At 43.2% G+C, this 1,020,294-nt stretch overlaps 1 protein-coding gene and 1 non-coding gene across 4 annotated transcripts; both read right to left on the reverse strand.

Annotated features, from left to right (window-relative positions):
* Nucleotides 1–41,395: 41,395 nt before the first annotated feature.
* Nucleotides 41,396–906,144, reverse strand: NALCN (sodium leak channel, non-selective). Of its 3 annotated transcripts, XM_077482963.1 has the most exons (46): nucleotides 905,881–906,144; nucleotides 837,918–838,066; nucleotides 763,870–763,998; nucleotides 759,627–759,809; nucleotides 718,295–718,378; nucleotides 662,194–662,333; nucleotides 657,202–657,330; nucleotides 582,690–582,841; nucleotides 494,713–494,855; nucleotides 494,516–494,620; nucleotides 476,205–476,291; nucleotides 452,622–452,753; nucleotides 434,833–435,000; nucleotides 428,958–429,149; nucleotides 382,458–382,595; nucleotides 343,314–343,388; nucleotides 282,298–282,434; nucleotides 268,096–268,237; nucleotides 231,697–231,770; nucleotides 226,859–226,960; nucleotides 226,379–226,448; nucleotides 224,145–224,236; nucleotides 223,934–224,056; nucleotides 193,530–193,586; nucleotides 178,570–178,690; nucleotides 178,357–178,488; nucleotides 172,242–172,409; nucleotides 171,043–171,147; nucleotides 167,877–167,983; nucleotides 164,723–164,843; nucleotides 160,815–160,913; nucleotides 155,610–155,703; nucleotides 130,345–130,451; nucleotides 125,190–125,264; nucleotides 116,661–116,780; nucleotides 115,316–115,384; nucleotides 112,008–112,156; nucleotides 100,266–100,359; nucleotides 93,996–94,128; nucleotides 83,899–84,014; nucleotides 80,743–80,900; nucleotides 79,820–79,970; nucleotides 76,388–76,534; nucleotides 50,417–50,534; nucleotides 49,196–49,385; nucleotides 41,396–49,113 (listed from the first exon to the last, which is right to left on the reverse strand). In XM_077482963.1, the coding sequence occupies exons 2-46, from the start codon at nucleotides 837,918–837,920 to the stop codon at nucleotides 49,101–49,103; spliced, it is 5,244 nt and encodes a 1,747-aa protein (XP_077339089.1). In that variant the 5' UTR covers nucleotides 837,921–838,066; nucleotides 905,881–906,144; the 3' UTR covers nucleotides 41,396–49,100. The 3 variants fall into 3 exon arrangements, with proteins under 3 accessions (XP_077339089.1, XP_077339092.1, XP_077339091.1); XM_077482966.1 differs by lacking the exon at nucleotides 837,918–838,066; XM_077482965.1 differs by having other exon boundaries at nucleotides 41,396–49,385.
* Nucleotides 427,957–428,031, reverse strand: LOC143986254 (small nucleolar RNA Z195/SNORD33/SNORD32 family). Its single transcript, XR_013276464.1, has one exon. It is a non-coding gene; the product is annotated as a small nucleolar RNA Z195/SNORD33/SNORD32 family (small nucleolar RNA).
* Nucleotides 906,145–1,020,294: the final 114,150 nt, after the last annotated feature.

Below are 1,020,294 nucleotides of genomic sequence, written 5' to 3' on the forward strand. Positions count from 1 at the left end.
GTGGGGGTCTGTGAATGAGTATAGGTTTCATTGTACACAAAAAAAGTGTAAAAAATGTATTAAGATATGAGTCAGTCAAGAAACGAGAATGGAGGAATATTTGCTATTTCCTATTGACAGGTCTAGAAGTAACAGATTTAAGAAGGATCAGAGTAAAAATCCCCCTTCTAAAACTGGGCAGATCAGTTTGGAAGGAGGCAAAAAAACTGATGGGATTTAATGATACCCCACGACAAACTGCCCTCTGTAACAAGGGGAAAAGGCTTGAAGATAGCACATTCTGGAAACAGAAAAAAATAAAAACTATTGGCCAGATGCATAATAATATAATAGTGCCATATGAGAATATCTATAAACAATATGACCTCCAAAGTAAACAGTTTTATAGGTATTTACAGTTCAGACATGTATTACAGGTGCAGTTGGGAAGAAAATTTCTAAATATCCTCTTATAGGCATCTTGAGATCGCAGGGACCAAAGGGACTGATATCCAAATTATACTCACACCTACTACAGAGCAAAATAAGTGGGGAACCGGTGGGAGTAAGAGAGAAATGGCAGGCAGTTATTCCAGATATGAGTGATCAGGAGTGGGATGAAATATGTTCCTCTCACCTGAAAGTATCCCCAGCAATGAACAACAAAATAATACAATTAAATATAATACATTAGACATACCTGGCCCTGAATAGATTGTATAGGGTGGGGAGGATGTCAGTCCCAAACTGCACAAGATGTGGGCAGGGAGGGTGGACTTCCTTCACTTGGCAGTGTGGGAGCATAGGGCAGTATTGGCAACAGGTGGTCCGGAAAGTAGGAAAAGTCTTAAAACTATTAAGGACACAGTGGAACTATGCTTATTGGGAGTCTTGAATGAAGAAAGAGGGTATAGATATACTAGGATATTTTTGCAAGAAGTATTATTCCTGGCACAAAAACAGATGGTAAATGGACCAACAATAAGTCAATGGGTGAGGGTGGTAGACCAAGTTGTACCACAGGAAAGAATAATGTACAAACAAAGGGGAAAGGTGCAGCAATATGAAAAGATCTGGGCAAAATGGAATAGATCATATCTAACAATGCAGGAAGACCTGAATATATAGTATAAAGTGAATAAAGGGATGAAGGAAATAGTGACTATAAGATGGATGAGTAGGAAAAATTAAACGTAAGAGTGAATGTAAGAAAATAATTTGTAATAAAAAGTTTATAAAAAAAAAGATATGAGCCAGTTTTTGACAGTTACTTAAAAAAAAAAAAAATTGTCCCCTGATATAGATCCATCGTCAATCACGATGCCCACCACAATGCTGGACCCAAAAAAAGAAAAAACCCTGTTGTGCCTGTGAGGTAGGTTGTCCACCGAATGTCTGCTCTGCTAGGTGACAGTTCTTAAATAGGTAAGGGGTGGGTGTGTGTGAAATACAACTTGACAATTTGTGAGATGTTTAAAACTGAACTTCAAGAAACCTAAAAATCCGTCCATGCAGTGGGTTCTACATCCGCACTGTATGAATTACCTGCTCATTTATGCCTTGGAAGCACATTTATTTACTTGACCCGTGCTCCTGCAGACTCCTTTGCTGCTAGACCAATCCCTCCAGCCTCATGTCCCCTATGTTTACACAGTCTAAAGGTTCTCTGATGTCAACAAGACAGATTTAGGGGCCATATCCTTGCATTGGATATGAGGACACTGAGGAACAGTTCACCATCACAGCATGAGGAACGCTGTCTGCTGGTGGAGTAGAGGATTTGGTGCATAGAAGTGCTTTTCTGTCCCTTAGACTTAATCAAGTAGTTAACCCTTGCAGTGTGGGCCCAGCCCCATGGCAAGGATTTTTTTTTTTAGGGTTCCTGAAGTTGGGCTTTTACCTGTTAATCTCTTTGGCATAAAGGGATAGGAGATACTCTTCTTCTTGAGCTGCACATTTATTGATTTACAATGTAAATTTTAATGGTAGCCTTGCCTAGAGAACACAGTTTGAAACATTAACATGTTAATTGTCAGGAGGTTTAAGACTGTCTTGAATTAATCTATTGTGAAAGTAGAAATCCGCTTTAACCACTTGACCACTGTGCACTTAAACCCCCTTCCAAACCAGACCAATTTTCAGCTTTCAGTGCTCTCACATTTTGAATGACAATTACTACACTGTACCCATATGACATTTTTGTCCTTTTTTCACACAAATAGAGCTTTCTTTTAGTGGTATTTAATCACCATTGGTTTTTAATTTTTTGTGCTATAAAAGAAAAAATACAAAAAATTCTGTAAAAAAAATGAATTTTTCTTTGTTTCTGTTATTTACCAAATTAGTAATTTTTCTTCATACATTTTGGCCAAAATGTATACTGCTACATATCTAAGCTAAGGGGCACTTTCAAAAAATATTAAATTTAAAAAATTTGTATTGTTCGTTTTACTTTATTTATTTTAGTTTGACACTTTTTTCCCAAGAATACATTTTTTAAAAACTTTTATTCCTATTACAAAGAATGTAAACATCCCTTGTAATAGGAATATGGCATGACAGGTCCTCTTTATTGAGATATGGGGTCAATAAGACTGCACATCTCACCTCTAGGCTGGGAAGCCTGAAAAAAAACAATAAAAAAACAATCCTGGCTTCTATCGTAGCGGTGAGTCAGTAGAAGCACCGGAGGGTAGAGGGAGGTCCTCCTCTCTCGCTTCCCGTAAGAACAATCAAGCAGTGAAACAGCCACTATGATCATTCTTATGGTGTAGGGAATCGCCGACTGAAAAAGCTGATATCTGAATGATGCCTGTAGCTGCACCCATCATTCAGATATAGTTCAATAGTTCAGGATGTGGCTCTGTGCACTACACATCCAGCCCACAGCGCTGCTGCCCCCGATCTCTCCCCTCTCTGCTCACACTGGACGGAGAGGGGAAAGAGGAACCGGATATCACGTCGGTTTGTTTACATGCGATCGCTCCGTCATTTGACGGAGCGATCACGTAAAGCAGCCGTTTACCGTGATCCGTGATGGGCCGGGTCCTAAGGACCCAGCGGTCACAGATGTTCTCGGGTGCGCGTCTCAGGGGGCGCACAAGAGCGGGATTCTGGGAGGATGTCACTGTACGCCCTCCCAGAGTTATGCAGCCGCCCAGTAGCCGTCATTCGGTTATGGGCTGGTTGACAAGCAGTTAAAAGCATTATAAACTTTCTTACCTGCACCTTATCTTTTTTCCCAGCATTAGATGTGCATTTAATATGTAATTTCATGGTGTCGTTTGTTAGCCTGTACACACTTAAAGTGAATCTTCACATTCCGGTCAGTGGCACCTGGTGCTCAAAATTTTTGGGGGGGGGCGCAAACTGAAAAAAAAACATCAATTGCAGCCTCACTGTGCCCATCAAATGCAGCTACTTTGCCTATCAATTGCTGCCACTATGCCCATCAAACGCAGCCACTGTGCCATCAAATGCAGCCACTGTCCCCATAAATTACCACCACTGTGCCCATCAAATTCAGCCACTGTACCCATAAATTGCCACCACTGTGCCCATCAAATGTAACCACTGTGCCATCAAACGCAGCCACTGTACCCATAAATTGCTGCCACTGTGCCATCAAGCGCAGCCACTGTACCCATAAATTGCCACCACTGTGGCATCAAGTGCAGCCACTGTAACCATCAATTGCCACCAGTGTGCCCCATAAACTGCTGCCAGTTTGCCTCATCAATTGCCACCAGTGTGCCCCATCAATTGCCACCAGTTTGCCCCATCAATTGCCACCAGTTTGCCCCATAAAATGATGTCAGTGTCCCCCCCCCGCCTGGCACTTACCTGTCTCGGGCCAGCGCATTCCTCCATGCACCCTCCAAGTCCTTGATGTCTTCTCCCGTCCTCTTCTGCTATGATTGGATGGCCGATAGGCATCCAATAACAGCGTCTGTCTCTTCAGTCAATCAGGTGACAGGTAACCAGATCCAGTGCACCTGATTGGCTGAGAGGCGGGTCAGTGTTAAGGAAGTGATTTATTTGATTCCCTAACACAGCACTACGTAAGCGGTGAACGCACAGCAGTGCACCCGCTGTTTACCAATTTGGAAGCCTATTGGAGCCCACGGCTCTAATCAGGATGCCCATGAGTGCTGACAGTTCTAATCAGGCACTTCCGCAAACACCCCCGCCACTGTAATTCACATGCCTGGCGCTTGACAAGGGGCCGGAAGGGGGTGGCAACGACAACATTAGATAGATTCCTGCAATGCATGAATCTATCTATTGAAGATTGACAGGTGCAGGGGGGGCTCCTGCGCCCTCTATGGATGCACCGCCACTGATTCTGGTTTTAGCAGTTTCTATCTGTGTTCAAACATAAGCCATGCCACATAGCACTTCACAGGTTAACACATGACCTCTGTCTGTATTCTAAGGCTGGGTACACACTGACACAAAAGACGCAGATGCAGGAATCTCCCCCGCTGGGACATTGTATTCTGACAGCAGGGCCGATTGCAGCCACTCATCAAAAAAGGTTTTCCAGCAGGTCCATTTGACAAAAGTGGATCTAATGACCGGCTTCTGTCAAACTGGAAGGGCTACACAGAGATTACATTTCAGCTGATCACTACTGAAGCGGCCAAATTTCGATATTTGTGTAGCACCCCCTTGTGTGTGCTAGAGGTAATGTTAGTACATTTGTTAGTGTGGGAAAATTTTAGCTTGGCTGAGGGGCAGGTATGGGCTGTGAATCTGGGTCAGGGTTCAGTGATTCAGGGGCTGGATGACTCATATGGCAGCTCGCTCTGGCACTTCCCCTTGGTCTGGAAGTTTGTAGATGCTTCCAGAGCTGGAGGGTGGCAGTAAGGAGGGACTGCCATGCGTATTTATTAGGCCTCAGCCAATCCCTAGCTTTTCGCCGGCAGGGGGCAGAGCTTAGCTCATAGCTAGACATGGGCCATGCCAACAAGGGCAGTCAGGTTTTAGATGGAGATGGACTGCTGAGGAGGCTGTTGGTAGCCCTTGAGGGTGCCCCCTAGTCTGGAGGGTGACCTTGGAAGATTTCCTCTAAAACACATGGAGGAAACCCTTCCTGGAGACATGGGAGCAAGGAGAGAGGACAGCGAAAGCTGGTCAGCACGTCTGGAAGATCTCCTGAGAGTCAGCCAGGTGAGCTGGTGAGTGTCAGTCTGAAGGACTCTGGGCAGAAGTTAGCCTGGAAGGCTAGTAAAAGGGACAGCTGCAGCCAAGTGGGTTGGCAGTGCCTGAAGAGGTGGTGCTGGGACCAGTAGCCAGAGGATGAATGTAAGCTGGACACTGAACATTTGCTACACAACCAAGGGGTATCGGGTTCCTGCCTGTACTGGGCTATTGCCTCATCTGACTGATTGACTGTTGGATAATTCAGTGTTACAGTGACTGTTGGATAATTCAGTGTTACAGTGGGGTTCTGTAAGGAAGTGACTGCTGGAGGAAGAAAAGGAACTGTATATAGCAAGAGTTGTCCCTGAAGTTTATTCTGAAGTCAAATGGGCATCCCATAATCTCTGGCTGTGCAGGCCCCGCCCTCCGCATATATCAAACGTCAGGCCGCCGGGATCCCGCAGTGTCTCCTCCGTGGAGACAGAAGATGGATGGATTCGCTGCACTGATTCAGATCAGCCATTGCTGGACCCTGAAGAGATGACCGTCCGTCGCTGGACAGCAAGAGTGGATTACCACCGCTGGAATCTTTTTTTTAATTTTTTTTATTTTTAATAAAGGAATTTTTCAAAAGTGTGTTTGTCTTATTTAACAATTTTTTTTACACTTTCTTTGTGAAATGGTAGGGGTACTTTTGTACCACCTTACCATTTCAAACAGTGGGGTCGGGATCTGGGGATCCCCTTGTTAAAGGGGGCTTCTGGATTCTGATAAGCCCCCCGCCCGCAGACCCCCACAACCACCGGCCAGGGTTGTGTGGATGAGGCTCTTCTCCACATCAACATGGGGACAAGGTGCTTTGAGGGGTCACAGACCCCCAAAGCATCCTCCCAATGTTGAGGGCATGTGGCCTGGTATGGTTCAGGAGGGAGGGGGGCGCTCTCTCGTCTCCCCCTCTTTTCCTGCGGCCTGCCAGGTTGCGTGCTCGGATAAAGGGTCTGGTATGGATTTTAAGGGGGACCCCCACGTCAATTTTTTTTTAAATTTGACGCAGGGTTCCCCTTAATATCCATACCAGACCTGAAGGGCCTGGAAATTGAATTTGGGGGAGTGTTCTCTGTATTACGGAGCCGACAATTCATAATAGCTGCGAGTGATTTTAAAGGACTTTTTTTCCTGCATAAATGACACTTTGTGCAGGGACAGTTCTAAGCACCAGAAACATGAGCCCCTTCACAGGCATACTATAGACACCCCCCCATACGAAATTTAAAGGAATATTACACTTTTATCGTTTCACTTTAATCATTATTAAAATCACTGCTCCCGAAAAAAAAATTTTTTTTGCATTGATACATGTCCCCTGGGGCAGGACCCGGGTCCCCAAACACTTTTTAGGACAGTAACTTGCATATTAGCCTTTAAAATTAGCACTTTAGATTTTGAACGTTGGAGTCCCATAGACTTTAATAGGGTTCTAAAGTTCACACAAAGTATGCTATATACTAGCTCCGTCGAATCTTCTTTATACATTCGACAGACACCATAAGCCTTCAAAGACAGATTCGACCGTAAATCATGTGGATTTTCGGACGAATGCAATTTTTGAACGAAAAACGAAATAAAAAAAAACGAATTTCGGGAGTAACTATATGTCACATGGGTAATGGTATATGTCACATGGGTTGGTCACATGGTGACCCCGCCCCCTTACGATGTCATAGTCCCCATGTGACATCAACCCATGTGACCAACCCATGTGACATATACCATGTGACACCGCCCCATTGTCACTATATAAGTGGCAGCGGAGCGTGTCCCTGGCATTCCGACCGGAGAGCTCGTCGAGTCAACATCTCCAGGAGAAGAAGAAGAAGAACAAGAAGAAGAACAAGAACGGAAGGCGGCGGCGGCGGCGGCGACGACAGCGGCGACAGAAGACCGGGCCACCGCCTGTAAAAGAGCTATAAGAAGGCGCGGTGGCCCGGCAGAAGAACCGAAGGCGGCGACAGAAGAACGGAAGGCAGCGGCGACAGAAGACCGGGCCACCGCCTGCAAAAGAGCTACAAGAAGGCGCGGTGGCCCGGCAGAAGAACCGAAGAGGGGGACAAGACCCCCGAAGTCGGGAGAAGAGGCCGGCGGCGGGGAGGAAGAAAGCCGGACTCCTCCGCTAGCAAAAGAGCTACACACAGATAGCGGAGGAGTCCGGCGAGAAGACCCCCGAAGACGGAAGACCCCCGGAGCTGTGCAATAAAATATTTTTTCCCTGTGTTGTGTTTTTTTTTGTACTTTATTTCACAGGTGAATGGGTAGGGGTACATTGTACCCCATACTCATTCACATAGGGTGGGGGGCCGGTATCCGGGGGCCCCCTTCTTAAAGGGGGCTCCCGGATTCCGATAAGCCCCCCGCCCGCAGACCCCGACAACCAACGGCCAGGGTTGTCGGGAAGAGGCCCTTGTCCTCATCAACATGGGGACAAGGTGCTTTGGGGTGGGGGGGCCGCGCGGCCCCCCCTTCCCCAAGGCATCCCCATGTTGAGGGCACGCGGCCTGGTACGGCTCAGGAGGGGGGGCGCGCTCGCTCGCCCCCCTTTCCTGGCCGGCCGGGTAGCGTGCTCGGACAAGGGTCTGGTGTGGACTTTGGGGGAACCCTCACGCCGATTTTTTTCGGCGTTGGGGTTCCCCTTTAAGCCCATTCCAGGCGGCGGAGCCCGCGACGTCTCCTTCGCGGGCCCCGCCTACCTGTACACGCGCTCGAAATGGGCGGATTTGCCTCCTCCTTACGTGGGCGAGTCCATTCATTTCAAAAGTTGAGCGAACTGTTTGGCAAACAGTTCGCTGAAACAGTCCGCTCGTGTGTGGGCAAGTCCGCTCATGCAAATTTTGAGCGGACTGTTTGCCGAAACTGTTTGCCGAACAAGGTTGGGCAAACAGTCCGCGCGTGTGTACGCGGCCTCACTGTTCTCATGATCAACTCCATGAGGTGAAATCTTGCATGGAACCCCAGACCGAGGGAGATTGACAGCTATTTTGTGTTTGGAGCCGAGAGCCGGAACTTTTGCAGATTAATAGGGGATCAAATAATTATTTCACTCATTTATATGCAAATCAATTTATAACTTTTTTGAAATTTGTTTTTCTGTATATTATTCGTTATTTTTCTGTCTCTCACTGTTAAAATAAACTTACCATTAAAATTATAGTCTGATCATTTCTTTGTCAGTGGGCGGATGTACAAAATCAGCAGGGGATCAAATACTTTTTTCCCTCACTGTAAATAGTTCATATTTTTGCTTTGCAAGATTGTAGTGAAATGTATTTTTACATTATCCGTTCACATCCATAAATAATTGCAGCTCATCCATGGAATAATAAACTATTCAAACTAGAATTACCAATTTATTATTTTAAGAATCTTTTGCTTTCCATTATTTAAGGACCCGGGCTTCTGCACTACTTTATATAACCTAAAGCTGAGGCAGCCAAGATCACATCATTTATGGCTATCAGGAGTGTTGTGGGTGTCATTGTTATTGTAGCAAAACTTCTAAAACTTCATGAATCAGATCCACAGACAGGGACTGAAGGTTAAACAGTTCCCTGCAGTGAAGTTTAGTCCTGTTCCAGTCCAAGATTAAATTTGTAGTTTGTATTCAGGCAGGGGTCCAAGCAGGCTGTGAAGGTTCAGGATTGAAATCACAGGCCCAAGGTCTTTACACAAATAAACCAAATCACCAGGAACAAGGCATTTGCAGGAACTGTAAACAGACCCAAGCATGGACAGAAGTAGGAAGCAAGAAAGGGTTTAATGACATACCTACCAACATACTCCTAAAAACAGCAAAATGGTGGATGATTAGTTATGTAGTGCCATTTATATATAGCACCCTAGAAATAGAAATCACCCTCAGGCAGTCTGTCCACCCATTACTGGCTGAAACAGAGCCCTCATTGGATGGTTTGGTGTACAGAGCTGATACAAATAATAAAGTGCAGTGCTAGGTTATGCACAAAATGACCCTATGCATGAATAACGTGTATCAAAGTAAAAGTGTAAAACAATGCAGAAAAATGTGCAATATGACCTAAGACATAAATGACACATGTAGCACTAACCCCCGAAGGAGCTGCTGGTTTGATTGGGCTCACCGCTACCTTCTTCACCTCGATTTACGTGTCTAGGGGTTCCCATGGTAGATGGCCCAGAAACTTTAGAGACTGACGACAGATCCACTTAAAGGGATTTTTATTTGCAAAAATGTAGTTAACGAACAGTCTCTCAGTATAGGATCAGAGGGTTAAGAGAAAAGTCCAGTGTCAAAGTCAATAATAAAGAACTTGCTTACTTTGACTACATCCAGAGAATAGCCATTCATAGCTGGATGTTCACTCTAGTTGGATAGTCCTTCTCTCACAAGGCCTAGCAGCCAACAGGGTACTTAAATCAGGAACAAGTCTCTGCCGCAGACTTTGTTGTAGAACATGAACAAGGAAACTTGAATACTTGTAGAACACTTGTGTGGTATCAGTATCTTTCAGCCGGTTCGGCGATACCTCACGAAATTGGATTCACTTAGGTCCTTCAGCCTCACCAGGCTCTTGCTAAGAAGCCAACCCATGCGTGCCCTTCTTCTGTAGAGTCCTCCCCTGGATAGCTACGAAGTTGCTGGGCCGCTCCATAAACGGAGATGGCACCGGACCACCTCTGAATCCTTTCCTTAGTTTCCTTGCCTCAAGCTAGCCAGCCCCGAGCCATAGCCTTCCTGGGGACTGGTTAGTAGGACCAGGACCATGGAGTCAGAACATACTTCTGGTCCGGAAACCCCAAACCACGTGACATCCGCATCTTAAGTACCCTCTCCCAGAAAGCACAGCAAGAGTGACACTCCCACTGGGCTGGCTCCAAGAGAAAGTAACCTTAAAGCACCCAACCAGACTGTGATTCCATGCCTGCCAAAAGAGATAGTGCCCCCTATGGCCAGGCTGAACACCCTATAGTCCAGTCAGACTTATGCTGAGGTCAAATTTGGAATAATTATACCCAAACCAAACTGCAGTTCAGGTGTAACATTAATTTCAAAAATATAGTGCGTGGTCTTCAGGAGCCTGCGCTACACATATGTCCAATAAAGTGCAAATGTGCAGTGCAATATAATAGGCAATATACAATAAAAAAAAGGTGCAAAAATTGTGCAGTTCTATGTGACTATGTATAATAAAGCCAGAATCGCACACAGAATGCACAAGTATGCTAAAAATTCAATATGAATGCAAAAAAAAAGATTAATATCAAAAGTTCATGTATTGATGGAATCCAATAAAGTGACTTCAATTGCAATGTAGATCGTAGATTGGGTGCTCGCCACCGTGATACCCGTTATCTCATTAAGATAAAAGGCTTACCAGAAAGCCTGCAACCTCCCTTACTCAGGGGGGTCAAACAGTGCTTAGTAGAATCAAAGATCTGCTGATGGAATACTCTGGCGTTCCCCTCTGGAGAGATCCATAGACATCAGCTGTGTGTGGAGTTTCCTGTCCTGCCCGTGTCTCTCCTCTCTCCCAGTTATCTGCAACTCTGTCTGCAGTAGTACAGAGACACGCTTGCTCCTTCCTCTCCCTGGGTGCAGGCGTGTCTCTGGCAGGACAGGAAACTCCACACACAGCCAGCTGATGTCTATGGATCTCTCTGGAGGGGAACGCCAGAGTATTCCATAAGCGGTCATTTTGTGCATAACCTAGCGCTGCACTTTATTATTTGTATTACTATCTGGTGCCCAATATCTTGGTTATTGTGTTCAGCTGCAGGTCATAAATTGTTAATCAAAATTTTTATTATTGTACATCACTGAATATCACTTATCTAGATATTTATCGCAGATATCAATTTTTTACTTTGTACAGAGCTGATGCAAGTGGCTCTGTACCGTATGATCACTAAAATTATACAGACTAGGGTTTACTTTGGAAAGCCCTCCCCTTCCTCTCACAGAAGAAGAGGAAAGAGGAGCTATTGATTTATTAGTAGAAGGTTCTGGACAGCATCCAAACAGATATTCAATTGTGGGATTTTTTTCTAACCATTCACCACCCTCCTATCCTGTACATCGAAGCTCCATCCTTTCATTGCTCTGGCCGTATATTAAACTGTAACTTTACTCTCTTAATAAACACTAACTATTTTAATCAGTTGCCACCTAGCTTTAGTAAACTCATAGGAAAGTTTATCAAATACTTGTTTTAAACTTTTTTCCTAACATTCTTCGGTGCTTGCTGATTTCTGATCTAGGCCAAAATGATGTTAAACATCCCAGTTAACTTCATGGGCATTTTTTGCTTTCATCTGGAGAAGGGTTTTTCTCAGCTCCAAGGGCAGATGGATTTTAAGAAGTAAATAAGACAAGATTCATCTGTTCTAACTCAAGATGTTCATGGTTAGAAATCTTGGCGGTAGATCTTAGTGATTTTTCTAAAAAAAATAAAGAATGGAGACATGGATGTGTAGAGGGGATATAATGGTGTATTAATGCAATAAATGTGAAATACAATGTAAATCTATGGACAATGTATTCACTAGTATTGGATGCCATCTAGTGACCAAAAACTGGAACTGGACCTTAGCTATTTTTCTTTTCTATGGTGTTGAAAGATAACAGGAAGTGACTGTGTTTACTTTGGTCATCCGACCTCATTTACCCAGGAGTCTGTGTGACCTACCCATGAGCACTTTCATATGCAGTGCATGCTGGGTAGGGTATAAAAGGGACTGCAGCGGCCATTTTAGGTCTCTTGGATCTACGTTGCCTGCCTGTGTGGAACTGTATGTAAGGTTCTCGGATGCATTGGTAGATAGTCCCCGCGGAGTGCAAACCAGACTGTTTGCTGGGTGACTGGACGGAGCCAAGAGCTGGGGATCAGACCGACTGGAATCGGAGATGCTTGTTGGAGCAGCGGAGAGCCGGATCCAGTCGGTGGAGTGACACGGAGCATCTGGCCTAGTCAGCGGAAGCAAGCAGCAGCTGTAGGACTCAAGCCATCCCTCAGAACTCTAATCTGATTGGTGAGCGGGTTGCAGCCCACTGTTTAATCTATTACATGTACTTAGACTTACTAATAGGCCTTGCTGGAACCTGTTGTTACACGGAAGTGCAACTGAGCAACTGACACTTAGTAGGCCCAAGGCCCGTTACACTTTGGTATCTAAGTGTGATTACAAGTTTCTGGAGTTTCACCTGGAGTGTTCTAAGTTAACTTTCTCTACTTACCCCCTTTGGATTACAATTATTTGAGAAACTATTTAAGCTAGTGAAGAAAGAAGATAAAGGAGGAAATACATTAAATGAGGACTCACGTTAGACTTCAAATAAGGGGAGCTCCCAGGTCTAGATAGTAACATACCCGCATGCTGTTTATTGTATTTGACTGTTGATTTATGCGGTGCTGATGTTCTACGTTGGAACGACAGTGCAAACTCTGTAAACACCTATTTGCTATATCTTCAGTAAAAGTATTCCTGTGTGTGGTTTACACACAAGTGTGTGGTTTACTGTCTTTCCCCACCAGGTGGAGCCAGAGGATCCTGAGGGATAGACACAGGTATATTATATTGTTTACACTGTATTGTATTATTATTGCACCACAGCTGTGCCAAGGGGACAGCGTCATTCAGAAGGGGGGTTTCTCAGTAGAGTGCAGGCCCAATTTAAATCAGCAGCTCCTTCGGGGGTCAGTGCTATAGATGAATGGGTGAGTTTTCTTTCAAAAGTAAAAATGAATTACTATACATAGCATTTTGAGTTAGTGGTTCCACTTTAATCCCTGCACCTTCCTTATCCAGCACATCTACACATTGACCCCCTCATCTCCAGCCTCCCACTATGTAAGACATGTACATGAAAAGGCTTTATTCCTAGCAGAGAGGCAAGACAAAGCACTACTAAGCCCAAGTAAACCTGCACAGCGGGTTCAACGCAATAGAGAACCCAGAGAATATATTGTCACTGAAATATTTCAGCAGTCCACCTCCAGGCTTCTTTGCTAAACAATGTACAACTGGGGGAATTAAAGGATAAGTTGACCCTTGTAAATAAAAAAAAACTAAGATAAATAAATGCTCATATTTTTTCAGGTAAAACGATGTGCATTTATTATTTTTGTTCACTATGAGCCTGCAAAGCGATCTGGTGCAATGCAGGGATCTTGCAGGCTGTCAGTGTAAACTGTCTGCTCGTATGGGCAGACAGTTACACCCTGACTGGAAACCTCTATGAACTACCTAGAGCACTTAACAGTGCCCTAGTAGTTCTTTGAAAACTAAAAGCTGACAGCTACACAGAACTCTGAGTGAATGACGTAGCTATTTATGTTTAAGACATGGGGGCTTATTTACTAAAGGCAAATCCACTCTGCATTGAAAGTGCACTTGGAAGTAAAGTCACTGTAGATCCGAGGGGGATATGCAAGGAAAATAAAAAACAGCATTTTAGCTTGCACATGATTGGATGATAAAATCAGCAGAGCTTCCCCTCATTTCAGATCTTCCCCTCAGATCTACAGCGACTGCACTTCCAAGTGCACTTGCAGTGCAAAGTGGATTTACCTTTCGTAAATAACCCCCATGGACTATTATATGCAAATTTCCCTAATTCATAAAGCTTTATTTACACTTTAGTCAAGCTAAAATAGCAACTCAAGAAATATAATCACAATTGCAGAGTTGTTAATATATTAACCAAACATTACATTTTCCATATACAGTATCTCACAAAAGTGAGTACGCCCCTCACATTTTTGTAAATATTTTATTATATCTTTTCAAGTGACAACACTGAAGAAATTACACATTGCTACAATGTAAAGTAGTGAGTGTACAGCTTGTATAACAGTGTAAATTTGCTGTCCCCTAAAAATAACTCAACACACAGCCATTAATGTCTCAACCGCTGGCAACAGTAAAAATGTCCGAATTGGGCCAAAGTGTCAATATTTTGTGTGGCAACTGTTATTTTCCAGCACTGTCTTAACCCTCTTGGGCATGAAGTTCACCAGAGCTTCACAGGTTGCCACTGGAGTCCTCTTCCACTCCTCCATGACAACATCATGGAGCTGGTGGATGTTAAAGAATTTGTGCTCCTCCACCTCCTGTTAGAGATTGCCCCACAGATGCTCAATATGGTTTAGGTCTGGAGACATGCTTGGCCAGTCCATCATCTTTACCCTCAGCTTCTTTAGCAAGGCAGTGGTCATCTTGGAGGTGTGTTTGGGGTTGTTGGAATGTTGGAATACTGTCATGTTGGAATACTGCCCTCTCCGAAGGGAGGGGATCATGCTCTGCTTCAGTATGTCACCGTCCATGTTGGCATTCATAGTTCCCTCAATGAACTGTAGCTCCCCAGTGCCGGAAGCACTCATGCAGCCCCAGACCATGACACTCCCACTACCATGCTTTACTGTAGGCAAGACACACCTGATTGCCATCACACACGCTTGACACCATCTGAACCAAATAAGTTTATCTTGGTCTCATCAAACCACAGGACATGGTTACAGTAATCCATATCCTTAGTCTGCTTGTCTTCAGAAAACTGTTTGCAGGCTTTCTTGTGCATCATCTTTAGAAGAGGCTTCCTTCTGGAACAACAGCCATGCAGACCAATTTCATGCACTGTGCGGCATATGGTCTGAGCACTGACAGGCTGACCCTCCCACCCCTTCAACCTCTGCAGCAATGCTGGCAGCACTCATACGTCTATTTCCCTAAGACAACCTCTGGATATGACGCTGAGCATGTGCACCCAACTTCTTTGGTCAACCATGGTGAGGCCTGTTCTGAGTGGAACCTGTCCTGTACGGTCCTGGCCACTGTGTTGCAGCTCAGTTTCAAGGCCTTGGCAATATCCTTATAGCCTAGGCCATCTTTATGTAGAGCAACAATTCCTTTTCTCAGATCCTCAGAGTTCTTTGCCATGAGGCGCCATGTGGAACTTCCAGTGACCACTATGAGAGAGTGAGAGCAATAACACCAAATTTAACACACCTGCTCCCTATTCACACCTGAGACCTTGTAACACTAATGAATCACATAACACCGGGGAGGGAAAATTGCTAATTTGGCCCATTTTGAACATTTTCAGGGATGTACTCACTTTTGTTGCCAGTGGTTTAGATATTAATGGCTGTGTGTTGAGTTATTTTGAGGGGACAGCAAATTTACACTGTTATGCAAGCTGTACAAAGTGTAATTTCTTCAGTGTTGCTACATGAAAAGATATAATAAAATATTGACAAAAATGTGAGGGGTGTACTCACTTTTGTGAGATACTGTACGTGCTTGTTGTACCATCTATTTGTGTTAAAAAGTATCTAGTTCTCTTTTTATTGATTCCTCTAATGACCAATAGTTGTGCTGACACTCCCCCCTGCACAGCCATTCACTGAGAAGATCATATATATAGTTATAGTATATAGTAAAGTATATACACAGGACTACTAAATATACAGGGTATATATATATATATATATATATATATATATATATATATATATATATATATTGAAATAATCAGGACCAAAGCAAATACTGACTATAAATTATTTTATTCTTTGTACTTCACTGTTGTTCTATTCGTTATGAATGAAATATTGAAAATATGAAAGAGTTCAGGTAAGAAGAACTGAGCATTTAACCTGCATAGAAGATATGTTTGCTTTCTAGCCATACTTACATTCCTGCTTAAAAGGAAAACTGCATTTTATGCAAAATAAAAACAACCCTCTACCATAACCTCTACAGTCAAACAATTCTATTGAACACTTTGTCTACCTGGGAAATACACCTCCATGTGCACAGTTGAGCTTGGCTCTGGAAGGCTTGTTATTTTTGTACTTCTTCACTCTGACTTCAGCAGACATATTTCCCTCTGTTTTGGATGACATGAAGGGAAATCTCCACAAAGGGCAGTGGAGGCTGGTGCTCAATATTGTTTAAGGGGGCAAACAAACCTGTCCCACTCACTCGCACGGGAGGGCGGCAATTGGATGGTGGACCGTTATCAGCGGTGGTGCGGGCTCCTGGAAGCTACCCCTGGCCCCCTCACTTGCACTAGCACACCCCCTGCCCAGATGGGAAGGCAGCCATCCATGTCCTTACCTTAGGAGTTGGTGCTGGATCTGGGGTAGGGCTCCTGGAAGCTGCCTCTCCACCTGCTGCAGCTTGCTGAGGGAAGAGCCAGGCCGTTGCTTCTCCTTCCAGCCAAACAGAAAGTGGGTCCTGAGACCCGATTGGCTGGGACTCCTAATAATCTCTGGCCAATCGAGTCTCAGGCCCCGCTTCCTGATTGACCGGGAGGAGAAAAACACATTAGCAAAATATTAATTTGCTATTGTCACGTTGGAATCCGGATGGTTGTAAAACCGTCAGTGGCTTTTCCTCTCCCCAGAGAAATGAATCAGCAGCAGGCAATCAACATGTGTAATAAAGGATCATCAGTGGGCAATCTACATATATAGGCCTCATAGTGTGAATCCATTAAAAAGTATTTATTTAAAAATATAAATCAAAAAAATGTATAACATGCGAGTAGGGGCTAGTATACCCCTCACTCGTATAAAACGATCCGACTACGACTTCCGCAATCTCGGCTTGTGAAGCGTGCATTCCACAGCCAAGCTAACAACAACTGGAAACTCGGACCGGCCAGAAATGACATATTGCACATTTCGTCACACGGACATCATTGGGGGCGCCTCCGATGACGTCCATGTGATGAAACAGGTAAGGCGGGACTTTTCTTGGTACGCAATACGTTATTTCCGGCTGTTACGAATTTCCGGTTGTTGGATGAAGGAGGGGAGCACTGAACAGTCACCTTTTTCCTTGTTGCATTAGCACAGCTTTTCACTTATGGACCGTGGTCGTGTGGCTTATGGTTTTAAACCAACCTTTCTTGACCATTATTGCACTTTGGATATTTATATTTGGGACATTTCATTTATATTTTGGACATTATATTTATCAATTAATCAATTTTTTATGCTTTATTTATTCCACTTTTTGCACTTTATTACTATTATATATACAATATAATAAATTTTTTGGAGATTATATTGTTGAATTTTTCCTTGCTATTTTACACAGGATTATTTTGCACTTTTTCACTTTATATGCCAATGCACTTTTTATATCTGAAGCACTTTATTATTATTTTTATGCACTTTGCACTTTATATTTAGTGCTGTTTACACATATACACTTTTTCTTAGAGGTGTGTATAGGACACACACTTCCTAGTGCTTATGTAGTGCATCTACTATCCTTTAGAACAGCGCCATCATCCCTTTGTAGATTTATACTTAATTCTGAAAATGTCCTTAGCCTAAAAATAAAAATGTGTTATATATGGCCACTACATCTAAGGTTAGTAAGCTGCAATATACAGTAAAACGTTGGATTGCGAGTATAATTCCTTTCCGAAAACATGCTTGTGATCCAAATCACTTATATGTCAAAGCAAATTTCCCCATAAGAAATAATGGAAAGTCAAATGATTCATTCCACAACCATTTATTCATAAGTGCTTCAGTTTATAATCCATATAAAATGATTATAGCAATGTGACCAGGCTGTATAACCATAAAATGTCCATCCACAAATGACAGCCTCCACAAGGGGATTAGAAGCAAAATCCAGCAGGAGCTACAGGGTATACAAGAGAAGAGAGGCAGCTCTAAATGTAGCAATATATTGCTAAATTTTGTACCTTCATTAAATGTAACCATATTGCTACACTCTCTTTTATACTCAGTTGTGACATGACGCTACTTGTATATCAAGACATCGCTTGTATATCAAGTCAAAATTTATTAAAATATTTTGCTTCTCTTGCAAAACGCTCTCAAACCAAGGTTTTACTGTATTATTTTTTCCCTTAGGTTTAGCTATCCTGTAAACAAGAAAGTCGATGCATGGTTTTATATTTCTTGCCATCTCCTTCTATACACACGTTCTCCCAAAGGATTCTTGATAAATTTAGCCACAAATATCCAAAGGTGGCAAGAATAATGAAACAATATAAGAAAAACAAGTCATAGTTTATGTTTATAAGTTGCCCCACATACTCTGTATATCTCGCTCTGTATAAAGTTTCCCCATGTACTCTGTATATGTCGCTCTGTATATGTACTCTGTATAAAGTTGCCCCATGTACCATGTATATGTCCTCTGTATAAAGTTTCCCCATGTACTCTGTATATGTCGCTCTGTATATGTACTTTGTATAAAGTTGCCCCATGTACTCTGTACTGTATATGCCGCTCTGTATACATACTCTGTATAAAGTTGCCCCATGTACACTGTATATGTCGCTCTGTGTATGTACTCTGTATAAAGTTGCCCCATGTACTCTGTATATGTCGCTCTGTGTATGCACTCTGTATAAAGTTGCCCCATGTACTCTGTATATTTCGCTCTGTGTATGTACTCTGTATAAAGTTGCCCCATGTACTCTGTATATGTCGCTCTGTGTATGTACTCTGTATAAAGTTGCCCCATGTACTCTGTATATGCCGCTCTGTGTATGTACTCTGTATAAAGTTGCCCCATGTACTCCGTATATGTCGCTCTGTGTATGTACTCTGTATAAAGTTGCCCCATGTCGCTTGTATATCAAGTCAAAATTTATTAAAAAATTTTGCTTGGCTTGCAAAAGGCTCTTAAACCAAGTTACACTCAAACCAAGGTTTTAACCGTTCACCACTTTAATATAAAACTAAAAAAAAAAATGTTTTTACTGCTATTCCACTACAACAGTTTGGTCATATACAGTATTTCTGGGACTTTTTTGTATTCACATGACTGTGATCAGTACACAGTTGTTATTCCTACTGTGTTACAAAACAATGTTTTCAGAATAATACTTTGAAACTTTTTTTTTGTATTTGCTCATTTCTGCATATGAGATCTATTTAAATAAACATGTGCCTTTCAGACAAGTTATTTTGCAGTTTAGAGACAGAGACATTCTCTTTAGCCAGGTGCAAAATTATTTGGCACACAAAACAAGCCCCCTTTTTGCATATGACAAGTAGGCTTGTTTGCAAGCTGAAGCATTCCTGTAGTTTGTACTGTAATTAATGTAATGATATATTTTGCTTGCCAGCAAATGCATTAGTAAATAATGTCTGTCAGAATCAATAAAACCTCCTACGCAGAGCTTTAACCATTGAAGTATGTAAATAAAATATGTTATTAGGATTATGGTTTGTTAAACACACACACCTATTTTACTGTCTTACATTTGTAAAATCATTTTGGCCACAATGGGACCCAAAGGCAAGCTGAAAGTTGATAACATAAAAAGCGCTGTCTGAAAATGGTATTTTACAAGGAAATACAAGGGTTTTCTAAAATAAAATGAAGGCATAACCAAAGTAGGTAATGAGACCTTGGACTAGTGCCAAATGAAAAAAATCAAAAGGACAGAGGCTACCGCATCCTATCACTAGAGATCTGATTAAAGAAAAAAAATTACGTTCTTGGTACTTTATAGACACATACAATTTGTTCCAAAAAACTACATTTTATTACAAAAATCACAAATACATCATTAAAATATCAGAGAATGTCCATGTACGTTTTTCGTCAGTCAGATCTTAAAGTAATTATTGTTCTGAACTTATTAGTTATTGGTCTGACACTCTTTACAATATTAAAATACAATTTACTAACAATAAAACATGAATAAAGATCATCCGATAATTCCTTGTCAAAAGAGCAGGTTAATGCCAAGAGTATTTATTGTGTAACTGAAAAATCCTGTTTGAAGGATGGGAGAAATGCGGAGGTTAATCCTTGCCAATAAACTCTCTTGGTTTTGTGTGTTTACCTCGTAGTACCAACTGATTATAAAATATCTTCTAAAGTTTGTGCAGTTTTTTTGACCCCATCGTTTTTCATTGTACACTGGATCAGAACAGTTATAGAAGGTTGAAACCACAGAAACGAGATATTTCCACCTGAAAAACAGATAAGTCCAATAGGCATCCATCTGAGAATATTGTAATCATGTGTTCCATGTATGAGGAAAAGAGGTTACGAATAGGGAGAGATTTCTCTCACATAAACCCAGCGTAGTGAATAGCCTCAGATGATTCAAATGAAACAAATCCTCCTACATCATTTTTACTTATAGTTACATAGTTAGTCAGGTTTGAAAAAAGACACATGTCCATCAAGTTCAACCACACAAAAAAAAAAAAAATTAATAATAATATCATACAATCCCCTATACCCAATTCTATACTCACAGTTGATCCAGAGGAAGGCAAAAAAACCCCAGCAGAGCATGATCCAATTTGCTAAAGCAGGGGAAAAAGTTCCTTCTTGATCCCCCGAGAGGCAATCAGATTTTCCCCAGATCAACTTTACTTATAAATGTTAGTACCCAGTTTTATTATGTACACTTAGGAAATAATCCAGGCCCTTCTTAACCCCCCTGACGGTATTCCCGAGTCTGACTCGGGGTGGATTTTTTATACCAAGAGCGGTATCCCCGAGTCAGACTCGGGACTGCATCGCTGGATCCAGGAGGAGGTTTACTTACCTTCTCCCTCGGATCCAGCGTTGTCTCCCCGCTGTACGAGCGAGCCGCGTCTCGCTCGATGCATTACATCGCCGATCTCCGTGCCCTGCGAGCGTTGCGACGCACGGGCACGGAGATCGGCGCCAAATTCAAAAAGTGAAACAAACAGTAAACATACAGTATAATGTAATCTTACAGATTACATTGCTGTATGTAAATATTTCACATCCCCATTGTCCCTAGTGGTCTGCCCAGTGTCCTGCATGCAGTTTTATATAATAAAAACTGTTCTTTATGCCTGGAAACTGGAGATTGCCCATAGCAACCAAAACTGTCACTGTACATCAAAAATGATTTTAGACCAGCTAGAAAACAGCGATAATAAATTAGAATCACTCGCAGAATTGAGCGATAGCGATTTGTGGGGAGATCCGTCATCAAATACTGAAAAGTAATGACAGTGACAATTCTGCAACTGAGCAAATTTCAGTGTTTTTGATTTGATTACATTATTGAATAATTTTTATTCTTGTTATATTATTATTTGGTACAATTATTTATAATTATTTATTATATTATAATTTATGATTTAATTTTTCAAACTTTATCATACCCGGGATGTCTGCTAGACTCTGGTTTGGACAGATTTAAGAGAGTTATTCCTAAGAATTGCAGGACTACAATATAAAACGCCAAATTTTCATGCAAAATAATGGTACCGCTTTTAGCACCTAAAATCCGAAATAATCATACCGCCAGGGAGGTTAAAGCAATCCACTGAGCTGGCCAGAACCACCTCTACAGGGAGTCTATTCCACATTTTCACTGCTCTTACTGTGAAGAAACCTTTCCGTATTTGGAGATGAAATCTCTTTTCCTCTAGACGTAAAGAGTGCCCCCTTGTCCTCTTTGTTGACTGTAAAGTGAATAACTCAACACCAAGTTCACTATATGGACCCCTTATATATTTGTACATGTTGATCATATCCCCCTTAATCTCCTCTTACCAAGAGAGAATAAATTCAGTTCCTCTAATCTTTCCTCATAGCTGAGTTCCTCCATGCCTCTTATCAGTTTGGTTGCCCTTCTCTGCACTTTCTCCAGTTCCCCGATATCCTTTTTGAGAACTGGTGCTCAAAACTGAACGGCATATTCCAGATGAGGTCTTACTAATGATTTGAACAGGGGCAAAATTATATCTCTCTCTCTGGAGTCCATACCTCTCTTAATACAGGAAAGGACTTTGCTCGCTTTGGAAACCGCAGCTTGTCATTTCATGCTATTATTGAGCTTATGATCTACCAAAACCCCCAGATCCTTCTCCACTATGGATTCCCCCAGTTGGACTCCCCTTAGCATGTATGATGCATGCATATTCTTAGCCCCCAAGTGCATAACTTTACATTTATCAACATTAAACCTCATCTGCCCAATTAGACAGAGCATTGAGGTTGGCTTGTAAATTGGAGACATCCTGTAAGGAGGTTATTCCACTGCATAGCTTGGTGTCATCTGCAAAGATGGAAATGTTACTTTTGATCCCAGACCCAATATCATTTATAAAGATATTAAAAAGTAAGGGTCCCAGCACTGAACCTTGGGGTATACCACTGATAACCTTAGACCATTCAGAGTAAGAATCATTAACCACGACTCTCTGAATTCTGTCTTTTAGCCAGTTTTCTATCCATTTACAAATTGATAATTCCAAACCTGTAGACTTTACCTTACACAAGAGCCATGTGTGCGGAACTGTATCGAACGCTTTCGCAAAATCCAAGTATACCACGTTCACCGCCACCCCTCTGTCCAAGGTTTTACTTACCACCTCATAAAAAGAAATCAGGTTTATCTGACAACTTCTGTCTTTCATGAATTCATGCTGTCTGTTGCTTAAAATATTTTTTTCCAGCAAGAACTCATCTATGTGGTCTTTTATTAATCCCTCCAGTATCTTCCCAACTATAGAAGTTAAACTAATGCCGCGTACACACGGGCGGACTGTATGGCCTACTTAGTCTGCCGAAACACATTTCAGCGGACAGTCCGCTCGTGTGTGGGCTTCAGCTGACTTTTTCAGCGTGCAGTACGGCGGACTAAGTATTTCGGAATGTTCGAAATACTGTCCGTCATACTCGCATTTTGGCGGACAATCCGCCCGTGTGTATGCCAGTCCGCCGTACTTTTGAAATGAGCGGACTTTTCCCGCCCGAAGAAAAGTCCGCTCATTTCGAGCGGGTATCCAGGTAGGCGGGGCCCGTGAAGGAGACGTCGCTGGCCCCGCCGCCTGGTATGGACTTAAAGGGGAACCCCAACGCCGAAAAAAATCGGCGTGGGGGTCCCCCCCAAAGTCCACAACAGACCCTTGTCCGAGCACGCTACCCGGCCGGCCAGGAAAGGGGGGCGAGCGAGCGCGGCCCCCCCACCCCAAAGCACCTTGTCCCCATGTTGATGAGGACAAGGGCCTCTTCCCGACAACCCTGGCCGTTGGTTGTCGGGGTCTGCGGGCGGGGGGCTTATCGGAATCCGGGAGCCCCCTTTAATAAGGGGGCCCCCGGATACCATCCCCCCACCCTATGTGAATGAGTATGGGGTACAATGTACCCCTACCCATTCACCTGTAAAATAAAAGTACCTAAAAAACACAACACACGAGATAAAATACTTTATTTCACAGCTCCGGGGGTCTTCCGTCTTCGGGGGTCTTCTCGCCGGACTCCTCCGCTATCTTCTTGTAGCTCTTTTGCTAGCGGAGGAGTCTGGCTTTCTTCCTCGCCGCCGGCCTCTTCTCCCGGCTTCGGGGGTCTTGTCCCCCTCTTCGGTTCTTCTGCCGGGCCACCGCGCCTTCTTATAGCTCTTTTACAGGCGGTGGCCCGGTCTTCTGTCGCCGCCGCCGCCGCCTTCCGTTCTTCTTCTTCTTCTTCTTCTTCTCCAGGAGATGTTGCCTCGACGATCTCTCCGGCCGGAATGCCAGGGACGTACTGCGCGGCCACTTATATAGGGACAAGGGGCGGTGTCACATGGCTTTATGTCACATGGGTTGGTCACATGGGTTGATGTCACATGGGGACTATGACATCGTAAGGGGGCGGGGTCACCATGTGACACCAATCCATGTGACATAAAGCCATGTGACACCGCCCCTTGTCCCTATATAAGTGGCCGCGCAGTACGTCCCTGGCATTCCGGCCGGAGAGATCGTCGAGGCAACATCTCCTGGAGAAGAAGAAGAAGAAGAAGAAGAAGAAGAAGAAGAAGAAGAAGAAGAAGAAGAAGAAGAAGAAGAAGAACGGAAGGCGGCGGCGGCGGCGACAGAAGACCGGGCCACCGCCTGTAAAAGAGCTATAAGAAGGCGCGGTGGCCCGGTAGAAGAACCGAAGAGGGGGACAAGACCCCCGAAGTCGGGAGAAGAGGCCGGCGGCGAGGAAGAAAGCCGGACTCCTCCGCTAGCAAAAGAGCTACAAGAAGATAGCGGAGGAGTCCGGCGAGAAGACCCCCGAAGACGGAAGACCCCCGGAGCTGTGCAATAAAGTATTTTATCTCGTGTGTTGTGTTTTTTTTGGTACTTTTATTTTACAGGTGAATGGGTAGGGGTACATTGTACCCCATACTCATTCACATAGGGTGGGGGGCCGGTATCCGGGGGCCCCCTTATTAAAGGGGGCTCCTGGATTCCGATAAGCCCCCCGCCCGCAGACCCCGACAACCAACGGCCAGGGTTGTCGGGAAGAGGTCCTTGTCCTCATCAACAAAGGGACAAGGTGCTTTGGGGTGGGGGGGGCCGCGCGGCCCCCCCTTCCCCAAGGCACCCCCCATGTTGAGGGCACGCGGCCTGGTACAGTTTAGGAGGGGGGCGCTCGCTCGCCCCCCTTTCCTGGCCGGCCAGGTAGCGTGCTCGGACAAGGGTCTGTTGTGGACTTTGGGGGGGACCCCCACGCCGATTTTTTTCGGCGTTGGGGTTCCCCTTTAAGTCCATACCAGGCGGCGGGGTCAGCGATGTCTCCTTCGCGGGCCCCGCCTACCTGGAGACGCGCTCGAAATGAGCGGACTTTCCTCCACGTGTGTGGGCGAGTCCGTTCATTTCAAAAGTAGGGCGGATAGTATGGCGGACTTAGTACGCCGTATTAGTCCGCTCAAAAAGTGGTGTGTGTGGTCAAGTCCGTTCATTCGAAAGTATGACGGACTGTCCGTCGGATTGTCTGACGGACTAAGTTGGCCAGACAGTCCGCCCGTGTGTACGTGGCTTAACAGGTCTATAGTTACTTGGTAAAGACTTTGTTCCCTTTTTAAATATAGGCACCACATTGGCCCTGCGCCAATCCAGTGGTACTATTCCTGTCATTAATGAGTCCCTAAAAATTAGATACAATGGCTCTGAAATTACAGAGCTCAATTCTTTTAGGATCCATGGGTGGATGCCATCAGGTCCAGGTGCTTTATCCACCTTTATTCTGTCCAAATATTTCTGGACCATATCACTTTTAAGCCATTGTGGATTTGGGGCTGCGTCACTACCACCCCCATTATAGCCATGAGCTCCCCCATGCTCCTTTGTATACACAGAGCCTTCTCTTTGTCCCCAGTCACCCACTCTAGATTATTTTGTAAAGGGCCTACATGCTCATGCACACGCTTATATATCTGCTGTGTTCAGCTTTCTCTTTGGAAAGTGTAGATTATGTTAAAAATCTTTCTTCCTCTTTCAGCAGCCCTGGGTGGGCGGGGATATTGGACTTACATTGTGTGACAGCTGATTGGAGGAAAAGGGACCCCCCCTCCACATAGGCAGAGGAACGAAGGAACATGCAGAGCTGTAGTCTGAATAGATAAGCTCCCTGTAAATTCCCTACACGACACAAATTTTAAGCTACTGTTATCTCATGTGTAGGAGAGTTTGTCAGAAGGGACTCATACTGATAACAGAGGAATAGAGCACCAGAGAGAAACAACACTTAGTGCTTTGGCCAGAGATAAGTAAAAACTGCAGATATATGTGCTTTGTTCAACTCTTATGGATGGGCTTTACAACCACTTAAGGACCAGAAATTTGCCCCCTTAATGACCAGGCCATTTTTTGCGATACGGCACTACGTCGCTTTAACTGACAATTGCGCAGTTGTGCAATGCTGTACCCAAACAAAATTTATGTCTTTTTTTTCCCCACAAATAGAGCTTTCTTTTGGTGGTATTTGATCACTTCTGTGGTTTTTATTTTTTGTGCTGTAAACAAAAAAACTGCCATTTTTTTTTTTTAAAACAAACCATATTTTTTACTTTTTGCTATAATTAATATCCAAAAAAGAAAATGTAAAAAAAAACCGAATTTCTTCATCAGTTTAGGCCAATATGTATTGCAGTAAGCGTATATTGATTTACGTAAATGTTATAGTATCTACAAAATAGGGAATAGACTTATGGCATTTTTATTATTATTATTTTTTTTAGCAATAGCGGTGATCTGTGATCGCGGGTCACCGACAAACATTGCAGCCACCGACCATGCGCATCAGCTCCATCGTCACATGGCAGGCGTGCACGCCCCCTATATCCATTCAAGCGGCCACTGTACAGCTATGGAGATTTGCGCAGGGCAGCCAACCTGCTGCCATATAACGCCGGCTAGTCGGCAAGTAGTTAAATGATGTCTCTGTATTTGGTTGCTGCTAAGGCTAATGGATAGTTTGGATCGTTTATCCCTCCACAGACTCCAGGAGAATCAACTAAGCTGCTCAGGCCATGGAGTTTCAAGCAACCAATCAATGGAATGGGGGCATGAAGATCATTGTTTCTTATTTTTCAAAAAAATCACCCTTTTGGCTATTGATTTTTATGCTAACAAATGTGCGCAGTGGCAACACATCTTTCCTTTCACCTGGCATTCAGAACTTTATAAAGAGACACAGAGGTGGAAAGTAAAGGTTTAACCACTTTCAGACCGGACCAATTCGCTGGTCAAAGACCAGACCACTTTTTGCGATTCGGCACTGTGTCGCTTTAACTGACAATTGCGCGGTCGTGCGACGTGGCTCCCAAACAAAATTGACGTCCTTTTTTTCCCACAAATAGAGCTTTCTTTTGGTGGTATTTGATCACCCCTGCGGTTTTTATTTTTTGCGCTATAAACAAAAATAGAGCGACAATTTTGAAAAAAACACATTATTTTTTACTTTTTGTTATAATAAATATCCCCCAAAAATATATAAAAAAAACATTTTTTTCCCTCAGTTTAGGCCGATACGTATTCTTCTACATATTTTTGGTAAAAAAATCGCAATAAGCGATTATTGATTGGTTTGAGCAAAAGTTATAGCGTTTATAATATAGGGATAGTTTTATAGCATTTTTATTAATAATTTTTTATTATTTTTTTTTTTACTAGTAATGGCGGCGATCAGCGATTTTTTTTTGTGACTGCGACATTGTGGGGGACCCATCGGACATTTTTGACACATTTTTGGGACCATTGTCATTTTTACAGTAATCACTGCTATATAAATGCAGTGATTCCTGTGTAAATGACACTGGCAGTGAAGGGGTTAACCAGGGGGTGGCAGTGTAGGGGTTAAGTGTTCCTAGGGGTGTGTTACTAACTGTGGGGGGGTTGGGCTTTCATTTAGTGAACACTGATCTCTGCTCCAATCACATGGAGCAGAGATCAGCGTCACTAGTTGCTAGGCAGAATGGCATTGAATATTGGACATACCTGTATGCCAATATGCCTGCCTGTGCCATTCTGTCGACGTACATCGTCGTGCGCTGGTCGGGAAGTGGTTAAAGTGTATGTCAGTGCAAACTCCCCTCCAAAATTTGCAGTATATCTCTGTAATAGGTATGTAGACCCTCAAAGTACAGAACACTAGCTGTTTTACCGCCAGAAATGTATTTCAATTCTTATTTCTGTTGTAGGCTGACAAGGCAAAGCAATCTTGTGCAATGAATGATGTCAGTCCTGTCCAAATGGCTTTTTCTAAACTACAGATTTTATCCCCATCTTCTCATCTCTCGAGCATAGGGACTAATGCCGTGTACACACGATCGGAATTTCAGCCAGCAAAAGACTGATGAGAGCTTTTCATTGGAAAATGCGACCGCGTGTAAGATCCATCTGGATTTAGCCAGAAAAAATTTGAGAGCATGTTCTCAATTTTCCAGACGGAAAAACTTTCTATCGGAAATTCCAAGCGTGTGTATGCAATTCCGATGCGCAAAAACTCACACATGCTCAGATTCAACTACGAGATGGAAGCTATTGGCTACTGGCTATTGAACTTCCTTTTTCTAGTCCCGTCGTACGTGTTGTACGTCACCGCGTTCTAAACAATCGGAATTTGGTCTGACCGTGTGTAGGCAAGACAGCTTGAGCGGAATTCCGTCAGGGGAAAACCATCAGACCCTTTTCCGACCATAATTCTGATCGTGTGTACGCGGCATAAGTGTTCTGTAATTCAGATACGAATTGGGAGGGGTAGTTTCCTTTAGATAACACAGCAAGTGTGCACAGGACACAACGCAGTCCTGACTTTCTGACACGATCAACAGATCATGTCAGAAATTCAAACAGATAGAACTGCATATTGCTGACACAAGTTGGGGATGGAACACTTTGGGGTAATTAGACAATTTCAGCTGTAAAAGTTGTTCTGTGTGCAGATAGAGTCAACTGGATGTGGTGACTCAAATTTAAGAAGACATGTTAAAATGCATTGGTTATCCTACAGGTCCTCTTTGTATGGTAGAACCCCAAGAATCACAATTTCTCTTGAACAATAACTGCCTGGCTGACTTTGACACAGCATCCAAATAAGATTACGTTTGCGAAACAAAATAGATTAAAAAATGTCATAAATAATATATTTGGGGACATCTTTTGGGATTGTAGCTTACAGGTTGTAAAACAATATTGTTGCACTGATCAAACTGTTATGTTTATGTTATAACACCTATGCAGAATGTCCTAATTTCCCTTCAGATTATAATCAATGTAATTTTATTAAAATTATTGAGTGCTGTCAAGTCCAGAATAACCTGTCATCTGTTTGGTCTTGGCATGTTCATAGTATTTTTTTCTGGTCATAGTTTCTGTGGCTATATCCATCCATGTTATTACTGGCTGTTGGTTCTTCATTTCCCTTTAAAATCAAGTCAATTCTTCTCATATTATTATTCATGTTGGATTTTATAACTTTACATACATTTTTTACACCACACAGGTATTCTGTATTTTACATTTGTTTTCTAAGTGTCTTAGAAGTAACTGGTATTCGTCCAGTGTGGAAAAACCCCAGTCCCCTGAACTGCCCTTAAATAAGAGGAATAAAACAAAAGTGTTAAGCGTAAGGCACTAAAAATGACAGCCTATAAAACCTATAGACAGAACTTTAACTACTTGCGACCAGCTGCCGCAGTTAAACTGCAGCAGGTCGGCATGGCTCCACAGATCGCCGTCATGGGACATCGGCTCTTCAAATCGCTATGGCAGGCGCATGCCACAGCGTTTCCTCAGAGCCATTGCGTATGGCCAGTGGGCATTATTACCGCCGGCCACCTGCGGTAGCAGGCACGGGAGCCAGAACAGGGATTTGTGTGTGTAAATAATCTGGCTCTTCCTCTAGTCAGTCCTATCCCCTCACAGTTAGAAACACACCTAGGGAACACATTTAACCACTTGATCGCCCCTAATGCTAACCCCTTCCCTGCTTCGCTGCCAGTGACATTTACACAGTAATCAGTGGCTATTTATAGCACTGATCACTGCATAAATGTCAGTGGTCCCAAAAATGTGCCAAAAGTGTCTGATCTGTCCGCCACAATGTCACAGTCCTGCTAAAAATTGCACATCACCACCATTACTAGTAAAAAATAAATAAATAATAAAAATGCCATAAATCTATCCCCTATTTTATAGATGCTATAACTTTTGCGCAAACCAATACACGCTTATTGCGTTTTTGTTTTTTTTACCAAGAATACTTATTGGCCTAAACTGATGAAGAAATTAATTTTTTACATTTTTTGGGGGGATATTTATTTCTAGAGAAAAGTAATAAATATTGCTTTTTTTTCCAAAATGGTCCGTCTTTTTCTGTTTATAGCGCAAAAAATAAAAACCGCAGAGGTGATAAAATACCTCCAAAAGAAAGTTCTCTTGTGGGAAAAAAAAGAACATAAATTTTATTTGGGTACAACATTGCACGACCGCGCAATTTTTAGGGGCTGAAGTGGTTAAAAGACATCTAAAGTGAAAAAAGGAGTTGGTTTATCCCAGGTATATAACCCCTCCCAGTCCAAAAAATGGCTCTGAGTTTAGTGGCAAGTAGGGATGGGCTTGAACATAAGTTGTTTGTTCATAAAACAAACGAACATATGGGGCGATTGCGGCAAGTTCGCCTGCCACGGAGTTCTCCAAAATGTACTGCGAGATCACAGTGCATTGACAGCTGCTGATTGGTCAAAGCATGCACCTGACCTGCATGCTTTGGCCAATCACAGCGCAATGTGCTGTAAAAGCCATGATTGACCAAAGGCAGGGTGCCTTTGGCCAATCAAGGCTCCGGGGGCTAAGTCCACGCCCCACACTATATAAAGCTGCTGCTTACACGGCGGCCATATATAGTGAATGAGATTAGAGAGGTAGTTTGTGTATAGTGCAGTCAGTGCAGTATATATAATACAATTCAGAGTATATAGTGCGGTCAGTGTATTATATATAATACAGTTCAGAGTTTATAGTGCAGTCAGAGTAGTATATGTAATACAGTGCAGCGTATATAGTGCAGTCCGTGTAGTGTATATATAAAAGAGTTCAGAGTATATAGTGTAGTATATATAATACAGTGCAGAGTATATAGTGCAGTCTGTGTAGTATATATAATACAGTTCAGGGTATATAGTGCAGTCAGTGTAGCATATATAATAGAGTGCAGAGTATACAATACAGTGTAATGAAGTGGTTAAAGGGAACCCTATGACAAAATTAAGGGAAAAAAAACAGTGTGGGCTCCCCCAAAATCCATACCAGGCCCCTTGGGTCTGGTATAGATTTTAAGGGAAACTCCAAGCAAATTTTTTTTTTAAAACAGCATGGGATCCCCCAAAAATCCATACTAGGCCCTTTTTCTCTGTCATAGATTTTAATGGCGCGTACACAGGACCGGACTTTCTGTCAGACTAGGCCCAACAGTCTTCTCAACGGACTTTCGTCAGAGTTCCGATAGACTTTCTGAACAAACGGACTTGGCCACACACGAACGGACTAAGTCCATTTGAAAATCCATTTGTTTTGAACGTGATCACGTAAATGGGACTAAACAAGCAAGTTCAATAGCCAGTAGCCAATAGCTTCCCTTGTGTCGTATTTGGTCCATCGGACCAGCACACAGACAAATGGTTTTCCCGATTTTAGTCCGTCGGATAGATTTGAAACATGTTCTCTTTCTAGGTCTGTTGGATTTATTTTTAGAAAAACCGATTGGACTAGCCCACACATGATCGGATTGTCCGATGGACTAATCCCTTCGGACCTAGTCTGCCGGAAAGTCCAGTCGTGTGTACGCGGCATAAGGGGCATCCAAAATGCAAAAACAAAATTTTTTCGGTCCCCCCCAGAATTTATACAAGACCCTTATCCGAGCATGCAGCCGGGCAGACCAGGGAAGGGAGGGGATGAGCAAGTGCTACCCCTCCTGAAAAATATTAGGCCTCTTGCCCTCAACATGGGGAGGGTGCTTTAGGGTGCCCCCAAAGCACCTTGTCCCCATATTGATGGGACAAGTTCCTCTTCCAGACAACCCTGGCCAGTGGTTGTGGGGTCTGTGGGCGGGGGGCCACCTTTAACAAGGAGTCCCCCATATCCGGTACCCCTATGTGAATGGGTGTCGGGTACATTGTACACCTACCCATTCACCAAAAAAAGTGTCAAAAAGTTAAAACTACAAGAAACTGTTTTTGACAATTCTTTTATAAAAAAAAAAAAAAATGAAAAAAAAAGTGTCCTGTGATTTACATCCATCTTCAATCATTCTGGCCGATGGACACGTAAAATAGAAAAAAATAAAAAAGCTCTTCCTCGACGGGAGGCCTCCCGGCGACTGCCGTCTCTTGGCTTTGACAGCTGTTATATAGCCAAGGGTCCCTAGAGAACCCCCTTACATCAGAGTTTCTGTTTTTTAGGTCCATCTGTCCATCAGGTGGTGTGATTGACGATGGATTTAAGCAGGAATTTTTTTTTACTTTTTGAATAAAGGAATTGTCAAAAACTGTCTTTTGTGGTTTTTACGTTTAAGTTTTGACACTTTTTTGGGTGAATGTACCCGATACCCATTCACATATGGCGAGGGCCTGGGATCTGGGGGCCCTTCTCCCCATCAACATGGGGACAAGGTGCTTTGGGGCAGGGGTGGCACAGAGCCCCCCTGTCCCAAACACCCATGCCCCATGTTGAGGGCATGTGGCCTGGTATGGTTCAGGAGGGGACCTATCCTGACTTCCAAGCTGCATGCTCAGATAAGGGTCTGGTATGGATTTTGGGAGCGGCACGCTGATTTTCTAAAACATTTTGGATTTTTTTTTATTGATTTTTCATCTATATTGCCGGGAGTCAGCAATACATTACAGCCAAGAGCAAGTTTAAATGAAATTTTTTCCTTTATAAATGTCATTATTGCTGCGGCATGTTCTACATATCACACAAATGCGCCACTTTAGAGGCAGACTAAGGGGAACCTCCAGCATTTAAAGGAATATTTATTTTTCTATTGTTTCACTTTAAAATCACTGCTCCTGAAAAAACGATTGTTCTAAAAACTTTTTTTTTTATATTGATACATGTCCCCTAGGGCAGTACCGCAGTCCCCATGCACTTTTTATGGCCATAACTTGCATATAAGCCTTTAAAATGAGGACTTGATTTTTTTGTTTTCGTGTCCCATAGTCTTTAATAGGGTTTGCATGTTCGCTAGAACTTTTTGCCTGTTCCTGGGATCCCTTTGCCCTGTAATGTACTTTAAGAAAAGTATTTTACGGGTAAGTCAAAAATCAAGTTTTCTTTATCATAAATCTCAGGACACAGGGCTTTCCAATCATTGCTGTTTGGACATTGCCAAGCAGTACTATATAGGGAGCGAACAGGCATACTACAAGGCTGTCTGGGAGCTAATATCCAAAACTTGCATCAGCTAATGCTTGAACATCCACCTTATAGAATTTTGTAAAGGTAGCTGCAATACAGACCTTAGAAGTGGAGAGTTGATGATGAAACACCCATGAAGCACCTTTGCACCTCGTAGAATGCACTCTTACTAGAATAGGAGGAACTTTCACTTGCAGGTTAAAAGCCTGAAAGATAACCTGCCTGATCCATCTACCAATATGAGAACAAGAGGCTGCTTGACCCTTTTGTGACCCCTCTGGTAAGAAAAACAATGAGTCTGTCCTATGTAAAGACACTGTTGCTGAGATATTTGCCCCTGTAAACATTGCTTGAAGCATGCCTAAACAATGTAAAACCACTTCTTTTGGCTGTTGGGTTGGGACAAAAAGAAGGTATGATGATGTCTTGATTAATGTGAAATGCCGCAAGAACCTTAGACAAAAAATCTGGAAAAATATAGCTAAAGCCAAAATCTGGCCTCTAATAGTAATCAGACCTAAGATATACTTCAGTGTGTATTTTATAGCAAATCTTTCTCTTCACACCATGCAAAACCATATGCTTTCCATGTGCGATGATAAACCCTGCAAGAAGATTCTTAGCCTCTAGAACAGTCAGTATGCTGAAATTTGAAGTCACCTGTTCCTCAAGACCCTGAACTTAACAGCCTGTCTGTCTAAGCCAGCGACTGTAAAAAAGGATGGAATACTGGATCCTGTTAATTTAGGTCCAGCTGTGATTGAAGAACCAACAGAACGTCCACGCTAATCTGGTTTTGTCCTAGTATTATATCGGGTTTGGCCAATTTGGAAAATCAGTATTATGGGAATGCCTCTACCTCTAATTGAGCTTAGTAAATGCAGCAGTAAACTGATGGGAGGTGACGTGTAGATTAGTCAAACCTGATCTCATGCAGTTACTAGTGCATCCACAGTGAAAGCCCTTAGCTCTCTTGTTCTAGCTACAAATCTATCCAGCTTGTTGTTAAATCTGAAATCAAGGAGATCTACAGCCAGAACCTTGCAATTGTGAGATATATGCTGAAAAACTGAAAAAGCTGCTGATGACTTAAAAAAGTCCACCTTCCAGTTTTCCAACCTCAGGATGGGAGCACTGGAAAATAATGTTCTGCTAATGCGGAATGCCTTGCTGTTTGAATTATGACTCCTTGTACCTCCCTGATCATTCATGTATGCTACACAAATTGCATTGTCCAATTGAATTCTGACAGGATGACCCTGAAGCTTTGCAAGGAGAGACAAATTGTGCTAAGTTCCAGCATCTTGATCAGAAGATGATTCTCCCTTGCTGACCACATACCCTGAATGGGCAAGAACCTATGCTGCACTCCAGCTCATCAGACTGAAGTGACTTGTAGTAAGACTCTGACTCCCTTGCTCTAGTGCCATGCTGAGATGCCAACAATCCAGAGACCTCCTGGCTTGGGAGGGAGGAACAACCTCCCTGGGCAATCTAGAGACAGTACTTGCCTGTTACATGATGACAGAGCACTGCATTGCAACTTCCTCAGTGAAACTGAGAATATGGTACAGCTTTGAATGTGGTTACCATTAAACCCAGCAGGGCTTGACTGGGACAAAAATTTGGTCCTGGACTTCATCCAGACCGACCCACTTTAATTTTGCAAACATACACAAAAACAGTATATGAACTACCACATCATTGTGGATTCTGTTCATACATTATGTATTTGACTATATTTTAATCACGCGCTATCCAATTTTGGGCTTTTCTATGTGTATCATGTGCCATCCATTTTTTGGATTATTTATGTATTATGTATTGCTGTATGAAATAAAGTTTTTCATTTAATATCTTACTCCATGCAGGTATTTAATTATATGTGTAGTATATCAATTTTCTATCGAATATGAATTATGAGACAAATGTCCTACTCCTTTACATATATTATAGATATGTCAATTATAATGCCACACAACCCTTGACCCTCCATAGTTCATTTAAAGTCCTACCTCGCTGTTCTTTTGTATAGTATATAAACTATACGTAATTGCGCAAAAAATAAATAAATAAGTAAACATATTCTACTGTAAGAATAAAAAGCTTTATTTTTTTATTTATTTTATTTTTTTACTTTTTATTAAGAGAAATAGATACATTCCAACATTACAGACCCCTTTAGAATGACACGATTTGAATGAATGACTTACATCAGGGTCCCCAAAGATCCCCTCCATACATCAGGGTCCTTAGAGAGACTCCCCCCTGCATCAGGGTCCCTAGAGAGCTCCCCCTTACATCAGGGTCCCCAGAGAGCCTCCCCCTTACATCAGGGTCCCCAGGGAGCCCCTCCTTACATCAGAGTCCCCAGAAAGCCCCCCTTACATCGGAGTCCCCAGAGCACCCCCCTTACATCGGAGTCCCTAGAGAGCCTCAGTCTTGCATCAGGGTCCCCAGAGAGCCTCTCCTTTACATTAGGATCCCCAGAGAGCCCCAGAGAGCCCCAGAGAGCCTTCAACTTACATCAAAATCCAGAGCCACTCCTTACATCAGAGAGCTGCTCCTTACATCAGGGTCACCAGAGAGCGGTGGGCAGTGAGAGATGATGTAATCTCTCTGCTGCCCATGGCAGCACAGTAAGGGAGGAACAGCGGTGTTGCAGAGTGGGCAGTGAGAGATGATGTCATCTCCCTGCTCTCATCTGCCCGCTCTACGGATCTCCCATGCTGCCCACCGCATGGCTGCAGGGAGGCCACATTGGCCAGTACATGTCTTAACCTTAACTATGGAAAAAGCACCTTGGATCAAGCCTTTTCTATTAAAAGGCTCAGACATTCCAAGCAGTGTGTGGGGATCACCACTGTTTTCTGAAGATTCGGGATCCACCTGAATCTCTGCAGGGACACAGCTGTGGTCTCAGTACTCTTGCGGCACCTTCAGCCTGATCCTGCTGTACCCGTGCTACTGTGTGTGATTCCCTGTGCACATTTCAAAATAGTGGCTGCATCTGTCTGAAACAGGAAGTGCATCATCAACCTGAAGAGCCACCCACTGTAATAGCAATCTGGCTGTATGCTATGCACACAGCCACATCTACTGTGCTCATATAAGCATCCATTTCCGTCTTAATGATATAATACTTTAGCTTACCTTCCAACACACTCATCCCAATGAACAGACATGACCATCCTTCTTACGTTCTCCGTTCCATCAGCCTGACTGTCCCCCCGGGTCCCAGCATGGCCTTTTATTACCACCAAAAAAAGGACAAACAGGAAGTGATCTCCCACAACAGCCACACAGAGATAAAAGAATATGTTTATCTCGTTATGTGGACTTCGCTTCTCTAATGCGCATAGTCATTTGAAGGAAAGAAGGCCAGCACGTTGCGATTGGTACCTACAAGCCAACAAACATCCACAGACACAGAGAACACGTCTCAAATCCCATAAGGAGGTTTTCATACTGACCGTTTTTACCACTGGTCTCGATTTGACCCAAGTGCGCTCTGCTAGAGCCCTCCTCAATTAAACCAGACACAGGGAGACAGATGACAATTTATAAAACACACATCCTAGAATAAAATGTTAGACAATCAAATTTACACAACACCACAAAAAGACATTGTCTGAATACATGGCAGCCATGTTGTTCATAGAGGGCAGAGCAATTTCTACAGCAATTAACACAGAGGAGGAGAGGGGAGATGCAGGTAATGGGAAAGGCGAAACTGAGCAAATAATCCGAAAAATTAATGCTACCATTACTATTCCCCTGATCCTGCATATAATCTGCATTGCATAGTGGCTTTGGTCTTAGGAGAGTCAGCTCCGTCTTCACCCCCTCTGGTTGGGTTCATCTGAAAGTCTTCAAGGGCTGGGCTCCACCTCAGCCAACCTCTCTCATGGACCTGTATAGCATCCTGCAAGTAATCACGTAATGTACCAAGATAAGAGCTTCAAACAGGATCTGGGGCTTAGGCAGCAACTTATGGGCAGATCTCTGCAACTATTCCAATGCAGGGACCAAGAGATTCCTCTATAACTAATCTGGATACAGAACACCTCTCCTAAAATAATTTGTCTATGCATTTAAAATGAATATTCTTGTAGTACTGAAAGACTTGACTACGTTCATCACCTAAGGACACAGAGAAAACCCTGAGAGCCTGCCAGTCTGTGAGGGGTTATATGCCTGGGAGAAGACCAGCACCCTTTGCGTGTCAGTGTCTATGCACCTGAAGATGGCAGTATATAACTCAACAGTAATAATTCAAAAGCCCTGTGTTCTGAGATGAACTGGATGCAAAAAAAGGGAGGATAAAAGGGTATCATTGGTCATAGCAGTCACTTTCCAGCTACATCTTCCATTTTCTGGTGAAGGCCTGGAAAATATCAACTGTTTTTGTACTGGTTGTTCCAGTTCTCATTTCTCACATATTTTACATACCATGGGTCATAGTAAGCATACATTGGGGGTTATTTACAAAATGCAAATCCCCTTTGCACTACAGTGTAAATGCACTTGTAAAAGTCACTGTAAATCTGAGGGAAAGCTCTGAGATAGGGGAAGCTCTGCTGATTTTATCATCTAATCATGTGCAAAAATGCTGTTTTTTATTTTCCTTGGAAGTCCCCCTCGGATCTACAGCGACTGGATTTCGAAGTGCACTTGTAGTGCAAAGTGGATTTGCCTTTAGTAAATAACACCCAGTATATCCATAATGCCCCTGATACCTCCCTGTGTCTAATATAACTGGTAAGAGTAGTTGTTATGTACTGCACATTACACAACAAATAAGACATTATCAAATGAACATTATGATGCCGTATTTATCGGCGTATAACACGTGCCGGCGTATAACACGCACCCCAAGTTTAGGAGGGAATTTTAAGGAAAAAAACTTTTAGGAGGGAAGTTTAAGGGGAAAAAAAAAAACCTTACATTTATATGCCCATCAGTGTCATCTGCAGCCTTGTCCACCATTGCAGCCTTGTCCACCATTGCAGCCTTATGCAGCCTTGTCCACCATTGCAGCCTTATGCAGTCTTCTCCCCCATTACAGCCTTATGCAGTCTTGTCCCCCAGTGCAGGCTTATGTAGTCTTGTCCCCCATTGCAGCCATGTCTATTTTATTTGCTATTTGTATTTCATTTTTTAAAAATGCCGCCGCCGAGATACAGAGCCGGATGTGTATCTCGGCAGCGTGCGGTAGTTCTCGGCGGGCCTTCGGCTCTTCTCGCCAGCTTTCGGCCGCCTTCGGCCATTCTCGGCAGCTTTCGGCCGCCGAGAAGAGCCGAAGGCAGCCGAAAGCTGCCAAGAGGAGCCGAAGGCGGCCGAAAGCGGCCGAAAGTCACCTTGAAGAGCCAAAGGCGGCTGAAAGCTGCCCAGAGGCTCAGAATTTCAGGGGATCAGCGTATAACACGCACCCACGATTTTCCCCTGCTTTTAAGGGGAAAAAAGTGCGTGTTATACGCCGATAAATACGGTATATCAACTTAGTTCCATGCTTTCCTATAATTAATCAACTGCTTTTCCTTTTATTTATGTATACAATTATGAGTGAACAAACGTCTGTTAAGGATGGTTTTTAAAAGTGAAGAATTCATTTTCTACAATAAGATACAACTAATGTAATTAACTACTTAGAATTATTTTTCCTAGGTGAAAAGTGTAATTCTTTCCTAATCTGTTCCTTTTTTACTGGTCTTCAAGCAATAGGCATTTTGTATAACGAATAGTATACATTTTAGTGCAGAACATGTATATTATAATGAATAGTTTCCCAGGAGCTCTCATACTGGTAATGTGTCATGTTATTATAAATACTATGGTTCTATCTTTGACTCCAATTGGCAGCACTAAAAGCAAAAAAAAACATTGATCTCCAGCTTATTGTGTAACACAGATATTTTTTATGCTGCACTACGTGCAAACACTTCAGCCAAGGCAGTGGGAAACCAATTCCATTTAATAAAATATACTAGCCTATAAAACCTATTAGGGCTTTTCCTTAGAATACAAAATGATATAATACATTTACCTGAAAGCCCAGTACAAAGAGTCACACAGGCATTTATGTCTGCTCTGCAGGGGATATGCATAAGGAAAATGAGAGCAGATTTACCAATCTATCTTTAAAGGGACTGGGTTTAAAGATGGCAGACAACATTAAAGGTGAGAGTAAGTGGAAGAATTTGGAGCATTCTAGCTTTCTAACAACAGAACATGGATTCAGGCTAACTATAAATAGCCATGAACAAAAAACAGCCCAGATGTCAATATTTTTCTCGGTTGGTATCAAATGAAACTAATTTGGCCCCAGCAGGCGTTTTTGTAGTGCTAATGGAAGTTATTTTCAGTTATCACATCAGAACATAAGTATTCAAAGGTGGTAATTTCTATTGTAATCTAGAGATCAGTTTATATGTGGGGGGTATGCTTTAGATTAAGCTTTTATCTTATCAAATGCTAAAACCATAAACTACAATGGAATGACGGCCTATATTACTCTCACAAGAGTTAATACGCGACCTTGAATTCTACTATGATGTTCACTCAGAGTGATCTGTCACAGTGTCAGGATTGAACCACTGTGAAGGTTGATATTCCTGTAAAGGCAATATATCTATTATATATCCTGTTTTTTAATTATTCACTATGTACACCATTAAAATATATACGTTTTAAATAGTTTCATTACTTTCCAGTTGGTTAAATACAGTGCTTTGAAAAAGTATTCATAACCCTTGAAATTTTCCACATTTTGTCATGTTACAACCAAAAACGTAAATGTATTTTATTGGGATTTTACGCGATAGACCAACACAAAGTTACAGATAAACAAATTAATAAGTGGATTTTTTTTACAAATAAATATGTGAAAAGTGTGGCATGCATTTGTATTTAGCCCCCCTGAGTCAATACTTTGTAGAACCACCTTTTGCTACAATTACAGCTGCAAGTATTTTTGGGTATGTCTCTACCTGCTAGAGAGACATACACCATCTAGAGAGTGACATTTTTGCCCATACTTCTTTGCAAAATAGCTTAAGCTCTGTCAGATTTGATGGAGAGCGTCTGTGAACAGCAATTTTCAAGTCTAGCCACAGATTATCAATTGGATTTCGGTCTGGACTTTGAATGGGCCATTCTAACACATGAATATGCTTTGATCTAAGCCATTCTATTGTAGCTCTGGGTGTATGTTTAGGGTCGCTGTCCTGCTGGAAGGTGAACCTCTATCCGATTCTCATGTCTTTTGCAGACTCTAACAAGTATTCTTCTAAAATTGCCCTGTATTTGGCTCCATCCATCTTCCCATCAACTCTGACCAGCTTCCCTGTCCCTGTTGAAGAAAAGCATCCCCACAGCATGATGTGGCCACCACGTTTCAAGGTGGGGATGGTGTGCTCAGGGTGATGTGCAGTGTTAGTTTTCCGCCACACATAACGCTTTGCTTTTAGGCCAAAAAGTAAAATGTTGGTTTCATGTGACCAGAGCACCTTCTTCCACATGTTTGCTATGTCCCCCACATGGCTTCTCACAAACTGCAAACAGGACTTCTTATTGCTTTCTTTAAACAATGGCTTTCTTCTTGCGACTTTTCCATAAAGGCCGGATTTGTGGAGTGCATGACTAATAGTTGTCCTGTGGACAGATTTTGCCACCTGAGCTGTGGCTCCATGCAGCTCCTTCAGAGTTACCATGGGGCTCTTGGCTGCTTCTGTGATTAATGCCTGTCAGTTTAGGTGGACAGCCATGTCTTGGTAGGTTTGCAGTTGTGCAATACTCTTTCCATTTTCAAATGAAGGATTGAACAGTGCTCCATGAGATGTTCAAAGCTAGGGTTAGTTTTTTTTATAACCTAACCCTGCTTTAACTTTATCCCTGACCTGTCTGGGGTGTTCCTTGGCCTTCATGATGCTGTTTGCTCACTAAGGTTCTCTAACAAACCTCTGAGAGCTTCACAGAACACTTGTATAAATACAGAGATTAAATTACACACAGATGAACTCTTTTTACTAATTAGGTGACTTCTGAAGGCAATTGGTTCCACAAAATTTTAGTTAGGGGTATCAGAATAAAGGGGGCTGAATACAAAAGTATGCCACACTTTTCAGATATTTATTTGTAAAAAAAAAATGGAAAACCATTTATCATTTTTCTTCCAATCTACAATTATGTGCCACATTGTGTTGGTCTATCACATAAAATCCCAATAAAATACACTTACAAAATGTGGAAAATTTTGAGTATGAATACTTTTTCAAGGCACTGTATGACACTTACATGTGAATATTTTATAGTTACCACTTGCAGCCAGTAGGCGTGTTTCTCTATATAGGACAAGGAACTCCCTATGGGCTTTTTCAACTGTATTTATGGTAAAAATATACCTGAATATCAAATGAAATCAAATGTGAGCATCTACAGTAGACAAATATTCACAGGCTGCCAATGTGCATGTAGAAAGTTGTGGGTTTCCTGATCAGAAACCTAATTTTTACAACAATTCCAGTGATTGAAAAAAATAAAAAATAAAGAAGTAAAACTCTCAATAATTGTTTGTAATTTATTAATTTATTGGTAGATCATTTAAGAAATAGTGTTAACCAATAATTACTTAAATGTAGAAAGAGTTACATTCACTTCCACTTACCGGAAACACCAAATTGTACTCATCATGGCAACATATTCAGTAACCCTGATGAAACACTGCCTGAGATACAACTCTCTTATCCTTCATATAATGAGAAAATTGCAATTTACAGTACATGTACAAAAGGAAAACTTACTGAGTGTCATTTCCAACATCTGGCATGCATAAAATATTTTTTTTTTGCTTTAAATGCTCCTTGCCATAGCACCAACAAAATGTTGCTAACTAAGCCGAATATCTTATATCATTTTTCAAGCAGGAAATGGTTTATTTGCATTTAAAGTGGTTGTTAAGCCACTCTAACCTGTATACACCATCAGCACTGCCTCCTTTTGTAGTACCCCCCCCTGTGTGTGAGTTATAAAAATAAATGCTGTAAATACCTAATTGCACTGCTGAGATTGTGATCACATGACTGTCCAGCTTTCGCCTTTTCTCCTCTGAGAGATGCAGCGGGCTGGGCTGAGATTCCTCTGCTTATGTCAGTCTGGAGGGGAGGAGGAGGGGAGGAGGAGAGAGCTGGCTGGTCATATGATCGCAATCTCAGCTCTTAAATGAGGTATTTACAGCATTTATAAATCATTCACAGAATGGGACACTGCAATAGGAGGCAGTGCTGATGGTGTATATAGGTTAGTGTTATGAGAGCAGCAGGAGGGGCAGCTCACACACAGAGAGGGAAGGGGGGAGGGGGACAAAGGAGCAGAGAGGAGAGTAGATAGCAGGCTGCTGATGACAGAGGCACGTAAAGTGACCACTGGTCTCAGCAGCCATGATACACCATGGTCAGTTTACAGAGGAGTGGGGAGAAACTGGCAGGATCAGCCAGGTTTTTTAGGTGTTACAGGGAGGCAAATGACACGGGACAAGCACTGTGTCATATAACATGCTTTAAAGGAGCAGGATCTATTTTTTATTTTTGGGTTAACAAATGCTTTAGGAGGAGAAAAGGGTATAACTGTAGATTTAGGTAAGAGTTCATGAGATTGGGGTTGGGGAAGGGTGCTGTGGCAAGACTCAAACCCTTTACTATTGCCTATAGGTCTGTTCTTTTACTCTTGAGGTTGCACTGTATAGTAGCAGCAATCAAATTTTAATAATAGCTTTCAGACAGAGGTCACATCAGGTACAACAACTGTAATCAAATGTCAGACTCAAAAGCAAAATAAGACCTATAATTCAACTTTGCCCACATGTTGTAAATGACCCCCATGTGTTTACAAAATACAAACCCAAAGTGACTATCTTGTCAATTTGCAAACTAGAACAACACAATGGAGCCATTAACTGACAAGTAAAATACTGCTGGGCCCAACGTTGAAACAGAGAGAAGACATGGGCAAACACTTGTTTTACATAACTGGCTGATGTACAAACATAACATTCTTCTTAATGTTTAAAATTACAACAGCACTGAAAAAATTAAACAAAACATACAAAATTTTAAATAATAATAAAAGACAGACGCTTTGCTGTAAATTTACTCACAGTTGTTCAAGTTCCTTTAAAGATATTTTTAAACAGAAATATATCAAATACATTTTAAAGTTTTATTTACAGTGTTAAAGCTTATATATATTTTATTATTTACATAAAGTAAAATAAAGGAAATGTTTAATACAAAAATTATTTCTTTCTAAGGAATATCCAATGGTAAACTTTCGATGAAAAATATTTCTGGATTTATCAAAATCTGCTGGCCCTTTAAACCTTTGTGCAAAATGTCTGACTGGGCTTTGTTGACCAAAAAAAGTATGGTTGGAGTCACCTCAGCATATCTTATACTCTATAGATTATTTATGGTGTTGGTATAATTTGAACATGAGGTCTCCCAAGTTCATTTATAATGCACACGCACTTTAGAAACATTGCATACATTGGATACCAGGTAAGTCACCCTGAGAATCCAAATCTTTAAAATGTGTATGTAGAACATAAAAGGTAACGTCCACTCAAAAATGACTGTTTCATGAAAACATCAACTATGATTTGTTTAATGAATGGCTCTTGCCTTAAATCCTAAACTGTCCTCCATAGTACCTCTTTTTGGCCACAAGCTACCCTCAGACTTCTGGGTTAAATGGTGCCCAACATCCCTAAACCCAAAAGACTTAGAAAAAGAATGTCACGGCCCTGCCTCTTGAGCATGGTGCCCTACACTCAAAGTATATTTATAACATCAATGCCATTTTCTGCATCATACATAACTGCCTACCACTGGAAGATTATGAAAGACCCAGCTTATCCCAGTGTGTGACCAGCCAGAAGACATTAAAAAAAAGGCATAAAATATCACTGAGGGGATCTCATAGGGAGAAGGAAGGCCTTTGAAGGGGAGCCTCTAGTTTGTATTTGACAGCAATGTAATTTTAATTTAAAAACTGTGCTAGCAACTACTCAAATGCCTACTCAAATCTGAAGCAGTCTCTTAGCTCACTGCCGCTACGGCTGACTCATGGGCCATTCTGATGGGCAAGGCTCCCACACTTTTTTTTAGCTTTGAGGGTTGCCTGCAATCTCCCTCCTCCCACAAATTCACTGGCCATAAGAAGCAAGAAGGGGCAGGGACATTTCAGTATTACCAGGAAGGACTTTCTCTGTCAAATTGGCCTAGTATTTGGGTATAGCTGGGAAGAATTGGAGGCTGCTACAGGTAGAGGTGCTTATGCTTGATAGCATTTTTAGGTAAACCAACAGAGTTGATTTAAATGAAAATGGTTGTTTTTTGCTATGCCAAAAGAATTTAATTATCTCATATAAGAAAATTGACATTTTGCCCCGTTTTGCCTATAATTGAAGTTTATACAGAACAACAGTCTATGTAGAAAGGTTACATAAAAGAAAATGTATCTAAAATTCTGCAGACGACACATTTCAAAACATATAAGTGAATTGGAAACTATTGAACCCTAATGCATATAAGATTACTATTCTGTTTTTAGTATTAATTGAAACCTCTCTCCCCACATAGAAATTTTGATAAGGTATTGCTGTATTTCATTACCACCACTACCAATAACGAATCTGTTTTTTCATTTAAAGAATAAAGTAGGTGGCCACAGTGCTCTGCCTTTTTCAACTGTGTCAACAGCCTTAAAATCGAATGTAAATTAGTACAAAACATATTTACCATATAATTACCATATTTCATTAATTTGCTATTCCTATTTGTATCCCCTTAATTTCTTTTTCTATATACAAGGTCAGCTCTTTTATTTTTAATGCTTCTCATATGCTTTGTCTTGCGAGAGCTTGGATTTATTAGACTTGTAAACTAATTTAGAAAAAGAAACAAACTCTCAGTTTATCTGACATTAAGCTGAAGTGGAGACTAATGAACACTGTTATTTAGAGAGATATTTGGCAATATGTTTCACTAATCCTGCACTCGGCAGCTTTGTTTACTTATTTGTTGAGTATGACTAGGCTGATTATGAGACAAGATTAAGTTTACTGAATTTAGTGCTCCTCAAATATCATCTTTAATCCCCATAGTGAAAACTAGAAGAACAACAAAGCCAAGCTGTTATTATTGGACAAAAGTTCTTCCATCAAAGGAAATCAACAAAAGGTATAATAATAAAACATAAAATCATACATTAACAATACTGTATCTTATTACATAACATAAAGTGATCTTATTTCTAATAAATGTAAACTTAATTAATACTATAATTACAGGCACATCAACATTATAATATTACAGGGAAGGTAATCAAAATGTTTAATATCAAGGCAGTTAGAGGAACAAATGGAACTGACTTTTCCATGCTGAACCATTCCGTGCTCACACATTTGAAACAAATAGAATGTGGGTATTGGTTTTCATCTCTTGTGAGAATGTTTTCTTATTTTTTATTTTTTTTTAAACCGCGTGTGGCTTTTTGCCATAATGTGCAAGTATGCACAGCATAATTGCACATTATGACACACCTACCTTACACGTGTTTCCCCTCTCCAGTGCTGTGCCATGCAGGCTCTGTCTCTAGCTCTGTCCTCGATCTAAGCCATCAGGTTCCCAGGCACCCTCTTCTTACAGATGCTAGTAATGAGTCTGAAAAGTACACTGCATAGTGTGCACTGCTTTCACTGTGCACTGAAAATTAAAAATTGCTTGGGGACAGATTTTTTGACAAAAAATCCCTAACACCTAGCAATGTTTTTTACTGTTTAGTTTAGATTTGCTTTAACAATGTGGGGTTCTATGCTTTCTAATCTGTGCCATGGGAAATACAGATATTTGACTAGAATTTTATCTGCACTATTCTGATCTCATTTAATCTTTCAGTAATATCCCATACAAGTAAATTCTAATGTTTCAATTAGCACTTAGCACCTCCCTACATGTTTCGTCCTGGGTCTAGGAAGATGTCACGTATGATGAAACATGTAGGGTGGTGCTACTTGCCGATGTCATTACTCCCCACCTGACCCCGGATTTACAGGTGTCTGTTGTTTTTTAAGCATGTCAGCTGTTTTTATGTCCTATCCGGCTGTGTCCTCTTTTTTTAGCAATAAAGACTACTGTTTTTTTTTTAATATTACTACTCTATCGGAGCGTGCTCTGTTCCTTTGCACTAGTGACTTTTGTCATAGTGCACTCCACAGACCGGACTCTTTATTTCTAATCAGGATACCATAGAGGACTCCTTGCTGCGTCCAGAGTGCCCTAGGAAGATGGAGGCTCGTTTTACACTCCGCAGAGGGCTAAATCTGCTTGCGCAAAAGACCTCGTTCTTTAGGGGTTCCACCGTTCCGGTAAGGGTCCCCACACACTGAGTGGTGTTTTTTTCTTCGACTTGAGGTTCTCATTTTTCACATTTTATTTATGGACTCAATCATTATTTTATTATTGCTGAAGAAGAGTTTTTCATATAGACTTTTACATAAAGATTTTTATTCACTGTTTGTTTACTCAGAATTAGTTTTAGTGCAATAGTGCACTTTTTTCAGTGTTTTTTTCATTGGTTTGAACAGGATTACTCACCTTATAAGCACAACTAATTTGTACACATTTTTTTTGCAATATAGAGATATTTGATTTTTGTTTTTGTTACAGCTATATATATTTGAAACTCTAGCGCAGTATAACTCCCATTTTTTTCACTACCCAATACTTACCTTCTCTCTCCAGCAATGTCTAAGTGTCCCTCGGCTGTCCGGGACTCTCTTCCTGGTTGGCTGAGACACATCAGTGGTGCCATTGGCTTCTATGGCTGTCAAAGTCAGTTAGCCATTTAGGAGAGTGAGGAGGTGGGGCCGAACAGCAGCTCCATGTCTGAATGGACACACTGAGCTGCAGCTTGGCTCAGGTGCCCCCATAGCAAACTGTTGCTGTGGGGGCACTTGAAAGGAGGGAGGGGCCAGGAGCAGCAAAAAAGGGACCAGAGAAGAGGAGGATCTGGGCTGCTCTGTGCAAATCTACTGCACAGGGAAGGTAAGCATAACATATTTGTTATTTAAAAAAAAAACGAGACTTTACAATTATTTTAATAAATTAACTCCCTAGTGTCCAGGTCATTTTGTGACCCATGTGGTGACTTTTCCCCTATAGATTAAAGGCAGGTTTGTTAGCACAGTAGACTAGTATATTTTCCAAGAAAAGTATTCCCCTCCAGATATATCCAACCATTATAAAATTATAATAATCATAATAGATGTCTTTCACATGTACACATATATAAAGGCATTTGTGAAAATAATGTTATACATTGTATTATATATAAAAGAAACTACATAAATAATTCCACAGTATTCCCTTTGATTTGTCTTTTACCTTAATACCAAGTTCACACCTTTGTGCTGTGAATTAATTAATGTGCATTACTTTGTGTAATAACGTGCACTGCACTAGGGCAAGCTATGCATGTTTTTTTTTGAAAGACAGCAAACCATGTGGTGCACCAAAATGCACACGCATTGGCATGGTGTTTTGGAGTGCCATTAACAACATGTTTGTCCCTACGCACATGTTCCCGTAGTATTAACTTGTTAATGAAGCCTTAAACTTTAACAAAAAATTTTTTTGGGGGAGAAAGCATGTACAGTCAAATAACTTCAAATGAGTGTTAAAGTCATTAAATGATTGAGGTATGTCCCTTTAACACTTACATACTTTATGTAACAGACATTCTTTAACATCTAGATCAACAAAACATAATGTGCAATTCAATAGCATGTCCCATTACTTTTAATAGAAATACATATACAACAGTCGATGCTGGCATATTTTTTGGTCACTATAGAAGGTTGTATGTCACAGTTAACCACTTAAGGACCAGAAGGATTTACCCCCTTAATGACCAGGCCATTTTTTGCGATTCGGCACTGCGTCACTTTAACTGACAATTGTGCAGTCATGCAACGCTGTACCCAAACAAAATGTATGTCCTTTTTCCCATAAATATAGCTTTGTTTTGGTGTTAATTTATCACCTCTGTGTTTTTTATTTTTTGCGCTATAAACAAAAAAAGTGTGACAATTTAAAAAAAAAGTTATATTTTTTACTTTTTGCTATAATAAATATCCCCCCAAAAAATATAAAAAAAATAATTTCTTCCTCAGTTTAGGCCGATATATATTTTTCTACATATTTTTGGTAAAAAAAATTGCAATAAGCATATATTTTTTGGTTTGTGCAAAAGTTATAGCGTCCACAAAATAGGGAATAGATTTATGGCATTTTTATTATTATTTTTTTTTTTTACTAGTATGGCATGACTAAGTATTTTTTTTTCTAGTAATTTTTCCTGTCAGAACGGAGATTTGCCTTGCTTATACAGGCAGATCCCAGTTCTGCTGGGAATGATCGCGGGTGGCCGGCAGACATCGAGTCCGCCCACCAGCTGACCAGTGGGCACGTGAGCACGCCCACAAAATAGAGTTCCCGAGCCGACGTACAATGATGCCAATTTTTGGGAAAGAGCTGATGTGCAATGATGGCGTCTGGTCGGCAAGTGGTTATACAGAATATCTTGCAGTAAGGATATGGTGTAGGAATGATAGGTAATAATTTGAAGATTGTAAACATAGTTTTTACCAAGGAGCCCTGAAATATATGCTGTTAATGTCATACGAGCTGTTCCAAAGCTTATCATCCACTTGGGGGGGGGGCATTTATGAAAAGCAGTAAATATTTTTTGCAGCCAATATTAACTAATGAGATGAATGTCTCATTTTCTGCAGAAACGACAGAAGCTGGTGGCCACGGACAACACTTTTCATACATACTGTAAGATCCAAGATGACATTAATGTCATCTGGCCAATTATGATTGTACTGGGAAATGGTCATTTATCTATGAGCAGTTTGTACCCTCTAGAGGCACTTGAATTTAAGGGAAAAATTGTTCACCTAGCATAGATTTTACCAGCTGACTGCTATTATTCCTTTGAAATAAGGTCTACTCGGTGCATAAACATGCACATTCAGCAGATATAACTCTGCATGTTTATTTACGGATTGTTCTAAGACACGAAAGTGGTCATCTTATGTCTATGGACAGCTTTATCATTTTTAGTCACATCATTTATATTCAGCATTTCACTGTGAGCTCAATAATACTGAATAACAGAATTTGGTTCTCCTCACTTGACATGAAGCATCCTTTAGACCGACAACCTAGTAATAATGAGTACAGATTAGTTTGCATTATAAAAGGTAACCTAAATGTTGCTTTGAGTTTTGCTTGCGTTGTCCTTACATGTCAAGTAGATCATCTCCACTTTCATCACTCTCTACAGTAAGTTGCCTTGTCCACCATTTCTTGACTTCTGAACCACAAGAAGCAGCATCAGACATGGCATTCATCTTGCACACTACAGACTTCATAGTGGAACGACCACCAAAGCGCAAATTGACAGAGGATACAGAATGACTTATAGGCTTTGGTGCTGTAAAAAAAAAAATAAACAAAAAAAGACTATGATGATGTGTATAGGTTACCTGGATTTGGAAACTGCTGATAATATATTGGCTTGCAAAAATGATTGATAGACTTTAGTATTTTCCTTTTTAATATGGGGGCTATAAATTCATTCCAAAAATTCTTCTCATTAAACCAATATAAAAATTCTGTAATGCAGCCAATCTAAAAAATCTGCAGTGTCTTTACACATTAAAAAACTGTTATCAGCTACAACCACCTAATATTTGCTCTACTAAATATTAGCTCTCCCAGCGCCGGCTGGCTGTACTGCACTCACAGCTCATGCTGTGTGTACTCCACTCCCTCTGTACTTTATTTTATTATTAGATCACTGATAAGCACTAATAGCTGCCACATAATGAGAGGTCTTTACCCAATAGAAAAGGAAATGATTGAAATATACTGACATACATGACTGAGAAGGATATGTGAAAGAATAAAGTAAAAGAGGAAATAATTTGTTTGGGTGTAGAATTTAGTTTGTATAGATTCAATTCTTGGTTCTGTAAATTGTACAATTATTTATACTAAAAGGGTAAGGTTTTGACATCAGTATATGGCCTGCTTGCAAAGGTATATAGTTTGTGCTTATACATGTACAAGTGATTTTTAAAATACCTTTTAATGTTTGTAGTTTTAATAAAAATCCTTGTTGCACTATGTATGGCTTTTGTATTCCCTTCCTTAAAATGTATGGTCTCACGCACACTGGGTGTATATTTTTCCTCTCTGAATGCCAGAACTTCTGGCAGTTGAAAAGCTGCTTAAAAACAAACCTAAATCAGTTTTCCCTGATTTTCAGATTTTTCCATGATAGTATAGCCTTTGTGTAGGTGTTAGGCTCACTAAACTTTACATCTTTTAGCCTATATTTTATCAATTCAGATTTTAACATTGTGTATTATATTTTATTATCTTTAAAGAAAATTTTAACCAGTGGTCAAAATTACTTTTTCATAGATTCAAACATATCTCCACGTTGCCATTTCTGTTTACCTGACGGTAGGTGCCACTGGCCAAATCTTCTCAGACGTTTACCAGCTTCAATAGAATCTTGTCTATAGCTTCCTCTGTCAGACAGCGTTGGGCTTAGAAGCTGCTGTTGACTACTTGTCTACAAATAAACAGAACCAAAAAATGACATAAATACATGATGTGTTTTGTAAACTTTAAGCATATTATTATATCAATTATTTTTGATCCTACTTCAAATTCAGAATCTAGCAGGCCTTTGTAAGTCATCCTACTGTAAGGTAGGAGGAGAGGAGTATCTTGTGTCTTGTGTCAAATGTCAATCAAGATAGAGTGAGTGGCAAGGAATCACAAAATTCCCTTTTTTATCAGGTACTTTCTACAATGGATGAAGTAAGAACCATAGGCTAGTGTATATAGAAAGAGGGATTGGTTCTGCTGCGAACACCATTAAAGTCTATGGGACATGAACATGAATAATCACAAGTGCTAATTTTAAAGGCTTATATGCAAGTTTTTGGTATAAAAAGTGTTTAGGGACCAGGGGACATTTATCAATGCAAAAAAAGGAAAATTTATTGTCAAATACTTACCGGAATTTTCCTTTCCTGATGGACTCTATGGCAGCCTACGTGTGGGTTGACCCCGCCTCCACTCCAATGCTATAGGACCCCATTCAAATAAAAGAGCACTCACCACTCCACGCGGTGTTCCGTAACTAGCCTCCTCATAGGACTCATGGGTGGGAACTCCATCTGCCATGGAGTCCATCAGGAAAGGAAAATTACGGTAAGTATTTGACAATACATTTTCCTTTTTCCCTGACAGACTCCATGGCAGCCTACATGTAGAAAATAACTAGCCGATCACACGGGTGGATATGCTTTAAACAGAAAATATTTAATTTGATTTATCAACCAATAAAATCTTTAGACCAAAATTTACAGAGGATAGAGAAGCAGGCTCAATACAGTAATGTGACATGAACGTATTAATAGAAGACCAAGATGCTGCCTTGCAGATTGTGTCAGGAGCCACATGCCGAGCCGCTTCCCATGAGGCTGCCATTACCCTGGTAGAGGGAGCCGTCGCCGCCTCTGGAGGAGCCAAGCCCTTCGCTAAATATATGCCTGTTGTATAGTTCTTACAATCCAAGTGGCCAGCGTCCTAGTTGAAGCTTTCTTCCCCTTGTTGCTACCTGAAGGTAAGATAAAGAGATGCTCTGAGTGTCTGAAGGGGGAAGTGATAAGAAGATATTCTTTCAAGGCTTCTCCAACATCCAGAGGATGAACATCATTAGAATCTGAACACCTAAAAGTAGGCAAGACAATTTCTTGGTTCTGGTGAAACACCGAAGTACCCTTTGGATTAGATCCCAACATGGGAATGAGGACTACTCGGTCTGGAAAGAACGTCAAAAAAGGCTCTTCGAAGCCCAAGGATCCGATTTCTGATTTTGGCTGAAGTGACTGCAACTAAGAAAACAACTTTTCCTGAGAAATCCTTAATAGAGAGCGGGGATGGCTCTGTCGTACTTAGACTGGAGATTGAGTCCAGGACCAGAGGAAGTTCCCACTTGGGAAACTTAGGCTTTCTTTGGGGTTTGAGTCTTGAAGCTCCCCGGAAGAACTGACGAATCAGTGGATGCACTGCCGAAGATGTACCTGAGAAAGCCGATAGAGCTGACACCTGCACCCTGAGGGAGCTTATCAATAAAGGAAGATCAAGGCCAGACTGCAAGAAGCTAAGAATGTCCTGTACTCCTGGATGTTCAAAAGATCTATTCAAAGAAGAGCAGAACTTAACAAATTTGTCCCAGATTCTGCCATATACTTTGTTCGTACTTGATCTCCTTGCACTCATCATAGTGGAAATTACACTTGATGCACATCCAATGGATTCTAGCCTCTTCCTCTCAAGAGCCAGACCATCAGTCTCAGAACTGCCGGGCAAGGGTGCAGGACTGTACCCTGAGAAAGAAGGTCCGGCCTGAGAGGGAGAGGTATGGGATCTCGAACACTGAGTTGGACCAGGAGAGGAAACCAAGGCCTGTTGGGCCAATAGGGAGCTATCATCACAACGTCTACTGTTTCCACTCGGAGCCTCTGAAGGAATCTGAGGATCACGGGAAGTGGAGGGAAAGCATATGCCCTCCTGAACCTCCACTGGTCTGTCAGGGCGTCTGTGCCGCAGGCCTGATTGCAATGACTGCATGTAGAACCTCTTTATTTTGAAATTGCAGGGGGAGGAAAAAAGATCCACCTCTGGACTGACCCCTAATGACAGGATCCACTTGAAGGTTTGAGCATGAAGAGACCATTCGTTGTTGTCCAGCTGAGACCCGGACAGAAAATCCATCTGAGAGTTCTGAACTCCTGGCACAAAGACCGCTGAGATGTTCATCAGGTTTTTCTGTGCCCATGATAGGATAGGTTCGGCCTCCTGTAGAAGAGTAGAGCTCCGAGTACCCCCCTGCCTTTTCACGTAGAACACTGCCATGGTGTTGTCCATCTGTAATAACACCGACTTCCCTTTCAGAAGGTGAGAGAATTGCTGGAGAGCACATCAGGCTGTCCGAAGTTCCAGGACATTCGACCCTGGTAAGGGGAGATGAGCATCCCACTTTCCCTGCACAAGATTTGATCCGTAGAGAGCCCCCCAACCTGTCCCACTGGTTTCGGTCATGACCGTGACCCAGGAGATGGGGATGATGGAATGACAGTTCAGCAGATTCTTGCGCAGTAGCCACCAAAAGAGGCTCTCTCTCATGGTTGTGGTTATACGAATACTTTGATTTTTGTCCCCTGACTTCCACTGCTTGAGGAAACCTGCTTGGTAGGGGCCCATTGGAAAAAGCCCATTTCACCATCGGGGCTGTCAAGACCATCGTACCTATGATCTTGAGACACTGAGAAGCTTTTAGGTGCTGAGTGTATAGGACTCGAGAGACTCTTTCTCGTATTGTCGGTATTTTTTCGTCCGGGAGAGAGATAGTACTCTGCAGAGTGTCGAATTGGGCTCCTAGATATATTAGCCGCTGGACCGGCTCTAGATGACTTTTTGCCAGATTTAGAAGCCACCCGAAACTGGACAGAGAGGAGATTACTTGTTCCCGGTGTTTCAGCAATTTTTCTCTGCTTTGGGACAGAACCAGCAGGTCGTCCTGGTAATGGTACAGTTGAATACCTTTTAACCTGATAAAAGCCACTACAGCCAGGAGAACCTTTGAAAACACTCGGGGAGAGGTCGTCAACCCGAAGGGGAGGCAAATAAATTGGAGATGGTCTTGACCTACGTGAAATCTTAGGAATTTTTGAAAATCCTTTTCTACTGGGACGTGGAAATAGGCGTCCTTCAAGTCGATCAAAATCAACCAGTCTCCCGTCTGTATGGCTTGTTGAATGGTCGAAAGAGTTTCCATCTTGAATTTCCCATACTCTATGTATTTGTTTAGATAGGTGAGATCTATCACTGGGCGCCAGGAGACGCTTTTCTTTCGAACCAGGAAAAGAGGAGAATAGACTCCCTGAAACCCCTCTTCCCTTGGCACCTGAATTACTGCTCCTTGAGCCTTCAACAGATCCACATAAGAAGACAGTACTTGACTTTGTTCCTCCGAGCGAGGGAGCAGGGTGGGCACGAATCTGGGAGGAGGGGAGCTGGAGAAGGTCCATCTTTGGCCCGACGAGACTGTCCTGACTATCCAGTAATCTGAGATCGAGGCCACCCAGACGTGCCAAAAGAGGGATAGCCGAGCCCCCACCCGACCTGCCTGGGCGGGCGCAACCTCAGAAAGACTTAGCCTGCTCGCGACCACTGGATGACTGGTTCTTGCTGGGCTTACGAAAGGAAGTCTGACCTCTGTACCAATTCCTCCTGAAGTCACAACCCGGTTTGTAGGAACGTGCATCCCTTGTCCACTCTGGGCGACGTTTTTTATACTGTGGTCTCTTCCGACCCAATAGTCTTCTGTCCTGGGGAAGGAAACCTGACTTGCCACCTGTAGCACATGTAATGGCGTCGTCCAACTTGTTATCAAATAACGTAGAGCCCTCGAAGGGGATCTTACACCAAGCCTGCTTAGAAACCGGGTCAGCTAGCCAGGGATGTAACCACAAGGCCCGCTTAGCCGTAACTGACGACAGCATCACGCGTGCCAACAGACGGATTAGATCAATGGACGCCTCCCCCAGAAAGACTGCCGCCAGCTTCAGTTCTGCTGCTGCTGAATTCTTAGCCAGTTCCTTGGAAACGCCCTTAAGGAAGGATTTCACATTTTCAGACCAAGCTTCCATGGCCTTAGACATAGCCGCTAGCGCCAGGGCAGGTTTGCAGGCCATCCCAGCCAGACCATAAATCTTCTTAAGATCCTGGTCAATCTTCCTCTCCAGACCGTCCTTAAAGGACACTGAATCTTCCAATGGGAGGGTAACGTGTTTGGCCAAGCGCATCAAAGCCGTATCCACCAGAGGGGCATTTTCCAGGTGCTTTACGCCTTCTATTTTGAAGGGATACAACCTGGAAGTTTTATTAGTCATAGAGGACTTCCTGTCCACTTTACTCCACTCTTCCTCAAAACTATCTTTCAGTTCAGTAAGAAAAGGAAAGTTTGGATGTTCCTTCCCCAGCTGTTTGAAGAATTTCTTCTGTTTGGCTGGAGGGGTAGATGAGTCTTCCCACTTAAGGGCCTCCTTAACTGCCTTGATCAAAGGGGAGACCATAGCAAAGTCGAAACCCCCGATATCTTCCTCACCTAGGAACTCATCTTCCGAAGTCACATTAGATGCTGCGTAGGGCTGGGAAGTGCCCGGATCATCACGGGCCTCATCAGCCTGAGGGCCAGACAAGGAAGTAGATTGACTCAGCGTGTGAGAGGTGTCCATGTCTCTCAGAGACTGCTGCACCACACGTTTCACCAGGGATTCCATACGCTGGCTTTCTGATTCTTTTTCTCCAACCGCCTGGGCATAGCATTGATCACACAAAGATTTGCCCTCCGGGACTCCCACATCCCCAGCAGGCTCTGCAATCAGAGTGACTATCATGGCGGTGAGAGCGGTGTCTGTAGGAGGAATGTGAACTTCTCCTCTGATGGTGAGATCCACGCGGTGATTCCCGTCTGGATCTAGACGAATGGTGTTGTAGCCTGGCAAGGTCTTTATCCTGAAGATCCAACCTGAAAGGGCTAACACAAAACAGAAAGGGGGAAAAAATGGCATCAAAAAACGCAAACAAATGCGACTGTAATTCCACCCCTCTCCTTATCAGCACATACCTAGTGCGTAAGAGCTGGCCACTTAAAGGTGGTGATTTGTCCATCATTTTTTTGGACGAAGAGCGTCACAATATAAGACAGTCTGCAAGAAAGATGAGGTCCCAAGGGAAAGCACATAAGTACATAAATATCAATATATCAGTCTTTCTCTTTGTAAATATATATTTTACTTAATAATAATTAGAATTCCAAAGAAAAATCTATTAAATATATTTTCCTTTTTTTTTTTTTTTTATCAAGATTACCAATTTTAAAACTTTACCCCCTTTTTTTTTCATATATAAATGTATTCCAACATGCACTAATTACCTAATCCAAAGTAACAACGCTCACCTTTGCAGACTGGGGCTGGAGGAACAGGCTTGCTGCTTCCAATGCACTGACATACCCAGTGAGACTGAGGCAGCAGTCTGGTTTTAAAATCCCCGCCCATGACGTCACCGCTCCCTCACTTCCCACTTCCGTAGTGGAGGGATGGCCATACTGCGCCTGTGCGCCCGCTATAGCTCGGTTGAACTGTGCACGCGCAAACCAAGCCTCAATATCGAAAGAGGCTACTGCGCACGCGTGTCCAGAACGCGGAAGACAATGCGGCGATCTGGAACACAAAGCGCTCCAGCCGCCATACAGGGGGAATAAACAAGATGCCAGGGAATAGCCACAAACATATACAAATATATGACTGCCATGGAGAAAGAAAAAACTCTGCAGACCTTGCCAGCCGTAGTAATTCCTCCTGAATGTTCGTTCGGGGCATACCGAGGCAACCACCCTCATACAGGGGACCGTCCAGCCTCAAAGCTACTCGCCCGCCCATGGCTGGGTACTGAGCTTGCACCGCATAGGTATGCAAAGAGAGAAATCCGAAATCCAACCGAACAGCATGTGTAGGTCCAAATGGAGGAGGGCAAAAAAGGAACACCGTGTGGAGTGGTGAGTGCTCTTTTATTTGAATGGGGTCCTATAGCATTGGAGTGGAGGCAGGGTCAACCCACACATAGGCTGCCATGGTGTCTGTCAGGGTAATAAGTTTTAAAACCTGACGTTTTTTCGGAAGCAGTGATTTTAATAATGCTTAAAGTGAAAAAATAAAAGTGAAATATTCCTTTGAACTTCGTACCTGGGGGGTGTCTATAGAATGCCTGTAAAGTGGCGCATGTTTCCTGTGCTTAGAACAATCCGAGCGCAAAATTACATTTATAAAAGGAAAAAAAGTCATTTAAAACTACTTGCGGCTATAATGAATTGTCGGTCCCAGCAATACACATACAAATCATTGAAAAAAACGGCATGAGATTCCCCCACAGTCCATTACCAGACCCTTTGGGTCTGATATGAATATTAAGAGGAACCCCAAACCAAAATTTAAAAAACAAAATTATGTGGGGGTCCCCCCAAATTTCATACCAGGCTCTTCAGGTCTGGTATGGATATTTTTTTTAAAAAAATGGCGTCGGGGTCCCCCTCAAAATCCATACCAGACCCCTCAGGTCCCCCCAAAAATCCATACCAGACCCTTATCTGAGCATGCAACCTGGCAGGCCAGAGGAAAAGAGGGGGGATAAGACAGCGCCCCCCCGAACCATACCAGGCCACATGCCCTCAACATGGGGAGGGTGCTTTGGGGTAGCCCCCGAAGCACCGTGTCCCCATATTGATGGGGGCAAGAGCCTCATCCCCACAATCCTTGCCCGGTGGTTATGGGGGTCTGCGGGCAGGGGGCTTATCGGAATCAGGAAGCCCCATTTAACAAGGGGAAGGAAAAAAAGTAATTTAAAGCTACTCACGGCTATAATGAATTGTCTATGGGAGAAATCAAAAGGGATAATTTTAAAGGCTTATATGCATTGTATTGTCATATAAAGTGTTTGGGGACCTGGGGACATGTATCAATGCAAAATAAAGTTTTAAAAGTGGACGTTTTTCGGGAGCAGTGATTTTAATAATGCATGAAGTGAAACAATAAAAGTGAAATATTCCTTTAAATTTCCTACCTGGGGGGTCTATAGTATGCTTGTAAAGTGGCGCATTTTTCCTGTGTTTAGAACAGTCTCTGCACAAAATGACATTTCTAAAGGAAAAAAAAGTAGTTCAAAACGACTTGTGGCTATAATGAATTGCCGGGTCTCGGCAATATAGATAAAAGTCATTGGAAAAAAATGGCATGGGGGTCCCCCCAAAAATCCATACCAGGCCCTTTGGGTCTGGTATGAATATTAAGGGTAAAAATTATGTCTATAGACAACAGAATTGGGGTTTTCCCAGGCCCAGCCAAGGGCTAAAAAGAGTTGTAGAATTAAGAGAGGAACTAGAGGGGGGAGGCGTGCTCAGTCTAAAAAGGATAAAGGTGTAAATGGCGCTGGTATTTTCAATCTGAAAACTCAAACTCTTACAGATTCTGAAATTCAAGTCCTTGATTAGGGTCTGAAGTTTGCTCAGTCTCAAAAATTGAGCAAATTTCAGACCTATATGGACATTCACAGATATGATATGGGACCTTATATACTTAACTTGATATATGACCTCATTGAATAACAACAATAGGGGTATTCAATTTAATTATCAGGCTAGCCAGGAAAAAAAATATTTCCTGGATCTCACTATCTCTGTGGGTGGTGACAGGTTTGTTAAAGCAACCTTTTTCAAATCCACTGACAGAAATTATTTCATCCTCAGTGATAGCTGCCATCATGTTTCTTGGCTGAAGTCTGTGCTGAAAAGCCAGTATTTGCGTTTGAAACGTAGTTGCACTGAAGATGAGACCTTCATGGCTCAGGCACAGATTCTGACCCGCAAATTTTTAGATAAAGGATACTCTCAAGAGTCCCTTACTAATACTTTAGTTCTGGTTAGGAAGGTTGATAGGTCAGAACTTCTGAAGGATAAGTCACATAACCTTGAAGATAGTAATACATTTAGAACCCCTTCATATCAAATTATTCAAGACAATATTCTAGTATAAAACATATTTTTAGGTGACACTGGCACCTTTTGAAGAATGATAGGATACTTAAAACCTTCTTGCCAGATGTACCTCGGGTGGTATTTAGGGGGACACCTTCTCTGAGAGACAAATTGGCACCAAATGAATTGAACCCTCCTGGGAATATATCAAGCTTTATTTAAGAGTTAACCAGGTATCACCAGTGCAGGAAGTGCCAGGTTTGTTCCCTGAATGGATGTAGAACCAAGAGGACTACTAGTTTCAATTCTAGCTGCACCTCTAAAAGTTTCACCATAGAGCCGTTTATCACCTGCTCTATGGTGGGAGTGGTCTATTTACTCCAATGCCCATGTGGATTACAATAGGAGGGCAGGACCAAACGACCTCTGCAGGTACGCTTGAGTGAACATATTAATAATATTCATAGGGGTTTCACCAAACATTCTGTGTCCAAACATTATTTAACAGTACATAATCGTGATCCCAGTAATACCATTTTCTTGGGCATTGATAAGTATAGGCCTCAATGGAGGGGGAGTTGTCTTGTGAGGAGTATCTCCAAGTTAGAGATGTCCGGGGTACATGAAATCAAATGCTATACCCCCTATGGTCTCAATATTGATGTGGATATCAATTGTTTTATTGACAATTCATAAACTGTCTATTTGTGGTGGCGGCCCTTTAATTTTAAAAAAAAAAATTATTTATTATTGTGTACAATAGGTAGATGGTTGATGCCTGAAATAAGGCCATATTGATAATATTATTATTTCATATTGTAAACTCGATGTGAGCCCCGGGCAGAAAAGTTTTCTTTGTTGAAGCTTTTAGGCCAATGTGACCCCTACTGTGATGTATGGTGGGGTTTGCCTTGAGAGTTAGGCCGCCCGTTTTTATTTGAAGGCATAGTAACAATATGGGTTATGTGGGGTATGCTCAGTTATAATACCGGAAAGTGTACGGCCTATTATGTGGGGTAGGTTAGGGCAAGTGACTTGTTGATTTGGAGGAGAGAATGGGACATTTAGAGTGATTGGGTTTGCCCTTGATTTTGTCCTCTCTCTCCACTGTCAGTGAGTTATGCCTCCCCTAATTTTATATTAATTTAAAATAGTTTTTTGTTAATTTTTTAGATAATTTTTAATATAAGTTGATATAGTGTATTTAATTATTTGCCCTTATGAATACTAGCGTTAATATAGATTACTATTCAAGCTTTTCCACATTAAAGATGGCCTCAGATCATTGCGGCACGGGACTCAGAACGAGGCTTAGATTCCTATGTTGCTATTTAATGCGGTGCGTCAGGGTGCCGCCATGCCCCAAGATGATGTCCTCTGTGTGACGAAACACGTAGGGTGAGCGACGTGCTGACGTCACCGCGTCTTGTCTCGCTACGCGAGTTGTTTTTTAGGCTGGCCGGCTTTACATTTTTTGCTACTTAGCACATTGAGAGCATTGACTAGTTTGTATCAGTCCTATTTTAAACATTAAACCCTCGGATTTCACCTATGTTGGTCCCTTTGGTATTTTTTATGGTCCTGGATATCTGATTGCTCCGTTCGTCTATCCAGCATCTATCTGCTAGATTGAGTGCAGCGTTGCCGATCGGGCAGCACTGCAAGAGTGACCGCCTCATAGTGGATCATCTCTGATAGGAGGACGTGGGATCCATTATCTGTACAACAGGGGAGCCATACCAACGGGATATCGCATCACCCTTAACTGGGAGATATGCTCTTGTAAGCCTACATCTACTAAGGTGGTGGATACACATTATTGCACAGTATATGAAGAGCCGTCACTGGGTGCCTATCAATACTCACACTACGGTGTATCAGGGGTGTTTTATTAATTTATTTGCATGTGTGGCTTGTTCACTCTATACACGCACACTTAATTTGTAAGTTTTTTCACAGCGCAGCTCCATTTGTTTTTACTGTATGTTTGGTGTTGTATATCACTTTGAGTTGCAGCGTTAGTTGATGATAATAGCACGGTTATCTTTTTCCCCACATGAATATTAAGGGGAACCCCGATTCAAAATTTAAAAAAAAAGTTGCGCGGGGGCCCCCCAAATTCCATACCAGGCCCTTCAGGTCTGGTATGCATATTAAGTGGAACCCTGCGCCAATTTTTTTTTAAATGGCGTATGGGTTTTTTTCAGTGGCGTAAGGGTCCCCCTCAAAATCCATACCAGACCCTTCAGGTCTGGTATGGATTTTAAGGGGATACCCGCTCCAAAAAAAATGCCGTGGGGGCCCCCCCAAAAATCCATAGCAGACCCTTATCCGAGCATGCAACCTGGCAGGCCCCCATGTTGATGGGGACAAGGGACTCATCCCCACAATCCTTGCCCAGTGGTTGTGGGGGTCTGCAGGCGGGGGGCTTATCGGAATCTAGAAGCCCCCTTTAACAAGGGGACCACCAGATCCTGGCCCCCATTTGAAATAACAGGTACAAATGTGCCCCTACCATTTCACAAAAAAAGTGTCAAAATGTTAAAAAACCACAAGACACATCTTGGGACAAGTCCTTTATCAAAAAATAAAAATGTCCCACCAATTCCATTCATCTTCTTCTCTCAATGGACCAAAAAAAAAAACCTGCACGCCACCACCGATCCGCCTCCATGGAAGGCACCCGCCGTAATGACCCAAAGGGCCTGGTATGGATTTTTGGGGAGACACCCATGCCATTTTTTTCAATGACTTATCTGTATTGCCGAGACCTGACAATTCATTCCGCGAGTAGTTTTAAATTACTTTTTTTCCTTTAGAAATGTCATTTTGTGCAGGGACTGTTCTAAACATGGGGAAAATATGCACCACTTTACAGGCATACTATAGACACCCCCCCCCCCCCCCGGTAAGAAATTTTAAGGAATATTTCACTTTTGTTGTTTCATTATAAGCATTATTAAAATCACTGCTCTTGAAAAAAGGACAGTTTTGAAAACTTTTTTTGCATTGATACATGTCCCCTGGGGCAGGACCCAGGTTCCCAAACACTTTTTATGAAAATAACTTGCATATTAACCCTTAAAATTAGCACTTTTGATTATTCATGTTCGCATCCCATAGACTTTAACGGTGTTTGTTCAAATTAATTTTTTGCCTCCTCGCATGTTCTGCTGTGAACCAAACCGGGGGGTGTTTGGCTCATCCCTAGCCAGAACTTGCTCAATATGCAATTGAGCTACTGACCTGTCTTGCATCCAGCATTCTTTCTGAATGCACATGCAGTGCTGCTGGAGGGTTTCTAACGGGTCATAGAGTGCACCTGTCCACAGACTCTGTTGATAGGCTCACATTCATGAAAACGAATCAGTCTTGGATCAGCAGCTATTAAGCACCTGATGCTGATGTAACTGATTGCATTTTCCATGGACGTGGGATCCCTTGAAGACTGCCTATGTTAACTATCCTATTCCTCCTCATTCTTGATGATGCTAGCTCCCAACAATATTTTTGGTTTAGGGCACCACCACCACCCAAGGCCCAATTTTTCCACCCGTTTAACAGGGGCATGTAATTAAATTTTTTGATATAGTATTTCACAGTCTTCTGGTACCACAAACAATTTTCTGCAGAGTATATAGGGCGGGCCCTATAGTATATATACTGCTGTTTGGAGTATATAGTGGCTGGGGGCCCCCCCACACCATTTTTTTTTAAATTTGGGTGCGTGGTTCCTCTTAATATCCATACTAGACCCAAAGGGCCTGGTAATGGCCTGGGGTGGGGGAACCCATGCCGTTTTTTCTATGATTTTCATCTATATTGCTGGGACCTGACAATACATTACAGCCGCAAGTAGTTTTAAATGACATTTTTTTTCCTTTAGAAATTTAATTTTGCTGTGGTATTGTTCTAAACATGGGAAAAATATGCTACTTTACAAGCATACTAAGGACAACCCCCAGGCACAATACTTAAAGGAATATTTCATTTTTATTGTTTCACTTTAAGCTTTATTACCCACTTCAGCCCCGGAATATTTTACCCCCTTCCCGACAAGAGCATTTTTTGCGATTCGGCACTGCATTGCTTTAGCTGACAATTGCGTGGTCATTCGACATTGTACACAAACAAAATTGACGTCCTTTTTTCCAACAAATAGAGTTTTCTTTTGGTGGTATTTGATCACCTCTGCGATTTTTATTTTTTGCGCTATAAACAAAAAAAGAGCAGCAATCTTGAAAAAGGCAATATTTTTTACTTTTTGCTATGATAAATATCCCTAAAAATATATGAAAAAAAAACGAATTTCTTTCTCAGTTTATGCCAATGGGGGTTATTTACTAAAGGAAAATCCACTTTGCACTGCAAGTACACTTGGAAGTAAAGTCGCTGTAGATCCGAGGGGGACATGCAAGGAAAATAAAAAACAGCATTTTAGCTTGCACATGATTGGATGATAAAATCAACAGAGCTTCCACTCATTTTAGATCTACCCCTTATATTTAGGACTGCACTTACAAGTGCACTTGCAGTGCAAAGTGGATTTGCCTTTCGTAAATAACCCCCAATATGTATTATTCTACCTATTCTTGGTAAAAAAACAAAAAACAAAACAAAAAAATCGCAATAAGCGTATATTGCTTGGTTTACGCAAAAGTTAAATTAGCATCTACAAAATAGGGGATGGATTTATGACATTTTTATTTATTTTTTTGTTATTAGTAATGGCGGCTATCTGCGATTTTATCATGACTGGCGACATTATGGCGGACACATTGGACACTTTTTACACTATTTTGGGAGCATTGTCATTTATACAGCGATCAGTGCTATAAATTACACTGGCAAGGAAGGGGTTAAACTCTAGGGAGAGATCAAAGTGTTAAGTGTGTCCCATGAAGTGATTCTAACTGTGGGGGGGGGATTACCTCACTAGAACATGACAGAGATCACTGTTCCCGATGACAGGGAACAGTGGATCTCTGTCATGTTGCTAGGCAGAACAGGGAAATGCCTAATTTACAAAAGCATCTCCCCATTCTGCCGCTCTGTGACACAATCGAGTACAAAAATAGTGTCAAAAGTGTCTGCCATTACTAATAAAAAAAAAAAATGTAATAATAAAAATGGAATAAATCTATCCCCTATTTTGTAGACACTATAATTTTTGCGCAAACCAATCAATGTACGCTTATTGCAATTTTTTTTTACCAAAAGTATGTAGAAGAATACATATCGGCCTAAACTGAGAAAGAAATTAGTTTTTTATATATTTTTGGGGCATGTTTACTATAGCTTTCTTTGCAAAACCGCAGAAGTGATCAAATACCACCAAAAGAAAGCTCTATTTGTGGGAAAAATGATTTGTTTGGGTGCAACATCGCACAACCGCGCAATTGTCAGTTAAAGCAAAGTAGTGCCATATCGCAAAAAGTGCTCTGATCGGGAAGGGTGTAAATCCTTCCAGGGCTGAAGTGGTTAAAATCACTGCTCCCGAAAAAAAGGTAGTTTTTAAAACTTTATTTTTCATTAATACCGTATTTATCAGCGTATAACACGCACTTTTTCCCCCTTAAAATCAGGGGAAAATAGCGGGTGTGTGTTATACGCCGATCCTCCACTATTTTGGAGCCTCTAGGCGGCTTTCAGCTGCCTTCGGCCCTTCTTGGCGGCTCTCTGCGGCTTTTGGCCACCTTCGACCATTCTTGGCGGCTTTCGGCCCTTCTCAGCAGTGGTTAAAATCACTGCTCCCGAAAAAAAGGTAGTTTTAAAAACGTTATTTTTCATTAATACCGTATTTATCGGCGTATAACACGCACTTTTTTCCCCTTAAAATCAGGGGAAAATAGCGGGTGTGTGTTATACGCCGATCCTCCACTATTTTGGAGCCTCTAGGCGGCTTTTAGCTGCCTTCGGCCCTTCTTGGCGGCTCTCTGCGGCTTTTGGCCACCTTCGACCGTTCTTGGCGGCTTTCGGCCCTTCTCAGCAGCTTTCGGCCACCTTCGGCCCTTCTCGGTGGCCGAAAACCGCCGAGAGCAGCCCGAAAGCTGATGAGAAGGGCCGAAGGCGGCCGAAAGCCAACGAGGAGGGCCGAATGTGTCCGAAAACCGGCGAGAGCGGCCGAAAACTTAAGAGAAGGGCCGAAGGTGGCCGAAAGCTGACGAGGAGGGCCGAAGGTGGCCGAAAGCCGACGAGGAGGGCCGAAGATGGCCGAAAGCCGACGAGGAGGGCCGAAGGCGGCCGAGAACTACTAAACGCCGCCGAGATACACAGGACATCTCGGCGGCACCATTTTTAAAAATAAAACCTGAAAATTAAAACAGACAAGGCTGAAAATGGCACTGACAAGAGGACAATGATGGACAAGGCTGCAATGATAGACAGGCTGCATATGACACTGACAAGGGTGTAATGAGGGACAAGGCTGCATGACAAGGCTGTAAATGACACTGACAACGCTGTAGATGGACACTGATAAGGCTGCATTGATGGGCATTTAAATGTAAGTTTTTTTTCCTTAAACTTCCCTCCTAAAAGTTTTTCTCCTTAAAATTCCCTCCTAAACTTGTGATGCGTGTTCTACACCGGCGCGTGTTATACACCAATAAATACAATACATGTCCCCTGGGGCAGGACCTGGGTCCCCAAACACTTTTTATGGTAATAACTTGTATATAAGCCTTTAAAATTAGCACTTTAGATTTTTCACGTTCGTGTCCCATAGACTTTAACGGTGTGCCCGTGTTTTCTAATACATTTTTTGCCTGTTCGCATGTTCTGCTGCGAACCGAACCGGGGGGTGTTCGGCTCACCTCTACTTTAACCACTTACGGACCACCCTCCGCAGCTTTACGTCAGCTCTTTGAAGGAGGATATCATTGTTATGGAAGCAGCTAGCTGCCATAACCCCGGTATCCCATTCTTCATCAGGCGGTCCACTACAAGATAAAAGTGGTCTCTGTGCTGGATTCGCCACAAGATCACTTTTATAGGTGGTGGGAGAGGGGCCTCCCCTCCTGCCGTAATCCGGTGCTCTCCGCCGCTTACTGGAGCCATCGGCAGCAGTGGAGATGATCGCGTCCTGTCACTAGCTGGGTATGGAGATGAGTGAGGGGAAGATGGCCACCCATTTCCATATAATTGCTGGGCGGAAGCGACCTCAAAATGTCACTTCCGCCCACAGCAATTTTGAAGCGTGACATGTTGGGTATCAATTTACTCGGCGTAACATTATATTTCACAATATAAAAAAAAATTGGGCTAACTTTACTGTTGTCTTATTTTTTAATTCAAAAAAGTGTATTATTTCCAAAAAAAGTGCACTTGTAAGACCGCTGCGCAAATAAGGTGTGACAGAAAGTATTGCAACGACTGTCATTTTATTCTCTAGGGTGTTAGAAATTTTTTTTAGAATGTTTGGGGGTTCTAAGTAATTTTCTAGCAAAATTTTTTTTATTTAACTTGTAAACAAAAAATCTCAGAAAGAGGCTCGGTCCTTAATTGGTTAAACTAATGGCACAGATTCGCCGTAAAACCTTCTTTGAAGAGGGAATCAAGGACATAGGGCAAGTGAAAATCCCAGTCAGTGCTATTTACCACTATATCATCCAGATAGGCTGCTGCATACTGTCGGTGAGGTCTTAGGGCCCTGCCCATGGCCCTCTGAAATTTTGTGGGAGCATTTTGCAACCCAAAAGGCATGTTTTTGTACTGAATGAACCCTCCAGGGTTACAAATGCAGTCATCTGTTTGCTGCTACCAGTCAGGGGTGTATGCCAATATCCTTTGGTCAAGTCCAAAGTAGTCAGATGGCAGGCCTTGCCAAGTCAGTCTATAAGTTCGTCTACCCTGGGCATTGGGTATGTGTCAAACTTTGTAACTGCAGTAAGCTTTCTGAAGTCATTACAAAACCTCCAAGTGCCATCCGGTTTTGTGACTAACACGATGGGGATAGACCAGTCACTATTGGATTCCTCAATAACATCTAGCTCCTACATCCTTTTAACTTCATCACTGATGTCCTTTCTTCTAGCTTCCGGAATTTGGTACAGTGTAAGCCTGACATGAACTCCAGGTTTAGTAACAATATCATGCTGAACTGCTAAAGTTGTACCAGGTACCTCCAAAAATTTCACTCTATTCCTTATCAGGAACTCTCTAGTTCCTGTTTTTTGGAATAGGACAGGGTGTCCGGAATCGTGAACTCAGTGACCAGAGGGTACTCAGTACCCCTAGGCATTACAGGGATGGACCTCACAGTCAATTCTATCCTATCCTTCCAGCAGGGGCATACCTAGAGCTTTTGGCACCCGGGGCGGATCCTATATCTGGCACCCCCACCTTAAAATGTAAAAACACCCCACTGTGCCCCCTGCATACCTCTACATCCTTCAATATATTTTTGTCACTACTGTGTACCCCCCTCTCCACAACTGCACCCCTTTACATTACACAGCACCCTGCACCTCTGGACCCCTTTACATTACACAGCACCCTACACCTCTGGACCTCTTTACATTACACAGCACTCCGCACCTCTGGACCCCTTTACATTACACAGCCCTTGTATCTCTGGACCCCTTTACAGAACAGAGCACCCACAGAACCTTTACATAACACAGCACCCTGAACCTCCTGACCCCTTTACATTACACAGCCCTTGTACCTCTGGACCCCTTTACATTACACAGCACCCTGCACCTCTGGACCCCTTTACATTAGACAGCACCCTGAACCTCTGGACCCCTTTACATTACACAGCCCTTGTACCTCTGGACCCCTTTACATTACACAGCACCCTGCACCTCTGCACCCCTTTACATTACACAGCCCCTTACAGCTCTGGACCCCCTGCATGTTACACAGACCTCCTACAGTGCAGAACCCCCCTACAGTGCAGACCCCCATCTACAGTGCAGACCCCCCTACAGTACAGACCCCCCCTACAGTAATATCCTCCCCTACAGTGCAGACCCTCCTACAGTACAGACCCTTCCACCCTATAGCGCAGACCCCCCTACAGTGCAGACCTCTCTCACCTACAATGCAAACTCCCCCTACAGTACAGAATCCTCCCCAACAGTAAGAACTCCCCTACATTACAGACCCCCCTACATTACAGAATCCTCCCCTACAGTACAGACCTCCTTACAGTACAGAATCCTCCTCTACAGTACAGATCCTTCCCCCTACAGTGCAGACTCCCCTACAGTACAGACCCCACTACAGTGCAGACCCCTACAGTACAGATCCCCCTGCAGTACAGTATCCTCCCCTACAGTACAGACCCCTCCCCCTACAGTGCAGACACCCCTACAGTACCGAATCCTCCCCTACAGTAAAGACCCCTCCTCCTACAGTGCAGGACCCCCCTACAGTGCAGGACCCCTCCTACAGTACAGACCACCTCTATAGTACAGACCCCCTACAGTGCAGACCCCCCTACAGTGCAGACCCGCCCACAGTAAAGAACCCCCCTACAGTGCACAGACCCCCCTACAATACAGATCCCCCTACAGTGCACAGACCCCCCCCCTACAGTGCACAGACCCCCCTACAGTGCACAGAAACCCCTAACAATACAGACCCCCTACAGTGCACAGACCCCCCTACAGACCCATAATGTACCTTGGAACATACACGGAGAGCCCAAGGCAGTGGCATTGCAGGGGGAGGTGCGAGCAGCACCCGAGTGACACCTCTTGGTACAGTGATCCGAGACCCGGCGCAACAATCCCTTTCTCTCTGTGGTCGTGGCTCTGATCAGTCTCTGCAGCGGCTGTCACAGCCGAGCAGAGTGAAGCCGCCTCCCGCTCCTCCTTTATGTCTACACAGTGCTGTGCATGCAGGAGGAGACAGCCGCTGCTGAGACTGATCTGAGTCGAGACCACAGAGAGAAGGGGATTGTAGCGCTGAGTCCTGGATCACTGTGCCGACAGGTGTCACTCGGGTGCTGCTCGCACCTCCCCCCTGCAATGCCACTGCCTTGGGCTCTCCGTGTGTGTTCCGAGGTACATTATGGGTCTCTAGGGGGGTCTGTGTTGTTAGGGGATCTGTGCACTGCAAATCCACTGCCTCGGGCTCTCCCTGTGTGGTCTGTGACATAGCATGAGCACTGGCAGTCTGTTTCAGGGGAGCTTAAATTAGCCTGGGGGAGAGGACCAAGATCTGATCTGAACTGGATCATGGATCAGAGATCTCTGAACGTGTATTAGAGGAGCCTGAGAGATGTATAAACCTCGAACAAGGACTTTTCCCAGGCTTTCTCTGGGACGCTTTTATTGGGTGATAGTATGCTATACCCAAATATACACCTGCAGTTGCTTCCCTATCACAGATGAAGATTTTTACTGAAAGCAGATTCAGGACAAGGCACATGCAAGTTACCATATCTCCCGTGTGCTGATTGTCCTGTTTTTATTTTTTTGCTAAACCTAAGATTTAAGAAAACTTGAGCAGAAACCATGCTTTTAACAGATGAATTGGCAATGAAGATTAATTGCTAAATCACCAGGATGTGGCTGTGGTAGATTTCAACATTTTAGACAGGACTTTTGGCAACTAAGGAATTCAAACTCCATAAAAACAGGATATTTCTACTTGCCATAGAATCTATTTTTTAGAGTTTATTAAGGGATTCAGTTATTCTGAGACAATTGTATATACAGCAGCCAATAGGAGCATTTGGACACTGGCAAACAAAAAAGCCATTGGCAAGCCATGCATAACCCCTCTCACACCCAGCGTGTGTCTGCAATTACTGTGACATCCAAAGCATTCCAACTAAAGGTTGGGCTAAAGTAACAGTCCTACATACCAAAAAAACTAAAAAACACCCAAAAAACAAAAGAACTGGGGACAGTCTGCAGCTCAAAGACATGCCTAAAGGACGTTACACTCAATGCTGGTATCAGAGGATTATACATTCAATTGGTTAAACTTTAAAATAGGATTTCAGGGGTCAAGATTTGCCCTTTGATGGTAATCAAGGGAAAATTGCTGATCCAGACCTGATTTCAGAAAGTTTAATGCCCGACCGGACTTTTCGAGGGACTAGGTCCAGCGGTCTTTCCGACGGACTTTCGGCGGTGTTCCGACAGACTTTCCGAATGAACGGACTTGGCCACACACAATCACATCAAATTCCGACTGATTCGAACGTGATGACGTACGACTGGACTAGAATAAGGAAGTTCATAGCCAGTAGCCAATAGCTGCCCTAGCGTCGGTTTTTGTCCATCTGACTAGCACACACACGAACGGATTTCTCGGTCCGGCGGAGTTCCGGTGGAAAAATTTAAAACATGTTCTATTTCTAAAGTCCGCCGGATTTTTGGCAAGCAAAGGTCCGATGGAGCCCACACAAGATCGAATTGTCCGATGGACTCGTTCCGTTGCACCTTTGCTGTCAAAAATGTCCGGTCGTGTGTACGCGGCATAAGAGTCTTCCCACAGAGTATGATCTGGGGTAAAATCTTCTTTCCTTGCACCAAGCAAAGTAACTCTTCCTTGTGTAATTGTACATCATATAAGAGAAAGATTTCCTAGCTTTTAATAGCATGCTAATTACTGAATCAGAGAGACCCTTGTCTGTCAAGAATTAGGTTTCAACAGCCATGCTATTAAAGCCAGGGAATGTGGAGCAGGGTGGTGGTCCTTAATATAGGAGGTCAGGTTGATCTGAAGAAGCCCATGGGGTGTCAATCAGAAGTATAATCAGGTTTGAGTACCACATCCCCCTGGGCCAATGACCTCCATCTCATTCCTGTGTCCAAGTCCTCTGTGCTTGCAATATGTCTACGGCTCCTCCTAAGACCATCAGGCATCCATTATGAGCCTGTTCCAAGGGAGAGGGGAGAAAGGATTTCCCTGATTCCAGAGTTAAATTTGTGGGCCACCAAGCTAGGGACAATCTGGTATTTGGTTTTAGCTGAGTTTGTTTGTTCAGAAACTGGACCAATTTGTCTCACAATGAAAAAAAAATGTGCTGAAGATGTCTGGAGTTGAAAAAAAAACTACCTCAAGGGAGACTACCATTATACCAGAACTCTTGTGCAGTAATTTAGAGCAAGAAAGACTCCCTGGTGGTGGGATGCTTTGAAAGACTTAGTGGATTCCATGAACTTTTGGACTTGAATGAAGATAATTAAGGTTTTCAGATCCAACATGGGACAAATGCCCCCTTTTGATTTTGAAACTGTAAGAAGATTGAAGCTCTAAAACCTTTCAAGTTTTAGCACATAGAACCAATTAGTTATTATCTAAGAGTCTGTAAGAGCAGTATGGAGGAGATAGAAATGAAAATCTAGCCTGCAAAAATAAGGATTTAGAAAGGACTTTCAAACATCTGTCAGCTGGATCCTTAAAGTGGTTCTATAGGCTGAAGCTTTTTTTTTCCTTATCTGCATTAAAGTAAAAAAAAACTTTTGAGTGTAGCCTCAGGTCCCCTTTATACTCACATGAGCTGGATCTCAATCCAGCAATGTACATGGAGAGCAGCGGGTCTCTCTGCTCTCTCCCTTATTATAGGCTCAGAGACAGCAGCAGGAATCATTGATTCCCGCTGCTGTCAATCACAGCTAGTAAGGAGAGAGCATAGGGCCGGGTCAAGCAGCACTGTGTGTCCATGGACACACAGAGCACCACTCACAAATTGAGCCCACACGAGTGCCCCCATAACAAGTGGCTTGCTATGGTGGGCACTCGGCAGGGAGGAGGAGCCAGGAGCTGTGGCTGGGAACCTGAGAAGAGGAGGATCATGGCTGCTCTGTGCAAAATCATTGCACATATCAAACATGGCATGTCTGCTAATTAAAAGTGGAAAAAAATGATTTTGCAACCACTTTAAACACTGCAGCAGTCAGTATTTTATTGAGGTATGGCTGACTTTAAAAAAATTCTCAACAAAGGGATACTGGTTTGAAAAGAGTATGGGATGAATAAAAAGTTGTAAGGATTATTCCAGACTCCATACAGAACAGGTTGAATGAGTATATCGGAAACGTTTTGATAGTTTTGGGATCTTTTAGGAATCTCTGAATGGTAAGGGAACTATTAGAAGTAACAGGCTGTTCCATTTAAAAGGTGGCTTGTGGAGCATCAATACAGCCCAAATTGTATGTTATCTAAGCCCAGGAGCTTGAGCAGCTAATTGTGACTTTTTAGGAACAAATCCATCCACCAAAGATTTGTGGGGCTCTTTGTCAGACAGTACAGTGGAGGAGAAGGCATAGAAGTATGCTTACAGCCTCTGCATTTAAAGTTAGCGACCATAGTTGTAAGTTGTTCATGAAATCTACCATTGTGGAGATATCCTGCTACGTAAAGCAAAGGGTGTGGCGAAACCCGTTAAACTAGGTGAGACTCTGAGAAATGTGTTGAATCAAGCAGGAGACAATGATCCAAGCTGTCAGTGACAGGTTCCTAGACAGGATGGACAATGAAGACTGCCCTTGGAACTGTTAGTGGATCTTGAGCTGGAAAGACTCAATACAGGAGGACCACTCTACTTGCTCTCGGGATGAAATATGCTGTACTGACTTAACAGACACAACGTAATAGGGAGCACCAGGTAAAACTTTGGTTACTCACAAATGGCTGTCTGAAGCAGGAGAGATTCAATGGATGGAGGTGACAAGGTCAGTGTAGGTTGCAGCAAGGATTAACCAAGGTGTAAAACAACATGTCTCTTGCAGATGGGACCAATGACAGAAATGAGCCAAGACACTCAAAATAATAACACAGCATTTAATTCCTCGGTATACTAACCCCTTTCCACAGAAATTGAGGAAACTGGTAAAGGTGGCATCCAATGTTACCAAACAATGCATAGTTCCCAAAGCTCAGCCCATTTGGTATACTCAGGAGTCTTTAAATACTGGGTCACACAGGAGGCTGTGTTGTGGCTCTGGAACTGGAAAACACTCTTCAGCTCACTTACACAGTACTGAAGGTCTGGGGAGCAACAAAGTCTGAGTTACCCGAAAGTCGCATAACAAGCAGGCCCGCAACTACTTGTTCATGGGTTTCTGGGTACAGTCTCCAGGGAATCAGTGTGGAAACCCTCCAAAGGGCAGCAGCATACAAAGCCCACTGAGGGAATTTGTACTGGCTGGTATCCATCCAATCAGCCAGAGGCAGCGCGGACAGAATAGGAGTTCTATGACCAGCTGATCCGTCTGTATCCCAGAGAGGGAACCTGCTTTTTCTGACCTTCTGGTGAAACAGAGGTCAGAACGTGAGGTGAGCGGCTAGAATACAGAGGTGGAGGAGAGCACTTGCATTTTCAACATTTATGCACTGGTGGTGTGTTGTGCCGTTTTTGTGCAGAAGACTCTGAGGATTTATATTTGTGCATTATTTTTATTCAATTCATTTTTTTCAGTGTGTGGACTTTATCTTTATTGTCTATTGTTCACTATTCCCTATTTAGGGAATACATACCGTATATACTCGAGTATAAGCCGAGATTTTCAGCCTCTTTTTTGAGGCTGAAAGTGCCCCCTCGGCTTATACTCGAGTCACCGCTGTCTGACTGCTCGATCAGCGTATCGAGCAGACAGACGGCGGACATTAAAATTCAAAAGCCGCGCCTCCTTCTCCGCCTCCGCCTGTGATAGGCGGAACACTGAATTTCCCAGCAGTCAGTGTTCCGCCTATCACGGACATCCGTTCATTCTCATACTACGGACGAGTATGAGAGGATGTCCGTGATAGGCGGAACACAGGCTGCTGGGAAATTGAGTGTTCCGCCTATCACAGGCGGAGGACGGAGGCGCGGCTTTTGAATTGTAGAATGGCCGCCGAGAAGAGCGGCGATCCTGGAGCGGCGATCCATCGGCACGACACGGGACGGAGGAGGCACGGGAAGGAGGAGGCACGGGACAGAGGAGGCACGGGACAGAGGAGGCACGGGACAGAGGAGGCACGGGACGACTGCGGCTCGGGACGGAGGCTTGGGACACAGGTAGGCTGGACACACACACAAGGCTGCACGGACACACACACACACACACACACACACACACACACACACACACACACACACAGGGATGGATGGATGGATGGATGGATACATACACACACACACACACACACAGGGATGGATGGATGGATGGATGGATACACACACACACACACACACACACAGGGATGGATGGATGGATGAATACACACACACACACACACACACACACACAGGGATGGATGGATGGATGGATACACACACAGGGATGGATGGACGGACACACACACATGGATGGATGGACACACACACAGGGATGGATGGACGGACACACACACAGGGATGGACGGACACACAGGGATGGACAGCCATGTCTCACCCTCGGCTTATACACGAGTCAATAAGTTTTCCAGTTTTTTGGGGGTAAATTGGGGGCCTCGGCTTATATTCGGGTCGGCCTATACTCGAGTATATACGGTATATTTAATTATTGTGTATTGTTCACTATTCCCAGTCAGGGAACACAAATATTTGATTGTGCACTCAGTATCTTGCTACATTGCAAGTTAATCATTTATTCTTATTAAGGATTTATTGGTAGTTATTTAGGAAGCACAACACTGTTTCGCTATGTATATTCTTTATGTGAAGTGAACGCATTTTCTGTGTGTGGGGTTTTGTTATATCACCTACTACACATATCACTACATAGTGATTAAGGTTATTCGTATTTGTGCTGATAGAAATTTGTTTTAGGGGTTAAATTATAGTAATACTCTCCAAAGACACAGGGATTCCTTAAGTTCTGGTCTAGGGCATTAGAGATAAGACTTAATTTTTTTTTAAATAAACTATTAAGAAAGACAAAAATGGTGCAAACAAGATACAGTTTATACAGAAAAAATTACAGAAAAGATAATAATAGGAACAGTAAAATAAATGAAAATAAAAATGAAAGTACTTAGGTTTTCCTGGTCTTTAGCTCAGGCAAAGTCTAGTTCAGTGTAGCATAAGCCTGCTCTGGTGTATCAGAGACATTGGCTCTCAGAATGAATCTCAGCATGAGTGTGTTGTTTTGATGAAAAAGAAAAGCTCTCACTCTTCAGTTGCAATAGCTTTTTGTGACCCCTGAGGAGAGCATTTGCAGAAATAACATGACCAACCAAAGAGTCTGAGCAGGGGCTGAGTAGTAGGAGTGCTAAACCGTTTATGATTCTAGAAGACCCATCCAAAATGTTAGTTTTGTAAATGCAGTTATATTTTCATTTTACACTACAGGCTGATAATCCATATATTATTGTGCAGCATTAAATTGCCATTTTATAGAGATGAAATATGTATACTTTTCCTCCTGTAAATGACAGACCATGTTTGATCTTCAGTTGTACTGTATTTTCTTCTACATTTGATTTACTGTTATTATTAATGTAAAACTATCATAGTAGAATTTATGAATTATGTGTGGATATTGAGAGTTGCATTGTATGAAAGGACATTCTAGGTCAGATCTTGCCAGACCCCAATTGCAGAGCTGCTAAATTGCTTTGCAAGTCACTTATGAAAATGCCAGACTTAAAAATGTTTATGCTCTTAACAGCTGGCTTAAGCAGTTGTGACCCTGTTTGGTTTTTGTCCTAGTAATGGGATTTGTTATACACTCATTAAAAGGTATCTGGTTTTCCAGTCTCATAATTAACCATGTAGAGATTAATCATGAGGCATCTGGGTTTCCAGTCTCATAATTACCATGCAGATGTTTTGCAGCTCGTCATGGCAAATTATGGACGTCCCCACTCTACCTTGAACTGTGTAAAGGGAATTCATGCTGAACTGTTTACTGATGGGGTGTAATGGAATGGTTCTCTGCTGACCCTACAGACAAAAAGAGTAAATCTAATGTGTGTCACATACTGGTACATTTTCAGTTTGGAACCCCATTCTCTGCTCCTTAGACTATTTTCTTCACAGAAGGGGTTTCTTGGCTGGCCAATGGCCTTTTTTTTGTCAGTGTCCAAATCCTCCTGTAGGGGGCAGTATAACTAATCAGTTCAGAATAACCAAATCTTGTTCCTGTGTCCCTTAGGCATTGATAAAGAAAACATAATTGCCAGGACATTAGGATTCGGCTGACTACCTAAAACCAGACTATACAAATAATCTAGTAAGTGGTTTCTCCTTTGTCCTGCAGTTTCTGCTAGATCGGTTCTTTGAAGTTCTTCCAATTAGACTCAAATACTAAGCAACAAAACACAGTTTTATAAGGGAATTGCAGGGTGCCAGTAGCAATAAGCTCAGTGGCGATTTATAATAGAGCTTAAGAAATACATTTTTGGTCTAAAACATGCACTGAGTTTTACAACATTTATACTTAAATGTCCAAGGTCACTCATTTGTCCCTAACCACTGGTAACCATTAGATCTGTGAATACATGTGAACAGCTCCTCTCAACCCATCATTATTTTTCTCACATACACCTGAGATCTACTCACATCTGCTGATTCATGCTGCTGGGATCTGCTGTATGTACATGATCATCCGTGTAAAGGAGGCCTTAAACTATTCACTGAAAGTCAGTGTTAGTTGCCAAATCTGTTTCAATCCGGTATCGATTATTAACATCTTGTGGGCAGAGTGGCACCAAACAGAGCTGTTCTATAGGAAAAAAATCACTTTCAATCCTTCCCTTTTGAGAGCACAAAAGGTAGTAACTGACCCAAGTCCTAAGATACAGTACATAGTAGCAATTACTAGCATGTTAAAAGACTGGTAGCTGTCTCCCTGCTTGTTGTTCATGGGGGGAAATCTGCATACTTATGGCCATCTTTAGAAGACATGAGTAAAAGATAATACCTCTGGTTGTGCATTGTCCTGGTTATTAAGATTCATATCATCACTGGGCTGTGTTGTCTCAATACTGGGAGGATTCAGGAACCGACTAAGCTCTTGTTGCTGACTTTCTCGAAGGCTGTGAATGATGCTGCAGGACTGTTGTTGTTTCTGAGGAAATTAGCAGAACACACAGCGCAACTGAAGTTAACAACTCTTTCATATACCACCTTTGAATATAATTTGATTAGCTGCATAAAGTATAGATACTACGTTATATGTCAGAGGTGAAACCCAAAACGATGTCTAGATATTGGTATCTAAATGCTAGTAACCTGTAAGAATACATGAATAAATTCCTGCTCTGATGTGAAGTATTAACAAATGCTTACGTACAGTACATATATGAAGGTCTGAAACATCTTAAAATGGATGTAAACCCTTACACACTGTATACCCAGTGAAGTGACTTGTCTCAGGTGATACACAGAGGTGAAACAAATCCTCCTACACAAGATTTACTTGTTTATATGCAGCTCTCTCATCTCTACAGTCTTCCAAAACACAGCACATCTCAGCAAAAGAAAACAGGGCAGACACTGCAGAGCTAGAGTACAGAGCTCTGTTATATCAGATAGCTGAATGGATGGAAGTGGAATCCCCCCCCCTTAATACAAGCTCAAAGAAAAACCAAGAACAGGGTCTGTGTTTCACCTGCTGTGTGCTGGGGGGGGGCAGGCTGAGGTGTCAGCGTAATGCATTAGCATAGTTCCCAACTGTCCTGTATTTCCCGGGGACATTCCCAGTATTTAGACCTTTGTCCCGGTCTTATCGTATCTCAGGAAATGTACCGTGAAATTGGCACTGGTGAATTGTCTCTTCCAGACACCATTTTACAGAAGACCAGCTATCGTGAGGAAGAAACAAGAGGCGGAACCCAGGCTCCGCCTCTTGGTTCTTCCCTTCAGCCTACACAAGCTGGTCTTCTGTAAATGGCACGGAGACCAAATCACCAGTGGCGTCAATACTGGGTGTGGAAGATGTAAGGAGGGACTCCATTGGGGACAAGTGATGTAAGGAGGGACTCTGCTGGGGACACCTGATGTAAGGAGGGACTCTGCTGGGGACACCTGATGTAAGGAGGGACTCTGCTGGGGACACCTGATGTAAGGAGGGACTCTGCTGGGGACACCTGATGTAAGGAGGGACTCTGCTGGGGACACCTGATTTAAGGAGGGACTCTGCTGGGGACACCTGATTTAAGGAGGGACTCTGCTGAGGACACCTGGTGTAAGGAGGGACTCTGCTGAGGACACCTGGTGTAAGGAGGGACTCTGCTGAGGACACCTGGTGTAAGGAGGGACTCTGCTGAGGACACCTGGTGTAAGGAGGGACTCTGCTGAGGACACCTGGTGTAAGGAGGGACTCTGCTGAGGACACCTGGTGTAAGGAGGGACTCTGCTGAGGACACCTGGTGTAAGGAGGGACTCTGCTGAGGACACCTGGTGTCAGGAGGGACTCTGCTGAGGACACCTGGTGTCAGGAGGGACTCTGCTGAGGACACCTGGTGTCAGGAGGGACTCTGCTGAGGACACCTGGTGTCAGGAGGGACTCTGCTGAGGACACCTGGTGTCAGGAGGGACTCTTCTGAGGACACCTGGTGTCAGGAGGGACTCTGCTGAGGACACCTGGTGTCAGGAGGGACTCTGCTGAGGACACCTGGTGTCAGGAGGGACTCTGCTGAGGACACCTGGTGTCAGGAGGGACTCTGCTGAGGACACCTGGTGTCAGGAGGGACTCTGCTGGGGGCACCTGGTGTCAGGAGGGACTCTGCTGGGGGCACCTGGTGTCAGGAGGGACTCTGCTGGGGGCACCTGGTGTAAGGAGGGACTCTGCTGGGGGCACCTGGTGTAAGGAGGGACTCTGCTGGGGGCACCTGGTGTAAGGAGGGACTCTGCTGGGGGCACCTGGTGTAAGGAGGGACTCTGCTGGGGGCACCTGGTGTAAGGAGGGACTCTGCTGGGGCACCTGGTGTAAGGAGGGACTCTGCTGGGGGCACCTGGTGTAAGGAGGGACTCTGCTGGGGGCACCTGGTGTAAGGAGGGACTCTGCTGGGGGCACCTGGTGTAAGGAGGGACTCTGCTGGGGGCACCTGGTGTAAGGAGGGACTCTGCTGGGGACACCTGGTGTAAGGAGGGACTCTGCTGGGGACACCTGGTGTAAGGAGGGACTCTGCTGGGGACACCTGGTGTAAGGAGGGACTCTGCTGGGGACACCTGGTGTAAGGAGGGACTCTGCTGGGGACACCTGGTGTAAGGAGGGACTCTGCTGGGGACACCTGGTGTAAGGAGGGACTCTGCTGGGGACACCTGGTGTAAGGAGGGACTCTGCTGGGGACACCTGGTGTAAGGAGGGACTCTGCTGGGGACACCTGGTGTAAGGAGGGACTCTGCTGGGGACACCTGGCGTAAGAAGGGACTCTGCTGGAGAACACCTGATGGCATCTGGTGGCAGGCGACACGGCAAGTGACAGACTCGTGGCTCCCACTGATTCTACATTATGGTGAGTTGAACGATTTCATTTTATATTACAATGTAATAATATAAATAATGTGCTTAAATCATCCTGACACCATACCAACCATGGTGCCATGATGTTTGATGCTCTAACGCTAGGCGTTTGGAGTATCTTTATATATTGATTGTTAAACTTTCTGAAATACACATATTGCTATTGTGGTGTAGGATCTGGACCTGCTGTCCCTCCATCCCTCTTTCTTTTCTTCCTTCTCTCTCCTTTCCTCCCTATCTCTTTCTTTCTCTCTCCCTCCCTCCACTCCGACGTTCACCTCAGACTTGAACCATGCTCCCTTTGAGCCACACCCCTTTAAGCCACACTCGATATATTTCGTTTAAACCACAACCATTTTTCACCATGGCGTGCTTCACGCGCAGAATTTTTCTTCCCTTGCACATCATGCCTACAAATGAATACCCCACCCTCTAATTATAATACAACCCTGCCTACATACAAAAAAGGGTCCCTATATATTTTTTCACAATGTTGGCAACTGTGTGTTAGAAATGAGTCATGCAAATAGCAGAGAGAGGACAGATCAGAGAGATACCAGACTTGCTGCTTTGGTTTCACGTTTGTACACAGCACGTTTTTGCAGGGGACGCAGATACATGTATGATTTACATGCCATCCTGCACCCACATAGATGTGAATCTTGCATAATAGAGTCTGTTTAGTATCTCATTGATCTGGTGTAGGTCCCAAAATAAAATTGAACTCTACAGTTAGAAGGGAGAAAAAAATAACACTACAATGTTTCAGGAAAGCGATACATTTCATCAGTCATTAATTAGGCTATCAAATAAATGATCAACTCTCTATAAATAATGTAATTATAACATCATGCAAACATTTTTCAGGGTATCTAACTTACTTACCGCTCGTATACGTTTGAGGCATTTTTTGAGCCACATACGTATGGTTTGCTTAGCCACTTCTTCTTCTATGGTATACTCCAATTGTTCCCTTGCCAGCAATTCCTCCAGCTGAAGGCTCTTCCTGATGTCCACAGATCTGTATGACAGCATGCTGTAGGAAAAACAAACAGCTGGTCACTCAAGGTTACTCACAATACAATTACCTTTTTCTTTTCACAGTTTTAAACAGCAGATTGGGGTGGGTGAAGATTGGGTGGTGCCCATTAGATGAGGGGTGTAGCATTCCAACAATGGCACTGACTGGAAATTGCATGTTTGCCCTGTGCATGCATTGCTTTCCTCCCACAATCCAAAGACATGCTTGTGGGTTAATTGGCTCCTGTCTAAATTGGTCCATTATGTGTATGAACGTGAGTTAGGGATCTTAGGCTGTAAGCTTCTTGTGGGCAGGGACTGATGTGAATGTACAGAGTGTATCTAAAGCGCTGCGTAGATTGTTTGTGCAATATAAGTACCTATAATAATAATAATTGTAATAATAATGGAGTAAATAAAGTAGCATGATTTTGTACATACATTTTAATATGTTCAATATGATGCAAACATAATTTTTGAAAATATTCTGCAAAGAAAGCTTTGCTTTTTTGGCAACAGTGGGAAAATTGTGATTACAGCTGAACCTGTCTCTGCAAAGGTGGCCTGAGGTCTAAATTTGGATAAGTTGTTTACTGCGAGCTTTGTCCATGTGTGCGATGTCTTCTAATAACATGAATGGTAGTTGGATTACCTGAAACCCTTTCCTGTAGGCCTTGGGGGCAGACAAAAACAGAAGATAGTTGTGTGGTGCATAACTATGTGGATTGAAAACTGTAATTTTGGTACACACTACGGTCCCTTCTTTTATAGTAAATAATCCAAATTACCTGAGCACATCATGAAAAGTCACATCACCACCACTATGTAAGCGTTCCATTTCATAGCACATGTGTTTAAATAGAAGCTTGTCTTTATCCAAGTCCACTTCCAGGCGGCCACGTAGTAGTCTCAAGAGGAACTTCACACGGAATGCTGGAATGACACCCTGCCGATACATATAATCATTTAGGATTTATGTAATTATTTACAGTACCTCAGCATAGACCAGTTTATCACAGAGGCCTCTTAATTGCTAAATAAGTGCACTTTTGTTACAGCGTACACAGACACTCTACCTTACAGGATTGCAATGCATATACATACAGTCCCTTTAAACTTGGGCATGTACTAATAAAGTTGTTTCTGATATGCAAATGCTGCAATTTCATATTAGTATTGATAACTGGCCTGTCCTTCTCCTTGACCTTTTTAGTGGCCATCACCAAGATGGATGAGCTTAATCACCAATAGGTGGTGTTGGGGGGGGGGGGAAGTAGAAGCAAGACCGCTTTTGAAAGTCAAAGGTATGCAAAGACAACACTGTACATGGTTCACTTTGGATCACTCTGTCAGTTTTCAGACAGATCCAGATTGAGCCACAATGTAAAATGTATGGGCAAACAGATTTAAATGTTTAATATGATGCAAGCATCATTTTTAAAAATGTATTCTACGCCTGTTTAAATCAACTTGCATACAAGTCTGCTTATGTCCGTAGAAAAAAGCCAGAAAGCTTTTGTGCCTTTTTCTCTTTTCATAGACATAAACAGATGTAAATGTAGGTCATCCATTTACTTCCTTTCTGTTTGAGTTTGTTTTTAGGCAAAAAGCATATTCTTTGTTTATACTTTTGTTTACCTATGACTAAAAAACTAAGCTGATTGAACTGATGATGCTTGTATGAAAGGTTCCCGTCCAATTTGCTGTGCTTTGCTGTGATCACAAATGATATTGTGGACACATTCTAGCTACATGGCCTGTTCAGAGCTGACACAGCCTGTGCTCTATTCAGTTGCACAGAGGCAAACGCATCAGTGTGACCATAGATAATAACAGCATTTAGAACATGTACCATGGTGCAAACAGGTGCTTTTATTGTTCTCCACTATATATCCCCTGTCCATTTCCAGGACTTGTGCTTGGTCTTTAAACAGAATACAATGCAGTCTATGGCAGTAGACCATGCAAGTTTAAACTAGACATTACCAATGCTAGGGTATATGTATTTTTTTATTTTCCTGAAGCTGGAGAAGGGTGTCTTTGGGGCATCTATTCAAAGCAGACTTATTTTTTTAAAGGAATAATGAACTTTCTATGTTTTTAAATTGTGAAATGGCTCACCTTGATGTAAGGAATCATATCAGCATGTGCTTTAGATTTAAAATACTTGTTTGTATGCATATGCTGTAATTATATTAAAGGGCAGACAATTTTGCACATTACATTACCAGCTCATCTGCCTGTCTGCAACCACAGTGGGTGTCCTTTACTGCTGCTTTTAACAGTGCAAATCCTTAAATCAGCTAAAACAATATATTTCCTGTGTTACCGATTGATATCTTATCGCAAAAGGTATTATAGTGTATGTTAACCCCCAAAAAAATACATTTGTTGCTCTGTTTATGTCTGTTGAATATACAATTGAATGTTTTCTGTTATATCTGTTTGTTTAGTGCAAAAAAAAACTCTTGATCCTGTCAAAAATCTTGTGAGCAGGCAGCTCTATGATCATGCTGCACTGTTATCTGTCAGTATTGATCCCAGCTATCCCTGTGTACTACAGAACACATCTCCCCTCTGTTTTAGAGAAGAAGAGAGGGGGAGGTGTTCTGTACTACTGCCCTGGGGTTGTCACCCTAGGAGAAGAACTTTGTTACTGGCAGGGTCACCTGGTGAAAAAAAACGAAAAAAAAAAAAAAAAAACGGATGCAGCTACAACATCGAAGGATTAGTAAATTGCAGAATATTACTTTTTTTATTCTTGGGTTTAGATACTTTAGGCATGAAACATTGTCATGCTATTGAATACTGTACCCCGCGCCTCTGGGATATTTTAAAATATCTATATACAGTAACTTGTCAAGGGTACAAGGCAGGCCCTAAAATACTATAATTCGGGAGATCAGGCCCTCGTTTTGACAACCGTAGTCACTCAGGAGTGCTTCAGGAGTGCAAATAGCAGCTGAATGATAAAACACCCCAATATTATCTCACTATTCATGCTTTACCTTTACCTTTGACTATAGCAGTAATGACAACGATTAGGTTGCATGGTAATTTAAAGAGTTTGCATAGCAGCGGAACAATTGATAAATGCCCCCCCTCCAACCTCCTTATACTCTATGATTAAGCCTATTCTTATGCAGCCCAGCATATGAGAGGTGTGCTTGGAGGTGTTGGATTTAATGGACTTCTTTATTGCTATCTGCATCCTAGTAGGGAGAACTACCTTTTTTGTCCTGGAGAACCAAATGGAAGTAAGAAGTAATCCAAAACAAGGGAAATCCTCTCTTGGACAGTTTTTCTGGAACAACTGTCAATTTCAGTATGGGCAAATCATAATATACTGTATGATGCAAAATACCAGTTTTTAGCCAACAATTGCAGTGGCAAATTAGAAGATGGAGGTGCTTATTAAAGAGAGATGACCTCTCAACCTCCTCACAGCAAGTGTGCATAATTTGTTTATTTCACTGAGGGGTATGAAAGCAACATTTGGATTGAACCTAAGGATTGTCCTGCTGATGATGTCATTTCTAATATTACTTAACAGTATGAAAGTATGTTTTTTTTTTGTCATTGAAGAGATTGGTAGGATGGTAGTAAAACCAGTTCAGTAGCTCCAGAACCATCAGTGCAGGATACATTCATGCAGTTTTTCTTTAGGCTAGATTTCAGCTCAAAATAAAAGCCAGAAACATTGCCACTGAAAGCAGAATTATTATTTTCAAAAATTTCAAGGAATTAATATTTCTCTCATAAACAAAACTGGACCGATTATGAAATCTGGTCAGTAAGACTAGACCAGAAACTGAGTGGCTGCTCATAGCACCTGGATTTTTTATTTGACTTTAAGGTTGCAATTGAATGTTTTGGACAACAGGTAACGCTCTGGTGTAATTTTTATAGGCAAGCTAAGAAAACCTGTTTGCTAAAAACCGTACCTCTCTCTTGTCATCTACCATATTCCATATAATTTGATAATGTCTAAGATCATTAGGACTTAGTAGTTGGTCTTCTTCAGTGGAGTAGAACAAAGAGAAGTTTTCCACAATTATGGCTAAAACAAATATAAACAGATATAAATATTAGAAAAAATAATCAGCAAAACAAAAGAAAATAGATGAAGTGCTAAAAGTACAACCAAAGGCTCTGGAATGACAATCTAAACAAGTACTCAATCCAGTTACTCTGAGATGCACAAGCCTCATAGTAAACTGACTGTACCTTTCCTGATTGAGCCAAATCCTCCTTCATTTGTGCCTCTTGCTCTTTCCTATTCCAAACACTACAGCTCACAGCGGGAGGGTTTTGGCAACAGAGGCAGTGCTGTCAACACAGAAAGCAGTGGGCAGGATTGGCTGAGCCACAGGCTTAAGATCCGATCATCTGTGTCTCTCTACAGTACCTGCAGCCGCTGAAAGCTGGCAAAAGGGAGAAGAGAAGTAGCTTTCAGCAGCCGCAGGATCTTGTACTTGCCCACCACCCTCTTCCCCCACCATACTGATCCTTCCTCTAGTCTACCATGTGAGTCTTCATGCTGCCTGATCTTAGGTGTGGCTGCGCTGTCAGGATACCGGGAAACACGGCACCACTCTACTCTGCCTGTCACACGGAGTGCAGAGCGGTGCTGTCCGTTTCCTTCAGTTTAGGTGTGAAGTACTGCGGAAAACTGCAGACATGCTGCATAATCCCACACAGCTCCACTCCTATGTTTTGGTGTGAACAGACACACAGGAAATAATTATTTCCTGTGTGTCTTGCAGAGACCAGCCGTTTTCTGCTGCAGATGTGCACGAGCCCTGTTTTTTTTTTAAACTGCTAAATCGATGGGTTTAGTTCCACTATAAGGTAAAATGAGGTTAGGACATTTTAAAATGTATCGCTAGGATTAAATAATTTAAGGCCAAACTGACAGCATTGTAAATACGAACAGCCATTATACTTTCTGGGCTGTGTTGTGAGATGAGTTGGAGAGGCTTTACACTGCCCCGCTGCGCTTTGGGCAAAGCAAAGCAAACTTGTCATTTTGGTGCAGGTTAGCTGTCCTTTCCTATAGACTTCTATGATGTCCTCTGGTTTTGGTGCAGTTTCAGAAAGCGCACCAAAGATGCAGTATACAGATGTTTTGCTGCACTTTCTGAACCTGCACCAAAACCAGAGGACATAGAAGTCTATGGAAAAGCGTAGCTAACCTGCACCAAAATCACAAATTTTTACAGTTCATGTGAGAACAGTTTCCCTAGACGGGAAGGGAAAATCTTTAACAAAATGCAAAGACAGCAAAAAAAAAAAAAAAACGTTTTTAATAGCCAAATAAGGGAACACTAGGATTCAGCTTTTTATTATTGTGTCTCTGTTGCAGATTTTCCTTTACCTCCTGTCTAGTAAAACCATTGTCATAATGAAAGTACGTGTTGAGAAATCTCTTTAATTGTTTTTATCCAGCTCATATTATTCATATTATAGTTATAAAAAATGGCCTGTAGACTTTCAAAGTATCAAGTCACATAATCTCTTAGCTGATTTAGCCCAGGATCCCATTCAGCACTCCAAGTACTAGTGTTAGTTCTAAAGCTCGCTAGCTATTTTGTGTATAGATATATCCTTGTGCACTGCCTTATAGCTAGTAGACAATCAGAATTCAGATGAGAACAGTCTCTGGTGCTGGTTAATAGGGATGGCTGGCCAGGCCATATTTCTTTTAATCTCAAGTTTATTAAAGTTTGCTTTACCTAGCAGCTGCGGATAGCTCTGTCTTTAAGAATAATGCAAGGTAGCCTATAACAGGTTTCTATTTATAAAGTGTCATATGGCAGCTTTACCTAACATTAATGCATGATTCATCATACATTTGATGTCAATCATTTATTTAATTTACAAAACCACCTTGCTATCACTATTTGCTGACAACCTTTGTTATTAGCCTTCTTTGAAACATTCAATCCTTTAAGTGCGTGTTCACACCAGTAAGCCGCGCTGAATGCATGGCTGTTGGTGTGCATAGGGAGTAAACAGTATCAATACACCTATTACAGCCCAGCGCAGCTCTACAAGAGATTTGCCAACATCTAGATTTATTTTTTATCCCTTGTTTCTGCAACATTTGCTATATTTAAAAAGCAGTCAATGATGTATTCCCCAAAGTATTAATTCCGTAACATTCAGAACTGGTTCATATCACAATTTCAGCATTCCAGATACATTTTTGTATACACATTTACTCAGATTTTGTATGTGTTTTTGACTAATTTCAATGCAGTCTAGTGCATTTTTTTCATCTTTTTCATTTTAACACTTGAAAAATCTTTATTTTCATTAGGACAATGTGCATTCTTGTGTAGCCCGGTGCATGTACATGTGTTTTTATGCATTCTGGACAAAAAAAAAAACAAAAAAAACATAGCAGCTTGTACTTTGGTTGAAAGTATTAGCAGGGTATTGAATTCATGGGCTGGAAGCTTCTTGTATACAGAAGAATACATTCATTTCATGGAGGAATATATTACATGCCTTTTATCATAGACGGGAAGAGAACAACAAACAAATACACACTTAGATACAGAAGGTACATCCTATTATTACTTTGTACCATAGAATACACACTATCATACTGCAGTGCCACCTGCTAGTATAGACAAGTATAATGCATATATATATATATATATATAAATATATATATATATATATATATATATATAGTTCACAATATATAAAACCACCTGTTGCTTCTTTCAACATCCCTTCTCCACAGCATGTGCTTTGCCAAATTATATTCAGCTTCTTCTGGAAATAACTATGACGTTCCTCTAATAAAGGCTTGGTGAGTGCATCAACAGTCATCTCCTCTGACGGCAATAGTTAAATGTCAATAACATCTTGCTCTTGATTGTTCCTCAGTAGGTGATACTTGATGTTGATGTGTTTGGTCCTAGGATTGACCTTTCTGATTACATTACAAGCTTTATACATCCCTGGTTGTCTTAAAAAATGGAAATTGGTTTTGACATGTCTATCCCAATGTCCACAAAAAGTTGTCGAATACATATTGCTTCTTGACATGTGTATGCTGCTGCAATGTACTCTGCTTCAGTTGAAGATAGAGTGACAGTTGATTGCTTTTGACTAGATCAATTTATGGTTCCTTCCCCATACTGGAAGAGAAATCCACTTGAGAATTTGCAGTCTTTGCAGTCCCCAGCCCAATCAGCATCCACATATCCGACCAGTTTTAGATGTGATGTTGCTGGTAACTGTAACTTCATCTGAATTGTTCCTTTGAGGTACTGTATCACTCTTTTTACTGCTTTCCAGTCATGCTGACAGGGAACTGAAACTTTCCTGCATAGTATGACCACTGCTGTGGCTATGTCTGGTCTTTTCACAGTGACAACTGTGTAACGCTTCTCTTCTTCTGACAGTTCTTATATAACGGAGGGCCGGGCCACCCGGTGACCCCGCCCCCCTCTGACGCACAGTTCCGTTATATAAGTGTTAGAAGAAGAGAAGTGTCACACAGCGGGAGTCTCCCATTGATGCGGGGAAGAAGACGCTGCGGAGGAAGATGCCGGATGAGAACACCGGACCGAGAAGTAGAGGATCGGAGGAAGAAGCAGAGGAAGAAGAAGATGGAGGAAGAAACCGAAGGATGAAGGAAGGAAGAAGGATAAAGACCCGAAGAAGATTGAAAGAAGAAGACTTCAAATAAAGGAATTGTCAAAAACGGTCTCTTGTCATTTTTAACATTTTTGACACTTTTTTTGTGAAATGGTAGGGGTACTTTTGTACCCCCTTACCATTTCACACGGGGGGGGGGGGCAGGATCTGAGGGTCCCCTTGTTAAAGGAGGCTTCCAGATTCCGATAAGCCCCCCCGCCCACTGACTCCCACAACCACCGAGGGGGACCCCCACGCCATATTTTTTTTTAAATTTTGGCGCAGGGTTCCCCTTAAAATCCATACCAGACCCGAAGGGCCTAGGATGGATTTTGAGGGGGACCCCCACACCATTTTTTTTTTGCCACGGGTTCCCCTTAAAATCCATACCAGACCTGAAGGGCCTGATATGGAATTTTGGGGGACCCCCACAGAATTTTTTTTCTTAATTTTGTTTTTTTTCTTAATGCTGTTTTTAACAATGAACTTTTATGTGTATTGACAGCTCATACCTAATGCTAACATGACCTGCGTGCAAATATTCTTAAAAAAAATATGGAATTGTTCCAAGATTTCTGAGATTTTCTGAGATTGGTTGAGAAGATAACTTCCATCTTCTTCTCTCTCTATTAGGATTCCCAGATAGTAGCTAATGTTCCCTAGCTCTTTGATTTTAAAAATCTCTTTCAGCTTGTGAACTGATTGTAATGCTTAGGAGTGTATTGTGCGGTAGTCTTGTGTACTATTCCTTGTCTCTTCAGATATGAGGCCACTTCTTTGCTTATGTATTCTCCTCCATTGTCGGTGCATATTATTCCTGGTTTGCATTGGAATTTGTTGCTAGCCATTGCAATGAACTCTTGAAGTTTCTCTAAAGTTTCATGCTTGTGTTTCATCAGATAAGTAGCTATGTACCTGGAATAATCATCAATGAAAGTCAATAGATATCTGTCCGCCTGACATGGGAGTTTTCATTGTACCCTATACATCACTGTATATGAGCTGCAAGGGGTGGGTAGTTTTTCTTTGAGATGCCTGTGAAAGGGGAGCATGTGTGACTTTTGCTTCAACATAGCACTTGCATTTCATGAGTACTTTGCAAGGCGTTATGGTTAAATCTTCTGATAAACCTCTTTTTATAATATCCTGTATAGCTTCTGGACTGTGTCCCAGCCGCCTGTGCCATAAGTGAATATATTTGCTGTGCAGGTCATTAGAGACTATATTGGTTTACTGGTCTGTGCTGATGAGCCTGTATAGGTAATCATTTTGTTTTCCTTTTGTGAGGAATCTTTTTTTTTTTGTGAATTGTGCATTCATCACCCTGGAACTTAAAGTATAACTAAAAGCAAAACTCTTTTTTTTAGTTTTGGATAGAGTGGAGAGGGATTAGAGTCCCTGTCAATTTGTATTGCTGTCTGTGCCCCCATTAAGGATATTCACCCTCTCTATCTGTCCTGTTTACCATTATCATTGAAAGTAAAAGTAAAAAGAAAACCCCAAATTTTGGGTTGTCCCAAGAAAAGTCATAGATGGAAAATCTTCCAATGGGGACACTAGTTATGGTGAGCTGGGGGTCCCCAAGAAATGATTTTCATTTGCAGAGATTTCCTCTCACTTCCTGTTTGGCTAAGGGACAGGAAGTGAAGAAAAATCTCCACAATGGGACAGAGATGGTGAAAAAAAATCTGACAGGGGTTATAGCCCTCCCTTATTCTGTCCAAAATGAAAAAAAAAGTTTTGCCCATAGTTCTACTTTAACGGTGAGACTGTTGTTTGCAAGACTTTTCACTGATAGAAGGCTGCCTTCTAGTTCTGGAACATACAGCACTTTCTTTACAAGGATACAGTGCTTACCTCTAGGAATGGGCCAAACAGACCCCTGTTCGGTTCACACCAGAACTTTCAAACACTGTGAAAGTTCGGACTCGAACATTGAATCCCATTAAAGTCAATGGGACCCAAACGGCAAAAATCAAAAGTGCCCATCATGAAGGCTTATATGTAAGAAATTGGGCATACAATGGTTATAGGGGTCTGGGTCCTGCCCTGGGGGACATGTATAATTTTTAAATGAGCAGTGATTTTTAAAGTGAAACCCTAAAAATTAAAAATTCCTTCCAATGTAGTGCCGGGGGGGGGGGGGGGGGTGGTTCCCCTTAGTCTACCTGTAAAGTGGCAGATCTGTACCATGTCTAGAATCTGATGCAGCAATAATTGCATTTATAAAGCCCAAAAAAAAAAAAAGATATTTTCCCTGCAAGCTTCCTTTATTTTGCTCAGCAACAGCTGGGGAGTCAGTGTATATTATGAGGCCACAATGTAATGCACTGGGAACAAGATTAGAGATTTTTTGGAGACAAGACTTGACTTTTAATCTAAGTAGCGGGTGCGTAAAAATTGGTCGGTGGTGCCTTCCCACCGTAATCATATAGAGGTAATCTTTATGAAAACAAGAATTGGCCTTGCTGTAAAAAATTGCAATGATATGCACCTGTCAAACAGGTGCAGAAAGATTGGTCTTTGGGTGTCGGTGGCGCCTTCCCACCGTAATCCTATAGAGGTACTCTTGATGAAAGCAAGAATTGGCCTTGCTGTAAAATATTGCAATGATATGCATCTGTCAAACAGGTGCAGAAAAATTGGTCTTTGGGTGTCGGTGGCATCTTCCCACCGTAACCATATAGAGGTGCTCTTGATGAAGGCAAACAAATTGCAATGATATGAACCTGTCAAACAGGTGCTGAAAAATTGGTCTTTGGGTGTTAATTGTGCCCATGAAACCTATACCAAAAACATTCTTCCAGATGAAATGATTGAACACCCTCAAAGCTAGGCAGCCTCAAAGTCCTGCAGAGATTTCACATCCTAAAAAGACTTAATCAGTGACATCGGCATCAGGGGCTTCATAGTTGGTAATCCAGGACTGATTCATTTTTATAAAAGTCAAATGGTCTACAGAGTCTGTGAACAGACACGTTTGCTATGATCAGTAACGAAACCTCCTGCAGCACTGAATGCCTGTTCTGAAAGCACGTTGGATGCAGGGCAGCCCAACAACTCAATAGCATACTGGGCAAGTTCTGGCCAGTGGTCTATTCTCATGACCCAGTAAGTCAGTGGATCGTCAGCTGGAAAGCTCTCCATCTATGTTTTGGCCCCCGAGGAAATCATCCACCATGTGATGCAGATGCTGCCGATGCTAATGTGGAAGCTGATAGCCTTGGGCGGCGAGGAATATTTCTGAAATGCCTCACTTAGGCGGAGGCCTTCTCTCTTGGCCAACAGAAGACTCAAAACTACGTTTTCCATGACACTGTAACCTACTGGAGTCAGGAAAACCATTCAATAAAATCCTCTAACATGTCCTCAAGAGATTTTATATTCTGCCCTCTCTGTGGGGACGAGATGAGTTCTGATACCTTCCCCTTAAAACGGTGGTCAAGGAGGGTTGCCAATTAGTAATCATCCTTCTCCTTTATGCCACGTATTTTGGGTCCTTTTGCAGGCTTTGAAGCATGAGGTTGTCCATGCACCTCAAATTGCAGAGGCTTAGGAAGCAGACTCCTCGAGGTCACTCAGGATGACATCTGGAACTTCCTCCTCCCAGCCACGTACTACTCCCAAGGGTCCTGGGGTTGGAAAGCCATCGCTTACAGATTGACACATGTTGTCTTCTTCTTCTTCGAAAAGCCTATGAAAGTGCCAGAATCCTCCTCCTCCTCCTCCTCATCCCCTCTCTCCTCCTGTATTTTCTGTGACGTAGGAATGATGGTGTCTGGGTAAAGTGGGCCTTGAGAGGAAAGGAAGTTCTCCTCTTCCTCCTGCTGCTCTGCTTTCAGTGCCCTATACATAATGCTATGCAGAGTCTGCTCCAGCAGGAACACAATAGGGATTGTGTCACTGATGCAAGCACTGCCATGGCTCACCATCCTTGTGGCCTCATCAAACTGTGACAATACAGTGCATGCATCCTTAATGAACAGCCATTTGCATGGGGGAAAAAAAGCTGAGGTGGCCCGAGCCTGTCATCGTGCCGTATTAGCTGACAGCCCTCTGCTACATGTATAGCCACTGGAGCATTGAAAAAGTCAAGTTCCACCTGGTGGGCATGTCACAAATCAGGCAGTTTATGGGCAGGTGGATTTCCTGCTGAATTTCAGCCAACCGAGCACTGGCTGTGTATGACCACCTGAAATGGCTACAGACTCTTCTGGGCAGCTTTAAAACATCTTGCAACTCTGGATACGTATTTAGGAAATGCTGTGCCACCAAATTGAGGGCTACAGACTCTTCTGGTCAGCTTTAAAACATCTTGCAACTCTGGGTACATATTTAGGAAATGCTGCGCCACCAAATTGAGGACAAGTTTTCCTGTCTAAGGGCAGACAGGAGGTTTGAGCCAATATCGCACCCTACCATTCCTGGCTCCAGCTGGCATAATGTGAACCACCTTGGCCTGTCCCTGCAGAGCTGAAAGAATCTCTGCTCTGGTGTGGTTGCTGTTCCCTAAACACACCATCTGAAGCACTGCATGACACCTTTTAGCCTGACTCTGGGAATAGCCCTTTTAACGCTTAGGGGGTACCAGATGTTCATAGGACAATTCTGCAGAGGAGGGCATGTTTCACTGTAGTGTAGTGAGACCGTGTCAGTAATCTTTACATTAGTGTATAGCTAGACTAGGGACTGTTTAGATAGCGTCAGTGTAGTGACAGTTGAACACCGTCTATTTGATTGCGTTACTGCCAGTTTAACGCCATATAGTTTTGTGTGCATTACTGCCAGTTTAACGCCATATAGTTCTATGTTTGTTACTGGCAGTTTAATACAATATAGTTTTGCGTGTTACTGCCAATTTAACGCTATTTACTTCTGTGTGTTACTGCCAGTTTAATACCATATAGTTTTGTGTGTGTTACTGTCAGTTTAACACCATATAGTTCTGTGTGCGTTACTGCCAGTTTAACGCCATATAGTTTTTTGCGTTACTTCCAGTTTAACGACATTTACTTTTGTGTGCATTACTGCCAGTTTAACTCCATATAGTTCTGTGCATTACTATACGCTTGGCGCATTATATTGCAGTATATTATAGTGTATCCGTGGAGTGTTTCTGTGTAGTGTGAGTACTCAAATTAAAGTGCATCAAACACCTCTTTACATTGATTAATGCGCATTCACGTACAGATTTCAACTTCTTCTTTACATTTACTTATAAGCACCGCCCCTTCCCTCAAAATAATGTCTGGGAGGACAGGGAGAGGCCAATGTTCCAATGCCACTGTAAGGGGGCCAGCAACAAATGTGTCCACAGGTAAAGGTGGATTTGGCGGTCAGTCCTCAGGCAGGGCATCATTTCCTCTGTTTAGTGAGCTTGCCCATGCTATCCAGCCACAGCATGCAGAAGAGGTGGTGGACTGGCTTACTAAACCTTCCTCATCCTCTGTCACATAAGCAGAGACAAGTGTGCAGTCTCCTGCAGTTTTCAGAGTGGAGAAACCTGCCTCCTTGTCCACATCTATTACCATAGCCCCAACATCAGCCATTGAGGAGTCAGCTGAGTTATTTAACCACAACTTAAGCCACTTGCCCCTTGATGATGCCCAGTTACTGGATTCAGATGTTGGTTCTGAGGTTGAGGATGACAGGAACATGAGCCTAGAGAGTGGGAGGAACACTCATAGACAAATTGGCATTCATGTACCCCAAGCCGCAGCGTCCCCATATTGCTGATGTTGGGGCTATGGCAGGAATAGATGTAGACAAGGAGGCAGGTTTATCCACTCTGGCAACTGCAGGGGACTGCGCACTTATCTCTGCTTGTGTGACAGAGGATGAGGAGGATGAGGAAGGTTTAGTAAGCCAGTCTACCACCGCCTCTGCATGCTGTGGCTGGATAGCATGGGCAAACTCACTAAACAGAGGAAATGATGCCCTGCCCGAGGACTGACCACCAAGTCCACCTTTTTTTCTGGACACATTTGTTGCTGCCCCCCTTACAGTGTCAAGGGAATGGCTACCTCTCCTTGTTCTCCTCTATTACTTTCTATTACTTTCAATCAGTCTGGTTCACATATGTGTGTTGCATTCACACTCCACATTGTCCAAAAAACGTGTGCGTTTTCTAGGCAGCGCGGTGCGAATTGCAGGCACATATTCTTCTATGAGAACGCATCTGATTCACAGATGCCTTCCATTGTGAACATGCATTCTCTCCCCCTCCTCACTACAACTCCCCCTCTCTCTGCTCAGCTGATCTGCAGCTGCAATGGAGAGGAAGCGCTGAACAGCTGCTTTTTCTCTACGCACAGAGCACTGAACCGAGTATAATTTTATGATATGTTATGAAAATAATTTTTGAATACTGTTATGTTTCACTTACCAACCAGTAGGTTTAACATGATGTAGGCAATGATAACATAAAACGAACAGAAATACATCAGTGCTCCAGCATAATTGCCACAGTCGGTTTCCCAGTATCTTGTGTCATCTGGAGTACAGAATGGTGGCTGTACCTGAAATTAAGAAACCAGTGCAACTAAATAATGATATCTTTAGAGAGAGATAGAAAAACAGATTGTAATGCTCCAGTTTAAAGTTATTCTTGTGTTCTGAACAAATACAGGAAATAAGCCTTTATTTGCTCTTCTCTTCTCCAGTAGTTTCTCCATCCTGTCTTGGCCTACAGTAACATTTTGACAGTATCAACAGGTTGTCAGTGGGGATTAGCCGCCAGTACCCAAATTTTGGGTGCTGAATCCGAACCTAAATTAGGTCAAGGGAGCAGAATTTTTAAAATCAATAATGGCCATTACATGGAGGCCATTTTTTTTTTTTTTAATTATTACATTAACCATCAATTTTACAAATGCTTTAAGTGAAACATCAAAAATGGACATTTAACTAGCGTTCTTGGGAGATGCCCAGAACCTGCCCGTAAAGTGGCGCATCTGCACAATGTATACAAGCTATTGAAGCAAAACTGACATTTACAAAGCTGTTTAAATTGCTGGCAAACGATGGCTCCCAGGTCATTTAATTCTGTTTGTAAACAAAGCAACCAGAAATTCCTTTCATCTATCCAGACCCATATTCTAAATGAGGGTCCCCCCCAAGTTCATACCAGGACATGTGTCCTTAACATAGGGGTACCTTGCTGGTAGGAACTCCTCTTGCAAAGCACCTTGCGCCCATATTGATGAGGATAAGGGCCTCTTACCCACAAACCTGGCCTGATAATTGTGGGGGCCAATCACCAATGGGCTCGACCCTGGCAAGTTGAGGGCATGTGGCCTGGTGTGCATGCCAGGCTGCATGCTCAAATCAGAGTCTGCTGTGGACTGGGAGGTACCACACCCTTTTTTGTTCTGTTATTTTGTTTGGGGTCCTGCCAAAAATCGGCACCACACCTGAAAGATTTGGTATGAATATTGGGGACCCATGCTAATTTTTTTACATCATCACACCCCCTTTGTTTACATTATGCTGCCAGCCTGAAATCCCCAACTTACAGCTGAATGAACATGGTTGATTCCTGATTGTTAGGATGCAGACTGAATGATTTACTTCCCACTGCCATCGGTGGTTTGACTCGACTGAACACCAAATTAGTTTGGCTGTTTGCCAAATCTCTGAACAGGCCTAGGTTTGGACCAAAATGGCAACTCATCCCTAGCTGTCAGTAGCTGATTGGTGACTGGAAGTAGCAGGAGGTAACCTGTTTCATAGCTCTTATTCCTGTAGCTAAAGCAGGTCTCTGTAGACAGGCATGAAAAGAAGCCATCTTCTGTGGCATGTATGTAAAAAAAGTATATTGGATAAGTATCAATGTATTTGTAAACCAGACCAAGTTGTATGATGCTTCAAGTAGACTGTGCTACAACCTCTCAAGTCATGGGGTAACCGTACTAAATTAACTATGAAAGGGTCTGCTAGATACTAATAAGCTAAAAGCATCCGATAAGGAATGTCTCTTTATATCTTGTTAAAAGTACATAGGAGTTAGTTAATATCGTATTATACAATGAATACTGCCAAAAATAGATTTTTATTATTTTTATAAAATCCTTTTCTTGAAGTTCATTTAGGGTCACAGGACATCTTTCACCTTTGTGTTATATTGCCACCAACTGGAAGATTGGACCATTACAATAAAAAAAATTGTAGGCCAGCCCAGGACAACTTCTCCTACTGAAATCACAAAATAAAACAGAGGGCAGTGCACACAGGCCTAGTGCTTTATCCTCAATATGTGTCTTTAATACATAAAAGAGATAAGTATTATACTCCCAAATAAATGTTGTGTCACAGCTTTTCAAACAAACCACAGCAGTTAGCATGGCTCTGAGGAAGAGGCAAGGCCTTGAAAAACACATTAGCCTGCTGTACTGCTGGATAATTGATTTGTTATGTGGCCATATAGCTGCAGTTTTTTTGAAAAGCTGTGACAAAAGCCGAGTAAAATATTTACCTTTTTTATTTATTAACCTCTTAGAGGCGGCACATGCTGGCCCTTTAAGGGGTTTAGAATGCCAGGAGGCGGGGTTTAATGTTATGTGACTGCTGTGATTGGTTGTCACGGTGGTCACATGATCGTAAAGCTCCCGCTTGCAAGATGAGAACAGAAAGTTTCACTTAGCCACTGGTAACTGTGCCGGGAGCAAGTACACTTCCTGGCACAGCTCTATCGCATGCAAATATGCTGCAGGTCGGTGTCAAGGCCCGGCCGCCAAGAGGCTGCATATTTGTGTGCACTCAGCGTCAAGGAGTTAAAGACATATATTGAGGATAATGCACTAGGTCTGTACACCGCCTGTTTTATTTTGTGATTTACGTGCACTCAGACCTCCCCAGTCTCTTGAGGGTAGCAAGGCATGCCATATACAAGGGATTGGTTCTGGAAATAAATTATAGGCAGCACTCCAAACATTTAGCTTTTTGATTTTGATATATTTATGAAAGAAAGCATCATATAGAGACAAAATCAGAGTACACGCACACGATCTCTCCACAGTTCCTCTATCTAGACAAAGGCAAACTCTAAGCTACATGCATCATATATAGAGTATTCAAACTCCTCTGACTGTCCTATGAGCCTGCATGCCCCCTGTCCCTCTGTCTGGACAGTGCTGATTGGCCCTGTGCTGATCACATTCACCCTTCTAAAAGAAAAAAAAATCTCTAGCAATACACATGAAACTGAGCATGTGCAGAGTATCCCCAATGCTCTGTACTATCAGGAGATGGATTGGGGGCTGTGGAAGAAAGGGGGATCAGAGAAGACAGGATCAAACAGCTTTTTTACACAATGCGCATTATTAACCCCTTAGGTTCCACAGTGAGTATAACAAGGATGCTTTACTGCATATACAGACTGATTTTACTGTTGTGGGTTTAGTAACACTTTATGAACCGAAACGTCTCTTTCAATTTGGGAATAGCAGCAGTGGACTGCAAATCCTCTGGGTTAAGCTCATTAGTCATAGACTGTAATGACTTAGAATCATATTTGGTTGCTGATGGCTCAGAAGCCACCAAGGCCACAGGCAAATCAGATATAAAATGTGAAGCAAAAAAAAAGGGAGTGTGCTTGTAATGTCTCTGTGGTCAGAGCAGGGCTGGTGCAAGGATTTTTGCCACCCCAGGTGAAGCCTGATTTTTCCGCCTCCTAAGCCCGCCCCTGAATCCAGCGTTTTGCCAGAGCATCAGCGTGACAAAAGCCGGTGGTAGAGGAAGCATGTGGTTGCAGTAGAAAGCACTGATCATAGAGGCACAAAAGGGATGTTTGCTTCCGTTCCATCAGGAGATGTCCTTCAGTGCTGCGCCTCTATAATGACACTACAGAGAGGCTGCCTGAGTAACATGCAACAGAGGCATCCCCTGCATCCCCCTAGATGTACACACTTTATCCCAGCAGTGCCCACCAGAGGTTATAACATTTATTACAGAGGTATTTATAATACAGCACCGAAAACTTACATAGCACAGAGATGGAGAGTAGGGAAACCAGTGGCAGGGCGACCTAGGCAGCAGTACGCCCTAGGTGGCCGCCTAGTTTGCCTAGCGGTAGCACTGACCCTGGTTCAGAGTCATCATATAACTGTGTGATTTGAGCCTTAAAGTCTAGAAAGGCTGTAGTAAAATCCCCAGATGAAAATGCAGAACTGGCTACAGCCAACAATGTTAAAAAGGACTCCAATGATGGAATAGACTCTAGGAGCAGAGGGCAATAGGATTTCAGGCTGAAGCTGTTGGCACTATTAGTAGGCACACTGCAAGCAGCCCCGCAGACATAAGTAGAATGTGAGCTGGGGACACTGGTTGAAGTAGGGCCTTCCCACCCTATCCTCCCCTCCACCCATGTCTTGAATCAGGCATGTTGTGACTACATAGAGGTAAGGCAATGAAACCCAGAAAACTGGTGGTCCAGTCAGATGGCCAGTGGTTACTAAAGTTACAAGGGAAGGAACGGATTGAAGATCAAAGATTCATGTGGCTCTTTGCAAGCAGGGAGATGCTTCCTTGACACTGTCTGGCAGAAATGAGAAGAAAGTGCTCATGTGCAACCCAGTGGATAGTGCTAGTGCTTAGTCCCACATCGGTAACATCTTCCTCTGCAATGCCAGCAGTAAATGAGGGATTTTAAAAGTGCCCGGTGACCCTTGTAATTGAGGTAGCTCCCTATGCTCAGTCTGACTGGCTTACTCACAAAGTCAGTTTTCAGAGGCAGGACAAGTGCTGAAGCAAGGCCAGCAGCTTTGAATATGAAAAGAGCTCTGCGGCTACCTTTCACCAGAATAGAGTCTGGAGGAAATCACACTACTCAGAACCGAGTGGCCAGATTTCACTTCCAGGATAACACTGCAATGTCCAGTCTGGCGCCTGGACATGGCACTCCAAATGCCAGACTCAGAGTTGCTCTAGCGACAATGTAGAGAAGAGTCTTGATTGAAGAAGAAAAATCTTGTAGTAAGAAAAACAGTTGTAAGTAAAATTAAGCTACTTTTAAACAAGTAGAGATGAACAGAAGGTAGACCCCCTAGGACACTAGCAAAAAGCTAAGACATGCTGGTAGTTTCCAATCCTCTTTTATGCAGCAGCATAACCTGAAGGTGAAAGAATGTATGTGCTCCTCTATGGAAAAGAATGAAATACAGTATATTTTCAACTATTGGACACATAGAACAAAATATAGAATGGAACTATGGGCAAATTATAAAATCTGATATGTTTTTCAGTCCCAATTATTGAAATGAATTCCCTTTCTATTTCCACAACCTCCCTACAATGTTACATAATTATCTGTTGATTCTGCCAGGAAAAATGTTCATTTATTATTCATTTATCATTCATTAAAGTAGAATATTTGGATGTCAATAGTCTGCTTTGAGGTGAGAACATAAGTGTTCTTTATCACCCTCGCAGTTGCTATGGCTGCTAGAACTACATCAGTAGGTTGATATGCATGGAGTGGGCATGATTATCAGCCTGTAGATGCCACTCATCAGCAGCCATTGTCCATACATAGCTCCATGGGAGATGTCGTTTGTGCAGCAGCATACGCTACAGGTGTTGTGTTCTTTAGGGACCCTGACTTGGGGTACAAAAAAGGCACTAAACTGTGAAGAAAGCGGTATTGCATATATACCTGTCCATCTCTGTGTTAGCTAAACCATCACTTTGTATCCGAGTTCCCAGTATCAATCAGATTTCAAAAATGTAGAAGAGTGCCCCTCCACTCGTCACTGTGGTTCCTCTGGCAGTCTGTAGGTCACTATTATGTCTACAGTGACTACTAAGTCAGCAGGGGAAAACAGTGCAGGTGTTCTATTTTAGCAGCCCAAGGAGTTGAATTGGATTGCTTCCAGGAGCTCTGCTGTTTTATCAAACAGGCTGAAAGACAGGTATGCATAATAATACGTTCTTCACAGGTTAGTGCCTTTTTTATTTTATTCATCCCCTGAACCAGAAAATAAAGGGACTTTCTAAATATACATTAATGTTGCACTTTAAGTGTCAAGGTGATAACATACCTGGTAATAAATAAACTCTAAGCAACCCAACTTATGGGTTTGGAAGAAGCAGTAATATAATATATTGTAAAATAAAGTAATAGTAATATCATTAATCACAAGAAACAGTAGTAGTAGCAGTGCATATAAACATTTTAAATTTTTTAATGACCATGTAAGATGAATTGTATTTTTGAGCCTCTATAATCCTCTAAGTATTGTAAAATTTCAATGATTAATTTTCCTTCCATTAGATAAATGTTAAAGGTTCAGCCTTTGATGTAAGATGATGTTAGCTAATATTTATGATGTACCATGATGCTAACCTATTAGTTGTGTTTAGCTATCACAGCAAATTATGTTTTTTCTGTTTAACAAGTATTAGGCTGCACGGCCCATTAAAGCGTGTTTATATCTCCACAGTCTGTCCATGATTAAAACACAAAGCAAAAAACTCCCAATCTAGATTGAGAGTTAATGAGCTACACCAAGACATCATTACATGATTGTTTAATCTAACCACAAAATTTACTTTTCAATGCACATTTAATGGTCTTTCATGGAGCTTGAGAAAATGTGCAATCATATTTCCCCTGGCATTAACACTTTGCCAATCTTCTATTGTGTTTCTCTCCACTTACCATACAGTCATGCATTATTTTATTCCAGTCTTCCCCAGTTACTATCCTGAATAGCACTGTAATAGCTTTACCTGCCGTTGAGAAGTTGGCATGCCTAGGTTGTGAAGACCGAATAAAAAAAAAAAAAAACACAGCATGCATTAGTTTTATCTGACAAACACAATAGTTACAACATGCTGATTATTACTATGAGGTGCTGTTCCTATAAACACTTTGTGAACAAAGCCCATATTATAATTGTACTAGTACTTAGGGAGTTAGAGTGGCAAAACACTAAGAACTATGACTTAGGAACCCTACAAAATGTTTCAGTTTGTTAATTAATTTTCTTTTCAGCCACATTTAACTCTAAACATCTTTAAAAGCACATATGAAAACTATTGCTATCATTTATAATATTTTTTTCTGACTGTGAGATAAAACATTTTTTTTTTTTTCTAAATGAAGATAACACCTTAGTAGAACCAGTGTAGGACCACTAAGCCTCTATCCTGAAACAGATATTGCTAATAAACAGATTTGGTTCTCAAAGGTTTAACTGCACAGAATTTCCATATTTTTTCGGTAAAAGAAAAGGTGTTCTAATTGTAATTAGACTATGGAGCTAATTTGTTTTTACCGGTTTTTCCTAAGATCTGGAAAATGTGCACTGTCTGTGAGACTTTTGGAAAAGTGACAAGAAACACTGCCATAAATTGAATTGATGTGCAATTAAAATGCAATGTCAAAAATAGGTAAATTCCTTTTGACATACAATACCTATTTCACAAATCATTTAAAATGCCTTGAAAAAGTATTTATACCCCTTGAAATTTTCCACATTTTGTCATGTTGCAATCAAAAACGTAAATGCATTTTATTGGGATTTTATGTGATAGACTAACACAAAGTGGCACATAATTGTGAAGTGAAAGGGAAGTGATAAATGGGTTTAAATTTTTTTTTCAAATAAACATCTGAAAAGTGTGGCGTGAATTTGTATTCAGTCCCCTTTACTCTGATGCCCCAGACTAAAATCTAATGGAACCAATTGCCTTCAGAAGTCACCTAATAAGTACATAGAGTCCACCTGTGTAATTTTATCTCAGTATAAATACAGCTGTTCTATGAAGCCCTCAGAGGTTTGTTAGAGTACCTTCGTGAACAAACAGCATTTGGAAGGCCAAGGAACACACTAGACAGGTCAGGGATAAAGTTGTGGGGAAGTTTAAAGCAGGGTTAGGTTCTAAAAAATTATCTCAAGCTTTGAACAGCTCAGTATTGTTCAATCCATCATAGAAAATAGAAAATCTAGACATGGCCACCCACCTAAACCGATAGGCCGGGCAAGGAAAGTATTAATCAGAGAAGCAACCAAGAGGGCCATGGTAATTCTGGAGGAGCTGCAGAGATCCACAGCTTGGGTGGAAGAATATATTCACAGGACAACTATTAGTCATGCACTCCACAAATGTGGCTTCTATGGAGGTGTGGCAAGAAAAAAGCCATTGTTGAAGTAAAGCCATAGGAATTCCCGTTTTCAGTTTGCAAGAAGCCACATGGGGGACACAGCAAACATGTGGAAGAAGGTGTTCTGATCAGAAATTAAAATTTTTGGCCTAAAAGTAAAATGCTATGTGTGGTGGAAAACTAACACTGTCCATCACCCTGTACATACCATCCTCACCGTGAAACATGGTGGTGGTAGCACCATGTTGTGGGGATGCTTTTGTTCAGCAGGGATGGGGAAGCTGGTCAGAGTTGATGGGAAGATGGATGGAGCCAAATACAGGGCAATCTTAGAAGAAAACCTGTTAGGATTCATGTACATGGGACATTTTTACAATCTCTCCTGAACGATTTAACTTGACAGATAGTAACCCAATGTCAGTTTTGCCACATTTACATGCCGCATTTGCGTTTAGAAGCGTTTAAAACGGGGGAAGAAGGGAATAGAGAACCTCAGAGAAAATGGGAAAGATGGAAAACCTTTAAGTCTACGAAGAAATATAGCGAGGTATATGGGTTACAGGAATAAAATAAAAAAGAAGGGGGGAGGGGGATAGGAGGGATTAGAGGCATAGAGTGATAGAGAAATAGATAACAGGAAATAAATAGACAGAACATATATAGATGAGTGAGAAGTCAGGGGTAATAGGTAAAGAACATTTGGGTATTGCCCCATGGTGTTATGTTTTGTTGTTATATATGCTCTATTTTTTATGATTCTGTCTCTCTTTTATAGTTTTGTAATGATAAAAATTGGAAATAAATAAAGAATAAATTTTAAAAAAAAAATTCTTTTTTTTTTTTTTAAATGGGCAAAAACGAAAAATGCCTATAAACGAAACGCTGCTAAATGCTGCTAAATGCGGGTTACCGTATTTAGCCACGTTTAGAATTGTTTGGCATCTGAAACTTCGGCATCTGAACTCATTTGTTTGCCTTAAAAAAAAAGGCCTATAAATGCAACTGCCTGAAAACGACAGTAAATGAACCTGTGTACATGTACACATAAGATAACATTGAATGAGTTCAGGGGCAGTTGAAAAAAGTGTCCAACTGCTTCTGAACGTCTGTTTAGCAGCAGCAGTGTACATGGGGCCTTAGAGTCTGCAAAAGACTTGATACTGGGGTGAAGGTTCACCCATTTATGTGTTAATGGCCCAGTCAAAGTCCAGACCTAAAGTCAATTGATAATCTGTGGCTAGACTTGAAAATATCTGTTCACAGGTGCTCTCCATCCAATCTGACAGAGCTTAAGTTATTTTGCAAAGCAGAATGGGCATATATTATACTCTCTAGATGTGTAAAGCAGGTAGAGACATACAGGGGTCAAGTCCTGGGGGAAAAAGTGTGGAAACTCCCACCCAAGATCCACCCACCCACCAAAAAAAAAAAAAATTATACGCTCATATGCACTAATGCTTCAAAAGTGGTATTTTTCATTCAATTTTCGTATTGTGTGTATGAAGCTTAACTGTTAGTACATAAAAAAACAAAACAATCCTCAATAAACATAAATACGGTAATTCTCTGAATATTCAGCATTCATTCAATTGTGCTTCCATGCAAATGTGAACATCATGTTCTGATCTTTATTGGGGAATTTTATTTTGTATATAGAATGTTTATGTGGTGTTTACACTTTTCATTGAACAGAGTTTGGATAACACAGGGTTAAATGGAAAGGTCATAAATGAACTGCACATTATCTGGACAGAATACTTGGGGAGACAGTGATGTGTTCCTGCTTAGGAGATGTATGTTAGCTTGGGGGGCTGCAAACTCTGCAGGGCTCCAACACACACTCACTGCTATTCCAACCCTTCACATATTTCCACATAAACTTCCCTCCTGCATTAAACTTTGCCGGGTATTGTGCTCAGCTTACCACCCCAAATCAGGAGGGGCCGGCGGGGAGGAGCGCATCACGAGAGGTCTGACTAAATACAATCTCTTAGCAGCAGGGACCTGATCTACCCGTCAGCTAGCTGTGATTGACAGGTAGATTGAAGCGAAAGCTGTCATGGGGACCCCTACTGGCAATGCCTGAATGGTCAGGTGTGTAGCACTTACTATTGCAAGCTGTGTCGGTGGCTGCTGGTGTAGCACCTGCCATACAGCTCGCATACTTCAAAGTCTTGCAGGACACGGCTGCTAATGGGAACTGAGTTCCTGTTGTGTAAAAAGTACAGGAACTCAGTTCCCATGCGTTCCCGCAGGACTTGAGCCCTGGAGACATACCCAAAAGACTTGCAGCTGTAATTGCAGTGAAAGGTGGTTCTAGGGGGCTGAAAGGAAAGCACGCCACACTTTTCAAATATTTATTTGTAAATAATTTTTTTTTTTTTTTTTTTTGCCACGTCAGCGAATCTTTACCTGAGACTATGAATCAACTTAACGTTCATTGTTGTCTCTTAGAATTAATCTTCACATCATTGTGGCTATTTTCTTGTTGCTTACTTGTATAATTAAATGTAAAAACATTTATCCAACTTTTATTTCATATTTCTTAAAACCATTCTTATATCTTACTCCCAATATTTCACTGAAGTTATATTAAGGTTATACTACCCCCCCCCCTCCCCTTTCCCCTTGTCAGTAGTGTCCCTGCTCCTGATATTCTGGTCTTTATGGTCTTAGTTGTGCGGAGAAACTCCAATCCCGCTTAAATTGTTTCCAACCTCTCCATTTTTTTAGAAATATTACCCTTTCCTCTTCTTCTCTCAAACACAGGCTTTCCATATTATATATTTCTTCTACCGCATCTACCCACTCCCATGTTGTTGGGCACTCTACCTCTCGCCATTTTTTAGGGATCAGTTTTTTCGCAGCATTTAATAGATGCGGGATGATTGTGTCTTGGTATTGTTTAACCCCAACCTCCGTGCCATGAAAGAGTACTACCCAGGGGTCTGATTTCATTGCTGTTTGCGTTATTTCCTTAATCATTTGAAGGATCTTTTCCCAGTATAGTTTAATTTTAGCGCACTCCCACCAAATGTGTGTCATGGTACCTGTTTTCCCACAGCCCCGCCAGCACTCGGCGGTCCCGCCTAGCTGGAATTTAGATACCTTATCCGGGGTGTTATACCATCGGGAGATAAGTTTGTAGTTCATCTCAGCTGTTTTATTGTCCCTTGCCGAGCGGTGTGTCATTTTCAATATTTTATTTATTGTTTTTTTACCTTTTTGTGATCCCAATTCCCTTTCCCATTTATTTATATATGGCGGCGTATCTTTCCAGCTGGTCCGCATCAATAGCCCATATAGCTTTGATATTATACCCTTTGCACTGTCAGCCGTACAAAGTTGTTCCACCCCTGTCAAATCCTTTTCAGACCTAATCGGCTGGGGTAGTTTTTCTATGAAACGGGTCAGCTGGAGATATCGCCACCTATCCCTTCTCATAAATCCCATGTGCACTAACTCTTCATGTGAAAGAAGTTTCCCTTTTTTAATTATATCTTTTATTTGTGACCCCTCTAATCTTATCCAGTTCCCTCCTATCACCCCTCTGCCCGGTGGGAAATATTCGTTATCTTTTAAGGTTATCAGTGGCGAATTATAGTGTCCATTTAATCTTTTATACTCCTTATCCCATATCTTCAGTGCAGTCTGTGTTAACTTATTTGTGTCTATATCTAGTACCCTGTATTTTGGGGGATTCCATATTATCTTATTTAATTGTGCTTTACTGTATGTATATTCTAAATTAACCCATCTTTTTTCCTCTTTTTTTTTCCCTTTTACCCATTCTACAATTCTTGATAAGACCACCGCCTGATAATAATATTGTAAATCAGGGACCGCTAATCCTCCCCTCCCTTTTTCTTGTTTTAATACTCCATGGGAGATCCTAGGTTTTTTGTTATTCCATATGAATTTGCTCATTATTGCTTTTAATTTTTGGAAATAGCTGGATGGGATTTCAACTGGCAACATCTGGAATTTATATACAATTTTTGGAAGAATAAACATTTTATACACGTTTATTCGACCTATCCACGAGATCGATCTATTACTTGCTCTTCTGAGTTCAGTTTTTATTTCATTCAATAAAGGGATATAATTTAGGCGGTATATCTTATCCAGAGTGTTTGCCAATTTTACCCCCAGGTATTTCAGCTCTTTTGTCCATTTAAATTTACCTTGTTCTTGGATTAGTTGTACTTCCGTCGCACCTACATTTATATTAAGGATTTCAGATTTTGTTTGGTTAATTTTAAAGTTTGATAATTTCCCGTACTCATCCAGGGCCTTTGTTATCTTGGGCAGAGAATCTACTGGGTTACTTATATAAAACAACACGTCGTCTGCATATGCTGCAAGTTTATGTTCCTCTTGCTCAGCCTTAATTCCGCTTATTTCCGGGTTGTTTCTGATTGTCGCGAGTAGGGGTTCCAACGAAAGCACAAAAAGAAGAGGTGATAGTGGGCATCCCTGTCTGGTCCCATTTTCCATCTCAAAGGAAGAGGAGGGCAACCCGTTGATGTTTACAGTCGCTGTCGGGTGGTCATACATCGTTTTAATCCATTTGGCCATCCTAGGGCCTATGCCCATTTTGTCCATTGTCTGGAACATGAATCCCCAATCGACTCTATCAAAGGCCTTTTGGGCATCTATTGATAATAGTAGCGCCGGGGGTTCCGTCTTCTTCCTTTGAGATAGAATCAATAAAGTTCTTACTCCATTGTCCTTTCCCTCTCTCCCGGGGATAAACCCGGTCTGATCTGGATGTACTAGTATATTCATTACTTTTTTCATTCTATTTGCTAACACCTTAGCAAATAGTTTAGTATCCTCATTAAGGAGTGATATTGGTCTGTAACTTGCGCACTTGGTCTCGTCTTTTCCTTCTTTCCGTATGATCGTTATTGAGGCAGATAGCGCCTCTTTACTCATGGCGTACTCTGTCCCAATCCCGTTCATATATTTACAGAGTTTCGGTACTAGTATATTCTTAAACCTCTTGTAGTAACTAATTGTCAAACCGTCTGGTCCCGGGCTTTTCCCAGGAGCTGATTCCGCTAATACCTCGTTTATTTCTGCTTCCGTTATGGGGTTTTCTAAGTATTCTTTATCAATTTCACTGATCCTGGGGAGTTTCGCCTTATTTAAATATTTAACAGTTTCTTTTAGTTTACCTTCTTTATCTATCAAGTTGTTTTTTACCGCATATAATTTCCCGTAGTATGTTTTGAATGATTCGGCTATTTCTTTTGAAGCGTATACCATGTCCCCGGTTTCTGTTTGAATTTTCTCTATGTAGTTCGTAGCTTTTTTCTTTTGGAGCGTCCTGGCTAGATATTTAGTAGGTTTGTTTTCTTCTTGATACCTCACTTTATTGAGTTGATTAAAAAATTTTTTAGTTTCTTGTTCCATTAACCCACGTAGTTCTTCTCTCCTGGACGTTAATTTTTGATATAGCTTTTTATCTGTAAGCCCCATTTTATGTTGTTGTTCAATTTTGAGGATTTCCTCTCTGAGTTTATTACCCCTCTCTATACGTTCTTTTTTTTTCTGCGAGCCTCGTGCAATCAAGATCCCCCGAATATACGCCTTATGGGCATCCCACAGGACCTGCCCAGGGATTCCTTCGGTCTCATTCATCAGAAAGTACTTCTCTAATTCCTTACTCACTACTTCCCCCCCCTCCTTATCAAGAATCAACGTGTCATTTAGTCGCCACCTAGAGAAACATTTACTTTGTCCGGGAATCTGCATTTTCATTTTTAAAGGCGCATGATCTGACTGTGTTGTTATTTCTATACTTGTTTCCAGTACCATCTCTAGGGCTCTGTGTTCCACAAGAATATAATCAATCCTTGAGTACGACCCGTGTACTGGGGAGAAAAATGTGTAGTCCCTTATTTTGGGGTGTTGTGCCCTCCATACGTCAACTAGTTGGTTTTTATTCAGATTTTGAATTAACCTTTTTAATTGAGTGCTATTCCCTCCCAGTACCCGGGACGTACTGTCAAGTATGGGGTCTAGACAGAGATTCAGATCTCCCATTATAACTACATGGCCACTTTTAAATTCTTGTATTTTGGCCAGTATTCCCCTCAAGAAATTTATAGGGTTTTTATTTGGAGAGTAAATGTTAGCCAGTGTATACCTAATATTTCCTAATTTTCCTTTCAAAAATAGATATCTTCCTTCTGGGTCTGCTACTCTTCCTTCTACAGTGAATCGAATATCCTTACCGAATCCTATTGCTACTCCTCTTGCCCTTTTTGAGATCGTATCCCCATAGTACCATTTCGGGTGGTCTTTAGAGTAAAGCCTACTCCTTGACGTATGTGTTATATGTGTCTCCTGGAGAAAGATCACATCTGCCTCTAGTTGTTTTAATTCTACCAGGATTTTATGCCTCTTTTTTGCTGTGTTGAGCCCCCTAACATTATAAGATAGGAAGTTTAATTCCAGTTTCCTTTTATCCATATTCTCTGTCCTGACCATGTTTTCGTTTTTCTTTTCCTTCCCTCCTTTTTTCCCTCAGGGTTTCACTACTGACATCTTCTTCCCCTTCCTCCCTCCCCTTCCCCCTCTCCCCCATACCCCCCTCTCCCGCCCATCTCCCCATCCCCCTCCCCCCCCCTGTTTTGGCCCTCCTGCGGCCCTCGACTTATCAATTGGCCTCAAATCTCTGGCCATTTCTAAGTCTTAGTGCTCCGAGGTGGGGTTCGCCAGTTGCCTCCTTTCCCTCCCTACTTTGGTATATCTCCTCATAGGGATGGGAATGGGACTGCCCCACCCAACCGGCCCGACCACATACATCCCCCTACCTCTCCACCCCTCCCCCCCCCCCCCCGTCTCCCCCATGATCCCAGTCTCTTCCACTTCTAATTTATCATTTAAGTTGGGTGGCATTTTAAGGTGTTTCCTCAGACTCGTCTGTCCAGCCGGGTAAACTTGGAGTTGGAATCTCCAGTTTTTCACAAAATTCTCTTAACTCTTCAGGGAAACTTAATTTAGCTGTTATTCCATCTTTAAATGCCAACAGGCAAGCCGGGAAGCCCCATCTGTATCTAATGTTTCGTACTCTCATCTGTTCCAAGAGAGGTTTCAGGAGACGTCTTCTGGATAGGGTCTCAAATGCTAGGTCCGGGAAGATTTGTATTTCTGTTTCCGCATACTTTAATGGGGGGTTTCCCCTTAATTTCCTCCAGATCTCCTCTTTATCTTCATAGTGTTCAAACCTTACGATAATATCGCGAAATCTTCCCCTTCCTGTTTCTTCCGATCCTATCCTCCCAACCCGATGCACCCTCTCTAACAAAGGGAGTACCCCCTCTGCATTGTCTAGTATGGGGCGAAATATATCTTTCAGAACCTCCCTTAAATCTTCTTTCTTGTTCTCTGGGGCATTTCTTATTCTCAGGTTTAGTCTTCTATTTCTATTTTCTTGGTCTTCGAGTCGGTAGAGAATTCTTCTCTGGTTCTGAGAGATTGATTTAACTTGCGTCTGTACTTTCTTTAACTTCTGTTCTTGATTCTCAGTTCTTTCTTCTACAGCTTCAACTCTCGTTAGCATATGACCAAGGTCACTTCTTAGGAGACTAATATCTGATCTTATAGAGTTCTCCAATTTTTGGAGCATCTCCCTCATGAACCCTTTTGTTATTCCCAGGTCTTCCATCCTCTGATCCTCATTTTTACTTAGTTCTAATTCGCTTTCCGTTGTCAGTTCGTCTCTAGACTGATCCGGGGTCTCCCCTGCTGTTTTTTCCACTCCCCTTTTTCCTCCATGGTTTGTGGGTATCTTTTCCTTCCCTCCTCCTCTTGGGCTAGCTCCTTGGGTCATATATTGTTTTATGGTGCTTTCCGTGTTGGGATTTTTTGGGGTTTTAAGGCCCCCCTTAGTATTTTGCTTTGAGGCTCTGCTCATTTTGCTTTTTTTTGCTTCCCGTGGTCGTCGCCCCAGTTTGCTGGTCTTCTCACGTTCTCCTTCCGTGGCTGGTGCTTTTTCTTCTGAGAATTCCCTCCAATCAGCCCCTTACAGTGTCTACCAGGGTAGGATCCCTTGGTTATGGCTGAGCGATTTTCCGCCCTAAGTTTGTCAGTCTGCTATAAGTGTTTCTCCCCCTTCTTTATGGTCGATCAAGGGCAGGTACTTTCTGTCCAAGCATTTATTCTTATTATCTCCTCTCTTTCTTCCTCCCTCCCTCCGACACAGGGAAAGGGGGTCCAGGAGAAAGAGGGAGAAGAAAGGGGAAAAAAAGAAAAAAAAAAAAAAAAAGAAAAAGAAGACAGAAAGCAGAGAGAAAAACCAGTGGCACCACAGTTAGATTTATCTATTGAGCAATGACGTCTTCCGTCCCTATATCTCTAATAGACCCCTATAAGTCGCATGTCATAATTTCATTATGCGTTAAATATGGGGTTTCCCCCCTTATTGTGCCTCTCCTGATATTTTACCTCTATATTAGCTGATCATCGAATTCTATAGGGACGTGCGTACTATGTAAGGTTATGTTTACTCTTGAGAATTCTGCTGGGCTCCCAGGAAAGTATGCAGCTACAAAATAGGATCGCTTTCCATGCGTGTACTGTCCTTCATGCAGTTTCCTACATGCTATGAATATATTACTCCACCGAGTTACATCACTGCTCATGCGTTTAGAAAATATGCGATTTTTGAGTAGCTAAGCAGGAGTGCCGTGCGATTCTTTTCCAGGGGGTTACCTTATATTAACCATCTATCATTACATTTAAGGATCCGGATTGATTTTCTGAAAGCAGGCAGCTAAGGAGTTATTCGTTCATTCCATCTTGAGTGTCTTATATAATGCTTGTTTCATCCTCACTGGCCGCTTTCAGTCTGGTTAGTAATATTTCAGGCTATTTCTCTGGGCGTTTCCCTCACTCCCACCTGGTATCTTATAATTTTTTTTTTTTTTTTTTTGCAGAGAATCTCAGCGACGAGTATAGTATTAATCTGAATTATATATCCCAGGGTAAAAGTATGTCATCATTCATACTATCTCTTTACTTTTACTCCAGTTTTAATGACCATGATAGTTTAAACATATTCTTATTTAAGACAGATGAGTTTTGCAGACATAAGTATCACTTATCTTATCTCTTATACTCGTTTATCTTCCTTAGTTCATCCCTTAGTGCGTCCCAGCTTACAAAGAAAAACTGCTGTTATGCTGCATCAGAGAGGTGAAGGGAAAAGTCTAATATCCTGCTGACCACTTCAGCGCATTTATAGTGTTCATACAAATTTTTCTAACACAATGCAGCCTGGTATCTTTATATCTTATATTTGTTTATGTATAGTTCCAGCAACAAGCGCAAAGTTGGTCTGAATTATCTGTCCCAGAAAGAGAAACACCTCATCATTCATGTTGTCCCATCACTGTTATTACAGTCCTTTCTATTCCCCTGGCAGTTTAGACATACGATCATTTAAAACAGCTATGACTTGCACCGGGATATAGTACTTAGCTTATCTGTTGCTCTCCGTGATCATGCTCTCCTTTTATCTCCCTTCGAAATCCCGAGAGGTTGGGGGGGAGGGCGGCAGAGAGGAGGCGAGGTGGCAGCTGTTATTTATGGCCGGTAGAGTAGACAGGTTCCGGAGCGGCGTCTTGCGGCAGTGTCTTTCATTGCTGGAGCCTCTCACCCTCCAGCATTCTCCCGCTCTGTATTTCTCTTCCACACGCCGCACGCCTTCTCCTGCTCAGCCTCCTCGTAACCCCTCCCTTCCGTCGGAGCGTTCCTACGTCATCCCCATGTGGCTCCCACCCCTATACGTGTTTTTGTAAATAATTTTGAAAACCATTTATCATTTTCCTTCCACTTCACAATTATGTGCCACATATGTGTTGGTTAATCACATAAAATCTGAATATAATACATTTATGTTTTTGGTTGTAACATGGAAAAATGTGGAAAATTTCAAGTAGTATGAATACTTTTTCTAGACACTGTATATCAAGGAGACAGATAAAGATTCTATGATCGTCATGCCTATTCCCAGGCCTAGAGAACAACATGAGCCAGGCTGCCCTGGAAGATACCAATGGCATTTGGAGACTTTTTGTGCTACAGTGTGAAAAATTAGAATATAAAAAAAAATAATAACAATTGCAGGTCTTTGGTGACCCTACAAGATCCTGTATAATATTATTTCTAAATAAGCAATCTTATATTGTACCTTTAATCTATGCACAAACAGAGCAGAAATGAGGGAATGAAAATCACAAAATGTTTGTAAACCCTATGATGGTATATACATACACTCACCTATTGATATTTTCGCCATATTTCACTGTTCCAAAAAGAACAACCCCAGCAAAAGCATAGCAAAGAAGCAACAAAAACATTCCCACAATAATGAAGAAACTCTTGTACATGCTGACGACAACAGTGAGTAATAACATTTTCAGTGTAACCTAGAAACAAGAGATTCATTTATTTTAGTACTGGTAATAATGATCTATGAAATCCAAGTTTTACATCTTTTGAGTGGACATGACACTGTTTATACTTGATATAGAGATACACCATATTCCACACTATACTTCTATGAAGCTATAAAACACGAAAAAGATAAGGTGTCACACCTAAAGCAACCCTTTTCTGAAAGTGCAAGGTCCATTCCATTGAAAGACTCCCACACCCCAAAGTCAAATTGCCTACAGAATTACAAAAGGCATTTAAAAAATACAGCTATTGCAACAAAAAAAGCACAAAATTACCTCATTCTAAGAAAGCCTCCCTGGAGGCAGCGTAACAAGTGTTGATGTCATTCACGTCTGCTGGAAGCCAAGGTTGGGGTATTTCTTTTTTTTTTTTTTTTTTTTGCAACAGTTTTTTTTTTTTTAAACACAATTTTTATGGAGGTTTCATTTTAGGCACTTTCCTCCAAAAATGGGCAAACCATTACTCTTCAAACTTTTCTTTTCAATATGTTTATTGGAATTTTTAACAAAGAATGGAGATAGCATTGCAAATTGTGTATTTTTCAAACTTTTTTCTGTGTTACCAACTGTAGTCATAAGTTTGGAATAGGAATGATTGCGTTAAAATGCATTTTGACATAAACTTATCCATTTCACTATTGGCAATGAACAAACTATCAATTTCATTAATCAAGCTACTTAGGCCATATTTTTACTCAATATTTTTTTACTCGTTTTTCCTTCTGTACAAAAGGGTTAAGTGAGTACTAACCTTAAGGAGTCCTTTAAAGCTCAGCACACCTTTACAAATCTTCACTATTAAAGCTAATACATTTTGCCAAAATGGAGATATTTTGACAAAATCTCCAGATTTCTGTTGAAATATCAGGGAAATTAAAATTCTCCATTTCACTTATCCCTGGAGCCAAATGCCTATAATACAACAGCTGCCTCAGGTATCTGCTAGTGCTAATCCTGCCATTTTGAATTGTTCAGTTTTTCTAGTCTTTAGATAATTGTAGGGACATTCCACCAAAGTGGAGGCAAGGAAAGTGGACAAGTTGTTCACAGCAGCCAGATTCCATGTAGTATTCTTCTAAAACAGATTAGACAATTAAAGAGGTCTAGTTGTGTGGTTTCCACTTGATTTCCCTCACCTCTTTAATTGTTTTTCTAAAATTAGAGTATATAAACCCACCACTTAAACCAAATATGTTGTGGCTCATGTACTTATTGTACAACCACTATATTTCTTGCTGTTGATGTAGTAATTCCTGGTGATCCTTTTCTGGGGTGACAATGTTCCTTCAGTTCAGTTGTGGCACTAGCATCCTTTCCTGCATACTTCAAAGCTCGGCCACAAACAGATGTGCCAACACAAACTGTGCTTGCACATTTTGCAGTAAATACATTACTTTTGGCCTGCGGCCACTGTGCGTGCTGATGTTACATTAGGCACCGCCCAATGTATTTCATCATGAGGCCATGCCTAACGCTATGTCACCACGCACAGCAGCCGCCAGCCGTAAGGAAAGTATTGTGGATGTTACTATTGCTCCATCTTTTGTAATGTCGATGCCGGTTTATTTTTTTAATGTGTTTGTATCTTACATGTTCCTACTGAATGGGAAGCTGGTGGTTATAGTGCTATTCCATCATTCACCACTGATCTATTTGAGATTTATCCCTAAAGCGCTGCAGGCTTTGCATTAGTTTGAAAGCTATTTGATTCCGGATATACACTCTTATCTCTTCTGGACTTAGCTTCTACTGGATTTTTGGGTGCCCTTAGTGGAGTTTGGAAACACCACCTACACTCTTGTGGACTTCATTTTTGAGCACTTTTTTTAGAAATATATATATATATATATATATATATATATATATATATATATATATATATATATATATATATATATATATGTCACCATTTTATGATAGCTCTGTATAAGGAATCTGTGCTATGATTCCATTGGTGATTCTGGTGGAAATGTATGACGTGGCAATGGTAATAAATGAAACAAGTGATAAATCATCAACAGAACAGAAAGTAGCCTTTTCCCATTTAAATTAATGTATTTAATTAATCACCATTTTGAAACAGCAAGAAGTGGATGGTAGACTCTAAAATAGGAGGGAAATAAAGGCATTGGCTAACAGGTCAGATATCCACATAGATGAAATGAGGATTAAGTAAACATACAGGCTGCTTAAGTGTGATGCATATAATATTGCCAATATCTGCTGAAACAACTTGCTTTTATTCACCTTATATTTGCAATCAAAGCTTCCTAACTCCAGTATAATTCTTTAAGTCTCAAGGATAAGGAGGATGAAGTAAAGGTTGCTGATTTCACGCTTTTTAAAATTTATATGCAACTAAAATAAATTACTCCAGGAATAAAATGCATTTTATATCTAATATTAAACAACTCAAAACACAATTAAAATGAAAATAGTATGTCTGCAAATAGGCAAGCTAAGTGGTAAGGTGACAAGCAACCACGAAAAAGCTATTTTATGCTCTACTTAGAGATAAAAGTAAATCGTGGGTAGTTATTTTTCTCTCAGCATGTCTGTTTAACAGAAACTTGATTTGGAAGAATAAATTCTCGCACAGGGCTTATTGGAAAGATTTTTCTCAAATTATAACAAGAAAATCTAGTTACATTGAAAAATAAAATAGGCCTTTGAAGTGAGGTGTTTTCAAAGGAATAAAACGACAGTATAATTTACAAACATATAGTATATGACTGTAAGGAAGGGTCTAGTGGCAATGTCATAGAGTCCATAGGAACATAAAATATACACTAAATATAAATTTATATATACATACACCTTAGCCATACAAGGGTAGACAGAGAAATAGACACCCAGACATACAAAAATAAATATGCAAAATGCATGTGTCTTAATTATGGCTCATTAAAACACAAATGTTACTGTAATTTTTCAGGAAAATACATGCATTAATTCAATGCACACAGTTTTGAATAAAAAAAAAAAACTGGTAAAAACTTTTAATGAGCATTCATGCGTGTTCCCGCATCTGGCGCTAATTCATTCCATTGTCCAAAATTCTGGCTATTACAATACATTACACGTGCACATAATTAATCAACTATAGTTTCTTTAGTTTTCTTAACTTACATGTTTTCCACATATGGAGAAAAACCTGAAGACGATTATACAAGCGCCCATCATATAAGTATATTCATTCTGCAAAAGAAAAATATATATTACATACACTAGACAAATCTGATATTTAATAAAATTTAGCTTCATATTATAATTATATTTTTTTGGAAAAACATATACATTACTGTCTTATATCACAAAGTATCTAATCTAGTATGTAATCTAATTGAAAGTATCTTTGGTGTGTAAGTGAAGAAATGTTAGTGAACATGTGGTTGGACTAAAACCAAGAAAACAATTAGGCAGGTGGTCCTAGATGTGTGTTACTCCCCTGATTCCAGATGCCCCCTCCCCCAATGTATTGCCACTGTTGTTTTAGCTACCCTCATTATTCCTAAATGCTCATTTTCACTGTGGGAGACAAGTCTCTAACCACAGAGATACTGATAGCCATCTGAGGACTACAACAAGTATCTCAGTAATTTAACACTAATGTTGGTCGTACGCATGCCAATAACTAAAGCTTTTATTTACCAATGCCAATCTACCTTTAATTGCAAAAAGGGAACAGATCAAGGCATCCTATCACCACCAACTTAGAATTTATATTTATATAGCAAGCTGCCTTCACCTTTTAATTGATTTTTGCTATTCAAAGCTGGGTGAAAGTGTTTGAAACTACCACGTGTATATTCAGCATAACAGCTGCAGGGAAGAAGATGATTTGTGATTCTGAGCTTGTAAGAATAAAGTAAAAATATGAACAGTGACAGGAAGGTGAAATGGTTGTGAGAGCAGGAATTCGCAGTCAGTGCCTCACATGCCTTTAATACCCAGTGCAGCTGAAATCTCTGCAACTTTTCTATTCAACTGCAAAATGATAAATGGAATTACAATGTATTTTTGCTGGCCAGTGGACCATTCATGCAAGCTACAAAAAATGTTGTCCCTCAATTTTATAATATTCCTCAGTAGCTGGCTGCTTGCTGTATAACCAATAGTCTTTCCAATGGCTCACAGACATATGGACTTCTATGCAGCATGTAGAAAGGTTCCAAAACTGGGTGAATAGATTCAGAACGATACCTCTGTCTTCATTCAGTAGAATGAAAAAAATCTAGCTTGATACATAAAAATATATAAATTGGTGTACAATATACATACACTTCTGCTTTGAACTGTCCTGAAATCCACAGAATTCTGCTTAATAACTAATAACAATGTCATTTTAGAATACAGTTTCAAGGGAAACTTAGGGAAATGTAATAACATTACATTGAGTCAACTAAGAATAATCATTTTAAACACATTTTATTTTCTCAACAGTGAAAAATAATAGTAGTATAATCTCCCTTACTAGTAAGGCAAAATGTAGTATCACCCAAATGACACCAAGTGATGTCACAAGAAGGTCATATCGATTTCTCCTACTCTGCCAAAATCCAGCTGGTGACATAGCAGTTATCTTCATTGTTACCTATAGGAACAGAAATCAAGAATGTGCTAACAGTTAAGATTGAATTACCACATTTTCATTATGACAATAATGTTTACAGTTGCTACTGGTTAACAAGGAATTACTAACTTATGCTATCGGCCGAGAAAGGGTTAAAACCACCACAAAGTGCTGCGGCAGCAGCGCTATGCAGACGGTATAGCCACGCTGCCCCATTGATTTCAATGGGCAGGAGTGGTGAAGGAGCGTTGCATACACCGCTCCTTCACCGCTCCAAAGATGCTGTTAGCAGGACTTTTTTTAGCTTCCTGTCAGCGCACTGCTCCAGTGCGAAAGTCCTCTGGGCTTTCACATTGGAGACACAGCAGCGGCTCTTTCAGGGCGCTTTGCAGGTGCTATTTTTAGAGCTGTAGCGCCTGCAAAGCACCCCAGTATGAAAGGGGTCTTAAGAACTACATTAAAGTTCTGTTAATGTCTTTACATTTCTAATATGGCTAAATTGTTCTATTCTCTGATTCACTAAGTGGGTTGTGAGTAATAACAGACCTGTCTATAACAGACCTGTACCTGTAGTCAACTCATAGATATGATGTTCTGTTTTGAATCAGTCTATCAATGGTGGGGGCACATGCGTGAACCTGGCTGGGACAGACATGCCTGATTGAGGCTCTGTGTCGCACAAGTCCAAACAGCTGCTCACACCTCCCTCCCAGCTCCTTACAGCATAATCACTGCTTCTGTTCATTCCAGTACCTGCCCCGATCCTCACAAGATGGTGTATGGCGGCTCTCGACAGAAACCCAAGCCAAAATTCACCTGGGAGGTGCTCACTTGGGCCTCTTCCAAGAGGGTGGTGCCTCCATCATCACAGCCAAGCATGCCAAGCTCCACCAGACAAGCACAGCCCTCAGCCACTGTGGATGGTGAGTCAGACAATGATTGTGAAATTACTCTCATCGCATTTCATCCTGACTCCTTGCAACCTGACCTGCTAAAACAATTTGATTGGATGCTCAACAAGGTCCTAAAGCAGACTTCTGACAACATTAAGGATATACTGTCCAGTGAGATCCGTAAACTAGGCCAATGCACAGCGGACCTCAAACAATAGAAGGACAACTTCGATACGCTCACCCACAACCATGCAAAAGAGCTGGAAGCTCTCAGGGAAGAGAACATCACCCCACAATCATGCCTCAAGGATTTTGAGAATAGAGCCCCGCGCTCGAATCTCCGCATGCGTGGGATCCCAGAGGTAATCCTTGACCTAGAGTCAACTGTGACTTTTTAAGAACTGGTGCCCTTCATTCTGATTGAATGCCTGGAAATGGATAGGATCCATAGGGCACTGACCCAATGCCAATCTAAAGGCATCCATTTCTTGCATACCAAGGAATTTCATACTAGGGCCATAATACCAGCTCCTCCAAGACCTTTCACCACTCACTATAGCTAAACGACATGCCTTAAAACCCCCACCTGTGAGTTTTTACAGCAATACAGCATTACCTACAGATTGGGCTTGCTATTTTCTGCTCAATTCTCCTATCAAGGTTGCAACTGCACCTGCAGATCCACTGTTGAATCTCAAACTACTTTACATGACCTGCAACTCCTTTTATCATGCCCCTTATCGGATGGTTCGAGGCATTGGTCAACTCCCTGCTCTCCTCAGAAGCTTCATGTTTCTGTTGAAGCCAACGGCTCCTACAAGCAAAGTCTTTACATATCACCTGCACCAGCCCATTTGGTTTGAATGGACTGATTTTTCTCACTGCTGTCCGCTGGGTTTCTTCCCCAGTCTAGTAGCATCTCAGGGTAAAGTTTGACTCTCTTTGACTGTTTGCCCTTGTACACACGGTCGGACATTCCGACAACCAAATCCGTCGGATTTTGTCCGAAGCTGTTGCATACACACAGTCAGACAAAGTTGTCAGAAAATCCGATCGTACTTAACGTGATGACGTTATTTTGTTAGGACGGGACTACGTTCAGGATAGTAGCCAATAGCTTTGGTCTAGGAATTTGATCTGAGCATGCGTGGCACTTTGTCCGATCGGAATTCTCTACACATGATTGGACAAAGTCCGATTGGATCATGTTGTCGGAAAATTTTATAGCCCAGCTGGAAAACTTGGTCCGTCGGATACTCCGACGGAAACAGTCCGATGGAGCCCACACACTGTCAGATTATCCGACAACACGGTCCTATCGGACATTGTCCATCGGAATGTCCGACCGTGTGTACAAGGGCTTTATGTGTGCTTTGTGCACTTTTTGTTTAGTTGCTTTAATTTTCTCCAAGTGGCTTCAAGAATTTTTGTCACCATTTCGTCAGCACTTTTATGGTTACCTTTGGATGGGATCTTTTATGCTGAGCTTCACCCCTTCTCTCCCCCCCTTTTTTCTTTTAATACCAAAATATCAATATGTTTACTTCTCTCATAATTTAATGACACTAAATCATCCTTCCTCATTGGTAGTGTACCTTTGCATATTCAAAGGGGCTTGCCCCTTCAGCTTCTTTATATGCCTTTTGCCGCGTACACACGACCAGACTTATGTCCGACAGACTTCCGAAGGAGTTCTGCCGGAGTTCTGACAGAGTTCTGACGGACTTTCCGAATGAGCGGACTTGGCCACACACAATCACACCAAACTCCGACGGATTCGAACGTGATGACGTACGACTGGACTCGAATAAGGAAGTTCATAGCCAGTAGCCAATAGCTGCCCTAGCGTCGGTTTTAGTCCGTTGGAATAGCATACACATGAGCGAATTTTTCGGTAGGAACTGGGTCCGGCGGAGTTCCTTCGGAAAAATTTGAAGCATGTTCCATTTTCTAAAGTCTGTCAGACTTTTGCGAATCAAAAGTCCGTTGCAGCCCACACACGATCGAATAGTCTGCCGGAATCATTCCGTCAGACTTTGGATGTTGAAAAGTCCGCTCGTGTGTGGGGGGCTTTTGCCTACCACTCACCTGCTGCATTCTTGGGGATGACTCTTAGGCCGCGTACACACGGGCAGATTGTCTGGCCAACTAAGTTCGTCAGACAATCCGACAGACAGTCCGTCCTACTTTCGAATGAACGGACTTGACCACACACGATGAACAGACAGTCCGCCGAAAGCTTGTGCGATGACGTGTACCCCCTATACCATCTTCTTCTAGTCCTGGCAAGCTCACCTTCCAGCAACTCTTACACTGCTACTCTTTGCTGAATTCCTGGTGAGAACATACCTGGCTAGATGGCAATACATCCATTACTCCCTTCCAAGCAAAAAGTTTTCACGTATTGACCATATATTCATCACCATCGGCTGTTCTCCCTTTTCTAGTTATCCTCCCCTTCACTTGGACTAACCATAGCACTTACCACTTTGACTTCTCCAATACCCACCTCTCATGACACTACCTGGTGTATCAGTGATAGTCTTTTGGCCCATCTGGTGCATAATCTTGACATAGAAATTGGGATCAAGGATTATCATTTACAAAGCTAGATTAGAGCTCAATCTCTCTCTCACTGAATCAGTTGAAAAAGCTGTGCAGATCCCAGCATATGTTCTTGGCTCTTACCCTCCACGAGGTAGACCACCTTGGTAAACCTGTGTGCTTGAAGCTCTCCCAAGACTCCTATACTATCCTCTAAAAAACCTTCAGGAATTTCGTAAACACCTAGCTCACCTCTATACTAACACTGATGCGTTTGGCCATTCCCATGCGAACACTCTTATTTCCTATGTCACTCTCCCAACGCTTCCTGTCTCACAACATGCCTCGAAAAGCCCATCTAGGCCAATGAATTTCTTATAATTATCAAAGCCCAGAGACCCCATAAGCGCCCTTGCCCGGATGGGCTTTCGTCCGCCTATCATAAGAAGTTCGCTGAACTCCTTACCCCCCTATTGGTTAATGCTTTTACCTCTTTTCTTGATGGTCATTCCTTCAAGCCTGAAACATTGACGGCTGTTATCTCCATGCTCCCACAACCCCATATGGATGATACTTCTTGGTCTTATTATAGGCCTATCCTTTCCAATTGCTTGAACTCAATTATTGGTTCCTTGATCCACAAGAATAAGGTGGAATTTATTCCCTCCAAAGAAGCCAGTGACAATATTTGCCATGCAGTCCTTCTTGCCCATGCTGCTTGTACCCATAATATTCTAACTTGTTTCATATCAATGGATATTAGAATTTGACACAGTCTCTTGGCCCTACCTTCAGTTTGCTTTATGCTGTTGGAATTTTGGTACACACTTTCTTACCTTAAAGTGAAGTAAACCCATCGATTTAAACAGTTAAAAAAAAGGCATGCCGGGAATGCTAACTGCACATTGAGTGTGCTCTCAGCCAAACTATCAAACCATCCAATGGCTGGTGTCATAATGAATCACATGTGCAGCACCATAGCAGTTGAAGATTAAACAGAGGCAAAGATGGTAGCTTCCTTGGTTGAAAACGATAGGGGAGTTTACTTCCACTTTAATCTCCTCACTTTATGCTAACTCCAAGGCTTATGCGAGATACACAGGTCATAGATCTGACACCTTTGCTGTTAGAACAGGCATGTGGCAAGACTGCCCGCTTTCACCATTGCTCTTTGCTTTAGTCATGGAATCTTAAGCTCTCCTTCTTTGAATGGATCCTTACATTTGAGGCTTAGAGCTTGGTGGTAACCATCACAAGCTCTGGCTCTTCGTGGATGATGTCCTGATTTTTCCACTTATTTCTACTCCCAATCTCCTCCAACTATTGGTCCAATTTGGTCCAGTTTGGGGGTCTAAAGGTTAATCCTCAAAAATTGGTAGCTCTTAATATCTCTTTGCCACCACCCTTGTTCTGTCAACTGCAAGAAGTCTTACCATTCTCTTGGTCCTCACGTTAGATTTCCTATCTCAGAATCAAATTAACCACCAAACCGTCTGACTTATATTCTGCTAACTATCCTTCCCATGTTGACACATCTTACTGACTTAATACTTTAGACCTGTATGGGTAGAATTACAGTGGTCAAAATGCTTGCTTGGATTGCCTAAAATGTTGTACCTCTTCTGGATGCTGCCTGCTGCATATTTTCTTTGGTTCCTGCAAAGCCTCACATCTTCTTATGTTTGGAGCACACTTAAACCCCACCTCCCTAGGCTGATCCTTTACACACCGAAACCTAAAGGGGGACTAGGCCTATCTAATCATACCAAATATTATTACACTGTGCAGTTGGCCCAATTACTTAAGTATCACGCCACTAAAGAAATTTCTCTCTGGGTGGCCATAGAATCCATCCGTTGTCTGTAGCCATTTTTTAATGGCTTCGACCCTCAGGCCGTCACACCTTATCTAACCCAATACCGCATCATTCTCTTACTTTATAGAATACGCTTAGAACCTACTACATCCTTCACCCCATGACCCTTTGCTTTCTTCTCTAACCCAGCATTTTACAGCTTGGTCTTCCTCAGCTTCCTTCTCAGTGTGGTCTACTGCCAATTTCAACCAGGCATATAAATGTATGGTTTCCACCACTGTTAAAAAGTTTTTTCACTTCCTCACCCCTTTCATTTAAATGTATCCCTCTTCTTCCTCAATGTCCTTCCTTGAACGCACCTGTAAAAGGGATCTGCCTAGGAAGGGTCACATTTCTGCCTTATAATCCCACCTACTGGAGTCCCCAAACGCTACTCCTTTTTCTTATGTCACTAAGTGGGAGAGAGACCTTGAATCCACATCTGGCAGGCTAGGAAATCCTCCTCACTGAATATTGCAGCATTGGAAACCAATTACAAAGTCCTCACACGTTGGTACGTAATTCCCGCCAGGATTGCGAAATACGTACTGCAATATTACCCCCTATTGCTTCCATGGCTGTATTGCTGTGGGCACGTACCTACATATTTGGTGGGACTGCCCCATTGCCCAGGCCTTTTGGTCTGACATTTTTGACATTCTTTCTACACTTTTTGACACTCCAATGTCTCCAGACAGTAATCTAGTACTCCTGAACAAAAAACCTCTTAACTTAACCCATCGCCAATTCACACTTCACCTGTAGATCACCAAGGCAGCCAAACAAACCATTGCAAAAGCCTGGAAATCTCCCACCCTATGCATCTTCACTGCTAAACAAAGGATCACACAGGCTATGAGCCATGCGAAAAATGTAGGTGGTCCTACTGGATAAAGTGAACAAATATGAAAAACTCTCGAGCCCTTGGGTGACCCATTATTTACCTCCAAACTTTGATGAGTCTTTGTTGCTCCCCTGATATGCAACTCATCTCTCCAGTTGACCCCAGGGGTTCCCTACCGTCTTCTCCTACTCAACTTCTCGCAGATCCTTTTCCTTTTTTTTCTCTTCTTTTTTCCTTCCCCCCTCCTCCTCCTCTTTACCCCCTTTTCCCTATCTTTTTTCTTGAATTCAGTTTCCTCTCATTCTTCTTTTCCCTTTTACTTTTTTACAGGCAGTCGTCCTAACAGCTGGGCTGTGATGCATTTTTCATTGGTCTCAGACCCACTGTCCTGTTATAGATACATCTTTGCCACCCTGATACATGGTTCTATAGGAGGATATACGTGTTTATGTTTACTGTATATTGTTTTATCATTTCTTTTGATATCTAGATGTACTTCTCTGTATGCTCGCGGCTCCGGCGGCTAAGTTCTTTCTCATCTATGGTGTAGCTGATACCCTGCTCCCCCTGTGCTTGTTTTGCACATTATTATGTACTTTCTAGGTACCTACCCTATGGACACATTGTCTTTTTTAATGCCATGTTTTACTACTTGCTGTTTACTGACTTTGTAACAATTTGTACTTGTTTCCGTGATTATTGTTGTTCTTCAATAAAATATTTGAATAAGGAATCAGTCTATCAAATACTATAAAAGAGAAACAAATAGTTAGATGAGATCAATTTTAGCTTAGTGATCACAGAAGTCTATTTTGCTCTGTACAAAAGTGAATTATTTTAAAGTAGAACTATGGAGGTATGGAGGTAAACTCCTGCAGAAGTTTGAGCTAAATATAAACCCAAAAATCCTGGTTATAGGTATATAGATATACATATGGTTGAGACTCTCAGGGGTGGGCCCCTCCCAGCCCCCCTCCCCTTTATTTTATTTTGCCCCTTCTATGTACCTTCCCCCTTATTGGCCTTTGTCGTCCCCCTCCCCTTATGTTTTTTAATTTAATTTCTCTCCCCCCCTCGCCTATTTTCATTTACATTTTTTTGGTGTCATCACATTCCTTTGCATAACTTTGTGCTTTAACCTTATTTTCTTCGTAACAACCTGGGGGAATATCCAGCAGGTCTCCATAAGTAGATCCCTGTCCCCCAGAACTGGTGACTACTCTGACCAGCAATTATTGGATATGTTTACAGACTTTTTCAGCTTGTTCAAAGACAATGATTGAATGTATACCGACATTTAATTCTCATGTTATGTTCTAATCCCTTTTATTATATACCGAAATGTACATGTGACTGTATGTGTATATGCTGTCTCGATGTATCATATACCTCATTGTTTTGTGAATGGATTTTGTACCTGCTTTGTTCACTAATAAAACTTTTCTGTTAAAGTAGAACTATGGCCTCACAATAAAAAAAAAATGCAGCACCTAATTAAAAGTGCATCTGCACTTTCAGTTTTCACTTTGTCCCCCTGCAAAGCCTCCAAATATCTGTTCATCCGGCCAGTAAAGTCTGCCCAAACAGCTTCTTGTAATTTTGTGGCAACAATGCTGCACTGCTCCTAAATTCAGAGCAGAATTTCCTTTCCAGTGTAGTCTGTGCCTACTTGTTCTACAGTTTGATAAGAAGATTTTGTAGGGTTACTTGCACTACAGTTTGATAAGATGATTTTGTAGGGGTTGCATTATCAGCATCTTCATTGCTGATTTCCAAACCTGTCGTTTATAGTCCGGCCCACTGCTTTCTGTATTGGCAGCACTGCTGCAATAGCTATAACCTTTCCATTGTAGGCTGTAATGTCTAGGAGGTGGAGTTTAAAGCACAAATAAAGGAGGAGTTTGCTGAGTCATGGAAGGTAAAGACAAATTCAGTTGACATTGACCTTGTCATTCCATGTAAGTGAACACATATGGGACTCACAACACACCAGAATAATCATATTTGTTTTTTTGGAGGTCATCATTATAAATGCATTTTTCTATAGTTTGGTGCCTATTAATTTATCTTTTACACACTCATAAAAAAAAAATATTTCAGTAAGAAAAAAGGTTTATTGTGTCTTTATCACATTGGAGGTTCTTATAACTTGATTCAAAAGCATGTGGAATTCATCTAGCTGTCAAAAATGTTTAAATAAATAAATAAATCTGTTCTATTCATATTGGCACATACTTTGACTGACCTTCCTTAGCTAGTCTTCAAGAAGAACAATATAACTGTAAATACTTTACCTCTAGAACAAAAATGAAGGTAAAAACTACTGATATAGTTGCTAGAGGAACAGTAGATGGGTCATCAACATCCCACTGGAAAAAGAACACATCAATCATTTGTTGAAAGGTTAACATAATGTAAACACAAACACATTTTCAGAATTCTTTAACCACTTGCTTACTGGGCACTTAAACACCCTTCCTGCCCAGACCAATTTTCAGCTTTCGGTGCTCTCACAATTTGAATGACAATTACTCAGTCATGCAACACTGTACCCAAATGAATTTTTTGTCCTTTTTTTCCCACAAATAGAGCTTTCTTTTGGTGGTATTTGATCACCTCTGGGGTTTTTATTTTTTGCGCTATAAATGAAAAAAGACCGAAAATGTTGAAAAAAAAACGCATATTTCTTTGTTTCTGTGACAGAATTATGCAAATTATTAATTTTTCTTCATAAATTTTGGCCACAATTTATACTGCTACATATCTTTGGTAAAAATAACCCAAATTAGTGGATATTATTTGGTCTTTGTGAAAGTTAGAGAGTCTACAAGCTGTGGTGCGAATCGCACAAAATTGATCACATCTGATGTACTGGTGGCCTATCTCGCTTCTTGTGACCCGAACAAGTCAGGAACGTACAAATACCCCCCAAATGACCCCTTTTTGGAAAGTAGACATTCCAAGTTATTTAGTAAGAGGCATAGTGAGCTTTTTGATGTTGTCATTTTTTTCCCACAATTCTTTGCAAAATTAAGATTTTTCATTTTTTTTTCTCCACAAAATTGTCATTGTAATAGGTTATTTCTCCCACGTGGCATGTGTATACCACAAATGACACCCCCAAAAAATTCTGCTACTCCTCCTGAGTATTACAATACCACATGTGTGGAATTTTTTAACAGCCTGGCCACATAGAGAGGCCCAACATGCAGGTGGCGCCATCATGTGTTCTAGGAACATAAATTACACATCTAACTTGTTGACTATTTATTACACTTTTGAAGCACCAGGACAATGACACGTGACACTGATGACAGATGGCACTGATACGTGGCACTGATGACACGTGGCACTGATGACAGATGGCACTAATATGTGGCACTGATGACAGATGGCACTAATATGTGGCACTGATGACACGTGGCACTTATACATGGCACTGATGACACGTGGCACTAATACGTGGCACCGATGACAGATGGCACTAATATGTGGCACTAATACGTGCCACCGATGACAGATGGCACTAATACATGGCACCGATGACGCGTGACACTGATGACAGATGGCACTGATAAGTGGCATTGATGACACATGACACTGTCAACAAATGGCACGTCACACTGACAGGTGGCACTGATGACAAATGGCACTGATACGTGGCACTGATGACAGATGGCACTAATACGTGGCACTGATGACAGATTGCACTATGTGGCACTATGTGGCACTGGGGGCAGGTGGCACTGGGTGCAGGTGGCACTGGTGTGGATGGCACTGGGGGCAGGTAGCACTGGGGTGGATGGCACTGGGGTGGATGGCACTGGGGCGGATGGCACTGGGGCAGATGGCACTGCTAGGGGAGGATGGCACTGCTGGGGGAGGATGGCACTTTTTTTTTTTTTTAACTCAAGGCAGAACGGCTGCTGCTGCAGCCGTTCATCTCTCCCCTCTCACACTGTCTGTGTGAGGAGGGAGAGTGGCGCTGAGAGATGATCTCATATGTTTACATATGAGATCATCTCCCATTGGACATGCCGATCACGCTGTAAACGGCCGCTGTGATTGGCCGTTTACAGCGATCTGTGTTTGCCTGTCCCCGGGGGACACGCGAACACAGAACTTCCGCGATGCGCGCCCGCGGCGGCGCGCATTGCGGAAGTAAACAATAGGACGTCCAGGGACGGCCACCCGGACGAACGCGCCTGCTCTACGGCCGTCATTCAGCTATAGGGCGGGCGTGAGGTGGTTAATATAGTCAAGGAGGTGGCTAAATCTAATCTGGAACATTATGGTGAGAGTAATGTATAGTACATACAGCTTAGGTACCTGCATCCAATTGTTATAAGTTTAGTTATTCAGCTGAAATGTTAGGCTGCTCACAGACACATATTTCCCCAAGAATGACTTACAAGGAGATAGCTGCCATCTCTTACATTACTCCAACAACAAGGGTTAGGAAGAAAAGACTTGCTTAAAGACTGACCATAGATAGATAGAATTTCAAATGAACATTCTTATGAAAAGTCTTAGGAACACTCATATGAAATTTCTCAGAAAATTTGCCCGTTGTTCGAAAGATTTCATTTGCTTTTAACTTTTTATTTTGGAAAGAATGGACTTTTCCAAATGAAAACCACATTCTACTAGAAATTGATTTGGAAAGATTTTCCAGCATGTTCCTTTTGAATTTTCTCATCACTGCGGTCAAAAACAAACATTGATTTGATCCACTAATGATTAGAAAAAAGAAGAAACTTTTTTAGTACCTTCTTTATTACCATCTATGGCTAGTTGAACACTGACAGACTTTGTATTTTTCATCCTGTATGCTTCTACATAGAGGAATGAAGAATTAGCACCTGTCTGTAGAGAAGTTTACACACTGGTGCAATACTTTGTGGCTCTGACGGATTTAGGCATTATCAACCTCTAGTACAGACAAAACAACCCCATACTTGCAAATAATGTGCAAAATTGGAAATAGCAGATACATTCATCAAGCCATCTATGAGAAGAATACTGTCAGTTATTGCTTTAAAATGTTTGGATTCTATAATTGAACTGGGTTGAAGGGATGGGGGGGGGGGGGGTTAATATTTTACAGCCCTGTACTAAATACAGAATATAATACATAATATACATTCTATACATAATAATGTAAACAAGAACTTATGTTAACAGGTAAGCACAACTGCATCTTGTTATGCAACCTCAGTTTAGATCTGTTATCTTTTAGTAATTACTCCTTTTGTGTTACATCTTGTAGGTTGCTGCCTTTGACCTCTCAGGCAAGATTAGGCTTTACTCTTTGTCCAAAAGACTAATGGCAGGTCATACATTATGCAATTTTCTTTCCTTCTATCACGGGTGGAAGGAAAGAAAATGACTTGATTCTCCCATTAACACAGTCAGTTTTGATGGGGAGCCCCGCCAGCTATTTTGTTCTACAGATGGGGAGTCTTTCCTTCTGGCAGAACACAATGATTAATGTTGCTGGCTATAGCCAGCAGCACTACTCATTTGGGAGAAACTCGACATGCTGGTTGTACACAAGTCGATCAATAGATCAACTTCTGTACAGCATAACCAGGGTGGCCATACTTGGATCAAAATTCAGCTAGTCCCTGCTGAATTAGATGTATTTTGACCCATGTATGGCTGGCTTAACTGCTGCCGTTAGTTCTGAAATTTAGAGAATTCTCCCAAGTAGGGAGACGCAGGCAAAAATCTGACAGAGGTTCTCTCTCTTGCTTACTCCATCCAAAACAAAAACATGACAGCAGTTCTATCTTATAACACACTTTCCTGTTCACCATCTTCTAAAAACCTAACAACATATTCTCCCCCCCCCCCCCTCTATATCAATCCACAAAGAGTTGCTATAACTAATACATATTCAAACCTTTAAGTTCTCTTAAATTTTTGTTCGTTTGTCCAAATTTTTATAGACATCTGCATGTTTGAGCAAGAGCAATACAGTAACAGTATTTTATTGTTTTCTTCCATGCAAAATGTTTATATATACAAACCTTCTAGAGTCCATACCTCAATGGGTTATGGGGAGTGGTCATAATGTCGATTGGTTTATATACATGTAGCACATGATACTCCTGCACAGAGAAGCATCTCCATTCATGTTTCATTGGGATTCAGTCATTCATAATAGCAGGTAAAAAAAAGTCATACATTTTGGGGAGTAAAATTTTTCAAAAAGAAAATGTGCACAATAACATTTTGATGTGAAGTAGGAATAAGTGGAGTGATTTTGGTAAAACTGATTTTGCAAAGGTTATCAGTGAAATTCAGTAAAAGTAAGGACTTGCAGAGCTGCTTCAGCGAAATTTGCTTAATTTCACAGAAGTCATCAGTAAAATTGAGCTGAAATTAAATGTGTTCCATTTTGCTCACTTAGCCCTTAATAAAGAGATAAGATTGCACCAAACATAATTAATCCTCTCCATAAAAGGAAATTTTTCAGAATTAACAGGTTTTTACCCATGCAACAAATGTGTCATATGTACTTTAGAGAGAACCAGATGGTTCAAAAGTAAGGGTTTTCTTTCAACAGTTACAGGGAAACAGTATGAAATTGGTTCTTTTATATTATGTGATACCAGGTATGTGGTATATTTATTACAATGCCCGTGTGGAAAGCAATATCGAGAGAGAACAATCAGGAAACCTAGGGATCATTGTAGGGGCGCACATTATATTAAGAGAGGCTAAAAGAATCACAGTTTGTCAGCGCATCTTAAAAAATGCCTTGGCAGAAACCCTAGAGGTATTACGTTCTTGGCGATTGACAAGTTAAAATTCCCAGTGGAAGGAATACAATCGCACACGAGAGGTCTTGAAATTGGAAATGTGCCAGATTCACAAAATAAAAACAATTTCTCCCTATGGCCTTAATGTTGACTGGGATGTGAACTGTTTGATTAATATAATATAAAGTATATTTTTTTTCCCCAATTGTGTCCTTGTAGTTTCCCTCCTCTTTTGTTTTGTTGCTAGTATCCTCTTGTTTTTTTCTGTATTCTTGCCACCCCCTTATATGCAAAACTGGTACTCTGTTTTAAATGTATTCATATTTTTAAAATATAGTGCATATTATATTATATATATATATATATATATATATATATATATATATATATATATATATATATATATATACACACACACACATACATATATATATATATATATATATATATATATATATATATATATATATATATATATATTTTGTATTCTTAATTGTTATCATTTATTTTACAATTTATTTATGTCTGTGCCTCTATGGTTCAGTATACTAGTGTTTTGTAACATGCAGCCTCCCCAGGCTTCACATACATTAAAGAATAAGTAAACCCAACATTTTATATTCCTGATGTGCCTACTATCAATTTTAATGTGTTTTATCTGGCATAAGTTCACGCTTCATACCTTGACAGAAAGAAGAACTGATTGAGCCAAGACCAGAACTGCAATAGTTCTCTTGAAAAATGGATGCTGTGTGATGTCGTACATTCGTGCTCTGAAGCCATCATTATCTGCAATACAAATACCAGTTAAACAAAAGCTTATGGAATTAGTTGTAACTTACAATTTTCTGCACTTTTATATTTGGAATACTATGAAGGCTTTACTACATTGCATTTGACATTTGAGAAAATGCAGACATCATAGACATCAGAACTTTTTGGAAATACATCCATCATTATGTACTATACGGAGTGATTAAGAGAGGATATGATTTAAAAAAAAAAAAAAAAAAAAAAAAAAGGAGAGGATATGATAGGTTTAGTGTGAGAACATGACAATGACCAGCCATTTACAATTCAGGAAAACAGTTGCAATAAATTGCCTGCTGTTTGATTTTTTTTTTTATTAACATATTGGTTTAAAATAATTGGTGTGGTGATGCCCTAAATATCAAGGCATCAGCTAACCACTTAAGCCCCAGACCATTTTGCTGGCCAAAGACCAGTGCACATTTTGTGATTCAGCACTGCGTCGCTTTAACTGACAATTGCGCGGTCGTGCGACGTGGCTCCCAGACAAAATTTACATAATTTTTTTTTGACACAAATAGAGCTTTTTTTTGGTGGTATTTGATCACCTCTGCGGTTTTTATATTTTGCGCTATAAACAAAAATAGGCTGACAATTTTGAAAAAAAAAGCATTATTTTTTTTTTGTTTGCCCAGCCATGCCATTCTGCAGGCGTAAATGTAAATGCGCCAACCGGCAAGTGGTTAAACTTTAAAGTGGATGTAAACCTCATTAAGGAAATGTGACCTAGGCACATATATCTGTAGTGTTTACTTATCTCTCTCCAAAGCTCAAAGTGCAGTGTCTTAATGCTGCTTCTGCTGCTTGGTTCCTCTGTTACCAGCATGACGACTTCTGGCAAGTTCTCTGACACACAAGATAAAAGCTGGAAATTTGTGTCGGGGAGGCTGCTTAGAGATTGACCAGCAAAGAGCGTGTCTATTCAGACTGCAGCTCTGTAAGTTTCTTCATTCCTCTGCCTATGTGGCGTAGGCATTTGTGCCTTTTTTGTCAATCAGCTCACACACAGTCTAAGCCCAGACTCCACACCCACTGTTGAATGATGAAAAAAGATTTGTAACATGATCTGCACCTTCTAAAGAGTGTAGAAAGCTGAAGGAAGTAGATATACAAGTAGAACTTATGTAGGAGGATTTGTTTAATCTCTGTGTATCTGAGGCTGTTCACTTGACTGGGTATATGTGAGGGTTTACATCCACTTTAAAGAGGACTTCCAGTATTTTTTTCAACTTTTCTTCTGCCCTTGTTTTAACTTTGGATAGTAAAACATTTTTTATGAATACCTTACACAGTCCACTTCCTGTTTCTTGTCTGGTAAAAAGCCTAGGCTTATGACATCATGCACAGCTCTCTCTCACTCTCATGGGAGTTTGCCAGGAAGGGAGGGGGTGAGTCATAAGAGGGCCAATGAGAGCTACAGAGCTGGAGGTGTGCCTCTGTGTATATCCAGGAAGTGAACAGGCAGCAGCTTCAGCTGCCAACAGTTAAAATGGCTGCAGCCAGACTCAGTAGAGGGAGATTTTTGCAGCATATTTGGTAAGTACAGAATCACAGTATATATAAAATAATATGCAGTGTGGTTGGAGGGAAGCTTTAGAATGGAAAATATGTTTTTATTACAAATTATGTGAACAAAGTAAAAAAAAAACCTGTAAAAATTGCTGTCAGAAGCACATGGAAGACAACCCCTGAAGTTTTACCCCCCCCCCCCCCCAAACAAAAAGTATGAGACTAGAAATTATGTACATTAACGTACAGATCCTTACTATACAAGTACTGTATATAAATTTCAAATAAGGGATTTTGTACAGTCAGCACTGGAGAGAGCACTTCATAAAAATATCACAGTTTTATTGGATACAAAAGTATATGTTCTCCATGTGTTTGCATGTTTTTTTCTCCAGGTTTTGTTTTTGTCTAAATTGACCCTACTATGTGTATGTATGCATGTGAAGTAGGGACCCTAGATTGCAAGCATCTAAAAGGCAGGACTTATGTGAATATACACTATATGTAAAGTGCTGCATATTTTGCCACTACAAATAATAACATGTAATAAAAAAAAACGAAAAAAAATGTATAATATGTGCCATATACATTATAACAGTAAAGTTCCTGGAGGTACATTAAAATAAATAGCACATAAATATTAGACCTTAGTCACACCATTTTTACTAGCACTAACCACCCGAGTCTATAACTAGCCTTTGCAGTAAGGTGCATAAGTGTAGCCCCGGTTCCTGAAGAGCATGTGCTATGTGTTTTTTCATTTAACCTTACCCTTGAACCGCAGTTTGGTTTTGGGTTCAATTATTCTAAATTTAGACCTCAGCACCAGTCTAGCTGGACTGCCTGGTGTTCCGCCTGACCATAGGTGGCGCTGTCATCATGGCAGGGTGCAGAACGCAGTCTAGTTCGCTGCATTAAGGTTACTCTATCTCGGAACCAGCCCAGTGGGAGTGCCACTCTTGCTGTGCCTTCTGGGAGAGGGTACTTAAGGTACGGATGTCATGTGTTTTGAGGTTCCGGTCCAGAAGTGTTTTATAACCGTTTGGTCCTGGTCCTCCTGACCAGCCCCCAGGACTGCCATGGTCTGGGGTGTGGATCCACCTGACTTCAAACCTCGGGGCTGGCTAGCCTGAGGTAAGGAAACTGAAGGAAGGATTCGGAGATGGTCTGGTGCTGTCTCGGTTTGTGGAGAGGCCCAGCAACTGTGAAGGTTTCCAGGAGAGGACTCTTTGAGAGAAGGCCACGCAAGGGTTGGCTTCTCAACAAGAGCCTGGACCAGTTGGAAGACCCCAAGTGAATCCAATCTCATGTGGTATCCCGGACCGGCTGCAAGACACTGGTATCATACGAGGGTTCTACAAGTTGTCTACAATCTTTCAGTTTTACCAAAGTATTCTACACCAAGTCTGTGACAGAGACTTGTATCTGATTTAAACACCTTGTGGCTGCTAGACCTGGTGAGAGAAGGACTATTCAATAAGGGTGAGGAGCTATTCTCTAGATTTCCTGATATGAGAGATGTTTTTTTTCATACTGACCTAGCACTAAGAGTACCTAGACTTTTCCTACCTAAACCCTCTAACCCTACATTGAGAGAATGTGTTCGTTAATTATTTATTTTGCAAATAAAAATCCCTTCGAGTGGATCTGGTGTCAGTCTCTGCAGTTCTTGGAGGGCCATCTACCTCTGGAAACCCTTAGACAGACACGAGGTGAAGAAGGTAACGGTAAGCCCAATTAAATCAGCCGCTCCTTTGGGGATCAGTGCTACACAAGGAAGGGCAATGCATATCCTAAACAAACAGAATTTTTTTTTTGTTTGTTATGTGCCTTGCCCTTCATTTTACACTTTACTGCAAAAGCTAGTTATAGATTGGGGTGGTTGTCATTTGTTTGTACAGTTGGTTTAATTTGATACGGGGGACACACTAGATGCCTTTAGCTGCCATTGTGCTTTTGCTGGGCATTCCGTGCATCCCTGTGCCTTGAAGGAGGGGTAGGATCCCTCCAGGCTAACTTGCTCTTAATCTAACCACTGTTATATGTGCTCCTACTTGGAGACTCTCAAAACTATAGCGTTAGAACCACAATATACAGAGGAGCCTTGACGTAGGCACTACGAGGTGGGGAGGAGGGTGGTGACACGGCTATCTCCACCATGGCCAGTCAGAGAACTCAATGCATTCACTGAAAAAAATGAAACGTGTTCTCCGAATGGCACCTGTGCTGAGAGGCTGACCTCCTGTGTTCAGGAATCAGCAGGGCAGGCGCTCAGTATGAGATCCGGAATCTAGTAGTAATCACTGTAAAAGTAGTGATTTTCAGCTTCCACAGGGGGCCCACAGGTATGGTGCGTACACACAGACTTACACTGGTCGGAGCTGGACCAATGTAACTATGCAAAGAACCTGAAATTTGCAGATCAATTTAGCTTCTATTTGTAAAGTAAAATTTGTTATTTTGTCACAGTCTTCCCCCGGGGGGTGGGGGTTGGGATGCATTCTGTTCAGTGCTAATAATGATAGGCCTTATGATTGCTAAATGTGAAAATGGGCAAAGAACCTGGCAACAGGGTTTCAAAGAATTGCATAAGAGGTATCATACACATGATTGTGTATCATTTGTCAGAATTTACATTTAGCCCGGCCCGCATAAAATGATTTGCGCTTACCTTATCTTACTTTTGTTTTAATCCAACAAATTTTTTATTGAAGATTTAGCATCTTACATTGCTAGCATTACATGTCAGTGTAAAACACATCGGATGTACACCCGCCAGAGAGGTCAATTCCTATATCATGGTAATCTCAACAACACAGTAACTTCAAGGTATTCCATACATTTCTGCACATATCTGAGAACCAAAACTACTACCTCACAAGTGACCTACAGTTTTCTGTTTCCTCGAGAGGAGCATAGTTAACCAGCATTAAGCCCAAGTAACCTGTCAATGATTAGATCCATAGGATAGCCCCGTAACATCCAACTACGGTGCCCATAGTCTCTCATATTTGAGCGTACTGCCTCTATGTTGATAAATGATCTTTAACATTCTTAGCGATTCGCCTATGTATATTATCCATTCTCCCACCATAGTGGGGTCCTCTGACTTCCAATGTACCATGATCAGCTTTCATGCCTGGAACAGTATTCCAAGTATGGCCTGTTTTGTGTATATTTCCCAACCATATAGTTCCAATATACTCAATAAACAAGCTTTCGGGAGGGACATATGAAACACTGAGTTGATTTTTTGCACCACCCCTGCCCAATAAGAGTGAACTTTTGGGCACATCCATAAAAGGTGAATTAGGTCTCCATGATCCCGCTTACACCTTGTTCATGTACCCTCTGTTTTCAAGCCCATTAAATGCAGTCTATGGTGAGTGAAATATTCCCTCAACAAGATATACTATTGAGTTACGGTAGCTTTTGCGCCACATTCAGTGAGCATGTAACCACAGCCTAAAATGCCTCCTCCCATAGCTCACGTACCACGCGTGGCCACGTACGTGCACCTTCACCATAGCCAGCAGCAGTAACGGACGGCGGAGTTTACTTTCATTTTACTGTTTTTTATATACTCACATTGCTTTTGAACAAAATGTGAGTGCCTTCTTTTTAATACCTAATAAAAGCTTTTAAAAACGTACTTGCACCATGGATATGCTTCTCTTCCCCCCATGTATATAACCACGGAGTACATATGAATTGAGAAGTGAACACTCTCCCAGCGCACCAGCAGCAGCGTTTGAATAGCAACACAGTGGCTTACATTGTGAAGGCCTGATTAACCCCTCGAGGGGACTGGATCTGGTGAGAGCAATCACATGACTGTTTTGCACTAATCACCCCACTTTACTATCATCTCTTGAAGTACTGCAGCATGCGATTTTTCAGTGATTCCTGAAAGCGATTTTGGAAACGTTTTTTCACATCAAAGGATATTTCTAAGGACTTTATTATTTGCTGCATGAATTTTGCATGTTTGCCGAGATTAATTTAATTGCACATTTGAATTATTTTTTATTTTTCATTTATTTTCATTTTTATCTTGATATATGTATTTTCTGCACTTGTTTCTGTTGGTAGGTTTTTCTAAAATTACAATAGAAGTAGAATATAGACGGGTTACCACAGCACTAGCACTTTACGTATAAGTTTGATAGCACTGGTAAATTTAATGCGCATACACTTATATGCACAAGTTGCACACGAATTGGGTTTAGCGCCATAGCCCACTCTTTAACTTTTCACCCTCCAATTGGCCTACATCTCCTTACCTTATCTTACTTACATTGAAGTAAATAAACCACTCCTGTGGGTGGCCAATACCTAAATCTGAGATACAATTGGACAACTGATGACAACTTTAAAAAAGAGATTAGAGGTTTAAAAAGTAGACTGCTGTAGCATGGCTGCAACAATAAAAAGGCCTATAAATGGGCAAATAATCAGTCTACCTGCTGTGTTACTTTTTTAAGAAAACCCCCAGACATCCAGAATTTTGTAGATGACAGACCCAACAACGTGCCTTTGAGAAATAGGTTAGAGATGATATGTTTGAGAAATATGTAAGCCATGCAAAACATTATTGTTAGGAGAGTGAGACAGCCTCATGCTCTTACCTCTGCCACCACTACTTGGCTGCTCTCGGCAGCACTCACACCTGTGTTGCTTGAGAACAAAGAGCTAGGCAGCAAGTTGCCCTGTCTGCCTAGCTCTCGTCCTTGCCAGATTGGCCAGGGCCATACACCCCTGCCTCTGGCTGCCCTGCCCTGATTGGCTGTACTTCTCTTGCACCTCAAATAGGGATCACAAGCCCAATGCATGGGGCTTGTGATAGCGTTGCTGGCTTCCCACCTGTATCTGTCAGTTTTTGTCCTATCTACCTGTTTTGTATTTCACATCGCTAACCCCCTGCTGGAATTACTGAATATTTTTTTGGATTGCTGTTTGCCTTGAACCGCTTACTCGAAAAAGTTTATCTGCCAACTGCCCTGACCTCAAAATAATCTTCTGGATTACGCTTGCCTGCATTCAGACCTGGCTCTGGAACCATATACTGGATCTTGGACTGTCACACAGAAGCTCTCTAGTGGTGCTAAGGACTCTACCCAATAAGCCTCTAGTTCTAGACTACAGAAAACCTTTCCTGCAATTTTTGCTAGTCCCAATGTCATGTGGACAGGAACTATAGAATTGTATACCAGTGGTGCCCCATTCATAGGGGGTGCACTGGTGCCGCCCCCCCCCAAGCTGTAAAAAAAAAAAACAGGTTCCCTTGAAGAGTGTCTGGGCACCAGTCTATGGGAAGCTTCCCAGCTTGCAATCAGCTGATTGCAAACTGGGAAGCTGATTTGCTTGCGTTTAGGGTGTGTGCAGGGTTCAAGTGATGCCCCTGCACACACTCCCACTCTACACCAATTTGTTTGTGTCCTCACTTCCTGAATTTTAATTGGTGGGGATCGGAGGACGGTGGGTGGTGCTTTTATCAGCACACCTGTGTCACTTCCGGTTTGTCTCACTGCTATTTGAAGTGGACACAAATGGATGGACTGAGACTGCCAGAGCGGCTCCATAACGACAGAGGTAAGCCCCTATGCAGGGCAGTAACTAGGCATGGACAGAGGAGAAGCTGCTCTATATAGGGACTGAGGGACAAACTTGGAGTTGGAGCAGCTCATCCTCTCAGTAACAAGCAAATGCAGGCTAGTAAAACTTTCACTCACTCACATAACAGCTCTCTGCTCACTAGGCTCAGCCTTATTTATTGCAGGAGAGACACCTATCTTCCCCTGTGACAGGTTGCCTGTTGAAGTGCTGCTATCTTCAGCTATCTCACCGTTTATTGAGCTTGTCTATTGTCCCAGCAGTAAATAAGGCTGAGCCTGAGTGTGCAGTGAATGAACTGTTATCAGGTGAGGTTAACCCTTTACTTCCCTGCATTTGTTTTGTGGTTTCTCTTATTACCCACCGGGGGTAGGGTATGAGCCCAGGTTCAGACTACTGCAATCTTAGACATGGCATGTGATTCGCACCCGCACTGCGGTGGGAATCACATGCGATGCCAGTTGAATGGCTGAATTCGCCTTAGATTCGCAGGAAAAAAAGTGCAGGGACTTCTTCCCCCCCCACACTGAAATCGGATCACATAGGTGTTCTCACCTATGTAATCCAATTTCTGTGCGAGTTCACAGTTCACGCTGTGTTCTGTGGACTGATCTGGGGGTGTCATTAACATTATAATGACACCCACAGCAGTTCGCAGAGGGCGGTGTGAACTGCCTGCAGGAGAGATGTGATGCCGGAACCGACGCTGGAATCACACTGGTTCCCGCATCGCATCAGGCTAAAGGAGAAGGATCATCTCATGAAACCAGGGCTGGTGCTCCATGCTTCTAGATTAGAAGCATTCCCTATTTTAGAAATAATAATGTATTACAAGGATGAGGATGATGATGGGTGTATTATAGAATGATGAGGATGGGTGTATTATACAAGGATGAGGATGATGAGGATGGGTGTATTATACAAGGATGAGGATGATGATGATGGGTGTATTATACAAGGATGTGGATGATGAGGATGGGTGTATTATACAAGGATAAGGATAGCGATGACGGGTGTATTATACAATGATGAGGATGGGTGTATTATACAAGGATGAGGATGATGATGACAGGTGTATTATAGAATGATGAGGATGGGTGTATTATACAAGGATGAAGATAGTGATGACGGGTGTATTATACAATGATGAGGATGGGTGTATTATACAAGGATGATGAGGATGGGTGTATTATACAAGGATGAGGATAGCAATGACGAGTGTATTATACAATGAGGATGGGTGTATTATACAAGGATGAGGATGATGATGAGAGGTGTATTATAGAATGATGAGGATGGGTGTATTATACAAGGATGATGAGGATGGGTGTATTATACAAGGATGAGGATAGCAATGACAGGTGTATTATACAATGATGAGGATGGGTGTATTATACAAGGATGAGGATGATGATGACAGGTGTATTATAGAATGATGAGGATGGGTGTATTATACAAGGATGAGGATAGCAATGACGGGTGTATTATACAATGATGAGGATGGGTGTTCTATACAAGGATGAGGATGATGATGACAGGTGTATTATACAATGATGAGGATGGATGTATTATACAAGGATGATGAGGATGGGTATGGATGTATTATATAAGGATAAGGATAGCGATGATGGGTGTATTATACAAGGATGAGGATGATGAAGATAGGTGTATTATACAAAGATGAGGATGGGTGTATTATACAAGGATGAGGATAGAGATGACGGTGTATTATACAAGGATGAAGATGATAATGATGGGTGTATTCTATAAGGATGAGGATGGGTGTATTATATAAGGATGAGGATAGCGATGATGGGTGTATTATACAATGATGAGGAAGTGTTTATTGTACAAGGATGAGGATAGCAATGACGGGTGTATTATACAAAGATGAGGATGATGATGATGGGTGTATTATACAATGATGGGGATAAGTGTATTGTACAAGGAAAAGGATAGTGATGATGGGTATATTATACAATAATGAGGATGGGTGTATTATACAAGGGTGAGGATAGCGTTGACAGGTGTATATACAATGATGAGGATGGGTGTATTGTACAATGATGAGGATGATGATGATGACGGCTGTATTAGAGGAGGATGGTGGCTGTATTATACAAGGATGAGGATGGGTGTATTGTACAAGGATGAGGATGACGATGAAGGGTGTATTATACGGAAATTAGTGTATAACATGGGTTTGATGATCACAGGTGTATAATATGGGTTTGATGACCACGACGAGGAGTATGATGAGTGTATTATACAATTTTGAGGAATATGATGATGATGATGACGGGTGTATAATATGGGGATAAGGATAGTGATGATGGGTGTTTAATAAGGGGATGACGATGATGGGTGTATTATACAATGATGAGCAGGATGATGATGCTGATGACGAAGTGTATAATATGGGGATAAGGATAGTGATGATGGGTATATAATAAGGGGATGACGATGATGGGTGTATTATACAATGATGAAGAGGATGATGATGATGACGGGTATATAATATAGGGATAGTGATGATGGGTGTATAATATGGGGATGACGATAATGGGTGTATTATACAATGACTGAAGCGGTGTCAGACAGTGTCAGTGAGTGTGCCACATGTCCCGCTGGCTGCTTTGAAATACATGATTTTGGGGATTTCTGCATGCCATGTACTGACTACCAGTGTTGGTCATCTTACTTTAAAAAAGTAATTAGTTACGTTTACAAATTACTTCTCCCAAAAAGTAATTGTGTTAGTAACTCAATTACTACATTGGAAAAGTAATTAGTTACTCAGCAAAGTAACTGTGACTTTTTAAAATATTCTATAATGCAATTACGTTCTATAACATGTTTAATATCAAAGATGTTTACATTAACTGATTGAAGAATAAAAAACTATATACAGTATTTTAGAACATTTGTTGAGGGGGGTGGCAGCGGTGGTGTACTTGGGGGGCAGCGGTGATACTTGGGGGGTGGCAGTGGTGGTGGTGTACTTGGGGGGGCAGTGGTGGTACTTGGGGGAGGGTGGCAGCGGTGGTACTTGGGGGGGTGGCAGTTGTGGTGGTGTACTTGGGGTGGGGTGGCAGGCAGAGTGGTTCTTCAAGGGGGGTGCCAGCGGTGGTGGTGCCATCCTCGCCCACCACCTCTGCCTCTTACTGATCCCATCCCCCACCACTGATCTCATCCCTACCCTACCCCTACATCACTTCTGTTGTAGAAGTGATGGTAGGTGGGCAGAGATGGGATCAGTAATGCCGCGTACACGCGACCGGACTTTTCTAGGGACTAGGTCCGACAGACTTTCAACAGAGTTCTGACAGAGTTCTGACAGAGTTCTGACAGAGTTCTGACAGAGTTCTGACAGAGTTCTGACAGAGTTCTGACAGACTTTCCGAATGAACGGACTTGGCCACACACAATCACACCAAAGTCCGACGGATTCGAACGTGATGACGTACGACCGGACTAGAATAAGGAAGTTCATAGCCAGTAGCATACACACGAGCAGATTTCTCGGTAGGAACTGGGTTCGGCGGAGTTCCGGCGGAAAAATTTGAAACATGTTCCATTTCTAAAGTCTGTCAGACTTGTGCAAATCAAAAGTCCGCTGCAGCCCACACACGATCGAATGGTCTGCCGGAATCGTTCCGTCGGACCTTTGATGTTGAAAAGTCCGGTCGTGTGTACGCGGCATAAGAAGCAGAGGTGGTGGAGGACTTGGGATGGATTAATTGCACTGCAATTCGAATCATCAGTCACTTACTTGAATGCCTTCAGGGAAGCCTTTCCTCATGGGGAGAGAGAGACCCTCCCCTTCACTCGATTGGTGTCAGCTGGTCAGCTGACTTAATTTTTCAGTGTCCGCCCCACCTCCCTACATTCTCTCTCTGGATAGGTGGGGTGGGATGGGGCGGTCCAGACAGTCTCTCTGAGTCTCAGCCTCTTCTCAGCTCAGCGGGCGTAAGCCCCCTCCCCGCTGTGGAATGAACGGCCAGGCAGCGTGGCCACGGTGGGGCCTCCTGGGCAGTAGATGTAATTGAGGTAACTCTGCCCAAGTAATGGGAACTGAGTTACCATGAGGGGAAGAGTAATCAGTTAGATTACTCATTAACCTCTTACGTAACTCCATTTATTTTAACTCAGTTACTTACATCACTGCAATAGTCACAAATTGTGAGCACATCTGTCCTGTAATGTAAAACAGCTATATACACCCACCTTCTTCCTACCTGTATGTGGAGACCATCCTCCATCATCACTGACTGCAGATATACATCATTATTATTTTATTTCAGGTACTTATATAGCACCGTCAATTTATGCAGCGCTTTACATATACATTGTACAGACACATTATTCCCTACCCTCAAGGAGCTTACAACCTAAGGTCCCAAACACACAATCATACACATGCTAGGGCCAGTTTAGACAGGATCCAATTAACCTACCAGCATGTCTTGTTACTGTATACATAGCTGTATACAAGACAGATGATGATGGAGAAAGTTCACTATATACAGGAAGGAAGGTGGGTGTATATAGCTAGCTATATAGAGGAAAGATGATGATAGAGGAAGTTCTCTATATACAGGAAGGAAGGTGGGTGTATATAGCTAGCTGTATACAGGACAGATGATGTATACATGCATACCTTAATCTGTGAGGCTGAGCTGTATACCCTGATCTGTGAGGCTGAGCTGTATACCCTGATCTATGAGACTGAGCAGTATACTCTGGCCTGTGATGCTAGGGCTGTATAATCCTGTCCCGTGATACTAGGGCTGTATACTCCTGACACTATGGGGCGAATACAGGGGATGGAGTGGGTGTATTCTATAAGGGGTGGGGCATATGGGACGTGGGAGAGGTCAAAAAGATAGGGCGGGGTCTGGCACCCCCATCCTAAAACATCACCAGCCGCCACTGTTGTATACCAAGATCCGGGTGCAACAAAATATCAATTTGTCTGTTTGTCTTAAGGGAGTGGGGCTGCGAAGGCCAGGACAAACACTCACTAGCTATAGTTCCTGGCCTACGCATTTGGGCTCTTCATTACATTATCACAAGCCACTTTACTATCAGAGGAGTTGTGGATTCCTCACAGGCCCACTTGTTTGGCAAAAAACTGTGTAAAATGTTTTGCTAAGTTCATAACTTATTCTTGTACCTGTCTCAACAAGTTGTGGTTGGATTCCATACCTAAAGTTTATTTATTATTAGAGGTACTTACAGTATATAGCACTGCTAATTTACACAGTGCTTTACACCGCGCTATGGTTGGGATTTGAACCGATGGCCCTAGAGCTGCTAGGTGAAAGCACTAATCACTTAGCCACTGTGCTGCCCACATTTAACCCGCCTGACCACTTGCTTATCTAAATAGTGGTGATCACGGCCACTTCGCTGCTAGGTGCAAAAAATCAGGGAACGCCAAAGTCTAGAGAAGCCTGGGCTTGTTTCTGTAGACAACTCAATATCAGGGATGAACTGCAAGAAATTAGATCCAGCCCAGCTCACCTTGGACTCTCTTAACCACTACATTTGGGCCTTCATAGATTCTGGTTCAGCTAGTAATTTTATCAATAAGGTCCTGTGATGCACCTTTGGATTCCTCTTGGCTTGCGTCTCCTATGTGCATCTCATGCAGAAGTGAAAGGTGCAGGGTACAAGCTCCACCCACTGGGCCTTATATGGAGCCTGTAGGTATATATAATGGTTCAGAAGGAAGGAGTGGGTCTTCCACTAATCTTCTACAAAAAGCCATTCTGCCATGGTGGGCAGATCTATTAAAAGGGGTGTAGTTGTTTAAGAATGCACAGATATGTTCCTGTGTTTTTTTACCAACTCTCCCTATGGCATTCATGGTGGTTCTCTCCTTTCCTTATTGTTGTTTATACCTTTCCCACACATGAACTGCTGGGACCCCTGGGCCTTACTTTTTCTTTTTCCCTCTTACTGATAACTGGGCAAACCAACGGCTTGTTTCCTATGAGGTGGACCTGATGGGCAATATTTGGCTAGAGATGATGTACGTGGATTTATACTTTGTTCATATATATATATATACACACATATATATACAAAAATTAAAACTAAAAACAAAAATCCAGGCGCACAGACCAGAGGCCAAGTGAAAAGTCAAAAAGAAAGATGAAATGTAGCTGTGGCCACTGCTGTCCAAAACTCATAGACAAATGAGGACAGAAGATATAATCAAAGGGGTGAACAGCGCTGATCAGCTGACATAAACGGGACCCTCAGAGGCAAAGTAAAAACTTTTTATTATTGTTAAATAAAATAATAGAAAATCTGTAGTCAGACTTAAAGATTGCTATTCACAAGCGTAAACCATCCGATTTGAAGGAGCTGGAGCAGTTTTGCAAGGAGGAATGGACAAAAATCCCAGTGGTAAGATGTGGAAAGCTCAGAGACTTATCCAAAGCGATTTGGAGCTGTGATAGCTGCAAAAGGTGGCTCTAAAAAGTATTGACTTTAGGGGGGTGAATTGTTATGCACGTTGACTTTTTCTATTTGTTGACTTTGTTCTATTTGTTGTTTGCTTCACAATAAAAAAAAAAAATCTTCAAAGTTGTGGGCATGTTCTGTAAATAAAATGATGCAAATCCTCAAACAAGCCATTGTTAATTCCAGATTGTGAGGCAACAAAACGTGAAAAATGCCAAGAAACACTTTTGCAAGGCACTGTAAGTTTGCTCTGGGAAGGGAAAAATACAAATAAATATAAATAACAAGACAAATAATTATTCCAGAGAGATGGGGATGTGCTTTCATAACAAGAGTGGAAATATCTTGAATTATTTCCTTTAACAATAAAATACGAAGTATGAAACCACAACTGTATCTGTAATTCCCTTAAAGTGGAAGTAAACCCATAGGATTTAACACTTTTGATAAACATTTACATTTCCACCATGTGACGGGAATGTAACTGTCACATTGGATGTGCTCTCAACGAAACTGTCAAACCATCCAATGGATGGTGTCATAACATCGCATGTGCAGCATCAAGGCAGTTGAAGATCAAAAAAAGGCCAAGCTGGTGGCTTCCTTGGCTGAAAATTATGGGAGGGCTTACTTCTACTTTTAAGATGTTCATTGCAAATCAAAAAAATTATTTTGCGGGGGGGCGTGGCCAGCGCACGATCTGAATGGAAGCTCTGTGAGAGAGCTCCGTGACACGAATGGGCATATTAGCGACAATTCACAGCGAATATCAGTAAAAAAAATACGAACAGACGACGGAAGAGTTCCTGAATCCGAAGGTGATGTCGAAAAAGCGGAAAGACGAACGGAAAATGAAAAAACTAACGACATTCTCCTCTCAGTCAGCGGGAGGGAGAAAAAAAGATGGCGCAGATCCTCTCACAGCAACGGCCTCCTCAGGGAGAGCGCACTACACTGACATGCCTGATGCTGCTCTAGAAGAATCAACTCACAAAACACATCTGGAATCTCCTCATGAGGAAGATTGCCTCAGCCCTACATGTCGCAGCCCGGCTAAAAATCGTATCAAACTGGATTTTACAGGCTAGGAGGTAAGCCATAAAATACCTCATATTAGTCAAGATAACACAGTCATAACTCCTATAGCTTCGCCTATAGCCGCATTCCCCACTAATAACCAGCCTATTCTGGACACCCAATTAAAAGAAATGCTATTAACTTTACATACTTCGCTTCATACGGATATTTTACAACTCACAAATCTATTCTCCAAAGCAGTGAACTCCTTAGGTGAAAGAGTACACACTATTGAGAACTCTATGGGAGACATGACCAATACTATTAATGACTTAATACATGTTCATGAAGAAAATAAAGCTGGAAAAGAGTGGCTTAAATTTTAAATCGCAGATTTAGAAGACCGCTCAAGGAAGAACAATCTCAAAATCAGGGGTATCCCTGAAAATATACAGCAGTCTGATCTTAAAAAATATGCCACTGACTTATTCTCCAACTTGCTGCCAGCTATACCAGCCTTACAGCTCACAATTGATCGTATCCATCGGATTCCGAAACCGTCATTTCTCCCTCCACAGATACCACGTGATGTACTACTTAGAGTACACTTCTACCATGTTAAAGAACAAATCCTATATAAAGTTCGACATCTAGGACAACTTCCACAACCATATAATACAATCCAGATTTATGCTGACTTGTCTAAACATACTCTAGATATGAGAAGACAACTTTCCACGATTACAAAAGCTCTGCGTAATCATAAAATTGAATACCGTTGGAAACAACCATCGAAACTACTGATACAGAAGAACGACACCTACCATACAATCACTTCTGTGGAACAAGGCATTAAGTTACTTCACGCATGGGGTATTATCCCCGAACCAACTCCACCTATCGGAGCTAAGAAGAATCCAGAGAAACTTACGCTACAATGGCATTAGCTTTCATTGACTAGATCCGGTCAAAATACAATCCTATCTATGGGAAACTGATCTATCAGCTTGCCCGCCGTGCCGTGCGATACTAAATCTTTGGAACAGCTGACCTTTGAACTAATTCCCCATTCTAATGTTGCAGTATGCATTGAAATGTTTACCACTGCAAGTTAAGTTTAATGTTTGGTTATATTTTTGTTTGTGCTTTTACTTTTATTTTTTTCTTCACAGTATCCTATACACAACTCATAGCATTCAAAGGGACAGGTATGTTGTGAACCTACAAAATTTGAATCAAAACTTTTCAGTCACTAAATTTTTGGACATTCATAGTCATTTCAGACTACAGATTGTTCACATGGAAGTAGAATTTAAAGCTATTATCAGGCTAGTATGTACTTACTTTTTCCATCTTATTAATATCCTTTTATGAGTATAAAGTTAATATCTTTAAATACTAATGGTCTAACCATCCAGCAAAAAGAGTGTTGATGTGGCAAATGGCTAACACCCAGTGATGTCAAATATTGTGTATACAAGAAACCCATTTCAAAACAGGCGCTATTCCCACTTGCACCCATAAGAACTTTCCTCACATATTTACAGCATCAGGCCAACAGAAAAAAAGAGGAGTACTTATTGCCATACATCATTCAGTTAATTTTCAATTACATGAATCTATTGTAGATACCAATGGACAATACCTCATATTAATATGTACCATTGATAATACACTTACTACATTGGTAAATGTGTATGCGCCTAATAAAAGGCAACCCCATTTTCTGAATGGCCTGATGAGAAAAATAGGTAAATGCCGAAAAGGTGCCTTAATAATTTGTGGAGACTTCAACACAATACATGAACAAGAACTAGACACTTCTAATCCCAAAACCAGAACCAACTGTGCACTTAAATTTTTTTAGAATAAAAGCGATCTCTATGATGTATGGAGATGTCAACATCCTGGAGATCGTGAATACACATATCATTCCCTGGTACATAATACCTATACTCGTATCGATTATATTTTTACGGATAAGTGGTTATTGCAGCGGGTGAGGGAGTCTGACATTGCACCCATCACTTGGACTGATCATGCCCCAATCAGTATGACTATTCTACCTAAACACTCTCAAACGACCCATTTTCTATGGAGAACAAATGCATATCTTATCAAAATGCCTACCTATGCTACAGCTATACAAAACCAGATAACTGAATTCTTTAAATATAATGTGGGATCGGTGTCAGACTCCACCACCCTATGGGGTGCTCATAAAGCATTTAGTAGGGAAATCCTATTGCAACTGAATGCTCAATTCAGGAAAAATAAAACGAAACTCATTGAGAAACTTACTGCTGACATTAAAACATTAGATTCCCAAAACCAATGTCACCCATCACAACAACTGAAAACTAAACTACAAATATTACGACAGGAACTCAGAACGACTTTATTGGATACATTTGAAAAACATACTAGAAAACTTAAAGCTAAATATTACCATACTAGCAACAAAGCAGGAAAAAACATGGCACTTCGGATCAAAGGCAGATATTCCAAATCAAAGATTCCATATCTATACCACCCTATTACTAGAGAAAAATTGCAAGACCCCCAAGACATAGCGAATGCATTTAGCTGTTATTATAGCTCCCTTTACAATCTTAAAGATGATTCTCAAACTCCCACACCTAACCCAAAAATAATAAGTGGTTTCTTAGATACTATTAGTCTCCCATCATTAACTACTGATCAAATCTCTGATCTGATCGTCCCATTTTAAGTGGAAGAAATTGCTAGAACTATAGACTCCCTGCCCAACAATAAATCTCTGGGCCCAGACGGAATGATAGGAGAATACTATAAATTACTTCGAGATATACTGGCTCCCCACTTATGCTCACTTTTTAACGAAGCGGCATCCAAATCAGAATTTCCGGCTGAGATGCTTCAGGCCTTGATCATAACACTGCCGAAACCAGGCAAAGATCCCAACGCTCCCCAAAATTTCAGACCGATTTCATTATTGAACATTGACATCAAAATATACGCCAAAGCAATAGCGAATCGACTGATGAACTACATACCAGACCTCATTCACAAAGATCAATCTGGCTTTACTAAAGGTCGACAATCTTCAGATGCAACAAGACTGATTGATATTATACACTTCACTGAGAGACATCAAACGCCTTCTCTGCTCCTTTCTTTGGATGCAGAGAAAGTGTTTGATAGGGTCCATTGGGGCTATTTACAGTCAGTGCTTTTAAAATTCGGCTTTCATGGAAATATTTTATCGGCAATTTTTGCACTGTATAAGGGCCCCTCAGTGAGAGTATACACAAATGATATGATGTCTAGGCCCTTTGGCATCTTGAATGGAACACGACAAGGTTGCCCCTGATCTCCTTTAATATTTAATTTAGCCATCGACCCTCTAGCAGAACGTATACGATCTGACAAAAAACTATCTGGTATAAAAATTGGGCAAATAGATAATAAAATAAGTCTGTTCGCAGATGACATAGTGGTTATAGTGTCTGATCCTATTTCATCTCTCCCGAATCTCCAAAATATACTAACGACATTTGGAGCAGCATCATATTATAAAATCAATGAAACCAAGTCCCATATTTTAGACCTAGGATTAGATAACACAACCAGGCAGTTATTGTCTAATAAATACCTCTACCACTGGAAAGACGAGGGGATTTCTTACTTAGGAATCACTCTCACTAACAAAACAAAACAGTTATTTAAAACAAACTTTTTACCATTTAAGAAACATTTTGAAACAGATCTGACAACACTTAGTAAATTCGAATTTACATGGGCTGGTCGCCTGGCAGCTTTCAAAATGATGACCTTACCAAAATTATTATATCAACGCAGGTCGCTTCCAATATGTATCCCTAAATACTACTTTAAATCCTTACAAAGCAGTTTGGGAAAATATCTATGGAATGGCAAAAAAATCCCGTTGCGCATACCATATACTAATTAAACATAGAAATATAGGTGGTGCGACCGTACCTGATCTACAGGATTATTATGACGCAACTCTTTTGACCCAATTGCAAGAATGATTCTTGCCTACTCCTAAAACTTTATGGGGACAAATTGAGAAAGACATCACACGACAGTCTAACCACTTTCAGACCGGACCATTTTGCTGGTAAATGACCAGAGGTCTTTTTACACTTTGGCACTGCGCTGCTTTAACTGGTAATTGCGCGGTCATGCAATGTTGTACCCAAACAAAATTTGCGTCCTTTTCTTCCCACAAATAGAGCTTTCTTTTGATGGTATTTGATTGCCTCTGCGATTTTTATTTTTTGCGAAATAAACGTAAAAAGACCGCAAATTTTGAAAAAAAATGATATTTTCTACTTTTTGTTATTAGAAAAATCCAATAAACTCAATTTTAGTCATACATTTAGGCCAAAATGTATTCAGCCACATGTCTTTGGTAAAAAAAAAGTCAATAATTGTATATTTATTGGTTTGCGCAAAAGTTGTCACATCTACAAACTAAGGTACGTTTTCTGGAATTTACGCAGCTTTTAGTTTACGACTGCCTATCTCATTTCTTGAGGTGCTAAAATGGCAGGGCAGTACAAAACCCCCCAAATGACCCCATTTTGGAAAGTAGACCCCCTAAGGAAATTGATAAGAGGCATGTTGAGCCCATTGAATATTTTATTTTTTTGCCTCAAGCGATTGAATAATGACAAAAAAAAAAATATTTTTTTTTTTTACACAAAGTTGTCACTAAATGATATATTGCTCACACATGCTATGGGCGTATGTGAAATGACACCCCAAAATAAATTCTGCTGCTTCTCCTGAGTACGGGGATACCACATATGTGGGACTTTTTGGGAGCCTAGCCGCGTACGGGGCCCCGAAAACCAAGCACCGCCTTCAGGCTTTCTAAGGGCGTAAATTTTTGAGTTCACTTCTCACTACCTATTACAGTTTTGAAGGCCATAAAATGCCAAGATGGCACAAAACCCCCACAAATGACCCCATTTTATAAAGTAGACACCCCAAGCTATTTGCTGAGAGGCATGTTGAGTTCATGGAATATTTTATATTTTGCCACAAGTTGCGGGAAAATTACAAACTTTTTTATTTTTTATTTTTTTTTTCACAAAGTTGTCACTAAATGATATATTGCTCATGCATGCCATGGGCATATGTGAAATGACACCCCAAAATAAATTCTGCTGCTTCTCCTGAGTACGGGGATACCACATATGTGGGACTTTTTGGGAGCCTAGCCGCGTACGGGGCCCCGAAAACCAAGCACCGCCTTCAGGCTTTCTAAGGGCGTAAATTTTTGAGTTCACTTCTCACTACCTATTACAGTTTTGAAGGCCATAAAATGCCAAGATGGCACAAAACCCCCACAAATGACCCCATTTTAGAAAGTAGACACCCCAAGCTATTTGCTGAGAGGCATGTTGAGTCCATGGAATATTTTATATTTTGCCACAAGTTGCGGGAAAATTACAAACTTTTTTTTTTTTTTTTTTTTCCACAAAGTTGTCACTAAATGATATATTGCTCACGCATGCCATGGGCATATGTGAAATGACACCCCAAAATAAATTCTGCTGCTTCTCCTGAGTACGGGGATACCACATATGTGGGACTTTTTGGGAGCCTAGCCGCGTACGGGGCCCCGAAAACCAAGCACCGCCTTCAGGCTTTCTAAGGGCGTTACAGTTTTGAAGGCCATAAAATGCCAAGTTGGCACAAACCCCCCCCCAAATGACCCCATTTTGGAAAGTAGACACCCCTAAATTTAGGGGTACACTAGTGAGACTAGGTAATAAATGGCGGGTGCCCTGAAACTATAAAAAAATAACTAACCAACCAGCGTCACCTGTAACAGTTATATGGTGATCACTGGTGAAAGGGTTAACTAGGGGGCAATCAGGGGGCTTTATGCGGTAGTATATGGGGGTCCCTGGCGCTATAAAAAGCTGCGGCGAACCTAAATACCTACCTGCCTAACTAGCGTCACCTGTGACACTAATACAGCGATCAGAAAAACGATCGCTTATTAGGCTGGGTTCACACTGGAGCGATGCGGGAACGCCACGAATGCGCGGCGGGTTCCCGCATCGCATGCCTCCCGGCGGCAGTTCACACTGCCCTATGCGAACTGCTGGGAGTGTCAGTGAAATGTTAATGACACCCCCAGATCAGTTCGCATATCGCAGCGCGATCTGCAAACTTGGATCGCATGGTGTGAACACCCATGCGATCCGATTCTGCTGCGGACCAAAAAAAGGGTCCCGTGCGAGTTTGCGGCGGGTGCGGCGGGTGCGACACGAATTCAGCCATACTATCTGTATAGCTGAACTCAAATCGCACAGAGATCGGATGTGATTTGCACTGCAGTGCGGTGCGAATCACATCCGTTCTCATAAACCGCTGCAATGTGAACCCAGCCTTAGTGACACTGGCGACGGGGGGTGATCACGGGGTTAAACCTTTATTGGGGGGGTTAGGGGGGTACCTTAGAACTAAAGGGGGCTAACCCTAACTGCCCTAACAGTTATTAGTCACAAATGACACCCGCCGGGTGATCAGGGGGTTAAACCTTTATTAGGTAATAAATGGCGGGTGCCCTGAAACTATAAAAAAATAACTAACCAACCAGCGTCACCTGTAACAGTTATATGGTGATCACTGGTGAAAGGGTTAACTAGGGGGCAATCAGGGGGCTTTATACGGTAGTATATGGGGGTCCCTGGCGCTATAAAAAGCTGCGGCGAACCTAAATACCTACCTGCCTAGCTAGCGTCACCTGTGACACTAATACGGCGATCAGAAAAATGATCGCTTATTAGGCTGGGTTCACACTGGAGCGATGCGGAAACGCCGCGAATCCGCGGCGGGTTCCCGCATCGCATGCCTCCCGGCGGCAGTTCACACTGCCCTATGCGAACTGCTGGGAGTGTCAGTGAAATGTTACTGACACCCCCAGATCAGTTCGCATATCGCAGTGCGATCTGCAAACTCGGATCGCATGGTGTGAACACCTATGCGATCCGATTCTGCTGCGGGCCAAAAAAAGGGTCCCGTGCGAATTTGCGGCGGGTGCGGCGGGTGCGGCGGGTGTGGCGGGTGCGGCGAATGGCTGAACTCGAATCGCACAGAGATCAGATGTGATTTGCACTGCAGTGCGGTGCGAATCACATTCGTTCTCATAAACCGCTGCAATGTGAACCCAGCCTTAGTGACACTGGCGACGGGGGGTGATCACGGGGTTAAACCTTTATTGGGGGGGTTAGTGGGGTACATTAGAACTAAAGGGGGCTAACCCTAACTGCCCTAACAGTTATTACAGTCACAAATGACACCAATGCAAAAAAAAAAAAAAAATGACATTGGTGTCACTGTGACTGGGGGGCAGGGGTAATTGGGGGGGTGATCGGGGGGTAAAGGGGGGGTGTGAGTGTGCCTGGCATGTTCTACTGTGTGTGTAGAGTGTTGGTGCAACTCACCGATCCGCTCTCCTCCGTGTCGGAACGAAAAATACCGACACGGAGGAGAGAATACATCACTTCCTCTCCTGTGTTTACATTACAGGAGAGGAAGTGATGTCACGGGGGATTTCTATTCGTCGGGAGCGATCGCGAGGGGGTGGCCATGAATGAATGGCCGCCCCCTCGTCCCGGATCGCTCCCGGACGAAAACCGACCGCCGCAGGCACCGGGCGGGGGCCCGATCGGGCCCCCGACCCGCGGGAGGCAAGGGACGTACATGTAAGTCCTTATGCCTGCCCGTGCCATTCTGCCGACGTACATCGGCGTGCGGCGGTCGGCAACTGGCTAATATGCAATTCTGGTTACTTAGTAGGAAAATTAAGTCCACAATTACAGCTTAATACCCACCAACGGTGAAAGCGACGCTACACTCTTGGCAGAGAATCATCACATACAAATGGGATAAAACTCCAATCACGGTGTTAAACCCTCCTCTAACAATCATACCAACATTAATTCCTGGCGTACAAATACACGACTGGAATTTGGGTCGGGATATCAAACTTGGTTCCTTCTTCCAACAGGGCTCATTAAAGTCTTTTTCTCAGTTAAGTAATGAATTACAGCTTCCGAATTCTGAGCGATCTACATATATTCAAATAGAAAAGTGTCTGCTACACAATCCACAACTCAGAGCTTCAATCCCATTTAAAATATGGTCTTTCCTCAATAACCATGCCACCTCACAGAAAGGAGTAGCTACAATATACCCAATTCTAGGGGAAAAAAACATACCCAGCAAACTACCTTCCTTTCTTAAATGGGAACAAGATTTGGGGCAAGACTTTTCAATTAAACAATGGATGGCTTCCCTACGAAGCATATATAGGGCCACTGCATGTGTTACACTATGGGAATTGGCACAAAAAATTGTTCAAAGACAATACCTGACTCCACATATCCTAGCAAAATTCAAGGGGAACTCGTCACCTAATTGCTGGAGAAATTGTACCCAATTGGGGACCCTATTTCATATTATGTGGGACTGCCCAAGCTTACATAACTACTGGCAGGCAATCTCCCATTTACTCACTTCCGTAACAGGTATTGTCCTTCAACTTTCACCAGAACTAGCCATTCTGAATATGAATTTACATACAATTCCCAAACAATATCGTAAAGTACCGTATATACTCGAGTATAGGCCGACCCGAATATAAGCCGAGGCCCCCAATTTACCCCCAAAAAAACTGGCAAACTTATTGACTCGTGTATAAGCCGAGGGTGAGACATGCCTGTCCATCCCTGTGTGTGTGTCCGTCCATCCCTGTGTGTCCGTCCATCCCTGTGTGTCCGTCCATCCCTGTGTGTCCGTCCATCCCTGTGTGTCCGTCCATCCATCCCTGTGTGTGTGTGTGTCCATCCATCCATCCATCCCTGTGTGTGTGTGTCTCCATCCATCCATCCATCCATCCCTGTGTGTGTGTGTCTCCATCCATCCATCCCTGTGTGTGTGTGTCTCCATCCATCCATCCATCCCTGTGTGTGTGTGTATCCATCCATCCCTGTGTGTGTGTGTGTGTCTCCATCCGTGTGTGTGTGTGTCTCCATCCGTGTGTGTGTGTGTGTGTGTGTGTGTGTGTGTGTGTGTGTGTGTGTGTGTGTCCAGCCTACCTGTGTCCCGAGCCTTTGTCCCGAGCCTCCGTCCCGTGCCTTGCCTCCTTGCCTCCGTCCCATGCCTTGCCTCCTTGCCTCCGTCCCGTCCCGTGCCGTGCCTTGCCTTGCCTCCGTCCCGTGCCCTCTTCGTCGGCGCCTCGGCGGCCATTGTAAAATTCAAAAGCCGCGCCTCCGCCTTCGCCTGTGATAGGCGGAACACTGAATTTCCCAGCAGCCTGTGTTCCGCCTATCACGGACATCGTATCATCCTCGTCCGTAGTACGAGGATGATACGATGTCCGTGATAGGCGGAACACAGGCTGCTGGGAAATTCAGTGTTCCGCCTATCACAGGCGAAGGCGGAGCCGGAGGCGCGGCTTTTGAATTATAGAATGGCCGCTGTCTGTCTGCTCGACACGCTGATCGAGCGGGCAGACAGCGATGACTCGAGTATAAGCCGAGGGGGGCACTTTCAGCCTCAAAAAAGAGGCTGAAAATCTCGGCTTATACTCGAGTATATACGGTAGTAACACATATACTTTTAGCTGCGAGACTATCCATAACTAGAAAATGGAAAACTGACTCTCTTCCTACTATGACAGAAGTTATAGAATTAACCCAACTCCACCACTCCTACGAATTGTTATTTCCTAATGACAAATCCCTATATATTAAGGAACAACAACTATGGGAACCTTGGAGTACATGGTACAAAAATTATACTTCCACAATTTAGATAATGCTGATTCTTTAATCATATAGAAGAAAGAACTCCTGTGCGTTTTAATATTTTTTGGATGGCTTTAAAAATAATTTCATAACAAAGTGACAAATATATAACATGTCTGTTTATCTGAATTGAGCTGCGGAGTAAGAATAGATCTTTATTTTCCTTCATAAAAGATAACTACTGTGTTTGAATTTCCTTTAGGATGTTGGCCTAGGTACTCCAAGACACAGATAGATCCCTGTGAGGGGTGTCTTGGGGTCCAGAAGTGGCCATTATCCATATCGCTATTTATAAATCTTACAATAATTATATTACAGACTTTATTATACAAGTTCTAAGAGACTTACTCTTGTTCGAGTCCCTTTATGACTATGAATATTAGATACTTGGGAATACTACTTTATTCTTTATTGTGGACTATTTGTTACTATGCTATATTGTGCTGAGAAAACCCTGTCACTACATTATACTGTGTTATGTTACTTTTATTACTATATATAATTTTTTTGTTTTGTAACCCTTGTTGTAACTAACTCTGCTAAAAATCTCAATAAAAACATTTGAAAAAAAATAAAAAATTATTTTGCCACATGTTACCTGTTGGTTGCACTAAAACGAGCACAAACCACACAAGGAAAGACAAGGAAAAAAAAAAACAGAACATGGGATGTGAAATTTCTTTAATACCTGGACGAGGAGGGAGGTGAAGTGGTTGAGCTATCTTGAGTCTACTCTTCAGATCTTCCCATCTTCTTTGATCAACAGTCAGTAAAGCTGTTCCCTGAGGAACACATGACAGGCATTTTAAAGCACAATATATTAAATGAAGCAAATCTTACTTTAGCATAAATGAGCAAAATATAGAGGTTGATACCATGAAATGCAGATTTACTTAACATAAATATATTAGAAAACATTGTAATATAATTGAGGCAGTTGTTAAACCATAATTTATTTTAAAACCTATGCAAATAAAAAAAATGAAATGTAAGATTTCTGGAATTAAAGTTTAAGCTGTGGACACAGATTATTTTCAACAAGTGTAACATTTCATGCAGAAAAAATGAATCCTAAACCTCAAATTATGTTAGCTTATGCTTTTCTCTAAGCCCTTGTACACACGGTCGGATATTCCAATGGACATTGTCCGATAGGACTGTGTTGTCGGATAATCCGACAGTGTGTGGGCTCCATCGGACGGTTTCCGTCGGATTATTCGACGGACCAAGTTTTCAAGCTGGGCTATAAAATTTTCAGACAACATGATCCAATCGGACTTTGTCTGATCATGTGTAGAGAATTCTGATCGGAACAAGTGCCACGCATGCTCAGATCAAATTCCTAGACCAAAGCTATTGGCTACTAGCTTGAACGTAGTCTTGTCCTAACGAAATAATGTCATAACGTTAAGTACGATCGGATTTTCTGACAACTTTGTCCGACTGTGTGTATGCAACAGTTTCGGACAAAATCCGACGGATTTGGTTGTCGGAATGTCCGACCGTGTGTATAAGGGCTAAGACATAACAGACATATTCTAAATAGTGTTTTTAAATAATGTTTATAATAGAAATATTGTTAATAGCGAATAATTAAAAAAGATTTGTATAGACCCTTATGCCCCATACATGCGGTTGGATTTTCCGACGGAAAACGCGCAATCGGACCATGTTGTCGGAAAATCCGATCATCTGTGGGCTCCATCTGACTTTTTCCGTCAAATTTTCCGACGCACAAAGTTTGCGAGCAGGATCTAAAATTTTCCGACAACAAAATCTGGTCGCATATATTCCGATCGTGTGTAGACAATTCCGATGGACAAAGTGCCATGCATGCTCAGAATAAACTAAGAGACGAAAGCTATTGGCTACTGGCCCATTTATAGTCCCGGCGTACGCGTTTGATGTCACCTCATTCAGAACGATCAGATTTTCCGACAACTTTGTGCGACCGTGTATATGCAATACAAGTTTTGGCCAAAATCCATCGGAAAAAATTTGACAGATTTTGTGGGAGGAATGTCCCGTATGTATGGGGCATAACTGTGAAAAAATGACTTTGTAAACACTTAACACCATTGAGCTTTCCAAATCTCAGTTTGTTTTCTTTGTAACAAGTATCATCAATATTTTGTCATTTCCCTTTCAAGCTTTTCTCACTGAAATGATAATGCCTAATGAAGTGCACTACATGGTTTGTAGCAAACGATTTGTAAAAAATAAGAACAAACATAAACTAAATATATTGCAAGGATTTTTAAGGCAACTGATTGTTTTTGAGAGAAGGTAGAGGAGATAAGCAAGTTTTAAATGGTGATATTAGACCTAACTACCCATATAGTAGCAGACGGTGTAGGAATATATAGGAGAAAAATGAACATCCTCTCTATAATTTCTCTTTTAGAAATTAAGAAATATGTTGTCAATTGACCAAAATTTGCACAAATGTAACTAGAACAGTAATGTCTTATACATACTATGTACCTGGCCAGTTCAGAATGGTAAATTTTAGGGTGGCGGAGGCTTAACTAAAATGATGGCAAACAACATGAACTATGAAATTATTTTTCTTAACAAAAATTAAAGAATTTTTCCAAAATTGTTATTTCAGTAGTTTGTGTGGTTCACAGTTGGCAACTGTAAGCCAGTCATTTTGAGAAATTCACTTCTGTGATGTCACGGAGACTCAGTATTCAAATCCATACTTGAAGTGTATTTTCACTTTTGCATTCAAATTTCATAAAACCGCACTATTTGGTATGTGTTCCCGTTCACACAACATACCTAAAAATAAATAAAAAACATAACCTACCCTTTAAAGAAATTCTTAGAATCAGCCATGATGCCTTCTTCTTAGAAACATTTAGAGTCTCACATGTCTTTGTCCCCACACTATGCCTCATTAAAGTGGTGTTAAACCCAAAACCAAAAATGTAATATATTGCAGCTTACCAATCATTAGATGTGATGGCTGCATTAGTTTAGTATTTTTAGGCTTTTTTTTTTCTCCGTTTTCACCTGATGATCTGAATGGTAAAACACCTCCTGTATTAGACCCCTTTCACACCACTCCGCCCATTGCGTCGGCGGTAAAACACCGCTATTTTTAGCGGCATTTTACCACCGGATTTGCGGCGCATTTTGGCCGCTAGCGGGGCGCTTTTACCCTCGCTAGCGGCCGCGAAAGGGTTAAAACCGCTGGCAAAACGCCGCTATTGCAGCACAACAGACTTATTGGCTAGATCACCAGACTTATTGGCTAGATCACCAGATAAAAATAAAAGAGAAAGCGCAAAATAGAGAAAAAATGCAGCCGTCACATCTAAGAACTGGCAGGGTGCATTATAATAAATGTTTTCTTCTGGGTTTAATACTGCTTTGAGATACAATACAGGGTTTGTAAATCTTGAACCCTTTATTAAAACAACAGTGTTTTCATCTGGTTCACAGCTGATAATGAAGAACTGTGAACACAGTTAACTCAACCCACATTTGTTGTAATTTTTTGCTGATTTTCTTTGAGGGCCAATTCACACCATAGAAACGCAGTCGGGATGCATTCCAGAAGCTTTTCTGCATGCGTTTTTGATGCAGAAAAAAACGCACTGGACTGCATGTGGTATGAACTGGCCCTTCAACTATATATATATATATATATATATATATATATATATCTATCAACACTTTTTTTTGTTCATTCTTTTTTTTATTGTCCAATAAAAACCAAGGTTTTGGAAATATTTGAGGTTAGAGTTACACATTTGCATTGTGTTGTTGTATGTTACTGCATATTTGTTAGGCACATGGACTATTGTTCATTTTGAATGTGCAGTCAACTCACTCCAATGCTATAAATTGACATGCCCCTTTTTTTTTTACAATGCACTAAAATGTATTAATGCATTCCGATGCACCACTATGCTCCACAGTATGTGCATTGCGGTAACAAGTTGTCAGTTTCTGTATAATGTGCATTTTACAAACAGGATTTTTTTCTTTCAGTGCAGAACACTAAATGACACATGGGGTTCCTATCTGTAAAGTGTTGTGAGCAAAAGTGCACAATGTGTCGAGGGACCCTTGCAATGTAGTTTAGGGTGTAATTTAAAATTAATAGCACTGCACAACCAAAACAAATACATTGGTGTGAGGCTAGATTCAAGGTTTTTTAGCTTAAGATGCTCATTTACAGTTTTGCTCTCCTACTTTAACAATTTAGCACAAAGGGCACCATTCTTAGAAGTTATTTTGTGTGCTAAAAATGATTTTGGTGTTAAAAATATAGATTTTCCATATCTGCCTTTTTGACAGGGCACTAATGCAAGCCTAGATCAATCTTTTCCCCCCGCAAATTGCTTCGGTGAAACAAGCTCTCCAAACCAAATTTCACATAGAGAAAATGGACACTATCACCCAACATTTTACATCACTAACACGTTTTATTGCCAGATGGCGTCGCTTCATGGAACATTCTTTCTCTCCAGAAGAGATTTCTTTTTACATGACTTCCTTCCACTATACAGACTGGTATCTGCATGCAGACCTTGCCAATACACTTGGCAAACTTTGGATCCAGGACTCCTCCAACTCCTCGACCCCCCCATATCTCCTCCCCAGAAATGTCAATGGATGCACAAATAGGATCAGTAGTCAGCGGATCTTACCATCTTCTACGCCTGCTACGTAGACTCAACCCCTTCATTCCAGAAGAGGAGAAAGCAATAGTAGTAGGAACCATCATCAACTCTCAACTCGACTACGCAATCTCCCTCTACATAGGACTACCTAAATTGCAGATTGCACACCTACAAGTCATCCAAAACACGGCAGCAAGACTAGTCACGGGAAAAAAACCCTGGGAATCCATCTCCCCATCCATGAGGATCCTACACTGGCTTACCGTAAAGGATCAGATCACATTCAAGACCCTCTGCCTGACCCACAAATGCACACAAGGAAACGCTCCTCAATACTTATGTGAAAAAATAAAACACTACACTCCCAATCGCAACCTCCAATCAACCAACCAAAACCTCCTCCTCATCCCCAAGTCACATTACAAATCAAGGGGAGAACGAAGATTCGCAGTCCAAGGACCATGGCTATGGAAAGCTCTACCCATGAACATCTGCTTGGAAGGAAACCACCAGGCCTTCAGGAAAAAACTCAAGACCCACCTCTTTTAAAAGGATCAACGCAGGTCAGATCAAGCGCCTTGAGGCGATTCAGTTCGTATTTGCAGCGCTATACAAGTCATTCATTCGTTAATTTCACCTATTCTATGTGATCAAGTAGTACTTTATTTGATGTGATATGTTCTTTATTTCTTCATAACTTTATACCCATTCCCGGATGAAACTTTCACTTGCTGCCACTCCTTAGGTCATCTCTTTGGTAGAATCATTGGTTAGTTACTCTTGTTAGACCAGATACTATGCTACTAGTTCTCATATAAATGTTTGTAGGCTCCAAGTTACACGGTTTTCTCTTGCTTACTATGTCATACTATGTCTTTTACTTTGTTGCCCTTGCTGGCATTCTACTTTCTAAATACAATAATATTATACTTTTGTACAAAAATTTTACAAATATATATATATATATATATATATTATATATATATATATATATATATATAGATAAACAATTGTGCCACCTTCATAGAACGGACTGACTGCTGACTTTCAAAACTGTGAGCAATAAATTACTAAAAATTGGTCTGTCCACTTGGGGTGACTAATGGGAGGTAGGGCTCAGCAGCAAAAAGGTTAAATTGATTAAAAAAAAAACAGCCATGAAAGAATAGTTTATCATATTGTAGTTTTATAACTGGCCAAGCTGACAAAAATATCTTAATGTGTTACATTATATATAGTGAAAATACAGATCGTACCTTGTTTTCGTTGAAATTGGCAATCACCACACCCACAAAGAGAGTAAGGCCTATCATGCAACCAAGGAAGACAAAAACATGGATGTATATTCCGTGTATCTGTAAGAAAAGACACGTGAACACATGTTAATTAAATATCTGCAAAATGTAACCAAGAATGGAGAGTGAGTGAAACACTAGCTGCAGCTGCTCTCTGTAGCTTTTGCCCTGCAATGCTGACCTTGTTAACAGTTATTTCAGCAAGAGAAGGAAGGTGCTGAGCAGGAACAGTTCAATAGACTGAGTTGGGCAGCACAGCACCGCAGGACCTGTAGTCCAGAGGAGAGAAACTCTACTGTAATCAAGAGCTTTTGAACTGCATTTCCAGAGAGAGATTGCCAGGAGGAGCATAAAGAGCATTATTTTCTCTTGCTATACAGGACACAGCTTTCTCTTTCCATGAAGGAGACCAGAGAGTGCACTTCTCTTTCCAGTGTGCACCATTACAGCTGCATATTGAGAGCCTGAGCGGGAAGCGGAGTGCTGAGAGTCAGAGTCACCAGGGTTCAGAGCAGAGTGAGGACTAATCACTATGTGTAATTGAATGGTGATCTACAATATTGCTGGGACTGATGTGCTGCTGCTGTACAGATTTACTATCTGCTGCCAGAGTGACTGAGACCTTTAGAAACCTACCATACAGTAAACTAGCAGCCTTACTGTTGCCTTCAGGCCAGGGGCGTAACTAGAAATCACAGGGCCCTATAGCAAAATGTTGTATGGGCCCCCCCCCACCCAGGGGCGGATCCAGATTCTAGTCTCGGGAGGGGCACTGATAGAAAATACTTTTATGGGGGCAATTTATTGGGGCAATGGCTGATGTTGGTGCTTCAATTATCACGGCACCATTTGTGTTATGCTGTCAGGATGATTGAAACACATTATTTCTATTATTGCATTGTTATAGAAAATTAAATAGTTCAACTCACCATAATGCAGAATCAGTGGGAGCCTCGAGTGTGTCACCTGCCACCAGATGCAGATTGTCACTTGTCACAAGTTGTGGATTGTCCACCTGCCACCCATTGTGGATTGTCCACTTGCCACGTGACCTGCCACACATTGCAAATCGTCCACTTTCCACGTCACCTGCCACACATTGGGGATTGTCCACTTGCCACGTCACCTGCCACACATTGCGGATTGTCCACTTGCCACGTGACCTGCCACCCATTGTGGATTGTCCACTTGCCACATCACCTGCCACTCATTTCAGATTGTCCACTTGCCACAAGTTGCAGATTGTCACTTGCCACACATTACAAATTGTCCACTTGCCATGTCACCTGCCACTCATTGTGGATTGTCCACTTGCCACGTCACCTGCCATACATTGTGGATTGTTCATTTGCCACGTCACCTGCCACCCATTGCGGATTGTCCATTTGCCACGTCACCTGCCACCCATTGCGGTTTGTCCACTTGCCACGTGACCTGCCACACATTGCGGATTGTTCACTTGCCACGTCACCTGCCACCTATTGCGGATTGTCCATTTACCACGTTACCTGCCACAAGTTTCAGATTGTCCACTTGCCACGTCACCTGCCACACATTGCGGATTGTCCACTTGCCACGTCACCTGCCACACATTGCGGATTGTCCACTTGCCACGTCACCTGCCACACATTGTGGATTGTCCATTTGCCACGTCACCTGCCACCCATTGCGGTTTGTCCATTTGCCACGTTACCTGCCACCCACTGCGGATTGTCCATTTGCCATGTCACCTGCCACCCATTGCGGTTTGTCCACTTGCCACGTGACCTGCCACACATTGCGGATTGTTCACTTGCCACGTCACCTGCCACACATTGCGGATTGTCCATTTGCCACGTCACCTGCCACAAGTTTCAGATTGTCCCCTTGCCACGTCACATGCCACAAGTTTCAGATTGTCCCCTTGCCACGTCACATGCTACACATTGCAGATTGTCCACTTGCCACGTCACCTGCCACACATTGCGGATTTTCCACTTGCCATGTCACCTGCCATCCATTGTGGATTGTCCATTTGCCATGTCACCTGTCACACATTGCGGATTGTCACTTTCCTGTTAAAGTCGCTCTGTTTGCCAGTCTGAGTCAGGCAGCAGAGAGAGGATGTAATCTCTGCTGCCTGCACAGTGAGTGAGAGCGGAGCTGGCAGTTTGCAGGGCGGGCGCCGGGCGGTGAGAGATGATGTCATCTCTCTGCCCCGCCACCCGCTGATTGGCCACCCACTAAGCCTCCCCGCAGCTTCCCCAACAACCCCCCGCCGCCGCCGAGTCACCTGGCTGTGTCCGCTCGTACAGTCAGTGTGACTGTACGAGCGCCGAGCGGACAGGGAGCTCGGCGGCTCACCTGCCGCCCGCTCACCGGGCCCTCCTCAGCTGCGGGCCCCGTAGCGACCGCACGGGTCGCTATGGTGGTAGTTCCGCCACTGCTTCAGGCTTGACTGGAACTATTTTCATTTGCACCAATGGTACAACTGGGCTGTAACAATAGCTAGCTGAAGAGTTAGGACTAAAGACTGTCTCTTTACAGCTGCTATACAGAGACCTTCACCTATTGCTTACACTAATAGGTACCTCTCAGGGAACATGGCACCATATCATAGCCATTCTCCTAGAGTACACTGTAGACTAGTTATAGTATCAGTGGCGACTGGTGGATTTTGTTTGGGGGGAGTGGCAAACAACCACCCCCCTGTGGCATCTCAAACCTCCCCTCGCTGCTGGTCCATCTGCACTTACCCCATCGGCAGTGGGGATCGTCAGGCACATCGGGGATCGGCGGGAACATTGAACAGGGGATCAGGCTGCGGTGGGCATCTGGCAGCATCTCAGGTGTCCTCTTTTCTTCTGAGATCATGGCGGCCTCTGCCGTCCATCTCCTCCCCTCCTCCTAAGTGGAGAGGCAATTCAGTGTTAGAAAAGCGAATATTCATTTGCTTTTATAACATGCCTGAATGGGCTCCAAGCGCAATGCTCTGCACTCCGAGTCCACCCTATTTTGAAGCCTATTAGAACCTATGACTAATCGGGTGCTAGAAAAATACCCCTGCCGCTGTAATTCAGGCGCCCGGTATCCTGAAAGGGGTGGGACGCATGAATAGGGGGTGGCTGCAGCAGCCGTGGATAGATTCATGCTATGCATGAATCTATCCATTAACCATATGGGGGGGGTGGCGTGGATAGAGGGGGCGGTGCCCATGTGCACTGTATAGTATTATTATCTGCATATCATTTAATCATTATATGCACTGTTTATTGCTGACTTTGCTAGTTTATTAGTTAATCTCTGCCTAGTGGTACAGAACTCTATTCTATGTTACCTTGGTATAGAGATTTTACTGTTTTGTTTAGCAGACTGTGGCCGAACCTACCTTCCATGTGTTGAGTTATGCTTACACCACCATTTATTCTAACCTATAGCAATACATTAAATTTATGAAAAAATAAAAGATCTTGTGTCTATTTCATGGTGCTAATTCACAGCTGAGTTAAAGGTCCCCATACTTCTATTCTTATAAGTGCTTGCAGTAACTTTCATTGAACTAGGTATGTCAGAGGGGCTGAGATTGATTTTGGAGTAAAGGCACAGAACAGAGAACTCAAATTAGGAAGTAAATCCCGCAGAGGTAGCACAGTAACAAAGACATTTTATATACAAAGATTTCAGACTCAGGTTGAATGCAGTATGATTTTGAGTTACTTTTACTTGCTTTTGATTGGTTTCTATATTGCTTATGATTCAATTATGAGTTGTTTTGACTTGCTTCTGATTAACGTTAAATAGCATCATTGTTGCTTTGAGTAGCATTTACATTAATTGAATGGAAATAATTGCAAGTGTACACAAGTCTTTTCAATATACTGTACACTTACAGGTCCTACACGATGAATGATGACATCCCGAACTTCAACCCAGCCTTTTAAAGATAGCACTTCAAACAAAGCCAGCATAGCATTTCCCACATTGTCAAAATTAAAGTTACGGGGATTTGCCCTAGAGAGTAAAAAAACACAATAGTTACTCAAAATGGTCAAAATGAAGGAGATTTGCCCAAGAGATTAGAAAACTTTAAAGTACACTTATCATGACAGAATTATACTGTATATGCCACTATTACTGGCTCTCCTCTCTTGGGAATGCTAGTTCCCTGGGTGCCATGCTTTCACTTTAATGCTTCTTGAGTCACTGACCAAAAACAAATATACAGAAAGAATTCTAATATGTTTCTAAAAATCTTTACAACATTCTTGTTCCAGGGTTTATGACTCAAAAGTACTGAAGCAGAACACAGCCAGGTAACTAGCATTTTCAGAAGGCAGCCAGCCTCTGTAAATCTCTCATTACAGATGTGCTTTAAGTGAACAGATACCATCAGTGCTTGCGTCAAAATATTGATATTGTGAGATATGGTAATATGGAACACAAGCCAAATCTTTAAAAGATGTAAGATCTGCCCTATGCAGAAGCAATAGCGCTAAAGATTGTCAGAACCACCAACACTGCCAGTGCAAAGTGAAAGCAGTGTCCCCTTTCTCAAAAAAAGTCAAGACCAAAGGCAAGATCCAGTCATGCACTGGTTACAGCTTGTAGGACGAGTTTTCTGACTGACCTATGAGACCGCAAGACCCCTGACCCTCTGTCTGGACTGTGCCGATTGGCCCTGTGGTGATCACATGCACTCTCAAAAAAAAAAACAACTTGCAATACACACCAGAGTATGTGCAGCCTGACACCATAGACAATGTGTTATCAGGAAATTATTAGGTGTCAGCGGAAGAAAAGGAAGATCAGAGAAACCAGGATCAGGCAGCCTTTTTACATAATGCAAAGGATTAACCCCTTAGGTTTCACTGTAAATATAACAAGCATGCTTTACTGCATATACAGACTGATTTTACTGTTGTGAGTTTAGTAACACTTTGAAGCTGGCCTATACACTGTAAAACTTAAACAATATACTTTGCTTGTAAAAATAGGAGTTGTTACTGGCCAGCCTAATTCCCTACATAATGCAAAAAAAGTAGATAAAGCCTTGGTCTCATTAGGCTAATGAAGACCCCTTTACAATGGCTGACAGGGTATTAGTCCTCTAGGATAAAGGACTATTTATTTATAATGAGAAGATTTATGTCCTTTAATATACATCACAAAAGGGGTCTCTTGCATCTGGGAATGAATAATAGCCAACGTATTTTCATTTAAAAAAAAAAATATGCCAGTAGGCTGTATACAAGGCTACAATTACTTTTTTTCTTTTAAACAGAGCAAAACATCACATTTTCATGTTAGGTAACATCTCTCAGGCAGACCATTAAAATGACAGAAATTGTGCTTTTATTTAAGGTCAGACAATGTTTAACAGCTGTTAAGAGTAGGTTTACAGTACATATTCTTGCTCATTTTAAAGCTGAACTCCAACCAAATATCCAAATATGTGAACTACATGTCTGTTAAAATATCTTTAAAAACATATACATAGTGGAAACATTTTAGTCTTGGATAGGGAATAGTATATCAGTTAAAATTTTTGACATCTGTGTGCCACTTGGAAGGTTTTCCTTCACTTAAAGTGATTGTAAATAATCACCTTGTAAGACAACCCATTCAGTTTAAAGTAAAAATGAAAGCAAAACATTTTTGTATAGATATAAAAATACATTATTAATACCCTTTTCCGTAAGTGATCACATTCTCTCTATTCTCAGCTGCATAAGAGCTGGGGAGGGGGGAAGCAGCAGCACACTGAGCTTCCAAGTGAATGGCTGTGCAGCGGGGGGGCGTGTCAGGACAAGTCTGATCATTGGAGGAGAGCACACTCCCAGCATAGCTAGAGAACTGACCACAGTGTGCTCTCCTGCTGTGGTCAGTTTTTAAAAGGAAAGCAGTGGGACTGACAGGAACACCAGGGATTTCACATAAGCAACACAAAAAGAACAGGATATTTTCTCATACAAGTACATGATACAGCAGGTGCATATCAAGAATATTGAGCGTTGGGGTAGCAAGCGCTTTAATGTGCTGGAGATTCAATAGTAAGAGGAGATATTGCCAAAGTGAAGGAAATTACAGTCTTTGACAATTATCACCCCAATGTTTACTCTGGTGACAGCTTAACAATTTTGCATTTCCGCAGACACAGCCCAAGGTGAAAAAGGTCAAACTTAAGATACCAACATCCCAAATTTATATTATAACAAAGCAAAAGAGGGGACAGACAAGGCTGTAAGGTAACCAAGTTAAAGAATTCTATCGCATTTCATGATAAAATCCATCATGAAATGTGGTAGACTTGTTTAACTTGATACCGTAAAAAGTCCCTAAGGCTGGTTACCTTACAGCCTTGTCTGTCCCCTCTTTTGCTTTGTTATAATTTTGCATTTCCCTTACTTGGTGACATTGCTCAAAAAGGAAATGGGGGGGGGGGGGGTTAAATCTTTCAAATGGACATACATACTTAACTATAACATATGATTTTAACAGAGGCTCTAATACTTCCCTACTGTATCAAACATAAAAAGAAGTTTTAACTTTAGATACACTTTAGTTCTGTTCAGCCAGTCTTGTGATTTACTAACTTTACCATGCCGAATGCCAGCAGGTTTATCATACCACTTCTTATTGCCGACTCTCTGTGCATTCCCCTCCTGTAATATTAAAACTTTACTTTCCAGCCCATGTGTCTGGCACATGTTAGGATCATAGTAACATGTCTAAAGTAGAGTCTGACTTTCTCAAGGCACTGGCATGACCACTATCAGCTTGATTTTGCTTAAGCCTACATAAAGTCAGGTTTTACACATTATGCATTTTTATTATTAGTAGCATTTCTAAGATACAGTTTTGAACAAATCATTTAATACTATTTATTGTGAGTTTCAATCTAATCCCTGGAGTGAACAATAAATAATTCAGTTCCACTCTGTATAAAGATATATTATACAAACATAAATTCAACATCTTTAAACATTGCTATGCGCATTGTTTAATTGTTTACACAGCTAAGAGTAGTTTACAAAAAAAGCTTACCAGACTCTTGGAACCCAGAATCCTGGCTTCTTTTCATCTGGTTTCAATTTCAAGTTTAAATTTTTAGAGACACTGACATTAATCCTAAATATTCCATGGCATTTTTCCTAAGAAATAAGAAAAAAGAAATAAGACACATTGAATACAGCTGTAGCTTATGCATTCAACTCCAAATGCAAATAGTATTCCCATTTTTAGAACTATAAAGAAACAATACTCTTCTGCTGCATGCTACGGTATCTGTCTTTCTATTATCAAACATATGCTGCCACTTATATATACATAGTATCTTCCCTGTTCAGATAGTAAATACAGGAGCTATTTACTGCAATTGCAGTAAGTAGTTCAGAGGTCATGTGAAGTCTGACAGTTGCCGATCTGTTAAAGTATATGTAAAATCAAAGTGTTTTATACCTTTTGGAAAGAACCTGAAAGGGTTAGACACTCTATAAAGCTTTTTTGTTTTGTGCACCTGTGGCAAGATTCACCCCCCCCATTTTTTTTGGTGACTATGGTCAAGTGATGAGAGATGAGAGGTGAGAGGTGAGGGTACATTTTCCAATGGGGCATTTGTTCAGTGACAACTATATAAGAGGGGAAATCCCTTCACTTTGAGTACATTTTGCCTCATTTTCTATAAAAATATAAAGAATATTAATATATAAGGAAATATATTTTGGCCCACATTCGAAACATGATGTGACTTGAGCACGATCCACTGCAATATTGTAAGCATGTTGATTGGTTAAATAAATACTATGTTTATTGGGGTTTTTGATACATTGTATGTATATTTACATTTTATTTTTCTATAGATGTAGTGTTGCTCGACTTTGCCATATCGGGTCCTGAAGAAGCTGTGTTATTGACGAAACATTTACCTAGCAGATCTGGTTACCCGAAGGATACATTTCTACAAGTGCTGTTATATGTTTTGATACTTACATCTATAGGGTCTTCTGGTACCCAAGTACAGTTTATTATGCAATATTTATCTGTAGATCAATTTTAGATGGTTTTGGCTTCGTTTTTTTGAATTTTGTACAATAAACGCAATATTTTATATATTTGGCGTCTCTTATGTTGAGCCTTTCAAGTCCAGCTAGTTAGGCAGGTTCCGGCTTATCTGGCCCTACAGCCTTTTTGTATTGCCTCATTTTCTGTTGCATCCCAACAACAAACAGTGAAGGGAAATCTTCCCAAAAGGACACAGACTATTAAAAAAACATCCGACAAAAGTTTTAACCATTGCTTACGTTATCCAAAACTAAAATTATACATTTGGCTCCACATACACTTTACTTGTCTGATCTCAAAGATTCTATCCTATCCTTTGAGTGTGCGCTGTGTTAAGTCAGTTGACAGATCAAAATAGTCTTTGATTTCTGTGACCTCAGACCTCCTGGGGCTGCAGCTAAAGTGGCAGGCTCAGAAAAAAATAAAGTATAGTAAAGCTGAAAAAAAGAATTGAGGATGCCTGAACAGTTATAATCACTAAGAATATTCAGGTTTCTGCATAAAATAAATCTCGACAGGTAAGGTTGGATTGTGTGTAAAAACACAGCTGCCTTCTTGCATCTATGGGTACTTTAACAACTAGCCAAAAACAATACCTTTTGACCCATCAGAGAAATGTTATCTATGACTACCACTAATCATTTCCTTAGTAGTGCATAGGCTTGTATGCCTAATCATTTACTATATCAAGTCCTCACTGGCTGAATCTGTTTCTTTTTTCCCCAACAGGCCCTTGGTATTAGGACCCCTTTCACACTTAAACGACCTGAAAGTCACGTGACTTTACCACGTAACTTTGACATGACTTGAAGCAATGCCTGTATAATCTTCAGATCTATGCACCTCAAGTCGCATCAAATTCAGACCAAAGTAGTGCAGGGACTACTTTGAAGTCACTGCAACTTGAAGTCACACAGATATGAACGATACTCATTAGAAATCATGGTGTACGACTTGTCATGCAACTTTGCAGTCCCAAGTCGCAGGACAAGTCACACAAGTGTGAAAGTGGCCTAAGAGTTTCTCCTCTGACCTATCAATTTTCCTGATGAATGTGATCAACAGGATCTTTGTAATGATATAAATGCTGTAAGATTCAAACAGTGGTAGGATTTGTTAGAGTAGGTGAGTAGAAGCTTGAAGAAAACAGGTGAGTGAATTTAGGTAAACGTACTAGAAAAAAGGTAAATTGCAGTTCTACTATATCATTGTGTCAGGGCTGGGCTCAGCCCTTCCTTCTCTGAGCTGGCCACTCAGCTGTCTTCTAATTACCAGCTCCTATCTCTCCACAGTTACTCAGCTGTTGATGATATCCTGCTTGTCAGTCCTGCCTACTTAAAGCGGAGCTCCACCCTAAAGTGGAGCTTCCGCTCATTGGAACCCTCCCCCCTCCGGTGCCACAATTGGCACCTTTCAGGGGGGAGGGGGTGCAGGTACCTGTACAGTACAGGTATCTGCACCCACTTCTGGCATAGATATCCGCAGAATCTACGGATATTTACGCCCCTTTCCGCAGGTCCCCCGCTGTCTGCTGGGAAACACACGGATCCCAGAGACAGCGGGGACCATCCTTATTGCGCAGCTCGACTCGTGCATGCACAGTAGGGAACCGGGAAATGAAGCCGCAAGGCTCCACTTCCTGATTCCCATACCCAAGATGGCGGCGGTAGCACCCGAGAGACGATCGAGAGATCGGCTTCGGGTGCCGACATCGCGGGCGCACTGGGCGGGTAAGTGTCCTTATTTTTAAAGTCAGCAGCTACAGTATTTGTAGCTGCTGGATTTTAAAAAAAAAAGGCGGAACTCCCGCTTTAAGCCCTCCAGTGCAAAGGATCTCTGCCTTCGCCTTGGTCAACATCACAGAAACTATCTCCTGCGATCCTATTCAAGACTTGCTTTGCTGACATACCTTCTGGCTCCAGATCCTGTTTGCTGTTCCTCTACATTGATCACTGACTTATGGCTTGGCTGACTATCTGTTCCAGTTACTGAACGTTGGCTATGTTTTGACTACGTTTGTTCTTTTTACTTTTATTATTAAACATGGGTTATTTAGCTGTACTTCTGTCTTAGTCTGATTTATGGTTTCTGACACAGTGTACCTTTCTTTGTGAGCGGAAAACCTCTGACACTTTTCTATAATACTCACCCGGGTATCAATAGTTGGATCATTGCACTTTGCAAGCTTCCCTGCAAATAGCTGGACGCCAAAGCTGGCAAATACCAGCATCAGTGTAAGTAACAGAATAGACACCTGCAAACATAAGGAACATTTTTTTTATTAAAGAATTTAAAACTTGATGAAACTGCAAATGTTATATGGAATGAATTACAATCTTAAAAAGCTACACTTTTTGATATCTTTTTGATATCTCAGCTCTCTTCCACCCCTGCCTCACACTTTCATCCCCCCCCCCCCCCCCCCGGTTATGCTTCTCCTCTCCTCTTTCCTTTTTCTCAACCTATCTCTCTTTTTCACTCCCCCTCTCTTTTTTCCTTACTCTCTCTCTTTTTCATTCACTCTTGCTCAATTTTTTAATGGACTCTCTTGCTCTCCTTCCCTTCTTTTTGCTTCTCCTCTCTTTTTTGCTCTCCCTCTCCCTTAAAGTGGTTGTAAACCCTTACAAACCACTTTGACCTACAGGTAAGCCTAGATTAAGGCTTACCTGTAGGTCCAAGAAATATTTCCTAAACCTATACGGTTTAGGAGCTATTTGCCCGAAGACAGGCACCACTGTCTATGGCGCATGCGCCGTAGACAGCAGAGCGCAGGCGCACTGAGCGCGGCATCGTCAATGACAAAGATGCTGCGTGTGTCGGCTCCCGTGCGCATGTGCGGGAGTGACGTCATCGCGGCTTCGCCTAATGACAGCGGCGGAGCTGAGAAGATGGATGCGCCGGACTACAGGGGACAGCGGTGACTTCGCTGGCTACTGTGTCAGGTAAGTGACACATAATGGACTACTATGCGATGCATAGTAGTCCATTATGCTTTGCCTTTGCAGGGAATGAAAGAGGAAGTAAACTCATCAGGGTTTACTTCCTCTTTAACTTTTTCACTCCCTCCTCTATTTTTACCCCCCCCTCTCTCTGTTGCTTTAAATATTGTTTTAATTTGTGATATGAATCTGCAACCTGATATCACAAATTATTTCAAAACAGAACAACAAAAATAGCATTTATTACAACACAAATATGCTTCCCAAATAATCAACATTTGCCTCTAAGTAGACTACTATAGACGTATCATTCAGTTTTGTAAAAGCACTGTGACTGCCTAAATAAAACACTTGATATAACAGTAGTCCCATTTTCTAAACAACCGAGTGGCAAATTGTTTTAACATACCAAAAATATTTCCTTGAATCCGCTAAAGAGCTCACGTACAACTTTCCTCATTTGGGGGACCAGCTTGAATATGCGGAGAGGTCTCAGGCATCGTAGTACCATTAAAAGCTGCGTTCCAGACTTTGCGGGAACATTGTATGGCATCCAGCAAAGAAAGATCAAGCTGACCTTAACATTCAAAAATATATAATGAATAATAAACTCTAAGAACAATGCTATGCCTTGTCTGATGGTTTAGGTTATTATTTTAAAATGTCTGTTTTCCAGTATGAAGATTATAAGCCAAATGAGAAAACATATTGCAAACTTTCTATTTTGTACTTGTTTACTCTTGTGCTCATAAATTGAATGCTACATATTTCACAATGTCAAGCAATAAAAGGGTGAAAGCTACTGCAGAAAATTGAAGCAAATATAACTTCTTTAATGACAAATAAACATAAAAAGCATGCTGGCTTCTACAACGTATAAAACAAGAACTGGTAAAAATGTAGAGGAATGTTAAGACTAACGACATTAGAACTAAATCTTTACAATGAGAAAAAGTTTATTAAAGATATAGATCAGGGGCCATCAGTGGCCATGATTCATTTAAGGGCACTCGGCCCACAAACATTTTCGCCACTGTCCTCTTCATTGGACAGCAGAGAGCAGTGGTATCACAGGGCTGGATGGGGGTGGGAACCGTTGGAGTTAACATTTTACATTACAAAGCAGGTGACTGGCTGTCGGGCGATCCCAGCAACTAATCACCAGCCTGTTAATGTGAAAAGTTAATCAGCAGTTAACGAGCAGTTCCTGCTCCCAACCAGCCCTGTGATATCGATCTCTGCTTGATATACACCTGTGTAAAGTAGGAGAGTTCTACCTACACAGTGTGTGCGTGGGGGGGGGGGGGGTGGAAGGGGACAGAGGACACTATGGTGCGGATAGAAGACACTATGGTGGGGAAAAAGGACCCTATGGGGGGTACAGAGGACCCTATGGGGGAACAGAGGACACTATGGGGGGTACAGAAGACACTATGGGGGGTACAGAAGACACTATGGGGGTACAGAAGACACTATGGGGGGGTACAGAAGACACTATGGGGGGGTACAGAAGACACTATGGGGGGGGTACAGAGGACACTATGGGGGGGTACAGAGGATACTATGGGGCGTACAGAGGACACTATGGGTGGTACAGAGGACGCTATGGGGAGGCAGAGGACGCTATGGGGGTATAGAGCAAACTACATTGGGGGTGCAGGGGACAGAGGACACTGCTTTGGGGGCACAGGAAATTTTCTATGGGGCAGGGGAGCAGAGAACACTATGGGAGTTATGTGAAGGGGGGCAGAGGACACTGCTATGGGGTACAGAAAGAACTGCAATGGGGGGACACTATTAGGGACCACATCACACCTGAGGACAGGGACCCCATCACACATGGGGACAGGTATCCCTTCTCATCTAGGGACAGGGACCCCATTACCCCTGGAGACAGGGACACCTTTTACCTGGGGACTGGGACCCCATCACCCCTGGGGACAGGGACCCCATCTCCAGACTATGCTGGCTGGCAGGGCTGGCGTCAGTCACCCTTGGGTGCCAGGATTGGGGAGGAGGCAGTAAAATCTGATTCCCCAGCCACATGCTCCCTCAGGGTGAACTGGCTTTGTATTAGTGAAGCACCTTTAAGTGAGGTAAACCTGTACTGTTATTATTACTATGTTAGGATTATTATTATCTTCATTTATTAGCAGGTGAATACAGCCCTCCATGCATTCACATACATTGAATCCGGCCCTTAAGTGGAAAAAGGCTGCTGACCCCTTACATGGTAATAAGCATAGTATATCTAGAACAAAATTATATTATATATAGCTATATATTTTATAGGAAAGTAGTGTTTCAAAGCTGGGAAATTCAAACTGAACATGTGAAGAAAATCCATAAGCATAGATTACATTTAGTGGAACTTAGTAGATCCTGAGAAACTGGAGGCTAAAGCTATATGCAGGTCCAAATGTACAGTAAATCTCATTAAAGTTGTGCTTATTCCTACCCCCTATCGGCACCCTTTGTGAGCTTTTCTGCTGGCAAATGAAACAAGCACACTAATGATTCAATAGTGATTCCTTGCAAATCAAATTGGTTGGGTAAAAAACTGATTTTGAAAAAGTTTGAGATTTCACTGGTACAGAACATGAGGGGAAACCAGAATGTTACAGTTGTCAAAGGGCCAGATAAGGAAAACGATTTGAAGACACTAGTTCAAGTGACAACTCTCTAATGTGGGATTTGCTCTGACTTTGAAGAGATTTTGAGCTAGTCTGAGTTTAAGAGCTGTATACATCTCAGGATTCTTCATATTCAACACTTATGGGAGTGTCAAAGGCCCGTATCCTTCGTTGTGTGCAGTGATTCCTTCTGCAGACCCCTATGTTACTACCTGCATCCAGGGCCGCTGATAAGGCAGTACAGCCAGCCCTCCAGTAGGGGGCCCGAGCCTCATCAGTCCAAAAGGGGGCCCGGACAAGTGCAGGAGAGGAGAGCTGGCTGTTCTGCCTTGTGACTCCTGTGCTTTATCCCTATGTTCTACTTACTTGCCTACAGTGCCTTTGTTTAGCAAGCTGTCCCATGCTGGCTTTATTCTCGGGCTGCATCGTGATTTTAGAGCAGCAGGGACAGCTGCACACTGTCTCTCTCTGCTTCTGCCTTGAAATCATTACACTGCCCGTGTTCTATGGGTCCTTAAACTCCCCCTCCCCTCCCCCTTTGCAGCGTTATCTTGCAAAGAAGAAAGATTGAAGGTAAGAAGTTCTCTGCCTGTTCCTCCCTGATGAGTCCTGAGCTCTGCTCTCCTGACCTCTACTCTGTGCTCTGTGTGAATTGTGGCTGTAGAGTTTGAATGTTGTAGTGCTTCTAATGGAAAGGGGTGACTGAGGAGGGGGGGGTGAAGCTGCAAAGCTGCAGAAAGTTCAGAATTCCAGCTGACAAACATCTCCACCAGCCACAATGCACCAGCTATTTCTATATGCCACTCCTGAGGCCCCATTCACACTTAGCATAGCGAGAACACATGTTCCTGCATTTATTTTGAATTTTTTTATTTTTTTTTAGATTGTTTATACATAGGGCAGCCCATTCACTTGAATGGGCACCATATATTTGACAAATGCACCATAAAAGTTCTAGAACATTTTCAGGCATGCAGCTTTGCAAGTTTGTCACATGACAAAATGCAAGCTGTTTTTGGGGTGCCATTAACAATTAACGGCACCACAAGCACTATGCGAGATTGCAGTGCATTTCTAAAATTAATGCAAAGAATGCGTTTCCCTTACCCTTTGTCACACGGTCAGGAAATACAAAGTGGAAATGCAGCCTAAGAACTCTTTCACATGGTTGGCTGAGCCGTGGATTTATCATCACCCTAGCTGCACACCCAAATCCTAACAATACCGTCAGACAGGGCTGTACACATGATGTAGTTGCAATGTTTTACTACACAGCTGCGACATTTTAACACAGGCTGCAGAGTTTGACAGCCAGCACCACCTATCAAACTTCCCATTGAATTTAATGGGGCCACTTTGCAACTGCAAGCCAAACACTTGGCTGTCAGTTGCAGCCAAGAGTTGCTCACAGTTGCAGCCAGTCTCGCAAAGAAAAATTACTATTCAGCAATTTAAAAAAATTATAAAAAAATACAGATGTCAGGAGGCAGTAGTAGCAAAGGTATAATTTCTGCCATGGCTGCAAAATGGCATTGCTACCATCGCATTTTAGCAAAAATTTAATTTGATATTTTTTTTTTTTTGGGGGGGGGGGCCCTGTCAGGTAGGCTGTATGGGGCCCTGCGATTTCTAACAGCAGCCCTGCCTGCATCAAAGTAGGAGGCGGCAGGAGGAATTGCATTGAACAGCAGAGGACTAGGCTTCCGACATACCCAGAAGTGCAAAGGACAGTGCTCTACAAAAGTGCAAAACGTGAAGGAACCAGTGGCATGACTAACAGGCATAATGCCCCTTCTTTTGCTGGTTTTACATTTTTTTTTAGCCAAGTAACGTAGTTAAGTTGGAGCAAAGGTCCATTTACACATGATTTTTAACTGAGTAATTAGCATTTTCAAAGGACTTATTTCCCTTATCATATGGTTTCCTTAAATTTGCTTCTGTCATCCTGGCTGAGGACCACCCTGCTTGTGACTGGGTAAAGAAGGAGCAGCAAAACACTTAGGGGGCAACTCCATGTTCTCCCCACCAATCACTCAGCTTCTTGTATATTGTACAATGTAGTAAAAGCCTGACTGGCTTGCAGTGTTGCTCCTTTCTCTCCCACTCTAAATCCTGATCTTCAGGTAACTACTGTACAAAAGGCTAATATTAGGCTAAATAGGAATATTTTATATATTTTATATCTGCCTACCCTTTGTGAATAAATTATACATAATTAATCCCTAAGTAACGGAGAGTCTAGTAAGGTCTAAACATGTGTCTACTATATTAGAGCAAGATATATTTAGCTTTAAGACCCCTTTCACATGAGCCGACAGGGGCGTCAGCAGAAAAGCGGCGCTATTTTTAGTGCCGATTTACCGTCATTTTAGCGGCCCTATTCAGCGGCTAGCGGGGGCGGTGTTAACCTCCCCGCTAGCGACCGAAAAAGGGGTTAAATCCGCCTGCATAATGCAGCTGAAGTGGCGTTTTGCTGGCGGTATTGCAGCGCTGCTCCATTGATTTCAATGGGGAGTAGCAGTGGAGGAGCAGTGAGTTCACCGCTCCTTCACTGCTCCAAAGCTGCTGGCAGGACTTTTTCTGACACCCTGCCAGTGTACCGCTCCAGTGTGAAAGCCAGAGGGCTTTCACACTGGAGTGCATGGAGCAGCTGTTTTGGGGCGGTTTGCAGGGACTATTTTTTAACGCCATAGCGCCTGCAAAATGCTCCAGTGTGAAAGGGGTCTTAGAAATACTTCAATTGCACCTGTACTGTATGTACAACTGCCTTGTAATTATTTATTCACTTGATTTCGAGAAGATTTAACTCCCTTCATGACAGGCCATTTTTTGGGATACGGCACTGTGTTATTTTAACAGACAATTGCAAGGTTGTGCGATACTGTACCTAAATAAAAGTATATATTAATTTGTTTATGCAAACGTTATAGTATCTAAGTATCTACAAACTATGGGATATATTTATGGAGTTTTTGTTGTTTCTTTTTTTCATACTAGTAATGGCAGTGATCAGCGACTTATAGCGGGACGAAGATATTGCAGCGTACATTCACTTACTGACACTTTTGACATGAATACAGTGATCATTGCTAAACATATGCACTGTGACTGTACTAATGACACTGGCTGTGAAGTGGGTTAAACATCAGGGGCGATCAAAGGGTTAAATGTGTGCCTAGCCAGCATTTTTGTGTACACAGCATGCTGCTTTCACTAGAGAAAGTAGTGGCTTCTAGCCCCTGCTTTGCAGAGACACATAATTAATTCCTTACCTTCTGTCAGAACTGAGATATGCCTTGTTTAAATTTTTTCTGTATTAATGACGATCACCGAGTGCCAGAGGACATTGAGTGCCCCGCACTCGCAGATCGGCTTCTGCTATAAATGATCATGTGCTGATGGCGTGTGCGTGCCCCCTACATATGAAAATGCAGAATCACATATAAATACGTGATCTTGCGCACAGCTGCACAGCTGGCACCCTGTAGCAGTAAAAGTGCTATAGGATGGTTAGCAAGTGGTTGTGACAGACACCTAAGCATGTTGACTATAATGTCAGATTCCAAAGCCTTTCGCTACATGATCTCAGCTTAAAGGGGGGTGGGGGATAAACCAATATGAACACCAATTACCCCTTTTATCAGAAGTCACATCACCAACGCTTTTGATTATGTGAGCAGCATTGGACGGAGCATGAAGCAGCAATTATTTTAGGAACATTAAGTATTTTAGTTTTTTTTTGCTCTTTCACTTTTGATTTTTCATAGGCCTGGATAAATATTTCTGTTTCATTCATCGATACTCATGGTAATTTACTCATTTAAAATAAACTTTGTGATCTACTGTATTATACAGTATGTATTGACCTAGAACAGAAAGGTATTAACTTACAAGATATATGAATATGTCCATCACTCCTCCAAAATCCCTTATAACAGCCGTGGGAGTAAAAAATAAGCCATCTGCCATAATCTTCAAGTTCAGTTCAATGCTCATGAATATGACAAAAACATACTCTGCAATCTGACAAAGAAGAAAGACACGATTAACAAAGGGGATATTAAGCAAAGGAAATAAGGTAACATTTTTTAAAAAAAGTTTTACCTGCAAAGTTGGTGTGTGCATTACTCTCCTAAAAGGGGATTCAAACATCATGGATATACAGGAACAGATGGTAACAACGATCATCACCCAGTCGAGGTAGGTCACCAATCCCAATAGGTCACTGTCAAAAACCAAACACTGGTTAGTACAAATTTCAACCCCCACCCCCGTCTTTAAACTGAACAATCACAAATATCTAGTTATTGGTTTTGGGATGGGTATCATCGGTTATAAAAAAGCTCAGGCTGTGTTATATTGCTATTGCCTCTCATCACATACATACTTAGTATTTAATGGGACCTCTCACACTGAAAATCACAGCAATTATACTATGGGTATTGATAGGATAGCTCAGAGATAGTCAGAAAGTCTAGGTACAAATATAAAAACACATTCCCCTCTGGGTGGTCTATGTACATTGCAGTGATTTTAACAAAGTTTGTTGCAGATGCCTACCATTTGTTGAAGAAGTCCCTGTGTGTTTGTCTGTGTCCTTGCAGTAAGTGAATCTAATGGGAGTGGTTCCATAATTATTAATTATCAATCAGCTGCTGCACCTGCAGGGCTCTAATGAGGAAAATTGCAGAGTCTGCTTCCCTTTAGGCCGCGTACACACGCGCGGACTGTTCGCCCAACCTTGTCCGCTGAACAGTGTTTGGGCGGACAGTCCGCTCGTGTGTGGGGCTTCAGCGGACAGTTTCAGCGGACAGTTGGCCGAACAAGGTCTTACGGAAATTCCGAAAAACTGTCCGCTGAAACAAGGTTTCAGCGGACTGTTCGCTCGTGTGTAGGCTTGTTCGGCCAACTAAGTCTCGCGCATGCTCAGAAAGGATTTCCACGTCGGAAGGTTGCATTGCAGTGTATAGGACGTCGTATTTTTCATCCCGTCGTACGTGCCGTTCACGTCATCGCGCACGGTTTCAGCAAACTGTTCGTCCGTCGTGTGTGGCCATGTCCGTCCATGCTAAGTTTGAGCGGACTGTTCGCTCAAACTGTTGGACGGACAAAGTTGGGCCAACAGTCCGCGCGTGTGTACGCGGCCTTAGACATGATTTCCTTTTGAGAGTATCTCACCAAAAATTAAATTTTTGTTGCAGGGGATGCCAAAATTCTACTTGTATCTTAGTGCTAATTTCTGAAAATATCAGCGAGCCAATCACACAACCAGGAAATTATGTTTTTGGGGGCGTTCTGTACCCATTCTGTGTACAGAACACCTGCAGGTAGACATAATACATTGTATTTTACAGAAAATTACAGAGCTGCAGATTGAAAAGAAAAGGTCATTTTTAATAACATTCAATTACGATATGACTTGAGTCACAATTGTATATGCTATATTATTTTTTTTTTTATTCGCAATTTTTTTTCCTTGGAAGTGGAGTTACTCTTTAAAGCGGTAGTAAACCCGCTGAAATGTTTTTTTTTCCCTACCTGTAAGGGAAAAGGCATAATGAGCTAGTATGCACCGCATACTAGCTCATTATGAAATACTTACCTTAGAACGAGGCCCCGACATCTCGCCCAATACATGCCGAGGGAGCTGACATGTTCCCCCGGCGTGTCTTCCGGATATCGCGGCTCCGGCGCTGTGAGTGGCATGCACGCGGGAGATTTCTTTCCAGCGAGGTCCAGCGTATGCTGGGCTTCCAGCCGAGAAACCCCTGTGCGCATGCGCCGCTGCAGTCAGTGGCTCATTGCCAGGGGAATATTTCCTAAACCATACAGGTTTAGGAGATATTTTTTTTTTTTTTACCTACAGGTAATCTGAATTTTTCCGTCGGAATATCCGATGGACCAACTTTTCCAACTTGCCAGTAAAATTTTCCGACAAAATGCTCCTATCGGACATACTCCGATCATGTGTAGCCTACTCCGACGGACAAAGTGCCACGCATGCTCAGATCATATTCCTAGACCAAAGCTATTGGCTACTAGCCTGGACGTAGTCCCGTCATAACGAAATAACGTCATCACGTTATGGACAATCGGATTTTCCGACAACTTTGTCCGACCGTGTGTATGCAACAGTTTCGGACAAAATCCATCGGACTAAATCCGTCAGACAAAATCCAACGGATTTGGTTGTCAGAATGTCCGACCGTGTGTACAAGGGCTAAAACATAACCATACCTCTAAACCAGAGCTTGACACCCAACTCCCTATACTCTAACCTAAACTTAAACATTTGATATTTATTACTGTAGTGCACTCAGGCTACACATACAGTAAGGCCGCGTACACACGCGCGGACTGTTCGCCCAACTTTGTCCGTCCAACAGTTTCGGCAAACAGTCCGCTCAAACTTAGCATGGACGGACATGGCCACACACGACGGACGAACAGTTTGCTGAAACCGTGCGCGATGACGTGAACGGCACGTACGACGGGACGAAAAATACGACGTCCTATACACTGCATTATAGCTTTCGGCGTGAAAATCCTTTCTGAGCATGCGCGCAACTTTGTTTGACGAACAAGCCTACACACGGGCGGACTGTTCGCTCAAACAAGGTTTCAGCGGACAGTTTTTCGGAAATTCCGAAAAACCTTGTCCGTCCAACTGTCCGCTGAAACTGTCCGCTGAAAGCCCACACACGAGCGGACTGTCCACCCAAACACTGTTCAGCGGACAAAGTTGGGCGAACAGTCCGCCCGTGTGTACGCGGCCTAATACATATGCTTTATATTTGTGTTTTTTTTTTTTAATTACTAAGTGATCCAGCAATTATCTTGTGGTAGCAGCATGCTGGAAAAGATTCACAGGGTATTTTAAAACTTTATGCAGCACTAAATAATTAAACAGAGGAGCACAATACTCTAATCCCTACCCTAAACTTTTACACATACAGTAGGTGGCCACTGCAGATCCAAACTTGCCTTCTCCTAAGGCCCCTTTCACACGGGACAGATCCGCAATGATCTACTTGCTCAGCGGGGATCGCTCCGTTTATCCCTGCTGAGTCGGGGGATGACAGGGAGGTCCCGGCACACTGTGCAGGGACCGCCCTGTCAGCTCTCCGCTCTCCTCTATGGGGGATCGGATGAACACGGACCGTCTGTCCGTGTTCATCCGATTCGCTCTGCAGACAGATAGAAAAATAGGATTTTCCTCCGTCTGCAGAATCGGACAATAGCGGAGACGGACAATATCGGGTGTCTGCGGATGTTCATCTGCAGACACCCGCTATCCCATAGGAATGCATGTATGTCCGTATTTCATCCGCAAAGGGATGGATGAAATACGGACATACTGTCCGCATGTGTGAAAGGGGCCTAAGTGTAGAGAAATCGTCTAGTCCTTCACTAAAACCTAACTGCATTCAGATGCCAGTACTGAAATGACTAGAACTAAAGACAAAACTTTTTTTTCATTTTGAATAGAGTAAGAGAGGGTCATAACTCTTGTAAGGTGTTTTGCCATTAGGGAAATTTCCCTTGATTTCCTGTTCCATAGTCAAAACCAGAAGTGAGTGAAAATCCCTCCAAATGGAGTGAATGCCTGGTTGTCACCAGGGTCACCAAAACTAGTGTCCCCATTGGCAGATTTGCCCTCTATTACTATTCTTGGGACAACCCAATATTTGGGATTTTCTTTTAGTTTCACTGTTGACAATAATGGTAAACATGACAAATGGAGAGGGTGAACCTGTGTAACAGGGACAATTACAGCAATAGGACCAGACAGGTGTTATAATCCCTCTCTGCTCTGTCTGAGACCATCTTGTAAAAACAAAAATCTCTTTAGTTATACTTTAAGTCAAACAAAATAAACCTATAGTTTAAAAATCAAACAAATGTGCTGTGCTGTGAATATACTCAAACAAACATGTATTCAAATAATCATGTAGTGCTCATACACTGAGCAGAATAAAGTGCTATAAGTGCAAAAAAATAAAATTCATCCATATGTACATGTAAAGCTGTAAATATGTGCATTGATAAATTATATTATTCAAAAAAGTGCCAAGCAAGGTAAACAGATTGATTATTTTAAATTAAAGTGCCAATTCTTCTGTGCAAAGCATAAAAAAAACCTCAAATAATGCTCATTCAAAATGACAAATCTTCAACTGTGGACTACAATTGGTAAGTGATATAGACAGAGGAATCCCAATTCCAAATACTGATGGTGACACGGGTGCTCCACACGTGCTTAATTACAGTCCAAAAGTGCTCCAAGTAATCCCTTGTCCGTGCTTCACCATATTTAATTATGAATGGATGCTTATGAGATCCCAAACCAGGTCTAGCCATACATTAGCGGGCAACCCCCCCCCCCCCCCCCCCCAATTTATGAATGCCTGATGTAATAATTTTACTTGTGAGCAGAATATTTTTTTTTTTATAAATGTCTTATGTTGGGAAATTGCGCAATAAGTGATTGTGTTCCTTTTTTATATACATGCCTACTAATAATGAATGATGACAACTAATCAGCCGCATTATCAGGTGATCTTTTTGATGACACATCTAACATACGGTTCCTGTGAAGGGAGTGTTACCTGAATACCCACAGTGGGGGTGTTGCCCACTAATGCATGGCTAGACCTTGTTTGGGGTCTTCTCATCTAGTAAGCACCCATTAATTATGATATAAGGTGGAACACGGACAAGGGATCACTTTGAGCACTTTTGGACTGTAATTAAACACGTGTGGAGCACCCTTGTCACCACCAGTATTTGGAATTGGAATTCCTGTCTATATCACTTACCAATTGTATTCCACATTTGAAGATTTGTCATTTTGAATGAACATTATTTGATTTTTTTTTATGCTTTGCACAGAATAATTGGAACTTTAATTGAAAATATTCAATCTGTATACCTTATTTGGCACTTTATTGAAAAATATAATTTATGAATGCACAGTTTTACATGTATATATGGACAAATTTTCTTTTTTGCATTTATAGCACTTTATTCTCCACAGTGTATGAGCACTACATGATTTTGATTATTTTAATACATGTTTGTTTGAATATATCCACAGCACAACACATTTTTTTGATTGTAATGTTTTAATGTGTCAGTGTATGCAAATGTATCATTATAGCATGTACACATGTTATTGTTGCATTGCGTTTACAGCTTAACCATCTGACATCCGTGCTATGGCCGAATGATGGCCACAGCGCGGATGTGAATTCCGGGGAGGCCGTCATATGACGGCCTCCCCTGTGCACGCTCCCTGAGCGCGCTGTGATCACAGAGTCACTGAGACTCGGGGGATCACCAATCCTGGCCCCTTACCATGTGATCAGCTGTCAGCCAATGACAGCTGATCACATGATCAAAACAAAAGCTCGGTGATCGTTTTTTTTTCTCCTCACACTGACAGCGGAGGAGGAAAAAAAAGCAGATCAATGGCTTATCTTAAAGGAAAATCGGTCCCGAAAACGAAGAGGCAATTATGCCTCATTTATAGAGTCTAACAGTGCTCACAAGTGCCACCTATTGATGCCCACCAGTGCTACCTATCGATGCCCACCAGTGCTACCTATCGATGCCCACCAGTGGTGCCAATCAGTGCCACCTAGAAGTGCTTCCTATCAGTGTAACCGATCAGTCCCCATCACTGCCACCCATCAGTGCCCATCACTACCGCCTCATCAGTGTACATCAATGACGGACAAAAATTACCCATTATAAAATTTGAAAACAAAATGAAAAAAAAACATTTTTAAATTTTGACTTTTTACATTTAAAAAAATAAATAAAAATCGCACAGGTGATCAAATACCACCAAAAGAAAGCTCTATTTGGGGGAGAAAATGATACAAATTTTATTTGGGTACAGTGTTGTATGGTCGCGCAATTGTCATTCAAAGTGCATCAGAGCTGAAAGCTGAAAATTGGTCTGGATAGGAGGGGGGTTTAAGTGGCCAGTAATTTCATACTTACCTAGGCGGATGCAGCATTGGTCCGATGCTACATCTGTCCCCTGGCCCCTCAGCACGGAGAACCGAGCGATCGAACACCACCGATGGCTCGGTTCTCACAGCTCCCCAAGCAGAGAGCTGTAGCCTGTCAGTCACAGCTTTCTTCTCTGCTCCTCTGCACTCACTGGAGCGTTATGCTTTGGAGTAGTGGGGAGTGGCCGTCTCAGACTCTCAGTGGCTCACTGGGAGGCTGTGCCAGGTGTCAATCCAGGCACTTGGCAGGTCCAGACTTCCATTGTCAGGATGACGCGGTGCCTGGACTGAAATCCGGGATGCTAGTAGAGAGAGGACTTCACTCCACTCTCTGCTAAAAACGGTCAAGGGAGTGCAAAAAAAAATAAAAAATTTGCACTCCTGTGATCCATCGGAGAAGCCCAGCCAAATGAGGTCAGGCTGAATGTCTCATTTAAACCTGTCTCTGTAAACTTTACACTCATTGTACAAAAAGTACATGTGTTCGGGAATAGTGATCCCAACAATATCAAAATAATCTGAAACTAGATTTAAGGAGTTATTAAACATTATAAATATTAGGTGGAGGCAATGTGGTTCTTGTACAAATAAACCTAATGCCGCGTACACACGAGCGGACTTTTCAACATCCAAAGTCCGAAGGACCGAGTCCGTCAGACTATCCGATCGTGTGTGGGCTGCAACGGACTTTTGATTCGCCAAAGTCTGACGGACTTTAGAATATGGAACATGCTTCAAATTTTCCCGAAGGAACTTCGCCGGACCCGGTCCCCTTCGAAAACTCCGCTCGTGTGTATGCTACTCCGACGGACTAAAACCGACGCTAGGGCAGCTATTGGCTACTGGCTATGAACTTCCTTATTCGAGTCGGGTCGTACGTCATCACGTTCGAATCCGTTGGAGTTTAGTGTGATTGTGTGTGGCCAAGTCCGTTCGGCCGAAAAGTCTGTCAGAACTCCGTCGGAATTCCAGCAGAACTCCGACGGAACTCCTTTGGAAGTCTGTCGGACTTAAGTCCGCTCGTGTGTACGGGGCATAAGACTGTGTAGGCAGGTCCTCTGGGTTAGCCTTGAGATATACTGTATATGTTCCTTTGATTATACAAATTGCTATGAAATACAATAACACAGATTGCCATTTTCATATGTCTTAAATCATATAAAAAGGCTTTAGAGTGGAGATTGTAAAAATGAAGACAACGATATTCATGCTAGAAATGAATTGGTAGTCAGTAATTAGATCTTGGCCTGATTATATAACATGAGATTTGTGCACAACTTTGCCATATGAACACATTCCCATCATGTGGTCTTATCAGAGTAATACACAGTAAAGAACCTGCCAGGGTTCTTTCTGTTATGGTGTGACTCATTAATTATATTTCTAAAGTAACATCAAATGCTCTTGCCTGATAGGAATTCCTCTGACATGGAAAGAATCCAGACAATTTCAGGCCATTACATGGATTAGGGCCACATAAGGAGAGAAATCTGCTACAAAGTAATACATCTTTACAGCAACATAATCTGTGCCCTTTATGGAATACTGACAGATTACAGATGTAGAAATTTGTATAAAAGACCATTATAGGATTTGTTATTAAGAGGGGATGAAAAGGAAGATCCGTAGTGATGGACTGAACAGACTACAAAAGAAGATGAAGAAAAATAAAAGGATAATGAGTATCATTCAGGTGGAACTGAGCAATAAGCCATAAACACAGAAGGAAAAAAAACATTGAAAGCATGAGATATGGTCTGCTTACAATATTGGACATCTGTTTATACCATGGGCTTATTTTTATACAGCTAATTATTTATCCAAAATGAATGAACATAAAAGGATTAAAGTGTTACTAAACCCAGAACCCTGTATTCACTATATCTGGTCTCCCACAGTATACGCAACATGGAAATTATTTTAGTAAATATAAACTGCTAAATACCTTTTCTCTTCAGCAGTATATAGCTGTCTTGTGACTTCTATCAGTGTCCGGCTGAGCACTGGTAAAGCTTGTTGGGGGAGTTTTCATTCTCCTCTGACTATCCTATGAGGCTACATGACCCCTGACCCTTTGTGCCGATTGGCCCTGTGCTGATCTCTAGCAATACATACCTAACTCAGCATGTACAGAGTACTCCCAAGGCTCTGTGTTATCAGCAGTTGGATTGGAGACAGTAAAACAAGGGGAGGATCAGAGAAAACAGGATCAAACAGCCTGTTTACACAATGCAGAGGATTAACCTCTTAGGTTCCACAGTGAGTATAACAAGCATGCTTTACTGCAGATACAGACTGATTTTACTGTTGTGGGTTTAGTAACACTTTAAGTCTACCTTTCTACAGTCAATTCACATAAGAAAACAAAACATATATTTAGAAGTTACACTCAGAAAACATATTTTAATTGGAATGGCAGACTTTGAGTGTTGGAGAGGAAGCTAAGAAATGCTGTCATTTTTTTCTAAGAATCTATATCCCACACTGGGTAGATCCACCTCCTCCAAATGTAATAGTAAATCCAGAACTTTCTAGTGGTGACAACTTTTTCTGTTGACAACCGTAGGATTCCCCTTGACTTTGGAGAATTTTTTTGGGTTCATACTATGAAGATGTTGGGTAGGAAGTAATGGGAAACCACCCCAGTGAATGCACAGTGAAGCAATAAAACAGCAATAAAACGTGACAGTGGTTCTAACTCTTTGCCAATCTATCCAAAGTTTAAAAAATGTAACTTTCGACTTAAGCTCTACTTTGAATTATAATGATAGTGTATAGTTAAAAATACTCTATAACTGTGGGTCATTTCTCAGGCTTGTCCAGCAGCCAAGCCTGTGTGTTTTTCTGGGTAAGGATTGAGTGACTCGGAGGCTGGTATGATTCACGGGCAGCATCTCTGATACCTCCTCCTACTTCTGGAAACTATCAGAAGATACCAGAAGCATGGGCTAGGAGGGAAGGAGGAGCTGCCTGGAGTATTCTGAGGACCCTGATCAATCCCCAACAGATAGGTTGGCAGGTGCAGGCCCCCTCAAATACCCAGGGTCAGCCCAGCTGGGGCAGTGGAGTTCAGGTGGAAGATGGAGTGTTAGGTTGTCGGAAGCCTTTGAGAGTAACCCCCTAGTCTGGGGAGGTGAACTCAGACCTGGGCTTGGGTGTGGAAGGGACCCCACTACAAGACACACAGGGGGATCCTGACCAGGAGGCCTGGGAGCAAGAAGAGGACAGCAGGAGAACACTGACGGCCAAATCTCCAGGAAAAGGCAGCCAGGACGATTGGGGAGTGTTACAGTTAGAGAACTAAGAGGCATGCCTGAAGGGACTGGGTGCAAGAAGTCTGGGATGGATGCAGAGTCAGTCTGGGAGGACTGTGGAGTTTTAACCAGGAGGGCTAGTGAAAGAGGCAGATGCAGCCAGGCGGGCTGGCAGTGCCTGAAGAGGTGGTACTGGGATCAGTAGCCACAGGAATAGGAGAGCTAAGCATGGGGACAGTTTTTCTGCTACACTACCACAGGGGCCCTCTGTCTCTGCCTGCAAAGGGCATCTGCTACAGATCTAACTGGATTTAGGTTAAATCATCTTTTCAGTGCTATCTGGTCCTGGGAGATGTAGTTCTACGAGCAAGATTGTGTTGGAGGTAGAAGAGGAGAAGTGTATATATGCATCTTATATAGTTGTGTCCCTGACAAATTCTCTCTGTGCTGATCAAGTGGGCATCCCATATAACCCTATCCCCTATCCAAGTTCAACTCCCCTAATAAAATACAAAAACAAAGCTGCAAGGACTGATTCCTAACTCCAACATGTGTAGAAAATTTGTGTGCCTGGCTGTGCAGGGTGGGAGATACCCATATTCACCTCACTAGCAGCTCTTACGGGGGTAGCACTACATATGATTCCTGGTTGTAAGTTGAAAGTGGGAATCAGAATGTTATACAAATTCACCCAAGTCTGTAACATGTTACAGCTAAAAGAACACAAAGGACTCATCTTTACATAATAAAAGTTCTATACATTTCTTTCTATTCCTCATATCCTGATTACTTTTCTTATTGTTTCTCTTGAAATTCATTTTATATGTTAACCACTTGCTTACTGGGCACTTAAACCCCCCTCAGTCCCAGACCAATTTTCAGCTTTCAGCGCTGATGCACTTTGAATGACAATTGCGCGGGCATACAACACTGTACCCAAATGAAATTTTTATCATTTTTTTCCCACAAATAGAGCTTTCTTTTGGTGGTATTTAATCACAGCTGGGAGTTTTATTTTTTGCTAAACAAACAAAAAAGATGCAAAAAAATAAAAAATCATGTTTAATAGTTTGTTATAAAATTTTGCAAACAGGTCATTTTTCTCCTTCATTGAAGTGCGCTGATGAGGCGGCACTGATAGGCTGCACTGGTGGGCACTGATAGGCATAGTTAAGGCGGCACTAATAGGCACAGATAAGGCGGCACCGATGGGCACAGATAAGGCGGCACTGATGGGCAAAGACGGGCACAGATAAGATGGCACGGATGGGTGGCACAGATGGGTGGCACGGATGGGTGGCACTAAGGGGCACTGATAGGTACCACTGATATATGGGACTGATGGGCACTGATAGGTGGCACTGATAGGTGGCTCTGATAGGTGGCACTGCTGGGCACTGATGGGCGGCACTGCTGGGCACTGATGGGCGGCACTGCTGGGCACGGATATGTGGCACTGGGGTGCAGCACCTTTGTTGAGGCAGACTGTGGGCACTGCTGGGTGGCACTGTGGGCACTGCTGGGTGGCACTGTGGGCACTTCTGTGTGGCACTGTGGGCACTGCTGGGTGGCACTATGGGCACTGCTGGGTGGCACTGACAGGGGGGACACATTTTTTATTAAGGCAGGCAAAGCAGGGGGCAGGTGGGCACTGGCAGGGGGCAGGTGGGCACTGGCAGGGCTGGCCGTGATCGGGACTGATGTCCCGATCACGGCCGACGGTGATCGGCTTTTTTTTTTTCTCCTCGCGCTGTCAGCGCGAGGAGGAATAATAGCCGATTACCGGCTCCATTATATCACATGATCAGCTGTCATTGGCTGACAGCTGATCACGTGATAAGGGGTCGGGATCGACCCCTTGCACGGATCGGTGATCAGGTGAGTCTCGTAGACTCGCCGATCACAGAGCGCGCCGCGCAGGCCGCTCGTGCACTGGACTACGTCAATAGATGTAGTCCCGGAAAAGGAGATCTGCGCTGTAGCCGTCATTCGGCTATAGCGCGGATCTCAAGTGGTTAAGGCTGTGATACTATATTGTTATGGCTAAGCATTTTGGCCTGGGCAGATATGCTACAGAAAATGAATATAAGACATTGCCCTAGTCATATTATGTCAGTAGAGGCCATGTGATATGTAACTACTTAAATTCTGGGCACTTTTACCCCCTCCCTGCCCGTGCCAATTTTCAGCTTTCACCGCTGTCACACTTTGAATGACAATTGCACGGTCATGCAACACTGTATTCAAATTACATTTTTAGCATTTTTTCACACAAATGGAACTTTCTTTTTGCTAAATATACAAAAAAAAGTCTGAAAAATTGAAGGGAAAAAAAAATAATTTTCCTTAATTTCTGTTATAAAATTATACAAATACCCTTTCTTCGTAAATTTAGGTCAAAATGTATTTTGCTACATTTCCTTGGTAAAAATAACCCAAATCAGTGTATATTATTTAGTCTGTAGAAAAGTTATAGCGTCCACAAACTATGATGTACTGACGGCCCACCTCATTTCCTGAGGCCCAAAAACACCAGGTCAGTACAAATATACCTCAAATTACCCTTGGAAAGTAGACTGTTCAAGGTACATAGTAAGAGGCATGGCAAGTTTTGGAAGTTGTAATTTTTTTTTTTGTTTTGAAAAATGAAGAAAAAAAAAATCACATTTGTTTTTTTTTAAATACTGTCACCAGTGAAGCACAGTGTTATCATATATTTTGTGTGGTGGTGATCAGGGGACTGGTGACAGTATGTATTTTTCTTTTTTTATTACATTCTTTTTTAAACACACTGTGACCAGAGCAATAGAGTGTTACCATAGTTACACTGTATTACTCTGAGGAAGTGATCAAGATTTGTTTTTTGCTTTTTTTACACATTAATATTGCTAATACCAATGCATTTATTTGGTATAAGCAACTATTTTTACTGAAATAATCTGATTCATTCAGTGTCTTTTGTCGTGATTAGCCAAAGCTAATCACATGGTACAGATGGGCTGTGATTAGCCCTTTCTGTACCATTTGATCACTGTGACTGTTGACACAGCTAGCAACACAATTGTATACAATGAATGGCATGAAAGAAAGCTATCAATTGTTTACAATTGTCATGTGATCTGCTGTGATTGTTCACAGTGATCACATGGCACTGGCAGCGGGCAGGTGTAGCGATCAGTCATTGGCTGTGTACCATGGACACAGCTGGTGACAGATCACACCGCTGTGTGGCCCCGCGGCTGTGCGAGCATCACCTTCTGATATGGCATCCCCTCCAAAGGAGGAGGTGATAACAGTGATCATTGCTGTTATAAGCAACCATTTTTTCTGAATGAAATCCATTCATTCGATGTGTACTATTGTGATTAGCTGTAATTGACGACAGCTAATCATACTGATCAGGTTTGATCAACACAATAGTACACAATGAATGGCTATGAATGGCAGCCATCCATTGTGAACAATTGTCATGTGATTTGCTGTGATTGGTCACAGTGATCACATGTTATCAGCAGCGACCTGGTTCACTAATCTGTCATCTTGCTTGCAAGGGGCGTGGGGAGAAATCCAGGCAGGATGTCATATGACTTCCACCCAGGATGGGAGAGCTCCCGCTCGGCCATCATTTTACAATAGTGGGGATGGGAAGAGGTTAAGTTTCATTTAGGCTACCATAATGATTCTTAGACAACTGTTTTTTTTTGTATATAGATTAGCATAATACTGAGCAACATACAGGCTCAGTGTTATTTATGTCTCTTAATTTGACAATAATCATATTAAATACAGTTGTGCTACTGACCCAATTTACAGACACAGCAATTAAGAACTAATGTCGAAAGGAATCCCCTTCTAAATTAAACAAACAGAAAGTTTTTTTCTGAAATAATTAATGTTCTTTAAAACACTCCTAAAACCTCTGCTAAATACAGCTAAAATGTATATATTGTTACACGGTAAAAAGCCAAATTTGTTAAATTTTAAATCCAGTCATGTTAAAACTAGGTGCATTATATACACACTGCTGACCAAAAGGAACAGAAAGGCTCATCTCACATTTGCCAAAAAAAATCTTGATTATCCAAGACTTTTAGGCAAATATTCTGTGGACCGATGAGACAAAAATTAAACTTTTTGGAAGGTGTGCGTTCCGTTACATCTGGCATATAAAACGAATACAGCATTTCATAGCAAGAGCATCATACCAACAGTCAGACAGGGTGGTGGTAGCATGATGCTCTGGGGCTGCTTTGCATCTTCAGGACCTGGACGACTTACCATAATTCATGGAACCATGAATTCTGAGCTCTACCAAAAAACCCTAAAGGAGAATGTTCGGCCGTCAGTTCGTGACCTCTAGATCAAGTGCACTTGTGTTATGCAGCAGGACAATGATCCGAAACACAACAGCAAGTCTACCTCCAAATGGTTCAAACAAAGCAAAATTTAGGTTTTGGAGTGGCCTAGTCCAAGCCTGGACTTAAATCCAATTGAGATGCCGTATTATGACCTTATACAGGCCGTTCATGCTGGAAAACACTCCAATGTGGCTGAATTAAAACAATTCTGCAAAGAAGAGCGGGCCAAAATTGCTCCACAGCAATGTGAAAGACTCCTTGCCAGTTATCGCAAACACTTGATTGCAGTTATTGCTGCCAAGGGTGGCACAACCAGGTTTAGGGGGCAATTACTTTTTCACATAAAGCCAGGCAGGTTTGGACAGCTTTTTTGTCTTAATAAATGAAACCATCATTTAAAAACTGCATTTTGTATTTACTCGGGTTATCTTTGTGTAATTATATATGTTTTTGATTACCTGAGTCATTTAAATGTGACAAATGTGCAAATAAAACAAAACATGTTTTTCACACAACTGTGTATATATATATATATATACACACATACACACACACATATATATATATATATATATATATATATATATATATATATATATATATATATATATGTGTCTGTGTGTGTGTGTTTTGATACCTAATCACAAAAATAAACAAAATAATAAAATTGCCATGTTTATAAAAATCCAGACCCAGGGAATATAATAAAATCTTAGACAAACACACAGTGGCTACTTTATTAAGTACATCTGTGCACTAGCTAAACAGGGAATTGCATGGCTGCAATGTGTGTAATCTAAGCTGATTTGACCATGAAAATGTTGTTCATTCCAGATGTGATAGTTGCAGCATCTCAGAAACCGATGACAGCCTGGGAATTTTATGTAATACAATTTCTAGATTTTACAGAAAATGTGAAAAAACACCTTGTTAATGAGATATAGTATAGGAGAATCGACAAGCTTGTTCAAGCTGACAGAAAGAGCTTAAATAATCAGTTTGTGGTAGAATCAGAATGTGTCCTGCAATGAGGCTAATATATTAAAGGATTAGAGATTGTTCATTTAGCAAAGATGAATAAATAAAATAAGATGATATGTGTTCACTTTGAATAACTAAATGTGTGCAAGAGAAAAAAAAAAACAGGATTCTTGCTATCGCATAACTCATTTTCAAAGCAATTACAGCTTTACAGTATTACACTTACATTCACTTTACAAAATTAAGTAAATCATCCCAATAGCAATAACCCATGGATCTATCCTATCTTCTGTCAATTCTGGGTGGCTGCAGATATTAGAACCTTAAAATCAATCAAGCATAGTTTGAATTCTACATAAGTGTTGTAAGTGAATGAGTGCGCCCTCTTATGGGTACTAGATAAATACATACCAATATATGTATATATATTTATGCATTCCAAATGTACTTACTATAACTGGTGGTATTTGGTATTTTTTACTGCTCCGGTAATAGGGTCCGTTTTAGAGCTGTAAAACAGGAAATGTGGCAAAATTTGTAAAAATAAAATCCTTGCCAAAATATACAACCCATAAATAACCTTTATGACTAATTCACTGAGCAATTTTTCTAAGATTGCTAAAACAGGATGAAAGACAAATGAACAATATTTCCTGGGTAATAATGTTTTCTTTGGCTAATTTAGAAGCGAGTTCAGGACCGATGCCAGACCTCTACTGTGCATCATGGACAAATTGCATAATATTGTGGATCAGGTAACCATATTTGAATTTGGACATGACTAAGTTCTCATGGGGCTAAGCAGGAATTTCTTAATGTTTTAAGAGACAGTTTAAGCAATAGAAATGCTGAACAATAAATGATAAACAATAATAAACATTTCTTTTTTTTAAATAACTAGTCTGTTTTCAACAGTATAGCAAGAAAAAGGACCAATATTTTAAGTTCTAAAAAATCAAACCATCCTGCGGAATATGTGTTGTATCAGAGATTAAAAAAAAGGTCAAAACAGAGTATTTTATATCTTCCAACCTTATACAACTTATACTTCACACAATGAGGGCATGTTTTGAAGCAAATTAGCTAGATTAGACAAAAATCATGCTAGCTGCCACTCAGCAAAGTCTATGTAACCCATTGGAGAGATTTTGTTCACTTCACATCTTGCGTTGTAAGATTTGGTGGTGTTTTACTGCCATTCTTTTAGACTCACAGGTGATAATCAGTACATCAGAGGCATAATCAACCTATTCCTGCATCTGATTATGAATTATAATGATGGTTTCATTGGTATGTGTCAGGAACAGGAAGAGTTGCCTAGTAGTAGTTTGCACCATCACTAAAATGATTGCTGCATGAGCTGGATCACCTGCAAGGCAATCAAGCCAGACACCTAAGCCCAGCAAGTGTCCAGAAAGCCCACCTATAATCTCCACAGGCATAGTTGCAGACAACTGGAGTTTTCCATTACTGGAAGCAGAGAATATAAGCATCTTTCTTTCTGTTCACTATAATATTTCTATGATGCAACAGAAAAATACAGGTTTCTCATTCAGTAGAAATCCAATCTTTATTAGCCTTTAAGTCACATATGAAAGCCCCCATAGCCCACAGCTGTTTCACAAATTGACTGTGTGTTTGACTGATAGCTACAGCTGCTATAAACACTCCACCCTGATATTAGTATTCGTAAACATGATAAGTAGTAACTATGTCAATCAATGGAGCGGGCAGTGAAGGTCCAAAGGGCACCACATGCCACATATGCAAGTATCTAAATTAAATTAAAAAAAAGTGATTATAAAAACCATCACAAAAGATGTGATTTTGAACAGCAGTGCAACAGCTTTAGCGCTACACGTTTCACTGTATAGGCTTCCTCAGGAGTCTTATGAATGTTACATGTTGCTGATACTACAGATAAAAAGAATAAACAATCCTTAGGTGGATAATAGGGACATACATATTGTGTCAGATATCAAATAATTATAAGTTATATACATTTCATTAGGTCAACCAACATTTAATACACAATAATAATCAAATTGAGGACACAGACCTACCAGAATGCTCAAGAAGAAGGGAGTGCTGAATTTAGCACTCCTTTCTTCTTGAGCATTCTGGTAGGCCCATCTCCTTAGTTTGATGATTATTATTGTGTATTAAAGGTTGGTTGACCTAATGAAATGTATATAACTTATACATACTGTACTTGATATCTGACACATTATGTATGCCATTATTATTCACCCAAGGATTGTTTATTATTTTTATCTGTAGTATCAGCAACATGCAGCATTCATAAGATTCCTTAAGAAGCCTATGCAGTGAAACAGCTTCAATATTTTGAAGTATTAACCATGCTTCCCTAAAAGAAACAGTTCCAGCAGCAGCCCTGTCACTTACTTCATAGCTGCCACAAACCTTCCCTCAACCACCCTACATAGAGTGCACACATCAAGGTCAGTGTCTGCTTAGGGAATAGATATTCACACTCAGAAACACGCTTGGAAACTATGGGGCTGTTTCCTCTACAGCTCCGATCTCCTAGAAAACCATGATCACTGTAAAAAGGAAAACACACTCCAGGCAGAAAAGAGCACCCCTTAAGTAATAGTAAAATTATTGTTGTCTATCCAATGTATATTTTACTTTCCTACACTTCCTGGCCTTCTATTTCAAAGAAACCCTTTTGTAAGCTTCAGGTTAATCTAGTAAAAGCTTGCGCAACGTGAAGACTATCCATGCTCCCAAATGATAGCGTTGGTGATAAGCAACTTAGGCAGCTAGGGCTATAACATGGAAAGAGAATAGATTAGGAGCGGAGCATAAGTGAGGTTCATATAACAAGTGAAGGAAGGGTACAGAAAGATGCAGGATGGGATTGTTAAGGTGCAAATAATGATGTGGAAATCTTTGTAAAAGATGAAGATGTCCTATGTTCTATCAAAAACACAGTAGACAGAGGAGAGGATCTGAGCCTGTGATGTTGTGCAGCCATGGTGGTGAGCGAGCAGACGCTCTCTCAATACATGTAACAAGCAAATTTTGTTTTCATATCTAGTAAGTGTCGTTTAGCGGGGTTTTATGTAAAAGTTTTATAGCAGAGAGCACTGTCGGCTGTGTTTTTGATTACATGATTCATGAATCCCTTGAAGTGGAGGAACAGCGGAATAATCTCAGAGATCAACCCCCTATCTGTGAGGGATACATTGGGTGGAGTGGAGATCTTGAAAGAGATGAATTGAACAGCTGAGCCTGAGAGAAAAAAAAAACATTTGGGGAGTGAAAATAAAGAGTTTGTTGAGTCTTCCGGACTCATCCTTGAGGTGAGCAGATTAAATAGCTGGTGGTGGTTTGCACAAGCAATAAGAATTATTGAGAAGCACAGTGATATGATAATAACACTGGAGCACTACTATTAAGATTGATATTGATTTATGGGACATTTATTATGTTTTTTTATGAATTTGAATTTTATTGCATGTATACATAGCACTAAGTATAGCATTGAAGTATCACTGAAGTAGCTCTGCACTGTGTGTATGTGTGGGTCTTTTGGTACACATACATATATAGACAGTGTTGTATTTTGGCCTAGGCCGACAAAGACACCACCCCCAGCCTGAGCGCACATTTATCCAGCACAGCAAAACTCGATGACAAGCAGCATTGCCAGGACTACGGGATGAGGAAGGGGTAGAAGTCCTGGGCGTAACAACTGAAAGAGGAGGAGGATGCAGGCGGGGTTCAGTGTGCAGGCAGCCCCGGGGGTTAAAGCCTCCCAGCTGAAGGTACATGACACAGAAATCAGAGCTGCAGTGGGGTGCTGTCAGGAACGGTGTTGTTGCTGGGATCGCCTGCTGGTGTCACTGTTTATTTTGCCATCAAATGTTGCAGTTCTGGTGGTCACCAGCGGGTGTCTCCCAGCAAACAGACATTCTAATAATCCAGCTGCACCTGAAGTGGTATGGCTTGGAAGTCAGAGGCGGCTCTTTAATTAGGCAAATTAGGCGATTGCCTTAGGCCTCGCCATCAGGAAGGGCCTCGCCATCGAGCGATTGCCTAATTTGCCTCTGAGGTCTTGTGCTGCACTGTCTGCTGCGGTGTGGAGTGTGGGACAGACTTTCAAGCGGCGGGGTGAGGGGGCGGCGGGCGCGCTGCAGACAGTGCAGAGTGAGCTCCGCGGCGGTGGACGAGGTGGGTGATAAGAGTATCGTATGTCTGAGACTGTCTGTGTAATATGCTGCTGCATGGCTTAGGCTGCCTGCGTGTCCAATAGCAGCAGCGCCGTCCTCCGAGTCCTAGCCCTTCCTTCCCAAGACGGCGGCCCCATTGCATGCCGGGAATTGTAGTTCTCCCACAGAGCACAGGCACATAGACTTCAACATGGCCGTCTGGTGCCTGTGCTCTGCAGAGACTACAACTCCCAGATTGCACTGCAGGGCAGAGCTAGAACATCATGTGTTGCTTCTCCAACTGAGTCCTGCTGCCCATTTGTCACCAAGGCGAGGAGCAGGATCAGGTACAGTTTATAACTATAATATATATATATATATATATATATATATATATATATATATATAAAAACCTAACAACAATGCACCCCCACCAAATCTAAGAGTCCAAAGGCCATATTAACTTGCATTGACAAGACAGTTTTATTTTCACACATTCTAAAAATAACTTTTCATCTGCTTTACTGAGGATGCTTTACAGTAGCTGCGTTTGATGGCACAGTGGCTGCTTTTGATGGCGCAGTGGCTGTGTTTGATGGCGCAGTGGCTGTGTTTGATGGCGCAGTGGCTGCTTTTGATGGCGCAGTGGCTGCTTTTGATGGCGCAGTGGCTGCGTTTGATGGCGCAGTGGCTGCGTTTGATGGCGCAGTGGCTGCAATTGATGGGCACGGTGGCTGCGTTTGATGGGCACGGTGGCTGAGTTTGATGGCACGGTGGCTGCAATTGATGGGCACGGTGGCTGCGTTTGATGGCGCAGTGGCTGCGTTTGATGAAGGCAGTGGCTGCGTTTGATGGCGCGGTGGCTGCGTTTGAGGGCACGGTGGCTGCGTTTGATGGCACGGTGGCTGCGTTTGATGGCACGGTGGCTGCGTTTGATGGCGCAGTGGCTGCTTTTGATGGCGCAGTGGCTGCGTTTGATGGCACGGTGGCTGCGTTTGATGGCACGTGGCTGCTTTTGATGGCACGTGGCTGCTTTTGATGGCGCGGTGGCTGCGTTTGATGGCACGTGGCTGCTTTTGATGGCACGTGGCTGCTTTTGATGGCACGTGGCTGCTTTTGATGGTGCGGTGGCTGCGTTTGATGGGCACGGTGGCTGCGTTTGATGGGCACGGTGGCTGCGTTTGATGGGCACGGTGGCTGCGTTTGATGGGCACGGTGGCTGCGTTTGATGGCACGGTGGCTGCGTTTGATGGCACAGTGGCTGCGTTTGATGACACAGTGGCTGTGATTAATGGCACAGTGGCTGCGTTTGATGACACAGTGGCTGCGATTAATGGCACGGTGGCTGCTTTTGATGGCACAGTGGCTGCGTTTGATGGCACGGTGGCTGCGTTTGATGGCACAGTGGCTGCGTTTGATGACACAGTGGCTGCGATTAATGGCACGGTGGCTGCTTTTGATGGCACAGTGGCTCCTGTATCATGGCACAGTGGCTCCTGTATCATTGTCCGCACACAGTCTCTGACCATCTCCTGCATCTTTGTGGCATGATTGTCTGTCAGCACCCTGTCAGTGGCTCCAACTTTTCATACCGTGTTAGCCAGGTAAGAGTTTGCTTGTCATTACCATAATAAAACCATCTCCTGTATCATTGTCTGCAAGTCTCTGACCGTCTCCTGTATCATTGTCCACACACAGTCTCTGACCATCTCCTGTATTATTGTCTGTACAGTCTGACCATCTCCTGTATCATTGTCCACACACAGTCTCTGACCGTCTCCTGTATAATTGTCTGCATAGACTCTGTCCGTCTCCTGTATAATTGTCTGCATAGACTCTGACCGTCTCCTGTATAATTGTCTGCATAGACTCTGACTGTCTCCTGTATAATTGTCTGCATAGACTCTGACCGTCTCCTGTATCATTGTCTGCAAGTCTCTGACAGTCTCCTGTATCATTGTCCACACACAGTCTCTGACCATCTCCTGTATCATTGTCCACACACAGTCTCTGACCATCTCCTGTATCATTGTCCACACACAGTCTCTGACCATCTCCTGATTCATTGTCCACACACAGTCTCTGACCATCTCCTGATTCATTGTCCACACACAGTCTCTGACCATCTCCTGTATCATTGTCCACACACAGTCTCGGACCATCTCCTGTATTATTGTCCGTACAGTCTCTGACCATCTCCTGTATCATTGTCCACACACAGTCTCTGACCGTCTCCTGTATAATTGTCTGCATAGACTCTGACCGTCTCCTGATTCATTGTCCACACACAGTCTCTGACCATCTCCTGATTCATTGTCCACACACAGTCTCTGACCGTCTCCTGTATAATTGTCTGCATAGACTCTGACTGTCTCCTGTATAATTGTCTGCATAGACTCTGACCGTCTCCTGATTCATTGTCCACACACAGTCTCTGACCGTCTCCTGATTCATTGTCCACACACAGTCTCTGACCATCTCCTGTATCATTTTCCGCAGTCTATGACCATCTCCTGTATGATTGTCTGTCAGCACCCTGTCAGTGGCTTCAACGTTTGATACCGTGTTAGCCAGGTAAGAGTTTGCTTGTCATTACCATAATAAAACCATCTCCTGTATCATTGTCTGCACAGTCTCTGACCATTGCCTGTATCATTGTCTGCACAGTCTCTGACCATTGCCTGTATCATTGTCTGCACAGTCTCTGACCATTGCCTGTATCATTGTCTGCACAGTCTCTGACCATTGCCTGTATCATTGTCTGCACAGTCTCTGACCATTGCCTGTATCATTGTCTGCACTGTCTCTGACCGTCTCCTGTATAATTGTCTGCATAGACTCTGTGACCATCTCCTGTATCATTGTCCACACACAGTCTCTGACCATCTCTTGTATCATGGATGTGAGGTCAGTGACTGTCATTTAGCTGGGTTGGACTGTCCCTTAGCTGGACTGTCTCTTATCTAGGACTGTCCCTTAGCTGGATTGGATGGGTCGGACTATGTCCCTCAGCTGGGCTGGACTATGACTATATCCCTCAGCTGGGACTGCCCCTTAGCTGGATTGGACTGTGCCTTAGGTGGATTGGATTGTCGCAGTCCCATAGCTGAATTGGACTGTCACACTCCTATAGCTGGATTGGGCTGTCTCTCAGCTGTATTAGGCTGTCCCTCAGATTGATTGGGCCATCCCTTAGCTGGGTCGGACTGTCTCTTAGGTGGATTGGAATGTCACAGTCCCATAGCTGGATTGGCCTGTCCCTCATCTGATTGGCCTGTCCCTCATCTGATTGGACTGTCCCTCAGCTGGGTCGGACTGTCTGTCCCTCAGCTGGGTCGGACTGTCTGTCCCTCAGCTGGGTCGGACTGTCTGTCCCTCAGCTGGGTCGGACTGTCTGTCCCTTAGCTGGGTCGGACTGTCCCTTAGCTGGTGTGGCAAAAGGCTTGTATGCAGCTGGACACCGCAGTAAAACATTTGGAGGCATTCCTGTGCTGGCTGAAAGAATATCGCCAAAATGGCTTTAATTCTGCCATTGTTACTGCCAGAGAAATTGCTGAAGAAATGGACATTCCAAGGGAATTTCGACAGTGCAGGATACCCAGGACCAAAAGAATGTTTGATTATGAGTGTCCAGATGAAGCAGTTGTTAACCCTGCAGACAGGTTTAGAGCAGAATATTTCAATGTTATTGTCGACAAGATTCGTGCTAGTGCTGAGCCTCGCTTTGAAGGTTTAAAAAGCTATGTCAGCAATTTTGGGTTTTTATATGATATCTCCTCTTTATGCATAAAATCTGAGAAAGATCTATTAGAAAACTGCAAAGAACTTGAAGCCCTACTTACTTTACCCAATTCTTCTGATTCTGACATAAGAGGTCTGGAATTGTATGAAGAGCTACGAATGTGTATGCGTACTGTACCTCCAAAATTGGATATGTCCGGCTCCTTGAAATACCTCATTGATAACAATTTAACTGACGTTTATCCAAACATCTATGTTGCATTAAGAGTCCTCTTAACAATTCCAGTTACTGTTGCATCAGCTGAGAGGAGCTTTTCAAAACTAAAATGAATAAAAACATACTTAAAGTGGTTGTAAACCCTTACAAACCACTTTGACCTACAGGTAAGCCTAGATTAAGGCTTACCTGTAGGTCCAAGCAATATCTCCTAAACCTATATGGTTTAGGAGATATTTGCCCGAAAACGGGCACCGCTGTCTACGGCGCATGCGGCGTAGACAGTGGCGCGCAGGCGCACTGAGCGCGCCATTCTCAGCGACGGAGCTGCCGCGCGTGTAGGCTCCCGTGCGCATGTGCGGGAGTGACGTCATTGCGGCTTCGCCGAATGACAGCGGCGGAGCTGCGAGACCCCACCAACAAGATGGATGCAGCGGACTACAGGGGACAGCGGCAACTTCGCTGGCTCCTGTGTGAGGTAAGTGACACATAATGGGCTACTATGCGATGCATAGTAGTCCATTATGCTTTGCCTTTGCAGGGAATGAAAGAGGAAGTAAACTCATCAGGCAGCTAGGCAGCTGCACAATTTGATCTATATCTGTGTGCGTGTAACATATATACCCACCCTATGTTTAATGATATGTGATTAAAGAATAATTGGCTAGAGAAATTTATAGAAACTGTGAATTCATAGTTCATAGGATTTAAGTTAATATATGCATTCATACAGTTAATTTTTATAATTTTTATAATATTTTTCCCATTATGGGCGTGAGTGGGGCCTCATGTGTAAGTTTTGCCTAAGGCCTCAGAAAGTCTAGAGCCGCCTCTGTTGGAAGTATATAAGCCCGCCCTTCACTGAGGCTCATGGCTTCAGAATCCTTCCTGCTAGCCTTGTCCCTGCCTGACCTGTTGCCTGAGACCTGTTCCTGATTTGCTTCCTGTCCTAGACTCTGTTCCCTATACCTGTGACTTGTCCCCTGATCCCTGCCTTGGCTCCGCTTCCTCCACCTGGCCTCCTGTTCCCCTTGTCCCTCATCCCTGCCTTGTTATATATGTGTTCCCTTTCCATGTATATAGTTAGTTAGTTAGTTTAGGGTTTTGGGGTTTGCTGTGTATTATTTGTTCTTGCTTGTTTATGGTTTGCTGTGTATTATTTGTGTTCTTGCTTGTTTATGGTTTGCTGTGTTTGTTTGGTTTGCAGGTGTGCCTTTTTCCTTAATAAATATTTATATTTTCACTTACCTTTCGAGCCTCATTCCTCAGTGCAGCCCATTGATCTGTTTATTCTGTGCTGGATGCCTGTGTTAGGCATCCCTTCCGTGACAGAATTCTGAAGCCATACTAACAGATCGGCTGCACTTGGGAATAGGATCTGGACACTTGCTATTGCCAAGAAAAATGCATCTGGATGATATCCTGTATCTTTCGCTTCTGGCAACAGATGACAGAGATTTTTGTCGTCAGACATTAGGTGAATACACTAGAGAGCAACTGCTGGAATGTATCCGTATAGCCCATGTTTTTGTTGATCAGGGCAGTTTTCTGTTTGAGGATGTGCAACCATTGATTTGGATCTGTACAGAGTTGGCTCTGTCTGATGCCTCTAGTGGAGGTGATGACTATACACCCCCTTTTAGTGCAGCTCAGGTAGAGTCTTTGGTGTGGCTGTTGGAAGATGACTCAGCCTTTTTCTTTGAGCAATACTCAGCTTGTCCTCAACAGGTGCTTGCAGCATGTATTGATTCAGTGCAGTCTCTGGTCAGACAAACCATGTGCAAACCAGATTTTGTGCAACCATTATTACAGGCCTGGTCAAGCTTGTTGTACTCAGCTTCTGTCAGCTCCCAACCACCCATTTCTGTGTCCAGATACCAGCCTGCTGGGATATCTTCCTCTCTATTACCCCCAACAACCACAATTTCTGACCCATACACCCTGCTACCAATGAAGTACCAGTACCCTGTTTCCTCCTGCTGTACCTACCCAGCCTTTAACCCCTCTGCTACTTCTCAGCTGCCTTCATCAGTTCCATTGAATCTCCCCTCAAGTTCTGCTCCCTCTGTTTTACCTTCCTTCCACTCTTCGCTCTTACCAGCTGCATCCACTACCTACAGCCCTGTACCCACATACAAATCTTCAGTTGCTAAAACCAAAAAGAAACGGAAGTTTTTCCCAACCCATACCATTCTGTCATCCCCCACTTCTGCCTCCGCGCCTGATGTTCCAATGCCTGCTGTTCAGCCTGTTGTGCCAGTGTCTCTGCCTGTTGTCCAGCCTGCTGTCCCGGCCTTCCAGCCTGACGCCTTCCAGCCTGCTGCCCCGGCCTTCCAGCCTGACGCCTTCCAGCCTGACACCTTCCAGCCTGCTGCCCCGGCCTTCCAGCCTGACGCCTTCCAGCCTGCTGCCCCGGCCTTCCAGCCTGACGCCTTCCAGCCTGCTGCCCCGGCCTTCCAGCCTGACGCCTTCCAGCCTGCTGCCCCGGCCTTCCAGCCTGACGCCTTCCAGCCTGCTGCCCCGGCCTTCCAGCCTGACGCCTTCCAGCCTGCTGCCCCGGCCTTCCAGCCTGACGCCTTCCAGCCTGCTGCCCCGGCCTTCCAGCCTGACGCCTTCCAGCCTGCTGCCTTGCAGTCTGATGTCCCGGCCTTCCAGCCTGCTGCCTTGCAGTCTGATGTCCCGGCCTTCCAGCCTGCTGCCTTGCGGTCTGATGTCCCGGCCTTCCAGCCTGCTGCCTTGCGGTCTGATGTCCCGGCCTTCCAGTCTGATGCCTTGCAGTCTGATGTCCCGGCCTTCCAGTCTGATGCCTTGCAGTCTGATGTCCCGGCCTTCCAGTCTGATGCCTTGCAGTCTGATGTCCCGGCCTTCCAGTCTGATGCCTTGCAGTCTGATGTCCCGGCCTTCCAGTCTGATGCCTTGCAGTCTGATGTCCCGGCCTTCCAGTCTGATGCCTTGCAGTCTGATGTCCCGGCCTTCCAGTCTGATGCCTTGCAGTCTGATGTCCCGGCCTTCCAGCCTGCTGCCTTGCAGTCTGATGTCCCGGCCTTCCAGCCTGCTGCCTTGCAGTCTGATGTCCCGGCCTTCCAGCCTGCTGCCTTGCAGTCTGATGTCCCGGCCTTCCAGCCTGCTGCCTTGCAGTCTGATGTCCCGGCCTTCCAGTCTGATGCCTTGCAGTCTGATGTCCCGGCCTTCCAGTCTGATGCCTTGCAGTCTGATGTCCCGGCCTTCCAGTCTGATGCCTTGCAGTCTGATGTCCCGGCCTTCCAGTCTGATGCCTTGCAGTCTGATGTCCCGGCCTTCCAGTCTGATGCCTTGCAGTCTGATGTCCCGGCCTTCCAGTCTGATGCCTTGCAGTCTGATGTCCCGGCCTTCCAGTCTGATGCCTTGCAATCTGATGTCCCGGCCTTCCAGTCTGATGCCTTGCAGTATGATGTCCCGGCCTTCCAGTCTGATGCCTTGCAGTCTGATGTCCCGGCCTTCCAGTCTGATGCCTTGCAGTCTGATGTCCCGGCCTTCCAGTCTGATGCCTTGCAGTCTGATGTCCCGGCCTTCCAGTCTGATGCCTTGCAGTCTGATGTCCCGGCCTTCCAGTCTGATGCCTTGCAGTCTGATGTCCCGGCCTTCCAGTCTGATGCCTTGCAGTCTGATGTCCCGGCCTTCCAGTCTGATGCCTTCCAGTCTGATGTCCCGGCCTTCCAGTCTGATGCCTTCCAGTCTGATGTCCCGGCCTTCCAGTCCGATGCCTTCCAGTCTGATGTCCCGGCCTTCCAGTCCGATGCCTTGCAGTCTGATGTCCCGGCCTTCCAGTCCGATGCCTTGCAGTCTGATGTCCCGGCCTTCCAGCCTGATGACCCGGAGCTCGCTGCCCAGCCTGATGACCCGGAGCTCGCTGCCCAGCCTGATGACCCGGAGCTCGCTGCCCAGCCTGATGACCCGGAGCTCGCTGCCAAGCCTACTGCCCAGGCTGATGACCCAGTGCTTGCTGCCCAGCCTGTTGATCCGATGCTTGCTGCCCAGCCTGATGATCCGATGCTTGCTGCCAAGCCTGATGATCCGATGCTTGCTGCCCAGCCTGATGATCCGATGCTTGCTGCCCAGCCTGATGATCCGATGCTTGCTGCCCAGCCTGATGATCCGATGCTTGCTGCCCAGCCTGATGATCCGATGCTTGCTGCCCAGCCTGATGATCCGATGCTTGCTGCCCAGCCTGATGATCCGATGCTTGCTGCCCAGCCTGATGATCCGATGCTTGCTGCCCAGCCTGATGATCCGATGCTTGCTGCCCAGCCTGATGATCCGATGCTTGCTGCCCAGCCTGATGACCCGATGCTTGCTGCCCAGCCTGATGACCCGATGCTTGCTGCCCAGCCTGATGACCCGATGCTTGCTGCCCAGCCTGATGACCCGATGCTGGCTGCCCAGCCTGATGACCCGATGCTTGCTGCCCAGCCTGATGACCCGATGCTTGCTGCCCAGCCCGATGACCCGAAGCACGTTGCCCAGCCTGTTTTTATTTCCAGATCTAAACTTCCAGACCCTGGTGGTGGGATACATGTTCCATTGTCGGACTTGGGTGGCATGCCTCCCAGTTGGTTAAGAGACTCTGGCCGGAGAGCGCAAGGAAGTCCGCAGTCACAGGGGAGACTTTTCTGGACTTTTCCCCATTTACATGTACTGTCAGGTCAAGGGCAGAATGGAGTGTCCGGAGGCCACTCCTTAGGGGGGGGAACTGTCAGGAACGGTGTTGTTGCTGGGATCGCCTGCTGGTGTCACTGTTTATTTTGCCATCAAATGTTGCAGTTCTGGTGGTCACCAGCGGGTGTCTCCCAGCAAACAGACATTCTAATAATCCAGCTGCACCTGAAGTGGTATGGCTTGGAAGTATATAAGCCCGCCCTTCACTGAGGCTCATGGCTTCAGAATCCTTCCTGCTAGCCTTGTCCCTGCCTGACCTGTTGCCTGAGACCTGTTCCTGATTTGCTTCCTGTCCTAGACTCTGTTCCCTATACCTGTGACTTGTCCCCTGATCCCTGCCTTGGCTCCGCTTCCTCCACCTGGCCTCCTGTTCCCCTTGTCCCTCATCCCTGCCTTGTTATATATGTGTTCCCTTTCCATGTATATAGTTAGTTAGTTAGTTAGTTTAGGGTTTTGGGGTTTGCTGTGTATTATTTGTTCTTGCTTGTTTATGGTTTGCTGTGTATTATTTGTGTTCTTGCTTGTTTATGGTTTGCTGTGTTTGTTTGGTTTGCAGGTGTGCCTTTTTCCTTAATAAATATTTATATTTTCACTTACCTTTCGAGCCTCATTCCTCAGTGCAGCCCATTGATCTGTTTATTCTGTGCTGGATGCCTGTGTTAGGCATCCCTTCCGTGACAGGTGCCAAGTGCACTCTTGCACCCCCCACCAGTCTTAACTACTTTGCGATCTCTTTTAGGCAGAGTGAGATACCACCTGACGTGACATCTAATCCCGGCCTCTAAGGTGACGTCATTCAAATGGGACAAGAAGGGAGCGTGTACCAAGTACTACAGCTCCAAGGTTGCCAATGCAGATCAAGTCTAACAACACACACTGTTATCAGCTTGTCGGGTTACTCACAGTGGGGCCATCACCTTACAGGGTACAACTGCTAAATCACTCCACTTCTCCTGAAAAACATTCTTATGCCGCGTACACACGATCGGACTATCCGGCGGACTTAGTGGTCCGCCGGACAATTCGTCCATGTGTGGGCTCCGGCTGATTTTTTCTTCCCAAAAGTCTGGCGGACTTAGAAAGAAGTCTTGACTCAAAATTGTCAATCCGCCCATCTGTGTGCTAGTCCCCCAGACTCTTCAAATGAATGGACTTGCCCACACATGGAGTAAAGTCCGTTTATTTTGAACGTGACTCCAGGTAGACGGGACTAGCGAAGGAAGTCAATGTCCCCGCCTCCATTGGCGAGATTGACACCTTGCTAGTCCCGTCTCCTGGTATGTATTTTAAGGGGAACCCCTACGCCGAAAAAATGGTGTGGGGGTCCCCTCAAAGTCCATACCTGACCCTTATCCGAACGCGCAGCCCGGCTGGTCAAGAAAGGGGGTGGGGACGAGCGAGCACCCCCCGAGCCGTACCAGGCCGTGTGCCCTCAACATGGGGGGGTGGGTACTTTGGGGAAGGGGGGTCCCCATCCCAAAGCACCTTGTCCCCATATTGATGAGGACAAGGGCCTCTTCCCGACAACCCTGGCCGTTGGTTGTCAGGGTCTGCGGGCGGGGGGCTTATCGGTATCTGGGAGCACCCTTTAATAAGGGGGCCCCCATATTCCGACCCCCCACTCTATGTGAATGAGTATGGGGTACGATATACCCCTACACATTCACCTGGGGGAAAAAAGTGTAAATAAAAAACACACAACACAGGTTTTTAAAGTAGTTTCTTAGTCAGCTCCGGGGGTCTTCTTCCGACTTCGGGGGTCTTCTTGCCAGGCTCCTCCGCTATCTTTTGCTCTTTTACCACACTTTTACTAGCGGAGGAGCCCAGCTTTCTCTTTCTCGCCCCCTTTCCTGACCGGCCGGGCTACGTGGTCAGATAAGGGTCTGGTATGGACTTTGGGGGGGACACCCACGCCGTTTTTTTTTCTGTAAGGGTTCCCTTTCAGATCCATACCAGGCGACGGGGCTAGCAAGATGAAAATCTCGCCGATGGAGACGGCGACATTGACTTCCTTCACTAGTCCCATCTACCTGGAGGCACGTTCAAAATGAACAGACTTTACTTCGTGTGTGGGCAAGTCCGTTCATTTGAAAAGTGCTGCGGACCTCTGCCAAAAGTCCAGCGTATTGTCCGCCGGACCTAGGCTGCCGGAAAAGTCCAGTCGTGTGTGGGCAAGTCCGCTTGTTCGGAAATTCCGGTGGACCTCCGCTGCAAAGTCCGGCGGATTGTCCGCCGGATAGTCTGATCGTGTATATGCTGCATTAGTGACACTGCAACCACTGTTGCTTAGCTACACTGCAACAGTAGTTGCAGTCTCACTAAGAATGCTTTTCTATGGGGTGGGCAGGCGGATCAGAGTGATTTAGCAATGGTGCCCTGTGAGGTCACACTCCTCCTCCATAGATCCTGCCCACATAGCATCATGCTGCCATACGCATTCTCTGGCAGAAAGTGGGGAACCCAAGCTGCAGCACAAATTTACAGTGGAGAACCTGCCTGAAATTGTTATGCCTTGTACAGGTCCGATCGGATTATATTGTCGGAAAATCTGATCGTGTGTGGGCTCTATCAGACTTTTTCCGTCAGAAATTCGGATGGAAAAAATTTGAGAGCAGGATCTCAAATTTTCCGCCAAAAAAATCCAATCGGACTTTTCTGATCGTTTGTAGAGAATTCCCACCGGACAACGTACCATGCATGCTCAGATCAAATTACGAGACCAAAGCTATTGGCTACTAGGCTCAATGTAGTCCCGTTGTAATGAACGAACGTTATCACATTCGGAACGATCGGATTTTCCGACAACTTTGTCCGACCGTTGTATACAACACCAGGACAAAATCCGTCTGAGAAAATATGACGGATTTTGTGGTTGGAATGTCAGACCTTGTGTACAGGGCATAAGACCTATATAAAAGTGGAAGTTTAGTCCTGAGTTTTAAAATGTGTGGACAGGCAGGGGTTTTAATGCAGAAGAGACATGCTTTGTCTCTTTTGCATTAAAGTTACTTACCTGCCTGTCCGTTGCTGTACAGTGTGCCAGGCACACCCTCTGCAGAGCCCATTCTGTTCTATGGGTGGTCGGATGTAAGCAAACTCTGTAGTCCATTTGCACCCGACTGCGATCTGATCCAATCCGCCCAGATGGAGGGGAACAGATGCTCTTTTTTTTTTTTGTGGACTGGGTTAGATTGTAGATTGAGGAGAATGGAGGGTCCAATTGGGTTTGCCTGAAAAACAGACAGGCAAATCAAATTGGACTGGTCATGTGAAAGGAAGTAGTGGGACAAATCTAGATGAGGGAGGGTGATCTTAGTCCACTGCATATATATATATTTTAGTGTAGTGATTTCACTAATGCCGCGTACACACGATCAAACAATCGGGTGGAAAAGTCCGGCAAACTCAAGTCCGCCGGACAATCCCCCCGTGTGTAGCCTCCGGCGGACTTTTTTGACCTGAAAGTACGGCGGACTTAGAAAGTAGTTTTGTCCCGCCGGACTTGCATTTCAGCGGACAATCCGGCCGTGCGTATGCCAGTCCGCCGTACTTTTGAAATGAACGGACTTTTCCCGCCCGGAGAAAAGTCTGCTCATTTTGAGCGTGTCTCCAGGTAGGCGGGGCCCGCGAAGGAGGCATCGCTGGCCCCGCCACCTGGTATGGACTTAAAGGGGAACCCCAATGCCGGAAAAAAACGACGTGGGGGTCCCCCCAAGGTCCACATCAGACCCTTGTCCGAGCACGCTACCCGGCCGGCCAGGAAAGGGGGGGACGAGCGAGCGCCCCCCCCCTCCTGAGCCCTACCAGGCCCCACCCCAAAGCACCTTGTCCCCATGTTGATGAGGATAACAAGCATGCTTTACTGCATATACAGACTGATTTTACCGTGGGTTTAGTAACATAATAAAGGTATTGTCAAAAACTGTCTGTGTTTTTATTACTTTTTGACACTTTTTTGGTGAATGGGTAGGCTATACTCATTCACATGGGGGGGGGGGGGGGATTGGGGGCTCCTTGTTAAAGGAGGCTTTCAGATTTTTTTCTTTAGAAATGTCATTTTTGCTGCAGCTTGTTCTAGATATGCCACAGATGTGCCACTTTACAGGTAGACCAAGGAGCCTCCCCATTCACTATATTTAAAGGAATTTTTCATTTTTATTGATGCACTTTAAGCATCATTAAAATCACTGCTCCTGAAAAAAAACGATTGTTTGAAAAAAAACTTTTTGCATTAATACATGTGCCACAGTGCGGTACCCGGAACCTCATACCCCTTTTATCACCAATTACTTGCATATAAGCTTTCAATTATTTTTTTCCTGTTTGGCTCCCTTAGACTTCAGTGGGGTTCACTGTTCGGGTTATACATTTTCCCAAGTTCGGAGGTTCTGCTGTGAACCAAACAGGGGGGTGTTCGGCCCATCTCTACTACTGTTTATCATTATTGGGATACACAAAGAAGAGTATAAGCATATGTGTGGAGGGCCAGCTCAGAGAAATTTCAGTGGCAACTATTTACTGTAAGCGAGTTTCCCCTCACTGTGGAGAGATTTCCTCTCATTTCCTGTGGCATCTCTGACAAAAGAAACCTTTCCTGTCACATCATCAGGAGAGGACATGAAGGCAAATCATACCAATAGGACAAAAAGAAAACAAGAAAAAAAAAGCTTTCCTTCCTTTCTTGCAAATCAGCCGTGAATAAATACGAAAAGTGGAATTGGGCAAAGTGCGGCTGCAGAATTCATACTGTAAATGCTATATTTGCAACTGACTGTCTCACTGGCTGGAGATTGAGGTTGCTTGAGTTCTTTAACCACTTTCAGACCGGACCATTTTGCTGGTAAATGACCAGAGGTCTTTTTACAATTTGGCACTGCGCTGCTTTAACTGGTAATTGCGCGGTCATGCAATGTTGTACCCAAACAAAATTTGCGTCCTTTTCTTCCCACAAATAGAGCTTTCTTTTGATGGTATTTGATTGCCTCTGCGATTTTTATTTTTTGCGATATAAATGGAAAAAGACCGCAAATTTTGAAAAAAAATGATATTTTCTACTTTTTGTTATTAGAAAAATCCAATAAATTCAATTTTAGTCATACATTTAGGCCAAAATGTATTCAGCCACATGTCTTTGGTAAAAAAAAAGTCAATAACTGTATATTTATTGGTTTGCGCAAAAGTTGTCACATCTACAAACTAAGGTACGTTTTCTGGAATTTACGCAGCTTTTAGTTTACGACTGCCTATCTCAGTTCTTGAGGTGCTAAAATGGCAGGGCAGTAGAAAACCCCCCCAAATGACCCCATTTTGGAAAGTAGACCCCCTAAGGAAATTGATAAGTGGCATGTTGAGCCCATCGAATATTTTATTTTTTTGCCTCAAGCGATTGAATAATGACAAAAAAATAATTTTTTTTTTTTTTTTACACAAAGTTGTCACTAAATGATATATTGCTCACACATGCTATGGGCATATGTGAAATGACACCCCAAAATAAATTCTGCTGCTTCTCCTGAGTACGGGGATACCACACGTGTGGGATTTTTTGGGAGCCTAGCCGCGTACGGGGCCCCGAAAGCCAAGAACCGCCTTCAGGTTTTCTAAGGGCGTAAATATTTGACTTCACTCCTCACTACCTATTACAGTTTTGAAGGCCATAAAATGCCAAGATGGCACAAAACCCCCACAAATGACCCCATTTTAGAAAGTAGACACCCCAAGCTATTTGCTGAGAGGCATTTTGAGTCCATGGAATATTTTATATTTTGCCACAAGTTGCGGGAAAATTACAAACTTTAATTTTTTTTTTTTTTTCTTCACAAAGTTGTCACTAAATGATATATTGCTCACACATGCTATGGGCATATGTGAAATGACACCCCAAAATAAATTCTGCTGCTTCTCCTGAGTACGGGGATACCACATATGTGGGACTTTTTGGGAGCCTAGCCACGTACGGGGCCCCGAAAACCAAGAACCGCCTTCAGGTTTTCTAAGGGCGTAAATATTTGACTTCACTCCTCACTACCTATTACAGTTTTGAAGGCCATAAAATGCCAAGATGGCACAAAACCCCCACAAATGACCCCATTTTAGAAAGTAGACACCCCAAGCTATTTGCTGAGAGGCATGTTGAGTCCATGGAATATTTTATATTTTGCCACAAGTTGCGGGAAAATTACAAACTTTTTTTTTTTTTTTTTTTTTTCACAAAGTTGTCACTAAATGATATATTGCTCACGCATGCCATGGGCATATCTGAAATGACACCCCAAAATAAATTCTGCTGCTTCTCATGAGTACGGGGATACCACATATGTGGGACTTTTTGGGAGCCTAGCCGCGTACGGGGCCCCGAAAACCAAGCACCGCCTTCAGGCTTTCTAAGGGCGTTACAGTTTTGAAGGCCATAAAATGCCAAGATGGCACAAACCCCCCCCAAATGACCCCATTTTGGAAAGTAGACACCCCTAAATTTAGGGGTACACTAGTGAGACTAGGTAATAAATGGCGGGTGCCCTGAAACTATAAAAAAAATAACTAACCAACCAGCGTCACCTGTAACAGTTATATGGTGATCACTGGTGAAAGGGTTAACTAGGGGGCAATCAGGGGGCTTTATGCGGTAGTATATGGGGGTCCCTGGCGCTATAAAAAGCTGCGGCGAACCTAAATACCTACCTGCCTAACTAGCGTCACCTGTGACACTAATACAGTGATCAGAAAAACGATCGCTTATTAGGCTGGGTTCACACTGGAACGATGTGGGAACGCCACGAATGCGCGGCGGGTTCCCGCATCACATGCCTCCCGGCGGCAGTTCACACTGCCCTATGCGAACTGCTGGGAGTGTCAGTGAAATGTTAATGACACCCCCAGATCAGTTCGCATATCGCAGTGCGATCTGCAAACTCGGATTGCATGGTGTGAACACCCATGCGATCCGATTCTGCTGCGGACCAAAAAAAGGGTCCCGTGCGAGTTTGCGGCGGGTGCGGCGGGTGCGACACGAATTCAGCCATACTATCTGTATGGCTGAACTCGAATCGCACAGAGATCGGATGTGATTTGCACTGCAGTGCGGTGCGAATCACATCCGTTCTCAAACCGCTGCAATGTGAACCCAGCCTTAGTGACACTGGCGACGGGGGGTGATCACGGGGTTAAACCTTTATTGGGGGGGTTAGGGGGGTACATTAGAACTAAAGGGGGCTAACCCTAACTGCCCTAACAGTTATTACAGTCACAAATGACACCAATGCAAAAAAAAAAAAAAAGCAATTGGTGTCACTGTGACTGGGGGGGCAGGGGTAATTGGGGGGGTGATCGGGGGGTAAAGGGGGGGTGTGAGTGTGCCTGGCATGTTCTACTGTATGTGTGGTGTGTTGGTGCAACTCACCGAACCTCTCTCCTCGGTGCCGGAACGAAAAATACCGACACGGAGGAGAGAATACATCACTTCCTCTCCTGTGTTTACATTACAGGAGAGGAAGTGATGTCACGGAGGATTTCCATTCGTCGAGAGCGATCGCGAGGGGGTGGCCATGAATGAATGGCCGCCCCCTCATCCCGGATCGCTCTCGAAGGAATGCCGACCGCCGCAGGCACCGGGGGGGGGGCCCGATCGGGCCCCCCACCCGCGGGCAGGCAGGGACTTATATATACGCCCATATGCCTGCCCGTGCCATTCTGCCGACGTATATCGTCGTGCGGCGGTCGGCAAGTGGTTAAGGACTGCTGAGATAAGCTTAGTTACAGGTTTGACCTGCACACACATTTGCATCAAGACATAGGAACAGTCACTAACAAGTACAGCATTAATGAAATATTTTAAGATGAAATCTCAAAATTATGAAAAAGATCTCTTATCCGTGAAACACCTATATAAGATAATTAAAGCAAAACAATTTTTTTTTTTTTTTATTTCTCAAGAGATATCAGCAGGTTTAATAGAGAGAATTGATGAAACATTTTGCAATATTAGAATATAGTAGTTGTAAGTTCTGTTATTGGGTGCAGCATTAGGCTATTGTGTTTATAAAATAAGAAAATGAGACAAGCACATGATTCTACCCAAGATAGACAGACTAATGAGATGGATAAACACTTCTTATCTGCCAGTCACAACATTCAATACTTTTGCTTAGAAAGGAAAGAAGTGAAAAATGCCACAAACCCAACACAAAGATAATATTATTAAGAATGATAACAGCACAAGGAAATGAAAGGCATGAGAATGATAGAGGAAATAAAATGAAAGGGGACAAAAGCCAGAAACATTTGGAAAACACCGAGGTTGGGTTCACACTATATGCAGCACGGCTCGCAGCAGGGGTTCTGGTGCATACCCGTTCATACGTGCATACACTGCAGGACCCTCCTGCAGTGCACTCTGCGGCCGCCCCAAAGATGTGTGAACTGGCTCCATTGAGAGCCGGTCACACTCTCTTGTCATGCTAACTGGATGCAGGGAAACCCGCATCCAATTGGCATACGTGTTAACCCAGCCTAGTGCCGTATACACACGACCGGTTTTCTGGTCAGAATAAATTCTGAAGGTTTTTCTGATGGAGTTCTGATGGAGTTCCACTGAAACGGTCTTGCGTACACAGGATCACACCAAAGTCTGATCGTTAAGAACACAGTGACGTACAACGCGTACGACGGGACTAGAAAAAGGAAGTTCAGTAGCCAGTAGCCAATAGCCTCCGTCTCGTACTGCTTCAGAGCATACTTGCTTTAGAGAATACGTCATTTTTGGTCCGTCAGAACAGCATACAGATGAGCGGTTTTCCCGATAGGAATTGGTTCCGTCAGAAATATTTAAAACACGTTCTATTTCTAGGTCATCTGACTTTTTCTGTTGCACACTCCACTCATGTGCACACAGCATAAAAGCACAAAACTACTGTAAAGATCACCTTGTATGCAGAGCCAGATTTAGACCTTGGGGGGCCAGGGGCATTTCAGGTTTGCGGGACACCTCATACACAGAGCTGGTTTACATTCTCAATCACAGTCACACATTTTCAAAATGCATTACACAACGTTATTCTTAGGTCACACGTGCACACATGCCTGCAGTCATAGACCACCTTCCTTATGTAGCACCCTTTATCTAGGTTGCTAGAGGTGGTAGTTTTATTTTGTTACAGCCAGTGAAGGTAAATTTAGGCAGGACTAGCTGAAAGCTAGGCCCGTTTGCTTTTGATCTTGAGGCTGGGAGTGGTTTGAGAGTAGCAGCAGGTGACTGACATGTGGCTTCATCTCTCTGGCACCTCCTCTGGTTTCTGTAAGGTTCTGGAAAAGAGGTGGAGAGAGGACTGGAGTGGCATGGGGTGTATCTGGGAGCCCTGAGCAATCCTCCAACTAGGATTGGCAGGGGGCAGGCATCCTATATAGACCCAGGATCAGCCTGCTGGGAGGAGGAGTAGTTGGGTGGAAGAACTGAGTGATGGAGTGTTAGTAACCCAAAAAATACAGCGCTATTCTTAAATGTGATTAATAAAAAACATTAACAGATAAATTGTGTGAAACTTATACCGTGAGTGCAGCAACAACTTTATAAGTGAGATACCCACAAATCAAATCCTAGTTATTTTCCAAAAAGCTGCGCTAAAATTATCCAAAAATACTTGTGAAAAGTAAATAAATAAAATAAATGAATATATCAAACAATATTTAAACAAAATATAATCCAAAAAGTGTATATGTTCAAATATTAGTCCATATCCCCATCAACAAAATTTTCTGATTGTAGTCTCCACTGTGTAACACACCACACCAGTAAAGGAAAAAATTTCCTCAAAGTTGCAGAGACAGGCTTCCACCACCAACACTACTGCCGCTTACCAGCTAGACTGGTCCCATCACAGAGACCAGATATCGCCACAAAAGAAACGCTCCTTCTGCAAATGGACCGCCAGGGGGATATATCTCTATTTGGCACTCAGTTCAGGTGGTTGGAAAGATCCTACGGCCACACCACTCATTGCCCGGCACATATAGAAATGAAAAGGGTCGCCATAGTGTAATAAATTCTTAGGTTTAATAAATAAAATAAAAGGTTGCACTTACATCAAGCTGAAAAACTGTTTGCTGTATTAAAAACAAGTTTGCCGGCCGGCTTCGTGAACGCTGCCCGTCGCTTCCGGGTTCAGCGTGGAACGCGGTGAAGTCAATACGCCACTCCTCCCTGATGGAGTGTTAGGCTGTCGTGGCCTTTGAGGGAGACCCTTTTCTGGGGGGGTGACCTTGGGCCTGGAGCTCGGGAGCTGGGAAGGAACCTCTCTATACAACCCAAACGAGAGGTGTCCTGAACGGGAGCAGGAGAAGGACAGCCGGGAACATTGCCGGGCAACTCATCAGGAGGGATCCATCCAGAGTTGGTGAGTGAGATATACTGTAAGAAGATCTGGGAAAGACATGTGCCAGGAATGGATGTAAAGCCAGAAGTAGAGACTGTGATTTCGCTAGGTTTAGAGACAGTGTCAGGAAAGACAGGTCCGCAGTACACTTATGCCGCATACAGACGATCAGAATTTCGAACAACCAAACCATGGATTTATTTCTGATGGATGTTGGCTGAAACTTGTCTTGCATACACATGGTCGGAAAAATGTTTTTGGAAATTCCGATCGGCTAGAAAGCGCTGATGTACAACTAGTATTACGGGACTAGAATAAGGAAGTTCAATAGCCAGTGCGCCACTCTTTGGGCTCCTTCTGCTAATCTCGTGTTAGTAGAAGTTTAGTGAGAGATGATTTGCGCTTTTCAACCCTTCCTTACACACTTTCTTCCACTCTTAATTCCACCTCAGATGAGGCTCCAGAAGTCCAACCTGGGCCTTCCACCCAGGAATAAGATGTGGAGGAGCCCAGCTTGAGTCAGGTATAGCATTGTTTAACATATTTCTCAAAATTGTGTTTGATTGATGAACAATAAACTAAAACTATGTCCCATTTATTCTTACACAGGAAAGCCTCAGCCAGGAGGAGGCTGTGGAATGTGGCAGCCACGAGGTGGTGGGGGAATGTGGCAGTCAGGAGTTGGCCGGGCCCAGTAGCCTGACCAAATCATAGGTTCCTCCCCTCCTCCTTCCAACAAAAAGTACCAGGAAGGGGAGGAATGTGCATTAGTCAGCGCTTTCTTTGATTCGGGAGGCTACTGCGGCCCTCAGAACCACCCCCAATCTTCAAGAGGCCTATGCCTGCATGGTAGCCAGCAAAATGCAGGAAATTGAGGTAGGTCAATGCTTCTTTTGTGAGGCAGCGATCTATCTGGCCCTAAATAAGGGGTTGAGGGGCGAAATCACAAGCAAAACCCACCTGTGTGAGTTGGACCATCCTCCTCCTCCTTCTCCACCTCATCCAACTCCTGCCACAGCTCCAACACTAGAGCCACAGCCTGGAAGCAAGCATGGAAGGAAGCGTGGAAGGAAGATAAGAGAGTGATGGCCTGGTTTCAGTCTGGACTGACAAAAGACGCAGGCTGTTGTAAGACCACATCCTCAGGACATACATGTCATCTGCTGCTGCTCCCGATCTCTCGGGGTACTGGACCGGAATGTGCTCCCTATTAAGTGGACTCCTCAGGCTACCAATTTTGACTGTCAAATAATTGATGTGTGCCCTGGGGTAAAAAGGCTTTGCCAATTTCACCAGTTTATCCAGCGTTGCCTTCCTCTTTATTTTGTTATGACCCATAATAAATGCCTAGTTTATTTTCTCAAATACTTGGCTATGTGTCTTAGTTCAAAAAGGATAGTTTGTTTGTGAGTAGGCAGGTACATTTCAAAAAGAATGTCAAATTATCAAGGGACACCAACACCAACCAATCTCTTTGAGGTTACAAAATACAAGATATTAATGATGTTGTGGTAACTTGACACACAAAACGAGAAAAAATATAATATAGATCACTATAAAAAAAAACTGGAGATCGTGATAAAAAAAAAAAAAAAAGAGTAGATCACTATATAAAAAAAAAACATTATTCTGGAGATCTGGCATAAAAAAAAAAAGATTATTCATGAGATCACAAGAAATAATAAAGAAATCAGTTTGTCAGAACTCTGTGTGAATATCAGCAGCAAAACAACTTCATTATTCTAGAATTATAAAGAAGAAGAGAATGCACTGCATTAAAAGATTCAATACTTTGCAGCTTGACCAATGTGCTATCTCCATTATGAACACTAGTTTTACCAGACCGAATGCTTCCGTCTCGTACTTGATTCAGAGCAAGCATGGAATTTTGTGCATCAGAATTTTGTACACACACTCGGAATTTACAAAAACTGATTTTGTTGTTGGAAAATTTGAGAACCAGCTCTCAAATTTTGTTTGTCGGAAATTCCGACAAAAAATGTCCGATGAAGCCTAGACATGGTCAGAATTTTTAACAAGAAACTCACATCGAACATTTGTTGTCGGAAATTTCAATCGTCTGTACGCAGCATTACATGTTCTTGGCATATGCACACTAGTGCATTGGCACATCGGCGTACGCACATGAGCACTTGTGCATCGGCATACGCCAGGTGGGCTATTTAAACTGAGTTTCTGCATAGACTCATTGCTGTTTGGTCTGCAGCTTCATTGTGTTCTAACCTGTTACCTGTGCTGACCTCTGATCATGATCCGGCTTGTTCTCACTAAGCTGTTTGCTTGATACCCCAACCCCTTGCTTGTTTTGGACTCCTCTTCTGCCTGCTGCTCTGTCTATCTACCTGAACATTACCGACCCAGCTTGTCTGACTCTGCAACTGCTCATCTAGCTTGTCACGGCTCTGCTCTGCAATCTGCATCTGGATCCTACACTAGCTGCAATCCCAGCCTGCCACGGGCCCTGGTATGCCTAACCACCACCTGCCTGCCTGCTGCACATCCATCCATGGACAACCAGCCATACAGACTACAGGACTGATGTACGTGATGGACAGGCTGCTGCAGTCAGGAGGGTTGGCAGAGCCTATGCAGGACTGACTGGGACCAGTAGTCCACCAAGTTACAGCTAGCACAAAAAGACTATTTTCAGTTATTGGTTGCTACACCAAAGAGGACTGAAGACCCCTGCCAGCAAATGGCGAATCCACAACTGTTAGGCCTTATTCAGAGTGGGGCCTAACCATGTGCTAGCTGTGCCGGGAATCAAGCATTGTGCAGTAGAGGAAGCAGAGATGACTAAGTGATGTGTATCTTTCTCGTCTATTTGAATTCATTTATCTATCTGAGCATCCCACGTTCCCTTTACCCCATCCAAGTAAAATCCCCTCAATAAAATAACAAAAACAAGCTGATGGGCTGTTCATTGTCTAGCAAAGTGCGACTGGAAGTGAATGCCTGGCTGAGCAGGGTAACAGGTGGAACTACTACACTCAGTGACCCCACGGGGGGCACCGCTATGCTTAAGAGCAATTGTGCTCTATGTATGGTTGTAAAACCTTTTACAGAGGATGGCAGGCAAAATACAAAGATACATTTAATAAAAGAAATGATTTAATTATTATGTGTTTTATATTATTTATTTATTACTTTATATACATTTTTATATTGTTTTATATTATTTTTGCATGGGGGGGGGCTTCTCTCAAGGGGCCCATGGCAGTTGCCTCCCTTATAAATTCAACACTGCTTGTATACTTAAAGTGTGAAGGAATCTAATGTACATACTGATAATCAGAAAATGTCTATTTGCTTATGTGTATACATGTTTCTATGCAACTCCTTACTTATTATGTAGTATACAGATTGACTCTCTGTTTGGAATTAAAGATGGCGTCTACTCCCTACATCCCATGCGTTAGAAGAATGCATATGAGATAACAGAACCAGCTTCAACCAAACTTCAAGCATCAAGTTTCTCCATTTCTCTTGTATTTTAACCAATAAGATGTACCAATTAGACTGACAAAGCAATGACGTATCTTTCTGTATAAAATATTAACACCGCCCACGAATAAATCAGAAGTTAGAAGTAACCGAGCTGAACGTGTCTCAGAGAGTGTTTACTTCTAATGTGCATGCACATTTATACTTTTTAATTAGAAACAGCAGCAGATAACCTTGAACTAGATTGTAGTTCTTATCCATTTCAAAAGTAGTTTTATGTTTTTAGCACCAATTTTAGGATACGTTTATATTTGTATATATTCTTTGTGCCATCCTAACTAGTAGCTGTTTTGATGCACATTTTTATTAGGGAAGAAACAGGCAGGAGCCTTCCAAATAAAAGCTTAATAATATATTAACCACTAGACAACCAGCACACGACAATGTACGTCGGCACAATGGCGCTGCTGGGTAAATGGGCGTACAGTTAGGTCCCCTTTAAATGGTGGCATTTTGGGTGTGGGCACGTGCCACCGGGTACTTGTTTTCTGCCGGGTGGCCCGTGACCCTGTCAAAATCGTGGGAAAGAACGGGGAGATGCTTTTGTAAACAAGGCATTTTCTGATCTGCCTAGTGACATGACAAGGATCTACTGCTCCCTGTCATCGGGAGCAGTGATCGCTGTCTTGTCAGTGGAAGCCCATCCCCCCACAGTTAGAACACCTCCCTAGGACACACTTAACCCCTTGATTGCCCCATGTGTTTAACCCATTCCCTGCCATTGTCATTTACAGAGTAATCAATGCAATTTTTATAGTACTGATCGCTGTATAAATGACAATGGTCCCAAAATGGTGTCAAAAGTGTCCAATGTGTCTGCCATAATGTCGCAGTCATGATAAAAATCGCAGATCGCCGCAATTACTAATAAAAAAAAAATTATAAAAATGCTATAAAGCTATCCCCTATTTTGTAAGCACTATAACTTTTTCGCAAACCAATCAATATACGTTTATTGCGATTTTTTTACCAAAAATATGTAGAAGAATATATATCAGCTTAAACTGAGAAAAAAATAGTTTTTTTTTATATTTTTTGTGGATATTTATTATAGCAAAAAGTAAAAAATATAGCTTTTTTTTTTTTAAAATGCTCTTTTTTTGTTTATAGCACAAAAGCGATCAAATACCACCAAAAGAATTTGTGGGGAAAAAAAAAGACATCAATTTTGTTTGGGTGCAACATTGCACGACCGTGTAATTGTCAGTTAAAGTGACGCAGTGCCATATCGCAAAAAGTGCTCTGGTCAGGAAGGGGGTAAATCCTTCCTGGACTAAAGTGGTTGAGTCAAGCCTGGAAAAATCTCAAATATGAGCAAGGATTAAAAACCTAGGAGTCAGCACTATGCACGTAGGACTTATCTTTTGTCTGTCTTGTGCAACTTCAGGTGAAGAGGGGATGTCAGCTTTTTTAAAAACATAGGTGTAGGCAGCCTATTGCATTAGTTTCTAATTAGGTGCCTTCTAATATGTTCTGTACATTTATTGTTTGATCAGTACTCAGATTTTTATCCAGCCACAGGCTCCCACAGCAGACAGAGCAAAAGAGAGAGAGTAAGTGCCGATTCACACAGGGGCAACACGACTTCAGCACGACTTTGCAAGGCGACTTCAAAGCGACTTCAACGTGACTTTGAGTGACTTACAACACGACTTCAAGTCGCCCCCAGGACAGGCGACTTTGGCTGTGGCCAATCAGAGAATAATCAGCTCTCTGGGAGGGAGGAGTTTGCCTGGGTAAACTAATTTCTTTTTCTGTAAAGTCGCTTCAATATAGATGGAGATCCGACTTGGAGGTGACTCCCATTGAATTCTATAGGTACAGGTCACCTTGAAGTAGTACAGGAACCTTTTCTGAAGTCGGAGTGACTTCAGTAGTGTACATTTATTAGAAAGACGGTTCTTATTGACTATAATGTAATTCCCAATGTCAAGCGACTTGGGGCGACTTGAGGGCTGACTAGTTGTATCCCAAGTCGTTGTAGTGTGAACCGACCCTGATGGTCATCAGTCAGCTCACATATCTAAAGGCCTGTGCACAGCTGAGACTAATAAAAAGCTTTGGCTACTATGGGGTTTGTTTGTTCCTTTGGGCTTTGTTTGGTTTTTCCATGTCAGTTTTCGGTTATCAGCTATGGAACCTCTCACTATGTGTAGGCTAGAAATGTAGATGACACATATACACCATTAACAATCCTGCAAGCCAAATTCCTCACACTATATACACACACACATTCCGAAACATAGTAGCATTTTTTATGGCTTCGTAAGAACCTCTTGACCTTTTAAAAAGTCAGGTTGGGGCTATAAATCTGCCATTATCCAAAAGCTATTAGCCCTGAATTATCTCTGCATAGCTGCATAGCTGAAAAGGTTACAGAACAAGTAGCATATTAAAATCTGGGTTTTCCATTTATGGACATTCTTCCCTAGAAATAAATGTCATTGATTTGGTCAGCAAATACACATCTAAGCAGGATATCGCGTCTGTAGTTATATTTTTCTAGCATAAATTTTTTGTCTGATATGCGATTGTAAGGTTAAACATTTTGGTACCTCACAGCCTTAATAAGTATAAACCAAAGTTTTCTATATCGAGCTTCCAAGGTCCATATTCATACCAAATGACAGACTCTGGAGACCTTACTGTTGCAGAGAGGCATTCGGAAGGGATGTCCCTTATCCCCTTCCCTTTTTCACCTTGGCACTTAAACCCTTGGCCATTTTGATTCAGGGATCCTGTCTTGTCAAAAGGTTGTGGGTGAGCCCTTTGGAGGAAAGAATTTCACTCTATGCAGATGATGCCCTTCTCTATCTCCATTACGCTTATTCCTCCTTACAGGCTGCACTTGATATTTTTGACAAGTTTGGATGTTGTTGGGGATCCGAATCAACTGGTTAAAATGTACTTTTTTCCCTTTAGATCCCTGGGCACGAGAGACCGCAGTGAACACCCCATTGAAGTGGATTGACCCGTTTACTTGAGTAGCCATTGAGCTTTCATGACCTTAATTTGTGTCCACTACTGCTTTAACTTCATGAAAAATGTACCTCCTGGGTCTCAAGGGGCATATCAAGGGGCGTATCAACCTTCTAAAAAGTATTTTTCTTCCTAAATTCATTTATGTCTTTTGCAAATGACAAACCTGAATACCTAACACTTTCCTTAGGGAGGTGCCCTCCCTCGGTTGGCTAAGTCCACTTTACATCTTCCAGTGTGGTGTGGAGATCTGGCCTTCTACTGGGTGGCTATTCTTGTTACCGCCCGCTGGTGGTTTATGCACTCCTGGGCCAATGCCACAGTTTGCTTAGAAGCAGCCATGCTGGGGTCACTTCAGGAGCTTGGTAACCTGGTATATAGGGGCCCTGGGGCATATTTCAGTCTCCCACACCCCACTAGCAGGACACTGAGGGTTTGGATTGTGGCTAGGCAGAGATTTCTGCGAACCAATTGTTGGTCACCATACTGCCCACTCTGGGGAACCCCCAACCTATCACATTTTCATCTTCTGCCTGATCCTCAGCCTTGAGCCTGTTTTGGTGTTAAAATATCTGTGGGATGTTATTCCGGTGGGTTCCTGCACGTTTCTGACCTTAGGGTGACATTTACACTACCCAGATGGATATACTTCTGCTATTTTTAAATAGGCCACACAGCTTGAGCCCAATTCCCTGATCTCTGAGCCTAGTTGTGGACCCTATTGAGCATTATCAAAAGGGAAAAGGTTCTAAACCTAGAATAACAAAAGTACAGATTGCCAACAGAAATGTTCTATATATCCAAAACATGTATTTCTTTAGTCAGAAAAAGTTATTGTAAAGCTTTGCTTTTCTAGTATTTCGAAAGAATTCGAAATCCTATTTACCTACCAAAGAAAACATGTAGAATTTTTGCCAGAAACCACATTAAGATATTTTGACAATTTATATAAACTTCTTTATTATTGTTATGGGGATGGAAATACTGTAGTGTAGCAATCCAATAAAAGTGATTGAGAAGTTTATGTCATGCCTATCTAGGTACCAAATTTGATAGCATAGAATATTTACAGTATGTAACATGTACTTTGTAAAATCTACTACTGAATACACTAACTGCAGTGTAGGTATTTATTGATTCTGTTCTTTACTTACGCATTAAATCGAGCTCGAACAATGACTCGGCAAAAGTTCCTAAATCTATGCTCACGACCAACAATAAAGAGTGGCTTGTCAAAATATGGATGATTCTCTCGTAGCTCTTCTTCTTGAACTTTTCTATTGAACCAAAGATTGAAGTTAGGCTTTATTGTGAACATGTATTGTATAATGTATCTATAAACATACACAGAAAAAATACAAATACCTTTTCATCTCTGCTTGCTCCTTCTTTTCTTGTATCATTTTAATTTCACTGTCTTCTCTCTGGGCATTTCTGTATCGTACTGTGTTAGAGTGCTATAATTTGAGAGAGGCAAGAATACAAATCCCATATAAAGTGATTCACAAATAATACACAGTTTACCCTGTTTTCCCAAATGCATTTAACCTTCTACTAATTCTCAACTTCTCCTTCCCAATTTCCATTGTTTCTGACTGTGCTTTAATAGTTAAAGGATAACTAAACCCAAGAACAAAAAGTGAATATAATGCAACTTACCCGAATGAAGATGTGGTGGCTGCATTAGTTTCATGTAAAACATTTTCCCTAAGTACAGAAAATACCTGTCATTCTTGCTAGAAATGCAGTGTCCTCGCTCCTTCATGTGCTCTGAACAGACAGTGAAATATGTTCTTTATTTTGTCAACTACTATACCCAACAACTCAGGACTGCCCACCGCTTTTCAGGCGTTTTATCGTTAAAAATAGCACCTGTAAAGCACCCGAAAAGTGCCTATCATGCTTTCCCAGTGTGAAAGCTTGAGTGCTTTCACACTGAGGCGGTGTGCTTGCAGGACAGGAAAAAAAGTCCTGCAAGCAGCATCTTTGGGGCAATGCAGGAGAGGTGTATACACCGCTCCCAAAACACTGTGCCATTAAATTGAATGGGCAGCGCTGCCGAAGCGCCACAACACAGGCATTTTTAATCCTTTCTAACCCTTATAATAGTGGTAAAGTGCCCCTAAAACTAGCGGCGCTTTACCAGAAACGCCAGCACCAACCCCTTGTGAAAGTACCCTATGGGTCAGAAAATGTGTTATTTAGAGAATTATCAGGTGATAATAATGGTGAATATGTCTGCGGTAAACTACGGCAAGCACCTACTAAAAACTGATACGCTTCACTATATTACGTTTTTGTTTATGGGTCTAGATACACTTTAATAGCAAAAACATCTCTTACAGACTCATGTATATTTGGCAAACTAACAAATCTCCTGAATAATGTGCCTCCATACTATGTAATAAGAATGTCATATATATGTTTTTTAACTGTTAGACAAATAAGCAGAGTTTAAAAAAACAATAAATTATACTGATTTTTGTCAATGCTTACCTTCTCCATTTCTATCTAGTAATCTATGTTGTTCTGTGTTAAAGTTTTACCCTATATGTTAGAATTTTTGGTTTGGATTACTGTGCTTGGTGCAGGCTTGTGATACCACTTTCCAAATGTCTAAATGAACCAATGGATTGATAATACAGCTTTTGTCAAGTGTTTAAAAAAATAGTTTTTTTGTCTTATATACTTATTAATTCCAGAGTTAAGTGAAATGCCAGACCAAAGGTTAGGCATTAAGTTTTTCATAGCTTGGGCAAAGACTTAGAATCCTGTTATATGTGACCCTTTTGGGAGGTATGTCCCACTAATCTCTGTCCACTTATGAAGTTGTTAAAGACAGCACTAAATCCTGACTAAAGTCAAAGCAATAGATCTGAAATGAAACAGACACTGACAAACTCAATAGTCTTACACCCACTTACCTGTTATAGCAGCAGTGCATGGTCTCATGCAACATATACTCAGTTTTCTTAGTAGGCATCACTCAGTAACAGACTTACATATTCTGACGCACCCTATTTTTTCTCTGCAATATAAGTCTGTGTAAAGATAGTTGTGATGAGGGGGTGTGGCTGGTACTCAGCTATGCTAGAATAGACTACTGGAGTGGAAAACACCACCAGGATAAAAAATAATTTGTATGTTTTGGATGTGCAGGACCTTAATCATAGCCTGCAACAACTTTGGTGCTTTGGAGATATAAAACTTGGATTGACTAACACCATCTGATTCTACTCAAGAATGGATTTTCAGTTTGGGTTTGAATTAACCTTTAACTATTGCATGCTAACAATGAGAGTCAGCCTTCCATAGTCTATTTAAAATGTAAAATAAAAGTAAAACAGATATTTTCAGAATAATTTACTAAAGAAGTTGAGAATCTTCAGACCATAAATTCTGTGAATATTCACTTCAATTATCCAATCATGTGCAGACGAAATAATGAACATGAACTTTCTTTTCAGGCAATTGGATAATTGAAGTGAATATTTACACAATATTTTGTGAAGATACTCACCTTCATTAATAAATCAGTCTCCATTACAATTTGTTAGTATAAACAAAAATGGTAAGGGTCAATGACTGATTAAACTTACGTCTTGAGTTAAGGTTTCCAGAGATTTCCCCCTGCTGATTCTTTGACTGTTTGAGCCATGTCTTAGTGATCTGTGACAAGCAACACAATTGCAATAGAAAAAATTAGAAAAAAGAGAAAACGAAGTTTGATAATTTCTTTGAGCTATAGGTGCAGATAGTGCTTGAAAGGGAATAAAAAATGTTTAGCTAAATGAGCTTTTGAAAAGCATGTCAGTCCAGACAGTTTGGGGTATAAAGACTTGTGTCCTCTTAAAATTAAATATATACTCCACTTGAACAAAGAACACATTATTTGCTTTGATCTTTAAATTGATAGCGATGTTGCATTTGAATGAAATTACATTTCTAATAATACATCTTGCAACAGCATGTTTAGAGGAAAAAAGTTGTTATTCTTATTGTGGAACATTAGCGCAGAGCAAACAATATTGTGACAGATGGAAGGGAATGAAAATGTAATACTTTCTGGCTAAAGTTACCTTCTTTCTTGTCGTATATGATGTTGCACACTAAGAATTGATCTCTCCTTGGCAGGCTGCCCTTCAAAGGAACCACTCAGCATGCGCTGCCTTGTGCATGCTCTGAAAGAAATGATTTGAAAAAGGGAAATAAATTAGACTGTGTAACATGAAAAGAGGCTCGGACTCTGCTGTCTGCTAGTCTATAAATGGAAACACATACATTTGTCAAAAAGCTTTAGAAAATGCATCACCAAAATAAGACAGCGCTTTTTTCATTCTTGTTTTATTTAGGCTAGGCAATATATTTCACATAACTGTGTATAGGCATTTCATTTAAAGCAGAGAAATTTAGCAAAATTTGTCATAATATTTTTTATACCTCTGAAATTCTGAACTGTAATCCTACAAAACATTTTGGAAAATGAGGTGTTCAGTATATAAGTGCACTTGTCCCCCTTTACAACATTATATAACTATCAAAAACAGCACATGTTTGTACAAATTATGATTACATAAATACCATGTTTATATTATGCATTTTCCACATGTAGATGTGCCAGAACAGGTTATCATAGGTCCTTAGGCAACCTTTATTTAATCTGGGGAACAAAATAGAATGCGTTTCTTCTTTGTTTCTGATGCCCGTTCATCAAGCATGATGTGCAATCATCAGAAGCATGGAACATACATTGAATGCGTTACTGTATTGGATCCTACGTCTCTCTGTGAACTCTCTTTTGGCATTATGGTGCTCTTTTTCCCCACAACCTGTTAACTGTAGTTTGTCCTTATAGTCCAGCTTCCTAAAGCGATTGTAGTTTCATTGTGGAGTGTTTATCTGCAATCCTAGAGTGTGTTCATATAGTTATTGAGTATTGTAGTTTAGATGGGTCTTCTTTTTTGTTTAGATTTATCTTTTGTGACTCTGCTCCCCTGACACCGATCTAGTGTGTTAAGTCTCTAAATATGTTTGGACTTAAGATGACCATAGATGGCCAGTAGGCTGAATGAAAAAAAGGAACCGATTTCACCATCCACAAATTGGAGGTGGATAGAGAAATCTTCCTCAGTGAGACATTGTACTCTGACAGCGGAGACCCTCCAGTGTCAGAATGCACTGATCAGTGGCTAAAGTCCCTGATTGAGAAACAATTTCCAACAAGATTGTTTGACAGAATTTTATTGTTACATTGACTTCTGTCAAGTCGGAATGGCTGCACATAGATCAAAATTCAGCTGACCCATGCTGAACTGATCAAATCTTCAATCCATGGCCAGCTTAGTCTTGCATTTGTGCATAGGATTTGTTTCTCGATTCTGCTACCCTGCTCTTGCCTGCCCTAATACTTAAAGTATATAATATACCATTGAAAAGGTTTTGTTATATCTTCTCTGTAAGTGCGAAAATATACCATTTGGCACTGTTAGATACCTATTGAGCTTAGCTGATAACTTCCCATGTTCTCTCACTTTGCGGACTTTAATTTATTAACATTGTTCTCATTTAATTTTCTGGACTAAAGAACCCCTATGTTAAAGAGATGAGAAGAGGGAGAGGTGTTTTGTAGTCCTAACACACTTTCTGTCTCATGAATGCCTGCTCATTCATAGTGTACATTGAGTAAGTGCTGTCACCCTAGGACAAGAAGTGTTTTGCTGGCAGAATCAATAAGTGAAAAAAAAGGAAAAAAGAACCTGAAAATAGGAAACAAAAACAGCCACTTCATCTAAGGACTAGTAAAATGTATACATTTTCGTTATTGCATTAAGATAGACTAACTCTAGGGAAACTGTTAAATATACAGTATTAGCTACATATGTTCTTATTTCATTATTAGTTGAAGGATTTGTAATTCTATTCAGTCTTGTCATTTTTACACACCGCCAAACATTTATTTCCTATGACTTGTCTCTGCTTACACCTTGCTCATGAATCAGCATTATTACCTGTGCCCAATTAGGAGGGCAAGCTCAAAAGTAGTAGCATGTCCTTTATTTTTATAAAGATAAAGTGAATGAATAAGAAGGCAGGTAGAACAGTAAACATAACTTTACTTAGAGTTTTGTCTTAACACAGTTATGTCCCCAAACCTCTGACTGTATATCCCCTTGAACGAAGGGCATGTATTTGGGAGGAAAAATATGTATTTGTAAAAAAAAGTTGAACACATCTGCCAAACAGCTCTATATAAATGTGGTGTTTAAAATCACAGCAAAATTTGTTAGAAGGGCAAGCCAAAAAGTAGTAGAGTTTCCGTACCACATTTCCCCTGGCAAACAAAACCACTGAGCATGCTTGTAATTCATAAGGCTAAAAAATAACATATTAATAAGCACAGCACTTTACCAAAATAGTGGCATACACAGCTCCTGGACCCTGTATATATAGCTCCTATTGAGCTCCAGGGCATGCCAGCTGGTACAGGGAGGAGACTGACTGTGAATCCTTTCTTTGATACAAGGTTGGGTACTAGGACTGTCCTTTGTCTTCCTGTGCCTGTGCTTTAGTTTAGTGTTGCCCGATTTCTACTTTCAACTTTTGCTTCTGTCAGCTATCCATTGTGGTGTTTGACCCTCAGCTTCTCATTCATAAATTAACGTTGGCAACCTATCATGATCCCGTCTATAGTTTCTCTAGGCCCAGCCAGAGGGGGGTCCCTTGTTCACAAACAAAATTTCCCTGCTGGGTTAAGCACCAAAAATATAAATCATCCTTAAACCACAATATAGGTCTATTTTATCACTCATTGTCATAGTAAAACTGATCAAAGACACAGTTAGCTGACAAGGTCAGCTTGTACAAAACATTTTAAAATCACTATGTAAGTTGCACATGAATTTAGCAGTGCCTTCACCAAATTGGTTATGAAAGCACCCATAAGTATTCCCTTATGCCGCATACACACGACCGTCTTTTTCCGTCAGAATAAACTCTGATGGTTTTTCCGCCGGAGTTTGGCTGAAACGGACTTGCCTACACATGATCACACTAAAGTCTGATCGTTTAGAACGCGATGACGTACAAAACGTACGATGGGACTAGAAAAAGGAAGTTCAATAGCCAGTAGCCAATAACTGCCTTTGCGTCGTTTTTGGTCCGTTGGAACAGCATACAGACGAACAGTTTTCTGTCTGAAAGATTTAAAACATGTTCTATTTCTAGGTAAATCAGAATTTTCGAAAAAAAAAGTCCACTGAAGCCCACAAACAATCGGAATATTCAATGAAATTATTCCATCTGACTTTTTCTGCCGGAAAGTCCGACCATGTGTACACGACATTAGGGGATTTAATACCTTCTGGCTTATCTAAATACGCATCTTGATTTCCCTATCATTGGTGTAATATAGAGATTGTTGTGCAAAACTAAATATAACTGGTACTAGTTAAAAAGTATTTTTCACTTGAATAAATTGAAGCCTAGTGCCAAGATGTTTTTATACCACTTATAGTTTTGTTGAACTATAAAACATAACACCTATAATCACACATTATGCATTGATAGAAACTACTAAAAATGCTAATTAACCTGAACATATCACTGAAAGCTCATCTGACACCAAAACACATCCATGACCTCCCTCTGACAAGATTCTATCACACTTCCTCTCAATTACCCCGAGGCTCTTGCTACATCACTTTTAAACCTGGCAGGAGGTCATCATTTCATAACCACACATGATTATATTGCATACTAAGATCACTGATGTTTAGGAGCCATATCTTGAATATAAGTGGACTATAATAACATACCTCATCTCTTTGCCTCCAAACCATTCTATAGTTACCTTATATTGCATTTTTAGCAATGACTCTTATCTACACATTGTTAGATGTAAATATCTTTCTCCATCTGCACATTCTACTTTTACTTCTTGCTTTTTCATGTTATTCAGTAAAATATATCTAATCTAAATGTCCTCTTTGAACAGAAATGCAATATTATAGAAGGCCAGAGTAAATTCTGCATAACTTTAGGTGAAGATTTCACAAGGATGAGACCCCTTTTTGACGTTGCTGGGCCCAACACTGAGCAACAGCATTGACACTCCTCAATTCTTAGAAAACATTTTTTTTTTTATCTCCGCTCCATGATTGGAGCTGTAGGGGAGTGAAGGGTTGGCAAGGACGTGCTGCTGGAAAGAGGACATTAAAGCACAGCTGCTGCTTACCCGTTTTCTCTTTATCTAAAGGCAAAATCTCTTTTTTTTTTTTAAAGTTTTGGGAAGGTTTAGAACTAGGGATGAGGTTTGGGTTCTGCGCTACCATGGGTTTTAGGTGAATTGTGTAGGCTGAATATTTTTTTTTAATTGCCATTAAAATTACCGTGAGAATTTGGTGGGTTGAACTATTAGTAACCACAATGCCCTATATGGCCTTTAAACTATGGCCAGCGGGATTTGAAGGGCCGTTAGAGAGCCATTAAAATAATCCAGCCCCATTACTAAAAAAAAGAGGGGGCACAGAGCAGCCATAGCATCAATTTTTAGGAAGCTGCTCTAGGGAAAAGGATAGGGAAAGCTGGAAAAAAAATGCACGGGTGGAGATTGGGGTCAGTTAGGAAACCGTACTTAGTGATGCTTACAAAATACTGAGGCCTTTTGCTAATGAAGAGGTGGGGATAAAAAGCCCCCCCAAGTACACAGCTGCAGCCGATGAACATTGCAAGGGCCAGTTTACGGGAGACCCCTGCTGATGACCACTGCAAACACTGCCAGATAAGATCTATGACAAAATGAAACCAGCAGGAGAAACAGGCATTGCAGTTATTACAGTAAAAACGTGTGTCCAAGAGAGATGACCAACATGAAATGTCCTAAGCCAGTGTTCCTTTGTTATCATTAATCCATTTTTACCTTAGTATTTTATTTACTGCCGTTTCTTTTTCAAGGAGATTTCTTGCTCTGATACTAAAAACGGATTTGCGTAACTGTAAAAGAAAACATAAGAACATAAGAAAACATAACATAATAACTATATATACTATATGACAACATATGTATTCAGTTATCTGATTCAACTGTAAGCTCTGCAAAGTATCTTTTATTTTAATTTCTTTTATTTTATTCTAAACCCTAGGGCTCAGTCCAGGGCTAGGAAACCTTGGTACTGCAGCTGTAATGAAACTACAAATCCCATCACAAATCTGCCCTTGGGAGTCATGCCTGTGGCTGCCGGAGGCTTGCAATGCATCATGGGACATGTAGTTCCACAACATCTGGAGTGCCCTGGTAGGCACTAGATTAAAACTCCAACTTGATGACGTTTAGTTTGCTAAAGGAAGGTGTACTTTTTTTTTCTTTTAACCACTTCCCGACCAGCGCACGACGATGTACGTCGACAGAATGGCACGGGCAGGCATATTGGCTTACAGGTACGTCCAATATTCGATGCCGCCCTGCCATCGCGCTGGTCGGGACCCCCGTGAGTCCGGTCGCGGGACCCGCGGACTCGATCGCCGCGAGCATCCCCGCGATCGTCTCACGGAGCGGCCGAATGGAGGAAATGCTGTGTAAACAACATTTCTCCATTCTGCCTAGCAACTAGTGACGCTGATCTCTGCTCCATGTGATTGGAGCAGAGATCAGTGTACACTAAATGAAAGCCCAACCCCCCCACAGTTAGTAACACACCCCTAGGAACACTTAACCCCTACACTGCCACCCACTGGTTAACCCTTTCACTGCCAGTGTCATTTACACAGGAATCACTGCAATTATATAGCAGTGATTACTGTATAAATGACAATGGTCCCAAAAATGTGTCAAAAATGTCCGATGGGTCCCCCACAATGTCGCAGTCACAATAAAAATCGCAGATCGCCGCCATTACTAGTAAAAAAAAAATAATAAAAAATTATTAATAAAAATGCTATAAAACTATCCCTATTTTGTAAACGCTATAACTTTTGCGCAAACCAATCAATAATCACTTATTGCGATTTTTTTTACCAAAAATATGAAGAAGAATACGTATCGGCCTAAACTGAGGGAAAAAAAAGTTTTTTTTATATATTTTTGGGGGATATTTATTATAACAAAAAGTTAAAAATTATGCGTTTTTTTCAAAATTGTCTCTCTATTTTTGTTTATAGCGCAAAAAATAAAAACCGCAGGGATGATCAAATACCACCAAAAGAAAGCTCTATTTGTGGGAAAAAAAGGACGTCAATTTTGTTTGGGAGCCACGTCGCACGACCACGCAATTGTCAGTTAAAGCGACGCAGTGCCGAATCGCAAAAAGTGGTCTGGTCTTTGACCAGCAAATTGGTCCGGTCTGAAAGTGGTTAAATTCTGCTTTCACCTCTTTCATAATTTTTGGGATCCTACTGCCTCTACCATTGTAAGACTGCATGCTTGCTGTCAACATGCATGCAGTCTTGCAAAGGCATGGCAGGCTCCTTCATGGTGTAGCTATAAACAAACCTGTGCAATGTGCCAGTGGTGGTGTATGTGGCCAGTGGTGGTATATGTGATAGGGTGACAACATTTGGGAGACAGGACCAGAGCATTGGCACCCCACAACAGAAATGATCAGAATCATCAGTAAATGTACATTACATTAACATGTTAAAGTGGTTGTAAACCCTTACAAACCACTTTGACCTACAGGTAAGCCTAGATTAAAGGCATTAGTTATGCCATTAGTGGTGGCTCCCGTGCGCATGTGCGGGAGTGACGTCATCGCTGCTCCGGCGCTGTGAGTGGCCGGAGCAGCGATACCCGGAAGAAGATGGACGCTCCGGACTACAGGGGACAGCGGTGACATCGCTGGCTCCTGTGTCAGGTAAGTGACACATAATGGGCTACTATGCAATGCATAGTAGCCCATTATGCTTTACCTTTGCAGGGAAAAAAAGAAGTAGGGTTTACTTCCTCTTTAAAGCTCATAAGAGACTTTAATGATTGAGTTTACCATTTACCATTTACTTTAACTACTGTCTACAATGGGACGTATAAAGTGAAGATATAGGGTGTGGTGTATGCATTACGGCATTATGGTACATACATTGACTGCTGTCTCAACAATTTGTTCGGTATTGGTATGAAAGAAGGATTTATTTACTGCAAATGTACTATGTATATATTATTCCCATCAGATTTATGATTAGTTACATTTATTCTACAAAGTAAATTTTGGTTTGTCCTAACACACTACACATGAGGCTTCTTCTTTATAACATTTTTAGAAGATGGCAGTATGGGCTTTTTTGACATGAAGCATTACATAGATTGGGACAGACTAAATGAATACAGTAGTTGTAAACCCTTACATATATCCACTGAAGTGACCAGTATCAGGTGATACACAGAAATGAAAAAAATCCACCTGAATAAGTTATACCTGTTTATCTGAAGCTTTCTCTCCTCTATGGCCTCCTAAAGCACACATAGCATTTTTAAGCTTCTTGAAGGCAGGGGACTGGGATCTGACATCACACACTGCACAGCAGAAAGCAGGGAGCAAAGTGTAATCTGAGACCTTAGTGGAGGGAATGGACACACCCCCCTCAACACAATCTCATAGGAAACATGCACAGATGAGGCTGTCAATCCCCTTCTATGTGCTGGAGCAGAGAGGGGGTGGGGGTGGGGGTTGTGCTGCTTTGGATTGAGGCTAGGACACACTAGAGAGGGATAAGGTTTATTCATTCTTCATTTCAATGGTTTACAGTCACTTAAAAAAGGATCTTCAGCCCCCGCCTCAAAATAAATAAATAAATAAAAATCAGCAGCTACAAATACCATAGCTGCTGACTTTTAATAAAGGGACACTTACCTGTCCAGGAATCCAGCTCTGACCTCACCTGGGCTAGGTCTTTGCCAGTCTTCACATTCCCCGCGCCAGCATGTTTACCAAGGTAAGCTACCTGTGACTCTTTGTGGCTTTAAAACCAGCTTCCCACTACACATGAGCGAGCTGCACTGTGCTTTGCGATTGGTCCCGCAGCCTTCTGGAACCTGTGACATGTTTCTGGAGGCTGCGGGCATACAGTTAGGGAGGAGACAAATTTGTCAAAACCAGGTATCTGCTCCCCCCCCCACCAAAAAAAATAAAAAATCCAAAAGTGGTAAAAGGAGGAGGGGGAGGTGGAAAAGTGAAACTTTCACTTTTGGGTGAAGTTACGCTTTAACTTGAGATTATATTTGCAAACGAGTACAGTGTCAGCAGTTATTACAAAAAAATGTAGAAGGCATAAAAAAAATACTATACAATATTATTACATTTTTTGAAAGAGAGAGAAAGTAAGATATGTTGCATTATGTCTGATTCTACAATGGCTCAGCACTACCCTCTAGGTGACGTACTTCTCTAAATAGAGCACATGTTTTTCTGCAGCTTGCTGAATCTTTTTTCCTTTATTGTGTCATAATGTTTGGATGTCTATGCAACAGAATGAGTCCAGTTATTGACCAGCATGGAGAGCTATGTCAACTATGTAACAAAAGCAAATCAGATTGCACACTTTGCTATCTATAATGTTAACTTTTAGCAATCTCTTAACCACCTCAATACAGCGCACTTAACACCCCCTTCCTGACCAGACCAATTTTCAGCTTTCAGCTCTCTCAGAGTTTGAATGACAATTAATCAGTCATGCAACACTGTACCCATATGAAACTTGCGTCTTTTTTCCCACACAAATAGAGCTTTCTTTTAGTGGTATTTAATCACTAGTGGGTTTTTTATTTTTTGTGCTATATATAAAAAATAAAAATAAATTTTGTGAAAAAATGCCTTTTTCTTTGTTTCTGTCATAAAATTGTGCTAATTGGTAATTTTTCTTCAGAAATTTTGGCCAAAATGTATACTGCTACATATCTTTGGTATAAATAACCCAAATTAGTGTATATTATTTGGTCTTTGTGAAAGTTAAGCTGGCCATACACCATACAATTTTCTTATTCAATTTCCTTTAGATTTACCTTTGTGTAGTACAAGGGCCTGTCTGCACACAAATTGAAAGTGTTTAGATTTGACCTCATATTATATGGTTTTGGTAAATCTAAAGGAAATCTATAGAATAAAATTGTATAATGTATGGCCAGCATTATAGAGTCTACAAACTATGGTGCCAATCACTGAAAATTGATCACATCTGATCAGGCCTTCAGTACATCAGGTGTATCATTTCTTGAGACACTAACAAGTCAGGAAAATACAAATACCCCCAAATGACCCCTTTTTAGAAAGTAGACATTCCAAGGTATTAAGTAAGTAGCATGGTGAGTTTTTTTAAGTTGTAATTTTTTTCCCACAATTCTTTGCAAAATTAAGATTTTTTATTTATTTTTTATTTGTATTTTTTACAAAATTGTCATATCAGGTTATTTCTCACACACAGCATATGTATACAACAAATTACACCCCAAAATACATTCTGCTACTCTTCCAGAGTATGGTGATACCACATGTGTGAGACTTTTACACAACCTGGCCACATACAGAGCACCAATATTGAAGTGGCACCTTCAGACGTTCTACGAGCAAAAATGACACATCTCATTTCACAACCACCCTTTTACACTTTTGAAGGCCCTGGAGTATCAGGACAATGGAATTGCCCACAAAATGACCCCATTTTGGAAAGCAAACACCCCAATTTATAATCTACGAGGCATAATGAGTCTTTTGAATGGTTAATTTTTTTCCAGAAGTTTTTGGAAAATGTGAAAAAAAATTAAAACTGATTTTTTTTTACAAAAAGTTGTCAATTTATAAGATATTTCTAACACATAGCATGTATATAGCAGAAATTACACCCCAAAACACATTCTGCTACTCCTCCTGTGTATGGAGATACCACATGTGTAGGACTTTTACACAGCCTGGTCACATAGAGAGGCCGAACATTGAAGTAGTACCTTCAGGCGTTCTAGGAGCATAAATGACACCTCATTTAATTCCTACCCATCACATTTTGAAAAACAGATTTTCTCCTCTAGGGAAAGGACTTTATCATGGGCAGGTGGCTGCACAAAATGTACAAAAGTAGGTCAAAAGAACAACATTTTTTAATAATAATAATTAAAATTGATAATACCAATTTCAATGCAAATTTCATATATTTACAAGCAATAAAAAACATACAGACATGATAAACATAACTTATCCTGTTTTACTGTATTTTTCCTAAGTCCAGCTGTATTACAATATACTACAGTGGACGAAGGCAGCAACCCAATGCGTTTCGAGATCTTAAGTAAATTCTCTTCATCAGGGGTATGTATAATTCACATGAGACAGAAAACAGGAAATCTAAGATTAAAACAAAGTCACATTAAACTTAATATTTGTGTCATCAAAAAACAGATAATATATCCATAAGGGAGAAGCTGAGAAAAAAACAAAAACAAAAAACAAACAGCCCCACACCAAGGCACCACTCACCACTATGATGTCCAGAATGAATATACTGGACAATATGAGAGATGCGAAAAGAGGGGGAAAAATCCTCTCTCAAGTCTCTGGACGATAGCGTGCGAACCAGTTTTCTGTCTCATGTGAATTATACATACCCCTGATGAAGAGAATTTACTTAAGATCTCGAAATCGGGTTGAGTTGCTGCCTTCGTCCACTGTAGTATATTGTAATACAACTGGACGATCATGCGCATTCCCTGTTTAAATGGGAGGACGTCATATGATGGCCTCCTGCCACAAGAGCCACGCCGCCTGTCATTTGACAGCCGGCGGTCGGCAAGCAGTTAAAGCAAACTTGCGTTCTTACTAAACCAGTTAAAAATAGCAGTATAGGTTATAAAGGTAATAGTCTACAGTAACTAGTCAGCACACATGTTTTCTTGCAGACTATGTTTTCCCAGCATCACATACTGACCCCTAAATTTTCTCCAATTTCATGTGATAATCGAGAGGGGATGCTATGTGTATATAAACAAAGGCTTTCAGAAAGTTGCTATCTACACAGCAGATCTAATGGGACCATAGATCCATAGGGACCCTGCTGGGAGGAGAAATCCTGACTTGGGTATGTGCAGAGTGATTTCACAGTCATAATTTCTGTCAATTTGTATGAAAGGTTAAGGTTAGAGTTCCTTTGTTCCTCATTATCTAGTACCATGTAAGCTGCTAATGAAGGTTTGTAATTTAAGGTCCATTGCACCCTTCAAAACTGAATCTAAGCAGTAAAACAAAAATTGTATATATTGCAGCTTACCAATCTTTAGATGTTTTCGCTTAATTTTGCAGGCAGAGAACATTTTCAGTAAGTACAAAAAATAACTGTCAATTTTGCAAAAAATGCAGTGTCCTTGTCACTTCATGTGAGCTGAAAAAAAGTCATAAACTACTTAAATTTCTTGTGTAAATTACTAGTCCCATTATTTTAATATGTCATGGGGATGAAAAGCCACTACATCTGAGGACCAGTAAGCTGCATTTTATTACATATATTACATGTATAACAGTGTAAATTTGCTGTCCCCTCAAAATAACTCAACACACAGCCATTAATGTCTAAACCGCTGGCAACAAATGTGAGTACACTCCCAAGTGGAAATGTCCAAACTGGGCCCAAAGTGTCAATATTTTGTGTGGCCACCATTATTTTCCAGCACTGCCTTAACCCTCTTGGACATGGAGTTCACCAGAGCTTCACAGGTTGCCACTGGAGTCCTCTTCCACTGCTCCATGATGACATCACAGAGCTGGTGGATTCCATTTGAGGATGCCCCACAGATGCTCAATAGGGCTTAGGTCTGGAGACATGCTTGGCCAGTCCATCACCTTCACCCCCAGCTTTTTTAGCAAGGCAGTGGTCAACTTGGAGGTGTGTTTGGGGTCGTTATGTTGGAATACTGCCCTGTGCTCCAGTCTCGGAAGGGAGGGGATCATGCTCTGCTTCAGTATGTCACAGTACATGTTGGCATTCATGGTTCGCTCAATGAACTGTAGCTCCCCAGTGCCGGCAGCACTCATGCAGCCCCAGACCATGACACTCCCACCACCATGCTTGACTGTAGGAAAGACATACTTGTCTTTGTACTCCTCACTTGGTTGCCGCCACACATACTTGACACCATCTGAACCAAAAAGATTTATCTTGGTCTTATCAGACCACAGGACTTGGTTCCAGTAATTCATGTCCTTAATCTGCTTGTCTTCAGCAAACTGTTTGCAGGCTTTCTTGTGCATCATCTTTAGAAGAGGCTTCCTTCTAGTACGACAGCCATGCACACCAATTTGATGCAGTGTGCAGCGTATGGTCTGAGCAATGACAGACTGACCCCCCCCCCTTCAACCTCTGCAGCAATGCTGGCAGCACTCATACGTCTATTTCCCAAAGACAACTTCTGGATATGATGCTGAGCGCATGCACTCATCTTCTTTGGTTGACCATGGTGAGGCCTGTTCTGTGTGGAACCTGTCCTGTTAAACCGCTGTATGGTCTTGGCCACCATGTTTTTTTCAGATCCTCAGAGTTCTTTGCCATGAGGTGCCATGTTGAACTTCCAGTGACCAGTATGAGAGAGTGAGAGCAAGAACACCAAATTTAACACACCTGCTCCCCAGTCACTTCTGAGACCTTGTAACTCCTGATCACATGGCACCAGGGGAGGGAAAATAGCTAATTGGCCACAATTTAGACATTTTCACTTAGGGGTATACTCACTTTTGTTGCCAGCGGTTAAGACATTAATGGCTGTGTGGCGAGTTATTTTGAGGGGACAGCAAATTTACACTGTTATACAAGCTGTACACTCACTACTTTACATTGTAGAAAAATGTAATTTCTTCAGTGTTGTCAAATGGAAAGATATAATAAAATATATACAAAAACGTGAGGGGTGTACTCACTTTTGTGAGATACTGTATCAGGAATACGAAATGTTGGGACAGCACAAACTAAGTTGCTATTTGTTACTTCTAGGTACATTGAGCACACAGAATGCCCACAAACACATTTTTAAGACCTGTGCTGCATAATTTCAAGCAATAGATTAAAAATTCAACAAGGAGAGTGGGATCCAATATAACTATCATAGAATGTGAGCATTCCAAGAGAAGCAATAACATGTAAGGTGATTTAACTATTTAGTATCTAGCAAAATCAAAATGCCTTGGAGATAACAAACTCTTTAAACAAAATCTTATAATTTCATAACAACTACCCAGGCTACACTGTGTCATGGTTATGCATTAGTATTGTTCTCCTTACCTGTCTGCATGTGTTCATTTCTAGAGACCAGCCGAGCTTCACCTGATTGCTTTTATTTCCTTCCTCTGGAATGGCTCCACCCTAGCCCCTATCAGACTACACTATATTAACCTTTGCACTGCTAGCCTATCCTGCTGATCAACCTTTGTGTATTAGCTTCCTGTTTCCTGTCGTCTGCTCTGCTACTGATTTCCGTTACCGACCTTGGCGTGTTCTGACCATCCCTGCTTGCTTGTGACCCTGACCTATTGGCGTGTACCCAACTATTCTGTTCTGCTTGTGGCCCCGACCTTGGCTTTGTCCCTCACCATCCCTATCCTCCGGTTACCTACTGTGGGTGTGAGCTGGGGGACCCTGGGGGTCGCGACCTGGAGCCAGTTGCAGCCAAGACCATCTTCACCACTCGAAGCTCTGGTGAACACCAGCTGGCTCTTAGACTCCGCGCCCCGGGGAATCTTACGCTCTTACCCCAGTGGGACCTGTCCCCCGTCTGCAGCCGTCAGCTGTAGGGTCCACAGCCTTGCGGTGCACCCCCAACCCTACGGTGTGCAGCTGTTACCTGGGCTCTAGGTGACCTGACAGTTTGATCAGCCATGGACCCGGCTGACGTGCCGCTCCCTGCAGTCGATCCATTGCAGGGCATAGTGCGGAGACTCGAGACCCAGGAATCTAATCAGACTCAGGTGATGCGATTCCTCCAGGATCTGGCTTCTCGCTTCGAGCAGCTACAGGCTTCCTTGGGAACCCCGAACCCGCAGCCTCAAGTACAGTCTGCGACTGCACCTATCGCCCCAGTTGCATCCACGCATTCATTAGTACTGCCTGCTCCGTCCCGTTTCTCTGGGGACTACAAGGCCTGCAGGGGCTTCCTCAGCCAATGCACCATTCATTTTGAGCTCCAGCCTCAAAACTTTCTATCCGATCGGGCAAAGGTAGCCTATATCATTTCCCTCCTCTCCGGTGAAGCTTTAGCCTGGGCTGCCCCCCTGTGGGAGAAAAATGATCAAGTGGTTTCCAGCCTGTCCGACTTCTTGAAGCTCTTTCGTAACATCTTTGAGGAGCCAGCTCGGGTTTCTTCTGCGGCTAGTGCCCTTTTACGCCTTCGCCAAGAATCTGGTTCAGTGGGCCAATATGCACTTCAGTTCCGTATCCTTACAGCGGAATTGAGCTGGAACAATGAGGCCCTGGTCGCAACCTTTTTACATGGCCTCTCAGACCGAGTGAAGGACGAATTAGCAGGAAGAGCTATCCCCGCCGGTCTAGACGAAGTCATTTCCTTATGTAATCAAATTGACATTCGCTTCCAGGAGAGGTCCTTAGAAAAAAGACGCCAGCACCCCCCAGGTTCTAGTCAGCCTGAGCTTTTTCCCCGTCACCCTGTGGAGCATCCTCCGTCTGCTGAGGAGCCCATGCAGCTGGGCCGGACCAGACTAACCCCCGAAGAACGTGCTAGATGCAGAACTCTGGGCTTGTGTCTTTATTGTGGGGGAAAGGGTCATTTTCGTGACTCCTGCTCGCTCCGTCCGGGAAACGCTCGGGTCTAATACATTTGGAAGGTGGAGTATTGGACCCAGAAACATCACCTTCTCGTCTCCTTCTTCCGGTGTTCCTCCATGTAGGCACTTCTCCCCAATCAGTCCTAGCATATCTGGACTCCGGGGCTGCCGGCAATTTTATGGACTGGAGAACTGCCTCTTCTATGAAGCTTACCCTTTCTCCCCTCGCTACTCCACTAGTAGTCTTGGCAATTGATGGCACTGTGCTCCCAGGGGGTCCTATCCGTTTCCAGACGCTACCTATTAGGATGTCGGTAGGGATACTCCACCAGGAGTGGATCTCCTTCCTCATCCTACCCAAGGCCTCTACCCCCATTGTATTGAGTCTTCCCTGGCTGCAGCTCCACTAGCCACATGTGGACTGGGTATCTGGGCAGATCCTGGCCTGGGGTCCTTCGTGTTTCTCGTCTTGTCTTTCCAAGGTGACCCCCAAGAGGAAACTTCCCATTGCTACCACATCTGTCTCGTCCGATCTTCCTGCGGCTTATAGCGATTTCCGGGATGTGTTCTGTAAGAAGTCTGCTGAGGTACTTCCTCCTCACAGATCTTTTGACTGTGCTATTGACCTTGTCCCTGGAGCAACCCTGCCCAGGGGTCGTACCTACCCTTTATCCATTCCAGAGACCCAAGCCATGTCTGAGTATGTCGCTGAGAATTTGGAGAGAGGTTTCATCCGGAAATCCTCATCGCCTGCAGGAGCAGGGTTCTTTTTCGTTGCCAAAAAGGATGGCACCCTCAGGCCCTGCATTGACTATAGAGGTTTAAACGCTGTGACTATTAAAAACCGTTACCCCTTACCTCTAATATCTGAGCTATTTGACAGGTTGAAGGGGGCTTCCATTTTCACTAAATTGGATCTCAGAGGTGCATACAACCTCATTCGAATACGAGAAGGTGACGAATGGAAGACCGCATTTAACACTAGGGACGGGCATTACGAGTACTTGGTTATGCCTTTTGGTTTGTGTAATGCTCCAGCTGTGTTCCAGAACTTTGTCAACAAAATATTCAGGGATCTACTGTACCAGTTTGTTGTCATCTATCTGGATGACATTCTCATCTTTTCCCAAAATCTGCCTGCTCACAGAAACCATGTACGCACCGTACTTCAGCGCCTTAGAGAGAACAATCTCTATGCCAAGATGGAGAAATGTTCCTTTGAATGTTCCGAGGTCCTGTTTCTGGGATGTTTTGTTTCTAGTGAGGGTCTTCGCATGGATCCCGGAAAGGTCTCTGCCATTACCAACTGGCCCCTTCCTGCTAGCCTCAAGGCCACACAGCGCTTCCTTGGCTTCACAAATTATTATAGGCAGTTCATAAGGAATTACTCTTCCATTGCTGCGCCTATTATCGCTTTGACCAAGAAGGGTGCTAATGCCAAAGACTGGTCTTCCGAGGCTGTCTCTGCGTTTCACGATCTGAAACAGGCCTTTGTCTCTGGACCCCTCTTGAGGAGACCAAATCCTGAAGACCCATTTTTTATTGAAGTAGACGCTTCTTCGATGGGGGTGGGAGCTGTGCTTCTTCAGGACTTTGAGAAGAAACGTCAACCATGTGCGTTCTTCTCCAAAAAAATTTCTCAGGCAGAGAGAAAATTATGCCATTGGTGATCGGGAACTTCTCGCAATTAAATTGGCGTTGGAGGAGTGGCGTCATCTCTTGGAAGGTTCCCCTCACTCCATAACGATCTTTACTGATCATAAGAATCTACAGTACCTACAGAATGCTAAACGTCTGAACCCCAGACAGGCCAGGTGGAGTCTCTTCTTTTCTCGTTTTAAATTCACGATTACGTACAAACCTGGTTCCTGCAACGGTCGAGCTGATGCGCTCTCTAGGTCATTTGACACCTTGGACGAGGAGTCCAACCCTGATCCTGAGCCGATCATTCCTACCTCTTGCATTGTTGCCCATTCTACCACCCTGGAATCAAAGATTCCTCCTGGTAAGACCTTTGTTCCCACGGAGCTAAGAACCAAGATCCTTCGTTGGGGACATGATTCCAAGATGGCAGGTCATGCTGGGTTCCTCCGATCTTTCCTGCTTATCAGTCGTCACTACTGGTGGCCTAATCTCCGCTCGGATGTTAAAGACTATGTTAAGGCTTGTCACGTCTGTGCTCAGTCTAAATCTTCCACTCAAGCCCCTGCTGGTCTTCTCATGCCCTTGCCCATTCCTAAGGAGCCCTGGTCTCATATCGCCATGGATTTTATCACTGATCTTCCACTATCGGAGAATAATACGGCCATTTGGGTAGTAATCGATCGGTTCTCCAAGATGGCTCATTTTGTTCCTCTTCCTGGTCTCCCTTCTGCCCCTGCCTTGGTTCCCATTTTTGTACGAGAGATTTTCCGCCTTCATGGTGTTCCTTCGCATGTCGTCTCGGACAGGGGTGTGCAATTTACTTCTCGTTTTTGGGGAGCCTTTTGCAAATCCCTCGACATTACCTTGGATTTTACCTCTTCTTATCATCCCCAATCCAATGGCCAGACTGAGAGAGTTAATCAGGAGTTAGAGGTCTTTCTCCGTACCTTGGTCTCTGCCCATCATGATGATTGGGCATCACTATTACCGTGGGCTGAGTTCTCCCACAATAATCATGTTAACGTCAGTTCTCAGAAAACACCCTTTCTCACTGTTTATGGAAGACATCCTCAGCTTCCCCTTCCTATGATTTGTTCTTCTGACATTCCAGCTTTGGCTACTGTTCAGGAATCATTCAATTCCATGTGGGCTGACGTTCATGATTCCCTCCAGAAAGCTGCCAACAAATTCAAGAGTTTTGCTGACCGTCGCAGGCGTAAGCCACCCTCTTTTCAGCCAGGAGACAAAGTCTGGCTCTCCACCAGGAACATCAAACTCCGGGTTCCTTCCCTCAAATTTGCCCCAAGATTCATTGGTCCATACACCATAATTTCTAAACTGAATCCGGTTTGTTTCAAGCTCCAGATTCCCAAAAGCCTCAAAATCTCTAACTCCTTCCATGTTGCCCTTCTAAAGCCGTTAGTCCTCAATAAGTTCTCTCGTCCTTCCCCTACCATAGCACCGGTCTCTGAGGATGATCAGGAGTACGAGCTTAGCCAAATTTTGGATTCCCGACTCTGTAGAGGCATTCTCCAGTACCTCGTGCACTGGAAAGGTTTTGGTCCTGAGGAGAGGTCGTGGATTTCGGCTTCCGAGGTCTTTGCACCTCGTCTGTTGAGGAAGTTTCATTTGAAGTTCCCCTCTAAACCTGGTCCCAGGCGGGGGAGGGGGAGGCCTCGTAAGAGGGGGGGTACTGTCATGGTTATGCATTAGTATTGTTCTCCTTACCTGTCTGCATGTGTTCATTTCTAGAGACCAGCCGAGCTTCACCTGATTGCTTTTATTTCCTTCCTCTGGAATGGCTCCACCCTAGCCCCTATCAGACTACACTATATTAACCTTTGCACTGCTAGCCTATCCTGCTGATCAACCTTTGTGTATTAGCTTCCTGTTTCCTGTCGTCTGCTCTGCTACTGATTTCCGTTACCGACCTTGGCGTGTTCTGACCATCCCTGCTTGCTTGTGACCCTGACCTATTGGCGTGTACCCGACTATTCTGTTCTGCTTGTGGCCCCGACCTTGGCTTTGTCCCTCACCATCCCTATCTTCCGGTTACCTACTGTGGGTGTGAGCTGGGGGACCCTGGGGGTCGCGACCTGGAGCCAGTTGCAGCCAAGACCATCTTCACCACTCGAAGCTCTGGTGAACACCAGCTGGCTCTTAGACTCCGCGCCCCGGGGAATCTTACGCTCTTACCCCAGTGGGACCTGTCCCCCGTCTGCAGCCGTCAGCTGTAGGGTCCACAGCCTTGCGGTGCACCCCCAACCCTACGGTGTGCACCTGTCACCTGGGCTCTAGGTGACCTGACACACTGTTTCCTCATTGCCAATAATGTAAAGGATTCACAGTGGCGCTGAGGACATCCAATGGGAAAAGGCACCATATCCTGTTGATAAAATTTTACTGGAAAGCCATGTCCAATGTACCAACATGTTGGGGACATGAAGGTCCCCTTTATCATAGAGGCAATTAGTATGGGACATTCATGTCTCCGGAATGTATAAACATTTGACGTGACTTTTCAGTAAAAATTTTCGTAGTGGGATATGGTGTGCTTGCTTTTTTTATTTTTTTTTATTACAATACAAATATTTGTAGCACCCTCTAGGTAGGTAGGTGCTAGAGGTAGGAGTTTTGTTAGGACAGGTAAATTTAGTCAGGCCAGTTTATTTTGTTTTGATCTGGCTGGGAGTGGCTCAGGGTAGCAGCTGGTGACTCACAGGCAGCATCGCTAAAACCTCCCTGGATGTGGAGCTGCCTGGGGTGTTTTAGGGAGCTCTGACCAACCCCCTACCTGGATTGGCAGGGGGCAGGCTTCTTTAAATACCCAAGGTGAGCCCAGCTGGGGAGGAGTTTCCAGAGGAAAGAGCCGAGGGGGGGGGGGGGGTGGAGGCTGTCAGAGATGCAGCCGGGATCACCTTCAGGAATGCATGAAGAGGTTCTGGGCCAGAGGCACAAGAGAGAGCAAAGAGAGGACAGCGGAAGAGAGCACTGTTAAGTGACTGCGGGGAAGACATCTGATCGCAGGCTGGAGGGCTGCTGGGTGAGGCACAGTCAGGACGACTGGGGAGGCACGCCTAGCAGGACTCAGAGCTTGCAGTCTGTATGGGTGCAGAACCAGAAGTGTGGACTGTGGTGAAAGGGGCAGTGGAGAGAGGCAGCTGCAGCCAGGAGGGCTGGCAGGGCCTGAAGAGGGCTAATCTGGATCAGTAGCCACATGTAGGACAGCTAGTACAAGGACTTTTGCTATTTTGTCCTGCTACACTATAGGGGACTGTGGTTCCTACCTGCAAAAGGCAGTTGTTGAGGCTTGGCCAAGCCAGTGTCAGGCCTACTCATACAAATGTACTAGCTGGTCCTGGGAATTAAGCGATTTGCTAGAGGTGGCAGAGAGTAATCGTTAGCAGCAAGTGATGTGCTGGAGGAGTAAGGAGAGGTAACTTCGAGCAAGAGTGTGCAGGAGGACGTTGAAGGATTATGTACAGGTAGTATACATAGTTTGTCGCAAACCTATTTGCTATTAATTCTTTACTGGGCATACCATATACTCCATCCCCATCCAAATTATATCCCCCAATAAAGTAAAAAAAACTAAGTACAGTGGCTGTTTCATGACTTGGAGTGCCTGTAGTGAATGCAGGATTAGCAGGGTGACAGACAATCCAAAAATTTCAGCAGCCCCTACGGGGGGTACCGCTACGTATTTCAAATAGAATTTTCAAAGGCAAAGTCTCTAAAACATCATTAAAGTCATTAGCATGAAGTAGAAACACTGACTTAAGACCATCCTTGCTGGTGAGTGTTATATAATTTTGTAAGTTTTTGTATTTAGTGTCTATTATTCTAAATCTGTGTGATTGATTGAGCTATGGTTGATACAAATCCTATACATTTAAAGTGAACCAGTATTGCAGTATGATAATGCAAGTATTTTTATATAAAATAAAATAAAAATCTATTTTGCATATTTTCAATGCTACTATTACAAAACAATGAAGAATCAGTAGAAATATTTTATAATTGACAGAATGATTGTGTTGCTTGTTATGAAACCATCATAGGTTATACTTTGATTATCAAAACACTGACATAACCATCTGCCAATGCTTTTTATCACCAGGAAGCAGGACAATCTGCTATGCATTCTCCAAATGTGTTTGCGTCGAATATGAAAGTTAACATTAACCATCTTCTGTGTCAACCGTTGAAAAATAAGCTGTGAAGATTTATTTTTAGACTGGATAAATACTGTACTGGGTTTATGGAAAAATATGCTTGTAAAGTATGCATTCATTAGATATTCTACAAAAGTGTACAGTTATTTGAACTAATCATTTGAGATAAGAAAGATCTGAATTAGGTGCATACGATTATTTTTTTTCTCCAGACACCTCTCATACAGGCTGATAATTTAGCCCATTAGGGTTTATACGTAATCTGCAGATTATTGTCCTGTGCATTGTGCTAACAACTCCCCCGCCTGAGCATTATCCACGCTGAAATCATATGGATGAGATTGAGATTCTGATTTTACAATTATGCCTTTTATGAGAAAAACCATGTTTTTATAACCGCCAACACAATCATTGCAATCTAGTTTTAAAAAGATGGGAGTACTGGAAGTCCTGATCTTAAAATAGTCAGATTTGCAATTTGCATTTACAGTTGAACTCCATTAAAAAAATAAAGTGCCCCCTCCTCCTGCACAGGAAAGTTTGTCACTGCATTTCCCTACCACTCCCTATATGATTATGGGCCCTTGATGTCCTTCCGTATAACAGTGATACTTTGTACATGCGGACATCAGAAAGGCCATGACTGGATAAAAATGTTCTCTATTCTTCTCATTCGCATACCTATTTGAGGTGAAAGGTTCAGAAAGTACTAAAGTCTGTGAATTAGAATAACAATAAGAATATTCAGAATAAGACCTCTGCAAAGACAACCTCCATGTTTCTCTCATGACAAGTTTTTCTTAAGCGTACCTCATATCTCATGATGCCATTAAAGCGGTTGTAATGTCTTTTTTTTTTTACTTTTACCTACAGGTAAGCCTATAATAAGGCCTACCTGTAAGCAAAAAAAAAAAATCTCCTAAACCGGCCAGCGGCCCATGCACACAGGGGATTCTTGGCTGGAAGCCCGGCAGACACCAGTGTTCTGTCAAAAAGTGTCTGGCCATCGAATAGTGTCCGCCCCGTACTGTGCAGACGCAGAGCTTGCGCAGTACGGAGGAGAAGGAGACTCCGAAAGTCTCTGAAGAAGAACGGCGCCTGCGCACTGAGTCCAGGTTGAATCCCCACCATCCAAGTGGACATACGGTTGCACATTAACAGGGCCCTTCGCGTGCTCGCTTTGCTCGGCTATTTTTTATTCTAACTCTATGTCCACTTGGATAGTTCAGCTTGAACTTGGACTCACTGCGCAGGCGCCATTTATCTTCTGCGTGGATTGGCGGGAGTGATGATATCCCTGCTCCGGCCACTCACAGCGCCGGAGCCGTGATATTTGGAAGACACGCCGAGGAAACATGTCAGCTCCCTTGTCGTGTATCGGGTGAGATGGGGCCTCGTTCTAAGGTAAGTATTTCATAATGAGCTAGTATGCAATGCTCATTATGCCTTTTCCTTTACAGGTCTGAAAAAAAAAAAATTTCAGTGAGTTTACTACCGCTTTAAGGTCAGCTCATAAAAATACTTGCAAAAAGAATAAAATAAAAGATTATCTTTCCATTTTCAAGCTGAAAGTATGACCAGTGGTCTAAATAGAGGTCTTCCTTTTATGGTTAGTTTTCAGTAAATAAAAAAAAAATCATTTTATTTGAACGAAGTACAGTTTTGCATGAAATAAAACCTGTGTGCCATCTATTCTAAAGATACTGTATATAGCAGGGGTGGGCCACTCTCATGTCCCATAAAAAGGGTGCATCGCTTCTGCTGCTGGCATACTTAAAGGCAAGTGGCGTATCATCCATGTGTGCAGGCCCGAGGGAAGGGGACCCATTGTGCCCTGAGCCACACTGTGCACACAGAGGTGTCTGTGACTAATCCTAACCACAACAGCTGTGCCCGCTGCTGGCTGCTGAGACAACTTAGTATCATATCACCCAAAACATAGCTGCTCCGAGTCCCAGTGCCCCCACCAGGCAACGCTGCAGACACAGCCTGCCCTATCTCTCCTGTCCAAATGAATAGGTCACAAGATCGAGCTGCAGCAGCGCCAGCCAATAGGAGTAAGAGATAGGGAAATATGTCCACTAATTAATGGGAGGGACAGTCGGTGGGCAGAACCAGGCTTCCCATGGTCACAGCAATCATTGTTTGCCCACAAAGAAGAGAGTATTCAGTATGTACCGTATATACTCGAGTATAAGCCGAGATTTTCAGCCTCTTTTTTGAGGCTGAAAGTGCCCCCCTCGGCTTATACTCGAGTCATCGCTGTCTGCCCGCTCGATCAGCGTGTCGAGCAGACAGACAGCGGCCATTCTATAATTCAAAAGCCGCGCCTCCGGCTCCGCCTTCGCCTGTGATAGGCGGAACACTGAATTTCCCAGCAGCCTGTGTTCCGCCTATCACGGACATCGTATCATCCTCGTACTACGGACGAGGATGATACGATGTCCGTGATAGGCGGAACACAGGCTGCTGGGAAATTCAGTGTTCCGCCTATCACAGGCGAAGGCGGCGGCGCAGCTTTTGAATTTTACAATGGCCGCCGAGGCGCCGACGAAGAGGGCACGGGACGGAGGCAAGGCAAGGCACGGCACGGGACGGGACGGGACGGGACGGGACGGAGGCAAGGCACGGCGGCAAGGCACGGCACGGGACGGAGGCAAGGAGGCAAGGCACGGGACGGAGGCTCGGGACAAAGGCTCGGGACACAGGTAGGCTGGACACACACACACACACACACACACACACACACACACACACACACACACACACACACACACACACACGGATGGATACACACACACACAGGGATGGATGGATGGATGGATACACACACACACAGGGATGGATGGATGGATGGAGACACACACACACAGGGATGGATGGATGGAGACACACACACACAGGGATGGATGGATGGATGGATGGAGACACACACACACAGGGATGGATGGATGGATGGACACACACACACACAGGGATGGATGGACGGACACACAGGGATGGACGGACACACAGGGATGGACGGACACACAGGGATGGATGGACACACACACAGGGATGGACAGGCATGTCTCACCCTCGGCTTATACACGAGTCAATAAGTTTGCCAGTTTTTTTTTTGGCTTATATTCGGGTCGGCCTATACTCGAGTATATACGGTATATGTAAAGTACAGGAGCTGGCATATACAGTGTATATATTCAGTACAGGGGACATATATACAATATATATATATATATATATATATATATATATATATATATATATATATATATATATTATTCAGAGTATTGTATTCAGAGTATTCTCAGAGTATTCTTGATTTGAGGATCCACAAAATAAAGCATATATGCTGGGACTGGCCATCTAGTGGCGGAATTCTATTACCACATCCCTCCTCTGGATTTCCTTGATGGCTAAAATTAATGAATGAAATGAGAGAATCCTGGGGATTTTTCTGATCAGCTTGTTTACTTCGTTTGAAGGTGAGAGTTCTGGGAGCCTGGATTAGTGGACATCACATCATTGGTCCTTCCTCCATTTATTTTTTATTTGTATTTGTGCTTTTATATGGACTATTTTTTCTTTTACATATTTTAATTTTTGCACATATTATTACTTCGAGTTTTTCTATTATATTATATGAGTGGCACGATTTGCGCAGGACCCCCTTTTATTAATATTCTAAAAATAATTGTTATTAACAAATCAACAGCTCACTGATCACACCAATGTTCTATGAGCTGTAGAATGTGAACATTATATCAGGGGTTCTCCAAGATGTCATCATTTTTGCCAAGGTTTCCACCACGGTAAAAAGGATGAGAAACCCTGCACTGTGTATGAGATTACAGACTCCTACACTATATACACTGTAAAATTATCTAAGCCTATTTTTAGCCACACTACTTGAGGCCCCTCCCACTTTTAATGCCGCATTGCTACTCTGCAATAGGTAGCTAAAGAAACCCTAAGGCCGCGTACACACGCGGGGACTATTCGCCCAACTTTGTTTCAGCGAACAGTCCGCTGAACAACGTTTTTCGGAATTTCCGAAAAACTGTCCGCTGAAACTTTGTTTCAGCGAACAGTCCCCTCGTGTGTAGGCTTGTTCGTCAAACTAAGTTCCGCGCATGCTCAGAAAGGATTTACACGCCGAAAGTTATAATGCAGTGTATAGGACGTCGTATTTTTCGTCCCGTCGTACGTGCCGTTCACGTCATCGCGCACGGTTTCAGCAAACTGTTCGTTCGTCGTGTGTGGCCATGTCCGTCCATGCTAATTTTGAGCGGACTGTTTGCTGAAACTGTTTGACGGACAAAGTTGGGCGAACAGTCCCCGTGTGTGTACGCGGCCTTAGTCTTTCAACAATCTTACTAATGACCCTGGCACAATGGAAACCATGAACACTTTTTATGCACTGACCATAAATAACACAATTTTTTATTTTTATCAAGTAAAGGGGCCCAACTTGCACACAGGTCCACTGATTTCAGAAAATAACCCGGCTAAATGCTTCCGGGTAAAGAGGAGTAAAAAGTCCCCATCGTTGTTCTACCAAGTGCCGAATGAGCACAGAGTGCAGGCTGCCCCCGTATGGATGGAGTATGCCATGTTCAAGCAGAGGCTGGCTCCCTGCCCCATCAGAGGCTGCCCTCCCACAGTCAGCCTTGACCAAGCTGCCCTGGCTCCTCCCTGCATCCCTCATCCGCCATATGCCGGCCAGTTTGGGAACCCAGAGTCGATGCAGCAGGCACTGTCCAGCCCGACCCACCTAGTGATCAGAGAGTACCTGGAGCGGCGCTTCAGCCTGGGAACGGGGTCACGGAGAGGCAGGGAAGAGGGAGAGTGAACGGGGGCCGAGTTGCTGCATAATGGGCCTCTGGGTTGTACTGTCAGTCTTCTTCTATTATTGTGATATATATTATTCTTTCCTTTATTGTAGATGCTATATGTCCCTGGAATTACCTTAAAAGGTTAACCTATAGTTATGAGAAAACGTTGTACCAATCCAGGTGGTTTTAGCTGATGATGTCCATTAATAGCAATGAAATCAAAGAGATTCCCAGCTGATTAATATCTTGTAGGGAATAATTCACCAGATCTGTGTTACTCGTATATCATAAATTACACATCATCAATGAATAAACAAATAAATAAGAAATCTTATATTAAATTATAAAAAAATACATACAAATTGTGAAGTCCATGTAGAAATCCCACACATGAATAACTTCCTCATTGAGTATAGGAAAGGTTCCTCTCCACCAACATGCAGACACACAGTGCACTCACCAGACTTAATTGACCCCTATTACAGGGAGTCAAATTATGCATATGGGAAAATCCAAGATGTCATACCCGAGGTCACAGGAATGAATTCAAATGGCTGCTGTCACCCAGTATATATATATATATATATATATATATATATATATATCATATTTAAAGCTCCAGTGTTGCAATATAAAGAGGAAGAGAAAAGAAGACTCTCATGGTGCAGTATTTCAAATAATTTATTAAAAAAATATGATGTCAGACATATGCTGATGAAACGGCATTGGGTGGTGATTGATATAAGTCATTTCTTGTCAGCTGGAATGCTGGTAGAGCGCAAACCATTGATTCCTATACAATACACGCTGATCCCTGTCTTCTTTGAAGTAAGTGCAATGCAACCTTTTCTAAATAAATTATTTAAAATACTGTACCATGAGAGTGTGCTTTCCTCTCCCTCACTATATGGCAACACTGGAGCTTTGAATATGCGATCTATAAATACACAGTATCTCACAAAAGTGAGTACACCTCTCACATTTTTGTAAATATTTTATTATACTGTATCTTTTCATGTGACAACACTGAAGAAATGACACGTTGCTACAATGTAAAGTAGTGAGTGTACCGCTTGTATAACAGTGTAAATTGTGGTTCCCTCAAAATAACTCAACACACATCCATAAAAGTCTAAACTGCTGGCAACAAAAGTGAGTACACCCCCTAATACATGGTGTGGCCACCATTATTTTACAGCACTGCCTTAACCATCAGCAAACAAGCAGGACAAAACTCTGGATAGCCGCACACTGGAAAAAGCTACTTTTTAAGCACCGATTGCGGTGCGAAACTCATCAGCATTTTCCTGTACCCTGTTATTCCTTTTGCTGTGGATTTTTTGATTTTGTTTTGATGTGACCCACGTTGTTTCAATTAAAGATGGGATTTCAAGTCTTTTTCCAGTGTGCGGCTATCCAGAGTTTTGTCCTGCTTGTTTGCTTAGTGTATGTGTAATGGTCAGCACCTGGGGCTCATCAATAGGAGACAAAGCTTCAGTCCTCGAGGATTACCTTGGAGCAGTGGTTCATCCTTTCTATCATCTGCCTTAACCCTCTTGGGCATGGCATTGACCAGAGCTTCACAGTTGCCACTGAAGTCCTCTTCCACTCCTCCATGATGACAACATGGAGCTGGTGGATGTTAGATATCTTGCACTCCTCCATTTTCCATTTGAGGATGGCCCACAGATGCGCAATAGGGTTTAGGTCTGGGAGACATGCTTGGCCAGTCCATTACCTTTACCCTCAGCTACTTTAGCAAGGCAATGGTCAACTTAGAGCTGTGTTTGGGGTCGTTATGTTGGAATACTGCCCTGTGGCCCAGTCTTCAAAGGGAGGGCAACATGCTCTGCTTCAGTATGTCACAGTACATGTTGGCATTCATGGTTCCCTCAATGAACTATAGCACTCCAGTGCTGGCAGCACTCATGCAGCCTCTGACCATGACACTCCCACCACCATGCTTCACTCTAGGCAAGATACATTTGTCTTTGTACTCCTCACCTGGTTGCCGCCACACATGCTTGACACCATTTGAACCAAATAAGTTTGTCCTGGTCTCATCAGACCACAGGACATGGTTCCAGTAATCCATTTCCATAGTCTGCTTGTCTTCAGCAATCTGTTTGCGGGCTTTCTTGTGCATCATCTTTGGAAGAGGCTTCCTTCTGGGATGACAGTCATGCAGATCAATTTGATGCAGTGTGCGGCGCATGGTCTGGGCACTGACAGGCTGACCACCCACCACTTCAACCTCTGCAGCAATTTTGGCAGCACTCATACATCTATTTTCCAAAGACAATCGCTGGACACGTGCTCTCAACCTCTTTGGTCAACCATGGTGGGGCCTGTTCTAAGTGGAACCTCTCCTGTTAAACCACTGTATGGTCTTGGCCACCATGCTGCAGCTCAGTTTTAGGGTCATAGAAATCTTCTTATTGCCTAGGCCATCTTTATGTAGAGCAATAATTCTTTTTTTTAGATCCTCAGAGAGTTCTTGGCCATGAGGTTCCATGTTGAACTTCCAGTGACCAGTATGAGAGAGAGCGATAACACCAAATTTAACACACCTGCTTCCCATTCACATCTGAGACCTTGTAACATTAAGGCCGCGTACACACGGGCGGATTGTCTGTCCAACTTAGTCCACTGAACAGTGTTTCAGCGGACAATCCGCTCGTGTGTGGGCTTCAGCGGACTTTTTCAGCGGACAATCTGACGAACAAAGTCTTACGGAATTTCCGTAAGACAGTCCGTTCAAACTTGGTTTTGTCCGTCCAAACTTGGTTTCAGCGGACAGTCCGCTCGTGTGTAGGCAAGTTGGACGGACTAAGTATGGCGCATGCTCAGAAAGGGTTTACACGGCCGAAGGTTGCATTGCAGTGTATAGGACGTAGTTTTTCTAGTCCCGTCGTACGTGCTGTACACGTCATCACGCACGCTTTCAGCGGACTGTCTGCTCATCGTGTGTGGTCAAGTCCGTTCATGCTAATTTTGAACGGACTGTCTGTCGGATTGTCTGCCGAACTTAGTTGGGCAGACAATCCGCCCGTGTGTACGCGGCCTAATGAGTCGCATGATGCCGGAGAAGGAAAATGGCCAAATTTGGCCCAATTTGGACATTTTCACTTGGGGTGTACTCACTTTTGTTGCCAGCGGTTTAGACATTAATAGCCGTGTGTTGAGTTATTTTGAGTTGACAGCAAATTTACACTGTTATACAAGCTGTACACTCACTACTTTACATTGTAGCAAAATGTAATTTCTTCAGTGTTGTCAAATGGAAAGATATAATAACATATTTACAAAAATGTGGGGGGTGTACTCACTTTTGTGAGATTCTATATATATACGGCGGTTTGAATTCATTCCTGTGACCTCATGTATGACATCTTGGATTTTCCCATATGGAATGCGCAATTTGTCTCCCTGTAATAGGGGTCAATTAAGTCTGGTGAGTGCATAGTGTGTCTTCATGCTAGTGGAGAGGAACCTTTCCTATACTCACTGAGGACGTTTATCACGTGTGCGATTTATACATGGACTTCACAATTTATATGTATTTTTTTTTATATTTAAATGAAAACGTTTTGTTTATTCACTATGGTGATATGTAATTTATGATTTAAGAGCATGGTTCCTTTGTTCTTTTTCTTGTTATAGGTGTTTTTTACACTTTACAACGCACAGCTCTCTATTGTAGTTTCTTTAGTTATTGTTTTACGTGGGTTTGGAGCCTATTGGTTCCTATATTTTCTTTTACTTTTAGCACCTTGCTGTTATTCTACATTCTCTCAAACTCAAGTCAGATTTATGGGTAGTTTACTGTTTAATTTTTTAATTGAGAAGTATCTAATACATTAATATGCATACAGTATATTGTGTGATATTTTTGAAGTTTTATTTGGCAAATCTGTTCTTCTCAAAATGCAGTGAAATTGCTTTTTACAGAATTGGATAACAATGTTTTGCTGTGAACAGTTTATTATCACTTATTGTGTGTATTTTCATATGCAACAACAGTACAAAAAAAAAACAGAAATAAAATGCACCTTAAGGTTTATGATGAGGTTTAGGAGTAGGTTTAGAGATTGGGATCACAAATAAGAGTAGATTGCTATGATGGGAACACACTGCAGGTGACAGTGGGGGCTAGTGATATATTTGTGGGGAGGGGGGGCAGGGTGGCGGCAGTAAACATTGCACCCACAGCCTCCCCCCCGATCAGTCGGGTCACCAGCATCCCCCCCCCCATGGGTGAGTCAGCTGTGAGAGGACAAAACAATCCCTCTAATGGGACTTTGTAGGGCATGAACTCCAAGGAGGTAAGATTTGATAGTGTAAAAAGTTCATAATGTATTAATTGGAAGTATTCAAATGTTTTGGTGAAGAATTAAAACATATACAAATAGATATAGTTTAAGTAAATACAAAATGATCAGGTGTCAACACCGTACATTGTACTGCACACCTGCCTACTGCAGTGCCATTTCTAGAGAGGTCATGCAGTGCCTGTGGATGTACGATGCAGTCTCTGGGATTTGTAGTCCCCCTGAGATTGTACAGGTCAGGCTCAGTATACACACCAGGGACTGTCGCTCCTCTCTGGCCATACTCTGATCAGCAGCTCCTTCTCCGTACACCTCCACTCTCTCCCGGTGGCCAAAAAACTCTCCAGCAGCTCCATCACCCAAACCACTTGTGGGACCACCACGAACAGACTCCAGGCCGTTCTGCTCAGTTAGGCTCTGCAGCTCGGAGCCCAGGCTCTTGGCTATGCTGTATGCATCTTTCAAGGACAGAGCAGCAGGTGCATGCTGCTATACCATCCCCACCCTCCTCCCCCCTCATCCTCCTAGGCCAATGGGCTCACTTCTCCTTCCAGCCAGTGGGAAATGGGTCTCAAGGCCAAGAGGAGAATCAGTGTGACAATAGGAAATAGTCATTCGCGATTATCACACAACTGGGTGGGCTCAGGGTGCAGTGCTCTGTGCCTCGAGCCCACCCTTTTTTGAAGCTTATTCAAGCCTCTGGCTCTAATCACGTGCTTCAAAAAAAAACTCATTGGAATCCATGCGTCCGGCACCCCATGAACAGATGAATTGACAGGGGAAAGCATGGAAGAGCGCTGCATTATGGGCCAACACTGGCGGGTGACCACAAATAATTTTGGCTTAAAATGTTATTGCCAAGTTTAATGAGCCAAAAACAAATGTATCATTGACTCAAGATAGCCCATCTGATCAATTTTTAATGGCAATAGATAGCTTTACAAAAGTTAACTCTTAAAATAAGATTAGATTACTTTAATGTACAAACGAAAATGGTTAAAATACAGTTAAGACTTTTAGCTAGCACATATTTTAGGTTGGGTGGTCTAATTTTATAAGGTAAAGTCACTTATTTTACATCTAAGCGATATTCAAGACTGATAATTAAGACTACCAGGGTTTTGTTTGTTTTTTACTGGTAAATAAAACCATGGTCTCAATTGTTGCCACAGAAAAGGAAATAAAAATCAGCTACATAAGGAAAAGGTTATGTGCACAAAATAAAAAACACATTGTATCCTTTTCTGCATCTTTTTATTCAAAGCGTAACTCTGAGCAAATATTAACCTCACTCTCATCCCCAACCCATCACATATATTTTCTCCTCTTTTACCATGTGAAACAAAATATACTTGCCCAAATAAAGTATGCAGGTCTCTTGCTGGCACATTTCCAGGTGCAGGAGACCACTAATCCAGTGCTGCAGGTTTGCCCATGCCAGCTAGTCCCTGACACTCCCCTTACACTGATATCACCCACTCTTCTGGATACTGAGAGAATCCTGCCATTGCACAGACAATGGAAAGGGTCCACATATATGTAGCCAGTGATGTGGACACACAATAAAGAACTCATGTCAACAGAAGAGGAGAGTAGACTCCGGACTTGAGCAACACATGAGCATGAGTACATAGGAAATTTTCCCCCCTAATGCCAGTAAGCAGTTAGGGAGGAATGAGAGGGGGTTACTATTTGTCAAGAGTTAGGATTTAAGGTTTTGCTCAAAGTTTATCTTCCAATGGGGATGTTAGCTCTGGTGACACCCCAGGATTCCATCACTTTGGACGGGTTTCCTATCATTTCCGGATTTGACTATGAGACAGGAAGTGAAAGGAAATTTCCCCAATGAAACAGATGGCAAAAAAAAAAAAGAACTGACAAGGGCTATAACCCTCCCTTATTCTAGTCAGATTTTTTATTTTATTGCACTCTATGCATTCAAATAAAAAGCCTTCTGTGCGCAGCAGCCCCTCTGAGCCCCCCTAACACTTACCTGAGGTCTCTCTCTGTCCAGTGATGTCAACGAATGGCTCAGCTGTCCGAGATTCTTCTTCCCGATTGGCTGAGACACAGCAGTGTGTCAATCAAAGTCAACTAGCTAATCAGGGGAGAGAGGAGATGAGGCTGGGTCAGGGCTCTGTGTCTGAATGGACACAGGGAGCTGTGACTCAGCTTGGGTGCCCCCATAGCAAGCTGCTTGCTGTGGGGGCACTCAACAGGAGGGAGGGCCAGGATAACAGAGGAGGGACCCAAGAAGAGGAGGATTCGGGCTGCTCTGTGCAAATCCACTGCACCAGAGCAGGTAAGTATAACATGATTGTGAGCACTGCCTTTACAACACCTTTAAAATCAATATAATAACACTAATAATAATATTAACAGTAGTAATAATAACAGCAATAATACTTTCTAATGTTTCTAATTTTTTAAAGACACCTTACTAACTGAAATGGTACCCACTAATTGGCTTAGAGCAAATGTGATGGCAATATTCAAAAAAGGGTACTATAAAGCTATGCACTTGGGTGCTAAAAAATATGCATGCAAAATACCAATTAGGAGGGGAGTTTCTGGGAAAATCAGTGATGGAAAAGATTCAGGGATTCTTATAGACCACATACTTATCAATAGCATGGGGTGCCAATTTGCAGCTAACAAAGCTAGCAGAATACTTACATGCCTTAAAAAGCATATATTCAATAGATAACCCAATAATTCAAACCCTTGCTTAACTCTGGAGAAGAGCATAATCACCATCTACACAATCACAATATGAAAGGTGATTATAGTAACTTTAATAACCTGTTTACTCTAAGGTCCATTGAGGAAAACACACTGCCACAATTTAAGATTGGACGAACAGAGATTTAATATTAAATTACATAAGGGTTTCTTTACTGAGCAGTAAAAATCTGCGCTCTTTTTCCCAGGTAGTAATATTCACTCAGGGTGTTTATAATTTTAAAATAATTCAAGATGTAAGCACATTATATGGGGATGGGAATTCTTAGGGACACATAGGTTGAACTGGATGAACCTGTGTCTTTTTTTAACCTTACCAACTAAAATATGAAAAACTAATTAGCACAAAGACACCAGCACTGCCAAAATGTCAGTACTACCTTTTTTACATTTATAATAAAAATAAAAATGACAAGAGAATGTTAACTTATCATGGTCAATTTGTAAATGTTGTGCTCATGCTATATTTAAATATTTCATGTAAGCCAACTGATGAGAAGAAATGGTATTTTTATTCATTTTCCACATCCTTGCATTCATTTTCAATTAAAAAAACATATTCATAGAAGCTTTCATTTGCAATGTTATATTGTCAGGAATATGCAATGAATGTCTTCTTTTCGTGAGCACTTTTCAATGTTGTTATTATTTTTAGCCTTAAAGTACGTTCCCAGAATTTTACTGACAATACCCTTTTCACATCCCTCCCACACATCTTCCTTATCAAATTGCTTTACATGATGAGTAATCTTCTTCTGAGTTACCACACAATAGATCCCATTTACACGTTACAAGGACTATGAATGAATAAAGATTCTGAAAGGATGGCAAGTAACCTAATCCACTGGGATTATGCATGGCTATAGAAAATATTTCTATTTTCAGTATGCATCATGATTTAGCCATGTAATGCCACTTACAGTCCATTCATCTTGTATAATGCATTTTCTAGGTTAAAGAACAAAATGATTGCAACATTTTGTCTCAATTAATATGGTTTGATGGTTTAGCCAGTGAGAGAGTGACATGAAGGGTTTCACTACATAATGCTTAAAAAAAAATAATGTTTAGATAATCCCTGGTGTATGGAATTTAGATAAGGGGGGCTTTTCACCTTCAAATGACATACAGCACAGAGCTGCTTTAAATATGTAAAGCTCCCTGTACCTGTGTTATATATATATATATATATATATATATATATATATATATATATATATTTTTTTTTTTTTGCAATTTGTCTGCAATTTTCCCCAAATCTGCCACACGTGGAGTAAAACCCAATTCCAGTGTGGCTGCAACAATAAACAGTGAAGGACACTCCTTCCCCCACTGTTATTAAACAATTTTTCTCTTCTTGTTGTACAGATATAAAAGAAAAAGACAGGGTTGATTGTCATGTGTATATATCTATATCTATATCTATCTCTATATCTATATCTATCTCTATATATCTATCTATCTATATATATATATATATATATATATATATATATATATATATATATATATATATATATATATATATATATACATACACACACACAGTATCTCACAAAAGTGAGTACACCCCTCACATTTTTATAAATATTTTATTATATCTTTTCATGTGACAACACTGAAGAAATTACATTTTGCAACAATGTAAAGTAGTGAGTGTACAGCTTAAAGGGGTTGTAAAGGTAAATGTTTTTTCACCTTAATGCATTCTATGCATTAAAGCGGTTTTGTACAGAAAATTGCAAGTTCATCTTATTCAAAAGGCTTTGGAACATAGATGCAGTTATGACCATTGAAATAAAATAATATGCAGTATTTACCTTTTATTTTTAATGTTTATGCCGACTTCCGGGCTCTCCTCCCGTGGGAGTAGGCGAGTTTATCGGCTTCGCAATGGTCCCTGGGAACTTTTTTAGCTATTTCCCAGGAATCCGTGGGGGACACAGTCATGCCAAAATCTCGTGAGATTTCGGAAGGAAGACGCCGGTCACATGACGAGGTTGTGTCCGAAATTGCCATTTTAAAAGTGGGCAGGCAGCTCTATCTGCCATTACCACTATAGCACAGGAGGCAAGAGGAAGGAAAACAAAGAGGACACTCAATGAGCATGTGCGAGATGGAGCGGTGGATGCTGGGAGCTCAGCGTCATCGCATCCAGGAAGTAAATGCCTGTGGGCTTCAAACGCCCACAGTGAAAATGGAAACCGCCGGACTGCTTTTTTAAAAGTTTTCCTTAGCAATGAAATCGTCACGCCGGCAGGGGCGGATCCAGGGGGGGGGGGCAACGGTCAATTGCCCCCCCGAGAATACCGGCAGGCTGGTTCCGCGGGTCCAATCGCGGCCGGTTCCGCGGGTACCAGCGAGCCGGTTCCGCGGGTACCAGCGGGCCGGTTCCGCGGGTCCAATCGCGGCCGGTTCCGCGGGTACCAGTGGGCCGGTTCCGCGGGTCCAATCGCGGCCGGTTCCGCGGGTACCCACGCGGCCGGTTCCACGGGTACCCGCGCTGAGTGGACGGTGATGGGGGGGGCAGCTGGGCGGCTTTGGAGGGCTGCTGGCCAATCAGGAAGCCAGCAGGCAGGGGAGCAGGGAGATGACATCATCTCTCACTGCCCTGCATCCCTCCAGTTCCGCCCTCACTGTGTAGGAAGCTGTGTGCAGCAGAGAGATTGCAGAAAAGTGACACAGTAGGTGACAATCCGCATCTGGTGGCAGGCGACGTGGCAAGTGACAATCCGCAATGTGTGGCAGGCAACGTGGCAAGTGACAATCCGCAATGTGTGGCAGGTGACGTGGCAAGTGGCAATGTGTGGCAGGTGACGTGGCAAGTGGCAATCCGCAATGTGTGGCAGGCAACGTGGCAAGTGACAATCCGCAATGTGTGGCAGGTGACGTGGCAAGTGGCAATCCGCAATGTGTGGCAGGCAACGTGGCAAGTGACAATCCGCAATGTGTGGCAGGTGACGTGGCAAGTGGCAATCCGCAATGTGTGGCAGGCTACGTGGCAATCCGCATCTGGTGGCAGGCGACATGGCAAGTGACAATCCGCAATGTGTGGCAGGTGACGTGGCAAGTGACAATCCGCAATGTGTGGCAGGCTACGTTGCAAGTGGCAATCCGCAATGTGTGGCAGGCTACGTGGCAAGTGACAATCCGCAATGTGTGGCAGGCAACGTGGCAAGTGACAATCCGCAATGTGTGGCAGGTGACGTGGCAAGTGGCAATCCACAATGTGTGGCAGGCGACGTGGCAAGTGGCAATCCGCAATGTGTGGCAGGCAACGTGGCAAGTGACAATCCGCAATGTGTGGCAGGTGACGTGGCAAGTGGCAATCCGCAATGTGTGGCAGGCAACGTGGCAAGTGACAATCCGCAATGTGTGGCAGGTGACGTGGCAAGTGACAATCCGCAATGTGTGGCAGGCTACGTTGCAAGTGGCAATCCGCAATGTGTGGCAGGCAACGTGGCAAGTGACAATCCGCAATGTGTGGCAGGTGACGTGGCAAGTAACAATCCGCATTTGGTGACAAGTGACGTGGCAAGTGACAATTCACATTCGGTGGCAGGCGACATGGCAAGTGACATCCTCAGGGTTCCCACTGATTCTGCAGTATGGTGAGTTGAACCATTTAATTTTATATTACAATGTATTAATAGAAATAATGCGCTTCAATCATCCTGACACCATAACAACCATGGTGCCGTAATGATTGAAGCGCAAATACCAGCCATTTCCCATATAAATTGCCCCCAAAAAAACATATTTTATAGCAGTGCCCCTCCCGAGATTAGACTCTGGATCCGCCCCTGCACGCCGGGGGTTAAAAAGACGCCGATCGTGACTGCAAAGACACCGTAAGAATCGCCCACCAGTGACACAGGTAAAAAAAAAAAAACGGCAGCGGAATCCCGCTTTAAGGGGAAAAAACATCTGACACTGCCTGCCCCCAGCCCCCCCTTTTTACTTACCTCACCCCTCGAAATTCCCGCGCTCGCCCCCTGACGTCCTTTCCACCGTTCAGCCTGGCCGCTGATTGGCTGGAGTGGATGGATGGAAAGCAGCGCAGCCATTGGCTCGCGTTGCTGTCAATCACATCCACTGACATGGAGCGCCGGGGGGGGGGGCGGGCCGTGTGATACAGTGAGTGGCTATAGCCGCCGGCTGTATCACAGGAGCGCGCCCGTAAATGCTTCTCACCATGCGAGGGAGCTCGCATGAATGTGAGAAGCACCTGCGGGAGGAAGCCGAGACAGCCGCCGAGGGACCCCAGAAGAGCAGGTTCGGGGCCACTCTGTGCATAACGAGCTGCACATTGAAGGTAAGTATAACGTGTTTGTTATTTAAAAAAATAAAAAATAAATCACTTTACAATCCCTTTAACATAACAGTGTAAATTTGCTGTACCCTCAAAATAACTCAACACAGCCATTAATGTCTAAACCACTGGCAACAAAAGTGAGAGTGGAGACATGCTTGGCCAGTCCATTACCTTTACCCTCAGCTTCTTTAGCAAGGCAGTGGTCATCTTGGAGATTTGTTTGGAGTCATTATTATGTTGGAATATTGCCCTGTGGCCCAGTCTCCTAAGGGAAGGGATCGTGCTCTGCTTCAGTATGTCACAGTACATGTTGCCATTCATGGTTTGCTCAATTAATTGTAACCCCTAGTCCTGGTAGCACTCATGCAACCCCAGGCCATGGCACTCCCACCACCATGCTTGACTGAAGGCAAGACACACTTGTCTTTGTACTCCTCACCTGGTTGCCGCCACACAAGCTTGACACTATCTGAACCAAATAAGTTTATCTTGGCCTCATCAGACCACAGGACATGGTCCCAGTAATAATCCATGTCTTTAGTTTGCTTGTCTTCAGAAAACTGTTTGCAGGCTTTCTTGTGCATCATCTGTAGAAAATGTCATCTCTTCTGGCATGACAGCCATGCAGACCAATTTGATGCAGTGTGTGGCGTATGGTCTGAGCACTGACAGGCCGATCCTCCCACCTCTTCAACCTCTGCAGCAATGCTGTCAGCACTCATACATCTATTTCCCAAAGACAAGCTCTGGATATGACGATGAGCATGTGTACTCAACTTCTTTGGTCGACCATGGCGAGTGAGTGGAACCTGTCCTGTTAAACCGCTGTATGGTCTTGGCCACCATGCTGAAGCTCAGGTTCAGGGTCTTGGCAATCTTCTTATAGCCTAGGTCATCTTTATGTAGAGAAACAGGTTTTTTTTCCAGATTCTCAGAGGGTTGTTTGCCATGAGGTGCCATGTTCAACTTTCATTGACCAGTATGAGAGAGTGGAAGCGATAACACCAAATTTAAAACACCTGCTCCCCATTAACACCTGAAACCCTGTAACACTAATGAGTCACCCTGGGAGGGAAAATGGCTAATTGGGCCCAATTTAGACATTTTCACTTAGGGGTGTACTCACTTTTATTGCCAGCGGTTTAGACATTAATGGTTGTGTGTTGAGTTATTTTGAGGGGACAGCAAATATACATTGTTATACAAGCTGTATACTCATCGCTACTTTACATTGTAGCAAACTGTAATTTCTTCAGTGTTGTCACATAAAAAGATATAATAAAATATTTACAAAAATGGGAGGGGTATACTCACTTTTGTGAGATACTGTATATATACAAGTCCATAGTAGAAATTTAAAAATTGCCTTGGTCCATAGGGGGTGTACAAGTGTAAAAGTAGTTAAGGAATGTTGTTCTCTGGCTTTGCCCATGCAGGTTCACATTTTTTGTTGTGTACAGGGCCATCATTAGCTGGCTCAAGACAGACACAGCGTACCAAGATGACCTGAACTAGCTTTATAGCCAATCACAGCGATCATATGCCTTTGTTCTTGATCTGAATATTAACCATTCACCTCCTTTATCCTGTCTGATCTGCATATTAACCCCTTAATCTCCATCTTCCCACTGTATATGACATGTACATTCACCCCTTCACCTCCTCTTTCTGTGTAAAACCTGTACAATAACCTCTCTAGTGCAGTATTACCAAACTCCATGGTTTAACCTCCCAAAATACATGCATGATTTCTCATTTCAAAAAAATTGTGACAACAATTTGATTATCTGTGGTTGTCTACTTTCCATAATGGGGTAATTTTTGGGATTTTCATATTGTGCTGCCATTTTTATTTTAACAGAAAGTAAGGAACACAGTTTTCTTTACCAAATAGTTTTTAAAATAGTAAAAAACAAAACAAAAAACTCAGCATTTTAAATAACGCATTAAGAAAGTGCTTTTCATCTTAAATCATCTAAAAATGATATAACGTTCACCATTGGGGAACAGTGTTGCATTATGTAGCAATTATCAGTCAAACTCCCACAATACTGAAAACTGAAAAATTATAATGATGAAGGAGTATTACAGGCTGGTACTCAAGTGGTTAATGATGGCCCCTTAGCACTTTATATGCCCCTTCTCTATTTCCTAGTTCTATTTAGCCATAAGGAACAAGAAAAATACCCACTGCTTCTAGGTATGGAGTGCATGCAACTTACTTTTTCCCCATTATGAGACAAGTCTGTTTGGTGGTTGGCGACTGAGGCACTTAGCAATGGCATATAAATGTATGGAGGGATTCTTCAGTCTAGTGTAATCTACAACACAGTGCAACTTAGAGCTTACACAGAGCTTTTTCTTTCCACTCTGAACAAGGCAGAGGTAGAGTGACAGTAAGGTAAGTATAAACTGCTGGAAAGGCCATTATTAAAGCAAGTCTTTTTTTTCCGCCTTGGACAGGCTAAGCAAAGGATTTGTTAAGTATTTTGTGTTTGCTAAGTGTATCACTTTTAATGGATATCTATGTCTTTAAATCTAGTTTTCTCCATTGGAATTCGTATTTAGCATATATTCAGAGAATTTTTTTTTTTTGCTATTTGTTGGAAAATCTCTGTATGATAAACTAATCCTTTACTTTTCTACCATGTGTATGCTGCTTCACTTGTGAGCCGAGTTGCAGTTTAGTGCCTTTGGGGGGTTGCTGAACGTTCAGTGGATGTAGATGTTTCACAGCAGAAACTTTCACCAAGACATTTGGTTGGAATCAAATTAATCACTAGGCATGTGAATGCACACATTCTAGTGTGAACTGGCCCTTAAGGTAAAGGATGGGGCAATGACTACAAATTGCCAGAAAAAAATTACACAACAGAAGGGAAAAAGATAAAAAACAGGAAGTGAGTTCTTTGTAAAACAAAGAAAAGAGGGTGCACTAACCTTGTACATTACCCAATTGGTATCTTTAATAATGTATGAAAAGAATACTTACAAATACCTTAATGATAAAAGCATGTCAAGGTCCATAGTAGGCACAAAGTGACCAGGTCACCGAGACTGTTTCCAGGAAGTCGGAGGAACTCCCAGTTGGCTGATGCATTTCGAGGCGATGCACATAGTTGGTGCGCCCTCCTTTCTTTGTTTTTTTGCCAAAATGTAATTGAATAAGCTGAAGTAAGAATCTGATTGGCTACCATGCACGGCTGCACCAGATTTTGCACTCTCTTTTAGTAAAACACCCCCATTATGTCACATTTGACCCTGCCTTTCATAGCACCAGTATTACCTTTTCTAAAGGGATATAAAATATTAGCAAAAGTGTGTGCAATAACTGAATAGGATGAATATGAATTCCTTAAAAATTGCCTGGCAGCATTACTTCACAATACAGTTTATGGAGTGCAGCAGTTTGAAAATTATATTTGGAAAAGGAAGTATGGATGCCCAAAGTTTTCATCCTGTCTAGGGCCCCATTTCATAATCTGACTACATATTTGCCCATCTAAGGCAGGCTATAAGCTTTAAAGATGATTTTTTGAGGGATTCCCCAGCCCCCCTCACCTCACTCCACTCAATATGATCACTGGCATTTAAAAATATCCTTTTTATTCACCTAAAGCTGCAGTCACATGGTTCTCTAGTCCTGAGTCATCTATTTTCTTTTTACAGCAGGCGGGATCATTCTTCAATTGTCCACATCACTACCTGCATGATGAGGACTGTTCCTTACGGCAGTCCAGTGACACTTCTTCAGGATCCAGAAGAAATGGTGTGAGTGCAAGGGACTCTAGGGGAGCAGCTGGTGTAGGCACATCTATAGAGCTTGATTAGCTGTCCTCCAGACCCAGAAATGGAGCCAGCGAGGGATCTGAATGGTGGACTTGGAATTAAACTCCCCTATCGTTTTCAGCCAAGGAAGCTGCCATCTTTGCCTCTGTTTAATCTTCAACTGCTATGGTGCTGCACATGTGATTTGTTATGACACCAGCCATTGGATGGTTTGATAATTTGGCTGAGAGCACAGCCAATGTGCAGTTAGCATTCCCGGCATGCCTTTTTTTTTTAACTGTTTAAATCGATGGGTTTACTTTCACTTTAAGTGAATATAAGTGAATATAACTTACTTCATAAGGTAAGGAACAAAATGTGCAGTATAGGCTAGAGATGGATGGAAGGGGAAATACATTTTTGCTAAGAGATGGGCTTTCATTTACTAATGTGTATGCTGTGGCCAAACTCCTGAACTGCAAGTACTAAATTATTTTTCTGACACAGTCCTTGTATCAAGAAGATATATATTTTTTATACACTGAACAGTTAAGTGTAATATCCAAAGGCAGGAGAAAACACAATACGAAGAACTCAAAGATAATGTAAAGGCTTTGAAATAGGTGAAAAGAAGCACGAAAGATATACTACACCATTTAGGAAGTTAATAGTAGAAGGTTATGAACAGCGGAGTCCATAAATGTATTACAAATGAAAGTAGCGTGCTGCAATGAATAAAGTAGGAATGACATAAGGAGCCACAGTTTACCTTCTGGTCAATGTACTTATTCTCTTCAATTCCAGATCGTTTAGAATGATCACAAGAAGAGGATGATGCCGATGGAAGCCTTCTTAGTAAGCAGCTAGTATCCTGTTGTTGCCGGTCAATGAATTGCTTCATAAAACTTTCCCTAAAAAACATACAAAGAAATAAAAGGGAGCACTGCAATATACCATTAATGGTGTTTGTGATGTTTTCTCACATTTGGCAGGTGTGTGAAGAGAGCAGATCAAACAGGGTGAATAAAGAGAATGGAACATACAAGCCATTACAACATTACAAAATGGCATTCATGAAACAGCTGAACTGCAGAAATCAGCTACTGTAGGTAAAGGATAAACACAAAAAGTTTAAAGCTCAATTGAACTTTTAGGTGAAATCAGTCAAATGCATTCCAGATACAGTTAACCACTTAAGCCCTGGACCATTTGGCTGGCAAAAGACCACAGCGTTTTTTGCGATTCGGCACTGCGACGCTTTAACTGACAATTGCGCAGCCCTGCAACGTGGCTTCCAAACAAAATTGACGTCCCTTTTCCCCACAAATAGAGCTTTCTTTTGGTGGTATTTGATCACCTCTGTGGTTTTTGCGCTATAAACAACAAAATAGCGACAATTTTGAAAAAAAAAACGCATTATTGTTTACTATAATAAATATCCCCAAAAAATATCTAAAAAAAAACAATTTTTTCCTCAGTTTAGGCCAATACATATTCTTCTACATATTTTTGGTAAAAAAAATAAATAAATTAAAAAATCGCAGTAAGCGTTTATTAATTGGTTTGCGCAAAGTTTTAGCGTCTACCAAATAGGGGATAGTTTTATGGCATTTTTATTAATATATATATATATTTTTTTAGTAGTAATGTGGGTGATCAGCGATTATATCGTGACTGCAACATTATGGTGGACAGATCGGACACTTGTCACTATTTTGGGACCACTCACATTTTTATAGGGATCAGTGCAATTAAAAATGCATTGATTACTGTGTATATGTGCCTGGAAGTGAAGGGCTTAACCGCTAGGTGGCGCTGTAGGGGTTAAGTGTGTTGCCCTTACAGCGCTGTTAAGTGTGTCCTAAGGAGTGATTATAATGCCACGTACACACGACCAGAATCTTTGACAGCAAAGGTCCAACAGAACAAATCCGTCGGACAATTTGATTGTGTGTGGGCTCCATCAGACTTTTGCTTGTAAAAAAAATCCGACAAACTTTAGAAATAGAACATGTTTTAAATTTTCCCGCCGGAACTCCGCTGGACCCAATTCCTAGTGGGAAACCTGTTTGACTGTATGCTGGTCCAATGGACCAAATACGACGTTACAGCACCTGCCCGTGAGAACATCACCTGGTGACCCCGCCCTATGCTTATATAAGTTGTTCCGCACCATGTCCACAGCATTACAGCAGGAGAGAGTGTCGTGTCAACATCGGAAGAATAGAAGAAAAAGACGACGAAGGAGAAAACTGGGCCCCCGCTAGCAAAAGAGTGGCAAAGGAGCAGAAGATATCGGAGGAGCCCGGGAGAAGGATCGGAGAGAAGGAGAAGAGGCCGGAGAGTGGGAGAAGAGCAGGAAAGCGCGGAAAAGTCGGAAGAGGTGCTCAAAGTCAGAAGAAGACCCCCAGAGCGGCCTAATAAATTACTTTAAAAACCTGTCTAGTGTGTTTTTTTATTGACTTTCTTTCCCCCAGGTGAATGGATAGGGGTACGATGTACCCCATACTTATTCACATAGGGTGGGGGGCCGAGATCTGGGGGCCCGCTTATTAAAGGGGGCTCCTAGATTCCGATAAACCCCCTGCCCGCAGACCCCGGCGACCAACGGCCAGGGTTGTCGGGTTGCAGTTTTTCCGGTGTAGGTGCTTCCCCTTAAAATCCATACCAGGTGAAGATTGACTTCCTTTTCTAGTCCCGTCGTGACTCATCATGTTCAAAATGAATGGACTTTAGTCCCTGTGTGGGCAAGTCCGTTCGTTTGGAAGTCTGCTGTAACTCCGTCAGAACCCTGTCGGGAAGACCGGCAGACCTAGTCACCCGGAAAGTCCTGTCATGTGTGGGCAAGTTCGTTTGTTCGGAAAGTCCATCGGAACTCCGCTGGAATTCCGGCCGGAAGTCCGTTGTACCTAGTCTGCTGGAAAGTCCAGTCATGTGTACAGGGCATTACTGTGGAGGGGAAGGGCTATGTGTGACACGACACTGAACACCGCTCCCGATTACAGGGAGCTGTTAATAGTGTCCTGTCACTAGGCAGAAAGGGGAAATGCTTGTTTACATCAGCATTTCCCCATACTTCCCCTCAGTGAGACGATTGCGGGTATCCTCTCAGACATCGAGCCCGCGATCACACCCACGCTTCTTAAAGGGCAATGTACAGGTACGTTAATCTGCCTGTACGTGCCCTTCTGCCAGCGTATATCGGCGTGAGCCGGTCGGCAAGTGGTCAATGAAAATGTGTTCAAAGCCTTACAACTTATTTTTTTCTTTACAAAACAGTCACAGCCTGAGTAGAAAAAGCCAGTCCTCTGCCAGCTGGAGTAGGCTGATTAAACTGTGCCAACTGGAAATTCACTACAGAACTGCAACCTTTGTGTTCTGATTCTGCCACAGTACTTCCAGAAAGCAATGTGATGCAATCTGGTCAGATTTTTGTTCCCTTATAAACTACAGTTTTTCCTTGTGGCATTACAAGACTAACGACAACCAACTTTACCTTTTTCCTCTTAAGCCCCATACACACTATCAGATTTTCTGCTGATTTTTTCCATCAGATTTACCAAAACCATATAATATGAGGTCAAACTTTAGGGGTTTCAATGTGTATGTAATCAGGCAGGCCCTTGTACCAAATGGTTTGGTAAATCTGAAGGAAAAAATCAGCAGACAATCTGATAGTGTGTATGGGGCTTTACCCATCCCAATGCAACTTCAGTGTCACTTATAGCTCCACCTCCTTCTCTCTTATTCCTCTTTCTGTCCAGGTCCCTTAAGGTTCCATCCTCTGACCTCTTCTATTCCCTTTTTATACCTTCTAACTGAGTCAGCTGATAGTCTCCCACAGTTTCCAATATCATTTGTGTGCTGACAACATCCAAATCAATCTTTCAACTTCTCAGCTCACCCATCAATCTCCTCTCATTACTAATGGAGATATCAGTGTGGATACCACAACACTTCCCCAAACTCAATCACACCAAAACTGAGCTTATAAGCTTTCCTCCCCCGCAAACTGGCAAAACTCTGCCCCCAGCTACAATACACACCTCATCTCAACATACCAACCAAACTATTCTCTTTGCTCCTTCCATGACCTCCTGCTCTGTAGCTCCCTTGTCACCTTCCAATCTCACCTGCTTGACTTCTCCAGATCCTCTCCATCTTCTGGAACTCCTTACCCTAATCTGAACAACATCTCCCACTTGATCGATCTTTAGGTGATCTCTGAAAACCCATCCCTTCAGAAAGGCCTCTAACTAATAAACTGTAATTGTACTTTCTCCATCAGCTCACCCCCCACAGTTATTACCTTTTATATCACTTTACCCTTTCTTTTAGATCAGGGATATGCAATTAGTGGACCTTCAGCTGTTGCAAAACTACAAGTCCCATCATGTCTCTGCCACTGGGTGTCATGCCTGTGGCTGTCAGAGTCTTGCTATGCCTCATGGGACTTGTAGTTCTGAAACAGCTGGAGGTCCGTTAATTGCATATCCCTGTTTTAGCTATAATGAGCAGGGCCCTCTGATCCCTTTTGTATTGCACTGTATTGAATGTGAGGTTTTGTAATTCTGAATCAGGGTTTGGAGCTTAGAGACTTCTAAGTACTTTTGATAGGAAGGAGTCTCCAAGCCAACAACAATGTGTTGTCGCATTTTCCAATCGCGTGTACACAAGTCCATCGGACAAAAATCCAAAGTACAAACATGCATGCTCGGAAGCAGAAGCGGTTGATCTTGTAAACTAGCGTTCATAATGGAGAACATTTGTGAAGTGGCAAATTATGAAATCTCCAAACGCAGCGCAAAATTCTCTTCTTCTTTAATGGGATAATAATGAAGCTGCTTTGCTGGTGATACTGATGGAGCTATTGCAAACACATTTTCAAAGTTGTTTTTTTTCTAGTGATATCAAGAATAATAATATTATTATGTTTTTTGTTGTTTTATTATCTGTGCAAGTTACCACAACACTATTATCCCCTTGTTTTTTAAGATCAAAGATTCAACTGTGTTGGTGTCCCTTGTCAATTTTACGTTGTATTTTTTTAAATGTAACTGCCTACTCCCAAACTGTCATTTTAAGTAACACACATAACCAAGTATTATTCTTCACAATTCTTTTATTGTGCATTAAAAAAATATAAATAAATTAGACTTGCTATCTGCCAATAGAACTGAACTAAAAAGTGCATTCTATGCATCCTAAAATACAGAAAATATACCAAATCAAATCATTATTCAACCCCAAAAAAATGTCAAAACAATAGCTCCAAGGCCAATAATAAATAACACGTTATCTCCTCTGATTCTGCAACATGTCTAGTCGATGAAACAAACTTAAAAGCACTAACTGAAAAGCACGAATCAACACTCACCAAACTTCTAACACAAAATTAGTAGGAGCCCAAAGGGTGGCACTAAAGAGCTGAAAACACACATAGTATGTCTAGTAAGTCACCGCGTTGGTAATTGTTGGCCAACATTTGTGTGACCGTGTGTATGCAAGACAAGTTTGAGCCCACACCCTTTGGACAAAATTCCACAGTTTTGTTGGCGGAAAGTCCAATCGTGTGTACGAGGCATATGTCTGGCTTTTGCCAGAAACCTAAGTGGGCATGTGTTCAAAGTCCTTAAAATCAGGGAGCTGACAATAGTTTGGAGCTCCACCCGAGAGACAGGAGGTCTCTGCATAGGAGTCAGGAGGATTCCAATCCTTCCCCAGGAGTTAGAAATGCTGTACGGGGCAGAAGCATCTTCTGGAACTACGTCACTACGTTCATAATTGTTGACCAACATTTCTGTAACCGTGTGTATGCAAGACAAGTTTGAGCCAACACCCTTCAGACAAAATTCCATGGTTTTGTTGGCGGAAAGTCCAATCGTGTATACAAGGCATATGTCTGGCTTTTGCCAGAAACCTAAGTGGGCATGTGTTCAAAGCCCTTTAAATCAGGGAGCTGACAATAGTTCGGAGCTCCACCCGAGAAACAGGAGGTCTCTGCATAGGAGTCAGGAGGATTCCAATCCATCCCCAGAAGTCAGAAACACTGTACAGAGCAGAAGGATGTTTGTCTGCACAGTGCAGGTGCAGTAAGTGACAGAGCAGAAAAGAGCCAAGGTACAGGAACTACTGTGTTAGATGGTGTGAAGGACCAAGATAAAAGTCCTGAGCAGGGGTGCTGCTGGAGAGTAGACATGTGCGGTTCGTTTTGTACGAAATGAAAATTCGTACGAATTTCCGAAAATTCATACATTCGTACGAATCCAAAACATGAATTTTTATGCATACGAATTCCGCACGAAATACAAAATTTCGTTTACGAATTTCGGATCCAAATTCATAATGAACCTAAAAGTTAAAAACTCAGGAAGTCAGCACAGCACAGGGATGGTGGGAACCCCTCATAATGATAAATTCATCATAAGGAACATTCGTAATTGTTACGGAATGTTAAACGTAAAAGTTAAAAACCCAGGAAGTCAGCACAGCACAAGGATGGTGGGAGCCCCTCATAATGGTAAATTCATCACAACGAACTTTCGTTATTTTAACGAAAAGTTTACGAATCTAACACATTTTTTTCATACGGAACGAAACAAAACAAATTTTTTGATGGCGCCAATGTCTACTGGAGTGAGCTACAAGGTTCAATGCCTTTGTGTTGATAGTGGCAACTCCTGCATGATGAACTGAGTTTCTGTGGGAACTCTTTCCATTCTTTTTAAAAAAGTGGGCCAGCAAGCCCTTAAATTAAACCACATTTCTGGAGAGGAGTGAACTCACTAGGAAGCATTACCTACCCCCCACAACTGTCCATTTTGTAAAGTGCTGTGCAAACTGTTGGCACTTTATAATTCTTGCATAAAACCTGTATACTACTACTAATAATAATGTTATTAATAATATATAATGACATAAAGTAGAACGCTGCAAACTCTTGACAACATAGGTGAAACAAACAGCTTTACATTTTCATATACTGCTTCTCAATACGGTCCTATTTTGTTCAAATTCAATTCTCTCTTAACTGCATCTATTACTGAATGCTGGCATTGATTATAGCATTGCACAGGCCAATAGTCAGTGTTATGTGGGTGAGGGTTAAATATGTTACATTAGTGTGTGGGTGACGAGTATGGATTCTACCTACTGCAGCAAGTCATGTGCAAAATAAGTAGGAGTTCCTAATCCATAATTGACTTGTTTTATGAAAAGTAACAAACTTACTCTGCACATAATTTCTGCGGTTACATCATACGTAACACCTTTATGATTCATGGGTCAACTAAATGAATTACTGCAACAATTCATGATGTGGGATTACTGAAAAAGTATTTCTTACCAAGAATTACAGCCAGATAAAATCATACTTTTAATATGATAGAATAGAAGGACTATAACTATCTTCCTATTCTAATCTATTCAAATTTAAATTGATTCTATTTGAATTTTGGGAAACGGTTATATTCTATTCTATTGTTTTTTTAATCATTTTATTTTTCTAGTTTATTTGTTCTAGTCTATTCTTTTCTATTATTTTATTTTATTTTCTATTCTTATCTATTCTATCCTATTATATTATTTTCTATTCATATTCAAATTTATTTTATTCAAAATTTGAATTTCAGAAGATAGTTATGTTCTATCTATTCTGTTTTTTTCTATGCTATTCTATTATTTTCTATTCTATTCTAATTTATTATTTTCTATTAAAATTCAAATTGATTCTATTTGAAGTTTTGGGAAATGGTTATATTCTATTTCATTCTAATCTATTTTTTTATTCTATTATTTTCTATTCTATTATAGTCCATTCTATTCTTGTTTTTTCTATTTTATTTTCCATTTTGTTCTGTTTTACTCTATTATATTCTATTATTTTAATTTCTGTTACATTATTTTCTATTCTATTTTTTTTCTATTATATTCCTTTATTTTCTATTTTATTTTATTCTCTTTGGAAAACTATTCGAATTCAAAAACTATTCAAAATGAATTTGAATTCTAATTCCATCCGAATTTTATTTCAGATTTGTTTAAATTCGTTATTATGGAATTCGGAAATTCTAATACATCTGGATATCTGAAAACGGAAAATGCATCTGAATTTCAAATCGTAACAAAGCGAACTGCACATGTCTATTGGAAACATTCCACAGAGATTTTGGTTCATATTGACATGATAGCATCATGCAGTTGATGCAGATTTGTTCGCTGCACATCCATGATGCGAATCTCCCTTTCCACCGCATCCAAAAGCTGCTCTATTGGCTTGAGATCTGGTGACAGTGGAGGCCATTGGAGTACAGTGAATTCATTGTCATATTCAAGAAACCAGTTTGAGATGATTTGAACTTTGTGACATGGTGCATTATTCTGCCTGAAGTAGCCATCAGAAGATGGGTACACTGTAGTCATAAAAGGATGGACATGGTCAGTAACAATACTCAGCTAGGCCGTGGCATTTAAACGATGCTCAATTGGTAATAAGAGGCCCAAAGTGCGCCAAGAAAATATGCCCCACACCACTACAAGCTTGAACTGTTGATACAAGGTAGGATGGATACATGCTTTCATGTTGTTTATGACAAACTCTGACCCCACCATCTGAATGTCACAGCTGATTTTGGACTTATCAGACAAGGCAACGTATTCCTTATCTTCTATTGTCCAATTTTGGTGAGCATTTGCGAATTGTAGCCTCAGGCCCCATTCACACCTGAGAGTAGCGTTTTCAGGTAGAAAGTCATGTGATTTTACCGCAATTTTGCTGCAATTTTTGCCACGTTTTTAACCATGATTTTCTGCCATTTTGCCACGTTTTTGCCGTAATTTTGTACAGGTCAGAAAATCACCAATGTAAAAAGCAGAAAAATGTCCAAATCTGCCTAAAATAGAAGTTTCAGGACTTGTTTGAGCTTCAGGCGTTTTGGAGCTTTTGGCTTCAGACTTTTTGGAATGGGGACGTGAACCACCTCCATAGAGAATAATTGATTTTTTCCCCTCCAGCGTTTTGTAGCTTCGGGCTTCATGCTACAAAACGCTCAGGTGTGAATGGGGCCTTAGTTTCCTGTTCTTCCTGCCTAAATGCATTGAGTTGCTGTCATGTGATTGGCTGATTAGCAATTTGTGTTACCAAGCTATTGAACTGGTATACCTAATAAAGTGCCAGTGAGTGATGATGGCCCACTAAATATGATGTGTGTCCTGTGTGGTTGATATTTTATATTACAGTGGTTTAAATGCATCTAAACCAAGGAACAAATTGCATACTTTTCGTTTTAAAGGTATTTTTCAATTACTTTCAACTGTTAACTCACTCAGGGGGACAACACTCACTTTTTGTACTGTACCTGTAGTAGAGCAGCGCAGTCACCTTAAAAAGGAAGTGTGTTAGGACTTCAGAACACATCTTCGAAAAGGAGGAATAGTTCTGTAGTCCAATTTTGATTGGGCTGATAACAGCAGATCTCAGTAGCAGAGGCAGAGCCAGAGCTAAAGCTAGCGTATAACAAAAGTTACAAAGTCACTGAATTTCTGAAAGGCTCAACAAGTATTTTATATCACTTATTAAACAAATATATCAAAACATCACAAGGGAACAAAATATTGTGTGGCGATGACACCCAAATCTATCTCTCTACCCCTCAGCTCACCCCATCTGTCTCCTCACACATCACTGATTTACTAACAGACATATCAGCCTGGGTGTCACACCATTTCCTTAAACTCAATCTAGCTAAAACCGAGCTCTTAATATTTCCTCCCCCACGTGCCCTTTCCCCTGACTTCTCTGTCAAGATCAATGGCACAACTATCAGTCCATCCCCACATGCCAGGGTACTAGGGGTAACCTTAGACTCTGAACTGTCCTTTCAGGCCTACATCCAATCCTTATCCAAATCATGCTGCCTTAGCCTCTTCAACATTTCTAGAATACGCCCCTTTTTACCTAATGATACCACCAAGCTTCTAATTCACTCCCTGGTCATCTCTCGCCTCGACTACTGAAACTCCCTCCTCACTGGATTAGCTTTGCATACACTATCCCCCTTTCACCAGGATTTCTCCATTGGAACTCCCTACCCCAATCTGTCCGACTGTCCCCTAATCTATCCATCTTTAGATGTTTCCTGAAAACCCTTATCTTTAAAGAGGCTTATCCCGCTTCTAACTAATACATTGTTTTACTTTCGCCATCAGGTCACCCCCACAGCTATTACCTTTTGTATCAATTGACCCTCCCTCCTAGATTGTAAGCTCCAATGAGCAGGGCCCTCCGATTCCTCTTGTACTAAATTGTAATGTAACTGTCATGTCTGCCTTCATTTTGTTAAGCGCTGCACAAATTGTATAAATCCTGTATAATAATTATAATAATAAAAGTTTCATTGGTAGGGGATAAACACACTTTAAACTGAAATTCCACCCCAAAAAACAAAAATGTATTAAATGTGCTTAAAAAAAAAAAAAAAAATATATATATATATACTTTTTTTTACTCACCTCTAAATGCCTGTTGCTAGGGTGTCCCTGGTCCCTCGTAGTCTGCCTCCTTCAGTGCCTGGGCTCCTGACGTCACTTCCCTCTCCCCCTCCCTCTTATCAATCATTTCTTACACGTGACCGGTCGCAGTTGATTGCGTGGCCAGAGACGGCGAGCGGCTCGTGCATGCGCAGTGGGTGCTCGGCTGTGAAGTCCCTTTTGGGGCGCCCACAGTTAAAATGCTGGCGCTGCCGAGCAGAGGGGGAACAAGTGGGGCTTCGATCCCCTGCATCGCTGGACTCCAGGACAGGTAAGTGTCCAATTATTAAAATTTACAAAAAAAGAACCGCGCTGTCCTAAATGTGAAATTAGGTCGTGTATAATCCCGATAGAAATTAATAATAAATCAAATGTTTGTATAACCTTAATTCGTGAAATTGTATCTCAAAAATCAAATATAGTGATAAATACAATATAAGTATAAAGTGTCATCCATAAACACAACAAAGATAGGTATAATTGAATAACCCACAAGTATTGGTTCACAGATAGTGATAAGCAAAAATTACATATATAAAAAAACATATATTGGATGTTGTTAACTAAATCGCATAAATTGTCCCAATAATGAAATCAGTCCATGCAAAAAGACCTCCACCACGTGTCAACAGTGTGATTGTCACTTATTCTGAATTTCCAACAGTTCGATAACTGTGAGCGTGCACCACCACCATAGGTAAAGATGGCTCCTTACCGGATGTTCAAAGATAATGTGCTCAAAACATCAGACCAGGTTGTAACCAATCATCAGACATCCATAGGTTCCGCCATAGATCGAACAGTTAAGGAGTCAGGTTCCAGTATTCAACAATAACCGGTCAACCATAGAGAGGAGGAGAAAGCTCCAAATAGTGTAAAAACGTTTTTATTACAATATTAAAAAACAAGAAATGCACTTACAGGAAGTCAAGTACAATAGGGCATGTCACAGCAGGTAGCGCCGGCCGAACGCCAATCCTCCACTCCAATACCCTTTTTATCCTAGTTCGTTCCTTACGAGGCAAATGAATAGCGTGTCACACCGCCCGACGCGTTTCGTGAAATATCACGTCTTCTCGGGGCTCGGGGCCCGAGCCCCGAGAAGACGTGATATTTCACGAAACGCGTCGGGTGGTGTGACACGCTATTCATTTGCCTCGTAAGGAACGAACTAGGATAAAAAGGGTATTGGAGTGGAGGATTGGCGTTCGGCCGGCGCTACCTGCTGTGACATGCCCTATTGTACTTGACTTCCTGTAAGTGCATTTCTTGTTTTTTAATATTGTAATAAAAACGTTTTTACACTATTTGGAGCTTTCTCCTCCTCTCTATGGTTGACCGGTTATTGTTGAATACTGGAACCTGACTCCTTAACTGTTCGATCTATGGCGGAACCTATGGATGTCTGATGATTGGTTACAACCTGGTCTGATGTTTTGAGCACATTATCTTTGAACATCCGGTAAGGAGCCATCTTTACCTATGGTGGTGGTGCACGCTCACAGTTATCGAACTGTTGGAAATTCAGAATAAGTGACAATCACACTGTTGACACGTGGTGGAGGTCTTTTTGCATGGACTGATTTCATTATTGGGACAATTTATGCGATTTAGTTAACAACATCCAATATATGTTTTTTTATATATGTAATTTTTGCTTATCACTATCTGTGAACCAATACTTGTGGGTTATTCAATTATACCTATCTTTGTTGTGTTTATGGATGACACTTTATACTTATATTGTATCTATCACTATATTTGATTTTTGAGATACAATTTCACGAATTAAGGTTATACAAACATTTGATTTATTATTAATTTCTATCGGGATTATACACGACCTAATTTCACATTTAGGACAGCGCGGTTCTTTTTTTGTAAATTATGTGAGTAAGTATATTTTTTTGGGTATACAAGGACTGCAGCAGTGTTAATGTGTGCACTAAGACACATTTCTTCGTTTATTTCATTTTATATTTTCTTGTGATCGAGGGTTGGTAGCGCGATTTTTCAATAATTTTTCTTCCAATTATTAAAAGTCAGCAGCTGCAGTATTTATAGCTGCTGACTTAAAAAAATGAAAAAAATTTAATAAATTATATATATATATATATATATGTATGTATATATATATATATATATATATATATATATATATATATATATTGTGAACCCCTCTTTAAGCAGGGAAAATTATTGATTGCAATAAAACACAGAGTTCCCTCTAGTGACTACAATGATCAATATTAAAAGAACAAATATGATGGAAGGGCTAAATTGTAAACATGAAGGAGTAAAATAAAAAATTACTTAAATGTTGCAGTCAGAATTTTAAATACTTACTCACTAAGAAAATATGCAGTCGTTTCCTTTTAAAGGTCAAACTCAGTAAAATCTTAACTCCCTAGCCACCTAAATACAGTAAACGGAACTATCCTTCTTATGTGAGCCTCTGACAGTGGTGGCATTGTCTAGAAATATGGAGTCAGGCTGCCTGCGCATTAACATCTCATAGACTTGAAGTGAATGTTGTTTCTGCAGTACAGAGAATGAGAAATGTATGTCCTCATGCAAGTCTGTAATATGTTAGTGTACAGGCACAGGTACAAGCAGCCTACTACAGGGTGTAGACAATAAGGGAGGGCTGCTAGTTTTTAAAGGATTACCGTCAGTAATTTTCCAAGTTTGTTCTTTTAAGTCACACTAAACTCTGTTTTAAAAAAAATATATATATTTAAGGCGGTTGTAAACTGCTTTTTTTCCTTCTTACCTGCAAGGTAATGTCATAATGTGCTAGTATACATCACATACTAGCACATTATGTCAAACTTACCTTCCAGTGCTGAGATATCAGAGCTGCAGGCGCTCCGATCTTCACCTGTCTTGCTTACCGGGTTTGTGGAGTCTGCCTCTGTGACTGGCCGGAGCCCTTCCTTCACTGGCAGCATGCACACTAAATATCTCCTAAACGGCGCACGTTATAGGCTTACCTATAGGTAAAAGTTAGCGATGGAAGTTTACTTCCACTTTTAGTATAAATTCTTAACTCAAAAATTTGCCTTCCATTAATTTTAGTCTCCCCATATATCCAAAATCCTCTTTTTTTTGTTGCTGTGATCTAACTTCCTGTTAGCAGTGGCTTAATTCCTTCTCTGTGGTCCCACTGTTTGTAAGAACATCATAGCCACCTTCTATTGCTTATTCTATGATATTGCTTATAACTATGAGATTGGTAGTGTACATAGAGCATTGCACATCACAACTAATGTGCAAACAACAGACATAAGGGGGAAAAGAAGAGGTTTGGTAGTTTACACGGGACATTACAAGAAGGCAGAAATCACAGCAAGAAATTATTTCATAACAAACAGATTACAGGACCATTAATTAGCAGATGTGACATGGATTAGTTTTGTAGAAAAAGGATACCATGTAGTGTCACTTTAAGAGAATTAGTAAACTTGTCTTTCCTGTTTGTGATTTTGTGTGGGCTATTTTCACACAATTCCGTGTCTCACGCATAGGACAGCCCATTCACTTCAATGGGCTGGCCTATGCGCGTTTGTCGCCCTAAGAAGCTCCTGCTCCTTTTTGGGTGACACACTTCATGCAACTTTTTAAAGTCGCAATTGTGGCACAATTCTGTTGCGGTGGAGAATCGTACTGCATTTGGGGTTTGCCACTTATAATGAATGCACCCAGACACGCATCACACGTTTTGAAGTGACTGCCATGCGATTTGGAATTGCACGTAGAATCGTGACCATTCCGTACACAATTCCAAATCACCAAGTATGAATGGGACCTAAGTGTAATTTAGCCTAAAAAACACTACCCACTGTACAGATATGCCTAATAAAGGTCCTGTTGCTATCTTCTCTGCAAAAACATTTAAAGCATAGGTAAACCCAAAAACAAAAATGGAATATATTGCAGCTTACCAGCCTTTAGATGTGGTAGTGGCATTAGTTTTCATTTTCCCCTAGTAATCCTACCAGTAACATTCTTTCTTTCTTAGAGTGACAACGCTTACTCATCAAACTGTATCTATAGAGGAGCAGTGTTGTCACCCTGGGCTGCTCTGCTCATTTGGACTACAAACACCTTCCTCTCCACATCTCCATTACATAGAAAGTTTTTTAGTTCACAGGAAATCATGGGAAAAACTGTTTACATTATATGAGAAGTCGGTTTGGTGCATAAGATTCTACAAAGACACAGAATCAACTGTTTTTTTGTGCTTGCATAAAATATAGAAAACAAAAACAAAAAACAAAACAAATGCAGGCACTACATCTATAGTTTGGCAAATCACAATATATAAAAAAAAAAATTTATAGGATTAGATATCCTTAGATGAATTACCTTAGTCCACAAATAGTCAAGAGTCTGAATGTGACACTGCTTCTTGGGAATGCATGAAAATCAAATGAACATTTACCTTATTTTTGGTACAGTGAAATCAGAAGGAAGTTTAGAGATCTTCACCATCTGTGGCCTGTTGGGGAATTTTTCAAAGATACGTAGACGCAGTGGCAATTTTTCTTTTGTATCAGCATTTGCTTCACTTTGTTTTAGCTATAAAAAAAAAAAAGCAAAAGAATAAACTCTGATACTGAAGCACTAATCATAGTAAACAGAAGATGGCAGCAAAGCTATACTAATTATGACTGTGACAGCCAGGAAAGGATCATAGGGTATATCACTTATATTCCATATCTTCACTATACAAGCAGAAAACCCTGTTTAAAATAATAATACATTTTAATAAAAGTATATGCTGCATATGCACAGTATAAGTTGGGAAACAATGCAGTATTGTTTTAATATGTTAGACCAAATTAAAAGGAAATGCACAAGAGCTGGGAAAAAAAAATCACCATGAAGGCTATAAGCTTGTGTTTCAGGTTGATATGATTGTGTGGATTTTAGTACAGCCTTGCTGAATGCATACTTTGCAGTCTTGTTTGTGGTGTGTATTGAACATCTAAATAAGGCTTCTTTTGTGATTTACATGCAGACATGTTGAATTCAGGAATGTTTGTATTAGGATGCTGTATATATATATATATATATTATATATATATATATATATATATATATATATATATATATATATATATATATATATATAGTATGTAGCGACGGCTCCTGAAGAGCACATGCTGCGTTTTGTAAATTTAGTTTTTTCCTAAGACTATAGTTGTTTCTTAGGTTTCATTTCGGTAAATTGTGGTCTTGGCATCAGTTTGGCTGGGCTGTACTATGTTCTGCCTGGTAATAGGTGTAGGTATCACTTTTGACAGGCATTGGAACGCAGGCTGGTTGGATGCATTGGGTACCAAGTTCTCTCTCAGAGCCAATCAGCGGGTGCGTTGTCTCGCTGTGTATTCCGGGAGAGGGTACTTAAGGTGCCGAGGTCACATGGTTCTGGGTTCTGGTCCAGAAGTATGTTCTGACTCCATGGCCCTGGTACTCCTGACCAGCCCCCAGAGGCCCTCATGGCCTGGGGTGCAGATCCATCCGTTTCCGAGTCTCGGGACTGGCTAGTCCGAGGCACAGTAACTGGAAGGATTTCAAGGTGATCCAGTGCCGTCTCGGGTTTGGAGAGGCCCAGCAACTCAAAACGCAACCGTGGGAGGACTCTTCAGACGAGGGCCACGCATGAGGCTGGCTGCTTGGTAAGAGCCTGGAAGCTAAGCTGAAAGGACACCAAGTAAATCCGCATTCTTACGGTATCGCCGGACCGGCTGCAAGATACTGGTACTGTAAGAAAGTTCCCAATTTCATCCTTTAGTTACACCTAAGGTTCTGTGCTCATTTAAAGTTCTACAATCAAGTCTGTGGCAGAGACTTTGCTAAGCTTAAATCACCTGTCGGCTGCTATATCCACAAATAGGGATTTATCTGGTAGTTGAAATATCCAGTAGCGAATGGCTATTCCCTGGATCATCTAGAGATAGTCATTTTAAGTGTCAGCAGTTCCAAAAGTATCTGAGCTTTACTACCCATACCCTCTATTCCCAACTGTAGAGACTGTGTTCTGTTCAACGTTTTATGCAGTTTGTTGGGCCATCAACCTCGGGAACCCCTAGACAAGAACGAGGCGGAGAAGGTAAACGATAAGCCCAGCAAAACCAGCCGCTTCTTCAGGGGGTTAGTGCTAATATACACACACACACACACACACACAGTATTTATTTGTGGTATAACATGCACTTTTTTTCCCTCTAAAATCAGGGGGAAATCGGGGGTGCATGTTATACGCTGTTCTCCGCTGTTGCTACCCGTTTCTGACGTTCTCTGCAGCTTCCGGGTATTTTCGGCCGTTCTCTGCTATTTTTCGGCCACACTCTGCTGCTCTCGGTGGCTTTTGGAAAGCCAAAAGCAGCCGAGAATGGGCAAAAATAGCCAAGAAAATAGCCGAGAATGGCCGAAAATAGCAGAGAATGGCCGAGTACGGCCGAAAATACCCAAAAGCCGCTGAGAACTACCGAGCGCCGCCGAGATACACAGGACATCCGCTCTGTATCTCGGCGGCGCCATTTTCAAATTCCAAACACACTGACAAGGCTGCAATGGACTAGCAAGGCTGCAAATGACTGACAAGGCTGCAATGGAGTGACAAGGCTGCAATGGGAGGCTGCAATGCAAGGCTGCAAATGACACCGATAAGGCTGCATTGATGGGCATTTAAATGTAAGTTTTTTTCCTTAAACTTCCCTCCTAAACGTGGGGTGCGTGTTATACGCCAATGCGATAATTTATATCTATATATATATGTATAAACAATTAAAGTGATGGTCAAATACATAATTGCTCATTATGAAAGGTGCATTTATGCCAGCTATAACAGCAGCACCTGTATGCCACGTTCTTTGAAAAAAAAATAAGGCAGCATAAATATGGATATTTATCATTACAAGTATTCACAAGTAGCAGTATGTGAACTGTGCATGCACACTTTCCATGTTATCGCTACAAAGCACTTTTTATGTTATATACAGTATATATTTATTATTTTATATGCTTGCTACATAAAAAGTGAATTCAAATGACTAACTGATATAAGACTACTCTAAAAAATATAAAAAGAAAATATATTATAATTAATTAATATTAAATTCTTGGTACACTTAGTTGGCATACGTTCAGGTTGAAGAGCAGGTACTGCTTAGCAAACAATAATTTTTAGCAAAATCACATGTTGACTATAATATTTGTGTGAATCTCTGCAAATGTGTGCATAGGAAATACTCTGAGAATACAGTACGCATGGGGGCATTTTTGGAATGCAAACATTCTCTGCAGGTGAACCAATTACTGTAATTTAAAACACATGCACCAAAAAGACACCCCTTGCAGTTAATGTTTGGTTGGCTATCAGAATCACTGTTTTATAAATATAAGGGTCAATTCAATAACAGTTACCGCATGTGAAAACATGGTCACATGTCTAATTTGCATAAATGATCGCATGCAGTAAAAAAAATGTCCAATTCACAAAAAAAGATTCTGCAATATTTGCCAGAAAATGAAAAATGTGCCAAAAAAAACCCCCATGCGGTAAGCACTTAGGTCCAATCGCTTACGGTACAGAAAATAAAAAGAAGATGGAACATTTATCACCAGGGTTCTGATGGCGATATCACATGTAGTTAACCAATAGCTGGTTAAGAAGCAGGCTGGGAAACCGGGCTTTAATAACGGATGACTCATTGGCTGATAGCAATTAAAAATTATCTGAGCATGCAGCCTGGCAAGTCAAGAAAGGGAGAGAATGAGTGAGCGCCCCCCTCCTGAACCATACCAGGCCACATGCCATCAACATGGGGGGTGTTTTGAGGTGGGCCACCCCAAAGCACCTTGTTGATGCAACAGAGAACAGGTACAGTATATTGATCCCCCTGAGGGGATTGCATTTGTGCACACAACAAAAGTGGAGTTACTCTTTAACCACTTCCCAGCCGGTCAAAAGCAGATTGACGTCCGGGAAGTGGGTCTGTTATCTTGACTGGGTGTCATATGATGTCCTTCAGGATAACATGCTGCCGCGTGCCCGTGGGGGCGTGCATCGCGGCGATCAGTGGAGCGGTGTGTCAATCTGACACACCGCTCCACTGATCTCGGTAAAGATTGTGTCCAATCACGGCTGATCATGATGTAAACAGGAAAAGCCATTGATCGGCTTTTACTCACTTGCATCTGACAAAACGCAAATAGAGGAGAGCCGATCGGTGACTCTCCTGACAGGGGGGTCTGCGCTGATTGTTTATCAATGTCGGATGCCTCGGATGCCCACACTGGACCACCAGGGAAGCCCCCAGGACCACCAGGGATGTGGGCAGCATGTGGATGGCCAGGTATGTAACCCATGGCCATCCACATGTGCCAATCAGTGCCCACAAATGGGCACTGACACCATGTACAAAATAAAATCAGCGATGCCCAGCAATGCCACCCATCAGTGTCATCAGTGCCACCCATCAGTGTCCAGCAGTGCCACCCATCAGTGCCCATCCATGCCCATCAATGCCCACCTATACCTTGCCACCCATAAGTACCCATCAGTGCCACCCATAAGTGGCGTCTATGAGTGCCCATCAGTGCTGCATACCAGTGCCGCATATCAGTGCCCATCAGCGCCACCTATCAGTGCCCATCATCAGTGCCCATCAGTGCCACCTCATCAGTACCATCAGCGCCGCCTTATCAGTGCCCGTCAGTGCAGCCATATCAGTGCCCATCATTGAAGAAGAACACTTACTTATTTACAAACATTTTTAACAGAAATAAAGAAAAATCGCAGAGGTAATCAAATACCACCAAAAGAAAGCTTTATTTGTGGGAACAAAATTATAAAAAAATGTGTTTGAGTACAATGTTGTATGACCGCGCAATTGTCATTCAAATTGCTACAGCGCTGAAAGCTGAAAATCAGCTTGGGCAGGAAGGTGTCTAAGTGAAAGTGGTATTAAAGTGGTTAAACATTAATTTATTTAATAAGCTTTTACTGATTGCGTAGGTACACTAAAAGTGTACGCCTAAAAGAGTATTTTCAAAAATAAAATAAAGTATGCAGTGTGGTAGCAGGTAGCAGCGTGGTAGCAGGGTTGCCACCTGTCCAAGATTCACCCTGACAGTTTGGGTTTTGAATCATGTGTCCAGGTTTCAGTCCATCTGAAACCCAGACACAATATTTAGACAGGAATGTGGCTCAGAACAGGGCCTGATAGGAGAGTGAGAGGGCACTATGTGCACAGCATTACTATTCTCTTTGGAGCGCCCAAAGGTGTCCCAGGTCTGTTACAATCCTATAGTGTATAGTGTAAAAAAAAATTTGGTGCACCGCTAAAGTGTTCAGGTTTGACTTGAAGAAAAAGTGGCAACCCTATGTGGTAGGGACATCTAAAAATCACAAGAATGGTCCCACAGAATTACAGATATTTTGACATGATAAACAGTTCACATATGTAATTATTTGAATCATATTCTAGCTGTTTGGCTGGAACTTCACTTTACCTTGAAACCCACCAAGTGATCTAATGCAGCAAATTTTTAGAATAACATTCAGCTGTTTGGTGTCGTCTAGGAAGCATACGCCTAATAGATACAAGCATTTACCACAGCTGAGTATGTAGGAAACATGGTACATAATTTCCTGTGTAGGTGAGAAAATCATAATTAACAAGATCACAAAGGGCTAAATGTAATTAGCTATGCTTCACTAAAAGGGGTACGATATATGCTTTAAAGCGTATTTAGCGCAACACAGGAACATTACCTGTACCCACGCATCTATATTAATGAAAAAGAAAAACTCTCTGGCTATATATCAAGCAATCAAGGATTACTCAGTAACTATATAGTATAAGGATACGTAATTATGTAGCTATGGCTACGCTTATTTAATGCTTATTTTTTTTATAATCACTTTTTTCTTTATTAAGACAAATTCCAACATACAAACACACATTGCACAATAAATCTTTTCCTTAACATACACCACATGAAATAATAAAAAAAATATATAAATATGCTGCAGCACCCCTTACAAAGCCTGTCATTCCTCGGCCCTGTATGGAAGGGATCGCATCTGACCCTCCCTGGTCCCCCCCTCCCCAGATCAGGGGAGCTGAACTTCCTTCTCTCTTGAACTGGGGTTCTTTTAATTGTGCGCCCAGGATTCGCACTCATGAGGCAAGCGCTGAGCACGGTAGCTGCTGAACACCACAGCCTTCCTGGAGCCCGGGGATCACTGAGCAGCACGCTCAGTCAGTGTGTCTGTTTATGCCATATTCCTATGCTTATTTAATGCTACTCTCTGTTGATATAAAGTTAAAGGCATCTCTGACTTTTTGGGAGAAATAATTTAATTCTATATAAGACAAATATTTTCAGGGTTCTCAAACCGAAGTTGAAATATAGCTCGTAGTAGTGGCATTTTTGTCTATTAAAATGGGTGGCAAAAAAACAACTTGGCAAACTTTGCCTTAACTGAAAGCATATGTAAAGGCAATTAATAGTGTATATAATATAGAATAATCAAGTTTTTTTGGCTGTCAGTGTCCTCTCTGGGAAAATTCAGCTTCGCTATTGGTCCTGGTGTACAGAATTTGATGGAAAATCCAACATATTTAGATGGCCACAGATTGCCAGCTATATAAGGAAAGGGACAAGGAAAGTGGTGACATCATTGACCAAATATGTTTAGTATTTTAGCAATCTACAAACAGATATTAGATAAGAGGCTTTTCTTTATTTTTTTTTGCATATCTTGTTTTTCTTTTCGTCTCCATTATGCTCACGATGAACATTTTTACTAAGGTGAATCCATCTCCCTTTCACTTTGCTGGAATATGTGAACATGCACATCATCTGAGATAGAAAGCACTGGTGATATAGCCTTCCCAGGATGTAGCTTTGAGGCCCTGACTACATCACCAGTGCTTCACTTAACCAGGAAGTAGAAAAACAGTAATTGAAAGTAAAAGGTAAAAAAATGTTTGTTTAAACTTATGGATGTAAAATGATTTCACATAAGGACTGTCTAGTGATGTGAATTTTAGTGAAATGGGGAAGGGTCTGCTTTAAAGTCAATTAAAAAATATATTAAAAGTGAAAATATATAAGGAAAAAAAAAAAACATGGTTAATGCTGCACTAAGGGTAATATGGTTCACATACCAAGTAGATTCATTGTTGCCTCAACAAGCATGCTCACAAAATTGAATACACTGCTGCTTTGGATAGGCTTCTAAAGTTCAGCTACCAAAGCTTACAGGTCTTTTTGGTCTAGTGTGTTCCATGATTAGCTGGTAAGGACCTGTGACAACAGGATTGAGCTTGTGCCAATGAGGAAAGCAGATTGCTTTCAAGTGCATTTTACTTACATTCAAGATTAGTTTGAGATGCTTCTTATGCCTTGTACACACGATCGGAAATTCAGACGGAAAAGGTCAGATTGGACTATACTGTCGGAAAATCTGATCATGTGTGGGCTCTATCGGACTTTTTCCGTCGGAAATTCCGATGGAAAAATTTGAGAGCAGGATCTCAAATTTTCCAACAAAAAAATCAGATCTGACTTTTTCCGATCATTTGTAGAGAATTCCGATCGGACAAAGTGCCATGCATGCGCAGATCAAATTATGAGACCACAGCTATTGGCTACTAGCCTCAACATAGTCCCGTTGTAACGAACGAACTTCAGCACGTTCCGAACTATTGGATTTTCAGACAGCTTTGTCCGATCGTGTGTATGCAACACCAGTTTATTACAAAATCCGTCTGGAAAAAATCCAAGGGATTTTGTTGTCGGAATGTCCGACCGTGTGTACAAGGTATTAGAGTTCATTGACAGGTGTTAATTTTTTTTATAACAGGGACCTTAATAGGTGGATTTGACCTGCAGTTGACATCATTCTGACCTGCGTTTGACATCCTAAGTGGCACCACACTGCTCTGCTTTAAGTTTTACATTCTCATTGATTTGTATTAGGAGAGAAGCAGTTCTGATATGAACAAAAGTCTGTCAGCATAGGCCCTAACTGTGCTGATAGATATTTTTATCTATAGGTAAAAGGTTGCTATTTTAGTGCACTTTATTAAAATAGAAGGCACATAGGCAACATTATTTGTTTTTTCAACACATGGGTCCACTTTGTTTGCGCTAAACATCAGTGTATGATTTGCAGTGAAGCTTAGGGCATTCTGTACACTCACGCACTCCTGCAATACAAGCATACAGAGCAATTTATGCCTGCTCTTGTTTAGTATGTTAGGTACATTGTCTAAGGCAGGGGTGCCCAACCTTTTGAAGAGCGAGGGCCACTTAAGCAACTTGGTAACCAGTCGCGAGCCACAATGAGCAGAGCAGGCGGATGACAGGTCCGTGCAGAGCAGACACGGACACAGCCCATTCTACTCTATAGGTCCTCCAATCCGATCTGCCCTGACAGAAGGGGATTGATCCCCTTCTGGGGTTTTTTTGCCCATATATACACTGCAATTTTAGTAATAAACTGGCCTTTAATAACAGCCTTTCATTCAGGTATCGTCTGCCGTTGCTGTCCCTGGCAGAGTGCATTTGGTATCACTCTGCCTGTGGCAAGAGATGGCGCTATACAGGAAGCATCAGCTTATACAGCTCTGCTCCACAGCTGCTTGCTTTGCCAGCTTCATTAAATGCTCTGGAATGGCAGGTCTGCAACCCATGATCCAGGGTTGCCAATCTGCCATCCCAAAGAAGGAGGTCGCAGGCCACATCAGAGGGCCCTGCGGGCCACTGGTTGGGCACCCCTGGTCTAAGATATGTTTTCATAAAGGAATAATTGTGATAGTTTTTTTCACATTTTAGATTTATTAACATAACATTCCCTTTGGTAAAACCAGAAACAACATGAAAGACAACAGAGTCAGTAGGCACTGTGCTAATGTCAATAAATATTGATAAATTGTTAAGTAAATGCATATGATATATGTTCAAATACTAAGAGGCTCAATGTTTTTTATTTTTTTATTTTAGAACTTTACAGCTTGGGTTTTGTTTTTATTCAAAAGTATTTCTAAAGTAAGCTAAAGAAGATATTGACTAAAGCACCGTAAAGAGCGCTGTGATTACAGTTGTTTTTGAGATGAAACATGAAACAAAGTAGCTGCTGATAACACATAATTTACTTTCTTTTGGTATTAAAAATATATTACTTTTTGAGAATGTGAAACTAATATTTATCTGAAATAGAACAAATCTCATATCTGGTATAGTCTTTTGATTCTCCTGTGAGAGCTCTAAATTATTGTCAGATAATAACTAATATAAGTAAACCTAAACAGACTGCATGATTAAAAACAAAGGGGGTCTATTTATAAAGGCTTAAAATGGTCGGTTCACTATTTTCTTCTTGTTTGTTTTTCAATTTCCCAAGTTTACAACTTTCTGTTCTATAGTAAACTAGTAAATTGTCCATTTGAATACCCTCCGATTCAAATTGGAAAGTACAGTTCCTATTACTGCACTGTATTTTTTTTCAATGAATTCATGGCATTTTATAATTGGGTGAGGTGAAGTGGTGATGCCACAATCTCCATTTTGTCTTTATTCAAAAGTATTTCTAAAGTAAGCTAAAGAAGATATTGACTAAAGCACCGTAAAGAGCGCTGTGATTACAGTTGTTTTTGAGATGAAACATGAAACAAAGTAGCTGCTGATAACACATAATTTACTTTCTTTTGGTATTAAAAATATATTACTTTTTGAGAATGTGAAACTAATATTTATCTGAAATAGAACAAATCTCATATCTGGTATAGTCTTTTGATTCTCCTCTGAGAGCTCTAAATTATTGTCAGATAATAACTAATATAAGTAAACCTAAACAGACTGCATGATTAAAAACAAAGGGGGTCTATTTATAAAGGCTTAAAATGGTCGGTCGGTCTTGTTTGTTTTTCAATTTCCCAAGTTTACAACTTTCTGTTCTATAGTAAACTAGTAAATTGTCCATTTGGATACCCTCCGATTTAAATTGGAAAGTACAGTTCCTATTACTGCACTGTATTTTTTTTTCAATGAATTCATGGCATTTTATAATTGGGTGAGGTGAAGTGGTGATGCCACAATCTCCATTTTGTCTAATCAGAAAACATCTTGTATTCATTGAAATACAAATGGTTTATCATTGACAGCAGTGTTAAGTGAGAAATCCTCTGTCGTGAGTGTGGGGCAGCTGCTCACATAGAACCGGAGCAGGATCCAGAAGATCGTGTCTATCACTATAGTAGCACTGACTACTACAGTGATTTCCAGGTTCCCCAGTGGTCCATTGGGTATTATTTGTATTGCATACCTACACTGGTTCAGCATGGCACAATGTAAGCATACATTACTCATACCTCAAGTTCAGTTTAAAATATGGTATTTACCTATGCACTCTGGGTGTCTGATATATAAGTGGATTCAAGTTACTACATTTTTTTTATTAATGGTATTTAGTGACAACATCCCAATTGAAGGGTTCTCCTACACATATAGTGTTTTGAGTTTTCAGATCAGTAAAGGCAATACCAAATACTTAAGCATTTTTCTTAGCTTGCAAATAATGTGGTATAAGCTGCAATTCAATTAAAATACTGATTTGTGGCATAAATATATAGAAGCAAAAAGCAGAGAAGTCATATAACCTCTTGCCAATTGCCATTTAGACCCCACCAAGCTTTAAGTGCCAATGATAAATTTACTGATATTGTTGATGCTGATCACAGTAAGGCATATCTTCTCTATTTGTCAATTTTACAGATTGCTAAGTATTGGCATAACCATAGGGTTTGAAATTAGTAGCCTCGCTAAGCCCAGGGGGTGATGTAGCACCCAGATGGTATATCCATCTGTGTTCAGATTTCAATCATTTTTTATTCCAACCGCCCCCCCCCTGGAGGGAGGGGTGTACTCTATCCAATATAAAGAATCTAATTTGGGGGAATTTTCCATTGTGGGTATCCCTGACATGTCTCCCCCACGATAACTCTGGGTTACATGATTTCATGCTCAAAATATGTCTGTATGCGCGCAAAGGTAGGAGGACATGACTTTAAAATAAAAAAAAGTCAAAAGGTCCTTTTTGGGAACAAGCATCCTCCACTTTGGACTGAAAACAGGATTTCCATGGATGGTGAAGAGATTAACCTTTTTACCAGTCTATAGAGTGGATTGTCATAAAAGAAAGAATGGACTTTATAGGCATACTTAAAAAGGTATAACAAAGTTTTATTAGAATTTATAACAAAGATATTAGAGACCGACATTATATAAAAATACATATAATCAGTGCAAGAGTAGTTAAAACCTTCTCCCCAGTCCACCATCTATCTAGAGTCAGACAGGCTCAAGGGATACAATGGGGGCCTAGAGATTCTTATGCCGCGTACACACGAGCGGACTTTTCAACATCCAAAGTCCGACGGACTGAGTCCGTCAGACTATTCGATCGTGTGTGGGCTGCAACGGACTTTTGACTCGCCAAAGTCCGAAGGACTTTAGAATATGGAACATGCTTCAAATTTTCCCGACGGAACTCCGCCGGACCCGGTCCCTTTGAAAAATCCGCTCGTGTGTATGCTATTCCGACGGATTAAAACCGACGCTAGGGCAGCTATTGGCTACTGGCTATGAACTTCCGTATTCGAATCCAGTCGTACGTCATCACGTTCGAATCCGTCGGAGTTTAGTGTGATCGTGTGTGGCCAAGTCCGCTCAGCCGAAAAGTCTGTCATAACTCCGTCGGAATTCCAGCAGAACTCCGACGGAACTCCTTCGGAAGTCTGTCGGACATAAGTCCCCTCGTGTGTACGGGGCTTTAGTAGAGCAAGGCGGTGGACCAGAGAGAATGTTTTAACCACTCTTACACTGATTTATATATATTTTATCTAATGCCTGTCTAATATCTTTGTTATAGATTCTGATAAAACTTTGTTATCTTTTTAACCACTTGCCGACCGTCTCACACTGATATACGTCGGCAAAGTGGCACGGATATGCAAAACAATGTACCTGCATGGCTAGTGGGCGAGCACACACACTGCCGGCACCATACACCCTCTGCGGGTGCGTGCCTACGGGTCCCGCAAAATCAGTGTCCGCCAGTGGCCTGCAATCGTGGCACGGAGAGGCAGAATGAGGAGATGCCCTATGTAAACAAGGCATTCCCCTGTTCTGCCTAACAACATTGATCGGGAGCAGTGATCTCTGTCATTTTCTAGTGATCCCACCCCCCCTACAGTTAGAACATGCTGAGGGAACACAGTTAACCCCTTGATCACCTCCTAGTGTTTAACCCCTTCCCTGCCAGTGACATTTACACAGATATCAGTGCATTTTTATAGCACTGATCACTGTATAAAACGTCAATGGTGTCAAAATAGTGTCAAAAGTGTTCGATCTGTCTGCCACAATGTCGCAGTTATGATGAAAAAAAATTGCAGATTGCCGCCATTACTAATAAAATAAAAATGAAAATTTTTAATAAAAATGCCATAAATCTATCCCCTAATTTGTAGACGTGATAACTTTTGCCCAAACCAATCAATATACGCTTATTGCGTTTTGTTTTTGTTTTTTACCAAAAATAGGTAGAAGAATACATATTGGCCTAAACTGTGGAAGACTTTTTTATATATATATATATATATATTTCTTGGCGATATTTATTATAGCAAAAAAAATACATTTTTTTCAAAATTTTCGCTTTTTTTGTTTATATCGCAAAGAATTTAAACCGCAAAGGTGATCAAATACCACCAAAAGAAAGCTCTATTTGTGGGAAAAAAAGAACATCAATTTTGTTTGGGTACAATGTCGCGCAATTGTCAGTTGAATTGACGCAGTGCTGTATCGCATAAAAGGTATTTCGCAGGAACTGCTTTAGTGATATCACTTTCAAGATAGAGGCAAATGCCTTATGGGAGAGGCTTTTAGCTAAAGGCTACTCCAAAACTTGTCTCAAAAACGCATTTAGATGCACCACTATTACAAACAGACAGTCCCTATTATATACATCTAGGAAACCAATAGATAATACAACCAAACGTATCATAACCCTCACAGGTAAGGAGAATTATGGAAAAATACTGGCACCTTCTGATTATAGACCCTAATATTGGGCCACATATCTCAGACCAAGCTTCCATTACATATATGAGGGCTAAATCGATAAAGGAACAATTGGTCCACAGGAAATTTACAGCTGACGGTAGAAAAGATCCATGCAAATACCCCGACATCTTTTCGGTGCGGAGGATGTAATTATTGTCAATTTATGCAAGCAGCAAAACAAGTACGTTTACCTAATGGTACTATTTTCAAACATCGACACTACGCCAACTTTAAAACACAGGGGGTCATATATATCCTTACCATTTGAGCTCTGCTGCTTCTACGTGGGTAAAACCATACAGGAATTTTGGAAGCGCGCATACAGACATATTTTGAGCATGAAATCATGTAACCCAGAGTTATCGTGGGGGAGACATGTCAGGGATACCCACAATGGAAAATTCCCCCAAATTAGATTCTTTATATTGGATAGAGTACACCCCTCCCTCCAGGGGGGGGGCGGTTGGAATAAAAAATGATTGAAATCTGAACACAGATGGATATACCATCTGGGTGCTACATCACCCCCTGGGCTTAGCGAGGCTACTAATTTCAAACCCTATGGTTATGCCAATACTTAGCAATCTGAAAAATTGACAAATAGAGAAGATATGAATTACTGTGATCAGCATCAACGTTATCAGTAAATTTATCATTGGCACTTAAAGCTTGGTGGGGTCTAAATGGCAATTGGCAAGAGGTTATATGACTTCTCTGCTTTTTGCTTCTATATATTTATGCCACAAATCAGTATTTTAATTGAATTGCAGCTTATACCACGTTATTTGCAAGCTAAGAAAAATGCTTAAGTATTTGGTATTGCCTTTACTGATCTGAAAACTCAAAACACTATATGTGTAGGAGAACCCTTCAATTGGGATGTTGTCACTAAATACCATTAATAAAAAAAATGTAGTAACTTGAATCCACTTATATATCAGACACCCAGAGTGCATAGGTAAATACCATATTTTAAACTGAACTTGAGGTATGAGTAATGTATGCTTACATTGTGCCATGCTGAACCAGTGTAGGTATGCAATACAAATAATTCCCAATGGACCACTGGGGAACCTGGAAATCACTGTAGTAGTCAGTGCTACTATAGTGATAGACACGATCTTCTGGATCCTGCTCCGGTTCTATGTGAGCAGCTGCCCCACACTCACGACAGAGGATTTCTCACTTAACACTGCTGTCAATGATAAACCATTTGTATTTCAATGAATACAAGATGTTTTCTGATTAGACAAAATGGAGATTGTGGCATCACCACTTCACCTCACCCAATTATAAAATGCCATGAATTCATTGAAAAAAAAAATACAATTGCATTCTATGAATGGCAGCAGTGCAAAGCAAGTGAACCCCCTGTGGTCAATATGCAGTGGTACCTGAGTAGGACCCAGAATATCGTGGTTATCACTGTAGTAGCAAAAACTATTACAGTGATTTCCAGCTTCCTCAGCAGTTCATCATCTGAGTAATGCATACTTACATTGTGCCAAGCTGGACCAAGTATGCAGTAGACATGATTCCTAGGTTTCAGGTTAAATATTAAAAAAACAAACAAAAAAAAACACTATATAGCAACTTCTATGGTGTCTGGATCCTGGGTGGGTACAGTGCAGATAGCAAACGACACCCAGGGGATCAAGCTTTGTGGATATTCATGCATTATTCATATAGCTTATGCAGCTATTTGAAAATTTGTGATAAAGAAAACTGCTACACAAGATGGCTAGTTTTGCTCATATAACAACACAAGTCATACATTTTACTCTGACACATTTCTAGTTCACATGAATTACATATTATATGGCAATTGAGAACAGAATGGCTATTTTATAGGATTGCAAGACATAACAAGCTTATACAGCGAGTCCAGATTTAGAGAACCCTTGAAACTAGTCTCTCTATATATTTTAACATTTGTCTGTGTTAGGTGCAGTGAAGGTATTGGATGATCAACATATTTATCAAAAAACAGTATTTTCCTATTGAAGCTATATATTGTATAACAGCAAGTTAAGGCATTCTCCCTGACTCCTGTTTGTGAAACTGAGCTTTTGGGGAGGAGGGGGACAGCAGGTACCCAAATTTGACAGGTACCTGCTCCCACTTCCGTTCCGTTCATGTAGGCGACCAGAAGCAGAAACTCTCCCTCCCAAAGTTATCTTAGACATATGACAGGTTTTAGAAGACTTCGTGGCCAGTCACAGATCACAGCGTCGCTCGCACATGCGCAGTGGGCACCCTCTGCGAAGCCACAAGCTGTCACAGCCAGGTGTCCATAGTGGAGATGACGGTGCCGCCAAGGGAGAACACAGGGAGAACGCAGCTACGGTGAGTACACAGGTGAACCGTGGTACAGGTGAGTGGCTGTTTATTAAAAGTCAACAGGTACACTTTTGGTAGCTGCTGACTTTTAACAAACAAGCAAATGTCTGGAACTCTGCTTTAAGGATTTAAATTTAATATGTATATTAAAGGGGGTGCATCTTTTAGATTATGGTATGTTTATGGTGCCAGTGATGTTTACACAGACAGTGATTAAAAAGAGACAATTATTATTATTTTTTGTAACAAAAACCATGTTAAAATCTATCATCATAAAATCAAATGGGAAATGGCCATTGTCAGCAAGTAATCAGATTAAACATTTATTAGTTTCAGGTGTCCAGCACATTGATTACAGAGGGAATTTCTATAGATGATTAAGAAGTAGTTCTTGCAATGTGTTTTGCGATGAGTTTCATCAAGAAGATATACTACTGGACAACAAAGCTAGATTTGCACAAGACAGGTCACAGAACACCTATAGTCATATAGTCATCCAGTAATTGCAGACACCCGCCCCCCCCCCCCCCCCCCCACACACACAAATCCAGATATATGGAGCTGTTAAGACAATGCAACCAAAGGTATCTGGAGTTCTGCTGTTTGGACTGTATGTTACAATCTAAATATTGGTGCCCTCCTGTGCTCACACTCATAATTCATTTTATTAAGTGTAAGTACCTTATTTCTTTATTTCTGTTGTCCTTGGCTTGCACTCTCCCTCTGGATATGTGTGTGGGGGGTGGCCGTCATTACTGAATGACTAACTATAGATGTCCTGTGACATGTCTTGCGCAAATGCAGCACTGCTGTCAACTAGTATGGTATCCTGATGAAGCTCATCATGAAATACGTTGAAGAAACGACTTATTAAACATCTACAAAAATGTCTGCTGTAATCAATGTGCTGGGCACCTGAAACTAATACGTGAATAAATCGGATTACCTGCATGTGTGCTGACAATGGGTATTTTCCATTTGAATTTATGGTAATAGATTTTAACATGGTTATTTGTTAAAATAAAATACTTGTCTTTTTTAGCTATGGTCTATGTAAACGACATTGGTACCATAAAAGTCCCACAATCTAAAATAAGCTCCCCCCCATTGTTGGTTAACAGAGATGTAGTTCCTTTTGGGTCCCCCTTCAATCTACTTCTCTTTCATAGCATGCCCATTATAAATATGCTTTCTAAGGGATGCATCCTCTTTTGGACACTCATTGTAATCTGTAATGATGCTGCAGGTCAGGCTCTGTATTAGTCCTATATGCTGTTTTTTGTCACTATATGCTCAGCTTCCTCAATTTTGGAGATAATCCACTCCCACTCACAGCGTTAAACCTTGTTCTCATGCTATCACACTATCCAATGAGAATACATTAACAGGCAAGATGGAGGGGCCTTAGCTCCGAGGACACATCTCACAACTAATATTGGTCATACTCTTAGTGCCGATCTACTTGGGTTTGGACAATCACAGTTTTTGATAACTGGGAGATCGGTTTTATCTGTGTACTCCTAATATTCTGCAGACTTTATATATAGTATACTATATGCACTGCAGAATAATAAGTCGTGCAAAATTGTGAAAGCATGACACCTCCATTGTTGCCATCAATTGCATGTACTTAAATTATTATATTTCTTGCTAACAAAAAGCCTATAAAACAATTGCTTTATTATGAATTACAACAATCGAACAACAAAAATCAAAAAAATCAGACATAGGAAGAAGGTGTCAGCTGTCATAGCCCAGTGAATTTTAGATGTTAATGTTTGCAATAGAGACTATTTCCTCCAATATTTTCTCGAAGGCAATTTATAACTAGAAATTGCTGCCAGATCAGTCAGTTTCTAATTAACGCATTTATCTTCACCTTTCAGATGATGCAAGCTTTTGTATTGCATTCAGTTTTATTCTATAAACATTTGATAAGGTGAGTTGCAAAGAGATTTCAAACTAATAATATAATTTATTCTAGAGTTGGTGAACTATAAAATAAAGTTATCTAAGTCTTGTCAAGCTTTCACAATATGACATCTTAAAATACACAGGAAATGTGTCTTTGCCCCAGTGGAACTTAGCAGAATAAAAAGGATATAATCGTGGAAGATATTAAAATATGCAAGCACCTTCCAGTTTCATTTTTTTTTTTTTTTGCTAAAAATAAGAGAGGAAATAATAAAGGCAGAATTATTAGTTCAGTGAGGTTCTCACATCTCAGTAAGTCTGTTCTGCGCTTATACAGCTTAATTGACAAGCTCATTATCATTGTGGTTGTGATTAAATGCTCCATTGCCATTTCAAGGATTATAAGAATTCCCCGCTGAGCCTCACATTTCATGAAGAATGTGGAGAACTGCAGTCTTAGAGTGATGAACACACCTCATATATTTGTTTAAAGGGAACCTGTCATCACACCATGTAGAAAAAACACATACTTTTGTGAGTGAAGACATTTGTGTGCTGCAATGTCATCAACTGATGAGCAGTATGCCAATCTCCAGCATGGACCCAAGTCTCTCTATATAGGTCTGCCACAACCAGAGTTGTGACTTTATTCCGCCCTGACTGCACATGTATTTATTCCTAGTCAGTAATGCAATAACTATTACAACCAGAGGAACCCCTTTACAGTGAGGCACTAACTAAGCAGCAAGAACAGTCTCTTTTTTTCTCAGAACATGTTTAATTAAGGCTACTTTCACACTGAGGCGCTATGCAGGCACTATAGTGCTAAAAATAGCACCTGAAAAGCGCCCTGAAAGAGCAACTTAATTCACTCCAATGTGAAAGCCTCGAGGGCTTTCACACTGGAGCAGTGCTCTTGCAGGATGGTCAAAAAAGTCCTGCAAGCCCTTTCTTTGCAGCGTTATAGGAGTGGTGTATTCACAGATCCTAAAACGCCCCTTCCCATTGAAAACAATAGGGCAGAGGCACTTTGTCGGCAGTTTGAACCCGTTTTCAGCCGCTAGCGGGGGTTAAAACCACTCCACTAGTGGCCGAATAGCACCAACGATGGTAAAACGGCACTAAAAATAGCGCCGCTTTACCGCCGGCACCCGCCCCAGTGTGAAAGTGGCTTTAAGGATTTCTAGAACTTGCAGCAGGCAGTATTAGAGCAGGTAAAGACAGCATTTCACCTTTAGATGCAGAGATATATTTCTTCTAAAAAAGCAAGGGAATATGTTTTATATAATATGTTTCAGGCAGTAATGAAGGTAAGTGGTAGCAGAGATTGGATGGAAGCAGGGAAGGTATTATACATATATAGAGTATAGCATGAGATAATTTTCTGGTAAAGTAAAACCTAGGATGTGGTGGAGGATCACCAGTGGACATTTGGTCCATATATCATTTATGTGATGCTAAAATGTTAATTTACCAATAATGAAGATGAAGGACAGAAGAGGTAATATTATGGCATGTGGGGTATCTTTATGCATTTTGTAAATAACGTAATATGCCCAGCATATAAGACACATTAATCGAGGATGTTGGATCTGGTCTGATACCCATATACTTTATAGGCAGAAGAGCTTCTCCGGGCAGAAGAAGCAGCTAATGCTGGTAATAGCAGGGAATAATGTAGAATATCAAAATGTCAATTAAACAGACGATTCCAAAATATTTAGGGAACTGTGTTCACATAGCAGACCCTCCCTAACATGCTTGTCTATGGTAAAGGCATGGTAAAGGCATGGTAAAGGCAATTGTTGATGTCAACCAATAGGTAAAAATAAATAACATTATGAGACTATCATGGCTTCCTCAAAACCCCCCACCTTATGTTCAATAATTGTACTCTCCTTAAAAGCTGCCCTTGGGCAACTGCCTCACCCCACACTTTTTTTCTCAAAATACAGCCACAGTATCACCCCGCAAAAACCCATTTAGACAGCCACAGTGTCTACTAGTGCTTCCCCCTCACATAGCTCTCTTTATTTAGCTACATGCCTACTTTCCACAACCAAATTTTGCAGTAAAAAGACAACCACCAGAGCCTCAAATATAGTCACACACACCCATATGCAACTATAGACCAAAACAAGATCCTCACAGGCTACAACCAACAGAGCAAACCCCCTCAAAAAGCCACACTAAGAACTCAAAACTTGGTGACAAAGTAAAGGCACAAGTTCATGGGGCAGCTTCAGAGGATGGGTGCCATATTAGCACTACTACATCAATTTAGCTGTCCCCAATAAGGAGTACTCACAGAATCATGCTGTCAGATGAGATACTGGGAATAGAGGTGGGAAGGGGAATACACACAGCAATGAATACTTTAATGATGTAATATTTTAATGGCAAATGTATCCCTGCCATTTTGGTAACCAAAGAGAAGACCCACAGTATGCGCCCAATGGCCCAGGAATATACATGAATGCCTGAGAATCAATAGATGCTTCTGTCACTGACAATGTATCTCCACCTTCAAGTATGGAAATTAAAGATTTCCAGTAGAATGAAAAGAAGGGCTACTCATAAACCTAATGAAAAAGCTGCAGATGACAAGGTATTACTCTTCCTAATGTCATGAATAAAGTAATAGTCCTCAAATACTTGAGAGAATAAAAAACTACTGACCCCCTCCTTGGACCAGAACACGCTAGCGCTCTAGGACATAGTTGTCCAATTATGAAACAGAGATGAGCTGCTCATCTCAGATCTTTAGCAGTTTATGTAAAGAAGATAATCAGCTGAGATCTTTTTCCACTGATCATCTCAGCACACAATGCTTCTCTCATTCATTGTTACACAAATGGCCTGTTTTTGAAAGGGAGATCTAAGGATCTCACTGGCCATTAGTGTGAAATACCTCCATCACTGCTTCTCCAGCCCAGAGGTTGAGTTATCAAAGAGGGAAGAGAGAATCGAATGAGATGTGAGGAGCCAGCCAAGAGAGAACAGTGAAATTAACATAGGTACACACACCCAAAACCCACGGAGAAGTTTAGAAACTCTTGTAAATAATAGTTAAATCAATAACATTTTAGGTAGGTGTGAAGAAATGCTGTAAAGAAATAATGCTTTAAAAAATATATATTTGAATTATTTATTGCAAAGGGAGCGAACGGAATAAAAATCGAAAGCAAATCAATATTTGGTGTGACTACCCTTCTGCATCAAACCAGCATCAACTGCTGGACTTTTTGTTTTATGAATGGTGTATAGCTGCATGGTAGATGCAGGTTCAACCATTTCACTATACACCAGGGATATGCAATTAGCAGACCTCCTATTGTTGCAAAACTACAAGTCCCATCATGCCTCTGCCTCTGGGTGTCTTGTGGCTGTCAGAGTCTTGCTATGCCTCATGGGAATTGTAGTTCTGCAAAAGCTGGAGGTCCGCTAATTGCATATCCCTGCTATACACCATTGCCATGACAAAGCACATGTCTAATTACTGTTTAAATAATAATAATAATGAACATATGGGTGGTACTGGTAGGTGACACTGATAGGCAGCATTGATGATCAGGCACTGATGGGCAATAGGTGGCACTGGTGGGCACTGCTAGGTGGCACTGGTGGACACTGCTTAGCAGTACTGATATGCACTGGTAGGTGGCACTGGTGGACACTGGTAGGTAGCACTGGTGGGCACTGCTTAGAGGCAGTGGGTGTCCATGTACAGGACCAATATGCCATTTACACAAGCTGGAAAACAGAAAAAAGCTGATTACCAGCTTCTGTTTACATCATGTGATCAGCTGTCATTGGCTGACAGCTGATCACGTGGTAAAGGACCGGGATCCGCCCCTTACTCCAATCTGTGATTAGCCGAGTCTCATGGACTCGCTGATCACAGAGCCCGTGCCCTGCTGGGGGCATTGGAGGTTGCACATGGATGCCCTCCCGGCAATTTAAGCCCACGCTGTAGCCATCTTTCCCCTATATAGTGGGCGGCAAGAGGTTAATATTTTATTTTTTATTAGGAAGTGTACTGTGATTTACTTTCACTTTTACATTAATAAAGATATAGTCTCGTGATTTCTCGCTAGATTACATCGTGCATTCACAGTTTTCCTGTGTTCTGAGCATTTGTAGATCTAGGAGAAGGAATATATAATTCTTCATAAACCAGCACTCAGAGGAGAACTTTTTACTGTTCTGTTTATGCTAGCAGTCTCAACAGCAGGGATTTCCCACTGCTTAATAAATGTACACCAAAGATCAACACACTCATGAGAACCAAGTTGTGTTAATGCAAATGGCACTTTACATTTACTTGTTTTCATAGACTTCAATTGAGCATTTTTAACCACATTCCACTCCAGAATCTAAGACAGAGGTGCGTGCCACAGAAAAAAACAGTAACACTATGAAAGAACTTTACAATTTTACCCTACTTTTGATCTTAATAGACAACATAATATGAAAATCATGCTACATTCAAAGAGAAATAAAACACAATCTGAAAAAAAATTGCATGGCTTAGATCAGGGGTCTCCAAACTTTCCAAAGAAATGGCCAGTTTACTGACCTTCAGACTTTAGGGGGGCTGGACTGTGTCCAGTGGGAGTAAACAATGCCGGAACTTTGGTATCAGGGGGGGAAATAGTTGGTGTCATTGGGGGAAATAGTGCCCCATTTTTGTTGTCAGTGGAAGGAATTATGCCCCATTGTTGTTGTCAGTGGGTGGAATAGTGCCTCAAGGGCCAGATAAAGCCAAGCAAAGGGCCACATCCAGCCCTAGGGCAGCAGTTTGGAGACCACTGGCTTAGATTATAATAACATTTTCTTGATGTTTGACTCATTCAGCAACCTTGGGGGCAAACTTGAAAGTGAAGAACCTAAAGGCCAAGGACGGAGCGATTTTCCTTCCTGCAATCTGTGGTTGCTCAATTCCCCAAAACAACACAGTTATTAGTGTTGATAGGGGAATCCATCCCGTGGAGCCATTGTGTTGGGGGGTTGGGGGGCGTGGGAAGCCATGCCAGCTGGAAAAGCACACAGTAAATATTGCTAGCAACTATAGCCACTGGCAACAATCACATCAAAAAGCCAACATGCTGATTGTACCCAAGTTGATTGATCAACTTGGGTACAATGAGCCTGCCAATACATGGTATGAATTTCAGCCAGTTCCTGCTGAACCGGCCCGGGATTCGAACCATCTATGGCTGGCTTAAAGCATTATTAAAATCAACTTCAAGCAAACAAAGAGAATATGCATCATGACAACTAATCAAGAGTCTATCTTCATAAGAGCATAACTGTAAATTAACTTAATTACCTGGATATTGATGGATGTGGAGGAAATTATCCCTAATGCATAAATCAGGATCTTGAAGGTCAAAAATGCCTTTGCTATCATTCACAATATATGGAGATGTTTGTATACTTTTTTTAACCGAAAACATTTATTAGAATTTTCAAAACAACCAAAAACATTTCATGGTAAAATAAATTAGGTGTACGAGTGATCCAGCAGAGCATCAAGATTCATCAAGATTCACATGGATGGCATACAATTCAATGACACAGAATCATGGGTACCATACAACGCAATACAAAAACATAGTGAACCTGATAAATAAATAAAACCTATATATTGGCTGATAATGCAAGTGAAGAAACAACCCTCTTACAGAGAGATGTTTGTATTTTAACCCATACTGAACTATACATCTTTGGCACAGCGTTTAAATCAGTCTCAACGAGTGAAAAATGGGGAAAGCCCACTGATCACACAATACAAGCTTTTAGAAACTGTTGTTTGTGCAGAATTGTGCCTATTTATTTACCATACACAATGAAAATGTTCACATGAAAACAAAGTTGAAAAACATTAACTTGGAGTTCATACAGTGGGAAAAGAGACAGCTTAGTAATATTCTTAGAAAAACAAATGACTTAATGGGGAAAATAAACCTTGACTGAAACTATTAAAGCGATCAATGCTGAGAAAGGCTTGAATGAAATGTAAGATAATAGAGTCGGAGGAAGCAAAGATTGCGTCAGATAAGGCTCTATGTTCCTTGACAGACTGACAGGACTGTATCTCTTTCACATCATATATTCTTGTTAATTATCTTCACAGTGTCTGCTAAAATAGTCATTTGTTTATCCTTTTATGGTAAAAAAAAATAAAATGAGAATGAAAAACATAAAATGTGTTTGTGTATTCTGCCAATTCCCTAGCAGAGATCCTACCTCCCTCCTGCTAACTACTCTCGATGCTCCTCTATCCCTCCCCTCCCTAAAGAACCTTTAAAAAGTGTTTGTTAACACAAAAAAAAGCAGATTAAACAGCACAGCACTTGTGCTGTGTAATCTGCCCGTCTCTAAACTGTAAATAACCCTCCCTGAACCTGACACTTCCTGTATCCGCCTTTCTGTGCTGACCACGATAATCAGGGCTGTTGAGCCCTGGCCATCGTTGTCGGCATACGTCCCTTTGTCATCCATAGCCCTGCGCTCTGCTCTCCGCACCACAAGTCGAATCCTCTTTATCCGACTTCTATTCAAATCAATGGGCTCCCATAGGTAACCACTGATTTTGAATAGAGGCAGAGGAACGTGACTGAAAGCTAGCGTGGCTAAACACTCATTGACACCAATGCAAAACGCGGATAAAATCGTGTTTTTAAGGCTGCTTTTTTCCTGGAGTTGGTACTAGCTTAACAGTTTGTTTTTTAAAATGTCTGTGTGTATGAGGCCTCAACGTGTCCATTTGAATTTTTCAGGCAGTTATATAAATCGTTGTTTCAATCATTGGTTACATTTTAAACATTGATTAGACACAATAAAAAGGACAAAAAGTGTATCTTAATATGCAACCATGAATTAATGATATATGCTAAGAGTCAGTGTCAAAATTGATCTATTTGAGAGTAGCACACTGTGCATTAGGTATTGCACATGTTCTAATAGATGGCATAATTCAACAGAAAAGAATAGGCCTGATGTAGCACAAAGAAAAAGTAATTACTAAAGATGTGACAAAAAGAAGAGATATCACAGGAAATTAAAATAAAGCATTTAAAGACAGAACAGAAACGCTGGAGTTTTTTTTTTCTGGATTCAGCTTCACAGCCTTTAACAAAAGATGATAATGGAAACGTTAGCAAGTTATAATTGTTTACGCTTTCTAACTTCACCTGGAAATTAAAAACGTATTGAATTCCCAAGACAAAACTGTTTTTTTTTTCTTTTTAACTTTAATAGCTGCTGCCATTATAATTACGGTACTTCTCTCTATTACTTTGTTTTGGAATTCTATAGGCTTAAGAACATAAAGATTTATATGGATGCATAAAGAATGTGCAAAAGAGGCAACGCACCAAAAGTGATACAGCATGAACTATAGAAGTCCCATGTTCCATATATTATAATGTCATAGCAGGAACACAATAATTAATGTTTTAAATATGAGTGGCAATTAAAAACTGCAACAAACACTGGTGAAACTCATAAAACTATATGAAGATACTTGATAGTAAGAGTCCCCATTAAATACAGCGCTAGCGATCAGTGAAAACAATGTACACTCACATAAACACAATTCCAAAATTGGTGAACCAACTCTAGTGTGAAACAAAAATCAATACTGAATAAGTAAATGCACAAAACAAATTACATTGCAGAATGGAGGACTCTAGCTCTGATTCAGAATCGTTCTGTTGGCTGGCTGGCTTTACTGCATAGTGGTGGGAGACAGATTTTTACTATGTCTGGTAGGCTGCTGTACTATCTATAGGAATAGTAAGATTTTGCTTACTTACCTTTATACAGTATGAGGAGGTTTTGGAAGGGTTTTAGGGACATACTTATAAAGAGGTGACTGTGGTCATGGCCGGGACAAAGGTGGGTGTGTGGGTGGGAGGGGCACTTGTCCTGATTCTGCTGTCAGAGGCATAGATAATGGCAAGTTGCAACCCTGTATTCCTCTCTTAATAGAGCTAGCTTCTCTCACCCAACAGAATGTCCTTAACAAATGCCAGTGTCCCTGCTGCCAAGGCCACACTGACAGGCTTCAGCAAGCAAAGCTATCAGTGCAAATATGCCAGCAGACAACATTCATCCCCCCCACCGCTGTGGCCCACTGCCTGTCAGTGGTAGGTTGCCTCGCCACTGTCCAAGCAACAAATAATGTGTTTGCCCCTCCCCCAGGTCCTGACTTTCAGAGGAGGAGGGGAATGGAACTTCCTCCCCGAAATCCAGCTGGTCCCCTTATCTCTTCCTCGCTTCCACCTGCCAGTCCTATAAAAGAAGGGAAGTAACGAGTCATTCTGTTCAGCAAGTAACATCTTTGGAGACTATGATCTAACAGGAAGCTCTGGGGACCCTGATATAATAAGGACTTGGGATCCTAATACAAGTGGAAAACTCTTGGGACCCTGATGTGAGAAGGGGGGGCTCTGGGTACCCTAATATAAGATGTGCAATCTGGGAACCATGATATGAGGGAGGAAACTTTGATGACCTTAATAAAAGGGGGAACTCTCATGTAATGGGGTGACTCTGGGACCTTAATGTAAGGAGGGGAGCCATGACATAAGGGGGAAACTCTGATGCAAGGTCCCCACCTTATATCAGAGTTTCCCCTTTCCCCCAGATTCTGGGGACCCTGATTTAAGGATGGAACTCTGGGGACCCAGATTTAAAGAGGGGAGACTCTTGGGACTCTAACACAAGAAGGCTGACATTGGGGACCCTGATGTAAAGAAGAGGAACTGTGGGGGCTCTGATGTAAGTGCGGGACTCCAGGGGCCCTGATGTGATGGGAGTGAGGGAAATTTGGGGATTCTAGTAAAAGAGGGGGTAAGACTGAGGACACTGATGTAAGGGGAAACTCAGGGGTCCTGATGTGAGGGGGTGAAATTTGGGGGTCCTAGTGAAAGGGAGGCTCAAGTATAAGGGAGGAACTCAGGGGACCCTGATAAAAGCAGGGACTCTGGGGACCCTAATAAAAGGTAGAACTCTGATGTAAGAGGGAGGTACTATAAAGGACCCGGATTGTAAGATGAGGGAGACTCTGGGGACCCTGATTTAAGAGGGTATTTTAGGGACCCCTATTTATGGGCATAACTCTGGAGACCCTGATGTAAGGGGAGGGGAAAGCACGAGTACCTTGATTTAAAGAGATGACAATGCGGACCCTGATGTAAGGGGGGATTTTGGGGACCCTAATGAAAAGGGGGGACTCTGATGTAAGGAACTCTGGGGACCCTGATGTAAGGGGGTGGGAAATGTGGGGGCTCTGATTTGCTGAAGGAGACTCTGGGAACTCTTATGTAAGGGAGGTGACACTGGGGACCCTAATGAAAGGGGGACTCTTATGAAAAAGGGAACTCTGGGGACCCTGATTTAAGGAGGAGGACTCTGGGAACCCTGCTATAAGGAGGGGGGGGGCTCTGAGCAATCTGATTTGACCAAGGGGGGTTTGTTCTGACCCCTGCACTCTACACACTTTGTTGTACATTACATGGTCCTGACCAAGGTGTTCATTGTCCCAGCTTTTCTTTAGCCCCCGTTCACACCGGGCCACTTGTCATGCGATTTGAGTTCCAACTCACGTGAGAAGTTGTACCCTATTGTCGGCATCAGTGTTCAAATCGGTGCGACTCCGACTTTGCGGTGCCACACCAATTTGAAATGAATTTTCCTGCACAATTGTTTGCGATTTCAGGTGTGACTTGCATAGACATCTTTTTTTACTTTGTATCCATTGTCAGGTTTTTTACTTGTCATATGGAACTTTATATAAAGTTTATATATTTATATTATTTTTTCATATATCATTATTTGCACAGTTAAAATTTTCCCCTTTTTCACTTTTCATTATTAGGATATACATATGCATGCATGCGTTTATGTGGCTTTGCATGCATGCATTCTTTCCACATAGAATGCACTTTTATTTACGTATACGTTTTGGTTTGTTTTTTCACTATTGGCTTCCTTGTTGTTTGATTTGACTGCTTGGCAACACATGTAGAGATCCAATTACAATTGTGTTTCAGCTGTCTGCAATTAACTCCATCAATTCTTTAATCATGTGATATACACACTTTTCTTGAGCTATATATTTGATGTTTGTCTAAGAGATAGCCAGCTATGAGTAAGCACTGATTCCAGTGCGAAATGCATCAGTTTTTTGCACTCTTTTCCTTTGCTGTGGACCATTTGATGTAATGTGATCTACGATTTTCAATAAAATACAGGATTTTAAGTCTTTTTCCGGCGTGTGCGGCGATCCAGAGTCTTGTCCTGCTTACCTGACATCTGTACATGAAGTCGTGAAATTATGCTTATTAAAATGAAGTAGCATAATTTCAAAGTCGCATTCACTGTGAACGGGGGTTTAAGGTAGGCTTAAACATAAAAAGTAATATCTTTCTGTGTGCAGAAGATCATCAGAGAGCAGGGATGCACCAAACCTCTGCTGTGAGCCGTGTCCGCACTTAGTGTGAACCCAGCCTAACATACGTTTTAATAATAAACATTACTAAAATATATTTTATAGTTCAGGTGTAGCCAATGTATCATTTGCTTGAATTGTGTATTCTGATATCTTAATAGCCAACTGCAAAATAAAAACAAAGGTACTTGACATAAATCGTTTAAGGAGTTGATCCACCATGCCCCCTCACCTTTCACACCTTGCTGTTGGGTGCTCAATATAATGTGAGGGAGTGGGACATTTCTTAACTTACATTTGCAAAGAAAGGATTTGCACAATAGACGGTCATTGTGCTCTAGAGACAAACTAAGCCTGCAATAGACATATACGAATCCCGGCTATAGATTTCAGGGGGACATTAGAAGTTCCATGGCAAAGATAGGTACATTTTGGTCAACAAAAGAGAAACAAAGTGGATCAGTGGATCACTTGAAAAAAGAAATGTACTTATAAGGCCACATTCGGTTTAAGTGGCTATTTTAATATATTTTACATTTTGTTTAGTAGGGTTTTGGAATTGTAGACCACCGTTAGATTCTCGCTTTGCAACATAATTGATGCCATATGCTTTTCATAGAGAAATACAATTTAAATGAAATTTACTTTCTGGAAAAATGCACAAAATAAACCAAGAAGCAGTTCCTCAGCTGTTAGATTGTGCTTCTAACATATGGTAATTTGCAATTAATACCACAGCTTAATGAACACTAAAAACAGTGATGCTTAGTTGAAATTACTCTTTTAATCATCCATACTTTCCAAACAGATCAGAAGTATTTTTTGCCATTAAAACTATCTAACTTTAAGATATAATTGCATCTGTTGTTCTCAGCTGTTCTATAGCTTCAGTAATCCTCCTATACCTTTGAATTTTGTTTTTAGTTGTTACTAATTAAAGAACAATAACGTAAACAAGCCTTGGGTGAGGTTCTCCAGAAGTTTCTTATATTCGTAAGGAAGACTATTCTTAGCTCATCAGCGTCCATGGGTTAGCTAAGGACTAGGTCTTAAGCTGGGTACACACGGTCCAAATATCCTGCTGAACCAGCCGACATTCGGACAATGTGTACAGCTGTCTGACCGGCTTTTGTTGAAGGGACATGCTGGAAAACCAGCATTCAATCAGTGCAACCAATGGAGAGGTGTCCCCCTGTCAGAACACAAAGTTACAGAGGGAAAAGATCACGGCACTAATATTGCTTAGTTAGGAAAGCAATCTCTTAGGTGTTCAGTCCGCTGGGTTGACTGAAAAAAACAAAACAATTGAAAGCGTGTACCAAGCTTTAGGCTGGTTTTTTTTTTTTTTTTTTTTTTTTTTTTTTAAATATTTTTTTATTGTAAATAAGAACACAAATAACAGATTTACATACAGTCAAAGTCACGTATGTTGGAAACCGCATATGAAGAAGAAAAATAAAACAAAATCTCCACCTTAAAGCAAATGAGGTAAACGGAATGTATTAGCTTATAAGCGTCCCATGTTATCTGTAACAGGAGTATTAGGATCCGTGTGTTATTGCATAGATAACCGTTTACATTACACAATATTCTTGTAACCAAGAGTAGAGCATGGAGGAGTGGTAAGGAAAAGTGGGGGGGGAAGGAAGGGAAGGGGAGTGTAAGAAGAGCAAGGAAAGGAGAGGATGGGAGAAGGAAAAAGGAGTGGATGGAGGGGGGGGGGAGGGTAGAGAGAGAAGTGGGAGGGAGGTGAGAGTGAAGTACTGGAAGCAGCTGAAGGAATCTTCAGTAGGAATCAATAAAATATAACATCTCAACTATCAAAAGATTAATTAAGAGTCTAAATACAGTGTGCAGGTCTAGGGACAAAAGAACTGTAGGGGGGGGTTCAGCAAATCTTGCAATAATGACTACAAAAAGATCAGTAATACATTGCCTATACAGGTTATAATCAAATCTAGCAGGTTATAGGGTGACAGCAATAAAAAAAAGAAACATACCACCAGTTTAACTACATTTGGGAAACCTAGAGACAACGTTAGCTATTAAGTTAAGGATTGATAAAAATAAGCTTAAAATCTGATGTGGTCTCGAATGCTTTCCAGCAAGCCCATTTCTGGGTGAATTTATGCGGGGTGTCATTCGAAATGTGTATAAGTTCCTCCATATCAGCTATTGCCTGGACTCTCAACGCCCAATCTTTGATGGACGGGCTAGTTTGGGACTTCCAGTGTCTGGGAATACAAAGTTTAGCAGCATTAATTAAATGAATAAGCAGGGATTTTCGGTAAGTTAAAGTGCCTAAATTAGTATGGTGTAACAAAAATTGTGCTGGGGAAAAGGGTATGGTGTAAGTGGTGACCTTCTGAATGATTTCATGAACCGATTTCCAAAAGGGCTGAATTCGGGGACATTCCCACCAAACGTGTAAAAATGAACCTTTCTCTTTCTGGCAACGCCAGCAGGTATCAGGAGTACTCGGGCTCCACTTGTGCAAGAGGTCCGGAGTTCTATACCAATGTGTGAAAAGTTTATAACCATTTTCTTGAGTACATACATTAAGCGAACCCTTGTGTATGTGGAGAAGTAAAGTTTCCCATTCCCCTGATGACAAAGTGATGTCTAATTCCTTCTCCCAATTTATACATGTTCTAAGGGATTTGGGTGTAATATTATGGAAGAGGAGAGAGTGAGTTTGAGAAATGAGATGTGATTGAGCTGTGGACGACGAACACAAAGATTCGAAGGGAGTCAGCCCTCTAGAGCAATCTTTCATTTTAGCGACAGAGCGTAAGTAATGCTTGATTTGCTGGAAAGTCCAACTTGGTATAGGAGGCATGTTATGTAACGTCGCTAATTGATCAGCTGTGAGTATTTGACCTTTGGAATAGAAATGTTGTAACAGGGTTAAATCGAAAGACCAATGTTCACGGAGAAAATGTCCATACATACCGGGAGGGAAGTCTGGATTAAGCTTCAGGGGAGTGAGTGGGCCCGGGACCGAAGAGATCAAATGTTTCTCGCAAATAGCACGGAAGCATCTCAGTGTAGGGGCGATGAGGGGGTGTGAATCTACGTCAGCTTTATAATGTGCATGATTTAGCCATGGTAAAGAGCGTATAGGGAGTTTCGTGGCAGAGGACTCTAGATATACCCAATCTTTTTTTTGTGCATGAATGTTCCAGTCTACTATTCTGGTCAGATGGGTTGCGGCATAATAGTTGTATACGTCAGGAAGACCGATCCCCCCCAAGTGTTTGGGGAGGGTGAGTTGTGTATAATTGACCCTAGGTCTGTGTGGGCCCCAAAGGAATTTAATGCATGCGGATTTATACGCCTTAAAGAAAGCTGGAGGAAGACCTATTGGGATGGCTTGAAACACATATAAAATGCGAGGTAGGACGTTCATCTTAATTATTGCAGCTCTTCCGAACCAGGAAACAGGTAGATTACTCCACTTCTTTAAATCATCGTTAATCTTTTTGAGAATAGCCGGATAATTATCATTATAGAGATTGGTTAGGTCGCTCGGGAGCTTAATCCCTAAATATGTAATATTGTTTGAATTCCACTGGAAGGGAAAGTTTGTTTTACACTGTGCTATCACATCCGATTTGAGGGAGACATTCAGAGCATATGATTTACCAAAATTGATTTTGAAGTTAGAAAATAGGGCAAATCTACGGAATTCTCCTAGGAGGATCGGGAGGGTAACATGTGGGTCAGAAAGAAATAGCAGTATATCGTCAGCATATGCGGCTAGCTTGCTAATTTTGTCTCCTGTATGTACACCCTTAATATCCGGATTTCGGTTAATGCTATTGAGTAAAGGTTCTAAGGTTAGTATAAATAAAATAGGGGATAATGGGCAGCCTTGTCTGGTCCCATTGCGGATGGAGAAGGCACTCGACAGGGTTCCGTTAACTCTGATTTTCGCAGTGGGATTTTCATAAAGAGATAGAATGAAATTGATCAGTCTTGGGCCCAGACCAACATGCTGAAGTACCGCGTGCATATAGTCCCAAGCCACCCTGTCGAATGCCTTCTCCGCATCCAGAGACAAAAAGAAACTTTGTTGTTTGGAGGTCCTAATTATATGATGGATATTAATGGCTTTAATAGTGTTGTCCCGGGCTTCCCTGCCCGGAACAAAACCAACTTGATCTAAGGAGATAATGTTAGGGACAATATTCAACAATCTGTTTGCTAGAATTTTGGAAAAGATTTTAATGTCCACATTAAGCAGCGAAATTGGCCTATAATTGGCAGTTTGTGTGGGGTCTTTATCTCCTTTGGGGATCACGACAATATGAGCTTCTAACATATCGGGGGTCATGTGTGTAGGGTTAGTCAGGGAGTTAAATGCTTTGATAAAAGGAGTTTTTAAAGTGTCCGAGAACGTTTTATAGTATGCTGCTGGGAGCCCATCCGGGCCTGGGGACTTTCCTACTTTGGTTTGTTTAAGGGCTGCATCCCACTCAAGCAGACTAATAGGTCCCTCTAAGCTGTCTCTAAGGTTTGTGTCGGCCAATTGTGGGCAATTTTGTTCGAGAAATTGCTGCATCAATCGTGTGCGTGTATCATGGGATTGAGACAATTCAGTGGATCCATGTATATTGTATAATTTGGAATAAAAGCTTTCGAATTCTGCCGCTATGTCTTTGTTGGAGGTCAGCTTGGTCCCCGTGGGGGAGTGCAAACAATGTACATTTATTTTGGATTTATGTGATTGTAGGGCCCTAGCCAGAAGACGACCGCTTTTATTACCAAATTCATAGAACTGTTTTTTTGTCAGGAGATATCTTCTTTTTGTACGTTTGTGTAATTCTGTCTGGATAGAGGACCGAACCTCTTGCAACTCTGTGAGGGTGCGAGAGGCCAATGTAAGTTTGTGGGACGATTCTAATTGTTTAAGTTTAGCATAAAGTCCTGAAAGGAATGCACTTTTGTCCTTTGCAATTTTTGCCGAAATGGAAATCAATTTACCCCTCACCACACATTTGTGTGCGGCCCATTGTGTCATGTGGGTAGTGTCAGGGGTCTCATTGAGTTGGAAGTATTCTGTGAGGCAACGCTGAACTTCAGTTGTATATAAAGAATTAGTCAGAATTTGGGAGTTCATGGACCATATCTGAGTACGTTCTTGCACATCTGGCATCGTCAGTGTGATAGAAACTGGGTGATGATCAGATAGGGTCATGGACTCAATTTTAGATGCAGATAAGAGGGGAAGGTCTGTTTGTGAGATAAAAATGTAATCTAGTCTGGAATAACGATTCCGAGGGAAGGAGAAAAACGTGAAGTCCTTCTCGGTGGGATTTATGGTGCGCCATGCATCATGCAACATAAGAGACTGTAAAGATAATCTTATCTGTCGTATGGCTCTGTACGGCAGATGAGAGGTACCAGTCGAGGTATCAAGAAGAGGTTCCAATGGAACATTGAAATCTCCGCCCAACAATATCATACCTGATTGAAATGCAGCCAATTGGGCAGTTACCTCCCGGAAGAAAGTAACCTGACCGGAGTTCGGGCTGTAGATGTTGGCAAGGGTGATAGGTCTATCTTGCCAAGTGCCCTTTAGGAAAAGGAATCTGCCTTGTGTGTCAATCATTGAGTCAATGATTTTAATGGGGACATGTTTAGATAGTAGGATGGATACCCCTTTTGTTTTAGAGTCTGGTGATGTTGCATGATAACATGTCGGGTAGTAATGGTTTGAGAGTTTTGGTATAGCTTGTGATTTAAAATGGGTCTCCTGTAGGAAAATTACATCTGCTCGCATCCCCTTCAAATTGTGCAATATATTGGATCGCTTCTCAGGTATATTCAGACCTTTCGCGTTTAAAGAAATGAGTTTTAACTTGCTGGGCGTAAGTGTGGCCTTGGGGGATGTCATTACGGCTAATTATCTATCGTCCCAGGAGAGGAATAGAAAAGAGATACCCCGATCTGGAGCTTTTTATGAAAGTGATGTGCGGAACAGAACTTCACTCGTTGAGGGGGGATAGGAGATGAGGAAAGAAGTGCGGGAGAGGGGAATAAGGCGGCAGGGAGGGTAGGGTAAGGTACGGGAGGGATAAGCGTGTTAGACGGTTATCGGTTTTATCTGCGGGGTACCCTCCGTGCAATAGGGAGGGTACTCCTGAGAGGGATGGGGAACAATTGGGGTCGGCGACGACTAATAAGTCTCACCGAGATTAATGACCCAATACGTGTCAGGAATACTCAGCCGAGATTCCTGTGTGTGGGGGTGATTGGCGAGCAAGGAAGAGAGGGTGTCTGTCTAGTAATGAGTTAAAGATCCCATAAGGTCTTGGGAGCTAAAAATTTGGCTGGCTGTAAACAGTATTGAGCGGTATGTAAGAAGATGGGGCGATTGTACAAGCAGTGTAGCTCAGATTCGTCAGGAATCAACCGCATGCCTTGGATGTAAGCATATATGAGGGAGAGAGTCTGTACAAGCTAGAGATTTTAAAGAAAACAGTCTTAAACCTTTAGAACTACTCAAAATGAGAAACAAACTGTGCAATAGTGTAGCTCCTATAATGGTAAAGCTATAACAATAGAGCCTAGCTATCACAACAGTACTGATAACATTGTTACCGACCTTTATGCATTAAACACGGACAAAGCAAAATTGCAGAATAGCTATGTCTGACTGACTTAACTAGCTACCATGCAATTCTGGATAGCGACAAACAAAGGTCAGTTAGAGCTAATGGCCGTTGTAAACAACTCCCAATCCTGTTTGTGGTAAAACATGTTGAAACAATGGGGAACATGAATGACTCCCAGCAGGGATCTCAGTGAACTTTGCAAAACAGATAGACCATTGAACCGGAGATGAGGTCCCAAAATGACAAAGCTATATTACTCCTGAGATGGCGATACACAGTGTCAAAGAAATAGAACTAAATCTCTGTGTAGAGGAGCTCAGGCCAGCAATTGCCAAAAAGCAGGTAGTAGAGGTGAAACGTCAAGGCACTTCACATTTTCGTGCAGCCGGATGAGCCTGATCGAGTGGGAGGTGAAGGGGATAGAAAGTAGACATAGTTGGGCATGGATAACAGGCCAAAAATAAATCAGAGTCAGACTGTGGGAGAAGGGGGTACAGCAAAAAATGAGCATTAGGCCGGTTCATGTATCTGCGACGTAATCCTGAGGCATGTCAGAACCTGTATAATCGAACAGGAAGATGGAAGTAGATCTTGAAGAGATGTGCCACAAAACAAAAATTGGTGATTAAGAACAGCAACCAACTAGGGCACTTCAAAAAACCTTTTGAAAACAGGGGTCATCAGGTTCCATTCTAAGAGCGTCTTTGTCTCCTGTGGACTGGGGATGCAGTGGGGCTCGAGTTTCTCGGCAGCCCCGGTGGTCTTTGCGGGGATGACGGTCGAGCCTGTCTACGGCGGCGACCCACACTATAGTTGCCCGCTTCAGCAATTCCCTCCATTGAATCCGACCTGTGCAGGGGGGATATACGAAAGTCACTGTACCAATCCGGTACTTCTACCACTGGGATGTGGAGGGAGCTACAGAAGTGTTCCAAATCTTCAGGAACTTTTAGATGATAGGTGTGCCCATTGGCCGTAGCAGCTAGGCAGAATGGGAATTTCCAGCGATACGGAATCGCTCTGGCCCGCAGGACATCCAGCAGGGGCTTTAGCTCTCTCCTCCGTTGGAGCGTGATGGCAGAGAGATCTTGGAAGATTTTAACTTCTGAGCCGCGGTATGAAAGTCTCTCAGTATTTCTGGCCTTCCGCATTATTTCCTCCTTGAGGATAAAGTCAGAGAGGCAACATATAACGTCTCTGGGAGGGTCAGTCTCTCTGCCTCTGGGCCGCAGGGCCCGGTGGATGCGTTCCATTTGAATGACTGTATCAGGGGGACGGTCTAGCAAATCATTAAATATGGTAGTGACTTCTCTTGCAAGTTGTGGGGTATCTATGACTTCGGGGAGACCTCTCACTCTTAAATTACGCCTCCTTCCCCTGTTATCAAGGTCCTCTAAGTGGCGGTTCATGTCTCTGAGGTGGATGGCATGGGACTCAGATAGCTGCTGTACATGACACAGGGCCGCATCATGGCGGGCCTGTGTCTCCTCCACCTCCTCCACTCTAATGGCCATGCTGTGGAAATCCTCACGGAGCTCCGAGATGGCTGCCGACATAGCTGATTTAATGTCAGCAGCCACAGCACGCAAGTCAGCCAGACTTAGGGATTGTTGTGCTTCAGCAGCAGGCGGAGGGTGTTGAGGACTACGGCTCCGGGAGCGGGGCGCCGCTCTGCTCTGTGAAGAGGCCTCGTGGAGCGCGGCCTGCGCCTCCTGAGACATACCTCGGGTTCGGGAGCGGAAAATCTCCGGAATGTGTTGCGTCGGAGGTTGATCCACGTCCCGCTGAGATCCGGGTCGGATCGCCGAGCTCGACTGAGAAGCGCTGCTCATCTTCGGGCGTAGGAAAGCCGCCAGGCGGATGGTAGCTAGACCGTTGGGATCGGGAGCTCTGGATTAGGCGTCCATCTTCCCGCAGCGCCAAGCCACGCCCCTAGGCTGGTTTTTATAATCAACGTGTTGAAATAGACTAGATGTTAGGGGAAGTCCTAGTTAGTATGGTGTCTCAAGCAGATGTTCCTGCAAAAGTTGTGCTTCTGGGATCATAAAACAACTATGGTGCATCAAAATTTGGCTATCTTGCAGGTATCCTAAAAAGTAACTGCATTCAGTATTATTAGTGTCCATATTACGCTTTCAGAGTTGTATAATAAGGGTAATTTATGTTAAGGAAAACAAAGATCCACCGCTCCAGGTCAGTCCACCAACAAACTTCTTACTCTCCAGGCAAGTAGGGGTTCCAGGTGCGGACTGATTGCACAAAGCAAATAAATGGAAAATGAACAAACTCTGGACAGCTGCACTCCGGATCGAATGAAAAGTAAAACGTGCCTTTTCTTCAAAATGAAAAACCTCACATCACACGAATCACCACAGCAAAGGGAAAAATATAGAACAAAATTGTTGACACGTTTCACGCTAAAACCAGTGCTTACTCGTAGCTTATGAGTAAAGGATCTGTTACTGATCACTTGGTGCCAGATACATCATAGCTTCAGAAGTCTAGTGGTGTCCATGCCCAGATGGGTTAGGGCTATTTTGGCGGCAGGTCATGGGTAGAAAGAAAAGATCTAAGTGCTCACTGCTTAAGTATAATATAAAATTTTTGTGTTCAAACACAAACTACTCGCATAAAGATGATAATAACACAGCATGTAAAGCCGACAATCGTGTTAGTTCCGTAGGGCAGCAGCAGGTGATGTCATGCTTAGCTCCCCCCCATATTCGTTACGTTCAATCAGAACTTCAACATCCCTGCACTTAGGGAAGGGGTGAGGAGTCCAGTGACGTCGATGTCCGTGACGTCACCGGATCTCCGGCGGAACTCCATGAAGACTCAGAAGCCGGCGGAGAGGTGAGTACCGATCAAAAGAATTTTGATTAATCAAAAAGATTAATCAATTAATCGAGGAATTAATCTTTAATTTCCAGAGCCCTAATATGTGTATGTATGTATGTATATATATATATATATATATATATATATATATATATATATATATATTCCTTGTGAGTTAGCACCAGTCCTACTGTATATGCTGGCTGTCATAGATCAGACAATTCCACTCTATATAACAACTGCTGCCACCAATCATGACAAAGGAATCAGTTGAGCAGAGACATGCTGGAGTCATCTTCTGCATAAGGGGCTTAGGTTTATTGTGTAGCTTTTTAATTCGTTTCACTGTGAGGTTCCTTCACCTAATACATGCATGTGCATGATCTTATCCTGTAAACATTGTGACACTAACCCTTGACACTACCTGTATCTTGGCCCTGTACAACCCAACAAATGTAAGAAATAATAAATTCTATATAACATAAATCCAACAAATATGTATTGCTCACAAAAAAAGGACTACTACGATCATGATATTCTAAAATATTATTTGTGGTAATTAAAAAAAAAAAAAAAAAAAAAATACAAACTCACTCTTTTAGAATTCATCTGTAAATCCTCATAGAAGTGAACATTAAATTATGTTTTATCACAACAGATTGAAGGTAAATCTATTAGGAGTATTTTTTTGTGTCAGTAAAGAGAACCCGTTTGCGTAAACATTAACTAATGTGCAGAAGAAGTTCCAATTTCTCTACATATGACTGGCTGTCTGAGGTGAACACAGGCTCACTTTTTCAAGAGTTACAATCAGCCTCATTATCTTTTGTCCCTGGCTTAATGGGAACAGTTTCTAACCAGGCTCTTTACAAATGCATTGAATTTTATTCACATATGCCAAAATGTTTATTGTAGCAAAAAACTAATTACTCTCTGAAAAGAACATTTTATGCTGTCTCTGTAAACTGTCTGTCTAGTTAGTTACAATGCATATTCAAGGTATTACCCTTAATGGTCAGACGTCATACAGGGAAAATATTGATCTGATTAAAGTTGACAGTGTCTTCTCTTTTCATGCAATTACTGTTGTATTTCCCTTTTATAATGGTTCTCTGAACTGAGAGCTTAACTAAATGTTTAGCAAGAAATATGAACTTTGTTTTGGTCTAGCTTAGTAATTTTAAAAGGAACTAGGCAACCATATGAAGGTGTTCAAGAGAAAAACAGTCCATGTTGCCAACAGCATCATACCAAATACATATTTTCATGTTTCTAATGTAGGTAGAAACTGAAAGAGGGATCTGTTTTCTATGGGAACATAAAAAGTTCCTCTCTCAGACATTTTCTTGTATACAATTTTAATGTGCTTTGGAACTTTACAAGCCTATTTCAGACAAGCATGCCAATATAACAAAGATACCAATAAAGCTGAAAGGCCACTCTAGAGGGGAAAATACTTTTCAGTCAGGTTAAGAATAAGCAAGACCATGGCTATTTCACGCACTGGTCCATTTGGCAGAGATAGTTACCTCCCGAATGTCCTTAAAGTGGTTCTAAAGGTAAACAGCTTTTTACTTTAATAAATTCTCTGTGTTAAGATAAATAACCTTTCAATGTCAGATACCCCAAGCTCTCCCCTTAAATACTTACCTGAGCCTGATCTTGATCCAGTGCTGCTCTCTCTCCTCACAGGATATAGAGGCAGGAGTGGGACCCTTGGGCTTCTGCTGGTGTCAATCAAATCCTGTGAGCAGATAGCAGGGGGACAGGCTGAGTCAGGTTGTGTAGGCAGACACAGAAAAGGAGGAGCCTGGAGCACTGTGGTGAGGACCCCAGAACAGGAGGTTCAGGGCTTCTCTGTGCAATACCTTTGCACACAGCAGGTAGGTATCCCATGTTTGTTATTTTATGGAAGGAAAAGTACCTTACAACCGCTGTAATGACCACAGACTTATTAAGAGCATGCGTACAGTATGTCTAGTCTTTCAATTACTCTATACCTATTATTTCATGCATATTTAGATGTGTACCTTTGTAAGATTGAAAAATGATACACACTTTCACCAATGTTTATTTACAAAAAAAATATTGAAGCAAAAGAATAAGTAAGACCACCCTGTCAAACTAGGGACATGTTCAATAATGCATAATAAAGCTGGATGGGCACATAATTTAGCCATTTTTTATTTTTTTTTAGGTTTGAATATCATTTGTGAGGGGTAAGTAGATGTGGTATCCATACTCTGACTATTATTAAACTTATTTGGTTGACATTTTGGTGGGTCTATACTAGGGCTGCAACTAACGATTATTTTCATAATCGATTAGTTGGCCGATTATTGTTTCGATTAATCGATTAATCGGTTAAAAACCTTTAAAAAAAAAAAAGGGTAAAAAAGGGTAATTTTGCTGCGATTTGTATTTTTACATTTTTTTTGGCCAATTTGTTGTTGGGCAGATTCAAAAACACAAATTGCCGCAAAAAAGTATTATTACATGCTTTTCTGCAGCTTCTCCATTAAAGTATATTGAACCAAAAAAACAAAATAGCACCGTTTTGTGTTAAAAAAAAAAAAGTACTTGTCTTTTCCAAATACAGCTGCTTTTCCAAGCAGCTGAAAAAAAATCATGGATATGAACGTGTCCCATAGGAAACAATGTAAATGAACTGTAGTGTGTTTCTGCAAATAGCACCAAAAACACAGAGGTGTGACCCAGGCCTGAGATGTTTAGTAACATAATGGGGTTAAAAAAAACTAAAATTAGTACAAAAAGAGCAAATAATTACTACTGTAAGGGGTTAATTTTTTAATATGAGACAGTGAAAGTAACATTTACAGTAGCGATTTGCTCTTTTTGTACTATAAAGGGCAATTTTTTTTTTTACCCCATTATGTTAGTGGGCGATTAATCGATAATGAAAATAATAATCGATTAATTTCATAATCGATTAGTTGTTTCAGTCCTAGTCTATACCCTATATTTGAATCAGAAGCACCCCTCAAAATATGTGTATTGTATACGTATGAGAATTGATTTAGTCCCAATGGCTCTTGATACCATCTACATATCCACTGTGAGTAGTAATATTAGTAGATATACGTAAATACCAGAATGGCCAGGGAAGCAATTATTACTCGTCAAATGCAAGCAGGGGAGTGGCAATTTTAAGGGATGGCTTATATCATACAACACAATGAAAATCTCATTACCCGAAGGAAATTAGAAACATAAAAGACTATAAATATATACACAATTAACATGTTGGATCTTTTTGGCTTACAGCCCAAAATCTGTAAGTGTTCCAAATCCTTTATTCCCACTCTACCACATTTACCTCTGGAGCAACTTCCATCACAAAACTCTGTTTGACCCCAAGTGGTAAATGATTTTGCATAGCTGTATTTCTGATCCATGCCATTGGTGTTTGCACTTTTTTGCTATATACCGTAAGTGTGGTGCACTGCAAGCACCTTTTAAATATGAGTGTAAAGTTGATAGATAGGAATAAAGGATTTTTTTTTTAAATATTATAAGCACTATTGTTTGGTGATTTAATTTTTTTCCATGGAAACTAAGGGACACTAATGCTTTTTAACCATACTTAGTTCTAAGGTCACATGAATCCAGGTGAGAGTACACCCAGTGAAGGAGGAACCAAATTATCATTGGATTATGAGCACTGTAGGGAGATATTAGGAGAAGATATTTACAATTTTCTTTGGACTGCACATATTTAATATTATCATTTTAAGGACTTTACTTTCTTTGCGATGTTGGACACTTAGCCCTTGTACACACGGTCGGACATTCTGACAACCAAATCCGTTAGATTTTGTCCGACGGATTTTGTCCCAAACTGTTGCATACACACGGTCGGACAAAATTGTCAGAAAATCCGATTGTACATAACGTGATGACGTCATTTAGTTACGACCGGACTACGTTCAGGCTAGTAGCCAATAGCTTTGGTCTAGGAATCTGATCTGAGCATGCGTGGCACTTTGTCCATCGGAGTAGGCTACACATGATCGGAGTATGTCCGATCGGACCATTTTGTCAAAATATTTTACGGACAAGTTGGAAAACTTGGTCCATCGGATACTTTGACAGAAACAGTCCAATGGAGACCACACACAGTCGGATTATCCGACAAAACGGTCCGATAGGATACATTCCGTTGGAATCTCCGACCGTGTGTACAAGGGCTTATAGATTTTGGACTGTAAGCTAAAAAGATATACCATTTTAATTTTGTATATATTTACTGTGTTCTATGTTTCTAATTTCCTTTGGATTATGATATATTTATTGTGTCAGTGGCAGAACTACCAGGGTCACAAGAGTTGCACTCGCGACCGGGCCCTGGCATTCTGCCACTGTCGGGGTGCCCTAGTGGGGTTGCTAGTCGCATGGCCCTGAGCTGAGAGCGTCTCTCTTATACAGCTCAGAGCCAGTGTTCTATCGATTACTGTCTCCCATCCTCCCTCCCCCTCCATCCTCTCTCGCACGGGATGAGAGAGGAGACAGCTGGTCTGCCAATTTTCCTCCAGCCACTCTCCTCCTGTGTGTGCTCCAAGTGTAAAGATAACAAGTTCACACTTCCCGCAGGGCACACACAGGAGAAAAGCCGTGGGGGGAAAATTAGCAGATCGGCTGTCTCCTCTCTCATCCCATGCGAGAGAGGACTGAGGTGGGAGGGTGGCTGGGAGGCAGTATTCGATAGAGCACTGGCTCTGAGCTGTATGAGAGAGGCTCTTAGCTCAGAGCCGTGCTGAGAAGACAGGCGGCATTCATGAGCACTGATAGGTCGGATTGATAAGCACTTATAGGTGGCACTAATGGGCACTGATATGTGGGTTTGCTGAGAACTGATAGGTGGCACTGATGGGAACTGATAGGTGGGATTGATGAGCACTAGTGGGCACTGATAGATGGGATTGATGAGTACTGGTGGGCACTGTTAGGTGGAATTAACAGGTGGCACTGATGAGCACTGATAGATTGCACTGATGGGCACTAGGGATGAGCTCGATGTTTGAGCGAACATTATGGGGTGTTCGTGGGAAATTCGAGCTCCGCGGAACGCCCCATAATGCAGTGCAAGATTGCTGTATGGTGATTGGCCAAAGCATGCACCTGAAGCTGCATGCATGGCCAATCGCAATGCGCTATATAATTGGCCAAAGGCAGGATGCCTTAATGTGGTGCATTAATATATAATACAGTCTTATATAATATAATACATTCCAATATGTGTGTATGATGTGTGTGTGTGTGTGTCTGCATTCAGTGTAGCCTAAATATACAGTGCATTCGGTGGTGTACTGTTTCTAATACACTTCAGGGGGTGTACACAGCATATAATACAGTGTAGTACGGTATTACTAAAAAAAAACATAAAACATGTCAATAAGGCCACCAAGGAGAGCCCAGATGCTCACAGGCCACAAAAAGAGGGCAAGCAGCCTCTGTGTCTACAGTCAACAGTGGTGGTCGTGGCATTGGTTCATCCTCTGCAGGTGGCCGTGGGGCACAATTGTCCTTTTTTTTCTGCTGCTGGCCGTGTTATTGAGCCACAACATGCAGAAGAGTTGGTGGAGTGGATAACAAAGCCATCCTCATCCTCCGTAGCTCCACCATAATGCACGGTGGAGTCCCCAGAATTATTCGACCACAGTGTCGGTTACATGCTGGTGGAGGATGCGCAGCGATTTGAAGGCTCCAATGTTGGTTCCCAGTTTAAGGAAGGGAGTAACATGAGCCTAGAGGGGGTGCCACAGAAGGACAAGAAACTGGCAGTCATGTTCCCCCAGCAGCAGCATACTGCCAAGTTTTCTTCAGTGGAGGAGGAGGGAGGGAATGATGAAGTCACTGACTGTACTTGGGTGCCTGAAAGAAGAGAGGAGGAAAAGGAGGAGGCACAACCCCAACGAGGAAGTGGACAACATATTTTTGAGGCTTTGTTCAGTCAGAGGAAGAGCTGTGGAGAAGGTGGACAGCTGACCAATGCCTTTAAACAATTTTTCAGTCATCAGCGCCAATGTCTGATAGGTTCAAGCAAAAATCGCCAACTTCTGCTTTATATAGTGCAGGAATATCTAGGGGCAAGAGTAGACTTGGAGACCTTTCCAACAGAGCATCCACTGGGTTACTGGGTCTTGAGGAGGAACTTGCTCAATATGCAATTGAGCTACTGGCCACACATTCAGTGCTTCTGGAGGGTTTGTAATGAATCAAAGAGTGCGCCTGTCCATAGACCTCGTTGATAGGCTCACATTTATAACGGTGTTCGCACACATTTTTTGTATGTTCACATATTCTACTGCTAACCGAAATGGGGGGTGTTCAGCTTATCCCTAATGGGCACTGATAGGTAGGATTGATGAGCACTGATAGATGGCACTGATGGGCACTGATAGGTGCCACTTATAAGCACTGATAGGCAGCACTTATGTGCACTAATAGGTGGGATTTATGGGCACTGATAGGTGGCACTGATGGGCACTGATATGCAGCACAGATGAGCACTGATAGGTGGCACTGATGGGCACTGATAGGTGGGATTGATAAGGACTGATAGGTGGCACTGATAGGCAGCACCGATGGGCACTGACTACTGATAGGCTGCACTGGTGAGGAAGCACTTATAGGTGGCATTGAACACTGATAGGCGTCACTGATAGACAGCACTGATAAGCTGCACTGGTAGGTGACAATGATAGGTGGCACTGATGAGCAATGATAGGCGGCATTGATGGGCATTGACCACTTATAGGCAGCACTGATGGCCACTAATGAGGAGTCACTGATATGAGGAATTTATTGGCATGGATAGGTGGCACTGAGAGACATCACTGTGGTGGCACCGATGGGCACTGATAGGCAGCATTATTGAGCACTGATGGACACCGATAGTTGGCACTGATGGGCGGAATTGATGGGCACTTATAGGTGGCATTGATGAGCACTGATAGGCAACATTGATGATCAGGGTACCAATTATCAGTGTAAACAATGTACTGACATTGTTGCCTCTAATTTCCTCACACAGACACAGCGTGAAAGGAAAGGGCTGCCGATACCCAGCAAGTCTGTTTACATGTGATCAGCTTATCACATGGTAAAGAGCCACTATGATTGCGCTGGATGCATGTCCCAGGGGACACATGGGATGATGTCCATGGACACCTTCCCAAAATTGGAAGCTCAGGGATCAGATGGAAGGGGGGGTCAGGGGGGGGCCTGTCATAGTTTCTTGCACTGGGGCCCTGAGGGTTCAACTTACGTCTATGCATTGTTGTATGGTATAAGCCATCCATTTAGATGGCACGCCACATGGTTTAATATTACTGGATATAAAAGTATTGAGATTGGTTATGGATAACCTTGTCTGCTTTACTATATACTACAGACTTGAGTCATTGAAATGTTTGATGCCTTTATAAGGTCAAATATTGTTTATGGCAGTGTTCTGTACACCTTGTTACTTCTAAAGGCATCTGAGCAGTATATTGCAATTGAAAGGGGTAACTTAATTGTACCTCACTTATCCATATGTTCCAGGACACTATTATATGACAAATTATCGATCTATGGCTGAGGCATAGTGGTGTGGTATGTTATATGAGAGACGTTATACTGTACCTAGAAAGTTTTAAATTAAAGTGAAGCGATTTCTAGAGGGGAAAAGTTCAACTTTTATCGTTTATCATCATTTATCATTTTATAATCATTTTGGGATTATATTTTAGTGTATATGTCTGGTCTGTTTTTCCTTTGACTTATATCAAATACAATCCATGATAGCAGCTGATTTTTCATAGTGTGGAAACAGTGTAAGCCCCTGTACACACGGTCGGAGATTTCGACAACCAAATCCATCGGATTTTCTCAGTCGGATTTTGTCCGTCGGATCTTGTCCAAAACTGTTGCATACACACGGTCCGACTAAGTTGTCGAAAAATCCGATCTTTCAGAACATGATGACGTAATTTCGTTATGATGGGACTACATTCAGGCTAGTAGCCAATAGCTTTGATGTAGGAATTTGATCTGAGCATGCGTGGCACTTGGTCCGATCAAAATTCGCTACACATGATCGGAGTATGTCCGACCGGCCCAGTTGGTCGGGAAATATTTCCAACGTATTGGAAAATTGGGTCCGACGGAATCAGTCCGATGCATACCACACACAGTCGGATTATCCGACGACACGGTCGGATAGGACACATTCCGACGGATTCTCCGACCGTGTGTACAAGGGCTAAGACAATCATTCCAAATATAAAATATAAAAATGCAAAATGTAAAAAAACAACAATACTGCATATTATATGCTGAAGAACTGAATGTAAACAGGCACACAAAATCAAACTAAATGTGTATACCAAAATGTAATTGATACAACAAATCTAGCCCTGATAAATTACATTGTGATGGGACTGCCTATAGTGAATGCAGAAGTAGAAAAAAGGGAAGAAACAGGCACAAGTGTAAGAGGGACACAACAAACCTAGCAAATGCAGGATCAAGCTAAAATAAAATGAAGGCATAGGAAGCAGGATGAAGCTGTATACTTAAGAAGAGGTGGAGTATTAGTGGGAGATTTAGAATAATGCAGTCTGCTTAGCAAATTGAATTGTAGTCCTCAAGCGGGAAATGCGATGCTCCTAAGAACCAAGGCCTGAGGTGTGCCTTGGCCTAGCTGGTCAGTATGCCTGAGAAGAGGGCAAAAGACACAAAATTTAGGTGAAGAAGGGAAGGTAAAGAACCATCACGGATGAAGGTGTGCTCCCGGACGGCAGCAGTACGTATCCAGCAAGTAACTGGAAAGTGTTCGCAAAGGCAAAAGAACACACCGACTCCTGACTTGGCGATGAGAAGGAACCTCCTATCGAGCCTGTGACACTACCCTAAACCCAACTGAACATCCCCTGAAAGATTGAAATGAGCCAGATGCCCGTGACACCCAGCCCCGAGAATGAACTGCTTGTGAAATGAGAGGCTATGAGAGGGGACTGGAACAAGACCTGGCCCGAGGAAAACCCCTGCAAAAGATCGCAAAATACCCCAATGAACACCAGTGAAATAGCCCAGAGACATAACCCCCCCCCCCCCAAGAGGGTAAGTGGCAAAAGACCACTAGCAGGAGTGTAAAAAGCTGGAAACCTGATGGATGTGACGGAGTAAGCGGATAAGGCCCATGCATCATGGCAATAATACTGTCAACCTGGAGAAACCATACCGGACGCAGGACCCAGGTCCCACAGGATATGATCGGGTCATGCTATAACCTGAACCCAACAGCTGGGACAGAAATCTGAACCAAGGAGGGCCAAACCCCCTCCCAGGGAAATAGTCCCCATGGCATGAAACAGACATACCCAAGCCCCCCCTACTTGGAACAAGTTGGGGATCGGAAAAGACGACTGGACTGATGTCCCTAAGTGGAACTCCAGGCAATAAGTTCAACAAGATCAGAGCCAAGAGTGGAATCCAAAACCATTGTGACATCTGCTCAACCTACCCCCCAAGGACCGACACAGGGACGTGGCTTAACAAACACCCTGAGAGAGACTATACATCCCTGGGCAGTAACCAGGGCCTCAACACAACAGGACATCAACTAAAGGAAACATATATTTTTTTTTGACTGCTTCTGACCCAAGGGTGAGCCCAGTGGTGAAAAGACATCAGCACCAAACGACTAGCCCCCAACAACGGCCGGGCTGAAGGAAATGATAGCAAGCATGGATGATATTGGTAAGGATGCCAAGACGGCCCAACCTGAACACAAACTAGAGAAAAGACAGACAACCAGACATGAGAACAACAATACCCCCCTGCCTAACTAAGAATGAAACATGAGCAGAAAAGTCAAGACCACTGCACGTAAAAGAACCTGACGGACGGACCCCCCACCCAACATGTGAGTGGTAAGTGAGCCCGAGTAACCTGCAGTGCAGAGGCAGGTAATTAACTGAAAACTCAGGGCTAGTGTACCCACAGGCCGTGGTGGCTAGTCTTTTAGATGTGGTGAGTGAACATGCAACGTATGACGTATGGTATACGGGCGAGAAGATTGAGGACAACAATCAATTAATAAACGAAACCTCAGCCCGTTTGGATCTATAGATGTGACAGATCCTTACGTGTGAGCCCTAGCTACCTGACCCAGGAACAAAACATGACACAGACACAATGGGACATGACAATCAACAAGGACGAACGACTACCAGAGTATGCCCTGAGTGAACATCACCCCTCTGAGAAACTCTGAGACTGAACACCAAGTCTGAAATACCATGACAGGCATGCTGGCAGCAACACAGACAGAAAACGCTGAGACAGAAAACGCTGAGACAGAAAACGCTGAGACAGAACACGACATGCCATGATGAAAAATAACATGACAGAAAACGCTGAAACTAACCGCTGAAGCAGACACGTAGTCACAGAAACAGAGGCAAAACGCAATGACAGCAACAACCAAAACTGAAACGCTGAGGCATAAATGAAAGGCCGAAATCTTGGGCCAGAAATGCTATAACAGAAAAACTGCGACAGCGACGCAACAGCAGAAACCTGGCCAGAAATGCAAAGCCCGAAAACACGCTGAGACTGAATGCAAAGACAGAAATCCTGGTTCAGAACGCCATGACAGAAATCCTGGTTCAGAACACCATGACAGAAATCCTGGTTGAGAACGCCATGACAGAAATCCTGGTTGAGAACGCCATGACAGAAATCCTGGTTGAGAACGCCATGACGGAAATCCTGGTTGAGAACGCCATGACGGAAATCCTGGATCAGAAACGCCATGACGGAAATCCTGGATCAGAAACGCCATGACGGAAATCCTGGATCAGAAACGCCATGACGGAAATCCTGGTTCAGAAACGCCATGACAGAAACCCTGGTTCAGAATGCCATGACAACAGCAGTCCAGGGGCAGACAGAAGTCCAAGGGCAGAAAGCTACGACAGACATGCCGGGGCAGAACGCTATCACAGGCATCCAGGGGCAGAAACGCTATGCCAGACATGCTGGCCAGAACGCTATGACTGAAAGCTGGACAGACCGCTATGACAAAAATGCTGGACAGACCGCTGACAGGAGATGCTGTGCAGAACGCTGTGACGGAAATGCAGCGCCGAACGCTGTGACGGAAATGCAACGCCGAACGCTGTGACGGAAATGCAACGCCGAACGCTGTGACGGAAATGCAACGCCGAACGCTGTGACGGAAATGCAACGCCGAACGCTGTGACGGAAATGCAACGCCGAACGCTGTGACGGAAAAGCAGCGCCAAACGCTGTGACGGAAAAGCAGCGCCGAACGCTGTGACGGAAAAGCAGCGCCGAACGCTGTGACGGAAAAGCAGCGCCGAACGCTGTGACGGAAAAGCAGCGCCGAACGCTGTGACGGAAAAGCAGCGCAGAACGCTGTGACGGAAAAGCAGCGCAGAACGCTGTGACGGAAAAGCAGCGCAGAACGCTGTGACGGAAAAGCAGTGCAGAACGCTGTGACGGAACGCTGTAACAGGAATGCTAGACTGAGCGCTGTGACAGAAATGTCACGTGGAGCTAAGGCGAGGGGTGGGGGAAACCCGCCACGTGGAGCTCAGGCGGGTGGGGAGACCCGCCACGTGGAGCTCAGGCGGGTGGGGAGACCCGCCACGTGGAGCTCAGGCGGGTGGGGAGACCCGCCACGTGGAGCTCAGGCGGGTGGGGAGACCCGCCACGTGGAGCTCAGGCGGGTGGGGAGACCCGCCACGTGGAGCTCAGGCGGGTGAGGAGACCCGCCACGTGGAGCTCAGGCGGGTGGGGAGGAGACCCGCCACGTGGAGCTCAGGAGGGGGGTCCCACCATGTGGAGCTCAGGAGGCCCACCACGAGGAGCTCAGGTGGGTGGGGAGGAGGAAACCCACAACGTGGAGCACAGGCGGGGGGGACCCACCATGTGGAGCTCAGGAGGCCCACCACGTGGAGCTCAGAGGGGGGGGAGGGGGAGACCCACCAACACGTGGAGCTCAGGAGGCCCACCACGTGGAGCTCGTGGGGGGGGGGACCCAACACGTGGAGCTCAGGAGGCCCACCACGTGGAGCTCAGGAGTGTTGTTAGATGCGTGAAATTGCTCCGGGTGCCCTTTGCACATTGTACTGAGGCCGCGACAACACGCGCGGACTGTTCGCCCAACTTTGTCCGCTGAACAGTGTTTGGGCGGACAGTCCGCTCGTGTGTGGGCTTTCAGCGGACAGTTTCAGCGGACAGTTTGACGAACAAGGTTTTACGGAATTTCCGAAAAACTGTCCGCTGAAACCTTGTTTCAGCGAACAGTCCGCCCATGTGTAGGCTTGTTCGTCAAACTAAGTTCCGCGCATGCTCAGAAAGGATTTACACGCCGAAAGTTATAATGCAGTGTATAGGACGTCGTATTTTTCGTCCCGTCGTACGTGCCGTTCACGTCATCGCGCACGGTTTCAGCAAACTGTTCGTTCGTCGTGTGTGGCCATGTCCGTCCATGCTAATTTTGAGCGGACTGTTTGCCGAAACTGTTGGACGGACAAAGTTGGGCGAACAGTCCGCGCGTGTGTACGCGGCCTTACAGTTTAGTCAGGTAAAACATAATTTGAATGAGCTGCAGAGCCTCCTGAAACGCAGAGAAAGGGTTCCTGCTCTGTACGGAATCACAGCCCGCACAGCAAGTGCAGTGCAGTTCCCAGTGTAACAACGCCCCTCGGCACATTTCGCGTTGGATAGGAAAACAGTTGTCTTACATAGAAATGAAGGGATAGTGGCTTTGGCTCTGCCAGGTCACATTTGGAATAGATATAGATGTTTCTAAAACACATCATCACATATGTATTTAAGTTGCAGAAACTCCTGGCAGCACACGACTTATTTAATTCTGACTGGTAATTCTGACACGCTTGTTATTAAATAATCGAAGGTTTAACCACTTGCCGACCGCCGCACGCCGATGTACGTCGGCAGAATGGCACGGGCAGGCATAAGGGCTTACATGTACGTCCTTGCCTGCCCGCCGGTCGGGGGCCCGATCAGGCCCCCGCCCGGTGCCTGCGGCGGTCGGTATTCGTTCGGGAGCGATCCCGGACGAGGGGACGGCCATTCATTCATGGCCACCCCCTCTCGATCGCTCCCGGCGAATGAAAATGTCCGGTGACATCACTTCCTCTCCTGTAATGTAAACACAGGAGAGGAAGTGATGTATTCTCTCCTCCGTGTCGGTAGTTTTCGTTCCGGCACCGAGGAGAGAGGTTCGGTGAGTTGCACCAACACACCCCACATACAGTAGAACATGCCAGGCACACTCACACCCCCCCTTTACCCCCGATCACCCCCCAATTACCCCTGCCCCCCCAGTCACAGTGACACCAATTGCTTTTTTTTTTGCATTGGTGTCATTTGTGACTGTAGTAACTGTTAGGGCAGTTAGGGTTAGCCTCCTTTAGTTCTAATGTGCCCCCCTAACCCCCCCAATAAAGGTTTAACCCCGTGATCACCCCCCGTCGCCAGTGTCACTAAGGCTGGGTTCACATTGCAGCGGTTTATGAGAACGGATGTGATTCGCACCGCACTGCAGTGCAAATCACATCCGATCTCTGTGCGATTCGAGTTCAGCCATACAGATAGTATGGCTGAATTCGTGTCGCACCCGCCGCACCCACCGCAAACTCGCACGGGACCCTTTTTTTGGTCCGCAGCAGAATCGGATCGCATGGGTGTTCACACCATGCGATCCGAGTTTGCAGATCGCACTGCGATATGCAAACTGATCTGGGGGTGTCATTAACATTTCACTGACACTCCCAGCAGTTCGCATAGGGCAGTGTGAACTGCCGCCGGGAGGCATGTGATGCGGGAACCCGCCGCACATTCGTGGCGTTCCCGCATCGCTCCAGTGTGAACCCAGCCTAATAAGCGATCGTTTTTCTGATCACTGTATTAGTGTCACAGGTGACGCTAGTTAGGCAGGTAGGTATTTAGGTTCGCCGCAGCTTTTTATAGCGCCAGGGACTCCCATATACTACCGCATAAAGCCCCCTGATTGCCCCCTAGTTAACCCTTTCACCAGTGATCACCATATAACTGTTACAGGTGACGCTGGTTGGTTAGTTATTTTTTTTATAGTTTCAGGGCACCCGCCATTTATTACCTAGTCTCACTAGTGTACCCCTAAATTTAGGGGTGTCTACTTTCCAAAATGGGGTCATTTGGGGGGGGGGGGGGTTTGTGCCATCTTGGCATTTTATGGCCTTCAAAACTGTAACGCCCTTAGAAAGCCTGAAGGCGGTGCTTGGTTTTCGGGGCCCCGTACGCGGCTAGGCTCCCAAAAAGTCCCACATATGTGGTATCCCCGTACTCAGGAGAAGCAGCAGAATTTATTTTGGGGTGTCATTTCACATATGCCCATGGCATGCGTGAGCAATATATCATTTAGTGACAACTTTGTGAAAAAAAAAAAAAAGTTTGTAATTTTCCCGCAACTTGTGGCAAAATATAAAATATTCCATGGACTCAACATGCCTCTCAGCAAATAGCTTGGGGTGTCTACTTTCTAAAATGGGGTCATTTGTGGGGGTTTTGTGTCATCTTGGCATTTTATGGCCTTCAAAACTGTAATAGGTAGTGAGGAGTGAAGTCAAATATTTACGCCCTTAGAAAACCTGAAGGCGGTTCTTGGCTTTCGGGGCCCCGTACGCGGCTAGGCTCCCAAAAAGTCCCACATATGTGGTATCCCCGTACTCAGGAGAAGCAGCAGAATTTATTTTGGGGTGTCATTTCACATATGCCCATAGCATGTGTGAGCAATATATCATTTAGTGACAACTTTGTGTAAAAAAAAAAAAATAATTTTTTTTTTGTCATTATTCAATCGCTTGAGGCAAAAAAATAAAATATTCAATGGGCTCAACATGCCACTTATCAATTTCCTTAGGGTGTCTACTTTCCAAAATGGGGTCATTTGGGGGGGTTTTGTACTGCCCTGCCATTTTAGCACCTCAAGAAATGAGATAGGCAGTCCTAAACTAAAAGCTGCGTAAATTCCAGAAAACGTACCTTAGTTTGTAGATGTGACAACTTTTGCGCAAACCAATAAATATACAATTATTGACTTTTTTTTTTACCAAAGACATGTGGCTGAATACATTTTGGCCTAAATGTATGACTAAAATTGAGTTTATTGGATTTTTCTAATAACAAAAAGTAGAAAATATCATTTTTTTTCAAAATTTGTGGTCTTTTTACGTTTATATCGCAAAAAATAAAAATCGCAGAGGCAATCAAATACCATCAAAAGAAAGCTCTATTTGTGGGAAGAAAAGGACGCAAATTTTGTTTGGGTACAACATTGCATGACCGCGCAATTACCAGTTAAAGCAGCGCAGTGCCAAATTGTAAAAAGACCTCTGGTCATTTACCAGCAAAATGGTCCGGTCTGAAGGTGGTTAAAATCACTTTTTTTTTTTTTTTTTTTTTTAATCATGATAAAAATATGTTTCTTGTTGGGTTGTTAAACCTGGTCATCTGGAAACATTGCTAACATTAGAAAAAAAGTGTCCGCCGAAGCATAAATCAAACACTTCAGTCCTTCTACCCCACACCTTTTTTTTTTTTTTCCAATGTAACAGACCCTATATTTATTAATCTGCTGATAACCGAATGGAAAAGAATCATTGGCAGGTATTATCTTATAACAGGTGAACTTGTATCTTGCACCTTAGAAATAATCAAGCATTTTTTTTTCTTCCCTGCATATGTGAGGGGGGGGGGGGGAGGGGGAGCCGGCGCGGCCGAATCCCCCCCCCCCCCGAGAATCGGCGGATCATCATCATCATTTTAACGTGAGGGTGGAGCCGGCGCGGCCGATCACCCCCCCTCCCCCCCACGAGCAGAAACGGCGGGCGCTCCGTACCCGCGAGGGGAGAAGGGGAGAGGACCGAGCCCAGGAAAGCAGGTGTGAGGAGGCGGACGAAACATCCCCCCATGAGCACCGGGCGGCTGCACACTGGCCACCCGGAGCCGAGGGGAGATCGCAAGGCGGAGGACGACTGCCCACCCCCCTCCCCCCAGAGGGAAAACCGGGGGGAGGGGTGGACTGCACTCAGGAGAGCAGAGGGAGGAGAGAATGTGGGCGAAGGACGGCCGATCACCCCCCCTCCCCCTGGCAGGAATACCGAGCGGACAGCCCGCTGGAGAGCTGAGGGAGGGGAGAGTGTAGGCGAAGGACGGCCGAATCGGCGGGTGTGCAGCCTATGTGGGGGGGGGGGGCGCGGCCGATTACCTCCCCCCTCCCCCGCCAGGAGAATCGGCAGGTGCACTGCATGGTGGGGGGAGGGGGAGCCAGCACGGCCGATTACCTCCCCCCCCGCCAGGAGAATCGGTCGGGTGCACTGCATATGCAAGGGGGGGGGAAGGGGAGCCGGCGCGGCCGATCACATCCCCCCCCCACAAGGAGAACGGCGGGCGCTCCGTGCCTGTAAGGGGCGCCAGTGGGGCCGACCACCTCCCCTCACCAGGAGGGCTGCAGGCTGTCCCCACGAAACTGTGGGGAGATTTAGAGCAGGAGAGATGGACTGTCCCCGCCCCCATGCCTGAACGCTGGGAGAAGCCACTGCCGACGGCTTGCCACCCCCCTCCATGCTGGAACATGGGGCTGAAAAAGGGGGGAGGTTGGCCTACATAGGCCAGTGTGGACCCAGGGATGAGAAGGGGGGGACCATAGCCGCGGCCGACCGCAGCTCTGAAATGACATGCTACCACCCAGAAAACCTACCGACACTGGCCCTGACAGAGGAGGTTTAAATAGCCCTCTCAGGCTCCTCCTACAAATACAGGCTGGCCTGCGGCCAGCCTTCAACGTGTCCTCCAGTGTCAGTGGTCAGGGTTCCACAGCCTCAGCTCATCCTCTTGGTGTGGGTGCGGGACCATCAGATTCCTCCTTTGGAGAAATTTAACTTTAACGTTAGACTAGATGAAAGTAAGAAGGAGGAAGAAAACTGCGGTATCGGTTGATTCCCCGTACGTTCTAAAACTGGTTGCAGGCATATGCAATTTTAGCTTGTGTCATTGGGGAAAAGGCCCCTGAGACTGGCTTCCCCTTTTTTATTGTGTTATCTGGACTCTATTGGCGAATTCCAGCGAGTTAATGGTGGGGTTGCTTGGTTTTGCTAGGACAAGCATTTTTGTCAGCGCAAGGCAGTCCGGCCCTCTTTATGGTGGGACCACAAAAACATAATTCTCTGGATTAAACCAATGTCCTCTCCACAGAGTTTCGCTCCTGCTTTTCAACGGTTGGGGCTGAAGGTGCGACAGCCACTTCACAACTGGCCACAAAATGCAGGGGGTTATGTTGGCAATTCAATGCCAGATCTTGCAAGTTTGGCACTGCGTGCCGTTTCCCTTATGACTGTTCAGGGTGTGGTGGGTTTCATGCACTGTACAGATGCTTCAAGCAAGGAAAAGGAGGCGACGCTGAAAAGAGGGAAGATGCTGGTGAAGGTAGAAAAGATGGTGCCTTTCCTAAAGAGTTATTCTAACAGGCAAGCAGCTCATATGTTGTAGCTGTAATTCTCGTACGGTTTTTCTAATACCCTGCCAGTTGCCGGTTGTTCCTCCTATGGCAGATAGCTTGCAGTCATCTCATTTACATCCAGTGGTCATTTTCCAGAAAACTTTAGTAGTTGCTTCTAGTTGCTACTAGAAAAGTAGTTGCTTTGGGTCGTATTGCTGGTCCTTTTGATTCCCCACGAGTATTTCCCTTTGGGTATTATCCCCAAAAAAAGAACCAAATATGTTATGCCTCATTCATCACTAGTCACAGGGGGTTCAGTGAATGATGCTATCGATCCGAAGTTTTGCATGGTGTCCTATACTTCTTTAGATATGTCAGTGTCGTGGGCTCCTATGTATGGTAAAGGTATGTTGTTGGCCAAGACTAATATTGAGGTGGCCTTTCGTCGCTAGGGAGCAAATGGCAAGGGCACAATTTTGTTGATAGATGTTAACCAATGGGCTGTGCCACTTCTTGCTCATTGTTTGAAATGTTTTGTTTCTTTTTAGAATGGGTGGTTCAGGACGCTTCCAGGCTTAATTCAGTCATCCATGACTTAGATGATTTCTTGTGCATAGGGCCTGCTGGAAGTACTATCTATGCCTCTTTTGGCCATGGTCCAACATGCTTTCCAGTTTTTTGGTGTGCCATTGGCCCCTGACAAGACGGTAGGCCCGGGCCAATGAGTTGTGGTTTTTGAGTATTGTCATCGACACCATGGCAATGGAATGTCATTTGCCTTTGGACAAACTTGAAGATCTGAAGGTAAATGATTTCTGCCACCAGGCAATGCAAAAAAAATCAACTTTGTGCTTTGCAAACTCTCTTGGGCAAGTTGAATTTTGCTTGTTGCAGTATGCCCATGGGCCATGTTTTTGGTGACTGGTGGCTGCTACAGCTGTAGCAGCTGGCATTAAGGCACCACATCCTTATATTCGGCTGTGACAGGATCAGCGTGAGGCCTTGAGAGTATGGGATTAATTTCTTACAATGGTCTCTCTCTTTGGCGGAAGCAGGCGATTTCCAATTTTGAACTAGAATTGTTCACTGACATGGCAAGCTCTGTTGGTTATGGAACCTACTGTCAGGGTCATTAAAGTGCTGAGAGTTGTTTGGCCAGTGGAATGGAGGGATGTTGGTTTAGTGTGTAATTTGGCTGTTTGGGAACTATTTTAAAATTGTACCATCCATGGAATTGTGCACGTTTCAGGAGTTGGTAACTGTGGCTGATGCTTTGTCTCATTTCCAGTGGGGCAGATTCCATCAGTTGGCACTGGAAGTGGAGTAGCGCTGAATTCCATTCCCCAATCATCTGTGGAGCATTGCATTGCCACTTCCAAGTTCTCAATTCATCATTTAATATAGGAGTCAGCTTGGTCCTCATACTGCAGAGTGCTGCAGAAATCTGGTGAATGAAGATGGGGGGTGAATGATGATGTACATGTGTTACTTTATCTTATTGGCAGGAATTTTGAATGAGGCGTGTCTGTCTTTGCTATGTCTCAGCAGTTGGCCAGTCTGGCTTTCATGTTTAAAGTTGTCAGGTCACAGAGATTTTTCTGGCCAGGCAGGCTATGTGGGATTATGGGAAAGCTCCCTCTGTGGCAGACGCTCAACGCCCAGTTTCATTTGAGGTTCTTGGTGCTGTAGTGGGTCACTTGGATAGGGTTTGCTTTTCCTCCTATGAGGTTGCCTTGTTCTGGGCCGTCTTTGTATTGGCCTTTTTTGGGGCTTTTTGGGTGGGGGAATTGGTAAGGGTGGTTTGAGTGTGCAGGATGTCTGGTTACAGGACACTACATTGGGTATTACTGTATGTTAGGAAAATCGAACTGATCAGTTGAGGAGGGGATTCTTGGATTGAGTTGTGTGTGGTTCCCTCTTCCCCAGTTTGCCCTGTCTGGGCTGTGGGTTTTTTTTTTTCAGTGTTTCGGCCAAATTTTCTGGGAGCTTTCTTTATGCATGCGGATGGGACAGCAATGTCTAGATTGCAGTTTAGGGCAGTGTTCAGGAAATGCCTGTTATCCGCTGGTTGGAGTGCAGACAACTATTCTTCTCATTATTTTCAGATTGGGGCGGCAATGGAAACGGTCTGATGAAGACTTAAGGATCAGGTCGTTTAGCGCTTTGGGTGGTGGGAATCAGTCAGATTTTGGTAATATGTGCACCCTCATTTATTGTAACTTATAAGGTTTGCTATCTGTTGGGTCGGGCTAAGTTGTGTGGTCCGATATAGTTGTCAGGTCTGAGTGGCGTATGGCTCACTCTGTTGAAAAGATCAACAAAGCCAGGATAAAGGTGAGCTAGGAGAAAGACAGACCTAGAAACAGAATGTGTTCTAAATATTTCCGACTGAACCAATTCCTTTCGGGAAAACCATTCGTCTGTATGCTGTTCCCACGGACCAAAAATAAGGCATGCTCTGAAGCAAGTACGAGATGGAGACTATTGGCTACTGGCTATTGAACTTCCTTTTTCTAGTCCCGTCATACATGTTGTATGTCACCGCATTCTTGACGATTGGACTTTGGTGTGATTGTGTGTACGCAAGACAGTTTCAGTGGAATTCCATCGGAAAAACCTTCAACGTTTATTCCGACAGGAAAACTGGTCGTGTGTACAGGGCATTAGAGTGTGGCAAAAATATGATGGATATAGGGTACTAAAGATAGGCTCAAGATAGCAACTTTAGAGCTGAAGCCTTCAAAAACAAATTAGCAGAAGCTCCAATATATATATCCTCACAGGTTTGCTTTTATTTACATTCAGGCTTTCACAGGCAGGGCAATTTGTCATAGATCATACTTTTATGCAAAGAGAGACATTACAGTACTTTTATACAAGGAAGACAAGGCTTCAAAGAGGCAGTCTGACTTTACAACCACAAGTTCTTGGGCCCAGTATGGGCTTGTAAGCTGTAATAGCAATTGTTTGCTACAAAATAACCCAAATTAATTTGGGTTTAGCTGATACTATTCCACTACAAATGCACAGATTTCACATACAATAAAGACATCTGATACAAACAATTTTAATATGATTTAAGTATAATTAAACATTACATAGGATGGAAATAACAAATTTTTAAAATGTTTATCTACTGGTTTTGAAATTTTCTTCCAAAATCAGTGGATGAACTGCCATGGTTGCAGAAGATGCAGATCAAATTTTCACAGACAAATCGGTAAAGTGCTGTCTGCAGAGAAAATAAAAAATTATAACTTGGATGCAAAAACATTCCAACATCCTGGAAATTCTCAATGAAATAGAACCAGCAGTTTTGCCACTTGTATATTCAGAAAGGATGGTTAGATTATTACATTACTTGTGTAGCACCCTCTAGTGTGCTACTAAATTCGTGCAAGCAAATTTATGTTTGACTTATGGTAACTGTATGAGTCTGTAATCAGGTTGGGTTGCTAGATGACTCACATAAACAGGTCTCTGTTAACCACCCCCTCCCCCCCCCCCCCCCCCCCGATCTGGTAGTTTGTTGGCCAGGTAGAATGTCCTGGCAAATATGGTGGAGCCATGCTAGCAGGGGTGTCAGGTGGAAGATGAAGTGCCAAGGAGGCTATTGGTGGCCTAGGAGAGGTCCCTTAGGTCGGGGGGGGGGGGGGGGGGGCTTTGTCTTAAGGCTGGGGCTTGTTTAAGAAGATCCATTTGACATAATGGTTTGAGCGGGATTCTTGCCTGAGAGCAGTGGAAGCAGGGAGTGAGTGCATTGGCGCACTTGGGTATTCACAAGGGGAGAGATTGTCACATGTGGTAAGCTTTCAAGGGAGAGTGCTGTGCTTAACCCCTTTATCCCTTGCACTGGAAGATCTTCAGAGCAGAGCAGCAGCCAGGAGGGCTGGTAGTGCTGGGAGCAGTTTTACAATAGGAGAGGAGATACTCCTGCATGCAGTTTTGCAACCTTTTTGTGCTATTTTCCAAGGGGTAGTAGGAGCTCCTAGTCCTTAAGGGACTTTTGCTACTGATCCTGAGGGAGACTGACTGAGGGTGTCCAGGAGAACAGTCCAGGATCTTATCTCTGTATATAGGAAGAAAGTTGTTTTCATCTGTGTTCTTCAAGTTGGGCATGCCAAATTTCTCTTCCCTATTCAAGTTGTTATCCCTAATAAAACCCCCCAAAAAAAGCCAAGGGACTAATTTCTTGTATCTGGGTGTAAGTGGAAAATGCATGTTGCCTGGCTGCACAGAAATAGGGGAACAAGCAGGAACAATAATTCCTGAAAGCGCTTGGATCCAGGATATGATGTCTCAGGTTTGGTGTAATCATGATCTATAACTTGAAGACTCACCAACTTCCATTAAATGAGCCTAATGTTTATTAAAAAGGAGAACATGATAAGAAGCTTGGCTCAAATAAAGTGTCAGAGATACAACCAAACAACAGTAGCTAACTACTTACTTTTCTCCACTGGAAAGGGTCTGGGGTGTATCTGGATGATGACAGCCTCAGTGATGGTATAGTACAACAAACCTTTCTTACAGACATCATATCCTGGATCCAAGCGCTCTCAGGAAATTTTTTGCTGCTTGTTTTCATGTTACTTCCTCTCAGGAGTATTTTCCTAGCAGCTATGATACACAGGGTTGACATTAATTGTGGTTCTTCAACAATATCTGTCACTCTTTAGCAGGCACCTGATCATCTTTTGTGGCAGTAATAGGGGAGCCAGTTACCGGCAGGCCTTGCTGGGATAGTGCTATGATCCATAGTACTTGTACTTGTTATGATTACAGTACTTGTGACTGATGCATCTGCAGCTCTGTTTGGCCTAACTTAATCGCTGAGCTAAATTAGTCCCTAATCACATGTAAAGCACAAGACATGTAATGGCTAATAGGCCTCTCTATGGGTGGCAGGAACACCTCTAAATATATTTGATATTTAATTACTTTCCACCACCTCCACTGCCAGATTTTCACTCACTTCCTAATGAACAGGCATAACAGGATTGGATGGTGCCACACCCACATGTGGGCTCATCGGTCCATCTGGTCATGCCAACTATACTTCTATTTGTTTGGGGCAGCATGTAACAAACCTTGGGCATCTCTTTTGGCCACTGCAGTCTGTCATTAAAAAGATATGATGTTGGGCCACCCTATCAGTGAAGTGCAGATAGTACAAATTAAGTTCTAAAGCGCAATACAGATGCACAGGCGTGGGCCTGCGGGTACTCGTTTTCCTGTGCATAGTCGTGGGCACATGTATGCGTGCACCCACTGCTGATACTTGTGCCAATTGGGCTACTTACTTAACAGCTGTAGTCAGAGGCGGACTGACCATTGGGCCACTCGGGCAATGCCCGAGGGCCCCGAGCCACTAGGGGGCCCCATCAGGGTTGCCAGCCTCAGTAAAACCAGGGACAGTATGTAAAAAAACTGTGTTTTTTTTACATCTGTCTCTGAAATGTCCCTTACCGACATCCTTTTGGTCTAAAAATCCTGAGATTATAGCTGCCCCACCTCTCCAGTACCTTCTCAGCCAATAGAAACATGTCTGTGTATACTGTGTGTACATGTATGTGTATACTGTGTGATTGTATACTGTGTGTGTATACTGTGTGGCCGCATAATCTCAGATTGCCTGGGGGCCCATAATCTCCTATTGCCCGTGGGCCCCATGAGTTGTCAGTCCACCCCTGGCTGTACTAGTCAGTGCTGTCTGATCTATAACCTTCCTGTGCCAAATTACTCCTGTGTTTGACCAAGCATGTCTTGACCAAGTTTGATCTTCCCCTGCCCTGATCTTGTCTTGGATTTTGCTTTTCCTTCTGCTTATCTACCTGCTTGTATGATGCTGACCTTGCCTGTACCTTATCCATTCTCCTGCCTGCTGTCCATGCCTGATCTGACTGTTACTGACCTGGCTTGTTTGACCATGCATCCTGCCTTGTTCTATATGCTCAGCATTCCCTGACCAGCATGCTACTTCTCTGGTCCCTGCTGATCCTCTGCCAGCTAAGTCCCTGCCAACCTGCTTGTACAAGTGGTCAGTAATCTGCCAGCCAAGCAACTGCCAGTCTGCAATCTGCCAACCTAAAAGTCTGCCACACCTGTTTTCATCTGCTGTCCTTGCCATCTGATCTATACCTGGTGAAGCACCAACCACTTACCTGCACAGTCTGCTGGACACCTGACAGCCACTCTTACCTCACTGTGCTTTTGTGACCCCCGTCTCACCACCAGTGGTCCCTGAGCTGAAGCTGTATGAGAGGCCTCCCTCTTCATGTCAGGCTCTACAACCAGGTACGTGACAGACCAACTCCCTGCTGCCTCCAGGAAAGCGGAGATGCCATGACCAGACATATGTTCCCTGCAGTGGTACAGGACAGGCACTTCTTGACCCAATAGATACTGAGCCTGCTACATTAAGGCTGGCAGTACCTCCTGTTAGCAGTCATGGATGCTATGGGGGGTGGGGGGGGGGGGGGGTGTTGATCTGTAAGCACATGTATTGGTGTTACACTAGTAGAAGAAAATCTGTCTAAATTAAGTCCACTGAAAACCTAAAGATAAAATAATATCTTATTAGTATGGATTACCTGCTTCAGCTTTTTTAAATCTTCATCAAGCTCCAAATTGTCCAAAATAACTGCCACAAACAAGCTCAGCAAAATCTGTTGAAGAAAAAATGTGGAAAAAAGTTTATTTTAATTTCTGCATATCGAAAACATATATTATTCTAGCATAGTATGCTAGTATTATTCATATATATTCTGACTTCAGTGGTTTTAAGACCGACTTACTCATTCCTGATACATCTATGCTTAGCCTTAAGAGAAGTATGTTTTTTTTTTCCTTCCATATTCATACTTACCTTATATGTCCCCCGGCGCCTCTACACTGAAAAACGATCGATCATCCCTTATCACTCGTTTTTTAGAGCTTTGTGAGCAGAGAGCTGCTGACTGTCTTCTCCCTCCTCGATCACTGGAGTGCTGGGCTGTGGAGGGGGCAGAGCAGCCATCTCGCTTAGAGGCTGAGCCGGGTGTCAGTCCAGACACCTGGCGGATCTAGACTTTATTGTCATGATGACGTGGTGCCTGGACTGATATCCTTGACATGAAAAACAAGCTTTGCCTGGATTTCTCCTTTAATGGAGCAGAGACAATCACTGCATGGCAATCTTCATTAGACAAATGAACTAAACAAATGATCTGAATCTACAAAAATCTTTATTGTACGCAAAAAGGTTTAGGCAAATAATATTATATGCAGTAATATATAATTACTAATAATATTTATATATATATATATATATATATATATATATATATATATATATATATATATATATATATATATATATTATATGCATTCTTACAATGGGTGCGAATGAAATTGCATCGTACTAATGGGGATACCCATAAAAATGCCACAGGGTGGCAGTATAACAATAAACAATTAAAGTGTTTGCTTTTCATTTAGAGCTTTGTGTTCCTTCCGCTTAGTTGGTCCTATATTCGCTGCCCCCTTTTTTTCTGTCATCAGGTGTCACCTTGCCCTAGCAGGGACCTATAAGGACATCAATAGAAACAGGAGGGTTGCCTCTAAGTGTAGTGTTAAAACAGTATTACTTATTGCACAAGATTAAAAACGCTTACAAGATATAAGTGGGAGTAATACTCATCATAAGTATGTAGTTCTGGCGGTTCTACTGCATTCCACAGGCTCCTCACATGATCCGGATCTTGTCCTGAATAGCTGTACATTCAGGAAAACCAGGAAGTAGTCAGCTCCATGCTGTCCAGCTTGAACTGGAAGAGGAATTGATTTCTCCAGCAGGGGGTGGGAGGAAGGGGTCAGGACTGTCTCTGTGGAATGAAAGGCTTTGCGCTCGGAGCTCACAGCTCCTTCTACTGGCCTGTTGTTCTCTGGTGGAGAGCATCATTAAAGTGGAAGTAAACTCCCCTGTCGTTTTCAGCCAAGGAAGCTGCCATCTTTGACTCTGTTTAATCTTCAACTGCTATGGTGCTGCACATGTGATTCGTTATGACACCAGCCATTGGATGGTTTGATAGTTTGGCTGTGAGCACAGCCAATGTGCAGTTAGCATTCCCGGCATGCCTTTATTTTTAACTGTTTAAATCGATGGGTTTACTTCCACTTTAAATACACCCTCCTTGGCATGATGTCTGCAGCCATAGAACTACATACTGTCAGCGGAACCAAAGTCAATGGTATGAAGGAATTTCGGAAAAATAGTAGATTATAAATAGTTGGGCTTACGAAGGTTGACAGCTGATGCAAAACAGAGCACATATTGAGCTAAAAAGGCCAAAACAAAATCTAACTAATGCTCGCTTCCACTAGTGTGACCTTTCATGCGACTTGGGACTGTAAAGCTGCACTACAAGTCGTTCCCCTTGGCATCCAATGAGCACCATTCCTATCTGTGCAACTTCAAAGCAGTCTCTGCACTAAGCTGGTCCCACTTTGATGCAACTCGAGGTCCATAGACCCCAAGAATACACAGGCACTGTCCACAGTCGCATCAAAATCACAGCAAAAAATTGCGGAGAAATCGTGCGACTTTCAGGGCGCAATTGTGGAAACAGCCCAAGGGTGCACAATCTGAATATCAATATTAAAAAATCAACTAAAAATGTTTTAATCATATATATATATATAAAGGGGAGGAATATATTAAAAAATATATACATATATCTATATATACATACACACACACACATATTAAAAACGTGTGAAAATGAATATGTAAGAATGACATTATGTACAGAATTCATATATTTGTCATAAAATGTATGTATGTGTGAGACGGTTACTTACAATGCCACCACCCCCAACCGCAGACTAGGGACCCAACGATATCCAAATTTCGAAGATGATGACCGTACAATTGTACTGTAAAAAATGAAATAATATTAAAGAAGCTGGTATCTACGTACATGTATTATAACAGAGTGTGTATCTCAAGCTCTTTGTTAAGCCCCTCTGGTGAGAGAGCACTTAAAGAGTATATCCAGAAGGTCTCCTGCTGGCAAAGCCGTTTAAAATGCTCCGCAGCAGGAAGATCTCTGGAGGTGGCCTTAATCGCCAAGACCTCTAGACCCACAGTGAATTTTTTGTGATCCTTCAGAAAGTGTCTGGGGACATTATGTTTGTCACATCCCTGCTCAATGAATTGTCTGTGTTTACCAAATCCTTGGCGTAAGGGACAGATGGTCCTTCCTACATACAGGAGACCACAAGGACATGTCAGGCAGCATATGACATACTCACTGGAGCAATTATGGAATTATTTGATGTTATATGTCTTTCCTTTTGTGGTGAAAGCTTTTTGCCCATGATGAACAAATTTGCACATAAGGCATATTTTTTTCCGACATTGGAACATGCCTGTCAGTGGAATGAGTGAGATGGGGGGGGGGGGACTAGAACTTACGAATTCTGTTGGGTGCCAATTGACATTTTATGTTTTTAACCCTATGATAGGACACTTTGGGTTTCTGCGTAAGGAATCCGATCCCCAACCTATGTGGTTGAGGACACAATTTCATGATTGCCACAGAAAAATGGAAAACATTCTTATTAAACACTGGCCAATTTTACTGAAAGACCCCCTTTTGGGCTCGTCTCTTATGCAGAAACCCAAAGTGTCCTATTGTAGGGCTAAAAACATCAAAAGCCAATTAGCACCCAGCAGAATTCGTAAGTTCCAGTCCCCCCCACCCATGTCTTACTCATTCCACTGACAGGCATGTTCCAATGCTGGAAAAAACGATGCCTTATGTGCAAATTTGTTCATCATGGGCAAAAAACTTTCATTACAAAAGGAAAGATATATAACATCAAAGACTTCCATAATTGCTCTAGTGAGTATGTCATATACTGCCTGACATGTCCTTGTGGTCTCCTGTATGTAGGAAGGACCATCTATCCCTTACGCCAACAATTTGGTAAACATATATGATTCATTGAGCAGGGATGTGATAAGCATAGTGTCCCCAGACACTTTCTGAAGGATCACAAAAAATCCACTGGGTCTACGGGTCTGGGTGACTGAGGCCATCTCCAGAGATCTTCCTGCTACAGGGCGTTTTAAATGGCTTTGCCAGCAGGAGACCTTCTGGATATACGCTTTAAGTCGCAAAGGGGGCTTAAGGAAGAGATTGAGATACACACTCTGTTATAATACATGTACGTAGATACCAGCTTCTTTAATACTATTTAATTCTTTACAGTAGAACTGTATGGTCATCACATACCTCACATTCAAATTTCGATATCGTTGGGTCCCTAGTCTGCATTTATGTGGCCATACAGTATACAATAATACATATCTCTCACAAGCATACAGTGGCATGTATCTCCTTATGTGTGGTCATGCAGTATACAAAGATACAAAAATACATTTTATGATGTCTCTTTTACAAATACTGTATCTCACAAAAGTGAGTATACCCCTCACATTTTTGTAAATATTTTATTATATCTTTTCATGTGACAACACTGAAGAAATGACACTTTGCAACAATGTAAAGTACTGAGTGTACAGCTTGTATAACAGTGTAAATTTGCTGCCCCCTCAAAATAACTCAACACACAGCCATTAATGTCTAAACCGCTGTCAACAAACGTGAGAATGTCCAAATTGGGACCAATTAGCCATTTTCCCTCCCCGGTGTCATGTGACTCATTAGTGTTGCAAGGTCTCAGGTGTGAATGGGCAGGATGTGTGTTAAATTTGGCGTTATCGCTCTCACTCTCTCATACTGGTCACTGGAAGTTCAACATGGCCCCTTATGGCAAAGAACTTTCTGAGGATCTGAAAAAAAGAATTGTTGCTCTACATAAAGATGGCCTAGGCTATAAGAAGATTGCCAAGACCCTGAAACTCAGAACATGCCTCGCCATGGTCAACCAAAGCTGTTGAGTGCACATGCTCATCGTCATATCCAGAGGTTGTCTTTGGGAAATAGATATATGAGTGCTGCCAGCATTGCTGCAGAGGTTGAAGGGATGGGGGGGTCAGCCTGTCAGTGCTCAGCCTATACGCTGCACACTGCAACAAATTGGTCTGCAAGGCTGTCATCCCAGAATAAAGCCTCTTCTAAAGATGATGCACAAGAAAGCCTGTAAACAGTTTGCTGAAGACAAGCAAACTAAGGACATGGATTACTGGGACCATGTCCTGTGGTCTGATGAGACCAAGATAAACTTATTTGGTTCAGATGGTGTCAAGCGTGTGTGGCGGCAACCAGGTGAGGAGTACAATGACAAGTATGTCTTGCCTACAGTCAAGCATGGTGGTGGAACTGTCATGGTCTGGGGCTGCATGAGTGCTGCCGGCACTGGGGAGCTACAGTTCATTGAGGGAACCATGAATGCCAATATGTACTGTGACATACTGAAGCAGAGCATGATCCCCTCCCTTCGGAGACTGGGCCGCAGGGTAGTATTCCAGACACACCTCCAAGATGACCACTGCCTTGCTAAAGAAGCCTTGCTAAAGAAGCTGAGGTTAAAGGTGATGGACTGGCCAAGCATGTCTCCAGACCTAAACCCTATTGAGCATCTGTGGGGCATCCTCAAATGGAAGGTGGAGGAGTGCAAGGTCTCTAACATCCACCAGCTCCGTGATGTCATCTAGGGGAGTGGAAAAGGACTCCAGTGGCAACCTGTGAAGCTCTGGTGAACTTGGGTCCAACTTGGACATTTTCACTTAGAGGTGTACTCACTTTTGTTGCCAGTGGTTTAGACATTAATGGCTGTGTCTTGAGTTATTTTGAGGGGACAGCAAATTTACACTGCTATACAAGCTGCAAACTCACTACTTTACATTGTAGCAAAGTGTCATTTCTTCAGTGTTGTCACATGAAAAGATATAATAAAATATTTACAAAAATTTGAGGGGTGTACTCACTTTTGTGAGCTACTGTATATGAATTCTGTACATACTGTCATTCTTACATATTCATTCTCACACGTTTTTAATATGTGTGTATATATATATATATATATATATATATATATATATATATACACCCCCTTTATATTGATGATTAAAACATTTTTAATTGTTTTCTTTTATATTGATATTCAGATCGTGCAACCTTGGGCTGGGTTTCCACTGTTGTGATGTGAAAGTCGCATGAGTTTTCCCTAATTTTTTACTGCGATTTTGATGCGACTGTGGAAAGTGCCTATGTATTCTTGGGGTCTTCGAGTTGCATCAAAGTGGGACCAGAGTAGTGCAGGGACTGCTTTGAAGTTGCACAGATGTGAATGGTGCTCATTGGAAGTCATGGGGAATGACTTGTCGTGCGACTCTACAGTCACATGATAGGTCACGCTAGTGGAAGCCGAGCATTAGTCTTTAGCCTTTTTTTTAGCTCAATAAGTGCTCTGTTTTGCATCAGCTGTCAACCTTTGTAAGCCCAACTATTTTTATAATCTACTATTTTTACAAAATTCCTTCACCCCATATTTTTTGGTCCGCTGAACATATGTAGTTCTATGGCTGCGGATGTCATGCCCAGGAGGGTTAATGATGCTCTCCTCCGGAGAACAAAAGGCTAGTAGAAGGAGCTGTGAGCTCCGAGCACGTAGCTTTTGATTCCACAGAGACAGTCCTGACCCCTTCCTTCCCCCCCTGCTGGTGACATCATTTCCTCTTCCAGTTCAAGCTGGACAGCATGGACCTGACTACTTCCTGGTTTTCCTGAATGTACAGCTATTCAGCACTAGGGATGAGCTCAGGCATGTTCGCATGGTCCACATGCTGAGCCCGCCAGGAAGTCGGCGCAGCGCTGTGACATCATAATGGGCGGGGACATCACCCGGTGACCCCGCCCATTGTCCCTATATATGTCGCCGCACAACACGTCCCTGTCATTACGGGCAGAGACAGCGACAAGTCAACATCTCAAGGAAGAAGAAGAGAAGAACGGAAGGCGGCGAAGACAGTGGCGACAGAAGACCGGGCCACCGCCAGTAAAAGAGCTGGAAGAAGGAGCGGAGGCCCGGCAAGAAGAACCGAAGAGGGGGACAAGACCCCCGAAGTTGGAAGAAGAGGCGGCGACAGAAGACTGGGCCACCGCTAGTAAAAGAGCTAAAGGAAGAAAGCGGAGGCCTGGCAAGAAGAACCGAAGAGGGAGACAAGACCCGCGAAGTCGGAAGAAGACCCCCGGGTGGCGGCAAAGAAAGCCGGGCTCCTTTGCTAGTAAAAGAGCTAGCAGAAGATAGCAGAGGAGTCCGGTGAGAAGACCCCCCAAGACGGTAGAAGACCCCCGGAGCTGTGCAATAAATTATTTTTAACCCTTGTGTGTTATGTTTTATTTACTTTTTTTCACAGGTGAATGGGTAGGGGTACATTGTACCCCATACTCATTCACATAGGGTGGGGGGGGCGGTATCTGGGGGCCCCCTTACTAAAGGGGATTCCCGGATTCTGATAAGCCCCCCACCCGCAGACCCTGACAACCAACGACCAGGGCTGTCGGGAAGAGGCCCTTGTCCTCATCAACATGGGGACAAGGTGCTTTGGGGTGGGGGGGCACGCGGCCCCCCTTTCCCCAAAGCACCCCCCATGTTGAGGGCACGCGGCTTGGTACGGCGCAGGAGGGGGGGTGCTTGCTCGTCCCCACCCCCTTTCCTGACCGGCCGGGCTGCGTGCTCGGATAAGGGTCTGATATGGACTGTGGGGGGACCCTCACACCGTTTTTTGGGCATAGGGCTTCCCCTTTAAGTCCATACCAGGTGACGGGGCCAGCGACGTGTCAATCTCGCCGCCGTAGGCAGCGACATTGACTTCCTTCGCTAGTCCTGGTTACCTGGAGCCGCGTTCAAAATGAACTGACTTTCCTCCGTGTGCGGGAAAGTCCATTCATTTCAAAGAAAGGGTAAATTGGTGTCGTGCTATTCTAATTTGGAGTGTTAATTCAAAGAAGTTAAATCCCTATCTACCTAGCTCGTAGGGGGGATTACAGATAATAAACATAAAAACAGGGGGTATACAATCTTAATGAACTATCGGAACTATTTTTACTATTTTAAAGTACAAGTCTATGGATATGGCTAATACCGTTAAAAATGGTAAAAGTAAACACACTGCAGAGTCAACTATGGCTTGTGTTACATAAAATAATGTAAACAATAACCCATCACTGTCACCCTTAAGCCTGCAAAGGTCAATACAACCAGAAAGTGCTATGTGCTTCTAGGGTAAGTGCAAATGAATAACAATAGTGAATAGTTAAAATAATAATAGGACAAAAAACTAAAAAGATTTTTAGATAAAAAAATAATGAATACACCATAGGTGGCTACAACCAATAAATTAAAAATAAGTTCATAAATGAATATCATCCAAAAGAATAAATCAATCAGTAAAATATGATATAAAAAGTAAACGCCCTACAGAGCCTATTCATCAAGTGCGTAATATTTAGCTCGTGGGTCCAAAAATAAAATCAAAAAAGTGCTAAGTGCAATAATACACAAAAATGAAAAATTTATTAAATTACAATACAACCAAACAAGGCTCTAAAAAAATGTATGCAAAAAACACACAAAAGTGCATAACTTCAAGCTATGATATGAAATAAATAAACGTCCTGCAGGGCCTAATTCACAAGTGCATTCAACCAAAAGCAGATCACTTAAGCATAGCGCCTGCTTGAGTGGGGTATTTAAAACAGTGAGTGAAAAGGGAAAGGGGAGAGGATTCTATATATATATCTTAAAAGTGCCCGTGCTTTTCTTGTGACTGTAAATGTGCAATCCAATAGAATCACCACTTCCCAGTGTTATCTCCTTCGTGACCATACACTCATGTAGGCATTGGCCCCCTACCTTATGGTAAGGAGAAAACGCTTTTAAGTGGAGGTCTCTTTAAGGTTCTTCTCACCAGGTTCAAAACTTCTCCTTTTAGATTTCTTTAAAACTCCAGGGAACCCAGTAGATTAATAAAGAAGGGGTACCATAGTGAAGTAATTTTAAACATAAATCCAATTTATTAGAGAAAACTTTACACAGGGTACTCACATTTTAATTCATAAAAAAATTGCCTGTATCAAACGAGTAGCGAACTCGTGTCTCTGTGCAACAGCAATGAGCGTCCTTCCCGTCCCACCACGTGACTTTGTCAGGGAATTGCTGGGAAAGGACGCTGTCAGCATGTAAATAGTCTCCAGCGGATGTCAGCTACGTTCGGCCATTTCTCGTTTATTCCTATAGATAGACTGGGCTCCCGCCATGTTTATGAAGACTGAACGAGCGGCGCGCATAGCGCACATCACCCTGGTTCATTTCAAAGGTACAGCAGACTAGCACACTCACGGCCGGATTTCTAAGTCCGCCGGACTCTGGTCCGCCGGACTTTTCCACCAGATAGTTTGATCGTGTGTACGCGGCATAAGACGCCATACACACTATTAGATTTTCTGCAAATTTTTGTCTTCAGATTTACCAAAACCATATAATATGAGGTCAAACCTTACGAGTTTTTAATTTGTATGCAATCAGGCAGTCCCTTGCACTACATGGTTTTGGTAAATCTGAAGACAAAAATCTGCAGAAAATCTAATAGTGTGTATGGTGTCTAATACTACCTTCTCCCTAGACTGACAATGCATCACTGTGTGTAACTGGCTGTATCACAGGTGAAAATAAAGGAAAATACACCTATGAAAGAAAACTAATGCAGCCACCACAATTGAGAAATGGTATGCTGCAATGAACCCTTTTATTTATTTTTTGTTTAACACCACTTTATCTTATGTACAATACACAGAAAATAAACACAAATACAATCACATTGTCAATAGAATTCTGGAGGCAGCACAACAAACATATAGCCAGTTCATTTCACTCCAGACTGTGTTCCTTTATATTCCAATAACTAAGCATTCCCTAATGTTTTCCCTACATGTGCATCTTATTGTTATTTCAAGCATGCACTTGCTTCATTCACAGTTTAAAAAAAATAAAAAAAAATCTTATTGCTTTTTCAGTTTCTACCACCTTTCCATCTAAACTGCTGCTATCTGCTCATGCTACCTCTGTTCTTTATTTTCTTGGCAAGAAAAAAGTTTTCAATGCACCATTCTGAAGCTGCATTTTTCATAGTTGCCTCATAAACATCAGTGTAGAGAAAGGCCACCTCTATGATGGCTGCAGGTGTGCTTTCACAATACACAATTTAACGTGTTGGATAAAATTGAAAAGAACATGAAACATTTGGGTATTTTCATGACAAAATGAATGCCATATTATACAGGCTCCCATGTATACAAATGATGGTGCTTGGAAACTATATTTGATAAAGACCAGCAAATTATCTTTTTTTTTTTTGAAAACTCATTTCCTTTAGAAGTGTCATAGAAACACATATTTCCTGACAGACTCCATGGCAGCCTACGTATGGGATAATCCCGCCTCTCATACCTCATAGGACCCCACTCCCATAAATCTTTGCTTCTGAACAGAGACTGTGTTCCTTTTTTGTCCTCCTCCTAGGACCAAGGTGTTTGCTTACCTTATGAAGAGTTCCAGTCCAGTCCTGTTTGCATGAAGATCCTGAGGGTGATTATGGATTCCAGCAGTCCCAGCTATTAGCCGGGTGGAGACGGGCGATATATGCGATGCCTTGAAGAGCTTACTAACCTGCCATTGGCAGGCAAGCGGCAATTTGGCCATACATCCTTTGCTATTAGCAGGAGGCCTCTATTTTGATGTCCTGTTCGTGCAGTGGGTGGAGTACCCCCAGTCAGGATGGATCGGGATCGTGCCATGGCGGTATCGTATTGATTTAATCATTTATCATTATGGCAGCCTGTTTTTGTGTGTTGTTTGTCATCTCCTTCTTTTACATTTCCTGGTACGTATGGCGGCTGGAGCGCATCTGCGTTCCAATCCGCCGCCTCTTCCGTTCGTTCTGCGCAGGCGCGTGCCTCGTTCGGATCGAGGCTTGGTCCGAACGTGCGCAGTTTTTCGGAAGACGGCGGTGATCGCGCATGTGCGCGAACTCCGCTGACCGACGCCGGGGGGCGTGGTGACGTCACCATCGACGCCAACATTTAAATAGCTGTCAGATACAGCTATGGTTGGGATTGCTCTGCGGGAGAAAGGCGGCTTCCCGGTGTGCTGTGTGTCTTGCTTGGAGATATGTTCTGTTCGCCAGTAAGCTTTACTATTTGATTCCTGTTGGATGCTTATGGTGTTTCAAATCTCTACAGCATACAGACTTTTTCATTATGGACGTATCATCGCCCCCCAGTGGCCAACCCTTACGCTGCAGGTAGGAATATTATTTCCTTCTGCTGGTTTTATTTTGGGTAATTACTTTTGTTTTTTCTTGCTGTAGTCTTTTCTTCTCTATTTAGCCCTTCTAGGTCTGAACGTCATTTGTCGGCACGCAAAGATACTGACCAGTCTAGGTTACAACATCGTCATTCTACGTCAAGTTCTAAACGCTCTAGATCACCCTCCAGACACCATAGAGATCGGTCAAGATCTAGATCTGGTCGTCATTCAACCCACCGTTCCAGCCGCTCAGAGAAAGCCTGCTGGGGTTGTAAATCTCACGTTCCAGAGGGTAAATCTCTCTGTGAGTCTTGTTATTCCAGAGCTATGAAGGAAAGAGGAGCCGGAGACCAGCAAGTGGAAGCATTGGTCAGGAAGGTGGTTCAAGAATCTCTGAACAAAGCAGAGTCTGATCGGATATTTAATCCTCCTTCCGTTACAGCTCCCGTTGATGTAGACGCAGACCCTGTAATTCCGGGTCCCTCCAGACACATTGTCTCTCCAAGTGAGTCTTCGGACAGTGAGATTGATGAATCAACTGCAGGTTTTGATTTTTCTCTTGTTCCGCAGCTGGTCAGAGCGGTCAAAAATGCTCTAAAATGGGAAGATCCAGTTGAAGCACCCTCTAAACAGAGGAAGTACTTTAAGCACCTTAAGAAGGATCGCCCGAATTTCCCCTTCTTGGGTGAGCTCGGTGAGATTATTTCAGACGGATGGGGAAAAGTGGAGAGGAAGAACTCCTTGATTTCCAAGATTGCCAAAATGTACCCGTTTAAAAATGAAGACGTTAAATATCTGGATTCAGCCCCTCTTATTGATGCGGCACTGATGCGTCTGGTCAGGCATGTTACACTCCCTCTTGAAGATACCGTTTCGTTCAAGGATGGTTTAGAGAGGAAGATTGACACCGACCTATAGCGCATTTATATCACTGCAGGCATGGCCTGTAAGCCAGCTCTGGCTCTTGCAGCATTATCTAAAGCCATGGAGTCTTGGACGGATGATGTTGGTGCGGCTTTGGGAAGCGTTTCGGAAGTTATCCGGAGTTCACCAGTACATGAACTGAAGTTAGCATCAGTCTTTTTGGGGGAAGCATCCCTTGATATTATCCGCCTAGTGGCACGTGTCATGCTCTCCTCAGTTACTGCGAAGCGCGCTTTGTGGCTTCGTCCGTGGGTTGCAGATCCTGCCTCTAAACAGGCATGGTGTAAGATTCCCTTTGAGGGGCCCTCCCTCTTCGGGAATAAACTTGATTCTGCCATTACCCGTGCTACTGGGGGTAAATCAGGGTTCTTACCCCAGGATCGTCGCCTCTTGAGTCAGAGGAAAGTTCAGCCCAGACAAGAACAAGAGTGTGCTAGAGATGCTCGCCGTTACAGGCCTGGTCGGGAATTTAGGAAGAACTGGAGAAGAACTCAGTCTTCAGGCCAAAAATCCTCTAAGTCAACTACATCAGGGGGTAGAGAGGCTTCTAAGTCCTTTTGATGTGGGGCCTGTCCAGACGGAGCAAGTAGGGGCTCGGCTACTCCATTTTCGGCACGTCTGGGCAGCCTCGATTCAAGACTATTGGACTGTCAAGACGGTTTCCTCAGGTCATTCCTGGGTGTTCAACAGTCCACCCATTTATCAGTTTGTTCCTACAATCCTGCCACTTGTGGAAGAAAAAAGAAAGGTACTCCTGTCTTACACAGATTCCCTGTTGGCCCAAGGCGCTGCCATTCTGGTCCCAACCAAGGAGAGATTTCAAGGGGTCTACTCCCCCCTTTTTATGGTCCTCAAAAAGAATGGCTCCTGGAGACCAGTCATCGACCTGACGCATCTGAATTCCTTCATCAAGAAGGAAAAATTCAAGATGGAGACATTACTAACAATACGCCAGTCAATACAACCAGGCGACTGGTTGATTTCCATAGACTTGAAGGATGCTTATTTCCATGTTCCGATCGCAAAAGAGTTTCAGAGGTACCTTCGGTTCGCAGTGGGTGAATTACATCTTCAATTTGTATGTCTCCCGTTCGGGTTTACAACATCGCCTCAAGTGTTTTCAAAGCTCTTACTGGCTGTGGTAGCACTAATCAGGATCAAAGGTATTCGATTACACCATTACCTAGACGATCTACTGTTGCTTTCCCAAGACAGAGAACAGCTACTGTTACATCGAACTCAAGTCATCTCGACACTCACGGAATTCGGTTGGCTGTTGAACCGGGAATAAAGTCATCTGGACCCAACTCAGTCTTTGATTTTTCTCGGAGCCCAGTTCAACACGGTCGAAAGTACCATCTCCCTGCCGGTGGAGAAAATTCCAGTGATCCGAGACAGGATTCAGCCTGCATTGCATTCTCCTCTTCTCAGAGCCTCGCAGTGCCTCAAGATAATTGGCACTATGGTATCCACGGCCCCCATGATAAAGTGGGCACAATGGAGGATGCGTCCCTTTCAGAAGGGTTTTCTTCTACAATGGGACCAGGGGTCTCGAGACCATCTGGTCAGGATAACCCCCTCCATGCGGGAGAGTCTCTTCTGGTAGCTTCAACGAAAGAACCTCCTCAATTGCCATTCCATAGCTCCCGTCTCTTGGATCACAGTAACGACGGACGCCAGCAACAAGGGCTGGGGCGCCCTGTGTCTGTCAGAAATAGCCCAGGGCGCATGGGAATTTCCAGCCCAAGAGGTAGTATCCAATGTTCTAGAGCTTCGTGCTGCTCTCAGTGCTCTCCAAGCCTTTTCTCACCTGATTTCGGGGACCTCGGTTCTCCTAAGGATGGACAACACGACAGCAGTATCTTATATCAAGAGACAAGGGGGCACCCGCAGTCTCTCTCTGCTGAAGGAAGTAAGCCCGATCATGTCTTGGGCTCAGATGAACTTGTCAAATCTGACGGCGGTTTATCTCCCCGGAATTCAGAATGTCCAGGTGGACTTCCTATCAAGGTTCTCCCTGGACAACAACGAGTGGTCTCTCCATCCTGAGATATTCACATGGATTCTGTCTCTGGGGATCCTGCCAGAAGTGGACCTGTTTGCCTTCCCGTGCAATTTCAAGCTGGAGAAATATTATACGAGGTGTCGTTGTCCCCAGGCCTTCGGTATGGATGCACTGATGGATCAGTGGAGGTTTCGCATGGCTTATGCCTTTCCCCCAGTTCCGGTCATCCTGCGATTCCTTTCAAGACTCAGGTGGGAGAAAGTCAAGGTGGTGACAGTTGCTCCATTTTGGCCCAACAGGCCGTGGTTTCCGCTCCTAATGCAGCTGAGTTTTCGGGATGCAGTTCCTCTCCCCTCCAGGGCAGATCTCCTGCTACAGGGAACATCTCTTCACCCATGCCCGGCCCATCTTCATCTGATGGTCTGGTTCTTGAAAGGGGAAGGTTGGAAGCATTAGGATGTCCAAGTACTGCTATCGCTACTCTACTGAATGCTAGAAGGCCAAGTACTAATAAAGTCTATCAAAGAATCTGGGCGAAGTTTGCTGACTATATTTCTTCCGTTGGCAGTTCCTGTAGTGATCCGAAGATTCAAGACATTTTGGGTTTCCTACAGACGGGACTAGACCTGTCACTATCAGTGAGTTCCTTACGAGTTAAAATTTCGGCAATTTCTGCATTCACTGGCGTTTCCTGGGCCAAACACCGTCTTGTCAGACAGTTTTTCAGGGGAGCAATAAGACTCAGACCCCAGAAAAAACCAAGATTCTCCAAATGGGATCTTCCTTTTGTCCTGGATTCCTTTTCAGAGGAAAGGCCTGAGCATATGGTTCAATCATCTATCAAGGCTCTTTCTCTCAAAGCTGCCTTCCTGGTGGCTATAACATCGGCCAAGAGGGTCTCCGAGATCAGCTCTCTGGGTTGCAAAGAACCCTTTCTGACATTCTTTCCGGATCATGTAGTCTTGGTTCCCATGTTAGGGTCAAATCCTAAGGTCACATCTGTATTTCATGAGAACCAGGAGATTGTTCTTCCTACTTTTCGGACTTCCGGAGATTCTAACATTCATCCTTTAGATGTTGGAGAAATTCTAAAACAGTACTTAGAATCCACAGCTCCTTTTCGGACTTCTGACCATCTCTTTGTTTACTTCCATGGAAAGAATAAGGGATTGCGTGCTTCTTCGAGAACCATTGCAGCTTGGATTGTTCAGGCTATTCAAGGGGCTTATAAAGCTAAGGGGTTGGCTCCTCCAGAGGCGGTGACAGCTCATTCTACCAGGAGTGTTTCAACATCATGGGCGGCTGCTCGTCATGTTTCTCCAGAAGTAATCTGTAAAGCGGCCTCATGGTCATCAATTAATACCTTTATGACACATTATTGTGTTGAGCCGGCTTCTTTATCTTCGGTTAATTTTGGTTTACATGTCTTATCTGTTGACGGTGCCAATTAAACCTTTTTTTCTGTTATCCAGCAATTTCCCACCCGGGTGTGTATGGCTAGTTATTTCCCATACGTAGGCTGCCATGGAGTCTGTCAGGAAAATGGAAAATTTATATCAAATACTTACCGTAATTTTCCTTTCCTGATGGACTCCATGGCAGCAGGAGTTCCCTCCCATTTGCTGGAGTAGGCTAAGTTACGGAACACAGTCTCTGTGCAGAAGCAAAGATTTATGGGAGTGGGGTCCTATGAGGTATGAGAGGCGGGATTAACCCATACGTAGGCTGCCATGGAGTCCATCAGGAAAGGAAAATTACGGTAAGTATTTGATATAAATTTTCCGTTATAAACGCTGGATTCGCAGTGCCAGTGTGAAGGAAGCCTAACTTTTAAATGATATCAATAACTTAATTATAATACAATCAAGATAGTTCTGCCCTGCACATGCTCAAACATTACACTAGCAGATGTAAGCAGCAACTGAATATATAATGCAGGACAGGAATTTTAAGTGGTATTAAAGTTTTTTAATAACAAACATTTATACTTACCTGCAGCCCTGATCTTACTCTTTTCGGGTCACCGCCAGCACTCCTGGCCCCTCCCTCCTGCCAAGTGACCCCACTTAAGCAGCTTGCTATGGGGGCACCAGAGCAGGCTCGCTGCCAAGCCGCTGCTCTGTGTGTCTATTCACACACAGAACAGCGGCTTGGTCCCACTTCCTCTTGCTCCTCACTGGCTCACTGGCTGTGATTGACAGCAGTGGGATGAGGGAGATCCCCCGGAATGCAAGGCTTTTGTGCACATTGCTGGATCGTGATGGGGCTCAGGTTAGTATTGGGGGGCTGAGGCACACAGAAGGTTTTGTACCTTCATGCATATGCGTGAAGGTACAAAACCTTGAGCCTTTACAGCCACTACAAGAACATAAGCGTGGTGTTCCTCCTTTCTATGCAGTGGCAGCACATTAACCCTTTCATGACTAAGCCTATTTTTGGCATTTGGTGTTTACAAGTTAAAATTTGATCACTTTTATTGCTGTCACAAGGAATGTAAACATCCCTTGTGACAGTAATAGGTGGTGACAGGTACTCTTTATGGAGGGATCGGGGGTCTAAAAGACCCCCCACCCCTCCTTTACACTTCAATGTATTCAGATCACCGAAAACTGCGATTCTGAATACCGTATATATTTTTAAAACCGGCGCCATTGGCAGCCGAGTAAATGGGAAGTGACGTCATGACGCCACTTCCGTGTTTACTATGAGGAGACTGGAACAAAGCAAATTACGGCTTCGTTCTAGTTCCTCCCCAGCGGCCGGAGGCATCGCACACGGAATCGGTGCTCCCGATCGAACGGGAGCACCGGTAACAGCGGCGGGAGGCGGCGGGAGGGGGGACGTCCCATCCCGCTCCTCCGGCATAACAGCCAAGCGGCTTTTAGCCGCATCGGTTGTTATGGCTGGAAAGCCAATCGCCTGCTGAAGAAAACGGTACCGGGATGATGCCTGCAGGTGCTCGCATCATCCCGGTATACCCCCCGGAAGCCGAGTACACACATCTGCGTACGCTCGGCGGGAAGGAGTTAAAGAGATATATTAACCACTTAAGGACCGCCGCATGGCAATGTACATCGGCACAATGGCACCGACAGGCACAAGCACGTACATGTACGTGCTCGCCTTGCTGCGGGGCGGTCTTTTTGACCGGACTACGAGGAGAACACTGAAAGTAAGTGTGCACCAACACTACACTGACATGTAGGCACACATAGGCACACAAATCCTCCCCCCCGATCACCCTCCCGATCGCCCCCCGCCCCCCCCTCCCAGTCACAGTGTCACTGATTGCAGTGATCATTTATTTACTGATCACTGCATTTAGTGTCAGTTGTGACAGTAAAAACTGTCAGGGCAGTTAGTGTTAGGTCCAGGGTAGCCCCCTACCCCCCAATAAAGGTTTAACCCCCTGATTGCCCCTAGAGTTAACCCTTTCACCCCCTTTTGCCAGTGTCACTAAGCGATCATTTTTCTGATCGCTGCATTAGTGTCACTGGTGCCGCTAAGTAGCTAGTTATTTATTTAGGTTCACCGCCAGGTTTTTATAGCACTAGGTACCCCAGTATACTACCCAATAATGGTTTTAACCCCCTGATTTCCCCTAGTTAACCCTTTCACCCCCTTTTGCCAGCGCCACTAAGCGATCGTTTTTCTGATCGCTGCATTAGTGTCACTGGTGCCGCTAAGTAGCTAGTTATTTTTTTAGGTTCACCGCCAGGTTTTTATAGCGCTAGGTACCCCATATACTACACAATAACGGGTTTAACCCTCTGATTGCCCCTAGTTAACCCTTTCACCCCCTTTTGCCAGTATCACTAAGCAATCATTTTTCTGATCGCTGCATTAGTGTCACTGGTGCCGTTAGGTAGCTAGTTATTTTTTTAGGTTCACCACCAGGTTTTTATAGCGCTAGGTACCCCGATATACTACTGAATAATGGTTTTAACCCTCTGATTGCCCCTAGTTAACCCTTTCACCCCCTTTTGCCAGTGTCATTACGCAAAAAAAAATTCTGATCGCTGCATTAGTGTCACTAGTGTCGCTAGGTAGCTAGTTATTTTTTTAGGTTCACCACCAGGTTTTTATAGCGCTAGGTACCCCCATATACTACCCAATAATGGTTTTAACCCCCTGATTGCCCCTTGTTAACCCTTTCACCAGCGATCACCGTATAAGTGTCACTGGTGACGCTGGTTAGCCAGTTAGTTATTTAGGTTCCCCGTCAGGTTTTTATATAGCGCCAGGGACCACCATATACTACCTAATAAAAATTTGAACCCCCTGATTGCCCCTAGTTAACCCTTTCACCAGTGATCACCGTATAAGTGTTACGGGTGACTGGTTAGTTAGTTTGCTTTTTATAGCATCAGGGCACCCACCATTTATTACCCAATAAAGGTTTAACCCCCTGATCACCCAGCGGGTGATATCAATTAGGTTTTAGGGTCAAGGTCTGTGTCGCCCCAAGCAGCGCTAGGCTAGTGCCAGTACCGCTAACACCCACGCGCAAAGCATAAACCTCCCGTAGTGGTATAGAATCTGAATAGATCAATATCTGATCTGATCAGATCTATACTAGCGTCCCCAGCAGTTTAGGCAGGATCAGCCCAGATACCTGCTAGTGCCTGCGTTTTGCCCCTCCGCCCAGCCCACCCAAGTGCAGTATCGATCGATCACTGTCACTTACAAAACACTAAACACATAACTGCAGCATTCGCAGAGTCAGGCCCGATCCCTGCGCTCGCTAACAGTTTTTTTTGGTAGCGTTTTATATTTAAATCCGGGAAGGCAGTGTTTGGTTTTCGGGGTCCCGTACGTGGCTAGGCTCCCAAAAAGTCCCCCACATGTGGTATCCCCGTACTCGGGAGAAGCAGCAGAATTTATTTTGGGGTGTAATTTCACTTACCCTATATACTCGAGTATAAGCCGAGATTTTCAGCCTCCTTTTTGAGGCTGAAAGTGCCCCCTCGGCTTATACTCGAGTCGCCGCTGTCTGACTGCTCGATCAGCGTATCGAGCAGACAGACGGCGGACATTAATTTTCAAAAGCCGCGCCTCCTTCTCCGCCTCCGCCTGTGATAGGCGGAACACTGAATTTCCCAGCAGTCAGTGTTCCGCCTATCACGGACATCCGCTCATTCTCATACTACGGACGAGTATGAGAGGATGTCTGTGATAGGCGGAACACAGGCTGCTGGGAAATTGAGTGTTCCGCCTATCACAGGCGGAGGCGGAATTTTGAATTGTAGAATGGCCGCCGAGAAGAGCGGCGATCCATCGGCACGGGACGGAGGAGGCACGGCACGGCACGGGACGGAGGAGACACGGGACGGAGGAGGCACGGCACGGGACGGAGGAGGCACGGGACGGAGGAGGCACGGCACGGGACGGAGGAGGCTCGGGACGACGGCGGCTCGGGACGGAGGCTTGGGACACAGGTAGGCTGGACACACACACAAGGCTGCACGGACACACACACACACACACACACACACACACACACACACACACACACACACACACACACACACACACACACACACACACAGGGATGGATGGATGGATGGATGGATGGATACACACACACACACACACACACACACAGGGATGGATGGATGGATGGATGGATGGATACACACACACACACACACACACACACACACAGGGATGGATGGATGGATGGATGGATACACACACACACACACACACACACACACACACAGGGATGGATGGATGGATGGATACACACACAGGGATGGATGGATGGATGGACACACACACAGGGATGGATGGACGGACACACACACAGGGATGGACGGACACACAGGGATGGACAGCCATGTCTCACCCTCGGCTTATACACGAGTCAATAAGTTTTCCAGTTTTTTGGGGGTAAATTGGGGGCCTCGGCTTATACTCGGGTCGGCCTATACTCGAGTATATACGGTATGCCCATAGCATGTGTGAGCAATATATCATTTAGTGACAACTTTCCTATTTCATGGACTCAACATGCCTCTCAGTAAATAGCTTTGGGTGTCTACTTTCCGAAATGGGGTAATTTGGGGGGATTTTGTGCTATTTTGGCATTTTATGGCCTTCGAAACTGTGATAGGTAGTGAGGAGTGAAATCAAAAATTTGCACCCTTAGAAATCCTGAAGGCAGTGATTGGTTTTCGGGGTGCCGTACGCGGCTAGACTCCCAAAAAGTCCCACATATGTGGTATCCTCGTACTCAGGAGAAGCAGCAGAATAGATTTTGGGGTGCAATTCCACATATAACTATGGCATGTGTGAGCAATATATCATTTAGTGACAACTTTTTGTAAACTTTTTTTTTTTGTGTCATTATTCAATCACTTGGGACAAAAAAAAATATTCAATGGGCTCAACATGCCCCTCAGCAATTTCCTTGGGGTGTCTACTTTCCAAAATGGGTTCATTTGGGGAGGTTTTGTGTTATTTTGGCATTTTATGGCCTTCGAAACTGTGATAGGTAGTGAGGAGTGAAATCATAAATTTGCACCCTTAGAAATCCTGAAGGCAGTGATTGGTTTTCGGGGTGCCGTACGCGGCTAGACTCCCAAAAAGTCCCACATATGTGGTATCCTCGTACTCAGGAGAAGCAGCAGAATAGATTTGGGGGTGCAATTCCACATATAACTATGGCATGTGTGAGCAATATATCATTTAGTGACAACTTTTTGTAAACTTTTTTTTTTTGTGTCATTATTCAATCACTTGGGACAAAAAAAAATATTCAATGGGCTCAACATGCCCCTCAGCAATTTCCTTGGGTTGTCTACTTTCCAAAATGGGGTCATTTGGGGGGGGGGGGGTTTGTACTGCCCTGCCATTTTAGCACCTCAAGAAATGAGATAGGCAGTCATAAATTAAAAGCTGTGTAAATTCCAGAAAATGTACTCTAGTTTGTAGACACTATAACTTTTGCGCAAACCAATAAATATAAGCTTATTGACATTTTTTTTACTAAAGACATGTGGCTGAATAAATTTTGCCCGAAATGTATGATAAAAATGAGTTTATTCGATTTTTCTTATAACAAAAAGTAGAAAATATATTTTTTTCTTGAATTTTTGGTCTTTTTCCATTTATATTGCAAAAAATAAAAATCTGCAGAGGCAATCAAATACCATCAAAGAAAGCTCTATTTGTGGGAAGAAAAGGACGCAAATTTCGTTTGGGTACAACATTGCATGACCGCGCAATTACCAGTTAAAGCAGTGCAGTGCGAAATTGTAAAAAGACCTCTGGTCCTTAGGCTGACAATTGGTCTGGGTCTGAAGTGGTTAAAGTGTTACTAAACTCACAACAATAAAATAAGTCCATATATGCAGTAAAGCATACTTGTTATACTCACTGTGGAACCTAAGAGGTTAATCTTCTGCATTGTGTAAAAAGGCTGTTCGATGTATGAACAGATCCTCCCCTTCTTGCATTGCTCCCTAAACATGTCTGGATAAGATAGTTACTGGAGTCAGGCTGCACATGCTCAGTTTTGGTATGTATTGCTAGAGTTTTTGTTTTTTTTTCTTCAGAGGGTACATGTGATCAGCAAAGGGCCAATAAGCACTGTCCAGACAGAGGGTCAGGGGTCCTGCATCCTGATAAGACAGCCAGAGCTGTATGAAAACTCCTCCTACAAGCTTTAACCAAACACTGATAGAAGTCACAAGACTGCTATATACTGCTGATTAGAAAAGGTATTTAGCAGTTAATATTTACCAAAGCTATTGCATTTCCATGTTCGGTATACTGTGGGAGATCAGATATAGTGTTTGCAGGGTCCTGGGTTTAGTAACACTTTAATTGCTATGTTTATTTTAGGGAGATTCAAATTATGTCAACATAAACAATTGTTGCCTAAAAAAAGGACATTTTGGAGGAGCTTGGCTACTGTAGCACCCCAACATATGTGTTTTATCTGTAGAGAGACAAATGCATTGTCATTATCAAAAGGCAGAATTGACTGCTGAATATTTTGCTCAACAAGAGTTACATTTGGGAATTTTTGAAGCCTTCCAAAAGGGAGCTGTTAAAATAGTATACATTTTTGTTTTGCACAAAGGTCGCAGATTGCCACTACAATGCCTTGCTCTCCTTCTAGCACCAGTCTATATTATGGTGTGTGTCTTCATCAGGGCTGGCCCAAGACATTGTGCTGCCTGGGTCCAAGAATGAAATGCTGCCCCCCCCCCAAAAAATGGAATGTAGTATGAGATAGGGAAGTGCCGCCCGTAATGCCCCGCAAATTGATGACACACAAAACTGCTGGAAAATAATCCTCTTGGGCATTAATTTTGCTGCCCCTCAGACGCGGCTCTAGACTTTGTGAGGCCTAAGGCATAACTTAGACATGAGGCCCCACTCACGTCTGTAATGGGAAAAATAATTAAAGTGATAAAAATTAGCTGTATAAATTGCATATATTAAGAGCCATAAAGTGCTGGTGTCAGTGCACTCTCTCAGCACTGGCACTGGGGAACTCTCTTAGTGCTGGTGTCAGTGCACACTCTCTCTTAGTGCTGGTGTCAGTGTCCTCCATCGAAGTTCGGGTGTCAGTGCTTGCTCTCCTTATCTGTGCTGTATTTGCATAGAGCTCCTTGAACTCTGCCTCACAGAAGAGAAGGGGCTGTATACGTCTCACCACCTCAAAGGTCTCATCATTCCGTCGGGCAGTAGTATGTCCCACAGGACTCTCCATAGGGGAAAAGCTCCTGATGGGAGATAGCCACGGAGAAGCCAGGAGGTGAGAAGGGGTCCCTTTTTTGCACTGCAGCTCCTGTGTGCTTATACTTTGTGCGGGAGCTGGAGCCTACTTGGGGGGGTGGGACTCTGGCTGGGGAGGACACTGGGCTAAGCAGTGCTCAGGGTTGCCATCTTTCAGTAAATTTACAAACAGATTGTAAAAGCCATAACTGTTGCATCTGTCCATGAATGTCCGTTGCAGATATGCAGCCTGCATGTCCACAATGGACATTCACAGACAGATACAAAAAGTATGGATTTTACAAACTGTTCACACATTTATTGAAAATTGGCAGCCCTAGCAGCGCTGCATGGGGCAGAAGAGAGTAGACCCGGAGGAGCTGACCGAGCACACAGACAGGGAATATGAGATCAAAGAGCAGCCAGTGCGGTAGAGCAGGGAGCTCTGATACTCACTCCCAGAGGCGGCTCTGCAATTAGGTGGCTGCGAGCCAAGGCGTCCACCTGGACCTGCCTCTGCCTCCCCTCTCAAATCACCGCCTGGGTCCAATGGACCCTCTGGAACCCATGGTAGGGCAGGCCCTGGTCATCAATGCAATCAAGTGCACCACATAATTGGCTGCAGGGGCGGATCCAGGGGGGCAACGGGGAAATTGCACCCCCCGAGAAAATAGTGAGCGGGTGAGCCGGTGGGTGACTGAACAGGCCAGCGGGTGAGCGAGCGGATGGGCAATAATGCCGGTGGGCTGGCGTGTGACTGAGCAAGCAGACAGGTGTTGTCAGGAAGCCGCTGCTCATCTGAATATGTGACTGAAGGGATGTTGCATCGCGGCCATCTTGGTACTCCTGCACTCGTCGACAGTAAGCCTAGTGTTGTAAGTCGGCAAACGGACATCTTTATACACCCACCGGAGTATTGCTTTTCCCAGGTATTTTTAAAAGTAAACTCAACTTATATTTCACTACATAAACTGAGTTTACTGTTAAAAATAACTGTTAAAAGCAAGACTCCGGTGGGTGTATAAAGATGTCCACTTGCTGACTTCTAACTCTAGGCTTACTGCAGACAAGTGGGGGTATACCAAGATGGCCACAATGCAAAATCACTTTGTGACAATCTATATATTGTGGAAGGTGACGTTGGCAAGTGACAATTCACATCTGGTGGCAGGGGATGTGGCAAGTGACATCGCAAGTGACAATCTGCATTTGGTGGCAGCCAATGGTGGCAAGTGACATGCTGCATCTGGTGGCAGGCGACGTGGCAAGAGACACGCTGCATCTGGTGGCAGGCGACATGGCAAGAGACACGCTGCATCTGGTGGCAGGCGACGTGGCAAGAGACATGCTGCATCTGGTGGCAGGCGACGTGGCAAGAGACACGCTGCATCTGGTGGCAGGCGATGTGGCAAGTGACACGCTGCATCTGGTGGCAGGCAACGTAGCAAGTGACACCCTGCATCTGGTGGCAGGCGACATAGCAAGTGACACGCTGCATCTGGTGGCAGGCGACGTGAAAAGTGACACGCTCAGGGCTCCCACTGATTCTGCATTATGGTGAGCTGAACTATTTAATTTTATATTAATAAAATAATGTAATAATATAAATAATGTGCTTCAATCATCCTGACACTATATTAATCATGGAGCTGTGATGATTGAAGCGCTAACCCCAGCCATTGACCCAACAAATTGGCGCACAATTTTCTGGTAGTGCCCCTCCCGAGACTAGGCTCTGGATCCACCCCTGATTGGCTGTCACCTTTTAAAAGGTTAACCATAAAAAATGAGATTGAGTTTTGGATAACAGCCATACCATTTGTAGGTATTTTTTACTTTAGTTCATTAACCTACCATAATTTATCATAGTTCATCACATTATTGATAGTTTACTGTAGGGATGTTAACAAATGTGATTCTTTAATATTTGGTTTGATTGTATTGCGCTTGCACATTGCGTTTGCTTTTAATGAAAAAATGCCCTTTTGCGAAAATTGTCTACAAAAAATAACTGTTACTCCACTTGTGAAGCATAATGTATGGCATAGATTAAAGTATGCTAATATGTTGCATGAATATAAATATGATAAATATACACATAAAATACAGCATTAAATAAAAGCAAATTACATTTTCTCCACTATACCATATAAAATTGATATGTTGATGCTATTTTTACATTAAGACAAACAGTAGACTCATCATCATTTAGCATGCTATGCCTTTAGGCATCATCAGTCATTCTTTAGGGTAATAACTGTTGCTTGCCCACATTTATTAAATAGTTTGAAGATGCTTTGCTATTATTTCTGCAGCACTTGTTGGCATAATGCATTGTTTCTAATTAAAGTGTTACTTTTTCACTAAATGTGCTGCAATATAGTGGTCATTATTTTCTATGAGGGTCTTTAGCCTTACTTTTTCTTTATGAATGATTAGACAGGAGTAAAACATAATAACATTCAAAAAAATGTTTTGGAATATTGGTAATTGTTATTTTGCCCTGCCACATGGTGACCCCGCCCCCTTACGATGTCATAGTCCCCATGTGACATCAACCCATGTGACCAACCCATGTGACATAAAGCCATGTGACACCGCCCCTTGTCCCTATATAAGTGGCCGCGCAGTGCGTCCCTGGCATTCCGGCCGGAGAGATCGTCGAGGCAACATCTCCTGGAGAACAAGAAGAAGAAGAACGGAAGGCGGCGGCGGCGGCGATAGAAGACCGGGCCACCGCCTGTAAAAGAGCTATAAGAAGGCGCGGTGGCCCGGCAGAAGAACCGAAGAGGGGGACAAGACCCCCGAAGTCGGGAGAAGAGGCCGGCGGCGAGGAAGAAAGCCGGACTCCTCCGCTAGCAAAAGAGCTACAAGAAGATAGCGGAGGAGTCCAGCGAGAAGACCCCCGAAGACGGAAGACCCCCGGAGCTGTGCAATAAAGTATTTTATCTCGTGTGTTGTGTTTTTTTTTGTACTTTTATTTTACAGGTGAATGGGTAGGGGTACATTGTACCCCATACTCATTCACATAGGGTGGGGGGCCGGTATCCGGGGGCCCCCTTATTAAAGGGGGCTCCCGGATTCCGATAAGCCCCCCGCCCGCAGACCCCGACAACCAACGGCCAGGGTTGTCGGGAAGAGGCCCTTGTCCTCATCAACATGGGGACAAGGTGCTTTGGGGTGGGGGGGCCGTGCGGCACCCCCCCATGTTGAGGGCACGCGGCCTGGTACGGTTTAAGAGGGGGGGGCGCTCGCTCGCCCCCCTTTCCTGGCCGGCCGGGTAGCGTGCTCGGACAAGGGTCTGTTGTGGACTTGGGGGGGACCCCCACGCCGATTTTTTTCGGCGTTGGGGTTCCCCTTTAAGTCCATACCAGGCGGCGGGGTCAGCGACGTCTCCTTCGTGGGCCCCGCCTACCTGGAGACGTGCTCGAAATGAGCGGACTATCCTCCGAGTGTGTGGGCGAGTCCGTTCATTTCAAAAGTAGGGCGGATAGTATGGCGGACTTAGTACGCCGTATTAGTCCGCTCAAAAAGTGGTGTGTGTGGTCAAGTCCGTTCATTCGAAAGTATGACGGACTGTCCGTCGGATTGTATGACGGACTAAGTAGGCCATACAGTCCGCCCGTGTGTACGCGGCTTTAGGCAGCATAATCTGTAAATCATAATTTGTAAAATGCTATTGATAAAGAAGAAGAGCAGGCTGTATGAATTTGAACTCTAATAAGTAGGCGTGAAAAGGACTTTACTAGCTCAACTAAGTTGGGTGTCCTCTTAGCCCCTGTACACACGGTCGGAGATTTCCACAACCAAATCCGTCAGATTTTGCCCGTCGGATTTTGTCATTCGGATCTTGTTCGAAACTGTTGCATACACAGGGTCGGACAAAGTTGGCGAAAAATCCGATCTTTCAGAACGTGATGACGTAATTTCGTTATGATGGGACTACATTCTGGCTAGTAGCTAATAGCTTTGATGTAGGAATTTGATCTGAGCATGCGTGGAACTTGGTCCGATCGAAAATTCTCTACACTTGATCAGAGTATGTCCAATCGGCCCAGTTGGTCAGGAAATATTTCCAACATGTTGGAAAATTGGGTCCGACGGATATTCCGACGGAATCAGTCCGATGCATACCACACAGTCGGATTATCCGACGACACGGTCCGATAGGACACATTCTGACGGATTCTCTGACCGTGTGTACAAGGGCTTAGACATCCATGTAACATTAAAGCTTCATTCTATATGCATTAAAATAATAAGCATGTCATGCTTATCTGCTCTGTGCAATGGTTTTTCACAGAGCAGCCTTGATTCACCTCTTCTCTGGTCCCCAACCAGCACTCCTGGCTCCTCATCTTTGGCAAGTGCCCCCAAAGGAAGCTTCTTCCTATGGAGGCACTTGTGCAGGCTTGCTCCCAAGCCACCTTGTCTGCATCCATTTACACAGACCATGCAGCTCGGGCCCCACCCCCCATTTCATTATCACAGAATTTGATTGACAGAATGAACAGCCAATCTGTCCAGTGAGTAGAGCGAGAGCAGTGAGAGCTGCTGATCTTTTGCTCGTCATTGGGAGGGGATCAGACTCAGATAAGTATAAGGGGGCACATGCAGCGCAAAAGGTTTTTTTACCTTAAAGCGGACCTTCAGTAATTTTTTCAACTTTCCATCTATTAAATCTTCTGGCCTTGTTGTTTTCATTTTGGATAGTAAAACATTTTTTTTTCTGCCAGTAAATACCTTATACAGCCCACTTCCTCTTTCTTGTCTGGTCATTAGCCTAGACTTATGACATCACGCACAGCTCTCTCTCTCACTCTTGTGAGAGTTTGCCAGGAAGGGAGGGGGGATGAGTCATAAGAGGGCCAAGGAAAGCTGCAGGGCTGCAGAGCTGGAGGTGTGTGTCTGTATAAATCCAGGAAGTGAACAGGCAGCAGCTTCAGCTGCCCACAGTTAAAATGGCTGTCAGACTTAGTGGAGGGAGATTTTTGCAGCATATTTGGCAAGTGCAAAATATCAGAATATTTAAAATAATATGCAAAGTGGTTAGAGGGAAGCTTCAGAATGGCAAATATGTTTTTATTACAAATTATGTGAGCAGACTGCAGTTCCTCTTTAATACATAGAACGCATGAAGGCAAAAAAAGTAAGTCTTTAGAACCACTTTAAAATATAGGGTTTATTCAAGAGAGGACTAACCTGGGGGAATGGGGGTATTTGTCCCCAGGGCAGTGTAAAAAATGTTAGATTGGTGGGCCTTGGTGGAGATACTTCACCATTTAGACAATGATTAAAGCCAGACATGTAGTCAGGGACATCTTATGGGCATTATAGAACTATCAGCAAAATAAAATGGCGCAGCGGGATGTCTTTCAGCCTTCATTTATTTTGCGGGTTCTGAAATAGCATGTGTACTAATGCAGAGTTTCCCAAAGGAATCTGATGCTGAACAATGTAAAATAGTTTGTCACAATGAGCCATGCACTTGAGGAACATCTACCTTTCATCATTCCTACCAGCCATAGCGGCATCGTTAGGGTGTTTCATTTTCTAATTGAAAAAAATAAACTGTAACATTTTTGCAGACTTTGCTTACACCCCAAGTCTGAGTGATGTAAAAGATATATATACTAAATTTCGAAAAGATTGGATAATATTTAGAGGTTGCACACTTTGATCTGTTTTATAAAAGTAGGTAAAAAATAAGATTTTTCAAAGTTACTTACTTTTATTGGGAAAACTAGAAATCACAAACTTAAAATACTATTAAAACTATACACTAAGATTAATAGGTAATATGATAGGCAAAACATGTGTTATGCTAATGAACTTTGAAAGATGCAATCCCTTGTATTTTGTCACGTCGTGGATCCCAAACAATTCAAAGAACATCTTTGTTTTATTAGTAACAAAATGGCTCAGGTCTTTTCCTTCAAAAAACATGTTTTTACCCTCTAATCATTTCACTTCCTTTTTCTTTGCAGGTTTAGTTTCTACATTTTTAGTCATATATACGTTCATCCAAATAGGCCAATCCTACATTTGTTTCTGACAGATACCAATTGTGAGAGCATTTTTTTGACGTCTGCATCTGGGTAAGTGTTCAAAAGCTGTAGCACATCCAAATCATTCTTTGGAGCCCATCGACTTACAATTGCCTCATGCCAAAAGCAAACATATATGAGGCTGACAAAATGTGCAACCTGTTTCATTCCTTCCAATTGTCGTTGAGGAATATTCAACTATTTAGTGAAGAGGGTAATTTTAAATGCATATATTGCCTTTGCCATCCCCCACCTTGCTTGATGCAGTGCCCCTGGGATCCTGAAACTGAAGTAGTTTTTAGACCAACCTCCTAGGTACAGGAGTATGAATTGTAATAACTCTTTGTAGTCTTCTCTTGGATGACTTCTGTCTTTTAGGACATTTTGGATGCAGTTAATCATTTTCACTCATTGTTCTTCTAGAAAGCCTTAAATGGGACATTCTTCATCCAGCATTGTTGTATATGACTTCTTATCAAGTGTAGCCTACAGACTTTGCTTTGATAAAGGTGATAAATGTGTGCATCCCCTAAATATTATCCAATCTTCTTGAAATTTGGCATATATATCTTTTACATCACTGAAACTTGGGACGTAAGCAAAGTCATATGAAAATCCCATCTTTGGAAAAATGAAACACCCTAAGCATCATGGAACATACTACATGTTACACTTTTCTGTAGCCCACAGAAATCTGTCACAACCATGAAAGGGTTAGTTGGTTATTTTGCCCTCAAGCCAAAGATTTCTATCCCTCCCCTGATTTCAGTGGGATAAAAAGTATTACAAAAGTAATTTTTACCTTTAACAAATATGGTCTTACTATTGCAAATAGCAGCTACTGATATCTGGTATTAAAGACAACATTTCCAGAGCTTAGTGTTCCAGACATCTATGCAAAACCAGTGGCCTCTGTTCCCACTCCTTCCTGTGGGCCACGGTCATGTAACTTCCCCTTTGTACTTTAATTCTAACAGTGGCGACACCATTGGGTCATTGTTCACTGTAGTAAGATGATTACCCGTCTTTCCTGCAAACTGTAGTTGTCCAATTTCACAGACCAGGAGACTCCTGGTCTGTCCCACCCACAATGATATCATACCTTGACTGACAGGCCAGTGTACTCTAAATTGATTGCCAGACTATGTAAATAAGGATACTAGGCTCACAGGTATGGTCACTGACATCACCTCTGACTGTGCAGTATTAAAAGCTGAAAGTGTCATCAAATAATCGGCCACATCCATTGCCAGGTACAATTCCCATTGCTTGATGGGAATTGCAGTGTATTCTAGCAGTGCTGTACAGTGAGAGGAAATTATATTAACACTTTATTGGCATCTCGTCCTGCACATAGGTGCAGTTCTTCTTTAAAAGCAGTGATGTCATGGGCTTTACAAAGATAATTAGCAACTATCATGGAGGTCAGCTTTGTCTGCATGTTTCCAAAATGCACTAAAGCCTTTGTAAATGAAACAGAGAGGGGATGCCTGTATTTTATTCCATCTACCTTTTACTGTATATTGGTTTCACTAACACTAAAAGTGCATTGTAATCTTTCCTATTTTACCAAAGCAATCCTAACTTACTTAAACAGGTACTTGCCTCATATACTGTAAACCATTCCTCATACTTGCTTCAAATACGCTCCGGTCCCTAGCAGGCCGTATGGTCCTTTTACATGGGGTTCATTCATTTTAAGGCTTAGCTTTTGAGTTAAATAAAGTTTTTGGTTGGGATTTGTTGTGTTAAGGGTAATGCTAAAGTGGCCTAAACTAAAAAAGTAGCTTTGCTAGGCTATAGGAGTATTTAGAATAAATGTTATCTGTGCCTAATAAATACTCTGAAATAAGTGTATTTTTATAGCAGTATATTTTCTTGTGTATGAGGGTGCCTAGGCTATTGCGTAAAGGTCCCTACGGTCTCTGATCTATATATTTGCAGTATGAGATCACGGCTACCTCTAACCTCTATACTCTGCACATTTAAAGTGAGATTTGGTAATATTGCTACTCTGCTACTCAGTATCATCATTGCTGGAGGCTCTGACATGTGAAAGCAAAGCCCTGTCTACAGTCAAATGCACACCTCCACAGTGCAAAATAAGTCATATGTAAAGGATATGCTGTCCTACTTTCTGTATTTGTAAATTGCTTTTCCCTGTTAATTACCTGCTAACTCCAGAAACTCCAACTGGAGGACTGTGATGTTATATAAATGGGAGTTTCCAGGGATATACTTACCCAGACCAGAATCTGAGTCTATTAGGCAGGTATTCCTATGTTTAACTGTGGCTGCCCATATGTTGTGAAATCAGCAAAGCCACACAACCTGAGAGAGGCTTTGACAGAAAGACAGTCATGTCATCAGGCTCCCATTCACTCTGCTATGTCGAGCTCTCAGGTGACAAGACTTTGCCAGCTTCACTACATCTGTAGCCCCAGGCTCCAATGGACTGGAGGAGTGCCATAATCCAAGCAGTTTCTTTTGATATGCACTTGACAACATCACTTTTGTGATTGCCCATTTTTACCTTTATTCAAAGCAAGAATATTGTAATCTAATGCTGCACTTGGCTATGCCCTGTCTCCATGTGTTTATCTGATAGGCAATTTAACTAGATCTATCCCTACTGAGTTTAATATCAAGATTTTGATTAAATCAGCAATAAATTGCATCACACTAATTTGTTAGCATTCACCAATATGAAACAAAACTCAGTTCTGGTCATTATAGAATTATACTTTTATTTTTTTGTGATTAGGTTCAATCTACTGGCATGCCAGAAGCATGTACAGCCCTGATAGAATGCGCCTTGCAATTATCATTGAAAAGCCATACCTTATTTTGGCATAACACACTCTCTATGTTCTGTCCCTTGCAGGGGCTTAGAAACGGTGGAATAATATGAAGAACATGGGTTATAGCTAAAACAGATTAACATATTGCTTTATTTATTGCATTATTTGTTAATTGAGAGGCTACATTTAAAATATTGGACCTCATAGGGGACTGTTTTGATGTATAGTAACAATGAACATTTTGTTCTTCTCTTAACATTTTTAACCTAGAAAAACATTCCTGTACTCAGAACTGTGTGGCTTTTAAAGCAATTTTCCCACCACCTGCACAACTTAAAAACATTGCAATAAGGCAGTAGTTAAGAAAATAACATCCTAAAAATGATGAAGACATAACCAGTTTGGCAGTTAAGCTTTAAACCACCCACCATTTTTGACAGCTGAGTGGGAGTAATTATATAGCAAATTGTTGTTAAACGAGTAACCTAGCTCTAATGCGAAGCATAAACTGAGAGAGATCTTCTGAAATCTCATAATGATAATGTTCTGTTTTAAAAACCAGCATCACATAGCAATATATCCGTTTCCCACAGGGAGAAGTTTGACATAAAATTGGGCCTACCTTACAAATACTGAATAGTGTTTGACAGATTTGTGTTTTTTTTATAGTATAAAAAAACTGTACATGCACAAGGAAACACATATTTTGTCAGATTTGTAATTCATTCTTTTTAACAACTTCTTAGTGATTTACCTGCATATTTATGGGTTCTAATGAAATTTAAAGGCTCGTTAACAAAATTATTGGCATGCATAACACATGGCCATCTCTATTTTTTTGGAACTGCAGAAACTAGTCAGAAACAATTAGCCAGGAGGTGTCTGCAGCTAGGGCATTCCTACAAACAGTGGAGAGTCTACACAACTACTGATGGTACAGTGCAATGTTTCCCATTGTGTAAACAGTACTTGTGTAATGTGCAGGGCATACCAAGTATATGATTTACAATTTTTAGAAAATATATATTTTTTTTCACAATCAAGGACATGTTTTAGAAAATATTTTAACAAGTAAAGCTGCGAGAAATACCAATGTGGATAAGTTGCACCACTGCTTGAAAAATTTTCATAACATTCATGATGCCTCACACTTTACCTTATTTGCTTGCAGTTGCTTACTTGGCACTTAAACCTCTGTCCTGCCCAGGCAAATTTTCATCTTTCAGTACTGTCACACTTTGAATGACAATTGTGTGGTCACGTAAGACTGTACTCATATGACATTTTCAGCATTTTTCTCACACAAATAGAGATCTTTTTGGTGGTATTTAATCACCACTAGGTTTTTTTTTTTTTTTTGCTAAACAAACAAAAAAAGACTGGAAATAAAAAAAACAAAAAAAAGGTTTTTCATGTTTTGTTATAAAACTTTGCAAACATGTAATATTTCTCCTTCATTGATGGGCACTGATGAGGCGGCACTGATCAGGAGGCATTGATGAGGCTGCACTGATGGGTGGCACTGATGGGCACTGCTAGGCAGCACAGAGAGGTGGCACTGATAGGCAGAACTGATAAGTGGCACTAATGATGAGGCAGTGATGGGTACTGATTGGCAGCACGGATAGGCACTGATAGATGTCACTGGTGGGCACTGATTAGCAGCACTGGAGGGCACTAGGGGGACCGATTTCCCTCTAACAGAAGCCAGTTAACAGGCTTCTTATGTTCTTCACGCTGACAGCGTGAAGAAGAAGAAAAAAAAAGCAGATAACCGACTTCTGTTTATTTCCGTAATCAACTGTCATTGGCTGACAGCTGATCAATTGGTAAAGGGCCCCCTGTGATTGGTCCTTTATATCGATCAGTGATCACCTGAGTCCCAAGGACTCAGCGATCACAGAGCACGCCAGCTGCAGCGCGAAAATGGGAGGACATACATGGACGCCCTCCTGGCAGTTTAAGCCTACGCTGTAGTGGTCTTTTGGCTATAGCGTGGGCACCAAGTAGTTAATAGGAATATGAAAAGCATATAGGCCAGGACTTATATCTAGGACACAACATTTGAGGTGATTATTTTCAAGGTAACCTTGCTGCTATTTATTTGTTGTCACCATAATAAATGTACCCAGCCACAGCTTGATGAAAAACATATCATTTATGTCACTCTAACCTTCCAACACTGAGCAGAAAGGGTATAAGTAGTAAATAAAAGTTTATGAAATCTAATCAGTCCCTGAATTTGAATGGTTAAAATTGAAATGGAAGAATGCATATATGCAATGCTAACATTCTTTTAAATAAATGTGCTTGAATCTTTATCAACTATTTTAAGAACATCTTGCCACCTTGTGGGCGGTCCATATATTCAAGACAGCAATTTGCTAAGATCTATACATTTTACAAGCCTTTATATGTGACAGTTTTTTTATGTGTATGTCGCTGTCTACTTCCGGGTTTAGGGTGCATGTATGCGTGTCCCCTACCTGGCTCCTGCTGTGATTGTACACAGCGGGAGACTGTCAGTAAGTCCTGACCCAAGCTTCATGACCGGGGCCACCTGATCAGCTCGCAGAGGTGCTCTAGCCTTTGTGAGGCCTTAGGCAAAACTTACATAGTAGGCAGAGATAAGGCCACACTCATAATGGGAAAAATAAACTCCAGAGCTCCAGAAGACTTAGGTTACGCGAGAGGTGAGTGTGACAGGGCTCTTAAACCTGCGCACAGCAGCATTGAGGTGTCTTATCACTTCTAAAATAAAGTTATGCTGCAGAGGCGTGACTAGAACCTTCAGTGCACGGGTGCAAAAAAAACGTAGGGGCCCCTGACCCGAGCCTCTTTACTCCCATTGCGGGGCTCTTTTATGGTCCTGAAGAATTCCCAGTATTCCCAGAGCCCCTTTTACATCAGAGTTCCCCTTTACAGTAGATCAGAGACCGCAGAGTTTGCCTTACAGTGCAAGCAGGAACTGTGCAGACCCTGATGTAAAGGGGAACTCTGCAGACCCTGATGTAAAGGGGAATGCTGTGGACTCTGCTGTAAAGGGGGACCCTGGTTAACAAGGTTCTCTGGTGTAAGGGGGAGCTCTGCAAACGCTGATGTAAGGGGGGGGGGGCACTGGTGACCAAAGAAACTCTTACACCAGAATTCCCCTTAATACCAGAGTCCACAACATTCCCGCTTACATTAAGGTCCATAGGGTTCCCCTTTACACCAGAGTCTGCACAGTGAATACACTAAGGCAAAAGGATTTGCTGATGTAAGAAGGGAGTGGGGACACTGATATAAGGGGGACCTTTATATCAGTGTCCCCCATTGGTAAGGTGCGCAGGGACAGGAGAAGTTTTAACTGGAGACCTTTGCGACCCTGGTAGTTCCGCCAATGTCACACTGCAATTAGCTGTTCGGCCGCCACAAGGCCTGCTTAAGTGAGACAGGGCCCTTAATGCCACCTGACCACAGCAGCGCTAAGGTCCCCTGTCCCTCAAAATGTAGGTAGCGCATTAGGCAAATTAGGTGGCCGTGAGGCCTTTGGTGACTGCCTTATTTGCCTATCTAACTGCCACCTCTAATTGCCTGGGTGCAATCGCAGCCCAGAGCTGTGTACAAAGGGGGCTATCTGTTAGTAAAAAGCAGCACACTGTACACACATTACACATAGTTATGTACATATTTAAAACCTTGATCACCCTAGATGTTAATCTCTTCCTAGCCACTGCCATTATTACAGTGACAGTGTATAGTATTATCACTGATCACTGTATTAATGTAACTGGTGATGTCACTGGCAGTTCCCCCCATCAGTTAGTGTCAGATTGTCCACTGCAATGTCACAGTCCCATTATAACTCGTTGATCGCCAACATCAGTAGTATAAATAAAAAATGAAAATTCCAGTATATATACCATAGTTTGTAGTCACTATAACTTTCACACAAAAAAATCAATATACACTTATTTGGATTTTTTTTCATCAAAATAGCAGCAGAATACATTATGGCCAAAATGTATGAAGAAAGAAATGTTTATTTTTAGTTTATTTATTTTGACATTGGAAATGTGTTATAGCAGAAAGTAAAAAATATTGTTTTTTTCCCCAATTTTTTTTGTTTTGTTTTTTTGTTTAGAAATCAAAAAAAAAAAAAAAAACAGTGGTGCTCAAATACCACCAAAAGAGAGCTCTATTTGTGTGAAAAAAAATTATATAAATTTAATTTGGGTACAGCCTTGCATCACGCAATTGGCAGTTAAAATAGCGCAATGTGTATAGTAAAAGATGGCCTGGTCACGAAGGGTGCAAAACCTTCCTGAGCTGAAGTGGTTAAAGAGTAAAGTCAACCTTTGAAAATGTATTTTAATATTTTATATTTAAATACATCCAACTATTGCTTTCAAGTGCAAGCTCTTAATTAAAAGAATAATTTGCACCTTTATTTTATTCCAATTTCTACCATGGATGCCTAGTCAAGTCAATGGGAATGCACAAAGCATTTAATGCAGAAATTTGAAAAGAGGTCAAAGAATTCTGAATGATCTCAGAAGCCTCTAAAACTGATTTCAAAGTTGGATTCCATTCCAAAGCAAGGTGTATTTGTCCTTGGAAACAAGCCCAAAGTCTGTTAACTCAGACCATTACTGTGCTGCCTTTTTGGCCAAATATCTATGTACCTAAGCATTATATAACATTGATATATTAATTTCAAATAATAGAGAAATGTGATATTTTCTGATCTGTGGCATTTACCAAAATTTAGGCCTGTTTGGTCAAACAATATGCAAGCAAATTGGGTAAAATTAAACTTTCGATGAGATTACCACATGCTGTAATGGGCAGTGATAAACTCTCCTGATTCACAGAGTGTCTGACCTCTGCAGAGAGATCACTGCTTCCATACAGAGAGCAAGTCTCCTTCTGTACAACATGCTGGCAGGTGACAGGTTTTTCTACTCAGGCTGTAATTGCTTTCTAAAATGAAAAACTGTGAAATTTAGCACACCTTGTTTCCAAAGCATCTGGAATATATTTAGCCCATTTAAACTGTACCTTTAGTTGAACATTACATTTATCTATAAAACTAGTGAATTTCTCTTACCACAAAGCAGGAAACATCATTTCATTTAGCTTAGAAAGTACAGAAAATCATAGAGACTATAAACCATATCTTTATGAACCTTACAGTGTGCCTTTAAAAGTCTTTTGACTCCACAGTCATTCCTCAAAATATGGAAGAGGACATTAAAATGTCAAACCTATCTTGATTTTTTTTTTCCCTTTTCGTAAATCCCCAATTAATCTATTTATAGCATTTTGGCTTTATTAGTGAAGCAGTGAAACAAACCCCTGGTGTTCACTTTAAGCCAGAATTTAGGAAATAGCTGCACTGATTTCTAATCAAGTATTCATACCCGAGAGGCTTTAAGTTTTGTCTTCAGTTTAATTACAACAGTGATGAGCAAGCAGTGAGAATGAAGAGAGACTATCTGCATACATGAATACATGACCCTTTAAACAACGGAGTGCTAAGGTTATCTGCAATAACATTGTGCCATTGATAAGGCTAAAGCTGTATATGCTAATAAAACATCCTTTTTCAACTGTCCAAATATGAAGACACTTGACATCCAGGGGCGGGCTGGGCCAGGGGGCAGGGATGCATTTTCCCCCCAGGCTGCTCTCTAAATCCCCGTAAAAAGGCCGATGTGCTGCCAGCTGAGAACTGAGCATGTGCAGTTGGCAGAGTGTTATTACTGAGGGAGGCCGGCAGGGCTGGATAACAGCCCAGAAGCATGCAGGAACGTTAGTGCTGTGATTGGACATCTGTCATGTCACAGTGCTGTTCCCTGCTTCTGAGCTGACAGTCTGTGTCCATTCCATTCAGACTGAGCACAGCCGAATAGAAGAGGGTGGATCCGCTCCGCCTCCTCCAGCCCCCTCTCTCACTGTGCCCGCCCACACTCCGGGCAGCCTGTGTGCTGCGTCTTTGAATCGGACGTGTGGGCGGGAACATTCAAACTGAGATCCGTCGGTGATCTGTATGGGAAGCTCTGGAAGCTGATAACCGAGCCTTCTGCCTGCTGAGTCCTTCCAAGTGAGTGAGCTGTGACCGGCCTCTCCCTTCTCTCTCCCAAATTCCTCTCCCCCCCTCTCTCTGCAGATAAGGAGGTTTCTTTCAGCAGCATGTGCAGTACCTGCTCCTATGTACTATAATGTGAGCTCACACTGGTCTGCTGCAGTGTTGGTCATCTCATGGTCTTCCTGCATGTCCCATAGACTTCTATTAGTTTGCACATTTTTGCTGCATTTTCTGAAAGTGCACAAAAACGGCTGCATCTTTGGTGTGCTATAAAAAAACTGCAGCAAAAACGCACAACCTAAAATAAGCCTATGGGACTGCAGCTAAGGAAAACTGTGTGCATAAGCACTGCGGCCAAACTGCAGCACACCAGTGTGTGATGAAAGGCTTGTACACACTTGCAGCAGGCACTGCCACTCCACTGAAAAGTGATCAATGCCCAGGTCACTTTTGCTAATGCTCAGCAGCTCCAACCAGAGCTGTCAGCTTTTTTTTTTTTTTTTTTGTTCAACTCACTGGATTGAGAAAAAAAACAATAGTGGTGTGTACAAGGCTTTACTATGTTGATAAAGGAATCAAGCAATTTTCTTGAGCAGTGGTCTCTCTGTGCGGACAATTTGGAGCGATGTCTCTCTCTGTCTGGTGCAAACTAAAAAATACTGAAAAATAGCCTCACTCTGCTATTAAATGCAGCCTCGCTGTGCCCCATCAAATGCAGCCTCGCTATGCCCCATCAAATGCAGCCTCGCTGTGCCCCATCAAATGCAGCCTCGCTGTGCCCCATCAAATGCAGCCTCGCTGTGCCCCATCAAATGTAGCCAATGTTACCCCCGTCAGCATTTAACCAGCACCCCACCTCGCCCGCTGTCTGACCGGCACTTACCTCATCTGGGTGGCAGGTCAGGCAGCGAGTGATGGCTGGGAGCTGTGGGACAGGCAGCGGCTCCTGTGTTCTCTATGCTTACTCCATGCTTTTCCTCCTGCTAGACATCCAATAGGAGCGCCTGTCCTTTCAGCCAATCAGGTGACGGATATCAGACCCTCTCTTCCTGATTGGCAGAGAGGCAGTTCAGTGTTAGAAAAGCAAATATTAATTTGCTTTTCTAACACGCCTGGGTGGGCTCTGAGCACAATGATCTGCGCTCTGAGTCCACCCTATTTTGAAGCATATTAGACCCTATGGCCAAGCTGCCTGAGGTGAGGTTGGGAGAAGTGAATGAATTAGAACATACGTGTGTCATGGGAGCATGAGCCAGCAGCAGAGGAGGAGATCACATCCTTAAATCTCAGCCAGGGTTCATGCTGGAACTTGTAGTACTTTACTTTTTGGGATGTAACACCCCAAAAGTGAAGGACTAAAGGTCTCAGCATAACCCCTCAGAGCTCAGGATGTGTCACCCCCCCCCCCCCAACTAGTGAAGGACTACAGGGCACAGCATGAACCCGTGGGATCTAAGGGGACACATCCTTAGATCTCAGGGGTTAATGCTGGGACTTGTAGTTTGTCTAGTTGCGGGCGGGGGGCAGGTCCTCAGCTCTGAGGGATTCATACAGGGACTTGCTTGCGGTTTAGTTCCTAGAGGCCATGGTAGTACAAGTCCCCCACAGGCCCTGGAGGGCCACATTGTCCTCCCTGCACCCCCCACCTTTGCGATCATGAAAAACCTTAGAGACTGTTTTCCCGATCCACCATTTTGCCACCACCGGTTCTATGGGCCACTTGACTGGACTTGCCCCCCAGGCCTAAGGCTGCCAGCCCTCCCCTGTTGACATCTATATTTGTAATATAGGTCTATCTAAATATGTTATTTTTTTACAAAAAGACAAGATGTACTTACCAATGTGGCAAAAAGATGGTAAAGGATAAAATAAATGGCAACCACAGGGGCCCACATGTGTCCTACAGCAATAAGAGTTTGATCCATTACATCCACCCATCCCTCTTGAGTCAAAATCTGGAACATTGACATAAATGCCTGTAGGGAATAATAAGTGACATGAAAACAATCTGCATTGACACAGATGCTGTGGAGCAATTAAACAAATGCATTTTCAAATGAATTAGTTCCTCCAAGAACAAGGATGTCAAAACTCAACACACAGACCCTTTAATATGACCCTGGTCTCTGACACATGCATCCAAGAGTAGATGGGATGCACCATTGTGCTCTCTGGCATGCCAAGAAGTCGGAATTGAGTCCCCAGTAACTAAATAATACATTTATTATTATTAGAGACAGGAAAGTGTATTGCTAATACGGGAATGAGACACATCACAAAAAGGCACCACTCTAATTAATGAGGCGAAGATGCTATTCATTAGAGGTCGGCTGTTCTATCCCAGGTGCTCAGGGTCAGATGTCCTCCCGTACATCCATATAGCATAGCTCAAACAAGCAAATGGGGAGCCGGAGGCTCTGGAATACCTTCTGGAGTTTATTGAAATATGGTTCAGTAAAAGCGAAGGGCTAACATGTTTCGGCAACTTTAGCCTTGATCACAGCTGTGATCTTCTGGTGTCTGTTCCTATACAGAATTTATTACCCTTATTAGTCTGTAAAGAAAATGTGTAGATCTCTACTTTTATTGGCCTTGGCAAGTGATCGTGTGTGTGTGTGTGTGTGTGTGTGCGTGCGCGCGATAGGATGGAATACAGAAGATATGTTTAATGCATCACCTGGATTGCTAAACACTGGTCAGGAAGCAAAGCTTTAGCCACACCACTCAACCACAACATCCATACAGAACATTATATACAATAACATGTAATGGCGCTAGTTTTCACCATCACAATTTATGTCACTGTCACAGGGACATATATAATATAATTTACAAAAGTACAGAAGTGAAAGTGCTATATAGAATATAGTATTGTCAGCAGTGTAATACAGCAAATCACTTTTTAGGACAGGCTCAAAAAAAAAAAAACCTTTTTCAAGACTACTTTGATATAAGTACATTTTCGGCTAAAATAGTTTTCATAAAGTAATAGTTTTTGATCTAACGTGACACCAAAAGCACTTTCAAAAGTGACGGAAAGCAGCTCTGTGAGATTACAGAGCATGCTTCCCAGTGCATGATCAAACAAAATACTCCTTTTAGTTAAAATGGTAAACCCCCATCAGCTTATGCTAAAGCGAATCTGAAAGGCAACCATCAAACTGACAGAACCAACAGCTGCAAAAATAAAATCTTAAGTTTTATGTTAATATGGATTTCTGAATTAATTAGCAGTACCTTATAGAACAGATCGCTAACTTTCCTTAACTCTTAATGCATATCATAACTGATATGGTTACTTGTGTAACATTCAGGACTATGCAACACACAGCACAGCATATCGAATACAGCAGTCGGGAGTATGCAATGTAAATTTCAGCATGCAGAGTACAGCAGCCAGGAGTTAGTAACATATAGCCAAGTATACAGAATGCATGGGTCAAGAGTATGTAACATACAGCCTAATTTACAGAGGGCAATGGTCAAAAGTATGTAACATACAACATGCTATACAGACTGCAGAGTTCAGGAGTTTATAACAATAAACTCAGTGTACAGGCTGCAGTAGTCAGAAGTATGTAATGCACAGCCCAGCATAAAGAGAATAGTGGTCAATAAAATGTAATAAGTCCAGTCTACATATAGCAGTAGTGGGTAGGATGAACCCGATGTTCAAGTTGAATGTAAGTTTGACTCGAACATCGGGTGTTCGCTTGTTTGCCAAAATAGCAAATAATTCGGGGTGTTCGTGGCAAATTCAAAAGCCGCGGAACACCCTTTAAAAGTCTATGGGAGAAATTAAAAGTGATAATTTTAAAGGCTTTTATGCATGGTATTATCATAAAAAGTGGTGGGGACCTGGGTCCTGCCCCAGGGGACATGTACCAATGCAAAAAAAGTTTTAAAAACTGCAGTTTTTTGGGGAACAATGATTTTAATGCTTAAAGTGAAACAATAAAAGTGAAATATATTCCTTTAAATTTCGTACCTGGGGGTGCCTATAGTATGCCTATAAAGTGGCACATTTAGTGTTTAGAACAGTCCCTGCACAAAATTACATTTATAAAGGAAAAAAGTCATTTAAAACTACTTGCGGCTATAATGAATTGTCGGGTCCGGCAATACAGACAAAAATAATTTAAAAAAATGGCATGGGATCCCCCAGTCCATTGCCAGGCCCTTTGGGACTGGTATGAATATTAAGAGGAACCCCGAAACAAAATTAAAAAAAAAATTGCATGGGGTCCCCCCAAATTCCATATCAGGCCCTTCAGGTCTGGTATGGATTTTAAGGGGAACCCCATGCCAAAATTTAAAAAACAATGGCGTTCCCCCAAAAATCCATACCAGACCCTTATCTGAGCACGCAACCTGGCAGGCCGCAGGAAAAGAGGGGGGGAAAGAGAGAGCGCCCCCCTGAACTGTACCAGGCCACATGACCTCAACATGGGGAGGGTGATTTGGGTTAGTCCCCCAAAGCTCCTTGTCCCCATGTTGATGGGAACAAGGGCCTCATCCCCACAACCCTTGCCTGGTGGTTGTCATGGTCTGCGGGCAGGGGGCTTATCAGAATATGGAAGACCCCTTTAACAAGGGGATCCCAGATCCCGCCCCCCCTATTTGAAATGGTAATGGGTACATTGTACCCTTACAATTTCACAAAAAAAGTGTCAAAATGTTAAAAAACCACAAGACACACATTGGGACAAGTCCTTTGTTAAAAAATAAAAATGTTCCATGAAGTCCATTCATCTTCTATGGCTCCGCCGACAGACCGAAAAAATAAAATAAAAAAGACCCGCCTCCATGGGGGGCACCTGCCTTATGACACTTCAGCATGATGACAGTTCTTTTATAACTGAGGACGGGGCCACGCGGTGACGTACCCGGGTGACCCCGCCCCTCTCTGATGCACAGGGACTTCCCAATGGCTTCCACCGTGGCGTTGGAGGGGGCAGGGCCACCCGGGTACGTAAACAAGTGGCCCCACCCCCCTCTGACACCACGGAGAAGCCATTGGGAAGTCCCCGTGTGTCAGAGGGGGGCGGGGTCACCCATGTGTGTCACTGTGTGGCCCCGCACATGCACTGAAGCATCATAAGGCGGGTGCCTCCAATAGGGCGGATCTTATTTGTTTTATTTTTCGGTCCATCGGCGGAGCCTTAGAAGAAGATGAATGGCCTTTGTGGGACTTTCTTATTTTTTAATAAAGGACTTGTCAAAAGGTGTGTCTTGTGGTTTTATTTTTTTTTAAACATTTTTACACTTTTTTTGTGAAATGGTACGGGTACAATGTACCCGTTATCATTTCAAGTGGGGGGGGGGGGCTGGGATCTGAGGGTCCCCTTGTTAAAGGGTGCTTCCAGATTCCCATAAGCCCCCGCCCGCAGACCCCCCCACAACCACTGGGCAAGGGTTGTGGGGATAAGGCCCTTGTCCCCATCAACATTGGGACAAGGTGCTTTCGGAGGCTACCCCAAAGCACCCCTCCCCATGTTGAGGGCATGTGGCCTGGTGCAGTTCAGGACGGGGGGTGCTCTCTCATCCCCGCTTCTTTTCCTGCAGCCTGCCAGGTTGCGTGGTCAGATGAGGGTCTGGTATGGATTTTTGGGGGACCCCCACGCCATTTTTTTTTCTTTTTACATTTTGGTGTGGGATTCCCCTTAACCGGTTCCCGACCAGCGCACGCCGATGTACATCGACAGAATGGCACGGGCAGGCATATTGGTGTACAGGTACGTCCAATCTTCAATGCCGCTCTGCCATCGGGAGCACGCCGCCAGCGGCACGCTCCCGCGCTGGTCCGGACCCCCGTGAGTCCGGTCGCGGGACGGCTGAATGGAGGAAATGCCGTGTAAACAGCATTTCTCCATTCTGCCTAGCAACTAGTGACGCTGATCTCTGCTCCATGTGATTGGAGCAGAGATCAGTGTTCACTAAATGAAATCACAACCCCCCCACAGTTAGTTCCCCTAGGAACACTTAACCCCTACACTGCCACCCACTGGTTAACCCCTTCACTGCCAGTGTCCTTTACACAGGAATCACTGCATTTATATAGCAGTGATTACTGTATAAATGACAATGGTCCCAAAAATGTGTCAAAAATGTCCGATGGGTCCCCCTCAATGTTGCAGTCACAATAAAAATCGCTGATCGCCGCCACTACTAGTAAAAAAAAAAAATAATAAAAGATTATTAATAAAAATGCTATAAAACTATCCCTATTTTGTAAATGCTATAACTTTTGCGCAAACCAATCAATAATCGCTTATTGCGATTTTTTTTACCAAAAATATGCAGAAGAATACGTATCGGCCTAAACTGGGGAAAAAAATGTTTTTTTATATATTTTTGGGGGATATTTATTATAACAAAAAGTAAAAAATAATGCGTTTTTTTCAAAATTGTCGCTCTATTTTGTTTATAGCGCAAAAAATAAAAACCGCAGGGGTGATCAAATACCACCAAAAGAAAGCTCTATTTGTGGGAAAAAAAAACGTCAGTTTTTTGTTTGGGAGCCACGTCGCACGACCGCGCAATTGTCAGTTAAAGCGACGCAGTGCCGAATCGCAAAAGGTGGTCTGGTCTTTGACCAGCAAAATGGTCCGGATTGTAAGTGGTTAAAATCCATACCAGACCTGACCCTATGACATTTTTTTTTAAATTTGGCGCAGGGTTCCCCTTAATATCCATACCAGACCTGAAGGGACTGGTATGGAATTTGGGGGGACCCCCACGCAAATTGTTTTTGTTTTTACACTTTGGTTTGGGGTTCCCCTTAATATTCATAGCAGACCCAAAGGGGGGGATCCCATGCCATTTTTCTCAATGACTTTTATCTGTATTAAAGGAAGTAGTTTTAAATTACTTTTTTTCCTTTAGAAATTTCATTTTTTGCAGGGACTGTTCTAAATATGGGAAAAATGCATCACTTTACAGAATTATACAGTTTTTATAATACTATATTAACCTTAGAATGTTCATAATCAATAGCATATGACTTGGGATATAGGATGTACTATATGGATTGCATTGATGGAAAAGGTGTTTTAAATGCTGAAGCATCACAATGTATATGCAAGAGCCATTATAATTTTAATGTGTTTCTTTAAGGTCTGTGATGATTATGCTATAAAGAAACAGGACCATGATAAACCGTTTCATAAAATTTTACTTTTTTTTGTATGATTACTGAAAGAGATTGTCATAGAGTAACAGCAGAAAATGACTGTTTCAATCACCAAATTGAATAGTTTTCCTAAGTGGTGAGTGAGAATGACAAGGGCAAGAAGATCATTTTATATTACACACACATCACACTCAAGAAGCTGTGCAGTTGACTGGAGAGATGAACTAATAGCCAAAATGATGGTTAAAACCACTTAGATGAATGGTGCAACTATGGCACATTGCATGAATATGTGAAATGAAGGGTTCACTGTTACCTCTACAATCCTGTATTAACTAAATACGATTTCAGGCACATTTGAACAAAGGACTGGATATTGATATTTGGACCCTTGCAGTACAAATGCCAGGTATGTCATTCTAATGGAAATATCATTAAAACCATTTTTGGGAATGTAAAGAGGAAGATATGGCTTAGCATTTAATGTGTTCCTGTTTGGAATTGCTTATATTATAGTTCAAATTGACCTACCGGTAATTTCCAGAACTGAAGGTAAGTATAAAAAGGTTATTCCTGCGCCTAATCAGGGAAACAAAGAGCGTTTGTACTGCTGCACACACTGAAGTGGGGTACTTGAACCCCAGTGAAGGAGTAGAAAACGGCAAAGGTAGTGATGCGCAGTACTATGACAGGAAGTTTAGCCTGGAGGCTAGTAAGCTTTATGGGCACTAAAAATATTAGGTGATATATATACTATCGCATAAAGTGAAAATATATGTGTAAAACAGTATGTGTGTTTTATGAGGGGATGATGAGGGACCCACACCACTATAACATTATAACATCCAGGATAAAAATCAAATATAGATGCAAACATACAAAAAGAAAACAATCGCAATATTTTAAAACTAGTGATTCCCAATGCGATTTGTTATAGCTGACAAAATCGCATAAAGTGTCAGTGCCAAAGAATAACAAATAAATCCGTGCAAATATCCTCTACACCATAAAATAATTAAAACAATATAAATAAAGCAGTGAACAACTCAATAATTCAATTGTGCAGAAAGTGGTTAATTATAACTGATAAAATCGCATAAAGTGCCAGTGCCAAAAATAAGTCCGTGCAGATATCCTCTACACCATGAGCTAATTAAAACAATATAAATGCAGCAGTAAACAGCTCAATAATTCAATTGTGCAAAGAGTGAAAAAATAAAAATCCAAATAAACGCATAAAAGTGTTGGTGCTGAGGGAATAAGTGCAAAATCCCTCTAGAATAATATGAAACTTGTGCACAATTAGCGGGACGCTACCGGAAGTGACGCAAATCGAGCTCGAGGCTCGTTTATACACTGTATTGGAAACTTGCTTTATTTGTGAGTACCTGATTATTTACCTTAATAAAATACTATATGGTTAAAAATTACTACACTATGGGGCTCCCTTCCTCCTCATCTTTTTAACCCCTTACATACACACCAATTGCTGAGGTACCCCCCACGCTGAATGCTGCTGAGTGATTACTTAAAGGGACCAACACAGCGCAATAGGCAGGATACTGACGCCAGGATCTGGGGACACCACAACAGGACCTCAAAGGATAAAGAATACCAGGGACCCTGAGGATATACATATTATATGCTGTTACCTTACAGCTGTAAGGTAAGGGGACACCCATATTCTGACCACACAGGACCACGAGGGATATATTCACCATCACTACTATTATCACTGATTACATTGCTTTTTATATAGTGCACATGTATTTAGACACTAGCACTATATGCGATTCTTTGATATAATCGCCACTGGTTGTCGCACAAGTATAACGGACATTTTCCGACATACCGTATATACTCGAGTATAAGCCGAGATTTTCAGCCTCTTTTTTGAGGCTGAAAGTGCCCCCCTCGGCTTATACTCGAGTCATCGCTGTCTGCCCGCTCGATCAGCGTGTCGAGCAGACAGACAGCGGCCATTCTATTCAAAAGCCGCGCCTCCGGCTCCCCCTTCGCCTGTGATAGGCGGAACACTGAATTTCCCAGCAGCCTGTGTTCCGCCTATCACGGACATCGTATCATCCTCGTACTACGGACGAGGATGATACGAAGGCAGTGATAGGCGGAACACAGGCTGCTGGGAAATTCAGTGTTCCGCCTATCACAGGCGAAGGAGGAGGCGCGGCTTTTGAATTTTACAATGGCCGCCGAAGAGGGCACGGGACGGAGGCAAGGCAAGGCAAGGCAAGGCACGGCACGGCACGGGACGGGACGGGACGGAGGCAAGGCAAGGCACGACACGACGGCAAGGCACGGCACGGCACGGGACGGAACGGAGGCAAGGAGGCAAGGCACGGGACGGAGGCTCGGGACAAAGGTAGGCTGGACACACACACACACACACACACACACACACACACACACACACACACACACACACACACACACACACACACACACACACACATACACATATACACACACACACACACACACACAGGGATGGGTGGATGGATGGAGACACACACAGGGATGGGTGGATGGATGGAGACACACACACACAGGGATGGATGGATGGATGGATGGAGACACACACACACAGGGATGGATGGATGGATGGACACACACACACACAGGGATGGATGGACGGACACACAGGGATGGACGGACACACAGGGATGGACGGACACACAGGGATGGACGGACACACACACAGGGATGGACAGGCATGTCTCACCCTCGGCTTATACACGAGTCAATAAGTTTGCCAGTTTTTTTGGGGGTAAATTGGGGGCCTCGGCTTATATTCGGGTCGGCCTATACTCGAGTATATACGGTATGTATTTTTCATCTTTTATATATTTTTTATTTTGATATTTTGGCATATATTTTAGGTATTGTGCACAAGTTTCATATTATTCTAGAGGGATTTTGCACTTATTTCCTCAGCACCAACACTTTTATGCGTTTATTTGGATTTTTATTTTTTCACTCTTTGCACAATTGAATTATTGAGCTGTTTACTGCTGCATTTATATTGTTTTAATTAGCTCATGGTGTAGAGGATATCTGCACTGACTTATTTTTGGCACTGGCACTTTATGCGATTTTGTCAGTTATAATTAACCACTTTCTGCACAATTGAATTATTGAGTTGTTTACTGCTTTATTTATATTGTTTTAATTATTTTATGGTGTAGAGGATATTTGCACGGATTTATTTGTTATTCTTTGGCACTGGCACTTTATGCGATTTTGTCAGCTATAACAAATCGCATTGGGAATCACTAGTTTTAAAATATTGCGATTGTTTTCTTTTTGTATGTTTGCATCTATATTTGATTTTTATCCTGGATGTTATAATGTTATAGTGGTGAGGGTCCCTCATCATCGCCTCATAAAACACGCATACTGTTTTACACATATATTTTCACTTTATGCGATAGTATATATATCACCTAATATTTTTAGTGCCCATAAAGCTTACTAGCCTCCAGGCTAAACTTCCTGTCATAGTACTGCACATCACTACCTTTGCCGTTTTCAATTTCCAGAACTAATTTAGTATTAGGTGGGAAATAACCTGATGGACAAAGCACCTCAAAACTGAATTTTGCTAGATGTTTGTATGGTGACCTGTTCCTACATTGGAATAATACCAACCATTCATCTAGAACAGGGATCTCCAAACTACAGCCCTCCAGCTGTTGCGGAACTACACGTCCCTTAAGGCATTGTAAAACTCTGAAATTCATAGGCATGATGGGAATTGTAGTTCCTGAACAACTGGAGGGCCATAGTTTGGAGACCCCTGATCTAGAATATTAAACTACATGTTCTATGCAGAATAGGGGTTTTGCCATAGATTGGATGAAATGGGATTCCTGTCACAGTAGTAACTCATCACTTTTTAAACTATATCCAAACCCTAAAACAAAAATTTGATATATTGCAGCTTACAATTTCTTAGATGTGGTGGTTGAATTAGTTTTCTTTTTCTTTTTAGGCTTTTTTTTTCTATTATCTGGTGATCCTGCCAGTGATCCCGTTTCTGTCCTAGAATTGACACGCTCACTCACTGTACTGTATGTATGGACAAGCATTGTCCCCTTAGGACAGGAAATGCATTATAACTACAGAACATTACTGCCTCTATTTATCTTCATAACATAATTAGAAATTTTTTTTAAAGGGAAAAACATGGAAAAATGTGTATGTATTGGATTGATATACTGAAGATAAATAAAATACAAATAGCCTATATAAACATTTCAAAATTGATCGAGTATTAACAAACACAAAGACTCAATATTTACTAAACACACTATACCCATTCCTTTCTTAACTCTAGTGTATCCAGGTTTGGCCAAACGGCCAGGGTGTACACTGAAAATAATTTATAGAATTGAAGATAGATGAAAACTGCAACAATATGAGTTGGGCAGAACTTCTCTTAAGAGCAGCTGCCTCTGTACCCATTCCTTCTTCCTATGGGACATTTTGGGACTAAGTGATCACCATTGCTGAGTGCACTTTTGCTGGATGCATTTCTCTGGCTCTAGCAGTACTTTTAGAGTCACAAAACATCCTGTCATGTTCTTAAACAATACTAAAATGTCGTCATCATCAATTACAGTCATAGACATGGCACTTATCAATGTTTATTTTAGATATCAGTAATTCAAAAGTGAACACATCTGAGATGCAAACTCTCTTTCCATTGTGTACAAATATTTTAGGAAGATAATAGCCTCTATAAGTATTGCTAAATCTAAACCACAGGATCAAATGAAACTCCTCAAGTCTGTCAATACCAGGTAGGAACATCAGTATACCTATTGGGACATGGTGTAACAAATAATTTTGAGCTGCCTTAAAAAAATAGCAGCTAACACAGCAAATTTGATAAATGGCAATACAAAAGAAAACAAATAGTGTAACCCTTCTGAAAAACGTGGCTTGACACGTATAACTAACACAAGGTGCTATACCTAAATAAACACCACTGAAAATTAGAGAGACGTATACAAAAATGCTGAACACTATAACTAGTGATAAGTATCAAAAGAAAAAAGTCCAAGTGACAAAATATTCAAAATGTGGTTCCAGGTTCTATGTAAAATAGAAATTTATTCAAAACTTCGTGTGAATATCCCAACCGTGAACAGAATATGTAGCTGAAGTGAGAGGCACCACCACGGAAAACTAGGAGGCTTACTGGAACGTTTGAACCCACAAGAGCATATGTTCTATGAGTCAAACGGGCTTGTGTTATGTAAACAACCAATGGGATGAACACTGGAACCCTAAGATGGCTGGAAAAGAAACGCCCAGCTATGCTCAAAGTGGTAGATGACGATGATGTAGGTGTATCTCACAGAGGCAATGATCAAATGTCCATAGATGCAGTGAATAGAAGGGGGAGAACAAAAAAGGGTGACATAGCGTATTTCTGTTTGGGTACACAATAAATTTAATGATGTTAGAAAACTTACATTTAGCAGGTTAAAATCATTATTTTTCTAAAAACAAATGGTGGCAGTGGAGTCCTTCCCAAAGGGGGGTTTCCCTTATAATCCATACCAGACCGAAGGGCCTGGTATGCTCTTGGAGGGGGAACCCATGCTGTTTTTTTTTTTTTTTATTTGGCATGGAGTTCCCCTTCAAGATCAGAGCACAAGTCGCATTCCAATGTCAGATCAGTTAAGATGGCGATCCAACTCCAGTGATATTCAATGGACTGAAGTAGGATCAAAGTCGGACCAAAGTAGTGCAGGGACTACTTTGAAGTCAGCACGACTTGAAGTTGTACTAATATGAATGGTTGTCATTGAAAATCATGGGGAACGACTTGTCATGCAACTTGGCAGTCCCAAATGGGGCCTTATTCATTCATATACAGTGCATCTCAGGCTGCAGAGAAAGGGACTTTAGTTCCTTTTTTCTGTTTAAAAAAAGACACATTATAGGTCTGTTTAGACCCTTGATGTCTCTCCAAATGCCACCCCCCCCCCCCCCCCCCAAAAAAAAGGTATTAAAAAAAAAAGTTGTAAAAAAAAAAATAGTAAGGGTAGATTTAGACATGTCTAAATCTCCCTTACCTCTGCTGCCCAATCCACATTTGAATCGAGCTTCAGAGGCTAGTGACAGGGGGTGAGGAAGCAATGTGATGCCTTCTCACCACCAGCTTTAACTCCATTTTACTAACAAATGCAGGGGAGTTTGCGACGCTTTCCCTTCACATGAAGGTGTAGTGTTCTTGCAGAAGACATTGCTACAAGTTGGGTCAAGTATGCCGTGCGTGCAAAGCATCACAGCATCAGCACCTTGTCCACTGCCTATTACAGTTTAAAGCAGAGCTCTGCCCAAAAGGGGATGCAGGACCATTCACAAAGCGCAGTGTGACCAGAAAGAGGCTGGTGACTCCTCTTCCGAAGAACCTAATATGGTAGGATCAGGTTCGCAAGAAAGATTGTTGGTACAATCTCTCACTAAATTGGTCCGCTCCACATTTTTGCTGCCAGTAGAGCAGTCAGTCGATGAGCCCACTTCTGGTTTTGGTTCACTAAAGCCTCCCCAAACTGTTCATGCTTTTCCTATCCATTCATGACTAAAAAAGCTTATGTATTCTGAGTGGGAGCACCCAGTTTTTTCCTCCCAAAAAGTTTTCAACACTTTATCCTATGGAGGAAGAGTTTAATAAGAAATGGGTGATTCCAGCAATTGACACTGCTTCTGTGAACAAAAACCTGACTTGTCCAGTAGACAATGCTCAAATGCTGAAGGATCCAACAGATAAGAAGTTGGAATTTCTTTTTAAAAACAATATTTCGATCGCAAGTTCAGTGGTTCAGCCTGCACTGGCAGCGATTGGGGTATCTCAGTCCTTAAAGGACCAGTTAATAGATGTACTCAAGGTTATTCCTGATCAGCAGGCCCAAGATTTGGCTGGGATATCAGAGGCGTTGTGTTTTACAGTAGATGCTATGAAAGATTCTATTCTCCAGGCCTCACGGCTTATGCTAGGGCTGGCACATGTGCGTAGAATCAAAGCCATGCACAAAGCTCCTGGCCAGTTTTCCATTTCACAGTGAATGGTTATTTGGAGATGATCTGGATGAATACATCCAAAGAATTTCTAATGGAAAAAGTTCCCTTTTACCGGTTAAGAAGTTTAAGTGTTTTTTCTTTTAGACAAGTTTCTTCTCCAGTGCCAGGAGCATCAGCCTCCAGACAGTCAAGATGGCCTCCACTATTAGGTACAAGAGGTAAAGCTCAGGGTCAGTCCCAGGGTCAAAAGAGGCCCTTGGGGAGGAAACCCACAAAACAAAATACTAAAACCTCCTTATGAAAGCACGCCCCCTGCTCGCTTGAGTGGGGACAGACTTCTGCAGTTTTCAAGAGTCTGGTAGGAACAATGTTAAGACAGATGGGTGGCTTCCTCAATATCTCTAGTTTACAAATTAGAGTTCCGAGAATTCCCATCTCCTCGTTTTTCTAAGATCAAACGTTCCCAGAGATACAGTAAAAAAGAACTCACTCTTTTCTAGCTTTGGATCATCTCTTGTCTCAAAGAGTGATATCTGTAGTCCCCTTGGAAGAGCGAGGATCAGGGTTTTATTCACAGCTTTTCACGGTACCAAAACCAAACGGGGATGTCAGACCCATTTTAGATCTCAAAGATCTAAACCAGTTTTTGAATATCCGTTCTTTTTGCATGGTATCAATCCGATCAGTAGTCTCCATTCTACAAGGTGGAGAACTTCTGGCGTCAATCGACATCAAGGATGCTTAGCTCCATGTGCCAATTTTCCCCGCTCGCCAGAAATATTTAAGCTTTGAGGTAAAAAAATCTTTATTTTCAGTTCATAGCTCTGCCCTTCGGTCTAGCTACTGCACCTCAAGTGTTTACAAAGGTCCTGGCTCCTCCTTTGGCCAGATTAAGGGCTCAAGGTATAACGATACTAGCCTACTTGGACGATATACTCTTGATAGATCAGTCGGTAGCCCGCCTAAAACAAAGTTTGGTCACCGCAGTCGGCTACCTGGAATACCTAGGTTGGATTCTCAACCTAGAGAAATCCTCCTTAAAACCATCAAGGAGATTGCAGTACTTGGGACTAAACATAGATACAGTTCAGAAGAGATTCAGTTGGTCAAAACAAAGAAGAATCCTTCTATTCGACTTTGCATAAAATTGTTGGGAAAGATGGTGGCTTCTTTCAAGGCCGTTCCTTATGCGCAGTTTCATTCAAGACTGCTGCAAAACAGTAACTTTCAACTTGGAACAAGAAGGTCCAAGCTCGGGACTTTCCAATGCGTTTATCCCCCAAAGCGCATCAGAGCCTCAATTGGTGGTTCATATCCAAGAATCTTCAAAAAGGAAAATCCTTTCTACCGGTTACCTGGAAGGTGGTAACAGATGCCAGCCTTCTGGGCTGAGGAGCAGTCCTGGAGGAAGCGTCTGTCTGAGGGAAATGGTCCAAATCAGAAATGACCTTGCCCATCAATATTCTAGAGATTTGGGCAGTACGCCTGGCCCTGAAGGCCTGGACGCGAAGACTACAGAATTGTCCTGTCAGAATCCATCTGACAATGCAGCAGCAGTGGCTTATATCAATCACCAAGGGGGCACGAGAAGTCATGCGGCCCAAAAGAGAGGTGACTCATATCCTATCTTGGGCAGAAGACTGAGCCTCCGATGCACCCTCCCCTGCAAAGACAACATTCCTTGTCTGTCAGCAATCTAAATCCAGGGATAGAGAATTGGCAGGCGGACTACATGAGTCGCCAACAGTTGTTCCCGGGAGAATGGTCTCTTCACCCGACACCTTTCTGTCTATGTCAAAGATGGGGAATTCTGGACGTGGATCTGTTTTCGTCCAGGTTCAACAACAAGGTCGACAACTTTGTGTCAAGGACAAGGGATCCAATGGCATGTGGAACAGATGCCTTGGTTTTTCAGTGGGATCAGTTTTCACTGTTCTATGCATTCCCTCCTGTTCTGCTGCTTCCGCTGCTTGTGGCCCAGGAGATCTTGGTTTGCAATGATTGTAGAGATGGCGGTAGGGAACCCATGGACTCTACCACTGTGGCCAGACCTTCTCTTGCAAGGTCCAGTATTCCATCCTACCTTACAAATGCTAAATTTAATGGTGTGGCTGTTAAGACCCACATTCTGAAAGACCATGGGCTGTCAGCTTCAGTCATTTCTACTTTTGGTTAATGCCAGGAAGCCGGCCTCCAGAGTCATATACTATAGAGTGTGGAAGGCATATGTCTCCTGGTGTGAATCCAGGGGTTGGCACCCCAGGAAATATGTCATAGGTAGGATCCTTGAATTTCTGCCAATGGGATTGGAAATTTAGCTGGCATTGAGTTACTATTAAAGGCCAGGTGTCGGCCTTATCAGTGTTTTTTCAACGACCACTTGCTTCACACTCTCTGGTTCGTAACTTTATTCAGGGGGTAACGCGGATTAATCCTCAAGGTAGGTCACCCCTGAACCCTTGGGACTTAAATTTAGTCCTTTCGGCATTACAGAAACAGCCTTTTGAGCCAATATGAGATATTCCTTTGGTCCTCTTGACGAGCAAAATAATTTTCTTGGTTGCCATATCTTCTGCAATATGAGTATTAGAGTTGGCTGCTCTTTCTTGTAAATAGCCATATTTGATTATTCATAAGGATAAGGTTGTATTTCCACCCTCAACCGCAAGTTTAAACAAGACCAAAGGCTTTGTTCATAAGGGGCATACTACAGCAAGGCCATGTTGAGCTGCACAGGGATGCAAGGGTGTTCCGTGCATTCCTGTGCAGGCAGTCTCATTTATATCTATTGGGACGCAGTTGCTGCATGGAGACAGCTATTATTGCTCCCAATTTGACATCCATGTGGGTGCATGTCCCTTAACTCACACTGTCTGCATTTGGGTCCATGCACCAACACCCGCACTGATGTCAAATCTGTCTTTGCAACCTCTGCATTATAATTGACATAGGACTGCCTGCACGGAACACACCTGTGCATCCACGCGCAGCAGGTAAAAACAGCCCTCCATATGTATACAATGTAAGGAGTGAGGCCTTAGTAGGAATTTTGTAAGTTAAGTTGTGGTTTTATGTACAAATAAGGATTTTCTTTTGCATTTTTTTTCAGTGAAAATATCGATCTGATAAACATTTGGGGCTAAAAACAAATCAGTAGCACCTTCTTTTTATTCTACAGGTCATGTACTTTCAGAACAAATATGGTTTGGGGGGTCTTTTTCAAAATCTGAAAGCTGTAAATGAAAAACGAAAACCTTCAATTTTAGAGACATTTTTGCGTATGTTTGATTTTCCCCATTTCGCAAAAAGGCAAAATTGAAAATTGACAAATTTGTTATTTATTGACTCAATATAGGTTAAGCTTTCATATTTAGTAGGAATCTAGCAGAAATGTTGTAAAATTTGCGGTGTTTGCTAATAATAATTTTGGTACACTTTTTGTGAAAATATTGTTTTGATAAACATTTGTGCAAATATCACGGAGCCTTCAAAATCAATAGCACCTTATTTATATTCTACAGGTCATGTGATTTCAGAAAATATGTGGTGGGGGGGTCTCTTACAAATTCTTAAAGCTGTAAGGGAAAAATTAAAATGCTCAGATTTTTAGAGAAATTTGGATATTTATATATTTTTGTACGTTTGATTTTAACCATTTTGCAAGAAGGTGCAATGTAAAAATGTATTATAAACTCCATACAGGTTAAGCTTTATATTTATTTGGAATTTTGTAAAATTTGCTGTGTCTTTATCTGCTAATAATGGTTTTAATGTATTTTCAGTGAACATATTGTTTTGATACACATTTGCGCAAATATCACAGGGCCCTTAAAATAATTAGCACCTTATTTTTATTCTACAGGTCATGTGCTTTCAGAAAATATATGGTTTAGGGGGTCTTCATCATCAATTCATCTAGGTTTTCTTAAAATTTTAAATCGCACGTGCTCAAGTTCAGTTATCAAAAACTGAATACATTTCATATTTGCAATAGATATTTTCCTCAGTACCTGTCAGTGAAACCTCTAGACAGAATGCATACCTAAAACATATGGAGATGTTTATAAAAATCACATTTCATAGCAACTCATTCCAGCACCTGGCATCTGCTCCTTTCCTGATCTGTCAAGTGTGATCTCCTGCCTGACATGAGCACTATAGTTCTGGAAGAAGGAGGCAGCTGAGCGGGTGCACCGCTATAACCTCACTGAACCAGAGCTCCTCTATAGCCGCACAAAATACCCATGCCCCATTTCTTCTGCAGAGCATCTGTGCCCTCCCCTCTCCCCCCACAGAGCACCAATGTTCTTTCTCTTTCTCCATTGAGCACCAGTCCCTCCACCCCCTTCCACCCACTGTGGCATTTTTTCTGCATCTTCTCCATTCAGGAGAAATATTAACCTCTTCCCTACTTTATCCAAAACGAATTAAAAAAAAAAGTGTGACTATACATTCATTTTAGAGTGTATGCAAACTCTAATAATGAACTTCTCTTTGTTTTTTTTGTTGGTCTCATTTAAAATGTAACGTTGTATCTATTCTATAAGGCCCCTTTCACACTTGGGCGGTTTTCAGGCACTACAGCGCTAAAAATAGCACCTGAAAAAAACGGCCCCTTTCACTCCAGTGTGAAAGCCGGAGGGCTTTCACACTGGTGCGGTGCGCTGGCAGGACGGTGAAAAAAGTCCTGCTAGTTGCATCTTTGCAGCGGTGAAGGAGAGGTGTATTAACCGCTCCTAAACCGCTCCTACCCATTGAAATCAATGGGGCAGCACGGCTATACCACCGGCAAAGCGCCACAGCAGCGGCGATTTGCGAGCGGTTTTAACCCTTTTTTCGGCCACTAGCGGGGGTTAAAACTGCCCCGCTAGCAGCCGCATACCGCCGCTGAAACGACGGTAAAGCGCCGCTAAAAATAGCGGCGCTTTACCGCCGACGCTGCTCCTGCCCCAGTGTGAAAGGGGCCTAAGTGCAAAAAAACACCTGTTGATACTGCCAGAAATTTTGTGAGCTGAAAAGTTCAGTCAGCATTGTCCCTAGCTCCGAGAACTACAGAACATCCCCTCTGTCAAACAGAAGTGAGGAGAGGTGTTCCGTAGTCATAATACAGTTCCTTTTCTAGGGTGACAATACTGTTTCATCATAGAAATAGTGCAGCTAGGGAGCATTGTCATCCTGGGTAAGGAAGTGCTTCTGGCAGGATTAGCAGATGCAAATAAAGGAAAGGAAGGCTGAAAGCCACCACACATCTAGAGACAGGCAAGCTGCAATGTGTTACACCTGTACCTTTTGTATTGTACTGTAATTGTGTTGTCCCCCCTATACATTGTAAAGCGCTGCGTAAACTGTTGGCGCTATATAAATCGTGAATAATAATAATAATCTTTATACCTGGGTTTAGATACATTCTTATGCCCCATACAAGCGATCAGACTTTCCGCCAACAAAACCGTGATTATTTGTTCGATGGATGTTGGCTCCAACTTATCTTGCATACACGCGGTCACACAAATGTTGGCCAACAATTACAAACATAGTTACGTACAAGACATATGTGATATCTCCATTACGAACGCTAGTTATATCTCCGGCTCGTACTTGATTCCGAGCATGTGTGGACTTTTGTCCGACGGACTTGACAACAAACATTTGTTGGGGGGAAAATTTGAGAACATTCTAGCCAACATTTATTGGCGGAAAGTCCGACAACAAATGTTCGATGGAGCGTACACACGGTCAGACTTTCCGCCAACAAGCTCAGATCCAACATTTGTTGTCGGAAAATCCGATTGTGTGTACGGGGCATAAGTCTTCTTTCTTTTTACATGGACATATTTTTATTACAATATATTTTTTATGTTACATTGAAAAAATATATATTTTTTTTGCAATGGACAAGTAGCGTGCTTCATTTTTTGATTTAGATAGCATTAGTCCTTTCTCTTTGCATTATGGTGGACCTCAGCAAGAAAACATCTACATTTATTAGGAGTGCATTATGTAACCAAATTATAGTGGTTTTTTCTAATTCTTAAGAAATAGAGCATTTTGAAAAGGTACAAAAGCAGATGTGAAGCTCTGAAAAATAGCATCAGGGATAGCTTATGTATAATATACTGTAATTTGTAAGCCAAATCAATGTGCACTGTGAACAACTCTCAGGCATTACTCAAATGAAAATCACTTTGTTTTAATCAAAACTCCTCCATACTTTCCAAACATGCAAATACTCCAAGATCCAGAACCATCCACGTTAAAATCAGCGCTGATAAAAATGGAATGCATTTAATCTTTTGGAAGCAGTAAAGAAAATGTGTGTGTGTGTGTGTGCGTGTGTGTGTGTTTGCTGGGTCTTTTCAGATAAAATCAAGCCATCAGAGATACAGGAATAGAAAAAAGATAACTACAATTTGTCACCATGGCAACAATGAACTGGTGCTTATTCTCTGATGTCAAGTAAAAGAATAACTGGGAGAAAACATACAATTTGAAAGCATTAGTGAAAGTGGGAGGTCTAATTTTGCCAAAGACCTATGCTGTGAAATGGCTAAGCAGTTTAAAGCGCCTCTTATAAAGGGACGAGCAGGCTGACTGTGATGGAAGTCTGTTTTATTTAAATTGTATTTCCTGTAATTTGTACTGCACATTTGTTTATAAAATTCAAGTTATTTTAACATGTTTTTGCTGTAAATTTACGTTAAAGAAAATTGTGAAAGATTTTTATTTTTTTTCCTAAGAATGTTTTAATGTTTGGAGAGTGATTTAAGTAGTTTAAAACTATCAGAGTGCTCACATATAAGCAGCATTTTTACAATTTTTATTTGTTTTGTTTACAGATTTTAGAATGTAATGGAATTTCTGTTACAGAGAATTGCCCATGCTGAGTAGACCCAAAGCAGTAGATATTCATTTGTTTAACATCAAATGAGATTATGACAATAGAGACCATGGTAAAGACTGAGTGGTATCACATAAACCTAATGATGTTGCATAAAAATAAAATAAAAAAAAAGTATCTAACTATATGAAAATGTGATACAAAGTATTATGTAGAAAGTATATGTATTTCTAAATGTGATATTACTAAATATACTAAAAATATTTTTTTTTCCTTGACTGACGATCTATTAATATGTAAACTTCACCATATCATATGGTGTAGCTGCGCATGTTGCCAATTGCATTTGACATTTTCTACAAATGAGTGAAAAACACAATGAATTTAATGTCAGAATAAAGCTAGTGAAAAAACATTCCTTCTAGTTCCCAAGTTTTCAATTCAATGAAATATTCACTAGAGGGCAGCACAGAGCCATTGTATGTGATGACTGCTCCCAGTGTTATCAATATATTGTTTTTGTGAACCACTTATATGTTCACTGTAATACATGAAGATATTTTTGTATTCTGATGTATTGATTAACAGTCTAATGATATACAACAGCGCTGGCTGAGGTTAAATAAACAGATAAATAATTTTGTAAGAAAAAAACAAAATAACATAATATTAATATATTATTTATATGTAGACATACTATATATATATATATATATATATATATATATATACACAGTATATATATATATATATATATATATATATACAGTATATATATATATATATATATATATATATATATATATATATATATATATGTGTGTATTTATTTATTTATTTTTTATATATACACATTTTCTAATATATGCTGTCATTGGTGTATATACACGTTTTACATATGTATATAAAAAGTATATACATGTTTATACATTTTATGGGATATTTCCTATAATAATAATGCCTTTAATAATCATGCAGATATAGAAGAATGCAAATACAAATACAAGCTGCGTGCAGCAGGTGTGAACATATCATGCTTTCTACAGACTTCCAGGAATAAAATATTCTAGTTTTTTTGGGTAGGGAAATCCACAGATTTTTTTAAAACATTTTTGTGAGAAACTAAAAAGTTTAGATTAGAGTTGTCCTTTAAAGGAGTACTCCACTGAAATATTTTAAGTGGGGTTGTGAGTTGAGCCTGTTATGGTCATCAATATAAAACACTAAAAACAAGGGTCTATGTGATGGCATCCAGGATATCATCTCAGAGGTTTACTCAAGATTAATTATACCATTAGCAGTGCTCATAGAATGGCTTGATGTGTTTCACAATGAGGTACCTAATCGTAAGATCCTTATTATTATTATTATTATTATTATCATATCGATTCCCTCCATAACCCTTTGGTGTGATCAACCATTTTAAAAGTTTGATAGTATGCAAAACACCAAAGTTTTAAATGTATGCTCATAAGAAGAAACATGTTTTTCCTCCATTTTTCTCAACTATAATTAATATGCAAAACCCAAACGTATATGCCTATACTCATCTGCTCTGTGCACAGGGCAACCTGGATCCTCCTCTTCTCGAGTGCCTCTTCGACACTTCTGGCCCCTCCCTCCTGTTGAGTGCCCCTTCAGCAAGCAACTTGCTATGGAGGCACCTGAGCCAAGCCACAGCTCCCTGTGTTCAATCAGACACAGAGTCATTGTCTGGCCCGTCCCATTCTCTCCTCATTAGCTGACTGACTTTGACAGCAGAGGGAGCCAATGGCACTACACTGCTATCTCGGACAATGAGGAGGGGAGTCCTCGGCAGCCAAGCCAATCCTACAACATCGCTGGATCAAGATGGGGCTCAGGCAAGTATTAGAGGGGCTGCTGCAAAAAGAAGGCATTTTATCTTAGTGCATAGAATGCATTAAGATATAGAAAAATCTTCTGACTTTATAAACACTTTAAGTTCAAGTACTGCAAGACATCCACAAAAGCCAATTTTGCTCTACCTGAATTAGACCCCAAGTGTACCAAATCCAATATAGAATACATATTAGAATATATAGTTAATTCGCTTTTTGAAGCTCTAGCTCATGTATCATTAGTTTGAAGATGATTCTACAATTAGTGAACTGTCTGTTAACACTTAGTTCTTGTCAGACAAGTGTAAGCTCACATTTGCAAGGTAAAAGTATGAGAAAAGAACCATGTATGTTTTAAGGGAAATATAATTGAATCCATACAGTCTGACCTATTTGCATCTTTAAACTGTAATCCTGGATGCTTAGAACGAACATCAAATAGTCTGTGCTGTATCTACAACTAAATAGCTGATGGCAGAGTTGTGAAGCTCTGATAAATTATTTACTTATTGTCATAGATACACGTGTACATATGTCAGACATGACATGTCCATATTATTTTTAATGTGTACATTAGTGTGTATATACAGTATGTCACAAAACTGAGTGCACCCCTCCCATTTTTGTAAATATTTTATTATATCTTTTCATGTGACAACACTGAAGAAATTACATTTTGCTACAAAGTAAAGTAGTGATTGTACAGCTTGTATAATGGTGTAAATTTGCTGTCCCCTCAAAATAACTCAACACACAGCCTTTAATTTCTAAACCGCTGGCAACAAAAGTGAGTAAACCCCTAAGTGAAAATGTCCACATTAGGCCCAATTAGCCATTTCATGTGACTGGTGACTAGGGCCCTGCAGCCATGTACCAGCACTGGGCTTGCACTTTGCCTTCCACAGTCCACACCCCTCTGTTCCCATTAGCTGGGGAGAAGCTGTGAGCCATTTCCTAAATGGAGAGGAGCATGCAGTGAGAACAGTCCAGGGTGGAGAAGTGTCTGTGCTGTGTGCTGGCAACATGGAATGGTAACCAAGCTCAACAAAGCAAGAGGAGGAGAGTGCCTTCCTGTAGCCATGATGGGACCAATGTCACTGGTGAGGTATGAAACTGCTCAGTGCCTCCTAGTCACCAGCTGGGATTCTCTGTATCCCCACACCCAGGGATGTCTACTTACCCCACTTCCCTGACAACTGGGGAAAAGACACACCTCCGGGAGGTGACCTTCCCCCAACACCTGCCAACACTGACAGAGAAACCTTCAGAAATTGCTAAAGCAAATCCCTTACCGCATCCTGAGGGGCCCCTGAGGGGCTCCAGATTTTGTGTCACATGGCTTTGCCCTCCCAGATCTAAGTTTCCCCCCAAAGCCCCCTGACCACCTTCTCCACCCTGCATGCTATGCCCAGCTGCTGAGCTCCTTTCCCATTATAGCATACTATACTGTTCTTCCTCTGTAGGGCTGAAATCATATTCCTTTACAACACAGCCAGTTAGCCATGATCTGCACAGGTGCATCTACCTACTGCAACTACACTGCCGTTCTGAGCAGAGAATTTCACAGTTCAGAAGGGCAACATAAAATCCAGATACACCCCGTGAAGGCTGACAGTGTGTAAATGTGATTTCAGCCTTGTGTAATGTATGTGGAGGGGGGGGGGCAGGAGCTGTATACTGTGCTGGGATGGGAAAGGAGCTCTGCCAAGTGACCTGCCAGGGTCCCTGTCCTCTGATTCTCCTGCAGTAATCCCTGTCCTCTGATGTAAAGAGCAACTCTTGGAACTCAAAACTCTTAAGCCACTTTGGGTATCTTGACGTGCGGTGGATGTATCTGCATGCACGTTGGAAGTAGTGGGGGGAGGTCAATTTTTGCATTGGGGCCTACAAGCTTCAAGCTACGCCTCTGTGCATCAGGCTAGGGGATGCCCTTGCTTCTAAGCTCAGCTATGATCTTGGGAATGGTCTATGTGTGGAGGGACTGCAGGCTAACACTCTCTGAGCCCATAGAGGGTGACAGAGGAGCGGGTGTGAGGTCATTGCTGCCAGCCTGCGACGTGACTCCGACTATAAGAAAATAGGGGAGTGCAAGTGTTATGAAGAGATGTAGTATTGGACTGAAAGCAAGTGGGACACAGCGACTGGGTTTTTTGAGAAAGATCCGTGAACTACACACCCGAGTGATGCCCTAGTAGCAAGGTCCTGGCACGGCTCGAGACTGGATCAACCGGAAACCTGCGATGAGGGTGAGTAAGAGTAACATGTATGTTCCTCTAGCTGAGAAGCAAAGTGACCTACCCTTGCCATGCGATTGGCCCTGGTGGGATGCAAACTATGTATGTATGTATGTGTAATATCTTAATCATTTTTTTTTACCCGGGTGAGAAACGACCAACCTTGTGTAGGATGAATAACATGAACTCGACTGACCTGAGGAAAAAGACAGAGAGGATGATGAGTAGCCGGTACACCACTGTAGGTGAATGTATAACTGGATGTTGCTACGTGTATGTGAGGCTAACTGAGTGACCCATGGTGTGTTTCTAAGTTGGTTTGTGCCTCTTATGTTTTAACACTACCGGAGATGAGATGATGTTGCGTGGTTGTGAAGATCACTATGAGTGTTTAGGCTGCTGAGATGATATTGCATGGTTGCAAGGGTCTCAGTCTGGTCTGCTGAAACGATATGCATGGTCGCAAGGGCTTCATTCTGGTTTTCTGAGACGATATTGCGTGGTCGCAAGGGTGGTCGCAAGGGCCTCGATGTGTGTGATGTTAGTTTTTTGAGGCAATATTGCGTGGTTGCAAAAGTCTGTCTGGTCCGCTGACGGTCGTAAGGATTTCTGTGAGTGTCCAGTGGCTAAGATGATATTGCATGATTGAAAGGGTCTCAATGAGTATGTGGTTTGTTTTGAGATGATATTGCATGGTTGCAAGGGTATCTACGAGTGTCAAGCTGCTGATATATATATATATATATATATATATATATATATATATATATATATATATATATATATATATACCGTATTTATCGGCGTATAACACACACTTTTCCCCCCTGAAAATCGGGGGCAAATCAGGGGTGCGTGTTATACGCTGATAGCGTACCTCACCGAGCTGTCATGTTCTCTCCACTCCAGCTCCTCGGCTTTCACTCGGCTCTCCCCGTCACACACACACAGTCCCGCCTCCGCCACCGGCATCGGACCAGTGTTTTGCCTATCACAGGAGCCGATGGCGGAGGCGGGACTGTGTGTGTGACGGGGAGAGCCGAGTGAAAGCCGAGGAGCCGGGCGGAAAGGGCATGATGTTACACACACAGTCCCGCCTCCGCCACCGGCATTGGACCAGTGTTCTGCCTATCACAGGAGCCGATGGCGGAGGCGGGACTGTGTGAGTGAAAGGCAAGGAGCCGAGTGGAGAGGATATGAAGGCTGGGTTATTTCCTGATTTCAGGCTGCTGGAAAGAGAGATGGTGAGACTGCAAATGAATGCATTTTAATATTGAAGGCATTTTAAAGGAAGGCAGTTTAAATGAAGACAGTTTAAATAAAGGCATTTATCATGCTGCATTGATGACTTTTTTTTATACTTCATTGAGGACAATAATCAGGCTGTATTGATTTGTTTTGGCTGCATTGAGGACTTTATTTAGTCTGCAAATGGACAATTATCAGGCTGCAGATGGACATTGATGGGCACTGACCCTTAATTTGCCTCAAAGTTGTTCATTTTAAAAATGTTTTTTTTCCTGAAACTTCCCTCTTAAAATTAGGGTGCGTGTTATACACAAGTGCGTGTTATACGCCGATAAATACGGTATATATATATATATATATATATATATATTGATGAGTGAGGGTAGCTGAGATGATATTGCATTTTTGCAAGGGTCTCAATAAGAATGACAGGCTGCTGATACGGTTTTGCGTGGGTGCAGGGCCTCAATGAATGGGAGTTGGGTTGGTGAGAAAAGGATAGAAACACCTGGCTTGTTTGACGGTTCAGCGAGCCCCTAAGTGGGCAATATACGGGATAAGGATAACCTCCTTTCGTTTTGTAGTTTCCGTAGGGGGAACTAACGAATGACCTGGGGGACAACAAATGGTAACGAATTGATATGACATAAAGAAAGTAGCGACAAATCTTACCTTCAACAGTGAGCCATACGAGTGGTTCTCGGAGTACTGTGATGGGATTGTAACGTATTAGGAAGGTGTGGAGTGAAGTGGTGTACGAGGCAGCAACAAGTTTGGTGTAGAAGGTAAAATGAGCAAAGTGCGTACGAATAATTTGTAAGTTACACTGCAGGATCCAAACACATGGAATGGATGACACTGTGAGTGGCTACAAATTGGCATGAGAAAAACATGGTAACGAATCCTACCTGCAACAATGGCTGTACGACTGGGTCCGCATCGGCCTGTAGTGGGTATCCAAAAAGTGTGGTGTGGCGCCGTGCATGATGCTCACAAAATGACTTGATTTTGGCAAGTAGTGGAGGGGTGGGGACCGTGTATGAACAATTTGTAAGTTATGCGGCAGGAACTGAACACTCAATATGGGGGAATTGGGGATACAACAAATGGCAAATATTTAGGACAAAATGCAAATGCAAAGTAACGACCCCTACCTGTGACAGCGAGCAAGACTTGATTGACAAACCACGAGTAAGCAAGCGCAACACATTACTCGGGAACAACAGACTCACGAACACGCAGTGAGCTGAATAGTCGGCCTAGTGACATAACGAATCGCGCACAGGAACCAACGAAGAGCATGTGCGAATGGGCTGCTTAAAGCAGAAGTAAACCCATCCATAAAACAGTTTCATTTCTGGCATGTGCCTGATATGTAACACTCCAATTGGTTGTGCTCTCAACCAAACTGTCAAACCATCCAATGGCTGGTGTCATAACAAAGATGGCAGCTTCCTTGGCTGAAAACGATAGGTGGGTTTACTTACACTTTAAATACCCTCTGGCTCCTCCCATAAATTCAGGTCACCATACTGGCTATTACTGGCTATATATATTTATATATATATATATATATATATATATATATATATATATATATATATATATATATATATACACCATTTATGTATAATACAGTATCAATTGGATAAATTGTGCATGATACTGCAGTATCATGCAATCCTGTTGCAGTACATTTTTAAAAGTAGTTGCTTGTGATCCAGTGTGATCTGAATTAATTTGAATGGCCTGAAAATCTCACCACACTGAAATTTACAGGAACACTGACCCTGTTCCTGAATGATTCAGGTGTGAGCCGGCCCTTATCCTAATAAACGTTAGGGGGACAATTCAAAGATTATCCAATCAATTTGGGGATATTGGGGGTCCAAAAATGGTCACTTCCTCAGAATAAAAAATAAATAAAAATAAAATGTGGATAAATAAGAACAGCTAATTAATATACAACATACAAGAGCCTCAGACAAATGTTATAATCTGATAATCTGAATAATAGTATGGTAAGTTTTATTATTCAGATTCTCACATTTTGTCTGAGGCCGCGTACACACGCGGGGACTGTTCGCTCAACTTTGTCCGCTGAACAGTGTTTCAGCGAACAGTCTGCTGAACAAAGTTTTTCGGAATTTCCGAAAAACTGTCCGCTGAAACTTGGTTTGAGCGGACAGTCCCCGCGTGTGTAGGCTTGTTCGTCAAACTAAGTTCCGCGCATGCTCAGAAAGAATTTATACGCCGAAGGTTGCATTGCAGTGTATAGGACGTCGTTTTCTAGTCCCGTCGTACGTGCCGTTCACGTCATCGCGCACGGTTTCAGCGGACTGTTCGTTCGTCGTGTGTGGGCAAGTCCGTCCATGCTAATTTTGAGCGGACTGTCCGCTGAAACTGTTTGACGGACAAAGTTGAGCGAACAGTCCCCGCGTGTGTACGCGGCCTTAGGTTCTTGTATATTGATTATCTAGTCAATATTCCCTAACTTTTTTACATCCATTAATATTGGTTAAGGCATTTGGTTTTACCTATGAACATTATATGAAGATGCTTTTTTGTTTTTTTCTAGCCCTGATGACTGGACACTCTTCAAAATATCCCCCTGAGCTTTTTTGTAATAAAGTTACATATGGAAATTGTAGCATTGGCTCTTCAATTTCCATTTTTGCCACTTTTCATTATGCTGCTCTAAGTGCATGTAAAAGATGATGCCTTTTTACCTAGTTGCATCTATTTTATTCTTCACATTTGCCCATGTATGTATGTGTGAACCACACATTTGAAACGTATGAAATTTAGATTGTCACAATGGTAGACAATTCCTTTTCATTGCACTTACAATATATTACTGTATATATATGGTAGCAAGGTGAGCCCGCGCCACTGATTTATTATGGTGGTTTATGCCAGATTTTGTATGCTGCAGGCGCACTAATGGCACAGGTGTAAGCTGGCTTCATATGAGAGTTCAAAGCCCCACCCTCCCAAGGGGGTCAGCAGTGGCGTAGTTAGCACACGTCACCGGGGCTGGTCATTTTTTTGCTCCCTTCAAGAAAAATGGTATGTGGCAATATAGCGGCATCACACCAAAAGTGTGGGTGTGGTAAAATTGCATCAACAGTGGGAGGGGCTTAAATGGCCATATGCTTTAATGACTGTGCCACAAGCGAGAATGTAACAGACAGTACAAACCTCAGTACACCAATTTTAATAAAACTTTTTATTGCATATCCTTTACTACACACAGCTGACCTTAACCACTTCAGCCATAGAAAAATTCGCTGCTAATTGTTCAGGCTATTTTTTGCGATACGGCACTGCGTCAATTTAACTGACAATTGCGAGGTCATGTGACGCTGTACCCTAACAAAATTGACCTCATATTTTTCCCACAAACGGAGCTTTCTTTTGGGGGTATTTGATCATCTCTGCAGTTTTTATTTTTTGCAAAAAAAAAAATACAACTTTGAAAAAAACACAATATTTTGTACTTTTTGCTGTAATAAATAGCCCCAATTTATTATTATTTTTTAAAAGCAATTTTTTTTTCTCATTTTAGGCTGATATGTATTCTTCTAAAATTTTTTGGTAATAAAACATTGCAAAAGCGTATATTGATTGGTTTGCGCAAAAGTTATAGTGTCTACAAAATAGGGATAGATTTATGGCATTTTTATTATTATTATTTTTTTTTACTAGTAATGGCGGTGATCTGCGACATTATGGCAGACATATCAGACACTTTTGACACATTTTTGGGACCATTGGCATTTATACAGTGATCAGTGCTATATTACTGATCACTGTGTCAAAACCACTGGCAGTGAAGGGGTTAACACTAGGGGACGAACAAGCGGTTAACGGTGTTCACTATGTGTGTTCTAACTGTAGGGGGGTGGGACTGACTATAATAAATGAGAGATCGTGGTTCCCAGCTCGTAGAAACTCACGATCTCTCTCTCCTCACAGAACTGTGATGTGTGTGTTTACACACACACATCCCTGTTCTGCTTCTCATGCTCCTGATCGTTCATGGCCGGCGGTCATCGGCACCCCCGCTGTGCTTGCTATCCCACTTAAAGGTACCAACATACAGCTACAAGGGTTCGCAGGATTGTGCCGCCCTGCTGACGATGGCTGGTTGGCAAGTGGTTAAAGTGATATTAACCATTCCGCGCCTGCTCTATAGTCAAAAGACAGCTAAAGAGCGGACGCTAACTGCCAGGAGGGTGTCCCTGGACGTCCTCCTATTTACTTCCTCAATGCGCGCCGCGGGAGTGCATTGGGGAAGTTCTGTGTTGGCCGTGTCCCTCAAACACACCCAATCACAGATTGTGCTCAATGGCCAAACTCAGCGGCCATTTAGCACTCGATTGGCCTCTCCAATGAGAGGTGAACTCATATGTAAACATATGAGATCATCTCTCATCGTAGGCTCCCCTCCTCACACGGAGAGTGTGAGGAAGGAGAGCTTCCGTGCTGCAGCTGCAGCGTCAGTGAGAGTGAGTACACACACACAGTAACACACACACACACACAGAGTAAAACACACACACACAGAGTAAAACACACACACACAGTGAAACACACACACATGCCCACCTGTCCCCAGTACCATCTGTCCCCAGTGCCACCTATCAGTGCCATCTGTCCCCAGTGCCACCTATCAGTGCCATTTGTCCCCAGTGCCACTTGTCAGTGCCATGTGTCCCCAGTGCCACCTATCAATGCCACCTGTTCCCAGTGCTACCTAACAGTGTCATCTGTCCCCCAGTACCACCCGTCCCTAGTGCCACGTGTCAATGTCAGGTGTGATCAGTGCCACGTATTAGTGCCATCTGTCATCAGTGCCACATCAGTGTCACGTGTCATCAGTGCCACATATTAGTTCCATCTGTCATTGGTGTCAAGTGTCATCAGTGCCACCTATTAGTGCCACCTGTCATCAGTGCCACATCAGTGTCACGTGTCATCAGTGCCACATATTAGTTCCATCTGTCATTGGTGTCACGTGCCATCAGTGCCAGGTATCAGTGCCATCTGCCATCAGTGCCACGTCAGTGTCACGTCTCATTGTCCTGGTGCTCCAGGGCCTTCAAAAGTGTAATAGGTAGTCAACAAGTTAGATGTGTAATTTATGCTCTTAGAACACGTGACGGCACTCCCTGCATGTTGTGCCTCTCTAAGTGGCCAGGCTGTGAAAAAGTCCCACACATGTGGTATCATAATACTCAGGAGGAGTAGCAGAATGTATTTTGGGGAATTATTTGTGGTATACACATGCCACGTGAGAGAAATAACCTATTACAATGACAATTTTGTGGGGAAAAAAATAAAAAAACAAAAAAATCTTCATGTGGCAAAGAATTGTGGGAAAAAATTACAACACCAAAAACCTCACTATGCCTTTTACTAAATACCTTGGAATGTCTACTTTCCAAAAAGGGGTCATTTGTGGGGTATTTGTACTTTCCTGGCTTGTTCGGGTCACAAGAAATGAGATCGCCCTCCAGTACATCAGATGTGATCAATTTTTTATGATTCGCACCACAGCTTGTAGACTCTCTAACTTTCACAAAGACCAAATAATATCCACTAATTTGGGTTATTTTTACCAAAGATACGTAGCAGTATAAATTTGCTGGCAAAATTTATGAAGAAAAATTAATAATTTGCATAATTTTATCACAGAAACAAAGAAAAATTTATATTTTTTTCAAAATTTCAGTCTTTTTTCATTTATAGCGCAAAAAATAAAAACCCAGAGGTGATCAAATACCACCAAAAGAAAGCTCTATTTGTGGGAAAAAAAGGACAAAAAATTAATTTGGGTACAGTGTTGCATGACTGAGTAATTGTCATTAAAAATGTGAGAGCACCGAAAGCTGAAAATTGGTCTGGGCAGGTGGGGTGTTTAAGTGCTCAGTAGGCAAGTGGTTAAAGTCTTGTTTTTTTTTTGTTTTCGTTTTTTTAATAACAAACATGTTATACTTACCTGCTCTGTGTAGTGGTTTTGCACAGAGCAGCCCAAATCCTCCTCTTTTCTGGTCCCTCTTCGGCGCCCCCTGCCCCTCCCTCCTTCCAGGTGCCCCCATAGCAAGCAGCTTGCTATGGGAGCATCCAAGCAGGCGCACTCCCACCCAACTCCATCTTCTGATTTTCTCATTGGCTTTTGATTGACAGCAGCGGGAACCAATGGCTCCCGCTGCTGCCAAAAGCCAATCAGGAGTGAGAGAAGGTAAAAAATAGAATGCATAAAGGTAAAATACCTTGTGCCTTTACAACCACTTTAACAAAGCATGTGTTGTACTTAGAATGCAGTAGTCAGGGGTAAGAAATGTAAAACACAGAATTTATCAAAACTGGTGCAGTCAGAATCTGGAAAAGCTGCTCATGGCAACCAATCAGCTTCTTTCTTCAGCTTGTTCAGCTTTGAAAATGAAAGATAAGAGCTGATTGGTTGCCATGCACAGCTGCTCCAGATTCTGTCTGCTCTAATTTTGATAAACTCCCCTAAGGGCTCATTCAGACTGGCACTGAGACAGGTCCTGTATAGGGATGAGCCAAATGCTTCCCAGTTCGGTTCGCAGCAGAACATGCGAACAGGCAAAAAATTTGTTTAAACACGCGAACACCATTAAAGTCTATGGGACACGAACGTGAAAAATCAAAAGTGCTAATTTTAAAGGCTTATATTTTGCCATAAAAAGTGTTTGGGGACCCAGGTCCTGCCCCAGGGGACATGTATCAATGCAAAAAAAGTTTTTAAAATGGACGTTTTTTTCCAGGAACAGTGAATTTAATGATGCTTAACTGCTTAAGGACTGCCTCCTGCACATATACGTTGGCAGAATGGCACGGCTTGGCACCACCACGTACCTGTACATGGCTCTTTAAGTGCCCAGCCGGTGGCCGCGCGCTCCTGACCCGGTCCTGAGCTCCGTGACCCGGTCCTGAGCTCCGTGACCGTGGCCACGGGATCAGCGGAACCGATCGCCGCTAGTGTCATTTACACAGGAATCAGGTCATTTAAATTGCACTGATTGCTGTATAAATGACGATGGTCCCAAAAATGTGTCAAAAATGTCTCATGTGTCTGCCATAATGTCACAGTCACAATAAAAATCGCTGATCGCCGCCATTACTAGTAAAAAAAAAAAATTAATAAAAATGCTATAAAACTATCCCCTATTTGTAAACGCTATAACTTTTGCGCAAACCAATCAATAATCGCAATTTTTTTTTTTACCAAAAATATGTAGAAGAATACGTATCCACCTAAACTGAGGAAAAAACATTTTTTTTATATATTTTTGGGGATATTTATTATAGTAAAAAGTAAAAAATGTTGCATTTTTTTCAAAATTGTCGCTCTATTTTTGTTATATTTTGTTATATAGCGCAAAAAATAAAAACCGCAGAGGTGATTAAATACCACCAAAAGAAAGCTCTATTTGTGGGGAAAAAAGACGCCTACTTTGTTTGGGAGCCACGTTGCAAGACCGTCGCAAAAAGGGGCTTGGTCCTTTGGCTGCAAATTGGTCCGTGGCTTAAGTGGTTAAAGTGAAACAATAAAAATTAAATATTCCTTTAAATATCGTGCCTGGGGGATGTTCTTAGTATGCTTGTAAAGTACTGCATCTTTCCCATGTTTATAACAGTGCCACAGCAAAATGACATTTCTAAAAAATTCATTTAAAACTGCTTGCGGCTGTATTGTATTGTCGGTTCCTGGCAATATAGATAAAAATACCCAAAAAATTGGAGTGGATGTCCCCCCCCCAAATCCATACCATGCCCTTCAGGTGAAGTGTATTAGAAACAGTACACCACGGAATGCACTGTAGATATAGGCTATACTGAATGCAGAGTATGTATATATGTGTGTGTATGTATATATATATATATATATATATATATATATATATATATATATATATATATGTACCTGTATATATACTGTATATAAAATACTGTCTCTCACTGATAAAATAAACCTACCATTAAAATTATAGACTGAGCATTTCTTTGTCAGTGAGCAAACGTACAAAATCAGCTGGGGTTCAAATACTTTTTTACCCCTCACTGTGTATATCATTTGAGAAAGATCTATTATCGATAGATATTGTAAGAAAGCCTTGATTTCCTGCTCAGTTTCCTTTATATATAATTATACTGCTGCCAAAGTAGGCGCTGCAATCTGGCTTGTATTTCTCAAACCCAATTTTTTTTATAGATAGTATAGTAACAGATGAACTGTCCACAAGGCCAAATCATAAAGGATAATGTGGTACACAATATTTCTTCCACTCCATTGATTGATGCTGAATTACGTCTGTTAAATAAGGGTTTGGGATTTTGTCCCAAAGAATTTATGAACGATTTTGTATTGAAGCAGGATATGTATAGATTGTATCGACAGATCAGGTTGAAAGCCTTTTGTTCCTTGCGACCAAATGTGGACAGTTCATCTGTCACTATACTAGCTATAAAAAATTGGGTTTGAGAAATGAAAGCCAGATTGCAGCGCCTACTTCGGCAGCAGCAGTATAATTATATATAAAGAAAACTGAGAAGGAAATCAAGGCTTTCTTACAAGATCGATAATAGATCATTCCTTAAAATAATTTGAATCATGAAGAAAAATTGTCACTGGCCTCCCTGTCAGCTAGGCGTGAAGCCTGCCGATAAGGGTGGATCCATTGTCATTATGGATACTGTAAAATATGAGAGAGAAATTATGAGATGATTAACTGATCAAAAAAACATACATTCGTCTACATGCAAATCCAATATTTTGCATAAAAGATAAAATTAAAAAAGTGGTTAAACAGGCACTGGATGACAGAATCATTGACAGCGATGCACAGTCATATTTAATAGTAGATTTTCCATTACACCTGTCATATAAATATTACCCAAGATTCATAAAAATCAAAATAATCCTCCGGGTTGCCCCACAGTGTCCGGTGCTGAGTCTGTTACAGCCCCATTGGCTAGATATTTGAACAAATGTTTTTCACCTCTTAAAAGACAAATGAAATTGTATATACGTGATTCATCTGATTTTTTTATTGAAAGTCAGGGATTTAGCTGTTTCTGTAGACTCAATACTGGTCACCTGGGATATTTGAAGTTTATACACCATAATACCACATGAATTAGGTATAGAAGCCTGTCGCCGCCTCCTAATTGCATCATGGTTATACAATACAACAGAAATTACTTTCTTGATGCAATTATTGCAAATTGTATTAGATGAAAATGTTTGCCTATTCAAAGAAACATATTATATACAAATTAGGGGTGCGACGATGGGTTCTACTGTTGTACCCCCATATGCAAACACCTTTGTTAATATGGTTGAAGAACCTTTGATTTGTAGCTCTTTATTCAACTAGAATTGTAAATGTTGGTTTAGATTTTTGGACGATGTGTTTTTTGATATGGGAGGGCGACTTAAACACTTTATCATTATTTAATACCTATATTAATTATATGATACCTGGTCTGGAGTTTAATATGTTTTATAGTCAAGAAACCTAGATGTGTACTCACTTTTGTTGCCAGCAGTTTAGACATTAATGGCTGTGTGTTGAGTTATTTTGAAGGGAAAGCTAATTTACACTGTTATACAAGCTGTACACTCACTACTTCACATTGTAGCAAAGTGTCATTTCTTCAGTGTTGTCACATGAAAAGGTATAATAAAACATTAACAAAAATGTGAGGGGTGTACTTTTGTGAGATACTGTATGTTGGCCCAGAATTAAATCTGTACACAGGAAGTAGGTGTGTGTTTTGAGGCCAAATCCACACACATGAATCCACACAAAAACCACCTCATGTAAAAATAAATAAAAAATTATCTTAATTTGCAAATAAGGATCATCTCTTCCTCAGAGAACAGTGACTGGGGCATGGTGGTGGGAAGAAATTAGCAGCAGTACAAGCAACTTCCTGGAGGGGCATGATGTCATTCCGGTGTGCTGGCCACCGCTTCCGGGAACCAGATATGAGCCACGGGTACATACCTCCGTGCACATAACAATTGTGCATCTCACATACACAGCGGTCATGCATCTAACTGCAGGATCCCAATTTTTATAGAAATTAATGGTAAAGCAGATTCAGAGTTCCAGGACTGGACTAATAAATGTTTATAGTGAAAGGCAACTGGTGTTTTCTATTAAACAAGGTCTAAATGGGCCATTGACATGCATAAAATTTGAACTTAGCAATGTATATTTGCAAAGTTAAGCTAAATGAAATCCTTTCTTATTTTTGCTTGGGGATAGGGTGCAGAGGGATTAGACGTCTTGTCAGTTTTTGGGGATGTCTGCACCCCTGATAGGGCAAAGACACCTTCCAAATTTTGCCAGTTACCCCTTCAAATTTATTCACTTCCTGTCACATAGCCAAACAGGAAGTGAGGGTAAACCCTACCAATGTCTTTCCTTGGAGACACACAGGTCTATATAGTTTCCCCATTAGGTACATTGCACTCTAGCATTTTGCTGTGTACACCCCAAACTATTAGGTATCTTGGACTGTGGGGTTTATTTACTAAAGGCAAATCCACTTTGCACTACAAGTGCACTTGGAAGTGCAGTTTCTGGAGATCCGAGGGGGACATGCAAAGACAATAAAAAAACAGCATCTTTGCATCTACATGATTGGATAATAAAATCACCAGGGCTTCCCATCAGATTTACAGCGAGTACGCATGTATTACAGAGTGGATTTGCCTCTAATAAACCCCAAAATACCTAATAATTTGGCGTGTACACAATAAAGTGCTAAAATTCAATTTGCCTAATGGGGACACTAGTTAGCTTGGCTGTGTGTCCCAAGGAAAGACATTGGTAGGGTTTTACCCTCACTTCCCATTTGGCTATGTGACAGAAAGTGAAGCCAATTTTCAGAAAAGGGACACAAAGCCCAACCTAAAAAACAAACAAACAGGGGTTCAAACACTCACTTGGTTTCCCTTAAATGCCTACAATTAGAATAGGATTGTCTTAAGCTAGATTTTAGCTAAGTGCTCTAAATCAGTGGTTCTCAACCCTGTCCTCAAGTACCCACAACAGGCCATGTTTTCTGGTTTTCCTTCATCTTGCACAGGTGCTTTAAATCAGAGTCAATGGCTAGGTATTTTGGACAGCTATTTTAGCTAAGATAAATTCCCAAAACATGTCCTGTCGGGGGGTACTTGAGGACTGAGGCTGAGAACCACTGCGCTAAAATAGAAAACTGAATACTTACCTGTCTGTAATTTTCCTTTCCTGGTGCCTATCCATGGCAGCAGGCACCAGGAAAGTAGCTTTTAGACAAATCACACTTTTTTTTGGTTTTGCCATGCCAATCAGCCTAGTTAAGCTGCAACTGGGAAATCTGTTGCATGAAAATTGTTTGGGGGTGGTAAAATGCATTACTTGGATTGAGCATGCATCTGAAAAACTAATTATTAACTAAACGTATAAAACATAACAATTTGCTACAAATTTTATTGGTCAACAAAATAGGACTTGGAAAAGAGCAAGGAAAGCAAAAAATACATGGATTTGAGACACTAACAGAATATGGTTTTGAGGTCTAACCATTTTGCAGAGGAAATGAACAGGAGTTAAAAGGACTGCACCCACAAATGGACTCTTATAGATTTAAACATTTTATTAGTCACAACATCTTGAGGAAGATTTTTCAAAATAATGCAGCACAGACAATTAAATCAAAGTGAAACTAACAACCTACAAACAACAAATATTTGACAAAAATGTTTGTAAAAAATATCAAAACATTTCAGTGAAAAATATCCTCCACAAAAAAATAAAAAATAAACCAAAGTAAAATATACTTGCTCTAAAACACATCTGTTTTGCAAAGACAAAATACATGTGTTACAAACTCTATAAGGCCACACACAAACTGTCCTCTTTTCAGGGCAAGGTAAAGAATGCTATCTGCAAGCTTTATATAACATAAGTTTGCGTGCTAATGAGGCAATTGAAAACACATGCATAGTCCATGAAACACACAAAATGCATGTTCACCCAATGTAGAGACAGAACTTCAAAGTGGGTACACCAATCAAGGATGTCTTTAAATTACTAACCCAAAAAACACACTCTCTGAGCATGCCCAGAAAAATCCAAGTGCTATTCACACACCAACAAAAACCAAAGTCCCTGAGCATGCCCAGACCAACCCAAATGCATTTCACACACCAAAAGCCACAGCAAAAAAACAAAGTCTCTGAGCATGCCCTGAACAACCCAAATGCAGTTCACACACCAAAAGCCACAGCAAAAAAAAAAAGTCCCTAAGCATGCACAGACCAGCCCAAATGCAGCTAGCACAAAATAAGCCACCCCCTGTCCAAAATTAAGCACATCATCCAGCATGCTACAAAATTACAGATGGGACAAACAAAGAGCCTAACGTGGCCAAAAGTTATACAACAAATACCATTGCAGTCTATGGGAACTGACTTGTTAAATTTGCTACTGCTAGTCCCCACTTGGCTGGCTTATATTCTAGTTATTGGCCTTAAAATGGGTATCTGTAGCATGTATCCAAAATACTGCTTCAAAGATGTACGGCTTTAGAGAAAACATACAAATCTACATTGCAGCTGCAAGATTTTAACCCCCTCAAAAAATAGCCTGCCCCCAATACATATAAAGCCATTTGGGTCTGTTAAGGCTTAAAATGAGAACCCCCACATAAAAAATACCACGCCAAACTTAAAAAATATTGTGCCCCTCCCATACACTAATAAACGCCTAGCCAAACACACAGGAAGCGCATGGCTTTAGTAAATCATTATGTTGAGATGGGACATACTGTATCGCAAGTGAAATATATGGTCATTGATGCAGTTCCCCTGCAAATGGGTGGGGTGGGGGGGGGGGGGGGGCTGGTAATAGTGAATTACATTTAAAAGAACAATTGGAAGTACAATGGTTAAATAGATTGGACACTTTACAACCTAGAAGTTTAAATTGGATTTTGACTTGCATTTATTTCTATAGATCACTAAAACTATGTTTATTGTATATAGATTATGATTTTTATTTTTATTTTTTTTTATGGACATTTGTTAATGGATTTGTATGTTTTAATACTAGGATAAATGGAACTTTTTTTCTTTGTGATTGGAGTGCGATTACATCTTGTTGAGCCATCTCTAGGATGAAAATAATTCTGATAATTTGTATTGATTAATTGGTTAATTGACGCCTAATGGATTTCTGGTGTGAAATGTAACAATATAAAGTGAAGTAAGAATAATGTCAGTATACATCTTGTTCCCATCTGAAGAAGGGCATAAGCTTTGTAGCCCGAAACTGTTATTTGGAACGACATGAAAAGTATGTAATTTATTACGTGTGGAATTAATAAATTTTAAGTGCAGCAATCCCTGGACTTTTTTCTTAATATATGGCCTTTGGGAAGGCTTGATTGCTGGCACTAGGATGTATACCGTGAGCTGTCTACCACATCTGTAAAGTTATATATTTATATATATATATATATATATATATATATATATATATATATATATATATATATATATATATATTATAATATATATACTGTGTGTTTTTGATATATATATATATAAGAGGGCCAGTATGGTGGCCCGTAATTATGGGAGGAGCCCGGAGGGTATATAATCAGACCACCCACAACGGTCTGTGTCGGTTCCAGTGCAAGGTACTGCACATCAAGGGGCTGACTCTTCTCAGCTCCCTCACGGTCGTCTATCTGTGTGTCCAATCGTAGGTGCACTTCGGCTTCTTCATTCGTGGTCTTCGTCGGCGGTTCCCGCTCATGGTCGCAGATAAGTAGTATCCGAATCTTTTCATATCATGTGCAAACTTGCGGCTTATCATGCTTACTATCCTGCACCCCTTTTGCAAAACCTACCTCTGAGTTGTTGACACTCATGTCCCGACGTTGTTCGGCACAGCCGAGTCGCTATCAGTTGTTCCTCGTTATCACTCGCCATAGGCTTCACTGGTTATAAAATTCACTGTTCTCATCCTTTTTTGAGATAAACAGGTATTGTTTGTATGGGTTTCTGTGGCTGATTGAGGTGTAATTAAACCCACCTGATGTCTTACCTGCACTTGACTAGCCTGGGGGGATGGGTGGTTGATAGGTGTTTGGTTTCACAGTAAGGAAGGGCATACACTCTACAACCAATTCGTATCAGATACTCCTTACTGCCAATTTATATCAGATTCATCTCATACATTTTTGAGCTGATTCGTGTCAAATGCATTGCAGAGGCTGACTCTGCCAACTCACTGCATGTCCACGTAGTTGTACCTTCGAGATCGGTCGTATATCTTCATTGATTGTCCCACGCTCGGACCGCTACACACTCGCTGTCGCAGGTAGGACTTTGTTGTTACCGCTCTTCTGAACTCCAATAGTTACCTTATCATGTTCGTTTTGCAAAGTCGCACTTACGCCACCGTAAGTCTATGTCATCTTTCATGTATTTCATCCTTTCTACCCAACGCGGGTTTACTCGAGCCAATCACTTCACGGTCGATGCGGTCAAATCCGACATTCAAGCCCCTTGCTCACCTCGCATCCACGGCCGATTCGAAATCTAGTCGCAACTTCGCTTCTATGTTTCAGATCCTCGGCAATCACAAGCCCCTTCAACCGTCATCACCATTTAGTTGATTCGAACCCAGCCATATCATCGGCAATACGGTCAGATCTGTTATACGAGCCCCGTAGTCACCTCATATCTACGGCCGATTTGAAATCTAGTCGCAACTTCGCTTCTATGTTTCGGATCCTTGGCAGTCACAAGCCCCTTCAACCGCCATCACCATTTAGTCGATTCAAACCCAGCCATATCATCTGCAACACGGGCAGATCTGTCATACGAGCCCTGTAGTCACCTCGCATCTACGGCCGTTTCGAATCTAGTCGCAACTTCGCTTCTATGTTTCGGATCATTGACAATCACCAGCCCCTTCAACCACCATCACAATTCAATCAATCCGAACCCAGCCATATCCTCAGCGATACGGTCGGATCCCATATACGAGCCTCTCAGTCGCATCTACGGAGGATTCGAGTTTAGTCGCAGCGTCGGCGCAACGATTCCAGTCCTTGCCAAACGCAACTCTAACAACCAAGCCGAATCCTGTTGCATCACCGACTCAAATGAGTCAAATCTTTCGCAGACTATTCCATAGCTATAGCCCAGTTCAAACTAGTCACATCGACTGTACGAATTCAGCAGTACTTACATTTGACCTTCTCAGTCTATCCATACATGATCGTACACAATTCTCTCCACCAATTTGCTCAGTATTGCGCACGGTCATTCCTACATAATCACATTTCCTCTATAACCTTTCTTTCGCCTTTCAACAAAGCTGCGTTCTTGCAATCGCTGCAAGTCTTTTCTGCATTTGGCTCAAAACTGCCAATCGTTTCCAGTAGCAACACTGCTGTTCACCTCATACCTACACACTTATAAATCCGCAAAACATTGCTTTCACCTTTCAAATCTCATCTCTAGTAGCAAAACGGCTGCTCTCCTCATTCCTACACACTTATAATTAAATTTATAGATTCAAATAAAGCTGCTTTCTTGCAAATCGCTGCAAGCATCTCTGCAATAGCTTAATACGGCCACTCATCGTCTCCAGTAGCAACACAGCTGTTCACCTCATTCATTCATTCATTCTCACCTCATAATTCAATTTATAATTCAAATAAGGCCGCTTCCTTGCAATCGCTGCAAGCATTTCAGCGAATGGCTCAAACTGCCACTCATCGTCTCCAGTAGCAACACGGCTGCTCATCATTTTCTCTGTCGCTTTCCCCTTTTAGGCCAGTTAGAACACCAGTTAGTCCACCCTGCACCAGGTTTGGACAGTATCTCCCAAAAAAAAAAAAAAAAAAAAAAAAAAACATTGTCGAGGGCTTGCATCTTCACCAGGGGGCCAGCTTTGCCCCAAACAGCTCTTTGCAATCCCCATCGTCAAAACGAAATTCTCATGTCACCTTACTACAGGCTCCCGGTCAACTCAGTTCTCGACCACCAACCAGTCGACTTCACAACTAGGGCATAAAGTCAGGTGTGTAGTTCAATGGGATTCCCCCTTTCTCTTAAACACTCTTTCACTACATATTTTTACTTCACATACAGAATTTGACCTGCTCCTGAGGCGTTAGCAACTGTCACATACTTCTGTGCACTTCACTCTGTTTTCGAAGCACAAGCCTTCAATACGCAGACAAGGTCGCCTAATCTCCATACTTGCTGGCAGTGCAAGCATTAGTAGACCGAACCCACGTCAATTAACTACAGATCGCAACATTCCTACTTAGTATACCAGACTTCAGCTACCCACCCCAGTCCGCCCTGGGGCGCTCTGGTTCATTAGTCTGTGCCGAGCACAGACTGACACCCGAGCTATCGGTTACCTAGCCAGTCACCTCCTGGCTCACCTCGGTTGTTACGCATTCTTTTGAGTTTTCTAAAGTCACACTCAACAGCGCTCGAGCGCAAACCAACTGTCACTATGGCTGTCGTTGCTTGTCCTATTCTTCTTGTTTCCTTCCGCCTTTCATCTTATCTACCCAACGCAACTATCCGCTCCTACCTTTGCAACTTACCTCAAACATACCCCCCCTTGCTTTTAGTTGACGCCATGTCGCAGGCAGACAGTGAGGACTTTGCCTCAGCCCTGCCATCACCCTTTACGGGCTCAGCAAGCGGCGGTTTAGTCTCACAAGAGCTTGGACCAATAAAAAACAAATAAACAAACAAAAAAAAAATATATATAAACTCATAACAGAACGGTGTCGCAGGAGTAAATCCTACCCTGCTGCAGCCAGGAAACCAAGCCTTTAGGCTACTGTTTCCACCACCAGTGGCAGCCCTTCCAGGCACCACTTCAGTCTATCTTCTTTGCGACTACTCAGCTGCACTCCTGGGTAACCACAGTGTCAGCAGCAGTCCCTGAAGTCCAAGCAGAGTGACAGCCCTGGAGGTACGCCCAGCCATGCCCCTACCAGCTCCAGTCACCACCGTCATTCCCGTACCTTCACTTACAGATGCACCATCGTCTTCCCTGCACACCTTGTCCTAGCAGGGCATCTAGGAGGACATCTTGGATGACAACTACGTTAACTTAGCATCCCTCCTCATAGCAGTACACAACTTGGCCTAGAACAAATCATATTCGCAGGGAGATGTCTCCGTCATCCTGAAGACCAGAGACCCTTTACTTAATCGCAAGCTCACTGTCACAGAGTTTGTGCGGGCCTTGGGGACAGTCAGAGACATGCTAGGCAGAACAACCCCAACAGGAGGGTAGAATTGGACCCGTATCTGCACGCAGCAGGTCACAAGTACGCAGGGTGCCCATCCTTTGACTATCACTGCTCATTTTCAGCCAAGGCAGCAGCCAGACTCAAGGGGATCTTTTACCTCCCATCTTTTAGTGTTTCTCTTCCAGGCAAAGACCCTGACTAAATCCTTAAATTAAGATGTGCCAGCTATAGCAGATCTGCCCATGAGAGTCGAATTTCTCACAAATTGGAATGGCATGCCAATGTGTATTCCTTCAGCATCTCTCTCTTCATCTCAGGTAGTCATGGTCACCGCAGCCTCCACAGGTCCTCGCCTCAATTTTGGTCAAATTGGGTTTATAGGGCCATGGCCGTCAGAAATCCTCTTGATTCCTGGGTTCAGTTAGTCCTCCTCTTTGTTCGACCTCTACCCCATTGTCGCAGCAGCTCAAGTCTGGTGCAACAACTGGGCAAGACAAACAGTGGCGTTCGCCACAGACAACCAAGCCAATAAACCAATAAAGGAGATCCTAGTAGCTGGCCATCGTGGCCTTCCTGTGCAGGCTGGTGCCACTATCCCCACAGCACCAATCTAACGTCCTATGCGTCCACATCCCAGACAAATGCAATAATCTGGCCGACGCACTACCCGTTAACTTTGCTTCGTTATTTTTTGCAGGAACCTGGAACCGACCCGACCATGTCTCTTATCCCACACTGGTCGTAGCTAACCTCGGATTCAAACAACACTTTCACGACGCTACCTGCCTTATTAATCTTTCACTATCTCACAACACCCTGAAGGCCTACCGGGCAGCCTAGAGGTTCTATGTCAGGTTACTAGCCTCAAACCCCAGAGCAATACCAAGAGTTCTCCATCACATCCCGGTCTTCATATTATGCCACCGCACACAGTTGGCATTGTCACACAATACCTTAGATCCCACTCAGCTGACATCCAGTATTTCATCCCCTTATGAGATCCTAACAAACCGTCTTGTTCGCCGCCCATACGGTCAAGACCATGTTGTGTGGTATTCATAGGCAATGACCCCAAATCAGTATCAAACGGCTACCCGTCACCAGCGCCATATTCCAAGACATGTCTTTCATCCTGTCACATTCCCCTTTTGGCTAAATTCAGCCTGGTCCTTCAAGCAGCCATCTACCTGGCTTTCTACAGCTTCTTACGCCCCAGTGAATACTGTCACCATCCCAGTTGTAAAGTGTTACATAGACACCACCTCACACGCCATCAGACTTCATCTTGCTCCTCAGCGTGTCCAAAACACAATAGTCCGGTCCAGGGGTTGACCTAAAACCTTTCCAAACTCTCAAAGCCTGGTGCCCCGTGTCCATCCTAGATCAATTTTTGGCCCATATGTTTGATCCCTCGCAGGACAGCCCATTACTACCGTTCTCGATTAGTACCCCAGGCAGCAACCAGTTCATTAGTCACGTCAGGTTCCTTTTGAGCACATTAGGCCAGGACCTTGGTCATTTTCTTGGACATTCTTTCGCATTGGAGCAGCATCAGCAGCCTCACGAAACGGGGTCCCAGTCCACGCGATCAAAGATGGGCAGGCGGGAATCCACCTGCTTTACTCGATACATCTCCAATCCACAAGTGGAAATGTCCTGAGCCTTCAGAAACTTTGCCCCGTAGTGTCTTGCTGTACATAAATTAATAATTACCTCCCTACACCAAATCTTTTGCGGCCTTCTCTTGGCATATCGCCCAGCAGAGCAGGGCTCACCGCCCAGCTCACCAGGGCTTACCTTACAGCAGACCAAGGGCACAATTCAGGTCTATTTTATGTTGTTAGTCTTGTGACGTGTTTATGTGTTCTTTCATATCTCTTACAGCGGAGGGCTCCAACCATAAATAAGAGGGCCAGTATGGTGGCCCGTAATTATGGGAGGAGCCCGGAGGGTATATAATCAGACCACCCACAACGGTCTGTGTCGGTTCCAGTGCAAGGTACCCACCCACCCATTTCCCTTCTTAGAGTACTTCACTTAAAACACGTTTCTCTACAGAAACATCCATTTACTTTCTTAAGGTATGCGGCCTTCTCTTGGCATATCGCCCAGCAGAGCAGGGCTCACCGCCCAGCTCACCAGGGCTTACCTTACAGCAGACCAAGGGCACAATTCAGGTCTATTTTATGTTGTTAGTCTTGTGACGTGTTTATGTGTTCTTTCATATCTCTTACAGCGGAGGGCTCCAACCATAAATATATATATATATATACAAATTTATAAAACAATACAACATATACCAATAAATAACACTAACATAGTAATAACTAATAATAAACAACTCTATTTCAAAAAACGGCAACACCTTTTGCACTTGTGTTTGTTCTTTTTTTTTTTTTTTTTTACTGCAGGGACTTAAGAATAAACAAGAAAGCCTCTGACAGATCCAGGCTAAACTTGTCTACATTTATTTTAAACAGTTTACTAACAGCTTGATCAAAGCTGACAATGTTCCTGTAAACCTGGACTTTCACAAATCATTACATCAGTTTGCTTAGTACAAATGTGCAATTTGCTGGGGGGTGACACCTTATTTTGATTATATAACAACAATGCCCTTTAGAGGAAGAGCTGCCTGTTTCATCAACAAAATATTACATGCAGAGATCAAGGGCAATGCTTCCAACATCATATATGATTTGTGGCAAAACAGCTCAATCAAACTGAAAATAACAGTTGATGAATGGTAGGCGATGTTATCCTGACATACAAAACACATCCCAAGTGTTTATATCAAGCAGATTTTTTTTCACTGAACAAGTCACTATGGATAATTTGGCCATGTACTGTATATGTCACAGACAAAAAAGCCATCTGTCTAAGCTAGAGGGTTCAGCTAATAGACCATTCTTTAATAATCATATGAAAATAAGTAAAGGAGAGCAATTTCTAAATTTGCCAATGTACTGCTTGCCTAAATAGTAATGTCAAAATTTGAGCTGTCCATGATTTTACTTCCCACAACATAAGATTTCAGCTATGCTAGGGAGTGCCGCCTTCTTCTCAACAACAGTCAAAGGTGAGTCTTAATACAAAAATGAGTAATGTTTTATGCTATATACTTACCATTTTATTTCTTCGCTCACCTTTAGTTAAAAGATGTGTGGGAATTTTGTTTGCAGATTCATACTTACCTAGATGGATGCAGCATCAGTCTGATGATAAATCTGTCCCCGGCCGGCTCTAACACTGAGAACCAAGTGATCAAACACCACCGATCGCTTGGTTCTCACAGCTCCCTGAGCAGAGAGTTGCTGATTCTGCTCTGCCCCCTCCTCGCTCACTAGGGCGCTGGGCTGTGGAGGGGGCTCAGCCTCTCAGTGGCTCTCTGAGAGGCTGAGCCGGGTGCTGGTCCAGGTATGTGGGCTGATCCCAACTTCATTGTCATGATCTTGCCCGAGCCTGGACCTTCTCTGAGACGTCAGCCTACAGCGGGCTTCAGCCACAGAAGTACAGCCACGTGAGATTTTTTTTTTTTTTTTGGAATGCATTAATTCTCAATTACCAGCAACAGGAATCTTTGCTAATGTTTACAGAAACCACAGAAAACATTATAAGAGCTCACACACAGCTTAATTCTAATCCGCTGTCTCAGATGGTAGTGCATGTGAAATGATTTCATAGGAGTGAAACTCAAACACAAGGATCATCACTGACAGCCACGTGAGATTTTACTGTACTTCTTCAATTTTTATTACATGACTAGAGGACACATTAATGGCTTCCTGACCAGCCACCACAGTTATACTGCGGCAGGTTGGCTCCCCTGCATGAGCCGTCGTAGCTATATGCTGGCTCATGGGGTCAGGATAGCAGGCGCGATGCCCGCCAGCCATGAGCGATCATGAGCAGGAGACACAGAACAGGGATGAGTGTGTGTAAACACACACTTCCCTGTTCTGTTCTGACAGGAGCGACAGATCGTGTGTTTCCATTAGCTAGGAACCATGATCCATCACTTCCTCATGCAGGCACAGGGTGAACATACACACTCCAGGATGGTAGTGCTGTGGTTAGGATTTGAACCAATGACCCTAGTGCTGATGGGTGGAAGTGCTAACCACTGCTTTTTTTGAAGTCATTGAAAGTTAATAAAATATAGTAACTTATGGAAAAAAATATAGTAACTGGTATAAATGAAATTGTCACATGACAAAAAAAAATAATGTCACCTATTCTGACTGTCAATAAAAACAGTATTCACAACTCACAATTGCAATTAAACAAGATCCCGATTTGCATATGAATTCTCGTCTTTCATATCTATTTCCTTCTACCCTTCTCTTTTATCATCCTTCTATTCACTTTTTCCATTCTCCATATTTTCCCCTTGTAACAATCAAGTCAAATAATTTTTTTTGTATATCTTAATCCTGTTACAATACTTTCTTTTGTTAAGTTATACTTCTGTATGTACGTACATTACTATGCTTTGCTGAATTGTTTAAACTAAATATATAAAGCTAAATAAAAATAACCACAATCCTAAACCTTCTATCCCTTATTACTAGCCTTATGACATATATGATGATTTGTTTTTGCTAAATGAAGGGTTTGTGTAAGTAAAAAGGTGTTCTGCTACATACCCGAGGAAATGTGGTGAAGCGGTCCAGCTCTTCAACAAAGCAGAACATCTGAAGACTGATTGCTGACATGACAATTAAAAGGCTAGCAGTAAAAACCACCAAACTTCCAAGCTTTTTACCAGGACCAAATATTTTATATACAAAGTCTTCCAGTGCAGGCGATATCTTGATCAGTCGAACTACTCTCAGAACCTGCAAGAAGATACAATAATATGTTTTTTACTTGGTAATTTGTTGAAAACAAATATTTCTTGCATGTGTGTTATCTATGGATGAAGGAATTTTATAATTTGTCAATATAGTGAAAACTCCTCTAGATTAATAAAATAGTCTGCCCTATTGGTCTTTTTTCAGAACAAAACAATGCCTTGAAATCCTTCCACTTTTAATAGGTTTCTGGGAACAGAGCTGAGCTGCACTGTAAAAGTTCTTGAGCAGTTTTAAATGTGCAAAAAGCCTTAAATCTTAACTCTTAGGCACAGAGAACAGCTTATCTGTGGTGGTTGTACAGTACGATCCATGCCAATCCCAGATGAGCCTTTAGTTGATGTTTTTACTATTATAATGATTACGATGGAAAGTCCCTTTAATAACATAATACAAAGTAATTTATGTTAGCCCACGGCAACAAGCTGATGGAAGGCAAGTTATGATTGGCTGTCAAAAGTTATTGCATATTACCAAACTTTGAAATTTGAAAATATATCCCTAGATACCCCTATCAATTTTTTCCGGTATTATTTGGATTGTTTGTGCTGTGCAGTATTTAAGATGAGTGCTGTCAGTCAACCCCTCTATTGCCATAACCTGCAGACTATAACCACACTGATCATAGGCTGTAGCTTCAGTATTTACTCTTACTAACATTTAGGGAGGATGTCTACTTACCACTTCTTGATTCTCCTCTAAACCTTGTTGACAATTACTCTTAAAGCCATATTAATGGCTATTAATGGATATTTAACTAATGTAGCACCCTGATGTTTAGGCAGGGTTGCTAGTAAATTTTATTTGCCAAGTGATAGTTCCCTTGGCCAATTGATAGGAGGTCATTTGATTTCACACTAATTCTAGAATTGCTGCACTTCTCTCTTCTGTCAGTAGATGGCCGGGTATCTGGTGGCATTAGAGAAGACAAGGACGTTGCAAGGACAGATTAGGAATGAATGGGGTGTCTCAGCCAATAGGCTGGGGATTTTCTTGGGTACCTTGGCCTGCTGGGAGAGCCTGTTTATTTGGGAGGAGTCAGGTGATCGGGGTTCTGTGCCACCTGGATGGCTGTCTGTGTGAACGTGCATCGTGTTGCCCTAGATTGTTAGGCCAGAGACCTGAGGCCTATGCCAGGGGCATCTGGCTGCTAGGCTGTCTGAGGGCCTATCCAGAAGAAAGAGAGCAGCATAGGGTTGGGACTGCGGCTTGCAGTCCAACCAGAAGTAATGGTTTTGCCAGCTGAAGAACCTGTCATGGTCGGAGGTAGAGGGGAAGCTGTCGCCACTAAGGGACCATCTACCTTATTACCAGGGACCACTGTGAGTAGCTGAAGCAAGTATCAGAGCAGTATTCTCAGCAACCGAAGAATGGTGAAGAATTGGGAATCTTCAGCAGATGCCAAGCCAGGGACTGAGCCAGTGGAGGTGACACTTGCAGAGCATTACTGTGTGCCAAGCTAGGGACCAAGCACACTAGTGGGGTGACACTTGAAGAGTATCTATGAGTGCCAAGCTAGGGACCCAGCAGGGACACGGGGGTGATGCTTTAGGAAGATACGGAGTAAGAAGATTGGAAGAGTGGATCAGCAAGTCTAAGTGATAGACTGGGAGCTCAGTTGAGTGAAGATCTACAATAGGAGAGTGTAGAAGAAGTGAAGGAGTTCATTACAACCTTTGCTAGAAACTATTTCAAGATTGTTGCCATAGGAGACAGCGGTCCTACTCATGCAGACATGGTGTCTAGCTGGATGCCTTTCCCTGCATGACTGTCTGTCTATAGAAGTCCGGAGTCTGTCAATTAACATTGCATCTACTTAAGGGTATCCTGGCCCCAACCCTCTCTCACACAGTTCTGTTTAAGAGACAATAAGTCTCTTTGTATTCAAGAAGTGTCTGGCGTCCATCAATCTACTTTGCATTACACCCTCCAAGACTTGTAACCCACTCTACACAGAAGGATGCCGCTGTCCCTAACCCTGGAGGTCACCATTAGGCCTAAAGAGGCCCGGGACCTTGCTACACATAACATATTTATATAACAAATTTTTTATACTTACCATTACACAGAGCAATCCCATCTATCCTCTTCTGGAGTCCCCCACCAGGCTATCTGCTCCTTTTTCTTACCAGTGCCCCCAACAGCATGCAGTGTGCTAAGGGGGCTTTTGTGTGGGTGCACTCCCTAGTCAGGCTGTGTGTGTCCATTAAACACACACGTCACAGCTCAGCCATGCCCCCTGCTCCCTCCTCACATGAATTGACAGACACCAGCAGGAGCCTATGGGTCTCAATGCTCTGAGCCTCATGTGAGACCAGGAAGAGAAAGCAGCTGGGCTGCAGAGGTTAAAAGAATTTACTTTATAACCACTTAAAATTTTTAACCTGAAATGCCAGGGAACAAAAATATGTGTTTGATCATATAGAAAAAGAATAAAGCTTTTGTAAAGTATTTTTTTTCTTAAAATAGTAAACATTACCTGCTCTGTGCAACGGTATTGCACAGAGTGGCCCCAGACCTCCTTTTCTGGGGTCCCTCTGCCAGCGCTCTAGGCTTGTCATCTTCTGTGTCTGCCCCATTGCAAGTTGCTTGTTATGGGGCAGATGTGTAGGCCTGAGCTGGGCTGTGTGTGTCCACAGACACACACAGATTGACTTAGCCCCACTCCACGTCAATGGCTTCCTTTGCTCCCAGTGAAGCTTGTGAAAGAAGGAAGAGGGGAGGGAAGAACCAGATTGATACAGGACTCAGAGAATACAATAAGGCAAAGAAATACCTTTTGCCTTTACAAACACTTTAAACCCCATTAAATACTCCTTGGTGAGGAGACTCGCTTGTTTGCATTAAAGGGGGTGACTCTTAAAATACCCTCAATAGCATGTGTGTTTCATGCAAGTCTTTCTTAATTTTCCAGAGGTGTCTCAATCTTGATTTGTAAAACATTGCACTTAGAAGTTATGAAAATGAGGACATGTCCTTGCGTCTGCTATGATATTTTGATATTTCAATATCTAGGACAAAACTTTACTTTCAGTAATATATGGATATATATATGTAGCACCCGCTACCTAAAGGTAGGTGCTAGAGTAGGATTTTCCTAAGCACAGGGCTTAGATGAAGGTAAATTTAACCAGGCCTGTGCTTTAGGCTGGGCCTGGTTGTTGTGATTTGAGGCTGGGAGTGTTCAGTGTAGTGGGGGGCATGGCCACCTGCACTCTGGCTCAGAAATGCCTCCTCTGCCTTCAGATGGATGGTTCTGGAAGAGAGGTTGGACTTGAGACCTGAGTGGCAGGCAGCTCATGTGGATCCCTGACCAATTATCTTTCGGTATTGGCAGGGGGCAGGCCTCCCATATAAGCTGGGGTCATATGATTCCAAGGGAGGAGTCTGAAAAGTAGGAACAGACAATGGAGTACTGAGTTGCTGTTCCCGGCGTCCCCATGTGGGGATGCGCCGAGCATGGAGGAAGAATGGAGGAACCGCTAGGAGGAAGCTTAAGACAACAATCTTCATCCTTACAGAAGTATTAAGCTGCTGTGATCACGGAACACAGGACTTGCATGCTGGAGGAGATCTGGAAAGAAGGAGTAGCCATTAAGCGGAGGAGAGAAGAGCAGTGTTCTGTGACCGGGGACACAGAACTATTATCCTTCTAAAGAAGGTCAGTGCAGAATGCTGTGGCCGGGGAACATATCGTTGATAGTCCTGGACTGGTTGAAAGCAGTGGTCCGCTCATTGCTGTGTGTCAGGTCATCGTGTGGAGATACCAAGTCATCTCCGGCCTGGTTAGCACAATGGTAGTGCCTTCTAAAGACTGTGTGGCTGTCTGATTCTCTCGGTTGTCCGGGAGAAGCAGTGTGCGCTTCTGGCTCTTTGATTTGCATGGACAATTCCATTATGGTCAACAAGGATGAATTATTCAGAGTGATTCTTCTTTGTTCAAACAGAAGTTAAGAAATGTTTTGCAGTAAGGATTTGTACAAGGAAAGTAGAAGTAATAGTCTGCGTAAGAGTTATTCAAATGGAAGAGACTGAGGTGCAAGCAGTATCCCGTTTTTTTTGCAAAGCCACGGCTACTGAATAACTACATGTCATGGTTATGCAATAGTTTGTCTGCTTACCTGTTCCCATGTGTTTATCTAGAGACCAGCCGACCCTCACCTGTCTGCTTTTGTAATCCATCCTCTGGCATGGCTCCACCCTAGCTCCTATCAGAGAGCTCTATATTAACCTGTGTACTGCAGGCCAGCCCTACTGATCAACCTTTGTGTGTTAGCTTCCTGTTACCTGCCGTGTGCTCTGCTGTTGTTCCGTTACCGACTTTGGCGTGTCCTTGACTATCCCTGTTGCCTGTGATCCTGACCTTTTGGCGTGTCCCTGACTATTCCCATTTGCTTGTGGCCCCGACCTTGGCTTTGTCCCTCACTATCCCTATCCTCCTGTTGCCTACTGTGGGTGTGAGCTGGGGGACCCTGGGGGTCGCGACCTGGAGCCAGTTGCAGCCAAGTCCATCCTCACCACTAGAGGTGCTGGTGAACACCTGCTGGCTCTTAGACTCCGCGCCCCAGGAAATCTTACGCTCTAACCCCAGTGGGATCTGTCCCCCGTCTGCAGCAGTCAGCCGTAGCGTCCACAACCCTGCGGTGCACTCCTGATCCCTACAGTGTGCATCTGTCACCTCGCCTCAAGGTGACCTGACACTACATACAACATGCAATGTGTTAAATGCTATGGGCATCTCATGTGACATCCCACAATAAATATGACAAAACCAAGAAATTGACTATTCTTTGAGTTGATTGATCGTGAGGAGGATGGCAGTAGGGTGATTGGCGGATTGCTAAGTAACCAAATCAGCAACCCTTACGAGGGTACTGCTACATATATATATATTAGCAGGCCCCTTTAATACAGTGTTGGGCTCCCACCTGGACATATTTGGATGTGCACAAGTTTATTACTCAGCCTTACATCACTTACTCAGTGATTTAATATGGTATATTTATGGCATTAAAAATATCCTGTGCACAGAGAGTTTTTGTGCCAATTTGACTCTCATAATATATTGCCCAGACTGGATATGATTTTTAGAGTTATTTCCCAAATGTCTTCATGTAGCTTACTTGTCACAAAACAAAATATCAGATCACTCCCTGCTAAAACGTAAATACAATAGAATTTAAATGTTTGATACAACACATGTGCTCCAATTGTAAACATAAAACAGTTAATTTGGTATGGTGGCATCAAATGCACAGATATTGAAAACCAAAGCACTGGGTAACTTTTACTAGGCATTTTGTTTATAATTCCCAATAAACCAAAGTAAAGTGTGTAAAAGTCCCAATTTTGACAAATAGGTGTATCTGTACTGAGTAATAAGGTTATACAGGAAGAAAAGGGTGGGGGGGGGGGCAGAAGATGTGGTAATAAGAATGAAGGAAAGAAGGGGGATGGGGGAACTTGAATATATTTTCTCCGATACAGAATTCAACTTTTAGTATGATCTTATCTTATGTAAATTCCACTCTGAAATATAAAAGTGCCAACTGAATTCCACCTGCATTGTAGTAATAGGTAAACTATGATTCATTGACGACCAAAGAGAACAATCCAGTATTTAATTTTTCCTATGTAATGGACCTAGAAAGCCATCTTTTTGACTTACCTGAAAGTAAGTGAATTGCGAGTGGTAAAGCACGGGATAAATGTGAAGAGTTGTCCCAACCACTAGCAGTAGTTCAAATTTATGAAGAGAGGAGCTAATGTAGCCTGTGAAGCCTAAACACCATATCTTTAATAGAGCTTCCAAGTCAAATAGTACAGTAAATGCTACCTGTGAAGAGATGAAAATACAAAAATGACTGCATAGTATTATCACAGAACATACACAAGTTTTAATTTCAATTAGAGTTCTACTCTGGGGGCTTTGAGTGTAACATTTTTAGTTATTCATGCTTTCTTGTAAAACCACTCAAAAAGTAGGTAATAATGGGGCTACATACCATGGAAAAATGTATTTGAACCAGGGCTTGTAAGTTGGTATTCCCTTTTGAAAAGAGTTTTGTTTGGAAAAAAAATCTAAGGCCTAACCACTTTCAGACTGGATCATTTTGCTGGCTTAAGACCAGACCACTTTTTGCGATTCGGCACTGTGTCGCTTTAACTGACAATTGTGCGGTTGTGCAACGTGGCTCCCAAACAAAATTTACGTCCTTTTTTTTCCCCACAAATAGAGCTTTCTTTTGGTGGTATTTGATCACCCCTGCATTTTTTATTTTTTGCGCTATAAACAAAATTGGAGTGACAATTTTGAAAAAAATGCAATATTTTTTACTTTTTGCTATAATAAATATCCCCCAAAAATATATAAAAAAACATTTTTTTCCTCAGTTTAGGCCAATACGTATTCTTCTACATATTTCTGGTAAAAAAATCGCAATAAGCGATTATTGATTGGATTACGCAAAATTTATAGCGTTTACAAAATAGGGGATAGTTTTATGGCATTTTTATTAATAATTATTTTTTTACTAGTAATGGCGGCGATCAGCGATTTTTATTGTGACTGCGACATTATGGCAGACACATCAGACATTTTTGACATATTTTTGGGACCATTGTCATTTATACAGCAATCAGTGCTATACAAATGCACTGATTCCTGTGTAAATGACACTGGCAGTGAAGGGGTTAACTAAGGGGTGGCAGTGTATGGGTTAAGTGTGTCCTAGGAGCGTGTTACTAACTGTGGGGGACCAATCACAGGTAGTAGAGATCAGTGTCACTTGTTGCTAGGCAGAATGGGGAGATGCTGTTTACATCGTCATCTCCCCATTCAGCCACCCCGTGAGACGATCGCGGGACGCACGACTGGACTCACGGGGGTCCTGACCGTCACGCGCGCGCAATTTCAAATGGACCTATCTATATGCCAATTTGCCTGCCCGTGCCATTCTGACGACGTACATCATCGCGAGCCGGTTGGGAAGTGGTTAATAGTAAATTGGCAAACAAATCATGTAGATACATTTTCAGCAAAGGTCAGACAAATCTAGGTCAACATTTAGCATCAAAGTATTACTCTACACTGAATTCACCAGCATATTTTAGTGCAACTTCCCCAATCTATTCCCAATAAAAAGAGAAAGTCCCCTTTAATGATAAAATATATCTCTCGAAATATAAGCCTGTGTATTGGTTTAAAGCCAGCCATAGATGAGTCTTTTTTTTCATTCAGTGAGAGTTTTGAGTGAAAATAAGAGTGGATTCCTTCATCCACACAAGCAAGGACCATGAAGGAATCTTCCCAGCTGGGACATTGTATCCTGACAGCAGGACTCTCTGTTGTCAGAATATACTGATTAGTGGCTAGTAGATTTGCTGCAGTCGCTGATTGAGAAAAGTTCTCCAAATGGGACTGTGCCAAGAGTGCCGACTATGCCTGCCTTTTCTGCCAACCTATATTCAATGCATTCTATGACTGGAGTAGGCCAAACATTCATTCATCAATAAATCCTCCATTCAGGGTTGAAGGGGGAATCAGAGGACTGAAGATTTCAACTAAAACCTCTGCTGATTTTTTTTAAACACTTTTTGATTGCGTTTAAACTTTAAAGTGGTTGTATATTCAGGGCCGTCTTTAATATTGATTTGACCCTGGGAAAAACTTTTCTTGCCCCCCCCCATGTAGTTTTGCTCTCCATCTGCTCTAAGACAAACAATAAATAGCAGGTAGACTCAAACAGTTTACTGAATCAGATCAGACAGCTATTGCGATTGGTTGCCAGAGGTTATGGTGTATCATTACCACTCACTGACTGGTTGCTAGAGGTTACAGCACACATTATGGCTCACTGATTAGTTACTAGAGGTTACAGCACATGATTTCTTCTTGTTGATTGGTTGCTAGAGATTACTGTGGATATGACCTCAGGGGGCATGATATATTAATGCCGCGGGCTGCCGCTATTTACATATGAATGCTGCTGCTATTTACATATGAATGCCAGTAATTTACATGTAAACACAGGGTCTGCAGGTGAGTCATCTGTACACAACAATAGGGCAGAGCTGGGCAGCATTAGTAGCGGCACTTCACAACTGAGATATTGGGACACAGTACAGGACTAAATATTTTTTTATTTATATTAATTTTATTTTCTTTTTTTCTTTTTATAGCACTCCACTTCAAGCCCCCTGCAGCCACCTTGTACTGGCTGTGTTTGCTGGCCATTTTGTGGTGCTCAGGAGCATCTGCTTGGTGCGGATGGTATGTTGGTCGATGCTAGGGTGGGTGGTCTCCCTCTTTGGGGACACCCATAGGGGATGGTTGGGGAGGATAAACGGTCAGGGATGGGACCCCTAATAGCCGGATAACTAATTATTCCCTGTAGCTTGTATTGATTTAACTATATAATTGCTCTTTCTTTTTAGTGTTAAAGCAATTTCGATCATCTTATTCTACCACCCTCATGAAGCCAATGTTTTGGCAAAACTAGTAGGGAAGAACCTGGCCTGCTACTTACCATCTCTCTAGCTGGTCATCAAAATCTGTTTTTCTATTGATATGTACTGATTGCTTTGTACTGATGGCTCCCTTTTTAAATCACATTTTTGTATATTTTGTATAAATAAAAGTTTTTTTTATTTATTATAAAAGTACTTGCTGATTTTTTTGTGGCACCGTAATAATCCCTCCTTTCCTGCTCCAAATTGTACACATAAGATAACAGTAACTGAAAATTTGGGTTGGGGAGAGAGCTTAGAGATAGATAAGCAGAGAACTTGTCTATTCAGACTACAGCTCTGCATGTTCCTTTGTTCCTTTACCTGTGCCTGTGTGGAGGGGGGTGTCCCTTTGCTCCAATCCGCTCTCACATGGTGTGAGTCCAGGCTCCCCACTCACCCCTATGTACTTGTTAAAGAGGAATAAAGATTTCTAACACAATCTACACTTTCCAAAGAATGTAGAAATGGGAAGACAGCAGATATACAAGTAAAACTTGTGTAGGAGGATTTGTTTCATCTCTGTGTATCATCTGAGGCTATTCACTTGACTGGGTATAAGTGAGGGTTTACAACCACTTTAAGAAAGCTAAACATATAATGCTGGAATAGTCCCTCTCAGTAATTTTTATTCTGACCCTCGATCCTCTCAATTGGCTGCCAGTGTAAAGCAACTCAGCTTGACCAGGGGACCTATAATGTTGCATGTAAAGCAGTATACTGTCCTGTCATTGAAACTTCTGTTGATAGAAAGACACAAGGAGTTCAAGCAGTTCTGGTTATATTCAAAACCAAATCAAAACCTTCCTTAAAAGAAAGTATGGACACAGGCACCCACATAATTAATTTTCTGCAAGGGTATCTGGGATAAGTAGTCCACGAAACAGCAGTGACATGACAAGCAAAAGTTGTTTGCCTACTTGTAAAACCATAGATTAGCGTTTTTAATTATTGGAATCAAAATATCTATGTGGATGCAGTTCCTTTCTGCAAAGCACAGTATGAGGATGGACTCATGTGAAAGGAGAGGAACGGAGCACCTCAGTGCATTTTCGACTTGTCTGGGTGGATAAATACCCCTTCCACATATGAGGAGTCAAAAAGCTGTGTTGCTTTCAATATTCTACTATTGTAAAAAATCATATGAGTAAATAAAAATGAAAATTTTCAGGGCAAGACATGGGCAAATTTAATGTCAGGTTATGAGACTGACTGCCCTATAGACCTAGCTCCATTTTTTGGTGTATATATATATATATATATATATATATATATATATATATATATATATATATATATATATATATATATATATATATATATATATATTATTTATTTATGTATATATAGCCAAGATTAATTTCACAATCTGTATACATATAGTGTATATGATAAAGATAAAGAATATGGAATATTGAATAAGCACATAGCTCCCATAAGATAAACCTTTAATATGTTTTGGTATTATACCTGATACAGGACTATATGTAATATTTTCAGATGCATAGTTTGTATTAAAGTTTTTGGGGTATTTATGTGGCTAGCATTTTGCAATGTAATGTTTTGCTCCATTGCTCCACTATATCAATATCGCTATTCATGATGACATGTGATATATATATATGTGTGTGTGTGTGTATATATATATATATATATATATATATATATATATATATATATATATATATATATATATATATATATATATATATATATATATATATATATATACACACATATATATATATATATACACATATATATATAAACACACATATATATATATATATATATATATATATATATATATATATATATATATATATAAAACCTTTACCATATTGCAATTTTTTCGGGGTGTGCACCCTTTTCATTACTAAATGTGTGATTTGTCTATTTCAATGCATTTCTTTGCTGTTGTTCCCGCTGTTGGTATCTTCTATGCACGACCCAGCTCTCTTATTTCACACATACTGTATATTGTTACCTTTTACTGTGGATGTAAAACCTTTTGTTAATTATTTGCTTTGCTTTTAAGCACCACAGTAACCTATAGTGTGTCAAGAGGTGTTAGAACACTTGACACTCTTGAGCAATTTGTCTTTGCTTACTGTGCACTTGTCTCTTTTATAAGTAGTTCCCCTACTTCAATGAGAGATACAGATTTTGCTGCTACCCTGTAGATCTATAACTGCCTCTTGCTTCAGATAACACACTGACTGTCAAAAAGCAATTTTAAAGATTGTGCAGCCAAGATGTTTTTTTTTTCATCTTAAGAGATATTTATAACACTCTTCCTACCATAATAAAAGTAGAATTGTATGGCTAATGTCAATATGCTAATATTAATATATATAAAATGAAAAACACAATTTGAAAAATGTAAGGACATTTTCCCCGAAGGAACATATTTGCATGAAGCCTTCAATTGTAACACGTCTTTCTGTAGTATAGGTCACACAGTGCTTTTTTGGTCCCTCAAACTGCTTCAGCTATTTTTGACACTGATGTGTTGGCACAGAGATTTTAAATATATTGGGAATAGGCACATGAATTTGTATATTTTTATTGTCCACCTAAACATATGTCACTCACACCAGTTCATACAATATTTTGCTGTGGCAACAATCACACTCCAAACCCTTAGGCCGCGTACACACGCGCGGACTGTTTGCCCGACCTTGTTCGTCAAACAGTTTCGGCAAACAGTCCGCTCAAAATTTGCATGAGCGGACTTGCCCACACACGAGCGGACTGTTTCAGCGAACTGTTTGCCAAACAGTCCGCTCAACTTTTGAAATGAACGGACTCGCCCACGTAAGGCGGAGGCAAATCCGCCCATTTCGAGCGCGTGTACAGGTAGGCGGGGCCCGCGAAGGAGACGTCGCGGGCTCCGCCGCCTGGAATGGGCTTAAAGGGGAACCCCAACGCCGAAAAAAATCGGCGTGGGGGTTCCCCCAAAGTCCACACCAGACCCTTGTCCGAGCACGCTACCCGGCCGGCCAGGAAAGGGGGGCGAGCGAGCGCGCCCCCCCTCCTGAGCCGTACCAGGCCGCGTGCCCTCAACATGGGGGGTGCCTTGGGGAAGGGGGGGCCGCGCGGCCCCCCCACCCCAAAGCACCTTGTCCCCATGTTGATGAGGACAAGGGCCTCTTCCCGACAACCCTGGCCGTTGGTTGTCGGGGTCTGCGGGCGGGGGGCTTATCGGAATCCGGGAGCCCCCTTTAAGAAGGGGGCCCCCGGATACCGGCCCCCCACCCTATGTGAATGAGTATGGGGTACAATGTACCCCTACCCATTCACCTGTGAAATAAAGTACAAAAAAAAACACAACACAGGGAAAAAATATTTTATTGCACAGCTCCGGGGGTCTTCCGTCTTCGGGGGTCTTCTCGCCGGACTCCTCCGCTATCTGTGTGTAGCTCTTTTACTAGCGGAGGAGTCCGGCTTTCTTCCTCCCCGCCGCCGGCCTCTTCTCCCGACTTCGGGGGTCTTGTCCCCCTCTTCGGTTCTTCTGCCGGGCCACCGCGCCTTCTTGTAGCTCTTTTGCAGGCGGTGGCCCGGTCTTCTGTCGCCGCTGCCTTCCGTTCTTCTGTCGCCGCCTTCGGTTCTTCTGCCGGGCCACCGCGCCTTCTTGTAGCTCTTTTACAGGCGGTGGCCCGGTCTTCTGTCGCCGCTGTCGTCGCCGCCGCCGCCGCCTTCCGTTCTTGTTCTTCTTGTTCTTCTTCTTCTTCTCCTGGAGATGTTGACTCGACGAGCTCTCCGGCCGGAATGCCAGGGACACGCTCCGCTGCCACTTATATAGTGACAATGGGGCGGTGTCACATGGTATATGTCACATGGGTTGGTCACATGGGTTGATGTCACATGGGGACTATGACATCGTAAGGGGCGGGGTCACCATGTGACCAACCCATGTGACATATACCATGTGACACCGCCCCATTGTCACTATATAAGTGGCAGCGGAGCGTGTCCCTGGCATTCCGGCCGGAGAGCTCGTCGAGTCAACATCTCCAGGAGAAGAAGAAGAAGAACAAGAAGAACAAGAACGGAAGGCGGCGGCGGCGGCGACGACAGCGGCGACAGAAGACCGGGCCACCGCCTGTAAAAGAGCTACAAGAAGGCGCGGTGGCCCGGCAGAAGAACCGAAGGCGGCGACAGAAGAACGGAAGGCAGCGGCGACAGAAGACCGGGCCACCGCCTGCAAAAGAGCTACAAGAAGGCGCGGTGGCCCGGCAGAAGAACCGAAGAGGGGGACAAGACCCCCGAAGTCGGGAGAAGAGGCCGGCGGCGGGGAGGAAGAAAGCCGGACTCCTCCGCTAGTAAAAGAGCTACACACAGATAGCGGAGGAGTCCGGCGAGAAGACCCCCGAAGACGGAAGACCCCCGGAGCTGTGCAATAAAATATTTTTTCCCTGTGTTGTGTTTTTTTTTGTACTTTATTTCACAGGTGAATGGGTAGGGGTACATTGTACCCCATACTCATTCACATAGGGTGGGGGGCCGGTATCCGGGGGCCCCCTTCTTAAAGGGGGCTCCCGGATTCCGATAAGCCCCCCGCCCGCAGACCCCGACAACCAACGGCCAGGGTTGTCGGGAAGAGGCCCTTGTCCTCATCAACATGGGGACAAGGTGCTTTGGGGTGGGGGGGCCGCGCGGCCCCCCCTTCCCCAAGGCACCCCCCATGTTGAGGGCACGCGGCCTGGTACGGCTCAGGAGGGGGGGCGCGCTCGCTCGCCCCCCTTTCCTGGCCGGCCGGGTAGCGTGCTCGGACAAGGGTCTGGTGTGGACTTTGGGGGAACCCCCACGCCGTTTTTTTTCGGCGTTGGGGTTCCCCTTTAAGCCCATTCCAGGCGGCGGAGCCCGCGACGTCTCCTTCGCGGGCCCCGCCTACCTGTACACGCGCTCGAAATGGGCGGATTTGCCTCCGCCTTACGTGGGCGAGTCCGTTCATTTCAAAAGTTGAGCGGACTGTTTGGCAAACAGTTCGCTGAAACAGTCCGCTCGTGTGTGGGCAAGTCCGCTCATGCAAATTTTGAGCGGACTGTTTGCCGAAACTGTTTGACGAACAAGGTCGGGCAAACAGTCCGCGCGTGTGTACGCGGCCTTATTCTAACTCAACTGAATATGTAATACACTTAGTGGAAATAACAGTTAAAGCAATGGTAAACTGCCAAAAAAAAAAACTGGGCCCCCTGCAGGTTTATGCTATACTGTGCTAGAATGCACACATACTAGCACATTACGACAAGCTTACCTTTCAAACAAAGCCCTATAGCAGTGCTCTGTCACCACTACTGGAGGTTCCATCTTCATCTGATCTTCCTTTTGGGTTCGTGGGCTTCGGCCATTTGAATGGCCGGGCTGTGATGATGTCACTCCTGCGCATACGCACGGAAGTTACAATTGCAGCACGGCACCCTGCATTCCACGGCACACTCTGTATGCCCTGATTGCACAGCATTACTGCACATGCGCGGGTGAGGTCGTCGGCTATTGCTGATGTGAATAGCTCCAAAAAGGTTTAGGAAATATTCATTGCACCCATTTGTTAGCCCTATTTCAAGTTCACACACAAAGTTAACTACCGCTTTCATTTTTCCAGGTGCATGAATTACAAGAGTACTAATACAGCTACAATCCCCTCTAACCTTCGAACCTTAAATTGAGCAACAATCCTTGCTCTAGTACTTAAATTGAATGCATATATATGTAGCCAGGTGCTTGGCTAAAAGGGGAGAGTTAGAGAAACACTGGCTGCAGCTGCCCACTGTAGCTGCTGCCCTGTAGCGCAGAACTGGTTAACAGCTATATCAGCAAGAATAGGGAGCTGTTAAGAAGAAACAATTCATTATAGTTTAGCAGCACTGCACTGTGGGAACTGTAGTCAATAGGAGAGAGACTATACTGTAATTAAGAGCTTTTGAACTGTATTTCTCAGAGATTGCCAGGAGGAGGGAAGGAGCTGCATTTTCTCAGACTGTACAGGACACAGCTAGTGCCATGCAGGTCTCCAGTGTATCTGTGCCAGTACATACCATGGTAGTTCATTGAAAACTACAAGCCAACAGCCGCAAAGGCTGCTGGACCTTGTAGTTTTCCATTCACAGGACACTGTAAATGAATGCAAGGCTGGGCGGACGGAACCCCACTTGGCTATGTTTTTTTTAAGTTGTGACAGCTAGCGGGGGGGGGGGGGGCTGATTACTGTCAAATTGGGGAATCAGGGAGGTGAGAGTGCCGGTTCATTCATAACATGTTACACCCTGAATATGGGTGTAACTTTTTACGAAAGGTGAACGTATCCTTTAAGACTAAAGACTGGCCTTCTTTATAGCTGCTACATAGATATCTTCACGGACAGTGCCTTGAAAAAGTATTCATACTCATTGAAATTTTCCACATTTTGTCATGTTGCAACCAAAAAAGTAAATGTATTTTTTGGGGATTTTATGTGATAGACCAACACAAAGAGGCACATAATTGTGAAGTGGAAGGAATGTGATTAATGGTTTTCAAAATTTTCTACAAATATCTGAGAGAGAGAAAGTAGAGTGCATTTATATTCAGCCCCCTTTACTCTGCTGCCTCTAAGTAAAATCTAGTGACACCAATTGCCTTCAGAAGTCACCTAATTAGTAAATAGAGTCCATCTGTGTGTAATTTAATCCCAGTATAAATGCAGCTGTTCTGTGAAGCCCTCAGAGAACCTTAGAGAACAAACCGCATCATGAAGGCCAAGGAACACACAAGAAAGGTCAGGGATGAAGTGGTGGAGAAGTTTAAAGCAGGGTTAGGTTATGAAAAAATATTCCAATGAAAATGGAAAGAGTATGGCACAATTGCAAGCCTACCAAGATATGGCCATCCACCTAAACTGACAGGCCAGGCAAGGAGAGCATTTTTCAGAGAGGTAGCCAAGAGGCCCATGGTAACTCTGGAGTAGCTGCAGAGATCCACGACTCAGGTGGGAGAATCTGTCCACAGGACAACTATTAGTTGTACACTCCATAAATCATAAGAAGTCCCATTTGCAGTTTCCGAGAAGCCATGTGGAAGAAGATGCTCTGGTCAGATGAGGCCTAAGAGCAAAACGCTATGTGTGGCAGAAAACTAACACTGCACATCATCCTGAACACACCATTCACACCATAAAACATAGTGGTGGTAGCATCATGTTGCTTTTCTTCAGCAGTGACAGGGAAGCTGGTCAGAGTTGATGGGAAGATGGATGGAGCCAAATACAGGGCAATCTTAGAAGAAAACCTGTTAGAGTCTGCAAAAGACTTGAGACTGGGGAGGAGGTTCACCTTCCAGTAGGACAACGATCCTAAACATACAGCCAGAGCTACAATTGAATGGTTTAGATCAAAGCATATTCATGTGTTAGAATAGCTCAGTCAAATCCCAGAACTAAATTCAATTAAGAATCCGTGACAAGACTTAAAAATTGCTTTTCACAGACGCTCTCCGTCCAATATATCAGAGCTTGAGCTATTTTGCAAAGAAGAATGGGCAAAAATGTCACTCTCTAGATGGATGTGCAAAGTTGGTAGAGACATATCTAAAAAGACTTGCACACCACACTTTTCAGATATTTATTTGTAAAAAATTTTGAAAACCAATTATCATTTTCCTTCTACTTCACAATTATGTGCCACTTTGTGTTGGTCTATTACATAAAAATCCAATAAAATACATTTACATTTTTGGTTTTAACATGACAAAATGTGGAAAATTTCAAGGGTTATGAATACTGTACTTTTTAAATTGCTTATGCTAAGAGCTATCTCTTAGGGAACATTGCACCATACCCTAACCATTCTTCTAGAGTGTACTCTAGATTAGTTATAGTATTTCACATTGCAGTTAAATGAAAAGTATGGCAAAAGCTCTGTGGGTCCCAGGAGTACAATTCGTTTTTCACTCCTGGGACACAGATTCAGCCGACAGTAGGCTAAAGTAGACATGTGCAAAAGGAAAAAATGTGTTTAGTTTCGTTTCGTTTTAATTCGTTAATTAATTAATTTTGTTTATTTATATTAGTTAAATTCTTTAAATTCGTTTTCGTATTTCGTTTAGTTTTCTGCCGAATTCGAAAAATTGGTCACTTTGAAAATATTTCAACCAAATTCGAAAATATTTCTACCGAATTTGAAATGATTTCAACATGATTCGAAATTATTTCAACTGCATTCGAAACTATTTCAACCAGATTTGAAAATATTTTGCGACCCGAATTTAGGGCCATGTATCTCGGGGTCAGTTTGTGCTAGAAACCCCAAATTTGGATATGGTGTAGTGCTAGTTATATTGTGTTTGCATACCAAATTTGGTGTTTCTAGCTATAAGTGACCCCCCGAGATATGTGGCCCCAAATTCGGGTCGCAAAATGTCATTCTCTGCTGCAGAAAAGTACTTTCATATTGCCCATATCTGGGGTTGCTTGGTGGCAGGTGACGTGGAAAGTGGACAATGCACAACTTGGTCACATGGCACTTGTGGCCGGTCACATGGCACTCGTGTTAAGTCACGTTGCACTCGTGTTAAGTCACATGGCACTCGTGTCAGGTCATGTGGCACTTGTGTCAGGCCACATGGCACATGTGGCACTCGTGTCAGGTCATGTGGCACTCGTGGCCGGTCACGTGGCACTCGTGTCAGGTGACGTGGCACTCATGGCCAGTCACATGGCACTCGTGGCCGGTCACGTGGCACTCGTGGCAGGTGTCATGGCAAGCGGAAAATACACAACTTGTGGCAGGTGACGTGGCAAGTGGACAATGACCTACAGCATACGCACTTGCCTTGCGATCGACATCCGTGACTTTTTCAATCAGGCATGCTAACAACTTCATTGAATATAAATGAAATAAGATGTGTGTGTTTTTTTTGCACTGGTACACTGCAAGTATGAAAAGTTGATGTTACAGATATATATAAGTAACTAACCATCTTCCAAAATTTCTAATTCAAATCGAAGATTAGAACAGAATAGAAAAAATATAATTTAATAGAATAAAATAGAAAGAATATACAACCATCTTCTGAAATTCAAATTTGAATAGAATAAATCTGAATTTCGAATAGTATGAATTCAAATTTGTAAATTAATTAATTTTAAATTTGGATAGAAAAGATAATAATAAAATAGGAAAAAGACTAGAAAAACGATAGAACAGAATAGAATATATTATATTTTATTCTGTTCTGTTCTATTGTTTTTCTAGTCTATTCTTTTATATTCTATTAAAATATTTTCTATTAAAATCAAAATCATTATATACTAAATTCGAATTTCGGAAGATGGTTATATATATACATATATATATATATATATATATATATATATATATATATATATATATATATATATTTCCAAAATTTGAATTTCGTATAGAATGAATTTGAATTTGAATAGAAAAGATTAGAATATAAATAGAGAATAGACTAGAACAATAGAACAGAATAGAATATAGATACTATCTATTTAATTTTTAATTTTTTTGCAGATTACCATTTGTTTTAATAAGATCTCCTGCAGACTATTAGCATCTATTTAATTTTTTGCAGATCTCCTGCAGACTATTAGTATCTATTTCGTTTTTTCACCAGATCTCCTGCAGACTATTAGCATCTATTTTTGTTTTGCAGAACTCCTGCAGACTATTAGCATCTATTCTTTTTTAGCAGATCTCATGTAGACTATTAACAGCCATTTCACTTATTTTTTGCAGATCTCCTGTAGACTGTTAGAATCAATTTCATTTTTCATTTTTTTTGCAGATTACTATTTATTTCCATCAGATCTCCTGCAGTATATTAACATCTATTTCATTTTTTGCAGATCTCCTGCAGACTATTAGCCTCTATTTAATTTTTTTTTTGCATTAGAACAGCCATTTCCTTTAGATATAGATGCTAATAGTCTGCAGGAGATCTGCAAACAATGAAATATATGTTATTATACTGCAAGAAATCTGATGGAAATAAATAGTAATCTCCAAAAAAAAATGAAATTGATTCTAACAGTCTGCAGGAGATCTGCAAAAAAAAAAAAAGAAGTGAAATGGCTGTTAATAGTCTACAGGAGATCTGCTAAAAAAATAGATGCTAATGGTCTGCAGGAGATCTGGTTAGAAAACAAAATAGATACTAATAGTCTGCAGGAGATCTGCAAAAAATTTAAATAGATGCTAATAGTCTGCAGGAGATCGTATGGAAACAAATAGTAATCTGCAAAAGAAATTAAAAATGAAATAGTATCTATATTCTATTCTGCTCTATTGTTTTTGTAGTCTATTCTCTATTTCCATTCTAATCTTTTCTATTCAAATTTGAATTCATTCTATACGAAATTCGAATGTCGGAAAGAAATATATATATTATAAAACCACCATCTTCCGAAATTCGAATTTAGTATATAATGATTTCGATTTTAATAGAAAAGATTTTAATAGAATATAAAAGAATAGACTAGAAAAACAATAGAACAGAACAGAATAAAATATAATATATTCTATTCTGTTCTGTTCTATCATTTTTCTAGTCTATTTTCTATTTTATTATAATCTTTTCTATCCAAATTTAAAATTAATTAATTAAAAATTTTGAATTCATACTATTCGAAATTCAAATTTATTCTATTTGAAATTTGAATTTCAGAAGACGGTTGTATATTCTTTCTATTTTATTCTATTAAATTATATTTTTTTCTAATCTTTTCTATTTGAATTATACATTTTGGAAGATGTTTAGTTACTTATATACATCTGTCACATCAACTTCTCATACTTGCAGTGTACCAGTGCAAAAAAACACACACATCTTATTTCATTTATATTACTTTTCTGTAGAAGAGAATGACATTTTGCGACCCGATTTTGGGGCCATGTATCTCGGGGCCACTTATAGCTAGCTTGTAGTGCTAGTTCTACTGTGGTTGCATACCTAATTTGGGGTTCCTAGCTATAAGTGACCCCGAGATACATGGCCCCAAAGTCGGGTCGCAAAATGTCATTTTTCAATTTGATTTGAATTTCGTTTGAATTCGTTAGCATTGCAATTCGGTAATTCGGATGCATCCGAATGTCCGAATAATGAAAATTTGTCCAAATTTCGATTCGTAACGAAACGAAATGCACATGTCTAGGCTAAAGTCTGCTGTTGGCTGACGTCACAGAGCTAGTCAATTCAATAATGTCAGGATCCACTCACGTTTGTGTGTGTATATATATATATATATATATATATATATATATATATATATATATATATATATATGTTTGCTTTTTTGTCATCCTATACTACGTCTCTTTTAATGCTTATATGCACATTTTATTGCTGACTTTGCTGATTCATGAGTTAATCCCAGTCTAGCAACACGGGACTCTTTTCTATGTTACAATGCTGGGAAAAGGTATTCTACCCTTTTATGATTTATTTTTTATTTTTTTGCATATTTGTCCCATTTAAATGATTCAGATCATCAACATTTTTTTATTATTACACAAAAATAAGCCGAGTAAATACAAAATGCAGTTTTTAAACAATGGTTTAATTTATTAAAGCAAAAAAGCTGTCCGAACCTGCCTGGCTTTATGTGAAAAAGTAATTGCCCCTTCAACCTAATAACTGGTTGTGCCACCCTTGGAGGCAAAAACTGCAATCAAGTGTTTGCGTTAACTGGCAATAAGTCTTTCAAATTGCTTTTTTTAATTCAGCCACATTGGAGGGTTTTCCAGCATGTACAGCCTGTGTAAGGTCATGATACAGCATCTCAATTGGATTTAAGTCCGAGCTTTAACTAGGCCACTCCAAAACCTAAATTTTGCTTTGTTTGAACCATTTGGAGGTGGACCTACTGTTGTGTTTCGGATCATTGTCCTGCTGCATAACCCAAGTGCCGGACGTTCTCCTTTAGGATTTTCTGGTAGAGCTCAAAATTTCATCAATTATGGTAAGTTGTCCAGTTCCTGAAGCTGCAAAGCAGCCCCAGACCAGCACGCTACCACCACCATGTCTAACTTTTGGTATGATCTTGTAATGAAATGCTGTATTCGTTTTATGTCATATGTAACGGGATGCACACCTTCCAAAAATCTAAATGTTTGTCTCATCAGTCCACAGAATATTTTCCTAAAAGTCTTGGGGATAATCAAGATGTTTTTTGGTAAATGTGAGATGACCCTTTGTGTTTTTTTGGTCAGCAGGGGCTTTGGCCTTGGAGCTCTCCCATGGATGCCATCAGGAAGGGGGCAAATACCATTTCATAGCACTGTATCTTGGTATAGTGAACCGACACCAATACATTGAGTTAATTTACCACTAAACGGTCTTATGTCTATTTTCTGGTGCTAATTCACAGCCAAATAAAGGTATCTATACTCATTCTCTTGTAAGTGCTTGCAGTAATTTTCATTCAACTAGGCCTGTCAGAGGGGCTGAAGGTGTTCTTGGAGTTGAGGTGCAGAACAGAGAACCTAAATTGCTGTGGGGGAAGCACTACATAGGAAAAAATGAGGGGAGCTGTCATTGTCGTCTTTAAATGTTCATGCTTCAGGGCTGTTATCCTAACCATTCCTTTATTACTCAGCAGGGTTTATTTACTAAAGGAGTACAGCAGGTTCACTTTACAAGGAGGGAAATTTCACTTCGAAAGGAAATTTAGTGTGGTGTGGATGATTTATCAGATGACATTTTGTGTATATTTACATTTAATTAGGGTAACATTGGCATTATCCCATAAATGTATAGGTACATTTGTGAAAGAGGGGGGTGGCATCAAGACTTTTAAATATGCCAATGAGAACACAATCAGAGTGTGTGTGTATATATATATATATATATATATATATATACACACACACATATATATATATATATATATATATATATATATATATATATATATATATATACACACACATATATATATATATATATATATATATATATATTTTTTTTTTTTTTAAATACATAGTTGTATTGCTTCACATAAAATGACAACATTTTGTACAAAAGAACCTTCAAACAGTTCAGCGTTTTAGCAGTATTATAAATACATGCATCCATGGGTGGTATACGCAATTTGCGGGAGCCCCTGCTTCTTCAGGACCATACCTGTATCATGAATGTGGTATGTACAAGGCTCTTACTATGATCAAAACCCTTTTTTTTTCTTGATCTTAGTACAAGCCTTATACATAACGCATTCATGATACATGTATGGTCCTGAAGAAGCGGGGGATCCCGTGAAACATGTATACCACCCACGAATGCATGTATTTATAATACTGCTGAAGCTCTTAACTTTTTGAAGGTTCTTTTGTACAAAATGATTTTTGTACAAAAGAACAAAAAAATATATATATTTTTTTAATACATAAAGTTTTATTGCTTCACATAAAATTACAACATTTTACCACCCATGGATGCATGTATTTATAATACTGCTGAAGCTCTGAACTGTTTGAAGGTTCTTTTGTACAAAAGTCTTTTAAACAATATGTTGTCTTTTTATGTGAAACATTAAAACTTTTTGTATTAAAAAATTATAGACTCTGATTGTGTTCTCGTTGGCATATTTAAAGTCCCACCGCCATCCCTCTCTTTCACAAATTTACCTAATTGGAGGAGTGACATTTTGACCTTATTTACTAAGCTGAGAAAATTTGCCTGAAAGTGAAAGATTACTTTTCAGAGTAAACATGTCCTACTCCTTTAGTAAATACACCCCTGTAACTTCTTAACCTAGGAGCAGCACATGCATGTTTAGTGTCCTGACCCCTGATATGCAGGTACTTCTTCCAGGTCAGTGGCACATCAAGTAGTGAAGAGAAGATAAGGATTTGAGTAATTTGGATGTGATATAAAAAGTCAGGCAGATCTTCTATGTTTCATCATTAAGTCCACCTATTCACAATGTACATAGGTAGGTCAATGAAGAAGAGACAATAAATAGGCATATCATCCCCACTCACCTCATTTCACATGCACTGATGATGTCACCAGCTACAACTAAAGTACATTTCTCCTAAACAGTGCATGTTTCAGAGAGATTTACTGTACATACAGGCAAACCTTATTATAGGCGTATCTGTAGATATAAATAAATTTACTACCACTTTAAATATCAAAATGCTTGTTAGGGAATGTCAATCTGGAGGAGTGGGTGCTCCTAGGTAGGCATGTACATTACCCTGGATAAGGACCACATGTGGTGCTGAGTCTCCATTACCAAAATGAATGAATGAAAGGGGAGGGCTAGAACATTATGGACAAGCTCCAAAAAATGAGGTTGGCTGTATCTGATATGATGCAGCTTTTAATGCACACTATGAGAAGCTCAGTGTGCAGTGCAATCAGAGTAAGCCATTTCAGTATAGTAGAGGAGACTGTACAACTGTGCAATAACCGAAGGTTAGACTGGAATTCAGATGCACAATTATGTTATGTAACCATCAAAATATAATTTGGTATCTTGAGCAGATTTGGGTTTCTTCTGTGCAGAAAATCATTGAAGCCTAAATGAGCAAATGAATGCATGAAACGCTTATGTGGTGACAAATCTTCAAATGAAATCAGGAAATAAAATGGTATACTTCTAATTATGTTTAATATAACCATGTTCTTAACACAATGTGCCATTTAAGGTTTGAAAAATGTTATATAAGAGTTCCTGTCGGTTGCACTCTTGATGATAATAAGCAGCTTAGCAACCATCATGGATTGCCTACAGAGGTTCCACTCAAGCATCAGCTCATTACCACTGACATTTTCTTTCAGGAAACTAGCTTCCGGATTATTGGCTGACAGCCTTTATTCATTGTCAGACAAAGGATGTGAACACGTTGGGAATATTTTTTTTAAGATCTTCAGGGAATAATTTATAGTATGTTGAACGGTGACTACCTAACTAGTTGAAATGGCAATATGTATACCCACCTCTGCAAGATAGAACTCATCGTATTGTCTTTTAAAGTTCTCTCCTTTATAGTAGTTGCTGGCAGCTACAATTACATCCACTGCAACCATGCTTAGTATGAACATGTGGAAAATGGATGATCTCATCATCTTCTGTTAATGGACAAGAAACAAAACACAAGACACAAAGGTTATGTAGAGATGCAGTTCAAGATCAACATTTTATGTTTTCACAGTTAAGCTATTCATTGGAAATTCCTCAATTTCATTGGGGTTTAAAACATGAATAGATATTTCTTTCTAAATATGTAACCATCTGTAGTCATCTTACAAATGCTACATGACATTCTCACAAACTGCAATCAGTGTGGCTTTTAACTGTACATTAGGCATTCTTGTTTAAGAGAGAACGACAGGTTTAATGGAAAAGAGAATTAAATAAATCCTTTATGTGAGGAAGTGAATTTGTCATTTCGTCAGAGTAAAAGCATTTTTAATTCCTCAAAGGCAAAGCATTATTTATCACACTTGACATTGAGCAATGTACTAATTACAACACAAGAAGGTCAATACTTGCTTATACAAAATCCTTAGCCACATTCTTACAGAGGTGTCCACCATTAAACTAATGGAAGTATAGGCATTAGTGGCCATGTGTATGCTTCATTAGATATTATTACCTCCAAGTCCCCACTGCCAAACTCGGGAGATCTAAGCCAGTACTGTTTTGTTATGCCACTAATATTCTATATAACTGAAGAAAACATTAATATCCATATTTCTAATTTTTAATGACGTATTTTGTACTTTGACAGATCTGGATAAATAATATCCTTTGTCTTTAGAAACAAAAAAGGATAGCTTCACCAATAAGTGTGATTACACGGAGCTTAAGTAAAAGAGATGAAAGTTATTATGTTTTCTCTAATTTCTTCATTGTTTCAATAAACTGGATTTAAAACATTAACAACTTTAAGGTTAGTTTCCTGTGGTAAGTCAATATACATTTTTTGACATACACGCAAAGAGCATTTATTAGTGAAAGAAACTGATGTAGAACTATAAAACGTGTCAGACTGACAAAATATCAGTATCAGCATGCAGTATTTATGCCTGGTCTTACATGTTATCTGCACACCTTTATTATGTCCTCTTCTGACTTTGAGTAAATATTATATTGGATAAAATAAGTGTAAAGTCATTTTAAGAAACTAATGAATTGAATTATCAAGTTGCTTTGCAGCTTTGTGTAACTCTTAAATTATATATGTTTTTCATGCATATAGTTAGCTCAGCTTTCTTTTCTTCAGCTACCCTGGGAAATCCGGTTTTCATGGGTTTCTGAAGGCATAATGAATCCATGTGACACAACACATGATGAAAACTTTTGAGGACTCAAAAACTAAATTATTGCCAAGTGCTGGTAATCTCGGAACTGCTTGATAGTGTTAAAAAATAAAATAAGTCAGAAAAAAAAAATTGAAGCGGAAAACTTTTTTGTGGGATCATATTTATGGATATTTAAAAAAAAGTCACATGACCTTTGCTTACATTGGGCTCCACTTAACACAACAAAACTGTCTCCAAACTACTGCATATAGGACGCAAAGCACCTCAATAGGAACATGTCCTATTGGTATTATTTGTGCTATACTTAGTAAACAGTCAAGTTGGTGGGTAAGTCTTAAAGCGGTAGTAAACCACTGAAAAAAAAACCCTGCAAGACAATAGCATACTAGCACATTATAAAATACTTGCCTTAGAATGAAGCCCTGAAGCGGTGCCCGCTCACTGCTGAGGGAGCTGACATGTTCCCTCTGCATTTATTTTGTGATCGATGGCTCTGGCGCTGTGAGTGGCCGCAGCCACATTGACGTCATGCACGCGGGAGCCCTTCATTCTGAGGTCAGTGGTGGCATGCAGGGTCAATATCTCCTAAACAGTGCAGGTTTAGAAGATATTGTTTTTACCTACAGGTAAGCCTTAATATAGGCTTACCTGTAGGTAAAAATCACCAAGCGTGGTATACAATCAATTTAAGTGAGCTTTTCCTTATTTTCCAATTCTGATCCATGTTCCTACAAAATCTGATTTCAAAACAGGTTTCTCTCTGCATACCACCAGTAACTAATTTAAAAGAAACAAGTACAAAAGAAGTATCTTATGTTATTGTCCACCTCCCACCAAATCTTATATTTTGTGGAGAATACATCAAACATCAAATATTAAAAACTGAATAGCAAAGGATCATGTAATTTACTTTCAACTCCAGCTTGACAGATATACTCAAAGGACTCAAGTCACTATGGGCAAAGCTGGCAACTTACTTGACACCACCTATATCTCCTTTGCTGCTCCATAGGGGATTACTGGAATGACAACACCCAATACTGGTCAAGTAAATACCTGGTGTGTGAGTATCTCTTGGCAAGGTAGGAAGCATCAATAAAAAATAAAAATGTGAACAGTATTAGAGTGTCCAGTGCTGCATTTTTCAAATGACAGGAGCAGTATTTAACCTGACATTCTCGCTTTTCATCTTTCACATTAAAAGATAAAGTGGTGATAAATTGTATGTTACCCTATAAACATGTTTCTATTACTATGTGTGTGTTTGTCTTTGTATATTTGTCTCACACACACTGTCAGCTGCTTAGGTGAAGTAGAGCTGTAGATCTTCCTCTGTGAGTGACATAATGGGCTGTCCATAGCTCAGGAAAAAATACATTGCAGTAAGAGGTCGGCACAATAAAAGTTTAGAGATCGGCAAAAAAGATTCTTTAGGGTTATTTTATTTAACTAATTGATAGTATGGCCAAGACACAGTATATTCTGAACTTGTTTACCGTATGTCTATTTAGCTATTGTATAAATACAGATGTGACAAACTACATATTATGAACACCAGAAACGTTTCTGTTTTATTGAATCAAGAAGTATCGGCTTTGATCAGATCTCCACTATGGTATCCCGCAATCAATGACCTTCCATGACTTCTCGTTTACCCAGATGTCAACGGCGCCATTTAAAAAAAATCTAAAGCGCAGATCTTTTAAAAGGCAGATCTTGGCATTTTGAATGCTTTTAAAGAAAAAGCAGGGACTTGGGGTCTTATTAGATCTCTCCATAAAAAGTACCTGTCATATGCCTATTGTTTACATTAAAGCAACAGTATAAAAATATAAAAAAAAAATAATAAAAAAAAATGAAAGTGCCCCCACGCTCACGCGTGTTGGTCCTGCACGCACACAAACAGCGATCGTCCCACCCATGTGAGGTATCATCGCAAACATCAGATCATGGTCAGTAATTCTAGTACTAGACACCTTGTGTAAATCTAAAGTTGTAACCTGTAAAGGCTTTTAAAGTATCACCTATGGATAGTAAAACTTACATAATTTGTGGCCATTGCATGCATGTGCGCAATTTTAAAGCGTGACATTTTGGTGTCTATTTACTCAGCAAAATATCTTCTTTTATATTTCATATATTTTAAAATTGGGTTATGAAAATACAGTGTGATGTAAAAAAATAGCAAACTCCACCAATTTATTCTCCATGGAAAAAAAATATAATGTTTGGGGGTTCAAAGTCATTTTCTAGCAAAAAAATATTGATTGTGACATATTAACAAAAAGTGCCAAAAAATGGCTGGTCTGGAATTGGGTAGCCAGTAATAACAAACTTGTAATATCGTTTATCTGCTACCCTTCTTTTACAACAGATATAAGCCTAATTGAAAAAGCTTTAACACAAGGATAGGTCTCTTCATTTTAGCCAACTGAATAAAGCTCCTTTGATTAGCTGAAACTAACTGTCATTTTTTTAAAGGTGGGTTTGCTTTGTCGGTTGGCGTTTCTGTCTGCACAATTTTACTGCGATTCGTCCGGTGACAATCGCGGAAAGATCACGCCGCAATCAGGGTGTCATTGGAAGTGACGGGGATTGCAAGGGCATCCCACTATTTGCCATGATTTGGGATCACAGGCAGAATCGTAGCGATTCTGCCCACGATCTGGGACACCTAGATGTGAACAGAGCCTATGTGTAGCAATATGGTTACATTTAATGAAGGTACAACATTTAACAACTTACACGGTTGATGATTAAAACAGGCACATCTAAGTAAGCAGGCATCCGGGGTAAAGCTGTCCACATAGACCGTCCTCTGCACCACCAGCTCTCACTTCTGTTAGTCTGCAATCGTGCATCTAGGATGCCTAGATGTGAACAGAACCTTAGAGGCACCTCTCTTCTCTTTTATTCTCTGTAGCTCCTGCTGGATTTTGCTTCTAATCCCTTTGTGGAGGCTGCCATTTGTGGATGGATGTTTTATGGTTACTTAATCTCATTGCTATAATCTTTTTATATGGACTATAAACAGAAGGACTTATGAATAAATGGTTGTGGAATGAATCATTTGAGTTTCTATTATTTCTTATGGGGAAATTTGATATATGAGTTCTTTGGATTACAAGCATGTTTCCAAAACAAATTATGCTCCCAATCCAAGGTTTTAGAGTCTGTTCACACTGAGGCAGCATGACTCGCAGCATGATTGATTACCTCAGGCAACCTGCATTCGACTTCAGCACCGACTTGCATAATTACTTCTGTATAGAAGTCAATACAAGTCGCCTGAAGTCGCCCCAAAAGTAGTACAGGAACCTTTTTCTAAGTTGGAGCGACTTGTGTCGCTCCTATTAGAAGGGTTCAATTGTACAGAACGGGACGTGACTTGTCAGGCGGCTAAAGCCCCGTACACACGAGAGGACTTATGTCCGACAGACTTCCAAAGGAGTTCCGTCGGAGTTCTGCTGGAATTCCGACGGAGTTCTGACAGACTTTTCGGCCGAACGGACTTGGCCACACACGATCACACTAAACTCCGACGGATTCGAACGTGATGACGTACGACCCGACTCGAATAAGGAAGTTCATAGCCAGTAGCCAATAGCTGCCCTAGCGTCGGTTTTAGTCCGTCGGAGTAGCATACACACGAGCAGATTTTTCGAAGGGGACCGGGTCCGGCGGAGTTCCTTCGGAAAAATTTGAAGCATGTTCCATATTCTAAAGTCCTTCGGACTTTGGTGAGTCAAAAGTCCGTTGCAGCCCACACACGATCGGATAGTCTGACGGACTCAGTCCTTCGGACTTTGGATGTTGAAAAGTCCGCTCGTGTGTACGCAGCATAAGTCTTCTGACGAGTCACCCCTGTGTGAACCGGCTCTTACTGTATATATTTAGACACAATTTGCAAAAGCTAACATTTGTTACCAAAGATGGGACTAAAGTACTTAGTTATAGTGTATACAATAACCATTAAAGAACACATTTAGAACCATAACTGATTTGTCTCCAGGTTCAATATGTTATTCATTTATTCTTCAGGATCAGGTGTTCCCTTTTCAGTGGAACACTAGCAGGTTTATAGAGTTGGCAAGCAAATACGAATTACAAATAAGGCAGTATTTATCATAATTTAATGCCTACTTAGCAAGCTTGGGATCTGGAAGTTAAAACGACATTTTCAAAGATGCCATTTGTCACTGTATACCTGCATATTTCCTTGTAGATTGTTTGAATGCTAATTACCATTTTCCAATGACTGCACATAATGCATTAACAGGTGTTGTTTTGATTTTTAATTGATATTAACGATCCTATCTTTAAGGTCCTAAGCACTATTAAATCAGTACATTAGTATAAACTATAGGCTAAATTTACTAATTTATTCAAACATTTATTGGCCACATAGTCACCAGTATTATCTTATGTCACTGATCCTGAAATCATTCTCATTTGCACTTAACATGTTTTAAATTTAACAAACTCAATCATGACAAGGAAGGAAAATTATATAAAAAAAAAAAAAAAACCTGCAAGCAAATTGAATTAGATATTTCTGCTAATTGTAAATTGATTTGATGAAATCCTAGAAAACAAGATAAAACTGAAAATTTTCTATCAAATACCATAATTTTCCTTTCCTGATGGACTCCATGGCAGCCTACTTGTGGGTTAACCCCGCCTCCTCTTGCTATATGACCTAATTTCCATAAGTTTGAGCTCACAGCCAGAGACTGCGTTCCATAACTAGCCATTGACCAATGAATGGTAACCCATCAGGAAAGGAAAATTATGGTAAGTATTTGATGGAAAATTTTAAGTTTCCTGACAGACTCCATGGCAGCCTTCATGTGGGAAATAACTAGCCAAACCACGCGGGCAGGTATGCCCTTGCCCTTATAAGCCTGCTCGATGGTTTGGACAATAGTTCTAGTTGAAGCCTGTTTCCCCTTTTTACTCCCGGAGTGTAGGATAAACAGATGATCCGAGCATCTAAAGGAGGAAATAGCTTCAGTATTTCTCCTACATCCAGTGGGTGAGCCTCCATGGTCCCTGGGGCCCTCAATATAGGTAGGACAATTTCTTGATTCTCATGGAATACTGATGTGACTTACGGATTTGAGCCAAGCATAGTTATGAGGACCATCCGGTCTGGAGAGAAAGTAAAGAATGGTTCTTTATGACCTAAGGACCCGATCTCAGAGACCCTCTTGGCCGATGTGATGGCCACGAGGAAAGCAGCTTTTGCAGAAAGATCTCTGATAGAAACCGTATTGGTTCATATGGTACTAAGACCAGCGAGTGAGTCGAGAACAAGGGTGAGATCCCACTTGAGGAATCTTGGCCTCCTTTGGGGCCTGAATCTTGAAGGAAGAACTGTTGGATTAGAGGATGAACAGCCCATGATGTGCCGGAGAAGGCTGACAGGGCTGAAACTTGGACCCCGAGGGAGCTGATGGATAGAGCCAGGTCTAGTCCAGGTTGTAAGAATTCCAGGATGTTCTGGATTCCCGTATCCCTGTATGATCTCCCCGTAGAGGATGAAAATTCCACGAACTTGGCCCATATTCTCCCGTAGACATTATTTTGCTTGCCCTTCTCAAACTCATGAGGGTGAAAATTACACCCGACGCATAGCCAAGGTTTTCCAGCCTCTCCCTCTCACGAACCAGACCATCAGTCTCAATAGCGCTAGACAAGGGTGCAGGACTGCCCCCTGAGAAGGTCCGGCCTGAGGGGAAGAGGTACCGTGTTCCGAAAGCTGAGCTGGGTCAGGAGGGAAAACCATGGCCTGTTTGGCCAGTAAGGAGCTATCACCACCATCTCGACTGCTTCCGCTCGGAGTCTCTGCAGAAATCTGAGAATGACCGGGAATGGGGGAAAGGTGTATGCCCTGCTGAAGCTCCACCGATCTGTCAGAGCATCCACTCCCAAAGTATGGCTGCAACAGCCCCGGGTGTAATGCTTTTTGATCTTAAAGTTAAAGGGGGGTGCAAATAGGTCCACTTCGGGATTGGCTCCCAAGGACAGGATCCACCTGAATTCCACCTGGACATTCTGGGCTCGGGGAACAAAAGTTGCCAAGATATTGGACATGATAGGCTTGACTTCTTGGAGCAAGGTGGAGCTCCAAGTCCCCTGCTGTCACTTCACATAGGAAACTGCTGTGGTGTTGTCCATTCTCAATAAAAATGATTACCCTTTCAGGAGATGACTGAAAGCCTTAAGGGCACACCAGGCTGCCTGCAGTTCCAGGATGTTCGAGCCCGTGTTGTGGAGACGGGCATCCCCCTTACCTTGTGCTAGCTCTGACCTGCAAAGAGCTCCCCATCCGGCACCACTGGCATTGGTCGTGACTGTGACCCACGAGGTGGGAGCGATGTAGTGGCACATGAGCAGGTTCCTGCATTGTAGCCACCAGAAGAGGCTGTTCCTCATCACTGTTGTTATGTGAAACAGTTGGTTGCTGTCTCCTGAGTCCCATTGCTGGAGAAACCCTGTTTGAAAAGGGCGAAGCTTCCACAGAGACCATTTGACCATGGGGGTCATAGGGACCATAGTGCTGTTGACTTTTAGGCACTGTGAGGTCCTCAGACATGATGAGGTTAGAGCCCATGGCACTCTTTCTCGTATGACTGGGATCTTCTCCACTGGCAGAGAAATGGTACTTTCCACAGTGTCAGACTGGGCCCGTAGGTATACCAGGCACTGTACTGGTTCCAGGTGGCTTTTCTTTAGGCTTAGAAGTCAACCAAACTCGAGCAGTGTGGAGCTCTGTCGATCAGCAGCTGCTCCTTGTCTTGAGATAGCAACAGAAGGTTGTCAATATAGTGGTACAGCCATATTCCTTTTGTTCTGATGAGGGCCACCACAGCCAGAACTTTCGAGAAGACCCGAGGTGAGGTTGTCAACCAGAAAGGGAGGCAGGTGAACTGTAGATGTTTTGCCTGACCGCAAATCAGAGGTGTTTGTGAAATTCTTCTGCTACCTGCGTCCTCAGCGAATCCATTTACGACCATAGCACCTGCTTTTTTTCTATACTGACCACGGTATCAGGGTCCGATTAAGCCTGAGGGGAGGAGTACTGTTGAAGGAGCATGTGTGGCCTGAGGAGACCATACAGATGGTCCAGTAGTCCAGAATTGAGGCCACCTAGACATGTCAGAAGAGAAGCAAATGCGCCCCCATCCGACATGCCTGGGTGGGCCCAATCTCAAAGTAACTTCTCCAATTCCTTCTGAAATCCCGGGCCGGGCCTGTAGGAGCGTACTTCTCTTGAATGCTCAGTACTGTGTCTTCTCCACAGGGGCCTCTTCTGGCCAAACAGATGTCTATCCTGGGGCAAGAAGCCCGACTTTCCACCAGTGGCCCAGGCTATAGCAATATCCAGCCTTTTTCCAAACAAAGAGGGCGCTTTAAAGGTGATCCTACACCAGGCTTGTTTACAAGCTGGATCAGCAAGCCAAGGGCGCAACCATAAGGCCCACTTTTCCATGACCGAGGATAGCATAGTCTGGGCCAACAGGTGGATTAGATCAATGGAAGCCTCCCCCAGGAAGGCCGTTGCCAGCTTAAATTCTTGGACAGTCGAGCCCCTGGCCAGTTCTTCTGGGACGCCCCTGAGCACGGAATCTACATTTTCTGTCTAATCTTCCATCGCCTTGGACATGGCAGTGGGTGCCAAGGCAGGTTTGCAGGCCATAACGGCTAGCCTGTATATCCTATTGAGGTCCTCATCCATTCTCCTCTCAAGCCCTCTAGAGAAAGAGTGACGTTCTTAGCCAGTAGCATCAGTGTTGTGTCTACCAGGGGAGTGCTTTCCAAGTGCTTTACTTTCCCTGCCTTGAAGGGGTAGAGTCTTGAGGCTTTATTTGACAGAGAGGTCTTCTTGTCTACTTTACTCTATTCCTCCTCGATGATATCTTTCAACTCTGAAGGGAGTGGAAAATTGGGCTGCTCTTTCCCTATGTTCTTAAAGAACTTTCTTTGCTTAGCTGAGGAGTGGAAGGATCCTCCCATTTGAGGGCTTCCTTGACCGCTTTAATCAGAGGTGAGACTAGGGCAAGTCAAAGCCTCCAAGAAACTCATCTCCCTCAACTTCGCTGAAGATCTGAAGATCCGGGAGATGAATCATAAGGCTGGGATAGGCCTGGATCCTCTGGAGCCTCATCATCCGAAAAGGGTAGGGAAAAATGGGGCATGACATTAGAACGCATGTCCATCCATCAGTGGGCCTCGCCCTCTTCCTCTCACCCACACGTACCTAGAGCCTGAGGGCTGGCCGCATGGAGGCAGTGACCTGTCCATGGCAGCCTGGAGGACAATTAGGCGAAGATCATGCAGCTTGTAGGAACACCACACCATCCTGGAACAAAAGAAGTAGGAAAGTGGCAACACAAAAGAAATACACTTCCCCTTAAGAGTCTCCCCCCGCACCATAATCCTGAGCTGGTGCTTACCTGATGCTGGGCCTGCCCAGGGCCTGGGGAAATTGCTGCACACTGCCCGCAGGCAATCTCACAAAGACAGGAGCTGACAGGGTTTTTAAATACGCCGCCCTGGTGACATCACTGCCATGCCCTGTTTATGCCTGCACCTGTGCCATGGCAACCCGCTGTCAGGCGCCTGTGCAACCACGGGATCCCCCCGCCAAGCTGTGCATGTGCAAACCAAGCCTCTGTTTCACCCGTGGTGTAGTGCATGTGCGGCAGCTCACCGTGGCCGTGACCCAGAAGAGAGAGACGGCATCCTGGAACACAGAAGTGCTCCAGGTGCCATAAGAGTAACTAGAGCCAGGGAGAGCATACCAGAGAATTTGACAACGTGACATAGAAAAAACATAAACTGCTGCCATGGTGGGGTTTCTGCTGAGGACCTTGCCAGCTGACACCATGCTAGACATCTCCTCTGGGCATATGCAGGCTGTCCCCCACCACTGGAACACACATGCCTGAAGCCACTCACCCACCCATGGCTGGGCCCTAGGCTTTTCGCACCACTTGAATAGTATGCCTGACTCTGGCCCACTCGAGGCTTATCCATGCGGTCTTAGACATCATGTAAAAAAACTTAAGTGCATTGGCGTAGGTCCAATGATGAGGACAAAAAAGGAACTCGGTCTCTGGCTGTGAGCACAAAATTATGGGAATGGGGTCCTATAGCATTGAGGAGGAGGCGGGGATAACCCACACATAGGCAGGCTGCCATGGAGTCTGTCAGGAAACACACATTTCTAGCTTTTTTTAAATATATTTTTTTATATTTTCATTGAGAATTGTGTTGGCAGTGTAACAGGCATCACACAACATCTGCTGGATTTCCTACCAAAACAAATAAATAATATGCAGTTGATTTAATAAGCTTAAATACTTAATAACTTTGTGTAACATATAGTAACGATTTTTGAATGTGCCAACTGTGCATCCAGAACTGATAATATAGAATACACGTGCAGACTGAATATATAGAGTAATTTAAACCCACTTGTATACTGTTTATGTCTACTGTACCTCATGCCAAACATGACAGAAGCAGATGGCTACACTCAATTGACAAAGAGTGATTATGTTCGAGAACAGGTAAAAAGAATCAACGTTCTGAGTAGTAATGGCCGAACGGTTCACCCGGCGGTCGTTTCGCGGTGAATTTCGGCTGTTCGCGGTCCGCCCGTTCGGCGGACTATTGGCGCTGTTTGCCCGGCGGACTTCCGTGTTTACTGTGTAAAAGAACTTTGACCTATGATGACACATCCATCATGGGGTACAGGACAGCCAATTGAGACATTACAGCACATGGACACTTGGACATTCCCCCTAACTTATAAATACACCCGATCCGGCGGACATTTTACATTCTTTCTTCTGTCACTATAGGGAGAGGTTGCTGTGTGGAGCAGGGAGAGATTACAGTGACCCAAATCGCTAGCTATTTGGTACACAAAAGTTCTTTTCAGGACTGGTATAGGTGTTAGGTGTAGTTCAGGATAGGCAGTGCTGTGCTAGTGATTGTTGCAGCAGCCTGAGTGTCTTTTGTCAGTTTAGAGAAAGGGACATGACGGTGTGTGCTGCAGGGACAGCCAGTTTAGTCATTAGCTGTTACTATCAGGTCCACAAAAGTGCTATTTCAATTATTGTTCCAGTAGCCTCTGTTTTGTCAGTTTACATAGGGACAGGCAGGAAGCAGTGTGTGAGGCAGTGAGGGTCAGTTTAATCAGTAGCTGTTACTATTAGTTCCACAAAGGTTCTTTTCAGGACTGGTATCAGTGGTATGGTAATAGGCTTGTACACCTATAATATTCTTTCTTCCAAATATAGAAAGAATATTATACTTGACTGCTGCCCTTCTGCTGCAGTCTGCTAATCATTCACAACCCACTTGTTCCACAAAGCTCCTTATAAGGACTGGTAACTTGGTCTGTCTAGGGTGCTACAGTACATAGGGTTGAGTGAGGTACAGTCTGCCATTCTATAAGGACTGGTATAGGTCCACAGTACATAGGGTTGAGGTGCACTACTGCTGACCGCTGCCCTATACTGCAGTAGTCCTTCATCGGTATAGGGACTGACGTACAGTCTGCTAATCACTCACACACAACCTACTTGGTCCACAAAAGTCCTTATAAGGACTGGTAACTTGGTCTGTCTAGGGTGCTACAGTACATAGATTTGAGTGAGGTACAGTCTGCCATTCTATAAGGACTGGTATAGGTCCACTCCACAATACATAGGGTTGAGGTGCACTACTGCTGACCACTGCCCTATACTGCAGCAGTCCTTCATCGGTATAGAGACTGACGTACAGTCTGCTAATCACTCACACACAACCTACTTGGTCCACAAAGGTCCTTATAAGGACTGGTAAGGTATAGGGTACTACAGTACATAGGGTTGAGTGAGGTACAGTCTGCCATTCTATAAGGACTGGTATCGGTCCACAATACATAGGGTTGAGGTGCACTACTGCTGACCGCTGCCCTATACTGCAGCAGTCCTTCATCGGTATATGGACTGACGTACAGTCTGCTAATCACTCACACAAAACCTACTTGGTCCACAAAGGTCCTTATAAGGACTGGTAAGGTATAGGGTACTACAGTACATAGGGTTGAGTGAGGTACAGTCTGCCATTCTATAAGGACTGGAATCGGTCCACAATACATAGGGTTGAGGTGCACTACTGCTGACCGCTGCCCTATACTGCAGCAGTCCTTCATCGGTATATGGACTGACGTACAGTCTGCTAATAACTCACACACAACCTACTTGGTCCACAAAGGTCCTTATAAGGACTGGTAAGGTATAGGGTACTACAGTACATAGGGTTGAGTGAGGTACAGTCTGCCATTCTATAAGGACTGGTATCGGTCCACAATACATAGGGTTGAGGTACACTACTGCTGACCGCTGCCCTATACTGTAGCAGTCCTTCATCGGTATAGGGACTGACGTACAGTCTGCTAATCACTCACACACAACCTACTTGGTCCACAAAGGTCCTTATAAGGACTGGTAAGGTATAGGGTACTACAGTACATAGGGTTGAGTGAGGTACAGTCTGCCATTCTATAAGGACTGGTATCGGTCCACAATACATAGGGTTGAGGTGCACTACTGCTGACCGCTGCCCTATGCTGCAGCAGTCCTTCATCGGTATATGGACTGACGTACAGTCTGCTAATCACTCACACACAAACTACTTGGTCCACAAAGGTCCTTATAAGGACTGGTAAGGTATAGGGTACTACAGTACATAGGGTTGAGTGAGGTACAGTCTGCCATTCTATAAGGACTGATATCGGTCCACAATACATAGGGTTGAGGTGCACTATTGCTGACCGCTGCCCTATACTGCAGCAGTCCTTCATCGGTATAGGGACTGACGTACAGTCTGCTAATCACTCACACACAACCTACTTGGTCCACAAAGGTCCTTATAAGGACTGGTAAGGTATAGGGTACTACAGTACATAGGGTTGAGTGAGGTACAGTCTGCCATTCTATAAGGACTGGTATCGGTCCACAATACATAGGGTTGAGGTGCACTATTGCTGACCACTGCCCTATACTGCAGCAGTCCTTCATCAGTATAGGGACTGGCATACAGTCTGCTAATCACTCACACACAACCTACGTGGTCCACAAAAGTCCTTATAAGGACTGGTAACTTGGTCTGTCTAGGGTGCTACAGTACATAGGGTTGAGTGAGGTACAGTCTGCCATTCTATAAGGACTGGTATAGGTCCACAATACATAGGGTTGAGGTGCACTACTGCTGACCGCTGCCCTATACTGCAGCAGTCCTTCATCGGTATAGGGACTGACGTACAGTCTGCTAATCACTCACACACAACCTACTTGGTCCACAAAGGTCCTTATAAGGACTGGTAAGGTATAGGGTACTACAGTACATAGGGTTGAGTGAGGTACAGTCTGCCATTCTATAAGGACTGGTATCGGTCCACAATACATAGGGTTGAGGTGCACTACTGCTGACCGCTGCCCTATACTGCAGCAGTCCTTCATCGGTATAGGGACTGAGAGTTTTATCACAGGGTCATTTAAAAAATGACAGGCAGAGGAAGAGGCAGGCCCTTCCACAGGGGTGGTAGGGGTAGGGCAGGAGCAACAGGCTTGAGCCAAAGTGGGAAGTTGCAGAAGGTGCGTTCAATTACTTTAAAGGATGCACCAGACTTGGTTGAGTGGCTCGCTCAGCCTTACTCTTCTGCACCCTCCTCATCCTCTCGATCTGCACCCTCTTCTTCACTCTCTGCTATGTGCACCCCCAAAGACACTACCACCAACAACACCACCACCACCACATACCTTCCGCTTGAGTCACAGGAATTATTTTCCGATCCATATCAAGACATTTCTGATGCGCAGCCACTCTTGGTATTGGATCAGGAAGAGGAGGTAGCAACAACCGCGACTCAGCAGTCTGACGACAGTACCCAGATCAGCCCAAGGAGGAGGTTGGTCCCCGCTGTTGCTGCCTACTCCGAGATCTCTACTTATAGCGGTGGGGAAGGTGACATTGATGATGACGTGTCTAGTGATGTCACGTGGGTGCCCACAAGAGAGGAAGAGGAGTGGAGTTCAGAGGGAGATATGGACCAGCAGATAGGGAGGAGAAGCAGGAATAACTTACATTGCAAAGGAGGGACAAAGCAGACTGCAAATGTATCAGGAGCGAGTCATCGACCATGTACGGTCACATCAGGCGCTCCCAGGACACCGGCACATGGCTCCGCAGTGTGGGCTTTTTTTTAACGTGTCCGCTGCTGACAATAGCGTTGCCATCTGAAATCTTTGCAGTCAACGCATTAGTCGCGGTAAGCCCAACACTCACCTAGGGACAACCGCCTTAAGAAGGCACATGAGCAGTCATCACCGAGCCGAGTGAGAGCAACGGAACACACAAAGCCACACTGCAGGCTCTCACCGTCCAGCCTCGTCTTCTACTTCTCCTTCTCCTCTCTCCTCACAATTGTCCTCCACTCCACCTTCCATCACGCCAAGCTCACGTTTTTATGCAAAAAGGCAGGCTTCCATGGGCCTAATGTTCGAGCGTAAAAAAATGATGGCGCCGGATAACCCTCTTACCCAACGGTTGACGGCTGGCTTGTCAGAACTCATAGCCCGCCAACTACTGCCATATAAACTGGTGGACTCGGAGGCCTTTCGCAAATTTGTGGCCATTGGAACACCACAATAGAAGGTCTCAGGAAGGAAGTATTTCTCAGAGTAGGGCATCCCAGAGCTATATGGCCATGTTCAGCGGCAAGTGAATGTATCTCTGGCACACAGTGTCGGTGCCAAGATACATCTGACCACAGACACGTGGTCTAGCAAACACGGGCAGGGAAGGTATATCACTTTTACTGCCCACTGGGTGAACCTTCTGACGGCCGTCAAGCATGTAACCCGTGGCACCCGTGTAGATTTGGTTTTACCGCCACGGATTGCATGCAGGGCTGACTCTTCTTCTCCTCCTCCTCCTACTCCATCCTCGTCCCTCTCCTCCTTAGCTGACTCCTCCTTTTTCGCTGCTAGCGTCTCTTCCGCTGTGCCGCCCAAGCTCCCCAGAACCTATTCGACATGCCAGGTGAGACGTTGCCATGCCGTGCTGCGTCTGTTGTGCCTGGAAGGCAAGAGCCACACTGGCCCGGCACTCTTTTCAGCTTTGCGTTCACAGGCAGATCAGTGGCTAACACCGCTCAATTTGACAGTTGGTAAAGTGGTGTGTGACAATAGTGCCAATCTGCTTAGCGCATTGAAACAGGGCAAAATCACGCACGTGCCATGCATGGCACACGTCTTAAACTTGGTCGTGCAGCAATTCCTTGTCAAATACCCTGGGGTCCAGGACATCTTGCGGCAGGCAAGGAAAATCTCGGCCCATTTCAGAAGATCTTACACGGCCATGGCTCGCCTTGCTGACATTCAGCAGCGACACAATCTGCCGGTCAGGCGTCTTATTTGCGATTGCCCGACGCGATGGAACTCAACCTTCTATATGCTTGATAGGCTGCTCCAGCAGAAACGTGCAGTTAATGTCTACCTGTATGAACTCTGCGGCAGAACCGGTTCTGGGGAGCTGGGGTTTTTTCACCGCGCCAGTGGCTACTCATGCGCGACGCATGCAGACTTCTGCGCCCATTTGAGGAGATCACCAAACTGGTCAGTCACAGCCATGGCGCCATCAGTGACATGGTACCTTATGCCTTCTGTATGGAGCGTGCATTGCGTCGTGTCATTGATCAAGCTGTGGAGGAGCAGGAGCGGGAAGATGAGGAAGTCGCAATGCTGGATGAATTCCCGGGGGGGCTACTCTATCTGAGACAAGTGAACAACAGGAGTCTGAAGAGGAGTCAGAGGAGGATGGTGCCGGGGCGGATGAGGAGGAGCAAGAAGAGCATGCTTTAAACCTTTCTGGGATCCCTGTTGTGCATGGATGGGGAGAGGAGAATGAAGAGGACGACATTATCCTGGATGATGAGCAGGAGCCAGGCCACCACACCGCTTCCACTTTAGTGCAAATGGGGGCCTTCATGCTCCAGTGTTTTAATAGGGACCCCCGTATAAAAAGCATAAGGGTCAAGGACCAGTACTGGGTGGCAACGTACTTAGACCCCCGGTACAAACACAAAATGGCGGAAATGTTACCGCCGTCACAGAGAGCTGGCAGAATGCAGCACTTCCAGGCCTTGCTTAGAGAAATGCTGCATTCTGCTTTTGCGTGCTCTGGGAGAGGAGCAATTTCCACTCCCAGAGAAGGAGTTGCGGGTACCAATCCAACAGCGCCTGCAAGAAGAGGCCGGTTTGAAGATGTGTTGGTGACTTCGGATATGAGGTCATTCTTTCAGCCGACCCATCGACAGGTGTCATCCGGATCCAGCATCAGGGAACGCCTAGACCGTCAGGTGTCCGACTACATCGGGTTAACGGCCGATGTGGACGCTCTGAGGAGTGATGAACCCCTGGACTACTGGGTGGGCAGGCTTGACCTCTGGCCAGAGCTTGCCCAATTTGCAATCGAACTGTTGGCTTGCCCCTCATCCAGTGTCCTGTCCGAAGGGACGTTCAGCGCAGCAGGGGGGATCGTGACCGATAAGCGTACTCGCCTAGCTCACGACAGTGTTAACTACCTCACATTTCTAAAAATGAATGAGACATGGATCTCGGAGGAATTCAACATGTGACCAGTAGACCATGTATATGTCTATAAACAATTTTTTTAATCGAGCACAGAGACCTTCTTTCTTCATTTGGCTCACTTCCTTGTCCAAAAAAAGCACACCGTACTATATGCCCGTACCCTCCTCTTTGAAGAGGTTGAGCGGTGTCATATTTCTACTAGCGCTGCTTATTATGAGGGGCTCCCACCATCCCTGTGCTGTGCTGAAATCCTCCTGGGGCTGTGCCTCTGCTGTGCATATTATGAGGGGCTCCCACCATCCCTGTGCTGTGCTGACTTCCTCCTGGGGCTGTACCTCTGCTGTGCATATTTTGAGGTGCTCCCACCATCCCTGTGCTATGCTCATTATGAGGGGCTCCCACCATCCCTGTGCTGTGCTGACTTACTCCTGGGGCTGCTTATTATGAGGGGCTCCCACCATCCCTGTGCTATGCTGACATCCTCCTGGGGCTGCTTATTATGAGGGGCTCCCACCATCCCTGTGCTATGCTGACATCCTCCTGGGGCTGCTTATTATGAGGGGCTCCCACCATCCCTGTGCTATGCTGACTTCCTCCTGGGGCTGCTTACGGTGCTGCTGTCAGTGCTGTATATCATGGTGCTGGTGTGAGTGCTTTATGTCACGCTGCTGATGTCAGTGCTCTCTATCACGGTGCTGCTGTCAGTGCTGTATATCACGGTGCAGGTGTGAGTGCTTTATGTCACGCTGCTGATGTCAGTGCTCTCTATCACGGTGCTGCTGTCAGTGCTGTATATCACGGTGCTGGCGTGAGTGCTTTATGTCACGCTGCTGATGTCAGTTCTCTCTATCACGGTGTTGCTGTCAGTGCTGTATATCACGGTGCTGGTGTGAGTGCTTTATGTCACGCTGCTGATGTCAGTGCTCTCTATCACGGTGCTGCTGTCAGTGCTGTATATCACGGTGCTGGTGTGAGTGCTTTATGTCACGCTGCTGATGTCAGTACTCTCTATCACGGTGCTGTTGTCAGATCACTCTATCACGGTGCAGGTGTCATTGCTGTATGTCACGCTGCTGATGTCAGTGCTCTCTATCACGGTGCTGCTGTCAGAATACTCTATCACGGTGCAGGTGTCATTGCTGTATGTCACGCTGCTGGTGATCATCTCCTGCACCCTCTTCTTTGCCTACCCTGGTCCCTGACCTTCCCTCTCCTCCATTGCCTTTATGCCCTCCACAGTCCTGAATTGTCCTGAATTGTCACAACAATTTCCCATATAAAAAAAGAATGCTTGTAGTTGTCGATCCCAGATTCACCTCATACATGTGTTATGTCATTGGCCATGTGGTGGGACTATGTTTGCACAGCTATTAATTATTTTGTGGCTGCAAATTTGACCTGTAGGTTTGCGAAGTTCGCCTCCCATTGAAGTCAATGAGGCCTGCCATGAACGTTCCGGTTCGCGAACTATCGGCCGCGTTTGCGGTCCACGTTCGCGAAACGTCCCGTCGGAAGTTCGTCTATCACTAGTTCTGAGCTTAATGCAGATCCTGAGTGGTGTAAGACCAAACAATTTGTTTTTACTAAACTTAAGATTTGATTTATAAGGAACTGTCATTCACCCACTGAAAGTGCAAGTACATACAGTATCTCACAAAAGTGAGTACACCATGTAAATTACAATACATACTATCAGATTTTATTCTTCCATGTATATAATTCTAACCATTACTTAGAAATAAATGTACAGTATCTCACAAAAGTTGTAAATATTTTATTCAATCTTTTCATGTGACAACATTGAAGAAATTACACTTTGTTACAATGTAAAGTAGTGAGTGTACAGATTGTATAACAGTGTACATTTGCTGTCCCCTCAAAATAACTCAACACACAGCCACTCATTTCTAAACAGTAAGTGAGTACACCACTAAGTGAAAATTTCCAAATTGGGCCCAAAGTGTCAATATTTTGTGTGGCCACCATTTTCTAGCACTGCCTTAACCCTATTTGGCATGGAGTTCACCAGAGCTTCACAGGTTGCAACTGGAGTTCTCTTCCACTCCTCCATGATGACATCATGGAGCTGGTGAATGTTAGAGACCTTGCGCTCCCCACCTTCCATTTGAGGATGCCCCCCAGATGCTCAATAGGGTTTAGGTCTGGAGACATGCTTAGCCAGTCCATGGCCTTTACTCTAAGCTTCTTTAGCAAGGCAGTGATCATCTCGGAGGTGTGTTTGGGGTCGTTATCATGTTGGCATACTGCCCTGCGGCCCAGTCTCTGAAGGGAGAGGATCATGCTCTCCTTTAGTATGTCACAGTACATGTTGGCATTCATGGTTCCCTCAATGAACTGAAGCTCCCCAGTGCCGACAGCACTCATGCAGCCCCAGACCATGACACTCCCACCACCATGCTTGACTGTAGGCAAGACATACTTGACTTTGTACTCCTCACCTGCCACCACACATGCTGACAGGCTGACCTCCCATTCCTTCAACCTCTGCAGCAATGCTGGCAGCACTCATATGTCTATTTGCCAAAGAAAACCTCTGGACATGACGCTGGGCATGTGCAACTTCTTTGGTCGACCAGTGAGGCATGTTCTGAGTGGAAACTGTTTCGCTGTATGGTCTTGGCCCCCGTGCTGCAGCTCAGTTTCAGGGTCTTGCCAATCTTCTTATAGCCTAGGGCATCTTTATGTAGAGCAACCATTCTTTTTTTCAGATCCTCAGAGAGTTCTTTGCCATGAGGTGCCATGTTGAACTTCCAGTGACCAGTATGAGACAGTGAGAGTGATAACACCAAATTTAACACACCTGCTCCCCATTCACACCTTAGACCTTGTAACACTAACGACTCACATGACACCGGGGAGGGAAAATTGCTAATTTGGACATTTTTACTTATACAAGCTGTACACTCACTACTTTACATTGTAACAAAGTGTAATTTCTTCAGTGTTGTCACATGAAAAGATATAATAAAATATTCACAAAATGTGAGGGGTGTACTCACTTTTGGGAGTTAATGTATGTTCTGTGTGAATGGGGCAAAAACAGATGTAAATAAGCAAGATCCTGTGCCGCCTGAATGTAAAAAATTGATTTTAAATGTAAAATATTGCATTTGTCCTCTAGATGTCACTAAGTATTATAATCATTTTCTGTAGAACTTTGCTCTGTCTATTGGCTAAATGCAGTATTTTTTTCTTTTTAAATCAACCACAGGATACAGCTTATTTACAATCCTTTTTTGTCCCATTCACTGGGCAAATCTCTGTTTTTTTTGTTTGTTTTTTTTTAAATTAACTCCTTAGTATCAACCACTAAATCATACAAAATCATCAGACAAAATACCTCGGGAAAATGCCATGAAATGCAGAAGATATTGTTTTCATTGGTTGACATCAATTTTCATATGCTAGACTATGCTGCCACCCTCTGTCTTAACTCATATAATATTTACTATATGTAACCAATCTGATTTCAGCTGTCATATTTTTTTGTAACACATGGAGCCAAATAATTAACTTTGAAGTACAGGTATAAATGTTGTCTGTCCTCTGTTTCAGTTTTTAGTCAAGATAATCAGTTATTTTTTTAACACTTTATATCTACTATTTTATATTTTTTAAGATGCTTTATGTAGCACAGGTGTCTATTCTTACATTTTAAAACACAGATGTTCTGGTTTTAGATTTTCCCTTTTCTCCTCCCACCTTATTATTCTACTCGTAATGCTTGTATTGAATATATAATGAAGAGATTAAAAGATATTGTCAGAAATCAAGCGTAGGGTATTTATATTATGACTACATGGGCATTCAATACCGCATTAATCTTTGCTGTAATCGTAGCTTGTGAGAATAAAAAGTGGCTGTGGGTATAAAGAGAATGGCAGGAGTTTTAGACAAGCTCCCTGCATAAAAAATAGTCCCTAAGCTACACAATAAGTCAGACAGGCACGAGTCACTTTCATTATTTATTAAGGCAACTTATATCCACTTCTAAAAATGTCATAATTCTCATATGAGCAGGAAGAAAAGCCTGACTGTGCTGGCCTCCTATATCACACACTCCATGGTACTTTGATATTCGTGACTGGCTATTCAGAACAGCATTTATTGCGCAGGAGTTACCGTTACCGGCAGAAAAATAATTTTCTCAGTACATATAATTTTTATTGAGCATTTACCAGTTTCCTGGCAATAGACCTCATACTCTTATATAACCATCGTCCTATTAATGCACCCTTTCTGTTTTTATTAACTTGCGAACAAACTTACTTTTAGAACTTAACAGTGCAGTGAGCTATTTGAAAGCCATTACAAAGCTACATGCATTGAGATAAATTTTGCTTAATAGAAAATAAACTATTTTACCTTTCCTCTTCACATCACATTAGGAGGAGAATTGTATTGCGAATCATAAGACTGTGTACTCAAGAACAAGCTCATAGAACAACAAGTCTTGGCTTGCCTGTATTAGAGATTAGCATTCCAAGAAGTGAACACTGTTTATATATTTAAATCTACAAGTAACTTTATTTTGACATAATATCCTGTATTTAATTATGGGGCAAATTACAATACACAATGAAGTTCCATTTAAATGAAATCAGGGCAAGCAATCCGTAAGAACGTGCACTTATCTCCGCTCCCTCTGCTCCTTACTCTCTCTAGAGTCATCTGGCTCACAGGAGTAACATTGCAATGTTCAAACAAGGAAAGATTCAAACAAGGAAGACGCCTCTCCAGACGAGCAGTCACTACAGTTTGAATGCTCTGGGTGCAAGCCACGGCCTACCATCAATGATCAATAGGAAGAAAAGGTTTGAAGAAGCACTGAGGTCAGTGTGAAATGCACACGTCACCTCCTGTGTTCGGACGCTCTGTCTTTGTTGGCTGTTTATTGCTATCTTTTGGAATAAAATTGTTGGAACGTTCTTGTGGTGTGCAGCTGTTCTTTTATTCCTATTGCAATGTTATTCCTCTGATAACTGCCTCTTTAACCTTGTTCAACAATATAAATGACATTTTATTAAGCATTTTTTTATAATGAATCTGTAATTGTGTTGTTATATTGCATACTACCTATGACAAACCAACGTTAATGTCTGCCATCCATGCTATGAATGAAGAGGCCTATAGGCTGTATATAATATCTATTTTTGGCAAAACTAGCACATCACTATTAAAAAAAAAAAAAATAGACTTGCATTCAAAAGGCACAATTTTACTCTTTATGCAAAAGTCACATTCATGTAAAGGTTTCAAGTTATATATGACCTAAAGGGAAAGTATGCAAGTGAATTTATTTTTCTACTCTTTATTTATTACAGGTACTTGTATAATGCTGACAATGTATGCAATGCTTTACATATATATTTTAAATTCACATCATTCCCTGTCCTCAAGGAAGCCCACAAAGAACATACAAACTCCAGGCAGGTTGTGCCATGGTTGGGATTACAATTTGGCGCATTAAGTTGGCATTACGGTATACATTTTTAATTCTATGTTTTCATAGTCCATTATCAGTAATAACCCCATAGAGCCTAAAGTTGCTGGGGGGGGGGGGGGGGGGGGTTGCGGGTGGTCCATTGTTGATGGGGGAATCTATTGTTGCTGGGGGGGGGGGGGGCTCTATTGTTTGTTGTCTATCTATTGTCTAGTGCTTTTCTTGTTACCATTACCAAATTCCATACAAATTATAAAATGATACTTGGTTCTGTAGTCTATAAAAAGGGCAGTACTGGGAGATAGGTAGGGGGAGAAACCAGAGAATGGTGCTCATAGGTGGGCAAGGGTGGAGAAAAGAGGTGACTCAGAAAGGGGGAGTTCCTGCACCTATTTTCTAAGAAAAAAGCCTTGGGAAGAACATATAAGAAAGTATACTTTGAAGAGAAGGTTGCACTCGCTAATCATTAGAAATAACCTGCTCTATCAATTCTCTGGACTGGATAAATCTGTATTTTAAGTTAAAAACTACTGGTACATTATATTTCAGATTAGGAAATTAACTCCTTAATTGTATTTGTAACACACAAAAACAAGGCATAAAAATAAAAACAGCAAATCAGCCATTCAATCCTGCACAAAATCATTTGTTGAATTGTTTGAACAAAAGAGATGAACGGATTTCTAAAAACTTCACTCTGTCATCAGTCTGCACAGTCCACTAATGCAATCTTTTTTGTTGGGCTGAATCTGCCTTATGTTTCATTTTTTCAATCATAGTTACAAACCCATGATGACTCAAATGGATAAATAGTGATTTAGTCATACTTCAGAGTAAAGCTTCCCCAAGAGATAAGGGGATCCTGTACAGGCGAACAAAGATAGACAAATCTTTGAATTTTTTTTTTTCACTTAGCTATAATGTGGGAATGGGTATACACAACTATTGTTCCTCATCTATGATCTATTATGCTGTTCCAGGGATGAATGTTCATTGTGTACGTATTTTTAGAGCTTTTAAGCTATACACAAAATGAACGTGTCCTCTGAATTGCATATAAAAACAAGAGAAACAGTTTGGCTTCTAAAAACCAAAGAAAAAGTCAAACATTATATAATAATTATTCCAGGTTACCTGCAAACATGCTGGAGCTCTTCCCTGGGGTTTATTCACATCAACTGCAACCAGTTGCCATCCACCAGCTGCATCTTCATGGAACATCTTGCAAGAAAAACATAGTCTGGCATAAATGCATATGTATGGTCTATACATTGAAAATAATAATTTTATATATTTTGAATAGATGATGCGCTTTACAAAAGTAGATTTTACAGCAGGGTTTTTCCTTTCATTAGGTTTGTCTCATCCAATTGTAACAGAGGACTTTATAGCTTCCCTTTCTCCTATGGAGTCAGATAGCTCTGCCAATGTCTAACAGAACAGCTTAAGCTTTAAAAAATATGGCACTATTTTCTAAGCCCAAAATTGCTTTGTATCAAAATGCCATATTCTATACCTTACCTAGTCATTTGCACTTGCATAGTTAGTATCCCAACCCACCCATTGACTATCTAGTGCTAAAACTCTCACTGAGTTAAAAAAACAAAACAAAAAAAAACTGTTAGCTGGCGGACAGCAAATAATGTAGAAATAATATTAGGAAAATCACATGGTAAAAGTAATGTCTGCATTTTTAATTGGGTTAAGCTTTAATGTGGGTTTGGCTTAAATAAAGGTTTAACTCTGAACAGGGCTAGATTTCCCTGGAGCTTGTAGGTACTAAATATTTAATGCCCTAAGAACACCCCTCCAGTAGGATCAACACTTTTACACCAAGCATCTTGGTTTACTAGCTCTAACCTGGCCTTCAAATATTAAGACAATGTGTAAATAAGCAAATAAGTGATGTCTAAAGGTACAGGCCTACTCAGTTTAAAAGTAAACTCAACCCTAGCTTATGCAATTTTTTTGCCTGGTCCTGAGTATGTTAGATATTCAATATACAGTATATATGATAGATTATGATCTGCAACATCAGCTCATCACTACCACATGGTAATGTTACATGATAACAAGCCCACAATATCACACATTAAAGCTAACTAACTCTAATGAGCAGGACCCTCTGAGACCTATTGAATTATATTGTAACTGTACTGTCTGCCCTCATATTGTAAAACACTGCACTATATAAATCCTGTATAACAACTCCCCGACCGCCCCATACTGCTATATACTGCTACAGCACAGCCATTCTGTGCAGAATCATGTGTATATGTACACAATTCTGCACTCATATTATTGCTTTTTATACACTTGAGAGTTTTGGCATGTATATGCTTTTACTTTAATTCATACAAGATTTTAGCGCCACAATTTTTTGTTTGTATATGATTTAGGACTTTGTTAGTTTATTGTAGGCAGCTTTTTGGTTTGTATTGTTTTGAGGTATAGCGCAGTCTTTTTTTTATTTTCTCATGATTCTGCACTGCCACCTAGAGGGCACACATGCCGCCAGCGGGCCGATTCTGCTGTGATTACTCACAGCAGAAGCTAATCTGTGGGTGCCAGGCCAGTGATGTCTGCCATCAACCATCATTGAGCAGAGACACAAGACAGAGCTCTGCCTGTAAACAGGCAGAGCTCTCTTCTGACAGGGGGGAAGTGATGGATTTTGTGTCCCTGTGACAGTGCATATTTTTAGCACAGATCACTGTATTAGTGTGACTGTTTCCCACAAAGTGTCAAAAGTGTCAGTTAGTGTCTGATTGTCCGCTGCAATATTGCAGTCCCACTATAAGTCGCTGATCGCCCCCATTACTAATGTAAAAGAAATAAAAATTCCAGTATATACAGTATAACATAGTTTGTAGATGTTATAACTTTTGCACAAACCAATCAATATCCATAGTTACATAGTACATAGTTACATAGTAGGTGAAGTTGAAAAAAGACACAGGTCCATCAAGTCCAACCTATGTGCGTGATTATATGTCAGTGTTACATTGTATATCCCTGCATGTTGCGGTCGTTCGGATGCTTATATAATAGTTTCTTGAAACTATCAATGCCCCTCGCTGAGACCACCACCTGTGGAAGAGAATTCCACATCCTTGCTGCTCTTACAGTAAAGAACCGTCTACTTAGTTTAAGGTTAAACCTCTTTTCTTCTAATTTTAATGAGTGGCCATGAGTCTTGTTAAACTCCCTTTTGCGAAAAAGTTTTATCCCTATTGTGGGGTCACCAGTATGGTATTTGTATATTGAAATTGTTTCCTCTCTAAGCGTCTCTTCTCCAGAAAGAATAAGTTCAGTGCTCGCAACCTTTCCTCATAACTAATATCCTCCAGACCCTTTATCAGCTTTGTTGCCCTTCTTTGTACTCGCTCCATTTCCAGTACATCCTTCCTGAGGACTGGTGCCCAGAACTGGACAGCATATTCCAGGTACGGCCAGACCAGAGTCTTGTAGAGTGAGAGAATTATCGTTTTATCTCTGGAGTTGATCCCCTTTTTAATGCATGCCAATATTCTGTTTGCTTTGTTAGCAGCAGCTTGTCATTGCATGCCATTGCTGAGCCTATCATCTACTAGGACTCCCGGGTCCTTTTCCTTCCTAGATTCCCCCAGAGGTTCTCCCCCCAGTGTATAGATTGCATTCCTATGTTTGCCACCCAAATGCATTATTTTACATTTTTCTACATTGAACATCATTTGCCATGTAGTTGCCCACCCCATTAATTTGTTCGAATCTTTTTGCAAGGTTTCCACATCCTGCGGAGAAGTTATTGCCCTGCTATACGCTTATTGAGATTTTTTTTTTTTACTCAAAATATGTAGCAGAATACATATTAGCCTATATTTATGTAGAAATTTGATTTTTGTTCTAAATTACATTGGATACGTTTTATAGCAGAAAGTAAAAAATAGGATTTTTTTCATCATACCTGTAAAATCCTTTTCTCTGAGTACATCATGGGACACACAGTCAGGTTAATATTCATTACCTGCTGGGTTATACTCCAACTCCAGGTGAATGGACACTGGTAGACCAAAGGTCTTTAGACAGGAAGTGATCCCCTATATAACACCTCCTATACTGGAAGTACTTTGGTTTTGTAGCAAGCACTGAATCCTAAAAAAAGAGGACAGGGATCCCTGTGTCTCATGATGTACTCAAAGAAAAGGATTTTACAGGTAAGCATGATGAAAAAATCCTATTTATTTTTCATACATCATGGGACACAGAGTCAGGCTAATATCCATTACCTGCTGGGATGCTCCAGAGCAAAAGCCTTGAGGGGAGGGGGACAACCTGCCAAACAATAGCCATCAGAACTTATACGGCAGCCCGCAGTACACTGTGGCCAAAAGCTGAATCCTCGGCTGCTCGAACATCCGTTTAATAAAATTTTGTGAAACGTATGCATTGAAGACCAGGTAGCAGTCTTATAAATCGGAGCTACAGATACCTGATGGTGAAAAGCCCAGGAGGTTCCTACACCCCTGGAGGAATGAGCTCTCACTCTAAAGGGAAGAGCTTTATGTTTCAGACCGTAGGCCTGAATGATCAATTGACGGACCCAATTGGTAATGGAAGCCTTGGAAGCTGCCTGCCCCTTCTTGGGTCCTTTTGGTAAAACAAAAAAGGAGTCTGGTCCTCAGATCTCTGCAGATCTAGACAAATAAACGACTGCCTGAACAACGTCCAATGAATGCAGGCGTTTCTATTCTGCCGAGCGAGCCTGAGAAAAAAAAGAAGGTAAAATAATGTCCTGATTTAAATGAAAGGCTGACACCACTTTTAGCAAAAAGGATGGAACAGGTCATAACACAACCCTTTCGTGGTGAAGGATCAAGTATGGTTCCCTGCAAGGAAGGCTAGCTTGCGTGACAGCAAGTCTAATGGAACTTCCTTAATAGGTTCAAATGGTTGTTTCTGTAACACAAACAGCACCAAGTTCAAGTCCCAAGGATACATAGGTGACCCAATGGGGGGAAGCAAATGTGTCCCCCCCTGCATAAAGGTTCTGTCAGGGCTGGGCTCAGCCCTTCCTTTTCTGAGCTGGCTGCTCATCTGTCGGCTAATTGCCAGTTTTCATTCTCTCCACAGTTAGTCAGCTGTTGAAGATATCCTGCTCGTCAGTCCTGCCTCCTGAAGCCTTGATCAACATTACAGAGATAATCTCCTGTATTCCTGTTTAACCACTTAAGCCCCAGGCCATTTTGCTGGCTTAGGACCAGAGCACTTTTTGCGATTCGGTACTGCGTCGTTTTAACTGACAATTGCACGGTCGTGCAATGTGGCTCAAAAAACAAAATTGATGTCCTTTTTTTTCCCACAAATAGAGATTTCTTTTGGTGGTATCTTTGTCACCTCTGCGGATTTTATTTTTTGCACTATAAACAAAAAAAATGGCTACAATTTTGAAAAAAAACGCATTATTTTTTACTTTTTGCTATCATAAATATCCCCAAAAAATATATAAAAAAAAGTTTTTTCCTCAGTTTAGGCCGATACGTATTCTTCTACATATTTTTGGTAAAACAAATCACAATAATCGATTATTGATTGGCTGGCGCAAAAGTTATAGTGTTTACAAAATAGGGGATAGTTTTATGGCATTTTTATTAATATTTTTTTTTACTAGTAATGGTGGTGATCAGCGATTTTTATTGTGACTGCGACATTATGGCGGACACATTGGACATTTTTGACACATTTTTGGGACCATTGTCATTTATAAAGCATCAGTGCTATACAAATGCACGGATTCTTGTGTAAATGACACTGGCAGTGAAGGGGTTAACCAGGAGGTTGCAGTGAAGGGGTTAAGTGTGTCCTAGGGGCGTGTTTCTAACTGTGGGGGGTGTGGCTGTGTTTTACAGATCACTGATCTCTGCTTCAATCACAGGGAGCAGAAATCAGTGTCACTTCTTGCTAGGCAGAACGGAGAGATGCTGTTTACATCGGCATCTCCCTGTTCTTCCTCCCTGTGAGATGATCGCGGGTATCCCTGCGGAGATCGAGTCCGTGGGAGCCACGATCAGACTCACGGGAGTCCCGACCGGCATGTGTGCACCCCGCCGCCGGCGCACACGCAATGGCACGGCGGCAAATTCAAAGGGACGTACCTGTATGCCCATTTGCCTGTCTGTGCCATTCTGCTGACGTACAACATTGTGCGCTGGTCGGGAAGCGGTTAAAGACTTGCTTTGCTGACATCCCTTCTGGCTCCAGATCCTGCTTGCTGCTTCACTATGTTGAACCCTAACTTCTGGCTTGGCTGACTATCCATTCCGGATACTGAAATTTGGCTAAGTTTTGACTAAGTTTGTTCTTTTTTACTTTTATTATTAAACAAGTGTGATTTAACTGTACTTCTGTCTCTGTCTGCTTTTATGGTTTCTGACAGGTTCAGACTAACGAATGAGATGCTAAAGGCCTTTCGAAGAATACTGACAAGGCCGAAATCTCATCTCTGATTGCACTTAAAGCCAGTCATTTTCTGGCTTCACACCAAACAATATAAGTCTTCCAGACCTTATGATAAATGTTCCTAGTGACAGCTTTTCTAGTATTTACTAGGATAGACACTACTGGTCCCGAGATGCCACGGTCCTTCAGCACCCTGGCTTCAATAGCCATGCCGTCAAATTTAGAGACCGTAAATTGGGGTGGAATATAGGACCTTGAGATTGGGGCTATGTGGAAGCGTCCATGACCCATCTATTGTGAGTCGCACAATCTCTGGGAACCAGGGCCTTCTGGGCCAGGCTTCTGAACCCCCTCTCCGAATCCTGAACAACAAATGTGAAAGGAGAGGGATTGGAGGGAAATCATAAACCAGGGAGTACTGGCTCCATGGAACTATAAAAGCATCTGCTCTGATTGCCAGAGGATCCTTTGTTCAGGACACAAATTAGTGTAGCTTGTTGTTGAACCTGGCCATTCCTAACACTGGCAAATTTCCTGGAAATCCCCTGGGTGTAGGGACCATTACCCTGGGCAGATCTGCTGGCGGCTGAGATAATCTGCCTTCCAGTTCTCTACTCCTGGGATATGGACTGCCAATAGAATTGGCACATGTCCCTCTGCCAAGGCCAGTATGTGATTCACCTACTTCAGAGCTAAACAACTCCTGGTACTGCCTTAGTGGTTCATATAGGCCACTGCAGTGGCATTGTCGGACTGAACCTTGATAGGGCAGTCCTGAAGCTCCACTATCCAGGACCATAGGGCCAGACCTACTGCCTGTAATTCCAGGACATTGATGAGCAGGATCTGTTCTGTCCCTGGCTATTTCCTCTGAGCTGCGAGCCCTTGTAGGGTTGCTCCCTAATCTGAGAGACTGGCATCTGTAGTTAGTACTCTCCAAGTTACAGAGAGAAAGTATTTTCCCTTTCACAGGTTCTGGTTCTGCAAGCACCAGTTTAGGCTTAAGCTTGCCTGAGTAGATAAGCACATTGGCTAATCCAGGGCTTGTCATCTTCTGTTCCAAGCCAACAAGATGTCTTGTTTTAAAGGCCTGGAATGGCACTGGGCATAGGGCACTGCCTCGAAGGAGGATACCATCTTCCCCAGAAGGATTATACAGAGCTGAATGGAGGGTTGTCTGGTGCCCCTTATCTGACGCACCTGAACCTTCAGGGTACATATCCTTACAGGTGGCAAGAATACTCTTGATTGAACTGTATCTAGGATCAGACCTAAATACTTTAGACTTTGAGCTGGCTTCAAGGCTGACTTTTCGGTACTTATGATCCAACCTAAGCTTTTCAAATACTGTACTGTGCATATTATGCTCTGTTCTAGAGCCTGTAATGAGTAATCTCTGAGCAGGAGTTCCTCCAGATACCCGAGCACCAGGATTCCTTGGGCCCTTAAAAGACCCAGTACTGGTGCTAGAAGCTATGTGACAGCTATGTGCGGACTAAAAAATTGTCTGAGCGCATCGGTCAGATGGCAACCTTCTCCACTGATCCTACTATGACTGATTGAAGCCTCAGCAACATGTTGTCCAGGACCAAGAATTTGTAACCTGCCTGTCCCTGGGAAGGCGTTGCACAAGCCTTTCTGCAATGCCTCCCGAAGAAATTTCATCCTCTGCTCCCTCTGCGATGGCAAGGTAAGGTCTGCAACCTTACCCTTGTAATGTGGATCAAGGAGGGTTGCCAGCCAGTAATGATCCCTCTCCTTGATCCAACGAATATGAGGATCCTTCCGCAGGCTTTGCAGGATCAGGGATGCCATGCAAACATGATCCGTAGCCACCTCCTCCCAGCCACGTACAAGTCCATGGGTTTATTGGGACTGTAAATGATCCCTTAAAGACTGCTGCTGCTGATGTTGAGTGATAGGCTCCACCTCCATGCTGACACAATCCTCCTCCTCCTCCTTCTCCTGTGTGATCGGCAGGCCAGCAGGAACACTGTCTGGATAAAGGGGGCCTTGAGAGGTAAGGAAGTCCTCCTCTGCGCAAACAGGTGGACAAGCGAGACAGTGTCACTGATGTATGCACTGTAACCGCTCACCATCCTCGTGGCCTCCTCAAATGGTGACAGGACAGTGCATTCATCCCTGATCATGGCCCATTGGTGTGGGGGAAAAAAACCAAGCTCCCCTGAACCTGTCCTGGTGCCATAATCGCACAGGTACTCATTGATGGCCCTCTGCTGCATGTGCAGTCGCTGTAGCATGGCCAACGTTGAGTTCCACCTGGTGGACATGTCACAGATTAGGCAGTTCTTGGGCAGGTTAAATTCCTTATGGAGGTTAGCCAGCCGAGCACTAGCATTATATGACCGGTGGAAATGCACACAGACTACCTGCCCAAGAACCTCTGCACCCCCAGGTTAAGGACGTGAGCCGAACAGGGCACATGGGTCAGTTGTCCCTGTCAGAGGGCGGAGAGGAGGTTGGTGCCATTGTGGCAAACCACCAATTCCGGGCTTAAGCTGGCGTGGCGTCAACCACATCTCAGCCTGCCCCTGCAGAGCTGACAGAATCTCTGCCCCAGTGTGGCTCCTGTCCCCCAAGCACACCAGCTCAATCACCGCATGGCATCTTTTTTCATGCGTACTTGCGTAGCCCCTTGAATGCCTACAGAGCACCGCTGGTTCAGAGGACAAAGCACAGGAAGAGGCCATGGAGGAAGAAGAAGAGGAAGGGGTGGAGGAGAGAGGTGTGTCAGAATCACCAGTAGTAGCAGTTTGGAGGCGTGGTGGCGGAACAACCTCCAACACTACTGCACCTTGTTCTGCATCCTTCCCAGCTGCCAGCAGAGTCACCCAATGCGCCGTGAAAGATAGGTAACATTCCTGTCCATGCCTGCTGGATCGTAAGACAGCAGTAATATGCACCTTACTGCTGACCGCCCTGGCCAAGACATTGCCTCCCACATGCCAGTAGAGAGCCGGAATCGCCTTCCGTGAGAAAAAGTGGTGTTTGGGAACCTGCCACCGACTCTCTCTGGGCTCACGTTACTGCCTTCCTCTAGCTGGGTATCATCATCAGAGCCTTCAAAATGCTGGGCATCCTCCTGGAGCATGTACCCAACACTGTGGTCAAACAGTACGGGGGACTCCTCAGGAGGACATGGTGGGGCTAGGGAAGGAGTGACTGATGCCATTGAGCCGCGTTAGCAGCTGCTTTGCCAGACAAATTACCCTGAGCCTGGTTGAGAAAGGATGAGGAGGATGAGGACGGCTTGGTCATCCACTCTACGAAGTCTTCAGCATGTTGCAGCTCAACATGTGCAGCTGCCAAAAAAAATGACAAGCGTGTCCCACGGCCACGTGCTGATGAGGATCCACCGTGCCCACGACCAGCACCTTTGCCTCTAGACACAGAGCCTGCTTGCCCTCTTTTATTGGCTCACGACTGTCTGCCTCTCCTTGTTGGCCTTCCAGACATACTAATGGCCTGCATGGAGATGTATCTGCACAAAGCTGGGATGTATATATATACTGATTATACTGCAGCTAGAAGAATCAACTGCCTGTCTGTAGTATTATTAGTATGAGAACATCAACAGCAATTATCTTCAGTTAGCTTTAGTTGCACACTGTGCAAAGGACACAGTACACTAACTGAAAATACTGCAGCTCCCTGCCTGTGGTATTAGTATGAGAACACCAGCAATTGTATTCAGGTAAGCTTTAGGTGAACACTGGGCAAAGGACACTAAAACAAAATACTGCAGCTCAATGCCTGTATTGGTATGAGAACACCAGAAATTTATTCAGGTAAGCTTTAGGTGGACACTGTGCAAAGGACACAGTACACTAAGTGAAAATACTGCAGCTCCCTGCCTGTCAGTATATTCTGAAGAGAATAACAGGAACGTCTCCAGCTAAACTGAATGCAGTGTATAAATATATATACAACACCTAGGATGCATATATATCCTCTACACACTGTAACTGAAGCTAACTGACATGCCTGCCTGCTCTATCTAACTCAAATTAAATGACACTGTCTCTCTCTCTCTCTCTCTGTCTTTAACCACTGCTGCAACACACTACACAAGGCCACCACGCAGGTGGCTTATATAGTGTGGGGCATGTACTAAACCCCCTGAGACACAATTGGCCAAAGCCACCCTGGCTTTGGCCAATTATGGCTCTGCGTTTTTCTGCGCTGTGATTGGCCAAAGCATGTGGGTCATAGTGCATGCTTGGCAAATCATCAGCCAGCAATGTACTGCGATGCTGCAGTGAATTATGGGCCGTGATGCCCCACTCGAATTTGGCCGAATAGACGATGTTCGAGTTGAACATGGGTTCACCTCAAACTCGAAGCTCATCCCCTTTCTTAAGCCACAAAAGTCTGTGCATATGTTCAGACAAGAGAGACAAACGGGAAACCTGCTGTATTGAATCCTTTAAGGTGTCAGCAGAAAAACACCTTTCAGGCAGATCATCCTCCTGGTTAGGCCTACCAGGCCATTTGACCCGATCCTTTATGGACTGGCAGATACCAATTGCTGCAACAGCTGGCTGAATAGCTGAACTGGTCAAAAAAAAGGAAGTCTTTAATAATGACTCCAATTTCTTGTCAACAGGGTCTTTCAAGCCTGTGCGTTATTGACCAGACAAGTTAAGTTCTTGTTTAAGGAAGAGACTGCTGCATCTACGGCTGGCATGTTCCATTTTTAACAAACTTTTCATCCATGGAATATAAAAGGCAAAACCTCTTAGGAGAAACAAAAATCCTGTCAGGATGTTCCCAATCAGCATCTACCACCTGTTTCAACCGGGGGTGTAGGAGGAAAGCCTATGCGGCCTGAAGAGGCCTCAGGAATCCCAAAGAGGACCGGGGGGGGGGGGGCTCAGTCACCTCTGCAAGAGGCAACTTAAAGGCAGAACGAACCATTTTGGTCAGAATCAGGATCAAAAGCCTCTGCGACTGAGAAGCCGACATCGACTGGGTATCTTCGTGTCCGAACTGCTTGGAAGCAGACTCATCTGCTGGGCCATCCACAGAATCCTGAGCTTTAAGCACTTTCCCATCCTCAACCCATTCCTATTCCAGACTAGAAGGCGCTGGGGAGGGGGCTCTGTCACTCTTCTTGTCACCCTGCGTGATGGAGGCAATTGTGCCAGCAATGCTGTGCTCTAACCCAGCTAGGGCCGAGGACAGTTCATCCTTGGTGATAAAGGGTGAAGCAGCAGTGTTGACTGTAGGCACCATACCAAATAGGCGCAGCGGCTCAGATTGCCCGGATAGCCAGATAGCCTCTGGTCCTTCAGGGAATACAACACCTGGGATACGATTAGGTTCATCTGGGACTACTGACAACATAGGTGTGCCCTTCCCTGTAGTGTTAGTGCCACTCCTCTTCTTTGAAGACATTTACCAGCCACAAAAAGAGTACTTGTGTGTAGTCCCACAGCTGCCTTTTGGAAGCATCACATACTTGGCCTACACAGCTTAAATAAGCTGGGTGTGCACCAGAATGTTCTGTGCGTGTGTGGTCCCGGCAAATGGGCATGGCTGTATTCGCATATGACACTAATCTTTGTGTGCCCAGATAAAAGTAACTGCACATGTGCGGCGAAGCCGCGTGCACCATGGCCACCAAACAAACTGTTAAGTCCAGCGCCACTTTTGAGAATGCACATGTGCCATGGCTGCCAAACAAATAACTGCTAACCACAGGGACATTCTTGTGAATGCATGTGCGCCATGGTGAACCAAGGCGAAGTGGCGCACCATCGTGCGCTATCATACAGGTAAAAAATAGTCAGACACAAGCAAAAAAAAGTACACTTTGCAAACACACACAGCTACCTCAAAACTCCCCCATATGGTTACCGCACACGTGTCCAGCCTCTAGCTAGCTTGACTGATTGTTACAATCACTGGGACACCCCACAATAATAAGTAAAGGGGTTTCACTTACTCGTCCAGGCACAGGGCAGCTTAGAAACTAAGAGCCCAAACTTCACACATCATGGTGGGTTCCTGTCACTTGAGGACCTCGAAGGACTTGGTACCCTTTTCATGTTTAGGGTCCACTCCCTTGGACCTGTACAGCACCGTGCAGGAATGCCTTTGTGCTATGGTGTCCAGGATTCCACTTTGCAGGGTCCAGCGCCCGGAGGCCACATTACAGGCAAAATCTCGCAGGATCTTGTCTTCTTTGTGAGGCTCGGGTACCATTTATCTAAGCATATAAAGCCTGTGTAAAATGGATCTGATCGGTCAATCTCTTGATTCATTTAAGAACCGTTTGTGGGACTAGAGACCTGGGGATCAGAGAGCTCAAACAAACCGTGTCATCCACCTTGCAGACACTGGTAAAAAAAACTGAAGTACTTCCTGTATGGGAGGGGTTATATAGGGGATCACCTCCTGTCTAAAGACCTTTGGTCTACAAGTCTCTATTCACCTGGAGATGGAGTATAACCCAGCAGATAATGAATATTAGCCTGACTCTGTGTCCCATGATGTATGAAAAAGTAAATAAATATATATATTTTTTAAATTGTTGATTTTTTTTGTTCATAGTGCAAAAAAGAAAAAATATTGTGGTGATCAATTACCACAAAAAGAAAGCTATATTTGTGGGAAAAAAATAACATCAATTTTATTTGGGTACAGGCCTGGTCATGAAGGGGGGTAAATCTTCTGGAGGTCAAGTGGTTTATAATAAAAATAATAACTAATTCTCTGTTTTTTCTGCACTTGTGTTTTATCCTACCAAGATTCACAGAAGTTTGTTTTGCTGGCATTAACATGGTTGTAAGCTTTACAATAAATCAGATGTGTGAGGCTAAACTAAATTGACACATACGACCACCAGGGACCATGTTTCAGATCATTTGACCTTAAGCAAATGTCTTGCTGAGCAAAATCTGACATGTTGCAAAAAGCATTTTGCCCACTGTGTGTCTTGAAAAGATCTTTTAAATTTTCCTTCAAAGCTACCCTGGGGCATGAGCTAGAACATAAAGCTGCCTTCCCTGACTGCTATGTGTCCCGAGGTTTAGGTATTGGAATTCAACACAAGAAAACCCTTCCTAGACAAGGAGAATCAACAAAATAGTTGACATTATTATTATTATTATCATTACTATACAAATCCCTTTTTCATGGTAACTGACCAAAAAGAATGCATCTTCTGCAGTTTTATAAAAAAAGATTGTCAGTAATGAAAAACAAAATCTACTCCTAATCTTTCTCTTTGGGTCTGATGTATGGCACCATTAGACGAAAGAACTGCAGGGACTGTATAAAAGGAGCCTGTAGGGACAGAAATATGGGATCTGACATAAATTAGGTGATCAGAGGCCCAATAGTCATCTAAAATCTGAGTTACTACACTACCTGAAAACCCACACTGTCTTCCATACCTAGTAGTGCAAGCAGATCACAGTCAGCTGTACAGGTGATGAAAATCAGATTTTGGGTGAGTTGACACTTAGGCTTCTTTTACACAGGGCAGATCTGTTTTGACAGACTCTGCTTGCTCAGTGGGGATCGCTCCACTGATCCCCGTTGAGCAGGCGGATGACAGGTCCATCTCTGCTCATTGTTCATAGTCCTGCTCTCCTATATGGGGAGACCTGATCTGATTCCATCCGACCCGCTGGACGGATGGCGAACATATCGCCATCCGTCTGTTTTCAGTGGATTTTGTAAGATTGGATGTCAGCGGACACATATCCACTGATATCCGCCTCCCCATAGAGGACAATGGGTGGCCGATCGGATCTGCCTGAAAGACAGATTGGCAGACCCAATCGGTCCGATCGTGGGAAAGGAGGTGCCTTAAGCTTAGTTTAAAAAAAAGGTAAATAATAAATATTTCTGAGTTACACCTACACAATTTTCTTACTTAAAAGATTGTTATTTAAGCCTAATCATACCTGATATTCTTTAATTGTCTGAGACAGTTTATACACTTAGTTTTATATTATCACTTAAAGTAACTGTCAGAAAAAAAGGATTTTTTGACTCACCTGTAAAATTCCCACACAGAGCATAGTCCAAGATAACTGTCACTTCCCACTCACAGTAATCCTCAGTTTTTTAGAAAGCAACAAAGGATTAACTGAAGAAAAGGAGAAGGTCTTGTGCCCTGTACTGTACTCCAAGAAAGGGATTTTACAGGTAAGTAAACTTTCCTGATCATACAGTAAAGGACACTGTGCAGGGGTGGGCAACAGAGGAATGCCAACAGGCCCACAATAGAAAAACATGATATAAAAACTCTAACAGCTGCTTGTAACACCTTATAGCTGAAGCTGTTATCAGCAGAGGCTTGAACATCCACCTGGTAAAATTTTGCAAGCATGTGAACAGGGGATCATTTGACAGTATTACAAACCTGTGAAACAGATACTTGATGTTGAAAAACACAAGCAACTCCCACAAGTCTAGTGGAGTACACCTTAACAGGAAAGGGAGGAACCTTATACTATAAGGAATAGGCTTAAACAATGAACTGTCAAATCCAGCAATGGTGGACAAGAAGTGGGATACCCTCTCTGACAGCCTTTGAAAAGTACATAGAGATAATCCATAAGTCTAAGGAGACCATAGCTGCAGGTAAACATGTACAACATAAACTACATTCAAACAGTTAAGAGCAGCCTCTCTATCGTGTTTAGAAGCTAGACAGAAAAATGGCAGAACAATGTCTGATTAAGGTACAAGGAGGAGAGCACTTTGGGCAAAAAATAAACCCTAGGTCTCAGGACAACCTTATACTCGTGAAACACCAGTTAGGGTTCCTTAAAAGATAATACCACCATTTCCAATACACACCGAGCATAACTGATGGTAATAAGAAGAACCACCTTATGAGTAAGTTTATAATATTTCCAAATACGTTTGAAGTGAGGCTTCTGAAGATCCATACGCATTAGATTGAGATCCCATGTGTAGCAAGGTTCCAGGCCTCCTTTGGTCTAATGAGAACCTCCAGGGCCAGATAGCTGACATCCTTCTGAATATGGAAGGTTATGAGGCATAGTGGGTGCAAGGTAGTTAAAGTTATTGAGTGCCAGACACTTCTTGAATGCAAAAGAGATTTTTATTTCTCTTAACAGAACATTTGGGAGAGAGGATTAGTGCCAGGACACCCTTAGGTAGTTGCAAGATTCATTGACAGACTCCAAGACTTCAACAGGAAGGCAGCCATGCAGGGAAAGGCATCTGCATGTGCAGGAATGCTGTCACCTTTGGCAACAGTCTTTAACAGTTCCTAACACATAGTGTAACAGTTCTTTCACTTCCACTGCAATCACTTCTTGTAGTTCTTCAGCCCACTGAGCTCCCAGTCTCTCACTAGACTAGATGATTCACTGACACTGAATCCCTTGAGCTTCTTCAATCACGTAATCCCCGCTTCTCTGCTGGGTCCCTAGCTTGGCACTCAAGATACCTCTCAAGCTTCACCCCACTGGCCTGCTCAGTTACTGGCTTGACACACAAGGCAGTTCTGTAACCTTCGACCATGACAGGTTCTCCGACCAGCAGAGCCATCACTTCTGGTTGGATTGCAAGTCTCAATCCCAACCCTGCGATGCTCTCTTGCTTCTGGATAGGCCCTCAGACAGCCTAGCAGCCAGATGTGCCCGGGATAGGCCCAATCTCTGGCCTATCAGCCCAGGCAGTACAACATATGTCCACCCAGACAGTCATCCAGGGGGCACAGAACATGGATCACCTGACTCCACCCAAATATATATGTTCTCCCAGCAGGCCACTGAATTTAAGAAAAGTCCTGCCCATTGGCTGAGATACCCCATATACCCATAATCTGACCTTGCAGTGCCCTTCTCATATCTAATTCCACCAGGTACCTGGCCACCTAGCGGCAAAAGAGAGAAGTACAGCATTTACAGGCTTAGAACAAAATAAGCCTTGCAGGTGTAATGATATATTTTGCAAGAAGTTTATTTCCTAGCAAGGAGGAATGTTGGGATAAGCAAATCTGATAAGACTCTGTCCCTCAGGACCTATGATCCAACAGCCAAGTCATCAAAGCCAGCGACCAAGAAGCAAGATGGTAGATTGGGCCTTAAAAATAGAAGATCTGGGTCATCTGGGAGAGGTCATGGGAAATCCATCAGGAGCCAAAGTATATCTGAGTACCAAGCCCTCCGATGTCACAAAGATCACCAGAATGCCCTCTGAATTGAGCCTGCAGAGAAGGCAGGGAAGGGGCTTTAGTGGGGGAAAATCAAAGATCGGGTAGATTTGATCCCATGGAGTCATCAGAGCATCTACTATGCCAGCCCAAGGATTCTTGGACCTGGCAACAAACCTGTCTACTTTTTTTTTTTTTTAACCTGGATTCTAACAAGTTTACATACAGTGTCCCCCACCTGCATCAAAGGTCCTGAAATACCTCCAGGTGAAAGGACCACTTACCTTGATCCAGATGTTGATAGCTGAGGAAATCAGTGTGTTGATTTTCTTCACCTGGAATGTGTACTGCGGTCAGGGCTGGAATATGACACTCCCCCAAGGTCAGAATCATTTGCATTTTCTTCTCAGATGCTCAACTACTTGTGCCTCCTTGGCGGTTTATGTAGGCGTGGTGTTGTCTAACTGGACCCATGCCAGAAGACCCCCGAAGCTGAGACATCCATTGCTGAAGGCACAGTCCAATGGCTCTGAGTTCTATAATGTTTATGCAAAGCTTGGTTCCCTGTACTGTCAACATTCTGAAGACTCCTCTTCCATAGCCTGTCAGGCTGGCATCCATTATGAGAATCTCATAAATCATTGGAAAAAATATAGTAAATTACTCCCTGACTCCAATGCCAGATTGGAAATCCTCCAACTTAGGGCTGAAGGTAAGAGGTGCATGGGACTGTCCAGGGACTTTTGGTGTCTTTTGGTCACACGCAGACAGAAAGCTGTCTGGAGTAGAATTAGGAGTATTGCCTTCAATGAGTCTACCACCAGACCAAGTTCCCTCATGCAAAAATGCATTGAGGGGCAACATCTGCATCGGAGTATCTTAGCTTGAGACCGGAGGGATCTGATCTTTTACAAGGGGAGAAAGACCCAGACCTGCTTGTGTCCAGGGCTAGTTCCATATCTTTCAGATAATAAGTCAGATCCAGTGCAGACTTCTGAGGGTTAAGGATCTACCCAAACTTCTGCACAGTTTGTTGTATGTAGGCATTCAAAGCCTGAATAGAGCGATCCTTCAACAGAAGGTCATCCAGGCAGCCTTCAGCGTGTACGTACACCCTGAGAGTGAAGAATAGCTGGAACAGAGGCCAAGACTTTCATTTGAATAGGAAAAGTCACAAATTAAAAATGACAGTTGCCCACAACAAAATTTAAAATTAGCTGGTGTGGGGAAAAATGTGATTGTGCAAAAGAGGCATCCTTGAATGCCCACTGATGCCAGTAGATCCCTCTGCTGTAGGGATGTAATAACTGACCAGGCTGATTCCATTGAAAACTTATGACTATGAAGGAAAATGTTTAGGCATTCAGGTCCATGATAGGTGAATGCCACCTTTGGCTTTTGGAACCATAAACAGGTTAAAACCTTGAAACCTCTACCTTGAAGAAACAAGAACAATGATACACGAGTTGAGCATTTTCTGCAGAACTGCTTGCAGATTATCAAACCTTTGCAAAGAAAAAGACAGATTGCATGGCCTGAATCAGGGAGGAGTAAGAGAGCAAAACACCTGTCTGCACCCTTTTGAGATAACATCCCTGAACCAAAAGTTTGGAATGTCTCGAATTCAGGACTCTGAGAAAGCCAACAGATGTCCCCACCATTTGAAGAAGTGGAGGGACCCTGCCACTGAGAGGGTAACTTGGAGCTCCTTTTGCAGGTCTGCAAGTCCAGGGCTTTCGGCAAAAGGGGGTGCTGGCTTGGATTTGGAGGAAGACATCTGGGAGGGATGAAGGAAATTCTCTAAACCCAGTAGAGAAAGATTTGCTCACAGGAGCTTTAGCTTTCTTTTGGCATGCAAAGGCATTCTCTTTCCACTGGTGACTTCCTTAATAAAAGAGTCAAAAAGATGTCAGCCTGAAAAGGGCATACGATTCAGGCAACTTTTACATGCAGGTTCAGCAGACCAGTATTTTAGCCAAAGAATCCAGTGCATCTCAATGGACAGTATACTTAGCCTGGACATCTGCTGGAGTGAATCTCCAAGACTGTCCACACAACACCATAAGGCATTTTGAGGACAGAATGATCTGTTAGAATAGAACCAAGGTCAAGAGCCATACATTTGGACCAGAATGCAAGGGTTTCACAGATTTCTATAGAGGCAAAAAAATACTGCATGGCAGGGCCTACCAGCACAAAAGAGGCTTTAACAACAAATGTAAGTTTCTTGTCCACCCCATTTTTAAAAGCCAGGACTTTTTCAGCGGGAACCATAAGGTACCTGTTGAGGAAAATAATTGCAGGACACACAGTAGGTACTGCCCATTTTTTTCATAAAACCCCTCTTCTGTGGGATACTGCTGCTGCAAAAAAATTTAAATAAAAAAAAATTTCCAGGATGAGACAAGTCACCGTATAAAGTCTCATCTACTACAGAGTGCATACAAAGGGTCTGGAATGGCTTAGGAGCCTTTTTAGAGCCTATACTTGTAACTTTTAGTTTGATGTTGTCTAGAGGCTCAATTTTAAACAGAAACAAACCTCATCCACCAGTACAGATATGATGTTTTTGAGCTTTAGACAGGGAACGGCCAAAATAGCGGGCTGAAAAACTGAGGCTAATGGCCAGTGGGAGGGGTTATATAGGGGTTCTAACAGTTCTGTTTGCCAGTGTCTTATCACCTGAAAGTAGCAGCATATAACCAAGTTATCTGTGACTTGAGATTGTGCAAAAGAGGCATCCTTGATGTCTGTGTCCAGTTCTGTTCGATTAACAAAAAGGAAAAATAACAAAGGTTGCAAAGTGCAATTTGTCCCATGGAGACTGAACAACTAAAATTACCGTTGTAGTGGCAGTTGACGTTGTGCTACTTCGTGAGCCCCACATCTGTTGAAACTGCACTCGAATTTCAGCAAAAGTCTCAATAATCACAGCAATAAAGACATTCTGCAAAATAAGAGTTGGCAATGTTAACATAAGCTATTACTTAATGCTAAAAGAAATGATGAGCACATTGCAAAAAACCTATTATACAATACCTTAACAAGCCAAGCAAGGAAGAAAATGAGGGTAATGAAATAGAAATAGGAACGCCATCTGGGGAAACTGTCAATTGCCCTGTACATAAGGAAAACCCATCCTTCCTGAGATGCAGCTTCGTACACTGTAAATATGCTGGTTCCTGTAAGAGATAAACAGGTCTTTAACAAAATATGTAGATGTGGTATCCTAGGATACAATGTACTGATATATAACCCTTTCAAAGAAACTTCGCCATGCAGTATGAGTCAGAAGCAGGATAATGGATTCAATTCATTGTTCCTACATATGAAGTGGAAGACAATATACTGAAAAGTCAGTAGCAATAAACATCTTAAAATAGTGGTTTTGTAACAGAAAAAAAAAGTTGATCACCATGTAAAGTAAAATACATACTATGAGATTTTATTCTTCCATGTATATAATTCTAAAAATGACTTAGAAATAAATGTACAGCATGTGTACAATAAACTGTTTTATTACTGTTTTTAACTAGTAATAACATATACATCCTCATACAGTATTTCAGATCACTAAGTACTTTGTCTTAAGGTTCCCTGATTTAAAAGAAAATTTAGTGTATATATTTTTTATATTTTGTTTTTCCTAAACGATATCAAGTTACTGTTTGGTGAAAAAATAGTAAAGAACTGTGAAGAGCATAACCCTCGGGAAAATAATTGATAAGATATAAAGTATTCTGTTGTTAAAAATGTTTGTAGAAAAAAAAGGGATAAACTACTCATATATATAAACAAGGTGCAGCCACGTTTGAAACAAAATGTGATGATTTATTGAAAATTATGGGACTGATAACACAGTATAGTTTAAAGTGGTTGTAAAGGTAGAAGTTTTTTTTTTAACTTAATGCATTTTCCGCATAAAGGTAAAAAAACTTTCTGTGTCAGCTCTCATTGTACTCCCTAAAATACTTACCCAAGCTTGATCTCGATCTAGCACTGGGTCAGAGAGCAGAAGCACTGTTCTTCTCTCCCCTCTTTTAACAGGAGGCTCATCAGCAGTGGGACCATTGGCTACTGCTGCTGTCAATCAAAACATATGAGCAAAGATTGTGTGGCGGGGCTGAGACACACTGTGTGTGTCAATAGACTGCTTGAGTGCCCCCCACAGCAAGTGGCTTGCTATGGGGGGAACTCAGAGAATAAGAGGAGCTAGGAGCACCAGCAGGGGACCCAGAAGATGAGCATTGGGTCTGCTCTGTGGGAAAACATTGAACAAAGCAGATAAGAATGATAGGTTTATTATTTTAGAAAAATAAAAATGAAACCTTCACAATCACTTTAATGTTACTTTTTCTACCCCTGTTTTTTTAAAACACCAATTATCCTCCAGGGGTCTGCATAATTCTTCACTTTTGATATGATTGCAGACACCCCTTGGAAACTGGTGTCTGGGTTAAGACTGGGTTAAAAAAAAACATAAACAAGTCTAGCACCAAACTTCTGATGCTGGAACCAGACTTTAGTGAAGTTCACTGACCTTGATTGGCATTCTTGTGGTCACTTTTTACGTTTGGGCTGATAGGGATTGATAGGGATTGATTTAGTAAAAAAATAGTCTGTCCTCTTTGCAAGGGAATTTTACCTTATTTTGGCGTGAAGCTCTGATGACATCCATCATCCAATCATCTGCAAGCTAAAATATGTTTTTTTTTTTAATTTCCTTTGCACTTGGTTGGGTGTTCCTTGCAAAGTGAATTTTCCTCAAATTCACTTGCAGAATGAAAATTCCCTTGCAAAGTGAACAACCTTGTCGTCTTTAGGCAATCAACCTATAGGATTAATCGTGCCAACATATTGAACCAGTCTATTGTAAAGCACAGACACAAGCATGTTCCAAGGGGGAAAAAAAACTACATTCTAAAAAACACAGTGACCTTTTTGCAGACTTGTGTGTAGCACACCTAACCTCTTTGTTAGCATAGCAACACAATGCGGATCAACAGTTTGTAATCCTACACATTTTTAGGCAGCAGAACTGAACATTCCATGGAAAAGAATAGTTACACTAGGACAAGGTTATTAATTCTAATGCAAAAAAGTAATCCAGGTATCACTGGCATACCACACGTAGTGGCACTGCGCCTTGTGGAAGATGTGATTTCTGTGGATTTCTGATGAATTCTGCAATTCTGCTGAGGTTTCTCTCTATAATGGCATAGTATATAAACCACATTTTTTTTTTGATAATTGTCAGTCTATAGGAGTGGTCTATTGTATGGAATGTGAATGCAAAGCATTCTATGTAGGAAAGACAAAAATACCCTGCTTTCATCGGATAAGAGACCATAAGGTTGATTTACTAAAGCTGGAGAATGCAAAATCTGGTGCAGCTCTGCACAGAAACCAATCGACTTCCAGGTTTCATTCTCAAAGCTTAATTGGACAAGCTGAAGTTAGAAGCTGATTGGCTACCATGCACAGCTGCATCAGATTTTGCATGCTCTAGTTGTATTAAATCAACCCCCATGTTTCTCTTGTCACTAAGAAAAAAATGGAAACATCAATCAGCAAACATATAGGACTGTATCATTCTTTTCAAGTTTCAAAAATGAAATTTTTTGTGCTTGAATATGTGCCTGATCATGAAAGTTGGGGATGTGGATAGGGTTCTCCTTCAACGTGAAACCAAATGGATTAATTCCCTGGCTGCCACTGTTTATCCCAGCTTGAATGAATCCATCAGCTTCAAAGCTTTTCTGTAGGTTACCAAAAAGCTATTGTCTATGAAATTAAGTTTTCTCTAATTAATTAATTTGTGTTTGTTTGTTTATTAGTTATTGATTAATAGTTGATTTTTTTTTGGTTTGCAATTGATTTATAACCTGGATTGACATGTCTCAATAACAGGGTCATGTGACTATGGTGATCACTTACCCATGTTTTTTATAAATTGGTCTTTGATACAAGCTATAACTATAAGCTGTATAATTCTACTTTGATATGATTGTCCCCTTTGAAGAGACCTTAACATGCAATATTTGCATTTTTACGATATAAAAGATAAGGGTTGGAATTTGGATTAGGTAACCATATGGACGCCCGGGGCATCATTTTGAGTGGTGTTCTTTTTCTTGAATCCTACTAGATGGCGCCACTCTGACAGTGTTCTGTGCTCTCCCTTATCATCCCTCTCTTATTAACAACAGTGAATGGGTAGGCTTGAATGAATCCATCAGCTTCAAACCTTTTCTGTAGGTTACCAAAAAGCGATTGTGTTGGTCAAAATTGGGCCTGCCTCCCCTGGACATAGTTTCCATCATGGCACCGTTTGTAAGTTTTTGACACCTTGGTAGTGTTTATGTCGGGCTTAACATCTGTGGCCTGGCACTGGATCCGGTTTTGCTATTCTGGCGTCTATCTGACGCTTGAATTGTGTACATTTGACATAACATCCGGTGCTTTTTGGTGCCAGTGTGTCACTTCCGGTGTGCATCCTCGACGTCCTAAGTCATTTCCGGTGCAACCGCAGTTGAGTACTGGCACCTTAAGGCGTCCACACCTTGTTTTGGCCCCAACGATTTGGCACCAGACTAGGTGGCGGGGGATATAAAAGGATGCTATTGACACACATTGTTTGTATGGTCCAACATAAGAGAGGGAGAAGCTATTTGGACGATCCTCCGTTGACAGGTAATAGGGCTTTTTGGTGATTTAAAAATGGTTTACACCCTCATTTATGGAAGGCTCTTTTTCCTGACCGGGTTGTACTCTTTGATTTAAAGGTGGTGATGGAGGAGTTAAGGCCCCACGGGGAGGATTTTTTCTTACCATATTCCTTATACTTTCAACTATGATATTTTTACCAAATTGATTGGAATCTACTGGAATAATTTTGAACTAACTTCTGCTTACTGCAGGTAGGTAATGCACTTTATTACCTCTCGTGGTCTTTTATTAAATGTGATATATTCAATTGTATCATTTTTATCTTCTGTCCCTTTCCGATAGCTAGGACCTCTAGTGGGCATCTGTTTTGTATGTATATATCTCTCTATGGTATTACCAGTGATCCAATCTTTCCATCCCTATTGTTGGAGCCATATTGAAGAGAATCTTAAATTTATTTACTGAATACACTGGTAGAGACCGAACCAACCTATGTTGATGTTTGTTTCTTGTCAATTTGGGAAATTAAAATTATTATGTATGTTGTTGCTGATATTTTGTATGCACTTATGTGTCTTTCTCAATATTCTTTATATTTTTGGATTATAGTGATCATTTATACAGTGCCTGATATAAAATTCTCCTGAAGAAGCCATCGGCATGGCGAAACATGTAGCGATCCAATCAGTTTGCATTTTCTTTTTGTATTATATGATCATCTGTTGAATGTACTGTTATGTAGTCACTGTTTTTTTAATAATATTATCCATTAAATTTAAATTTTTCCATATTTTTGTATTACTGCACCATTAAAATCCCAAAAATACCCTTTTCTATATGATGGCACTATTGTTTCCTTTCATTCGTTTTTTTTTAAAATGAGTTAGAACGATTTTTCGTATAGTGTATGGCCAGCATAACTCTGCTGCTTCATATACAGACTACAGACCCACCTGACAACTGATGCACAATAATTAAGACACACTTGGCAGGGTCGGAACATCTAGAAGCTACTATTGCACAAAATTTCTCTGTAAACAATCTTCATTCCATTACTCATATTAGCACCCAACTTGAGAAGCTTGATTTGGCCACTGTGGAAAAATCCATGCTTAATCTTTGCCAGAAATTATACGAGAAGGGCAAATAAGTTCATACCATGTTAGCTCACAAGTTATGCATGGACCGTGCTTCTATGGCTATCCACACTATTATAGATAGTGAAGGTTTTGACCATTCTGACCCTGCCAAGATAGCTGCTATTTTTCAAGAATATTAAACTCACCTGCACAATTTAAGGGAACCACCTTACAATAACACTAATCTCATTACTTACTTTTTATGTCTGGGAGCTTTACCGCCTAAATCAATCCACCTTGACCATATAGGGTTTGTCTGTGCACATCATGTGGGAGACAATACCCAGAGTACCACTGATTTGCTAGATATAGTAAACAGGAAGAAAAAAACCCTATATTTTTAAGTTTAGATGCCAAAAAAGTGTTTGATCACCTCAGCTGGACTTTTACATTCACTGTCCTCCAGCATATTGGCTTTCAGGGTCCTATTCTCTCTGCGATTCAACATCTCTACTCTACTCCTGTGACCTTTATTAAACTACCTTTTGTAATGTCCTCTTCGCTTCAAGTTCGTAATGGAATAAGGCAAGGGTGTCCTCTTTCACCACTTTTAGACTCTCCACTGACATCTCGGGGCATCAAAGTCTGAGAATTTTTTTAAATTATCCCTTTTTGCTGAAGACATTCTACTGATGCTTACAAGGCTGCTTATCTCTCTGCCAAATTTACATAAAGACAGTTTTACTCTCCAGGCTATAGGTTGAAGCTCATAAAAACCAAATCCCTGCCCATAAACATACCTTCTTCAACTCTCTCAAACCTCTTTCACTTATAACTGGAAAATAGATAAACTTAAATACCTATGGATTTATCTAACACCTAGGATACATGAACTTTACAATGCTAATTACTATCCAGCTATCAGGGAACTCAATAACACTATGTCAAAATGAAAACATCTTCAGCTTTCTTGGATAGGAAGAATTACTTCTGTTAAAATGTTCCTTCTTCCTAAACGACTCTATCTCTATGAACCCTGACCAATCAGACCAATAAATGGATGAACGTCTTTGGATAGCCCTTGTCTATATAAATTCATTTTTGTGGCCTGGCATTTCATGTGTCAGGAATACCCAGTTATTGATCTCCACAATTCACACTGAAACTATATGGTTTTATTGTAACGCTAAATTTCATCTTTCTGCATAGGTTTCCCAGATATCTTCATTCATAGGCAATCCCTCACTTCCTTCTAGCCTCAAAAGTGAGATGGCATTACCTTGACTGTCTAAGGGCCTATTTTGTTTTAGAGACATTACAGACTCTACGACTGGGAAATTATTATATTTTGCTGAGATACAATCCAAGCATTCTGTGGCACCTATAGTAATAATAACCTATCTTCAAATGAAAAATGTATGCACAATAATTTACTGATCAACTCAAGTTTTCAAAACTATCCCTATTTAAGAAAATATGTCTTGATGGTCCTACGTGCCTACATCTTAACAGAGACATTTACAGACTCCTTACCACCATTCACACTACTCCATTTCCCAAAAACACATATATGTTAAAGTTGGAAGGCACCTTAGGGGTGTGACTGGACCGCAGCCGGAGTCATTGCACTAATATTTTGAGAGCGATTGGCGTTTCCATGGATAGTCGTCAGCCAGCATGGAGGGGGTGAGACTGAAGGGGATTGCTTGATTATGCCATTAGCTATACAATGTTTCATACAAGGTTTTTTTTTTACATCTGAGTGGACCGGGTATTGTTTTTAAACGAAAAGATTGAGCTTTACAATATTACACTAGTGGAGACTTTCTTTTGCATGTACCCATGGATATGCCCCCTTTCTACATGGAACCGTGGAGAAGTTTATTGGCTTATTAAGGAATCTTTGAACAACTGATTCTTATGGCTTACTGGCCTAACCATGAGAGTGGTAGGTAAACAAATTTGGTGAGTTTCCACCTGATGGGAGCAGGTCTGATGCTACACATATGACAGTGGATACCTTACACTGTTTTTTCTTAACCACTTGCCGACCAGCGCACGCCAATGTACTTCCTATTTTTGAAGAGGGATATCTGGGTAACGGCAGCAGCTGCTGCCACAACCGAGATATCCATCTCTTCAGGCGCCGGTCGGCTGTACGATAACGGTGGTCTCCGCGGTGGATTCGCCGTGAGATCACCGCTATCGGCAGCGGGAGAGGTGCCACCCCCTCCCGTTGCCCTCCCGCACCTTCCGCCGCTTACCGGAGCCGTCAGTAGCGGCGGAGGCGATCGGGTCATTTCGTTAGCTGGGTATGGAGACGAGTGAGGCTAAGATGGCCCCCACTCGTCTCTATACCATAGGAGGGCGGAAGCGACGTCAAAACGTCACTTCCGCCCATACCTCTTAAAGGTATATTTTTTTTAAATGTCATTTTTTCTTCTTTTTTTTTTTGTTGCATTTTAGCCCAAATATGAGATCTGAGGACTTTTTTACCTCAGATCTCATATTTAAGAGGACCTGTCATGCTTTTTTCTATTACAAGGGATGTTTACATTCCTTGTAATAGGAATAAAAGTGATCCATTTTTTTTTTAAAACAGTGTAAAAATAAATAAAATCAATTAAAATAAATAAGAAAAAAAAAGTTTTTTAAAAACACGAGCTTGCGCACAGAAGCGATCGCATACGTGAGTAACGCCCGCATATGAAAACGGTGGTCAAACCACACATGTGAGGTATCACCGTGATCGGTAGAGCAAGAGCAATAATTCTAGCCCTAGACCTCCTCTGTAACGCAAAAAATGCAACCTGTAGAATTTTTTAATCTCGTTTATGGAGATTTTTGAGGCTAAAAGTTTGACGCCATTCCACGAGCGGGCGCAATTTTGAAGCGTGACATGTTGGGTTATCAGTTTACTCGGCGTACCATTATCTTTCACAATATAAAAAAAAAAATTTGGGCTAATTTTACTTTTTGTCTTATTTTTGTATTCAAAAAAGTGAATTTTTTCCAAAAAAAGTGCGTTTGTAAGACCGCTGCGCAAATACGGTGTGAAAAAAAGTATTTCAATGACAGCCATTTTATTCTCTAGGGTGTTAGAAAAAAAACAATATAAAATGTTTGGGGGTTCTAAGTAATTTTCTAGCAAAAAAACTGTTTTAAACATGTAAACACCAAGTCTGAAAAAGAGGCCTGGTCCTTAAGTGGTTAATTAGGACATCCTTGGAAATATAATCAACATTTTTTCATTGTTTAAAGAGGACTGCTATTGGACTCTTGTTTTGTTTTTATTTTTATGACATTTTAATTTTATTATTTTTTATATGTTTTATATTTTCTTTGCACATGGAATATTATATATATTCAATTATTACATTTTTGTATGGCGCACGGAATTAATTAGGTGTTATTGTTGCACTACTGTGAATTTTGCTATATACAGTATATGCACTTTGGTGTATATATTTAATTTTCTCTGGTTTTGATATTGGAATGCACCTTAGACTCTGGAGTGGGAAGAACAAAACATCCATATGCAAACTGTGTAAAGAAAATCAATACAAAATTTTGTTTAATTGGCACCTTATATCTGAAATTTTACATGCTATTAATCAAATATTACCCTCTACTTGTTGGCGAGGTAACATGTCTATAGGAACACTATACCCTACTTATTGTGAATGCCCTAAAATATGTCCCTTTTGGAAATCAACTGATACTCTTTTGGAACCTCTTTTTGGCTCTTTAATCCCTCTGGATCCAGTTCAGCTGCCAAATTGATCAACCACATTGTTCCTCCTGTAGCCAGATGTTTGATAGCATTAAAATTGAAACAGCAATTACTGCCTTCTCAAACTGATCTTTACAAACATCTTCACAATGTCTACAATATGGAATATTTGGCAGTTCAACGCCACAAAACTATCCCTAAATTTAAACCCTTGGCATCTTCTAGAATCTAAGTTTCCCTGATGGGGAGGTCTCCTTGGTGTTTTGTCCATCAATATTTTCATTAATTAAACACATTTCAGGTCAAATAGGCTAATTTAGTAAGGCAGGGCCAAGAACGAAGACGATGGCCAAAGAGCATTGGAAGATAATTGAGGATTGTTTGTATAAGCTCATGATCCAATGCTTCTCTAAACTCTTCTCTTAACTATTAACCACTTACCGACTGGCCCATAGCCGAATGACGGCTACAAAATGGTCAGATAATTCTGGAAGGGTGTACAATGACAGCCTCCCAGAATAGCACTCCCTGCATGCCACATGGGGCACGCAAACAGGAGTGCCCATGCTCATCGGGTTCTCTAGACCCGGCGCATCCCAGATAGGGATAAAGGTCCAATCCCAGTAGCCCTTTATCAAGTGATCGCTCCATCCAATGACAGAGCGATCACTGTCAACAAACCGGAGTTATGTCTGGTTCTCTCCGCTCCTCATATTGATCATGTGGGAAGAGGAGGGAGAAGCTGCAGCGTGAGGCTGTGTGAGTTTTTTTCTATTCCAAGTGCCCAGCAGTACCTTAGTAGTGCCACATCTGTGCCATATCAGTGCACATCTGTGTCCCAGCAATACCACATCTGTGCCCCCAGAAGTGCTACATCTGTGCCCCAGCAGTGCCTCATCAGTACATATCTGTGCCACCACAGTGCTCTACAGTGCCCCAACAGTGCACATCTGTGCCCCAGCAGTGTCACATCAGTAGCCAGTAGTGCCACATCTGTGCCCAGCAGTGCTCTACAGTGCCCCAGCAGTGCCACATCTGTGCCCCATCAGTGCTCAACAGTGCCCCATCAGTGCTCCACAGTGCCCCATCAGTGAACATTTGTGGTATATCAGTACCACATCTGTGCTCTAGAGTGCCCCATCAGTGCCACTAAAGTGCCCATTAGTGCCCATCAGTAAGCGTTCATCAGTGCCACCCTATCAGTGGATCCTAATCAGCGCCCATACAAATGGAAAAAATGCATAGAAAATGCATTTTTATTTTCTTTCCACATTTTCCAAAAACTTGTGGAAAAAAATTACATGTTCAAAAGACTCATTATGCCACATAGAATATATATTGTTTTTTTTTTTTCCAAAATGGAGTCATTTTGTGGGTGTTTCCATTGTCCTGGTGCTCCAGGGCCTTCAAAAGTGTGAAAGGTTGTCAGGAAATATGTCTAATTTGTGTCCCTAGAATGACTGACGGTGCACTTAACATGTTGAGCCTCTGTATGTGGCCAGACTCTAAAAGTCCCACACATGTGGTATTGCCATACTCAGGATGAGTAGCAGAATGTGTTTTGGGGTGTAGTTGTAAATATGCATATGCCATGTACAGTGGTGTAGGGCAGCACAGTGGTGTAGTGGTTAGCACTCTCACCTAGCAGTAAGAAGGGTTGCTAGTTCAAATCACAACCACAACCAACCACAACACTACCTGCCTGGAGTTTGCATGTTCTCCCTGTGCCTGCGTGGGTTTCCCCCGGGTACTCCGGTTTCCTCCCACAATCCAAAGACATGCAGGTAGGTTAATTGGCTTCTGTCCAAAAATTGGCCCTAGCATATGAATGGGGACCTTGGATTGTGGGCTCCTTGAGGGTAGGGACCGATTTGAGTGTGCAACATGCAGGGATAGGGACAATTGTAGACACTCACTCAGGTTGAACTGGATGGACTGGTGTCTTTATTCAACCTTACTAGCTATGAAGCTATGAAGCTAAGCTATGTGAGAGAAATAAGAAGAAAGAAGCAGTATATTTTATGTTAGAGGGAACAATATTTGGTTAAATTGCCTTTACTTGGAAACTTGCATAATTTTGATAAGACTGCCTTTTGTAAGTATGTAATAGGAAGAGGATGATCTTCACAGTATTGTATACTCTTCTAAGTTCTTTCATTTAGGAAATTGAGGGGTCTATTAGATTCCCTTTATGAAAGATAGCTAGGGCTTTCAACAATTGCTAATCCTGTATTGGCAACCCATGGGCTTAATGAGAATTTTCTATAAAATTTTACTTTCATTTTATGTGAAGGATTAATTGTTCTAATACAGCAGCCTATAAGATACTAGCTTTTATTCCACTACTTAAAGCGGTTCTGCACCTAAAAAAAAAATATTAAAAGCCAGCAGCAACTAATATTGCAGCTGCTGACTTTTAATAAAATCACACTTACCTGTCCCAGGGTCCAGCGATGTCGGCGGCAGATGACGAGCGATCGCTCGTCTCGCTGCTGCCCCCGCTGCCATCCCCTGTCAGGGAATTACAGCTTCACTGCCTGGTTCCCTACTGCGCATGCGCGAGTCACGCTGCGTGTCTCTTATGGTCCCCCGCTGTGTCTCTGGGAACTGTGTGTTTCCCAGAACACAACGGGAGGGGGGGGCGGAGCGTCTGCGGGGGCCTGTGGCGGTCTGCCCGGAAGTGGGTGCAGATACCTGGATTATCCTGCACCCCCCTCCCCCCTGAAAGGTGCCGATTGTGGCACCAGAGGGGGGGGAGGGATCAGATTAGCGGAACTTCCCCTTTAGGGTGAAGAACCGCTTTAAGTATGGGACAATGGGAAAAAAGGGTTTTATTTCTATAGGGCATGACATTTCCTCCCTAAAGCACTTAACTTCAACCTAAACATTTACAGAGCAAAGTGGAATTATACAAAGTGCTATAAAGAACACATTTTATTTGTTATAGGCATTACAGTTTTCCTATTTACTTTGATGACATTAAACATTAGATTAATGTGTTGCACCTTAGAGATATATATGGACTTAATCAATAACTGCCTAGAGCTCAGAAATGTCTTAGTTTATGAGAAAGACTGCATAGATACTGTCCAACAAAATATCAATGTGCTGCATGTTTTATTTACATTTTGCGAAATTCCTTATACTCACCATTCCTGAGTCAAGGGCCAGGCACTTCTAGGTTCATTGCAAGATGACTGTTACCCTAATTAAAAATTGTAGTCTAGACCACCGAGTATGTTCTTGGCTAGTGGCCAAGTGGGATGGTCTCCACTATACCATCTACTGCACACTAACTTGCATTTCTTTGTGACAGCCCTGTGCCAACTGCAAAACACGTCAGAACAGAACTTGCACTAGCTTTTTTTTTCTCATAAAAGAAAGGATGTCACTTTGCATCACAGTGTTCAGTGTACCTGTTGATTGAATGACTGCTTCAGTGAAGACAAGCCAGGCCAGCATCTGAGACATAACTATGGAGTATGAAGTCTAATCTCACCTGGAGTGGCATGTAGAGCGTTTAACATTAGATGGGTTCTCTCTACCGTAGTTCTTGGTTCTGTTTCAGCCAGTGTCTCACTTTCTCTGTTACCACCCTGCATGTGAAATATCCAACAAAGAAAGTGAAACCTTCCTGGGATTGCCACAGCTGGTGGGCAGATCTGGGAAATTAGGACTTCCAAAAACAGAATTATCAGATTTGGTTGGCTTTACCTTTACTCAGCCACTTTATCAAATATATTACTGGATGTTTTTAAAATGAGTGAGGTGCCATGTTCTCTAATAGAGAACGATGAATATGCAAGTATTAGATACTTCTACATACAGTGGGTATATATGTGCTTGGTCTTTTTTTTCAGCAACTGCCAACTAAAATGTAATCCTTTATAATCACAAAAACGCAAAGAAAAGTAAACCTAGAACATTTAACATACATTAAAGCTGGTAAGACATTAATTCCCCATGCCACACCGTTGTCTGTTCAAAAACACAATGAATAGTGGTAAGGAAACAAATTGTTTACTGTTTAAAGAAAATCACAAGAATGATTTGCTTGTGATTGGGTTCCATAGTAATCGCTCCAATCAGCTAACAGTATTGCACAGCATATAATTCCTGGTACTTATAAGGTGCTCGGCATGAGGGAAAACCAAGCAATCATGAACACTTGAATGTGCTGTAGAAATCACATAGTGTAATTGTGCAACATGTCTACGATCAACTTTTGAAATGAACTTGCAATTAGATAATTTTAACAGTATAGGGAACCAGATGTATCCAATTTTCAAGGTACTCAGAGAAATTAAAGCTTATATTTAATGTGAAATGCGTCATTACATAAGCTTGCTAGTGTTCTTAAAAAAAGCATTAAAAGATGCTGGAGAAAGAGCAGTGGAAACAGTTTCAGGCATGACATGTAACATTTTAAATGGAAAAAACTTTCATACAAATTGTATAAAATTAGCCCCATGTTATGGTGCGATGTTTGGCTAATAAATGGCAGCTTTCATCAAAAACTAGAAACTTTTGTAAATACATGATCTGTGCCATAATGCTTGCTTGTCTATTTTGTGCACAAATAAGGAAATAAGCTAAAACGTAACTAAAGAGTCATAGTTCATTTATCAGAAGCGCATCATTAAAGTGTAATAAATGCTGTTACATTTGCTAGAGTAGAAACCACTGGTGACAAAGATTGGATATGAAGTGCCAGCCGTTGTCAAACAAAGACTCGCCTCCTGGACCAGCATTGGATCAGTGTGCTGTCTAATGTCTATCATAGGAGCCGGTCTAGGAGGCAGGACTTTGTTTGAAAGTGGCTGGCACTTCATATCCAAACTGTGTCACAGCAGGAGAAACCCTTTTTCTGTGTGATCGGGCTGGCTCTTCTGACAGTTTCCTGGATGATCGTTTCTGGCACAAGCAGTGCAGCCTTTTTTTACAGGACATCAGAGTGGCCCAAGGGCAGAAAACTGCCAGCCCTGTCTGACCCTGCTCCACGCTTTCCCTCAGCTAATTTCCACTCGCCAAATGTGAGCAGGCAAGTGGAAATGTATTCATCTGCATTACCTGCAAAATGACTAGATAAAAGTGACAAGTAAGTAACTAGTTAGTATACAGTAAAGTGAAATATAGTAACAGTATACAGTTGAACAAGAACACTGAGAAAGAAAAGCTAAATGCACACCATTTTAGTTAACATTTATCTGTCATGGATATAACAAGTGGAAAACCAGAGGTGGATTGCCCGAGGACCCGGGTCAGTAGGGGGCCTCATGAGAAGCTACAAGAGACCTGTCAGGGTGGATTCCTCTTTTGTAAGTACTGCTGCTTCTGTTAAACTCACAGCAGAGAAGAGGGCAGGAGGCACAGCAGGTCTACACAGGGAGCAGGAGCTGCCCAACCATTCAAATTAACACAACAGTGATGGGTTGCTAGCACATGAGGTGGCCCTAACAATAAATCACCCACTTGTTACAAGGGCGGTTGAGCAGCTCTCTCCCTCAGGCATACCTTGGTCATAAGGGGGTGGACATGGTCAGCAACAATACTTAGGTAGGCTGTGGTGTTTAAATGATCCTTAATTGGTACGAAGGGGCCCAAAGTGTGCCAAGAAAATATCCCCCACACCATTACACCATCGCTACCAGCCTGAACCATTAAACAAGGCAGGATCGATCCATTTTTCATGTTATTTTCATCAAATTTTGATCATCCTACCATCTGAGTGTCGCAGCTGAAATCATGACAAGGCAAAGTTTTTCCAATCGTCTTTTGTCCCATTTTGGTGAGCCTGTGTGAACTGTAGGCTCAGTTTCCAGTTCTTAGCTGACAGGAGTGGCACCTAGTGTGGTCTTCTGCTGGTGTAGCGCATCTGCTTCAAGGTTGGGTGTGTTGTGCGTTCAGAGATGGTATTCTGCGTACCTTGGTTATAACAAGTGGTTATTTTGAGTTACTGTTGCTGATAATCTCAAACTAGTCTGCCCATTCTCTTCTGACCTCTGACATCAACAAGGCATTTTCATCCACACAACTGCCACTCGCTGGATATTTTCTCTTTTTCGGACCATTCTCTGTAAACCCTAGAAATGGCTGTGTGTGAAAATCCCAGTAGATCAGCAGTTTTTGAAATACTTAAACCAGCCTGTCTGGCACCAACAACCATGCCACATTCAAAGTCACTTATATCCCATTTTCGTCCCCATTCTAATGCTCTATTTAAACTTCAGCAAATCGTCTTCACCACATATAGATGTCTAAAGGCATTGAGTTGCTGTCATGTGATTTGCAATGTGTGTTACCAGGCAAGGGCATAACTAGAAATTACAGGGCCACATACAGGGGTCAAGTCCTGGGGAAAAAAGTGTGGGAACTCCCACCCAAGATCCACTCCCCCACCCCAAAAAAAAAATTATACGCTCATATGCACGAACACTTCAAAAGTGGTATTTTTCATCCAATTTTCATATTGTGTGTATGAAGCTTAACTGTTAGTACATAAAAAAACAATCCTCAATAAACATAAATACGGTAATTCTCTGAATAGTCAGCACTCATTCAATTTTGCTTCAATGCAAATGTGAACATCATGTTCTGATCTTTATTGGGGAATGTTATTTTGTATATGGGGTGTTTATGTGGTGAGTTTACACTTTTCATTGAACAGAGTTTGGATAACACAGGGTTAAATGGAAAGGTCATAAATTAACTGCACATTATCTGGACAGAATGCTTAGGGAGATAGTGATGTGTTCCTGCTTAGGAGATGTATTTTAGCTTGGGGGCTGAAAACTCTGGAGGGCTCCAACACACACTCACTGCTATTCCAACCCTTCACATATTTCCACATAAACTTCCCTCCTGGCATTAAACTTGCCAGGTATTGTGCTCAGCTTACCACCCCAAACTGATGTTTCTCACTCAGCTCACCTCTCTCCCTGCATGTCCTGTGAGCAGAATAGCTGTGCTCCTCCTCTGGGCTCTCTCATCATATGGCACTGAAGATAGAGGAGGGGGAGATTCAGTGGGACACACAGAGCATGTATGCAGTAGACTGAGGGGGGGACGAGGAGACAGAAAATCAGAAGGGGCCGGCGGGAGGAGTGCATCACGAGAGGTCTGACTAAATACAATCTCTTAGCAGCAGGGACCTGATCTACCCATCAGCTAGCTGTGATTGACAGGTAGATCGAAGAGAAAGCTGTCATGGGGCCCCCTACTGGCAATGCCTGAATGGTCAGTCCACCCCTGGTGTGCGGCACTTACTATTGCGAGCTGTGTTAGCGGCTGCTGGTGTAGCACCTGCCACACAGCTCGCATACTTCAAAGTCTTGCAGGATGCGCCTGCTAACGGGAACTGAGGGGTGAATCCAGAGTCTAGTCTTGGGAGGGGCACTGCCAGAAAATACATTTTTTGGGGGGAAATTTATCGGGGCAAAGGCTGATGTTGGCACTTCAATCATCACTGCACCATGGTTGTTATGGTGTCAGGATGATTGAAACACATTATTTCTATTATTACATTGTTATAGAAAATTTTATAATTCAACACACCATAATGCAGAATCAGTGGGAGCCCCAAGTGTGTCATTTGCCACCATCGCCTGCCACAAGATGTAGATTGGCACTTGTCACCCATTGCGGATTGTCACTTGCCACATCACCTGCCACAAGTTGTGGATTGTCACTTGCCACGTCACCTGCCACACGTTGCGGAATTTCACTTGCCACATCACCTGCCACAAGTTGCAGATTGTCACTTGCCACATCACCTGTCACACATTGCGGATTGTCCACTTGCCACGTCACCTGCCACACGTTGCGGATTACCACTTGCCACGTCACCTGCCACATGTTGCAAATTGTCCACTGTCACCTGCCACACATTGCGGATTGCCCACTTGCCACGTCACCTGCCACAAGTTGTGGATTGTTACTTGCCACACGTTGTAAATTGTCCACTTAGCACGTCACCTGCCACCCATTGCCTTTTGTCCACTTGACACGTCACCTGCCCCCCATTGGGATTGTCCACTTGACATGTCACCTGCCACAAGTTGCGGATTGTTCACTTGCCATGTCACCTGCCACACGTTGCAAATTGTCCACTATCACCTGCCACACATTGTGGATTGTCCACTTGCCACTTCACCTGCCACCCGTTGGGGATTGTCCACTTGCCACATCACCTGCCACAAGTTGCGGATTGTCACTTGCCACAAGTTGCAAATTGTCCACTTGCCATGTCACCTGCCACACGTTGCGGATTGTCACTTTCCACATCACCTGCTACATGTTGCAAATTGTCCACTATTACCTGCCGCACATTGTGGCTTGTCCATTTGCCACGTCACTTGCCACAAGTTGTAGATTTTCATTTGCCGCAAGTTGAAAATTGTCCACTTTCCACGTCACCTTCCACCCATTGCGGATTGTCCACTTGCCATGTCACCTGCCACAAGCTGCAAACTGTCCACTTGCCAAGTCACCTGCCACACATTGCGGATTGTCCACTTGCCACATCACCTGCCACAAGTTGCAGATTGTCACTTTCCTGCTAAGGTGGGGAATGGAGATTGTCACTTCTGTTTCCCAGTCTGAGTCAAGCAGCAGAGAGATGATGTAATCTCTCTGCTGCCTGCACAGTGAGTGAGGGCAGAACTGCCAGGATGCAGGCCGGGCGCCGGGCAGTGTGAATTATTTTAAATTGTCATTTTTTTGTCACAATTTTTTGGAATGTTAAGAAAATAAGAAAAATTATTTCTCTTTTTTTTTTACACTTTCATGTTAATTTCCCAAATTTTTTTCAGTTTTTATCATTTTTTGGTGTGTATGGGTATGGTCCTACACCTTCACCATGTGCTGTTCCACCTCCGTGAATATGTATATAGATGTGAAAACATGAAATGCGTCAGAGCGGTGATCACACGAGCAAGAGGGTGAGTGTTAGCCGACAAGGACCCGGGTCCACACACGGAGACTGTGTTGGATGAGATCTGCAGCCTACCGGTGAGACGATCGTGCGGCAGCACTTACACCACATATGTTATACGCTGGTTTTAAGTTGTATTAAATGTAAGCATATTATGTAAAGGGGGGAAAGGAATTTTTTCAATCCTAAATAAAAGGTATCATACCCATACACACCCAGATATCTGAGAAGATTGTATGAATATGAATATGAAGGACTGCACTCATTGATGAGGAATAGAGTGTGATCTCTTGGTGTATGGACATTAATTCCTGACAAAAGTCTTGCTGGTTCTTTAATACTTGGTGTTTGGACACCAATTTTGATAAAAGACTTGCTGTTTTTTTAAAAAAAAGTACTACATGCTTAACATAGACAAATTGTTTGTTGTATATGGAGATGTGGTATCAGCGCTGTTAGTGGTTATATTTGAATCCTCAGGTTAACCAATTCTTTTGTTTTTTATGCATGATAAGTTTTATTTTATAATGGCAGCTAAGTATTAAGAACCATCCCCAGGTGGGAGTAAGTTGACTGCACCCTTTGAGCGCTGGGAGTAGAGGTGAGCATATCAATTGTTTTGAGTGCATACCTCTGCCAGATTAGACTACAGAGTATTGCAGTGTTACCATTTTTTTAACACTATGATTGCTTATAACAGCGATGATCACTGTTATAAGCAATCCTTTTTTTATAAATGTAATCCATTTATAGCCATTATATACTATTGGGACAGCTTTGATTGACCACAGCAATCAAATTATACAGTTCGCTTTGATTGATGCTGTCTGTACCATGCGATCACTGTGACCAATCAAAGAGGATCAACACAAGAGTGCACAATGAATGGCTATGAATAAAAGCCATTGATTGTGTACAACTGTCATGTGATCGCTGTGATTCATTGATCCCATGATCCTGGGGCCAGCCTGATACACCAATCTGTCATCCAGTTTGTCTGGTGGACACAGTGGGTGACAAATCGAGCCTCAGGGAAGCTACCAGAGTCCGCAGGATGCACACAACTGGGACAATGTCATATGGCGTCCTCCCGAAACCTACCTCTCTTGATCCAGTGCTGTGCCCAGCTGCAGATGTGCTCTTCTCTGTTCCTTTTCTTACATGACATTTGCTCCTGCTGCTGTCAGTCAAATCCTGTGAAGGGGAGTAGGAGATGTAGCCAAGCCACGCTGTGTGTGTCTATAGGCACATGCAGCTTGGCTCTGGAGCATGCCTGCATGCCTTCATATGTACCCCTATAGTACAGGGCTCGCTGTGGGGGACCCCCTTTAAGATGTTTTCGTTTCTCAAGCCCATGTTACCATGAGAAATGTGAGTATTTATACACTGTATTTACATTGTATTTTATTAAAAACAATATTTTTTTGTATAAATCCTTTTTTTTTTCTGTGTAAAACCAGAGTGGTAGTAACTTAATTTAGATATTTGCCATAACTGTAACATCTATTTAAAGATTTTAAAAATAATAGCATCAGTTATTTTATCAGATGTAAGAGATGCCTCTAGGATACTGTGTTGGACATGGGAGAGGTACAGTAAAGAGATGTAATTCTGTAATTCTGAATATTGTCCCTAAGGACATTAAAAACTGTGGGGTATAGAGACTGAGTAGAAGTATAGAAGTATCTAAAAATATATAGTTTTGTATTGGTGTCAGAAACCATGAAATCAGGCTGAGACAGAAATACAGTTAAATCACACTTGTTTAATGATAAATGTAAAAAGAACAAATGTAGTCAAAACATAGCCAAAGTTCAGTAACTGGAACGGATAGTAAGCCAAGCCAGAACTTAGGGATAAATGTAGTGGAACAGCAAGCAGGATCTGGAGCCAGAAGGGATATTAGCAAAGCAAGTCTTGAACAGGATCGCAGGAGATAGTTTCTGTGATGTTGACCAAGGCAAAGGCAGAGCTCCTCTGGACTGGATGGCTTAAGTAGACAGGACTGACAAGCAGGATATCATCAATAGCTGAGTAGAGATAGGAGCTAGCAATTAGCCGACAGCTGAGAAGCCAGCTCAGAGAAGGAAGGGCTGAGCCCAGCCCTGACAGTACCCCCTCCTCAATGACCCCTCCCCCTCGGAGGACCACCGGGCTTGAGGGGAAAACGTCTATGGAAATCACAGGGGAGGACATGGGCATGTACATCCAAGGATGAAACCCAAGAGCGTTCCTCTGGACTGTACCCTTTCCAATGCACCAGGTACTGTATGCTCCCATGGAACCTATGGGAGTCGGCAATGGACTGTACTTCATACTCCTCATGGTTCTCAACCTGTACAGGATGAGGACGTAGCACCAAGGTGGTAAGCGGCTGCAGACCAAAGGTTATGAAATACATTCGAAATACGCATATTAGACGGAAGGAAGGAAGACTGGGTTAATACTGTGAAGAATACAGAAAGGCCCAATATACCGAGGTGCAAACTCCAGTGATAGAACACAACGTCGGAGGTTGAAAATGACAGCCAGACCCTGTCCTCAACCTGGTAGGAAGGCACAAGCAGGCGTGTGTGGTCAGCATGGAGTCTGTACCTATCATTAGCATGTCACAAAGCCTCCTGGACTTGTGCCCAAGTTGAACGAAGACCACAGAGATGCTCCTCTAACACAGGAATACTCCGGAGAACAAACGACTCCACACAAAACCATAGTTCGCCATAAATGGGAAGCAAAATTCAAGGCACAGTTGTGAGCAAACTCTGCCCACGATAATAGGTCTGACCAGTTGTTATGATGGTCAGAAATATAGCAACGTAGGAATTGCCCCAAGGACTGATTGGCCCCATTAGACTGTAGGTGATACGCAGAGGAGAAAGCAAGCTGAATTCCCAACTGTGTACAAAAGGTTCACCAGAACCAGGACACAAACTGACTACCCCTGTCCAAGAAAGTCACCTTGGGTAGCCCATGTAAGCGAAAGATCTCTCGAGCAAAAATGGAAGCCAGTTGCTTGGAAGAGGGCAACTTCTTAAATGGAATACAATGACATCTTTGAGAACCGCCATAAGGATAATTGTGTTACTCTGGAAGTTAGGAAACTACACAATGAAATCCATAGACAGGTGGGTCCAGGGCCTCTCACCATTGGGTATGGGTTGTAGGAGACCCACTTGAAGGTGTTGTGGAGTCTTACTCTGAGCACACACAGAACAGGCAGCTACGAAGGCAGTTACATCAGCACGTAGACTAGGCCACCAGAATTGTTGGGAAATGGCCCAAAAGAGTTGATTCTTCCCAGGGTGGCCAGCAGCCTCTGGAGCACAGGAGTACAGAGACTCTCTGGGACAAAAGCAGCGGTCACAGGGTTTCTCAGGAGGAGCATGGAACTGAGCAGAAAGAATTGTGTCATCCAAAGGAGAAGTGAGACTGGTGAGAACCGTAGCCAGAATACGATCAGGAGAAATCACAGGAATTGGAACCGACTCCAACTTGGAATACTGGGTAAGAATGACACATGTAATTGAAACTTGACAAGAAAAGGGCTCATTGTGCCCTTCTGGAAGAGAGGTATTTAGCCTCAGACAAGAATGTGAGATTATTATGGTCAGTAAGAATGAGAACCAGCACAGTGGTACCTTTGAGGGCTAAAATGATCGCCAACAGCTCTTTGTCACCAATCTCATAATTGTACTCCCCAGGTGACAATTTCTTGGAAACGTAACCACAAGGATGCATAGTGCTCTCAGAGGTAGGATGTTGAGACAGAACAGCGCCAACACCAGTCTCAGAAGCATCAACCTCAAGGATAAAAGGTAACGTAGGATCAGGATGTGCTAACACAGGAGCAGAAACAAAGGCAGCCTTGAGACTCTCAAAGGCCTTAATGGAATCTGGAGACCAAGTCTGTGGTCATATGAGTCAGGGGCTTGACCAGAGACCAGAGGTTACGAATAAACTTCCAATAATAGTTGGCAAAGCCAAGGAAATGCCACAGAGGACATAAAACCATAGGTCTGGGCCACTGTAGAACTGCAGAAAGTTTCTCTACGGTCCATCGAAAAACCAGCAGTGGAAATTACATAGCCCAGGAATTTAACCTGTTCACAATGGAACTCGAACTTTTAAGCTTTGTGAAAACTGTTGCTCCCTTGAGTCGGTCAAATAATTCTGTAATCAGCGGAATCATATAGGCATTCTTAATCGTGAAACAACTGAGTCCCCTATAATCAATACAAGGTCTCAGTTCACCCCTCTTCTTTTTCACAAAGAAGAAACCAGCACTAGCAAGAGACAAGGCTTTGAGGATTAAACCTCGAGAAAGTGCATCTGCAACATACTCCTCCATGGCCTTATCCTCCAAGAACGACAAAGGGTAAATCCCACCAAGAGGGGTATGGCACCAGGTTGAAGGTCAGTTGCGCTATCATACAGCCGGTGTGGAGGCACACTACTGGCTTCACCATTGTCAAAGACATTGCTAAAATCGTGCTACTCCTACGGCAGGGAGGAGAGTGAAGAGGTGCACAGGACCTTGGCTACCTTCTGGAAGCATGTCTCACTTCATTGTGGTGACCAGGAGAGAACCTCAACATGGAACCAATCAAAAGAGGGGTTGTGCCTCTGTAACCAAGGATAACCAATAACCAGAGGAAACTTAGGTGAGGCAATAACTTGGAATTGGATTATCTCATGGTGAAGAGACCCTATGGCCATGGACAAAGGAACCGTCTCATGCGTCACATGGGCAGGCTGTAGAGGTCTTCAGTCAAGAGCCTCAATGGCAAGTGGCTTCAGCGGAATTGAGTGCTTCGATACAAAGGCAGCATCAATGAACAGGCTTGCAGCCCCAGAGTCAATTAGAGCCTGTATTTTGACGGATAACTCAGCCCAAGAAAAGGTGACCGAAACCAGGGGCTTTTCCTTCTGGATAACTGGGGATGAAACAATGCCACCTAAGGTCTGTGCATGACAGGACCTTAAGGTTCGGGTGTTCCCTGGACGGGTAGGACAAGACTTCAAAAAGTGATCTGCCTGGCCACAATAAAGGCACAATCTCTCACTCCTTCTAAAGGCTCTCTCATCTGCAGAGAGACGCATGAAACCCAAGTGGATGGGTTCACCTTCACTGACCGACTCGGTACCAGGAGTCACGGGAGGTGAGGGAGGCACGGTTGGGACTGCTAAGCTCAGAGACAAATGTACAGAAGGCTTCCGCAAGCTTAAAAGGGAGTCTTTCTCTGAGTCTGGAGTCAATGAAAATGGCAAACGTGATCAACTTCTCCAGCTCAGTGGGTATATCTTGGGCTGCTATCTCATCCTTGATGGTATCCGAGAGACCATGAGAAAAATCATCCATGAGGGCCTCATAGTTCCATGCAACCTCTGCTGCCAGAGTATGGAATTCAATGACGTAGTCGGCAACAGTTCTCGTACTCTGTTCGAAGAACATGAGGCACTTGGCAGCATAAGCGGAGCATGCAGGAACATCAAATAACCTTTTAAACAAAGCCACAAACTCAGGATAGCTCAAGACAACAGGTTTTTGCATCTCTCATAGAGGGTTTGCCCAGGCCAAGGCTCTCTCAGAAAGCAAAGATATCACGAAACGTACATTGCTTCTGTCCGTGGAAAACACCTGGGGCGGCATTTCAAAGTATATCTCAACCTGGTTAAGAAATCCTCTGCATTGGAATGGATTGCCCCCAAATCACTGGGGAAGCAGAGCAGAACCAGACATACCTCTTATAGAGGTAATACTCAGGGCTGATGCCTGCGCAAAGACTGGAGGAGCAGCAGGGTCAGCCTGCAACATAGGTTGTATCGAGGCAGCCACAGTGGAAGATTCCAGGTGAGCCGTGTGACTCAGGAGTGTTTGTAACGCCATGGCAAATTGATCCATGCGGTGATCCAGTTCATCCAATCTGGAAAAAATATTACCAACAAGCGGTTTGACTGCATCTTCTGAATTTGTGGCCTTCGCCTACTGTCAGAAACCATGAAATGAGGCTGAGACAGAAGTACAGTTAAATCACACTTTAATAATAAAAGTAAAAAGAACAAACATAGTCAAAACAAAGCCAAAGTTCAGAAACCGGAACGGATAGTCAGCCAAGCCCGAATTTAGGGATAAATGTAGTGGAACAGCAAGCAGGATCTGGAGCCAGAAGGGATGTCAGCAAAGCAAGTCTTGAACAGGAACGCGGGAGATAGTTTCTGTGATGACCAAGGCAAAGGCAGAGCTCCTCTGAACTGAACGGCTTAAGTATATAGGACTGATGAGCAGGACATCATCAACACCTGAGTAACTGTGGAGAGATAGGAGCTGGCAATTAGCCGACAGCTGAGCGGCTGCATAATTGCTAAATTTGTCTTAATGTTTATGCAGTATATTCTGTGCTTGAAGAAAAATCATGTATTTTTGTCCTGATAATCTGGATTTGCTTCAAAGCTCTAACTCAGTTAGAGGATTTTCAGTTTTGAGTGATGATTTTGTGAGGAACCTTCCCTTGGTTTCCCCACTAAAAAATTGTGCCTGCAATTTCAAAGAAGCAGCGTGCCACTTGAGGGCATTTACAGAGAATACGATTTTGATGTGATACGTGGTTTGAAGGAAGCAGTGTCTAAGGTGCTTGGTTTGAAAATCTCCCATATTCAGAGGTGGTGTTCCACTTGAGCACATTAACAAAAGATAAGACTGCGTATCTGGAGTGTAGTTTGAAGACCTCCCATAGGACAATTGGGTTGGCAGAGTCATTAATGGAATCAAAACAGTGTGGCCACTCCAAGGTGAGTTAAGTAAAATCTTTTAGTTAAGTTAGCCAGAATGGATGAAGCTTCAACAACTTGAAAGGTAGTCTAGGAAGCCAGTAAAAATGTACCATACGGAGCAAGTAACTGGAAAGAGATTAGGGCAAGTAATCCATTTCCACAGCCTTAGTAGAATATTATGTTTTGAGCAAGATCATATCAGTTCTGGTAACTATGTGATGCACAAAAGAAAAACATTATTATAATGAAACCAGCTGTCTGTGAGGATTTTCACTCACCAGGCATCCATTTTATTAGTTGAGGGTTAGAAACATTAGGAGTTAGAGTGGAGGATTTGGCCTGTGTAAATAACTAGTACAGAGTTTCAGTCACCCACACATATTATTGTATCAGAATATAAGAAAACCCGAATTGCAGGCTCTCTTAATTGATGGGGAAGTTGAAAAGAGAAGCCAATGATAAGTGTATATAATAAACAGCATACAACACAGAGACCAAGCCAAATCACAAAGTTTGATTTTGTAATAAGGATGAACAAACCCACGAGATGCAGTAATATATATGCTGTTGTATGTCCATCTGCCCCCTTCTCCCCAGGGTTAATTCAACCACTTGTATGCTTCTCACAGCATGATCTTCAAAGCAATGATGTTAAGATAGAGGTGTTTAAAATATGATACATCAAAGGCCTCATCCATTATGGCACTCCTGTGTTTAGCTTTTCTAAACGCAGGAAAAGTGATTTGGGAAATATAAACACTTTCGTGCTTTCTAGATTACTTTTTTCTGTGTTTAGATGTTCCTGCTTTAAAGCAGGTTTAGCTAGCTTTAGTCATGCTCGTGTGCATTTAAATGCAATTAGCCATATTTAGAGTAGCCTGGATGCACAGAATTCTATACTCTAAAAACAGCTAAACTGACCGCACCCAAATGCAGGCAAATGCACAGTGTAAATGACATAATTGAAAACCATTACATGCATTTATTTGTGTTTAGAAATGTTCTCTATATACATATAAATGTAGGTTTGATAGTGTCAGTGTGAATAATGCTTAAATGTTGTGTTTTCTGTTAGCCAAATAATACTGTATGAGTATGAAAGTCTGATAAGAACAAAAAAACGGAAAATTTATATCAAATACTTACCGTAATTTTCCTTTCCTGATAGGCTCCATGGCAGCATACGTGTGGGTAGCCCCGCCCCACGATTACCCAATAGGACCCAACTCCCATAAATCTTTGCTCCCGGCTACTATCAGTGTTCCGTAACTAGCCAACTCCAGACATTTGGGAGGGAACTCCTGCTGCCATGGAGCCTATCAGGAAAGGAAAATTACGGTAAGTATTTGATATAAATTTTCCGTTTTCCTGAAAGGCTCCATGGCAGCATACGTGTGGGAAATAACTCGCCAAACACACCCGGGTGGGCAAAATGTCGAGCAAAGAACAAAAGTTTATTTTGCATTGTCAACCGACAAAACTTGCAAACCAAAATTAACAGAAGACAGAGCCGCTGGCTCTACACAGTAATGAGAAACAAAGGTATTAATAGAAGACCAAGAGGCTGCTCTGCAAATAACTTCAGGCGCCACATGGCGAGAAGCTGCCCACGATGTTGAAATACTCCGTGTTGAATGAGCCGTTAATGCCTCAGGAGGAGCCAAGCCCTTTGCTCTGTATGCCCTCTGAATGACCTGAACGATCCAGGTAGAGATAGATCTAGCCGAAGCTCGCAATCCTTTATTCTTGCCATGAGGGAGAACAAAAAGAAATTTTGTTTGTCTAAAAGGAGCTGTGACTTCCAAATATTGTTTAAGCGCGTGTCCTACGTCCAGAGGATGAACATCCTGACTCTCTGAGTTCTTGAAAGTGGGAAGCACAATTTCCTGATTCTCATGGAAGACCTGAGGTTACTTTGGGATTCGATCCCAACATGGGAATCAATACTGCCCTATCTGGAAAGAAAGTCAGAAAAGGTTCCTCCGAACCTAGATTCCTAATCTCAGAAACTCTCTTGGCTGAGGTTATAGCTACCAAGAAGATGGTCTTGAGAGTGAGATCCCTTATGGACAGAGGCTCCGTAGAATCCTTTCCAAGGTTTGAGAGAAAATCCAGCACTAAAGGGAGGTCCCATTTAGGAAACCTTGGTTTTCTTTGGGGTCTGAGCCTGGTAGCTCCCTTGAAGAATTGTCGTACCAGTGCATGGTTTGCCCAGGAAATACCCGTAAAGGCTGAAATAGCCGACACTTGGACTCTCAATGAACTGATAGCTAGAGGTAAATCAAGGCCTGTTTGGAGAAAGCTTAGTATGTCTTGTATTGTTGGAGAACTGCAAGAATTTTCTCTGGAGGACATATGGGCTGAAAACTTGGACCATATGCGCTCATATACCCTATTAGTACTCCCGCGTCTGGAATTGAGAAGGGTTGGAATGACCTCTTCCGGACAACCAAGAGCTTCTAGCCTTTCCCTCTTAAAAACCATACCTTGAGGTTCAGACATGATGGGCATGGATGTAACCTTGTGCCTTGAGATAGCAAATCCGACCTGAGAGGCAGGGGAACTGGCTCTTGAAAACTGAGGAGCAGCAGTAGAGGGAACCAAGGTCTGTTGGGCCAGAAAGGAATCACTGCGAGAATCTCCACCTTCTCTGACCTGAGTCTCCGAAGGAATTGCAGGATCACCGGAACTGGAGGGAAGGCGTAAGCTGTCTGAAACTTCCAATGTTCTGTGAGGGCATCTATCCCATATGCCTGAGGATCCCTGAACCTTGAGTAATATTTCGGAAGCTTCCGATTGCACGGGGAAGCGAACAAGTCGACTTCCAGGGACAATCCTAAGGTCAGGAGCCAATCGAATACTTCCCCGTGTAGAGACCACTCGTTGTTGTCCAACTCGACACGCGATAGGAAGTCCGCCTGAACATTCTGCACCCCTGGGATGTAGACTGCGGAAAGGTTGGACAAATTCTTCTGAGCCCAATTCATTATTGGCTCCGTCTCCTGTAACAGGGACCAGCTGCGAGTTCCCCCTTGCTTCTTTACATAAGCCACCGCGGTTGTGTTGTCCAACCTTAGCATGACCGAGGCATTCGCTGTCAGATGGTGGAATGACCGAAGCGCCTGGAAGGCCGCTCTTAGCTCCAGAACATTGGAGACGACTCTTTGTGATGGAAATGTCCACCTGCCCTGAGCGACCTCCGAAAGACAGTGAGCACCCCATCCTCGGTTGCTGGCATCTGAAGTTACCGTGACCCATGAGATGGGAATGATTGAATGGTGGTTGCGCAGGTTCTTCCCCTGCAGCCACCAAAGAAGAGACGTCCTCATGGCTGGAGTGAGGAATATGCGCTGTGTCTGGCTGGATAAGTCCCACTGTTGTAGAAACCCCTTCTGAAAAGGACGAGTGTGCCACTGGGCCCACTTTACCATGGGAATGGTGGCTGACATTGTGCCAATCACCCTCAGACATTGGAGAGCCGAGAGATGGGATGCTGCAAGGGCTGCATGAATCCTGTCTCGTATGACTCCAACCTTCTCTTCTGGAAGGGCGATAGTACCTTCCACTGTGTTGAACTGCGCCCCTAGGAAAACAAGAGACTGATTTGGATCTAGGTGACTCTTTTCTAAGTTCAGAAGCCACCCGAACTCCTGTAGAGTGGAGATAACTAGGTGTTTGTGCTCCAAGAGCTGATCTTTGTTCTGGGATAGCAGAAGAAGGTCGTCGAGATAGTGGTGGAGACGAACACCTTTGACTCTGAGAAAGGCCACAACTGCCAAAAGAACTTTGGAGAAGACCCGTGGGGACATTGTTAACCCAAAGGGAAGACATGTAAATTGAAGATGTTGATTGCCTACTGCAAAGCGGAGGTATTGTTGAAACTCCTTTGCCACGGGAACATGGAAGTAAGCGTCCTTCAAATCGACTGATATCATCCAGTCCCCCAGATACACGGACTGCTGGATGGTAAGCAGAGATTCCATCTTGAACTTCTCTTTGCGAATGAAGGAATTGAGATGGGTCAAATCTATTACCGGCCTCCATGTGCCGTTTTTCTTTTGAACCAGAAACAAAGGGGAATACATGCCCTCTCCACGTTCTTCTTCTGGAACGGGAACGGCTGCGCCTTGATCCAGTAAAGAGTTCACGTAGGTCAATAGGACTTGTTTCTTCTCTTTTGATTCTGGAAGATTTGTGGGAATAAATCTTAGCCTTGGGGCGCTGATAAAACCCCACTTGTGACCTGAGGAAATAGTTTTTACAGTCCAAAAATCCCGAATTGAGGCCGCCCAAACATGCCTGAAGTGGAGAAGACGAGCCCCCACCTGACAAGTTTGAGCGGGCCCAATTTCAAAAGGATTTCGCGGAATCCTGCTTGCCGGACGAACCCCCCTTTTGAGGTATTTTTGAAAGAAGATTGCCTGGATCTCCATGACCTTGAGAATTCTCGACCAGGTCTATAGCTCCGCGCCTCCCTGGCACGATCAGGGCCTTGTCTTCTAGGAAATGGACGCCTTTGATTTTGAAGACATCTGTCCTGGGGAAGAAACCCAGATTTCCCACCTGTAGCCCGGGATATGGCAGTATCCAGCTTGTTACCAAACAAGGATGACCCCTCAAAGGGAATACGGCACCAGGCCTGTTTTGATGCTGGATCCGCCAGCCATGGACGGAGCCATAACGCACGGCGAGCTGAGACTGCTGCTAACATATCCCGAGATATCAGGCGGATAACATCAATAGATGCCTCCCCCAAAAAGGCAGACGCCATCCTGATTTCTTGAATAGGGGAGTCTTTTGCTGATTCAATAGAAATACCCCTCAGGAATTCTTCTACAGAATCAGCCCAGGATTCTATGGCCTTGGATACCGCTGCCATTGCAAGCACTGGTTTGCAAGCCATTCCAGAAGTCAGATATATCCTTTTAAGGTCTGAATCGATCCGCCTTTCCAAAGGATCTTTAAAAGATACCGTATCCTCTAAGGGTAGGGTTACATATCTCACCAAACGCATGAGCGCTGCATCCACCAGTGGTGCTGACTCCAGGTGCTTCACATCCTCTTCTTTAAAAGGGTATAACTTCAGGATTTTTGACTGCATGGAACCCTTTTTATCCATCTTGCTCCATTCCTCGGTAATAATGTCACCCAACTCTGAAAGGAAGGGAAAAAATTGTCGCTCCTTATTGAGCTGTTTAAAGAACTTTCTCTGCTTTGGTGGGGAAGTAACAGGGTCTTCCCACTTCAGAGCCTCTCTCACTGCTTTGACCAATGAAGGCACCAGTCCATAGTCAAATCCTAAACCAGGATCCTCACAGTCAGATTCACTGTCTGAGATGGGAGCAGATAGGCGGCTTGGCTGAGAGGATTCCCATGTCTCCTGCAATGGGTTCTCTCCAGGTGGAGGAGCCAATAATTCTGACGGGGATTCACACAGCTGTAGAGCGTCCCTCTCCTGCAGAGACTCCTTCACAACTCGTCTTACTATTGACTCCAAACGCTGGTCTGCACCATCCCTTTCATCTGCAGCTTTGGAGAAGCAATGATCGCATAAGGATTTGTCTGAAGGAACAGGCATCCTGCACCCCCAGCATGATTTTTCCGTATGCTTGCTGGAGTGAGCAGCAGGGGGGTGAGAATAATTCTTATCACGCTGTTCAGACCTTGACCTATGCTGGCTAGATCTTGAGGAGGATTTATGGCGGTGTGATCTTGATGATCCACTGCGTCTAGAGGTGTTAGGCTGTGGATCAGACCCAGAAGGGCTGTAAGGGTAAAACAGACAGAGAGAGAAAAAGATACACAGTCAATCCTACCTATGCCAAACACTCTCTCCATTATATAAAAAACATAAATACTAAAGACCTACCTAACATGAGCGGGCTGGCCACTAGGAGGCAGTAAGGCGTCCATATTCAAAATAAACCCACAGTTTAAGAAACACTGCAACCAAAGAGAAAAATAAAAATACATTTTTTTTTTTTTTTAAAAGCATTTCCCCAGCCTAAGGGACATGCTCTTACCTTAAACCGCCGCACTGACAGCCCCGGGAAGTCGCTGCGACCACTGCAAACATTCCCAGGGTTCTGACAGCTTCCAAAGCCTTTTAAATTTGGCGCCCGTGACGTCATCGCCGACGTCAGACGCGAGGCGCTCGCGCGCATGCGCGGGAACCAAGCCTCGGTCTCATACCGGGTTCGCACATGCGCAGAACGCCTGCATAACCCGGAAGTAGGAGAGAGGTTTGCTGGAACGCGGAAGCGAACGCAAACGGCATGGAGGAGACCGCAAGACAAACAAGAGAAATACACACAAATACAATGCTGCCATGGATAGATAAAAGGCTCACCACTCCACCAACGATCACCTGGCCGAACGGACTGGAACACACACGCCATACCTCCAAGCAGATAATGGTCACCCATAGCAACGGGACACAGACCGTGCGCACTCAGGTAGGAAATCCTTTCTTCAGCGCTACTCTGCAAATACTCTCCATACCCTGCTTAACAGTCAGGGCCTATCGGAGGAAAAATTCTCAGTCAATCAGCCAATCGATCGTCGTGAAGTTTTGTTTCCAGGAAAGAAACCATCTGGTCCTACTGGGGAGGACAAAAAAGGAACACTGATAGTAGCCGGGAGCAAAGATTTATAGGAGTTGGGTCCTATTGGGTAATCGTGGAGGCGGGGCTACCCACACGTATGCTGCCATGGAGCCTTTCAGGAAAGGTATAATTCACTGACTGAGTATAGAGTATTTTTGGTATACTGGCCTCTATATTTAGTTGGCACTACTCACTCAGGAATCCCTGGTAGTGGGTTTCAAGCTAATGCATGTTTCCTGGCAGGGAGCAGCTCTTTTCTCGCATCCAGCTTTGTTGGTTATGACATGAATTATAATAGGATTTGTGAATTACCATAAAATGCTTTTCTTGGAGTACATTACCCCCTTTATGACCAGGCCTTTTTTTTGCGATACAGCACTGCGTTAATTTAACTGAAAATTGCACAGTCGTGCAAAGATGTACCCAAATAAAATGTATGTCCCATTTTTTTTCACAAAATAGAGCCTTCTTTTGGTAGTATTTGATCACAAAATCCCAATAAGCATATATTGATTGGTTTGTGATAGTTATAGCACCTACAAACTATGGGATTAAAAATGTTTTATTTTTTTATTTATTTATTTTTAAACTAGTAACGGCGGTAATCAGCAACTTATAGTGAGACTGTGATATAACAGCAGACAAATCGGACACTAACTGGCACTTTTTGGGGACCAGTGACACTAATACAGTGATCAGTGCTAAAAAAAATAAGCACTGTCACTGTACTAATGACACTGGCTGGGAAGAGGTTAACATCAGGGGGCGATCAAAGGGTTAACTGTGTACCTAGCTGGTGTTTTACTACTGTGGGGGATGTGCTTACACTAGGGGAAGGCATGGATCTGTGCCCCTACTTTGCAGAGACACAGGATCCATGTCTTCTATACTGACATAACAGGGATCTGTCTATTTTACTTTTTACTATTTACTTATACTTCTTCCTCTGTGCCGAAAGCATCGGTAGGTGGCGGCGAACATAGGGTCCGCTGTACGTGACGATCAGTATCAGGCAGTGTAGGCCCCCAGCAGCACACACGCCCGTGCCCCAAACCCAGAAGTACAGGATCGTGTACTAGGTATGTGATCTTGCACAACAGAGCCGCCTTGCCGCTGTATATGTAGGTTACACAGTGGAAAGCAGTTAAGGGATGCAGGATGTTGGAATCAGGTACACTGAGTTATGCTGCTGCTTTCAGGAGATTGGACACTTGAAAAAAAAGCTGTAAGACACTCTCATCACACTTCAGTTTTGTAGCAAACAATAGTGGGACTGGATCATAAGAACAGAGAGAAGGAATGTGTCCCTTAATGTACTCCAAAAAATAATTTTATGGTAAGTCAGCTATTGTTTTTCCTTAATCACAATGAAGCACAAGTTATTGAAAACTTTTTTTTTTTTACAGAACAAACACGTCAAGCTTACCTGCTCTGTGCAATGATTTTGCACAGAGCTGCCCCAATCCCCCTCTTCTGGAGTCCCCTGATGGTGCTCCTGGCTCCTCCCCCTGCTAAGTGCCCCCCTAGGAAGCTGCTTACTATAGGAGCACTAGTGCAGACTCAGTCCTGAGCCACACTGCTTGTGTCCAAAGACACACACATCGTGGCCCTGCCTCACTCTCTCCTCACTGACTGTGATTGACAGCAGCAGGAGCCAATGGCTCCAACTTCTGCCTCCATGTCCAGTGAGGAGAGAGTGAGTAAAGAGAGCTGCTGCTCTCAGGCTCAGCTCTGTATCGAGATCGGGCTCAGATAAGTATATATGAGGTTGAGAGGGAAGCTGGAAGGTTTTTATTACCTTAATGCAGAGAGTGCATTAAGGTAAAAAAAAAAAACTTTCTATTTTTACTATCGCTTTAAGGAACATGGGATTAAGTCATTCAGGTACATTGGGTCTTGCACAAGCAGTCCAACTGAGGCATAGGCAACACAGCAAATAACACCCTAACAGGTCCATAAAAACAACAGGTTGACAGAGAGGGCTCAACAGACCCTACAGAGCTGCCTGAAGAACCTTATGACCAAAGCCAGCGTCAGCTGCGGCCTAAAAGTTTACCATGTAAAACTTAAAAAATGTGAACTGAAGACCAGGTAGCAGCCTTGCAAATCTCAGAAACAGATGTATGATGCCTAAAAGCCCAATAAGCACTAACTAATTTACTGGAGCATGTTTTGACGGGGAAAAAAGGTAACCTTAAATCATGATATGCTGGATAAACCTTGCAATAATAAAACATGAAGGCGGGTTTTCTCTATAGGGGCCTTCAGGAGAGTCAGATTGTCGAAAGGACAGTTCATACCACATCCAGACAATGGAGGAAAATCTATTTTGGATGTTGTAAAGCAGGACATTAAGTATAATCTCCTAGTCAATATGAAAGGAAGAAACTACCTTAAAAAGAAAAGAGGCCTTTGATCCCAAGGCAACCCGGTCTCCGTGTAGCACAAGAAAAGGTTCTGTACATGTTAAGGTCACCAACTCAAAAACTCATGGAGCAGAGGTAATAGAAAACAGAAAGGCAACTTTGTGGCCAAAAGTAGACAGAGAAATACCCTTAATAGATTCAAGAGTGGTTTCTATATGATCAACGGAATCAGATTAAGATCCCATGGGGCTCCTGGGGAATGTACAGGGGTGATAATATGAGCAATACCATCTACGAATACCTTCACAGGAGAGTACAAGGGAGGCAGTATTTGAAAAGAACCACTAGGGTGGAGATCTGACCTTTTATGGTAGTCAAGGCTAAATAATGATCCTGACTAGATTTGAGAAAAGACAGGATTGCCTCATGACATTAGAAATATTATTTTATGGAATTAAGGAATGTGAAAAGGCCGCTATGACAAATTCTTCAGCAGATTTTTTCAGATTACTGCTTCCAGCCCCTTCTAGAGGAATGGATCTCAAAGACGTGTTTGTGGAGTTTATGCAGTTCTAAAAACAAAAGTTTGACTTTCATCTCCTTTATTTTGGCTGTTGGTGTCACTTGGCATGTAGCAATTTACTTCATGACTGAATTTATGGCAAGATGGATGGTTCAGAAATAGAAGACAAAGCTGTGCTTTCCCCAGGGTACTGAAACAATCATCAAGCTTTCTGTCTATTTCTGTAAGCCACTTTGGAGATACCATTAAGTCTCAAGGGATTTAACAAAGGTGTTATGAGGAGTAAAGTCAAAGAATGGGTAATCAGAAGCTTGAAAAAGTGGATTGGTAAGGAGAGACTTGTAAAATGATCACGTAATCATGTAAAAGCCGTGTTTATTGAGCTAAAAGTATTTGTATTTAATATTAGGGACACCCATACATAAACAATTCTTTACACGTAATGTGATTTATCTGAGATTTTGTTACATTACAAGTATAAAAGTGTTGCTAATGTACACAAATATATTCAAATATATTGATAGATTTCTGCAACTTGCATGAGAATTTTTACTTCTTTTCCACGGGAAGAGAAATGATTCCATCATCATACTGTATGTGCCAATAAAATATTTGAAATACTCTTCAGGGAGAAACTCTCAAGTGAGAGCTTGCTTTTCACAGATGGGTCAAAGATGACCAGATATTTCACTTCCTTGAGCTAGCGCCCCATATTTATTTAGCCTAGGTCAACTGAAACTGATACACCAGTTGTGAGTGAACTGACTGTGTGCTTGTGATGCTTGTCTGTTAAAGTATAACTCATTTATTTTTATTTTTTACGTTTTGGATAGTGTGGAGAGGGATCAGAACTCCTGTCAAGTTTTTATTGCTGTCTGTGTCCCTGTTAGGAAGATCTACCCACTCTATTTGTCCTGTTTACTCCTACCACTGAGAGTGAAAGGAAATCCCAAATTTTGAGTTGTCACCAGAACAGGAATAGGGGGGAAATCTTCCAATGGGGGACTAGACATGCTGACCCTGGAGACAACCAGGAATTTCTTCACTTTGGAGGGATTATACCCTCCCTTACTCTATCCAAAAAAATAAAAATGTTGCCTTTAGTTCTTATTTAATCGCATGTGTTGAAGTCAGTTATACACAATGTAAGTTCGAGAACATAAGGCACACTGGGTTTCTGTGAGGAATCAACAAAAATATGCTGGTCTGTATGAAAACTATTGTTAATTTAACTTTTTAAGCAACTATAGATGTAACAAATCTGCTTTCAATATATAAAGCTTTATTCTTTTTTTGCAGAAACCAAATAAACAACAAAACACTACCTGGGTGCACAAGTGTTTCCAAGCAATTATTGATGCTATGCACATGGTCCCAGAATACGAAACTACCAGATGGCTTTCTTTTATTAGAAGAAGAAAGCAAGATGCACATGTCAAATTCTTGAATCTGAATTTTCGCCTTGGAGAGTTGAGTAGTTAAGTGTCCCAATATAAACAAAATGACACCCTAGAAAACAACAACTAAAACTTCCAAACCTTTTTAACTAAGTAATGATTATCAAGTTCATAAAAGTTAGAATATTTAATAATGCCTCAGTGATATCATCAGTACTTTTAAGACTATGTTAGTTTGGTAGATATTCCTTTATCGAACAACAGCTAACATATAAAAAGAAAAAAATGAAACGGATATATTGAGGTGCCCTAAGGGAGAGTAAGTGATAGGCAATACGTCTGCTAAAGAGAGGACAAAAGTAGAAATATTTGTGCTTGTCATCCAATTTAAGGTTCCGATTTTTTTTGTTATACAGTATGAAAAATTGTTGAAATATACACTAGATTACCAAAAGTATTGGGACACCTGCTTTTATACGCACATGAAATTTAATGGCATCCTAGTCTTTGTCCATAAAGGTTGAATATTGAGCTGGCCCACCCTTTTCAGCTACAACAGCTTCAACTCTCCTGGGTAGGTTGTCCACAAGGTTTAGGAGTGTGTCTATAGGAATGTTTTAACATTTTTCCAGAAGTGCATTTGTGAGGTCAAGCACTGATGTGGACGAGAAGACTTGGCTCTCAGTCTCCGCTCTAATTCATCCCAAAGGTGTTCTATTGGGTTGAGGTCAGGACTCTGTGCAGGCCAGTCAAGTTCCTGCACCTCAAACTCACTCACCCATGCCTTTATGGACCTTGCTTTGTGCACCGGTGTGCAGTCATGTTGGAACAGGAAGGGGGCATCCCCAAACTGTTCCCACAAAGTTGGGAGCATGAAATTGCCCAAAATGTCTTGGTATGTTGCCACCTTAAGAGTTCCCTTCACTGTGACTAAGGGGCCAAGTCCAACCCCTGAATAACAACCTCATACTGTAATCCCCCCTCCACCAAATGATTTAGACAAGTGCACAAAACAAGACTTTATATACTGGAATTTTAGGTAGGTTTTAAGCAGCTCTGACTTTCTGACTGTCTATCATATTTCATAAAATGCCAGGACAGTAAAAACACCCTTCCCCAAATGACCCCTTTTTGGAAAGTAGACACCCCAAAGTATTTGCTAAGAGGCATGTTGAGTGCATGGAAGATTTTTTGCCATATGTTTTTGGGAAATGAAAAAAAAGTTTATTTTCTTTTTTTTTACACAATGTGTAAAAACACCCTCCTAATGGCCCCTATTAGAGCGTAAACAGGTATTTGATAAGAGGCAAGGTGAGCATTTTAAAGGTCTCATTTTTCTTTGCAAGGTTTTGAAAATGAAAAAAGAAAATGCAAAAATACATTTTTGTTTTCTTTCTTAAATTTTCCAAAAATCTTTGCTTTTTTTTGCCAAAAACTTGTGGCAAAAAATAAATAAAAAATCTTTCATGAACTCAACATGCCTCTTAGATAATACCTTAGGGTGTCTACTTTCCAAACGGGTCATTTTGGCGGTGTCATAGCGTTTTTAGGAACTCTAAAAACATTACATGTATGGCCAGCATTAGGAGTTTCTGCCACACTCCTAATGTTGGGCATACATGTAATGTTCTTTTTTGAGGAAAAAAATTAACAGATTCCTTCATTCATATCAATCGACGTGAATGAAGAAATCTCTGCTAGAAAAAAGTATATGCCAAGCATAGGAGCTACTTCACACTCCTAATGCTGGGCATACACATTTTTTTTTAAATTGCCAATGGAGAATTCTCCCCCTGTCACTTCACTCCCTGCTGCTGTCAGAATACAAAAAGCAGTGCTGCAGCTAATTGGCATTCCTGCAAAACAAGCAACAGTTAGTAAAACACAGTAACAATATAGCATTAACTCAATAAAATTTTTATTTTTTTTGTAACTTCTTGTGCAGAATTGTGTTGACCCCTATACTGTGCCATGCTGTACCTTAGTTCACTAAGGCATGGTAGCAACGGAAGCAGTCCTTGATGCAGAGGCCAGTTTGGTCAGGACAGGAGTGACAAAAAAAAATACTAGGTGTCATGCCTTATTCTGCAATAACCACAGACACATCTTTTATGGGATAGGTTGGAGGACATCTGAAAAATGCCTCTCATGTAGCCTGCTAACTGCATCTGGCTTTGGACCACAGCTTTGTAAATAACAAACGCATTGTATAGAACCAATTAAGATAAATATATAGACACTTTTTTGTTCCAGTGTCTAGCTCTGTGGGAGGTTAAGTATGACTTCATTATTTGGTCGATGAAGTCTACACCTTCCATATTTAGATTATAGTTGTGGACACCAAGAGGCTTTCCAATGACACCAGATGCTGTGTGAATTTGATACCGCAAACAGGCTTCTCCCCCTTTCTAAGTGGGATGTTTTAATGAGCCATTGGGGGAAGCCCCTGAAATTAGGTTGCATAGTGCCACAACAGCCAATTTTTTTAAGGAACACATTTCTAAAAAGCGGCACGCTTGCTTAAAAGTAGTCTACATTAAAACAATAGCTCATATTGAACAAGGGTGACAACAAGTCCCACACTATAATGTTTGGGAATAGAGTATGCAGATATCGAATCATGTGTGTTTATATATGGTTTTATTGAACATGGAATATAATACGGTTAATAATATGGACTATAATACAGTTAATAATATGTTGAAATATGTCATAGATTATATATATATATATATATATATATATATATATATATATATATATATATATATATATATCATAGATGTGCTTATTACAATATTTTATTACTAATCCTATTCCCCGCGTACTTCATGCAAAGTCTCGGCTCTTTGCTTCTTGTCAATTAATATAGGGATGGAGTTAATAACTATGCCATTTCATCATATAAAGTCCCACAAATTCCCAAACCCCCTTTCCTCGGTAATCAATTAGGGATAGAAGTATGCGCTATGGGACGTATTGTAATACTTTGTTCCTGCCCAGTATTTATTATTTATTCCATGTTGTTTTTTTCTATTATGCCCATTATGTTATTTGGTCTTTTCTTTTGGTTATCTGGACTTTTAGTCCTCTATGGTCTACTGATAACATTTGACCTGTGGGATGGATCAATGGCTGTATTTCCAACTGGCAGTGTGTGGAGAGATTCTACTGCTTGAATATTCGCACATCCCCTGAGGAAGCATTTCTGCGAAACATGTCGGGATAATGTGCAATAAGATATTTTCATCCAGTATACTCAATTAACTAGACCATCACTGCATTGTATCACACTATACTGCTATTGTCTGCATATTTTATGTGTATATGACATTTTTAACCTTGAGCCAAATAAATATTTAAATAAAACCTTTTTTGTATAATTATGCATTATAATATATTTTCATATCAAGCACTGTCAAAATCCCTCTGCTTTTTCCATTACATATAATATGATATGATTGAAATAATAATGGATTGAGATGTTGTTGCTGTCTCTAAGCAAATCTACTTTTAAAAGAAAAACTAATAAATTACAAAACAAAATATGTGCTGCCAAAGGTAAGCTTTTTACTGAGGTAGACCCTAAAAATCATCCTGGTCTATAATACCACATACCATTTTAATGAACCTTGAAAACCTGTAATTTAAAGGATTTGCATATTTCAAAGTTGATTCACTTGCGTGAGTAAATTTCAATTTGAGCTTTAGCGCTCTATTAAAAACAGGCCTTGCTTCCCTGAGAAATGTTACACAGTGCACAGAGCTCTATATTAATATTCAATAATTCATATTTACCTGCCTGACAAAAAGGTTGTTAGACTCCTACCTGGACAATAAAAATGTACCTGTCCTTCAGCCATGTTGGATCATGATAATTCTGCATTGCTAAATTTTGTATCTTAGTATAGAATATCCTCTTATTCAATACAGTGTGTTTGCAATAGATATAGTGTATTGTTGTGTTTGCAGCTTTGCAGTATTGGTAGCTAGGTATAAAAAAGATTATTGCAAAGTTGTAACAGCAAATTTCTCTCCCTTCCACTCCTAATCCACTCTCTACAACCAAATGAAAGTATTTCCCTGTCCCTTCTCCCCACAGAAATCCAACATGGTTTGGTTTCACTCCCTTCCTAATGCCCCTGACCCATTTCCTGTAGAGATGGACCCCTTCTACCCTATACATGCTAGCAAAAATGTGTTCAGGCATCAAAGGCATCAGGGTGATCCTTCATGGGTACAAACTGTTATACCATATACAATAGCTTACCAAACTCTTAGCTATAACACCTATATTGTTTCAAAGGAAACAATAAGCATGCTCACTACGCAAGACTCCATTGCTAAAAAAAAAAAAAAAAAAAAAAAAACATTTTAAAGCTCTTTCAAAGTTTGCTGCACAACATTTAGGCATGCCTGTGAAATACTGGGAGAATATAGTTTGGTCAGATGAGACCAAAATTTGACTCTTTGAATGCCATAATACACAACATATTTGGAGGTCAAATGGCACTGCACATCACCCTAAAGACACCATACCAACAGTGAGGTTTGGAGGTGGGAACATCATGGTGTGCGGCTGTTTTTCAGGATACGGTACTGGAAAACTTTATATCATTGAAGGAAGAATGAATGGAAAAATGTACAAAAACATTCTTGATAAAAATCTGCTGCCATCTACCAAGATAAGGACATTGAAATGAGGGTAGACATTTCAGCAAGGCAATGATCCCAAACACAAAGCCAAGGAAACTCTTAATTGATTTTAAAGCGGAGGTCCACCCTAAAATGGACCTTCCGCTCATCGGATTCCTCCCCCCCTCCGGCGCCACAATTGGCACCTTTCAGGGGGGAGGGGGGTGCAGTTACCTGGATAATCCAGGTAACTGCACCCACTTCCGGGCTAGCTCTCTGCGGAAAGGGGCATACATTACGCCCCTTTCCGCAAGTGCCCGCCCCCTTCCGCAAGTGCCCCGCTGCCTGCTGGGAAACACACAGATCCCAGAGGCAGCGGGGACCGTCCTCATTGCGCAGCGCGGCTCGCGCATGCGCAGTAGGGAACCGGGAAATGAAGCCGAAAGGCTCCATTTCCTGATTCCCATACCCAAGATTGCGGCGGCAGCACTCGAGTGTCGATCTAGAGATCGGCTTCGGGTGCCGACATCGCGGGCGCGCTGGACAGGTAAGTGTCACTATTTTAAAAGTCAGCAGCTGCAGTATTTGTAGCTGCTAACTTTAAAAAAAAAAAAAACGCGGAGTCCCGGCGGACTCCCGCTTTAAACAAATAAAACAAAGCTGCTAGAATGGCCCAGCCAATCACCTGACTTAAATCCAATAGAAAATCTATTGAAAGAGCTAAAGATCAGAGTTCATAGAAGAGTCCCACTGAACCTTCAAGATTTGAAGATGTTCTTGTGTGGAAGAACACGCATGTGACTAGTTTCTTCATACAGGAAGTGTCTTGAAGTTGTCATTACCAACAAAGGATTTTGTTTGAAGCATTAAGTACATTTCATTTAGCGTGTTCAATACTTTTTCCCTGTGCCATTCCATTTTATTACACAAAATTTACTTTCTGAACTTATTTGGTTTGGTATCTTTGTATAGATGGATTTCATTGGTAGGTACTGACATGTGAAAATGTTGTGCCAATTTAGCGCCTTTAGAAATATATTTACCTAGAAAAATGGTGATGTGTTCAATACTTATTTTACCCACGGTATACATAAGAGATAAATATGAAGGATACATACTAGAAGAAAATAAGCACCTAATATTTTTCTTGTGTTAAGGAAACAGTTGTACAGCCGTTCATAACAGATCTAAAAGTACAGATTAGTGATCTCTGGACAGTCTCTCCTTTTTATTAAAGTAATTTTTCATCAGATCAGTAATAATGACCTTGGCAATTTATACAGCAAAATAAGCAGCATGTTAGCATTTTTGCAATTTTGGACGATAACCACTATTAACAAAGGTAATTTAAAATTTTAGCAAGTACTTTATCAAAAACTCTAACATGTCAAAGAAGACAACCTGTGGGATCCCCACTCCATATGTTCCTCATAAATGAACAGATAATGTCACCTAAAGGGAAATGCAGGCCTTCATGCCAAGATGTGATACAGGATGGTTCTAGCCTCTTTACATCTTTATGTCATGTAGTCTAATGTGCTGCTAAAATCACATCTTTTAAAAGGTATCCTGAATCAAAATGAACCTGAAAATGAATGGTACAGGATACCGAATGTAATTGTTTTTACAACAATATACTTGATTTTCTAGGAATAATATAAGGGGATTCTGTTCTGTGAAAAGTCTGATTTCTATTTATTTTATAAAATTAAATGCCTTTTTAGATGTTACATTTGCTTGCTGCCTACTGATCACATTAGCACAAAATTGACATATCATTCACTGACGATGTAGACATATTAAACAGGTCAGGATTATGGAATATACTGAAACTTAGCTAAGAGCCTTGATCAGATGTATAGCATATGTCATTAAAAAAAAAAAAAGCTTAAACAAAGGACAGTTCCTGTTCTGTACATGGTATTTAAGGCAGTAAGATAGCAATAGATAAAAATGTGTATATTAACAGCCTATAATACACCACTCAGTGGCAAATAAGTCCTACTACTCTCAAGCAGTATAAACATCAATGCAAAAAAAATCGAATTCATTTTGCAGTGTAAAAGAATAGTGATAAGCAGTTGTTTAAAAATAATACAATGGAAAACATTAGTATAAAAAAAATAACAGTCTAATTCCTGTATGATTCAGATAATAAAACAGCGCTAACCTTAAAATAGAGCAAATATCGTGTGGCAACAAAGAAAAAAAGTATTTGTGTGTAGTGCTGATAGAAGAAACAGTTCAAAAATTTTATAGGTGATCATCAACGGTTGTCATAGTGTGCACCTTCCACCAAAAACTCTCGTATTTCACTGCGTGAAACACACTCCCCCAAGGGCTTAAACTCACCAGAAAACTCTAATAAGACAGCCTTAAGACAAGTGTTCCTCAACCAGTTAAATCTGAATCCTCACCATCCGCAGAGATCCAATGGTATAAGGGCTCCAAAAACATCATAAAACACAAGGAGAATTGCACATAGCGTAATCCTGTTTATTTAGACGAATTTCCCATATACCAAAGAAACCCCAAACTACGTACACAATAAAATAATCAATCGAGCAAACAAGTGGTCAAAATATAGCTCTATCACTGAGTCAGCGCGTGTCTCCTTGCAGACACCATGATCGCTTCCTAGTATGGAGCCGGCCTTCGATGGAGCGCAAAACATAACTTCCGGAGATGTTGTGTGAGTCACCCCCCCTATGCGTTTCGTCATATCCAACTTCAACAGAGGGCGTAAAATAGCAGTGGTCTGTTTTCCTTTAATGAAATCATGGGGGAAGTGATGAAACCTGTCAGGGTGGAGCTTGGTGATGTCATTGCGCCATCCGGAAGTGTCCACGGAACTCCACAATTGGTGATGCTATTGTCTTACAGTTATAGAGGGCATGTTCCTTATTACCAATTGAAAACTTTTAAGGTGGTGCACTGCTGGATTTCAGTGATGTTATGAGAGTGCATTGTACTAGTGTTTTAATACAATTGCCATTGATTTAATACGGTAAAACACTATGTATAACCTTTATTGCTTTGAGTGGATTGGGTGGTGGATTAAGGGGTCCAAGTATACCTTATCATTGTTACGATAGGAAGAAGCAGGGGAGTATTCCGGTCACCCAAGGAAACCTATTAGGATCCCTTAAAGGGGAAAGCCCATGATGACCTATTGATCCTGATAGGTCTACTTATTAATGTGAGCGCAGATGTTGTGCACTATGAGGAGTGTTTGAATCACATATGGGAAGTGATTAAGTTTGTTAAGAACTTTATTTATACATTGTGACAGCAATAAAACTGTGATGGTGGAACACCATGATTTTAAATCATGAAGGACTAACAACACTTTGTATATGTGCCTCCCACTTTTTAATGGACCAAAAGTAATGGGGCAATTGGCTGCTCAGCTGGTCCATGGCCAGGTGTGTGTTATTCCCTCATTATCCAATTTACAAGGAGCAGATAAAAGGTCCAGAGTTAATTTCAACTGTGCTATTTGCATTTGGAATCTGTTGCTGTCAACTCTCAATATGAGATCAAAAGAGCTGTCACTATCAGTGAAGCAAGCCATCGTTAGGCTGAAAAAAACAAAACAAACCCATCAGAGAGATAGCGAAAACATTAGGTGTGGCCAAATCAACTATTTAGAACATCCTTAAAAAGAAAGAACGTGTGAGCTTAGCAACACCAAAAGACTCGGAGGAGCACGGAAAACAACTGTGGTGGATGACCAAAGAATTGTTTCCCTGGTGACGGAAACACCCTTCACAAAAGTTGGCCAGATCAAAAACACTCTCCAGGAGGTAGATGTATGTGTGTCAAAGTCAACAATCAAGAGAAGACTTCACCAGAGTGAATACAGCGGGTTCACCACAAGATGTAAACTATTGGTGAGCCTCAAAAACAGGAAGGCCAGATTAGAGTTTGCCAAACATCTAAAAAAGCCTACACAGTTCTAAAACAACATCCTATGGACAGATGAGACCAAGATCAACTTGTACCAGAGTGATGGGAAGAGAAGAGTATGGAGAAGTAAAGGAAGTGTTCATGATTCAAAGCATACCACCTCATTCATTGGCATGTATGGCTGCCAATGAAACTGGTTCTCTTGTATTTATTGATGATGTGACTGCTGACAAAAGCAGCAGGATGAATTCTGCAGTGTTTCGGGCAATATTATCTGCTCATATTCAGCAAAATGCTTTAGAACTCATTGGACAATGTTTCACAGTTAAGATGGACAATGACCCAAAGCAACTAAAGAGTATTTTAAGGGAAAGAAGGGGAATGTTATACAATGGCCAAGTCAATCGCCAGACCTGAATCCGATTGAGCATGCATTTCAATTGCTGAAGACAAAACTGAAGGAAAAATGCCCCAAGAACAAGCAAGAACTGAAGACAGTTGCAATAGAGGCCTGGCAGAGCATCACCAGGGATGAAACCCAGCGTCTAGTGATGTCTATGCATTCCAGACTTCAGGCTGTAATTGACTGCAAAGGATTTGTAACCAAGTATTAAAAAGTGAAAGTTTGATGGATAATTGTTAATCTGTCCCATTACTTTTGGTCCATTAAAAGGTGGGAGGCACATATACAAACTGTTGACCTGATTTGGAAGTAAATACCCTCAAATTATAGCTGGAAGTCTGCAGTTAAAGCACATCTTGTTTGTTTAATTTCAAATCCATTGTGGTGGTGTATAGAGCCAAAAAGATTAGAATTGTGTCGATGTCCCAATATTTATAGACCTGACAGTAGATGTAGATAGGTTTGATTTTTAGTTTAGGTTGGAGTATTGGAGTAGTAGCACTTTATTTACTGAATTCTGATGAATGTAATATTGAAGGGGTTGCACAGAGATTATTTGTTATTAATATTTATATTATGTTTTTGTGTCAAGACAAGGCAAAATACATACATATGCAGCAACAATGCACAACACAAATGGGTGATTCTGGTATAATCACAGTTTTTTAGCTCAACAGTTCTCCAAAAAAAAAAAAAAAAAAAAAAAAGCTATGTTTATACTCTTTTAAGGGATAAGGATGTAGACACCATTGCCTTTCTGAATATAGATGCAGGATGTTCTCTCAACTAATGCCACCTGGGGCTGTGTCTCTTTCAAATGCAAATAGTTCTGTTGTTTACTACTCCTTTGCTCCGTCTGCTTAATTTATGCTGCCCAAAGCAGCTTATACTGCAGAACTGTGCCTATACCTTATGGCCATTAGTCACTATTCCTGCAGCAATGCCTGCTGGCACTGGCCACTTGTCATGCATTCTGCAATGTTGCTGCAAGTGGCAGAAATGTGAAAACATTAAGATATGTAAATGGTCCTACACTAAAGCTGTCAACTTCTGAACCGGAAAGGTAATGGCTGCTGGAAGAAGTGTGACTGTCTTGTGTCACACTATCCTTTATTGTGTAGTCAGCATGCATGGTAATATGGGAGGTAGCAAGGGAAAAAGAGGGTAAGAAATAAAGCGCTGCACTTTTTATTATCTTGGCTCACGGGAGGACATTTTTCTACGGCTTACACAAATAAACTTTGATTCTTATCTCTCTGATAATATCAAAGTGAATATATAAAGAATACATGTTTAAACAATCAATATAAAAATACAACATGATAAATTACTTAACAGAGAAAGAAAAAATCATAATAGTATTTTGTAGTTTAGCGCTCACCCCCAAAGGGGCTGTTGGAAATAGACAGATTTCTCATATCTGTTCAGAGGCTAACAGCCCAGGTGCCAGTTAGAGCACATCAACACCCATAGGCTCAGTCTATGCGTGTCTTTTTGCAGTTTAATTGCAGTATTTGAACAGGAGAGAGGGGTTAGAGTACAGGATAAAAAAATGAAAGTCTTCCAAATTTACCCACATCTGGGCTTGTTGTCTCCGGTACCAAGAATCCGCAGATTTCACCTGATGCATGGCAAATTCTTAGCGACACTTACCTTAGGCAATCTATCTCCCCGACGTACTAACTGCAGCTGAGAGAGGTGGAGATCATTTAGCTCAACCTATTCCCAACTGATCCCCCTCTCCTTTCCCTCTACCTTATGCCCCCCCCCCCTTTCATTTGTTTCTCCTATTTTTTGTTTTTCCTTCTCTCTGGCCTTTCTTTTTCATGGGCCCTGAGCCCTAATATGAACAGATATCAGCTTCCAGCCTTAGCCTGCCAACTCCTTTTATAACGCCTCAAAATAGGAACATGGTTCTTAGGCACTATGTTCAGTATGGACTAATTACCCCACTATATCCTTTACCATAACTGTTTAGACCCTTTTGAACTTACACATTACTTTTGTTGTTCTGCACTAATCCCTTCTACTTCATTCTTTTCATAAAATTGAATTATTAATTTTATTCATGGGGATGGTTACCCCTCCCTAACTGTAACATTCTTGATTTAACTTAGTTTCCTCTTTTGAGGATTTCTCTACATTGGTTGTATTGTTGCTTGTTTTATAAAACCTTAATAAAACTTCATGGAAAAAAAATGCAAACAGGTACAGGAGGACAGATTCTTAATCAAAAATCCTTCTGTAGCAGCTTTTAAATATTACTGGAAGTAGAGGGAACTGCCAGTCCATCACAGACTGTCATGTACCTGGGTATATTTGAACTTGGCTGTTCCTGGTCCCACAGCTGCAGTCTTGCTTGTTGTGCCACAGAAGAGCTCTGGAGTTATAGCTATGTTCTCTTAGTTTGATGCATTACCTTCACCTATTCACTAGCCCCACCTGCTGCCAACTGTGGACAATCTACAATCAAAGCACCCCATAAATAACAGCACTTGCTATCTCTCAGTGCCTGTTTGTTTGGACTAGCTTCCTGGGTGTTTTGACTGCTTTTTGACTCTGAATACCATATTTGAACTTCTGCCTGAATTCCTGACTACTCCCTAGCCTGCTGATTTTGTACTTCACCACCAGCGCATGTATGACCTTTGCTTGCCTGACCAATCTCTGGAATTTGCTTGTGTGCCGCTTGCCTAATCTGTTGCCGCCCTGATCTGCCTGACTAAGTTTTCACCTGAATCCTCAGCACACAAGCTCCACTTCGGACACTACCTATCACAGGTACCTTACATTACAAACGGGCCACAATGGCAGTGGACCCTGTTGATATTGTTAAGGCAATTTCACGTCAGGGGAAATTGATTGGAGCTCATGAACAGTATCTTTCTTCCCTGGACGCCAAGTTACATGAACTTTGTTCTATGCTTAAACCTTGCTTGCCTGGTCCTTCTGCAATGGTCCATACTCCTGCTCCAATTCAACCCACCTCTTCTGTACCACCCAAGCTTCCCCTGCCTGAAAAATTTGGTGTTGATACTGAGGACTGCAGAGGCTTTTTAAATGTTTCCCATTTGCATTTCTGCAACAACCCTGGGACTTTTAACACTTCATCTGCCAAAGTGACTTTTGTAATTTCCTTGTTAACGGGGAAGGCCCTGGCCTGGGTCTCTCTTTACCTGGAACGCAATGATCCTGTGCTGCTAGATGCTGACAAATGTCTGGCTCTCTCCAGACTGCATTTGGCAAGGCAGATAGAGCTTCTGCAGCTAAGTATTCACTCACTACAAGGTACCAGGTCTGTGACACAATATGCTATAGAGTTCCGTACCCTGGCTCCTGAGACTAATTGGGACTCTAGGGCATTACGTGCATCCTTCTGAAAAGGTCTTACAGATCACATCAAGGCCAAATTAGTCTATAAGGATTCCCCAGAAGCCTTGAGAAATTCATAGAGCTGTGTGCTCATCTGGATATCCGATATCATGAAAGGTGCCAAGAGTTGGGATGAGCTTGGTGTTGGAGTCGAACGTATGTTCGACTCGAACATCGGCTGTTCGCACATTCGGAGAATACCGAATGTTATGGGCCATTTGCGCCAAATTTGCGTGGCCGCTCACGGCTTACAATGCACTGCTCCATCGCAGTGCATTGCTGGCTCATGATTGGCCAAGCATGCACTGTGACCCCGCATGCTTGGCTAATCACAGTGCCGGCAGCGAAGAGCCTTGTGTAGTGTGTTCCAGCATGTGGGGAAAGAGCAAGATAGGCAGGGACAGTGTGTTCTTTTTTCAGGCATCTGCAGGAGTTAAAGTGGGTGTTGTGTGCCTCCACCACAGTATACACCTATATCTACCTTTTATTGCTGGTGTTCTCTAATACAGGCATCTGTAGGAGTTAGTGGGTGTTGTGTGCCTCCAGCAGAGTATACACCTGTATCTACCCTTTATTGCTGGTGTTCTCTAATACAGGCATCTGCAAGAGTTAGTGGGTGTTGTGTGCCTCCAGCACAGCACAGTATACACCTGTATCTACCCTTTACTGTTGGTGTTCTCTAATACAGGCATCTGCGGAGTTAGTGGGTGTTGTGTGCCTCCAGCACAGTATACACCAGTATTTACCCTTTATTGTTGGTGTTCTCTAATACAGGCATCTGCAGGAGTTAGTGGGTGTTGTGTGCCTCCAGCACAGTATATACTTGTATCTACCATTTTTTGCTGGTGTTCTCTAATACAGGCATCTGCAGCCTTTACAGTGGGTGTTGTGTGCCTCCAGCACAATATACACTACCCAATTGCTGGTTTTCCCATCTCACAGTAGCGTGAGCGGAGAGAGAGGGGATGCTCAAGCAGGACAGCAATCTGGCAGTCATGTTCCACCAGCTGCAGCATACTGCCAGTGCTCCAGTGATGAAGAGGGATGGGATGATGAGGTCACTGACTCCATGTGGGTGCCTGATAGGAGAGAGGAGGAGGAGGAGGAGGCACATCTCCGAGGCAGGATGCCCTCTGGGGGCCAGCTTGGGGGCAGCACACTGACTGAATCACACCACAGAGCTCCACCTGTGCAGGGCACTGCCTCTGCGCATTATTCCAAAAGTTCTGGTGTGGGCCTTTTTTGAGACCAGTGCCTCAGATCGCACTGCTGCTATTTGCAACATATGTCTCAAGCGTATCTCGTGTGACCAAAACATCAGCCGCTTGGGCACCACATGCTTGACCAGACATATTTTGACCTGCCATGCAGCTCATTGGCAAGCGTACCTTAAAGACCCACACCAAAGAACAAAGCGGACCTCTCCTTGCTCCTCATCAGCTGGGATCTCCAACCCCACTAGACCTTCAGTCCTCTCTGAAACCTGCACTGAGAGGAATGAAGGTGTAGAATTAGATGTGTCACAGCCAAGTACTTGTGGGCACTCTGCTAGCAGTACACCCACGTCCGATTGTAGCAGGCAAATTTCCCTGCCCCAGCTGCTGGACTGTCGAAAGAAGTTCACTCCCAGCCATCCACATGCCCAGAGGTTGAATGCTAGCTTGGCTAAATTGCTAGCACTTCAACTGCTGCCTTTTCAGTTGGTAGACTCGGGCCCCTTCCGTGAGTTTGTGCAATGTGCGGTTCCTCAGTGGCAGGTCCCCAAACGCCACCTTTTCTCACGGAAGGCGATTCCGGCTCTCTACCGGCATGTGGAAGGCAATGTCCTTGCCTCACTGGACAGGGCGGTCAGCGGTAAGGTGCATATTACCGCCAACTCATGGTCCAGCAGGCATGGACAGGGACGTTACCTATCTTTCACGGCCTATTGGGTCACTCTTCCGGCAGCTGGGAAGGATGCAGGACAAGGTGCAGTAGTGTTGGTGGTTGTTTCGCCACCACGCCTCCAAAATGCTACTACTGGTGACACACCTCTCTGCTCCAGCCCCTCCTCTTCTTCTTCCTCCATGGCCTCTTCCAGTGCTCTGTCCTCGGAACCAGCGGTGCTCCATAAGCGTTCAAGGGGCTACGCAAGTACGCAGGCAAAAAGATGCCATGCCGTGCTTGCTCTAGTTTGTTTGGGGGACAGGAGCCACACTGGGGCAGACATTTTGTCAGCTCTGCAAGGGCAGGCTGAGAGGTGGTTGACGCCATGCCAGCTTAAGCCAGGAATGGTGGTTTGCGACAATGGCACCAAACTCCTCTCCGCCCTCCAACAGGGACAACTGACTCATGTGCCCTGTGTGGCTCACATCCTTAACCTGGTGGTGCAGCGGTTCTTGGGCAGGTACCCGGGCTTACAGGATGTCCTGAGGCAGACCAGGAAAGTCTGTGTGCATTTCCGCCGATCATTTAATGCCAGTGCTCGACTGGCTGAGCTCCAAAACTAGTTGAACCTGCCCAAGAACCGCCTTATATGTGACATGCCCACCAGGTGGAACTCAACGTTGGCCATGCTGCAGTGGCTGCACACGCAGCAGAGGGCCATCAATGAGTACCTGTGCGACTACGGCAGCAGGACAGAGTCAGGGGAGCTCGTTTTTTTTTTTCACCATGCCAGTGGGGCATGATCAAGGATGCATGCACTGTTTTGTCACCATTTGAGGAGGCCACGAGGATAGTGAGCAGTGACAGTGCATGCATCAGTGACACTGTACCTCTTGTCCACCTGTTGGAGCATACGCTGCATGGAATAATGGACAGGGCACTTGAGGCAGAACAGAGGCAGGAAGAGGAGGACTTCCTTGCCTCTCAATGCCCCCTTTATCCAGACAGTGTTTCTGTTGTCCCACCCATTACACAGGAGAGGAGGAGGCTTGTGTCAGCATGGAGGTGGAGCCTGGCACTCAGCATCAGCAGCAGCCTTTTAAGGATGATTTACAGTCCCAGGAAACATGTGGACTTGTACGTGGCTGGGAGGAGGTGGCTGCGGATCATGTTGTCCTTAGTGACCCAGAGGACTCCGGACCGAATGCCTCACCTAACCTGCGCTGCATGGCCTCCCTGATCCTGCAAAGCCTGCGGAAGGATCCTCGTATTCTTCAGATCAAGGAGAGGGACCATTACTGGCTGGCCACTCTCCTTGATCCACGGTACAAGAGTAAGGTTGCCGACCTTATCTTGCCATCGCAGAGGGAGCAGAGGGTGAGACATCTCTGGGAGGCCTTGCAGAAAGGTCTGTGCAACGCGTTCCCAGAGACTGGGAGGTTACAAACTCCTGGTCCTGGACAACATTTTGGAGCGGTGGAGAAGGTGGCCGTCTGACCATTGCGTTCAGACAATTTTTTAGTCCGCAGCCCCAAGGTATGATCGGTTACAACAACCATCACCAGCGTCTGATTTACATGGTGCAGGAATACCTAGGGGCAAGGTCAGACTTGGACACCTTTCCCATCGAAAATCCTCTGGATTACTGGGTCTTGAGGATGGATCCCTGGCCAGAGCTTGTACAGTATGCAATTGAGCTACTGGCCTGTCCTGCATCCAGCGTTCTTTCAGCATGACTGTCCTGTTATGTTGACTGACTATCCTCTTCCTCCTCAATGATCCTGCTGATATCTTGGAAGAACATTTTTGGTTCTGGGTGATGCCACCAGCCCAATTTTTCAGCCCCTGTTTAACAGGGTCGTGTAATTACAATTTTTGATGCAATGCTTTGCAGCAGGGCTCATTCCTGCACTCCGACTAGAGTATATGGGAGAGGTTGCAGTGTCGTGGCACCAGCACCAGTGCCTAAGGCCCAATTTTTCAGCCCTTGTTTAACAGGGGCGTTTAATTACAATTCTTGATATAATATTTCACAGCAGGACCCATTCCTGCACCCACCGAGAGTAACTGTGAGGTCTTATAATGTTGTGGCACCAGCACCACCACCACAGCCACCAAAGGCCCAATTTCTCTACCACTGTTCAACAATGGCATGCAATTCTTGATATAATCGTTCACTGCAGGGGGCTCCAGTGCCCACCAAGAGTCACTTTGAGGGCTTACAGTGTTGTGACAATACCAACATCTTAGGCCCCCATTTCCATAGAGCATATAGGGCAGGCCCCTACTTTCAAACATCCAACTTACAAATGTCTCCTACTTGCAAAGGGAAGGTGACAACAGGAAGTGAGAAGAAAAAAGACGGACGACCAAACAAATTATACAGGGGTGATAACTCGTCCCCATGTTTTCCAAAAAGCTTAAAAATAGACTTTTTTGACTGGAGCTACACTTTAAAAATGTACCAGTTCAAAATTACAAACAGATTCTACTTAACCCAACAAACCTACACAGTCCCTGTCTTGTTTGTACCGCCTGTATACTGCTATTCTGAGTATATAGGGCCTGGGGGCCTCACACCTTTCCTTTTTTAATTTGGTTACGGGGTTCCCCTTAACACCCGCACAAGACCCAAAAGGGCTGGTAATGGGCAGGGGGGGCTACCCTGCCATTTTTCTGAATGATTTTATGGCCGGAACCAGATATTACATTAAAACCGCAAGCAGTTTTAAATTACTTTTTTTTCCGTTAAATATCATTTTGTGCAGGGACTGTTCTAAACACGGGAAAGACATGGCACTTCACAGGCATACTATAGACACCCCCCAGGCACGATATTTAAAGGAATATTTCACCTTTTTTTTCACTTTAATCGTCATTAAAATCCGTGCTCCTGAAAAACTGACATTTTAAAAAAAAATGTAGGCATTGACCCATGTCCCCTGGGGCAGAAGCTAGGTCCCCAAACCCCTTTTAGGGTAATATCTTGCATATTTGCCATTAAAATTAGCACTTTTTATTTTGAACGTTTCGAGTCCCATAGACTTCAATCTGGTTCCAAAATTTGCACAAATTTTCGGTCCGTTCGAAATTTCTGGTGCGAACTGAACCCGGGGGTGTCCGGCTCATCCCTAGCCAAGAGAGATTTAGAACTCGCAAGTTTCCTAGGCCAGTTTGTCATTTGGCCCCTAACCTCCAAGCACCACCTCAGCCAGAACCTGAAATCTCAGTTGAACCCCAGGCACCTTTGGAACCCATGAAAGTAAGCCGTCTCCACCTAACTGAATCGGAGAAACAAAGGAGGCGTGTATTGGGCCTATGTCTGTACTTTGGACTAAAAGGACATTTGTTATCTGTCTGCCCTTACCGTCCAGTAAAAGGCATGGTCTAACTAGTGTTGGAGGAGCTGGGTTAGACCTTACAGGTATATCCTCCAAAAGCAAGATTACCGTACCTTGAGGCGAGGTGACAGGTGCACATACCGTAGGATCAGGAGTGCACCGCAAGGTTGTGGACCCTACGGCTGACTGCTGCAGACGGGGGACAGATCCCACTGGGGTTAGAGCGTAAGATTCCCTGGGGCGCGGAGTCTAAGAGCCAGCAGGTGTTCACCAGCGCTTCTGGTAGTGAGGATGGACTTGGCTGCAACTGGCTCCAGGTCGCGACCCCCAGGGTCCCCCAGCTCACACCCACAGTAGGCAACAGGAGGATAGGGATGGTGAGGGACAAAGCCAAGGTCGGGGCCACAAGCAGACAAGAATAGTCGGGTACCCCAAAAGGTCAGGATCACAGGCAAACAGGGATAGTCAAGACACGCCAAAGTCGGTAACGGAAAACAGTAGCAGAGCACACGGCAGGAAACAGGAAGCTAACACACAAAAGAATACACAATGGTTGATCAGCCCTGATGGCCTGCAGTGCACAGGTTAATATAGGGCTCCCTGATAGGGCCTGGGGTGGAGCCATGCTTAGAGGAGAGGTTATAAAAAACACCAGGTGGAAGTAGCTGGCTTCTTAGTCTGAAGACATGAGGGGAGGTAAGCAAACACAGGAAGATCACTGCATAACCATGACAGTACCCTCCCTCTTAGGAGGCCTCCCCCTCCCCCGCCTGGGTCCAGGCTTAAAGGAAAACTCCAGATGGAACCTCCTTAACAGACAGGGTGCAAAGACCTCAGATGCAGTGATCCAAGACCTCTCCTCAGGACCCAACCCTTTCCAAAGTACGAGGTATTGAAGAATGCCTTTACGGAGTCGGGAATCCAAAACTTGACAAACCTCGTATTTTAGATTATCCTCAGAGACCGAAAAAGAGGTAGGGAGAGGACGAGAGGACTTTAGGACAAAAGGCTTTTTAGGAATGGGTAAGGGCATGAGAAGATCAGGAGTCTGAGCAGGGACCCCCACACCCTTAAAGATGAGCTGGGCATCCATAACAGGACCACCAGACTGGGCAGAGGTCAGTGGATCCCTGAGGTCATGTTGGTTAGAAAGTGACATGTCACAAGAGTCAAGCTGGGCAGCTGCAACACAAACAGAATGCAGAGAACCCTCAGAAAAAGATTGAAAACCCCTCCTGGCCGAATGAGGTATTATATCCAAAAGATGGATTGAGCCTCTTAAACGGGTTTGAACGGACATAGTAGCAGTAGGGTGAGGCCAGGTCACCGAAGGTGCTAAACAAGAAGCAGGAAGCTCATTGGGCATGGGCTGGACTGGCATAGCTGGTGCAGAGGTCGACTGAATATTATTGTCAGGTGAAGCGACCATCTCAATCGCATCACAGGGCATAGCAACTGTGGAACTTGCAGACAAGTTAGTCTGGCTGTGCGTCCAAGGGAAATTAGGGACAGGCAAAGGTAAATGGTTATGCGAACTGGAGGGAATGATCTACTCAGGTGCATAGGTGGGCCCCTCATCCAGAGTACCACATGACCTAGAGAGTGCATCAGTCCGACTATTGCAGGACGCATCCCAGAGATCGCTATATACAGCGGGAAGAGCAGAAGATACTGGGATGGTGGTAACAGGAAATTTCTTCTTTTGGGGTACCCTTGAGTAGGCAGGAAGAGGAACAGGAGGAACCCCAAGCCAGGATCTGACCGGCAGACCAGTCAACGTGTGGGGAATGGAGCCGTAACCAAGGAAGACCTAATATGATAGGAGATGAAGCCTTAGGTAAGACAAGGAAGGATATCCACTCCTGGTGGAGTGTTCCTACTGACATCTTAACAGGAAGAGTCTGGAAGCGGATAGGGCCCTCTGGGAGAACAGTGCCATCAATCGCCAAGACCACCAATGGCGTTGTAAGGGGCAAAAGGGTAAGTCTCATGGAGGATGCAGTTTCCCAATCCATGAAATTGGCAGCGGCTCCGGAATCCAGATGTGCTGAGACCGAACGTGAGGAAGCACCGACATAAAGCAACACGGAAAGGAGAAGACGAGAAGGCGAAGGTGATATTTCAGGGTCTAATACTCCACCTTCCAGATGTATTAGCCCTGAGCGTTTTTCCGGAAGAAGAGAACAAGTATCACGGAAATGACCTTTGGCCCCACAATAGAGGCATAGGCCCAGAGTTCTGCGCCTAGCATGTTCTTCGGGAGATAACTTTGTCCAGCCCAACTGCATAGGTTCCTCAGCAGGCAGGGGGTGCTCCTCGGATCGAAGAGAAGGGACTGGGGGCTCAGGCTGCCTAAAGAATGGGGAGTGCTGGCGTCTTTTTTCCAGGGCCCTCTCCTGAAAGTGAATATCGATCTGGTTACACAAGGTGATGACACTGTCCAGATCAGCAGAAAGGGATCTTCCTGCTAATTCATCCTTCACTCTATCAGAGAGGCCATGTAAAAAGGTTGCAACTAGGGCCTCATTATTCCAGCTTAATTCAGCTGTGAGGATACGGAACTGAAGAGCATACTGTCCCACAGACGCGGACTCTTGACGGAGACGTAAAAGAGCGCTAGCCGCTGAGGAGACGCGACCCCGGTTCCTCGAAGATATTCCGAAAAAGTTTCAAGAAATCAGACAAGCTAGAAACCACTCGATCATTCAGTTCCCACAGAGGGGCGGCCCAGGCTAACGCCTCGCCGGATAGGAGGGATATAATATATGCAACTTTTGCCCGATCGGACAGGAAGTTTTGGGGCAGAAGTTCAAAATGAATTGTGCACTGGCTAAGGAACCCCCTGCAAGCCTTGGAGTCCCCAGAGAAATGGACCGGAGCTGGTAGTTGTAATGAATGTGTGGCTGCGACTGATGCGATAGGTGCAGCGGCAGATAGCGGTTGAGGTTGTTGAACTGGGGGTCCTAATGAGGCCTGAACCTGTTCAAAACGGGATGCCAAATCCTGAAGGAATCGCATCACCTGGGTCTGATGCGATTCTTGGGTCTCAAGTCTGCGAACTAAGCTCTGCAATGGATCATCTGCAGGAAGCGGCACGTTAGCCAGGTCCATGGCTGATCAAACTGTCAGGTCACCTTGAGGCGAGGTGAAAGGTGCACACTGTAGGATCAGGAGTGCACCGCAAGGTTGTGGACCCTACAGCTGACTGCTGCAGACGGGGGACAGATCCCACTGGGGTTAGAGCGTAAGATTCCCTGGGGCGCGGAGTCTAAGAGCCAGCAGGTGTTCACCAGCGCCTCTGGTGGTGAGGATGGACTTGGCTGCAACTGGCTCCAGATCGCGACCCTCAGGGTCCCCCAGCTCACACCCACAGTAGGCAACAGGAAGATAGGGATGGTGAGGGACAAAGCCAAGGTCCGGGCCACAAGCAGACAAGAATAGTCGGGTACACGCCAAAAGGTCAGGATCACAGGCAAACAGGGATAGTCAAGACACGCCAAAGTCGGTAACGGAAAACAGTAGCAGAGCACACGGCAGGAAACAGGAAACTAACACACAAAGGAATACACAATGGTTGATCAGCCCTGATGGCCTGCAGTGCACAGGTTAATATAGGGCTCCCTGATAGGGCCTGGGGTGGAGCCATGCTTAGAGGAGAGGTTATAAAAACCACCAGGTGGAAGTGGCTGGCTTCTTAGTCTGAAGACATGAGGGGAGGTAAGCAAACACAGGAAGATCACTGCATAACCATGACATGTCCATTTACCTTCTAAACTTGTCTCCTGTGAGGCTTTTGTGGATTCTGGAGCCCCTGGCATATTCTTGGACTATTCTTTTGCTAAAGAAAATAAAATCCTTTTTGTTCCAAAGTCTAGACCCCTGAACATCACCACCCTGAATGGACAACCCTTGGGAGATGGCATTGTAAAATTTGAGACTACGACTATCACCCTTCAGGTAGGTGTACTCCACAAAGAGGAAGTTGTCTTTTCTCTTATTGATTCCCCGCATCTACCTGTTATCCTTGGTTACCCATGGTTACAACAACATAACCCTTCTTTTAATTGGGAAAATGAAGAGCTAACCTCTTGGGGGTCGTTCTGTCATCTAAACTGTTTGTCTCAACCCAAAAGACTTTCTGGCTGTCTGTTGGCTTCCGTGGCCATCCCACCTACCTTGCTTTGGGAATATCATGAGTTTGCAGGTGTATTTTGCAAGCAAAAGGCAGAGGTTTTACCTCCACATCATTCTTTTGATTGCACAATTAATTTTATTCCAAAAATCTCCAATAGGGGCAGGCTTTTTCTTTATTGAAAAAAAAGATGGGGGTTTTTGACCATGCATAGATTATCAAGGGTTAAATCAAATCACTGTAAAATACTCCTACCTTTTGCCTTTCATTATTGAACTGTTTGATGTACTTAGATGAGTGAAAGACAGCATTTAACACTCGTAATGGACATTTTGAATATCTGGTTATGCCATTTGGGTTGTGTAACACCCCTGATGTCTTTCAACGTTTCATGAATGACATTTTTCACAAATTCAGCAAGTTTTGTGATCATATAATTGGACGACATTTTAATTTTTTCCAAGACTCATCTAGAGCACATCTCACATGTAAAGTAGGTATTACAATGACTGAGAGAAAACAATCTTTATGCGAAGATTAAGAAATGCAGTTTCCATCAAAGCCGTATTCCTTTCCTTGGGTACATTATAACTGCTGTCGGTTTCCAAATGGACCCTCAAAAACTTTTTGCTGTCTTGCAATGGCCCCAACCGAACAGTTTAGGAGAGCTCTAAAAAGCTTTCTAGGGTTTGCAAATTACTATAGACGCTTCATCAAAGGTTTTGCCTCCATTGGGCCCCCCCCCCCCTTACTGCTATGACTAAGAAAGGTACAAATTGCAAGCTGTGGTCCTCAGAATCAGAATCGGCTTTCCAGCAATTAAAAGACATGTTCAGCAAGGTTCCATTTCTTCAGCAACCAAATCCCAATCTCCAGTACATAGTTGAGGTTGATGCCTCCGAAGTAGGAGAAGGTGCCGTGCTGTCCCAGAGACAGCCTAAGTCCGGTAGAATCCATCCAGTAGGGTTTTTTTCTAGAAAGTTTTCTCCAGAGGAGATGAATTACGAGGTTGGGAATCGAGAACTACTGGCCATCAAATTGGCATTGTGTGAATGGCGAAATCTTCTGGAAGGGGCTCCCAAGCCTTTTTCTATCCTCGCTGACCATAAAAACCTGCTGTATCTTCAGACTGCAAGGCATTTGAACTCATGTCAGGCTCGATGGGCTCTGTTTTTCTCCCATTTTTAATTTTGTTCTTTCTTATGTGTCTGGGCATAAAAACAAGAAAGCTGATGCTCTTTCCAGTTTGCTACCTCCAGATCAACCTACCAAGCAGTATATAATCCCACCTCACAAAATTGTTGCACAGATGTCTGCGGCTCTTTCCCAACAGTTATAAGAAACCCAGAATCGTGTTCCCCAAGGCTTGAAGATACCACCAGGTCGCCTGTTCGTAGCCCCTAGCCTCAGAAAACCTGTACTCCTCTGGGCTCATGATGGTGTGTTATTCGGTCATCCTGGTGTTACCATCATTCTTAAGACCTTGCAAAGTCATGTCTGGTGGCCTCATATGAAAAGGAATGTTACTGACTATGTGGCTGCCTGTCCAACTTGTGCTGCTAATAAAGTACCTCGCACTTTGCCTACTGGACTATTACAACCACTTCTGGCACCTCACCAGCCTTGGACCAATTTTGACTATGGACTTCATTACAGACTTACCCAAGTCTGAGGGCATGACTTCTATATGGGTCATAGTGGATCGCTTTTCCAAAATGTCTCATTTTGTGCCGCTCCCGGGATTACCTACAGCAGAAGCACTGTCTACCCTCTTCCTTTCCCATATTGTGAGATATCATGGCATACCTATCAATGTCGTCTCAGACCATGGATCCCAGTTTGTTTTCTGATTCTGGAGAGCATTTTGTAAGAAACTGGGAGCAACACCTTCACTCTCTACCTCACATTACCCTCAAACAGATGGTCAAACTGAACACATGAACGAGACCCTAGAAACTTATCTTCGACATAATGTCAATGCGGGACATGTGCGATTAGTTTTGTACGCATCAAATTCATACGAATTTCCAATTCGTACATTCGGGAGGATCCGAAATACGAATTACTATGCTTTCGAATTTTGTACTAAATAGGAAATTTCGTTTACGAATTTCAGATCCAAATTCCGTTACAACGGTGTTTTGTTAACCAATCAGAGGTTTTCTTCTGCTGCTGAGTGAGGGTTTGGAAACTGACCTTTTTTTAATATGGGAGTGGGAAACTGGTATTGGGAGATTCAGAATCGGACAAAATAAGAATTTTCGTTAATTACGATTATTCGTTATGATGAAGTTAAAAACCTAGGAAGTCAGCACAGCACAGGGATGGTGGGAGCCCCTCATAATGAGCACAGCACAGGGATAGTAGGAGCCCCTCATAATGATAAATTCATCATAACGAACATTCGTAATTGGTACGAAAATTCATATTTCGCATGAATCCAAATTGAATTTCGGACACTAATTATGAATTAACAACTAATACGAAATGGAATGGAATGAAACAAACCTAATTTATTGATGGCGCACATGTCTAGTCAATGCCTGACACTCCAATTGGTCTCAGTATTTGCCTTTGGCTGAGTTTGCCATTAATTCCCATTGGCACAGTGCTCTGCATACCACACCATTCTACGCAGCCCTAGGCTATCACCCTCAGACTTTTCCTCTACTTCAGCCTTCTTCTGGTGTACCAGCAGCAGAGCTGCGGGTGAAAAATATTCTGCTACATTGGAAAAAGATTTGCTTATTACTACGGAAGTCAGCAGGCAAGTATGCGCTTTTCTCAAAAAACAAAGATGCCATATACCTCCATATGTGGTGGGCGACAGAGTTTGGCTATCAACCGAATAGGTGAAACTGAAACAAACTTCTTCCAAATTGGGCCCTCGATTCATTGGTCCTTACAGAATTATTGCTCAAGTCGGGCCAGTCTCCTATCGGTTGAAATTGCTTTCCTCTCTTCGGATTCACCCCGTATTTCATGTTTCCCTCCTCAAAAAGACAATTTTCAATCACTACTCCAGAACTCAACAGCTACCTCCTCCTGTTCTTGTTGATGGACAAAATGAGTTTGAAGTTTCTAATATTCTTGATTCTAGAAGACAGGGTTGTGGCCTACGGTATCTGGTTCAATGGATTCAATCGTTCCTGGGATTTGCATGCTCCTGCTCTTATTCAAGACTTCCATGCCTCCTTTCCCACTGAACCCCACTAGGACCTAAGGGGGTCCACTGGGGAGAGGGCTCTGTCATGTACCTGGCTGTATTTGAACCGGGACATTGCTGGTCCCACAGATGCAGTCTTGCTTGTTGTGTCACAGAGGAGCTCTGGAGTTATAGCTCTGTTCTCTTAGTTTCATGCATTACCTTGGACTCACTTGCCCCACCTGCTGCCAGCTGTGGACAATCTACAATCAAAGCAGCCCATACATAGCAGCACTTCCTATCTCTCAGTGCCCATTTGTTTGGACTAGATTCCTGGGTGTTTTGACTGCTTTTTGACTCTGAATACCATGTTTCATCTTCTGGCTGAATCCCTGACTACTCCCTAGCCTGCACTACTGAAGATCTGTTGCCTGTTGGCTAAATTCCTGACTACTCCCTAGCCTGCTGAATTTGTATACTTTGCCGCCAGCTCGTGTATGACCTTCGCTTGCCTGACCAATCTCTGGATTTCGATTGTGTACCGCTTGCCTGATCTGTTGCCGTCCTGATCTGCCTGACTAAGTTTTCGCCTGAATCCTCAGCACACAAGCTCCACTTCGGACACTACCTATCACAGGTGCCTTACAGAGACTCTGTAAAAGGAGTTTCAGTCCTTGTAGCTACCCTTAGCGTCTAACCCCTATAACACAGGCACACCTAAAGCTCTAGGCAAAGGTCATATACACAATGTTTACAGCTAGCCAACCAGCTTCCCTGTAAAACTCTTCAGTGAAAGGGGGTCTTTCTCCAGCCCAGCTTCCTAAAGGTAGTTTCTTCCATCAGATGTCTTTCAGGCCTTCAACCAAGCACATGCTGAGGCCTAACGGCAACAGATCTTCAGTCGTACAGGCTCCCAGGGGAGGAGGACCCAAGGAGAAGAGGGCATTGAACAGGCCTTCACAAACATTTATCTCCTCCCCAGTCACCTTCTGGGTGCTTCCTCCCAGGGATTTGCTGAGGTCCGATTATTTTTCATAGTCCAAAGATTAATTCTCCTACTGTATTTCTGGAAGCTACTTCCACAAGCAGGCAGTAGCAGGCAACCCCTAAGTTTAGGAATAGACCTGACCAGACCTGAAAAATAAATTGCTGCTCCACTGAGTACAGCAGAGACAAAAGTTAAATGTGTCTAGCCTAGGGCAGGGCACTACAGTAGTCTCCATACATATTACAGTATTTAAATGGCCAGGACACCCAAAAGTCATATTTTAGTTGCCAGTAGAGTTAGTCACTGATATAATGTCTGATTGCTCCACCACCTCCTAGTATCCATATCAAAATAGCTAAAAATACCAAAAAACAAGTGTAGAAGTCCCATTTAATTGCCACATCAAGGAACCCAGGAACTCAAGTACAGAGATCTCACCAACACAGTGTGCAAGAGATATAAGAAAGGTTTAAAGCCCAACGCCAGCTTTTTATAGCTCTCCCCAACTTCAAGCCCCCACTTACTCTCACTTTCTCTTCCAGCGACAACAGTTTTCCCTAACAGAAAGTGAAGAATCTGCTAGAGGGACACAGATAGCAATAAAAAGCTATTGCTTGTTATAGATTTTTCCAACACTACTTAAAAAAAAATATTGCCTAGGTTCAACTTGTGTGTAGTAGATCATTTGTATAGCCACCATTACAGGTTTTGACTTTACCCCAACCTGTAAAAGGAGAAGCAGCAGACTAATGAGTTAATCTCTTTCTTATTTTGCTCTCTCCTCCTCTCAGCAAGTTCCTTGTTAGCACATGAACAGCAACCGGCTCATTTCTTGTGTTACCTTTCCCTCTACCAGTCTAAGCTCTGCTTTACAATGTATTGTGAGATGCTGATGTTAAATCAGGTTCAGGTACTTAAACTAGTTGGTGTTAAGCATTTGTAAGCACTAACAATGGAAATAATGCCGCGTACACATGAGCGGACTTTTCGATGGGCTAGGTCTGACGGTGTTTCGACGGACTTTCGGCGGAGTTCCGACGGACTTTCCGAATGAACGGACTTGGCCACACACAATCACATCAAAGTCCGACGGTTTCGAACGTGATGACGTACGACTGGACTAGAATAAGGAAGTTCATAGCCAGTAGCCAATAGCTGCCCTAGTGTTGGTTTTCATCCGTCAGACTAGCATACACACGAGCGGATTTCTTGATAGGAACTGTTGAAACATGTTCTATTTCTAAAGTCCGTCAGATTTTTGGACAACAAAGGTCTGATGGAGCCCACACATGATTGAATTGTCCGATGGATTCGCTCTGTCGGACCTTTGCTGTCAAAGTCCGGTCGTGTGTACGTGGCATAAGAGGTTCAAATACAAACAGGTCTACAAAAAGTGTCCAATCTTTGGTCCTAGTCATAGGCCTTCACTCTGCCCATATGCCCCAGATAGGTGCTTACAAGATTGATTTGAGCACATCAGCCCTCCATCTTCAAGAGAAGGTCCATTGTTTTCAAAAGAGAAGATGCACTTTTTTCTTCAACAACAAATATCCACAAAACAAAATGGTAATACTTGTATGTAAGACTTCTGTGGATAGTTTGTTCAAGCTTTCAATCCCAATTAAATCAGTGTGTTGTAAATTATAGACTAGTGATATAAAGATATGTTCAGGCATTTATTCTAGCTGCATCAAAAACTGCAAAGGCCATATATTAGCTTTAGGGCAAAGTATTAAAAATACAGTAGTAATGTATTTAACATACCATACATGTTTCATCTCTGTTTTTGATAAGCAATATTTTATGTGCTTTAACAGTACTGAATATGCAGTTATTAGAAATGATGCACTGAACGCAATCAGTATTTTGTGCAAAATAATGATAATCAGGAGAATACTTAATAGCATCTTATTTACAGCATGTGCTTCACCCTGGGAATACAATGCTGAGGCAGCTTTACATTTAGCTCTTTGGTCCTTCCAGACTCTCGGTACAAACAATAAAATCCTCTTATGCGTATTAAGCAGCTCATTTCAAGCAGTGTTATCAAGGGACTGAAGTGGTGGGCTTCTGGACAACCTGCTCATATGCTAATTCAACCTATTATTTTAAATAGGCCACAATAATGCATGCAAATTGAAATGACTGACTCCTTATAGGTAATTCCAAAGGCTATGGGAGCAACTGCATGTAATCTTCAGCACTGAACCTTAGATTTTAAAGGGCATGGTAATTATTTATGTATGCATTCAGTGTATATACTCTATGTATATGTGTCAAAATATGTATGTCATATTCATCAATGCAGTTTAATTATAACACTACGTTGTATTTACAACAATATTTAGCATTAGCACAAAAAATATCAGTTCAAAACATTTTAACGCCCTCTTGGTTTTACTTGTCAAAGGCCTGTCGTTTCATCATCCCTTGATTTACAGTGACTATGAGCACTACTGGGGTAAGAAGCTATAGAACCTATGTTAAGTAAAGAAAAGGAAAAGCAAGACATATCATGTTCCCTCTTTGGTGTATCATATGGCACGGTCCGCTAACCTGTTATATTATCTATGATTATGCCCAATAAGTTGAAATGCAATAGAGGTGTTCTTGAGGTGGTAGCACTGAGGATGCACTGTATAGTATAACACTCGTTGAAGGAGGTGACACATTGGAGACCTGCTTTTTGTTGATGTGGAATTTATCTTGTTCGGGAGCTCTATAGCAATGAGTGTTTGGATGATCAGATAAATTACAACTTCAAAAACATAAATTGACACAAAACTTGTACATTCAAAAGACCTAACACCCAAACGCAAGCAAAGTAACTTGATACATGCAGACCAATGCATTGTAGTAAAGAATGCCAAGACCTGTACATTAGGGAAACAACACCTCTTAGCAAATGTATAACCCAAAAACATAAGAGAGCAAACTGTACAGGTCAGGATGTCACCTCTACCTATACCTTATAGTAGAACAAAAGACTCCTTCTTGACAGTGTCAACCAGTGACAGATACAAATAATTAAACACTTCTTTATCCTTCCCTAATTGAGGAAAATCTTTCTTAATTTGCCCCTTAAATGATCTTCCTTTCTAACATTGCAGCTCAAAGTGGGATTGTTTTGGCAACAGAGGAAGTACTTTGAAGCTAAAAAGTAGTTGTCAGGACTAGGTATGGCCAGGTGCTGACTGACAAACTATAGGCTTGTGAACCAGCAGTGAAAATGCTGATAGCCATAGCCCTACAACCTTTATTCATTCTGCTGTAGTGTATCGCACATACATAATTAAGTACTACAGCATATATTTAATTATTTAATAAGACATCACCGTTGTATTTTAAACAAAAGGGACAAGTGAAATCAGTCAGCTATGAATGCTAACACAAAGACTGCAACTGTGCTAAAAGCACAAAAGTATTAAATTTACTCAATACGAGTTCTCTATAATAGTCAATAGATGGACCTAACACACAGCGCTACCACTAGGAAAACTAGGCAGCCGCCTAGGGCACACTGCAGCTTAGGGTGCGGACATGGCCACTGTAGGACAGAGCCCGCACAGCAAATGTGCACTGACATGCTTTCACCTCGCCACGGATACATAAATGGGAAGATGGTCCCTGTACTTGTAGCTACCATTCACAGTTAAGCCCAGCTGACCAATGACAGGGACCGATGCCTGTAGTAGGTGGACCGTGGTTATATTTTACCCATGGAGAGCCGTGCACCATGGATAGCCAGGACTCAACACTCACAGTGTCTTCTTTCCCCACTGAGGAGTGAGCGAGGTCCGGTGTGCCAGGCTTGGCCTTCTCTTCCAGTCATGACGCTGGGATGCCGGGCAGCGCAGTGGCACAATGCTGGTCAGTGGAGGTCACTGGAGGACCTGTATGGTAGCAGTGCAGACTCCGGCTAAGGCGACCTGGGTGATGTGTGCCTGTGGTCCCTCCCTCCTCTCCTCCATCTAACACCACCACCATAGGGACTCATCTGACACCACCATCAAAGTGGATTTAGCATACCTGATCTATTTGTTCTAGGTAAGTGACTTAAAGTGGACCTGAACATTTGCTCTGTTACAGGAAACATTTCATAAATGTTAATTGTGCCTAACCAGAACCCAGTACTCAGAAAATGTTTCCCTTTGAATGGAATTTCTCCTTGAAAATGGCAGTGCACTTCTGGAGGTCACCTGACACCACTTCCACCATAGGGGGTCACCTAACACCACCTCCACCTTAGGGGGTTTACTTGATACCACCACCTCCATAGTGGGTAACCTGACATCACTATCCCCAAGGGGGTCACCTGATTCCACCAACATCATAGGGGGTCACCTGACACCACCATCCCCAAGGGGGTCCAGGGACTGTGATTAGTAGGCCTGAAGGAGTTAGTAGGAGAACGGAATGCAGTGTATAGTGGGGGTGTGCAAGTAGCTGGTCTTGCCTAGGGCACATAATAATCTATCACCGACCCTGCTAACACAGCTTCTTGCATTGTTCAGTGTGTGTGTACTTTCTGATCATTTGTTGTGTAAGTTCCTCTCTGCTTGCTGCATCACCAAACAAATTAAAATTTTCAAAGTAGGCTAAAATCTGACTGGTAAGGCTTAAAAACAGTACCATTAGAAATATCTTTTGCATTACAAAAAAATAAATTCTCAAATTATTGACAAAAGAATGGTGCACTATAGCAATACCTGAATGATGAGCTGAAAAGCTGAGCAGATAGAATTTGACCTTAGATGCATTTAAATTAAATTATTAATTTTAAGTTTTACCTGGGTTGTGACTTTAATAAGCTACTCTCTTTTGAGGCTATAATTTTCTTACCCTTTTTTTTTTTTTTATGAATTTCAGATGCAAAGCAATACACCGTGGTGCTAATAATGTTTGTGAAGTTTTCTAACCTCACTTGTAAATAAGCCAATTTTGCAAAACACGCGCTTGCGGTACTAATACACTATCCAAACGCAAAGTATTAATTGACCATCAGGGATGCTACAACAAAGAAGAAGCAGTGTTAAAACAGCTTGCCAATTACAAAGGATTACTTGTAAAGACTAAAGGCTTATATCAGCTTTGTTATGATCGAAAATACAAGACTATGGTATATTATTCTGATATTCAAGATTATTGGTTCTTATATTTTCTAACTTTATAAAGAATACAAAACTATCATGCACTATATTATAATGGCACAGGTGAAAGTAACATTATTTCTTGTTGATCTGAATATGCATTGAGCTTCTAGACACATTCTACATTCTACTGTCTGCTACAGAAATCATACACAAACTAACCGCTGGAAACACAAGTTTAACCAGAATCCTCCTGGTTACCCATGCACTGTTGGGTGGATGGTTGTGGAGTAGCTACATCCATAAACCATAATGAAAGACTCCATGGGTAATAGCAGCAACGTCAGGGACATGTGTGATATTTGGAAAAATCTTTCTGTGCAATAATGAGCAGTTCCAAATTTCTAAAACACTCATCCTCACCTTATTCCTATTATGGAGATTGTCTGATAATGAGCTTTGAAATTAAATTCACTCCTTTCTCCTAGCTTTAGACTGGTTTCTTAGCAGCTTTGATGTGACGTGGAAGAATCATAGATTCAGCAGTGACTTTATCTTTGAAATTATGGGCAAATACTTGCAAGAAGATTGCAGGGGAGTGTAGTAGAAGCTTCTTCTAACTTTCTTCTAAGCATTGTCCACCTGTAAACAAGATGGTGATTCATGTCCAAAATGATGATTCAGGGGAGTGACATGAACAGCGGCAGCCTGCTGAGAGCAGGGTCATCTGTAACATTGTTTCTTCTATTACATGGCTGCGAATTGACATCTACTGACAAAACCATGTGTATGTTTTTACTCAGGGGTCAAGTCCTGGGGAAAAAAGTGTGGGAACTCCCACCCAAGATCCACTCCCCCACCCAAAAAAAAAAAATGATACGTTCATATGCACAAACACGTCAAAAGTGGTATTTTTCATCCAATTTTCGTATTGTCTGTATAAAGCTTAACGGTTAGTACATAAAAATAAAACAATCCTCACTAAACATAAATACGGTAGTTCTCTGAATAATCAACATTCATTCAATTGTGCTTCCATGCCAATGTGAACATCATGTTCTGATCTTTATTGGGGAATGTTATTTTGTATATAGAATGTTTATGTGGTGAGTTTACACTTTTCATTGAACAGAGTTTGGATAGCACAGGGTTAAAAAGAAAGGTCATAAATGAACTGCACATTATCTGGACAGAATTCTTGGGGAGATAGTGATGTGTTCCTGCTTAGGAGATGTATGTTAGCTTTGGGGGGCTGCAAACTCTGCAGGGCTCCAACACACACACTCGCTGCTATTCCAACCCTTCACATATTTCCACATAAACTTCCCTCCTGGCATTAAACTTTGCCAGGTATTGTGCTCAGCTTACCACCCCAAACTGATGTTCCTCCCTCAGCTCACCTCTCTCCCTGCATGTCCTGTGAGCAGAATAGCTGTGCTCCTCCTCTGGGTTCTCTTATAATATGGCACTGAAGATAGAGGAGGGGGGCATTCAGCAGGACACACAGAGCAAGTATGCAGGAGACTGGGGGGGGGGGGGGGATGAGGAGACAGAAAACAGGAGGGGCCGTCGGGGAGGAGAGCATCACGAGAGGTCTGACTAAATACAATCTCTGATCTACCCGTCAGCTAGCTGTGATTGACAGGTAGATCGAAGAGGAAGCTGTCATGGGGCCCCCTACTGGTACTGGCAGTGTCTGAATGGTCAGTCCACCCCTGGTGTGTGCTGCTTACTATTGTAAGCTGTGTCGGCGGCTGCTGGTGTAGCACCTGCCACACATACTTCAAAGTCTTGCAGGACATTACTGCTGCTAATGGGAACTGAGTTCCTGTTGTGGAAAAAGTACAGGAACTCCGTTCCCATGCGTTCCCGCAGGACTTGAGCCCTGTTTTTACTGCTGTCTATTATAGCTGTAAAGGAAAACTATAATGAGAATTGTAGGATGCCATTGCTTGACTACTTTCTAAAATTGATAACTGCCTGGCTATTTCTGGCTTTGATACGTTTTAGGTTACTAACCCAAATCAAGATTTTAGTAAGTTAGGTCAAAGTGGATTTAGCATACCTGATCTACTTGCTCCAGGTAAGTGACTTAAAGTGGACCTGAACATTTGCTCTGTTACAAGAAACATTTCATAAATGTTAATTGTGCCTAACCAGTACTCAATGTTTCCCTTTGACTGGAATTTCTCCTTGAAAATGGCAGTGCACTTCTATAAATGAGAGTGTGCCTAGGCCTCATATGCAGTTAAATATGCAGTGTGAGATCTAAGCTTTCCAGCTTTCTGGAGGCTCTGACTTGAGGAAGCAAAGCCCTTTCCTGACCAAGATGGCTGCCTTCACACAGTGACACAGTGTACAACAAGGCATGATACGTCAATAATGGAGAAAGATCAGCTAAGGGAAGACTGCAGACAAAACTTGTAACTAGTCCTTTGCCTTATCTGTGCCTTTATTTGCACACAATATTTAGAGTTCAGTTCCTCTTTATAGTACAAAGCAAATATGTACTAGCATGATAGTGAGAAAAGCTATCATTTTTGTAAAATGCAATACACATTACAATTTACAAAGAAATTACAAATTACAACATTCCCTGGTGTGAATCATTGCCCACTACTGCATTGCTGTGGAAAGGGGCATTGAAGGTCACGGGTGAGTGTGAAGCTGACTGGTGACCCTTGTGAGAGTTATTGGTGATCCTGTCTGTTCATTCCCACAGAATGAAAATTTGGGGAAGATTTATTAAGCACACAGAATCTGGTAACTGTGCATAGTAACCACAGTTTATGAAAAATAATATTCAAAATTAGAATGGCTGCTCATAATAAACAATCAGATTTCAGATATGAAGTGAAACAGGGAATATAAAAATGTAATGCTAAGACCTCCACTTTTCCTCTAATTTAAACAAACTAGTCCCATACTGGATTACAGTAAAACATTTCAGAACCTTATACTACTGAGTTGTTTGATTCTTGCTTTATAGTATGTCTGAACCCAGAGTGTCAGGTGGGTTTGAAGGTTTAATATATATATATATATATATATATATATATATATACATACACACATTTATATATCTGTTCAGCTCAATGAACAAAACTGAATAATTGTGAGTTAGTGTAATTTTTGTGTACTGTCTGTAATTATATAAGTACAGGTGGCAGCCATATTTGTTCATTACATATGCTGACAATGTTACACATCCTGCCTTATTACTGTTTTGTCAGACAGGAACTGTCTGACTGAAAACAATAAACTCTCTAGGGTCTCCGAAGTCCAACATTCACAATGCTCCTGGTAATCTACTGTAGACTGTGTAGGTTGTTGAAAAACAAAAGTGAGAAGATGGACCTAAAACTTCCAAGGTCAGTTGAGCAATGCAGGCAGACACTGCTGGAGCTGCTGATTTTGGGAAGTGCAATAGAGATCTGGAAAGGTTTCCCAAGTAGACAAAATCAGACAAATGTCCTTTCATGCCCTTGGACTGCTGTCAAATGAATTCCCTTGTCAACTAGAAAGAAAAACCCCAGCACAAAACCTACCAAGCTGCAAAGAGTGACTGTCCAATCTGTCAGATATTTTTCACAATATTTTTTATTTTTTTTTACACAACACAATATGATCTTGGTAATACTGACATGTACGCCGTCGATATACATGGAGAATACACATTAGACCTCTAACCCACAATTTAAATAATTTAACAAATAATAATAACTCGATTGCTCTGACAAACATATATTTAGACAGGCAAGTGTCTTGCCAACAACAGTAGTTTGTGAGACATCTGCCTGTCCTCTCTTGTACTGCCATAGCACCAGTGCTTACCACAGTCTTTTTCCTGACTACACCAACTGTACATTATACCACAAATGTCGCTACCCCCTTCCTTTCATAGAAACACACAGTAAAAAATCCATGTATAATAATAATAAAAAAAAAAAACAATTCCCAAACCAAGAAGTCACGTTAAAATCACTTTTCAAGACCACCTTCTACCCTTTTAGAAAAAAAAAACATGCATTAGATCACTGTGGTAATGTATCACACTGTAACAAAAAAGAAACAATATTAAAAAAGTAAGAGTCATTACAAAATATCTTGTTAGAACATTTGGGGTTAAAAGAATTATATTCATATACATCTAAAGTTGCATATTGTATATTTTTCAAATGAACATGAGAGGAGCCATTTTGGCTCTAAAGTTGAATCAGAGTTACTTTCCCATGAATAGACATTGTTTTCTGTCTTAGGAGACTGTATAAGTCTGTACCATTATCCCAGGTTATATATCTCTTGTCGTTGACACTTATAGATAAGGGGAGATTCCACAGACAGTGTATTGTTTAGAGAATTGTATTTCAAGTGAGCTTACAAACTTAATTAGTATTCCCAGAATTGAGCCACAAAACAAGAGGGCATATTCACAAATGAAGCTATTGTATTATGTATGTTAAATAATAATATTTTTTATGATATGTCTACAATGTATCTGTATTAATTAATCACATATAAACCTGTTTACTACATATACGTTATTATTACAAGGTTGCAAAAATGGTATCCTATTTAATGGGAATGTTCATGATTAACTGTTAAGCTATCGTTAGAATAATGACTTTACTTTCATGGCATTTACAACCCAACTAATGATGTGGGGTAAACTTTCTCAATCCATATATTTTAAGAAGCGCCAGGATGGCTGGGAATAGTGACACTTGATTGTCAACCATTAAACAATTAATGGTGTTTAATTATTCAAAATGACATTGGTCTTTGTTGTCAAGGTAACATATAAACTCCATCGTCATATGACATCATCCATTACATAGTAATGAGACATACACCCACTCTTGGGGTGAGATAAAAGGGAGAGACCGATAGCAGAAAGAGGGGCGATGGGAAGAGAAGAAAGGCTGAAGGAATATGATCTATCAGGAGATCTCTAGGAGGCTATGAAGGCTATGGGAAGTCTATAGAGAGATCTCTAGGGAGCTGTCTATACCTCACTGAAAGACAGAGAAATTTAGGGAGGTTGGAAGGAGTCCTGTGGGACTCATGCCGCGTACACAAGATCGGACTATCCGCCGGACTTTCCGAATGAGCGGACCTGCCCACACACCACCGGACTATGGCGGGAGTCCGCCGGACTTTTGAAATGAACGGACATGCCCACACATGAGTAAAGTCCGTTCATTTTGAACGTGGTTCCAGGTAGACAGGACTAGCGAAGGAAGTAAATGTCGCTGCCTCCATTGGCGAGATTGACACCTCACAAGCCCCGTCACATGGTATGGATTTAAAGGGGAAGCCCTACATCCCGAAAAAACGGCGTGGGGTTCCCCCCATAGTCCATAGCAGACCCTTATCCGAGCATGCAGCCCGGCCGGTCAGGAAAGCGGGTGGGAACGAGCGAGCACCCCCCCCCCCCCGAGCCGTACTAGGCCACGTGCCCTCAACATCATGGGTCTAAATAGACCCCTGATGTCTCACTTTGAGACAGGAAAAAGGATAGAGAACAGAGATTCCCCAAATCCCTTTCTCTGCAGCTGCAACTGGACAGTGAATGAATGGGAAGTGTTCTATGCTGAGCAGCTGGGAGAGGAGAGGGGGCAGCTGAAAGTGCTGCGGAGGAGGGTGGCACAGGGGGAATCTGTACCACACTGGATGATAAAGGTATGTTCAGGCATTGTCAATTTGATTTGATAATTTAATGAAGGGACACCCTGAAAATCTTATGACAATCAATGGCTTTGGCTACTAATTAGTGTATTCTAACATTGCCGGATCCCCTTTGTCAGAATACAATGTCCAGGTAGGGGAATTCCTATAACCATCTCATGAATGGAGGAATCAGTTAGTACATTTTTTTTTTGCTCAGCTTGCTGGTTAATGAAAAAAAAAAGGCTATCTTTCACTTCAGCCCCAGACCATTTGGCTGGCTAAAGACCAGAGGATTTTTGTGATTTGGCACTGCACCGCTTTAAATGAAAATTGCACGGTCGTGGCTCCCAAACAAAATTGACGTCCTTCTTTCCCCACAAATACAGATTTCTTTTGGTAGCATTTGATCACCTCTGAGGTTTTTATTTTTTGCGCTATCAACAAAAACAGAGCGACAATATTGAAAAAAAAAACCAATGGGGGTTATTTACAAAAGGCAAATTCACTTTGCACTACACCTGCAAAGCGCACTTGAAATTGCACTGAAAGTGCACTTGGAAGTGCAGTCGCTGAAAATCTGAGGGGCAGATCTAAAATGAGGGGAAGCTCTGCTGATTTTATCATCCAATCATGTGCAAGCTGTCCCCCTCAGATCTACAGTGACTGCATTTCCAAGTGCACTTTCAGTGCAATTTCAAGTGCACTTTGCACTTGTAGTGCAGAGTGGATTTGCCTTTCATAAATAACCCCCAATTTTTTTACTTTTTGCTATAATAAATACCCCCCAAAAATATATAAAAAAAAAATTTTTTGCCTCAGTTTAGGCCGATATGTATTCTTCTACATATTTTTGGTGAAAAAAAAATGCAATAAGCGTTTATTGATTGGTTTGCACTAAAGTTATAGCGTCTAAAAAATAGGGGATAGTTTTATGTAATTTTTATTAATAATTTCTTTTTCACTAGTAATGGCGGTGATCTGTGATCACACACATGAAGCTAGCAGCGGTTGCACGTGCGCCCACAATGCCCGCCTCTTAAAGGGCATCATACAGGTACGTTAATATGCCTGATCAGCGTGAGCCAGTCGGCAAGGGGTTAATCAGTTGCTTTAATTAAAATAATACCTAGTGATCCTGTCATGAAAACCCTTTCTGTTAGACCCCTTTCACACTGGGGCCATGGCCGCTTTAGTGCTAAAGCGCGGCCCTTCTTAGCGACACTGTAGCGATGTTGAAAGTGGATTTCCACTCAAAAATTTAACTTACGCTTTAAGTGATAGTGACATTTGACTTTTGGTGGGGTGGGAGCAGGTACCCAGTTTTTAGGGGCACCAAGCTCCCACTTCCTCCTCTGGCTCCGCGGTCCCCAGAAGGAAGTTCCCCTCTCCCCCTTCCCACCCTACTATCTTCTGGGACACATGACAGGTCCCAGAAGATTGCCCAGCCATTCATAGCGCGCAGAGAGGCTCGTGCCTGCGCAGGGTGTGCCTGGCTGTGAAGTCACAGCCGGGCGCCCACAGAATGCCGGTGCCATGGAGAAGGGGGGAGAGGAGCTAGGCTTCATGCGCCCACTTCGCTGAGGCGTGGGACAGGTGAGTGTCTGATTATTGTAGTTGCTGACTTTTAAATCGGTGGAACTCTGCTTTAAGCAACGGTTTTCGGCTGCTAGTGGGGCTCCTTTAATCCCAAAGAAGCTTCTGAAACGCTGCCCATTCATTGCAATGGGCAGGGCCGTTTTGGGAGCACTGTATACAGCGCTCCCAAAGATGCTGCTTGCAGGACTTTTGCGAATGTCTTGCAAGCGCACCGCCCGGGTTTGAAAGCACTCATTGTAATGAATGGGAGGAAGTTTTCAGGCGCTATTTCTAGCGCTAAAATGCCTGAAAACTGCCTCAGTGGGAAAGGGGTTTTATGGGATGACAAATGTCTTAATTTTGCTTTTAGCGAAATATTTTTTTTAATATTTACGTAATTGTGTTTCTATTCCTATCTAAAAATAGAAATGACAAAAAATGTTTGCCATGGAAAGTTTCACACTGCCATCTGAAAGTGAAATTCTTCTATGAGATATACACCTGCTGCCAAAACGACATAGTATTCCTAAGCTATGCCAAATCAATAATATGTGAAAATATAATTTTCTTTCAATTGGGGCTGCCCGTCATCTCTGTTGCTAAGCTATAAACTGCTTACATCGATTGAGTGTGACACAAATGTATTCTGATGAATGCCAGGGAATGCAGTTCTCTCTGAATCAATCTTGGCTCTTTCTGAACTATAAGCTATGAAACAGTCAGATATATGGATAAGAGAAGTCTGTTATGCTTTTCTTTTTTTTTTTTTTTTTTTTTTTTACAGATGACCTTTTAAAGCCACATGTCTGTAACTTACATAATGTCTAGCATAGCCACTGATGAAAAAAACCTCAAGAGTAATAGTGACTGACCGTAGAGCCCTAATAAAGCAGAACACTAGCAATGTAAAGTCTCAATCTCCCTCCTAAGTATTTCATAAATTGTCTGGAACAAACTTTATCCCAGACTAGCCAGGAGGTCATCTGCAGACTTTGTCATATATAAATAAAAAAAATGATATATAGATTTATATACTGTATATATTGTTATATTGGGTAATTCAGCTCAGTGGTAGTAGCAATTTTAGTGAGGTCCTGTCAGTCTGAACTCTATTTTAGGGCTTGTCAGCCCACTTTAATTAAAAACAAATGTAACAGTTCAAACAGAAAATATTCCAACAACAGGGTTTCCACCAAAAAAACAAATAACACAAAAATAATGCCAAGCCACTTGGCTCCCTTTTCAGCAGTGCCACTGCTTAGGCATTAGCCTTGGCTACTCACTGGTCCCTCAGACTGTCTCACCTAGCTCTCCTGGCCCTCTCTGCCTGATTCATAGGCCCACTCAATGGCTTTCCAATAAGGGTTCTCCTGACAACCCCTCACTCCTCTGAGACCTCCAGATTCCCTCAGTTCCCTGGACTCGCCTAGTTACCCCGCTCCCTCTCAGTCTCCCTGAATTACTTAGCTGCCTGAACTCTCCAAGACCTATGGGGATAACATTTCTCCTCCAGCATGGAGTGCTGTCTCTTGTGTAGAGCAGCTCTGTCCCCTGACAGGAGTACATTATTGTCTTAAAATAGGAGTCCTGCACTATGGTCAGGTCAGTGGCCTAATATATGTGTCCCCTGTGTGCAGGGTGCCCACAAGGGAAGAGGGGCCCACAGTGCTCTGTCCCACACTGCACACACGGATGAGATGTCTCAGCCTGTGCAGCTGTGCCGGTCTCTTCCCCCTGCATGGCTCCTGTTACTGGATCTAAGAGAAACATCCTCTCAAAGTCCGGGAACTGCAAGCAGCTCTCTGATGGTGGGATGATGACATCATCCAAACCACCGGGAGCCTGGAAGTATGCCGCTGAAGTCAGGCTGAGGTTTGTGAATTTAGTGAGGAGGAAGAAGGGGGAAGTTCTACACACTGTGGCAGACTGAGTGGGGGGGATAAAAGTGTATTTATTGTGCTGGGGGAGGGACATACTGCAGTCTTCCATGTCTTCCATGTAATGTGCCCCGCTGTGCCTTCCATGTAATGTGCATTGCTGTGCCTTCCATGTATGTGTCCAAAATATTTCAGGGGTTCCCTGCAATCTCAATCTTTTTGCCAAGGGTTCCTCCAATGTAAAAAAAAATTGAGAAACCCTGCACTATATTGTACATTAACCACTTCAGTCTTGGAAGGATTTACCCACTTCTTGACCAGGCCATTTTTTGTGATACGGCACTTTAACGGTCATGCACAAAGAAGATTGATAACTTGTTTTTCCTACAAATAGAGCTTTGTTTTGGTGGTATTTTATCACCTCTGCGGTTTTTATTTTTGTGCTATAGACAAAAAAAAGGTGGCAATTTAAAAAAAATATATATATTTTTTATTTGCCATAATAAATATCCCCAAAAAAAATAAAAATAAAAAATTTCTCCATCAGTTTAGGACAATATTTTTTCTTCTACATATTTTTGGTAAAAAAAAAAAAAAAAAAAAAGCAGTAAGAGTATATTGCACAATATATTTATGGCATTTATATTATTAATTATTTTTTTTACTAGTAATGGCGGTGATCAGCGATTTTTAGCAGGACAGATAGGACACTTTTGACACTTTTTTTGGGACCATTGACATTTATACAGCGATCAGAGCTAAAAATAGCCACTGATTACTGTATAAATGTCACTGGCAGGGAGGGGGTTAACACTAGGGGCCAATGAAGGTGTTAAGTGTCCCCTAGGGAGGTGTTTCTAACTGTGGGGGGAGGAGGGTGGACTGACAGGGAGTAGAGAGAAATCGCTGTTCCTGATAACTAGGAACAGCAGATCTCTCTCTACTTCCCCGACAAGGTGTTCTGTCTGTTTACATTGACAGATCCCCACTCTAGCTCTCTGAGAACCGATTGTGGGTTATCGGTGGACATTGCGGCCACCAGCCACGTGCATTAGCTCAGGCTCATGCCCCCTATAGCTCTTAAAGCGGGTGACGTACACCTACGGTGGTTTGTGCAGCCGTGCCAACCTGCCGCAGTATAATGACAGCGGCTGGTCGGCAAGAGGTTAAAGACTCCTGCACTATGTCCACTATATTCTAAATTATATACTACTGACCTAAATATTCATTGTCTTAACAGTTGCTGGTTGCCAATCAGTCATTGATATTCTATTGAAGTTCTTCTTTAAGGCTCAGACAAAGTGTTAGCCATCTGTCTATTTTCAGTTACAAGATTGTAAGTTACAGGATTGAAGGCTTTGCCCCACCTTTTTTTAAAGCCTTTGGATTGTGGACCCTGATCTGGGAGTACAAAACCAGGAGAAAAGCAAATGAACTCCGCATTTGTGAGAACCCTGTGTCAATGTTGCCTAGTTTTACACAGTGGCAGGGCCTCATACTGTCACAATACATAGAAATATATACACACACGCATACTCACACATACATACCAAGAATATGTAGAACAATACATATTGGCCTAAACCGATTAATACATTTGTTTTTTATATATTTTTTTGGATATGCATTTATTAAATTTTTTTTCTAAATTGTTGGTCTTTTTTTGTTTATAGTGCAAAAAAAGAAAAAAAACGCAGACGTGATCAAATGCCACCAAGACAAATCTCTATTTGTGGGTAAAAAAGGATGTTCACTTTGTTTGGATACAGCGTCGCACAACCGCGCAATTGTCAGTTAAAGCAATGCAGTGCCGTATCACAAAAAATGGCCTGGTCATTGTCATTGAGGGGGCAAATTCTTCCGGGGCTAAAGTGGTTAAACTGGTTATAAGGAATACTGTATATGTTAAGGTGACCAGATTTTTTTAAATGAAATCCGGGGACATATTTTTTTTTACTAGTAATGGTGGCAATTAGCGACTCCCTGCCCGCCGCCTCACAGCCTGTCAAGTCTTACTCTCCGGGCCCCAGCTACTACTGGGTGGGAAGAGGAGGAAGATCACCCCGCCAGGGAAGGCAAGGAAGAAGGACATGCAAGCAGGAGCAAAGCGGGCATGCACCCGAAACTGAAGAAATATTCTCTCCACTCCAACCAGCACATGATCATCAGAAAGGGCCAAAGATAATGGAAAAAATACACCCCCACCTCCCAAGCTAGTAGGAGCAGAAGAGCAGGGGGTGTAAATCTTATTTATTTTTTTAATTCTGCACTGACTGTCTTTGAAATTGCCCCAGCCCCTGTTCAAATCAAATCCAGGGACAAAACCGGGGACAGACTTGGTTCAGGGACAGTGTCCTCAATCCAGGGACTGTCCCCGGAAACCGGGGATGTCTGGTCACCCTAGTATATGTAGACTGTCATTGTTGACCTCCTTCTGGACATACTAGTCAATTGGCTGTCTTGCTTCTCTTCAAAACAATCACTGACCTGATATAAGCACACATGGCTCTTGATCTGCATTACCCTTTCCAGGTCAGTGGCTAAAAGTATCGAAGCCTTAAGATCAACATGATAGCGAGACATCCTTCAATAGCAGATGATTACAATGGCAGACTAATTATTTCTATCATGACAGATTTCCTTTCATGTACTGTAGTTAAAAAAAAAAAAAAAAAAAACAGACCGCATAGTCAGCAAATTTTGACAGCAATGTCAGTTTTTTAAATTATGATGAACTTTTGCTTTTCAAGTTTCTGCACTATAACCAGCACCCTTGCAGGCATTGTTAGTGAGCTCTGTATGAAGATGTATGATTTAATTGGACAAGTTAACACTCCTGCCAAAATGGCATTCTACTAATACTAGCTCTAAGCGTATGACAGTTTGTGACAAGTTTCTGTAAAAACTCCAGAATTACTGTATACTATCAAATCAGCAAAAGCATGTAAAGTCGTAAAAAAAAAATATGTAAACTGTATATTTGTATAAAAGATCAAGGAGAGTGGAATCACTTCAAAAGATCTCTGCATCTACATTAATTCTTCATATTCTTTGAGGCGTGTGAAATGTTCAATCTGTTTTCTGTTTTTAGCAATAAAGCATTTGCATAATCAGAAAATCTACATAATTCACACAGAGTCCCTGGAAGGATGTTATTTTGCATTCTTATTTTCTGGTCGTCAGAAATATGATTAGATATTCAAAGGAAAATCAACAATCTCCTATGTGGTCAGCAGCAGATTCTGCCCACGTGATAGACTCTACCAACCTACAGTTGGTGAAGCCATGCATTAAGCAGGTTATAGAACAACTATAACCAAAAATGATTGTGTTTTGTTATGCTGATATGGTAAAGAAACAAATTCAAAATTCAATATTTGTATGTATTTATATATACTTTATTTCACTGTTGTCTACAGGTTTGTCTGTGGAATAAGCAGCACTGAAAATGATAGTGACATGGGCATGTGGTTGATTTTACTGTTGGGAGTGTTAATGTGCAATATGTTGTACTTTAAAGCAGAAGTCCAGCCTGAGCTTGTTTGGCTGGACTTCTCCTACAGGTCACAGGAGTGCAATTTGTCGACAAAATTAGTCCAGGCACTGCGTCATCCCAACTCTGGGAGTCGGGATCTGCCATCTGAGATGGCTGCTCCCTGTCCCTCCATATCTCAGCGCTCCAGTAAGCGTGGAGGAGCAGAGCAGGAGAGATGCTGACTGACAGGCATCAGCTCTCTGCTCGGGGAACCGTGAGAACCAAGCAATCTGCGATGTTCTATAACTTGCTTATCAGTGCAGGGGCGCCGGAGGACAGATACAGTATGCACCTAGGTAAGTATAAAACTGCAATAACCCCCAAACCAATACATCTCTTTTAATGCATATTGCTTTAAGCTATCACTTTCATTTTGAATGGGCTGTCAACATAACACCATGCACCAAAAACCAGACATAAACCTTTCTAAAAAAAAAAAAAACACTACATCACAATGCACGCATGCTTTACTGCATGCTACCACAATGCACAGATGTGAAGCCAGTGCATGTGGAACTTCTACATGAGCCTGGCGGTGCTTATCTTGATTGACAGGAAAGGTTTTATCTACTGGATAGGGCCTGGAGAAGGACGAAAGGTAAACGTTTAAACTTCCCAGAACAGTTTGAAAGTTTACATTCAAAATAAATAAAAAGTAAGCTGGAGGCAAAGAGTCATCTCTTATGCCGCGTATACACGACTGGACTTTCCAGCAGACTAGGTCCGACAATCCGATCATGTGTGGGCTAATCCGATCGTTTTTCGTAAAAAAAATGAGACGGACCTAGAAATAGAACATGTTTCAAATCTGCCCGACGGACTCAATTTCTATCGGGAAAACTATTCGTCTGTATGCTGGTCCAAATACGACGCAAGGGAAGCTATTGGCTACTAGCTATTGAACTTCCTTTTTTAGTCCCGTCTTACGTCATCATGTTCAAAAGGAACAGACTTACAAACGGACTTAGTCCACTCGTGTGTGGCCAAGTCCGTTAGTTCGGAAAGTCTGTCGGAACTCTGCCGAAAGGCCGTTCCTGTGTACGTGGTATTAGTCTCCCCCCCCCCCCCCCTCCCCCACACACACACACTTCCTATCACATTTTTTTAACACTGCCGAAAATACTGAAAATCTTGTGAAAGACCAATAAATGAAAAAAAAATACACTGTATATATATATATATATATATATATATATATATATATATATATATATATATATATATTTTTGCAATTATTTGTATTTTTCTTATCGAAGTAAGAAAAAACAAACATGTTTTTTGATAGTTGTCATTTTACACTACACATGTGACAACTGTAGGTGAGTGGGCAAAAGAAGTACCTTCATATTAATGCAAATGAACAGGAAAAAGCTGTCTGCAATACAGTAAACATTATGTCAGCATTCATATTTAATAAGGCCAAATTCCTATACCTTGACTGGATAGACCACCTATTAAGCTTTTAAACAGTATATACTTGTTATAATCTTACATTGTATTTGAAGATGATATTATGTAGAATTTGACATATCTATCAGCACAAAATTGTGCAATATTTTCTATAACCAACTGACCATGTTTCTTTTGTAACCATGATTATTTTATTCATTGAAGGGAAACAACACAACTATATGATATACAGGCACAAGTATGTCTGAGCTGCAAAAGTGTATCATAATGTACGTATGCTGTAATTTCCTTTTCATTTCCATAACTGTTCACATGATATTTCTTTGGCACCTAAAAGCAAAATTGTTGGAATGTATTTTCTGCAACAACTGCATCAGCCAGTATATGGTAGTGTTTATAAGTTTGTAGCTGCTCTGTTATTTAAACTCTATGTCTTTTCTCTGTAATAAAGTTCATGTTCCTGTTCCTGTTCCTGTCTGCAAGTTAAGCAGCAAAGCCCATGTGGACTGTGCACTGTTAGAAATTTTGTATATACCGTATATACTCGAGTATAGGCCGACCCGAATATAAGCCGAGGCCCCCAATTTACCCCCAAAAAAACTGGCAAACTTATTGACTCGTGTATAAGCCGAGGGTGAGACATGCCTGTCCATCCCTGTGTGTGTGTCCGTCCATCCCTGTGTGTCCGTCCATCCCTGTGTGTCCGTCCATCCCTGTGTGTCCGTCCATCCATCCCTGTGTGTGTGTGTGTCCATCCATCCATCCATCCCTGTGTGTGTGTGTGTCTCCATCCATCCATCCCTGTGTGTGTGTGTCTCCATCCATCCATCCATCCATCCCTGTGTGTGTGTGTCTCCATCCATCCATCCATCCATCCCTGTGTGTGTCTCCATCCATCCGTGTGTGTGTGTGTGTGTGTGTGTGTGTGTGTGTGTGTGTGTGTGTGTGTGTGTGTGTGTCCAGCCTACCTTTGTCCCGAGCCTCCGTCCCGTGCCTTGCCTCCTTGCCTCCGTCCCGTGCCGTGCCTTGCCTTGCATCCGTCCCGTGTCGTGCCTTGCCTTGCCCCCGTCCCGTCCCGTCCCGTGCCGTGCCGTGCCTTGCCTTGCCTCCGTCCCGTGCCCTCTTCGTCGGCGGCCATTGTAAAATTCAAAAGCTGCGCCGCCGCCTTCGCCTGTGATAGGCGGAACACTGAATTTCCCAGCAGCCTGTGTTCCGCCTATCACAGACGTCGTATCATCCTCGTCCGTAGTACGACGATGATACGATGTCCGTGATAGGCGGAACACAGGCTGCTGGGAAATTCAGTGTTCCGCCTATCACAGGCGAAGGCGGAGCCGGAGGCGCGGCTTTTGAATAGAATGGCCGCTGTCTGTCTGCTCGACACGCTGATCGAGCGGGCAGACAGCGATGACTCGAGTATAAGCCGAGGGGGGCACTTTCAGCCTCAAAAAAGAGGCTGAAAATCTCGGCTTATACTCGAGTATATACGGTAGCCCTACAGATAAAACAGTCTATGGGTCCAGACACCCAACGAGATTCCCAGTCATGGCCAGGTACAGCACATAAGAAGGGCAAGATACAGCAACAGAAAGAACACCGCAACAAAATAAGGAAAGAAAATGGGCAGTAACACAGCTGCAACAAAGCTTTAATTTGCAAATCTGACAAACCAGAACTACCAGTCTTGGAAATTCAAGATGAAAATGCTGCTAATAAGAGAAGATATGTGGAAATGAATAAATTAAATCAGGCCAGTACACCCTTCAGATGAGTGTGCAGTGGTCTTACAAGCGCACTTTTTTGGCAAAAATACACTTTTTTGAATAAAATAATAAGACAACAGTAAAGTTAGCCCAATATTTTTTTTTTATATTGTGAAAGATAATGTTACACCAAGTAAACTGATACCCAACATGTCACACTTCAAAATTTCACCCGCTCGTGGAATTACAACAAACTTTACAGAGGCAGTCTAGGGCTAGAATTATTGCTCTCAGTCTAACGGTCATGGTGATACCTCACATGTGTAGTTTTATATGCGGATGCTACTCACATATGCGTTCGCTTCTGCGCACGGGCTTGTCGGACGGGGTGCTTTATATTTTTCATTTTTTTTCTTACGTTTTACTTTTTATTTTTTATTTTGACACTCTTGATTTAAAAAAAAAAAAAATTTTGGTCACTTTTATTCCTATTACAAGGAATGTAAACATCCCTTGTAATAGAAAATAAACATAACAGAACCTCTTAAATATGAGATCTTGGATCAAAAAGACCTCAGATCTCATATTTACACTAAAATGCAATAAAAAAATAAATAAAAAATGTCTCCTTTAAGAGCATTGGGTGGAAGTGACATTTGACATTTGACGTTGCTTCCACCAGTCAATGCTTTGGCATCGAGTGGGGGCCATCTTCCCTTCACTCGGCAGCCAGCCGAACAGGGGAGATGTGATTGTCTCCACTGCTACCAGCAGGTCCCATAAGCGGCAGAGACCACTGGAACACCGCGGGAGGGGGCCCCTCTCCCACCCCAATAAAAGTGATCTTGCGGCGAATCTGCCACAGAGGCCACTTTTATCTGAAAGGGGGCCGACAACTGAACAAGAGGATACCGGGGTCATGACAGCTATCTGCTGCCATAACAATGATAATCCTCTTCAAAGTGCCCACGTATAACAATGGCGGGTGGTCCGTAAGTGGTTAAAGACAAAAAATAGGGATAAAAACAGTAACATGCAACAAGACACATGAATGTTTTGTGTGTAAGAAACAAGGTAATTTAAAAGCAAAATGCAGAATCTGGAAAGCTAGAATGCAACAAACTGAACGACAAAATGCCAAAAGTGTGAAGGTAGAATTTGTTTTTTTCTTCAGATAATGAATATTTTAAATTCAAAAGTTGCACCTTATCTTTGTAGGCATGTTGTGTTGATTCAGGAGCTACAAGTCACATGACAACTGACAGAAATGTCTTAATTCACCTTGACCAGAGTAAAACAGAAAAAAATCACCACAGCTTATGGGCAAATAATGGAATCAGGAGGAATAGGAGACAGTTTTCTTTACTGTCATATTCCCCAGTGTGTCACCAGAAAGATACCTGTGAAAAGTGTCCCCACTCTTGAAACTATTCTTTTGTCAGTGAAAAAGCTCACAAAACAAGGCAATATAGTGACCTTCCAAGATGATGCTGTGCCATCACAAAAGGGGATATCTTACTTGCAAAGGCTAAAATGACAGATGAACTGTATCAGCTGAATTGTAATGACGTGATTAATACTGCCAAGGAGGAAAAACATTCAAACTGCATTCACACATGGTACAGAGGACTTGAGCTCTGGAGTCCTGACATAATAAAGGAATTAACTGAGAATGACTATGCAAATAGAATACAAATTGTTCCATGTAATCAAACAATGAACTTAATTTAGATTTAATGGAAAGCTTTGATATTTTTGCAAAAAAGTACATGAATGCTATATTGGTGCATAAAAGTGTGCAAAGTTGAACTTTAAATAATTCAGATCTTTGCGGTTCAATGGAAAACTTGACTCTAGGAAAGACGATTACCCCAGATATACAGTACTACGCTATATCTGTTACACAACAAATGTGAAGTACCAGATAAACTTGAACAGTGTTTGGCTCAAGTAAGCAACACATTTGTTAAAATGCCAAATGTATTGCGCACAGACAATGGAACTGTATATACAGGTGATAACACACAGGCAATTCTCAGAAAGCATGTCATAATATTTTAAGTTACTGTACCATAAAACCCAGAACAAAATGGAGTTGCAGAAAGAAAAAACTGTACTGAGAGTGGAAGAACCATGCTGTTTGATGCAGAAATGCTAAGGAGGAGGCAATTATTGCCACATGCTATCTCCAAAATTGACTACCAGGATAATCAAGTGAGAAAACTCCATATTAACTGTAGACTGGAAAAGTGCTGAATTTGAACCATCTAACATTTTTGGAAGCAAATCCTATGTGAACATCTCCCAAACAAACTTACAAAATAGGATGCTTGCACAAAGGAAGGTGTACTTGAAGGGTACAGTGAATCTCAAAAGGGATACAGAATTCTATACCAAGACACAAACAAGGTAATCATTAGTAGAAGTGTAATGTCAATAAAAGTATGTTAGAAATTTCATGAACTAATACAAACACTTTAAACTGAGGGAAATTCCACATCAGTGTCACATGAAGATAAGCAAGATAGTGAAACAGAAATAGAAATTAATGCAGACAATCCAAATACTGTAAAAGAAGAAACCAGGCCACAAGAGGCCTGAATCAGGAAATCCACCAGAAGCAATAAAGGCATACCAGCCAAATGTTTGTCTTATGTTGCTCGCGTAGCATTAAAACCAAAGCCAGATTCATGGGATGAGATGCAAAGACTTCCAACTCATGAGAAACAGAAGTGGATCAAAACTGCTGATGAAGATTGCAGATGTTTTGACAAAACTGCTTACAAGTAACAGGTTTATAGAATTGAGATCCAAAATGGGACCAATTTAAGGAGTAGTTTTTGAGTGGGGTGTTGGAATACATTGTTCATCTTTTTTGTGCAACAACTACATCAGCCAGTAGATGGCAGTGTTTATAAGTTTGTAGTTGCTATATGGTTAAACTCTATGTCTTTTCTGTGTAATAAAGTTCCTGTTCCTGCCTGTAAGATAAGCAGCAAAGCCCATCTGGACTGTGCACTGTTTGTTCTTCTAGAAAATAGAGTACTGTCCGTGATATTTTTTTTTATTTGCACAAACATACAATTTTTCAGGACAAGCTTTTGGGGTATGTACCCTTCAAGGTCCGAGCAGTACTGCTGAGTACTGCTTGGACTTTAAAGAAGGGGACATTCCCCCCCATAAGCTTGTCCTGAAAAAATGTATTTTACTGCAAATAAAAAAAGCTTGTATCTTAGCTACATTAAGCAAGATATACAGTATGGCTTTTTGTTTTTGGTGTGTTGAGTTTGGGTTTCAGGACCCTAATGCCCCATACACACGATCGGATTTTCCAACAACAAAACCGTGGATTTTTGTTTGAAGGTTGTTGGCTCCAATTTGTCGTGCATACACACAGTTACACAAATGTTGGCAAACAATTCCGAAAGTAATGACGTACAAGACATACGTGATGTCTCCATTACAAACGCTAGTTATATGTCCAGCTCGTACTTCGAGAATGTGTGGACTTTTGTCCGACGGACTTGTGTACACACGATCAGAAAGTCCGACAACAAACATTTGTTGGCGGAAAATTTGAGAACCTGCAAGCCAACATTTGTTGGTGGAAAGTAGGACAACAAATGTTCTATGGAGCATACACGCGGTCGGACTTTCAGCCAACAAGCTCACATCCAACATTTGTTGTCAGAAAATCTGATTGTGTGTACGGGGCATAACACTCATTCATATCTGGGAACTTTCCATACCCAGTCTAAAGTTTTTGAAGTCTTATCTCCATGCTGCCGGGAGTTTCCTCCACCTCAGTCCTCTCCTCTCCTGCCATTGGAAAAGCAATGTTGCCTGATGTGAGGAACTTTATGGGGCATTGATCTGGCAAGGTAAGGAGATGAGGAATTCCAATTTTATTCTGGCTATCCAATCCATGCTTGGTCCAGATCAGTGAAAGTACTGGAGCCAGATAAAACTAGGCTACTAGTATTCTTAGAAAAAAGGGGCCCTGTATTTCTCATACTGCAAGTCTCATTTTAACACTTAAACCAAATGTGTACAAAAGAAATCCTAATAAATCCTACCCCCCACGCCCACCACCACTCCCCCCCCCAACACACACACACAGATAACCCTTAAAGAGGGATTCCACCTACAAAAAAAATATTAAAAGCCAGCAGCTATAAATACTACAGCTGCTGACTTTTAATAAATGGACACTCACCTGTCCCGGGGTCCAGTAATGCCGGCAGCCAAGGCCGATCGATCGCTCGGCTCTCGGCTGCTGCCGCCACCATTCTACGTGAGGAAATCAGGAAGTGAAGCGAATCGGCTTCACTTCCCAGTTCCCTACTGCGCATGCGCTAGTCGCGCAGCGCAATAGGAATTGTCCGCGCTGTCTCTGAGACCCGTGTGTGTCCCAGCAGACAGCGCGGCAGGACAGGAAATGGGGTAGACTCCCATGGGAGTCTATGCCCGGAAGTGGGTGTAAATACCTGTCTTTGACAGGTATCTCCACCCCCCTCCCCCCTGAAAGGTGCCAATTGTGACACCGGAGGGGGGGAGGGTTCCGATCAGCGGAAGTTCCACTCTAGGGTGGAACCCCGCTTTAATTAACACCCTAGCCCTTGACCAGAAACCTGAGAAATCCTTCATTACCTCCTAAAATTATATATTAGCTTTATTTGTATCAAAAATATTTGCACTGAAAAAAACAATCCTTCAAAAAGTTGTTTGAGTGCAAAGCTCAACCACCACTCACATCACATGGCAAAAGCACAGTTGTATCTTATTCAGGTTACTGCACATCTTTAGCAGGAAAATAAATATCCCACACTGAGGGGCAGAATCACCATGAGATGCCACTGTGCCTAGAGGCAGCACAGACAAAAGAGCATCTTTCTCCTGTGTATTCATTGACCATACACTTTCTTTCCCGTCGCCAGCAGAAATACAGTCTCATATGAAGTTAGTCATACAGCCACAATATTCTAATATGGTTAAAACTGAACTCAAGGCAAATATATATATATAAAAAAAACACAAATGAAAGCAGCTCTGTAATTCATTAATACATCCTTAGGGGCTTGTTAACACCAGGTGCGTTGATTTGCATTGATCAATGCAGGCTCAACTCAAGGACCCTGGCAAAGCAATTGTTTTCTATGTGCCCATGTCACACCATACAAGAGCACTGATGTGCATTGCATAAAAATGCAGCATGTCTGCATTATATGCAATGCCCTAAAAAGCACATTCTTTTGAATGGGTATCAACCTCTTGCAGTCTCTATACAGCAGAGCTCTGAGTGGAGTTGAAAGATGCGCAGCAAGGAGATAGTCAGTTGTGCTCTAGTGCAGTGGTCATAAACCCTGTCCTCAGGGCCCACTAACAGGCCCGGTTTTATGTATTACCTTGGGGAGATGCAGACTAGAATGCTGCAATCACTGAGCAGCGAATGATATCACCTGTGATGTATTTCAGTTATCTTGCAAACCTGGCCTGTTAGTGGGCCCTGAGGACAAGGTTGATGGTCACTGCTCTAATGCAAAGAGCATGCTGATAGAAGAAGAAAGAGCTCATCAGCCTACGGCTTCTCATTTTATGTCCAGTCACAGGGTGAGAGTGAGGAAGAAATCTGTAATTATTGTTGAACTGCAACAGGTCCCCTCTCCTGCCAGACAGAGCAATGGTATGTGAGATAGCTGTGTAAATCCCCGGAAAGGATGGACAGAAATACAAGTCCTTTGGCAGGTAAAACTGTCCACATATATGCATTTCAAATATGTTTTAAACTGTTTGCCTGGCATTCAGCTTTAATTACAAGTAAAACTGGCTGATGAAAAAGGTGATCCCAGAAGACAGGGATTCCTATACATTGTAACGGTTGTATGCCTACAAGCTCTAGTGATAAAAATACCACCCTACCCACCCTGTAATATTAATGTTATTTACATTTCATTTAAAATCTTGATGGAAAGAGTTTGTCAGATCAGAGAGTGAGAACAGTCAAAGACAAAGACGGTGACACTTCTCCTACATGTCAAATCAAAACTGTACATTGCTCATATTTATATGTCATCCAAAGGGGTGATAGGCTATGAGAGAAATGTGTAAAGTTGCCATTTATTAGATAAAAATCTAAAAACAATTATAGAAATGTCTATAAAATGTATACATGCGCTGAAAGAAAGTTAAGTGGAGGAAATCACAAACTGTAAACACATATATATGCATATATTCGTATAGTTTTATAAATCCAAACTGCACTGAAAGATATATATTGTACTAAGACATACCAATTTCATTGAAGCCACTATATCCAAGTTCCTGTCTACTCAGACCAAGGTTTTCCAGATCCATACACTTAAAGCCTCGGGGACATTGGTATCCTTCTCCATCTGGTGAACAATGAGTATCCGGAATGGCAAGATTATTCCAAGTCACATTTCTGGAATAAAAAAACAATAAAGAAAGAAATGCAGTCAAGCTTACAAATAAAATACTGACATCATTTCATAGACAAAGGGTAGTGCTGGAACATTAAAGGCACGCTGCAGTGGTTTTGAGCCTTTTTTTATTTTTTTTATTTATAATCTCTGAAAACTTTTTACTTTTTTTTATTGGATATATATATAGACATACGTGGCTATGAATGTCTAGACAACTTTTGATTTTCTAAAGAAAGAGCACGTGTACTTTTGGCATTTCAGGCAGGCCTCTGTCATTAAAACTTTGGATGGGGCCTTATAAGACCCCACCCTAAGTTGTGAAATGCTTCAAATCATTCAAGTATACATTTTAGCTACTGGGCTTTGTAAAAAAACAAAAAACTGTTTTTTATCAAAGGGAGAAATTGTAAAACACGAAAGCTTAATGTTCCACCTTTCAGCAGACGTGAGAATGCATAGTATTAATATGCTATATTGTTTCTTTACCAGACTAACCCCATCTTTTTTATTTTTTAGTTCCAACCAAATAAAAAACAAAACAAAAAAAAGAACCTATACAAAAAAGCATTAACATTCCAATTAAAGTGGATGTAAACCCACTCTCATCTTTTCTAAACTACTGCAATATTGGTTATCTAGAAGGATATACATGCCTCCTGCATGTATACTTATCTGTCAAATGTCTCCCCTCTGTCTGCTATGAGACCCGAAAAACTGCAGATTTTGTGGGTGGGTCTGTCTTCCCAGGGCTCAGTTGGTGGAGTCATGATGTCAGTAGACTCCCCGCCCACCTCTACACGCCCCTTATCAACATGCATTTTCTCCTGTGTATTTCTTACACTGAACTTCTGCTATGATCACTAACATCCATTCAAAACCCAGAAAAGTCCCCACATGACTTCAGCATGTCAAATCATGCCGAGTTGTGGAACAGCCAATTCTTGCAGAGCAGCAGAAGAAAGTAGGGAATTAAAAAATAATGCATGTCTCTTAGGCTAGTGCACGAGATATGTAAATCACCTGTCACTCACAGCAAGGGGGAGGATTTGACAAAGTTTTTCGCCGCTTGTCAAGATTTATCTCACTGAACAATAAAAGAGGATTGCTCAGAGCTGGATTAACTCTTTGCGGCAAGACTGGGCTCAAATGAAAGCAAATCTTATACTCTACATTATGACATCAACAAAATGTTTCAAAAAATTTGGGTTTACATCCACTTTAAGTCTACGCAGGCATTCTCGATCATAGGCACAATAGGCTAATTCTTAGCTGAAATACAAATTGTGTATTACATCATTTTTGAATAGTTTGTGTACCACAAACCAACATTTAAGTTAGATGAGCTAGCTAGCCATTGACTTCTCAAAGTGTACCGGTTAAATGGAGAAACCTGCTTGTTTCTCCCCTGCATGCATTTTACTATACAAATTACATTTTATTCATACAATTTTTAATATACTGTATGTGTGCTGCTTAAAGTGTCATGACGCCATAAAAATTTGCATGTGTCTTGACCTCTGGAAGATTTACCCCTTCATGACTGGGCCATTTTTTGCGATACGGCACTGTGTTACTTTAACTGACAATTGCATGGTCATGTGACACTGTACCCAAATTAAATATATATTCTTTTTTCCCACAAATAGAGCTTTCTTTTGGTGATATTTGAGCTGTGTTTTTTATTTTTTGCGCTATAAAAAACCCTGACAATTTTGAAAAAAAAAAACATTTTTGTTTTACTTTCTGCTATAAAACATAACCAATAAAAAAATGAAAAAAAATATAAAATTTCTTCATAAATTTAGACCAATATGTATTCTGCTACATATTTTTGGTAAAGAAATCCCAATAAGCGTATATTCATCGGTTTTCACAAAAGTTATAGCGTCTACAAACTATGGGATAGTCTTATATTTCTTTATTACATTTTTTTTACTAGTAATGGCGATGATCGGCGACTTATAGTGGGACTGTGATATTTCAGCGGACATTCTGACACTAACTGACACTTTTGACACTTTCTGGGGACCAGTGACACTAATACAGGGATCAATGCTAAACAAATATGCACTGTCACTGTACTAATGAGACTGACTGGGAAGGGGTTAATATCAGGGGCAATCAAAGGGTTAACTGTGTGCCTAGCCAGTGTTTTACTATACTGTGTGAGGTGCTTTTACTAGGGGAAGAGATAGAATTTATTCCCTGCTTTGCAGAGACACAAATTCCATCCCTTCCCTCCTGTCAGCATGGCAATCTGCCTTGTTTACATAGGCAGATCGCCGTTCTACCTCTCTGCCTGATGATCAACGGGTGCTAGCGGATGTTGGGTACCGTGTACTCACTGATTGGCTTCTGCTGTGTGTAATCACAGCAGAAGTGAGCCGGCAGCAGTGCACATGCCTCTACCCAGGAGTGTCACATCACAAGTACTGTCCTGTAGCAGTAAAACTACTATAGGGTGGACTTGAACTGGTTATAATTACCTAGCTGCATGCCGCAGGTTTCTACTGCGCATATGTATGTTTTTTTTTGGAGGTATCTAGTTGATTCTGCCTTTCCATACTGTTGCCTATTGCAATGCAATGGCAGCCAATTCTCTGTCTGCTATATTGCCACCTTTATTGCACATACTTTGCTTGCTGCCTATTGGGAAGCTATTGTCCTCTGCGTTTCTCCTTTGGAAACCAAACCACTCTTTTGGTCACTTGTGGGATGGCTCCAACTGTTTCACTGGCTGTTTCTGCTCCTTCTCCCCTCCACCCCATGTGATTCATCATGCAACCACCACAGATCAAAAACTGCTGGGTGGCCATAAATAAAATTTCCTGCAGTGACACTTCAGACTTTTGCTGCTTGCTGCACCCATTAAAAAAAAACATTGCAGTGCAGAGTGAGTGAATAAACATCATGCAACCAGTGTACATAAGACTGCATTTTGTTTTTAATCTGTAGTGAATGTGGTAACTCTCCATTAGTAATCCTTCATGTTCAATGGTGACTGTGGGTTTAATAACACTTTAAATCAATAATAAAAATTTAAGTATCAACTCATAGATTTTAAGAAACTGACAATTGAAAGATAAGGAACGTAATTATATATAAAAAAAATGCATAGCTATTTGTCCATTAAAACTACTAGTATATTTGTTCTGTGCATACTGGGCAAAATCACATGTTCTCCTATTTCTTCTGCAGGTTGAATTTTATTAATGTTATTAATTCATGGAAAAATAAGTTGTACTGCATTATGGCACTAGGTGTAGTTGAAGCTCATAGAAAATACTTTTTTTCCTATAACTTGCAGCTCCATCTATTGACCATAATGTGGTATTTTCCTGAACCACTCAGCTTTCTTTATGAACGAATAACATTCAAAATGTAGAAGAAATAGCTTAAAAATATTTGATTTTGTCCCATTTGCACCGAATCATTGTACCAGCAGTTTTATTGGATGAATTTCTCTGCTTCCATCTCTCAGCAGCTACCCTGTTTTTTGCCTCTTCAGCAATGATCCCTGTCCTCTACCTCTCCAGCATTGATCCCTGTCCTTTGCCTCTCCAGGGGTGATCCCTGTCCTTTGCCTCTCCAGGGTTGATCCCTGTCCTTTGCCTCTCCAGGGGTGAGCCATGTCCTCTGCCTCTCCAGCAGTGATCCCTGTCCTTTGCCTCTTCAGGGGTGATACCGGTCCTCTGCCCTTCCAGTAGTGATCCCTGTCATCTGCCTCTCCAGCGGTGATCCCTATCCTTTCACTCTTCAGTAGTAATCCCTGCCATCTGCCTCTCCAGCAATGACCCCTGTCCTCTGCCCTGCCAGCAATGATCTCTATCTTCTGCCTCTCCAGGGGTGACCCTTGTCCTCTACCCTGCTGACCCCATCCTTAGTTCAGCTGACCTCTATCCTCGGCTCTGCTGACCTTGGTCCTTTGCCCTACTGACATTCTGTGCATGAACACAAATTCATACACATGAACCATACCAATTCCTGTACAGTGCCATGCTGACTCCCTGTACACTGCCTTAAAAACCAATATCCTCCGTACACTGCCCTACAAACTGCTGACCCTATCCTCTGCCCAGCTGGCCCCCAGTATACTACCCTGTTGACCTCCTATACTCTGCCCCCATGACATTTTCTACTGCACCCCCACATCAGACAGGCTAGATTTGGTTGTACACATGTCACAGCCGCTACGCTGTGCTTCAGCATGCCTGTTGTGGGGTGATTGCAATGTGGTTGTCTAATAATTAGGGGGTTATAACAGACAGTGAAGGGGTGATACAATGCCTCATCACTGCCTGTTTACTGCTGTCAAAAAAGCGGTCCTAAAGCGTATTCTACTTCAGACAGCAAGGCAAGTCTTAATAATGCCAAAAACTTATTTTGGGGCATTTGAGATGCTGCAAAGCTTGTTGAATGCAACATGGGGTATAATTTCTGAAGCAAGGCAATCTCAATAACACTAAGGTAACCATTTTATCTGGTTGCTTTGTTTAGCATTCAGAGTGCTTAAAAAAATTAAAAACCAGCAGCTACATATACCGCAGCTGCTGGCTTTTAACTGGTTGCTGACCGCCGGCAGTCAAATGGCGGCCAGGCGGCGCACCTATTGTGGCGGGAGGCCGTCATATGACGGCCTCCCGTTTAAACAGGGAATGCACGCGATCGTGTGCGCGCATCCCTGTTTCTTCGGTGGCGGCGTGTTACGGAGACACCGCTCGCCACCGAAGGGGGTGAACAGCCATTGGTTATGGCTGTTTACCACGTGATCGGCCGCGATAAAGTCACGGGAGATCACAGATGGTCAAAGCCCGCCTGTGCACGGCGCATGCGTGCGATCGCGAGCGCGCTGCGCGTGCACATCGGTGGCGGCGTGTTCCCCTGGAACACTGCTCGTCACCGACGCTGGTAAACAGCCATTGGCCGGCTGTTTACCCACGTGATTGGCTGTGATCCTTTCACAGCCGATCACTAAAATGTAAACAAACCGCGGTAACGAGATGTTACTGGGTTGTTCTCCGCCTCACACACCGATCGTGTGGGAGGAGGAGATTGCGGTAACATCTCCTTACCGCCTAGTGTACACCAATCACACTGATTGCCCCCCCCCCCAATAAAGAGGACCTGTCACCACCCCTCATAGTACCTGTCAATCACAGTCCATCAAAGTACCTGTCACAGTCCATCAGAGTATTTGAGTACCTGTCCCAGTCCATCTGAGTACCCGAGTACCTGTCCCAGTTCATCTGAGTACCCGAGTACCTGTCACGGTCCATCAGAGTACCCGAGTACCTGTCACAGTCCATCAGGGTACCCAAGTACCTGTCACAGTCTATCATGGTACCCGAGTACCTGTCAGCCCATTTGAGTACCCGAGTACCTGTTCCAGTCCATCTGAGTACCCGAGTACCTGTCACAGTCCATCTGAGTACCTGTCCCAGTCCATCTGAGTACCTGTCACAGTTCATCGGAGTACCTGTCACAGTTCATCTCAGTATCCGAGTACCTGTCACAGTCCATATGAGTACCTGTCACCAGGCCATCAGAGTACCCGAGTACCTGTCACCAGGCCATCAGAGTACCCGAGTACCTGTCACCAGGCCATCAGAGTACCCGAGTACCTGTCACCAGGCCATCAGAGTACCCGAGTACCTATCTCCAGCCCATCAGAGTACCCGAGTACCTATTTGCAGCCCATGTCTCATAGAATATATGTTGGGGTGTTTGCTTTCCAAAATAGGATCATCACCGGATGATGTCCCTGCCCATTATGATGTCACAGTCCCAGCATCCTCTGTGACTGTGACATCATAATGGGCGGGGACATCATCCGGTGATGTCCCTATATAAGTCGCCACGCGCCGCATCCCCGTCATTGTGAGCAGAGACAGCAACGAGGCAACATCTGAAGAGAAGAACATAAGAACAGAAGACGGCGACAGCGGCGACAGAAGACCACCGCCTGTAAAAGAGCTAGAAGAAGGCGCGGTGGCCCGGCAAGAAGAACCGAAGAGGGGGACAAGACCCCCGAAGAGGGGGACAAGACCCCTGAAGTCGGAAGAAGAGGGCGGCGATGAAGAAGAAAGCTGGGCTCCTCTGCTAGTAAAAGAGCTAGCAGAAGATAGCGGAGGAGTCTGGCGAGAAGACCCCCAAAGACGGACAGAAGACCCCCGGAGCTGTGCAATAAACTATTTTAACCCTTGTGTGTTGTGTTTTTTTTGTACATTTTTTTTCACAGGTGAATGGGTAGGGGTACATTGTACCCCATACTCATTCACATAGGGTGGGGGACCGGCATCTGCCCCCCGCCCGCAGACCCCGACAACCAACGGCCAGGGTTGTCGGGAAGAGGCCCTTGTCCTCATCAACATGGGGACAAGGTGCTTTGGGGTGGGGGGCAGCGCGGCCCCCCTTCCCCAAGGCACCCCCCATGTTGAGGGCACGCGGCCTGGTACGGCTCAGGAGGGGGGGCGCTCGCTCGTCCCCACCCCCTTTCCTGGCCGGCCGGGTAGCGTGCTCGGATAAGGGTCTGGTATGGATCTGGGGGGACCCTCACGCCATTTTTTCGGCGTAGGGGGTTGCCCTTAGAATCCATACCAGACCTAAGGGCCTGGTATGCTCTTGAAGGGGGAACCCACGGCAAATTTTTTTAAAATAAATTTAGCGTGGAGTTACCTCTTCAGAGCTCATTCTCTGATTGGCCACGGCAAAAGTCGCCTGGCCTGGGGCGACTTAAAGTTGTGTTGTAAGTCGCCCCAGGTCGTGTTCAAGTCGTCTCCAAGTTGCCTCATAAAGTCGTCCTAGAAGTCGTGTCGCCCCTGTGTGAACTGGCTCTTGGTGTCTCAAGAAATGAGATACACCTGATGTACTGAAGGCCTGATCAGATGTGATCAATTTTCAGCGATTGGCACCATAGTTTGTAGACTCTATAACTTTCACAGAGACCAAATATTATACACTAATGTGGGTTATTTTTACCAAAGATATGTAGCAGTATAAATTTTGGCCAAAATGTACGAAGAAAAATTACAAATTAGCAAAAATTTATGACAGAAACAAAGAAAAAGGCATTTTTTTCACAAAATTTACATTTTATTTTATTTATAGAACAAAAAATAAAAAACTCACTAGTGATTAAATACCACTAAAAGAAAGCTCTATTTGTGTGGAAAAAAGGACGCAAGTTTCATATGGGTACAGTGTTGCATGACTGAGTAATTGTCATTCAAACTGTGAGAGCGCTGAAAGCTTAAAATTGGTCTGGTCAGGAAGGGGGTGTAACTGCGCTGTATTGAGGTGGTTAATAATAGGACACTTACCTGTCCTGGAGTCCAGCGATGTCCGCACGGCAGCTGATGTTTCCATCAGCTGTTGGGTGCTGCCGCCGCCATTGCGGGTGAGGGTACTTGGCAGTGTAGCCTTTCGGCTTCACACCGGGAACCCTACTGTGCATGCGCAAGGCCACTTTTGGGTGGAACTCTGCTTTAAAAAGTGTGCCAAATATCAAATTTTGAAGCAAGCACAAACAAGGCCTTAGGCTGGGTTTACACTGCAGATAAATGCGGCTCTAGGCAGCAGGTGTCCAGTGCGTCCCTGTTCTCCGTTTCAGAGATGGATCCGGCCCAAATGTTTGCCTGAATTCGGACCTGAAACAGATCCAAAGATGCACAGGACCCTTGTGCAGTTCGCTCCGCAACTGATTCAGAGATGTGAATTGATAGCCAGTCACAATCTCCTGTCATGTGAATCGGATGTGTGAACCCAGGCTCAGTTGCAGAACTCAATCGTGTACAATGCTTATAGGAAGACTCTAACAGATACATTACAATATTTTATTCTGTGTTTGTTTTTACATGACATAAAAATAGCAACACAATGAGATCATAAAATAGTAGCAAGTATTAAGTGGTTATTTTCAATTACATTCGCAACCATTTTTGCTTGAAGTGTGTAGGTGTTTTTGTGCGTGTATACTGTGTGTGATGTGGTGTGTGTGTGTGTGTGTGTGTGTGTGTGTGTGTGTGTGTGTGTGTGTGTGTGTGTGTTTATAGGGTGGAGGGATTTTTAATTTTATTCCACCAGCATAATAATTACACAGCCCAGCTGAGCTTAGTCAACATCTGCTGTCTACAAATAATTTATTAAGTCAATCACATAATGAGGCCTAAGGCTTTATATTTCTAGTTATATTTAACAGAGACTCAATTGGTAAAACATATATTCATGTAAAATGTTTATATAATTTATTCAAAAACTATCATTCTCCTCACATACCATGCCACGGTGTTAAAAATCAGTCTTCAGTGCACTTTGAATGACCATTGCAATAAAAAGGACAAAATTAGCCGGGAGGAATTGACCTTTCACTGTCCAAAAATAGCACATCTCTTTGCAGCTTTTACCATGTGCAAAGTTCAATAAAACATAGTTGCTGGAATTATATGTTGCCTATAAATTTAGCCTATTTGCTGTAAACTTCCAGGTAGTGTAAACTTTTAATATTGGATTTGAGTGTGCATTGTAAATCTTTCTGCCACAGTAATTGGTTCAAATATCTCCATATACACATTTTTCTACACAACATAGAACTTTTCTGGGCTTATTTAATAAGGCAAGGTGCAATGCACAAAGAAATCATCAAATTGTAATTGGATTGCTATAGCTTGCTGCACTTTGCACTTTATATTTACTGCTCCACCACTTTGATGAAGAAGCATGCATGGGGTAATCAAACCTCAAAGTAGGTGCAGGCTGGTATTTTGTAAACCTTAACATTTGCCACAAGGGTCAATATGAATTTCTGTGGGCTTTTGTCCAGTAACAATAGACACCATTATATTTTACTGCAGTCTATAACCATTTTGTATTCAGACCTAATTCTTTATTAGGCTTCCAATGATGTTACAAGTATACTCCAGTTAAAACTGTAGTTAATCCTTGAAATTCATAAAGGGAGCACTGCCTACCTGCTCAGCACATTTTATCCAGACATAGCAGTACAACAATTTGTGAAGCTAGAGCTGTCTTACAATAAAAGTCCTGTGCAAATCTACATATTATCACTCCATGCAAATTGTGTTAAAGTGATTGTAAAGTCTAATTTTTTTCAAAAAAAAATAGCAAAAAATGTATACTTACTACCTCTGTGCAGTGGATTTGCACAGAGCAGCCCAGATCCTCCTCTTTTTGGGTCCCTCTTCTGTGCTCCTGGCCCCTCCTTCAAGTTGAGTGCCCCCACAGCAATGCTATGGGGCACCCAAGGTGAGTCACATCTCCATGACACAGAGCTGAGGCCTGGCCCCGCACCCTCTTTCTCTTCATTGGCTGACTGACTTTGATTGACAGCAGCAGGCGCCAATGGCCTCAGCCAATCAGGACGGAGACTCACGAATGGCCGAGACACTCGTGGACATTGCTAGATGGGCCTTAGGTAGGTATTGCTGGGGCGGCTGCTGCACACAGAAGGCTTTTTTTATCTTAATGCATAGAATGCATGAAAAGAGAAGTATGAGTTTAATTTTTTTATTTAGAATCATACTTACCTCGATGGGTGCAGCATCGGTCCAATGCTGCATCTGTCCCCCGATGCCTCTGCACTGAGAACCGGGCGATTGAACATCACCGATCGCTCGGGTTCTGACAGTTCCCCGAGCAGAGAGCTGTAGAGGGTTAGCCACAGCTCTCTGCTCTGCTCCTCCTCACTCACTGGAGTCCTGGAGGGAGAGGGGGCTCACTGAGAGGCTGAGCGTGCTGTCAGTCCAGGCACCAGGGGCATCCCGACTTCCATTGTCGGGATGACACGGTGCCTGGACTGACATCCATGACGTCAGCAGAGAGCAGACTTCAGTCCACTCTCTGCTGAAAATGGGTCACAGGAGTGCAAAACAAATTGATCCACAGAAGTAGTACAGCCAAACAAACTTTGTCTGGACTTCTCCTTTAAGATAAAAAACCTTGTGACTTTACAACTCTACTTTAAACTAACTGAACTAAGCATAAACCTGAGAGAGCATATAAACAATATCAAAAATTGTTTTTCAAACACCACAGCCTCTCTGAACATTTTAGAAAACACCACAATAGGAATCCCACACATATGAAGGTGTACGCTATAGATAAAATAGAGAACCATTGGTGGGGTACCAATATAAAAAACAGGCGGTCTCATAGAACGAAACATTCTACTCAATAATTGGATTGGGGATATGGATACATATGTTTACATAAGGTTGGGGCACACAAAAAGGACCAGTTTCATTAATGGCAAGGTAACATGAATTATTTAATAGGGCCTATATAAGCATTAGAGTTATAATAATGTTGTGTCATATATACAGTATAAAGATTACACAAAATTAGAAAGGCAGGGGTTAAAGCATGTCATGCTAATCCTTTGGGGCTGTTGTATATACACATACATATACAAATATATATGAAAATAAAGAGCAAATGTGTTTAAATTTTTTAATGTTGTAATGATTAAATAATTCCCTATTTTTTTTTAATATATCATTTTTTAAAAAATATTTTCTCATATATTTTTTAGTATTCATATTGACAATAGGGAAAACCTATACAACACTCCATAGGTTTATTACTTGGCAGAACGACCATATAAGTGAAATAGGCAGATCCCTTTGAAAATGTGTTTGAGCTTGAAACACGTCGGGAAGAGTCCTATACACTGACTTCATTTCGTGGCAGAAGTGGTATGTTTTTTTTTGCATTTCTATACAAATTTTATGGCCTTTTTGTACATGTACCTCCATTTTACCTCATAAATACTACACTATAGTAGCTACACTTTTGGCTCCCAGTGAGTTTCTTTTAGACAGTTCAACCCCACTGAAGGGGTGCACGGATTTACTGCTGCCCACTGCTGCACCTTTATTGATGCAAAACTCGGCTGAGATCAACCTGTCCACGTGTTTTATAACAGAAAGCTCATCTTTATTCATCTTCTGGTGAGTGCAATATATACTGGTGGAGGGATATCACCGTGGAGAACCTACAGACCATATTTTTGGTGGGATGTCCTTTGCATCAGATGCTAGCTGCCATCTGATGTCTGATACAAGCTGTACAATTTTTTGGAATAAGGACGTTTTAGTAGACTCAACAATTTGTTATCACTATGCACTTCTGTACTTTATGTCTGATCATGAATTTACTTTTTTTTGTTTCAAAAACTTTGTTTTTCATTTTGGTCAATGTTTGCATTATAAAATACAAAGATGTAAGATGACCGATTTTAATAGGGGACATGTTGGATCGTTGTATTTGTATGACAATTATATTTCCAATTAATAATGGGATCACTGGAGTTTAACAACATGATTGTGAGCAGAATCTCTGATGGATCATAACAGGAATGAGTATCAACAGGTAACATGCCTGAATTCCTGCTATGTTATCATATACCGTGTAAACTGAAGTGACAATAGGGAGTACTGGGAGGATATATTATTAATATTATAATACAGGATTTATATAGTGCCAACAGTTTAAGCAGCACTTTACAACATGAGGGCAGACAGTACACTTACAATACAAATCAAATCAGGAGGGATCAGAGGGCCCTGCTCATTAGAGTTTACAATCTAGAAGGGAGGGTCAAGTGGAACAAAAGGTAATAACTGTGGGGGGTGAGCTGATGAAGAAAATGAAAATACAGTTGTTAGGTGTAGGTAGGGTAGGCTTCTCTGAAGAGAAGGGTTTGCAGGGATTGTCTAAAAGCTAAAAGAGTAGGACATAAGCAGACAGATTGGGGTAATGCATTCTATAGGATTGGAGAGGTTTTGGAAAAGTCCTGGAGGCAAATATGGGAGGAGGTGACAAGGGAGCAGTAGGGTGATGATGTGATGAGGGAGCAATATGGGAGGAGTAGGAATAGTCTACACATCACGGCATTCCCAACCTCTGATGGCACTTCCAGGGAGGAGCAAAATGCATTAGGCGGGAATGTCCGGTGATGTCATGTCCAGTGTTTGGAGCGCAAACAGCAAAAGTTGTGTTTCTAGTTGGCGTTACGTGCTATTGACCCAAGAATAATATATGTGAGTGTTAAATCTGTTTTTGTAAAAAAAATGTATACAATTAAATTATACTATGGATGTCTCCTGATTCTCCTTGCATGATAACGCATATGAGAGACCTGTCATCCTGCTGAAGCATATGAAGGAGTTGTGAATTGCACAACACAGAAATCGGAGGCGTGTCATTTTCCTAACCGACGCTATACCTATTAGGAGTTGATGAGTGAGGGCACATGAGGAAGGGAGCACAGCACTTTTTTGCCTTTCATTGCACATCACTGGCACAAGAAAATTTAAGCACGGATTGCACTTTAACCACTTGCCGACCGCCTAACGCCGATGTACGTCGGCAGAATGGCACGGGCAGGCATAAGCACGTACATGTACGTGATTTGCCTCCCGCGGGTCGGGGGCCCGATCGGGCCCCCGCCCGGTGCCTGCGGCGGTCGGTTTTCGTTCGGGAGCGATCCCGGACGAGGGGACGGCCATTCATTCATGGCCACCCCCTCGCGATCGCTCCCGACGAATAGAAATCCCCGGTGACATCACTTCCTCTCCTGTAATGTAAACACAGGAGAGGAAGTGATGTATTCTCTCCTCCGTGTCGGTATTTTTCGTTCCGACACGGAGGAGAGCGGATCAGTGAGTTGCACCAACACATCCCACACACAGTAGAACATGCCAGGCACACTCACACCCCCCCTTTACCCCCCGATCACCCCCCCAATTACCCCTGCCCCCCAGTCACAGTGACACCAATGTCATTTTTTTTTTTTTTTTTTTTTTTTTTGCATTGGTGTCATTTGTGACTGTAATAACTGTTAGGGCAGTTAGAGTTAGCCCCCTTTAGTTCTAATGTACCCCCCTAACCCCCCCAATAAAGGTTTAACCCCGTGATCACCCCCCGTCGCCAGTGTCACTAAGGCTGGGTTCACATTGCAGCGGTTTATGAGAACGAATGTGATTCGCACCGCACTGCAGTGCAAATCACATCCGATCTCTGTGCGATTCGAGTTCAGCCATTCGCCGCACCCGCCGCACCCGCCACACCCGCCGCACCCGCCGCAAATTCGCACGGGACCCTTTTTTTGGCCCGCAGCAGAATCGGATCGCATGGGTGTTCACACCATGCGATCCGAGTTTGCAGATCGCACTGCGATATGCGAACTGATCTGGGGGTGTCAGTAACATTTCACTGACACTCCCAGCAGTTCGCATAGGGCAGTGTGAACTGCCGCCGGGAGGCATGCGATGCGGGAACCCGCCGCGGATTCGCGGCGTTTCCGCATCGCTCCAGTGTGAACCCAGCCTAATAAGCGATCATTTTTCTGATCGCCGTATTAGTGTCCCAGGTGACGCTAGTTAGGCAGGTAGGTATTTAGGTTCGCCGCAGCTTTTTATAGCGCCAGGGACCCCCATATACTACCGCATAAAGCCCCCTGATTGCCCCCTAGTTAACCCTTTCACCAGTGATCACCATATAACTGTTACAGGTGACGCTGGTTGGTTAGTTATTTTTTTATAGTTTCAGGGCACCCGCCATTTATTACCTAATAAAGGTTTAACCCCCTGATCACCCGGCGGGTGTCATTTGTGACTAATAACTGTTAGGGCAGTTAGGGTTAGCCCCCTTTAGTTCTAAGGTACCCCCCTAACCCCCCCAATAAAGGTTTAACCCCGTGATCACCCCCCGTCGCCAGTGTCACTAAGGCTGGGTTCAGATTGCAGCGGTTTGAGAACGGATGTGATTCGCACTGCAGTGCAAATCACATCCGATCTCTGTGCGATTCGAGTTCAGCCATTCGCCGCACCCGCCACACCCGCCGCACCCGCCGCAAATTCGCACGGGACCCTTTTTTTGGCCCGCAGCAGAATCGGATCGCATGGGTGTTCACACCATGCGATCCGAGTTTGCAGATCGCACTGCGATATGCGAACTGATCTGGGGGTGTCAGTAACATTTCACTGACACTCCCAGCAGTTCGCATAGGGCAGTGTGAACTGCCGCCGGGAGGCATGCGATGCGGGAACCCGCCGCGCATTCGTGGCGTTCCCGCATCGCTCCAGTGTGAACCCAGCCTAATAAGCGATCGTTTTTCTGATCGCTGTATTAGTGTCACAGGTGACGCTAGTTAGGCAAGTAGGTATTTAGGTTCGCCGCAGCTTTTTATAGCGCCAGGGACCCCCATATACTACCGCATAAAGCCCCCTGATTGCCCCCTAGTTAACCCTTTCACCAGTGATCACCATATAACTGTTACAGGTGACGCTGGTTGGTTAGTTATTTTTTTATAGTTTCAGGGCACCCGCCATTTATTACCTAGTCTCACTAGTGTACCCCTAAATTTAGGGGTGTCTACTTTCCAAAATGGGGTCATTTGGGGGGGGTTTGTGCCATCTTGGCATTTTATGGCCTTCAAAACTGTAACGCCCTTAGAAAGCCTGAAGGCGGTGCTTGGTTTTCGGGGCCCCGTACGCGGCTAGGCTCCCAAAAAGTCCCACATATGTGGTATCCCCGTACTCAGGAGAAGCAGCAGAATTTATTTTGGGGTGTCATTTCACATATGCCCATGGCATGCGTGAGCAATATATCATTTAGTGACAACTTTGTGAAAAAAAAAAAAAAAAAAAAAAAGTTTGTAATTTTCCCGCAACTTGTGGCAAAATATAAAATATTCCATGGACTCAACATGCCTCTCAGCAAATAGCTTGGGGTGTCTACTTTCTAAAATGGGGTCATTTGTGGGGGTTTTGTGCCATCTTGGCATTTTATGGCCTTCAAAACTGTAATAGGTAGTGAGGAGTGAAGTCAAATATTTACGCCCTTAGAAAGCCTGAAGGCGGTGCTTGGTTTTCGGGGCCCCGTACGCGGCTAGGCTCCCAAAAAGTCCCACATATGTGGTATCCCCGTACTCAGGAGAAGCAGCAGAATTTATTTTGGGGTGTCATTTCACATATGCCCATGGCATGTGTGAGCAATATATCATTTAGTGACAACTTTGTGAAAAAAAAAAAAAAAAAAAAAAAGTTTGTAATTTTCCCGCAACTTGTGGCAAAATATAAAATATTCCATGAACTCAACATGCCTCTCAGCAAATAGCTTGGGGTGTCTACTTTCTAAAATGGGGTCATTTGTGGGGGTTTTGTGCCATCTTGGCATTTTATGGCCTTCAAAACTGTAATAGGTAGTGAGAAGTGAACTCAAAAATTTACGCCCTTAGAAAGCCTGAAGGCGGTGCTTGGTTTTCGGGGCCCCGTACGCGGCTAGGCTCCCAAAAAGTCCCACATATGTGGTATCCCCGTACTCAGGAGAAGCAGCAGAATTTATTTTGGGGTGTCATTTCACATACGCCCATAGCATGTGTGAGCAATATATCATTTAGTGACAACTTTGTGTAAAAAAAAAAAAAAAATTTTTTTTTTGTCATTATTCAATCGCTTGAGGCAAAAAAATAAAATATTCAATGGGCTCAACATGCCTCTTATCAATTTCCTTAGGGGGTCTACTTTCCAAAATGGGGTCATTTGGGGGGGTTTTGTACTGCCCTGCCATTTTAGCACCTCAAGAAATGAGATAGGCAGTCGTAAACTAAAAGCTGCGTAAATTCCAGAAAACGTACCTTAGTTTGTAGATGTGACAACTTTTGCGCAAACCAATAAATATACAATTATTGACTTTTTTTTTACCAAAGACATGTGGCTGAATACATTTTGGCCTAAATGTATGACTAAAATTGAGTTTATTGGATTTTTCTAATAACAAAAAGTAGAAAATATCATTTTTTTTCAAAATTTGCGGTCTTTTTACGTTTATATCGCAAAAAATAAAAATCGCAGAGGCAATCAAATACCATCAAAAGAAAGCTCTATTTGTGGGAAGAAAAGGACGCAAATTTTGTTTGGGTACAACATTGCATGACCGCGCAATTACCAGTTAAAGCAGCGCAGTGCCAAAGTGTAAAAAGACCTCTGGTCATTTACCAGCAAAATGGTCCGGTCTGAAAGTGGTTAAAGGACTAATTAAATTGTGTGTACTGAATAGATGCATGGATATATGTTACACCAGATGAACTGTATTTGATTTTTTTTTGTATGAATTGATGTATCATTTAATTTACAGTATGCTGATGATTTTAACACAATTTGCACGGAGCGATAATATGTAGCTTTGCACCGGACTTTTTTTGTTAGACAGCGCTGGGTTCACATACTTTAATTTCAAAAAGGACACCACACCTTTAACCGCAGCAGCGGTCTATATTACCATATATCACACTGGTACACATGCCGCAGCGCAGGGACACCAATATCTAATGCCCCGTACACACGACCAGACTTTTCAACATCAAAAGTCTGACTGAATGATTCCGGCAGTCTATTGAACGTGTGTGGGCTGCAGCGGACTTTTGATTTGCAAAAGTCTGACAGACTTTAGAAATGGAACATGTTTCAAATTTTTCCGACAGAACTCTGCCGGACCCAGAAATCCGCTCGTGTGTGTGCTAGTCTGACGGACTAAAACCGACGCTAGGGCAGCTATTGGCTACTGGCTATGAACTTCCTTATTCTAGTCCAGTCATATGGCATCACGTTCGAATCCGTCGGACTTTGGTGTGATTGTGTGTGGCCAAGTCCGTTCATTCGGAAAGTCCATCAGAACTCTGTCAGAACTCCGTCAGAACTCCGTCGAAAGTCTGCCGGACTTAAGTCCTGTCGTGTGTACGCGGCATAAGCCTTTTTGCATAATAATCAATTGTCCCTGATTTAAAGGGACTGTTAGGCCGCGTACACACGGGCGGACTGTTCGCCCAACCTTGTCCGCTGAACAGTGTTTGGGCGGACAGTCTGCCCGTGTGTGGGCTTTTAGCGGACAGTTTCAGCGGACAGTTGGACGGACAAAGTCTTTCGGAAATTCCGAAAAACTGTCCGCTGAAACTGTGTTTGAGCGAACAGTCCGCCCGTGTGTGGGCCTGTCCGCTGTACTTTCGAAATGAGCGGACTGTTCCCGCTCGGAAAGTCCGCCCATTTCGAGCGCGTGTACAGGTAGGCGGGGCCCGCGAAGGAGACGTCGCGGGCTCCGCAGCCTGGAATGGGCTTAAAGGGGAACCCCAACGCCGAAAAAAATCGGCGTGGGGGTTCCCCCAAAGTCCACACCAGACCCTTGTCCGAGCACGCTACCCGGCCGGCCAGGAAAGGGGGGCGAGCGAGCGCGCCCCCCCTCCTGAGCCGTACCAGGCCGCGTGCCCTCAACATGGGGGGGTGCCTTGGGGAAGGGGGGGCCGCGCGGCCCCCCCACCCCAAAGCACCTTGTCCCCATGTTGATGAGGACAAGGGCCTCTTCCCGACAACCCTGGCCGTTGGTTGTCGGGGTCTGCGGGCGGGGGGCTTATCGGAATCCGGGAGCCCCCTTTAAGAAGGGGGCCCCCGGATACCGGCCCCCCACCCTATGTGAATGAGTATGGGGTACAATGTACCCCTACCCATTCACCTGTGAAATAAAGTACAAAAAAAAACACAACACAGGGAAAAAATATTTTATTGCACAGCTCCGGGGGGTCTTCCGTCTTCGGGGGTCTTCTCGCCGGACTCCTCCGCTATCTGTGTGTAGCTCTTTTACTAGCGGAGGAGTCCGGCTTTCTTCCTCCCCGCCGCCGGCCTCTTCTCCCGACTTCGGGGGTCTTGTCCCCCTCTTCGGTTCTTCTGCCGGGCCACCGCGCCTTCTTGTAGCTCTTTTACAGGCGGTGGCCCGGTCTTCTGTCGCCGCTGTCGTCGCCGCCGCCGCCTTCCGTTCTTGTTCTTCTTCTTGTTCTTCTTCTTCTTCTCCTGGAGATGTTGACTCGACGAGCTCTCCGGCCGGAATGCCAGAGCCGCGCTGTGCGATCACTTATATAGTGACAATGGGGCGGTGTCACATGGTATATGTCACATGGGTTGGTCACATGGGTTGATGTCACATGGGGACTATGACATCGTAAGGGGGCGGGGTCACCATGTGACCAACCCATGTGACATATACCATGTGACACCGCCCCATTGTCACTATATAAGTGGCAGCGGAGCGTGTCCCTGGCATTCCGGCCGGAGAGCTCGTTGAGTCAACATCTCCAGGAGAAGAAGAAGAAGAACAAGAAGAAGAACAAGAACGGAAGGCGGCGGCGGCGACGACAGCGGCGACAGAAGACCGGGCCACCGCCTGTAAAAGAGCTACAAGAAGGCGCGGTGGCCCGGCAGAAGAACCGAAGAGGGGGACAAGACCCCCGAAGTCGGGAGAAGAGGCCGGCGGCGGGGAGGAAGAAAGCCGGACTCCTCCGCTAGTAAAAGAGCTACACACAGATAGCGGAGGAGTCCGGCGAGAAGACCCCCGAAGACGGAAGACCCCCCGGAGCTGTGCAATAAAATATTTTTTCCCTGTGTTGTTTTTTTTTGTACTTTATTTCACAGGTGAATGGGTAGGGGTACATTGTACCCCATACTCATTCACATAGGGTGGGGGGCCGGTATCCGGGGGCCCCCTTCTTAAAGGGGGCTCCCGGATTCCGATAAGCCCCCCGCCCGCAGACCCCGACAACCAACGGCCAGGGTTGTCGGGAAGAGGCCCTTGTCCTCATCAACATGGGGACAAGGTGCTTTGGGGTGGGGGGGCCGCGCGGCCCCCCCTTCCCCAAGGCACCCCCCCATGTTGAGGGCACGCGGCCTGGTACGGCTCAGGAGGGGGGGCGCGCTCGCTCGCCCCCTTTCCTGGCCGGCCGGGTAGCGTGCTCGGACAAGGGTCTGGTGTGGACTTTGGGGGAACCCCCACGCCGATTTTTTTCGGCGTTGGGGTTCCCCTTTAAGCCCATTCCAGGCGGCGGAGCCCGCGACGTCTCCTTCGCGGGCCCCGCCTACCTGTACACGCGCTCGAAATGGGCGGATTTGCCTCCTCCTTACGTGGGCGAGTCCGTTCATTTCAAAAGTTGAGCGAACTGTTTGCCCAACCTTGTTCGTCAAACAGTCCGCTCGTGTGTGGGCAAGTCCGCTCATGCAAATTTTGAGCGGACTGTTTGCCCAAACTGTTTGACGAACAAGGTTGGGCAAACAGTCCGTGCGTGTGTACGCGGCCTTACTCTTTTGGAACTAAATTCCTCCTTTTCTGCTTTTCTCCTCTTTTTGGTCTGATGTGTGGATCTCTATAAAAAATGTATTATCTAACTACTATAAGTGTTAAGTGGCACGGAAGCTTTTATCCAACCTCTAAATAATGTATTTGTTATTTTGAAGAGTCAGTATAAGGGAGATATAGCGGTGAAAAAGCACTTGTGAGTCCTGGTTAACTATAGGCATGGCAGGAATTGCCCTTTGCCTAAATACTTTTTGCTAAAAAGGTGTCTCTCTTTCTTTATTTGGTTTTTCATGTTCAAAAAGACAAACATGCAACATCATAGTAGTACAAAAATGGTGTTAACATTACAAAGCATTGGGATAAGCACAAGGGGGATAAGGAAAAAGAAAAGTGTGTGCCTGTGTGTGTGTGTGTGTGTGTGTGTGTGTGTGTGTGTGTGTGTGTGTGTGTGTGTGTGTGTGTGTGTGTGTGTGTGGGGGGGGGGGGTAGGGGATCAAATATCCCAGAAACAGTAGTGTATGACAAGTTTAGTATAAGTAGGTGAATTGGGAGGACGACTGGAAGTCTCTATTTTCCATTAAAGTTGATAATGGGAACAAGAAGGAGGAAAAAAGAGAAGGGGAGGGGTTTGGGGGGGGTATAAGGGTGGATGATCTGTGGGATCAGGTCAAGGAAAATGTCTGCCCCATTTTGAGGTGGGGGGGGGGGAGTTTAGAGCAAAAGACCTAGAATCATATGCAGTTGTATTCTAGCCCTAGGGACAAAGTTTTAAGGTTTTTTTAGACCAAGTGTCATTAACCTCCCTGGTGGTACGATTAATTCAGATTTTAGGTGCTGAAAGCAGTACCATTATTTTGCATGGAAATTTGGCGTTTTATATTGTAGGCCTTTAATTCTTAGGAATAACTCACTTAAATCTGTCTAAACCAGAGTCTAGCAGACATCCCGGGTATGATAAAGTTTGAAAAATTAAATCATAAATTATAATATAATAAATAACTATAAATAATTATACCAAATATTAAAAATAATAAAACATATTCAATAATGTAATCAAATCAAAAACACTGAAATTTGCTCAGTTGCATAATTGTCGCTGTCATTACTTTTCAGTATTTGATGACGGATCTCCCCACAAATCGCTATCCCTCAATTCTGCGAGTGATTCCAATTTATTATCGCTGTTTTCTAGCTGGTCTAAAACCATTTTTGATGTAAAGGCACAGTTTTGGTTGCTATGGTCAATCTCCAGTTTCCAGGCATAAAGAACAGTTTTTATAATATAAAACTGCATGCAGGGCACTGAAGAAACCACAAGGGACAAAGGGGATGTGAAATAATTACATGTAAGACTGTAAGATTACATTATACTGTATGTAATGTGTGTGTTTTACTTTTTGAATTTGGCCCAGTTCTCCGTCCCCATGCGTCGCAACGTTCGCAGGGAACGGAGCCTGGCGATGAGATAGATCGCGCGGAGGACGGCTCGCTTGCACTGTAGGGAGACATTGCTGGATCTAGGGGATGAGGTAAGTAAACTCATCCTGGATCCATCAATGTGGTCTCGAGTCTGGCTCGGGGTTACCGCTAATGGTACTGAATTTTCACCCCGAGCCAAACTCGGGAATACCGCCAGGAGGGTTAAAGAATAAGTTGCAACATTTCCCAACACATCCCAACATTTCATATGTGGTATTTATCATTTAATATGTGTCTGCTTTACCATGTACTTATGTTAAAAAGAATCATGTTCTCTTTGTATAGTTTCCTTTAAAAAAAATACCTGGTCATCCTGCCAGTCATCCTGCCTATTTCAAACTGACCACGCAAGGCAGGAGAGCACATTCATCCAAAATATCTTTAAAAAAAGTAAGGTTCCCAAAAAACTCCATGGGCAAAGCTCTAAACGCCTTTACCACTCATCAGTTTAGAGTTACCCATGAGTTATGGCACTAGAATTATTGCTCTCTGTATGACATTTGTGACAATACCTAACATGTGTGGTGCCATCATGGTTCACATACACATGCGCACTCTGTGCGCGCATTTAAATTTGTGGCTGTGTTGAAGACAACTGGGCTTACATTAAATTTATTTATTTTTTAAATACAATTTTGTTATAATTTTATTTTTAATATATATTTTTTAAATGTACCTTTATTGCTATCACAAGGGTTTACAAATCCCTATGTGATAGAATTGGCCACGTGACAGATACTCTTTATGGAGATACTGGAAGTCTATACAACCCCCAGGTTCACTTTCACTTTACAATTGGGAGCCAGCAGAAGGAACAGAGTACAAGCTTGTAACTGCTACTGCAGCCATGAGCTTGTTCTGAGCCCTTCACTCTCTGGACATAGTACATTCATCTAGAGAGCTTAAAGGGATTATAAAGTAATTTTTTTTTCTTTTTTTTTAAATAACAAACATGTTATACTTACCTCCACTGTACAGCTCGTTTTGCACAGAGTGGCCCCGAACCTGTTCTTCTGGGGTACCTTGGCGGTTGTCTCTGCTTCCTCCCACAGGTACTTCTCACGTTCATGCGAGCTCCCTCGCACGGTGAGAAGCACCTGCGGGTGCGCTCCCGTGTTACAGCCGGCGGCTATAGCCGCTCGCTGTATCACACGCCCCCGCCCCCGGCACGCTGTGTCATTGGAAGTGATTTCCAGCAGCTGCGCTGCTTTCGATCCATCCACTCCAGCCAATCAGTGGCCAGGCTGAGTGACGAAGAGGACAGCGGGGGCGAGCGCGGGATTTTCGAGGGGTCAGGTAAGTAAAACGGCGGGACTGGGGGTGCCGGCAGTGTGAGATGTTTTTTCACCTTAATGCATAGAATGCATTAAGGTGAAAAAACATTTACCTTTACAACCCCTTTAAGTGGTAAAGCACTATGCTCCCGGGATTCTTGAAAGCAAGTCAAAGAGGCACGTGGTCAGTCGGGGTCATATGCTTTTCTTGAGTTAGTATGGTAGGTGAGCATTTAGCAATTCACATTTTCTTCCAGTTGCTTATATGTAAGGATTCCCATAGATCCCTCTCCCATTCCTTCACGAAAAGGTGTCCCTCATTCAAAAAAGGTTGGAGGCATGTCTTTTGCCAGTAATCTGGTGATCGAGGAGAATGTCAGTACTAATGCCCTGTACACATAGGGCATTTTCCCATTGGAATAAACTGTCTTGTGTACACACAATCACACCAAAGTCCGATCATCAAGAACGCGGTGACGTACAACACATAAGACAGGACTAAAAAAAGGAAGTTCAATAGCCAGTAGCCAATAGCTTCCGTCTCGTACTTGCTTCAGAGCATGCGTCGTTTTTGGTCCGTTGGAACAGCATACAGACAAGCGGTTTTCCCGATAGGAATTGGTTCTGTCGGAAATATTTAGAACATGTTCTATTTCTAGGTCCATCAGAATTTTCGACGTAAAAAGTCCAATGGGGAACACACATGATCGGAATATACGAATAAAAGCTCCTGTCTGACTTTTTCTGTCGCACATTCTGCTCAACCACCAGTAGAGAGAAAAGAAGTTGCATAGCATATGCTTCAGAATGTACATGACCAATGAACTGCTGAAGAGCTAGCTGCAGGAGATTCACAGAACTCAGATTGGACAAACGGAATTAACATTTTAGGTTTACTACAGTTGTAGTGTTTTGCCTGGAATTGGTACATTTTATTGTTGTTATTTGACCTGACTGCACACTTTATATGTGCACAAAGAAGTGATTTTGTATCCTTTATATGCCTGGGCTGCTTTGTAGTTTGGCAGTGGCAAGCACAGTGGTGAGGTTTAACAACCAAGATTGATGAAAAATTAACTGTGATATGTTGGTATTGGTTACTGCACACCGCAACCTGTTCATTGGTGTTCATATTCACCAACAGGAATAAATGCACTTTGGTAGGGCAGTTCAAACAGAAATATGTTCAGCCATCAACATGAGCAATTTTAGTTCAAATATAGTATCTACAGGAATTATTCCAATAATACACTACATTGATCTCTTGCACGACAGTTAAATTATAGTGCTGGCTTCAGCTTCAGAGAGTCAGCACCATGCTCAGATAAGAAAAAAATAAATCACTGAATACCAAAGCGTTTATATGCAAAATATAGGTTTACATACAAAAACTACAAACTGACAATGCTCTACGAAATACCAAACACAATGGAAGTGCTGGAAAGGAAGAGTGACCCCTGGAAGTCGCACATCTATTGTGTCCTACTGCAATGAATGGAGTGGCAACCTCAGCCTGGACACCGACCAGGCCACGCCCCTGCTCAGAGTCCAGGCTGAGGTTGCCACTCCATTCATTGCAGTAGGACACCATAGATGTGCAACTTCCAGGGGTTACCCTTCCTTTCTTGAACCTTTGCAGGACCCAGGACAGGCTCCATCCCCTGTCAGCACTCTAGGGGCAGCTGCAGATGCACTGTCCACATACCCGCTCCCTATCGAGCCTAAGCAGCCCACACACTTTTACCAGGTCACAATGCAAGTGCTGCAAGGACTTTTTTTTACTGCACCCATTGACACCAATGTTGTTTTTATTTTTTTGTTTTTTTGCTGCACCCACTGACACCCATGAGGTAGGGAATTGCAACACCAACTGATGCCAATGCTGGAGGTTAATATTGCACTGACAGCATTGCTGGGGGGCTAATATTGTTACCACTGACAAAAATGACTGGGTTTATTATTTCTGCCACTAGCACCAATCTCAGGGCTTATTTAATTCACTCTTTTTTGTACCCCAAGGCCTTAGTTTGTCTAAAACAGTGGTCCCCAAACTGTGGCTTGCTTTTATCCAGCCCTTGGGGCAGCATTCCCTCCACTGTCAGCAAAAGTGGGGCATAGTTCCTGCCACTGACACTGACATTGGGGAACTATTCCTCCCACCAGCACAAATGATGGGACACTGGTCCTCTCATTGACACCAATAATGGGGCACTATTCCCCCCATTGATATCAACTCTGGGGCTTTCTTACCACAACAAAGAGGGAAAGATGCCAAAATACAAGCCATACATCCTGCTTTATTGACCATATTCTGTTTTTTTGCCATGCTCACAAGCATTTTGTAGTGTAGTGTAGTGTGTATTACACTATGCACAATATATTGTTACCATGCATGTATACCATGGAGAGTACCTAGGCCTGTAAAATGGTCATGTGTTATTTTGCCATGCTAAGACCATACACAGCAATTATCAGATATAATATTTTTATGTGATGGCTATCCATATGTAACCAGGCATGCTGTTACTGATTTATGCAGAGCATTAAGTAAATTGTTATTGTGAAAGTTGCATGAGAAAGATTTCTTCTTTCTGCCACAAAATGGAGCCTGTGGACATACTGTGCTTCTGAAATACAAAGGCAGAACATGGAAGGCTGCCAGCCAATACAGCTGCTGAGAAAACTACAAGTTCCAGTGAAGCTGGATGCAGGAGAAGTCTGCAAAGAACCATATAAATGAGAAACCTCAGGAAAGAGCAGGGGCTTTGGGAGGATCACCGCCAACCCGGACAGTAGGAAGAATCTGCTGCTGGGGAGCTAGCAAGAGGGACACAAAAGTTATTTAATCGCTGAGCAACTGGCAGACCTGTTTTACCGGAGAGCCACTGTGAGCATTGCAGATACTTGCACTGGGATCTGCAAGTGGCTGCTGCTGTACAGATTCTGCTCAGAGATCTGACCATCTGCCACATGGAGGCCCAAGCACAATGTACCCAGTCTAACACTGTGTTGGCCAGTTCAAGAGAAGCCTGTATTTTGCTTGAGAACTCAATCAGCTGTCCATCCACCAGAGAGCTGCAAGAAAACAACACATAGAAACACCATTCAACCCAGAGGGGACCTCCACAACTACAGTCTGCTGCTCAGACCATAGAGCTGGTGAGCAGATATTTAACCCACCATTTGTCTTGTTGAACATCTTCATAGGAAGCCCAAATTCAACCTATGCATCTTCTAAGCTTTATACAATTGATCTTAAGCCCAGTCCATACAGTTCTGCTGAGTTAACACCTGCAAGCACTTTGTTAAATACTACTTAAGTTGGCTTACCCCTATGCACCCAGAAACTCCTTTGCTTTCTTTGCGAGTTCATTGTGTGCAGGAAGATGTAATATCTAAGCACATCAATGTCATCAAGGTCCCCAGAAGCTGACAGAAGACTGATTCCAAAAGAACTGTATATATTTCACTTGTTTATTAGCACAGCCTTTATATTTCTGCATATTTTAACATCTGTCAAGAGCCTAGGCCTAGCTCCCTTACTATGAGTGCTCACAGGCCACCTAGTTCAAGTTCTCCAAACCTTGTTACTTTCATACCCTTGGTCTCTTGTTGCTGTGCATACAGTGAGGAATGCTACAGTGTATGCCTATTGCGTCAAAGTTCAGTTTAGCTTCTGCTATACCTGATAACAACAGCAGAGTATTTCTTGTGCTATTACATCTTGCATTATATTCTGCTTTATTTGTTCTCAAAGAACAATATACACAGTTGTTTGCTACTGAGTCTCAAGTTAAATTTTAAGGTGCCCCCTAAGTGTGCTGAAATTGTTAACCCCCAGTGCTTAAAGTGGTATAACCTGAGGTGTCAGAGGGGCCAAGGTCATTATCCAAGTACAAGTAAGAACAGAGGACCCCGATAATACTAGCTAGCGGCCCTAGCACTACACATAATACGGTTTACCATGTTAAACAATTTGGCCTATGTTTTTCCACTATTTAGTCCATCCTTTTTTTTTCTAGTTGTCTTCTCAGAATCTCTCAAAACCTGAACAGCATACAAAGATGATCATTTTCGTTAACACATATGCAAGCAATGTTTATGAAGTAGTCGGTTCTCATGTATACACCGTGTCATCACAATTATTATTCTTAGTGGCTAATGATTAGGCTTGCCTTATCAGCATGAACTCTTCAGCAGTATCAGCAACTGCTTTTAATGAACCAAAGGCAAATTAATCATACTGGAGCAGGTGATAGAAAGTTGTATAGATACACAACATAAATAAAATCTCAGCAAATTTCTGAAAGGCATGTTTTATTAGGTTGAACTGTACTTTATTGGTTAATGTTGATGTCTGAAATGGAATGTACCCAAAGAAACCTTTTGCACCTGGAGTGCCTTCAGATTTCTTCTGGGTTGCCTTGGCCAGCGGGTGGATGAAGCCTGCCTTTTAGATACACAAAGCCACAGGATTTCATTGTGTACCAATACAACCTTCGAGCTACCAGCATCCTAACAACCCATGACAGAACCGGTTAATAAGGGGAATGTCGGGAACCTGCTCAGCAGAGGCGGCTCTAGGCTTTTTGAGGCCTTAGGCAAAACCTAGACATGAGGCCCCACTCCTGCCCATAATGGGAAAAATAATTCAAATGATAAAAAAAAAACGAACTGTACAAATTCCATATATTAAGAGCTTTAAAGTGCTGGTGTCAGTGCTCTTGGTGCTGGTGTCAGTGCTCTTGGTGCTGGTGTCAGTACTCTCGGTGCTGGTGTCAGTGCTCTCTATCTCACAGGCAATGTTAAACCATTGCCGGTCTGAGCTTAATGCCGCAGCGGCATTGTTGTCAGCAGAGGCGGCTCTTCAATTAGGCTGTCGGGAGACCCCTGTGAGTGTGAGGCCTTAGGCGACCGCCTTATTTGCCTAATTAGAGAGCCGCCTCTGTTGCTCAGCATCCTTGATTGTCCCTCTGTCAGAGCTGACATCACATTAGCTGAGTGAGGGAGTGAAAAGGAGGGAGAAGAGAAACACTGAAATATTAACCACTTAAGGCCCGCCCGCCACAGGTTTACAGCGGAGGATATCGTTTTTATGGCAGCAGTTAGCTCCCTTTCAGCGGGCAGTCCGCTACAAGATAAAAGTGGTCTTTGCGGCGGATTCACCGCAAAATCACTTTTATCGGTGGCACCACGATCTGGCAACCTCCGCCACTTACTGGAGCCGAGGTGATCGCATCCTCTTGCTGGCTCAGTATCGAGATGAGTGAGGGGAAGATGACCCCCACCCATCTCCATACAACTGCTGGGCAGAAGCGAAGTCAAAATGTCACTTCCGCCCATAGCTCTTAAAGGCCCCAGGTCTTTTTGACCCCAGATCTCATATTTAAGAGGTCCTGTCATGCTTTTTTCTATTACAAGGGGATGTTTACATTTCTTAAAACTGTGTAAAAATAAAAAATAAAAGGTAAAATAAATAAGATTTTTTTTTTTTAATGCGCCCCATCCCGACGAGCTTGCATACAAAAGTTAACGCATACGTTAGCAGCACCGACATATGAACAAGGTGTTCAAACCACACATGTGAGGTATCACTGCAATTGGTAGAGTGAGAGCAATAATAGTAGGCCTAGACCTCCTCTGTAACACAAAACATGCAACCTGTAGAATTTTTTTAAACGTCGCCTATGGAGATTTTTAAGGGTAAAAGTTTGTCGCCATTTTACGAGCAGACACAATTTTGAAGCTTGACATGTTAGGTATCAATTTACTAGGCGTAACATTATCGTTCACAATATAAAACAAATTGGGCTAACTTTACTGTTGTCTTATTTTTTAAAAAGTGTATTTTTTCCCAAAAAAGTGTGCTTGTAAAGCCCTATACACACTACTAGCTTTTCTGCTGAGTTTTTCCTTCAGATTTACCAAAACCATGTAGTGCAAGGGCCTTCCTGATTGCATACAAATTGAAACTCCTAAGGTTTGACCTCATATTATATGGTTTTGGTAAATCTGCAACAACCTCCAATTTATTCTCTAGGGTGTTAGAATTTATTTTTATAATGTTTCGGGGTTTTAAGTAATTTTTTAGCAAAAAAACTGCTTTTAACTTGTAAACAACAAATATCAGAAAGAGGCTCGGTCTTTAAATGGTTAAACAGTGCCAGTTTGCAAGGGTGGAGGGATAAATTGCCTCTAACGTTGGGTGCCATGTGTGTGTTGTGTAAAACTATTAAGCCCCGTACACGCGATCTGAAATCCCGCAAGCAAAAGTCTAATGAGAGCTTTTGGTTGGAAATTCTGACCGTGTGTATGCTCCATTGGACTTTTGCTAGCAAAATTTCTGCCAGCAAAAGATTGAGAGCAAGTTCTCTATTTTTCCGACGGAAAAAGTTCTGATCGGAAATTCCGATCGCCTGTAGCAATTCTGACGCGCAAAAATCCTACGCTTGCTCAGAAACAATTCGATGCTTGCTCGGAAGCATTGAACTTCATTTTATCGGCTCGTCATAGTGTTGTACGTCCCCACGTTCTTGACGGTCGAAAGGTCAGAGAACTTTTGTGTGACTGTGTGTATGCAAGCCAAGCTTGAGCGGAATTCCATCAGAAAAAACATCCAAGATTTTTCAGATGAAAACTCTGATTGTGTGTACGCGGCATTAGTTTATTTTTTTTACATTTTAGAATTGGGTGCCTCAAGATTGTGCAGAATTTTAAAGGGTGCCTTGAATAAAAAAAAAAATTGTGGAAGGACAGAGCTTAAACTTAACTGGGAGGTAAATTGGAGCCCCATATGCAGCCTTGGTCTAGGATCCAAGGCACACTGAGGGGACACAGGAATTAATATGAAGACTAATGCCACGTACACACGACCGGACTTTCTGGAAGACTAGGTCCGAAGGCGTAAGTCCATCGGACAATACGATCGTGTGTGGGCTAGTCCAATAGTTTTTCAAAAAAAAATCTGACAGTACTAGAAATAAAACATGTTTCAAATCTATCTGACGGACTCAATTCCGGAGGACTAAAACCATTGGTCTGTGTGCTGGTCCGACGGACCAAATACGATGCAAGGGAAGCTATTGGCAACTGGCTATTGAACTTCCTTGTTTAGTCCCGTCTTACATCATCACGTTCAAAATGAACAGACTTTCGAACGGACTTAGTCCGTTCGTGTGTGGCCAAGTCTGTTCGTTCCAAAGTCAGTCGGAAAGTCCGGTTGTGTGTACACGGCATTACAGATACTTGCAGGAACCACAGGACGCCAATACTTTAACACAATCTGCATGTTTTAGGTAGGTTAAAGAGAAACTGCAGTCTGATCACATAATTTGTGATAAAAACATCTTTGCCATTTTGAAGCTTCCCTCCAATCACTTTGCATAGTATATATACTGTGATTTCGCACTTGCCAAATATGCTGCAGAAATCTCCCTCCACTGAGCCTGGCTGCATCCATTTTAACTGTGGGCAGCTGAAGCTGCTGCCTGTTCACTTCCTGGGTTTACACAGACATACACAGAGGCACACCTCCAGCTCTGCAGCCCTGCAGCTCTCATTGGCCCTCCTATGACTCATCCCCCCTCCCTTCCTGGCAACCGTTCACAAGAGAGAGAGAGAGCTGTGTATGAGGTCTATGAAGCTATGATGTATGAAGCCTAGGCTAATGACCAGACAAGAAACAGGAAGTGGGCTGTATAAGGTATTTCCTGGCAGAAAAAAATGTTTTACATTCCAAAGTTAAAACAACAAGGGCAGAAGATTTAATAGATGAAAAAATGACTGAAATTCTGCTTTAACGCTTAGTAGCAGAAAAAAATGGATCTGAATCAAATTTGTCTTGAATGTTTTAACTGATTTGTCAGTGACAATGGGTGGTTACACAGACAACAACTCCGTGCATCTAAAAGCATAAACCATTTTCTTTGCAAAAAAAATAAAAAATACTGTGGTAGCATTTCTATGTATACATGTACCATGCACTATATGATACTTTGTACCTCTATTTAGGCTTCTTCTTGCTGTATGCCAAGATTTATAAATATCCTCATCAGCTTGGTTTCTTAAACAATATTCTAGCTGACTTATGCTCACCCCCTATTTTGAGCAAAATAACAATAAATGCTGATGCTTGATATTTTCCTTCCCAATTTATCTACCTCTGTCACATCAGTAAGTGAATCACCCCGTTTCCCTGATCAGACTCAAAGGCGCTATGCTTTTATTAATGCGAATATGGTATTCCTTTATTTTTCCTAAGCAAAAATCCAGATACATACAGATCATAAACAAAGGTTGTTATTTCTACCCAATTTGCTTTGATGTGTCTACTTGATTATGAAATATTCTATACATTGTTTTCATAATATATACAGTATGTAGTACAATATGCATCCACTTTATTTACAAAAGGGATTGGATTAAACATGCTAAGGCAAGAATATTAAGGCCTCATGCACACGAGACACAGTTATTCACATCGTGTTCAGATGCAGTTGGACACTTTTTTCAACTGCCCCTGAACTCATTCAATGTTATCCTATGTGTCCATGCACACAGTCTCGTTTTTTGCCGTTTTTATGCAGTTGCGTTTAACCTCGTTTTTCCAGAAGCAAAAAAATGGGTTCAGACGCAAAAATTTCCACGTTTCAGACGCAAAACGCGGCTTAATGCGGCTAAACACGGCACCCGCGTTTAGCTGTGTTTGCGTTTATATGCGTTTTTAAAGGAACCCAATTTTTTGGACCTGAAAACTCAGAAATATGATCTGAGAATGACATTTTGTGGGCCCATATCTTGGGGCCACTTATTGTCAGGAACCCCAAATTTGGTATGCAGACACTGTGGATCTAGCACTACAACATATCCAAATTTGGGGTTACTATCACCAAGTGACCCCGAGATAGGGGGCCCCAAATTCGGGTCGCAAAATGTCATGCACTTTTCTGTATCAGAGAATGACATTTTGTGACCCGAGTTTGGGGGCCCATATCTTGGGGCCAATTATTGGCAGGAACACCAAATTTGGTATGCAGACATTGTGGATCTAGCACTACAACATATCTAATTTTGAGGTTCTTATCACCAAGTGACCCCAAGATATGGGGCCCCAAATTCGGGTCGCAAAATGTCATGCACTTTTCTGTATCAGAGAATGACATTTTGCGACCCGACTTTGGGGGCCCATATCTTGGGGCCAATTATAGCCAGGAACCCCAATTTCGGTATGCAGACACAGTGAAACTAGCACTACAACATATCCAAATTTGAGGATCCTATCACCAAGTGACCCCGAGATAGGGGGCCCCAAATTCGGGTCGCAAAATGTCATGCACTTTTCTGTATCAGAGAATGACATTTTGCGACCCGAGTTTGGGGGCCCATATCTTGGGGCCAATTATTGGCAGGAACACCAAATTTAGTATGCCGACATTGTGGATCTAGCACTACAATATATCCAATTTTGAGGTTCTTATCACCAAGTGACCCCAAGATATGGGGCCCCAAATTCGGGTCGCAAAATGTCATGCACTTTTCTGTATCAGAGAATGACATTTTGCGACCCGACTTTGGGGGCCCATATCTTGGGGCCAATTATAGCCAGGAACCCCAATTTCGGTATGCAGACACAGTGAAACTAGCACTACAACATATCCAAATTTGAGGATCCTATCACCAAGTGACCCCGAGATAGGGGGCCCCAAATTCGGGTCGCAAAATGTCATGCACTTTTCTGTATCAGAGAATGACATTTTGCGACCCGAGTTTGGGGGCCCATATCTTGGGGCCAATTATTGGTAGGAACACCAAATTTGGTATGCCGACATTGTGGATCTAGCACTACAATATATCCAATTTTGAGGTTCTTATCACCAAGTGACCCCAAGATATGGGGCCCCAAAGTCGGGTCGCAAAATGTCATGCACTTTTCTGTATCAGAGAATGACATTTTGCGACCCGACTTTGGGGGCCCATATCTTGGGGCCAATTATAGCCAGGAACCCCAATTTCGGTATGCAGACACAGTGAAACTAGCACTACAACATATCCAAATTTGAGGATCCTATCACCAAGTGACCCCGAGATAGGGGGCCCCAAATTCGGGTCGCAAAATGTCATGCACTTTTCTGCATCAGAGCCTTAAAGTCAACTGTGACCTTCTGCGGCAATGTAATTTGGTCATTAGGGTTGGGTGTTATAGTAAGTGGTTATCCGTTAGGGTTATTGTTTAGGATGAAGGCTGGGTTCACACTGCTGCGGGGGGGAGATCCAGATGTGATTCGCACCGCACTGCAGTGCAAATCACATCGGATCTCTGTAGCGATGCGAGTTCAGCCATACAGATAGTATGGCTGAATGCGCATCGCTCTCGCAGCAAACTCGCACGGGACCCTTTTTTTGGTCCGCAGCAGAATCGGATCGCATGGGTGTTCACACCATGCGATCCGATTCCTGTGCGAGTGTGCAGATCGCACTGCGATATGCGGACGGATCTGGGGGTGTCATTAAGATTTCATTGACACTCCCACCAGTCCGCATAGGGCAGTGTGAACTGCCGGCGGGAGTTATGTGATGCGGGAAAACGCCGCGAATTTGCGGCGTTCCCGCATCGCTATAGTGTGAATCTAGCCTAAGGGTTGGATTAGGGTTAGGGTTAGTGTAAGGGATAGTGTTAGCTGTTAGTGTTAGGGGTTAGGGTTAGTGGTTAGTGTTAGGGTTAGGATGAATGGTTAGGGTTAGGATTCTGGATATTTTAATAAGGCATTACAAAAATATTATACTACCATATACAGCAGCAAAGAATTAAAATATATTAATCAGTACATATTTCACAATAAAAATATATTTAAAAATTGGCCAAATAAATTTAAAATAATTATAAAAAAATCAAATTAACATAGATTTGCTTTTAAATAAAACAATTTGAAACTAGAAAAAATGAATAAAAGCATATATTAAATTTAAAAAATAAATAATTAACTATTTTAATATTGTTTTACATTAGAAATAATGAAAACATGTTAAAAATTGCCACAAGAAAAATGTAGATATTTAAAAAAAATTGGATAATTTGCTATAAATAGACATTATTTAAAAAATAAATAAAGGACAGATATGGGATGGGATCCATTTCAAAATATATACCACAGAAAGAGAGGCAAATGCAAGTGTACAACTGCTCTCTATGCTGCTGCTGCTCACTCTGATCAAAATAGCAGAAATAGTTAAAAAAACATGCTTTGAGAGCTTGGGGAGGGTCTACATGATGTTATCTTTATAATCGCTTATAAACGCAAACGCGGCTGAACGCGCCTAAACGCGGCATGCAAATGCGGCAAAACGCGTGTTACGCGCGTTTTGCCGCGTTTAGACGCGTTTAGGCGCGTTCAGCCGCGTTTGCGTTTATAAGCGTTTATAAAGATAACATCATGTAGACCCTCCCCAAGCTCTCAAAGCATGTTTTTTTAACTATTTCTGCTATTTTGATGCGATTCCGGTGCGATTTCCGTGTGTAAGACAAATGACCGCACTCACCAGCTCCCTCTCCCCATAAGGGGTTAATGCGCCTTCACAGTGTGAGTCCCTGTGCCGCTTTGCAGAGCTGATCCGGTTGACATCCAGTAATTTTCAATAGTTTTTCTCATTGGAAGCAGAAAAGGGCAAACAGTGTAATCCAGTTTATAATTGCGTTTTATTAGGTGCATAAAATATTACTCACACAGTAAAAGGTAAAAAATAGCGTCTCTGTTTATCCAGGTCACAGCGTATTTTGAATCCACCGCCACCACCGCTGTACGAGAGTGTATTCACCTTAGGCCACGCCCTACGCGATATACAAGACCTGTCATTAACCACATTATCTGCATGCTGTGGCTAACACCCGGATCCCTTCACCTGGAGCAATTATCTCCGAGTTCCCTGGACCTGCCTTTGAGCGGTGGTGTATATCGCGTAGGGCGTGGCCTAAGGTAAATACACTCTCGTACAGCGGCGGCGGCGGTGGATTCAAAATACGCTGTGACCTGGATAAACAGAGACGCTATTTTTTTACCTTTTACTGTGTGAGTAATATTTTATGCATCTAATAAAACGCAATTATAAACTGGATTACACTGTTTGCCCTTTTCTGCTTCCAATGAGAAAAACTATTGAAAATTACTGGATGTCAACCGGATCAGCTCTGCAAAGCGGCACAGGGGCTCACACTGTGAAGGCACATTAACCCCTTATGGGGAGAGGGAGCTGGTGAGTGCGGTCATTTGTCTTACACACGGAAATCGCACCGGTTGCAACCCAGGAATTCACTAATATGGAAGCACACTGTCACTTTCTTCTAGCAGAACTTTACAATTTGAGCATTATTGTTCTTCTGCCGTGGGGTTTTTTATACCAACTTCAAATGTGCAATAAATCGCATACTTCCATTTAGCGATTTTGAAAAAATCGCATGCCTCTATCTAGCGATTTTATGAGCAAAAAAGACTGGATTTATGTACTGTGGCATCTTTAGGAGCACGTGATACTTTTTGCACAGCCGACATCGTTATTATGGCACTTTGTTAAGCATGTAGCACTTTTTTCTTGTATGGTTTGCACAAACTTATATAAGCACTTTAATATTGCAATAAGGGGTTTGTTTGAGCATATTTTTGCATATTTCATATTGGTAGAGATATACACATTCATCTTTTTATTTGTTTTTTATTAAAAAAAATGTTTTCTCTTTGGGATAGATATTGTTAACACAGCACTTAATGCACAAAAGAATTGTATTTGCATTATACTTTTTATTTTTATTTTTACACTTACTCCTGTAAATAATTAGGCACAAGCATTAGCAGGTGGGGTTCCTGCAGATACAATTAAAAACAGGTGAGCGCCGTAACTACCACCTTAGTATCTATTTATGCCTTTCACCTTTTAAGTGAATATATTAGGTAGTGGCAGCCCCTTTCACCATAATACACAGTTTGTTCGCATATTGTGTTTTTTATTTTTGGTATAATCTATTTTTCTACTGGTTTTGGACTGTTCCATTAGAACAGTCCAGGGTCCTTAGCGCACCTTTACCCCCCTTTTTCACTTATTGCTAGTGCACGCTGGTCTGCAAGTGCACATGGGTCTGCGAGTTTGCGTGCGTCCTCGAGTGCACATGGATCTGCGAATACCTGTGTATTGTCTTGTTGAGTACCTGTGTATTGTCTTGTTGAGTACCTGTGTATTGTCTTTTTGAGTACCTGTGTATTGTCTTGTTGAGTACCTGTGTATTGTCTTGTTGAGTACCTGTGTATTGTCTTGTTGAGTACCTGTGTATTGTCTTTTTGAGTACCTGTGTATTGTCTTGTTGAGTATTAGGGTTAGGAAGCTAGTTGTTCGGTAACTTAGACAGGGCAAAATCTCCAATCCTTATTAAATTATTGGGTAAGATGCCCAGCGGGTGTGGAGATGTGACTTGGTGTACATCTTGTGACATGTATGCATTCCTTGATCATCCGAATACTGCTGTGCAAAATGTAAGCACATTGTTTCCACTGATACCGTCACTTCCGGTATCGGTGGAACGCACGCCATGAGCTGCGTTTTTGTACTCACAGCTCCTCATTTTTTATGCTGGATTTTATATTGCTTCTTGTAAGTATTCATTTTTATGCGCAATAAATCCTTTGCCAAAACGGTACTTCGCTATTAGTCCCTTCCTTTCATTCTGGGTACCTTTTATCCTGGCTGAGTATCCATAACAAGGGAGATCCACCTGATGATCTGATGTTAAAGTTGCCATCTCTGGCCACCATTTATAATCCTGAAGTGACCCCTAGACTGAAAAGCTGGGGGTCCATTCCATCTGGTGAGTGGGGACACAGGAGGGGGTATTGTGGTACACCTTAAAAACTCTGGAGCACTTTGCATTTTTGTTGGATTGGAGCACATCAATCGCTGTATATGGACTTTCACTCTTTATTACTTATGAATTTCTTTCTTATTTATTCATGTTGTGTTTGCTAGCTCTGGTATTCATATTTTTTGTATTTTGTCAAGTAAATAGCACTTTGTGTACAGCAGCTGCACCTGATATTTCAATTTCATTATATATTTTTTATTTTATTGTCATATTTGTTACACCATTAGTGAGAGTTTATATATTTAGAATATATTTGTTCACATTAGTGGTAGATTGACTAAAGCAAATAAACCCAAGGTACGTATAGTAACAAGTCCTAGTTGCAATCTCAGAACACCCAATAAGAGGATAGTATGCAACCGGTCTAAACTACGTGGCATATTCACCAATGCCAGGGGCCTGACAGACAAGATGGGTGAACCAGAGATACTGTTGTACAAGGAGGATTTGGATTTTGTGGGAATTTCAGAGACCTGGTTCAACAGCTCTCATGATTGGCTGGCAACCATTCAAGGGTATACCCTTTATCACAGGGATAGAGAGGGTAAAAAAGGGGGAGGGGTATGCCTATCTATCAAGAATAATATAAAAGTGAATGTGAGAAGTGACATCACAAAGGGAGCTAGGGAGGAGGTGGAATCTAAGGGAAGAAGAGGGAAGAAGTTAAGGGGAAAATAATATTGGGAGTATGTTATAGGCCCCCCTAACCTGTGAGAGGAGGGGGAGATGGATCTCCAATCACAAGTTAGCAGCAAGGATGGGAAATGTTATCATAAAGGGGGATTTTAATTATCCAGACATAGACTGGGCGGAGGGAACCACACATTCCTCTAAGGCTCCCCACCATACACATGGTGTATCTGGATTTTGAAAAAGCATTTGACACAGTTCCCCATAAAGGTTTACTGTACAAAATAAGGTCCGTTGGCATGGACCATAGGGTGAGTACATGGATTTAAAACTGGCTACAAGGGGGAGTTCAGAGGGTGGTGATAAATGGGGAGCACTCGGAATGGTCAGGGGTGGGTAGTGGGGTCCCCCAGGGTTCTGTGCTGGGAACAATCCTATTTAATTTGTTTATAAACGTCCTGGAAGATGGGGTAAACAGTTCAACCTCTGTATTTGTGGATGATACTAAGCTAAGCAGGGCAATAACTTTTCTGCAGGATGGGGAAACCTTGAATAAAGATCTGAACAAATTAATGGGGTGGGCAACTACATGGCAAATGAGGTTTAATGTAGAAAAATGTAAAATAATGCATTTGGGTGGCAAAAATATGAATACAATCTATACCCTGGGGGGAGAACCTCTGGGGATTCTAGGATGGAAAAGGATCTTGGTGTCCTAGTAGAATTCCACATCCTCGCCACTCTTTACTGTAAGAGCGGCAAGGATGTGGAATTCCCTTCCACAGGCGGTGGTCTCAGCGGGGGGCATCGATAGTTTCAAAAAACTATTAGATAAACACCCGAATGACCGCAACATACAGGGATATACAATGTAATATTGACATATAATCACACACATAGGATGGACTTGTGCCTTTTTTCAACCTCACCTACTATGTACTATGTAACATCACAAAACAATGTAGTACGATACGGCTCCGAAACATTGTACTACACCATTTTGTGATGTGATAATTCTTTGAATAAAAAACATTTGGACAAAATTGATGATCCTTGGTGTGCTGTGATCAATACCAAACCCAAGGCAGAGATAGGAAAGGCTCCTTCCTTGGGTGCTGTGGTGTGGCACAGCTGTGGTTGGCGCATCTTCCGTTTCTGCCAGCATTCCAGAGCACCCAACTGTCAAACTGTTTTGCAGATTAAACATGGAGAATGGGTCTCACAGTGTAATCTGCTGAGCTTCTCTGTCAGTTTTAAAGCATGTCCCATCTGTTTATCAGGATTGCTGACAGAAGCTCTCAATTCACAGAAGGACCAAATGAACAACAGAGCTCTTCCAGTGTTGTCTGCAGGCCTGGGCTATCAGTGCAACAGCCAAGTCCATATCTATTACTAGGGAGTACAGGCAGTGGCTCCTGTATGAATGAAGTTTGCAAACAGGTTGCAAGATGCATCAAGAAGTATATCATGCAAGAAAGTAAAAAAAAATCTATACATCTAATAAAAAAAATCCAGATGCAAAAAAGTCCAATATTGCGAAAGACAAGTATCTGTTCAGCCTCCTCCAATCTTCTGTGATGCACTCCACACACAAATTGCAAATACAAATGAGAAAATGCACTCCACTATGATTTCAACCACCCAAACATTGCCACCAGGTGTGTTCTCACAATATTTTATTAGACTCACTGACTTATAGGTCCAATAAGCACTTGTAAGCACTAAGAGTTAAATATCTCCAAACACAATCAGGGCTACACCATTCCATGCTATACAGCAATGAATGTTGTGGGCCTGATGAATTTACTTGATGTAACATGAGGGACAGAGCTTGCAGTGACATCATGATAGACTAGATTGCTCTAGCGGTGTCACAAGGAAGGGAGAGATGAGATGTGGTATTTTTTCCTTATGTACCTAAGTAATATGCTTGACCAGATTTTTTTAGCATGTGAGTGGTTTTATATATTTTTTTTAATAAAAAAAGGTGTATTGTGGAAAGCACTATAAGCTTTTTTTATTGTTTATCTATGAACTCAAGTTGTGGTGAAAGATTAAGCCAGTATGGGGCGTAATGGTATGGCCTGATTGTGTTTGAGTTTTTTAACCCTAATGCTGGGTACACATGGGAAGTTCTTGCTTGTTCAACCCAGCAGGTTGAACGAAAACAAAAACCTACAGCTCACCATACTAACACATTTGATGTTAGTGCGGCATTCTCCCGACAGAGCTACTGTGGTCTGAAACAGGGAGTTTCCACTCCCCCGTCCCCCATCCCCACCAGAACATATTGGCTGCAAATGCTGATCGGATGCTGATTTTCCAGCATGGTCATTCGACAGAAGCCTTTCACGAGACCGACTTCTGTCAGATGAGGATGTGTACATAGAAGCCAAAAGTCAGCCAGCTCCTGCCGAACGGACTGTTTTTGGATGATTTTCGATCTGTGTAAACCCAGCTTTAATGCTTACAAGCAATTGTAGGACCTATGAGTCAGTGGGTCCAATTATATAAGGTGAGAGCACAACTGGTTGGACTGTTTGGATGGTTGAAATCATGGCAGAGTACACTTTCTCAATTGGATTTGCAGTTTTTGGATGGAGTACATCACAGAAGATTAGAGTTTGAACAGATACATGTCTTTCGCACAACTGGTCTTTTTTAATGTGGGATGTTATTAGGCTCTTGAGTTATTTAATGCACAAATATTATTTTTCTTTCTTGCATGATATATATGTATTTATGGTTTATGTTTGATAGAGAGCGTTGAACACACTTGTTTATATGTCTTTCTTTGTGATCATTGGTGCTAGCTAGCTATAGGTTAAGTTTTTAGTTTTTGCAGCAAAAGAGGTACATTATATATAATATATCCAGGGCTCAAAATTTCAAGTCCTGTGCTACTAAATAGCCAGGCTTTAACATGTGTTCATCACTAGTTACCCCACCCAATCATATTCTTCCCCACCCGTACACATGCCTTCATACATTATCTCACAAAATGACACTGTTAAATGTTTTATGCAGAATTAAGTTACAAAAATAAATATTAACAACAACAACTTCATTAGTGTCTATCTGTGCAGCCTAATCAGTGCCCATCAATTCAGCATATCAGTCCCCATCAGTGCAGGCTCATCAGTGCTACCCCATCAGTGCCACCTCATCAGCGTCCATCATAGCAGCCTATCAATGCCCATCTGTGCAGCCTCAGTGCCCATTAGCACAGCCTATCATTTCCCATCAATGTAGCCTATCGGTGCCCAGCAGTGCAGCCTCCTCAGTGCCCAGCAGTGCAGCCTATCAGTGCCCTTTAATGCAGCCTATCAGTGCAGCCTCATTAGTGCCCATCAGCACATCCTATCAGTGCCCATCAGTGCAGCCTATCAGTGCCCATCAGTGCAGCCTCTCAGTGCAGCCTCATTAGTTCCTATTAGTGCAGCATTATCAGTTCCCATCAGCTCAGCCTCATCAGTGCCTATGAGCACAGCTTATCAGTGCCCATGTCAGGTCACCTTGAGGCTAGGTGACAGATGCACACCGTTGAGATCAGGAGTGCACCGCAAGGTAGTGGACCCTACGGCTGACTGCTGCGAATGGGAGTCAAGGTGGTAAGGAAGGCAGGGCCACTGAAACACCAAGACAGATCCCACTGGGGGTTAGAGCATGAGATTCCCTAGGGCAATGATGGCAAATCTTGGCACCCCAGATGTTTTGGAACTACATTTCCCATGATGCTCTTGCACTCTGCAGTGTAGTTGAGCATCATGGGAAATGTAGTTCCAAAACATCTGGGGTGCCAAGGTTCGCCATCACTGCCCTAGGGCTTGGAGTCTAAGAGCCAGCAGGTGTTCACCAGAGCCTCTAGTGGTGAGGATGGACTGGGCTGCAACTGGCTCCAGGTCACGGCCCCCAGGGTCCCCCAGCTCATGCCCACAGTAGATAACAGGAGGATAGGGATAGTAAGGGAATAAGCCAAGGTCGGGGCCACAGGCAGACTTCACCCTAAAGTTTCAGGGTCACAGGCAAACAGGGATAGTCAGGGACACGCCAAAAGGTCAGGGTCACGAGCAGACAAGAATAGTAGAGAACACGCCAAGGTCAGTAACAGAAACAAATGTAGAGCACACGGCAGCAGGGTTGGCCTGCAGTGCATAAGTTAATATAGAGTTCTTTGATAAGAGCTAGGGTGGAGCCATGCTAGAGGAGGGATCATAAAAGCAGTCAGGTGAGAGTCGGCTGGTCTCTATAGATGAACACATGGAGACAGGTAAGCTGACAGACAAACTCTATTGCATAACCATGACAGCCCATCAGTGCAGCCTCATCAGTGCCCATCAACACAGCCTCATCAGTGTCCATCAGTGTAGCCTATCAGTGTAGCCTATCAGTGTCCCTCAATGCAGCCTCATCAATGCCCATCAGTGCAGCCTCAACAATGTCCATAAATGCAGCCTATCAGTGCCCATTGGTGCAGCCTCAGTGCCCATCAGCGCAGCCTATTATTGCATATTAATGCATGCCTATCAATACCCATCAATGCAGCCTTATAAGTGCCCATCAATGAAGCCTATCTGTGACCCTTAGTGCAGCCTATCAGTGCCCATCAATGCAACCTATCAGTGCTTATTAATGCAGCCTCATTAGTGCCCATCAGCACAGCCTATCAGTGCAGCCTATGAGTGCCCATCAGTACTCATCAATGCAGCCTATCAGTACCCATCAGTGCAGCATCATCAGTGCCCATCAATGCAGCCTATCAGTGCCGCCTCATCAGTTTCCATCAGTGCAGCCTCATCAATATCCATCAATGCAGCTTATCAGTGGCCATCAGTGCAATCTCATCAGTGTCCATCAATGCAGCCTATAAGTGCCCACCAATGCAGCCTAACAGTGCCCATCTGCACAGCCTCATCAGTTCCCATTAACGCAGTCTTATCAGTTCCATTCAGTGCAGCCTCACCAGTGCATATCAGCACAGCCTATCAGTGCCCATCAGTGCAGCCCCATCAGTGCAGCCTCATCAGTACCCCTCAATGCAGCCTCATCAAAGCCCATCAGTGCAGCATCATCAGTGCCCATCAGTGCAGCCTATCAGTGCCCATCAGTGCGGCCTCATCAGTTCCCATTAATGCAGTCTTATCAGTTTCAGTCAGTGCAGCCTCATCACTGCCTATCAGAACAGCCTATCAGTGCCCATCAGTGCAGCCTCATCAGTGTCCCTCAACGCAGCCTCATCAAAGCCCATCAGTGCAGCCTCAACATTGCCCATAAATGCAGCCTATCAGTGCCCATCAATGCAGTCTACCACTGCACAGGAACCACAGGGAGGAATCGGGAGGAGAGCCAGCTGGATCACACAGAGAGAGGCTCTCCCACTGTGACACAGATTGGATCTGACACACCGACTGCTGTCAAAGTCCCACCTCCTGAACCACCTCCTATGATAGACGTCACACTACTTAAATTTCCTGGCATTGGACTAGTGTGCTGGCTATAATAGGAGCATTTCAGATCCAAGCTGTGTAACAGAAGGAGTTCCCCTCTCTGTGTGATCCAGCTGGCTCTCCTTTTTCTTCCCCACAGTTTCCTTGCTGATCGCTGGGAGGAAAATTGGTTCCCATCCCAGTGGCGCCCCCTCCTGATGCGGCTCCACACTCACACTTGGCTTATTTCCACTCACCAAATGCAGGTGGAAAGTTTTGTTTTTTATTTAGTGGTATGCGACATACACAATGAAAAGATAACTTCACAGAATAAGTTGTCAGTAAAAAATAACATGTAGGCGACCAGTATCTGGATGCATCCTATCCACTATAGGGTCACATCAAGTAATTTCCAGAGGATAAATCCATAAATAATCGGGCAGTCCTGGTACCTATGATACATAAGTCTAAGCTTCCTCTAAGGCAGATTACACAACCGCCCGCACTGCCATAGGGAGGGGCCCCTATGTTCTTGAAGAACAATTATTAGGGCATGGGGGAAGTTTAATGTGGGGTGTCTCATTAGGGCCAAGACATACCAGATTTTTAAATTATAATAGAAAAGAGTAGGACAGAGAGAAAAAGGGAGAGAGAAAAAAATAAAAAGAGGGGAGGGTGATAGGGGAGAGGGAAGTTCCAGCTAGGGGGTAAGGCATCTGTCTTCATCAAGCATTGTGGGTGTCAGATTTAAAGCTGAAGCCCTTGACACTCATTAACCACTTGCCTACTAGGCACTTAAACCCCCCTGCTGACCAAACCAATTTTCAGCTTTCAGTGCTCTCACACTTTGAATGACAATTACTCAGTCATGTAATACTGTATTCAAATGAATTTTTCGTAATTTATTTTTCATACAAATATATAGCTTTCTTTTGGTGGTATTTGATCACCTCTGGGTTTTTTATTTTTTGCGCTATAAATGAAAAAAGACCTAAAATTTTGGAAAAAAAATGTTTTTTCTTTGTTTCTGTGATAAAATTTTGCAAATTATTAATTATTAATTTTTCTTCATAAATTTTGGCCAAAATGTATACTGCTACATATCTTTGGTAAAAACAAAAACAAATTAGTGGATATTATTTGGTCTTTTTGAAATTTAGAGGGTCTACAAGCTATGGTGCAAATCATAAAAAATTGATCACACCTGATGTACTGGTGACCTAATTTCTTGCAACCCTAACAAGCCAGGAAAATACAAATACCCCACAAATGATACCCTTTTTTTTTTAAAGTAGACATTCCAAGGTATTTAGTAAGATGCATGGTGAGGTTTTTGATGTTGTAATTTTTTCCCACAATTCTTTGAAAATTAAGATTTTATTTCCCACAAAATTGTCATTGTAATAGGCTATTTCTCTCACATGGCATGTGTATACCACAGATGACGCCCCAAAATACATTCTGCTGCTCCTCCTGAGTATTATAATACCACAAGTGTGGGACTTTTCCAGCCTAGCCACATAGAGAGGCTCAACATGCAGGGGTTACCTTCAGGTGTTCTAGGAGCATAAATGATACATCCAACTTGTTGACTACCTATTACACTTTTGAAGGCCCTGGAGTACCAGGACAATGACACATGGCACTGGTGACAAGTGGCACCAATATGTGGCACTGATGACATGTGGTATTGATGTGGCACTGATTACAGATGGCACCAATGCATGGCACTGATGACAGATAACAATAATACGTGGCATTGTGACAGATGGCACTAATACGTGGCTCTGATGACAGATGGCCCTAATACATGGCTCTGATGACAGGTGGCACTAATATGTGACACTGATGACACGTGACACTGATGTGGCACTAATGACAGATGGCACTGATACGTGGCACTGATGACACGTGACACTGATAACAGATGGCAGATGACACTAACAGGTGACACTGGGGACCAGTGGCACTGGGGACAGATGGCATTGTGGGCATGTGTGTGTTTATGTTCACACACTCACGACTCACGCTGCAGCTGCAGGTCTCTCTCTCCTCCTCACCCCGCGGCGGTGTGCAGGCCCGGGCAGTCTGCTGTTCAAGTGCTTCCCAGAGCTTCAAGTCTCCATGATGCCACCAATCAACTACCCGTGTCACGTGTGTCACCGTGTAGTATAGGGCAGGGTCTGGGAAGTCAATTCCTCCCCAGAGCTTAAGCCTCAACAGCAATGCCCTACCAATACATGGGTGTTTGCCACACCAGAGAAACTTGGTAAAGGCTGAACGTACACCATGGAAAAAAGTCTGGGGTATTTTAACCAGCAGGGCTTGTAACAGATACAAGAGTCTTGGCATTGCATTCATCTTCAGTGCGTTGCAGGGGCCAAACCAAGACAGAGCTAGGGAATCCCATTTCTTCAGGTCTGAAGTGAGCTTTAACAGGAAGGGATGAAAATTCAGGGAGAGAATGTCATTCAAGTTTGCGGGAATTCTAGTTCCCAAATATTGGATTGAACTAGTGGCCCATTTAAATGGAAAAAAGGGGCATAGACCCATCAAAATGTGGTCTGATAAAGAGACATTCAGCTCTCCTGATTTTTAGAGGTTAACCTTGCATTTGGAAAGAGTGCCATACATTTTCAATTCTTGTAGCAATGAGGGCAAAGAGATTAAAGGTTTAGTAATAAAAAAATAGAAGGTCGTTTGCATATGCTGCTACTTTGTTCTGGTATTGACCTGTTTGAATACCACTAATATTAGGGTTATCTTTTATATGGCGAAAAGGCTCTAGAGAAAGAACAAATAGCAGTGGGGAGAGGGGACAGCCCTGCCTGGTGCCGTTTGAAATCGCAAACACATCAGAATCTAGTTCATTCACCCGAACTGTAGCCGTGAGATTAGTGTATAATGCTGCAATCCAAGCCAGGATAAACTTAGGCCTCCCGACCGTACGGAGTGTCTCCTGAGGAAACACCCAGTCTACCCTGTCGAACGCTTTTCCAGCGTCAGTGGACAGGAGTAGAAGAGGGATGCGGAATCTCTTTGCTTTCTCTATGACATTCAGTGTCCGGATAGTGTTGTCTCTTGCCTCTCGTGTCTGGATGAAGTCAACCTGATCTGTTGCACCCAAGTATTGCAGCAAGCCATTCAGCCTGGAAGCTAACATTTTTGTGAAAAGTTTAGTATCACAATTTAGAAGAGAAATACGTCTGTAACTAGAATACAGAAGTGGGTCCATTCCTGGCTTTGGAATTACAGAGATGGATGCTTGCAATATATCTGGAGGGATACTATACCCCTCTAGGATGGAATTAAAGGCTGTGGTAAAATAAAGTTAGACCATCAAACATAAGCACATCCACCAATACCCATAGTATTCTCCCCTATCCACAACTTTTTTTAAACAAAGAAATAAAATAAATGAACAACTGTGTATTGTTAGTGAAAAAAAGAAATACAATCCTTTCTAAGAGAATGTGTAAAGTCTCTCCGACTTTCCATCACAGTGTTAATCAAACCATCCAAACATTGTTGCATGTGTGTGTGAAGAGTTACAAAATGTATAAAGATTTTAGATTATTAGAACAACTGTAAAGCCCTTGTACACACAGTCAGACATTCCGACCACAAAATCCGTCTGATTTTTCAGACGGATTTTGTCCAAAACTGGTGTTGCATACACACGGTCGGACAAAGTTGTCGGAAAATTAGATCATTTGGAACGTGATGACGTTCGTTCGTTACGACGGGACTACGTTTAGGCTAGTAGCCAATAGCTTTGGTCTTGTAATTTGATCTGAGCATGCGTGGCACTTTGTCTGATCGGAATTCTCTACAAACAATCGAACAAAGTCTGATAGGATCATGTTGTTGGAAAAATTTATATCCAGCTCTCAAACTTTGTTGGTCGGACATTCCGACGGAAAAAGTCCGATGGAGCCCACTCATGGTCGGATTATCCGACAACGCGGTCCGATCGGACATTTTGTGTGTACAAGGGCTAACACTGTTTCTTCTTTTTCCTTCACCTCTATGAATGACAGAATGTGCTCTCCCTACATTGGTGGCAAATTGAACTCAAACAACAGACCCTACTTAGATTATCAGGTCAAACTTCACTTTTGCATGCAGATCTCATCTCTCCAGCTCTTTATTCACTGCTCCTAAGCCTTGTTTCTCAAGCAATGCAGAAAAAGCATAAAATACAAATGCCCACATAGCGTAAAATGGCTAAAAATAATTGAATTTATTTAAACAATAAAAACTCCTTAATTTATTCATTAATAATAGGCAGTTTTGAAAAAATGCAATGCCAAATTTGCATTTGCTTCAAATTTGCTTCAAATTTGTTCATCTCTACACTCTCAACCATTTTCATAATTTAACCTATAGAAAGCCTCTCTTCCAATTTCTTTTGAAAATTGGTGTTTGCCAATAAAAGCTGAGAGTCAGGCAATTACAAAAAAAGGAAATATAGGTTACTGTTTTTTTTGTTTTGTGTTTTAATATAGAACTACACCCGAATTAAGAAAACTGGACTGAAAGCAGGAGATATTTGCAGAGAAATTAAAGCAGGCCAGCTTATGTAAAAGTGAACCAGACATGGCCTAAAACAAGGATCTTCAAACTACGGCCCTCCAGCTGTTGTGGAACTACACATCCCACGAGGCATTGTAAAACTCTGACATTCACAGACATGACAAGACATGATGGGAATTGTAGTTCCTGAACAACTGGAGGGCCATAGTTTGAAGACCCCTGGCCTAAAAAGTTAATTATGCAGTTAATCCTCAAACTGATCCTCATATCCATGTGGAATGCCTTGTATCCTAAGCCAAAACTGTACACACAACCTTTTACACACAGTCAACACCCAGTCTAGATTTAGCCCTGTAATCTTCCAGTGCCAAACCCCACTGCCTGTCATAATACCTTAATGACAGAACATAGGTATTCTTTTATAATAATTATTCTGCAGGATCTATATAGCACTATAGAGCACTGCTTTACAATATCCTGGGAGACAGTACAGTTACAATACAATAAAATACAAGAGGGCTAAGAGGGCCCTGATCATAAGAGCTTACAATCTATTTGATATAGCTTCAGGGAAGGATGAAGCTGTGTCCACTTCAGGGACATTGGATATATTTATTTTTATGGATGGTCAGGTTTATTTGATCAGTTCATTAAGCAGTACAAAAAATACACAGTTTCCAATGTACAGCTGTGGCTAAAAGATTTGAGAATGACACAAATATTAATTTTCACAAAGTTTGCTACTTTAGGCCTCTTTCACATGGGGCGGATCAGTAATGATCCGCCCCGTGAAGATCCGCTCGCTCAGCGGGGATCGCTCCGTTGTCCCCGCTGAGCTGGCTGCGGACAGGGCGGTCTCCGCACACTGTGCGGGGACCGCCCTGTCAGCTCTCCGCTCTCCTCTATGGGGATCGGACGAGCACGGACCGTCTGTCCGTGTTCGTCCGATCCGCTCTGCAGACGGATAGAAAAATAGGATTTTCCTCCGTCTGCAGAATCGGACTGTTGCGGAGGCGGACGAAATCGGGTGTCTGCGGATGCTCATCCGCAGACACCCGCTATCCCATAGGGATGGATGTATGTCCGTATTTCATCCGCAAACGGATGGATGAAATACGGACATGTGTGAAAGGGGCCTTAGTGTTTTTAGATCTTACTGTTAGATGTTACAATTTTATACTGAAATATAATTACAAGCATTTCATAAGTGTCAAAGGCTTTTATTGACAATTACATTAAAGTTTATGCAAAGGGTCAATATTTGCAGTGTTGCCCCTTCTTTTTCAAGGCCTCTGCAATACGCCCTGTCATGCATCAATCAACTTCTGGGCCACATCCTGACTGATGGCAGCCCATTCTTGCATAATCAATGCTTGGAATTTGTCAAGATTTTTGTGTTTTTTTTTTTGTTCACCCACCTCTTGAGGATTGACAACAAGTTTTCAATGGGATTAGGGAATTTCCTGACCATGGACCCAAAATTTGAAGGTTTTGTTCCCCAAGCCACTTAATGATCACTTTTGCATTATGGCAAGGTGCTCCATCATGCCGCAAAAGGCATTGTTCCTCACCAAACTATTCTTGAATGGTTGGGAGAACTTGATTTTGGAGGAAGTTTTTGTACCATTCTTTATCCATGGCTGTGTTCTAAGGCAAAATTGTGAGTGAGCCGACTCCCTTGGCTGAGAAGCAACCCCACACATGAATGGTCTCAGGATGCTTTACTGTTGGCATGACACAGAACTGATGGTAGCATTCACCTTTTCTTCTCCAGACAAGGTTTTTTCCAGATACCCCAAACAATTGGGATGAGGATTCATCAGAGAAAATGACTTTACTCCGGTCCTCAGCAGTCCAATCCCTGTGCCTTGATATTAGTTTGTCCCTGATGTTTTTACTGGAGAGAAGTGGTTTCTTTGTTGCCCTTCTTGACACCAGGCTATCCTCCAAAAGACTTCTCCTCACTGTGTGTGCAGATGGACTCACGCCTGCCTTCTGCCATTACTGAGCAAGCTCTGCACTGGTGGTGCCTGAACCTGTAGCTGGATCAAGGAAACGGTCCTGGTATTTGCTGGACTTTCTTGGGTGTCCTGAAGCCTTCTTCAGAAATGCAGTGGAAATGTTTTTTATTGGATTAAGGTAATTTTCATGGCAAAGAGGGAGTTTGCAATTAACTGCAATTCATGTAAATTTCATCATAAAAACTTTGTGAAAATTAATATTTGTGTCTAGGGATGAGCTTCGGCGAACAGTGAACAATTTGGGGTGTTTGCGGCAAATTCAAAAAGCCACAGAACACCTTGTACAAGTCTGTGGGAGAAATCTAAAGTGCTAATTTTAAAGGCTAATATGCAAGTTACTGTTTTTTCGGGAGCAGTGATTTTAATATTGCTTAAAGTGAAACAATAAAAGTGTAATATTCCTTTAAATTTCATACCTGGGGGGTGTCTATAGTATGCCTGTAAAGAGGCGCATGTTTCCCGTGCGCACCTGCAGACCCCCACAACCCTGGGTTGTGGGGATGAGGCCCTTGTCCTCATTAACATGGGGACATGGTGCTTTGGGGGGGACCCCAAAGCATCCTCCCAATGTTGAGGGCATGTGGCCTGGTATGGTTCGGGGGGCGCTCTCTCGTCCCCCCCTCTTTTCCTGCAGCCTGCCAGGTTGCGTGCTTGGATAAAGGGTCTGGTATGGATATTTAGGGGGAACCCCACGTCAATTTTTTTTTTTTTACATTTGATGCAGGGTTCCCCTTAATATCCATACCAGACCTGAAGGGCCTGGTAATTGAATTTGGGGGACCCCCACGCTTTTTTATTGATTTTTTTTTTTTATCAATGACTTTCAATGAGTGTTCTCTGTATTACGGAGCCGACAATTCATAATAGCTGCGAGTGATTTTAAATGACTTTTTTTCTTGCAGAAATGACACTTTGTGCAGGGACAGTTCTAAGCACAGGAAACATGTGCCCCTTCACAGGCATACTATAGATAACCCCCCCCCCCCCCCCCGGTACGAAATTTAAAGGAATATTACACTTTTATTGTTTCATCAGCTCATCCTTATTTGTGTTGTTCTCAAAACTTTTGGCCATGGCTGTAAGTGTAATTTGTGTCCTTGACTCATATATCTGATATTACAATGTTGTGAATCCTGAGGACTTTAGTTCCTAGCATAAGTCCTATTTTAACTGCCTGTAATGTTTTTTTTTTTTTTTTTCAGACATATGTACCCTTAACAAATACAAAGATAAAAAAAAATAATAATTAGCTAGAGTTAAAATAATATTCTGTTTTTTCCTTCCAACCATATCCTAATGAACTAGTTAAACCCAATTTTTTAAAGAAAGTAAAATGTTTCACTTGTTATGGCAGGCTGCTTATTCAAACCATCCATAATAATTTGTACAGCTGGGGAACAGTCATTACCGCATGACTGCTAGATCACTTCATTTTCCAGCTGCTGTTCGATTGCTTAGTAATACTTTCAAATACATCATACTGTACACAACAGGCAGCTTCAGTGTACACGTCCAATGTAATTCTCTGAATTTCTCCACTCAACTGCGTAAATACAGACACACTGTGAGCTCTTGCTGGGTACAAGCAAATATTGGTCATTGGGAAGTCCTCCACAGAACACACATAACACGTTTGAGTCAGATATCTTGTAGTCACTTGTGTTCACCTTATTCCAGCTTTTTTATATTATTCAATGGACTTTCAAATAGTACCATAGCCATATAACACTACACAGAAAACATTCTGTCTCTTTTTTAAAATGTACGCACTAAAAGGTTTATTTAGTGTCCCAAGAAATCTGATCACTTTAATATTGATCTACTTTGTACACACAAAGTACATGCTGTCTATATATTACAGCTGCTGTAATTTTGTTTATCAAGCTCCTAGTGTAAAGTCCATATATTTGCTCCTTTTTTTTATGTAAGAAAAAATACCAGTGCGATAAAAGTAATTTTGCTTTCTGGCATCAGTGAATTTACAGTAGTTCCTACTTTGCATACAAATGTTGTTAATTTTGGGGCAGCTAACACCTGAATTGCATAGGAACTTGGTCCATGTTCCTATTGCGAATTCTGTGCAACTCTGGTGCATTTGAATATACTGAAAATCGCACTGGACTGCACCAAAAGTAGTGCATGCACTATTTTTAAAAAATGCATTGCATCTGATTGCACAGTACTGCGGTACCATGCGATCCAATGCAAGCAAACACACTGCCCTGGCGATCTGCCTTTGGAGTGTTGTTAGGATTATATTGATTCCTGGAGCAGATCGCACCCCCAGTGTGTTTTGAACATGCCCTCAAACATTTTTTTGAATAACTTCTTTTCCATCATAAATTACAGAGCATAAAATATTAAAACAAAGACACTTTCATATATGTTTGTGGGTATATAAAATTATATAAAATTACTTTTTCTGTCTTACATCTAGAGTAACTGTATTTTTAACAGTGGTGGACCTTTTGGGCTGTATATAAGTCTCAGTGTTAACATCCCGCATGAGCCTCACATTCCCAGATGATGCTAGTTACATAGAAACGCGATGGGAGGGGCATCACTCATGAAGTTATTCCGCAAGTCAGCCTGACTGCTTGGACCTGCTGGTGGTTTGTAACACATGCTGTGTAATTCCTTCCAATTTTATTAAAATCTTTGTGAAATACTAAACTGTGAATTTTCCCTGTACTTTAACTTCATCCATGGGATCTTGGCTTAGGAGATCGTGCAACCTTTGCATGTAAGATCATGGTGTATATGGCTGCTATGCAGCAAGGCATCTGATGGTCTCTTTATGGGATCAGAGCAGCTGGTAAGGAGCTAATTTAAACGTTTGTGGGGTTTTTTTTCCGAGTATTTTTTCTTCGGTGGTGCACAATGTCATAATTTCTTCACGGCAGAGAAAGATGAACTATTGATGTTTAGAAAATCTGAGCACCTTTTTGCACTATATATATTTGTTACATAATATATTTTTTATTTTATATGGACTTTATTTGCACAGATATGTCTATTTAGGATTTTTGTCATTTATTAACTTTTATCTAGCACAGGGATATTGGACGATTTAATTATTGTTTGGTTGGAGCTCATTTCTAATACTAAATAAAGATACCTATAGATGGATCAAAATTTAGCTGGTTCAGCAGGGAATGGTGTCAGGTGACCTGAGACCAGGTGACAGATGCACTCCGTAGGTCTCGGAAGTGCACCGCTAAGGTAGTGAACCTTAGGACTGACTGCCGCGGATTGTACCCAGGGAGATTCAGGATGCAGGTCTACTGGATCACTAACACAGATCCCAGTGGGAGCTAGAGCATAGATTCCCCAGGGTGCGGAGTCCAAGAGCCAGCAGGTGTTCACCAGAGCCTCCAGTGGTGAGGATAGACTTCGCTGCAGTCTGACTCCAGGTCGCAGCCCCTAGGGCAGTGATGGCGAACCTTGGCACCCCAGATGTTTTGGAACTACATTTCCCATGATGCTCAGCTACACTGCAGAGTGCAGGAGCATCATGGGAAATGCAGTTCCAAAACATCTGGAGTGCCAAGGTTCGCCATCACTGCCCTAGGGTCTCACAGCTCACGCTCATGGTAAACTACAGGAAAAGGAAGCAGCAGGCTGGAATAAAAAGGATAGTAAAGGGATAAGGCTGAGGTCAGGGCAACTAGCAGACAGGAACAACAGAGTACACGCCAAAGGTTCAGGGTCACAGGCAGACAGTTGGGGACATGCCAAAAGGTCAAGGTCACAAGTAGACAGGAATTGTTGAGAACACGCCAAGGTTGGTAACAGAGAGAAACGTAGAGCACACGGCAAGCGGGAAACAGGAAGCCAAACACACAGTGAATACACAATGGTTAATCAGCACCGCTGGCTTGCAGTGCACAGGTTAATATAGGGTTCCCTGATAGGGTCGGGGTGGAGCCATGCTTAGAGGAGAGATATTTTCTCTGGACGGAAGGGATGGGGGATCTTTTGGGAAACAATTGGGAGGAGTTTATGCCCACTATCCAAACTAGTTTTCAAGCCAAGGAACAGATGGTTTCTGATTTAAACTCATTATTTTCTAGTCTGACTAAAGTACTGGAAAAGAAGTCAGCATTACATTGCATATATATTCACTGGAACGATACATCCAGGAGAATATTAATCCGATAGGATTAAGAATTCAGATATTTCTAATCTTGAATCATATATCTAATGAGTTGAAGAAGAACTGGGAAATTCATCTTAATAATTGTTCCAAGAATTTGATGATTCTATTACAACAACTGAGTACTCTAGATGTAGAAATCAGTGCCCTTTATGACCGTTTAATTCCTCTCAAAATACATGAGGATTATAGTGGATTAGAGATCAAATTTAAGGATCATCTGAAGGAATATGGAAAATCCATCCTTCAGAAAAAGGAGAGAAAATATTTGTGGGATAAGAATGCTTTCAGTGAAAATCGGGCATACAAATGGAACACAAATAAAAATAAGAATAATAGTACCAGTAAGGGTTTCTCAAAAATTGAAGAGAAAAAGGATTATAATTCTGATATACCCTCCAATGCTTCCTCTTCTTCAGCTTCCTCGCATGTAGAGGGATCACAGAGAAAGAGGAAAGGTCCTTTTGCCAAATTACGTGAGCTGGATGGAGAAGTACAACAGGCGACTAAAAAAACACCCCACTGAAGTACAACCATGGCATACGTCACGTGGAGGCAAAAATAGTGGAACACCCAGAAACCCCCATGGGGATAGTGATACCACAAGGAGCCACCACCTGGATAAAGGCAAAAATACGAAAGGTACTAAAGATTTGGGAGCTGTTCCCAAAACTCAAAGACAACTTGATGATTTTTTAGACAAAATAATTCCAACACAAGCATCAATCCCATCATCGACACAGGACCAGAATCCGGGTCCACTGCCGGTGAAGGAAAATTGAATATTATCAATTTATCGTCACACATACTCACACCGGCTGAACGTCAGGTGCTTTCACTTGGACTATCATTCTGTCCAAATAAATCATGTGACAATTTTGAAATCATTAAAGATATCCACTTATTTGCGTATAAAAAACAATCTGTTCAACAGGAAGTTGTTACTCCAAATTTGACCGTGGCCGATATTAGGGCATTGCGTGACTTTAATCAGCTCCTCCAGGAAAAGGAGTCCTGCATGGATATTTGGGATAAGGATGTAGATAGTGAGGAGAGTACAGAAGATTATCCTCAGGAATGTCCTCAACCAAAAAAGTTGTTTAAAAAAAAATCCAACAAATTTCCTCCATTGAATTCCAATCTGGCCCTAGGGCTATTTGTTAATTAACCACTAGGGAAATTCAAGCAATTCGGAAAGAGAAACATGGATCTAAAAATCTGAGTGTTGAACAATTGAACGCATTAAAATCTCTTAAAAACAATGTAGAAATAACCATCAAGGGTTCAGACAAAGGTGGAAACATCGTCCTCATTGACAATTTGATGTATGAAGCCATGTGTTTAAAAATTTTGAACAATCGTAAATGTTAGCACAAAATTTCTGCTCATATGGTTGAGAAATACAACCAGAATTTCTATGACTTAGTTGATGAAGCCTATATGACTGGAGCTATTACCATTGATATGTTGGAGTATATCTGCACCAAACATCCCCGAATCCCGACAATGTATGCATTGCCGAAGGTACACAAAGATATAAAAAAAACAGGGAGACCCATTATTTCTGGTAATGGGAGTATCTCTGAGGGGGCCAGACGAGTCATAGATGACTATTTGAGACCACATGTTCTAGAATTAGCTTCATACATGAAGGATACCATTCATTTGTTGCAGATATTAGAGGATCTGGAAATTCCGAACTTGTCAATATTAGTCACCATAGACATTGAGTCGCTTTATAACAGCATCCCACATGATTTGGGGGCAGCAGCAATTAAACAAGTTCTACAACAGAGATCCACTACTGAATGGAAGTTAAATGACTTAATTCTCCGAGTTCTTAATTTCATATTAAGACACAATGTCTTTCTGTTCAAGGGATCCCACTACCTCCAGGTGCAAGGTGTGGCTATGGGCACTTGTTGTGCACCTTCATATGCCAACTTGTACCTGGGGGAGTGGGAAAAAGCGTTTCTGTCCAATGACCGACTAGCGGGATACACGAAGCACGTCATACTATGGCAATGTTACATCGACAACGTGTTCCTTGTATGGAACGGTTCAGAGGAGATGCTTAAAGAATGTTTGGAGGAGATGAATCAGAATACTCTTAACCTTTTTTTCACGATGTCATATGATCATTCAAAAATAGATTTTTTGGATATTTCCATCATGAAAGATGCCCATGGAAAATTAACAACTCAGCTCTTTAGAAAGGAGACTGCAGCAAATACGCTTCTGCATACTGAAAACTTTCACCCTGAGCCCTTAAAGAAATCTATCCCGTATAGTCAATTTCTTCGAATAAAACGGAATTGTACAACCAATGAAGCCTTTCAGTTAGAGGCTGATAAATTGAGTAAGAGATTACTAACTAGAGGCTACAAGAAATCATGCCTTAAAAGGGCTTTTAATCGTGTAAAAAATCAGGATAGACATGAGTTACTGTTCAAAAAGAAAAAAATCCAAAAATGTGAAGATAACACAAGAATAATATTACGTTATTCAAATGAACATTATAAAATAAGAAAAATTCTCACTAAAAATTGGCCAGTACTTATAGGTGACCCAATCTTTTCAGGTTTGATCACCACCAATCCCCAAATTACCTTCCGAAAAGTGGGCTCTATTGGTAACTTAATTACCCAGGGTGAATATAAGGGTAATCAACGACTTGACCCCTGTAAGACCTGGGGTACGTACCCCTGTGGGTCATGCTCATTCTGTGAAGTAATAAGGCAACTAACATCTTTCAAATTACCCAATGGAGAGATATTCCAACTTAAGCACTTTGCCAATTGCAAAACTAAAGGGGTGGTTTATCTTCTTCAATGCGAATGCGGTGCTTTCTACATTGGGAAGACTAAACAGGAGCTAGGCCAACGTGTGAGTAAACACTTATTCAGTATGAAAATTTGTAATCTATACCTTTCTCTTGGAAGATATGTAGCCAAGAAACATGGTTATAGGATGCCCTCTGTAAATTTTACAGTGATAGATCGGGTACACATACCATTGGGAGGTGGAGACTGGAACAAAATATTGTTACAGTGCGAAATGCGCAGGAAAAAATATTTGGACGCCACCACCCCCCATGGTTTAAATGAAACAGAAAGTTTCAGACCATTTTTGGATGGCTTCAATTCGGGCAAAACTGATTGAAACCACTGATAGGAAGGCAAATTGACCTCGATAGGATATACATAGAGGAGTATGGATTGACTAGTTTTGGTTCTAGGGTTATGGGCTTCTTTTATTTGCACCTATATTGGTGCCCCTTTTTTTCTGATCCGGAGTTTTTATGGGATGGGATTCATCAGTAATGATTATAGAAGGGGTTTATTACTATATTTAAGTTTGCTTTCATATTTTTGGAGGCGGTGTGCGATCCATCATGTGGCACCATTGGGATGCCGTATTTGTTCGCACATTGCTTCATAAATGTTCTAAATGTCTATGTTGGGTGGATGCTCTCCACTCCATCTGATGGTAACCAGCAAGATCTTTTGTCCATCAGACCCAGGGCAGCTGTTTGAAACCCTTTATACCGCATTCCCAGCACAGGGAAGCCCACTGGGGGGTGGGGACTCTGTTATCCCCTCTTTGGTCCTTCGTGGGCAGCCCACGATGTGCCATTGTGACGACACTTTATGTGGTCGTCCCGCGGCTAATCTTGGGCATTTTCCTGTGTCGGGTGGTGTGAGTCTGGCCTTGAGGTGTGAGCATGACACCAGACTGGTACGCTCTGGAGTAGTATGTTATGCTCCCACCTCAAACACTCTGATGTATTTTTCATCAGGGCTGGTCCCGTGGGGGGTATTGGCTACCCAGAGGTCTCCTGGATGGAGACCTCATCCCTTAGTGTACATTCTTTCAAGCCCTTGTGAGTTTTTTTTTTTTTGGGGGGGGGGGTCCAGCACACAAATAATGGGGAGGATATGTATATTCCGAGATGTCTTGGGTTGGTTCCCCTCCTCCCCCGTATTTTTGGGATGAGGGGAAATCCAGTAATAAAATAAGACCACGTCCTGCAGTGTCAGTGTTTTGCAGGGTGTTTTGGGTCCCCCTTAAAATAAAATAAAAAATAGGAGTTATCACCATGTTTGAGCCTTAGTGGTCCCTCTTGGCCCACATATACTCCAAATTGGGTTTGGTTCCCCTCCTCCCCTCTCTCTAGATGTGGGACCCCACAATGCGTCACCAATGTCTGTTGGTGTTGCGCGTTGTTTGGATTCCTTTTGATAAGGAACAGAGTTTTTATGGGGGTTCCTCGGTGATCACTTTCTGCTGACCTTTTCAACAATAGATGTTTTCTGGTTAGTGACACTGCCATCCCCCACAAGGAGCCACCACCTGGATAAAGGCAAAAATACGAAAGGTACTAAAGATTTGGGAGCTGTTCCCAAAACTCAAAGACAACTTGATGATTTTTTAGACAAAATAATTCCAACACAAGCATCAATCCCATCATCGACACAGGACCAGAATCCGGGTCCACTGCCGGTGAAGGAAAATTGAATATTATCAATTTATCGTCACACATACTCACACCGGCTGAACGTCAGGTGCTTTCACTTGGACTATCATTCTGTCCAAATAAATCATGTGACAATTTTGAAATCATTAAAGATATCCACTTATTTGCGTATAAAAAACAATCTGTTCAACAGGAAGTTGTTACTCCAAATTTGACCGTGGCCGATATTAGGGCATTGCGTGACTTTAATCAGCTCCTCCAGGAAAAGGAGTCCTGCATGGATATTTGGGATAAGGATGTAGATAGTGAGGAGAGTACAGAAGATTATCCTCAGGAATGTCCTCAACCAAAAAAGTTGTTTAAAAAAAAATCCAACAAATTTCCTCCATTGAATTCCAATCTGGCCCTAGGGCTATTTGTTAATTAACCACTAGGGAAATTCAAGCAATTCGGAAAGAGAAACATGGATCTAAAAATCTGAGTGTTGAACAATTGAACGCATTAAAATCTCTTAAAAACAATGTAGAAATAACCATCAAGGGTTCAGACAAAGGTGGAAACATCGTCCTCATTGACAATTTGATGTATGAAGCCATGTGTTTAAAAATTTTGAACAATCGTAAATGTTAGCACAAAATTTCTGCTCATATGGTTGAGAAATACAACCAGAATTTCTATGACTTAGTTGATGAAGCCTATATGACTGGAGCTATTACCATTGATATGTTGGAGTATATCTGCACCAAACATCCCCGAATCCCGACAATGTATGCATTGCCGAAGGTACACAAAGATATAAAAAAAACAGGGAGACCCATTATTTCTGGTAATGGGAGTATCTCTGAGGGGGCCAGACGAGTCATAGATGACTATTTGAGACCACATGTTCTAGAATTAGCTTCATACATGAAGGATACCATTCATTTGTTGCAGATATTAGAGGATCTGGAAATTCCGAACTTGTCAATATTAGTCACCATAGACATTGAGTCGCTTTATAACAGCATCCCACATGATTTGGGGGCAGCAGCAATTAAACAAGTTCTACAACAGAGATCCACTACTGAATGGAAGTTAAATGACTTAATTCTCCGAGTTCTTAATTTCATATTAAGACACAATGTCTTTCTGTTCAAGGGATCCCACTACCTCCAGGTGCAAGGTGTGGCTATGGGCACTTGTTGTGCACCTTCATATGCCAACTTGTACCTGGGGGAGTGGGAAAAAGCGTTTCTGTCCAATGACCGACTAGCGGGATACACGAAGCACGTCATACTATGGCAATGTTACATCGACAACGTGTTCCTTGTATGGAACGGTTCAGAGGAGATGCTTAAAGAATGTTTGGAGGAGATGAATCAGAATACTCTTAACCTTTTTTTCACGATGTCATATGATCATTCAAAAATAGATTTTTTGGATATTTCCATCATGAAAGATGCCCATGGAAAATTAACAACTCAGCTCTTTAGAAAGGAGACTGCAGCAAATACGCTTCTGCATACTGAAAACTTTCACCCTGAGCCCTTAAAGAAATCTATCCCGTATAGTCAATTTCTTCGAATAAAACGGAATTGTACAACCAATGAAGCCTTTCAGTTAGAGGCTGATAAATTGAGTAAGAGATTACTAACTAGAGGCTACAAGAAATCATGCCTTAAAAGGGCTTTTAATCGTGTAAAAAATCAGGATAGACATGAGTTACTGTTCAAAAAGAAAAAAATCCAAAAATGTGAAGATAACACAAGAATAATATTACGTTATTCAAATGAACATTATAAAATAAGAAAAATTCTCACTAAAAATTGGCCAGTACTTATAGGTGACCCAATCTTTTCAGGTTTGATCACCACCAATCCCCAAATTACCTTCCGAAAAGTGGGCTCTATTGGTAACTTAATTACCCAGGGTGAATATAAGGGTAATCAACGACTTGACCCCTGTAAGACCTGGGGTACGTACCCCTGTGGGTCATGCTCATTCTGTGAAGTAATAAGGCAACTAACATCTTTCAAATTACCCAATGGAGAGATATTCCAACTTAAGCACTTTGCCAATTGCAAAACTAAAGGGGTGGTTTATCTTCTTCAATGCGAATGCGGTGCTTTCTACATTGGGAAGACTAAACAGGAGCTAGGCCAACGTGTGAGTAAACACTTATTCAGTATGAAAATTTGTAATCTATACCTTTCTCTTGGAAGATATGTAGCCAAGAAACATGGTTATAGGATGCCCTCTGTAAATTTTACAGTGATAGATCGGGTACACATACCATTGGGAGGTGGAGACTGGAACAAAATATTGTTACAGTGCGAAATGCGCAGGAAAAAATATTTGGACGCCACCACCCCCCATGGTTTAAATGAAACAGAAAGTTTCAGACCATTTTTGGATGGCTTCAATTCGGGCAAAACTGATTGAAACCACTGATAGGAAGGCAAATTGACCTCGATAGGATATACATAGAGGAGTATGGATTGACTAGTTTTGGTTCTAGGGTTATGGGCTTCTTTTATTTGCACCTATATTGGTGCCCCTTTTTTTCTGATCCGGAGTTTTTATGGGATGGGATTCATCAGTAATGATTATAGAAGGGGTTTATTACTATATTTAAGTTTGCTTTCATATTTTTGGAGGCGGTGTGCGATCCATCATGTGGCACCATTGGGATGCCGTATTTGTTCGCACATTGCTTCATAAATGTTCTAAATGTCTATGTTGGGTGGATGCTCTCCACTCCATCTGATGGTAACCAGCAAGATCTTTTGTCCATCAGACCCAGGGCAGCTGTTTGAAACCCTTTATACCGCATTCCCAGCACAGGGAAGCCCACTGGGGGGTGGGGACTCTGTTATCCCCTCTTTGGTCCTTCGTGGGCAGCCCACGATGTGCCATTGTGACGACACTTTATGTGGTCGTCCCGCGGCTAATCTTGGGCATTTTCCTGTGTCGGGTGGTGTGAGTCTGGCCTTGAGGTGTGAGCATGACACCAGACTGGTACGCTCTGGAGTAGTATGTTATGCTCCCACCTCAAACACTCTGATGTATTTTTCATCAGGGCTGGTCCCGTGGGGGGTATTGGCTACCCAGAGGTCTCCTGGATGGAGACCTCACCCCTTAGTGTACATTCTTTCAAGCCCTTGTGAGTTTTTTTTTTTTGGGGGGGGGGGGGTCCAGCACACAAATAATGGGGAGGATATGTATATTCCGAGATGTCTTGGGTTGGTTCCCCTCCTCCCCCGTATTTTTGGGATGAGGGGAAATCCAGTAATAAAATAAGACCACGTCCTGCAGTGTCAGTGTTTTGCAGGGTGTTTTGGGTCCCCCTTAAAATAAAATAAAAAATAGGAGTTATCACCATGTTTGAGCCTTAGTGGTCCCTCTTGGCCCACATATACTCCAAATTGGGTTTGGTTCCCCTCCTCCCCTCTCTCTAGATGTGGGACCCCACAATGCGTCACCAATGTCTGTTGGTGTTGCGCGTTGTTTGGATTCCTTTTGATAAGGAACAGAGTTTTTATGGGGGTTCCTCGGTGATCACTTTCTGCTGACCTTTTCAACAATAGATGTTTTCTGGTTAGTGACACTGCCATCCCTTTTCTGGTTTACACAGCGGAGTGTCACTGTTAGATCATTTCCAGTTCCAGACGGTTTGAGATCACTTCTGGTTCCGGGGGGGGGGGGGGGGGGGGGTGGTGCAGAGGTGACTTCCGGCTCCGGATGGATGTGTCATTGCTGGGATGGGGTTGGTCAGGTTCTTGGTCACCTGTGCGATGACGCTGTAGTCCGGAACGATGTGTCAGCAAGGGAGGTATTCATCCCCTGCTGCGGCGACACCCGGGTATTTCTAGATGATAGACTCAACGCGATGCCACCATGAACAGACGGCTGAAAGTGATATAGATCTTATCATATCCATTATTAGTCAAGGGGTTACTATAATATATATAATTTTCTTTTTCTCCCAGATTGGGGTTACATATACCCTTTCCTCCTCAATTTGTTTACTCACATTTGATGTCTATACAGCTGATAGGGCTTGGATTAGGGGCATTTTGGCGCCATTTCCCTCCTGGGGCTATTTAATGTATTGTAAGTACTTGTTGGGATTGTCCCGATTGTTAGAAAAATAAAATATATATATTTATTTTTTTTTTGCTTTTGTTTTGTGCATATGTTATTTGAAAAAAAATGTATTGTTGTTTTTTAGATCTTATGGGCCCCTTTTACCTTGATATACAATTGTACATCAGGGTTTGGTGACATCAATAGCGGAGCATTGTATACATCTATCAAAGAGTCTTATTTGACTTGTGGGTTTTTTTTGTGGTATATTTTTCGAGTGATCTATATAAAGCTGTCCGATCGGGGTGAGAGACAAATGTGACTGGGACCAGAAGGTGGCATTGTGAGTAGTCTAACATGGATATTTTGTATGTTTTGATTTTTCTTGACTTTTTTTAAGGTGTTGATTTGATATTTTGTGTTTTCAGAGAGTGGCTCCCTGCAGAAGATAATTTTTGTACCAATCGAAATGCGTTGGAAAGCCGCTCTTTGTTGCTCTACTTTTGTATATATTGCATGTTATATTGTGTAAAATATTTTTGTACAATGATTTATGTATTCTAAACTTTTTTTGTATTAATAAATATACAGTTTTTATCATATAACCTTTTATGATATTGCCTTTAAAATCCCACCTGCTCGAGGTATTCCAATATTCTGCTTAGAGGAGAGGTTATAAAAACCACCAGGTGGAAGTGGCTGGCCTCTAATGCCGCGTACACACGACCAGACTTTTCGAGGGACTAGGTCCGACGGACTTTCGGCGGAGTTCTGACGGACTTTCCGAATGAACGGACTTGGCCACACACAATCACACCAAAGTCCAATGGATTTGAACGTGATGATGTACAACCGGACTAGAATAAGGAAGTTCATAGCCAGTACCCAATAGCTGCCCTGGTTTTTGTCTGTCGGACTAGCATACACGAGCGGATTTTTCGGTAGGAACTGGGTCCGGCAGAAAAATTTGAAACATGTTCCATTTCTAAAGTCTGTCGGATTTTTGCAAATCAAAAGTCAGCTGCAGCCCACACACGATCGAATGGTCTGCCGGAATCGTTCCGTCGGACCTTTGATGTCAAAGTCCGGTCGTGTGTACGCGGCATTAGTCTGAACACATGAGGAGAGGTAAGCAAACAGTGGAAGATTACTGCATAACCATGACAAATGGAAACATTTTAGTCAATCTATGACAGTTCCTGCTCAACGCAAGTTGACTTCTGTTGAGTTAAACTGTTGAATACCATTCGCAAAAAATCTATCGTCCGCAAAAAATGTATTGTCTGCAAAAAATGTATCGTCCGCAAAACAATCTATCATCCGCAAAATAATCTATCGTCCGCAAAAAAAACCTCTTATCTGAATTCATGGTGATCAATTTTTAGTGTATGCTTAACCACTTAGCGCCCGCCCTATAGCCGAAAGACGGCTACAGAGCAGACGCTAATCTGCCGGGAGGCCGTCCCCGTCCCAATCGTAGCAGCCAATGAGAGATGATCTCAAATGTAAACATATGATATCATCTCTCATTGCCGGTGTCCTGTTTCTCCCTCCTCACACAGAGACAGCGTGTGAGGAGGGAGAGCGATCTGTGATTGAGAGTGAGTGTTACAGTTAGTTACATCTACAACTACACCTGCCAGCCCCAGTGCCATCTGCCAGTGCCATCTGCCAGTGCCATCTGCCAATGCCATTTGCCAGTGCCATTTGCCAGAGCCAACCCCATCTGCCAACCCCATCTGCCAGTGCCACCTGCCACCAGTGCCATCTGCCAGTGTCACGTGTCAGTGCCACGCATCAGTTCCACATGTCAGTGCCACGTATAAGTGTCACGTATCAGTGCCACCTGCCAGTGTCAACTGCCACATCAGTGTCACCTGTGATCAGTGCTACCTGTTAGTGTCACCTGCTAGTGTCACTTGCCACATCAGCATCATCTGTCAGTGTCATCTGCCACATCAGTGTCACCTGTCAGTGTCATCTGCCACATCAGTGTCACCTGTCAGTGTCATCTGCCACATCAGTGTCACCTGTCAGTGCCATTTGTGATCACTAAGAATGTCACAAAAGTTATATTCAGCCGAGGAGGCATACGATATTCTTGCGGCCAACGAGAGCAATGAGGAGCTCTCCACTTCGGATTCCTCCTCATATTCAGATTCTGAGTCTGACGTGGACTACAAGCCTGTCTTAAGCAGCGGTACAATGACAACATCAGAGGAGGAAGATGAGAGTCCGCCCATCAGACGAAGGCGTACTGTTGAGGAGGCGGTACCATCCACCAGCACCGCAGAGCCATCCAACAGCACCACAGTACCTCGGCAAAGGCCACATACCAGTGGGGTGTCAACTCAGTCCCAAAGGGTTAGGTCCCATTCCAGCCTTCCCTATTCCCTCCAGAACCCCTTGTGACTTCCTCCGAACTCAGGAGAAGCTAACGTTCCCCCTTTCACTGCCCACCCAGGAGTCCAGGTGGACACACACAATTTTTCCCTGATGGACTTTTCCCACTTAATTTTTACTGAGGACATGCTAGCATCAATTGTGGCCTAGTGCAACCTATATGCACAACAATTCATAGCAAGTAATCCAACGTCTTATTATGCCCGTCCCTACAAGTGGAGAGCTCTAACAGTGGAGGAGTTTAAAAAATTTTTGGGCCTCACATTCTGTATGGGACTAAACAGAAAAAATGAATTACGTTCATATTGTTCATCCCGCCCCATCTACCACATGCCCATCATTTCCTCAATAATGCCCAGGACCAGATATCTCATGATTATGAGATTCCTACACTATAACGACAATACCCAGTGCCTTCCCCGAAATTACCCAAATTTTGATAAACCTTACAAAATTTGGCCGCTAATAAGTTATTTTTCTGAGATCTTCCCCCAGTTGTTTACCCCAGACCAACACATATGTGTGGATGAGTCCCTGGTCAAATTTTCTGGCGGGCTTGGGTCTAAAACAATTTATTCCCTCCAAAAGGGCCCACTATGGGGTGAAAATGTATAAATTGTGCGACCGAGCCAAAGGGTATACATATTCCTTCATGGTATACGAAGGGAAGGACACCCAGCTACATCCCTCTAATTGCCCAGAATACATCGGATCGAGTGGGAAAGTCGTTTGGGAACTCATAAACCCACTCCTGGAGAAAGACTACCATCTCTCTGTAGACAATTTTTACACAAGTTTACCCCTGTTCCGCAACCTTCACAGAAAGAACACTCCAGCATGCGGCACCATAAGGACACACCGGAAGGGCTTTCCTCAACAAACAGTTAAGAAAAGGCAAAGCGGCAAGTTTACGGAACAAAGAAATTCTGGCTGTGAAGTGGAGGGACAGAAGGGATGTGTACATGCTTTCTTCGATCCACAACAATACATTTGTTGAGATCACCAGGAGGAATGGCCCAATACAAAAGCCAACTTGTATCCATGAGTACAACATGTTCATGGGGGGTGTCGACTTCAACGACCAGATGCTCGAACCCTACCTTTCCACAAGAAGAACATACCAGTGGTATAAAAAAGTTTCAATTTATTTCTTTAATTTGGCCATGTACAACACCTATATAATCTATCGAAAATCCACTGAAAGACCCATACCCTTCCTTGGCTACCAGGAGGAAACCACCACTGCCCATATATACCCGAACAGCCCACCAGAAAAAATTTGATCCGATGTGATTAGCAGACTCTCTGAACTCCACTTTCCTGATAAAATCCCTCCCAGACCAACAGGGCGAAAACGTCAGAAAAAATGTCGGGTGTGCACCAAACGAGGATTGAGAAGAGACACCACTTATCATTGTGCCCAATGCCCTTCCCAACCAGGCCTCTGCATAGGTGACTGTTTCCGCCGTTACCATACTTCAGTGAATTATTAGTGAAGTATGGTAACCATAACCCTCACTTCCTGCCATTTACCTTCACAGCCCTTATACCTCTGCTTGCTCTGTAACTGACCCTGGCTTGTTATTCGACCACGCTTCTGCCTACTGATTCTGTTTATGCCTCTGCCTGATCTGGAACTGACCCTGGACTGTTTGACCATGCCTCTTGCCTGCCTCTTGGACTGATCTTGTACCCTCCCAGTGGACTAGTGGGATTCATAACAGGGGTCTCACATATGTGAGGGGCTCCAGAACTGTTTTTCTGGATGAAGAAAACAATTTCATTTGTTTTTTCATTCCTAGATTAGGGTCTGGAGGCTCGGAGGCTTCAAAGAGATTTGGGTGGGAGAAGCCTCTTCCCCTATCCCCATTCTGTCCTGAACAAGGCCCTACTTCTGCCTGCTGACTGTAGGACCTATGCCATCATGCCTCTGCCTGTCGCATGAACTGACCACACCACATGGATGGACCATGTTCCTGCCTACTACCAGGACCAATATTTTGGCACTGCTGACAATCTCTGCCTGCACTGACCTTGGACTGTATATGGACAGTATCCCTGCCTGCTGCCTGTATTGCCTATGGACAGTATACCTGCCTGTTGCCTGAAAAATTGTGTTTGCTTTTGCTGACCAAGTCCCTGCCTGCTGCCTGGACCAGTGCTATCATCCTGTGGACAACTGCGCTGCTAAAACCACAGGTAATCTTTTGTTTACTCTTTGCTCAGCAGAATGTATTTTGGGGTGTAATTCTTGGTATGTACATGCTATGTGTCCCTGGAACACCTGATGGTGTTCATTGCATGTTGGGCCTCTGTATGTGGCCAAGCTGTGTAAAAGTCTCACACATTTGGTATTGCCATACTCAGGAGGAGTAGCAGAGCGTATTTTGGGGTGTCATTTTTGCTATGTACATGCTATGTGTTGGAAATATCTTATAAATGGACAACTTTGTGTAAAAAAAAAAAAATGCGTTTTCATTTTTTTTCCATATTTTCCCAAAACTTCCTGGTGCTCCAGGGCCTTCAAAAGTGTAATAGGTGGATGAGAAATTAGATGTGTAATTTATGCTCCTAGAACGCCTGATGGTGCTATTTCAATATTGGGCCTCTGTATGTGGCCAGGCTGTGTAAAAGTCTCACACATGTGGTATCGTAATACTCAGGAGGAGTAGCAGAATGTATTTTGGGGCGTCATCTGTGGTATACACATGCCATGTGAGAGAAATAGCCTATTACAATGACAATTTTGTGGGAAATAAAATCTTAATTTTCAAAGAATTGTGGGAAAAAATTACAACATCAAAAACCTCACCATGCATCTTACTAAATACCTTGGAATGTCTACTTTCAAAAAATAGGTCATTTGGGGGGTATTTGTACTTTCCTGGCTTGTTCGGGCCACAAGAAATGAGATAGGCCACCAGTATATCAGGTGTGATCAATTTTTTTATGATTTGCACCCCAGCTTGTAGACTCTCTAACTTTCACAAAGACCAAATAATATCCACTAATTTGGGTTATTTTTTACCAAAGATATGTAGCAGTATAAATTGTGGCCAAAATTTATGAAGAAACATTAATAATTTGCAAAATGTTATCACATAAACTAAGAAAAATTTGTTTTTTTCCCAAATTTTCGGTCTTTTTTCATTTATAGCGCAAAAAATAAAAAACTGATCAAATACCACCAAAAGAAAGCTCTATTTGTATGAAAAAAAGGAAAAAAAAATTAATTTGGGTACAGTGTTACATGACTGAGTAATTGTCATTCAAAGTGTGAGAGCACCGAAAGCTGAAAATTGGTCTGGGCAGGAAGGGTGTTTAAGTGCCCAGTAGGCAAGTGGTTAAAGGGATTGTAAACCCTTGCGTTTTTTCACCTTAATGCATCCTGTGCATTAAGGAGAAAAAATTTCTGGCAGTCACCGCCCCCCTAGCCCCCCATTTTACTTACCTGAGCCCTGGAATTCACTCGGCGGAGATGCGCTGTCCCTCTCTGCATGGGTTCCCGGCTCTTGGTTGGATAGATTGATAGCAGCGCAGCCATTGGCTCCCGCTGCTGTCAATCAAATCCGATGATGCGGGCGGCGGGGGTTCTGGCCAAGTCCAGCATTTGTGTCTATGGATGCAAATGCTGGCCTCCGGAGTGCGCCCGCAAGGTAACCCTCTGTGAGAGCACTTCTCCTGGGGGGTTATCTGATGTGGGGAGGAGCTGTGAGAGCTGCCAGGGGATCGAGGGGAGCGAGTTTCGGGGCCACTCGGTGCAAAACAAGCTGTATGGTGGAGGTAAGGATGACATGTTTGTTATTTAAAAAAAAAAGAGCCTTTACAATCACTTTAACTTCAAATGTAGCTCTTTTGACTTTGCCTGTTACACAAATGCCTTTTACAGAACTAATGATAGTAAGTAGATTCAGTTTTGGAATAAAACACAACGCTACTTCTGTCTGTTTTGTTAACTGGCTGTCAGCTAAGGGATAGTAGGACAGCACAGTAAAAGGCATACGTATAACAGGCAAAGTCACAAGAGCTACATTTGAAGTTAAAGCATCCACTAAAAATTGATCACCATGAACTCAGATAAGAGTATTAAAATAACTCCTCTAATGTTAGAGACCAGATCTCCTGTTTCCAGCTCTAGAAATTCTGTGTGCTCCAGCATATCATCAGTGAGTTCTGCAGCACTCAGAGGAAGAGCAAAGGCAGAAGCAGCACAAGCAGAGGTCTCTTTTGCTGATAAAAAATCTATTGTCTGCAAAAAAAAAAATATTGCCCGCAAAATAATGCAGCCACTATATCTAAAGCCGCGTACACACAGGCGGACTGTCTGACCAACTAAGTCCGTCAGACAATCCGACGGACAGTCCATCCTACTTTCGAATGAACGGACTTGACCACACACGATGAACAAACAGTCCGTTGAAAGCTTGCGCGATGACGTGTACAGCACGTACGACGGGACTAGAAATAGGACGTCGAATACACAGCAATGCAACCTTCCGCCGTGTAAATCCTTTCTGAGCATGCGCCATACTTAGTCCGTCCAACTAGCCTACTCACGAGCGGACTGTCCGCTGAAACCAAAGTTGGACGGACAATAATACGGAAATTCCGAAATACTTAGTCCGCCAGACTGTACGCTGAAAAAGTCAGCTGAAGCCCACACACGAGCGGACTGTCCGCTGAAATGTGTTTCGGCGGACTAAGTTGGACAGACAGTCCGCCCGTGTGTACGCGGCTTAATGATTGGTAAGCTGTAATATATTATATTTTTGGTTTTGCTTTTAATGCGGCTTTAAAAGAGAAGTATTGTTTTCTTCCCCCCCCCCCCCCATCATACTTACCTAGCATTGGTCCGATACTGCTTTTGTCCCCTGGCGCCTCTGCACTGAGAACCGAGCGATCAAACACTGCCAGAGCTCCATGAGCTGTCAGTCACAGCTCTCTGCTCTTCTCTCTCTGTGCTCATTGGAGTGCTGAGCTGTGGAGGGGTGGGGAGCTGCCGTCTCAGGCTTTCAGCAGCTTGCTGAGAGGCTGAGCCAGGTGTCAGTCCAGGCACCTGGTGGATCCCGACTTCCATTGTCGGGATGACGGGGTGCCTGGACTGATATTCGTGACGTCAGCAGAGAGCGGACTTCCGCCCGATCTCTGCTGAAAATGGGTCACAGGAGTGCAAAACGAACTGCACTCCTGTAATCCATAGGAAAAGCCCAGCCAAATGAGCTTTGGCTGGACTTCTCTTATAAAAGCAGTTGGATCAATGCAGGAAAAGTTACCATTGGTGTTGTAGCAAACAATCAACATTGACTATTGTCCTTCTCATCAATTACTACACTGTTCTAGCCAAGTTGTGGTCATTTTTATCCCCCACCTTCATTATTAATTACTCCACCTGCCTGCGCTGGTTACCCTTATGTGAAGCATAGTGGGAGCTTAAATCTACTGCATATTTTAGTGGCGGACTATTTTTGTGTTTGAGAGACAGAGAGAGAGATGGAAATTGCTTTTAGTTCTGCTGATTCTTTGGAGTAGAGAAGTAAATGGCTCATTAAGAGTCATCCTTCTTGGTAACCCACAAGGTGATTCAATATTTGCATTGTAAAGTGTCTCTACTGAGGCTGAGAGCTGCTGCAGCCTTGTTTGAACCTTTCCCAGATCAGTGAATAGGCTTGGCTCTGCATGGACTTCTTGGCATTGTGAAAACAAACCTGCTTTCTGGTGTGAAGTTAAGTGAAGTACATTCATAGAATTTCTCTGCAGTGCCTATGTTTTCCTTCTACTCTAGCAAGCGAATGTTATTTTCATTTAAGGGTTTGTTTCTTACTAGATCATGAAGACTATTGCCTTTATTGTAAATGTCACTGTGATATCACTTGACCATATCCTTAGTTGGATGAAGTCTCCTCTTTGGTCATGAGAGCTATTCTATCTGGGTAAGAATGGTTGGATTAGGAAATTATCAGGTTTACAATCCCTTTAAGTGATTTTTGTTGCTTTTGTTCTGCATGGGTAAAGTGCAGATTAACTTTAAACTTAATGTGGGTGTAAACCCTTACATATACCAAGTGAAGAGTCTATCCTTGGGTGATACACAGAGATGTAACAAATCCTCCTCCTACATATGTTGTGTTTGTCTATCTGCAGCCCTCTCTTCTCTACATCCATTCAAAGTCCAGAATTTATAAGCTTGTCTGAGAGTTCAGGAAAAAGGGGGTGGAGAGCTGAAGTTACACTATGCAGAGCTCAGTGAGGAGAGCTGTGAGATCTGATTGGAGGGTAGAGACACACCCCCTCCACACAGCGAACAAAAACAGAGCTGAGGCTGTCAATCTGCTGGAGGTCCCTCCCCTGTCACCAATGATAAAACTAACCTGATTCCCCCATCCACACTTTCGGTGTGGATGTGGGAATCATCTCTGCTGTGTCTTTGTATCCTAACAGTGGGTAGACTCCCTGCTGTCAGCATAAACTGATCAGCACTGCAGTCTATCGGCTGCATCGCTTATCAAAGATTGATCAAAATTCATCTGGTTCTTTCTGGTTTTGATCCAAGTATGGCCAGTTAAAGAGGAAGTAAGCCCTGATGGGTTTTAGTGCCTATTTATTCCCCTGCAAAGTAAAAGCATAATGGGCTAGTATGCATAGCATACTAGCCCATTATGTGGCACTTACCTGTGAACGAAGCCCGCAATGTCCGTGATGTCCCCGCTGGTGGATGCATCCATCGGGAGCCGCCAGTCATGGCACACGCTGGGGAAGAAACGTTTCTCTGCGCATGAGCGCATTATAGGCTTACCTATATGTAAAAATGTCTCAGGGGGGTTTACAACCACTTTAAACCTCTAAAATCCCCTAACCAAAGACTTTATAAAGTAAGCTCAACCCCATAGATATGTGTTGACCTTAAAAGTCTGTACTTTCCGTGTAGACCATGAACAGTAGTAGTGCCAGTGGTGGCCGCTCCATAAGGGGCCAGGGGCACTGCCCCCCATCCATGCATCTGGCCCCTTAATCTACATGCAGGGGGTGGTGCTGGGTGATCGCTGCTGTTCATCTCCCTCATGGGGGGGGTTAATATGTGTCCTGCCCCCCCCTCCCAAATTGTGAGCACCAGCCGCCACAGAGTAATGCCAAAATCTCCTCTCATGGAAAATGCACAATCTGACTTTATAAACATAAACAAGCACAGTTAGCACATTTCTAACGGTTTGCTCAGATTTGTTTCTGCATGTTTTACAGCTGTAGTCCAATGCAGACACTCCTAAAAACACAATAGGACTTTTTGTTTGACTTTAAATGGAAGAACGATAAAAACTTAAAGTGATTGTAAAGGTTCATTTTTTTTTTTTAGAAAAAAATAACAAACATGTCATACTTACCTCTGCTGTGCAGTTGGTTTTACACAAAGTGGCCCCAATCCTCCTCTTCTGGGGTCCCTCCATGGCACTCCTGGCTCCTCCTCCACATCGAAATGCCCATCAGAGAAGTGATCTCCTTCATGGACACCCAGCGCCCGCGTCATTGGATTTGATTGACAGCAGTGGGAGCCAATGGCTGCGCTGCTATTAATCTATCCAATCAGGACACGAGACACCGGCCAGGGCTGGTGTGCTCATTCCGGTCATGGGAATTAAAGGGGTCAGGTAAGTATAAGGGGGGCTCGAGGGCACTGCTGCAGCACAGGAGGTTTTTCACCTTAACCACTTCCCGACCAGCGCACGACGATGTACGTCGACAGCATGGCACGGGCAGGCATATTGGCGTACATGTACGTCCAATATTCGTTGCCGCCGTGCCATCGGGAGCACGCCGCCGGCGGCGCGCTCCCGCGCTGGTCGGGACCCCCGTGAGTCCGGTCGCGGGACCCGCGGACTCGATCGCCGCGGGCATCCCCACGATCGTCTCACGGAGCGGCCGAATGGAGGAAATGCTGTATAAACAACATTTTCCCATTCTGCCTAGCAACTAGTGACGCTGATCTCTGCTCCATGTGATTGGAGCAGAGATCAGTGTACACTAAATGAAAGCCCAACCCCCCCACAGTTAGTAACACACCCCTAGGAACACTTAACCCCTACACTGCCACCCACTGGTTAACCCTTTCACTGCCAGTGTCATTTACACAGGAATCACTGCATTTATATAGCAGTGATTACTGTATAAATGACAATGGTCCCAAAAATGTGTCAAAAATGTCCGATGGGTCCCCGACAATGTCGCAGTCACAATAAAAATCGCAGATCGCCGCCATTACTAGTAAAAAAAAAAATAATAAAAAATTATTAATAAAAATGCTATAAAACTATCCCTATTTTGTAAACGCTATAACTTTTGCGCAAACCAATCAATAATCGCTTATTGCGATTTTTTTTTACCAAAAATATGTAGAAGAATACGTATCGGCCTAAATTGAGGGAAAAAAATGTTTTTTTATATATTTTTGGGGGATATTTATTATAACAAAAAGTAAAAAATAATGCAGTTTTTTCAAAATTGTCGCTCTATTTTTGTTTATAGCGCAAAAAATAAAAACCGCAGGGGTGATCAAATACCACCAAAAGAAAGCTCTATTTGTGGGAAAAAAAGGACATCAATTTTGTTTGGGAGCCACGTCGCATGACCGCGCAATTGTCAGTTAAAGCGACGCAGTGCCGAATCGCAAAAAGTGGTCTGGTCTTTGACCAGCAAATTGGTCCGGTCTGAAAGTGGTTAATGCATAGAATGCATTCAGGTGAAAAATGGCGAGGGTTTACAACCCCTTTAAGTGTACACAATATATGAGTGGTTTTAAAGCCATAGGTGTGGATGAGACTTGGACAATTTACAAACTGAGTTTCTAGCTGGGTAGCTTGCAAGACTCTATCACATATATCTAAACTTTAGGTACCGTATATACTCGAGTATAAGCCGAGATTTTCAGCCTCTTTTTTGAGGCTGAAAGTGCCCCCCTCGGCTTATACTCGAGTCATCGCTGTCTGCCCGCTCGATCAGCGTGTCGAGCAGACAGACAGCGGCCATTCTATTCAAAAGCCGCGCCTCCGGCTCCGCCTTCGCCTGTGATAGGCGGAACACTGAATTTCCCAGCAGCCTGTGTTCCGCCTATCACGGACGTCGTATCATCCTCGTACTACGGACGAGGATGATACGACGTCTGTGATAGGCGGAACACAGGCTGCTGGGAAATTCAGTGTTCCGCCTATCACAGGCGAAGGCGGCGGCGCAGCTTTTGAACTTTACAATGGCCGCCGACGAAGAGGGCACGGGACGGCACGGCACGGGACGGGACGGGACGGGGGCAAGGCAAGGCACGACACGGGACGGATGCAAGGAGGCAAGGCACGGCACGGGACGGAGGCAAGGAGGCAAGGCACGGGACGGAGGCTCGGGACAAAGGTAGGCTGGACACACACACACACACACACACACACACACACACACACACACACACACACATGGATGGAGACACACACAGGGATGGATGGATGGATGGATGGAGACACACACACACAGGGATGGATGGATGGATGGATGGATGGAGACACACACACACAGGGATGGATGGATGGATGGATGGAGACACACACACACAGGGATGGATGGATGGATGGACACACACACACACAGGGATGGATGGACGGACACACAGGGATGGACGGACACACAGGGATGGACGGACACACAGGGATGGACGGACACACAGGGATGGACGGACACACACACAGGGATGGACAGGCATGTCTCACCCTCGGCTTATACACGAGTCAATAAGTTTGCCAGTTTTTTTGGGGGTAAGTTGGGGGCCTCGGCTTATATTCGGGTCGGCCTATACTCGAGTATATACGGTAGTTAATTTTTTTTTTTTGTGGGCAGCAATCAGGGGAGTGGGGAAGTTGATTAAAGAACAATTTGACAATGGTACAGTTGTGCTTCAAACTATATGTAAAGTATTTTTATTTTTTTTATTTTTTTGTATTGAGTAAAGAAGGTTTTCACTTACTGTCAAGGTGATAATGGTTTTACCAAACAGGAAGTGAGAGAAAATCTGAAACGTCAACACAAACAGCAATGCCTTTTTTTTTCAGTAGACTAGGGGAAGATTTGAATCTCTGTCAGATTATTATTTCTGTCTGTGTCCATGTTAGAGATTTTTCCTCACTTCCTGTCTGGTGAAACCATTGTCACTAGAACAGTAATTGAGGATCCCTGTATAGCAGTAAAAACATGACAGGTGTTCTCACCCTTCCCTACTCAATCTAAGCCCGGGCACTGGCAATGTGAAAGGGCTCTTAGAAGGAAATATCTGGTTCATGGTTTTTAGGTCATTTTTCTTAAACATATACTGTATTTAGAAAATTACAGAAACCATCTTAATATTATGGGATCTATGCTTTAAAAAACACAGATTTGGAGAAATTAAAGTGCTTGTCGTGTTTTTTTGCTGCAGATCAAAACTTCAATGCTGGCTCAGCGGGCATAGCAATGGCATTGAAAGGGTTCATTTTCAAATCACAGCCTTCTCCCAGAAAAATGTGGACTATAAAAACTGCAGGAAATGTATTCTGGAAACCTTTTTATATCAGAAAACCAAAGAAAAAATATAATCCTCTTTGTTATATAGTACTTACAGCAATGAAATGTAATAATTGTCTTCAGGACTAAAAAGCACCTTACTTTTGTAATCTGGCTTATAAAGTTATGCTTCAAGCACCATTGATATTATAATATGTGAGAACACACCATTAAAATGCTTTTTCATCAATACCAGTTATTTTTGGGTTTTTGGTAGATTTCTACTGAAATTCAAACATGACTAACCCAAATAATTTTAAGGTATGAATAAAAACAGGACCACATCACTTACCCTGGCTGTGTGTCATTTGTAACACAATGATAAGTGAAAGTTCCAAACATCTGAACTCCAAGAATTCCATAGAGGAGAAGAAAAAATAACAAAAATATGGAGACACTCCAGATTTGTTCCCCTGAGCGCCTGTAATAAAATAAGTATGCAGAGTATAATTTATGTACAATACCTCATACAAGTCATTTTTTTTGTATTAATACAGTGTACTGACCACAGTAGTGAAATCTATTGTCATGTAACAATCTATCATCCTAATTTTACCAAAAGAAAATTGAACTGCCTGTTAGATGTAATTGCCAAGGATGACCTAAATACAAGGACCCCAAAGTGTCCCTTCAGCTTTGTACCTGGATTGTGTTTTGGGATAAGGCTCACAGTCACCTCTTTTAGAACCCATTGGGGATCAATTCAGGTGTATGGAGTGCTGGATTTATTATCACTGACAGAGATCGGTGAAATAATTTGAGAGAATTCATAGGTGAGAAAGAAGAGTGTTGATAATAGAAATGACCCAATGGGAGGCACTGAGAGTTTTGGGCCAGAGCAGAGAGTGCATAAGAGGCATAATTAAAAAAAAAAAACATTAGGGCAAAGAGGACAGAAGTGACAGTAGTATAAAGAGGGCAGAAATGCACCATGAAGTGGCTCTAAGACACTTTGGTTAGTGGATGCAGAAGCATTGAGAAAACATCTGGGAAAAGGAGCAGAGGATACAGATGGGAATATTGAGAAAATTTTTGTCAGAAGTAGAAGAGAGTGCAAAGAAAGAGCGTAGTGACAATAAGATAGAGAGAGAAATGATGTTAATGGTCAGATTAAAGAATAGAAACCGTTTAGGTGTCACAGCCATTGGTCATCCTTTAGAGACCAGTAACTATAGCAGTAGAGAGCCTAACCAGTGTTCACCAGAACTCCCGATGGTGGAGATGGACTTTGCTGTGTGTTTTTTTTTACCAGGTTGTGGACCTCAGGATCACCTCACTAGGAGATGAGCAAACTGTGGTCCAGTAGCAGATATAGCTGGTACAGATCAAGCAGAACCATAGTCAGTAACAAGCCAAAGAACAGTGTAATGACACCCTGAGTATGAAAGGGGTTAAAGCCATTTAGGACATTCCATTTCCGAACACAAAGGCAGTTACCGAACACTTCAATCAGCCGAACAAGAAACCCATACAAATAATTCTCCCCCAAGTACGAGATGAGGCTCTGTATTGAGGGTCAACAGGAGTGAATCTTTATTTTGAGATCTCACACAAATATATACAGCAGGATGAAAAGACAACCTGTGACCAGAAACCTAATTAACATGAGCGAATTATCTAATCCTTTAGACAGCTTAGGTGACTCAGAGACATGACCTTTAGGACAGACTTCACATCTCCTAGTTCACTGACTATACAATACACATTATCATACACCTCAATACAGAACTCCTTCATACAATTGCAGGGTTAATTAGCACAATGAGTGAAAGACTCTCAGAAGCTGTGACAAGTCATACTAGACTAATTTACATTATAGCAAACACAGACAGTGACAGGTGGCTGGAATTGACATCAGCATCTCCTAACAGTATTTGTCCCAGCATTATGAATCAGCCACTATTTCTAATATGGCAGATACAGGGTTCATTATTTTCTTGGTCACCCTGCGCCAAAAGTAACTCCCGTCACAAACCGTAACAAGTGGTTGCAGGTTGGGATCAAGCAGAAGTGTAGTCGAAGAACAAGCCAAGGGTCAGTAACGAGTGATAGCAAAGATAAGAATGGCAGTAGGAGTGACAAGAGCAAGATATTGGCTGGAGAGAGCACAATAATCTGGTAAACCAGAGTTGGAAAGGCCTGGCTAAAATAGGAAGTTCATAGAAAGAGCAAAGGTCCCAAGGTTCAAGAGAAACAACGTTCAAGATAAGATTATTAAATGAGTTTTGCAGGCTTCTGTTTAGTATTGCAAGTGGCTCTGCAAGAAGAGACAACGCCAGACACAGCAGAGGTTGCAGGTTTAGATCCTGGTCCTGACATTAGGAGAATGATTGAGAAAAGAAGTAAAAATTGCTTGTGGAAAAATCACTGGAGAGGAGGGGGACAGAAATTAAAAAGGAAAGTTGGATAAGGCCCCCTTCAGATGGGAGTGGATTCCATTCTGATCAGCAGCAGACCAGCTCATAGATCCGCTGTCGATTAGAGCAGAGCAAGTGGATGACATATCAGTGTCTGCTCAGTTTCTGCAGGGTGGACATGGACATAGTCCATTCTGCTCTATGGGCGGCCAGGAGTAAGCAGACTCCACTGTTTTTTTACACCCGACTAAATGGAAAAGGACAGTTTCTCTTTTTTAGAGCACTGGATCAGATACGGAAGTAGGTGGGTATAAACAGACACAAGCCCTTTTACACCCGCTTGTTCATAGGAATGCGTGGACCTTCCGCTCAGGTCCACCTGTAAAACTGACAGGTGGACCTGATCAGATCAGCTGTGTGAATGGGGCCTGACAGAATTGGATAAGACCAGGAAGCAAATAAACAGAATACCATTTAAAATAGATCAAAGAAAGGTGGGGGGGGTGGAGGGGGTGAAGAGAAATTAAACATGTTCCTTGAGGGTGTAATGCTAAAAGTGTGCAAAAATCCTCTACTAAAGCTTACATTAAGTGCCATCTGACTTTATATTATACAGGCTAGCTCTTCTTTCATCATGTGAGAAGGAAGTAAGACAAGATCACTACTATAAATTACTGTATCAGTGTATTCTGAAATGGATATCACTCAAGGGAGAAATAGAAATTCACATAAAAACGTTGATTTGAACTTTTATTTCTTGTATTTCATAGTTCAGCAGAGGTAATGGGCAACTGGGTTTATTCACTAAAACAGTTTAGTGAATAAAGCACTAAGAGCAAACCGAAGTAGCCACTAAAAAATATCTTGAACTCGACCTAGTTTCAGTCACTACTGTTTTTTGGTATGGGTAGTGTACTTTGCACTATATGCTTATTTCTTTGCAGCATTTACTTATTACACCCAAACATCTAAAATTTCTTATGTGACTATAACCATACAGGATCTTCAGAAGAGGATACAAGATACTAGCAAGGAAGCAATAGTTTCCTGAAGAGAAGATGCTGGGATCTTTATTATTTATTATGGGTGAGAAAAGGCCACATGTGTGAAGGATAGAACAATGACTTTCTTAGCAAGGGAAGTTTCCAGATAGAACACCCCTGGAAACTATAGTGTTCATGAAGAGGGCAGGGAGGCATGGTCTCAAATCCCAAGTCTTAAGATGGGGGGGATCCATATGGTGCTGGAGCAAAGAATGCTGCTGCTGTGAGGACTGAAGAGAAAAGCTGCTGAAGGATTGAATAGTCAGGACCCCAAAAGGAGCAACAGAGTATGTTACCTGTACTGAACAGAAAACAGGACCACAATTAAGGAAACCAACTGCCATGGATTATGAAGGTACATTCGCTGTTATGCACAGCCCTCTTACTATTACTGCTGCTGATACTACTGTTAATGTAGGGTGAACTGGGACTTTGGGATTTAAAACCCCTGAATTATTGGGATTTATTTATAACCAGTGTATTTGGAGAACTGCTTATTTGTAAGTATGAACCATGTGGGATGTTAGTACAGGGTTACACATAAATGTTATACATGTTTGCAGCATTTAGCATTTGCATTGAACTCCTCAGGAGGCCAGGTGCAAATAGCACTTGGTACCTTTCTAATTGGTGGCCCCATTGCGCCCCCAAACACACCTCTTAATGCTGGCTGTAGCTCCAACCCCTTTTGAAGCCCATATTAAGAGCTTTTCTGTGGGGAAGGTAAAGCCAGCACAGAGCCCTGACTCTTCTCTAAGCTGAGTGACTTGTTGCTATTATGAAAGTACAATCAGCACTGCTTGTTCATTCATAAGAGTAAAATATCCCTCAGAGCTTTGACTCTCTGCAAGGTCTTTACTGATGCTCTGCGTAAATGTGCAAGCAGCTGAAAATACTTTACACAAAGCCACAGCTGATCGCTCATTAATAGAAGGGGCAGATTACTTAGTGCTGCGGCTCTGTGTGTCTATCCGCAGCTACTCTTACACCTGCACAGCCCGGGCCAATGAATCACACATCGCCACAGTGCACCATGAGTTTTCACTTTTATGAATGAGCGATCAGTGGTGTCGGAAACTGTGCCATGCATAACAAAGCCCAACAGAATTAATCGCTCATTTGTACCCCCACGTTGTTAAAAAAAACAAAAAACAAAACAAAACATAAAACATGTTTAAGAATTGATCTTCTTTAACCATCCATGCGCGGCTTTTAATGGAATTTGTAGATGCTAATGTAAATGATTAACACAAATCAATACATATGCAGTTAACATATTCATTTATTGCTAATTAGAAAACGCAATGTAATATAAAACAGTAATATAAAAGTTATTAAAAAAATATATAAAAATATTTTATACTGAACAATCTATCAATAGGTGTATGAACACTGAGCATACAGGCTCATATGTTAATTAGCTAGGATGTTTCTTAAGGCAATTTTACATCTTAATTAGCTGAATGCAAATCAGGAAATTAAATCTCAGATCTTTAAGTAATTTTTAGGGAATTTTAATAAGTAATCTGGGAAGTGACGGGTTTCCTTTTGAGGAACAAAATCTTATGAGAAAGTATTTCTGAACCATGTTATTTGAAATTCTCAACTCTCCTGACCTTGATATGAGAAGAATTTACAAACTAACCTAACACTGGCTTGCAATTTTTTTGTTCTGGCATGACTTATATTTTGGACATTTACTCATATTACTTGGATACTTGATGCAAACAGTTGGCTCCAAGGTGAAAAACACAGTGTGCTTTATGATATGTGTTTTACTCAATGTGCTAGACTCTACACACCTGCTGCTGGTAACACAAAAGTAAAGTTGCATCATACATATTAGTTGAATATATTTACTAAAGTAAAGTAGGAAAATCATACTTTAAAATATTTGTTATCCTAGTTCTTGGCAGCTCAAATCGGAAATAAATGCGGAAAGCTCGAATCATTATCAGCGGACGTGGAATCCTCAACATTCCCCATGGAGACATCTGATCCACTACATCTGCTATTTCAAATACCTGGTTTAATAAAAAGTAAATAGAAATGAAGCCACAAAGGTATTTTGGATTATGTCACATTAACAAAAATATATTACATTTCTCTTCTATTATGACTAGTCTTTATCCAGTACTGACCTAAAATATATACAATGCATTATTAATTTAGATTGCCAATGAAAGTGTGACACTATCTACTTTACTTCGACCTAATCATAGAAACTGTATATATAATTAACCACATTCCACATAAACCTATACAAAGGCACAAATGCTTAATGTGTGTATAAACATTAAAATGTCTCTAAATGTAATTTTTTCCCTAAAATAAAAAAGGCATTATACTTACCTGCTCTGTGCAATGGTATTGCAAAGTTTGGCCACTTACATCTTCTTCTGGGGCCCCCACCAGTGCCTCCCACTCCTTCCTCAGAGGATTTGTTTGACATCAGCTGGAACCTATGGGACCAGGTGACCTGTGAGATCAGGAAGTGGAGGAGCAGTGCTGCAGAGGAGACAGCAGCTACAAAAACCTGTGACGTGTCCCAGAAGATTGCACGGAGAGAGGGGGGGAGAGGTGAACTTCCTTCCGGCTCAGCGGAGCCCTGGGAGGAAGTGGGAGCTGGATGCCCCTAAAAAGAGGGTATCTGCTCCCCCCCTAAAAAAAAAAAAAGGACATGCCAAATGTGGCATGTCAGGGGATCACCTTCACTTAAAGAGGAAGTTACATTTTTTTGGGTGGAACTCCGCTTGAAGCTCCAAGACATGTAAATGCTTTACTTTGAGCACTGCAAACTGTGAAAGGGCCATATCAATATAAAATTTAAAAAAAGAAAGAAATGAGAGCATCAAAATATTGCTCATTTTTGCAGCAAAAACAAAAGAAATTTAACCTAATATAAAGGTATTAATAACAAAATAAAAATAAATATACCTCCAATATAAATGTAAACCGCAAAATACCACCCCCTGAAACAAAAGCCTCCTTTTTAATGGGAAGCCTTGCAGCATTAAAAATTGTTATGCATGGGACAGCAACCAAAATATGTATGCCGATCCTAACCACAATACATTAAAAGACAAAAAATCTCTGATAATAAGCAAAAAAGGCAACAAAGGGACAAATAAATCAGAATTAAAGTACAGTTTTCTAATTATTCTGATCATTCTCACTGCAGTTTTTCAGCTTCCCTTGTGTTTTTTCCATAACATCGTTCACTAATGCTCTGGCTGCACTGCGCTCCCTCCCCTTTTATAGTTTAGGTATTGGTTGAGAAAATACCCCAAATTTGCCTAAACCTGCTGACCATAGTTTAAAGACCATGCAATGCACTGTAGTTTTAAAAAATTCTCTGGGAGGATCCACACATAAATTCTCACGGACTGCGACTTTTGAATCTGTAACCATGGTAGTGGCAAGCCCAAACCTCACCTTTATTTACATGGCACAGTTTTCTTCTGTGGCATTCCACAATGTAGACTTTGTAGTGCCATTTGACAAAAATATTTGAACAAGACTTAAGAATATAAAGCAAAACATGATACAGTAAGAGAGATCAACCTTCTCTGACAAGCATTCAAACTAAAGGAATAATGGATAAAAGAAAAAGTAAACAATGTACTGTATGCGGTGAATAGCTCTGCTATAAGAAAGTGGAGGGGGAAGCAGTGGTACATCAGAGACTGAACAGAATGCATTATGCCTATTGTACACATGTTTGTATAGGTGAACTATAACACTCTTCTTAGTGCACAATCACCTGCTCACCTAAACCAATGCAGTGAATTGCCACAACATTTAATCTGTTTTGCACAATGAAATGTCCAGAAAGTAATCTTTTGTACTGAACAGAATATTCAATCAGTTAGAGCATTTGATGGATGCTTGGAAATGGTCAGAGCCATCTGCCAAGTGCCACTTTTTAAACATTCATCTAAAAATAGCCCAGTGATTGTTGCTGAAGCTATGAAAAAAGTCAGTTAGTGCCGAGTATAGGCAAGAGAGCACTTTGTAGGTCTGAGATAAAATTTGAAATTGTTATTGGAAATCATCTTAGAGACCAACATAGTGAAGCATCATTTGAGGTAGATGAGCCAGAAAGCAGAATTCAGGATAAGAATTTAACTTTCCTGTTCATTTACACGTGAGTGATACAATATTCATCCTAGGATATGGTGATGACAAAAGACTAGCATTTTAGTTTTAGCATGCCTGTGGAGTGTGGATAAATGAAATGACCCGTGGATTAGTGGATAGCACTTTCAGCTCTGGAGTCCTTTCTTTAAATCCCAGTCTGAGCACTATTTGAATAGAGTTTGCCTGTTCTCGCTGTGCTTGTCTAGGTTTCCTCCACATACTCCTCTATTTCACCTATACTCTAAAGACCTATTGGTAGGTTAATTGGCTACTGTCTTAAATTTCCCTAGTATGATATACCAAGTAAAGTACATGACAAATGAGGTTTAATGTTGAAAAATGTAAAGTAACGCATTTGGGTGCTAAGAATACGAATGTAAGTTACTCGCTAGGGGGAGAACCTCTGGGGGAATCTAGGATGGAAAAGGACCTGGGGGTCCTAGCAGATGACAGGCTTAGCAATGGCATGCAATGTCAAGCTGCTGCAAGAAAAGCCAATAGAATATTGGCATGTATTAAAAAGGGGATTCACGCCAGAGATAAAATGATAATTCTTCCATTCTACAAGACTTTGGTCTGGTCGTATCTTAAATATGCTGTTCAGTTCTGGGCACCAGTCTTCAAGCAGAATGTGCTGGAACTGGAAAGAGTCCAGAAAAGGGCAACAAAGCTAATAAGGGGACTAGAGGATCTCAGCTATGTGGAAAGACTACAAGCATTGAACTTATTCTCTCTGGAGAAGAGACGCTTGAGAGGAGATATGATAGCAATGTACAAATATCTTACTGGTGAATTTTTTTTTCAGGGAAAGGGAATTCAAAAAGACAGGCGGCCATTTGCTAAAATTGGAAGAGAAGCGGTTCAACCTTAAACTGCTGTGGTAGTGTGGTACCCCACCAGTGTATGGACCCAGCATTTTCAACCAGGCGGGTTGAGGGGCTCCAGGGAGCTTGCAACATTAGGAGGAAACTGACTTTTCAACTATATATGCAAATATGCAATGTAATATTGACATAAACACAAGCACACCCACACACCACAGTTTTAACTGGATGGACTGGTGTCTTTTTTCAACCTTACTAACTATGTAACTCGGTATGCCCTAGATGGCTGCCCCAACAGCAGATAAAGAGCTTTGAGTTCCCAAGGAAAAAAGCACTATATAAATAATGAAGAGAGTCCAGCATAGCAAAGTCTCATCAGAAGCGGAGGGCGGATCAAGAGAACAAGTAAAAAGCAACAGAAGTGTCAGAAACCATGAATCAGACTGAGACAGAAGTACAGTTAAATCACACTTGTTTATTATTAATAATAATAATAATAATAAAAAAGGTAAACAGAGTAAATGTAGTTCGAAACATGGCCAGAGTTCAGGAACCAGAACCGATAGTCAGACAAGCCAAAATGTCAGGGAGCCAAAGATGAGCATTGTAGAACAGCAAGTAGGATCTGGAGCCAGAAGGGATGTCAGCCAAGCAAGTCTTTAACAGGAACACAGGACAGTGTCTCTAGAGATGTGACCAAGGTGAAGGCAGAGATCATCTGGTATGGATGGCTTAAGTAGGCAGGACTGACAAGCAGGATATCATCAACGGGTGAGTCACTGTGGAGAGATAGGAGCTGGCAGTTAGCCGACACCTGAGCCCAGCCATGAGAAGAAGCCTGTTGATTTGTGATTAGTATATTGTTTGCAATGATAGCAAGGGTGACTTTGGTGGTTAAGTATAGGGAAATCCAAATTTCAGAGCAAGTAACTGGGATTACAAGAGGAGGTGGCTCTAAATACAAAATGTTCTGCTTATTATTATGAGTATATTTAGTGAGCACATTATTAGTAGGGATGGCCGAACAGTTTGTCCCGAGCATAAGTTCATTGAACGGTCTTTGAATGGTCATTCAACTGTTTGTTCAGCCCCCGAACTGACCACAATGCATTATGGCGCTGAACAGTGCATTGCAAGCCCCGATCGGCTGAAGCAGTGAAAGCTTCAGCCAATCAGGGCACAAAGCACTGTCAGAGTCATGATTGGACACTGTCATTGTGACTTTATCCAGTCATGGCTCATTCCCGCCCCACAGTATAAAAGTATGCTTTCAATGGCAGCCTTTTTCAGTGTGATTTTGGTGTGGCGAGAGATAGAACAGGGCTCTGTTAGTGTGCTGTACTGTGCTATTTTTCTTCAATTATCAGTGTAGAATATTAGTTTAGTGTCAGTCTAGGGATATTGTGAGTAGTGAGTTGGACCATCATTCAGCTTTGCATAGTGTGCAGCTAGTGTAGGGACAGTTCAGATAGTTTCACTGTAGTGTAGTGACACTGTGTCATTCATACATACATTAGTGTAGAGTAGGTATAGCTCATATAGTTTCAGTGTAGTGTAGTGAGACCGTGCTAGTAATCTTTGTTAGTGAATAGCAAGAGTAGGGACAGTTCAGAAAGCGTCAGTGTAGTGACGGTTGAACACTGTCTATTTGATTGCGTTACTGCCAGTATAACGGCGTTTACTTCGGTGTGCGTTACTGCCAGTTTAAAGCCATTTACTTCTGTGTGCGTTACTGCCAGTTTAACGCCATATCGTTTTGTGTGCATTACTGCCTGTTTAACGCCATATAGTTCTGTGTCTGTTACTGCCAGTTTAACACCATATAGTTTTGTGTGCGTTAGTGCCAGTTTAACGCCATATATTTTTGTGCGTTACTGCCAGTTTAACACAATTTATTTCTGTGTGTGTTACTGTCAGTTTAACGCCATATAGTTTTGTATGCGTTACTGCCAGGTGTAGACAAGGAGGCAGGATAAACCTGCCTCCTTGTCTACATCTATTCCTGCCATAGCCCCATAGCGTTATTTGTCCACAGCATCAGCCACTTGATCCTTGATGATGCCCAGCCATTACTGGTTTCAGATGTTGGTTCTGAGGTTGAGAATGACAGGAACATGAGCCTAGAGAGAGGGAGGACCACTAGTAGACAAACTGGCATTCATGTTCCTCAAGCCGCAGCGTATTGCCAAGTTGTCTCCAGTGGTAATGATAAAGATGGAGGAGATGGAGATAATGATGGAGAGGATGATGATGATGAGGTCACTGATGTGACTTGAGTGCCAGATAGAGCAGAGGAGAAAACTGAAGGTGAGGCAGCACAACCCCAAGGGGGTCGCTATCAAGAAATAGCAGAGAGCAGCAACCCTATTCCACCACATTCTGTATCTGTTATCTCCTGGCCCACTCCCCAAAGCTCAGCTGTCTGGGCCTTTTTCAGCACATCTGCAGCAGATTGCACTGTTGCTATCTGCAAAACTGTGTCTCAGGCACTTCAAACATGGCAAAAACACCAACCATTTGGGTACCACTTGCACTCAGCCTGGCAAGAGCACCTAAAAGACACACAAAAGGGGCACAAATCTGTCGCTCCTCCTCTTCCTTCTCCTTACCCACTGCCCCTGCTATACCGAGTCATTACCTCTCAGCAGCCTCCACTGACAGGGATGATGGTATAGCACAAGTTGTTCCAGGTCCTAGCAGCACATCTGCCAGCAGCAAACCACTAGCTGTAGACTGTAGCCGGCAAATTTCTCTGCCCCATGTGCTGCAGCGGAAAAAATAAATACAGTCCCTGCCACCCACATGCCCAGTGTCTAAATGCAAGCTTGTCAAAGCTGTTGGCTCTCCAATGTCTGCCTTTCGGCCTGGTATATTCTGCCCCCTTCCGTGAATTCGCACAATGTGCTGTACCACAATGGCAGGTTCCCAGTCCCTACTACTTTTCACATAAGACCATTCCATCTCTCTACCATCACATGGAAGGGAATGTTCTGGCATCGTTGGACAAGGAAGCCAGCTGTAGAATCCACCTTACTGCTGACACGTAGTCCAGAAAGCATGGGCAGGGACAATATATTTTGGTCACAACACACTGGGGAATGCTGCTTGCAACTCGAAAGCTTGTTGTGCCCCAACGTCTCCATACAGCTGATGGTGATGATGCCAGACCTGTAAGCTCTACCCCCTCCTCCACCACCTCCATGCCCTCCTCTGTAGAATTGTCCTATGAACATAAGGTACCCCCTAAGCGGTCAAAGGGCTATTCCATGAGTCAGGCTAAAAGTTGCCATGCAGTGCTTCAGCTGGTATATTTAGAGGACAGAAACTATACTGGAGCAGAGATTTCTTGCAGCTCTGCAAAGACAGGCTTAGAGGTGGTTCACACCAGGCTAGCTGGAGCCAGGAATAGTGGTGTGCGATAATGGCTCAAACCTCCTGTCCGCCCTTAGACAGGTAAAGTTGACACATGTGCCATGCCTGGCATGTGTCCTCAATTTGGTGGTGCAGCATTTCCTAAATATGTACCCAGGGTTGCAAGATGTTCTAAAGCTGGCCAGTAGAGTCTGTAGCAATTTCAGGCGGTCATACACAGCCAGTGCTTGGTTGGCAGAAATTAAGCAGGAATTCCACCTGCCTGTAAACCACCTGATTTGTGACATGCCCACCAGGTGGAACTTGACTTTGGCAATGCTGCAGCAGCTACGTATGCAGCAGAGTGCCATCAACGAGTACCTCTGCGAGTACGGCATGCCGACAGGCTCAGGCCACCTCAGATTTTTTTCCCCACACCAGTGGCTGATAATTAGGGATGCATGCACTGTATTGCCACCATTTGAGGAGGCCACAAGGATGGTGAGCTGCGACAGTGCATGCATCTTTGACACAATCCCTGTTGTGTTCCTGCTGGAGCAGACTCTGTGCAGCATTATGGACAGGGCACTGGAAGCCGAGCAGCAGGAGGAAGAGGAGGACTTCCTTTCCTCTCAAGGCCCACTTTATCCAGATGCCATCATTCCTATGTCACAGAACACACAGGAGGAGAGAAGGGAAGAGGATGGCGTGGAGGATTCTGGCACTTTCATAGACTTTGAAGAATAGGAAGACATGCATCAATGTGTAAGTGATGGCTTTCCAACCCCAGGACTCTTGGGAGTAGTACATGGCTGGTAGGAGGAAGTTCCAGATGCTGTCATCCTGAGTGACCCCGAGGAGTCTGCTTCTCAAGCCTTTGCAAATTTGAGACGCATGGACAACCTCCTGCTTCCGAGAACCCAAGAATACGTGGCATAAAGGAGAAGGATGATTACTAGTTGGCAACCCTCCTTGACCACCGTTATAAGGGGAAGGTCTCAGAACTCATCCCGTCCCCACAGAGAGTGCAGAAGATAAAATCTCTTGAGGACACATTAAAGAGGATCTTATTGAACATTTTTCCTGACTCCAGTAGGTCACAGTGTCGTGGAAAACGTAGTTTTGAGTCTTCTGTTGGTCAAGAGAGGAGCATTGGAGAAGGTGTCCGCCTAAGTAATGTATTTCCAAATATTTTTAGTCCTCCCAGTCCAGGGCTGTAAGCTTCCAAATCCCATCGCCAGCGTCTGCATCACATGGTGAACGATTACCTCTGGGCCAAAACAGAGATGGAGAGCTTTTCAGCTCCATGTCCCCCAGGGCAGGACCCGGATCCCTATAATGGATATAATGGATCAAGGTTTGTTATAAACCCATATAGACCTCCAATGGATTACCATGAGGCTGCAGAGCTCTGCAGGCATGTAGCAAGTTGAAGCAGAGTTATTTATGGAAGTACAACTGTCAGGCTTCAGGCTGGAACATAAGCATCAACAGTTTTCAGAAATGGCAAGATGGCTGTGGCTCCAAACAGCACCTCTTTCGGTTGGGTGATGACAGGAAGTGGAGGGGGTGCATTTACATATTTCAGGGCATTCAGGAGTGCCCCTTTAGCCACACTGATGCTCCTTCACACTAATGCCGCAGGATAGTTGGATCACGGTACATTTTACCACTTCTTGATTGTAAGTGCAATTCTTTTAATAAAATTCTGGTACTGATTTTACTACACTATGAGAGCCCATCCCATGTCTGCTTGACCATTTTAACAGCAGAAATGGCAGAAACTGGGGGTCTCTTAAAGGGACACATACCAGGTGGCATTTTATAAAAGTGAAGATCCCTATGTGAGGAGGCAACTGAGCATACTCATACCCGCAAGGGAAAATGACAATATAGACCTATTGGAAGTGAAAGCTTTTGAATTTGAGGTGAGGTGATTGGAGGTGAGCGCATTTGAAGAATAGTGGTGGGACCCACTGCATATTGGGGTGGATTGTTGTGATCATTAAGCACATTATGTTACCAATTGGAGAGATACATGGTTTATGAGTTGTATACACTTCACATAGAGTCACTTATGTATTAATATAGTATCTTTTTTATTATTTACTTTAACCGCAGCGGCGCGATCCCGATGTGCTCGTGTCACCCGGACACGGCACATCTCAGATCGGCAGGAGGGCTCTGTGATTGGCCCTCCTGATCACATGACGGCCGTGTCCAATCACGGCCGTCATGTGATGTAAACAAACAGCCGGTTGCTAGGCAATCGGCTCTCCTCTCTTCACACGGAAGTCATCGCTGAGGAGAGGAGAGCAGAACGCTGCAGCCGGCTGATGATCAGTGAGTATGAGCTGTTTTTTACAGCTTTTTACTCACTGATCATCAGTCTAGTGTAAACACACCACACACAACACAGTGTAAACACAGTCCCCACATATGTCCTCAAAACACACATGTCCCCAAAACATACATGTCCTCAAATGATAAAAACACATGTCCCTAATAATAAAAAACATGTCCCCCACATATGTCCCACTAAAATCACATGTCCCAATGATTATCTGCACACATATGTACGTGATGACCTGCACACATATGTACATGATCATTTGCGTACATATGTCCGTGATCACACAAACCAATTATTATACACTTAACGGAATTTTTTTTACCAAAAGCATGTAGCAGAATACATTTTGGCTTAAATTTATGACAAAATTTGATTTTATTGGATTTCTTTTAAAATGGAAAAAAGAAAATATTGTTTTTTTTCCAAATTTCCGCTTTTTTTGCGCTTATATCGCAAAAAATAAAAAACGGAGTCGTGAATAAATAACACCAAAATAAAGCTCTATTTGTGCGAACAAAATGATAAAAATTTCATTTGGGTACAGTGTAGCATGACCGCGCAATTGTCACTGAAAGCGCTAGAGCGATGAAAGCTGAAAATTGGGCTGGAAAGGAAAGGGGCGAAAGTGCCCTGTATTGAAGTGGTTAATTGCAGGACTTTAGGTTTATTTAATTTATTGCACATATTTTTTGGGATAGATAGATCAATTAAAATTATTCAGTATTATTCTTAGAGATAATGGATAATGGTGACTTGATAGCCTCACATAGTTCTGTTGGTGACACATATATGATGCAAACTACCCATTCCAGCTTATCTGAAAGGCGTCATACCTAGAAACTGTGTAGGCCAATTCAGTACTCTCAGATTACTGTGCAACAGTGGTGGCTAATGCTCAATATTTGGGGGGGGGCAAACAAATCTGTCCGCCCCGTGGGAGACAGTTGGCAGCGATCATTGTCCGCCCCCCCCCATGGGAGACGAATGATGGTGATCAGTGCCACTCCCCCCATGGGAGACAGACAGCAATGATCAGCTCCACCCCCCCTCCGAGGGAGACGGATGACGGTGATCAGTGGCCTTACCTTAGGAGGGGGATGCTGCTTCTTGCTGCAGCTTGACGAGAGAAGAGCCAACTGGGTCTCAGGACCAACTTCCTGAATGGACGGGAGGACAAGCAGGAAGACAATAGCGAATATTAATTCTTAATTCCACCCTTTTTTGAAGCCTCAGGCTCTAATCCTGTGCTTAAAAAAAATTGTCCTTCTGGAAGTAGCCACTTGAAAATAACTAGAATGTGGCCCTAAAATAGTAATCAAGGTACAAGATCAGAGATAGTGATTTTTAGATTGTAAGCTCTCTGATTCCTCTCGTACCAAATTGTAATGCAACTGTAATGTCTGCCCTCGTGTTGTAAAGCACTGTGCAAACTGTTGGCGCGATATAAAACCTGTATTATAATAATAATAATAATAATAATAATTATAGTGATGACTAAGTGAAGAAAATTGGCGATTTGTATGAATATTATAATGTAGCTGTATCTTATCTTATGTGCAAAGAATTAAGCAATTTAGGATTCCAGGAAATGCTATGATTTACTATGTGTTGAACAAATATATTTGCATATTTAGCCTTGTTAAGAACATGCAAAACAGCCAGAACACCTGCTGGTGGCACTGTGGTTTCTGAGTGGTGTCTTCTACATAGTAGTGAGTGTTTCCAGCAGCTGGCAGAGATTATTGATTGTTTATCACCTGATGCTGGTTTTGGAAGCTATTTATCTCTGCCTCTTAAACCCCTTTCTCTACACTTTTGGCCCACTGTAATGCACCTTTCTAGCTTTAAAAATGATATCCCTTTAAAGTCTTTGGGACTTTTCACATTCCTGCACTGTGTTTGCGATGCCATTTGAAAAGTCCTGCATGTTCAATCTTTGGTGCACTTTTAAAACGTGCACCAAAGATGCACCTTCCATTGAAGTTAATGGGAAACACACACAAAATGCACCAACAATGCACCTATGGTTCATTTTTAGGTGCTTTTTGGGGTCATGTGGAAAAAATATGCTGGTTGTTAGTGTGCGCCAGCATATTTAGTAGCATTGTAGTGTAGTATATGGTATAGTAGCATTGCTCCAGCACAAGAGGAGCTAGAGTATGCTGACCACTGGGGGAAGGCATTACCACTGGTTGTTAAGGACCATGAATGGTTTTGGCTCCTTAATCCCCAATGAATAGCAGGTTGTGGAGGAACCAGTACCCGCCGGCGTCGTTAACAACCAGCCATTAGGGGTGGACCGAACAGACCCCTGCTCAGTTCGCACTAGAGCTTCTGAGCACCGTGAAAGTTTGGACCTGAATAACAAACCCCATTAAAGTCATGGGGACCTGACCATCAAAAATCAAAAGTGCCCATTTTGAAGGCTTATATGCAAGTAATTGGGCATACAATGGGTATAGGGGTCCGGGGTCCTGCCCTGGGGGACGTGCATCAATAAAAGTTTGTGAAAATTTTAATTTTTAAATGAGCAGTGATGTTTTGATTTTTAAAGCGAAAGCCTGAAATTCCTTCCTATATAGTGCCTGGGGGTCCCCTTAGTCTACTTGTAAAGTGGCAGACCTGTACCATGTCTAGAATCTGCTGCAGCAATAATTGCATTTATAAAGCCCAAACAAATGAAATTTTCCCTGCAAGCTGCCTTTATTTTGTTCAACAACAGCTGGGAAGCCAGTGTGTATGATGAGGCCACAATGTAGTGCACTGGGAACAAGATTAGAGATTTTTTGGATACATTCTGGTGTCACTTTGATTTTGTATAGAAATAGTGGATAAGTAAAATAGGATTTTTATATACAGCTTACCTGTAAAATCCTTTTCTTGAGAGTACATCACGGGACACAGGAGCTCATTACATAGTGGGTTATATAGTCACCTCTGGTGATTGGACACTGGTTAACCCCAATTAAGGAGCATTCCTCCCCTATATAACCCCTCCCATATGGGAGGCACCTCAGTTTTGTAGCAAAGCAATAGGAAACCACGTAAAACCCAAGAGGGGTGGGAGCCCTGTGTCCCATGATGCACTCTCAAGAAAATGATTTTACAGGTAAGCTGTATATAAAAATCCTATTTTCTTGATCATACATCACGGGACACATGAGCTCATTACATAGTGGGATGTCCCAAAGCAATGCTCAGAGTGAGGGGATCATACACAGATCATAATTATAGACCGCCATGGGCCGGAGGACCTAAACTGCAGCTTGCAGTACACTGCGCCCAAAGGCGATATCCTCTTGCCCTCTGACATCCACCTGATAGAATCTGGTGAATGTGTGGACTGATGACCAAGTTGCAGCCTTACAGATCTGAGCCAGGGAGGCCTGGTGATGCACTGCCCAAGAAGTACTTACAGCCCTAGTAGAGTGTGCTTTCACTTGAAAAGGAGGGATTTTCCCTCTAAGGCCGCGTACACCGGGCAGATTGTCTGCCCAACTAAGTTCGGCAGACAATCCGACAGACAGTCCGTTCAAAATTTGCATGAACGGACTTGACCACACACGATGAGCAGACAGTCCGCTGAAAGCGTGCATGATGATGTGTACAGCACGTATGACGGGACTAGAAAAACGACGTCCTATACACTGCAATGCAACCTTCGGCCGTGTAAACCCTTTCTGAGCATGCGCCATACTTAGTCCGTCCAACTTGCCTACACACGAGCGGACTGTCCGCTGAAACCAAGTTTGGATGGACAAAACCAAGTTTGAACGAACTGTCTTACGGAAATTCCGTAAGACTTTGTTCGTCAGACTGTCCGCTGAAAAAGTCCGCTGAAGCCCACACACGAGCGGATTGTCCGCTGAAACACTGTTCAGCGGACTAAGTTGGACAGACAATCCGCCCGTGTGTACGCGGCCTAACACTATAGGCCTGAGAAATAATCTGTCTGATCCACCTTGAGAGAGTGGATTTTGAAGCCGCTTGGCCCTTCCTAGGGCCTTCTGGCAAAATAAATAAGCAATCAGTTTTCCTTATCTGAGCCGTTACTTGAAGATATATACTGATTGCTCTAACCACATCCAAAGTGTGCAAGGATTCTTCTTCTGCGGACTGTGGGTCCGGAAAAAGGATGGTAGGATTACATCTTGATTCAAATGGAATCCCGAAACCACCTTAGGTAGAAAGGACCTGTTGGGGCGCATGACCACCCAATCCTTATGAACAATTAGATACGGCTCTTTGCTGGAGAGAGCTGCTAGTTCTGACACTCTTCTAGCCGTGGAAATGGCTACCAAGAAAACCAATTTTTTTGGTCAAAAGAACTAATGAAGCCAGATGCAAAGGTTCAAAAGGTTGCCCCTGCAAAGCCGAGAGAAACAAATTTAGATTCCATGGGCATACCAGAGGTTTGACTGGCAGCCTTATCTGCATAGCCCCCTGGATGAAAGCCCGCACCAGGGAATGCGATGCAAGTGGCTTCTGAAAAAATACTGACAAGGCCGAAATCTGCACCTTGATAGTGCTTACGGCCAAATTCATTTCTAGGCCTGACTGGAGAAAGGCCAAGATCCTGCTAATGACATACTTTCTAGGATGCCATTCCCTGAGTTCACACCAGGAAACATATGCACTCCAGATTTTGTAGTAAATAAGCCTGGAGGCCGGCTTTCTGGCATTAACCAGAGTAGAAAGGACTGGCCCCGAAAGCCCACGGTCTCTCAGAATGTGGGTCTCAGCAGCCAAACCGTCAAATTCAGACTGTGTAAAGCAGGATGGTAGATTGGACCCTGTGAGAGCAGATCTGGCCGGAGAGGGAGGATCCATGGCCTCCCTATGGCCAACTTCATGATCTCTGTGTACCACGGTCGCCTGGGCCAAGCCGGGGCTACCAAAAGGACTGATTTTCTTTCCCTCTTGACTCTTCCCAGGAACCACGACAGAAGCGGGCACGGGGGGAAAGCATAAATCAGATTGTACTGATCCCAGGGAACTGTCAGAGCATCTGACCCCTGAGCAAGTGTATCTCTTCTTCTTGACACAAATTTGTCCAGTTTTCTGTTGAACCTGGATGCAAACAGATCTAAGTCTGGAGTACCCCACCTGCGATATATGTCCAAAAACACGTCGGGGTGCAGAGCCCATTCTCCTGGGCACAACTATTGGCGGCTCAGAAAATCCGCCTGCCAATTTTCCACTCCTGGAATAAAGACTGCAGAAAGGCATGGAACAAGTATGCGATTCACCTCTTTTTGCGCTACCAGACTCCTGGTATCGCCCTGGTGATTGATATAGGCCACTGCTGTGGCAGTGTCAAACTGAACCCGAACAGGGAGACCCCGTAGTCTGGAAGACCACCTTATGAGAGCCATATAAACTGCCCGGATCTCCAAGACATTTATGGGCAATAGCCTCTAGATCGCAGACCATTTCCCCTGCGAGCATGTCTCCTCTAACACTGCTCCCCAGCCTGTCAGGCTGGCATCTGTCATAATAACCTTCCATGGAAGAGGAAGAAAGGTTTTGCCTTTCAGAAAATTCGGTTTGTAACCACCAGACGAGACTCCTGCGTGTCCCTGGGGATAGATGCATAGGAAGATCCAAGGATTGGGGCTTCCTGTTCCAGGCCGCAAGGATGCATCTTTGCAGAGGCCTTGAGTTGAACTGGGCAAATGGAACAGCCTCGAAGGAGGCGACCATTTTCCCTAACAGTCTCATGCATAACCGAATGGGGGAAGATCTCATGCCCAGAATTAGGCGCACCAGATCCCCGATGGCCAAGGCTTTTGGCCTTGGAAGAAACACCTTGCCCTGAGTGGTGTCGATAAACATACCCTGGTATTCCAACCTGGTAGCAGGCTGTAGAGACGACTTTTCTAGGTTTATAATCCAACCTAGGCGTTCCAGGTGTTCTAGTGTTCTGGAAACACTGTGGTTCAGGAACGCTACTGTTTTCTCCATGAGAAGCAAGTCGTCTAGATAAGCCATGACGGCTATACCCTGAGCTCTTAGGTTTGCCAAGAGAGGGTCCAGAATCTTTGTGAAGACTCGAAGGGCCATAGCGAGCCCGAACGGCAAGGCCACAAATTGAAAATGGCGCCGCTCCTTAGATATCTTTGGTGCGCAGGAAAAATTGGCACATGGAGATATGCATCCTTGATGTCTATTGATGCCATAAACTCTCCCCCTTGCAGGGAAGAGACCACAATGCGAATTGACTGCATTCGGAAGGACCGGATGCGTAAAAACCGGTTCAGATCCTTCAGATCCAGGATAGGTCTGACACTTCCATTTGGCTTCGGAACGGTGAAGAGATTTGAGTAAAACCCTGAACCCTGTTCTTTTGGGTCCACTTCTACTATCACCCCTTGGGATAGTAAGTGATCCAAAGCCAGAAATAGCGGTTTTTGCTTTACTGGATCCCTGGGGATCCTTGACCTTAGAAAGCGAGAAGGTGGAATCTCCTGAATCTCTAGCTTGTAGCCCAGAGACACCGAAGAGATCATCCACTTGTCCCGGATCTCTTCCCGCCAGGCTTCTGCAAACTGCCGAAGCCTTCCCCCCACTCGGCCGAGCGGGGGCGCCCCTTCACAAGGAAGCTTTTGGGCTCTGCTTGGCAGGCTTCTGCCCCCAAGTCTTTTTCTGCCCTTGGGCCCGGCCTTGAGCCTTTCCTGTAGAGGAGGGTTGAGAAGGCTGTCGCCACTGCTTAGAGCTTGATGCTCCGGGAGAGAGAGAACGCCTAAATGACGGACGTTTGCTCTTTTTGACTGGAAGGAGAGTAGATTTACCCCCTGAAATTTTTTGGACGAATTTGTCTAATTCTTCTTCAAACAGACGTTCCCCTTTAAACGGGAACCCAATCAAATGCTTCTTGCACGATAGCTCAGCTGCCCAATTCTTTAGCCATAGGGCCCTTCGCATGTGTACCAACAGGAGAGATAAACGAGATGCTTGTTGGACAGAATCCAAAATCGCATCAATCATGAAACACAGAATTTGAGGTATTTCTGCATAATTCTCCACTTCCTCACTGTTCCTTGAGGAACTGACACAACCCCACGGCTGCGACTGTAGGTTGCACTACAGCGCCAGTCATGGAAAAGGAGGCTTTTAATAATGTTTCCAAACTCTTATCAGTTGGATCTTTAAATACCTGAGCATTATCCAACGGACAGGTCAGGTTTTTATTCACACAAGAAACAGCCACATCGACAGATGGGACCCCCCATTTCTTGGTGAAACTTTCCTCCAGAGGATAATGCATAGAAAACCTTTTAGGAGGAGTAAACAGTTTATCGGGATGTCCCCAATCCTCATACATCAATTTATCCATTAAGGGATGAATTGGGAAGGAAAAGCAGTCTGTGGGATTTTCCTGACTCCTAGGGAAGAAACAGAGGACGTAGCGACTTCAGCAGCAGGCATTCTGAATGTGGTACGCACCAATTCAGTATAATACTGCACCTGCTTTCTGAGCGCCTGAGAGGAGGGGACTCTCTCCTCTTCCTCTGAATCCTCCGACTGCTCAAGATCCCTGTCCCAAGATAGGGATCTCTCCTCATTGTCAGAAGAATCATCTGAGAGAGGAATCTCAGCAGAGGGAGGGGATCTACCCCTTTTCCTGCTATCTTTAAGGGAAGCAGAAATAAAATTCATGATTCTCCCTTCAAAACCCTCCAATGTAGCCCTAAGGGAGCCTCAGTGACATATACCGGGGCTGGGACATTAGGAGAGGCTGTAAAACCTGACAGGGGCACTGACTCGTCCTGTGAGGCTGGCTCCAGTCTTGCAGGGGGGATGGTAACTTACAGGCATTTTTAGAACCCCTGGACCTAGGCGGTGATTTACCAGTGCCCTTTTTACCTCCCCCTGAGACCCTCTTACGAGGAGACATAGTCCTAAGCTACAAAGCAGATGTATTAGTACAAAGTGCAATCACTGTTGTGCTAAAAGTCTCACAATAACATATATATGCTTAATACTGCACAACCTGATGCTGAGTAGGTGTCTTAGGTTTGCCTGGATCCAATCCCCTGGGATGATTACTGCCCACAGCTCCTGTGTCTCTCACTTACAGTCCCCTGACGCTCTGGGCTTTTAAAACTGCCGCCTGGTGCCTGCTCAGTACAGCGCCGTGCACACCAACGTGCACGGCTCACAACCACACTCCCCTCTCCTCCATTAGCCCGGGAGCGCGCACAGCGCAGTGCTCGCGCCCCCACGCGCGTGCACGAGGACCGCCGGAATCCAGGGGGGGAAAGGAGTCTCATCAGAGCTGCGTGGGACCCCTAGACTACAAGGGACCCCTGTATTACCTTGTTGTGGCAGGGACTGCAGTGGAGACATGAGACCTCTGGAGAAACAGGCTTCATTGAGCGTGTGTACTGAAAGGCATGTAAGTATGCATCAGGCTGCTCTTACTCCCTCTAGTGGTGGAAACCAAGTAAGACATACAACTACTCAAAATGAAGAAATCCATCATATAATTATATATAGGATTAACTTCCCTTACCTATCCTCGCCACAGGAATTGCTGAAACAGACAGATTCCAGCCTTCACCCATCACGGCGGGCAGTGTTAGCCAACCTTCAGGTTTATTTGGGGCTCTTTCTCAGAAGAGCCTCCCACCTGGACCTTGTAAAAGACTCTGCCAGAAACTTTTGTGCGCTCTGTGTAAACAGTACACCAAGTCTGGTTTTCCCAGAGCCCAGTCTTCCAATAGGAGAGGACTTACAGGCAAAACCTAGTTTCTTCGGCTGGCGAGGCACGGGTACCATACCATCTTGGGAGTCAAATATTGGCCCGAGATATGGATCCGGTTTGTTGTAGCCCTTAGGCCCCCACAGGGACCTGCACAGAGCTTTCTTCATAGCACATGTTTTACGTGACCAACCACCATAGACACTGGTGAAAAAAACTGAGGTGCCTCCCATATGGGAGGGGTTATATAGGGGAGGAATTCTCCTTAATTGGGGTTAACCAGTGTCCAATCACCAGAGGTGACTATATAACCCACTATGTAATGAGCTCCTGTGTCCCGTGATGTATGATCAAGAAAAATTGGTTTTTGGGTGTCAGTGGCACCTTCTCACCATAACCCTATAGAGGTACTTTTGATGAAAGCAAGAATTGGCCTTACTGTAAAAAATTGCAATGATATGCACCTGTCAAATAGGTGTAGAAAAATTACATTTTGAATGTCGGGGGCGCCTTCTCACTTTGGGTGTTGGGGGTGCCTTGAAGGCAAAAAAAAAATTGCAATGATATGCATATGGTTGGTGTTTTTGGCATGTTTGATGTGCCTGAGACAGCGTTTGCAGATAGCAACAGGCAAGGCAGCTGCACCTGTGGATTATCACATAAGGGGCACAGGCAGACTTCCCCTTGGCAACTAGGTGAGAGGGATTTTGCTGTGCATTGATGTGTATTTTTGCAGGACTGTCCTCACAGCTGAGAGGGGTTGCCAGGTGGCACAGACCCCATTATTCCTCAGCAAGCTTAGGATGTCTCCCGGAAACTGTGAAGGGAGGAGCATACCTCTGTTGGGTACAGAGGCACCACCAACAAGTTCTGAGGATTGTGGTCATGTTTGCGCTATATTTATTATCACTTAATAGAGCATATGTAACAGATACATCTGAGCTACTACCTCTGTCTGGTATGTTGTTCGCTGCAGGGGCATCAACCTCCACTTATGTCATGAAGGATGACTTGGTTGTGACTTTGGTGGACCTAGAGAGTAAAATTGCTGGTATGCTCACCTCCATGGCACAAAGCGGTAAGACGTGGGAGCATTCTCCTTAACCTGATCCTCCCCTTCGGTTGTTAAGGAGACTGTCTCTCAGACTCAATAGGTATCAGTGCTGGGGGGCATGGTTTCAGTATGCATCAGTGAGGACGCATCTCTCTCAAGCTCTGGCGCTGACATCAACTTTAACTAACTTTTTCAGAAATGTAATATTGCTGTCACCTCGCAAATCATGCGTAAGAAATCAAGCAAGTCATTACCCAAAACAGTCACTGCTTCGGGGTTCATAAAACATTTATTGGCCACGGAACCAGAAGACCTTCTGCACATGGATGGACTAGGCTGCTCCCCACATGGCAGGGCTTCGGGGTGGGCTCCACCTCTCGTCATAGGCCCGAACTCAGACACCGCTCCCCAGCCTCATCAGCGAGCTCGGAAGGTGAGGTCAGCCCGTCCAGGAACTCAAAAGTAGTGGCTCTGCTTGGCGATCTGCTCACTAAGTAGGGGCTGACGTCCATGTTCCTGGGTCTGGAACGATCCATTAAGAGCTCTCAGCGGTGCTCTCAGATCTACCACAAGTGCTGGAACATGTGGAAGAGTCGGAGCAGTGCCTAGATCGAGATGCGGCCGCCATTAGAAGCCTGCAGACCACCACTCACAGCCTCAATATTGCACACAGGATGGCCCTCTACAAAATCGAGGAAGAGGAAAACCGCAACAGGTGGAACAACATACAGATCAGAGGCCTACATGAAGCGACCAGTGACGTCTCCCATTCATCTGAGGTATCTTTAATGGCCTACTAGGCCACGTGACTGACCATCCCCTGAAAATAGACAGGGTACCACATAGTGGCCCAATGTTTGCATGAATGGGGCAATAAGCCTGGCTGGCTTTTAGCTCGCTCACTGCAACAGAAAAAATCTGCAACCTTCATAGCCAAAATTAAGTCCTCAGACGATACTCTAATATATGAAACTGCTGCAATAGCCAAAGAATTTAGATTGTTCTATCAGCAAATATACCATGTTCACCAAAATGTATCAGACCAGGACTCTAGAGCTTATTCAGGATTACCTGTCACAGACCAATTTGCCCAAACTCCCCTCTGACACTTTAGCCTCCCTGGAAGGAGACCTCCTCGGAAATGCGTGTTGCACTAAAAGCCATAGCTAATGGTAAGGCACAAGGCCCAGATAGCTTTACGGTACCATTCCTTTGCAGAGATCTTGCTCCCCCGATTGACTTGCTATGCCGAAACGATTTCGACAGGCAGTGCCCTCCGACCGGAAACTCTCCATGTGCACATCACAGTAATACCTAAACATGGCAAAGACCCTAGCATCTGTGGAAGCTACCACCCCATCTTCCTACTGAATTTAGATGCCAAATTGTACGCCAAAGTCATAGAAAATAGGCTCCTCCCCCTGATCCCACATTGGGTCTCTAAGGAAAAAACAGGTTTCATCCTTGGCAGAGAGGTATGTGACAATGCCCTTCGTACCCTGTCTTTGATGGCTAATGTACGTGAATCTTTCCAGCCCACCCTTCTACTATTAGCTGATGCAGAAAAAGCATTTGATAGGGTGGACTGGGAATATCTGATAGCAACGTTATCTCACCTAGGTATTGGCTCCTCCCTCCTAGCCCAAATATCCGCTCTTTACAACTTCCCCACTGCTCCACTGAGAATAAATGGCACACTAAGCGACCCCTTCACACTATATAATGCCACCCGCCAGTGCTGTCCCCTCTCACCCATTTTGTTTGCCTTATCACTAGAACCATTCCTGTAGATGGTTAGACAAAACTCCAACATTCATGGTATCAATGTAGGGAACTCCTACGCAGACAACACTTTGTTTTATATACAGCAACCCATGATTTCTCTTCCCAACCTGATGTCAGCCTTTTCAGCGTTTAGTGCAATTTCCAACTTTAAAATCAATATGACAAAATCTGAGATTCTAAACATATCAATCCCAAAAGCGTCAGTAGCCCAACTGAAAAGATCCTTCCCCTTTAGTTAGCAAGCTCATTCGATGAAATATCTGGGAATATTTCTCACCCCTAATCCTACATCATCGTGCTAATTTCACGCCCCTGTTAAATGAGATCAGATCTGACCTACAGAAATGGTCCCAACTCGCACACTCATGGTTGGGGAGGATCAGTGTAGTAAAGTGTAGTAAAGATGAACGTAATCCCCACGGTTTCTTTACGTTATTAAGAACTGTGATCTGCAGATATGTTTGGAACAGAAGACGACTCAGACTTACTATGACCCTCCTCACCAAACCCAAAAGAGAAGGTGACTTAGCCTTACCAGACATTAAAAAATATTTCTTAGTAGTAATATTGAACAGAATTTCGGATTGGAAATATCATAGAGATTCTAAGCTTTGGGTAACTATAGAGATAGATCTATGTGGAGAAAATCTCTTCCCACAAATATGGATAACAAAGAAATATAGGACTTTGTACGCAACCACCTCACTGCTCACACGTTCTACCTTAATCACATGGGACTCGGTGTGTAAAATCACACAAATGGACACATAACTCTCCTCTGATGCCACTGACTGGCCACAACTACTTTACCCCTGGAAACATAGATCCCAAAATTCATGTCTGGAACTTGGGGGCAACGGCCCTGCTACATCAAGTCACTACTGCATCTGGCATAGTGCCTCTCTCAACACACATTCCTACCTCAACAACGATACTCATGGATCGATGGCGATACCATCAATTATCAGCTTTTGTTCATTCTCTTACAAAACCCATTCGTACCATAATGGATTTGACAACGGTAGAATCTGCCTTTTCGGAAGAACAACCAGTGGAGAAACCCCTTTCTTACTTTTACCAAGCCTTACAAATGCTAGCTTCCACAGGACCCAGAAATCTTTAATTACTTTACAAGCACTTTATAATAACACCAATTTTATCTCTTTCTCACAACTTCAGGCACACTATGATATTCCGAGGGAGAAATTTTTTTTTTCTTTCAAAGTTTTTATTGGTTATAAAAGTATACAATCAAGAAAGAAGTACCAGTAATATCTCAAGATAGACATCAAAGACTGATCGACCTTCAGCGAAACAAATGTTATGAACAATGAAGCAAGGCCGTGACCCCAGGGGGTCCCAACTCAATACAAATAAAAAGAGGGAACATAACATTAACAGTACATGCTGTATGACTATAAAAGTCCCTGGCTATCCCAAGGTCAGGAGGACCAGAGGCCCTAGGGGCCAGCCCAGCACCCCTTACGGGAACTTGCTGTGCAAGGCAAGCCCAACCCAGGCCCCCCCGCCCCCCCCGTATCCAAAATAAAACCAGAAGGGTCTGAAGGATTAGTGAGGTTATAAAACCGGATTAAGACCTACATAGATAAGGCCAATACACTCTTGAGACCAGTCAAAAAAAGAAAAAAAAAATACCGTTATCTTCAGAATCTATCATGAGATTAAAATGCTATGGGTCTGAAAGAAGACGAAGACAGGGGAACAGTGGGGTGAAGGGACCCAGAAGAGAGTAGAAAAGAAAACGAAGGAAAGATAGAGATGGCTGATAAACACCCGGTGGGTGTCAACAGATAAGAATCACCTGGTATATTTGACAGGAGGAGGTGTTCATCATGTAGAGGGGGTAAAGCCAAGGTAGGGGAAGGAGAATAGAGCCAGTCGACAGAGCCAGTGCCAGGACCTAGGCGCCCAAAAATCCAGATTACATCATATGCCAGTGATGAGGGAGATGCCCACATGTTGGGCCCAAGGTTCCCAGACTAATTCGAATTTGTCTTTTTAGTCTAATAAAATGCTAGTCAATTTCTCCTGGGTCATAATCCAAGATATTTTACGTTTGACTGCCTGAAGGGAAACCCTGGGCTGTTTCCAAGATTTGGCTATGGTGACCTTGGCTCCAAGCAGCATAAAGTGGATCAAGATGCTAGTATACTTTCCCGTTTGTGGGATGGGGCCATTCAGGAGAGCCACTGAAGGGGTTCTAGGAATCTGAGTTTTTGTTACCTGGTAGATTAGGTTGAACATCTTCCGCCAGAATGGCCTGAGTTTGATGCATTCCCACCAAGTGTGGGCCATTGTTCCTACCATGTCACAACCTCTAAAGCATAAGGGGCTGGTCGAGGGAAACATTCGGGCCAATTTGTTCGTGGTCAAATACCATCTGGTCAACACTTTGATGTTAGCTTCTATCAGGGAAACATTCTTAATTCCCCTATAGGCTCTGGAGTAGGAGGAGAACCAGGACTCCGGTTTCCATTGGATGAGAAGATCCTTTTCCCAGGCTATCATGAAGGGTGGTTTACTGCCATTCTGGGCAAGAGCTTGGTAAATAATCGAGATCCCTCCTCTCTGATCTGTGGCTTGACCACACCAAATTTCATAATCAGAAAAGCGCGGAGGACCCGGCTTCTCCCTCCAGAGCCCATTAAGGTAATGTTGAATCTGAGAAAATCTAAATAGTTCCTTATTGGGGAGTTCTAGCTTCTTTTTACAAAACTGCAGGGAGATCGGGCCCGAGGGAGTAAAGAAATGACCAATTCGGTACAGCCCCTTATCCAACCACCACTTGAATGACTTAATATCCATTCCCGGAGGGAAGTCCCGATTATTAAAAATATGTGCAAGTGGGTGGGAGTCTGACACTAAGGATTTGTTTGTTTTAAGTTTATCCCAAAGGGAGAGGGATTGTGATAGGGTGGGCGAGAGAATGGGGGGTCTCTCCTTGGCGGGGACCCAGAGCAGGAAGTCTAAGGTATGTAATGGGGCGGCCTGTCGCTCTATATTCAACCATTCCGTTTTTTCAAGCCGGGAGTAAACAGTGGATAATTGTGCAATTCTGGCCGCTTGGTAATACCAAAGCAGCCGCGGGACTCCTATCCCACCTTGTTTTCACAGCCTAAAAAGCGCGCTACAGGGCAGTCTGTGACCTTTCTTCCCCCATATAAACTGAGTTACCTTCCTCTGAAAAGATTTAAGGTGATCAGTCCTGATGGCAATTGGCATTGCTCTGAATAGATAGAGAAGTCTGGGAAGGAGAGTCATTTTAAGGGAATGAACCCTGCCCAGCCATGAAAGACCATGCTTAGCCCAATTTCGTAAGTCTAGTTCTAACTTCTTGTAGGTGGGAGGGAAGTTGGCCGAATATAAGAGGTATATAGAGGTGAGGAAGAGCAGTAGGTCGTCTGCGAACAGACCGCATTTATGAGATTGGGCACCACAGGAGACCCCTTGTATGTCAGGATTCATGCGGATGGCAATGGCTAGAGTCTCGATAGCTAGGGCAAAGATCAAGGGGGATAAGGGGCACCCCTGCCTAGTGCCTCTGGCTATGGTAAGAGGTTGGGAGTAATGGCCCAACAATCGAATAGATGCGGTCGGATTCGAGTAGAGGGCATGAAGGATGCCCATAAATCTGTTGCCGAAACCCCATTGTTCCATGAGTGAGAAGATATAAGGCCATTCGATGGAGTCAAAAGCTTTGTGTAGGTCAATGGACAGCAACATACCCTCTTGTTTAGGACCCCCTATCCAGTTAGATTGAAGAACAGAAATGATGTCTACTGCCCTCCTAGTTAGATCCGGCCCTTGTCTTCCAGGGATAAATCCCACTTGGTCCTTATGGACATATCGTCCAATAAAGGATGCTAGCCGGTTGGCCAAGATCTTTGTAAGTATCTTAAGGTCATTATTTATTAGAGAAATGGGTCTGTAATTTTCTACCTCTTCCGGGCTTTTATTCGGCTTTGGGATAACCGTAATGAATGCGGAATTCAGCTGAGGATCTAATGGGGCACCTTTAGCGATTGAGTTGAAGAATTTTGCCATGTAAGGAGCTAAGGGGTCCATAAATGTCTTATAATATATGGCAGAAAGACCATCAGGCCCCGGAGCCGAACCCGTTTTGAGGGCTTTCACTACCTCCCTTATCTCCTCAGTCGAGAATTCCGCTTCCATTACATCTCTATGGTCAGCCGACAGTTTAGGCATGGGCAAATCTCGGAAGAGGGCATTGCGGGCTTGGAGGTCTCTTGCTTGGTTTGAACTGTAAAGTTTGGCATAGAAGTCTCGGAAGGCCTTCAGTATTTTGTCAGGATTAGCTGAAAGCGTTTGCCCTGCCACCGTCGAGGAGGTAGACCAATGCAGAATTGGCTCTGTGGTCCCTGCATGACCTGGCGGCTGGCTCCGGGGAAAAAGGAAGAAGGGAGGAAAGGTAAAGAGAGAAAAAAAACATACATGAGAAGACAACGACAAATAAGTACAGTAAAGGTCGGGGGAATTACCCCCCATAGACCAACGGTCAAAGGAGCCGGCTCCCTAACTGAGGGCCGGCTGTCCGTCCCGCAAATACAAGAACTTGTCTTTGCGGGAAGGATGGAGGCGCAAGGGGGTCACCCCTGCCCCTGACTGAAAAATCATTTAAAAAAATCAAACAAATATGCTTAAGGCACCACTTATGAGAGGTCGTATAAAACAGAAAAGGAAAACGGAACAACCTGCGAAAAAAAAGGGAAAACTAGCAAAATGTACCAGTCACAGTTCAGTCCTGCCCAAAGGAAAAAAACGTTCGATGGGTAGATCAAAATGTGGAGGAACCATGAAGGAGGGGCTATGAAGAGAACGATTGTGTGCAGTTTACCAGATCCTCCACACCTCCCCTGTGAAGGGGAAAAGAAAAAGGAAAAAACACCCGACATGGCCGTCGAGAAAAGAAAAACTGAGATGAAAAACAGGTGAATTAAAAAATGAAAAAAAGGGGAAGGGGGGAAAACCTAATCTGGAGGAGCCAGAAGAGGTCCTGTAGGGGGACAAGGCGTAATAGGAGCCTAAGGCTCACAACAACAGAGGGAAACCTGTCCCGAAGTAGATTCCAAACTTGAAGGAAACCAGTGTGGGGTTCCTGAAGTCCTTGTTAGGGGGGTCTGCCATCCCTTGATTTCTTGTTCTTTCCGGATGCTCAAAGGGGGGAGACTGGGCTCGTTGGTTGTGGACGCTTGGCTGAAGCTGCTGCGTTGGCCGACACTTCCATGGGAGCCTCCTGGGAGATAATCTTCAGGTGGAGGAGAAGCTTTTCACCTTCCTGCAGACTGGAAAACAAGTAGGTTCCTTGTGGGTAAATTTAACTGCGAAGGGAAAAGCCCAGCGATACTTGATCTCCTGGTTGGAGAGGACCATGAGAAGTGGTTTCAGGGCTCGTCTCTTCTGAATGGTTGAAGGGGACAGGTCAGCAAAGATTTGGAGTTGGTGACCGTGGCAGGAGACCTGTTGCCTCAGTCTCGACTGCTTCAGGACCTCTTCCTTAACAGCATAAAAGTGTGGCTTCACTATGATGTCTCTGGGGGAGCCATCTTTTCTCAGGGGTCCAAGGGCTCTGTGGGCCCTGTCTAGTTCCAGTCTATGTGAGGGAATATTTTGGATCAATTCTTTAATCAGTTCCTGGACAACTGTCGATACATCCGAAAAGGATTCAGGAAGGCCCCGGATCCGAATATTATAACGCCTGGACCTATTTTCGAGGTCATCGATCCTAGATAGGGCCATATCTAGTTGCTCCTGAAGGGTTTGAATATGCGCTGCGTTTTGATTCGTGCGTGAGACAGTAATGTCCAGTTTACTTTCAATCGCTTCCATCCTAGAACCCAGGTTGGCAAAATCAGACCTCATGTCATTAGTAATCTGTGCTGCTGTGTTCGCCAGGCCCCTTTCCAGGAGGGCTGACAATTTAAGAAAAAGGTCTTCCTGCGGGGAGACAGAGTCCTGTGTAGGCCTGGGTGGGGGAGGTGTAGCCATGAGGCACGGAGATAAAGGCCCTAATGGAGACAGGGCATTATCCTCAATGTGATGGCTCAGGAGGGATTCTGTGGAGGCTGGGGACGGAGTCTGGGGATAGTGGAGACTGCCCTGGGCCACTTGTGAATAAGACAGAGTTGCAGGGGTTAACACTTGCCTGTGTTCAGTTTGCTTGTCCCCTGAGGCTGTGTGAGGCTGTGAGGTAATCTGGACGGCGGCCATCTTGGTACACCCTCTCCGTTTTTCTTTGCTGAAATCCGGTCCCAGATCTCGTCTGGCCGCCGGACCGGGCATCTGCGGGTGTTCCCGTCGGGTTCCCCGAAGCGAACGGGGTAAAAAGGAGCCGTTCGGGCTGGTGCTGTGGTGCCACGAGTGATAATGGAGCAGGGGTGATGCGGAGCTCCCGGCTTAAGCGGCCATTACGGAGCGCTCGCACATGCGCACTCCCCGAGGGAGAAATTTTATAAGTTCCTTTAAGTTCGAAATATTTTTCAGTCACACTACAAAACTCCTCATGACCCTATAACCACACAATTTGAATCCATATGCTACATTCACTCCAGGGATAGGGGCATTATTTCAACTATATACAAGTACCTAATTGAGACTCAGCAGCCAGAGAAATCACAGGCTATGCACCTTTGAGAATCTGATTTGACCACTGAATTCTCTCCTGAGGATTGGCGAGATATGCTCCTAAATATGCATAGATGCTCTCGTTCGATGGCTATAAAAGACACTACAGTGAAACTACATACGCAGTGGTATCTCACACCAGATAGAGTTCACAAATTTTACCCATTGGTCCCTAATCTGTGTTTTACGGGGTGTCCAACAGTTGGTACCCTGCTTCACATTTTTTGGAGCTGCCCTCAGCTCCAACCCATCTGGGATCAGGTTTCTACCACGGTAGCTACCATTGTGGGCTCTGGAATCGAGCTAACAGCCGCACAATGCTTATTGTTTACCTCAATTCCGGGGATCCCCCAGTCCTCTCAAAGATTGATCAACACCTTGTTTTGCACCATTCAGTGGACTATAGCACTAAATTGACGCTCACATTTGACTCCCTGGACCCAGGTCCTTCGGAGGATGGAATCTATCCGTCTCATGGAGCGGATTCAACACATGATCATGGATACTATGCACATTCATACTGCTAAATGGGCCAAATGGCCCCCGTGCACAGGGGCCATTGGTGTGGTGCCTCACCCCCCCCTTTCCCCCAATGGCATTTAGATTTAAGATGGATTTTAACACCCCAGTGGGGATGGGATGTGGCTCCCAATATCACAGTCACTTGTTAACCCCAATCATAGGATTTTGGACTCCCTTACACACTAAGCTAAGATACGGCTCCTCATAGAGGAGTTGGTTTACTTCCTTTACTGTTTCCTTGGTATATGTTCAGTCTTGTTTGTTGGTTCATTGTTGTGTCAGCTCTTTGACAATCTGTCGGATGGACATACATGGTATCTCACATTGTAAACAGATTTATGTATGTTTATTTTTGTTACGCTTCGTTTTCCTCTTGAGATGTTGAACCCTAAACATCTGACGTGAAGTGTCCTATTTGATGCACTTTAATATAGGAATGTAACTATTTATGTTCTGGTTTTTTTTTTCTCACCTAATAAAAATGTTTGTATTAAAAAAAAAAATTATTAAACAAACAAATAGGTATCAGTGCTATTTGAGGTTGCCTCCTGCTGAATCATCATAGATAAAGTATTCCTCTTTGGGGTCTATTCACCCTCCTTTCCAAAGTTTTTCCTTTGCATTTGTTGTGTGCTTAAAGGGATCACCCAGTGAGGGGGTGTTTTGTGCAGCCTAAGAGATTTTCTAAATGTTATCCAATTGAAAAAACGTGGAACATGCCTGCAGTGGATGCAATGGTGTCTTGTAAAAATCTAACCTGCTCTGTTGATAATGTCCAAGTCTTTAAAGAGACCAGAAATACTACTAAAACCTTCCTTTGTCTTGGCAGGCTCTGCTATGCAACCCGTGGTGGAAGCCATTGGTGTTTGCCAAAGCTTTAAAGACTGCATTAAGCAGTTGGTAAAAAATAACCCACTGCATGAGGAGGCAGACACTGGTGAGGGATTCATTCGGGTGCCCTGGGCCCTGTGTCTTGCAGTCAATGTCCTGATGGACACTATCCAACAAATTTCTTGTTTTGCTCAAGTGTTACACGCATAGGGTTCTGTGGTTGAACTGCCCTGTAAAAAACTGTTAGCGTGTTTTCCCTTTCATGGAGAAAACCTGTCCAATGAAGATTGAGATAAGTATATCCAAAAGATTTCTGGCTGTAAAAGCTCCCACTTGCTGCTTAACAAAAATGCCAAGCATTCAGCTTAAAGAGGTTCTGCAACTCCAGCTTCCAGTTCCTCTTAATCTAGGCAGTCCTTTAGGCACTCTCAGGGACTAGGTCTAGAGGATGGATGCAGGGCCTGTCAAACAAGAGTCCAAATCTTCTTCACTGTGAAGGGGCGCTCCCACTCGTGCAAAGGTTGTGGGCTTTTTTGGAAGCCTGGCAAGGGGTGATTTCAGACAATTGGGTTCTTTCTACAATCTCTTAATGATACCTTTCCTCCTCCATGGTTCATAAAGTCAAATCAGCAGAAAGGGGCTTCTTTGTTTCAGGTGCTTGATTGTCTGCATGCTCAATGGGCGATCAGCTTAGCCCCTGTTGCTGAAAGGTTTATTGGATTTAGCTTCAATCTCTTCATGGTCCTAAAGCTGAATGGGGATGCATCTCCAATTTTGGACCTCAAGAGTCTAAACAAGTTTCTCAAAGTTTGTATGTTTCATATGGAGTCAAATCAGTCAGTAGTGGCATCTCTCCTACAGAGAGCCTTTCTTGTGTCAGTATATATTAATGTAAAGGATGCATATCTCCATGTGCCAATTTTGCCGTGATTTTCGATAAAGGATCGGCACTTTCAGATTATGGCCCTATCCGTTGGCCTGCTCACAGCTCCTTGAGTTTTTACAATGGTGTTAGCCATGCTGGGCTTGTTAAGAGTCCAGGGAGTGTGCATCCTGGGGTGATTGAGACGACCTGCTGCTCAGAGAATGGTCCGTGCATCAGGTGAGGCAAAACGTTTCTCTCACGATTTGTATACTGGAAGATATGGGCTGGGTTCTCAATGTGGAGAAATCCGCACTTGAACTAGCACAGAGCTTTGAGTATTTAGGCCTAGTTCTGTACACAGTCCAGGAGTATGTGTTTTTTCTACAGAGAAGAGCGTTTCTCTGAGAAATCAGATGTCAGTGTTGAAAAATCTGTTTTTGTATGAGTAGGTAGTTCCATATGCACAGTTCCATTTCAAGCCATCACTGAGGAATATTCTGTTTGATTGGACAGTCTTTGGATTTCCAAATGTCCCTAGGTTCCTAGGACATGTCGGGTATTACTGGTGGATGGACCATTGAAGTTGGAGGTGGGGAAGTAATTTGTTCCTGTTGTCTGAAAGGTACTGACCCCTGATTCCAGTCTACCAGGATAGGGACCCCAGAGCTGCACCCCTTCAGTGCAGGGAAATTGGTCTCTTCAGGAAAGGGCTTTATTCATCAACATTTTGAAGCTTCGGGTGGTTTATCTTGCACTGATTTACTGGACAAGACAATGCCATGGCAGCAGCATATATCAACCATCAGGGTGGCATGAGGAATTGGGCTTCCCAGATAGAAGTGGATCATATTCTGGAGTGAGGAGAACATCATTTTCTGGCCCTGTTTTCAGTACATATCTTGGGGCAGAGAACTAGCAGGTAGATTTTCTAAGTCACCACAATTGATCCCAGGGAGTTGGTCTATTCATAGTGACATATTCAGTGCAATTTTTCAAAGCTGGGGCAAACCAAATGTGGATCTTCTAGCATCCGGGTTCAACATGAAGCTGGACAGGTTTTCCTCCTGGATGCGGGATCTGTAGGTGATTAGGGTTGTACACTCTAGTAACACTGTGGGACCATTTCTCCTTAATTTATGCCTTCCCACTATTCCAGCTTTTTCCATGTCTGTTGAGCAAGATCTGGGAGGAAATAACTAGTAATTTTAGTTGCACCAGCCTGAGCCATGAGGGCATGGTACTCCAACATCATAAACTTAGTGGTGGATGGCCCTTGGGTGCTTCTGGCCTGATCAGACTTCCTATCACGGGTTCCAATATTGCATCCTGTCTTACAGTCACTGGGTTTTATGGCTTGGATGTTGAAGCCCAGGTGCGGAAGGATCAAGGGGTCTCTGAGGCAGACATACCTACATTGTTGAAGGCCAGCAAGCCTCCCTCCAAAAAGCATAGAACTTGGAGGTCCTATGTGTCCTGGTAGGAGACCAGGAAGTATAATACTTGTATATATAAGACTGGTCACATTTTGGTATTCCTCCAATCAGGGGTAGAGATGAAGTTGGCCTTAAGTACCAGTAAAGGCCAGATTTCAGCCCTAGCAGTTATTTTCTAGAGACCAATTGCTTCTCACTTATTGGTACACACTTTTGTTCATAGGGTAAGCAATACAGTTCCTCCTGTTAAATCTCCTGTGTCTATGAGACTTGAATTTAGTTTTGTCTGTTTTTTTAAAGAGCCAATTTGTGAGATTTCGTTAGTCCTATTGAGTAGGAAGATGTTTTTTTTTTTGTTTTTTTTGGTAGCGAGTGCTTCAGCAAGGAGAGTATTAGAATTGTCAGCTCTTTCCTGTAAGGAGCCGTTTTAGTACTCTGCTGTGACAAGGTGGTACTGCATCCTCATCCATCTTTCATGCCGAAGGTGGTTTCAAGTTTTCATATGAATCAAGGTATTATTTTACATTCTGTTTTTCCCAGTCCTTGATCCAGAAAAGAAAAAAATCTGCATTAGATGTGGTTCGGGCTGTCAAGATATATTTGAAAATGGAAGTCGGATTGATTTTTGTTCTTTCGATAGGGGTCTAAGAATAGCCTGGCAGCTACTAAGGCGACTATTTCATCGCAGATCTGGCAGCTTCTTAAACAAGCCTATGCCTTGAAGGGTAAGACTTTGACCTTTTCAGGTAAAGGCACACTATTAGAAGTGTGGGGGCCTCTTGGGCCATCTGCATAGGGTGTCAGTGGGTCAGGTTTGCAAGGCTGCAACCTTGTTTTTGGTGCACATCTTTACAAGGTTTTACCAGGTGGATGTAAAGACTGTCGAAGATGCTCCTTTTGGCTGCAGTGTTTCCTGAGCTGCAGAGTAGCTTCCTAGGGACCTGGCAGTGGCTGCTATGCCTCTATCCCCTTATGTACATTGCTTTGGGACATCCCAGGTAATCATGATTTATAGCCTTCTCTGTGTCCTGTGACGTACGTGTACGACACCACTGCCCCCCTCTGACACCAAGGGGAAAGCCATAGGGAAGTTCCCGTGCATCAGAGGAGGGTGAGGTCACCGGGTGGCCCCGTCCTCTGTTATATAAGAGCTGTCACAAGAACAGAAGCCTCACACAATGGGAGACTCCCATTGAGGCAGATCGTCCGGAGGTTGAAGTGGGGAAGAACATTAACATTTTTGACACTTTTTTTGTGAAATGGCAGGGGTTCATTACATTAATGGAGTGCCCTATTACCAATTCACATGGGGGGCAGAATCTGGGGGTCCCCTTGTTAAAGGGGGCTTCCAGATTCTGACAAGCTCCCCCACCTGCAAACCCCCACAACCACAAGGCAAGGGTTGTGGGGGTGAGGCCCTTCTCCCCATCAACATGGGTACAGGGTGCTTTGGGGGGGGCTACCCCAAAGCACCCTCCCCATTTTGAGGGCATGTGGCCTGGTACAGTTCAGGAGGGGGGTGCTCTCTCATCCCCTCCTCTTTTCCTGCGGCCTGCCAGGTTGCGTGCTCAGATAAGGGTCTGGTACGGATTTTTGGGGGGACCACGTGCCATTTTTTTTTTTAAATGTTGACGTGGGGTTCCCCTTAAAATCCATACCATATGGATTTTGTGGGGTACCCCATGCCATTTTTTTTAATTTTGGCACGGGGTTCCCTTTAATATCCATACCAAACCTGAAGGGCCTGGTATGGAATTTGGTTGGATCCCCACAATCTTTTAAAAAAAAATTTGGTTCGGGGTTGCCACGTGGGGGAATCCCATGCCGTTTTTTTCAATGACTTTTATGTGTATTTCCCGGGACCGACAATTCATTATAGCTGATAGTAGTTTTAAATGACTTTTTTTTCCTTTAGAAAATGTTGCTGTTCTAAACATGGGAAACATGTGCCTCTTTACAGGCATACTATAGACACCCCCCAGGTATGACATTTAAAGGAATATTACACTTTTATTGTTTCACTTTAAGCATTATTAAAATCACTGCTCCCCAAAGAACTTCAATTTTTAAAACTTTTTTTGCATTGTTACATGTCCCCTGGGGCAGGACCCAGGTCCCCAAACACTTTTTATGACAATAACTTGCATATCAGCCTTTAAAATGAGCTGATTATTCACGTTCGTGTCCCATAGACTTTAATGGTGTTTGCATGTTCAAACACATGTTTTGCCTGTTCGCATGTTCTCTGGCTCTTGCGCTCGTTCACATGAGTTTGTTCACAGAGCGGCCATAATGTTAGTAAATGCAACATACATGTAATTGCACGGGTTGAACATGCGCACCCTTAAACTTGACACATTTTTTTTTTACGCTGATTCACCTTTATGTATTTTTGTATTTTTTATCTATTTTTTTTTTTAAGGAGATTTGCACACAGGTCATTTTAGCATGTTACATTGCCAACATGTGACATGCACCTGGTTAACATTATGTAAAAAGACTCTTGCTCCTCTAGCTCCTCCTAAAAGGACATTTAACCTTCCCCCTCTAATGCATATGATTCCTTGTTCTAGCTTTTGCTTTTAACCACTTGAGGTCCGTGCTATAGCCGATTGATGGCTACAGCGCGGACCTGAATTTCCAGGAGGCCGTCATAGGACGTCCTCCCCTTTGTGCGCTCCCCATGCGCCCCTTTCAGGGCATGCACGGCGCACACTGTGATCATCGAGTCACCAAGACTCAGGTGATCACTGATCCGAGCAAGGGGCCATGTTCACATTTTCTGGATGAAAACCGAAACAGGGGTTTTTCGGCTCATCCCTACATATCAGACCCTCTGATTCCTCTTGTGCCAAATTGTATTGTAACTAATGTCTGCCTTCATTTTGTAAAGCGCTGCTCAAACTGTTGGCACTTTATAAATCCTGTTTAATCCTGTATAATAATAATCCCCCATTTACTATATCGATCTGGTCACACGGGAGAATGCAATCTGTGTGCCCTTATGGACATGGCACGCAGCATCTCCAAATCAATATTGACAGAAGATGGAGGTGCCAATATTATGGGGTGATGCGAGGATGTTTAGTAACAACTGCCCAAGTAACAAATATGCCCAAAATAGAAAGAGAAAGTAACTTTTTCTGAGAAAGCCTGCTGTGCCTGCAAGTACGTTTAGAACTGTGTGAGATCCATGTAAGCAGTGTGCATGCGCAAGTGGCTCTTGCGCTCGGTCACATGAGTTTGTTCACTGAGCGGCCAAAATGTTAGTAAATGCAACGTACATGTAATTGCATGGGTTGAACATGCGCACCTCTCAACTTGACACTTTTTTTATGTTGGTTCATCTTTATGTATTTTTTTAAGGAGATTTGCACACAGGTCACATTAGCATGTTATGTTGCCAACATGTGACATGCACCTTGTTAACATTATGTAAAAAGACTCTCGCTCCTTCTAAAAGGACATTTAACCTTCTCCCTCTTAGCCCTTGTACACACGGTCGGACATTCCGATGGACAATGTCCGATAGGACCGTGTTGTCGGATAATCCGTCAGAGTGTGGGCTCCATCGGACTGTTTCCGTCGGAGTACCCAACGGACCAAGTTTTCCAGCTGGGCTATAAAATTTTCCGACAACATGATCCGATCGGACTTTGTCCGATCATGTGTAGAGAATTCCAATCGGACAAAGTGCCACGCATGCTCAGATCAAATTCCTAGACCAACGCTATTGGCTAGTAGCCTGAACATACTACCGTCCTAATGAAATAACGTCATCTCGTTAAGTATGATCGGATTTTCTGACAACTTTGTCCGACTGTGTGTATGCAACAGTTTCGGCCAAAATCCGTCTGACAAAATCCGACGGATTTGGTTGTCGGAATGTCTGACCGTGTGTACAAGGGCTAATGCATATGATTCCTTGATCTAGCTTTTGCTTTTAACCACTTGAGGTCTGTGCTATAGCCGAATGACGGCTACAGCACGGACCTGAATTTCCAGGAGGCCATCATAGGAAGTCCTCCCCTTTGTGCGCTCCCCGTGCGCCCCTTTCAGGGCATGCACGGCGCACGCTGTGATCATCGAGTCACCAATCTGAGCAAGGGGCCAGTCCTGGCCCCTTACCACATGATCAGCTGTCAGCCAATGACAGCTGATCACGTGTGTAGACAAAAGATCGGTAATCTTTTTTTTTTCTCCTCACGCTGACAGTGTGAGGAGAAAAAAAAGCCGATCACTGGATTTTGCTCAAGGGACATTGGTCCCGAAGAGGAAGGAGGCACATTTGCCTCCTCATCTGTGCCTGCCAGTGCCATCTGCCAGTGCTCACAGTGCCCCCAGTACCACCTATCAATACCCATGAGTGCCAACTATCAATGCCCACAGGTGCCACCTATCAATGCCCACCAGTGGTGCCAATCAGTGCCCACCAGTGCTGCCTTTCAGTGTCCACCAGTGCCGCCCTATAGGTGCTCATCAGTGCAGCCCATCTGTGTCCATCAGTGCAGCCCATCGGTGCCCATCAGTGCAGCCTCATCAGCATACATCAATTAGGGAGAAAAATTACCTGTTTGCAAAATTTTATAACAAAATATAGAGGTGATCAAATACCACCAAAAGAAAGCTCTATTTGTGGGAAAACAACCATAAAAATGTATTAATTAATTTGGGTACAGTGTTGTATGACCGCGCAACTGTCATTCACAGTGCGACAGCACTGAAATCTGAAAATTGGCCTGGACAGTAGGGGGGTTTAAGAGCCCAGTAAGCAAGTGGTGAACGGGGAACTCCACACTCTATTCTCCAATGCTCTTGTCTCCCCCCTCTAACCCTTTTGATTTCCATGGGCTAAATTTTGCTTTTAAAGGGGAACTCCACACTCCATTCTCCAATGCTCTTGTCTCCCCCTCTACCCCCCTTGGATTTCCATGGGCTAACTTTTTCTTTTAAAAGGGGACACTATTCTCCAAAGGCTGTGAGCTGCCTTCACCTATCCAAACCACATCCTTTTTCAGAGCATACAACAGGGCCAGCTAAGAAAGGGGCAAGAAGAGCGATCGCCCAACCCCCCTCATGAACCATACAAGACCACATGCACTCAACACAGCTGGCTGCCTTTGGGGCATGTTGGGCTCAGCTCAATACCAACCACAAAGCACCTTGTACCCACTAGTTTAAAGGGGTTTTCCACATTCCATAAAGCACCCTGTCTGCAGCCCCCCACAACCCCAGCCTAGGATTGTATGGAAGAGGCCCTTGTCCCCCTGAATATGGGAACAAGGTGGTCGAATTTCGAGGGTTGCCTGAGCCCCTCCTGACCCCAAACATCCACCCCCTTTCATGGGCTGGCTTGTTGTGTGTTTGGCTAGGGGTTTGTTAGTGTGTGGGAAGGGCACAATATTTTTTTAGTTTGGAGTGGTATTTTTCACGTGGAGGTTTTCATTTTAAGCCTTAACAGATACAAATAGCCTTGTATGTATTGGAAGGCATGCTATTTTTTGACTTGGGTTAAAATTTTGCAGCTGCAATGTAGAATTGTGAGTTTTCTCTAAAGTTGCACATCATTGAAGCAGCATTCTGGATGCATGTAACAGATGCACCCCTTTACAGGTAGAGCACCCCCCCCAAGTTACTATCTTTTAAGCAATTTTGCATCTTTAACCACTTAACAACCAGCCCATAGCCGAATGACGGCTACATGGCGGTTGCTTAACTCTGGGAGGACGTACTATAATGTCCTCTCAGAATTCCGCTCTCGCGTGCCCCCTGGGGCACGCAGTCGAGAGCATCCTTGACCGCCGGGTCCTGTGGAACCCGTTTACCATGGTGCTTGTTCCTCCTTCCCCTCTCTGTACCAATCAGTTACAGTGAGAGGGGAGAGATCGGTGTCAGCAGCGCTGTGGGCTGGATCTGTAGTGCCCACAGCGCTGCTCACCGACAATTAACCCTGCAATTCCCTGCCAATACTCTACAATACCCTGCAATGCCCTGCCAATACTCTGCAATACCCAGCAATGCCCTGCCAATACTCTGCAATACTCTGCAATGCCCTGCCAATACTCGGCAATTCCCTGCCAATACTCGGCAATTCCCTGCCAATACTCGGCAATTCCCTGCCAATACTCTGCAATGCCCTGCCAATACTCTGCAATACCCAGCAATGCCCTGCCAATACTCTGCAATGCCCTGCCAATACTCTGCAATACCCAGCAATGTCCTGCCAATACTCTCTGCAATACCCAGCAATAATCTTCAATACCTAGCAATACTCTGCAATAGCCTGCAATACCCTGCCAATACTCTGCCATAAATTGCCATACCCAGCAATACCCAGCCATACTCGATGATACCCAGCCATACCAATACTCTGCAATGCCCTGCCAATACTCTGCAATACCCAGCAATGCCCTGCCAATACTCTGCTATACCCAGCAATAATCTTCAATACCTAGCAATACTCTGCAATAGCCTGCAATACCCTCCAAATACTCTGCCATAAATTGCCAAACCCTACAATACCCAGCCATACTCTGCAATACCCAGCCATAGTTGGTGATACCCTGCAATACCCAGCCATAGTCGATGATACCCTGCAATACCCAGCCATAGTTGATGATACCCTGCAATACCCAGCCATACCTGGTGATACTCTGCAATACCCAGCCATATTTGGCCATGTTCAGTCATACTCGGTGATACCCTGCAATACTAGGTGATACCAGGCCATGCTCAGCCATGCTTGGCTGTACTCAGCCTCTGTATGTGGCCAGGCTCTGGAAGTTTCACACCTGTGGTATCGCCGTACTCAGGAGGAGTAGGAGAATCTATTTTCGGTTGTAATTTTCGGTATGTACATGCTATGTGTTAGAAATATTGTGTGTTATAGGCATCATTCAGATATCAGCTTTTTCAGCCAGTGATTCCCTACACCATAAGAATGATCATAGCGGCTGTTTCACTGCTTGATCGTTTTTACAGGAGGCCACCCCCCCTCCCGCCGCCCTCCGGTGCTTCTATCGACTCGCCAATACGACCAAAGCCAGATCGTTTTTTATTTTATTTCAGGCTTTCCAGCCTAGAGGTGAGATGTGGGGTCTTATTGACCCCATATCTCACTGTAAAAAGGACCTGTCATGCCATATTCCTATTACAAGGGATGTTTACATTCCTTGTAATAGGAATAAAAGTGGTCAAAAAATTTATTTTTGGGGAAAAAAGTGTCAAACTAAAATAAAGTAAAATGAACAATAATTTTTTTTTTTTAAATGTCCCTGTCCCCGTGTGCTCGCATGCAGATGCGAATGCAAACGTAAGTCCCGCCCACGTATGAAAACAGTGTTCTAACCACACATGTGAGGTATCACTGCGACCTCCTCTGTAACTCAAAATATATAACCAGTAAAAAAATTCAAAGCGTCGTCTATGGGGATTTTTAAGTAATGACGTTTGGCGCCATTCCACGAGCGTGTGCAATTTTGAAGGGTAACATGTTAGGTATCTATTTGCTCGGCGTAACTTCATCTTATGCAAAAACATTGGTCTAACTTTACAGTTTTTTTTTTTAAAGCAAAAAAAACCGCGTTCTTAAAATTGCGTCGCAAATACCATGCGAGATAAAAAGTTGCAACAACCACCATTGTATTCTCTAGGGTCTTTGCTAAAAAAACATACATAATATTTTGGGGTTCTATGTAATTTTATTTTTTTTTAAATGATGATTTTTACATGTAGGAGAGAAATGTCAGAATTGGCCTGGGTGCTCCAGAACGCCTGATGGTGCTCCCTGCATGTTGGGCCTCTGTATGTGGCCACACTGTGTAAAAGTCTCACACATGTGGTATCGCCATACTCGGGTGTAATTTGTGGTATGCATATGCTGTGTGTGAGAAATAACCTGATAATATGACAATTTTGTGAAAAAAAAAAAGGAAAAAGAAATCTTGATTTTGCAAAGAATTGTGGGACAAAATGACAACTTCAAAAAACTCATCATGCCTCTTACTTAATACCTTAGAATGTCTTCTTTCCAAAAAGGGGTCATTTGGGGGGTATTTGTACTTTTCTGGCATGTTAGGGTCTCAAAAAAATGAGATAGGCCGTCAGTACTTCAGGTGTGATCAATTTTCAGATATTAGAACCATAGCTTGTGGACTCTATAACTTTCACAAAGACCAAATAATATCCATCAATTTGTACTTATTTTTACCAAAGATATGTAGTAGTATAAATTTTGGCCAAAATGTATGAAGAAAAATTACTAATCTGCTAAATTTTATAACAGAAATTAAGAAAATTTTCTTTTCTTTTTTTACAAAATTTTCGGTCTTTTTTCTTTTATAGCACAAAAAATAAAATACCCAGCGGCGATTAAATACCACCAAAAGAAATCTCTATTTGTGTGAAAAAAAAGGACAAAAATTTAATATGGGTACAGTGTTGCATGACTGAGTAATTGTCATTCAAAATGTGAGAGCACCGAAAGCTGACAATTGGTCTGGTTATTAAGGGGGATTAAGTGCCCAGTGGTCAAGTGGTTAAAGGCACTCCCCCTTGCTTTGTTTTTGGGGTTGTCCAAATTGGTGACATTGATATATGCCCCTCAGGGTGGGACCTGGGCCTCCATACCCAATTTAAGGCCAATAACTAGAATATAAGCTAGCCAAGTGGGGACTAGTAAAAAATTAGTCAGTTCCCATAGACTGCAATGTTATATGTTGCACAACTTTTGCCCATGTTAGGCTCTTTGTTTCCCCCCCTGGACCGGGGGGGGGGGGGGGGGGTGTTTGTTCCCATCTGTAATTTTGTAGTATGCAGGATGATGTGCTTAATTTTGGACAGGGGGTGGCTTATTTTGTGCTAGCTGTATACAACTGAGCAGGGGTACTACACCTATCGACCGCGCTCTAACCATCCTGAATCGCCATGGAACACACCACTTTATCGATTACTGGCTAGAGAACGGACACTGAGACTTTTGTAACACAGCTCCCATGATCTGTGTCCCACGGGGATATACGGAAGAACCCTTTAGTATTGATGTGCCTGTAGACCACTGTTCACATGTGAGTGTTTTTAATCTATCTAATAAATGTATGTTAACTCAATCGCTGCACTTAGAGGGCGCCGTCTCTCTTTCTTGTCTGTTGTTCCCTTAGAGCTTCTTCTTGCTTTAAAGACTGGCAGCCAAATAGTGTACAGATTCTACTAATGGACTATTTTTGTGGACTAAAAATATTGTCACTTGTTATTATTGATGCCCATTATCCTGTCTATCATATATATATATCTATATAAATAATTTTCTTCGATTTTCTTTTTTGATTTTTTTCGTCTTTTTCTAAATCCCGGAGTGCACCATATTACCCCCCTTTCTATGTTTACATTCTTAAGTTCAACTGTGATGCATGTGAATGACCCATTTAGACCTTGTTTAATAGAAAGCACCAGTTGCCTTTCACTATAAACAATTGTTAGTCCAGTCCTGGAAATCTGCATCTGCTTTACTATTAATTTCCATAAATTATGGGTTCTTGCAGCTAGATGCGCCAAATGCATCTAGATGCATGACCGCTGTGTATGTGAGATGTGCAACTGCTGTGTGCAGGGAGGTATGTATCCGTGGTACATATATGGTCCCTGGAAGCGATAGCCAGCACACAGGAATGACATCACTCCCCTACAGGAAGTTGCTTGTACTGCTGCTAATTTCTTCCTACCACCATGCACTGCTCACTGTTCTCTGAGGAAGAGATGATCCTTATTTGCAAATTAAGATAATTTTTTTATTTATTTTTACATGAAGTGGTGTTTGTGAGGGTCATGTGTGTATGTTTAAATGATTTGACCTCAAAACACCTACTTCCTGTGTACAGATTCACTTCCGGGCCAATGTATATTGCTTCCTGCTTCAGTGTGTGTTTGTATATATAGATATATCTATAGATGTAGGTTCGTGTCCTACAGAGAGAAGTTGGGTAGATTCCACACTCCCAATTCTGGAGGCATAATAATGGTCTAGCACAGGGGTCTTCAAACTACCTCCAGTTGTTCAGGAACTACAATTCCCATCATGCTTAGTCGTGTCTGGAATTTTGGCCAATCTCTGCACAACTCGATATTTAGGGAAAATAGGAAGACGCACTTGAGCAATTAATTCACATTATAGGAAATCAAACAGGCTCTTGCACCAAATCAAATTTATTTATTTAAGATCTACCTGATTGTAGTGTATGGTCACCTTTAAAGATCAAGATGTGAAATATTAATTTATTAGGTTTAGAAACTCTTCTCTGTTCTTTGTAATGTATTGAAAGATTTGGGTAAAAAAATAAAAAAAACACACTTCAAAGATATGTTAGAAGTGATAGGAATGATATTAGCATCAAAAGGATTAATTAACTGAGAATACCTACTAACTGCCTAACAAGACACATCCAATGAGATGAAATTAACCTATTGTATTGGGCGTGCGCTATTATCAATCAGAAAACCGCAGTTACCCCCGAGCGACAGTTGCAGTTTACATATGCGGTTATTTATTATTGCTAATTGCACTTCAATGTGTGTCGGTTCATATGTTCAATTAATGACATTTCCAACACACCAATTAATGTATGAACTGGTGCAGTGCCTTCTTAGTAAATCACCCTCAAAGAGTATCTATTTTGCAGTAGTAGTTATAACCTAATACAGGTTTTCTGGTGACCTTTCATTCCTTGAACATTTACAGTTCTTTTGGGAACACATTTCCTGCTGTTATGTTTAACATAAAATGCTTTCATTTTAGAATACTGTGAAGAATTAATCACAATAGCAGGCTGAAAAATTACATTGTTATAGTAATGTTTATTGTGTAGCAATACAACCTCTAAGTGACATTTCTACACCACTACCTTATTAGTTCAGAATGTGAACAATAATAGTTTTTCAACACTGATTATACATTTTTATACAAATTGTTAAATTATCTATGATCACAGGAAAATACTAAATTATTCACTCACCATATGGTAACCTGAACATTAAGTTATACATGTACACTGCATTAAATAACCTTGAATAAAGCTTGTACGCATCTTTTTTTCCTTTCCTTTTAGTTTTGGATAGAGTGGAAACATGTTTAGAAGAGTTCTAATGCTTCCCTACTCTATCAAAAAAGGGAAATTTTATACTCACCTTTCCGTAATTTTCTTTTCCTGACGCATCCCATGGCAGCACACACACTGGGTTTTGACTCCGCCTCCACAACCTGATAGAACTGGTTAGCTATAAGATTTGAAGAGGAGTCCACCGCTGCATTCTCAGTAACTATCACCTTAGAGGGGTGGGATCCTGTGTGCTGCCATGGGATGCGTCAGGAAAGGAAAATTACGGAAAGGTGAGTATACAATTTTCCGTTTTCCTGACGCATCATGGCAGCACACATACTGGGAGGGTGCCTTTCAGAAGTTTTTATTTACTCAAAGTACAAGGTATGGATGAATTTGATTGAATAATTGATCTCCCGAACTCAACCGTAGTTAATTGAGCCAGGTCTATTCCGTAGTGAGACATGAATGTGGTTTTTGACGTCCAAGTTGCTGCCTTGCATATAGTCTCTGGTGATACTCCACAGTACGCTGCCCATGAGGCCGCCATCGCCATCGTTGAATGCGCTTTCAGGTTTTCCGGTATTGGAAGATGTTGAACTAGATATGCTTAGGGGCGTGACCGGAAGTGCTAGGGAGAGGTCGCATCTCCGCTGAGCTCCGCCGGCCGAGACCTAATCCTCAGCCATCCGCCGCTTTTAGGCAGGATTCTGGCCGGCGGGCACCTTAGCCTATTCCCCGCGAGTCCTCGGAACACATCTGGTGCCGTTTTGCGGCTCCGGGCGGCCGCGCGATCCCGCGTTTGGGCCCGAGGCCTACTGCACCCAGTGAACGCCGGCCTCCATCTTGCGGCCTACAATAACGCCGAGGCCTCCGCGCTTGCGTACCGCGGGCCGCGCAGATAGCGGCGACACACACGCATCCATCGTGTGTTGGAGGAGCCCCCCTGAGGCCTGGGGCAGGATTCAACAGAGGAGACCGGAGTTTACAGGCCACGCGCTGCAGTAAAGGACTTACTATATGCTGAGGTAAGCGGTGGCCATCTTGGTACACCCGGTCCACATTTGCAGGCCCCTCACACTCCCAAAGGCAGATCCTGCTCCCCCCTATACTACATACCACCCACCCTGAATACAGTGGCCCTGGAGGGCCAAAGGATGGACATGTAATTATATAAAACATGACTGAGGGTGCATACGCGGTCGCAGGGAAAATGACAGCGTAATTCCCTAGCACCGCACCGTCGGAACTCTCCACTTGGCAGATAAGGCATATCCAGCTAACGATTCTTCTCACATCTACCCCAACCACTACATGCGCTATTGAGCAACCGGCGGGTATGTATAATACGCCCCGGAATCGTCCCCGCAACAGATCACAACATAAATCCTCTCCGATCCGGGGGAAGGCGAAGGGGAAGGGCAAGATGGCGCCAGAACCGCCGGAACCTGATGACTCCACACAGCATTCTGACGATAGCCTGTCACAGTTTCCCTCTAACCTAGCAAGCCCTGTGGACGCTAACTCTGAAGCTTTGCTACAGAAATTCCGTACCATAGTAAGGGACGAGATCACCGTAGCCTCTCGCAAACTGTCTGCTGAACTGGTGAAGGGTCTTAAAGAACTAGGCCACCGCACTAATCAGTTGGAGGAACGGATGGACCTGACAACCACGGTACTGGAGGGTCATGAGGAAGAGGTGGAGAAACTGAATGCGAAACTTACAACTCTTCACGACAAACTTGAGGACTCGGAAAATAGGGCTTGTAGAGGTAATTTGCGTATACGCGGCCTCCCGGAGACCATCACAGACCTCCAGGGCACAGCTACAGCGTTCTTCCAGGAGCTTGCACCCGATATTCCGACGGAACGCCTGGAATTTGACCGTATCCACAGGTCCCTCGCTCCCAAGCCAATTGAGGGCCCCCCTAGAGATGTGATCATAAAATTTCACTTCTACAGAACCAAGGAACGGCTTCTCCAAGCGGCCAGAGAGCTGCCGGACATTACATTCCAGGGAAACTCCCTCCAATTGTTTGCAGACCTTTCCCCGGTCACTATCGCTAAAAGGTGGAATATGAAGCCCTATCTGCAAATCCTGCAAGCCAGAAACATCCGCTATCGGTGGGGGTTCCCCTTTAAACTCTCCTTTTATCATTTGGGACGTCAGTTTCATGCCTCATCTTTGCCGGATCTGAGGCGACAATTCCAGGAGCTGCAGTTTGACCTCCCTCCTTCTCAACCCGAAGTAGCATTGGCCCGCCCGGGTCCCTCCCGGGCCCTACTGAGATCCTCACAATCCTCACAGCATGGATCCCATATTTTTTTTTTTTCCTTTCAGTTTTTCACTTGTTCTTGGGGTTTACATCTATATGCCATTGTTGACATGTTCTTTTATATTCTTGGTTATTGTTTCAATTAAGCAGAGTGGTCTCCGACGGACCACTGCACCCTCACGCTGGGGTACTTGATCCGAACCGAGGTTCGAGTCAACACCCGACCAGGTAGTGGGATGTTCAACCCACGACCCAAAGCAATCTTACGGTTACAGAGTTATATGTTCGCAGCATTGCATGATTCTACTACCTTTTCTGATGTGATACATTACTTCTCTCTTACTTCTCTCTTCTTTCTCCCTCTTCACTGCCTCTATCCCTTTCTTTCCCCTCTGGGTTCGCAGGGTGTGTACTCTGGTTCAAGGTTGATGGCCGCCCAGTGCTGTCCCAATGACAATTAACTGGTTGTCCCTGAATGTTCAGGGCATGAACTCTCCCCATAAAAGGGTGAAGGTCTTTAAATATCTGCGCAAACGACAAGTTGACATTGCTTCTTTACAGGAGACACATTTTTCTGAGACCTCTCATCCTAGATACTTTGATGCTCAGTTCCCTCAGGTATTTTTTGCAAATGCTTCAACTAAACAAAGGGGGGTTCTCGTGGCTTTTCGCAAATCAGTTCCATTTAGTTGCACTAAACAGATCGCAGACCCTGAAGGGCGGTACCTATTGCTCCTAGGCACTATTTATGGCACGGAAGTTACAGTACTGACGTACTATGCCCCGAATGTAAATCCAGGGCCTTTCTTGACCCATGTCTGCGCCCTGCTTATGTCCCACTGCAAGGGCACCCTCCTTCTTGCGGGTGACTCTAATCTTATATTAAATCCCATACTAGATAAGCAGCCGCCCGAGAGAAACGGACAGTCGGCGGGGGCCAAAAAATTCATGTCCTCTTTGCAAACGCTTGACTTGGTTGATCTGTGGAGGGAGTGTCATCCTCAGGGTAGGGACTACACCCATTACTCTCATCCCCATCAGGTTCACTCAAGGATAGACCATATGTTTATGCTCAGGCGTCACCTTCCGTTAGTGGTATCGGCCTCAATCTTGGCTGTTCCTTGGTCAGATCACGATCCTGTGCTTGTTGTCTGTCACTCTATCCTAGATAGACCTAGATTTTCTCCCTGGGTGATGAATGATTCCCTTCTTTCACATGCGGGGGTGACTGCGGATATTGTTAAGGCTTCGGAGGACTACTTTTGTGAAAATTTGGGCTCGGTGCAGTCTCCGGTGGTCCTTTGGGAGGCTTATAAAGCGGTGTTACGGGGTCGGATAATTGGTCTGGCTTCGGCCCGTAAGAGGGCTAGAGAGATAAAACAGAAAGAGCTTGAGTCCCGATTGGAGTCACTATCTGAGAAGTTTAAACAATTTCCCACCCCGGGCAACTGTAAGTTACTGGAACTAGCCAGATCGGAGCTTGATCTGTGTCTCACTGAAGGTGCTGAGCGTATACTACGCTGGTCCCGCCAGCGGTGGTATGTGAGAGCTAATAAGCCAAACCGTATGTTAGCTAACAGACTCCGAACCTTTGCCCCTAAACTGAACCCGATAACCCTGCGAGACCGGAACAATGTCCTATCAGGGAACCCGAAGCATGTTCTGGAGGAATTTGGGTTTCGCCTTGCGAAGCTATACGCGGCTCCGGAGGGAAATGCGTCTCAGGGCACGGCAGACTTCCTGGAAAGTCTCTCGCTCCCGTCCTTAACGGGGGCCCACGTTAACCTCATGGATGGGGATATTCTGCTTTCCGAAGTTCTACAAGCAATAAAAGAACTTAAGGTTGGAAAACGTCCTGGGCCTGATGGGTACACCACGCTCTATTATAGGAAGCTGGCACCAGTAGTAGCTCCCCACTTGGTGGCAATGTACAATTCGGTGAAAAATGGCTGCCCTCTCTCCCCAGATCTTCTGACAGCAAATGTGGTGATGATTCCTAAACCGGACCGTGACCACTCCTCTTGGGCCAATTTCAGGCCTATCTCGCTCATTAATGTAGACATGAAACTCTTGACAAAAATTTTGGCTACCCGACTAAACTCTTTTCTCCCCCGTTTAATAAAAAAAGACCAGGTTGGCTTCGTACCACAGAGACAGGCAGGAGATGCAATTAGACGTATAGTTCAACTCCAACATATAGCCCAGGCTCGCTCTCTGGAATCCATGCTTCTCTCCCTTGATATAAATAAGGCCTTTGACTCCTTATCTTGGCCCTATCTCATGTCTGTCCTACGGCACTATGGCTTCGGGACTTCTTTTATGACTTGGATGTCTGCCCTGTATGATTCCCCCCCGAGCAAAAATTAAGTATTACGGATTTGAATCCCCCATTTTTAATATCCGCAGGGGAACCCGCCAGGGGTGTCCGCTGTCACCCCTTCTCTTTGTGTTGGCACTGGAACCTCTGGCGGAGGCAATAAGAGCTCATCCAGATATCAGGGGCATAGAAATAGCAGGTTGCCCCCATAAGATTTCCTTATTCGCTGATGACATTCTTCTTTCTGTCACCTCTCCTAGAACTTCCCTGCCAAACTTGCACACACTGTTGCAATCCTTTGATTCTCTCTCAGGACTCCAGATTAACTCATCTAAGTCAAAGGCATTGTCGACTAACCTCTCTGAGGAGTTACTAGGGGACTTGCAGTCGGCCTTTCCTTACCAGTGGGTTTTCTCTTTGCCTTATTTGGGAATCCGTCTCACATCGACATATCAGGCATTATATCAGGCGAATTATCCTCCACTATTCAAACAATTAACGGATATGTTGTCGGCGTGGTCCTCCTTACCTCTTTCATGGTTCGGGAGAATAACGGCCATCAAAATGGCATATCTCCCAAAATTACTTTACTATTTTAGGGTTCTCCCCATCCCAATTCCCTCCCGCGTCCTCATTACCCATCAACGTAGGATCCTGCAATTTATCTGGGGGTCGTCTCGCCCTCGTATTAATAAACAAATCCTGTTCGCCAACAAAAGTAATCGGTCCCGAATATAAGGGACTACTACGTGGCTGCTGCCATTGCTCCGCTCTCTCACCTCCACGAGACATATCAACTCCCGCTCTGGGCGACTATTGATCTGCTAGAGACTGACCCCGTCCCAATCTCTTCATTACCGTGGCTCCCACCTATACATCGCCCTAAGATTACAGGGCCTTGTATGATTCATACGCTACGTGTGTGGGACTCGGTGAAGTACTCGGCGGGGCTGGCTTCTCCCCATCTTCCGCTGTTGCGACTCTTACGTTGTCCACTTTTCCCTCCGGGCCTTGATGACTCAGCGCAATTCAAGTGGTGGACCATGAATGGCTTCAGCGACGTACACTCCTTGCTTACTCCCACTAAGATCTTACCGTATGATGTTTTGCGCTCATCACATGACATACCTCTAAGAGAACATTTCAGGTATCTACAGATCCGTCATTTCCTCCAGAGTCTCCTTAAATCTCAGGAAGCCCCATACAGGTTGACGCCGTTTGAGAGTATCTGCAGATCCAGACCCCACTCTCCTGGTCTGATATCTATGATATACTCAGCTCTAATATCTAAGAGAAGGCCCCCAGTGCGGTCTTATCATTTGCAGTGGGAGAGAGAGTTGGGGCAGAAGCTGGATCCGGAGGATTGGCAGGCAATGACCCTAGCCTTATCCAAATGCTTGCGCAACGTAGTGATTCTGGAAAATGCATATAAGGTGTTATACCGGTGGTATTATACCCCGACACGCCTGGCTCGCTTTGTCCCTACCTGTTCCCCTCTTTGTTTTAAGGAATGTGCCCAAGAGGGCACTATGGCCCATATTTGGTGGACATGCCCTCGGGTGTGCAGACTATGGGTCAGGGTGTATGCATTGCTCCGTAGCCTACTTAGAGTAAATCTTAAAAAAGACCCGTTTGAGGCACTCCTTGGCAAACCAATTACTGCGCTGTTACGCCCGGAGCGCCAATTGGCGCAACATCTCTTTACTGCAACTAAGTTGACAATAGCCAGAGCATGGAGAACCCCAGCCCTGAGTTTCGAGGCAGTCAAGAACCGACTGAATGATGTAATGGTCAATGAAAAATTGTCTTCTGTTCTTACTGACACTCATACTAAGTTCCTACGTGTCTGGCAGCCCTGGATCGCATATCATTATTCTCCTAGATTTGATGTCGCTCTATTGTCCATGTAGGGACCGGTGGTGCACACCCTGCGAACCTATTCTCTTCCCCCCCTCCCCTCTCTCTTCTTCATCCCCCTTTCCTCCCCCACCCCCCTTTTTTTATTTTTTTGACCCTCACTACTTCTCCCCAGCTTCTCATTCTACAACCTCTCTTAATCTACTCTTGTTTCATAGTATATCTTCCTCTCTTCTTCTTTCTTTTGTCTTACCATTTAACAGTGGATGATTACCATGGGCTGTCAATGCATTATATGACACGCTTCTGTTGCAGTCATGTGAAAACCCGGGTTCACCCGGACACAGTATATGTTGGCATCACTTGGGCAACAGCCTGCTTTAATCATTAATACATTGTAACACACCTGAACTGTAATTTGTATAAAGCCTATTGTATTGGAATGTAAACTTGTTAATTAATAATAATAAAACTTTTGTAAAAGAACTAGATATGCTTTCTTGATAACTTTAATCAACCATGAAGCTATTGTCCTTGAAGAAGCCGCCTGACCTTTTTTGGCGCCATGCAGAATGACCAGGAGGTTTTCCGACTTTCTGAATGGAGCGGTAACTTCCAGATAGGTAGAGATTGCAGACTTCACGTCCAGAGGATGAGGATTTCCATCTGTGTTGAGAAAAACAGGGAGATTGATCTCCGGATTAAAGTGGAAGCTAGATGCTACCTTCGGCACAAACTGGTCCGAAGGTCTGAGTACGACCCTGTCTGGGTAAAAAACTAGGTGTGATTCTTTGATTAATAGAGCTTGCAGCTCGGAGACCCTCTTGGCCGACGTGATTGCAACTAGAAACCATAGTTTTAGTGTCAAGTCTCATAGGAATATTGATCCCACCGGCGAGAAAGGTTCTTTTGCTAAAGCTTCCAGAACGATTGACAGGTCCCAGGTCAGAAAAGTTGGTTTTCTGGGAGGCCTTATTTTTAGGCATGTCTTCTGAAACTGAATGATGAGGGGGTTTAAAGCCCATTTGATTCCTGTCATTGCGGATATGGCAGAGACGTGAACTTTTAAGGTGCTTGACCTTAACCCTTTCTCTAGGCCTAGTTGCAGAAATTCTAACACCTGAGAGACTGATGGAGAGAGGGGGTTCCAGGACTGCTGTTGGGCTATTGCAGAAAATTTCTCCCAAATCGTATTATATATGTTGTTTGTCGATTTCTTCCTTGCTTGTTGTAAGGTAGATATTACTCTTAACGAACACCCCTGATCTAACAACCTTTCCCTTTCAATTTCCAAGCCGTCAGGTGTAATCGCTCTGGTGACGGGTGTAGGAATTGCCCCTGCGAGAGCAAGTCTCAGAATGGCGGAAGTGGGAGAGGCTCCTCTGTGTTTAATTGCAGGATGGTCGGAAACCATGGTCTTCTGGGCCAGAAGGGCAACACTGCTATTACTGTGGAAGACGAACTCCTCAGTCTGGCCAGAAACCTGGCTATCAGGGGCACCGGAGGGAATATGTAACCTAGGCGAAATTCCCAAGGATGGTGGAGACAGTCGATTCCTGTTGCTGCTGGATAGGCGGTCCTTGCTATGAAGCGGGTACATTTTCGGTTCGCTGGAGTTGCTGCCAGATCCATATCGGGAACGCCCCATTTGCGTGTCAGAAGAGTAAAGGCCTTGTGACTGAGAGACCACTCGTTGTTTGATATAAATATTCGACTTAGGTCGTCCGCAAGTTGGTTGTGAATCGCGGGTACGTATACTGCCTTCAAATCCGTCAGGTGGACCTGTGCCCACTCGATTATAGGTCGAACTTCCTGCATTAGGATTTTGCTTCTGGTGCCCCCTTGCCTGTGGACATAATTCACAGCCACTGTATTGTCCATGCGCAGGAGGACACTCTTCCCTGAAAGAAGGGGACTGAAGGTTAGGAGTGCTTGCCATGCGGCCCTGAGCTCCAGAACGTTTGAGACTATCCCTTGTAGACAGAAAGGCCAGCGGCCCTGTGCTCCCCGGTCTAGATGATACGCTCCCCACCCAAGATGACTGGTGTCTGACGTTACTATTTCTGGGAGTGGATGAACGATAGGACGACGGCGTGCTAAGTTGCTGGTTTGAGTCCACCATCGTACAGATTCCTTGACTGCCCTGGTGATCGATATTTGTTGTAACATTGATACCCCATTCCATTGTTTTAGGAATGAATTCTGGAGTACCCTCAAGTTCCATTGGGACCACTGAACCATTAGAAAGGTTGATGACATTGAGCCCAGAACGTTTAAGCACTTTCTTGCAGACAGGTGGTCTGCTGACAGGAGCTTTTTTACTTTGCGGATGAGTGGATATAGTTTTTCCTGGGGAAGCCCTACTGTGTTGGATCTGGTGTCTAATTCGGCTCCTAGGAAGACCATTTTCTGCACTGGGACCAGGCTGCTCTTCCTCCAATTCACTATCCACCCGAATTGCTGGAGTGTGGAAATCAGAATTGACCGATGTCGTAGAAGTGTTTCTCGATTGTCTGCTAGAAGAAGAATATCATCGAGGAGGTCTCTTAGTCCCCTCTCTCTCAATAGTGCTATAACTGGAAGTAAAACCTTTGTGAAGGTCCTGAGTGCCGTCAATATCCCAAACGGGAGGCTTTTGAATTGAAACTGTTGCTTGCCTATCGCAAAGTGCAGGTACTTTTGAAAGGTTTGATGCACTGGAATGTGTAGATAAGCGTCGGAAAAATCGACCGAGCATCCAATCTTTCTCTCCTACTGTTAGTAATATTGATTGGAGACTCTCCATCTTGAACGATTCGACTAGAATCATTTGGTTCAACTTTTTTAAATCAAACACAGGCCTCAGGTCTCCTGTCTTCTTTAAAACCAAGAAAAGGGGAGAGTAAAAACCTTCTCCTCTCTGCTCCTGTGGAATTTCTATGATTGCTTGCTTCTGGAGCAACTCCATGATGTATTTGACTAAAAGCTTCAGTTTCAGACGTGAAAATGGTAGTTTGGTGGGCCTGTAGTGTTTTTTTGGCGGTTTCTGCTTGAACTTCCACCTGTGACCTTGCTGAATGGTGGATATCGTCCAGGGATCTTTTATTCTGTCTATCCATACTTGGGCAAATAGCCTCAGCCTCGCACCTACTATTGCGAGCTGGGCGTGCGTGGCATCAAAAAGATTTTTGTTGGTTTCCCGGAATGGTTGTCTTTGATTTTTGGAAGAGAGTTGTGTGCTTCGCCAATTCCGTTTGAGTTCTTTCCCGGGTCTATAAGATCTTACGTCCCGGTACCTCTCGGGCAAGTGTCGTCTGAAGGGCGGATTTTTCTGTTGTTTGGATCTTCTGTCCGACGGCATTAGACCCGATTTTCCCCCCGTGACCTTTGATATTGAGGAATCTAATTTTGAACCGAAAAGGTTAGTACCGTCATAAGGGATCTTGCACCCACTGGATTTGGAAGTTGCGTCAGGAACCCAAGGTTTCAGCCAGAGCGCTCTCCTGGAAGTTACTGAGGCCAGCATCGCTCTTGCTGAAGATCGTATAACGTCCACCGCTGCCTCTGCTACAAAATCACCCGCTACGCTGAGTTCCTGCAGCGCTGAAATAATCTTGTCTTGGTCTGCTGCTTCCAGTATTAATTTTTCCACGCCGGACGTCCAGGAGGTGATGGCTCTACCGACCACTGCTAGAGCAATTGCTGGCCTACAAGCCCCACCCGCTGCTGAATAGGCTTCCTTAAGGTCGAGGTCGATCTTGCGATCCATCACATCCTTAAATGTTATGGCGTCTTCTATTGGTAGGGTTACATGGCGCTCTAAACGCATCAGTGAGGAGTCTACCACAGGAGCGGAGATAAGAGGGTTCACTGCTGGCTCTTTTAGGGGATAGAGCTTTGCTAATCTATTATTCAAACCGGATTTTTTTTCAGTTTTTTTCCATTCATCTTTTATAAGCTCTTCTAGCTCTTCAATAAAGGGAAAGACCTCCGGGTCTTTTTTTAGGTTAGGGAAATATTTTCGTAACTTAGGTGGGGCGTCTCTCTCTTCTTCCCAACTGATCGCCTCCTTAACTGATTTCGCAAATGGGTTTATCAATGCAAAGTCGAAAACCGTAGGGGTCAGGGTTTCCTCTTCCTCTGGGGAGTCGTCTGGATCCTGAGGAGTGTGTGAAGTTGAGGCTGAGTTAGATGACCTGATTGGATCATATGCTGTCACCTGCAAAATTGTTTCTTTAACCGAGTCTCTTATTATATTGGAAGCTTCTCTTGCGTCAGCTTCTTTGTCTCGAGTTGCTTCCTCCAGACAGGTTTGGCAAACAAGCTTATTAGGTAATGCTTGGGTTCCACAGACCCAGCAGGTATTAACCGCAGGACGGGTATGGTGCTCCTCTCGGTGCGAGGATGCCGCTTCTCTGCGGTGACGGGAAGACCTTGACCGACTACGCCGAGAGTGAGAGTGTCTTGAGGGGGAACATTCCTTCCGTTTAGAATGGGATGACCCCGATGACCTGCCAGAGCTACCAAAATGAAAGGTATTAATGGGCAGTGCTCTCTTTTCTCCTCTTCGCTACTTACCAATCCATACGTCCCCTTACCTTGTAGTTCTTGGATGGTCTACTATGGCAGCGGTCTCCATAGGGAAGAATAGAGTACACCTGTGACCAGAGGTTTTCAGTGTGAGAGCTAATGCAGAGTATAAGCAGAAGGTGCTGACATAGAATAAACGGTAAAGTAACATAAAGATGATAGGAAAAAAACCTTACCAGAGACAAAGGAGGACTTGTCTTGCAAGGCAGCAGGCTGTGTGCAGAAACCATGATGGAGGGTGGTGTAGAAAACACAAGCAGCATTTAAGAATGAAAAAAGCAGTTTTTAAATAGACCGCAGTCACCGGAGGAGTGATGTCACCGCCACGCACGCGCACTGGCCGGCCGCGCCGCCCTGCGCCATCTTGGATGCTGGCAAATGCAGAGGGCAGGGGAAATGTCACTTCCTGAGCGCCGAGTGTCCAAACGCGGCCGCCATGATGGAAAGGGCATACGGCTGTGGAACTACAGGGCTCAGCATGCACGGAGGAGGAAAAAGAAGGAAAAAAAAAAGAGAAAAAACAAAAATGAAAATGAAACAGAAGATAGAGGTATGCTGGGGAAGTAAATAGGAGAGTAGTAGCTGGAACAAAAAAGGCAGAGGGAGACCGCTGCAAAACTTTAAAACCTCTTTAAGGTTTTTTTTTTAGGCTTTTGGATTTGTTTTTGCCCCTGAGACCACCAGAGTGGGGCCCCCTGCGTTATAGCTCATTTAGAGACTTACAGTCAGGGGCTTCCAGGTAGGAAAGGCCGAACTTAGCTGGGGTGGCGCGGTAAGGGGCTCCATTTCTAACCGATCGAATACGTGATGTCCCATTCAGGTCAGGAAAAAAAGGAGAATGTAGCGGTGGACTCCTCTTCAAATCTTATAGCTAACCAGTCCTATCAGGTTGTGGAGGCGGAGTCACAACCCAGTGTGTGTGCTGCCATGATGCGTCAGGAAAAAAAGTTTATATTGGTGTCTATGCTTTTTTTTTACAATACTTTGTGTCCTAGGTGGCAGCAGTTACTGGAAGAAATTAAAGTAATGCCGCGTACACACAACCGGACTTTCCCGGCAGACTGGGTCCGACAGAATCAGTCCGTCTGACATTCCGATCGTGTGTGGCCTAATTTGATCGTATTTCATAAAAAAAAAAAATCAGATGGATCTAGAAATAGAACACGTTTCAAATCTGTCCGAAGGACTCAATTCCTATAGGGAAAACCGTTCGTCTGTAAGCTGGTCCGACGGACCAAATACGACGCAAGGGAAGCTATTGGCTATTGAACTTCCTTTTTTAGTCCCGTCTTACATCATGTCGTTCAAAATGAAACGCCGCCGAAAGTTCATCAGAAAGACCGTCAGACCTTTTCTGCCGGAAAGTCCAGTTGTTTGTACGTGGCAACAGACTTTCAGTTTAAACACAGGTAGCAACAAACATCTGAAATTGTTTCTAAGCTATGCCTAGCCCATTCAAAATGAAGACAAATTTTGAGTTAACGTCAACTTTAAAACACAAGCAATTAATACATTGCATTTGACAATTAGAAAATGTTTTAATCCTGGACAGTGTGTTTAATTGCTCTAAAAAGGAGCCCCATTCACATTATTTCAATATCAGCAATAAAAATACTGTTTATTATTTTTGCCAACTGTGAAAGAAAATACTGAAGATAAAATAAGATAAGCACGTGTTTATCTTAAATGTGCCTACTATAATCCAGTATTTCCTACATCAACCTTAGTGAAGGGTCATGTGCAACAGTTTTATTTTCAGATCTACACAACTATGCATCTACATGGATGTTTGACAAACAAGCTGTTAGACCTAAATGGTTTATATAGGAAACTTGTCATAGAATCCACACTGGCAACTGATAAAGCTAGGGTGAAAAGCTATACCCATACGGCCCTCCTCTGCTCCCATCTCCTGGGGTCCAGGGAAATATAATGTTTAGCTGATGGGGCCTGGGCCCACTACAACAGGACTGGTTGTACTGCCTTATCAGTGGCCCTGACCTGTGACCATATGTACCAGGCAAAAAACAAAACTCCTATTTTATGATGTGTGCTAGATGGGGGATGTAGTCCTCTTCATGAAGGGTATTTTTATGCCCGCTATAAGAAAGTTTAATAAGTGATCAATGGTTAAAACCGACTCACAGTATTTTTTGTGTTTTTTTTTTTTTCTTTCCTGAAAGCATTAAAGTTGTTTCAAGACCTGTATATTCAAAGTACACATAATTTGACCTGGTGTGTGCAGTTTAACTTACAGTATTCTATTTAAAGGAGACTTGTTTTCAGTCAAATAATCTATTGAATTCTGACCTTAATTTTGGCAATGGTCATTTGTGTTTATTAGGACTAAACGATTGACTTGACTTCAACCATCAAATCCAGCTGCTATTTTTTGCACGGTTGCTTGCTTACAGCCTACTGCCACACTTGCAGGTCAAGCTTCTGAATGTGTTGTGAGCAAATTATTGTGCACAACTGTGAAACAAACCAGCAGCTATAAATAAATATAAACCCCTAAGTGATAAAACAAAATAATAATTACAGCACTGATTCAATAATATAAAATAATCCTCAGAGTGAAAATTCATGCACAATAAAATATCGTGATCAAATTAAGGTCCCAAATAACAGATGAAAATCTCCATTGCCGTCCCAACTCAGTGGTTAGATTTGATAGCCAGCATAAAAAAAAGCGGTTCCCATAATGTAGTATCAAGGTACTGACAAAAGATGTTTAAGCAAAAGCTTAAAATCAAGCATATAGATGTGTTGGGTGCCAGACACCACCCACTCTGACACTATGGGAGCCTGTTTTTCTGTTATTTTTACGCTGGCTATGAAATGTAACCACTGAATTGGGAGAGGACAGCATATTATATCATATATATTATTGAATCAGTGCTGTAAATATTATTTTCTTTTATTTATGTAATCTCTGTCTAATCAACTTGTTGCGTTCCAGCACCACCTGTCCACCTGACCGTATATCTGCTAATCGAGACCCCAAATGTCTAATTTCTTGTTGTCCTGTTGAAATGAAGGCTGTCTTCAAGTATTCAAACCCTTAGCACAACTGACATTTTTCACAACTGGCCTGACCTTGCATTTTCAAAGAGCTTCTCATGAGAATATGCACCGCAACATCTAATAGAGACGTGAGTATGGCTCCAGCGTAAAAAGCAACATTGGATGAGATATGCAAGTTGGACAGACACAGCGCAAGCAGCAAAAGTAAGTATTGAGGAATTGCAAAAGAAAAAGTGTCACACAGCTTTAGGAAAACTTCTCCAGTGGGATAGTGAAAGTCTATGTTATTACACTTTTGGTACTTAATTTGTAAACAGACATTACCTGGAGTACTAGGGATACCCAAAGACAAAATACCATGAAGCCATCAAAAACACACCAGCGATCCTTTACATAAGATGTATCTCCCTGAAAACAAAAACAAAAAAAACATGTCTTATAATCTTAATGCAGTAAAATAATTCAAGAACACTAAATTGCTCTCTGTGTCTTAGTGACCACACGAGAAGTGAAGGACAAAAGCTCCCCCATAGCGTCTTGCCATCCCTCATTCTCTTAACAAGTGTTTGTGTTTCTATTCTGAGATCCGATCCCCATGACTAAGCACCCGGGGGGAAAGAGCAAAACATGTTGAGGGCGTAGTCTGGTTGGAGTCGAGGCTGAGGTTGCCACTGCATTCACCTCACAGGACACCTAGATGTGTGGCATTCAAGGTCACCCCACTTCCTCCTGAGTTTGTGTTTCTGTGTGTCCCAAGTGGAGAGATTTCCCTCACTTCCTGACCCACTGATCACTCGGGAGGCAAGAACAAATCTCCCCAATGTAGACACAGAGAGCAATGAAGACCAGACAGTGTCTCGGGCTGCAGAGGCCACAGAATGGAGCAGTTAATGTCAATGGAATCATAAAAAAAACTCGGAGGAATTTTCATAAGCTTAGGTTCAAGACCATTCAGAAAAAGAGATTAGTATCAATATAGGGATTTACCTAGTGTGGGAGTAAAATGCAAAATGATCATGTTTAAATTGAATGTATATTTAATTATTCAAAATCGTTCAGTGTTTTGTCATGTCAAAAGTGATCTGTAGGTCCCCTTTACTTTATTTGTATTTTATATTGACTGACATATTTCGGGTCTAGTTTGGAAATCTGAAACTGACATTGGCTGCTTATGGCACCACCACCTTTATTTTATTTATTTATTTATTTTCAATAAATGTTAATTAAAAATTTTCAGATATACCGGTACATTAAATCACAGTTATCAGGTATACATTGAAACAGAAGCTGTTAATACAATCAATAAGTCGTACAATAAACATGTATAGCAGAAATATAATAACAAGCTCAAAACACGGCCAACTGAGCCTCTTACTAGGTCACTTCTGCAATGGTGGTGCAGGTGAAGTTCCGACCCAGTAAAGTATGCCTCTGGTAAAGCGGGAATACAATAATTAACAAGTGTATTAACTGAGGATCATTAAGCATCTCCATGTGAGGGAGAAGGGGTGTGGGGTAGGGATCCAATGGGGATAATGTTCTATACCGATCAAAGCCACCCTTGAACCCATTCACCCCTAAAGGGTTCTAATTGTGAAGGGGGGGGGGGGCATGTGTAGTAGTGAATGTGGTTTAACATATTCGGTACCACCACCTTTTTTGTGTTGGTTGTAGGAATAATGTCTTTTTTGTAAGATTGCATATTCCTTGTTGGATATTTGCTGTGATCTTGTAAAAAAAATAAAAATAAAACAATGGTGTATGCTTTTCATTTACAGGTGCATGCATAAAATCAGGAATGATTTGTGTCTGCAAGAAAAATAAATTGGCCTGTTATAAAATATAAAAAGAATGTTCTGTGTTTAGAAATTCACAATGGAAATGTTAGTAAACAGAATGTTTTAGAGCTGTCGCCCTGGGTTTAGAAATATTTACTGTATACATTTTTACATGTAAATCGATCTCTACACAGAGAATAAAACCATCAGCTTTGTGTAAAATGCAGTTTGTGCATTACAAGTGACAGCTTGAGGCAGTACCGTGTAAGTACAAATAATCACTTTTAGAAACTTTAAATAGCGTTTTGAACTGATGGAAATATATTATCCACCGACATCTGAATTCAAGCTATAGATACATTGCAGGGATTATTTCAAATGCTATATGTTTAAATAAATTACAAATTAGGGCTCATTCACAGTATTCCTTGCTTTACTGCACATGCTAAATTAGGGAAATGCTTAAATCATGCTACACTAAGACAACCCATTCATTTTATATGGCCTGCCAGCGGCCCTTAATGTAAAAAGAAAAGAGATCAATCTTTTTTAAGGTAGTGTACCACAACATGGGGCATCTGCGTTGTAATGATCTGCAATGTGTGTTGGGATTTAAAATGAATGGCTCTGCAAATCACCACTCTGCATTAACTCAGTGTGAACCGGCTGGAAAAGTAATGTGAACATGCGGTTTTTCTTAAATGCTTGTCACTTTTTGTGTGAAATATTTTTGTGTTTTTTAACAACATAACATTAATCAGATTTTTGTATTATGAAAGCTGTTCTAAAGCGCTCTGGACCTTTCTAGTTTTTTGACAATTCATTTTTTTTTTAAATTTAACTTTATTTAGAAGAAAGCAATAAATAAATTTCATAAACATTGTACATAACCTAATATCAATCTCTATCTGCGGCCTAATATACAATAACCTACTTATACTATACACAATTGCTAGCGTCTTTCCCCTACACATTTACATCAATAAATAAACACACAGATATACGGTAGGATCTACTATATATGTGTAGCGCCAGCTCCTGAAGAGCACGTGCTATGTTTTTGAAATGTAATGTTACACCTGAACTTCAGTTTGATTTGGGTATAATTATTCCAAAATTCGGACCTCAGCATCAGTCTGACTGGACTATAGGGTGTTCAGCCTGGCCATAGTGGGCACTGTCACTTCTGGCAGGCATGGAACCACAGTCTGGTTGGGTGCTTTAAAGTTACTTTCTCTCGGAGCCCATCCAGTGGGAGTGTCACTCTTGCTGTGCTTTCTGGGAGAGGGTACTTAAGATGTGGATGTCACCTGGTTCGGGGTTCTGGTCCAGAAGTATGTTCTGACTCCATGGTCCTGGTCCTCCTGACCAGCCCCAAGGAAGGCTATGGCCTGGGGTGTGGATCCACCCGACTTTATGTCTCGGGGCTGGCTAGCCCGAGGCAAGGAAACGAAAGAAAGGATTCCGAGGTGGTCCGGTGCCATCTCCGGATCATGGAGAGGCCCAGCAACTTTGTAGCTATCCAGGGGAGGACTCTTCAGAAGAAGGCCAGGTACGGGTTGGCCTATTTGCAAGAGCCTGGTGAGGCTGAGGGACCTAAGTGAATCCAATCTCGTGGGTATCGCCAAACCGGCTGAAAGATCCAGGTATCACACGAGTGTTCTACAAGTCCTAGTTTCCTACATGTTCTACAATAGAGAGGGACTATCCAACTAGAGTGAACATCCAGTTGTGAATGGCTATTCTCTGGATTTAGTTGAAGTAAGCACGTTCTTTATTACTGACTTAACACTAAAGCCGCGTACACACGGGCGGACTGTATGGCCTACTTAGTCCGTCATACAATCCAACGGACAGTCCGTCCTACTTTCGAATGAAGGGACTTGACCACACACGGATGCACAAACAGTCCAATACACAGCAATACAACCTTTCGCCGTGTAAATCCTTTCTGAGCATGCGCCATTCTTAGTCCGTCGAACTAGCCTACTGACGAGCGGATTGTCCGCTGAAACCAAAGTATGACGGACAGTATTTAGAAAAATCCGAAATACTTAGTACGCCAGACTGCACGCTGAAAAAGTCAGCTGAAGCCCACACATGAGCGGACTGTCCGCTGAAATGTGTTTCGACGGACTAAGTAGGCCATACAGTCTGCCCGTGTGTACGCGGCTTAAGAGTACCTGAACATTCCTCCTAACCCTCTGATCCTATACTAAGAGACTGTTCAATAACTACGTTTTTTCAAATAAAAATCCCTTTAAGCGGATCTGTCGTCAGTCTCTAAAGTTTCTGGGCCACCTACCATGGGAAACCCCAAGACGCACAACGAGATAAAGAAGGTAATGGTAAAACCAAACCAGCAGCTCCTTCGGGGGTTAGTGCTACATATATATATATATATATATATATATATATATTATATTCACCGTATGTCAAAATCTCTCTTCCTTCCATATCCCCCCCCCCAAACAAAAAAGCAACATAAGGAAAAAAAAAGGATAACCCTCCCAACGAGTCCCCCCGGGTTCAGCCTCATCCTACGGCCTACGGCCACATCACCCTGAAAGCGCCCAATCTCATTTTTGACCATTCATGAACCACTTGCCCTCCGGAAGGTTTACCACCCACCCCCACCCCCTTAATGACCAGGCCATTTTTTGCGATACTGCACTGCATTACTTTAACTGATAATTGCGCAGTCGCGCAACGCTGTACCCAAAAATGATTGTATGTTCTTTTTTTCCCACAAATAGAGCTTTCTTTTGGTGGCATTTAGAGCTGCACAATTCTGGATAAAATGAGAATCACAATTTTTTTTGCTTAGAATAAAGATCACGATTCTTGGCAATACATCATCTTTCACATTATACAAAAAATTGGGCCAACCATACTGTTTGCTTTTTCTTTTTTTTTCTTTTTTTTCTTGAAATTTATTTTTTCCAAAAAAACTGCGTTTGAAAGACGGCTGCGTAAATACAATGTGACATAAAATATTGCAACGGCCACCATTTTATTCTCTAGGGTCTCTGCTAAAAAATATACTGTATTTCAAATGTTTGGGAGTTCTAAGTAATTTTCTAGCAAAAAATACGTTTTTTAACTTGTAAGCAACAAGTGTCAGAAAAAGGCCTAGTATTTAAGTGGTTAAAGAGGAACTGCAGTCTGCTCACATCATTTGTAATAAAAACATTTCTGCTATTCTGAAGCTTCCCTCCAACCACTTTGCATATCATTTTATATATACTGTGATTCTGTACTTGCCAAATATGCTGCATAAATCTCCCTCCACTGAGCCTGGCTGCATCCATTTTAACTGTGGATATCTGAAGCTGCTGCCTGTTCACTTACTGTATTTACACAGACACACAGAGGCACACCTCCAGCTCTGCAGCTCTCATTGGCCCTCTTATGACTCATCCTCCCTCCTTTCCTGGCAAACTATCACGAGAGTGAGAGAGAGAGCTGTGAATGATGTCACAAGCCTAGGCTAATGACCAGACAAGAAACAGGGAGTGGGCTGTATAAGGTATTTACTGGCAGAAAAAAAATGTTTTATTATCCAAAGATAAAACAACAAAGATATAAGATTTAATAGGTGGAAAGTTGAAAAAATGACTGGTCTGCTTTAAACTGACCTAAATTGTAGACCGAAGTTAATTCCTTTGATCTAAAAGAACCAAATGATACATTGTATCTTTTTAGCTCTCAACGCTGAGCAATGTTGTGATAAACTTTGCCGGTGTCCTATCATATACTGTCCCCCATCGGATAGTGTCCGCTGTGTACAGCGCATGCGCAGTACACAGCGCACACAGATTCCGAAAATGCCCGAAGATGAACGGCGCCTGTGTCGTGAGTCCAGGTTCTATCCCCACCATCCAAGTGGACATAGAGCTGAAGTATAAAAGAGCCGAGCGCAGCGAGGCCGAGCCCAAAGTGTGGTGAGCGAAGCTAGCCCACGAAGGGCCCTCTAATTTTCACAACCCTATGTCCGCTTGGATGGTGGGGCTACCACCTTGACTCACGGCTTCTTCTGCTCCGTACTGCGCATGCGCAGTATGGGGCGGACACTATATGATGGCAGGACACTATCTGCCAGAACATCGGCTGCTCTTTTTTTTTTACAGCTGTGAGTGAGCAGAGAACGGCTCAGCACTGTTTAAATGAAAATGCTGGCTTAAGATTGTGAGGGGGGGTGAATTGAGAAAGCGTTTTTTAAATGATTAATCGTGCAGCTCTAGTGGTATTTGATCACCTCCTGTGGTTTTTATTTTTTGCGCTCTAAACAAAAAAAGCCCGACAATTTTGAAAAAAACACCATTTCTTCCTTACTGCTATAAAACACATCCAATAAAAAAAATTTAAAATATCTAATTTCTTCATTAATTTAGACCAATATGTATTCTGCTACATGTTTTTGGTAAAAAAAATCCCAATAATGCAACGTACCCACGACCGGACTTTCTGGCAGACTAGGTCCTTCAGACAATCCGATCATGTGGGCTAATCCGATCGCATTTCACATAAAAAATCAGACAGACCTAGAAATAGAACATGTTTCAAATCTGTCCGACGGACTCAACTCCTATCGGGAAAACCATTCGTCTGTATGCTGGTCCGACAGACCAAATACGATGCAAGGGAAGCTATTGGCTACTGGCTATTGAACTTCCTTTTTTAGTCCTGTGTTACGTCATCAAGTCGTGTGTACGCGGCATAAGTGTAGATTGATTGGTTTGCGCAAAGGTTATAGCACTTACAATCTATGGGATAGATTTATGGAGTTGTTATTTTTTTACTAGTAATGCCAACGATCAGCGACTTATAGCGAGACTGCAATATTGCAGTGGACAAATCGGACACTCACACACGACCGGACTTCCCAGTAGACTAGGTCCGACGGTCTTCCCGACTGACTTTTTGAACAAACTGACTTGGCCACACATGAAAGGACTAAGTCCGTTCGAAAATGCGTTTGTTTTGAACGTGATGATGTAAGATGGGACTAAAAAAGGATGTTCAATAGCCAGTAGCCAATAGCTTCCCTTGCGTTGTATTTGGTCCGTCGGACCAGCATACAGACAAACAGTTTTCCCAATAGGAATTGAGTCCGGCGGACAGATTTGAAACATGTACAATACAGTAAAGAAGCATTGTGACCCTAGGACATGAAGTGTGTTGCTGGCAGTATTACCAGACAAAAATAAAATGGAAAAAATCTCCTCAAAAAGGAAAAGTGTGTTGGATGACCACTCAGGCTCAAAAGCTGTTACTTTGGGGAGTTTGGGAGGTCACATTCTCCCCCATACCTTCAACCCCTGCTCTATTTGCCCCCGAACACACAGTCGGAAATTCCGACCACAAAATCCGTCTGATTTTTTCCGAAGGATTTTGTCCGAAACTGGTGTTGCATACACCTGGTCGGGCAAAGTTGTCGGAAAATCAGATCATTTGTAACATGATGACGTTCGTGCATTATGACGGAACTACGCTGAGGCTAGTAGCCAATAGCTTTGGTCTCGTAATTTGATCTGAGCATGCGAGGCACTTTGTCGGATCGGAATTCTCTACAAACGATCGGACAAAGTCCGATTGGACCATGTTGTCGGAAAATTTTATATCCAGCTCTCAAACTTTGTTGGTTGGACATTCCGACTGAAAAAGTCAGATGAAGATCACGCGCGGTCGGATTATCTGACAACACAGTCTGATCGGACATTTTCCGTCGGAATGTCTGACCGTGTATATGGGGGCTTAGAGTAGCATAGTGAGGGCGGTCATTGGAGCACCAAAGCATGGGAAGGATCACAGATGGATAGGTAGGGGGGTATCAGGAAACACTTTAGTTAGCCCTGAATGGGAAAAATGACAGGATCTCTTTAAATAAAGACACCAAGATTAATAGGACACTTTCCAGGAAAGAACAAATTAATAAAAATGAAATCTTTGCAGGCATTTACCCGGGGGTTGGACTAAGGAAGTATAGCAAATAGGTGCTTATGAACAATGACATAATATGGTTTATTTACCAAAAAATAGATACTGTTTTGGTCTGTTGAATATATTATTGCAATTATTGTGTTACATCTATTTAGTAAGTGCAAAATATATATGTTGAAGTGGGATTAAATCCTCTGCTTTTTTAAGCACATTCAGCAGCTGATTTATTCACGTAATAAGCATGCTTCTTTATTTTTTTCTCCTTGACTATTTTTCAGTTTAAACTGGTGCCGTGACCGTTGCCTCAGGTTTCTTGTTGCAGGGTGGCCTTGCATGCAGGAGCTAGAGTTGTATCTCCCTACACTTTGTTCATCAATAGAAACACACAACCCCATAGCCTAGGACAGTAAGGCACTCCCTGCCCCTCCATGTTTTCCCCCTATTCCTTCTCCAAGCTAACAGACTGACTCCACACAGCACTATCCACTGTTAACATTTTCCTGTGAAGACATGAAGTTCAGCAAAGCTGCACTGAGGTAGCAGGAGCCAGCAGCATTGAAAGTTGAAAACTGCAAGAGTTTGGGTAAGAATTTTAATAGTTTACTGGGACAGGATTATTTGCTTGCACTTAAAACTCCTACCAAAAGTCCTTCAAGCTCTTAGTAATTATTGCGTGTTTTATTGATGTGATATTTGCATACTTTAGTATGTTTGTTTTAGTGTGATAAACATATATTAATAAAAACGTATACTCCTCAAACTTAAAGTAATACTAAAGTCTTGTTTTTTTTTTCTTTAAAAATAACAAGCATTCTATAATTACGTGCTGTGTGAAATGGTTTGCACAGAGCAGCCCCGATTCTACACTTTTTGGGTCCTTCGCTGGTTCTCTTGGCCCCTCCCTTCTGTCGAGTGCCCTCACAGCAAGCTTTGGGGTCACCGAGCCTCTGCAGCTCCATGTATCCATTTAGATGTGGAGCCCCACCCCATCCCTCTCCTGATTGACAGCATCGGGAGCCAATGGCAACACTGCTGTGTTTCAGTCAGGAGGGAGGGAGAGTCCGGGACGGCTGAGGCAGTCGTGCACATCGCTGGATTGAGATGGGGCTCAGGTAAGTATTAGGGGGGCTGAGGGGGGCTGCTGCACACAGAAGGTTTTTTTATTTTAATGTATAGAATGCATTAAGATAAAAAACCTTCTGCTTTAAAGAATCACTTTAATGGCAAGAATTTTAAAAAGGAAATTGTGATTCCATACAACAATTTTGAAAATAAAAACACCAATTTTCATTTACCATGCTAAATAAATGAAGGCCACTGACAATTTAATTGGAAAATAAATATTTCAAAAGACCAGCTGTTATACAAAAACACTAAATGAAGTTTGATATAAATATGAATTAAAGTTGATTACCAAGCATTTCTTCACTGATAATGGCAAAGTATGTTGTAAATGCGGAAGTCACTTCCTGTAATTTACAATATAAAAATGCTTCTACTGCCGTAATATTTACATCAGTTAGACATAAGATTATCAACACGTGGCCTATAGTTTTTAGCAACCCCACAGAACCCTTGTAACTGAAACATCTTAAAGTTTTTTGTAAAACCTAGTGCTATAAACTCTAATCATATTGTAGCTTTTTAACAAAATTACAAACTAATGGTTATGTACCTTTTTTTAAATATTTTATTCACAGACATGTTAATGCACAGCTATATGTTCATTTCTCCAAAGTGGTGGGCATGTCCATGTTAGAAGGTGGGCAGGGTGACAGACTAGTGTACAAACAGTGTGATGTACTACTAGACGGGCAGCGTGAGATCACACATAGCAGGGAAGTACAGTACATTACCCTCTTCAGCTTTGACAGCTATTGCTGGGTACCACTGTCAATCAGCACACCAGGGCCAGTCAGGGGTGCACCAGCTAAAGAGATGGAGATACAGGCATGGAGTCCTGCATCTTTATGGAGGAACAACAGATATGTAAACTGACCACACCAACATGGATGTGTTTCTGTGCTTAGTGTGCTCAGAATAACACAACAATGAAGAACTGTCAGGACCATGGGTTTTTAAAGAAGAAGTATGTTCAAAGCCAGTGGTGGCCGCTCCATTAGGGGCGCTGCCCCCTTAATCCAAGCGCCCGACCCCTAATCTACAGGCAGCCTGCCGGACGCATGGATTTCAATGTTTTTTTTTTTTTAAGCATGTGATTAAAACCTGAGGCTCTAATTGTCTTCAAAAAGGGTGGGTTCAGGGAGCAGAGCGATCGTATTGGTCAGCAGCAGAAGCAGGGGAGAAGGTGCAGAGGAGGAGATGCAGGGGGATGCCACCAAAGCTGTCCACGATGTGGATGGGGTAAGTGAGGGGCTGGTGGGCAGATGGGGGGCAGGTTTGTTTCCGCCCCCCCCCCTAAAAAATATAGCACCAGCCGCCACTGGTCAAATTCAGTGGCGGCTGGTGTTTATTTTGCGGGGCTGCAAACATCCCTCCATTCCTGCCAGCACCCCCCCCCCCCCCGAGGGGCACCCCCTCCCCCTGCTGGTCAGTCCGGGCTCCCAGTACAAACGGGCTGTGTGTCCTCCGATCCCCTCCCATCTACAAACCCGGACTGACAGCCAGACACCAGGAACTGCTGTTGGAGGAATGAGGGAGACGAGTCCAGCCGATCTATGACACCCAACACCAGCACAGGGACACTCCACACCACACAAGCTGATGACCCCCCGCTGTTTGCGGTCGGTCCGGCACTTCGTGGTGGGAGGCGGGTCGCGTGCAGAGGCTCGGCTCTGCATCCTCTCCTCCATGGCGGCTTCCAGCTCCTCCCCTCCTCCTCCTAGGCATCCAATAGGATCACCTGTCCTTTCAGCCAATCGAGTGATGGGTATCAGACCTGCTTCCCGATTGGCTGGGAGAAGGACCAGTGTTGTAACAGCAGGATGGGCTCCGGACGCAATGCTCTACGATCCGAGCCCACCCTATTTTGAAGCCTATTAGAGCATCTGGCTCTAATCAGGTGCTTCAAAAAACCTACCCCACCATAGAAATTCATGCGCCCAACATCCTGAAAGGAGCTGAGCTCATGAATAGGGGGGGGGGGGGTGCGGCAGGAGGGATAGGGGAGGTGGCGCCCATGCATCCACAATGGATGGGCCGCTCCTTGCCAAAGCTTTTTTGGCCATACTTCTCCTGTGGATCACAGGAGTGCACTTCGTTCTGCACTTCTGTAACTGACTGACATCACAGAGCTGGTCCAGGCTCTGCAGGGATCGCAATGATAATGTTGGGATCCACCCAGATGCCTAACTGGCATGCCGCTGAGAGCCTGAATAAGCTGCTCCCACCCCCTCCACAGTCCAGTGGTCCATTGAGTGGTGGAGGGGCAGAGCAGTGAGCAGGTGAATGACTTTCACTGCTCTCTGCTCAGACTGAATTAAGCGATCAGTGGTGTTTGAACGCTCAGTTCTTGGTGTAGAGCCAGTGGGGGACAACTGCCACATCAGTTTAAAGCCACTTGAGTATGATTTTTTTTAAACTCGCAACTAAAAAACTCACAAAAGCTCTTTTTCTGTTAGCTAGTGCCTTAACAGTATTGTAGCATGCCTGTCAGTATTAGTATTTTATAATGAAATGTAAAATACTAATGCATGTTTTTAGAATTTGTGTTTTGCAGTTATAAAAAAAAAACGAATTCTCAGTAAAGATTATGATATTATGCCCCATACACACGAGCGGACATTCTGCCAGCAAAAGTTCGATGAGAGCTTTTGGTCCGAAAATGCGACCGTGTGTAGGCTCTATCAGACTTTTGCTGGTGGAATTCCAGACAGCAAAAGATTGAGAGCATGTTTTCAATTTTTTGATCGGAAAAAGTTCCGGAAAGTCAGAAATTCTGACGTGCAAAATTCCAACGCATGCTCAGAAACAATTAGACGCATGCTCGGAAGCATTGAATTTCATTTTCTCGGCTCGTCATAGTGTTGTACGTTACCACGTTCTTGACGGTCAAAGGTTCAGCGAACTTTTGTGTGACCGTGTGTATGCAAGCTAAGCTTAAGCGGAAAAAGGTATTTCTGACGGAATGCGCTCGTGTGTATGCGGCATTAGCCCTTCCTCCTGAGTCTTTATTGGGAAATTGTTAGCTTTCTGCCAAGCCTTGTACTTCAAACACACAGTGAGGGCAAAACATGGGGGAACATAAATTTAAGTTAAAAAATAAATCTGGTGTGAGGTTTCATCCATACCAGAACCAAAGGAATTGTTTTGATTGGTCAAAGGACAAGTCACACTCATCTCAAAGTTGGATCAAAGCTGGATCCTGTTCATTAAAGTCGCATAGAAGTCAGACCAAAGTCACAGGGCAAAGTCGCGAGTCGCCAGTGTGAACATGTCCTTAACCACTTGCTTACTGGGCACTTAAACCCCCCTCCTGCCCAGACCAATTTTCAGCTTTCAGCGCTGATGCACTTTGAATGACAATTGCGCGGCCATACTACACTGTAACCAAATGAAATTTTTATCATTTTTTTCCCCACAAATAGAGCTTTCTTTTGGTGGTATTTAACTACATCTGGGAGTTTTATTTTTTGCTAAATAAACAAAAAAATATGCAAAAAAATAAAAAATAATGTTTAATAGTTTGTTATAACATTTTGCAAACAGGTCATTTTTCTCCTTCATTGAAATGCGCTGATGAGGCGGCGATGGTGGGCAATGATAGGCTGCACTGTTGGGCACTGATAGGCACAGTTAAGGTGGCACTAATAGGCACAGATAAGGCGGCACTGATGGGCACAGATAAGGCAGTACTGATGGGCACAGATAAGGCGGCACTGATGGTCAAAGATGGGCACAGATAAGATGGCACGGATGGGTGGCACGGATGAGTGGCACGGATGAGTGGCACGGATGGGTGGCATGGATGGGCATTGACAGGTACCACTGATAGATGGGACTGATGGGCATTGATAGGTGGCACTGCTGGGCACTGATGGGTGGCACTGCTGGGCACTGATGGGCAGCACTGCTGGGCACTGATGGGCACTGGTAGATGACACTGATGGGCATGGATATGTGGCACTGAGGTGCAGCACTGTTTTTGCGGCAGATTGTGGGCACTGATAGGTGGCACTGTGGGAACTGATAGATGGCACTGTGGGCACTAATGGGTGGCACTGTGGGCACTAATGGGTGGCACTGATGAGTTTGACTTTTTCCCCTACTTAGGTGGCACTGGCAAAGGGCAGGTGGGCACTGATGATCTGGCCATGATTGGGACTGAAGTCCCTCTCATGGCCGCCGGTAATCGGCTATTTTTCCTCCTCGCACTGACAGCGCGAGGAGGAAAAATAGCCGATTACCGGCTCTGTTGCGATCACATGATCAGCTGTCATTAGCTGACAGCTGATCATGTGGTAAGGGGTCGGGATCGACCCCTTGCTCCGATCTATGATCAGGCGAGTCTCATAGACTCGCTGATCACAGAGCGCGCCGCGCGCGCCCCTCAGGGGGCACGCAGGCCGCTCATGCACGGGACAACGTCAATAGATGTAGTCCCGGCAAAGCAGGTCCGCGCTGTAGCCGTCATTCGGCTATAGCGCGGATCTCTAGTGGTTAATCCTAAATGTTGCACTATGTATTTGGGGACTAAAACCCTACCTCTCAACTTTATGATATGACAGGTACCTGTTAGCACAACGTATGTAGGCAAAGGAAACACTCTTGTCATGCCATCAGTCATGTGGATAACAAAAAATGAATATGCAAAAAAAATTTGCTTTTTTTCACATATGGTTTTTTCTTTATACCGGTACTTTAAAAAAATTTAAATCACAATAATTTAGAAAGAAGGTCACCAGTCAGCTCATGTTATCCTAAACATATCGCTGGTGTGCATCAGGCATGTACTGGCCATCGGGACTACCGGGAGTTTCCCGGTGGGCCGATGGCTCAGTGGGCCACTCTGATGTAAGGGGGCTGGTGATGGGACACTCTTATGTAAGGGCCTGCTGATGGGACACTGATGTAAGGTTGCTGCTAATGAGACAATCTGATGTATGGGGGTGGTGATGGGACACTCTGATGTAAGGGGGTGCTGATGGGACACTCTGATGTAAAGGGGTGCTGATGGGGCACTCTGATGTAAGGGGGCTTCTCATGGGACACTCTGATGTAAGGGGGCGCTGATGGGACACTCTGATGTAAGGGGGTGCTGAGGGGACACTCTGATATAAGGGGGCTGGTAATGGGACACTCTAATGTAAGGGGGTGCTGATGGGACACTCAAAATGTAAGTGGGCCGGCCTGGATGAAGTCCAGGGCCAAATTTCTGTCCCAGTCCAGCCCTGGTGTGCATTGTGTAGGGACATTGTAATGTAAACACTTTGTACATTTCTTGTTTTTACCTTTCTTTAAAATGACAATAAAACACTTGGTTGAACTCTATGCACCATTGACATGTGGTGACATTCCTTGTGCTGCATAAAAATACAAGAAAGCTGAATTTTTGTGCACTGCACAAACTGCACACAATTGGTGTTACTAGGCCACGTGGAACAATTGTTTTCTGTATGCCCTTGCTTTGGGCCTGTGTTGATCAATGCAGATCTAAGCAGGTCAAAGCACCTGGTATAAATGTGCCTGAGGCTTAGTATAATTAAAGTATGAGGCTGAAATCACACTGGCTTGCTATAAAATGCAGGAAAAATACATGTACATTTCCATCCATTTTATGCGTGTTTGACATAGAAAAACAATTATTTTTTTATTTGTCTATGCATTGGCCTGCATTTTACAAGTGCGCTAAAACACAGATCAACACAAGTCAACGCGCATTAGGCAAACATTTTTTTTACATTTGGATAAAGTGGAGAGGGATTTGAACACTTGGCAGGTTTTTATTGCTGTCTGGGCCCCTCTCTGTAAGCCCTTGTACACACGGTCGGACATTCCGACAACAAAATCTTTAAAAATCTTTTATCTGAGCATGCGTGGCACTTTGTCCGATTGGAACTCTCTGCAAACGATCGGACAAAGTCCGATCAGATCATGTTGCCGGAAATTTTTTATATCCAGCTCTCAAACTTTGTTGGTCGGACATTCCGACGGAAAAAGTCAGATGTAGCCCACACACAGTCGGATTATCCGACAACACGGTCCGATCAGACATTTTCCGTCGGAATGTCCGACCGCGTGTACAAGGACTTAGGCCGCGTACACACGAGAGGATTGTCCGTCCAACTTAGTCCGCTGAAACGTGTTTCAGCGGACAGTCCGCTCGTGTGTGGGCTTCAGCGGACTTTTTCAGCGGACAGTCTGGCGGACTAAGTCTTTCGGAATTTCCGTAATACAGTCCGTCCAACTTTGGTTTCAGCGGACAGTCCGCTCGTGAGTAGGCTAGTTGGACGGACTAAGTATGGCGCATGCTCAGAAAGGATTTACACGGCCGAAGGTTGCATTGCAGTGTATTGGACGTTGTATTTCTAGTCCCGTCGTACGTGCTGTACACGTCATCGCGCAAGCTTTCAGCGGACTGTCTGTTCATCGTGTGGGGTCAAGTCCGTTCATTCAAAAGTAGGACGGACTGTCTGTCGGATTGTCTGACGGACTTAGTTGGCCAGACAATCCTCTCGTGTGAACGCGGCCTTAGAGAGATCTACCTTCTCTATTTGTCCTGTTCATGGTTATCAACAAGTGAAAGTAAAATAAAATCCCAAATATTGCGTTGTCCCCAGAACAGTAATAGAGGGGAAATCTTCCAACAGTTCTGGTGACAACCTGGGATTTCGATCACTTTGGCGGGATTTCTTCTTCCAGTTTTATAGTAGCTACCGGACAGGAAGTGAAGTGAAAGCTCTTCACAGACACAGATGACAAAAAAAATAAAAAAATAAAAACAAAAAACATGACAGGGGTTTTAACACGGAAAGGAAAAGGCAGTCTGTGGGATTTTCCTGACTCCCAGGGAAGAAACAGAGGATGTAGTGACCTGAGCAGCATGCATTCTGAATGTGGTATGCACCAATTCAGTATAATACTGCACCTGTTTTCTGAGCGCCTGGGAGGAGGGGACTCTCTCCTCTTCCTCTGATTCATCCGACTGCTCAAGATCCCTGTCCCAAGATAGGGATCTCTCCTCATTGTAAGAAGTGTCATCTGAAAGAGGAATCTCAGCAGTGGGAGGGGATCTACCCCTTTTCCTGCTATCTTTCAGGGAAGCTGAAATAAAATTCATGATTCTCCCTTCAAAACCCTTCAATGTAGCCCTAAGGGATTCCTCGGTGACGTATACCGGGGCTGAAATATTAGGAGAGGCTGCAAAATCTGACAGGGGCACTGACTCATCCTGTGAGGATGGCTCCAGTCTTGCAGGGGGGGATGGTAACCTACAGGCATTTTTAGAACCCCTGGACCTAGGCGGTGACTTACCAGTGCCCTTGTTACCTCCCCCTGAGACCCTCTTACGAGGAGACATAGTCCTAAGCTACAAAGCAGAGGTACTAGTACAAAGTGCAATCACTGTTGTGCTTAAAGTCTCACAATAAATATATATGCTTAAACTGCACAACCTGGTGCTGAGTAGGTGTCTTAGGTTTGCCTGGATCCAATCCCTTGGGATGCTTACTGCCCACAGCTCCTGTGTCTCCACTTTCAGCCCCCTGACGCTCTGGGCTTTTTAAAACTGCCGCCTGGCGCCTGCGCAGTACAGCGGCGTGCATACTGACGTGCACGGCTCGCAACCACACTCCCCCCCTCCTCCATTAACACGGGAGAGTGCTCAGGGCGTGCATGCGTGCACGAGGACCGCCGCCATCCAGGGGGAAGGGAATCGCCATCGGAGCTGCGAGGGACCCCCAGACTACGTGGGACCCCTGTATTACCTTCATTGTGGCAGAGATTGCAGTGGAGACGTGAGTCATCTGGGAGAACCAGGCTTCACTGAGTGTGGGTATCGGAAAGGCATGTAAGTATGCATCAGGCTGCTCTTACTCCCTCTAGTGGTGGAAACCAGGTAAGACATACAACTACTCAATGAAGAAATCCATAATACAATTTATATAGGATTAACTTCCCTTACCTGTCCTCGCCGCAGGAATTGCTGAAAACAGACAGATTCCAGCCTTCACCCATCACTGCGGGCAGAGTTGTGCCAACCTTCAGGTTTTTTTGGGGTTCCTTCTCAGAATAACCTCCTACCTGGACCTTGTAAAAGACTCTGCCAGAAACTTTCGGGCCACTATGTAAATAGTACACCAAGTCTGGTTTTCCCAGAGCCCAGTTTTCCAATAGGAGAGGACTTACAGGCAAAACCTTGTTTCTTCGGATGACGAGGCCCGGGTACCATATCATCTTGGGAGTAAAAATATTGGCCCGAGATATGGATCCGGTTTGTTGTAGCCCTTAGGCCCCCGCAGGGACCTGCACAGGGCTTTCTTCATAGCACATGTTTTACGTGACCAACCACCATAGACACTGGCGAAAAAAACTGAGGTGCCTCCCATATGGGAGGGGTTATATAGGGGAGGAATTCTCCTTAATTGGGGGTTAACCAGTGTCCAATCACCAGAGGTGCCTATAACCCACTATGTAATGAAGCTCCTGTGTCCCGTGATGTATGATCAAGAAAGGGGGTTTAAGTGCCCAGTAGTCAAGTGGTTTAAGCAGTATAACTTTTTTGTTAGTTAAATGGTAATTTTTTTTTTAAAGAGGACTAATACATGGAGAGACAACATAAAATGAAAGAAAAACATAGAGATTTGGTTACACATGAGGGACAGTACCTCCAAAAGAGGGACAGTTTGGAGCTATGGCTCAAACATGCATGCATCTTTAGGAGTAAAACTTAGTAAGACAAGGATGGCCTGTGTGTCCTGGTAGATACTGTAACAGATTTAATAACAACATGGAATGTCAATCTGCAGCTTCTTGAGTGATCATAAACCGTTACATTTTTATTTGTTCAGCTTGAGAGCTGAAAAAAATAAATGATCTAGCAGATCCCTCCATCCATGCTATAGAGCATGGAAGGACAAATCTGCAACACCACCCATTGTTTTATAACAGCCACCACCGGCAGCTGTCAGAAAACTTGCCCGGCTGCTGCATTTGATTTTTGTATAACAGCAGGGCAGACATGCCAATATAAAGAAAACCATTGGATATCAAGGGTAGGATTACAATCTCACTCTCTATGAATGCATGTTCATGTAAATGCATGCTTTTGTTTTTTCAAATAAATGCACATTGTTATTCTGTATAGCTGGAAAATGTGAGGATACATTTAAATGAGCTATTCTGGATAAGAGAAAGTTGGGATCTTTCTGTGTTGCCTCTGATGATTGTAAATAAGCCTTCATTTCTCTTTACATCTTTTAATTTGTACTGTCCATTGTTATTTTTCAGGTTATAGTCATAGGAAAACAACATCTACATTTATTGATTGCCACAAGTTTACATTATTAACAGTATTTAACTTTAGTACCTTCTAAATCAAAAAAATAAATATTCACTATTGCTGTTCAAAGTTTCCTGATAAACAATACAAAGTGAAAAAGTCTTATTTCTTCTCACTTCAACCACCTATAATTCTAGACAAAATATACAGTATATACCCGTATTATCGCCTGGACCTAAAACCATCCGGTATTTAATGTGTTCTGTGCTTAATACAAAAGTATAAGTAATTAATCTGCCCAGAAGATATGAAAGGGTTTCCCCGTTCCTTTATCACAGCAGGAGAATTTTCTCTATTCATATCTCATTCCCTGGGGTCACTTCATTTCCGTCTCAGCCATCTGCTTGCAGATTCATTTTTGGTGGAATCCCTTTATGCTGAGATTTTTATCTTGGTCTTACATTTCCTATGATATTCTACTCTTGTGAGTTTCATTTTCAATTACAAGATTTGTACAGTAAAATTAATTGCAATAATTCAAATGATGTACAGTACGTATACTTGATTTTTTTTTTTTCTAAAATGGAACGTCCTTCAAACTTTACTTTTCAACAGTTTTTTTTCTTACATCTGAACTTTTGGTCCTATACATTCCATTTTTAAACGGAAAGTATAGTGTGTATTTCTAATATCACAGAGGTTACTTTAAAGACTTTTTTTACATTTTAAAATGCTTGTAATGAACATAATTTTATTATTCTACAATATAAATAGAGATTTGAAGATTAACCTTACGCAGAGCTCTATATCTGAATCTGCCTTATGTAACCTCCCTGCTTAGCAACTGCAATCACGTTAGGGAGTGCATGGTTTTCAAAAAACAGCAGATTCATAGATTTGCCTTGTGAACTTGAACTACAAACTAAACAAAGAAACACAATTATTAAAAATGACTACTTTACATGTGCATCTAAAATGTTGTTTTAAATATTATTATTTTATATTTTATTAAAGTGGTCTCCAATTTAGCCCTTTGGCATCTACTATTATTTCTCCCTTGCACAATGGTCCCTACAGAGGAAACCGTAACCTACACAGCTGTGTGCTGCTAGCTAGCTGTCACTGACAGCTCCGCTGCCCATTAACAATCAGGGAGCAATCAAGGTGGTTCCAGATCATGTGATCTCTCTGTCAGCTATGACCCTGATGACATGCAAATTGGTTTTAAAAATAAAAATAGCCAGTATGCATCAAGTGTCACTGCAGCCTGAAGATGGATGCAAAATGCTCATTATCTGAAAGGAGTTTTATGTGGGGGGAAGAGCGCTCCACAGGAAAAGGGACCCAATGCTGGCAGTGCTTTAGTTATAGGGTTTACTGGCCAGTGATCCAGGTAGGGCAGATACATTTAGATAGGACTTACAGTATACAGTATGCCTTGAAAAGTATCCATACCCCTTGAAATTGTCCATATTTTGTCATGTAATGCCGCGTACACACGACCAGACTTTTCGAGGGACTAGGTCCAACGGTCTTTCCGATGGACTTTCGGCGGAGTTCCGACTGACTTTCTGAATGAACGGACTTGGCCACACACAATCACACCAAAGTCCGATTCGAACGTGATGACGTACGATCGGACTAGAATAAGGAAGTTCATAGCCAGTAGCCAATAGCTGCCCTAGCATCGGTTTTTGTCTGTCGGACTAGCATACACACGAACGGATTCCTCGGTCCGGCAGAGTTCTGGTGGGAAAATGTAAAACATGTTCTATTTCTAAAGTCTGCTGGATTTTTGGCAAGCAAAGGTCCGATGGAGCCCATACACGATCGAATTGTCCGACGGACTCGTTCCATCGGACCTTTGCTGTCAAAAAGTCCGGTCGTGTGCACGTGGCATTACAACCAAAAAAACAAAATGTATTTTGTTGGAATTTTATGTGATAAACCAACTCAAAGTGGCACATAATTGTGAAGTGGAAGGAAGATCATAAATGGTTTATCATAAATTCTGCCAGGGTATGTAAACTTATGAGCACAACTGTAAATATCTGAAAAGTGTGGAGTGCATTTGCATCCAGCCCCTTTACTCTGATACCCCTAACTAAAATTTAGTGGAACCATTTGCATTCAGATTCAGAAGTCACCTAATTGGTAAATAGAGTCCACCTGTGTGTAATTTAATCTCAGAATGAATACAGCAATTCTGTGAAGCCCTCCGAGGGCCTGGGCAAGGAGAGCATTAATCAAAGATTAATCATGGTAACTCTGGAGGAGCTGCAGAGATCCACAGCTCAGATGGGAGAATCTGTCAACAGGACAACTATTAGTCCTGCAATCTGGCCTTTATGGAAGATTGGCAAGAAGAAAGCCATTGATGAAAGAAAGCCATAAGAAGTCCCGTTTGCGGTTTGGGAGATGGCATGTGGGGGACACAGCAAACATGTGGAAGAAGGTGCTCTGGTCAGATGAGACCAAAATTTAACTTTTTGGCTTAAAAGCAAAATTCTATGTGTGGCAGAAAACAAACATATTACCCTGTACAAAACATCCCCACCATGAAACATGGTGGTGGCAGCATTATGTTGTGGGGATGCTTTTCTTCAGCAGGGACAGGAACACTGGTCAGAGTTGATGGGAAGATGGATGGAGCCCATTACAGGGCAATCTTAGATGAAAACCTGTTATGCCCCATACACACGATCAAAAATTCAGACGGAAAAAGTCTGATCGGATTATGTTGTCGGAAAATTCAATCGTGTGTGGGCTCTATCAGACTTTCTCTTTCGGAATTTCTGATGGAAAAAGTTTGAGAGCAGGATCTAAAATTTTCCAACAACAAAATCCGATCGGACTTTTTGCGATGGTGTGTAGAGAATTCTGACACACAAAGTGGCACGCATGCTCAGAAAAATTTTGGAGATGAAAGCTATTGGCTACTGGCCTCTACGTAGTTTCATCGTACGTTACGAACATCACCTCATTCCAAAAATCAACTTTTTGCGACTGTGTGTATGCAAGACTAGTTTCGGCCAATCTGACAGGGTTTGAGCTATTTTGCAAAGAAGAATGAGCAAAAATGTCACTCTCTAGATGTGCAAAGCTGGTAGAGACATACCTAAAAATGATTTGCAGCTGTAATTGGAACGAAAGGTGGTTCTACAAAATATTGACTCAGGGGAGCTGAATACAAATGCACCCCACACTTTTAAGATATTTCTTTGTAAAATAAAATTGAAAACCATTTATCATTTTCCTTCCACTTCACAATTATGTGCCACTTTGTGTTGGTCTATCACATAAAATCGCAATAAAATCCATTTATGTTTTTGGTTGTAACATGACAAAATGTGTAAAATGTTAAGGGGTATGAATACTTTTACATAGTTACATTGGTCCAGCTTGGAAACAGAAATGGTAATTATCTGCAAAGAGTTTTACCAAGGGGGAATGTACTTTTGTTTGACAGCTAATTGCATATTCCCCTATTGGGGAAAGAGAGCTCCACAGTGAGGAAAGGGACTCAATTTTGGCAGTGCTTTAATTATAGGGTTTACTGTCCAGTGATCCAAGTAGGGCAGTTGCATTTAGATAGGACTTACAGTATATATATGCCATGGTGTCTGTTTATCTCACTGCGTTATTTGGTTTTAATACCACAGTGTAAATACCATTCTCTCACATTGGGCTACAGTGTGAGCCTGAACAGTTATGTCATAGGCAGCTGTGGGGAATTATCAGTAACACGCTGTACTTTGTTATAGAGCACTTGCTAGGATACTGAAACTGTATTTTCATAGAAACTGTTGGCTAACTAAAACATTTTCTTACATGGCCTAATTCTGTTTAATAAAGTTCTCACTTACATGGATTAAAGAAGTTGTAAAGGCAGAAGATTTTTTATCTTAATGCATTCTATGCATTAACCACTTCGGACCCAAGCCAATTCTGACATTTCTCTCCTACATGTAAAATTCCTAATTTTTTTGCTAGAAAATTACATAGAACCCCCAAACCTTTTATATGTTTTTTTAGCAAAGACCCTAGAGAATACAATGGCGGTCATTGCAACTTTTTATCTCGCACGGTATTTGCGCAGCAATTTTTCGAACACGTTTTTTTCAGAAAAAAAACTGTTTCATGCTTAAAAAAAAAAAAACAGTAAAGTTAGCCCAATTTTTTTGCATAATGTGAAAGAGGAGGATACGCAGAGTAAATAGATATCCAACATGTCACGCTTCAAAATTGCACGCGCTCATGGAATGGCGCCAAACTTTGGTATTTAAAAATCCCCATAGGCGACGCTTTACATTTTTTTACTGGTTACATATTTTGGGTTACAGAGGAGGTCTAGGGCTAGAATTATTGCTCTCGCTCTAACGTTCGTGACGATACCTCACATGTGTGGTTTGAACACTGTTTTCATATGTTTTCATACGTATGCGTTCGCTTCTGTGTGCGAGCTCACAGGGACAGGGGCGCTTAAAATTGTTTTGTTTTTTATTGTTAATTTTATTTTTATTTTTTTAGTTTTGCACTTAAAAAAAAAAAAATTGATGACTTTTATTCCTATTACAAGGAAAACATCCCTTGTAATAGGAATATGGCACGATCGGACATATTTACAGTGAAATATGGGGTCAATAAGACCCCATATCTCACCTCTAGGCTGGAAAGAATAGTAAAAAAAAAAACGATCATGGCTTCCTAGCCAGATCGGCGCTGTTAATTTGAATACCGAGGCCGGGTGTGACGTCATAACATCGCGCCCGGCCTCCGAACGATCATAGAGACTCCGGGGACAATCTAGTCCGCCGGAAATCTCTATGATTACTTGCTGGGGCCGGCGGATCCTGTGACTCACCGATGGAAACGGTGAGTCGGTAGAAGCACCGGAGGGCGGCGGGAGGGGGGGCGTCCCCTCCTGCCGCCCGTAAGAACGATCAAGCGGCAGAGCAGCCGCTATGATCGTTCTTATGGTGTAGGGAATCGCCAGCTGAAAACGGCAATATCTGAATGATGTCTGTGGCCTCAGGCATCATTTAGATATAACCACCGGAACCCCATGACGTCAATAGACGTAGTGTGGGAACCAAGTGGTTAAAGTGGTTGTAAACCCTCCCAAACAACTTTAATGTATTGAAATCCTCATAAAAAACACTAATGATTGCTGTTTGTAGCTGTCTCATTACCTGTTTAGTTTTGTTGTAATCCATCCTGTTTTGTTTAACCACTAGAGACCCATGCTATAGCCGAATGACGGCTACAGCACGGACCTCCTTTGCCGGGACTACGTCTATTGACGTCGTCCCGTGCACGAGCGGCCTGCGCACCCCCTGAGGGGCGCGCGCAGCGCGCTCTGTGATCGGCGAGTCTATGAGACTCGCCTAATCACTGATCCGAGCAAGGGGTCGATCCCGACCCCTTACCACGTGATCAGCTGTCAGCCAATGACAGCTGATCATGTGATACAACGGAGACGGTAATCGGCTATTATTCCTCCTCGCGCTGACAGCGCAAGGAGAAAAAAAAAGAGCCGATCACGGCCAGCCCTGCCAGTGCCCACCTGCCCCCTGCCAGTGCCACCTTATTAAAAAATAAGTGCCCCCCGTCAGTGCCACCCAGCAGTGCCCATAGTGCCACCCAGCAGTGCCCACAGTGCCCCCCAGCAGTGCCCACAGTGCCACCCAGCAGTGCCCACAATCTGCCTCAACAACGGTGCTGCACCCCAGTGCCACATATCCGTGCCCATTAGTGTCATCTACCAGTGCCCATCAGTGCCCATCAGTGCCACCCATCAGTGCCCAGCAGTGCCACCTATCAGAGCCACCTATCAGTGCCACCTATCAGTGCCCATCAGTCCCATCTATCAGTGGTACCTATCAGTGCCCCTTAGTGCCACCCATCCGTGCCACCCACCCATGCCATCTTATCTGTGCCCATCTTTGCCCATCAGTGCCGCCGTATCTGTGTCCATCAGTACTGCCTTATCTGTGCCTATCGGTGCCATCTTATCTGTGCCTATTAGTGCCGCCTTAACTATGCCTATCAGTGCCCACCAGTGCAGCCTATCAGTGCCCACCAATGCAGCCTATCAGTGCCGCCTCATCAGCGTACTTCAATGAAGGAGAAAAATGACCTGTTTGCAAAATTTTATAACAAACTATTAAACATGATTTTTTTTTTGCATCTTTTTTTGTTTGTTTAGCAAAAAATAAAACTCCCAGCTGGAATTAAATACCACCAAAAGAAAGCTCTATTTGTGGGAAAAAAATTATAAAAATGTCATTTGGGTACGGTGTTGTATGCCCGCGCAATTGTCATTCAAAGTGCATCAGCGCTGAAAGCTGACAATTGGTCTGGGCAGGAGGGGGGTTTAAGTGCCCAGTAAGCAAGTGGTTAATGATGATGATTTCCCTTCCCTTAATTCACGGCACACTCTGTGTGCAGTCAATCTATTGACAGGGTGCCGTGAATTGGATTTCCTTTTCCAGCAGCATAGCTGTTAAATCGCGCGAGACTGCAGAGTGTTTCCCAGCATCCTGGGACTCCCCATGTGACCGCATGACGTCACACAGGGAGTAAACCTTCTGTATCCTAGCACGCCGATCAGCTGCAGAAAAACAAACATGCACGCATATACCCAGAATGGGTATTTACCCGTTAATAAAGCACAAAAACTATACAGCAGGTCAGCTATGAGTGGCGGTGCTGGGTTACTGCATTAATGCCACATCGCGGATGTGCGAGATTACGTTGAAGGGAAACATGAAAGGGCGGAAATGATATTCTACATGGGCTGAGAAAACCATACTGAATATGGCACCACCTTATCTTGATAGAATTTTTTTTTCAAAGTTACAAAAAAAAGTAAGTTACATACCGTATTTATCAGTGTATAACACGTGCCGGCGTATAACACGCACCCCAAGTTTAGGAGGGAATTTTAAGGAAAAAAACTTTTAGGAGGGAAATTTAAGGAAATTTAAATTTAAATGCCCATCAATGCAGCCTTATCAGTGTCCATCTGAAGCCTTGTCAGTGTCATTTGCAGCCTTGTCCTGCAGCCTGTCCATCATTGCAGCCTGTCTACCATTGCAGCCTTGTGCATCGTTGTCCCCTTGGGTTAATTGCAGATTATATTTTTAAAAATGGCGCCGCCGAGATGTCCTGTGTATCTCGGCGGCGCCCGGTAGTTCTGGCGGCTTTCCGCCCAGAGGCTCAAAATCGCTCAGAAATCGTGGAGGATCGGCGTATAACACGCACCCGCGATTTTCCCCTGATTTTAAGGGGAGAAAGGTGCGTGTTATACGCCGATAAATACGGTAGTTAAATAGTTAGTAAGGTTGAATAAAGACACCAGTCCATCCAGTTCAACCTGAGTGAGTGTCTACAATTGTCCCTATCCCTGTACATTGCACTCTCGCATTGGTCCCTACCCTCAAGGAGCCCACAATCCAAGGTCACCATTCATATACTAGGGCCAATTTTGGACAGAAGCCAATCTGACGCCAAATTACACTTTTTGGGGACCAGTGATATCAGTGCTATAAAAAAGGAATGATCAATGTATAAATGACAGAGAAGGGGTTAACACTAGGGGGCGATCAAGGGGTTTAGTGTGTTCCCTAGGTGTGCTCTATCTGTAGGGGGGATGGGCTGCCAGGGACATGATAGAAATCGCTGATCCCAATCACTGGGAAGAGAAGATCTCTGACATGTCATCTGGCAGAATCTCGTTCTGCCACTGTACACCGTGATCGTGGGGGACATCCAGTCCGTCTGACCCGTGGCACACAGCCCGCTATTTCCCATACACTGACCGCCGTACAGCTACCAACCTGCCACAGTATAATGATGGTGGCTGGTCAGCAAGCAGTTAATAATAAAATTAGTAACTAATAAATAAATTATTATTTTTTCACAAAATTTTCCTTTTAACAAGTTATTTCTCACACACATCATAGAAATACTTGCAGTTACACCCAAAAGCACATTCTACTACTCCTCCCAAGTAAGGGGATAGCACATGTGTGAGACTTTCACAGCCTAGCCATATACAGGGTCCAAAATCCAAGTATTAGCTTTGGACCTTCAAGGAGCATAAATTACACATGAATTACACATGAATTACACATACATTTCCCAACGATTACATTTTTGAAGGAGCATCAGGACAGCACCAGAACAATGGCAACATCCACAAAATGATAATATTTTGGAAAGCGCTACTCTCAAGTATGGGGATACCACACATGTAAGATCTTTTCAATGTGTGGACTGATTGTGTACTCAACATGTACAGTATAAAACAAAAATCAACCAACACTGTATAGAAATAATTTACTGTAATGTTATTTTTTACAATTTACTGTAATGGGCACCACTGTAAAGCCGCGTACACACGATCAAACAATCCGGTAGAAAAGTCTGGCGGGAGTCCGCCGGACAACACGCCCGTGTGTGGGCTCCGGCGTACTTTTTTTACCCAAAAGTACGGCGGACTAAGATTGTAGTTTTGTACATCAATCTGTCCACTGGACTTGCATTTCGGCCGTGTGTGTGCTAGTCCGCCGTACTTTTGAAATGAACAGACTTTTCCCGCCCGGAGAAAAGTCCGCTCATTTTGAGCGCGGCTCCAGGTAGCCAGGACCAGCGAAAGAGGCGTCGCTGGTCCCGTTACCTGGTGAGGGGAATCCCTATGCCGACATTGTGACCTGAGACAGCGACGAGGCAACAGCTCAAGAAGAGAAGAAGAGAAGAACAGAAGGCCAGAAGATAGCGGCGACAGAAGACGGGGCCACCGCTTGTAAAAGAGCTAGAAGAAGGCGCGGAGGCCCGGCAACAAGAACCCGAAGAGGGGGACAAGACCCCCGAAGAGGGGGACAAGACCCCCGAAGTCGGAAGAAGAGGGCGGTGGCGAAGAAGAAAGCCAGGCTCCTCTACTAGTAAAAGAGCTAGTAAAAGAGCAGAAGATAGCGGAGGAGTCCGGCGAGAAAACCCCCGAAGACGGAAGAAGACCCCCGGAGCTGTGCAATAAACTATTTTAACCCTTGTGTGTTGTGTTTTTTTACATTTTTTTCACAGGTGAATGGGTAGGGGTACATTGTACACCATACTCATTCACATAGGGTGGGGGGCCGGGATCTGGGGGCCCCATAATTAAAGGGGGCTCACGGATTCCGATAAGCCCCCCGCCCGCAGACCCGACAACCAATGGCCAGGGTAGTCGGGAAGAGGCCTTTGTCCTCATCAACATGGGGACAAGGTGCTTTGAGGTGGTGGGGCCGCGTGGCCCCCCTTCCCCAAGGCACCCCCCATGTTGAGGGCATGTGGCCTGGTACGGCTCAGGAGGCGGGGGTTCGCTCGTCCCCACCCCCTTCCTGGCCGGCCGGGTAGCGTGCTCAGATAAGAGTCTGATATGGACTCTGGGGGGGACCCCCACGCCGTTTTTTCGGCGTAGGGATTCCCCTTTAAGTTCATACCGGGTGATGGGACCAGCGACGCCTCCTTGGTTGGTCCTGGCTACCTGGAGCCGCGCTCAAAATGAACGGACTTTCCTCTGTGTGGGCGAGTCTGATCATTTCAAAAGTACGGCAGGTAGTCCGCCGGACCTAGTCTGCCGCAAAAGTGCCGTGTGTGGGCAGGTAGCTCGTTCGGAAAGTCCGGCGGAGAGTCTGGCGGTTTGTCCACCAGACTAAGTCCGCCGGATAGTCTAATACATGTGTACGCGGCATAAGAGTGCTCAGTGAAGATAGCATAGTATAGATTCATCTACAGCAGTTTCTAAAAACCAAGAAGGCATAAACTGCTGGAACATGGTTGCCCCATCGCACAATGCTATGTTCACTGACCAGGAAGTACAGGAGGCTGAACAAAGGGTCAAAAAATGATTACATGTGGTTTTAGTAGTGCAATTGTCTGCAGAGGATCAGTAATCTTGTAGATGAGTGAATACTGGTGCCAGCCAGGGAAACAGCAAACAGACAAACCATTGGTCCAGACAGCAGGCAGAGATGTGGTCAGCAACAGTCAAAGGAATTGCCAAGGCAGTATTCAGAGCCATGATCAGCACAGCCAAAGGTTTTGTCCAGGCAGTAGGCAGGAACATGGTCCATAAACATACCAAAGCCAGTACAGGCAGCAGGCAGAGGCGTAGTTAGTTCAGATGCCAGACAAAGGCATGGTCAATTAATAGGCCTGGGTCAGACGGCAGCAGGCAGAAATCAGGCTTGGGGCCTCGGTCAGGTAAGATGTGGGCACAGGGGTAGAGGCTTCTTCCCACCCAAATTCCTTCAAAGCCCTGGACTCCAGACTCTGATCCAGAAATAACAAAACCCAGAAAAAAACAAAAATATTTTTTTTCCACTTGGAACACTACTCTGAAGCCCCTCACATGCGTGAGACCCCCTGTATTTTATTGAATCCCGGTACTACGTTCGTAGGGCAAAAGATCAGTTCAGGCTGCAGGTAAAATAACGTGGCCAATTAACAGGCCAGAATCAGTTCAGGAGCAGACAGAGGCATGGTCAGTTCAGACAGTAGGAAGCATGATCAGAAGCATGATCAGTATAAAGGCAAACGGTCAGCATATTAGAAGGACATTGGATCAGGTGGAAAATGCAGGACGTTAGAATTACATTCACAATGCTTCACTGGCATTGTAGTGAAGTATGGTAAGGATGGAATCAGTCTCCTATGCAAAGGGGCTGGTTGAGAGGGACATTGTGGACAATAATAGCAGGTGTCACGTCTAACTCCCCCTGTGGTGCATACCTGACTTTTTTTTTTGCAGTTTTTGGCCTGTTTCTCTGCAAGGGATTATATTTTGGAAATGTCTTTTGTGGTGCCCGCTCACTGCATGTGAGCAAATGTTTTCTAGAGGAGGGCCTTCCTGGTACAGAAGGGCAGTGGCAATATCCTTGTAATATTTGAGAAAGGATCCGGATCTTTCAGTAGATTTACGATTGATAACATAAAAATTTTAAATTGCCAAATAAAGAGGTAAATAGAAACAGTTTTGTACCAGTGGTGGGTTCTCCTTGCTGCTAGGTAGGGCTGTATCACCTGATCATTATAATCGACACCCCCAATGATCTGATTGTACTGATGTACATAATCAGGTGTCTGGACTAGACAATGCCTTCTTCGGATTTCCACGGATGTGTGGCTGTGGATTGAAGAAAGCATACATAGATCTTGTTTGTCCCTCCACGTCATAGCCAACACTTCTTTGTTCTGCAAGCTCACTGAGTTTGCTCTTTCTAGCTTTTTGTCCTTTCCTTCATACACATGGAAGGCATATGTGTACTCTTTCACACATTTTGTACAGCTTAATCCCATATCTGGTCTGCCAGTGAAATACAGCATCTCACCAAAGTGAGTACACCCCTCACATTTTTGTAAATATTTTATTCTAACTTGTCATGTGACAACACTGAAGAAATTGCACTTTGCTACAATGTAAAGTAGTGAGTGTACAGCTTGTATAACATTGTACATTTTCTGTCCCCTCAAAACAACTAAACATAGAGCCATTAATGTCTAAACCACTGGCAAAAAAAGTGAGTACATCTCCAAGTGAAAATATCCAAACTGGGTACAATTAGCCATTTTTCCTGCCTGGTGTCATGTGACCCGTTAGTGTTACAAGGTCTCAGGTGTGAATTGGCAGCAGGTGTGTTAAATTTGGTGTTATCACTCTCACTCTTTCATACTGGTCACTGGAAGTTCAACATGGCACCTCAGGCCAAAGAACTCTCTGAGGATCTGAAAAAAAGAATTGTGGCTCTACATAAAGATGGCCTAGGCTATAATGCCCCATACACATGGTCGAACATTCCCACCACAAAATCCGTCAGATTTTTTCAGACGGATTTTGGCCAAAACTTGTTTTGTATACACATGGTCGCACAAAGTTGTCGGAAAATCAAACCTTTCCAGGAACTATATCCACACAAGGAGACTCAGGGCCTAAAAACCCAGAAATGGACAAACTCTGCCCTCCTTCTTTGGTACCCCCAAAAGGGGTCATTTGTGGGTCCCCTTGATGCTCACAAAGGAGGTCCACAAGGCCATAAACCAACAAAATGCCCCCCCCACCCCAGTTATGGGTGAGGGCAGACTGTCATACTGAAGGGGTATTGTCTACGGGTCCAAATAAGCCAGCTCTAGGCTTACCAGACCAAGTTTGCTTGGAACCTCCCAGGGAAGACTTGAAAGATCTATTTCCCTTATCTACAGTCCCAGAAGCACGAAAGAATCTTTTATGGGCTGAGAAGGAGGGCCCACATTTGCGACAAGGCTCACTCCCTTTCCTAGACTCTGACAGGAAGGTACTCTTCCCCCCGTGAGACCCTTAATGATGTCATCCAGACTATCCTCAAACAGGCGATCACCTTTAAAGGACAGATCGATGAGGGCTTTCTTGGAGGCTTGGTCTGCAGACCGATTCTAAGCCACAACACGCGCCTAATCGCTACCACTGAAACGGAGAGCTCGCACTCTCTGCACTAGGACTACACTCCCCAACAGTCCCAGACAAAGGTACTGCACCCCACACCCATGAGCCCCCCAGGGAACATCCAAAAAGAGGGGCTGAATAAGGGGGGACCCCAGCTTAACTGAAGGATCTAGGATGGGAGGAGGAGAACCTATAGGCAGGTCCAATCATCCCTGGAGGGTATGTGCATCCACCCCACACAAAGGAGAAGGGGACTATACTTACCACTCCATGGATGTGGGTGTTGCTCCAGACAGAACCCCTTGCCACCAAAGTGGGGGCTGTCGGCCAGGAGGACACTGCGACTTGGACCAGAGCGCAGTCGTATGCAACCCTGCGAGATGTGTAACTCATGGGCCGACATAGTGCATAGCTGCTGTCTGCATGCGTTCGCTGGCGGGACTGGGGGAAACACTAGATCTAGATTATGCAGCCTGTCGCCCAGCAAGACAGTTGATTGTGAATCTCCCAGAAAAAAAGATGCACGGAAGGAGAAAAAATTGCTAAATTGCTAGGACAAGAAGATCCCAGCAGGGAGCCTAGGTCCTTACTCCTGACTAGACAGAAACAAACTGAATGCCTATCGCAGGGCAGGGGTTATATACCAGCTGAGGACAGCCCATGGACGTAGCCAAGACCTACTCCTGTAGAGGGCGCTATAACCCTATAGTCAAGATTAATGGAGTGATGCGTCCGTTGATGAATTAAAGAGAAATAAAAGTGTATAAAGAGATCATTCAATAAAAGTATATACATTTGCAGGGATTTTTTTTTTTTTAAATCCTGCTTGCTCTCACTAGTGTCAGTTAGAAATTGGAAAGCAGGGGAACTGGCAGGAACACTATTTCACACAAAGGAAATACTTTTTTATATAAGTACATGGTACAACAGACACATATCACAAATGCGAAATGGAGTAACATATTCTTTAAATCCTCATCACAGTCAGCAATACTTGTAGGGGGTTAGTAGTAAATGATTGACAGCAGATCAGTAAGCTTTGGGGAAAATTCCCTTGCAAGGCAAAAAGCCTATTTGTCTTTAGTAAATTGACCTTATAGTGTAAATGCATTGTTAAAAGACAAGGGGATTACCAAAAATGTGCAATCTCTCAGATTTTATACAACTTTGCATGGAGCTATGCTGCAATTAATGTGATACTGCCAAATGCCAATCTTCAGTTATAATTATATCAAATATCTAGGAAGTAATGACTTTACATAGTTAACATCTGCCAAAAGTAGGAAAATCAGCTGACATCTTTGAGAGCCATTATATCTAAAAGTCTTGTGTCTTTGGGAATACATACTAAACCTTAATTTAAGGTTCTGTGAGTAAAACATCTGCCTCCATAAGGCTGGTGTAGCGAGTGACAGATGTTTTTAATGTAATGAAATAAAGACGTAAAACTACATACTATAATCTAATGAGAAATATTCACCATCTTTAAAACAAAAGCCATAGATACTGGATTAAAATACACATACAGGGCTATTTAATAGGAAAATGCATGGTGTTGATGTACAATGTCACAGTAACCTATTAACCTGTAACATATTCGATTTTGGCTTTTCATTTTAGAGCAGTTGGAAAAAAAAAAAAGAGAACTGCTGTCGGCAGCAGCACTTTTTTTTTTAAATAAACCTGATAATGCTAAATATTTTATATTACATTTCTATGATCTAATAGTGATTCAGTCAAATAGACTCCTGTATTCTGGGAGATTCATACAGCCCTTACAGGACCATACAGGACCTTTTCCGACGGAAAAGGTTCGATCAGATTATGTTGTCGGAAAATCCGATCGTGTGTGGGATCTATCAGACTTTTTCCGTCAGACGGAAAAAGTTTGAGAGCTGGATCTAAAATTTTCCAACAACAAAATTCGATCTGACTTTTTCCAATAGTTTGTAGAGAATTCCGAGGGACAAAGTGCCACGCATGCTCATATTAAATTACGAGACCAAAGCTATTGGCTACTAGCTTCTGCATAGTCCCTTCATATGCTCGTCCCGAACAATCGGATTTTCGGACAACTTTGTCCGACCGTGTATATGCAACACAAGTTTCGGACAAAATCCGTCTGAAAAATCAGACGGATTTTGTGGTCGGAATGTCCAACCGTGTGTACAAGGCATTAGATTGGGTCAGAATGAAGCTGGGTGCTTCACTGTAAAACCATGAGAAATATCTGCCCCACATTTTCATCCTTGAGACAGGATATATTTTAACTAAAGGGAAAACCTGGTGTGAGATAAACACAGATAGAAGAACGAAAAGGCAGCTGCATGAAACAAAAATATGTACAGACAACAAACATTACAGTAACTTTTTGTAATATATTTTGTTTGTTTAAATACCTTTTCATTTTAACCTAAAGCTAATGTTCTACTACTGACCAAAAACAAAAAAAAGTTTTGTTACATTATTCTGGTCTTCTCTATATGCTAAACAAACAGAAAAACTACCTGATGTATACTTATACTGTACAACTGATCTTTACATGGGAAATATTAACCACTTGCCAACTGTATAACTTAGATATACGGTGGCAAAGTTTCACGGCTGTGCCAGATCATGTAGCGAGTACTTCCGGGTGTGGGGTGCAAATGCGCGCCGCCGATGGCTGAATCCCACTGTGATTATACACAACGGGAGCCGATCGTCAGGTACCACAGACTCAATGTCCTCCGCCACCCGCCGATCCTTCGATACAGAGAGAGAGAGCGGCAGTCTGCCCATATAAACAACACATTTTTTTTACTAAAAATATGTAGCAGACTACATATTGGCCTAAATTGATGAAGAAATTTTTTATTTTTTTTTGCAAATATGGTTTTATTGATTTTATCGGTATATACAACAGAAAGAAAACAGTCTGGCTTCTGTAACAGATAGGTAAGAGAAAGTGGCGACACCCGGTGCGCAGCACAGGTGGAAAACAAAATCCAGCATATAGTAAACATTAATGAGTGCCTGAGAGTTCAGGGTAATTCGCATATGCATAGTAAAAGTAGCTGCTGTGGCAATCATCATCTGTACACATAAAAGCTACCCCAGCCGTATATCACCACTGTGTAGTATCAAATGGGTAAGCAGGAATCACCAGAGAACAAAGAGTAGAGATAGTCAGAAAAGAGAGAAGGAAAAGTAATAGGTAGAGAGAGGGATTGGGGGAAGGGGGGAGGGGGGGGCGGGCAGGTAGATATGCCGTTAGTGGTATGTCGTAGGCTCTCTTAGGGTTATTAGTAGAACCACCTGATAATATACACTATCAGGTATGCAGTTGTCAAATAAGGATCTCCCCTCGGCAGAGTATTTAAATATGTTCCAACGGGTCCAGGTCTGAAGATATGTCTCATGTTTGTCTGCTGCTGTCAGAATCAAATCTTCCATTTTATTTATTTCTTCAACTTTTCTCAACCACAATGCCACCGTAGGTGGGTTTTGCTGTTTCCACAAAAGGGGAATGCAGGCCTTGGCTGCTTTCACTAAGTGTCGCAGCATAGATTTTTTATAGGTTTTGATAGACATGGTAGAGATATGTAGCAGGAAAAAGACAGGGTCATCAGGGATCACGAACTCCATGAAATCCTGAGATATAGTGCATACAGAGTTCCAAAATGTTAAGAGCTTGGGACAGGCCCCAAAAATATGTAGAATTGTCCCCTTATCCATGCCACATCGCCAGCACCTATCTGAGGCCTCCGGGAACATAGCACGGAGTAGGGTCTGGAAGTTTATGGGCGTCATGCCCGGGGGGAATTTAGGGCTGCCTAAAATAGCACGGAGTAGGGTCTGGAAGTTTATGGGCATCATGCCCGGGGGGAATTTAGGGTTGCCTAGAATTGGTGTTAGGGGTGAGGTCGTGGACGTCTGATGTACATTTAGCACTGCCTGCCTACATTTTCTCAGTGAGTTCCCTATTAAAGGGTGTGATTTTAAGGATTGCGGCAAATCTTCCCAGCACCATAGTGCCCTATTTAAAGGGATAGGGGATTGTTCCTGCTCGATCTGCGCCCACAGTTTTAGAGTACTATGGCGCTGCCAGTCAATGACCCTACCCAGATGTACTGCCAGGTAGTATCTCTTCACATCTGGGATCCTGAGCCCTCCGTATTGTTTTGATAACGTCAACTGCGATCGCGGAATACGGGCCTTCTTACCGGCCCAAACAAAGCGCATAAACAATGCCTGGACCCGTTGAAAGAACACCGTCGGTATGTTGACTGGCAGCGCCTGGAATAAATAGAGATATTTCGGAAGGATGCACATCTTTAACAAGTTGCATCTCCCAAACCAGGAGTGCAAGTTCGTTTGCCATTTGCTCAATAAAATCTTAGTTTCCGTGAGTAAAGGGGGGAAATTTAATTTGTATATGTGGGATAGATCAGGTGATAGTTTTGTGCCCAAATAGGTTAACGCTGTTGATGTCCATTTAAAGCGGAAGTTTGCTCGGAGCATTTGTATCGTGTTAGATGAGATGGCTATACCCATTGCTTCCGACTTCAGGAAGTTAATCTTCAAGTTAGATAGGCGTCCAAAGAGCTCAAATTGTTTAAGTAGATTAGGGAGAGAAACCGCCGGATTTAACTGAGAGAAGAGGAGGTCATCCACGTATGCGGAGATCTTATGTTGTGTCTTCCCGACCTGTATACCCTGGATATCCTGGTTAAGTCTAATAGTCGCCAGGAAGGGCTCTAGGGAGAGAGCAAATAACAGGGGGGATAAGGGGCAGCCCTGTCTTGTGCCATTTCTAATAGGGAAGGGGTCAGAGAGCACTCCATTTGCCTTCACCCTCGCAGTTGGGTTCGAGTATGTTAGTTACTCTGTTGATCATCATCTCCCCTAGGCCTATATGCCTAAGGACGGAGATCATAAATTCCCAGTTTACTCTATCGAACGCCTTTTCTGCGTCGGTGTTCAAGAACACGCAGGGGATGTCTCTGGCTTGTACTACGTGGATCAGGTTCAAGACTTTAGATATGCTGTCCCTGGCTTCCCTCGTGGGAACAAATCCCACTTGGTCCAGGTGGACCACATTCTGAATATGTCGGGCTAGACGGGTAGCCAAGATCTTCGTGTAGATTTTCAGGTCTGTGTTTAACAGCGATATCGGCCTGTAGCTGCCACAGGCAGTCGGGTCCTTTCCTTCCTTATGTATCACCGTTATATGGGCTGCAAGGGTCTCACTAGCCAGAGGTGTCCCTGCGTCTAAGGCATGGAATAATTTAAGCAAACGGGGCCTATGTAATACTGAAGAGTAAGCCCGTCTGGGCCTGGTGCTTTCCCCGGTTTCATGGCACTCAATGCTGTCTGTATTTCCAGCAGAGTGATCGGGGTTTCTAGCTCAGCACAGTGGTCTGGGGAGAGTGAGTTCATGCATGAATCGTTGATGTAAGTCGTCATGTCAGCCGGCGAGGCAGGAGAGTTCGGTAAATTGTACAGTCGTGCATAGAAATCTCTAAAGTCCTGTGCGATCTGTATGGGTAGAGTCGAGGTTCGTACGTCACTGTTAATCACCTTGGGGATGTAGGAGGAAAGTCTGTGTTCCCTAACTTGTTTCGCCAATAGCTTCCCACATTTATTCCCCGACTCGTAACTCACTCTGCGGCAGAATTGCAGTGCCGCTTTGGCTTTATACGTAAGCAGGTCCATGACCTGTCGTCTTACTGTCGTCAACTCTAATTCTGAGTTACGAGAGGGGGCATGCTTATGTGTGGATTCCAGAGACGCCAGTTTTTGTAATAGTTGGGTAAGCTGTCTTTGTCTTTCCCTTTTTATTCGGGCTCTGTGTTTGATGAGGATTCCTCTAATTACAGGCTTATGCGCCTCCCAGACAATTCCCTGATCGCAGTCTCCCCCGTCATTAGTTTTGAAATACAGCTCCAGTTCCCTGGACACGTCTGCGAAGACTTCAGGGTTCTGCAGCAGGCTTTTGTTAAGGCGCCAGAAACAATGTCTGGGCGTCGTATGATCAGAGATGGCATAGTGCAGGAAAATGGGCGCATGGTCAGACCAAGCGATATTGCCAATTGACGTCTCTCGGACATTATGCAGTTGACCATGTGGTATCAGAAAGAAGTCAATTCTTGAGTAGACCTTATGGGGGTAGAATAGAACTTATAGTCTGTTTCACCTGAGTGTTGGAGCCTCCAAACGTCAATCAACTGAGCCTTGTGGAAAGTTTTAGCTATACGTTGTAGCTGACCCAGGGGAATAGATGATCTGCCTGTCGAGGTATCACTTGGTGGAATCAGGGGGACGTTAAAGTCCCCCCCCCCCAAAATCAGGTGGCCCTGGGAGAAGTTTTGAAGCTTACCTAACCCCTGCTCCAGGAATATTGCCTGGTTCTCTTTGAGGGCGTAAACAGTTGCTAGCGTCAACTGGATGTCGCCTACCTGACCTTTAAGGAACACAAACCGTCCCGCTGGGTCTAGTAGGGTGTCCTGCATTTGCTAGGGGATTGTGTTAGAGATTAGGATGGATGTTCCTCTAGATTTCGCTGTTGGATTGGTGGAATGGAAAGCTACAGTGAAGTGTTTGTTCTGCAAGTAGTGTAGTTTGTCGCTTCTAAAGTGGGTCTCCTGGATGAAGGCGATATCTGTGGAGGTTTTTTAAGGTCATGTAGTAGCATCCGTAGTGAATGCCCCTTGGCATTCAAAGAGAACACTCTGAGATTGTCAAGCGTCATTATGTTGGGGGGGGGGGGTAGAGGGGGAGGGGTGGGGAAGGGCGGTTTAGGGCACGGGGAGTAGGTGAGATAAAAGGACAGTAGATGATAGAGTGGACAGAGAGAAGAGAGAAACAGAAGACGAAAAGATTAGGAAATGACAAGTAAGTCAAGTAAGTATGAGGTGTGTAATACAAACAGTAATACTAGTTCACGGTCAAAGGACCGTGATCCATTAAATTACACGGTATGCGCATATAATACACCGGAGGAGTGAATCACCCCTCAGGCGAATATGCAGGCCTAGGTGGGGGAAGATGGAAGGACACTGCCCGATAGGCGAGCCCCCGGCCACACCCCCCCCCCCCAACCGCTCAAAATAGAATATAACTGTCAATAAACGAAGAATTTTAACCACAAGAAAAACATAGCATGTAAATTTTAACATCGGTTAGGAGTACATTACCAACTAAAAATTAAATCCATACATCCCCATATTGTAACCACACACACGTCCCTTCCCTTCACTGCCTTTCCAGGACCATTTGGTGGCGGGAGAGAGTGTCCATACCGAGCTCTAGATAAGAAGCTCCATCGCTGCACATTGCAACTCCGCTAATCGTTCTTCACCTCCACTACTTAGACCCCCAGTCCGTAATGAGGTGATAGGTGGGCTCAAGTCCAGGAATCCATAGGGAGCGGCCTTACCGCTCCTGTCAGCTAAAGGGGAGTCAGGTATAGGCATCTACCCTGAAGGGTGGAGGACTTCAGAGGTAGGCATCCCCAGGGCCCCTAGAAACAGGTCCCCCTGCTCCTGCCAGGTGGTAGGGTAAATGTGGTCGGGGTCCCCTTTAAGGCTCAGCAGTGCGTGGTTACATCGGGGGGTTGTCCCCGCACGCACCCCCAAACAAAACTCGTTTCTGATGCCCCAGAAGAGCTGTCTATTATTGGGGGGTACTATCACCACCTCCTAAACAGCATCCTGAGCCCCCAAAGTAGAAGTTCCTTAGGTCAGAGTATACTCTGTTTGCCAGAAGTAGCGGAGGAACAACATCTCTCCAGGTTAGGGAATGGGTAAGGGCAAGGCAATACTTAAAACCCTGGGCACCAAAGGGGGCAGGTGGGATGTATGGCACAGTCTCAACATGGAATGTACTCACGCTTCAGGGCATCAGATCTCTCTGGGCGCCTCCTCTAAGGGTGCTCTGGTAAGTCGACGGCTCCCCTTGCGTCTGGGTAGGGATCTCTCTCTTCGGAGCGGTTGTTGGTCTTGGCGTGTATTGTAGCGGGGCAAAAACTCCAGCCAATTAGGGGTGGCTATTGGTTCTACTCCGAGGAAATCAAACAGTGCTGGGAGCGATGCTGGTCTCCTGAGGGTGAAGAAACCTTGGTCCTTGCGGAAAGTCACTGATAGAGGGTATCCCCATCTGTAGGTAACGTCGTGTCGTCGGGTCAAATCCGAAAGGGGTTTAAGCATTGCTCTGCGGCGCAGCATAGCCCAGGAGAGGTCTGGGAGGATTTTAACATTGGCGCCATCGAATTCCATGTCACCCGACTCCCAGGCTTTGCGGATGACCAAATCTTTGTGTGTGTAGTGATGAAATCTACATATCACGTCTCTGGGTCTCTCTGGGTCTGGCGATCTAGGGCCCAAGGCTCTGCAGATGCGATCTAGGGTCACCTTTTCAGGGAGCTCACCTCCGATGATGTGGTGGAAGATGGCGAGTGCTGTATCGGTCAGGTCCTCTGCGCCCGTGGCCTCTGGGAGACCCCGGATTCGAATATTATTTCTCCGGCTGCGGTCCTCCATTTCTTCCTGTTGCATTTGTTGGTCTGTGATCGCCTCCATATGCAGTACAAGGCGCTCCTCCAGAGATCCCACACAGAGGTCTAATGCTGCGGTAGATGATTCCCCTGCTGTCACCTTAGCTGTTAGCTCCTGTACCTCTGCTCTGACTGCCGATATCTCCTTCTTATGCGCAGCTTCCACAGTGCCTATGAGGGCCACTATGTCGGCCCTTGTCGGTAACGCCTGTAGTAGCGAGCAGAGCTCCGGATCAGGCACGTAGGAGTGTGTGATCGGGTGTGGGGAACAACTAGGCTCAGCTTGCAGCTCCGGAGGGGTGTCCGCAAAGGGATCTGTCTCCTCAGCCCGCACCGAAAGCCTGGAGGAATCACTCTGGGTCCCCGGTGCTCGTCTCACGTGCGGCCGCCATATTGGATTCCGGGGTGAGCTGGTAAGAGCAGCGAAACAAACGCTCAATCTCGCCTGATGCAGGGGTCTGAGGGGCTGATTTGGACACCTGGAGTTTCCGCTGTGCCTTCTTCCTCCTTGCGGTGTGCATACTTCGCCGCCGTTAAGTAGAGCAGTCGAGGATAGCGGGAGGCGGCAGGGAGCTCAGAGCAAGCACGTCTCTATCCGAGCATGTCGAAGCCATGCCCCCAAGAAATTTTTTTATTTTCAATAATTTGTATTGGATGTGTTTTATAGCAGAGAGTAAACAATATTTTTATTTTTTTAATTGGTCACTCTTTTTTTTGTTTATAGTGCAAAAAATAAAAACCGCAGAGGTGATCAAATACCATCACAAGTTCTATTTGTGGGGGACAAAAAAAGAAAAATACACTTTATTTGGGTATAGTGTCTCATGACCAGAGGGCAAGTCCGGAGGGCAAGTGGTTAATAAAGAAACAGAATCAGTTGGGTGCACTATACCCACGCACCAAAATCCACTATGACCTAAAACTTTACTTTTATTCATAACTGTCTAAAAATCTATAATGTAGAAAATGAAAGGAAGTCATAAGAATGCCAGGTGTATAACCTTACAAAATGATGGAACAGATATACAACCGCCCTCATTATAGGAGGTTAACAACCAGACAGCATGTATGTCTTTAGCTACAATCTGGTCAATCTTTGGAGTGGAGATGTGTATAAGGTAGGGTCAGTATCCGGGCCACATACAGTACCACAACCTAAAGGCATGGATTGATATCAAGGGTTTAGTGTGATTACTAAAAGGCTCAAATGCCCATCAACATCAAATATTCCACAGTACCCTTCAAGCCTATCAATCCATTATCTCCACCAGTCCACAAAAATCCCCCTTTTCCATCTACAATTGAATCCACATTCCACCAATAAGTCCACATTGCCCCAATAAGTGCCGGTAATGAAAAATAAATAGAAACAATAAAAAAACACAGAAAAATCCCTTAATCCAACATGTTTTGCCTAAAAACAAGGCTTCATCAGGGGTGCACAGTGCATAAAATGCATTTAAAGAAAACACATGGCTTCTCTGTATGCTGTTTGTGTATGGTAACGTAATTTTCCTTTTGTGTGTTTGGCACACTTGTTTTCCCAGATGTCCCCACAGAACTTGAAGTCAAATTTCCAGCATCTCCTGCAAATTCCATTTTCAAAGAGTTCCTAAAGGAATACTGTAATGGTTTAATTTCTTAATAAAAATGCTTTAGCTGCTCCAGGTGGTGAAAAGGAAGGCAGAAGCACCCAATTATTAATTAAGGCGGTAATACCTCAAAAACAAAAAAAAAACAAAAAGAAATGGTGAAAATAAAGTGAAAAAAGGGTACAATCACCACATTAAAGGATTACTAAGTTAAAATGTATTACATTTTTGCCTTCAGGTTTAGATACACTTTAAAGTGGAGTTCCAGGCTACACCTAACTAATGGTAAAAATACCCCCCCCCCAAAAAAAAAACTATGCTGACTAATCTAAGAAACAAATATCTGTATATATACCTACTTTCAGGGCACTGGCTAGCACCAGCTGCAGGGAGAGAGGAGAGGAGTGTGCTTGTCAAGGCTGAAATGCCTGGGAGCAGTGACATCACCCATGAGCTCCTAAGGCCCATTCAATGTCGGTACTCCCTCTTCTCCCATGCAGCTGCAGCTTGCTGACACAGGGAATTCAGACCATGTAACTGGACTGAAGCAGCCTAAAAATAAAATAAATAAATAAAAAGGTATAGGTGTCAGGACGGAGGAAGGAGCATTTTTAAGATAAGTTAGGTATAGCCTGGCATTCCACTTTAAGGAATAAGACTATGAAAAGGATAACATTAGTTTCCTTAGGACAAATACAGGTACAATAATCTGCCATAATGTTTTCTTGCAGACTATATAGTTCACCTGAAGTGGGTCATCTTTTTTTTTTTCTTTTTTTCAACAAAGTTGAATATAAAATGTGAACACCTAGTGTTAAAGAGCTCCAGTATAAACCATTTGTAACCATTTGGATATAATGTAAATGATTTTGGTAATTCATACAAAAAGCTGTGCGGAAACCCCCCCTCCCACCATGCTGTCAAATTAAAAAATGTTTATCTCACCTTGACAATTCCTCTTATGTGCATTTTTGCAATCATCTCTGCGGTATAAAGAAACATCAATAGAGTATCAAGGGCAATTGTCACATACTGAAGGGGAGGATAATGCTCAAAGGTCTTCGGGGTGTTCATACAAACGGAAATGACACTGATAATTGCACAGATGCGTAGTAATGAGTGCACCCACTGAAAGAGAAGAACATTTTATTATACATTTCTTCCTGAAAGCACGGCTGTATGACAAGCATAATTAACACTGCACAGGCAAATCTATGTGCACAAATTTACTTAAAACTAAGAGTCTTTTCAGCATGTGCCCGGCTGTTACAAAATTGGCATTGGTACTAAATTATAAAAATAAATACAGTTTATAAAAATTCATTTATTCAAAAAATCTGACAGATGTGAGTTTCATATATGCAGCAGATGTGAATTTCACACTGATTTAACCTATATCATCATTGCAATTTTAACGCTTAAAAGCCAACTTCCACCTGTGAGCATGATGTCTTTGGTAGCTTACATCATTTTGTATGGTACACAAAATCGTTTTTAGCTGTGTGTAAGTTAAATTTAAAGTAAATTAGTAATATAATACATGGACTGCCATAGCTGACCCAGAAAAATGCATGCAGCAAATTTCAAAACCCTTTATCTATGTCCTAATTCCAATTGAAAGTTGTGAAGTATTGATTAGATATCAGCAGTGGCAGCCTATATACTGTATTTCTCCCATGTCATATTTGTCATAAACCACTGATAGCCCTGTTATATTTTCTTTTTTCCATGTGATCACAGGCTGATATTAATGGAATATGATTCCTAAACGATATCTGCAGTAACTTGGCAATGCTTTCCATAGACTACCAAAAAATCATAGAGGCAGTTTGATGGCCATTGAAAATAGACTGCCTACCAATACTAAGATGATTTGCTTTACAATGTAGTTACATTTGAAAGTCTGGATACTTTTTTAGTGCTCCTTAAACTATAACTAAAGGCAAAACTTTTTTTTTTGGACAGAATGGAGATGGGTTAGAACACCTATTAGGTCTGTGCCCCTGTTAGAAAGATTCACCATCTCTATTTGTCCTGTTTACCATTATCATTGAAAGGAAAGTAAAAGAAAACCCCAAATGTTGGGTTGTCCCCAGAAAAATAATACAGCAGAGATTTTCCAATAGGCACACTAGTTCTGGTGACCTGGGGGTTCCCAATGAATTCTCTTAATTTGCAGGGATTTCACTCACTTCCTGTTTTGGCTATGGGACAGGAAGTGAAGGTAAATCTCCCCAATGGGACAAAGATGGCACACATTTAACATTATCCAAAATTTAAAAAAAGTTTTACCTATAGTTCTACTTTAAAGGAGAAGTCCAGCCTGAGCTCGTTCGGCTGGACTTCACCCATGGATCACAGGAGTGCAATTCAATTTGCACTCCTGTGACCCATTTTCAGCCGAGAGTAGACTGAAGTCCGCTCTCTGCTGACGTCATCAAGATCAGTCCAGGCACCGCATCATCCCAACTCTGGGAGTCTGAATCTGGACTGATAACCACTGAGAGGCTGAGACGGCCGCTCCCCGCCCCTCCAAAGCTCAGCGCTCCAGTGAGCACAGAGGAGCAGATCAGGAGGGCTGCTGATTGACAGGCAGAAGCTCTCTGCTCGAGGAGCTGAGAGAACCGAGCCATCGACAATGTTCGATCGCTCGGTTCTCTCTCAAGAGGCGGCAGTGGACAGAGGTAAGTATGATTATGGGATAATTCTTTTAAGTTTCTCCTTTGTGGGGGAAAAAAAGGCTGCACCTATTAAACATCTCCAGTATTGGAGAATTATAGTATTTATCATTTATCATTGAAAAATCAGCTTTTGTGAGATGCAGTATGTTAAAGCAGTCCTGTCATGAGACAAATACAAGAGTTTTATTACTGACCCCATTCTGCTGTTTAACTGGATTTTATGAATAAGTGGTTTGCAAATGTGGAACGTGAAAAAATAGCCAGAGACCATTCTCATTCCAGCACAGGGACTAAAAGATACTGAAGCCAGAAGGGCAACATGACATCCAGTAACTACTGTTTTTAGCAGGAGACGTCAACAATTGAAGTCTTTAAGTGTCTCTTACTCTTTAATATGTACAGAACTTAAAAAATAACAATATATACTTTTCAACATTGGGTAAATATGAAGTATTTAACTATTATCCCGGAAACACAGCGGTTTATAGAGATGCTTAGATATAAAGATTCTCAGCTGAATGCTGCTCCTCTCCACAGCAATTTGAAGCTGGGGGGGGGGGGGGTGGAAGCTGGGGGGGTTCTCAGCATCTAGTCTTTGAATGGAGCCATCCCCATTCAAAGACTAGATGCTGAGAAAAGAAAGTCACTGCACACAAGAGGGATCACTGGTATCCAAGTTTGTTGCCTGGGATATCCACAAGCTTCACATACATTAACAGTCTTTGCCTTAGGACTGCCTCTCCAACGCATTTCACCGAATAAAGCTTTGACAAGAGATTGTAGTGGTTTATTGAGCTCATTACATTTAGCCATTCAGTCATGTAGTTAACTACCTAAAAGAATTTACAGGATTTAATATAACTAACAACAAAATATATATAAAACATTATAGAAAAAAAAAATAACGTACAAAATACAGCTAATCTTACATTATTAAAGTTTCTCAATTTTTTTACTGTAATAATTGACTAATTTCTAGTACTGCAGTGTTTCCTTGGGACTGATCCAAAAGTACAGTAATGAAACTATTTAATTTTTTTGTATTCCCATTTCTTTGGCGGTAAGGTGGCCATTGAGATCATATGGCAAAACTAAGATCCACAAACAAGATTTCTCCCCACTTAAAATTTTGGGCTCATTCACAGCATAATATGTGTTACCACATGCACAGTAAAGGAGGAGTATTGTCATGATGGATTGCGATATAATTCCATTTTAAAGTGTATTTCCACTTCTGTAGCCAAACGAGGACAACACCAACTTTGTATCTGGTTCTGTTCACATAGCAGAATAAAAATAAACAAATAAAAAAAATCTGATTAGCTTTTTAATTGATTATACTTGCTTAAAACCTCTATGTAATCTAAAGGTGGGGACTGGGGAGCTGTGTTTACTTTAATTGTCCCTATCTGCACTGTGTTGGCAGATCTCAATGCCAGTTGTAAACTAGAACTGAATACTGTCTGTCCTAACAAGGGTTAAATATCTCAAGGTTTGGGCGGTACGTTGCATGTTCCCCCAATTTGTCCCTTTAATTACACTTTGAAATAATTCAGAAAAGCTTGCATTCCAATGTATAAACCTGCTGTAAAGAATCAACTGGAAAGGTAAGAATCCTTTTTTAAAGTATTATTAAGTATGCTGTGTGAAAAAGAACATATTACAAACATACAGTGGTGGTTCCTCCAATTTGACTGCAAAAATGGAAATGCGCTTAAACAACAATGCACATCCATAGTGTACTGCCATGCACCTGCGGTTTAGGTTGCATATACTCCATGCGCTGCATTGGCATGCACTGAAAAAATGGATAGGACCTACGTTTTATGTGTTGAAGTTGGTTGTGAATGGTCCCTTACACCTACTACTCAATGCATGTCATGGGGTTTCCTTATTATTGACAATGAATAATGCCAGATTGTGTCTAGTTATTTTTGCCCTATTAATATCACCTGTTTCACAGATGCAGAATTATGCTAGATGCACAAAGAAATTATTACATGACACCACCATAAAATGCTTGAATGGTGTGATAAACTCTCATGTATAATGGGCTTTAGGCTCCATTCAAATATGCAATTGCACTTGTCCTGTATGCATGCTACCCTTGTTTGGTGTCTGCAACCACCCCGAGCTCCATGCAGGAAGTCTATAGAGGTGCATGTATATATATATATATATATATATATATATATATATATATATATATATATATATATATATACCTGCGTTTCAAAATCTGACACAGTTGTCAAATCTTGACATGTGGTTGTGTCCGTGCAGCTGCTGCGTATGCATGCACCTCTATAGGCTGCCTGTATGCAGCTCAGGGCAAATGTGGCTGCAAAAGCAAAGGTAGCCTGTACCCTGGATGGTTGCCAGCTCCCGCTGAACGAAGCCTTAGGCATGAACATAACCTATTTTTCCACATGCTGAAAATAAACAATAATTAAGAAATGGTAAAAAAAAAAAAAACAACAACAATAAAGAGAAAATAAAGCACTTACTGGCTTATTGATCCACAGAATATCTGCATTATCAGACAGTGATTCATCTGGACCAAAATCAGTTACTGGCTGGGCCTCTACCCTGGAGCTCTGCTTTCGCTTCAGCATGCTGTTGTCACTTTTGGTTTTCTGAGATAAAAAAAAGCATGAACAATGAGCACAGTCATAAAAGCTATTTCTTGTACTACCTAATACCGCCATGGAAACAACAACAAAAGCATGCAAGCGAAAAAAAAAAAAAAACAACTTTGAATTTTGACTTATTTTAATCTTGCCTGGTAGTTACTGTTGATGATAATGTTAATCGTTCAAATCAAAGAACACATATGGCTGCATTTTACTTTGCTTTTTTTTATATCAGGACTGAAGTAGTGATAATAACGTAAAGTGTTTTGTACTTTATCTATATACAATACACAGGATTGCACGCTGGCAAACTGATGAGTACAATTTTCTACATTTTGTACAAGACTAAAACCTTGCAAAAGCGCTAAACACAACTATATACCAAGTATATATGACAAATAGTATTTACTATACTTTATACTATCTAGAATCAGTGTACATGCTCTATTTAGATAGAGAGCAATGCTGAAATAATTGGGGGCTGAAGATCGGGGAGAATAAGGGTTTACAATACGGCAGTTTTCAATGAGCATTATGAGTAAGCACTTGTAATTAAAGTAATTTGTGCATCCTTCATTATTCTTAAGTACAAATTAATTAGATGTTTAGCTGCTGGATTCACTCAAAATATCCATTGGTGGGTTGTTGACAAGGAAACCAAAAATGTTTTAGGAGGTAGTTAATAATGAAGAGATAACAGATTTATTGGCAAATAAGAATGAAAAAAAGGCCATATAGTCATCATGTGCAAAGAGTTACTTGCGATTGTTTTTGCTTTATGTACAAGAAATGTCTACATGTTCTCACTCTGTGGTTAACCAATCATGCATATTAGTTTGCTTAAAATAGGGATCAATATGAGAATTCATATTTATATCATTTAATGGATTTGACCGTTTGTGAAAATTGCACCCATTCTTCATAAAGCAAACCTATAGCCAGTGACACCGTATTTAACAGCTTATAGAACGGTAAAGAAGGCACCTCAATCTTCCACTGTCTCTTACCTCAGTAGCCTAAAAGCCTTTCAACCCAAGTTTGCTCTTTTCTTCTGGAACTTACTTTATTTGGGGCAAAAATGTAACACACTTCCATAACATATTTTATTGGCACACCATAATCTGCTTAATAAAGGCACATCTCATGTATGGTATTTATGTTTCTGGACTTCACATCCTCCTATCTCACATGGTTTGATATTGGCCCGTCAATGTGATGGTCAGCCTCACTGACTAATTTGTAAGGTGCAGGAAGCAGAGACAAAGGCTGACATCCTAACTGAAGCCAGGACTTACATATTAGAGCCTGGGTTTGGGGTTCTTAGTATGCTCTAGAAGCTAAATGAAGCCATGTGAAGGTGCCTAGAGGTAACTGGGATACCATTCTATGAACATTTTACTTTGGTGGCTTTAACAATTTAAGAATATTTATGTATGTATAGTAAAAGTACACAGCATCCAAAGAGCAATGAAACATTTTATAAGCTGCTTAGCTGGTACATCTCAAGACTATTGTTTTTTATGTGGTTTATAGTTTTACCTGCTGTCCTAGATACTTAATATAAGTGCTTCAGTGTGTTGGATGTTAATGGCTCTGGTTGTTAGGCAACATCTTTAACATAACATAACATAACATAACATAACATAACATAACAACATAATAGGTGGGCCTCCCAGGGAGCGAATGTAGTAAACTAATAAAATGTTGCAAACCAGGTTCACTGTGTACTGCTAAACAAAATCAGACCCTTGATGAAGAAACATGTTTATGGATGCATAAGTTTAATACATCACTGCGTTAGAATATTTTTAAGCTAAGTCTAGTCTGATGTTACTTTTCATATCAAAGTCAGACGTGTGGATGTGACCTCTGAGCTCTAATTGAGCCAGAATCCTGCACGACAGTGTTGAGAAGGTAACAGCGGACCTTCACCTGCAAATCTATCAAATCTATCTATATCACAGAACTAGGATAACAATTTAATGTGTGGTTTAATATACCAAATCCCAATCAACTTGTACTTTCAGGTTCAGGAGGAATTATTTGTATGTATAAAAAATATTAATACCGTATATATATATAACAATAACAATTGTTTGATTATCTAAAATGAGAGATGCATGTAATCTGAAATATATCAAACATTCAACCTACACTATGAAAATGAAATATAATTGGCTACCTTCAATTTTCTATGTTCCATTTTTTTTTCCAAATACATCATCCGGGTCTCTAAAATTATGTTTTCTAGATGTCAAAATAGTGAACAAGTGTTCAACTTAGTAGCACATTAAATGATATTTCTGAAACACATCAAAAGCTTTTTAAAGCTCTCATCACAAATTCAAAAAAACAAGGGGTTTATTCCTTATTGTATAAAGGTGGTAAGAGTCAAGCAAAGTATTCCCTTATGTATCATTTCAACTCTGTATCCTAGAATCACTGACACAGTATACATTTACATTAAAAATATAAAGTCTTCAATTTCAGCTTTCATACACATAAAGTCCAAAATGTGGCAGAGCAGCAGGGAGCCACAGTCAAAGATTGAAGTCTTTGAAGTGGCCTCTGGAGCATCTATTGGTTTCATGACTGTGTGGGTGGGATAAGGTTTTACCCCTCCACATATTCAAACAGAAGAAAAGCTTGTGTCCTCAAAACACATGGTTTCTAACAAAACTACGATTTAGGGAAGTGAGTGGCCCGGTGCACCATGGACAAGTAGTCTGTTCACATTTCATAACCTGTACCTTTGGGTTACTATATACAAAAACTCAAATCTTGCAAACTTTTGACAAGTTTGTAAAACATGGCCTCCCTTTAACTAAACTTTGCAAAAGTTTTTTTTTGGCATCAGGTACCATGCTTTCTATTTTCCTGTTGTTTTAATGATTAAAAAATGTCAGTGTATCAATGTAGGGTGCTGCTGTTTCTATCAGGCTTGGGGTTTTATATTACATCTCAATATGAAGTATAAGATAGAAGTATGCTGGAGGTGATCATCTACTGTTGTGTTGTTGCAAACCTGTTATTTTATATGTCCTCCTGTGGTCAAACAAGTTGCAATGCTATAAAATAAATTTTAATAAATACTAACTCCAGAAAGTTATGTTGCCTAACGAGTAACTCCACTTTTGTTGAGAAAAAAAATGATCCTCTCTGGGTGATAAATGTACTGTACATTGCAAAAATTTTAACAAACTACTGTACCTGTCCAGCGATGTCGACACCTGAGCTGATTCTTCAATCAGCGTTGGGAGCAGGCGGCGGCATCTTCACTAACAGAAACCGGTGGTGAAGCCTTCAGAGAGTTTCCTACTGTGCATGCATGAGTCGCACTTGGCTTTGTGAATGGTCCCGCAGTCTTCTGGAACCTGTGTGTGTCCCAGAAGGCTGAGGGTGGAAGGAGGAGGGGCCAGACATACTCAGAGATTGCTGTGGCAATCTTACCCTGAAGTAGGAGCAGGTACCTGTCAAAACCAGGTATCCACTTACCCCCAAAAAAGGGCCAAATGTGGCAGTGGAGGTGGAATGGTTTCCAAGCGGGGTTTCCCCTGTTGGGTAGAGCTCCGCTTTGAGAAAAAGTTATTAGTTCTATTATGGCCTTGGAAACCTGATTCCTGAAAGGGAGTGTCCGTGTTCCATCTAAATCAGCTGATACACTTGCAGTGCTCTATTGTGGAAAGTTGCAGTGTCGGCAACCCTTTAGAAGTAATGAACCCTTACGGAATATCTCATCAAAAATATAATTGCTATTTTAGAGGATTCCTAGAATATTACTTGTATCTTAGTGCAGACTTCTGAGAAAATCAGTGAGCCAATCACACAAGCAGGAAATTACATTTTGGGGGGGCCTTGCATATACCAACTGTGTACGGAACACCTTTAGCTTGCCATATTGCATTGAATTTTACAGAAAATTGCAGCTCTGCAGATTGAAAAAGAAAGGCAATTTTTAACCATTTGAGCTCTGTAAGGTTTTACCCTCTATATGACCAGGCCATTTTTTTTCTATTTAGCACTGCACTACTTTAACTGGCAGTGGTCATGCAACATGCAAATTAAAATTATATTGTTTTTTTGCACAAATAGAGCTTTCTTTTGGTGTTATTTGATCACCATTGGGCTTTTTATTTTTTATAAACAAAATAAAAAAAAACAAAAATGTTTTTACTTTCTGCTATAAAGTAAATCCAATGAAAAAAAAGTCTTCATAAATATAGGCCAAAATGTATTCTGCTACATGTCTTTGGTAAAAAAAAATGTAAAACAAAATCCAATAAGTGTATATTGATTGGTTTGTGTGCAAGTGTCTACAAACTGTGGTGTATATATACTGGAACTTTTTTTTTTTCATACTTGTAATGGTGGTGATCAATGACTTAAAGTGGGATTGTGATAGCAATTTGACACTAACTGACGCTGGGTGGGAACTGACTGACACTGGCATCACCAGTGACACTAAACCCTTGTACACACGGTCGGAGATTCCGTCAGAATGTGTCCGATCGGAGCGTTTTGTCGGATATTCCGACTGTGTGTGGTATGCATCGGACTGTTTCCGTCGGAATATCCATCGGACCAAATTTTCCAACTTGCTGGAAATATTTTCCGACATACTGCTCCGATCGGACATACTCCGATCATGTGTAGAGAATTCCGATCGGACAAAGTGCCACGCATGCTCAGATCAAATTCCTACACCAAAGCTATTGGCTACTAGCCTGAACGTAGTCCCGTCGTAACAAAATAACATCATTACGTTCTGAAAGATCGGATTTTCCGACAACTTTGACCGACAGTGTGTATGCAACAGTTTCGGACAAGATCCGTCGGACAAAATCCGACGGATTTGGTTGTCGGAATGTCCGACCGTGTGCACAAGGGCTAATACAGTGAGAATCCTATACACTGCCATTGTACTACTGACACTGGCTGGGACAGAGTTTACATCTCAGGGTAATCAAGGGGTTAAGTGTATGCCTAACAAGTGTTAATGTGTATTATGGGCTGCTTGGAAGAATAAACAAAGGGAGTGTTCCCTCTGTTAGAACCCTATGTTTTTGGTTAACACAGGACTCTGGGCTGTGATTGGACCCAGCCGATCAGGTCTCAGCCATGCATCAAAATCCTGCTGTGTTCATTCACAGTGGGAGTTGTGGGGGTAGGCACAGGTATTTTGCTGTGCCTGTAGGAGCCGCCTATCCCCAGTATAATGCAGATGGGCAGTCCTGAAGTGGTTAATAACATTACATTAGAATTTTACTTGTGTAGCAATTGCATATACTACATCATTTTTTTATATATTTTATCATGAAAGTGGAGTTACCCTTTTACCACTTCCTGCCCGTTGTATTTTCGCGGGTGGTGGCTCTTTCGTTCTAGGAAGATGTTATGTGATGTTTTCCCAGAACCAGAGAGAGGCAGCGCAGTGCTCGTGGTGTGTTCTGTCCCTGGGACACAGAGCATTGCCAATCTTGGTAAAGAGCTAATGATGAGGCTCTTTTCCCATGTGATCAGCAGTGTCCAATCACAGCTGATTACATGTAAACAAGGAAATGCCAGTTATCAGAACTCCTTTCCCTTCACTGACTGCATGTGAGGAGAAGAGAGCTGATCAGTGGCATTTCCTCACAGGGGAGTTCTGCACAGATAATCAGTGCCCTGTTTATCAGTGCAGTCCCAACAGTTTCCCAGAAGTGATGCCAATCAGTGGCCAGTAGTGATACCAGTCAGTGCCCTGTAGTGATGCCATATCTTTGCCACCTATCAGTGCGCATAAGTGATGCCTACAGCATTGCATTGCCGCACAATTGTCAGTTAAATTGTGACAGTGCTAAAAGCTGAAAATTGGCCTGGGCAGGAAAGGGGTAAGAGTGCCCAGTAGGCAAGTAGTTAAATACTTCCCTGGTAATAATTTATAATACCCTCTTCCCCTCCAAACAGATGTTTCATTTTAAATTAAAGAGAATGGACTGTATATTGTTATTTATGACTTATTTTTATTTCATGACAAAAATTACAGGTACAGGTTACCAACAAGTATGCAGACTTTTTTGGGCATTCCTACTAGAAAGCCTTCTTCCTCTACAAAGTGAGCACCATGGATGCATCCTGCATATACACACACACACACACACACCTATATATGCACTGTATATAAAATACCAGTTTAAAAACTTAAAACAAACAGTAAAAGAAAACTAACTAAAAACCATTACTATTTCCCATTAAATTTGTCAATGTCCACAAAACAAATACGTTTAAAACTGCGCACATATACAGTGCTTCATACATACTCATTGTGTTTTCAATTGCTATTAAACTGCAGTAAAAAGATATGAAATGTTGTGAAGGGAATTGAAAGGAAATTAAGTTAGGTATAATGGAGGAAGAAGCACTGTTGCAGTGAAATGTTTAGGCACTTTTACTAATGGAAACTGTCTAATCATTTAACCAAATAGTCTTTTTTTTGTTTCCTAAATCCAATGCTGCCTATTATTTGTATAATATTTTAAAGGAGTTCAGTCATCGGGGTGCAAGTTAGGTTTTCTTTTTTAAAATATCTTTTAATCTCAGCTATTATCTTATAAATTGAGATATTTAAAGTTACACTCTAGCCTTACCTTCAGTCGTCTACCATTTCACAGTCTCCTTTCTTTTACGGAAATGACTTTTTCTGATTTCACTGCACTGAACCTCTTATGCCGTGCATTACAAGCTCTATCAAGTCTGCTAAAACATGCTTATTTCTTTGCTGCCCGATATCCAGCAACATGTAGCCTTTGCCTCCCTAGCCTTATGCTACGTACACACGATCGGAATATTGGTCGGAAAAAGCTCTGGTGTTTTCCCGACATAATTCCGACGGGATTTCGATCGAGCTGTCTTGCATACACACGGTCACACCAAATTCCGACCGTCAAGAACGCGGTGACGTACAACACATACGGCGGGACTAGAAAAAGGAAGTTCAATAGCCAGTAGCCATTAGCTTCCATCTCGTAGCTGAATCTGAGCATGCATGAGTTTTTGCGTGTCGGAATTGCATACACACGATCGGAATTTCCGATAGAAATTTTTTCCGTCGGAAAAATTGAGAACGTGCTCTCAATCTTTTTCTGGCGGAAACTCGGCCAGCTAAATTCTGATGGAGCATACACACGGTCGCATTTTCTGACGAAAAGCTCTCATTGGTCTTTTGCTGGCCAAAATTCCAACCATGTGTACACGGCATTACTGTACCTGGTCTACCTCTTATATTGATTGGATCTCAGTTTTTTTAAAATCTAGGACCGTCCATGCAAACACAGCCTGCTTAGGAATGCTCATGTTCCAAGACTGATACTCACTCACCAAGGACTTTTGACATTTGTATTAATCCTTTTAAGAGCCATCGCTCTGCCTGGACAGGGCTGATGGGAGTACTCAGGCTGGGTGCTGTGATATTTTTAGGGAGAGATGTACAACACTCGGCCGACCCCTCCCACCAGCCAGCCATTATCTGCCTTCATTGCATAGTGAAGCACAGCAACCCAGTGGGGACATCAGAGAATCTTAAATAAGGTATCTATTTAAAATGGAAAGGTTGTATTTACAATTTGCATTAGCTGTTGATGAAATGTTGATGAAAGTAGAAAGGGGAAACCAGGGAATGCAAAAAGTTGGCAGATTAAACTTCAGTTTTAAGTCTTTCTTCTTTTGGCAATTTTTTTGATTGGATGTTTTCTTTTCTTGCTCTCTCTTTTTTTTTTGTCAGATTAGTCAGAGATGCATTGGTCAATGTTATGAAGTAGCCATCATTTTTATAGTAAATGTACATTCCTTTAAGGCCCCTTTTCACACATATATGTCCTTTGTATGTATTTTGACGGACTCTGCTTGCTCTGCAGGGATCGAACCTTTGATCCTCACTGAGCAGGCAGATGACAGGTCCGTCTCTGCTCACTGTGCAGAGACGGGCCTGTCAGAGCGCCGCTCTACTCTACAGGGGATCGGATGAAAACGGACCGCCTGTCCATTTTCATCTGATCCCATCCGCCAGACGGATGGAAAATAGGATCGGATGTCAGCGGACATGTCACCGCTGACATCTGTTGCTCCATAGAGGTACATGGTACATGGAGCATCTGTTTAGGTCCGTCTGAAAAACTGACAGGTGGACCTGAATGGTCGGCATGTCTGAAAGAGCCCTTACTGTTTCTTTTTGTCTTTCCTTTTTTGTCATCTTTTCTGCTACATAAACAATTCGACTTCTTAGGACTTACCTGTACTTTCTTGGATTGAAGTAGGTATACCAGGAGGGGCAGACATCATCCCAGTATCAAAATTTTCTGCAATGGGCTTTCATGTTGAAAAGATCAGAGTGGCTATATAGCTGCTCGATCACTTCTACACAGTGCAGAAAGAGGCCCCCCACGGCGACCTTTACTGGGCTTTCCGGTGCAATCAGGGAGCCCAAAACTGTTGCTGCTCAGTGTGTTTCTGCTCTGACAGGGGAGGAAGGTACATCTGTACCCCCCCTCCCCCACTGAAATGCAGATTTCAGATTCAGATTTTCTGCTGATTCTTTTTTCCCTCAGACTTACCAAAACCATATAATATGAGGTCAAACCTTAGGAGTTTTAATTTGTATGCAATCAGGCAGGCCCTTGCACTATATGGTTATGGTAAATCTGAAGACAAAAATCAGCAGAAAATCTGATAGTGTGTATGGGGCTTTAGAATCAGAAAGTGATGAGGATTTTGTCTTTTTTTTTCAGTCTTTGAGTTTACCCTTGAAACGCGTAAGCCGGTTGGATCCAGTAAGATTTCCTAAGCCACAGGAGCATACGGAGTAGCCAGAACAAGTCTGTCACTAGGATGAGCTGTTTACTGTAAGTAATCACTTGCTTACTTTTAACAATAAAATGTTATTGGGATAATGCACTAGGCTGGTGTGCCATCTTTTCTTTGTTCTTTTCCAGTACTTTCTTCCCCACTGCCTGAAAATGGAGGTGTAGGAATATTCTATGCCAGACCCCAACATTCAAGCACAAGAGGTGTATTGCTAGGATGTTTTAACAATGACTATAACTAACATCCATTGCCCCCCCCCCCCCCCCCCCCCGCACTTACCAGTTCTAGTTTACCTTAAGGTATCGAGAAGAGATTTCATACTGTATTATATACACTAAACGTTTTAAATAGATCTATACTCTTTGATTGTATAGCTATTCTCGGTATCCCTATCCATATGTTGCTGTTAACTGTACTTGAGCAGAATAATTTCTTGTGCTGTTATACAATGTACCTGCTTTGCTATTGTACTGATTTTGGTAACCTTTTGGGTTGTCTTTTTGTTTTCTTTTTCTCAAAGTCAAAAAATAAATAAAAAATTCTGGACAAGAAAAGAACAAGATTTCATATATTCCAAATTCTGAAGAAAAAAAAAGCGAATATTAAGTACTACCAGTACTTTTACATAGTAACTTACAATATTAACACGTGGAGGATGTTGCTTTTTACCACCACTAACAGATCATTCATTTTTTTTATCTCACAATTTTTACAAAAACCTTCCAAGCTAGCACCTCCATTTTAGGGAACTAAAGTGTGAGAAATGTGTTATACAATATTTGGCACATTCATTGAAAAGTACATAACATTTTATTCAAATTTAACAGAATAAGAGAGACAATGTTGAGAACTGCACTTCTTAGCTCTATCAAGAGGGGGCATGCTAACAAAAGACATGCTTTCTAGTGAAACTAACTGAAAAAAATCTCTATAATGGGTTAGTCACCTAGACTGCTAGTTTGTTCATAGGCCATCATTAGGCTAGGTTTACACCATTTCAGTGCAGTAAAACAAAACACTGCATAGATTATGTGTGTGCTGCCAACACACCCAATTGCAAGCAAAACTGTAATTCTAACTGGTAAGATAACTGGTAAGATACCTTGCTTCCCATTCCAGCAATATTCACTGTATTGTCCTGCCCAAGGCCACACAACCTTTAGCAAGAATTGGCCCTCCTGGGTCCCATTATTGAGCATGTGTGCCACCAACCCATTCATTCCTGTGGATTAAAGGCATCATTGTACACTCAAATGTTTTTGTTATAAATAAATATTACTGTAGTTATTTTCGCTGTGTGATTTGTTTGCCCAACCTTGTAACGATGGGCTTGCATGTTGCTGTCATAGTTTGTAGTGTCATGGCTGATTGATTCCCCTATGTCCATGTATTCATCTACCTAGCTCAGTGATGGTGAACCTTGGCACCCCAGATGTTTTGGAATAACATTTCCCATGACGTTCATGCATTCTGCAATGTAGGTGAGCATCATGGGAAATGTAGTTCCAAAACATCTGGGGTGCAAAGGTTCGCCATCACTGACCTAGCTTGTCCCTATTCACTATCCCTAGGTTCACATCTATGCGGGTTGTGGTTGATGCAGTTTTCAGTCGCATTTTGCGGTGGGTTAGTGCATTTTTGAACATGAGATTTTGATGCGTTTTGCAATTGTTTTCTTTTTTCCTTTAACAAACTGTCTATAGTTGGTTGTTAAGGAGTGGGCTGGGAAGCCAGCTGCCCCATCCTTAACAACCAATGAGTCATCAGTTGTCTGACAGCTGAATGTAAAAACAAGAATTGCTGGAAGTTAAAAAATATATATATTGGGAAAAAAACAACAACATGGGTTTCCCTTTCCCCAATCCATACCAAGCCCTTCGGGTCTGGTATGGATTTTGAGGGGAATTCCACACCATGTTTTTTTTAAAATGGCATTGATCCTCCCCCAAAATCTCTACCAGGCCCTTATCCGAGCATGCAGCCCGGCAAGTCAGGGAGGGGGGCCAGCGAGTGCCCTGAACCATACCAGGCCACATGCCCTCAACATAGGGGGACTTTGGGGCAGGGGGGCTTTCCCCCACAACTCTGGCTGGTGATTGTGGAAGTCTGGGAGTGAAGGGCTTATTTGGAATTTGCAAGTCCGCTTTAACAAGGGAGCCCCCAGATTATGCCCTCCCCATGTGAATGACTATGGGGTACATAGTAACTCTACTCGTTCACCAAAAAAAGGTGTATTATAAAAATGACAGCAGGCAGTTTCTGCCAAATCGTTTATTTAAAAAACGATCCCGATGTAGATCCATCATCAATCACGATGCCTGCTGCCACCACCTGAAGGGCTTGGTATGGATTGGGTGGGGGACTCCATGCCGTTTTCTTCCAGATTTTTTTCTTTGCTGGCAAGTCTTGTTTTTACATTCAGCTGTTAGCGGGGAATCCCAATGACAGCTGATGTTCAGGACATGGTGGCCGGCTTCCTGGCCCGCCCCTTAACAACCAGCTATAAACAGTTTGTTATGGGGAAAAAAAATGCAAGAAGCATCAAAAACACAACACTTGCATTTTTGGTGTGGGTCCATTGAAGTCTATTACATGTAAAACGCAATCTGCTGCTGCAAAAAAAGCCTCTGACCCTTTCCAAAAATGCAATGCTGAAAAACGCCTAGATGTGAATGTGTACTATAGGATGTCATGTTAAATGGACTGTAGTGCATTTCTGCAAAATGCACTAAAAAATGCATAAGTGTGAACCTAGTGTAAAGGAACTGATAACTTCTTGTTGAAGGTCACGCAGTGTCCACTCACTGCGTGAGTACTAATATGATTAAACACATCTGTTTCCTTCATTGCTCTACTTGTGTCTGTCAGATCTAATTACTATGCAGTTTTTACTTGCAGAACACTAGACTGAGAGACCAAGGGATTGTGGGATACGTATTTTCTTAACAGGAAGTGTCAGTTTGTAGACGTCAGAGGTCATGCATTAAGCTGTGCAGTGCCATACGGTATGACTCGTGTTGGAACACAAGCATACATTTCTGATACAGGCATATGGAGATTTACTCTACTATAGGCTGTGCATACAGGGAAACAAATTGCACTACATGATCAGTGCACATCTTATAAAGGTGAAAAACACAACACATAGGTAGGAAGGTTTATAATACCTTTATGTATGAAAATTGGGTTTATCTGCACTATGAGTAAAACGCAAACCTTGCATGTTCAAAATCCATCATCCCAGCAATTTAATGTGGGAATTGGCCATACTGATTTTTTTTGTATCCATACGGCACTACACAGCCTTAGGCCAGGTGGCTCTTAAAAGGGCCAATGTTGAGACAAAAGGCAGTTGTCAAAGAGAATTATCAAAAAAAAATCAGCTTGTTATGGATTTGAGGGGGCCAACTGATTGGCAAAGAGAAGGGGAAGAAGGAAGAGAGGTGCCAGGAGGCAGAAATGTTGGCAATAGCAGAAGCCACTTGCAGGGAAATTTGTTTAGTCTTCCTTTCATTAACTACTTAAAGTGGTTTTAAACCCTTACAGACCACTTTTACCTACAGGTAAACCTAGATTAAGGCTTACCTGTAGGTGCAATTAAATATCTAGAAAAGATATTTGCAAAAGACAGACATTGCTGGCTCCTGTGTCATGTAAGTAACACATAATGGACTGCTATGTGGTGCATAGTAGCCCATTATGCTTTACCTTTGCAGGGAGACAAAGAGGAAGTAAAACCCATCAAACATGATTTTTTTTTTCCAGACACCCTAGAGAATAAAATGGCGGTCATTGCAATACTTGATGTCACACCGTATTTGCACAGCAGTCTTACATAAATAAACAAAATAAGACAAAAGTAAAGTTAGCCTGATTTTTTTATATTGTGAAAGTAAATGGTACGCTGAGTAAATTGATATCCAACATGTCACAGTTTAAAATTGCACCCGCTCGTGAAATGGTGACAAACTTTGACCCTTAAAAATCTCCATAGGAGACATTTAAAATTTTCTACAGGTTACCAGTTTTGAGTTATGTAAGAGTTCTCATACTAGAATTATTGTTCTCACTCTAACGTTCACGATGATACCTCACATGTGTGGTTTGAACACGGTTTTCATTCTGTGAATCCGCTGCAGAGACCACTTTTATCTAAAAGCAGACCACCCACTGTTGAAGAGGAGCTATCTGCTGCCATAACAACAGTATTCCACTTTAAACAGTGGACGTACAACTGAGGCGGGTGCTCTGCAAGTGGTTAAACATAAGATAAATAAATGTGTTGATTTTATCAGTAATATCTGCAATGGGTGTTTGGTATTTCTCTGTGAACCAGGTCTGATTTGTTTTATTAAAAGTCAGCTTCTCTGTTAAAGCTCAACCCCCCACTTCTCTGCCAGCTCAAATGGTGGAGGACTTCTCACCAGTTACCTTTGTCTCATTGGTTCTGAGTTTCTGAGAAAGGGGAGCAGAGAAACTTTACTCGCATCTTTGTGTGTGTAGGAACCCAGGGTGTTGTGAAAAAAATGAGTTAAAAAGAGTCTGTGCTGGTATCTGAGTATGGTGAATAAATGACCAGTCTGTTACACTCCATCCCACTTGAACTTGCAGTCCCTGCAAAATTTGCAGATCATTTACATTCATCCTGCTCAAAGTGTACAAGGGTATTAGTATTCATACCCCTTAACATTTTCCACATTTTGTCATGTTACAACCAAAAACGTAAATGGATTTTATTAGGATTTTATGTGATGGACCAATTCAAAGTGGCACATAATTGTGAAGTGGAAGGACAATGATAAATGTTTTTCAAAATTGTTTACAAATAAATATCCGAAAAGTGTGGCATGCGTTTGTATTCAGGCCCCTTTACTTTGATACCCCTAACTAAAATCTAGTGGAACCAATTGCCTTCAGAAGTCATCTAATTAGTAAATAGACTCCACCTGTGTGTAATTTAATCTCAGTATAAATACAGCTGTTCTGTGATACCCAGCATCATGAAGGGCAAGGAATACACTAGACAGGTCAGGGGTAAAGTTGTGGAGACGTTTAAAGCAGGGGGTAGGTTATAAAATATCCCAAACTTTGAAGGTCTCACAGAGCACTGTTCAATCCATCATCCGAAAATGGAAAGAGTATGCCATAACTGCAAACTGCAAACCTACAAATACATGGTTGTCTGCCCATGGTAACTCTGGAGGAGTTGTAGAGATCCACAGCTCAGGTGAAAGAATCTGTCCACAGGAAAAACTATTAGTCATACGCTCCACAAATCTGGTATTTATGGAAGAGTGGCAAAAAGAAAGTAATTGTTCAAAGAAAGCCATAAGAAGTCCTGTCTGCAGTTTGCAAGAAGCCATGTGGGGGACACAGCAAACATATGGAAGAAGGTGCACTGGTCAGATGAGACCAAAATGTAATTTCTGGCTTAAAAGCAAAATGCTATGTGTGGCAGAAAAATAACACTACACGTCACCCTGAATACACCATCCCCGCCATGAAACATGGTGGTGGCAGCATCATATTGAGGGGATACTTCTTCAGCAGGGACAGAGAAGGTAATCAGAGATTGAACCAAAGACAGGGAAATCTTAGAAGAAAACCTGTTAGAGTCTGCAAAAGACTTGAGACTGGGGCGGAGGTTTAATTCCAGCAGGACAACAACCCTAAACATACAGCCAGAGCTACAATGAAATGGTTTAGTTCAAAGCATATTCATGTATTGGAATGGTCCAGTCAAAGTCCAGACATAAATCCAATTGAGAATCTGTAGCAATTGAAAATTGCTGTTTGCAGACCCTCTCCATCCATTCTGACAGAGCTTGAGCTATTTTGCAAAGAATAGGATAAAATTTGACTCTCTAGATGTGCAAAGCTGGTAGAGACTAAGGTTAACCACTTGACCACTGGGCACTTAAACACCCTTAATAACCAGACCAATTTTCAGCTTTTGGTGCTCTCACATTTTGAATGACAATTACTCAGTCATGCAACACTGGACCTATATGAAATTTTTGTCCTTTTTTTCACACAAATAGAGCTTTCTTTTGGTGGTATTTAATTACCTCTCAGTTTTTTATTTTTTGTGCTATAAAAGAAAAAAGACTGAAAATTCTGCGAAAAAATGAATTTTTCTTCATTTCTGTTATAAAATTTAGCAGATTAGTAATTTTTTCTTCATAAATTTTGGCCAAAATTTATACTACTACATATCTTTGGTAAAAATAAGTACAAATTGGTGGATATTATTTGGTCTTTGTGAAAGTTATAGAGTCCACAAGCTATGGTGCCAATATCTGAAAATTGATCACACCTGAAGGACTGACGGCCTATTTCAATTCTTGAGACCCTAACATGCCGGAAAAGTACAAATACCCCACAAATGACCCCTTTTTGGGAAGAAGACATTCCAATGTATTTAGTAAGAGGCATGATGAGTTTTTTGAAGTTGTCATTTTTCCCCACAATTCTTTGCAAAATCAAGAATTTTTTTTCCTTTTTTTTTTTTTCCACAAAATTGTCATATTATCAGGTTATTTCTCACACACAGCATATGCATACCACAAATTACACCCAAAAACACATTCTGCTATTACTCCCAAGTACGGGGAAACCACATGTGTGAGACTTTTACACAGTGTGGCCACATACAGAGGCCCAACATGCAGGGAGCGCCATCAGGCGTTCTGGAGCACCCAGGACAATTCTGACATTTCTCTCCTACATGTAAAAATCATCATTTATTTGCTAGAAAATTACAGAGAACCCCAAAACATTATATATATTTTTTTTTTAGCAAAGACCCTAGAGAATACAATGGTGGTCGTTGCAAATTTTTATCTCACACGGTATTTGCGCAGCAATTTTTCGAACACGTTTTTTGGGGGGAAAAAACTGTTTTGTGCTTATAAAAAACAAAAAAACAGTAAAGTTAGCCACATTTTTGCATAAAGTGAAAGATGAAGTTATTCTGAGTAAATAGATATCAAACATGTCACTCTTCAAAATTGCACATGCCCATGGAATGGTGCCAAACGTCGCTACTTAAAAAATCCCCATAGGCAACGCTTTACATTTTTTTTACTGGTTACATGTTTTGAGTTGCAGAGGAGGTCTAGGGCTAGAATTATTGCTCTCGCTCTAACGTTCGCGACGATACCTCACATGTGTGGTTTGAACACCGTTTTCATATGTGGGCTGGGCTTACGTATGCGTTCGCTTCTGCATGCGAGCACATGGGGACAGGGGCGCTTTAAATTTTATTTTATTTTTTATTGTTCATTTTACTTTATTTATTTTAGTTTGAAATTTTTTTCCCTGAAAATAAATTTTTGATCACTTTTATTCCTATTACAAGGAATGTAAACATCTCTTGTAATAGGAATATGGGGTGACAGGTCCTCTTTACAGTGAAATCTGGGGGTCAATATGACCCCACATCTCACCTCTAGGCTGGGAAGCCTGAAATAAAAAAATAAAAAATAAAAAAAGATTCTGGCTTTGATCGTACTGGCGAGTTGGTAGAAGCACCGGAGGGCGGTGAGGGGTGGGGGGGGCGTCTATGGCTGGGTATTGCAGGGTATCACCGAGTATGGCTGGGTATCTCCGAGAATGGCTGGGTATGGCAATTTATGGCAGGGTATTGCAGAGTATTGGCGGGGTATTGGGGGGTATTGCAGAGTATTGGGGGGTACTGCAGAGTAATGGCAAGGTACTGCAGAGTATTGGGGGGTACTGCAGAGTAATGGTGGGGTACTGCAGAGTAATGGCGGGGTACTGCAGAGTATTGGGGGGTACTGCAGAGTAATGGCAGGGTACTGCAGAGTATTGGGGGGTACTGAAGAGTAATGGCAGGGTACTGCAGAGTAATGGCGGGTACTGCAGAGTAATGGCAGGGTACTGCAGAGTAATGGTAGGGTACTGCAGAGTAATGGGGGGTACTGCAGAGTAATGACAGGGTATTGCAGAGTAATGACAGGGTATTGCAGAGTAATGGGGGGTACTGCAGAGTAATGACAGGGTATTTCAGAGTAATGGGGGGTACTGCAGAGTAATGACAGGGTACTGCAGAGTAATGGCGGGTACTGCAGAGTAATGGGGGGTACTGCAGAGTAATGACAGGGTATTGCAGAGTAATGGGGGGTACTGCAGAGTAATGACAGGGTAGTGCAGAGTAATGGGGGGTACTGCAGAGTAATGACAGGGTATTGCAGAGTAATGGGGGGTACTGCAGAGTAATGGCAGGGTACTGCAGAGTATTGCAGGGTATTGCAGAGTATTGTCAGGGAATTGAGGGGTAAAATTCGGTGAGCAGCGATGTGGGCACTGCAGATGCAGCCCACAGTGCTGCTAACACCGATCTCTTTCCCCTCCGCTGTACCGATTGGTACAGAGAGGGGGAGGGAGGAACCGGCGTCATAATATGACGCAGGTTTGTTTACAAGTGATCACTCCGGATGATCTCGTGTGCGCACCCCAGGGGGCGCGCGAGAGCAGAATTCTGGGAGGCCGTTAATTAACGGCCTCTCAGAGTTAAACAACCGCCCTGAAGCCGTTAATCGGCAATGGGCGGTTGTTAAGTGGTTAAGCTTGATGTTTGGGTTGAACATAAGTTTGACTCGAACAACGGGTGTTTGTCCATTCGCGGAAGAGTGAACATTATGGGGCGAGATCACCGTGCATTGCTGTATGATGATTGACCAAAGCATGAACCTGACCTGCATGCTTTGGCCATTCACAGTGCCCTCTGCTAAGAGACCCATAATTGGCCAAAGGCAGGGTGCCTTTGGCCAATCATGGCTCAAGGGCACTAAGTCCACGCCCGCACTATATAAGGCTGCTTACACAGCGGCCGTGTGTAGTGTTGTTGGTGTGGACAGAGAGATTGATTTGGATTAAGCAGGCAGGTTATTCAGTTAGTGATAGTGTATTTGATATATATATATATATATATATATATATATATATATATATATATATATATATATATATATATATGATATATATATATATATATATATATATATATATATATATATATATATATATATACTCTGCATCCAGTGTAACCTATATGTACAGTGCATTCTGTGGTGTACTGTTTCTAATACACTTCAGGTGGTGTAATATATATATATATATATATATATATATATATATATATATATATAGTAAGGGTTATTTACAAAAGGCAAGTGCCCCTGGAAGTGCAGTTTCTCTAAATCTAAGGGGTATATCTGAAATGAGAGGTAGCTCTGCTGATTTTATCATTCAATCGTGAAAGCTAAAGTGGTGCTGTTTTTTATTTTCCTTGCATGTCCCCCTTGGATCTACAGCGACTTTACTTCCAAGTGTACTTGCAGTGCAAAGTGGATTTGCCTTTAGTAAATAACCCCCTGTATCTCACAAAAGTGAGTACACCCCTCACATTTTTGTAAATATTTTATTATATTTTTTCATGTGACAACACTGAAGAAATTACACTTTGCTACAATGTAAAGTAGTGAGTGTATAGCTTGTTTAACAGTGTAAATTTGCTGTCCCCTCAAAATTACTCAACACACAGCCATTAATGTCTAAACCGCTGGCAGCAAATGTGAGTACACCCCTAAGTGAAAATGTCCAAATTGGGCCCAATTAGCCATTTTCCCTCCCCAGAGTCATGTGACTCGTTAGTGTTACACGATCTCAGGTGTGAATAGAGAGCAGGTGTGTTCAATTTTGGTTTTATCATTCTAACTCTCTCATACTGGTCACTGGAAGTTCAACATGGCACCTCATGGCAAAGATCTGAAGATCTGAAAAAAAGAATTGCTGTTCTATATAAAGATGGCATAGGCTATAAGAAGATTGCCTAGACCCTGAAACTGAGCTGCAGCACGGTGGCCAGGACCATACAGTGATTTAACAGGACAGGTTTCACATAGAACAGGACTTGCATGTACAACTCAAAGAAGTTGAATGTACATGCTCAGCATCATATCCAGAGGTTGTCTTTGGGAACTAGGCGTATGAGTGCTGCCAGCATTGTAGCAAAGGTTGAAGGGGTGGGGGTTGGATGGATTACTGGAACAATGTCCTGTGGTCTGATGAGACCAAGATAAACATATTTGGTTCAGATGGTGTCAAGTGTATGTGGCGGCAACCAGGTGAGGAGTACAAAGACAAGTGTGTCCTGCCTATAATCAAGCATGGTGGTGGGAGTGTCATGGACTGGGGCTGCATGAGTGCTGCCCTCACTGGGGAGATAGAGTTCATTGAGGGAACCATGAATGCCAACATGTACTGTGACATACTGAAGCAGAACATGATCCCCTCCCTTCAGAGCCTGGGCTGCAGGACAGTATTCCAACATGATAACGACCCCAAACACACCTCCAATATGATCACTGCTTCTTGCTAAAGAAGCTGAAGGTAAAAGTGATGGACTGGCCAAGCATGTCTACAGACCTAAACCCTATTGAGCATCCATGGGGTATCCTTAAACTGAAGGTGGAGGAGCACTAGGTCTCTAACATCCACCAGCTCTGTCATGTCATCATGGAGGAGTGGAAGAGGACTCCAGTGGCAACCTGTGAACCGCTGGTGAACTCCATGCCCAAGAGGGTTAAGGCAGTGCTGGAAAATAATGGTGGCCACAAAAAATATTGACACTTTGGGCCCAATTAGAACATTTTTACATAGGGGTGTACTTTTGTTGCCAATGGTTTAGACAATAATGGTTGTGTGTTGAGTTATTTTTAGAGGACAGAAAATTTACACTGTTATACAAGCTGTACACTCGCTACTTTACATTGTAGCAAAGTGTAATTTCTTCAGTGTTGTCACATGAAAATATATAATAAAATATTTACAAAAATGTAAGGGGTGCACTCACTTTTGTGAGATACTGTACATACAGTCATATATATATATATAAATATATATATATATATATATATATATATATATATATATTGTAGCATTGCATCCCAGAGAGAGCCAGGAAAAGTCCTGTTTGGGGTTTATACGTCTCAGGCTCCTCTCACACATGTTCAGATATCTCTCCACGATCCAGTTCCGATCTTGGTCCTCTCCCCCAGGCCAAATTAAACTCACCTGTGACAGACAGGCTTTGCTCTCTGCCTGGGACAGCATTGGTCTGTTAGAGCAAAAGGTTGGTAAAAAGCTGTTAAGCTATATCTGTGGAAGCAGACAAGCTGTAGGCTTGCTCAGCCTGGTAGTTAGGGCTTGTATATATTGTATAGTTAGTGCCCAGACACGGCTAGGTTTTGGTGGTGTACAAAGTATAAAATACAGTGCAGCCCTTGTATAGTTTCTAATACAGTGCAGGCAGTGTACACAGTATCTAATACAGTGTGTACAGTTTCTACTATACTTCTGGTGGTTTACACCAAACATTGCAGCCATAGTACAGTTGTTAATACAGTGCAGGCAGTGTTCACAGTATCTAATAAAGTGTGTACAGTTTCTACTACACTTCTGGTGGTGTACACAAAACAGTGCAGCCGTAGTACAGTTGCTAATACAGTGCAGGTGGTGTACACAGTATCTAATACAGTGTGTACAGTCTCTACTACACTTCTGGTGGTGTGCATGGTATCTAAAACAGTGTGTACAGTTTCTACTACACACTGTTTTAGATACTTTTATGGCAATAAATTGCATACCTTTAAATGATCACGTTTGATTTTTCACGTTTGTGTCCCATAGACTTTAATGGTGTTCGTGTTTTCTAACAAATTTTTTGCTGTTCCATGTTCTGCTGTGAACCGACCCTGGGGGGTGTTCAACTCATCTGTAGAAGAGACATATCCAAAAAGACTTGCAGCTGTAGTTGCAGCAAAAGGTTGTTCTACAAAATAATGACTCAGGAAGGCTGAATACAAATGCACGCCACATTTTTCACATATTTATTTGTAAAAAACATTTGTAAAAAATGTTTGAAAACCATTCATAATTTTTCTTCCACTTAACAATTATGTGCCACTTTGTTTTGGTCTATTACAAAAAATCCCAATAAAATACAATTATGTTTTTGGTTGTAACATGACAAAATGTGGAAAATGTCAAGGGGTATGAATACTTTTCAAGGCACTGTAGGTCTGAGAGTGCCTCGAGTTTCAATCACATTTTCTTGGGAAAAAGACAATGCATCCCTGCCTTCCGTGGATGGTGCTTCAGAGGGCTTCACAGTGGGAACATGAACTTAAGCTGGGTGACCACTGGGCTGTGGAATATTGTCAGGATCCATGGTTTCTCCTTGACATCTTGGAGAAAATGGTAAATAAGCAAGAAGCAGCCACCACTGGACAGGCTCTTCAAATATACCCTTATCAATCTTCTCTGTGGGTCTCAATGGGCTTGAAGAGTTTTCCTTGTTGGTGTGCACCTTTATGTCATTCTAGTGATGGCATTTGTGGACAACCCAGTGTCCCACTTACACTGGATTATTTCTGGCACAGAGAGGGCCGAAATAAGGCTTTTAACAGTATGACCATTGATGAGTCAATCAATGGAGGATCATTATTCTGCGGTACAGCATGTCACTCCTCAGGACAAGACAGGACCGCTCAGTCAGCCATTTGTTGGTTTTTCTTAATAGCTTCAATCTTTCGTTAGGACTTAAGCACTGCTGTAACTATATTGCTTCTATTGGTGGAGAAGCATCCTATGTGTCCCAGGCCTCCTTTAGTCTAATGAGAACCTCCAGAGCCCAGAGCTCCGACATCCTTCCATATAAATTGCGTTGTAAGGCATAGTGGGTGTAGTGCAAGGTATATTCATGGGCGTCAGACACTTCTTGAATGGAAAGAGATTTTATTTCTCTTGAACAGAACTTTGGGAGAGAGGGTTTAGGGCCAGGACACCCTTAAGGTAGTTGCAGACTCAGACTTCTACAGGTAGACAGCCATGCAGGGAAAGGCATCCAGCAAGACACCACATCTGCATGTGTAGGAGCACTGTCTCCTATAGCAACAGTCTTTGAACAGTTGCTAACATAAGTTGTAATGAACTCCTTTTACTCTTTTACAGTCACTTATTGTAGGTTCTCAATCCACTGAGCTCCCAGTCCCTCTCACTAGACTTGCTGATTCACTGCCACCAAATCCTTTGAGCTCTTCCAATCTTCACTTAAGTATCTCCTTCAAGCGTCACCCCCGCGCCCCTGCTGGGTCCCTAGCTTGGCACTCCAGATACTTCTCAAGCTTGTCCCCACTGGCCTGCTCAGTCCCTGGCTTGATACACAAGGCTGCTCTGCAAGCGTCACCTCCGCTGGCTGGGTTCCTGGCTTGACACCTGCTGAAGTTTCCCAATTCTTCACCATCCCCAGTTGGTAAGAATACTGCTTCGGTACTTGCTTCAGCTACTCACTGTGGTCCCTGGTAATAAGGTGGTTGGTCCCTTAGTGGCGACAGCTTCCCCTCTACCTCTGACCATGACAGGTTCTCCGGCCCGCCAGAACGGTCACTTCTGTTTGGGCTGCAAGCCACAATCCCACCCATATGCTGTTCTCTTGCTTCTGGATAGGCCCTCAGACAGCCTTGCAGCCAGATGTGCCCAGAATAGGACCAAACTCCGGGCTAGCAGCCTGAAAATACAACACACATCCACCCAGACAGCTGTCCAGGTGGCACAGAACACTGATCACCTATAGGTTCTCCCAGCAGGCCAAGAGATTTAAGAAACCCCTGCCAATTGGCTGATATACCCCATATACTCCTAATCTGTCCCTGCTTTACCTTTGTCTTATCTAACGTCACCAGTTACCCAGCCACCAGCGGCAGAAGAGAAAAGTGCAGAAAGTCCAGACTTAGGGTGAACTCAATTGGTCCCTAACAATGAGCCAAGGTAACTACACCTGGCAGGTAAATTTTAAGAGCAACCCTGCCTAAACATCACGGTGCTACATATGTGGCTCAGTCCAATTATTCTTTCCAGTACAGAGATGAGTTTCATCTGAGGCCCTCAGTTAAGGCAAGGATTTTCTATCTCTTAATCCACATCTTTGTTTCTTGAATGGGGAGTCATTCTGATTTTACCATTAAGGAGCAGTCTCTCTGAAGATGGCCCAACTCAACAGCCCCAGGTCATGGAGGGGGACTTTCCTTGCCCCTTAGAGGAGTTTCCTGTCTGTGCTTCAATGTAGCAAATCTCTGCCTAGAACTGAGTCATCATACATTGAGCCATTTGCTTAGTTGCAAGTCAGTCTACTGATTCACCTACAATGACCATAGGTGCGTGTATGCCTCCTGACATGCTATGGCTGCTTCTAACAGTTTGTGGAACCTCAAATTAGGATGGCTCCTACCTTTCTTTCCTTTCCTTGCAAGGTTACTCTGATCTTTTCAGACAGCAGCCCATTGACAACATATTCCTTCATCTGGCTATCAAGTGCATATTGCATAATGTGTTCACTATTTCTCTGCTTTCTGCTGATTAAGTGGGCTGTAAGGTTCCCTGATTTTGCCACTTGGCTATACACCACTACTAAACAGTTAGCTATTTTGTAAAAGGAAACTTGGTCTTCTGCTGTAAGGAGCAGGATTAATCTTTTTGCTCCCCTTGAAAGTATTATTGACTAGTTGTGTCTGCTAAGCAGTTGCTTGCTTCCCTCTGGAGTAGTACTAGTACAAGTTCTGCTGTAGCATCACTTCGGCCATTGTCTGACATGTACCTGTACATGGGATGCCAAGTATCAAGGAGCAGCAGCCCACTAATGAAGTCATTTTGTCTTGTGCTCTCCCGTAATCTAATTTACAGTGTTAGACTGTAGTGGAGTGCCCATTTACTCACCATGGTCAGATGCAGCCACAGGCCCCTTTAAGTTATTTTTCCACAATCGCTGGTGACACAGGTGAACAGCTGGATGAATCAAAGGCTCAAGGACAAAGCATCACCCCTATTGAAACGTGAGTACTCTGGTAGCAATTGGGAAGGAGCTTCCCACAGTAGCTGGGTCTTTTGGAGTAGAAGCATGCTATATGGCTAAGGTCCGGCTGCCCATTCTGACAGTGGATGGAATCCTTACATGGCTGCAAATCACTTGTCAAGCTACCTCTACCCCATCAGCTGTGACCTCTCTAAACTGCCAAGGGAGGGAAGCTAATAAACTTATCTTCCCTGGGTAGGCCTGGAATTCAGGGAGGTATGGGGAAAGGAGCTGAAGAGGCCTGTGTCTGCAGCATACAGTCTAACATGGTCAATTTAATTACATGAGAGCAGAGCACAGAATAACCTATTCAGTGTGCTGTTGCTCCTGTATTGACCAGTGACAGACTGAGGCAAGTTTTGCTTTACTAAAAGCAAATAGGCTGTTTACTTTGCAAGGGAAGTTGAACTTGCAGGAGATATTTTCCCAGAGCTTTAGTGAATGTGGTATAGTCCCACTTTGCAAAGCATACCCAATTATATGCAAGGAAAATAAAAACAAATAGAAAGTTTCTGCTTGCATATGATTAGATGATTGAAGTCGGCAGAGCTTCACCTCAATTCCCTAAGCTCTGGGGGTAATTCCCTTGCAAAGTGAGTAGCCTATTTTCCTTTAGAAAATAAACCCCATAGAGAAGGGGTCATCAACCCCCGGTCTGCGGCCCACTACCGGGCCGTAGCGTCTTTGCAGCCGGGCCGCGGCAGGCTGTAAGGCACCGGTGGATCAGAGAGGAAAGCGGGCGGGCAAATAAGAGAAGTGGGCTGGCAAGCACAGATGACATCTCTCTCCGCCCGCCTAGCATCCCCGCTCTTCTGCCCTCACAACGTGCGGAATGTCGGAGGTGTGGCGGGGAGCAGAGAGATTACATCATCTTTCATTGCCCGCCCTGCATCTTTGCTCTCATGCCCTCATTTAAGAAAGACCACTGAACCAGTGTCGCCAATGCAGTGACAATCCTCATCTGGTGGCACTGGCGGGTGATGTGGCAAGTGGCATTCCTCAACTGGTGGAAGGCAGCGTGACAAGTGGTATTTCTCATCTGGTGGCAGGCGACATGGAAAGTGACACACTCAGGGCTCCCACTGATTCTGCATTATGGTGAGTTGAACTATTTCATTTATATTACAATGTAATATAAGAAAAAATGCACTTCAATCATTCTGACACCATACCAACCATGGTGCCATGATGATTGAAGTACCAACAGCCGAACAGCTATTGCCCGATAAATTGCTGGAAAAATTTGCTTACCCACCCAACCCCCCCCCCCCTACGCGTGTGCGTACATCACCCCCAGTCCCTCGCTGGGCCTTGGCACAATTTTCTTCCATGCAGCCGGTCCCCGGTGCCAAAAAGGTTGGGGACCACTGCCATAGAGTATACATAAAAGTGTAAAATTTAAGTTCAACTGTGTATTTAACCAGAGCTAAAACTTTAACCTATACAGGCTGGATCTGAGCGGGGAAAAGCAGCAAAACAAACGCTGAAAAAGAAGGCATCATGCCAAAAAATCAAACTTCCTTGTACTTCACAAACTAAAATAAGCCAATCCCAAGTAGTATAAACATTGCTTTTACAAATTGACCACTACCCTGAGGTAGTCATGAACCTGGCCCTTACCTTAACCTCTTGCCAACCTGCAGCGGCAGGACCAGTGAGCTTTAATGCTCAGCCACCACGCACATTCGCATGCATGGGGCTCTGAGGTTCTGTGCTGAGAATTCGCTCCTTGCCTGCTCCCAGCACACTAACTGAGCTTTGACTGGGTACTTTTTATGAACAGAGGGAAAAACAATCACGGATCACAGTAGTGGACGCTAGTTTTGGTGATAACTGTCTAAGAGGGGATTTCCCCACAATGGAAAGATGTCCTCTTATTTTCTATTGTAGCTATGAGTCAGGAAGTGGAGGCGAATATCCCCATTGGAACATATGTGGCAAAAAAAAATTACAGGGGTCATAGCCCTCTCCTATTCTATTCAAATATAAATACATGGCTTTAGTAATACCTTAAGCTTAAGCTAACCCAGAAAAGTACTTAGGGGAACATTTTCAGTGACTACTAATGGGAGGTATTTTTTTCTTACTGGATATTTAAAGGCCTTTTACACTGGTGTCAGCAGTGACAGAAGAGGAGATATGGATCAGAATCAGAGGATAGAATCCCTATGGCTTTTTGGCCATTTTGTCATTATTTCTAAAATGCTCCAGTTGAGCACTGATTTGAGGACATTTTTTACTCCCAATTACTGCCGACACAAGTGCATTTTGTACTCCCACAGACCACTGGATGCAGGGCCATTTATTAATATGACTAACCATCAATTCAAAGGCTTTTTTTTATTCCACTGACCACCAACATAAGGGCATTTTTACTCCTACTGACCTCCAATGATAGAGCAGATTGATGTGTGATAAACTGGCCCTTTGTTTAAAAAGTCCAGGGACCCCATAACAGATGTTGAACAGCATACAGATTGTATGCGCATGACAGGGACCTCAGCACATTTTAAAACCCTCAGCCATGGGGACACTGCAAATATATCTATTGTAGGGGATGTGATACACAGCTTTGTTTTAATTTCAATAAAACATCCTCTAAAACCTATGAGCAGTATAAAGTCTCGTTCTTCACATCCAGATCACACCAATAAGACAGCCACCGAGAAATTAGAAATTTAAAATGAGAAGAAAACAAACAACAGAAATTCAGATAGAAACCTATAACATGGTTTTAATAAATGGAAGGTGATGTTCCAAAGATAAAATATTTCTTTGCCAAATAAAATGTCAATGCTTGGTTCTTGATTCACATACAATATTTAGAAATGACCAGCAGCAGTCCAAAAGCTGCAATGAAAACCACACCATTTATTGTGGACGTAGTAAGAGAAACAAAGTTCTAGGAATTCACAGGGTACCTTTGTCAAGTTGCCTACAAACTTTTTTTGCCTACTTTGAAAAAATAGTGTGCTTTCGAATGTAATTTCTGGAGTACTAATGGCCTTTTCCATGTGTTTTCTTTCTTTTTTTTTCACCATCTTTCCTCTTTGGAACATTTCCATCATACAAATAAGCAGATTTCATTCTCTTAAAGTTTGGTAATAGAAGTCTGTACTTAACTCCAAATAGCTGATGCATTATTCAGTAGCTGGTTCACAGCAAGCACTGCAACATTGCAATAGAAGTCAGAAAAAATGTTTTTGATCATTTCCATATACAGAGAGGAAAAGCATAATTTAAGAAAAGGGTGCACAGTGTTACTGTGGACAGCTTATTCAAAGGGTATCTATAGTGAACAGAAGACATTTAAACATCAAGGCAAAACATCCTATGCAAACATGAAATGCCATGTTTACAGCTATGGGGGTGGACTAGAAAAGGGGTATATACTGGGCACTGGTTTACCGCAGAGCTAAACCATTGCTTTTTTGTTTTAAAAAAAGAACAGACATGATCAGGCCTTATTTACTCTAGATGAAACAGACATGGACAGTGCTGGGACAAGGTCATCTAGAGCCCAGGACGAACATTCCAAACTGTGCCCCCCCCCCCAAGATGTATGAGCATTATGTGCCAGCAAAATCCCCCCCCCCCCCACAAAAACACTGAGCACTAATCACCCCTAAGCATAAATCCCCCCGCCAGTACAAATCCACCACTTGCTTAAATCCCCCTTTCAGTTCAAATATTTGCCCCCCTCATCCCCCAAATTTCCCCATCTCAAATGCCCCCCCCCCAAAAAAATGAATCCCTCCTAGCACAATTCTCTACCCCTAAAATTATCTCTCTTAGTACAAATCTTCCGCCCCCCACTTCAAATTCCCCCTCCCCGCACAAATTCCCCCCCAAATCCCCCCTCCTAGCGCAAATCTTCTTACCCCATTCCCCTGCCAACACAAATCCCCCTAAATCACCACTCTTAGCACCCTCCCCCCAAATTTCCTCTCCTAGGACAATACTTACCCCCTGCCTCTCCCCCCCCCCCAATTCTCCCTTCCAACACAAATCCCCCTCACCCAATATCCCTGTGGTGCCCCTCTCACATAATGTCAAAGTGCCTAGGGCAGCCGCCGCTCCTGCCCCAACGCCTTGCCCTGGCTATGGATATCTGTGGTCTGTTGGTAACTATAGACACGATCAATCTCAGGTAATGTCAGTTTTAGAAAAGATGCGCTTTCCTGATTTTTGTAACATTTATTATAACCTAGAGGGCCTATGAATGCATAATCATATTAGGCTAGGAGGATTAAGCCCATCACAGGCTGTAACACAGTAAAGAACACTTGTCAAAATAAGGCCTAGTGTACTTTTTTTTTAACTTCACAAATGAAATATCACAAATGAGATTTCATTCATTCCTGTTCACTACGACAGAGCTGTGGTGTGGTGACTAACAGTGGTATGAGATAAAGTCCAGTGTAGTGTGGAAACATGCAGCATGTCTGCATTTTTACGCAACTCACTACAACCCAGCTAAAGACGGTGTTGTGGTGTGAACAGGGTACGGAGAAAAACATTTTTCTATGTGCTCTAGCACTGAGCCTACATTGTACTGTGCAGATTAACAAAGGTCAACCGACACGGTGTGAATGGGGGAGAGAGTGGGGGGTTACAGTAAGGAGGCTGCGAGAGTGAGATGGGAGGTAGAAATTGAGAGGAGAGAGAGAACGAGGGAGGTCGACTGCAAAGAAGGGAGTAATAGATCAAAGTGTAATGAGAATAGAGCAAGAGCATGAGCGAGAGGGTGTAAGAGAGAGAGAGAGAGAGAAAGAGGGAGGGAGAGGGCAAAAGAGAGTGCAGAGAGGGATAAGACCAAAATAAGGAGAGGCGAGAGAGAAAAAAAGGAGGAGGGAGAGAAAGACAAGAAGGGAAAGAGTGAGAGAGAGAAAGAGAGTGAGGGAAGGAGAATGCGAAAGGGGAAAAGAGCAAATAGGTAGAAAAAGACTGAGAAAGGAGATAAAGAGGGTAGAGTGGGACGGCAGAGAGCGAGATGGGGTAAAAGATGGCCTAGTAAAACTGTAATCTAGTATGTCTACTGGTCTTCTCTGAAGCAAAGCAGACACACTGGAACTGGTTGTTGACCTAATGCCCACAAGCAGCACCCATTGGCTGAGTGAGGAGGTAGGCAGTAGGAGGTGGGGAAATATGGGAGAAACTGTTTCCTATGTTGTGTTTATACAGGATGCAGCATGTCAATCTAGAAGATGGGACAATCTCACATAATACAAGATAGGCAGCAACCCTAAGTTGTCCCCGGATGGAAGGGTATTTCCTCCGCTGCCACTCTAGTTGCCCATTGAGCCCCCTGTGTCCCAAAGTGCTCTAGGCAGGCTTCTCCCCATCTCAGAGCCACGACTCACTATCAATCCTTTCTGCTACACCAGTCGAGCACTCACACTAAGACAAGAGCTTCAGCCATGGTCACCTGATGTTAGAAGGGTGTTTCTTATTCAGAAGCAGAAAACATAATGTAGTGGAGAAACTGTGTCATAACGATGGACAGTGCATTCTATCCAAACAGGCAAAGTGGGAAGGCAACAGGATGTGGGGAAACATGGGAAATAAGCAGCTATTCTGCATTCCAGGCATTTGTCCCTGAATGCATAGGGCCTTAAACACAGATGTAATTTGGTACAGTAGTCAGCACCATCCAACCAATCTTACCCTCCATAGACTGACAGTGTTAGGGGACAAGCTGGAGAATATTGGCTCCGAGACCTGGCACACTCTCCAATGCCCAGCATGGCCATGCCTATCTGCGCACAAACATTCTGAAAAACATGCCACTGCATGCTCATGTGCACGCCACGTGAGATAGATATTCAGGCCCTATAAGGATGGCAGATGCCCACAGACTTTGCTGACTGACCTTCAGCTCCCTGTTACCCATGTTTCCTGTGTGCTTATACTACTGGATTTACTATTACCGACCCAGATAGCTTTTGCATTTAACCTTGCTCCTCTTCTGGCACTGACTTCTGCTTGCTGACTTCTGCTTGCTTCTTTTCTGGCACTCACTCCTGACATTGTATCTTGTTTTGCCCTGCCTTCTTTGACCTACTTGCTGTAATCTTCCTTCTACTACTGCTGTATCTGCCTGTACGATCCAGTGTCTTACTGAAGGATCAACTGCACTCTTCATCTACTTAACATCTGCAGCGGTCTCACCGCTACACTGCTACTTATCTTCAGTACAGCTGGAAACACCTGCTTCTTTGGGTTCAGCATCCCCTGTTAAGATTCTCAGAGGTGTGGAGCATTTAGCCCTCTCGTCATTTTAGTCTCAAGACCAGGTACGTGACAGACAGGCTGCAGACAGCAGGGCTTGATGCTGCACCTGTGGCACTTCCTAGGTACTCTAAGGCCGCGTACACATGGGCGGACTGTTCGCCCAACTAAGTTCGTCAAACAATCCGACAAAGAGTCCGTTCAAAATTTGCATGAACGGACTTGACCACACACGATGAACGAACAGTCCGCTGAAACCGTGCACGATGACGTGAACGGCACATACGACAGGACGAGAAATTCGACGTCCAATACACTGCAATGCAACCTTCGCCGTGTAAATCCTTTCTGAGCATGCGCGAAACTTAGTCTGTCGAACTAGCCTACACACGAGCGGACTGTCCGCTGAAACCAAGTTTGGACGGACTGTCTTACGGAAATTCCGAAAGACTTTGTTCGTCAGACTGTCCGCTGAAACAGTCCGCTGAAGCCCACACACGAGCGGATTGTCCGCTGAAACACTGTTCAGCGAACTAAGTTGGGCGAACAGTCCGCCCGTGTGTACGCGGCCTAAGGTGCTGGGATTACATGCACAAGGGCTAAATGTTCATGTGTAAGGGGTAAGTGTGAAAAATCATTGACCTGTGAGCTGTTTAGTCAGAAGAGCTGAAACCAAAAGGTCCTACACTGTCTTTGCATCTGCTTAGAGACTTCAAAACACAGATTTACAAGTTTGTTGCATTTACTATTTTTATCTTGCAATTTCTAAATGTTGACATAAAAAAAAAATTAAAATAATAATTCTGATTTAGCATGATTTAACATAATGATCAGTCAGCATATAAAGAGAAAAATGTGAAAAAATTCATCAGTTTTGTTATGTTCTATTCTATTATGGGAAACTTGTCACATTCACATTTTATGTCAAAAAGTGACTATTACCTTTTTTTTATATGATTCTTTGATTTGATATTAAGGGAGGAGCTCTGGGTTTGTGTCGTACTCAGGTCTGCAATTTATCAAACGGGCAAAAAAATTACCACATATTGCCAGTTTGTTCACCTGCCCAAATCTCTGGCTGTTGCAGTCGGAAGTCATTCATACTGTGCAGTGGCAGTATTACTACAACCACAAAAATAATAACCTTTGCCTGCCCACGTGCTTGTTAACAATTAAGACCTTATGCAAATAAATGAAATTACAAAATGGCATGGGGTTCCTCCAAAATCCATATGAGTGCCCTTAGCAGGAGATGCGGCGTGGCAGGCCAGGAAAGGGATGAGTGTGGCCACCCCCTCCAGAAACATATCAGGCCACATTCCCTCAATACAGCAAAGGCCCTTGGCAGTGTACTTTGTCTCCATTTTGATAGTGTAAAGGATCTCATCCCCATGTCTGTTAAATATGAAGGCCTGCAGGGGCTGAATTGGAATATTGGAATCTGAAAACCTTTTAAGATAAAGGAACACTTAGATATCAAGCCCTCCTCCTTACATTAATAAGTAAAGGGTACTTAGACCCTGTTACTCATTCACAAAATGTAAATTGGAGACAAAACTCACAGTACTGGAAAAGCATTTTATAAAAAAAAAAAAGAATTCAAAATCAATCACTTTGTCCAAGGTATATAGCTCCATCACTACTGTAAGAAATATGAGCCATCACCAGCGCTCTGATGCAAATATCATACACTTTTCCTAGTGCAAAGTCAAATGTGTCATGTAAAGCCAACAATTTAGCGCAGTGTAGGGTGCCTTCTTCAAAGTGACAGCTACCACAAAAGACACAGAGGTATCCAACCATATAATGTATAAATGCAACAACTGACAAAAATGCACACCCCCTCAGACATCATAACGACATCAGAATCGCACCACAACACACTAAATTACACACAGGAATCAAATTGTGAAAAAATGCAATATAATGTAATCAGAAAACTTACAAGAAAGGAAAAAATACAAACCCATTAGAAAATGACCTGTGGGCAAAAATATAAAAAACAAAGTTTTTAATAGCACCATAGTCATTGTATAGGAAAGAGCAAAAGGGGCTCTGTCAAATACAGTCATGACATATGCTAAAGAAAGCTATGTTAAAAGTCCAGATTGAAATTTGCTTAGTATGTATTCTACACATCTAGCTCTGCACCAATCAGTCGTGCAGTACCCTTTCTTCCCTTCATTCGCTTATACACTGTGTATGCTACAGGTGATATACTTATGCAACAGGTTTGGACAGCAGCAATGATTGTGGATGCCTCAGTGAACCCCATGCTCAACACAAGTGATTACCATGCGTACCCAATGAATGGCACATCTGAACGTTCACCAGAGCCACTTTCGTTCCCGCCCAGGGGAAGGATGTCAGAACAGATACGCACTGGAAATATTTAGTCAGTTGCTGCATTTATTTATAGGTAGACACTTCTGAATCATTTGTGATCGCTCTCGCCTTGAGGATGGGGCCTTGTGTAGCCGTCAAAGATTGGCTTTACATGACACATGTGACTTTACACTAATAAAAGTGTATGTTATTTGCATTGTGGTGATATCCCATCTTTCTTACTGTGGTTTACATTGTGCCATTCGCTATTGTCACTACAAGCACCCACTGGTCACCAAGATCGAGCACTGTTAGGAGAGCAGTCCATAACTACATTGCTGCATAGATCCATCAGCAGTCATGATGAACGATGCCCAATTTCATGTGCAAGCTTGAGGCATCCTCCAAACATGTCATTTAAAGGAATTGTGTATTTTTAATGTTGGTCTTTAAGCTTTATTAAAAAAAAATGTTTTCCCATAGAACAGTATCTTTTTTGGCATTGATACACGATTTTGTTGGCAGTGCTACTTTTTTACCAAAGGCTTACAATTGGCGTTGCTGATCCCTGATTTTAGCACACAGACATGTTTTCTCAGACTCTTGGACATGGTAGTTTCATGATCTTAATTTGAACAGACCAACACTGTGCATCTAATTGCGGATATCACAGTGCCTAAATAATTCCTAAAAAATAATCAGAGTCACAGTCAGAAATATTCCCATAACAGTTTTGGTGAGCAAGCCAGGAGTTTGGCAGAGTCTCCAGAAGGAACCGCACTTTGATCAGGATCATCGGGAACACAGATCTCTGAATGGGACTAGTGACCTTCACATAACATTAGATATAGAGGTGGATGTGGTGGCTCGGCATGTATTTAACCAGTTGCAGGGACGGAGTGCCCCCTGGTGGTATAGACAGGAATAGAGGAGGTGGTCATCTAATGCAATCTTATGCTAATACAACCAACCCGTGGAGCTATAGCTACGGAAGGCCCCCTGGTGGCAGATATTGAGACAAGCAAGGAGGCTAGCCAAAATGATGCTGACATAACTAAGGAGTGGAGGTGAGAGTTCTGTGAGCTCATTATTGAATTACACTTTTATCAGAGTGCATTCTTCATCTTTGCAGGAGTTTGTTATACATAACAACATAAGAATACCATTTTAGAGACTTTTTATCTAATCTTCACGTAATAAGCAAAATAATTTTACGGACATATCTCTTTTATCTATGGACATTTTTTGAGTGCCTTTTACAACAGTTTTTCACGATTTATATTATAGGTGATTTTAGGGTTACACACTTATACTATTGCGCAGGATCACTATTTATTTATTTATTTACAATTGGCATTGATGGCAGAAATAAAATTACAAGATTTGGCTCAAATAAGGCTTGGATGCTATGTTCAGGGTTCACAGATTTCAGGCTAGGATTTGCGAACCAAACCCAAGGCAGTTTGCCCATCAATAGTGACAAATATATAGTATAACACATACTGTATACCAATATATAAAACAATTAAACAAAAATGACACAAGGATTTCTTGAGACTCCAGGTATAAGTACATTAAAACATTCATGCTATATAAACCCCCTACATATAGGGGTTTGTGGCATATGAAAGGACTTTTGATAACACATACATACCTGTGCAGAAATTTCTAGTGCCGAAAGAGCAAGCCAAAAAACAAACAAGACAAATTTCAGAAGATGAAAACGAATGTGTTACTCAGATATGTTCCTGGATTGCACTGCAGCTCAAGACAGATGATTCTTTGCCTTTGCTTTATGTGTGAGAGTTAGCAACCAAACTGTTTTGTGTGGGACTAGGAATACCTACCTGGGACTAGGAATACCTGACCTGCACAAATCCAAGCAAGGGATATTCCTAGAAAAACAGATAATTTGAAACAAGGTGATTTCAAGCACTAGGTGTCAGAAACCATGAATCAGACCGAGACAGAAGTACAATTAAATCACACTTGTTTATTAAATAAAAATAAAAATGTAAATAGAGAAAGCGTAGTCAAAGCATAGCCAGAGTCCAGTAACCGCATCGAGTAGTCAGCCAGGCCAGAGTTCAATAACCAGATCGGGTAATCAGCCAGGCCAGAAGTCAGGGATCCAAGTAGAGCAACAGCAAGCAGGATAAGGAGCCAGAAGGGATGTCAGCAATCCAGTCTTCGAACAGAACCGCAGGAGATGATTTCTTGTGTTGTGACCAAGGCGAAGGTAGATATGAAGTGAGCTGGACAGCTTTAAGTAGGCAGGTCAGACGAGCTGGATAAGGAACAGCTGGTAACTGTGGAGAGAGATGGGAGCTGGCAATTAGCTGACAGCTGAGCAGCCAGCCCAGAGAAGGAAAGGCTAAGCCAGCCCTGACAGTACCCCCTCCTCAATGACCCCCTCACCCTCGGAGAGGGAGGGCTTGAGGGGAAAACATCTATGGAACTTGCGGAGGAGGACAGGGGCCTGTACGTCCGAGGATGAAACCCAGAAGCGTTCCTCCAGACCATACCCTTTCCAATGCACCAGGTACTGTATGCGCCCACGGGACCTACGGGAGTCAACAATGGATTGTACCTCATACTCCTCATGATTCTCAACCTGAATAGGGTGAGGACATGGCACAGAGGTGGTAAATCGGTTGCAGACCAACGGTTTCAATAAGGAGACATGAAACACATTAGAGATGCACATACTGGGAGGAAGGTCAACGCATAAGCCACTGGGTTAATCCTGCGAAGGATACGGAAAGGCCCAATAAAGCGAGGTGCAAACTTCAGTGAGGGAATACGAAGCCGGAGGTTGCGAGATGACAGCCAGACCCTGTCCCCAACCTGGTAGGAAAGCGGAGGCAGGCATCTGTGGTCAGCACGGAGTGTGTACCTATCATTAGCATGACGTAAAGCCTCCTACACTTGTATCCAAGTAGAACGAAGACCACAGAGATGCTCCTCTAACGCAGGAATACTCTGCGGAACAAATGAGTCAGGCAACATGGAAGGGTGGAAACCATAATTCGCCATAAATGGAGACAATCAGGAGGCAGAATTCAAGGCACTGTTGTGAGCAAACTCTGCCCATGGTAATAGGTCTGACCAGTTGTTATGGTGGTCAGAAATATAGCAACGGTAGAATTGCTCCAAGGACTGATTGGCTCGCTCTGCAGCCCCATTAGACTGCGGGTGATACGCAGAAGAGAACACAAGCTGGATTCCTAACTGTGCACAAAAGGCTCGCCAGAACTGGGAGACAAACTGACTGCCCCTGTCCGAGACAATCACCTTGGGTAGCCCTTGTAAGCGAAAGATCTCCCAAGCAAAAATGGAAGCCAGTTCCTTAGAGGTAGGCAACTTCTTAAGTGGAATACAATGGCACATCTTTGAGAACCGGTCAACCACCACAAGGATAACAGTGTTGCCTTGGGAGTTGGGCAACTCCACAATGAAATCCATTTACAGGTGAGTCCAGGGCCTCTCTCCACTGGGTATGGGTTGTAGGAGGCCCACTGGAAGGTGTCGTGGAGTCTTACTCTGAGCACACACAGGACAGGCAGCTACGTAGGCAGTAACATCAGCCCATAGACTAGGCCACCAGAATTGTTGGGAAATGGCCCAAAAGAGTTGATTCCTCCCAGGATGGCATGCTGCCTTGGGAGAATGGTAAGTCTGGAGCACAGCAGTACAGAGACTCTCTGGGACAAAGCAGCGGTCACAAGGTTTCTCAGGAGGAGCATGGACTTGAGCAGCAAGAATTTTGTCACCCAAAGGAGAAGTAAGACTGGTGCGAACCATAGCCAAGATACGATCAGGAGGAATCATAGTAACCGGAACCGACTCCGACCTGGAAGTGGAGGAAAATTGTTGTGACAAGGCATCAGTCCTTACATTCTTAGTACCGGGTAAGAATGAGACAAAGTAATTAAAGCTCGACAAGAAAAGAGCCCATTGCGTCCTTCTGGGAGAGAGTCGCTTAGCCTCAGACAAGAATGTAAAATTCTTATGGTCAGTAAGAATAAGAACAGGCACAGAGGTACATTCAAGGAGATGTCTCCATTCTTTCAGGGCTAAAATGATCGCCAACAGCTCTCTGTCACCAATCTAATAATTGCACTCAGCAGGTGACAATTTCTTTGAAAAGTAGCCACACGGAAGCATAGCACTCTCAGAGTTAGGACGTTGAGACAGAAGGGCGCCAACTCCAGTCTCAGAAGCATCAACTTCTAGGATAAAAGGCAACGTAGGATCAGGATGTGCCAACACAGGAGCAGAAACAAAGGCAGCCTTGAGAGTCTCAAAGGCCTTAATGGACTCTGGAGACCAACTCTGTGGGTTACCGTCCTTTCTGGTCATATCAGTCAGGGTCTTGACCAGAGATGAGAAGTTACAAATAAACTTCCGATAGTAGTTTGCGAAACCCAGGAAACGCTGCAGAGGACGTAAACCCATGGGTCGAGGCCACTGTAGGACTGCCGAAAGTTTCTCTGGGTCCATTGAAAAACCAGCAGTGGAAATGACATAGCCCAGGAATGTAACCTGTTCACAATGGAACTCGCACTTCTCCAGTTTACAATAGAGATTGTTCTCTCTTAGTTTCTGAAGCACATGACAGACATCTGTGTGGTGGCTCTCCAGGGACTTGGAAAATATGAGGATATCATCGAGATAAACCACCACACATAACTGCAACAAATCTCGGAGGACATCGTTAATAAATTCCTGGAAAACTGCTGGGGCGTTACAAAGGCCAAAAGGCATTACCAGGTATTCATAATGGCCTGTTCTGGTATTAAACGCAGTTTTCCACTCGTCGCCCTCCTTAATGCGCATGAGATTGTATGCCCCTCTCAAGTCAAGCTTCGTGAAAACCGTTGCTCCCTTGAGGCGGTCAAATAACTCTGTGATCAATGGAATCGGGTAGGCATTCTTAATCGTGAACGATTGAGACCCCCTATAATCTATACAAGGTCTCAGTTCACCGCTCTTCTTCTTCACAAAGAAGAAACCAGCACCAGCAGGAGATGAGGATTTGCGGATGAAACCTCCAGAAAGTGCGTCAGCAACATACTCCTCCATGGCCTTATCCTCCAAGACCGACAAAGGGTAAACCTGGCCACGAGGAGGTATGGCACCAGGTTGAAGGTCAATTGTGCAATCATAAAACCGGTGTGGAGGCAAACTACCGGCTTGACCTTTATCAAAGACATCACTAAAATCGTGGTACTCCTCCAGCAGGGAGGGGAGTGAAGAGGTGCACAAGACCTTGGATACCTTCAGGAAGCATGTCTCACTGCATTGTGGTGACCAGGAGAGAACCTCAGCACGGAGCCAATCAAAAGAGGGGTTGTGTCTCTGTAACCAAGGATAACCAATAACCATCAGAAACCTGGGTGAGGAAATAACTTGGAATTGGATTATCTCATGGTGAAGAGCCCCTACTGCCATGGAGAATGGAACTGTCTCATGAGTCACAGGGGCAGGCTGTAAAGGTCTCCCATCAAGAGCCTCAATGGCAAGTGGAGTTTCACGCAGCTGCAGCGGAATCGAGTGCTGCGAAACAAATGCAGCATCAATGAACAGGCCTTCAGCCCCAGAGTCGATTAAAGCCTGTATCTCGATGGACGACTTAGCCCAAGAAAGGGTGACCGAAACCAGGGGCTTATCCTTCTGGATAACTGGGGACGAAACAACCCCACCTAAGGTCTGTCCATGACAGGACCTCAAGGTTCGGGCTATTCCTGGACGGGTAGGACAAGACTTCAAAAAGTGACCTGCCTGGCCACAATAACAGCACAATCTCTCCCTCCTCCTAAAGGCTCTCTCATCCGCAGAGAGACACGTGAAGCCCAGGTGCATGGGTTCCTCTTCACTGACCGACTCGGTACCAGGAGGCATGGGAGGTGAGGGAGGCATGGGTGGGACTACAAAGCTCGGAGGCAAACATACATTAGGCTTCCGCAAGCGCTCCTTAAGAGAAAGTCTTTCTCTAAATCTGGAGTCAATGAGGATGGCAAAGAGTGGGTATATCTCGGGTTGTTATCTCATCCTTGATGGAATCTGAGAGACCATGAGAAAAAGCAGCCACAAGGGCCTCATTGTTCCAAGCAACCTCTGCTGCCAGAGTACGGAATTCAATGGCGTAGTCGGCAACAGTTCTCGTACTCTGTTTGATGAACACGAGGCACTTGGCAGCAGAAGCGAAGCATGTAGGAACGTCAAATACCCTTTTAAAGGAGGCCACAAACTCAGGGTAACTCAAGACAACAGGTTTTTGCGTCTCCCATAGAGGGTTAGCCCAGGCCAAGGCTCTCTCAGAAAGCAAAGATATCATGAAATCTACTTTGCTTCTGTCCGTGGGAAACGCCTGGGGCAGCATCTCGAAGTATATCTCAACCTGATTGAGAAACCCTCTGCATTGAACTGGATCGCTCCCAAATCGCTGGTGAAGCGGAGCGGAACCAGACATACCCCTTATAGAGGTAATACTCGAGGCGGGTGCCTGCACAGAGACTGGCGCAGCAGCAGGGATGGCCTGCGACTCAGGTTGTACCAGAGCAGCCACAGTGGGGGATTCCAGGTGAGCCGTGCGACTCAGGAGCATTTGTAACACCAAGGCAACTGATCCATGCGGTGATCTTGCTCATCCAATCTGGAAAAAATATTACCAACAAGTGGATTGACTGTATCTTCTAAATTCATGGCCTTCGCCTACTGTCAGAAACCATGAATCAGACCGAGGCAGAAGTACAATTAAATCACACTTGTTTATTAAATAAAAATATAAAGGTAAATAGAGAAAACGTAGTCAAAGCATAGCCAGAGTCCAGTAACTGGATCGAGTAGTCAGCCAGGCCAGAGTTCAATAACCAGATCGGGTAATCGGCCAGGCCAGAAGTCAGGGATCCAAGTAGAGCAACAGTAAGCAAGATAAGGAGCCAGAAGGGATGTCAGCAATCCAGTCTTTGAACAGAACCACAGGAGATGGTTTCTTGTGATGTGACCAAGGCGAAGGCAGATATGAAGTGAGCTGGACAGCTTTAAGTAGGCAGGTCAGACGAGCTGGATAAGGAACAGCTGGTAACTGTGGAGAGAGATGGGAGCTGGCAATTAGCTGACAGCTGAGCAGCCAGCCCAGAGAAGGAAGGGCTAAGCCAGCCCTGACACTGGGGTAATCAGGTGTGCTACAGGTACAACTGAATCAAGAACAAAAGCCCTTTCTGCACTGTAAGGTTTTATTTATTTTCATTTGAGTGGAGTATACCTTTTATCAACTTCCAAAAGAAAGTTATATGGCTAGTATGTATTTCTTGCGTTTAGATATATGGTAAGAATGACATTAATTAGCCCTTGTACATAAATAATAATTCGGCATAAGAGCTAACAGCACAAACAAAGTAAAGGGGGTACATTTCCCAGTATTTTGTGTAATAGGTGTTATATGCGAGTAGAAAAAAATGACTTGTTATCAGAATAAATAATATTTATGTGAAAAATGCATGAACACTAGGCTGCAGTAACACTTGCTGATATAGGTTTTAGAACAAGTTCATGCATTTATTCAATAATGTGGGGACACGGAACACTAGAAGTGAAGTAACTCTTTAGGGATTGAATGAAGTATCCTATGCAATGTTGTCAAGTCAGCATTGCTGTTCTGTCTCCAAGGGGTATAACAGAGGAAGTGGAAAGGGATTATTGAGATCAGATGAATACCATGAAAAATGGTATACTAAGCAATTTTACTCATCTGCCAATCCAAAAGAGATAGGCCAAACACTATATAAATGTTGGACTTTTTAATGCCTAAATAGTTTTTACCAGGGAGTAGAAAACATTTTAAATTCCCGTTTGTAGTGCAGGTCACAAAAAAAGTAATTTTAACAATAGTTACAAACAAGCAGGGCCAATTCATATTTGTGCTTTGTGACAATGCGCATTACAGTGTTTTTCTGCAACACATCTGCTCTGTTTGTCGTGTGTTGTGGTACTTTTCAATATGAATGGTGCGCCAAGGCACTGTACAGTAGAGTGCAGTACACGATGCACCGCAATGCACCACAATGCCATACCATGCTTTTTGATGCACTGTTGCTAAAAAAAAAAGGGTAATGTGTAATAGACTGTTCTATATGCTTGCAACAAAAAGCCGATCATCAACAACACCCAGGCACAAAAACAAATGACCTCAAAAGATAGGCCACCACAAAACAACCACAAGGGATAAGAGACAACAGATTCCAACTTTGTTTTCATCACGTAATACATGCAGCACATAACCTGGCCTCACAAGCCCAAGCAAAAGTTAAGTAGATGGACAGACTGCGTCAACAGAATCAGAGAGACTGTTCACTTTCATTGGTTTTTTAATTACTGGATTAAACCAGCTAGATAAAAACACTGCAAAAAACTCTCCTTCAGAGGTTACAAAATCAAAGCTTTCTAACAATTTTCCAATAATGTGATGACTTTAAATATAGAAAACCTTAACACTAATTTATTTGAGATTTAGCAGTCTTACACTCTCTTAAATGCAATCATCCAACTCTAGAACAGATTATTTCCTGTTATTTTTGAAGTAGAACTATATAAGCAAAAAGTTTTTTGGTCATTTTGAATAGAGTAAAGGAGGGTTATAACCCCCGTAAGGTTTATTTTTACCATTTTTGTCCCATTGGGGAGATTTACCTTCACTTCCTGTCCCATAGACAGGCAGCGAGAGGAAATCCCTGCAAATTTAAGGGAATCTCTTAGGGACACCTAGGTCACCAGAACTAGTGTACCCATTGGATGATTTCCCCTCTATTCGTTTTTTGGAGACAACACAATATTTGGGATGTTCTTTTACTGCTTTGTTTGTTTTTTGTCTGCTTCATCACCTACCAACATGTCATCACAATCTATTACACATCCTTGAAAGATTCACAGAGGAGATGAAGAGAAGTATGTAGGCCACCGCACACCTCACCCAGCCATATAGATAGCAGATAAATGCATTGAGGCCACGTTCCCAATGCGTTTCACTGGTGTGCGGCAGCCGGGACACTTCTGTTCATTTCCTCTGTGTGCTTTGAATCAGGAAGGACTCATTCCCAGCCTGTACTCTAAATAAACAGTGGCATCTACCTCACAGGACTTTGGTATCTTGAGGGAGATGCAGAACCCAGGGTCCTTGAAAAGTTTGTTACCATCTCTGGCTTAGAGATCAGTTAATCTAAATGACAGGCCTTAAACCAAACACTTTCCCCACAAGATTTTACCTCCCCACAATCTTCAACCCTGATCATATGCAAGCAACACTGCTGTACATAGGATGTGGCTGAAAGAGGCTGGTTTAGATCAGCATGCCTGAGATTTAAAAATATGGAAAAAAAGGAAAATCTTATTCTATGAAAATCAGATTGGCAGTGGTTTGAAATACAGTGCCTTGCGAAAGTATTCGGCCCCCTTGAACTTTTCAACCTTTTGCCACATTTCAGGCTTCAAACATAAAGATATAAAATTTAAATTTTTTGTGAAGAATCACCAACAAGTGGGACACAATTGTGAAGTGGAACGAAATCTATTGGATATTTTAAACTTTTTTAGCAAATAAAAAACTGAAAAGTGGTGCGTGCAAAATGATTCGGCCCCTTTACTTTCAGTGCAGCAAACTCACTCCAGAAGTTCAGCGAGGATCTCTGAATGATCCAATGTTGTCCTAAATGACTGATGGTGATAAATAGAATCCACCTGTGTGTAATCAAGTCTCTGTATAAATGCACATGCTCTGTGATAGTCTCAGGGTTCTGTTGAAAGCGCAGAGAGCATCATGAAGACCAAGGAACACACCAGGCAGGTCCGTAATACTGTTGTGGAGAAGTTTAAAGCCGGATTTGGATACAAAAAGATTTCCCAAGCTTTAAACATCCCAAGGAGCACTGTGCAAGCGATTATTTTGAAATGGAAGGAGTATCAGACCACTGCAAATCTACCATGACCTGGCCGTCCCTCTAAACTTTCAGCTCAGACAAGGAGAAGACTAATCAGAGATGCAGCCAAGAGGCCCATGATCACTCTGGATGAACTGCAGAGAACTACGACTGAAGTGGGAGAGTCTGTCCATAGGACAACAATCAGTCATACACTGCACAAATCTGGCCTTTATGGAAAAGTGGCAAGAAGAAAGCCATTTCTCAAAGATATCCATAAAAAGTCTCGTCTAAAGTTTGCCACAAGCCACCTGGGAGACACACCAAACATGTGGAAGAAGGTGCTCTGGTCAGACAAAACCAAAATCAAACTTTTTTCCCACAATGCAAAACAATATGTTTGGCGTAAAAGCAACACAGCTCATCACCCTCAACACACCATCCCCACTGTCAAACATGGTGGTGGCAGCATCATGGTTTGGACCTGCTTTTATTCAGCAGGGACAGGGAAGATGGTTAAAATTGAGGGGAAGATGGATGCAGCCAAATACAGGACCATTCTGGATGAAAACCTGTTGGAGTCTGCAAAAGACCTGAAACTGGGACGGAGATTTATCTTCCAACAAGACAATGATCCCAAACATACAGCAAAATCTACAAAGGAATGGTTCACAAATAAACGTATCCAGGTGTTAGAATGGCCAAGTCAAAGTCCAGACCTGAATCCAATCGAGAATCTGTGGAAAGAGCTGAAAACTGCTGTTCACAAACGCTCTCCATCCAACCTCACTGAGCTCGAGCTGTTTTGCAAGGAAGAATGGGCAAGAATTTCAGTCTCTCGATGTGCAAAACTGATAGAGACATACCCCAAGCGACTTGCAGCTGTAATTGCAGCAAAAGGTGGCTCTACAAAGCATTAACGCAAGGGGGTCGAATAATTTTGCACGCCCCAATTTTCATTTTTTTATTAGTTAAAAAAGTTTCAAAAATCCAATAGATTTCGTTCCACTTCATAATTGTGTCCCACTTGTTAGTGATTCTTCACAAAAATAAAAATTTTATATCTTTATGTTTGAAGCCTGAAATGTGGCAAAAGGTTGAAAAGTTCAAGGGGGCTAAATACTTTTGCAAGGCACGTACAGTATTGTGCTTTATCAAAAATTAAATGTTATCTTGAAAAAAAAAAAAAAACCAAAACTCACCATTAAGGCCATTTAATAAAAATGCTTGTTTTTATAAATATCTTTTTTTTTTCATTTGTATGCATGAGCCTTCATTTTGTTCAATGTAAAGGCAACATTTACTATCCACTGGTGGTGACACACCTCATTCAAAGTCACAACCCATTCTTCTTTTTCATATAACAGAGATAGAGGCACATGGATCTTGAGCCTCATTTAAAGTCCCAAACAAATACCCCCCCCCCCCCCTTTCCATTGTAGTATATAGAGATGGAGGTACATTCACTACTATTTGTAGTTTATATGGCCCCATGGTTATGTGATTAGGTGGTTGGCCCCTTGATTTGTGGGCTATAATACTCTCCTACACAAAAAACCTTGCAGCAACATTGCTGGTTTTGTATACATTATATTTAGTTTTTAGGGCCTTTGGCCTGAATATTCTCCAATTGGTGTGAACGTGTAGGGCTGTTTGATTTTTAGTCTATTTCTGGGAACTGCGATGCGCCTTGGTTGCCCTCCCCTTCCTCTTCATCTTCCTGATGTGGAGGTTCGAGCGGGTCCACGCCGCAGCACATGGGCACCAAGCCCTCCGCGTTTGATTTGTGGCATCACTATGGTGACGTCAGCATGCCAAAGCGTGTTTGAGCATCGGCACTCAGCCCACGAGGTAGCTTTTTGGTGCCAATTACTTGGATGGCATGTTACCGACCAGGTGATTACATGTTCCCTCATGGGGATCGCACACGTGGATTGGGAATTTACTTTGACTAATTATATGTCCTCTAAAAAGAGGGCTCCACTTGTTTTTTCTTTGAAGATATTCGTTACCACACTTTCATCATGGCCTTAACAGGTATCATTGGGTAACTGAGTTTGGCTATTCCAATCAAGTTATTTTATATTGTCACTTTTATTAGCATTCACGTTCATCTAACTCTCTGGAACCAATTCTAACTTGATCTCTTATTGTTTTTCACCTTTTTCTCCTATTTTCTTCACTGTGTCTGTATACCTCACTTTATATACACACTGACCTTCATTCACTTTACTCTCCTCTGTATATTTCAATTGGGCTTGCAAAATTGTAGCTTCACTACAAGTTCACATTTGCACTGTGACACATCAGTTGCACTTCAATCAGGGTTTTTTCTTTTTCCTTTTTCTCCTAGTTTTGGGATCTAACCAGCAATCATTTAACACATATTACTTACTACCAAGTATCAGATATACGTTCAACTTTCTTTTTTTTATACAGTATATACTTATATGGAATATTAAAATTTGTACAGAATCTCATATGGATGGCAAGCTGTGTTATTTTTCCTACTATGGAGATCTTCATTTCTCCTGCAGTCCTCGCAAATGTGCCTTGCATTGTTGGGTTGTTCCCAGTATAGACATCACCGTATGGCCCTTTACATCAAACACCAAAAGTACAAGCTAAATTGTGAGTTGAAGTCTTGTAGAGCACTCATTTATTTGGTCTCTCTATATATTTTGTATTTTCTGTTTATTACTCTACTTTACTCTTGAGGAAACAAACAAAAAAGGGGTACTACATCAGTAACCATGGGTCAGACTTTAAAGGCATTGGTGTACAGCACCAGGCTGTCTCCCAGGGGCATATCCGTCCATCTTAGTATTATCCTCTATGGATATTCTTTTCTGGTTGGGCTGTATTACATGTCGCTAGCTCTATCAAGCTTTATTAGTGTTTATTAGTGTTTTTCCCTATTGGATCCTGAGCAAGTAAACGCTGTTTACTTGCTCACAGCTTGCTAGAAGCATTCCACATTTTTGGAAACCTTCCGGCCTTTGGAGATTTGTATATGAGGTCTAGTCTACTATAAGATAGTGAGATTTGTTCTCCCTCCTTGTTTTGTTATGTCTTTGAACCTAGATCGTGTCCTGAAGAAACCTAACGGCAAAACGCGTAGACACAAGGGCTCACTGTACAAATTGTATCATTTTATATGATGTTTAACATTTTGAACACTGTGACTATACCATGTACTTTTCTCAATAAATATTATTCTTGTTATTTCTCCATTGTTTCCATGCCTTTAAAGTCCAACCCATGGTTACTTATGTAGTACCCCCTTTTTTTCCCTTCAGTTTATGGATGTGGCATTGTGAGTGTTTCCTTTTCTCATTTTTATACCTTACTGTTGTCTATATGATACTATTAGATATGCTGATTGCATATGCTCCTGAGGAAGTGAAATCCCACGAAACACGTCGAGCAATAAGGATGCAATCTTTTCGTTAGTCATGCTTTTCGATTTGTGACACCATTATGGTTGTTTGATATGTACATACATTGTAACTGCGGCCCTTCACGTTATCAGCTTCATACCCCACATTGTCATGTTAATGGAATGGCTTTATCCTACTACCGATATCATGTAAATATTATACTGCATGTATTGGTGTAACCATGATGTATAATATTATTTTACGACTCGCCTTTAAGGCTATTTAATAAAAATACTTGTTTTTATTAATATGCTTGTTTTTTTCATTTGTATGCATGAGCCTTTATTTTATTCATATGCAACATTTACTATCCACTGGTGGTTATGCACCTCATTCAAAGTCCCAACCCATTCTTCTTGTTCATATAACAGGGGTGGAGGCACATAGATCTTGTGCCTTATTTAAAGTCCCAAACAAATACCCCCCCCCCCCCCTTTCCATTTAAATGTTATGTCAGGACTAAACCCTGACAAGCATTCTCTCCCTGTTGAGTAGTCAACTTTTTCACCCAGACATTGCTGTACTGCACCTACTCACCACTCTACCTTTTGCCTGTAGTCTGGAGATCCTGAATTGGTGATTAGAGATGGGCCGAACGACCTTCTGTTTGGTTTGTGGCAGAATTATCGAACATTGCAAACGCTCAGAACCGTATAACAAACCCATCAAGGTTTATGGGGCCCAAACAGGAAAAATCAAAAGTGCCCATTTTGAAGGCTTATATGCAAGTAATTGGGCATAAAATGGGGGTCCGGGTACTGCCTTAGGGGACATGCATCAATGAAAAAAACATTTTCCATTCAAGCTTTCTTGAAAAATTGGGCTTTGGGTGTTGGTGCCTTTACACCGTAACCCTATAGAGGTACTCTTGATGAAAACAAGAATTGACTTTGTTTCAAATCTTCTCTTTATTGTTTTTTTATAATAAACATACATATCCATTTGCAACATCATCATACAACATCATACATAAAACCCAAACATTTTACTCTTCATTTAATATAAAAAAAAAAAAAAAACAACCACAATCCCCCTCCTCTCCCTCCCCTCCCTCCTCCTCTCCCTCCCCCCCCTTTCTTTAACTTATAAATATTCTACCATTCCTTTTGAGGACCGAAACTCTTCCAATTTTTTCCAGACCGTTGGTATCTGGTTTTTCACATAGCCTTCTTCTCTTATTTGTTTTTCCATGAAACACATCTCGCTCATTTCACATATCCATTCTGATATTATTGGACTAGTTGTTTCTTTCCATTTACGTGCTATTATTGTTCTAGCTGCTGTTGTCATATATTGAATTGACTTTGCTGTCAAAAATTCAAATGATATGCACCTGTCAAACGGGTGCGGAAAAATTGGTCTGTGGGTGTTGTACCCATGAAACCTACACCAAAAAATGTATTCCGGATGAAATCAACACCCACAAAGCTAGGCAGCCTAGACAGTCTTTCAGAGATTCAAAAGCCAGAAAGCACTTAATCAGTGACATTGACATCAGGGGCTTCATAGCTGCTGCTAAACCAGGACTAATTCATTTTGATAAATAGGGATGGCCGAACTGTTCGCCCGGCGGTCGTTTCGAGGCGAAATTTGCGTGTTTGCGATTCGCCCGATCGGTGGACTATTGCCACTGTTTGCCCGGCGTACATATGTGTTTACAGTGTGAAAGAACTTTGACCCATGATGACACATCCATCATGGGGTACAGGACAGCCAATTGAGATATTTCAGCACATGGACAATTGGACATTCCCCCTACCTTATAAATAGACCTGATCTGGCGGCCATTTTACATTCTGTCTTATTTCAGTGCAGGGACAGGACACTGTGTGGAGCAGGGAGAGACTGTAGTGACACAAATCGCTAGCTATTAGGTCCACAAAAGTATTTTAAGGACTGGTATGGTATAGGTGTAGTACAGTATATAGGGTTCAGTGCACTGCTGTGTTGGTGATTCCAGCAGCCTGTCTTTTGTCAGTGCAGGGAGGGACAGGAAGCTGTGTGCAGCAGGGACAGTCAGTTTAATCACTAGCTAGCTATTACTATTAGGTCCACAAAGGTCCTTTTAAGGACTGGTATAGGTGTACAGTATATAGGGCTGTACACGTATAATATACTTTCTTCCAAATATAGAAAGAATATTATACTTAACTACTACCCTATTCTGCAGCAGTCCTTTATCAGTGTAGGGACTGAGGTACAGTCTGCAAATCACTAGCTACACGGTGCTGGTGTAGTTTCAGTGTACTCTATCACGGTGCTGGTGTCAGTGCTCTATATCACGGTGCTGGTGATCATCTCCTGCACCCTAGTTATAGCCTACCTTGACCTTTCCTCTCCTCCATTGCCTTCATGCGCTCCTGAGTCCTGAATTGTCAAAATTTCACATATAAAAAAAGAATGCTTGTAGTTGTCGATCCCAGATTCACTTCATACATGTGTTATGTCAGTGGCCATGTGGTGGGACTATGTGTGCACAGCTAGTAATTATTTTGTGGCTGGAAATATGACCTGTATGTTTTTAAAGTTCGCCTGCCATTGAAGTCAATGGGGCCCGCCGCAAACTTTGCGGTTCGCAAACTTTCGGCTGCGTTCGCGGTTCACATTCACGAAACGTCCCATCAGAAGTTCGTCCATCTCTATTGATAAATGTCTGGTTCACGGAGTCTGTGGACAGACATGCTCCCTTATCTGTCACAAAACCTCTGGCAGCACTGAATGCCCGTTTGGAAAGCATTTCGGGACAGGGCAGCTCAGCAGCTTAATTGCATACTGGGCAAGTTCTGGCCAGTGGTCTATTCTCCTGACCCAGTAACCCAATGGAGCTTCAACTGGAAAGCACTCCATGACCGCTTTCTCCCCTAGATGATCTCTCATCATATGATGCAGATGCTGCCGATGGGATATGAAAGCTGACAGCCCTGGGCATTGAAGACTAAAATAAATTTGAAATGCATCACTGAGGCTCCTCTCTTGACCAAGAGAAGCTTCAAAACTACATTTTCCACCAGACTGTAATCTCCTAGTGTCTGGAAAGCCCTAGTGCCTTGCAAAAGTATTCACTCCCCTTGCCATTTTTCCTGTATTTTTTGTGATTTGTTGCCTCACAACATGGAATTAACATGGATTGTTTGAGGATTTGCATTATTTAATTTATAGAACATGCCCACAACTTTGAAGATTTTTTTTTTTATTGTGAAGTCGCTTTGGATAAGTCTCTATGAGCTTGCTACATCTTACCACTGGGATTTTTTGGCCATTCCTCCTTGCAAAACCGCTCCAGCTCCTTCAAGTTGGATGGTTTGCATTTGTGAACAGCAATCTTAAGTCTGACCACAGATTGTCTATTGGATTGAGGTCTGGGCTTTGACTATTCCAACACATTTACATATTTCCCCTTAAACTACTCAAGTGTTGCTTTAGCAGTGTGTTTGGGATCATTTTCCTGCTGGAAAGTGAACCTCTGTCCTAGCCTCAAATCACACACAGAGTGGGACAGGTTTTGCTCAAGAATATCCCTGTATTTAGCACTATCCACCTTTCCCTCAACTCTGACCAGTTTCCCAGTCACAACTGCTGAAAAACATCCACAGAGCTGCCACCACAACTGCTGAAAAACATCCACACAGCTGCCACCATGTTTCACTGTGGGGATGGTGTTCTTTGGGTGATGTGTTGGGTTTCCGCCAGACATAACGTTTCCTTTGATGGCCAAAAAGTTCAATTTTAGTCTCGTCACACTAGAGCATACATCTTGGGAGTCTCCCATATAGCTATTTGCAAACTCAAAATGTACCATTTTGTTTTTTGCTGAAAGTAATGGCTTTCTTCTGGCCACTTTGCCATAAAGCCCAACTCTATGGAGCGTGCGGCTTGTTGTCGTCCTATGTACAGATACTCCATTCTCTGCTGTGGAACTCTGCAGCTCCTCGAGGGTTACCGTAGGTCTCTGTGCTGCCTCTCTGATTAATGCCCTCCTTGTCCAGTCCATGAGTTTTGGCTTGCTGTTGTGCCATGTTCTTTCCATTTGGTTATAAAAGATTTGATGGTGCTCGTAGGGATCATCAAAGATTTGGGTATTTTTTTATAACCTAACCCTGACTTGTACTTCTCAACAACATTACCCATTACTTATTTGGAGAGTTCCTTGGTCTTCATGGCAGTGTTTGGTTAGTGGTGCCACTTGCTTAGGTGTTGCAGCCTCTGGGGCCTTTCAAAAAGGTGTGTATATGTAATAACAGATCATGTGACACTTAGATCACACACAGATGGACATCATTTCACCAATTATGTGACTTCTGAAGGTAATTGGTTGCACCAGAGCTGTAAGGCTGTAATGTAACAAAATAGGTAAAAAGAAAGAGAGGCACATCTGCAGCGCGATGGTAAGAGGACACCTGTAATGAGAGCTCTGTAAGCAACAGAGACTTCTATCATTCTGCTGGGGCCATTACGATCTGAAATTCACCCCAAACTGCCTGCACCCCTTGGGGACACAGAGGTGCATGCCGACACAAAGCTCGCAGCAGAAAGCCAGCGCAGAAATCCTTAACTAACTACCTCCTTCGGATCAGAGCAGAGCGGGATAACATAAAATGGTGCCCAGCCACCACGCGCTCAGGCAACAGCACACGGCCCGGGACCCTCTCCAGCTAGCACACCAGGAGACTATGAGTACCCACAGTTCATCTCACAAAGGCAAGGCTGGATACTAGCCTCTCTGCCATGTATGAGAAGCTTGCTGACAAGTTCCAAGTGGAGCTCCATAAGTCCACTGACACGCTGACTCACTGACAGTGCCAGGGGGTGGACTGACTTGTTGGAGACAAAACATGACGAACTCCAGCTGGCCTATTCTGACCTCTGCAGAGATCATGAATCCCTTACAGACACAGTCACCCAGCTGCAATCTAATCTCGAGGATTTGGAAATAGGTGCAATAATTTGAGAGTCCCAGAACAGACCACAGATTTACTCCCAGCAATCAAGAGACTTTCGGTCCCTGTTGCTGGATAACCCCCTGATGCCTCTTTTGCCTGTGACAGGATTCACAGAGCCCTGCACCCAAAGCCTCCAGATAACACACTGCCAAGGGACATTGTGCTGTGTCTCAAGGATTATCTCATTAAAGAGGATAGAGAGAGGAGCTACTAAATTTCAAGGAGTTGCTGGTTAAATTTGGACTCTTAGCACCTGAGCACCTACCCAGACAGCCTTCTACACCTTGCCCCTCACTGATCTGGGCCACCCCTTCTCCCCAACGAGATCGTAGAAGACAACGCCAGGAGCTTCAAGAGCTATAGAACTGAGCCACACTTCTGACAGAAAGGATCATCAGTTATAGTATATACAGTATGCTGCGGACTTTCCCATCCCTTACCTTTCTACTTTTCAACAAAAGGTGTCACAAGATGGCTTCCAAGTCTCGTTGCACCCACTTGATCGACCCCCTGCTCTACATTTTCACAGGCCTAGTCTGAAGGTCTTTGGTAACCTACAAGAGACTGGTCATCCAGACTCCAGGCCCTGTTGGAATATTAGAGCATTAGACTACACAGTCCTCCAAAAAGGTTTTTTCTGTTAGTTGGTAAGGAAGTAATGTTTTTACTGGTTCTCATTTCCCCCCTGATGCCATTCAAACATAGTTTCCATGTTTGTCCCCTTTTTGTTTACATGTTCCTATACCCTTTTTTGTTTTGGCAAAAATGGTATGATTGTTGGAAGGTAATTATGCTGTTTATGGGGGAGAGGAAGCCTACAGTATGCCACCTTTGTTGTGCACCTTTGGGTTTTTCTGCTTCCCAGGGTGGACTTACTGATTTTTGAACATAGCTCTCCACTTGACATTAACCCAATCTTCTACCCGTTAAGATGCAATAATGGGGATTAGAATAATATCACATAATGCTGAAGGCTTTAACTCCCCACAAAAGAGGAAGAAGACCTTTTTTAGATCATATAGACACCTAGGAGTGGACATGTTTTTTCTTCAGGAGAACACACTCTTCTGACTCCAACTACACTAGTTACTTTGACTGCCAATATAAGCAGCACTTTTTTTACTACTTTTAACTCAAGATCTAAGGGGCCATTTTTATAAAAAAAAAACTCAGTGTTATTGGATATGCAGCACGTGTATAGAGACCCCAAAAGCAGGTTCCTGATAATCCAGGGCTAAATTTGTGGCAAAATGATTACAATAGCAAATGTTTACGCTCCTAATGTTTCACAAGCCTCATCTTTCCCCACACCTAGTGAATGGAGGATATTTCAATATGATGGCTAATTCAGGACTAGACAGAAGCTGAGTTGTAAGTAATGGCAATGCTTTTCCAAAGACCCTCACCCGTTTGCTCAGCTCCCACCAACTGATAGACTCTTGGCGGGCCCACAATGTAGGTGCTCAAGACTACACCTTCTACTCGCACCCCCATGACAGCTATTTAGTACCCCAGTCCTACTAGCCAACTCAACCGCAGCAAACATACATCTGTGCAGATGGTCAGATCACCACATGGTACTGTTAGCTATTATACATATTTGCATCTCACCTATAAATGCTACTTGGCGCCTCAATGACTCACTCCTTTCAGACCCTGAACTGGTTGCTAAAGTCACGGACTGCCTAGACGAATACTTCCGGATAAGTAACACATGGGACACTCCCTCCACTATGTTGCGGGCTGCCCGTAAGGGGGTTATTTAGGGATATCTGATAGTACTAGCCGTGGCTAGGAAAATACGTAAACTCGCAGATATCACCAGACTCTCCCGAAAGTTGACCAAACTGTATGAAATACACAACCAGTCCCATTCCCTTAGGCGTTAGACAAAATCCTCTCTGAGCAAACGTAAAAGACAGTGAGATATTTGAAAGCTAAGTTCTTATTGCACAGCAACTCGACTTCAGCAATGTTCGGAAGAAAACTAAATTCCACCATCCAACCTCCACACTCGTATAAACTTAGAAATGTTAGGGGGGATATGGCCACCCATCGCTCAGAGATACTCAAGATCTCCTCCCAATTTTACCAGGACCTACTAGCAACCCCTTAATTCCTGCCTGCCCCCTCAAACAAATCATGGTTGGACAGACTGACCCTCTCTTCTCTAGCTGAAGAGCAAACCAATGCCCTGAATTCCCCCTTCAGCGCAGAGGAAATCTGGGAAATAATTGCCTCGCTGAAACCCTCTAAGGCCCCAGGACGGATGGATTATGAAATATAAAAACATTTCAAGTCAGTTGATCCCACATTTAGTAAAGCTCTTTAACCACATACTAGAAGGCCACACCTTCCCAGAGGATATGTTGCTGGTGAACATGTCCCTGATACCCAAACCGAACAAAGATCCCTGCCCCAAAATTATCAACCTGCTTTGGTCATAAACAATGACCTGAAGCTTTTTGGCCGCCTCCTAGCTGATAGGCTTTCGGCCATAATCCCCACTCTGATCTCCCAAAATCAGATAGGCTTTATCCTCGCTTCCCCACTAGGCAAATCACTGATAATATTAGTTTTGCCTCTAATATAATACAAGACGCAGACATGTTCTCCAGAAAAGTCCTTCTGTTGAGCCTAAACATACATAAGGCATTTGATAGCGTGACTTGGCCTTACTTACAGTCCGTCCTGTCCAAATTTGGGTTTCAGGAGGAGTTTGTTCACGGTTTCAGGGCCCTATACCACTACCCTTGCACCCGCATTAAACTCCCGGGCTATACCTCAGAGTATTTGACACTGGGCCGAGGGACCAGGCAGGGAGGTCCCCTATCGCCTTTGCTTTTCGCTTTGGCAATTGAGCCTCTAGCCTCGATTTGCCTGAATCCCAACATTAAGGACTTTGTGAAAGGTGAACAGCAATTCAAATTAAGTATGTACGGGGACGATATGCTCCTTTTTCCCAGGAGCAGCATGAACTACTAAGGACAGAATTTTACAAATACTTGCAGATCAGGCATTTCTATTCTATTCACTACCAAAGGGAGGGGTCTAATACATCCAATACATTTGAATGCTTATGTAAGGTCTCCTCAAGGGATAAGGGCACTATTTCCACTATACATCAATACCTAAATGAATGTGACCTCCCCTCAAAATCACAAGCAATGCTCAGCTGGGAAGCGGAAACAGATCTAGAAATAGCCCCGTAGAGTTGAACAGATATGGTATAAAATATGAGAAAATGTACAAAATCAATGGCAGTAAGGGAAACAGTGGTAAAACGCAACACAAGATGGTATTATACCCCCTCAAGATTGAATAGATTCAGCCCCTTGGTCCCGGGGAGCTGCTTTCAAGGTTGCCCAGATAGGGGTACACTCCTTCACATATTTTGGAGCTGCAAGGTCATTCAACCCCTATGTCTAAAAATAGCTACTAAGGTAGCCCAGATCACTGGAACACACTATGCTCTGACCTACCAGGTGGGCCTTCTGTTTGCTGACGTCCCAGAGGCTACCCCTCTGGCTCAGAAACCCACCCACGTGCTCTTCAGTACAGTACACTGGGCAATAGCCCTGCACTGGAGATCGCCAGCAGTTCTCTGGGACCAAGTACTACGATGCATGGAAGAAATCCGTTTTATGAAGAGAGTCCACCACACTCTGATGGACACTATGCCCGTATTTAAAAGAAAATGGGCCCCTTGGTCATCCTATGATCTTTAAGGTCCAAGGAGTGTGGATTTACATATGCATGGTACCATGGTACCTCACAACCAATATGTCAGAGCCCCCCCCCCCCCTTTCTTTTTTTTCTTTTTTCTTCCCTCCTTATGATTTTATGCACGTTGTGCCCTTATGATTTTCCCTTCATACAAAAATGATAGTTCTGGATACCAGATTGGGCAGTCACAAGTTTTGGTTAATGTTATTCATGCTGTCTGTAATCATTTACCTTTGGAATGAGAATATCACCAGATTATCCCTTAAGAGATTACAATTGTTAAATACGTGACTATAGCTCGTAATTTGAATGTATTTCTTTTTCTTTACAACAAAAATAAAAATAGTTGGTAATAAAAAAATAGGTAAAAAGCCAAGCGGGTGAATATTTTTGCAAGGCACTGTACATAAACTCCTCTTTAAGGTGTCCTAAAGAAATTTTATCTTCTGCTTCTTCTGTGGGGACAGGATGAGTTCTGAGACTTTCCCCTTGTAACGGTGGTCAAGAAGGTTTGCCAACCAACAGTGATCCTTCTCTTTGATGACACATATTCTTGGGTCCTTACGCAGGCTTTGAACAATAAGGGAGCCCATGCACCAATTTGTGGTGGCATGAGAAGCAGCCTCCTTGGGGGTCACTGCGGATTATAGTATCTGGAACTGCCTCCTCCCAGCCACGTACTACTCCCAAGGGTTCTGGGGATAGAAAACCATCTGATAAGGGTTGATGTATGTCTTTTTCTGCTTCAATGCCTCCAAAACTGCCAGAATCCTCCTCCCTCTCCTCTTGTTCTGTGGTATGGCAATAATGGTGTCTGCATAAAGCAGGCCATGCAAGGAAAGGAAGTCCTCCTCTTCGACCTGCTGCTTTGCTATGAGTGCCCTGTCCATAATACCACGCAGAGTCTGCTGCAGCAGGAACACAACAGGGATTGTGTCACTGATGCATGCATTGTCACGGCTCACCATCCTTGTGGCCTGCTAAAATGGTGACACTACAGTGCATGCATCCTTTATCAGCAGCCATTAGTGCTGCACCATACTCACACAGGTACTCATTGATGGCTCCGTGCTAAATGTGCAGCCACTGCAGCATTGCCAAAGTCGAGTTCCCCCTGGTAAGCATGTCACAAATCAGACGGTTTACAGGCAGGTGGAATTCCTGCTGAATTCCAGCCAACCGAGCACTGGCTGTGTATGGCAGCCTGAAATGGCTTCCATACAGAGTACATAAAAGACTCATAAAAGACTCTTCTGGCCTGCTTTAGCAGATCTTCCAACCCTGGGTACCTATTTAAGAAATGCTGCAACACCAAACTGAATACATGTGCCAGGCATGGCACATGTGTCAACTTTCCCTGCATCCTTCCGAGTTGCAAGCAGAGTTACCCAGTGTGCTGTGAATGAAATATATTGTCCCTGACCATGCTTGCTGGACCATGTGTCTGCAGTAACCTGCTATTGTGCTACAATACATTCTGCAAATTAATTGAAGGGAGCAAAATCCACGAGACGGAAAGAGTTGTAAAGCCAGCAGCTTTGCCAAGCTTGGATTTAGATGCTGGGCATGTGGGTGGCAATGATTGTATTTTTTTTCGCTGCAGCAGATGAGACAGACAAATTTGCCAGCTATAGTCTACAGCTGGTGGTGTGCTACTGGCAGACATGCTGCAAGGACCTGGGATACCCTGTGCATCATCCCTGTCAGTGGAGGCTGCTGAGAGGTCATGAGGTATAGTGGGGGTAGACTGGAAAGGTGAGCAGTCAGGAGGGGCAGAATTGCGTCCCTTTTGTGTGGCTTTCAGGTGCTCTTGCCAACGGGCTGAGTGGCGGGAGGTGTTTTTGGCCAAGCTTGATCTGCTTGAGGCAAAGTTTACAAATTTCAACAGTGCGATCGGCTGCACATGTGATAAAAAAGGCCCAAACAGCTGAGCTGTAGTAAGTGGGCCAGGAGATAGCAGCTCCACAATCTGATGGAATAGGGTAGCTGCTCTCTATTCTTCCATTATGGCTGCCCCTTCGGGGTCATGCCTCACCTTCACTTTCCTCCTCTGATCTATCCGGCACCCAAGTCGCATCAGTGACCTCATTGTCCTCATCCCCTCCATCCTCATTATCACTGGAGACAACGTGGCAATGCTCTGCGGCTGGGGGAACATGACTGGGAAATTGTTGTTTACCAGTGTTCTCCGCTTTCTGTAGGCTCATGTCCCTACCTTCTTTAACCTTAGAACCAACATCAGAATCAAGTAATAGCTGTGAATCATCAAGGTGGAAGTGGCTGATGCTGTGTTCAAAGAACTCAGCTGACTCCTCCATGCCTGATGCTGGGGCTGTGGCAGAAGTAGCTGTGGACAAGGAAGCAGAATAAGCGACTCTTGCAGCAGCAGTGGACTGCTCACTAGTTTCTGCTTCAGTGAGGGAGGGTGAGAAGGATAAGGATGGTTTAGTAAGCTAGTCAGCCACCTCCTCTGCATGCTGTGGGAGGATAGCACTGACAACATCACTAAACAGAGGAAATGATGTCCTGCCTGAGGACGGATCACGTCCACCTTTGCCTGTGAACATATACACTGCTGGCCCCCTCACAGTGCCATGGGGACTTCTGCCTCCCAGACATTATAGGCGGGGAGCGTTTATAAAAAAAAAATAATAAAGATGTGGAAATGTGTACGTGGATTTACTTTAATCAATGGAAAGTGGTGTTTGGTGCACTTTAACTTAAGTACTCACTAAATAGACACACTACAATATGCTGCAGTAAAAATGCACTAATGCATTGAAATATACTGCCCTGAAATATACTGCAGTAAATGTGCACCAACGCACTGAAATATACTGCGTTAAATGTGTACTAACACACTGCACTATACTGCGGTAAATGTGAACCAACGCACAACATTATACTGCGTTAAACGCGCAGTATCACACTTAAATATACTGTGTTAAATGTGCACTAATGCACGGAAATATACTGCAGTAAACATGCAGTAATGCACTGAAATATACTGTGTTAAACGTGCAGTAATGCACTGAAATATACTGCATTTAAACGTGCACTACTGCACTGAAATGTACTGTGTTAAATATGCAGCAACGCACTGAAATATACTGCATTAAATGTGCCCTAACACACTGATACGGTATATACTGAAATATACTGCATTAAACGTGCAGTAATGCACTGAAATGTACTGCAAAAAACCTGCCTGACAAAATAAACTGACGTAAAGGAAAAATGATTGGTCACACTCACACTGCACTATCACTAGATTCACACTGATATTCTACACTGAAAATAGCACACTATAGCACACTAACTCGCTAGTAGCACTAAACAGAGCCCTGTTCTTTTTCTCTCCACGCCAATATCACACTGCAAATGGCCACTATGGGGAGACTATTTTTATAGTGTGGGGTGGGACTAAGAGCAATGAGCCATTGTTGGGTACAGTCATCATGGCTCTGACAGTGCTCTTTGCCCTGATAGGGCAAAGCTTTCATTGCTTCAGCCAATCAAGGCTTTCAATGCACTGTGTGGCGGCGCAGTGCATTGTGGTTGTTTGGCTGGCCGAACAAATGGTCGAACACCCTGACCATTCTGGTGTTCGTCGAACAGGCGAACAGCCAATGCTTGACCTGAACTCATGCTTGGGCCAAACCATTCACCCAAGTCTAATGGTGTTACTGAAACACCCTCTTTGCTGCGTCTTACACACAGAAATACTGATGTAAAAACAGCCATGGAGTTTTTCGCAGCCACCAATTTGATTCCTGCCTTAGATATGAATGGAAAGCAGAATGCAGATTAAGAAAGAAACAAGCATAGGAATCAAGCATAGGAATCAGAAAACACATTCCTACAGTATTCTACTCCTATATGAAAGCTGCATGTATTTACCCTGTAGGGGATTACACAAAATTCAAATTAAAGTGATTGTAAGGTCTTGTTTTTTGTGTTTTAGTTAAAAATAACAAACATGTTATACTTACCTGCTCTGTGAAATGGTTTTGCACAGAGCAGCCTGGATCCTCGGCTTCTTGGGTCCCTCTTAAGTGCTCCTGGTCCCTCCATCCTGTTAAGTGCTCCACAGCAAGCGGCTTGCTATGGGGGCACCCGAGCTGAGTTACAGCTCCATGTGTCCATTCAGACACGGGGCTGCGGCCCAGCCCTGCCCTGCCCGGCCCCTTTCTCTCCTCATTGGCTGACTGACTTTGACAGCAGTGGGAGCCAATGGACAGCCAAGTCTATATCGTACCACATCACTGGATCTAGATGGACCTCAGGTAAGTATTAGGGGGGCTGATGCACACAGACGTTTTTTTCATCTTAATGCATAGAATGCATTAAGATAAAAAACCTTCTGCCTTTACAACCACTTTTTTTAAATCAGAAAGACGTTTATTGGCAAATCCAATAACATTACATACATAGGCATATTCGTGTTGTTACAAATGTAGTATGGAAAGTGATCACTATAAGTAGCATATAAAATGTAACCTACTATCGTATCAACCGGATTAACGTTTATATATGCAAAGCGTGTGCCTGAGCACAGTAGTAATGCTGCCATATGTATCGAAAACCAATGGGTTAGCAGATTTTTATACCTTTCCCTATCAGGGTAGATGTGACCACTATGCGGTCCCTCTTTCTAGATCTGCATTTAGTTTAACCGAGCCAAAAAAAAAAAAAACTCAAAATACAAATAATGGTCAAACCAGGCAAATCACATTGAACAAAGAAAAATAAAAGAAATGAACTTCCTCATCGTACTCATTATGTCTTGTTAGTTGTATGCCATGATTAGGGATGAGCCGAACACCCCCCGGTTCGGTTCGCACCAGAACTTTCGAACGGACCCCAAATTCGTACGAACGTTAGAACCCCATTGAAGTCTATTGGACTCGAACGTTCGAAATTAAAAGTGCTAATTTTAACAGCTAATATGCAAGTTACGGTCCTAAAAAGGGTTTGGGGACCTGGCTCCTGCCCCAGGGGACATGCGTCAATGCCTAAAATGTTTTAAAAATGGCCATTTTGGCGGGAGCACTGATTTTAATGACGATTAAAGTGAAAAAAAAAAGTGCAATATTCCTTTAAATATGGTGCCTGGGGGGTGTCTGTAGGATGCCTGTGAAGTGCCACGTGTTTCCCGTGTTTAGAACAGTCCCTGCACAAAATGACATTAAAAGGAAATATCACCATTTAAAACTGCTTGCGGTTTTAATGTTATATCTGGTTCCTGCAATATGATTGAAAATCATTGAGAAAAATAGCATGGGTAGCCCTCCCTGCCCATTACCAGCCTATTTGGGTCTTGTACGCATATTAAGGGGAACCCTGTACCCATATTTAAAAAAAGGAAATGCGTGTGGCCCCCAGGCCCTATATACTCAGAACAGCAGTATACAGGCGGTGCAAACAAGACAGGGACTGTGTAGGTTTGTTGTGTTAAGTTGAATCTGTTTGTAATTTTCAACTGGTACATTTTTAAAGTGTAGCTCCAGTCAAAAAAACAATTTTTAAGCTTTTTGGAAAACATAGGGAAGGGTTATCACCCCTGTATAATTTGTTTTGTCGTCCATCTTTTTTCATCTCACTTGCTGTTGTCTCCTTCCGTTTGCAAGTAGGAGATGTTTGTAAGTTGGATGTTTGAAAGTAGGGGCCTGCCCTATATGCTCTGCAGAAATGGCGGAACAAGGTGTTGGTTTTGCCACAACATTGTAAGCCCTCAAAGTGACTCTTGGTGGGCGCTGGAGCGCCCTGCTGTGAACGATTATATCAAGAATTGTAATTACATGCCATTGTTGAACAGTGGTAGAAAAATTGACCTTTGGTGGTTGTGGTGCTGGTGCCACAACACTATAAGTCCTCACCGTTACTCTGGGTGGGCACAGGAAGGGGCCCTCCTGTGAAATATTATATCAAGAATTGTAATTACATGTCCCTGTTAAACAGGGGCAGAAAAATTTGGCCTTAGGCACTGGTGCTGGTGCCATCACACTGCAACCTCTTCCATATACTCTAGTTTTATTGCAGGAATTAGCCCTGCTGCAAAGCATTGCATCAAAAATTGTACTTAAACGCCCCTGTTAAACAGGGGCAGAAAAATTGGGCCTTAGGCACTGGTGCTGGTGCCACCACACTGCAACCTCTCCCATATACTCTAGTTTTATTGCAGGAATTAGCCCTGCTGCAAAGCATTGCATCAAAAATTGTAATTAAACGCCCCTGTTAAACAGGGGCAGAAAAATTGGGCTTTAGGCACTGGTGCTGGTGCCACGACACTGCAACCTGCAACGTACAACACGTACAACGTGACTAGAAAAAGGAAGTTCAATAGCCAGTAGCCAACAGCTTCTGTCTCGTAGTTGAATCTGAGCAAGCGTGATTTTTGGAAATGTCGGAATTGCATACACACGATCGGAATAACCGATAGAAAGTTATTACATTGGGAAAATTGAGAACCTGCTATCAATTTTTGGCTGGCGGAAATTCAGACAGCTAAATTTCGACGGAGCAATACGCTAGCTTTATAGGTGAGTTGAATATAGCGGTGTATACTGCGGTCAGGGCATGCAGACAACAACCACTACACAACAGCAAGATCCAAAATCGTCCGAAAACGATCGGTGTGTACTGTATTGAAGGTACACAGAACGCCCACTAACTCCTGCAGATGCCTTTATTATAGAACACCAGAGATAAAGGGGCATATACAGATGTATACTGTGCTGGAGGCACAAACAACTTCCAATAACTCAGATGGCAAGTGGGTTCAAATAGAGAACAGCTATGTAGGTGGATATAGCGGTATGTACTGGGTACAGAGCACGCAGACAGCACGCACAAGCTCCTAACACTACTGACTGCAAGCTCTATTATAAATGATAGATCACTAGCTATATAGGTGAGGTGAATATAGCGGTGTATACTGCGGTCAGGGCACACAGACAACAACCACTACACAACAGCAAGATCGAAAATCGTCCGAAAACGATCGGTGTGTACTGTGTTGAAGGTACACAGAACACCCACTGCTTCAGATGCCAACACACTACACAAGGCCGCCGCGCTGGCGGCCTTATATAGTGTGGGGCGTGCACTACACAGCCTGAGCTATGATTGGCCACAGGCATCCTGCCTGTGGCCAATCATGGCTCTCCTCGCTGCTGGCGCTGCAATTGGCCAAGCATGCGGGGTCACAGTGCATGCTTGGCCAATCATGAGCCAGCAATGCACTGCACCATCGCAGTGCATTGTGGGCCGTGAGCGCCACACGAATTTGGTGCGAACGGACCAAAATGTTCGGACTTCGCCGAACGGACGAACAGCATGTTCAACTCGAACACGAAGCTCATCCCTAGCCATGATCCTCTAGATATAGATACAGCTATGTCTCAAATAAGTGGATTACCCTCACATAACCTATTCGCCGGCCCATCATATCTGCAGAAGCCTATCCTTAATCAGCTGAGTGGGAGCCAATCCAGGTGTGTCCAACCAGGGTTGCCACAGCGCATACATTTTTTTTACGAACGTTTCTATGTGTATAAGTACGTTTTTCACGTATAAGCATAGCATTCACCAATGCGACACAGCATTTCCCTTTTGGGATTTTCTGAGTTATCCAGAACCTCGCAATAGCTTTGCGTGATAGATAAAGTAATCGTAGAACTGCAGTGTGGCCGCTGGGCGAAAGAGAGGGGATCTCCAGTGCGCCCAACAGACACACCATCGGATCCCGTAGAATCGAAATTTGATATACCTGGGATATAGTCGTTAATACCTACTGTCAATATCTGAATAATTTTGGGCATTTCCACATCATGTGTAATAGGTCACCCTCATCTCTGCTACATTTTGGTCATAATGGGGAGTCACGCAACCCCCATTTATACAACTTGGAAGGAGTCCTGTATGCTCGATGCAACAAAAATAAGTGCGACAACCTGTGCGAAGTGGAAACTAACACTACTGGGGCCGGTGTCAGACATAATTCCCACTGTTCTCCGTCGATGGGGCCCAGATCCCGCTCCCACCCCGTCTACAGGGCAGTTTAGAAGCATCATGTGTTGAATTAAGTAATCTAGCATATATTCTCGAGATCATGCCCTTCCTGTCTCCCGATAACAACACATCATTTATCAGGGGATGTGGCACTATCGCCAGAGAGGATAGCCTGAGCTCGCTGTGTACTGCATGACGGAGCTGCAAATGTTGATAAAACTGTGTCCTGTTAATTGGGAACTCCTCCTGTAGTTCTGCAAAGGACTTGAACACCGCACCTCTAAATAACTGCTCAATAAAGTGCACACCAGCTGCCTCCCACTGGCAAAAACTTGTAAGTTTAAGTAATTCCTTATAATATTTATTTCGCCATATAAGGGTGAAGGGACAAGCTCCCCTCACCTTCAGAATGGTTCTAACATAAGTCCATAGAGTGTGCAGTAGCCTTATTGTGGGGATAGGTTGCTCTACATGAGTTAGACCTGCGTCCAGGTGAGACAGCGCTGTAAGCGTTGAGTCTTGTGGGACCAGTAGGGATCTAATAGGGTCCTCAACATCCCTTTTCCCCCCACCCACCCAAGTGTTGAAGTTGGGAAGCTACAAAGTAGTATCGGGCATGCGGGACTGCCAGACCGCCTTGGTCTTTCACTAATTGCAGTGAGTGCAGACTAATTCTTGATGATTTTTTCCCCCAAATCAGTTCTCGAAATTTAGCATCTATTTGCGTGAACCATTTATGAGGTATCCATATGGGGGAGTTATGGAAGACGTACAGGAGTTGTGGAGCCCACACCATTTCAATCAGGTTCGCTCTCCCGGCAACCGACAGAGGGAGCTTCACCCAAGCAGCGCATTTCTCTCTAAATTTACGAAGTAAAGGAGCCAAATTCAAAGCTAGATATTGGTTTGGGTCCACCTTCACCTGTATGCCCAGATAACGAAATTCATCCACCGTGAGTATATCCTTGGCACATTCAGGAAGAGGTTGCGGTAGGGGGTCCAAGGGAAGGAGCACAGATTTGTTCCAGTTAATACTAAATCCTGACAGCTCTCCGAAATCAGCAATTAAACGCATCACATTTTTTAGTCAGTGGTCGGTGTCCCCAAGGTAAATCAGCCTGTTGTCTGCATACAGCGAGACTGAGTCTTGCCTAAGGCCCCGGCGGAACCCTATTATGTCCTGAGAGGCTCTGATGTGTATAGCTAGAGGTTCAAGTGCGAGAGCAAACAACAGGGGCGACAAAGGGCATCCCTGTCATTGTGCCTCTAAAAAGATTAAAAGGATCTGAAACATCACCATTGATTCTCATTCTCGCTGTCGGGCATGGTAGAGTAATTGGACCCATTTTAAAAACAAGGGACCTACCCCAAACCTCAGCAGCATTTCCCAGAGGTATGGCCATTCAACGCTGTCAAACGCTTTGGCCGCGTCTAAAGAGAGGATGGCCCTACTACCCAGATTATCAACAGGGATTTGTAAATTGAGTAATAGTCTGCGTAGATTTTGAGCAGTCGACCTGGTTGGGATGAACCCAGACTGGTCTCTGTGTATTACTGTTTGAATACATTTGGCCAATCTGTTAGCCAGCACTCTGGCCAACAGCTTAACGTCAAACATAAGCAGCGAGATAGGGCGGTAAGCATCCAGGGACAGAGCATCCTTCCCAGGTTTCAACAGGACCACCACTAAAGCCTCACTCATAGAGGCGGGTAGCGACCCAGTTTCAAAAACACTATTATAAACCTGAAGAAGGACAGGGATCAACTGCGAGGCATAACGTTTGTAGTCCTCTGAAGGCAGGCCATTGGCTCCTGGAGCCTTCCCATTCTGTGCATGAGCTATTGCCTCTAATAATTCCTCCTCTGTCAGCGGAGCATTCAGCAAGGTAGTATCCTTTCCAGATAAACAGGGTATGGGATATCTGTCTAAAAAACGACAAATAGCCTCCTTGGAGGGGTGCACTTTGGATGTATAAACCTCCTGAAAAAACTGTTTGAACGTGTCCATAATGGCCTGTGTAGAGCAGCAAAGATTCCCTTGTTTGTCTCTCACCGCTACTATGTGAGATGCTGGCTGTTGTGATTTGGCCAGCAGAGCTAATATAGGACCCGTATTCTCGCCTTCCTCGTAATGAGCTTGTCTTAGAAAGAACCTTTTATTTTCTGCTAGTTGTAGGGTTAGGTCTTTAAGTAAAGACTGGGAAGATAACCACCCTCTCTTGGTGGCGTCATTGGGGTCAGCTACATGAAGTGCTTCTGCTCTCTGTGCCTCTGCCAGTACTGAATTTTCCCATTCCTTAGTTTTGGACTTAATGTAAGAAATTTCCTTTATAAATTGTCTGCGGAGGTATGCCTTGGCTGCCTCCCAGACAATAGTAAAATCTGTGGAACCTATATTCTGCTGAAAAAAGGAGGCCAGGATAGACTGTATCGGGTCTGGGTGTGGCAAGAGGGACAGCCAGAATGGATTCAGCTTCCAGGAGCCCCCCTTCCTAGCTGCTCCCAGGCCAATGTCCACAGAGAGTGGAGAATGGTCAGAGATGCGTCTGGCATGATATTCAGAGGACACAATCAAAGGTAACATACTTTCATTTCCCAATCCCAGATCAATGCGAGATAGACCCCCCACAGAGGCTGATTGACAGGAAAACACCCTAGCATTGGGGTTATGCATCCTCCACACGTCCGTGAGGCCCATCTCCTGGAGAAGGCGTGCAAATGGTGTATCCCGTTGCTTGATCTGGGGCCCAACCCCTCCCCCGACACCCAATTTGTCCTGCTCTACGTCAAGGTAATTATTAAAATCCCCTACAACCAATAAAGGTACACCCGGGAAATGGGACATATAGTCCGCCAGTAAGTTAAGGAGGGTGGCTGAGAATGGAGGAGGAATGTAAAACCCCACAATAATACATTTAGTCCCAAAAAGGGAGCATAGTAAAATAATATAGCGGCCCTCTGGGCCAATTTTGGTATCCAGCGGGGAGAATTGTGTGCCACTTTTAACCAGGATACTCACCCCCCTCGAGTACACCGAGCAGGTAGCATGGTATTGATGGCTAAACTGTCTCCTTGCCAACACTGGAGTGGTGGTCGGGGGGAGGTGAGTCTCCTGTAGGCACACCATATCAGCATTCAAGCTCTTGACCGTCCGCAGCACTGCCAAGCGCTTGATCGGGTTATTCAGGCCCCGGACATTCCAGGACAACACTCTTGTTGCTATAGACATTGGGGTAAGAGCACATAATCAGCAAAGAGTATCGTTACAAGCAAAGCATATACATATGACCACATAGTGTGCAGGCCACCCCCTAGTATGGAATATGGCCAGTTTAGAAAATCGCCCCTAGGAGGGTGCAATAAGTCCAGCAGCAGTAACACCAAAAATAGACGTGGAGCAATATCATAATGGGAGGGGGGTATCCCCAATGTCAAGGCAAGTGTTGAGGAGGTCAAGGCAAACATTGTGGTAGGAGAAAAAGATGAGGAAATCAAAAACAACAAAAAAAAAGGAACCAAAAACAGTAGGCCAACAGGGCCGTAATAACTGTCCGGAGTCCAGATGGGGATCTTGTCCAGTCCATCCCGGGGGCAACAGAGGAAGTGCACTGAAGTGTCCCAAACTTCTCAACAGCAAGAACTGTAGCTATACATATTTCCAGACACAAAAACACAGTTAGACAGATAGCAAGTTACCTCCGCCTTGGCATGATGTAAGTGGGGAGAAAAAGTGCAATGGGACCCATATGATGGCTTGCAGGATAAGTTCCTCATGGGGGTGCGCCACGCCACGCCTGGTGTGGGCAGCACGAATAGACTGTTCCTCGCGGTCCAACTATCGCACTGCTAAAGATGGAGTAGTAAAGAACTGCACAGAGCCCAGAGCTTCAACCCGTAATCGAGAGGGGTATAACATAGTATACTTAAGATCGAGCTCTCTGAGCCATCGCTTGACATCTGTAAATTTAGCACGTTTCTTTTGTAGATCAGCTGAGAAATCTGGGAATCTGTCTTTATAATTAAGGAGTTTGAAAAGGAATGGTCTAGGCGGCGCTCCCTGTGGCGGTGGTCTGGCTGGGACTCGGTGCGCACGTTCCACCGAAATCATGGGGGAGAACACCTCCCTGCCAAAGGCATTGATAAGCCATCTTTCAATAAACTCCACCGGGTTTTTCCCCTCCATGCGTTCCGGGATGCCTATGGCCCTTATATTATTTCTTCTCATTCTATTCTCCATGTCGTCTAAACGGGCGGCATGTTGTAAGAGCAGATGGTTGTTGTAGGTAAGGTCATTCTGCATGGGCGCCATGTCATCCTCCAGGGAGCTCACTCTCCCTTCCAGTGCAGATGTCCTCTCCCTGAGCTTCTGCGCATCGTGGCGCAGAAAAGTAATCTCAGCCTTAACCCCCTTGATCTCAGTGGTGAGGGCTGTTATGGAAATATTACAGGAGTTTACTGCCGTGAAAATGTCCCTTAACGTGGGTTCCCCTTCGTTGTCAGGGCTGCTCTGGGATAAGGGCCCAACCGAGGCGTTTTTTGGCGTACTCACTGTGTCCCAAGGTAGTGTGGCGCTATGCGAATCCTCCAGCAGCATGGTATCATCCGCATCCGATGTCCCTCCTTTGAGCTCCTCCGTCCTGCTGGGGAAGGCTGCAGGGTCCGAGGAGAGCGGTTTGGAGAACAGCTTTGCGGCCGCCTCCCTATGGATGTCCTTCGCGGAGCGTTGCGAGGCGGCGCCAATTTGGCCCATGAGGTCCGTTGCGTGGGATGGATTTAGCCGCTTCATGGCGGCTGTCTGACTCCCGGATGGCATTGAGCGGTTCAGTCAGGGTTAGCGAGGCAGACAGGCACCTTCCGGCGGGTCTCCGGGCTGAATGGAGCGGGCTCCCAGGATAATATCACGGAGATTCGGCGGAGCTGTCTGAGTGTGCGTCCGGCTACATCCGCTGCCTGGCCACACCCCCCCTTTACAACCACTTTAAGGTAAAAGGTGTTAACTTCCTAACAGTTTATTGTGTTGCATTTGTGTCAATTTCAATTGATCAAAAAACATAATAAACATCGCACTGGCAGGTGCAAAATGAAGCCGCAGGCAAGAAGCAGTTAGATAAACTGTGTAGAAAAAAAAAATAACTTGAGGTTAACTGTGATGAAGTGCAATCAAAATAATCATTCAATTAATGTGAAATCAAAAAAAAATAAAAATAACGATAAACTCCAATTTACACATGTGCAAAAAATGAGAGTCTCAACTGAATGCCAAATCACCACCATACTGTTACAAATATCATGTTGAATCAAATCTGCACCATAAGAAATGGACCATAAGAGATAGACCCTATTACAGAGTCAAATCAGCCTGTAAATGATAGCCTCGTCAGGAAGGAGTTCAACCCACGCTGCTTGGCTGGAATTCTGCAATGTCTCCCATTTTTCAGTGTATATTAAAATCAATGGCCACCCATATATTTCACGAGATCCACTGCTGCACTTCTTAGAAGTTTCACATTTGTCAGTTTCTCTAACTATCAGTGCAGCAGTGGATCTTGCGAAAAACCTGTATATGGGTTTTGTTTTTTGAAATTCACATTAATTGAGTGATTATTTTGATTGCACATCAAAGTTTAGCATGGCAAGTTATTTATTTATTTTCATTTGTTGCCTTTAAAGATCATGGCATCCAGGAATTTTGAAGTAATAGAGCACAAAGTAGAAAAATAGACAGTTAAACATAAAATTATAAAAATGTTGCTTGCCAAAAACCATACAAATCAAAAAATATATAAACTTATATATGTGTGTTGCCACAAACAGCTGTCAAGTGCTCCCACACCAAAAAAAATGCATCATATTGAAAAGGGCAGCACAACAGTATGATTAACTGTAAAATAGAAGAAAAAAAACACACAAAAGTATCAGAAACTCAGTGAAAAGTCCATCGCTAAATAAAGTCCATAAATATCTGATCAAACATGGTTTTTCTTTTTTATTCACAATGCACTGCACTTTTTGATATTAATCAGTTAAGCATAACTGGGAAAATGAAGAATGCATGCCAAATATGTTACAAGAAGAATATAAGTTAATATGTACTTTATTTTTTAAATTGATGTCTTCAAATACAGTATACAGTATGGCGTTATTACAAACTTCCAAGGTTCAAAAGGGCTCCTTCATCTGACAGAGTATTGCCTTTTTTAGGCTTCCATGGATTTCTACATTGGTTATCTGATAAAGGTATCACTTTAAACCTTCTGTTATGTTAATCTGTAAAAATAATGGACTCTTATTTTCTTTGGCACTAAATTACCAGCTATTTTAACCAGTTAAATTGTGTCCACAAAAGATTTTGTACATTTTTATTTTCTGGATAACATTTTGGAATGTTCAGCTGGAATCCCTCTGAATATTAAATAGACAATATATAAGGGGCATGGCTGACTATGGAGCTGCTTGGACATGTCTAACTGGGCTCTGGCTTCTAGGGGTGCTTAGAGGGGACTTTACACACTCCATGCTGAAGAGAAGGAAGTTCTAGAGCCTCATCCACGATTGCCAGGTGTCTGATATTCAGGTATTTTTTGGCCCTCTCGCATTGGTAGTACCAGCGTGGCTTGATCCCAACATGGTGCCTTCTTCGTCTTCATTACTGAAGGTAGGGAGACACCAATACAACAGAGGAGAGGATCACCCTCTGTGGACCACTTCAGAGTCTGGACGATGGGGCTAACTCACCTATGCAGCACCTAGTCCTCTCACTCTCCTGCCAGCTCTGAATGCTCTGGTGCCTCCATTGTTGAATCACCGCATCTGCAGACATAAAGGTTATGCTTGCCATGTTGCCCACCAGGCTGGAGTTATATCAATGGGCCACACTCATTGAAACCTCCCTGAAAGGTGAGGTTGAGACCATGAAGTCTCAAGTAGCTGCCAACTAAACTAAACTAACAGCACTGGACTCTCGGCTGAATACCCAGGGCTCCCGCATCTCGTCCCTGGAGTCGGCCACAAAGCAGGTATACAGGAGGCTCCCACCTTCAGCTGTGGGTGGAGGACAGTGAAAACAGAAGCAACATAGGACTCTGTGGCATCCCAGAGGTTACCTCAGTGTCTTATATCAAACCCAAGGCAATTGTGACCCTAAATCGGTACCTGGACTAGGAACCTGAGATGGAATTTGAACTAGATAGTGTGCACCGAGTCTCAGGCCCTAGGAAGCCCAGACAGGCCTTTCCAAGGGATGTATTACACAGGGTGCAATTTTTCATGATGAAGAAAATTATGCAGAAGGCCTGGCACCACGGGCCATTGGAATTTGATGGTGATACAGCCCAGCTGTTACCAGATCAGCTCCTGGAGCTCTTTCCCTTTCCAATAATCCCTCCAACTTAAGTCCGAAATTGGTTGGTGGCTGCTGATAAATCTGCAAGTCAGCCACACTGAGTATTCCTTTTGGTAAACAAACCCTAACAAGGCCCCCCCCCCCCCCATTTAGCAGGTCTCCTTGGTTTTAGGTAGTACAATATTGATGGGTGAGTGGCCTCTATGATCCTGTTTTCTCTGGTCATTTGAGTTTTTGGGTTGGAGAACAGACTTTGGCAATGGGACTAGATTTTCTGACCTCGGGGGGTACTTTTCTAGCCTTGGCTGGTTGCTTGCCCAATGTAGCTTCCAGAGTAGTGAAATAAAAACCACCATACTAGAGGAGCTTCCAGCAGGCAGGACCGAGCATCTTCTTTTTCTGCTCATACTTTTCTATAATGTTTTCTTTTTTCTTTTTGCATAGAATGCATTAAGATAAAAAAAACCTTCTAACTTTACAATTCCTTTAAGGCCAGCATCTCAGATCAAAAAGGTACCCTGACTAACATTTATGCTTTAATGTTGTCTTAGACCCTCTGGTGAATGTTTCCAGGGGCACATCCCACTTGTCTTATGCAACCTTGTAAAGACTCAAAAAATGACTTATGTCACTACAACTAGTAGATGACTGGAGGATTTTTCACAATGATGTCCGGGACTACACATTTTTTTCCCCACCGCACAACATGTACTTGTGTCTAGATTATTTTCTAGTACACCAATCACTGCTATCGCTTGTTCAGAAGATATCAGTACTATGATTGTGTTCGCTAATGCCCCTGTTAAAATTTTGAGTGCTCACAGCCTAAAGATTCTTGGTGCTTGAATAACAGCCTTAACCAAAACCTCCAATATGCTCATGAGGTCCAGCAGGCCTTGTATGAATATTTCTCACTGAATTCATCCTTGGATGTGTGACCCTTGGTTTTTTGGGAAGCCCACAAATATTTGATCTGGCATAGTTTGAATATGTGGTTATAAGCAGGAGAGATAGGCTGCACGGTCCTCCCTGTTAGACCAGGTTCGCACCTTGGAGATATTACGCAAATAATCCCTAGTGCCCAGGATGCAGGGGATATTGGGATAGTGAGAGGGAAGTTTCAGGCACTTCTGACAGATAAGGCAAAGTTCAAACTACCGTTAGGCGGTCCATCTCTGCAGGTTCTTAGATTGGATTAAACACACCTCATGGGGCTGGAACTGGGTGGGGCTTTACCCTTGCAAACTCTGCCTTGGTAATATTCCTCCCTCCCTCCAGCAGTCAAATTTCATCCATTAACAGATGTTACTCTAAAGATTCATTGCAACTCCCTCTCCTAATGCTGGTCCTTCTTGTTTGTAACCGGTAATTGGGGGAACAGGCTGTTTAATGTTTCTGATCCATGCTTTAAACCGTTCCTTATTTCCAACCAATTTCAACTCAAGGACTTTGTGAACAGTATTGGGTAGAAGTCCATCAGGGAAATAAAAGTTGTGATTCCCCCTTACCATTTTGACAGACAGTCACATAGCAGTCAGTGATATATACATTGATCTCAAATTCAGGAGAGGATTTTGTCCCTCCTTTCTTTAGCAAATGGGAGTCTGACCTTGGTCCTGAATAAAACAGAGGATCAGCTGGATCATATTTTGCAAACCTGGGATGTTTAGGGGTCCAAAGTAAAGGAATTCTTTCAGAAGAGAAATACAGGAGATTTCCCCACTAAACACCTTCTGAAAACAGACTTGCAGTCGTGCTATTTCTGTGGCTTCAACCATTTAGGAGCTCGGACTTTAGTCTGACTTCACTTGCTAACTTTTCTAGTTTTGTGGCTCTAGAAACTCAATTCACAAAGCTTTATCACCACCCCATGGAACTATCAAACTTAACTGGACTCACCTGAAAATAACTACCCTTTTTTGCAACTAAGGATGTGAGACCACTACCTTTTCAGGACATCAGCAACAGCAGCCTCCATATTAATATCATCATCAGATTTCCTTAAAGCAACCTTGTACTGAGAAAGTATCAAAGTAATGGAGAATCTGTAAGGGAGGCTCTATAAGGTACCTGCTCCAACCTGAGGATAGTTTCCTGTGCTCCTACCCAATCTGTTGCTGGAACTCTCAGTGAAAAAAATGTGGTGTTTTTGGATAAGAGGGCTCCAAAAGTGGTCTGTAAATACAGCAGGCTCTTTATTTTAACAGTGGTCAAAATTTATTAGTTTAAATATTTTATGTTCAGTACAGGGTTGCTTAAAAAAATTACTCTCTTATGTAGATGTGGCCTTATGTGATTTTTGGGTTCCCATGACATTTTTTTTAATGCAGTTAGAGTAGTTTGCAACTTTCTCAGGTGATGTAGTCACACCAAGACTGCATAGAATTTTATTGTAAGATTTGTCCAAATTGAGGGAAAAGGGGCAGTCAAGCATGTTGGGTGGTGAAAAAAGAGGTGCTCCACTCCAACCCCCACAGCTCTCATGCAGCTGCTTACCAGGCTCTATGCATTTCTCCCCAATATGACTCCAAGCATGTGAAGAATCTCCCCCACTATGTCACTTAGATGCTCCAGAGTTGGGGGGACAGGTGGCTGCAGAAACACCTTGGCTGTTGAGTGAGTAAGCATGCTTGACTCCACCTCAGGGTGTGTAAGTGAGCAGGAGGGGGATAAATTTGAACCATTGACAAGGAGCACAGCAGTCGAAGAGGGGATGCACTGTCAGGGAAAGCAGTAATGTGGACAAGCCGATTACAGGGGTAGAAGAGCTTGAGTAGACTGAATTATCAGATCTGTTATGTTGTATTGATCCTGGACAGAAGGAGAACAGGCACTTATGACAGTAGTGGTTTAGAAGGTGTAACTGATCGGAGGTTTGCTTAGCACTTTTGCTAGTGCAACTGGTTAATGGTGTGAAAGAGGTGGGAGAGGATATGGAAGGAGGAGGAGAAATCACTACTGAAGGCAGAATCTCCCACTGTCAAAAGGAAACAGATTTTGGCATGATCCTTGATAGAAAAACTAAACTTTGCTAAAAAAAAAAAAAAAAGCTCTAACTGGGCTTTTATATAATTAAAGGATTGGATAGTCTGACTTAATTTTCAAGATATCATTGCACTAAAGGTTCAAATACTTAATCAATACGTTTTTTGAGATACTGAAATGTTATAAAACAGCTTATGACTTACAGTAGTTGTCGTTTGGTGACATTTAAAATCATTCAGGAAGAAATTTAATAAGTTTCTAAGGCTTCATAAAGTTATTTTGAGAACTATAAAAGGAATCTGTTCTTGACTCTTCAGAAAAATGTAATGGGTACATACTCTGTATATGCTCATATTCCTAAGCGCTAGTATCTAATTGAAGCATCCATTAGCAACCAATTAGAATTCTTTCTTCATAAGTTAGACCAGTGCTAGCTGGATAGGTAATAAATGGGTAACTCTTCTTAAAGTGGTTGTAAACTGAGATGAAAAAAAAAAAACCTACAAGACAAAGACAAAATGAGCTAGTATGCATCGCATACTAGCTCATTATAAAATACTTACCTTAGAACAATGCTGTCACTACCTGCACTCCTGTCGACATTTCTGGGTTTGCGGGCTCTGGCGCTGTGATTGGCCGGAGCCGCATACGCAAGGGAGCCGCCGGTAATGGCACAGCAGCTGAAGAAACGGCACGATCGAGTGCGTTTCTTCAGTGCGCATGAGCCGATGATGTTGGCACATGCAGATACAGTGAATATCAAATTCACGGTACCTACAGTTAAGCCTTATTATAGGCTCACCTGTAGGTAAAAGTGGTTATACAGAGTGAGGATTTACAACCACTTTAAGAATTAGCCCTTCAAAATAAGAACTTTGTATTGTAAAAGGCCACATACTGTATAATAACTCCAGCACAAAGAAACTTATATTACTATGACTTAAGGGTGGTTAGGAAGTGTATGTCCATTGAGTAAACCACAACTTATATTTGGAAAGATGATGTTCATTATCCAAGTAATTTTCTAAAAAACACCAAGCTGTTTGCAATGCAAAAGGTATAAAAACAAACATGGTATTTTACCTAATCAAAACAGAAACCTGTTAAATGAGATTGTTAAATATGGCTTGAAAACAATCAGAATCAAAAAAGATTCTTTCACTCTATTAAAGCATTTATGAAAAAATATCAAAGTCAAGGCACTTCACATACAATAACAGCAGCACATACCATGCCTCTTTGTTTCTCTGTTGTTCTTCTCTAGCTTTTCCTCTTTTTGTATGCAAGTCCGTCTGCCTTTGTCTGGCTTCTTCCTGCGATGCCTTGCAGTGGTTGAAAGATTACAGAAGCAGCAGCCAGCCCAGTTCCATGCTCTGCAGCTGACATGAAGGTAGGAAGTGGGCAATGTTCACAGGGTGCTGCTGACCTCCCGTAACTAGTTAGCCCCCCACCCCAGAAAACACAATTATCAGATACACAACAACAACACCAATCACAACAACCCCTCCCAACATATACATATGGTGAGATGGCAAACACCTAGGATTCTGACACGCATAACAGGTGACAATACAAACATTATAATGATTTCAAATGTTGAATCCTTGCCTCCGGTATTCCTAAACATGGTTAATTAGCATTTCTAATCACTCCAAGCTTACTGCTAGGAAATCCTAAACTGGTGCTACACGTGATAAAGTGAAAAAATCTGTTTATGCCCGTCATGACTCTTATGTTTAGAAATCTGATTGTTATTTACTCTCATTGCCATTTGTGTTGGAAACATTTCTATTACAGGCACCCTGGATAATGGGTAATATCCATGACAAATGCTGGAGACTTCCACTTATGTCAAAGTGTTTCAAAGTGTTTTTCTCCATTTCTACGCCATCAGATTATCATTTGTGATGCTCGGGTCAGTTGTGTTAGTTGTAATTGTTTCACTGTCTGAGTTAACCACTGACCAACAGGTATACATTCTATTTTGCCTATTTAGCCTCTCTGTTTACCAGAATACAATGGTACAAAGTATATGCTGTTTTCTTTGAATCTACATCAATTGATAGCTGCTCAAAGACTATATCAGTCTTCTGCTGTCACCCACCTATCAATAATTCTTTGATTATGTAATTTATGTTGTCACTACAACCCCAGTACTATTTACAACCACAGCTGTTTATCAAGCTGTTAGGCACTATAAGACTGTATTCTTTGGGTTAGCGTGTTGTTATTGGTTAAAATGTGCAATTAACACTGAAAGGCCTCCACTAATGCTCCTAGAGTAGCAATTACAGTTTCGCTTGGCAAATGCACAAATCAAAATTCCATGGCTTAGATAATATGTGTGATAAGCAAAGGTTTGGAAAGTCTGGTTCCATTCATTCTCTAACTTTTAGCTCAACTTCTATTTGGCAAAAACATCACCATTATGAAACCCAGTTTGAATAAAATAATACTAATGAAATGTGTGAAATGTAATTTAAACTGATTATTGAGACATGCTCTTGGATTTTAGGATCTGGGAAGCATGCTATATTAATGGTTGGGTTGGAAAAACAAAGTATTATGCCGCGTACACACGACCGGTTTTTCCATCAGAATAAACTCTGACGGTCTTTCTGACGAAGTTCCGCTGAAACGGACTTGCCTACACATGATCACACCAAAGTCTGTTCGCTTAGAACACGATGACGTACGACGGGACTAGGAAAAGGAAGTTCAATAGCCAGTAGCCAATAGCTGCCCTTGCGTCGTTTTGGGTCCGTCGGAATAGTATACAGACAAACGGTTTTCCCAATAGGAATTTATTCAGTCGGAAAGATTTAAAAGATGTTCTATTGCTAGGTCCGTCAGAATCTTTTTTTTTTTTTAAGTCTGATGAAGCCCACACATGGTCGGAATATCCGGTGAAATTATTCCGTGGGACCTTTTCTTCTGGTAAGTCCGGTCGTGTGTACGTGGCATAAGAAAACATTTTTGATCAGGTTTAAGCAGTAGATGAATGGAAAGCCCACACACTTCTCTAAAACCCAGATACATTATTGTGAAAATTGTGAAAGCAATTTGTACCACATTTTACCCTAACACACATGAAACACATCATATGTTTTCTACATATTAGGCTTAATGTACACAGGATGTTTTTGCAACCTCTCCTGAATGATTTAACTTGACAGATAGTAACCCACGTTTAAAATGTCTGCGTTTACATGCCACGTTTAGCCGCGTTTGTATTTAGAAGCGTTTGAAAAAAATGATATCTATTTTTTTTTAAATAGCCAAAAATGAAAAACACCTGTAAACGAAACACGGCTAAATGCGAGTTACCACATTTAGCCATGTTTAGCTGCGTTTGGAAGCGCTTGGCTCTTGAAATGCCTCTAAACTCAGCTTCTGAACGCATTTTTTTGGGTTTCAAAAAAAGCCTCTAAACGCAACTGCCTAGAAAGGACTATAAATGACCCTGTGTACATGTACTGATGAGATAACAGAGGAGAGTTCAGGGGCAGCTGAAAAAAATGCCCAACTGCTCCTAAATGTCCGTTTCCCAGCAGCAATGTACATGAGGCTTTATGCTGCACCACAGTTTTCTATTCATCTGATGTATCAGACTTGATGAAATCCCTTTGCCTATAACTGCTCAGAGGACTTTCTGACAGTTGTGACCAAAAGGTGTCTTGAGTAAGTGATTTCAGTATATCTTTGATCAGGCTATATTGTGTAATACAGAAAATGTATTTGCTTGTGATTTGTACAGATGCATGTAAAAGGTCACCAAACAACTGCTTTAAAAAGTAACTCCACATTTGTTGAGAAAAAAAATATCTATGATCTATTTACATTGCAGGGATTTTAACAAACTTAGTTGCAAATTTCTACTAGAACTGCAACTAATGATTAGTTTGTCTGTCGACTAATCTATCTTTTTTTTTTTTTCAATTAGTCATTGATTAGACGATTATTTTTTTTTTTTTTTTTTAAATTAATCTAGTGTTTTTTTTTTTTTTTTTTGATTAGCTAATTAATCCTTTGGATAACTTTACAAAAAAAAAAAGGTAAGATAAAAGAATATAACTAGTACATACATATATATATATATATATATATATATATATATATATATTATATATATAAGTATGTACTTATATTCTTTTATCTTACCCTTTTTATGTACTTATTTTTTGCAAAGTTAAGATATATATATATATATATATATATATATATATATATATATATATATATATATATATATATATATATATATATATATATATATCTTTTATGTTAGCTTTTTATTTTCTGTTCAGAAGTTCATGAATGTTTATAATTCATTTTTTTACAATGCTTTCTTTTTTTAAGGGGGAGGGTGTGTGGGGACAGTGTCAGTGTGTTTTTTGTTTTATTATTTTTTACAATTTTTTTTTTGTTTTGTTATTTATTGCAATTTTTTATCTTCCCTGTTGGGGTCTTAACAGACCTCTGACATCTCCCATTTGAGACAGGGAAAGGGACTGGGGACAGAGATTTCCCAGTCCCTTTTTCTGCAGCCTCTGCTGCACTGATAATGAATGGAGAGAAGACAGCGGCTTCTCTCCATTCATTAACTGAGACATCGTAATCATAGGCAGTTACAATGTTTCAGTTATGTGAATGGACAGAGTCAGTGGTCACTGACTCTTTCCATTCTGAAAACGAAGGAGCCGGGTTTACCGGCTTCTACCTCCGCTCTCCATCCTGAGATACGGAGGGGGGCGGCAGCACGGCGGGGGGACACAGAGAAGAGAGAGGGGAACCGATGCACGGAGGGGGACACAGAGAAGAGAGGGGGGACAGATGCACGGAGGGGGCGAAGAGAGGGGGCGGCAGCACGGAGGGGGAGAAGAGAGGGGGCGGCAGCATGGAGGGGGCAGATGCACGGAGGGGGAGAAGAGAGGGAGACGGCAGCATGGAGGAGAGCGGGAGACACGGAGCAGTGTGACGCATCAACGCCCTGCACGCACGTCAATGTATTTTTGTAGTCGACGTAATCGATTAAGTCGACTCGTCGTGGCAGCTCTAATTCCTACCTTTAGTTATTCTGAAGAAATAGCTGTTTCATGTGCACATTGAATCTGTATGGGAGTGGTTTTATAGTGATCACTCAGCTTCTGCCCCTGCAGGGCCCTATTGAGGAAAGGTGCAGGGTCTGCATTCCTTTAGACGTGATTTGCATTTTTGTTGCAGGGGATGCCCAAAATCGGACTTATATCTTAGTGCATACTTCTGGAAAAATCAGTGAGCCAATCACATAAGCAGGACATTACATTTCTGGGGGGAATTCTGTACACCATCTATGTAAAGCATGACTCCTGGTTGCCATATTGCCATGCATTTTATAGAAAGTTACAGTGCTGCGTAGATTAAAAAGGAAAGGTATGTTTTATTATCATTTAAATACAATATGACTCGTGTCACAATTGTATACACTATATTTGTTTTTATTTGCAAATTTATTTCCCACAAAAGTAGAGTTACCCTTTTAATGCATAGAACAAAAAGTCTTTGTTTTCCAACACACAAATCTCTATATATCTATATAGTCAGGTTACCAAATAGATTTGCTATTTTAAAAAGAAATCAAGAAATATGCAAATGTGCTTTTGGGATTTTTAAGACTGTAGCAGGAAAGTGCGCTGCAATCTCCTGCAATCCCCACTGAGTCTATTAAATGATCATCCTGACACACCTGTCCACATTTCAAAAATGGTTCACCAAAGCAAGCACAGAAAAACACAAACATTAATAATCCACAATTAAATTACCTCTGTGTATAAAGAGATGAAAGTCTAAGCCTCCTTGCTGTCCTGATACATAAAGAATGCAACCCTTTTTCTGTAAGAATTCCAGAATGCCTAGCAAACTGTTTTGGTTCTCTATAGGAATATTTTATAAACATGAACCAGTTCTACTGTGATCCAAAATGGCAAAATTTAGGTGCCGCTCAAGTCCAACTAGAGGTAAAGTCCAACTAGACCGCTGTGAGTGCAGGCAGGGACAGGGCGCTCGTCCTAGCTCCAAGCTGCAGCAATGTCAAAGGAAAGGGTCCATAAGCCACTCATTATAAAGCCTCAGCCTGGACTCCAGCCAGGTCATGCCTCCAACATATTTCGCTCCACCCCTTGGAGTTTAATCATGTGGGCTGAGGCTGTCATTTATTTCACTTCATACACATGGGTCTGCTTCATGATGTGCAGCTTATGGACCTTTTCCTTTGACATTGAATCAGTTCTACTACCTTTCAAATTAATAGTCTTTTTTTTTTTTTTTATGTACAATGCAACATACAAGGGGCCGGATGGGTGTCTGTTAGTTTAGCTAGTCTACTGGGAGATCCACTAACTCATAGATATTTATATCAATTCTTAACAGTAAATAAGCTTCAAAAGAAGCCTTAAAGTGTTACTAAACCCAGTAATATGAAAATAGTTCATCCACCCCACCCCACAGTGCCCACAGCTTATGAATCTTCTTTTTACATTAAAATACTGCCACTATATACCTTTTTGGATGATCTGTATACCACGGTCACATGATAAACTGCACAGTTTCTCCAGTGCTGAGAGTTCAGGTAGGAGGAGATTTCCACTACAGCCTGTATACACGCCCACATGTGTGATGTCAATATCATGTGACCTGAGAACATGAAAATGTTCTCTCCTGCATTAAAGACACCAGTGAGCATGTGCAGGTTGGCTTCCCTGCCTGTGTCAGCTGGCCTCCCCCAGATAGACAGTGCAGGAGGGGGAGGATGTGTGCATACAGGATAATGCATTTTTTTACACAATGCAGAGGATTAACTCCTTAAGTTCCACAGTGAGCATAACAAGCATGCTATGCTGCATATGCAGACTGATTTTACTGTTGTAATTCTCAAAGTTTACAGCGTTAGCAGTGACATCCTGTTATCAGATCTCTCCCCTTCTGTGTTTCTACTCTGTCCTTACATTGACGGCTCAAAGGCTGGCAAGCTGACAAAAATTAACCAAGTGGTTGAAACTGAAAATGTTCGAATAGAATTTAGAATTAATTACAGTTCCTGCAGCTCTGTAAAGGTTTATTTAAAAGCTTATCTACTACTTTTTAATATTTGATGGTCTATAACAGGGATAAGCAACTAGCGGACCTCCAGCTGTTGCAAAACTACAAGTTCCATCATGCCTCTGCCTCTGGTCGTAATGCTTGTGGCTGTCAGTGTCTTACTATGCCTCATGGGACTTGTAGTTCTGCAACAGCTGGAGGTCCACTAATTGCATATCCCTGGTCTATAACATAGTCATAGCTATAGTGGGAAAAGCTGGCACATCAGGTGTACCCATAAAAGGTCTCCAGTTATGTAATCCCCATGCTCTATTAATATTATCTCATGTAACCTGCTTATATTCAACAGGTACATCAAATAATGCGTACCTTCAAAATTTACCTTCCTCATCCTGGTGTTTCAATAATGACATGTGGAAAATGTGTAATAGGGAATGTGTAATCTGAGTAAGAACAGTTGGTGTGCCATCTGATAACCTATTGAAAAGTGCCCCATCTATATATATATATATATCTATATATATATATATATATATATATATATATATATATAGTATCTCACAAAAGTGAGTAAACCCCTTACATTTTTGTAAATATTATATTATATCTTTTAATGTGACAACACTGAAGAAATTACACTTTGTTACAATGTAAAGTAGTGAGTGTACAGCTTGTATAACAGTTTAAATTTGCTATCCCCTCAAAATAACTCAACACACAGCCATTAATGTCTAAACCGCTGGCAACAAAAGTGAGTACACCCCTAAGTAAAAATGGCCAAATTGGGCCCAATGTGTCAATATTTTGTGTGGCCACCATTATTTTTCAACACTGCCTTAACCCTCTTGGGCATGGAGTTCACCAGAGCTTCACAGGTTGCCACTGGAGACCTCTTCCACTCCTCTATGACAACATTATGGAGCTGGTGGATGTTAGAGACTTTGTGCTTCTCCACCAGCTGTTTGAGGATGCTCCACAGATTCTCAATAGGGTTTAGGTCTGGAGACATGCTTCGCCAGTCTATCACCTTTACCCTCAGCTTCTTTAGCAAGGCAGTGGTCACCTTGGAGGTGTGTTTGGGGTCATTATGTTGGAATACTGCCCTGTGGCCCAGTCTCTGAAGGGAGGGGATCATGTTCTGCTTCAGTATGTCACAATGCATGTTGGCATTCATGATTCCTTCAAAGAACTAAAGCTCCCCAGTGCTGGCAGCACTGATGCAGCCCCAGACCATGACACTCCCACCACCATGCTTGAGTGTAGGCAAGACACACTTGTCTTTGAACTCCTCATCTGGTTGCCGCCACGCACGCTTGACACCATCTGAACCAAATTTTATATTGGTCTAATCCATGTCCTTAGTTTGCTTGTTTTCAGCAAACTGTTTGCACACCTAGAGAGTGACATTTTTGCCCATTTTTCTTTGCCCACATAGCTTAAGCTCTGTCAGGTTGGATAGAGAGCATCTGTGAACAGCAATTTTCAAATCTTGCCACAGATTCTCAATTGGATTTAGGTCTGGACTTTGACTTGACCATTCTAATACATGAATATGCTTTGATCTAAACAATTCCATTGTTGCTCTGGCTGTATTTTTAGGTTTGATGTGCTGCTGGAAGGTGAACCTCTGCCCCAGTCTCCAGTCCTTTGCAGACTCTAAGGCCGCGTACACACGCGGGGACTGTTCGCCCAACTTTGTCCGCTGAACAGTGTTTCGGCAAACAGTCCGCTCGTGTGTGGGCTTTCAGCGGACAGTTTCAGCGAACAGTCCGCTGAACAAGGTTTTTCGGAAATTCCGAAAAACTGTCCGCTGAAACTTTGTTTCAGCGAACAGTCCCCTCGTGTGTAGGCTTGTTCGTCAAACTAAGTTCCGCGCATGCTCAGAAAGGATTTACACGCCGAAAGTTATAATGCAGTGTATAGGACGTCGTATTTTTCGTCCCGTCGTACGTGCCGTTCACGTCATCGCGCACGGTTTCAGCAAACTGTTCGTTCGTCGTGTGTGGCCATGTCCGTCCATGCTAATTTTGGGCGGACTGTTTGCCGAAACTGTTTGACGGACAAAGTTGGGCGAACAGTCCCCGCGTGTGTACGCGGCCTTACATGTTTTCTTCTAAGATTGCCCTGTATTTGGCTCCATTCATATTCCCATCAACTCTAACCAGCTTCCCTGTCCCTGCTGAAGAAAAGCATCCCCACAACACGATGGCTTGTTCAGGGTGATGTGCAGTTAGTTTTCCGTCACACATATAGTTTTGCTTTTAGGCCAAAAAGTTACATTTTGGTCTCATCTGACCAGAGGACCTTCTTCTACATGTTTGCTGTGTCCCCCACATGGCTTCTCGCAAACTGCAAATGGGACTTCTTATGGCTTTCTTTCAATAATGGCTTTCTTCTTGCCACTCTTCCATACAGGCCAAATTTATGCAGTGCATAACTAATAGTTGTCCTGTGGACAGATTCTCCCACCTGAGCTCTGCAGCTCCTCCAGAGTTACCATAGGCCTCTTGGCTGCTTCTCTGATTAATGCTCTCCTTGCTCAGTCTATCAGTTTAAGTTGACAGCCATATCTTGGTAAGTGTGCAGTTGTGCCATACCCTTTTTTGGATGATGGATTGTACAGTGCTCCATGAGATATTCAAAGCTTAGAATATGCTGTGTGAGCCAATCGGGATGCTTTTTGGAAGCTTAACCATGCCTGGCGTGGTTAAGCTTCCGAAGCGCAACCCAATTGGTTCACACAGAGGTTGGACTGACAGCTCCTCTCACTACTCCAGCTGGACACATCGTCTTTGGGCAGTTATCCGATTTCTGGATATACCATCATGGCCACACAGTGTAGCCTGACACCAGCCTCCCTGCAAGGACTCTAGGCTCATCTTGCACCCCACCACAGCCAGCTTTGTTCTCCACCAAGGACTACCACACAGATACCACACAGCTCCCAGTTCATTACAACCCACTGCGGACTGTCTTTCTCTCTCTTCCTCTCACCCATTTGTGAGTTCCATTTGTTTTTGATGGTATTTTACTTAATAAATTTTGCTACACAATGCCGGTTTAGCGCTTTCTTCCCTTCCCTTCCTATTTTACAGATTGTGGATTTCCAGCCCACATATGAAAGCAGCCTTGCCAGCACCACCATAGTGTCAGCCATTTTCTACTAATTGACATTTTTATTCCTATACCTCAAAGAATAAGTATCTTTCAATACTTTTTTTAACCTGGTATATGACTAGGGATGAGCCGAACACCCCCCTGTTCGGTTCGCACCAGAACCTGCGAACAGACCTAAACTTCGTGTGAACTTTAGAACCCTATTAAAGTCTATGGGACTCGAACGTTCACAATCTAAAGTGCTCATTTTAAAGGGTAATATGCAAGTTACTGTGCTAAAAAGTGTTTGGGGACCCGGGTCCTGCCCCAGGGGACATGGATCAATGCAAAAAAAAGTTTTAAAAACGGCCGTTTTTTCAGGAGCAGTGATTTTAATAATGATTAAAGTGAAACAATAAAAGTGTAATATTCCTTTAAATTTCGTAGCTGGGGGGTATCTATAGTATGCCTGTGAAGGGGCGCATGTTTCTGGTAATCATTATTAAAATCACTGCTCCTGAAAAAACGGCCGTTTTTAAAACTTTTTTTTGCATTGATCCATGTCCCCTGGGGCAGGACCCGGGTCCCCAAACACTTTTTAGGACAGTAATCTGCATATTACCCTTTAAAATGAGCACTTTAGATTTCTCCCATAGACTTGTATAGGGTGTTCCGGCTTTTCGAATTTGCTGCGAACAGCCCAAATTGTTCACTGTTCGCTGAACAGGCGAACAGGCAATGTTCGAGTAGAACATGAGTTCGACTCGAACTCGAAGCTCATCCCTATATATGACATTTTATCACTATAGGATGGGCACAGTGGCAGCGCTGTAGTGTTTTTTTATTCATGTCTCAAAATGTTTATTATCTTAGTTGTACAGTACAGGACACCAGACTTGTATTCATAGACCATAGCACACACCCAAGCAAAAAACCTTGAGTGGTTGGCAACAACTTAGCAAGCAGAACAGCTAACAGGCCCACAAGAAAACAAGAGGTAAATAACCTAAACAGATAACAGTCTGAAGAATCTTGCAGCTGAAGTGTACATCAGCTGAGGCCTGAACATCCACCTTGCAAATTTTGTGGAAGTTAGATTTTCTTGCTCTAAGGTGAAAATAACTGAGTCAGAGATACCCCTATCCTTTATTACTTGGATCTCAACATCCATGCCATTAAAGCCAGTGACTAAGAAGTAGGGATGAGCCGGTTTGCAGCAGGACATGTGAACAGGCAAAAAATTTGTTTGAACACGCAAACACCGTTAAAGACTATGGGACACGAATGTGAAAAATCAGTAGTGCTCATTTTAAAGGCTTATATATGCAAGCTATTGCCATAAAGTGTTTGGGGACCCAGGTCCTTTTTTTAGGAACAGTCATTTTAATAATGCTTAAAGTGAAACAATAAAAATGAAATATTTCTTGTAAATATCATGTCTGGGGGTGACCTTAGTATGCCTGTAAAGTAGTGCATTTTCCCATCTTTAGAACAATACCACAGCAAAATGACATTTCTAAAGGAAAAAATGTAATTTAAAATTACTCGGGTCCCTTTTGGTCTGGTATGGATATTAAGGGGTAAGGATGAGCCGAACACCCCGGTTCACCACGGTTCACACCAGAACCTGCGAACAGACCAGGCTTCCCCAGTGATGTACGGGTAACCCCACCCCCTCTGATGTAACGCAGGGTCACCCGCATGTCACTGGGGAAGCCCGGGTTTCCCCTTGTGTCAGAGGGGGGAGGGGTCAGGTGACGGGTGTCCCCGTCCTCCTCAGCTAAGATGTATCAGGCTGCTGGGATTCCTGCAGTGTCTCCGGTGGAGACAGGATGGATGCGGTGCGCTGGAGGGAGAGATCACCCATTGCTGGATCAGATCAGCCATCGCTGGACCCCGGAGAAGAGATCAGCCACCGCTGGATAGCAAGAGTGGATTACCACCGCTGGAATGTTTTTTCTATTTTTTTTATTTTTAATAAAGGACTTTTCCCAACGGTATGTGTGTGTTTTTTAACAATTTTTTACACTTTCTTTGTGAAATAGTAGGGGTAATTTTGTACCCCCTTACCATTTCAAACAGGGTAGGCCAGGATCTGGGGGTCCCCTTGTTAAAGGGGGCTTCCAGATTCTGATAAGCCCCCCACCCGCAGAACCCCACAACCACCGGTGCTTTGAGGGGTCCCAGACCCCCAAAGCATCCTCCCAATGTTGAGGGCATGTGGCCTGGTACAGATTTTTGGGGGGAACGCCACGCCATTTTTCTAAAAAATCTGGCGTGGAGTTCCCCTTAAAATCCATACCAGACCTGAAGGGAAACCCCACGTATTTTTTTTAGGTATGAAATTTAACCACTTCAATACAGGGCACTTTCACCCCCTTCCTTCCCAGCCCAATTTTCAGCTTTCAGCGCTCTAGCGCTTTCAGTGACAATTGCGCGGTCATGCTACACTGTACCCAAATGAAATTGTTATCATTTTGTTCGCACAAATAGAGCTTTATTTTGGTGTTATTTATTCACGACTCCGTTTTTTTTTTTTTTGCGATATAAGCGCAAAAAAAGCGGAAATTTGGGAAAAAAACAATATTTTCTTTTTTCTATTTGAAAAGAAATCCAATAAAATCAAATTTTGTCATAAATTTAAGCCAAAATGTATTCTGCTACATGTTTTTGGTAAAAAAAATTCCGTTAAGTGTATAATAATTGGTTTGTGTGATCACGGACATATGTACGCAAATGATCATGTACATATGTGTGCAGGTGATCACGTACATATGTGTGCAGATAATCATTAGGACATGTGATTTTAGTGGGACATATGTGGGGGACATGTTTTTATTATTAGGGACATGTGTTTTTATTATTTGGGGACATGTATGTTTTGGGGACATGTGTGTTTTGGGGACATATGTGGGGACTGTGTTTTCACTGTGTGGTGTGTTGTGTGTTTACACTACACTGATGATCAGTGAGTAAAAAGCTGTGAAAAGCAGCCCATACTCACTGATCATCAGCCGGCTGCAGCGTTCTGCTCTCCTCTTCTCAGCGGTGACTTCCGTGTGAGGAGAGGAGAGCCGATTGCCTAGCAACCGGCTGTTTGTTTACATCACATGACGGCCGTGATTGGACACGGCCGTCATGTGATCAGGAGGGCCAATCACAGAGCCCTCCTGCCGATCTGAGATGTGCCGTGTCCGGGTGACACGAGCACATCGGGATCGCGCCGCTGCGCGGGCGCGCGCGCGCGCGATCCGCTGCTCCTGAATGACGTTCCTGAACGTCCTATCAGGAGCAGGCGGCTCCCACCCGCCGTATATATACATTGGCCGGGTGGGAAGTGGTTAAAGGAATATTACACTTTTATTGTTTCACTTTAAGCATTATTAAAATCACTGCTCCCGAAAAAATTACTGTTTTTAAAACTTTTTTTTGCATAGATACATGTCCCCTGGGACAGGACCCAGGTCCTCAAACACTTTTTCTGACAATAAATTGCATATAAGCCTTTAAAATTAGCACTTTAGATTTCTCCCATAGACTTGTACAGGGTGTTCTGCAGCTTTTCGAATTTGCCGCGAACACCCCAAATTGTTCGTTGTTCGGTGAACTCGTGTTTGACTCAAACTTGAAGCTCATCCCTATTAAGGGGAACACCGCACCCAAGTTTAAAAAAAAATGGTGTGGGGGGGCCCGCAGGCACTATATACTCTGAACAACAGTATATATATACGGCCTGTCCTATAAACTCCACAGAAAACTGGGCCTTAGGTGTTGGTGGGACCAGAACACTGTAAGCCCTCACAGTTACTCTTGGTGGGCGCAGGAATGGGCCCTGCTGTGAAATATTATATCACAGATTATAATTACATGACCCTGTTAAACAGGGGCAGAAAAATTGAGCCTTGGGTGGTGGTGTCACAACACTGTAAACCCTCACAGATACTTTTGTTGGGCGCAGGAATGGGCCCTGCTGTGAAATATTAGATGGTATTCTAAACCAAAAATATTCTTGGAAGATAGCATCATCACAATTGAGGAGGAATAGGATAGTCAGCATAAGCAGTCTTCAATCAGTTACATCAGCATCAGGTGCTTGATAGCTGCTGATCCAAGACTGATTTATTTTTATGAAATTGAGCCTATCAACTGAGTCTGTGGACTTTGATCCATTAGGAACCCTCCAGCAGCACTGAATGTGCGTACAGAAAAAATGCTGGATGCTGGACAGGCCAGTAGCTCAATTGCATATTGAGAAAGTTCCTGCCAGTGGTCCATCCTCAAGACCCAGTAACCCAGTGGATGCTCTGTTGGAAAGGTCTCTAAGTCTGCTCTTGCCCCTAGATATTCCTGCACCATGTAAGGCAGACGCTGGCGATGGTTGCTTGACTGATCAGACCTTAGCGCTGAGGACTGAAAAATTGTTTTAAGGCATCGGTCAGCCGGCCACCTTCTACACCGCTCTTCTTCTGACTGAACGAAGCCTCAGCAACATGTTGTCCAGCACCAGGTAATTGTAACCTGCCAGGGTCTGGAAATGCATTGCACAAACCTTTCTTCAAGGCCTCCTGAAGATGCTTCATCCTCTACTCCCTCTGCGAAGGCAGGATGAGTTCTGCAACCTAACCCTTGTAACGTGTATCAAGAAGGGTTGCCAGACAATAATGATCCCTCTCTTTGATACCACGAATCCTAGGTTTTGCAGGCTTTGCAGAATCAGGGAGGCCATGCAGTGTAAGTTTGCAGAGGCATTCCATTCTGAGTCCTCTGGGTCATGAAGGATCCGTAACTACCTCCTCCCAGCCACGTACAACTCTTTGGGTTTCTGGGGAATGAAAACCATCCCTTGAAGACTGCTGCTGAGTGTTATCCTCTACATTCATACTGACACAATCCTCCTCCACCTCCTCTTCTTCCTGTGTGTTTGGCAGGAATGCTATCTTGATAAAGGGGGCCTTGAGAGGTTAGGAAGTCCTCCCCTTCCTCCTGCTGTTCTGCCTCAAGTGCTCTGTCCATGATTCCACAAAGCGTGTGCTCCAACAGGAAGACTAGAGGGACAGTATCACTGATGCATGCATTGTCATTGCTCACCATCCATGTGGCCTCCTCAAATGATGACAGGACAGTGCATGCATCCTTCATCAGTAGCTGCTGGCATGGCAAAAAAGAAGACAAGCTCCCCTGACCATGTTCTGGTGCCATACTCGCACGGGTACTCAATGATGGCCCTCTGCTCTGTGTGCAGCAGCATTGCCAATGTTGAGTTCCACCTGGTGGGCATGTCACAAATTAGGTGGTTGGTAGGCAGATTGCAATCCCTTTGAATGTCAGCCAGCCGAGCACTGGCATTGTATGACCGGCGGATATGACCACAGACTTTTCTGGCTTGCCTCAGGATATCTTATAAGCCTGCTCAAGAACTGCTGCATCACCAAATTCAGGACATGTGGCAAACATGGAACATGGGTCAAGTGTCTTTGTTGGAGAGCGGTGATAAGGTTGGTGCCATTGTCGCATACAACCAGTGGTAATATGCACCTTACTGCTGACTGCCCTGTCCAACGAGGCCAAAACATTGCCTTCCACATGCTGGTAGAGAGCCGGAATGGCCTTCCATGAAAATAAATGGCATTTTGGAACCTTCCACTGAGGTACAGCATTGTCAGGGAAATAGCCGCAATATCACGAGGTACGTTCGTGTTAACGCGCGTCGGCGCCTACGTAAGCGCAAGGTAGTTTCCAGACGAACGACCGACGCTACGTCTAACCGGGCGGGCATACGCGGTGATGCCACGAATACACAACGTACTCGACGTAGACGTACGATCGCTCCAACGCGCTCACGACGTGACCCGGTCATCTCGTCCATTTAAACGATCGCCTGACACTCCCGCATTGCTGGATTATCGTCAGCTCTCCTGTGAACCTGTACCCGTGCTTCCTGTTTTCCGATTTCCAGTGTACCGACCCGGCTTGCTTGACCTGCTCCTGTTGTTCTCCTGGCTCTGACTCCTGGCTTGTACCCGACGTTCCTGATCCGCTTCCTGCACCTGATCCCGGCCTGTTTGACTATTCTCTGGACTTCCGCTGCCTACTCTCGGACTTCCTAGCACAGTTGCCCATCTAGGCCTGCTTACTCCGTACTTGGCCTCTGCTGCTGCTACCTGGCAACCTGTGCTACTGTGGGCACTGCATCCCTGTGTCAACTTCAGGGTTGTGCTGCGCTCGGCCGCAAGGGGAGCCCTCTCAGCATTTCGGCCTCACTCCTGATCGTGACAGTATAATCCAGCCATGTCAGAGGTCGACAGAGGTTCCTCCCCATTGGAGGCCGTTTTACAAGAACTTACGGCCCTTACTCCAGCTATTCAGGAGCTCCGAGAGAAATATCATTGGCTGAAGGAACGCCTGCAACACCCGCTTGAACCATCCACCTTCCCTGGTCAAGTTCCTGCTTCTACAATCTCAGCTGCCCCAGAACCACGAGTCCCAGCCCCGGAGCGCTTCTTCGGGGACCGAAGAAGATTCAGATCCTTCAAGAACTCATGTTTCCTCTACTTCTCCCTGCAACCTCAGACTTTTTCTTCAGAAGCAACCAAGGTGGGGTTCACCATTTCATTACTAAGGGACGATCCCCAGACGTGGGCCCACGGCCTGCTGGAGCAATGCAGCCCTTATGTGGATACTTTGGACTTGTTCTTTGAAGCCATGACCCGCTTGTATGATGACCCTTTCCGGACAGCTACAGCCGAAGCAACTTTGTACGCCCTTCGCCAGGGTGGGCGACCTGCGGAGGACTATTTAGTAGAATTCCGTACCTGGAGCTCTGACTCCGGCTGGAACGAAGCAGCACTAAAATTTCACTATCGTATGGGGTTGTCCGAAGCCCTTAAAGACGAGTTGGCCAGATTAAAGATCCCCACTACTCTTGAGGACCTCATTTTACTCGCCATCCAGCTCGACAGGCGTCTACGGGAACGTCAGTCTGAACGCTCTCGGACTACTTGCTCCATCCAGGTCCCACCTTCAGCTCATCCAGCAGTAGCTCCCGTTCTGGAGGACACTCCCCATCCCGCTTTAACCCCCGAAGAGAGACTCCATCGCCGTCAGGCACACCTCTGTTTTTACTGTGGGAAATCGGGACATTTCATTAACTACTGCCCCACAAGGCCGAGCAAACCAGTCTCAAGCACCCCATCTCATCTTCAGGTAGCTAAGTCAGCTTCTGCCCACATCACTCTTCCAGTCTCATTGATGGTGGCAGGCAGCAGGATCCCTCTACAAGCCATCATCGACTCTGGAGCCTGCAGCTGCTTTCTGGACTTAACCTTGGCTAGGAGCCTGGCTCTCCCACTGAACCTCAAGGAACAGAGACTGACCGTCCGTTTGGCCGATGGCTCCTTACCTAGTTCAGGTCATGTCACCAAGGAAACTAGTCCCATCCTGACGGTCACCGATTCGGGTCACCGGGAATTCCTTAAATTCGATGTTCTGAGCTCCCCGATGTTCCCTGTTATCCTAGGGATCCCTTGGCTACAGGCGCACAACCCTCAGATCGATTGGCCCACAAGGGTGGTCTCCTTCACATCTGCCTACTGCCAGCAGCACTGCCTAGATCCCGTCCCTCGCAACCTGACCAGTTGTCTGACTGTACAACCTGTACCCAGTCCGGCTTCTCACATACCAACAGTCTACCAGGAATTCCGAGACGTGTTTGACAAGAGGAAAGCCGATATCCTACCTCCACACCGCCCCTATGACTGCCCCATTGAATTGTTACCCGGGGCCCCCATTCCTTTTGGTCGGATATTTCCCCTTTCAGAGACTGAACTGGAGGCTCTGAGACAATACATTGACGAAAACCTGGCCAAAGGATTCATTCGTCCCTCTTCATCCCCTGCCGGAGCAGGTATCTTCTTTGTGGAGAAAAAAGATAAGACCCTAAGACCATGTGTGGACTATCGGGAATTAAATAATATTACCCTCAAAAACCGTTATCCTCTTCCACTTATCCCTGAACTCCTCCAGAGGTTCCATACCTCACGTATCTTTACGAAACTTGATCTACGTGGGGCTTATAATCTTGTCCGTATCCGGGAAGGGGACGAGTGGAAGACCGCCTTCAGAACAAGATTTGGTCACTTCGAGTATTTAGTCATGCCCTTTGGACTATGTAACGCCCCGGCAACCTTTCAGCATTTCATTAATGATATCTTTCGGGAGCACCTTGACCACTTTGTTGTCGCCTACCTTGACGACATTCTGATTTTTTCAACCTCACTAGAACTTCACAGGGTACATGTTAAGAAAGTACTATGTATTCTTAGAACTCACGGGTTATATGCCAAAGCCGAAAAGTGTGATTTTGAGAAGGAATCCATCCATTTCTTGGGACTCATTATTTCCACAGGTGGAATTGCCATGGACCCGCAGAAAGTAAAATCCATCCTGGATTGGCCCGCTCCTTCCGACAAAAAGGGGGTACAGAGGTTTATCGGGTTTGCAAACTTTTACCGAAGATTCATACGGGGATTCTCCACCATCGTAGCCCCCATCACCTTGACCACTCGCCAGCACACCAAGTTCCACTGGTCCCCAGCAGCTCAGTCCGCCTTTGATCAGCTCAAGATCCTTTTTACCTCTGCGCCCATCCTGCAGCATCCAGATCCCGCCTTACCCTTCGTGCTAGAGGTTGATGCCTCGGAGGTGGCCACCGGGGCGATCTTATCCCAACGCCAAGGTCCCAAAGCTTTACTGCATCCCGTAGCTTTTTTTTCTCGGAAGATGAGTCCCCCAGAGAAGAACTATGATGTAGGGGACCGGGAACTTCTAGCGATCAAAGCCGCTCTTGAAGAATGGAGGTACCTCCTGGAAGGTGCCGCTCACCCCATTCTAATCTTTACGGACCATAAGAACTTGGAGTATCTCCGTACGGCCAGACGTCTGAGACCCCGACAGGCCCGATGGGCTCTGTTCTTTTCAAGATTCAACTTCCACCTTACTTACCGCCCGGGATCTAAGAACAGCAAAGCGGGTGCTTTATCTAGGATGTTTCCTGATACCCCTGAAGGAGCTCCACCCAGTACAATTCTGTCTCCCCAAAATTTCCTGTTAATACAACCAGACCTAAGGTCTTCTATCGAACTGGCTACTAGGCAGTGTACGGAGACCGAAGTTTCTTCCCTGAGGAGCCAAGGAGGGCTTCTATGGCGCCAGGACAAGATTTTTGTTCCCCAACAGGCCAGGTTACTGGTATTGAAGACCTTCCATGACCACCAACTCGCAGGCCACTTTGGAGTGCGGAAAACGACAGACCTTGTACGGCGGTCCCTATGGTGGCCTACTTTAAGGGCGGACTGTAAATTATACGTGGATTCCTGCACCATCTGCCAGCGCAATAAGGGATCCAACACCAGACCCTGGGGTCTGTTAAGGCCACTGCCAGTCCCGGAGAAACCATGGAAAGAAATTTCCATGGATTTTATTGTGGAACTACCTCCCTCTGAGGGGTTTACGGCCATCTTGGTAGTCGTAGACCGCCTGTCCAAAATGGCGCATTTTTTGCCGCTAAAAGGGACCCCCTCTGCCCTAGATACGGCAAAAACTTTTATAAAGGAGATAGTCCGGTTACACGGGGTACCTGATAGCATTGTATCGGACAGAGGGGTACAATTCACCTCCAAATTTTGGAAAGAACTGTGTAGGTTGCTCTCAATTAAGATATGTTTGTCGTCTGCCTACCACCCACAGAGTAACGGACAAACCGAAAGGACAAACCAAACATTGGAGCAATACCTGCGATGCTTCTGCTCCTTCTCCCAGGATGATTGGGTTTCCCTGTTACCTTGTGCGGAATTCGCATATAATAACTCAGTGCACGCCTCCACCAACCAGTCACCCTTCTGGGCAAACTACGGATTCCACCCTTCATTCCTGCCTAACACCATTCCTGAATCGTCTGTCCCGGCAGTCCAAGACAGAGTAAATCTCATTCACTCGAACTATCAAACACTGCAAGATTCCATGAGAAGGGCCCAGGAGGAATACAAGAAGCAGTATGATAAGAGGAAGAGAGTCAACCCTACCTTCAAGACAGGGGATAAGGTGTGGCTTTCAGCAGCAAATCTTAAACTGCCTTGCCCTTCCCGGAAACTGGGACCTAAATTTCTGGGTCCTTTTGAGATCAAACGGGAGATTAATCCCGTAGCCTTTGAACTTGTTTTGCCTGAATCGTTTAAAATCCATCCCATATTTCATGTCTCCCTCCTTAAACCTGTTACCTTTAATCCATTTTCAGGAAGAGAAGAAATGCCCCCGCCTCCAGTTCAGGTTGGTGAAGAAACCGAGTACGAAGTGGAGTCCATCCTCGACTGTCGTCGGAGAGGTAGGACCATCCAGTTTTTAATTAAATGGAAGGGGTATTCTGCTGAGGAAAACTCATGGGAGCCTGCCAACCACGTACATGCTCCTAAACTTTTACATAGGTTCCGCAGCCGGTATCCTGAAAAATGGGCTCGGTTGGGCATCCGGAGGCTGCCCCTTGGGGGGAGGCACTGTCAGGGAAATAGCCGCAATATCACGAGGTACGTTCGTGTTAACGCGCGTCGGCGCCTACGTAAGCGCAAGGTAGTTTCCAGACGAACGACCGACGCTACGTCTAACCGGGCGGGCATACGCGGTGATGCCACGAATACACAACGTACTCGACGTAGACGTACGATCGCTCCAACGCGCTCACGACGTGACCCGGTCATCTCGTCCATTTAAACGATCGCCTGACACTCCCGCATTGCTGGATTATCGTCAGCTCTCCTGTGAACCTGTACCCGTGCTTCCTGTTTTCCGATTTCCAGTGTACCGACCCGGCTTGCTTGACCTGCTCCTGTTGTTCTCCTGGCTCTGACTCCTGGCTTGTACCCGACGTTCCTGATCCGCTTCCTGCACCTGATCCCGGCCTGTTTGACTATTCTCTGGACTTCCGCTGCCTACTCTCGGACTTCCTAGCACAGTTGCCCATCTAGGCCTGCTTACTCCGTACTTGGCCTCTGCTGCTGCTACCTGGCAACCTGTGCTACTGTGGGCACTGCATCCCTGTGTCAACTTCAGGGTTGTGCTGCGCTCGGCCGCAAGGGGAGCCCTCTCAGCATTTCGGCCTCACTCCTGATCGTGACAAGCATATACCACAAATTCACAAAAGGGAGCAGAGTTTACCAGCTGAAAAGGCAGCGTTACAGTGCTAGAAATTTGGCCAAGCTGGCATTTAGACATTGAGAATGTAAATGACTGGGGCAGAATTTCTTTACGGTTCAGAAACTGGGGTAGGGAAATTTGCCTGCAAAAATCAGATGGTGGTGTACTGTTAGCAGATTGGCTGCAAGTACTTGGGACACCTGTTGCGTCATATGTCTCGTCAAGCATGTGGTGCCCAAGCGGCTGCTGTTCAGGCCAAGCTTGATCCGCTTCAGACATAGGTTGCAAACAGCAATGATGTGATCTGCTGCACACATGTCGAAAAAGACCCACACCAAGGAACTTCTAAAAGTCAGTGGGGAGTCAGAAGTGCCCTGCATCTGCTTAGTTCTGCGGTGTTATGCAATAGGGTGGCTGCCATTAAGCTGTCTCCTAGAGGACATCCTGCCTCTTTGGAGCTGTGCCTCCTCCTCTTCTCTCAGGCACCCAAGTACAGTCAGTTACCTCATCATCCCCTCCCTCCTCATCACGGGAGCAAACTTAGCAGTATGCTGTAGCTGGGGGAACATGACTGCCAGTTTCTTGTCCTTCTTGGGCCTCCCCTCTCTCTAGGCTCATGTTACTCCCTTCCTCAACCTGGGAACCAATCTCGGAACCTTCAAATCCCTGTACATCCTCCAGTAGCATGTAGCTGACACTGTGGTTGAATAATTCTGGGGACTCCTCCGTGCATTGGAAAAAGACACACCCCCGATCCAGGTGAGACCAGGAAGCCTAATGATCCAGTAGGTGCTCGTCTCAGCTCGCCTCCACACACAATGAAATGAGAAGAAATGGCCGCACACCAATGTAGATCAAAATCCTTTTAATTTGGACATCCCAAAAAACAGGAATCAGAATGCTGGGTAGACGCGTTTAGCACACTTCACGTGCGCTTAGTCATTACTCTCCATGCATGGTGGTGGGGCTATGGAAGGAGTGACTGTGGACAAGGAGCCTGTGAAAAAGGCCACTTTGGCAGCTGCGTTGGAAGGCAAACTACTCTGAAACTGGGTGACAGAGAATGAGGAGGATGAGGACGGCTTTGTTATCCACTCCACCAACTCTTCTGCATGTTCTGGCTCAATAACGCGGCCAGCAGCAGAGAAAAAGGACAAGCGTGCCCCACAGCCACCTGCAGAGGATGCAGCATGTCCACTACCAGCACTGTTGACTGTAGACACAGAGGCTGCTTGCCCTATTTTAGTGGCCTGTGAGTGTCTGCCCCTCCTTGGTGGCCTTCCGGACATGATGTATATTTTGTTTTGCAACACCACACTACCGCTTGCACTGTATTAGAAACTGTACAACAGCTGCACTGTATTTTATACTGTCTACGCCACCAGAAGTGTAGTAGAAACTGTACACACTGTATTAGATACTGTGTACACCTTCTGCACTGTATTAGCAACTGTACTATGGCTGCACTGTATTGTTTACTGTGTATACCATCAGAAGTGTAGTAGACACTGTACATACTGTATTAGATACTGTGTAAACCGCCTAGAAGTGTATTAAAAACAATACACCACGGAATGCACTGTAGATATAGTAGGCTACACTGGATCCAGTGTGTGTATATATATATATATATATATATATATAAAAAAAATATATATATATATATACACACACACACACACATACACACACACACGAGACTGTATATATATATATATATACACAGTCTCGTGTGTGTGTGTGTGTATATATATATATATATTTTTTTTTTATATATATATATATATATATATATATATATATATATATATATATATATATATATATATATATATATACACACTCTGGATCCAGTGTAGCCTACTATATCTACAGTGCATTCCGTGGTGTATTGTTTTTAATACACTTCTAGGCGGTTTACACAGTATCTAATACAGTATGTACAGTGTCTACTACACTTCTGATGGTATACACAGTAAACAATACAGTGCAGCCATAGTACAGTTGCTAATACAGTGCAGAAGGTGTACACAGTATCTAATACAGTGTGTACAGTTTCTACTACACTTCTGGTGGCGTAGACAGTATTAGCAACTGTACTATGGCTGCACTGTATTGTTTACTGTGTATACCATCAGAAGTGTAGTAGACGCTGTACATACTGTATTAGATACTGTGTAAACCGCCTAGAAGTGTATTAAAAACAATACACCACGGAATGCACTGTAGATATAGTAGGCTACACTGGATCCAGAGTGTGTATATATATATATATATATATATATATATATATATATATATATAAAAAAATATATATATATATATACACACACACACACACATACACACACACACGAGACTGTGTATATATATATATATATATATATATATATATATATATATATATATCTCAAATACACTGCTACTAACTGAATAATGTACCTGCTTAATCTAAATCAAGCTATCTCTCTGTCCACACGAACAACACTGCATGTGGCCACTGTGTAAACAGCCTTATATAGTGTGGGGCATGGACTTAGTCCCCCTGAGCCATGCTTGGCCAAAGGCACCCTGTCTTTGCTTAATTATGGCTCTCTTAGCAGAGCGCGCTGTGATGGACCAAAGCATGCAGGGCAATCATCATACAGCAAAAAAAAAAATGCAGTGAGGATCAGATACCACTAAAAGAAAGTTCTATTTGTGGGAAAAAATGACATACATTTTATTTGGGTACAGAGTTGCATGACCGCACAATTGGCAGTTAAAGTAACAAAGTGTCATATTGCAAAGAATGGCCTGGTCATGAAGGGGATAAATCTTAAGGTCTTTCAAGTTGCCTGTGACAATAATTCCCTGGGAAATGATGAGGCGTCACCTGTACTCTGTTGCAAGCATACACATTCAAAAAAAAAACATTTTAGGGCACTGCAGGATCCCTTCCTCATAGTGACATATAGTGATGGACGAACTTCCGACGGGACGTTTCGCGAAAGCGAAATGCGAACGGACCCAAACGTTCGCGAAACCGAACGTTCGCCGCGGGCCCCATTGACTTCAATGGGAGGCGAACTTTGCAAACCTTCATGTCGAATTTGCGGCCACGTGGTAATTATTAGGGGGTAAAACGTAGTCCCACCATCTGGACAATGACATAATACATGTATGAGGTGAATTTGGGATCGATAACTACAAGCATTTTTATTTTATTTGGGAAATTGTTCTAACAATTCAGGACTATGGAGCTAATGAAGGCAATGGAGGAGAGGGAAGGTCAGGGACCAGGGTAGGCAAAGAAGAGGGTGCAGGAGATGATCACCAGCAGCGTGACATACCGGAATGACACATGCACCGTGATAGAGGCATCTGACAGCAGCACCGTAATACAGAGCACTGACAGCAGCACCGTGACATACAGCGCTGACAGCAGCACCGTGACATACAGCGCTGACAGCAGCACCGTGACATACAGCGCTGACAGCAGCACCGTGACATACAGCGCTGACAGCAGCACCGTGACATACAGCGCTGACAGCAGCACCGTGACATACAGCGCTGACAGCAGCACCGTGACATACAGCGCTGACAGCAGCACCGTGACATACAGCGCTGACAGCAGCACCGTGACATACAGCACTGACAGCAGCACCGTAAGCAGCCCCAGGAGGAAGTCAGCACAGCACAGGGATGGTGTGATCCCCTCATAATAAGAACCCCCAGGAGGAAGTCAGCACAGCACAGGGATAGTGTGATCCCTTCATAATAAGAACCCCCAGGAGGAAGTCAGCACAGCACAGGGATATCATAAGCAGCCCCAGTAGAAATATGACACCGCTCAACCTCTTCAAAGAGGAGGGTAGGGGCATATAGTACGGTGTGCTTTTTTGGGTCAAGGAAGTGAGCCAAATGAATTAAGAAGGTCTGTGTGCTTGATTAAAAAAATAGTTTATAGACATATACATGGTCTACTGGTCACATGTGTTGAATTCCTCCGAGATCCATGCCTCATTCATTTTTAGAAATGTGAGGTAGTTAACACTGTCGTGAGCTAGGCGAGTACGCTTATCGGTCACAATCCCCCCTGCTGCGCTGAACGTCCTTTCGGACAGGACACTGGATGAGGGGCAAGCCAACAGTTCGATTGCAAATTGGGCAAGCTCTGGCCAGAGGTCAAGCCTGCCCACCCAGTAGTCTAGGGGTTCATCACTCCTCAGAGCGTCCACATCGGCCGTTAACCCAATGTAGTCGGACACCTGACGGTCTAGGCGTTCCCTGATGCTGGATCCGGATGACACCTGTCGATGGGTCGGCTGAAAGAATGACCTCATATCCGAAGTCACCAACACATCTTCAAACCGGCCTCTTCTTGCAGGCGCTGTTGGATTGGTACCCGCAAATCCTTCTCTGGGAGTGGGAATTGCTCCTCTGCCAGCGCACGCAAAAGCAGAATGCAGCATTTCTCGAAGCAAGGCCTGGAAGTGCTGCATTCTGACAGCCCTCTGCGACGGCGGTAACATTTCCGCCATTTTGTGTTTGTACCGGGGGTCTAAGTACGTTGCCACCCAGTACTGGTCCTTGACCCTCATGCTTTTTATACGGGGGTCCCTATTAAAACACTGGAGCATGAAGGCCCCCATTTGCACTAAAGTGGAAGCGGTGTGGTGGCCTGGCTCCTGCTCATCATCCAGGATAATGTCGTCCTCTTCATTCTCCTCTCCCCATCCTCGCACAACAGGGATCCCAGAAAGGTTTAAAGCATGCTCTTCTTGCTCCTGCTCATCCGCCCCGGCACCATCCTCCTCTGACTCCTCATCAGACTCCTGTTGTTGACTTGTCTCAGATAGAGTAGCCCCCCCTGGGAATTCATCCAGCATTGCGACTTCCTCATCTTCCCGCTCCTGCTCCTCCACAGCCTGATCAATGACACGACGCAATGCACGCTCCAGAAAGAAGGCATAAGGTACCATGTCACTGATGGCGCCATGGCTGCGACTGACCAGTTTGGTGATCTCCTCAAATGGCCGCAGAAGTCTGCATGTGTCGCGCATGAGCAGCCACTGGCGCGGTGAAAAAAAACCCAGCTCCCCAGAACCGTTTCTTTCGCAGAGTTCATACAGGTAGACGTTAACTGCACGTTTCTGCTGGAGCAGCCTATCAAGCATATAGAAGGTTGAGTTCCATCGCGTCGGGCAATCGCAAATAAGACGTCTGACCGGCAGATGGTGTCGCCGCTGAATGTCAGCAAGGCGAGCCATGGCCGTGTAAGATCTTCTGAAATGGGCCGAGATTTTCCTTGCCTGCCGCAAGATGTCCTGGACCCCAGGGTATTTGACAAGGAATCGCTGCACGACCAAGTTTAAGACGTGTGCCATGCACGGCACGTGCGTGATTTTGCCCTGTTTCAATGCGCTAAGCAGATTGGCACCGTTGTCACACACCACTTTACCAACTGTCAAATTGAGCGGTGTTAGCCACTCATCTGCCTGTGAACGCAAAGCTGAAAGGAGTGCCGGGCCAGTGTGGCTCTTTGCTTCCAGGCACAACAGACGCAGCACGGCATGGCAACGTCTCACCTGGCATGTGGAATAGGTTCTGGGGAGCTTGGGCGGTGCAGCGGAAGAGACGCTAGCAGCGGAAAAGGAGGAGGCAGCTGAGGAGGAGAGGGAGGAGGATGGAGTAGGAGGAGGAGAAGAAGAGTCAGGCCTGCATGCAATCCGTGGCGGTAAAACCAAATCTACACGGGTGCCACGGGTTACATGCTTGACGGCCGTCAGAAGGTTCACCCAGTGGGCAGTAAAACTGATATACCTTCCCTGCCCGTGTTTGCTAGACCACGTGTCTGTGGTCAGATGTATCTTGGCACCGACACTGTGTGCCAGAGATACATTCACTTGCCGCTGAACATGGCCATATAGCTCTGGGATGCCCTTCTCTGAGAAATACTTCCTTCCTGGGACCTTCCATTGTGGTGTTCCAATGGCCACAAATTTGCGAAAGGCCTCCGAGTCCACCAGTTTATATGGCAGTAGTTGGCGGGCTATGAGTTCTGACAAGCCAGCCGCCAACCGTTGGGCAAGAGGGTTATCCGGCGTCATCATTTTTTTACGCTCAAACATTAGGCCCACGGAAGCCTGCCTTTTTGCAGAAAAATGTGAGCTTGGCGTGATGGAAGGTGGAGTGGAGGACAATTGTGAGGAGAGAGGAGAAGGAGAAGTAGAAGACGAGGCTGGACGGTGAGAGCCTGCAGTGTGGCTTTGTGTGTTCCGTTGCTCCCACTGGGCTCGGTGATGGCTGCTCATGTGCCTTCTTAAGGCGGTCGTCCCTAGGTGAGTATTGGGCTTACCGCGACTAACGCGTTGACTGCAAAGATTGCAGATGGCAACGCTATTGTCAGCAGCGGACACGTTAAAAAAAGCCCACACTGCGGAGCCATGTGCCGGTGTCCTGGGAGCGCCAGATGTGACCGTACATGGTCGATGACTCGCTCCTGATACATTTGCAGTCTGCTTTGTCCCTGCTGTGCAATGTAAGTCATTGCTGCTTCTCCTCCCTATCTGCTGGTCCATATCTCCCTCTGAACTCCCCTCCTCTTCCTCTCTTGTGGGCACCCACGTGACATCACTAGACACGTCATCATCAACGTCACCTTCCCCACCGCTATAAGTAGAGATCTCGGAGTAGGCAGCAACACCGGGGACCAACCTCCTCCTTGGGCTGATCTGGGTACTGTCGTCAGACTGCTGAGTAGCGCTTGTTGCTACCTCCTCTTCCTGATCCAATACCAAGAGTGGCTGCGCATCAGAAATGTCCTCTTGATATGGATCGGAAAATAATTCCAGTGACTCAAGCGGAAGGTATGTGGTGGTGGTGGTGGTGGTCGTGTTGTTGGTGGTAGTGTCTTTGGGGGTGCACATAGCAGAGAGTGAAGAAGAGGGTGCAGATCGAGAGGATGAGGAGGGTGCAGAAGAGTAAGGCTGAGCGAGCCACTCAACCAAGTCTGGTGCATCCTTTAAAGTAATTGAACGCACCTTCTGCAACTTCCCACTTTGGCTCAAGCCTGTTGCTCCTGCCCTACCCCTACCACCCCTGCGGAAGGGCCTGCCTCTTCCTCTGCCTGTCATTTTTTAAATGACCCTGTGACAAAACTCTTAGTCCCTATACCGATGAAGGACTGCTGCAGTATAGGGCAGCAGTCAGCAGTGGTGCACGTCAACCCTATCTATTGTGGACCGATAGCGGTCCTTACAGAACAGCAGACTGTACCGCACTCAAGCCTATGTACCGTAGCACCCTATACCAAGTTACCAGTCCTTATAAGAACTTTTGTGGACCAAGCAGGTTGTGTATTAGTGTTTAGCAGACTGTACGTCAGTCCCTATACCGCTGAAGGACTGCTGCAGTATAGGGCAGCGGTCAGCAGTGGTGCACGTCAACCCTATCTATTGTGGACCGATAGCGGTCCTTACAGAACAGCAGACTGTACCGCACTCAAGCCTATGTACCGTAGCACCCTATACCAAGTTACCAGTCCTTATAAGAACTTTTGTGGACCAAGCAGGTTGTGTATTAGTGTTTAGCAGACTGTACGTCAGTCCCTATACCGCTGAAGGACTGCTGCAGTATAGGGCAGCGGTCAGCAGTGGTGCACGTCAACCCTATCTATTGTGGACCTATAGCGGTCCTTACAGAACAGCAGACTGTACCGCACTCAAGCCTATGTACCGTAGCACCCTATACCAAGTTACCAGTCCTTATAAGAACTTTTGTGGACCAAGCAGGTTGTGTATTAGTGTTTAGCAGACTGTACGTCAGTCCCTATACCGCTGAAGGACTGCTGCAGTATAGGGCAGCGGTCAGCAGTGGTGCACGTCAACCCTATCTATTGTGGACCGATAGCGGTCCTTACAGAACAGCAGACTGTACCGCACTCAAGCCTATGTACCGTAGCACCCTATACCAAGTTACCAGTCCTTATAAGAACTTTTGTGGACCAAGCAGGTTGTGTATTAGTGTTTAGCAGACTGTACGTCAGTCCCTATACCGCTGAAGGACTGCTGCAGTATAGGGCAGCGGTCAGCAGTGGTGCACGTCAACCCTATCTATTGTGGACCGATAGCGGTCCTTACAGAACAGCAGACTGTACCGCACTCAAGCCTATGTACCGTAGCACCCTATACCAAGTTACCAGTCCTTATAAGAACTTTTGTGGAACAAGTGAGTTGTGAATGTTTAGCAGACTGCAGCAGAAGGGCAGCAGTCAAGTATAATATCCTTTCTATATTTGGAAGAAAGAATATTATACATGTACAAGCCTATTACTGTACCACTGATACCAGTCCTGAAAAGAACCTTTGTGGAACTAATAATAACAGCAAGTCTTTAAAATTACCCTCACTGCCTGACAACACTGCTTCCTTCCTGTCCCTATACAAATTGGCAAAAAAAGAGAACGATTAGTGGTTACTGGAACAGCTCTTTTGTGGACCTTGATAGTAACAGCTAATGATGATGATGATGATGATGATGATGAAAGACTAATCTGGCTGTCCCTGTAGCATACACCGTCCTTTCCCTTTCTCTAAACTAACAAAAGACACTCAGGCTGCTGCAAGAATCAGCAGCACAGCAAACCTATCAACACCTAACACCTATACCAGTCCTGAAAAGAACTTTTGTGTACCAAATAGCTAGTGGTTTATCTCTCCCTACTCCACACAGGAACCTGTCCCTATCGTAACAGAAGAAAGAATGTAAAATGGCCACCGGATCGGGTGTATTTATAGGTTAGGGGGAATGTCCAAGTGTCCATGTGCTGTCATGTCTCAATTGGCTGTCCTGTATCACATGATAAACGTGTCACCAAAGGTTAAAGTTCTTGTATACATTAAACACGTAAGTCCGCCGCGGCGAACGACGGAAAAAGGCGTTCGAACGTGCGGACCGCGAATGTCGGAAATTCGCCGCGAAACGACCGCCGGGCGAAACGTTCGTCCATCACTAGTGACATACTATCTTGAGTGGGAGAGACATATGTAGCCCCAAAACATTGCCTTGAGTGTACAGAATATGTTTGCAACAGAATGCTGGTGATGTCTCGCTTTTTTACTGTGATTTCACCATTCACTACAGTCACTATGGGCACCCATCTACTTCCATGGTCCATTCTATGATTTATATAATATCCCTGGGTTCACAGAAGAACCAGACGTGGGAAAAGCACTTTTGTGAACAGGTGAACCAGAATGGTAGTGCTACAAATTGGAAATGTTGGTCCCCGAAAGCAAGTAGAATCTTTTCATGCGAGGGGATGCATAGACAGACATCTTGTCAGAAATTCCTCTTATCTGAGAGTATAATTAACAGATCTTGTTAATTCCATCCAGAATCTGAGTACATGAAGAAATTACACCCCATTTGAAATAACACATTGGACCCTAAGATCCCAGACATCTTGAATCCAGACGAGCAAATGTGAGTAGATGTTACCTCACTCTGAGGAGTGGAGGTGTCCCTTCCTCGTGAGGAGGATTTCTGAGTAGGCTTGGTAAACTTGGAAGGCCATGGCTTGTGACAAAAGGAGGTGCTAAGCCTTGTTTTGGAAGTCCACACCTGGGAAGAGCTTTTCCTTAAGGCATGGGCGTTCCTTTTCCCCAGTGATTTGATGGATTTATTAAGGAATTCTCCACATAGCAATTCACTGTCAAAAGGTGTTCATAGAAGAGAGTAAGCAGGTTCAGCAGACCAAGATTTTAACCACAAAATCCCACACATCAAATAAGGGACCTACTAGAGCCATGACTGAACACAAAACAATGCTGAGGGCAACACCTGCAATTGTTATAAGAGGGCAGGGCCCTCAAAGACAGGTTCTTGGTCTCTGTTCCATGTATCTTGTCCAGGTAGCAATAGTCTGACAAATAGACATAGCAGCACTAGCTGGCTGCAATGGCAAAGAAGGGTTTTAGGGGGCCTTCCAGATGCCTATCAACAAAATCCTTAAAAGATGGCCCATTCTAAATTAGGAACTATAATGCCGCGTACAAACACAAACGATCGGATTGTCCGATGAACTAATCCCTTCGGATCTAGTCTGTCGTAAAGTCCGGTCGTGTATATGCAGCATAAGACATTTATTGAGAACTAAAATGGCAAAAGCCAAAGCGAGGGGCATTCCCCTCTTAAACTGTTGTCCCCAGAACAGGTGTCCCTATTGAACACCCTTTACCTCCTGTTCTAAGGACAGCAATAAAATGTAGGATTTTCCCTTTTTTCTTTCTTTTTGTGACAAGGGTTACCAGTATAGATAGAAGGGTGACTCTTCCCAGTAGGGGCACCAACAGCAATAACAATTTGACAGAGTTCAGCCCTTCTCCACTCTGGCACAAATCCTCAGGCAGACTACTGATACCTCTGTCCCATTTCACTGCTCACTTTGGTCTTGTTGGGGAGATTCTCCTCCAGCCCCAGTGCAGAAAGTTAGGAGAACCCTTCAAGTGGCACACAGATATAAAAACTAATTTTTAGCAAACAGCAAAAAAGTCAGAGATATGTTTTTAACCATTTCTTCCTCAATATAAAACTCAAAAAATAAAAAATAAAATAATAATCTGGGTTTACACTTCTTCAGTGCAGCGTATTAGCATGTATTAACATCTGCTGCGTTAAAGTAGCTTATTCAAATGAATAGGCTGGCAAGCCACCAAAACATCCAAAAAAGGACACACTCTGTGCATTTTGGTGCACTACAGAAAAGTGTGAACCCTGTCCCAATTTGAAAAAGCATCAAGTATAAAACACTTGGAGTGTTTTTCTTCTTTTATATATGTCCATAAGGAAGTTCTCCAACTCCTAGTGGGCTTTCTAATGGTGATAGTGAGGGAACATGCCTGTGCATTAAAGTGTTTCTAAACCAAGTACCCTGCATTCACGATATCTGATCTGCTACAGTACACAAAACATGGAAATGCAATTAATGTAATATAAATTGCTCAATCAAAGTTCAAAACATACAATCTCCTACGCTCAGAAGTGGGCCCATACGTAGTTCTTATCTGGAGTCTCATCCTAGGCTTATCAGGATATGTCATGCCTTGCTGCCCTCGAGAGACTGGGTCTGAATTATACTAACATCACAAAATAAAATAGAAGGCATACAGTCCTATTGCATTATTCTGAATATAAATCTTTAAATTGTAAGTTCACCTTTACAGAAAAATCTGTAAGGTAAACTTACACAGGACCCCCACCTTGCTCCCCCCAGTCCAGCTGACCTGCATGGTAGAGATCGCCCATTCTAAGCCCCGGTATAGCCGTCTCATGGCTCCGGAGCTTAGAAATCTTCTCAGCTTTCTCTAATCTTCTTCCCCGTTGAGAGGACAAGCTACGCGGCTTCTGATTGGTCAGTGCGTGCATGTGAGGATGCCGACCAAATAGAATGATAGAACGTACCTCCTGGCCAGTCTATGTTTAGGAGATTAAGCTCTTGGGATTTCAACGCACTAGAGCCATGAGGCGGCTATACCGGGGCTCAGAATGGGCAATCACCGCCATGCAGGTCAGCGGGACTGAGGGGAGGGGGGGGGGCGAGATGAGGTTCCTGTGTAAGTTCACCTTACAGATGTTTCTGTAAAGCTGAACTTGCCCTTTCATAAGTAAAAATGTAAGTATTATACTCAGAAATAAACGCATGTATCACAGCTTTTCATAAAAGACAGCAGCTTTAGGTCCACGATGAGACTAAACACATAACAGATCAAATATCCAGCAGTACAGCAGGCTAATGCGTTTCGAGGACTTGCCTCTTGTTGGCTCTGAGGAAGAGGCAAGTCCTCGAAACGCATTAGCCTGCTGTACTGCTGGGTATTTGATCTGTTATGTCTCATTGTGGATATAAACCTGCTGTCTTTTATGAAAAGCTGTGATGCATGTGTTTATTTGGGAGTATAATACATACTTTTTTACTAATTAAAGATTTATATTGAGGATAATTCCCCAGGCCTGTGAATCCTCTGTTTTATTTTGTGATTTCAGTCCATAAACTGCTGAATACTTTTTCTCATCAGCAGTATATAGCATTCTTATGGCTTCTATCAGTGTCTGGTTAAAGCTCGTAGGAGGAGTTTTCATTCTACTCTGACTGTCCTATGAGGTTGCAGGACCCTTGTTTATGGCACAACCTAGGGCAACATAACATATTTTACATGACTAATAATTGTGATTAATCTTCCATTTGCCACTTTCTTGACCCTCTGTCTGTACAGTTCTGATTGGCCCTCTGCTGATTACATGCACCCTCCCAAGAAAAAAAAAAACTCTCTAGCAAAACACAACAAACTTAGCATGTGCAGAGTAACTCCAGAGGCTCTGTCTTATCAGGAGATGGATTGGGGACAGTGGAAGAAGGGAAGGATCAGAGAAGACAGCATCAAATAGCCTTTTTACACAATGCAGATGATTAACCCCTTAGGTTCTGCAGTGAGTATAGCAAGCATGATTTTCTGCATATAAAGACTGATTTTTCTGTTGTGGGTTTAGTAACACTTTAGGGCCCGATAAGGATACTTATAGCGGATGATCTAATAAAGGCAAATAGACTGTTCACTTTGCAAGGCAAGTCACACTTTGCAAGGGAATTTTCCCCAGAGCTTAGCAAATGACATTGAATTATCTAATAAAGGCAAATAGACTGATCATTTTGCAAGGGAATCTTCCCCAGAGCTTAGCAAATGATGTAATGTTCGGCTGCCTTTCATTATCCAATCATGTGCAAGCAGATTGTTTCCTAGCTCATGATATGATATTCTTTGCAAAGTTAAATTTGACCATATTACCTCTGGGGAAAATGCACTTGCAAAGTATAACTTCCCTTGCAAAGGGAACAGTCTATTTGCTTTTAGTAAAACCACCCCATAGTCCATATGTGAGAGAACAATGAAATTGAACACAATTGAAAGACAGGGACGGGGACCTGGTCACCTCATAACAGAAAGTGCCTGAACAAGGACATTCATGACAGGTTTGTAGGTTATTATTTTAATAAAAACTATAGATTAAAACAATAATCATTGAAAATCACTTTTGAAATTACATTAGCATGTTAAATATTAAATGAGATTTTAGAGATGGAGTTTAGAACAACTTTAAATTACCATAAGAGACATAGGATATGCATGAAAAATAAAATTATTTTGCCTGCATTTATATTTTAAGATACAAAAAATCTTCCTTATATTGCTAAGATGGGTTATCAAGACATGCAAAAACCTAATTAGCTTTAACATATATAATGACTATGTAGTAAAAATCTTGGAGAAATTTAGAAAAATTGTTTATGGCACAACCTAGGGCAACATAGCATATTTTAAATGACTAAGAATTGTGATTGATCTTCCATTTGCCACTTTCTTTTATTAAGAAATGCAGTAGTCCTCTTGCAGACAGTCAAAAAGTTTTAACATAAAGGAAACCTCTGCCCAGCATCATCCACCCCTCTCCACAATATATCCCCACATCCGCCCAGCATCATCCATTCCTCTCCACAATATATCCCCACCTCCGCCCAGCATCATCCACCCCTCTCCACAATATATCCCCACATCCGCCCAGCATCATCCATTCCTCTCCACAATATAGCCCCACCTCCGCCCAGCATCATCCATCCCTCTCCACAATATATCCCCACCTCCGCCCAGCATCATCCATCCCTCTCCACAATATATCCCCACCTCCGCCCAGCATCATCCATCTCTCTCCACAATATATCCCCACCTCCGCCCAGCATCATTCACCCCTCTCCACAATATATCCCCACATCCGCCCAGCATCATCCATTCCTCTCCACAATATAGCCCCACCTCCGCCCCAGGATCATTCATCCCTCTCCACAACATATCCCCACCTCCGCCCAGCATCATCCATCCCTCTCCACAATATATCCCCACCTCCACCCAGCATCATCCATCCCTCTCCACAATATATCCCCACCTCCGCCCAGCATCATCCATCCCTCTCCACAATATATCCCCACCTCCGCCCAGCATCATCCATCCCTCTCCACAATATATCCCCACCTCCGCCCAGCATCATTCACCCCTCTCCACAATATATCCCCACATCCGCCCAGCATCATCCATTCCTCTCCACAATATAGCCCCACCTCTGCCCCAGGATCATCCATACCTCTCCACAACATATCCCCACCTCCGCCCAGCATCATCCATCCCTCTCCACAAGATATCCCCACCTCCGCCCAGCATCATCCATCCCTCTCCACAATATATCCCCACCTCCGCCCAGCATCATCCATCCCTCTCCACAATATATCCCCACCTCCGCCCAGCATCATCCATCCCTCTCCACAATATATCCCCACCTCCGCCCAGCATCATCCACCCCTCTCCACAATATATCCCCACCTCCGCCTAGCATCATCCATTCCTCTCCACAATATAGCCCCACCTCCACCCCAGGATCATCCATCCCTCTCCACAACATATCCCCACCTCCGCCCAGCATCATCCATCCCTCTCCACAATATATCCCCACCTCCGTCCAGCATCATCCATTCCTCTTCACAATATAGCCCCACCTCCGCCCAGCATCATCCATCCCTCTCCACAATATATCCCCACCTCCGCCCAGCATCATCCATCCCTCTCCACAATATTGCCCCACCTCCACCCAGCATCATCCATCCCGCTCCACAATATAGCCCCACCTCCGCCAGCACCATCCATCCCTCTCCACTATTTATCCCCACCTTTGCCCAGCATCATCCATCCCTGTATCTGCATGTATCTGAGAGGGCTGGGTCCTCTTTGAACACTAACAAACTGACCATACCCCCTGCCCGGGTACCAAGCAATGTAATTGCAGCCTAGCAGCAGCATCTATTAGGCTCTGCCTCAGCAGGGAACGAAGCCTTGTTGACATTTTTTCACCAATTGAGCAGAAAATTTCAACAGGGCAGTTGTACAGAAGCCAATCGGTAGATGAGCCTCTATACAACTACTCTTCCCATACATGGTTCCAGATTCGGTCGGACCCTGCTGATCCGACTAAATTTCAATTCGGCATAAGATGAAACTGTATTCACTATAAATAACCAGTGTGGCAGCAGGCAGGTAAAGTCACCTGGTTGTATCCAGGATGGTAAATATGTGTGTCCTAGATTCAGGCTTTATGCAGACTTTTACAATTAGAGGGGAAGAGTTAATGAGCCCAGCTGAAGTAAGTGGGCTCATTAAGACCTCTACAAAAAACCCCAGCATGCTTAGGGAGATGCTCCATCCTGGAACCAGTTTTGTGTGTATAGACTGGGGAGTCTGAGATCTGTTCTGTGCGGTGAGTTAACGCCTGTGTGGCAAACCCCTACAATAGAGACAGGGACTGGGGCAGCACAAGGCTGCACCCAGTTGTTAGACAGGGAGTCTACGTGTGTAGTTAGAGGTCAAGCTGATCAGGATTTATTTTCTTGTTTTATTTTGTTTGGCTGTTATATGTATCACTGCATGTAGCCTAAATAAACCGGATCTTTTGTTTTTTGAACCTACACCGCTGTCTGCTGTGCCTGACTTTGTGTTGTGAACCCATCCAGGGGGTCACACACACCCGCTGCCGAGCTAACCCCTCACAGTTGGTGGAGAATTTTGGCACTTTTTTTTTTGTTAAGGCCAGCATGGAGGAGATACTGAGACAGCTGGCTCTAGCAAATGCAAACCAGCAACAAGCAAATGCAAACGAGCAGCAAACAAATGCAGGTTTACAAAAGAGCCTTGCAGCCCAGCAGCAGATAAATGCAACTTTGCAGCAGAGTTTGGAAAATCAGCAGAAGGCTCACCAGCAGAGTTTGGAAGCTCAGCAACAAGCCCAGCAGCGATCTGAAGCCCGCTTCATAGACCTGTTGCAGAAGCAAGAGCAGAATTTTCAACAGAAAATAGAGACATTAATACAGCAACGTCCGCAGACCAATGAAGCAAGTGGTTACAATAATACCGCATCCTTTGGTGTGAGCCGTTTACTGACAAAAATGACTGGAGAGGATGATCCGGAGGTGTTTTTGACCACATTTGAAAGGACTGCTGAAAGGGAAAAGTGGCCTAAGGAGCAATGGGCTGGACTGGTGGCCCCTCTGTTAACTGGGGAATCGCAGAAAGCTTATTATGACCTAGAGCCTGACCAAGCAAAAGACTATGTGGTGCAAAAAGCAGAAATATTGGCATGGCTGGGTGTCACCCTGGCCGTCCGGGCTCAGCGTGTGCATAACTGGACTTTTCAGGTTGGAAAACCTCCCAGGTCTCAAATGTATGATCTCATTCACCTGAGCAGGAAGTGGCTGCAGCCAGAGACTTTGACTGCACCAAACATTGTGGAACGTGTGGTTATGGATCGTTTCCTGAGAGCTCTTCCTACTGCCATCCAAAAATGGGTAAGCCATGGAGACCCAGAAAATGCAGATAAACTTGTGGATCTGGTTGAGAGGTACTTGGCTACAGAGAACCTGACCACCTCTTCCAGGGACTCACAGACTTTCCCCCCTAAGACCAGATCATCCCCAGTGACGGGTAAGATGACTCCAAGGGGTGAGGGTGGAGAGAGTGAGAGGGTGGGAGTTCTACCTAAGGTCTGGCGGGAGCAGCCCAGGAAGCCCATGCTGCAAGAGGCAGCGAAAAAGATTATTTGCTACCGCTGCCGGCAAGAGGGACATATTGCAGCCAATTGCCCAGTTGTGGATGAGCCTATGCAATGTGACTTTATAAGGGAGAGACGTCAGTCGCTGTTTGCGACAGTTGCATGCACTGCCATTCGGGGACCTGAGAGACATTTATGTAAAATGTGTATTAATGGTAGGCATGTTGATGTGTTGCTAGATTCAGGTAGCCTGGTAACATTGATAAAAGCTGAATTAGTTACTACAGAGGTCTCTGGGAAGAACAGGGTGGCTGTTATTTGTGTGCATGGGGACACCCGAGAGTATCCTGTAACTTCAGTGTTTTTTGAGACCCCCAAAGGTAACCTCTCTCATCAGGTGGGGTTAGTGTCTCACTTACCACATGATGCTATTGTGGGAAGGGATTTTCCAAAATTCTGGGAACTCTGGGATTGTTCTGAGCCCCCCACTGGTGCCCCTATAGACCAGGAAGATGACCAGAATTCCTCTGGGAGTGGTGAGGACTCTCCTGAATTTCCCTTGTCGGTATTGGCGGGGGAAACTCGAGAAACTGGGGAGGAGCCAGCATCCTCAGTTGAAAACATGCCGTCTGTGGAGTTTTCGGACCTTGAGGTTCACAGGGAAAATTTTGCCACAGAACAGTTAAAAGACCCCACCCTAATAAAGGCACGGGAAAATGTGGTGAAAATAGATGGCGAGTTAGTGAACCCAGATAAGACTTGCACTTACCCGTACTTTACTGTGGAAAGGGACCTGCTGTATCGAGTGGCTCAAAGGGCAGAAGAAACCATTGAGCAACTTGTGGTGCCCAAACCTTACAGGAAGTTGGTGTTAGAATTGGCCCATGGGCACATTCTGGGAGGTCATCTGGGGACCGAAAAAAACAGAGAGAGGGTACTGCAGAGATTCTATTGGCCTGGGGTCATGAAGGAAACAGAAAATTATTGTTCCTCCTGCCCTGTGTGTCAGAAGTCGGCACCTATGCCACATTTCCGTAACCCGCTGGTACCTCTTCCTATCATTGAGGTCCCCTTTGAAAGGATCGCAATGGATTTGGTAGGTCCGATAATGAAGTCCGCTAGGGGGCATCAGTACATTTTGGTTATATTGGACTATGCCACCCGTTATCCGGAAGCAATTCCTCTTCGAAATACCTCGGCCAAAACCATAGCCAAAGAGCTATCTCTTGTTTTTAGCCGCGTGGGTATTTGTAAGGAACTGCTTACGGACCAAGGTACACCCTTTATGTCCCGGGTTATGAAAGAATTATGCAAGTTGTACAAAGTGAAGCAATTGCGTACATCTGTGTATCACCCCCAAACAGATGGGTTGGTTGAAAGATTCAACAAAACCCTAAAACAAATGTTAAAGAAGGTGGTGGATAGAGATGGAAAGAATTGGGATTGTCTAATACCCTATCTGATGTTTGCCATTAGGGAGGTACCCCAATCCTCTACGGGTTTCTCACCGTTCGAGTTGCTCTATGGGAGACACCCAAGAGGGCTGCTGGATATCGCCAAGGAAACTTGGGAAAATGAGAGTTCTCCTCACAGGAGTGTGATTGAGCATGTTGCCCTGATGCAAGATAGAATTGCACAGGTAATGCCAATTGTAAAGGAACATTTAACCCAAGCGCAGTTAGCACAGCAGAGAGTGTACAACCGTGGGGCCAAGACACGTACTTTTTCCCCGGGGGATAGGGTCTTGGTGCTAGTCCCTACGGTTGAAAGCAAATTTCTGTCCAAATGGCAAGGTCCATATGAAGTAATTGAAAAAATTAGTGAGGTGAACTACAGGGTTAGACAGCCAGGAAGGCGAAAGCCGGAGCAGATCTATCACGTCAATCTGCTGAAAGCCTGGAGGGATAGGGAATCCCTAGTCGCAGAGACTTTGTCACAAGTACAGCCTGATTGCTTAGTTCCTGAGGTTGGAATAGCAGACACCTTATCGAAAGCCCAACAACAGGAGGTTAAAGAGTTTGTACTTCGTAACAAAGAGATTTTCTCTGAGCTTCCGGGACAAACATCTGGCGTAGAGCATGACATTATCACCCCGCCAGGAGAAAGGGTAAAACTAAAACCTTATAGAATACCAGAGGCCCGACGGGAGGCAATACGTGGGGAGGTTCAAAGGATGTTGGATTTGGGTGTGATAGAGGAGTCCCAGAGTGACTGGTCCAGTCCTATCGTACTAGTGCCCAAACCTGATGGGAGCTGGCGGTTTTGTAACGATTTTCGACAATTAAATAAAGTTACAAAATTTGACACCTACCCCATGCCGCGTATAGATGAGTTGATTGACCGGCTGGGAACAGCCCGATATATGACAACTCTTGATCTCACCAAAGGGTATTGGCAAATTCCCCTGGCCGAGTCGGCCAAGGAGAAAACTGCGTTTGTAACCCCAGATGGGGCATTCCAATATAAGAGAATGCCGTTTGGGTTACAGAATGCACCGGCAACATTCCAGCGGAAAATGGATAAGATTCTGAGGCCCCATCAGAAATATGCTGCAGCTTACCTGGATGATGTGATTATCCATAGCACAGACTGGGTCTCACATTTGCCAAAAGTACAAGCAGTCCTAGACTCTATCCGGGAATCTGGGTTTACGGCCAATCCAAAGAAGTGTACCATTGGACAGGAGGAGGCCAAATATCTTGGGTACACTATTGGGAGGGGGGTGATAAAACCCCAAGTCAATAAAGTCGAGGCCATACAGAGTTGGCCACGTCCCAACAGCAAGAAACAGGTACGAGCCTTTCTGGGAATCGCTGGCTATTATCGACGATTCATTCCCCATTTTGCTTCTCAGGCTGTGCCCCTCACCAACCTGACAAAAGGGAAAGAGTCGGTTATGGTTAAATGGTCCCCAGAGGCTGAGGAAGCATTTCAGTCCTTAAAAACAGCCTTATGTAGCCAGCCAGTGTTGTACTCACCAGACTTCTCTAAGGACTTTGTTGTACAAACTGATGCATCAGACGTTGGGTTAGGAGCAGTGTTATCCCAGGTCTGGAACGGGGAAGAGCACCCAGTCATTTACCTCAGCAGGAAGTTAAAGTCCCATGAGGTAAATTACTCCACGATTGAGAAGGAATGTTTAGCAGTGAAGTGGGCTCTAGATTCCCTTCGGTACTATCTGCTAGGTAGGCACTTTGACCTGGTGACTGATCACGCTCCTTTAAAGTGGATGGCTCAGAACAAGGAGACCAATAGAAGGGTAAATAGGTGGTTCCTGGCCCTACAGGAATTTAACTTTACAGTTAAGCATCGCCCTGGTGTTAAAATGGGGAATGTGGATGCTTTGTCTCGGATACATGCGTGTCTGACTGCTGGTGTTACAACCCCAAGGTTGAAACAAGAGGGGGGGGTATGTGGCAGCAGGCAGGTAAAGTCACCTGGTTGTATCCAGGATGGTAAATATGTGTGTCCTAGATTCAGGCTTTATGCAGACTTTTACAATTAGAGGGGAAGAGTTAATGAGCCCAGCTGAAGTAAGTGGGCTCATTAAGACCTCTACAAAAAACCCCAGCATGCTTAGGGAGATGCTCCATCCTGGAACCAGTTTTGTGTGTATAGACTGGGGAGTCTGAGATCTGGTCTGTGCGGTGAGTTAACGCCTGTGTGGCAAACCCCTACAATAGAGACAGGGACTGGGGCAGCACAAGGCTGCACCCAGTTGTTAGACAGGGAGTCTACGTGTGTAGTTAGAGGTCAAGCTGATCAGGATTTATTTTCTTGTTTTATTTTGTTTGGCTGTTATATGTATCACTGCATGTAGCCTAAATAAACCGTATCTTTTGTTTTTTGAACCTACACCGCTGTCTGCTGTGCCTGACTTTGTGTTGTGAACCCATCCAGGGGGTCACACACACCCGCTGCCGAGCTAACCAGGTAAACACAGCGGCACCTTATCTATTAAGCTCAGTACATTTTTACATCATAAATAGTCTCCTTTAGTAAATCAACCCCACCATGTCGGTCTAAATCCTGGTGCACACTATTGTTTTTTTTGTTCAACCTAGTGGGTAAAAAGAAAGAAAAAAACTTTCAGCTCCAGTCGGTGCCGCTGTACTAACTATGCAATGTTAGTATAGCGATCTCCCCTGCTGAGCTGTTGTGTTCTAATAGTGAGACAGCCCTCCGCCAAAACACTCCTATTGGCACTCTCCACCATAGAGCACTAATCAGGAGTTGGTCAGCTGTTGGTTTTCCAGCATGCTCGTCCAACAGAAGCCAGCCAAATGGCCGGCTTGTGTCAGACAGACTGGCATACACACGGGCCGAATGTCTGCTATTTTTTTTTTTTTAACTGGCTGATGTCTCTAGATATTTGGCCTGTGTGTACGGCGCTTTAAGGGAAAAATAAAAATCATCACACCAATAATGAAAAAGCATAGACTAACAACCCAGAGTATGTTATAATCAATCTGACAATTGTAGAAACAGCCATAATGAAAAAAAAATATATTTTTTACAGTAATATTATCCATGGAAAAACGAATTATGTGTATCACTTAGAAAGCATCTGAATCAAAATAATTTGCTATGCCCACCTACTTGATATTCTTGAACATCTCACTTCCCAGGAAATTGAGATTAGCAATTAATCACTAGTGAACCTTAAAAATACAGTTACAATTTTATTTTAACAATTTACTAAGGGATGTTCAATTTACAAATTGGATTAAAGTGTTATGCTTACTGCTGATTTGTTTATATATTGTTAATGTCTAAGGATTTGATTATCAGATTCATCATACATTTGCTTTCTCACTGGTTTATAAAGCATTATTAGCTGTTATTAATCATGTACATATTCACCTTTAAAAAGAATGCTATAATTTGCCACTGTAATCTAGCAAATCCAAATGATTCCTATGAAGACATGTTTAAGTTTATTTCAGTGCAAATTAGTCATGCCTTCCCCCAACCCCTTCTTTCACATTTGTTGCCACTCATCTTTGCAAAACATTTACCAGAAAGCTTTACAAATGGGTTGGATGACTGGCAGAAAATCCAGACAGGTGAATGTGCCTCGATAAATAGCCTCTTCAGAGAAGTATTGGAAGAAGTTGAGTGAAGAAAGAACATGCTAGTGGCTTAATAACATCCAGGCCTCTAGTACTAAAATTATCTTTAATTACGTAAAGGTTTTAAACTTGCCACAACCCGCTTTATTGTGCTTCCAGCATCAGAAAACAGTCAACAGTTCTGATATAACTTAGAAATCTTATCCCCCAGCAATATAACCTATCAAAATTAAAATGCTAGCATGTCTGTATCTTAAACCTGGTATACATGGGCCATATGTTGGGAGACATCAGCTGTTTAAAAAAAAAAAAGGGCCAACATTAGGCCCGTGTGTATAGCGGTCTAACTGACAAAAGCCGGAAGCTTGGCCAGCTTATGTCTGACATGCATGCTGGAAAACCAGCAGCCGATCGGCTGATCGGAGTGTTCTGGCAGGGGGCATTTTTAGGGTCCGTCCCCCCTGTCAGAACACAATAGCTCAGCGGGTGAGATTGCTGCACTAACTTTGCATAGCTGACAGGTTTTTTTAGTTCAACTCAGCGGGTCAAAGTGTGTACTAGGCTTAACTCACAAAATCCTTCTATAGTAGGGATCCAAAATAAAAATAAACAAATGTTCTTACATGCAAGCCTGCTTCCACACAGTGAGGTTGATTTACTGAAGGCAAATACAGTGCCTTGAAAAAGTATTCATACCCTTTTAAATTGTCCACATTTGATCATGTTACCACCAAATGTATTTTATTGGGATTTTATGTGATAGACCAACACAAAGTGGCACATAATTGTGAAGTTTAAGGAACATGCTAAATGGTTTTCAACATTTTTTACAAATAGATATCTGCATTTGAGTCAATACTTTGTAGAACCACCTTTTGCTGCAATTACAGCTGCAAGTCTTTTTGGGATGTCTCTACTGGCTTTGAGTGACATGTTTGCCCATTCTTCTTTGCAAAATAGCTCAAGTTCTGTTGGATTGGATGGAGAGCATCTGTGAACAGCAATTTTTAAGTCTTGCCACAAATTCTCAATTGAATTTAGGTCTGGACTTTGACTGGGCCATTCTAACACATGAATATGCTTTTATCTAAACCATTTGATTGTAGCTCTGGCTGTATGTTTAGGGTCCTTGTCCTGCTGGAAGGTGAACCTCCACTCCAGTCTCAAGTCTTTTGCAGACTCTAACCGGTTTTCTTCCAAGATTGCCCAGTATTTGGCTCCATTCATCTTCCCATCAACTCTGACCAGCTTCCCCGTCCCTGCTGAAGAAAAGCACCCCCACAACATTATGCTGCTACCACCATGTTTCACAGTGGGAATGTGTGTTCAGGGTGATGTACAGTGTCAGTTTTCCACCAGACATAGTGTTTTGCTTTTAGGCCACAAAGTTACATTTTAGTCATCTGACCAGAGCACCCTCTTCCACGTTTGCTGGGTCCCCCACATGGCTTCTCGCAAACTGCAAAAGGGACTTCTTATGGCTTTCAACAATGGCTTTCTTCTTGTCACTCTTCCATAAATGCCAGATTTGTGGCGTGCACGACAAATAGTTGTCCTGTGGACAGTTTCTCCCACCTGAGCTCTGCAGCTCCTCCAGGGTTACTATGGGCCTCTTGGCTACTTTTCTGATTAATACTCTCCTTGCCCAGCCTGTCAGTTTAGGTGGACGGTCTTGTCTTGGTAGGTTTGCAATTGTGCCATACTCTTTCCATTTTTGGATGATGGATTGAACAGTGCTCCATGAGATGTTCAAAGCTTGGGATATTTTTTTATAACCTAACCCTGCTTTAAACTTCTCCAGATCTTTATCCCTGACCTGTCTGGTGTGTTCCTTGGCCTTCATGATCCTGTTTGTTCACTAAGGGGTTCTAACAAACCTCTGAGGGCTTCACAGAGCAGCTGTATTTATACTGAGATTAAGTTACACACGGGTGGACTCTATTTACTAATTAGGTGACTTCTGAAGACAAATGGTCCCACTCGATTTTAGTTAGGGGTATCAGAGTAAAGAGGGCTGAATACAAATGCACGCCACACGTTTCACATATTTATTTGAAAAAAAGTATAATTTATCATTTTCCTTCCATTTCACAACTATGTGCCACTTTATGTTGGTCTAGCACATAAAATCACAATAAAATATATTTACATTTTTGGTTGTAACATGACAAAATGTGTAAAATTTTAAGGGGTATGAATACTTTTTCAAGGCACTGAATATTGTGTACTGCAAGTGCAGTTGCTCTAGATTTGAGGATAAGCCCTGGCATGAGGAGAAGCTCTGGAGCAAATGCATTTGCAGTGTACAGTATATAGTAAATCAATCCCAGTGTCTTTCTGTCAAGGAACATACCTTGGCTTAAAGTGAAACTAAAGTCTCAATTTGTTTTCTATAAAAATAACAAACATGTTGTACTTACCTGTCCTGTGCAGTGAATTTGCACAGAGCAGCCAGCATCCCCCTCTTCTTGGGTCCCTATTTGGTGCCGAGCCACAGCTCCCTGTGTCAGACATGGAGTCGTGGCCTCACCCCCTTTCTCTCCTCATTGGCTGACTGACTTTGATTGACAGCAGTGGGAGCCAATGGCACCACGCTGCTGTCTCAACCAAAGAGAAGGGGAGTCCCGGACAGCTGAGACACTCCTACAACACCGCTGGATTTAGATAGGTGCTAAGGTAAGTATTAGAGGGACTGAGAGGGGCTGTTGCACACAGAAAACTTTTTATCTTAATACATAAAATGCATTAAAGTAAACTTCCACTCAAAAATGGAACTTCTGCTTTAAGGGAAGGTGACCCCCTGACATGCCAGATCTGCCATGTCATTTTTTCCCCTCTTTTTAGAGGGTTCCAGCTCCCACTTCCTCCCTGGGGGCACTACGATGCAGGAAGAAAGATCACCTCCCCACCCTCCCTCTCGGCAATCATCTGGGACACGTCACAGGCCCAGATGATTGCCTGGCCATTTAAAGCGCGCAGCTCGTGCATGTGCAGTGTGTGCCCACAGTGACAATGCCAGCGTCGCAGAGAGGAGGGGGAGACAAGTGGGCTTCGTCCTCCACCCCTTGCTGGACCCTGGGACAGGTAAGTGTCCGATTAATAAAAGTCAGCAGCTGCAGTATTTGTAGCTGCTGACTTTTTTTTTTTTTAAGCGGAACTCTGCTTTAAGATTAAAAAACCTTTTGCCTTTACAATCGCTTTAGTTAATTTTTGTAAGAATTTAATAGACAAATTTAAATGCAGCGTCTTCTTCTAAGACCTGTTTCATCTGGATTTCAGCTTGTTTAAAGCCCCATACACACTTTTTTTCTTCAGATTTACCAAAAGCATGTAGTGCAAGGGCCTTCCTGATTGCATACAAATTGAAACTCCTAAGGTTTGACCTCATATTATATGGCTTTGGCAAATCTGAAGACAAAAATCAGCAGAAAATCTGATAGTGTGTATGGGGCTTTAGAGTAGTATGAACAGCAAGATTTGACAAAGCATTTGCGGAACTTTCAGCAAGCTTTTAAAGTACCATTTAGCTCCAGTTTTTAAACAGAAAAAGGGTTACACAAGCTGCTAGCAGGCTTCAGAACTTATTAAACCTTGCTGAAAGCCTGCTAGCAGCAGTTAACTCTCCCATTAGGATCTGTGCTCAACATTTGCAAACATTTTCAACAACGCTTGCTGAAAGCTTTGCAAAGACTTTGTCAAAAGCTTACTATTCACATTGCTCTTAAACAAGCTGAAGGCCATCTGAAGCAGGCCTAAAACATTCAAAGAAGTCGCATGGTTGCCTTTGATCCCTTGATTAGTTGACTTTTTCAGGTGCACAAAGCACACATTAGTGTACAAATCATGTCCCACAGTAGGAGGCAGAGGTGCACACACTGTAATATTAATATGTAATTTAACTTGCAGAATCCACTGCTCACCATTTACTTTATCTTTCAGAGGCAAGTTAGGTGACACACAGATGCCATTACACTAATACTGTTCAATGTTTCTATTTTGTCCCTAGACTTTGGCTATTAAACAGTGCTGGCAATGGGGTTTGAATTTCCGTTCACAATTTTTGGACTTTACAATGAGTTTGATGACTGACCTGCAAAATGAGCCCAAGTACATGACAACTTATATGGGTTGTCTTGACTATAAAAAACTACAAAAAAAAAACGTACAGGCCAGCATTGCAAAACAGACTTTTTTTTAGACAGGAAAGGAGCTTTGTGAGAAAATCTAAGATAAACAAACTATAATATGAAATCGGGATTTAATGGATTTTCAAAACAACAAGAAGTGAAAAGTAATAAGAACAATAAATCTCCTTGGGGTAAGATAATATTGGTCTCCAAGCTAGTCTTTAGGTTCTGGCCAAAGGAACTTATAGACTACGCTATATGATGCTAATAGCCTTATGCAGCGTACACGCAATCAGAACTTCGGCCAGCAAAAGACCGATGAGAGCTTTTCATCGGAAAATGTGACCGTGTGTATGCTCCATCGGAATTTAGCTGGCCGAATTCCCGCCAGCAAAAATTTGAGAGCATATTCTCAATTGGAAATTCCGTTCGTGTGTATGCAATTCCAACGAGCAAAAACTCACGCATTCTCAGATTGAACTACGAGATGGAAGCTATTGGCTACTGGGTTTTGAACTTCCTTTTTCTAGTCCCGTCGTATGTGTTGTATGTTACTCTGTTCTTGACCATCGGAATCTGGTGTGACTGTGTGTATGCAAGACAGCTTGAGCAAAATCCCGTCAGAATTCCGTCGGGAAAACCATCAGAGCGTTTTCCGACCAAAATTCCAATCATGTGTACGCAGCATAAGAGACTTCAGGAATAATTTGAATCCAACTAATTCTTAAGATACCAATTTTAAAATAGTCAAGCAGAATGTACATACATAATATAAACATTACATGTCCTTTTTACGAATTACGTAGACTTCAACTGTCTTGGATTTGCCAGGACAGTCCTGCATCTAGGTGCTCTGTGCTAATGATGCTGTGTCTTGGGCTGCACCCTGAGATCATAGCATCACCTTTATTTAAGTTACTGAGCATGCGCAATAACTCAAAGGAGGGGATTACTGAGGGAATTTTTGCAGCATAATCTGGGGCAGAGCCACCCATAAATTAGGTGTGAACTGGGCAGGACCTTCCAGAAGGAAGGCATGAGATGTGTGGGTCATAGGTGGGGGTGACCATATCCCAGAGGTAGAGACAAGATATTGGCAAGTATGGAATTATACTACCGTTTACTGGCATACTGTGTGCTTTTTTTCAATGGTATTAAACATACCAACTACCATACACGTAAGTGTCTATCTATTAACCAGTGATCTGGCCTGCGTTTATACAGTACAATGTGGCTATTCACTGTGTATGTAGCTGTCAGAGGATAGCATGTTTATTACCAATTGTACTCGTATTCTCTGACTAAGAACAGAAGTGGATAGAATACATGGTGAATGGCTACCTTGTGTAGTGTAAGTGAGAAGTAATATTTGTGCCCATTATCTTATCTTGTGATATCAAGAGCTCAAATATTCCTCAATAAAAATTAAAATATAAAAAGTTAAAAAATAAGTTAAAAAATAGCATCAAATTAATTAAAAAAAAACTATTGGAGAGGGGACCACAGATAAATAATTGTGTTTTTATTTATAATACGTCAATCCCGTGAAACTTGTAGTCAACTTTATTTGTATAGCCATAAATACATTCAGTTACAAGTGTCACAAAAATGTCTTGATATAAATAAAACAAATATTAATGCATGGTCCCTCTCATATAGATCTTTTATTAACTTGTATTGCTGTTATTTTTACTGCCTTCATATATATGGGACAAAAATATGCTGGGGGTCTAGTATGGAAATATACACACTATACCCCAGGGAATATATAGGACAGGATTCCCGTAGCACCTGGTTAATGTATTATGAGTTGTACATATAGTAATTTTTTAGCAGGGATTCCCTGAGACCGGAAAGCTATTTCAAGGGTTCCGTGTTTGCTCACCTAAATCCCTATCTGATTTATTTACATTATAGCAGTCAGGAATATGGTCAATCAAGGATCTTCTGGGCTGTCTAAATTATAAAAGCATTGGGGATTCAGTAATTTAGGCTTGTTTCACATCTACATTCATTTTAATTGTCTGCCCTCTGCGCAAGAAATGCAGAAAATACATTTTTGACGGGTTTCCATAAATGTGCAGCATCAAACAGCATTTGAAGAGTCTCTAGGGAGTGCCATTACCAAAAAATTTTGGAATAATATTCATGTGGTGGATGAAGAAAAATGAAGACACTTTCAATGCAAAGGAACTGATGAATTACCGTACTGCATGAGTGATTTTGCAAAAAGATTTTCCAGCATCACAGGCTTTTTTTTGTTATTTTATTTTGTTTTTGTTGTCAAATACATAATTTATTTATTTGTGATAAGTTGCTTATTGAAACAACATAGAGGGGGAATGGTAATAAATTGATGCAAAGTGGCACATTACTACAATATACAGCATTTTTTTTTTCTTTTTTTTTTTTTTTTGAATTAACTACAGATCTTCTGTAGATGTAGGGTGCATCAAATATTCCTGTCTCTTCATGTAATCCCAGACAGACTCAATGTTGAGATTTGGTTTCCACCAGTTCTGTGCAGATGGAACTGCTGGAAATCTTTCGATATTGCTGTTACATAAGTTGTTGCTGCTCTGGTTCCAGAGAAGTACACACTATCGAGTGGGCATCACTAAATGGCAGACCGCGAGCCACATCTGGAACGCGGCACTGTTCTGGCTGGGCCGCCACGATCCTGCCATTTAGGAATCAGCTCTCCCCCTCAGCCTTCGCCACCGCTGACATTCTCACATGCTGCAATCGGCATCAGGAGGTAAGACCGTTCTGGACGAAGCGCTGCAAAGTTAACTTTTCAAGTTAAGCAGCAGGTGATTGTATGCTAGGTGTTTCTTGCAACCAATCACAAGCTGATTAACAGAAAAAGTCGTGCAGCTCCTGTGCTCCATTCAGAACTGTCCTGCCTCCTGACGTCAGCTGTAGACCTGTTGTGTCTGCCGTGCTCAGCCCTTTGTCAGGTAAGACGGGGAGAAGACTATACCACTGCTGTGCTGGGTGGGAATGGGGTGTGATACAAAGAGGGGGCTGAGGACAGAATTGTGGGGGGGGGGGGTGATACTGTGTAAAAGAGGACTGGAATGTAAAAGGAATACAGGGTGATATGATGAGGAACCAGGGCAGGAATGTGAAGGAGGAGGGGGATGATATAAAGGGGGACTGAGAATACTGATGTATTAATGGGATTGTGACGTGAAGGATCTGGGGTTACATTTATGTTCATTGCAACCTATGTTGTGAATGTAGGCAGCCCATTCATTTTTAATGGGCTGCCTTACATGCAGAAATACATTAAAAATGAAGTCCCTGACCCTATCTTAAATTGCACCAAGCTGAGCCACATGGTGCTGCAGCAACATGCAGTTTGGCACTCTCTGCATTTGCCAATATGCGGAGGGGCTATTATTAATCAAACATGTTATTCGGACCTCTGCAGGAATAAAATTTGACCTCTGTGAATTTTAATTCAATACACCTGCTATAGAGGGATATACTTTGTTCATATTTCATGTCAGAGGTTTACAACCTCTTTAATTAAATTGGTTGAAATGTGTTTTTCACATATGAAACCAATTGAAAATATATGGCTATGTTATTCTTTATTTCCTTTCTTATTATTTTCTTTCTTTCCAGTGAGACCCAGTGTTTCCCCCTAGTGCCCAGCCTAGACTCTATGCCATCACATCCTGAAGTCAAGGTGAATGAGAAGTACGAATGGAGCAAAGCATCGCGGGACATGTAGTCCAAAGAGTCAAGTTCTATATTCAGTCAGACTGTTATGAACTACAAATTCCAGCTGGCTGGGGAAGTAGAAAAGAATGCTAGGAAAGGAAATAAGAAGCCTGTGTGGGGACAGAATTAATCTTGGGACCATGATCTGGATATGCAAGCAATGACTCTGTGTTAGACTGTGCTGCCACCGAGTTGCGGACTGTGCAACAGGGAGAAAGAGTCTCGAACGGGTGCCGGAGTATCCACTGCCAGCCATTTATGGTCGTTCCATGGCAGCCTGGAGACTGCTCTCATCACATCCCCGCCAGATCTAGCTGGGCTGCAGCGCAGTGCGACACAGGGTTGAGCACCATCCCTTGAGCCAGACTTTGCAGAGGACTGCTGTGGAACCCTCACGCCACTCTTCAATATTAAAAGCCGCTGGGATTGTTGAGCAGGCACTTGCCCATCTTCCTTTAACAAAGGACACAACATGCAGACACCATTGTATTGTTTCTCTGACTAAAACTTGTAGGAGAACTTTTTGCTACACTTACTTTCCGCAAGCAGCGACAGTGTTTGACCTGCTTGCCAGGACACCACAAGCACACTTTACATCACCCTGCTTGTCAGGACACTTCAAGCACACCACTAAAGAGCGGGTCTAAAGACTTATTGTTCATACCATTTGAATTAAGTTAAATACAGGATGTATACGGTTCTTTGGGATTGTGATGTCGGGAAATGGATGGGAGTGGTTTGACATGAATCTAGTCATTCCTCTGCCCTTCTACCTGTACCCATAGAGCTTAATCCAGGCAGAGTTGGTTCGGTATAAGTGTTTATATTATACTACCTCAGTTATTCTTCCTAACTGTGTTTTTTGCTTTCAGGGTTATTTGTCAAAGTAAATTCTCAACAGATAACGATTTTATCTTGCTGAATTTCATTGCCGCTAATACTTGAGTAAACAAGATTCAACTGCTTTACTTGGCTGTGTGTGTTTCTAAGTATCTTTTGTCACAACAAGAATGTCGGAACCCAGAGTATCAGAGGTGTTGGAGGACTTGCAAGGTCAGGGCAACCTGTAGGGTACAGGTTCTTAGGGCAGTCCTCATGGGGGGTAGCACTACATTTGGGGGCTTGTCCGAGAGACCCCTCATGGGATGCTCAAGCAAGTCATGTGATGAGTCCAGGCTGAAGAGGGAATGGACTTGGTTACCGTCACTGACTGGGGCAGAGAGCATGGGGGTCAAATGGAGTTGACAACAGTTGGGGGAATGCCTAGAGTTGGATGGGCTGAAAGAGAGATACCACAGCTGGTTAGGAAGGCTGTACCGGAGCAAGGGGCCTACCTTGTGCATATGAGAACCAAGCCAAGGCAAATTGCACTTACGCCCTGTTAGAAAAGCTACATATGTCTGTCGTTTACTGTTAAACAATCAATGTTTACACCATATTTCTGAGAAAGTGACTGTAGTCATGAAAGGCATCATTGGCGATTTATTAAATATTTAAATATCAAGCTTACTTCTGCTATCAGAAGTACACCTACACTACCCATCAATGGACTCTCCTGCGGCCCACACACCACTCCCAGCCTTTTTACATTGATTAAGTTTACTCTGCCATCCCAATGTGTCCCATATGGACTTTGGACCAAACCTCCCTGAACATCTAAAAGCAACTGTCTCAACATCTGCATGGAGACTCCATATAGTCTCTACAAGAGTTACATCCAAGTTGCAGTCATCATCCTAACTACTCTCGCTTACATCAGTGAGTCACTAAGTACTATGCCATAAGGGCTCTCCCACACTCTGCTTTCCACTTTTTTTGTTGTGCTTAGTACATACTTAGTAAAAACTTTCAATTTAAAAAAGGTCAATACAAATTAAAAGTATAAGTTTCTGTAAAATGAACATTGCAATCAGTACAAGGTATTTTATTTGTCAAAAAAAATATATATAATTTATTTTGATATGTTTCTCATATACTATTCTTATTTACAATGCAACTAAGCATAACTGCAAAAGCATATTAACTATGGTTTCTTTTATAAAAAAAAAAAGTGTGTGCCTGTATTGTACAGAGTCTGTCGTTTTCCCCTTTTCATGGTTCATTTATGATGTTTTAAAGAATTGCCATGCCTGCCTTTAGGGTGTTTATCTGATAATTACTGTGGATACTCCTCATGCATTTATGACCTTTATGTTAGAGGTCTGATATCTCTGATAAGAGGCTGTTTTTGGTGTTGGAGCACAGGAGTGTTCACATGTTATTTCCAATTAGCACTTTTTCACCTGTGGTGAACTGGAGTTTTTTTTTAATTAAGTTATTATATTTTTTTTGATTTTGGTGTAGTGAAAAATAATTTGATACGAATGCATTTTATTCACGGATTTATTCACACTGTTGTGAATTGGATGTGGATTTCACCACATCCAATTTGCATAGCAGGAGATTGTGATCAGCTCTTTATGGAGCTGGTTCACACATCTCCACAGCAGCTCCAGTGTGAATTGCACAGGAGCCCTGGGCGTCTTTTGGTCCATTTCAGGTCCGAATTCAGACAAAAATTCAGGCTGAAATCATACCTGAAATGGTAAAACGGGGATGCACCGGACCCCTACTGTGAGAAGGAGCATCCTGCAGTGTGAGCCCAGCCTTACTGTATATATTTGCTGAGACATTATGTACTGAGTTATGGTATATTTTTGTTATCAATTACACTTTTGTTAGTCCACTTACTTTATATTAAAGGGGAAGCACAACAGGTTTTATGTAGAGATGCACCAACATTTCAGCCGCCAAAATGGTGTTATTGGCAGAATGCCAATACGTGAAAAGGTGCCGAAAACGCACTGTGTTTTTACCGTGATTTTGGCCCGATTTTACCACAATTACCGTGCTTATGCTGTGTTTTCCATGGGTCATGAACACGTGACTCCAAAACCACATCAAACTAAGTAACACGGGTACGTTAACCCTGGGTTCACACTATAGTGATGCGGGAACAAGCGCAATTCCAGTGCGGGATCCGTCATTGCATCTCTCCTGCAGGCAGTTCACACTGCGGACTGCTGCGGATGTCAATACAATGTTAATGACCCCCAGATTGGTTCGCAGATCACAGAGCAAACTGTGGATTCAGACAGGAATCAGATCACAGAACAACCATGCAATCCGATTCCACTGCGGGAAAAAAAAAATCCCTGCACCTTTTTTTTGTATCATGGCTGTACTCACATTGCATGGCTTGTATGGCTGAAGCCGCATTGCACAGATATCTCATGTGATCGGCGGGCAGATATGCCATGAATCTGTCCACAATTTGAATGCACTAATGTGTGATTGACAAATCACAGGACTCGCACTTGAGATGCCATTAATTTGAATAACACCTCAAATCGTGCCGCAGGTCTGCCGTGATTGTCGCGCAATAAATTGAAGCAACACGCGTCGTGGGAAGCATGTCACCCCAAAAAATTTCAGGAGCTGCTTTTGGGTGACATGCTTCCCACTATGTGTGTTTTCGTGATTGCAGCGCGACAATCGTGGCAGCAAAGGGGGTGGGGACGAGCAAGCGCCCCCCCTCCTAAACCATACCAGGCCGCGTGTCCTCAACATGGGGGGTGCTTTGGGGAAGGGGGGCCCCCCATCCCAAAGCACCTTGTCCCCATGTTGATGAGGACAAGGGTCTCTTCTCGAAAACCCTGGCCGTTGGTTGTCAGGGTCTGCGGGCGGGGGGCTTATCAGAATAAGGGGGTCCCCAGATTCCAGCCCTCTACCCTATGTGAATGAGTATGGGGTACATTGTACCCCTACCCATTCACCTGGTGAAAAAAAGTGTACAGAAAAAAAACACTTTTTTTTAAAATACTTTATTAGACAGATCCGGTGGTCTTCTCTTCTTCCGTCTTCAGGGGTCTCGCCGAACTCCTCTGCTATCTTCTGCTCTTTTGCTAGCTCTTTTACTAGCGGAGGAGCCTGGCTTTCTCCTTTGTCGCCGTCATCATCTTCCGACTTCGGGGGTCTTGTCCCGCACTTCGGTTCTTCTTGCCGGGCCTCCGCTTTCTTCTTCCAGCTCTTTTACTAGTGTTAGCCTGGTCTTCTGTCGATGCCGCCTTTTGCTTCTTCTTCCTTCTTCCGATGTTGACACGATGCTCTCTCCAGCCGTAATGCTATATATGCTATATAAGTCGCCGCACAACGTGTCCCTGCCATTATGGCCAGAGAGAGCGTCGTGTGAACATCGGAAGAAGGAAGAAGAAGAAGAAGCAGAAGGCGGCAGCGACAGACCGGGCCAACGCTAGTAAAAGAGCTGGAAGAAGAAAGCGGAGGCCCAGAAAGAAGAACCGAAGAGCGGGACAAGACCCCCGAAGAGCGGGACAAGACCCCCGAAGTTGGAAGAAGATGGCGTTGGTGACAAAGGAGAAAGCCGGGCGTCTGGCGAGAAGACCCACGAAGACGGAAGAAGAAAAGACCACCGGAGCTGTCTAATAAAGTATTTTAAAAAACTGTGTTGTGTTTTTTTTCTGTACACTTTTTTTCACTAGGTGAATGGGCAGGGGTACAATGTACCCCATACTCATTCACATAGGGTAGGGGGCTGGAATCTGGGGGCCCCCTTATTAAAGGGGGCTCCCAAATTCTGATAAGCTCCCTGCCCGCAGACCCCGACAGCCAACGGCCAGGGTTGTCGGGAAGAGGCCCTTGTCCTCATCAACTAGGGGACAAGGTGATTTGGGGTGGGGGGGCCGCAGAGCCCCCCTTCCCTAAAGCACCTCCCATGTTGAGGGCACGCGGCCTGGTACGGCTCAGGAGGGGGGTGCTCACTCTTCCCCACCCCTTTCCTGACCGGCCGGGCTGCGTGCTCGGATAAGGGTCTGCTATGGACTTTGGGGGGACCCCCACGCCGTTTAACATGGGGACAAAGTGCTTTTGGGGGACGGAGCAATCACCTCCCATGTTGAGGGCATGTTGATTGGTATGGTTCAGGAGGGTGGGGCGCTTGCTTGCCCCCCCTTTCCCGACTTGCCAGGCTACATGCCCGGATAAGGGTCTGGTATAGATTTTTTTGGCATACCGGCAATTTTTTTAAATTTTTTTTTACTCAGTTGTCAGTTGAGAAATCCATTGAGAGCTGATGACTCACCAGTACGCTGCTGCTGGCAGGTTCGCTGTTGCTTGGGCCAAACTGTTCGCCCCAACTCTATGCATTGCAAGTGCAATTGCTTTAGTTTTGAGGAGAACATGCAAGAAAAAAATGTTTTTGCTTGCACGTGAATGGATAATAGAAATCAACAGAGCTTCCCCTCAGATATAGAGCAATTGCAGTGCACTTCCAAGTTATGTTATCAGCTTGCACCTACAAATCAGCCAGAGGAAGCTTTGTATTCATTCACAAGATACAAAGCTGCCTATGAATAGCTGAGCACCCCTCAGACCGACTTTTATTATTTTCAAGGTGTGAGACGGAAAGATTGTGTTCACTTGAGCTCCAGAACATTTACCCCCCCCTTCATGACCAGACCATTTTTTGCGATACGGCACTGCGTTAATTTAACTCACAATTGTTTGGTCGTGCAATGCTGTAATTTTTTTCCTCACACTACAAATACAGCTTTCTTTTGGCATTTTTTGATCACCACTGCGTTTTTTATTTTTTGCGCTATAAACAAAAATAGACCAACAAATTTGAAAAAGAAAATATTTTTTACCTCTTCTATAAAACATATCCAATACAAAAATCTAATTTTTTCATAAATGCAGGCCAATATGTATTCTGCTACATATTTTTGGTTAAAAAAATCCCAGTAAACATATATAATATATATATATATATAAAACTATAGAATCTAAAAAGTATGGTGTATATATACTGAAACTTTTATTTATACTAGTAATAGCAGTGATCAGCAACTTATAGCGGGACTGTGATATTACATAGTTACATAGTTAGTAAGGTTGAATAAAGACACCAGTCCATCCAGTTCAACCTGAGTAAGTGTCTACAATTGTCCCTATCCCTGTACATTGCACACTCACATTGGTCCCTACCCTCAAGGAGCCAACAATCCAAGGTCCCCATTTATATACTAGGGCTAATTTTGGACAGACGCCAATTAACCTACCAGCATGTCTTTGGAGTGTAGGAGGGAACCGGATGTAGCGCTGGCATTTTTGCCTACTAATGCAATGTAAGCCTATGGACAGTGTTATTCTTTAGTATTTAGTGCCATCTAGTGGCCAATAGCAGGAAATTGACTTGAATGATTTTCCTTTTCCAAGCACTAGAAAGATAACAGGAAGTGACAGTTGTTTACATTTTGGCTATGACCTTACCTTCCCAGAATGCCAGGTGACCTACCCATGATTACCCTCTACTGAACTGCATGCTGGTTAAGCTATAATAGAGCCTGCGCGGCCATTTTCCTTTCTCTTCTGGACACATGGCCTGCATGTGAGGACCTGTGAGGAGGTCTCCAGAGAACTGCAGCACAGCAACCTAAAGCCAGAGGAGGACTTCACACCACAGCGTTCTGGGATAGCAGTGTGGTCGGATCGGGAAGGATTCAGAGGCACCCTGACAGAGGTAACTGAGAGCTCCTGGTGACCTTGTGAAGCGGAGCAGTGTGGTGGAGCCAGCCAGCTAGAAATAGACTGAGACCAGAGGAGCGGAGCTGTTGCATTCTTCAAACTCAGTTTGGTGAGAGGGCTGTTGCCCACAGTTTCTTACTCCCTTGCATACACCTAGACTTTGACACAGTGTTGCTGGGACCTGTAGTCCCACGGAGGAGACTTTAATAGACAGACTGAGTTTAAGCAGTCCTCAAGCCTATCCTTCACTTCACTATTAACACTGTGTTATACCAGAGGCGATTACAGGTGTATCACACTACAGGAACAGTTCTAATATTCATCTCACATTAACCCTTGTTGTTCCACTGTCGGATTACTGTTGGATTACAATTTTTACAACAACTATAGCTAGCAGAAGAAAGAAGATCAAAGACTGCATTCTTTATTGCAAGGTCTTGCACCTTATTAATGTAGGGGGAGCTCCCTAGGGATTGTGTTGTAATTCATTATTGATCCTGCATTTCTATAGCTACTAGAGTGTGCTGGAAGTGGGAAGGTGCCCAGAGTAAGGTGTAGTCACTTTGAGCACTAGTCCCAATTGAAGACACATTCTCAGGGATCACTTAAGACAACTGTACATGTGCATACTGTTGTGTGTTCCTACTGTGCTGTCACATTATGTTGGTGTGACAGTGTAAATGCTGTAATTATTATGTTACACTAACTATACATTCTTGGTTAAGTACAACTGGTGTGGAGTGTTGTTCCTTTCTAAGCAGGTGGAGCCATTGGATACCCAGGTAATAGAAAAGGTATACTGATATTATACTGTATATTGTGGGGTCATTCTTCACCATTAGCTTCACACCAACTTTACACCACAGCTGTGCCAAGGGGACTGAGCCAAGTCAGTGGTGATTCACTAGCAGAGTACAGGCCCAAACAAATTCAGCAGCTCCTTCAGGGTTCAGTGCTACACGGAGTACCCAGAGGAAACCCATGCAGGCACAGGGAGAACATGCAAATTCCAGGCAGGTAGTGTCATGGTTGGGATACAAACCAGCGACCCTGTTTACTGCTAGGCGAAAGTGCTAACCACTACACCACTGTGCTGCCCTATTGTGGTGGACATTCTGACACTTTTAAACACTTTGAGGGAAACAGTGACACTAAAACAGCGATCAGTGTTAAAAAAATTGTACTGTCACTGTATTGACACTGGCTAGGAAAGGGTTAAACATCTAGGGATGAGCAAAGGGTTAACTGTGTCCCTAGCCAGTGTTTTTGTGTAAACTGTGTGCTGCTTTTACTAAGGGATGTGATTATCTCCCCCCCTGTCAAGATGGAGCTCTGCCTTGTCTACAGTACATAGGCAGAGCTCCATCCAGCCCCACTCCTCAGCGGTCCGCGGGCACTGGTAGACATCCATTGGCCAGCACCCGCCGATCGGCATTTTGCTGTGACTAATCACAGAAGCGACCCACCACTGTACCCAAAGTTGCAGAATCACGTATACAGTGCCTTTAAAAAGTATTCATACCCCTTGAAAGTTTACACATTTTGTCATGTTACAACCAAAAACGTAAATAAGGTATTTTATTGGGATTTTATGTGATAGACCAACACATAGCGGCACATAATTGTGAAGTGGAAGGAAAATGATAAACGGTTTTCAATTTTTTTTAAAAAGCAAATATATGATATAGGCTGATTTTCTCATCTCTAATCACCATTAAAAGAAAAAAAAAACTCACAAATGAATCAAATTAGAAAAAAACTGTCAATATCCAGGGGCCTTTAAAGGACTTCCTCCACTTCAAATGTGCACCACCACATTCAAATTTCAATGAGAACTTAGGCCGTTTGTCTCCTCTCTTATCAGGAGGTCATAAATGTTTAATTCTAACTAATCTCCCAATGAGCTTCCAAATGCTGTCAGATCTCTAAGCCCCCGTACACACGGTCGGAGATTCCAACAACCAAATCCGTCGGAGTAATTCCGACGGATTAATTTCGGAAGAGGTCCGGAAGTGATGTTGCATACACACGGTCGGACAAAGTTGTCGGAAAATCTGATTGTACATAACGCGATGAGGTTATTTTGTTACGACGGGACTACGTTCAGGCTAGTAGCCAATAGCTTTGGTCTAGGAATTTGATCTGAGCATGCATGGCACTTTGTCCGTCGGAGTAGGCTACACATGATCGGAGTATGTCCGATCGGAGCATTTTGTCGGAAAATGTTACCGGCAAGTTGGAAAAGTTGGTCCGTCGGATATTCCGACGGAAAAAGTCTGATGGAGACCACACACAGTCAGAATATCCGACAAAACGGTCTGATAGGACACATTCCGTCGGAATCTCCGACCATGTGTACAAGGGCTAATGTCTCCACCTCCCTGCACGTTTCAGAATAATGACAAAACAAAAGTAAAAGCTTCTCCCGTAGTGCTCACAAAAACCATCCCAATTGTCAGATGTGAACAAAGCAAGGCAGACTCGTCATAGCGTATACTCCCGTACACGTGATTGGACTTTTTGACAACAAACATGCAAATTAGCTGTTTTAAGGCAACATCCGACCGTATGTACGCTCCATTGGACAAACTTTTTTAGTTTTCATCTGACTTTTGTTGACTGTGTAGACGGACAAACTTTTTGATAACATAAGTCCGATGGAGCAAAGTCCGACTGTGTGTACACAAAACCATTGGACTTTTGTATAAAGTACAAACACGCATGCTCAGAACCAATACAAAAGATCAGACAACAATACAGAAGTTGACCAAAGAGTGGCGTCCGAATAATTGAATGTCCTCTTTTGAAGTGTCGTCAGCTGAAACGTCACTACGTTCGTGTTTGTTGCCTAAAAAGTCAGATCATGTGTATGCAATACAAATTTACGGCCAACGCCCTTTGTACAAAAGTCCACGGGAAAGTTTGTACAAAGTCTGATCGTGTGTATGAGGCTTATCACCACTCTGAAAGCATGATCAGGAACCATGCTTATACACAATCCTCCCAACAGTAACAGACTCTGGCACCTAGTGAGTACATAACTTCCTCCTTAGCTCTATGCATTTTGCAGTCAAGACTTAATCAGGGGAGAGAGAAAGTGTCCTCCTAATGCTGCTTTATATCACACAGCATTCCCTCCCTGTCTGTTGGTCTAAGTATAATGATTTTATTCAGGTCTAATGCATCTGGTTATATATGTAGCAAGGTCCCAAGCCTCCTTTGGTCTAGTGAGAACCTCCAGGACCAGAGATAGCTGACATCCTTCTGTATATGGTGGGTTGCATGGCATAGTGGGTATAATGCAAGGTAGATTGATTGGGCACCAGACACTTCTTGAATGCAAGAGATTTTATTTCTCTTAACAGAACTCTGAGAGAGGGTTAGGGCCAAAACACCCTTAGGTAGTTGCAAGATTAATTGGCAGACTCAGAGACTTCAACAGAAGGACAGTCATGCAAAAGAAAGGCATCCAGCAAGATGCCACATCTGCATGTGTAGGAATGCTGTCTCCTATGGCAACAGACTTTAACAGTTCCTAACACAAAGTATAACAGTTCCTTCACTTCCACTACAATCACTTCTTGTAGCTCTTCAGCCAACTGAGCTCCCTGTCTCTCCCACTAGACTAGTTGATTCACTGTCACTGAATCCCTTGAGCTCCTTTAATCTTCACAGTAGTATCTTCCTCAAGTGTCACCCCCGCCTCATTGCTGGGTCCCTAGCTTGGCACTTAAGATACTTCCCAAGCTTCATCCCACTGGCCTGCTCGTCCCTGGCTTGACACACAAGGCTGCTCTGCAAACGTCACCTCCGCTGGCCGGGTCCCTGGCTTGATACTCACTGAAGTTTTTTGATTCTTCACCGTCCCCAGATGGTGAGAATACTGTTCTGATACTTGCTTCAGCTGCTCACTGCGGTCCCTGGTAATAAGGTAGATCAGTGAAGGCGAACTTTGGCACCCCAGATGTTTTCAAACTACATTTCCCTTGATGCTCAGTTACACTGCAGAGTGCATGAGCATCATGGGAAATGTAGTTCCAAAACATTTGTTTGGTCGAAGGCAAGATGCTTCTTGCCCCAGGTGTGGAAGGACAGAGGGAGATATGATACATATGTTCTGGAGATGCCCCAAGTTACATCGCTACTGGAGAGAGGTAGTGGAAATAATAACTCAGGTATTCGAGATGGCAGTAGATATGGAACCCCTGGGGTGTGTATTGGGATGGATAGATGGAGGCAGCGACCCTAAAGACATCAAACTAGCAAAATTAAGGTGCCTTTTTCAAGCCAGGAAACTTATAGCCCAGAAATGGCAGTCCTCTACACCCCCTACTAGTGGGGGGTGGGTGCAGAATATGAATGGGGTAGTCCTTAAGGAAAGGGTAGCATGTATAAGATAGGGAGGTATAAAAAAAATTGATAAGATTTGGAAGTTGTGGTGTGAGAAAATGAATAGAGGTATTTATACTTAAAAGTGGAAGGGTTGCTAGTCAGTTAAACAGTGCGAGGAGAATGTTTGAGTGAGTGAGAAAGAGGGGTGAAGGTAGGGAATGGAAGGGTGTAAAAGGGTTTTATGGAACTTGTACTTGTGTTTTTGCTTGGTCTTGTATGGGAATGTTGTATGTTTTGTTTAAATTGAAAATAAATTAATAAAGAGATAAAGTATAAAGCTCCCTTAAAAAAAAAAAAAAAAAAGTTCCAAAACATCTGGGGTGCCAAGGTTCGCCATCACTGAGGTAGATGGTTCCTTAGTGGCGACAGCTTCCCCTCTACCTCCGATCACAACAGGTTCTCCGGCCGGCAGAACTGTCACTTCTGGTTGGACTGCAAGCCGTAATCCCAACCCTGCGCCGCTCTCTCTCTTCTGGATAGGCCCTCAGACAGCCTAGCAGCCAGATGTGCCTGGGATAGGCCCAAACTCCGGCCTAGCAGCCCGAGAAATACAACACACGTCCACCCAGGCAGCCATCCAGGTGGCACAGAACCCCGATCCCCTGACTACACCCAAATATATAGGATCTCCCAGCAAGCAAAGGGATTCAAGAAAACCCCTGCCCAGATGCACCATATACCCATAATCCAACCTAGCATTGCCCCTCTCGTGTCTAATGCCACCAAGTACCCAGATAATTAGCAGCAGAAGAGAAAAGTACAGCAATTACAGACTTACGCCTCGTACACAAGATCGGACTTTCCGACAACAAAACCATGGAATTTTGTCCGAAGGGCATTGGCTCAAACTTGTTTTGCATACATACGGCCACACAATTGGTGGCCATCAATTACGAACTTAGTGACATGCTAGACATACTAGGTTGTTTTTCAGCTCTTGAATGCCACCCTTTGGGCTCCTGCTAATTTCGTGTTAGTAGAAGTTTGGTGAGTGTTGATTCGTGCTTTTCCTTTCGCACTTTTCATTTCAGTTTGTGCTTTTCAGTTCATTTCTGAACGGCCGTTCGTCAACCAGACATGTTGCAGAATCGGAGGAGATAATGTGTTATTTATTATTGGCCTTGGAGTTATTGCTTTGACATTATTTTTTTGGTTGAGTAATGATTTGATTTGGTATATTTTCTATATTTTTGGATGCATAGAATGCACATTTTGGTTAAGTTCTATTGGCAGATAGCATGTCTAATTTTATTTGTTTTCTTATTTTAATGAACAATAAAAAAATTGTGTTTTACTTCAAATGGCAGTTTGGGAGTAGGCAGTTACTTTTAAAAAAAAAATCCAATGTAAACTTAACAAGGAACACAGACATAGTTGTATCTTTGATCTTAAAAACTATGGGATAATGGTGTTGTGGTAACTTGCCCAAAAAAAAAAGAAAAAAAAAAAGCATAATACTATTATTCTTGATATCACTAGAAAAAAAAGTCTTTTAAAATGTGTTTGCATTAACTCCATCAGTATCACTAGCAAAGCAGCTTGATTATTATCCCATTGAAGAAGAAGAGAATTGTGCGCTGCATTTTGGAGATTTCATAATTTGCCACATCACGAATGTTAATTCTCCATTACAAATGCTAATTTACAAGACCGACTGCTTCTGGCTCGTCCTTGCTTCTGTCTGCTTTTGCTTTTGTTTGAAGGACTTGTGTACACACACACGCAACACACATTTGTCCACAGAAAATTTTGGAGCACCCACACACGGTCGGATTTACCGACAACAGCCTGACATCGAACATTTCCGGTTGGAAAGTCTGATTGTGTGTACGGGGCTTTATGCCGCGTACACACGACCAGATTTTCCAGCAGAAAAGGTCGACGGTCTTCCCGACTGACTTCTGACGGAGTTATGAGGGACTTCCGAACTAAAGTCCGTTCGAAAGTCTGTTTGTTTTGAACGTGATGACATATGACGGGCTTAGAAAAGGAAGTTCAATAGCCAGTAGCCAATAGCTGCACTTGCATTGTATTTGGTCCCTCGGACCAGCATACAGACGAACGGTTTTCCCGATAGGAATTGAGTCCATCGGACAGATTTAAAACATGTTCTATTTCTACATCCGTCTGATTTTTTTAAAGAAAAACAATCGGACTATCCCACACATGATCGGACTATCCCACACTCGATCGGACTGATTCTGTCGAATCTAGTCTGCCGGAAAGTCCGGTCCTGTGTACACGGCATTAGAGTGAAATCAATTGATCCTGAACAATTAGCCAAGGCAGCTATACCTGGCAGATACCTTTAGGAGCAACCCTGCCTAAACACTGGGGTGCTACATCTAGAATGGGGTATTTTCTTTTTTTAGATTTTTTTTTTTCTGCAGTTTGTTATGTGATGCCCCAAAATCACCCTTCACCATGTTGCTGTACCCGATACCCTAACTCCTCCAACACTCTCACCACTCACCTGACCTTCATCCTGCCCCTTGTTCTTACCCTGCTCTCATGCATAACTGCATTCCACTATTCTCATTACTGTGCCTACAGCTTGGCCTCTACAACCCCCACCCTCACCAGATGGCTGTGGTGGACACCCTGACACCCTACACACCATGCCTGACCCTCTACCGCCCCATTCACCTAACCTTTGCTGACACACATATCCCCCCCCAGGAAACCTCACCTGCCCCTGCATTCATTCCTTGATGGGTGCCTTACCTACAGATAACATCCATACTCCTGCCGGGCACATCACTCCCCACACCTCCCTCTCTACAGATACCCATCTCCTCCTCAGTTTACTTGCCCCATTACATTTTTAATAAATTGTAAAATCCTCCAACCTTGTCTGTCCTGGAACTAGAACATTTGCTAGTTATACATATACAGTGTAACAAAAAGAATTGTGTCAATAGACTTTTGTTAATATTCTATAGAATTACAAAACATAAAAGGATAAGTTCACCTTTCATAACATGTTACATATTACATCCATATTTAGGGTGTAACATGTTATGAAAGTACCAGCTCCCGTTCCCCCACTTTGACAACTAGCGGGGGGGGGATACAAACAGTGTACAGAATGCCCCCAGAAACATTATTTCCTATTTGTGTTATTGGCTTACCAAATATCCCTGTCTGCACTAAGATACAAATCAGATTTTGAGCATCCCCTGCAACAAAAATTTCATTTTTTTCCCCAAAGGGAAATCACCACTTAGAGCCCTGCAGGTGCAGCAGCTGATTGATAATTATAAAACCAGTGCCATACAGATTCACTTTGCACATGAATGCAGACAAACAGCTATTTCTTCAGAATAGCAAAAGGTAGGAATCTGCAACAACGTTGGTTAAAATCCCTGCAATGCACACGGATCACCCAGAGGGGAATGTTGTTTTTTTCCCCCAACAAAAGTGGAGTTACTCTTTAAAACTGCCGCGTTACATACGCCAGGAGAGGAATAGGCAGCCCCTATCAGATGAGTCTCTGTGCTCAGGAACACGTGACTGTAGTATAGGAAAACCCCAAAAGGGTATTGAGAGATTTTATTTTTTTCTAAATAAACACACTGCTAATTTTTGAAACAAATGTTATAATGGATAATGCGGCTTTACAACTAATTTAATGTGTTATTAAAGCTTTGATTTTTTTTTTAATTAAAATAATAAACGTGTCACACTTACCTACTCCGTGCAATGGTTTTGCAGAGAGCAGGGAGGATTTGTCATAAAAAATTTGCTATTACATAGGGGCTTATTAGTACCCTTGTGATAGTAAGAAAATAAAGCAAAAACAAAAAACAAAGTCTAATAAAATAATTTTGAAAAAGGCAAAAATAAAAAATAAAGATTTAGACAAGCCTTCACACCAGCCACACACAGATACACATATTTACACACATCTAGGAAGTTTCACCTTCCAATTTTAGCGCTGCTGTTTATGGTATTTTCCAAACTAACGAGTTGTAAATGGTTTGTTAAAGCACTGCCTATACACAATTTGGATTGTCATAATTTTTTGGTGTTTCGTGGGTGCGCACATTTTTAGTCATTTACATTTCTGTTGTCAACTAAACAAAGTCTCCTCTTAGATTTTACAAAAATAGTATATTGTGTGTATATATAATATTATATATATATATTTATTATAATTTTAGTGTATTTTGCACTGAAGGTTTTGATAAACAATTACACTCACATAAAAATTTGCAACTACTATTTTTTTATTCCCTAGGATTTCCACTTTCAGAAAATATATAATGTTTTGGGGTTTTAAGTATTTATCGGGCCTAATGCCTTGTCCACACGGTCAGACATTCCGAAGACAAAATCAGTCATATTTTTTCCAACGGATCTTGGCCCAAACTTGTCTTGCACACACACGGTCACACAAAGTTGTCAGAAAATACGATCGTTCAGAACGAAGTAACATAAAACACGTACGACTGGGCCATAAAGAGGCCAGTAGCCAATAGCATTCGTCTCATAATTTATTCTGAGCATGTGTGGCACTTTGTGCGACGGAATTGTATACACACGATCGGAATTTAAGCAATCAGATTTTGTTGTTGGAAAATTTTAGATCCAGATCTCAAACTTTGTGTGTGGGAAGTTCTGACAGAAAAAGTCAGATGGAGCCCACACACGATCAGAATTTCCGTCAACACAGTCCGATCACACATTTTCCGTCGGAAAGTCCGACCGTGTGTACAGGGCATAATGCTCAACAAACAGTACAATTTTTCTGTATGATCTCTGTCAGATCTACCAACAATGTAATGCAGGGGTCTGTCTGATATACAGATTGATTGGATAGAGTAAGTACGTCCTCCTATTACTATCTTTTGGTAAAGTTGATTGCAGAAAGTTTTTATGGTCAGTTTGAAATGTGTGTGGTGACCACAAGGCTCATCACACACACACACACACACACACACACACACACACACACACACACACACACACACACACACACACACACTATAATCTCACTGTACAATCAACTTAAATCTGCCAAAACTATGTAAGAAGAGGGCCTGTCTAAACTGTTCAATCAGTTTGTATGCAATCAGGCAGACCTTTGCAATACATACTTGCTGGTAGAGCTAACGGAGATTGTACAATCAGACTGTAATGTGTGTGGTGAGCTTTAAATGTAAAGCTGAACTTCAGAAACAATCAATTTTTTTTTTTTTTTTAACTTACATTGGCCCAGTTTGGTTGCATCCTAATGCCACATCCAGGAGCCACTGGGAATACAGAAATTCCTTACAGTCATCTATGCTACATAGAATAAGTGCTGGACCCCATCGGGTACTGCTCGAGTGGCATATCTTCTTTATGCTAAGGCCCCTTCCACATTGGACAGACTCTGCCAGAAGTCTGCTTGCTCAGCAGGGGATCTGTCCGCTGATTCCACTGAGCAGGTGGATGGATGGTCTGTGTCAGCTTTGCTTATGCAGAGCGGACACAGACACAGCCCGCTCTCCTCTATGGGCAGTCGGATGTAAACAGACCGTCTGTCCATTTACCCCAGACCGCCATCTGATCCAATCTGCTAGATGAAAGGAGATCAGATCCCCATCCACCTGTTTTTAGTGGATCAGATCAGATTGGATGTAAGTGGGTGTAAACAGACAAATGCCCATTTACACTCGCCATTCCATTGAGGAGAAAAGAGGGTTTGATCAGGTCTCCCTAAAAAACTGACAGGTTGACCAGATTGGTCCGCTTGCGTGAAAGGGGCCTCATTGCGCACCTACACAATCAGAGAACGTTTTGTATTTTTTTATATTTTAATGAATTTTAATTCAAGGCATTTTCAAATTTGATGAGTCAGAGATTGTGATGTCATCCGCCCCACTGCCTCTTCCAGTCAGAAAACGCCTTGCATTCATTAAAAAAATACAAGACATAAAATTATCTCTCTTTTTTTTTTTTTTTACATACTTATTTTAGCCTTTTTTCATCCTTTGGTTCACTTCCATGCTTCCGATGTCCTACAAGCACTTCCTGTCTGCATTATGTACTCCAACAATGGCTACATAGCATTTCTCAGTAGAGGGACAGCAGCAGACCATGTCTGTCTAATGTGAAATGGAAGAGCCGTCTCCATCAGATGTCTGTGTAACAGGATGACAACACAGAAGTACAATTAGGGGACAGGGACAAAGCACTGTCACCCACTAACAGTATCTGAAATGAAAGCATCATGGATTCGAAGTATTAATATAATGAAAGCAGCAGATTTTTTAAAAAACATTTAAAATAATGTTTAAAATGACTATTGAAATGATATGAACACGTTAAAGCTTATATGAGATTTTAGTCATTTGGTTTACGTATTCTGTGGAAGATATAGTGCCTATTTAGATACAGCTTCTTTATACAAATGGTAACTTATGTTAAAAGTATTCTACATGTCTGATTGGAAAGAGATTGACTGGATCATTTGGATAGGTCGTCAATTTACATTTGATAGATCACCAGTGGTAGCACAGGAATAAAATACTATCATTCCTCAATTTACATAGTTTTGGTAACTGTAGAATTGATTGCACAGTCAGATTGTAACATGTATGGTGACCTTTATTTAAGTGGCAGCAGCATATCTGTGATTTTTAAGGTGCTCTTGCTGATTTGCTATGATTGTGTATATGACTGCCGTTAAACTCGTCTATATATTAAATAAAGTCGATATACCTGCCCACCTCGTCTCTTCCGTGTTTGCCTGGTTTGCCTGTGTACATGTGAACCTTGGACTCTCCTACATCTCCCATTCACCTCCTCCTCCTCCTCCTCATTGATAAGTAGGATGCTGCAGCTGGCAGCCTCATCTCCATGACAACCCCTGTCATTTGGGGGAGGGGACCAAAGCACTGTATCCTTCATCTCTATAAGCTGTGCACACACATATTATCTGAACCATAGAAATGGAAGAGATATACGCCACACCAAAAAAACAAAAAAACAAAAAAAAAATGTACAAATGAGCTGCAAATAGAAATACTGAAGTGGCTCGATGTGCATGTCATTGATGAGCTTCTACCAAATGGGCGGAAATATTCTCTGCATATCATGTAGACGTAAAAGCATTACGAAGACAAACAAATGGCCTGCTTGGCTGCTTCGATGTCCCCCGGCCCCCCCTAGACGCCCCAAGCCATAAAGCAGCAGGCAACACTTGCAGCAGATACCCAGCAGCAGAGGATGGGGGGACACAGCAAGGAGGAGGGGGGGGGGGGGCAGAGATAGGAGATGAACAATACAACAACATGGAGCGAGGAGATCACGACCTACCTATTGCACTGCCTTTGCCTTCATTTGCATGGAAGTTTAGCCTGCATCTCTAGCTTCTATTCATTGTCACTGGCTGCTTGTAGTGTGTGCAGAGAGGATGGAGATGAGTGATTGTGCTGGTCCTTCCTCCTTAGAGGTGGCCGATAAGGGAGACACAGGCATAAACGCAGGAACAGCTGCACACACTCTACAGCAGCCAGGGAGGCAGCAGTGCCTTTGATGGAGAGATTCTGCTCACTGCTGCTGCTGGCTGCTTCCTGATTCCCTGTCATCACCCATTCCAGGCCATTGCTATCAACCACGAGCGCTGTACTGGGGCATAGCTGCTAACTGATAATGCTGTCAGATGCTCAACGATTTTGCTTTGTCTCTGGCTTAACCCTCATTCCCACTTGAGCAATTTGTTGCACCATTGTAGAAGATGAAGAATCACATTATTTGTAAGCCTGTTCACACCTGAGCGTTGTGTCACTTGTCACCTGTTTCACACATCCCAACTTTTTAAGATGGGAATGAGGGACACCTATCAGCAAAAGTATGCAGGTATAGGACACAACCCTTGCCACGCCCCTTTAAAGGAAAATTGTACAAAAAAAAAATTACAAGATTGGTTAACCACTTAAGCCCCGGACCATTTGGCTGCCCAAAGACCAGAGCGCTTTTTGCGATTCGGCACTGCGTCGCTTTAACTGACAATTGCACGGTCATGTGACATGGCTTCCAAACAAAATTGATGTCCTTTTTTCCCCACAAATGGTGGTATTTGATCACCTCTGCGGTTTTTATTTTTTGCGCTATAAACAAAAAATATAGCGACAATTTTGAAGAAAACGCATAATTTTTTACTTTTTGCTACAATAAATATTCCCCAAAAATGTATAAAAAAACTTTTTTCAGTTTAGGCTGATTCGTATTCTTCTACATATAAAAAAAATAAATCACAATAATGCCCTGTACACACGGTCGGACTTTCCGACGGAAAATGTTCGATCGGATCTTGTTGTCGGATTATCCCATCGTGTGTGGGCTCCATCTGACTTTTTCCGTCGGAATTTCCGACACACAAAGTTTGAGAGCTGTATCTAAAATTTTCCGACAACAAAATCCGATCGTTTAAATTCCGATCGTGTGTAGACAATTCTGCTGGACAAAGTGCCACGCATGCTCAGAATAAATTACGAGATGAAAGCTATTGGCTACTGGCCTCTTTACATATTATCCCGTCGTACGTGTTCTACGTCACCTCATTCTGAAAGATCGGATTTTCCGACAACTTCTGACCGTGTATATGCAAGACAAGTTTGGGCCGAAAATCCATCGGAAAAAATCTGACAAATTTTGTAGTCGAAATGTCCAACCGCGTGTACAGGGCATAAGCGTTTATTGATTGGTTTGCACAAAAGTTATAGCGTTTACAAAATAGAGGATAGTTTTATGGCCTTTTTATTAATATATATATATTTTTTTTACTAGTAATGGCAGCGATTCTCGATTTTTATCCTGACTGTGGAATTATGGCGGACAGATCGGATACTTTTGGTGCGATTTCGGGACCATTCACATTTAGACAGTGATCGGTGCAATTAAACATTAACTGATTACTGTGTTAGCCCCCGTTCACACCTATGCGAATTAGATGTGCGTTTCCCCGCATCTAATTCTTATAGTAGGAGAATGTGACTGGCTCCTTATGGAGCCGGTTCACATATCTCCGGGGCGGCTGCGGAGCGCACTGCAGAAAATTCTAACTGTGGTGGGGTTGTGTGTGACATGACACTGATCACCACTCCCGATTACAAGGAACTGTGATCAGTGACACTGTCACTAGGCAGAGTGGGGAAATGCTTGTTTACATCAGCGTTTCCCCATTCTTCCTCTCCGTGAGACGATCGCGTGTATGCCCGCAGACATCGAGTCCGCACACTCATGGAGGTCGCGGCAGGCACGCTCTCGCTAACTGCTTCTTAAAGGGCAATGTACAGGTACGTTAATCTGCCTGTACGTGCCCTTCTGCTGACGTATATCGGTGTGAGCCGGTTGGCAAGCGGTTAAACTCACAAGTGCTTTTTTTGCCACTACTATTCTTTTATATTGGCCTTTGGCATTTACAAATGCAACAATTTAGAAAACAGATTAAAAGGTTGGAAAACACTTTTTGATAGCTAAAAAGTGAATTTTATATACAACTGTATAGAGCAGACCAAAATGAGGGACAAATGAGCATGAATGAGGGACAAATGCTCCAAAACAGGGACAGTCCCTCAAAATCAGGGACAGTTGGGATGCCTCAGGATGCCTGTTGTGTGAAACTCAAACAACGTTCACAAACCTTTTTTGGGGCAGAAACGCACATTTTTCTTGTCCCATAGATTAAAACGGGAGCTCCTGAAAGGTGTTCCCTTAAAAATGACAGGGCCAAAGACTTGCAATTCTGCTTGTGTACTACGAGAACATGCAAAAAACCATGCATAGAAATGTGCAAATAAGATGTGTTACTAAATCCAGTAATATGAAAATAGCCCCCCACAGTGCCCACAGCTTATAAATCTTCTTTTACATTAACATATTGCCACCATATACCTTTTTGGCTAATCTGTATACCACGGTCAGTGATAAATTGCAGTTTCTTCAGTGCTGAGAGTTCAGGTAGGAGATTTTCACTACAGCCTGTATACATGCCCACATGTGTGATGTAATTATCATGTGACCAGCTAGCTCTGAAAAGTAAATGTTCTCTCCAGCATAAAAGGCACAACTGAGCATGTGCAGGTCGGCTACCCTGCCTGTGTTGGCTGGCCTTCCCTAGATAGACAGTGCATGGAGGGGATGATCTGTGCATACAGGATAAAACAGCCTTTTTACACAATGCAGAGGATTAAATCCTTAAAGTGTAAGTAAACCCTCCTATTGTTTTCGGCCAAGGAAGCTGCCATCTTGGCCTCTGTTTGACTAAAACTGCCATGATGCTGCACATGTGATCAGTTATGACACCAGCCATTGGATGGTTTGACAGTTTGGTTGAGAGTGCAACCCATGGGAGTGTTACATTTCCAGCACGTGACTGAAAGTAAACCGTTTTATAGATGGGTTTACTTCCGCTTTAAGTTCCATTTTGAGTATAACAAACATGCTACTGTATGCTGCATATACAGACAGGTTTTACTGTTGTGGGTTTAGTAACACTTTAAGGCTGGGTTCACACTGATGCTGCATACACACGATCAGACTATCCGGCGGACTTGGTCTGGCAGACCAGAGTCCGCCGGACAATCCACCTGTGTGTGGGCTCCGGCAGACTTTTTTTTCCCCAAAAGTCCGGCGGACTTAGAAAGTAGTTTTGACTCAAAAATACAATACAACAATAGACAATACGGCCGTCTGCGTGCTAGTCTGCCAGACTTTTGAAACGAACGGACTTTCCCGCACACGGAGTAAAGTCCGTTCTTTTTTAACGCGGCCACAGGTAGCCGGGACTAGCGAAGGAAGTCAATGTCGCCGCCTTCGGCGGCGAGATTGACACGTCACTGGCCCCGTCACCTGGTATGGACTTAAAGGGTAAGCCCTACGCCGAAAAAACAGCATGGGGGTCCCCCCGAGGTCCATATTAGACCCTTATCTGAGCACGCAGCCCGGCTGGTCAGGAAAGGGGGTGGGGACGAGCGAGTGCCCCCCCCCTCCTGTGCCGTACCAGGCCGCGTGCCCTCAACATGGGGGGATGCTTTGGGGAAGGAGCAACAGAAGACCGGGCCACTGCTAGTGAAAGAGCTGGAAGAAGGAGCAGAGGCCCGGCAAGAAGAACTGAAGAGGGGGACAAGACCCCCGAAGTCAGAAGAAGAGGCGGCGGCAACAGAAGACCGGGCCACCACTAGTAAGAGAGCTAAAGGAAGAAAGCGGAGGCCCGGCAAGAAGAACCGTAGAGGGGGACAAGACCCCCGAAGAGGGGGACAAGACCCCCGAAGTCGGAGGAAGACCCCCCCGGTGGCGACAAAGAAGAAAGCCGGGCTCCTCCGCTAGTAAAAGAGATAGCAGAAGATAGGGGAGGAGTCCGGCGAGAAGACCCCCCCAAGATGGAAGAAGACCCCCGGAGCTGTGCAATAAATATTATTATATTTTAAACCCTTGTGTGGTGTTTTTTTTTAACATTTTTTTTCACCAGGTGAATGGGTAGGGGTACATTGTACCCCATACTCATTCACATAGGCCGATAAGCCCCCCGCCCGCAGACCCCGACAACCAACGGCCAGGGTTGTCGGGAAGAGGCCCTTGTCCTCATCAACATGGGGACAAGGTGCTTTGGGGTGGGGGGCCGCAGGGCCCCCCTTCCCCAAAGCACACCCCCATATTGAGGGAACGCGGCCTGGTATGGCTCAGGAGGGGGGGTGCTTGCTCGTCCCCAACCCCCTTTCCTGACCGGCTGGGCTGCGTGCTCGGATAAGGGTCTGAAATGGACCTTGGGGGGGGACCCCATGCTGTTTTTTCAGCGTAGGGCTTCCCCTTTAAGTCCATACCAGATGACGGAGCCAGCGATGTGTCAATCTCGCAACTGCCGGAAAAGTTTGGCTGTGTGTGGGCAGGTCCACTCGTTCGGAAAGTCCGGCGGACCTCCGCTTCAAAGTCCGGCGGTTTGTCCGCTGGGTTAAGTCCACCGGACAGTCTGATCGTGTGTACGCGGCATCAGTCCACACTGAGGTTTCCCCTCATCTAATCTCTATGGAGTCAGTTCACACATCTCCACAGCAGCTCGGGTGTGAATTGCACAGGAGCCTTGTGTGTCTTTTGGTCCATTTCAGGTCCAAAGTCAGCCCAATATTCAGTGTGAAATCGTACCTGATATAGGGAATGGAGACCCACCAAACTACTACTGTGAGCCGCTGCATTCTATAGTGGGAACCCAGCCTTAAAGCACTTGGCTACATTTATGCAACCTGTGTATCATCAGCAGCAGGGCCCACCATTCCATGCTTTGTACCCGTTCAAATTTTACTTCTTGCTGCACCACCCACCCCCTGAACCTCCCTTACATCTTACGCTACACTTTCTGCATCACCTATGTGGGCAGGGTCTAACTGCACTCCCATGCACTAACTCATGCACTAACTGCACTCCCATCGGTGAGCAAACAACAACTCCCTGTGCAACAGCTAATGCTTGCAAAAAAGGTATATGTTTCTCATTCAATGACACCCAATGCAAATGGCCAGGTTCATGCAGATATAGATGTAGCGGCAGCTCCTGAAGAGCACGCGCTATGCGTTTCTCAAAGTTTAAGTTATGCCTAAACTGCAGTTTGGTTTGGGTACAATTATCTAGACTGAGATGTTCAGCCTGGTTACAGGGGGCACTGTCTCTTCTGGCAGACATGGAACTATGGTATGGTTAGGTGCTTAAGTTACTCTCTCTCGGAGCCCACCCAGTGGGAGTGGCGTTCTCGCTGTGATTTCTGGGAGATGGTATTTAAGATGCGGACATCACGGGGTTCAGGGTTCCGGTCCAGAATGATGTACTGACTTCATGGTCCTGGTCCTCCTGACCAGCCCCCAGGAAGGCTATGGCCTAGGGTGCGGATCCACCCGATTTTGATGTCTCAGGGCTGGCTAGCCCGAGGCAAGGAAACTAAAGAAGGATTCTGAGGTGGTTGGGTGCCGTCTCCAGTTTGGGAGAGACCCAGTGACTTCAAGCATTCCAGGGGAGGACTCTTCAGAAGAAGACCATGTATGGGTTGGTTTCTTAGTAAGAGCCTGGAAGGGCTGAAGTACCCTAGAGAATTTGGTCTTGTGGATATCGCAAAGCTGACTGAAAGATCCAGGTATCCTACAAGTGTTTTCAAGCTTAAGTTTCCCTACGTGTTCTACAACAACGTCTGTGGCAGAGACTTTATCTTGTACGTTCTACAACAACATCTGTGGCAGAGACTTGTTCCTGTGTAAGCACCTTGTTGGTTGCTAGGCCTTGTGAGAGAGGGACTGTCCAACTTGAGTGAACATCCAGTTGCGAATGGCTATTCTATGAATGCAGTCAAAGTAAGCAAGCTCTTCAACATTTTGATTTTTACTCTAAGTCCTTGTACACACGGTCGGACATTCCGACAAAAAAATCCGTCGGATTTTGTCTGAAACTGGTGTTGCATACACACGGTCGGACAAAGTTGACGGAAAATCCGATCGTTCGTAACGTGATGACGTTATTTAGTTACGACGGGACTACATTCAGGCTAGTAGCCAATAGCTTTGGTCTAGGAATTTGATCTGAGCATGCCTGGCGCTTTGTCCGATCGGAATTCTCTACAAACGATCGGACAAAGTCCGATCGGATCATGTTGTCGGAAAATGTTTATATCCAGCTCTCAAACTTTGTTGGTCGGACATTCCAACGGAAAAAGTCTGATGAAGCCCACACATGTTCGGATTATCCGACAACACGGTCCGATCGGACATTTTCCGTTGGAATGTCCGACCGTGTGTACAAGGGCTTAGAGTACCTGAATTTCCTTTCCAACCCTCTGATCCCAATTTAAGAGACTGTTCATTGTCTACGTTTTGCAAATAAAATCCATTCAAGTGGATCTGTTGTCGGTCTCTCAAGTTACTGGACCATTTACCACAGGACACCCCTAGACATGCAACGAGGAAAACAGAAGGTAGCGGTAAGCAAAAATATAACCAGCAGCTCCTTCGGGGGCTAGTGCTACATAGACATGAATGTGCATTTTGTGCAGGGGAACCTCCCGTTTCGAAATGTTTTAAAAAAATGGCGGTTGCCATCCAATCTCAAGGTAGAGAACTGTTTTCAAAAGGCTCCAACACCGGTGAAGTTGCAAAAAATGGCCCCCTGGCTTCAATGGTACACAGACAGATGGCTCTTCTGCTGTTTGAGGGTTTCAATGAGGGTTTTTTACTCCCTCCTTTTCAGGGCCAAGGTTGTGTGTTTGAAAACAAATCTGAAATCAGCCTTAGAGTTGCCTGAGATGGTGAGAGAAAAGCTTTTCAAGGAAATACAACCTTTCCTGCACCCACCTTTCCACAATTTCAGAATCTCCCTGTTGGGGGTCATTCCTAAAAAAGAAAAAGGTTCTTATAGGCTAATACACCACTTATCATTTCCTAAAGGTAATTCCTTGAACAATCAAAGTGATGAATTAGCCACAGTTCATTATTCCGCATTTGAGGATGCATTGTTAATGATTGGTAATTTAGGCCCAGGTCTTCTTTTCGTTTATTGCCCATTAACCCTTTATCTTTTAATTCCCTAGGTTTTTGTTTTGATGATTGTTTTTTCTTCGAGCGTTGCCTCCCGATGGGTTGCTCACTTTCTTGTACATACTTTGAAGCATTTGCAACATTAATTTAATGGGCAGTCAAGTCCTTTCAGGTTCTTGCTATATTACATTTTTTGGATGACTTAATCTTTCTTGGGTATTCTTTTACTGATTGTGCCAATGTTCTGAATTATTTTTAAAAATTTGTGATGAATTTAACATTCCACTAGCTCAAGAAAAACTATACCCCCCACCATTTTTTCTTAGGGATCATTATTGATACAAGCGCTATGGTATTCGAACTTCCAGCAGATAAGATTTACAACTTGAAATATATGATTAATATTATAATTAGAAAGAAAACGGCTATTCTGAAGTAGATGCAAAAACTGCTTCGCTTATTGGCATTCGCTTCTAGAGTCCTACCTGTCGGCAGGATATTCTCTAGATGACTGTATTTGGCCATCTCAGGGTTCAAGTCCCCGTCATCACGTTAGGATTACTTCTGAGATTAGAGAGGACCTTCTACTATGGGCCCAATTCTTGGAAGAGTTCAATGGTAGGGCAATATTTAAATCTGAATTTGTAGAGGACAGGGATTTCTGTCTTTTCACAGATGCAGCGGGTTCCGAGGGTTTTTCAGCCTTATGGAATACTCACTGGTGGCATCCAGTTTGGCGTAAAAAAGGTTATTTAAAAAATATAGTGGTTCTGGAATTATTTCCCATTTTAATAGCATTGTAAATTTGAGGTGAGCAGTTTGTGAATAAAAGGATCCTCTTTAGCACATACAACAAAGGAGTCCTTTTTGCTATAAATTGCGTGTCATCCAATTCCCCTTCTGTCATTATTTTAATAAGATACCTTGTCTTCAAATGCTTAAGTCTTAATGTCTGGGTTAAAGCCCGCTATTTACCTGGTAAAATTAATGACATTGCAGATTCTCTTTCCCGTTTACAGATGAAGAGATTCAAGTCTCGGTTTCTAGCTGCGGACAAGATAGGGATCCAAAGTCCTTCACATTTATGGAACCTGATTTAAAGTGGGTTTGCACGAATATTAGGAGATCCATCGCCCCCTCTACTTTTTCAGCATAGTCAACAGCATGGCTGCTGTGGTTATCTCAGCTAAGATTATCGGGCGACCCCCCAGCCTTTGTTTTCTGAAAATTTAGTTTTGTAATCTTTAGACAGTTTAATGTCCAAATCTTTATCGTGATCTCATATTAACAAAACATTAGCGGGTATTTCCTTTTTTCGAAAACTGTATAATTACCCGTCCTGTTCCTAGTTATTTTCAGTAAGACAGGCACTTAAGGGTTATAAAAAAAATAATAATTTCATAAACATACCAGAATGACAATTACTCCAGAAATTCTTTCCAAATTATGTTCGGCAGTTGACATAGTTTGTTTTTCACCCTATGAAGCAATTCTCTTTCGGGACGTTTTTTCATTACTCTTTTTTGGGGCATTTTGAGAATTTCAGAAGTAATATTTCCAAATAAGAATTCCACGTCGGGGTTGCTGTTGTCGCATGTTTTATTAAATGATGCTAACTTCAAGTTATTTATTCTTAGATCAAAAACGGACCAGTTCGGTAAGGGTGTTTGGGTTCATTTGCATTCATTTCTAGGTTCCCCTATTTGCCCGGTCTTATTATCACGGAGTTTACTTCAGATTAGATATAAACGCAGCAACCTATTGTTCATTCATTGCAATGGCCTCCCCCTGTCTAAATATCAGTTCAATGCTGTTTTTTACAAATGTTTGTCCATTTTAAAGCTGGACAAATTGGTCCTGTCATCCCATTAATTTCATATAGGGGCGGCCATTAAGGCTGCTAGGTTAGGTCTAGATGTCGGAATTATTAAATGCATCGGAAGATGGCAGTCGGTTGCTTATAAGTTGTACATTCGTCCTAAGAACCCTGGTTTGTGAGAGTGATTAATAAAAAATTGTTATACTTTTCATCAACTTGAGTCATAGTGGCTGGGTTGCTTACTGTAAGCCCTTGTACACACGGTCGGAGATTCCGTCTGAATGTGTCCGATCTGAGTATTTTGTCGGATATTCCAACTGTGTGTGGTCTGCATCGGACTGTTTCCGTCGGAATATCCGTCGGACCAATTTTCTGACAAAATGCTCCGATCGGACATACTCCGATCATGTGTAGCCTACTCCGACGGACAAGGTGCCACGCATGCTCACATTCAAATTCCGACACCGAAGCGCTCGCTCAGGTAAAACTACTGCTCGTAATCGATATAGCACATTCGTCACGCTGCAATGTTAAAAATTCTTTCATGAAGCGCATTCTCTTGTTCTTTACAATGCTGCAAGAAGGAACTTCTTTTGATGCTCATAGTCACACACACTTCTCCCGAACGTATTTCCTGACTCTTTTTTACTCATTTCGGCAATACAATTTTTGAATTCGTCACATCTACACAATTTTATATTTTGTTTATTCTTTTTTGGCTGCATTTATTTTTTTTCATAAACATTTTTTGGGGTGTGTTTTGTGTGTAAACTTATCACAACACCATTATTATATTTTTTTATATTTTCTTTTTTAATCTACAGGAGGTTGTTTAGTGTTGGTACCCCTTGTTATTCATTTCACTTTTTTTTTTTGGAAATGTACCTGCCTGCTCACAAATAAACTGGCCTTTTGGAAGGAAAACACATACACAAGTATTTCTTCAAACAAAAAAAACCTTTATCAATAAAATAAAAAGAGGAAGGCAGCGCTGGAGAAACTTGTTACTTTGGTGCAGCCTTTGGCCCCCAGGGCAGACATGAACAAATTAGAATAAGAAAAATTGGTGGCCTGAGGAGTACATATCTCAAGGAGAGAAGTCTGGTCCAGAAGTCCTAGAGATCAGGCCTAGAGATCAGGAAAATCAGATGTCATCTATGTCCCCAGGATGTGGTTCTTCAAGAGGCTGCATCTTCTGGCAGACCAGACTGAACCCAGGCCATCACTCTCTCGTCTTCCTTAGGCACTTCCCTCCAGGCATCCTTCAAGGCTGTGGCTGGGCTCCTGTAGTTGTTGCAGGAGGAGGAGAAGGAGGGCGTTGGTCAACCTCCTGGCTGCCACTTGCCACAGCCTCCCCCCGGCTGAGGTCTTCCTGTGTATGAAAATGGGACATAGTTTTAGTTTTTTGCTCATCAATCACACCATTTTTAGCTGATGACTTTTGCAAATTGAATGTTACCAAATAGAACAGACTATCATTCTGAGCCCAGCATTTTTCATTCTCGTCCCAATCATTTTTGGTCACTACTGTCTATTTATATGTAAACCACTTTGTTAAATCACAACTTACTGATCAATAAGAACATCTAGTTAACATCATTAAATGTACCACAAGAAATATGTTCAACAATGCAATACCTGTCTCAAGCTGGGCCCCACCACATGTTGCTGCCTGGAAGGCCCAGGTTGGATGTTGGAAGCCTCAAAATACTAATAATGCCATGAAAAACCCTCCTAATCTTGTCCCAACATCGGCCTAGATCAGTGTTTCTCAATTCCAGTCCTCATGGCCCACTAACAGGTCATGTTTTCAGGCTTTCCATTATTTTGCACAGGTGATTGATCAGTTTCACTGCCTTAGTAATTACCCCAGCTGTTTCATCTGAGGGAAATCCTGAAAACATGACCTGTTAGTGGGCCATGAGGACTGGAATTGAGAAACACTGGCCTAGATAGAAGCAGTCTAGTCTTGTGATGTACCAAGTTCAAAATTTTACCTTCGTTTGCACGATCGTTGCGTCCGCGCCTCACTCTGTTCCCAGATCGTACGGACGACACGCGCGTGTTGCGTTTTATATACAGTGTGCATGCGTGAAACTCCGTCCGCCCCTGACGTTCTTTCTAGACTATTCCCCGCCCCTTCGCTTTCGGTGCAGTGGGGAGAGCACATGGCGGAGAGAACGCAGGTGCGCAATCACAGTTCCACTAACGAGGAGGAGGGTGAGGAAAGCCCGGAGCCTGAAACGTCCCGATCCAGGAAGAGAAGATTTAAGGCCTCAAATATGTCTTTTGGAGAGATGTTGGAGATGGTGGACATATTGAACAGGACCGACTATGATGGGAAGTATGGACCTTACCCAAACCCAAATATCAGAAAGGCCAAGATCATGACTAAAGTTGTGAAGAGTCTTCTGAAGAATTTTGGGGTACGCCGATCCAAGGATCAACTGAGAAAACGCCGGTCAGACCTGAAACTGAGGGAGCATGATCAGTACAGAAGGATCGAGCGTGTTATTCAAAAAAGTAAGTAGTTGTCATGTGTTCATATCATTATTCTTGCTTGCATACTGCTCAATGTGCTTTGATTTCATGTTGTGCATTTTAAAATGGCCACTTTCAAGTTCATGGTTTCATTCGTTCGTAAGAAACATCGTTCTGCAGGGAAGTATTCCAGCTTAACAAAGTGTCCCCAATAATGTTCTCACCTTGGAGCTCGGCCAAAAAAAACAATTGTACAACACTTCCAAGCAATTTTTCATATTCCTATTTCTGCCCTCTGTGTGCTAATTATTCTTTTTTTACATTCTCATAGGGGAGAGAAGACTCGGCAAGTATGAGGACACCAGGGACCACACCCCTCCCAAAGAAGGCCAAATTCCAAAACCAGAAGCAGAGGAGCACAAGGAGGAGGAGGAGGAAGGAGAGATCGTTGAAGTTGGACAAATTGTCACCACAACAGGTGAGCGTCAGAGAACACAGCTTCCCGGTAAGCTCATCAATGTATATCACCATATTTTTAATACATGGTGTGTTTTTTTGATTTGTTTTGTAGGTGATGTGGAAGAAGAATCCCATTTTACCAGTGAAAGTGCCCAGATCCTGATTGGGGAGATAATGGGGTGCAATCGGGATTTGGAAAATATACAGCAAAACATCAATGATGTTAAAAATAAAATGAAGAACATCATTGATGTTTTTGGGAGAGTGTGAAACAGCCCAAACTAGCTAGGGTTTTAGCTTTTGTATTTTAAACCACAACTTTTGTATTTTTAGAAAATCCAAATTTGGAAGATGCACAGAGTGTGTCAACATGCGCTATCCCCCATCATGGGGGATCAATGTACGTGTTTTGTGGAAAGTGGCTGAGGTGAAGGGGTTGCAGCCCCAAAACATGTACATTGATCCCCCATGATGGGAGATAGCACATGTTGACACACTGTGTGCATCTTCCAAATTTGGATTTTCCAGGGGTGACACCCCATGTGATGAAGGCAATATCAGCCCAGTTTGTACATACTCATGTCTGATATTGTCTTCACTTTTCAAAGTTGAACTTTGTAAGTTCCTGTGTTCTGTATGTTACGCTTTGATACATGCCTGTTTACACAAAAACACCAAGTAAACAAAAATTACCTGAAAATTTGATACACACAATTTGTTGGTTTGTTGTAAAACCCTTTTCTAAACGCACATGTGAATGTGCTTGGATTAAAAAGTTAAATTATCATCAATGTGTGGCTTCCTTTTTCATTGTGCCAAAGATGTATTTGGAGTACAATTTTTGATTGCGGTGAGAATGGGTGTTATTTACTAAAGGTAACTCAACTTTGCACTCCAAGTGCAGTTTCAGGTGTACTTTTGCAGTGCACTTGTAGTGCATAGTGGATGTGCCTTTAGTAAAAAACACCCACACTGATCTGTTAATTTGGACAATCATGCCATTTTCTTGCCATGGTGCTGAAAATTAGCACGATTTTGGTCAGTAATGCACTACATACATTAGTTACCAAAAACAAGGTGTGTGTGTAGCAGACCCACAACATAATTATCTGAAGAAGAGACTGTCCCCTCATCTCGCTCTGAACTTGGGTTTGCACTGTTGGTGAAAAAGGCACAACAAGAAAAAACATAAATTTACCTAGGAGACACCTAAAAGCAAGCCAAGCAGTAAATGAAGGAGTTTCAAATAAACATTTATTGTGAAAATTCCGCTCAGACATTGTCTGGCATATCAATGGCCCCCCTACCCACAAAGTAGTCCATGTATTGGGTTCTAACCTCACGGGCGCTTTGGGGGGGCAAGCCAGGATGAGCAGGTTCAAGGCCCGTGAGGTTATCATTTTCCAGCAAGTCTGCTTCTTGTTGGACAACTGAGACTGCATAGTTCGCAGAAAGTCTTTTTAGAAAATTGTGCAGAACACAGCAGGCCAGCACTATGTGATTGAGTTTGTATTCCGCCATGTGGATAGGCATTACAAAAAGGCGGAACCGGCTGGCCAGTATTCCAAAGGTGTTCTCCACCACTCTTTGGGCTCTGGACAGGCGGAAATTAAAAATCCTTTGGTCTGGGGTGAGGGTTCTCATCGGGAAAGGCCGCATCAGATGGTTTGCCAGGGCAAACGCCTCATCCGCGACGAAGACGAACGGGAGTCCTTCCTGATTCTCCTTTGGGGGTGGCAAGCCCAGACTGCCACTCTGGAGACGCCAGTAGAACTCCGTCCATGCGAACACTCCACCATCTGACATCCGTCCATTTTGCCCCACGTCCACATACAAAAACTCATAGGTTGCAGACACCACGCCAACATCACGATACTATGAAACCCCTTATAATTATAATAGTACGACCCCGAGTTGGGTGGTGGGACGATGCAGACGTGCTTACCATCAATTGCTCCTCCACAATTGGGAAAGTCCCAATGACTGGCAAAGTGGGAGGCCACAGTCTGCCATTCCTGTGGCATTGAAGGACACTGTGGAGTGAAACAAGACCAAAAATTAGTAATTTTACAAATCAACATTGCAAGCAGATTAGACACAAACATTTTTGGCCAAGATTAGTATAACATTTTGGGAACTGAGTATTTAAAGCCTAAAGTATAAGGTCCCCTTATCAGAGTCATCGCCCTCCCCATCCCCCCATTATTTACAAAAAGAAGGTGTGTGTGTAGCAGACCCACAACATTATTATATTATCTGAAGAAGAGACTGTCCCCTCATCTCGTTCTGAACTTGGGTTTGCACTGTTGGTGAAAAAGGCACAACTTAAAAAAAAATGGCAAAGTGTGAGGCCACAGTCTGCCATTCCTGTGGCGTTGAAGGACACTGTGTAGTAAACAAGAACAAAAATTAGTAATTTGACAAATCAACATTGCAAGCAGATTAGACACCCACATTTTTGGTCCAAATTAGTATAACATTTTGGGAACTGAGTATTTAAAGCCTAAAGTATAAGGTCCCCTTATGAGAGTCATCACCCCCCCCCCCCCCATATGATGGGCCCTTGCTAAAAAATGAGGGGGGATTTTTTGGACAGGTAACCCTCTCCACTTGATTGAGAGCTCAATGCCTAAATAATGTGTGATACTTTGGGAAGCCCCTCCTTACTTACACTATTGGCAGCCCACCAGACAGGTAAGAAGTGTCATAATACCAAAAAGAAACCAAAATGGAAGCACATTTTGACATTCTGCTATTACATATCAAGATAATAATAGGGGGAAAAAAAAAAAATAGCATTTGAAAGTATTGAGGCAGGCCCTTGCACTACATGCTTAGGTGAATTCATCCATAAATGTGAGCATCAAAAAGGTAGGTATAGTGTGTATTGGGTTTGGTAAAGTCAGCAGATAGAGGATTGCTATCAGCTGAGCTAGCAGTTGGGGGGAGGGGGGTTCCTAATGAGTTTGGCACAACCAAAAACAAAAAAAAATGTCACTCTGCATGAATTGAAGCACACACATAACATTTGTAGACATTATAGGGGGTGTTTAGGGGAAAGCAATACTATGGAGCTGACAAAAGATATTGGTAAGTGACTAGACTATAGTTTTGTGGGCCAAGAAGAGCATGGTGGGGAATAGGGATGAGCTTCATGTTCGAGTCGAACGTACGTTCGACTCGAACATTGGCTGTTCGTCCGTTCGGCGAAATCCGAACACTTTGGTCCGTTCGCGTCAAATTCTCACGGCGCTCACGGCCCACAATGCACTGCGATGGCGCAGTGCATTGCTGGCTCATGATTGGCCAAGCATGCACTGTGACCCCGCATGCTTGGCCAATCGCAGCGCCAGCAGCGAGGAGAGCCATGATTGGCCACAGGCAGGATGCCTGTGGCCAATCATAGCTCAGGCTGTGTTGTACACGCCCCACACTATATAAAGCCGCCAGCGCGGCGGCCTAGTGTAGTGTGTTGGCGTCTGAAGCAGTTAGCGGGTGTTCTGTGTACCTTCAACACAGTACACACCGATCGTTTTCGGCCGATTTTCGATCTTGCTGTTGTGTAGTGGTTGTTGTCTGTGTGCCCTGACCAATCATAGCTCAGGCTGTGTAGTGCACGCCCCACACTATATAAGGCCGCCATTGCGGCGGCCTCGTGTAGTGTGTTGGCGTCTGAAGCAGTGGGTGTTCTGTGTACCTTCAACACAGTACACACCGATCGTTTTCGGCTGATTTTCTATCTTGCTGTTGTGTAGTGGTTATTGTCTGCGTGCCCTGACCGCAGTATACACCACTATATTCACGTCACCTATATAGCTAGTGATCTATCTTTAATAATAGAGCTTGCAGTCAGTAGTGTTAGGAGATAGTACGTGCTGTCTGCGTGCTCTGTACCCAGTACATACCGCTATATCCACCTACATAGCTGTTCTCTATTTGAGCCCAATTGCCATCTGCAGGAGTTATTGGAAGTTGTGTGTGCCTCCAGCACAGCACAGTATACATCTGTATATACCCCTTTATCTCTGCTGTTTTCTGGTTGTTGTCTGCGTGCCCTGACCGCAGTATACACCGAGATATTCACCTCGCCTATATAGCTAGTGATCTATCTTTAATAATAGAGCTTGCAGTCAGTAGTGTTAGGAGATAGTGCGTGCTGTCTGCGTGCTCTGTACCCAGTACATACCGCTATATCCACCTACATAGCTGTTCTCTATTTGAGCCCAATTGCCATCTGCAGGAGTTATTGGAAGTTGTGTGTGCCTACAGCACAGCACAGTATACATCTGTATATACCCCTTTATCTCTGCTGTTTTCTGGTTGTTGTCTGCGTGCCCTGACCGCAGTATACACCGCGATATTCACCTCGCCTATATAGCTAATGATCTATCTTTAATAATATAGCTTGCAGTCAGTAGTGTTAGGAGATAGTGCGTGCTGTCTGCGTGCTCTGTACCCAGTACATACCGCTATATCCACCTACATAGCTGTTCTCTATTTGAGCCCAATTGCCATCTGCAGGAGTTATTGGAAGTTGTGTGTGCCTCCAGCACAGCACAGTATACATCTGTATATACCCCTTTATCTCTGCTGTTTTCTGGTTATTGTCTGCGTGCCCTGACCGCAGTATACACCGCGATATTCACCTCGCCTAGATAGCTAATGATCTATCTTTAATAATAGAGCTTGCAGTCAGTAGTGTTAGGAGATAGTGCGTGCTGTCTGCGTGCTCTGTACCCAGTACATACCGCTATATCCACCTACATAGCTGTTCTCTATTTGAGCCCACTTGCCATCTGCAGGAGTTATTGGAAGTTGTGTGTGCCTCCAGCACAGCACAGTATACATCTGTATATACCCCTTTATCTCTGGTGTTCTATAAAAAAGGCATCTGCAGGAGTTAGTGGGTGTTGTGTGCCTCCAGCACAATATAAACTACCCAACTGCTGTTTTACCCAACTCCCTTCAGGCCATTACCATGTCTGGAAGGCCAGCAAGGAGAGGCAGACAGGCGCGAGACGATAAAAGAGGGCAAGCAGGCTCTGTGTCTAGAGACAACAGTGCTGGTCGTGGACGCGGTGCATTGTCATCAGCAAGTGGCCATGGGACATGCTTGTCCTTCTTTTCGGCAGCTGGACATGTTGAACCGCAACATGCCAACGACTTGGTAGAGTGGATGACCAAGCCCTCTTCATCCTCCTCATCCTCTCTCACCCAGTCTCAGGGTAGTAGCAAAGCAGCTGCCAACGCATCGTCTTCCCTCCTCTCAATGTCATCATCAGTGACTCCTTCCCTAGACCCACCACGTCCTCCTGAGGAGTCTCCTGAACTCTTTGAGCACAGTGTTGGGTACATGCTCCAGGAGGATGCCCAGTGTTTTGTGGGCTCTGATGATGACACTCAGCTAGAGGAAGGCAGTAGCGTGAGCGCAGACAGAGGGGATGCTCAAGAAGGACAGCAATCTGGCAGTCATGTTCCACAAGCTGCAGCATACTGCCAGGTTTGCTACAGCGATGAAGAGGGAGGGGATGATGAGGGCACTGACTCCACGTGGGTGCCTGGAAGGAGGGAGGAGGAGGAGGAGGAGGAGGAGGAGGAGGAGGAGGCACATGTCCAATGAGGCAGGATGCCCTCCGGGGGCCAGCTTAGGGGCAGCACACCGACTGAATCACACCGCAGAGCTCCGCCTGTGCAGAGCGCTGCCTCTGCGCGTTATTCTAAAAGTTCTTTGGTGTGGGCCTTTTTTGAGACGAGTGCATCAGATCGCACCGCTGCTATTTGCAACATATGTCTCAAGCGTATCTCACGTGGCCAAAACATCAGCCGCTTGGGCACCACATGCTTGACCAGACATATGTTGACCTGCCATGCAGCTCGTTGGCAAGCGTACCTCAAAGACCCACACCAAAGAACAAAGCGGACCTCTCCTTGCTCCTCATCAGCTGGCATCTCCAACCCCACTAGACCTTCAGTCCTCTCTGAAACCTGCTCTGAGAGGAATGAAGGTGTAGAATTAAGTGTGTCACAGCCAAGTGCTTCTGGGAACTCTTCTAGCGGTACACCCACGTCCGATTATAGCAGGCAAATGTCCCTGCCCCAGCTGCTGGACCGGCGGTAGAAGTTCACTCCCAGCCATCCACATGCCCAGCGGTTGAATGCTAGCTTGGCTAAATTGCTAGCACTTCAACTGCTGCCTTTTCAGTTGGTAGACTCGGCCCCCTTCCGTGAGTTTGTACAATGTGCGGTTCCTCAGTGGCAGGTCCCCAAACGCCACTTTTTCTCACGGAAGGCGATTCCGGCTCTCTACCGGCATGTGGAAGGCAATGTCCTTGCCTCGCTGGACAGGGCGGTCAGCGGTAAGGTGCATATTACCGCTGACTCATGGTCCAGCAGGCATGGACAGGGACGTTACCTGTCTTTCACGGCCCATTGGGTCACTCTTCTGGCAGCTGGGAAGGGTGCAGGACAAGGTGCAGTAGTGTTGGAGGTTGTTCCGCCACCACGCCTCCAAAATGCTACTATTGGTTGTGACACACCTCTCTCCTCCACCCCCTCCTCTTCTTCTTCCTCCATGGCCTCTTCCAGTGCTCTGTCCTCAGAACCAGCGGTGCTCCGTAGGCGTTCCAGGGGCTACGCAAGTACGCAGGCAAAACGATGCCATGCCGTGCTTGCGCTGGTTTGTTTGGGGGACAGGAGCCACACTGGGGCGGATGTTTTGTCAGCTCTGCAGGGGCAGGCCGAGAGGTGGTTGATGCCACGCCAGCTTAAGCCAGGAATGGTGGTTTGCGACAATGGCACCAACCTCCTCTCCGCCCTCCGACAGGGACAACTGACCCATGTGCCCTGTGTAGCTCACGTCCTTAACCTGGTGGTGCAGCGGTTCTTGGGCAGGTACCCCAGCTTACAGGATGTCCTGAAGCAGGCCAGGAAAGTCTGTGTGCATTTCCGCCGATCATTTAATGCCTGTGCTCGGCTGGCTGAGCTCCAAAAGGAGTTGAACCTGCCCAAGAACCGCCTTATGTGTGACATGCCCACCAGATGGAACTCAACATTGGCCATGCTGCAGCGGCTGCACACGCAGCAGAGGGCCATCAATGAGTACCTGTGCGACTACGGCACCAGGACAGGGTCAGGGGAGCTTGGTTTTTTCTCACCACGCCAGTGGGGCATGATCAGGGATGCATGCACTGTCCTGTCACCGTTTGAGGAGGCCACAAGGATGGTGAGCAGTGACAGTGCATGCATCAGTGACACTGTACCTCTTGTCCACCTCTTGGAGCATACGCTGCGTGGAATAATGGACAGGGCACTTGAGGCAGAACAGAGGCAGGAAGAGGAGGACTTCCTTGCCTCTCAAGGCCCCCTTTATCCAGACAGTGTTCCTGCTGTGCCACCCATCACACAGGAAGAGGATGAGGAGGAGGAAGAGGAGGAGGAGGATGATTGTGTCAGCATGGAGGTGGAGGCTGGCACTCAGCATCAGCAGCAGCAGCAGCAGCAGCAGTCTTGTAGGGATGATTTACAGTCCCAAGAAACACGTGGACTTGTACGTGGCTGGGAGGAGGTAGCTGCGGATCATGTTGTCTTTAGTGACCCAGAGGACTCCAGACCAAATGCCTCAGCTAACCTACGCTGCATGGCCTCCCTGATCCTGCAAAGCCTGCGGAAGGATCCTCGTATTCTTCGGATCAAGGAGAGGGACCATTACTGGCTGGCCACTCTCCTTGATCCACGGTACAAGGGTAAGGTTGCCGACCTTATCTTGCCATCGCAGAGGGAGCAGAGGATGAGACATCTCCGGGAGGCCTTGCAGAAAGGTCTGTGCAACGCGTTCCCAGAGACTGGGAGGTTACAAACTCCTGGTCCTGGACAACGTGTTGCTGAGGCATCGGTCAGAAGGAGCGGTGGAGAAGGTGGCCGTCTGACTGATGCTTTCAGACAATTTTTTAGTCCGCAGCCCCAAGGTATGATCGGTTCCAGCACCCATCGCCAGCGTCTGATTTACATGGTGCAGGAATACCTAGGGGCAAGGTCAGACTTGGACACCTTTCCCACCGAAAATCCTCTGGCTTACTGGGTCTTGAGAATGGATCACTGGCCAGAGCTTGCACAGTATGCAATTGAGCTACTGGCCTGTCCTGCATCCAGCGTTCTTTCGGAACGCACCTTCAGTGCTGCTGGTGGCTTTGTTACCGATCACAGGGTGCGCCTGTCCACCGAATCAGTTGATCGACTGACCTTCATCAAGATGAATCAGTCTTGGATCACCCAAAGCTACCAAGCACCTGAAGCTGATGTAACCGAATAATTTTTTTTTAAATACCACATCCCTTCAAGACTGCCTATGCTGATGCTGAGTGACTGTCCTGTTATGTTGATTGTCTATCCTCTTCCTCCTCCGCTGATATGTTGGAAGAACATTTCTGGTTCTGGTTGATGCCATCAGCCCAATTTTTCTGCCCCTGTTTAACAGGGGCGTTTAAGTACAATTTTTGATGCAATGCTTTGCAGCAGGGCTAATTCCTGCATTAAAACTAGAGTATATGGCAGAGGTTGCAGTGTGGTGGCACCAGCACCAGTGCCTAAGGCCCAATTTTTCTGCCCCTGTTTAACAGGGGCGTTTAAGTACAATTTTTGATGCAATGCTTTGCAGCAGGGCTAATTCCTGCAATAAAACTAGAGTATATGGCAGAGGTTGCAGTGTGGTGGCACCAGCACCAGCGCCTAAGGCCCAATTTTTCTGCCCCTGTTTAACAGGGGCGTTTAATTACAATTTTTGATGCAATGCTTTGCAGCAGGGCTAATTCCTGCAATAAAACTAGAGTATATGGAAGAGGTTGCAGTGTGGTGGCACCAGCGCCTAAGGCCCAATTTTTCTGCCCCTGTTTAACAGGGGCGTTTAAGTACAATTTTTGATGCAATGCTTTGCAGCAGGGCTAATTCCTGCATTAAAACTAGAGTATATGGCAGAGGTTGCAGTGTGGTGGCACCAGCACCAGTGCCTAAGGCCCAATTTTTCTGCCCCTGTTTAACAGGGGCATTTAATTACAATTTTTGATGCAATGCTTTGCAGCAGGGCTAATTCCTGCAATAAAACTAGAGTATATGGAAGAGGTTGCAGTGTGGTGGCACCAGCACCAGTGCCTAAGGCCAAATTTTTCTGCCCCTGTTTAACAGGGACATGTAATTACAATTCTTGATATAATATTTCACAGGAGGGCCCCTTCCTGTGCCCACCCAGAGTAACGGTGAGGACTTATAGTGTTGTGGCACCAGCACCACAACCACCAAAGGTCAATTTTTCTACCACTGTTCAACAATGGCATGTAATTACAATTCTTGATATAATCGTTCACAGCAGGGCGCTCCAGCACCCACCAAGAGTCACTTTGAGGGCTTACAATGTTGTGGCAAAACCAACACCTTGTTCCGCCATTTCTGCAGAGCATATAGGGCAGGCCCCTACTTTCAAACATCCAATTTACAAACATCTCCTACTTGCAAACGGAAGGAGACAACAGCAAGTGAGATGAAAAAAGATGTACGACAAAACAAATTATACAGGGGTGATAACCCTTCCCTATGTTTTCCAAAAAGCTTAAAAATAGTTTTTTTGACTGGAGCTACACTTTAAAAATGTACCAGTTGAAAATTACAAACAGATTCAACTTAACACAACAAACCTACACAGTCCCTGTCTTGTTTGCACCGCCTGTATACTGCTGTTCTGAGTATATAGGGCCTGGGGGCCACACGTATTTCCTTTTTTTAATATGGGTACGGGGTTCCCCTTAATATGCGTACAAGACCTAAACGGGCTGGTAATGGGCAGGGAGGGCTACCCATGCCATTTTTCTCAATGATTTTCAACCATATTGCAGGAACCAGATATAAGATTAAAACCGCAAGCAGTTTTAAATGGTGTTATTTCCGTTTAATGTCATTTTGTGCAGGGACTGTTCTAAATACGGGAAACACGTGGCACTTCACAGGCATCCTACAGACACCCCCCAGGCACCATATTTAAAGGAATATTTCACTTTTTTTTTTCACTTTAATCGTCATTAAAATCAGTGCTCCCGCCAAAACGGCCGTTTTTAAAACTTTTTTTTGCATTGACCCATGTCCCCTGAGGCAGGAGTCAGGTCCCCAAACCCTTTTTAGGACAGTATCTTGCATATTAGCCGTTAAAATTAGCACTTTTCATTTCGAACGTTCGAGTCCCATAGACTTCAATGGGGTTCTAACGTTCGTTCGAATTTGCAGTCCGTTGGAAAGTTCTGGTGCGAACCGAACTGGGGGGTGTTCGGCTCATCCCTAGTGGGGAAGTTAGTGAGGCAAATATGCCTGAGGACAAAGGGGCAGAGCATATGAATTAGAGCATATTGCAATGATGGTAATTAGGGGATGAGGAAAGAAATGCAAGACATTAGCAATCATGAAATACATAGAATGTGATGTTAAAGGAGAAAACTGATTATCAGATACGCAAAGACAAGCAGAAACTGAAGAGCAGTAGCGATCTGAATCACTAATCTGAAAAGCGCAAATAGTCTCTCACCAAGCTTCTACTAACACGCGATACACACAAGATCAGCAGAAGGAGCCCAAAGGGTGCCGGACGTGGTGCTGAACTTCCCTTTTCTAGGCCCGCAGTACGTGGCTTACGTCACCGCGTTCTTGGCAACCGGAAATTCTGACAACTTGGTCCGACCGTGTGTATGCAACATCACTTCCGGACCCCGTCCAGCATTAATCCGTTGGAATAACTCAGACGGATTTGGTCGTCGGAATCTCCGATCGTGTGTACAAGGGCTAAGGTTGTTTGAGTAAATAAGTTATTTGTGAATTAATGTATCTAACTATGAATGGTTACATGTTTATTAAATTAAATGAATGCCAATAATAAAGGCCACGGCTAAGTTTACTACACTATTTTGTTTATTGGTATTTATTTATATATTATTATTTCTGTCTACATTCCCATGAGAGCAGGGTGGGGGGGCTGTTTTAAGGCCACTCGGCACATGGGATTGTGGCAGAATAGGTGTTCCAAGGCTCCCCTGGCAGTGATTTGGGTCAGATAGTGTATGGGCGGAGCCTGTTTTTTCCCCAATAGGTTAAGGTATAGTTAGGGGACCAATAGAAAGTCACGTGGCATAGGACTGGTCAGCTGACCTTTAAGAACATTCCAGAAGATTAAGTCACATGACCTCTTGGAATGTTCTAGATAGGTCAAAGGCTATCCACTTCCGGAGCGCCACACGCTGATGTACGTCCCTACTTTGGGGACAGATATCGTTGTTATGGCAGCAGCTAGCTGCCATAACCCTAGTATCCCCGTGTTCGGCCAGCGGGCCAGTACACGATAAAAGTGGTCTCTGAGGCGGATTTGCTGCGAGATTATTATTATTATTATTATTCAGGATTTATATAGCGCCTGCAATTTACGCAGCGCTTTACAATATAAAAAGGAGACAATACAGTTACAATACAATAAAATACAAGAGGATTAAGAGGTCCCTGCTCAAAAGAGCTTACAATCTAATAGAGATCACTTTTAATCGGTGGCGGGAGAGGGCCCCCCCGGTCCCGCCACAATCCGGTGCCCCCTGCCACTTACCGAAGCCGTCGGCAGTGTCGGATGTGATCAGATCCTTCTCAGTGCTGTGCATGGAGATGAGTGAGGGGAAGATGGCCCCCACCTGTCTCCATGACACTGCAGGGTGGAAGCGATGTCATAATGTCACTTTCGCCCATAGCTCTTAAAGGGCCATTTTATTTTTTGAAATGACAACATTTTTTTTTATTGCATTTTAGTGTCTTTTTGACCCCAGATCTCATAATTAAGAGGTCCTGTCATGCTTTTTTTCTATTACAGGTGATGTTTACATTCCTTGTAATAGGAATAAAAGTGATAAAAAATATATATTTTTTTTTAAAACAGTGTAAAAATAAAAAATGAAAGGTAAAATAAATAAGAAAAAAAAAGTTTTTAAACGTGCCCCGTCCCCCCAAGCTTGTGTGCATAAGCGAACAGTTTTCAAACCACACATGTGAGGTCTCGCCACCATCGGTAGAGCGAGAGAAATTATTTTAGCACTAGACCTCCTCTGTGTAGCAAAACATGCAACCTGTAGAATTTTTTGAATGCCGCCTATGGAGATTTTTAAGGGTAAAAGTTTGTCGCCATTCCACTAGCGGGCGCAATTTTTAAGCATGACATGTTGGTTATCAATTTACTCGGCATAACATTATATTTCACAATATAAAAAATAATTGGGCTGACTTTACTGTTGTCTTATTTTTTAATTAAAAATTTTTTTTTTTTTTTAAAGTGCGCTTGTAAGACCGCTGCGCAAATACGGCGTGACAAAAAGTATTGCAACGATCGCCATTTTATTCTCTAGGGTGTTCGAAAAAAAGATATAATGTTTGGGGGTTCTAAGTAATTTTCTAGCAAAAAAAAAAATGTTTTTAACTTGTAAACACCACATCTAAAAAAAGAGGCCTGGGTCTTAAAGTGGCTATATAAGGCAGTGCAACAGGCAGTTGTTGCTGCCAGTTCCCCGAGACGCCCACTTGGGAGCTCCCCCCCCCTTGTTGCGGCCTTATAATATTATGTGGTTTTACCCTTCCCTTTCTCTAAGGGAGTGAGTAATAAAACATTGTTATACTTTTCATCAACCTGAGTCGTAGTGGCTAGGTTGCTTACTGTAGGTTGTTTGAGTTAATAAGTTATTTGTGAATTCATTTATCTAACTATAAATGGTTTCCCGTTTAATAAATTAAATTGAATACCAATAATAAAGGCAGCGACCAAGTTTACTCCACTATTTTGTTTGTTGGTATTTATTTATAGGTTATTATTTCTGTCTACATTCCCATGATAAAAATATTTCCATAGTGCAGGATCCTTTACAACAATAATCCTACTGCACATTAATATTAGACTCACTTTTAGGCCTAAAATCATTTCAGAAAAAATTCTTATAAATCATTCTGATAAAAGGCTCACCAGATAGAGAGGACTCGTTAATGTCTCTGAATCAAATCAGCATCCCACATAGACTACTTTGCATGCCTAGGGCCCCTCCACCACTCCTTCCACATCCACACAAGGAACTCTCTACTTCATATTAGGTGAATCCCCAAATGTACTTGTACTGATGTTAGAACAAAAAAACTTTCATGGTATAGTATATTAATCAAATCCAGTATAGTACAAAATTATACTATATCATTTAAATGATTATAAATTAAATATTCTTATAAATACATATTATTATTATACATGATTTATATAGCGCCAACAGTTTAATGCTCACATAATATTACATATCACACAACTTCAGGTTCACATAATATATTTAACAAAACTCTCCAGATGTATGTGACCAATATGACAGATAAGTGAGTCAAAAAGCATATTCCACTTAAAAAATATTGTCTTTAAACCGACTACAGATGGTATACATAAAGAGGCTCACCAGAAGTTGTTGACCCAGTCTTTTACAAAGTTAGTCACAAAAGCATGCTTTAGAGTCACTCCACCAATACCCTCCATTTGCACCACTACAATACTGGGCAGGCACAGGATCCGCCACTTAATCCTCCTTTCTTTATTCACAGCCAGACATTGCTCAAAACTAAAGATAAAAGCACCTCAATAATGTAAATAATGTAGCTCCAACCTTTCTAAACAAAGGGCCAGTTTACTGGCCTTCAGACTTTAGGGGGGCAAGACTGTGGCCATTGGGTGTAGAAAATCACCTTGAGTCAGTGGGAGTAAAAAAATTACATTGCAGCGCAACCAAACAATTGTTAACATACCTATAATCAGTATAGTGCAAATCTTTGCTTTAACACATATAAACATATATAATACAATTATTAAGTGCATTCATATACAAAAAGAGTGCATATATGACAGTCCACCTCTGTATTAAACACGTGGTGCTATGCCAAATCACAGTGCACTCCTGATATAATATTCTGTTTCACGGTGTTCTATATCCACACGCACGTGATCTCCTAAAATGAACTGCCCAATAATGATCACCTCTGTGCTCCACCACCTATTCAAGCTGCCTCTTAACTCATGTAGAGACCCACATAAAGGTAAGGTCAGCACAAGCTTTCCCAGATCACTGCGTGTAATCACTGCAGAAGCTCTCCAGAAGATAATTAACAGACCTCAGGATCAGGTTACCTCAAACTCCTCTCTCTCACAGCCTCCAGAGCCCAGCCAGGGATAGAACCAATAAAAATCATCATGGTGTAGTATAGCAAAACAAGGGACTACTTTATTTAACCACTTCAGCCCCGGAAGATTTGGCTGCTGAATGACAGGGCCATTTTTTGCGATTTGGCACTGCGTCGATTTAACTGACAATTACGCAGTCGTGCCATGCGGCACCCAAACAAAATTTAGGTCCTTTTTTTCCCACAAATAGAGCTTTCTTTTAGTGGTATTTGATCACCTCTGAGGTTTTTATTTCTTGCACTATAAATAAAAAAAAGTGTCAATTTTGAAAAAAAACACAATATTTTGTACTTTTTGCTATAATAAATATCCCCACTTTTTTTTTTAAAAAAAGCTATTTTTTTATCTGCAATAAGCATATATTGATTGGTTTGTGCAAAAGTTATAGCGTCTACCAAAAAGGGCATACATTTATAGCATTTTTGTTATCATTATTTTTTTACTAGTAATTTCGGCATTCTGTGATTTTTAATCGGGACTGCAACATTATGGCAGACACATCAGACACTTTTGACACCATTTTGGGACCATTGGCATTTTTTTTACTCAATCAAAATTTTTTATTAAGGCAAATTCAGGTTTACAATAAAAACTCTTAAGAACAAAGATATTGATGACATTAGTATTGGTACCATTCTTGTTACAGTTATATAGTGCCAGATTATGAAGCTTACAATTAACATCGGAAAGGTAAACTAAAGGAGATTGTTAGCGTTAGTATATATGGGATTAGGGTTTGGGAAATGAGGGGGGCCTCAGTGCTCAAGAATTCTTGGTTGCATTAAATATACAGACCTCATTTATTTATGAAATTCCAGCAATGTTAAAAATAATAGAAGTGGACATTTCACTGAATGAGTGATTGGTATTCAAGAGAGAGAGTGAATACCAACCAGGGTTGCCATGTTTTATTGAAACTTGTGCTGTTTTCTCTCTTTGTGGCCACTATTTCTTCCATTTTATAGATATACTCAGGGGCGGACTGACCATTTGGCCACTCGGACACTGCCCGAGTGCCCCGGGCCACTGGGGGGCCCCATCAGGGCTGTCAGCCTCAGTAAAACCAGGGGCGGTATGTAAAAAACTGTGTTTTTTTTACATCTGTCTCTGAAATGTCCCTTACCGACATCCTTTTGATCTAAAAATCCTGAGATTAAAGCTGCCCCACCTCTCCGGTTCCTTCTCAACCAATAGAAACATGTCTGTGTATACTGTGTGTACATGTATGTGTATACTGTGTGATTTTATACTTCATGTGTGTATACTGTGTGGCCCCATAATCTCCGATTGCCTGGGGGGCCCATAATCTCCTATTGCCCGGGGGCCCCATAATCTCCTATTGCCCGGGGGCCCCATGAGTTGTCAGTCCGCCCCTGGATATACTGTACTCTATTTAACCAATCCTTGACTCCTGAGACTTTCGTAGATTTCCAGTAAATGGGTATGAGAGTTTTGGCAGCAATAAGTAGGTGCCGTGAGAGGGATTTTTTATATCTGCTTAGAGTGATAGGAACTATGTTAATCAAACAAGCAGCTGCATTAATTCCTAGTTTGGTATCCGTTATATGCTTTATCCAGGTCTTAATTTTGTCCCAGTAGGCAAGGATGGATGGACACGCCCACCAAATGTGAAAAAATGATCCTGTGTGAGACTTACAGTGCCAGCATGTGTCCGAGGCTGAGTGGAACCATCTCCCAGCCCTCTATAGAGTAATATACCATTGTGTAAGGATTTTGTAGGATATTTCCTGATATCTAGAGCTTAAGGAGCATTTGTGTGCCATAATACACGCCTTTTCCCATTGCTTCAGAAATCTTAATTTTGAGATCATGTTCCCACTTTTTCTTACTTTCAAAGAATTTTTATTCATTTCAAGTTAACAACATTACATTTAGATTCAGAAGCATAGTATCTCATTTGAAAATACAGGCATTAGGTTTTAATTGAGAAGGTACAAATACTAGGCTATGTGAGACTTGAACATGCACTAACCTTATAGTATGCAGCCTGGACTATATTCCATTCATGACTGGTCATAGGAGGCTGACATTAAGGATTAAGGTTTTTTTGTTTCTGCTCCGCCCCCCCGACACCCCCATGGGGATCACACTGTGTCGAGGGGGACCAGCGCTAAACCCTAAGGAAAATGAGCTGCCATTCCATGACCAGAATAAGGAGTTATTGCTGGATTTTTGGCCCACAGAAAATGAACCTATCGGTCTACTGCTTGAAGAGCGACCCTTTGTACCTAAGCAGATCAAGAACGCCTTTGATCCAAAGGAAACCAGTCCTGAGTCCTTAGTGGACTAACTTAAATACAGAGAAGAGAAAGGAGAGGGGAGTAATCAAGGGTGAGGAGAGGAACGGAGAAGGGAGGAAGGGAAGGGAGAGGGGAGGAGCACCACTACCCGTCCAGAGTCAGAGTCGTGTGTGTTACACGTAGGGGAAGTTAGAAATTCCCATTAGTCTGGCCCACGGTTCCCAGGTGGCTACGAATTTATTAGACGTGTCCTGTACTAGACTAGCCAACCTTTCCTGAGACATTACCCAATTTTCCTCTTGGCAATTTTGAGAGAGCTGACCGGTTCTTTCCAGGCCCTAGCAATAGTGAGTTTGCCACCCAGAAGCACAAACTGAACCAGTCTACTAGAGGGCTTAGACAAGTGTGGGATTGAATCATTAAGAAGAGCCACTAAAGGAGACCTGGGAATGTGAGAACCAACCAATTTATCAATCAAAGTGAAGATTTTTTTTCAGAAGGAGCAAATCTTTGGGCATTCCCACCATATGTGTGGCATGGTGCCCATAAGATTACATCTTCGGAAGCATAGGGGGCTAGCAGTAGGAAACATAGAGGCTATTCTGGAAGGCGTGTAGTACCATCTGGTTAATACTTTTAGCCCTGCTTCCATTAGGGTGATGTTAAGAAGACCCCTGAATGATCTAGCACACATCGAGTGCCATTTTTCTTTGGACCACAGGAAATTAAAGTCTGTTTTCCAGGTGACCATGAAGAGCGTCTTGGAGACAGGAACAATCATAGACATGTAGATCATGGAGATCCCCCCCCCCCCCTCTGGTCCATGGCTTGACCACACCATATTTCATAATCTGTGAATGCCGGGGGGTTGGGATTGCCTTTACAGAGGGAATGTAAGAAGTGGTGTATTTGATGGAACCAAAATAGTTCAGATTTGGGGAGGTCTAATTTCTTGGTGCAGTGTTTAAGGGTGAGCGGCCCTGTAGCGGTAAAGAAGTGCCTAATCCTATACAGGCCCTTATCAACCAACCATTTAAAGGCTAAGACATTACTGCCTGGGGGAAAGTGAGGGTTGTTAAATATGTGGGTCAGGGGTTTATATGCTGAGACTAAGGAAGCTGAAGAGCGTAAAGAGTCCCATAAAGTGAAGGAGTGGGATAGGGTCGGGATAGAATCGGGGGTCTATTCTTCTGGGGGGTCCATAATAAGAAGTCTAAAGTGAAGTTGGGGACTGCCTGTTTTTCTATTTGGATCCAATCAGGTTTCTCATATCTGGAGTAGACTACTGACATCTGGGCTAACCTGGCTGCTTGAAAATACTTATAAAGGTGGGGTAGTCCCAAACCCCCTTTTTTCCTGTGTGCATAAAGGATTCTTTGGGATAGTCTGTACCCTGCTTTACCCCATATGAACTTTAAGAGTTTTCACTGGAAGGTATTTATGTGGTCTTTTCGAATGGGAATGGGGAGGGACCGGAAGAGATATAGTAATCTAGGTAGTAATGTCATCTTGACAGCATTTATCCTTCCTAGCCAGGAGATGGTGATCTGTGTCCAGTTAGGGAGGTCAGCCTCTAATTTACAGGACATGGGAGGGTAGTTGTGGCTGTACAGGCTTTCTATCTTAGCCGTGAGATTGATGCCTAAGTATCTGATGGAGGAGTCACTCCATTGGAACTTAAAGGTCCGTTTTGTTCCCACTTTTTCTTATGCTTATAATTATCTGCATGTGGCATTTGGTTCAGCCACGAGTATGCAAGAGATGTGGTATTCATTACTTGTGATCTCTTAAGGCATAGGGTCTCTAAGTGCGTCATTTGGAGGCGGTATTGAGGTTTGTGTTTGCTGTTTATCAGGAAGTCCTTCAGTTGCGTATAGAACCAAAAGCTGGGAAATGATTCACCCAACTCGGAGCGGAGCGTTTCAAATGACTTAATGTTCGAGTCAGTCATGCCGTGATAGGTGAGAAGATCATGTGGTATATTATGTTGCATACCTGCCGTAAAATCAGGATTGTTGGCGATTGGAGTCAGAGGCCCTGGGACGGAGGCAATTTTATGTGGGCCAACTTTTTTGTGCCAAATATGGATTGTGTTCGCAATTAGTGGGTGGTTTATTTGTTTGTTTTTCTTGGAGTGAAGGGTCCATGGATAGAAGAGGTTTTGATCTGAAAACAAGTTGCATTCCAATTGAACCCAATATTTATTTGGACCATGGCAATGCCAGTCTATCAGTCTGGTAATATGTGAAGCCTGATGATATTTTTTGAAATCTGGTAACCCTATACCCCCTCTGCTTTTGGGTAAAGTTAGAAGTCGGAAATGAATTCTTGTTTTTTTTGTCAGCCCAGAGAAAGTTTCTTTGTACTGTGAGGAGTTTTGAGAAGAAGATTTCTGGGATTCTAAAGGGTAGGGCGTTAAACAGATAAAGGAGTCTGGGGAGTATTGTCATCTTCAGGACTGTCAGTCTGCCAAACCTTGAGAACATTTTTGGGGACCATATATGAAGGTCTTTCGTTATTGTGGATAATAATGGTTTGTAATTAGTGTTATATAGTGAGTCAAGGCTGTTTGTTAGTTTCATCCCCAGGTATTTAAGTGTATTCTGTTCACATTTATAAGGGTAGTTATCCTTCAACTTTATTAGCTGGTCGTGGGGCAGGGTGAGGTTAAGCGCTTCAGATTTCGATTGGTTTACTTTAATGTTAGAGATGAATCCGAAGGCTTTGAATATTTTATGGAGATTAGGTATGGAGATATGGGAGTTAGATACAAAGAATAAAAGATCATCCGCGTATGCGGCTATCTTGTACTCTTTGTTGTTTACTGTGAATCCTTTTATGTCATTGTTTAAGTTAATTGTTCTTATTAGGGGTTCTAGGACTATAATATAGAATAGAGGAGAGAGAGGACAGCCTTGGCGAGTGCCATTGTAGATCCTTAGGGGTTCATAGAGAGTTTTATTCACCTTAATTTTTGCTTGGGGATTTTGATAGAGAGCTGAGATCCATGTTAACATGTTTTCTTTTAAACCAATGAGTTAGAATTGGTTTTGTGCTTTGCGAGATAATTGAAGGTGGATTGGAGGGACTTTGAAAGTAAATGGGTATAAGTTTTGTGGTACTGTGAGGTAAAGCCAGTCGGGGCTGGGGGGGAGAGGTCGATTCTGCTGTCCTCTGAGAAAGATTGAATTATATCTTGTTTTGTTTGCGTTAGGTGGGGCAGCTTATGCTGAGGTGGTAGGTTATATAATTTGGAATGGAATTTATAGAAGAGGTCTGCAATTTATTTGGATTTATTTTTCAGTGTCCCTTCCTTATTCTTAATGGCATGCATGTAGCCTGATATTGTTGTATCTTTCAAAGCTTTGGCTAATTGTTTCCCACTCTTGTCTCCATGTTCGTAAAATATATATTTTTTAAAGAAAAGGGATTGTTTGATTTTTAGATCTAGAATAAGCCTCAAGGATATTCTGCTTTGTGTAAATTTTTCCTCCACTGTGATCGACTGAGATTGTTTGTGTTGTAACTCCAGAGTGGCAATTTGTTGGGATAGTGTCTCAATTTCTCTTTCTCTCTTTTTCCTGGGTCCCCATTTTATGAGTTAACCTCTTGTAACTGCTTTGTGCGCTTCCCAGTTGTTTAGTGGGTTTGTGTCTGCGTCGGCATTGTTGCTGAAATAGGTGTTAATTGTGCTATGTAATTTTTTATTGTTTGATCGGTAAGGAGCGTGGCATAGAGTCTCCAATTAAAGTTGGTTTGATGGGGTGCATCTAATTTTAATGAGATGGCCGTGGGTGCGTGATCGGAGAGAGCTGTAATGCCAATCTCGGCTGTGGTTAGATTGCCAAGATCTCTTTGTGAGATAAAGATCAAAAGATCAATTCTTGAATATCTTTTATGTGGAGGAGAGTAAAATGTGAAATCTTTCTCTGTAAGATGTGTGGATCTCCATGTATCGACCAGTGTTAGGGATTGTAATAAGGATTTTATTCGAATCTTATAGGTGACGTATGTGTGTCCTGTGGAGGTGTCTTTAAGTGGGGAGTGAGGGATATTGAAATCGCCTCCCAGGATGATGCAGCCTTCTGCGAACCATTTAAGCTCCTCAATTATTTTGTTGCAGAATGTGATGTGGGCGGTGTTCGGGAAATGCACATTTGCAAGTGTGATAGGGGCACCTTCCCACGAGCCTTTCAGAAATATATATTGACCATCTGAGTCAATGAGCTGCTGTATAAATTTCGAAGGGTGTGTCTTTATTAATTAATATGGACACTCCTTTGGTTTTGGCGAGGGGATTAGTAGCATGGTAGGCTGTCTTATAGATGTTATCAGTGAGTTTGGGGATGTTTTTGTCTTTAAAATGTTTTTCTTGCAGAATTGAGAAGTAGGGGCGGGGTTTTTTGAGTTCTCTTAATAATTTGGTCCCTTTCTCTGGTATGTTTATACCATTTACATTGTGTGAAATAATGGTTGGTGTTTTCCCAAGAAAGGTGTATGCCATGTTGAGACCGTAGGATGCGTTGGTTAAAGTCTTAAGGACCTAGATCAGTTTGTTGCATTCGCAACCAACTTCGGTATAGTGTGATGCGAGGGCGGAGGGGGTTGTAATGGAGTAAGAGGGTTTATTTAGGGGAAGGGACAAGGGGATAATATGAGGGAAAGGAGGTAGAGGGGGCTGGAAAGGGAAGTAGGATAAGGGTTTAGGTTCACTGCAAAAAATCTATTAAATCAGTTGCTAACTGACCAACTATGAATAGGGAATGAATATGGAGTATAGGTTTTTGGAAGTATGAAGTAATACTTCCCTTTTTTTGGGGGGTAGTGGGAGACGCCCAGGTGACCTGCCGATGATAAAGCTATACAATGTCGTCATACATATGTTTTGTAACAGTAAAAAGTACTTTTGGGGGGAAGCCCGTCAGGCCCCGAGGGGCCCGAGTGATCAGTTAGATAGTATCAAGTGTGCAAGATATATCTGAGTCCTCCCGTGCGGCCATGTCATATATTGGGCGTACAAAGCAGGTATTATGTTAGAGGGAAACATGTCTTGTAATTTGTTATTAACCAGTGTGTAAGTTGCATAAGCAATTCAAGCATTCTATAACCTGTCAGAGAGACAGTAACTTAAACATGAAACTATGCAGTAGGTGCCATAATAGACCATCATTAACAGTTGACCCATAACATAAGATTGTCAGTCATTCAGGTTTGAAAAAAAAAACCCTCCATAATATACATCAAGCAGCTCTGTGTCCATGGACCATTGGTTATCGAGACTTTAGGAAATAAAACATGTAACGGAGGGAGCCAAAAAGGAGTGAACCACTGACAACAGTTAGACCACCAGAGGGTAGGCATAAGGGGCGGCTTTTTGGATGTGAGTGGCTACATCATTATAAAGTGTGAGCAGGTACCCAGTGGTTGGTGGGTTGGTGTTCTGTAACCATATATAATGAGAATGTTTCAAACCCCTGAGAAATGGGTAATTACACATCCAAACAGGTAGATGCCCTCAGTGTTCTTTAAGTTGAGAACCAGTTCTGCATAGTAGAAGAGGGGTGGTCCTCCTTCATCTGACTCCCTATTCTTGTTTAAAGAAAAAGTGTTTGTTGTTGTGCGTTGAGGGTGTTACATCCTGGTTAGGCATGTTGGGGATCAGTTTGTAGCATTGTAGGTAAGCAGCGGTACTCACATTTTTGAAGACCTCAGACAGAAGATGTCTCAGAGTCTGTGCAGATGATTGTGTTTCAGGGGGGCAACGTCCCTATCAGACAGTGAGTTACCTTGAGACCAATGTTTAGGGAGTGAAATAAGAGAAAAGTTAGCACAAAACAAAGTCATCTAGTCGGCTGGTGCAACAGTCCAACTCATCCTTTATTCAAACATGTGGATAGATCTAGTTTTGAGATGGGTCAAGAGTCATGAGTGCTTTTAACAGGTTAATGTGGACAATTGGTAGGTAAGGTTGTAACTTGTTAGAGCGCCATCTATTTTTTTTTTTTAATCAGAAAAGAAGTTTATTGAAAAACAGGAAAATACTACATACATAGGCATATTCATGTTATTACAAGTACAGAGAGAGTAGTAATCACTATACATAGCATATAACGTGCAACCTACTGATATATCTACAGGAGTAGCTTTTATATGCATGACGTAAGTGTAGGTATAATAATGTTGCCTTATGTATCAAAAACCAATGGGTTAGCAAATTTTTACCTTTCCCTTTTAGGGCTGATGTGATCCAACAAGGTACGTACAATGTTCAAACCGAACAAACCAAATCAAACAAAAGAAAGAAAGAATAAAAAAGGGAGAGCCATGTCCCCTTCACACCCATTATGCATTTACAATTGCATGCCATGTTCCTCTAAGTGTAAGTACATCCATTTCTCATATAAGCAGACTGCCCCCTCATAACCAATTCACTGGCCCGTCATATCTGCAGAAGCCTATCCTTAATTAGTTGAGTAGGAGCTAGTCCAGGTGTATCCAACCAGGGTTGCCACATTGCATAGAATTTTTTAAGGGCGTTTCTATGTTGGTAGGTACGTTTTTCCCGTATAAGCATATTGTTTACCAATTCCACCCATCCTTTCCCTTTCGGAACCTTCGGAGTTATCCAGAATCTTGCAATGGCCTTGCGTGAAAGATACAATAATCATAGAACTGCGGTATGGCCACTGGGCGAGAGAGAGGGGATCTCCAATGCACCCAGTAGACATACAGATGGGTCTTGTGGAATTGGAATTTTAAATACCTGGGATATAGTCGTTAATTCATACTGCCAATATCTGAACAATTTTTGGCATTTCCACATCATGTGTAATAAGTCTCCCTCGTCTCTGTTACATTTTTGGCATAGCTGGGAGTTACGAAACCCCCATTTATGCAACCTGTATGGAGTTCTGTTCACTTTATGTAGTAAAAATAAGTGTGACAGCCTGTGTGATGTAGAGACTGAGACCAGTGGGGCCGACGTCAGACATAGTTCACACCGTTCACCGTCAATAGGGCCCAAATCCCGCTCCCACCCCCGTCTGCAGGGCAATTTAGAAGCATCATGTGTTGAATTAAGTAATCTGACATATGTTCTCGAGATCATGCCCTTCCTGTCTCCTGACAGCAACACATCATTCATCAGGGGATGCGTCACTATCGCAAGAGAGGACAGCTTGAGCTCACTATGCACTGCATGCTGAAGCTGTAGGTATTGATAAAACTGTGTCCTGGTGATCGGGCATTCCTCCTGTAGTTCTGTAAAGGATTTAAATACTGTACCTTTAAATAACTGTGCGATGTAATGCACACCCGCTGCCTTCCACTGACGAAGATTAGTAAGTTTATTCCTTATAATATTTATTCCTCCATATTAGGGTGAAGGAGCAAGCTCCCCTCACATTCATAAGAGATCTGACATACTTCCATAGAGTGTTTAGGAGTCTTATTGTAGGGAGAGATTGCGCTATATGGGTTAGACCCGCGTCCAGGTGTGACAGTGCCGTGAGCGTGGAGTCCTGTGGAACCACACCATTTTAATCAGGTTAACTCTCCCGGTGACCGACAAAGGAAGCTTCACCCATGCAGTACATTTCTCTCTAAATTTGTGGAGTAAGGGAGCCAAATTCAAAGCAGGGCATCGGTTGAGGTCCACCGTCACCTGTATGCCTAGATAACGGAATTCATCCACCATGAGTATGTCCTTGGCGCACTCAGGGAGAGGTTGCAGTAGGGGGTCCAAGAGAAGGAGTACAGATTTATTCCAATTAATACTAAACCCCGACAGCTCACCGAAATCTGCTATTAAACGCATCACATTTTTCAGTGAGTGGTCAGTGTCTCCTAGATAAATCAACGTATCGTCCACGTACAGAGAAATTAAGTCTTGCCTAAGGCCCCGGTGAAACCCAATGATGTCCTGTGTGGCTCTGATATGGATGGCTAAAGGTTCAAGCGCGAGAGCAAATAACAGGGGTGACAAAGGACACCCCTGTTGAGTGCCTCTAAAGAGATTAAAGGGGTCCGAAACATCACCATTAATTCTCATTCTCGCCGTTGGGGCATGGTAGAGTAATTGAACCCATTTTAGAAAAGAGGGACCCACCCCAAACCTCGGCAGCGTCTCCCAGAGATAGGGCCATTCAACACTGTCAAACGCTTTTGCCGCGTCTAACGAAAGAATGACCCTATTGCCTGGGTTATCGACAGGGATTTGTAAGTTGAGGAATAGCCTGCGCAAGTTTTCAGCAGTCGACCTGGTTGAAATGAACCCAGACTGGTCTCTGTGTATCACCATTTGAATACATTTGGCCAATCTGTTAGCAAAAACTCTGGCCAACAGTTTAACGTTGAATGTAAGCAGTGAGATAGGTCGGTAAGAATCCGGGGACAGGGCATCTTTCCCAGGTTTCAGCAAGACCACCACCAGTACCTCACTCATAGAAGCTGGGAGTGTCCCAGTTTCAAAAGCTCTATTGTAGACCTGGAGAAGGATAGGAATCAGCTGTGAGGCATACCGTTTGTAGACCTCCGATGGCAGGCCATCAGCCCCTGGTGCCTTCCCATTCTGTGCGTGTGCCAGGGCCTCTAATAGTTCCTTCTCCGTCAGCAGGGCATTCAGCAGGTTTGTGTCCATCGTAGATAGACAGGGTATGGGCTATCTATCTAGGAATAAATGAATTTCCTCTGTAGAAGAGTGTACTTTGGATGTATAGACATCCTGAAAAAACTGCTTAAACGTTTCCATAATGGCTTGCGTAGAGCAGCAAGGTGTCCCCTGCTTGTCCCTCACCGCTACTATATGTGATGCTGATTGTTGTGATTTGGCTAGCAAAGCTAACATATGACCCGTGTTTTCACCTTCCTCAAAATAAGCTTGCTTTAAAAAGAACCGTTTATTCTCTGCTAGTTGCAGGGTTAGGTTTTTGAGCAAAGACTGGGAAGACAGCCACACTCTTTTGGTGTTGTCATTGGGGTCAGCTACATAGAGTGCCTCCGCATTTCGCGCCTCTGCCAGTACTACGTTTTCCCATTCTTTAGTTTTGGATTTAATATGGGATATTTCCCTTATAAATTGTCAGCAAAGGTAAGCCTTGGCTGCATCCCAGACAATTTTCCTGAAAAAAGGAGACCAGAAGAGACTGTATCGGGTCTGGGTGAGGCATAAGGGACAACCAGAATTCATTTCCAGGTGCCCCTCTTCCTAACTGCACCCAGGCCGATGTCCACAGATAGCGGTGAATGGTCAGAGATTCGCCTAGCATGATATTCTGAGGAGACAATCAGAGGTAACATACATTAATTTCCCAATCCCAGATCAATGTGAGATAAACCCCCTATGGAGGCTGATTGGCAGGAAAACACTCTAGCATCGGGATTATGCATCCTCCACACGTCTGTAAGGCCCATCTCCTGGAGAAGGCGTGCAAACGGTGTGCTCCGTTGCCTAGTCTGAGACCCAACCCCTCCACCGACACCCAATTTGTCTCGCTCTATGTCAATGTAATTATTGAAATCCCCTACTGCTAATAAAGGTACTCCCGGTAAGTGGGACATATAGTCCACCAGTAATTTAAGGAGGGTAGCCGAGAACGGAGGAGGAATGTACAACCCCGCAATAATACATTTGGTCCCATAAAGAGAGCATAATAGAAATACATAGCGACCCTCGGGGTCAATCTTGATATCCAATGGGGAGAATTGTGTGCCTCTTTTAACCAGGATGCTCACCCCCCTCGAGTATACCGAGCAGGTGGCATGGTACTGATGACAAAACTGTCTCTGAGCCAGTACTGGGGTAGATGTCGAGGGGAGGTGAGTCTCCTGTAAGCACACCACGTCCGCATTCAATCGCTTGATCGTCCGCAGCACTGCCAAGCGCTTTAGGCCCCAGATATTCCACGACAGTATTCTTGTTACTATAGACATTGGAGCAGGGTAACATTATCTACAGAGAGTATTGTGATAAACAGAACATATACAGATGGCCCCATAATGTGCAGACAACCCCTCGGTTGGGGATGAAGCCAGCACAGGAAAATACCCCTTAAGGAAGGTGGTGAGTCCAGCAACAAGGGCAAAAATAGACTTAGAGCAATGACATTGTGGGAGGGGGGTCCCATCGTTATCAAGTTGTACGGTGAAGAAGTCATGGAAATCAATACAAAAGAAAAAAGAGAGGAGGAGATCAAAAATAAAAATAAAAATAAAAACCATAAACAGTAGGCCAACAGGGCCATAAAGACTTTCCGGAATTTGGATGGGGATCTAGTCCAATCCACCCCAGGGACAACAGAAGAAGTGCACCGCAGTGTCCCAAACTTCTCAGCAGCAAGAACTGTAGCTACACACGGTTCCAGACACAAAAACAAAGTCAGACAGATGTTAAGTTACCTCCGCCTTGTCATGATGTAAGTGGGGAGAAAAGGTGCAATGAGTCACATTCGATGACGTACAGGATAAGTTCCTCAAGGAGGTGCACCCCACCTGGTGTGGGCTGCACAGATAGACTGTTCCTCACCGTCCAGCCATTGCACTGCCAGAGATGGAGTATCAAAAAAACTGCACAGAGCCCAGAGCTTCAACTCGTATTTGAGAGGGATATAACATAGCATACTTGAGATCCAGCTCTCTGAGCCATCGTTTGACATCTGTGAATTTAGCACATTTCTTTTGTAAATCAGCGGAGAAGTCCAGGAAAAGAGAAATCTTAGTATTTTCCAACCTCAGGGGGACAGCTTTACCCTGGCATTAAGGAGAATTACAGCCCCGTTCTTATAGTTAAGGAGTTTGAAGAGGAATGGTCTAGGAGGAGCACCAGGTGGTGGTGGTCTAGGCGGGACACGGTGCGAACGTTCCACCGAAATCATGGGGGAGAACACTTCTCTGCCAAAGGAGTTGGTCAGCCATCTCTCAATAAACTCCACCGGGTTCTTCCCCTCCATGCGTTCCGGGATGCCTATGGCCCTCACATTATCCCTCCTCATTCTATTCTCCATGTCGTCCAAACGGGCGACGTGTTATGAGAGCAGGTGATTGTTGTAAGTAAGGTCGTTCTGCATGGGCGCCATGTCATCCTCCAGGGAGCTCACTCTCCCCTCCAGTGCAGATGTCCTTTCTTTAAGATTCTGCGCTTCATGGCGCAGAAAAGTAATCTCCGCTTTAACCTCTTTTATCTCAGTAGTAAGGGCTGCTATGGAAACATTACAGGAGTTCACTGCCGTAAAAATGTCCCATAGCATAGGTTCCCCTTCCCTGTCAGGGCTGCTTTGGGATAAAGGCCCAACTGAGGCGTTTTTTGGCATACTCACTGTGTCCCATGGTAGTGTGGCGCTATGTGAATCTTCCAGCAGCATGGTGTCATCCACTTCTGAGGCACCTCCAGGCAACTCCTCTGCATTGCTGGGGAGGATGGCTGGATCCGAGGAGAGTGGTTTGGAGAACAGCTTTGCTGCCGCCTCCCTATGGATGTCCTTCGCGGAGCGCTGCGCGGCGGCGCCATTTTGGCCCATGAGGTCCGCCGAGCGGGATGAATTTTGCTGATTCATAGAGGATGTCTGTCTCCCGGATGGCATTGAGCGGCTCGGTCAGGGTCAGCGAGGCAACCGGGCACCGTTTGGTGGGTCTCAGGGCAGAGTGGAGCGAGCTCTCAGGATAATGTCACGGAGATTCGGCGGAGCTGTCTGAGTGTGCGTCCAGCTACATCCGCTGCCTGGCCATGCCCCCAGCGCCATCTATTTTAGTTCCTGTCTGTGTGTCTGCGTTGTTTTCCACGCTGGTATGGGGACTGCGCGTGGGATGGTCCTGGTGATTGATTTTAGGTGGTGTGTGGAATTCGACGTACCAATCCGGTAGGTCTATTGGTGCAATCTGTAGTTCTTCACAGAATTTTTGCAGGTCATCTGGGACTTTTAGCATGTGTTGTTTCCCCATGTAGTTTGCTTGCAGCGCAAAGGGGAACTTCTATCTATAGTTGATGCCTTTTTGTCTCAGCACTTCCAGCAGGGGTCTTAGTGCTCTTCTGTTTTTGAGTGTGATCGGTGAGAGGTCTTGGGGAAGTTGAATTGGAGCTTCTGCGTACATGATCTGATCCTTGGATCTCGCTTTTTGAAGAATGTTTTCTTTCAGACCATAGTTGGGTAGGCAGCGTATGATATCTCTTGGGGGGTTTCCGTCTTGTGCTCTGGGTCTGAGAGCACTATGTGCTCTATCAAAATCAATAGGAGACTGTTCAGGCCTCTCAATGAGGTTGTTGAAGATGGCGGTGAGGGCCGATCTCATTTGATCAGGGGGAACCGTTTCAGGCACACCTCTGCTTCTGATGTTGTTTCTTCTGCCTCGGTTGTCTAAGTCTTCCATTCGTCTGTTCGTGTCAATCAGATGTTGAGAGTGTGAGTTTGTGATGTCATTCAGCCTGATCAGGGCTCTGTCCCTTCTTTTCCCTGCACATTCAGATATCAGCAGTTGTTCTGTTATTTTCAGCAATTCAGATTTAATGTCCATGATTGCGGCAGAGAATTAACTTTTAATGTCAGCCGCAATATCTGTCATAGCGGCGTATGTTAGAGGTTGGTCAAGTTTGTTACCTGCGACTGAGTCTTCAGATGCTGGTAGAGAGACTTTGTCGTTGTCCAGTTCTTCTTAAATACTGTTCCTCTGTGGTGGAGCCATCTTAGGAGAACAAAGGGTATGATTGTGTGTGCTTCTCCTCAAGTGTGTGGACATATTCTCCTTTTCTGGGTCTGTTTTCAGGTCTCAGGCCCTTTGGATCACTGGGGCACTGTTACATTGCAGGTATTCACGCTGTGCGCCAGGCCACTGCCCCCAACGTTTTAATGGGCCGAGCAGTTAGCCACGTTGGTAGCAGTGGGGGGTGCAGCAACTTTAGGGTCACACCCGTTCCGATAGGAGAGGATATATAGCCCTTTCAGGGTAGGACAGAGGTGGGTGTAATGTCATGGGGACAATAAGATGGCCGCCGCCTACGTGGAGTAAGCCAGATCCTTTGATTCCCCCTGATGCTGTTTCAATTGGCCCCTCCGGGGGGTTCTGCTCTTCCTTGATGGCAGAGGGGGGTAGTAAATGAGCTAGGATTACTCCTAGTTTGATGGGTGAGGTTGTGGCTGTTTCGGAGTGTTGCCAGAGAGGGTAGGGTGTTACCATTGGCATTTATACAGTGATCAGTACTAAAAAATGCATTCATTACTGTAAAAATGTCACTGGCAGGGAAAGGGTTAACACTAGGGGGCTATCAAGGGGTTAACTGTGTTCCCTGGGAGTGTAACTGAAGGGGGAGGGGACTGACTAGAGGAAGTGACAGATTGTGGTACCTTGATAATAGGAACACACGATCTGTCACTCTCAGAACAGGCATTTGTGTGTTTACACACACACTTCTGTGTTCTGTCCCTCGTGCTCGCGATCACTCGTGGTCGTCGGTCATCAGGACCATCGGCCACAAGCATCAGCACGCCCGCAGTGCAGTGGGCATGTGCGCACTCATCCGCCTGCTATTCCACGAGCCGACGTATAACTACGACGGTTCGTGGGATTGCACCGATCTGCTGCAGTAAAATGATGGCTCTTCAATCCAGTGCACTGAATACAGACAGGACATTTCTGCATATTGTGAAACTGATTTGTTGTATTCAGTGCCATGGATTAGAGAGTGCACTCTCCTTGTGAGTACATTTCAACTGTGTTTTAAATAAAGTATAGTAAATCCTTGGATTGCAAGCATAATTAGTTCCAGAAACATGCTTGTAATCTAAAGCACTTGTATATCAAAGCAAATTTCCCCATAAGAAATAATGGAAACTGAAATGAATGGTTCCACAAACATTTATTCATAGGTCCTTCAGTTTATAGTCCATATAAAAAGATTACAGCAACGTGACCAGGTTGTGTAACCATAAAATGTCCATCCACAAATGGAAGCCTCCACAAGGGGATTAGAAGCAAAATCCAGCAGAAACTGCAGAGTATAAAAGAGAACAGAGGCGCCTCTAAGTGTAGCAATATGTTACTAAATGTTGTACCTTCATTAAATGTAACCATATTGCTACACTTAGAGGCACCTCTCTTCTCTTTTATACTCAGTTGTGACGTCACATAACGCTACTTGTATATCAAGACATCGCTTGTATATCAAGTCAAAATTTATATAAAAATGTTGCTTGTCTTGCAAAACGCTCTCAAATCAAGTTATGCTCAAAGCAAGGTTTTGCTGTGGTCTCTTGTTTTTATATACTACACCATGATGTTTTTTTATTGGTTCTATCCCTGGCTGAGCTCTAGAGGCTGTGAATGTGAGGAGTTTGATGTAATCTGATCCGGAGGTCTGTTAATTATCTTCTGGAGAGCTTCTGCAGCGATTACACGCAGTGATCTGGGAAAGCTTGAAATCACGTGCATGTGGATATAGAACACAGTGAAACAAGATTATATCTGGAGTGGACTGTGATTTGTCATAGAGTACTAGAGCAATAGAGTAATACAGAGGTGAACTGTCATGAGGTAAGAGGCAGTTTAAGGCTACTTTCACACTGGGGCATCACCGTGTTAGCACATGGTCGGACATTCCGACGGAAAAGGTCCGATCGGACCATGTTGTCGTATAATCCGACTGTGTGTTGGCTCCATCTGACTTTTTCCGTCGGAATGTCCGACCACCAAAGTTTGAGAGCCGGATATAAAATTTTCCAACAACATGATCCGATCAGACTTTGTCCGATCGTTTGTAGAGAATTCCGATTGGACTAAGTGCCACGCATGCTCAGATCAAATTACAAGACCAAAGCTATTGGCTACTAGCCGCAACATAGTCCCGTTGCAACGAACGAAAGTCATCACGTTCCAAACGTTCGGATTTTCCGACAACTTTGTCCGACCGTTTGTATGCAACACCACTTTTGATTTTTTTGAATGTCCGACCGTGTGTACAAGGGCTAAAGCACCACTTTACTGTCATTTTAGCTGTGCTTTTCAACTGCTAGCAGGGCACTTTTGACCCCCGGTAGCGACCAAAGAAAGGGTTTAAGGGCCTGTGTTCAGAAGTGCTCCCAAACCACCTCAAAGGTGCTGTTTGCATGACTTTTGTAATGTCCCGCACCAGTGTGAAAGCACTCGGGCTTTCACACTGGAGTGGCATGGGAGGCGGTTTTCAGGCACTTTACAGGTTATATTAGGAGTGGACTGTCATATATGCACTCCTTTTGTATATGTATGCACTTAATTGTATGCACTTAATTGTAATATATATTTTTGTGTGTGTTGAAGTATAGATTTGCACAATACTGATTATAGGTACGGTAATAATGGATACATATTTTTGGGCATCATGGGGTAGACATCCTCTGGGCGTCCTTCCGCCCGCTCAACCTCACGCCACCTCACCTCGTGCTGCCCTGATAGAGCCGCCGCTACCGCGAAAATGACGAGCGGAGGGCGGAATTGACAGGCACGGCACTCCGAAGAGCCCGGCATCACCCCCGCTCGCTCACCACTTCCGCCGCGTACCGCATACTGCTCAGCTTAGTGGACGTGAGCGGTCCCGGATATACAGGGTGATTCTCCCCTGTAGCTGGGACAAGGAGCCGCTCTAAGGGATCAGGTGGCCTGGGAGGAAGCCCACTGCTGGGACAGAGAGGCGGAGGAATGGAAAGCTGTCATATATCCGGCCCGCTGGACCCACCAGCATAGTACAGATCAGCACATTGGACGTCCACACATAGCCAGGAGAGACATCTACCCCCAGTGTGAGAGAGAGGGTACCAAGAGTGTGAACCAGGGAGCAGCAGATCTGAGAGACTATAACCAACAAAAACGTGAGTTAATGCTTGGTGGGGGAAGAAGCCGTACAACAGAGGACTTGGAGTGGCGAACAAAATATTGGAGCAGCAAAATATGCCGCATGTTGATGTGTAAAGGTATTACAGTAGCCGCTGCAAGACCCAATTTTAATCTTAAGTACCCTTAAAGACTTCATAAGCAAGTTGATAAAAAAACAAAAAGGGGAAAACTCTAATAGCATCAGATGAGTGGAGTAAAGAACTAGACATACCCCCCTCTGGGATAGATCTCTTTTAGCGTCACAACAGCCCCGCAGTTTCACCTCTTACGCTTGTGTTCTTGTGCAAAAGACTGTACCCCGGAGAAGTAGTTGGGTAATTTTTTTTTTTAAAAGGTGCCCTTCATCGAATATCCCTCCAAGGGTCGCCTCAATCTATAAGTGCCAACTGTTATATCGCCAGGGGTGTTAATAATGGAGGTGTTACGTCCTGAGGAGCCCCGGAAGGAGCAGGGTGGGGATCTGATAATAGTATTTTACACCATCACTATGGTCCTCAGCACTGCTCTGCAAATTATAAGACAGTTTGTAAGTATCTGGAGTGAGTCCTGAAGGAAGGGCGTAGAACTGAATTAAAGAGACTGCAGAAGGTAATACGGCAATATATGGATAACCGTGGCATCTAAGCCACAGGAGGAAGAGAAAGGACAAATATTCGAAAGGAGCTGGCGATATAGATAAAGACATATCAGGACAATCTTTATAACTTGTTGTGTGAACAGTATTCTTGCCCTGTGGGCATATAATTATGGTATAACGGCTTTTCATCCCACTTGTCGTTCCCCTTCTCTCTCCCGTCTCCTCTCCCACTTCCCCTAAGTAGGGAGAAGAGGGGTCGGGGGGTGAGGCGAGAGGGAGAGGAGTAGATAAGAATTGGGAGGAATTAAACAGAAAAATGAGAGGGAAAGCAAAAACAGGTAAAAATATACCGCCGGTGTCCAGCCCAGGAGGTATCCAGCGGTATATGGCAAGTAACACCAGCATAATAGAAGAGGGACAAAGTAGTCCCAAATTGGGAACTGCACGAATATCAGGGGTAAATAAGCAGAAGATATTAGAAGAAAGTAAAGGTGGGAAAGTAAATGGGGTAAAGACGGGGGGACCGAAAGATGGTTGCAGTCTCCAGCAGAGTAGTGCTAGAGCTCACCAGGAAAGGAAAGATGCAAGAGCAGTAGAAGAGGACATCAGAGGGGAAGGCCTATAACCCAGGAAGTAGAAGCCCCTGCAATAAAGGAGATGCTGGCGGAGATGTTCGCCAAAATGGAGGAGTCCTTAAAAGCTGAAATAGCAGGAGTAAGGGCAGATATAGGCTTGGTCCTAGAGAGGGTAGAGGAGATAGAGGAAAGATTAGACAAACAGGATTTAAGGCTGGATGAGATAACAGAACAAGTTATAACCCTGCAGAGAACAAATAGAAACCTCCAGTATAGATTCGGGGACCAAGAGAACTGGGGCAGAAGGAAGAATGTCCGTATTAAAGGGCTTCCAGAGAAATACAGCAGTGGGGAGCTAGGTAGCATAATGCAGCAGTTATTTAACCCGTTACTAGAAAGAGAGCCCACTGAAACCCTAAGCGGGAAGGGGTCTTCAGAGGGTTACCGGTGTGAGCCCCCTGGGTAAATATGGGGAGGAGAAGACACCAACGAGACAAGTGTCCAGCCCATATGAACAACAAAAAAAGGGGGGGACTCCAACCTTTTTAGGGGTAATGTTGCGGAGAAGGGTGGGTAGGGGGGAATTGTTTTTGTGGATTATATTGGGGGGGTGTTTTTTTTGTTTTGTTTTTTTTTTGTTGGGTCTTCTCACACACCCTCTCTACCCCACAGTAAGAGGCCCTCCGGGTCAGCCCACGCAGATCTGTGATTCTCCGAAACAGTAACCGATGGTTGGAATTAATGTAATATCGTATAATGTGAGGGGATTAAATACGAAGGAAAAAAGGTATAAAATTAACAAAGAACTCCAATTCTTGGGGGGGAATGTAGTATGCCTCCAAGAGACATACATTACCAATGTATCAGGGATAAAACTGGTATCATTCCAATTTCCATTCTGGTTTTACGGGGATACACCATCAGCTCACTCAAGGGGAGTGGCCATTGGTTTCGATAGAATGACCATATTTGAAGAAGAGGAGCGTCTGGCTGACTCGGAGGGAAGGTATTTATTTATAAAGGGCAAATTGTTTGACATGAAATGCACAATAGTGAATGTATATGCACCAAATAGAAACCCGGATAAATTTCTAAAGAAAGTATTAAAGAAACTGGGGGGCTTTAGAGTAGGGAAATTGATTATAGCGGGGGACTCGAACTGGATCCTCCATTCTAAACTGGATACTTCAGGGGGAGGTACCCGGGTGTCAAAGCAGAGGCAAAGAGCAGTAAAGAAAGCACTGGTTAACGCGCAGCTGCAAGATTCATGGAGAATCTGTCATCTAAAAGAGAGGGATTATACTCACTTCTCTGCGGCCCATAACTCCTTCTCAAGACTGGATTACATATTGATAGAGCACCAGCTAGTGACAAACCTCAAAAAAGCTGAAATAAAGCCTATTACCCTGTCAGATCATGCCCCAGTGGTAGCGCAGCTTGAGGTAAAGGGAGACATGGGAATAGGGAGAACTTGGAAATTAAATGATTCACTCATCCAGGATCAGGAAGTCATTAGTAAGATTGAACAGGAGTTGATGACCTTTTTTGAGCTAAATGACACGGCAGAAACCTCCAGAGCTATTCTCTGGGAAACACACAAGGTAGTTATAAGAGGGATCCTGATTGGGATTGGATCAGGGAAAAAGAAGGAGAGGGAGAAACAGAAGGGCCAATTATATAGGGAGATAAATGAATTAGAGCAAAAAACCAGACCAAAGGGGCTGCGGGAAAGGCAGGAGTTAACAGAGAAAAAAAGAGAACTGGAAGAATATTTAGAACAAGAAAGGAAGTCAGCATTCCATAACATCAACAAGGAAAGATATCAATGGGGAAACAGGTCAGGCAAATTGATGACGAATAGAGTAAAGGATTACAAAAATAGGACCCATATCCCAATGATTAGGGACAGAAGGGGAGAGATGAAGTTTGCTACCCCGGAAATTGCAGAGAATTTCCATGCCTACTATAGTGAGTTGTATAATATAGGGGGGAAAGGGGGCGTGAAGGCAAAAAGGAAAGGAGCAATAGGGAAGTATCTACGGAGCCTGGACTTCCCAAGAGGGGAGAAGGAGGAGATGGAGGCTTTGGAGGCCCCCATAACAATAGAGGAAGTGGAGAGAGTAATTAAAAACATAGCTCTCAGGGGTAGTCCAGGCCCCGATGGATACTCCATCCTGTATTACAAAAAATTTCAGAAGTATTTAGCACCGAAGCTCTGTGAATTCTTTAACGCAGTGAGAGTAGGGGAGAAGTTTCGGGATGAAGCCCTCCTCGCCCATATAGAACTGATTTTGAAAGAGGGTAAGGACCCGGTAGCTCAGGAGAGCTATTGGCCGATCTCTCTACCAAATATGGATATAAAGATATTCGCAAAAATAATAGCCGATAGACTGAAAATGCTTCTCCCGAAATGGGTGCATCCTGATCAGGTAGGGTTCGTTCAGGGGCGCGAGGGGAGAGACAACTCCCTGAAGTCCATATTCCTGATCCAGGAGGCTATTAGGAGGGAGACCCCCACAGTACTTCTATCGGTAAACGCCGAAAAGGCCTTAGATAGAGTCGACTGGGAGTTTATATACGAGACGTTAGAATATATGGGATTGGGAGAGAGGATGATGAAATGGCTTAAATCCCTCTATTCAAATCCTACAGCTAGAATTCGGGTGAACGGATCCCTGTCGCGCCCCCTGGAATTGTTCAACGGGACGAGGCAGGGATGCCCCCTCTCACCAATCCTGTTTGTGATTACCCTGGAGCCGCTTTTGGTAGCAATCCGGAGGAATCAGGATGTTCGGGGTATAAGGGTTGGAGAGAGGCAATATAAGGTATCTGCATTTGCATATGACGTATTGTTATATATAACCAACCCAAGAACAACGATCCCGTCCCTCCTTAAAGAACTAGAGCAGTATGGGGCGACTATCAAATTTTAAAATAAACATGGCCAAGTCAGAGATTTTAAATCTGAACTTATTAGAAGAAGAACAGAGAGCAATGGCCACCTATCTCCCATTCAAGTGGTGTAAAGGAGAAATTACTTACCTGGGTATAAAGTTGACGGCACAATCGTCTAATTTATACGCAGCAAATTACCTACCCCTGTTGAACAAAATTAAAGATAACATAAACAAAATGCTGTACAAAGCCTTAACATGGATGGGGAAGATAAATGCAATCAAAATGTTCATTTTGCCAATGGTAATTTATACTTTTCAAATGATACCAGTTCCTATACCCCCGAGCTATTTTAGGAAGTTAAAATCTATGGTCGTGTCGTATATATGGGCATGTAAAAGCCCTCGCAATTGCCTATAAAGTCTTGGTGAAGGAGAAAGACAGAGGAGGAGTAGCAATGCCAGATTTCAAAAAATATTACGAAGCGATCGTGATCTCAAGGGTACAATAACCCCTGTCCTGTTGAATGCAGCTAAAGCCCTGATTCCATGCTATTGGAAAACCCTGCAGGTTCCAACAATAATAGAATGGGTGCGGAAAGTAGATCAGATAAGGGTAATAGAGGAGTCCATACAGAAACTGGAGGAGTCCATACAGAAACTGGAGGAACCGGGGCGAAAATACCAATGGAAATGGCAACAATGGATAACATTTCTGAAAAAGGATTACCTTATAATGCTGGAGGGGAATGGGGTTAGAGAGGGAGGGGAGTGAGAGAAGAAGAGGAAGAGGGGTTTTTTTTTTTTTTTTGTGTTTGGGCGGGGGGTGGGTTGGGAAGGGATTGTTTAATGGATGATGGCCTTGTTAGTAAACGAAGTGTATAAACTGTATTTTGTAAACTGTAATTAAAACGGAAAAATAAAGAATATATAAAAAGGTACGGTAATAATTGTTTGGTTGCACATTTTTTTTGGTCTTAATACTTTGATGTGGGAACACAGTGGTAAGCGGCAACTACACTAAGACACTACAATAACTTTCAATATAATAATACATTTTTTGGTTAGGCACAGGTGTTTTTTTGGTTTCTGTAAAAAAAATTACATTGCATATTAAGACAGTAGGAGGAGGAATAGTTCCTCATTGTTACTGTCAGAGGTATAGTGCTCTAGAGTTAGGGTCAGCAGGAGGAAGAGTACCCATGGTTGGGGTCAGTGGGAGGAAGAGTGCCCATCATTGGGGTCAGTGGGAGGAAGAGTGCCCATCATTGGGGTCAGTGGGAGGAAGAGTGCCCATCATTGGGGTCAGTGGGAGGAAGAGTCCCCACCCTTGGGGTCAGGGGGAGGAAGAGTGCCCCACTGTTGGTGTCATTGGAAGGAATATAGCCTTTGGTGTCTGTGAGAGGAATAGTGCCCCATTGTTGGTATCTAGTGATGGCCGAACGGTTCGCCCGGCGGTCGTTTCGCGGCGAATTTCCGACATTCGCGGTCCGCACGTTCGAACGCCTTTTTCCGTCGTTCGCCGCGGCGGACTTACGTGTTTAATGTATACAAGAGCTTTAACCTTTGGTGACACGTTTATCATGTGATACAGGACAGCCAATTGAGACATGACAGCACATGGACACTTGTACATTCCCCCTAACCTATAAATACACCCGATCCGGTGGCCATTTTACATTCTTTCTTCTGTTAAGATAGGGACAGGTTCCTGTGTGGAGTAGGGAGAGATAAACCACTAGCTATTTGGTACACAAAAGTTCTTTTCAGGACTGGTATAGGTGTTAGGTGTTGATAGGTTTGCTGTGCTGCTGATTCTTGCAGCAGCCTGAGTGTCTTTTGTTAGTTTAGAGAAAGGGAAAGGACGGTGTATGCTACAGGGACAGCCAGATTAGTCTTTCATCATCATCATCATCATCATCATCATTAGCTGTTACTATCAAGGTCCACAAAAGAGCTGTTCCAGTAACCACTAATCGTTCTCTTTTTTTGCCAATTTGTATAGGGACAGGAAGGAAGCAGTGTTGTCAGGCAGTGAGGGTAATTTTAAAGACTTGCTGTTATTATTAGTTCCACAAAGGTTCTTTTCAGGACTGGTATCAGTGGTACAGTAATAGGCTTGTACATGTATAATATTCTTTCTTCCAAATATAGAAAGGATATTATACTTGACTGCTGCCCTTCTGCTGCAGTCTGCTAAACATTCACAACTCACTTGTTCCACAAAAGTTCTTATAAGGACTGGTAACTTGGTATAGGGTGCTACGGTACATAGGCTTGAGTGCGGTACAGTCTGCTGTTCTGTAAGGACCGCTATCGGTCCACAATAGATAGGGTTGACGTGCACCACTGCTGACCGCTGCCCTATACTGCAGCAGTCCTTCAGCGGTATAGGGACTGACGTACAGTCTGCTAATCACTAACACACAACCTGCTTGTTCCACAAAAGTTCTTATAAGGACTGGTAACTTGGTATAGGGTGCTACGGTACATAGGCTTGAGTGCGGTACAGTCTGCTGTTCTGTAAGGACCGCTATCGGTCCACAATAGATAGGGTTGACGTGCACCACTGCTGACCGCTGCCCTATACTGCAGCAGTCCTTCAGCGGTATAGGGACTGACGTACAGTCTGCTAAACACTAATACACAACCTGCTTGGTCCACAAAAGTTCTTATAAGGACTGGTAACTTGGTATAGGGTGCTACGGTACATAGGCTTGAGTGCGGTACAGTCTGCTGTTCTGTAAGGACCGCTATCGGTCCACAATAGATAGGGTTGACGTGCACCACTGCTGACCGCTGCCCTATACTGCAGCAGTCCTTCAGCGGTATAGGGACTGACGTACAGTCTGCTAAACACTAATACACAACCTGCTTGGTCCACAAAAGTTCTTATAAGGACTAGTAACTTGGTATAGGGTGCTACGGTACATAGGCTTGAGTGCGGTACAGTCTGCTGTTCTGTAAGGACCGCTATCGGTCCACAATAGATAGGGTTGACGTGCACCACTGCTGACCGCTCACCTATACTGCAGCAGTCCTTCAGCGGTATAGGGACTGACGTACAGTCTGCTAATCACTAACACACAACCTGCTTGTTCCACAAAAGTTCTTATAAGGACTGGTAACTTGGTATAGGGTGCTACGGTACATAGGCTTGAGTGCGGTACAGTCTGCTGTTCTGTAAGGACCGCTATCGGTCCACAATAGATAGGGTTGACGTGCACCACTGCTGACCGCTGCCCTATACTGCAGCAGTCCTTCAGCGGTATAGGGACTGACGTACAGTCTGCTAAACACTAATACACAACCTGCTTGGTCCACAAAAGTTCTTATAAGGACTGGTAACTTGGTATAGGGTGCTACGGTACATAGGCTTGAGTGCGGTACAGTCTGCTGTTCTGTAAGGACCGCTATCGGTCCACAATAGATAGGGTTGACGTGCACCACTGCTGACCGCTGCCCTATACTGCAGCAGTCCTTCAGCGGTATAGGGACTGACGTACAGTCTGCTAAACACTAATACACAACCTGCTTGGTCCACAAAAGTTCTTATAAGGACTGGTAACTTGGTATAGGGTGCTACGGTACATAGGCTTGAGTGCGATACAGTCTGCTGTTCTGTAAGGACCGCTATCGGTCCACAATAGATAGGGTTGACGTGCACCACTGCTGACCGCTCACCTATACTGCAGCAGTCCTTCAGCGGTATAGGGACTGACGTACAGTCTGCTAAACACTAATACACAACCTGCTTGGTCCACAAAAGTTCTTATAAGGACTGGTAACTTGGTATAGGGTGCTACGGTACATAGGCTTGAGTGCGGTACAGTCTGCTGTTCTGTAAGGACCGCTATAGGTCCACAATAGATAGGGTTGACGTGCACCACTGCTGACCGCTCACCTATACTGCAGCAGTCCTTCAGCGGTATAGGGACTAAGAGTTTTGTCACAGGGTCATTTAAAAAATGACATGCAGAGGAAGAGGCAGGCCCTTCCGCAGGGGTGGTAGGGGTAGGGCAGGAGCAACAGGCTTGAGCCAAAGTGGGAAGTTGCAGAAGGTGCGTTCAATTACTTTAAAGGATGCACCAGACTTGGTTGAGTGGCTCGCTCAGCCTTACTCTTCTGCACCCTCCTCATCCTCTCGATCTGCACCCTCTTCTTCACTCTCTGCTATGTGCACCCCCAAAGACACTACCACCAACAACACGACCACCACCACCACCACCACATACCTTCCGCTTGAGTCACTGGAATTATATTCCGATCCATATCAAGAGGACATTTCTGATGCGCAGCCACTCTTGGTATTGGATCAGGAAGAGGAGGTAGCAACAAGCGCTACTCAGCAGTCTGACGCCAGTACCCAGATCAGCCCAAGGAGGAGGTTGGTCCCCGGTGTTGCTGCCTACTCCGAGATCTCTACTTATAGCGGTGGGGAAGGTGACGTTGATGATGACGTGTCTAGTGATGTCACGTGGGTGCCCACAAGAGAGGAAGAGGAGGGGAGTTCAGAGGGAGATATGGACCAGCAGATAGGGAGGAGAAGCAGCAATGACTTACATTGCACAGCAGGGACAAAGCAGACTGCAAATGTATCAGGAGCGAGTCATCGACCATGTACGGTCACATCTGGCGCTCCCAGGACACCGGCACATGGCTCCGCAGTGTGGGCTTTTTTTAACGTGTCCGCTGCTGACAATAGCGTTGCCATCTGCAATCTTTGCAGTCAACGCGTTAGTCGCGGTAAGCCCAATACTCACCTAGGGACGACCGCCTTAAGAAGGCACATGAGCAGCCATCACCGAGCCCAGTGGGAGCAACGGAACACACAAAGCCACACTGCAGGCTCTCACCGTCCAGCCTCGTCTTCTACTTCTCCTTCTCCTCTCTCCTCACAATTGTCCTCCACTCCACCTTCCATCACGCCAAGCTCACATTTTTCTGCAAAAAGGCAGGCTTCCGTGGGCCTAATGTTTGAGCGTAAAAAAATGATGATGCCGGATAACCCTCTTGCCCAACGGTTGGCGGCTGGCTTGTCAGAACTCATAGCCCGCCAACTACTGCCATATAAACTGGTGGACTCGGAGGCCTTTCGCAAATTTGTGGCCATTGGAACACCACAATGGAAGGTCCCAGGAAGGAAGTATTTCTCAGAGAAGGGCATCCCAGAGCTATATGGCCATGTTCAGCGGCAAGTGAATGTATCTCTGGCACACAGTGTCGGTGCCAAGATACATCTGACCACAGACACGTGGTCTAGCAAACACGGGCAGGGAAGGTATATCAGTTTTACTGCCCACTGGGTGAACCTTCTGACGGCCGTCAAGCATGTAACCCGTGGCACCCGTGTAGATTTGGTTTTACCGCCACGGATTGCATGCAGGCCTGACTCTTCTTCTCCTCCTCCTACTCCATCCTCCTCCCTCTCCTCCTCAGCTGCCTCCTCCTTTTCCGCTGCTAGCGTCTCTTCCACTGCACCGCCCAAGCTCCCCAGAACCTATTCCACATGCCAGGTGAGACGTTGCCATGCCGTGCTGCGTCTGTTGTGCCTGGAAGCAAAGAGCCACACTGGCCCGGCACTCCTTTCAGCTTTGCGTTCACAGGCAGATGAGTGGCTAACACCGCTCAATTTGACAGTTGGTAAAGTGGTGTGTGACAACGGTGCCAATCTGCTTAGCGCATTGAAACAGGGCAAAATCACGCACGTGCCGTGCATGGCACACGTCTTAAACTTGGTCGTGCAGCGATTCCTTGTCAAATACCCTGGGGTCCAGGACATCTTGCGGCAGGCAAGGAAAATCTCGGCCCATTTCAGAAGATCTTACACGGCCATGGCTCGCCTTGCTGACATTCAGCGGCGACACCATCTGCCGGTCAGACGTCTTATTTGCGATTGCCCGACGCGATGGAACTCAACCTTCTATATGCTTGATAGGCTGCTCCAGCAGAAACGTGCAGTTAACGTCTACCTGTATGAACTCTGCGAAAGAAACGGTTCTGGGGAGCTGGGTTTTTTTTCACCGCGCCAGTGGCTGCTCATGCGCGACACATGCAGACTTCTGCGGCCATTTGAGGAGATCACCAAACTGGTCAGTCGCAGCCATGGCGCCATCAGTGACATGGTACCTTATGCCTTCTTTCTGGAGCGTGCATTGCGTCGTGTCATTGATCAGGCTGTGGAGGAGCAGGAGCGGGAAGATGAGGAAGTCGCAATGCTGGATGAATTCCCAGGGGGGGCTACTCTATCTGAGACAAGTCAACAACAGGAGTCTGATGAGGAGTCAGAGGAGGATGGTGCCGGGGCGGATGAGCAGGAGCAAGAAGAGCATGCTTTAAACCTTTCTGGGATCCCTGTTGTGCGAGGATGGGGAGAGGAGAATGAAGAGGACGACATTATCCTGGATGATGAGCAGGAGCCAGGCCACCACACCGCTTCCACTTTAGTGCAAATGGGGGCCTTCATGCTCCAGTGTTTTAATAGGGACCCCCGTATAAAAAGCATGAGGGTCAAGGACCAGTACTGGGTGGCAACGTACTTAGACCCCCGGTACAAACACAAAATGGCGGAAATGTTACCGCCGTCGCAGAGGGCTGTCAGAATGCAGCACTTCCAGGCCTTGCTTCGAGAAATGCTGCATTCTGCTTTTGCGTGCGCTGGCAGAGGAGCAATTCCCACTCCCAGAGAAGGATTTGCGGGTACCAATCCAACAGCGCCTGCAAGAAGAGGCCGGTTTGAAGATGTGTTGGTGACTTCGGATATGAGGTCATTCTTTCAGCCGACCCATCGACAGGTGTCATCCGGATCCAGCATCAGGGAACGCCTAGACCGTCAGGTGTCCGACTACATTGGGTTAACGGCCGATGTGGACGCTCTGAGGAGTGATGAACCCCTAGACTACTGGGTGGGCAGGCTTGACCTCTGGCCAGAGCTTGCCCAATTTGCAATCGAACTGTTGGCTTGCCCCTCATCCAGTGTCCTGTCCGAAAGGACGTTCAGCGCAGCAGGGGGGATTGTGACCGATAAGCGTACTCGCCTAGCTCACCACAGTGTTAACTACCTCACATTTCTAAAAATGAATGAGGCATGGATCTCGGAGGAATTCAACACATGTGACCAGTAGACCATGTATATGTCTATAAACTATTTTTTTAATCAAGCACACAGACCTTCTTAATTCATTTGGCTCACTTCCTTGACCCAAAAAAGCACACCGTACTATATGCCCCTACCCTCCTCTTTGAAGAGGTTGAGCGGTGTCATATTTCTACTGGGGCTGCTTATGATATCCCTGTGCTGTGCTGACTTCCTCCTGGGGGTTCTTATTATGAAGGGATCACACTATCCCTGTGCTGTGCTGACTTCCTCCTGGGGGTTCTTATTATGAGGGGATCACACCATCCCTGTGCTGTGCTGACTTCCTCCTGGGGCTGCTTACGGTGCTGCTGTCAGTGCTGTATGTCACGGTGCTGCTGTCAGCGCTGTATGTCACGGTGCTGCTGTCAGCGCTGTATGTCACGGTGCTGCTGTCAGCGCTGTATGTCACGGTGCTGCTGTCAGCGCTGTATGTCACGGTGCTGCTGTCAGCGCTGTATGTCACGGTGCTGCTGTCAGCGCTGTATGTCACGGTGCTGCTGTCAGCGCTGTATGTCACGGTGCTGCTGTCAGCGCTGTATGTCACGGTGCTGCTGTCAGCGCTGTATGTCACGGTGCTGCTGTCAGCGCTGTATGTCACGGTGCTGCTGTCAGTGCTCTGTATTACGGTGCTGCTGTCAGATGCCTCTATCACGGTGCATGTGTCATTCCGGTATGTCACGCTGCTGGTGATCATCTCCTGCACCCTCTTCTTTGCCTACCCTGGTCCCTGACCTTCCCTCTCCTCCATTGCCTTCATTAACTCCATAGTCCTGAATTGTTAGAACAATTTCCCAAATAAAATAAAAATGCTTGTAGTTATCGATCCCAAATTCACCTCATACATGTATTATGTCATTGTCCAGATGGTGGGACTACGTTTTACCCCCTAATAATTACCACGTGGCCGCAAATTCGACATGAAGGTTTGCAAAGTTCGCCTCCCATTGAAGTCAATGGGGCCCGCGGCGAACGGTCGGTTTCGCGAACGTTTGGGTCCGTTCGCATTTCGCGTTCGCGAAACGTCCCGTCGGAAGTAGTGATGGCCGAACGGTTCGCCCGGCGGTCGTTTCGCGGCGAATTTCCGACATTCGCGGTCCGCACGTTCGAACGCCTTTTTCCGTCGTTCGCCGCGGCGGACTTACGTGTTTAATGTATACAAGAGCTTTAACCTTTGGTGACACGTTTATCATGTGATACAGGACAGCCAATTGAGACATGACAGCACATGGACACTTGTACATTCCCCCTAACCTATAAATACACCCGATCCGGTGGCCATTTTACATTCTTTCTTCTGTTAAGATAGGGACAGGTTCCTGTGTGGAGTAGGGAGAGATAAACCACTAGCTATTTGGTACACAAAAGTTCTTTTCAGGACTGGTATAGGTGTTAGGTGTTGATAGGTTTGCTGTGCTGCTGATTCTTGCAGCAGCCTGAGTGTCTTTTGTTAGTTTAGAGAAAGGGAAAGGACGGTGTATGCTACAGGGACAGCCAGATTAGTCTTTCATCATCATCATCATCATCATCATCATTAGCTGTTACTATCAAGGTCCACAAAAGAGCTGTTCCAGTAACCACTAATCGTTCTCTTTTTTTGCCAATTTGTATAGGGACAGGAAGGAAGCAGTGTTGTCAGGCAGTGAGGGTAATTTTAAAGACTTGCTGTTATTATTAGTTCCACAAAGGTTCTTTTCAGGACTGGTATCAGTGGTACAGTAATAGGCTTGTACATGTATAATATTCTTTCTTCCAAATATAGAAAGGATATTATACTTGACTGCTGCCCTTCTGCTGCAGTCTGCTAAACATTCACAACTCACTTGTTCCACAAAAGTTCTTATAAGGACTGGTAACTTGGTATAGGGTGCTACGGTACATAGGCTTGAGTGCGGTACAGTCTGCTGTTCTGTAAGGACCGCTATCGGTCCACAATAGATAGGGTTGACGTGCACCACTGCTGACCGCTGCCCTATACTGCAGCAGTCCTTCAGCGGTATAGGGACTGACGTACAGTCTGCTAATCACTAACACACAACCTGCTTGTTCCACAAAAGTTCTTATAAGGACTGGTAACTTGGTATAGGGTGCTACGGTACATAGGCTTGAGTGCGGTACAGTCTGCTGTTCTGTAAGGACCGCTATCGGTCCACAATAGATAGGGTTGACGTGCACCACTGCTGACCGCTGCCCTATACTGCAGCAGTCCTTCAGCGGTATAGGGACTGACGTACAGTCTGCTAAACACTAATACACAACCTGCTTGGTCCACAAAAGTTCTTATAAGGACTGGTAACTTGGTATAGGGTGCTACGGTACATAGGCTTGAGTGCGGTACAGTCTGCTGTTCTGTAAGGACCGCTATCGGTCCACAATAGATAGGGTTGACGTGCACCACTGCTGACCGCTGCCCTATACTGCAGCAGTCCTTCAGCGGTATAGGGACTGACGTACAGTCTGCTAAACACTAATACACAACCTGCTTGGTCCACAAAAGTTCTTATAAGGACTAGTAACTTGGTATAGGGTGCTACGGTACATAGGCTTGAGTGCGGTACAGTCTGCTGTTCTGTAAGGACCGCTATCGGTCCACAATAGATAGGGTTGACGTGCACCACTGCTGACCGCTCACCTATACTGCAGCAGTCCTTCAGCGGTATAGGGACTGACGTACAGTCTGCTAATCACTAACACACAACCTGCTTGTTCCACAAAAGTTCTTATAAGGACTGGTAACTTGGTATAGGGTGCTACGGTACATAGGCTTGAGTGCGGTACAGTCTGCTGTTCTGTAAGGACCGCTATCGGTCCACAATAGATAGGGTTGACGTGCACCACTGCTGACCGCTGCCCTATACTGCAGCAGTCCTTCAGCGGTATAGGGACTGACGTACAGTCTGCTAAACACTAATACACAACCTGCTTGGTCCACAAAAGTTCTTATAAGGACTGGTAACTTGGTATAGGGTGCTACGGTACATAGGCTTGAGTGCGGTACAGTCTGCTGTTCTGTAAGGACCGCTATCGGTCCACAATAGATAGGGTTGACGTGCACCACTGCTGACCGCTGCCCTATACTGCAGCAGTCCTTCAGCGGTATAGGGACTGACGTACAGTCTGCTAAACACTAATACACAACCTGCTTGGTCCACAAAAGTTCTTATAAGGACTGGTAACTTGGTATAGGGTGCTACGGTACATAGGCTTGAGTGCGATACAGTCTGCTGTTCTGTAAGGACCGCTATCGGTCCACAATAGATAGGGTTGACGTGCACCACTGCTGACCGCTCACCTATACTGCAGCAGTCCTTCAGCGGTATAGGGACTGACGTACAGTCTGCTAAACACTAATACACAACCTGCTTGGTCCACAAAAGTTCTTATAAGGACTGGTAACTTGGTATAGGGTGCTACGGTACATAGGCTTGAGTGCGGTACAGTCTGCTGTTCTGTAAGGACCGCTATAGGTCCACAATAGATAGGGTTGACGTGCACCACTGCTGACCGCTCACCTATACTGCAGCAGTCCTTCAGCGGTATAGGGACTAAGAGTTTTGTCACAGGGTCATTTAAAAAATGACATGCAGAGGAAGAGGCAGGCCCTTCCGCAGGGGTGGTAGGGGTAGGGCAGGAGCAACAGGCTTGAGCCAAAGTGGGAAGTTGCAGAAGGTGCGTTCAATTACTTTAAAGGATGCACCAGACTTGGTTGAGTGGCTCGCTCAGCCTTACTCTTCTGCACCCTCCTCATCCTCTCGATCTGCACCCTCTTCTTCACTCTCTGCTATGTGCACCCCCAAAGACACTACCACCAACAACACGACCACCACCACCACCACCACATACCTTCCGCTTGAGTCACTGGAATTATATTCCGATCCATATCAAGAGGACATTTCTGATGCGCAGCCACTATTGGTATTGGATCAGGAAGAGGAGGTAGCAACAAGCGCTACTCAGCAGTCTGACGCCAGTACCCAGATCAGCCCAAGGAGGAGGTTGGTCCCCGGTGTTGCTGCCTACTCCGAGATCTCTACTTATAGCGGTGGGGAAGGTGACGTTGATGATGACGTGTCTAGTGATGTCACGTGGGTGCCCACAAGAGAGGAAGAGGAGGGGAGTTCAGAGGGAGATATGGACCAGCAGATAGGGAGGAGAAGCAGCAATGACTTACATTGCACAGCAGGGACAAAGCAGACTGCAAATGTATCAGGAGCGAGTCATCGACCATGTACGGTCACATCTGGCGCTCCCAGGACACCGGCACATGGCTCCGCAGTGTGGGCTTTTTTTAACGTGTCCGCTGCTGACAATAGCGTTGCCATCTGCAATCTTTGCAGTCAACGCGTTAGTCGCGGTAAGCCCAATACTCACCTAGGGACGACCGCCTTAAGAAGGCACATGAGCAGCCATCACCGAGCCCAGTGGGAGCAACGGAACACACAAAGCCACACTGCAGGCTCTCACCGTCCAGCCTCGTCTTCTACTTCTCCTTCTCCTCTCTCCTCACAATTGTCCTCCACTCCACCTTCCATCACGCCAAGCTCACATTTTTCTGCAAAAAGGCAGGCTTCCGTGGGCCTAATGTTTGAGCGTAAAAAAATGATGATGCCGGATAACCCTCTTGCCCAACGGTTGGCGGCTGGCTTGTCAGAACTCATAGCCCGCCAACTACTGCCATATAAACTGGTGGACTCGGAGGCCTTTCGCAAATTTGTGGCCATTGGAACACCACAATGGAAGGTCCCAGGAAGGAAGTATTTCTCAGAGAAGGGCATCCCAGAGCTATATGGCCATGTTCAGCGGCAAGTGAATGTATCTCTGGCACACAGTGTCGGTGCCAAGATACATCTGACCACAGACACGTGGTCTAGCAAACACGGGCAGGGAAGGTATATCAGTTTTACTGCCCACTGGGTGAACCTTCTGACGGCCGTCAAGCATGTAACCCGTGGCACCCGTGTAGATTTGGTTTTACCGCCACGGATTGCATGCAGGCCTGACTCTTCTTCTCCTCCTCCTACTCCATCCTCCTCCCTCTCCTCCTCAGCTGCCTCCTCCTTTTCCGCTGCTAGCGTCTCTTCCACTGCACCGCCCAAGCTCCCCAGAACCTATTCCACATGCCAGGTGAGACGTTGCCATGCCGTGCTGCGTCTGTTGTGCCTGGAAGCAAAGAGCCACACTGGCCCGGCACTCCTTTCAGCTTTGCGTTCACAGGCAGATGAGTGGCTAACACCGCTCAATTTGACAGTTGGTAAAGTGGTGTGTGACAACGGTGCCAATCTGCTTAGCGCATTGAAACAGGGCAAAATCACGCACGTGCCGTGCATGGCACACGTCTTAAACTTGGTCGTGCAGCGATTCCTTGTCAAATACCCTGGGGTCCAGGACATCTTGCGGCAGGCAAGGAAAATCTCGGCCCATTTCAGAAGATCTTACACGGCCATGGCTCGCCTTGCTGACATTCAGCGGCGACACCATCTGCCGGTCAGACGTCTTATTTGCGATTGCCCGACGCGATGGAACTCAACCTTCTATATGCTTGATAGGCTGCTCCAGCAGAAACGTGCAGTTAACGTCTACCTGTATGAACTCTGCGAAAGAAACGGTTCTGGGGAGCTGGGTTTTTTTTCACCGCGCCAGTGGCTGCTCATGCGCGACACATGCAGACTTCTGCGGCCATTTGAGGAGATCACCAAACTGGTCAGTCGCAGCCATGGCGCCATCAGTGACATGGTACCTTATGCCTTCTTTCTGGAGCGTGCATTGCGTCGTGTCATTGATCAGGCTGTGGAGGAGCAGGAGCGGGAAGATGAGGAAGTCGCAATGCTGGATGAATTCCCAGGGGGGGCTACTCTATCTGAGACAAGTCAACAACAGGAGTCTGATGAGGAGTCAGAGGAGGATGGTGCCGGGGCGGATGAGCAGGAGCAAGAAGAGCATGCTTTAAACCTTTCTGGGATCCCTGTTGTGCGAGGATGGGGAGAGGAGAATGAAGAGGACGACATTATCCTGGATGATGAGCAGGAGCCAGGCCACCACACCGCTTCCACTTTAGTGCAAATGGGGGCCTTCATGCTCCAGTGTTTTAATAGGGACCCCCGTATAAAAAGCATGAGGGTCAAGGACCAGTACTGGGTGGCAACGTACTTAGACCCCCGGTACAAACACAAAATGGCGGAAATGTTACCGCCGTCGCAGAGGGCTGTCAGAATGCAGCACTTCCAGGCCTTGCTTCGAGAAATGCTGCATTCTGCTTTTGCGTGCGCTGGCAGAGGAGCAATTCCCACTCCCAGAGAAGGATTTGCGGGTACCAATCCAACAGCGCCTGCAAGAAGAGGCCGGTTTGAAGATGTGTTGGTGACTTCGGATATGAGGTCATTCTTTCAGCCGACCCATCGACAGGTGTCATCCGGATCCAGCATCAGGGAACGCCTAGACCGTCAGGTGTCCGACTACATTGGGTTAACGGCCGATGTGGACGCTCTGAGGAGTGATGAACCCCTAGACTACTGGGTGGGCAGGCTTGACCTCTGGCCAGAGCTTGCCCAATTTGCAATCGAACTGTTGGCTTGCCCCTCATCCAGTGTCCTGTCCGAAAGGACGTTCAGCGCAGCAGGGGGGATTGTGACCGATAAGCGTACTCGCCTAGCTCACCACAGTGTTAACTACCTCACATTTCTAAAAATGAATGAGGCATGGATCTCGGAGGAATTCAACACATGTGACCAGTAGACCATGTATATGTCTATAAACTATTTTTTTAATCAAGCACACAGACCTTCTTAATTCATTTGGCTCACTTCCTTGACCCAAAAAAGCACACCGTACTATATGCCCCTACCCTCCTCTTTGAAGAGGTTGAGCGGTGTCATATTTCTACTGGGGCTGCTTATGATATCCCTGTGCTGTGCTGACTTCCTCCTGGGGGTTCTTATTATGAAGGGATCACACTATCCCTGTGCTGTGCTGACTTCCTCCTGGGGGTTCTTATTATGAGGGGATCACACCATCCCTGTGCTGTGCTGACTTCCTCCTGGGGCTGCTTACGGTGCTGCTGTCAGTGCTGTATGTCACGGTGCTGCTGTCAGCGCTGTATGTCACGGTGCTGCTGTCAGCGCTGTATGTCACGGTGCTGCTGTCAGCGCTGTATGTCACGGTGCTGCTGTCAGCGCTGTATGTCACGGTGCTGCTGTCAGCGCTGTATGTCACGGTGCTGCTGTCAGCGCTGTATGTCACGGTGCTGCTGTCAGCGCTGTATGTCACGGTGCTGCTGTCAGCGCTGTATGTCACGGTGCTGCTGTCAGCGCTGTATGTCACGGTGCTGCTGTCAGCGCTGTATGTCACGGTGCTGCTGTCAGTGCTCTGTATTACGGTGCTGCTGTCAGATGCCTCTATCACGGTGCATGTGTCATTCCGGTATGTCACGCTGCTGGTGATCATCTCCTGCACCCTCTTCTTTGCCTACCCTGGTCCCTGACCTTCCCTCTCCTCCATTGCCTTCATTAACTCCATAGTCCTGAATTGTTAGAACAATTTCCCAAATAAAATAAAAATGCTTGTAGTTATCGATCCCAAATTCACCTCATACATGTATTATGTCATTGTCCAGATGGTGGGACTACGTTTTACCCCCTAATAATTACCACGTGGCCGCAAATTCGACATGAAGGTTTGCAAAGTTCGCCTCCCATTGAAGTCAATGGGGCCCGCGGCGAACGGTCGGTTTCGCGAACGTTTGGGTCCGTTCGCATTTCGCGTTCGCGAAACGTCCCGTCGGAAGTTCGTCCATCACTAGTCGGAAGTTCGTCCATCACTATTGGTATCAATGGGAGGAATTATACCCTACTATTGGTGTAAGTAGAAGAAAATATGAATAATCATTGGTGCCGTTAGGAGTCATTAGGATCACTGATGTAAAGCTTAAAAAACAAGCTTTTTTATTCTGTAATGATACCCTTTGATCAGGCAGCAGGCTCTATCTGTGGCGTTCTCCAACATCCTCAGGTGCCTGTCAATGTGCCTCTCTCTTTCTCATGTGCGGCAATGAGCAGTCTACCAGCAGCCAAATGTGCACACAGTATTCTCCTCAACAATCTCTACACATCTTCCCTCAGACCAGGAAAACAGCAGGGAAGCCACTTCTACCCCTTGTCTTGTGGGTTTTGCAGTCTCCTGCTCACCAAGCTAGCTCAGTTTGACAGAACAAAAACCTCCATACTTCTTGCACAGAATGATTGTTTACTTGAATGTGCAGCCCTACGTGCTCCAAAACCTTTTTTGGAGCAGAGTGTGTTTTTTGCCTGCACATTTTGGAGCATTTGTGGTGCACTTGCCACGTGCGTGACAAAGCACATGGCAAACATGCAAATAAATGGCAACCACCCCAACCTTTAACTAGCCTTTATAGCAAGTTGCACATGAAAGGGCAACACACATCGCAAACACTCAAATGATTTCCCAGCACACTTACCAGCCAGCCTGCCAAACAACCAAATTGACCCGTCTAACAGTTAACGTTAAAAACTGAGGGTTTTGCTTGCTCACATTTGCAAATACTGCCCTTAAAGGGATTGTAAAGTAAAACATTTTTTTAAATAACAAACATGTTATACTTACCTCCACTGTGCAGCTCGTTTTGCACAGAGTGGCCCCGAACATGCTCTTCTGGGGTCCCTCGGTGGCTGTCTCTGCTTCCTCCCGCAGGTACTTCTCATGTTCATGCAAGCTCCCTCGCATGGTGAGAAGCACCTGCGAGTGCACTCCTGTGATACAGCCGGCGGCTATAGCCGCTCACTGTATCACACGGCCCCGCCCCCGGCGCTCCACGTCAGTGGATGTGATTGACAGCAGCGTGAGCCAATGGCTGCGCTGCTGTCCATCCATCCACTCCAGCCAATCAGCGGCCAGGCTGAGCAGTGAAGAGGACAGCGGGGGCGAGCGCAGGATTTTTGAGGGGTCAGGTAAGTAAAACGGGGGGGGGGGGGGGGGGGGCTGGGGGCGCAGGCAGTGTCAGATGTTTTTTCACCTTAATGCATAGAATGCATTAAGGTGAAAAAACATTTACATTTACAACCCCTTCAACCTATCCATTTTAGAGTTAGGACCTCAGTATATATACATACATATATATATATATATATATATATATATATATATATATATATATATATATATATATATATATACATATATATATATATATATATATATATATACACATATATATATATATATATATATATATATATATATATATATATATATATATATATATATATATATATATATATATATATATATATTGTGAGGGGTTAGCTCGGCAGCGGGTGTGTGTGACCCCCTGGATGGGTTCACAACACAAAATCAGGCACAGCAGACAGCGTTGTAGGTGCAAAAAACAAAAGATGCGGTTTATTTATGCTACATGCAGTGATACATATAACAGCCAAACAAAAATAAAACATGAAAATAAATCCTGGTCAGCTTGACCTCTAACTACACACTTAGATTCCCTGTCTAACAACTGAGTGCAGCCTTGTGCTGCACCAGTCCCTGTCTCTGTTGTAGAGGTTTGCCACACAGGCGTTAACTCACCGCACAGAACAGGTGTCACACTCCCCAGTCTATACAACACAAAACTGGTTCCAGGATGGAGCATCTCCCTAAGCATGCTGGGGTTTTTTGTAGAGGTCTTAATGAGCCCACTTACTTCAGCTGGGCTCATTAACTCTTCCCCTCTAGTTGTACAAGTCTGCATAAAGCCTGAATCTAGGGCACACATATTTCCCATCCTGGATACAACCAGGTGACTTTACCTGCCTGCTGCCACAATATATATATATGTCCCTTGATGTGGTCACTGCGGCTTATGCATGTATTTACAAATGTGTAAACAAATGTGTAAACAATGTGTAAACAAAACTCTCTGTTTTTAACTAGATGCTGACCGCCGGCTGTCAAATGATGGTGAGGCGGCACACCTATTGTGGCGGGAGGCCGTCATATGATGGCCTCCCGTTTAAACAGGGAATGCGCGCGATCGCGCGCATCCCTGTTTCTTCGGTGGCGGCGTGTCACAGAGACACCGCTCGCCACCGAAGGGGGTGAACAGCCATTGGTTATGGCTGTTTACCACGTGATCGGCTGTGATCCTTTCACAGCCGATCACTAAAATCACAGATGGTCACACCCCGACTGTGCACAGCACATGCGCGTGATAGTGAGCACGCTGCGCGTGCACGGCGGTGGCGGCGTGTTCCCCGGGAACACTGCTCATCACCGACGCTGGTAAACAGCCATTGGCTGGCTGTTTACCCACGTGATCGGCTGTGATCCTTTCACAGCCGATCACTAAAATGTAAACAAACCGCGGTAACGTGATGTTACCGGGTTCTCCTCCTCACACACCGATCGTGTGTGAGGAGGAGATTGCGGTAACATCTCGTTACCGCCTACAGTGTACACCAATCATACTGATTGCCCCCCCAAATAAAGAGGACCTGTCACCACCCCTCATAGTACCTGTCAATCACAGTCCATCAGAGTACCTGTCACAGTCCATCAGAGTATTTGAGTACCTGTCACAGCCCATCAGAGTACCCGAGTACCTGTCCTGGCACATCAGAGTACCCAAGTACCTGTCCCGGCACATCAGAGTACCCGAGTACCTGTCCCGGCACATCAGACTACCCGAGTACCTGTCACGGCCCATCGGAGTACCCGAGTACCTGTCACGCCACACACCAGAGTACCTGTCACGGTCCATCAGGGTACCCGAGTACCTGTCACAGTCCATCAGGGTACCCGAGTACCTGTCACAGTCCATTAGAGTACCGAGTACCTGTCACAGTCCATCAGGGTACCCGAGTATCTGTCACGGTCCATCAGAGTACCCAAATACCTGTCACGGTTGTCCGAGTGCCTGAGTACCTGTCACAGCCCATCTATGTACCCGAGTACCTGTCCCAGTCCATCTGAGTACCCGAGTACCTGTCCCAGTCCATCTGAATACCCGAGTACCTGTCCCAGTCCATCTGAGTACCTGTCACAGTTCATCTTAGTACCCGAGTACCTGTCACAGTCCATATGAGTACCTGTCACCGCCCTTCAGAGTACCCAAATACCAGTCACCAAGCCATCAGAGTACCTGTCACCAGGCCATTAGAGTACCCGAGTACCTGTCACCAGGCCATCAGAGTACCCGAGTACCTGTCACCAGGCCATCAGAGTACCCGAGTACCTGTCACCAGGCCATCAGAGTACCCGAGTACCTATCTCCAGCCCATCAGAGTACCCGAGTACGTATTTGCAGCCCATGTCTCATAGAATATACGTTGGGGTGTTTGCTTTCCAAAATGGGGTCATTTTGTGGGTAATTGCACTGTCCTGGGGGTCCAGGACCTTCAAAAGTGTGATAGGTAGGAATGAAATGAGATGTGTCATTTATGCTCCTAGAACGCCTGAACGTACTACTTCAATGTTTGGCCTCTCTATGTGGCCAGGCTGTGTAAAAGTCCTACACATGTGGTATCACCATACTCGGGAGGAGTAGCAGAATGTATTTTGGGGTGTTATTTTTGCTATATACATGCTATGTGTTATAAATATCTTATAAATTGACAATTTTGTGTAAAAAAAATGCATTTTAATTTTTTCCACATATTCCAAAAACTTCTGGAAAAAAATTAACCATTCAAAAGACTCATTATGCCTCACAGATTATACGTTGGGGTATTTGCTTTCCAAAATGGGGTCATTTTATGGGAAATTCCATTGTCCTGGTACTCCAGGGCCTTCAAAAGTGTAATAGGTGGTTGAGAAATGAGATGCGTCATTTTTGCTCATAGAACGTCTGAAGGTACTACATCAATGTTGGTGCTCTGTATGTGACCAGGCTGTGTAAAAGTCTCACACATGTGGTATTGCCATACTCGGGAAGAGTAGCAGAATGTATTTTGGGGTGTAATTTTTGCTATATACATGCTATGTGTTAGAAATATCTTATACAGAGGTCCCTTGATGTGGGCACTGCAGTTTGTGCATGTATGTGCAAATAAAACCTTCTGTTTTTAATGCAAACTGTTAAGCCTGTATACTCTAGTAGGTCTTTTTTTTTTAACCCAGCAGGGCTGAATGAAAAAAAAACTGACAGCTCAGGAGGAGACACTGTTCCACAGGAAAAAAAAGAGTCCCCAGCATTCTGGCATCAGTAAAGGATGTGCAGGTACAAAAATAAAATAAAAATTGTGACATATGCAAGTAGTGACATCTGAATTTTGGGGGTGCTATGAGGGTGCTTAAATAATTTTTGGGGGTGCTTAAACACATCTATGCACCCACCTGGCGCCACCCCTGAAGGGGACAAAACCGGGGACAGACTTGGTCTGAGGACAGTATCCTCGGAAACTAGGGCCATCTAACCAAACTACTGTAGACAGGGTCAATTTGGTTGTTTTGCAGGCTGGCTGGTAAATGTGCTTGGAAATGTTTTGTTTGTTTTATATCCAAACGTGTGCCTGCCATCCATTCTTGGAGTGCCATTAACATGTAATGGGACTTCAAGTCCTTTGCGTATTTGCCGCACGCTTCGGAAATGCGCGCCAAAGCACATGTTTTCGGTGTGCTTATCCGCACATTTATAAATGTGCAGATGTGGGACGTGGCCTGCGAGCGCATGGAGTAGGACGCATCTCACGGAGCTCTGCTTTGTTATCCTGCTATCCACAGCATCCTGCACTCTATAGCCGGTAAATACTCGCGCTACTTACCTGACTGCCTTCCCAGCAAGCTAAGCACCATGTCGCCGTCAAAATCTCAGAAAGCCGCAGCGGCGAAATTGGCACAGTACCGCCATAGAGAATCGGCTGGGCCTGGGGAACATGGCGACGGGGAGCAGGAGGAGGAGGCGTAGCCTGCTGGAGATACTGTTCTACTCCTGGAGGCCATCACCTTATGCCGCACTTCGCTCACCTCGCAGATTGAGGAGGTCAAGGTGGATATATCTCACCACCGTCAGGATTTCCATAAGCTCCGTGACCGGGTGAAAGCAGCTGAGAATCGATTGAGCGCCGTGGAAGATGCGTTACCGCCGCTGCACACCAAGACCGAAGGCCTGCAACAGCAGATATAACAACTGTTCTCCAAACATGATGAAATGGAGAACAGGCTCAGGAGATGCAATTTGAGGCTCATTGGCTTGCCTGAGGGAGCGGAAGGGAAGGACCTGGCTGGGTTCTTAGAGCAACTACTTATTGACACTTATGGCAGAGAGGCATTCTTCCCCATGTTGGCGGTTGAGAGAGCCCACCGCATGCCGGCTAGGCCCCCACCCCAGGGGGCCCCTCCACGCACGTTTATAGCCAAGATGCTTAATTTTAAAGAGGGATTCCACCAAAAAAAAAATATTAAAAGCCAGCAGCTATAAATACTACAGCTGCTGACTTTTAATAAATGGACACTCACCTGTCCCGGGTTCCAGCAAACAGGAGACCCCCAGGAATTTGGGGTCCATGACAGACTGCATTTCTCATACTTACAGGTGCAACATACAGCTTTGACGCAGTTCTCACGAGGGAGATTCCCCCTGCCCACTCCCAATCCTATTATGTCCATAGCCAGAAGCGAGGACCCTAAGGGACTTATTTCCTCCTATTATGCTATGGTGTCTGCCCCTGTAGCAAGCCAATGTACATATGCCCCCAAATCACGCTGGGAAAGAGATCTGGGGCCCATTGAGGATGGTGAATGGGAAGTTGCGCTGGAGACGTGCAGGGAAGTCTCCCCCAAATTGTCGGATAGATTGTCACAAATTTTTATAATACACAGGGCCTACCTTACCCCTCTCATGCCGCGTACACACGGTCAAACTGTATGATGTACTTAGTCTGGCGGAAAAGTACGCCAGACTTCCGTCGGAATTTCCGAACGGGCTACTTGCCCACACACGGCACTTTTTGAGCGGACTAATACTACTATCCGCCCTACTTTTGAAATGAACGGACTCGCCCACACACGCGGAGGAAAGTCCGCTCATTTTGAGCGCGTCTCCAGGTAGGCGGGGCCCACGAGGGAGACGTCGCTGGCCCCGCTGCCTGGTATGGACTTAAAGAGGAACCCCAACGCTGAAAAAAATCGGCGTGGGGGCCCCCCCCCAAGTCCACAACAGACCCTTGCCCGAGCACGCTACCCGGCCGGTCAGGAAAGGGGGGCGAGTGAGCGTCCCCCCCTCCTGAGCCGTACCAGGCCGCGTGCCCTCAACATGGGGGGGTGCCTTGGGGAAGGGGGGGCCGCGCGGCCCCCCACCCCAAAGCACCTTGTCCCCATGTTGATGAGGACAAGGGCCTCTTCCCGACAACCCTGGCCGTTGGTTGTCGGGGGTCTGCGGGCGGGGGGCTTATCGGAATCCGGGAGCCCCCTTTAATAAGGGGGCCCCCGGATACCGGCCCCCCACCCTATGTGAATGAGTATGGGGTACAATGTACCCCTACCCATTCACCTGTAAGATAAAAGTACAAAAAAAAACACAACACACGAGATAAAACACTTTATTGCACAGCTCCAGGGGTCTTCCGTCTTCGGGGGTCTTCTCGCCGGACTCCTCCGCTATCTTCTTGTAGCTCTTTTGCTAGCGGAGGAGTCCGGCTTTCTTCCTCGCCGCGGGCCTTTTCTCCCCACTTCGGGGGTCTTGTCCCCCTCTTCGGTTCTTCTGCCGGGCCACCGCGCCTTCTTATAGCTCTTTTACAGGCGGTGGCCCGGTCTTCTGTCGCCGCCGCCGCCGCCTTCCGTTCTTCTTCTTCTTCTTCTCCTTCTTCTCCAGGAGATGTTGACTCGACGATCTCTCCGGCCACAATGCCAAAATTCCGAAATTCTGCTATTTTATTCCCTAGGGGCTTCTGATGATTTTCTAGCAGAAAATACTGGATTTTTACTTGTAAGCAACAAGTGTCAAAAAAGATTTAGTCTTTAAATGGTTAAACTGAGAACTTCTACACACGGAGTTCAGCCCATTGAAGAAGAAACATTGTATCATTTTGTTCTTTTCTTGGCAGCCTGCCCAGAGAGGATGAAAGTGCTTCACCGATGTCTTCAGGCAACTTACATTGACTTCTATCACAGAAGTCTTCTGCAAGTCATAATAAGCATAATGAGCAATGTTTTTGCCTTTAAATTCGTGGTAAAGAACGTTCGTACGTAAATTCGTATTTCGTACGAAACATAACGGAATTTCGGACACGAAATACAAATTAATTTTATTACGAATCGAAACGGAACAGAACGAAATGAATTTTTTGACGGCGCCCATGTCTAGCAAGGAGAGGGTATGCCATTCCAGGTATGGAAAAACTGCTTGCAGTGTTAAAGTGGTTGTATACCCACATTTTTTACTTTTACCTACAGGAAAGCCTATAATAAGGCTTACCTGTAGGTAAAAAAAATATCTCCTAAACCTGTACTGTTTAGGAGATATTCCCCTCGGTATGCGCCGCTGACTGCAGCGGCGCATGCGCACAAGGGGTTTCTCGCAGTCAAAATCCGACTGAAATCTCCCGCGCGCATGCGCGGGAGTGACGATATCGCGGCTCCGGCCACTCACAGCGCCGGAGCCGCGATACACGGAAGAAACGCCGAGGGAGCATGTCAGCTCCCTCGGCGTGGATCGGGCCAGATGTCGGGGCCTCGTTCTAAGGTAAGTATTTCATAAAGAGCTAGTATGCGGTGCATACTAGCTCATTATGCCTTTTGCTTTGCAGGTAAAAAAAAATAAAAAATGTGCGGGTTTACTACCGCTTTAAACTACCTTGGAAGAGCATGCCAGTGCCCACATTATTAGAATAGGTCTCCCCAGCTTAGGTCGGTTACCAGCAATGGCACATCTATTAGGGGTGCATCCTGTATGTAGATCAGGAAGCTGGATGCATGGATTCCAGTGGTGGGGGTGTGTTTTTTAAGCACATGATTAGAGCCAGAGGCTCTAATAGGCTTCTAAAAAGGGTGGGCTCTGCGTCCTGATCCCACCCAGTTGTGTGACAGTAGAAAATAAATATTCTCTATCGCCACCCTGATCCTCCTCTCAGCCAATCAGGAAGTGGGTCTTGAGACCCATCACCCAATTGGCTGAAAGGACAGGCGATCCTATTGGACACCTAGGTGGAAGAGGATGAAGCCGAGGAGGAGAGGACACAGGAGCCACTGTCTGCAACCCCACCAGCTGCCCACCACCGAAGCCAAGGAGGAGGGGACACAGGAGCTGCCACTCGCCGATGAAGCTGAGGAGAGGACACAGGAGCCGCTACGCAGAACCCGCCCGCTGCCAAACCTGAGGAGGGGGAGAACACAGGATCTACTGCCTGCAACCCGCCAGCTGCCTGTCACCCGAAGGAGCCCGCAACCCAGCAGCCACCTAGATGGGGTAAGTGCTGGGGAGGGGGGTGCTGCGGACTGACTGACCAACGGGGGGCCCCAAGAAAAAAATCACCAGCCGCCACTGTCGGTTAGTTACTGAAACATGTTTTGAGGACCATAAAGAGGCAGGGAAATATAAAAAATAATATTTTTTATTCATATATACTTTAGTATATAACTTGTTAGTGGCACCCCAAACACAGGATGCAAAACATGTATTTTGTCACATGCACAAATGAAAAACGCAACCAAATACACAGTACAAAACATGCAAACTGGAACATGGAATAATGCTCCATGAGCAACTTTGCCAGGTTTGCTGCATGTAGGGCAGCCCATTCTTAATACTAATGGTGTGCTTATGCTTTTAAAAAAAATGTTTAACTCCATACCTGAGTTCTGAGGATTAGCCTATGATCCTCCATGCTCCATTCACACTTGTACTCCCCAGGAACACACGCAAAAATAAGCGACAAACACAGCAAAATGCATGGAAAAAAACATGCAAACTAGAATTCGGCAAACTGCAAACATGCGGTTTGTCAAACCGGAAGTAAAATGTGCATTATAAAGCGTATAAACTGGAACTGATCTACTTTTCTGCATTTATGGAAATAGGCCACCCCATTATTTTTTATAAAGACACATATACGCTTTGAATGTGTGTTTTTTTTTTTATTGTTAAACAGTTTTAAGGAATAATCAATGATTCTTTAAATGCTTTAAACCTATGATTCTTAAATAATTATGTCGCTGGATGCTACAGCAATGACCAAAGTATCGGTGTTACCAGCCGGTGATTCTGAAACAGGTAAAAGTAATCCAATCGGCTAAAGAGCCACTAGATTACTTTTACAGTCCCAACCATACGTGCCAATAGTCCCGATTTTCCCAGGACAATCCCGATTTTGGGACCCTCGTTCCGATCAGAGTTCATCCCGATTGATTTCCCGGATTTCGATTTTGTCCTGAGAAAATCGGCAATGTTTTAGGCGGGAGGGGCTCCACTTCTGGGGACACACATGTAAGGAGGGGCTCTGCTGCCTGGGGACACACATGTAAGGGGAGGCTCCGCTGCCTGGGGACACACATGTAAGGAGGGGCTCCACTGCGCTGGGGACACACATGTAAGAAGGGGCTCTGCTGCGCTGGGGACACACATGTAAGGAGGGGCTCCGCTTACGCTGGGGACACCAGATGTAAGGAGGGGCTCCGCTGTGCTGGGTATACACATGTAAGGAGGGGCTCCGCTGCACTGGGGCACACAAGTAAGGAGGGGCTCCGCTGCACTTCAGACACCAGATGTGAGGAGTGGCTCCACTGCTGGGGACACCAGATGTAAGGAAGGACTCCTCTGCGCTGGGGACATCTGATGTGATGAGGGGCTCTGCTGCTGGGGACACCAGATGTAAAGGAGGGCTCCGTTGCTGGGGACACCAGATGTAAAGGAGGGGCCTGCCGCTGGGGTCAAACAAGTTCTGGACCCTTTTTTGTCACTTGAATCTGGCAGATTTGGGCATTTTTATTCTTTTTACATTGGTAATCCTTTTGTCCTGCACAAAATCGTAGCAAACACGGTAAAAAACGCTGCAAAATCGCGGTAAAATCCGCCACAAAATCACGGTAAAATCGTGCGATTTTCTGCCTGAAAACGCTATGCTCGGGTGTGAATGGGGCCTAAGTGATGGACTACAACACACCTTATTTCCTAAGCACAAATCAAATGCTCACACTCAAAGTGTGCACTCACCAGACCTCCATGATCCTCTTAACAATTGGCTCCAAAACAGCTTAGATTTACACTGTCCCTTCAGGCAGCCTTCCATGTTATCTCCTTCCAGCTTCTAACATTTGAACCCTTTAGGCTGGGTTCATACTGCTGCCAGATGCAGCTTGCAACAGGGGTCCGGTACATCCCTGTTCTCCATTTCAGGGACTAATCAAGACTTTTACACACACATCAGGGCTTTTACACACCGTGGCCACGTACAGAGGCCCAATATGCAGGAGCACCATCAGGTGTTCTTGAAATATAAATTACCCATATAATTTCTTGACTACCTCTTATGCTATGTACACACGACCAGACTTTCCAGCAGAATAGGTCAGACGCAGGGGCGGACTGACCATTGAGCCACTCGGGCACTGCCCAAGGGTCCCATGCCACTAGGGGGCCCCATCAGGGTTGCCAGCCTCAGTAAAACCAGGGACAGTATGTAAAAATTTGTGTTTTTTTTTTACATCTGTCTCTGAAATGTCCCTTGCCAACATCCTTTTGGTCTAAAAATCCAGAGATTATAGCTGCTCCACCTCTCCAGTACCTTCTCAGCCAATAGAAACATGTCTATGTATACTGTGTGATTGTATACTGTGTATGTGTTTGTGTATACTGTGTGGCCCCATAATCTCTGATTGCCTGGGGGCCCCATAATCTACTATTGCCCGGGGGCCCCATGAGTTGTCAGTCCGCCCCTGGTCAGGTGGAATCATTCCGGATATTCCGATCGTGTGTGGGATATTCCGATTGTTTTTCTTTTAAAAATTCAGATGGACCTAGAAATAGAACATGTTTGAAATCTGTTCAACGGACTCAGTTCCTATCGGGAAAACCATTTGTCTGAATGCTGGTCCGATGGATCAAATATGACGCAAGGGCAGCTATTGGCTACTGGCTATTGAACTTCCTTTTCTAATCCCGTTGTATGTCATCACGTTCAAAACAAACAGATTTTCAAACGGACTTTAGTCTGTTCATGTGTGGGCAAGTCCATTCGTTCGAAAGTCTGTCGTAACTCCGTCAAAAGTCCATCAGGAAGACCATCGGACCTTTTCTGACAGAAAGTCCGGTCGTGTGTATGTAGCATTACAATTTTGAATGCCCTGGAGAACCAGGACAATGGAAACGCCCCATTTTGTGAAGAAAATAACCTAATGTATAATCTATGAGGCATAATGAGTCTTTTGAACATGTAATTTTTCTCTACAAGTTTTTGGAAAATGTGTAAAGAAAATGAAAACTGATTTATTTTTTTTCACAACGTGTCCATTTACACAATGTTAATAACGCATAGCATGTACATACCAAAAATTACACCCCAAAATTGATTCTCCTACTCCTCCTGAGTACGGCGATTCCACCTGTGTGGAACTTTTCCACAGTGTGTACACATACAGAGGACCAACATGCAGGGAGCACCGTCAGGTGTTCTAGGGGCATAAGTTTCAAATCTAATTTGACTACCTAATACACTTTTGTGAGCCACTGTAGTGGCATGGATGTGGCATAGATGAGCATGAATAGGGATGGATGACCCGTGGATGGGGATGGCTGAGCATGAATGAGTATGGATGATTATGGTCAGGTACGGATGGGTACGGCTGAGTATGGCTCGGTATAGATGGGATTGCTGAGTACGACTGAGTACGGCTGGGTACGGCTGGGTATGGATGGGTATGACTGAGTATTTATGGGTATGGCTAATTATGGATGGGGGTGGATTGGATGGCTGAGCAAGGATGGATGGATGAATATTACAGTGGATGGATGGATGGCTGAGCATGGATGGATGGATGAGTATGCTGAGTATGGATGGCTGAGCATGGATGGATGGATGAGTATGCTGAGTATGGATGGGTATGCTGAGTATGGATGGCTGAGTATGAATGGCTGAATGAGTATGGATGAGTATGCTCAGTATGGATGGCTGTGCATGGATGGATGAGTATGCTGAGTATGAATGGGTGAGCATAGATGGATGGATGAGAATGCTGAATAGGGATTTAGATGGATGGATGAGTATGCCGAGTATGGATGGGTATGCTGAGTATGGATGGCTGAGTATGCTGAGTATGGGTGGCTGAGCATGGATGTATGGCTGAGCATGAATGGATGGATGAGTATGCTGAGTATGGATGGATGAGTATGCTGAGTATGTATGGCTGAGCATGGATGGATGGCTGAGTATGGATTGGTGAGTGAGTATGGAAGGGTGAGTGAGCATGGATGGGCATGCTGAGCATGGATGGGTGGGTATGGATGGATGGATGGCTATAGCGACATTCGGCTATAGCGTGGTCGGCAAGTGGTTAAAGGGTAACTGTACTTTTTTGGGGAAAAAAATAGCAAATAAAGAAAAAATAATATAGTGTGTACAATTACAATACAAGTCATATTGTAATTGAATGTTATTAAAAATTACCTTTCCTTTTCAATTGGCAGCAGCTGTCATTTTCTATAAATGCAATGCAATATGGCTACATGGAGTTGTTCTGTACACAGAATATGTACTGACCACCCCTCAGAAACATAATTTCCAGCTTGTGTGATTGGTTTACCAATCTTCCTAGAAGTCTGCCTAAGATACAAGTCAGATTTCAGGCATCCCCTACAAAAAAAAAATTTTTTTTGGTGAGATATTTCCAATAGGAACAAGTCTAAAGGGATGCAGGCCCAGCAGCTTTCCTCATTAATTCTCTGCAGCTGCCACAGCTGACTGATAGGACCTGGCCATGCTGTTCAGTAGGGGTTACAAAACTTTCTCAACAGGGTTACAAATCTTTTGGCAGGCAAAACAATTTATATTTTAACTGCATATTTACATGACCTAGAGTTAATCCTTAATTCCCTACTATGATAAATCATGAATGCCCTTATCAATCCACTAATGAGGTAAATTAATTCTGACCTTTTTATTCCACTTATGAGCTAGCAAAATCACTTTTTGACTTTTTTAATCTGCTCAAAGGATAATAAAAACCAAATAGATAGTATATTAGTACACCTACTTTAAATACACTGGCTTTACTATCTGAATCCAGGCACATATACATTTTCGTTTGCCGTTTTGTGTTCTTTACAAATCAATAAATATTTTTTGACATATGCAGCTGAATCTGTCTTTTATAGCAATAATCCCCAGAATACCGGGGAGTCAGGGCACTATTACTTTACACAGTGTTGTTGGTTTAACATCTTGAACATGCCTACAGGAAGTCAAAGCACAGGGATGATCACTAACTGGTATGGAGCGTCACTTGGCCTCGCCCCCCGCTCTCTCCTCATTTGCTCAATGGCTGTGATTGACAGCAGCAGAAGCCAATGGCTCCTGCTGTTGTGTGAGCCAATTAGGAGAGAGAGACTTGGGAGAGTTTCTGCTCTCATACACATCACTGGACTGAAATGGGGTTCAAGTAAGTATACGGGGGGGGGGCCTGAGGGGGGAGATGCACCCAGAAGGTTTCTTTTACCTAAATGCATTGAATGTATTATGGAAAAACACCTTGAGACTTTAGGACCACTTTAAATGTAATTTAGTTTGTAGGGAAAACCAGGACTTGAGTTTGCTGTCTGGTATAGGTCCCTGGATCAGAACAAAAATGCCTTTGGAAAATAAAAATAGGTTCACATATGAATTTTAACTAAATATATAACTATTTGCCAGATCTTCGACTTGCATTGCTTATTGGACTGATGTGTCAGAACTGGGCCTTGATCATTTAGTTATTAAAGAATGCCTTTCAATGAATTTCAGTCTCAATATTAACTGAAGTACATAAATATGTATGGCTTTATAGAGGACATATGGAAATGCGGGAACAAACTTATTTTTTTATTTTTTATAAATCAGGGGAATCAGAAACCTTTAGGAAGGGATGCACCCTAGAAGATTATTATAACAATATGATTATTTGTTTAAATTTTTAATTTCATAAGCAATCCTGGGAAATAATTTTCTAGAAGTATATTATAAAAAAATATATAAAAGCATTATAGCTCATGGCCCTATGCTTTGTGTAATCTGCCCTTTAGCCACAAAAGAGGTTGAATGCCCTGACTGCTCATATGTTACATTGTAAATCTAAGGTTCACAAGTCAACAAGTGCCTGGCTCACCTAGATTAGTCTATTATCTTCTGTTTTTTTTTTTAATCTTTCCATTTGTTCTGATATGATAGCCTCATGTGTTACATTGTAAATCTATGGTTCACAAGTCAACACGTGTCTAGTTCACTCTGCACATGGCAGCAGAATATAAGCAATATTTCTTGGTCATACCATGGTGTCACTACTTGTTGGAAAGATTTATTAGGCAATTTTGAGAAGCAGTCAGGCACTTTCACACTGCAAGTGACAGCTGCAAGTCATTTTTCAATTAATTTAAAACTTTTTTTTTTCTGCAACATCTGCACCACCATGCAGTCTGAAGGCTGTTAAAATAATCTTCCCATTTTTAATCTAGTTGTGGAAAAGATGTCATCCTCAATATTTTCTCTTCAAAGCCAGGTGCTACTTGATTGGAGGCAATATTATTTCTGACCACTAGAAGGGGAGTTGTGCAAAGCTGAGACAAAGCTACACATTGCCCTTGTTCAAAGTCTTGTTAAAGCTAAATTCCAGCCCTACCTTTAGGCTAGGTTCACACATATGCGATGCGGGAACCAGCACAATTCCAGTGCGTGTTCACGCATTGCATCTCTCTTGCAGGCAGTTTACACTGCCCAACGGGAACCACTGCTGGTGTCAATAAAAAATTAATTACACCCTCAGATAGGGTTGCCACCTCATCCCTTTAAAATCTAACACATTAATTACACAGGTTCTGTGGCTGATTACAGTGATAATTAAACTCACTTGGTCCCTTATGTGCAGTAAATTGGCCTCAGAACCTGTGTAATTCATATGTATTCAGGTTTAAAGGGATGAGGTGGCAACCCTACCACCAGATCGGTTCGCAGATCGCAATATGAACTGTGAAATGGTGCAGGAATCAAATCACATACCGTATATACTCGAGTATAAGCCGAGATTTTCAGCCCCTTTTTTTAGGCTGAAAGTGCCCCCCTCGGCTTATACTCGAGTCACCGCCATCTGCCTACTTGATCAGCGTGTCGTGCAGACAGACGGCGGCCATTCCACTGTTCAAAAGCCGCGCCTCCCTGTCTGTGATAGGCGGAACACTCAATTTCCCAGCAGTCAGTGTTCCGCCTATCACGGACATCCGCTCATCCTCATACTACGGACGAGGATGAGAGGATGTCCGTGATAGGCGGAACACTGACTGCTGGGAAATTCAGTGTTCCACCTATCACAGACAGGGAGGTGCAGCTTTTGAACAGTGGAATGGCCGCCGTCTGTCACAGACGAGGAGGAGAGGTGCGGCTTTTGAATCCTGGAATGGCCGCCGTATGTTTTTATGACATGCTGATACATGCTGATCGGAGCTGCAGATGGGCACAGAGCTGCAGAAGGACACAGAGGCTGCAGATTGGCACACGGAGGCATGCACAAGACACAGGTAGGCTGCAATGGACACAGGGAGGTACACAGGGAGGTACACAGGGAGGTATGCAGCTGCAGATGGGCATTGTTGACCCTCTTTTCCACTCTTTTAAGCTGTAACAGTAGCTGCTGCATGTCTCATCTTCGGCTTATACACGAGTCAATAAGTTTTCCCAGTTTTTTTGTGGTAAATTAGGGGCCTCGGCTTATATTCGAGTCGACCTATACTCGAGTATATACGGTAGGTGCCAAAAAAAAGGGTCCTGCACCATTTTGGTCCGAATGCGGTGCAAATTTAGCCATGCAATCTGGATGGCTGAATTCTCATCGCACAGACATCTCATGTAATCTGCACAGTAATGTAGTGCGAATCATATGCGATGCCCCTGGCTCTCTCTGTTTACTAATTGGATTTCAGTTCTTTTAGTCACAAAGGCTCAGCATCACACGTGGAGGTTAGAACCTCTGTCAGGTTTTTAAATGCTGCCTCTGTCCTTACTGGAGGGAATCACCCTCTCTGTTTGTCCTGTTGACCTTTAATACCAGGACAGAAAATTATGAATAATCCAAAATATTATAAGTATTATAACTGTCACCTGACCAGAAGGAGAGGACATTTTTCAACTGGATCACCTGTTTCAATGACAACTGTAAGAAAATATTTCTCATCACTCAGGAAGAAATTCACAGTCAAGTGCTGTTGTGTCTAAGGCAAAGCGAATGACTGCACTCCAAAAATAAAAAAATGTGTAAAAAGCATCCAACAAAAATATATACAGCAACAGCATCATGGTATGTGGGGGGGAGGGGGGGGAGCATGGTTGACATGTTTCACAAATTTCTTCGCTTAATCATAACCCACAGCACTAGCAACCACATATCTTAAATAGGCATAACACAGCTGAATGAGGATATCATTATCACCTGGAGCGGTGTTATCTGTATGTTCATTGCATTCCTGTTGTGTCTACACCAGATTGTTCAGCGTTTATCATCCTCAGAAATCATGCTAGAACTGCTACTACTACAACCAAAGCAGGCCATAATTATTAAAGCAAAATCCCCCTATTTTAATTAATCTTATCCGGTTGTTTGCACTGCAGCCCCTTCATTACATTTGATTGTAAGACGATCAAAAAATCGTTACCATCGACTATGCTAAATTCATTACCTTTCTTGGAGGACTCTTGGACAGCTAAACTAATAGTGTATACTTTCTCATCAAATCCACAGAATCTAATGGCAGATTGATATAGTTGTCAATTTTCTTCCATTTGTTTGCCTTGGGTCTCTTGCTACAGAATCTCATTACTAATGTGCCAATATTCGATATTGGGTTCCAGTTGTGAACTATTTGAAACAGGGTAAAAATCAGCATTGAAAGGAAAAGCAGAGTTTAAATACCATTCTCAAAAATATTTAAACTGGTGTACTTTCTTCTTTTTTTTTATTTCTTTTTTGGAATTATTAGAGTAGAGCATCATTAGAATCTCTGTGAAATTTTTCCTGTATCCCTATCCTTAAAGTGGAACATTAGTCAGAAAATGAAGTCCTGCTAGATCACTTCAGTCTCGCCTCTTTTGCAGGTATAGCTATGTAAAACATTAAAAATTTGTGTTTATACTGTTTAAAATTGAGTAATACGTGGCCTCACCCTGCTCTGCACACGCTCAGTTGCTCTCCATTTTTAGGCATTTTTAGACATTGCTGAATTTGTAGAGGCCGATGTCAGCCTTAAAGTGGAATTAAACCCTCCTATCCTTTACAGCCAAGGAAGCTGCTTCTGTTTGAACTGCAGCTGCCGTGGTGCTGCACATGTGATCAGTTATGACACCAGATATTGGGAAGAGGGGAAGTGCCTTGAGCTGCTCCAAACATGCCCCACACATGCCCCACAGCACTAAAAAGTCTAGGACTATTTCAGTACCCAAGGATTGAAACAGTTTAAAAGAAAAAATTGACAATTTATTACAGAATAGACATGGTTAAAAACAGTTGGTACAAAGGTACATACAATGTGCACACAGAACCACGCACAATAATGAAAACAGGTAATAGACAAATAAACCCTAGTGAAGGGAAGCTGAGATGTGTATCCTGACCTTCTTCAGGAGAAGTCAACCAAACACATCTACAAGAGTAAATACAGTCTCATAATTGAACAGTTGCAAAACAAATTTCAATGGTTGGTAGATTTAAGCGTATCAGACACTTAAGATACAATACATATTCGATAAATTTTGGAGAATCTATGAAGTCATAAATTGCTTACTGGAGGCGCCACGCAGTACCAAGAGAGGCACCCGATTAGGGGTAGTCCCCCCTGGGGCGGACATAAGAGATGCTATGAGCACAAGAACCATAGTTGAAAAAAGATTAAGTGACAATGGATTTGTGTTATTAACTGTGAACACAAAAACAGGTAGGAAAGTACAAAAGGAAGGAGGGAAAGAGGGAAGAGAAGTGAAAGGGAAAACAGAAAAGGCAGAGAAAAGGGGAGGAGGGGGGGAGAAGGGGGGAAAGAGGGGAGAAGGGGGCGAGAGAATGGGGGAGGGAAAGAAAGAGGACAAGGAGGGGAGGAAGAATACAAGAAGGGGGGGGTAAAGAGGGGGAAGGGGGAAGGGGAAGGGACTGGAAAATGGAAAGGAGGAAACAGGGGAATAAGGCAAGGAATACGCCATAGACATAACAAACATGTCCAGTTCATAAAACACCATCCCACCTTGTCAATCACATGTATTCTATATAGGTACCAGGGGCAGTGTGTAGGCAGAGAAGGTCAGTATATCCCAAGGATGGGACAGCGTAGCAACAACAAGACTGGAAATAATCCAGATGGAACAGTCACAGTTAGCAGTACTCTGCTCTAACAGAGGGATACGAGTACATAAGGGACAGTAAGTCAAAAGCATTGGCTGACAAGAGGATACAGATTCCCATGTGTGAAGCCACCACCGTGGTGGAGGATGCCGTTAGCATATATCACAGCTTAGGTACGTTTAGTAGCAGACTTTGCCCCCGTTTGAAGCCATCTGACTAAGGGCCGCTCTATGCACCCTATAAGCTTCTCCAACCCGGCCCACACCAATGACGCCGGCTGACATCGATGGGCCCATCTATACATACCGCGCATGCGCACACAATGCCACGCACATGTGTAACCAAAAGAGGAGGTGGCTGTAAACTGTCCCTCAAGGTAGGGTGGGAGAGCCTCCCCCAGTCGAAACGGGGGCACTCCCCCATCCTGGAAAGACGCATGCCCGCCAAGGGGGAACATTTTTTACCTCACACTGCAAGCTCCTCCAGGGATTGTGCAGAGGCAGAAGAAAATAAACAATATATTTGGAAGTTACAACAGGGGTTTGGATTTTTTGGATCCCCCACGGATCCTCTGGGACCACCTCTAAGACCATAAACTTAACCACTTCAGGCTAGAATCTGTGATGTAGACCTATGTGGCGCCCCACAGTGGTAAATTTACAACTGGATGAATAGTACAGATGGTCTCCCATTCTTTGTCTAAACTCTGATAGTTTTGCCTACATAAAATGCATTGCAGGCACAGACCATGAGGTAGATAACTCCCCTAGTGTCACAATTGGTATGTTTAGAGGATGAAAAAAGTTCTTCATTAGGGAGTAGAAAGGTAGTGCCCTCTAGAATCCAGGGACACTGTGAACAATGGCCACAATGGAAGGTACCCCGGGTGCCTGTGACCGCCGGGGGCTTTTCCCGATAGTGGCTACTGGTAAGTCTATTATGAAGGGAAGTTGCCCTGCTGAACACCATTTCCAGATTGGGCCTGACATACTTCCTTAAAATGTGATGGTCAGTTAAAAGATGCCAGTGATTCATAAGGAGGCTCCATAATACGCTGTGGTGAGCAGAAAATTTAGTAACTAATTTAACAGTTGCTGGTTGCTTTACACGAAGGGGGCCATAAAGTAGGGACGATCTAGTCCATGCAGAGGCTTAGTTAAAGGCCTTTCTGAGATTGGTCCGGGTATACCCTTGTGCCAAGAGACGCTCACTTAAGGCAGCAGCCTGAATGTATATATCCCCATCCGCTGTGCAGTTACAGCATAGCCTAAGGTATTGGGCATACAGGATGCTGCGTACTAGAGAGCAGGGATGGGCATTAGAGGCATGAAGCAATGTATTGCCTGCTTTGGGCTTATGGTAACGATCTGTGCCAATTTGGCCATGGGAATCCTTGACAAACTTAAGGTCAAGGAAAGGGATGTCGTTGCGATCAAAGCTGAAAATGAAACTTATAAATTAAACTGATTCATATTCAGGTGATCAATAAATTCTATAAGTTCGGATACAGTTCCTGTCCAGATAACAAAGAGGTCGCCGATAAACCTTTATCAACAAAGGACATGGTTTATAAAGGGCTTTAGAGACTCATCAGCAAAGACAGTTCTCCTCCCAAATAAAGATTGGCATAAGAAGGTGCACATGAGTTTACAGGTAAACCTGTCCATATAGGTAAAGTCATTTTTAGTCAAGATAAACTGTAATAACTTGAGTATAAAGTGATTCACTAGCCAGGTGTTCCTATCCTGCTCCATCAAGAAGGTCCCAGCCCTGCTGTGGGGGGTACTCGAGTACAAAGCCTTGATATCTATAGCCATGAAGAGGGCGTCTGGAGGGACCGAGACCCCCTCTATCTGTCGAAGCAGGTCCGTGGTGTCACATATATAGGAGGGCAGACTCAGTACATGTGTCATAAGGAAAGTGTTCACAAACGTACTTGCATTCTCCATTGGGGACCCTATGCCCAAGACTATGAGTCTTCCAGGGGGAACCTGGAGATTCTTATGTGTTTTAGGTAGTGTATAGAATGTAGACATACATGGTGTCTGAGTATTGATGAAGTTCAAGATATCCCTATCAATCAAATCATCCCAGAAGGCTCCAGTGTATAAGCTACGGAATTCAACAATTTATTGTTGAATTAACGTATATTTAATGGATATATACCAAGATGTGTTATTTAGGACATCCAAACACATGGTTTGGTATTGAGGGTGTGTCATTAGTACTATATTGCCACCCTTGTCGGATGGCTTTATCACCAAGTCTGTGCGTTTCTAGAATTTAGTCACTTCCGGGCCGCCGCACGCAGATGTACGTCCCTGGGGTGGATATTGTTGTTATGGCAGCAGCTAGATGCCCTAACCCCCGGTATCCCCGTGTTTTGCCGACGGTCTGATACAAGATAAAAGTGGTCTCTGCTGTGGATTCCGCGCAAGATCATTTTTATCTATGGCGGGAGAGGCCCCCGGCGCGGTCCGGTGCCCTCCGCCACTTACCGGAGCAGTGGGGGAGGCGATCGCGTCTGTCCCCTAGGCTGACATGAAGATGAGTGACACTGCATCTTCATGACACGGCAAGGCATAAGCGACATCATAACGCCACTTCCGCCCATAGGTCTTAAAGGGGCATTTTATTGTTTTTATTTTTTTAAATCACAATTTTTTTTTTATTGCATTATTGTGTAAATATGAGATCTGAGGTCTTTTGACCCCAGATCTCATATTCAAGAGGTCCTGTCATGCTTTTTTTCTATTACAAGAGACATTTACATTCCTTGTAATAGGAATAAAAGTGACAGATTTAAAAAAAAAAATGTAAACGCTCCCTGTCCCGCCGAGCTTGTGTGCAGAAACTAATGCATACGCGAGTGGTGTCTGCATATGAAAACGGTGTTCAAACCACACATGTGAGGTATTGCCACGCTCGGTAGAGCAAGAGCAATAATTCTAGCCCTAGACCTCCTCTGTAGCATAACAAATGCAACCGGTACAATTTTTTAAATGTCGCCTATGGAGATTTTTAAGGGTAAAAGTTTGTCGCCATTCCACGAACGGGCGCAGTTTTGAAGCCTGACATGTTGGGTATCAATTTACTTGGGATAACTTTACTGAAAACGTGTATTTTTTAATTTTTTTTAAAGTGCGCTTGTAAGACTGCTGCGCAAATACAGTGTGATAGAAAGTATTGCAACGACCGCCATTTTATTCTCTAGGGTATTAGAAAAAAAAAGTCTGCACATTGTATGCACCTTTGTACCAACTGTTTTTAACCATGTCTATTCTCTAATAAATTGACATTTTTTTCTTTTAAACTGGTTAATTCCTTGGGTACCGAGATAGTCCTAGACTTTTTAGTGCTGTGGGGCTTGTTTGGAGCAGCTCCAGGTACTTCCCCTCTTTCCAATATCCAACAATTAAGGATGATTGTACCCACCTCTATCCCCAGATTACTTTTAAATGAGGCTTCATCTACTACAGTTATGACACCAGTCATTTGATGGTTTGATAGTTTGGCTGAGGACACAATCAAATCAAAATGTTTTTTGAAACTGGTAAATCAATGGGTTTAGTTCCACTTTCATTTACAGCTGGGGCTCTGGGCTTCAGCAAAATGGCTTCAGCAAAAAGGCTTCAGCAGCCTCCAGCAAGTAGAAATAGGAACAATGTTGGAGGCAATTTACGGCACACAATATTTTGGTAGCATAATTATGTAGATTTGTTGCTCCATTCTAAAGAACATTATTTTTTTTTATCAAGTTGTTATGGGTAAAGTTCCACTTTAATAGGTATTATTAGAATCCCCTTCTCTCTTTGTTTGTACTGCTGACCATTTTTACAAGGATCAAATGTGATGGGTGATCCAAAATTATAATTGTCACCAGACCAGCAGATGGGTGGAAATTTTGTAATCAGGTAACCCACTCCAGTGACAAATCTATTTTTTGTGTAGTGAACACCTAAAAAATAGGGTAAAGTTTTAGTTTTTTTGGTTTTGCTTCAAACCAGTATTAGTTTTGCATGTATTGGTCTCCTGAATATAATACACATGTGACCTAAAATGTACTATTTTTTTTATTTATGAAATGTAGAGAATGCAGAATACTGATAGAAAAATTCAGGCTGCAATTGCTGACCAGAAAATGCTGGTTGCCTGTCTTTGCTTTCCATACTTTCTAAGACACAAATCTGGAAAAAAGCAACCTAAATATGTAGGGCAGACAAAAGAAAAAGCTCTTGGTCAGTATGCTTGTTCAGGGTCACTGACTCGGAAAATACTGAAGCCATTGGAAACGCATAACAGCTAAGAGTCAGTATTTTCAGAAGTTGAGGACAGCACTAGCAGTAGAAATTCTATACTTTCCTAGTATAGGTTTTCTGTAAATAAAAGGTACATGCAGTTCCTTTTTAGATTCAATGCATAGTCATAGTACTGACCATAATATAATTATAATCAGATTATAATAATTTTTTTTTTTCTTTCTGTAAAATTTGATATCAGGTGTACAGCAATGTGTCAAAACTCGCTGTAGCTATCTGTTCAAAACTCCAGGTGGGGCAAGACTTCTTCGAAAGAGTAAAAGGTGAATGTGGAACAAAGCACGTTTTTGTTTTCTACTCATAAGCAGTTGTTATTTGACATGAGTCAATGTCATATTTGTTAAGGTAATTATATGCAAAGTAAATGGCCACAGCTCATGGAAATGCAGAAAAGTGTGAAGCCTGAGAATAAATACATTTATAATTTTGTTTTCAATCCATTTTTTTTTTTTTTTTGGAGTAGAAGTGATTTGACTAAAATACTTTTAGTGTAGATCCATGAATACATTGTTGGATTATTTCTTAGGATAACCACAACTACCACAAAAGAAAACTTGGGCTTAGTATAGGAATGTATAGGGTCTTTAGCTTGTATGAAGCATGCTAAATATTCACAGATATTTTTTACTCCAATCACCATTGCATTAGAGCAGACAATATTAGATTATGATGCCACTATTGAAAATTTTACGGATTAATTCAGATCTAATGGTACAAAATTGTTAAGATAACATAAAAAAATAACATGAATGAAACAGATGTTCAAGCTCAAAATTTTAGATTTAAGTGGAAGCTCTTTTTTAAATGTAAAGTTAATACTAATATCTAAGGTGAAAAGTCAAAATTGAACCCCTAAGATAAGGCTTCCTTCTAAAACTTTAACAAGACAAAGAGATGACCCTTTACATAATTACATACATACATAAATACAGCACATACAGTGCTGTGCATGTATAGATAACATATATGGATAGATAATGGGCTTTTAAAAGAATCTGCCTAAAGTATATCTTGTAAAATAATAGTTCTCTACTGCAGTATATAGTTTACTCAGATACACTGAGCAAATGGAAACTTGACTTTTAACTGGAAGAATGATGTACTTTCCTCACTGCGCATCAACCCCACTAGATTCTAAAACTTCACTTTTATTATAATTCAAATAAAATAATTCAACTAGCAAAAAATAAATAAATATGCTTCAAATTTGTTCTTAGAGAGAGAGTGCCATTTACTGACAGCATAATGCAGGGAAGAAATATTTCAGTAGTATACAGCCTTGAGGAGATCGTCAATGAGTGTATTAACACATCGGTAAACTTCCATTCTATAAGCCATCTTTTACATTTCAAAAAATAGCTCTCCTCTAACAATGGATAGTTCCATTACCAAATCCCTGCACTCGCAGGTAAGAAATAAATAAACAACCCGCTCTCAAATTCCCAACATGTTTTGCCGAATGAGGGCTTTGTCAGGGGTACATTGGTATAACAAACAGTGAATAAAAGCCTTCTTTTATTCACAATACATGTTATTTATGTATTTTACTGATGTACTAGTGAGTGTAGGGATTTGGTAATGGAACTGTTCAGGGTGAGTTTCTATTTTGAGATGGTTTATTTTATTTTACTAGAGCCTTAAACTTTTTTTTGGGGCAGTGAAACACATTCACCTATACTTGTGCAGCATAGTTGTGGGCAAAAAAGTGTTCCTTATCTGCTATTCATTTTTTAAAGAAATGTACAGAGAGAGGCATTGCATTGTTTTAATAATTATCATATTTTTCATTTATTTTTATTTTTCTTTTTTCTTGCCCTGCCCAAGCAACCAAAAGCAGAGATGGCAATGCAAACTGTTTACTACCTTTATAACAATAAAAGTCCTATACCAAGAAAACTATACAGTAACAAGAAAGTGCACCTGTCCTTCTACAACTCAGGGGGTAGGGCAGGCAAGAGCAGATGGAGGGGTAACATTTTATGGCTGGGGGGGAAGGACAGATAGCCTTGAATCCTACAACCATAGGCTTTCAACAATTTTAATTTTTTGGTGACTATTATTTTCATGCAGGAGGTAGTGAAATGGCTGAAAAAAATCTTTCTCTTTTTAATCCTCGCAGGCACAGAGCAGTCCTTTGCATGCAAGTGCTACTAATGTAATCTTTTCCTCCTCCTTCTCCTCAAGAGTGCATAGGAGCCATTTTTTGGTCTCTAATGCAGTCCTTTTTTTCTCCTCCACTAGCATATATAGCAACCATGTTTTTCCTCCCTGTCCTTCTCTAGGTCATATATTACCCATAAGTTTGAACTCCCAATGAGACCTTTTCAACTTCCTTCTCCTGTTCAAGGATGCATAGCAGATATTTTTTATTGAACTTTTATTTTATTGGACTCTTTATTGTTCACTTTTATGTGCCCTGTGCTAAACCACAGTATCAGGTACCCAGCCACCATTGTTTTGCACAGAACATTTTCCCTCCACTAGCATGTTGAATGCCTCCGACAGCAGTAGGTAATGGAAGAATATGAGAATGGGGAGTGTTGAGGTGATGCTGGTTAAAAGAGCAATGGGGTGCTGGCAATGAGGAGGAGAACTTTTTTTGGGAAGGATTTAAGTGGGATGCGCTTGGGGGTCTATTGCCACCAAAATGACCTGCTAAAATGCTGTCCGAGAAACTGTTTGCCAAATTTCCTGATGCTTGTTTTTTTTTTCCCTGTTAGATCATTTCTGTCGTGGAGAAACAAACATGGGCGGGGACAGCAATGAAAACTAGATGGAATTCTAACTCCCAATGAAAGGGAACAGCAAACACAAATTACCATAGCAGATCAATGTACCCAGTGTTGAAATAATATTATATATATATACAGTACAGACCAAAAGTTTTTAAGAATAGAATGCCAAGAGTGTGCGGAGCAGTAATCAAAGCAAAAGGTGGCTACTTTGAAGAACCTAGAATATAAGACATATTTTCAGTTGTTTTACACTTTTTTGTTCAGTATATAATTCCACATGTGTTAATTCATAGTTTTGATGCCTTCAGTGTGAATCTACAATTTTCATAGTCATGAAAATAAAGAAAACACTTTGAATGAGAAGGTGTGTCAAAACTTTTGGTCTATACTGTGTATATATATATATATGTATATATATATGTATATATATATATATATATATATATATATGTATATATGTATATATATATATATATATGTATATATGTATATATATATATATATATATATATATATATATATATGTGTGTATATATATATATATATATATATATATATATATATATATATATATATATATGTGTGTATATATATATATATATATATATATATATATATATATATATGTATATATGTATATATATATATATATATATATATATATATATATATATATATATATATATACACACATAGAGGGGATCAATAAAAAATTCTAATGCAAATGATGTAATGCTAGCCAATCAAGAAGATATTTAAAGGACCTAGAGGAGGTGGATACTGCTACAAAGGCAACAACATGGTGGAATCAGATGAATATAATTAAATAGTCCATTGCCTTGCAGAAAAAAAAATATCTGACACTCAACTGGTAGAAGTGAGGTATTTTAAATGCCCAAGGCACAGAGTTTAAGCACACATGCCAGATCTTTACAAGAGTACCCCTCAAGAAGTAATTGACTTTATTGTAGGTGTAGCAGATTGACTCTCAGGCACACCTCTGCAGATATCAGCTGACCAGGAATAGAAGTAGGGTGTGGTACACAGTCAACAGGCAATATCAGAAACAAGTACAGGTACAAAGTTAGGGCAGATGGCAAACGTGTAGTCAAATAAAAACTGAAATTGATAAACAGAAAAATAGGAATGCGGGAAATAACATGGATTGAGACTGGGTGTTGGTCTGAGCACAGCAACTAGTGAACTTGAATGACAGTGTCAGGGAAGGTTCCATCCGCTGATGACACTGCCTGATATTTGGCATGCAGTACTGTGGTCCACCAGCAGGTGTTTCATGGCAGTCTGGAACTGACAGGGGAGCTTTCCCCTATTGGTAGTATTATGTCATCTTTGGGCCGCAGTACTGGCGTCCACCAGTGGATGGATCACGGCAGTGTGGAGCAGACAGCACTTCTTGCAAACAGGTGTCACATGAGATCAATTACAGGCATATAGTGATGGACGAACTTCCGACGGGACGTTTCGCGAACGCGGCCGATAGTTCGCGAACCGTAACGTTCGCGGCGGGCCCCATTGACTTCAATGGGAGGCGAACTTTGCAAACCTACAGGTCAAATTTGCAGCCACAAAATAATTAATAGCTGTGCAAACATAGTCCCACCACATGGCCAATGACATAACACATGTATGAGGTGAATCTGGGATCGACAACTACAAGCATTCTTTTTTTATATGGGAAATTGTTGTGACAATTCAGGACTGTGGAGCGCATGAAGGCAATGGAGGAGAGGGAAGGTCAGGGTAGGCAAAGAAGAGGGTGCAGGAGATGATCACCAGCAGCGTGACATACAGCAATGACACCTGCACCATGATAGAGTCATCTGACACCAGCACCGTGATAGAGAGCACTGACATCAGCAGCGTGACATACAGCAATGACACCTGCACCGTGATAGAGTGATCTGACAACAGCACAGTGATAGAGAGCACTGACATCAGCAGTGTGACATAAAGCACTAACACCAGCACCGTGATATACACCACTGACAGCAGCACCATGATAGAGAGTACTGACATCAGCAGTGTGACATACAGCAATGACACCACCCATGATAGAGTCATCTGACACCAGCACCGTGATAGAGAGCACTGACATCAGCAGCGTGACATAAAGCACTAACAATAGCACCGTGATATACAGCACTGACAGCAGCACCGTGATAGAGAGTACTGACATCAGCACCGTGATATACAGCACTGACACCTGCACCATAAGCAGCCCCAGGAGAAAGTCAGCATAGCACAGGGATGGTGGGAGCCCCTCATAATGAGCATTGCACAGGGATGGTGGGAGCCCCTCATAATGAGCATAGCACAGGGATGGTGGGAGCCCCTCATAATGAGCATAGCACAGGGATGGTGGGAGCCCCTCATAATATGCACAGCAGAGGTACAGCCCCAGGAGGAAGTCAGCACAGCACAGGGATGGTAGGAGCCCCTCATAATAAGCAGCCCCAGGAGGATGTCAGCATAGCACAGGGATGGTGGGAGCCCCCCATAATAAGCAGCCCCATGAGGATGTCAGCATAGCACAGGGATGGTGGGAGCCCCTCATAGTAAGCAGCCCCAGGAGGAAGTCAGCACAGCACAGGGATGGTGGGAGCCCCTCATAATAAGCAGCCCCAGGAGGAAGTCAGCACAGCACAGGGATGGTGGGAGCCCCTCATAATAAGCAGCCCCAGTAGAAATATGACACCGCTCAACCTCTTCAAACAGGAGGGTACGGGCATATAGTACGGTGTGCTTTTTTTGGACAAGGAAGTGAGCCAAATGAAGAAAGAAGGTCTGTGTGCTCGATTTAAAAAATTGTTTATAGACATATACATGGTCTACTGGTCACATGTGTTGAATTCCTCCGAGATCCATGCCTCATTCATTTTTAGAAATGTGAGGTAGTTAACACTGTCGTGAGCTAGGCGAGTACGCTTATCGTTCACGATCCCCCCTGCTGCGCTGAACGTCCTTTCGGACAGGACACTGGACGAGGGGCAAGCCAACAGTTCGATTGCAAATTGTGCAAGCTCTGGCCAGAGGTCAAGCCTGCCCACCCAGTAGTCCAGGGGTTCATCACTCCTCAGAGCGCCCACATCGGCCGTTAACCCTATGTAGTCGGACACCTGACGGTCTAGGCGTTCCCTGATGCTGGATCCGGATGACACCTGTCGATGGGTCGGCTGAAAGAATTACTTCATATCCGAATTCACCAACACATCTTCAAACCGGCCTCTTCTTGCAGGCGCTGTTGGATTGGTACCCGCAACTCCTTCTCTGGGAGTGGGAATTGCTCCTCTGCCAGCGCACGCAAATGCAGAATGCAGCATTTCTCGAAGCAAGGCCTGGAAGTGCTGCATTCTGGCAGCCCTCTGTGACGGCGGTAGCATTTCCGCCATTTTGTGTTTGTACCGGGGGATCTAAGTACGTTGCCACCCAGTACTGGTCCTTGACCCTTATGCTTTTTATACGGGGGTCCCTATTAAAACACTGGAGCATGAAGGCCCCCATTTGCACTAAACTGGAAGCGGTGTGGTGGCCTGGCTCCTGCTCATCATCCAGGATAATGTCGTCCTCTTCATTCTCCTCTCCCCATCCACGCACAACAACAGGGGTCCCAGAAAGGTTTAAAGCATGCTCTTCTTGCTCCTCCTCATCCGCCCTGGCACCATCCTCCTCTGACTCCTCTTCAGACTCCTGTTGTTGACTTGTTTCAGATAGAGTAGCCCCCCTGGGAATTCATCCAGCATTGCGACTTCCTCATCTTCCCACTCCTGCTCCTCCACAGCTTGATCAATGACACGCCGCAATGCACGCTCCATAAAGAAGGCATAAGGTACCATGTCACTGATGGCGCCATGGCTGCGACTGACCAGTTTGGTGATCTCCTCAAATGGCCACAGAAGTCTGCATGCGTCGCGCATAAGCAGCCACTGGCGCGGTGAAAAAAACCCCAGCTCCCTGGAACCTGTTCTGCCGCAGAGTTCATACAGGTAGACATTAACTGCACGTTTCTGCTGGAGCAGCCTATCAAGCATATAGAAGGTTGAGTTCCATCGCGTCGGGCAATCGCAAATAAGACGTCTGACCGGCAGATTGTGTCGCCGCTGAATGTCAGCAAGGCGAGCCATGGCCGTGTAAGATCTTCTGAAATGGGCCAAGATTTTCCTTGCCTGCCGCAAGATGTCCTGGACCCCAGGGTATTTGACAACAAATTCGCTGCACGACCAAGTTTAAGACGTGTGCCATACATGGCACGTGCGTGACTTTGCCCTGTTTCAATGCGCTAAGCATATTGGCACCGTTGTCACACACCACTTTACCAACTGTCAAATTGAGCGGTGTTAGCCACTGATCTGCCTGTGAACGCAAACCTGAAAGGAGTGCCGGGCCAGTGTGGCTCTTGGCTTCCAGGCACAACAGACGCAGCACGGCATGGCAACGTCTCACCTGGAATGTCGAATAGGTTCTGGGGAGCTTGGGCGGCGCAGCGGAAAAGACGCTAGCAGCGGAAAAGGAGTAGTCAGCCGAGGAGGAGAGGGAAGAGGATGGAGTAGGAGGAGGAGGAGAAGAAGAGCCAGGCCTGCATGCAATCCGTGGCGGTAAAACCAAATCTACACGGGTGCCATGGGTTACATGCTTGACGGCCGTCAGAAGGTTCACCCAGTGGGCAGTAAAAGTGATATACCTTCCCTGCCCGTGTTTGCTAGACCACGTGTCTGTGGTCAGATGTATCTTGGCACCGACACTGTGTGCCAGAGATACATTCACTTGCCGCTGAACATGGCCATATAGCTCTGGGATGCCCTTCTGTGAGAAATACTTCCTTCCTGGGACCTTCCATTGTGGTGTTCCAATGGCCACAAATTTTCAAAAGGCCTCTGAGTCCAGCAGTTTATATGGCAGTAGTTGGCGGGCTATCAGTTCTGACAAGCCAGCCGTCAACCGTTGGGCAAGAGGGTTATCCGGCATCATAATTTTTTTACGCTCGAACATTAGGCCCACGGAAGCCTGGCTTTTTGCAGAAAAACGTGAACTTGGCGTGATGGAAGGTGGAGTGGAGGACAATTGTGAGGAGAGAGGAGAAGGAGAAGTAGAAGACGAGGCTGGACGGTGAGAGCCTGGAGTGTGGCTTTGTGTGTTTTCCGTTGCTCCCACTGGGCTCGGTGATGGCTGCTCATGTGCCTTCTTAAGGCGGTCATCCCTAGGTGAGTGTTGGGCTTACCGTGACGAATGCGTTGACTGCAAAGATTGCAGATGGCAACGCTATTGTCAGCAGCGGACATGTTAAAAAAAGCCCACACTGCGGAGCCATGTGCCGGTGTCCTGGGAGCGCCAGATGTGACCGTACATGGTCGATGACTCGCTCCTGATACATTTGCAGTCTGCTTTGTCCCTCCTGTGCAATGTAAGTTATTCCTGCTTCTCCTCCCTATCTGCCGGTCCATATCTCCCTCTGAACTCCCCTCCTCTTCCTCTCTTGTGGGCACCCACGTGACATCACTAGACACGTCATCATCAACGTCACCTTCCCCACCACTATAAGTAGAGAACTCAGCAACACCGGGGACCAACCTCCTCCTTGGGCTGATCTGGGTGCTGTCGTCAGACTGCTGAGTAGCGGTTGTTGCTACCTCCTCTTCCTGATCCAATACCAAGAGTGGCTGCGCATCAGAAATGTCTTGATATGGATCGGAAAATAATTCCTGTGACTCAAGCGGAAGGTATGTGGTGGTGGTGGTGTTGTTGGTGGTAGTGTCTTTGGGGGTGCACATAGCAGAGAGTGAAGAAGAGGGTGCAGATCGAGAGGATGAGGAGGGTGCAGAAGAGTAAGGCTGAGTGAGCCACTCAACCAAGTCTGGTGCGTCCTTTAAAGTAATTGAACCCCCTTACAGACATCGCTACTTTCTTACTATGTTATTACGATTGAACCAAATGTGAGTGTAATTTTATTATTATTTTTTAATAAATTGGATGTTAAAACGGTATCACGCTATGCTAGTTTTCTACTTCCATGGTCTTTGATACCTGAGCCCCCTATTTTCGTGGGATGAGCACTATAGGAGGATCGCTACGGATGATTTCATGACCTGAAGACTTGCGGGAGATTACATACTAGATGTATGATTATCTGGTTTGCTAACCTACAGGCCCATATGACTCGAGAGGCGTAAGCCTTCCTCTGAGTCCACGTCATTTGGTAAGCCTCCTCTCCCCTTCTTTATCACGGTGGTGGTGGTATTATTCTACACATCAGAAGTTGAATTTCACCTTTTTCACGTCACCTCAAGTTTGGAATTGTGATTGATAATACACATTTCAAGGACTGTTAGACGTTCACTTGATGGACTGTATATGTTAAATTTATTTTATTTATCTTAACCTTTTGTGTGCATGAGGTTCATGCACTCTTCCACCTGGGAGTAAGATCTCTTGATATACAACGGAATTTTCCTTTTTTTTGAAGTGTATGTAATTTTCTTTGCTTGAATTAGTGCCTTATTGGTTCATGTGGTTTGTTGCCACCTAAGCGCCACACTTTTTTGTTTAACTTTTGTATGTTACTGTGTAGTCTTCAGTAGTGTTGGCAGCTGGGTAGAACACATCTTTTCACAGCGCAGTATTTTTTTACACCTTTATAAAGTAATTGAACGCACCTTCTGCAACTTCCCACTTTGGCTCAAGCCTGTTGCTCCTGCCCTACCCCTACCACCCCTGTGGAAGAGCCTGCCTCTTCCTCTGCCTGTCATTTTTTAAATGACCCTGTGACAAAACTCTCAGTTCCTATACTGATGAAGGACTGCTGTAGTATAGGGCAGCAGTCAGCAGTAGTGCACCTCAACCCTATGTATTGTGGACCTATACCAGTCCTTATGGAATAGCAGACTGTACCTCACTCAACCCTATGTACTGTAGAACCCTAGACCAAGTTACCAGTCCTTATAAGGACCTTTGTGGAACAAGTAGGTTGTGTGTGACTGATTAGCAGACTGTACGTCAGTCCCTATACTGATAAAGGACTGCTGCAGTATAGGGCAGCGGTCAGAAGTAGTGCACCTCAACCCTATGTATTGTGGACCTATACCAGTCCTTATAGAATAACAGACTGTACCTCACTCAACCCTATGTACTGTAGCACCCTAGACCAAGTTACCAGTCCTTATAAGGACCTTTGTGGAACAAGTAGGTTGTGACTGATTAGCAGACTGCAGCAGAAGGGCAGCAGTCAAGTATAATATTCTTTCTATATTTGGAAGAAAGAATATTATACGTGTACAAGCCTATTACCATACCACTGATACCAGTCCTGAAAAGAACCTTTGTGGACCTAATATAGTAACAGCTACTGATTAAACTGACCCTCACTGCCTCACACACAGCTTCCTGCCTGTCCCTATATAAACTGACAAAACAGAGGCTGCTGGAACAATAACTGGAATAGCACTTTTGTGGACCTGATAGTAACAGCTAATGATTAAACTGACTGTCCCTGCAGCACACACCGTCCTGTCCCTCTCTCTACACTGACAAAAGACACTCAGGCTGCTGCAACAATCACTAGCACAGCACTGCCTCAAACCTATATCCTGAACTACACCTAACACCTATACCAGTCCTGAAAAGAACTTTTGTGTACCAAATAGCTAGCGATTTGGGTCACTGCAATCTCTCCCTGCTCCACACAGCAACCTCTCCCTATAGTGACAGAAGAAAGAATGTAAAATGGCCGCCGGATCGGGTGTATTTATAAGTTAGGGGGAATGTCCAAGTGTCCATGTGCTGTAATGTCTCAATTGGCTGTCCTGTACCCCATGATGGATGTGTCATCATAGGTCAAAGTTCTTTTACACAGTAAACACAGAAGTCCGCCGGGCGAACGGCGGCAATAGTCCGCCGATCGGGCGGACCGCGAACAGCCGAAATTCGCCGCGAAACGACCGCCGGGCGAACTGTTCGGCCATCACTACAGGCATATACATACCCAGCAAACACTCACATGTTTGCCTTGGTATCTTCCTTGTGCCCTGCATCCTGCACCCGAACCTGATCCCATCCTGATCTTCTCCCTCCTGTGTTCCTGTACCCTTACCTTTAACCTTCATCCTGATCCATCCACTCCTTGCCCTGTTTGTTCCCAGCCCCTCTTCTACTGATCTCCCTATGTATGACCTTGGCCTGGCTAACGTTTATGTTTCTGGAACATCCCTTGTCATTCTGCTGAGCTGCTGCGTATGACCCTGGCCTGGCTGACATCTGTGTTTCTGGTACTGCCCCTTGCTTTATATACTGTTGTTGTTGGTGGGTTTGTTGGGTTGGTTGTGCACTGTTTGTATTTTCTTATTTATCACCTATCTTAATAAATATCATTATTATTCACTTTACATGCATTTTTGGTTATCTCTGTGCAGTCCACACAGTCTGGTCTACTAATTCTCCTGACAGTATACCAAGGCCATCTCTGATCAGAAGTGGCTGCACTGAGGAGCCTTTTTGAAAATGCAGGCAGAAATAGTGATCTATCTTGCCTCATTGGTAACTGAGGATAATTGTTATTGCCTTCTGGTATTGAAAGAGTGGGCCAGGGATCAACTATTAGCCCTTGTACACACTGTCGGACATTCCGATAACAGATTTTTTCCAACGGATTTTGTCCGAAACTGGTGTTGCATACACATGGTCGGACAAAGTTGTTGGAAAATCTGATCATTCGGAACGTGATGAAGTTCATTCCTTACAAAGGTACTACGTTGCGGCTAGTAGCCAATAGGTTTGGTCTCGTAATTTGATTTGAGCATGTGTGGTACTTTGTCCGATCGGAATTCTCTACAAACTATCGGACAAAGTCCTATCGGATCATGTTGTCGGAAAATTTTATAGCCAGCTCTCAAACTTTGTTGGTCGGACATTCCGACGGAAAAAGTCCGATGTAGCCCACACATGGTCAGATTATCCGACAATATGGTCCGATCGGACCTTTTCCGTAGGAATTTCAGACCGTGTGTACAGGGGCTTAGAGTGTATCCGTCTGGCCCATTCTCTGTGGATCAGGGTGGTATGCTATTTGAAAATGCTCAGCCTCTGATTCAGCTGTGTGCAGAGCTAGCCTTGTCCAGTACTCCAGAGAACAGGGATGATTTTTCTCCCCCCTTCAGTTTTGATCAGGCTAACTCTCTGGTGTGGTTATTAGAGGATGACTCGGTTTCTTTCTTTGAGCATTATTCCTCATGTTCTCAGCAGGTGTTATCAGAGTGTGTTAACTCAGTGCAATCTCTTGTTAGACAGGCATCATGTAAACCAAGTTTTGTTCGCCCATTATTCCAAGCATGGTCTAATATATTGCAATTAGCCTCACTCCGCTCACAATGACCGATGTCTGCTACCAAACATCTGCCTGCTCAGACGTCTTTCTCCCGTCACCCATGGCAACCTCCATTTCAGCCCAATATACTCTGCTTCCCACCAAATATCAATACCCTGTTTCTACTCCCTGCACCTATCCTGCCTTTAATCCACCTGCCTCTTCTCAGCTGCCTGCAATCCCTCACAAACTTCCCCCAGTTACTGTTACCTTTCCTTGCCATAGTCCAACCCCCCTCTCCAGTCCACTTCATCCCCTATCTACAGTCCTGCAGTTACCTATAGGACTCCAGTAGCTAAACCTATAAAGTGATGGAAGTTCTTTCCTACCCACTTGATCCTGCCAGTAACCCAACCTGCCTCCGCACCAGCCTTCCACTTCAGTCTGATGCTCCAGTACCTGCTGCCCAGTCTGACGCTCCAGTGCCTGCTACCCAGTCTGACGCTCCAGTGCCTACTACCCAGTCTGATGTTTCAGTACCTGCCGACCAGTCTGATGACCTTGTGTCCATGTTCCAGCCTGAAGTTGCGCTGCCAGTGTTCCAGCCTGAAATTGCGCTGCCAGTGTTCCTGCCTGAAGTTGCGCTGCCAGTGTTCCAGCCTGAAGTTGTGCTGCCATTGTTCCAGCCTGAAGTTGCACTGCCAGTGTTCCAGTCTGATGTGTCTCTGTCTGCTGCCCAGCCTGCTGAGCCTCTGTCTGCTGCCCAGCCTGATGAGCCTCTGTCTGCTGCCCAGCCTGATGAGCCTCTGTCTGCTGCCCAGCCTGATGAGCGTCTGTCTGCTGCCCAGCCTGATGAGCCTCTGTCTGCTGCCCAGCCTGATGAGCCTCTGTCTGCTGCCCAGCCTGATGAGCGTCTGTCTGCTGCCCAGCCTGATGTGTTCCTGTCTGCTGCCCAGCCTGATGTGTTCCTCTCTGCTGCCCAGTCTGATTATGTTCCTGTCTGCTGCCCAGCCTGATTGTGTTCCTCTCTGCTGCCCAGCCTGATTGTGTTCCTGTCTGCTGCCCAGCCTGATGTGTTCCTCTCTGCTGCCCAGTCTGATTATGTTCCTGTCTGCTGCCCAGCCTGATTGTGTTCCTCTCTGCTGCCCAGCCTAATTGTGTTCCTCTCTGCTGCCCAGCCTGATTGTGTTCCGGTCTGCTGTCCAGCCTGATTGTGTTCCTGTCTGCTGCCCAGCCTGATTGTGTTACTGTCTACTGCCCAGCCTGATGAGATTCTGCTGCCCAGCCTGATGAGCCTCTGTCTACTGCCCATCTTGATGCACCCATGTCTACTGCCCAGCCCAATGACCCGGAGCCTGCTGCCCAGCCCGATGACCCAGAGCCTGCTGCCCAGCTCAATAACCCAGAGCCTGCTGCCCAGCTCAATAACCCGGAGCCTGCTTCCCAGCTTGATGACCCAGTGCCTGCTGCCCAGCTCGATGACACAGAGCCTGCTGTCTGCCTTGATGTGTCCTCCATCTGTCTTGATGTGCCCGTGCTTGCTGCCCAACCTGATGTGTCCCTGTCTGCTACCCAGCTTGATGCGCCCATTCCTGCTGCCCAGCTTGAGTTGCCCTTTGCCTGGTTTGATACTTTGGACTGTCTTCATACCCAGCTTATTGTGACTTTGCCTGCTGCCCAGCTTGATGCCATAGACTTGTCCCAGCAGCAGCTAGTTGGAGTATCCAGAGGCCGCTCCTTTGAGGGGGTTACTGTCAGGGAAGGTTCCATCCGCTGATGACACTGTCTGATATTTGGTATGCAGTACTGTGGGCCACCAGCAGTTGTCTCCTGGCAGTCTGGAACTGCCAGGGGAGCTTTCCCCTATTGGTAGTATTATGTTATCTTTGGGCCGCAGTACTGGCATCCATCAGCGGATGGATCACGGCAGTGTGGAGCAGACAGCACCACTTGCAAACAAGTGTCACTTGAGACCAATTACAGGCATATAAATACCCAGCAAACACTCACATGTTTGCCTTGGTATCTTCCTTGTGCCCTGACCCGAACCTGTGTCCGGAACCTGCATCCTGAATCTGAACCCGATCCCATCCTGATCCTGTCCCTCCTGTGTTCCTGTACCCTTACCTTTAACCTTCATCCTAATCCTTCCCCTTCTTGTCCTGTTTGTTCCCAGTCCCTCTTCTACTGATCTCCCTGTGTATGACCTTGGCCTGGCTAACGTTTATGTTTCTGGAACATCCCTTGTCCTTCTGCTGAGCTTCTGCGTATGACCCTGGTCTGGCTGACATCTGTGTTTCTGTTACTGCCCCTTGCTGTATATACTGTTGTTGTTGGTGGGTTTGTTGGGTGGGTTGTGCACTGTTTGTATTTTCTTATTTATCACCTATCTTAATATACCTATCTTAATAAATATCATTATTATTCACTTTACATGCATTTTTGGTTATCTCTGTGCAGTCCACACAGTCTGGTCTACTAATTCTCCTGACAGACAGGCTCATCCTGTAGGTGTAATTAAAAAAAGCATTTGCATTCCGCCAAGGCTTATATGTCCCAGTCCTGGCAAACCATGCTGCAGAAAGGAAGGAGTGCTAGCAGAATGCCAGTACAATCACAAAGTAACAGATCTGCTTTACTGCTATGTGACACAGAATATTTCTTAGTAAAAGTATTGAGAGACCAACATGCTTTTGACTGAGATAGAGGGGGAAGAATGTGGCGCCTTCACATTGTAACCTTATAGAGGTACTCTTGATGAAAGCAAGAATTCACCTTGCTGTGAAAAATTCAAATGATGCGCACCTGTCAAACGGAAAAATTGGTCTTTTTTGGGTGTTAATTGTGCCCATGAAACCTACACCAAAAAAATTATTTCAGATGAAATCAACACCCGCAACACTAGGCAGCCTAGAAGTCCTGCAGAGATTCCACATCTCAAAAATACTTAATCAGCGAATCAGTATCAAGGGCTTCATAATCCAGGACTGATTAATTTTGATAAATGTCAAACGGTCCACTGAGTCTGTGGACAGACGCATTCTATTATCAGTAAAAAAAACCTCCAGCAGCACTGAATGCCCTTTCGGAAAGTATGCTGGATGCGGGGAAGCCCAGCAGTTAAATTTCATACTGGGCAAGTTCTGGACAGTGGTCTATTCTCATGACTCAGTAAGCCAGTGGATCGTCGACTGGAAAGCTCTCCATCTCTGTTTTTGCTTCTAGATAATCGTCCACTGTGTGATGCAGATGCTGCCGATGGGATGTGGAAGCTGACAGCTCTGGCCGGCGAGGACTAAAAACATTGTGAAATGCATCACTTAGGTGGCCGCCTTCTCCATTACTCCACTCTTGACCAACAGAAGACTCAAAACTCAGTTTTCCACAACACTGTAACCTACCAGAGTTGGGAAAAAAATTAGGTAAACTCCTCTTTAAGGTGTCCTCAATAGATTTTTTCTTCTGCACTCTCTGTGGGGACGGGATATTTTGAGACTTTCCACTTGTAAGGTGGTCAAGGAGGGTTGCCAACCAATAGTGATCCTTCTCCTTTATGGCAAGTATTCTTGGGTCCTTTCAAAGGCTTTAAACATAAGGGAGCCCATGCACCCAAATTTGCAGAGGCATGAGAAGCAGACTCTTCTGGGTCACTGAGGATTATAGTATCTGGAACTGCCTCTTCGAAGCCACGTACTACTCCCAAGGGTTCTGTGAATGGAAAACCATCTCTTACTGTTTAACGTATATCTTCCTCTGCTTCAAAGCTTCCAAAATTGCCCGAATCCTCCTCCCTCTTTCTTGTGTGTTCTGTGGCATAGGAACAATGGTGTCTGCATAAAGTAGGCCTTGAGAGGAAAGGAAGTCCTCCTCTTCCTCCCACTGCTCTGCCTCGAGTGCCCTGTCCATAATGCCACACAGAGTCTGCTCCAGCAGGAACACAACAGGGATTGTGTCACTGATGAATGCATTGTCACAGCTCATCATCCGTGTGGCCTCCTCAAATGGTGACAGTACAGTGCATGCCTCCCTTTATGAGCAGCCATTGGCGTGGTGAAAAAAGCAGAGCCGACCTGAGCCCGTTGTTGTGCCATACTCACACAGGTACTCTTTGATGTCCCTCTGCTGCACTTGCAGCTGCTGCAGCATTGCCAAAGTCGAGTTCCAACTGGTGGGCATATCACAAACCAGACGATTTACAGGCATGTGGAATTCCAGCTGAATTTCAGCCAACCGAGCACTGGCTATGTATGACCACCTGAAATGACTACAGACTCTTCTGGCCTGCTTTAGCAGCTCTTCAAACCCTAGGTACTTATTTAGGAAATGCTACACCATCAAATTGAGGACAGGCATGGCACATGTGTCAACTTTCTCTGTCTAAGGACGGACAGGAAGTTTGTACCATTATCACATACCACCATTCCTGGCTTCAGCTGGTGTGGTGTGAACCACCTCTGTGCCTGTCCCTGCAGAGCTGCAAGAATCTCTGATCTGGCGGTTCCTGTCCCCTAGACACACCAGCTGAAGCACTGCATGGCACCTTTTAGCCTGACTCATTGAATAGCCCCTTGAACACCTAGGGGGTACTTGTGGTTCATAGGACAATTCAGCAGAGGAGAGCATGGAGGTGGAGGAGAAGGAGGGGGTAGAGCTGACTGTGACAGACCTAGCCAAGAGAGAGGCTTTTGGAAAGGATTAAATGCTGGCCTCTTGCCTTTTGATTATGGGCCCTGGATTTTAAGGGAACAATACTCTTTGCGAGGTGAATGAGAGATACAGGCTGATCTGTACTAATGGGACTCAATCTTGTATATATTGTATATTGTCGCAGCTTGTTGTGGAGTCTTTGCTGAGTTTGTTTGGGGTGTGGCTGTATTCCAATGTTCTATTGTGTCTGTCTGCCTTGGATATTATGGGATGTTTATCTCTATGGATTGGGGGGGGGGGGGGGATTCCTCCAGCAACCTCCCTGCTGATAAGACTGTTTACTGATGAGCAGTTGAACACACCTGACCTGTGTGTCTATAGATATTGGACAGTTTACCCTGTTTTCCAATAGTGGGGGAAAGAGTCTCTGAGTTATTTTATCTGTTGTATCCCTGTGTGATAATAAATCAGTTTGTTGTTTGCCACTCTACACTGGTGTTGTCTGGTGACTAAGTAAGCTAAAGGGTCTGGGATAGTGCTGGTTCTAGATGGAGGAAGCATTGACTGGCAGAAAAGGGTCCATCACACTGACAAATCAGGCCTCATCACCACTAGCTGTATGGAGACGTGGGTGCACAACAAGCTGCAGCACTGAGCCCTGCCCTGCATTCCTCCGTGTTGCAAGCAGAGTTACTCAGTGTGCTGTGAACAAAATATATCGTCCCCGACCAGGCTTGCTGGACCACATATCAGCAGTAACACAGAGTTTGCGGCTGACTGCCTTGCCCAATGATGCCACAACATTGCCTTCTACAAGATGGTACAGAGATGGAATGGCCTTATGTGAAAAGAAATAGTGACTGGGAACCTGCCATTGTGGTATAGCACATTCTGCAAATTCACAAAAGGGGGCATAATCCACCAGAGGAAAAAGCAGAAGTTGTAGAACCAGCAGCTTAACAAGCTTGCATTTAGATGCTGGGCATGTGGGTGGCAGTGACTGACAGAGAATTATGCCTGCTATAGTCTACAGCTGGTGATGTGCTGCTGGCATATGTGCTGCAAGGACCTGGGACACTCTGTGCTATACCATTATCCCTGTCAGTGGAGGCTGCTGAGAGGTCATGAGATATAGCGGGGGCAGACTGAGATAAGTAAGGAGGAGGAACAGATTTGCAGCCCTTTTGTGTGGCTTTTAGGTGCTCTTGCCAACAGGCTGAGTAGTAGGAGGTTAAATGCCTTGTCAAGCATGTGGTACCCAAATGTCTGGTGTTTTTGCCCCCATTGATGTGCTTGAGACAAAGTTTGCAAATTGCAACAGTGTAAGAAACTGCACATGTACTAAAAAAGGCCCAGACAGCTGAGCTGTGAGAAGTGGGTCGGGAGATAACAGCTCCACAATGTGATGAAATAGGGTAGCTGCTATCTACTCTTCCACAATGGCTGCCTCACTGGGGTTGTGCCTCACCCTCTCTTTCCTCCTCTGCTCTATCTGGCACCGAAGCAGTGTCAGTGACCTCATCATCATCATCATCTCCTACATCCTCATTACCACTGGAGACAACTTGGAAATACGCTGTGGCTGGAGGAACATGGCTGCCAATTTGTGTACCAGTGTTCTCCTCTCTCTGTGGGCTCATGTTTCTGCCTTCCTCAACTTAACCTCAGAACCAACATCTAAATCAAGTAATGGCTGTGCATCGTCAAGGAGCAAATGGCTGACGCTGTGTTCAAATAACTCAGCTGACTCCTCCATGCCTGATGCTGGGGTTAAGGCAGGAATAGCCATGGACAAAGACTCAGGTTTAGCTACTCTGGCAGCTGTGGACTGTGCACCAGTCTCTGATTGGGTGACAGAGGATGAGGAGGATGAGGATGATTTAGTAAGCCAGTCCACCACCTCATCTACATGTTGTGGCTGGATAGCACAGGTGACATCACTAAACAGAGGAAATTATGCCCTGCCTGAGGACTAACCATGTCCACTTTTGCTTGAGGACACATACACTGCTGGCCCACTCACAGTGCCATGGGGACATCTACCTCTCCTTGGCCTCCCAGACATGATGGGGGGGGGGGGGGGATGCTTATTAACACAATGTAATATAGATGTGGAAATGTGTAACTGGATAAACTTTAATCAATGGAAAGTGGTGTTTGGTGCACTTCTACTTGAGTACTCACTGCTACACAGACACACTCCAATGATACACTATATTATACTGCAGTAAAACTGTACTGACACACTGCAATATACTGCATCAAAACATACAGAAATGTACTGCATTAAACAGAAGATAACACACTGAAATATACAGCGTTAAACTTGCAGTAATGAACTGAACTGTACTGCATTAAACGGAAGATAACGCACTGAAATATATATGGAGTTAAACCTACAGTAATACACTAAACTTTACAGCGTTAAACTTGCAGTAATGCACTAATATATACTGCGTTATGCGTGCAGTAACACACAGAAATGTACTGCGTTAAACGGCATGTAACGCACTGAAATATACAGTGTTAAACTTTCAGTAACTCACTGAACTGTATTGCATTAAACGGAACATAACACACTGTAATCTATGGTATTAAACTTGCAGTATTGCACTGAACTGTATGGCGTTAAAATTTCAGTAACGTACTGAAATATACTGCATTAAGCGTGCACTAGTGCACAGAAATGTACTGCAATACATGGCATGTAAAGTACTAAAATTTACAGCGTTAAACTTGCAGTAACACACTGAACAAAAATGTACTGTGTTAAGCATGCAGTAATGCAGAAAAATGTACTGCGTTAAACGGCACATAATGTACTGATATATACGGCATTAAACTTGCAGTAACACAATGAAATATACTGTGTTACACATTCACTACACTCACACTGACTGAACTATCCCTACATTCACACTAATGTAAAGATGAATGGTTGCACTACACTCACACTGAACTATCCCTATATTCACACTAAATTGATATTCTACTCTGACAATAGAATCAGAATAGCACAATGTAGCAACACTGTCTAATAGCACTAAACAGAGCCCTGTTCTATCTCTCTCCATGCCGATATCACACTGAAAATGGCCGCCATTGAAAGAATACTTTTATAGTGTGGGTGGGACTAACATCAATGAGCTATGATTGGATAGCGTCATCAGGACAGTGTCCAGTCATGGTTCTGACACTGCTCTGTGCCCTGATTGGACACAGCTTTCATTTCTTTAGCCAATCAGGGCTTTCAATGCAATGAGGCGGCGCAGTGCATTGTGGTTGTTCAGCAGGCTGACAAGCGGTCAAACGCCCTGATAATTCAGTTGTTCAGCGAACAGGTGAACAGCCAATGTTCAGCCTGAACGCTTGCTTGGGCCGAACCATTCGCCCATCCCTGTATACCTGTGGAATGATCTTGTTAAATCTCTGCATCAGTAGATATTCCACTCAAACTGAGTGAAACTCCTGATCTAAAGTGGATTGATACTAAGGATTAGCCGAATACCAGAACCTACGAACAGACCTAAACTTTGTGTAAACTTTAGAACCCTATTAAAGTCTATGGGACTCGAACGTTCAAAATCAAAAGTGCTCATTTTAAAGGCTAATATGCAAGTTATTGTCCTAAAAAGTGTTTGGGGACCCGGCTCCTGCCCATGGGGACATGTATCAATGCAAAAAAAAGTTTTAAAAACTGCAGTTTTTTCGGGAGCAGTGATTTTAATAATATTTAACGTGAAACAATAAAACTGTAATATTCCTTTAAATTTCGTACCTCGGGGGTGTGTATAGTATGCCTGTAAAGGGACACATGTTTCCCATGCTTAGAACTGTCCCTGCACAAAGTGTAATTTCTGCAGGAAAATAAGTCATTTAAAATCACTCGTGGCTATAAAGGATTGTCGGCTCCCCGTAATACAGATAACAGTCATTGAAAGTCATTGATAATAAAAAAAAACGTGGGGTTCCCCCAAATTCAATTACCGGGCCCTTCAGGTCTGGTATGGATATTAAGGGGAACCCTGTGTCAAATAAAAAAAAAATGACGTGGGGTTCCCCCCAAAAATCCATGCCAAACCCTTTATCTGAGCACGCAACCTGGCAGGCCGCAGGAAAACTGTACCAGGTCACATGCCCTCAACATTTGGAGGATGCTTTGGGGGTCTGTGACCCCTCAAAGCACAATGTCCCCATGTTGATGGGGACAAGGGCCTCATCCCCACAACCCTGGCCAGTGGTTGTGGGGGTCTGCGGGCGGGGGGCTTATCAGAATCTGGAAGCCCCCTTTAACAAGGGGACCCCCAGATCCTGCCCCCCCTGTTTGAAATGGTAAGGGGGCACAAAAGTACCCCTACCATTTCACAAAGAAAGTGTAAATTTTTTTTTAAAAAAACACACTCCTTTATTAAAAATAAAAAAAATAAAAAAAAGATTCCAGCGGTGGTAATCCACTCTTGCTATCCAGCGATGGATGATCATCTCTCCGGGGTCCAGCGATGGGTGATCTGATCCAGCGATGGGTGATCTCTCCCTCCAGCACAGTGCATCCATCCTGTAATGCAGGTTTCCGTTACATCAGAGGTGGGTGGGGTCACCCGCATGTCACTGGGGAAGTCCGGCTTTTCCCTTGTGTCAGAGGGGAGCGGGATCAGGTGACAGGTGGCCCCCACCCCCCTCAGCTAAGATGTGTCAGGCTGCCGGGATCCCCACAGTGTCTCCGGTGGAGTCAGAGGATGCATGCTCTGCCCTGGAGGGAGAGATCACCCATCACTGGATCAGATCACCCATCGCTGGACCCTGGAGAGATGATCATCCACCGCTGGAATCTTTTTTTTATTTTTAATAAAGGACTTTTCCCAACGGTGTGTGTTTTTTAACAGTTTTTTACACTTTCTTTGTGAAATGGTAGTGGTACTTTTGCACCCCCTTACCATTTCAAACAGGGGGGGCGGGATCTGGGGGTCCCCTTGTTAAAGGGGGCTTCCAGATTCTGATAAGCCCCCCTCCCGCAGACCCCCACAACCACCAGCCAGGGTTGTAAGGATGAGGCCTTTGTCCTCATCAACATGGGGACAAGGTGCTTTGAGGGGTCACAGACCCCCAAAGCATCCTCCAAATGTTGAGGGCATGTGGCCTGGTACAGTTTTCCTGTGGCCTGCCAGGTTGCATGCTCAGATAAAGGGTTTGGCATGGATTTTTGGGGGGAACCCCACGTCATTTTTTTTACACTTCTTGCAGGGAAAGTTCTAAGCACAGGAAAAATGCGTCCCTTTACAGGCATACTATACACCCCCCCCCCCCCCCCCCCGGTACGAAATTTAAAGGAATATTACACTTTTATTGTTTCACTTTAAGCATTATTAAAATCACTGCTCCCGAAAAAACGTCAGTTTTTAAAACAGTTTTTTGCATTGATACATGCCCCTGGGGCAGGACCCAGGTCCCCACATACTTTTTATGACAATAACTTGCATATAAGCCTTTAAAATTAGCACTTTAGATTTCTCCCATAGACTTGTACAGGGTGTTCCGCGGCTTTTTGAATTTGCCCCAAACACCCCAAATTGTTCGCTGTTCGGTGAACAGGCAATGTTCGAGCCGTACATGAGTTAGACTCGAACTCGAAGCTCAATCCCTAATTGATATGGATGCCAAAGAGAACGGTCTTCTTTTAAGCTCACTTTGTTGTGACAATTGCATGAAAGCCAAGCAGATAAAAGCTCATCTGATCATGCTGATTGCCAAAGCAGACATTACTTCCTTGCACGGTGAGCAGGGCAGGACTTACCATTGGGCTTGACTGGGCTCAAGCCCATGGGCCCCGCCCAATAGGGGGCCCCGCAGAGATACATAGCCAAGTGTACTCGGCTTGGTTCCGCTCACAGTCCCGCCCTATGATGGACATAACGCAGGGACTGGGCGTGACTGTGAGCCAAGCCCAGTACTCTCGGCTCTGCTCGGGACTGCAAGAGGACCCGAGAGCCATCGAGAGAACCCGAGAGCCCCCGAGAGGCGCAATTTTTAAACTTCAAGACTGCAATGACAAGGCTGCAAATGACAAGGCTACACTGACAAGGCTGCAAAAGATACTGACAAGGCTGCAATGACACTGGACAAGGCTGCAGATGGATGGGCAAGGCTGCAGATGGACACTGATAAGGCTGCATTGATGAGCATTTAAATGCAAGTTTTTTTTCCCTTAAACTTCCCTCCTAAAAGTTTTTTTCCTTAAAATTCCCTCCTAAACTTGGGGTGCGTGTTATACGCCTGCGCTTGTTATACACTGATAAATATGGTAATGTATAGACGGTAGGGCCCGAAAGTGACTCAAGCCCAGGGGCCCCACCACCCTAAGTCCTGCCCTGACGGTGAGTTTGATAACAATACGCAAGCTGAATTTTTCTTAAACAATGCTTGTGGTAGAATCACTTTTGTGATGTAAAAAAATAAACAAAATATTTGATCAGTTTATGCAGCTCATTGTGTAAGGCCTAAGTGTGTTTTTCAGTCTTCAGCTGCTGAACAATTTACTGTTTTGTGGACAGTATCTAAATAGTTATATGTATGTCTTATTCTTTTAAGTCATACCGAATATTTTAATTTAATTATTAGTAATGGCATAAAAACTTTGAGTAACAAGCAGCAGGACCATTTTATTTAGGGATAATATGCCTAACCAGTGTATGCCTAATTATTATTTTAGCTATGGGTATAGATGCAATCTGAGGTGGTTTTAGGTGCACACTGTTCTTGCACATTTTGTTCTTTTAACCACTTAAGCCCCAGACCATTTGGCTGGCCAAATACCAGAGCATTTTTTGCGATTCGGCACTGCGTCGCTTTAACTCACAATTGCACGGTTGTGCGATGTGGCTCCCAAACAAAATTGACGTCCTTTTTTTCCCACAAATAGAGCTTTCTTTTGGTGGTATTTGATCACCTCTGCGGTTTTTGTTATTTTGCGCTATAAACAAAAAATAGTGACAATTTTGAAAAAAATCACATTATTTTTTACTTTTTGCTATAATAAATATCCCACAAAAATATCTAAAAAAAAATTTTTGTTCCTCAATTTTGGCCAATACGTATTCTTCTACATATTTTTGCTAAAAAAAAAAAAATACCGCAATAAGCGTTTATTGGGGATAGTTTTATGGCATTTTATTAATAATATTTTTTTTATTAGTAATGGTGGCGATCATCGATTTTTATCGTGACTTCAACATTATGGTGGACAAATTGGACACTTTTAGTGTGATTTTGGGACCATTCACATTTATACAGCGATCAGTGCAATTAAAAATGCATTGATTACTGTGTAAATGTGATTGGCAGTGAAGGGGTTAACCACTAGGTGGCTCTGTAGGGGTTAAGTGTGTCCTAGGGAGTGATTCTAACTGTGGGGGGGAGGGGCTGTGTGTGACAGAACACTGATCACCGCTCCCGATTATAGGGAGCTGTGATCAGTGACAGTGTCACTAGCAGAACAGAGAAATGCTTGTTTACATTAGCATTTCCCTGTTCTTCCTCTGTGAGACAAGCGCGGGTATCCCCGCGGACATCGAGTTGGCGGGACCCGTGATCACACTCACGAAGCTCCCGTCGGGCGTGCGCACCCGCAGAATGCCTCTTAAAGGGCAATGTACAGGTATGTAATTCTGCCTGTACATGCCCTTCTGCAACAGTATATCTGCGTGAGGCGGTCGGGAAGCAGTTAAAAATGGCAAAACAAAAAAAAGTTCTTCAATGGACTGTCAGCAACTACTGCCTGATGCACTCTAATCACCCCAAGCTTGGAGTTACAATTTAAAAATAAGTTGAAAAGACCTTGTTTAATATAAAGAAGTAGCTCAGGATTTGGTAATTATGGGGCTAACCATTATTCAGTTGTTGCTGAAAGATATTGGTCTTTATAAGTAAAGGCAACCCACTTACCGACTGGCTCATGTACATATACGTCGGCAGTTTGAAGATGGATATCTCAGTAATGGCAGCAGCTACTGCCACAACCAAGGTATCCATCTTTAGAGCCGGTGGATCTGTTTATGATAATGGTGGTCTCTGCAGCAGAATCGCAGCAAGATCACTGTTATCGGCGGCGGGAGAGGTAACGCCTCTCTTCCACACCCTGCGCTGCTTACCGGAGCCGCAGCGGCGGAGGCAATTGGGTCCCATCACTTCCTGGGCATGGAGACGAGTGAAGCTAAGATGGCCCCCACCCATATTCATACCCATAACTCTTAAAGGCACATTTTTTTTTGTCATTTTTTTCAAATGACAATTTTTTTTTAATGCATTTAAGTCCAAATATGAGATCTGAGGACTTTTTGACCCCAGATCTCATATTTAAGAGGACCTGTCATGCGGGATGTTTACATTGCTTGTAATAGGAATAAAAGTGACCCACATTTTTAAAAAAAAAACAGTGTAAAAATAAATAAAATAAAATAAATAAAAAATATATATATTTTTTTAAAGTGCGCTGTCCTGATGATCTTGTGCGCAGAAGCGAACGCATACGTGAGTAGCGCCCGCATATGAAAACGATGGTCAAACCCCACATGTGAGGTATTACTGCGATCATTAGAGTGAGAGCAATAATTCTAGCCCTAGGCCTCCTCTGTAACTCAAAACATGCAGCCTGTATAATTTTGTAAACGTCACCTATGGAGATTTTTAAGGGTAAAAGTTTGACGCTATTGCACGAGCGGGCGCAATTTTGTTGGGTATCAATTTACTTGGCATAACATTATCTTTCACAATTGCTCCAAAAAAATACATTTAATGTATGTAAAGAATATATCTGAAGCAAGACCCCCCCCCCCCCCCAAAAAAAAGGGGAAACAACCACCAGGGCCTCCAAAGCCAGGAAGTAGTCACAATTAGCACATATGTCAGGGTGTGGGGACATACAAGGTAACTAAAAAAGTAATAGGAAAAAGGTAGTATATAATTAGGGTAAGTGGCTCCATGTGTGGTGGTATATAAATGTGTACTAGGGTAATCCTTCCCAATACTCACTTATAAAACACACTTGGCTTGTTTGATTAAAGCAGACTTTTATGGCAGATTTGTTTAAAGCTTTGCAGGTCTAAACATGGACAAGAACAGGGGCAAAAAAAGGTGGGAGAGGAAACATAGCTCTCCAATGAGGCTCAATATCAGCACAAAAGAAATATTCTTTGCATACATTAAATGTATTTTTTTTGTAGCAATTTGTTTTTATTTTATAATTGTAAGTTGTCGTGTATGATATATTGTTACTAAAAATATTTTTCTATATAGAAATATTCAAGCTCCTGAAGAAGCGATAGTTATAGTCACGAAACATGTAGAGCATAACTGTTTTTAGTCAATAAGAGGACAAGTGGAACTCCAACTAAGAGGATATCCTTGTGTGGATGCATCTTCAGCATTGTCACACAGGAAAAGATATCTAGTCCATTAGGGGAACCACAAGTATGTTTTATGGTTAACGCTATATATGTATTGTGATATTGTGATATATATATGTATATTAATAAATTAATTTTGTTTAAAAATCTATATACGTGCCTCTAAAGTCCATCTTTCCAAACATTGCAAATTCTGGGGTCTAGAAGAAGTTAGCTACAGTGTTCTGAGGGCCCTGACCAATCCCCAACAGAAGAGTGTTAGAGTGTTAGGCTGTCAGGGTTTTTGAGAGTCACTCCTGAGTCTAGGGGGGGGGGAACTCAGGCCTGGACCCCTCTTCATGATACACAGAGGGATCCTGACCAGGGGGCATTGAAGCAAGGAGAGGACAGCAACTCTCCAGGGAGGAAGAAAGCCACATGGACTGGTGAGTGTGGCAGTCAGAGGACTGAAAGGCATGCCTGAAGGAACTGGGTACAAGTAGTCTGGGATGGATGCAGAGCCAGTCTGGGAGGACTGTGGAGAAGTAGCCAGGAGGGCTAGGGAAAGGAACAGCTGCAGCCAGGTGGGCTGGCAGTGCCTGAAAAGGTGGTACTAGGAGCAGTAGCCACAGAGAAGGACAGCTAGCACCAAAGAGATCTCTTTTTGCTATACAGGTCCTTGCCTGCAAAGGGCATTAACAAGGATCTGATACCAAAACCAAAGTGCGAGCTGATCCTGGGAATTGTAGTTCAACAAAAAAATGTGTGCTGGAGGTAGAAGAAAGGAGTGTGTATATACCGGATGTATATAGGAGTCCCTGAAGAGTTCTGTTGATCAAATTGGCATCAGATATTAGCCTTACCCCATCCAAATTCAAATTCCCTAAAAAAAACTAAAATAAAACTGCAAGGACTGCTTTTTGTCTCAGGATTGACTGAAAAATCTTTGTGCCTGGCTGTGCAGGGTGGGAGATAACCAACATTCACCACTGGCTCTTACGGGAGTCCCTATGTACTTTATCAGTAGCCCTTTCTAAGCCCTATCTTTATCAGTAGCCCTATCACAGATAAGCACATTTTCAAAATTACTGTTAAGAACTTTTCCTTTTTGAGCCCATCACTAATCACCATGTGAAGGATTTGTCAAACATAGCAGCATTATACACCTGTGAGATCAGATGAGAGGGAAGAAAACGTGTTTCCTTTTTAGCCTTGTCAGAAAAAGAGGAAAAGAATGGGAAAGGGCAAAATCCCTACAAAAAAATCCATACCAAACGTAGACATGAATTATAAAGGGAAATGGAGAAAAACAAATAAAAATTATATGTACCCCTTATCATTCAGGTGGTAAGGGGTATCTGGTAGTGGGGGTGTCAAATCCATCACAAAGAAATAGGGCCCATACCACAAGCGGTATCACATCGGCAGGAGTCGCAGAATGTGTTTTGAGGTGTAATAAGTATTTCTAGGCTGTGTGTTAGAAACATCCAACAGATGACATTTCCAAGAGACACATCATGCCTCATAGAAAATACATTGGGGTGTTTGCTTTCCAGAATTCAACATTTAATAATTTTGTGATTTTTTTCCACTGCCTGAGTGCCCCAGGGCCTCCAAAAGTGTGACAAGTAGTCAGGAAATTGGATGTGTAATTTATGCCCCTAGAATGCCTGAAGGTGCTCCTTGGACGTTGGGCCTGTCTATGTGGCTATGGTCTCACACGTGTGGTATTGCCATACTTAGGGGGAGAAGCAGAATGTATTTTGGGGTGTATTTATTAGTATGTCCATGCTGTGTGTGCGAAATATTTTGAAAATGTTGTGTAAAAAAAGTAAGTTTTTATTTTATTTCCAAAAACTTGTGTTAAAATAATAACATGTTTAAAAAAACTCATTATGCCTCATAGAGAATACATTGGGGTGTTTGCTTTCAAAAATGCGGCCAGTTTGTTTGCATTGTCCTGGTGCTCCGGGGCCTTCAAAAATGTGATAGTTGGGCAGGAAATTAAATGT

The sequence above is a fragment of the Lithobates pipiens genome, unplaced genomic scaffold, assembly GCF_037356315.1.
Source record: "Lithobates pipiens isolate NorthernLeopardFrog02 unplaced genomic scaffold, aLitPip1_a1.2 Scaffold_16, whole genome shotgun sequence".
NCBI lineage: Eukaryota > Metazoa > Chordata > Amphibia > Anura > Ranidae > Lithobates > Lithobates pipiens.

What these genes read in the sequence shown, in the direction of transcription:
- NALCN (XM_077482963.1), bottom strand. An exon ending in TTCTGTGGATCAATAAGCCA is followed by an intron (nt 759,810 to 763,869) that starts GTAAGTGCTTTA and finishes CTTCTCTTTCAG; the next exon opens with TGGGTGCACTCATTACTACG. An exon ending in TCATTCATCGTGTAGGACCT is followed by an intron (nt 160,914 to 164,722) that starts GTAAGTGTACAG and finishes CTTTTCTTACAG; the next exon opens with ATACACGGAATATACATCCA.